At 37.7% G+C, this 1,153,433-nt stretch overlaps 2 protein-coding genes, 6 long non-coding RNA genes and 2 pseudogenes across 18 annotated transcripts; 4 read left to right on the top strand and 6 right to left on the bottom strand.

The window, feature by feature from the left end:
• Positions 1 to 54,831: 54,831 nt before the first annotated feature.
• Positions 54,832 to 86,865, top strand: LOC140602269 (uncharacterized). Of its 3 annotated transcripts, XR_012005238.1 has the most exons (8): positions 54,833 to 54,901; positions 55,345 to 55,429; positions 76,877 to 76,984; positions 77,177 to 77,362; positions 77,935 to 78,062; positions 79,360 to 79,410; positions 82,904 to 83,052; positions 85,904 to 86,865. It is a non-coding gene; the product is annotated as an uncharacterized lncRNA (long non-coding RNA). The 3 variants fall into 3 exon arrangements; XR_012005239.1 differs by lacking the exon at positions 55,345 to 55,429 and having other exon boundaries at positions 54,832 to 54,901; XR_012005240.1 differs by lacking the exon at positions 77,935 to 78,062.
• A 36,416-nt stretch (positions 86,866 to 123,281) lies between these two features.
• Positions 123,282 to 166,988, top strand: LOC140603175 (uncharacterized). Of its 4 annotated transcripts, none has more exons than XR_012006231.1 (8): positions 123,282 to 123,348; positions 125,612 to 125,735; positions 126,639 to 126,774; positions 128,356 to 128,416; positions 135,576 to 135,707; positions 150,395 to 150,542; positions 157,140 to 157,313; positions 166,432 to 166,988. It is a non-coding gene; the product is annotated as an uncharacterized lncRNA (long non-coding RNA). The 4 variants fall into 4 exon arrangements; XR_012006232.1 differs by lacking the exon at positions 123,282 to 123,348 and adding an exon at positions 125,191 to 125,290; XR_012006233.1 differs by lacking the exon at positions 128,356 to 128,416.
• Positions 166,989 to 217,160: 50,172 nt separating this feature from the next.
• Positions 217,161 to 235,748, bottom strand: LOC140603177 (uncharacterized). The gene is made up of 5 exons (XR_012006236.1): positions 235,620 to 235,748; positions 221,933 to 222,041; positions 221,175 to 221,210; positions 217,824 to 218,058; positions 217,161 to 217,599 (listed from the first exon to the last, which is right to left on the bottom strand). It is a non-coding gene; the product is annotated as an uncharacterized lncRNA (long non-coding RNA).
• MARCHF1 (membrane associated ring-CH-type finger 1) lies at positions 234,500 to 1,031,727 on the top strand. 3 transcript variants are annotated; one of them, XM_072773821.1, is made up of 9 exons: positions 234,500 to 234,641; positions 502,487 to 502,563; positions 749,571 to 749,719; positions 881,335 to 881,385; positions 946,815 to 946,894; positions 947,171 to 947,929; positions 976,618 to 976,798; positions 1,017,330 to 1,017,477; positions 1,017,720 to 1,021,586. In XM_072773821.1, exons 3-9 carry the CDS (start codon positions 749,609 to 749,611, stop codon positions 1,017,827 to 1,017,829), a joined length of 1,440 nt encoding a protein of 479 aa, XP_072629922.1. In that variant the 5' UTR covers positions 234,500 to 234,641; positions 502,487 to 502,563; positions 749,571 to 749,608; the 3' UTR covers positions 1,017,830 to 1,021,586. The 3 variants fall into 3 exon arrangements, with proteins under 3 accessions (XP_072629922.1, XP_072629921.1, XP_072629923.1); XM_072773820.1 differs by lacking the exon at positions 1,017,720 to 1,021,586 and adding an exon at positions 1,027,443 to 1,031,727 and having other exon boundaries at positions 234,504 to 234,641; XM_072773822.1 differs by lacking the exons at positions 947,171 to 947,929; positions 1,017,720 to 1,021,586 and adding an exon at positions 1,027,443 to 1,031,727 and having other exon boundaries at positions 234,515 to 234,641.
• On the top strand, positions 568,518 to 573,159 carry LOC140602302 (large ribosomal subunit protein uL10 pseudogene; annotated as a pseudogene).
• On the bottom strand, positions 597,554 to 599,251 carry LOC140602268 (uncharacterized). The gene is made up of 3 exons (XR_012005237.1): positions 598,966 to 599,251; positions 597,902 to 598,020; positions 597,554 to 597,725 (listed from the first exon to the last, which is right to left on the bottom strand). It is a non-coding gene; the product is annotated as an uncharacterized lncRNA (long non-coding RNA).
• On the bottom strand, positions 968,305 to 1,006,093 carry LOC140603176 (uncharacterized). Its single transcript, XR_012006235.1, has 4 exons — positions 1,005,738 to 1,006,093; positions 976,857 to 977,009; positions 971,365 to 971,590; positions 968,305 to 968,795 (listed from the first exon to the last, which is right to left on the bottom strand). It is a non-coding gene; the product is annotated as an uncharacterized lncRNA (long non-coding RNA).
• On the bottom strand, positions 1,018,298 to 1,064,893 carry TMA16 (translation machinery associated 16 homolog). 4 transcript variants are annotated; one of them, XR_012006229.1, is made up of 9 exons: positions 1,064,711 to 1,064,869; positions 1,051,397 to 1,051,509; positions 1,043,290 to 1,043,327; positions 1,041,918 to 1,042,002; positions 1,040,626 to 1,040,774; positions 1,036,132 to 1,036,174; positions 1,034,928 to 1,035,130; positions 1,022,242 to 1,033,353; positions 1,018,298 to 1,022,156 (listed from the first exon to the last, which is right to left on the bottom strand). XR_012006229.1 is itself a non-coding variant. In XM_072773824.1 (8 exons), exons 1-7 carry the CDS (start codon positions 1,064,711 to 1,064,713, stop codon positions 1,034,950 to 1,034,952), a joined length of 612 nt encoding a protein of 203 aa, XP_072629925.1. In that variant the 5' UTR covers positions 1,064,714 to 1,064,869; the 3' UTR covers positions 1,018,298 to 1,022,156; positions 1,034,928 to 1,034,949. The 4 variants fall into 4 exon arrangements, 3 of the variants coding, with proteins under 3 accessions (XP_072629925.1, XP_072629924.1, XP_072629927.1); XM_072773824.1 differs by lacking the exon at positions 1,022,242 to 1,033,353; XM_072773823.1 differs by lacking the exons at positions 1,018,298 to 1,022,156; positions 1,022,242 to 1,033,353 and adding an exon at positions 1,033,903 to 1,034,598.
• A 9,853-nt stretch (positions 1,064,894 to 1,074,746) lies between these two features.
• LOC140603172 (uncharacterized) lies at positions 1,074,747 to 1,078,920 on the bottom strand. The gene is made up of 3 exons (XR_012006228.1): positions 1,078,623 to 1,078,920; positions 1,078,344 to 1,078,565; positions 1,074,747 to 1,077,843 (listed from the first exon to the last, which is right to left on the bottom strand). It is a non-coding gene; the product is annotated as an uncharacterized lncRNA (long non-coding RNA).
• Positions 1,078,921 to 1,089,469: 10,549 nt separating this feature from the next.
• Positions 1,089,470 to 1,090,176, bottom strand: LOC140602301 (uncharacterized protein C3orf38-like; annotated as a pseudogene).
• Positions 1,090,177 to 1,153,433: the final 63,257 nt, after the last annotated feature.

Genomic DNA, 1,153,433 nt, shown 5'->3' with positions numbered 1-1,153,433 from the left:
GAACAGCCTGGTGGCAGGCACAGGTGGGATGGAGAGCTCCATTCAAAGAGAGCGAGGCTTCACACTCTGAAAATGAACAGAAGAATGAGAGAGGTAGGGCATTTTGGCAAGAAAGTAGTTAAACTATAGGCTGTAGATTTAAAGTAAACTCTGTTGAAGTATACACAGACAGAGAGCTGCCCATGCCATAGAAATACAGCTTGGTAAAGTTTCACACCCTCAACACACCTGTGTAACCAGGACTAGGACAGTATCATGAATTTTGGAACTTACTGCTGAGTGGATAAGAGTGAGGACAGATGGGAGAATGTACCAGGAACTACAGGATAAAATGATATTCTGATGAGATTACAGAATCCAGGGCACCTGGGTGGCTCAGTCAGTTAAGTGGTTGTCTGCCTTCAGCTCAGGTCGTGATCCCAGGGCCCTGGGATGGAGCCCCATATTCGGCTCCCTGCTCAGTAGAGAGTCTGCTTCTCCCTCTCCCTCTGCCCCTCCTCTGTCTTGTGTGCTCTCTCTCACAAATAAATAAAATCTTAAAAAAAAGATTAAAGAATGAGGCAGAAGTTGAATGAGAGGAAAGATAGGATGTTATGACTACAGAAAGACGGCTAAGTGTTTCATTCCAGGTTCTAGGTTTTGGTGGTAAGCTTGATGTGGTCTTGGGGGCGGGTCACTGATGTCAGAGGGGAGGAGCTCATTTGGTGTCACTAAAGCCAAGACTTTTGACAAGTTATCTACTTGAAAATTTGGGTCATCCAGGGCAATGGCAGGACTTCAAAGTCTTAAAGGCGCATACAGGAGGGACCTGGAGTTCAACAGATAACGGCAAGGCACAATGGTAGGTGGTGGAACAATGGAAGCTGGCCTTAAAAGAACCAAAAAGATGAAGAAAGAACAACAATGAAGGGCGAGGGGTGTTGAAGTTGCAGTATGGTTTGGAGGATGGTGACCCCACCTTCGGCTTCTGTGGAGCAGGGGGCAGGGGGGGACGTTCAGTCCCTGCTTGAAAGGGCTCCAGGGCAGGTGGACCCTGGGGCAGAGCTAGTGGCAGGGGAGGCCAGGGAGTGAAGGGGATTCCCATGTGAAGGTTGGTGTTGGAGGAGTGTGGAAATCCATGAGTGGATTCCCAGAGCATATAGGGGTGGGTTGGGGGGGGCAAGGAGGTGAGTAAGACATTTTGTCTTTTTGACCAGGATGACTGTTCACCTCTGGACATTGTTACTGCCCCTTTGATTGCCTCATGGTAGGATTCTTGTGTCTTCTCTTCCCTAGATGGTCCCTATCTCACTTCATCGATTTCCTAAGTGTTCTTCAAGGGGAATTTCATTTCCTCCTGTGAGAGTTGGTATTCTTTGTAAAATTCTGATTTCATCTAGCTCCTTAAACTCACCTCTAGCTTTTAATGCCTTGCTTGGGTAAATGATTACATTTCAGACATTGCAGAGGATGATTCAGGAAAATTTGGTTACCTCAATGACCAAAAGAGGAGCCATTATTTCTCTTTAATTTTTTGAAGTAACTTAGCTCCTTCCTTCTTCCTTCCTTTCCTTCCCTTTTTGCTTTCTCTTTTTTTTCTTTCCTTACTCCAATTATAACATTTTGGTATAAGGACTACGTTGTTTCTCTGCCATTCTCCATGAGTGGTCTATTATTTTATTTTACTTTATTTTATTTTTTTAGAGAGAGTGAGAAGGGGTGAAGAGAGAGGATCCTAAGCAGGCTGCATGCCCAGTGCAGAGCCTGAAGCAGGACTCGATCTCATGACTCTGAGATCATGACCTGAGCTGAAATCAAGAGTCAGATGCTTAACCAACTGAGCCACCCAGGCATCCCCTGAGTGGCTTATTTAGATTGCTACCTTTTCACTCAGTAAGTCAAAACACTTATATCAGTCCCTTTGCACAGTATTAAAGACCCTAATAGCTACAAACTCTGCTTTGATGGAGGGTTGGCAGTTTAATTTTTGAAACTAAAAGGTGTCTACCACTAATGAATGGACTTAAATTCATGGCAAGGATTCTGATTTGAGGGAGAAAGCAAAGAAGGTAAACAAGGCCCTACTGTCAAATGAACCATTACAGGAGCAAGATGCTAATCTTCAATAACACTTCCTGATTTAATTAAGCATAATAAATACAGATGAAATCTAGGTTTACTCTCCTGTATCTAATCATTATATGATATATCCTTATTTCTAGAGGGGGTATTTAAGATACTTTCATTCACGTACTGCAGATGGTGTCTAATGTTTCAAGTCTCCATGGAACATATTTATTTAACATCTAATTGAGTAAGGCACCATGCTGGGTATAATGTCAAGAAAAAATATCTTATAAGGTTATAACGTAGGAGGAGAATTATGGAAGCATTTTCACATTTCTTTTCCTCATATAATCTTGCCCTAGTCTTTAAATATACCTTAGGGTTTTAAAACGTGTAATTTATTTATTGCTCTGTTTTAAATAATGGTAGAACTTAAGAAATTCCATTTTTAAAGAGCCACCACTTTAACGCATTCTGTACACTATCACCTTCAAGACATCTTAATACACAAGCACGTGAATACATTCATGAGTAGCATAAATAAACAAATGTAAAAGATGCATATTATAGACACATTACAAATGCGGATTTATTATAATACAGAATGGGATTCTTGAGGAGGCAGTTCTGTTAATATTTTTTATGTTCTCTGTATGTGACATCAACTATATTTCAGCTCCTTAGGAAGTGTTAGGAGTTGTCTTGCATGAATAAGTTAGTTAAATTCCTTTCAAGTTTGGCCTTAAAGTTGTTTAATAAGTATCAGATTATTTTAATGTGAAAATATTTCGTTTATTTATTTATTTATTAAAGATTTATTTATTTATTTGAGAGAGAGAGAGTATGAATACGAGCAGGATGGGCAGAGGGAAGGGAAAGAGAATCTCAAACAGACTCTGTGCTGAGCACAGAGCCCAAATGGGGCTCAGTCATCACGACCTGAGCTGAAACCAGGATTTGGTCGCTCAAGAATTGTTTCACCCAGGTGCCCCAAAATATTTCACATTTTAAAAGCAGGTATTCTATTCTTCCTGAGTTTTCTATTTTCCAGGTTAAACAGTACCAAGTTTTCCATCTGCCTTTTTATATGACACAGTCTTCTATTTTTTAAAGATTTACTTATTTATTTTTAGAGAAGGGGTGGGAAGTAGAGGGAGAAGGAGAGAGGGAATCTTAAGCAGACTCCCTGCTGAGTGTGGACCCTGACATGGAGCTTGATCTCGCAACCCTGATACCATGACCTGAGCTGAAATCAAGATTTAGTCACTCAACAGACTGAGCCATCCAGGCGCCCCTCTATGACAGTTTTTACATGGCAATCTGATTGTCTATGTCTGAGGAAACTCATTTGTTCATATCCGATTTAAGGCATAATACCCAGAAACAAGTATAAAATACTCTTAACAAAGTCTGATTCATGAAAAGCAGAAGTTTCACTTCCTACACTTGATCTACTTAACGATTATTATTAATGGAACAGATTTTATAGTAATTGGCTTATTTTGTCAATATATCATCATTTGTACTTTATTCATTGTCAAATAGACCCCTTAAGGTTTTAAAACTCCTGTTAATAAGTAATAGCCATAACAGTTGTAGCTATTGAGTGCTTAATAGCTGACAAGCACTGTTTTAAACACTTGGCACATCTAACAATTATTATCCTTCAGTAACCTTACAAATCAGGTATGTTAATTCTTTTTTATTTATTTTTTTTGGTTTCAAGTTTTTATTTAAATTCTAGTTGGTTAACATATAGTGTAATATTGGTTTCAGGAGTAGAATTTAGTGATTCATCACTTTCTTCTTTAAAGATGAGTAAATTTAGATGTTGCATAAGGCCATGGAGTTAGCAGGTGGCAGATCTGGGATTCAAAGTTGGGCAGTCTGGATCTGGGCTCATGTTCTTATCTTGCAGTTACCTTTCCTAGATAATCTGATTTACATACTCAGGAACTGTAGATGCAATTATTACTATTTAAAAGAACATTATACTTTGGAATAGTTTTAGCTTTACAGGAAAGTGCAAAGAAGTAGTTTTCCACATACTGTGCCTCTAGTTTTTCCTATTTTACATAACCACTTGTAAAAACTAAGAAACCAACATTAGTGCATTACTATTAGACTGCATGCTAAGTTTTATTTTAATTTCACTAGTTTTTCCACTAACATCTTTTTTTCTGTCCCCAAATGCCATCTAGGATACTACATTACACTTAGTTGTTTGGTCTCCTTAGTCTTCTCTGGCCTATGACAGCTTCTCAATCTTTCCTTGTTTTTGATGACTTTGACAATTTTGAAGAGGACTTGTCAAGTATTTTGTAGAATGTCTCTCAATGGATTGGTCTGATTCTCTTTCTCATGATTAGACAGCAGTTATAAATTTTGGAGAACAATGCCAGCGAGGTGAAATGCCCTTATTGCATCATATTGGGGCACATGCTATCAAAATGATTTATCACTGCAGATGTTTTTTTTTTTTTTTTTTATTGGAGTTCAATTTGCCAACATATAGCATAACACCCAGTGCTCATCCTATCAAGTCACTACAGATGTTAACCTCAATCAGCTGTGCAGGTTGTGTTTGCTAGGTTTCTTCATTAGAAAATCACCCCCCCCCTTTTTTTTCCTTTTTATTTTTTAATTAGAGATTTTGGTCCAGTGTTTCCCAAGACATGTTATATAAAAATACTAGATTTGTGGGAAATTAATTGGTATTACTTGAATTAAGGTAATAAATTAACTAATTTATTACCAAGTAAATATGGAAAATATTGGTAAACAAAGGTATGAATTTTTCTTTATTGCAGTGCTTCTCAGTGCAGGTTTTTTTTAAGATTTTTTTTATTGGGGTTCAATTTACCAACATACAGAATAACCCCCAGTGCCCGTCACCCAATCACTCCCACCCCCCGCCCTCCTCCCCTTCTACCACCCCTAGTTCATTTCCCAGAGTTAGCAGTCTTTACGTTATGTCTCCCTTTCTGATATTTCCCACATATTTCTTCTCCCTTCCCTTATATTCCCTTTCACTATTATTTATATTCCCCACATGAATGAGAACATATAATGTTTGTCCTTCTCCGACTGACTTACTTCACTCAGCATAATACCCTCCAGTTCCATCCACGTTGAAGCAAATGGTGGGTATTTATAATTTCTAATAGCTGAGTAATATTCCATTGTATACATAAACCACATCTTCTTTATCCACTCATCTTTCAATGGACACCGAGGCTCCTTCCACAGTTTGGCTATCGTGGCCATTGCTGCTGTGAACATCGGGGTGCAGGTGTCCCGGCGTTTCACTGCATCTGTATCTTTGGGGTAAATCCCCAGCAGTGCAATTGCTGGGTCGTAGGGCAGGTCTATTTTTAACTCTTTGAGGAACCTCCACACAGTTTTCCAGAGTGGCTGCACCAGGTCACATTCCCACCAACAGTGCAAGAGGGTTCCCTTTTCTCCGCATCCTCTCCAACATTTGTGGTTTCCTGCCTTGTTAATTGTCACCATTCTCACTGGGGTGAGGTGGGATCTCATTGTGGTTTTGATTTGTATTTCCCTGATGGCCAGTGATGCGGAGCATTTTCTCATGTGCATGTTGGCCATGTCTATGTCTTCCTCTGTGAGATTTCTGTTCATGTCTTTTGCCCATTTCATGATTGGATTGTTTGTTTCTTTGGTGTTGAGTTTAATAAGTTCTTTGAAGATCTTGGAAACTAGCCCTTTATCTGATACGTCATTTGCAAATATCTTCTCCCATTCTGTAGGTTGTCTTTTAGTTTTGTTGACTGTATCCTTTGCTGTGCAAAAGCTTCTTATCTTGATGAAGTCCCAATAGTTCATTTTTGCTTTTGTTTCTTTTGCCTTCGTGGATGTATCTTGCAAGAAGTTACTGTGGCCGAGTTCAAAAAGGGTGTTGCCTGTGTTCTTCGCTAGGATTTTGATGGAATCTTGTCTCACATTTAGATCTTTCATCCATTTTGAGTTTATCTTTGTGTATGGTGAAAGAGAGTGGTCTAGTTTCATTCTTCTGCATGTGGATGTCCAATTTTCCCAGCACCATTTATTGAAGAGACTGTCTTTCTTCCAATGGATAGTCTTTCCTCCTTTATCGAATATTAGTTGCCCATAAAGTTCAGGGTCCACTTCTGGATTCTCTATTCTGTTCCACTGATCTGTGTGTCTGTTTTTGTGCCAGTACCACACTGTCTTGATGACCACAGCTTTGTAGTACAACCTGAAATCTGGCATTGTGATGCCCCCAGCTCTGGTTTTCTTTTTTAAAATTCCCCTGGCTATTCGGGGTCTTTTCTGATTCCACACAAATCTTAAAATAATTTGTTCTAACTCTCTGAAGAAAGTCCATGGTATTTTGATAGGGATTGCATTAAACGTGTATATTGCCCCGGGTAACATTGACATTTTCACAATATTAATTCTGCCAATCCATGAGCATGGAATATTTTTCCATCTCTTTGTGTCTTCCTCAATTTCTTTCAGAAGTGTTCTATAGTTTTGAGGGTATAGATCCTTTACCTCTTTGGTTAGGTTTATTCCTAGGTATCTTATGCTTTTGGGTACAATTGTAAATGGGATTGACTCCTTAATTTCTCTTTCTTCAGTCTCATTGTTAGTGTATAGAAATGCCACTGACTTCTGGGCATTGATTTTGTATCCTGCCACGCTACCGAATTGCTGTATGAGTTCTAGCAATCTTGGGCTGGAGTCTTTTGGGTTTTCTATGTAGAGTATCATGTCATCGGCGAAGAGGGAGAGTTTGACTTCTTCTTTGCCAATTTGAATGCCTTTAATGTCTTTTTGTTGTCTGATTGCTGAGGCTAGGACTTCCAGTACTATGTTGAATAGCAGTGGTGAGAGTGGACATCCCTGTCTTGTTCCTGATCTTAGGGGAAAGGCTCCCAGTGCTTCCCCATTGAGAATGATATTTGCTGTGGGCTTTTCATAGATGGCTTTTAAGATGTCGAGGAATGTTCCCTCTATCCCTACACTCTGAAGAGTTTTGATCAGAAATGGATGCTGTATTTTGTCAAATGCTTTCTCTGCATCTAATGAGATCATATGGTTCTTGGTTTTTCTCTTGCTGATATGATGAATCACATTGATTGTTTTACGGGTGTTGAACCAGCCTTGTGTCCCGGGGATAAATCCTACTTGGTCATGGTGAATAATTTTCTTAATGTACTGTTGGATCCTACTGGCCAGTATCTTGTTGAGAATTTTTGCATCCATGTTCATCAGGGATATTGGTCTGTAATTCTCCTTTTTGGTGGGGTCTTTGTCTGGTTTTGGAATTAAGGTGATGCTGGCCTCATAGAACGAGTTTGGAAGTACTCCATCTCTTTCTATCTTTCCAAACAGCGTTAGGAGAATAGGTATGGTTTCTTCTTTAAACGTTTGATAGAATTCCCCTGGGAAGCCATCTGGCCCTGGACTCTTGTGTCTTGGGAGGTTTTTGATGACTGCTTCAATTTCCTCCTTGGTTATTGGCCTGTTAAGGTTTTCTATTTCTTCCTGTTCCAGTTTTGGTAGTTTGTGGCTTTCCAGGAATGCGTCCATTTCTTCTAGATTGCCTAATTTATTGGCGTATAGCTGTTCATAATATGTTTTTAAAATCGTTTGTATTTCCTTGGTGTTGGTAGTGATCTCTCCTTTTTCATTCATGATTTTATTAATTTGAGTCTTCTCTCTCTTCTTTTTAATAAGGCTGGCTAATGGTTTATCTATCTTATTAATTCTTTCAAAAAACCAACTCCTGGTTCTGTTGATCTGTTCCACAGTTCTTCTGGTCTCGATTTCGTTGAGTTCTGCTCGAATCTTTATTAACTCTCTTCTTTTCCTGGGTGTAGGATCCATTTGCTGTTTTTTCTCTAGCTCCTTTATGTGTAAGGTTAGCTTTTGTATTTGAGTTCTTTCCAGTTTTTGAATGGATGCTTGTATTGCGATGTATTTCCCCCTTAGGACTGCTTTTGCTGCATCCCAAAGATTTTGAATGGTTGTATCTTCATTCTCATTAGTTTCCATGAATCTTTTTCATTCTTCCTTAATTTCCTGGTTGACCCTTTCATCTTTTAGCAGGATGGTCCTTAACCTCCACGTGTTTGAGGTCCTTCCAAACTTCTTGTTGTGATTTAGTTCTAATTTTCAGTGCATGTTTAAATGCCTATCTGCATTGTACTTCTCCAAGAGAAGATAATATGTAGTGTTTCCAAATTTTGTATGATATCATAATAGTTAAAACATCTCATTTTGTAAAAAATACTTTAGGAATGGCTGCTTTATCTTGGATCCCATCATACCTTCTGGTCTAATTACAGCTCATTGATGTCTTAGAAGACACTTGGCAGAGAGTCACCTGTAAAAGACCACCTACAGGGATTAATTTTACTATTTCTTGGCATGTCCATCAAATTATTTATAAGATGTCATGTGACTTCATCTTTAATGATTATTACTTCCATTAGCATTCCAATTGAGTTCATTTTTTCCCAAAAATTGTTGACTTATAGGCCATGTAGTAGTACATAAGTATGACTATACTCTTGTAAAGTCATAATTAAAATATTTTTTGGAACTGTTATTTTGGAGTTTCTGTCATAGTTTGCAAAATACCTTACATAAGCTCATTGGTAGCAAATTTTCATCACTGTTTTGGAAGCAGTGAGTAACTCAAAGTACAATGAATGAAGTCAGTAATCAAGATGGGTAGTAGAGTTAATTTTTAAAAATGCAACTATAAAGTAAGAAAAGTGATTTTTATGTGTGTCCTGAAAATTCTTTTTGATGGTTATTTCAGGAAAAAGTCCAAACAAATTTTTGGCAGGATCATGGAAATAGATAACCTCTAAGGTTTGGGAGGTCCTTAAACTGGCATGCAAGAGACTCTTAGATAAGCTCACTGTTAAATTTTGACAGAGACTGATAATTCTTATGGACTTGGTGGGTGATTTGTCCAAATCATATACCTAGTAAGGGTTAGTGCCCCAATCTACTCTACAAAATCACTCTTTTTTTTTTTTTTTTTAAATCACTCTTTATAGTACTACTGTGATATCTTCACTTGGTCAACCACGACAAAGAGTCAGGCATCTTTCCTCTCCACCTAATTCCCGGCACCTTTCCTATCTACACTGATGATGTGGCAAGTAGAAAATCAGGCAGCAATGGGATTGTCAGAAGTGAGATGTGTGACGGGGCAGGTGTCAGGGTAGGACTGTGTCAAGGGCAAGTATTGAGAAAAATGAAGCCATTTCTTTTGCGTATCTGGGAGAATGTTGCTGGAGTTGAGATCCTGAACTTCCTCTGCTTTCTTCTCTAAATTCTTCTCACCTGGTTGTCCTAAACATTTAATTCGAGTGATCAAGGGGCTTTCAGACTTCACTAATTTTTAGTTATTATCTCCAGGTTTTTAAGTAACCCTAATAAGCACAGATTACCTCTTTATGTTTTTTACTTTCAATATTTTTTTTGTCTCCTGAGGAAATTAATATAGCTACAAGTAATGCCATGAAATTCACTGAAACGACATAATTTCAGTGAAACCAATGTGATTTCATTCAAAGTAGGTCCATTCTGGCAGAGAGAATTGCATTTTCCTCACATTTTTTTCCCCCCTTATTAAGGCATTCCTCTGCCTCTGGTCTCAAACAGTTTCTCAGTTTCTTTGCAGGAGGTCTTCTTTTAAAAGTTCTTTTCTGCCACAGCCTATTTTTATTCCTCTCTTTTGTATTTTTATATTATAGCACTATTCCACATCTCAAATTATTTGGAAGAATACATCCATTTAAGTTAATATGACTTCTCAGAAATACTTCTTTCCTTAAGTCTTACTTTGGATTTTTTTTTTTTCATGGATCATTAGGATGAATAAGACAACTTGGGTCCAATGAAGAAGAACTGGGGAACTGGGTTTGATGTCAGGGGACCTGGGCCTTATCATTGAACCTCTCTGAGCCTCAGTTGCCATGTGGAGATCCCATGGGTAAAGGTGAGGTTGTTTTAGGTATTATATTCACAGACTATTGTCTCACAGACTTATAGGATATGATTATGACTCTAGGAATCATAGCCATGAAAATGAAAGACAACTTTAAAACAAATGTTCCTTTTTGAACTATGAAAAGATAGTGTTTTGTTAACCAAAGATATTTTCCCTTTTTAAAATATTTTATTTATTTATTTTAGAGAGAGAGAAAGAGAGACCATGGGGCGGGAGGTGGGGAGGAGCAGAGGGATAGGGACAAGCAGACTTGTACTGAGCGCAGAGTCTAACACGGGGCTTGGGGCTTGATCCCAGGACCCTTAGGTCGTGACCTGAGTTAAAATCAAGAGACAGATGCTCAACTGCTCAACTGACTGAGCCACCATTACCCCAAAGATATTTTCTCATACTAGCAAAAGTATGGACTTCATTGCCCAGCTTTTTCATAATTTGTCATTCTAAAAATAAATACTTCCCCTCCTCCCCCCAGCATTTCTATACTCACAGGTACATTCATTTACAGATAAATAAATAATTCCCAAGAGTTTTCAGATAATTTTATTGGATAGTTTTTATCTATTTAAAATATAATAATTCTTATCTATTCAAAAATTATCTGTCAGTCTTGGAACTGTCCTCAATACCTGCATGTTCAGTTACACACTATCACATGGTTATCCTATGTATTTCTGTCATTTATAAGCACACCAACTAATACTCATCAGTGTTCAGGGGATGGTCCCTTTAAGAGGGAAAAAAAAAACAATTTTTTTTTTATTTTTTCTTTTTTTAATTTATTTATGATAGTCACAGAGAGAGAGAGAGGCAGAGACACAGGCAGAGGGAGAAGCAGGCTCCATGCACGGGAGCCTGATGTGGGATTCGATCCCGGGTCTCCAGGATCGCACCCTGGGCCAAAGGCAGGCGCCAAACCGCTGCGCCACCCAGGGATCCCTAAAAAAAACAATTTTTGATGAGAACTAAAATCTAAGGCTGCCAGAATTTTTAGGGCACTGGCAATGGTTGTTATGTGGCTATGAAACACTGTCCTGTTTAACTCATACCCCACCCGCATTACTTTCAGCAAGACTACAAATCCCTGTGAACTTGTTTATGGGGGATCCCTCTTACTTAGTTGGAATCAGTCCCTCAGGGTCATGGAATAGGATGTACTGAGACACACAACCATGGTGGATGCAATATCTGGACAATGGCTGACAGGGGCTGGAGGAAAATCCATCAGGGCCACCCTGCTTTATCTCCAGAATGACAGAAAGAAGAAATTCCAACTCCACCCAAGTTCCTCACTCAGAAGTGGGCAATTGTTTTCTGTTAGCAGTTTCTAGATGATAGTGAACCAACAGCTCCCTTAAATTCAGTGCCCATCACTGTGACGGGTTTAGTTTCACATGACACCCCCACCCCTACCCCTTTAACCTCCTGCTTGAATCAGTAGTGTATTTAGTGTTACCTGAAATATGGTGCGAACTTCTCAAAGCAAAATACAACACATATTTCCTAGTTTTTAACAAAGTAGAGTCTGTACCTTCTGAGACATTTTGGTTGCTTTTCTTTATTTTGGAATAAGGAAGCTGGGAGGATACTGATGGCGGACTCTGCTCGACTCACAGTTAGTGCGAGGGACAAGGACCGTATAAGTGTTTTGGAGAATTAGTTATAACCATTTAGCTAAGGCTTTTTAACACTTCTAGGCTATATGAAAAACAGTGAGAAACACTTATGTTTTTTCTCAGCTGTTTGCATGTATTTGGGCAAATTTGGTTAAAGTCATACTTATCTAGCCAGGTAGAAACAAGCTGCCTCTTTTCCCCCTAAAACATCTGTCAGTATTAGTTTTGGCAGCTTTTTTTGATTCATTGCCTGGTTTCTCATTACCCACACCCGTTTTCATAGGCACCCCTCTGACACCTGTCATCGCCAAACAACCATCAACTAGCTTGGCTTTCACATCATGAATTTACGTCAAACCTAAGAGAAGGTTAGCACCTAATGCCAGAAAGGTGCAGTTGGTTTTCCTCTTCACTCTTTATCTCCCACATCTAAGACACTAATCATAGAAAAGGGACCAGCATCTTTCTTTTTCCATATAGGAAATGTCTGTCTTTATGTTAACACTAAGGGCTTTCTGAGTCTAGGAGACAAAAAAGGGATAATTTCATGTGGAACATTACTGATCAAGCAATACCTAAGGATTAAATTTTGAGGATTTTTAAAATTCATTTTTATCAATAGATAGGAGCCAAATCTCTATTTTTCACTGACTTCCATTCCTACATATGTTTATTGATTTCCTTATTGAATGGTAGGAGTCAAGTAGTATTCATTTTCCAATGAGGTTGGAGCTATGCCTGAGTAGAGAATATTCTCTATCTCTTCTCATACCACACTTCTCCAGTTAATACAGTCTACAGCTATATTTATGTAGAGGGAAAAGTGATTTTATATTTATATGGATCCCACTATGATGTAGACAGGTGTCCTCATACTATTCTTATGGGGTAGATACAATTATCTGCACATCTTTTTCTTACAGATGAGGAGATTCAGGCTTGGAATGGTAAAGTGATTTTCCCAAGATCACAGTTTCTAAAAGGAGGAACCAAGATTTGTACACATCTGTCAACTTTTATAGCCCCTCCTAACTTTATTAGCAGCTCAGTCACCATAACATGCACAAGAGGGGACAAAACAATAAATAGTCTTTTGTTACTATCATGTAAAATGAAAAACTAAAAAATCTAACAAGTTAAAGTGAGGTCCTGTATCTATCAGCATCTTCTAATTTCACCTACTCTCAAAACCATGTGATTGCAATTAACATGAACAAACGTAAAGAAGTCAATATTTACAAATGATTTTCAAATTTTAATTGTCATTATTTAGTCTGTATTTCTGGACATCAGAATAATTTATTGACTTGATTTTAGGCATTCCCCACAGATTACAAAGTCTAGGTCTTGAAGGATAAGATCAGAACATTTGTATTTTTTATCTATTCTGCATTTTAAAATACAAATTAGGGGAAGCAGCAGATCTGCTTTGACCTGCTGAATCATGCATGGGAGTTCTGTAGGTGTATTATTATCGTTAATTCATATTTTCACTGGGGACTGAAAGTTCTCATTTGGTTGGCTGGACAAAGTATGCCATTAATCCTTTTTTCTCTTTTTATGGCTTTATTCTTCTCTGAGATGGTAACTTAGATCAGATGCAGGAAACCGTCTCTGGAAAAAAGAAGAATGTTTTTATTTATTCTAACTTGGATATTCTGAAGTCTGTCATATTTGGAACATTAAAATACTATGTGCTTGACCAATCAAGAATGGCAACTGTTGGCTACACAAAAAATCCATATGGAAAACCTTCTCCCTTTTATAAAGCACATACAATGTAGTCAATATGACACAGTTCAATATCATATTCGTTTTATGTAATCAAATGAACAGCACATTTATCCAGAGAGTGCTAATATAATAGAATGATTATCAGCAAAGCAGAAGACTTTTTATATCCATGCTATAATACAATGATGTATGTGAAATTTCAATAATGGCCTTCTCTATCGGGAAAGGGTGGCATTAATTGAGTTGGTTTCCCATCAGAGGGTGGTAATCATCAGCTTTCCAATGGTGTTGATTTTTATGCGAACACAAAATACCAATTCATCCCTAATGATATTTTCTGTAATAATAGAGATATTAATTCAAGTTCCCTTTTCATTTCCCAGATCTTTTTTTTTTTAATTTTTATTTATTCATGATAGTCACAGAGAGAGAGAGAGAGAGAGGCAGAGACACAGGCAGAGGGAGAAGCAGGCTCCATGCACCGGGAGCCCGACGTGGGATTCGATCCCGGGTCTCCAGAATCGCGCCCTGGGCCAAAGGCAGGCGCCAAACCGCTGCGCCACCCAGGGATCCCTCCCAGATCTTTATATTTACTATTCAATCACTCTACTTCTGCTCTCAAGGAATATGTGCAGACCTTGCGGGAGAGAGAAGCAAGACAAAGACAATGCCCTGGAGAATGTACAGTCTCTTAAAGGTGACAGGCGTCAATAGGTAATTGAAACGCAGTGAGTTAAGTGTTATGTCCACTTCTCACCTCCCTGTACTCCTCAAACCCATCATGTGATCGAAGCCATCAATAATCTCCCTAAAGCTAAATTCAACACATTTTGCTGTTTCAGTTGGCCTCCTGCAAGTACTTCGCATTGAGAGCCATTCCCTCTCTCTCTCAGACATCTCTTGGCTCTTGGATTCTATAACATTACTTAATCTTATTTTTCTCCTATTTCTACAAATACCACTTTTCATCCCTTTTTAAAAGGGCATTTCTATCTATCCTGTAGTGGCACCCAGAACTTTTCTTTTTACTCTGCACATTTGCCATTACTTCAGTTATAATCTTTGAACTAATGGTAAAATCTGAACAGCCACAGGTGTGAAGGCAGATGGAGCCATGGGCATGGCGGACCAGGGGACAAATGATGAAGAGAGGAGAGGGAAGGGATCTTAGGGGCTAGAGCCAATATACTGTGGGGGAAGGGAGCATTCTGTAAAGATCCTCAGCCTGTGATTTAGTTGGCCCCATAATTTTAAGGTCAGAAGTCACAGAGCTGCTTCCAAATTGCTTTCTCAGTTATGCTTAGATACTTGTACTTTGTCCGAAACTAGCAACCTTTTCCTCAAAGACTTTCTTCTAGTCATAAATGCTGCTCTAAAATTTAAGAATACACAGTTCCTCTCTTCTCTTCCTCTCAGACACAGTAAAATTGTTTTTATTCTGAGAGGAACGACATTGCAACGCATATTTTCCTTTTTAAATGGAAACTTGTGCAAAAAGTGTCACCCAAAGTTGGTATGAAATCAGCAGCTGCCATTGGAGGAGAGAGAACTATAGAAGTGAGGGCAGCAGTGAGACAGGTGATGCGGGCACCTCTGCATGCATGAGCATCTGGAACGTGTGTGTGTATGTTTGTGCATGTGTGTGTGACAGAGAGATAAAGAGGCAGAGACAGAAAGACAGAAAGAGATAAGAATGGAGATGCTTTTATTGCATGGCTTCTCAGGCATTCCCATTTAGGTGTCTCTCATGAGAGAAGAAAGGGGCACACATGTAACCTAGGAGAATCCATCATGGCCTTGTGCCCTTCTGGAACATCAAGGTGAAAATTCAAAGTTCTTTGAAAGATTATGGTTCATTTCAAGAAAGAAATCAAAAGTATCTCACTCCCTATTTTAGCCATGCCTGTTTTCATATGAAAAGAATATTTCAAGTAACTTGCCAGAAAGATGCTATTGCATTAAATCAAACAATTTCAGAGAATGGTGCTGAAACTGATAAAGGCAATCCCATCTGATAGGTTCACAGTCCTGGCAGTTTTGAGAGCCCAGTTTCAGAGGAACATAAACCTACTAACGGGAATTGTTTTTATCATTGCTTTTCAAGCTCTGTTGCACTGGGGAGAAATATTCTGATGCTGCCGAAAAGGCAGCAGGGTGCAATGCTTTCAGTGCCTCTTGGTGGAAATTTTGATAAGTGTATATTCTTGTGTGTGTCATTTAGCAGATTAAAAGGGACTTTGATGGTACTCTCTACTGCTCTAGGTAGATCATTCATTGATTTACTCCAGAAAATACTTTTTCACTGCCTACTATGTGCCAGGCACTCTTCTGTTACCATCAGTGAACTCGGCAACCAGTTTTTATAAGGAAGAAAGACAACTGAAAATACTATTGATTATTTTAAGACTGATGCTATATTTTAATTTCACGTAACTGACAAAGAAGAAGGCTATAATTTCCAAAATAAATCTCTTCATCTAACGTTCAAACATATTTTTATCACGGTGACCATGTTATGTATATTGAAAGCATTCATTTATTCTTTGCGCTCATGGACTGAGATATTTACTTTCAAATTAATATCTGATAAAGAGGTCAATTTTGAGAGTTGTTCCTTGCCATAGCACGCATAGTGGTTTTGTTTTTCTATCAAAATTTCTAGCTACAGGTCGGGATCAGATCATTACCTCTCCTCAGCCGCTCCAACACACATTGCTCTGATAGAGCACATTTTCAAAATCACTTCCATTTCCACTATAAATTTAAATTAAAGTAAAAGGCACATTCGTTGCAGTGAGATATTCCTGGTGAATGATGCAGCATCTGTCTGCTGGGTCTCAGGGTCCCTTGTGAGGGCCATGGCTCTCTTGGATTGTCATTGTCTTCAGACCAAACTGTGGGGCCATCCATGCACATCTTCTAGTCCAGGCCTACCAGGGCTTATGAAATATCATTTTTCTAAAACCTGAGGACAATTTTCTACAGACTCTCTCACATTGCTAGGATACTCAGTCTTGTGCTCTACCACCCGGTGAACCCGGATGCTTGGATGAGTGTACTTACCTCTTTTTGTAAAAGAATATCACAGCTACCTTACAATGTTGTCTTAATGATGCCTTAAATTTCTTAATAGAAAGTGCTGAGCACACCGTCCGTCACATAGAAAGCACACACCAGGTTTAGTATTCTAGAATATATTCGAGTTTTTAATAGTTAATTTTAAGCAAATCTCTTAGTTCACACAAACTGAGCTTTCTAATTCATGATATAAATTGTTTTCCAAATCCATCTTTCTTCTCTTCCCTTATTTTGCCCCACACCATATGTTTAGAGATGATATTTGGATAAGTAGTCCATATATCAGACCACAGTGTAAGAGCAAAGATGCCTGCTAAGCACAAAGCTGAATGTCAGGACAGGACCTAGTGGCTGACCTAGTTGTGGGAATTTTAATTCAAGAAGTTTTAAAAATGTGTCTGAGTTGTGTATGCCTACCCAAAATTTGCTTTGCAATGAGCTAGACGTTTTGTATACTCTTTTGTTTTATTTTCTTGTTAGGTGCATTTTATTACTTGCATTTTACAGATAAAAACAAAGAATGAAACATCTGAGCCTTGGAAAGGTTAGCGGCTTTTTGAAGAACTTATAGTTAATCACTGGTTGAACCAAGATTTGAATACAGGACATTTTGGTTCGAAGCCCTGGGTAGATGTTGCCCTATTAAAACAGAGCAGAGAAGTTCAGACATTTTGACAGCACCATCACAAACTTGATGAATTTGTTCTTGTTTATTGATTTTTAAAAGTATTAGCCAATTGAAGACTAGTGAGAATCAAGGACAAGTAATAATAAAGAAAAATGTATCTAGGCATTTTGATCTCCATGGACGCTCTATGATTTGAGTGAGTTATGGCTCAGGAAAACATGGCTTATCAGACATCATGGGGGCAGGTGGTGAATTGGTTTGGAAGGATTTAGATGCTGGTGGATTGATTCATTCCCCCCGAGCCATCCGCTTAGAGTCTGAACCAGTTCTTACTGGATTGGTCAAAAGGATATGGCTCTTGCCCAGGTTGTCTTAAAGGCTCTACCTACCATCTTAAAAATGTTCCATAGTTCATTTAAAAATAGCATTCATACTTTTAAACTATAAAACAATATATATTTATTCTAGAAAGTTTCTAAGGTATTCAGAGGTATTTCCTTCCAGTTTTTGTCAGTGCCTATGTAACTTGTACCAAATTCAAGTCTTTATATGCTTTTCTCATATAAAACAACTATACCACATACATTTTCAGTATCATTCAAAGATTCTTTGATATAGTGGGTTTTATTTTATCTTATAATAATATTGTTTTTCTCATTATATATGCATTCTAACAAATATCCCTTATTGCAGACAATTTGGAAAACACTAAAATGCAAATAAAAATTACCAGTAATCATACCACTCCGAGATAATTACAGCTAATTTCTTTCCCTATAGTGTTTTCCATGCATATATGTGTTGGATATGTAATAGTAGCTCATTTTATGGAATATGTCCTATGTTCCAGATGCTATTCTAACAACTTTCAATCCTTAGAGTAACCCTATGACATCGATATTATTATAGTCTCCATTCATTTTGGAGAAAGTGAGGCACATGAGGTTTGAAAACTTGCCCAAGATTACACAGCTAATGATAACAAGAGTTGAGATTTGAACCCAGGCAATCTGCTCCATGTCAATACTCTTTCCTCTGATATGATACCGCTTCTCTCTATGTCATAAGAGATTATATGGACTAATTTAGAGACAAACCTTAAAAATGTAACGCCACTATATTTCATTTAATGTGGGGCATCATTTATTCTGTTGCACCATTATTTTATGTATCACTAGGGAAGAAAAAAGCTATCAATTATAACTGTAAGATGCCATTGAGTATAACCTACATCTCAATTTCAGAGATGTCAAAATGTGAAAAAAGTGCCTTTAAGAAAATATAAAATCCCACATGTGATGAATGTTTTCTGTCATCAAAAAAGCACCACCAAAAGCATTCTTTAAAAATACCATATAAAGGTGGTCTGGGTGGCTCAGTTGGTTAAGGGTCCAATTCTTGGTTTCTGCTCAGGTCCTGATCTCAGGGTCGTAGGAGTGAGCCTTGCTTTGGGCTCTGCGGTCAGTGGGGAGTCAGCTTGGGATTCTCTCTCTCCCTCTCCCCCTGCTCCTCCCCCTGCTCATGCAAGTGTGCGTGTTCGCTCTTTCTCTCAAATAAATAATCTTTAAAAAGATAAAAGTACCATAGAGTATTGTACCGTATACATACACTCCAATTTGTTATTATTCAGTCCCCTAGTTTTTTTTCTATTTTTTTCCTAGCTAAAAAGAATGCTGTAAATATGAATAATATTCTGCTTATGGACCTAAATATTTTGCACGTCTCGAATCAATTCCTTGGAATAAGTTTTTGGTTGTATATTTTTTTTGTCAAAAAGTGTCAATATTTTACTATTTTTCATATTGTAAATTTGGGGGAGGGTATTTTACTAGTTATTCTCATGTTCAAAACATATATACTCATTTTACCTTACATTTGTGGTGGAATTTTTCATTTCATTTGGACATTTTCTTCTTCTCCTGCTCAAATGGCCTCCTCAAAACCTGAAAATGAATGCATTCTAGAGTTTACACTGGAAGCTAATGAAGACATGTCTGAAATAAAATATTTTTAAAAATATTCAGTCTAGGCTACATTTGTTAAGAAAGAAAAAAAGAGAAGTTAATTGAAATTTCAGGCTCAATTTTCAAACTTCATCATGGCTTACATGCCCTATTTCTACACTAACTCACCTGTGATTGCTTATCCTCCAGTGTTTATTTCAGTTATCATGCTTTTTAGTTCTGGAATTTCACTTGTTTCCTTTTATAGTTTCCACTTCTCTGTTGAGATTCTGTGTTCACTCATTAAGTAAGATCCCTTTTTCTTTTACTTCTTTGAATACATATATAACAAAAGCAATAGAATCTTTGCTAAGCCCAGTATCTGGGCCATCTTAAGTTTGGTTTTTATTGTTAATTTTTTAAAGAAAGATTTGCTAAAGGGGCATCTGGATGGCTCAGTCCATTGGGCATCTGACTCTTGATCTTGGCTCAGATCATGATCTCAGGGTTGTGAGATGGAGCCCTGCCTTGCCAATGTAAAGAATAACACCCCGTGCTTACCATATCATGTACTCTCCTTAATGCCCATCACCCAGTCACCCTATCCTCCCATCCACCTTCCCTTCAGTAATCCTCTGTTTCCCAGAGTTGAGTCTCTCATGGTTTGTCTTCCTCCCTAATTTTCCCCCACTCTGTTTCTCCCCTCTTCCCTTATGGCCCCTTTCACTGTTTCTTATATTCCACATATGAGTGAAACTATATGATAATTGTCTTTCTCTGATGGACTTATTTCACTCAGCATAATACCCTCCACTTCTATCCACATTAATGTAAATGGTAGGTAGTCATCTTTTCTGATGGCTGAGTAATATTCCATTGTGTATACAGACCACATCTTCTTTACCATTCATCTGTCAAAGGACATCTCGCTCCTTCCACTGTTTGGCTATTGTGGACATTGCTGCTATGAACATTGGGGTGCAAGCGTCCCATTGTTTCACTACATCTGTATCTTTGAGGTAAATCCCCAGTAGTGCAATTGCTGGGTAGTAGGGTAGCTCTATTTTTAACTCTTTGAGGAACCCCTCCACACAGTTTCCCAGAGTGGCTGCACCAGTTCACATTCCCACCAACAGTGCAAGAGGGTTCCCCTTTCTCCACATCCTCTTCGACACTTGTTGTTTCCTGTCTTGTTAATTTTCCCCATTCTGACCAGTGTGAGAAGGTATCTCATTGTGGTTTTGATTTGTATTTCTCTGATGATGAGTGACGTGGAGCATTTTTTTATCTGTCGGTTGACCATTTGTATGTCTTTGGAGAAATGTCTGTTTATGTCTTCTGCCCATTTCTTGACTGGATTGTTTTGTTTTTTGGGTGTTGAGATTGATAAGTTCCATATAGATCTTGGATACTAGTCCTTTATCTGATGTGTCATTTGCAAATATCTTCTCCCATTCTGAAGGTTGTCTCTTAGTTTTGTTGACTGTTTTGTTTGCTGTGCAGAAGCTTTTTATCTTGATGAAGTCCCAAAAGTTCAGTTTTGCTTTTGTTTTTCTTGCCTTTAGAGACATGTCTTGCAAGAAGTTGTTGCTGCTGAGGTCTAAAAGGTTGTTGCCTGTGTTCTCCTCCAGGATTTTGATGGATTCCTGTCTCACATTTAGGTCTTTCAACCATTTTGAGTTTATCCTTGTGTATGGTTTGAGAGAATGGTCCAGTTTCATTCTTTTGCACGTAGCTGTCCAATTTTCCCAGCACCATTTATTAAAGAGATTGCCTTTTTTCCGTTGGATATTCTTTCCTGTTTTGTCAAATTTAGTTGCCCATGGAGTTGAGGGTCCATTTTTGGGTTCTCTATTCTGTTCTGTTGATCTATGTGGGTGTTTTTTTTTTCTTTCCAGTACAATGATATCTTGATGATCGCAGCTTTGTAATAGAGCTTGAGGTCAGGTATTATGATGCCCTCGGCTTTGGTTTTCTTTATCAACATTACTCTGGCTATTTGAGGTCTTTTCTTGTTCTATAAAAACCTTAGGATTATTTGTTCCAAAGATTTTTGGATTGAATATTGAATATATAGGAAATATGCTTTTTAGATTCTGGATTCTGTTACATTCTGAAAAGAGTTCTTAGTTTAGAAGCCAGTTCATTTGCTGAACACTTTGAATTGCTCTAGACTTTAGTTTGTCCTTTGCTGTTGCATGTTTGGGGAAAGCTTAGGTTATTTCCTCTGGCTTGGAAGAAGAGACATCTGTCTCTTCTGCAGATCTTGTTGGAGCTTGGTTTTAGGCTTTCTTACACATGCCCAGAGTTGATCTTATAAGGGCATGATCCTTTCTTTTAAAGTGTGGTGTTTCTGAAGTCTCAGCTGTGTACTGGAGTTGCTATTAACAAGCTGCCCACACTGGTGGTGCCAAACTCCAATTGTTCCACAGAGGGGCTCTTTCTGTAGTATGGCTTCACATCTTGTAACTCTCTTCTACTCTCAAACACAAAGCAACCAGTATCTCTTCTGCCCTGTGTGGCCTCACTCTAAACATTGGCCCAGCAGTCAGCCATGGACTCACAGGAAACCCATTCCATCAACAGGGACTTCATGGTTCCTTTTACACAGTCACCATGTCTAATGACTGCAGTTCCCAGTCTTTTCACTTACTCTGAATTCTATTCTCTGTCTTCTCCACTCATGCTCTGCTAGGACTCCAGCTCTTTGTGCTGTGTTGAAGGAAATTATCCCCAGGCAGGAAGTGGCGGGTACTGGTGAGGTTTGCCTTGCGAGTTTCACTTCTTTCTGAGGTTGCAGTTTTGTAATGTCTGTTGTTTGCTCTCTGAAACAGTAGCTGCATATACTTTGTCCAGTTTTATAGTTGCCTACCATGAGAGGTCTAGTTCAGTACCAATTATTCTGTTGTGGATGGACATTTTCTGTTAAATGCTGAAGTGCTATTTTTACACCTCTTCTCTAAACATACTGGTATTTCTCTAGGAGGCACAGGAGGACAGAATGAGGAGTAACTTATGCTAATTCACCATCATACTTTTTTTTTTTTTAAAGTAGATTTATTAGCACTTGCCAGGAGTTAGTCTCAGGGAACGTAGAAAAGGAACAGATAGGTATTCACAGTGACAAAATCTTTCATGACCCAAATGCTGTGTATTTCCTACCTTCGTCATGGTAAGTCTTAGTTCAGAGATACTCATTCTGTTCGTTTGCTCCTGTGATGTTAGAATCCTCACCACACCATCCTATAGCAACTGATTACTAAGCTTTGTGTGATTATTTCCAGTGACAGGGAACTCAGTGCTTTTTAAAGCAGCCTAGTCTATCTTTGAATGGCAAAATTCAAAGCTAGACAATGTTTCATTTTGTTGAGGTGAACTCTTTCTCTTAAAGTCTTCCATCAAGTATCTTAGTTTTATTGGCTACCAGTGACTCATAAAACTCACCTTTCACAACAGCTCTTCAAATACTAGTAGACAAAGAGACTATTCCTACTGAATCTGCTGTCCTCTGTGGTTTGTTGGGAAATTGTTCCGAGGCAGAAAATGGAGACAATTGTGGATTTTCTCCTTCTTGGAATTATAGTCTTATATTGTCTGGTTCCCACCCCCGCCCCGAAACACTTATTTTGTATACTTTGTCCAGTTTTATAGTTGTTTACTGTGGGACGTCTGAGTACCAGTTAGTACATCATGTGGTGTTAACATGTTTTACATAGCTTGATTTTATATTTTTGAGAACTCAAGCTGTGGTCTCAAACCTTGGAATCATACCAGTGTCACTGAGGCTTTATCAATTTATTAAGTGCTCTATAATCTCTGTGAGGTAGGTGTAATTTTATCCATATTTTACATATAAGGAAACTGATGCCTTTCTTCACATAGCAGTGAAGATATTTGGTCAATATTACACGGCCGGAAAATGAACATTTCTGGGCCATATTCAGAACAAGAAGTAATGTGCATTTAGGGTAGATTTGGTTTTTTTTATTATCTCTTTTGCTGAGTGAAAGTCTGATTACTTTTTGGCCCTTTGCTAGCTTTGGCGAAGCTTATCTCTGATATCTCCTAATCTTGATTTTTTTTTAAATTTTTTTTTTATTTATTTATGATAGTCACACACAGAGAGAGAGAGGCAGAGACACAGGCAGAGGGAGAAGCAGGCTCCATGCACCGGGAGCCTGACGTGGGACTCGATCCCGGGTCTCCAGGATCGTGCCCTGGGCCAAAGGCAGGCGCCAAACCGCTGCGCCACCCAGGGATCCCCCCTAATCTTGATTATTAAAAACATAAAATTACATCCTTATTTCATTCCAAGTTACTCATGGAGAGTAGAACTGATTACAATTTGAAACCAGAAACTATTTTGGGGGATTACAAACCCCTTATTGGAATGTACGGTCCAAAGAGGCACTAGCTTTTTGTCTATTTTGTTCACTGCTATATCCTAATGCTTAAAAGAGTGCCTGGAAAGAAATGTACACCTAATAAATATTTGCTGAACAAATACAATTTTATATTTTGTTCAATTTCATAGAGGATAGAACCACATTTTTAACCTTCTTTGTCTTGCAACTATCAAGGATAGCTGTATTCCAAATTTTTCACTTGCTGTAATACTTTCTAAAACCAGAGATTATTTCCATTTTTTCATCGACTTCTTTGTATATATTTACCTTTTGCCTTATACAGATGTTACCTCTCATGTTAGAATACGCCAACACAAGGCTTGTTTTAAGGATAACTTGATATTGGTAGAGTATTAGAGATTTCTCATTTCTTTGACATAAATAATAATACTGATGCAGAGGTAGGTATATTTGGGCCCCAAAGTGCAGCATTTTTACAAGATAGACACTTCCTTTAACAAATTAGTTTCTCTGACAGTTCTGAATTGCAAAGACGAAGAGTACGTTATTACAATTATTTATTTTTTTAATCAAAGAACTATTGCACTTGAGTTTTTCTCCTATATACCATATCTTTTCAATTCGATTTTCATATATTATCATTGTTTCATGGAGCTTGCTAGTGTGACTTCATGAAATCTTGTTTTCATAGCATGAAATGCCAAAGGCTCCATTCCCCAGGGATTAAAAGTATCCAGTGCATATTTCATGCAGTCACTAAAAGGAAAGCTTTGAAATATGGCCACATGGTGACCTTTTGTGCTTGGGAAAATTGGCCAAACCAGCCTGGGCCTGACAGAGGAGAAAGGCAAGTAAGATGAACAGTGTGTTGTGTGCATGTATCCTGTAAGAGTGGGGCATCTTTTGTAAAAATATAAATACAGGACAATTCTCAGATTCTGAACGACCACTTTTGGAAACTATTTTCTTCTTAAAGGTAGCTTTAAAAAAAAAACAAAAAACAACAGCTTTATTGAGGTATAACTGGTATACTGAAATCTGTACAGGTTCAAGTACACCAACCAAAGGAGTCCCGACACAATGGTGATGCTGAAAGCATCACCAAAATCAAGGTCATAAACATACTGTTGATAGTTTTTCTTTAACTCTTTGTCTTGATGAGAAGAATGTTCTTTATTTGGTCAATAGGAAGGAGCTTTTTGGGTTGCAAATGGTCAAAGAGCAAGCGAAAGCTGCTTGGTCAATAAGGAAAGAGCATAAAAGAAGAGATGCCTCTGTTGTTAAGAGCTATCTTAAAAGAATGTTTATTTTTTTATTTTTTTTAATTTTTATTTATTTATGATAGTCACACACACACACAGAGAGAGAGAGAGAGAGAGAGAGAGAGGCAGAGACATAGGCAGAGGGAGAAGCAGGCTCCATGTACCGGGAGCCCGACGTGGGATTCGATCCCGGGTCTCCAGGATCGCGCCCTGGGCCAAAGGCAGGCGCTAAACCGCTGCGCCACCCAGGGATCCCTCAAAAGAATGTTTAGACATAATTTTTCTCACAGAAAACAAAATATCTCTTGTAGAAATTGTACACAACATTATGCCCCTCTTCTTCCTCTTTCTCTTCCTCTTCTTCTTTTGCATAAGGTAAATAAAATATGCCAAAGATGTAAACATTAATGAAAACTCTCAAATATCACTGGCCTTATCGAAATAAACAATTTGTAGAGACCATAAAATAAAATAAAAGCAATCACCCATCTTCCTGAGGACAAATAACTCATGGCAATCTTTTTTACAATGGAAGCCTTTTGTCAGCTAGCATTCTGTTATTATCATTATTTTCCATCTTACATTCATTTTGTAGAAGCTGCACAAAGACAGCAGGTGAGAAAGTGTTCCAAGGTTTATGCTCAAGGACTGGATGCACTTTGGAACCATCCCTGGTTCCCCTCTCCCCACCTCACAGCCAGGAAATCCCGTGGGCATTACTCAGATCCTGTCGCTTCCCAGCATCACCACTGCCGCCACGGGACACATCCCCATTTCGCCTGGCTTCTGCACTAGCCTCCACAGGTTCTGTTCCACCCTTTTTGTACAATCCATTTTCAATGCGGCGGTTGGAGTTGGCCCTTGGATAAGCACACCAAATCACGTCACTGCTCTGCTCAAACTCTGCAGTGGTTCTGTTTCACCCGGAGTAAAACCCTGAGTCCTTAACCACGGCCACGAGGTCCCAGCCCAGGGGGGCTGGTCTCCATTATTGCTCTGATGTCATCTCTTACCCTGTTCTTGGCAATCATTCCACACCAGCCCCACCGGCCTTCTTGCCTCTTGACTACATCAGGCATCTTTCTACCTCAAGGTCTTAATGTGAGCTCTCCTTCTTGCCTGAAGTGCTCCTTTCCCAGACGCCCACCCAGATATCTACTTTTAAGATCAAACCTTTGCTCCAACCTCACCTTCTTAATGAGGCACCCCCTGCCGCTGCCGCCCTAGTTAATATTGCAACCTACCTCGCATCCTCCACCCTGCATTTCCTGAGTCCCAACTCCCCTTTTTTAAGGAGATATCGCCTCTTCCTATACTATATCTTCTTTATTATAAAAATGTTTTTTTTTAATTTTTATTTATTTATGATAGTCACAGAGAGAGAGAGAGAGACAGAGAGAGAGAGAGAGGCAGAGACATAGGCAGAAGGAGAAGCAGGCTCCACGTACCGGGAGCCCGACGTGGGATTCGATCCCGCGTCTCCAGGATCGCGCCCTGGGCCAAAGACAGGCGCTAAACCGCTGCGCCACCCAGGGATCCCTCTTCTTTATTATATTTACTGTTGTCATTAATCTCTGTCTGAACCTGCTTCCTCCCACCACCAAACATGAGCTTGATAAGGGCAGATAGTGTTTTATTGTCTGATATATGCTAAGGACCTAGAACTATACTTGGCACATAGCAAGGTCTCAATGAATGTTTAATGAGTGGATAAAAGTTATTTGGTTCTCTGAATGAGTGGAAATCTGTGGCTGCTATTTAAAGTTTCTTATCAAACACTTTAACATTATTTTAAATTAGTTTTTTGAATAAGCAATAGGAACACACGGCCCACAACTGAGAAGGAACAAAAGGGTATATAGTAAAATTAAGTCTCCGTCACATCTCCCCAGGTCATCTTTTGAGAGGCAATTCATTACTAGTTATATTTCTTCTCAAAGGAATTCTATACATTTAGAAGCATATACACATTTATAACCTTTTATATTAACATAAATGATATTTTATTCATCTTGCTTTTGGTATCTAACAATGTCTTGGTGATTATTTTACTATAGTACATAGATGACCTCTCTTGCTTTTTTTAACAACTACACGGCAATCCATTTATTTATGTACTATGGGGAAGCTATTGTTTCCTCTGACGTATAAGGCTGCAATCACTGTCAAGTGCATGTGTTAGCATAGTTGCAGGATATGGTTCTGGAGAAGGAATTGCTGGGTCAAATAACATGCATTTTAATTTTGAAATATACTGCCAAATTGTCCACGGAAATGTTACCAGTGAACACTTTCCCCAATGTATGAGGATTTTTATACTATTATATTGTGTGTTATTAAAGATTTTGATATTTAATTAATTTTGTTTCAAATCAACATGGCTAATAATAAAAAATAAAAACACGATGATAGTACAGAGTGAAAGCTCCCGAGTCTTTGAGATCCTTCATTTACAACCTCCCAAGATGATCAAGGCTAGCAGCATTTTGCATGTATGTTCAATACATATGTTAGCATTATATATACATGTAAAATTCTTTGCGGAGGTGCCTGGATGGCTCAGTTGGTTAATCATTGGCTCCTGTTCTCAGCTCAGGTCTTGATCTCAGGGTCATGAGCTCAAGTCCCACACTGGGCTCCACGCTGGGCATGGAGCCTACTTAAAAAAAATTCTTTTGTACACAAGTATAAACACAATATAATAATACACTGCAACTTTTTCATTTGACAATATATCATGGGTAACATTCCAGTTAATACATATAATACTGTTTTATTACCTTTTTTTTGGCTACACAATAGAATATATACCATGGTTTGTTTAACCTAGTCTGTACAGATGGAAGTTTAACATATTTTAAGGATTTTAATTGCAAACAGTGCTGCAAAGGATGGCTCTGTATGTGCATCTTTAATTTGTTGTTTGTTAATGCAAATACACTTCTAACAGTCAAAATATATGCGCATCTAAAATTTTGATAGTTCTTTCCCAGTTACCCTCTAAAATAATGCTCTTCTTTAAATTAGATATCTTGTTTCCTTACATATCGTTGTCCTTTATCATTATTATTTGTGAGCAGAATTGGGATTTGTTCCACTGATGTGGACTGGAGTGTGTTCTAATGGGATGTGACACTGGAAAAGGAAATAACCTTTCCACTGCCAGTGGGGATTCTCCCCAATTCAGAGACTTCTGTGGAATGCTCTGTGTAGCAAACCCAGTGTATTTCAGATTTCTGGAGAGGCCTGCACTGCTGAGAAGGAGGTGAAGCTACTGAAGTTAATGGGGAACTTTGTTACTTTTAAAATTTTGTGCACTGAGGTTACCGTCCTACAAAAATGTTTCCCATATGTGTCCTCAATTCTTCATGGTGACTCAGAGTTGCTATTATAGCAAATGAATTGTCATGAATTTTGCATTATTGTGATCATCCTTAAACATCCTTGCATGCTGCCTAAACTCAAGAGACACAGTTATTTACATATATTTTCAATCTATTTTAAAAGGATATATACATGGTAATCCAACAGCTCATTCATTCTCCGGTCTCGATAGGAAAACTGGGCAAACATAATGCAATAGTTTGCTAGTTGATTGCAAGTATACAACGGAGTGAACTACAAAATAAATTACTTCTAATAAAGATGTAAAGGTTGGCAGGCACGAAATCCAGAGAAGTTGTTGTTGTTATTTTGTTTTCCCAGAGGTAAGCAAACTATTTATTGAACATTTGTGCCAGACTTGTTTTATCTATCAAATGATTTCCCTTTGTTTACTTTGGAAATTTTTCGTCTACCATTTTATAGGGAATAGCTAAATATTTAAAGCACCCCACTTTGTAGATTCTAGACTCCAAGGCATTACTTGTGACAGCTTCACAGGGCAGTTGGTTATTTCAATACCAGGCCAGAGAATGGAGAGCAGAAGCAATTATAAAGTACAATCACCTTGTTGTGGCGGAGATGGGGCAACAATAGAATAGAGCCAACCAGAAGCCATGTGAGAGGAATCTGGTAAGAACCAAAGTTCCAGCAAAGACAGGGGTCAAGGTCAAATGAGGTGAGGCAAGAGGACCTATGGCTTAAGTCCAAGGAAGTGGTTCCCGAGTTTGAGTGATCATAGAATTGTATGATGATCTTTGTGAAAAAATAGATTCCAAGGTCTCACTGTGAGACTCCAGTTGAGAAATCCTAGGGGGGAGGGGCAGTGGGCAGCTAGGAATCTACATTTTCACAGCTGATCCTACTGCAGATAGTTTACCTACTGCGCAGTGAGAGAGAGTCAACATCTGGAGAGTTATCCCAGCCTAAGGATCAGAGGTTTGACCAGAGCATCACTGTCAGGCGGGGTCACTGTACTCCACTGGGCAGAAGATGCTGCTCCCATTTTGTTTAATGTACCTGGAAGAGGCCAACTATCCCTGCACATGAATCTGAGCTCTCGTGGAGAGATAGACATAAGAGAGCCCATATCTTACACTAGACAAAAGTAGTGTCAAATTGATAGTTCTGTTTTAGTTGTGCTACTGTCCTTTGACATTTGTGACTTGAATTCAGATCTAACCTTTTGTGACTTGAATTCAGATCTAACCTTTGAAAGTTTGTGTAGCGTTCACTTTTACTCAGTTTTTCCTGTTTAAGAAGCTAATTTGGCTTTACATTTAAATTCTTCCCACTCCAGCCTCCATTTGAACAGTTTCTATGTGTCTTCCTTTTTTTTCCATTCTCTTCCAAATGAAAGTTTGTTTTCTCAGTAGGAATAGTGAATGACTTTAAATCGGACAACCTAAAGAACTACTAGTTTCCATGGACCTGTGATTGACCTTAATCAGAGGATCTAAACTCAAATGCATCAAAAATTTTGGGGAAGAGGGAATGCAGGGAACAGGGTGTGAATCAAAAGGCAGTTACTTCAAACTGATAAGTGTATGACCTGCCTAAAAACATTAAAAATGCAAAACAAAGCACTGTGTCATCAGAATACCATATGATTTCACTCATAGGTGGAATTATAGGGGAAGGGAAGGAAAAATAAAATTAGACAAAAACAGAGAGAGGGGCAAATCATAAGAGACTCTTAACTCTAGGAAACAAACAGGGTTGATGGAGGGGAGGAGAGGATAGGGTATCCGGGTGATGGGCATTAAAGAGGGTACTGGAAGTAATGAGGGCTGGGTGTTGTATGCAACTGATGAATCACTAAATTCTACCTCTGAAACTACTAATACAACATATGTTAATTACAATGAATTTAAATAAGAAATTAAAAGAAAAAAAACAGGTCTTCAGACCAAATTTTGATGACCACCGTTCTATTTATGTCCTTGACTTAAAAGTCTTACATTGGTCAATCTGTAGACCCTATCTCAGTTGGTTATGACTTCTTAGTGATACTATTTGAGTGACACTGCAACAAAATGCTGTGTGCATATTAGAACACAAGATGGTACAACAGGAATTTGGGGATATATTAGGAAGAGCAAGAATAAGTAGATAGGGAAGAGAGAGAGAGAGAGAGGGAACATACAAGCAAACTACCTACTATATGCATGACCTTGAGTAAGCTACAAAGATTCTCTGAGCCTATTTCATGTGTAAAATGGAGACTGCCTTAAGGTTCAAAGGAGATAATACTTATAAAACTTAATACACTGCTGGATACATAGTAGGCACTAAATAAAATCCCTTAATTGACTTTATGTGACAAAATTTACTGAGAATATTCTGAAGAAGATGGGATGTCTGTAGCACTAACATACTATATATTACGTATAGAGGGAGAGGGAGTAGACTAGTATCAATATAATAGTATGAATATAACATCTATAATGTAAATATATATTTATATGTAAATATACTATATGCTTATATATAGTATATATTTTTCTAGCACTAATATACTATATATATATATTTGGTGGTGTGAAATATGATACAGAGCCCTGTCCAAGGCTAAGTTGGAAATGTTAGATGCAGATTGCTCACAGCTGAGAACAAGGCAGACCACGTCCTATGGCTACTAAATTCAGAGGCACACTCCTACTGAATTTGTTTTCGTCTTTGTTTTCCCTTTCTCTGTCACTTCTTGCCAAATCCAGGAAAGGCACTCTTTTCTTGAGTTTTTCTGAAAGGCAATCCCACCCAGAGGTTATGGAGGGAACCACTGCTCTGGGTTTGGGAAAAGGGTAGGCAAAAGAAGTCAATTTCTACCCAATGACAAAGAGCAGGTTTCAAGGACGGCCTAGCTGGGCACCTTAGACGCTCCGATACGCCCACACAAAAGAGCCAGGGCCGGATTTTTCCTAGAGAACAGAGCTTGAACTCCTCAGCTTTGGAAATTTCCTGTGGTCTTGGAGAAGCTGCATATCCAAATGAGTAGTGGCCGGATCCATTCCTTTTCCATTGATGTCCCATTACCTTTCTTTCACACGTGTTCTGTGAAAAAAGGGGTCACCAAAAGAAGGTGAAGAGAACTGTGGGGAAAAGATATTACCGAACTAAATGATAAGATTATCTGAACTGGATTATCTGTAGGAGAGAGATAAAATCTTACATCATACATGAGGGAAAGTTTGTTGGATTTGACCGGGCATACTGAAACGGGCACAAGAAGTGTTGTGGTCTGGGCAGGCTGTGGGGAGGAGTAATACTGCAGTTTTAACAACATAGCACGCTTCGGGCAGCACATGTCTGAGGTCTTACTCATACTCATACCTGCCACACAGGTATTGCTCTGAGCAATCTCCCCTCTTATGTTTATCTTGGTAGCTCCCCTGTTCATTGTCCTAACCTCCCTATAAATAGCTGCATGCAGGTTACAATGAAGGGACCCCAGTGTGGAGCTGGGCTCCCGGACTCATTTCTGCTCGGAACTGCTTCATTTCTATGGTTATCACATCAGCAACCTTGACCTCATTAAGCTGAGAATCCAAAATATTGTCTGAATACCTAATGTGAGTCAAGTGCTGTACTCCGTTAATTTTCGCATTTCTTCATTCAAGATTAATATTTGTTGAGAGCCTGTTTTGTTCCAGATACTCTTCTAGGTGCTGGGAACACATCTTTGAACAAAACAAAGCCCCCCTTTCTCATAAAGTTTACACTCCAGCGGAGGCATGCAGATACACAAACAAACAAGCACACCAAACTAAGCTATGTTCTATGTCAGGGTAGAAGATGTGATCCAGAGGGGGAAGTAGTGTTTGAGCAAGGATCCAAAGCAAACGTTACATGAGGCCATGTAAATACCCACAAGAGTGTTCAAGGTAGAAGTTACAGGTCCACAGTGGCCTTGAGACAGAAGAGTACCTGGCACGTCTGAGAAACAGCAAGGAGACCCACAAGGCTGGAGATGAAATAGTTGGTGACATGGAAGTAGTTATCAGGGAGCTCACCAGGGGCCAGATTGTGACCCATCATTGAAGGCCCTCAGAAGGATTTTGGATTTTATTCCACTGAAATGGAAAGGCCTTGGAGGGTTAGAGTGTAGAACTGACGTTTTGAAAAGATCATTGCTACGTGTATGGAATGTGTCGATTGCATGGACTGTGCTGTGATGAACACGGTGTCACTTTGTTCCCATGTACGATGATAATGCACACACTCAACCCGGAGTGTTGTCCTGTTTATAAGGCAAAGTGTGCTTCAATTATTGTTCCATGGAATGATATGCCTCATGTGATGAGATGCCTCAGACGATGCAGTGCTTGAAGGACTTGCTGTTGCCTACGCGTGTCTTTAGTTGAAATCTGTAGAATAGTTTAGCCTATTTCAAAAGTTGTCGTGACACTGAAATCTGGAAATGTTCTGTTCCACGCTTTTTGCTCTTTACATTTCATAAATGCTCTAGCAGACCCGAGTCTGTCTGCTGGAATTAGGAAGTGGTGGTAAGTATCTTAGTTCAGTAAGTCCTAACTTAAAGTGTTGTGGCTTAAAAAACATCGTATTGTATAAAAACTGGGATCTTTTTCAAGCCTTATTAAGAAGTTTTGCCTAATGTCAAAAGTGACTAATAAAGGAACAAGGCATCTTGTTTCCACATAATTGTAAATTAAAGCACCCCAGAGATGGGCAAAATCTTTCCGAAAAAAGAAAATAAACATTAAAAGAAACAATTAAAAAATAAAAAGTGTTGTAAGGCTTCAATTAAAACCAAGAGAGAGCTAGGGTCAAAGACAAAGGAAAATGTATGAGCCACAAAAAGAGACTTCAGAAGACAGCAAAACACCACTTTTAAACCATGTTTGAAATGTCTTGGTGATCCTCATTAAATGTTCTTTATTTTTAGAATAAGCTGAAATGTTCCTGGAAACTATTGTGACATGGCTAAAAAATAAGATAATATATTCAACACATAAGCTAGGAAGGCCGTAGAGAAAGAGAATATGGTGTTTTCCCTCACAGCTGAGTTCCTTGGTGAATTAGGCTCTAAACGTCTGTGAGAAATTATTACTGAGAAATGAGATAATACCCCAATACGAAATAGAATATATTGTCACTGAAAACAAACTTGCATATTTTATTTTTCTCCATAAAACAATAAATTATACCCATTTTGTCAGTAATGGACTTAATAGTGAGCTAAAATATAATTAAAAATGAGGGAATTAAGTCAATTTTTTATTAGGGGAACACTAAACTAGAAATATGAACTTCTCTACTTCAAGAGGTAAAAGGTCTCGATATGCTGATTGATGTCTTTTTAAAAGATGCACAACTTTTGGTGATTTAGGCTGTTGTCAGGCTACTTTTGACTGTGCCCATTAATCAAAATATTTCATGCTAAATAATTTTTATATATTTCTTCCAAATACAATAGAATTGTTAGTTTCTATATACAGTTATACTTACTTGTTTTTGAAACGTGAAACTATCTGGAAGGACTCGTTACTTGTGCACTCCACGGTGGTGTGTGGATTCCAAACCCTGAAATAACTCAGTTGTGAAGGCTAATGGAAAAGAAATCCTTGTGCAAATCAAGTAGACGGAAACCCAGGAACATATATGACCTCGGTCAGTCGGCCTAATCTTTTTATTTTTTAAAGATTTTATTTATTTATTCATGAGAGACACACAGAGAGGCAGAGACACAGGCAGAGGGAGAAGCAGGCTCCATGCAGGGAGCCCAATGCCGGACTCGATCCTGGGACCCAGGATCACACCCTGGGCTGAAGGCAGTGCTTAACCGCTGAGCCCCCCGGGCTGCCCAGCCTAATCTTTTTAATTACAATTTTCTTCATCTATGAAAATACAGTTACAGAAATATTAAATGAAATATCATCTATAAACATCTAGCATAGTAGATGCTACATAAAATTTTTGTTCCTTTACTATCTAATGAATCAATTGAGGGATATCTTGATGGTGGTTATATATAAAAATTGACCCCAATAGGTAAATTCACGCTAATTCATGAATTTAAAGCAAAAGGGAATCGAATCAGTATTCCCTAAACTGTAATCTTGCAGCTAACATGACATAATATTTAGCTCCAAGCACAGACAAATTGGGAGTAAATGGCTTGTTTTGGTGCCTTCAGGTTTTTAAAATTTTGCACTCCTTTTCTTGTTCTGTTGTTGTTCTCTCACTGCTTGCTTTTTGAGCAACCTATATCATAGATTTACAGAGTCCTAGAGTATGAAAGACTCTTGATTAGAACATGAGAAGCCTTTGTTCTTATGTAGCAGTTCCATTGACAGCCTGCCTAACAGGTGGTCATCCATCCTCTACTTGCATACTTTCAACCAAAGTGAGTTGTAACTTGTCTAAACACACTTATATTTTTTAAGATTTTATTTATTTATAATAAATACTCAGAGAGAGAGCACAAGCAGGGGGAGTGGCAGGCAGAGGGAGAGGGAGAAGCAGGCTCCCCTCTGAGCAGGACCCTGGGATCATGACCTGAGCCAACTGAGCCACCCAGGTGTCCTAAACACACTTAGATGGAGCAGTAATCATTTTTTCAGACCCCCTGGAAGCTGAGCATTTACTTGCTTTGTTTATAACAATGGAATGTGAGCAAAAATGATACACATCATTTCAAATCAGAGATTTAAGCCATTGAAGCACCCATCCTCCATATACTCTCTACTTCCTTCGAATGAGCCAGATCTTGGATTACAGCTCCATGCAGCTTTAACCAGGCAAACAAATAAGCAACAATAAAATGAAAAACCTCAAAACAATATTGAAGAGCCCGGGCTCCAGAATGACAATCACCCTCTGTCTGGAATACTGTGGATTGTTACATAATAAAATAATAAAATTCTATCTTCTTTAGGCAATTGAATTAGCATTCTCTCTCTATTATTATTATTATACTCTATTATTATCCTAACTCATGCAAGAATTAGGCTATTCTATTCTCTGGAAAAGATTGGTTAAGACTGGGTTTATCTATTTTTTTGAATCTTTCCTAGCACTGGCTTATAAAATCATCCAAATAGATGTTTAGAGTTCATCATAATGTTTTTAAAATTTTTAAAATCACTGCTACATAACTAGAAATTGGTTATGTCCCTCTTTTTACTCTTTTTAAAATATAAATATGTTTATATGTTTTATTTTATTTTTTAATATTTTATTTAAATTCAGTTTGCCAACTATATAGTATAATATCCAGCCTCTTTTTACTCTTGATATTGTTTAGTTATTTAAATTTTTTCTTTACCATTCTCACCAGTTATAATTTTAGATTATATCTGTCATTCCACAGAAGCAACTTTGGCTTTGTTGATTTTTTATTTAATTGTTTTGTATTTAATTCAGGTTCTTTATTTTTTATTTTATTCTTGTTTTTTTGGGAGTTGATTCTATTCTTTCTATCCTAAGTTATTAAGTGAGAAATTTTAATTAATTTCTAATAGGAAACCAGTATTATATAGAAGTATGTTTTTAAATTTCAAAATTTAGAAATGAAGTAGACATCTCAAGGAATTAGTATCAATTACTGAGAAGGATATATTAAAATATTCTGATATTAAATTTGTCAGTTTCTCTTTGAGGTTCAATTCCCTTTTCCATCTTTTTTTGCTTTATATAATTTAAAGATATGTTAGTTGGTGCAAATAAAAATATATATATATTTACTGTTTTTAATGTCTTTGGACTTACTGATACATTTTCTATTTGTTTTCTTTCTTTTTGCCTTTTCTTGAATGAAATTTTATTTTCTTTTTGGTCCATTTTCCCTCTTTACTGTGTTGAAAATTAAACACTGTTATCCTAAAAGTTTAAACATGCACATTAAACACAACAAAGATTTAATCTAATAACGCTACCCTCTCCCCAAACAATGCAAGGATTTTCTAAATGCTCTAACATCATTGCTATCTCATACAGTCAATGTTTATTCAGATTTCAATATGCTTACCATTTTCTGCGGAGGTTGCTTTTAGGCAACAGGGTTGAGCAATGGAAACTAGATGGAAGTGAAAGGGCCACCTCAACTACCAAGCTGAAGGCAAATATGCTCACAAGTGACACACCTCAAAATAGCCGTAGACCCTAACCAACCATGGGGTACTTACAACCAGGCCCAGTTACCAAGTAGGGAAAATCCCCTATGTTCCCATATTGCCTCACTCCCACCTATAACTGTGACCCCTTGCCATTGCCTGGTGGCAGGCAGTCTCTGCTTTACCATCTTGCCCATGACTCCCTGGTGGTGTATTCAGTAAACTTCTATCTCCTTTGTTCTGCCTTGCGTGAATCCTCCATCCCATGGGGTTGCTGCACATTTGGTGACCCCCTCATCCTATCAAGGAGACTCCCACATTTTCTTTACTCAATTTGTCTTTTTCATATTTTATTTATTCCTTCTGGAATCATATTCTTTATCCTGAAAAAATGTTTTTTTCTTGCAAAAAGTCTTATTGTTTCCATTTGGTCTTAAGCTTGAGAGAGGGCTCCTGGGTTATTGAAAAGCTGCCAGGTGGCTGGAAGGAGAGGCGGAGGCAGAAGGACTGGTACCAGGGGAATGTCAGAGGATCGCTTCCAGGCCACCGGGCTCCAGAGACTCCTAGTCATGCTTGAGGGTGAGCCTTTGGAAGAAATAACTTGTCCAGTGAGCCTGGGGGCCAGCCAGCCTGCAGTTAGTCAGGTGGTCGCCATCCTCTAGATGACTCTCACCTCCTCATCCAGGAAGTGGTTCTCTAGGAAGTCTTAGAGGTGGGGTCTGCACAGGTGGAACCCAGGGCATGCAGATCCAAAGAGCCTATTTCAGGTTCTCCAGGACTATGGCACCTTCCACAGTGTCCAAGGTTTTACCCCACTTATCTTGGGACAGCTTCTGCACATGTCTGAAGAGGATGCCCTGCCTGTCCCCACCTCCTGCGCTGGTTTTGCATTTTCTTCTTTTTTTTTTTTATTTGTTTTTATTGAAGTTCAATTTGCCAATATATAGTATAACACCCAGTGCTCATCCCATCAAGTGCCCTCTTCAGTGCCTGTCACCCAGTCACCCCATCTCCCCACCCACCTTCCTTTCTTCAACCCTTTCTTTGTTTCCCAGAGTTAGGAATTTCTCATGGTTTGTCTCCCTCTCTAATTTTTCCCACTCAGTTCCCCTCTTTTCCCTCAAAGTCCCTTTCACAATTTCTTATATTCTACATATGACTGAAACCATATGATGATTGTCCTTCTCCAATTGACTTACTTCACTCAGCATAATACCCTCCAGTTCCATCCACATCGAAGCAAATGGTGGGTATTTGTCCTTTCTAATGGCTGAGGAATATTCCATTGTATACATAAACCACAGCTTCTTTATCCATTCATCTGTCGAAGGACATCTCAGCTCGTTCCACAGTTAGGCTATTGTGGACATTGCTGCTATAAACATCGGGGCGCAGGTGTCCCGGCATTTCACTGCATCTGAATCTTTGGGGTAAATCCCCAGCAGCGCAATTGCTGGGTCGTAGGGCAGGTCTATTTTTATCTCTTTGAGGAACCTCCACACAGTTTTCCAGAGTGGCTGCACCAGTTCATATTCCCACCAACAGTGCAGGAGGGTTCCCCTCTCGCCACATCCTCTCCAACATGTGTGGTTTCCTGTCTTGTTAATGTTCCCCATTCTCACTGGGGTGAGGTGGGATCTCATTGTGGTTTTGATTTGTATTTCCCTGATGGCAGGTGATGCGGAGCATTTTCTCATGTGCGTGTTGGCCATGTCTAGGTCTTCCTCTGTGAAATTTCTGTTCATGTCTTTTGCCCCGTTCATGATTGGATTGTTTGTTTCATTCCTGTTGAGTTTAATAAGTTCTTTATAGATCTTCGATACTGGCCCTTTATCTGATAGGTCATTTGCAAATATCTTCTCCCATTCTGTAGGTTGTCTTTGAGTTTTGTGGACTGTTTCTTTTGCTGTGCAGAAGCTTCTTATCTTGATGAAGTCCCAATAGTTCATTTTTGCTTTTGTTTTTCTTGCCTTCGTGGATGTATCTTGCAAGAAGTTGCTGTGGCCAAGTTCAAAAAGGGTGTTGCCTGTGTTCTCCAGGATTTGGATGGAATCTTGTCTCACATTTAGATCTTTCATCCATTTGAGTTTATCTTTGTGTCTGGTGCAAGAGAGTGGTCTAGTTTCATTCTTCTGCATGTGGATGTCCAATTTTCCCAGCACCATTTATTGAAGAGACTGTCTTTTTTCCAGTGGATAGTCTTTCCTGCTTTGTCTAATATTATTGACCATAGAGTTGAGGGCCCACTTCTGGATTCTCTATTCTGTTCCATTGATCTCTGTGTCTGTTTTTGTGCCAGGACCACACTGTCTTGATGACCACAGCTTTGTAGTACAACCTGAAATCTGGCATTGTGATGCCCCCAGATATGGTTTTCTTTTTTAATATATTCCCCTGGCTATTCGGGGTCTTTTCTGATTCCATATAAATCTTAAAATGATTTGTTCCCATTCTCTGAAGAAAGTACATGGTATTTTGATAGGGATTGCATTAAGTGTGTGAATTGCCCTGGGTAACATTGACATTTTCACAATATTAATTCTGCCAATCCATGAGCTTGGAATATTTTTCCATCTCTTTGTGTCTTCCTCAATTTCTTTCAGAAGTGTTCTGTAGTATTTAGGGTATTGATCCTTTACCTCTTTGGTGAGGTTTATTCCTAGGTATCTTATACTTTTGGGTGCAATTGTAAATGGGATTGACTCCTCAATTTCTCTTTCTTCAGTCTCTTTGTTAGTGTATAGAAATGCCACTGATTTCTGGGCATTGATTTTGTATCCTGCCACGCTACCGAATTGCTGTATGAGTTCTAGCAATATTGGGCTGGAGTCTTTTGGGTTTTCTATGTACAGTATCATGTCATCTGTGAAGAGGGAGAGTTTGACTTCTTCGCCAATTCGAATGCCTTTTATTTTTTTTTTTTGTTGTCTGATTGCTGACGCTAGGACTTCTAGTACTATGTTGAATAGCAGTGGTGAGAGTGGACATCCCTGTCTTGTTCCTGATCTTAGGGGAAAGGCTCCCAGTGTTTCCCCATTGAGGATGCTATTTGCTGTGGGCTTTTCGTAGATGGCTTTTAAGATGCTGAGGAATGTTCCCTCTATCCCTACACTCTGAAGAGTTTTGATCAGGAATGGATGCTGTATTTTGTCAAACACTTTCTCTGCATCTATTGAGAGGATCCTATGGTTCTTGTTTTCTCTCTTGTTGATATGATTTATCATGTTGATTGTTTTACAAGTGTTGAACCAGCCTTGCATGCCAGGGATAAATCCCACTTGGTCGTGGCAAATAATCTTCTTAATGTACTGTTGGATCCTATTGGCTACTATCTTGGTGAGAATTTTTGCATCTATGTTCATCAGGGATATTGGTCTTAGAATTCTCCTTTTTGGTGGGGTCTTTGTCTGGTTTTGGAATCAAGGTGATGCTGGCCTCATAAAATGAGTTTGGAAATATTCCATCCCTTTCTATCCTTTGAAATAGCTTTAGTAGAATAGGTATTATTTCTTCTTTCTTTCTTTCTTTCTTTCTTTCTTTCTTTCTTTCTTTCTTTCTTTCTTTTTCTTTCTTTCTTCCTTCTTTCCTTCTTTAAATGTTTGATAGAATTCCCCCAGGGAAGCCATCTGGCCCTGGACTTTGTGTCTTGGGAGGTTTATGATGATGCTTCAATTTCCTCCCTGGTTATTGGCATGTTCAGGTTTTCTGTTTCATCCTGCTCCAGTTCTGGTAATTCATGGTTTCCCAGAAATGCATCCATTTATTCTAGATTCCCTAATTTGTTGGCATATAGCAGCTCCTAATATGTTTTTAAAATCGTTTGTATTTCCTTGGTATTGGTTGTGATCTCTCCTCTTTCATTCATGATTTTATTAATTTGAGTCTTTTTTCTTTTTAATAAGGCTGGGTAGGGGCTTATCTATCTTATGAATTCTTTCAAGGAAACAGCTCCTGGTGTTGTTGATCTGTTCTACAGTTCTTCTTCTGGTCTCTGTTTCATTGAGTTCTGCTCAAATGCTTATTAACTCTCTTCTGTTTGGTGTAGGTTTTAGTTGCTGTTCTTTCTCCAGCTCCTTTAGGTGCAAGGTTAGCTTGTGTATTTGAGTTTTTTCCAATTTTTTGAGGGAGGCTTGTATTGCGATGTATTTCCTTCTTAGGACTGCTTTTGCTGTATTCCAAAGATTTTGAATGGTTGTATCTTCATTTTCATTAGTTTCCATGAATCTTTTAAATTCTTCTCTAATTTCCTCATTGACCCATTCATCGTTTAGCAGGATACTCTTTAACCTCCATGTGTTTAAGGTTCTTCCAAATTTCTTCTTGTGATTGAGTTCTAGTTTCAAAGCATTGTGGTCTGAAAATATACAGGGGACAATCCCAATCTTTTGGTACCAGTTGAGACCTGATTTGTGACTCAGTATGTGGTCTATTCTGGAGAAAGTTCCATGTACACTTGAGAAGAATGTGTATTCAGTTGCATTTGGATGGAAAGTTCTGTAAATATCTGTGAAATCCATCTGGGTCCAGTGTATCATTTAAAGCCCTTGTTTCTTTGGAGATATTGTGCTTAGAATATCTGTCATTTGCAGAAAGGGCTGTGTTGAAGTCTCCCAGTATAAGTGTATTATTATCTAAGTATGCCTTAACTTTGGTTATTATTTGATTGATATACTTGGCAGCTCCCACATTAGGGGCATATTCATGATTGTTAGGTCTTCTTGTTGAATATACCCTTTAAGTATGATATTGTGTCCCCCTTCATTTCTTACTATAGTCTTTGGGATAAGCTTTAATTTATTTGATATGAGGATTACTACCCCTGCTTCCTTCTGAGGACCATTTGAATGGTAAATGGTTCTCCAACCTTTCATTTTCAGGTTGGAGATGTCCTTAGGTCTCAAATGAGTCTCTTGTAGACAGCAAATAGATGGGTTTTGCTTTTTTATCCAGTCTGAAACCCTGCATCTTTTGATGGGATATAGTATTCTTGGCTGCATGTTCTTCTCATTTAGGACCCTTTATATATCTTGCCAACCCTTTCTGGCCTGCCAGGTCTCTGTGGAGAGGTCTGCTGTTCATCTGATATTTCTCCCCATATAAGTTACAAATCTCTTGTCTCAAGTTGCTTTAAGAATTTTCTCTTTATCTTTGGGCAGCCTGGGTGGCTCAGTGATTTAGAGCCACCTTCAGCCCAGAGCATGATCCTGGAGACCCAGGATCGAATCCCACATCCGGCTCCCTGCATGGAGCCTGCTTCTCCCTCTGGCTATGTCTCTGCCTCTTTCTCTCTGTGTGTCTTTCATGAATAAATAAAATCTTTAAAAAAAAAGACTTTTTATCTTTGAAATTTGCAAGTTTCACTATTAAATGTCGAGGCATTGAATGGTTTTTATTCAATGATTTTGGGGGGGGGGTTCTTCTCTATCTCTTGGATCTGAATGCCCGTTTCCTTCCCCAGATTTGGGAAGTTCTCAGCTATGATTTATTCAGATATGCTTTGTGGTCCTCTCTCCCTCTCTCAGTCTCTTCTGGAATCCCAATTATATGTAGATTCTTCCTTCTGAGGCTGTCATTTATTTCTCTAAGCCTTTCCTTATGGGCTCTTAATTTTTTTCTCTTTTATCCTCAGCTTCCTTCCTTACCATCAACTTGTCTTCTATGTCACTCACTCTTTCTTCCACCTCATTAGCCCTAGCAGTTAGGACCTCCAGTTTGGATTGCATCTCATTTCATTGATTTTTAAGTTCAGCCTGATTAGATATTAATCCTGCAGTGATGAAGTCTCTTGTGTCCTTTATGCTTTTTTTTTTTTTTCCAGAGCCCAGTAGCTTTATAATTGTACTTCTGAATTGGCTTTCTGATATCAAATTGTAATCTAAATTCTGTAACTCTGTGGCAGAGTACTGTTTCTGGTTCTTTCTTTTGTTGTGAATTCTTCCTTCTAGTCATTTTGCTCAGTGCAGAGTGGCTGTATGAGCGGGCTGCATTAAGAATATCAACCACGACCTGAGTAAATTTCACCCTAGATTATTCTTATAAGGTCAGAGACCAGAGAATGAAAGCAAAGACTTTTGTTCTAAAACAAAAGGACAAAATAAAAGGACCACTAAAGTGAAAAACAAAATTTAAGACAAAGTAATAAAAATAAAAAGCCAAAAACCAAACCAAAGAAGAAGAAAAAAGAAAAAAAAAGTAAAAAGAGGAAAAAGAAAAAAATGGAGGATGGTGGTGGTGGTGAAGAAGTTGTAGTGGTGGGAGAATGTAGTCTACCTGAGGGGTCCTAGAGGGTAATCCTTTTGGTTCTGAGTGTATTAAGTTCTGTATGTTAGAAGATGCTCAGTCCCAAATTTATTTAAATTTATTTATTTATTTATTTTAACTTAATACTTGTAGAGAGCCCCAACATTGACCACCAACACATAAACAAGATAAAAGAGGGAAGCCGAATGGGAATGGAGAGAGAATATAATCTCACAGAATGAACCAGCACAGTGTTCCACTTGGTTCTGGGTGCATGTTGGTCATATTTCGTAGGTGCTAACGTCCACCATTGTAAAACAAAACAAGGCAGAAAAAAACAAAAGAACAAAAAATAAAAACCCATATCTTGTATATCTCCTAAAATTAAATTGAGTATGTTGAAGGGAATCCAGAAGTGAAAGATGTATCTAGGACCTGTAATTGTAGAAATATGAAAGTCAAAAAGGAAAAAACTTAAAAATGAAGAGCTGGTAAAATATTGTAGTTAAGGTGGGAAAAGAGAAAAATATTGGAAATTTTTAGTCTGATATAAAAAAGAGTCTTAATGGAAAAAGAAAAAAAAAAGGAAAAAAAGGATCCTCTTGCTCTGTATACTGTTTTCCCTCAGTCCTGGAGCTTTCCAACACTGCTTGGTCAAGAGCTTGCTCTTCCCCTGTCCTTCCAGCTGGTCTTCTGGGGGAGGAGCTGCCGTGCTGATTCTCAGGTGTGTGCACCTGGGGAAGATGTTCCACCCCCCCGCTAGGTCCAGGCTCAGTGGGAGCTGTTGACCCTGTGAGGTCCCTGTACCCTGATGGCCCTGCCCCTCCCAGGCACCAGGTGAAACCAGGAGGAACAATAACACTGGTGGTGGCCAGCTCTCCAGCTCTGGAGTCAGCTCCCCACTAGTAACTAACGCAGTCTCCCAGTCTGTACTGGCCTACGTGCTCTTGGAACCAGCACAGGGGTGCTGCTCTGCACAGCTTGGGGGTGCCCAGCAGCAGGAGAGTTCTGGCTGTTCTGTGCCCTCCCTGCTTCTGCCTATCCCAGGGGAGAATGCAGGATCACTGGCTTTGTCCACTTGGGCACCCTCAGCTAAGGGCTGAGGCCAACCAGGTCTCTGCAGGGAGGAGGGTGAATCAGGGCCTGTTGTTGCATCTTCAAGAGATGCTGAGCACCTTTCCACTTCTCCTCAGCCAGCCTGTGGAAGAAGCGGCCCACACTTCTAGAGCCACATGGTTGTGGTTGAAGTTTCTAGAAGCCCAGAAAGGGGTAGTTGCTGGAGGCTTGCAGGGGCATGTTACTGGGCAGTTGATTGTGACCTCCAACCAGGTGGAGTAATTCTGACTAATCTGGGAGCTCATGGGTGATTGGTAATAAAGAGCTAAACTCAAAATAGGGTGTTGGCTGGTCCTGGAGGCAGAGGTGGCCAAGCAGCTGGCTCTGAAGTTTGCCACTGGAACAAAGGTTGGAGGTAGTGGGAGGGCTGGTAGAAAAGGGCGTGCTTGGGTCTCTTCCATCCAGACGTGGTTGAAGCAAGAGGCAGATCCCAGGACCTCTGGGTATACTGCTATCCTGAAACATATTTTTAAAAAATATAGTGGAAGTATCTTAATTGAAAGTTGTCATTTTTTTAAACTAAAAAGGTGTAATTTCATTTCTTTTTGAAAGTTAGTTTTGCTGTTTATAAACTTATAAATTATGAGTTATTACTTATCAGCATCTTGAAAATATAATTCTAGATTGTGCTATCGCTGAGAAATCAGACGTCAGCCTCATCCTCCTTCCTATGTAATTAATTTCCTTTTTCTCTTGAACTGACTTTAAAATTTTCTATTTCTTTGTTATGTGTAGTCATACTGTGATATAATGTTTAAAAAAATGTTCTGCTGAGAGTTCATTTGGTTTATTGAATCGATATCTTAGTATGTTTAGTCAGTTCTGGATATTTCTCAACCATTATCTCATCAAATATTTTCTCTGCTCTATTGTGTCCTCCCGTGGAGCTCCCTCCAATTTGATGTAGGTCAGGTGTGCCCACCCTGTTCTTTGTGCATCATCCATTTAGTGATTGCTAACACCATTTCTCTGTCCCTTTCTCTTGTAACTAAGGAAACCCAGTTTTAGAGGTAGAAGTTTTCTGAGCAAAGATAAAGGCAAAGATTTGTTACTTAGAATCTCCTCATCCTCGTTTGATGTAGAGTCTCTTTGTCAGATGCTTCCTTTTCTTGATGGATGTTTCCAAATCTACCTATAATGAAGTTCAGACAGTAAGTGCAAATACTTTTCTCTCTGTTCTACTTTATTCTGTTAATTTCCTTGCTGTCATATTTTTAGATGTTCTTAGTCCCAGACTTGTCCAATTTTGATGGTTTCTGTATTCTTAGTTAGACAAAGCTCATTGAGTTTCTTTGATTGCTTAGATTAAAAGTGTATTATCTCATCTGCCCAGAAGGGTTAGTGAATTAGGTGCCCGAGCACCTTTGAATGACAAAGTGTCATCTCCTTTGTGAGTCATTATGCTGGGCTCCTAGATCTTTGTATTTTGTAATCATGAGCACTTATGTATCGATGAAAGTTTTAGAAAGGTGTCTGGGAAGGCCCTAGAGAATTAGGAAGAATGAACTGGTTGTCATCAACATGTACAAAGAATCCTATTTTTAATGGCCTTTGGTGGGGGTATGGTGTGTTTAATATACCACTACTTTCTTAAAGGACAATAAAGTTGGTTTCTTTACTTTTGTTCTGGTAACTTTTGAAGGTAGTCAACCATACTATATGAGGGGGCAAGACCTAATGAGTTAGTAAGACTTTAGTTTAATGAAGATGAACAGGCATTAAAAGAAAGGAATCCTGTACTTTTTGAGTAGATTCCTTATTATTGGCTAATGAGGGCCTTGAGAATGCACATTTTATCATTTACTCACTAGTTTTGGTATCTTCAATTTTAATTTATTATTTTTATTAACTAATTTTAATTTTTTTGCTGGTTTTATAGGCCAACAATGACATGTTTTAATTTTTATTTCCTTTACAGTGAGTGAAGTAAACATCATTTGCAGGTAATTATTGTAGTATTTCAAGGTAAAGAAACATGCTAGATGTATACTTTAGAAACAAATATTTGAGTACCTGCTATATAGGGTTAATTTATGGGTTCTATTAGGTGCAGAAGTTAATAGAAGGAACAGCTCAATCTAAAAATCATGGAATGTTACATGAAGGAGATAATAACTTGAAAGATGGAGATTTGTGACCTAAATACTTGGTTCAGGGTTCTGATTCACCTAACACTCATTCACTAGTAAGTAGGGTTAGAATTTTTAATCAGAGCACTTGATGTGACTTTTGTTCAAAAGGGAAAGGGACAACGATGAAAAATTTGATGTGGGAAGTAACCATATGTGAGCCAGAAATCTACATCCAGCAAGTAGGGGCCTGGCAGGTTCCAGATAATCTGTAAAGTCTTAAGTAGCCTTGACCATGGGCTGCATTCATTTAAAGGGGTCAACCTAGGGAATTAAGTCTGGCCAAGAAGGATGGAATTTCCTAGGTCATGCACTTGCTTCAATGTTCTCAGAAAGACAAGCTAAGTGGAGTAGATGGGAAGGGGTCTAGTCTGCCTTCAGAGTAATGGTGGGAGTAGAGGTGTCCTTTCTGCTCAAGCTCTTGTAGGAGCAGGGTGAGAACCTTCTCAATTTGGAAGCAGTAATTCTCCTGTCCCTTTTGATATATAGAAAATAGTTCAAATAAGAGGCAGAGGACCAAATTCCCTAACTTTTATAAAGTGAAATGTTATTCTTGAAGTGGCTGGTCAGACTGCTCATAAACACTCAGATTTGGAGCATGAGTGAATGTTAATTTAAGGGAGTGGGGGGTATGGTGAATCATTATTTACAACTCTCTGTATATGTCTTGTACCGCTAGAGTTTCTATTGTAATTCAAATGAAGGTTGTTTGGATACAGAGCTTGATCTTTTGATTACAATTATCCTGAAGTGGTTTTCTTCCTTTCAAAGGCAAGGGGGGTAGCAGAGCAGGAAAAGAGAGCATTCCCAGGTAGGCATAGGTGAGTAGGACCACACAATTGAGAATAAACCAATTTGGACATTTGCCGTCAAGGTGTGTTAGCAAATAGAAAAAGAAGTGCAAGCAAAACATTATTTTCTATGCTTAAAGGAACTGAATATGGTTCTCAGGCCGTAGAACGATACCAGCCTGAACTAAACTCTGTACAGCTTTTCATTCTTTGTGGGACTTCTGAAAGCCCTAGTTAAAGCTTCTCTTTCAGCTATTATCGAGGAGAGAGATTGAACTTGTTGGCCAAAGCAATATTTGTAGTCAAGTTTCTGACCTCTAGAATGAGGAAACAGGTAAGCAATTTCCTTTATGGAATGCTCCCTTGCACAAGGCTTATTACTTTGTGTGTGTGTGTGTGTGTGTGTGTGGTTTTTTTTCTTTTTTTTTTTTAAAGATTTATTTATTTATTTATTCGAGGAAGAGAGCATGGGTTTACCTGTGAGTCGGTGGGGGGTGGGAGGGCCCTAGGAGAAGGACAAGCAGACTCCCTGCTGAGCACGGAGCCCTACATGGGGCTCCACATGAGGCTTGATCCAGGGCTAGATCCCAGGACCCTAAGATCATAACCTTGAGCCAACATCAACAGTCGGACACTTAACTGACTAAGCCACCTAGGCACCTCTCTTGGGTGTGTTAAATTTGCAAGGCATCACCATCATATGTGATTCACACATTAAAACTGCTGATAGAAACAAACCTGGCCAAGAAAAAAACATTTTTTTGGTAGCACTATTATAGAATGAGAATAATAATAATATATTCTAGTTCTTTTTTCCAGTTGATATATTGCTCTCATTCTATCCACTCCGTTAAGTTTTATCTCTCTCTCCTTTTCAATCCTAGTCAACTTTTCTTTATCTGTTCCTACCTATTCTATTATCTTATTTCTACTTTTATTCTTCTAAGTATTCCTCTTCTTTATTTAGATTTAGTTTTCCTCTCTTCTTTAAAACTCTATCTCAGGAACCACCACGGGAGTCTGTGTTGCTATTATTGACCTGCTGACATTGTTTTTGATCAAAAGCCTGAATTGTAGTTCAATTACATTGTTGAAGATTTACCTACTAATTGATCTGGGATGTGAAGTCATTCTTCCGGTGAAAGACCTAAAAAGGGTTGGTGAAAAGCCTGTAATGGAGGGGAAAAAAGCAAAGAAAAACAACATGGAATTTTTACTTGTTCATTTCTAGAGCAGTGTAGGAGAGATATGTAAATAATGAGGCTATTTATATCAGCTGTCACTCGGCTTCCCCGAGAAGTAACTGCAGCTCCTTTAAACAGTTCTTCCTGGCATCTATTTGGATGGGTGATAACTGTAAAGCACTTTCAGTGTCAAGAACTATACATTTTAATGCCATTTTTCATTTTAATCGAGTTGGAAGCTTTGAGAACAGTTCTGATGGAAATCTTCAATTGGCCCTGAAGATTTACATTAAACAGTCACATTAAACAGTTCAAGGAAAAACAACAAATACATTGTTGTCTCAGCAAATGCATAATCACATACACGACCAATTTGTAATTGAGGATGAAAGAAGAAAAAGAACGCTAATGTTTTGGAACTGATTGGACATATTTCCCACTGGATATAGGATTTTTTCCCTGATTTTAAAAATGCAAACATTTGGAGTATTTAAAACAAGTCTGCTGCTGTTTTGCTAAATATTTGTTAAGACGCTTATTTTGCTTTTCTGGAAAACATCCTGTGCTCTAGGCTATGTGATTCTTTTCAAAGTTTCTTTTAGTAAATGTTTTTATTGAGCTCATGGATCCTATGCTTGAGAACATACGTTTTTATAGTTTTATTTTATTTTTTAAAAAGAGTTTATTTATTTATTCATGAGAAACACACAGAGAGAGGCAGAGACACAGGCAGAGGGAGAAGCAGGCTCCCCACAGGAAGCCTGATGCAGGACTCAATCCCAGGACACTGACCACTGAGCCACCCAGGTGGCCCTATTTTTTAAAGATACATCAGGTATATCTTTTCCTCTTATCTTTTACGTTTTTAAGTGTACTAACTCTAAATCACATGAAGCTAACTCACTGAGCATGTATCTAGAAATAATGAAACTTAAAAATTGGACATTTAATTCTCTGGCCCACTGTATTAAAAAAGCTTTGTAAATCGTTTTTGTGTTCTTTTGTTTCCATTATACAATTCAGCATTAGGAAAATTAATATGCTTTGTGACTCATTTGTTTTCCTTTTGTTTCCATTCTATAGTTATGTATTATTAAAAATTGATACTATGCTTGCATGAGAAAAAGCTCTCTTTTTATTATCAGGACTAGGGATCTCGGTTCAATTCATTTCTCAACATGCACAATTCAAAAAAAGAATAATTCTGTCCCTTCAAAAGCTTTGCTGTGGAGTCGATGTTATGTCTTAAGAAACACACAATCTTTAGTGTTCCGAATACATATAGAATGTTAATTCTGTAAAACTGGGTAGCAAGATTCTAGCCATAGCTCCTTCTGCTGGGCACCATTTTACTTCTTTGGATCACATTCCCCTCATTGGTAAAATTGGAAGCCATACTTTTAATTTGCAGGGTTTGAATATAAGAGGAAGTAATTGATGACAAATGCTTTGCAGCACATGGATCTTTCCTAATGCAGGAGTCAAGATTGTCTTTAACTTTGCAGATCTTCACAAATAGTCCTTCTGTGACCTGTAAAACCCATGTGAAAATAAAAACTATCTGATAACCCAGACACAAAAGCGCTTATCCTAGCCATCACACTCACCTGTTAGTGATGCTAGCAGTTTATTTCACCTCTCTGTTTGTCAGTGGATTCAAATATACTGTCAAGATAAGGAGATGGACTCGTCTTACAGTACCACTGTGAAGCATAATCAATAAAAAAGAATTTCACTGTTTAGAAAAATCACAAAAGACATCATAAATGCTATACAACAGTGTTATAATTCTACCTCCCCAGCATAACCTCTGGGATTAGTGTGTTTCTGTATCCAAATAATGCACTGACTTCAGTACAAAGGAAGCAAATGTAATTTTCCTGCCCATTTTTCACATCCAAATGCTCTTACTTCCTGAAATAGTTCATTCAGATTTGATAACAGTCACATCTTCATTGTACACTGTGTAACCTCTGTTGCTTAACGTTTTCATAAACCCAGAGAATTCACACACATGTAGCCCCTGATTATTCACTGCTTTGGGAACAAAAATAGAAGGCAAAGCCACAAGCTAAATGGTGTTTAGAGAACATTCTTGGAAATGACCTCTGATCATGGGGAGAAAAGCAAAATCTTAGACGGATCAAGCCAGTTTCCTTGAAATACCTCACTCGGTCTATCAGAGTATCAGTCTGCAACAACACAAGGTGATTGGAAAGCAAAGAGATGCACAGGCCAACACTATAAATCTCCAAAAGAGCTAAGTGAGAGATGATATTATTCATACTATTTTTTAAAAAGTATTATTTATGTATTTACTCTTGAGAGACACACAGAGAGAGGCAGGGACATAGGCAGAGGGAGAAGCAGGCTCCCTGCTGGAAGGCTGATGCGGGACTTGATCCTGGAATTCTGGGATCATGCCCTGAACAGACGCTCAGCCACTGAGCCATCCAGGCATCCCTATTATTGAAACTCTTACTAGAGTTCTTGGATGTGTTAGATCGTGGTGAAGTGTGTTATTTTCGTCCTGCATCCACCTTGAGGTGGAACTCACCAACTTGCCTTGTCCTCTTTGCCCATGCCCCTGCCCAAAGTAGATACAGTTCCACTACTCATTAGCAAGTGAGTGAAATTCTACTTGAGGTTTAGTGGGGAGTAGGGGAGAGAGTATTTCAGAGAATGGGAAGAGCACAAGCGAAGAAGAAACATGAGTATTCCAGGAATTGAATGGAGGTAAGTGTGGCCGGAGCCTGGAAAATAAGTAGGAGCAGGTGTCGGATGGAGCTGAGGACAGGGAAGGGGACTGTCTTGACAGGCCTCATAGGCCAGAGTAAGGATTTTGGTCTTTAAATCCTTCAAAGGTTTTTAAACTGGGACAGGGTGTAGAGAGAATGGAGGCCATGTACCCCCGTTTCTGTTTTCCTGTGATAGCTCTGAATAGAATTAGTAAATTGAAGTAAGAGAGAGTAAGTAGGGATGGACAAATAATTAGAAAGCCTGTGGTTATCCACTTTTGACATAATGGGAGCTTGCACCTGAGAAGTAGCAGCTGAGATGGAGGGAAGTGAATACTTGTGAGAGTTCACTGGGTTTGATAGGAAAGTGAGGAAGGGAGCTTTCAGAGATGGCTGATAGGTCTGAGGCTTGCATAACAGGATGAGAGAAGGTGGCACCATTCACTGAGACTGAGACACTGGAAATAGGGAAGATCTGGCCAGGATTTCTTGTTTTATATGCTGATCTGGAGAGGCATGTGAGGAATATATATGGAGATTGGCTCTATGAGCATGGAGTTCAGAGAAGAGACCTAAGTTAGACATAACATTTTGGATCATTCCTGTATAGTTGCTTTCTTGTTCTTTATTTTTTAGATTTTGTTTTTAAGAAAGCTCTACCCCCAAGGTAGAGTTTGAACTCCCAACCCCGAAATCAAGAGTCACATGCTCTACTGACTGAGCCATCTAGGTGCCTCGTTGTTAACTTTTTAAAAAATAGATTTATTGAAATAGAGTTCACATACTGTACAATTCATCCATTTGAGGCATAGAAATAATTCCATGACTTTTAATGTATTATAAATACGCCCACACCACCAGAGTCTATCTTACAGCATTTTCATCTTTCCAAGAGGAAAATTTGCATGATTTCACTGTCACCTCAGCCTTTCCTCAACCCCAGACCCTAAGCAACTATAGATCTACTTTCTGCTTCAATGGATTTCCCTGTTCTGGACGTTTCACAGGGATAGGAGTCATATAGGATGTGGTCTTTGCATCTGGCATCTTTCACTTAGTATCCTATCTTCCGGTTTCATCCATGTGATTGCAGGTATCAGTACTTCATTTCTTTTTGTGTCTCAATAATGTTCCACGATATGGATGCACCACATTTGCTTACCCAACAGTCATGCAGCTAGGTGTGATTGTCTAAGAAAAGATTAATGTGTGAGAAGAAAATAGGGCTTCATGCCACACTTTAAGAATTTCTTACATTTAATGGCCAGATGGGAAAGAATGAGTTTGTAAAGCACATGGAGAGAGAACAGCCAGAATGATAGGGGAAAACCATGGGAATTTTGTGTCTTGGAACCTAAACAGCAAGAGTATTTCAAAAGGAAGGAAAAGTTAACAGTGCCAAACACTGATGTGGCTGAGTGAGGTGTAGACTGAAGAGTATCTCTCAAGTTTGTGGGTATGAAGCTCATTAATGACTTCAGCAAGAGCTGTCTTGGTTGAGTGATGAGGGTACACATCATCCTGGAGCAGATGGAAGAGCCAAATTGAGAAAATGGGGACAGAAGATGTTAATAACAACAGCAATGTTTTAAAGAAGCTTGACTGGTAAAGACAAGAGAAAAGGAGAAAAGAAGCTTGAGACCCAAGGCATATGTGCGGCCTAGGAAAGGTTTAAGGAATCTTAACCAGATCTGAATGATTTAATTGTGAGGAAGAGGTGGGCACCTGGGTGACTCACTTGTTGAGCATCTGCCTTTGGCTCAAGGTGTCATCCCAGGGTCCTGGGATCGAGTCCCCCATTGGGCTCCCCACAGGGACCCTTCTTCTCCCTCTGCCTTGTGTCTCTGCCTCTCTGTGTGTGTCTCTCATGCATAAATAAATACAATCTTTACCAAAAAATCAGGAAGAAGAGGTAAAAACACAAAAGAGATCTACAACAAGTGAAATGGTTCCCCACACAAGATAGAAGAATAGACCTCCTGCAGGAAAAGAAATAATCCTTCCATAGTAACAAGAGGATAAAATGGATACAGTCCTAGATGGGTGTGTATATTTTTGACATTTGGAAGATGGGAGGATGCCCATTGTCAGGCTTGTGTTTTCTCTGTGAAGCGGAGGTAAGGTCATGTGGGAGGAGGCAGGGAGACAGGTGTTTGAGGAGGGTAGGGAAGGTTTGAAAATGTCATTGGGGATGCGGGAGGATGAAATGGCCAGTGGAACTTAGACTTCTGGGCAAGACTGTGGGCTTGGTTGAGGTGTGATCATGAATTTGTCATGGAATCCATCAACAATCAGATATTTATTGTCACTTCTTCTGGAGGTTTTCCTACACTCCTTAAAAATGGGTCACTTCCCTCCCATCATGGCCCATAACCTGGAAGATGAGGTTTAGACCTTGGCCTTTAATTTTCTATTTCTGTTCTATCCATCAGTGCTCATTTATTCAGAAATATTTATTTAGTGCAAGTACGTGCAAGGCTCTCCACTGCTTTGACAATTCCCTATTCTTCTCTCACGCCTACCTCTTTGCCCTTTAGACTAGCTTTCTCCTGTTTCCTTTTCACTTCCTTCTTTCCCCTTTGGTTCTATATCTGAGGATTGGGAGTTTTTAGGATTTTCCCCAGGTTCTAATGGCTTTCATTCATGGACAGAGAAGTATGTCAAGCCTGGAGGTGATATGTATTAGGACCCACAATTAGATGGGGCATGGGTAGTCTGCAAAGCCTGTGTTACCATGGTGCCCATGTAGACCTAGGATAGAATATGTGGAATGTGTTATATTTCAATGGTTTATTTATATGTTCTCCTTACTAGACTGCCAAGTATGATAATTCGTGGATTTCAGTAACCACATTTGTTTGTTTAATAAATATTTATTGAATTACTATATGCCTGTGAATTACTATGTACAAGAGGGAGGGGGATAAAATTAGAGCATTGAAAAGAAACAATATTTTTTTCATGGAACTCAGAGTCCCATAGGATAGATACATGGTTGAACATATACATTATAATATGATGTGACAAAGGCCAAAATATAAGTATGCAGGACAAAATAGTTAATATAAAAGAGTGTGGTCAGGGAATATATTTGGTGAGAATTTAAAATGATTGCAGTGGTCAGTTGTTTACCAGGCAGGAAGAAGATGGAGCAGGTGAGTGGTAGAGCCTTATAAGCAGTTGAAACCATTAGCCTTGCTAAAACCTACAAAGTTTGGGGAAGACCAACAGGAGGGAAAAAAGGAAACAGGCAGAGGCCAGATTGGGAAAGGTCTTTTTATCCACACTGAGAGGGCTTTATTTGACAGGTGATATAAAGAAGTGAAGAGCTTTAAGCAGTTAGAATGATGTGATCTAAGTTGTCTTTTTCTTTTTTTAAAATATTTTATTTATTTGAGAGAGAGGGAGAGGGACAAGCAGATCCCACGGCTCAATCCCACTACCCTGAGGTCATGACCCAAGCCGAAATCAAAAGTCAGCCACTTATCAGACTGAGCCACCCAGACACCCCTAAGTTGTGTTTTAGCATAATCATTCTGGAGGTAATATGGAAGATTGCCTAGAAAGATTGAAACTTAGAAAAAGGTGATCAATTAAGAGTTTAGACAAGAGATAAGGATGTCCTGAACTAGGTTGTAGGAGTGTCAATGCAGAGAAAAGCATAGATCCAAGATTCATGGAGAGGAAGGAATCAGGTGGACTTGTGATTGACACAACGCAGAGGAAGAGGAGAGAGAAGACTGAAAAGTGACCCCCAGATATGTAGTCTGTGTGGCTGGTGGCACCACCAATGATGACTCTGAGTACTAGGTGAGGATCAGGTGTGGAGAGAGTAAAAGATCCACATTAGACACGTTAATTTGGGAGAGCCCTTGAACCTCAAGGTGGAGGTACACAAAAGGCAGATTTACAGAGGTTAGGGAAGAGGTCTGTGTGAGGAATGAAGAATTGTAGTTTTTAAGCTTGAGAATAGCAATTAAAATCATGAGAACAGAGGAGATTGCCAAGCAAGGGGTAAGAGTGAAAAGAGGAGAGACTGAAACATAGAAGCTTGGGAAATACGAATAGTTAAGGGTGTGATAGAAGGAAAAGAGAAGACAACATAATAGCATAAAAGGGCTAGAGAGGTAGAGGAGAAGAACCAAGAGAAGCCAGTGAAGGAGACAGGTTCAAGGTGAAGGGTAACGAGTGTGAAAAATGGAAAGTGGTGAGGATCTGGTCTTGTTCATTGGTTTGAGAATTAGCGTATCTTAATGTCTTTTGTAAGTACAATTCCAAACGTAGGCATGAGGATCGTAGATTGGTGTCAAAAATTATCAGCAATCAGATATTGCCGGGTTGAGGGATAAATGTTAAGTGAGGAAAACAAGAAATGAAGTGTACGTTCAAATACTTTTAAGTGTTAACACCGCCAAGACGATGAAAGGGTAAAAATAATTTAGTGTCCTCCAGTAAGGGCTCATTAAGCTTTTTTTTTTTTTTCTTTTAGGTACTCTAGGGCCAACAGGTGGGATGCAGATTGTTCTGTATGGCTCCACATGCCACTATAATCAATGGTGAGTAGATATTACCAAGAGAGAAAGTATTATAATAATTAAGAGCTATAGAAATGTCCTTCTTAGCAAGGAGGGAAATTCGTTACCCTAAGACATGTTGAAGATCTCTGAGTAGCCACTTATCACAACACTGGAGATGAAAGTTCTGTATCATTTAAGGGTTTGAGAGAGAGCCTCTTTCACATGAGACTCTGTTCAATTATTATCTTTTGTTTATAATGGCGGAGAGCGGTAATTTGAATTTAGATTATAACTCTAGGTGACAGGCCTCTAGACTTGCTTTATAATTCTCATTTTTTGTACTTTTTCTTCCTGTTAAACCTAAGCATGTGCTACCAGGAAACTCTTTGCCTTTGATCCCTACCCCATTTTGCACACACCACACCCAATTGACCAAAGTGGTCTCTTCTCTCATCCACATTAACCTCCTTTCCCTCCCAAAGCCCTCTCAGATTAGCCTCGTCCAAGTTCCTGTCCCGTTGGTTGTTCCAGCCGACTCTTCTCTTACTGGCATGTGCCAATCCACAGGTCAGTGACACAGCCACCACTTGTCAGGGTGTCAGAAAATCTACATGTACTTATATGGTTTCCCAATTTGGCAGGCAACTGCCATCCTGTATCAGTGTCCCCTGAGTCCACCCAAAAATTTAAAAAAGAGTGACCTTGCAAACAAAGAGCTGATAGGAAAAAAGAGATTATTGTATAAGATGATACACTGTTTAGATATGTCATGGTTTCCTACGAGGAAAAAAAGCCAGGTTCAAATAAATAAATAATAATAACGAGGAGGGGACAACAACAGGGATGTGATTACTGTTTTCTATTTATATGTGTTAATTGATTCATGAATGATAGTCCTGAACTGTATCCATTCCTGTTATACGTACACATTACCACCAGGGCTCAGAATTCATTTAAAGTGAAGCTATTAGAGGTAACTGTTTTCTGACTCGTTGACCTGCGTATAAATACTGCTTTATCTTTCCATGATATATTATACATTAAATCGCTTTCTTGAGATGAAAGTGCTAAATATAAATTGACATTTCGCTGGTTCAGAATTAACATTATAAGATCAATTGATATACTTACCTCACAGAATTACTTATTCCTTTTATGGAGCCCCAGCAGCTATCAAAAGCCAAGTTAGGCTCTGAGGCTGTAGGGTAGTGCAGTACGGGGAGGTGGCTGGGCTTGCTGGCACCTAATGGCCGGAGCTTGCTCTGACTTCACACTTTCTATTTTGGACTGCCTTGCCGTCGGGCTCCTGGTATCAGCTGTTTTTGAGAATGGACTCACCTCTAAACAACCTCCTTCCCTGCCTCCCTCTCTCTCTCTCTCTTTTTGGATAGCTTTTCTGTACACATAATAAAAATAAATATATGAAGCAAGTATATAAATCAAATGTAAATCTGCTATGAGTGTGTTAAGGGGCTCTCCTTTGAGTAATAGCATAATTTTTAGAGCACAAACATGTCATCAATTTTAGGTTCTGAGAGACCACACATGCATATATTACCAATGAAATAGATTGGTCAAGGGAGCACAAACCATAATTGATTATGCAGTTGCTATTGCTTCTTGTTTTCATTTGGATTCTGGATGTATAAACAATATTTATTAAATCATGATTTTTTGGTTTTATGCTCAGAACTTTAAGGTTTTTAGCATTCTTCCATTTATTGGGTACAGCTGTTGGCTTTACTGACGTAGCCGAGATGGAAAAATTTTATTAATAGAATAATGAATAGAGGTTGGGCTTGCTTCAATAATAAATAGCTCCCTGAGAATAAGTAGTATTGTACTTCCCAGGCAGCTGTGGGCAGTGAGGAGGGGGAGCTGGACGGGAGTGTAGTCTTTGGGATGTAATCTGGCACAGAAGGAGAGGAGGAGCCACTAATATGGCAAAAAACTGTGAGATAGATGGTCTAAAATCCACCCCCCCCCCATAATGCCTATAATCTTCGGGAAGTGTATCATACTCTGAAAATCAGGTGACCAGATATTTTGTGGAAACATGGATGGGACTGAGCTTCATTTCTGAGATAGAGCCCAAGGAAATAAGGTTAAGAATTTACAGAAATCACAGAAAGGAGGATTCTGAACTTAACAGGCCATGATATTGACTGTTCAATCCAAATTTACTTAAATTTTTAAGGGAAGCAATGCCCCCAAATAATTAGTAGGTTACATCTAAATAAGAGTTAGCATAAAAGTGAAAGACTAAGTAGAAATATTGCTCACATTCTTACAAATGGCTTTTAACTGCATGTTGGCATAAACCTGTAGCTACCATATAGACAGGATATTACCTTTATGTAGTATAAACATACATGGACTTTTTTTTTTTATTACTCATCTCAGATTGATTTGGTATTTCTGGGTGGGGATCTACTAGCCTTTCCATTCTCGCAACTTCTCACAGAGTCTAGTAGATTTCAAGGGTAGTTAATTAATGTCATTGATTGGCCTGCTAACTGAGTGACAGCAAGAGTAGGTTTCCTGTCTGCACGAGTGAACCCAAATATGGAAGGGACAAAGGCATTGACAAGAGAGTTGGAAAAAATGGAATAAAAGAATTAGTAGAAAAAAAAAAGAATTAGTAGAAAGAAAGAAATATTGAGTACTCGAGATCTACATAATGGACTTACATAAAAATTAGGGTAAAAACCTTAATTTAGTTCCACGTTGTGATATGTCATTAAAGTTTCAGTAAGTGATACATGCCATCCATCAAACAAAAACCAAAATTAAACAAAACCCAAAACTCTGTGGCTTAACAGAAAAAGAGAGGCATTTTAATGTGAGGCAAGCTTAGGTGTGATCCAGTGGGGGTATAAATAGAAACGGAGTCTGTGTTTCTCCAAGTTTGATTTGCAGACCATCTGTATTATAATCACGTGACGCACTCGTTAAAATGCAGAGGTATGAGCCCCACTCCAAAGCACCACGTCAGAGTTTCTGGAAGAGAGGGCTCAAAAGTCTGTTTTTAATCTGCACCCCAAGTAATTCTGATGTACTCAGGTTCGGAATCACTGTCCTGGAATGCAGATTTCCCTATGGTTTCAGAGTTGATGGATAGGATGGATATTACAGAGGAGGAGGAAATGACGAGGGAATACTTGTTGGACACTAGACAGGCTGATGTGGCAGTGAACTTGGCTCTATAATAAAACAGACCAGGAGTTGACTAGATAATACCTTGGGCAAGCCCTTTAATTTTTCTGATCCTCTGTCTTCCTTCCTGTGAAATGCAAGAAAGAGTAGTCCTTTAGGGTCATCGTCATGAATAACGATCATTTGTGTAAAGAGCCTGACAGGTTGTAGGGCTCCTCGTAAATCAGGGCTCTAATCCCCTCCCTGGGAAAGGAGGTTTCACTGTGCTCAAAGTTAACAACCCTAGATCCCAGAAAACTGCCTGGAAGTGTAGGGATCTCACATTTGAAGAAAATGTTTTATAAATAGGCCACCTAACCCAATCCAAACATCACCAACACCACATACATGGAGGACAAATAAGATTCCATAAGAAACCCATGCCCGAGAGAAAAGGAAATAAAATTTGTCCTAAGAACGTGGTAAAATAATACATACTTCCTACTGCTTTGTGCCAGGACATGATTAAAAAGGAAAAGTGTGATTTCCTAAAGAGCGAAATAAATTATTTCAGCTAAATTTGATGGGCTTGGAAAGATAAATGCCGCAGATAACAAAGAAACTAAAATTATAGCTCCAAGGAAGTAGGAGACGAACATCAAGTTTTTGTTGTGTGGGTGATTTAATCTCAGAGGAGCATGACAAGAAGACCTGAAGTGAGGAGAAAAGAAATGGTAGGTAAAGCTTGTAAACGCTCAGTGTCCCTGTAGCAAATCGATATAGTTCTGACTTTGTTTCTAGGAGGAAATAGCCGTTTCAGGCCCCCGGTCCTGATATAGCAAGTTAGGGTTGCAAGATCACGTAGTTGCAAAGGACTTTTTTGAAGTGGGGAGTGTAATCCATTTTTTTAAAGTTTTCAAAGTGAGCATTTGGATGATTGTCGGAGGTAGATTTTAATTTTTATAGCCTTTTTAAAAAAAGTGGGGGAAGGGGCATAATGTCTTCTTAGAGGATCCTAGCATCATTTCTTTTTTGTAGTTAATTACGTGGTTGAGGCTCTGGTGTTGAACCACTAAAAAGAGAAATATTCTGGTAGTAGTTAGATAGTTGGCATCAGGCACTTAGCAAAGAAAACAAGACGTCTTTATAAGTTAGTTGGTGTAGTTTCCCACCCCCAGCTTTATTGAGATATAATCGACCTATAACATCGTGCCAGTGTAAGCTGTATAGTGTGTTGATTTGATGGGTTCATATATTACAAAATTATTACCGCCACAATGTCAGCTAACACCTCTATCACATCACATGATTCCTATTTCTTTTTTGTGGTGAGAACATTTAAGATCCGCTCTCTTAGCAACTGCCAAGTATATAATACAGCATTATTAACTATTATCACCATATTGAACATTAGATCCCAGAACGTGTTCATCTTATACCTGGCATTCTGTATCCTTTGAGCACATCTAGCCCATTCTCCTTCACTGCTAACCACTACTCTGGTCTCTATTTCTGAGTCTTTTTTTTTTTTTAGATTTTATCTGTGAGATCATGCAATATTTGACTTTCTCTGTTTGACTTAGGCCTTCATGGTGCATCCATTTTTGTCTCAAATGTGGGACTTCCTTCTTATTCATGGCTGAATCATATTCCATTATATATATATGTATATACATATATATATATATATATATATATATGGCACATTTTCTTTATTCATTCATCCATTGACAGACACTTGAGTTGTTTCCTATTTTGCCTATTGTGAATGATACTGATTTCATTCCTTTGGATATATATCTAAAAGTCAGATTTCTGGATCATATGGTATTTCTAGTTTTATTTATTTATTTTTTTTGAGGAACCTATGTTATTTTCCATAGTGGCTGTCCCAATTTACATTCCCACCAACAGTGTCTGAGGGGGTCCCTTTTCTCAATAAACCCACCAACACTTCTTATCCCTTATGTTTTTGATGATAGTCATTCTGACAGGTATGAGATGGTATCTCATGGTTTTGATTTGCATTTTCCTGAAAATTAGTGATGTTTAGCACTTTTCACATACCTTTTGGCCATTTGTGGAGCTTCTTAATATCTATTCAATTCCTCTGCCCATTTTTATTTTTATATATTTATTTTTGAAAGATTTTTATTTATTTATTCATGAGAGACAGAGAGAGAGACGGCGGGGGGGGGGGGGCAGAGACACAGGCAGAGGGAGAAGCAGGCTCCATGCAGGGAGCCTGACGTGGGACTCGATCCCGGGTCTCCAGGATCATGCCCTGGGCTGAAGGCAGGCACTAAACTGCTGAGCCACCCGGGCTGCCCCCTCTGCCCATTTTTAATCTAATTGTTTTTCTCATATTGAGTTGAGTTCTTTATTGACTTTAGATATTAACCCCTTGTTAGATATATTATTTATAAATATTTTCTCCCATTTCAAAAGTCGCCTTGTCATTTTGTTGATTGTTTCTTTGCTGTCCAGAAGCTTTGTGTGTATGTGTGTGTGCAGAAACTTTTTAGTTTAATATAGTCCTACTTATTTATTTTTGCCTTTGCTACCTTTGCTTTTGGTATCAGATTTAAAAAAAAAAAAAAAAAACATTGCCAAGACCATGTCAAGGAGATTTATCCACATGTTTTCTTCTAGGAGTTTTATAGTTTGGGACTTTAAATCTTTAACACATTTCAAATTAATTTTTGTCAGTGATGTCAGATGGAGATGCAATTTCATTTTTCTGCATTTGATTTTCCAGTTTCCTCAGTGGCATGTTTTGAAGAGATTATACTTTCCTCATTGAATATTATTGTCTCTTTTATAAAAAATTACTTGATTGTATATCTGAATATCCTTTTCCATTGGTCTATGCGTTTATTTTTACACCAGGATCATAGTGTTTTTATTAGTATAGCTTTGTAGTATAGATTTTTTAAAAAGATTTTATTTATTTATTCATGAGAGACACAGAGAGAGGCAGAGACACAGGCAGAGCGAGAAGCAGGCTCCATGAGGGGAGCCTGATGCGGGACTCGATCCTGGGATCACGCCCTGAGCCAAACAAAGGCACATGCTTAACTGCCGAGCCACCCAGGTGTCCCTGTAGTATAGTTTGAAATCAGGAAATATAATGCCTCCAGCTTTGTTCTTTCTCAGGGTTGCTTTGGCTATCTGGGGTCATTTGTGGTCCCATACAAATTTTAGAATTGTTTTTTCTATTTCTGTGAAAAATGCCATTACAATTTTCATAGGGATTTCATGGAATCTTTTTTTTTTTTAAATAATGCCATCCAAGAAATAGATTTGACAATACTACTCAAGAATTTTTTTTAATGATTATGTTTTTTGCCCGATGCTAGGATTGATTTTTAGCTTAAATTGAACCCAAAAGTCCTTTCAGAAACAAAAGATCAACCGTTTTTCTATTACTAATAAAGAAGAAACCACCAGTAAAGAAAGAAAAAGGAGAGAAAGCTGTGGACCACAGAACCCAACAGGGAGGTCCTTCCTCATTTTGTGTACACCTGACAGTTCATCAGACCCTATTGAAAAAAGGATTAAAGTTCCCTAGAAATGAGTTTATCATAATTTTATTATTTATGCTATTAGTTTATCATAATTTTATTATTTATGCTATTAACACTAGATGACAATAGACAATCTGATAATTGTAGATTTCCATGGGAAAAATGCAAGACATCCAAAATAGAATGATCAGAATAAAAAAGGAGCATCCCAGATTAATCTAGAAGAAAATTGTTCATTTGACCATACCTGACCAAAGGTTTTCACCATTTGCTAGGTATTGGATATTTAGAATACATGCTCCATGATATTACTAAGCACCTAGTAAATACCCAACACATGCGGGAGAGTCAGTGGCCAATTAAAACATAGACTATGTTGTCAAAGAGTCTAAGGAAACTAGAATTCCACATATTGTCTGTGTGTGTGTGTGTGTGTGTGTGTGGACACGTGTATTAAATATGAGCTTAATGTGTTCTAAACTATAAATGGTCATATTTTGTAGAATAAACTTTTTCATTCATTATCAATCTTTTCACTGTATTTCTTAATGAACTGCAAGACTACGCTACTGAGAGATAGCTAGAAGAGGCACATTTACCTGGTTTTTCAGTCTGGATAGCAGTGACTCTTTATGACCAGGCCACCTGTTATATCCTCTGAGGAACATGGCTCTAGCAGGCTTATTTGAAGCTCGAAGTGCTATACATTCTGAACAAAGACACATTATTCCTTTAAAATAAGAAAAAAAAATCACTGTGAATGGTTGTACAGAAAAAAGCGATGCTAAGTACAATAGATAAAATAGTTATTAGCTTCCCTTTAAGAGATTTCAACAAGAATCTAAATCTTTTTATGGGGGAGAATCCAATTTTTTCACAAGGTGTATCATTATCATCTGGGCATAATTCATTGGCAGGGAATGATTCCTTACACAGATACTGGTGATAATATAGCATTTGCATTTTTCAGAACTTTATGTTTAAAAATGAATAATGGGTGAGAATAGAATCCTAATGTGTTTCTATCTTCACTGAGACACCAACACCTCGCTAGCATGACTTCATTGTGCCAGACCCGGCTGAAACTGCCAGTTTGATATTTTTAAAAGTATCCCTTCTAACCACCTCACCTAAAACTTCAAAGATGATTATTATAAGCTTATTACATCCTCTTGGTGATTTTTGGTATTTCTGGTAGAGGAAGTTTGCTTTATTTTGACATATGGTATAATGATCACATCCAAATGGACAGCATGGACTTCCACCAAGAGGCCTTGACTTGTTCCTTCCAAAGCTATTTAGTGTCCTCAACCAGACAGCCGTAGTCATGCTTTTAAGTTTTCCACCTGATTTGAAGGGGAGGCGAGAGACCAGCTTGACTATTAATATATCATATATAATATATATGAGTTCAAAAGCCTTCAGTTAGTTTTTTCTCCTCAAATTCATACAAATGGAGTCACATGTGAGAGTAGTGCCTTCAATTGCTTCCATAATGATTAATTGCTGAGCAACAAAGGCTTCCGCAAATCCTCTGAAAGAACATCTTGCTGGCTTACAATTAATGCCTCTCCTTTGACAAAGTCACTAGCAGGAAGAGGGGGAAAGAGCTGATGTTCAATAGTGAGCACACCTCCATTTGTCATAAGCCCAAGCTAAGCTTTTCACAGCTGCTTTTCATTTTCTTTGTCTCCAGCCCAATAACCTCTAAACAAGGGAAATCTCTCCTTAGTTATGACATGACTGAAGCACAAAGTGTTAGCTTTTTGAAACATTCCAACCCAATCTCCTTCCTTTCTCTTAAATACTAAGCATGAAGTCATAAATTAGAAAATGCATAGATTTTCGGTTATAATCCCATTTATTAAGGTCTGACAGAGTAACTCCATCTCGTTAAATCTAGTTGCAGTGCAGTAAGATTTATTAAAGGGAACTGTAATGCATCTCGTTAAAAGAAGAGCTGGGCACGTCTACTATATTCAGAGTTAATGGTGATTTAGAAGAAATGTGCAGAACATTTATTTTTCTTTCTGACTTTATGACATTTTTGAAAGCCACAAAAATAATAAACTATAAAATGTAATTCTTCTCTCTAAAAGATTGTCTTGTGGGTCTGGTATTTCTCACTATCTAAAATGCATTACTGTACAAATTTTGCAGGTACACGCATCTCTGTTAACAGCAGAACACTTGATAACAAGGAAGCCAATTGCAACAAGTCCACGTACTGTGGAGCCGGAGGTGTTCTTCAGTTACTTTCTCATCTAAACGGTCCCATAAGACAATGTAATCTTGGTCCTTTGGCTCTTGCATAACAAACCATTAAAAATAGAAAAATCATCTTAGTGGTAGGGTTATTCTTAAAACTCTGATGAAATAAGCAACAGCAGACTAGTTAAATGGCTAAATAGCAAGATAATAGAGATCACTAGTCGGTTGTTTTTTTAAAATTTTGCCAGGAATGAAAAAAAAATCTGCAAATGTTGCAAATGTTGCTTCGTTGCATTGGCCATTCATATAGGAATGCTTCGACTGGGCCATAAGATCATTCAGTGGTGTATGCCTGAAGCGTATCGAATAAATGTGAAAGAATATTTTCACAGCATTCTGTGAACATGAAAAAATAACTGGCTTCAAAGGCACATATGGGTGTTTTCTTCTATAGGTCCCTCTGGCTGCTGCACACCACTGGGTCAACTGTTTTAATAGGCAAGCGTCTGTGAGCAGCAAACCCAATGTTTTCTGTATCTATTGGTCCTATGGGCACGCAGCAGTCATTCATCTCTATTGGTCAAATCAGTGATGGAATGACTAAGTTGATAGGAGATTTTTATTTTTTTGACTTATAGGTCTCTTTACGTTTTTAGCCAATAAAAGATAAAGTATCAGTAATAGGGAGAAAAAATATATTAATGTCAGTGGTTGGAAATGCAATAATTTGCCAGTTCTTCTATGTGAATTGTCTGCCCTTTGATTTGTGGGCACTGCCTTTGGGCTTTCTGGCTGCCTTTTTTCTTCTACACGATGTATCCTTTTTACTTTTTCTCCCATTATTCCCATGCTTTAGGACCTGGCTTTCCAACTACAGTCCATCCTTATTATCACCTCCTTCATTAGCATAGTGGAGTGTTAATTGTATTTTGACAACTGCTTTCTATTTTTGTGTCTTCTGTTCAATGCCCTAAATCAAGAAGGGATCATTTCTTCACTGAAAGGAAAATCTTCAGTGGAATAATAACAATAAATAGTTTAGTTATTTTTTTTAAACAGAGATATAATTTGGTCTGAATAAAGATGAAATATTTCCATTATGTTTTGAGCTGAAAAGTTAAGGTCACAGGAATGAAGATTAAAAAAAGGCAAGCCAAAAAAAAAAAAAAAGGCAAGCCAAATGAGAAATAAATAAGAAGAAGGATCAATTGTTAACTAGCATTAGCCAATTATCTAGGTAAATGCACTTTGCTCTTTCATTCCCTGTTTGTGGCCAGTTTACAGAATGGAGACAAGAAGGTTAAAGCAACACTCACAATTGAAATATTTTTGTAACTTCACTCATTTCACTAGTAGCAAAGATTGCCATCATTTATTGGAATTACTATGTGTCAGTCTTTGTAGTGAGAACTCGACCCACATCAGCACACATTTAATCTTCAGAGCAACTCTATGACTTAGACTAAATCTCCATTTTATAGATGTGAAAACTGAGATTTATAGAGGCTGAGATCATATAGCTACTTAGCGGCAGAGTTATGTGGATCCAAAATCCATGCTTGTAACTGAATACTCATCTATGAATTTTTTTTAAAGATTTTATTTATTTATTCATGAGAGAAAGAGAGAGAGAGAGAGAGGCAGAGACACAGGCAGAGGGAGAAGCAGGCTCCATGCAGGGAGCCTGAGGTGGGATTCGATCCCAGGACTCCGGGATCATGAGCTGGGCCAAAGGCAGATGCTCAACCACTGAGCCACCCAGGGATCCCCTCATCTATGAATTTAATGAACATTACTCTGCTGCTGCTCTCAAGAGGACACAGACTATTTGGGGGCACAGGCTTAAATTAATCATTAAGGCTATGTTTGAATTTATATCTTTATTTTATTTACTCATTCCTTTTTTAAAAAAATATTTCATTTATTTATTCATGAGACACACACACACACACACACACACACACACAGAGAGAGAGAGAGAGAGAGAGAGAGGCAGAGGCACAGGCAGAGGGAGAAGCAGGCTCCATTCAGGGAGCCTGACATGGGACTCGATCCCAGGACTCCAGGATTACGCCCTCGGCCGAAGGCAGGTGCTAAACCACTGAGCCACCCAGGGATCCCCCCCCCCCTTACTCGTTCTTTTTTTAAAAGAAGATTTTGATTATTTGAAAGAGAGAGCACAAGCAGGGGGAGGAGCAGGGGGAGGGAGAAACAGATTCCCCTCTGAGCAGGGAGCCTGATGCGGGTCAATCTCAGGACACTGGGATCATGACCTGAGCTAAAGGCAGATGCATAACCAACTGAGCCACCCCAGCGCCCCTGTTTCAGGTCTTATATTCAAGTCCTTACCTCACTTTTAGTTGATTTTTGTGTATGGTGTAAAATAGTGGTTATTTCATGCTTTTCTGGCTGTCTAGTTATCTCAACACTATTCGTTGAAGAGATTGGATGTTCTTGGTTCCTTTGTTGGAAATTAACTGATCATAAACATATGGGTTTATTTCTGGGCTGTCTATTCTGTTCTATTGATTTTTTATGCCATTTCCATATTGTTTTGATCATCATAGTTTGGTAATATAGTTTGAAATCTGGAAATGTGCTCCTTCTAGTTTTGTTCTTTCTCAAGATTTCTTTGGCTATTCTTTTGTGGTTCCATAGAAATTTTGGGATTGTTTTTCTACTTCTGTGAAAAGTGCCATTGAAATTTTTATAGGGATTGCGTTGGATCTTTAGATGTTTTTAAGTAGCATAGAGATTTTAACAGTATTAATTTCTAATCCATGAGCATAGAATATCTTTCCATTTATTTGTGTCTTCAAAAATATGGAGTAGCTGATGGATTAAAAAAAAGACCCAACCATCTGTTGCTTATAAGGGCCTCACTCCAGCTTTTTTTTTTTTTAATTTTTTTTTTTTTATTCATGATAGTTACACACAGAGAGAGAGAGAGAGAGAGAGAGAGAGAGAGGCAGAGACATAGGCAGAGGGAGAAGCAGGCTCCATGCACCGGGAGCCTGATGTGGGATTCGATCCCGGGTCTCCAGGATCGCGCCTTGGGCCAAAGGCAGGCGCTAAACCGCTGCGCCACACAGGGATCCCCTCACTCCAGCTTTAAGGACACATAGAGACTGAAAGTGAAGAGATGAAAAAAGTATTCCATGCAAATGGAAACCAAAAGAAAAGCAGAGGTATCTGTGCCTACATCAGGAAAAGAAATAGACCTTAAGCCAAAGGCTGTAACAAGAGACAAAGATTGTCTTTATGTAATGATAAAGACGTCAATTCATCAAAAGGATATAACAGCTGTAAATATTTCTGCATTCAACATAGGAGTACCTAAATGTATAAAACAAATATTAATGGACCTGAAGGGAGAAATAGGTAGCAATATAATAGCAGAGAACTTCAAGACCCCACTTTCAACAATGGATAGATCATCCAGACAGAAAGTCGATAAGAAAAAATTGGCTTTAAGCTACATGTTAGATCAGATGGACTTAACAGACATTTACAGAACATTCCATCCAACAGCGACAGAGTATAAATTCTTCTTTAGGAGAATGTTAGGCAACAAAACAAGCCTGCGTAAATTTAAGAAGATTGAAATCATATCAAGCGTCTTTTCTGACCACAATGGTATGGAGCTAGAAATCAATTATAAGAAACTGGAAAATTCACAAATATGTGAAGATTAAGCAAATGCACCTGAATAACCAATGAGTCAAAAAAGAAATCAAAAGGTACTATCTTTTTTTGTTTTTTTAAAGATTCTATTGATTTATTAGAGATAGAGAGAGAGAGAGGCAGAGACACAGGCAGAGGGAGAAGCAGACTCCATGCAGGGAGCCCGATGTGGGACTCGATCCCAGGTCTCCAGGATCACACTCTGGGCTGAAGGCAGCACTAAACCGCTAAGCCACTGGAACTGACCCAAAAGATACTGTCTTGATGCAAATGAAAGTAGAAATACAACATACCACAGCTTATGGGATGCAGTAAAAGCAGGTCTAACAGGAAACTTTATAGTGATAAATGCCTACGTTAAGGAAAAGGAAAGATCTCAAATAAAGAAGCTAACTTCACACCTCAAAGAACCAGAAAAAGAAGAACAAACTAAGCCCAAAGTTCTAGAAAGAAGCAAATAACAAAGATCAGAGAGAAAAATAAATGAAAAGAGACTAAAATAGAAAAAAAATAAAAGAAACTAAAAACTGTTTTCCTTTTAAATTTGCCACTTTAAAAAAGTTATTTATTTATTTATTTATTTATTTATTTATTTATTTATTTATTTATTTATTTAAAAGGGAAAGCATGCACATGCATGTGGGGTGAGGGACAGAGGGCAAGGAAGAGGGAGAGAGAATCTGAGGGCAGAGCCCAACTTGGGGCTTGATCTCAGGACTGCAAGATCATGACCTCAGCTGAAATCAAGAGTTGAACATTTAACTAACTGAGCCACCCGGGCACCCCTTGTTGTTTTTCTGGGTTTTGTTTGCTTGTTTGTTTGTTTTAGAGAGAAAGCACATGCGCATAAGCAGGGAGTAGATAGGAAATGTAGAAGGAGAGGGACAGAGAGAATCTTAAGCAGGTTCCATACCCAGTGTGGAGCCCATCTGGGGCTCAGTCTCATGACCTTGAGATCATGACCTGAGCCAAAATCAAGAGTTGGATTCTTAACTGACTGAGCCACCCAGGACCCTAAGAGCTGGTTTTTTTTAACTATAAATAAAACAAACTGTTAGGTAGACTTACCAAGAAAAAAAGAGGACTCAAATAAACAAAATTATAAATCAAAGAAGAGACGTTACGATTGATACCACAGAAATACAAAGCATCCTAAGAGACTACTGTGAACAATTATATGCTAACAAACTGGATAAATTCCTAGAAGCACACAATATACCAAGACTGAATCATGAGGAAATAGAAAGTCTGAACAGATTAATCATTGGTAAGGAGATCAGATCAGTAATCATAAACCTCCTAACAAAGAAAACCCCAGGACCTGATGGTTTCACTGGTGAATTCTATCAAATATTTAAAGAAGAATGAATACCCATCTTTCTCAAATTCTTCCAAAAAATAGAAGAGGAGGAAACACTCTCAAACTCACTTTATGATGCCTGCATTACCATGTTACCGAAGCCAGGAAAGGACATTGCGAGAAAAGAAAACTATAGGCCGATATCCCCGATTGAACATAGGTACAAAAACCCTCAACAAGTTACTAGCAAACTGAACTGAACAATATATTAAAAGAATCATTCAGGGCAGCCCGGATGGCTCAGTGGCTTAGCGCCGCCTTCAGCCCAGGGCCTGATCCTGGAGACCTGGGATCGAGTCCCACGTCAGGCTCCCTGCATGGAGCCTGCTTCTCCCTCTGCCTGGGTCTCTGCCTCTCTCTCTCTGTGTCTCTCATGAATCAATAAAATCTTTAAAAAAATAAAAAAAATAAGAGAATCATTCAGCACAATCAGTTGGGATTTGTTCAAGGATGTTTCAACATCTGCAAATTGTGATACAGTACAATTAACAAAATAAGGGTAAAAAAAATCCTATGATCACCTCAATAGATGCAGAAAAAGAATTTGACAAAATTCAATATGCTTTTGTGATAAAAATGCTGAACATCCTGGGGACAGAAGGAGCTTCCCTCAAAGTAATAAGGGCCATATATGACAAACCTACAGCTGATGCCACACAGTAGTGAAATGCTGAAAGCCTTTCCTCTAAGATTAGATTCATCTCTTTTCTTCTTGTCCAATATATCCATCAGAACAGTTCTTGGTTCTAACTCCAAAATACATTCTTTCCAACGTTCTCAATCATGATCACTATCACTTTAGACCAAGATACTACTGTTGTGATGCCCTCACTATTGTAGGACCTCACCAGTCGGGTCCTGTGTTTCCACAGTCTTGTCTCCTCTACGAATGACTTCTTGCATTCACCCATTTAAATAATTTCTCAGTACAAAGGAATTCTTCCTTTAAGTCATAGGAACAGACGTGTTCTTAAAAATAAACACTACCTTTAATTCCACAAAAGATTCAGGTTTGGATTTCTTTGTAGATTCTCCCCAATTAGTAGTTATTTTGCAAGTTGCCATCCAGATTAAGCCATCAATGAGCACAGGGGAGGAGTGTTGGCATTTTTTTATTCTTGGGGAAATAGACGTAGGTTTCAAATATTTTACATACAAATGATGTTTTTATTAAAATTTCTTTGCTGTACAAAATTGAGAAACAAGCTTCCGTTTGTGGATTCCTGCTTAAAGGTCAAGAACATAGTCCACTGACTACAATGAATCTGTGTGTTTTTACCATGATCGTGAATAAACAAAAGGCAAGCCACCATTTCTGTGATTGCAATGTTCCTCCTATTTCATTTGGTTCTTATAAAAGCATCAGGTGAATAGCTCTGCCTCTATTTTCACTGTGTGACCATAATAGCAAACAATTACAACCAGGCTCGTTTTTCTTATTTACAAACAACAATTTTTATTAATACTTCACTATTTTAGCTTGTGGATGACAAAAGTCACAGGGCTTAGGGGCTAAAGAGGAGGGGAAAGTTAGGGTATGTATTCTACTTAGATTTGTATCTTCGTTAGTTAATGCTCTGTTTTGCTTCCTGAAATGTCCTCTGATAGATGTCAAATCAATAACACTTAAACCATAAGAGAACCCAAAGACTAAACACTTCTAAGGGGGAAAAAAAAAAGATTTGTATGAGCGAATTGGGTTCCAAACATACTAAGAAGCAGAAGTGATGGTTGTTAACTTGGTTATGGTATGGAAATTCGGTTAATAGGGATTCTGAGGATGACCGCTGGTCACATCCTCACTCTGGTGTGTAGATTAGAGCCTAAGAACTGTTCTCCTCCTCCTTCTCCCCTTTTTCTCCTCCTCCTTCTCCCCTTTACCTCCTCCTCCTTGTCCTCCTCCTTGTCCTCCTCCTTTTCCTCCTTCTCCTCCTCCTCCTTCTCCCCTTTACCTCCTCCTCCTTCTCCTTCTTCTCTTCCTTCTCCCCCTTCTCTCCTCACATCCTCCTCCTCCTCCTTTTTTCTCTTAAGAAGTCTTCTAATTAATGCCCCTCTGACAGTGCACATACAAAAGACAGATATGCCTGTTTGTGGATTCCAGGGCCTATTACTCATTTTGTTTCTCAGCTCTTGGATTCATCCTCTTGTCTGGTCTCCTCATCCTCATCCTCCCCAGATCTTGGATATTACTAACTTAGCGACTTCCACTTTACTACTGTATTTACTCCTCTGTGTACTCAGTTGAAAGCACTGCTGGGCGGGAAGTAGAGAAGAAGGAAGTGTTAATGCTATGAAGTTTCATTTGACTACATCTCTAAGATGTATAATGAAAAGCTCTTGCAACTTTAAATTTGATTTGCTATAATTGAATTGTGGTTACAACTCCCTAGCAACATGTCTATTAAGTGAGGAAGACCTGTGTTACTGTTTCTTGGCAAACTGGCTAACCGGAAGGCAAATTTTTATCAAGTGGTATGTAGTGCTTGTGCTAATGGAAGAGGTATTTCAAAACTGTTCATAATGATAGGTATTTTTTAAAATATTTTATTTGTTTATTCATGAGACACACACACAGAGAGAGAGAGAGAGAGAGAGAGAGAAGCAGGCTCCATGCAGGGAGCCTGATGTGGGACTCGATCCCAGCACTCCAGGATCACGCCCTGGGCGGAAGGCAGGTGCTAAACCACTGAGCCACCCAGGGATCCCCATAATGATAGGTATTTAATGTATTAAAGGATACATACAATATTTGTGGTTATTTTTGAATTCTTTGTATAAATTATTTACTATATAGGCCTCACGAAAAATTCGTTACTAGCTTCTTGGTGAGGCTGGCATTTTTTATATATACTTTTGGGCTACTCCTCATTGTTAAAATATAAGTTAGCTGTGTTGCAAGTTATTTTTAAAATGCATCCTGGTTATTTTGGTTCCAAACTCCTCCAGTGCTGACTAGGAGGGTCTCAGTTGTTTTCAGCTGTTCTTTTTTAAGAGGCAAATAATAATCTATATTGTTAGTGGTTAGTATAGAATTTTTTCTTGCCTTTCAGAATTGGAGAAAATCCCTAAGGGTTAGAGCAAGGCATTCATATGGGATGGTGAGACTTCTGTGGTTTTTTTGCTGTGGTTAAATTTGCATTTAGGCGGCCAGTACATGGGAAATGAAAGATAGTCTTAGTGGTTCCTGGAATTTAAGTGTTCTTGGATTCTTGTGCTACAGAAAAAATGAACATGGGAGTTTTTTCCATCCCAGGTAGATGGCTGAGAAAAATTATTTGACTTGCAACATATTTGGGGAAAAACTAGGAAGTCCTGTGAAATTTCAAGAAAATAAGGTATAATGTATGCAGACACTTGAACTTCTCCTTTATGCTGTGTGGCCCCAAACCTCTCATGATACCTTCTTTTGTTCCTTTTCTCTAAACTAACTCTTTTCTCCCTGATGATTGTGAATATTTTTGCTATTTTGCTGTTTGGTTCTATTAACTGTTTTACTTCTTTTATTAAAAAAAATTCTCTTTGCTGTTATTCAAGTCAGTCACTGTACAGAGATGATGTTGTCTCTTATTATAAATGATGGTTCCCCATGTAGTCTGTGAGACAGTACGTCAGAAATTACAAAGGCACTTAATGTGTAGATTCCTCCCCCCCGCCGTGTGTGTGTGTGTGTGTGTGTGTGTGTGTGTGTGTGTGTATCTGTTTCCTGGGTTTTACTCCATTTCCCAGACAATTCTTATACAAAGCACTGTGTGAAAACCCTTCTGGCACATTCTAAACCACCACACATGACCCTTACAGAATAATGAAGGTTGTTCTCAGTTGTCTGTTGGGTCAGATACTCAGATAGTAAAAGTTCTTTAGGGGGGTTATGAAGAGATGAATTTAATTTTTAATTTAAATTCAATTTGCCAGTATATAGTATATATCATTAGCTTCTGATGTAGTTTTCAGTAATTCATCAGTTGTGTCTAACACCCAATGCTCATCACATCACATGCCTTCCTTGATCCCCATCATCTAGTCACCTGGCCTTCCCACCCATCTCCCCTTCAGCAACCCTCTGTTTGTTTCCCAGAGTTAAGAGTCTCATTCATGGTTTGTTTACCTCTGATTATTTCCCATCCAGTTTCCTGTCCTTCCCTTGTGGTCCTCTGCACTATTTCTTATATTCCGCCGATGAGTGAAACCATATGATGACTGTCCTTCTCTGATTGACTTATTTCACTCAGCATAATGCTCTCCATTTCTATTCACATAAATGTAAATAGTAGGTAGTCATCCTCTCTGATGGCTGAGTAATATACATATCACATCTTGTCTATCCATTCATCTGTTGAAGGACATCTTGACTCTTTCCACAGTTTGGCTATTGTGGTCATTGCTGCTATGGACATTGGGGAGCAGGTGTCCTGGTGTTTCACTGCATCAGTATCTTTAGGGTAAATCCCCAGCAGTAAAATTGCTGGGTCGTAGGGCAGGTCTATTTTTAACTTTTTGAGGAACCTCCACACAGTTTCCCAGAATGGCTGCACCAGTTCACATTCCCACCAACAGTGCAAGAGGGTTCCCCTTTCTCCACATCCTTACCAACGTTTGTTGCTTCCTCTCTTGTTGATTTTCACCATTCTCACTGGTGTGAGGTGGGATCTCATTGTGGTTTGGTCTGTATTTCCCTGATGGCAAGTGATGCGGAGCATTTTCTCATGTGCCTGTTGGCCATGTGTATGTCTTCTTTGAATAAATGTCTGTTCATATCTTCTGCCCATTTCATGATTGGATTGTTTGTTTCTTGGGTGTTGAGTTTGGTAAGTTCTTTATAGATCTTGGATACCAGTCCTTTGTCTGATGTGTCATTTGCAAATATCTTCTCCCATTCTGTAGGTTGTCTTTTAGTTTTATTGACTGTTTTGTTTACTGTGCAGAAGCTTTTTATCTTGATGAAGTCCCAAGAGTTCATTTTTGCTTTTGTTTTTCTTTCCTTTAGAGACGTGTCTTCCAAGAAGTTGTTGCTGCTGAGGTCAAAAAAGGTTGTTGCCTGTGTTCTCCTCTATGATTTTGATGGATTCCTGCCTCACATTTAGGTCTTTCATCCATTTTGAGTTTATCTTTGTGTATGGTGTTAGAGAACGGTCCAGTTTCATTCTTCTGCACATGGCTGTCCAATTTTCCCAGCACCATTTATTGAAGAAACTTTTTTTCCAGTGGATATTCTTTCCTGCTTTGTTGAAGATTAGTTGCCCATGGAGTTGAGGGTCCATTTCTGAGTTCTCTATTCAGAGACAGAATTTTTTTCTCTCTGTGTATATGAATATCCCTCTTATGAGTTTTTTCTCTTTTACAGGAGTTTCCTGTGGGTTTGGGGTATTAGAACGAGACCAGGTCATTGTAGCTTGTGAGGATGTGCCAAAATGAGCTTAGAGGTAAGGGGAAAAGAGGCAGAAAATAGCATTGAAGCGGGCTTTCATTTTGGGGCAGTTCTTGGATTAAAGTGGACAGAGCAGATAGGGTCCTCTCAGCTTTCACAAGGTTCAGGGAATGGAGTCCTGGCTAGTAATAAGATATTTCTTTGCTTGGAAGACATCATCTTTATTGTAAATGCTCCTTGGAGAAATTGCTGGTGCAGCTAACTTCATGGAAGAAAATGTGATATGACTGGTGGAGTTATGGTTCTACTTCAAGTCCTAGGAGACATGATTAGCCAAGAATGCTACAGAGAGAAATTGTGTATGTTGTAGTTAGCAGTAAAAGTCCTAAGGTGCTTCTGAGTGTGTCACTATCCTGGGGGACCTATGCCTTTTTTGACTGTCATGTCACATTTAAAAACAAAATAAAAATAACATGATCCAAGCCCATTATTAAAAAAATAAAAGTTATCAGTATTAAAAAGCCTTTTTGAAGTCTTTCCCTTGATATGTGCTCCTGGACTATCACTATGGACTTTCTGCTCTTTAATTTCTAAAATGTAGTTTTGTTTGGGTTCCATTTGATTCTGTGTTGACTATGAGAGCCCCAGTACTCTACGTGTTCAAAGCAGGTTCAACTGCTAAAATATAGCCTACACCGCAGAGAAAGGAAGCCTTGTAGGTCCTTTCCAGGCATTTGCAGGCCTGTGGATGGGTTCGTGAACTCTCACAGAGGGATGGTTTAACCCACATTCATCCTATTTAACTTGACCATTTAAAAGGCTGACCTTTTTATAATGTAGCAACTAGAACAGATTCCACATCTCTTTTATGGTTGAACTGCTTTCTTTCTAACTTGTTATTTTTTATGTGTGAAAGGCTTTAGATCAGATACTGAGAAGCTCATCACACTAAAGGGAGTTTAATTAATGTCAATGGAAAATTCACAGAGAAAATAAAAGCAGCAAGCAATAGAAATCACATAGGCTAGATCTAGAAGCCCATTGGGAATAAGCCCACGAGGCTTAATGTCTGAACACAGTCTATCAGATCAAGGAAGGGAGAATAAAAAGTTGAATCTAAGTTAAAAGAGAAATCCCTCATTGCTAGCTCAAAATTCTGCATTCAGAAAATCCTAAAGGACCAGACATCCAACAGAGTCAAATCCCTTTGCTTTTTTTCTTTTTTATTTATGTTAAACTAGATTTTTGTATGATATGGCATGTGATAGGGCAGGCCTCCAGGGAAGCCTTTCACAGGTGGACCTAGGGCCTGGTTTGGGAGTGAAAGTATGGCTTGGAGTATGATCACCTTGGTGACCTTTATCACACAAGTATGAATGTTCTTTCAGGCGAAGCCAGGAGAATCATCAAGCACTTAGCATATGTTGGGTCTATGACAATTGTAGATTCTTTGGGTCACTGTTTTCTAATGGCTTCTATCTTCTTGCTCTAGTCTTCACTTGATTTGACCCTTTGGTGGTGTGACATGGCACCGTGGACCAGTACTCTTGAGACTAATTCAAAAGACTGAATCTAACAAGATGTTTAACATTTCTTAATTCTCCTGCAACCTCTGATTATGCTTGCCATTTGTGGATTATGTATTTTCTAAGGTCTAGGTTATAAAAATAATCAGACATTTCCCAAATAGTTGTTTGGCTGTTGAGGGTTCTGATAGAAACGCCAACAGACTTTTGTGCATATTGCATAGATTGTCGTGGGAATGTCAAGAGCTTGCAGTCTTTTTGGTAGCATAGCAACAATTCCAGGCATGACTGTTGTCAGCACACTCAACAGAACAGCATGTTCAGGGCTTTCTTGTAAGGCAGTAGTAGCTGAGCCAGTCTGACCCAAGCTTGCCCTGGACTGATTATGCCATGCAAGGTGCTAATCCCGTGGAAGGGAACTGAATTGTGTTTCAAAACATTCCCCTTTTGTTGTCTTATGAATCAAGTTGTGTTTAAGGGCTTTTGTTATTTATGTCCACACATGAAACACATCTTATGGTATTAAGATAAAAAAAAATCCTCTTATATTTCATTTAAGATGTTAGCTCCAAAATGACTAAATATTTACTGAAAAAGGAGAGCTTTCTGTCCATTGATGTGATTGTCTGGACATTAGCTTATAGTTATTGGTTTAATTTGCTCCACTCCTCTCCCCTCAACAGTGATTTTCTTTTTTTTTTTTTTTTAAATTCTTTATTTATTTATGATAGTCACACACAGAGAGAGAGAGAGAGGCAGAGACATAGGCAGAGGGAGAAGCAGGCTCCATGCACTGGGAGCCCGACGTGGGATTCGATCCCGGGTCTCCAGGATCGCGCCCTGGGCCAAAGGCAGGCACCAAACCACTGCGCCACCCAGGGATCCCAACAGTGATTTTCTAAAACAAAGTAAAACCAAACCAAACCAAATCCAACCAAAGAAAGACCAAGTAAGTTCTGCAACACCAAGCAGCTAACGTTTGGGCATCTCCACTATTTGCACAAACAAAACCAAGCATTTCACTAATATCATCTGATATTCATGAACCCTAGGGGTTATTATTATCCCCATTTTACAGATACAGAATCTGAGGCCTAGAGAAAATGATTTTATCAAAACCACAGAGAAAGTTGGAGGTGGGATGGAGGGCCAGGTCTATCAGACTTCAAAACCTGTTCTACAAGCCACTTTCTCTTTTTCTTCAAGGACTGTGATTTGCCCAGCACGGGGCCTGACACGTTAGGCCTAGAGTGACTATGTTTGGACTGATTTGATCCAGCTTGACACATATATTCAGTTATAAAATAGTGGAAGGTAAGAGGGTGCTCTCCATTTCTCTAGATACTTTTTTTTTTTGTTATTAAGGTTTTAATTTTAATTCCGGTATAGTTAATATACAGTGTTAAATTAGTTTCAGGTATACAATACAGTAATTCAACACTTCTGTACCTTAGTCCATGCTCATCATGATATGTGTATGTACTCTTTAATCCCCCTCATCTCTAGGTTCCTTAAATTATATTTGGGATTCTTTTGGAGAAGTCGGAACGCCAGGAACCCAATATAAAACTCAAGAACCTTATAGATGTGGTATAGACAGCTCTCTTACTTGGGAACTTAGTTTTCATGGCCCACATGACAAGCTGGCAAATGGGAGAAGTGAGGGACATTTTGCTGAAGGAGTCGAATGAGGTGAGTAAAAGGGAAAGGAAATGGATAAATTTGTTGTTGCCTCAGAGGTTAATGGAAAATATCCATGCTTTGCTGAGCATAACTCACTGCATAAAAGATGTAGCAAAGTTGCTTAACAAGGTCACTCAGCTCTGGGGAGATTTTTGATCTATGTTCAGTCAAATCCTTTCACCTGCAGTGGCCGGTCAAACTTTGCAAGTGGAGTCAACCAAATTAGTCACCCGAAATTCAAGCGCCTGGATTGCACTTTCTTAGGATTTAATTCCTTGTCACTGTCGCCACCTGGGAATGACACCTCCTAATTGAGTGTATTCAGTGATGCCCAGAGGCTTCTCTGCTATAAGCCCCAGAGGACACCTATTTATCTTATTTAGATTCAGGCTATTTGCTGACGAAAGGCATTTGTGTCAGCAGAAGGAGCCAGCTTTGGAAAATAAGGAAGATTCCAACAGTGTAGTGATCAGTTATCACTGCATCACTTTCTAGATAAACAAAAAAGAAATAAAATTGTTTAAAATGTTGAAAGAATAAACATCGGGTTAAATATTAAAACCAGCATTTTTTGGTCTCAGCTGCCATCATGAAGCATAGTGCCTTGGCCCAATTCCAAGCCACTCAGTATAATGTTTCTATCCAGAGCCCACAGTAATGAGAGGAGATGTCAAAACCACCTATTCATGGTGATGCTGCATTACTCGAGGTCAGTCTCCTGGAAATCCTTGAACCTTACTATTTGAATTTTATCATAATGAGCTGTGATGACATGCCTTGATGGATTCTGTTTCTGAGAATATTACAACACGTTGACTGCTTACTATGATGTTCTAGCAAAAGACTTGTTTTCGTAGGATTAGATCTATTGACTTCTTGTGCAGTGACTGAGCTCTTCAACAATTGTCACCACCATCTTGGCTGAAGTATTGGGTTTAATTAGATGCCTCTCACCTGAACTATGGCGGCTACTTTGGTCTTCCCCGCTCTTGTTACTTCCCACACCAATTATTCCTATGCCTGCCTATTGCTGAGATATGAATCATAACTTTGTCTGTGACACTTTTTCTGCACATGCAATTTTTATGTCTCCGTATTGCCTACAAATGAAATCTAAAAATCTTAACCCAACACAGTCTTCCAAGTATTTGTCCCACATTTAACGGTCCTGCATTGAAATCTAGCAGTGCCCTCTGTATGCAACAGATATTCTTCTCCCATATTTTTGCTCATGTTTCCATTGTCTCCTGAAATTCTCACCTGCCCTGTCTTATGGACATATTTTCCCTCTGAAAGCCTATCTTCTTCCTTGAAGTTCTCTGTTGCTCTCAACAAGGTATATTTTCTTTCCTTTGAACCTTTGTGGTATTTAGCATCTCTCAATGGTAATTATCTTTACTCTTCATTTTCATTCTTTATTTTGTCTCTATGGTCATTTATAAATGTGTATCCTCTAACCAGGTTGTAAGTAATACGAGGTTTATGTCTTATCTTTGTTTTACATACAGGAGGATCTTAGTTAAAATTTATTGATATGAATTGAGCTCTTGCTATTAAGGCCAATTTAATTTCTTCCAAGCTTCCACTTGTTTCTTTTCCATCAAGAGAATAGTATCATTGGTGATACTCTAGCACCTGTAAGTTCATTTAACAGTATTTGAAATACTAATGTCTGTTGGATGTGATCCATCTCTAATGTGGAAAGCAAGTGGGTTAAAGCTCATAGGAAGAGGTTACATTTTTGTCTGAATTTCCTCCTACTTTGAGTTCTGTCATCACAGGAATTAGCCTCCTGTGGCATTTAATTACTTACAATGCTCCAAACTACTTGTCATTCCACAAAATTGGTTAAACATTGTGTTTTGTTAAAGATGATAAGTAAAGCTCATTTTCCTGTAATTCTACATATATTTACTCTGGCAGGAACTTGAAGGTGGAGATTGTACCCAGTAGCCTTTTTACACTTAACTGTTGTTGTTGTTGTTGTTGTCATTTTTTTGTTTTAGTTCTCAACGTCTCCTCTGGCATTTCAAGTACTCCAGAGACGAAAGTGATGGGTATGTGTTTCAACAGTTTGAAACTATACTGAGACTCCACTCAAGAATAGTAGCATTTCAAACTGAATTGAAGTGAAAGTTCATCTTACAGGCTATCATGCTTCATGAGGGACGCACAGGACAAGAATTTGCTAAAGGGTCAGTGGGCCATTCAATGATATCTAGTTCTCTCCGGTTCACATACATGCCTGAAGACTTAAAAGCCAGCTCAGAACTCCAATGACGTTTCAGGCAGAAACATAAATTGGAATTAAAGTCTAAGTTTAATTAAAGTTAAGTTAAAACTATTGTTCAAAATATTATTTTGGCAGCTTATACACCATAATTTAAGCTTTCTGTGTAAACTCTTCAAGATCTGATATGTGTGTATAATTATACCCAATCATTAACTTCCTTAATGCCTCTGTAATGGCACCTATTGTACTTTTGTTGTCTAGGGCCTTTTAGGACAATCTAGAACAGTTAAATAATTTCAAGATAAAACAGAAAAAAAAAATCCCTCTCCATTTTTAGGCATGGACTAGATACCATTTTTTTGGCCTAACTAAACTCTGAACTGCAATGACAGTGACTCTATTTATATATATCATAGTTACCATCAAGAAAAAGGTGTTTAGGGGCACCTAGGTGGCTCAATGGGTTAAGCATTTGTGTGGTTAAGCGTCTAGTTTTGGCTCAGGTCATGATCTCAGGGTCCTGGGATCTAGCCCTGCATTAGGCTCCCTGTTCAGTGGGGAGCCTGCTTCTCCCTCTCCCTCTGCCTCCTCCCCCTTGCTCATGCTCTGTTTCTCTCAAATAAATAAATAAAATATTTTTATTTTTTAAAGAAAAAGGTAAGGTGTTTATATCTATTCCTGCTGGTGTTAGAACTTGTATACTTGCCAGCCTATACAGCTTTGAGATGTTGTTATAATGGGCTTTTTATAAGCATGATGATACATCTAACTTCCAGTTTCTGTTGTTACTTTCCTCTTTATTGGAATATAGCAGCAAAATTAATGACCTTTAAAATAAATATGCACTAATTTTAGAATAATATGCCTTAAGTTGCTCTAGAAATAGCGGTACTGCAGAGGCACAGTCTGGTGAGCAAACTTAGCTAGTAATCATCCCAGCATGATGCCAGGTACTTTTCAGTTGACATCAGTCATTCTCAGCCACGTAGTGCTATGGGGCGCAGAGGCTTTGGGATTATGCTCAGTGACATTGTTTTGTGATTGTTAGCATTAGAAGGTGGCTCCTGGATGAAGGAGCAATGGAGATTATTCTGGAGCCTACGTTTGAAAAAGGCAGCAGATCACCAACACTGGCAATGTGTTGTATCTTAGAGAAATCTTAGCAGACAAACACTTGACAGGACCACAAAATTAAAAAGACTGCCAAGTCTGGGACGTTTTTGAATATATTAACTTTTTATGCAGTAAAGACAGAATGGCCCAACTGATAATTGTACATGAATTCTGGCTGCTATTCCAGTGCACATTTTCATAACTTATATTTAAACTTTTTAAGTTGAGGTATAATTGACATACAACAATTATGTTAGTTTCAGGTGTACAATGGTTTGATATTGTGTATATCAAAATAATCACCACATAAGTCCAGTCTAGTCTATGTCACTACATAGTCCCCAATTTTTTTTCTTGTGATGAAGATTTTTAAGATGCCCTTCTCACAATTCTAAAGACGTAATACATTATTAACTATAGTCACCATGCTGTATATTGCATCCACTTGACTTATTTTATTTTATTATTATTTTTTAAAGATTTTATTTATTTATTTAAGAGAGAGAGAGAGAGAATGAGAGAATGTGGCAGGTAGAGGGAGGGGGAGAAGCAGAACTCCCACCAAGCGAGGAGCCCACTGCAGAGCTTGATCCCAGGATCCCGGGATCATGACCTGAGCTGAAGGCAGATGCCTGACTGACTGAGCCACCTAGGTGCTCTGACTTATTTTATACTTGGAAATTTATACTTTGTGACCTCCTTTGCCTCTATAGCCCACTCCCTGCCCCCTGCCTTTGGCAACCACCAATCTGTTCTCTGTATCTATGAGCTTGTGTTTTTTGTCTTTTGGGTTTTACGGTATTACTTTTTCTGTGTCTGATTTATTTCACTTGGTATAATGCCCCTGAGGTCCATCTATGTTGCCACAAATGGCAAGATTTCATTCTTTTTTTATGGCTGAATAATATTTCATTGTGTATTTTCTCTTTCTGTTCATCTATGGATGAGCAGATAGGTTGTTTCCATATCTTGGCTGTTGTAAATAACCAATATGCGATAAACCCCTATGCAATAACCATAGGGGTACTTATATATTTTTTTCAAATTCGTATTTTGTTTCTTTGGATAAATGCCAAAAAGTGGAATTGCTGCATTATATGGTAGCTCTATTTTAAATTTTTTTGAGGAACCTCCATAATATTTTCTATGCTGGCTGCACCCATTTAAATTCCCACAAATAGTGCACAAGTATTCCCTTTGCTCTACAACCTCACTCACTAACACTTGTTATTTCTTGTCTTTCTGATGTAGCCATTCTAACAGGTGTCAGGTGGTATCTCATTGTGGTTTTGATTTGCATATCCCTGGTGACTAGTGATGTTGAGCATCTTTCCATGTACCTGTTGGATAAATATTTTTTGAATATTTGTTTAAAATCAGCTATTATCTCGATTTTATAAAATGGTAAAAATATATAACTGACAATGTTTTAAAGTATTGGAAACTATCTCAATGTTTTTTCTTTTTAAAAAAGATTTTATTTATTTGAGAGAGAGAGTGCAAGTGAGGAGGGGTGGTGGGTAGAGGAAGAGGGAGAAGTAGACTCCCCACTGGGCAGGGTACCCTACTTGGGGCTGGATCCTAGAACCCCGAGATCATGACCTGAGCCAGGGAAGACACTTAACTGACTGAGCCACCCCAGGGTCCCCTCATTTTTTATTTTCTTATGAGAAAACTAATACTTCTTTAAACATTTTAAAAGTAACTTGATTTTTTTGTGTGTGTGACCCAAACCAACCTGTTAGTAGAAAAAGCTATTTTTGGAGCCAAGCATATTGCAGTATGAAGGGTGGGTGAAAACTGTTTACTTTGTTATTTTTAATTCATAGGATTCATAGGCATTTCATATAGACCACCCTGGGTCAGTTCTATGTTTATAAATTTGTGTCTATCCATATTTTGGTCAGAGTGCTGGCAGGAAGCAAGTGACCTTTGAGGTATGTTTGATGAAGGGGCTGTTTTAAAGTTGCGGGTAGCTCGGACGCCTGGATGGCTCAGTTGGTTAAGTGACCTGCTCAGGTCATGGTCTCAGGTTGTGTGATCAAGCCCCAGGTTGCTCGCTCAGCAAGAAGTCTGCTTGTCCCTCTCCCTCCTCCTCCCCCTCCCCCTCTGTCCCTCTAGTACAAGTGCCTGCTCTCTCTTTCAGTCTTAAATAAATAAATAAATAAATAAATAAATAAATAAATAATTTTTTTTTTTTAAAGGTTGTGGGTAGCTTAAGCTAACCAATAGGGAATGCTAATAGCAATTATGGGAAATCATTACCATCTTTGGCCTGATGGAACAATGAAGGCATTTTTACTGGAACCATGGGAAAGTTGTGGCTGCAAGAAAGGGACACTCAACAAAACAGGTATGTAGCTACTGTCTCCCTGCTGGCACGGAGGGAGCTGGGGAATCACTACATTCTTTTTCAGATAGCATTCCAGCACCCTGCTGTTCTCCGCTGGCCACACCCAACCAGAAGCCAGGGGCAAGGTAATTGGTTGATCTGATCCTCAGGGGCTAGCCCCTGGGTCATAGAACAGGAGGGCAGTAGTGGATCTGGACAGTGTGGATCTGGAAGGTCAAATGGAAATGCTAGCATACCTATTATATCGTCAGATCTTTTAAATAATGACAGTGAACATGTTCATTTACATGTGTTGGTAGAAAATCTTACTGGCAAAATATCTCAAAACCTTAAAAAAATTCTAATTTTAAAATGTATTGTAAGCAAATTTTATAAATATGCACAATGACCAAGCTTATGAGAATGTTATTCAAAATAGTGCTTAAAATAGTATAGAATTGGAAATAGTTCTAAATGCCTTAAAGCAAGAAATTGATGAAGTAAGCTGTTTATTTAAATTTCTTTTTTTTTTTTAGTTTTAGTTTAAATTCTCATTAGCGAACATACCGTGTAATATTAGTTTCAGGTGTACAATATAATGATTTAACATTTCCATACAACACCCAGTACACATCACAAGTCGTAAGTTGCTGTTAATTGATACAGAGAAGTAATATTAAATCATGTAAAATGATACAGAAGCATATCTTATGATGTGAAACTCCATCTCATAATTTTTTTTTAAGATTTATTTCAGAGAAAGAGAGTGTGGGTGAGTGGAGGAGGAGCAGAAGGAGAGGGAGAAGGGAAGCAGACTCCCCACTGAACATGGATCCAGATATGGGGCTCAATCTCACAACCCTGAAATCATGATGAGCCAAAACCAAGAGTTAGAGGCTTAACTAACTGAGCCACCCAGGCACCCCCCATTTCATAACTTCTTATAAAATAGTCTTAGGGTATGACCTTATTTTTGTATGTAAAGAAACAAAAGATTAGAACGGAGGTCATCAAAAAACAGTAGCTTTTCTGGTATATTATAGATGATTTTTTAAAATACATGTATTGGTTTGTCTGTAATTTCAGTATGTTTTTCATGGTGAATATACATAGTGACTTGGTAATTCAAATAATATTTTCAGTTAGGTCAAATAAAAACTATGCTGAAAGGGGAGCCCTTGAAGGCCTTGCATAAGGAACAAGGCAATTTTGCTTCAGTTAGGAAGCATAAGGTCCATGAAAGTCCCTGTTGGGATTGTAGAAATCCCAAACTGAATCAGGAGTCAGGCCGACGGAGGGGCACCTGAGTGGTTCAGGCAGCTAAGCATCTGCCTTTGGCTCAGGTCGTGATCCTGGGGTCCTGGGCTGGAGCCCTGGGTCTCCGGCTCCCTGCTCAATGGGGAGCCTGCTTCCCTCTCTTCCCTCTGCTCCCACCCCCACTCATGCACACTCGTCTTTCAAATAAATAAATAGAAATCTTTAAAAAAGAAACAGGAGTCCAACAGATGGAGTTCAAAACATTCGTGTTACCACTGATGAAACTTTTAGACCAGGGCTTAGGTAGACAGAAGCAATAGGTCGCCAAGTTCTATTCTCAGACTAAGACAGCTAGCTCTTTCCGTTAGAGCTGGCTCCTTACCCTCCCGTCTGTGCGCCCCGGGGCCCTGTCCCTGGGTGGTGTAGAGAAGCAGAGCAGTGTGCTCCGGCGGGAAGGCCAGTCACAGAAATAGCTGTGTAGGCCCAGTTCTTTGTCTAAACTCAGTAGTCTGAAAAGTCAGTTCTTCTCTCAGGATGGAGAAAATAATGAAAGAACTGCATGGGAAAAAACCCACCAAATACTTCACTCTTACATTAAAAAAAAATCAATATATGGGTGCTCATAAGCTCCTGTTATCATTTCTTTGATACCGAGCTAATAGGAATTATATTCAAATTGATTCAACAGACATTATGTCACCTGCTATCAGCTAGGTCATTGACAGCTGCTAGGGATGTACATATGAATAAGACCTGGCCCCTGAAGAGCTCACACCCTAGAGGAAGTAATAGGATCACACCCCGCAAAACTAACCCGCAGCCCTCTCTGTATGTTCAACTGCCTCGCTCACCTGTTTATACTTTAGGCTCTCAAAGTCAGCATGTCCACAACAAAATTCATTATCCTTCCTTGTGAAATTGTACCTGTTCTTGGTTTCCCTTTTTTGGTGAGGGGAACGGTCAACCCAGTGGCTCATGCTGAAACCTGGAAGTCCTCTTCAGCAACTCTTCTCCTTTAATCCCACATCCAACAGAGGATCAAGTCTGGTCAAATCTATCCCTAATTATCACTTGATTTCATTACCCCTTTTCCATTTAAATGGTCTCTTTCATCTGGGTGATGCCAGATGCTGCCTAATGGATCTTCCTGCCCACAAATTCCTATCCTAAAATGCTGCCTCATGTTGGCACTAGAGTGACTTGTATTATATGCATAATTATGTTCTTTCCTTATATAAAAAGTATTGGATGACTCCAAGGTTAGACTACAGCCCTGTGGGCAAAGATTCCTCTTATCTTCTCTCTCTAGTTTTTGCACCTCATTTCTCAGCACATGCTTTTTGTTGTTTATTTTTATTTTGGTGTTCCCAGCATAACAAAATATATGTGGTCTCCTTGTGTGGCATTCTCTTACTTGTCTGGTCCTTGAACCTATTGTAATTTTTGTTTGGGATACTCTCTCCCACTCTGACAAACTCCAAATTGTTCTAAAAATGCTATTAAAGCAGCACTCCAGTGGTTGAGTTGAATTGCCATCTTCCAAAAGTTATATCTAAGACCTAACCCATAGGTATCTATGAATGTGACCTTATTTAGAGAAATTACACTTTTACAGATGTGATTAAGGCAAAGATCTCAAGGTGAGATCATCCCCAATTAGGATGGGCCACAAATCCAATGGCCAGTGTCCTTATAAGAGACGAAAAGAGAGAAGACACAGAGACATGCAGAAGGCCACATGGGTGAGGAGGCAGAGATCAGCATTGTGCTTCCACAAGCCCAGGAACAGCTGGCATCACCAAATCGGGAAGGGAAAGGAAAGATCATCCCCTGGAGGATGGCCATGCCAACAGCACATTGATTTTGGACTTGTAGCCTCCAGAACTTCGAGAAAACGGATTTCTGTTGTTTTAATCCATCCATTTTGTGGTCCTTCGTTATAGCAGCCCTAGGAAACTAATGAAACCCCTTCCATGGTAAGCCTGTCTTGGGGAAGCAGTATCAAGTTTACGGCTGTACATGCGGATTTTGGTCTCAGGCAGACCTGTATAGTGAACTCACCTTAGTAAAGAATAATTGTAATTTGGGGCTAGATTTCTGATTTCTCTGAGCCCCAGTTTTTTCATCTGTAAAAGGAGTCATAATATTGACCCTATGGGATTGAGGGGTAAATCATGGGAATCCCTGGATGATGTATAAGACAATAAAGACAACTGATGGTATTATTCTTCTTCTAAAACCCTTACCCCCTGTCAAAATTAAGTGCCTCCTTTTTCTGTGTTCCCTTAAGCAACTTTTACAAACTCCCATTATGGTGCTCATTACTTTGTAATCCCTTTATTTTTATATAAAATATGTTTACAAATATTTTCCCCCAGCTGCCTATCACACTCATTAAAGGCACAACCATATCTTATTCACTCTCATCTGCCCAGTATGTCAAACAGAGCCACGCATGTGGTAGGCAGGGACAGTTGAATCGAGGGACTGTGGTACCGTGGTGCTTTCCAGGACGGGGCCTGGCGCTACACTACAGAAGTGGATGTTATTCTGTGGTGCTCTGCAGGACTCAAAGATCTATAGGACTTATGGGAAAACTCTTGCAATTTATGCAGAGACAGCAATTGACCCATATAAACCCATTTATTATTGAACTGCTTTATTGGTTTTTTTTTTTAAGATTTTTATTTATTTACTCATGGGAGACACAGAGAGAGGGGCAGAGACATAGGCAGAAGGGGAAGCAGGCTTTCTGCAGGGAGACTGATACGGGGTCTGATCCCAGGACCCGGCATCACAACCTGAGCCAAAGGCAGATGCTCAACCACTGAGCCACCCAGGTGCCCCTGAACTATTTTATTTTCAATTTTAAAATCACAGAATCATAAACTAATGCAGGCCTATATCTTCATGACGTTGCGCAATAATTTCTTCCTCTAAGTCTATGCTGAGACTCCTCCCCTCCCCCCTTCCTGGGCCACGTTAATACTTTCATTTTCTGTTTTATACATTTCTACTGTTGCACTTTCAGAACAGAATAGTTCACATTTATTTACCTAATTGTCTAGGCTATACAGTGTTTGAGGACAAGCTCCACGTATTATGTCTTTATCTTTAGTGCCTAGCCAGGTGCTTAAGTGTGTAATAGGCAATAATGTGTATTTCTTGAATGAACAAATGAATGAATAGAATCCTATTGTTTACAGGTGATAAGAGGCAAGATCAGAGATATTTAAATTGCTCCCAGTTACCTATTTGAAAATATGAGATCAAAACACAGAACTATCAGGACCACGTTTTATACTTTTGCCCCACTACACTGAAAGGCAGATACTATTTGGGGAAATACTGAGTCCTATCCAGTATGGATTCTAATTCTCACATGGAGTTGTAGACTTTGCCTACAAGTTAATCATTCACCGCTTCCTATTTTCCAGCCCATTGAAACTTGGAACACAGAAGAATTGCGAAGCCTGGATGGCTTGTCATGGACGAGGCTGGTCTCTTCCCAGGAGGCTGCTTTCCCATTTGAATCATAATTCATATGCTGTGCTTTTTAAATTTAGGCTTCATGGAATGTCAAACGTTTTTTATCATGGGTTGCATAATGCAGCCCATTTATGGAATGGCCGTGGGTATAATAATCTTTTCCATAAGGCTAGTCCCACAGAGGGGAGGGTTCCATCATGACACGGTGATGAAAGCTAATTACGTGTCTCCATCCGTAATCCTTCTTCCGTCAGGCCAAAGAATGACTATCAGGAGATCGCCAGCTGGACCACGCTCCTCTCTCGCTCACACTCTGTCAAGGACTTTATTTACCACGGAGACGGAAAGTCTCTTTCCTCCTGCCTTAGGGCTTCTCCGTATAATTTTGACAGCCTTTACTTTATCAAAGAAATTGCGTCAATTTAAAAACTGTAGCCTCCCCCTCACTATGGGCGAATATCAAATTTTAGATACAGAAGGAACTATTTAATGCTGATTCAAAAGAGAATTTAAGGCCAAATTAGAAAAGATTTATCCTCTTGAAAGGCCATTAGTGTCATAATGATCCCTGTGGCATCCATCCCTTCAACAAGATTTCTTCAAGTTTGAGTTTTCTCCAGCCTCCCCTATTGTTGGATGCTCTAAGAGGGAATACATGGCCCGGGCGTGTCAGGGTACGTATATCCTCACCAAAGGGGGGCCACGTTGAAGATCCCAACCTGTATAGCTGTAGGGAAGGATTCCTGATCGATGAGGTAGTTGGTAGAGAGACGTAGAGGCCAGCATCTCCGAGGCTGATACATCTCATCAAGTGGCAGAGCCAGGGCCACTAAGGACTTCGTGGGTCTTTTCCAAACAGCAGCAGACACGTCCTTACAGATCAGGGCGTACCCTGACTTGGTGTGTGGTTTTTCTCCTGCTTTTCTAGGCATAAAGCAAGGGTGCCATGGCTTAGCTGCGCACTGGAAACTTGCACATTGTTAATATCTGGGAGCTCTTTAAGGAAATCTAACGATTGGGCCCCATCCTGGTCCAATTAAATCACAATGTCCCGGGATGAGAGCCAGGCATGGGTACTTTAAAAGAGTTTCCTAGAGCATTCTTTTGGGCTTTAAAGCCATATCCAATCTTCAGTTTTAACTTGTGGTCACTTAGGGGTCTGACATAGTCCTCAGAAATGTATTTGAAACGTCACAGCACGACCTTCCACTGTGCACAGGCTACCAGATTGGTTATAAACTGTGTTCTCTTGCCTCGGTTACCCTTCGTGCTCACCACCACAAACTCCCTCCCCAAGGCACAGTTTCCAAACAAGTACGAAATGCCAAATTTAACTGAAAGGTCAAATCAGAGTAAGACCAGGGTGAACAGATGCTACGCCCCGAAGAGTTCTCGCTTGAAATGCCTAAACAAACACGACCAGGGGCAGGTAAGTGGCACCGGGGAAATGTTCTAGGGACACAAAGTCTTTGCTCCATTCCATCTGCTCTTACTTCCATTTAGTCCGGCCGTCGGAGGTACCCTTGTGTGCCTCCCGCACTGCTCCCTGACCGTAATCGGTTGCATCTTCCCCAGAGTTGGACTCAAGGTGAAGTCATCAGGACTTATATATCCAGTTAAGAACCAGTTGAGATGGAAAGAAAGTGCCTTATGTGATCAAATCAAGCCTTTTCTCCCAGCGATCCACCTGAACACCTGGCTGACAGCACTCCGAGAGAGTTGGCTCCTGAGGCCAGGCCCCGGGTCTGGGGCCTCCACCATCTGCTGACCTGAGAGGAGAAGTGTTAGGGTTGCTCCTTCCTAAGTAGGATTCACTACTTGTGCTGACGGACTGCAGCTGTGGTGAAACCTCTATTTGTTCCAGTAGGTTCTTTCGTTCCCTACCGGACCGTCTTGTAAATTGGCAGTTATAAGTCATGACAAAGAGACCCTCTCGAGGTTGGCAGGTGTGATGAGTAAGTAACATGCCGACGTATCACCTGCAGTGCCACGACCTCTCAGCTGTCCCGCTGAGATAGGAGAAACCTCTCCACCTTTATCAGCTCTTGCCAGTAAGTATGAAATCTCAGTTTCTCTTCACCACGAGCCTTGGACCTTAGTTGGATTTAATCTTGTAGCAGCCTCTAGTTTTCCTGCTCTTTGAAAAGTCGAATCTATGTAAAAGGAAATGGAATAAGCTGGCATCGCTATCGGGCTCACTCCAAGTAAATTCACTGGCTGATGAAAAACACCATCCCCTAGAGTGGAAGGAGACACTGAGGAGCAATCCCTCGACGGATTAGCAGTTTAGGGCTAGATTGGATTATGGCCATCAGATTTAACAACTAGAGTTTAAGGGGCGCCTGGGTGGCTCAGTCGGTCAAGCACCTGCCTTTGGCTCCGGTCATGATCCCAGGGTCCTGGGGTTGAGCCCCTAGTCAGGCTCCCTGCTCAGTGGTGGTCTGCTTATCTCTCTCCCTCCCCCTCATTTTGTGCTCTCTCTCACCCGCTCTCTCAAATAAATAAATAAAACATTTTTAAAAAAGAAAAATCAGTTATAGAGTCATTATGTTTTATTTTGTTTATTTATTCATGAGAGACACAGAGAGAGAGGCAGAGACACAGAAGGAGAAGCAGGCTCCATGCAGGGAGCCCTACATGGGACTCGATCCCGGGACTCCAGGATCATGCCCTGGGCCAAAGGCAGGCGCCAAACCATTGAGCCACCCAGGGATCCCCATAGAGTCATTATGTTTTTAAAATTGGGTCCACTTCATCAGATTGTCCTCTATTTAGGTTTAGAAGACTCATATTTATTTGTATTTATTTTATTTTGTTCTATTTTGTATGTGGCATCAAAGGTAAATAGTATGATTTCACCCCATCTTTCACATAGTCCATTTCCTGCATGTCAAACACTAGTAACTGAGTTTCTATAAAAAAATAAACTTACATTGATGAGGCCTTTGTTTGGGAGTATCATAATTCAAACCTCCCCCGTTTTTTGGAGTGGCTACTGATCCTGATGGGTTTTTTGTTTGTTTTGAGTTACCATTATGGCCATATTTCTGAAACTAAATTCAATAATAAATTCTCTCTACTAATCTCCCAGAGAAGTTAATTTAGTTTTCATGCACTTAGATTATAATAGCTTTTAAAAGAAATATGGATTATAAGGTGACATTCAAAATTCTTGACCTATTATTAAAAAGAGCTATAATATATTACTACATTTATAATATTATCAGAAACTCTTAATCCACTGATTATTCACTTGCTAGACAGTGAATGAGTCACAATTCTTTAGAAACATTGTGATTTATCATCTTAATAGGAACTTGAATATTTTAGAAATGAGACAGGGTATAACCTCAGGACTCTTTTCTGCTATTGCCAGAATGGTTATCCACCTGGGAAGTTTATATAACTGTTAGCAGGATATGCTCAGTGAATGGTGTCTGTGCTGCACAGCCTGGAATTGCTTTTCTATTTTTCTTATAAATCCCTCTAGTCATTAGGCCACCATGGAATAATGGCCAATGACTCATTGCTTTTAAAATGGAAAGGACCCAAATTCATCTCAGCCTTCTGCCTTTCTCCTTATTTTGTAAATATATATAACTTGATATCTCTGGTTATTGTTTTGTATTTGTATATTTTTTAAAAAGACTCATTTATGAGAGAGAGAGAGAGAGGAAGAAGTGTGTGCAGGTAGGGAGAGGGGCAGAGAGAGAGGGAGAGAGAGAGAATCCCTAAGCAGACTCCTGCTGAGAGCGGAGCTGGAAGCGGGTCTCAATCCCAGGACCCCGAGATCACCACCTGTGCCAAAAGCCAGAGCTGGATGGTCAACCAACTGAACCACCCAGATGCTCCCCCCCCATTATTGAATTTTTTAAAATAAAAATATCCTCTCTTTGTAGTCTACTTGCAGCCCATTCCCAACTGTTGGAACCACGGTGGTGAGTGGAACTATGCGGAGCTGCTGGGTCAGGTATAGATTGGGCTTGTAACACAGAAGGAATCCTGAGGTTCCTAGGAAAAGCAATTCAAGCTGCTTGGAAACAGTGGTGCTTTCATAATTGTTGGCTAATGTCTTGTCCTTTCTCATCTCATTACAGTTTTCTCCTTTTTTTGGAGAGCCCCGTTTCCTTCCATTGTAATTATAATACTTCATCCTCCTGATCCTAGGAGTGCTAGCATAACCCAAGCTGGAATACAGAGTAATTGCTTTTCATTTTGTTGCGTGTGCTTTAGGGATTATGTCCAAAACATCTGTGCCAAAACCATGTCAAGGGAGTTTCCCCCTCTGTTTCCTTCTAGGAGTTTCATGGTTTCAGGTCTTTAAGTCTTCGATCCATTTCAATTTCATTTTTGTGAGTGGTATAAGCCAGGGTCTAGTTTCATTGTTTTACATGCGAAGATCCAAATTTCCCAGTCCCACTTACTGAAGAGACTCTTTTTTTCCCCCATTAAGTAGTCTTGACTCCCTTCTCAAATATTACTTGAGCGTGCAAGCACAGGTTTATTTCTGGGCTCCTGATTCCGTTCCATGGTGTATGTGTCTGTTTTTATGCCAGTACCATATTGTTTTGATAACTACAGCCTTAATATATAGCTTGATGTCAGAAAGTGTGATGCCTTCAGGTATGACCTTCTTTCTCAGGATTGCTTTGGCTGCTTAGGGTCTTTTGTGCTGTATTTTCCACTATCAGGGCAAATAGCCACTATCACCAAAACTAATACACTTACATGAAAAGCATCTTATTATGAATATTTTCTTAGCAATAAACATGTTTATTTTGTAATGATATTTTTATTTTTCGAATATCAATATTTTGATTAAAATTTTAAAAGACTAAGTCTGAACTGTCCAATGACCCTGAGATTAAGAGTCGTGTGCTCTACCAATGGAGCCAGCCAGGCAGGCATTCATGAAATGTGCTTTATATAAAAAAAAACGTTGAACAGTTTAGTCTTCACAATTCTTGTCTTATTTATTTATTTATTTATTTATTTATTTATTTATTTATTTATTCATTCATTCATTCTTGTCTTATTTAAAGTTTAAAAAAGCCAGACAAAATCTTCTGCTTTTTCCTCTCATAAATAGTTTCTTCATTTAGATCGAATGAATAATATATGAAAAAGAAATATTCATTCTCTAACTGCAGGAGCAATTATTACTCTTACAAGCTAGATTATCTTTAATGGCATCTGATTACCCAGGACTCCAATGTCTTTCCATGAGTTCACTTGGGGAGATACTCTTGCAAACCTCACTGGCCTCCTGAAGTTCACTGTGGTCAATATTATAAACCGTATTTACAGCATTCCCGTGTCACTTGGGGTTGATCACTTCGAGAGATTTCCTTTTGTGTCACACTGACTGGGGCTGAGGCTTTGGGGCGTCAGCAAAGGCCCAGTGATAGAGCAGGACTGAGGTCTCTGCAGTGTGACAGGGCTGGGTGTGTCAACAGGAGAAAGAAACAGGAGACTGTTTTGGGTGTGAATCAAAGCCCTTTGAGCCTGGGAAACCTGATGTAGAGGGGAAAAGACAGCAAGAGCACCGTGGTGGAGAGGATCAGAGCAAGGGGAGCGTCAGCTATCTGCTCTGATACGTGCAGTTGGAGGTCTAGAGGAGCACAGCCGGCTGCTGGGAAGACTTAGGAATGGCTCTCAGGGAGCTGATTGTGGGAATGTTGGGATAGGGCAACCAGAAGTCTAGACGTCGGGCAGACCAGACCCCAGGCAGGGAATATCATCACTGGAAGGAATGTGCTTAGTCCAGAATCCAGGTAATGCAGGACTTAAGTCACTGAGGACCTGTGTAAGGGCCGGGAAGCTCACATTGTACTGGAACGTGAGGAAGGGCCCAGTGGGCGGGACTCAGTCAATCCACAGTGCCATGGGCTTCCTTGCTCTGAAGAAGATGTTTACTGATTCCCAACTTCAGCTAAAATCAGACTAAAAATAGTATCACTGATAATATTAGTAGCTAAGACTTACTGAGGAATTTCTACATTCTAAGCACTGTTCTAGGTCCCTTCTATGTATTAACTCATTTAAATCTCAAAGCAACCCTATGAGGTAGGTTCTGTCTTTATCTACAGTTTATGGAAAATGAAATCAAGGCTCAGTAACTTGCCCACAGCCACACAGCCAGGAAGCGGTGGAGCCCAGGTTAGAAGCGGGCAGTCTAGTTTCAGAGCCTGTGGTCACTTTGCCTTTGGGCCATTACAGTACTACGCATCATATCGATGTCAAGCGCTGTCCCGGGTTGGGATTTCTGGGAAGCAGATTCTGAGACTGTCCTTGAGATCCACACCTGTGGGAAATGAAACAGGATTGGGGAGATGGAGAAGTTAATCCATGGGAGCTCTGGAGTCAAAATGACTTGAGAGCGTTGTTCCACGTTGGAATAGAATGACCTGGCTGCCCCAGGAATGGCATGATCTTGGGACAAGACAGTCCTCGGTAACTGAGGCATTTATAAAGGAGCATACAGCGAAGGCTGCCCATTGACACCATTCCTAGAAATTGGAGAATTTTCTTTTTTTTTTAAAGATTATTTATTTGAATGGGGGAGGGGTAGAAGGAGAGGGATAAGCAGACTCTGAGCTGAGTGTGGAGCCTGACATGGGGCTCGATCCCATGACCCTGAGATCACAACCTGAGATGAAACCAAGCGTCAGATGCCTAATTGACTGCACCCCCAGATGTCCCTGGAGAACTTTCTTAAGGGGGATTTTATCTGAGCAGTGCATCTCTATGTCCATTACAAGTGCACTCATATTTTCTGAAAGAATCTAGAAAGTATTAATTGGACTTTAGTCCACTATTCATGTTCCTTCATAGAATGACCTTAAATTCCAATTTGCTCAACACAATTCTGGTTCACACTTGTATTTCCAGAGTAATTATTCATAAAAGTGTTTGGGTTGGATATAAATTGTTTTGCTTCCTGATGTCCTTCTCTTTCTTCTTATTCCTCTACTAACCCTCTTTTTTTTTAGTTCAGTTTCTAGAAAACTTTTATTTTTATAGAGATAAGCACCCTGACTTTGTTTATAAAATCTTTCAAAGATAAAACAATTACCAGGTCTGCCATCATCTATCTTTTATAAGCATGCTAGCTGAAAGAAAAACTTGAAGTTTGAAAATCACAATTAAATATCTTTTCTTATATTAATACTCATGGGATGGTATTACCCAAGGATAAGTTTTCTTTAGTCTTGTAAAATATAAAGATGACTCTCGAATTCCTTAAGACTGGGTACATAAATAGAATAAGGTCTGTTGCAAAACTTTCACAGAAATTTTGTTTTAAAACCGGAATGAATGAAAAAATCTTCAGGTCTCCTTACGCTGTATTCAAATGAAGCAATATCAATACAAACGTGTGAATTTTGCTAGGACGGTCACACCCCATATCCTTTACCTTGGAAATAGCTTTGCCGATTTTTCTCAATTATTTGTGTGAGTTACAAGGCAGTGTCCCCTAAGACCTGAGAAATAAGACTGTACATATCCTTCTGCAATGGCCTCCCAACTAAATTTCTTTTCTCACAACCTATCAGGAAGGGTTGCCTGGCTTTTAGAGGACAGTCGTGATTGTGATTTTCCCTGGTGATGCTCTGCAGTGCTCAAGGTCTTCTGCCTCATGGCCCCTCCTACCTACTGGGAAGGGGAGTCGCCCTGCGCCCTCTCAGGGCTGAGCTAGATGCAGCACTGATTGTTTTGAGCTACATCAAGTCAGTCCTGTTGCTTGCACACCTTGGTCATGGATCACATGTGGATCACATCAAATCCCTGGAGTGGGGCCAAGGACACACCACAGGTCCTCTCTGCTCTCTTGTTTCGCTCAAGTTTGGTCCAGGCATCTAAACACAAAATATCAAAGGTAATATTTGTGCCCTGCACATGAGCTCACTAAACAGATGCCTGGAGGGTCACTGACCTATCAGTTTATCAGATAACATTTTATTAAGGTAACAAACATATTGTTATAGTTAACATTTTATTAACATTTCATGAATGTCGTTAAGATTACATTTTCAAAGAGCTAAATTGGTAAGTCCCTTAGTGGGCACATGTTAAAGATTCATAGATTTATTTGACTTACTGATGTTACAGAATGACAAAGTTGAAACTACACACATATACACATGTGCCTGCGAAAAATGAATTATGGAAAGAATGCTAACTAAGAGTGAAAACTGGAAAATGCTCTACAGGGCAATACAATGGTAACTTCTAGGTTATCTTTTCTAATAGTAATCATTTTCATCTCTCCTGCACAAAAATAATTTGCGACTTACCCATCTCTTTTTTAAGTCTGAGCCCTAATAACTAATAAATAGTAATTCAAATAAAGTCACATTTCTTCGGGAGTCAAACAACCTTCAGGGAATCAGATATCCCTTGGGTGGACTTGTTATATAATGTGCTGGCATGATTTTGAAAGAGCTTGCTGTAATATTCTTATTTTGAAAAAAATATTTTATTTATTTGACAGAGAGGAAGAGCAGAGAGAACTACTTATTTATTTGACACACACACAGAACTTGTACAAACAGGGGGAGCTGCAGCAGAAGGGAGAGAAGCAGACTCCCCACTGAGCAGGGAGCCTGATGTGGGGCTCCATCCTGGGAGCCCCAAATGAGCTCATGACCTGGGCCAAATGAGCCACCCAGGTGCCCGTTTGCTGTAATATTCTTGCCTTATTTTCAAGTTTTAGATCATTTTTGCTAATACAGATACACCATAGCAGGACTCTGATTCCCTATTTAGGCTGAACTGAAACCCCAATACATACAGAAGGATGCGCAGAAATAGAGTTCACATTTAGTGAATATCAGGGGCCCCAGTAGCTCAATATCGGGACAACTTGATTAACATTAAATTTTTTACAAGATCATCTGTTTCTGAAAAACATCCCCAATTCTACATGTGGCTAGCCACATGACACATACCAACATATCAGTCTGTTAGTGTCTCAAAGCACTTTCTGAATTTTAATTAAAAATTATTTTGTAAATCCATATGCTTTGTGCATATAAACATTAAAAATAAAGTAATTATATGTAATGTAATTGAAATTGTAAAGATTGTTCCACTTCCGATGCACGAGGGAATATAAGAGTTTGCTAATCTCATATGGCAGCAGCCTTTGCCAACTGGCTTTTCTCCAGAACTATTACTCGTTAATGTTCCTAAATGTGCTACTATCATCACTGTTCAATAACAGAACGTTGTACAGTAATCTGAAGTATCTAGAGAGAATTGAGAAAAACATACTGCTCTCATTTTTGAACCATTTCCTTTTTCTTTCTATAGGAGGAAACCAAGAACTGGATTAAATAATAATAATTATTTATTTACTTAAATATGTCTATTTATAGGCTGTAAAAGATATTGGCAATCAAGGGCACTTAGTTGCGCATGAAGAAAATTTGGAACTGGTTTTTCCAGTGAAAAGACACATTTTACTAATTCTAAACTGCTACCTACATTAACCCACATTTTTGAATATATATTTATCTTTTCAAAGAGTTTTGTCTCATTACTTGTATTTTTATATGGCTCGTATATGAAATAAGCCTTCAGATGGGGCTCACTCCTGTGCAGTATCTTTCTTTACTCTGCAGTGAAACTCACTTACTAAGAAAAATAATCGTTCGTGAAGACTTCAGTTTTTCTAGGAAGGCACAAAGAAAATGTGAGATATTCATTATAATGGGAACACAAACATTTTTCTTTGACTTATTCTGCTGCAGAGAATTTACTATTATCTACTATGAAGTTCACATTTGTGTGTTTTTAAAGAATTTCAAATAATTGGTGATGTTGACCTTCTAATTCTGTTAGAGAATAAACTGTTAACCCAGTTTCTCTCTCTCTTTCTTTTTCTTTCTTTCTTTCTTTCTTTCTTTCTTTCTTTCTTTCTTTCTTTCTTTCTTTCTTTCTTTCTTCTTTCTTTCTTTCTTTCTTTCTTTCTTTCTTTCTTTCTTTCTTTCTCTTTCTTTCTTTCTTTCTTTCTTTCTTTCTTTCTTTCTTTCTTTCTCTTTCTTCTTTCTTTCTTTCTTTTTCTTTCTTTCTTTCTTTCTCTCTCTCTCTCTCTCTCTCTTTCTTTCTTCTTTCTTTCTTTCTTTCTTTCTTTCTTTCTTTCTTTCTTTCTTTCTTTCTTTCTTTCTTTTCTCCTTCTTCTTCTTGCAAGTCACATTAACCTCTCTGCCTCCTAAATATTTTTTTATTAAAATTCTATGTCTACCACACTGTAGAAGTATCCTATGGAAAATCACAGAAAATTAAGCTTCCTTGTCTATTGTTGATTTGATATTCAATGGAGTTATATTAAAATTTGTCTTCAGTGACTGCTTTTTCAGAGGTCATAGATCTCAGCTTTTGGATGCCCATCATTGAATGTTCTTTTTCCCATGTTACTTGGTAAAATGATATATTTCAGATCAGGGAGATAAGTTAAGAAGCCAACTTGATCAGATTACAAAAGGTCATTCAAGTACCTTTTTTTTTTTCAAAGTGGTTTGTTTATAGTCGGACTAAGTGTCAAGAAATTCTGTTATGCAGTTGTGCACAGCAGGGATAAGATAAAATGTACACAGGACTAATAGCAGTGTGGGAAATGAAGTAAAATCCAGGAGTGATAGCATCATTCTTAAGTGGGATAAAAGTTACTATTTTTTGATTGAATGACTCTATAATATAGCATCAATTTTACACATATTAAAGAAGTATGGACATGCTTCTTAAAAGTATAAAAAGTGTAAAATTATTATGGACTTAATAGTTCTTCCAGTTGCCATAGGACACAGAAATATTTTGAATATCTGTTTGGTCCTTCTTATCTGCAGTACTTGCACTATATTCATCCAGAATAAGGAAAGAAATTCCTTAAATATATGGGTTCACTTTTGAGTCACAGTGCAAAGATTCACTATGCTTTAAGTACTCAGCAGATATTTCTTAAAGGCACAAAATTGAAGACAATTCCTATATTTGTTACTGAATTGTAAATGAAGTCTTAAAGCTGCATAGCTGAGATATGCTTAACTACATCATTTAAGGAGGGATCATTACTTAACATTCTTACTACAAGTCCATATGAAACAAACAAAAACTTTTTATCTTTTAGCATCCATATGATAGGGAGAAAAATTACTTCTTCATTGAAGTCAAATGCTTTAAAATTCTATTTATTTGTCTAGTTTTTTTTTTTTTTTGAAGATTTTATTTATTTGAGAAAGAGAGCATGTGAGTGGGGGAGGGAGCAGAAGGGGAGGGAGAAGTAGGGGAAAAGAATCTCAAGCCGACTCTGCACTGAGTGTAGAGCCCTATGCAGGACTCCATCGCAGGACCCTGGGGTCGTGACTTTAGTAGAAACCAGGAGTTGGATACTTAACCACCTGAGCCCCCCCAGGTGCCCCTAGTTATTAACAGAGAACTAGTAAAATAAATTATGGTGTATCATTGCAATGGAATGTTCTATAGTTCATTAAAAATAAGAGTAGATCCATATTTCCAGGAGAAAAGTCATGTGTTATATAGCACTAATTGCTTAAACAAAGTTTTAAAAGACTCCCTTCTGTATGTCTTTTATCTTTGTGTATGCTAACAGTTTCCTAGAAGGAAATCTAGAAATCTCCAGTGAAAAGTTTGGCTGTGGATTTGAGTGGGAAAACTTTTATTTTTGTACTCTTATGTAATGTTTGGTTTTTAAAATTCATGTTGATGTTTTACTTGTAAAATTTAAAAAAAAATGAATTTGATTATTTTAAAGATTGGCTGGTTTTCCTCAGACCCTACTTTCTCAATGTTGTATTCTGGAAGGGGGAGGTTTAAAATAGCAGAAACTCTGCTTAAACTAGCTTATGCAAAACATGGAAGATATTTTTTTTTTCATTTATCATCTTTTCTTTCTGCTGTTCTTTATGGGTTGGCTCCATTCCAACTTTACAGTGTTGTGAAGGAGACAGCTCCTGCCAGCATTGAGGCTCACATCCTCATGGCTTTATTTACCATTAGACACAAAAAGGGCTCTCCACCCCCAACACCCTCAGCCACACAAAGGAACTCTGATTATTCCAACTTGTGTCATTTGCCAAAACCCTGAACCAATCCAAACATAAGGAATGGTGTTTGCAGACATATGTGATGTGATTGCTCCAAGACCCAAAGCCAATTATTGTGGTAAAGAAAATGCAACCAGAATTTAAAGAGGGCAGCCTCTTTCCCAGATAAGGGAGAGGTTCTAGGCAGGCAGAAACCACAACACATAAGCACTACATTTGGGAAATATATTTAGATATTATTATGATTAATAAAGTGGAAATTATTTAAATGTGTTAATAAGTCAACAATGGCTTTTGCCATCATAGATTTTCTCAAACATTAGACACTAAAAATATAAGTTCCTTTTCATAGGAAGGGGATACAATTTTATTGACATTTTACATTTTCTCATGTTCAGAGAGTTGAGACCACTTGGTTGAGGTCTGGAGTAGATTGTTGCTAGTATCCAGGGAGAGTGAGAACAGATGGGGAGAGATTTGGATAGTAGAAAGTAGAGAAGTTGGAAACAGCCAGTTATGGGGGCAGAAAAGAGGAGAGTAAAAATTATGTTATTCTAATGTTCTGGTAGTTATTTTTAAAACTTCATCATGAAATAAGAGTATCTAGATATATAACAGCCATGAATCAAGCCTAGTAAGGAATATTTTGTCTTCCACTTTTCCTTTTACTCAATACAATTATGTAGAAGCAATATCTTTTATTATTGTTTATTTAAGACAAGAGTATTACTGTGCAAAAGGGTATGGGAATGCCAAACCTAGGGAGAAGTGAGCAAATTAGGGAGACAGGTGCAGGACTTTTGGATTTGGGTTTGGTTTTTATAAGAAGCATTTTCAATAGCAAGTGCTTGATGGTACTATCAAAATGTTTTTGGCAGAGCGGTACTGAGAAAATCCCACTGGGCTCCAAGGGCGAGAAAGAGTGATTTAATAGTGACACTGTGTCTTGGTGCTGCTGTTTTGGTCAGATAGTGAGTATACCTGCAGCTATGGGTAAACTGAGGTGCTAAGGGAGGTTGAAAGGATCAGCTATTACATTTGAAAAATGTTTTTTACTGTAAGAAACATCACTTCCATCATGAACAACACATATTTCTAAACACCTACTATTTGATGTAGGTTTTTAAGTTTCTGGGATGAATTTGAACTGCCCCTTGCAGCAAGGAAATTCATTAAGGGAGAATCTGCCATCAGCCTCTGCTTCCTAATAGAACTTAATGAATACATGGACCATATAAATCACCGGTAATTCAATGCTTACTTAATGTTTATGGCCCAAAGAGGAATCGGTTGGTTCTACTGAAATGCATTACAGTAGAACCTGTAGAAAATACAGGGTATTTTCTGGGATTGTCCAATCTGGGCTTTAGAGTTTTCCCTGAAAATGGCAGGTTCAGTGTTTTGGGGTTCTTTTGGCTTTTTTTATTTTTATTTTTTATTTTTATTTTTTTTAGTTTTAGTTTTTTTTTTCCCCCCACAAATGTTTGAAGGAATTTTGCATCTTGGGATTTTAAAAAAAGCCAACAGAGGAAATGTTAGTCTCCCATTACTAAATGTCCTCCTGGCTATGGTAGCTTGGACAAAAAGTAAATGCCTCAGGGATGGAGTCCTAATGCCCAGTCCTAGAAGCAACATAGAGGGGTTGGTGGCCACCATGGTGGTTTTGCCCAATGCCTCATGGAAGCAGCCACCTGCAGGCCGTGTAAGGTGTGGCAGGGCCACCTGAGCTTCCTGGGGACCCTCTGTTTTGCCAGCCACACAGGGCCAGGGCAGGACAAAGAGCAAGAGCGTGTGCTTGCCAAGCCCTGGAGTCAGAGATGAACATAGCTTTCCTGGGCTAGTGGCCCCATTGGGGTAAGAAATGAAGAGTGAGCAAGGGAGGAAAACACAAAGAAGTGCCAATGGTGGCAAAGTGCAACCAGCTATAGCTACAGGCACTGCGTGGGTTTGGGCCAGAGATCTAGCCCCCAGCCCCTTTTAGAAGGAAAAAGACAACCAACAGCCATCTGAATTTGTGAATGGCTGTCTAATAATCCCAGGACAAAATCAGGACCTACTCAAGCCTAAATTTTCCTAATATGGCTGCAGAGATGTTTGGTGGAAAGTTTTGCTGAGTATGTTATGGAATGGGCTGGGAAAGACCCATAGGGCTTCCTACAGAAGTTGAGTCAGCCCCTCCCTCTCTGTGCCTAGCAAGTGTGAACTGTTATGGACACTGGCCCGGAAGACAGAGGCCAGAGAACAACAGCAAAGGAAGAAACACAAACATGGAGTAAATACTGCAAAAGCTAAACAATCAAAACAGAGTTGAAGGACAGACAAGCTCTGCAACCAGAACAAAATCATTTGGCAAATTATGAAGCTCTGGAAGGACCCACTAATATTTCATCTTTGGATTTTATGAAAGTATTATTTAGTAAATGAAGTCCAACAATACAGAAATATCACATTAGTTCTAACTTCAGTATTGCAGTGACTTTTAGGTGTAGGAGTAGAGGTTGGATTGGGTCTGTGGACAGTCATCGTACATTAGCATTTTTTTACGTTACAGATTCTTTATGACTGCTTTAGGCATTTGCCATTTTGCAGTTTATATACCAAAATGAGAATAATGTATGGAGAAAAATATAGATTATTCAAAAAACAGTTCACAACAGGATCCTGTTCGGGATGAAGAAAATTATGAAAAAGTCATACCTGTCCCCTCTGAGGTGAAAAATGTGCTTTGTCTTAAATGAGATACAGTAAATTCATCGTATCTTTTATCATTATTGGTAATTTGTTGGAATAGAATCATTTTTGCTTTCTCAAAGCCAAACAATATTATGGGTAAGTACTTCTGTTTTTCTGATTTTAGCCTTGAAATATTAGTAATAATTGACTCTTTTATTTCATTTAATTAATTTTTTTTGAGAGAGAGAGAGAGAGTGTGAGCAGGGCAGAAGGAGAAGACTAACACTGTAATTTAAAGCTTGCAGTAAAAATGCCACATATTGTGGTCCCTTGGAAGCAATTTATTCTTACTTGTGCTAAGTAGAAATGTGACATGTTTAAGATGTCTTGTCAGCTAATTTGCTGACTATATAGATATCACTTTTGTTTTTTATTCCGTTCTTTGTTTCATCTCACATGGTAGTGTTGTACTGTGCCCTTTGATCAAGTAGGTTCAAAGCAAAAATTTAAATTTCAAATTCATTTTAAGGAATTCTTAAAGAGTAACAGCTGGGTTATGCTGAATAGGTGGTAAAGTATTAGAGTTTGAAAAAATTTTGTTGGGAATAGTAGTAATTTGGTGGAAAAAGGTGGATTATATTAAAATGAGAATGTGTTAGAGGAGCTTAAAGACTTTCTTCAGTTAATTGGTATAAATTGAAACTTTTCACTATTAAGCATGGCTTTTTTAAATGGATAACCCCACCTATGCAAACTAAGTCAGTCAGCCACCTATGCAAATATCATATGATTTCACTCATATGTGGAATTTAAGAAAAAAATAGATGAGCATAGGGGACGGGTAGGAAAAGTAAAATAAGGCAGAAACAGAGAGGGAGACAAACCATAAGAGACTCTTAACTATAGAAAACAAAACAAATTAAAGGTCGCTGGAGGGGAGGTGGGTGGGGGGATGAGGTAACTGGGTGATGGGCATTAAGGAGGGCACTTGATCTCATGAGCACTGGGTGTTATATGCAACTGATGAATCACTAAATTCTACCTCTGAGATTAATAATACAGTATAGGTTAACTAAATTGAATTTAAGTAAAGAATTTTTTAAAATAAAAAAATAAGATGACCCCACAATTTTATTCACTATTAGGATTTAATACCTTATTACTACTGTTTTTCCTACTTCCAATTAAAGAATTTTGTTACAAAAAGTGCCCAACAGCTCTAATTTAAAAATGAAACCAGCTACAAAATGAATTTTGATACTTTTTTTTTTTTTTTGTAAATAAACGACTCAATTGATAACCTGATTTAGGATTTACTATTTAAATGTTCCAGGCTCGGGGAATCCCTGGGTGATGCAGCAGTTTAGCGCCTGCCTTCTGCCCAGGACATGATCCTGGGGTCCCGGGATTGAGTCCCATGTCGGGCTCCCTGCGTGGAGCCTGCTTCTCCCTCTGCCTGTGTCTCTGCCCCTCTCCCTCTGTGTGTGTGTGTGTGTCTCATGAATAAATAAATAAAATCTTAAAAAAAAAATGTTCCAGGCTCTCTTGCATAGGAATTATTCCAGGGTATTTCTCCAATTCATTTGTTTAACAAATTCATATTAAGAGCCTACTATCTTTGCTAAGTGTTAAGGATACAGAGGATGTAATTCACTGTTTTTATTAGTCTTATAATTTTATGAGGGAGCATAGACATTAATCAAGCATGGTTAATTTTCATTATTTGTGGATTTCATATTTGCAAATTCATTTATTTGCTAAAATTAGCTTTTGTGGTCGTTTGCAGACATGTTCAGAGTGGCAAAAATTTGCAGTGCCTGTGCATGCTTCCAGCTGAGGTGGAGCAAGGCAATGCTTTACCTTCTTGTTTTCGTGTCCATACTGTAAACAAATGTACTTTTCACGGTCTTGGTGTTTAGTGTCACATTTTCCACTTATGCTTTTTGTTGGTGATTTACCGATTTTAAATGGCTCCCAAGCATAGAGCTGAGGTGCTGTCTGGTGTTCATGAGCTCAAGAAGGCTATGATGTGCCTTCTGGAGAAAATATGTGTATTACATAGGCTTCCTTCAGGCGTGAGCTTTAGTGCTGTTGGCTGTGATTTCAGTGTTAATGAATCAACAATATATATTAAATATACATATTTAAAACAGAAACACATACAAAACAATGTCATGTAATGGTTAGTTGATGGAAATGCTGTGACTAGAGGCTTCTTAGAAGAATCTAACGATTCAATGTTCATGGTGACTTTATGTAATGTAATGAACAAAGAATAGCAAGAATTGGCTAATTAAAAGTGGACAAAATACTTTAAAGACAGGACCACATTGAGTATGGTATCTGTTTTATTAGATATTATAGAGCTCATCATAGAGCTTATGCCCTATTTTGTCATATATTTATACACTTATTTGGGATATAGAACATTGTGTTTCTTATCAAAATGTACAGAATTTATATTCAACAGGACATAGAGCAAAAATTTCAACTTAAAAGATTATAGATGCTTATACTTCTGTCTTCTAAGTTATTATTGGTAGTATCTAAAACTTTTTTTGTTAAGGACTTTTTAAAATAACCTATAATTATCACACTACTTCATGGCAATTGGCTCTATGGTGTGGTATCTGGGAACACATGAAGGAGAATGAGAGAACTTTCAATACTTCAATGTTGTTCCTTAAATGTACTGGATTGGAAACCAAATATGTCTACCCACATTGTTTTTAAAGATTTTATTTATTTATTCATGAGAGATACAGAGAGAGAGAGAGAGAGAGAGAGAGAGAGGCCAGAGACACAGGCAGAGGGAGAAGCAGACTCCATGCAGGGAGCCCAACGCGGGACTCGATCCCAGGACTCCGGGATCATGCCCTGGGCTGAAGGCAGACACTAAACCACTGAGCCACCCAGGCATCCCTGTCTACCCACATTTTAAAAGATTGTGCTGGTTGTCTTTCTCTGATTCATATAGATGCAGCTTTATTTATTTAGTAATTTTAAACTTAGGATAAAGATTTCAGGAATCCTATCATCATTATCTTCTTACTATCTAAGCATTAGTCTTTATGAGATCTCAAAGAAAGCTACTGTTAATATATATTTTTTTACCTCTAATACTGTGAATTACTCTTTTTCTTAATCAAAATAAAACAATGAAGGTTGCTTCTGAAGGGTGTATATGTATATATAGAGTTAGCTATTGCTTGGAAGTTTGAAAAGTTTTGTTTTACTTATATTTCCTTGTTTTAACACAACAAAAACTTCTGCAGATCACGAAGGCAAGAAAAGGATGAAAACCTTAGATGACTCGTAAAACTGCTGTTTTTGTTAGTCTAAAATGTCAAAACCCAGCAATTTTATATGGATGCAACTTATGGATCCTCCAGTTGGCCAGCTGGTGGTGAGGAGTGGCTGTTAAAGCTGCCAAATGGAGGCCGGGGTTTGGAAGCAAAGACCATCTTTATCTGCCAAATGTCAACACAAGCCATTGCCTTTTTCTTCTTCTTTTCTTTCTCCCCCCCCCCCCACCCTTCCTTCCTGTCTTTTTGGTAACAATTTTATTGAGATATAATTCATTTACTATGAAATCTGATCATCTTTCTTTAAAACAAGAGAAAAAGTCTATACCTTTATTTATTTACTTTTTGGTAAGTTTAAATCCTTGCAGGATGTGGCATCAGCTGATGCTGTGGCCAGTGGACTTAGCAAGAAGGTTGCTTCAGAATTTGACCTGACCCATGCCACTGTTTCCAAGAGCACAAGTTACTTTTCCCCAGATTACTCTGGTTTTATTCAGTTTGCCACCAGGAGTCACTGTGTTATTCTGCTTTGTCCACATAAGCACATCTCTTTTAGTTTTATATTTAAATTCAATTTAATTAACATATACTGTATTATTAGTTTCAGAGGTAGACTTTAATGATTCATCAGTTGCATGGAACACCCAGTGCTCATTACTTCAAGTGCCCTCCCTAATGCCCATCACCCAGTTACCCCATCCTCCCATCCACCTCCCCTCCAGCAACCCTCAATTTGTTTTCTATAGTTAAGAGTCTCTTACGGTTTGTCTCCTTCTCTGTTTCCAACTTATTTTACTTTTCCTTCCCTTCCCCTATGTTCATCAAAAATCATATGATATTTGTCTTTCTCTGACTGACGTATTTAACTTTGCATAATACCCTCCAGTTCCAACCACGTTGTTGCAAATGGCAAGATTTCTTCTTTTTTTTTTTTCGGGTGGCTGAGTAGTAGTCCATTGTATATATGTACCACATCTTCTTTATTCAACTGTCAATGCACAACTGGGCTCTTTCCATATTTTGGCTATTGTGCACACTGCTGCTATAAACATTGGGGTGCAAGTGCCCCTTTGAATCACTGGTTGTGTACTTTGGATAAACACCTAGTAGAAGCACGTCTCTTGCCTAGATAGAATTCAGTCTCATCGTGAGTATCCTGAAGGTGTTTACCTTCAATTTTAAGAAGAGCTGGGTGCTCCCTCTGGTTTCAGAGACCCCAATTATAGCCAGCAAAAATAGCCTTGGGCCATACCCTTCCAGATATATTTGTGGTTTTAGGAGCCTCCGCAGGCTCCAAGTTGGTGCTAGAACTCATCTAAAGTCTACAATTCGGTGGCTTTTAGAATAATGACTTTTTAAAGCTAATGCAAGGTCAGTGGCTGAGATTTACTCATACGGATGATGACTGTACCAGTCAGTGCTTAACCAGAAAAGCAGAGACAGTAGGAGATACATATTGCAGAGATGTATTTCAAGGAATTGACGTATGATTGTGCGGGCCAGCTGGGCAAGTCTGAGATTCATAGCACAGGCCTTCAGGAAAGGCAGGCTGGAAGCTGTTCGCGTGGCCTAAAGTGGCAGTCCACAGGTGGGATTTGTTCGTCAGGGAAGCTCAGCCCGGCTCTTAAACCATTTGAAACTGATTGACTCTGGCTCATCCAGATTATCTAGCATAGTCTCCCTTACTTAAAAGTCAATTGATTGTTGACTTTAGTCACATCTACAAAATACCTTCATAGCAACAACTAGATTAGTACTCAGTTGAATCACTGAGTAGCGTAGCCAGGTTGACACATAACATCGATCATTACAATGACCTAGAAAAACCTTTTCAACATCTGAGTAGAAACAATGAAAGGATTTTATAGAAAGACACAAAACTGAAAAGCTATTTTATGTGCCAGAACACTCCGCCATGCATTGAATTCTAGTCTTGCTTCTGCTAGCTTTCAAAAGTGGTTAGGGGTTTTGTTGCCATTATTATTATTTTTCTGAGACGTTTGAGAATAAGTTGTAGACTATGATATTTTACTCTGAATGTTTTAGTGTAAATTTCCCAAAGATGGGCATTTTCTTATATAACCACAGTAATCAGAATCAGGAAAATTATAGTAGAAAACCATAACAGTACTAAATTCTATGGACCTTATTAATATTGACAACTGTCCCACAAATTAAAGCAAAGAAAAATAATAATTCAGAGTCTATCTAGAATCATGCATTACATTATGTCATGTCTTTTTAGTGTCCTTTAATGGGATAGTTTCAGTCTTTGTCTCTCATGATCTTGATTATTTTTTTTAAATTTTATTTATTTTAGAGAGAGCATGCATGTATGAGCATTTACACGTAGATTTACTATTTTTACTATTTTCTAGATAGACTTCTACACCAGAGATGTACAAAAAATGTCCTAAGAAGCATAATTTGTTATAACAATAATCAAGAACAACTCAAATGTCAGTCAAAGTAGAATTGGTGAAAACACCTACATTGATCCGTTATGTCAAAGGGTGCAACAACAAAAAACTCAAGCCAACTGAAAAAGCTCCCAGTGGCCAACGCTGGAACAATGAGAGCAAGAAAATAAATTAACAAAGCAGTATTTTGTTATAAGCCAAAGTTAGAATTAGATAAAGGTTGCACACACTGTGAATACACTAACTGCCATTGAGTTGTTCACTTTAACACAGTTAATTTTATTTTCATGTGAATTTCATTAAAAAAAAAAAGGCAATTAGCAGCAGGATTAGCACACTAATAATAAAGTCAATAGGGTAGCATGACATCACTCCACATTCTTCCGTAACAGTCTGTTTCCTTAGATTTCCAGGGAAAAAAAATTCTATGGTGAGAAATAATTGGATTTTGTATGGTAGGGAAATAAGAGCACAGAGAACTGATATTTAGAAATTTGCTGTCTAAGGTATACACTCTCCAGCAAGTATAGTTGGGGTCATATGGACTCAAAGTATTAACAGTTGCTGTTCATGAATAAAGGGGTCTTTCATTTATTAGATTCTTTTTTTAGAAAGTGGGACACTAAAAAGCAGATTGGCAGCTTTTTGCACTTGGACAGGACTTTTAAAATTTTGACTGTTAGGGGGACCCTGAATGTCAGTATCTTTAGATTTTTTTCTCAAGGGCTGGTCAGATTCTTCAAACAAGTAGGTTGTAATTTTTAGCAAATAAAAATATATGGTGCTCCACTAGACTTTATTTCATTTAAGCAAAGAGTAATTTTGTAGCATAAATGTGGCCCAATTATCACTTACATTGACAAAGTATTCGTTTCTCTATCTGAAAATCCAATTTAATTGAGCATCCTATGTTTTATCTGGCAACCATATAGACAAGCTCCTTATAATCTCCTGCTTGGTGTATAGAATTTTTTTTACATCTGTCAATTTATTATTTTTATTTTTTATTAAGTTTTTAGTTAAATTCCAATATGGTTAACATACAGTGTTATATTAGTTTCAGGTGTACAATATAGTGATTTGACATTTTCATACATCACCCAGGGCTCATCCCAACAAGTGCCCTCCCTCATCCCCATCACCTATTAATCCATCTTCCCCCCCACCTCCCCTCTGGTAACCACCAGTTTGTTCTCTATAATTAGGAGTCTTTCTAGGGGCACAGAATTTTTGCCGTAAGCATTCCTAGAGTTAGTGTCAAACAGAAGACTGGAGCTACCATGTTTCTTATATAAGATTTCAATGAAAGCCTCAGTTTTTACAATCACTATCTATTTGATCCCTCAGGAGAATAAACTTCCAGTCTTCTGCTGGGGCAAAGGCCTTTTGGCAACTTAAATCTTCTTAATCAACTTTTAAAATTCTACGTCTAATTTTAGTTCCATGTTTATGCCTACTTTCAGTCCTACCTTCATCCTTACTTCTAGATTTCTAGATGTACCTGTTAGTGTCAATTCCTGATGAGTTTTGCCATCTCTGGTGGCAACTGTGTCTCTTCTAGGCTTTCTCTGCACCCAGTTTAGGATTAAGCCTACTCCATTCTTTTATGACAGTTATCACTTACCATCTCTTTTTCAGCTTTATAAATGCCTCTGTTTGGGGAAGAAGTAGAAGCATATATACATCTTTAAATGTTCTTTAAGCAGAAGTCAGACTGTCTAAGTCTGTTCAGACTCCTATAACAGAATATGCTAGACTATTATGCCATACTGGTTCTAACAACAGAAATTCAGTTCTCACAGTTCTGCAGGCTGGGAAATCCAAGGTCAAGATGCCAGCCGATTTGGTGTCTGGTGAGATCCTGCTTCCTGATTCATAACAATCCATTTCTTTCTGTAAAGTCCTCACTTAGTAGAAGGGTCAAGAAAGTTCTCTGGGGTCTCTTTTATAAGAGCACCAATCTCATTCATTAGTACTCCACTCTCATGACCTAATCACCTCTCCAAGGTCTCATCTTCAAATACTATCATATTGGAGATTCAGTTTCAATATATAAATTTGGGGGGCACACAAAAATTCTATAGCATAGATCTAGATGTTTTCGTAGATAGCATTTAAAAAACACAATCTTAAGTAAACTCTCCCTGACAATAAAAAGTGAGAGAATAATTCCCATTCATCTGATGAGGGAATATAATTTTGATTAAAAAGTCAGAAAAAATATTTTTGAAAATGCATTTCACTTTTTTCACTGATATTAGGAAACCATATCTCAAGCAATTTATTTATATTAGAGTATTTATATTATTTATATTAAAATATTTAAAAATAAACATCTTGAGCAAGTTGAATTTTATACCAGGAATATAAGGATTTTCTTAACCTTTAGGAAATCGGTCAATGTAATTAATCAAAGACACACACACACACAAATATATAGTTATATCAAATAGAAGAGGCATCTGATTAAATTCACCATATCTAGTTAAGAGAAAAATCCACAGATAGGGTACCTGGGTGGCTCAGTCAGTTAAGCATCTGACCCTGGGTTTTGGCTCACATCATGATCTCAGGGTTGTGAAATTGAGCCCGGGTCGTGCTCTGAGCTGGGCATGGGACTTGCTTAAGATTCTCTGTCTCCCTCTTCCTCTGCAATGCACCCCCCAACCCTGTGTGTGTATATTGTCTCTCAAACAAAGCAAAACAAAACAACAAACAAAAAAACAAGAAGAAAGAATAAAAGAAAAGAGAAAAATTCACAGAAAACTGGAAATAGAAAAGTAGGGGCACCTGGGTGGCTCAGTCGGTTAAGTGGTTGCCTTCAGTTCAGGTCATGATCCTGGGTCCTGGGATCAATCCCCGCATCGGGCACTTTGCTCAGCAAGCAGCCTGCTTCTCCCTCTCCCTCTGCCTCTTGCTGTCCCTGCTTGTGTGCTCTCTCTCTCTCTGTGTCAAATAAATAAAAAAGAAAAATAGGGGTAACCTATCTTCCTACCAAATATCAAGACTGAACATCGTATTTATCTACCAATTATCAAAACTAAACTTCATATTTATCATTAAGAGCATTCCAATTCATGTCAAGAACAATGAAAAGGTGCCCCCTATCTCTGGTACTAATCGGATTGTACTAAGAGCTTTAATCAGCTCAGTAGGTGGGAATATGAAATAAAATCTAGCTTTTACTCTTTACAAAAAGAGATAGTCTACCAGGAAAATTCAAGAGAATCTTCAGGCTAATTATTAAAACTACATAAGAGAAGTCAGCACACTGTGATTATACAGTAAATATACAAAAGTGAATTACAACTTTATACATCAGCGGTTTTTTTTTTAATTGAAAATGTAGTTTTTCAAAGATAGAGGAAGTATAAGTACTTAGGTAAAAATCTAATGAAGTTTTAGATTTTTACAGACAAAAATATAAAACTCCATGGAAAGATATACCTGAATAAAAAAAAGTTTACGGCTTGGAGAATTCAAAAGAACAAATAAGTCACTTAACTCCTGATTGATTTTATTTTTACTACAATCCCATTTAAAATTCCAATAGGGTTTTTGTGATTTTTATATGAAAATTTAAAGGCCAATTCAAAAATTCTCATCTATAAGTTAAGGATTAAGAATAACCCACAAATTTGAGGAGGGCAGACAGTATGGATTCACTTTAGCAGATACGAAGATTTATGATGAAGCTGTAGAAATTTAAAAAGTGACAAACCAATGCAAAGTTTGAATACCAGACTAAGGTAATGCAACCAGGAGCTAAGAATGAGACTCAATTGTGTGAAGCCACTTTGTAGATTACAGAAGTGTCATTACAATTCCAGGAAGGACAGATGGTCTGTTCAATACATGGTGCTAGGACAATTTGAGACAGTAAAATTAAATTCTTATCTCACAATATGCATAAATTAATCTCAGACAGATTAAAGGCCTAAATGTAAAAAAGCAACACTTCCAAATACTTAGCAAAAATATTGGAGAAAATATTGTCTCAGCATAGAGGAGGCTTTCTTAAATAAGATGCAAAAAAGCACAAACCAAAAGTTAAAAGAATTGATCATTTGGTTTACATCAAAATTATAAATTTCCACATTTCAAGAGACACAATAATCAAAGTCATATCTTAAGAAAAAAAAATGTTTTCAACAAAGGATTAGCATCCAGAATGTTTAAAGGACTGCAAAGCAATAAGAAAGAAGACAGCATCACAATTCATAGGTGAGTGAGCCCAAACTGATCAATACAAATATGAAATGGCATCATTATTAGCCAGGGGAATATAAGTGAAGATGTGGAAGAAATATTTTATGATCATCAGATTAGAATTTTTTTAAAATCTGAAGATATTAAATATCATTGAAGAAGTGGAGGAACAGGAACTCTCATACGTATTACGAAGGGAAGGGTGTAACTCAGTGCGACCATGTTGGAAAATTACTTGCTTGTCTTTACAGGATGCTCTGGCTTTCAACCCAGAAATTTCACTTCTGGGTACATATGCGTAAGGAAATATATGGCAAGAACCTTCAATGAAGCATTGTTTTTAAGAGAGGAAAAAACTGGAAACAACTTAAATATCAACCAGTTGGATAGCAGATGCATTAGTCGGGGTATTTTTTTTTAATAAATTTATTTTTTATTGGGGTATTTTCATATAGTAGAAAACTAGTCAGCAGTTAAACATGAATGAATAGCACTGTACGTATCAACACTGACAGTGCTATGCGGGACACAGAGAATCATAAATGGGAGTTGAGAAGTAATAGGTACAGTTTAATAGGAGTTTAAAAATATGTATAGGAACAATATAAAATATTTTTATGGATACATATGCATAGAGCAAAATTGTAAAATTATGCACAAAAATGATAATACCAAATTCAGGATGGAAGTTACATGTGGAAAAGAAGAAGGAGATGGAAAACAGCAAAGAGATACAGTAGGCTTTAACTGTATTTGAAATGTCTAATTTCCTTAAAAAAAAAAATCCTCTAAGGCAAATATAGCATGATATTAAGGTTGACAAAGCTTGTGTTAAGTATATTATTCTATAGTTTTTCCATATGAAATATTTTATAAAACAAAATGAAGATACAATTTAGGCATAAAAATGAGAAACTTCAGAGCATAAGTTAAAATATTGGATGTATCATGCCGCAGGTCACTCTAAAAATGCTTCTTTCTTCACTTCTGCTAGTGGGCAGTTTTCTCTGGCCTGCCTCCCTAATGAAGAAAACCCAGTAGCAGAATCTCTCATTGTATTTTAAAAATAGAGATCAAGTCCTGCTAAAGTCAATAGGCCTCTAAGTATTTTTATTGGCCATTTACTTGGCAACTCCATCCTACTCCCAACAGCGCCCATCTCACATCTTCCCACCGTTTCCCTGATTTCTTTCCATCTTGGTTTCTCATTCTTGTTTGGTCACCTGTCCCTAGGAGGACATCGGGTGGGATGACGCGTCCCTAGGAGGACATCCCGGTGTCTGTTCCTTTTCCTCTCCAGGCTCAGAGGACAGGTCCCCTTTTTCAGGAGCTCAGTGCTGCACCCTTAGGCATATCCCGAGCACTTTCTCCCTTCTACTGTATCCTCAGCCTCTTCTCTCTGACTTTCTCACTTTCTCCGTGTCTGTTCTCTTATCTGTAAGATGGAGGCAATACACACTAGTTTCCAATGTTGTTACAAGCATCAAATGAGATCAGAGAACCTGTGAAAATGCTAACTTTTCCTATAACAGCTATATGTCTTCAAGTATTGTGATTTATACTCTAGGTTTTTAAGTGTAGAAAGATTTTATTGGCTCCCTTAGAAAGGTTTTATATAGTATTGTTCTCTAAAATACCTACAGAGAACAGTTGCAAAAATAGATTCATAAGCAGAAAGCAGGAAAGGAAAACAGGATTACATGTATGCCAAGTGTTAAGAGGGAACTGAAGGGAAGATACTTAAAGGTATGAGTTTGCAAAGAATTATTCATTTGATAGTCATTTTGGGTTGTCTTCGCTCTACTTTTTTCCCCATAAGGTGATATTTTCTTCTCTAGAACTAATCAGAAAAATGTTTGAGTTCTGAAAGTACATGTTTTAAAATTGATTTAAAAAAATGACGTATTGTCTTATGTTCAAATTTGTAAATTGATATAGCGCTTTGAATGAACAGCAGGACATAAAAACACTTTTGAACAGGAACAGTATTATGAAGCATTACAGATGCTTCTTTTGGACTAGCTGCTCATTTCCTAAATAGATTTATTTGATAGCTTTTCTCATTTAATAAAAGGATGAATTAGAAAAATATGAACAGATTGTAATAACCAAAAATAAATGAACTTGACAACCTGGAAGAGGAGCAATTGCCAATGGACTGAATAATAATGTAGGAGAACTTTGGCATGAACAATTTATGTATGAATAAGAAAATTCTTGACATTTAAGTTTAGAACAGACTGCCTAGAGTGGATTTTGGAAAAAAAAAATAACATTTTTAATATCCTAAAAAGTATTTTCTAAAATATATTGTCAACTGTGTTTTACCTAACAATTTTAAATATCTTGCTTTTCTCTCCACCTCCTCCCTTCTTCTTTTATTTCTAAAATCAAAAATAAAATCTTGATAAAGAGGACTCTAATGAACACTATAGAACTTATTATTTTGATTCCGTATTACCCCTAAAAAGTGAAAAAGTCCATCTTCGGCTTAAATATCTTGATTACAGTTGGTATCTTTGAAAGTAGAATCATCATCTTTTTAGAATTTTCATTCTAGCTGTTCCTTGCTACCTGTGTAATCCTTTTTTTTAATTTAAGTTTTATTTTAATTCCAGCTTAGTTAACATAGTGTTGTATGAGTTTCTGGTGTACAATATAGTAATTCAACAGTTTGATACAACACCCTGTGCTCATCATGACAAGTGCCCTCCTTAATCCCCATCCCCTATTTTACTCTCTCCCCCCAACCCATCTCCCCTCTAGTAACCATCAGATTGTTCTCGATAATTTAAAGTCCATTTCTTGCTTTATCTGTTTCTCTCTCTCATTTTTTCCCTTTGCTTATTTTGTTTCTTAAATTCCACATATGAATGAAATCATATATTTACCTTTCTTTGACTCTCTAGCTCCATCCATGTCATTATAAATAGCAAGATTTCATTCTTTTCTGTGGCTGAATAATATTCCAGTGTGTGTATGTGTGTGTATCTCACACCTTCTTTAGCCATTTTTATCCATTCATCAAGTAATGAACATTTGGGCCGCTTCTATCTCGGCTGTTATAAATACTGCTGCTACAGACATGGGGGCGCATGCATCCTTTTGAACGAGCGCCCTGCTGCCTGTGTGATCTTGGGCAAGTCGCTTAACACCGACGAACCTCAGATTCCTCATATATAAGAAGAAAATAATAATTCAAGAATATTATGATAATCAAAATGAAGTAATGTCTTTGACAGTATGTTAAAAACTATACATTTTATGAACTATACAAAAATAAGACCTTTACGTGTTACACGGTATCATTGCCTCATTGCAATTGTCCGGAACCACGTATCAGAGCATCTGGGCAATTGAGCTTTTATTTTTCTTTCATACATTTGGCATTGCGGAGAACCATCCAAGCAGCCAGAAGCCAATTCTGCATGAATCTAGTTAAGCATTTAGTGGAGGACCTTAAAGAGGGGATCGACTCTCTTTGGATTGCAGCTAAAGAAGCGAAGGCACAGAAAGGGAGAAACCCAAGGGAAAAGCCACAGCTCACTAACAATTAGAGCAGGACTCGGGGCTCAGGTGTCCTGAATCTTTCCTAATGGCAAACCTTTCATTCTTCCATCCTACCTTCCTTCTCGCAGGATGGGGATACAAACCAGCGTTTATGGACTCTGAGCTCGCTCTCAGGCACTTTCTGTGGGTTCTTCCAAACGACAAGCATTGGTTGAATGGGAATTTAAAGATAAAGATAAAGAAGGCACCGCCATTGCCCACAAGCAACCACCGAGCAATAGAAGAATAAATGTGTCTGAAAAGAGCTGCGATAAACTGGGATATGTGCTTTAATATAAAAAAATTTTTTTTAAAGGGTCAGCACTAATACTAACGAGGGGACCAGAGAGGTCAGCGTAGATTCCTGAAAAAGGAGCCGCCGACTGATTTTCACGGGGACTTGTGTGTGTGTGTGTGTGTGTGTGTGTGCGCGAGCAGGGGAGGGGGTGGACCTGAATGAGAACACCCCAAAGAAGAAAGGACAACGTGTGCGGAAGTAGGGAGGAGGGCGGCCCGGGCTCAGCGGGTGAGCCTCTGCCTTGGGCCCAGGGCGTGACCCCGGGTCCTGGGATCGAGTCCCACATCAGGCTCCCTGCATGGAGCCTGCTTCTCCCTCTGCCTGGGTCTCTGCCTCTCGCTCTCTCTGTGTCTCAATAAATAAATAAAATCTTTAAAAAGAAAAAAAAAAAAAGAACAGTGACGTCTTTGCAGAACAGCGGGCCCGTGCAGCCCAGTGCGGGCGGGCGGGATCCCCAAGAGGAGGGCGAGGAGGGCGAGGAGGGCGAGGAGGGCGAGGAGGGCGAGCAGGGTGCCAGCTGGGGGGTCCCTGAAGGACGATGGTGCGGGTTGCTACTGCTCTGGCTTAGAAGTGAGACGGTCAGATGGCACGCAGATGCCTGTGAATAGGCAACCTGAACCAGCGCTTTAGTATTACCACTCCTCTGGGCATCCCCTGCCCCACAGGTTTGGTCATTTAAAAATTTCAAATTAAAAAAGCAACTCATGAAAAAAAATGTAAGAATCAATATGCCTGTCAGTTACATTAATTTCTGCTGGCCAGCATGTTCAGGGAAAGGGATTTTCAGCAGTAAGCTCATGACTCAAGGAATGTAGGGGCGAGGAGGGGCGAGGGGGGCGAGGGGGGCCGAGGCTGGGCGAGGAGGGGGAGGAGGGCAAGGAGGGCGAGTAGGGGGAGGAGGGGCGAGGGGGGCGGAGGAGGGGGAGGAGGGGCGAGGGGGGCGAGGAGGGGTGAGGGGGCGAGGGGGGGCGAGGAGGGGCGAGGAGGCGGAGGAGGGGGAGGAGGGGCGAGGGGGGCGAGGAGGGGTGAGGGGGCGAGGAGGGGGGAGGAGGGGCGAGGGGGGCCGAGGCTAGGCGAGGAGGGGGAGGAGGGCAAGGAGGGCGAGTAGGGGGAGGAGGGGCGAGGGGGGCGGAGGAGGGTCGAGGAGGGGGAGGAGGGGCGAGGAGGGGCGAGGGGGGCGAGGGGGGGTGAGGAGGGTCGAGGAGGGGTGAGGAGGGTCGAGGAGGGGTGAAGAGGGGGAGGGGGCGAGGAGGGGCGAGAGGGGCGGAGGAGGGAGGGCGAGGAGGGGCGAGGAGGGAGGAGGAGGGCGAGGAGGGAGGAGGAGGGGTGAGGAGGGGTGAGGAGGGTCGAGGAGGGGTGAAGAGGGGGAGGGGGCGAGGAGGGGCGAGAGGGGTGGAGGAGGGAGGGCGAGGAGGGAGGAGGAGGGCGAGGAGGGAGGAGGAGGGGTGAGGAGGGGTGAGGAGGGGTGAGGAGGGGGAGGAGAGGCGAGGAAGGCGAGGAGGGGAGGAGGCCGAGGAGGGGAGGAGGCCGAGGAGGGGAGGAGGCCGAGGAGGGCGGGCGCGGCGCGGGCGCGCAGGGAGCTGCGGGGCTCCGGGCGGCACCGACCCGGGTCAGCGGCTGGTCCCTCCCCAGCGCGGCGGCGGCGGCGGCGGCGGCATCTCCCCGCGCAGAGCCCGGAGGGTTGCAGGGGTCACTGCGGGGGCGACGGGGGGGCGCGGGCCGCAGGGCTCCGCGGCCAGGTGCGCGGCCGGGAGCTCGGGGAGCCACGGGGAGGGCCCAGGTCGCACAAGGGTGGCGACAGCCGGACGGACGCCCTGGGGTCCGCTGCCTAACGCCGGCAGCCTCGGGCCGCATCCCCGGGCGGGGGACCGCGCTCCCGACCCCCAGGGCGCCGGAGGGCCCCACGCGCATCCCGGCCCCCGCTAACCCCGGCGGGGCGCCCCGAGGCCCGGTCACCCCACTTGGGCCCGGGGCCGCCGCTGTCCTCTTGACAAGTGGCCTCAGCAGCACAGGCTGCGTCTCCTGGAAGGGCCGCTGCGGAGGTCAAGGGGTGTCGGGTTCCTTCGCGTCCCTAAGGCAGGCGGGAGGGACTGTGCCTTAAAAATCCATTAATACAGCTGGTCTTTTTTTTTTTTTTTTTTTTTGATTTTTAAAGATTTTATTGATTTGTTCACGAGACACAGGCGGAGGGAGAGGCAGGCTCCCCGCGGGCCGCGTCCTGAGCCCAGGCAGATGCTCAACCCTGAGCCGCGGGGCCCCCATCCAAGCCCATCGCTCGTCAAAGTCCTCAGTTTCCTGCTCCGAGGCTGAGCAGCCGCGCCCCCGCCTTAGTCCGCGCGCTCCGAGGAGCAGAACCAACAGGATGCGCGGCCCAAAGCGCTGCAGCCTGGGCCCAGGGCAGTCGGCGGGCACCAGCCTTCTCGCTGCCGGGGCCCAGTTTGTTTCTGTGCAGGCCTCGGCCGTTGGACCAGGCCCGGCCACACTGCAGAGGGCGATCTGCTTTACTCGCTGATTAAAATATTGATCTCATCAAAAAAAAAAAAAAAAAGAAAAGAAAAAAAACCCTTTCACAGCAACATCCAGAATAACGTTTGATCAAACACCTGGGTGCCATGGCCCAGTCAGGCTGACGTGCAAAGTTGCCCATTGTACCATCTCAAAAGCATGTTCCGAGAATTAAATGATTTAATACGCGGGAAACACTTAGGACAGGGCACCTCACATTCATTGACTACTAAATCCTATTATTTTGTGGTTGTTACTATTCAAGCAGTTACTCAGCGTGGCATTGGAAAAAAAAAATGCTGTTTTATAGCTCGTATAAGGAGGATATGAGACATTTTAAGTGATCATGAAAAATAGCAAACGTGATGGAGATAAGAGCTTCCTAGTAAATTGTCGGATGTTCGCATTCAAATTGAACCTTTGTCAAGAGAAATACATTTAGGTATCTATCCCAAAGCAAATAGACTGGAAAAAAAAATTTCTTTTACAGAGCTTTCCTTGGCACTTTTAGAGATACAACTCTTTCTTTCCCCGTGGCTAGAAAAAGCCCAGTTCCTCAGATCGGATCAGGAAAAGTAGCTTGCTTCCATTTAAAGCTCAAATCTGTTCCTCGTCTTTCTCTCTCTGTTTTGCTACTGCTGGGAAATCAGTGTAAAATTAAGGCCCAGCTCGTAAAGTCTTAGGCCGCGGCAGAGCTACATTATTCACACTTAGTTCAAATGAAGAAGTTCGTGACAACCAGAGAAGTCCTGAAAGATCCACAGGTCCCAGGAGGACTTGGCTTTCTGCCCCATAGATCATTCGAGAACGTACCTGGGGCCACCCTGCCCGCCCCCTGTCGCCTGGTCCTGGGGATCCTTTGCTGCCTGCTCGGCTGCCCGCCTGCGGACCTGACCCCTTCGCCCAGAGCTCAGAGATGAGCAGGTGCTCGCTGGCGGTGATGTGCCCTCCCTTTCTTCATTAATTGGGAATTCCCTCAAAGCTTTTTTTTTTTTTTTTTTAATTATACTTTGTCGGGAACTCTCTACTCAGATTCCTTAATAAGCCATCTCTTTGCTCAAACAATTTTCTGACTTTCCATTTATTTCAAGATGGTTTGAAATTACCATCTTATATTATAAACACCCTTGGTCCCCCCCACCCCCCCACCGCCCATGGACATTGAATTGCTTGCTTTCCCCTCTCTGGCATCTGGGAGTTCATCCCACGTGTCGATCACTTTGAAGCTTTGGGTATGAAAAAGCGTTATTCTGCTGCTTTCCTTTTGTCCCAAGCTCTTTGTTTCTCAGCCTTATTAATAGTTAATCTTACAAAGGCCTCTGCTCGCTTTGCAACTGTAGTCATCCCTAGGTGGGTGTTGGTGTAACGCAGCCGGCCAGGGTGAGGAGGGGCAGGTGGAGTGGCTGCTCGACTGGGTGAATTGAGGAAATCAGGCAACGGTGTTATGGTGCCCTTTGCCCCTCCTCTTGGGTCCCCCCGCCCCTCCAACTCTTGAAGCTGTGCTCCTCCCTTTCCGTTCCTCCAGCCAGTGCTCCTCCTCTGGTTGAAGATCCTTCTGTCTCCGAGAAGCTAATTTTTACGTGGGAGTTAAGGACCTCATGGTGCCCAGTACGCGCTGGTTAGCTAGCTTGTGCAAGCCCACCCTGAATGCCTGTTAATCACTCTCTTGAGACCCTAGAGATCCCATCCTCCCTCTGTGTTCCCATCCAGCAGAGTATGCAGAAGAATGTCTGTTCAGCCTTTAAGGTCAGCGGCTCTGGGGATGGCCAAGTAGGAGCATCTCCCTTGGAAGGAAAAATGTCCGGGTGGCAAGCCTTGATAGCCTTGCGAACACTGGCGGTGCAGGAGGTCAAGGGCCACCGATAGTCGCTGGGTTAAGTTGCTATGATATAAAAACTTGCTGCAGGTAGATGGCCATAGCAGACGCTTTGTCCAGCTGGCCACTCCTCAACTCCCTGTCTGTAACTTCCCCCAATACACCTATGTCTCCATCCCTGTCTCCAGTTCTTTTGGCTTAGAGTCCGCTGGGGTGTGGTGACACGAATGTTACTTCTTATTTCCCTTTTACACGAATACCATCCGAGGAGAGCAATGTTCAACCCAAAGAAGCAAGAGTTGAACCCAGGCTCCTGGGTTGGGTGGACAGCATGTCCTTCCAACCACATTATATAGGTGGTTTCATACTCTATTTGTCTGAGAGTCTCTAAGGGAGGCCTCACGATGCAGTAGATCGCGCTGCTTCCCGATAAGTGTACAAAATATAATACAAACTCCTGGTTCCCCATTCCGACTGCCCGGCCGTGCTGGTCTATTCATCCCCCAGTTGCTGACAGTATTAGCTGCTGATCATTCACAGCCTCAAAAGAATTCCCACTCACCAATCGAAGCCTCCTAACTTGAAAATTCCTGGGCAGTTGTCCCACCTCTGGGTCAGCCCACCGCCTCGGCCAGTGCTGACCGGGACACAGTACACAATCCCAGCCACCTCACCTACAGCTCGAGCTACGGAGGGTTACAATTCAGGCTCCTGACTTTCTCATAAATAAACTCAGAGCCCGAAGCTGGTTTCAGCTAACTCACATCCTTGCCTAGGACAATGCCTTTCCCTGTTCTGTTTCCTGCACTTCCTTCTAGAGTTATCCTGAGAGTACTGCCTCAAAATCAGTTGCACAAGAACGCACCCTTAGGCTCTTGCTTCTAGGGGACTTGACTGAAGGCTCTGAGCTTTGGGAACCAGCAAAGCATGGGACCTGAAAGAGAGGAGGGGGCATATTTTGCAGAAAAAAATCTGGTATTTAAAATTAAAAAAAAAATAGCTCTGAAGCATCAAGGAGAAAATCAGAATTTTGGCTTTTTATTTTTTATTTTTTTTTTAAATTTATGATAGTCACAGAGAGAGAGAGAGGCAGAGACACAGGCAGAGGGAGAAGCAGGCTCCATGCACCGGGAGCCTGACGTGGGATTCGATCCCGGGTCTCCAGGATCGCGCCCTGGGCCAAAGGCAGGTGCCAAACCGCTGCGCCACCCAGGGGTCCCAGAATTTTGGGTTTTTAAAAGGGTTTTGTATTGCTTACATTTTGAATTACACGTGGCAGGACGTCTAATCTCTTGAGTGCTTAGTTACTCTATATGTCTTAATCAAACATTGGCAGGCAGGAAGGAGATCTCTCACAGACTTTGTTTTTCAGTCACTCAAAACTGCATGCCTCTGTGGATTCATTAAAGGAAAAATATATATAAATTTTATTTTATTTTATTCATTTTTTAAAAGATTTTATTTATTTATTCATGAGAGACAGAGAGAGAGAGAGAGAGGCAGAGACACAGGCAGAGGGAGAAGCAGGCTCACTGATGTGGAGAAGGAGCCTGATGTGGGACTCGATCCTGGGTCCCCAGGATCACACCCTGGGCTGCAGGCGGCACTAAACCGCTGTACCACCGGGGCTGCCCTATATAAATTTTAGAATTCACAAATTTAACGATGTGCAATTCTCATAACTATAAATGAATCTTCCAAAAGAAGAGCTTTGGTGAGTTTCTAGGTGGTGATGCCTACTGCAGGGGTTTTGCATGTGGCCACTCTAGGAGCTAATCCTGCTCCAGGGAGGTATAAGAGGCTCTGGTATTTTCTGCATATTAGAGGAGGTCAGACCACTTCCTGTCAAAACCCCGAGCTTATTTTGCTGGACATCCTGTTTAGAAATCTCTCTTGGGGTGCCTGGGTGGCACAGCCAGTTAAGCCTCCAATGCTTGGTTTTGGCTCAGGTTGTGATCTCAGGGTCAAGCCCTGAGTCAGGCTCTGGGGAATCTGCTTGAGATTCTCTCTCTCTCTTTCTGCCCCACCTACTCATGCTCTCTCTCTCTCTCTCTCAAATAAATAAAAATCTTAAAAGAAAAAGAAAATCTATCTCAAACACAGGGAAAACCAGAAGAGTTTATTTAACCTTCCATGGCAGCAGCTCAGGACTGACCATGCAGCTGTGCAAACGTAGGTCATCCTCCTAGTAGATGGGCCGTATCTCTTCAGTGTTCTAGAGCCCAGAGTCTTGTCTGTGTAGCTTCACATCTCACACTGAAAGCAGCTAGATCCATCCATGTAAGGCACGCTTTCTGCCCATAAAGTTAACACCTCCCTTGTTCTCATTCTGCATCTCCTATGGTTTTGCTCTAATTAGAGGACTTGCCACCCCATCCCTGATCTACTTCCGGGCCTTCTCACTTCACCTTGGTGTTTGGGTTCACGTGGTTTGATTCTCTGCTTCTCCTTTACTTTCCCCTCTTTCCTACCTCCTCACAGGAGCTTCTGCAGATGGCTAACCCACTTGGGCATCTTCCAGGGTTGTCCCTGCCCTGACTCGTTTTTCAGTCATACTGTTGTCTCGTAATGTCTTTGACAATGTCCTTCATGTATCCCTTACAATAGAATAAGACAAGTAGAACACAAGGGAAGCCACCAAACAATCACTGCCGAGTTCCAAATAGATTAAGCTCTGAGATTCTACTACCTTTGCTCCAAGTTCTGTGACACCCCAGTGGGATGGAAGGTGAGCTGATTTCTTGAACCTTTCCATTGACCTCATCCCATCGACCAGGTTTCTCACTAGGGGGATGCTAGCTTACAGGATGCCCCCCTCTCCATGTTGCAATTCCTAAAGCTCTGGGACCAGGGTCAAAACTCTTTTTCTATGCTGACTATATGGTTTGCTAACTATCTCTTATTGCACCTACTATGTGCACATCTACACTGTGCCAGATACTCCTAGTCATCATTTTTAATCCTTATTGCTCATGCAGGGGTAAGTGTTATCTCCATTCTGCAAATGAAGTTGTGATTGAGAAGGGTGAAGGTGAGACATTAAGTGACAAATTTGATTAGTGTCTGACTTTCGAGCCTGTATTTCATTGTCTCTTTTTTTACTGTCATCCAACCCCTCATCTCAGCCTAGCCACTGTCATTTGCAGGGTCCCCCCGTGTTAGTTACCTCTTGCTGCATAGCAAGCTTAATGGCTTAAAACAACACACATTTATCGTGTCCGATTCCATTGGTCAGAAGGCTGGCCGTGACTTAGCTGGCTTCTTTGCTCAAGGTCTCACAAAGCGTAAGCAAGGTCTCAGCTGGGCTTCATAACGTTTTGAAGCTTGGCGTCTTCTTTCAGCTGTTGGCAAGATTCATTTCTTTGCAGCTATATGGCTGACAGCTCTGGTTTTATTGGCTGTTGACTGGGGGTCACCCTCATCTCCTAAAGACCTCTCCAACTTCCATGGGCAAAATACGGCTGTCACTTCTTGAAGAGCAGCAGGAGACTCTCTCTGCAGTGTGCTATGAATGGAGTCTTATAAATTTACCATAATTAGAGGAGTCATATCCCACACCTTGCCCATACTCCATTGATTAGAAGCAAGTCACAAGTCTGACCCACACTCAAGTGGAGGGGATCCTGTGGGGAGGATCTTACTGGGGTCACATGAGGATGTTTCTGCTACACTCCCTTACCAGAATTCTCACAAGGCTGCTGGGGAAGGTTAGGAAGGCATAGCCCGGAGCACAAGAGAGAAAGTTCCTGCTGCAGCTGCAGGTTCCAGCTGCCATTTTTCTCCCCCATGTAAGTGGGGAGGATATTATTTATCTACTTTGCAGGGGCAGGGTGACAATTTGGCCATAGAATGCTTTTGATACCCATGATGAAAGGCTCTTTATAAAGCCAAAGTACATTTTTTTCCCCAAAAAAGAAAAATAGAAAGAAGTCATCTGTTGCTAGGGAAACCACAACCTTTTGCTGTGCTTATTTGGAAAAGAGGCATATTCAAGAGTCTTCACCGTAGGAACAGAGATTGTGCTTTATGTTGGTGAGAATAAACAAAGGAAAAATATCAATCCTCTCGAATGAAAAAAAAATCCATTATCTTGTATCTTGCTGAAAAGATTTTATTCTCAGGGGTTCAATTCAAGATTCACCCCTCTTTCCCCCTGCTATTTTTGTCTCGAAATTTCCTTTGAAGTTGGCGGAATCTTTGGGTCTCGGCAAAACGCGAGAAGCTGAAAGGAGACTGGGCAAGCTAGCAAAAACTCCTTTCAGGCTGGCCTGTGTAAGAGGCTATGGGCTCCTCCCCTTCTGTCCAGATCGTGCCTGGGCACTAAGTCAACAAAGAGTCTCACAGCATTCCCTCTGGTACTCATGCTTAGCATGTCACCAGACTTTTCATATCATTGCTTAAATGATCACATTCTTCTACAGACACTGTGGTTCGAGTCATGCTTCTAAAAAGGCAGTTCTGTTTTCAAGTATCTGGAATCTTAGCTACAATAGTCTGATGCAATTGGACTCAAAACACTGCCTTTAGACCCTGTAGATCCAAGTCTCCATTGTGGCGTGGGAAGCGCTTCCTCTTCGAGTGCCCTGGTGAACGGGCCCCAGGAGCACAAGCCTCCCATCCGCAGGGCCAGGCTGCCTGCCACCGTCTCTCGAGGCCCAATGGAACTACTGGTTACAATCTCTTCAGGGATTTTCTGGGGATATCTTACTTGTGGAAGGGTGGAGGGGACACAGAATGGGGCTAGGAGGAGCTAGTAACTAGAATGTTCTGACCTACAGAAATATTGTTACATAACATTGGTGTATGTCTGAGAACATGACTCTGGGTTATCTTCACTTAAAATCTAAAAATGAAGAGAAAAGGCTTCTGGAAATTGAGGAGACTATTAATTTGGATTGGCCTTGTGTGTAGCCTGAATGCCATGAATTCCTCTCCTGTTAGTCTCTGTAGGAAAAGTATCCCAAAGTGGATTTTATGTCTTCTCTCCCTAGGTAAAGAACTGTGTGCTGTTGAAGACTGTTTTCTCCAACTCCTTCAAAATGTCCATGATCATCAAGAGGCTGGGGAGAGGAGTGTGGATTCAGGAACCTGAGGTATCCAACACCCACGTTCTGGGTAAGTAGAGCCTCGCAGGGGGGTTGCTACAATGCGAACGGTAGATAGTTACCTAAGAAAGGGAATAACTATTTTATTTCTACTTTTTGTCTGGAATGTTCTTCTCATACTTCTTTTCTCTGTGAGACTACTTGTGTCCTCACGAGGCACTATTTTATTCATTATTGTGGTGACATTAAAGCTTTTTAATTCAAGCTGTTAAATTCTCTCTTGGAAAAATTCTCAAATGATTGCAGCTATAGTTTAAACCAATCTTACACTGAAGATCCTAAATATAATTCAAATAGATGTGGAATAAAAAATGCATTTTTTGGTTCAACTTAAAAGAGTTAAAATGTGAAACTTGAAACAGTGGTTAGAATTACTATTTTGCCATAGTCATTTGTATCATAATAAGAAAGAATTATATGAACTAGATTTCTAATTATCATTCAATCTCAATAGGGCTTAAATTTATAACTTTCTAAAGGAAAAAACAGCCATTTTAAATTCTGCATCTGCCCACAAAAGAAACATTACATGAAGCCAGATGTGTGAATTATGGCAAATTATATGGAAAACTTTAGGGAATATGAGAAGCAGGAAGGTTTGAAAAAAGCAAATGTGCCATTGTATTCCCCAATTTTCAATATTACTATACTAATAACTGAAGAAACAATGATTTTTGTTAGAAGCTAGGAGTGAAAATGCTAATATTCTTCTAATTACAAGTTATGGGCAGCATAATATGTTACTAATAGCACTAGATGCTTTGTTAGTATTCATAGTGTAAGAAAAAAAATCAAAACCACTCAGTTTGACATGGTTGCATATCAATAAAGCTTAGCTGTTTTTAAGCTCTTCTTCAAAAGTAAATCTGACAGGCTAGTTTAAAAATATCTATCTACAATCTTTGCCTTGTAGGTTTCTACATTGATGTGAGATAAAAAAAGCATCAAGAAGGTAAATGAAATGGGCAGAAAGAGTAAGAAAAATTGGAAACACTTAACTGTGGTTAGCTTGGTCTGCCTGGAGATAACAGAGTGTATGACTTACAGTGGTAAGTTAACTCATCAAATGTATTTACTGATAGTTCATCTACTTGCTATTTTAGTTCGATTCATAGCCTAAATATAACGCTCTGGGAGCAGTAGTTTCATAAAGTGGAAAAGAGAATTAAAAATTAGATATAATTCTAGAAAACAATTCAAGAAAAAATTTGCTAGGTTTGAGAAAAATCCATCTTTCAATGTCAAATTAAACTTAATTCTATGGCTATATTAACAAGTTAGGAAATGACAGGTGTTGGCAAGGATGTGGAGAAAGGGGAACCCTCTTACATTGTTGGTGGGAATGCAAGCTGGTGTAGCCACTCTGGAAGACAGTATGGAGGATCTTCAAAAAGTCGAAAATAGGACTACCCTATGACCCAGCAATTGCACGATGAGGTATTTACCCCAAAGATACAGATGTGGGGAAACAAAGGGGCACCTGCACCCCAATGTTTATAACAGCAATGTCCACAATAGCCAAACCATGGAAGGAGCTGCGATGTCCTTCGACCGATGAATGGATAAGGAAGATGTGGTGTCTATATATATAGACACACACATACATACAATGGAGTACTACTCGGCCATCAAAAAAAAAAGAAATCTTGCCATCTGCAACTACATAGATGGAACTGGAAGCTATTATGCTGAGTGAAATAAGTCAATTGGAGAAAGACAATTATCATATGGTTTCACTCATATGTGGAATATAAGAAATAGTGAAAGGGACTATAAGGGAAAGAAGGGAAACGGGGGAAAAATCAGAAAGGAAGACAAACCATGAGAGACTCTTACTCTATGTTGGCGAATTAAATGTAAATAAAAAAAGAAATTGACAATTAAAATGGCGAAGTTTCAAATACATGACTAGAAAATCTCCTATTCTTTTTCATTGGCCAGATACTGTCATGTGACTTGTCATGCCGCATTTGTCGTGGAGGGTGAGATAGTCACAGACTCTGCTGCCTCTGCCTTGTTTTGCTCTGTGGAAAAGGAACAGACATGACATCAGATTTGTATTTTTCAAATCTCACACTCCCTTTGTGCATATACAAATGCAGATACGACATTTTATAGTTGAAATGTACTTTACCGATCAACGAATGATAGATCTGAGACCTAGAGAGATAAAGTGATTTGCCTCAAGTCATGAAGACACATAGTATTGGAGCCAAGACTAAAGTGGAAGATTTCCTGGTACTTAGTTCAGTGCACTCACAGCACGCCACTGAAGCACCAGAATTTGTTTTAATTGTAGGAAGTAAATATAAAAGTGTTATCCTGTGATTTTTGGGACTCTTTGTGGACTTCCACAGGACACGTTTTCCAAATGATTTTGGAAGCTTACGTTAACACCTGCTGCTTTTAAATAAATGAAAACGTTTTCATTCTTTATAAATTTTTCCTGCTTCCACTATAAGTGCCGACAACGGTACCCAAGCTGTCAGTATCTCCATTAAAAAAATACAACAGAAAGTGGTTTAAAAAGTTTTATTAAGGAAATGATGAGCTGAATTAGAGCCAGAATTGTGACTTGGATGTGATTGGTTACTAATTTCCATAGTTTGTCATCTTTTGCTTTCCCACAGATAACTGCACTGATAGAGACCCCAAGAAGATTGAGCAGTGATTTAAACATCTTTTATTGAGGTTAGCATGTTTAAAATGAAGCAAGAAATGCATCTGGTTAGAATTCAGAGTCTTTGCAGTGAATTGTTTCAATAACAATGCTGATGCCAGTGGATTTTAAATATTCTTAAAAGGGTTTGCAAGTGCACACCAACATTAGGGAATAGCCCATGGTCACTCAGAGCTCAGTGGTAAGTGCTAATGTCAAGGGTTCCAGCCAGTATTTTCCCTGAAATCCCAAAGCCATTATTTGATAGAACTCGAATTCAAACTTACCTTGTCAGATAGACTGAGACAAATCTAGCATATAAAGGTTAGTGAGCAAGAAATCATACTGAACTGAACTTTGCCTTCTCAATAAAGAGAAGTTCTTTTTTTTTTGAATTTGTTATAAAACTGCTTTATTATTTATTTATTTATTTATTTTTTGGTATTTTTTTTATTGGAGTTCGATTTGCCAACATATAGTATAACACCAAGTGCTCATCCCGTCAAGTGCCCCCTCAATGCCCGTCCCCAGTCACCCCATCCCCCTGCCCACCTCCCCTTCCACTACCTTTTGTTCATTTCCCAGAGTTAGGAGTCTCTCATGTTGATAAAGAGAAGTTCTTAAAGGAACTGCTTGTTGGGGACCAGAATTTGGCCTTGACATCCTCAGGTCAGGCTGCGGATCTCAGCTGCTGTCTTACTACAACTTGCCATTTTTAGGGACTTGCATAGCCCATAATATGAATCCATACTTAACTCTTTAATATGATTCTGATCACAGTTAGAAGCATGAAGGCTAAGATAATATTTTTGTGGTTTTTAAATCTAGAAAAAAGTTTTAATGAGTAAGGTTCGGTGGAACATTTTCCTCTCAATTTTGTCACTTTGATGTTGTCACCTGGCATAACACAATGAGAATACAGCCAGATCTTAAAACTAGGTGCCCATATCTTACCCCTATTTGTGATACGTAGAGGTTGGCGAACTTTTACTATAAAGGACAAGATAGTAAATGGTTAAGGCTTACGGGTCATGTGGTCTCTGTCACAATCACTCAACTCTGCTATTGGATTGCAAAAGTAGCCACATGAAGTAGATAAATTAATGAGCACCACTGTATTCCAGTACAACTTTTCGCACAAAACCAAGATGTAGGCTGGATTTGGCCGATGAGCTGTAGTTATAGTAACATATCTAGAGTGAGAAAACTCTTCCTAAAAAAAAAAAAAAAAAAAAAATTCCCTAAGCTTTGAAAGTCTCTTCGCTAAACTCCTGGGAGAATGATTCCATAGCATGAGTTTTGCAAAAACAGTTCTTTGTAAACTTATCTCCATTCATAGGATATGTGAATATATACTGAGGTTAGTTGGTGGGAAGCAAAAGAAAAAAATCAACCATTATTCTCTTCATTTAACAGATTATGAGGGAGTATAAGACTAACACTTGCAGAGATTACAAAATAAATGTAACTGATTTGTCAATGCCAAAAGATAGAAGTAATCAATTTAGATCACTGCAGCCTGGAAGTCTACTAAACAGAATGAATTATCCAGCCCATTAATTTAAGAATTGGCTTGTGTTGTGAGAACTTCTCTAGTTATTGATACTCTCATTTATATTTTGGCCAATGAAAGAGTAATTTGCCATTGTAATTGACCTCTTAGATCTTGAAAAAAAAAAAACTAAAGATAATTCCTATTTTTGAGGCATATGTTTTATCATCTGAATTGCTGTTAAGAATTTATAATACCACTGGGTAAATAAATAAGCATTGGCCAATAAGTTGCTTGAGGAAAACCAGGCAGTCTGCCAAATTAAAAAAAAATCAAATATAGGAAAAGTTCAACGTATTTCCTGTGTACTTTCAAGATATTCCATTTGGTTTTTAGTCTCTGCTTAGGGAGCAGAAGCTATGAGAGTATTGTTTCTAGATACGCTGTACTTGTGTTTTTATAACTTACATGAATTGTAGACTGATAAGGGCTGAGGAGGTGTTAGGACCAAGAATGAAGTTATAGGGCATGATGAAAATAATAGAACCAATATGCTTGATAAATAAGTTTGTTATAGGTTCAATGAAGAGTAGAAAATTAATAGAAAATTTATGCTAAAATATGAATATGATAACCAGGCATATGTAACACTTGATTTAATCATTTTTTGATTCTAGAAAAGGCAAAAATGTGATGGCCAACCTACAGGATAGCCTCAGTGTTCCTGCATTCTGATATTCAGTCCCTTTGTGTAGTTGCCTACCACAGTGAAAAAATACGGACTTGTGTGACCTATGGAATGTATAAGAAATATGACTTTTGAGGCTAGATCATAAAAAGCATTTTAACATCTGATTTGCTCTCTTGTGGGTGGCTCATTTATTTTTAAGATATATATTTAAGGTGTATAACATGATGATTTAATATACATATAATAGTGAAATGATTGCTATAGTCAGGCTAATTAACATATCTCCTTACCCAGGCACCATTTTGTGTGTGTGTGTGTGGTAAGAGCGTCTGAAATCCACTCACTCAGCTATTCCAGTATTCAGTACAGCATTATTGCATATAGTCAGTCTCCTGTTGTACATAGATCTCTGGACTTATTCACCCTGCAGAACTGCGACTTTGTACCCTTTGACCAAAACCTCCCATTCCCACCCCCACAAACAGCCTCTGTTATCTCTCTGCTTCTGTGAGTTTGACTTTATTAAAATACATTCCATGTATAAGAAAGATCCTACAGTATTTGTCTTCCTCTGTCTAGCTTGTTTCACTTAGCCTCATGTCCTCTAGGTTCATATTGTCACAAATGGCAGGATTTCCTTTTTTCTTGTGTTTGAATAATATTTCATTATATATATATATAGAGAGAGAGAGACACTTTCTTCATTTACTCCTCTGTTGACAGACACTTGAGGTTTTTTCCCATATCTTGGCTAGTGTAAATAATGCTACAGTGAATGGGAGTGTAGATATTTTTTCAAGATACTGATTTCATTTCTTTTATATATATCCCCAGAAGTGGGATTGCTGGATCATATGGCAATTCTATTTTTAATGTTTTGAAGGATGTTTACGCTATTTTCCATAGTTTACATTCCCACCAACGGTGTACAGAGATTCCCTTTTCTTGACATTCTTGTCAACATTTGTTATCTTCTGTCTTTCGGATGATAGCCATTCCAACAAATGTGAGGTGATATCTGATTTACATTTTCTTGATGATTAGTGATATTAAGCATTTTTCCCCATATTCCTCTTGGCCATTTGTATGTCTTCTTTTGAGAAATGTCTACTCAGGGCCTTTGCCCAATTTTAAATTAGATTATTTGTTTTCTACCATTGAGTTGTTTGAGTTCTTATGTATTATGAATGTTAACTCCTTATCAAATGTATAGCTTGCAAATATTTTCTCCCAGACCATAGGTTTTCTCTTAACTCTGTTTTCTTTGTAGAGCTTTTGGGATCATATTCAAAAAATCATTTCCAGGCCAATGTCAAGTTTTTTCCTGTTTTCTATTTTTATGGCTTCAGGTCTTTAAGTGTTTAATCCATTTTGAGTTGATTTTTGTTTATAAAGTGAGATAAGGTTCTAATTTCATTCTTCCTCACGTGGGAAACCAGTTTTCTAAGAAATATTATTGAAGAGATTGCCTTTGTGCCATTGTGTATCCTTGGCATCTTTGTTGAGGATCAATTGACCATAAATGCATGGATTTACTTCTGGGCTCTTTATTCTATTTCATTGGTCTCTATGTTTATTTTTATGCTGGTAGCATGCTGTTTGATTACTATAGCTTTGTGGTATATTTTGAAATCAATACTGTGATGTCCTCAACTTCTTTAACTTCTTTGTTGCTGTTCAAGGTCATTTTGGCTATTGACAGTTTTTTTTTTTGGTTCCATAGGAGTTTTAAGATTGTTTTTTTCTATTTCTTTGAAAAATGTCATTGGAATATTGATAGGGATTGCACTGAATCTGCAGATTGCTTTGAGAAGTAGGAACATTTAACAATATTAAGTATTTACTGACATGAGATATCTTTGCATTTATTTATGTCTTCTTTAATTACTTTAATCAGTGTTTTATAGTTCTCAACATGCAGACCTTTCACCTTACTGATTAAATCTATTCCTAGTATTTTATTTATTTTATTTTATTGTATGCATTATCAACAGAGTTGTTTTCTTAATTTTTTTGGATTATTCACATTTAGTGTTAAAAATGCGACGGACTTTTGCATGTTGGTTTTGTTTCCTACAACTTTATTAGTTCCTAGAACTTTATTAGTTCTAACAGTTTTTTGGTGGAGTCTTCAGGATTTTCTATATATAAGATCATGTTATCTGCAGAGACAATTTTACTACTTCCTTTCTGAGCTAGATGCATTTTATTTATTTTTCTTGACATATTAGTCTGGCTAAAACTTCCAGTACATCACTGAATAGAAGTGACAAGAATGGGCATCCTTGTTTTGCTCCTAGTCTTAGAGAAAAAGCACTCAGCTTTTCACCATTGAGTATGATGTTAGCTGTCAAATATGGCCTTTATTTTATTTTATATTTTTAAAGATGTATTTATTTATTTGAAAGAGAGAGAAAGAGAGAGAGAAAGTGTGTGGTGGAGGGGCAGAGGCAGAGGGAGAGAGAGTCTTAAGATGACTCTGCACTAAGCACGAAGCATGACATGGGGCTCAATTTTACAACCCTGAGATCACAACCCTGAGATCTAGACCCGAGCTGAAACCAAGAATCAGAACCAGCTGTGCCACCCAAGCACCCCATATATGGCCTTTATTATGTTGAGATACATTCCTCCTATAGCCAGTTTGTTAACATTTTTTATCATGCAAGGGTGTTGAATCTCGTCAAATGCTTTTTTGGCATCTATTCTGAGGATCATATGATTTTTATTGGTTTAATTTGGTTAATGTGGTGTATCACATTCATTGATTTGCATATGTTAAAACATTCTTGTATCCCAGGGATAAATCTGGCTTGGTGATGGATCATGGATCCTCTTAATATTCTGCTAAATTCAAATGATTAGTATTTTGCTGAGAGTTGTTGCATCTATCTTCATCAGGGATATTGGCTTGAGGTTTTCTTTCTTTGTACTATCCTTATCTGGCTTTAGTATCAGGGTAATGCTGGCCTTGTAAAATGAGTTTGGGAGTGTTTTTTTCCTCTTTAATTTTTGGGAGAATTTTGAGTAGAATTGGGCTAATTCTTCTTTAAATATCTGGTAGAGGGATCCCTGGGTGGCGCAGAGGTTTGGCGCCTGCCTTTGGCCCAGGGCGCGATCCTGGAGACCCGGGATCGAATCCCATATCAGGCTCCCGATGCATGGAGCCTGCTTCTCCCTCTGCCTGTGTCTCTGCCTCTCTCTCTCTCTCTCTGTGACTATCATAAGTAAATAAATAAAAATTAAAAAAAAATATCTGGTAGAATTTACCAGGGAAACCATGGGCTAGTTATGGAGTTTTCTTTGTTGGGAGGTTTTGGATTGCTAATTCAATTTCTTTACTCATTATTGGTCTGTTAAAACTTATTTCTTAATGATTCTGTCTTAATAGGTTGCATATATCTAGGAATTTATCATGTCTTATTTGTTGTCCAATTTATTGGTATATAGGTTTCTTTCCACTTGCCCTTTAATTCTTCTCTTGAATTCAATTTCCTGCATCTGGATTCTCTGTATTTCTCTTTCTTGATTCAGTTCCCTATCTTAACAATTCCAGCTACCTTGACCTTCCTGAACTCTGAACTCTGTTTTCTCAACTCAAGAGAACCACTGGGTTCTATTTGGGTTCTGCCTCCCTGCACTGCAACCTGAAAACTCTCTCCTGGCAGTAAGTTGGGGCATTTTTAGATCCCTCTTTGTTTCCTTTTTCTCTCTCAATTCTGCCTATTGGTTCATATAGTTGGTCTAATCTTTTAGTCCTGGTTACTCCTTAATGAATAAAAGTAGGAATTCTAGGGGAGGGGTTTTGATGGGATATGGGAGATTTTCTTGTGGTATAATTTTATATCCAGGATATGAGGTAAAGTTCATATAGTTGGTCTAATCTTTTAGTCCTGGTTACTCCTTAATGAATAAAAGTAGGAATTCTAGGGGAGGGGTTTTGATGGGATATGGGAGGAGATTTTCTTGTGGTATAATTTTATATCCAGGATATGAGGTAAAGTTTTACTGTAGTGCAATATCCCATAAAAGTAAAATCAGTTTTAGTATGTTTTCCAAATACATCAATTCTTGACTTTCATACCTTAAGCGAATTGTTAGGAAGATTATAATTGGTGATTATTTGCCTCATTAAGTAACCGTAATATTATGTTTAAGCATAAGAATATTTGTTATTAATTGAAGAATTGAAGGTAATGTTATTTTTTCCTGCTTCATATATGTAATATTTAAAAAAATTCCATTACTTAAAAACTTTTTAATTAATTGTATTATTATTAGGAAGTTTTGCTTTAGGTACTAATCATATTCTTTATATACTAAACCACTAAAGCTATTGATTTGTGATTTGGTTAACAATATTTAGTAATCTTCCCTAAACAAGATGCCTGGATCAATTAATTGTGTGTAACCATGTATAATTCTAAAGTTCTCTGGGAAACACTAGCTTTGGGTCACAAGTGAAATCACGTTTATTTTTATATCCCAATTCTGAAGATTCTCAACAATACCCTTCATCTTCAAGCAGTGTCTTAAAGCATTTCTCAGCTATTTCTGGAAATCCCCAAAGGCATGTCTCATAATGCCTATAAACCAGTCTTATATCAATGAATCACCTGCGGTTCATCATATAGCATCCACCATTTTTGACATTCACTATATATAAAGTCACTGCATGAAGTCACTCTGCTGATATGGCTGATGGCACTCATGGTGAAAATATCACAGCCTTTGCCAAGAGCATCATCTCATGATTCTTAGAGTAATAGCATAGTGTTGGTTTCTATAGAGAATATGCTTGGAATTTCTCCCAAAGTCACTCTTAAAATAGGTCAATTTCTGGCATTCATTCTTCACACAGAATCTCTCAAATATTTTATTAAAAATAGTTCCATCAGCTTCTAGCCTTTACTTTTCTAATCAATGTGATTCAAGCTGGTTTAAGGGAGTTTAAAGGGTAATAGATATAATAAATTTACTTAATTATCCTTTTTCCTTTTCTCCCTAGGGAACCTTGACCTAACCAAGCTACGACCTCTTTCTTCATAACAAAATAATTACCTCCATGTGTATTAAAGTATACAAATTATGTACTGAAAGAGGATGGAGGCTATTCCTATCAACAAATCAAATTACCCAGGTACTTTTAGAAAATTGATGCCAGAGAAGTTTTGAATAAATACATTATAAAATTCCCAGTCTCTATTAACTAGGGATGATTAATCCTATTTTTTTAAATCAATATGTATCAATACATGGGTCATTTCCTATAACTAGATTGTGTAGTTTTCCTGAATAATGATCCATTGTACTAAGTGCTTTACATCTGTTAACCTAATTCTCACAATAACTTTATGCATTAGAAACATTCATATCTCCATTTCATAACTTCCCTGAGTTACTATAGGTAGACAGGAGAGGAGCTGGGACCAGAGCTGTGTTAGTCTTACTATGATGCTTTGCCACTTTAAAGAAGTAAACTCTATAAATATTTAAGTTGATTATAATTTTGAGCCCCATTTTGAACACTTGTACATTTTTGATATACCTTTAATACCCATTTATCCTTTAAAACTTATAAATAGTCATATATGGAATTTAAGAAACAAAACAAATGAGCAAAACAAAAAGAAAAGAGAGACAAACCAAGACGCAGATTCTTAAAAAAAAAAAAATTTATTTATTTATGAGAGACACAGAGAAAGAGGGAGAGACACCAGCAGAGGGAGAAGCAGGATCCCTGCCAGAGCCCAATGTGGGACTCAATTCCAGCACCCCGGGATCACGCCCTGAGCTGAAGGCAGATGCTCAACCACTGAGCCACCCAGGTGTCCCGAAGCTGATTCTTAATTATAGAGAACAAACTGATGATTACTAGAGGAGAGTTGGGAAAGGGGATGGGTGAAAGAGGGGATGGAGATTAAGGAGTGCACTTGTCCTGATGAGCACTGGGTAAATGGAAGTACTGAATCACTCACTAGATTATATACCTGAAACTAATACTACATTGTGTGTTAACTAACTGGAATTAAATTAAAACTTCATAAAAATCATAAATTATTTTTTAAAATTGTCAGATTGTGGATGGAGCTACATAAGCTAAGTATATGGATTAAAATAGAAGATTCAGGGGTCCCTGAGTGGCGCAGCGGTTTAGCGCCTGCCTTTGGCCCAGGGCGCGATCCTGGAGACCCGGGATCGAATCCCACATCGGGCTCCCGGTGCATGGAGCCTGCTTCTCCCTCTGCCTGTGTCTCTGCCTCTCTCTCTCTCTCTCTATCTCTGACTATCATAAATAAATAAATAAAAATTAAAGAATGAAGATTCAGTAAAACCACTGTGTATTTTTAAATATCTTATACTGACTGTACAAGATTATTTTATTTCTCTTTTATTTTTGAACTTTTAACATATTTTCCTACATATATACAAACATATATACATACTTATATTTCTTGATAATGCTGGATATTTGGATATTAGTCTATTATACTTGAAGATTATAAAGATAATAGTTTTGTTTTGGGGTACTGTGGATTGGTATCTTTTACTCTTTCAAGTGTCATAGAGATACATCTGCTTAAATTCATTCCAGTGTGCCTAACTCTAGGCACAGTAATGGACCAAGACAATTTTTTTCTTTTTCTTTTGTTGGTTTTTTTTTTTTTTTTTTTTTTTTTTTTGAGTAGACTCTATACCCAGTGTGGGGCTTGAACTTACAACCCTGAGATCAAGAGTTACCTGCTTTACTGACCGAACCATCCAGGAACAACAACAAAAAAGTTTTTTTCAAATACATTGCTAATCTTTAATTTTTTTAAAAAAATATTTTATTTATTTATTAGAGATAGAAAGAGCATGAGCACTTGCACAAGTTGGGAGAGAGGCAGAGGGGGAGGGAGAGGAACAAGCTGACTCCACACTCATCACCTAGCCTGACAAAGGTCTTGATCCCACATCCCTGAGATCATGACCTGAGCTGAAATCAAGAGTGGGTCGCCCAACTGACTGAGCCACCCAGGCACCCCAAATACATTGCTAATCTTATTTCACTGCATCCTCTTGTTTAAAACACTTGATCCATCTAACACATTCTAATGTTAATACATTAGAACTAAAAGGGGGAAGTAGGAAGGGACGTGTAATCATTTTGTGCTCTGAGATAGAAGTAGCACTCTTGCCTTGGTGTCAGGGCCAGCTGTGAGAAGTCGATTTCAGATATTTGTCTAGAGATTTATCTGGAAAGAATATTGCCTGCAACTGTCATATGATATCCTCAGTCTAGGTACTTCTCTGTAATTATGATCGAAGGGGCCCCTTGAACAGGCTCTTGAGCAATCAAACAGCTAGTCGTTCCCTTGGTGTGTTGGTACACTGCATGCAGTTGGTGTGTCAAGTCATGGAAGCAATGGGAGAGGATTTTGGTAAGGGAGAGGTGGACGATTCCGATTTGAGTAATTAGGGTGTTGCAGTGTGTAGCTTAGAGACACTAAGTGTCTGGGGGGGGGTCAGATGGTCAGAAGAAGGGGTAACATGAAGGAAAAAAAAAGGAAGCATGGATTATGTTGATTTCAAGGTTTTATTGCACTTAAACTCTGTGCTCAGCTGAATTCCAGGGGTCAGTGCTATCAGTCACATCTTTGACTCTACTTAGATATGTCTACTTATCCTAAACCCAAACAATGTTTCTCTTGCTCCTCAGTTTCCCTGAGAGTCATTTACTTTTGTTTTTTCTGCCCTCTTTAATTCTCTGTTGATTAAGGCTTAGCTTTAAAAACATTTTTTTCACCTTTCCAGTAGGAATCCAAAGAGTTCTCATCTTGAAATATCACTTACTAAAATTCCTTTTCAAGTTAGTTCATTAGATAGCCACCAAGGGTTAAGGATTGTTATTTGACACATTTAATAATTTGTATTGTACACACGAGCTATACTGAAGCATCTGAGAAATGACTTCTATGGAGTCCTTTGCAATTGACAATGACCAACACCAGGAAAATATTTATGTCAGAGGAGAGTTTGTGGAGGTTCCTGTTCATGGAACAGGGTCATCTACACAGTGTGTAAACAGGTTAAATGCCATTCACTGCAGTGGGGCTTTCAGAAGGGTCAGCTTTCCTATCCAGCAAGTCTTTTAACTGTGTGATTCTTTATGTAGGCTTAATTCTAACTTTGTCTATACCTTACCAAGTGTATTTGGACATAGTACTAAATATACACATTCTAATTCTTTTTCTCAATGATGTTTTCATTTTTAAGCAGTTTGTCGTATTTAGAATATGCTACTGTATGTTTATGATCTTATATGATTATAAGAAAATTAAATGATTTCTTATGATGAACTGAATGGACACTTGTTTTTCTTGAATGCATGGGGGGAGTTTTGCCCTTGTATATGCTGCATAAGAAACATCTAACCAATATCAAACATAATATATCCTGTACATACGTGTAACCAATACAGATGTAAACCACATGTGGCAAACATGATTTGCCACGCAGATACCCCTTCGAGAAGGTATGTTTGTTAGCTGTAGCCTCCTCTTGTTAACCCCTTTGGGCCCACCTTAGTTTGTGAGTCAAGGTCATACTCTTCTTGAGGTGAGGCAGTCAGTGGTGAAGCAAGATAGCAGAACAAAGGCATAGCCATTTCTACCCAAATGCGATTCCTCTAACAGATCATCTCTGCTCCTGTGCTCCCCCTGGGGTAGGCAAATGCTGTTAGATCTGCATGGCTGCCCACAGGTCGTCCAGCCTGATCCCACCTCTTCTTTTCTGCTTTCACAGATGTCACCCCCCAGAAAACTTTCTGTACTCTGAACTCTGTCTCAGCATTTGTTTCCTAAAGTCAGAACCCAGTTGCAATTGTAGAGTTTTAAGGTTCACCTTAAGCTTTTGGCTTTCCTTTTAATCTCCAATTTCTCCCTAGAAATGTAAGAATTAAAGAGAAAATCTTGGGTGCCTGGGTGGCTCAGTTGGTTAGGTGTCTCTTCAGCTCAGGTCATGATCTCGGGGTCCTGGGACCAAACCCTTAGGTGGGCTCCCTGCTCAGCGGGGAGTCTGCTCTTCCTTCTGCCTCTGCTTCCAGCCTCAAATAAATAAATTAAATGATTCTTTAAAAGAATTAAAAAGAAAATGTAACATAATTCAGTCTTTTTTTGGATAACTGCTATTATTGTTCATCCTCCCTGGGCCTTCTAGTTGCATGAAGAGAGTGAAACCAGTGTTTACAAATATACCTGTCCTTTCCTGGCCTCAATTTTAGTGCTACGGAATGAAGATGGCCATCTGCAGAACGTTAAGCTCAAATTTAAGCACCATCTTATCTTTTTCATTAAAAAGGAAAAATCCAGCCTATCTTTCCAGCTTGATAAAATAGACTACTGCCTTCTAATTGGTCATTTTAATAAAAAGAAAGTGACTGGTAATCATATAAGCTTCAGCTATTTAAAAAATGTTGCTTCAGTAACTGTTATACGTGTCTGCTCTAATGAGCTTTCCCAGATCTCTATGTGCTAGGAAATTCATTTGGGTTATTTAAAGTCAATTGTATGAACCTTTAAACATGCAAAAATGATGTTAGTACCCTATCCTATGGTTTCTAAACTTTAAACTAATGCTGAGATGGTTTTTATTGGGTTAATTGGCTAAAATATGAAGTTTCTAATTGCCAAGTCCATACAGTGTGTAGAGGAAAAAGAGATGAAATTCTGCTTTCATAGGATAAGATAAAAGCTCTTTACAGCTTCAGTTGGCTGGCTGTTGAGAAATTAAAGAAGGTAACAGCAAAAGACCCAGAAAATACTCCTCTTCCTGGAGTCTTTTTATTCTCTAGTTTTCTCAAACCATTACGGAATTTTCAACATAACATTTTTAAAAGGCCTTATCTTAACAATTTTAAAAGGCCTTATCAACATGTCTACATTTCTATCACAGCCCTGCTACCCGCTTTTTGTGTAAAAATGGCGTCCTTTAACTCCCTTTAAATTTGGTGTTTTGGTCTATGACAAACTTCTTCAGGAGGCTGTTGTAATCACCAAATGGGAAGGTATACATGAAAACACTTTGTAAGCTTAACAAGGTCTATGCTGGTATCAAGTAGTAGTAGTTGTTGTTTTGTATTATCAAATCTAGAAAACAGAATGTATTGATTTTGAAAAAAGTTATTAGGTATTTTGCAAGGAAAATGAGGCAAATGTATTATTATCACAATATCATCATTTCAACCACAAACAGCTTGGACAGCTTGGAAGGGCATAGTGACTGTGACTCAAGTCAATCAATTTCTGTGCATTTGAGATTTGGCCATCATAGAGCGTGCAACGAGACATAAATCTTTTTGCGAGATTCATTTGCTAAGTGACCATGTACCTCTGAATTTGAAATATATACAGTTGCATGTATTATTGAGGACTTCTTGGTTTTGGTATAACATATTCTTGCTCATATATTCTTGAATTCCTTCTTTTTTTCTCTTCTTTTTTCTTTTTCTTTTTAGTTAAGAAATACTATTTGTATGGAGTCATGTGTGGCTATATATGTGAAATTATATGAGGAAAGCTTTTCATGGCATAACTTGAGCCAACTTTTTTTTCCAGCAGGGCTACCTTTCTTATAAGTATCTTTCTGTATCCTGGAGCTCATTTATCTTACTGTGGTATTCTTCTGCAAAGGTAATCTGATGGGATCCCTGGGTGGCGCAGCGGTTTGGCGCCTGCCTTTGGCCCAGGGCGCGATCCTGGAGACCCGGGATCGAATCCCACGTCGGGCTCCCGGTGCATGGAGCCTGCTTCTCCCTCTGCCTGTGTCTCTGCCTCTCTCTCTCTCTCTGTGACTATCATGAATAAATAAATAAAATCTTTTTAAAAAAAAAAACACAAACAAAAAAAAACAAAGGTAATCTGATTTTATTAAACGAGGGAGTGACAGGATGTTTCCTGAGATGTGTTTTGCCAACGGGAATATGGCATATAATGTATAGGGCCTTAACTAAAAAATCATCAGAAATCCTATATAGGTATAAGTCACTACATCAAAACATATTTCTGTTCAAAACAACATATTTATGTTCAGTCCAGAAATATTTTTTGAATGCCTACTATGTGTCAAAACTTTGGAATTGTTGAAAATACAACATAACTACCCAACAAAAGGAAACAAGATAGCCATTATTCCCTCATTAATACATTTGATTTTCTTTGGGTTTTAAAATAAAATTTAATACACTCGCTTCATTAAAATTTCAAACACTACGTAAGATTGACATAAATGAAAAGTGAAGATCTCTTCCCTCCAAAATTCCCATTAACACTCCTTGAAGTAACCACTCTTAAAGTTTGTTGTGTATCCTTTCAGAACGTGTACATGTGTATGTTCAGTATTTGTTCAGTATTTGCTGTAACAAAATACCATAGACTGAGTGTATTAAACAACAGACATTTAAGGCTTTTATTTACCACAGTTCTGGAGGCTGGGAAGTATAAGATGAAGTTGCCAGTCATTTCAGTTCCTGGTGAAAACTCTCTTCCTGGCTTGTAGGTGGCTGCCTTCTTACTGCATCCTGAATGGTGGAGAGAGGGATCTCTCTCTTTCTTACTCTTCTTATAAAGCCACTGATACCATATTATGAGGGACCACACTCATGATCTCATCTTATACTACCTTCCAAAGGTCTCATCTCAAAATGTCATCCCCTTAGGTTAGGACTTAACATACAAATCTGGAGGGAGGGGACACAATTCAGTCCATAGGATGATAGGTATATACACACACACATATATGTAAATATATGAAATATATATAATGTTATATGTGTATATATAAAACATTTGACTATATTTAACAATTTGAATCATATCATACTGATGGTAAAGCATTGTAATTTTTAAAAATAGATTTATTTATTTATTTATTTATTTATTTATTTATTTATTTTAAAGATTTTATTTATTTATTCACAAGAGACACAGAGAAAGAGGCAGAGACATAGAGGGAAAAGCAAACTCCTTGTAGGGAGCCTGATGTGAGACTCGATCTCCGGACTGGGATCATGCCTTGAGTCGAAGGCAGGCGCTTAACGGCTGAGCCAGCCAGGTGTCCCAAAATAGAATTTATTTTTTTAAAGCACTTGTAGGTTCACAGAAAAATTGAGTGGCAGTATAGAGACTTCTCATATATCCCCTGCCCCTTCACGAGCATTACCTACCCGCTATCAACATCTCCTTTCAGAGTGGCACATTTATTACAATCAATGTACACACTGACACATAATCATCTCCCAGAGTCCCTAGTTTAAAGGGATTCACTCTTGGTCTTATACATTCTACAGGTTTGGACAAACAGAATTACGTGTATCTGCCACGATGATATCATACAAAGTAGTTCATCTGCTCTGAAAATTCCATGTTTCATTTATTCATCCCTCCTTCTTCCCTAACACCTACTGATCTTCTAACTCCCCAGAATTTTGCTTCCAGAATGTTACGCAGTTGGAATTACACGGTATGTCATCTTTTCACCTTGGCTTTTTTTCACTTAATAATGTGCATTTAAGTTTCTTCCATGTCTTTTCATATCTTGATGGCTCATACCTTTTTAAGCTCTGAACAATATTCCATTGTCTGGATGTACCACAGTTTATTCATTCACTTACTGAAGGACATCTTGGTTGCTTCCAGTTTTGGCAATTATAAATAAAGCTAATATAAACATCTATGTGCAGGATTTTGTGTCAGCATAAGTGATTAATTTCTTTGGACAAATACAAAGGAGGGAAATTGCTGGATTTTGTATGGTAACAATTTGTTTATACTGCCAAACTATCTTCCAAAGTGGCTGTACTATTTTACATTCCTACCAGCAGTGAATGAATATTCCTGTTGCTCAACATCCTCACCAGCATTTGGTGTTGTCAGTGTTCTGGATTTTGGCCATTCTAATAGGTATGTTTTGTTTTAATTTGAATTTCCCTGATGACATTTGATGTGGAACATCTTTTCATAGGCTTATTTGCCATCTCTATATCTTCTTTGTCGCAGTGTCTGTTCAGGAATTTCCCTCATTTTTATATTAGGTTGTTCGTATTCTTATTGTTGAGTTTTAGGAGTTTTTGTTGTTGTTTGTTTTTTAGTTTATGGATAACAGTTCTTTATCATATATATCTTTTGCAAACATTTTCTCCCAGTGTGTTTTTTGTCTTGTCATCTGCTTAATAGTATCTTTTACAGAACAGAAATTTTTGCTTTTAATGAAGTCTAGCTAATCATTTTTCCTTTCATGGATCATGCCTTTGGTGTCTTTGCTACACCCAAGATCATTTAGGTTTTTCTCTTATGTTATCTTCTAGGAATTATATAGTTTTGCACCTTGCATTTAGGTCTGTGATCAATTTTAAGTTATTTTTTGAGGGGTATAAAGTCTGTGTCTAGATTTTTGGGTTTTTTTTGCATGTTCATGTCCAGTTCTAGCTCTACTTGTTGAAAAGATTCTTTTATCCATGGTATTGCCTTTGCCTTTGTTCAAGATCAGTTGGCTATATTTATATGGAGCTATTTTTGAGCCTTTGTTCTCTCCCATTGTATTATTTCACCAATACGACATTCTCTGGATTACTGTTTTATCATTCGTCTTGAAGTCAAGTCGTGTTAGTCCCCCAACTCTGTTCTTTCAATATTGTGTTGACTGTTTTGAGTATTTTGCCTCTCCATATAAACTTTAGTATCAGTTTGTTAATATCCCCAAGATAACCTGCTGAGATTTGATTGGGACTGCTTTGATTTTGTATTTCAGATTGGGAAGAACAGACATTTATTTGACTATTAAATTTTTCTATCAATGAACATGGAATATCTTTCATTTATTTAGTTCTTCTATGATTTCTTTCATCAGAGTTATGTAATTTTCTTCATATAGATCCTATACATATTTTGTTTTATTTGTACCTAAGTATTTTATTTTGAGGGATGCATTTGACTAATTTTACATGAATAATTTTCATTGTATGAATAATGCAGTAAAAATATTAAGGAAAATTTCAAAAAAATAAAATAATCAAAATAATGTTACCCATATAGTTTTGCTTATTAATATTCTCTTCCAGTTATTATCTATATGAATACCTAATTTGCAGTTATATTTGCATATATTTGCATTGCAAATACCCTTTTAAATCCCACGCTTAAAAAATTGACATTGATGTGAATGTTTTTCTTGTGACTATGTGGTCTTTATCATTAGCCTTGTCAAAAACTGCAAGTATGTATATCATTATTCATGCCTGTCAATAGCTGATTTTTTTTTCTTACCATAAGTAAGAAGTTGGTTTTAAAATTCACAACTTACTAGGAAAAGTAGTAGGAAAATACTCATATATGGCTATAAGTATTCTGTAATTTTCTAGTTTTGTGACTTTGAGTAAGTTCAGAATTAACTGTTAACTATGCTTCATTTTTCTTATTTATAAAGTAGGTTCAAGTAATTCATATTTTTCCTGAAGTGTAATGAGGGGTAAATCCCATAAGCTATTTTAACTCCTTAGACTATTTACTAGCTTATAGTATGTGCTCAATAAATGTTGCATGTATATGTTTATTAATCAAAAATATTAACAAATACTTATTAAAATGATTAACATATTTCAAATGTTAGATATACAGTTAAATCAACACCAGACATTTTGAAGTCCACAAGGAATACTATAAACCAAAGGATTCTGCAATAATTTTAGCAAAAAAGTAATCCAGTATTAAAGCTATTTTTCTTTTCTGTTAACACAACAGTAAAAGATGAATAGACCAGTTATGGATGACTCAACTTTTCCCATTAATCAGAAACTTCAATTGACTCAGTTGATTGCTGACAGCTATTTTCTGAATATTTACAGAAGGCAGTGAATGGATGACCCACAGAAATATTATTAGGAGAAGATGCCACATAAAAATGCAGTAGACCGTGAAGAGTTTACTGTACTTAGCAAAAAATATAACATTCCCAGGGCTTTATCCTTGCCAGTGATGAAATAGTAAGCCTTTATGCCTAAAATGCTGGCATTCCAGAAAGATGGATGTCTTCTTTCAAAGTTCTCCTGAACAAGCCATGAAGAACAGCATTAGCTGACCCTAAGGGTATGGTTGACTTTGCTACACAGAGCAGCAAGAGTGACCTTAATTCCATATCCATCAATGAGATTTATGATCTGCTTATAAAAGGCAAAAAGCAGAAAATACATTAAATGCTAATAGAATCCACAGTAAAAACTTTACAAGGAATATACATATGCATGCACATATGCACACATACACGAACATGGATATATTTTGATTGTTGCTTTGCCAGAAAGATATGCAGAAGGACCTTCAATGTGTGTCTTGATTCAAAAAAGGCTGAAAATGATGAAGATATATATTTTAAAGTAAGTCATGGCCTTACCCTCCTTCTTGATACTTCTAATGATCCTGAAATTTTCTCTTAATGTTTTTTGTTGTTGTTGTTGAGAAGGAAATCTGAGTAGATTGGATCTATGCATAATCATTTTATGGTTGAGCAAAATTTTATGTTCCTCTACAACAATCCAAGAGAGACTGGGATTTCTTCCAGGAGCTATCCTGTGCTTCGTTAATTTTAAGGCCACCTTCAACTACACAGATCGTAGTTACTTAAGAAGAATTCCTATACCATAAGGACAGATAAAATTTCTATTGGATATTTAGGCATTTGATTCTTTTCCAAAAATCATGGGGAATGTTTTCTGAAATTCTAGGGACAAATGCAAAATTGAGCACATTCAGGAATCAGGTGATCTTTCTTTGCAACAGTTTATGTAAAAAACAGTTTCATCAAAAATTGTTTCCTGCTGGAGTTAAAATAATAAAATAGAATTTCGATAAAACCATTTGCAACTTGGAGAAAATCGGAAGTTGAAATTTGGGTTACCATCAAATTTTTAATAGTGTAAGAACTCTAGTCTTGTTTTCAGAAAACTAGGGGAAAAAAGACAAGGAAAATTTACTCTGTATGAAGATTTTTAGTTCACAGAATCTTACACTTTAACAGAGCCTAGACATCATTCAGCCCCTGCCACACCACCCCATTAAAAGACCATCTCTCCTATTTTCCATGGTGTTTTTGTCATATGATCATTCATATGCCCTGATATTCCAGCAGTTTTACTGTTGGACACTTCTAGTTGCTGAAATCACTTATATGGAGATGCGACTCCTCCTTAAAATACTCACTAATTGTTACTGGATCTGCCTCGAATTAGGAGAGAAGATTTGTTTCTTTTGTTTACTGATGTCATTTTATGAAATAAAAAAGTCATAACAGCTTTAAGAAAACTATTTTGCTCTTCTCAATCTTTTCTTGCTTAGGCTAAGCCGAGTTATACACACAGATTTTGGAGCCCAGCTGAGATAAGATTCCTCTTTGCCTCTACCTAATTTTGTGGCATTGTTGAACCTTTCTACATCTTAGTTTCATTGCCTATCAAATAGCTAAGAAGCAACTAACCTTGTACGTCTCTGAGACTTAAATAACAACCCATACTCTCAGCTTTTTTTAACTACTATTTTTAATTTTCTTGAACCATTCCTTGTGTAACTTAAATCCTTAAGAGGTAGAATGGATCCAGATAAGTTTGATTTGAATCCATTTCTTTGAAAAAGGTCAGTGTTTAATTTCTGTAAGTTTCTGGGAGTGGAGGTTGAGAGAGACAAAGGGCAGAGAGAAGGATGAAGGGAGGGAGGATGAGAGGAAGAGGTGTTTGTGTGGTGCAGTTACATTACTCTGGCATCTGATGCTCAGGGATTTTAACTCCATTGAAGTCTTGCTTTTCATTTTATGGATAATATTACTTCTTTTATTTCTCCTGGAGTCAATCTAAACATGAAATTCAGACCCTTTTTTTTTTTTTATTTTAAAAGGATTTAGAAAAAGTTTCCCCAAAATTTGCCACTTTAGGGACATTTTGTAGACTATTTTGAGCTGAAGGCAATCAAAACCCAGTGGCCTTAAGAGAAACTTGTTTCCTCCTTTAACAAATTCCAGAAAAAACTAAGTGAGAGTTCTTTTCTAGTATTAGAGTTATTACCAGAGATAGATTTTATGTGATGACCCACCCGCATGGCAAGACAAACATCTAATTACCAAACATTGGCTCTTCTTATTGCCCTATGACTAGCCCTCCATCCTTTGAAGCCCCAGGTTCCTATCCCATTGCTGAACGTAGGATGTCACATATCCTCATTTTACCTTTCTGTCTTTGAACGTCTCGTGTTTGTGGTTTTCCTATATATATACAAAAGTAGATTTTCTTCTGTTAATCTGTCTCATGTCAATTTAACTTTTAGATTAGCCATTAGAATCTTTGAAAGGTAGAATAAAATCTTTCCTCCCCAACCATTACATGCACTCAATCATACACACATATACACATCACATCAAGTCTCTGACTATACAGAAAAATTAATAAAAGTTTGGGAAATTAAAAAAGCTTTTGTTTGTAGCATATAAAAACTTAAATATGTGACATCTTTGTTCTTGCAGGGAGGGAAAAATAATTTTCCCTCTATCCTTCTAGGTTCTTGGCTAAGATTGACGTGTAATAAAAAGATTAACAGGAGAAAAGCAAACATACTGAATAACATGTACGCCTCCGGTATACATGGGAGGTAACCAGGAAAACTGAGTAACTCCCTGAAAAGGCCCAAGCCGCCACCTTAAACACCATCTCTAGCTAAAAACAAAAGAGATGTTGGGGGTGAGAGTGGGGGTGGGGGTTGGTGGGCAGAGACCGGTTATGGGAGGCTACCAGGAAAAGCACAATCAACCAGGGTAAGGTTGCTATGCATTAAGTCATTGCCAATAAGTTTCTTGAGATTTAGAGGCATCCTCCTCTTCCTGGGACAGAGAGGCAGTCACCCTTCCAAATGGAGATTTCTCTTATAAATGTAAATGTCTCTTACAAAAGGGTAACTTCTATTTAGTTGTCAAAATATTTCCTATTTCTTAAAGATAATCAACCTAAAATAATCCTTTTGCCAAAGAGACATATTTTAGGGGGCAAATTCTCCTCTTCATTCTAAAATGGTTTCTCTAGGGGCACTTGGGTGGCTTAGTTGGTGGGGCATCTGCCTTTGGCTCAGGTCATAATCTCAGGGTCCTGGGATCAGCCTCACAGGGCTCCCTGTTCAATGAGGAGTCTGTTTCTCCCTCTCCCTCTGCCTCTCTTCCTCCCCTCCATTCTCTCTCTCTCTCTCAAATAAATAAATAAATCTTTTAAAATTTTTTTAAAAAATAAAACATTTTCTCTACATTCAAGTATGTGTCTTTGTCACTGCTCTTTTCTGGTCTCCTCTCCTGCAGAAGCAAGAGCACCAAAATTCCTCTAGGGAGTTTCCCTCATTAAAAGGATCAGATTCTTAAGATGCAATTAGTCTAAGAGTATTAGTGACAGCTATTACAAAAATGATTTGGCTCTAATTAATAAATTTCTTTTTTTAGAGATCTTATCCTTTCATAAAATTCAATAACAAAATAATGTAATCCGACAGAGAGTTTTTGGTATTGTCAATGTGGGGAGGCAGTTTAGCTATTTATGGAAGATCTTTAAACAAGAACAGTTTTTATTACTTTGAAATCACTTGCAGATGTTATTCAATATCTTTGCAGTTGCCATAAGATCAAAACTAAGATATGGCACTTGTTACAGCCATCTGTTTAATGCTTCATTGAGAAACTTTATTCTTTAGCTTTTTTGATGTTACTTTTATGAGTCTAAATCTCTGCAAAGGTAATGTTTAAAATCATTGTCTTCATGAGTACCTTACTTGTGGGGTTTTAAGCCTGTCTTCACTACTAAATGAGATTATAAGCTATATGGAAGTAGATATTCTGGTATGTTGTTTCCTGTTATTTGCTTATCATTTGGCACAATGTCTGGCACATGGGAGAGTTTCAGTAAATGTTGGTAGAATGAGTGAATGAACGAAAACAATTTTTAAGATTCAACAGAAAAAAAATGGCAAAAATCACTCAATTCATTTTTAGATAAGGAAAAAAGGGGCCTTAATAACTGTCTAGTTGCCCAGTATAAAAAAATTAAAACCACAGTTTCAATTATTATAAGCATTGTTACTATGATTGGGCATTAATCATAATCACATACTCAAAAAGCCTAATTATGAGTTGATATTACAATTAAAGGTTATGGAGAAAAGCAAAGGAACAGAGCAGTGAGGCCTAATTTTGGTAATGGTTGAAATTGCTGTTTGCTACTCATATCAGAATAATAATTATTGGAGCACCTGGGTGGCTCAGTGGTTGAGGATCTGCCTTTGGTTTAGGTAGGGATCCCAGGGTCCTGGGATGAAGTCCCACATCTGGCTCCCTGCGTGGAGCCTGTTTCTCCCTCTGCCTATGTCTCTGCCTCTGTCTGTCTCTCATGAATAAATAAATAAAATCTTTTAATAAAAAAATAATTATTGGTAAAAAATAGTATGGGAATAACTTGTTATTTTTTTAAAGATTTATTTATTTATTTATTTATTTATTTATTTATTTATTTATTTATGATAGACATAGGGAGAGAGAGAGAGAGAGAGAGGCAGAGACACAGGAGGAGGGAGAAGCAGGCTCATGCAGGGAGCCCAACATGGGACTCGATCCCGGGTCTCCAGGATCGCGCCCTGGGCCAAAGGCAGGCGCTAAACCTCTGAGCCACCCAGGGATCCCCTAACTTGTTATTATTTAGATAAATGTAGATAGAATTTTTGCAAGAACCATTTCTTAGATATTAATATACAATCACCACCTTCCTCTCTCCTCTTCTAGTGAAAGACAGAGATCCAAGAGTCTGAATTCTGAAGCCAGGCTGTCTGGGTGTAAATCTCAGCTCCGTGCCTCCCAAGTCATTCATCTCTGGACAAGCTGCATAACTCTCATTGCTTCCTTTCCCCACTTGGAAAATGGAGATGATAATGTACCCACTGCCTAGTATTATTTAATATTTCTAATCTCCTGGCTCCCTCTCTCTTTCTCTTTCTCTATCCTTCCTTCTTTCTTTCTTTCCTTCCTTCTCTTTTTCAAAGCAGTATCCCCTTAATTGCTGCATCCTTTTATAACAATTTTCTAATGTGCTTTATATTAAACTGAGCCATATGAAATTGGTTCATTGTTGAAGGGGAACAGAATGTATCACTTCAAATCTGCCTCTTTGGCGAAAGGATTATTTTAGGCTGATTATTTTTAAGAAACAGAAGACACAGGAAATGTAGATATTACTCTGTTATAAATCACATTACAAGGGAAATCTCCGTTTGCAAAGACTGTCTTTCTCTCTATGTGGGAAAGAGGGGGATGCCTCTAAATCTCAAGAAACTCTCATCAGTGAAGAAGGTGATGACTTAAGGCTTAGCAACCTTACCCTGGTCTATTGTGTTTTTCCTGGTAGCTTCCCATAACTGGTCTCTACCCACCAACCGCCCCCCCCCAACCCCACCCTACAACACTTTCTTTTGATTTTAGCTGGAGATGATATTTAGGGTGGTGGGCTTAGGCCATTTCAGGGAGTTACTCGGTTTTCCTGGGTATCTCTCATGTAATACAGGAGGTATATATATTATTCAGTTTACTTTTCTCCTGTTAATCTGTCTTTTTATTACAGGTCAATCTTAGCCAAGAACCTAGAAGGATAGAGGAAAATTATTTTTCCTCTCTCACAATATTTTTTTGGGAGAGACTATAAAATGGGAATATATAGTCTTTAGGAAAGATACAACAAACTTAAATGAGCAGATAAACAAAGTTTGAGTTAAGATAATGTTTGAGTTAAGAATTTCTTTATTCTTTCCATAGAGAACTCTTTTTATTCCCCTACTGAAGAGGACTATGGCAATTATTACATTACATTTTACCCCTACAACTTTATTTAAGACTTTTTTTTTTTTTTTACATTTCGACATCTCTGACACTGGGATGTATTTTACAATCTGTAGAGCCTAGTAGTTACTGTCATAGAGATGCTCCGGTTATCATAGAGTGGCTGTCATTGTGTGTACGTGGATGTATTTTTAAAAAATATTTATGTATTTATTTTAGAGGGAGGAGGGGCAGAGAGAGAGAGAGAGTGAATCTCAAGCAGACTCCCTGCTAAGCAAGGAGCCCCCATGACTCTGGGCTCAATCTCACCTCCCTGAGAACATGACCCAAGCTGAAATCACCAGTCGGTTGCTCAATTGACTGAGCCACCCAGGTGCCCTATGAATTTAGTCATAACTGTACATATTGTCATTGGATTTATGTGCATTGCTGATACTAAATATTTTGAGTTTAATTGTGATTTGAGATGTCTAAAATATGTTAATCTATGGTTTGGCCTTTTCTGAAATCTATAAAGAAAAGCGAAGGAAACAAAACAGTGAAGACTAATTTTGGTATTAATGACACAAATATTTGTCATTGTCATAATAATCACAATTGTATTATTTTCTTCAAAAGTAAATACAAGTGCTTTGTGGAAGCTCACAAGAAGAGAGACTCACAAGAAGATTAAGTTGTGTTATATTTTGTTACCAAACTATTTTCAGAATGATTGCATCTTTCACTGTGAAGGCAAGATAAATTGTTAAAATCCTCAGATTGGACTTTTTAAAATTTCAAAGTAGAGATTGATGGGATGAGAGAGGTTATTTCAAAAAGTATGATGTGAAAAACGTATCTACATGAAAAGAAAGTATTTTATCATAGAGCAATTAGTATTTAGTTAGTTCTTTTAATAAGCAGTACATAAAATAATGATGTATCGTGCAATCAGTGTCATTTTAGATTCACTGAGACAAAAGAGAAAGTATTTTGAGTTTGACCATTAAGTGCAATGGATTTTAATTTCTTCAAAATATATTACTTCACTGCTTCCCCTGTGTGAGACAATAGAAGAATTAAATGCTGAATTGGTTTCCTAGGGCTGCCACAAAAGTACTACAAAGTTGGTAGCTTAAAACGAGAGAACTCTATTGCTCTTCAGCTCTGGAGGCTAGAAGCTCAAATTCAAAGTGTTAGCAGGGCCATGCTCCCTCTGGAGCCTGTAGGGGACAGTCCTTCCTTGCCTCTTCCTATCTCTTTGTGGTGCTGTCAATCCTTGGCATTCTTGGCTTGCAGCTGCATCAATTCTGTTTCTGCCCATGTTGCAGATGTCTCCTGAATCTGGATCTTTGCATGGTCTTTATCTCACTTATAAGGACACCACTCATATTGGATAGGGCCTGCCCTAATGACCTCATCTTAATTTATTACATCTGCAAATACCTTCTTTCCAAATAAGGTAACATTCACAAATGATGAATTCTAACAGAGGTTAGAATTTCAACTTTTTTTTTTTTTTTTGCAGACACAATTTAGCTCATAACAAATGCTATTTGTGAAACAGAAAAGATAATAGAGATATGTGTTCATCCCACAAACTGCTTACATTTTGGTAGAGTATATATTAATTATTTGTATAATCCCTTCCTTTGTGTATGGATGGAACCTGTTCCTTGCTTCTAACAATGGAATGTGGCAAAGGTAATGGAATGTCATTACTGTGATTACGTTATAATACATACAAGGCTTTGTCTTGCTGGAAGACATATTAGAGAAGCTGCCCCTAACTGGCTCTGAAGAAGCAAGCTGCCATGAGTAAGTGCCCGTGTTGGAAAAACCCATGTAGCAAGGAACTGAGTAGCCTCTAGGAGTTAAGGGCTGTCACCAGCAATAAGCTGAAACATCTCTGTCATGCAGACACAAGGAATTGAATTCTGCTAACAATCCAAGGAAGCTTAGAGGCAGATTCTTCTGTAGTCGAGCCTCTATTGACAATCACACCCGTAGCCAGAACATAAATATACGGTACGGCAAGAGCTTAGAGCCAAGACCCAGCTAAGCTGTACCCAGAATTTGGGCCCACAGAAATTATAAAATAATAAATGTGTGTTGTTTTAAGTGGCTAGGTTCGTAGTCACTTGTAATGTAACAATATAAAACTAATACAACATAGATAATATTATGAGCTTTTCAGAGTGGTTGTAAGAAGTAAATAAGGGATGCATGTAAAAGAATCAATAGAGGGCCTAGCATATTGTAGGCACTAAGCACGTTAGTTCCCATGAGTTTCCTTTCTTTCAATCTAGAATATGAAATTCTAGTCACAACTTGAAACTAAGTCGTTATTTAAAATGTGATGAAATGGACAATAAATTGACCTGCATAAAAATTATGTGTATTAACACTTTCCTGCTTTTAATAGTAGTATAAAAAAATTCAAAACCAAATTTGTTAGAACGTTCATACTACAAAAAGAGATACACAGATTCAAAGCAATCCGCATTAAAATCTCAATGAGATTCTTTACAGACATAGAAAGACTATCCTATGGAATTCCCATGGAAACAAAAAAAGACCCCACTAGTCAAATTGATCTTGAGCAGAAAAAGCAAAGCTGGAAGCATCATGCTTCCTGATTTAAAATATATTACATAGCTACAATAATCAAAATCATATAGTACTGGCATAAAAACAGACATGTAGCCCAATGGAATGAAGTAGAGAGCCCAAAGATAAGCCCACACATGTGTGGTCAACTTATCTTGGACAGAGCTGTCAAAGATACACAATAGGGGAAAGATAGTCTTTTAAACAAATGATTTGGGGAAAAATGGAAATCCACATGTATGAAAAGTATGAACCTGGAAACTTATCTTACATCATACACAAAGATAAACGCAGAATAGATCAGAGATTTAAACATGAGGAACTGCAAAACTAGAAGAAAACATAAGAAAAACGTCATGACATTCCTTTTGGAAATGATTTCTTGAACATTACATCAAAAGCACCAGCAACAAAAGCAAAAATACAACAAACAAACAAACAAACAAACAAACAAAAACAACCAGTGGGACGACATCAGATTAAAAAGCTTTGCACACTGCACAGCAAAGGAATCAATCAAAAGTTAAAAGGTAACCTACAGATAAGGAGAAAATATTTGCAAACATCCATCTGATAAGGGGATAGATACTTCTCTAAGGGTCAACAGGAATATGATAAAATGTTCAATGGAGAGTCACATTATATCATTAAAACAAAGAGAATAAGTGTCAACAATGTGGAGAGATTGGACTCTTGTGTACTTTTTGTGGAAAAGTAAAATGGTGGGGCCATTATGAAAAAGGGTTTGGGTTCCTGAAAAACTTAAAAATTGAATTAACATAAGATCCAACAATCCCACAGAAGTATATATCCAAAATAATTGAGATCAGGATCTCAAAAGAGATATATGCACTCCCGTGTTCTTTGCAGCATTATTCATAATAGCCAAAAATACAGAAATAATCTAAATGCCCACCAACAAAGGAATGAACAAAGAAACATTTATCGTTGATGAGAAATCTTGTATCAGTCTAGTTTTTGTTCCTTTGTAAATAAACTCTTTTCTTTCCTCTTTGGAAGCATTTCAAACCTTCGTTTTATTATCGGTATTCTGAAATTTTACAATTTTATGTGTTCTACTTGGTATTTGTTTGTATGTTTGTTTGGTTATTATATTGGTTAGTTGTAGGTCTTTAAATATGAAGCCTGGGGTCTTTTCCTTCTAGGAAATGCTCTTATGTTATCTATTCTGTGCTTTCCTTTTCCAAATTTTCTTTATTCTTGCTCTCTAGATTTTCTAGATTTAGAAGGTAGATGATTTCATTTATGTGTATATTCTATCTTTCCTCATATTTTAAAATTTAATCAGTCAAGTAATAGATAGCCATAGTATTTTGTATTTCCTCTTTATCTTCAATTTTACTATTGGATTTATTTTAATTTCAGCAATCATCATTTTATTTTATTTAAAGATTTTATTTATTTGACAGAGAGAGAGAGCACAAGCAAGGGGGAGCGGCAGGCAGAGGGAGAGGGAGAAGCAGGCTCCCCACAGAGCAGGGAGCCCAGTGCAGGCCCCATCCCAGGACCCTGGGGTCATGATGTGAGCCAAAGGCAAACACTTAACCGACTGAGCTACCCCGGTGCCTCTGCAATCATCATTTTAATTTCAGAATTTTTTCTTATTCACTGAACAAGCATGCTGTTCTTGTTCTATGTCGACGGTATCTTATTAAGTGACTCTGAGGTATTAATTTTAAGTTCTCTTCTGTTCCCAGAATTGTCCCTGTCTCTTTGAGTCTTTTTTTTTTTTTTAAGTTTAAAATTACTCTTTTATATTCAGAGGTGCTTCTTCAACATTTAATATTTTCTGGTTGTCCTATGTATGATTGAAACAAAATAAAAGTTGATTTGAGACCAGCATATTGAGCTTGTCTTTTGATGGCTATGCATCACTTTAAGATGTTTGGTAAACACTGATGACAATATTGGGACCATGTTGCCTAGGTCAGGAGCCCAGAAGCCAGGATATTCATTTAATTTTTGTTTACTTAGAGAAAAACTTCTAGATTTTTGTGCTTTGATTTCTTTGTTTAGGTCACGGAGTTAAACAATTTGGGAGGCCATTGGAAAAGGAATCTTTTATATGAATGTTATAAATATACTATATTTATATGTGTTCAAAATTTTTTATTGATAGGAGTGCATGATTGGAAAAGATTTCAGAGCTCATTGTTGACAACAATCTATTCAAATGAATATGATTTTTAAATGAACATGATTCAAATGAAATGAATCCATCAATTAATTAATGAAAGTGAATTGAAATGAATTAAAATGAAATGAACATCAAATAAACGTGATTGAATCATTTAGGCTTTGGCCTATATGATACAAATTAAATGGCCTTTTACATTACATTAAATGGGCACTAAAATTAACTTCAGCGTGTTTTTTATATAACTAAAACATGGAGTGGGATTGCAACAGGTGACAACATGAAAATCATTTCTGTATCAAGATAGGTAATCCTATGGGTGCTAGTTCATTGATATAAAATATTGTTTTTATATAAAATCATTCTAAACAGAATGTAATCCTGCTGAATATGCTTGCATGTTGAGCTCCTTTCTTATGAGGATAATTTGAGCTTTGGAAGTACAAGAAAAGTAGTACTATCGTGCCCTATCCAAAATGCAAGTCAGCAGAATTCTGTGGAAGTCCTAACCATGACAGAGTACATGACATAAGGAGTAATTTGGCTAATTCCTCAGGGGATTTTAAGAAAGATCTTGTCTTGCAGGCATTATCTAGTTTCTGTCTTCTCATTAATTAGCAAATACTTTGTGTAGATACTTTACAAGGCAGTCTAATAATAATGATGATGATAATACACACAAATGACAAAATCTTCCTCATGTGTAATAAAGATTTAATATAATTTCCACTTTCAGGAAGTTTTTTTTTTTTTCTAAATGTAAGCATGTTTTATTTTATTATGGTAAGAACCTAGTATTTTAAGTATTTTCTTAAGTTTTTAAGTGTAACAACACCTTATTGTTAACTATAGGAACAATGACATGCATCAGATTCCTGCAGTTTGTTCAATGTATTTAACTGAAACTTTATGTTTATTGATTAGTAACTCCCCATTTCCCCCTTCCCTTAGCTCCTCGTACCTGGTACCACCACTCCACTCTGAATCTATGAATTAGACTAATTGGCATACCTCATGTAAGTGGAATCCTGCAGGATTTGTCTTTCTGCGGCTAACTGAACTCGGGATAAGGTCTAGGGTTCTGTCATGCTGTCCCATATTGGAAAATTTTCTTCTTTTTTAAGGGTAAGTACTCTTTTTCTCTTTTCTTTTTTTTTTTTAAAGATTTATTTGTTTATTATAGACAGAGAGAAAAAGCACAAATGGCAGGGAGGAGCAGAGGGAGAGGGAGAGAATCTCGAGAAGATCCCCTGCTAAAAGTGGATCCTGAAGCAGGGCACCAATGACCCAGAGATCATGTCCTGAGCCAAAATCAAGAGGCAGAGGCTTAATAGGCTGAGCCACCCAGGTGCCCCAATGCTAACTACCTTTTTTAAAGCTAAAAGGTATACAGTGGCATATATTCCATTACATGACCATGCCAAGTTTTCTTTACTTATTCATCTGTCAATTGTAGCCCAGATGTTTCTCAACCTTGGCTATTGTAAATAATGCTGCAATGAGGTAAGAATGCTAATAACTCTTTGAGATCTTGATTTCAGTTCTTTTAGATAAATACCCTGAGGTGGGATTACTGGTTCATATGGTAACTGTGTGTGTGTGTGTGTGTGTGTGTGTGTGTTTTCTTTTTGGGAGAAAGAGAGAGAGCATTCACGAGCAAGGGGGGAAGGGCAGAGGGAGAGGGAGAGAGAATCCCAGGTAGGCTCCATAATCAGAGTAGAGACTGACACAGGGGTCAATCTCATGTCCCCAAGATCATGACTCTGAGATTATGACCTCTGCTGAAATCAAGAGTTGGACACCCAACTGACTGAGCCACCCAAGTGCCCCAATTCTATAAAATTTTTTGAGGAAATTTCATAGTGTTTCTCATAGCAGCGATACCAGTTTCCTTCCCACCAACAGTGCGCAAGCCTTCAAATTTCTCCATATCCTTACCGATACTTTTGGTGTTCTTGATAATAGCCGTCCTAGCAGTGTGGTGTTGCATCATGGTTTTGATTTGCAATTCCCTGCTAATTAGTGATATCAAGCATTTTTCGTGTATCTGTGTCTTCTTTGAAGAAATCTTTATTCAACTCCTCAGTCCATTTTGTAAATCTGGTTTTTAGTTTTTGTAAATTAATTTTAATGAAACCTAATTCACTGTGCAAATGATTTTTCTAATTTATTTTGTGAGACAAAATAACTTAAATGTACAGGGAAACTCACTTTGCTTTTGCCATCTGCCTCCTCTCCAACTGTCCCCCCTTTCTTTATTTGTTCTTAATTCTGACAGAATAATCTGAAGAGGAGTAGGAGCTCTGCTGTGAGATCTCTCTTTCTTTTTTTTTTTTTTAAGATTTATTTATTTATTCATGAGAGACAGAGAGAGAGAGAGGCAGAGACACAGGCAGAGGGAGAAGCAGGCTCCATGCAGGGAGCCCGACGTGGGACTCGATCCCAGGTCTCCAGGATCACGCCCTGGGCCGAATGCAGCGTTAAACCGCCGAGCCACCCGGGCTGCCCAAGAGATCTCTCTTTCTAATACTTATTCATTGTGATGCTAAGCAATTAGTTTCATTTTGTCAAATGCATAAGGATAACACAACAACAGTGGGCTCATTAGATTGTTTGGAAGACTGAATTAGATAACATATGTGACAGTGCCCAACATTGGCTAAGTAGACAGTGTAGTCTTGAAAATAATTTTCCTTTTCTGGTCTAATTTTTACTCTTCCTATCCAGGTTTCCTTTATTCCAATTGACCTTTAGTTAAGCTCTTTGTAATGTATTATGTACTAGACTATGTCCAGTCTAGTACATAATATCTTATACATCTTAATCCTTAGGCAATTTAGATCCATCTGAAAATATAGCCCACCGATGCAAGATCCCATAGCCAAGTTCAACTTAGCTATTCTTTCATGGAGAAGTTTCCTTCATAAGAGAAACCAAAATCAAAGTTATATAAAACTCGAGAGTCTCCTAACTCTGGGAAATGAACAAGGGGTAGTGGCAGTGGAGGTGGGCAGGGGGTTGGGATGACTGGGCGACAGGCACTGAGAGGGGCTCTTGATGGGATGAGTAGTGGGTGTTATATGTTGGCAAGTCTAACTCCAATAAAAAATATACCAAAAAAAAAAAAAAAAAAAAAAGCCAACCACGAGAATTTTGGCCGGTAAAGACCTTAAAGAATTCTTTCTATTCTAATATTTTAGTTTGTAGATTACCCTTGTCCTTCATTTTTTCACCCTTTTTTTGTCTGCCTCTTAGCTATTTTTATAGCTCATTAGTGCCTCTCTCAGAGGGTGGGCAATGGAAATAAAGAAGCTGAAACTCAAACTCAGGCAGTACCTATGTAACATAAAACAGACCTTCAGGGATGAAAGAAAATCCATGGGGTCGGCTGTGGGGATCTTAATGACAGAATTATACTCACTATTTGATTTCACCGTAATCCACACAGTGCTGGCCAGCTACTTAAAATCATTTTATTCTTGAAATAGTTGATTGGTACTCATTACTCCAGTGATATCCATCAGCCAGCCAGGCCATCAAGCATGCTTGAGTAATTGTCTTGATCTTTGACTGTTAGGATGTGTCTCCACATATCTTTTAGTCTCATCCTGGTCTGTGTGCAGATCCACTTACCTATTCTCATTCCACATCTGCTTACTAGGACTTGGCATCTCAAAGCAACTTCAAATTTAGTAGAAACCTGTCAGATACACTATATCCTAGGAACCAATATAGTTAGTGACTTCAAGAGCATAAAAAGATTGGATTTTACTCACATTTAATGATTCAATGAAAGAAGGATTGGTTTACACTCTTGAATGATCTGTTCTGTGTAAGGTTAGGCTACCAGTAGTTTTCCATTTCTTCCTGAGAGTTTGTTTTTCTGTAAATGTCATAGTCCTTGCCAAAAGTATAACTGACAAAAAACTGGCTTGTTTTTTAAAACATCAAAATCCAGTTTATTACAACTGGTTACATCGACAATAGCTATCTTCGTGTTATATTTTGTTAACATGTTCTATTCATACAATTGATTATGGAATCATGGATGTCTGTGGATTTCAAGTAAGCCTGCTTTACCTTCTCATGAGCATGAGAATTAAGAGTGGGATTGCTGTGTATTGGCTTGATATGATTTCAAACCCACTTGTTTGTGACTTAAGCAAGGTTGTTTTAATCTACCTATTTATGACAAAGACAAAAAAATGAGGTTGTTTTTAGAAGTAAAGTTGTTTTGACATAATAACGAAGTAAGTTGTGTCAGGGTGTCATCAATTCATCTGTTCTTACCGGTAAGGACTTAGTAGCCCAGCTCCTAAAGTGTCCCACCTGGAGCTTATCAATAAAAACATGAAGAAGCAACTATGGCAGGAGGACATTTAGATGATAATACTGTGAGTTTGTGAAGACTATCCAGAGTGTTCTATCTGGGCCAGGTAGCACTTTGCTGACCTAAAACGGCTCTCTAAAGATCTTGGGGCATTAGCTCCTGCCACAGTCAAGGTAACTCTTACCAGCAGTGACAAAAGCCATTCAATGGGCCCCCAGGCCCTTTTGCCCATGTTCCTTAGCGACATGTTCTAGCAACAGGGGATTTTTATTTATGCACGGGCAGCGGGGCATGAGCTCTTCATTGGCTAAGCCTTCTCTCCTAGTACCAACTAGTGTAGAGGTGCACCTCGACTAAATTTGCACTTTGTTCCTTTTCTCTCGTCTTGCCTGGGACAATAGTGTGATTAATCTATCATTGATTTGAAATATGTTATTTCTTTATTGGCTTATTAAGCCATCCCATATGCTATTAGTTTTTGAAATTCTTGCAGGGAATCTGCAATAAATAAATTGTTGGCAGAGACAAATTCAGTCTCTGAGTATTAATTTGCCTCCTCAGAACAAAACAGGGATATAGTCACTTGAGTAGTGTGTAAATAAGTTATATTTTAGAAGCAGCACTAAACTTCTGGCCAGAATTCTTCTCTATTGTTTAGCAATATGAACTTCAATAAAACTTCTGAAAAACCTTTGTATTAAGTGTTTCTTTTAAATTCAGTGTCACTAAGTCTTTTTTCCCATAGAAATAAGATAGAAAGCCCTGAGAAACTCCTACTCAGACACTCGTTGGATATTTCATTTGCCTATTGTTGGCTTAACATTGTTCACCCCAGTTTTCAAACCTTATTCAGGTTCCCAAAAAAGTGTCTTTGAAAACTGCGGTGTTAAATATTGGAATTCTGACCCCTGCCCCCTCCACCACCAGCACCATTGGTTGAAATGACCAAAACTGCCTTCTCCGTGTTGGAATGACCCCACTAAGGGAAAATTGGAGTGACTGTGGCAGAAGCGTTTCCTGTCCAGGGTCACGTTTACAATATTTAGACTGAAAACACTTCTGACAGGACATGCTGATGAGGCAAAGAGAAACGGGATTAGGAAGAAGAAGGAGGAACAAAAAATGAAGAATTTGTATGAAGAGAAAGGAACAAAAGGTCTGTCATCTCTTGAATTTAGAACTATAGGAATATGTCCTGTGTCCCATGGTCTCAAAGAGAGGGAAGCCAGTTGCTGAAAGTCTAATCTTCTTTGAATATCTCTTTATTATTATTATTTCTAGAGGAATTAGGCTGAAAAGGAAATGTGTGAGGTAAGTTGGCAAAGTGTAAAATTCATTTCACACCCATTACTGGGTCTCAAGAAACTAACTCAAAGATTTGAAAGGACAAGTCACTGTACGTGTGAGGAGTAATAACCTGGTCTTCAGAACACTGCAGTGGCAGACAATAATCCCTTTGTGAAAACTTATGACAGTAGTGAAATTAATTAGCTTTCTCCTCCAACTGTGTGAGGGCTACAGCAAGAGTTCGAGCTCAGAGGAACATCCCAGCGGGGAGCATGGACTTCAGAAGGGAACAAGGAGCCAAAGTATTTTTCTTTCACCAAATTGTCATGATCATGTCACAAAGCAAACGGATGAAAACAACAAAGATGGCACTTTTTTCCCATCTTGAGCATTTAATTGAGATCTTAGGTTGCTTTTAAAAATGAAATATGGGTAATTAACTCTCTTATCAGACAACAGCCAGACTGCAATGATTATTTAGAATAATTAGAAAGGGAGTCTGTTCTATAGTCAACATGACCTTTTTCATTTATTAGGTTGTTTATCTGGCTGCTTTAAAAAGTTTTTCCAGAAACTTTTCTTTTTAACTACATGGGTATCTTTGTCGTCTTTATTAATTAATTGATTTTTAAAAGTCACATTCAGAATTCCACGCCTTGCATTTGCAAAGGTCAGGAATGTGTTGCACATAAATAGCCTGGGGGGGGCATCCTATAAATAATATTTCTGATTTTAAAAGGTCATATGAAAAGGAAGAAAAAATTCCTCTTTGTATTTCATGTGTCTCAGACATATCACGTGCTTTTTAAATGAGCCCTTTGCCCAACATACCATGTAATAAGCTCTTAACAATATTTCCCTCTCTATAATCTGGATTTTACTGGGACTAGGTTAGAAGGAAAGAATATGCCTCGTATGGCTTAGCAACTGGTACACATCTGATTAGGAGAAATTATTGGAAGCATGAGACTTTCAGAATTAAAAGGAATGTTAAAAATTAGCTTAAATAACTTATGTTACCAAAGAAGAAATAAAGACCAGGGATGTTACATGACTGTTCTAGTAAAAGAACTACTAATATCAGAGTGGAGCTAGAACCTTGGTATTCTGATTCCAGTTTTGTACTCTTTCTTAATGTTATCAGTGAGCAACTGGAAAGTATTTCCTTTAGAAAGGAAGTATTTCCTTTAGAAGAAGGGTCTTCACAAAGCACATTCTGAAAAAACAAATCCTAATTAGAATTTATTTTATTTATATTTTATTTTAAGTAAATCTTTACTGAAGTATGATATAAATATATAAAGGTGTCAAATAATACCTGTATAATTTCATGAAGTATCTCAAGTGATACTTTGGAACCAATACTCAATGAAATAGAATATACTGCAACTGAGAAGCTCCCCCTTGATCTTTCCTCAGTCTCTACTCTTACCTCCTCCTCAGAGGCAATCACAATTTTGATTTCTGTCTCCATATATTGGGTTTTGACTGTTTTTTAACTTTATATGTAATTATGTTCTTCTGATCTGGCTTCTATTTCTTCAAGATTTTGTTTGTAAAATTTACCAGTGTTGTTTTACACATTTTGTTCCTTTTTATTGATGTGTGGCCATCCTTTGTATGAATATGTCACCAATTGTTTATTTGCTCCAATACTGATGACTGATTAGGTTGTTTCCAGTTTGGGACAATTACAAATAATACTTCTGTTGGAATTACCCAGAATTTTTAATGTTATCTATCCTGGAACATGAGTAGTGGGGTCTTACTGTGATTTTGATTTTCATTTTCCTAATTGCTAATTATCTTGAATACTTTTTCATATTATTTGTTGACCTTTTTGTATTTTCTCTTTGGTAGTGCCTGTTCAAGTCTTTTGCACATTTTTCTTTTGATTTCTCTACCTTTTTCTTATTGATTGGTAATAATTCTTTAACCTTTCTGGATGAGTTATTTGTGAGTTAAACACATTACAAGTATATTCTTGACTTTTTACTCTCTAAATAGTATGTTTCGATGAAAAGATGTTCCTAATTTTAATGCAGTCCAATATAACAAGTTTTCCTTATGGTTAGTGTTTTTTTGTGTGTGCCCCACTTAAAAATATGTGCTTATCTTCAAGACTTTGAAGATATTCTCCTGTGCTATTGAGTTGATTTATTGCTAAACCTTTGATATTATATCCATAAACCACCTGAAATTGTTTTTGTGTACATGATGTAAGGTAGAGAACTGACATTATTTCTTCTCATAAATATTCCCAAGTTTTTCAGTGTAATTTCTTGAGAAGACTGGACTTTCACCACTGTTTTGTAATTCCCCTTTTTTCCTAAATAGTGTGTCCTTTTATGGATGTTTTTCAAGACTTTCTTTACTGTTCCATTGGTCTATTGGTCTTTGTGCCAATACCATATTTGTCGAATTTCTCTCTATTCTATTTTTTTAAAATGCCTATTAGTCATAGGAGTTGGCCCTTTCCTTCCACACTCTATTTCTTTTTTTTTTTTTTAAGATTTTATTTATTTATTCATGAGACACATTCTCTCATGTGTCATGAGAGACACAGCGACACAGGCAGAGAGAGAAGCAGGCTCCGTGCAAGGAACCCAGTATGGGATTTGATGCCGGGACTCCAGGATCATGCCCTGAGCCGAAGGTAGACACTCAATCGCTGAGCCATCCAGGCGTCCCAATTCTATTTCTACCTGCAGCATTTTGGGTAATTTTTTCAGATTTATTTTCCAGTTTATTGGTTCCTTCTTCTGAATATTTAATTTGCTGGAAAATCATTCCATCAATATTAAATTTTTGTTTTGAAGTTCCATTAAAGTCTTATCCTATTCATAAGATTGTGTTTATTTCTTACATCTTTAAACATGCTTATATTCTTTCAGATTATGTTCCATTATCACAAGGTTTTTATAATATTAATGTTTATTTGATGACTCTCACAATTTTGTTTGGGGTTTATTATATGTTCATTTTTAGTTAGGATTTATTTTTTCTGTGTTAATCCCTCGTGACAAGAAGAAATTCCTCTGAAGAGGTTCAGGGTTTGCTCCTGTCAGGTACCTTGTTATCATTAGTCTGGGGACAATTTTTATGTTGAATCTCAACTTTCTGGGCTACATGCCAATGCAAACTCAAAATGTGTGTTAAGTCAGGCCCAAGATTTCTTAGCCATCTATTTTTTTACCCAGAAACTTCTTAGTCATAAACCTTATCATATCTCAAAAAGAGTGGAAATAAGGTCAGGTGTGCCTTGGCAATAATATATGTGAAATATTCCAAAAAAGGAAAAAATATAGAACAAATATAAAATGTCATTTGCAAGGTAAGGATATGAAGAAAAGAAAACCCTCGTACATTGTTGGGAGCATATATTGGTATAGCTTCTATGGAAAACAAAAAATAATATTACCATATGATTCAGCCATTTCATTTCTGGGTATTTGTCTGAAGGAAAAATGAAAACACTAACTTGAAAAGGTAAACACATTTCATGTTCACTACAGCATTATTTACAATGGCCAAGATATGAAACAACTTAAGTATCCAGCCCTGGGTGAATGCCTAAAGAAAATGTGGCATATACATACAATGGGATATTAGTCAGGCATAAAATAGAATGAAATCTTGCCATTTGCAACAACATGGATGGAACTGGAGGGCATTATGCTAAGTGAAATGAGTCAGACATGGAAAAACAAATACCATATGATTTCACTTATGGTGAGATCTTTGGTTTTTGGAACCAAATGGAAACCAAAATCCAAGCTTATGGATGCAGAGAATAGGCTGGTGGTTGCCAGGGGCAGGAGGAAGGGGCGGGACGTGAAATGAGTTAGGGAGGTCAAAGGGTGCAAAATTCCAGTTATAAAATAAGTGTTGAGGATGTAACCTACCCATATGAGGACTATAGTTAATAATACTGTATTGCATACCTGAAAGGTGCTAAGGGAGTAGATCTTAAAAGTTTTCATCAAAAGGAAAAAAAATGTGTGTCTATATATAGTGACACATGTTAACTAGCATTATCATGGTGATCATTTTGCAATACGTAGAAATATTGAATCATTATATTGTACATCTAAAGCTAATATGTTATATGTCAATTGTATCTCAATAGCAAATGTCATTGCTTTTTATCTCATATAAGGATGCTATTCACGTATGTTCAGTACAAATACGCCTTACAATACTTAGTCGCCTTCCTTATTACAACAGTTGTAATAACAAATTGAAAATCTAATTCAAAAACAGGGGGAAATCTTCTTTTCTGTGGTAGGCTGCCAGTGGAATTTTGGCTCTGAAAGAACGCGTATTTAGCCTTTTCCTCATCAACATTTCGTAGTTATACTTCATCTCCGCCCGGCCCCACTTTGGTTAATGACAGAATGCAAACTCCGACATGCCTGCCATGTCTGATGCCATGTCTGCTGTACACTTAGGTATACAACTCCAGTCATTGCTTACGTGACTTCATTGCTTCAGTGACTATGTATTAAACGGATCAGATGAACCAGAGAGTTTTCATCCTGCCACCAGCTGTTCTAGAAACTAAGTCTCATTATGTATACTAAAGGCAAATACACAGCACTTTGTGAATCATGCACTCTCTTTCAGATCAATGGTCAGAAGGATTCCAGGCTTAGCAAAGAAGCAAATAATGAGAGAAAAAATCAAGGAGAGCAGGGTTGGAGTTAATTCATCTTTGTTACAAATCTTCATCGCAAAAATATTGGCAGCACCAGCCGTGAGATTCTAGCTAAGGATGAAAGGAAGAAACTCCTATTGTCGTTCTCCTGGGGAAATAAGGACTAAAAATGAATTGGACTGGGGAAAAAAATACCAAGTAGAACATTCTCATCTGACTGATCAGATTTCTTCATAAAGCAGCATATCTAAGAGTTTCAACTTGCTCCTGGAGAGAATTGGAAACATGGAGAGATGCAAATTATAGGTGCAGTAAGAAGGAAAGTAAATCCAGCAAAACACTTTCATTCCTTTTATTTTAGTGAAATATTTCTACCTTTTGAGAGAAAATGAGTGAAAATATCAGTGAGGGTGACAAAACATGAGAGACACCTAACTCTGGGAAACAAACAAGGGGTAGTGGAAAGGGAGGTGGAGAGGGTTGGGGCGACTGGGTGATGGGCACTGAGGGGGGCACTTGGCGGGATGAGCACTGGGTGTTATGCTATATGTTGGCAAATTGAACTCCAATAAAAAAATAATAAAAATAAAAAATAAAAAATAAATATTTCTGCCTTTTTTCACTCCTAATTTCATTTTTATTTTTATTATGGTTCATGTAATTCATGAAATCCTTAGTTGGCACTACAACAATCAAAACTGTAAGCCTCCATTTCCATGCTAATGTGTCAACTGGGAAACTTTTCCTTTTGTATCACCTGGATTTAAATGTTCCCTCAGTCACAAATTATCTTAAAGTGGAAACTGACCTAATGAGAGTTGAGAGTGGTTTTGCACTGGGAATAATTTTATTCAATTTGTTAAACTCTCAGAATCTTAATAATGGATTTTTCATGTTTAAAATGTTAGAATGGAATTTGATTTTATTTTGCATATACCTTCTGCAAAGTGTCAATTAGCTTTTTCCTAGATCTAAGTGGGTTTTATATAGGTTGAGTTACGATGGATACTGGCTCATGTATGAGATAAGGAGGACATGCAGTTGGTTCCTTATTTTAGAGGCACTGGTAGGTTGGTGGTGAAACCTGTCAGGCCAACTGCAAGAAGACCCACATTCTAAGCCATCTCCCCTTTGCCTGGGCCAAGATACTAGCTCATGTGAAATTGCAAATGCTCTTGTCATTGCTCTCTTTCTCTTCTCAATAGGAAAAAAAAATTAATCCTGCTACAGATAAAGGTTAGCTATTTAATGTACCAAATGAATTAAACCAAGGAGAATATGGAAACTGCACAGAATTTCCCAAACATTTCTAGTCATTCTTAGTTTGACCAAATGCTGTAAGTAATTAATTCTGTAAGAAATCCTAACAAATTCAAATATTAAAGTCAGATATATACCTGGTTTGGAATTGGATTATATTTAGTTTTTTAAAAAAACTTAACATTTATCTAGTAAGCTTTGGCTCTTTGTCCAAGCAGAATGATACAAGACCAGAAGTCTAGCAGAAATTTACCTACTTATGACTTAACTTTCTATTTTTCTTTAGCTCCAATGAAGATAAATTTATCCTTACCTTAATGCCACGTCGCTAATAACTAATGTTTACTGAACACTCATTTTATGACAAATCTGACAATCCAGGTGATAGCCAGTAAATAATTTATTTATCTACTTATCACCTATCTATCTATCTATCTATCTATCCATCATCTATCATCTACACTGATTCTCAAGAAAGACATCTATAAGAAATTATGAGTATATTTGCTGTAAATGGGTATTGTGTTCTTCTAAGTGTTTAAAGGCTGCATTTTTTTTTTCACAGCAAAGGTTCATATTATTGAATTTCTTTTGCTCCCTAAAGTTTCCTCTTATGTCTATCTTCAAATTAAATTACATAGCATCAGTTAGGGTTCTTTCAGTTACAAGAGAAAGTACTTAGATTAGATTAAACAGAAAGAATAGTAGCAAAATATTATCTTATGTAACTAAAGAGTCCAGGGACAGCTTGATCCAGACGCTCTGGAGATGTCATCAGGATCATATTTCTTTCTGTGTGGTGCCAACCTTGGCTGCCACCGGTATCGGATCTACATGCGCCAGGACAGGCATGACTTGCTTTCTCCCCCCAGCAGATCCATGTACCTCTCAGAGCTAATTTTACTCAACTTCATTTTGTCATGTGGCCATTCTTAAGCTAATCACTGTGCTTAGAGAAATGCTATGCTTTATTTGTCCAAGCCTGGATCATATGTCCACTCTTGGTAACGGGTTGAGGGAAGTGGGTGGGCCTATGTGATCCATGTGGACTAATGATGGACATTAGTAGGTGTTCAAATAAAATTTAGAAAATTATCATTATAAGAAGTGGCATAGATGCTGTATGGTAAAAAAAAAAAAAAAAAAAAAGGCATACTGCAGTGTCCCTAATACTTTACAAGTGATATGGACTCCCTTTGTAGAAAAGCCATGGTATTAGGGCAGAATGAATGAAAAAAAATGACATCAAATACTGAATTTTATGGCAAAACATTTAAAAATGCTAGGTATTTTTTTTTTTTTTACCAAAGACCAGAACATCATTTTTGTAAGTTAGCTATATAAATGATAGATAGTGAAAATAAGATTACCAATATTAATTGATGACTAAAAATAAATAGAAAATGTTTATTTTTAATAAACTAAAACTTTTAAATATTAAAAATACTTAGATGCTGTATAGGAAGATAAAAAATTCTTCATTGAATTAAGAATCTGGTCTATTCTCCAATCCAGAATTTTTGGCAAAGGGTCTTATTTTGTGGAGAAAAGAAAGGACAGATACTCAGAGCATCGCTTTTTTTTTATGATTTTATTTATTTATTCATGAGAGACACAGAGAGAGAGAGAGACAGAAGAAAGAGGCAGAGACACAGGCAGAGTGAGAAGCAGGCCCCATGCAGGGAGCCCAACGTGGGACTCGATCCTGGGTCTCCAGGATCAGGCCCTGGGCTGAAGGCAGCGCTAAACCACTGACCCACCCCAGCTGCCCCAGAGCATCGCTTTTTCTTTTTTTTTTTTTTAATTTTTTTTTTTTAACTTTTATTTATTTATGATAGTCACAGAGAGAGAGAGAGAGAGAGGCAGAGACACAGGCAGAGGGAGAAGCAGGCTCCATGCACCGGGAACCCGATGTGGGATTCGATCCCGGGTCTCCGGGATCGCGCCCTGGGCCAAAGGCAGGCGCCAAACCCCTGCGCCACCCAGGGATCCCTGAGCATCGCTTTTTCTAAGTGACCTCATAACAATGTAACTTCCATGTCAACACACTTCACAAGTCCCCTGGTATTTTATTTGCTGCTCTTCTCCTGGCCTTGTGGGTAATGTCTGAAGTATGGGGCTGGCATGTCCTACTCAGTCCTCTTGCTATCACTAGTGACACAAGATTATTGGAAAAGGAGTTTAGTTAGTAGGAAAGTAAGCACAAATTCCAAAAGCAGAAAGCATATGGAAGCTGAAATCCTTCATCGCACTTCATGCCCATGGTCTAGATATATTTCACTTCACCCTCAGTGTCTAATGAGATGGAGAGATTTTTTTGGTCCTATTGTGCCGTTGACCTTAGAAAATTACACACAGGGGCACCTGGGTGGCTCAGTGGTTGAGTCTGCCTTTGGCTCAGGTCAAAATCCCAGAGTCCTGGAATTGAGTCTAGCACCAGGCTCCCCACAGGGAGTCTGCATCTCCCTCTGCCTGTGTCTCTGCCTCTCTCTGTGTGTCTCTCATGAATAAATAAATAAAATCTTAAAAAAAAAAAAAAGAAAATTACATACAATTTAACCCTGGCTAGGGTAACCAACCTTTCCAGGTGCTTGCATACATTGCAATTGATTATCTCTCTTAGGGAATTAAGATTTCTTTTTTTTTGATATTTAATGGCTGTCATTAGTGAAAGAGGTTTTTTATTTTTCAAGCCTTATTAAAATATAGTGGATATACAATGCTGTGTAAATTTAAGGTATGCAACATAATGATTTGGTATATGTGTTCGTTGCAAAATGATTGCCACAATAGAGTTAGTTCACACATCTATCGCCTCACATACTTACCGTGTGTGTGTGTGTGTGTGTGTGTGTGTGTGTGTGTGGTGAACATTGAAGATCTACTCTCTTAGCAACTTTCAAGTATATGATACAATATTGTTAACTATAGTCACCATGCTGTACACAAGATCCTCAGAGCAAATTCATTTTATAACTAGAAGTTTTTACCCTTTGGCCAGCATCTCCCCTTCCCTCTCAACCCAGCTCCTGGCAATCACCATTCTATTCTCTATGAGTTCGGTGTTTTTAGATTTCACATATAAATGAGATTATACAGTATTTGTCTTTTTCTGTCTGATGTATTTTACTCAGCATAATGCATAGATAGATGATCGATCACATTTGCCTGGTAAACTTTGAAAAGCAACTGATTAATCACGGGGTGGGGAAGTATATGATCAGAGATTGAGTGATTAATGGAACTTTTAACTTAGAGTGCAAAGATGAACACAGTACTGCTGTTTCCTTCTGAGGCATAAGAGGTTTAGGATTTTTGCTTATTAAAAAAGTGGATTATGTTTACATTTTCATTGCATATAAGTTTGCCACCATTTCAAAATGAGTAAGAGAGCTTTATGACTAACTGGCTTTAGTTCTTTTGGAGTCTTTTGTATGTTGGCAATGGTTACATTTTCATGCACTCAAAGTAATATTACTCAGAATACTATTACTAAAAGATATAGCTGACACTTATTGAATATTGACTAATTGCCATTGCTTCTTGTAAGCACTTTTTTTTTTTTAAAGTGGCAGCATATTTTTAGGATATCTTTTTTTTTTTTAATTTATTTATGATAGTCACACAGAGAGAGAGAGAGGCAGAGACATAGGCAGAGGGAGAAGCAGGCTCCATGCACCGGGAGCCCGACGTGGGATTCGATCCCGGGTCTCCAGGATCGCGCCCTGGGCCAAAGGCCCATGCCAAACCGCTGCGCCACCCAGGGATCCCACTTGTAAGCACTTTTAAAGACTTTTTCTCAGTTCAGATTCCTGAACAGAAAACCAAATCTGCATATCTAACTGCCTCCTGGACATCTTTCCTTGAGTATTTTGAAAACACCTTATCATCTTCAACCTCAAACTTTCCCTTATTCCATATTTTCTAGGTTAGTAAACTGCATCTTTGTCCAGTCAATCCCTCAGTCTTGGTTTTGGACACTATATTTGGCCTGTTGTTCTTTCATTCCATCCTGATTAATGAAGGATCAATCCCTTTGTAGAAGTTAATTCTAGTTGCAAAATGCCCTCCATTCTTCATCTCCATGGCTGTCACCGAGTTTATGTTCCCTGCAAGAGGCTTTTATGGATCTTCTTATCTCTACCCTTGCTGCCCTCTGACCTATGCTCCACTCTGCAGTCAGAAACATAGCTTGAAATGCCAATATGCTCATGCCACTTCCTTATGAAGCACCATCTACCTTTCCATCTGCCTCACTGTCTCCACCCCTACTCCATACTTCAGCATTTCTGGATATTCAGGTCTTAGTTTACACAACACTTCTTCAGAAGGATTTCCTTGACTTCTTACAATCATTTTGGTACAGCTATCATAAGTCAAGAATATATTTCACTTTTAACACCTCACAATTATGTATATGCTATGCTATCTTCCCCATAAGACACAGAACACAGAAAGGCAGGAAATATAATCACATTCACCATAATATTTAGATTGTCTAGCATAGTGTAAGCAACTCCATAAGTATTTTTTGAATGAATGAATAAATCATTCATGGTCCTCCAGTTCCAAGCCTGGGCTCTTTACACTATGCTATTCTGTTCCTAAGTACATTTGTATTTAACTTTTCATATCATAAAATTTAAATATTTGCCACAGGGCTTGAATAGGAATACCCAATATACAGTCAATTACAGATATTTACATTTTGTTTTCTATTTTAGACTATAGTTTAGTCTTTCATAGTAATAAACTTCTCAGGGTTTTTATTTTTTTATTTTTATTTTTTTTGTAAATCCTTAGTAAAAAGATCAGAAAGGAATGGATGCTTTTGAGTGAAAGTGATTAAAGCACATTTTAAATAGTGCTGGATTATCCTAAGGCAAATTAAAAATGTGCTTCAGGGGAAAGATTTTGAATATTGACATTTCTTGAGAAGAAAAAAAGTAATCCTGATGAAAAAAGTCAGAAATTTGTTAAACTTCCTATAACTCATCTTTATCATTGATTTTACTTTTAATTATACAAGAGGGCCCATAATATCAGGATTACTAAGGGCCTTAACAGGACTCAATTTTGAAAATTAGTATTGAAGAAAAATGTTTGATTTTCTACATTTTCTAAACCAAGGATCTTTTCCTTTCTATAATAATAAATGAGTAGTATCATATCTCAGATACTATGGTAGGTATTTTACATGCATTATCTCGAATTCATGTGATCATGAAAGTTAGGCATTATCCTCCCAGTTTTATAGACAAAAAAAGAGAGAGAGTTAGAATGGCCGGGTAATAGTAAGCTCCCTGGCCTGCACTTTTTTCTGGCAGGTCACACTGGTTCACTGCGTGTGACAAGGGATATGACTTCTTCTTCATCATATTCATCCCGGTAAGACAATTCCAATGCTGACTATGCAGTAGGATTGCATATATTGCTCCAATCTGCTTAAATTGGCTACTGTGCAAAACTGATGTGAAGCCCTAGCAGCTCAATAGAAAATCTATATGTTCCAACAGAATGCCCACAGGGAAGCAGCAGATCTCTAATTTGGAACAATCAGCACAACAGGGAGTGTGGCAGGGCTGTTTTAAAGAAATATACAAGAGTTTCAGTCATTGTAGTTGACAGAAGAACTGAGATTTATAGTGAAAACTAAGCATTTTCTTTAGAATCAGTCATTGCATGGGTCTGGAGTCAGCAGCTGAATTTCCTTCATTCAGGGCCTGGTTATGTCACTAACTGCCGGAATGATGTTATTTAGACACAGAACGGTATTCAGTACTCATAAAACTATGGATAAAATTTGAATAAATAAAAGTTTCCATGGTAAAACCAGTTTGATCCAATAAAGTGATTGAATAAATCAAGTTTACCCAAGAAAGTTTGGAAGTAGCTAGAATGAATTGGGGAAAAGCTGCAATTGTAATTTGTGAGAGGTACTTCTTGAAGATGTGATCTACCTTTTAGAATTTTTTGGCTTCTTTCCCTTAAAGCGACGTGGGCCAACACCAGCTGTTCTCCTTTGGGGGCACGGGTATATTTTGGATGCTCAGAAAGAATGATCGCGTGGAGACCTGGATACAACGTCAAGGAGAACCCAATGTGTATATGTTTGCCGGCATTTCTGAAGATATGTGTAAGGAAGGTGGTAAGAAAAGTTAGTAAATCATGTGGTAATTTAGTCAATGTAAAATGAGTACCTAAAAACCAAAGAACCGCCCTTATCCCAAAGGCAGCGTAGTATTTTTCCTTAGTTTTAATTCACTAGAAAATTTCCTCTTTCTCTCTTTTTAGATTTCTTTTTCACAATGCACAAATGTAAGGCAGTCCTTCCCTTTCTAAGCGAACCTCCTGCTGACTATTGGCCCTTCCTCCCCGTCTTAGTGCGTTCTCCTATGATCTCTACGACACTGCCTGTCTGACTTTCTACTTGGTGCTTCTTGCCTGTTCACATAAATTTCAGTGAGTCACAGTGGCTGTGCCTATTATAACAATTCAACATGCGGCTAATTTTGTAGTTGCAAATGCACCAACTTTCTCGAGAGCACGGGACATGATGTTTAGAATATAGTGCTCATAAAGCCAAGTGTCTTTATTCCTAATTGTAGATTAATTAGTGTCACTCAGAGAAATCATCCATTTTAAGGGTGCCATTAGGGATAATAATCTCTGACCCCAGGGATCAAGCATGTCATTACATATAAGGTGAAGCAAAGGTTGTCCATGTCCCCTGAGATCCATTCTCCACTTCCTCCACAGGAGGCGTGAATAAACACTAAGGAAAAAGGCTAGATGGCATTTCTCAGCTTCCACCGCAGCAAAGTGTGGCCATGCATCATCCGAAGCTATTCAGTGGGGATGGGAATGATACACTGGATGGACCTGGGTACCTAAGCCTCAGAGTAGGAGAGCCCAACCTTGTAGTGCCCATCTCCAGCCTTCTTGAGAAAGAAATTAACTCCTATCTTGTTGAAGACAATGTTATTCTGGGTCTCTGTTACTCAAGTGTGAGCCAATCCTAAGTGACCTTATTATAAAGGAAAGAGTGTGTGCCAAATTTAGTTTATGCACTCCTATAAGGAAAAAACTGTGATTGTCTCCATAAACTACTATTGGTTTAATTTAGAACTAATGTCATCAGATTATTAATCAAAATGATGAAAATAGTTGAGCATAATACTTAATAAGTGAGCCTTCAGGATTATAATTTTCATTAGCCAATTAAGTTTAACAAAAAAATATTCAGTGTGGGTAGCCGGGGCGGCTCAGCAGTTTAGCGCGCCTTCAGCTCAGGGTGTGATCCTGGAGATCCAGGATCGAGTCCCACGTCTGGCTCCCTGCACGGAGCCTGCTTCTCCCTCTGCCTGTGTCTCTGCCTCTCTCTCTCTCTCTGTGTCTCTCATGGATAGATAAATAAATAAAATCTTTTAAAAAAATATTCAGTGTTATCTATTAGATAAAATTACATGAGAACATATACAGTTCACCTGATTAAGTACCAAGTACATAGTGATTGCTCGGTAATAATTGTATTTTCCTCCTTCTAGTTAAAGGCACTGGGCTTCCCTTATAAAGCTCTTGCTATTTATTTTTATTATAAATATCATTAGAAAATAGTAGAATAGTTACTTGCCCTGACCTAAAAGATGCCTCCACTATAAAAGCTGTCAGATAATCTAGTTATACTCTTTAGAATGATTTTTTTTCTAAATATACAAATTGTTTTATTTTAAAGTAGCAATTTATTCCCACTAGGTACATAGTGACACTAATGGGGCTCGATAAACCACACCTCTTGGAAGCAATGCCCTCAGGTGGTGATTGTGTCTTCCAACACTGACACTGGGCTTGGCCAGGTGATTTGGTTTGGTCAACAGGACATCAGCAAACACAGGGCAAACAGAGCTTGATATACATTTACACAGTGTAGTTTGCACTTTTAGAATGTTGCCGCCACCTCTTTATGAGGCTTGGACTAGCTTCCTTTGGGATGAAAGATCACACAGAGAAAAGAGTCCAGCTGTCCTGGCTCCCCCAAAGAGCCCAGCTCTCAATAATCCTCCAGTCAAAGACAGCTGCTCATGTGAGTCTGGGTGACATCACCAGAAGAACCAGAGTCATGAGAAATAATAAATCATTATTGTTTTACACTAGTAAAATCTGGGGTGATTTGTTAGCCAGCTCTGGATAACAGATACATTCATACACAAAAACTTCTTTGATGTGTGAGATGTTTATATGTATTTCATGAGAGATGGATTATACGTGGATAGCACCTTAGCAAAAAAACTTCCCTCATCTTTCATGTGTTTGACCAGAAATGACAGGAAACTATTAACTACTTGTGCATTGCGTAAGCTCTAACCAGAGACTGACACTGAGGTTGGCTGCATTAGGAGCCTATCCATACAACAACACATTTTATTTATTTTATTTTATTTTATTTTATTTTATTTTATTATTTATTTTTTATTGGAGTTCAGTTTGCCAACATATAGCATAACACCCAGTGCTCATCCCGTCAAGTGCCCCCTCAGTGCCCGTCACCCAGTCACCCCCAACCCCCCCACCCACCTCCCTTTCCACCACCCCTAGTTCGTTTCCCAGAACAACATAAACTATAGAATAATGTATCATAAGAACTTTTAAGTATTTTGTCTTTAAATTTCAGAAACTTTAGTGGAAGCTGAAACTCTAGATGGCAGAGAGAAAGAGAGGAAGAGGGAGAGAGGGAGGAAGAGAATGAGATTCATTCTGACTATATTTTTAAGAAGCAAATGACTGAGAAACCAGTCATGCAACACACTACACTGTTTGCCTGTTTTCTAAGATATCCCTTTGTGTGTTAATTCCATTAGTGAGAGATAGTGGTTGGAGGCTACTAGATATGGAATTAATCTGCAAGCCAGGCCCAATCAAATTCCCATTTGCTTTTCTATCTTGATGGAATCTGCTTTCTAGACCAATGTTTTCTAAATATTATGTCTTGAAGTCTTTTTAGGACATGGAAACAAAATATAAATATAAATATTAACATAAAATATAAAACAAAATTAACATAAAATATAAAACAAAATTTAAATATTCTGTTTATGTGTATTAAATGGTATTTGTTCCATAATTTTAAAATCTCCATTCCAACTCTAAACTATCCCTCCTTATCATTTGCAAAACAAATGAACTCACTGCTAGTGAGGGTCCTTCCTTTTGATTCAGGCTTATGATAATTCTGACATTTTTTAGAGTAAAGTATATATTTTATTACAATTTTGTTACTTTGATAAATCATCTTTCATAGTTATTCCAAGACTCTTTTGTCATATGCACGATATGCTGGTTAAATACTGAGTCTGAAAACCAGAATATCTACATCCTAGACCCAGAAGTAAGAGTGTCTAGTCACATGACTTATAAACAAATGATTTAAGTTCTCTAATTAGCTTTCACTTCAAAACACAGGCTTAGTAATGTCCTCTCTGTTTTCTTCAAAAACTTTTTGAAAAACCAAGCAAGATCACCTAGGTGAAGGCATTAATTGATATTAATAATGCCTTATAATTTAGCGTGAATAATATACAATATTTGAAATTATAACTGAAAGATCCTTCCTTAAAATTTTCTCATTAAGGGGATCCCTGGGTGGCTCAGCAGTTTAGAGCCTGCCTTTGGCCCAGGGTGTGATCCTGAAGACCCGGGATCAAGTCTGCATCGGGCTCCCTGCATGGAGCCTGCTTCTCCCTCTGCCTGTGTCTCTGCCCAACCCCCTCTGTGTGTGTCTCTCATGAATAAATAAATAAAATCTTAAAAAAAATGTTTTCTCATTAATTCATAAGTACATATGCATTATGAATTTGACTCAGTACATTGAAGATAATTCTATGGACAGTGGACTAAGAAATAGCCAGCTCTGAATATATTGACAGAATATTATTTAGCAGGGGCTCCCTGGGTGGCTCAGTCGGCCCAGGTCATGATCTCAGGGTCCTCAGATTGAGCCCTTATTCAGGCTCTGTGCCTGGCAGGGAGTCTGCTTGAGGATCCGCTCTCTCCCTCTCCCTCTGCCTTTCCCTGCTTGCACTCACCCTCTCTCTCTCTCTCTAAAATAAATATTCAATTTTCCAAGGAAAATTATACACAGAGAAGCAAAACAAGTTTTTAAGCAGAATATATTCAGGTCGAAAAGAACAGATACTGAAGACAGGACACTCTCTGTAACACCGTGGCTAGGACGAAGCAAACAGCTGTGCTCTTCACTCTGCAAGAAGATTAACTACAAATCAACCACACAGCTCTGACAGCCACACCGAGAAAGGCCCTGTTACACGGAGGAAATGCTTTATGCCAACATTTTTTTTTTTTTTAACCAACTGGAATAACAAACAGTTTCAAATGCAGTGTCAGGTAGGATGTGTTCGCAGGGAAGACGCTGTGGGGACACAGGCTGCAGATGCTCCCCTGCCCAGGCAGGGAGAGTGGGGAGCCAGCCGATGGACTTGGTGTGGTGAGAAGAGGGATCATGCTCAACAGCTTTTTTTTTTTTTAAAGAAATATTATTGAGGAGAAATAAGAAAACTTCAAATCTGGAAAAATGAAAGCATGAGGAAATGACACATTATTATAAAAGATCCTGTGCCCACTTTGGGGACTTTCCAAAGTCATAATAGGATTATTTTGCCTTTTGAAATTGTTGGTTAAACATGATGTGAACTTTATTCAAAGTGACATTTGATCTACTTTGCTTCATTTCAATTATGACTGAATTTCTTACTAATATATCTTGGCATTTGATCAGTAAAATGTTTATCATTTCCTCTGAATGCTAAATTTTCTTTGTACAGCAAACAGTTTGGAAAAAATATCCTAGGATATACAGAAAATACATTACAATGTTATTTCATGCCATCAATCTTACATTTGACTTCAAAAACATTATTTGAATCATTTGCATGAAAACAAAATCTTTGTCTTTTAAGAGTTTATCTCCTCCTGCTGCTATTTGTCTTATACTGGATTATGACTTCAAGTGAGGGAAACACAGCAGGAACAGATGAACTCTTAAAAATAAAGATCCTGTTTTCATGCAAATACCTCTAATAATTAAAACAGAGAAATGGGGAAGTGCAATTCGTACACAATTCTCCGACAAAATCCAATAGAGTTTTTCAAGAATGAAAAGGCTTTCATGTTTTGATTTAACATCTGAAGTCAGTGGAGTTTGCATATGTTACTTTGATCTTTAAAACCTTATGTGGTCTTGATGCTAGTGACTTTCAATGAGGCCTCTTCGATTTCCTGCAGTCCTCTTTCTCCAGAGGGCCAAGGAGGAACTAAACAATTGTTTTTTCTCAGAGTTTAGTTTGCAAATATTTGCTGTATTAGAAGATAATAATGATGTGTGTGTTTAGAAGTACATATATGTCAGTGCATATATGTGTGTATATATATATATCTAATTGTTACAACACTTTGTATTCTATTTGATTAGCAATTTTTAAAAATATTTTATTTATTTGAGAGAGAGAGACAGAGACAGAGAGTGCACAGAGGGAGAGGGAGAGACTCCTCGCTGAGCAGAGAGCCTCATTCGGGGCTCCATCCCAGGACCCTGAGATCATGACCTGAGCCAAGACAGACACTTAGCTGCCTTGCCACCTAACCCACTGAGCCCCCCAGGTGCCCCTGATTAGCAATTTAAATTAAAATACATTTCTCTGACAAAATAGTAGTTTTCAGTCATTTCAAAGATGGGAATCAATATTTGTTATCAAAGAACTTTGTCCTGTGCTAGGGCCTGTCTAGGACAACATAACAACTCTGCAGCTCTGCAAACCACCACAGACCTCCTTTGTAGGAGTTGCTCACTCACGTAGTATCAGCGCACAGGGACCTGAACCTCACGGTGACAATAGCCCTCTCTCCCTCTGCTTCATTGGGAACACCCAACCTCCTGTAACAATAGTAAACAAAGAGTGATGGAGGGAAATCCCGTAATAAAGAAAAGTATAGAATCAACGAAAAGCTGCTGTTTCTCATCCTCTCCTGAAATCTCCTTCATCCCTATCTGTAAAATCTATCCTCTTTTCTGCCCACACAGGCATGAAGTGGATTGATTTTTTTCCTTTTTCCATGGTTGGTGAGATCCCTTGTCAGTCCTTTGCCACAACTTTGCAATTAGCAAGAAACCTCGCCCGAGGAAGCTAACCGTGAGCTCAAACTGGGAAAACTGGATTTGCTAATCAAATGAGTGGAAGGTTGCTGTTCTCGAGATGTGAGGACTTAGGAATGACTTCTCAAAATGATGATTTTGTGGTTTAGATAAGCTGTGGCTTGGGTGATGATCCCCAGGATATATGAGTGACATCAGGGACAAAGGTTGACATCTGCAAACAGGCCCCACTTCTTCACTTACGAGGAGCCTCATGCGGTACTTCTTTCTTCCTGGCACCTCAGGCCTAAGGTAAAGCTCTCAAACCTACCGCCTTCTCTTCTACTTTAACCCAGACTTTTGGAGACTAGATAGATAGATAGATAGATAGATAGATACACAGATAGATAAATAGACTGATAGATAGAGATGATCTGTCTACGGTGGCTTAGGCTTATTCATGTTTAAATAGATGGGAGGCAGATGGAGATCACCTCAGTATAAAAACAAAAGCAAGAACAAAACCAAAAAATGACAATGACCGTCTGAAATCGAAGGTCGGACCTCTGGGCGGATTGTAACTACCCCTGAAACAGAAACCACCAGCCAAGTCAATCCTGAAGATTCTATGCTTCTCAATTACAAAGGGCGAACATCAGGTTTGTGAGAATGATCTATTCTTATTTAACCATTCAGTTTTAGTTGTTCTTGTGATATTTTACGTTGATGATAAATAATAAATATGCAGAAGCAGTAAGTTGACTTCCAATTGTCCTCTTGCCTACAAATCTCACAGGAGCCATTCACTTTTTGTCACCAGTTCGACCTAAATACAGGAACATGGAATCACACTCATAGTTCTGTAATACGTTCTACGTTCCCGGTGTTGGTGCATGGCCATAGCACAGATGTCACCCTCCACACGTGAGTGTGAGCCTTCCGTGGCAGGTGAAGAGGCATTCATGGATGGTACAGACCACACTCAGACTGGCCTTGTCAGCCTGACCCTGGGGAATAGTTGATCTTTTCTCCTATTCTGCGGCATTACCTTAACGTATCATCAGTTTGTTTAGTGTAAGAAATGCACCTTTTCTAGTCTAAACCTGTTTTTACTGTGAATTGCTCAAACAGATGTTAAGAAGAGTATATTAAGGAGGAGGCTAACACTGCTAACAGCCAAGGGGATAACTCTTCCTTCTAGTCTTCTTTTTTTCCAAATCATTTCCCCTTTGGTCACCATAGATATGTCAGTTTTCCTTTCTTCTCTTACTCTTCTAGTCCCTCCAGATTTAGGGCAAACTCTTTGCTTAAACTTTTTTTTTTTTTTTTTTTAATTAATGGCACAACTTTAGATAATAATCAGAACGTCACTAGCCTAACACCTGTGATCTGGCTCTTAAAAAAAGCAAATTTTAATTAGTATGCCTCTTGATGCCATACAATTGGCTACAGTAAGTAAAGAAAAGATTTCCTTTTCTAAAAACCTTTACTGAATGGCCTACCTGATTGACCACTGGATATTAACAAAGTCCTGTGGTGTGAGAAACCCAATTTAAGAGCAATAATAATGAAAAGGTGAAGAAAGCCAAGACTGCCTGTGTCAACTACAAAAATGAGATGAAAACATTTGTCTAAGCCTTTACTATTTTATTAATACTATCTTTCCCTAATTTAAAACTTCTATTGTATTTGAAAGGAATAGTGACGACTGAAGGGAATGTATGATTAAAGAATTATTTTAGGTTGAATATCTGCAAAAAGCTCCCTAGAGCAAATACCTGTTACCTCTTCACCCAAAGCATTCTCATTCTGTGCCAGGCCTTAGTTTGGACACTTAATCCCATCAATCTGATTCCCTGCAGGGCTATCCCATAATTACAAAATTACATAGGTCCAAAATGTGCATAACAGACACTTGCTCATTTCCCTTCTGTTATAATCTGGTTAAGTTTCCCCTTCTAATACAGTAACTATATCAGCGAAGTATTTTACAGTGGTATGATGGTTACTTTTTTTTAAATTTAAATTCAATTAGCCAACATATAGTACAGGTATGACAGTTAATTTTATGGATCAACTTGGTTGGGCCATGAAGTACTCGGGTATTTGATCAAACATTGCTCCTGTGAGGGTGTTTTTGGATGAGCTTAACATTTAAACCAATGGACTTTTAGTAAAGCAGATGCCTCCATAATGTGAGTGTGCCTTATTCAATCATTTGAAGGCTTGAATAAAACAAAAAGATCAGCCTCTCCCAAGCAAGAGAGCATTTTCTAGCAGATTGCCTTCATCTACATCATTGGTTCTTCCTGGTTCTAGAGCTGACTGCCTTCAGACTCGAGCTGGAATATTGACTCTCCTGGGTCTCTAACCTCCTGGCTTACCTTACAGATTTCGATTTGTCAGCTTCCATAATCACATGGGACAGTTCCTTATAAGAAGGAAAGAAAGAAAGAAAGAAAGAAAGAAAGAAAGAAAGAAAGAAAGAAAGAAAGAAAGAAAGAAAGAAAGAAAGAGAAAGAAAGAGAGAGAGAAAGAAAGAAAGAAAGAAAGAAAGAAAGAAAGAAAGAAAGAAAGAAAGAAAGACAAAGAAAATGTAATGAAAATCATGACCTATCCTTTCTGAATTGGTGGAAAAGTCTTGGGAAGTTTGGACCCTGCCTTCCATGGAGTAAGACCTTAGGACCCTGCCTTCCATGGAGTAAGACCCTATTTTTGTTCTGGCCAGCACTAAGGATCCTTCTAGTTCTGGCTATGAATTTCATTTAGTCCTGGGCCTGGTGGTCCACCCAGCACATCTTTTTTTTTTTTTTTTTTAAGATTTATTTATTTATGATAGACGGGGGGGGGGGGGGAGGGCAGAGACACAGGAGGAGGGAGAAGCAAGCTCCATGCCAGGAGCCCGATGTGGGACTCGATCCCGGGACTCCAGGATCGCGCCCTGGGCCAAAGGCAGGTGCTAAACCACTGAGCCACCCAGGGATCCCCCACCCAGCACATCTTGGTACGTGAACAATTTGCCTCTGCCACAGCGACCATCACTAGCTTCATCCATTCTCAAGCTTGCTAGCCAAGTAACATCTGCTTTCTTCTAGAGTTCTACCTAGAGCACATGGGATTTGGGATACCTGTCATAACACACATGAATCTAAGGAGATTTTGGAGTGCTACCTCTAGTCCAATCTCTGCCTCAAAATGCTGTGCCGCTCCTTTTATATTACCACTTTGTGTTGATGTGAAGTGCCGTTCAAAGAAGTGTCCTTAATGAGGTGGGAGCAGGATGCAGGAGCCCTCTGGGTCAGATGTTAACACAAGTGAGGGATGAAGAGATCCTGAACATAATTCCTTTCAGTTTCACCTTCTCATCTTCTCCAAATACCATTTTCTTTAGATTTTCCCTTACTTGTGGAGAATTCCTTTTCTATGTTATTTTGCTTCCTTCTTTATTTATACTATATGCTGGAGTCTAGGCAAACTGCATTAATACTTTTTCTAGGTAATAACCTTCCTTCATGGTGTAGCCATAATGGCAGAAAGAGTTATAGGGGAAAGAACTGGGCTAATAAGAAGGGAAAATACATTGGTTTAATATTTTTAAAACATGATTCCTGTTACATTCTGAAAGTGACACTACTTCCTTTGATCACTTGGCCATTATGATATTATATTGCTACATTTATATCTGTGGGTCTCCACTAAATGGGATCGAATTCTTTCTTCTTTAGTTTTTACTGACAGTTGAATTGAACAAATAAAAATAAATCAATATTCTATAGGTTCACCACTTGAAATATAAAATTTTGGGTTCTGTGAAAGGTGGTAGTAAATCTTTTATAGAAATGGAGAACTTTATAAACATTTTATTTGGGTATGTGGTTCCTTAACATAATATTACCTTCAAAATGATTAAACAGCCAAAATAATTTGGGGGTTATGTCATGGTTAACTGCAATGATCAAACTATGCCAATGGTTTCACACTTTGAGCTGAATATTATACAGTCGACTAATGTCTATTACTATATGATTTACTTATTATTTTTAAATATCTCAGAAATCAGAATAGGTTCTGCTATGGTTGGTGGTTTTAGAATATTTTGCAACATGTATCAATTAGGGTTTATGATGTAAATGGGCTTTTTTTCTGCGGACTACTCTGACCTCAGCTGCAGAGGCTGGTGGAAAAAGAAGAAAACCTCAATTTAATAGCTAGTGTTCAATGTTCTGGGTCCAGGGAAGCATAGGAACTCAGTTCTGCATGAACCACAGGGTTCTAACTTGGCTCTTTGGGTGCTCTAAGCGTATAGGGTGGGCCATATCTAAAGTTAGGTGGGTGACACAATTCAGACATGGGAAAGAATCACAGAGGTTTGGGAATCTGCATCTTAGGTAGAGGTTTCTTAACAGCTAGACAAGATGTGAAGTCCTGATCAGTTACCCTCAGGTCAGAAAGGGCTGCAATCCCAGTCGGGAACAAGAAAATCCACTGATAATTTTACTTAGAGCTGAGAAGTATGACAAGGGCTCAAGGGTTCAAGGAAAGCTGTGGCCTGAGTGAAGAAAGCGTTGAGGACACACTTGTTTAATGTGATCCCAGCCTTGGCAGAAAGATGAGTTCTACAGCTCCTCGGCTGGCCTCCGGTCAGCGCTGAATCAGAAATGGAAACACTGGTGACTTGGACAATAAGCACAGATGTTTAAAAAGCAGACATCCGTCTCTTCCTCTGGTCCTTGTTAAAGGGTTGACTTTCTTTGTCATTTCAAAAACACGTGAAAACCACATTGGACATCCCTACTACTTTCTCTGTTGTTGTTTATTCATTCAACAGGTTATTATTGGGCTTCTGCAAGGTCAGGGGTGAGGATGTGGAGCTTAACAAAACAAGTAGAATCCCTGTCCTCACTGAACAACCTTTCTCATGGTGGGAGAGATTGAGAGCAAGGAAGTAAACAAAGAGTCAAGAGAATTTCATGGTATGATAGACTCGGAGGGCAATAAACTAGGTACGCTGACAGAGAGTGGCCAAGCGGAGGGCACTCTAGGTGGATGGGCAGAGAAGGCGTTTGTGAAGAGGCAACTCTTGCGCAGAAGTGTCCATGATAAGCAGGGATTGGCCACGGCAAGATCAGAGACACCACAAGGAAAGCACGTAAGGCAGGAAAATCTTGGATCCGTTGAGTTCTATTGAAAAGCTTGTGAGACCAGACCACAGTGAGAGAGGAAGAAGGTATCCATTGTGAAGTAGACATGAAGGAGACCATGAAGCCTCAAAAGTGACGGCAAGGAATCAAAATTGTATTCTAATACAGAGAGAAGCCATCAGAAGGTTTTAAGCAGTATTGTGATAGTGTCACTTTTTTTTTTTTTATTTGCTCTTTTTGGGGAAGCAGGGGAGAGATCGTTTGCAGGGTTTCTCCACTGTTTACTGATTTTCCCTTTCCACGCACTCATCTTTGTAGGTAAGTCATTAAATTGAGGCCACATCCAAGGAGAGGAAAATTAAGCTCCACTTCCTGGAAGGGAATGGAATGTATCTTTGGAATTATTTGGACATTGCTTTATGCAGGTTGTATATTTAATCCTTATTACAACCTTATGGGCTACATGTGCTGCTCCTATATCCTGAATTTACAGATAAGAAAACTGATGCATGCATAGGGCGCTCACTTAACTTTCCTAAGATTGCTCAGTTAGATTTGATAAGGAGCATCTAGTTCTATAACGGCAGTTTTCTACCCCTACTACTACTGTTATTTCCTATAGATCCTGATTAATGAAAACAATCTGGAAAATTAATTATGAAAAAGATGAAGACTTTTGGTTCCCTATCCAATACCATTAAGCGTAAGAATGGAGAAATTATTTTATTTTTATGATTTTTGGAATTTTTGAACACCTGACCACTATTTCTGGGTAATAATTTCATATTTTCTAGAACTAAAGAAAATCTCTTTTAAAAAGATGCTATTTATTTATTTGACAGAGAGAGAGAGAGAGAGAGCACAAGCAGAGGGAGCAGCAGGCAGAGGGAGCGGGGAGCTCAAAGTAGGGCTTGGTTCCAGAACCCTGAGATCGTAACTGGAGCCAAAGACAGATGCTTATCAGGCTGAGCCACCCAGGTGCCCCTAAAAAACATCTTGAATGCATATTTGATCACTTACAAATCTAAAGAAAAGAAAATACAGAAGGGATGTGCATGTACCATTTTATGGCTGTTGCTAAATCAATTCTATTAGCATTATTCCTGGTTTTAATGTGACTAGTGTTTCATTGAACTTATTTATAAAGTTATTATGGTATTATGCATCATAATATGTTTGAATAAGCTGATGATCCATAAGCATGGCTCTTCTGCTTTGTTTACCACTTTTATGTTATGTGTCTGGTGATTTCCTGTAATCTGGAGGAGAATGTTTTTATGGTATTATTCTAAAAACATAAAAATTATTAACAAAAAGTGTATTGTTTGGGGGCTTCTTTTTAAGACGAAGAAAATGTTCAAAAATTGTTGTGACGGTCCCACAACTCTGTAAATAGACTACAAATCGTTGAACTGTATGCTTTCAAAGGATGAATTATATGGTATGTGATTTACATATCAAAAAGGCTGTTAAGAAGAATATGGTTTAATTCTGTCACAATACACACCCGTGTATTTTGCCTTAGAGTGAGGAATGGCTACGTCAGTTTTCTAGAATTGTACCTTCTCGTTTGGGCCTCAGTAGGCAGCACCAGCCCTAGGAACGGTCATTACAAGGAGCAGTGATTAGGTCCTAATGTACCAGGTCCTATGCTGAGCATTTGGGCACATTATTTCACTTAATTCACAAGGATATGTAGCTGTTGTGTCCACATTTAATAGATGAGAAAACTGAAGCTGAGGATGGTAAGTAATTTAACTTCATTAACACAGCTGGTTAAGTAGTAAAACCGGGAAGTAAAACAGTTCTGATTTCAAATACTGTACTTTAAATTCCTGTCCTCAAAATAAATAAATAAATAAATAAATAAATAAATAAATAAATAAATAAATAAAATATAAATAAATACATAAATACATAAATACATAAATACATAAATAAATAAATTCCTGTCCTCTCCTGTGATCCCCTCTTGTGATGGTCCCTTGCATTGAGATAGTGAAAGATAATATATGTCTTTCTGGCATAAGAATGATTTTAGGGGATCCCTGGGTGGCGCAGCGGTTTGGCGCCTGCCTTTGGCTCAGGGCGCGATCCTGGAGACCCGGGATCGAATCCCACGTCGGGCTCCCGGTGCATGGAGCCTGCTTCTCCCTCTGCCTGTGTCTCTGCCTCTCTCTCTCTCTCTCTCTCTCTGTGACTATCATAAATAAATAAAAAATTAAAAAAAAAAGAATGATTTTAGGCTGATGGTTTTTAAGAAACAAGCAGACATAGGAAACGCTCTGAAAACCAAGAAATTACCCTTTTGTCAGAGACACTTACAAGGGAAATCTCCATTTCTCCTTCTGTGTACCAGGAAGAGGAGGGAAGACTAAGGTTCTAGAAACTTATCGGTGGAGAAGGCAGGAACTCAATCTGTGTAATAACTATACCTTTGATTGCTGTTTTCTTTTTTTAAGGTTTTACTTATTTATTCATGAGAGACACACAGAGAGAGTCAGAGACCCAGGCAGAGGGAGGAGCAGGCTCCATGCAGGGAGCTCCATGTGGGACTCGATCCCAGGACCCGGGATCACTCCCTGAGCTAAAGGCAGATGCTCAACCACTGAGCCACCCACGCATCCCTTTGATTACTCTTCTTTGCTGAGTAGCCTCTGATGACTGGCTTTTCCCCACACCCTCCTTCCCCAACATCTTCTTTTGTCTTTAATCAGAGATGTTATTTAAGATGGTGGCTTGGACATTTCAGGGAGTTACTCAGTTTTCCTGGGTCTCTCTCATGTACACAGGGGTATACATGTTGTGAAGCTTCTGTCAGTTTTTCTTCCGATAATATATCTTGATTTTAGGGATTGATTGACTGATTGATTAGAGAGAGAGAGCATGAGCAGCAGGGGGAGACGTACAGGGAGAGAGAATGTCAAGCAGACTCTGAGCTGAGCACAGAGCCCCACACAGGGCTCGATTTCACCACCTGAGATCAGAACCTGAGCTGTAACCAAGAGTCAGCCACTCAACCAACTGCACCACCCAGGTGCCCCTGTTAATCTATCTTTATTACAGTGGGGTCTCAGCCAAGAACCTAGAAGGGTAGAAGAAAATTATTTTTGTTCCCCCACAGTGGAAAATAGAGTAAATGATTGCAAATGTTCTGGAGAAGAGCAAAATATACCACCCCAAAATATGCCTCTTTGGCATATTGATATTTTAAGCCAGTTATTTTTTAAGAAACAGGAGATACAGGTGAAACTCTGAAAACTGAATAGTTAACCTTCTGTAGGAAGCATTTACATTTTTAAGGGACATATCCGTTTGTAAGAGTGTCTTCCTCTCTGTACCGGGCATAAGAGGATATCCAAATCTCTAGAAATGGAAAAGGCATGGAGTTTGCTTAAAAAAAAAAATCAACCAAGTAGATTTAAAGATCTCACTGGCTTTATTCAAAGATTTATGGATCAGGAAGCATCCCAAGTAGCACGTAGAAAGGAGCTCCGAGGAGGTGTACAAAGTAGAAAGGTTTTCTAGGTAGAAATGGGGCAGGGCAATTAGCAAAACTCAAGAAAGGATTGTTTCCGGCAAGGTCACCTTCCCTTAGGGGGAAAAGCAGAGAGGTTTGTTAGGTGGAGTAACTCAACTTCCGCTGGCGGATGGAGAGGGCTCCTGTGACACATTACCTTAGTGCTGAGCAGAAAATTCCTGATTGACTGGTTAAGACTACTGTCCTGGGGGAGGTTGGAAGCGCAATTCCATTAGGTAGCAAGCTCCAGTTTGGTGACTTGGGCAAGCATCAGTAAGTCCATTGGGGGCCTAGGGTTTTCTTTCTAACAACTTAAAGCTCTTTGTAATTTGCTTCTGTTTATTGTACTTTTCCTCATAAACTCCCATAACTGACCCCCTACCCCCACTGTCTTTCTTTTGTCTTAAACCGAAGACGGTATTTAAGGTGATGGCTTTGGCCATTTCAGAGAGTTATTCAGTGTTCCCGGATCTCTCCTATACACAAAGGAGGCATATCTGTTATAAAACTTTTGTTTGTTTTTCTCCTGTTAAACTGTCTTAGGTCAATTTAAATTATTCGCCCAGCCAAAGGACTAAGGCAGGATGAGGGGAGATTTCCTCCCCTGCAGAAGTTCCCTTGAGGGATACCCTTTTCCTCTGTACTCATTTTGTCTTCCTTACCCTCCCCTCCTCCTTCTCTGTCTTCTCCTCTTCATCCTCCTTGGTTTTGGGCTGAAAACTAAAAGATAATGAAGAACTTTGGGAAAAAGTAGAAAACAGAATTTGTAATTCAGGAGTAATGGTAGTTTAATTAAATTCTGGCTCTCTTCTGCAAGTTTTATAGAGGAAAAAGATATGGTCTTGGACTTTATTGTGCTATAAAATCTTGATTCTAATTTCTAAGATTAGACTTTCTTTTTAAGGTTACCATCTGTCTGCTACTGGTTCAGAGTGGCCATAGATCACTGGGCTTGTATAGTGGGACATTCTGGAAAGAGAAGGGGAGCAGAGGAGATAACTGTTACCTAGTTTTTGGGTGAGGCAGACTATCCATTTTTTCCCAAGAATATTGCCCTTCATAATCTATGAAGGCATCATGGTATTTTCTGTCATTTAATGTCATCATATTTATCAAATTATATATCAAATATTCATTACGTGCTTCCTATGTGCCAAAGACGTTCAGAGGAAGTCTCCCCAAATTTGCCACTTTGGCATGTGGACTGTTTTGAGTTGAAGCCTATTGAGACCCTATGGAATCAAGAGAAACTTTTTGCCCCTCCCTTAATTTCTTAGAAGAATCTAGATTGGACTACTTTCCAGAATTAAGTGGAATTATCTGAGTGACCCATTTGTATGGCAGGACAAACACCTAATTACCAAACTGCTCTTATTGCCCTGTGAATTGCCCTCCACCCTTTGAAGTCCCAAGCTTTTATCCCACTCTTTAGCCAAGGATGGCATATATACCTCATTTTATCTATCTTTGAATCTCTCACGTATGTAGGGTTCCCATACATACAAAATTAAATTTGATTTTCTTCTGCTAACTGTCTCAATTTAATTCTCAGTCCACCCAAAAGAAACTTTCAAAGATAAAGGAAAATTTTTCCTCCTCAATAGTTCATAGCACTATTGCACAGTATTGGGGCCAGGAGTAATTGGGGGTCTTTATTATTCCCGGAATTCCATCAGCCTCTCTGCTACCACACGTGCCCCCAGATAAATATATAACATAAGTAAAAAACATTTGCTTTGAAAATGAAGCTTTGAGCAAATCCCCTAATTTGTACCTACTTTCCCCTTTAATAGAAGGTGCTGCTAATCCCTTATTATAGAGGAATTTTGGAATTACCACTCTTGTTGTAGATATTTGGGGAGAACCCAAAATTTATAAAGCATTGTCTTTTCCCTCAAGGAGCTTAAAATCTAATTGCAGAGTAATTACACAAATCTGTGGGGAAAGTAAATAGCAATAAAATACTCACCATTTTTTATAAGGCACCATTTTTATAAAAACTCAGTCTCATTTTCCACTCTTTAAAATCAAATTCGAAAATCCGCAAGAAGGGGTGCCTGGGTGGCTCAGTCGGTCAATCATCCGACTCTTGGTTTTAGCTCAGGTTGTGATCTCGGAGGCCTGGGATTGAGCCCCAGATGGGGCTCCCTGCTCAATGGGGATCTGCTTCTCTCCCTCTTCCTCTGCCCCTCCCCCTGCTTGTTCACTCTCTCTCTGAAACAAATAAATAAATCTTTTTTAGAAACCAGTAAGAAAATGCCCAAGGGAGCTGGAGGCAGAGTGGGGTGGGACACCACGCAGGGGAGGGCAACTGGCACAAGCGGGCATGTGTTGGGCTAGGTGTTACGATGGGTGGTGGCACTGACGGGATGGGGGGCTGTGTGGCTGGATGGCTGTGGCCATACAGACCAGACCCCCCTGGACCCTGTCACTGGGCTGCCCATCCAGCCAGGCTGCCCTCCTGTGATCGTAGGCAGAGGAGGCCTCTCCCAGCTTAAGGGCAGAGAGGCTTCAGAGACCAGGCCAAGCCAGTGTGTCACAACCTGCAGTTGCTTTTCTGTGGTCCCTGAGCTTGGGTGCTTAGGCTAGGGGGAGGGGTGAGGGCTGCAGTGAGGGTAAGGAAAGCAGAATTCGCCGTCCCCAAATATCTTTTTGCCATAAGGATAATTTTAGGCTTAGTATTTTTAAGAAACAGCAGACAAAGGGAAAGCTCTGAAAACCAAGTAGAAGTTACCTTTCTGTAAGAAATATTTACATTTATAAGGGAAATCTCTCCTTAGAAGGGTGTCTTCCTCTCTGTACCAGGAAGAGAGGACTGACTAAAACTCTAGAAACTTTTATCAATGGAGAATGCATTGACCTAAATCTACATAACAACTTTACTCTGTTTACTGTGCTTTTCCCGATGGCCCTCCATCACTGGTCTTCCTCTACTCACCATCTTCTTTTGTCTTTAGCTAGATTTGTTATTTAAAATGGTGTCTTAGGCCAATTTAGGGAGTTACACAATTTTCCTGGGTCTCCCTCATGTACACAGGAGGTATATGTGTTACCAAACTTCTGTTTATTTTTCGCCTGTTAGTCTTATCTTTATTACATTGGATCGTCAGCCAAGAACCTAGAAAGATAGAGGAAAATTATTTTTCCTCCCTTTCAAGGGCAAGCAGCACCTGCTGCCAATACCACCCTCCTGGCCAACCCCCATAGTGTCTAGGAAAGGTGGGAGTGGAGGCAACTAGTGACACAGGGGCTTTTTGGAAGGAAGGTGCAGGAGCCCAAGTCACTGCGGGAGGCCAGGGAGACAATGGGCCCTCTCCTCTACCAACTGACTTGGACAGGACCATGCAGGGCTCTGTTCCCAACATGGTAGGTATCCCAGTGGGAAAATTCAAGTAGGTTTGCCAATTCAGGTAGTCACAAAGTCAATATGAGTTCCAGAAGCATTCACAAGAAGAAGGGAGGTCAAGAACCAGCTTCTAGAGCTCAAGACCCAGATTTCAATCCTTTTCCACCACTGACTATGTGACCCCTGGCTTTAGTTTTCCTATCTATGAAATGGGAAAATAATAGCACCCAACTCAGAGGATATGGTGAAGAGTAAATAAATTAAAACAATTAAACTGTATAGAACAGTTCCTGACAGCACAGAGTGATGTGTTAGTTACCACTACCACTATTGTTCCAGAAGGTGGGGCAACCTCAGGTTGCAGTGATCAGGGGAGCCGCTATGAAAACGGAAGTCGATTGTGCTGGGTTTACACAAAAGGTTAAGATTTGAGTGGAAGGAACTTTTAAATCAAGACACTGGAACACTATGTGTGAAGAAGTGCATAGTGTTTATCATTATAACACTGCAACTAATTTTGTCTCTTCTGTGTCTCATCTGATCAGGATCCCAGATAAAAGCTATTAGCACCTACTATCAATTTGTAATGGTGGGAAAGAGAGAATCATTGCAGCTAAACGGTTTCACAGTGCTTTCTAATCATCATAATATTAAAGATGATAGTCGACACAGAGAAGTTCTAATGGGCCAAGCATCGTTCTGTGTGCTTTCCATGCATAGGTGACCTCACTTTATGTCAACAGTTTTAAAAGGTGTTTTATTTTATTTTTTAGCAGATAGTTGATTGAGAGGCACAGGGAAATTAGGGACCTTGCCTATGATGCCTGTGCTAGACAGTGGTGAAGATAGGCTCTGAATACAGGGAGCCAGGTGCCAGAGTCTTCATTGAATTTAACCCATTAATGAGGCAAGAAAATAGGCTTACAATGGTGTAGACAGAGAAGGTGTTATGAGGGATGCAAGATTTCGGTACCCTTGAAATCCTATCGTTTAGTCTACTTTCTGCTCTGTCCCAGGGTAATCAGGGTTCTGGTGTCGAGAAGCTGAGAAACAGAATGAACAAAGCAACCTGATGATTCCAAACCACTGTGTGCAATGTGTATAGTTACCAAATAGGTAAATCTGGGGATAATTTCTCTGCATTATGAAAAGTCTAATGTGCTACAGTTGGTTTAAAAACATTAGCATTGGGGGGTCATATTTCATTTTATATTCTCACATTCACGTTGCACATATCCACTTTTCTACATAAAGTCAGCTCAGAAGTTGGCTTTGAGCTTTGCATTTTACTAGGTAGGTGGATACAAAACCTAGCCTGGAGGCAGAAGCAGGAACCAAATATCTCAGCAGGACCTTTCCAGAACTCTGATTCTTGGGTTATCCAGCAACCTGAGATAGGTAGGAGAAGTGACTCTTGGAACAATTTCCAGAAGGATCACACTCCATTTGTCATTTCATGTTCTTGACCCAGAAAAAGGAGAAGCTATTTAGATGCAGTGGCTGGAACTTTCACTAAGTAAACAAATAAAATTAATGGAGCACAGTGTGTGGCTCTGTGTGTGTGTCTTTCCATCCCAATGTCATATGTCATGAATGATTAGGAAGTTCTAAGCAAGATGAAGCAAATAGCAAAGCAATTTGTAGTGTAAAATGTAGATTTATTCAGCAAGCAATGCTTTTGACCACATGGAAGCAATGATAGCTCCTTAGGAGTTTATAATCATGGTACTAGATTGCAAAGATGGTTTATTTGAATAATAAATAAGATGCTGTCAATACTTGCCAAGAATGACATTTATTTACTCTTTATTATATGGATATTAGCATGTGCTGTAAAAAATTAAAACAGACATATAAGACTAAAGTGAAGAGACTTTGGATTTTAGAAGATGTGAGTAAACGTGCACCTTTTCTCATCGTTCATTCTTTCCATGTCAAGTCTGCCACATTTTATTGCCAGTTACTTTGAATATGCTTCTTTGCATTTACTAAAATGTCTAAGATAGTATTGTTCCTCCACGGTTGATCACCAGAATTACCTGGAAAGATGTTTGTATAGAGCTTTTATTTATTGAATTTATTCAATTTTACTATTGAATCAATTTATTGAATTTATTCCTTATCATTCTAATTCAGTAACTTTGTGTCAGAGTTCAGAAATCTCTATCTAGATTATTTTATGATTATTAAATCGATTAGATTTCTAAATTATTGCTTCCCTAAATAATCAAAAAGGGCTTCATAAACTTGACTTGAGCTCAAGCTTCCCAAAGCTCATTGGCACACTTACCAAAAAGGAAGCATAATATTTATCAAAGGTCAACTGCATGCCAACCAATTTACTCACATTTTAAAAATTTTATCTAGTAGCCGAAGCAGTTATGTAAGCAATGTATGTTCGCATAGCTGATAGATAAGAGTCAGGATTCTGATTCTTTCCATCATGTCATACTACTCTGAAGCAACTGTTTTGGCTTTATAGAAGAAAAAAATTAATTGGATAAACACTTTCCCTTTCAAGCAATTATTTCCCTGTTTATGAAGTAAGTGAATATCTTTTTGTATCATTGGAACTCGGCGGTTAAATAGGATAAAATATTTGTGACTCTTATATAACAGAAGGCAAATATTTCGGTGATCAATAATTATAGGCCAGTGATAAAACAGTTTAAGGAAAAAGTCCAATATTTTATGGTAGTAGCAGAAAAAAATAATTTTTGTTTCTTGTTTGTTTCTTGTTTTAAGGTTTCAAATCCTAACTCCTAGACATTTCTCTCTTGTAATTTCCTGGTATATATAATAAGTGGTATTTTGTTATATAGGAATAAATTAAGCCACCCATCCAAATTTACATTATAAGCATACATTACTAGGACTTACGCCAGTAGAATTTGCAGTTTGTCTGGAATCTAAATTCACTGATAAATATCCTGTCAATACTATTTACAGTCAAGACTGTGATTTTGCTGTCATTTAGATTTATTTTAATACTAAGACATTTCATAATCTTAACCAAGCTTCTCCTTTGAATTCAAAACATTGTCAGGGCTGGGAGTGTTTCTCTTGTTAAGATGACATTCTCTGGGAAAATGTATGTAAATAAAGAAACCGTTGAATTTGGAGGAAAATGGGTTTGGGCCTCCAGGAAACAGTGAGGGTGGGACCCAGTGATGATTTGGCATGGGACTCTGGGATCTCACATCCCAACTTGTTGACAAACAGTAAACGCTTATACTTTTGTGATGTCTCTCTTTTTGAATATTTGTTTATTTGTTTGAGAAAGAGAGAACACATGAGCGAGAGGGATAGAGGGAGTGGGAGAGAGAAACTCATGCTGACTCCATGCTGAGCAAGGAGCCTGACATGGGCTCAATCTCACAACCCTGAGCTCGCGACCTGAGCTGAAACCAACAGTCCGTTGCTTAATCTACTGAGCCACCCAGGTGCCCCTGTGTTGCCTCTTTGAGATGCACCACCTTTCTTCTCTAAAATTGTCGATTTTCCTTTTATCCTCATGGCCTAATGAGTTTACATTGTTCAGATTTAAACAATGGCAGGATTTATATCTCCACATGTATTTTTGTGGGAAATAATAATCAGAACAATTCAAATAAGGCAAAAGTCCATGAGAATAGCCTGCTTGTATCCTTTAAATTCATCTCTTCCTTCTTGTCCCATCCCTAAACGTGGTATGCATTATGTTAAGCTGTTTTCTGTGTATACACTTGTGTAGGTTTGGCTTTCTTTTATATATATATATATATATATATATATATATATATATATATTTGAGACATTTTATTCAAACCCTTTGTTGTCTTTTGTTATTGTTTTGCTTTCCTTTTTGCAAATCTTTACAAATACGGATAGATTTCATTCTTTATTCAGATTGTTATGAACAATAGACATCCCTATACATAAGTTTGTATTCATGGGCTGTACTTTTTGTAAGATATATTCTTAGAAGTAGGACCATTTGGCTGAAAGATATGCACATTCAAAATATTAAAAGATATTGCCAGATTGCTTTCTTTTAATTGCATCCATAGAGTATGAGAGTTTCTGAATACTACACCCATTTCAAAACAAAATGTTCTCTTTTAAAATTTTGCAACTGAATGCCCCAAAAGTTAGTATCTTTATCTTATTTTGAATTCCATTCATTACTAAAATAGGGAGTCTATTTGTATGTTTTAATATTTGCAGGTTATTTGCATTTCTTGTTCTGCTAATTCTTTGGAATCTTTGGCCAATTTTTACTGAATTTGTAAGAACTCTTTACATATTATGGAATTTACCGTTTACCTGTTACACAAACCATTTATATGTTGTAAATATTCTCTTCAAATTGTTGCTTGTGTTATAACCTTGCTACACCATTCTCTGAAAAGAAGCTTTAAATTTGTATGTAATGAAAACATTTAATTTTCTGTTATGACTGCTTAGAACTGTTTAGAAATCTTCTCTCAACCTAGAATTATATTTAAAAGCTTTCCTGTATTGCCTTCTAATTATTTTTTACATTTATTTTTTACATTTAGATATTTAAATCTATCCAGAATCCATTTTTAAAAATTATACAAAATAAAATCTAAATTAATTCTTCCCCAGAGTTACGTTATATCTAATTTCCTGAACATCACTCATTTACCATCCCTGCTTTAATAACCACTAACATATAGATATTTTCATAGATTTATATAATTTTACATGCATATACTATATATTTATACATATACTATCTATGAATGTAAGCAGGCTGCATGTAAATATATATATAGTCTAATATATATATATATATATATTTGGGTATTTTTATTTCCCTGAGGTTTATTTATTTCATTGAATGCCAATAGCACATTATTTTAATTAATGTATTTTATAATACATTTTGGCATATTAGAGGGCAAGTCTCTACTCATGATCTTTTTTCTCACATCTTTTTTTGTGTACTCTTATACATTTAATTTTCCAGATGAACCTCAGAATCACCTTAAGATCCATTTAAAAATCCAATTGAGATTTTGATTATGTTTGCATTGAATTTATAGGTCAATTTGGGAAGAATTTATGTCTTTATAATATTGAGCCTTCTCAACCAGAAAATTAGCATGATTCTCTACTGATTCAGGTATTCATTTATGTCCTTCATTAAATAAAGTGTGCTTTACATCGGTTTTGTACATTTTTTCTGAATTTTATTGCTAGGTATATCATCTAGGACTAGGTTTGGCTGAAAGTAAAAAAGACTCCAAGTAATAGTGGCTTAAATAGGGAGGAAGTTTCTTTCCTTCTCATGTGCAAGTATATCACAAAGGGTTGGTATGATAGCTCTGCTGCAGTCTGCAGGGCCCCAGGTTCCGTCCACTTTTCCCTGTCATCTTTCAGATGTTAGCTCTGGTCCTCATGATTCAAGGTAACTGCAAGAATGGCAGCCAACATATCTGTATTCCAGGTGGGAAGATTGAGGAAAAGATAACACAAGAAGGAGGCAAGGTGACCATCCAAGTATCTTACAAGGAAGGCTTCTGGAAATAGAATGTTTCCACCTATTCCCACTTCTATCCTGTGGCCAGAATAAGAAGTCCCGTGGCCACCCCCTAGTGACAAGGGAGTCTGAGAAATATTTCCTTTATTCTAGGACACTATGAGTCAACAGAAAGTCCAGCATGCTATTAGAAATAAGGGACAAGTGGACTTTAGGGGACAACTAGCAGCTCCCACCACAGTAAATGCTTCTTACTTTTTGTTGCTTTTATAAACATGTTATTCTGCAATTTTTAGCACACCTTTACTTATGATTACGTAAACAGAGTACAAGTCACTTGTAACTTGAGAAGTAGTGTTTAAAAAATCCTATCGGATAAAACATAGAACTACATCACTGTGTAGTTAATAAGAGGACCAAGATGAGATCATGTGGCAGCCTGATGGAGTTCTAGGGTCAGGCCATAGGATCCAAATACAACGTGGTGCTGCCTGCAGATAGTTCTGCACTCTCTGCCTACTTTGGTTTGCTGGGGTGTCAGACAACTTAAGGAATAGTCAGATCAAACAGTACTCCTTTTATTGATACCATTAGGGAAGATCAGGCTGGTAAAACCCTGTAAACATGGGAATCCACCCTGTCCTCTCCTGCAGTTGCCCCCAGTTGCCTGTCCAGCATCATTCTCTTTCCACGTGCCCCTCATCTAAAGGTACAACTTTAGCCCACCTTTCATTTAGAACTGGCACCCAGAGGAAGCAGGGTGTTACTTGCATTACATCAAACCCCCATCAGTGGGAGGTACATTACAACCCAGGTTTTTGGAAGCATATGCATGTTGTCATGTAAGTCAAGAAAAAGGTAAATTATAAAAAGTGAGCACAAATCACATATAACTCCAGATCTTGAAAGTGCAGAATATTCTTTTTTCTCCCCTCCCTCCCTTTCCCTCTTCCTTCCTTTTTTCTTTTTCTATAAATTTACAAGAGGACTGTGAGATGTGGGGTAGATTGATTTGCACAGCTTTGCTGTTAAATCATCCACTCTGCCACCTATAGTGTTCAAGCTCTTCCCATATCATTAATCTCAACTACTGAGCTGATGGGAATTGGACTCTAGGAACAGGTTGTCTGCCAAAGGAGATGTCCCCAGGCGACTGTTTACAATAGTTCTACCAGTAAACCAGCTTTTTGGTTTTTGTTTTTAAACAAACCAAATAAAAATAACAATCTGTTTTCCCCATAGGCTGATGAAATAGTTCAAAATGCGTTAGAACTGAGATGAAAATAAATCACCTCTCACACCTTCAGGACTTACGAAATTGTAATAACTAAGAAAAAATGTATAAACAGTAAATAAAGGACTCAGTTATACTTTTAGTGAGTGGATATTCTTGCCTGGAGTGAGACAAAACCATTTGTGTCACATTCCTTCCAGGCATCGCCGTGTAACGTGGTGGGGCTTAGTGGTGGGGATGAGAAATTCAAAAGTCAGGCAGTACTGGTTTTGAATCTCACCTTGACCCATTTATGTAATTTTGGCTACGTTATTTGTTCCTGCTGTGGTTCAGTTTTCCCATCTTTTGACCGAGGGTGATAACTACACTTTCCCAGTAGTGTTGTGAGCATCATGCAAAGATTTTAGACCATAACGAACTCCGTAAACATGAGCTATTATACTATATGAATATTACTATTTCTATTCTTACCATGTGAAGTTTTTTATCTAAAGTCTGGACTCTAAGGGAGGCAAGGGAAGATCCCAACCCTTAACATGCTCATAGCATAGTTTGGGAGAATATACATAACCAGTTATAATATATCTGATAAATAAAGGTATAATGCTTCTTATTAAGGAAGAAATCATTCTGTTTTTGTTGTTATGACTTCTGATGAATTACAAATAAAGGCCTCCAGTGAACCACACTTCCTTGTATTTATGCCTCTATGCAACGCGATACTAGACTCTCTCTCGTAAGAAATAAAATCTACTCTGTATTCCTTGTATCTGGACTGGCCCTGAGGTTTCTTTGGCAAAAGTGATGTTGTATGACTTGCAAGGCTAGACCTTAAGAGTTCTTGCTATTTCACTTTGATCTTTTGGAACACTTTAGCCACTATAATGAAGAATCACTGTTTAGCTTCCTGGCGGATAAGAGACCATGTGGAAAAGAACCAAAGCACTCCAGGCAACACCCCATGCCGAATGCCAGATCGGTGAGCAAGGCCATCTTGGATCATCCAGCCCCAGCTGACCCATGAGATGACTGCAGCCCACATAAGTGATCGCAGGAGAAACCAGCAGGGGAACCACCTGCTTGAGCTCAACTCAAATTACTCATGGACAAGTAAACGGTTTTAGTTTTAAGCCACCAAGCTTTGCAGCAATAGTTGGTGGTTTGTTACGCAGCAATAGTTAACCAGTCAACCAATCCACTTTTGTATTTCATTTTCCTCTATAGACTCTTTCCACTCACAATTTAAAGGCCCAGAGTTGTGCTTGTGCATATTTCTATAAAACACACATGCTGCATCCTAGGACTAGATGTTTCAACTTATGCTTGCTAAGTCACCGTTCAGATGGAAAGATCTTTCTTTGAAAGGAGGGAAGTTGCAGTATACAGACTATAAACCATATGATGTAAGAAAGAACAGACAAGTTTATATTCTTTGAAGGTATCTGCTTGAAATCTAGTGAGGATGCTTTGCACCGATATTGTAAAATCAAAGTAGATATGCGGTAATGTTTTAATAATTAGAATTCTGAAGGGCCATTTTCCTTGGCAGTTGAAACATTTAAGAGATCAGGAGAAATTGGAACCTGAACCACGAAAGGTTTAACCATACTTTGTCTCAGGGAATGTCAATCATTTCATCTTTGCAAATGACCTAAGACCAAGAAGTAACCAAGGCTAGATGCAGGAACTTAGGGAACACCTCAGAGGTAAGCCATGTTCTTGAAAACAAAGACTTGAAGAAGATAGGAAAGGTGAAAATGTAGGAATTTTAGTGGTTGAGAAAGGGTAAAAGATGGGTGTTTAAATGTGGTTTGCCCTAAAATCTGAAAGAAGAAACAATGGAGGGAGGGAGAAAAGGAAGGAGGGAGGAAGGAAGGAAGGGGGGAGGGAGGGATGGAGGGAGGGAGGAACTTTCTGGGAACAGACTGGAATCTTTCCAAAAGTCTAAACCAAAACCAACAGAGGTCTCATTAACTGAAGAATTGAAACTCCTTACAGCTCAGAGTAAGGAAAGCCCTTGAGAGAAAACCAGGGAAGGGCTTCTCCAAGGTCTGGGAATCCTTGTAGAAGTCACAGGGTAGTAAGTTGATTTTCCTGGCAAACTTACTTGGGCTCATGTTAAATAAACATCTCACTTTGATTGTTTCTATTTTTCCACTTCATAAACTTAGTTACACAAACAAGTTAAGAATTTCAACTGTATTTTGGTTTGACAATATTTTGCTGTAAAACTAGAGGAGAACTCAATCTTAAAATACAGATGAAGTAAAAAAAATATAGATGAAGTTCTCATTTCCTTAAGACACAATTTATTGAGAAATGTATGGACACACTATCTTTGCTTGCTTGTCCCCCAATTACTTTCAGCTCACTGCAATCAATTTTTTACTCCTTGTCAATCATTGACTCTTCTAGTCCCTAGTGTGCATTGGAGACATTTTAGTTTTTATTTTTCATGTCTAGTGTAAAGGACTTAACAAGAATGTGCACTTCATAAAATTCTCTCTTCCCATGATATCTTTGACTCCGGGTCTCCCATCTCTCTAGATTCCCTCTCTCTTTTTGTCCTTTAAAACGCCAGTGGTCCAAGGTTCTATTCTTTTGTTGGAACTCTTTTTTCCCATAGTTCTTCATGTCAATATTATCCACCCTCCTTCATATTTTTAGTATCACCAGCAAGTTGTTTACCCCAAGATCTGTGTCTTTAATCTTTATTTCTATCTCAGCTTAAAATTTGTGTATTCAACTGTCGTCTGAGCATCTCCTGGAAGTTCCTGCCATCTGACACTAATCTTATTTTTATTTCCCAAACTTGCTCTCCTCCCACTCCCACTTTTTGTCAGTATGAATTCATCTTGTCGTATAAGATAGAAATTTCAGTCATTCCTGACTTTTTTGTCTTCTACCTCAAACACTAATTAGTTACCGAGACCTGTTGACTAGTATCAACTTTATTTTTTTTACCCATTTTTAAATTGGTTTATTAGTTTCATATTAATGAGTTGTGAAATTCGATATATATTCTACACATGAGTCTCTTATTATATATATAATTGGCTGATATGTTGTCCTGTTCAATAGGTTGTCTTCTTACTTTCTTGATACTGTCTTTCAATACAGCTATTTTTAATCACAATGAAGTCCCATGTATGTGTGTATTTATTTTTAAAATTTAGTTTTTATATCAACCTTAGATAGTCAGGAATATATGTTTAGTCTCTCACTTCTCCCATCCAATTATAATGTCGCCATCAGAGGTTTCTTTGTAAAACCCAAATCTAATCATCCTGCTTAAGTACCTTTGGCGGTATTTTATTTTCTATCAGATAGTTTACAAATCACTTCAGTTTAATAGAAGTGACACTTCACAGGATGGTTTCATGGTACATTTTAGTCTCATTTATAGCCACTTTCCCTGCAATTAATACTGCTACCACAGAACTATGCTGCATTTCCCGAATATATCATGTAATATCATACTCCATGTCCCTGCACTTGCTAATCCATTTGCATGGCTGTTCTTCTTGTCCATCTGGTTATGAAATAGAATAAGGAATGAAACATTCCCTAAGACACAGCTCACATGCTGTTTGTGCTATGAAGTCATTCTTGACAGTTTCAATTTTTCCTCATAGTCTTTTATAAGAACTTTCATATACAACTTATCACACTGAATTACAATCATTTGTTTGTCAACAACAGTAAACCTCAAATATCCAGTCCCTAGCATAAACCTTGACCTTTGGTATGATAGTCATGTTTACACCAATCCTACGGTTTGTGAATGAATGGATGATAGCACTTGATTTTCTTGTGCCAGACTGTGATATTCTCTGTCATATTTCTAACACAAATCTTCAAGCTAAAATAAAAATGTATGACTTTGTAGTAGAAATATGAATCCTTCTTATTTAGTGTTTCCTTTCAAGAAAATGTGCTAGAAAGATTGACATTAATAAGACAAGTGTTGATGACTTGATTACTTTTCTCCTTCTCACCCCCAAGCTGGTTACGGAATCCTTCGGTTACTGATTATAATACTCCCGGCAATGGTGATTTTCATCTTGTTGAATGTGAATTATAGATTCAAGTCTGTAGCCAAATCAAGGTTCTTTTTTATCTGATTTAAATTTCCACATCATGAATAATCTTATCAGCTTGCACTTTTCAGTGCATTTAGTTAAGTTTGTTTGGAGGCTCCATACATGGTCTTGTATACTTCAATGAAAGTTTAAATGTGGTGGTTATTTAGAAAATTTTAGAGTGATAGGTGATTTTTAAAAAGATTAAAGACAAAACATATATTGATTTTCTTAATGGTGATTATTCAATTTTATTTAAAATACCCATTTAAAAATTCTGCCTTTTTTCTGGGTTAGTGAGCAGATAATTAAACAGAAAAATCTGATTAAAATAGCACTTGTTAGAAGTTAGAAATCCAATGATTTTGTTTGTTTTTATTTCATTCTTTAAATAGTTACATATAGGACACCTGGGTGACTCAGTGGTTGAGCATCTGCCTTTGGCTCAGGTTGTGATCCTGGAGACCCAGGATCCAGTCCCACACTGGGCTTCCTGCATGGATGGAGCCTGCTTGTCCCTCTGCCTGTCTCTGTGTCTCTCATCAATAAATAGTCTTTTTTTTAAAAAAAAAATCACATACAATTCCATTGAATAAATGGATAATGATTTAACTAGATCTTGACTGAAAGACATTTGTATTGCCTCCAAGTTTTTGTCATTATCAGCAATATTGATGTGAGATTTTTTAATAAAAATCTGTTGTCCAACTTTCAGATTTTTCTCAGAGTGATAGAAGAGAAATGGTATCTCAGAGTAGCTTTTCTTTTTTAAAAGAGTTATTTATTTATTTATTTATTTATTTATTTATTTATTTACTTATTTGAGAAAGACAGGTTATGCACAAGCGGGAGGAGGGGCAGAGGGAGAGTGATTCTCAAGCACACTCCATGCTAAGGGCAGAGCCTGACACAGGCTTGATCTCATGACCTGAGCCAAAACCAAGAGTCAGGTGCTTAACCAACTGAGGCACCCGGGTGCCCTTCACACAGTAGTTTTAAAATTTTATTTTCCATTATCAGTTCTTAAGATCAACTGAACATCTTGCTATATGTTTAAGGACCATATGCATTTCTCTTTCCATGAGTTGTGTGTTCATATATCCTGCTTATTTTTTTTTAAGATTTTATTTATTCATGAGAGACACACAGAGAGGCAGAGACACAGGCGGAGGGAGAAGCAGGCTCCCTGCGGAGAGCCTGATGTGGGACTCGATCCCAAGACCTCAGGGTCACCGCCTGAGCTGAAGGCACTCAATCACTGAGCCACCCAGGGGTCCCATATATCCTGCTTATTTTTTATCGTTGGTCTTTTTTTTTTCTAATTTAAAAATCTATTTAAATATTAGAATTGTTAATACTCTGCCAATAATAAAGTATCATATAATTTGGAAAACATGATATATAGTTGGAAAAAATGATATGAATTAAAGATATTTTTGTGTTTTAATTTTTTTATCCTGATCATTATTATTTAAATTTTTTCCATACACAAGAGTATGGAATTTAAAAATTAAAATTTATTTATTTAGTCCAGTTGATCATTATCTTAGTGCATCTTGATTTTGAGTATAGTTAGACAAGTTTTTATTCAGATCCAAGTTATAGGAAATCTCTCTGAAGAGAAGAGGCAGAGGAATGTTATCTCAGAGATGATATGCCTCTGATGATATGCCTCATGTGTGCCTCTGGACACTTGAAAGAACCATTCTAGAAGGTGATAATTTCTTTTGTATATCACATGCATATTAACTTTTTAATGCTACACTTTGAAAATTAATATTGTGTTTAGTAAACTTTAAATATTTACCCAGTTTCTTTTAGTGATAAGATGATTTTGTACTTCTCAGCTAATTAAATAGAATGCTCTCACTGAGGTCATTTGAGGTCTTTTATCATAACTCAATATTGGAAGAACGTATTAATATACTCACATCATAGAGATGGTTGCAAAGAATCACTAATTTATCATGTGATTTTAAGTGAGTTGACATTAGTGGACTATGAATGGTAAAATGCATAAAACAAGAATAAATTCCTTTACTGGTTTGAAATCTCCCTGGTGTAACTGCTACATGAATATTAGAATTTTGCAGCTACTTTAAAGAAAGTCTTATGCAAATAGATAACCATATACATTTTTTTCCGGTACCAGCTTATATTCTTTGGATATGCAACAGATTCTTCCTTTCATAATAACTCCCTCCATATATGGTAGTAATTTAAAGACTTCATACACATATTAGCCCCTCCAAAATCTTATCATCTTATATTATGGTAAAATACCCAATATACGACATTGTGCCTAAATAGGTGTTCCCAATTGTATGTTATCATTCGTATACAACCAACATGGTATAAAATTTGTCAAGATTTAATTTAGATTACTAATAACTTCCCAGTTTGAAGGCAATTTCATTATATATTTTTAAGCATCTCAAAAATATCTGCTGCATCTTATTTTTTTCTTTTTATAACAGTGAGAACTCAAAGATATGGTGTTGAATAGCTCATTCAGGATCACAGACTTAGTAAATGGTGGAACCAAGACCCAAGCTCTGGTTTCTAGACTTCACATATTTCTCTAATACTCCTACCCAAGCAAAAAGATATGAATATTTTAACATACTGTTCAAGTTGTTTATGAGTTCAACCATAAAGTGCAAGATTTTTCAACTAATTATCTCTAAATGATACAAGCAGAATGAGTATGTAAAAAATGAGCTTTTTAATATGTAGTATAAGCACAATTTAGCATTTGAAAAATACTGTTAGTTCTGTGTCAGAATATGTGAGAAGTGCACCACTATTCTCTGTGAATGCTCTCTCCCAGAGTTTTCCAAATAATACCACTGTCAATTTCACATACTATAGTTTTGTTTTTTTTTTTTAACATTTTCACATAATATTTTTTAAAAGAGAGAGTTTGGAGGTAATGTTGATCACATCCTGTATCTTTTCAATGCCCGAATAAACTTTTAAAATCAATCCATTAGTTTGTTTTTTTTGTTTTTATGAAGCTGGGAATGAAAGGCTTAACTTTTCATGAAATGGGATAATTTTGAAGCAAAATGGACTGATTCACTGGTTGTTGCTGTGACAGGTAATGATAATTGACATAAAATAAAGAATTCAAGGAGATAAATTGTGATGTTTACAATGGTTTTATCAGCAAAGACTTCTTGGAGGAAGTAACATTTGAACTGAGGCCTTAATGAGGTCAAGAAGAAGATACCTGGGATAAAAATATTTGAAGAAGAGAAAAATGTCCAATGCAATGGCTCTGAGGAGAGAGTGTGTCTGTCTGGTTGGAGAAATAGCCAGAAGCCAGTGTGGTTGCAATTAGTGAGTCAGAGGGTGGTAAGTTATGCTAATGGACAGTTAGCCAGTGCCAGGTCATATGACTGTTGAACTTTGTAAATTTAGGTAAAGACTGAATTTTTTCTAAGGATGAAGGGAAGCTACAAAAGAGTTGTAAACAAGGAATGTATCAGCCTTAATGTCTTAAAGGAAATAATATGACTGCTCTGTGGAGGAAAGACAGAACAGGAGCTGAGAATTGGATAGGATGATTTGACCACATTCTAGGTGAGGATGAAGGATGGCTTGAAATGGGGTGATAGCAATGGTGGAGAAGTGGAGTGATAAGATTTGTATTATGCTTTAACAGAATTTGTTGTTGGATCTGATGTGGGATTTGATATAAAATGAGACACCGAGAATGACGGCACATAAATGACAGTGCCTTTACGGAAAGGGGGAAGCCTGAGGGAAAAGTGTTGGTACTAAGAGTTGGCTTGAGAAACTTATTCAAGTGGAGACTTTTGCATATATTAATCTGAGGTCCATCAAGAGAGTTGAGTCTGAAGTGAGATTTTAAAGCCCTCAACATAAAAATTATGTGTAAAGCCAATGAAAATGGAAGAGATCACCCAGAGAATTAAAGTAGATAGGGACAAGGTAGGATGAATAAATCCCTGGAGCACACCTGCACTACATGTTGGAAAAGGAAAGATATCCATCACAGTAGATAGAGCATGGTCAGATATGAGAAAAACTAGGGGATATGGTGTTCCAGAAACCAAATGATCGTCTATGGCATTTTGAGAAGGATATGATTGAATGCTTCAGATGTCCCCAAGAAGTCAAATAAGATGAAGACTAAAAATAAAATACTGGAAGAAGTATTGCAGAGGTCATTGATTAACTTGACAAAAGCTGTTTTTGTACAGTGGATGGAATGAAACCCTGACTGGAGTGACTTCTAGACAGAACTGGTGAGCGTGAAAATAGAATTAAAAAGTGTGGACAACAAATTTTTTTTCTGTACAGTTTGATTTTTTTTTTTTTTAGGATAGGAGAAATGCCAGTACACTTGTATGCTGGCCATAAGATCCAGCAAAAAAAGAAAAATGAATAATGCAAAATAATTCAGTGTACTTGAGGAGGATCACTCTTGGGCAGATAAGAGGAAATTGGATCTAGGGAATAAGGAGAGCTGATACCTTAGTAAAAGCAGGTGTATTTTTTCTGTTTTACAGATGGTATAATGCGTGAGGATGAGGAAGCTATCTAATGAGAAAGTCTTCATCTCCATGTGAGAAGGAGGGGTGGATTATTGAGGAGTTCAAGAGAGAATAGAAGTTAGGAAATTATTGACTGAGAAAGTCAGGATGAATTGACTAAGGCAGTAGAACTGTAGGCAGCGATAAAGGTTCACTGAGATTGGAATGGTCTGGAATAAAAGTGACAGATCATAAACTTGAGCTTGATTTGGGCAATGACAGATCATAAACTTGAGCTTGATTTGGGCAAATACTTGAGCTTGATTTGGGTCAGCAAATGTAGTAGAGCAGGTGAAGAGTCTGGCAGCTGTCGTTTCTAAGTAGTGATCATGTTTAAGCCTGAGAGAATGACCATATTAGTTTTCCAAATAATTTTGGGGTTTAGAGGACACCAGCTTTCACATAGGGATACACACCACAGTATTGTTCTTGTATGAGAGAGATTATCTGATATTACACTTGTTATTAGTATTCTAACAAGGCCAATTAGTGTTTAGAGTAGGCTTCTATTCCAAAAAAGAGTGTTAATTCCAGAAAGTGAAGCAGAAACCCAATTCTTACAATGAGAAGGAACAAAGATGAGAGAAATGTGTTGTTCAGTGAGGACCCAGGTATCTATGATATACCCTGAATCTAATGCATTATATCTTGTCTCAGACAGCAAATCCAACTAGGTAGGGCCTCCTAATATATTTTTCTGGTTGGGTTAGGCTAAATGTCCATGTGGGACTGGGCCTCCAAAGAAGAACCAAGATCATGACAGATAAATAAATCTGAAAAAGGCAGGACTGAAAAGAGAGTTTTGAAGAAGTTTATAGAGTTAGTAAGAGTTCAAAGTTGTCTACTGGAAGTATAAAAGGGAATGGTGGCTCTAAAGTTAGCTGAAAAAGTAAAACGTTTTCAGGACCAGAATTGAATTACAATGTTTGGTGAGTATATTTGATGCTGTTTTCATTCAGCTAAGATTTAAAAAAGAAAGCCTTCATCTTGCGACAACAGAAAGCATGCACATCCATCTATAAAGATGATTTTTTGTTGTTGTTGTTGAACTAAACTAAAGCACAAACTGATCATGTATGTCCTTGGATAGAGGATATTGAATGACAGAGGGTACAGTATCTTTAAGCATAGTTTTACAATCAGTAAGAAAAGGCTATACAATCTGTTTTTTTTTTGTTTTTTTTTTATAAATCCTCCATAAAAATAGAGGGCTTGACATTGAATTGTAACAAGGAAAAGGCAAAGCTATGGGGAGCAAAGATGAAGTTGTGCAGAAACTTTTTCCAAATGGTCAATCTCAAAGCAATGTCAGAACATGACACCTCTCTATTAAGTGGGTAATTAACACACTCATGAAACAGTTTTCAAATATCAAGTATTTAAAAGAGTTTTGTACAGATGTTGGAGCTCATTCAATTTGTGTTCAAATCCTCTGAGAGCTCCTAAGAGTACCGATATTTTACACTCTTGATTATAGCAAATCCTCGTGCTTTAGATCCTCCACGGGAGGAAAGACAGACGTGATACCAGACATGACACCCTGCCAAGCCATGTAGGGTGTCAGGGATTGCCACAGCTCTGCAATAGACCTCTATTTAGTGTTAGAGGTCAAGACCTCATCGATGCTGCTCACACCAGTTCCTCAAAGGAGATGGTAACTCTCATGTAATTTTCTGTTTCTTTGTCAATAAATGTCTTGCTGAACGATGAGCTCTTTACATAGTAGAATTTGCTGATAAATTTCAACTCCGTATTTTACCGCTTCTTAGATCACCATCACGAAATTGATTCACACCTTGTAAATTTCTGTTAAGAAGGGTTTTCCTATGTTCTCTATGTCAAGGAATAAAGATCGAATAAAAATACTTCTTCTTTTAAAAAATTTATTGCCTTTTCTTGTTTTTAATATACTGAAGGCTTTGTCCTGTATTATTTGCTATATAGAATGCTTAGTCCTATTTTGGTGGCCATTGGACTCAAATCCTATTTAACTATGCTTTTATTAAATCTCTTAAAAAAAGAAGGGGGGGCACCTGAGTGGCTCAGTGGTTGAGCAACTGCCTTTGACTTAGGGCATGTTCCTGGGGTCCTTGGATGGAGTCCCACATCGGGCTCCCTGCATGGAGCGTGGTTTTCCCTCTGCCTGTGTCTCTGCCCCTCTCTCTCTGTCTCTCATGAATAAATACATACAATTTTTCTAAAAAAGAAATCTCTTATTAATCTTTTTTTCCACCAACATAACTTAGCAGCAGATGAATGCTGCTATTTTCTAAAAGAAAAAAAATAATTATTCTGTTTATTAAAAGCATTAGATAGTTATGAGACAAGTTAGGAACCAAAGAATTTGGCTATAAAAATATAGTAGCCAAAAATAAAAAAGATAGTTACATTTTTTTAAAGATTTTACTTGTTTATTCATGAGACACACGGAGAGAGGGAGGCAGAGACACAGGCAGAGGGAAAAGCAGGCTCCCTGCAGGGAGGCCAATGTGGGACTCGATTCTGGGATCCCAGGGTCATGCCCTGGGCCGAAGGCAGGTGCCAAACTTCTGGGCCAACAAAGGATCCCCGATAGTTACATTTTAAATTGTAAATAATGATGTTTAAAAGCTCTTTTGATGACATTTCACTGTAGTTTTTTCTTTAAAGAAAACTTAGACTTAAGTTGACCCAGCTACTTTACAGATTCTGTGTGTGTGTGCATGAATTTTTATATTGTTGATATTTTTTTGGACACATAGAAACGTACTAGTGGCCAATTTTCATTCATTCTCTCACAATGAATGAAAAAAATAATTCTCTCAGAATGAATATTTGATTTAGAAGAGAAATACTTTATGTAGGCTATTCAACTGTTTCAGGTACTATTGGATATAATTACATACTTTTAATGGTTTATTTTAAGAAAGTGTGTTTTTTTATACATTGTGAAATTAATGAATAATTAAGGCTTAATACAACATGGCTTGACTAATTATGGGAATATATATATTTCAACTTACTGTATTACTTAAAGTAAAATATTTTTTCTTCTACTCACATATCACTAAAGTATATATTCTCTCTACTAAATAAAATTGAGAAGGCTTCTTTATAAAGGTTTTGAAAATTCACTATTTTGTAAAATGACTCTAAGTCCGAGTCATAATTCTGCCAAGGATTAACTGTGGAATCTTATAAAAGCCACTTAACCTTTCTGGGTCTTAGTAACATCATCTAGACATGGTTTAAATGATTTCTGAGATCCGTTTGAGCTTAATATTCTAAGATTCTGTGAAATCGTCAAGCTGTGTCAAGATTTTTATGAAAAATAGAGAGGAGGAGCAAGACGGCGGAAGAGTAGGGTCTCCAAATCACCTGTCTCCACCAAATTACCTAGAAAACCTTCCAATCATCCTGAAAATCTATGAATTCGGCCTGAGATTTAAAGAGAGACCAGCTGGAATGCAACAGTGAGAAGAGTTCGCGCTTCTGTCAAGGTAGGAAGACGGGGAAAAAGAAATAAAGGAACAAAGGCCTCCAAGGGGGAGGGCCCCGCGAGGAGCCGGGCTGAGGCCGGGGCGAGTGTCCCCAGGACAGGAGAGCCCCGTCCCGGAGACGCAGGAGCTGCACCGACCTTCCCGGGAGGAAAGGGGCTCGTGGGGAGGTGGAGCAGGACCCAGGAGGGCGGGGATGCCCTTGGGTTCCCTGGGACACTAACAGACACCTGCGCCCCGGGAGAGTGCGCCGAGCTCCCTAAGGGCTGCAGCGCGCACGGCGGGACCCGGCGGGACCCGGAGCAGCTCGGGGGGCTCGGGGGCGGCTCCGCGGAGGGGGCTGCGGGGCGGGAGCGCGAATCCACCAGCGCAGGCCCCGGAGCACAGGGCGCCGGGACACAGCCCAGGATCCCGCCTCCCCCGGGACAGGCAGAGGCCGGGAGGGCCCAGGACAGCGAGGACGCTCCTGCCCCAGCTGAGCACATCAGCGGCCCCGCCCGGAGCCTCCGGGCCCTGCAGACGGAGAGCTCCGGAGTTCCTGCGGGGGCTGAATCCAGGTTTCCAGAGCTGCCCCGCCACTAGGGCTGTTGCTCCTGGGGCCTCACGGGGTGAACAACCCCCACTGAGCCCTGCACCAGGCAGGGGCACAGCAGCTCCCCCAACTGCTCACACCTGAAAATCAGCACAACAGGCCCCTCCCCCAGAACACCAGCTAGACTGACTGACAAGTTCCAGGGGAAGCCAAGGGACTTAAAGTACACAGAATCAGAAGATACTCCCCCGGGGTTCTTTTTTTTTTTTTTTTTTTGCTTTTTGATTTGTTTCCTTCCCCCACCCCCTTTTTTTCCTCCTTTCTTTTTCTTTCTCTTTTTCTTCTTTTTTTTTCTTCCCCTTTTTTTTCTCTTTCTCTTTTCTTTCCTTCTTTCTCTCCTCTCTTTTTCTCTTTTTCCCAATACAACTTGCTTTTGGCCACTCTGCACTGAGCAAAATGACTAGAAGGAAAACCTCACCTCAAAAGAAAGAATCAGAAACAGTCCTCTCTCCCACAGAGTTACAAAATCTGGATTACAATTCAATGTCAGAAAGCCAATTCAGAAGCACTATTATACAGCTACTGGTGGCTCTAGAAAAAAGTATAAAGGACTCAAGAGACTTCATGACTGCAGAATTTAGAGCTAATCAGGCAGAAATTAAAAATCAATTGAATGAGATGCAATCCAAACTAGAAGTCCTAACGACGAGGGTTAACGAGGTGGAAGAACGAGTGAGTGACATAGAAGACAAGTTGATAGCAAAGAGGGAAACTGAGGAAAAAAGAGACAAACAATTAAAAGACCATGAAGATAGATTAAGGGAAATAAACGACAGCCTGAGAAAGAAAAACCTACGTTTAATTGGGGTTCCCGAGGGCGCCGAAAGGGACAGAGGGCCAGAATATGTATTTAAAACAAATTCTAGCTGAAAACTTTCCTAATCTGGGAAGGGAAACAGGCATTCAGATCCAGGAAATAGAGAGATCCCCCCCTAAAATCAATAAAAACCGCTCAACACCTTGACATTTAATAGTGAAGCTTGCAAATTCCAAAGATAAAGAGAAGATCCTTAAAGCAGCAAGAGACAAGAAATCCCTGACTTTTATGGGGAGGAGTATTAGGGTAACAGCAGACCTCTCCACAGAGACCTGGCAGGCCAGAAAGGGCTGGCAGGATATTTTCAGGGTCCTAAATGAGAAGAACATGCAACCAAGAATACTTTATCCAGCAAGGCTCTCATTCAAAATGGAAGGAGAGATAAAGAGCTTCCAAGACAGGCAGCAACTCAAAGAATATGTGACCTCCAAACCAGCTCTGCAAGAAATTTTAAGGGGGACTCTTAAAATTCCCCTTTAAGAAGAAGTTCAGTGGAACAGTCCACAAAAACAAGGACTGAATAGATATCATGATGACACTAAACTCATATCTCTCAATAGTAACTCTGAATGTGAACGGGCTTAATGACCCCATCAAAAGGCGCAGGGTTTCAGACTGGATAAAAAAGCAGGACCCATCTATTTGCTGTCTACAAGAGACTCATTTTAGACAGAAGGACACCTACAGCCTGAAAATAAAAGGTTGGAGAACCATTTACCATTCGAATGGTCCTCAAAAGAAAGCAGGGGTAGCCATCCTTATATCAGATAAACTAAAATTTACCCCAAAGACTGTAGTGAGAGATGAAGAGGGACACTATATCATACTTAAAGGATCTATTCAACAAGAGGACTTAACAATCCTCAATATATATGCCCCGAATGTGGGAGCTGCCAAATATACAAATCAATTATTAACCAAAGTGAAGAAATACTTAGATAATAATACACTTATACTTGGTGACTTCAATCTAGCTCTTTCTATACTCGATAGGTCTTCTAAGCACAACATCTCCAAAGAAACGAGAGCTTTAAATGATACACTGGACCAGATGGATTTCACAGATATCTACAGAACTTTACATCCAAACTCAACTGAATACACATTCTTCTCAAGCGCACATGGAACTTTCTCCAGAATAGACCACATATTGGGTCACAAATTGGGTCTGAACCGATACCAAAAGATTGGGATTGTCCCCTGCATATTCTCGGACCATAATGCCTTGAAATTAGAACTAAATCACAACAAGAAGTTTGGAAGGACCTCAAGCACGTGGAGGTTAAGGACCATCCTGCTAAAAGATAAAAGGGTCAACCAGGAAATTAAGGAAGAATTAAAAAGATTCATGGAAACTAATGAGAATGAAGATACAACCGTTCAAAATCTTTGGGATGCAGCAAAAGCAGTCCTAAGGGGGAAATACATCGCAATACAAGCATCCATTCAAAAACTGGAAAGAACTCAAATACAAAAGCTAACCTTACACATAAAGGAGCTAGAGAAAAAACAGCAAATAGATCCTACACCCAAGAGAAGAAGGGAGTTAATAAAGATTCGAGCAGAACTCAACGAAATCGAGACCAGAAGAACTGTGGAACAGATCAACAGAACCAGGAGTTGGTTCTTTGAAAGAATTAACAAGATAGATAAACCATTAGCCAGCCTTATTAAAAAGAAGAGAGAGAAGACTCAAATTAATAAAATCATGAATGAGAAAGGAGAGATCACTACCAACACCAAGGAAATACAAACAATTTTAAAAACATATTATGGACAGCTATACGCCAATAAATTAGGCAATCTAGAAGAAATGGACACATTCCTGGAAAGCCACAAACTACCAAAACTGGAACAGGAAGAAATAGAAAACCTGAACAGGCCAATAACCAGGGAGGAAATTGAAGCAGTCATCAAAAACCTCCCAAGACACAAGAGTCCAGGGCCAGATGGCTTCCCAGGGGAATTTTATCAAACGTTTAAAGAAGAAACCATACCTATTCTCCTGAAGCTGTTTGGAAAGATAGAAAGAGATGGAGTACTTCCAAATTCGTTCTATGAGGCCAGCATCACCTTAATTCCAAAACCAGACAAAGACCCCACCAAAAAGGAGAATTACAGACCAATATCCCTGATGAACATGGATGCAAAAATTCTCAACAAGATACTGGCCAATAGGATCCAACAGTACATTAAAAAAATTATTCACCATGACCAAGTAGGATTTATCCCTGGGATACAAGGCTGGTTCAACACCCGTAAAACAATCAATGTGATTCATCATATCAGCAAGAGAAAAACCAAGAACCATATGATCCTCTCATTAGATGCAGAGAAAGCATTTGACAAAATACAGCATCCTTTCCTGATCAAAACTCTTCAGAGTGTAGGGATAGAGGGAACATTCCTCGACATCTTAAAAGCCATCTATGAAAAGCCCACAGCAAATATCATTCTCAATGGGGAAGCACTGGGAGCCTTTCCCCTAAGATCAGGAACAAGACAGGGATGTCCACTCTCACCACTGCTATTCAACATAGTACTGGAAGTCCTAGCCTCAGCAATCAGACAACAAAAAGACATTAAAGGCATTCAAATTGGCAAAGAAGAAGTCAAACTCTCCCTCTTCGCCGATGACATGATACTCTACATAGAAAACCCAAAAGTCTCCACCCCAAGATTGCTAGAACTCATACAGCAATTCGGTAGCGTGGCAGGATACAAAATCAATGCCCAGAAGTCAGTGGCATTTCTATACACTAACAATGAGACTGAAGAAAGAGAAATTAAAGAGTCAATCCCATTTACAATTGTACCCAAAAGCATAAGATACCTAGGAATAAACCTAACCAAAGATGTAAAGGATCTATACCCTCAAAACTATAGAACACTTCTGAAAGAAATTGAGGAAGACACAAAGAGATGGAAAAATATTCCATGCTCATGGATTGGCAGAATTAATATTGTGAAAATGTCAATGTTACCCAGGGCAATATACACGTTTAATGCAATCCCTATCAAAATACCATGGACTTTCTTCAGAGAGTTAGAACAAATTATTTTAAGATTTGTGTGGAATCAGAAAAGACCCCGAATAGCCAGGGGAATTTTAAAAAAGAAAACCATATCTGGGGGCATCACAATGCCAGATTTCAGGTTGTACTACAAAGCTGTGGTCATCAAGACATTGTGGTACTGGCACAAAAACAGACACATAGATCAGTGGAACAGAATAGAGAATCCAGAAGTGGACCCTGAACTTTATGGGCAACTAATATTCGATAAAGGAGGAAAGACTATCCATTGGAAGAAAGACAGTCTCTTCAATAAATGGTGCTGGGAAAATTGGACATCCACATGCAGAAGAATGAAACTAGACCACTCTCTTTCACCATACACAAAGATAAACTCAAAATGGATGAAAGATCTAAATGTGAGACAAGATTCCATCAAAATCCTAGAGAAGAACACAGGCAACACCCTTTTTGAACTCGGCCATAGTAACTTTTTGCAAGATACATCCACTAAGGCAAAAGAAACAAAAGCAAAAACGAACTATTGGGACTTCATCAAGATAAGAAGCTTTTGCACAGCAAAGGATACAGTCAACAAAACTCAAAGACAACCTACAGAATGGGAGAAGATATTTGCAAATGACATATCAGATAAAGGGCTAGTTTCCAAGATCTATAAAGAACTTATTAAACTCAACACCAAAGAAACAAACAATCCAATCATGAAATGGGCAAAAGACATGAAGAGAAATCTCACAGAGGAAGACATAGACATGGCCAACATGCACATGAGAAAATGCTCTGCATCACTTGCCATCAGGGAAATACAAATCAAAACCACAATGAGATACCACCTCACACCAGTGAGAATGGGGCAAATTAACAAGACAGGAAACAACAAATGTTAGAAAGGATGCGGAGAAAAGGGAACCCTCATACACTGTTGGTGGGAATGTGAACTGGTGCAGCCACTCTGGAAAACTGTGTGGAGGTTCCTCAAACAGTTAAAAATAGACCTGCCCTACGACCCAGCAATTGCAGTGTTGGGGATTTACCCCAAAGATACAGATGCAATGAAACGCCGGGACACCCGCACCCCGATGTTTATAGCAGCAATGGCCACGATAGCCAAACTGTGGAAGGAGCCTCGGTGTCCAACGAAAGATGAATGGATAAAGAAGATGTGGTTTATGTATACAATGGAATATTACTCAGCTATTAGAAATGACAAATACCCACCATTTGCTTCAACGTGGATGGAACTGGAGGGTATTATGCTGAGTGAAGTAAGCCAGTCGGAGAAGGACAAACATTATATGTTCTCATTCATTTGGGGATTATAAATAATAGTGAAAGGGAATATAAGGGAAGGGGGAAGAAATGTGTGGGAAATATCAGAAAGGGAGACAGAACGTAAAGACTGCTAACTCTGGGAAACGAACTAGGGGTGGTAGAAGGGGAGGAGGGCGGGGGGTGGGAGTGAATGGGTGACGGGCACTGGGGGTTATTCTGTATGTTAGTAAATTGAACACCAATAAAAAATAAATTAAAAAAAATAAAAAATAAATAAAAACTGAAAAAAAATAAAAATAAAAATAAAAAAAGATTTTTATGAAAAATAGATAACAATGTAATTACAGTGCCATGTCAGTTGTGTTATGAATAGCTGTAATAATAAAGTATACACATTTATCAGTAGACGTTTCTTTAGTGAGCCGGTGTGCTGACCACCGAAAAGGTAATGTATTTTCCCCGTAAAAGGATTCAGTTTTTAAAGTAAATACTCTCATCTTCTTAAATCCACAGGTGGAATAGTTTGCTACCCAGGGAAATCTGAAAGAATTATGCTTATGCTTACACAAGGTACGTTGACTTTAGGGATAAAATACATAATGCACACAGCAGATTAGATAGTTTTTCCCTTAGAAAATGACTTGTTTTAAAAAGAACTGGGTAAAAAAAAAAAATAAAAAATAAAAAAAAAATAAAAAGAACTGGGTAAATATAAAGACTACCTAATTTAAATATTAAAAACAAACAGATCTTTAATAACAAAACCAGCTCTTAACAGTTTCAGAAGATTTTCTTAAGCATTTACTCATCTGATCCTCATAATGTGTTAGAGAAACAGCACAGATGTTACCATTTCTATTTTACAGATGAGGAGAAAGAGTGAGAGAGGTGAAGTGCATTTTCCAAGGACTTACAAGGAATGCAGAGATACCAGCTTTCCCACCCTCCTCCCAATCCCACAGGGGTGTCCTTGGGCTCTGTGCTCCATGCTGGGGGAAGGGTCAGGAACAGGAAATTCAGTCTTGAGGTCAAGTATGCTAGGGGAGACACGAATAGGTCAGCAGTTATCTCAGCAGTTGTTGGGAAATAAGAGTAGCTTCATTCAATCCTCCTCAAAGATGCGGGTGGAGGGTTTAGAGGTCTCTCAGTTTCTTCTTGCTTGGGAAACTGTAAGAAGGTGAAAAATCAGGCACAACCTTCTTTGAGAATAAAACACACAGTTCTTTTCTAAAGGATCCTATTTATATTACACAAAAACATAAAATAAAAACATATAAAACAGACCTTAGAGTGTTGACTTGTGAAACTTGCCTCTTGGCCATGGCTCCTTACTTCTCTCCGTGCTCCTCCTCCCAAGAGGCCTCTGTAAATCTCACAGTCCAAAGTCTTACCTTATCCCCATGTTTCCATCTCTTCCCAGGAAGAAAGGAATTCTTCTGAGATCTTGTTAATTCAAGCGTTTCAGTTGCAGCCTGTAGGCCGACTGCAGCTTATTCTGCTCACTTGCTCCTGATATTGTAGGAAGTAGGGGGGGTTCTGTTCTCCAAAGCGAGTGGGCATTCTCATTCTCATTTAGTCTTTCCCACACAACCCAGCAAAGTTGATGCTGCATTTCTCATAAAATACCTAAAATTATGATGTTTCAAAAGGTGAATGTTGATTTTCTTTCAAAGGCTGCCACAACAGTATCACATGAAGAAAGCTTACTTAGACTACTATTGTGACTTAGGCCTTTCTAAGTCACATTTGAATGAATAATCCTGACCTTATTTTTCTAAGAAACAACTGACAAATTGCAGGGTCTGCTTTTTATATACAAGGACCAATTCATTAGCCATGAATAACGCTGAACCATCTGGTATGGGAGGAGTCACCCCAATGTAGATTATTTTGATATCAGATTTTCTGCTGACTAGGGATGAGGTTGTATTCAGTTCATCCCAATGATGTGTGTATGTATATAAATATATGTGTATATATACAAATATATGCATAGATATGTATATGTGCACATATGTATGTGAATGTGTAGATATATCATGTGCATATGGATATGTAGATATGATATTCAATTTTCACTACTTCATGTGGCCTTTCAATTTGACAAATCTCTAAGTATTGCTTTCATGTTAATAATCACCATGAAAGACTTTGCCAGTATTTTCCAAAATTTTCAGTTTTCTTTTCTTTTCTTTCTTGCCACATGCCTCCTTGAAACTAAGTGTGGCAAAGTGACTTTTTGTGGGCAGGAACAACTGAATGAAAGTGATGCATGTCACTTCTAGTAGAACCACTTAAAAACCACTGCAGCTGCTTCATTCACATGACAATATAAGAATGCAGACTTCCCAGGTGCCTGGGTAGCTCAGTTGGTCAGTTCAGGGTCCTAGGATGAAGCACCGCATCAGCCCCTGCTCAGTGAGAAGCCTGCTTCTCCCTCTGCCCCTCCCCCAGCTCATGCATGTATGCTCTCTCTCTCTCTCTCAAATACAGAAATAAAATCCTTTAAAAAAAAAAAAGATAGACTTCTGTCCCTAGAGGAATCCGTGTTGGGCATCAAGAGTGAGTGAGAAATAAGCCTTTATAATTTTAAGAGTGAGATTTGGGGTGTTTATGAGAACAACACAACCTAGCTTATCCTGACCATTAGAGCAACTCTTACCAGGATCTTTTAATTTGTTGAATCTTGCTACTTCTTTTCTCTCTTTATATCCCTGATCTCTTCTAATGCTATTATGCTCTATGGAAATAATTTTTATTTTTTTATCAACATAGTTTTATGGAAGTTTGTGTCTGTTTTTATAGATATAAATTCTGTCATTAACCTCATGCTAAACTTATTGTCTATTTTTTCCGAATGCTTTAAATATGCAATATTTTGTAACCTAATGGCACAATTTTTAATATTGCTACAGAGGTCTTCTTCTGAACAAATCATTTAGAAATACTTGAGTATTCTATAGAAGAGGAATAAGAAGAAGAACACATAGGCAAAACTCATAAGAGGTATTAGGTGTGTATATATAATGTGTAAGCAGGTAGCTTGTGAGATGTAGGCCGAATGCATAAGATGAGCCAAATAAGATAAATAAGGTAGTAAGCAAGCTCTGTGTGAGATGAACATAGATATAAAGATAGATTAAGAGACACCTAATATTTGTGGCACTGTAAATATATGGGAGGCACTAAATATATGCAAATGCTTGAGTACTCCTAAGGTTTTAATTTGGTCACTCATTGGTAATGTCCATTCAGGCCTTATATGTCTTTTACTCAAGAAACACAAATAAAATCCATAGCTTCTCATAGGCTGAGTCCAGTGAGATTTTTCAAATGGTGAGTCCGTGATTGCTCAGGCACACTTACCCTGCATCTCTCTGGTAGAGCAAGTATGTGTTCTGGTCCTAGGCTTCTTCTGTTTGTGGAACCTATTTACTCAAACCTCAATTCTTGTGCTTGTAACTATACCATTAATGGATAGTGTAGCTCAGAAGAAAGAGATGACATCCCTCTGTGTGTACGTATATATATGTGTATGTGTGTGTGTGTACACACAAAGAGAGAGCGACAGAGATAAGAGAGACAGAGAGAACTGCATAACCCAAAAGCTAGGTAGTACAGTCTTCCACTCTGCTTGCATACTATTCCAAGTGCATAACCTTTGCCATCTGTTCCCCTTTGTTTCTTGGTATGTACCTTAATTGATTAAATAAATCATATTATTTGAGCATTTTAATTTGTTCCATGTGCCTTTCTCTTCTGTGGCCTTTGGGATCTTGCCTGCCAGTATATTTAGAGGAGACCTCTGTATCAAAATAATTTGCATCATGACAGGTTCTTCATAACAGGATGTATTCTATTTTAAGGCTGGACTAGTAGACATTTTTACAATACTAGTTTGGCTGCTATATTTGATGATTATTAATTCTGCTATACAACCTTTGAAATATATTTGTAGATATGCATATTTGTTTTATATTTCTGAGAAGTTGCCCAAAGAAGAATGTACTGAATGCCACAAACCATCCTCCAGTGCACACTCCTTCAAACAAGTGGATATCCAAAATATTTTATGACTCTTTCACAAACTTTGTTTAAGGGCCTTTTATGTGTAATGCATTATATTAGATAATGTGGAAATTACAAACGTGGAGGGGATATAACATCTGTTTTTAAGGAGCTGATGTCTTACAGGGCAAGGAATGTTCGTTGAAAGATAGAATTAAAAATGTAAAATGTAAAAACATACCATGATAGAGTACAACAGAAATCTAGAGGCAGGATCCAGAAGAAGGAGGGATGTCATTTATAAAAAAGAATCTAGAAAGGCTTTTGTGAATTTAGGAATGGAAGTCACATGTAAAGATAAATATTTGTCAAGGAAAGCTGACTGCCTGCTATGGGAACTTACACAATGTCGTTATCTTAGAATTTATAAAGTGGCAAGGTCAATTCAGAAGTTAATTTGTCTTATTTTTAAATGCAAGGAAGCAGAAGCAAACTTAATAATTCTGCTACTATAGTAAAAGCGCACCGAAAGTTTATAATTCTATGGCAAAATATTGAAAAAACATGAGTGCAAACATCTTGGGTCAAAAAGCATGTATTGACCATGGAGTTATCTTCCAGAGGACAAGATTACATAGTTATTCTTAAAATATCCTTTAAATATAAACTTCATACAGTACATAAGTTGCCATTAAATAAAATAAGACTTATAAAATATTATTGCCAACTCTTACCAATCTCACGAATCTTGCCATTTTAAATATGCTCCACTGTAACAAAATAGATAAATCAATGATTTTAGAAAACTTAGAAAAATACCAACATGCATTCTTTTGAGTGTAACTAAAAATATGGGAATGATACAGTGCTTCTGAAAGTTTAGCTATTCTTTTCACTTTTTCCTTGTTTAGTTTTTACATGACATGTTTAGCTGCTATAGTGATCTCGATTTCTTGTGAACAGAGTAATAAATACTGCTATACATACATATGTATATATATATATATACACATACAAGACATTAATGGGATTATATGTACATGTATATATTCTTGCCCAATTTTCTAGAAAATACCAGATGTTTTCTCATCATGCCTCTTCATCCAAGTCCAAAAAATCCAGCAGGGTCAGCATGGTCGGGCATGCAAGTTCTGTCCAGGGTGCTGAAGCCAGCCTTTCTGACTCAAGTCCATAACCTCACCATGAATCCAGTAAAGCACTCTTTTACTGCTCTACACTTATGTGACTAAGGAAATCTCAACTGCACACTCAAGAAATTGCCATCATTTTTTATAGATGGCTCAGAAATTAAAACCCATTAGTTAGTCCAAGTCTAATATCATGCCTCAGCCTTGCGTGTACTTCAGAACTCTTGAAAGAGCTCACTTTAATAAGTACACAATAGACTGATCTGTAGACTGGAATCATAGTTTAATAGTTTATGGAATCATAGTTTAATTTTCAAATAAACTGTACCTAAGTGAATGCTTACCAAGAGGGTAAGTGATGTCCTTTTAGTTGGGAAATACTAATAACAAGCATTTAGTCTGTTCCAGATACTGTTTGAAGCACTTCATATATATGCAATCATCACAACAACCCTATAAAATAAATACTGTTATTACTGTCATTCTATAGATGAGAAGCTTAAAATTCACAGCTAGAAAATGGTGGAACTAGGATACTGCACCAGGAATATGGGCCAAAGTATTCCCTTATTTCTAATGCTGTTGTGTGTATGTGCTCATTAATAATAATCAATTCTATCTGGTAGTTACTTAAATAGAGACAGTATTGCACAGTGATTAAGGAGGCTCAGAGGATAGACTTGGGCTCTAAATACCACCTGGGACATTAATAGTCACAGCAACTTTGCAAGTTGCTTTCCATTTCTGCACCTCAGTTTTCTTATCTATAAAATGAGTATAGAGCACTGGGTAGCTCAGTGCTTGAGTGTCTGCCTTTGGCTCAGGTCGTGATTCAGGGGTCCTGGGATCGAGTCCCGCATCAGGCTCCCTGTAAGGAGCCTGCTTCTCCCTCTACCTATATCTCTGCCTCTCTCTGTGTCTCATGAATAAATAAATAAAATCTTTAAAAAAATAATAATGCTTGTTGCATAAAGTTGTTGTGAGGATTAAATGAGTTAAAGTATGTATTCAAGAAAATAGCTGACATATAAGTCTTAAGGAATATTATCTGTCATTGTTGCATGTTTCCATGAATGAATCTCTAACCAGATTTTTGATAAATTTTGTCATGTTCATAAGAAATTTGTAGCCAAGGCAGCCCAGGTGGCTCAGCGGTGTAGCGCTGCTTTCAGCCCGGGGTGTGATCCTGGAGACCTGGGATCAAGTCACACTTCGGGCTCCCTGCATGGAGCTTGCTTCTCCCTCTACTTGTGTCTCTGCTTCTCTCTTTCTCTGTGTCTCTCATGGATAAATAAATAAAATCTTAAAAAAAAAAAAAGAAATTTGGAGCCAAAGGATATGGCTTAAATATTTAATTTAATTTTAATTCTTATACTTTGATTTTATGGTTTAAATATAAATGTTTGGAGGCACCAGGATGTCTCAGTGGTTGAGTGTCTGCCTTTGGCTCAGATTGTGCTCCCGGAGTCCTGGAATCGAGTTCTGCATCAGACTCCCTGCAGGGAGCCTGCTTCTCTCTCTTCCTGTGTCTCTGCCTCTCTCTCTGTCTTTCATTAACAAATAAAAAATAAAAAATATATATATAAAATAAAATATATAATAAATAAATAAATAAATAAATAAATAAATAAATAAATAAATAAATAACTTTCACTGTGTTTCCCTCCCACATATACATCTTCTAACTTCGGTCTATGTAGCTGAGTAAATAAGAAACAATTATAAATTGCAAATGAAGACATCCAGATAAGCAGTGTTTTTCATTGTGCAGCTAGTTTACAATATATGGTACTGATAACATAAAGATAACCAATGAAAAATATTATAAATATTTAAATAAATAAATAAAGTTAATAAAGTTATAAATATTTAATATGATTAAAATTATTCTGTGTTTAATACCTAGGTACCTCATGAAATTTTGGTGTACAAAGAGAAAAACCAAAATGCAAAATTGAGTTTTATATTAAAAATTTCAAAGTCAATGTGAGAAGTAAACAAGTAGAGGTATATATATCAAGGAGCATGGAAATAAAAATGAGGAGAGGCATCTGAGGGAGATTTCAAAGAGTGTAAGTTTTTGACCTTCTGGATTAGGATGTTGTCTGAAAGAATAGCTTTTAAGGTGCAGGTTTGAAGTCAGATTTTGAGTCTTAATTTTACACTTTATGGTTGTGTGAACTCATGAAAACCCCTTATGCTTCATCTCATCTATTGAGTATTAAATGACATAATGCATATAAAGTAATTAACTCAAACTCTAGCTTATTGGTTTTCAGTGTAGTGTTTCTATTATGGAAGATGACAAAGAATTTGCCATGGAAGGGTTATTGAGTGTGGCTGAGTAACTTTTAGAAATAGGAAGATGACCTAAAGCAAAGAAGGAGGAAATGGCACTTAAGTAAAATGTAAGTGCATGTAGGTTGAGCAGTAGAAGAATAAACTAGAAAATTAGAAAGAGTCTAGATTTTATTTTTAATATGAGTATTCTTTTAATGTATGTGATGGAATACTTGATTCCTGGGTGAACACATAATGACAAAGTCAGTATGAAGTCAGTCATGTTTTACATGAGCTAATATTTAATCACAGTAGCATATATTTCTTAAAAAGTAGTATGTGTATAATTAAAGCTGATTATTCCACAGGGTGCATAAGGATTTACAAGCTATTTGTAATAACTCTAGTTGGCAACTGCTACCAATGATAAAGAACACTGAAGATTTTGCCTAGGGAATGACATCGTCAGGTTTGCATTTGAGAAAAGGATACTCTGTTCATGGTTGAAGGATGTATTGTGTAAAGGTAGAAGAGAGGGTGAGGCTGTAGGCATGAAATCAACTAGAGTCCCTTTCAATGGTTTGGAGAAGGGTTATGTATCAAGACATGTCTGTCTCAATAGGAAACAAAGACATTTAGTAAAGGAAATAATTACTGATATGTGAGCAGAGTTAACATAATCAATGGGTTATGACTAGTAAGAGTAGGAAGCCATTACCACCCTTAAGCCTTACTACTAGGTTTACTTCTCTTACGGTGTCATGAGACCCTCGTCGAGGGCAAGAATCATGGGGAAAGCTGTAATCATGGAGCACAGTATGCATCCGAACCACAATGAAGCCGAGAGGGAATGAGGGAAATATAAACTCAACTCTTTCTCTTCCCACTCTCCAAATCCTTCTGGTACCTCTGAACCAGTCCCCACCAGAAGCTAGGGAGCAAAGAAAACTCCAAAGAGGTCCACTCTCTGGAGAAGTGAGAAAAGCAAAAAAGAAGAGAATTAGGGGGTCAGGCAGAGACTAACCAGCACAAGATGAAAAGGTCTACATAAGAACAGTGGCAATGAGCATGCAGAAGTGGGAATAACTACAAGAAATGTTTACAAAGTAGGATCCATAGGACTTGATGACTCTATCATATCCCATAGGACTCTACAAACACACCTAATAAGCTGGAAAACATGCAATGACAGAATGGTATGATGTCAGTTGTGTTTTAAAATAACTGGATTTAATTAATCAAAGTAGAATAATTTGTTTAAAAAATAGTTGCATATATGCATTGATTATTCCAGTGGAGTACACATGAGAGGAAAGATCTTGCAGTGATATTTAGATTTCTTACTTGAAGACCTGGATGAATGGTGGAATTATTTACCTAGAAAAGGATTACAAAAGAGATAAAAAGGAGAAAGAGGGGCTAGAGTTGGAGTTAAGAAAAGGAAGTCAATAAGTTGCATAAAGTTCATTTTAAAAATTTTATTTTATTTTTAAGAGAGAGAGAGAAAGAGAAAGGTTGGGGGGTGGGACATGCTGAAGGAGAGAGAGAATCTTAAGCAGGCTCCACAACCAGCACAGAGCCCACATGATGCAGGGCTCCATCTCACAACCCTGAGATCACAACCTGAAACAAAATCTAGAGTTGGACACTTAACCAACTAAGTCACCTAGGTGCCCCTCATTTTGATTTTTAGCAATATTATTTAGTGGTGTATTGGAGTTTATAGCCAACGTAGTAAGATAAGAATAATCAAATAAAAACTATAGATAATGGCAGTAAGACAAAATTTTTTTTTTTTTTTTTTTTTTTTTTTTTTTTTTTTTTTTTTTACCATTGACAGGTAATATATCTGCCTAGGAAATCCAAGAAAGTTCAAAACTAAAAACTATTAGAATGAAAGAGAGTAATAAAGTGGCTGCTTACAATACCAACATACAGTGATCAATAGCTTTCTTAATCATTATTTACAATCCATTAGAAAATAGAATGGTCCTATGTGTGAGGATCACTTTTAATGGTTGAAATCCTCATTTATTAGACACTAGTTGGGTTAATCAAGTTCCCAAAGACTTTTAAGTTAATATAGCTCTAGAGTTGCAGTACTGGCAACTTGTTTGGAGAAAGATACAGCATACAGGTCTACAATGGAACATAACAATTTCATAGCTGGTCATCATTTACTGAGGAAAAAATATCTCTGCAGTGAAAATTACCCTCCCACCTGTTCAGGACAACTGCAGAGAAAACTCTCCTGCTTAGATAAATGGCTTCAGGGTCTCAGGTTCCCTGGCAACAACTCCAGAGAGCTTATTAATGTGATATCAGGAAACTAAACTATGATTTTATAACATTGACAGTTCTGTTAGACTCAGCAGTGTGTTGAAAAATGGGATATTGGTAGGCCCAAACAATTTTTTCCACTTCATTTTTTTTGAAGTTTTATTAACCCCATGACCCTGGGTCTTAAAAGCATTGGTTTCCTTTTTTTTTTTTTAATATTATAGATTACTCTTTAATGAACATCTTTGTAGATAAATATTTTTCCCCTGAATTTCTGCTTACTTCTCTATGATACATTAAAAAAAAATCAAAACACTACCTCAAAGGCTATAAAAATCCTTAAAGCACTTGGCATGTATTATAAGTTATAAGAATCTTTACTTGATAATGAAAAATTGTATCTCAATTTTTTAATTTGAATTTCAGTTTAATTTTCACACTTTTTTTGCCAATGGCAAAAGTTTTTTTTGTGGTTTTTTAAAATGTCTCTTTTCTTCTTATCTACTGAGGTTTTAGTGCTTTTTATCAATTTATATGGACTTGTTATATATCGAATATGCCAACAATACCTGCTGAAAACACTTAGTCCAGGTTATTAAACTTTAAATTTTAATATGGTATTTTTGATATTCAAAAGATTTTGTTGTTTAATAAAATATATTACTATTTTAATTTTTGATTTCTTTCATTGCTTTTAGAAATTCCTTTTCTATATATTCTTAATTTATTTATTTTATAATGTTTAACACAAGTCTGTCTAGACCTAATTTGGCTCATAAACCAATAAAGCAAATAATTTAACTTGTACATCAGATCTTTATTACATAAAATGGGAATAGTGATTGTACCTACCTTAGAAGCTTGCTGTAAGGTTTAATTAAGTTAATTAATGTAAAGGGCTTAAAGCAGAGCCTGGTGTGTAGTGGACATTCAATGAATGTTAAACATTATTATTCACAACCATTTGTCCAAGTTCTAAAATCTAGAAATCTATGATTATGGAAAAGAATGTTCACAACTCATTTGGCATAAAATGCGACTGAACTGCTGTATGGCTTATTTTATTACGCTTGGTATGAATCTTCATATACTTCACTGCAGACAGAATGCTGTGTTTGATTTCAGGGGTGCTGGCCTAGGCCCCTGTGGGGATAATATACAAAATACATTAAATACTCCATGCTTTCTTTCTAAAAGAATAAGTGGACAAAAAGGTTTTAGAACGCAATTAGGTCCTGAACCTGGATTTGGGACTGTATTAGTTACTGGTCAGCTGCTAAATGCTGGGTACCATTTCAGGGATTATCTGCGTGTTATTATTTTATTCAATCATCACGATGATCCAGTAATACATTTATTCATTCAACCAGTAGTTTCTAGGCTCTGTTCAGGGTGTTTGGGATGTATCATTCATAAAACAGTTTAATTTCTCCTTCTTGCTCTGAGACGGCATCTCATTTCCTTGAGACTACATCATCACTCTTGTCATAATGAATAAAATAAACTTTTGGGAGGAGTGAGAACGAACACTATATTAAAAGTACACTAGATTTGCACATGTATCTTGATTTAAAAATATTAAAATAAATCGAGGAAAATTAGTTTGGATTGTATTTTACAGGACAAAGTGAGGTTCAGAGAGATTAAGATATATTGAAATTAAGGTATAGTAAAAGGTAAAATTGGAGTTATCACCTTTTTTAAAAAAATTATTTATTTATTCATGAGAGACACAGAGAGAGGCCGAGAGAAGCAGAGTCCCCACAGGGACCTTTTGAACCTCTTTCCACTGTTCCATGTTTATGCCTATTGGAAAGGTCCCTAACAGAATAGATTTCCTTGTCCCCCTCTCCTCTTCCTTCTCCCTGTTCTTGTCCTAGTCGGTGAAATCAGTTACACATAATTTAATGTTCACAATATCTGTTCAGGTCATAGCTCAGGAGGCCCTGTTTAGACGTGTTACGAATATAACCCTACCTTTGTATCCCACTTCTATTCTACTTTCTTTCCTTGTAAAATCCTCTCAAGTGAGAGGTGTATAAGACTGGTATCATTAACTTCCTTTTCCAAATGAGAAAGATAAGGTGACTAGGTTAAATGAATTGCTTAAGTTATAAAATACATCATTAAGAGAGTTAGGTCCAGAAGCAAGTTTGTAGCATTCTGAGCTCTTTCCACATGGCTCCCAAAATACTTCAGGAATTAAAGTGGACTTGGAAAATCAGGAACGTCTCTTAGGGTCTTTCCTTAGCAAATATATTTGTCCCTGTTTGCTCCTATAATAGTTAAAAAGATAGAACCTTAGGAAAGTAGTCTGCTGTAAAGATTAAGAACTATGACTCACTGAGAAACAAAGGGTTGCAGAAGGGGAGGTGGGTGACTGGCACTAAGGGGGGCACATGATGAGATGAGCACTGGGTGTTATACTAACTATATGTTGGCAAATTGAATTTTTAAAAACTTAAAAAAAAGAGCTATGACTCAAAAATCAGAAAATTACCTCCCTGTTGTGAATATTTCATTCTGTGTTGTCCTTAATTCTATGCCTATAAATGGGGTCAACTAGGATAACTGAAGTAACTTGGATATATATACATATACAAAACAAGATCTGGCTGGAAATATTGTAGGCAGATCATTCATGCTACTATTACAGCTGAAAATGATGAGCATCTGATTAAGAAAATTTCCTACTTAATACAATGAGGAACTAATACAGGCTTAGGGAAGTCAGCCTCTCTACTTCGCAAAAACTTTCATTTTAGGAGAAATTGTATACATACCTTTTTTTCATAGCCTGCTATTGCTATACATAGTGTTCCCTTTTCATAAGCAGTGCTGCAGTTTCTTTCTTTCTTTAAAAGATTTATTTATTTATTTTAGAGAGAGAGCACAAGTTGGCGGGAGGGCAGAGGGAGAGAGAGTAAGAAGCAGACTCCTCGCTGAACCAGGAGCTTTCACAGGGCTCAGTCTCACAACCCTGGGATCATGACCTGAGCCGGAATCAAGAGCCCTAGGCTTAACCAGCGGATCCACCCAGGTGCTCCAGCAGTGTGGCCATTTCAAAAAAGTTTTCCTCATCTCTTCCTTCACCTTTCAACAAAAGCTGTTCCTCTATGACCACTTCTATGTCATGTTAGGGCCAATGACCAGCACTACAGACAGAGCAACTAGAAAATGAGCATAAGATCATGAGATGGGCCGCCTGCCCTGTAACATAAGAACGCTTAATGGCAGAAGAACACACTGAAGCCAAAGTAAAAATTACATTAATATCGAGATCACAAGTTTGCAATAAATTAATTAGTCTGCTAACATATCTTTTATGAATACAAGGATCACTATTGTTTGTATACATTATTTAATTTATGAGAGATTAATACAAAAAGCTAGTTTAGCGGGAAATCTCGAAAGAATGATAATCTGCTATATGTACCTTCTAACCTTTCCACAAATCCACTCAAATAACCCGTGTTACCCGAGTTGCTGAACATCAGCCAATTATCAAAAAGGTAAGATAAAAAAAGGACTTTGAAGAAATCTATACGAAACCTTTCTATTTAAAGAAGCTCAGTTATACATTTGCGTCTGGGGAATATTACTTTCTGTGATTAAAAAAAACATATGGGACCTTTGAGATATAATATGTAAAATGATCTATTTTCCTTGTTAATATTCACGGCAGGGAAGAAAGCCTTAATTTGAATAGGTGATCTAGTTTACCTTCCCAGACCCACAAATGGATTAATTGTATAGAGAAGATAGCTTTGCTGAGGTTTTGTTTTTACTTAAATTAATGGCTTATGGTTATTTTTTTTTAATTTCATTTTATGGTGATCTGTCTCCAAGTGCAAAAATCCCTGCACTTTGCTTTATATCTAAAACTCTTTAAGGATAGGTGGAAACTAAAATTTATTTGGTATCCTGAGGTTCTTTTTCCTTGTAAATAACCTTGGAAACATTCCTCAACAGGGATAATGAAAGTAAAATTCATGTTGAATTTAGTAACTGATGACAGAGTTCCCAAAAAACACATTGTCCACCTTGCCAAATTAAATATATATGTATATATATACACACATACACACACACACACTATATATATGTGTATATATATATATATATACATATTTAAATGAAATCATCATGCTTCTATTTTCTCAAGGCAAAATTATCTAAAAATTGCTGTTGTGCCATTATGAGGGCTGGCTGTATGCATTCAAGATGGCAGAAAAAAAATCTTAAATTTGACTTGTTACTACTTTAGTTGCCTGGACAATTTTTGTAATCTCTCTAGGTACCTGTTTTTTCATCTGCAAAAGAAGTTAATAACACATTCATGTCGGCCGGGTAATTTTAAAGATCAAATGGACTAATGCCTGTAAGCACTCAGCACAGTATTTGACACATAATAAAGGCTTACTAATATTCGTTTTGCTTATTATTTATTATTTATCAACAGTTAACAAATTTGTACCCAGGAGAACTTGTTTTTAAAAAGCAATTAACTAAAAAAAAAAGCAATTAGCTATTAATGAGTTTATTAATTCAGATAAAACCAGAGTATAAAAGTTTTATAGTTCATGAAATCCACAAGGGAAAATATTAAAATATGTCTACTTTCCCACCCAAAACATTCATTGTTTTGGTGAAGAGAATCATGTATCAATATGAAAATATGGAGCAGAGCATCAATAATTGAGGCAAAGTTAATATTTCCACTCTGAATCTTCAATTCTAAGGCTTAATACATTTAAATAAGATTAGTATGTAAGTTAGGTTTGTAAGATATGAGCTTGGATATAAATTTTTTCTAAGAAATATGATCCTTTTTTCAATGTAACAATTGAATGTTTTGTTTTAGTTATTTATAGTCATCCATTTGGATAAAAATATCTTAAAATATACAAGAAGCATGACTTAAAAATTACGAGTAGGGAAAAAAGAACGCACTGGAAGTGGGAAATGTCAGTAACCCAGGCGGGGATCTTGGTAGGTTGATACACACTGGGGAAGAAGTTCTAGAGATGTAGTCAATTAACTTTGTTAAAATAGAGGGCCACAGTGAGAGCTCCAACACATTATTTTTAATTTTCTAAAACAGCTAGAATAATAAAACTGATTATTTTTCCATAGGACCCATAAACCTAAATTATGAGGGGGTGATTATTAAGCAAGAACATTTATCTGGGATCAAAGAACTGCAATTCGGAAAATGCAGATTTGGGTAGTTACCCAAATCGCATTTCACTAGGGAGCAAAAGTCAGGAGTTTTTAAAGCAAAGAGGGATTGCTTGTGTATGTTATTTACAAAGAGTTTTTGATTGGTGTTGGTGGCAGGAAAAAAAAGAAATCTTGGCTGAAAATAATTAGTTGCCAAGCAGTCTCTTACTATAGTAAGTTGTAGGTGTTTGGGCAGAGTCCTTGGAATATTTGTGGTTTGGCCCAGTTCAAAAGTTCGTGCTTCCTCCCCTAGGAAAGTGAATAAGCCCACATCCTTAATGGCCTGTTGATTCCATTTTAAAACCTTTTGACATAAGTGACCTATTTCATTCCACCTTTCACAGACCAAATACATTATCACATATGAATGTGTTTCATTTTTCTTAAAGGAAGAGATAGAGGTTTTACTTTCAGCCCTTTAGAGCAGTGATTAAAAAAAGAAGTGAGGGGTATTTTTTTTTTCTGATCTTTTTGGTTATATGTCTAAGTTTGCTAGATCTGCTAACTCCCTATGACCTTCTTGTCTCCACACTTGTGTGTTAGTCCAGAGAATGCTGAAGGACAGCAAGATAAACAGAGGCAATGAAGATAGATGGGGCATCAGAGAAGCAATCTAGGAAGGAAGGTTTACAGCTTGACCTTCTGATATACTTAGAACAGCATCATTAGCAGTTCTAATTACTTTTTTTCAAGCAATTAGATTGTTTGTCTATTCTCAAAGACGGTCATTGCTTACATTACCAGATTCTTACCTCTCTTAGGTTTTTTTTCATCTACTTTCTTTCCTAGTTGCCCTGATTTTTAAAAATACTCATTTCTAATAGTTGTTCGTGCATTTTATATGTTCTTTTGTACTTTGATTCGGAGGAAAGGCTAAGTGGCCATTCTTAAAAGTTTTTTTAAGTCTCTGAAAAGAATAAGGACATCAACAAGGATGCGAAATACTTATATATTAACAATATAATACATAAACGGTACTTAAAATATTTTAATTTGAAAACAAATGTCAACACTTGCAGATTTCCTATTTTCAAGCTATGTGCATCATGGTCTTTCTGATACTTCATTTTTTTTTTTTTTTGAAGATTTTATTTTCATTTGAGAGAGAAAGAGATAGAGCACAAGCAAGGGGAGAGGCAGAGGGAGAGGGAGAAGCAGACTCCCTGCTGAGCTGGGTGCCCAACATGGGGCCAACATGATCCCAGGGTTGTGGGATCATGACCTGAACCAAAGGCAGATGCATAACCATCTGAGCCACTGGGGCGCCCCAGCGTGTTATTTTTTAGAAATAATTTCTGATCCTGCTCTTTCACACTTAATTTATTACCCTTTCCTAAGAAAAGTCCCAGTGGATTTCGCAATTCCCCAATGGATTAACAAGCCTCTTAAAGAAAGTTGTTATTGTATTGGGTCTTTCTCTTGGCATTTACAAAGATTAAGATGTTCCTAATTGTACTTATATTTGCAATGAATTCTAGTCCTCTGTCTACACCTCTAGAGGACGATGGTGGCTGAAGCCACGGGCAGAGTCAGCACGTCCCTCAGTGGCGGTCGTCAAGTTTCCTGGCTGCCCCGCATCACCCGCTGATGCTCAGTTTCTTGCAGGGATGACAGGGGCAGGTAACTGCGGGGACTTCCAGGGACCCCGGGCCGCTCTGGTTAATGAGTGCGAGCTCAGCTGCCCGGCTCTGTTCTGCTTTCTGCGCGAGGCCGCCCGGGGGCGGGGGGGGGGGCGGCTGGGTCTCGGATCCAGGGCGCGTGTGCGTTCCTGTCCCCGGCCCCCCGAGGCTGTCTGTCTGTCTGTCCCCCCGATAGACCACCGATTGACACTGTAAAGAACGTGGGGCCCAGACACGGTGGACGTCACGTGCTTGATGGCCTTCGGGGAGCCTGGGGCTGGCGTCGGCGGGCGGCCGCGAGCAGGCCGTGGGGCCCCCCCGGGGGCTGGGGTCCGCGGGCAGCGCCAGCCGCAGCGTGTGCACCGCTCAGCCGCCCCTCGCGGAGGCTGCCTCGGCGCCGACCCCCAACCTCCTCGCCGGGGCGGGGGCTCCGGGGGCGCCGGTCCTTGCGCCGGCTGTCACCTAGCGGCCCCGGCCCTGGGGCGCCCGAGCGGCCGGGAGGCCAGAAAACTTTCCCCGCGCCCCTTGGCTTTGCCGTCAGCCTCCGCACCGACTCCGGCATCGTTGCCGCGGGGCGCGCACTTCGGGCCCGGGCTTCCCCCCCCATCCCGGCCCCCGTCTGCCCCGCCCCCCCCGGGCCCTCCGCGCAGACCCGTCCCGGCCGCACCGGGGACTGCGCGACCCAGAGCGGGCAGGTGGCGGGCGCCCCAGCTCCGCCCACATCCCTCTTCCCCAGCTCCGCCCCCATCCCGACCCCCGACCCCCCACCCCCCACCAAGTCCCTCCGCGCAGACCCGTCCGGGCCGGGCCGGGCCGCGCCGGGGACTCCGCGACCAAGAGGGGGCAGGTGGCGGGCGCCCCAACCCCGCCCCCATCCCGCCGCCCAAGCTCCTCCCGCCAGCACCGCCCTCACCCCTCTCCCCCCGCAGGTCCGCCCCCGACCCGCTCCTTCCCTGCCCCGCCTCGCCCCTCCGCGCAGACCCGTCCGGGCCGCACCCGGACTCCTCGACCGAGCGCCGGCAGGTGGCGGGCGCCCTCAGCCCCGCCCCCATCCCCGCCCCCATCCCCGTCCCCATCCCTCTCCCCCCCAGCTCCGCCCCCCGCCCCCCTCCCCGCCCCCGACCCTCCGCGCAGACCCGTCCCGGCCGCGCCGGGGACTCCGCGACCGAGCGCGGGCAGGTGGCGGGCGCCCCCAGCCCCGCCCCAGCCCCGTCCCCATCCCGGCCCTAGTCCCGCCCCCCGCCCCGCCCCCACCCAGGCCCCGCCCCCTCCCCCCCGCCCCTCCGCGCAGACCGTCCGGGCCGCGCCGGGGACTCCGCGACCGAGCGCGGGCGGGATGCGGGGGCGCCCCCGCTCCTCCCCGCCCGGCTCCTCCCCGCCCCGCTCCTCCCCGCCCCGCCCCGCCCCGCTCGCCCCCGTCGGCGGCGGGGACTGCTGGCGTCGGCCCGCGCGGCTCCCCTCCGCCGGATGACATCATGGGAGCCGAGTGAGGCCGGCCCGGCGAGGGGGCGGGGGAGCTGCGGGCCGAGCCGCCGCGCGTCCGCGGGTGGGGAGGAGCGCGCCGCCCGCCGCTGACAAAGGCTGGAGCTGCTGCGCCGCGGGCCGCCTGTCGCGCTCGGGCCGGTGGCCGCCCGGGCCTCGCCGTCCGCCGGTGAGTGGCTCTGCCGGGAGCGCCCCCGCCCCGCCCCGCCCCGCCCCGGCCCGGCCCCGGCCCCGGCCCCCGACCCCGCGCGGCTCGGCGCGGCCCCGGCTCGGAGCGCGGGCGGCAGGTGCCGGAGCGCGGGCCGGCGACGAGCGAGGCTCCGGGGGGGACCCCGGCGGCTGCAGCGCGGGCCCGCTCCGTCCGGGCCCCGCCTCTCCGGGGCCGCGGGGCGCCCACCGCGCCCGCCCGCCGGGTCCTGGCCGCCAGCCGCGCCCCCGGGAAGCGCGCCGGGGCTCCCGAGGGCAGCCCGCGTCCCGGCGGCGGCGCCCAGTGCCCAGGTGCCCGGCGGCCGTCGGGTGGGCTCGGGCTCCGGGCGCCTCGCGTGCTGCCGCCGGCGGGGCTGGGAGCGGACTCGGACCCGGGGTGTCCTGCGCCCCCGGCGGCGGTCGCTGCTGCAGGCGCCGGGCGAGCCTCGCAGCTCCCGGCGGCCGGCGGACCGGAGTCTCCGCGAGCGCTCGAGGCACCGCCGGGTCGGGGACGTCCGGGGCGCCCGGGGCAGCAGCGCGCTCGGCGCAGGGGCGCGGCCGGGCAGGTGCGCGGCCGGGCAGGTGCGCGTTTTCCCGGGGCGCCCGGGGCAGCCGCGCTCTCGGCCGCAGGGGCGCGGCGGGGCGGGACAGGTGCGCGGCCGGGCAGGTGCGCGGCGGGGCGGGGCGGGGCAGGTGCGCGGCCGGGCAGGTGCGCGTTTTCCCGGGGCGCCCGGGGTCATTCGTAGTGTCGGGCGGTCCCTGCGGGCCGTGGGGGCTCCAGCGCGGGGATGCGCCGCCTCGCCGGGGCCGGGCTTGGGTGCTGCGGGGACTCCGGGCTGCGGGAGCCGCAGGACCCCCGCCGACCCCCGCGCCCCGAGCCCCGCGAGCCCCGCGCCATCAGCGAATTCCCCGGTTTGCCCGGACTCCGGCTTCCAGGTCGCAGAGCACTGGCGGTACCTACCGGGATGTCCGATTTCAACGTGGAGCCATTTCCAAAAGAAGCACGAAAGTTTGCTACTTTGGGGCTCCGTTACCTTCTGTTGGGGCTTCGTCCGCCGCGATCTAGAGCAGCCGAGGTGTGAGCCGGGGCCGGCGTGGGCCGGGGCGGGGCGCGCCGACTGCCCGCGGTTCGCGGCCCAGGTTCCAGGGCCCGCCTCCAGCCTCCGAGCGGGGCCCGGCCGGTGGAAGAAAGTAACAACCTGTTATAACGCAAATCGCAATTTTACTTTCTTTTTCTTGAAAAGGCTGGCTGGCTTGCCTTGAGACCCTTGCTTTTTCTTTAAAGGACAGGTGATCTTTCCAATAGCGTAGAATAAAAGTGAATTTTCTTGACCAGCGATTGATCTTCTGGTAAAGTGGGAGGTCTCTTTAGAACAGACCTAGGGGAGGATGAGTGGGATTTAACCATGTGGTGGAAGTGGAAAAGGAGCTGCCTGGATGAGATGAGGGAGGGAGATTGTACTGGATGTAACTGGTGGGACTAAAAGGATGTCACCTCAGTTTTTGGCTTTTGCAAAAGCTCACTATTGGCCTTTACACACTCGTCGCTCCTCCTGGGAAGTCAGTAATTAGATTTTTGATTGTGTTAGGTTATATTAAGAGGTCCCTGATACGAGCTTACCCGGATCCAGGGCTTTTGGGGTTAGCAGCGACATTTACTCCGTGATTCAGAAGTAATTTTATTTCATTGTTTCCTGACTTCTCATCACAAAGGGCTCCACCTGTTTGTTCAAAAGTTTTATTGCTCTTTAACTTTGCTGTACGCTTCCCTTTATAGTAAAAGTTAAGGGGCTTTAACATGAAGGTTCTTAGAGAACCTGTTGCCGATGTTGGCTGCCTTGCTTACATATTAGAGTGACAAAATCTCTTTGAAATAAGCCCAGTGAACATAGGGGCTGCTGATGTGCTTATGCGATGGGGTGTACCCAACATAAAAATACGCATTTGTTTCAAATATATGTAATCCCAGTCAGACAGTGAGTGAGCAGTCGTAAGCAGGAGGCATACGGCATTTGGCTAGTGGTATTTGGGAGATGATAGTTCCTTTAACAATAGAATATGTTATTCCCTTTATGTGGTAAGTAAAAATCTCCATTAAAGGTAACAGGTTACGTTTTATGTTTGAAATCTTTGGCTTTGAAAATATTTACCCAAGAAGGTAAACAATGACCTGGGTGCATACACTAGACATACACTAGAATATGTGAGGAAAGTGCTCAGAAAGTGTAAGCATCTTATAAATATATATGATTTCATATATTTGATAGGCAGTACAATGTTGTCTTTAAAAATACGAAGTAAAATAATATCCCTGAGCTAGAGAGAGAATATTATCACGATGTTTTTTAAGGTATTCACAAATACTTGGGCATCTTGTTACATCCGGTTGCTTAGCTGGGGAGGTAAGAAGAAGTTGCCTTATAAGACAAAGGCAAAACTATAGTATCTTGCCCAGAGGAGGCAACAGGGATGTTTCAAGGTCATAGAAAAGAGCGTGATGTCAGAATGCTGGAAGATTCCTAAGAAGAGAGTATGTAGGAGGACTAGGTTTCTATTAGACGCCCTCCTGTTTTCGCTGTTGCAGTTGTCTGATTTGAACAGCTACTGTAGGGTCTGTAACACAGCGAATCGCTCTGCCTTCCTTGAGGCAAAATGGTATCTTGAACTCAGTCAGAGATGGTTTTATGGGCTTTTCCATGCTGTTTTTCAACTTCCAGTTTAAGGATGTTTTATGGATCACAAAACATTGCAGTGTTGACTTTTGTGTAGGCCTTCCATACGGAAATTGGTCAAGTAAAATCTTTTTGACTGAGAAGTTTTGGTGGCTCAGCTTCTTTGGAATTGTAAAGTTAAGAGTGATAGTCAACTATTGTGAAACGGTAGAAAACATTCCAGAGTGTGAGAGTATCTTATTTATTGGGTTAAAATAGCATCGTTAGTGGAGTTTTTAAAAGCCAAATTCAAGGCAATTTGACACAAAATCTCCAGAAGCCAGAATCATCCTTTTGTTTCGTATTGGACACATTGTGCAACTGAATGGGCCTCGATGACACTATTACTATTTTGTTAGAGTTTTCATTTTTAAATAACCTCTACCCCCAAGATGGGGCTTGAACCCGCGACTCTGAGAGCAAGAGTTGTGTGCTCTGTTAACCGAGCCAGCCAGACACCTCTATCACATATTTTCTATTTCCCAATGTCAGAATGATGAACCCTGGGTCGGAAATACGTGTTCTGGCCTGGCTTGGTCATGCAGCTGAGGACAGGCTTCAGATCTCTTGAACATTAATTTCCTTCCCTTCAAAATAAAGACAGTAATATCTGCCCTGCATTTCTCACAGGGTATGGTGCACACAGCAAATGAGCTGATTTCTATTTTACACAACTAGTATTTTTAATTAGTGGCATTCTTGACAATTCATTTATTGCAATTTGTCATAAAAGTTGTTAAATGGGTTGTTGTATGTCTTTAATTGCAAGTTTACTAGCAACAAATTCCCTCATTTTTTGTGCCTGAACATCTTTTTATACAGCCTTTATTTTTAAAGACTGTGTAAACAGGACATAGAATTTTTGTTTGGCAGTTTTTTTTTTTCTTTCAAACCTGTTGGTCTTGTGGTTTTGAAGATCATGTGTCTTTGTCTCTGGCTGATTTTAAGATTTTTCATTTGTCTTTATTTTTCTTCTATTTTACTCTGATGTTTCTAGGTAGTACAGTTTTCTTTTTATTTATCCCCCTTAGAATTTGAGGAGCTTCCTGAATTTGTGGATTGGTATGTTTTCGATGAAATTCATCGGCAAATTCTTGACACAGAGCTCTACTCCACTGTTGCTTTTCATTTTTTTTCTGAGATCTCAATTATAGGTTTGATACATGGTTTCACTGTGCCCAACATGCTCATACTTGTTTCACAATTTTCTCCTCTTTCTTTCTCTATATATACTTGTGCGAATATTTTCCTTTGACTTTTTCTTCCAGTTTTCTAGCCTGCTTTCCATCACTATACCTGTTATACTGTCAAGCTCATCTATGGGTTATTACTCTAGTTACTGTATTTTTTCGGTTTTCAAATGTGCATTTCATTCTTTTCTATAGATACCAGTTAATCTATGTTTTCACCTTTTTCCTCTGTTACTTTGAACATACTAATCAAAATTCTTTTAAAATTTTGTCGGTTAATGCCAATAATTGGGTTACTGTGAGCTTTTTTTTCAGTATCTCTTTAGTCTTGGTTTTAGTAATTGAGTATACAGATTCTAGAGGCTCTAGATGATTCATTTAAGTCCAAAGAGTTGTCAGCTTTCCTTCTGCTAAGCAAAGAAGATGGAGAGGTGGCCAGTCCTGTACTCTAATCAGTGACTGGGCTGAGTCAAGTGCTAATAGTCTTCATACCTTGGAGGGGAACCTAGCTGCTGAGGCATAGATATTTAGAGCATCCCCTGGAGCGTTCACAGGTACTAAATACAATTCAGGGCAATACTTCTGAGAATCCTGCTCTTCGGTTCAGAAGCTTTCTTCCTAGCATCATCTGTATAGCTTCGTATGGCAGCAAATGTCATGGGTAAAACTATGCGTGTGTCACCTTGATGTTTCATCGTTTATTTCTCACTCAGATCTCGGTGCCTCCTGTCCCTAATGTCTTTATCTCCAGCCCCACAAAACTGCTAAAACGTCTGCTGGATTCCCTGTCCCATATGTGTGGTCCCCTGCTCAAGCAAAGCCCATATTCTCAGCTCTTGGTGTCTGTCTAGATTGGCAAATGCCCCCACTCTTCAACTCGGGGGGAGAAAAGCATCATCAAAATTCAGCTCCCCCCTTCAATGCCTCCTGCATCTGAAATCTTGAAGCTAGTAAATTCAACTTCATGGTGACTAAATATAATAAATTGGCAAAACTCGTCTTTCTCCTAGGAGTGCTCTACACGCAGCACACACACACGTGCACACGTATGTATGTAAAAACTCACTTTTTTTTCTGAACATAGGCATCCCATGATCCGTGAATCACTCTAACTTTGCAGATGGATCCCACATATAGGCAGTGAAGAATGCAGGAAAGCCTGGAGCTTCCCTCTTCCTAGAGACCGTTGTCCTTTATCAAGTTGTTACTGATAACAGAGTGGTATCTTGTCATTGGCATATAATAGAGTCAATAAGTTAATAGCGTGTCAACTTCTTTTCTCATTGGTATGTGGACGACTATCCCCCAAACAAGAATATATTTCTTCCAGAAGAAATGTTGCAAATGGTAGTTAGTAGCTTTAGAAATAATGTCTTTAACAATATACTTCAAGTAGGGCTTAAATTAACTACACTTCTGTGGATTGACCTAGAATTTTTGTGGAATCTGTCTAGCGACGGATGGATACTCAAAGTGAACTAAAATATACAATGCTATTTTTAAGTGATTGTATATTCCAGATAACATATTAGAAGTCACCGAGCTTCCGTCTTACAACCAGGGTGTTCAGAATGCCGGGAATGGGATCTACCTGCCCGCCTTCCCCTCCGTGGCCTGCGCGACGCGAGGAGATTCGGGGAGCGTGGGGAGAGTGAGAAATTCGGGGCCGTGGTGTGGCTTTGCTCGTTATCTGAGGCTGACGCTCCGATGAGCAGTGCTGTGACTCTCTCAGGGTGTGTCCCGTGCCCTTGGGCCTGCCATACATCCTTTCAGACTCACTTCCAGTTGTGTCCACGACCGTGGCAAACGAGGTAGGCAGGCCGTGCCTCAATTGTGTTGGCTTCTCACCTGGAACTAATGCTGAGTACCTTTTGCCTTCTGCTTGGTGGTTTTAGCAGCGTGCCTTAGGTCTCCCTCTGCCCCTAAAAGTGTAGCCTCAAAGTGGGGAGGAGCTAACGCCCCTTAAGAAACCCCTCAGTCAGTGGGGATGGGTGGGCGGTTGTGCGGGAAAGAGGCTTCTGCAGTTCCTCCCAGGGGCCAGGTGGAGTGGAGCCTCACTTGGCCACGGTGACAACCCAACTCCATATACTTGTTTGGGTTGTATTTCCTATTTCACTTTACATGGTGCTTCATTCTTATTCTCTGGGGTTGCCTTTTATTTTTTTATTTTTAAGTATATTTATTTATTGATGAGAGAGAAAGAGAGAGAGAGAGAGAGAGAGAGAGTTAGAGACACAGGCAGAGGGAGAAGCAAGCTCCACGCAGGGAGCCCGATGCAGGACTCGATCCCAGAACCTTGGGGTCACGACCTGAGCCAAAGGCAGCCGCTCAACCGCTGAGCCACCCAGTTGTCCCTGGGATTGCCTTTTACTATTAGCACATAAGTTTTAATTTTGCATTCTGCTTTTAAAGAGAACTTGGCCTAAGATTCATGCCAAAATACTTTTTTTTTTTTCTGTAGAGGAAAATGAAAAAAAAAAAAAGAAAGAAAGAAAAAGCATCAGACTAAGCCACATCCATTTACGGTGGGAGAGGTGGTAGGGAAAAAGCTAAAACAATGTATTTTTCAAAGGTATTTGGTTTACAAATCCGTCATCTTTCAAGTCACCAAGTGAGGCCAGTGAAAGAATTCTTTTACTAACTATGAGGTCATCCGTGGACCTAATCAGTTTCCTTCCCTCCCTCCCTCCTTTTTTACTTCCCCTTAATATATATTCCCTGATTAGGTTCTGGTGGTATAATGAGTAGTAAAATGTGGCGTGATTACTGCCTCTTTGGAAAGTTTTATTTCTGTGAAATTAATTAGGTAACTACACAAACAGAAGCACACGTGCCAGAGTGAATGCCTTGAAGGACAAGAACACAGTGACCAGAAAGCCTGTTGTAGGAGTCTGACTTAGCGAGGGAGATCCGGGCCAGCCGCCTTGAGAGGGTGACACTTGAGCTGCCATCGATCAACAGGATGAAAACGAGTTAATTAGATGGAGAGAGAAGGGAAGAGTTTTCTAACAGGGGGACAGAGGAAGCGTGCTCAAGACCTGTTGTCCGGAAAGCTTGACAGTTTCGAGGGAGTCCAGATAAGCCCGAAGGAGGGCGATGTGCCAAGTAGGAGGGACTGTCACAAAATGCTGCTTTGAGTATTAAAGGATGAAATGTGTACGCATGTATGTATGTGATTGTGTGTGTGTGTGTGATGGTGACAGTAAGGAGGGGCCTTGTGAATAAACCAGATGATGTTGGAGCAAAAAGCAAATCTATGCAGGACCTGGGGAGAACAGTATATAATCCATGCAGACTAACAGATACTTACAGTCATGGATATTTAAAAATGTGAGAATTGTAGGAATTGATGATTTTTAGTTAGTGGATTTCTAGTTACATAGAGTTGAAAGATAAGGGATGAGGTATTTATTCATTTATTGATGGATTTATTTGTCCTACCTCTTGATGATATCTTAAGACCTGCATCAAAGCTTCTAAAACTCTATATCTAAGTAGTTTTATATTGTTACAAAATTTATAGATTTTAATTAGTTATTTGTTAATTTTTAGGGTCGTAATTGTAGGTAGACTTTTCTCTTTTAAAAGCATTTCAACTAAAATTTGACTTGAGATTGATTTTAACAGTGTAACACGGAGCGTCTGTAGAGATGGTGCTGAAGCATGGTGCAGGGCCACATTTAATTACTCCGTCCCAGATGAGTTCCTGTGCTTAAGTTTTAATAAAGTTAAATTGCCTGCGTACTCACACAAGTTTGGATTCTGGTTCTGCTAATTCCTCCCAAATTTGAAATTCAGGGAACTAGAGTCAAATTATTTTCCACTTAGAGCTATATTTCCTTTGATATTTCTTAGCAATTTTGCCTTAATGGAACCCAAAGTTCTATTCCAGACACAGTGTGAAGTGACCCTTTTTAAGATTTAGCATAATATATACAAGAGCTCTTGCCCACAATTCTCCCTTTTTAATTATATACCTTGGTTTAGTTTTATTGGTTACTTTCAAACTTAACCTTTTATGAAATCTCTTAATCCTGTATTGTTTTTAAAATGTTTAATAAGGGGCACCTGGGTGGCTCAGTGGGCTGAGCATCTGCCTTTGGCTCAGGTCCTGATCCCGGGGCTCTGGGATCGAGCTGGTGCGGTGTGGGGCTCGCTGCTCAGTGGAGAGCCTCCTTCTCCCTCTCCTGCCCCTTCCCCCCGCCCCCCAGTATGCACATCCCGTGCTCATTCTCTCTTTCTCTCTCTCTCTCTCTTGCTCTATCTCAAATAAATTAATAAAATCTTTTAAAAATGTTTAATAAGTAAATGGAGAAACAAGTATTTATTCAGTAATTACTACATGACAGGAAGATTTGTACCATGAACAATAAATAAGAGGGGATTAGAAGTGGGGGAATTGGGCAGATTATCGAGATGTTGAATAACAAGTATAAAAGGTAAAGTGTGGGACTTCTCGATTTGTTCCTTACAACATTCATAGTAGAGGATAACTACCCTTGGACTGTGAGAAACAAAATCGGAGAAATATCTCCTCCTTTAGTTTCTGTAGACAGACACAAATTAAGAAACCAATCTTAAAAGCAGTGGTAATAGACACTGTTTCTGTGGACTTTTGTCATTAGGGTGAACCATAGTTACCAATACTGTTAAATACTGTTAAAATGTTGCAAAAGGTGTTAAAATTTTTCCACCACTCAGGACTCAGTAACTTGGTTTTTCTTTAAACATTAAAAGGACGTATTTCAAAATGTTGATGGTGGTCATAGAACTATTGTTGGTTTTTTTTATCCAACTATTTTATCCATATTTTCCAAATAATCTTTAATAGGTATGATTTATTTTTGCTAAAGTAAATAAATACTTGAATGAAAAGAAATGACCATCTGAGACAAAACTTCAAAGTGATAGCTTCCGTTAAATCTGAATTGTTCTCTTGTGGGGGTTGGTTATTTTTTTTTAATACTTTTGTGCATGAATCGCAATATCTTTTATGATAGAATTACATATAGAGAAAAATGATATGAAAGGAATCTTCTATTTCATGCTAAGTTACACTCAATGGAGATACATCTAGTGGGAGAATTTCTTTGAATAATTTGACTCTCAATGGTATAGGATACAACTCTTACTGGGATCTAAGAATTTTTTTCCTTGAAATATAGTGACACAGTACACAGCGTTACATTCTTTTGAAGTGTACAGCACAGTGACTGGACAGCTGTACATTCATCACGCTGTGCTCAACACAACTGTAGCTACCATTTGTCACCATACGATGCGATTTCAGTACCACTGACTATGTTCCCTGTGCTGTGCCTCTTATCCCTGGGACTTACTGGTTCCAGGACTGGGAGCCTGTATCTCCCACTCCCCTTCACCCATTTTGCCCATCACCCAGCCCTTCCATTCTGGCATCCATCAGTTTGTTCTCTGTATTTATGGGTCTATTTCTACTTTTTATTTGTTTTTTGGATTCCACATATTAGTGAAAATTATACGCTATTTGTCTTTTTTGGACTTATTTCACTTGGCATAATACCTTCTAGGTTCATGCATATTTTTGCAAATGGCAAAATCTCATAATTCTTATGGCTGAGTAATATTTCTGTGTGTGTGTGTGAGAGAGAGAGAGAGAGAGAGAGAGAAAGAGAGAGACCACATTTTCGGTATACCTTCTACGGTCTATGGACACTTGGATTGCTTCCATCTTGAGTATTGTAAATAATTGCAATAAGCATAAGGATGCCTGTATCTTTGAATTAGTGTTTTTTTGTTTTTCTTTGGGTAAATACCCAGTAGTGGAATCAGTGGATCAGATGGTAATTCTATTTTTAATTTCTTGAGGAAACTTCATACTATTTTCACTAGGGGCTGCACTGATTTACATTCCCACTAACAGTGCATGAGATTTCCTTTTTCTTCACATTCTCATTTTTTTCTTTTTGAGTCTGGCCATTCTGACAGACATAAGGTAATATGTCATTGCATTTGCATTTCCCTGATAATGATATTGAGCATGCTTTCATCTGTCTGTTGCCTAACTGGATGTCTTTTTTGGAGAAATGTCTTTTCAGGTCCTCTGCCCATTTTTTAAATTGGAATTAATGTTTGTTTTAAATAAGTTATTATCATCACTGACTTATTTTAGTAAATAACTAAAAGAACAATTTAAAATTACCAAGTTTTCCTTTTATCTGTTTTGTGAAGAGCAAAGAGTAACCTATATTTTTTCCTTTCTCTCTCTTTTTTTAGTGGTGGTAACAGTTATGTCGATTGCAGACTCTGAACTCACAAGCCCTTTAGTCCACATGGGCTCCTACTCACTTAGCAGCTGTGGTGTGAATTTGATCACGTGCACCCACCTTATCATGTGGTTGCTCGGGGGGTGTCTATGCTTTTAGAAATGAAATGCTTTTATATTCTTCCTCAATGAGAGAAAAATGATTATATTTTACTTAGGGAAATGTCTGTTACGTAGAGAAAATTTGAAAATTTATTTTTAAACAGAAAAGCTTAGTTTCCCTATTAGAGAAATGGGAGACAATGGTCATTGGAAAAGCTGACTGACTCTAAGCCATAAAAAGCTGTTTTAGAATAATGTCTATTCATTTGTGAGGGGACACTGGCCCAAATTGCTTAATGCTTTTAAATGTTGATTTCCTTTTCTGCAATACATGGATAATAGTACAACTTTCTATGAGGGTTGTCACGAGGATTAAAGGTAGTAAGTAAATCTCGTAATAAATAGTAGGTATTTAATGTAATAGTTCATACCATTGTTAAAGTTAACATAGATTCTTTAAACTGTCAGGTATAGTTTTTTTTTTTTTTAAATGAGATGTATGTTATACACAAAGTTTTGAGTTGTCTTGGTACTTTTTAGGTGTGGATGAAATTTGGAGATTTAGTTGCATGAGACAAAGAAATTTGGCAACAATAACCACCATCACCTCCACGTAGATAAACAAAGGAATAATGGAGAGTATTAATAATTGGCATCATTATACAGCAAGTGTATATTTTCCCTTTCTCTTCCTTTCCTCTTTCTTTCTTTCTTTCTTTCTTTCTTTCTTTCTTTCTTTCTTTCTTTCTTTCTTTCTTCTTTCTTTCTTTCTTTCTTCTTTCTTTCTTTCTTTCTTTTTCTTTCTTTCTTTCTTTCTTTCTTTCTTTCTTTCTTTCTTTTTTTTCTTTCTTTTTTCTTTCTTTCTTTCTTTTTCCTTCTTCCTTCTTGAATTTTCAATAATGAAAGCATTTCACTTTGATAGTGATATGAAGGAAACTTTATTTGAAGGATAAGTTAATTGCTTAATTATTATTTTGTGAAGCGTATGCACCATAAACATCCCACCTGATATCAAAGGGTATTTTTACTAGACCATAGTAGTATAGTAAACACAATGCAAAATAGAAGAATAAGTGTGGAGTTTTTTCAGCATTTTATAGCTGTCAAACTTCAGGTAAAGCATATCTATTGTAAAAAAATTTAAACGACATAGAAATATTGAGTGAAAAATAAAAGTCCTCTTTAATTCCCTTTCAACTCAAAAATATTGACTTTCTTCCTGAGATTTATCTAAAATATATACATTTAAGTCTCACATACACCATATACAGTGATGCTCAGATAGATAAGAACATACACATTTTGATAAATATGCATTGTGCTGTGCCTTGTCGTCTTATAATGTCTCTTGGACATCTTTTTTTCATGTCAATGTAGTCTACCAACTGTATGGTATTACATTTATGGAGGTGTTCTCCAATTATATTTCTAGAAAAACTTGCGTGTGGGCATAGAGACATAAATTTATGATAATGTCATTTGTGCTAATGTAAAAATTCTAAAAATTATTAATTATAGTATCTTGAAGCAATTGAATACTATGTAGATGTTAGAATGAACTAAAATTTCCATGTGTCAGTGTAGCTCAATCTTTAAAATTTGAGTGAAATAGGAAGCTTCAAAGGATAATTATAATGTTATATCACTTTCAGAACCCTTACAACCATAAAAGTAATTTTATATATTAGTTATAGCTACTTAAATATGTAGTAAAATAGTGAAAATGTAGAGGCTAGATTTCTGTTTTCAGCAGATCTTTACAGGCCTGTCTATCCTTACAGATGATGATATTCTCAGTGTGGTGGTTGTGTCAGTTTACATGTCCTTCAGCAATGTTTGAAGAATTATCAGATTTCTTATTTTTTGCATGTAAAAATCTAAATAACTCACTGGTGTTTTGTTTTCCTTTACACAGTTAGTGCTGTTGACCATTTTCATATGTTTTTAAAAGATTTTATATATTTTACATATTTATTTGAGAAAGAGAGAGCATGTGTGTGTGTGAGCAGGAGGAGGGACAGAAAGGGAGAGAGAGGATCTTAAGCAGAGCCAGACACCGGGCTCCATCTCAAGATCCTGAGATCACGACTGGAGTCAAAACCCAGAGTCCAACCAACTGAACCACCCAGGTGCCCCAGAGCATTTTTCATATCTTATGAGGACCATTTAAATCTTCTCTTTTGTACATTACCTTTTAAATACTTTGTTTTTTCTTTCCCCTTAAGTTCGGATTTTTATAATTCACTTCTAAGAATTGCTTGTACACACCTTAAGTACTTTCTATCGTTTATGTTCATCGAAAATACTTTCTTGTTCTCTCTTTAAAAATTGTATTACAATGTCATTTATTACGTAGAGATTTTGAAATTTTATTACTCTCAGTTTTAACATTCATTTCCTCTATAAATTTGGCTTTACTTGTTGGAGGAGTCTTTTCTTAAAGATTATAAAGAGATTCTAAGATCCAGTTCCGTATTGAAGGCATTAATGCTTTGCACTAAGGTCTCTGGCATAGTTGGGATTTTTTCTGGTTGTTCAAAAGTGGAGACCACCATCCACTCCTCAACCCCTGGCCTATAACATAGCCAACTGTTCTACCTTAATTTTTCCATTGATTTGTAAGGCTAAGTCTGGCATATGTAAGTGTCATATATTTAAATCTATTCTGTCTAATTCTGTGCCAATGCAATACTTGATTCTTCGTTCCTTTGAACATTATAAGCTGTCTTTATGTCTGTCAGAAAGAATTCTACTCCTTAGTTTTCAAAATTGTCTTGGCTGTTTTTATAAACTTTTCCATGTTATTGTGGCATCTGTCTGTTAAATTCCATAAAACATTCTACATGATGGATATTCTTCAGTTGTTTCTTTAGACCAGTTCTCCATGGAGCTCTGTCCTTTGTGATTCTTTGGCTTCTGACTTCTTATTGGATTTAACCGGTGGGAGGCACCAGCAGGAGCCTGGGGAGAGAGCGAGCGAGCTAAGGGAGTTTATTGCTCTGGCTCCCTCTCTGGCTTTAGCAGATGTGGCAATAGATGGGTACATACTTCTATTCCCACAAGTCCTGTATTACAAGGCTCCGGTTCCATCTGGATTTCCCTAACTCCAGAGCTTCCCTTCCATCATGTCTGGGAGGTAGTGGTGGTTGTGGTAGTGAAGGGAGAGATAACAAGCAACATCCTTCCTTTAACTATCATCACATCTCTGTACCAAGTCCCTTTGGATGTGATTTATCTTTTCTTTAAGCCTCTGGCTTATCCCCTGTTGGGGTTGGAAGTGCATTGATTTTATGGTTTAATTTGAGAGGACTGTCATTTTTGAGATAGAGCCTTGTAATCCACATATATGTTACACATCTCTATTTATCTAGTTCTACTTCTGGGTGCTTTGATGATATTGTAAACTTTTTTTCTATAAGGATCTCCCTTAACTTCTGTAAGTCTTATTCCCAGGATGATTACTGTTTTTTTTTTTCATAATTGTGAATATTTAAAAAGACACACATTCTAAATCGTTGTTGGTGATGAATATTGATTTTTACATGTTGACTTTCCATCCAGCAAACTTACTATTTTGCTTCTTCTGGTAGATTTTTTTGAGGTTCTTTTCTATATACTGGGTAGATAATCATGTTGTCTCTGTATCATAAAAATAATAATAACAATCATTGCTGACACTTATTGAGAACTAACTTTTTTGAAAGGTACTTTAAGCAGAATCACTTATTTAATCTTTATTTCAAATCTATGATATAGATACTGTTTTTATTGTGTATTTATACTTTAAAACATTTTTTTTGAAAAATTTATTTATTTTTCCCTAGTTTTATTGAAATATAATTGACATAGAACACTATATAAGTTGAAGGCGTGGAATGTGAGGTTTTGTTACACATATGTGCTATGAGATGATTACCACAGTAAGTTCAGTTAACACATCCATCATCCCATATAGTTCCTTTTTTGTGTGCGATGAGAAATGGGAGATCTCGTCTCTGAGCAAGTTTCACGTATTCAGCGTGGTATTGTTAGCTACAGGCAGCATGCTGTACACTACATCCCCAGAACGTATTCATCTTATAACTGGAAGTTGGTACCCTTGTGCCACCTTCACTAGTTCTCCTCCACCCCTGGCAGCCGTCATTCTTCTTCTGTTTCTGTGACTTTGGAGTTTTTAGACTCTACATATTAAGTGAGAACAGACAGTGTCTATCTTTCCCTGACTTATTTCACTTAGCATAATGCCCTTATTATCCATGTTGTTACAGATGTCAGGATTTCCTTCTTTTTTATGGCTAAGATTTCACTATATATATATACATTTTCCATATCCATTCGTCCACTGATGAACACTGAGGTTATTTCCTTGTGTTGGCTCTTGTGAATAATGCTGCTATGAACATGGGGGTGCAGGCAGTGATTTCTATTACTTCAGATATATACACAGAGGTGGGACCGCTGGATCATATGGTAGTTCTATTCTTAATGTTTTAAAAAAGCTACATACTGTTTCGCATAATAGCTGTACTAGTTTACATGCCCACCAGCAGTGCATATGGGGTCCCTCTTCTCCACATCCTCACCAACACTCGCTATCTCTTGTTTTTTTTGATAGCAACCATCCTAACAGGTGTGAGGTGGCATCCTATTGTGATTTCAATTTGCATTTCCCTGATGACTAGTGATGTTGAGTATTTTTCATACGCCTGTTGGCCATCTGTATATGTTCTTTGGAAAAGTGTCTATTCAGGTCCTCTGTCCATTTTTAAATTGGATTATTTATTTTTTATTATTGGGTTGGAAGAGTGTCTTGTATATTTTGGATATTAACTCCTTATCAGGTAGATGATTTGCTAATATTTTCTCCCATTCCATAGATAGACTTTAAACAAATTTTGATTTTTTCTTTTTCTCTGCAGATTTTTAGTTTAATATAGTCCACTGCTTGATTTTTGCTTTTGTTGCAGTGCGCTATTGGTATCATATCTAAAAATTCATTGTCAGACCAGTGTCAAGGAGCTTTTTCCTTATATTTTCTTCTAAGAGTTTTATGGTTTCAGATCTTACATTTCAGTCTTTAATCCATTTCAAGTTAACTTTTGTGAGTGATGTAAGGTAGGGTTCAATTTCCCTAATCGAGAAAAAAGAGGATAAATAAAATCAAAAGTGAAAGAAGCGACATTATATCTGATACTTCAGAAACACAAAGGAATATAAGTGATTACTATGAACACTTCTATGGCGATAAATTATACATTGCTACCAAATGAATATTGGTGTCAAAAAGTCAGAAATAATATCAAGAAAAATAATATGAACATATACTAAAACAAGAACAGCATGAAGAAATGGGGTTATTTCTAGGAGTATGTGGGAAGTTTAATTTTTGAAAAATTAATCTATTAACATAATTCATCCAGTTAACATTTTAAGGACAAAAATTATCAGAGATGTTCAGTAGACACTCCACATTTCTGATTAAAATCATTAGTAAAACAGTAGAAGGAAAATTCATTAGTGTGGACGAATGCATATCTAACCTGTTACAATTTTGAAAATTCAAAATCTCTGAAAATATAAGAATCTCTTCTATCACCATTATTATTTTGTAGTTTTCTGGAGATGGTGGTCAGAGGCTAAGAACATGTATCAGGCAGAAATTTGGACAGGAGTAGACGAATTTATTGTTGTTTGAAATATGACTGTACAACTGTATGGTAGGGGTTTCTGTGAAAAATCTCCCTCCCTGCGGTGCTTGGGCCCTCTGAACAGATGTCACTCGTAACAAGATTGTCTCCCTTTGGTAACCAAACTATACCTAAAACACAGAAGAAATGTAGATCTAATGTTATAAATGAAGCAGCCTTGCTGTAGTGCAGTGGTTTGGATATAGGTACAAAAGCTATGTGGCTGGTAGTAATGGCAAATGGTGAAGGAATTATTTTGAATCAAACTACTCTAGAACACATAGAAATGAGAAAATCATTCTAATTCTTACGGAAAATGTGAATAGCATATACATTGAAATAAATATGTAAAATTTTTATAATATAAAAAGATCCAACATAAAATTTCAGTATACTAAAAAGCATACTGAAATGTAAACACTATGAATGAGATTATATAGATAACTGGAAAGTTTTAGGCAAAAATGTAAATATTTTGTTAGAGTGCTAAGATTAGGGTTGCTTTATTTCGTTTTGAAAAAAATATATATTTAATATTGTTAAATCATCTTTTTAGGAAAATGTTTCCAAAAAATCATAGCATTGTTACACGGTTGTGTAGAAGGGTCAGGGCCTAGTACTGTGCATATACAGCACACCCTGCCTCCTATGAAGGTGTAACACAAGAAAAGCACAATATTAACCTACATTTATGTTACTATTTAATTTTCTAATAGATTGTAGGCACATACATTTTTCAGTTTAGTTATCACTACATCTTTCACATGCTGGCTTTTCTGCAGGTGTGCAAACTTTAGAAGAGCCAGGACTATGTATCCATGGGGCCTGCCCGACAGCCTGGCCATAGCTAATTATCAGACATAAAACCCCTGGACTGTTGGTTGGAGCAGATCACCCCTACAAAGTATGTAGGCATAGAGTATTATCCATATTTTTATGAATGATAAATTTGTTTTGAAAGGTTAATGATTGGGGATCCCTGGGTGGCTCTGCGGTTTGGCGCCCGCCTTTGGCCCAGGGCGTGATCCTGGGGTCCCAGGATCGAGTCCTGCGTCGGGCTCCCGGCATGGAGCCTGCTTCTCGCTCTGCCTGTGTCTCTGCCTCTCCCTCTCTCTCTCTTTCTCTCTTTGTCCATCATGAATAAATAAATAAATAAATCTTAAAAAATAAAAAAGAAAGGTTAATGATCTTGGCCTAATAAGGGTTGGCAGAAAGCATTCTTTTGTATTAGGAACCCTATTATTGTGCTTCCTGGGTTACATCATATTACTAGTAACATCAGGAGGTCCCTACATTCTCTATTCAACAGGAGAATCAGTGAGGTGATATGTGGTGTCAACCCAATATATAAGGAAAAATATACACAGATGCCTCTTGATGATAATACCCTCATTGACTAATAGCGTACAAGCAATTACACCGAATACCAGTTTTGTTTACAGCTGAAGAGCCAGTTCAGAAGTGAACACATGATGCCTTTAAAACCTTTTACTCCTTGAAAAAATGAGTGGGAAATATCAGAAAGGGAGAAAGAACATGAGAGACTCCTAACTCTGGGAAACGAGCAAGGGGTGGTGGAAGGGGAGGAGGGCGGGGGGTGGGGGTGACTGGGTGACGGGTACTGAGGGGGGCACTTGATGGGATGAGCACTGGGTGTTATTCTATATGTTGGCAAATTGAACACCAATAAAAAATAAATTAAAAAAAAAAACAACCTTTTACTCCTTGAGTAGCCTTGCCTCTAGTGTTCTTTCTTCCTTCAAAGTTCCCTGCCCCAGAACTTGTTGGTGAAATTTGGTGGCTTCTCTATGATAGGATCCTGAGAATTCCTTTTAATCACTGACATTATTTTCATATTTTTGATTCTTTCTTATATTTCCAGCTACTCAAGAGAAAATGTACAGTCATAGTTTTGGGACCCTGGCATCCTCTCTCAAAGATAAGAATTAACTTAGATTGGTCTACTACTGTTTGTCAAATACTCAAATATTTAGACTTCTTACTTCTTGAGAAAGAAAATTGGCTTGTCTTAATATACTTGGTTTCTGCCTTCATTTCTTCTCAGATCCAGTCTATATTTATTACATTTTTTTATTGAATATCATCGGGAAATGTCTTTTTTTGGTACCATTTATTGATTCTATGAAAGTTTGCCACATGTAAGTTTGAAACAGAATGGAACACATGCACATTTTGTGTATACTACATTGTTTTCTTGTAGGATTTACTGTTAATAAACCTTTTTCCGCCTGGAGTATTGACTTGGGATTATAGCAATTGTGTATGCAACAAGAGTTTATGTGTCCTAATCAGGATTTCTGTTAGGTGTTGTGAGAAACAATTCTACCAATTATATTTTATAGAACAGAATATTTCCAGAAAAGCAACTAGAATAAAAATGAGGCAGTTGGATAGGTTCAAAACTAAAAGAAAAGAAAATATCAAAATGAGAAATTGGGACAGAGGAACAATTCTTTGTACATATTATTATGTAGATGAGTTTCTAGCTACAGCAAAAGTCTATGTCTCTGTTGCTCAGTAAACTGTGTTAAATAGTGTCACATAAACTCCCTGTTATTTTAGATTTCTATTTTCTTCCCCTGTCTTAATTGTCCTTTGATAGATCACAAATTACTATTTATATTTTAGCTACTAGTAACAGAAGTGCACCTTTGGAACCTCGGTTGTATTGGTTACTGCTTTGTGTTGTCAAAGATAATTCCTGACCTCTGGGTAGTAAAATGTGACTGGTTTCCAATGCAATTAGTCTTAAGTGTCTGTGTCAGTAAATTTTGGTAAAAGGCCACTGATGGAGGTAGAACTTCGTAGATAGCTCTTGTATGGCTTTGACCTTCATCCACACAACTCCTATGCGCCCTGGTGCTCATGTTTCTGGGGCATTAGCACTAATAAAAACAATCGTCGTTCATTTAGATTTTTCTGGGGTGGAATGCAGCACCATTTTCTTCTAAGAGTTCAGATAATAGTTGGCCATTTTAAAACGAAATAGGATTGTTCACATGGGTTTGGAGGATTCTGTGTTTTAAAGTGTGTGTGTCTCTGTTGCAGAGATGATCACATATATATAACTGTCCATAGATTTTAGAAATATTCATTGTTCCTCGGAAAAGATTTTCTGCGTAAGCCATTGTCTTTATCTGTTCACCTACTGTATCTTCCATATTCCAGGGATACTTAAACTACATATTTGGCAATAAAGCCATTTGGTGTTTATTGAGGGGAAAAAAATGAAGAGTCAACCTTAGAATTCTACAAATACTTAACATACCCATGAGGTTTCGTATGCCTCTGACACTCTGGATTTATGTTAACACTTTTGGGCCAGCCAGGTAGGGATACATGATTAGATTTGTTAGCATTCATTTTTATAAATGAAATGACATGTTTTATGGTCATTACAGCACAGGGTTATGTATATAATTTCAAAATCCATTCCAAAAGTTATAGATGTTAAGCAGAGTTATACTTTAGGAAGTTTCCTTTTAAAATTGTACACATTTAAAAGGGAAACATCCGAAAGGCATGACAAGCATTGATGTTTATTATGCGACAGTAAATCCTCCTGGTGCAGGGTTCTTTCGACTGTATTCAACTCCTACAACCAAAAACAGCTTCCTGAGATTGTAGGGAAATACAGGCAAAGCTCATAGTTGCACAAAGGTCTGCAAAAACAAGCGAACTAACTATCACAGGGGCAGAGTTCAAGTAAAAGAAGGGGAGGGAGAGGGACTGAGAGAGAAACTGACTCTTCCCGGATAAATAGCAATTGCAGTAAATACTGCACATATTTTGTAGTATCCGTAATGGAGGAACACAAGTTCCATCACAGATCCATGTTGTACAGAGCCATGTGTTAGCAAGTGGGACAATAAATAGCTAGAGTTAAGAGAGGGCAGTGGTTGATGAAGGATCTGATTTAATTTGAACTTTGGATAACTGTAGACAAAAAGACTAAGAATTCTTGTAAGGAATATCAGACCTTTGATATAAGAAAGCACCGGTTTGAAAAACAAGTGTGGAACATGCAACTTTGGAGGAAGAGAAGACAATCAGCTGTCATAACATGCAGAGGATACACAGGACCGAGGTGGGTCCGTTCCAGCTGTATTCAGTCAGTGTGTCACCAGTGCTTTTTGTGGATGATTGACCATTAGGACCAGAATCCTTGCACGTTGTTAGGTTCATTGTATGTGTATTTACTTAGCTAATTGTTAATAAACCATATGCATATGGCTTATTTCCAGTTGTGGGTTTAGGTATTCTCTTCTAAATATTTGTTTCCATAAAATTCAGAGTTGGAATATCCTTTCGGCCATTATTATAAAAAAGCATGCGAAAACAATTATTGCAATTGGAATTTTAGGTCCCATAGCAGGGATCACAGTGTTAAGGGCCATTTACTGCAGTGTTTCCCCAGGTTCATCCATGGATTAGCTAAATCAGAATATTTTATTTTTTTAATTTATTTTTTTAAAGATTTTATTTATTTATTCTTGAGACACACACACACACACACAGGCAGAGGGAGAAGCAGGCTCCATGCAGGGAGCCCGACGTGGGACTTGATCCCGGGCCTCCAGGATCACACCCTGTGCTGAAGGCGGCACCAAACTGCTAAGCCACTGGGGCCGCCCCAAATCAGAATATTTTAGAAAGGCTATTTAAATGCAGAGCCCCACCTCAGACTAAGTCTTTGGGCAGAGCTGAGAAATCTAGATTTAAACAACTCGCTTAGGTGATGCACGTATACGACAAGCGCCAACTTTACAGAATGCTCTTAGAATAAAGCCTATTCCTGTTTGAGTGTGGACGCACACCACAGCCGTACAACAGGCATTTTTTTTTTTTTTTGGAATCTCATTTTTCTTTCCAGCACTTCGCCCTCAAACCATTTTAAAGTGAAGAAATAATAGAGACATAAAGGTCTACAAATACCAGGAATGTTTGTTATGGATTCTTTAGAGACTGAGAATTCTCCTGCTTCACTCAGCAGGGGGGCAGATGCCTCAGAGGCCTTTCAAGCCCCTGGTAGTGTCACAAGTAGCCACCTGCTGTGTTACACATATTGCAAAGCCTGGGGGGAAAACAGATTTTTTTTTTTTTTTTCAGTGGATGAAGCTGGAAGCTTTTATCTTGTAGATAAATCCGGTGGGAGGAAAGCCAGGGGCTTTGCTGGGTCACAGAGTCATCATTATGATGCTCTTGCTAATGATTGCACTAGGACAGTTAATGAGATGAGCTGGGGCGAGTGTGGCTGCATAGGTGCCTAGTACCTGCCTGGCATGCTGATGCCATGGACTAGTCCTGGGGGTTGTGCTCACACTGGCTGCCCACATATGACACTCTCTGAAATAATGCCATTTTTTAATTAAAAAAAAATCGCTATCAGTGGTTCGCAGATTTTGGTGAGAATCACGGTCACCTGGAGAGCTGCTCAAAAATCCAGATTGCTGGGCCTCACTCCCAGAGATTCTGACAGATTGAATTAGAACAACAGTCCATCATTTTCCCAGTGGCCTCTGTCTCCGGGGAGATGGGCTTGCAGGTGGTCACTAAAATACAGGCACTATGTTAGAGCACGACCAGGACTTGAGAGTATTTTTAAAGAAGAGACATCGTTACAGCGAAGAATAAATTGAGCTCTAGATGACGCCTTATTTATCTCGGACCCCAGCTAGCTCGTTGAAATTGCAGCATACAAGTAATTTGAAAATTCCGGTGCATATGCAGTTGGTCACACTGTATTTTTACCTTATGCATAGAGTGGGAACTGTGGACTTCTCAGCCTGATGTAAGGCATATCAGGAGGAAGGACTTCAGATGAGCCTAACTGGGCATCAAATACTCGAGGAGATGTTCGTCTTCAACAGAGGAAGTTGCTGAGGGGTCCGTGTTGGTGTGCAGCAGCAGCAGCAGCAGCAGGAGCAGGAGCAGCACGACTGAGGGTTTCACTTGAGACACACCTGCTGAAGTTTGTGTGGAGCTCTTAAATGCATCAGACGACAATACTCAAAACGGTGGCAAATGAGAGAAAGAGAGAATTTCTCCCAAAACATCACCTCGGGCACAGAGAGCACTATCTCTCGGAGCCACCACACGCGCAATGCCACACATCACTGGAGTTAATAGAGCGCTTAGAGGCACGACGTGAATGTCCACATCTTCCAAACAGCCTCTAACAGCTGGGTGCAGAGGAGAAGAATTGCTTTCCTTATAAATCCACCTATTGAGCCAGCAGTGTTTACTCTGAATCCCCAGAAGAAAATCAGAATCTTTGTTTTTGTAATGTAAGGTTGGGCTTTCTGGAGTAATTAGAAAAAGTCCTTTCTTAAATAGATTGAGAGATCAGAATATGTTAGCCCGCCTTCCTCCAAACATTTTAAAAGAAATTTTATTTATTTATTCATGAGAGACACAGGCAGAGGGAGAGGCAGGCTCCCCGCAGGCAGATGCTCAACCACTGGGCCACCCAGGTGCCCCCTCCTCCAAACACTTTTTTTTTTCTCCAAACACTTTTAAGAAAAATGTTATTGCTGTGAAAATACATGGACAAAATGAAATGATCGTTGGTGCCTCCTTTTACATTCCTATGTTTTCATTTTTTGGTAATGTCCAGTTGCTAAATGTCCAGTCTTATCAATACCTAGAAAAATCCAGTTCTGAAAAGACAAATATTAATAACATTTCCTATCTTATAAACTATGTGGAACTTGCTTGAGTAGCCAGAAAACAGGTTTCATTTTCTTGGAATGATATGAATAATATTAATCTAATTACAACTTAATTCGCAACCTGATGATCTCATTCCTTCCTTAATGATGTCTGCTTAAACGAATGAACTGCTTAAATTAACCAGGTCTACTAACTCCCATTTACTCAGAGTGCTATCAGCTGATGCCTTTTTTCAGGCTTTTAATGACCCCAAGGCAAAAAATCACATTGAAAACATCATTTCTGGGACGCCCGGGTGGCTCAGTGGCTGAGCACCTGCCTTCAGCTCAGGTCATGATCCCGGGGTCCTGGGATCGAGTCTTATGCCTCTGCCTCTCTCTCTCTGTGTCTCTCATGAATAAATAAATAAAACCTTAAAAAAAGAAAGCATCATTTCTTTTTGCAAATATCCTGTTTAGTGTCATTTTTAGATTCTTGCTTTTCTGTTTTTTCATCTCAGTTTTTTCTTAAACCAAGCCAAGGCTTCTTTTAACTTCTAAGTCTTTCTCTGTTGCAGAGGAAACTTCTCTGGGCCTCATATCCAATATTGGTGGGCCAATAACTCTTTTTATTTTTTAGCATTTAAGCCCCTCGGTCATGTTGCCTATCTCCAGGCTATGCACTTCTGACCTCTGTCTATTTCTAGTTATTCCGAGATCCTGGGAGCTTCTGGTGTGCATCTCAGTCTTTCCTACCCCCCTGGGCTCACAGTCCAAGGAGCAGATGTTTTCTAGCCAATGGGGCTCTGCAGGTCTGTTCCGAGCCACACCTTGGGCAGTAGTTGTATACTGTGGACTATCATAAGCTCAAGGACGTTGAGGGGCAGATTTTTGTGCCTTCTTGGGGAGTGATTCATATTCTACTTACTAGGAAAAAATAGCCCACCGTGTATAATTTCTGCAGTCCTTCCTCTTTCTTATCATTCTCACCTTGCCACCTGTCACCTGAGCGCTGGAGATTTACACAATCTATGGGAGCATCTGAAACTCTTCCTGATGCCATGATGCCTTTTGAGGTTGGTTGACATTCAGTACTAAAGCTAAAATAATAATTCATATTCATTTCTGCAATGCCTCTGCCACTGTAGGGTCCTGAATTTCTTCTATATTGAAGATCGATTGAACTATAATTGGAATTATTCTCTTAAGCGTGTTTTATTACATTATTATTTTTTAAATTGGCATTTCTTATATGTCTTATGTGTTGTGTGTGTGTGTGTGTGGGGAGAAGATTCCCTCTGCCCTTCTAGGTACTTTTTGGCTGGTCTATTAATTAAATTGACATCCGGCAATATGTAGAAGAAGCCCCAAAGGGCAAATAGGGCAGTTGAAGCTTATATGCCATTTTGAGCTAACGACAAGGGGGTAGGGGCCTGGGAGCTTCAAAGGGAAGGAAGGTAATTCATAGGAAGAAGGTAAGAGCAAATATTTGGTAAAGAAGTGCTTTTCATGCCACACAGAGACAATGGGACACAGAGAGGACGATGAACAGTGCCTGCTGTGCTTCCCCCAGCTTACCACACCTAGTCCATACTCTTTGTAGCTCTGTCTGTGGTAGCTCTCTCTCTTCCTGAGCCCTCTATCTAAATTCTTAGAGGCATTTAAGGGAGAGGCAAAAAACTCTTTTTGAGGTCTTCATTGTCTTCAGCTCAAAATAGTTATATGCCAAAATGGCACATTCTGGGCTGGCATATTCTGCTTCCCCTCAGTGGGTGTGGTAGCCTAAATAATGCCCCCCATCTCCATTTCCTGATTCCCATAACCTGTGAACATTACTATCTATGGGTATAGTGTGTGTGTGTGTACATGTACATATATATGAACACACCTACATACAGACACACAGAAAATGGATTTTGTAAAGGTGGTTAAGTTAGAGTTCTTGAGAAGGGGGGAGTCATCCCGGAATATCTGGTTTGGCCAAATGTAGTCACAACAGTCCTTAAAGAGGGAGATAGGAGGAGTCCTAGTTGGAGAAAGAGATGTGATGACAGGAGCAGAGACTGAAGCAATATCCTTTGAAGTCGGAAAAGGCTCCAAGCCAAGGAGTATAGGTAGACACCGGAAGCTGAGAAAGGCAAGGAAACAGATTCCATCCCGAGAGCCCGCAGAAGGCATCAGCCCTGACAACTCCGTAACTTTCCAGTGAAACTGATTTTGGATTTCTGACCTCCAGAACTGTAAGATAATAAATTTGTGTAGCTTTGAGCCACTAAACTTGTGAATATTATAGCAACAATAGGAAACTGATATGCTTGGCATAAGTATGAAGGAGAGTATTAGACTTGCTTTGCCCTAATGATGGCAGATAATATTTCCCAATATTTTACTATGCTATAAAATTAGATCAGCACACATGATTTTTGAACATAAACTCTGGGCACAGTGAGGTAGTATCATGATAACAAAAATAATAATACCTTTTTATTTTCTAGGATTTTTGAAAATATGTGTTGGATTAAATATGTATGTGCGTATTACGAACATGAATATGCTTTGCATTCATTGCAAAGATTACAGTTTAACCCCCCACAGCTCCATGAAATATGTGCTGTCGTCTTGGGGCACCTGGGTGGCTCAGTGGGTTAAACATCCGACTCTTTTACTTAACTCAGGCCTTAATCTCAGAGTCGGGAGTTCGAGCCCTTTGTTGGACTCTATACTACTGGGCATGGACATACTTAAAAAAAAAAAAAACATATGTGCTATCACCCCAATTTTACAATGAAGAAATTGAGGCTTAGTTGACCAAAATTATTCTATCACTAAGTGATAGGATGGAAATTCCAGCGTTGGTGTTTCTGACTCCAAAAGCCAAATATTCATTTAACCACTACGCTATTTTGTCTTCTGTATGTTTGCAATTTCTTAAAACCCTTTGAGCACATTACATGTGACTTTAGTGTTTTATCTCAAATGCCAAAGACATAGTTTTCCCTACCTCTTCCTTGCTTTTCCTTTCATACTATTTTCCTTTACAGGTAACTGCTATGTACTGACAAAACATCCCTGTAAGAATTGTGATTCTGATTATGATATTCAAGTTCTATAAATTATAGAGTATTTGAAGTCTTATGAAAACCCTTCCTCTTTAAGATTGCATTAATTCCAGAAGCATTCCTGCCAGAGGACATAAAAACTATAATATTGGACAAACACTGGAAAAATAAGTACTGCACTTTAAAAAAGATATACTAGAAAAAATACCACCAGAGTTTCTTATATAAAGATTAGTTCTGAATGAGATTGTTAGTGGAAAACGGATACTTTAAAATTGGGAGATGTTGAGTGGCTAATGGTTTGATAATATTAACTTCGTGCTTTCTTTGAATAATACTGTTGGAGATGAGAATGGAAATGCAGAGGCATTGTAATAACTTTCTCCAAATTTGACTTCTGTTCAGGAGCTGGGCCAGAAAATGTTTTTATAGTTTATTTAGCATTTTGAAAAGTCCAATGAACTCTTCCAAGTTACTAGTATAGGTTTTAGAGGACACGTATTAAATACCATGAAGTTAAACATGAATTTGTGGGCAGATTTATTGTGGTAACTGACAGTAGATTGATTACCAGAATTGATTCAAAAGCTCTGGTAGGGAGAGGGCTTTCTTTTTCTCCTCTGCCATTATTCCACTCTGTTCCGTGTGCATCACTACTGTCCTTTTATGTCTGAAAGAGTAAAACTTTTCCAGATAGGAGGAGATCCTCAAGTGTACAAAAGCTTTGCTTACTATTAGAACTTTAAATCAGGTTTTGTGGGTCGGAAACTGTCCTCGCTAGAGAAGATTCTTGAAGAAGACAGGGAGCTTGTCTGGCTTATTCTTTCTGGTATCTCCAGTATCTGGAAAAGTGCCTGAAGTATAGAAATGTATCAACAAATACTTTTTGAATGTATGAATGAATTGGCCATACATTCCCTGCTATGGTCACATAAAACTAACGACCAGGAGATCATATATTTGTGTATATAAGAATCACGTCTCCTGTTCCCTTTGCTTTTTGCCTCACGATGCATGCTTGTTATTGTTATTAATTCATTCTCTGACCATAGTTTTATTTCTGTGTAGAAATGATATTGTTAACTGACCCCCAACCCCCATGAAGTTTAGAGCCCCGTGGCTCTCAGATCAAGCTCTAAGCCCTCTCAGAAGGGTTTCAGTATGTTCCTTTTTACTTGAATCCTTTGTGAGGACCCAAGGAGAGTGATGTCTCCTTGTAAACAAGGTACCATTTATCTGTGTCTTTGGCTTCTCCAGATCATGAGAACATACTCTGAAATTCAGAAGAAATTGGCATTAGACAAATCTCAACTTTAATATAGGAAGTAGAAGAGTCTTGTTCCTATTACTAAGTATTTTAATTAAATCCCTCTATTCCTCATTTTTTACTGCAACAAATCAGTGTGGACTCCCAGTCATTTCTTCCTGTCCCCAAATAAAGGCAGAGTATAAATTAGCACTGCCTACGTGTGATCTGGGCTGCTGAGCAAGCTCTATACTTTTAAACAAGACTGATCTTCTACAAGGTCAGGCACATTCTCTTGAAGCCAATTACTGGGCAAAATGTCTAGATTTTTATCTCTCCCTCCTCTATCTGGTCCTAGAAAATTATAGAAATACCAGATTACTACTCCCTGTGCCCCCCCTTCCTCCGGGCAAGTGTTCCATTCTCTTTAATTTGGTTTATTATTTAATTCTACTTGCCCTCCCTTTTCCAAAGAAAAATTTAAAAGTCTAATAGGATTTAAGGATAAGGCTGACTTCTTAAATGTTGTGTATTGGCAAACTGAATATACCGAATAAATTGTATTAAATGTCAGGAGCACAAATACTTTCCATTCACTTTAATTAGCTTTAAAGTAGATTTTTTTCATTTTGCTCCTTTGAACAATTTGGTTCTTGAGTCTGGTTTATCTCACTATCTCTAAATTAATGTCCATGAAGTATAAAAACTCCTTAGTGACTCCAGAACTCATAATGAGCAATTTTCCTTAGTACTGTTTTCTATTAAACAGTAAGAGTTTCATCATATGTTTCATTTTGAGGGGTAAGATTAGGAACGTTCTGATTATTCTAAGGGAAAAAAATGGCAGCGCGGTGGAGATATAGGAACTAAATAATTAACCCACTTTGGGAAATGGGGTTAGCTGCCTTTTGTTAGTATGAAAAATTAAACGAAAATAAAAATAGCTAAGAAGAGGCAAAGGAAATAAATTCAACATCATTCATTAATATGACACAGGTACAGCAGGTGCCTTGAAAGAGTAGGACGATGGAGGACAACATCTGGCCCCTTTGCCTGAAAGGGAAAAGAAAAGAACTTACTGATTCTTTGTTGTTCCGGCTTTGCAAGCTGTGTAAGTCACCAGTGGCAGTTCTCATTCAGCAGCATTTGGAAGGACATATAGAAATAAAATCTGGGATATCTGATAATGGAAGACATTTGAAAGAGGTTTCTGGGACTGCATATCACTTTATTCAGCTCAGTCCAAAATCAAGTGTTCTCTCACAATGTATTTTTATGTGTTCCTCATTGTATTCATTCAACAGGTGTTGATCACCTAGTATGTGCCAGACTCAGCTCGAGGCCCATAGGAACATCGGTAAATAAACAGAAGTCTACTTCTCCCCAGGACAGACTCTCCTGGAGGGCAATCCAAATTGTAAACACTAGGCCAGAATGAATTAAAAAAAAAAAATCTAGAAATGTGAATGCTGCTATATAAGTCTTTTTAAAAAAAGGGATTAAAAAATGAACTAATTAACATTATACTTTGCCTACGTTTATTTTTTACTTATTATTATTATTTTTTTGGTTCAGGATATGTGAAGAGGCATATGAAAATCACTCACTGTAGTGTATCTGGGTTTTTGTAAACCTGCATTCACTCTCCATTTGTTCAACAGATTAGTAACCCTAGTGCCAGGTCTTGGTTCTATGCGCTGCACAGTGAACCCATCCTCTAAAATGATTCAGCAGCATCTCTGAAATGAGAAGACTGAGCAGTCCACATTTGGCTGTTTGTATTTAAGCATATAGACGTATGTACGCAGGTTTGAAGGTGTCTGCGTTTGTCGGGACCATTCATTACTGCACTTAGTACTAGAGATACCAAGGGGCAGAAGATGAAAATCTGGTCTCCAGGGCCTTTTGGTCTAGCCATTAGATGTATTCTTTAAATACTAAATGTGTGTGAACGGTACAGTTTAGGTATGTATTCCTTTCGTAAAATAATGGATTGTAGAGAACCATAAAACATATTTACTTTTTAAAGGTATGGGGAATTTTTTCCCCATGGCAATAACTCTACCTATTCAAGAAGGTTTGACTCTGTACATTTATGGAATATAAAATTTTAGTTATTCTAATATTTCTTTTGTCTCATTATTACTTAGACCCAACTCCTAAGAGACTCATTTTCTATATCCTGATATATCTAGGGCATTATCTGTTTAGGTCTGCTTAGCTCATTTACTCAGAACTAATGAGAAGAAAGTCCCAGCTCTGATACCCGAGGGAATGGACTGCACATTTACCATCTTGGCTCTTCACTGTAATGGTGACTTTGACTCAGCAGCAGTCAAACCATTGGCCTGATGACATTCATCTTCATGTTAAACATGCTCTTTATAGAAATACCCAATCTTGTTCATTTAATTACCAATGAATGCTTTATGAATGATTTTTAATATTGTGAGAATCATTGAAATAGGTTTTAGTATATTCTTATTATAGAGTTTCCTATATTTGCAGTGTGTTAACAGGTTCTGGAACTCAAGATTACAAAAGAGTGTTGGCAAAAGTGAGGGGAATAAACAACTTGGGAAAACATGGAAGCGGATGATAAAATAACATAACTGTATTTGGTAGGGAAGCCAACTCCTAATGGTAATACTTGCAGTTGACAACCGTTGATAGCGAAGCAGTAAGCAGAGTCACATCTGCATGATATGTGAATTACAGAAACAGTTTAAAGTTGTGACTTAATGGATTACAGATTTAGAACCTAGCATAGTGCTTGCCACCTGAAAATTGTTTAGTTACCATTGGCCAAAGGGAAAAATTAACTAATGAGTCCCTGAGTTGACTTTGGTTATGAAGAACCAAACTTTTTAAACACAGAGAGCTGAAGACTATAGTTTAATCTTCAGTTTTCTTAACTTTCTCAGTTTCTTAAATTGCCTGGGGAGGTCAGTTCAGGATAGGTGGTTTCCTTTGTTGATAGTTGACCTGCAGCTGGACCCAGTCAGTGGGAAGCTTTTTACTCCCACCCCTGTCCTTGGAATGTTCCACTCACCAATCCCATAGCCAGAGAGTTGTGTAAACTTCACAGAGTAACGTGTTGTTAGACTATCTGGACCGCGTATGTGACTCAACACCGTTAAAAACCTCAATCTAAATTTGTAAGAGTCCTACAGGCAAGTGCAGAGATCTACTTATCTTGGGCACCACATAGAAAATGAAATATATGAAGAATGAAATTTTTGTCAGTGAAGGTGAACCATTCGTTGTTATATTCAGGCCACAGCAATAATACACACAGAGTAAACAGAAGACTCTTTGTGCTCAGAACCAAGAGCTCCAAAACTTACCCAGTACTGGCTTGGTGTTGGGCTAGCTTTCTTGCTCTCTCTCTCTCTCTTTTAGGAGATCACTTGATTCTCACTATGGTGTGAGAGATTGATGGACAGAAGTCTCCTGAGCCATAAAAAGCCAGTTAATATGAATTATCACTCACTTATAGGGGAGAAAGATTTTTGTACACAGCCAGCTTTATTTTACCCCTTACCTGTGATGGGACACAACCTTTGCTTATAATCTCAACAAGAACAGAGGGGCGGGTGTTTGCAACCTGGTGGTAGCCTTGCAAAGTTTGCCTGCCACGCCAACAAAAACCGGCGAGAAGAAAGTAGTTCTCGTACTGACAACCTTCACAGATTTTATCATTAAAGCAAATGTATCCTAAATACATGTACAAGCAACTCCTACTCTGAAAGAAAGTGTTCTTTCAATAGATGGGTTTCTGCTTCCAAGATGCATTACATGAAATATGGATATTTGCTTTAAAGGAAAATAAATAATAAAAAAAAAACTTGTCCTATAACTCTTGCTACATACTATAAAATAAATGCGATAAGGAGACTGATTTGCATGAAAAAAGGATGGTAGGGACCTCTGGATTCCATGAGGCTGGTAGTTTATTTTAAAGTGGATGTTGCACATACTGTACTTAGCCGGAAAGACAAAATCCTTTCTGGTTACTGTCTCCATTCTTTTTTGCCTTGACCAAATGCCCACATTACTGTACAACACCACTGCCTGCTATTTACTCAGCATTCCTACCTGACAGGGGCTTTCCTGCAGGCTTATTGGCAATTTTCACAATAGTCGATTTGGTTGTTTAGTCTCTTATCTATCCAGAAGACAGCGCTTTCTTTCCCTACGGTTGTCTGGTTAGAAAATCTTCCTTTTCGCAGCTGTGAACCTTCTGCCTCAGCAGTTTATATTCATGAGTTTGATACTAATGTTGTCTCTCAGTACAGCCAATGCAAGTTCATTAACTTCCTTTGAACAAGGAACTCTGTTCTCTCCAAAACTACTTGTTTTTAGTCGAAAAAGAAAAAGGTTTCTGTGAAAACACCGTAGAGTATCCTAAGCTTGCCTGATTGGTGATGGGGAGAGAGAATAGACATCCGTACATAATAGTCACCTCTGATTTTTATTATGCAAAATCTGAAACGCACACAGTGACAGGAGGACAAGGAAGTGAGCCCCGGTGTTTCTGTTGCCTGGCTTCCACCGTGATCAACTTGTGGCCAGTCTTGTTTTGTCTTTCTTTCACATTCCTCCCCTTCCCCCAGATTATGCTGAAGCAAATCCCAGACATTTCATTTCCCTTGTGTATTTCGTTATTTGTATTTAAGGGCTAATAAAAAAAAGATGACCCAGGAAAGCACAAGCCCACCTCAAAATGAGCAACATTGGAAGTATAGTTTGATATAGGCAGCTCCTAATCAACTAATCACATTAAAGTGTTTCCTTTCTTTTTTTTTTTTTAAGATTTTATTTATTCATTCATGAGAAACACACACACACAGAGAGGCAGAGACACAGGCAGAGGGAAAAGCAGGCCCCATGCAGGGAGCCAGATGCGGGACTCGATCCTGGGTCTCCAGGATCACGCCCTGGGCCCAAGAGCCCCCCCACCCCCCCCGGGCTGCCCCAAGTGTTTCTTTTCTAAGTCAACTTGCAGAATCTCTCACTCAAAACTATGCTCTGCTGATGCTGACTCGGCATCCCCAGTGCATCACAGATGCCCAGTTAATCAAGATGCCGTTAAAATGTGGCACTAATTGCACTGAGTTCTAGGTGCTGAAATCAGGGCTTTTCTTTCCTGTGCTCAAGGGCGGCCCTGAAGTAAACCTCCAAATGCAGTAAAGCTGATCCTTTCTGCGTCCCGAGCCCCACCTCTCGCCTGCACGTCGCCCTTAGGCCTCAGAGCGGTGGCCTCGCGCCTTCGCGCCTTCCCGCCTTCCCGGAGCTGCTCCCTTGCTCCTGGCCCCGTGCGATGCGCTGGTCTCTCTGACTCCCAGTTCCAGAGTCCATTTTAATAGGAAAGCAACCTGTACACCAAGATATGTGAGTCAAAAATAATCGTTTTTGTAAAAGCAGCCTTTTCAGTATTTTTGATAACAGCCTTTGGCTATGGTCTAGCTCATTCTTGTCTTTTTCTGTTTGCGTACCTCTCCTTTTTAAAAATCATTTATTTGTTATTTTTTGCATACCCTCTCATTTTTGTTTGTTAAACCTGCCAAAGGAACAGACGGAATAAGAGAAAAAGTTGGAAGGGGAAGAAGAGAAGATGGAAAAGAAAGACACAGGGAAGGGGAGATCTAGGAGGGAGTTGAGTGCTCTGTGGGACATTGCCCTGTGTGGGACCCTGGCATATTTCTAAAGAACAAAAACACGGGGAATAGGAAAAATGTATGGGAATGTCCATGTCTTTATTAAAATGATTTTTTTAATGGCAGGAACATGAGAGTTTTTATCGTCTTCTCTGCCATCCTCTGTGGTTGAAATTTTACTTAATAAGGTTGCAGATAAGCTAGGGTATATACATATATATAATATATATTATATATAATAGTATAAGAGATTGTAATGAGGTGGGGAATATCCAGAGAAGTATTCTGAGACTTTCACTTTACCAGCGTGCAAAAAATTCATCCTGAGAATATACATATACACACACACAATAGATGGGAATATATGTGCACATACACAACACACAGATCACGTATGCATTCATAGCACTATATAGAAGTGTGACAAAGAGAAGGAAAACCCACCTTGGGGTGAGTTAAGGCATTTTTTCAAATGCTTTATAAAGTTACCAAGTTAAGGCTTGCAATTTTAAAGAGAAAGAATTTAAGTGCTCTCCGGTGGCATCGTAGAGCGCTGAAATCCACTTGTAGGCCAGAATCCGAGGAATGCCCTTTTGTTTTTTCTCTTCAAAATCTTGGGTGGCTCAGCGGTTTAGCACCTGCCTTCGGTCCAGAGCGTGATCCTGGAGACCCGGGATCGAGTCCCACGTCGGGCTCCCTGCAGGGAGCCTGCTTCTCCCTCTGCCTGGGTCTCTGTGTCTCTCATGAATAAATAAATAAAATCTTTAAAAAACCCAAATCTTGTGTTTTAACAGGTTGTTTGGTGAAGCATTTCAAAGAATGCTCTAAATCACCTTATTTCCCTTTTTCTTTCTTTCACAAAACCTTAATTATTCTCCACTGTAATTAAATCTTGCAATTACACTATTTTTTTAATGTTACTTATTTGGAACGGCCCGCTCTTTACTTTCCCATGTCTATGCCACTGGGAACATCTATAGGCTGATAAGAAGAGGTGAAGCTATTCACTTAGGAGAAGAAATGTTACTTTTTTTGAATAAAAGGGGAAGACAGAAATACTAACTGGTGGTATAAAAAGGTCTGAAAATTATTTGACAGATGTTTTCATCAGAAGGGTGCTAATGGTTAAATATCTCAGGCTTTCAAGCTGCTTAATTATCTATAAAGACCCAAAAAAGGTAAAGCTTTAATTCGAAAATGGCTGTGCTTTCATGTGTCTGCAAGTAACATTCAAAATTGCTTTTATAGACCTGGGTCATCATCATACTAGAGCTACTACGCCTGGCAGAAAATGGGATTTTAATTTTTTAGCAAACATAGGTAGAGTTTGAATGGTGGGTGACAGCTTCATTTCTCAAGATGTGGGTAAAACCTGCGTGCCATCGTACAACCCTTCAGACAGGAGCTCTGTTGCCAAGTAGGATGGTGGTGGTCTGTGTGCTGTAATCGAATCCTGCATCAGTCGATATTGTGCTTCTGGTCCCCTTAGTTCCACGCAGGGGACCGAGTCCACGTATGCTCTTCCCCATGTGCTTGCAGTATTTTTACTACATCTTCATATTCGAATATCGTCTGTCCATATATTTATAAGGGCAAGTACATCAGCTTTATTATTATTATTATTTTTTAGATTTTTGAGCATATCTGATTTGCAACGTCACGTTACTTTCAGGTGTACGACACGCAGTACATCCAACTTCTCTAACGTCACGCCGTGCTCCCTGCAAGTGTAGCTCCCATCTGCCACCCTGCAAAGCTCCTACGATGCCCTCGACTATATTCCTTGTATTCCTGGGACTCATTCGTTCCATAACTGGAAAATCAGTTCCAATTTTTAAGTGACAAATTTAATAATCCTGAATTTCACAAGTCGCACAGGTTGAACCCTGTGGAGCCTTCGTTCTGTGATTGAGGGCGGAGTTCAGGCCTGCCTGGGAGCACCACCGAGCCCTTTGCAGCAGTCGTGGCTTCTTGGAGAGGCAGGCTGAGTGAGGGAAGGAACCGAGACACGTTTATTTGTGACCTTGTTCCAGGAGCAGCCTTTGTCCCCCGTGGTGGGGGGTGAAGATGCCCCCCCGGTGAGCTGTTTTTCTGGGAAGGCTTTGTGGGCCCTGAGCAGACACTACACTGCTGTGCTGGGCAGGTGACAGAGTGGGGTTTGTGGGTGAAAATGCCATTTCTTCTCATCTCTCTCAGGTTCTGGAAGTTAATCAGATGGTTTAGAAGCAGAAGGCCAGAGTGCCCTTGACATGGGCCTGGCCTTTTCACAGAGGCTCTCTCTTGGTCACCCCAGTAGAAGGGCTGGAGCCAGAGGGGAAAGCTGCGCAGACAGACGCTGTGTGCTAACTGTTCATCTATTAGACCTCCGGGGAACACGGGGGCCCCGCCGAAGGGGTGGTGGAAATGTTACCTGAGTACAGGGGGGCTCAGAGCCCTGTAACTTGGGCACTAACAGAAGTGCACCTTTTCTTCCTCCCTCCCTCCTTTCCGTTCCTTTCATCACAGGCTGGTGAAGTCTGGAGCACATCGACTACTTCTCTTTTAAAAAAATTTTTAAAAGATTTTATTTATTTATTCATGAGAGACACACAGAGAGAAGCAGAGACACAGGCCGAGGGAGGAGCAGGCTCCATGCAGGGAGCCCGACGTGGGACTCGATCCCAGGACCCCGGGGTCACGCCCTGAGCCCAAGGCAGACGCTCAACCGCTGAGCCACCCAGGCGTCCCCTTTTATTTTAATTGAAATATATACTATTTTAACACTTTGGGCAGGAAGGGGTTGTAAATTTAAGAAGAATCAAATGTCACAATTTCCATACATGAAAGGTTGTCGCGGAGGTCAAGGGCAGTTTGCTTTGGCCAGAACACATCTTTTAATTTCTACCGATAATGAGGATTTTGTTGGTTTCTGGCAGTTTTTAATCTCATTCCAGGAATCAGATGACAGAAGTTTGTTTTGGGTGGAAAGTCCCCTTCTTTCCCTAATGAAGTAAAGCTGTAGAGCGTTTGGGGGAATCATTAGGGGATGTTAGAGTTGTAAGCATACAGAGTGTCGCATGTCCTGAGGTTGGTAGGTATTTGAAATACATTAGTGATCCCGCCGTGAACAAAAATTCCTAATTGGGAGTTTATTCTGTGGCAAGGATGCTTAAGCTAGGGATCTTTTGTGGTTTATTGCCAGCCACTTGACTGTTAGCGTGTGAGTTATGTAAATTCACATTTAATTTAAAAATCTATGTATTTTTTGTCTGTTTAAATGAATTACGTAGGAGTTGATGCACTGATTCAGCTAATGATTGGTCTTTGTTCTCCAGCTGCCATACTATCATTAGAGTTTGGCTGCTCTAGGAAATAGGTAAAGGCTGACACGGAAAAGAATTTTTAGTTACCTGCCTTGGCAGGAACATTCTAACTTTAATCGGAGTGAGGTTTTAAAGTATCTCTTTACATTGGATGGATACCCAGTTGGGGAACTCCTAAGTCTAAATAGTACTTCTCGCAGTTTTCAAAATAAAGAAATAAATATTTGCAGTTGTCGCTAACACTTCATTATCCTTCAGAACACACCTAATTTGTGGGGCTCATTTTCCCTTTAATTGTTCAGATATGAGAAAATATGTCCTATATTAAAATATTGGTCTACCTCTAACTCTAGAATATTCTCCACAGATATTTTTAAAGCCCCTTAAAAATTCACGCTCCGCAGTTAACCCTCGGCTTCTCTGATTCTATCTACTCTCCCTGAGGGTACAGGACAGCCTGTATCTTACATCCTGATGACACACAGGTTTTGCCCTTTTTTTTCTTTTTTTAGTTAAAAAAATTAATTGAGGTATAGCTGACATATAACAAATGAGTTTAAGGGGTTACAGCATAGTAATTCCACAATCCTATATGTCACACGATGCTCACTATGATTAAGTGTAGTCGCCATCCGTCACCATACAAAGTCATTACAGAATTATTGCCCATATTCCACATGCTAGACTTTTCATCCCTGTATCTTGTTTATTTTATTTTGTTTTATTTTATTTTATTTTATTTTATTTTTTTATTTATTTTATTTTATTTTATTTTATTTATTTTATTTATTTTATTTTATTTTATTTTATTTTATTTTATTTTATTTTATTTTATTTTTTATTTTTTTATCTTGTTTATTTTAAATGTAAGTTTGTACCTCTTAATCCCCTTCACCTGTTTCTCACAGTTTTTAACTCCAGCCAACCATCTCTCCTGAGTCTCAAATCTGATGCCTGATTGCACACTGGCCATCTATTCTTGGATGTTCTCCACCAACCCATGCTTGGCCAGCCCCGTGCTGGACATCTTCCTCCCATCTCTAAGAATGGCTGGCTGAACCAGCTTTCCTCCTATACAACCCAGAAACTTCATGAGCCATAAAGTCATCCCAGATTCTGTTACTTCCCTAAATTTTTGTATCAATTGGAAACCTAGAATTAAAGATTGGTTTCCTTCATTGCTGTTTTATTTTTTTCTTTCTATCGACATTGCTTTAGAACAGGGTATCATCAGTTCTCCCCAGATTACTGACCTGGCATTCGATGTGGCCTCTGCGCCGTGTCACCCCCTTTAGTTCACCCTGGACCCAGAGTTCAGGACTATCTGAGCTTGTCACTCCTGACTTAAAAGCCTTTCAAAATCATGTTCCCAGACATACGATATCCTTCCTATCTTGCCCCCCTCGTGTCACTGACTTTGGTCCCACTACTTTGGTCTCCCTACATTCCTCACCCCTTGCCTCAATTTAACACCACCTGTTAGAAAGGTACTTGAGCCTCCCTCTGTGATGCCATGAGGCTTTATTCTCTTATCACTTAACCAGCTTTGTGCTTCACTTCTCCTCCATTCTTCAAGACGCATCTTAATGGGCACCTCTGGAAGGGGGTTTTGTTGACTGCCATTGAACCACGTCACTTCCTCTGTTTTTCTCAAAGGACTCTGCATGTACCTAGCACCGCTGTCTGTGGCCCTGGGACTTGACAGTTGCTGGCTGCTTGTCCCTCTTCTCATTAGACTACTTGAGGTCAAGGCTATATTTCTTATTACTTTTCTATCTCTAGTGCTCATATAGCATCTGGCATATAGTAGACACTCAAATGTAATTTGGCTGACAGGAATCCAAGATAATGACAATAGCTAACACTGATTAGTGCCTGTGTGTGCTAGGGATTGTTCTAAGTCCTCTACATGTTTTCACATTTATTTCTTAATTTAATTCTTTTTTTTTTATTGAAGTTCGATTTGCCAACATGTAGTATGACTCCCAGTGTTCATCCCATCAAGTGCCATTTAATCCCTATAACCAGCTTTATGGAGCAGGTACCGTGATTAACCCTAACTGAGACACAGTGAAGTGGAATACCTGGGATAACAGCAAGGAAGCAGGAAATCCGAGATTAAACTACAGGCAGTCTTTTACTGGGCTCCAGAATCTGTGTTCTTACCTTCTGTGTATGAATAGATGAACTTTGTGGTTTGATCGAAAACTTAATAGTTATCTCAGAAAATTTATACTTGTCTCGTTGCCAAATCTAGTTTAGATAAATAAAACTCTACAAACAGCACTTTGAATTTGTCAGACAGATATTGCTCTGCTCTATATATCATCAAATATTAGCTTCCTATAGTTATTTTGTGTTATGCCCAATTTCTCTTCCACCTACCGATTCATGGGCCCTTGCCCATTTCTCTGGTAGGTACAGTTTCCTCTCCACTAGGCACGGTTTTCCTAGCAAATACCTAGAGTCATCTATTGTATTATTTTATTGTATCTATTGTATTATTATTATTGTAGTATTACCTTTATCTCCCTAGGCATCCAGTTAATCCTTATTTTAAGAAATAATAACTTTCATAGAACAGCTTTCCTTTCATTCAAATTTAACTTCCTTTTGAATGTAGTGCAGACCTGCTGGGTGTCTAGATCTGAAGATGGTCTGGATGAAAAGGCCCAGCTATTTTCGTAAAAAAAAAAAAAATTATTTGAGTGTAGTTATCGCATGATGTTACATTGCTTTCAGGTGTACAACGTAGTGATTCAAGTTTAGACGTTATGCTGTGCTCACCACAGGTGTGGCTGCCATCTGTCACCATACAGTGCTGTCACAGTGTCATGGACTGCATTCCTTATAAAATCCAGCCGTTTTGCCTCTAGTCCTATAACAATGACCACACCCCATCCTGCTTTTACGCTGCATTTAGCCTTGTTTAGGAACTTGCTGTTTCCGTCATTGTAACCTCAAATGTGAGCCACCATCCTGGTGAAGGTAAGAGAGACGTGAGAAGTAAAAGACATCGTTGAAAAATTAAGATAACAGCAAGCTTTATTTTGCTGCCTGATGAGACAATATACTGATTCTGGAGTTTGAAATGGAAGCCATTATGGATATTTTTACCATTAAGACACGTTTTCAAGCACTTATAACTGAAACTTTTGGAATAGACATAAAAATGTAAAATAATGAACTGTGACTTTAGTACTTGCTGCAATCAGTGTTCCATAAAAGTATGTTTTTGAATCTTAATGGAAAATGTTTTTATTTTTTATTTTTTTTGCTTTTATTTTTTTCCCCTTGCCTACTAGGTATCAAATATTTTGTGTATTGTATTTATTGCCATATTGTATTACACATTTTTTATGAAGTGGAATGTTTCTATCACATTTTTATACATCCTAGGGTTCCTATTTTATTCATGAGAGTCTTATTTGTCTATGTGATCTCTTAGCTGTTTGGTACAATTCTTATATTGGCTTTGTCAATAAGTTTTTCTTAAGATTTTTTTAAATGTAAATTAAAAAATTTTGAATTAGAGCTTTAAGTCATCTGACATTAACTTTTATGTATGGAGCAAGTAAAATTAGGGGGTCTGATTTAACCTTTTAAGGTGTGTACCCAGTTATGTCAATTATTTATACATAATCCATAATTTAAGAAAACCAGTATTGAACTGCAATTTTGTCATAGAAGTTTATGCAGAAATGCATGTACACACATATGCATATAATATGGATTTATATCTTTCCATTGATTTATTTATGTTTGTTCCCATGCTACTAGCATATCAATATAATCATTATCTGTAGTATAAAGCCCATCTCTTTCCTTCCCAATATTTCTTTGTTGTTGTTGTTGTTACTGTTTTTAGATATTATTGGGAATTTATTTTTCCATATGAGCTTCTGTATAATTTTATTCAAGAAAATACAATTCATCTCCATTTCATTAATTTTTTTTTTTAGTTTTTCAGAATAATTTTATTATTTTCTTCATATAGATCTTCAGACTTTCTTATGAAACGTATTTCTAAAAACATACTTTTGTGGCTCCTGCAGATATTTTTTCTCATTTCCTTTCAAAGTATTTATTGTTGAAATAGAGAATATTGATTTTTTTCAAATTAATCCTGTGTTCAGAAATTTATCAAATTATCATAAGGATAAAATCATATTATTCATTTATCACACAAAGTTTCATATATTCTTTACCATTATTTATACAGATAACTTCATTTTCTTGTCTAATTATACTTATGAGGACCCCCAAGTTCATATCAAATGATACTGTGACTCCCTATGCAATCCCCAATTATAATTTGAGTTGTTTTAGTGTTTCAGTATTTGGGATCATACTAGCTGTTGATTTTTGTTAGGTAATTGTCATTACAGGTAATTAATGTTCTTCTATTTCTATTTTACTTAGAATTCCTTTTAGGAATATATGAAATATATCAACTATGTTTCCTATTACTAATGATGTGATTATAAGATTTTCCCCCTCTGTTTACTGGTAAAATTGATGTTATCAGATTTCCCGAAATTGAATCACTCATATGCATATTAAGAAATATTAAGAAATATGCATATGTGATTCAATTTCGGGAAAATCTGATGACATACTAATTCATATTCTTTGTGTAAACCCTACATGAGTCATGGGATATTAGCCTTTTTACACAGGATTAGATCCTGTTTATTAATATTTTATTTAAAATTTTGCATTGACATAATTAAAATTGGTTTCTTTATCTGTTTGATCATTATTAAGTTTTGGCATTAAAGTTATGCTGTCTTTTTAGCATCAGCTGAAGAATTTTGCATGTGCTTTCACATTGTTAAGTATTTTAAAACTTTGAAAATATTTGTTCTTTAAAGGTTAGATGTTAGATTGAATTTTGCTATGAGTCTGTCTAATTCTGGTTCTTTTTAAAATAGATTTTCATCACCTTTGCAGTCTTTCTGTTGATAATTGATATATGTCAAGATTTCTACTCCTTCTTAGATCCAGCTTAGACATTTAGATATTGCTATGAAATATTTTGTTTTCTGTTTATTTAAAAATTTATTGCCATAGTTTCAGTTACAGTGTTTTCATTCATTTAATGTCTGCCATGGCTGATTATGTCTCTTCTCAATCTGAATCTGTATTTTATGGTAGCTAGCCCCTCCTTAAGCAATTGTCTATCTGTTTCATTGTTACCTTCATGGAAGTTTTGAATTTATTTGTTTTCTCTGGTTTTAATTAATTTCTGCCTTGAATTGTATTAATTTCATTTTTCAGCTTTTAAAGTAAATTTTTGTTATACCTGTTCTTATAAGCATGTTTATTGATATGTTTTTATCTTTAATAATAAAGGCACTAAAAACTGTTTACCTAAATATAGCTTTTATTACGGCCCATGTATTCTCAGATAGTGTTTACTTATTTATATGCTATTCATGTAATTTGTATTTCAAATACAAATTTGCACTCTTTTTTGATCCATGGGTTATCTTAGTATATTTATTACTTTGAAATAGGTTAAGATTATTTAGCATTCCTAAATTTAATGGAATATGGTCAGCATATCTAACCCATGAGATCTTTGTAAGAAAAAAAAACACAAGTTTTTCTCATGGTCAGCTATATGATTTGTTTTTGTTAATGGCCACGTACATACTAAAACTTTTCTAATTGAGGAATGTAAGATTCTATATGTAGAAACACTTAAGTTAATTTCCTTGATTTTGAAAGTGAAATTCCTCTTTCTCTTTATGATTTCCATTTATAAATTTTTTCTATTTTTAATAACAGTTCTTCCTTTCGTTTTAAAATTTTTTTTTTGGTAACAGCTTTATTGAACTATAATTCACATATACAATTCGCAAATTTAAAGTGCATGGTCATTGTTTTTAGGGTTTTCACAGAGTTGGCCAATAGACACATGAAAAGATATTTCTTGCTTTAGCCATTTAGCTATTATATTTTTGTATGTGTAAGTTTATAAGCATCATGTCTCTTCATAAATTATATCTTTTGTGACTATATAATATGCCACTTGACCTGTATAGTTATTTATAGTGGTTCCATTTATCTGATAGCATTATTGCCATTCTTTGATTTTTTTTTGTTTCCATTTACATTGTTTTTGCTTTACCAATCCTTTTTTGTTATCTTTATCACTTTGATTTTAGTGAGTCTTTTATTTTATTTTATTTTGTTTTTTTATTTTTATTTTTTTAGTGAGTCTTTTATTAATAGTTTATAGCTGAGGTTTGCTTTTTAATTCAGACAATTTGTCTTTTATTATTTTTTTAATTTTTATTGTTTTAGAAAGATTTTATTTATTTATTCATGAGAGACACACAGAGAGGCAGAGACACAGGCAGGGGGAGAAGCAGGCTCCTCGTGGGGAGCCCAGTGTGAGACTGGATCCTGGGACCCCGGGGTCACGCCCTGAGCCAAAGGCAGATAGATGCTCAACCACTGAGCCACCCAGGTGTCCCCACAATTATTTGTCTCTTAATTGGAGAATTTGTTACATGACTGATATACAAGTTTATTTTTTGTATGGATAATAATAACCATTTTCCCTCAGAAGAAATTCCCTTCCTTTTCCTTCTGCCTCGCGCACCACACACACACACGCCAGTCTATTTTTGCTTCTTTTCTTCCTACTCCCTCTAGGCTGAGACATTTTAATCCATTGCCCTTCACCCACAACTCCTAGTTTTGAAGTCACTGTAATACATATAATTTCACTCATCTGTAGAATTTAAGAAACAAAACAAAGAAAGGAGAGACAAACAAAAGAGGACAAATTGGTGGATGCCAGAGGGGAGGTGGGTGGGGGATAGGCGAAATAGGTGAAGAGGATAAAGGGTACACTTAACCCTGATGAGCACTCAGTTATGTATAGAATCATTGAGTCATTATATCATACACCTGAAACTAATATATAACACTATGTTAATTATACTTCAATAAAAAATAATTAAAAAATTACGTTTGTTGTCAAAATTAAATGAAAAGTACTTAAGACATGGCTTTTGATATGTAAATAGTGATTAAGTATTGTTTACTGTAATTATTACCATTAATTACACTATTTTCCACTTGGATTTATCTGTTAGTAAACATGTTACAAGAATCATTGGTCACCATTATTTACTCTTACCAAGTGTAGGTCTCATGTTCTCTTTCCAGGTCATATTTCAGTTGGAGGTTATGCTAATCTACATGTTTGCATCACAAATGAATGAATGACTCCTTAGCTTGGTCCAGGATTCTTGGGGTGCAGTCCTTGAATTTCAGTCTCTAGATGTTTTTCCAATACCTTTTTCTTCTGATGTTGCGGGTGAGAAATCATGCAAGTCTGATGACTTTTTCCTCTGCAGATAACTTGTTCTTTGTTGATGGAATAGTGTAATATTTTTTCTTTCTGTCCTTGATTGGTCAGGCATTTTTACCAGGATGTATCATGATTTTTATCTCCTTGTATCTTTTCTCCATTACTAAAATATATGCTTTACCTGATTTTTTAGGCCACTAAAACAGCGTCAGCGGGATCCACATACTCTTTAAATTCACATACTGTATCCTATTGGACGTCTTAATTTTAAAAATTATTATTATCTTTTAGTATTGTTTGCCAGCAGTCTTTTTCTTTGTATTGCACTTGTATCTCCTTAGGTATTCTGATATAGTTTTTGTTGGTCATCAACTATCTCCAGCGGTTCTCTGTCACCCACGTGTTGTTTACTTGATTTTCTCTCCTCTTTGTTATTGGATCCCTTCAAACATACTGTGAGGTTACTTTAAAATCATGTGTCTTGGAGTAGCCCAAGTGGCAGTCATCCCACACAAAACCGTGCCTCACTATTTGCCAGGTCCTCCCCTAGCACTCTCTGATGCTGGTCTTCAGGCCTTCACTCAATCTGTAGTTAAGAAGACCCACACCAGATCTAGTTTCTCGAGATAAATCAGCACCTCACTTACACCTGTGTGGCCTTTGGCTCAGGAAGGGCAGTGAGAGTGGAGCTGGGACTGGAAGGGGAGAAGGCCATGTCTGGTGGCCATCTCTCAGGAACTGTAAGTTCCCAACTGTGTTTTTCTGAATTTTTAAATTCCTAATCATATTTAAGGACATGACTATAATTTTATCTTGAGGAAGCTTTTGTTACTGTGGACTCACCAGTTCCAAGGGTCTGGATTTCTTTTAAGGATCTGAATTCCTGGGTCTTTCTTTCCTGAGCTATAGTTAGTTGATACATTTTAATATTCAGTCATCTTCTCTCTCTATGTTTGCTTATGCATGTAATGTCCATGTATATCAGGGTTTTAGGTGTAGTTTCATGAAAGAAACCCATGTTAGACAAGAAGCCTCTATTTGCTCATTGGTGGCTTTCAGCTGGTGGAGGAGATGAGGATGTGCAGACAGCCTGGTTCCTTTCCTTCAGAGTTCTCTGATTTCTTTGACTTCATTCATATGAAAAGGAATTCATCTTACCCACTATTACCCATCATTTGAGGAGCAGTAATGCCTTAGTTCTGTGTCTAGTGTTGTGCGAGGCCTCTCCTTTCATTCGAGATTTTGGGAAATATCTGGCAGAGAATTCTGGAATTAATTCCCTAATAAGCAAATTCTAGCTCAGAAAGTTTTCATGATTCCTAGAAAAATTAAGTGGAATGCAAACTCTATGGAGATAGATACATTGTTTTGGTTTCCATTATGTCTCCATCATCTAAAATAATTTCTGGCATAAAGTAGGTGTTAATAAAATTTTTTGAACAGAAAATTGGCATCTGTAAGTCACGGACATGTGAATGTATAAAAAAAACATATGATAGGCATTGTCCTGGACTACATGATTTAAAAAAAAATACACATAAGTTTTTGCAGATTGTTTAGTCTCATTCTAGGATGTAAATAGGACTCAGGCATACCCAAGCTACGTAGAAGTCATTCACAAAACCTATTATCTCACCTATGTCTTTGTTTTCCTCTTCAAATAAATTAACTGAACTAAAGAGGAAAAGCAGTTCTTTAAAATATGCAGTAAAACTTTAAGAATATGACATTTTTGTCATGTAAGGTATCCTTACATCAACGAGCTTTATCAATGATAATTTTAAAGACATTTCTATGACATGTGGGTTTATTAAAATAGAACATTTTTAAAAATTAAAACGATTTTTTCTCTCTTTTCCATGGAAGAAATCTTGCATATAGCAGAGTTTTAGGGTGTGAATCGGCCAGATGAAGGCACCTTCTGTTTGGGATGCTGTGTGTCTTCTTTGCTCACTGTGGGCATCAGGAAAGTACAATTGTCTTTGGGAGTTGGCCCAATTCAGGTGTCCAGGACAAAGCCTGAAGAGATTCTTTAACTCTGTGCTTTATAATGACAACCAAATAAGATGAGTATTGTCAAGTCATAGGATGAACTGAAGATTATATAATTAATTTAAGCAGAAAGTCATAAATCTTCTCATATGTAAATATGCCACAAACACTATAGGTTAGTGTTCTGGTTTTAAATTTTAATTTCTTTTATAGGAAGTATTTTCATGTCTAACTAAAATGTAAGGGCAGCCCTTGGTAATCTAGGTTTTGCAGGGTGTGCTAACCTGTTTTTTGTCACGTCACACACAAGGCATCCTGCTTCAGGGCATTCAACAATAACTGCATCGGATCCCAGTGAAGGTATTCAAGGGTCATACTTTAGAAGGTCACCATTCAAATGCACTTCTACAGACCAACTGTCCTTGTTCCTCAGTGTATGAAACTTGAGGTAATTCCTTCTGTATTTACCACATTTTTAAAATGCCTGCCACTTCTTTTGTCCCATACTGTTTTCTCTCTTTGTAGGGTACTCTTACTCTCTGACGTCTGTCTCTGTGTCTTTCTATGTGATAGCCAATCATTTTCACATAATGGTTTCTGAATTAGGTTGTAGTAATAGGAAGACTTTATGGTCTTGCACTTTTCAGAAGGGAGAATCAGTTCCAGATTGAGTATGATAAAACCAAATGGCCCCTTCCCACATCAAACAGTTCCTCAGGCTATGGGTTTTACTTTTTAGCTATCCCCCACATGGTGGCAGGTTATAGTGCACTGTCTTCTTCCAGAATGCAAGTCTGTAGTTGTTCAGAGCTAACATTTTTTTTTTTTTTTTTAACAATAGCCACGTACTAGGACCTGCTCTAAATGCTTTACGTTTGTGAATTCATTTAATCCTTACACCAACTCTATCAAGTATATTTTGTTGTTATTCCCATTTTTGTAGATGAGGGACCTGGCATAGACATACATTAAATAACTTGTCCGATTCATACTTTTAGTAAAAAGAAGAACCAGGATTGGAATGCAACCGGTCAGGCTCCCAAGTTCACGTTTGTAACTGTTATAACACGCTGCCTCTCAAGACCTTGCCTTTGCACTCTTTCTGGCAATAAACAGAAGTACAACTTCTGACTTGTCAATACTAAATGTATTTAAACCAAGAAATGGAATCAGGTTGTAGTTCTTGATTCTAAGTGGAAACAATCCCAAATTGCACAGCTGCGTCCGGACGTGTTATTACCTGGGTGTTATGGCTGATTAATAGATCCTGAAAGTTATTTTTTTTAGCCAGACATTAAATGCCTTACCAGGAAGGTACAGATGAACAGAGATCAAGACACAGTCCCCTAATCCGCATCTCCCACCTGCTCGCAGCCTGTATAGAGCCACTTATCCCTTGGCCACAGTTTCTCCTAGCCATAATCAATACAACTAAAATCCTGCCCATCTGCAGCAGCCTCTTCTACGTTATTTGATTTCCTTCCCAAGGCACAGTCTCCTGGTTGTTTCTCAAAATTCACTCTGTCTTCTTGAGTAAAAGTATGGCTCAGACAAGACTAGTTTCCAATTCTACTTCTTCAAAGGGTGACAGGTGACTAGGTTTCTGTCAATGAGAGGAGGCCAGATATGGATAGGGTGCTCAAGGAGGCTCTTCTCCGCTTGCTTTCTCTTGCCGAGTTGGTGGGTACTATGGTTCCAGGGCAAGCCGCCATCGTGGACCATGAAGACATGGGTCATCCTTCACGACTGGCTGGAGGTGAGCTAGAAGGAGCCTGGGTCTGAGTACAGCTTTAAGAACCTGCTCTACTAGCCATGGACCCCACATGTTCTGACTTCTTTTAAGTACAAGAGAAATAAACCTCTGACTTGTTTAAGCAACTGCTATTTGGGGTCTTATGGTATCCTATGGCTGACCTTAACTAATGCGTTCTCTACATAGAGTGGTACCAGTTTCGAATAATAGAACAAAAGGACAGTGGAAAACCAGGTAAACAAGGACACCTGGGTGGCTCCGTGGTTGAGCATCTGCCTTTGGCTTAGGGTGTGATTCCGGGGTCCCGGGATTGAATCCCACATGGGGCTCCCTGCATGGAGCCTGCCTCTCCCTCTGCCTGTGTCTCTGCCTCTCTCTCTCTCTCTGTCTCTCATGAATAAATAAATAAAATCTTAAAAAAAAAGAACCCAGATACTTTAAAAAAAAAGAAAGAAAACCAGATAAACAGGTTAATAATAATTTACCCATGATGTTGTTTACAGTAGATGTAATTGCTTATCTTGGAGTAGTAGAAATTTATTTCTTTTACTTACATTGCTTTTCACAGCAAATAGTGTTTATCAGAAAAATGCCTCTAGAACATTATCTGCTAGAAAGAAAATATAACAATCAAGACAACATTAGAATAACTCTTAGCATAAAAGATATATTTTTTTCAACAAAAAGATATACTGGGTGGCTCAGTGGGTTAAGCGTCCTACTCTTGATCTCAGGTCAGGTCATGATCTCAAGGTTGTGAGATGGAGCCCCACGTTGGAGTCTGCACTGGGCATGGAGCCTGTTTCAGATTCTTCCTCTCTTCCCCTCTCCTGGGCTTCCTCGTCCTCCCTCTCTTAAAAAAAAAAAAAAAAAAAAAGATATTCTTTGATTCTCATACGGATGAAGTCTTTCACTTCATTTGGCAACTTTTTTTTTTTTTTTTATTATTGCTGCTTTGAAAGAAGTTGGGTTTTTAACACTATTTTTGATAGGTTTGGTTGTTACTGGTTTTTATTTTTAATTTTTTTCTCTATTTTTAAAAACACCACATTGGTCCTGGTATTTAAACAAAACTTTTCTTGCTTTCTCTCCTTTTCCACCTCTTGCTCCTAAACAACTTACTGACTTGGTTGCCTCCCCAGAATGAGCCAACTGAGATCTGAATACTAACTAGTAAGCCAAAGCTGTTTATTGCTCTAAAAAGTAGCTGCTGGTGTGACGTCTTTCTCCTTAATTTACCAACATTCCCCTTCCCCCCAACGTACTGAAGTCACTGTTACCTCTGGCATGGCAGGCTGGGGCCCAGGGGTCAGCAGAACTGACTTCCAGTTTGGACCCTACCACTGATGAACTGAATGACTTTGAGTAATAAAAATTGTTAACATCTAATCACTCATCTGATGAACTTGTAGGCAGTTTTCTGATCACATGTTTTGCATGTTTTAGTTCGTTTGGTCCACATAGCAGCCCATTGAGATGAGTATTATCATCACTTCCAGTTTGCAGATTAGAAAATTGAGACAGAGATTAAGTAGTTTGCTTAAGATTTTACAATTGGCAAAGTAAAGGAGCTAGACTTAAACTCATCCAGTCCGGCTCTAGAACCTGCGTTCATAGCCTGTATCCTGTTCCTCAACTTCTTTTACTACTCTGATACCATTACTCATTTCTGAAATAAAGCTGCTTGTCAGCCAATCTTTTTGATAGCTTGAATTTAAAGAGTTTGTTATTAATGTAGCATAACTAGATTATTATTGGGTACGACCTACTTATGATTTACAGGTATCGCATATAACTAATAGTCTCCCAATACCCCCCAATGCACTAGCTGGATCCCTTGGGACAAATAAATTTCCTGAGGCCACTGAAAGCTTTCAACTTTTTAATACCCATCGGTAGCCAGCCTGGAACAGCTAGAACAAGTTCTAAATAATCTACACAATGGACTGTTAATTCAGACACTAGACAAATTTGTCTCATATGTTTTTTTTCTCATATTTTTTTTTCCCTGTTGCAATCTGACAATGATCCGTTGGTATGTCTACCTTCCTTCCTTTTTTTTTTAAATTTTTATTTATTTATGATAGTCACACACACAGAGAGAGGCAGAGACACAGGCAGAGGGAGAAGCAGGCTCCATGCACCGGGAGCCCGATGTGGGATTCGATCCCGATCACGCCCTGGGCCAAAGGCAGGCGCCAAACCGCTGCGCCACCCAGGGATCCCCTCTACCTCCCTTCCTTATGATAAACGTAGTTGACTGGATCCTGATGGTTTGGAACGCAGTTTTGCATCTCGGAGTGATTTTTACCTTGTAGAATTAGAAAACTTTGATCTAAATATTGCGTATTGGTGTATTAAGTTCTCACATATCTACCATGCTTTCACAGTGGTTTGCTGACTATTGTATCAAGATGTTAATGAGTCTTTTGCATTACTTCAGTATTTTCCGCAAGATGGCATTATAATTGAAAGTTAAAGGTCTGTGGAAAAAATTTTTTTTAGGTTAAATTAACCCAATACAGAATAAAGCTAAAGTTGGCCTTAGATGCTCTTATTGGCATCGTTCACTTGGTTTTAATGAGATCTGGTGTTTTATGGAGCATAGACAATCTTGGCGCTTAGTGCATAAAATGCAGCTTGGCCAACTCCCTCAGCATCCTGCCATACTTGAGTAAACTGTGGAATAGCTTTTCTGTGTTTTATTCATGTACCGCATTTGATATTTACTTGACAAGTGACTTTTAAAATAAAATTTGAAAGTTGAATTGTCACTATTACAGATAAGAGTTTTTAGTGTCGTAATCAAAAAATATAAATTTTCCAACATTTTCTTGGTTGAGCAAAGAGAAAAGGACTTGAGAGATTTCATTTTCCTTAGCTTAGGAGAATAAAAGGCGTTGCACTATAAATGTAGTGAAAATAGCATCTGTCATACAGTAAGGATTTAATAGATGTTAAGTATACGAGTAAGAAGTAATAGGATGGCGTGATGGTGACCTTAAAAGATGTGATGGCCACATTAATACATTACTGACAAAGGACTAACAAATATTTATTTAGGATTTCATGTGGCTTAAAAATAACCAGGTATTCTCTAGAATATGATAGATTTTCTGACATACATCATTACTGGTGTATCTTAGTTTGGTTGGATTTCTCCAGGGTCAGAATATGGCTCACCCTAGTTGGTGCAGGTGTAAGTATAGACCACCTAAACACCTGTTGGCCATAGTAAAGGTATTTTTGTAAGTACAACAAAAAAAGGAATTATCTAGAGTCAGTGATTTACATCCACCTCAGAAAACTTCTTAGGTAAAATAAGCAGTGAAATCTTTCGCTGAGCCTGTGCGTGGTATGAAGACAGAGAGCAGTTATTCCTACGTGACTTTCCCTAGAGAAGCCTGATGCATGAGATTAATCCAATTGGTTCCAGCATTGTATGGATCTGTTGTGCTGGCAAATACGATAAAAGATAATTAACCTTATAGACAAGTTGTGATGAACACCACATCTTAAGATCTGAACCTGAGAGAAAGTGCATTTTTCTCTAGTCTTTACAGAAGTCGTGATGAAAGAAATGATTTGTTCTGATACAGACTGGAGAATGCCATGGAACAATTTGGGGTAGACAAGACTAGTCAACAGAACATGCTGAATGAGCATAAATGAAGGATTCTCTATAGAAGCTAAAGGATTTTAACTTTATCTTCAAAACAGTGACGGATTTTTCAACAAGAGAGTGTTGGAATCTGATGCTTGTTGAAGCACTTCCTTTGGCATCTGAATAGAGAATGGATTAAAATGGATGCGTTTGAGGCTGGTTTTCTTTTAGGCAAAAGGTAACGAAGATCTGAACTAGGGCAAATTAGTAGGGTACAGAATGAGTGATGGATTTGAGAATCATTTTCAAGCAAAAATATGTCAGAGCTTGTTAATTGATTGAATGTGGAAGAGGAAGGAGACTCATCTGACTCAGTTTGCTGGAATGAGTGACTGGGTAGATTTATTTTTTATGCATCGAATTAGGCAATCAACGGAGAGGGGTGTTTTGAGAAGATGATGCATTCAGTTATTCATGGGTTTTGTTTCATTTAAAATACACATGATTTTGGAGAAGAAAGTCATTAAGCTTAGTACTTATTTAGAGCTGCTGATATTGTTACTTAGGGAAAAAGAAAGGAGAAGAGGAAGAGGAAGTTGGAGGCCTCAGAGAGGCCAGAACCACTTCACTGTCCTGCCCTGGCTTGTCCTGACCTTTGTTCTTCTATTTCTGAAATGTTATCTGGGAAGCATGTGTTTACTCTGCAGAGGGTCTAGACTTTTGGCCCATCATGTTCTGAACTGAGATACTGGGGGAGGTCACCGCCGATCTGTCCTGGTTGCTTAGTAAGTCAGGTGATTGGACGAGAGTCACTGCAAATCTACACATTGATATTTAGAAATCTACAATATATTAGTTTGCTTGAGTTTCCCGGACAAGGCATCCTTAGTGCCAACATCCTCAGTATTGGAGGGTGTAAATATATTTTCAGAGAAATCCTGAGTGATCTCCCAGCTCATTGTTCTAAGGTAGAGTCATGGAGTCTGTAGATCTGTAGAGGCCATGGAACTCATGCAGGGCTTACCGTGTATGTCAACATTAGTTACTTTTCTAGTGTAAAATATCTGCCTCTTCAACATGAACCTATCTTTTATTTTTTTTAAAGATTTATTTATTTATTCATGATAGACAGAGACAGAGAGAGGCAGAGACACAGGCAGAGGGAGAAGCAGGCTCCACGCAGGGAGCCCGATGTGGGACTCGATCCTGGGTCTCCAGGATCACGCCCTGGGCCAAAGGCAGGCGCCAAACCACTGAGCCACCCAGGGATCCCCAACATGAACCTATCTTGAGTTCAAAATGGAGAAGGAGGAAACTACTCTGAGTGGCAACCGAATAAGAAGTTTTTATGCAAATAGCATTACTTTCTTTCCCAAGCTTAGATTGTTAGGGTCAGTGTAAAGAACATAATTTATAGGTGCTTCATTTGCTTTTAGTATTTAGGGGCATCTGGGTGGCTCAATCAATTAAGCTTCTGACTCCTGATTTCGGCTCAGGTCATGATCTCATGGATCATGAGATCGAGCTCCTCTTCGGGCTCTGCACTTAGCAAGGTGTCTCCTTGGGATTTTCTCTCTCTTTTCCTTCTGCCCCCCCCCAATAAATCTTTAAAAAGAAGTAAAAAAAATAAAGTACAGCTTCTTGAGGAGAGTGCTTTCTGTACTGTTCTAGGAGAACATCCCAAATATAATAATTATATTGCCTTGAAGCTTCTGGGATATCCATATCCTGTATATTGAATTTACCTTTCCTAAGGTTCAGTTGGGAACTCATCAGAATTCTTGGAAGATATGAGAGCCGATTCACCTGTGCCTGGGGTAATGACAATTAATACTGTCATCTGTTTTATCATAAGTAGTGCCATAGGTAAAAATGGAATTTTTGACTTGCATTGAGAAAAGTAAATGATATATGGTCATCATATGTCTTATTTGAAACTTGGGGATCAAAGAGAAGAAAAATGCCAAAAAAAATCAGTTCAAAATAAAAGATAAGAGAATCTTTGTTTGAAACATTAATTACAAAGACATAAAGCTTCTCTCCATCCCAGGAAGAATTTCATGACATATATTTAATTATATTATTTAGTCTCTTTATTATTTGATGCATAAACATTAGAATCTAATTTCTAGCCACCATGCAAATATGTACTTATTATGTGAAACAATCTGCCACCAAAAATTCTTTGGGAGTAGATATAATCCAAAGGGGGTTTCAAATTCTTCATAAATTTCATCTAATCATATCATGAAAAAAACTCACACAAAAGATAATCACCAAGATTAATGTGACTCAAGATGATATTTGGAACCACAGTTTTTCCCCCTAGCAACTGGGAACAAACGACATGAATCTCTTTTTAAATGTCTCAGAACTTAAACACACAGTTTGGACAGATGGTCAATGGAAAGGTTTCTTGTAGAATCGTCCAATAAATTGTAATCTTTAAGAAAATGCTATTTTCCATTAAAATATGCACAGCAGAGGCATCAGTAATTGTATATATACCATTCCAAAATGTTCCCAAATGGTTAACTTTTCTGTCATATTAAGTCATAAAGCTGAAGAAGATGTTTCTATAACTGAGATTCCTGGTTGTTTTGTTTTGTTTCTGCCCTAGGATTGCCCTGGAGAATGACGGAGTTTATTTAAGAGAATCTTGGGTGTTTGGTGTTTTGAGTAGTAATCCTCTTAATAATAGCTCAGTACATGTCTGTCTGCAATTCAGTATAGAGCACAGTCAACTAAAAAGAATAACTGTTTCAAGAACACTTACGTGTTAGCATACTAAATAAATGATAGAGAGCAACTTTGCCTCTGGAGGCGTATGTAGCATTTACAATGCTTTTGGAGTGGTTCTACTTTTTCTTTTCCCTGGAAGTTTAAAAGATGAATTGTAAGGCAAAGCATCATAAGGAGGAAAGTGTTCTTAGTGGAAGTTTGAGCACACAGTCTTAGAGCTAGGTCTTTAAAATGGAGTCTTTTCAGGTTTTAATGTAGACCTACAAATTGCTAGACGGAGAAGAAAAAAAAAATGGTATTTATCCTCCACTGTCATTATTACAAACATTTCTAAACTCTGTGTGATAAATTACATTTTTGTGTTTTCCCAATTATCTCATTTGGATTTATTCTCTAAGTTTTCTTATGCAACCATATTTTTACTATTTTATTTAGTGATTTAAAATTAAGGAGCTATGAGTAGCAGCCTTAAGCAACTATATAATTTCTCTTAGAGCAAATTGTTATGCATGGTAGAGGATTAAATACCATGAAATAATAACTATATTATCTACTGTTGTAAATAAATTTCAATTTCCTGATAAAGATAAAAACGCATTTTCATAAACAGTGGTTTTAATGGTCTCTTGAATCATTTTTTAAAAATAAAAATGCTTTCATTTCCTAGTAGTCCGATAAAACTCAAATTACATTTTTCCTAATGATTTGGAAAATAATTTAAGAGAAACACCATTTTGTGTGTTTGTTTGAATAACAACAACAACAAAAATGATTTGTTGTGGAAGAGACTTCCTTCAGCGCATGAGTCTGGTTTTACACTTTGTTCTTGATATGGCAGCTATCAGGCTTCGGAAAAAGAACAAGCCATGTAGTAGCTATTTCTTATTTATTATTAAGTCATTAAACAAAGCCCAAGGGTGCTGCTACCTGGCTTGCCCAAAAGTTCCTCATGCGTACCCAGTTGGCTGGTTTAGTTCCTTTTCCCCCCTTTAACATCTTGAGAAACACCATCTAATACATCTTACTCAGTTGAACCTGATTCAGTCCCACAACTAGTTATTGGTTGGTTACTCTGTTCTTGAACTGGGCTAATCCTAGAATTAGGAAAAGACATGAATTGCCCCTCTTTGCAAGGCATATATAATTGTGTCGAGAGCGCAAGTCATATTTCATTGATTTGTCCCAACCAATTTTATTGATTTACCCACCACCACAGACACTTACTCTGAATTTTGGTGCCTTGCACTCAGCTCCCTGCTTGGGAGTGCTGTGCTGGGTGTTCTTGATCCAGAGGTGAGCACGGAACCTACAGTATTCTGTAGGCTTGCTAGCTACCCTTGAGGGACTCTACCAAAAGAGTGACATGTTGGCTCTTTCTGGAATATAGAGGGAGGAACAGGGCAGATATATGGAGAGAAAAGCAGAGAGCTATGGTATAAACATACCTTCACATAGACAAGTGTGATATACATAGTCACATATATGGTATGTACACATGTAGAGAGCGTGGATAGGGATGTAAGCCGTGTGTGTATGTGTATGTAAATGTGTGTGCACGTACACACATACTCCCGTGCACACGTGCGTGCACACGCACAGAGTATTGATTGCGGATTAACCAACGCTTGGTAGTTTCCCAGAATTATAGAGCTGAAAGGGATTAAAAATTTCTCTGCCACACATGCCAATGGTAAGATCAACCTTCTTTGAAAATATCTAAGGCAAAATACGGTACGCTTGGAACTGATAGGACACTGCATGTTAACTATACTGAAATTAAGGAAAAACTATCTAAGGCAAGTGATCCTGTAAGTGAATTTCTATCCTTTCTCACGTTTGTTTATTCTTGCTACTTAATTTTTCTTTATGCTCCAGTTGATGCTCTTTTTTGCGTAATAGAGATTTTTATTATCTATCATCTGTCTGTTTTTAGTGATGAGATTTTTATATAACCTTGAACTACACTCTCTATTTCTTCTCTGGTTCTTATCTGCATGGTCATTTTATGAAATCACATGTTTAAAGATATTTTTTATGTTTCATTTTCCCTTAAGTAATAGCATTTGTAATCATCTTGCATAATTAGTTGGGCTCTTCTGGAGCTTGAGTGAGCAAGAACGACAAGGAGTGCAGAGTGAGCTGATTTTCTAAGAAATTGGTCATGCTCACACATCAGCACCTTTAGTGTGTGTGATCTGAGATCAATAGATTTCTACCGGCGATATCATTTTAAATCTTTACTGATTTCTTTGTCCTGGGATCCAGAAAAGAAAGTAGCAGATAATTTATTTCCCGCAACTGCTTGTTTAGTTCAATCTAAGTATAATTTCTAAGTCGATGTTTGCTGATACATCTCACATTCAGTGCTAGGCTTTGATGAAATTTCCAGACTCCTCTGCAAATTATGTCAAGTCGTAAGCATCATTATGATTTTTTTTCTACTTAGAATTAAATATGTCATGTTTAGGTTGGTGGTTTCTGAAAGGACGCTTGATCTCACTACTCTAGGTAGAGAGGCACATTTGCTAGTCCTGTCACTCCAGCTTTTCTCATACATTGCTCTGTATTCATTAGTGTGTAGTTACTCCATCTGGCAGATATAAAAGAGTCAGTGTAGCTATAAGACAACTTGAAGATTTGACATGTTTAGTAGGCTCAAGGGGCCAATAATGTGAATGAAGACACATGATTTGAAAGCATTTACAGCACAATAGTTTTGAAGACTTGAACATTAAGCTCATATATTCTTCCCGAAAGGAGGCTCTTTTGAGAGTTGTAGAGGAAAATATTCTCTTCCCACTTTTAGGCCACCGCTCCTCCATTGTCCTGAACCCACCACTCCCACTGTTAGTCTTTCTAGAATAGTCTGTCCTGTTCCTGAATAGCACTTAATCATAATTTGTACTTTTATATCTGTATGTATGTTATATTTATTTGGTCAGTATCTGTCTTCCTAACTAGTCTCTTTGGGCTCTTGCCCTTTTGGGACTACAATTGTTTCCCAGGTCTTCTAGTTTCTCGACCTTGTTGCATTTCTGGAGTTTCCTTTTGCTTTTGCGTACTTTTGTGGTGCCTGTACTCCATCTCCTAATTGGAACACCAATTTAAGGCATAAACTCTTTCATAAGTTAATCTGTACCTTTAGTAGGCACCTTTAGCATTTGGTACCGTCCTGTATACAAAAGATGACAACCTCAATCCACAAGAAGAATATTCCTGTTGTGGTCGAATTTAATTTCTAGTTAGGTCAGTGCAGCAAAAGTGGAATGGCACTGGATTCAGGCTTTCCCTTCCTTTTGTCCGAGGGATTGGACCGGGGATGGGGGGTAAGTAAGAGACCGTGAGGTAGACGGAGATGCCACGGTTGGGAGGAGAGGGGCCCTGATCTACCCTGGTCCCACATCACTTACCAACTGTTGACAAGCCCATCGTTTAATCTGAGCCTTCAGGAAGTAAACCAGTTGCTGCCACTTTTTCCTTCCATTCCTGTGCGTGGAGCCCCTTCAGATCCATTATTTTTAAACGCATCCAAGTTAATTTGGTTACTCTCCTTTATGCTGGGCTGGAAGGAACAGTGTGAGACTTGCTTGGGTTTTTCTAAATCCCTGAGAGGCACAATTCAAGTTCTCCTTTTCTCTAGATTTATAAAGTTACCTGAGGGTTCTGCAGGGCAGGAGATGAGTTGTGGGTTGTAGAAAAGTCTAGTTTGTATTCCTTTTGTGTTCATCCAAATCTTTTAGATCCTTTGTTCAAGCAAGTGTTTTTCCTCTTTTTCCAGGTCAAAGCACTTAAAATGAAAAAGTCAGAAAGAAATAAAGATTATAGGGACATAGTGTAGAAAAATATGCAAAATGTGTGTCACATCTTTACATCTCACCTCCCTTCCCAAAGTTAAAATTGCTCATTGAGCAATGTTGTCATTGATAATCATTCGTTTGTGGCATCAGTATTTTTTGTAGAAGAGGCTAAATTAACATTTTTCTCTTTTTATTTTATTTTTATAAACCTTCTGGATGCACACGGAATTACATTAGGACATTCGTTTATCTTTTAACCTCGATTGTCCATCCCAGTTTTAGAATGAATATTATATCCTTTGTCACAGCAAGTATAGATTATAATCTAAATTCAAGGAATATCAGAAGGATCTGGGAGGTAACCTGAAATCAAGTGACTATTAATGATTTCCTGAAACAAAATAATCTTATTGCATCGAGAAGACTTATTTAAAGCCAAGTAGTGTGTAGGACAGAGATGAGGCAAAATAATGGGGAAGTAAGTTTAGCAACATCATCAAACAAGCCTTGATTTATTTCTGGCCTGGAGTGCAGCCTTGGACTTTTCATTCTAGAATACAATTTCTTAAAAAAATGAGGTTGGTTGGTTTTAGCAGAGAACTCCTCAGGATTTCATAGAATTCTATAATTTTAATAAAAGATAAAGAGTTCCAGCTGAAGAAAAAAAATGCCACAATCTTGATGAGATTACTTAATTTTTTTAAATGATTATTAAAAAAATGGTCCTGACATGTTATGGAAAGATGAACAAATCTGGAGACTACAACCCTTGAGAATGAATTGTTTTGGACAGTGATAAATTCTGGGGAATGAAAATTCCTGGCTGTGTTTTTCTCTATGAATCACATTTTTATTTCCTATTTCCTATATAGAGACAATAACATTATTTCACTTTAATGTAGCTTTGTGAATAAGACCTATGTGCATTAGTAACAATTAGTAGTAGCATTTTAAAGGTTCAAGGCATTATTAAATATTTGAAGAGAGTTTATTTATTTATTTTTTGAAGTGAGTTTAATTGTAACATGCTTCAGTATTTTTTTTGTATTTGTGAAATCTGCTCACATATGAAAATATGCAGGAGCTTTCATTATTAGTTCCTGATTAATAAAATATGAAATGAAGTTTGTACAGAAATACTTTAAATGAATAAGATACTTTTTTCTATGAAATACCACTACTCAATTTTTGACGTAAAGATTACTCATGAAAGCATGGGATTTTAGGTCGGAAGATGTGTTATTCTCAACTTCCTCATTTGTCCGTGCTGTCAATTATTGGCGCCTCTGGAATAGGACCCAGGTGGTCTGATTTCAAATGCAGGGCTGTTCTGATCCTATAAGTCACTCAAGGCTTCTTTTAGTTCTTTTCAACATCTGATCTTTTCCTGTCTAAAATATTCTCTTCCCACTTTTAGGCCACCGCTCCTCCGTTGTCAGATTTGAGCTAGATGGCCTTCATCCTGAACCCACCACTCCCACCGTTAGTCTTTCTAGAATAGTCTGTCCTGGTCCTGAATAGCACTTAATCATAATTTGTACTTTTATATCTGTATGTATGTTATATTTATTTGGTCAGTATCTGTCTTCCTAACTAGAGTGCAGTCTCTTTGGGCTCTTGCCCTTTTGGGACTACAGTTGTTTCCCAGGGCCTAGGACACTGTCTGGCACAGAGGGCACAATAAATCTTCAATGAGTAAGTACAGGTGAGAATTGATGAATCCTTCGAAGGGGTTCACTGGAATCACAAAGATGTTGGGAACTCAGATTTTGTCTACATTTACGAATCTATTTGATGAAAACATTCAGATTTATCAAAACATATAAAAATCGAAAAGCAATTTTTCTAAAAAAGAAAACTAATTAAAAAATGAATGGCTTATTTACTACATTTGGCTTTCTTCTTCCCACAAACAAAACAGAGCAAACAAACGAAAGCCATCCTGTGGGCCCAGTAGCCATAGACATAATCTTGCTGTTTAAGGACATTTGTAAAGATGTGGCATGTGAACAGAATAGCTGCATCAAGGACATAACATTTTGTTGTGAATATTTAAGTTATCAGGAAGTATTCATAGGTTCTGGAATCACAGGTGTTTTCATTGTACTTTGGGGAAATAGCATCTTGCCATGTGCCTTGCCACAGCCCTCGTCACCTCAGAGTGACTTAACACTTCAAACCCACACTAGCTAACTACTTTAGAATTTATGTACGTTCTTGGAAATTATTATTACAGAACTCTGAGCCTGATCTCACCCCTGCTGACTGACTCTAAATAGTTTGAAAATGAGTAAAGACATGGAGAGTGGAAAGGGGATACCCAAAGGGGCCCCACAGGCCTTCTCAATTGTCTCAGATGCACTTGCTGTATCGTAAGAGCTCATAGTTTGCTGCATAGTAATGTGTGCTTTAAACTGTTGGCTTGGTTTGCTTCTTTAGAATTTAATAGACTGTTGCTAGGGGCCTCACAATTTGCATTTTCCTCCCCCTATACCTTGCTCTGTGCTCATGAGTTCATGGATTATCTTCAGGGACATCTATCTCTACTTGTTTTTCCCCCTTTGGTTATAGCTAATCATGTCACATTGTTTCTGATATTTCTTTTCCAGTCTCCTGCTTATGATCCTAATTGCAAGCTTCTGCACTATTTCGGGGCTTGCAATCTTCTAGTCTTTAGGGATTAATTCATAATTTGATTGTTTTCAGGAATGTGATTTAGAATGAAATAGCTTGCAGTAGTCCATTTGGTAAAGAATCGAATAGTATGTCAGCTTGATATCTTAAATGCCAGCGGTGGGTAGGGATAGGGGAGCTTTTACTCAGATTTATCAGTGTCTTGGGGTGTTGATGATCACAGTAAAAGCCCATAAGACCTGTAACTTTTCTCCTTCTTAATAGCAACTAAGGAAATAAAATTCCCTTTCCTTTGTCTGTCATGAATTTTACTTCAGATCCCAGACCTGAAACTTGTGTGTGTGTATGTGTGTGTGTGTGTGTGTTGACAGAGATTGGAGGAACGGAGTAGAAGTGGTTATGGTGGTAAGGGTATGCTAAAATAACGTCAAACCCCGTGAGTTATACATTTAGTTAATAGTACTTGTTCCAAGGGGGGACAAAAACACGTGAAAGGGCATGACCACAATTCCATGAAGAACGAAGGATGCCTCTTCTGTGCCAGGCACAATGATAGAGGGTGTGCTCACAATCTTGATGCTCCTGGAAAGTGTTCTCACCATAGATGCAGCTGTCATTTCTTGGAAGAGAAACGTGTATTCTTATTTAAAAGTTGAGTTTCTTTAAGTTATTACACAGAAGCCAATCATACAGGTTAGTCACAAATGTTAAAGCAGAGAGGGGCCTACCACATTTCAGGGGCTAAGCCTCACTGAGCTGGGTCGCAAGTACGTGTGTTCACACATGGGGATGCTTTATTCCCAATTGGGGAGAAAACATGGATCAACTCAAGTGACGGAGGTAAGACTACAGATCCCACGGTGGTGAGCCTGTGCAGTTCGTAATGTCTGGCCACTCCCACTCCAGAAAGATAAACATTTGTTGGTGACTTTAAAGATCTCTTTTGGAAGACCTTTATTGGTAAACATGATGATATCCTTGGAATTACGTCTAACTCAACTTTTCATTCTGCCGGTAGATTCCTTTCTTTCTTCAAGCCTTAACAGAGTGCTGATTAGAAATATTCTTTATAATAGAACTCATAAACACTAAGTGTTTTTGGGCTTTTCCTCAGCCTTATCTTCCAAAAATGGAATTCTCTGTGTTTTAGGAGTTATGACACCAGGGTTAATAAAGCTTCGCCATTTCTCAAAAGAGAGATTTGAGAAATTTAAGTTGATCTTCAGATTTTTCATGGCAAAATAATGAAGTCATTTTTAATTCAAGATATGTTAAAGTTCAGATATGCCATTTAAAATTTTTAATTGTGTTATTTTGGAACAATGGAACAATGTGCTTGTGTAGGAAGGATTTAATGAATCAGATACAAAAGACAATAGCCCATAAGAGGCCCAATTTAGTAGAGTTCCCAGAGGGTCTCTTATAAGCGTTGGAGAAAGTGGGAAGAGGCCTTTCCTATTATGCGGTGCTCAGTCTGTGCATCAACAGCGACAATTATGTAAGTTGACCTATGGCTGCATTTGCCATCACCACTTTTCAAAAGACCCGTATAAATCCTGAAAGCTCCATCAGTTAAACCTGCTGTGCCTCCGTATATGTCAAAGTATCTTACTCCTACCTTAGAGAAAAAGAAATCCATACTTCTCTCCTGGACTAACCTGTCCTCTGCCCCCTTTTCTTTTGCCTCCTCTGCAGTCCGAGCTCATCATTTGTCTTTGGTCTTACAACATTCTCTGTCCTTTCCCCTCCTTCATGCCATTCCTTTTGCAATTCAGTTTTTCTTTCATACTTCATTTTGACTCCTTTGTCACAGTCAGCTAAATTCATGACCTCTACCAGCCTTCAATCTTCCTAGAATGTTTTCCCATCCACTTTGGGACATTTTCATTCCTTTTGCCATCTAGGAGATTGAACCTTTGGCATTCCTCCTTTATTTTATTGATTTTTTTCCCCTGTTGGTTTTCTTCTTTGACTCTTTGTTTATTCACTCATTAGATGTATGAGTTCATTAAATTTCTGGCATTGGCCTTTTTTATTGGCTCAGCCTTCCCTCCTTGGGTGATTCCACCCAGGCCCAAGGCTTAGCCAGGAGTTTGGTGCTCATCACTCCTGAATGTACACATCCAGCCTTATCCATTTTCCTCAGCGCTGAAGGGAACTTTTTTTCCATTGGATGGACTTTTCCACCTATTTATTCTATAGAATTAAGTGTGGTTAGATCCAAACTTATCTTTTTTAGACAGCCTTACAATTGTTCTGTGTCTCTTATAGTTTGATAGCTACTTTTTACCCAGGCTAGAATATCAGTAGGTAGGGCTCTACTTTCTTTTCCTCATTTGTCAAATTCTGGCAATTAAATCTTCAAAATATTTCTCTTTTCCAATTCCTGTCTTTCATTTCTACTGCCATTGGTGTGGTTTGGCATCTTTGGGTTCTTCAGTCTCTAATGCCTTGTTTCCTTTCGCATTTTTTTCACGTAGCCATGAGAATTAATTGCTTCTCTATAAAACTTAAATATCTTTGGGCATTTTAAGATCTGGTCTTACCTCAATTTAGAGTGTCTTTTTTTTTTTTTTTTTTTTGATGAAATCTCTCCAAAGACCTCTTCTGAACAAATTAAACATGCTAGGCATTTATGTTTGTGTGGCTTAGCTTCTTGTTTTCCTGTCTTCTCTTTATCTGTTGCATCCTCCTTATTTCTTAATGCTCAGTTTAAATGCCACTTCTTTTTGGTCACCACCCTGAATCAGACTGGCACATGAGTAAATCTCTCTCTTTTATCATTTTGCATGTAATTGTTGTGCTGATGCACTTATGACCTGCAAACTAGTATCACTGTTAATTTTATGCATGTCTTTCTCCACCAGTATTGTAAAAATGTTGTTCAAGGAGTGGGAATTGTCCAGGAGACTGGGAAATCACTAGAGAGGAGATTGGGGGCGTTGGAAAGTAATACCATTTTTGGAATTTCAGATTATATTGAGACTTCCATGGATAGATGAGAAGGCCAGGCATAGGTTTTAGGATTTATAGGTATATCAGAAGCTCATTATGGCCAGCAATCAACTCCCATAACTATATAGCAGTTGGCTTCAGCCAGCCAAGTGTATAATTTATTGTCTGGGATATTGTTTCAGGCAGAGGATTGTGAAGGAAAGCTTAGAGTGGCCATTAAAGCAAACTCTTAGCAATAATGAAAATGGTAATAATGGTAATGATATTACGTAGAAGGGGAATAGAGGAGGAAGAAGAGAAAGAGCCACTTAGGATTGAATTGAATGCCTAGTCTTTCCGAAGTGTTCTGGTCCTCTAAGCCTAGGTATAGGTATCTTAACTTTTGATTTTTATTTGTCATTTGTAGGTTGCATGGCTACAGATCGGTTTCCTATATTTTTATTCCACTGAACACATTTGCTAATATAATTTTGTCAGGTAATTAGTGAATTCTATTGAAAATTGAAATATTTTACTTCTAATGAATGTACTTTGGGATTTATTTTTAAGATGTGCTTTAGTTGAAAGAATCCATAATCACATATATCTTTGTTTCAGAAAAGAGAATGCTATGAAAGGCAAAATCATCCGTCTTCTGTGTCCTTCTCTAACTTTTTTCCTTTGCAAGAGGTGAAAATGCATTGCATGGAGTCACAGCTCAGTAGCCAAAAAGTTTGGTTATTGACCTGAGAACATCCTGGAAGATAGACTGGAACAATATTTGTGGTACCAAATAGAAAAACTCTCCTCTGTACGCTTAGAGTCTGTGTGGCCTCAGTCGGAATGCTTTGACTGAGCTTGTCAGATTTAATTCAAGAAGCAAAAATCCAATATTCTTAAGCTCCAACAAATTGTGCTTTATGTACTTTTGATTACTTGATTCCTTTTCTTTAAGCTAATACTGCATTTCAATAATAACGGCAATTTCTAAATTTCCCTTTTATTATTTCAGGCCTGCTGCTTTCTGATGCAATAATTTCTTTCCATTACAGTATTTCTAAGATTTCCATTAACATGTCAAAGTTGTCAGGACTTTTGGTGTTATTTTTTTCCATCCATTAAAACATAGATTTCAGGATTATTGTGGACAGTTAAGGGATTTGTCCTCGGAGGCTCTCTTAATGGAAAGAACGTAGCTCTATGAAATGAAAATAATGCTACCTCCTTCCACAAAGCCTAGCACAAAGTGGGCACTCAGGATTAGTTGGATGAATACATGCTTCCTGTATGTTTTTTTAATTATGCAGGTTATTTTCCTGTATGTTTTTTAAATGATAATTTTGAGGGGCCCCTGGGTGGTTCATTTGGCTAAGCATCAAACTCTTGGTTTTGGTTCAGGTCATGACCTCAGGGTTGTGAGATTGAGCCCCTCATCAGGTTCTGTGCCAGCACAGAGTCTGCTTGTCTCTTCTTCCTCACCCTCTACCTCTCCCCTGCACTCTCTGTGTCTCTAAAATAAATAAAGAAAATATTTTTTTAAATGATGATTTTGAGCAGATACTTGATTAGTACATATATTTCAGGAGGAATATATTGTGGGATAATACGAGTGCATATTTTAAGATATATTTTGTTTAAAATGTCAAGATTTTTAAAGAAAAACTTGAAACACATTTGTTTTTCTGTGCCTTATTTTACTTAGCCTTTCTTTATTCTGAAAAATCATCTATCATTTTATTCTAGAGTACACCCGAAAGTGAATTATCTTTCATCTATCACTTAACTCCCTGTAGCTGTAGCAGACTACCCCACTTCGCTTCAATTTTTATGTTAGTTTAACTTGGAGAATATTAAAGTATAACCTTTTTCTAGAGATACTCTCAAAAAAAGCAAGTCTTTCCAGTAACCAGGGTGCTATTTGTCTACAGAAGCAATAATATATTGCCCACAACCTTAGAGACTTAATACTTGTGTAAGCATCTTCAAAGAAATGCCCATTTTTTAAGCTCTGGTCGGTGTTTAGTCTAACTGTGTAGAAAACAAACTTAAAAGGCCTTTGGGATAATGTTTAAGAGATAACTGTAAATCTGTGTGCAGGTATTGTACCACATGTTATAATTTGAAGCAAAATATGAAAACAAAAAATATACAAGAGAATTGTCTATATTCTGGGCTATAACACAGGTGGTAATGGGTTACTCCCCATGAGTATTGACTGCTCAGACGTTGTAGAAAATATCTGTTACAGAAGGATTTCAGTCATAGGGTTTTTGTTTTTATTTGAACTTGTACTCATTAAGAGAGGTGCTGTTTCAGGCTAATTAATTTGTTTAGTATATTTGCCCTCTCTTTGCGATGTAAACTCACTTTGGAGGGGCCTTTAGTTTTTAATCTGTTTTCATTTAGCATTTTAAGTTACTTTTATGTACTGTTCCATATAGTAAAAATACTACTTGGTAGTGGGTGTTTCATAAAGAAAAATGCATTAATGCTGACATATCCAAGTGCTTTTACCTGTTAAGAGTAAAAATTGTTAATATGTTTAGAGTCCTTTTAAAAAAAACTCTATTTGGATCTTATATTTTTATCCCTATCATTTGGCATTATATGAAGATATTTTACTAGATTAGATGGTTGTGGATTAAGACCATCTTGCAAAGTTATCAGAATTGAAAAATCATAAAGCCTCAAACTCAGGAAGTTCATAGTATCCATCTATTTAATATTTAAGTAAGCATATTTAAGTAAATTTTTTAAAAAGATTGTTTATTTATTTATTCACGAGAAACACAGAGAAAGAGAGAGGGAGAGAGAGAGAGAGAGGGAGGCAGAGACACAGGCAGAGGGAGAAGCAGGGTCCATGCAGGGATCCCGACGTGGGACTCGATCATGTGTCTCCAGGATCACACCCTGGGCCGAAGGTGGCACTAAACTGCTGAACCACCCGGGCTGCCCCATGTTTAAGTAAATTGAGTCAAATAGGTTCTACATTTTATGGCTTGCTCACTACTATACTTTTAATACCCTTTATATTTTAAAATAATTTTGAACTTATAGTTACAGAGAAGTTGCAAATATAGTGTAGGCAATTCCTACACACTATTTGTTTTTTCCAGTTTTTAACATCTTCTATAATCATGGAACATTGAAAAAATGAAAAAATGAAAAAAAGAGCCCATTAGTTCTTACTGCAGTATTATTTAAATTTTTTTTTAATTAAAATTCAATTTGCCAACACTCTTAACTAAACCACAGGCTTTGTTCAGACTTCACTGTTTTTCCACCAATGTCCCCTTTATATTCCATGATCCCATCAGGATACTGTGCTGTATTTGGTCATTGTGTCTCCTTAGTCTCCTCTGGCTTGTGACAGTTCCTCAATCTTTTCTTATTTTTCATAAGCTTAAGAGTTTTGGGGAGAACTACTCAGCTATTTTGTAGAATGCCTCTCAGTTTGGTTTATCTTACTTTTTTTTCATGAAAGACTAGAAAATAATTCTACAGAGATGAAGTGCCTTTGTCATCACATCATGTCACATTGGGATACATGCTATCAAGGTAATTTATCACTGGTCACATTAATCTTGATCACCTGGAAAGAGGAGTGTTCCCCAGGCTTCTGTGCCCTAACGTTGCCTTTCCCTGCCCTTCCCATACTCTTCTTTGGAAGTGAGTTAAGTCCAGCTGACATTCAAGGTTCCCTCCCTATTTTTAATGATTTAGGAAATACGTGGAGGAAATTTCTATATTGTTTTAATTGAAAAGAGCTTTAGTAATTCCTACAATTTCCTGTTTGCTTTCTATAATCAATCCACTATATTAACCTGGTATGTCAATTGTTTCTCTTAGTACTACAGATCTATAAGATAGAGGTTATTATTCCATTTTATAGATGTGGAAACTAGAGTCAGAGATTAAGCACTTTGACAAGGTCGCAGAGAACAAGGGCATGAACCAAGGATTGTTGGGTGCTGAAACACTTGCTTTTAACTGCTGAGCTATACTACTTCCTTGATAGACATCTCACACCTTAGCCATAAAATTTGGCCATAAAAAGTTTCACATACTCTTCATTCTGGCTTTTTCATTCTATTTAAATAAAACATCCCATATGTTTGGAGAGAAGAAACTGGTGGTTACCAGAGGGGAGGAAAATGGGGGAATGGGTGAAAAAAAGTGAAGGGAATTAAGAGTACACTTATGATGAGCACTGAGTAATGTGTAGAATTGTGAGACATTATTATATTGTACACTTGAAACCAGTATAACCCTGTATGTTAACTATCCTGGGATTAAAAAAAATAAAACATAAGAAGAGAACCTGGAAAATAATAAAATGATTAAAAAATGTGTATTTGGAGCAAGTATTTTTATATTAAAATGTATATCTAACTTGAAAGTTCACCTTTTCTAGATAACATATTTTCATGACGAAATGCTTTGCAATCATAAAGTAGATGTGGGATCTGAATTTGAGAGTGACTATATGCAAGTGCATCGATATTAAAGATGTTGAAACTCTGCTAGCAGTTAAAATTTCTTTGACCATCAATGGAATATTTGTACTGTGTGTTAAAAAAAATCAACAGCAATGACAGATACGGAAGAAATGTGACCCATCTTCACAAAGTCAATGATCCCCTTCCTATTGGGGAAACTTAAGCATTACTGATTTTGTGACAGTGGTCTTGAGTCAAAAAAAAAAAAGTCATTAAAACCTTAATTATTTCTTAAGTTAAAGTGAAGTTATTTTTTAATTGAGAATTTCTAAATGCTTCTTGATATGATTTAGTCTAATTATATAGAAACAAAGCTGGGGATTTCTGTTTAAGGGATTTCTACTTTGTTTCGGAATGCCAGACAGATTTCTCTTTTAACTGTTGATGTGTGTATGTTATGGTTGTTTTGCTTTCAGATTCATCCTTAATTCCTCTTCATTCCATATAAAAGTTATATTTAATCAATTATCAAGTGCTATTGATTGTAACTAACTCCTCAATATACCCTCCATCCTCCACCCTGCTGTATTAGTGTAAGTCATCTCTTTCCACTTCTTTAGTGAATGCTGTAGCTCACCAGCTGGTCTTCCTCCTCATATTTTTATTCTTTTCTTGTATCTTATACCTTGATTATGTGACATATCTTCTTAAACATTCCAATGCCTCCCTCATATACAAAATTGATATTCTAAGATATATTCACAAGTTGCTTAAAGACTTGAAAGTTTGTCCAGTTCTACCCCATTGTAAGCAGTTGCCCTTATAGAATCTTATACTCCCATGACATTGAATCTAATGTGGTTCAAATAAAATCTTGCTGTTTTATTCTTTCATGACCTTTCCTACTTTTTTCTTGTGGGGAATGTCTTTTAGTGTCCTCTGTGATCATGATAGGTCTCTAAGTCATTTCACCCTTATACTCTGTTGTAATGATTTGTAAGTATACATTCTTCCCTACTAGACTGTAAATGTCTTGAGGCCAGGAAATATGAGATATTTTATTTGCGTTGACAATTTCGATGACAGTGAAATGCATGTGAAGTAGAAGTTTAATAAATACTAAGTTGAATTGAAACTTATAATGTATAACAGATATATCTTAATTGATTGTGTGAACCTGCTAAAAATGTTATTGATTTGAGAAGATTTCATAGAGAAAACAGAAAAAAAAAAGGAATTGTAAGGGAGAGGAAGAAAGAAATAAAGATCTTAAGAACCAGGTGATTTATGCAGCATGTGAAAAAAATATCATCTAGGGGCGCCTGATTAAGCATCCGCTCTTGATTTCAGCTTGGGTCATGAATGCAGGGTTGTGGGATTGAGCCCTGTGTGGGGCTTCATGCTCAGTGTGGGGTCTGCTCAAGGATTCTCTCCTTTTTCCTCTCCTACACCTTCCATCCCACGTACTTTCTCTCTCCCTCTTTCTCAGATAAAAAAATCTTTAAAAAAAATATATCATCTAGAGTCAGGACAGCAAATGTTTTGCTTTAGTATGGACTCTAGTCAGTTGGTTGTGGCTGGAGCCAGGTGTGGGAAGAATGGTTAGTCTCTAGCAGAATTCACAGGTAAAGAGAGGGGCACCTGGCTGGTTCCGTCGCTAGAACATGTGACTCTTGATCTCAGGGTTGTCAGTTTCAGCCCCACACTGAGTGTAGAGATTATTTAAAAATAGAATCTTTAAAAAAATAGTAGAGATGCAATGGGTTTGTAGTGCTTCCAGGGGCACAGGAGGAAGGATTGGGCTTGTTGAATTACATCTGGAGCAGTAGTTCTCAGCTTTTTTGAATGTTGAATATACACGTATTTACATGGGAATATTGTTTGGATTGAAGCATAAATAAGATAGTTTTCAAGCTATTCAGTTTACTGTCCCCTAGATTCTTAATGATTAATGCTTATACCAGCATGTCCTGATGCTCAGGTGGAGAATTGTTGATCCTCAGCAATGATTTCCAGCCATTGGCCTTGGATTTTTGTGGGGCAGAAGAGCTATTGCAAGGGCCATTCATGTCTACAAACATAACAAATGTGATCTTCAATTTAAAAAAATCATTCAATTATATGTACTAGTAATTTTAAAGACATATGCCAATTATTGTGGTCTTAAAAATTATCTAAATATTAATGTATAGTAGCTTCTTATCATTATGAGTTTTCTCAATTAGTGAATATTGAAATACCATAACAATATCATATAGCAACACATTATTTTTTTCATGTTCAAATGGTTTCTTATACTCAGAGACAGTGGAAGACATTGGTTAAAAGAAGAAGACACGGAACCAGATTTGACTTTCATGGGTGTTGTTAAAGAACAGTGCCAGGAAAGTCGAATTCAGGGTTAGGAGAAAGAATTAGTTATATGGCATCCAGAGTCATACAAGACTACTAGAAGATTTTAGGGAATGGTGACATTGATATATCAACATGCAGGAAAGACAGCTTGCTAAATGTGATTTAAATTATTACAAAACACACATGCTTATGACTTTATTGTCCTAATAACATTAATTGAAAAAAGTCAGTTACTAGTACTAAGGCAAATTCATGGACACTGTTTTTCATTGATTCTAAGATGCACGTATTTTACACATCTTTACCATTTCTGAAATTAACATGAAGCTTGCTATTGTCCAATTGCTGATTGAGATATGGTTTTTGTTGCCTCTCTATGGATAGATTTGGTTGTGGCATGTGTCATTCCTGGTGGCATGGCAAGACAACCACAACATCTCGGTGGTTCAGTAGACAAGCTCTGTGAAAACTATTCACAGGGTATGGGTTTCCTCTGCGTTATCCAAAAACTGTTTATTGACATCTTCTGGTAAGATCAAGAAAGCATCAGCATCAATACCTGCAGTGTGGATATAAAAAGCTTGGAGACAATATTAGAACTCTCTTTTAAGAAATACTGCCTCACCAGTTTACTTGGTGGCATAGAGGATAATTCTGTATGAAAAAGAAATAAACACTGATTACTTTGAATTGTAAAATGTTTCATAGAAGTTTGACTCAATGTGAAAAAAGTTTTAGAAATTACTCATAAGCAATTATTTTGCATGTATTTTTCAACAGGAATTGGTAGAAAGAAATCTATGGTTAAATTAGTCCAAAAGAGCTCTTTCAACAAGTATTAAGATAAATATTATGAGTGATATGAAATTAAAGTGTCAAGGATTTAAACAGCAGATGTGTTTTTTTCCCTTCCTTATTGGTAGAGAAAATATGAGATACTTATAGTTGATAGCATCTTAAATTAAATATAATAAGGCAAATTACCACTGGTTGGTAATATGTAAACCAGAATTCACTGTTAATTGAAACTTTAGCAAAATCTTTTAGATAGTATCAACAGTATTTGTTGAATGAATGAATAGCATTAGAATATCTTAGAGAATATAATACATCTAAAGCATCTTTGTAAGTGATAATTTATATGTTATTGCATTTAAAATGGTAATCCAGACATCACTCTCTATAAATCAGATCATTTTGTTATAAAAACAGTAATTCTGTGAACAAGTAGTTTAAAGAAAATTTATTACACTTATATTCAAAGCACTAGAAATGACATGTAATAAATGATTTTAATTATATGTAAGTGAAAATCCATTACATTCGATCTTTTCCAAAACAGACTTTCTTGTCTATTACTGCAATCCAAATTTATTTGAGTGATCAAGAACATCGTTTTATAGTGTTGAATTATAAAATCAAATGGAAAAACTATACCAGTCATTCACAATTTAATTCTTTTTTTAATTTTTTAATTTTTAAATTTTTTTTTCACAATTTAATTCTTAAGCTTTTGAAAGTTGTAATCTGAAGACATGCTTTATCATTAGCAGAGTTTGAGTTCTCTGGATACTAACATGTTTTCTGGGCTACTGAGTGTTTTTTAAAATTTCACTTAAAAATTTAGATAAACAATTGTAATACTACAGATAATAATATTTTTAAAAATGTCTGCTTAAAATGCATAAATTCGGAAAGATTAATACATGCAAATATATTTTAAATAGGATCCTAGTGACTTATTTGTACCTGAAGTTATTTGGATCTGTTCTTCTTTTTCCTTGCTTGAAAATCTATTTTTAGAAGTTAAGTAGAAATAGATTTGAAGGATAATTCTTCATGATCTTTCATGGGCTACTATATGACAATTTGAGATGACATAAAATCAATTCTTAGCTGTTATATAAATGAAATATGAATACTTTTCAAATTATTTTCATTATTTCACAGAATTTCCCTTTTTAAATTATATGATTAAATATTCATTTATGCATTTTATCTGTAAGCCACATAATTGAAATTCTCAATATATTATTGGCAAAAATTAGGTAAATAAATAAAAAATGTTTTTTGTTTTTTTGTTTTTCTTGTCTGGGGGAGGGATGAGGGAGTTCTTGGGTTCTTAACTTCTTCTGAAGCAGTCTTTTTTTTCTTTTCCTCAATCATGGTTCTAATTTAATGACATAAGAATTTAAAATGGGGAGGATCAGTTTTAAGCTTTAGGAATGATTATGAATATAAATGACTTTTGCAAAGCTTTTCACTAGGAAACCTTAAGAGTGCATCTAACATTCTTGCAATGCAATATTTTTTGTTTCAATTAATGAAATTTCAAATAATGTAAGAAATAATGTGTAGGTTAGGTCTTCTTGATTTTTTATATAATTATAGAGACGTTACTGTTCATCTGTTCATCAGTCTTGTACTGGGTGATGGGCAAGCCCCAGGATAAGTCAAAGTGTGGAGAATGTAAATGAATAAAATAAAGCTTCTGACTTGAAACAGTACATTTATTAGTAGGGAAAATAGGCAAATAATGTGTGAATGCTATTTTAGAGTCATGTGTGAGGTGATTCAAGAGAGGGAAATGTGTATATGGTGAAGGATTTAAGAACAGTTTCAGAGAGAGTGGTGAAATAAGAGAAGTCATAAAGGAATTCCATGAAGGCATAGAATTATTAAGAAACAGCAGGTCATTTGTTATGGCTGAAGGGTAGACCCCAGTAGTAGGAGATGAAGCTAGAAAGATAGGCTGGGATTAGAGCATAAGGAGCTGAATATTTTGATCTTTATAGTGATAAACCACTGAAGTATCTAATATTTATGGTATGATATGGTCAGTTTTTTAAAGGTCCTTATAAAAGCAGGATTGAAAATGGAATGGTAAGAGTGTTTAGAGGCACAAAGACTTATAACCTACAAAATTTTGATCATATGTGAAGTAAGGGAGACAGACTGACCAAGATTGACTCAGTTGTTGCTTCAGTCAGGGGAATGATGGTTTGAACAAGAGGGTTTTCTTTAAGCACTCCCAGCAGCCCACTAACCTCCTACCTTCTGCAACATTAATGTATTGTTTTCCTAATTTCGTTTATTTATCTCTGTGTTTTCTTGTAGTTCACTGAAGTTCCTTAAAGAATTATTCTGGATTCTTTTTAAAAAAGATTTTAATCATTTATTTATTTATTTGAGAGAGAGAGAGAGAGAGAGAGAGAGAATGGGAGAAGGAGCAGAGGGAGAAGGACAAGCAGACTCCATGCTGAGCATGGAGCATGATGCCGGGCTTGATCCGTCAATTCTGACTGAGAAAGAGTGACCTGAACCAAAATCAAGAATTGGACACTTCACTGACTGAGCCACCCAGGGATCCCAAGAGGATTATTCTGAATTCTTTGACAGTTCAGTTCTCCATTTCTTTACTGTTATTGGAGCTTTATTAGTTTCCTTTGATGGAGTCATATTTGCCTGATTTTTCATGATCCTTGTGTTGATTCCTTGCATTGATACACATCTACACATTTGAGTAATTGGGTTTCTTTTCCAGACTTTTGGTTTGACAAGACAGTTCTTTACCAGGCAGCTCAGTTTGGATTTCCGGGTGCATCTGTTGGTAATGTCCTTGGACAAGTGGGGCCTGCTAATATGGGCTGGTTTTGGGTGGGGCAGCTAATCAAGTTCTGAGGTCAGGAATGGTGATGGTTGGAGGGAGAGTATACCACGTGGATGAGAACAGATGGATAGGACTGCTGGCTTGGTTCTTTACCCAACAAAGGATGGGTTCTGCAGTTGCCTAGGTTCTCTGTCTGGGGCTGGGTACTATATTTAGTAGTAGGTGGGCTATGAATTAACCTGACTCTAATCCTAACATTAATCCTAACCCTAAAAAAAGCTTCTGCACAGCAACAAAGTGAAAAGACAGACTACAGAATGGGAAATAGTTTTTGCAAACCATATATCTGATATGGAATTAATATCCAAAATATATAAAGAACTCATACACTTCAATAGGACCCCTTCCTCTACATAGCCTAATTAAAAAATTGGCAAAGGACCTGAATAGACATTTTTCCAATGAAGATATATGAATGGCCAACAGGTACATGAAAAGATGTTCAGTAGCACTAATCATTAGGGAAATGCAAATTGCATATTAAAACCACCATGAAAAAAAAAATAAAATAAAACCACCATGAGATATCACCTCATATCTGTTAGAATGGCCATCGTCAAAAAGACAAGAGGTAACAAATGCTGGCATAGATGTGTAGAAAAAGAGAACTTTTCTGCACTGTTGGTGGGATTGTAAATTGGTGCAGCCACTATAGAAAACTGTGTAAGGTTCCTAAAAAATTAAAAATAGACCTATCATATGATCCAGCAGTCCACCTCTGGGAATATATCCAAAGGAAATGGAAACAGTAAATTGAAAAGTTACTTGCATCCCCATGTTCACAGCAGCATTATTTATATTAGTCAAGACATGGAAGCAACTGAAGTGTCCATTGATTGGTGAGTGGATAGAGAAGTTGTGGCATTCATATAAAACAGAATATTATTCAGCAATAAAAAAATGAGGAAATACTACCATTTGCAACAACATGGATAGACCTTGAAGGTATTATACTAAGTGAAATAAGTCTAACAGAGAAAGATAAATTCTGTGTGATCTTTCTTAGATGTGGAATCTAAGGCAAACAAAACAAGACAAACCAAACTCAGAAAAAGAGATCACACTTGTGGTTACCAGAAGCAGAAGGTCAAGGAAGGAGAAATTGGAAGAAGGTGGTCAAAAGGTGCATCCTTCTAATTTAAGAGAAAAAAGTACTAGGTATGTAGTGTGTGATATGATAACTATAGTTAATGCTGATGTATGATCTATAGGAAAGTTGTTAAGAGAGTAAATTCTATGAGTTCTCATCACAAGGAGAAATTTTTCTTTTTTTCTTTTTCCTTTTCCTTTTATTATATCTATATAGGAAGGTGGATGGTAGTTTAAGCTATTGTAATCATTTCACAATATACGTAAATCAAACCATCATGCTATATACCTTAAACTTACACCATGATGTATGTGGATTATTTCTCAATAAAACTGGAAAAAGCTGTGAAAAGCAAAACTTTAAAAGTTTTAGAAGAAAAAAGGAAGAGTGAATGTCACTTATTGTTCATCCATCATTAGCCTCTCTAGTCTCCAGTTACTGGTGTTTGTTTTATAATGAGCACTGATATTTACCCAGCCAGAAGATATCTATGGTAAACAAATGAGGACAACAACTTAATTAGGGTTAAGTTGAAACTTACAGAATTAAAAAACAAAAACAAAAACAGGATATAGTAAATACCAAAACAACAACAACAATAAAAAAAAAACTCAACAACTCAGAAAATATTTTATTGGGGACATTTCAAATCTCAAGCATTCAAGATTTAAGTCCTTTTTACTGATCCAGTTGCAGCAAATTGTAATAAAACAATTTGAAGAGGCAAGGGATAAAAAAATTGTAGTAATAGGATTTGTTTATAAGTTTTCATTATTGAGAACTAAACTGGTATATATTTCCCTGACAGTCAGTTATAAATGCTACACGATTTCTGAGAAAATAAAGGTGTAAAATCCTCACATATGTCTTGAGTCTTTTCTAAAGATTTCAAAAGGACTTCATTCAGGAATAGAGCAGGTCTCTAGAAATGTGGTGAGAGATGAAAATTTGGCTGGTACTTACATAATATAACCAGGGTGAGAGGATCATTATAATTATTGGACAGAAGGGAAATCTCTTTTTTATTTATTATCTTTTACTGTGATATTTCATCTGGCTTGATAACTTTGTCTTTTTTTTTTTTTAAATCTTCTCTCACAGTTCATTAATTCTGCTTTCACACCTAGGAATTCTCATTCTGCTTATTTCTTTTTTAAATTTTTATTCATACAGCTCCTCCTTTTCTGATACGGAGCAACACAGTCTCATCTCCATCATCAGGAAACATGCTCTTTGTGATCCGAGTGGCTATCACTAAAAGCCCTAGCTAGGTACCATATGCTTTTCTTATTATTTCATTTCTTGGAGTTAATTCCAATGGATTCTCTTTTCCAACCCCTACTGAAATCCTTATTTTAAAAATCACAAATCTGAATTTTAATCTATTTTAGAGTATCCCATGTAGTTCTGGCTCTTGTAGTAAGATTTTTTGTATCTGTCTTTGTCCTTTGCCAGTAACTCTGGCTGCACCTAAAGTCCATGAAAACTCAGACCTCACCATTGAGTCTCTTCTTACCTTGAGAATCTGCAACCCAGGATTTTCAAGCATAAGGTTCATGGATTTAATCTTTGCCTGTGACATTTCTGTTTCCTTCCTACACCCACATAACATTTCTTTTTTAGATACTCATAAGCTTCCCGTAGCAGCCTTAGTTAAAATTGTATCTTTGTGTTTCTGGGCCAGTTTATATTAATAGTTGTAGAATTCATTTCAGTGTGCTCTGATTTTTCACTTTGAGAAATATATCACTGTGATCTAATGGCTTAGTAAACAAATTTCTAAGAAATTTTATTTCTGTGTGCAAAACCTTATGTGATACAGTCAACAATGAACTGTTGTCAAGTGAACTTCTGGGATCTTCTGTGAAGACAGATACTAGTTTAGGTTTCCTGTCATGCCAGTCACTGCTTCCACCAAAATGATGAAAGAGATATTTTTCTTTTGCATATGCTGAAGAGATACTGGGAAGATCTCTAAGCTTGACTAAGGGATTACCTATTTAAATCCTAGTAAAGTTGCATACAAGGTAATCAGGACCAGTGATGTACTCTCAATGACTTTTAAAAATTTGACTTGCTGACTCTAAGGAATGCATTGGAGTATATTCTCTTAATCAGGATATCCAGTGACATGCTTGCTGCTTTGATATTGAGATCCCTGTTACAATATGACAACTTCGTCTTAAACTGTATTGTCATTTAGCTTATCCTGGAGGCTGTCCTTTGGTGTGACAGGCAGGAAACCTCATTGTTAAATGATGACGGGTAGTCCTTGACTATTTGCCCTTAAATGAGTTCATTTTTTATGAGAATGAGTGGTTTTCTCTTGTTTCCGCTCCCATGAAATTCCTACCATACACTTGATTATTGATAGTGGACTTTGAAGAACCCTTGAACTGAGGGAAAAATGACCTTTAATTCATTCACTTTGCATTATGTATAAACACACACATTATGTGCATATGCATACGCACGTGTCATATAAGCACACATGAGGAACAGTACGTGAGATAATCTAGCATATATTTCTGTGCTTTTTAGGAAAGGATTATCGCTCATGGTATCAAGGAACTGCATCACTTTCTGTCTGCTGCTAGTACTTTATATTTTCTGAAGAAATATGTTGTTTTGGGAAAGTACTTGAAATGAATGATTTAGCAATTGCAAATTACAGATTTTATTTATTTATTTGTTTGCTTATTTGTTTATTTGAGGGGAGGGGGCAGAGAAAGAGAGCAGAGGGAGGAACAGAGAGAGAGGGACAGGGGGGCTCCAGGCTGAGCACGGAGCTGGATGTGAGTCATGACCCTGAGATCATGACCTGAGCTGAAATCAAGAGTTGAGCATTTCACTGACTGAGCCACCCAGGCACCCAATTGTAAATTAATTTGCAGTAGCATTGACAAAATTGTGAATAGGTTTATAGATAGCAGCGTGTTTCAAAGATGTTGAGTGATTGATAATAGAAAAAAATAATACCATTCAGTGATTGTTGGATTTAGTTTTTTGACCACTAATGGTCATATAGAGGGGAAACATAGTTTACTTTGTTTTTAAATGTGATGTCTCGCTGATTTCTTATGTAGAATTGCAAGATAAAATACATGCTATCCAATTAAATTCAAATTGCAGATAAAAAAGGAATACATTTTTAGTATAAATATGCAGTATTTGAGACATATGTAACTAAAAATAATTATTCCCTGTTAATCTGCAATTCAAATGCAGCTGGGTGTCTGAATCCAGAGTTGAACCTCAACCCACTTAACTCACTTGATGACCATGTGGCTTTATTGCTATGGTCATCGTATTGCTTAGGAGAATAATGTTACAAGGATTATGATGAAATTCCATATTTGGAAGGGGAGGGAAGAGTAAAAATAATCATTTTGCAAGAGTTCACATACATTGTAGAAAGTAGCATATTTTTTATTTTTCAGGTATTCAGTGCTTTAATTTCACAGTGATAGATAGGAAAGAGCTGGTAGCTCTTACCTGAACATATGATCAGCATGACCAAATCCATGTGTGATCTCATAAAACTTATATGTTAATCTTATGGGATGGATTTTATTTATTTGTTTGTTTATATCCGTGTTTCAGGTATACAGCTGTATAATTTGACATCTGTATATATACATAGTGATCACCACCACAGCTCTTGTCCTACGTCGCTGTAGAGCTGACCTTTTTCACACATTGTGCTCACCCACAACCTCCTTTCCCTCTGCCAACTGTTAAGTCTGGGTTGTTTTATTTTGCTCATTTGTTTTGTTCTTTTAGATCCTACATGTGAGTGAAATCATATAGTATTTGTCTTTCTCTGTATCACTTATTTTGCTTAGCACAATACCCTTAAGACCTTTGCATATTGTCATAAATGACAAGATTTCATTCATTTCTTTGGTTGATTAGTATTCCATTGTATAAGTATAGCACATCTTTTTTATCCCTTTTTTTTTTTTTTTGATAGACTTTCAGGTTGTTTCCATATCTGGGCTATTGTAATAATGCTACAATGAACATGGTGGTGCATATAGCTTTTTGAATTAATGTTTTTGTTATATTCACATAAATACTCAGAAGTGGAAGAGCTGGGTTATATGGTAGTTTTGTCTTTACTTTTTTTTTTAAACATTTATTTATTCATAAGAGATATATAGAGAGAGGCAGAGACATAAGCAGAGGGAGAAGCAGACTCCCTGCTTGACACCCTGAGCTGAAGATAGGTGCTCAACCACAAAGCCACCAGGAGTCCTTGTCTTTAATTTTTTGAAGAACCTCCATATTGTTTTCCATAGTGGGTGCACCAATTTACAATCCCACCAACAGTGTATGAGGGTTCTTTTCCGGGGATCCCTGGGTGGCGCAGCGGTTTAGCGCCTGCCTTTGGCCTGGGGCGTGATCCTGGAGACCCAGGATCGAATCCCACGTTGGGCTCCTGGTGCATGGAGCCTGCTTCTCCCTCTGCCTATGTCTCTGCCTCTCTCTCTCTCTCTGTGACTATCATAAATAAATAAAAATTAAAAAAAAAACAGTGTATGAGGGTTCTTTTTCTGCTAACACATCAGTTCTTTTTGATTCTAGCCATTTTAACATGTGTTGGGTGATATCTCATTTTGGTTTTGATTTGCATTTCCTTACTGAGTGATGTTGAACATCTTTCCATGTGTCTGTCGGCCACTTATATATCTTTTTTATTGCCTCTGTTTGCTTCTAGGAATTTTATGGATTCAGGTCTTCAAGTCTGTAACCAATTTTGAGTTTTTAGTATAGTGTAAGATAGTGGTCTACATTTATTCTTTTGCATGTGGCTGTACAGTTTTCCCAACATCATTTATTGAAGGGACTGTCTTTCTGCATTGTATGTACTTGGCTCCTTCTTGGCTGCTCTGTCATAGATTAATGGTCCATATATGTATGGGCTTACTTCTGGGCTCTCTGTTCTGTTCCATTGATTCGTGTGTCTGTTTTTATACTAATACCATACTGTTTTGATCACTATAGCTTTGTTGTATAGTTTGAAATCAGGAAATATGCTGTCATCAACTTTGTTCTTTTTTAAAATTGCTTTGGCTAGTTGGGATTGTTTTGTGGTTCCATACAAAGTTTAGAACTATTTGTTCTAGTTACATGTATCCTATGTAAATAGCAGTCTGTTTTAAGTTGATGGAAACTTAATTTGAAACATTTAAAAGCTTTACCTTTTTACTTTTCCTCACACTTTACATCTTTGATGGCACATTTTACATTTTTTATTTTATGCTTCCCTTAACTAGTTATTAGAATTTTAGTTAATTTTACTACTTTTATCTTTTTACTTTCACGCTTGCTTTATAAGTGATTGATTCACTACCTTTGTTACATATTTACTTTTTTCAGTGATATTTTTGTATGTTTTCTTATCTTTCTTTCTTCTTTCTTAGTGTTATTTCTTTTTGACTTAAAGAAGTCCCTTTAACATTTATTGTAGCGCTTATTTAGTGGTGATAAATTCCTTTAGATTTTGCTTGTCTGGAAAGGTCTTAATCTCTCCTTAAATTCTGAATGGTATTGTTACTGAGTAGAGAATTCTTGGTTGGTAGTTTTTTTTCTTTGAATATTTCATGTTACTTCTTCTGGCCTATAAGGTTTTTGCTGAAAAATCTAGTTATAGTATTATATTATATATATAATCTATGTATTTATATTATATATTATTTATATATTTTATTTATCATATATATTTATATTATATAAATATAATATATAATCCCTTTTGTAATATAATATAATCCCTTATATAATCCCTTATATAATATAATCCTTCACATAATAAAATCCCTTATATAACAAGTTGTTTTTCTCTTGCTGCTTTTAGGATTCTCTCATTATCCTTTTCTTTTACCATTTCAATTATAGTCTATCTTGGTGTAGATTTCTTTTGGTTCATCTTATTTGGAACTTTTTGCACTTCCTTGACCTGAATATCTGATTTCTTCTTCAGATAATGGAAATTTTCAGCAATTATTTCTTCAAATAATTTTTCTGGCCTGTTTTCTTTTTCTGGGATACCTAAAATGCAGATTTTATTCTACTTAATGTTGTTTCCAAGGTCCCTTAAGGTAGCTTCACTGTTCTTAATTCTTTTTTCATTTTGCTGTTCTAGTTGGGTAAGTTCCATTGCCTTGACTTTCTACTTTATCCAGTCTGTTATTGAACCCCCTTTAGTGTATTTCTCAGTGCAATTATAATTTCTATTCATCTTTTCTTCTATTTTTTACTTCTTTGTTGATATTCTTACTGTGTCCATCCATTCTTCTCCTGAGTTCAGTGAACACCTTAATGACCGTGACTTTGACATTTTTATCAGGTAGGCTGCTTATCTCAGCTTTGATTAGTCTTATTCTGAGGTTGTGCCTTGTTCTTTTGTTTGGAACATATTTCTGTCTACTTATTTTGCCTCTCTTTTTTCTATGTATTTGATAAGTCATCTACTTTTCTTAGTCTTGAAGATACAACATAGTGTGGGAGATGTTTTATGCAGCTGAGAAGTACAAAATCCCCTGGTTACCATAGCCAAGTGAGCTCTGTGTACCTTCCTGTACGTACTGATGTGGTCATAGCTGTGGTGCTTAGATGGGTGGTGCTGGCACTCGGTTTGGCTATGCAACTGTGATGGCTGCAGTGCATTTGTGAGTGGGGATGGTCCCTGGCCCTGCTCTGGTGGGCATCTGGGACTGCTTCAGTTGTCATGAGATTGTCAGTGGAGCATGCCCACTGGCATTAGTAGGTGAGAGGGGGAATCCAAAATGGCTTCTGGTGGCGCCAGTATTAGTAAAAGAGATGGTTCATAAAAATGACCTCCACAGCATCTCAGTCCCCAGAGAGAGTCCCTGCTGTTTCCTGCCTCTCCAGCAGAGGCTTTAAGTTTAGTAAATAGGTCTCCTGTACCTATAGTCTATGTGCTTCACAAGCTGGTGTTTTTATGCTGTTTTCTGAATTTGAGTGAGTTTGTGCATTAGCCCTTTTAGAGCAGGTTTTGAGTTCTCTACAGTTTTATAGTTTTTCTGAATGTAATCTCTGTCGACTTTCAAAGCCCAGTATATTGGGAAGAATCTAAGGTTTAGGGTGTTTGAGGTGGAGCTTAATCTCTTGCTCCTAAGGGAAAAGTTTCATACCTTTGTTATCCTTCCCAATTGTGACTTGCCCCAGCTGGGGTGTGGTTTTATTTTTGGTGAATCTCTGTCTTTTCCCTCTTGATGCTGTCCTTTTATCCTTTGTTGTGGAGGCTCTGTTCATTAAATATTCAGTCCTTTCAGAAAGACTTTTTCAGGGTCCTTTCCATATGTAGTTGTAGATTTGTTGTGTCCATACTGGGCAGATGAGTTCAGGATCTTGCCATCCTGCCATCTTGAATCCAGTTCCTAGAATATTTACTTACTTACTTACTTATTTATTTATTTATTTATTTATTTATTTATTTTTTATTTTTAAAGATTTTATTTATTTATTCATGAGAGAGAGAGAGAGAGAGAGAGAGGCAGAGACACAGGCAGAGGGAGAAGCAGGCTCCATGCAGGGAGCCTGACATGGGACTCGATCCTGGTCCTCCAGGATCACACTCTGAGCTACAGGCAGCACTAAACCACTGTGCCACCAGGGCTGCCCTAGAATATTTATTTTTAATCTCAGTGGCATCAGAATATATAGAGAGCTCTACTCAAAATTAGCTTTTTTTAGAAATGGATATGATTTGGGTGATAAATTATTTCTCTAGGAGAATTGAGGGGAAAAAGTTGAAGTGCTTTTTCAAAGAGAAGAGGGAAAAATATAAGATTATGTCAGTTACAGAGAGAGAGATAAAATGAAAGGTCAGTTGTGTTTGAAATAAAAATGAGCTGTCATCCAAGAGACTTCATGACAAGTATTGAGAGTCTATGTTTCTATCTGTGCCAACTTTTCTTTTTAACACTGTGATTCTCTAAGTGAAAAACAGAAAACAATAATAGTTAAGTAATAACTTATTGGGTTATTAGTGTGTTTATTAGTTTGTTAAATTAATTTAGGTAAAATATTTTGTGCTGATATTTTTAAAAATTCCTGATGGAATTTGTTAATCATGTAAACTTGCAATAAGGAAGCCCTTAGGAATAGTAAGATATGTGAAAAGTAGTGTTTTATTTTAAGACTAAACTCAAACAATGCTATGTTATTTTTGTTTCATTTGTTTCATTGTATTTTCATTAAGAAAATATCTTAACTGAAATCTAACAAGTGAGATAATATGTATGAAATACTCAGGGTAAATGATTGACATATACTAAGGGCTTAGATACTGTGGGTTGTTGTTTTTTATTATTCACATGATGAACTTTCTGACACAAGTTTCATAAAAATCACATAGCCAGAGCTTGTGACTAAGATTTCACTTTATTTTTTAAGGAGTTGAACATGAGTAGACTATCCCTCTAAATACTGGAGTGGGAGGAGGGAGGGAGGAAACAGCTTTTTTTATAGTCATTTCAGTATATGGAGTTATTCCTTGTTCTTCCAATTATCTACATTTAGATTTTTATATTGGTGCTTTATTCTTCTATTTGCATGTTTACTCCTCACCAAGAGTGCTGGTGGGGTAAGATGAGAACAAAGTCGTCTAGGTTGCTACCTTTTTTCATGAGTTCTGCTGTGAAAGAGTATGACCTGACATAGAATTAGTTTTTATTTTATATAATCTGTGACTTCAGTTTAGCTTCTTTAAAAAGATATGCTTTGAAGATAGAAAAATTACTAGGGTATGCAATTTAAATAATAAAATGTTCTTATTAGTAAATAGCAGTTCATTTTTTAGACCCTTTTTTGTTATAATGAAATATTAATGTCTAGTGACATGTCTTACAATGGTCTTTGTTGTGAAGCTTTTACTATCCTTAAAATCTATAATCATGTTATTGTGTAGCATGTCAGGTCATTTCTTATAAACACTATTTTATACTCCTGCAAAAGTAGTAAAACCACTTTTGTAAAATAAACACTCATTGAAGAGATTGCCATTTTATATTTTATTATGTGATCCATACATGAAAGAGAAATAAAATTAGCCACTATAAATGCATATGTGTTTTAATTAAGATTCTAAGAGAAACTTCATTCTGTGTTACTTAAAAACCCAAGTTATTTGAATTACTTTGCATCCAATTTTTCTATGTTGTCTTTGGAAAAGATGTACCAAGTATATGTCATTGAACTATATTTTACTTCTCAATGTCTATCAAGGAAGAAAAATAGTTACGATGGTTGGATATCTGTGCCTTTGGACCAGTTGTTCTTAACATACGAGGCCATTGTTGGCGGCCAGGCATCTCTGAGGGCAATAAAGCATATCCCGGAAGTCAGAGAGTAAGACTAGACTATTCTCCATTTTCTTAAACAAAGCTATTTAAAACTGTTTAAACTTTTTAAAAACACAAACTGATCTTTAAGCTTTTACAAGCTGAGTTGCTTTTTTTCGAGATATGCAGTCGTGACCTGAATACTCAAATATTTAATTATGTAGTTGTTAGGATGTTATAAAGTTCTATGTGCCCAGAGACACTGTAAGACATCCTATTTCCTCTAGGATTTTTCTACTTTGGTGAACTGAGCCAGACCAACTATCTTTTTCTTTTTTGTCTTCTTTAGCTTAAGGACTGTGATAGACTAGTTGGTGCTAAATGTCTTTCCCTTTGGTCTCCTCTTCCTTATACATCAGAATACTTAAGTGATTAAGTTATCAGAATCTTTTAGTGTTACCTAACCTCCACATTAAAATATCTAAAACCTTATCATCTCAGGCCCTAGGCTTACTCAATTTCAGTATTTCCTATCTCCAATTCTTTTTTTTTTTTTTTTAAAGATCTTTTAGATTCTGGTTTCTTATCTTTTTTTTTCTTTTTAAATATTTTATTTATTTATTCATGAGAGACACAGAGAGAGAGAGAGAAAGAGAGAGAAAGAGAGTCAGAGACACAGGCAGAGGGAGAAGCAGGCCCATGCAGGGAGCCTGACGTGGGACTCGATCCCAGGTCTCCATGGTCAGGCCCCGGGCTGAAGGCTTTGCTAAACCACTGAGCCACCCCGACTGCCCCCTATTTCCAATTCATTGCTTAATGCCCTCCAATGGAATTGATTTCAAACATATACTAAATTAATCTTATTGTTGAATCCAATTGTCTTTTTTTTAAAGATTTTATTTATTTATTCATGAAAAACGCACATAGAGAGGCCGACACATAGGCATAGGGAGAAGCAGGCTCCCAGATGCCCCCCAGTTATCTCTTTTTAATAAGTCATTCTCTAACTTAATAATTTTGCCTAAGCCCAAAAGAATTACTGATTCTTCTTTTATAACAAAATAGTCCCTTGTTATAAATACAACAAACCCAATCAGAGTTCAAAATCACACTCCTATTTGAAAATCCCTGTTCCCTTTGTTTCTATAATGTTTACTACCTCCACTATGCTCCATATACACTCCTTCTTGAATTTTCTTCTATTTTCCTCCTACTGTTTTGCTTTTCTTGGCAAATTTTTAAAAATGTCTCTTTTGGTGCTTTTGGTTCATGTTGCCTTTTTTTTTTTTTTTTTTTTTTTACTGTGTATAATCTACAAAGTCTTTGGTGAGTACATATATACTGATGAGTGACCAAGATTTTCCTGAGCTGCTAGCACTTCTAGAAATCCTCACTTGGATACTCAGAATGTCTCAAAGAGAATTCATCATGATGCTTTTGTACCACAAACCTCTCTTTCTCTTTCTTTCCGTCTTCTCTCACTTAGTGGATCATGCCATTTCCCCTTATTTCCAAGGCATCTTCCTTGAGGGCAAGTGTAGAAACAGACTTTGTGAAAAAAAATGTGAGCAGTTCCTCTAAAGTGGCTTTTATATGTTGTGAATATGGCAGGGAAGGTGTGTTTGTATTGAGGAGAGAGGAAAGACATGACATTCTGAATCCAAAGTGTGGAAAATGAGATTATGAAGTAAAACAAGTTGGCTTTTGGGGACAATATTGAATATCCATTTGAATTTTTTTCAGCACGAGAACTGAAAAATCACGGAATGACATAGAAAGAGTAGTAATAGACCTAATTAAATAAACTACTTTACTATATCATAAAGGTGGCATTTCAAATTAGTGGAAAGAAATGAATTATTCAAGAAAAGATGTTGAAACAACAGGCAACTACTTGGAAAAAGAATAATGTTGGTTTATTCCTTGCAACATGAACCAAAATAAACTCCAGATGGATTATAGATTTATGTTCAAATATTGAAAACAAATTTATTACACATGTCAACTTAGCTGAGAAAAATAGAAGGCTGTATGATTTTCGCAAATGTAGGTACATTTCAGAAACAGATATGAAGCCCTTGAAGGTATAAATTCAGACTTCTTTTTTACATCTCAAAATTCTTAATATTTATTTTTTAAATATTGTTGACTCATTATACTAAGTAAGTAGATAGTGGGGAAGCCACTAGGTAAAACTAGTATAGATTTTTTCCATTTTCCTATTCCTGAGTTCACTCTACCTGGATATGAAGACATTGGCTGTAATTATGTAGTCCTGAAAATTTTTCGGATACTATTAGGACAAAAACTAGTGATTACTAAGTGAACCAATGAGCAGTTATGCAATCCTTTGGGGAATGAAGAGAGGAGAGAATGAGATGTGTTCTCAAAGTATTTGTCTCAGGACAATATGGGAAAGATCCGTTGCTCATATTCAACCTAAATACCCAGAAGTCTTGAATCAGATGTTTCTCAGTGTTTCAGTTATATTCTTATGTTACTGTTTCGTATAATCTTCAGGAACCACAGGCATCATTAATTGGCAAAATTACATGAATGACAGACAGTAGTGAGATTGAGCCCCAGAAATATTCAAGCAAATGTCTGATTGTATCATGACTGCTTTTAACTTGTTAAATTCATTCATGGCACAAATGACTACTGAATAACTACCACAAGGCCTCCTCCTTGAGGCCTGAGCATACAAGTCCTAATACTTTACATCGAAGAGCTCACATTAAAAGTTAAAGGCGGTAGAGTTTAGTAAGCACTGTAATAGGAATAAAAGATGTGGGAGCACCATCCGGACCTGGTGAGTAAAAGAACACTTCCCTGAGGAGGTGATGCCAAAGTTAAATCACGAATGATGACGGCAAGGGTCAGCCAGGAGCAGATGTGGGGGGAGTGGAAGGGAAAGGCATTTTCAGGCAGAAGAAAAATACGTATATGGTTATGAGGCAAGAGACAGTATGGAGCATTTATAGAGTGATTTAGTGGGGCTGGACTCTAATAGGCAACACTAGGGAGTGGCCAGATGGGGGGCTAAAGGTCTGGATCATAAAGAACCCCTATATCATGCTACATTCATGACTTTATCATTAGGGCAATATGAAGCAGTTGACTTGAGACCATTGTACAGCCATTTCCTATTTTTTCCTCTCCATTTCCCATTAATACCGAACAGTATTTTTGTTCATTTGTAAAATGACTTCAGGAACCAACATAGGGAACATTAGTGGCAGACTTTAGGGTACAAAAATGCCACTTTTAGGAATGGCTAGTGGAAGGTTGTTTTTCTTCACACAGTATTTTTAAGATGTTTTCAAGTTGACAGTGTCATTAAATTTCGTTTAGTGTCAGGATTACAATCAAAGCTGTGAGAAATGTTTCATTTTGTGGGGATGGCTTACTGCAGCCTTAATTCCATGATGTCTAGTGGTTCTGAGACTAGAGGGGGCATCAGAATCCCCCTGAGGGTTGGTTCAGCACAGCCTGCTGGCCTCACCCCAGGAGCTGTGATTCAGCAGGTCTAGAGCGGGGCCTGAGAATCTGCATTTCTGACAAGTTCCAGGGGATGCTGTTGCTGCTGGTCCCACATCACACTTGGAGATCCACCGTAGGGGAAGTGGGGGTTTATCTGCGGCACCAGCGATGGCCATCTGGGCTGCACATCACACACCTCACCGCAACCTGCAGAGGAGGTTGGTTTGTCCAGGTTTTTCTAAGAGATGAATTGAACTAATCACAAAATGTCTTGCACTTTGGCAAACCTCAGTCACACATCTAAGACCAGGACTCTGCCTCTGAGGTACCTGCAACTGAAGACCCGCCGGGTGATTCTCATCCCCACGTCAGTCACGTGTCAGCTGGCCCACTGTCTTGCGTCCGCTTCCTTCCTTCACCACTTCCCTCTACCCTGTGGGCCTAGCTTCTAATTTACAGATTCTTCCACAGTCAGGCCTTCTCTGAATGTCACTTCCACCTTCTTGCATTAACTGAATCCCATTTCCGTGGAGTTTGTATCTTCTCCCTCACATCACATATCTCCAGGAAGGATCCTCCTTGCTCACAGCTCCTGCTTTCAGATCATTCTAACTCTTTCCTCCCACCATTCTGTCACCTTGAATGCTCAAACCATCTGGTTCTACCAGTGTCCTCACTCCTACCCTCCAGCTTGCTAATTCACCAATATTGTGACTCTTTGCTTAAAACTTTTGCAGCCCTGTCATCCTACATCCTGGCCTTCTAGTGCAAGGAACTGCTCACCTTTCTCCACTGCTACTCACTGGCATGGTTCCACGACAGCCTTGTCACCCATGATTTTACAATCTCCAATATCTCAGTTCCAACAAGTTGCTCTCCGGATACCGCCTACCAACTCCCCTTATCTAGGAGCAGTGATTCAACGGCATCAGCCCTTCCAACACATTTACCCATTCTACTTTGTCATCACCACCATCTTACCTCCCTTCTCACATAATTCCTTATTATAAACTCCCTTGTGAAGACCCTCAACTCTCTTGTTCTTTCCCTCAAAAACACCTAGCTGGGCTTTGATGAGAACATTTACCGTTGCTTGCCTTATTTGAACAAAAAGGGAAATATTTTGTGTCTTATAATTTGGAAGTATGAGAATTCAAAACAGCTGGATCCAGAGATTCAAGAAGGATCACTAGCTTCTATGTCTGCATCTCTTTGTTCTGTTTTTCTCTCTGAGTATTATTCCTAGGCAGTGAGAAAGACTCCCCAGCAGCAGGAGACTTAAATAATCCATAAAATCAGGCGACTTAGCAGACAGGAGATCTCTATCAATCACTTATAAATGACTTGACTCTCCTTGCACTCTGTGTCCGTCTCTACATCAATCACTGTGGACAGTGATTTCTTATTAAGAATTCAGTCTTTGAAGACATTTGGGCCCAGGTTCAAACTTCAGTTCTGCTTTATACTAGATTTATGAGTTTAATGGAATAACCTTTCTAAACCTCAGTTTACTCAACGCTAAAAAAAAATAGGGATAATGATAAAATGGGCATAACAATAATATTTTTCTCATAGAATTATTGAGAGGTTTAATTGAGATAATCCATGTACTTGGTATAATATATGGCACACAATAAATATTCAAATATTCAATGAACTGTTAAATCTCATAATCTATTTTCATATGAGATTAGACAATGCTCCTTCAAATAACTTCTGTCTTAGAGTTTAATTTTTCTTATTGTTTTATTTCTAGACTAACACACAACTTAAGAATCATGGTGTAAAGTTTTCAAAAAGCTTTTGTTGGCTCTTTAAGGTTTGTTAAACCTATAGATAAATTGAGTGAACCCATGGGTTCCCCAGAAACATGGTGCATTTATTTCTATATTCCTTGGTAAGTTTAGAACAGCTTTTATATTTCTCATTATATATATTTGTAGATATAGAATAATGTTGGTTGTCCTTGAAAATGGGATTGGTTTTTAAAATCTTATTTTTAACTGATTTTTGCTTGTATATTAATAATCCATTGCTTTTGAATATGCACTTTATAATTTGCCACCTTTCTGAATGTTCTTAGTTCTCAGAAGTTTGTATATTGATTGGATTATGAGGTAGACTGTCTTGTGCACAGATGATTTTCTGTCTTCCATTTTATAACTTAAAACTTTCATTTTGTTAGTACTTTGAGTAGAACTATAAGAATATTTCAATAGATGGCAAGGAATAAGGTGATTACCTTTTTAACTTGTTTCTATAACTTCTAGTGCAGGGTAAGAATGTAAAAATTTACCCAACTGTGCTTTTGGCATCTATTGAAAAGAATATATAATTTTCTCTTTTAAATTATTGATGTGATAAATTATATTAATCAGTCCTTAAAAAATGATTTTTTTTAAGTTTCTAGAATAATGCATACTTAATTGGGTATTTGGTTCACGCTACATAAAGCTGGTTTTAATATGATAATATTTTAATTAGGATTTTTAATTTGTATTCAAAACTAAGATTGGTCTGTGGAATTTTGATTTTGTTTCTTTTGTCATATTTAATATCAAGGTAATTTTAGTCATACACAGTGATTAGGGAGGCGTTCCATATTCTTCTACACTCTGGAATAGTTAAAAATAATATAGGAGTTATATCTTCACTGAAAGTTTCATAAGACAAAACAATTCTCTGTGCCAAAGAATATTTTTTTGTGGCAATTTAAAAAATTTTAACTTTTAGTTACTTTCTAGCATACTTTATATATTTCAATTTTTATTTCTTCCCATTAAGCTTGATGTATTTATCTAAAAATGTTCAATTTAGGAACATTTAGATTTTATTATTACATATTTTTAAAAAATATTTATTTACTTTTTTCAGAAAGAGAGAGCGAAAGTGAGAGAGAGAGAGAACACACCATAGGGGGAGCAGCAGAGGGCGAGGGAGAGGCAGGGAGCCTGATGTGGGCCTTGATCCCAGGACCCTGAGATCACAACCCAAGTCGAAGATGCTTAACTAACTGAGCACCCAGGTGCCCCTTATTACAGAATTTTAAATTGAATCTCTTATTTTGAAAAAAGGTCACTTATGTATGTAACAACTTTCATTTATTTGTGTTTCTTGCTTATTCATTTTGGCAGAGGTGTTGTATTTTATTATTCTTTCAAAAGAACTATTATATTTATTTATTAATTCTACTATTTTTCTATTTTTTTCTGGTAGATTTTTTATGCACTTCTTTCCAAAAAATCCTTTTACTCTCTTTTCTTTCTTTTTAAAGATTTTATTTATTTGTTTATGAGAGACAGAGAGTGAGAGAGAGAGAGAGAGAGAGAGGCAGAGACAAAGGCAGAGGGAGAAGCAGGCTCCATGCAGGGAGCCCGACGTGGGACCCGATCCTGTGTCTCCAGGATCACGCCCTGAGCGGAAGGCAAATGCTCAACAGCTGAGCCACCCAGGCGTTCCTAACTAAAAAATATTTTAAATCTTGTATAAATTTTCATCAGGTTAGAAATTTGGCTGCGTCCCCTTCATTGTTATGTATTCTAACTCTTGGCTTTTTCTCCCTGACCTAAGAGGTATAAAGATCACATTTTAAGTGGTGTACAGATTTTGGTTAACCATTTATTAATTTTCAGGTAAACTAGAAAACTGATCTGAAGTGGGAAAAACCATAAAGGGGCCTAACTAATACAGTGTTAGCTGTGTATGTATGCATTTGCACGTATAGATTTTTGTAAATCTGCATGGTTTTTTTTTTTTTTTAAAGATTTTATTTATTCACGAGAGACGAGAGAGAGAGAGAGAGAGAGAGAGAGAGAGGCAGAGACATAGACAGACGTAGAAGCAGGCTCCATGCAGGTAGCCTGATGCGGGACTTGATCCCGGGTCTCCAGGATCAGGCCCTGGGGTGAAGGTGGCACTAAACCACTGAGCCACCAGGGCTGCCCAATCTTCATGGTTTATTCGTGGGTTTACTTTTACCCTTCTTAACTCATTGCTCAGTCTAAATCCTCTGAGGGTGGAAAATACAGTAATCAGATGGTGTGAAAGAGAAATTACTCTAGGTGTGTAGAGCACAGCTATTATTTGGTTTTAACTGCACTCCTCCCCCCCCCCCCCCATTTCTTTTGTATGACAGACTGATTCCAGAGGAATTAATCCATATTGGGTTTTGTCATCTATGTTAAGGTCTCAAAATCTCTTGACAAAAGAGGAGATCAAAGAATAACTGTATCTGCTTCTATTCAGATACATTTTATTTCAAAAGCATACACAGAGGAGCTGCTGATAGATCCTTAGGAAAACATATTCACATGGAACTTCCAATCACACTGAGCCGTACTCGAAAGATTTTTGAAGGTCAACTCTGACATACACTAACATTATACTGTTTAACCCAGGAATTATTTTAGTCTTTGATTAATGGGCATATGTTTGGTATGTAATATAATTTTGTGAATGTAAATCAAATTGTAACTTAATTAGGTTGATTTAGTGGCTTGGGAGAAAGCTTTAAAAATTCCACCCCCCTCCCCAATTTGTTGCTATTTTTGTCTTTTAAAAAAGTTTTTTACTTATTAATTTGGAAACTTGCTTTTAATGATGGGTCCCTTAATTGGGGACTAATGTGAATGCACTACTTAGCCAGTTTTCTGTAATAATCCCTGCTATCTGGATTTAAAGGTACATCAATTTTTTCTTTTCCTCATTCATTCAGTAGACTCTTACTGACTACACCTAAGTGCTAGGTACTGCACTAGACACTAGACAAATCAATGGTGGCTCAACACGGGGTCCCTGCTTTCAGATTTACAGTCCGGTAGGAGAAACAGAAATTGTTAAAATGTGAAAGTGCATTTGTGATACATGTCACAAGACATACGTGTTGCTATGCCAGCATACAGTAAACAGCCTGGAGGGACAGGGAACCACTGCGGACAGGATGGATCTTCTGCTGAGATTGAAAGTTGAACAAGGATTTGCCAGGAAAAGTGAAGAGAAGATCCTTCTAGGGAGGGAGAGGAGCATATAATGTGCCCTGAGATGGGATGAAACAAAATATATATAAAGAAGTGAAGTAAAGTCTAATGTGGCTCTATTACAAGTCAGTAGGAGAGCAGTTGAACAGAGGCAGGAGAGGAAGATGGAGCCTGCGTTCTACAGGGCCTTGTATGAGATTTGTTCTCTATCCCAAGTGCAATGTGAGGCCCAAGGAGTGCTTTAAACTGGTGGTGTGATCTGATTTAAATTTATTATTTCATTTAAAAAATATTCATCAAGTGTCTGCTGCCTGTCAGACATTGCTCTAGGCGTGAAGTTACAGCGGGGGCTAAAGTAGGCAACAGGCTGTCATCTTGCAGCTTATGTGATGCAATGTTTCATAGGTCAGAGATGGCCTTACAGAGGAAGTGACATGTGAGCAAGAATCTGCAGAAAGTGAGGAGATTCAGGGAGGGAACAAATGATGCAAAAGCCCCACAAATGCAAGTGGACCCGATGAAACGATTGTAGTTGGTCCAGAACGGATACCCCAGCTCAGAGAAGACTGAGCTTCCTCCTGGGATGTTTGCATGTTGGCTCTTTATATATGTACATGCATGCCCATGCAGCCATGCACTGTGCGTGCATATAGTGGGCCATAATTTAAGCAATGGGCAGGGATAAAATGGGTCACAGAGGTAACGTAGAAAGAGAAGAGAGACTAAGGCAAGGTTGTATGGCTGGCTGGAGAAAGATGAAGTGGCTCAGAAGATGGGAGAAGAAGACCCACAAGTCCATTGGGTGATGGAATTCAAGGAGAAAACACACTTGTGGCTACATCGCTAAAGGCTGCTGAGAAGTAAGGATAAGAACTTCAACATATTGTGAATTTAGTAACTTCAGTGTTAAGAAATCCTTCTCTGATGGAGTAGTGGAAGCCCAGGCCATTAGAATGGGATAAATAAGATATGGAGAATGTGAGAATAGGTCAATTTTTGAAAGCTTTTCAAAAATATGAAAAGAAGAGAATAAATTATTATTATTATTATTTTAAGATTTCATTTATTTATTCATGAGAGACACAGAGAGGCAGAGACACAGGCAGAGGGAGAAGCAGGCTCCCTGCCAAGAGCCCTGTTCCGGACTGGATCTAGGGACTTCGGAATCAAGACCTGAGCCAAATGCAGACGCTCAACCACTGAGCCACCCAGGTGCCCCATAAATTAGTATTTGAAAGAGATTGTTGAATTGGAGGGTTTTTTTTTCCCCATAGGGGAGACTGTGGCATGTTTAGAAGCTGATGAGATCAAACTGAGATGGGGATGTTGAATATACACATGAAAGAAGGGAAGATGAATAATAGTTAAATTGAGTTAACTCTAACTAAGCAAGTATCATGAATTTTTGTGGTGGCACAACTGTGGAGAGGCAATGTCTCTTCAGTAAACAAGGGAAAATGACATTATCTTTTCTTAGTTGAGTATTTGACTTTGGTCATTCACTGCCTCATTCTTGCTTCACCAAAAATAAATGAAATCTACATATTCCATACCTTTGCAATGCATGATGGTTTATAAACAGCCCAATTTTAGGAGCTGATATTAAGTACCTGAGTGGAATTTAATCAGCCATTAATCTCTTTCTCAATTCTGAGTTATTTATCAACTTTATGTCAAGGGACAAGGAAAAATTATCCAAACATTGTTCAGTACAATCATCATTAATTAGTTAACACTTACCGAGAGAGGCTTTTAACCTTTTTCTCCCCCAAGGATTATTCTAATGTCAGACTAGAATAAAAAATATCTATAGTGACTCCTAACTCTTCCAGGCTTAACATTTATTATAAGTCAATTAGCTCTCTACTAGAAGCGAGGGGATGAAGGGCTGGTGGGAGTCTGTGTAGCAGCAGCAGAATAAAACAGAAAAGGAAAACAGCTTCTAGGAAAATCCTTCCCAATTTCTCTTTAATAGTTTTATATTTTTGACATGATTAATGACCCATTTTTGTTTATCCTCCATTTCTTTTCGTGGAACTCCTTGTTGATAGGCAGTTACTACATTTAGATTAAGGGTAAATTAGCTTTATTTCTTATACTTTTACAATTTTCAGAATACTATTTACTCTTAAGAGTAGACTCTGAAACACATGGTGTGTCATGTAGAGAGTTACTAAATCCTGGCCAAATGGGAATATTTCAAACCTAATCAACACTAGCGTTCTTTACTTGCACAAACAATGAATCACAGGGGATTTGGGAATGGTTTTCTCACATCTAATAAAACTTTCAAATTGATTTTTCTTTTAATAATTTATTTCCTGGCTGATCCATATGAATCCCTCTTATTAAGAAAAAATGAACTATCTGGGATTCACTGAAGAACCATATAACTCCTTGCTAATCATTCAGGGAAATATTCCAGGCTTAAGCAACTTAAGACTAGATATTGAACCCACAATTTGCCGTAAGAAAACTCTAAAATACAGATAAGGCCCAATAAGTCATCTTTATGGGCTGAGGGGATGGTTAAGTCGCATGTGTCCAAGACTTAAAATTTGCCACCCACTTGCTCACCAAGAAGGAAAAGCTCCAGGTAGAGTAGAACCTGAATAAACAAGATGCTTGTTTCTTTCAGTAGAAAATAATTTACCATCACTGTCTAGTTAGTTTTAGACTGGGTAAATTTAGCTTTGTGATTTATTGCCTAAGACATTTTCTTCTTTACAGTAAAGCCTCATGTCAAAGGAAGTGATTTTGGAGGGTTGCGAACCTTTGATAAATTACCTGCAGTTCTGGCAGTTTGAGCTGAATATTGATTTCTCTATTCCTCTTTTAAGAAGAACATTTATATTTGTTTATTCCTTTTTCAAAAAAAAAAAACTTTGGAACAGCTCTTGCTTGCTTTCTTCTTATCATAGTTTCAGGGATTTGACTTGCTTCTATGAATAAGCTGGTGCATTTTCAGAAATTGTCTGATTAAAAACCCAACTAATGGAGTTTCATTAAATTTTAATTACTATGACTAGTGAAACATATACATCTGTCTTACTAAGGATATTCTACTATAGTTAAGAGTTATAATAATAGCCTCTGTTTAAGATCAGTCACTTGAATCTTTTCTAAGGCTTGTGCATGTTGGAAGTTAATTTTCTTTCTTAGGAGGCCATATTCATTCTTGTAAGCTAAACAAATGAGTTTTATGTCTTAGCTTAGATGGCTTACCACTGTCCACTTGTTCTTCAGTAAGAATCCTATAAAAACATTAACTTTTATTTTTCTATGAGTTTAAAATTCAATGCATGCCTCGTGTGTAAAAGTTGAATTACAGACAGTTAAAACACATTATCCCACTAATGTAGGAGCTAATATTTTGGTGTGTTTTGTTTGATATTTTACATTAAAATATCCTTGCATTATATTTGTATATAATTGTGGACATGTATATACAACCGTGCATTATAAATCTACACTTAAGAACATAAGTATGTGATATACTATTAACTCAATTGGACTATAACTTAGCAATCCATTTCTTTATTGTTGGCTCTTTGGGATTTTCCACCACTGTAATTTCTCAGTTTTATTATGTGAATAATATAGATGTTAAGTGGAAAGTGTAAATGTAGAGAATGACTTTAAAACAAATACTAGTGTATACTTGAAAAAATAGAATGATGCTTCTCTCTTTCCAACCAAAATCTTTTCAACCACTCAAAATCATTGCTTCCCTTTGTCCTTTTCTTTGATTTTCTTATAGTTTTAGCACACCCAGATCTGCTGCTAAGAAGTACCTTTTTCATATCTTTGAACTTTATATGAATGTAATATTTTACATATTCTTTCCCTGCTCTTCTTTTTCTTTTTTTCACAAAACAACATGTTTGGGAGATGCATCATATCTGCGTGTGTACTTATAGCTGATTTATATTAATGGCTTCATATTATTTCTTTGTTTGAATAGATTCAAGGTTTTACTTGTATTTCTGGAAATTTGGGTGATTTTCATTTTTTTGCTGTCACAAACAATGTTGTAAGCATTCTGTATATGTCTTCTGGTGCATATGTGCAAGGTCCTCTTGGGTAAACGCTAGCAGCAAAACTGCTGGGTCATCACATATACATATTTACAACTTTATTTTATAATGCAGTATTTCATAAAGTGGCTGTATTAATTTACATTTTATTAGCAATAGAGAAGAGTTCCTGTTACTTCACATTTTTATATACATCTTTATATCACATATAATAATACTTAATTTTAGACTACTTAACTTTTACCAGGCTAGTGGATATAAAAGAATAATTTCATTAATGAGAATGAGCTTCTTTTGATGTTTATTAGCCATTCTTTTTTCCTTTTTTTGTTCATGTATTTCATTCCTCTTTTTACATTTTTTTGTTGATTTTTGAGAGCTTATTATACCTATTCTTTTTTTAAAAATATTTTATTTATTTATTCAGAGAGAGAGAGAGAGGCAGAGACACAGGCAGAGGGAGAAGCAGGCTCCTCATGGGGAGCCCAATGTGGGACTCGATCCAGGGTCTCCAGGGTCACGTCCTGGGCTGAAGGCAGCGCTAAACCGCTGAGCCACCCGGGCTGCCCTGTTACAACTATTTAAAGTTTATAATTTGTCTTGCCACTTTGTGATATCTTCAAAATATAGAAGCTTTTTATTTTATTTATTTTTTAAAAAAAGATTTTATTTTATTTACTTGACAGAGAGGAGAGAGAGCCCAAGCAGGGGAGTGGCAGGCAGAGGAGAGGAGAGGCAGGCTCCTCACAGAGCAGGGAACCCATAGGGGGTCCATCTCATGACTTTGGGATCATGACCTGAGCCAAAGGCAGACATTTAACCGACTGAGCCACTCAGGTGCCCCTGAAACTTTATATTTTAGTGTAATCCTTTATGCATTTTTTCACCTTGGCATTTGTATTTCTTGATTGTATGACATACTAAAGGTCATAAAAATTCTCATTTATTATTGTGTAAAAGTTTTAATATTTTTCTGGAATCCATCTTGATTTTTGTTTATGGTATGAGATAGGTATCAACTCCAATTGTTTTCCAAGTAGATAACCACTTGTTCCTTTGCTGCTGTAACAAAGTTTAGACCCGTTTATCATTTTCCAGTTCTGTACGTAAGAGGTCAGACATGAGTTTCATGGGACTAAAATCAAGTGGTCAACAGGACTGTGTTACTTTCTGGTGGCTCTCGGGTAGAAGTGATTTCCTTGCCATTTCCAGCTTTCAGAGACCATGAGCATTCTTTGCTTTGTGGGCTCCTTCTCTTATCTTCAAGAGCCAGCAGGGTCACATTTCTCTGACTTTTGTTCCCTTGTCACAATTCTTTCTTTCTGAACTTTGTCACTTTTAAAAACTCACATGATTAGATTAAACCCATCTGGGTAATGTAGGAAAATATCCCCACCGATAGTGTGTATTCTTTATTGTATCAGGAAAGTCCTTTCTGCTTTATGAGGCAACATGTATTCACAGGTTCTGTGCTTAGGGTATGGACATTTTTAAAGACCGTTGCTCTGCCTGCTATTTTACTTGCCCTAACATCATTGATTAAATTGACCATCATTTACTTAGTGATCTGCAATGACATCCCTATGAATTATCAGAATTCATATAAGCATTTCTCTTGCTCTGTTTTATTCTTTTGGTCTCTCTATTCAGACATCCTAGTATGTGGATTTATTACTGCAGCTTTCAAATGAGTCTCAAAACTTGTCAAGGATGATAAGTAAAATGGAGAGTATTGAAGTAGAGAGATTGGGGGTGTTAGACTGCAATTTTAAATAGGATGATCACAACGGCTTCCCACAGAATGGGACATTGAAGAACACACTTGAAGGACATAAGAGGGTAATTCCTGTTTATCTGGAACAAAAATCTCCCAAGCAGAAGCTACCAGAAGGGCAAACACCCTCAAGTAGGAATATGCTGGAGTTTTATGGAAGAGGAAGGAGGCCAGTGTGACTGCAGCAGACTCAGCCACAGGAGAGTTCAGAAATTGAGGCCAGACAGTCGGTATATGGGTGCCAGATGGGGGACATTTCTCAGGCCATTGCAAGGATTTTACTTTTACTGTAAATACTGTGAGAAAGCAGGAGAGGTTCTGGAGTAAGAGTAGTAGCATAAGCTCTTATATGTTTTAAATGAACACTCTAGCTCTGTATTGAGAATAGATCATAGGGGTCAAAAGGAGAAGCAGAGGGGCCGTTTAGGAAGCTCCTGCAAAAAGTTTCATGAAAAGAACAAATCAGTAAAAAAAAGTAGCAAGTCCAAGCTGACTGTGAAAGAGAAACAGAGAAATCTAAATCTTATCTCCTCATGTTGAATCAGTAGGCTAAACCCTCTTTGCAACCAAAAAAAAAAAAAAAGGAAAATTAGAAACAGAACCCAGCCCTGACAGTTTTACAGGAGGAGATCTAGTAAACACGTAAACAGCAGTTAATGTTACAGAACTCAGAGGCAGGAAAATGGGGCACACACCCCAACTAATGTTATGAGAGAGATATAACCTGTCTGTTAAAGTTAGTTAAAAGTAGTACAAGAAAAGAAAATTAAAGGTAGGTCCCTTTCAAGAATATAAACCCCCAAATCATTAGAAAATGGTCACGAATGAAAAAACCGTACATGAGACACCTCCAACTGAACCAGAAGGCCTGGCCTTCACTACACCATGACCAATCTTTTCTTCTAGTAAAGGCAACACTTCCCGTCAGGTTGCTGAGGTGTCTTACGGCCTGTTTCTTCAGATAACATTCAGAATTGAGCCTCCACTATAATCATTTTAGTCCAAACAATTATTTTCATTTTAAGAGGTTTAGTGTGTGGTTCTTTTCCTTATCTTTCTGGATGATTTTTAATTTTCTAATATCCCTTAGAGTTTGATCAGGAAAAGAGAAGCCACACTATTTATTCCAGTAATAATGGTTTATTATTAATTAGGGGCTTAGAGCACCGTTGGGAAAGCTAGGGAGACAGACATGGGAAGAGCAGCTAGACGGGATTAGAGGAGCCCTGCTTTGTATCGGGGATCTCAGCCTGAAGGTCTGCGTGGGGACAAACCCCAGAGCTTAGGGGGATTTCTGAAGAGGCTGTAAATCCCACCGGGATTGAAGTGGTCTGCAAACTGTCCCGTCTGCTAAGCCTGCCACGTCTAATCCCCAAACCTCCTGCATATAAAGAGTCCTCCTCCCTCCCCCTTTCATCTGTCATCAGTTCCTTTCAGTAGCAATCTCCAACCTGTGCACCTGGTCAACACAGTTCCCAGACGTAAATGGGAGTGATCAGGGTGGTGGCAGGCTGGCCATACCACACAGGCTTTTGTTTGTGTGTTTGTTTGTTCTTTACTCATAATTTTGATTCCTTTTTAAATCGCTTAACCTCATTAGCATATTATTTATAATCTATATGTAATAATACAAACCTTTGAAGTCTTTTTCAGGTTTGAGTCTGTTGCCCATGTTTCTGCTCACTCTCCTTTGCTTTTCTTTATCATGTATTTTGTGATTTTTGTCTTTAAGGCTCGTGGTCTTTGAAATTTGATATATGGGATTTCTGAAGGCCTGGTTTGATGGGGGTGTTCTTCCAGAGAGGATTTATTTTATTTCCCTTTTATTTTGTTTCTGAAGTCTGAGGGCTATCATACAAACAGAATCATAAGAATTTATTTCAGCCTTAAAGATTTGCATTCTAGTCTGACAAAATAACATGGACAAAAGCAACTTTTAAAAGAACCAGTCACTAAAAGAACATGATAAATTCTTCAGACTTCAGACTGTTACCAACCTGACACCATTTTGAATTAAATTCTCAGCTTTGCAGGTTGGGGAAACAAACAGGTAGTGTGAATTTTGGCTGAAACCTGCTTGAGACTTGAATCCTGATTACAGACTCCACAGGGAGCACTTTCTCCCTGCACTCACAGCTAAAACCATAGGGAAACTTAACTGGCTGTCTTGCAGAGCTTATTTATTTTTTGTTTCTAGTTCACACTTTTACTGAGCGTGCAACACATATGAGGATCTCAAAACCAGTTTTGTACTTTGTATGAACCCTGGGTTTGTCTCCACCCCTCTTACTCCCGTGTGACTCAAGATGTCAGCTGCTGTAGTCATCTCAAGGTTGACTGGGGGGTGGGTCTTCCTCCAAGTTCCCTCACATGGTCCTTGGCTCAGTTCAGTTCCTCTTAGGTTGTTGAACTGAAGATCTCAGTTTCTTGCTGGATGTTGGCAGGAGCTAGGAGCGGCATGGACCTCTCCACTGGGCAGCTCACAACGCGGCAGCTGGCCTTATCCAAGTGAGTACAAAGAGAGATCAAGGGAGGGAGAAAGGAAGAAGGGAGAGGGTATTTATTTTGTAAGCTAATTTTATAAGTGACATCTTATTACTTTTGTTGTATTCTCTTTAGTGGAAGTTAGTCACTAGGTCTAGCCCACATTCAAGGTGAAAGGACGACATAAAGAGCCTCATGCGTAGGAGGCAGAGATCATTGGAAGCCGTTTTAGAAAGAGCCACAATATCTTACCCAGAGTATGTCATATTCAGAGCTTCGTAATACGATCTCTTCTCTGGTCACTCTAACAGAAATGACTCTTCCTCCTATATACTTCCATCTCTCAAGTTTTCTTTGACTCTCTTATGACATACAGACCTCTATTTTAGATATTTGTGTCTATCTTGATTTTTCAAAGGCATCTAAATTCCGTGAATATTGGCCTGTGGTATTAATATCATTTCATCTCACCAAACTGTAGCAGCCTATTCAATATTGACTACATACTTGATTGTTAATGAATATTTCTTAAGTGGCTGAATTGAATTATTAACTTACCTCTGTTTTTCCCCTAACTGGAAGAAGAATTTATCATGTTCGTTTAGTGACTGGTTCTATTAAAAGTTGCGTTTGTCCATTTTATTTTGTTAGACTAGAATGCAGATCTTTAAGGCTGAAATAAATTCTTATGATTTTGTTTGTATGATAGCCCTCAGTTTGTTTATCTAACCCCTGTTTTTATATGCATAGTTCCTCTTGAAATAGGCCACTGGAGGGAATTCATCAATCTTGGTTTCTCTTCTGAACTATAAAAATAAATATTTAATATTCAAGTTTAGAGAAATAAACTTACAAGTCAAAGGGTTAGGTAGGTTGTGAGACTCACTGGTACCATGAAAGCACAATGCTGATAAACGTGGGTCCCAAGAATTCTGATTAGAATATCAGAGGCAATATGTAGACACTTATTTGTTTTGAGAATGGACCGAAATAATGAGTACATTTAAAGCTATGATAACTATTAATATTCTTAAGTTGGAAATATAATTGATTTCTAACAATAATAACCATTTTTGCTAGTATTATTTTAATAGTATTTTATGGATTTTCAATGCCATTCCATTCATACTCAATATATCACTTCATCCTTAGTAATATTTTAAATTAGGCAAGATAGCATATGCTGTTGTTCATATTTTCTTGCCTTTAATTTTAGTTTCATTGTGGAAAGAACAGTAATATGAGATTCTAGTCTCAACAGATTTTTAAGTATACAACACAGTGTTGTTGTATATGGCATAATACTGCACAGCAGATCGCCAGATGTCTTGGCTTATTCACATTGGTTAAGTGAAATTTTATATGCATTGGTTAATAACCACCCTTTTCCTTCTTTCTCTAGCCCCTGGAACTGCCATTCCATTCTCTGTTTCTGTGAGTTTGACAATTTTAGATGCCTCATGGAATCATGCAGTATTTGGCCTTCAGTAATTGACTGACTTCACTAAGCATAATGTCCTCAAGTTTTATCTATGGTATCACACAATGCATGACTTTCTTCTTTTTTAAGGCAGAATAATATTCTATCATGGAGTCTGAAGTTAGAGTAACAGACTTAACAAGGCCATGTATCCAAGGAAGAATAGACTGGATCAGATTTCTATTTCTCACAAATGACCTGCTTGAGTATAGCTTTTATGATCCCTTTAGCACTCTGTTCTAAAGATAAGACATCCATTTACATTCTTATTCATTCATTTAGTATTAGTTCAGCATTTACTGCATATTCCAGGCACTATTTTAACTGTATGTAGGAGTGAACAAGCGTGGTCCCTGCTTTCATGGAATTAGAGTCTCTTAGCAGAAACAGATATTAAACAATAAAGTCTCCCCAGTTATTTTAAAATTGTAAATGTGATAAGGTACCAAATGGCCAACAGTGGTTCGTAATTTAGTCAGAGAGGGAAAGCAGTTAGGGAAACCCTCCTTGAGCCAATGCCATTTAAGCTGAATTATGATCGATAATTGGTAATTTGTCAGGGAAAATTGGTCCAGGCAAAGAAGAGCAGACACAAAGGCTGAATGTGGGAAGAGCTTGTGTTGGTATCAGAGTTAAAATCTGTGTGAGTGGCTGGATCAGAGTGAGGGAGGAGACTGGCAGGTGCCATATCACCACCCATGGCCCTGTAGTTCATGCTAGGGATTGGGAGTGTCAGTGTGGATACAAAGTGGTATAAGTTGGGAGCAAAAGCAAGATCCCATCAAAACTATATCTCGAAATGCCTTTATTTTATTTTATTTTATTTTATTTTATTTTATTTTATTTTATTTATTTATTTATTATTTTTTTAAAGATTTTATTTATTTATTTATTTATTTATTTATTTATTTATTTATTTATTTATTCATGAGAGACACAGAGAGAGAGAGAGAGGCAGAGACACAGGCAGAGAGAGAAGCAGGCTCCATGCAGGGAGCCCGACGTGGGACTTGATCCCAGGACTCCAGGATCATGCCCTGGGCCAAAGGCACGGGCTAAACCACTGAGCCACCCAGGGATTCCCAGGTTTTTTTTTTTTTTTTTTTTTTAATGCAACTTAAACGTGTGCCGTGTTCACTTTCAAGAAATGTTGAGTGCTTAGTACTAGCCAGGCACAGTCCTTAGCTACTTGCATAAAACATATATTTGAGATTTACAGAATTTCTTTAATGGAGAATCCAAACACAAGGTCCATATCTGTCATCTGGATATTTTTATAAACTCCTTGCAATGATTTTTATTTGTACTACTTTACAGAATTATAATTGACTGTGAAGTAGGTAATGATAATGGTCTTCTCTTCTATTTTTAAAATTTCTAATTATTTAATGGTAAAATTTCCAAATGATGGTGACAGATCTTATATCTCGATTTTGATGCTTACTAAATCTCCATGCCTCAGTTTCCTCATCAGTAGAAAGGAATGGTTGCGAGCAGTGTTTTTCATATTACCCTGCAGATGAGAAGGAGATTTTACTTTCCCATCAATGTATTATTGTTGAGCTGCCTCATTCTAATCTTGGCACAGTTTTTCATTTTAAAAGGTATAAAGATGATTAAACGCAATTTAAATTTTTAAACATATATACGTATTTGCAGGTATCAAATGTAGTTTTGTGGTTTACATTCACAACACATATTAAAATTTCTTTGCTTTCCTTCTCATGCCATTGTTTTCTAAGTGTGTGTGTCTCTTCTTAACCTGTCTCTGATTCTCATTCCTGTAGTCTTCCTCAGCCTCCTTCTATCTGCTGCGTCTCACTTACTAACACACATAGACGCACACCGAACTTGAAAATTATTCTCTTCTGTTTTTCTTAAAGCTTCCCAAAAGTCTTTCAAAAAATCAGCCTTTGTAAACTCTTACTTTGCTCACCCACCCTTCCTCTGCCCTCCTCTTCTTGCTACAATTTTTAACTTATGCTATTATACTAGATAGGGGAAGTACATACTCAAAAAATTTTTATTACCTTTATCGTTATTAGATCTCTCTGGTTCCCATGTATGAGGGACAGGATACAATGCTTTTTGATTCACTCTAAAATTCATCCCACTCAATGAATACCCACTTATTCCTTCTTTTTCTATGATTGAGAGTTCATAACTGTCACTGTCACAAACACTTTAGCATCAGTATAACTGAGCACTATATATCCCTGTTTCATATCCCAAACACGTGCTGGCATCTTACCTGCCCAAAGTTCCACACAGTCCAGTGGTGACTTCAGAGTTGTCCACCCAGGCTTGGTCTGCAAAATGAAAGGAGATTGGCTCCCCATTAATAATAGTGATCTCATTTCTACTGGGTGTACAATTGGCATTGTTTCCTCAGATGTACAAGTGGAGATAATGATTTACCTTATCAGATTATGAAGCATATTTGTCTTCTAGGGCTACTGTAAAAAAGTATCTTGAACTGAGTGGCTTAAGCAGGAGAAATTTATTGCCTTATGGTTCAGGAGAAGTTCAAGAACTTCTCACATTGTGAAAATGTTAGAGGAGGGACCGTGCCAGGCCTCTCTTCTAGGTTCCAGTAGTTCCTTGACTTGTGGTAGCAGAACACAAATGTCATATGGCATTTTTTTTATATAAGGACACAATCATATTGGATTAGCATGTCCCACCCCCATTCATTTTACATAGTTACATTTTCAGTTTCCAAATAAGATTACATTTTGAGGTACTAGGGATTAGGACTTTAACATTCGAATTTATGGGGGGACACAATTCAATCCTTAACATGAAGATTGAATGAAATTATATATGTGAAGAATTTAATGAAATAGCTTTAATATAGAAAACAAAACTACATTATCTCTTCATTATATATTTACACCTTAGTATTATTGGCGTATATGTAGGCTTGTTAAAGATAGAGTTACTCATCTTTGTGTTCCCCACTCCTTCATAGCTGATAGCACGGGGCTACTCCAGGTAGTAAATATTAGATAAATGCTCTTTGATCCTCTATATGCTATTGCACAATTAGATTCTGTATATCTACTAAAGTTGATGTTTCTGTGAGTGTCTATGGCTAAACACAAAGTCGGAAGTGTTTAGTAAATCTCTGGAGTGAGGGAAAATCGCATGGGTGAAATTATCAGCCAGGTTTTGCTCCCTTCAGCTGTGTGTCATGTTTGGTTGGTCAAAAGAAATATCTGAAGTGCAGCCCTGGAGCACACTGGGTAAGTACGCACAGCAGGCGAATGGTTACTGGAAAAAATGTGCCAACTAGAGAGAGAGAAAAAAAGGAATAGTTAATTTAGCATTTGTTTAAGTGAAGAATGATCTACAAGTTCCACTAAATTTAAGTAGTCTTAAAGGACATTTCATTGACAGATTTATCTTATAGTCCCTTACTTTGTGTAACACTGCTTCGTACAAAGCAATTTATTGAACTCCATAGTCTCATTATTCTGGAGGTTTATAAGGTTAAAAATACCTGGAGTTTTGTGAGCGGCAATAGCATGAAGTGGGATATTATTAATGCTGAACATGTATACGGTACCTATGAACACATAAAGACTGAAGCTTGATGGTCAATGACCCCGAGTTAGAAGAAGAGAAAAGAGAAAACTTTATATTAAATTTTTTTTAATGTCAAAAGAAAAGAACGTACCTCCACATTTCTTGGATATTGTATTTTCACAACTTGGTCAGTGGTTCTTATTCCTGGTGGGATGTAGGAATCACCTGGAGATATCTAAAAACCTGCTGCAAATCAATTGAATCATTGCTGGGGGTGGCCCACTGGCAGCCAGGGTTCAGAACCACTTTTGGACCAGAGTTTTTTCTAGTGGCCACTGAGGATAGCAAGACCTCTAGGAAATGTAAATTATAGAGTGGTAACTGAAAACGGTTTAGCTGATCTCCAAAGTGCTGAACATAGTAAACCTAATGGATACTTTGGAGTGACCGAATCCAAGCAAATTCTGGAAATCATGTCCCAACACTATTTCAAGAGCCACACAGAATTTACGTATATACATGTGTTTCAAGAGTGTCGTGGATATACCATTCCTGAAGAAAGCAGACTGCTGAACTGTTACCTGCCTAATGTTTTATTTGTAGTTATGTAACCTAGTTAATCATTATAGAACAACCAACATTGATGGGTAGGTGATGCACAAGTCTGGCATGAAGTTAGGAGGAATGTGATTAGCTTTTTCACCATGGAAGACTAGACTCTGTGAATTTAATACAGATTTATTGTTAATTGCTAATTTTTTTTCTGGAAAAATACCTAGGTTTTGCCTATAGATATTAAAAACGTGGTGCCTATTGTATAGGTAGTGCTTGTAGATTTTTCTCTACCTTTTTAAAAAAGAGCTAACCATTTGACATGAGAATGGACAGATTTTCAATGACCACATAGTTGATTTTATAATCTCATTTATGCTGGTTCATAAATACTGACATATTTTTGGACCCCAAAGGTTAGTATTTGCTTCTATAATCCAAACATGTCATTATTTTTCACCATTAATAAAAGCTTTAAACTTTAAAGATAGCAATTCCCCCAAATAATCAAACCAGAACTATTAAAGTGAGCAAGAAGAGTGATAAAAAATAAATTAAAAAAATAAATTCAGACGTTCTTTGAATACATATTTATAATCAAAGGACTACAGTGTATTTTGAAGCCAAAAGTAAAAATGCATTATAAAATGTCTGCATAAAATGATCAAAACATGAGCCCCCAAGTACATTTCCTTGATATAGTAATTTTTCTCACATTGCAGAAACTCATTTTAACAATTGCATTCAGTGGCAAAGAACTGTAAGACTCAAAAGTAAGATTAACTATAATCCATAGGATAGAAGATGATTAAAGCTCTGAATTAGGAAGAATATCACACCCTTAATTAACTGTGGAACAGAAACCAGAACTCAGATCTCCCAACTCCTAACAAGACAGTGTTACCTTCTATGAATCCAGTCTATAATCTTAAAAAAGAATTTTTTTTGTCTCTCTCCTTTACTCACTGGCTTAATTTCTTGCTTTGATGCTGGCTTTCACTTAAATTATCCAAAATATAAAAATAGGAAAGTTTAAAAAATATTGTTTCTATCTTAAAAAGTCAAGAATTTTATTTTCCTGTATTTCCCTTCAGAACCTATTCAGACACACAATTTTATTACAGTTTTCCTTTCTTCATTTCTTACATATTTAACACCATTTTATACATCATTACATCATATATTTATATATTTTATATTTTGTTTTTTATGTTTTTCACATACATATTTTGTTACTAGCACGTTTTTCCAAAAATATGAATTAGTTATTACGTCACTATAAAATTTTTTTTTTACGTCACTATAAAATTTAGCCTAATAAACTATAAAACAGACATGTTAGAAAGAAAAAAGAAAAGTGTAGAATGGAACTAGTGATTTATCGTAACACATTAGCAGTAAGAAAAAGTTGCAGGTATAAACAGATTTGTGGGTCAGCCTGGGGGCGGGTTGGCTTGTGTTTACATTCAGAATAGGCAGCCTTTCATTTCTGCATCACATTTTAGATTTACTTTTCTTTTTTTTTTTTTTAAGATTTTACTTATTTATTAATGAGAGAGAGAGAAAGAGAAAGTGAGCACGGCAGAGGGAGAAGCAGACTCCATGCAGGGAGCCCAACGTGGGACTCGATCCCAGGTGCCCAGGATCAGGCCCTGGGCTGAAGGCAGCGCTAAACCGCTGAACCACCTGGGCTCCCCACATTTTAGAGTTTCACTGAGTGACTGCGTTGTAATTTTAAGTAAGACTTCACCTACAGATTGATATTTGTGACATTTCCAGTATTTGTAAATATTATGTGATGAACAGTGTACGTAAAGCTCTTTTTTTTTTGTCTACTTTATAAGCATAAGTTCCCATGAAGATGGAAATGTTTGAGCCTTAAAATGTAATATTAGGTTATTTTCCATAGAAGTCACAAATATGCTGGTGTAATCAATTTATGAATACATTGGCTTTCTTATAGCCTTCTCACCCGAGAGTGTCATTTTATATTTTTTTAAAGATAAAAAACACTTAGAATTAACGGGTGATACAGTATGAGCATTAAAAAAATATGATCAAAAGACACACCAAATTGACTGTCTCTGTTTATATTCCTGGCTTTATGTATGTCTTGGGCATAGTTGTTGGAAGTCTTCTTTTAACTTATTTTATAGTACTGGGTTTATTCATGTGTTTGACCAATTCTTGGATTTAGCTTGATTGATATTGTCATAAAAAGTTATTTAGAAAAACTAGACTTCCAAATTATTTTAATAATATTTTTCATGATTTCTTTTATAATACCTAAAGTTTTTTTTTCTTTTTAAAGATTTTATTTATTTATTCGTGAGAGAGAGAGAGAGAGAGAGAGAGAGAGAGAGGCAGAGACACAGGCAGAGGGAGAAGCAGGCTCCATGCAGGGAGCCCGACGTGGGACTCGATCCCAGGACCCTGGGGTCATACCCTAAGCTGGAGGTGCTCAACCACTGAGCCACCTGGGCATTTTTTTCAATCTGTAGTCAGTTTCCCTTTTTTTTTTTCTTTTCCTGATAGTGCCCATGTTTCTTTCCTGTCTTTTCTGATTATTCTTTGAAGATAGTTTTTAAAAATGTTGTTAGCTCATTGTTTTTATCTTTATGATAATATTTTCTCTTTTTCCTTTTTTTTTTTTCTGACTTGTGTTACAAGTAAGTACACATTTTCAGTCTTTTTGTTTTCACCTAGATGCAGTCAGGAATATAAATTTTATTTTGAGCACCACTTCAGATATAACCTAAGATTTTGGAAGACAGTGATATTATTTTCATTCAATTTGAACTTTGTATTCTCTTTTCTTTAATATTTGAATTATAAAATTTCCAGATACTTGGATTCTTGACTCTTATTGTTGCTTTCTAAGTATTGTATTGTGATCAGTGATTAGATAATAACTTTTATGATATAATAAAAAAATTTTCTTGGGCATGGAGTATCTTCCCATTTGTTTGTGCCATCCTCAATTTCTTTCATTAAGGTATTATAGTTTTCAGAGTACAAGTCTTTCATCTCCTTGTTTAAATTTATTCCTAGGTATTTTATTATTTTTGGTGCAACTGTAAGTGGTGTTTTTTAAATGTCTTTATCTTCAACTTTGTTATTAGTATATAGAAACACTTGTGATTTCTGGATATTAATTTTGTATCCTACTGTTTAACTGAATTTGCATATTACTTCTAGTAGTTCTAGAGAATGCCTTCATGGTCTACTAGCTAGTCAAATTTAATAAATATTTCTTTTGTATATTATTAGAAGATTTATTCTCTATTAACTGAAGGCACAAAACAATCAGATCATTTGTTAATTATATCATTCATAACTTCGATGCATATCTTGTTTTTTACAATGCATTTGGTCTAAAGAGTTTCTAAAGAGTTATATGAAGTTATCAAATTTTTATAATCTGTTGACTTTTCTGAAATTATATCAGTTTTTCTGTATATATTTTAAGGATGTAAGATGCATAAATAGTTGGGACTTATATCATTTGGTATCTTTGTCCTTTTGGACAAACTTTTCATGCTCACTTCAGCAGTATATATACATTTGGACAAACTTTTCCTCTTTGATTTTAATAATTCAAGAACTGTTTTTTTTTTTTTTTTCCCAAGAACTGTTTTATTTTGTCTGGTTACTTGTGGCATCCTATTTCTTTTTTTTTTCTTAACAATCTGGTGCCATTTGATTTTAGGTGGGTCTGTTACAAGCAACCTAAGTTGAATCTTGGTACCTGTGATATTCTCCATCTCTTTAATAGTTGAATGTAACTTATTTTATGCATGGTATTATTGAAGAGTTTAGACTAATTTCTGCCATATTATTTTTTTCTACTTTTTTTGTTTTTGCTTGATGTTTGATTTTTTTTTTTCTCTTTTTCTTGTGATTTGGTAGATCATTGCATTTGCCTTTCACTGGTTTGGCATTTATAATTTATATTATTTTAGGGGCTATCCTTAAATTTTTGTTTCTGTTTCTTAATTTTTTCCCAGCTTTATATTTTGAAATAATTATAGACTCATGGAGTTACAAAAATTGGATAAAGATATCCATGTACCTACCACCCGGTTTTCTCTGATGATAACATTTTACATAACTACAGCACAGTCCCGAAAACCCCAAGCTGGCATTGATATATATATATATTTATAATGATATATTGATATCATTATATTATATCAATATAATGATATATATATATAATTTAGTAGTCTGTACATTTCACTAGTTTTTACATGATTCCTTTTTTATATGTGGGTATATATTTCTGTGACATTTACCACATGTAGAGGTTTTTGTATAATCTATACCAGTCAAGATACAGAACTGCTCTATCCACAAAGGGACTCATTCATACTACTTTATGGTAATATTACCTTCCAGCCCACCCTTTGCTTACCACTAATCTGCATCGCTACAATTGTGTTATTATATAAGAATATTATATAAATGAAATCATACAGTCTGTAAATTTTGAGATCTTTATTTTCATTTTGCATCCAAATTTTCTGTGATTCTGTAGTTTGTTTCTTTTTAATGCTGAGTAGTATTCTATTGCATGGATGTCCCAGATTTTGTTTATCCATTGACCCCTTGAAGGACGTTAGGTTATTTTGAGTTTTGGTCTAGTATAAAAAAAGCTGCTATAAATATTTATGGACAGATGTTTGTGTGGACAGATGTTTTCATTTCTTTAGAATAAATGCAGAGGAATATGCTTATTTTTAAAAAGATTTTTAAAATTTATTTACTTGTGAGAGACAGAAAGAGACAGAGAGAGAGAGAGAGAGAGAGAGAGGGAGAGAGAGAGAGGCAGAGACACAGGCAGAGGGAGAAGCAGGCTCCATGCAGGGAGCCCGACGTGGGACTTGATCCCAGGTCTCCAGGATCACACCCTGGGGTGAAGGTGGCACTAAACCGCTGAGCCACCAGGGCTGCCCTATGGAATTTTTTTAAACAATCGAAATCATTAAAAAAAAAGAAATCCATTGGTGCCTTGTGATGTTTTGGAATAAAATTATTTAATTATTTTTCACATGTCTTCCTTAACCTTCCTAAAGTCATCAGTTCATTATTTCATCAATTTTGAAATGTATCCTTTATTTCAAGATTTATTTCTCTCCCATTAAGATTTTATTGTTTTAGCAGGCAGCTATGTGTGTAGTATTGTTGTCTGTGAGAATTCTGCTGGAAGAGTGAGTAAAGCAATATAGAAGTGTTTTCATTGAAGCCAAGTTTTGAATTTTTCAAAATCACCGTGAATCATAAAAGAAGCAGCAATAAAAATTTCTTTTATCAATATTACATGAAGTAATTTGCCTTTACCATCATCCTGATACATAGAGTGCAAAACCACATTCGTTTACATACTGTATAAAACAACAATTTAAAGATCAAAAGTGATCATTATTTCAATGTGAATTTCTCTTTGGCTTGAAGCTAAAATTTGGCATTTGTGGGGTTGTGCAGGATTTGTCTAGGAGAAGGGCCAACAAAGAAAAGCTGCCAGGGCAAACATTATATTTCATTACACATAAACATCCTCAAATGTTCTCAGTCTTATGCCTTATACTTCTTCTTTTTTCTATTGATCATCTCATAAAATGAAAGCAAGAGATTGTGAGTTTGAATTGAGTAAATATAATTATATGTTCTGTGTTTGAAATGGTTATACCTTAGAACTATAGAAAGAAATGGCATTCGAGGCAATGTTAAGCAGAGCAAATTCAAATAGATTTTTGCTAGGGAAATAGAGTCCACAAATGAATAACTCAGAGAAAAGAAGAACACAAGGTTTGTATTAAGTATTTATTTTAATGTAATGATTAGCACATTGTTGACTATTTGTATTCAATCACGATGCTCGTAATAATTGTTCATTGTAATATTTTTCTTTATCTTTGTTGTGGGTCTATTAAATGTAAGAAAAAACGACATCTTTCAAAGCCTTCTCAGTGTTTCTCTCCCAAATTAAAAACAGAACAAAATAAAACAGGGAATAATGAGTTAGCTCAGTTAGCACATGTTTAATACTCTTGGTTGATAGATTTGAAGGCCTTGATTAATCAAGACTCCTCTTCCTCATTGCCCTTTTACATCATAGTTCCTTCTTTTCCTTGTTGTGGCAGTGTTGTTAAAATACTTTATCATCCTATTTTGCTAGATTCTAGTAATTTTTAAAATTTAAACTGCTTTAGTTGTAATGATGTTATTAGTTATTAAGTAATTAAAAACCAAATTCTAATTTATAATGCTTTATGATTAATTGATGATTTTTAAATAGAGAACTATTCAGAATGAACTTAAGATATTTTAATGAGATATAGAAAAGGTTATTATAGCTAACATATTTAGCATTTGTTGTCTAACAGATGAACTTACAAGTTTTTGGGAATGTTTTTTAAAATATGGTTTTCAGTGATTCATTTAGTCAAAGCAGATTCTGCTCTTTAGAAAGGAACATTTCTGTCAATCTTCCAAATATATTCTATAATGCAAGCTTCTAATTAGAAGCTTTACCACACAAACTTTGCATCAGGATTTTGGCATCACATAAATATTGCACATTCTTGGTTTTTTCGTTCCCAAGACACTTAGTCATTTGCGTGTGTGTGTGTATTTCTTAAAAGTAACTGATAGTTTCTCTTTAATTTACTTTGATTTTGAAATCAAAATAAAATCATTATCAAATACCCTAATTTAGTTACTACTTGGTTTTATTTTTTTATTATATTAATACAACTTTTTCTACCATGATGAAAGTTTACACAGTTAATGTTTTATGCTTATAAAGGCTAAGGGCATAGGAAGGTCTTGAAAGCTAGTCACGCCGAGTTTTAGTCTCAATATTTTCATGTACTTACTCATTTATTAATTCATACATTCATATATTGAACCAATAGTTATTGAGTGCCCTTTTGGGCTCTAAATTTGGAGTGGGGCTACAGAAATACTTCAGATACTGGAGCTATACCCCACCTCCAAGTTAGAATCTTTGGACTAGATGCAAGCCATCTGCACTGCACGCTGTCCAAATTCCTGACCTACAAAATATGTAAGCAAAATAAAGTGGTTGTTGTTTATGCTACTAAGTTTAGGGGATTTGTGTTACAGCAGTAGATAATTTGAACAGATGGTAAAAATAAATTCTTGGACAAAATAAAAATTGTTATACTATCTGTCTTTTGATATCTCTGCTGGAGCAGAGAACCTTTGATAGTGCAAGTGTACAGATACTATATCACTACTGTCATGCCTGTTGAGATTCTTATGCCTCGGTAAGGCCTCCTCTCCCAGATTGTCAGTAGACTGACCAGTCACACATCCTTTCCATTGAAATTGCAGTCTCCCCCACAAATGTCTGCCCACTCAAACCAACAGAACCCGTCCTCTTGCACTGGTCTGTAAAGTACCTACAGCAGTGGATGGGCAGTGCTGGGACATGCCCCTAATGATGTGAGATCCTTGTAGAAACTTAAGAGGTTGGAGTTCATTCTGATGCAGAGGCAAAGCATCTGGTAAAAAATGACCTAGTCAAGGAAAGGGGACCCCCTGACCCTACCTAGAGAATCTCAGAGAGCTACCTATATCTAGTTGTTTCTTTCACTATCCGTCCTCCTAGGCTTAAGTAAAACAGTAATGAAAGGGTTACCAACATATATACCATAATTCCATTTCTACAAATAAAAAAATATGGGGGATCCCTGGGTGGCTCAGTGGTTGAGCACCTACCTTCAGCCCAGGGTGTGATACTGGCCTCCCAGGATCGAGTCCCACGTCGGGCTCCCTGCGTGGAGCCTGCTTCTCCCTCTGCCTGTGTCTCTGCCTCTCTCTCTCTCTCTCTCTCTCTCTCTGTGTCTCTCATGAATAAATAAATAAGATATTTAAAATATAAAAATAATATGTGTGTGTTTGAGCGTGTATGCATGAAATCTGTCTGTGAAAGAGTAAAAGCCAGCCTTGGAGGGAACATGCCATATCACCTAGAGTGGATAATTACTTCTGAGGATAGAATTAGAAGAGATAGGAGGGTGGGTTAGAAAATGAGAGTTAACTCTCTGTTTCTGTCTCTATCCTTCTCTCCCTCTTTTTTTCTCCTTTTTTTCTCCTCCACCCTTCCTTCCTTCTCTCTTTTGTTCTGAATATAGCAGAACTAACTCATTACAACTTAGATCTCATCACAGATCATAAAGATCTGTGTGTTTAAAAACTTGGTCTCCCAAAAGTCACGTATATTCCACATTTTATCAGACACCCCATACGTATCACGGCAGATGAGCTCAGTCTCTTTTGTTTCAACTGTTACGCAGCAGCCAGCTCTGCCTAGGTGCCAATAGACATTCTCAGGTGCATCCTGACACCTTTTATCTTATGTCCCAGGTGCATAGCCCTCTTCCCCTGCCGACGGGCTTTTTTGTTGACTCCAAAGTGTGGGTTGCTAAACATTCGTGCAAACAAAATTCAAAAGTGTGAGAGATTTAATAGTCCATCACAGAAACTTTTGACCATTGCAAAAGGGAGACAGTCGGTAAAGATCTTCCTCCTCCACCCACCATGTAATGTCCTAAGATGAACTATGTGTGGCAACTCAGAAGACAATCCTGTAAGATTGCAGTCACATTTAGCCATGACCCATTTGATGAAGCATCCTCACATTATATCTTGCGTCTGTCCTATTTCACTCCCTTTGTGTGGCACTCCTGTTGACTGGGATTGCACTTTATAAAATTATAACATATGAATCTATGATTCAGGCTCTGCCTTCTGCTAAACCTTGTATAAGACACATAGAAAAAAGGTCTTTTTCCATTTTAGGTCTCTTGTCCAAACCTCAGACGCATACTGTCTTGGCAAATTGTTCTCAAAAAGAATTAAGATTGTGGCCAAATGTTAATATAAGGCTTGAACTCAGTGAGTGCTGAGAGTGCACTGGGCCAAAATATCAAGTGAATATTTTTGTATGAATATAAAAATACAAATATAAAAATTAGATTTCTACTATAGTAGAAAACATTTCTTGATATGAGTGGCCAAGGCCCATAAAAATGAGCAGTGAGAATGATGATTGAGATGCAGAGTTCAGATGATGTGGGCATGTAAAGCAAGATGAAGAATGAAGTCTCCATTGGAACTGGTCCTGGAAACTTGTCTAGACAAGTTTATTTATTCAAGATAATATTTATTGTCAAGACAATATTTATTGCGGGAAGCCATCTCTAAAAGATGGCTAAAATTCTTCCAAAGTAAAACCAAATATAATAAAACATATGAAACTACCCCACATGCTAATACCTTAGAGGTCACTTTTAATGAATGGTTTACTATTTATATTCTAATAGAAAAAATTTTAAATTCATGAGTTAAAAAGTGAACTTAAAGAACATCATTGAAAGAATAGAAATAAAGCATATGACTGATGGGTACCAGAGCCGGAGCAGGAATGCAAGTCTCTTGATTCTTTTTCTCTGTGTCCCTTGGGGTCATGCAGTCTTTTAAATGACCAGGTCTGCCCTGTGTTGTAAATTCAGCATCCGTCTCAAGGCCTAGCACCTAGAAAATACTCAGTGAGCATATATTGAATTAATAAATAGCTGTAACCACACCATAAATTTTTAAAGTGAAGATGTTCTCTTGCTACACTTAAAACTCGTACTTACCAAAGCAAGATAGGAAGGAAAGAAATGCTTTCTGTAAGATAATAATGGTATCCAATTAAGAATACTTTCCTGCATTTGGAAGATTTTCATCAATGTGAAGTCAATATTAAGTTCAAGGAAATTGCAGAAAGAAACTAACACACACATACACTTGGAAGAAAAATTCTGTGAGATTTCAAGTTTTCAAGAGATGATCTATTTTAACACTAATGCTTTATGATGTCACAAGTTTGTCACCGGAAATGTTGATGGGCTCACAATTTGGGTGAGTTACCAAAGTCTTCTAAGTACAAAGCATTTTCAAGTTTTGTCAAAGCATTTTCTTGTTCTCAAAGCAGCTTTTTTTTTTTTTTTTTTTTTTTTTGAGAGAGTGAGAGAGAAGAGAGAGAGAATCTTAACAGTCTCCATGCCTAGCACGGAGCCCAACAGGGGCCTTGATTTCACTACCCTGATCTTGAGATCATGACCTGAGCTGAAAGCAATAGTTGGATGCTTAACCAACTGAGCCACCTAGGTGTCCCTCAAGCATGTTTGAATTAGTGCTAGTGTACTGTGCCCAACAAAGCAGTCTGTACACTGTGTAATCCCACAGGAAAATCAAAGCTGTTTAGGACTGCCTAACTATAGTCATGTCAAACCACATGATTAGGAAGATCTCTAGGGAGGCATCTTTTATTTTGATATACTACTAAAGTTTTTTTAAAAAGTTCTCAAGTACTGAAAGAAAATTTATGAGTAATAGAAAAATTGGACCATTGGCAAATTTTGAGATAATGTTTTTAAAACTGTGGTATACTTTAAGTATAGGCAAGAATTAGTACATAGGTAAAACTATGCCTTAATCCACACAAAATAGATGTTCCAGAGTTCTTGCAGTAAAGGTCAGGACACAGCCATTTTGCCCCTCACTCAGAGCCTCTTCACCTTTATTGATACTCAATTTAAATAGAACTGTAGGCTGTGCCACATGCAGAAGAATGAAAATGGACCATTTCCTTACACCATAGACAAAAATAGACTCAAAATGGATGAAAGACCTAAATGTGAGATTAGGAATCTTTCAAAATCCTAGAGGAAAACACAGGCAGCAACCTCGGTGACCTCAGCTGCAGCAACTTATTGCTAGACACATCTCTAAAGACAAGGAAAACAAAGACAAAAATGAGCTATTAGGACTTCATCAAGATAAAAAGGTTTTGCACAGCAGAGGAAACAGTGGTCAAAACCAAAGGACAGCTGACAGAGTGGGAGAAGATAATTTACAAATGTCTTATCAGATAAAGGGCTAGGATCCAAAATCTATGAAGAACTTATCAAACTCAACACCCCAGAAACAAATAATCCAGTCAAGAAATGGGCAGAGGACATGAACAGACATTTCTCCAAAGAAGACATACACATGGCCAACGGACAGGTGAAAAAATGCTCCGCATCGCTGGGCTTCAGGGATATGCAGATCAAAACCACAATGAGATACCACCTTACACCAGTCAGAATGGCTAAAATTAACAGGTCGGGAAACCAGAGATGTTGGAGAGGATGTGGAGAAAGGGGAACCCTCTTGCACTATTGGTAGGAATGCAAACTGGTGCAGCAACTCTGGAAAACAGTATGGACGGTCCTCAGAAAGTTGAAAATAGAGCTGCCCTACTACCCAGCAATTGCACTAATAGAGGTTTATCCCAAAGATATAAATGAAGTGCCCTGAAGGGGCACCTGCACCACAGTGTTTATAGCAGCAGCGTCCACAATAGCAAAACTGTGGAAAGAGCCCCGATGTCCATGGACGGATGAATGGAAAAAGAAGATTTTTATATATATAATGGAATACTACTCAGCCTGAAAAAAATTTGAAATCTTTCCATTTGCAATGATTATGCTAAGCAAATTAAGTAAATTATGAGAGTATTAGGCTAAGCAACATAAGTAAATCAGAGAAAGACAGTTATCATATGATCACACTCATGTGGAATTTAAGAACAAAACAGGCTCATTGAGGAATGGAGGGAAGAATAAAATTACAAAATCAGAGAGGGAGACAATCCATAAAAGACTTTTAATCACTGGAAACAAATGAAGGTTGCTGGCGGGGAGGGGAGTGGGGGGATGGGTAACTGGTGATGGGCAGTAAGGAGGGCACAGGAGGTAATGAGCACTGATGAATCACTGACCTCTACCTCTGAAACTAGCAATACATTGTGTGTTAATTGAATTTAAATTAAAAAATGAATACATTAAAGGCTCCCCCCTCCAAAAAAAGAACTGTAGGCTGTAAGATAGAAAAGCTTAAGAAATAAAAAGGTTTGACACTAATAGAAAAATCCCTCATTTAACCAGAAAAATAAGTAGCCAATTTGACCAGAATTTGGCTAATTAAGGTTTTATGTTTCTAAATATACATTGTTTCATTACAGACATGCTTTCTTTCTATAGAAACTCATTTAGTAACTATTTTTCTAGATTCAGTTATAATATTGCTGCTTGAAAAATCTCTTTCAGGCCCATATTTTGTTAAAACTGTAAAACGGGCACTTTTTTAACCTTTTCAGATGATGTTTAGCTTCAAATCTGTCTTCCGAGGAAGATTTAAGGGCATAAATAAATATAAATTTACTTCATTAGTGAACAAAATGTAAAATCATCAAAGGATGTCTTCTGGAGGGCTCAGTTCTTTCCTTGTGAAGAACAGAATATGCCACCCCCAAAATATGTCACTTTGGCATGTGGATTATTTTCAGCTAAAGGCAGTGAAGATACAGCTGATTCAGGAAGAACTTTTACCTCCCCCTTAAGAGCCTAAAATAATTTAAATAAGAGGCCAGGCCCAGAAAGAGATCAACTACCAGGATGTAACTTTTTTTTTTTTTTTTTTTAATCTGAAAGACTTAGCAATATGACAGGGGAAAGATGTGATTGCCAAACATGTGTTCTTTTTATCTTCCTGGGAATTCTCCTCTCACCTGTGAAGGCCCAGACCCCCATGCCATTCCACACTCAGGATAGTGTATAAGCTTCAGTTGCCTGACTGCGTCTGGATCTCATATTTTTATGGGGCTCCTGGATTTAATGGAATTAAATATGTTTTTGTTCTGTCATTGATCTTATGGCAATTGAATTATTACACCAGCCAACACACCTAGAAGGGAAAATAAAAAAATTCCACCCCTACACTTATAAAGTGATCCAAACTGTGCCTCAGTGGCAGGGTTAAGGTGATTCACATTTGTAAACTTAAGCCTTTTCATCTGCAAAATCTTTTAAATGTCAATATGAATAAAGCTAATCATTGTTAGCTAATGGATGTATCACAATTTTTCTCTGTTGGCTGAGTTTCTGTTTAGATGTTCAGTCACTACAGAGACAGAGGAATGGGTTCTCAAATGCCAGAGTTTTCTGAATATGTTTTTGAATTTTGAACTCAGAGTTATCAGCTCAATGGATTATTTTTTCAAGAAAAAACTATGGAATGTCTCTACTCTAAAAGTTGGGAAACTATCAGTGCTAACATGTTTTTAAATACATTGATTCCATGTGAATTTCTACTTAGAGCTTCTAATAGAGACCCTATAAGTAGTAGTATCTGAGAACATTGTTATTTTTGTTCAATTGTTTTGAATTTTAGAGTGGAAATAATGGCTTCCAATCTATAGATAAATCAACAATATTTAAACATTTCTTGAATATCCCTTAAAATATGTCACATGAATCAATATTTCATTGAGGCTTTCCAAAGTACTTTTTAGCAATCTTTTTTAAAAAAGAGATAATAGGTTTTTATTTTAGTATTTTTAAAAAACACATACTCTTAAATCAATCCTTCTTTTTTAATATTAGTAAAAACTCCATTCCTGAAATATATTTATGTATCTTTTCATGTTTTAGTTTGGCAACTATTAGGCCAACTCTAGATCAAAGCACTGAGCTTCATTTAGGAGGGATAGTTTAAGGTCAGAAAGAAGCTCTTTTTGAGTGGCATTATTTTTTTAAAAAGAGAAGAAATGTTAATAGAGTAGAAAAGCAATATCAAAATTCTTTGCAATTAATAAGGGAAAGAATTATTTTACACATTTTTATGTTAGATATTTTTATATTTCTGTGTGTGGATACGTGCGTATTGTAAGTCATAATACAGAATGTATTTGATATTGTGGGTTGTAGACAAATAACGAAACTAAAACAATTTAGTAACAAGCTTGATGTAAATTATTCAAGGGAAAATAATCCATGGGTTGAGGAAGTACAGTGTCTCACCAGCAGTGGAGCGCTCTTTTCTGAGGGATTTTGGCCAAGAGCTAGTTTTATAGTGCATTATAGACAATGTGAAAAGGGGCAAGATTGCCTGGGTTTATATATTAATGTTACTTGGAAAGATCAGGGAACAAGGAAGTAAGTATGGAACTCAGAGTTAGCTTGGTATTTGAGGTTTGGCTAATTGAATATACTGTTTCTGGTCAAGTAGAGCATTTATAGGAGCATGTAAATTTGATATGCTGATGTGGCATGCCAGGCAAGAGTGACTCTGTCTTGAGCCTAGAAATTCATTTCAGTGGAGTCAGAATATTTGAAGGTCCTTAGTCTTAGAGATGCCTACAGATAAAGGGAAAAGAAGTAAAAGTAGAGACAGTTACAAAGATAAGGAAGCACAAGACACGGCAACATCAAATGCTAAGCAAGAAAGGGACGATACATGGAGTGATCAAAATTATCAAAGGGTGGACTAAGTGCTTCATGTTTAAATGAATTATAAGCCAAAGCCATCAGATTTGACAGGAAAAAGGTTTTTGGTGTCAACGAAGAATGTAATTTTAATTAAGCGTTGGATGCGATGGCCAGACTTTTTATTTTTATTTTTTATTTTTTAATAATAAATTTATTTTTTATTGGTGTTCAGTTTGCCAACATACAGAATAACACCCAGTGCTCATCCGCCAAGTGCCCCCCTCAGTGCCCGTCACCCAGTCACCTCCACCCCCTGCCCTCCTCCCCTTCCACCGCCCCTAGTTTGTTTCCCAGAGTTAGGAGTCTCTCATATTCTGTCTCCCTTTCTGATATTTCCTACCCATTTCTTCTCCCTTCCCTTCTATTCCCTTTCACTATTATTTATATTCCCCAAATGAATGAGACCATATAATGTTTGTCCTTCTCCGATTGACTTATTTCACTCAGCATAATACCCAGACTTTTTAAAGAATTAAGGGCTTATAAGGAGATGAAGTCATGTCATCAGGTATAAGTGATATCTTCTAAGATTTGAAAATAAAGGAAGTGAGTAATAGTTAAAGAATAAATCATGGTATAGGGAAAAGTTGATCAACATGGTAGAAAGTTCAGTCTATTTGAGAGAGATGTTTGGGTTTTGAAATTTAAAGAACCAAGTGAGAGAGAGGAAGGTGAAGTAGTTACACAATGCAGAAAGCCAAGGTGGATTTACCAGTATAGAGAAGGAAAAGCTTTTCTCTACTTATGAGTTCTTTTTGCTGGTCTCTTAATTAAATTGACATAAAACAGATTAAGAGGAGAAAAGGAAATTTAATTTCATTTGAATGAGATCTCCTTGAAGACATGAGAGGCTCAAAGACAGTCGGGCAGTGAGGAAGACAATTCGTAGGAAGATGGGAAGAGCAAATGTTTGGTAAACATACGTTCGCCATGTCATGCAGAGACTGTGGGACCCAGAGAGGAATTTGAGCAAGCAGGCCCTGCCTCGCTCCCCCCAGCTTGCCACACCGAGCCCTTGTTCTTTGTAGTTGTATCTGCTGACAGCTCTCTTGCTGGGCCCTCTAAATTCTTAGAGTCATTGGAGAGGGGAAGTAAAATCTCTTTCCGAGCCCTTGATGTCTTCAGTGCAAAATAATTCATGCACCAAAATGGCACATTTTGGGAAAGGACATTCTGGACCCCTTCATGCCATGCAGTTTGCGGAAATAGACAATGACCAGTGAAGTTGGAGATAGGCTCAAATAGGAGGGTACATTCAGGAATGTATCAGATTAACCCAGTTGGTAGAGTCAGAAAAATTAGCCTTTAAATTTCAAAGCCATCATTTGATATGTGTTCTAGTTCAGCTTTCTTTATTCATGGATTCTGTATTTGCAAATATACCTACTCACTAAAACTTCTTTGTAACCCCCAAAGCAACACTTTTGGCATGTTCACTGTTGCCTAACATGCACACAAAAGCATGAGTTACTGGATCCCGACGTTCCCAGTGACACTAACTTCTTGTTTCAGTCTTACGCGGTGAACGAGTCTCCTTTTTGCAGTCTATTTTGTGGCATGTTTTCTACATTTTTTTGTGCAATTCATTCGTGATCTTACTGTGTGGAATGGCCCCGTTGAAATGGCCCCAAATGTAGTACTAAAGTCTAGTAATTTCGCGTTCAAGAAGGCTGTGCTATACCTTATAAAGAATGTTAGAATAAGAGTATGTTAGCTACAAGCATCATTCAGGCATGAGTTCTAGTGAGTTCAGTGTTAGTAAAGCAACAGTGTGTATTTAATTCAACAGAAGCAGGCATGCAATGAAATATTTTTTGATCAGTTGATAGAAATATGACCAGATAATCACAGAGACCTAATATATATAGTATTTCTCCTAGAAATGGTGGTTCAGTATTTGCTAATCCAGTGTTTACAGTGACTATTTAGAACATAACTACTGTGAATGACAAGAATTAATTTTACTTTTAAATAGTCTGTATTTAAATGGATTATTTACCTGGAATATTAATAGTCTTTTAAAATATTTCTCAGTTCTGTTTTATTGTGCCTTAATATTTTTTTGACCAGGGGGCATAGTATTTGATAAAACATTTTTCATAAGTTTCTATACTGAAGCAAAGAAAATGTATTTTATCTTTTCACAAAAACCCAAACTAATTATTTGGAAGAGACTTCATAATAATTGATTCAATTGTATGGATATTTCAGGTGATAAGCATTAAAAATGATTTTTGTGTTGGGGCACCTGGTGGCTCAGTTAAGCATGTGATTCTTGATTTAGGCTCAGATCACGATCGCAGGATCATGGGAAGAGACCTGCTTTGAGCTCTGTGCTCGGTGGGAAGTCTGCTTCTCTCCCTCTCCCTCTGCCGCTCCCCCTGCTTACACTCTCTTTTTCTCTAAAGTAAATAAATCTTTAAGAAAATGATTTGTGTGTTAAAACGAATTTTTTAAAAAAAGTTCTAAATACTATTATCAACGTTTATGCTATAAATAATAGCTTTGGTATGCATCAGTATGGCATATATTGATACGTGTGTTTTCTCCATATGAATTTGTATCTCTAAGTAAAAATTCATTTATAAAGTTTGGTCAATAGTGTGAACAATTCCTTGACGTTTTCTAAACCTTCTGTTTTATTGGTTCAACTATTTTTTCCTACAAGCATTTTTACAATAATGTTACTATTTATATTATCAGCGAGGAAACCTGCTAGAGAAATGAAAAGTACTTCAGGGCAGTAAGCTTTAAATGTTTTTGGTGGGAAGTATGGAATAAAAATGTTTGAGGACAATCTTCTTTTTTAAAAATTTAGTTAAGTTTTGCTTAGTTAACAGAGTATTAGTTTTTAGGTAGAATTTAGTGATTTGAGGAAGACCTAGACATGGCCAACAAGCACATGAGAAAATGGTCCGCATCACTGGCCACCAAGGAAATACAAATCAAAACCACAATGAGATCCCACCTCACACCAGTGAGAATGGGGAAAACTCACAATGCAGGAAACCACAAATGTTGGAGAGGATGTGGAGAGAGGGGAACCCTCCTGCACTGTTGGTGGGAATGTGACCTGGTGCAGCCACTCTGGAAAAGTGTGTGGAGGTTCCTCAAAGAGTTAAAAATAGACCTGCCCTCCGACCCAGCAATTGCACTGCTGGGGATTTACCCCAAAGATGCAGATGCAGTGAAACGCCAGGACACCTGCACCCCGAAGTTTCTAGCAGCAATGTCCACAATAGCCACACTGTGGAAGGAGCCTCGGGGTCCATCGACAGATGATGGATCAAGAAGCTGTGGTCTCTGGAATATTCCTCAGCCATTAGAAACGACAAATACCCACCATTTGCTTAGACATGGATGGAACTGGAGGGTATTATGCTGAGTGAAATAAGTCAATTGGAGAAGGACAAACATTACATGGTCTCACTCATTTGGGGAATATAAAAAATAGTGAAAGGGAATAAAGGGAAAGGAGAGAAAATGAGTGGGAAATATCAGTGAGGGAGACAGACCATGAGAGACTCCTAATTCTGGGAGATGAACAGGGGTAGTGGAAGGGGAGGTGGAAGGGGGGTGGGGGTACTGGGTGACGGGCACTGAGGGGGGCACTTGATGGGATGAACACTGGGTGTTATGCTATATGTTGGCAAAATGAACTCCAATAAAAAATAATTAAATTTAAAAAATGGCCAAAGGGGAAAAAAAAAGAATTTAGTGATTTGTCACTTAAATACAACACCCAGTGCTCATCACAAGTGCCCTTTTTAATACCATCACCCATCCAGCCAATCCCTGACTTACCTCCCTCCTATGGTTTGTTTCCCTCTTTCTTTTCTTCCTCTCTAGTTGTATGTTCCTATGTTTTTCTTTTTTAAAACCTGTTTTCATTCTGAGAATGAGATCATATGGTATTGTCTTCTCTGACTGACTTATTTCACTTAGCATAATAAACTCTAGTTCCATCCATGTCATTGCAAATGGCAAAATTTCATTCTTTTTGATGGCTGAGTAATACCCCATTGTATGTATATACACCACATTTTCTTTACTCATTCATCGTTTGATGGGCATTTGGTCTCTCTGCATAGTTTGGCTATTGTTGATAATGCTGCTATAAGTGTCCCATTGCGTGTATCCCATCAGATCTGTATTTTTGTATCCTCTGGGTAAATACCTAGTAGTGCAATTGCTGGATCATAGAGTAGTTCTATTTTCAACTTTTTGATGAACTTCCATACTGTTTTCCAGGCTGCACCAGTTTGCTTTTCCCCCAATAGTGTAAGAGGGTTCCCCTTTCTCTGCATCCTTGCCAACACCTGTTGTTCCTTGTGTTATTAAGTTTAGGTATCTGACAGGTATGAGGTGGTATCTCATTGGGGTTTTAATTTGTATTTCCCTGATGGGTGACACTGAGCATCTTTTCATGCCTCTGTTAGACATCTGGATGTTTCCTTTGGAAAAGTACCTATTCATGTCTTCTGTCCATTTCTTGACTGGGTTCTTTGTTTTTTGGGTAGCTGAGTTTGATAAGTTCTTTATAGGTTTTGGATACTAGCACTTTATCAGATATCATTTTCAAGTATCTTCTCCCACTCTGTAGGCTACCTTTTAGTTTTGTTGATTATTTCCTTCCTCGTGCAGAAGCTTTTTATTTTGATGAAGTTCCAGTAGTTAATTTTTGCCTTTGTTTTCCTTGCCTTTAGAGACATATCTAGAAAGAACTTGCTATGGCCGAGATCAGAGAACTTACTACCTGTGTTCTCTTCTAAGATTTTGATGATTTCCTGTCTCACACTAGGTCTTTCATCCATTTTGAATTAATTCTTGTGTATGGTGTGAGAAAGTTGTCCAGTTTCATTCTTCTGCATGCTGCTGTCCTGTTTTCCCAAGACCATTTGTTGAAGAGACTGTCTTTTTTCCATTGGATATGCTTTCCCTGCTTTGTTAAAGATTAGTTGACCATATAGTTCTGTGTCCATTTTGGGGAAGCCAGTAAAATTGGGAGTAATTTGGTGTGCAATATATATAACTAATAAATTGTTTATTATTATTACTTTGGATTAAGTATTTAAATGTATTTTTGCTTGTATTGCTCACTGAGGTTTTTGAGGAGTAATTGAAAGTAGCTTTGGGGGTGCCTGGGTGGTTCAGCCAGTTAAGCCTGCAACTGCTGGTTTTGGTTCAGGTTGTGATCTCAGGGTTGTTGGTTTGAGCTCTGCATTGGGCTCCATGCTCAGTGTGGAGTCTCCTTAAGTTTCTCTCACTATCTGCCTCTGCCCTTCCCCCTGCATGTATGTGCACACATGCACATGTACTCTCTTACTCTCTCTCTCTCTCAAACCTTTAAAAAGAGAAGAAAGTAGCTTTGTACAGGTTGGGGATGGTCTAGATGGGTGATGGGTATTAAGAGGGTAGTTATGATGAGCACTGGGTATTGTATGTAAGTGATGAATCACTGAATTCTACTCTTAAAACCAATATTGCACTGTATGTTAACTAATTAGAATTTAAATTAAAAAATTGAAAATAGAAAAAGCTTTGTACTGAAACTCTAGAATATTTGGAGTATCAGGAAGATCCTAATCCTAAAGAGGATTACTTTCTACAATAAATACAAAAAATAGCATGTTAACAATAGAATAGAAAAGATAGAACACAAGATAGAACACAAGCTTTTCCCTGTTTAAATATGTAAAAGATGTAAATACATTAGTACATAAAATAGAACAGAAAAAATAGAATACTGCTTATTTACTGTAAAAGGCCAGGATGTGAAAAGTGAAAGAAGAAGGAAAAAAGAATTAAAAAAAAAAAAAAAAAAGATTCTGCATCCAGCCATGGAGCCCAACGTAAGGCTTGACCTCACAACTCTGAGATCAACACCTGAGCTGAGATTGAGAGTTGATGCTTAACCAACTGAGCCCCCGGGAACCCCTAAGAATGAATTCATTTTTTAATGTCAGTTACTACATATAACTAGGTTTCTTGTAGTTTCTTTCTAGTTTCATGTAGCTTTGGTGGAGAAAGAAGAGCAGCAAAGAAATTAAGCTAGAACTTAAGAAGTAAACTACAACTTTTATCAAGACGTTCTAGATCTCAGCATTTATGACAAAAGGAGCAAAACACTAGGACTAAGTTTTAGGTCAGGCTCAAGAATTTTCCTGAAGTATAAATATAGTTGTTATGTATCTAATACGTTACAACTAGTATGAGCTAATGTGAATATGAACTGATAAAATTCAATGTTCTAAAAAGTGAGTTGATGCTCTTGTATGTTTTTGTTCTGTAGCACCATCTAAGATTTGGAATTTGAGATATGGGGAAATGGGGATTATGTCCGTGGTTTTGTATGTCAGGAAGACAGGAACTAAGCTGGATATAACGAAGAATACATTCTTGGAAAGTTTGCATTGGACACACATGAGGGGAGAGTGAATTAAGAGAGAAAGAAGTCTGGGGGGAGGGCAGTTTTAAGGAATGTCTTATGGAAGGTATGTGAGAAGAAAGAGGTGTGTGAAGGAAGAGAAATTAGAGCAAACTGGAGCAGGAAAAACAGAGAATAGAGTGCTGCAAAGACATGGATACCTCAACTTGATTTAAGATACAGTGAAACTTACGTTGGTGTAAAACCACGTTTTTCCTCTTAATCAGGTCCCAGCGAAGACTGTCACACTGTCTACCTCACTAAACCTGCTGAGTAGAAATTTGGTTGCTAAGGTAAAGAAGGATTCTGGTAAGGGTGGTTTAAGTGGAAACCTTTCCCATTTTATCTGATGTTAAATATCTTTTTAAAAAATTCTGTATCTGTCTTTGATTCAACATCCTATGGAGCCTAGAAATCACATCATTTTCATTGTATATTTCTGTGGATTTAAGAGATTAAGGAGAATTAGTTCTAATACCAGGGCATATCTCGAAAAAGCTTATTTCAAATAAATCCATTGTAAAATTTCATCATCTTTATCTTTGAATGTTCCCCTTAGAAGTGTATGAAAGTAATGCATTTTGTCAAGGGAAAAAGGACACGTAGGCTGAAACCCCGTACTGGTCATTTATCATGACTACCATAGAGGTGTCAATAAAATAATTTTACTGACTAAAGCAAGGTAATGAATTAAAGATTTGTATTATTTTTATGATCATCTCTTGTTCATTTCACTTAAAGTTTCTGGCAAAATTAATTACAGAAAAGATACATATGAATATATTATGGTTTTGAAGGCATGCACCATAAATAGCTCTTGTATAGTTTATTCAGCATGTGCATACATTATAAGACTTTAGAAAAAGGTGTTGGAAGCCTATCAGATGAAATGTATTTTCTGTTGTTTATCAAGATATCAATAACTCTAGCTTTTCAAACCATTCAGTAGTATCCAGAAGTTAATTGTTATCTTTCATAGTAATTTTAGATAGGAGACAACTCCGGTGTGAGTTTCCCATGGGTGCTCTCTGCTTCATCTTTATTTTTTATTTTTTTGATTCATCGTAATAGAACTCAATTGATAGAGGCATTCCAGAAGTAAATATTTAAGGTGGTAAAGCATAAATTCTCATTTAAAAAATATTTCAGAAATGATTTGCCTTCTGATTTGAATTTCAATTCACAAAATCTATGTGGCAACTACATTATAAGAAAACATAGCTTTCTTGTAAATTAAGATATTTATAAAATGGCTTTTTAGAGATAACATTTACATTTTATGATTCTGGTTTCTTTTTCTGATGGTGATGATAGTATTGGTGAATCCTTCCTTAGGTTTCAACAAATTATTTATAGGATTCAATTTCCAAATATATAAAATAAAGGAGACATTTATTTTTCCACAGACTGATCAGCACAGTAATATCTCAAGATCTGCTCTACTTGGCTGGGCAAGTTGTAGAGACAGAGACTGCGAGGAGTCTACTCAAGGCCTGGTTTTTAAGGGCATGGGCACCATCCATAGGTATTAGTCTTGTTCTATCATTGGCCCCGAATCCTTCAATCCAGGATAGTGGTGTGTTATCAGAGGCAAGCAGAGCCAGGCCCTGCTGAGTGCAAGGTGGGAATGAATAGAAGAATCAGGCAGGCAGCCATGCAGACAGATTTTGGTCTGTAAGTGGTGACTGAGGAAAGTTCTGGGGATTTGGGTGGGATAATGAGTAAAATGTCAGGCCCCGAGAGATTATGTCATTGCTCACATTAATAAGACAACAATTCAGAAACAAATGAGCAAGCTTGGGATCGGGTTATCAGTACCCTCTGAATAGTCCGGATGTCACCTTAGAAACAAGCAGAAATGAGCAGTCATGACTGCTGCATCCCAGACTAAGAGCTAGAGAGCAGACTTGCAGATCTCTTCTATTCACGTATTTAACAAACACAAGGATGCTATTAAGTACCAAATACTGTGTTAATGATTCTGACTCCAAGAATGATTCTGAGTCCAAGAATGCTGTGTTATAGATGCTTAAAAACTTCTGTATAATGTCAGCATTATTTCTAAAGCAGAGCTGAACCTATGACTAGGGTTCAGGGAGAATTTTTGTGGAGGTAGGAGATGAGAAGGACTTGACAAAGGTAGTTACTCTCAGTGCTGAATCTCATCTTAACTGTGCAAGAAGTTGTATAAACTGGGCCATAATACATCATAAGTGGATGTGTTTTTGTGTACGTGCATGCATGTTGTGTAACTATTGCATTTCGCACTGACACTGAAGATACAGCTAGAATTGTATATACGTAAGATTTCTCAAATTTTAATACTCCTTGACCAACCAAGCATAGGATGAATTATTTTATTGCCACAATTGAATCTAACATATTAAAAGACATTTTTATTATGATATAATTCAAGGGTTTTTGTTTGTTTGTTTTGTTTTGTTTTTAAGGCCAGGGTTTTTTTTATTCAGTATATTGAGATCTTGTTCATGGGTGAAAAGAATAACCACATATTAAATACAGTATTGTCAAAGAATCTATAAAACAGTTGAATGGCTGCCTATAGGCCAAGGGTGAGTTTGTGGTGTAGGAATAGTATTTCTAATCTTCAGGATATGAGAGACAGGAATTTGTATTTTTTTTTGATTATCAGTTGTCATTAATTGACATAAATATTTCTGTGCCTGATGCCTGTCACATATACTTCTTTGTCATCATATAATCCCTTGTCATCGTGAGACATTACATGAACCCGTGACTTCATAGACTCCCTTGTCAACGTGCGCACGCGTGTGTGTGTATGATAAGTCTTCATAAACACAAAGACACAGGTAGATTCACCTGTAGTTCCAGGAATAATATTTAAGCACTGTGAGAAATTTGTGGTGCTTTGCAGCAAAGATTATAAATGTAGTATAATATCTCTATATATTAACCTTCAAAAACTAGCAATCATTTTTGTTCAGCAGTCAAGTGAAGACAGTGATTAGAGCCAAAAGATGATGAATGAAAATGATATGGCTTGATTAAAATTAGGTTTTACTAAAATTAGTACTGACTTTGTTCTTTGTGAACTAATCAAGCTTGTCATGTAAGTTGTTGCCTTTTTTTTTTTTTTTTTTAGAATAGATTCTATGTAATTGAAATAATATGGTGATTTAATTCCAAAAATTTCACACTGGTCAGTCATCCTATTATACATTTTATAATACCATTACATGAGTTAACTCAAGATACTTACTGATGATATGACTAGGGGTCATTTAATCATTTTTATTATAATTATAGCATTAAAGCATATATAAGTTGTCCATAATCAGTCATAAGAACCTGGAAGTAGAGTTGGTTATAGAGTTAAGAACTTATTCTCCTGTTGAAATACATTACTCTCACTTACCTTTATAAGTCTGACCTGTACCATTACAGGTTCAGGGAAAAGAGTACAGAAGAGAATGCATTCCGTTAGTAATTTAATGTTCGGTATTCATGTGTAATTTGGGCCGAGAGTTAGGAGCAAAAGACAGGAAATTTGGTCTACAGCCGCGAATTTTGATCCTTAGCATTTAGTCCCCCACTGCACATCATCAGAATGCCTACACACATTAATAACTCTTTCATTCTGTTCTCCTGCTTAGGATTGTGTGCGTCAAGCATGTCAGGGTGTCCTGTTCATATGTCCCTGCTAGACTTAAAATATGACATATTAACTGTTTCAAAGTTTGAAGGATTTACATGTTAGATTTGCTCTTTTTTGATCCAGATTGCAGGAGTGCGTTCAAGGGGAAAGGGAGATTCTAACCTATTAAGAATCTAATAATTGGAGTTTCTAAATTTTAGCAGGCTTTAAAGAAATCAATTCTTCATCAATGGAATTATGGAAGAAATAATTATATTATAATATGTGAGGAGTACTATAGAAGAAAATTTCTGTTGCGATGTGATTGGGTGACCTGTACTTTTATCTTACCTCAAAACTGTATTATTATTACTTTAAAAAAAATCTCTTATACTTTTTCTTTCTTTATCAAAGTAATGTAGACTCAACAGTAGAGAGAGAATTTGGACAAGGTGAAGAAAATGCATCATTTCTTTTTGCTCCTCACCTTAAGTCTCAGACTTTTTATTTAGATTTTTTTAGTCTCAGACTTTTATATCCATCCACATCTTGTTCACTAAGCTAGGATTTACTACTTTTACGGAGGAACTAGAATTCCTTACGCATTTATATTCTATTTTTATATATGTATTGTTCTCAGATTTCGAGGCAGCAGTGCTTTCAGGGATAGGATTGTTCTGATATTCCAGGGATTCTAAAATTTTAGTACGATGTTTGTTTGAATTAATACTTCATTCTTGTTTCACCAATCTGTACATTGAGCAATAAAAATAAATGCCCATTTAAACTCTTTACCGAAAGTAGTAACGGTAGCACATATTAATTATTTATTGCTGCATAACAAATTACTCCCAAATTCAGCATCTCAAAACAATTTAAGAGTGGCTTAAGTAGGTGATTCTTGCAAGAGTATCTAATGATATTGTAGTCAAGATAACCAGTCTGGGCTACAACCAGTGGGAGGCTGAATGGGGCTGGAGGTTCCACTTTCAAGAAGGATCACTCACATGACTGTTGACCCAAAGGTTCAGTTCCTGACTGTTGACTCAAAGGCTCAATTCCTCATTGGCTGTTGGCCAATGAATACTAGAATACTAGAAATGTCCTGAGGCAAGAATAAAATTCCCTAAACTGGAATATTAATTTCTTTGAATGCTAGTGGGTAACGTTAGAGAGTGCTTTGGGTGCAAGTAAACTTAGAAACTCAACAACCAAACAAATTTATCAAATTAAAAGCATTTTTTTGCCAGAATTTTCAGAGCTTTTAATTTTTTTTTTAAGATTTTACTTATTTATTTGAGAGAAAATGAGCCTGAGCGGGATTGGCGGGATTGATGTGATGAGGGGGTTCTACCCCAGGACCCTGAGATCTCAACCTGAGCCAGACGCTTAACCAGCTGAGCCACCCAGGTGCCCCTGGAGCTTCTAATTTTTTTAATGTGAGTCACTATTCTCTAAGAGGAGACTATAATATGTATGTTATATGTCACTAAGTATGTTCCCAATATATATTTTACCAAGCAACACTTTATTTAAAGAGTGGTATCACTATTTCATGAAACACACTGGTAGGCTATCTCCAGAGGGATTTGACTGCTAAGGAATTTGAACTCTGTGTGGCGGCATGAAAATCACTCCTGAGAGCATTTCCATTCACATTTACAATGAATAGTGAAATTTTTTATGCATGAATCTTCTCAGAACATTAGGCCTAGCTCACATAAATATCTGTTGGCTGAAGAATGAACTCAACAATATTTTTCATCTGCTCTTCCAATAAGTTTATATTATTGCACGCACCTTTCTGTTGCCTTTTGAAGAAATGCTCGAGTCCTCAAATGTTGCTAGGAACAGCCAGAGTTGTTACCATATATATGTGTTTGCATAATAGCTCCCAGCTTCTCCCTTCATATTCTGGCTAAATCAGAATGAAACAATAAAATCATATTTCCTCCCTATAGGTTTACTGTTTTTGTTTTGCATTTCTAATACTTCATTATTGTTTCAATTCCACAATGTTCCCAATGAGGTCTTTCCTCAAATTTCTCCACCTCCTTTCATATTCCTCCTGTATAAACTGATAAGTAGTTCATGCCCTCTATCAAATACTGCCCGTAAGGTAGCGTAACACATGTCATCAACCCTGAGCATCATCATTTGTAAAATCTACAATCTAACCTTACTGTTTTTGATTAGTCACACATATGTTATAAATGATTTCTCCCTCTCTCCTTCCTTCCTCTACCTTTTCCTCCCTCCCTCCCTCTCTCTCTCCATTTTTAACTATTTGGCAAATGGTATAAATGGTACCTGTGAAAAGCTGAGTGATGGGGATCACCATGTCTGCATGTGCTAACAGGGCTTATTTCTTTAACACAAGCTCCTTTTTCTTTAACACATTATTTTACTTACAATTTAGTCTGTCTACCTTCTTAATACACATAAATCATATATTTCTTTAACATACCTGGAGAGCCACCTTTTTTTAATGATGTCCTCCTTTTTTTAAAAGAAGATTATATTTATTTGTTTGAGAGAGAGAGAGCCTGGGGAGGGGCAGAGAGAGAGGGAGAAAGGGTCTCAAGCCGACTCTTCACTGAGCATGGAGCCTGATACAGGGTCTGTCTCTATTCTGATACAGATCTCAAGACCAAGACCTTGATCTGAGCCAAAACCAAGAATCAGCTGTTTAACTGACTGTGCCACTCAGGACACTCTGCCCCTTTTAGGACATCTTTCTGCAATATTTCCCATAAATTAACTTCCTCATACACATAAAGCATATAGAACTAAACTAAATGAACAGGAAGGCAGGAGAAAATAAAAAGACACATGTTGATTCAAAATCTGAAATGCTAAAAATATCAACTGCTATTCTAAAGAAAAGTGTTGACAGGTGGTATTCAAATACATACATATATTTTTTTTTTACTAAAATGACAAAACAGCTCACATTTACCTTCTATAGAGAGTATAATAATAAAGTGTACCTGCCTAACAGATTGAATTAATTTAAAGATCACCTACATAAAATTTCAACCTTTCTAGCTTATTAAATTATAGTCAATTTCTGGAAGATGTTTGATAGCAGACACCAACTGTTATCTCCTTATCATCCTGGCCCGTCAAGGCTTTTTCATTGTTCACTGCTACCTAAACCTTGCTTTCTTCAGGTATGGGTATATGTCCCTTGCACTCAGGGAACGTGATTCAGAGAATTATCACAATTTATCAAAAATAATCCTGATAAACTCATTTTCCTGAGCGCATGATTGGTCTGGGAATGGACATATTACCCGGTTTTGACCAATAGAATGTGAACGATCTACTGGATAGCATAGCCACTTACCCCTTCCCCTTTCTTTTTGGAACACAGATGTTCAAAAGTGTAGCAGCAACTGTTTTGTGACTTTGAGGTAATATGCAAGAGTCTAGAAGTCAACAAAGTATTGATGGAGGAAGGGAGAGAGAAATCCTGTTTTTCTGAAAGCTTCACTGAGCATCTGTAATCAACCCTGGGTTTCTGTCTCTAAATGTCTATTTGAGAAAAATAAATCATCATTTGCTTAATTCACTGTAGGCAGGTTGGTTGTTTTTTCAACTAAAATAATATCTATTAGATGAAAATTTGATGCCGTATATTTATTTTTACTTAATTATGGTTTACACGAATTAAGTTACTTTTTGAAAACTAAGTTAATGCTGTGTTTTCATGAATTTTATTTTCTACTCTTCCCTGAGATATCAGTTGTTCTCTCTGATATTTAGTTCTCCCATAATCACTATCACAGTTTCATGCATTTTGCCCCAGTTATAATATAATTTGTATAATTCCTTATCTAGTATCTTTTTTATTCATTAGATATTTGCTATCTTAGATGTGTTGAACATTAGAGCACAAGATATCCCATAATGTTGATTATGAAATCAACTTAAATCTAACTTTTACATTTAACACAGTAATACAGATTTACTCCTGTGTGTCTTCAAGAATGGTTTCAGTGTGGAGGTGATGTTCTTCTTGTCAAGAATTCATCAGCAGATTCATATACTCTAAATGCCATGCACAAGATTTAATAATGTCCATTAGTGTATGTTTCAAATTATGGAGTGCATCTTTTGAAGGATAAAAACTACTTTGAAGTCTTCCAGACTCCACTAAGAAAAAGAGTAGAACAAAACAAAAATATTTTGAGAGAGCAAAGGGAAGTTACCGAAAATGCCCCTGAAACTATTTTACCCAATGATGTTCCTGCTGCTTTATTTTTGTCACAGTAGTGGGTTTCATTTCTAATAGCTTTGACTATGATCTGTAGGGATGACAAAGTGTAATTTCCAAAAAATTAGAAATGTAACCCTCATACAAGTACAAAATGTTTACTATTTTATTCAAATAATTAATTAGATAAGACAGATAAGATGGCAAACCAGGAACAGCTGGGAAACTGGGATTACTTAGTCCATTTGCAAAAGCATTAAAAAGTGTCAGAAGAAGGTTGCTTAGGTTACACACACTCAAAGGTGGTCATCGTGACTTCCAAGGCAATAAAACCATCTTTTCTACTGGATACAAATCTGAGTTAACATATAGTTTCACAACATCTTTAATTAACTATAATTAAATAGACATGGCAAAGTCAAACAGGTACATTCTCCTGGAGATTTAAGTAATCCTTGAGTCGTTTGCTTAACTATGTACTGGTGTAACATTAAGAGAGCATATTGACCACCAGTTTTTTTTTTTTTTTAGTCGTTTTTCTGAGTTTTAATTAAATTTTAAGAAGTTAATCAGAGATACTCTACAGTTCACAATTTTTAAAAATGTTCAGAGGTACTGAATTTTTAAATAGCTCCCTTTGAGTTTTGATAATTCTTGCTTCCTAAATCATTTTAGTGTTATGAAGGCATAACCCATATACTACCTCCTACCTTGTGTTAACATTTCATCTGTGAGACTGAATTGAAATATTGTGCTATAATATATCTCTCTGAAATTCATAAAATGAGACTGGGTCAATGTATATATGAAATACAGTGGAATGTAAAGTTTTGTATTCTAATTGATTCTTCATTATAGAGATAAAATTGATGCCTGTTCTCTATATCATATATTACCATATTGCTTCAAAGAAAATTTGAAGATCATTCATTTTAGACTAGAGATTAAAAAGAAAGAACCTGAACTTCAAAACTGATTTCCAAAATGGGGTAAAAGCAACTGGTGTGGGAAGACAGATCTCGTTTTATTAATGGATTGCTTGTTTTTTGAGCCATCTTATTCTTTAGCTACTAATTGTGATAACTATAGGACTAAATATTCAATTTTAATAGTATTCTATATGATTAATAATAAAAATATGCTTCACATCTTTATAATTCTCCTCATTGGAGGCACAGTTGAGACATCCCTAGGAACACTCACGTAAGGGTTTCTTTACAAAAATGCAAGTCTCATGTGAAACAAAACTAAGATTATACTTCTCAAGAGGGAACTTAAGAGTAGAACATTAGGGATAAAGTAATATCTGTCATAACCCAAAGACTAATGTCTGGATATCCTAAGAATTCTAGTCTTTTGGATACCTTCTACATTGATAGCTAAGTAAAATGGCTCATGCCTAATTTTCTAGCAAGGATTCTGTGTAGGCTGGTCATCTTTGCACCTCCTTTTCCTAACCCCATTTCCAGCTCACAGTTGCACCTCCTGTGGCTCCTGTCCTTTCACCCCATTTCCCTTTATTCTCCATGCTCATTTAATGCAAACCTGTGAACTTGAAAGACTTCCGAAAGTTTGAGAGTGAGATAGAGAGATGACAACATAGAAAAGAATAAAAATACCACCTAAATTTGATTACTTAATACTGCAGTTCTCAGGCTCTGATGGTCCTTTCTCATTACAGAAAAGTCATTTCTTTTCTTTTTTTTTTTTTTTTAAGATTTATTTATTCATTAGATAGAGTGAGAGAGAGAACAGGAGGGAGGGGGAAAGAGAATCTGAAGCAGACTCCACACTGAGTGTTGATCCTGACATAGGGCTCAGTCCACAACTGCAAGATCATGATCTGAGCCAAAGCCAAGAGGTGAATGCTTAACTGAGTGAGCCTCCCAGGTGCCCAGAAGAGTAACTCCTTAATGGCTATTTCCAGTAAGGTCTCTTCTTCATTATTTCTAGATATTTCACTATTGTTCTAGTCTCATTTGAATGTCAAGTATTTATTTCCCTCTGTATAATTTTATTTGCTTTATTATTGGGGGAAATTTAGCACATTATCTAAACATTTTTCATAAAGGCTTTGATTATCCATTGAGCCTGGCCTATTTCAATTAAAAAATATTCTTAAAACGTATTTTTAAAGAAAAGGCTTGAGACTTTTATGATGAAAATACTTTCCCTCCCCTAGATAGCAGAAGTTAGACTGTCTTTTTTTGAAAAGGGTCAAGTTTATTTTCCTCTTCCAGTTATTAACGTATACCTCCACTAAAAACCTTCTTCACACGTGAGCCCTGCTTTCACATGGTTTTCTCATGGAATAAGATACCTGGGGGGGCATAGATAATCCCTTCACTCTGGGAGAGTCACCGGGGTGAGGGCCTTTCCTCAGCTTGCTCTGGGAAGTTTTTTCATCGTTTATGTGGAAAGATAGGAATACTGATGTGTGGGGAGCACCTTTCACATTGCAATTTGGCTTCCTGGGGATGTACGTGTACTGGAGCTCATGAGTCTGCTCTTCCCCTTTGTGTTGTAACTATTTTAATAAGCCTTATAAATGTCTGAACAGGACGTACTCCTGAGACAAACGTAGGACACCAGTGCTGGCATCTGGCACAGTCTTTATCACCAAAGGTGTCATTAGTCATTTCCTGGCAAGAACTATTTTTACTTACTTGATTGTAATTATTTGAAAATGACTGGTTTTGGGCACCTGGGTGGCTCAGTCAGTTAAGCATCTACATTGGGCTCAGATCATGATCCCAGGGCCCCGGGATTGAGCCCCACATCCAGCTTGCAGCTTAAAGGGGGGCCTATTTCCTTCTACCTCCACCTGCTGCACCCCTGCTTATGCTCTCTGTCAAATAAATAAATGAATAAATAAAATCTTTAAAAAGCGAAATAAAAATGACTCTTTTTTTTCAGAAAAAAAATGTTTTCCCTTTGTAATAGGTTATCTTCTATCCTTAGTAATACTAGTTGGCACTTTTCCCGAAGCTTATATAGAGCTTTTAGCCTTTGATAGAGAGATGAATGAATGGTAAATGAATACACGGAGTATTTTTTTGTTTTGTTTTGTTTTATTTTGTTTAACAAATGTCTTAAAACTTTTACCTTTAGTCTTATTGTATTCCAGGCTAAATCAATTAAAGCTTACATCAGTATCCCAGCTAGTAGAATGTAGGCAAATGATACTTGTCCCAAAATTGTTTGGGGAAGTTATCTGTTGTATTTGAATGAGGTTATCCAGAAAAACCTGGCTAACTACAACTGAGTTGTAATTTAGTACTAATATTTAGTCTGAAGTAGTGGAATTTTATTCAGCGGTAGAAGAGAATCATCGGCAAGCTATTGAAACATTGACAAATTTTTGTAATCTCTGATAAATGAGAGTGATAATGCGCTTGCTCTAAGGTTTCCATTTATTTCTAGTAGTTCTAATCCTGCATTTGTATCCAACCTATATTTATTTTCATGCTATTGATTAAGGTGTAAACATTCTATTTCTGGAACATTTATGAAAATAAATTTGGTAACTTGTAATTACATATATTTTAAAAATTAACAAAATTAATATTCTTGGATTCCAATAATTAATAATATTTGTAGATCACCGAGAAAGACGGAAGTATTATCACTTAAAAAATATTATCATCTTTTTAAAGGCAGAAATTTTCCCTACCGCAGCAGAGACCTTTATAAGAGCCTTGCTTTCACATGGTTTTTTTCATGGAATGAGATACCGGTAGGACATAGATAATCCCTTTATTTTTCAAACCGGTAAAAAAACTTAAGAGTATAAGGTCTGTATTTTATAATGAAGCTCAGGATAATTAAAATTTAAATATTTTTCTTCATCAGTAATTAATCTAATCCAAGAAATGACTTCACTTTATTAATAGAAAAATTAACTAAACTTGATCATTTCTTTGTTAGTAATTGGGTTCCAGCTAATTAAATTTTCACATAATTATTTTTCAATCTGCCACCATGTCTTGTAAAGCATATTTTTTTCTTCTTTTTCCTTATTAGCATCACATACCCTTTCACCTTAAATTGGGAGATTTAATGAAATACTAATGAGACTTTCAGATTCAAAAGAATATTAAACAATGTTATTTTCCAAGGCATTTAGAATAAAGAGCTGTAATTGCACATCATTTTTTCTTTGGCTACCTGACAATTTCTCCTAAAAGACATTTTTATTTCCAAACAAATCAACTTACAGTGTTAATACTTATGGTGTTTTCTTTGATAAAGGTCAAGGGAGAAAATGGCTAAGCCACAAAGGGAAATACTTTCATGTATTCAAATGTCGGCATAATTACAAACACATTTTTTTTCATAAGGACTTTCAATGCGGTTTAGGTTTATTCTGTCCTTGGGAAACATTTCCTGTGTTGCTGACCCCATGCAAAATTGAGTCCTAAGTATTCTCATTAATTATATAGGCCTTAGATGAGAACCAAGTTAGTTTTATTTATTTATTTTTGCTGTATATTCTTTGATCACTTCTAATTATATTGCAGCAGTTTTATTGCATGATTTTTTATGGAATAGGAAGATAGTTCAGAATTTTCTCCAGCATGGCTGAGTGAAAATTGTTTTTACTGCTGTCACTTTAGAACATTACATTTCAACTTTATAACTTATTACTGGTAATACTGTACAATTCTATGGGACTGCTATCAGTTTTCTTGATTTATTTTAATGTTCTTTTTTAAAAATTTTATTTATTTATTCATGAGAGACACACAGAGAGAGGCAGAGATACAGGCAGAGGGAGAGGCAGGCTCCCTGCAAGGAGTCGGATGTGGGACTCTGATCCCAGGACCCTGAGATCATGACCTGGGCCAAAGGCAGGCGCTCAACCACTAAGCCACCCGGTCGTCCCTTTTTATTTTGATGTTCTGGTATTCCTGCTTAGCCTCATCTCTTTCTTCTCAAATCCTTTAAATTTTAGATTCTCTCTCAATGTCACTTCATTAGTTCTTTAAGTTTTTGACCAGGTATAGCACAATCAAACTATGTCAAGAGTCAGATCGGTAATGGGAAAATATGGTAAGGAATTCAGACAAGAGGAATTGGTGGGGATGGTGGTGAATCAGAGTGTATGCCTTATCTAAAAGGCCTTAAGGTTTTGTTGTTGTTGTTTTAAGATTTTGTTATTTATTTATTTATTTATTTATTTATTTATTTATTTTCGAGAGAGAGAGAGAGAGAGAGAGAGTGCAAGTGTTGGGGACCAGCAGAGGGAGAGGAGCTTCACATGGGGGTTGATCTCACAACTGTGAGATCATGACCTGAGTGGAAATCAAGAGTCAGAACCTTAGCAGACTGAGCCATCTACGTGTCCCTAAAAGGCATTTAAAGTGTTGAAAATATACTAAAACTTTCTGCTTACCAGAGGAAAACAGATGCTTGGCTAGAAGTTGCCCAACAATCTACCAAATTGTGACATGTCTTCTAAACTGAGAAAGAATCTGAAGATCAGAATTTTAAGCACCTCAACTACTGACAATACTGTGGTCGAGCTACCAGTGGGATCAGGATGAGTCCTTTACACACTCTTTGATCTGAGCTCGGGATCACATCGTCAGATCATATTGGGCATTTGAAAACTAGAGACATTTTCTTGAGGATAATGGGGGTTCAGTGAAGTGAAATGATAGTAAACAAAGGTGTGTTTTAGAAGGAAATTTTGTTTATACGAAAAAATGGATCGTAGGCTTGCAAATACAATATGGTTTCATGTTAAAGAGATAGGAAGCTATCAGGGATTTGTGTCACAAATTGTGAATGTAGTTGCTTAAAACAACATCCGTTTATTATCTTAGAGTTCTGAGGTCAGAAATCTGACTGGCCGCCACCCAAAACTACTGCTGCAACTTCTCTTCTAATAATACCATTTCTTTCCATATTGTAGTGCCTGGATTAAGTACCTTATTTGTATTTGCTTATGTAAACATCATAAGAACACTGTGAAGTTTTCAGTGTTGTGCTCATTTTAAAGATGGGGAAGCTGAACAGCGATGGTTACTGGAATTTTTTCCATCAGCAACTGATATTTCTCCCATCGTGCTCCCTTTCCCACCTCACCTAAAAATGCAAAGGAAATAAGGAGTTTCCTAGGATGCAGGAAAAAGTCGAGCTATGGCTGGTGTGCTGAGTTATTCCTCTCCCTACTCCAGGGTATTAACGGTGTCACTTTAACATTTAGCTGAAGTAGTGCCGTCCTTTCTCCTCCCAATGACTCAGAAGTAACTTTTCATAAAAGTCCCATAATGGATCCCTCATCGTTCATGCAGGAAAATGAGAACTATTACAAATATTGCGAACAATTACAGGGGATTTCTTACAAAAGTTTTGGGACCGTTGGAGGAAGATGGAAATTGATGTATCTCTGATATTAATAATTCTTAGAAGGTTTTTTTATCCTGTTGAGATAAAAAAAAAAAAAGGAGGGAGTGGGGAAACCAGAGGCCAAGAGCAGTTCTGCGACTGGAGTCCACTGCTGCCTAAAGACTGACACTGCAGACACTTCAAAGGCCGCTCGAGTCTCAGGCCACCTGCTAGTGACAGCATGACCACAGACTCCACTGGAGGCAGAAAGAAGAAAAGTTTCTGCCTCTCACTCCTTCTTTCTAGTGTTTTGCACTCGTAGAAGCCAAACTAATCCAGCAGGAAGGAGAATCCAGAAAATGTGATTTGTGGGTTTCCCAGTACCTTGAAATAGAAAGGGCCTGGAATCGTCCAATGACTGGGATGCTGAGGACAAAGGCTATGGGACACTGGGACAGTTCGGGAAGCTGTTTGTTTCTTCTTCATACCCATCTTCCAGTCTTCTCCATCGATCCTTCATTCTTTTCCTCTGTTTTGGAGGTTTTAAGGGAAGGAGATGTCTTTTTTTTTTTTTTTTTTTTTTTTTTAAAGAAAGGGAGAGAGATTGCAAGAGCAGGGGAGGGGTGGAGGGAGAGAGGGTCTCTATCCCAGGACTCTGGGATGACCTGAACTGAAATCAAGAGCCAGATGCTTACCTGACTGAGCCACCCGGGTGCCCTGTCCATGTATTTTTGAAGAGTCCTTCCCTTGTTGAATTTCAGCGCCATCTGCATTGCTGGAGTCTTCCTGCTTCATGGTACAGTCCGGACACAATGTCTCCTTTTACCCATACTGTCCACCCCAGGCCTGTACTACCGTAGATCTTACTGTTTTTATTTTGGGAGAGAATTCTTGAGATCAGTTTGTTTTCTTAAATCTGGTCTTCCGATTGAAGTTTTGATTGCAAAAATGTTCAATTATAAAGATATTCTCTTACATGTTGTCTAGAAGCTTCATAGTTTTTGCTTTAACACGTAAATCTACAAGCCACCTCAAGTTGAATTCTGAGTACGGGATGAGATGGGTGTCAAGACTAATTTTTTTTCCATAAACACATTTCTTGTTACAGCATCATTTGTTACAAAGGCATTCTTTTCTTTTCCCTGTATATTCAGCCAGATATTTTAAATATTCCATTTTTTCCTTTTGAAAGTCTTTTAGGTGTATTTATCTTTATTTTTATGCTTGCAGTAATTTAAGAAGCACTTACAAAAATGTCTGCTTTTGTTTGTGTTTGCTAACCATGGAAAATTAAATAGTGTTCAAAGCATGCCAGTAAGAACAGTATCTTTGTTTCCGAATAAGAACAACCTTACACTTGTAAATTTATTTCAGAAGAGCTCCGCGTGACGTCTAGTTGATCCTTTATAGTGCCACAAAATACTCAATTGAATAGGAAAAATAAGGTGTCCCTAGTAAGGGATAAAAAAAAAACTCTCATTTCAATTTTTACCAATCACAGAAAAATATCCAGAGTTAGACATTTTAATTTATCCATTGTTAGTGCCAAAATGGTAACATCTCTCCCCAACTTTTCTAATTCTCCAGGGTGCTGGCTATTGCTTATAGCTAACTCTCTCTCAAAAGATATACAGAGGAGTGAATGGGAAAGTACTAAATCGGACATGCAGAGTCGTTCTGCTGTGCTTAAAGCCCTATTAAGGCTCAATATTTCTGTTCATCTATTGATTTTTAATATGCATATCACATTTTTCTCATTATGCATGTCACTGCTTTAGTTTTTGTGTTCCATTTTTAATTTAGTTTTAATTCACAATTTTTTAAAGTAACAATGCCATGAAAGTATGATAACGAGTATCATTTTGTGACTTAGTCATATATTTATTTTTATGAGAATATTCTGATTAGAGTATATTTGTTAGTACTGACAATGTAAAATAGACAATTTGCTTCTTGAAAATTTTAATTTCACTATAATCAAGAGTACAGTATTTAGTTTCAAATGTACAGTATAGTGATTCAGCAATTCTTTTTTTTTTTTAAGATTTTATTTATTTATTCACAAGAGAGGCAGAGACACAGGCAGAGGGAGAAGCAGGCTCCATGCAGGGAGCCCGATGCGGGACTCGATCCTAGGACCCCAGGATCATGACCTGAGCTGAAAGCAGATGCTCAATGGCTGAGCCACCCAGGTGTCCCTGATTCAACAATTCTAGACATTAGTCAGTGCCCATCACAATAAGTGTACTATTAACCCGCTTCACCCATTTCACCCATCTGCCACCTCCCTCCCATATGATAATAATCAATTATCTATAGTTAAGAGTCTGCTTCTTAGTTGGCTTCTCTTTCTCTTTTTCTCTTTACTCCTTTGTTTTGTATATTAAATTCCACAAATGAGTGAAATCGTATGGTATTTACGCTTTTCTGACTGACTCATTTCATTTAGCATAATGCCCTCTAGGTCTATTCATGTTGCTGCAAATGTGAAGATTTCATTCCTTTTTATTCTTTTTTATGGCTGAGTAATATTCTGTTGTGTGATCACCTGTACATTTATGTGTGTGTATGTACACACCACAGCATCTCTGTCCATTTATACTGCTGCAGTAAACACAAGAGTACGTAAATCTATTTAAATTAGTTTTTTTCTATTCTTTAGTAAATAGCCAATAGTGGAATTACTGGATCTTAGGGTAGTTTAGTTTTAATTTTTTGAGGATCCCCATACTGTTTTCCACAGTGGCTGCACCAGTTTGTTTTCCCACCAACAGTAAACAGGGTTTCCCCTTTCTCCACATCCTCGCCAACACTTGTTGTTTCTTAGTGCTTTGATTTTAGCCACTTTGACAGGAGTGAAGTAATAGCTCATCGTGGTTTTGATTTACATTTCCCTGAAGGTGACTGATGTTGAGCATGAGCATCTTTTAATGTGCCTCTTGGCTATGTAGGTCTACTTTGGAGAAATGTATGTTCATGTCCTGTGCCCGTTTTTATTTTATTTTATTTTATTTTATTTTATTTTATTTTATTTTATTTTATTTTATTATTTTATTTTATTTTATTATTTTATTTAATTTTATTTTATTATTTAATTAATTTAATTTTATTTATTTATTTAATTTAATTTAATTTAATTTTATTTTATTATTTTTTAAAAATTTTATTTATTTATTCATGACAGGCACAGAGAGAGTGAGAGGTAGAGACACAGGCAGAGGGAGAAGCAGGCTCCATGCTGGGAGCCCGATGTGGGACTCGATCCTGGATCTCCAGGATCACGCCCTAAGCCAAAGGCAGGCGCCAAACCGCTGAGCCACCCAGGGATCCCCAAGCCACCCAGGGATCCCCAGTGTGCCCGTTTTTAATTGGAATTGGATTATTTGTTTGTTTTTGGTGTATAAGTTCTTTATAGTTTTTGGATACTATTCCTCATCAGAAATGTCATTTGCAAATATTGTCTCCTATTCAACTGCTTGTCTAAGAGTTTTGTTGATTGTTTCCTTTGCTGTGCAGAAGCTTTTTATTTTGATGTACTCCCAATAGTTTAATTTTGCTTTTACTTCTCTTGCTTCAGGAGACATTTAGAAAAATGTTGCTACGGCCGATGTCAGACATTACTGCCTGTGCTCTCTTCTAGGATTTTTATGGTTGCAGGTCTTATATTTAGGTCTTTAATCCATTTTAAGTTTTTTTTTTTTTTTTTTGTATATGGTTTTTTGTTGTTGTTGTTATGGTGTAAGACAGTGGTCCAGTTTCATTCTTTTGCATGTAGCTGTTCAGTTTTCCCAATTCCGTTTGTTGAAGAGATTTTTTCCCAGCGCATATTCTTGCTTCCTTTGTCAAACATTAATTGACCATATAATCATGGGTTTCTTTCTGAACTCTCTATTCTGTTTTATTGATCTATATGTCTCTCTTTGTGCCAGGACCATAATGTTTTGATTACTATAGCTTTGTCGTGTATCTTGGAATCTGGGATTGTGATATCTTTAGTTTCGTCTTTTTTTTTTTTTTTTTCCCTAAGATTGCTTTGGCTATTTGGTGTCTTTTGTGGTTTCATACAAATTTTAGGATTATTTGTTTTAGGTCTCTGAAAGATTCTGTTGGTATTTTGATAGGGATTGCATTAAGTCTGTAGATCGCTTTGGGTAGTATGAACATTTTAACAATATTTGTTCTCCCAATTCATGACCATGGAATATCTTTCCAATTTCTTTGAAGACACAGAAACATGGAAAGATATTCTATGTTTCTGTGTCTTCAACTTCTTTGATCAAGATTTTATAGTTTTAAAAAAAACAAAAAAAAAACCAAAAAAAAAAAAGATTTTATAGTTTTCTGGGGTACCTTGGTTAAGTATCTGTCTTCAGCTCAGGTCATGGTCCAAGGGTCTTGGGACTGAGCCCTGAATTGGGCTCCCCGCTCAGTGGAGAGTCTGCTCCTCCTTCAATCTCTGACCCTCCTTCTGCTCATGCTTGTGTGCTCTCTCTCTCTCATTGCTGGTAATCCCAGTATTCAAATTTTTTATTTCTTCTTGATTTGGTTTGAAAGGTCATATGTAGACGTCTAGCAATTTATCCATTTCTTCTAGATGGTCAAATTTGTTGGCATATAATTTTTCATAATATTCTGTTATAATCCTTTGTATTCCTGTGCTGTTGGTTGCTCTTTCTCTCTTTCTTTTCTGATTTTGAGTCTTCTCTTTCTCTTTCTGTCTTTAATGAGTCTGGCTAAAGTTTATCAGTTTTGTTGATCTTTTCAAAGATCCAGATTCCAGTTTCACTGATGTGTTCTATTGTTTTTCTTTTAGTTTATATTTTGTTTATTTTCACTCTAATCTTTATTATTTCATTCATTGTATTTGTTTTAGCTTTTGTCTTTTCTACTTTTTCTAGCTCCTTTAGGTGTAAGCTTAATTTGTTTATTTGAGATTTTTTCTTCTTGAGGTAGGTCTGTGTTGCTGTAGACTTCCTTCTTAGAAATAGTTTCATTGTATCCTAAAGATTTAGATGGTTGGGTTTTCATTTTCATATGTCTCCATATATTTTTGGACTTCCTCTTTGATTTCGTGGTTTCCCATTCATTGTTTAGTCATATGTTATTTAACATCTATATGTTTGTGTTCTTTCAGATTTTTTTTCCAGTGATTGATTTCTAGTTTCATAATGTTGTGGTTAGAAAAGATGCATGGTATGACTTGAGACTTTTTGAAATTGTTGATTTGTTGAAACTTGTTTTGTGGACTAATATGTGCTGTATTCTGGAGAGTGTTTCATTTACACTTGAAAAGAATGTGTATTCCACTGTTTTACCATGAAATGTTCTCAATATATCTCAGAACCATCTGATCCATTGTCTCATTTAAAGCCATTGTTTCCTCACTGATTTTCTGTTCAGATGATCTATGCATTGATGTGAGTGAGGTGTTTAAATCCCCTACCATTATTGTATAACTATCAATAACTTCTTTTATGTTTGTGTTTAGCTGCCTTATATATTCAGGTGCTCCCATGTTGGGTCCATAAATATTTATAATTGTTGTATCTTCCCGTTGGGTTGTTCCATTTATGCTTATCTTGTTTGTCTCTTGTTACAGCCTTTGTTTTAAAGTCTATTTTATCTGATACAAGTATTGCTACCCTGGCTTTCTTTTCACTTCCATTTGCATGATGAATGCTTTTCCATCCATTCACTTTCAACCTGCATGTGCTAAGGTCTCTTGTAGGTTGCATATAGATGGCTCTTGCTTTTTTATTCATTCCATCACCTTTTGTTTTTCGATTGGAGCATTTAGTCCATTTACATTTGGAGGTATTGTTGATAGGATTATACTTACTGCCATTTTGTTACTTGTTTTATGGTTGTTGTTTTTGTAGTTCTTTTCTGTTCCTTTCTTTCCTTGGTCTCTTCTCTCACTGTTTGCTGGCTTTCTTTAATGATGCACTTGGAGTCCTTTCACTTTATTTTTTGCATATCTATTACTGGTTTTTGATTTGTGGTTACCATTAGGTTTACATGTAATATTTGTTCATAGAGCAGTCCATATGCAGTTGATGGTTAAGTTTGTACCCATTATGAAAACAGTAAATTTTTACTCCTTGCCCTATCCCCTCCGTGTTTTCAGTAAATGATGTCATACTTTACATCTTTTTATGAATCCCTTGTCAGATTTTTATAGTTATACTTAGTTTTACTGATTTTATGCTTCTAATTTTTCTTTCTCTTGCTTATGGTCTTTCCTTTCCACTCAGAGTCCCTTTTAACCTTACTTGTAGGGCTGGCTTATTGGTCTTAAATTCCTTAACTTTTCTTTGGGTTGCTCTTTCTCTGTCTCTATTCTGAATGATAACATTACTGGGTAGAGTATTCTTGGCTGCAGATTTTTTTTGTTTCAGCACTTTGAGTATTTCATGCCATTTTCTTCTAGCCTGCAAAATTTCTGCTGAAAAATCAATTTATAGCCTTATGGGGTTTTCTTGTATGTAACTTTTTTTCTCTTGCTGCTCCTAAAATTGTCTCTTTATTACTATTTTTTTTTTCCATTTTAATTACTGTGTATCTTGATGTATACCTCCTTGGGTTAATTTTGTTGCAAGGGGCTCTCTAGGCTCTCTTGCCTCCTGGATCTGGATTTCTCTGTCTTTCCTCGGATTCAGGAAATTTTCAGCTATTGTTTCTTCAAATACGTTTTCTGCCCTCTTTTCTCTCTTTTTACCTTCTTTCTGGGATTTCTATAATGTGAATATTATGCTTCATGATGTTACTGAGTTCCCTAAGGCTATTTTGAGTTATCATTAGCCTTTTTTCTTTCTCCTGTTCAGCTTGATTGCTTTCTGTTAGTCTTTCTTCCAGATCACTTCTCGCTTTTTCTGCTTCCTCTAATCTACTATGTATTTTCTTTGGTGTATTTTTATAATTAGTTATTGAGGTCTTCATCTTGATTTTTTTTTTTGTTTGTTTTTTCGAATTTTTGTTGAAGGTCTTAGTTAGTCCTCCACTCTTTTCTCAAGTCCAGTGACAATCTTTTGACCATCACTTTAAATTTTCTATCAGGCATATTACTTACCTCTATTTTGTTTAGATCTCTTGCTGTACATTTGTCCTGTTCTTTCATTGAGCCATATTCCTTTATGTCCTCATTTTGTCTGATTCTCTGTGTCTATTCCTGTGTATTAGGAAAATCAGCTCTGTCTTTTGCTCTTGAAAGTAGTCGCCTTATGAAGAAGATGTCCTTTGGTGCCCTGTAGTGCAATGTCCCCTGTTCACCAGAATGTGGTGCTTCAAGGGTGGATCCTATGTGTGTTGCAGGTGCCCTACTGCTGTGGCTGAGCTTTGTTTTGCATTCAGTCCAGTAGTTTCAGTGCTTCTCTTTGTCTATTGTTGGGAGGGTTTGGTCCTGTGTTGTTTTTGGCCTGTCTGGGTTACCTTGGGTTTCTAAGACAGGCATTCTCACATGTCAGTTTGCTTCCCAACTGCATCTTTGCTCTTCCTGTTCTCTTTTATGTGACTCCGTCTCTCCATTTAAATGTGGAGAGTCTGTTCTGCCAGTCTTTGATTTGTTTCCAGGGTTATTTATACAAATGAGGGCATTAGCTAGTTGTAACTGTAGGATGAAGTGAACTTAGGGTCCTCTGACTCTGCTGTCTTCCCTGGAGGTCTAATCATATATGATTTCTTATTGTGATGAAGAATTAAAACATTTCATTTGAAAGTTCAATCTCAAAAACTCTCAACTATATTTTTTTAACTTAAGGTATTTATTAAAATCTCCCTTTCCTGATGTCTAAAAGTTATTCTTGCAAACCAGTTGATATAAGTTACACTTTTCAAAATTTTATTTAAAATTATTGTATAATTGGCATATAACATTTTATTAGTTTCAGGAGTACAACATAATGCAGTATCTGTATATATTGCCAAATGATCACCATAGTAAGTCTAGTTAGCATCCATCAACACACACATCATGAATTTTTACTTTTTACAGTGAAAACTTTTAAGATCTCTCTTAGCAACTTTCAAATACATAAGATAGTATTATTAACTATAGTCACAGTGTTGTACACTACATCTCTTGTAATAGTTTATTTTATGGCTTGAAGTTAATCTTTTGATCATTTTCACACATTTCTTTTACTCATTACTCTTGCCCCTGACAGTCACCAGTTCTGTTTCCATGAGTTTGGGTGTTTTGTTTTATTTGTCTTTTTTTGAATTCCACATATAGGTGATATCATATTGATATCATATGGGATTTATATTTTATTATGTGATTTTTTTTCACTTTGCCTACTGCTCTCAATATTCATCCATGTTGTCATGAATAATAAGATTCCTTTTTTATGCCTCAGTAATATTACATTGTGTGTGTGTGTGCATGTGTGTGTGTGTGTGTTACATCTTCTTATGCATTTATCTATTGATGGAGACTTCGGTTGCTTCCTTACCTTATTTAGTGTTTTCATTTTTTTTTTTTTTTTTTTTGTCTGAATGCCCAGCAGTGCAATTATAGAGTCATGTGCTATTTCTATTTTTAATTTCTTGAGAACCCTCCGTCATGGCTGCATAAATTTACATTCTCACCAATGGTGCATGAGGGTTCACTTTTTTCTCATCCTTGCTGACACTTGTTATTTCTTGTGTTTTGTAATAGTCATTCTTTTGGGTGTGAGGTGATATCTCAATTTCATTTTCCCAATGATTTTTTAAAAGATTTTATTTATTTATTCATGAGAGATACAGAGAGAGAGGCAGAGACACAGGCAGAGGGAGAAAAGCAGGCTCCCTGCAGAGATCCTGGTGCAGGACTCAATCCCAGGGCCCTGGGATCAAGTCCTGAGCTAAAGGCAGATGCTCAACCACTGAACCACCCAGATGCCCTACATTTCCCCAATGATTATTGATATTTAGCACTTTTTTTTATGTACCTGCTGACCATCTGTATGTCCTCTTTGGAAAAATGTTTATTTAGATCTTTTGACCATTTTTAATTTTTTTCTTTATTTTTACTTTTGAGTTATACACATTCTATATAGTTTGGAAATTAACCCCTTAGATATATGATTTGCCAATATTTTCTCCCATTTGGTCGATTGTTTTTTTCATTTTTTTGATGGTTTCCTTTGCTATGCAGAACTAAATTACATTTAAATTCATAAGGTTTTTGTTATTTATCATATACATATTTAGATTTCTAATTATACTTTCATAGAGCAGAGAATTAACATTGTAAGATAATAAAATTTATTAGGCCCAAAGGACATCTCATATTTGATATGTATTCTTTAAACTTTTCTGAAATTAGTTTCTAGTTTTAATTTCTAAGGATATTAATAATATAATATAATTTTATTAGCATATATTTATATTACTGATATCCTTTTTTTTGTTGCCTAGGGTCTGTATGTTATTTATAAGTTTTAAAAATAAAATTTTGGTGAAAACTGATTAAAGGCATTTTGGAAATTTATCTGAGTTAGGAAATGGCTTATGATAACAATATTTATGTAGCATAAAAATAACCAGTATATACACACACACAGACTTATTACCTTCAGTCACATTTTTTTTTTAAATTTTTATTTATTTATGATAGTCACAGAGAGAGAGAGAGGCAGAGACACAGGCAGAGGGAGAAGCAGGCTCCATGCACCGGGAGCCCGACGTGGGATTCAATCCCGGGTCTCCAGGATCGCGCCCTGGGCCAAAGGAAGGTGCCAAACCGCTGCGCCACCCAGGGATCCCAACCTTCAGTCACATTTTGACCCTTTGCTATTTTGCCCTCCTCCCACATATTTTTGTTTGTGTGTATTTATATATGTGAATATATTTGTAGATATTTGTACACATATATATATTGGAGTCTGAAATAAGATGATGAAACAAACACATGTGTGTCTTTCCCCAACTCAGGAAAGAACAGAAATTAAAGGAAAAAATCTGTTGACATCCTTGGAAAGATTGAAAAGAAAAGAAACTTTTATTAAATAGTTTAGAGCACAAGCTCTGGAGATAGACTTATTGGAATTTTCAGTATTTGACTTATCACATAATGGTTAGATGATCTTATATAAGATACCTTAGTTTTCATCATTTCATTCCGTGGCAAAATGGGGCAATAATTGTTTCTTACATGACTGTCATGAGGATTAAATGGGAGAGATGTGTGCCAAGAGTTTTGCATAGTGCTTAGGACGTAGTATAAGTTCAGTAAAAGTTGTTGTTGTGTTGTTCTCATTATTCTTTTTCTCCTTCTGCTTATCAGCATCATAATCATTGTTAGAGAAATTATTAGTTACTTTCAAAGAAGGCCAAATTCCACATGACACCACAACAATCTTCCTTCTCAGGGACTATGTTTCATCGAATTTTTACATTATTTCCTTGATCTCTCTCTTTCCAATTTTCTTTCCTATTAAGAATTCAAACATGTTGTAGTGTCTTCCATCTTTAAAAAAATACTCATTTAAATCTGCCTCTGCTCTATCACTGTTCCTTCAAAGCAAAATTTATCAAAAGAATTGTATAACATGTCATCTTTACCTTCTTCCTTCCACTTTTGATTTCAGCCATTACCATATGGCTAATGAGTTGGACAAATTCTACAGCTGTGTTTCTCCTTTACTCCCACACCCAGTACTTCTGATACCATATGTGTGGGTTTTTCCCACACACCAAGCAATTCTCTGTGATACTAACTGAGTGTCCTATAATTCAATTCTTTTTTTTTAAAATACACCCTAATTTAAAGCACCAGGTTTAGAGTTTATATGAGACTTTGTTTGTTTTTAAAGATTTTATTTATTTATTCATGAGAGACACACAGAGAGAGAGAGAGAGAGGTGGAGACACAGGCAGAGTGAGAAGCAGGCTCCATGCAGGGAGCCCGATGCAGACTCGATCCCGGGTCTCCAGAATCATGCCCTGGGCTGAAGGCAGCGCTAAACCGCTGAGCCACCTGGGCTGCCCTCAATTCAATTCTAACCCTAGTAGGAGTTAGTACAAACACCACAAGTTAAGGTCTTAGTCCTTCACTTCATAATTCAGTCACAATTCAGTCCCCTGGTTATCCACAACTTTGGTCCAACTTGGCTGCAAATTGGAGGTTCCCATAACATGTTCCTTGATCAATTTGCTACTTTAGCTCACAGAACTCAGGGAAATGCTTATGCTTAGTTTACCTGTTTATTATATGATAAATGGCATAGCCAGGGATATAGATGAACAGTCAGATGAAGAGATACATGAGGTGAAGATTTGAAGGGTCAGGCAAAGCAATTTTTGTCCCCATGATGCCACCCTCTTGATAGATGGATGAATGTCTCTGAATCCCAAAGTATGTTGAGATTTTTTATGGAAACTTCATTACGTAGGCATGATTGATTATTAGCTCTATTTCTAGCCCCCCTCCTCTCTCTAGGTAATGGAGGACTGAAATTGGTAAGTTTCTAATTATGGTCTGGTCTTTTTGGTGACCAGTTCCATCCAGGAGCTACCAGGAGTCTTCTTATTAGAACTGAAGACATTCCTATCACTCAAGAAATTATAAAAATCTTAGGAGCTCTGTATCAGGAACCTGAATCAAAGACTAAATGTTAGAACAAAAGATTCTCCTAGCACTCCTATTTGCAAGTTTTCTTTATGAGCTCTGTATCAGGAACCAGAGGCAGAGACCAATATACATACTGATTTTCCTTCTGCCTTTCTGACTGTATTTTGTTCACATTGCTGGCTCCTGCTTCTTTTTAAAAATATTTTATTCATTTATTTAACAGAGAGGGAGAGCCAAAGAGCACAAGCAAGGGGAACAGCGAAGGCAGAGGGAGAAGCAGGCTCCTCACTGAGCAGAAAACCCGATGTGGGGCTTGATCTCATGACCCTGGGACCATGACCTGAGCCGAAGGCAGACACTTAACTAACTGAACCACCCATGCACCCCATCCTACTTCTTAATATACCCTTAAATATTGAAGTCCTTAAGGCTTAGTACTGGATATATCTGCTTATTACTTAGCTTTGTTCATCTAATCTCACAGTATTAAACACTATGTCTATGCCAAGGTACGTTAATATCCATATCTCCAAATGATTTGAATCTTCAGAGCTCCAGCCCATATCTACAACTGTCTACCAGACTTTCCCTCAGACACACAGGTATTCCCACAGACACACAGATATCTCAAACTTAATATGCCCCAACCTGAACTCTTAAATTTTTCTTCCATATCTGTCCTCTAATTTTCTTCATTTTCATTTATGGAATCCACATTCATCCAATTGATCCTTCTAGAAGCTGAGGTTAGCCTTGATATCTCTCTTTCTCATCTGCCCTATGTATATTGCCATAAAACTGTCAGTTCTACTTTAAAAATGTTCTGTAGCTTTAAGTCATCAACTTCTCTATGTCAGCATCTCAGAAATGCTGATAAATGATCCAACTGTTCTCACACATAGGCAAATGTAATCATCATTTTCTTATCACTATATTTCTTCCTTGTAATCAATACTTTTTATTGCGATCAGAGTGATATATCAGTTTTTCATTATATGTTCTTTACTTTATACCAAAAACTGAAATAGTCTAGTAAAACTTTCTTTTGCACCACTAGTGGAAGGATAATTTTCAAGGAAAAAATAGAAAACATTTAATTATATGTAACTGGCCTAATCAAGATGTTTATTCAAGTAACTCATTTCAGAGCCAATAAGGCCTAATTATTTATTCTTTTTCACTGTTCTTTAAATCCTTTTTTTCTTTTGGTGGTTTAAATTCTTCTCATCGTTAGTTCTAAATTGCACATGCTTTTCATGAAACCTAACATTTCTTCTAGTGGCCACTCAGTAAAATTAATTAAGATATTTTTCATATCAGTAAAATATTCCAATTATAGATACATGTTAAATGAAGAGGATTGATTTTAGAAGAGGCAGTGATTCATGAAAGGAAAAGGCAATTTGTAACGTTATATTTATATAATGGGGACAATTAAAAGCACTGATATGATTAAAATATTTCTGGAGAAGACACACTAATCTGCTTTTTTTACTTGCATTTGCCTACATAACATTAGTCTGAGGAAAAGTGTCATTTCTTACAAGCTGGACCAATGATCAAGCAAGAGAGAAAAAGATAGGACTCTTTGTAGGTGTATCAGGTAAGAACAGTGCTACAAAGTAGAACAAAAGAGTTCTTGTTTTGTTTCATTTTGGTCTTGGCCATTCCTTGTTCTCCATATATCGGGATCTCTTTGCCTTGATGTTGGTTGCTTTCCACCATGCATTTTCCAGAAATATATCCTAAGTCAGCTTTGTAGTTTCAGAAACTGTCTGACTACTAATCCAGCTACTTCCTCTTCTCCCTGGGTACACAGCTAGACTATCTGTACTGGACTTCCATGATATTAGTATGACTGAGTTCCCGCCAGTGAACTAGGAACTGTGAATTGTAAGAAGATTCCAGCCCTGGGTTTGTAAGCTTTCTTTGTGTGATATTCTATACTCCTGAGGCTTGATACATAGGTGAGCATGGAAATCTTAGAAACCACATTTGGAGGGAATTGTTCCTGAATTACCATTTAGTGGAGAGTCATCTGATGAAGAAGAACATTTTGTCTTTACCTTAATATCAAGCCATTGATATTTTTGATGCTGTATCCATCAAAAGAGCAATGCCTTGCCTTACCTTACTTTACCTTACCTTACCTTACCTTACCTTACCTTACCTTACTTTTCCTTACCTTTTCCTTACCTTTTTTTACCTTTCCTTACCTTTCCTTACGAATACAGGGACACCTGGGTGGCTAAGTGGTTGAGTGTCTGCCTTCAGCTCAGGGCATGATCCTGGAGTCCTGGGATCAAGTCCCACATCAGACTCCCTACATGGAGCCTGCTTCTCCCTCTGCCTGTGTCTCTCTCTGTCTCTCTCTCTGTGTCTCTCTGTTGAATAAAAAATCTTTTAAAAAATAAATAAAGTTAAGAATACAAAGGAGCTTAAATGTCCAGTTTTCATTATCTAGAGCTTTCACTCATTCCCTTCTTTTGAAATAGCACTGTTTTTATATGAATCTGTAATGGTTCTTATCTTTACTCTCTTGCTTGATCATTTGTGCAGCTTGTGAGGAATGGCAGTTATCTCCAGACATGTTATGTAGACATATCCAAGTGAGGGAGCAGAGAGTACTGTGTTTCTTTGGCAAATATCTTTATTTTTTTATTATTTATTATTTATTTATTTATTTATTTATTTATTTATTTATTTATTTATTATTTTTGGCAAAATCTTTAGATGGCATCTGGGAAGACACAGATTTAACTTAAGTTTAACCTCTGCAGTTGGTCCATGGAGGTTCAGGTTCAGTTAAAATGCCTTTCTGGATATTTAAGGCTGGGCATTAAGTAAAACTGGTATTTCTGAGTTTGCAACGGGAGCTCCAAGGAGATAAAAAGAATCTAAGCCCAGGGGTATCAGAAGAAGCCATCTTTTGTAAATGTAAAATTAAATTCTGGGACTTCCCTTCATAGAACACTTTGCACTTACCTTACCATTGCACTTGAGTCAAATTTCATAGTATTCATGTGGCCTACCAGGCCCTGGCATCCAGTCTGGCTTCTTAGCTTCTTCTTAAGATTTCTCTAGTTTGTTCCACTCCCATAAATTATTCCATCCCTTGGAGAGCTCTTTAATACTGGGGATTCCAATATGTAGTCAATCCCCCCTTGCTTGGGATGCTCCTCTCTGAAAACTTTGTCTAGAAGCTCCTACCTTCAAGGCTTGGCTTAAATATCACTTATTTAGTGATGTCTTAACTACTTCCATCCCAGTCAAAATTGTGGGTTTTTAAAAAATTTTTCTTAATAAAGTATTGTTTTCTGTTATTGAGGTGATCACAGTTTGTATTTATAAATTGACTTTTGTGGTGTTTTGCTGTTTATTTTATTCCCATATGCATTTGCTTATTCCCATATGCATTGCCTATAATATAGTATTAGGAAATACTTGTCAAGATGAATAAATGAATGAAATTAAAACAGAAAATTGAAAAGTCTATTAAATTTGCTGGCCTACTATTGAGTAAACATTTCCAAATTGGCAATGCTATACCAGTGTGATCATGTTATACAGATGTATTAGGAGATAATGTTTTTATGCGTTCTAAAATGCAAAAATAATGATGACTTCATTTTGGCATATATATTATTGTTCTTCAGTTTTGTTAAGAATGGCCTTCATTTTCCCTTCCTCTCTTAAAAATAAAATCAAGGAGGAGAAGTACTTTCTGTTGTCAATGAGTTTATGCGATGAATACTTAGTGCCTTTATACAGTAAGTTCTTGGTAAATATTAGGTATTATATCACTATAAAAATTTTGTTTAGTATATATGGTACAATTTAATGAAGTTATTATAAATTTTCATTTGGTAAAATACTTATAATTTTATAATTAAAAAAGATTTTATTTATTTATTTATTTGAGAGCAAGGGAGCATGAGCGCAGGAGATGGGGGCAGAGGGAGAGGAAGAAGCCGACATCCCACTGAGCAGGGATCCCCACCTGGGCTTGGTCCTAGGTCCCTGCAACCATGACCCGAGCTGAAGGCAGATGCTTAACCGACCGAGCCACTCAGGTGCCCCAGATACTTACAATTTTAAATTTGTTTTTTCTTTATGTGTTTTACAGGGTAATTTTTGTAAAGTGTTATTGATTTACACTTTTAGTTCCAACAGTTACTATATATAATTGCTACATATAGTGCTTATTATTCCAATTAAATATATGAAGATCCTATGTTTACTTACATAAAAAAATATAGCCTAATTGTTAATAATAAGTAATTTTAAAGGGATTGAGGCACTGATTCAAAAGTCACTTTATGAATTTTTGAAAACTAATCTTTCCTTGTTTCAATTAAAGATAAATGTAGAGTTGGATGTTACAATAAGTTTTAGTCTTGAGCTTAATTTTTATGTTTACATTATTAAAGTTGAGCCTATTTTTAGTGATCATTGCTGAAGTATGAATTTAGTTGTATATCCTCAGAAGATAATTACTATGAAATATATCATTCTGAAAAGTTCTGCCAAATTGTGTAGTGTGGTTGGATTTTTAGTTTCCATTGATTACCTTACAGTTTATTTTTATTATCTTTTTATAGTTGTAGAGATATCTGTCAGTGTTTTAGGCTAATTGCATTTCAAGAATAATTAGAAAGATGTTTTGTTAAGTGGTAAATTCTGGCTCACTGTATCAGTTGGATAGTCAGAGCAGAGATATTACAGAAACATTTCAAATTCCTAGCAAGTATTTTAGAGAAAACAAACAAACAAAAATGATCCCTTCGTACCATCTAGTCCCTGGTGGTCTGAGTGGCATCTATGTGATTGCTCATTCAGGACATTTTTGTCTATTTATTTATTTATTTATTTATTTATTTATTTATTTATTGTTTCTGAAATTTTATTATTTTTAATACATACATTTCACAAATAGAAGCTTTCAAACACCACACACAATCCCATAACCAAATGTTTCAGTTTTGTCAACATTCTTTAATTATTTACACTGTTGTCACACTTTTGGTTATTTTAAATTAAGGAGAAACTTAAAATCTTATATTACATAAACCTTAATCCAAGAAAATGGACAATGCCAGTTTGTTTCATGTCAGTGTATATTCCTTCATAGGAAGAGACAGCCTAGTGATTTTAGAGCAGGTACTTAGCTACTGTACAGACCAGGGTTCAAGTCTAGATGTTTCGGTGTGACTCTTGAGAATTTACCCCACACAAACCTTATTTTTGTTTCTCTAATGCAGATGACAGTAGTGCTTCTATCACTGAATTGTTATAAGTAGTAAATAAAATAAAAGTTTTTTGTATGAATTGGGAACATACTGACTGCTTAATAAATACAAGCTCTCATCATTACTAGGTAGGGAAAATGCAGCCAATTTTTATACACAGGTTGTCTCTCTTTCTGTCTATGACTAACAGTGAAATTAATTCTTAGGTATCAGTTTTTAATGCAGGATTAAGAGTGAGGTTTTCATTTAGGATTAAGTAAGAATACAGGATTTTAAGGCATTAAATCGTAGGAAAGGATACAGTAAAACACTAGATGAGATTAAAACACGTCCTCAAAGAAAATGTTCACTGCATTTGGTTACTTTTTGTTTTAAGATTATTCGATACTATTTTATTCATCTTTGTTTATACTAAAAGAAATTGGGTTCCTTGATTGTACAGAGACATCTAATACCAGAATGGTAGGAGAGAATTTCGTGTCGTAAATGTAAAATTAAATATTTAATGCTCCCATTTAAATTTACAAGCCCATGAAGAAATTGCCTTCTGATGAAACTGAATGAGGCTGGAAGTATTGCTGCAGAGAAAATCCTTAGTACTCTGCTCTGAGTGTCTTTTGACACCTTCAGCATTACCTTTGACATTCTTTTCACAGCCTACACCATTACTAGCTTTCTGATGCCTGTCATAGGATGCATTTTCAGGGTTCCAGGCTTTCTGAATCAGACAAGTTTCTTGCATATTTTATTAAGCACAAAGTTTTTAACACAGAATGGTTAGATATAACTGGGTCATTGCTACTGAACAGTGAATGACACATTTAATGTCATTTTTCACTGGCAAAATCTGCTCTGTACTTACAGTGAAATATGACTCACACAAAGTGAAAGGCTCATATTATTTTCCTCTTGCCAGGCTGTCTCAAAGAGTGAAAAGTAAAATCGTGATTTTTAAAAAACAAGTTCCTTTATGGAGGTACATGCCTAAAGTCAGGAGGAAAACATTATTCATCCCAAACCATTTCTGTAAGTGAAAGACAGGTTTTTTTTTTTTTTTTTTTTTGGCACTGTTAAACATATATTTTTAATGTTTGTTCTTTTAACTGTGTTCAAAATGATGAACAATCAAGATGTATCATCTTTTGCTTTGAGGCAATGACATTAAATCTGGGAGATTTTTGACTTATAATGAGACCTCATGCAGCAAGCTTTTATGTAGCTTGCTATCAACTGTATCTTAGCACATAAAGAATAATAGAGCCTATTCCTCATATTTAGTGAGAAGAAAAAGTCCCGTTAAAACAATTACAGAAGAGACAATAGGTGCTAGTACAGTTATGTTCAAAGCATTATAACGAAGTAATGATTTTGGAATTATAACACATCTGTTAATATATAATTATTTTATTGCTTATAATTAGAATTAACTTGCCTGTGGATCTGTATGTAAACACAATAGTTGAATAACACAAATTTTATAAGTTATATAAATTATACATTTCTATTTCATTTATACTTCATTTTCAGTTTTCTTGTCTCTTCCACTTTCTCCCTGATATGCCTCTACCATCATGGATATCTATTCTCCAGTAGGGGTGTTTTTGCCAGGGCTCCAAATAAAAAGTGAGACATATCTCTATGATTTTCAAAATTCTCCAGGAAGGGTTAATTTTACATGTCAATTTGGCTGGGCTCTGGTGCTCAGATGTTTGGTCAAATATTTTCCTGGATGTCTCTCTGAAGGTATTTTTTGGCTGAGATTAACATTTAAATTGGTAGACTTTGAGTAAAGCAGATTGCTCTCCATATTTGGTGAGCCTCATCCAGTCAGTTGAAGGCATTAACAGAACTAAGACTAATCTACCCTTAGCACAAAGGAATTTTGCCAGCAGACTATCTGTGGTTTCAAACTGTGGCTTTTCTCAGTCTCCAGACTGCTGGTCTACCCCATCAGATATGGATGCACTAAGCCTCTGCAATCACAAGCCAATTCCTTAACATAAATTTCTCTCTATATATACACATTCTGTTGGTTCTGTTTCTCTGGAGAACTGTGACTAACACAAGTCCCCTAACCAGCTTAAGTTTCTGTGGAGTTTTATATCACCCCTGCTGTTTGGCCCTGAAGAGGGAATATATACAGCAGGGTCCCACATGATCATTCTATAGGTATCATCTTCCCATCTTCCCTTCTCTTCTCCTGACCCTTCAGAAACATTTGCCTTCATCCACTTCTTCCCCTTCCTTCCCTCTTCCTCTTTTCTTCTCTTCCTCTCTCCCTCCAACTTAACTTTCCTTTCCTTTCCTTTCCTTTCCTTTCCTTTCCTTTCCTTTCCTTTCCTTTCCTTTCCTTTCCTTTCCTTTCCTTTCCTTTCCTTTCCTTTCCTTTCCTTTCCTTTCCTTTCCTTCCCTTCCCTTCCCTTCCCTTCCCTTCCCTTCCCTTCCCTTCCCTTCCCTTCCCTTCTTTCCTTTCTTCTTTCCTTCTTTCCTCCTCTTTCTACATCTCTTTCCCCCTCTCTCTATTTCATCTTTTCTGAGTATCCAGAAAGAAACAGCTCTATTATCTTATACCCTCCCTTCTCTGTGGTTAATTATAAGCTTTCTGCTTGAGTCTGCAAGGCTTAACATGTAAATTTTTAAGGCAAAGCTCTTATAATTCTGAAAATCCCACAAAACCCCAGTTAATGCCTGATTCAAAGCATTGAAATCCAGGGCTTTCATGATTACTTTCCATATCAAGAAAGGAAAAAAAAAAAGAAAGAAGAGCAAACAAACAAGAATCAGAAACTCAGTCCACTCCTTTCTTCTGTGTGGTGTGTGTGTGTGTGTATTGCCAGTTTGTTTTAATGATGGATAGAATTAGGTCAAAAGAACTCTTTAAAAGAATGAAAATTACATTGACTACATCAAAATGCTCTCCCATTACAATTACTGTAGGTTGGCCAAGGAAATTCAAAGGAAGAAACATATGACTTAGTTTCGAGGGTTCTGAAGAATGCTCTTATGTTTTGCAAATGACATAGCAAACAGTTGGAAGTATTTGGGGACTATGATTATTATTATCTGGGTATAGCAGAAGGAGGTAACAGGACATAAAGTAGCAAGATACGGTGGAAGGGTATGGATTTTAATCATACAAAATTGGATTTTAAATGCTGGTTCTAATCCTAGCTATGTAACTTGGACAGGTTTTCTTTTGTTTTCCCCCACAAGCTAATTTTTTTTCATATATATGAAATATATATATGAATATATATATATAAAATGAGATTTTTTTCATATATATATATAAAATGGATCACCACAAAGCTGCCTGATAAACATTTTTGGAAAATCTATTTTTACACGTTCTAGTCTTCTAAAAATGCTTATCAAATTATACCATTCTTTGGCTTTATATATCTTGTTACATTAACAAGGGTTAGAAAACCCTATTTCCTATCATCATAACCCATAACCACTTCCTGCCTCTGTAATGGTATTTCAGCCTACTTTTACCCCTTGCCCTCTGTGATTCAGCCATATGGAACCATCTTAGTTCATGAAATCCCCTGGCATTCTCTCACCTTTGGGTTTTGGTATAGATTGTGTCCTCTCCCTGTGACTCTCATTCAGCTCTCTTCTTAGCTTAGGTAACTCCTGTTCACCTTTCAGATCGTTTATGCCATTTTGTTGGATAGGCTTTCTAAATGCTCTAATCAAATCAGCTTCCTGAACTGTAGGCTCCCACACTGAAACTAATTCTATGTAACTCTCATAATACATGAAATTACTTGTTGCATGTTTTTCTTCTCTACGAGTTGCAAACTCCAGTATAGCTAAAATATTTTTGTTTTGTTCACTGTTATATCCCTAGGACCTAATGTAGTCTTTGACTATGAATGCTCAATAAGTATTTGTTTAAGTGAGTAGAAACATAAAACACCAAATTCAGAGGATGAAATTATCTTTGGTTATGTTTTCCCTTTATCTCCCTAATATTTTTAGAAATATAATATATACTTCATTTATACCAAAAAGAATTAAGACCTTCTACATTATACTAAGGAATTTGGATATTAAATTCAAAGAATTCTTTCCACAAACAAAATTCTTAATTTCTATCCTCAGGTTTCCCTGTTCTTCCCCGTTGAGTTGACACCACCATCCCTCTGGTTGCTCAAACCAAGAATCAAGATGCTGTCGTTAATTATTTCTTTCCCTTCACTCTCATATGCAATTTATTAACAATTCTTTGTGACTACCTTCTAAGTCACCATTGTTTCCCTTTTCCAAGCTACTAACGGGTCTTGATGGCACAGCTGCAGTAGCCTTCCAACTCTTGTCCGATTAAAAATCCATTTTCTCAAAGCAGTCTTTTAAAACATAGATCAGCTTTTGAACTGAGAAGACTTCAGTATCCTCTTGCCATTTTAAGATAAAATCCTTGTGCTTTTTCTTGATCTGTAAGGCCAGTGTGAGTTACTTCTAATCTCCTCCGCTGACTCTTTCCTCTGTCTCACAAATTTTAGCCAAACTGAGCTGGCTTTCTTTTTGTTTCCCTGTAATCCAGTCTTTTCTGCCTTGTGCCTTCACACTGGCTGTTCACTCTGCCTGGAATGCTTTCGGCCCTGGGTCTTAGCTTGGTATTTACCTTCACAGGAACCAACCTTCAATCTACATGAATCTCCAGTTGCTCCCTGTAACACCATTCTGTTTTCTTCTCTTCCTAGCACTTATTACTATCTGAAATGATCTGTTTTGGTTGCTGATTTATTTTTTTCTTTACTCTCACTGAGATATATAAGATCCATTAAAGCAGGACTCTCTGATTTTGTTTAACTGCAGTAAACTCGGTGCTGAGGTTGTGGAAGACATTTGGTTTTTGTGGAATGAATTATTGAAGAAATATATACCATTTTTGTAGAGAGATAATCGTGGGAGCAATTTAGTTTGCAAACATTTGTTAAACTATTTGTGTATCTGATAAGAGATGGTGAGGACTTGGTAGAAAAAGGATATGAGAACAAAGAAATATGTTACAGAACTGTGCCTTGAAAGATTAAATACAATTGAACTAGTTAGGGAAGAAGCACATCCACAAGAAAGCACAGGAAACAGATACGAGATATATTTAGAAAATATATCTGAGTATAGCTCAGAGCACAACACATCAGGGGGTGGGGAGGTGAAGTGCACCTTATTTTCTTGGTTATCTTAATCTTGTTAGGACTTACGCTGTCCTTGTTACTTCTTTTGGAAAACATCTCAAGATGACTGTTTAATGTTCACAATGATGTTTTACAGACATATAGTGCATAAATAATATGACAGGCATAGGAACCCAAAATAATGTGATGAATAAATCATTGTAGAGGGAAAGCCAGATAGATAGGCAGCCAATGATACAGTGTAGTAACTGCACTGGTACAAACATCCATACCATGTTGTGTGCACAGAAAAGGGGCACTTCTTGGAACCCAGAATCACCCAGGAGGACCCCCTAGAGAAGTGCTATCTTAACTGATTTTTATAGAAAAAGTAACCCAAAAGCAGCTGGGGAGTACGAGGAGGTCTCAGGCAAAAAACACATGAGTAAAGGCACATAGATGAAAAAGTACAGTGCTTTTGAGCACAGTTTCAACATTTCGTTTCTTCTGGAGAATATAGCTTTGGGTACCAGGGAATGAGGGGGGACTGAACCATATACCCAGGGCCCAGAGCACAGAGGACTGATAATATACATCCTGATGAGCCGATTGGGAAGACGCTGGGAAGCCTCTGAAACTTCAAGCAGGGGACAAACATGGTTATATCTGTACTGTAGAAGTATCATTTTTCTGTTAGCCTGGTAGATGGATTTGTGGGATGCAAAGTAGGGGATAAAGTTCAGTATCAGAAGTTTATTGGGTAGCTGTGTACAAAATAATGTTGAAGGTCTGAAACTCAGTAGTGACAGTGGGGATGTACAGAATGGAAATACTTTGGGAGTAAACCAGGGAAATTTATAAATGTTTATTTTCGAGACAGTTTACTTATGCTCATTAGGATTATTTCTCTTGCCTTGTGTGGGTTATAGGATTTGGAACATATGATCAGTCTAAGCACACGTAAATCAGCAATCCAAACAGGAGTGTTAAAATCTATAAAAATTTTACTGCTGGGATTTGGGATAATTTCTAGTTGCTGTTTCTCATTTTATTTGAACATATTGCTTATATCCTTTTAGTAAGGGTTTTAAGGAAATTTATTCTATTTTCCTGGAGTTGTAAACATTTAGCTCATACTTCTCCTTTTTGGTTATGGCACCTATTAGAAGGTTGGACAAAATGATCCTTCTCGATTCACTGATTAGAAAATAAGACCAACTCCTCTGCCCCAACCCACCACGGTATTTACGCAAGGCCTTGGAGGCATTTACTGCTGGAATTATGGCTCAGACACAGATTTCCGAATGCTTATTCTAACTCTTCTCAATAGATCTCTGTATTGAGTTATCTTCTTCCTAAATATCTTTCCCCTAAATTCTATACACTGTGAAAAAATTATTTGAGGGTAAATACTCTTTTTAAATAAGGTATAGTTAGTAAACATAGAACACATGCCTAGTAACTGCTGAAAAAGATCTCATGATCCTTATGTAAGAACTAATTAAAACCAGTAATATTATTTGCTTTGATTACTAAAACCAGAGAAGTCTCAGAAAGGAGAAAACTATTTCTCTGTAGAGGGGTATATATGGCTTTGTAATTTTATTCCTGTATCATTTGCCATATGTAAAATGGTTAAATGTTTTGGTTTAGTTATAATTTGACAGAACAGATACAACTGAGGTGACATTATGAGTGAGTGAAGTCACATTTATGATATTTTATAGCACTTTAATTACATTTTAGAAAGCACCAATAAAGGAGAGATTTAGCTTTTTTAGAAGATTATTTTAATATTTTGTTTGTTCTTTCATTTGAGAGGAAATCACACCAATGTCCTTTTCTGCTTTCTGTGCTATTTATTATTTTTTTAAAGAATTTATTTATTCATTTTAGAAAGACAGAGATGGGGAGAGTGCAAGCTGGGGAGGGGCAGAGGCAGAGGGAGAAAGAGAATCCCAAGTTGACTCTGTGCTTAGTGCGGAGCTCCACACCAGGCCCAATCCCTCAATCCTAGTCCATGACCCGAGCTGAAACCAAGAGTTGAATGCTCACTTACCTGAGCCACACAGGCATCAATCCCTGTGTTATTTATTGTCTGCTATGCATATTCTCAGGTTTCTTTTAATCTAGTCTATAGATTCAGGGATAGAATCAACCAGTTCCAGGTCTCCAAAATTGAAAAATCAAATGAGTGATTGAGAAGAGTGATTTACTGATAGTAAGACAGAGATTCTTGTGCTTTCGCAAATTATCTTCAGTGTGGGCATCAGATAATATATCTTTTCATCTTGAGTCACACACAGCTTTTTAAAAGGAAGCTATAGGTGCTAGAATAATTTGTCTGCTTGACCCGTTTTACCTGTCAATTCTTTCGCACATAATATTAGAAAGTATTAACTAGGACAACAGTTTTATAGAACATTTCACTATCAATTATCTTTTTTCTCTCATTCATTCTTTTCTTTTTTAAAATTGTAACTCTTATATAGGAAGGCACTATAACTTAGTTAGGAATTTTTGCTCCTGCTTTCAAATGAAATAAGCTTTGTAATGAAAAGAAAAAATGGAAAGAAAAAATTTACAATGAAAGTGTTGATGAAAAGATAAATTACAATGAATTTATTGCTAAAGCAAATTTTATGTAATTTTGGGGAAGATGCCTATTTTGCTTTATATCTTATTTTATATTTTATTTATTTTGTTATTTTTAAAGATTTTGTTTATTTTAGAGAGAGAGTGAGTGCATGGGTGTGAGAGGAAGAACCTTAAGCAGACTCCCCACTGAGCATAGAGTCTGATGTGGGGCTTGATCTCATGACCTTGAGATCATGACCTGAGGCAAAATCAAGAATTAGAGGCTTAACCGACTGAGCCACCCAGGACCCCTCATATTACATTTTAATTAAGACTTTGATTTACAAACCTGAAGAAATTCAATACAATTATTATTTTAATAGTATGTCGGAAATTACTTAAGTGGTGCAGAATCATTGTATAGAATCAGCGAAGCATCCTTGGGAACATTATGCATATATCCATTTTAGCAAAAAAGTGGGTAAAAGAGATATCCTAGAGAGTAGTAATAACTAGCAATAATCAATAGCAATAAAAAGTAGTAATTAATCATAGGAATAGCAGTAATCTAACAGAGGACATCATCAATGATACCTTTATTAATCAAGGCACATAGCAGTGTATCAATTGCTGGAAAAATGCAGCATCACAACTATATCGAACTTGAATTTTTGGTACTGACATCTTTATTGTTAATATAATACAGAATTATAAATCTCAATAGATTCTAGTCATGTCAGTTTTAGTTATTAATACCAGATTTCAGTTGTTCCTAACTCAAAGATACTGTGTGTAAAATTAAAAGTCTATATAGAATTTCAGTAAAAACTCAGAAAAGATTTATAATTTTTGATTAGTTTAAAAGCCAGAGAAAAGGAAAATGAACACAAGAAAGGGAAACTCTAAGGAAAAGGAAAAGGAACACAAGAAAAGGAAACTCTTTAATATGACCATAAAGCTTAGAAACCATGTTTGAAGTGCCATTTGTCTATATTTATAGAACTTTAGTACTGGTCTAGATAGTCTATCAGATTCACTTTAGTTCTGTAATTATCTCATTTTTTAAATGATGAAAACAAGACCATAAGCGTCTCAATTCTGGATCTAGGAACAGGCCAGAGAATTTGAGAGCCAGGATGAAACCACAGATTATATACTGGGTCCCTGTGCTGCACAACAGAATAACTTTGTTTTCGTTGTCATGGAAATTGTTGGAATTAAAAGATTTTGGAGATCTTAAGATTTGTACTTTACTTAGTTTCACTATTTTTACCTTATTAAGCTAGCTAAAATATTTTTCATATCCTAAATATATCACATTTTCTATGAAACATAAATATAAAAAATCCATATCTCTTTTTACTTCTTTCTTCTTCTTTTTTATAGTAGCATGAGAATCTTGAGATTTTACATTTAATATTTTATTTGGAAAAACACCTTTTTTACTCCATAAACATATGAGTGCTTATTACATGAAAATCAATTAGCTAGATATGGGGGTTGGTGGTGCAATGATTAGTAAAACATGAATAGTATTCTCAAAGAACTTAGTGGAGCGAGTATAAGGAAAATGTTTTCTTTTAATAGTAGAATTTTCAGATGTGTACATTGGTGCATTAGAGTTTACCATAATAATTCATTTTAGAATTTCTGAAATACTGAATTTTATTATTTGATATCAATGGTTAAAGCCATGCTTTTCTCCTTTCTTATGAAAACCTATTAGATGCTCATAGAACATGGCCTTAACGTTTTGATATTAATTAATAGTATCCTGCTAAATTTTATTGTAGAATGACAGCATATAATTAAGAGATGTAGAGTGTGAGTGTGAAAAGTTAATTAACTGCAAGATTTTGACAGACACCAGGTAATTAAAAATTAAAATGAAAATAGTTTTTTAAAAAAATTTAATTATGCTTTATTTCATATTATGATGCTAAGAAAAGTGAAAGGGGATGTTTTCCATTAGCTAGATTTGTTCATCCATCATGGTAGTTCTCACATTATGCTCCCAATGAAGTCGTAATGCACTTCCCACCTGCAGTGCCCTTAATCTGTTTCTGAAAGTAATTTTAGAAATTAGAATACTGCTGTGGCATTAAAGTTTAATACTTCATTGGCACCATAGGCAGAAACCACTATAAGAAAAAAAACCCTACAAAATTGAAAATAAAATAATGTTTCTTACCCTTTTCTCTTCACAAAGAAATGGAACTTGTGTGTAATACAGTCATAAGGACAAATAATTTAATTTGTGACTCACTGTAATGCTCTGGTAGCATTAGCTATTCCTTATTACGTTTTGCTCTCAGTTTCCTGATATTTTCATTTTGTCGATGATTCTGATTGATGTTGCCAGATTTTGAAGGAGCTCATTCTTGTGAATCGTGGACCATGATCATTAGGATCTTTAAAATGGGCTCTTGTCTAGTGCATATTGAAATCTTTAGACCACCAACACCACTTATTTAGAACTTCTGACCACAAAAATAAGATTTCTTGGAGTATGTGAATAAGAGCCAGTTGCTTGGATAACACAAGGCTCTGTTTGGGGAGTCAGATGACAGGTACTGGACTAGTAGCCTAAATGTTGCAGGTCTCCTTATAGGACTCTAATTGACAAGTGCTAGAAGATTCAGGACAGCATTTAGTTTTTCACCAAGTATTTATTATTGAGTGTTTACTGTGTGATGATTATTATTCTAATACCGAAGATGAAATGGTGAGGAGACATGTAACTGCCCTCCTGGAGCATCCATTGGATTGTCCGTACTTAGGTGGACAGAAGTGATTTTGATTCATGAAGTGAAATTCATTCATTCTATTGAAGAAAATCATGTTAAAAGTATCTTCCCTTTATCTTTCTTGGAAACTCAAAATTTGTCTAGAAACTTTTCATAAGGAAGGTGTCAAGTGGAAGACAAAAATCCTTGGCATAGTAGCTGAATGCCCCTAGTGTGGACTAGTGTTCTGAGTAATTTCTTAGTGGGAATAGAGGAATTCTTAATATGCCTAGAGGAATTCTTAATATGCCGAGTCTAATCTACCTTTACCAATTTTACTAAATATTTGTATTTTAAAATTCTATAATTTATTATTTTTTAAAGCATTAGTTGGTTTTAGAGAAAAATGTGAAGAAATCTATTTGCTTCAACTTTCTAATATATTATGTATTTTAGAACTATACCAAATAGTGATTTTCACAAGTACAAAAATCACATTTTTAGTATAAACTTGAATAATTCTGTAATCATATTTAGAGTCATTGTTCAAAATTGCACTTCTTAGAGCAAAAATAAAATAAATAACAGATTTCCAACAAATATATATAGGCAGTTACAGAGGTAATTACAAATATACTCAGAAAGTAGAACAAGTTATTGGTGAAGTTTCTTTGTTAAATAATACTGCGCATTACATATTATAGAAAAATAATTAATTTTTAGCATGTGTTGTAACAAACATTTGTTTTATAGCTGAATTAATCAACTGATGTGCTGATTAAGAATCAGCTCTTGGGCAGCCCTGGTGGTTCAGTGGTTTAGCGCCGCCTTTAGCCCAGGGCGGGATCCTGGAGACCCAGGATCGAGTCCCACATCAGGCTCCCTGCATAGAGCCTGCTTCTCCCTCTGCCTGTGTCTCTGCCTCTCTCTCTATCTCTCTCTGTCTCCCATGAATAAATAAATAAAATCTTTGAAAAAAAAAATCAGCTCTTGACATATGTGAAACAGAGAATGAGGTAGAAGTGTTCAGTGGAGATTCAGGTCTACCTATATAAGGATTAAGAAAAGACATACTTATTTTGACGTGAAAAGATTTTGCACTGAGTTTAATCCATACTCTGAGTCTTGATTATATTGCATATTGAAGGAAATAGTGAAAATTACTATTATGGTCTTGTCACTACCACCAAATATTATTCTTTTAGGTATGCCAAGAAAACCATGTAACTTTGCTTGTCAACTCTGAGGTCAGCTGACCTTTGAAGATAAAGACAATTTACCAAGTGTTGGAAAGAAAACAAATAAAATCAAAAACAATATGAAAATGAAAATATTGTTTCTTGATACCAGAAACACAAGACAAGTTCTGTGATTTCAAGGAACGTGTCCAAATAACCATCTTAGTAATTAATGTACCCTAAGCCCAGAAAAGCCTAAACCTAAGCTTCAAAACTGAAGGAGACAGATTTCTAATTTTTATATATCAGGGGTTTCCTATGAAGATGAAGTTCAATAATCAAGAATTTAACAGTCTCTTGATACTCATTCTAAAATTTTTTCCTTTGAGAAAATATTTTCTCTGTATACTTGGATATATGCAAGAAGCACAACAAAATGTGGTAAAAGCAGGGATAAATAGTTTCTAGGGAAAAAAATAGTTTCTAGGGCTGTACGCATTCAAAAGTCAGATTTGAATTCTGTGAACTGCCCGTTTTTCCCTTTTTCTTCTCAGCTTTCTAGTTTTGAGTGTGTGCCTTGCTCACTGACTGCTTCTGGAGTGCTAGAAATGGCCCTTAATGAGAAAACATTCATACTTTCTGAATCCCTACACGACCTGAGTATTCTGAAAGGCTTTACCGTGCCAGAAATGATTGCCATTTATAGTAATTTATGTTAGATTAGATATTTTCAATTTCTAGAGTCAAACAGAAAAGATAGGAACACTGATAGGCAGTAGAAGCTCTTGGCCATTGAGAAGATTGAATAGATCTATGTTAATGAAAATAATCATAAACAATATAATTCCTTTCATTATGTAAAACAATTGTGACAAGTAATTCTAAAAGATTGTGCTTTATTTTTATTGCTAAATATTATATTAATTTTTAAAAATTTATCTATAATTGAGATGCACAGTGTCAAGCACTCAGGCAGGTCCTAACATTAGCAACTGTTGCCGCCGCTAGGTAGGCCTGTTAGGTTTCCATCAATTAACCAGTAAGAGGACAACAAGCCCAAATGATTTAGACAGTTTCCTCCTTATAGAGCAGCAGGCGGCATGAGCTCCAGGTCCACGTCAATTCCTGATATGGAGGAGGCCCCGTAGACACCCTAAACACCGTGATTCTGTGTCACAGCTGAGGAACTCAGGAAATCCCTGACTCACAACAGAGCTGCTACTACACCTGCTCCTCCTCCACTTCCGAGAGGGACATTATCCATATCCTGCTCTGGAAACCACTCTGCCCTCTGGCCCAGAAGAGACCCTTTCTTTATTATCCTGTAATAGCCCCAGGAGAGGGAGGAGAACCTTATTATCCTAGTTTAGAAGCAGATCTGTAGCCTGACCCACAGCAGGTATGTCAAAGTCCTCAAATAAAACCATTGAAGTCCTTTGCTCGGGTGTATGGAAATATCAGAACTATGGGGAATATTTCCCAATGCACACATCCATCCAGTACCCATAAATGTGGTCAGATGCTGAGAGCCTAAGTAAGATTAGAATATAACATGCATTATACCCAGATGATGATTGCCTCAGTCATAGTTTAAGGCAATTTGATGCCATTTCCAATCATTTTTAATATAGTCTTACAAACATAAAACATACTTTTGACACACTTAGGCCTCCTTGACCTGATCCTTGATCATACCTTTGGACATACTCTCCCTTCTTAGCTTTGGGATTTAGTCACATACCTTCAAGGCCCTGTCCAATACCAGATACCAAGGTATTGGTATCTCTTGTATTAGAAGAAACTGATAATATCTAATTAATTAAATGGTAGGAGATAAGGATGAACTCCTCTGAGATCTTTAATTTACCTAAAACCTAAGATTCCCTAAATAGCTCAGCATTGCCCTGAGGCTTTTACTCTTATGGGCCTCTCCTAAGAGGAAAGTCTAAAAAGGCATAGATATGAGCAAATCTTAATTTTTTAAATCTAATTTTTAATTAGAAATGAGAGAGCTCCTTCTTTTCTCAGATCATACTGTCTCCTGTTTTAAGAAGGATTTGACAGTAGAGCAAGGCAAAAAGCTTCCTTCCAAACGAGTACCAATAAATGGAAGTGGCTTGTAGAATGGATCACCGCTTCAATGACAGTCAAAAGGAAGAAGCTAGGAGTGAGCAAAGTATCTTTTCTCAGAATCTCATGCAATTGGGTCATATAGAGCCTGGCTAACAATGATATAGAGTCTTCAGGGATGGCAGATTTTTGAAGGGAGAGCCGTCTACTAATATAACAATCAATAGAAGCATTTTTTTTTTCTATCCTTGAGAAGACCCTGAACACTAGTTAGGCACATTATTCACCTGGCGGTTGTGGGGCTTCAGGATTATTCCATGTTCTCAAAGATTATTGAAACTAGAAATCCTATTTTCCTATTATGCCCTATTGTCCTATTAAGCCCTCAGCTAAAATAACAGACTGTTGCCAGGAAATGTAGGTAAGACCTTACATATGTTTTTTGGGTAACTAGTTCTACTATCTCCTGCGAAATCAAAGGAATTTTAGTGTTTATTTTCCCTGAAAATAACTGACTTATTTTTGTAAGTCACCTGGGTATATTCTCGACCTCAGTGAGGAAAAGTTTTATATTTGTATCTCCCCAGAGTTAGTAGCGAAGATTTGTGTAAATAGCTCTTCTTTTAGGAGAACGGAGTCTCAGGTGACTTGAAAACAAGCATGAAATTTAATTGTTGAAATACATTGCTTTCCTACAATCTATATATCTCCAACGACTTAATGTTTTTTCAAAGAGTAGATGGCTCTATGGTAAAACCTGTTGTGCTAGCGCATGGCAACATTAGATAAGACCTCCCTGCTGTGTGCAGAACTTAGAAATTGATTAACCTTGGAAAAAAATTTCCTAATAAGGTTATTGAATATAGTAATTGTAATATTTCTGTTATTTAAATAAAAGCTAAATTCAATAAAATAAGCATTCACCCAAATGCCTTATGTGTGCCATATGTTTACCACATAATATCAGCATTAGAGCCTTAATCAAACTAATTTAGTATGCTAATGCTGACATAAAGCAAATCCAAACAGAAATAAGCCTCCGAGTAGGGATTTATTTGGTATTTTTGCTTTTTCTTAACACTCATCCTTGTTATCTCAAGATAATTCTCAAAGAATTTATGAGGGCAACCAAATTTATTTAGAATGACTTACTGTTTCATACCAATGTTAATTTTATTTTGCTTCTTAATTTTATTTTGTACTTTTTAAAACATTGTGGTAAAATACACATAAAACTTAACCGTTCTCACCATTTCTATGTACGCAGTTCAGTCGCATTGAGTACTCTCACTTGTGCTACCGTCACGACATCCACGCACAGAACTTTTATCATCTTGCTATACTAACATTTTTATTCAATCCACTCTCTGCTGGTTTGGGTATTAGTATCCAGTCCATAATCACTAAGAAGCTGGGCTGTCTCCCAGGCATTGTGTCTAGCTTAAGACAAAAGGGACAGTCTGGTTCTTGCTCTGTTCTCTCGTGTATGCCAGATGGTCAGCTCAATATCGAGAGCCCATTGTCGCCTCCAGAGCCATACTCCAGGAGAGCAGTGTTTGGTTATGTCTGTGCTTAAGGATATTATTCTATACTGAATTTTAAACCAAATCATTTCTTTTTCATTTTGTTTTATTTATATTTTATTTAAATTCAATTTGCCAACATACAGTATTACACCCAGTGCTCATCTCATCATGTGCCCTCCTTAATGCCCTCTTCCATTTACCGCATCCCCCCCTCCCAACCTCCCTTTCTGTGACCCTTTGTTTGAACCAACTCATTTCTGTGGAAGGTTTTCCTTTCTGTCAGGCAAACTCCTGGCTGCTGTTGAGCATTGGTATAACGTTTCTCGTTGCTTTCTTCAGTGCAGATTGTATCTTCTTGTGAATATAACTTGACGGTGGTGGTGTAAGTCTCGGTAGAGGGGAAGACTGACTTTCTCTTTCTTGTGGAAGCTAAGAGTTGATTCCCAACCAGTAAGTAGGTAGCGTAGCAGGGAAAGGTTGAAATCAGGTGTGTAGTAAAAGCATAAAGATAATATTTGCTGGAGATGCTATCTTTCTCAGTTTATTTCAAATCAAATCTTGCGATTTTATACAATCAGTGGGTGGTGGGAAGAGACAGAAACTGTAAGTGGAAAACTAAAAAGCGGTTTAGGAGAAAATTGGAACATCCAAGTGGTTTGCCATAAGGTATACGGAACTTTGCAGAGAGAATATTGTGTTGCTGAATAAATAGATTTACATTTTAGTGAGTCTCTGCCCTTGTTGCTGAGAAAATATCTATATCTGAACCTCAGGTTTTCCATTCCTAATGATTTCCCATTACTCTCAGAAAGATGTCCAGACTCCATACCAGAACTTTCAAGAGACCCCAACAACTGGTTGGGGTCTGGTTCCTTCTACAAAGGAACATCATCTTGGAACACTCTTTCTTCCTGCTTCTCTCTTTCTCTTTCAGTTAGCTAATAAAGCAGTAATTTCCTTTCCTGCCTCTGCTTAAATGTCACTTTCTTGTGAAGATATCTTTCTCCTTCTCCACACTTGATTAAATCCCCCGGTATATGCTCTCCTAAAACCAAGAACTTTATTTCTCATGAAGTTCGTTGCACTTTATTTTTTTAAATGCTTTTATTTATTTATTTGAGAGAGAGAAAGAAGAGAGCACAAGCAGGGGGAGAGAGAGAGGCAGACTCCCATTAGCAGGACTCTGGGATCACGACCTGAGCCAAAGGCAGACTTTAACCGACCAAGCCATCCAGGCGTCCCTCATTGCATTTTATTTAAATTGGGGCTATGATTGGCTTTCTTCTCTGCTATATATTATATTCTATGATGGCAGTTACCTGTAATCTTGTCAGTGTTCCATCACCAGCGCTGTGTCTGGCTTATGCCATCAGCCTGGGATACTGATAAAGTACATAAATACACATGTAAAATATGTGACAGTAAAAGTGCTGAAAGAAAACATAAGATATTTCCTTTATAACCTTGGAGTGAGAAGGCTTTTCTAACTCTGATTCAAAATTGAGAAGACTGAACGAAAGAAGAGATTGATGGTTTTGACCACATAAAAATTAGAAACTTGTACATAGCAAGAAATCCCATAAACAAAGCAAAAGGCAGGTGACAAACTGGGGAAGAGATTTTCCACTCCTATTACAGACAAAGGGTTGTAAAGAAATAGAACAACATCTCAGTGGATCAAAGAACAACGCATTTAAACAAAGAGTTCTTTGACATACTTTTCATGCGTAGCATTGGGAGAGTTCAAAGGTTGGTAATACACTTGTTTGGTGAAACTGGGGGGGAAAAGGCTCTCCCCCATTTTCATGATGGAGTGTTTGAACATTCCCTGTAGACAATAACTTGTCAATAATTAAGGTTGCAAATTGACTCAGTAATCCCACTTTTGAGTATTTAACTTAGAGATAAATTATATTTTATAAATTATATTTTATATTATATAAATTATATTATATAGATTATTATAGTAACAAAAGATTTAAAATAAATCAACTGTCCATCAATAGGTCACAAACTGAATAGATTAGTGTATTCCTAAAATAGAGCACTATGGATGAGAGAATGGAGAAGCTCTTTGGTTTTTAACATGGGCATGTTTCCAGGCACCCGGGCGGCTCAGTGGTTGAGTCTGCCTTTGGCTCTGGTAGTGGTACCAAGGGCCTGGGATCATGTCCCACATCGGGCTCTCCTCTCCACAGGGAGCCTGCTTCTCCCTCATCCTATGTCTCTGCCTCTCTGTGTCTCTCATGGGTAAATAAATAAAATCTTAAAAAAAAAAGTGGGCAAAAATAAATAAATAAAATTAATAAAAATAAAATAAAAATTAAAAAATGGGCAAGTTTCCAAATTTTATTGTTTCAAATAAAGTTTTAAAATTCTTTAATATTGTTTAAAATTATAATATGCTATATAAAGTATAGCATATTATCTTAGGTATCAAAAAAGAGTAACTCTCTACTTTCATATATGACTACTCTGTGTATAGCCTCTCTAAAGAATAGAAGAAGATAATAAGTGTGATTACCTACAGTGAAGAGGGAGACACTGAGTAGATGGGAATAAGGCTGGGAAGTGAGTTTTTCAATGGTATACATTGAAAAATGCTTTTTAACTTTTTCATTTTTGAACCTTGCAGGCATATTATGTATTAAAATTTGATAATAAAACAATTAGAGAACGGAATATGTTGGAAGTTTTAAAAATATTAAATACAAGGAAAGTATAGGAAATGAGCTTGTTTATATCAGAGGGAAGTTAAAGCTAAATGGGCAATAGTCTTCAAGCTTAATTCTTGGACTCAAAAATGAGGGATTTAGACCTTGATATCTTGGTCACTTCAAAATCTGAGACCTTATCATTTGTCATGAAGGTTTTTTAGAGAACCCTTTAGAAGTTATAGCCCAATATTTTCTATCTCCATTAAGAATAGCATGAAACAGTGTGGGAAGGAAAAATATGATGTTGGAAAAATCCTAGGAAAAATATGATGTTGGATTCAATGGAAAAATATGATGTTGGATTGGGAGAATTTCAAATTATCCGTTTCTTATAACAACAATCTTGACTTACCCATGTTGGGCATTACTATGTAATGACTTTGAGAGCTTCCTCTTTGTAGAAGTTAAAATAATTTACTTATAAATAACATCTGATTAATGTTATGGCCTATAGTAATTTAAAAGTATATAAAGTTAGAAAAATGACTCCAACTTCTTCAGTCCTATTCTGCAAAGATAATTATGATACTGTAACTGTTTTTTCATGCACAAACATCAGACATTAAAATATGTGCATATGGTATATTATGGAAGTACAGAAGAGAAGGAAGGAAAGAAAAAAGGGAAGAAGAGAGAGAGGTTTTCTTTGCAAAAGAAGGAGTTTATCATATAATTCTTTGCAAGTTGCTTTTTTCACTTATACATATGGCTTGTTTAAACTTGATACACCTACCTCAGAAGATATGTTACATATGATTTTTGCTTTTTGAAATTTATTAATGTATTACTCATACCTTAAGGTGGCTGATTATATTTTTGCAAAAATTGTGTGAGAAATTAATGGGATAAAAATTGCTACATAGCAGTAAAATTGATATTTATATGTATAATATTTATGTATCTATATATATACATATTTTGTGAAATTATTTGATAAATATAGATCTACTTGTGTAGACTGCAAGCTCCATGAAGGCGGAGATTTGTACCTCTCTTCTGCTCATCATTTTATCTCTACTTCTGAGCTTAATTTCTGGCATGTGCTAATGCCCAAAAGTCTATCAACTACGTGCGTGAGTCCAAAATTCCATGGTAGGGAACAGATGGGCAAATGAAAGAACTTCAGTTTGAGGGCACAAAACAGGTTTCATAAGATAATTCTGAGATCTTACAAGATGGAATCCCCCCCCCAAAATCACTTCAAAGTTATTTATTTCCATGATAGTTTTTAAATGAAGTTCCTATAATGAACAGTGCTGAATTATGATGCTTCTTTGGGAAGGTGATTTTATTTTTTGCACCATCAAATGTGCTAAGTGCTGCTTAGAACATGACAATATAGTCTCAACTCAAAGATTTTCTTTAAATAAAATGTATTTTTGTTCCTTAGATTTGTCAGCTTCTTTAGACATTGCTGCAACACAATTCACAAAGTACTGTTATTTTTAAGTTCTGTGTCAAGTTAATGTATTTCAGCTGTGACTATGTCACAGCTTCTTGAAATTCTGTTTGTAGTATCACATTACAAATTCCCCGAATGTAAACAGAATCAAATCATTTGCCAGCATCAGCCTTCTCTCTTGGGACTCAATCATGCATACCACCTACAAAAGATGATGTGTGTTGTAAATTAGGACTTTAGGCAAAAGGTGAGTTTTCCCTTCTTTTTCTATAAAGCTCATTAAAATGGACCAACGAACAAAATCCACAGATAAGCATTCCATCAGTAATGAAACGCTTAATAGCTACAAAACACTAGGAAGCTAATCACAAAGGCATTACAATTTCTACCAAATCAGGGTCCTTTTAGATATCTGTTCATTTCCCTAGAGGGCACTGTGCAGTGGGAGATGCACACAGATTAATAAAATGAATAAAGGAAAGATAATGTAGAGAGGATTGTAAAGCATAATACGTATAAATATATTCCTTACCTTACATACCATACAATATATATAAATTTATATATATATCTAGTGTGTGTGTGGTGTACATGTGTTTGATATACACATAAATGTATATACCAGAGTGATAAAAAGAGGTACATAAGACCATGTTGGGAGCTAACATTGAAGGTTGAGTAAGAGTTCATTAGTCAAAGAAGGAGGTTAATGTATTCTAGGCAGAGAAAATACTCAAGCAAATGCTTTGTGGAGACAAAAAGTTGGTGGGTGTGGGGACTTAAGGAAGGCTTAGGTGGCTGACATGAAAAAAGAAAAGAAACAGCCTTGCGGGAGCTTGCAGGCCATACTAAAATTTTGCTTTTATCCTAAGAGTAATGGCACTCTAGTAAAGGATTTAAAGTAAGAAAATGAAATGCTGAGATTTTTATTTTGAGAAGATTTCTTTGGCTGCAGAATTAAAAATGAGTTTTAGGGAGGAAAGTGTTGCCTAGGATGGATGCAAGTTGCCCAGGCATAAGACTATTATTATATGATTCAGGTAAGAGGGATGACAGGTAAACCCAGTGCAGTAGAGACAGAGATGGTAAATGGACATTGCAATTCCACCGGCCTTTGTCCTTCAAAAACTAAATTCTACATGAGTCTAAATTTTACTGCTCACTAATTAATTACTTACAAAGTCTTAACAGATAGTAAGATTTAGGGGTGCCTGGTTTGCTCAGTCAGTGAGTGTCTGACTCTTGATTTAGGCTCAGGTCATGGTCTCAGGGTGGTGAGACGGAGCCCCGTGTTGAGCTCCACCTGCACCGTGGAGTGAGTTTGAAAGTCCATCTCCCTGTCCCTCTGCCCCTCCATCCACTCAAGTGCTCGCTCCATCTCTGTCTAAAATAAATAAGTAATCTTTAAAAAATAGCAAGCTTTAAAGTAACTTGTAAACCGAATTTATTTCTGAGGATTAGGGTGAATTAAGCATACCTGTGTATTTGTTGTCTGGATGTAAATAAAATGTTTGGTATCTGCTTAAAGATGATATATCACTATCCCTTTTGCAACATAAGTCCCCTTATAAAATGAAGGAGAATCATGTGAGCTATCATATCTTAATAAGCCTTAAGCCTCTATTCTATTGTTTTTTTTAATTGTTACCAGATGCTGTATAATTTTCAGAAGAGGTGCAACCCTAAATTATAATTTAACTATTATTAGGTGAACATTAAATAGACATCAGATTGCAATTTCATATGATTGACCTTCTTGGAAGATTAGTTCAGGTAATCTTCAGTTTTACAAACTCCTGTGTAAAAGTGCAAATGACAAAGCTTTCTTCCTCTTTTCTTCAAATTTAACACATGCTGACTCGCTGAGAAATCTGTATCTATTACATCCAATAAAATTCTTATCAGAGCAGAAGCCATAATTCAACATAAGTTCTGAACTTAAAAAAAATGTACGTATGTGCCTCATCGTGAAATTTTTGACAACTATACTTCAGAAAAATTTCATTTCTTTTTTTTTTTTTTCATTTGTCTTTTTATTTCAGTGCTCTCATTACTAAAAGATGTGACCTTTTTTGGAATTCTGTGATTTCAGTCAAGAAGCAATTATTCAGCACTTATGAGGTATAAATACTAGTCATTGCTGGAGATTTGGTGGTGAATGAAGCAAACATCCAACATGGAGAGTTTTACCCTCCAGGATGGAGTTACATTTTGCTGGTCTGTCCTTGCTGTAAACAATCAGCCGGTATTCAGATTTTCCTGCCACTGGAAATTACTGAAATATTCTTAGGCTGAACAAAACTTTCTTCTCAGTACTTTTCCCATCCTCTTTAGTCTTTTTATAGGTTATAGACCATCTAATTGTTTTTATGCAAATCAAATTTTCTTTTGAGAGAAAAATATCTCCTAGAGATTTTACCAGATGGAGAGTAATTAACTACAAATGAGAAGACATATTAATAGTATCTTATAAAAAGGACATTTGTCATAATAGCCTTTCAGAAAACATGTATAAAGTTTTCTTATTAAAGTGTCCTTTACAGGGGCACCTGGGTGGCTCAGGGTGTGACCCCGGGGTCCTGGGATCAAGTCCCTTATCAGGCTCCCCACAGGGACCTGCTTCTCCCTCTGCCTTCGTCTCCGTTTCTCATGAATAAATAAATAAAATCCTTTAAAAAAAGGAATAAAGTGCCTTTTACAACATGTGTATGTGTGTGCATACATGCACGTGCGTGTGTGTTTTAATTCCAGCTAATTAATTCTAATAGTTGACTTTTATGGTAACCCCTAACAGTAATTAGGAAAATCGCATTTTTCAATGGTTTCTGTACCATTTGGGGGACATATTGAAACTATGAATATCATTAACTATGAATAATATTAGTTGATATTATTAACTTTGAAATGATTCAATATTATTACACAGTGTACAATTTCATAATCCACATAACCTTGCTACTTTTTTCCTTTATTCGAGTCCAGGTATTACATATTTTGCCATGTGAACATGGCTGTGAGAAGTCGATACCCAAAAAAATGACAATACAGGGCTGATGAAAAGGATTTCCTTGTTAATTCTTAGTAATTTTGGCTTAGATTTAATAAGAGTTTACTCTGTACAGGACCCTGTGCTACGTGGTTTTCTTAAAAACTAGTTTTATTGAATCCTAGAAGGAAGAGGCTGTGATTTATCTTTACCCCACCTCCTGCTGCTTCCACCCCTTGGGGTTATGCACCTGATTGAAACTGCTTGTGCAGCCAGGAGATTCCTAGGTAGTGCCAGGTAGTACCAGGGTGTGTTCTCTTCCTGAACCCTACCACCCGCCAGTAGAGGCAAAGCTGGTGCCCTCTGCTTTTCTTCTCTGTGAACTGAAGCCCTGAACTTATTCTCTTACTCTTACTATAATCATTTTACCTTGGATAAAAAGCCAACAAATACCTGTGACGTCAAATTTTTCAACTCATAAGAGAAATGGTTCTCCATTTCTCTGTAATTTCTGCTTTCCCTAGGCCTGAAGTCCGATTACTGTTTTATGACATTTTTCCCACCTAGAGCTTTCTTTCTTTGAAACTTTAACTCCTGTAGTTAAGTGTACCATTTTTTTTGGAAATGTCAAAATTTCATTATTATTTGGCATAAATCTTTATCTTAAAAGAGAAAACACTAACCACCTCCCCCCAAACATGATACAGTATTTAAAATTGTAGCAATGTTTAAATTTTCATATGCAAAATGGTGCCACCAGTAATCAGTGGGAGGCACAGAGCACATCACTTACTGCTTGAGGTCCTTAGGTCGGATGGGGACGTACGTAAATAATTATAATTGTTTTTCTGTTATCTCATTAATTCAGAAGGTTACATCAATGGGGATAAGGAAACCTCACTGACGTTATGTGTCCACCTTGGACTTCTCCCTGCAGCTATGCTGGCTTATCTGCCTTCCTTCGGAGAACCCCATCTCCCCAGGACCTATAACTTTGCTCTTGATTTTCCACCTTCCCTTTATGAATTCCTCAGTTTGGCCTCTGTGTAAGTGTCCCCCCCTTTTCCCCAGAGGCTTTCCTATCTACTCTGGCTATATCAGTGGGGGGGCTAGGGCCCTCCAAGATAAAGGTACCTGTATAAAGAATTTATCCCTTTGCTAACAAGACTCTCCACAATAATTGCAAGCAAGATGAGACAACTTTATTTTTATTATTTTTTAAAGATTTTATTTATTCATGAGAGACGCAAACAGAGAGGCAGAGACACAGGCAGAGGGAGAAGCAGGCTCCATGCAGGGAGCCCAGTGTGGGACTCCATCCCAGGACCCCGGGGTCACGTGCTGAACTGAAGTCAGATGCTGAGCCACTGAGCCACCCAGACATCTTGAGGCAGCTTTATTGTATTATAGTGAAGTATTTTAATTTAGAGACATGTTCTGTATTTGAGTTATGAATGTAATTGGGTTCAAGGATGTTTTTTTCAGGAAACTGAGGGGTTATTTGATTTGTGACAGTGTTGCTGCATATCAGTGCCCTGCTTTAGACACATAAGAAGTGTTCTCTGGCGTTCCCTGTAGGGCAGATTGCTACCCCTGAGGACCTCTGATGATAGAATTACTGTTCCTCCCTGACTACTCAGTGCAGTGATTTATGATCTGAAGGAAGGGGTGCCAGGATTACACTGAAAGCCATGTTCTCTCTCTGTGTGTCTCTTTCTCTTTCTCATGTGCACGCACGTGCACGCACACAAACACACATAGAGAAATTTGCATGCAGGTTAGTGTAGGTGATTTATCTGAAGTCATGAAAACTGTAGCTCTTAGTTTCTGCTAGGTTTAGGACCATCCATTTTTCCTCTTTAAGAAACAGCCCTAAGTAAGTGTCAATATTAAAACTTGCTTTAAAAAAAAATAAAAAATATAAAACTTGCTTTTTGTTGACTTAAGTCTGGTGAATCTGTATACTTCATTAAAAGGCCTACCTTATTAGAGGGAAAATAACTCTTTCTTAGTTTTACTTTGAACTTGAAGGTATATCTGTATAGAGTCTGAAATGTTGGGCTGCATTAATTGTTTCCCCAACAATATCCTTTGGCATTTACAAGTCATGCAATTTTTGGTGCATTGGCAGTTGCATTACTAGAAGTAAAAAATGTTGGATTCTGTATTTGGTCCTGACCCTTACTAATTGTATAGTTTTAATAACTTTATAGCTCTGAATGTTGATTTTATTACCTACAGGGTGATCTCTCTTTTGATCATAAGGAAGTTATTTATGTGAAATAACTCCTACATTTAGTCATTTGATTAGGATTATGAGCAGCTTCCATGTGTAGGTACTATTCCAGATGCTAGAGATAGAGCATGGAAGACTAAAGTCCTACTTCTTTTCAGCTTCATTGCAATACACTTGAAAATTCTCCACAAAGGTAAATATTAGAAAACGATGTCTAACTTTATTATGTATTACTTATGTGGCTATGCAGTCCGCTTAATTAAAGTGTCGGTTTCCTAAAGTAAGAAACATGCCTTAATTCTGTTATATTCTCTGTAAAATATTTATATATTTTTTGTGTACATATATATATAAATATTTTACAGAGAATATAACAGAATTAAGGCATGTTTCTTACTTTATATATATAGTAAGAGTCCAAGAGGGGCAAGGAGCAGAGGGAGAGGGAGAAGCAACTACTCCCTATTGAGCAGGGAGTCCAATGCAGGGCTCAATCCTAGGACCCTGGGTTCATGACCTGAGCCAAAAGCAGATGCTTAACGTACTGAATGCCTACTCAGGTGCCCCTAAATTTTTTTTTAAGATTTTATTTATTTATTTAGAGTACGTGTTTAAGTGGGGGGAGGGGCAGAAGGAGAGGGAGAGAGAGAATCTCAAGCAGATTCCCCACTGAGCATGGAACCTGAGGTGGGGTTTGATCTTACCACCCTGAGGTCGTAACCTTAGCTGAAATCAAGAGTTGGACACTCAACCCACTGGTCCACTCATGTGCCCCTATGTGAAGTCATTTAAAAAAGTTATGATTTTTTTCCCCTTGAGATATGCATCTGTCTGAACAGAAAAAAGTCATATAATACCTTCAGGTAGTGCTGGATGATACTAAAAATTAGAGGATATTTTGCTTGTGTATCTGTGCTTATGAGTAGCACCAATGAACACATTAGGGTTAATAATTCAGTCAAGTCTAGGTAGAAAATAATTAGGTCTCTCTCACTCAGCCTTTGGCATTGCTGTCTCAGTGGCCAATCATATTGAGTCAGGGTCTGAGGTAGTGAGATAGGAGATATTTTTAGGTCATACTAATACCTCTTGTTATTAAAAAGTCTCTTGAACTTGGTCTTGAGGGAGTTGGCTAAGACATCTTTTAAAAAATATCAACAGATTGGTATTTTAAATCATTTTTAATCCCATTTCCCAGCAAATGTCTTTCTTTCTTTCTTTTTTTTTTTTTTTGGTGATGGGCTTGAGAATAATTGATGGGTAATTTTAGGAATATTACTGGGTTATTGAAGTCCACATGAAAATAATTTAGAAAAGGTTTATGTGGCCATATTGGTCCGAATTTTCCAGAGAAACTGAACCCATAGAGTTGATGTTGCACTCTTGAGTCTGAAGACTGCAGACTCAATTCCTTCTGCAGGCACAATTCCTTCCTTTTATGAAGATCTCAGTCTTTTCACTTAAAGCCTTCAGTTTATTGAGTGAAGCCCATCCACATTATGGATGGTATCTCCTTCACTCATTCTACTGATTTAAATGATAGTCATACCTCAAAAGATAGCTTCATAGCAACAGCAAAACTGGTATTTGACTAAGTAACTGGGTACCATCACATAGCCAAACTGACACATAAAATTAACCATCACAGTGGGGTCTTATGAAAAATGAATTATAGACTTTATATTGCTTAGAAAAGAGATACAGTAAATAAATATTATGGAGAAGACCTAAATTTTACCATTAGAACTATTAATATGGTCACGTGTGGGAAAATAGGGGACAAGGTTGTAGGAAACTGTACCTAGATTTATACCTTGAAGGTTTACATATTTTTAGCTTTTATCTTTTATTATTGAGGTATAATTGACATACATTTTCTTAGCTTTTATCAACATAAATTATGAAGAATTTTGTAATAACAGTATAGTGATTGCAATGATATCAATTGCTAGTTGCATATTCCATGCTGATTATCTCATTTCATTTTCACAAATCTAAAGTAGACACTAACATTATCTCTACCATAAAGATGAGAAAATTGGTGCCCAATTAGGGTGAGACTTGTGCTAGCTTGCAGAGATAGTAAGAAGCAGAGCTAGGATAACTGTGGCATGTGTTCAGGATTTTCTGCAGCTATCATGGTTGAAGACAAGTCCTAAATGAAAAGCTCTACAGTTTTTAGTCCTTAAATACACCATCTAGATGGACCCAGAGTATGTTACAGCTAATTTTTATAAGGAGAAATTCCCTTTCCTCCAAATTATAAACAATTAGCTGGCATTTAATGCCTTTTAAAAGATATGGTTCTTCCTCCTTAATAATTGCCAGAATTTGTTTCTCAGTCAATCTTTTCTATGAAGATTGTTGGGTGTTAGGCACAGCTCTACAGCTAATTACTCTTGTTTTTAAATAAATATATTAGAACAACATAAGATCACTTTCAGTGTCACCTCTAACTAATGGAAAAATATGAAGTCTTATAAGCTTCATAAAAACACTTAGCTACTGATGTTTCATACCACCTTGGGAGAAACAATTTCAACATGTCCAGTAATAGGATTGAGTTTGCTCTGCCAGCTTTTCTAATACTTTACCACTCCTCACCTTATGCTCTTGGTTGCAGTTTACTCTCTGTCTTCTGAATAGCATCATAGTTGGGTTTCTAATGCCTAGCACAGTATCTGGTGCACAGTGCTTAATAAATAATTCTAGAAAAGAAGGAAGTTAGGAGGGAGAGAATATTCCATAGATACATTCACTTTTTAGCTCTGTATTTACTTCAGTGTACTCCTTTATTTATTATAAACCACGCTTTTACTTCTGTAATGGGCAACGCAGAAACTGACAGCCTATAGAAAATTTATTAGTGTTCATGCAGGTGATTATGCAGTCTTCTCAGCCCTCCTCCTGTATTGTCTTTCTGCATCTCTTGCTGTGGGTTTGTCACACATTTTAAGGCCCAGGATTGCACATTTGGATCTCAGCATGTGCCAAGCCATGGTGAGAAATGTTTATCTTTGAACTTTTATTTGAATGCAGAAAGTAATATTGACTAGCATTTTCTAAAGGAAAGTTTTAGGATGCTGGTTGATACTGTAATGTCAAATAATTTCTGCAGAGTAGTTACCCTTTTAAAAACCTCTTCAGAAATATTCCTTAGCCATAGAATGACCTTTGGTATAAACTTGGGGAATATGTGTTAAGGAAAGATGGACATTGCATTTGTTATTATTGTAATTTAATAATTTGTCTAATCTGCTATTGTAAAAGTAATCTACATCGATGGTATTCAGCTCAGAGAGTCAAACACATTCAGCTTTAGTTTAAAAGTAATAACTAGAAAAATCAGTCCTGGTAAGATTCATTTTGATCGAAGTACAATTGGGTAGCCAGTATTATAGCCAAATGTTAATATTATTGTTTGTCATTTAAATCTAATCATATTTACCATTACTTTTTTTGTTTTGGTTTTGTTTGTTTTTAGTATAGACTTCAAGAACAAATTACTTTTCAGGTGAAAAATTAATCTGTTCTAGAACTTTTATTGAAATTGCTCCCAGAAGTCTAAATGGAGAATTAAATGCAAGACCTAAATATTTGGAAATAAATAATTTGGTTTATTTTTTACTCATAATTTGCACATTGTACTTCATCAGTTTCCACTCCATTAGATTTCAATTTTAAGAATTCTGTGACATAACTATTACAGTGACATTTAAAAAAATTGTCCTTTGTATAATAATCAAACACACAAAAATAATGGAACTTTAAGAAAATCACATACAGATATTTTTACCTTAATTTTCGTCCTTTAATTTTCTTTAAAAAAGATTCTCATGTGGGGATGGAGGTGGTAAAATTGTGCTCCCAGTGTATGTGGTGAAGAGGAAGGGAAAATATAATAACTTTCTTTCTTAAAAAAGATTTTATTTATTCGAGAGAGAAAGAGAGAGCACACAAGTGGGAGCAGGGAGGAGCACAGGGAGAGAGAGCGCGAGCGAGAGAGCGAGAGAATCTGAAGCAGAACTGGTACTGAGCGTGGAGCCCTACTTGGAGTCAATCCAATCCCACAACCCTAAGATCACGATCTGAGCCAAAGCTAGCAGTCTGATGCTTACCCGACTGAGCCACCCAGGCGCCCCAGTTCGATAACCTTCTATGGAGTTTGTAACTAGCAAAGTTTGTTCTTCTATGGTCTGATATCTTTCCTGATATAAATTACAGACTTGGAGGAGGTAAATTGACTTTTAACTCAGAAATTGTTTTGTGTGCTCAACTGAGATTCATTTTTTTTTTTTTTTAAATAACTTGTCAATGCCTATTTTGTATATTGGGAGACACTGGTGAGGAAGAAACTTCTAGTTGGCTCAATGAGCTTTCAATATTATGAGAAGGACTGGGCAAGGCTTAAAGTTTTACACTAATTCTTTATGAGAGAAAAGTAAACTGGGGCCTCTAGTGCTTAGAAAATGTTACTTTATAATATTCATCCTGACTCAACAAGCATTTAAGTGGTTACTAGAAGAGATATGCTGTTTTTGCTGCCCATAAACAAGGATGTGGTTTTCTTACAGGTTTTTACTTTATTATATTTGACTAATTTACTTGTCCTCTCTGTTCTAAGGCAATAGGTAAAAGAAGGAAGCCACAAAAATAAAAAAATAAAAAAAATAAAATTAAAAAAAAAAAAAAAAAAAAAAAAGGAAGGAAGCCACACAGAGGACAAGTTGTAGTTCCTGGTCCAAGAGACTAGAGAGAATGAAGAGTGATGGATAGATATGAGGTAGAGAAGAAAGGAGTCACTAAGGATGGGGAAATAGAAGTGATTAGTATAAACATTTCGTATCAGCCTGCAGTGTTCTATTTGACCTCTTAGTTCTATGCTGTGGGTACAGATGCATGTTGGAGAGGGTTGCTGCGATGTGGAGACCATGGAACAGGCCAGATGGATGGAAGCAACAGTGAATTCTACAAGATAGAATGCAGTATTCCTTCATCAAGTCATAAGGACATCCTTAACCAAAGTAGAAAAAAAACTAGAAAAACATGGGATTCATTCTATCACCGTTGTTTTCTTAAACTTTCATTTGCATGTTGGTGAGAAATCTAAATAGCAAAGTTTAAAGGGCCGAATGCATTTTTATTTTCTTAGCACTCATTTGCAACATAATGAGACATTTGAATGACAGGAAAAGTTGGTACACTGAGGAATTTGATAATGAGTTTTATTTTTAAACGTACTGTTCTTTAAAAATATACATAAATTCCAGTTAGGCTTTGGATTCTAGTATTTGCCTTTCTTCATAAGGTTTGGAAAAAACTAATGTACCCTTGCTTTTTTTCTTTAATGGCATGGTAATGTGCTTTGATAATATTTCTTATTTTTTAAATTATTTGAAAACTATTCCTGGAATCTCCTAATCACTTAATTCACTTAGTATGATACAGTATAATAAGTGTTGTGATCATATGTGGCCACTGGGTTATACATTTTCGAAGCAAGTGGGTGGACATAAATAGACACATATATATTTATTATGTTATTACTCTCTTGTGAATATTGTTAATGTTGCTTCATTATATAGTCATTTTTCTAAGTCAAGAGTAAATTACAGTAATGGAAACATTCAACTTCATAATCACTGTCTCTTTGTACTATTTACGATGGAATTTACAAGCTTTTCAATATTCTCATTGGAAAGGAACTATTGAAATAAATGGAGAATGATAAATGTTTACTAAAAGGGCAAAAAGTACTGTGAATTGCAAATGTGTGCATAAGAAAATAGGACATTTTTTCCTGGTAGGCTAATTACACTTACCATTCAGTTAATTGCAGTATTTATTGAATGAAAGAATAAGCATTTTAAAACATTGGCTACATTAAAGGGTAAACCTTTTATTTTCAATTTGGGATCTATATTAGAAGCCAACAATAATTAGTTATATAATTCTAAGTTGATGTCATCAGATTTTCTTTGACATCTTTATTATAAAGTCCATATGAGCCATTATAATTACCCATGAACATTTGTAGCCTGTGAACAAGAATACATTTTTCATGCTAATCTGCACATCATAATGGCTTCCCCCCTGTGTTCTAGATCACATTTCCTCTTACCTCTACAGGGATTTGTTCCATCAGTTTTGAATAAATTTCTTCCTGCCATTTAGCTAACTTTTCACATGTTCTCTAACATTCTTTGTAAGGGTGATCTCTTCTAGCATTCTTAGTCAGATTTACATGGCTCTGCCCTGCTCTGCACCAGGACATGGTTCTCCCATCACAATCATAAAAAAAAAAAAATTACACTATGACTAATGATTGACTGAGCATCTATAACAGAATATAAGCCTTTCCAGGGCAGGAAACATAAATAAGCCAATCATTGTTCAACACCTATTAAGTGCTAGACGTGGTCATATACAATATCTCACTTAAATCTTCACAATAGTAGTGATAGTGGAGGATAATGCTGTCTCTGTCCCAAGCTCAATAAACATTAATTGATAATATTACTAATGCCAGTAATAATGTTCTTGGTGAGCCTGAGAATATACAGGCTAAAAAATAATAATGTTATAAACTCTATCACCCATTTAATAGGTATCATTGACATTTATAACAGCCTCTGAAGTTATTTTTATTTAAGGCAGTTAATTTCTGCTAAGCTTCATGAGGAAATATACCTTTGCACATATGCTAAGGCTTTTTATGGCCAATACAGAATAGTTTAACTTACTGTACTTCGAGAACGACACACTGAAATTTTCCACAAAATGAGTTTACTGTTTCCATCAAAATATGAAAATTTAAATTTTGATTATAAGTGCTGGTTCGTGTTCATAGGACCTAAAGTGCTATCCTTTCTGTTTTTCCTTTTGTTTGGTTTTCCTGGACACCTGCCTTTATGGGAAGATAGCTGAGAATTTTGGCTTTCAAAATACACCTGAGTCCAATTAAGTAGGCGAGGAACACAGGGAGCAGTAAGAGTAAGAAAAACTGGCCAGGAAATGGCATACGAGACACTGTTGCTAAATGAAGGGTAAATGCATATTTGTGGAGGTGATAGATTTTTATTTCTCCAAGTGGTTTTAAATTGCTTGGCTGTGCTCTCTGGCTGAAAATGATGTATAAGTTACTAAGTGAGTGAGTCATTCTCGTAAGTACAGAAGGTAAGAGGGGAAGGTTGGGCCACTAAAACAAATTACTCACGGCACAGCAGTATGAAAACCAGTGTCCAGCAGGCTTGGGTGGTCATATTTGTACAATTTTCATCTTTTTAAGAAACACTTTCTTTTAAATATGTGGAGAACTCTTTGCTTTTAAAACTATTTATGCTTTTAATGTTGCATCCATAAGTTACGTGTCTCTTTTTGGGGTTTATGAATTATCATTATCCCAACAGAATATATTTTAAAATTAGGAGCCTGTTTAGAGACTAGTTATTTTCTCTGTAATCTATGGCCTGTCTTTTTAAAACACTCAGCATAGTGATACAAGATTTTTTTTGGATAACTTGATTATTATATACGTGAGGAAATAATGAAAACCCTTAAACTAGATTCACACTTCATTTGGACTTTGATGGAATTTTATTAAGCTGAACAAGCTCACCAAACATGCCTATATATTTATCATCTTGTGCATGAAATAAGGGTGCCAGAGGAAAAGGCATGAAAAAACAAAAGGAGCACTTCAAAGGCAAGAATCCTGATTAGGCTGATGGAATTCTATCCCCAGGTTGATTTTTGATAGGCATAAAATTCTTTGAAATTCTTATCCCAAATTCCAGTGAGAGTGTGTCTTGTTAAGAGCTGCGCCTATCATTCTCTGTTCCTTGCATGAATTAGTTTCTAAAAATTCATTGCAAAGGAGTGGCTTCATTATTTGCTGAGTATATTCAGCTCGTATTCCTTCATATGTGAGACAAGCAGACATGAAAGACCCAAACCAACTGAAATGACGTTTCACTCCTCTTCTTTGGCTCTCCAAGGTGCTTAATGGCTCTGGTGACAGGGCAGCCACTTGACGTGTGGGGTAATAGAGACACGAGAAGGAAGGAATTGAAGGGAGGAGCACTTAGGCTTAGCCGACAATCTCAAAAGATGAAGGAAGCAGTGGAATTTAAGGTCACCAGGGAGACCTGAACTCCAGTCATCTCACCTCCCCTCAACGCCCACCCACGTGTGATCTAAAGTACAGGATCCTTCAGCCCATACATGATTTGTGTTTTTGTTCTACAAAAGATTCTTTAATATGGAAACTACCTTCAGGGGGCACAAACTACTTAATGGAGTGAAAGTGAATAGCATAGATGTCTTAGTTCCGGCTGCTGTAACAAAATGCCCTAGACTGGGTGGCTTATAAAACAGATACATTTTCTCAAAGTTTTGGGGATTGGGTGTTTGAGATGAGAGTCCCGCCATGATCGAGTTCTTCCTGCCTTGTGGACTGCCCATTCTCCCCTTGTTCTCACATGGTGGGGGCAGGGGTGGGGGGGGCGGGAGGTTGGGGTGCAGAGAAAGAGAGAATAGGGAAGAGAGAGTGCTCTCCCCTGTCTCCTCTTACAAGGACACTCATCTTATAAGATCAGGGTTCCATATGATATCATTTAACCTTAAGAAGCTCTTAAAAGCTCTGTCTCCAAATACCGGCGTGTTGGGGTTTGGGACTTCAATGTATGGATTTTGGGGGAACACAAACATTCAGTCCATAACAATCTATATATAGTACTAATTGTCTCTGGATCAAAGCCTTTACCAGGAAAATGGCCAGAACTGTAGCTTGAAAATTCTCTCCCTTTATCACAGGATTGTTGAGTCATCTGAAATGTGCTCTTTGCATTTCGAGGCATCTGGTCCCCTTCTCTTACTTACTTCCTCCCTTTCTGCATTGCACTGACTTTGGTGAATTCAGTTGTGGCCATAGCCAGGCATCTTTCTCTTGTATTGACGTCACCATTCTAGATGCTTTCTTCTAATGGTTGAGTGGGTCAGGGAGGAATGCAGGGAGGATCCTACTTTCTCCCTTGCTGTTTATTATTATTATTATTATTATTATTATTATAAGACAAATAACTTTTATTTAAAAATGTTACCCATTATTGCATATTTGGTTTCATTTTACCTTTATATAAACACTATATGATAGAGTTATCTCTAAATGAGATTAGTGATTTCTGGGTTAAACAGTTAGAAACTGGTGGAGTCATGATTCAAACCCATGTTCACATGCATTCAAAGCCTTTGTTAGTCTCACAGTCCACCCAGGTTTCTCTAGTTTAACAACAGATCAAGGAGTCATTGAAGCATTATTTTCTTATACCACCATAGCAGTCCACACTTGGACCACAAATTATTTTGTGTCTGTAATTTCACATATACAGCTCACCTAGTTCAGGCACTAAATGGAAGTTAGTACTGGGAACTTCTTTGAGTAGGTTACTTTTTTATATCATCTCTGAATAAGGATTAAATTTATCAGGGATTCTCTTTCTTGGCCAGATCTGAATGTTTATTCAGAATGTCTTAATACATTTCAAAATATTGTTCATGAAATGCTCTTATCTTTTCATATATATGCAGGGTCTTTTCACTCCTGATACTTGTAATTTGTATCTTCTATATTTTATGATCAATCTGGGTAGAGGTTTATGTATATTATTAATATTTTCAAAGTACCAGCATTTTTGGTTCATGGATTTTCTGTAGTTTTTAAATCTATATTCTATTTCATTGATTTTCTTCTTTAATATTTATTTTCTTTTTTCCACTTACTTTGGGTTTACTTGCTTTTGTTTTTCCTGTTCTTAAAAAAGTGAGGTCTTTGAACAGAGGACTTTTTTTTCCCCTCTTCTATTACAGGAATTTAGTGTATATTTTGTTTTCATTTTCTTTTTTTTTTTCTTTTTTTTAAGATTTATTCATCGGAGAGAGGGAGAGAGAGGGAGATGGGGGAGAGGGAGAGAGAGTCTGAAGCAGACTCAGTGCTGAGCACAGAGCCTGACTTACAGCTGGTTGCCACCATCCTGATATCACCCACCTGAGCCGAAACCAAGAGTTGGACACTTAACTGCACTACCCAGGTGCCCTTGTTTTCATTTTCTTTCAGTTCAATATATGCTTTTTTTTTTTTTGACTTTTTCTTTGACCCAAGGGTTATTTAAATATGTGTTATTTACTTTCCAGTGCTTATGAATTTCCCAGTACCTCTGTGCTGTTGATTTCTAATTTAATTTCACCGTGCTCTGAGAACATACTTTGTGTTGCATTGAAACTTTTACGTTGAGACTTACTTTGTGACCCAGATAGAGTCTATCATGGTAAATTTTCCACGTTATCTTGAAAATAGTCTGTTTTTTTGCTGTTATTTACTGGAGTTTTCTATAAATGTCAACTAGGTCAAGTTAGTTGATAGTGTTAGGAATTGCATGTAGTTGCTAATGTTATGATTGTTTTTTCTATTGTTTATTCAAAGAGGGTATTAATTCTTTCTCTTAATTTTTGATTTGTCAATTTCTTCTTTCATTTGTATACATTTTTTTAAAAGATTTTATTTATTCATGAGAGAGAGAGAGAGGCAGAGGGAGAAGCAGGCTCCATGCAGGGAGCCCGGCATTGGGACTCAATCCCAGGACCCCAGGATCACGCCCTGAGCAGAAGGCAGGCGCTAAACCGCTGAGCCACCCAGGGATCCCAGTTGTATACATTTTTGCTTTATGTATTTTAAACCTTCAATTTGTCCTACCTTTTATATTTTTTTCTTTCCTTTCTTGAGTTCTTTTGGATTGACTGAATGTTTTCTTTTATTCTAGTGTTTTCCTCTACTAGTTTGAAAGTTGTGCACACTGGTATTCTTTCAACATTTACACTCCTAACATGCATATTTTAAAGTCAGATATCAATCAGGATCTCAGACTTCCTTCCGAACATTACAGGGTAATTTCTTTTTTTTTTTTTTTAAGTAATTCTTTTCTTTTAAAAAAGATTTTATTTTATTTATTCACAAGAGGCACAGAGAGAGAGACACAGGCAAAGGGAGAAGAAGCAGGCTCCATGCAGGGAGCCTGACATGGGATTTGATCTCATGTCTCCAGGATCAGGCCCTGGGCCAAAGGCAATACTAAACCACGGGGCTATCGGGGCTGCCCACTACAGGGGAATTTCAATCACTTTATTTCCAATTACTCTGTGCCTCATTTGTATGTTATTCTGGTTTTCTATTTTAGTTTTATCCCTATTTTTAATTGCTTTAATATTATTATGACAATTTTATAAAGTATTTTTTTCCTTTTCAAATATTACCATATATTTATCCATTTGCTTCCTTTTTATTTCTTCCTCTACCTAAGACATTCTCTGTGGAATAACTTTATTTTTGCTTGAAGAACATTCTTTACAGTTTTGATTGAATAATTCTGTTGGGGTCAAAACCTCTCAGTATGTTTCTAAGATTTTCTTAATTTATCCTCATTCATAAATGATATTTTATTGAGTATAGAATTCTAGGTTGACATTTATTTTATCGCAACAGTTAGGAAATAGTATCCCACTGTTTTCTGGATACTGTTGTTGATCTTCAGAAGTTGGCTTTAGTAAAATTGTTGCTCTTTTAAGATGTGATTTCTATCTAGTTGCCTTAATGCCTTTTGTGTGTGCATTCTGCTCTCTCCCCATGATTTTGCTAAATGCTATTTTCTTTTTTATTTGCCCTGCTTTGAATTTTTTGGGCTCTTGCATTTGACTATTAGGCTTTTCATCCATTTTGGAAGACTCTCAGCCATTGTCTCTTTAAGTTTTACCTCTGTCTCATAGTTTTTTTTTTTTTTTTTTCACCTGGGACCTTAGTTATATATTGTTCTGAGTATCTTTTTTTGACCTCATTTCCTTTTTTTCCCCCTCTTAGATGCTACCCATATGGATCACATTAATGCTCTCATTTGCCCTCTGGTTTCCAGATATGTCCAAATAATGTGAGGCACAGATAGCAAGCAGATCAGAAGGAGGGAGGAAAGTGAATCTGGCCACTTACTGCTATTGTTCCCTCATTGCCCAGTGAATGACCATTTACTAAAGGTCATAGCTCCCATAAGGCAGCCATCCTCATAGTTGTCCTCTCTGGCTTCCATTATCCTTTCTTTCTTTCCCTCTCTAGGTCTAGAGTAGTGGCGCTTCCCACAGTCTAACTCTTGTATACTAAAATATATCATGTAGTTCCCTTAAACTGGCCCCAAATTTGTAAAAGGTCACTCTTAACCTCTCCTCAGATGACCCAGTTTGTACTGTTTCTCAATCAGACTGTTTCTCATGGATATTTATGATACCTCATCATTGTATCCTTAATGGCACTTAATGTGCTTTTCGTAATTGGTACCTCTGTGTCTGTGTTACGTTTGATGTAATTTCTTCCAGTAAAGCCCTATTTCTTTAGTTGTTTTAAGATGAATTTTTTAAAAAGATGTATTTATTTGAGAGAGAGAGAGAGAGAGAGAGAGCCAGTGAGCACGTGTGTGTGCTTGCAGCCGGGGGATGGGGCACAGGGAGCCGTAGAGAATCTCAAGACTCATTGATGAGCTCAGAGCCCTAGGCAGGGTTCAGTCCCAAGACCTGAGATCATTGGGGATCCCTGGGTGGCTCAGCAGTTTAGCACCTGCCTTTGGCCCAGGGCGTGATCCTGGGGTCCTCGGATCGAGTCCCACATTGGGCTTCCTGCATGGGGCCTGCTTTTCTCTCTGCCTGTGTCTCTAACTCTCTCTCACTCTCTCTGTGTGTCTCATGAATAAATAAGTAAAATATTAAAAAAAAAAAAAAAAAAAAGACCTGAGGTCATGACCTGAGCCAAAATCAAGAGTGAGACTTTAACTGACTGAGGCACCTAGGCCCCTCCTAATGATGATTCTAGATTAAATGATTATACTTCTAACTTGTAAAAGTTCTGTTGAATCTTTATCAAATTTGTTTGATAATTTATTATAATCTGGTTTTCATTCATGTTTTATCTTCTTGTTTTATGTCATTGTACATATAAAACATATTTTTTATATGCTGTCTGCTGACTTTTGTATTTGAAGTCTTCGTGAATCTGATTTGCTGATAGTTATTTCTTGCTTCTTTCTTATGCTTTGCTTCCTTTAGTGTTTTGTGGCTTTTTGAAAATGAGTTCATATATCTTAGAATTTAATTTATGGAAATTTTTTAAATCTTGGGAATAAGACAGTTTCCAACAAAGGATTGATTTTTTTTTCTCCACCACATCCTTCAGTGAACTATATCAGGGGTCAGTATAAATGAAAACATTATTGGAATTGGGTCCATATGGGGGATGGCTCATGATTATTACTAATTATGAGCATCGAGCTAGGTATGTCTAATTCATTTTCATGGAACTCTGTTTATAACCATTTGGTGTTCTGAATCTGTCAAGTGGATTTCTTCTTTTAAGTAATCTACTTGGGAGAAGCTCCAGGCTTTGTCTTTTAGGCTTTAAGCTGGGCTAACATCAAGCCAAGTTTATGGAGTCTCATAATTATCTTCAAGGTGAAAGCCAGTATTTTACTCTTACTTCTATCTTCATTTAAGTGTTGACCTGAATAATATTTATTATTATTGTTGTTTTTATTATTATTGTCATTTTAACATCTAGTGAAGAGATTTAAGAATATGCTTCCTAAAAATCTTATTCAGCATTCATAATTGTTTTAGTTGAATGGTCATTTAGTGAATCTTGTTGGTGAAACTGCTAGAAACAGTAGGCATCATTTTATTCTTATCCTCTTGTCATTTTGTATTAGGTATGTCTTTTTTAAAGAGCATAGAGTCCATTTTACTTTTATTAAATCTGAGATTTCATGTCTTTTAATTACATGGTCTGTCCTATTTTATCTTGTTACACGCTCTCAGATCTTCAAAATTCCTTACCTGGGTTATTCTTTAAAAGTTTTATGGAGAAAGTAACCCTTAAGCTGAATTGTGATGAAGACATAACTGTCAGTTGGGGTTTTGTAATAAGAGAAGGAAAGAACACTAGCTGTCAGTGGTTGAATTCATATGTTCATTTTGGGTCACGCTATTTCCATATAAGAAAATTATATCTAAAGCTTTCTTGTTTCATGTTAGTTACCTTCCTAAGAAATGAGTTTTCCTGATAATGGATATTTTATGGTTCTTTAATTATAAAACATTTTCTAATCCTAATATTTACATCAGAAACCTAAAGTCAGATTATAATAATGAAATTTTAATATGCATTTCTAATGAAATATGAGACTTGAAAACCAATAAAGTCTTTGGAATTCATCTGTAGTTAGGATGGCTGATAATATTTTATTCCACATAACAACAATAATAAAAATAATGATAGTGGCTATCTTTAACAATAAAAAAAAATAATGGTAGCGACTATCTTGAATAGAATACTAAGAAGGATACAAGGATTAAGTCCTGGCTAAGTAGGAAGATAACATGAGAGATAAGTAGTATGTTTCAACAAAAGCATTTTATAGGCCAAAACAGTGAATGTCACATATCTGTCCAGAGTGATTAAGTTCAATGTGTTCATGTTACAGATGAAGAATAAGATCCAGAGAAGAAACACAGTCTCCTGGAGTCAGGCAGCTCTTAAGAAGCAGAGAGAGGATTTAGCTCCAACTCTGACTAGAAATTCAATTCTTTTTTTTTTTTTTTTAAAGATCTTATTTATTTGAGAAAGTGCATGAGCGATCAAAGTTCAATTCTATTCTACTTTATCTCCTGTTAGGTTACAAGTTTTTTCTATCTCTAATCATTTTTCCCAGAAATATTTCATAATTATTTCATTACAGCTTTTTTTATACTGATGTTATAAACTTTTCTACATACCTATAAAGAATCATGTGGGCTAATGTTCAAGCTAATAATGGGAACATTCTGTAATGATCTGCAGCATACAAAAGCCCTCTTGATTGCCTGAAGTGAGGAAAATCTCTATTAACTACTTAGTCATTATTTCCAATACAGTTTTTTAAAAAGTCATTGTTCAGTGGCACCTGGGTGGCTCAGTCAGTTAAGTGTCTAACTCTTGATTTAGGCTCAATTCATGATACATCAGGATTGTGAGCTCGAGCCCTGTGATGGGCTCTGTGATCAACGTGGAATCTGCTTGGGATTCTCTCTCTCACTCTAAAATTTAAAAAGAAGTCATGGTTTAGAGTAAAGTACAGTAACAAAGTCCTAATGAATTGATTTTCCAATTCTTCCTTGTTTGTGTCTTTTATCTACATTGTCTAATAAGAAAGACAAAAATGTTAATTCTATTCAAAGCAAAAAATAAATTAGATATATTTTTTTCTTAAATAGGACTTTTTTTACAGTGGTAAAACCTGTCTGTGACTATTTATGCAATTTATTTAACAGAGATGTGGTATATATTTGCACCATTGCACATAATACCTAGTTCCCAACAGTTGTCAGTTGATATTTTTTAGCATCAACTATATGTGTGGTATTAATCATTACAGTAGCTCTGTGAAGTTGATTATTTTATTATTTCCATTCTGTATAAGAGCAAACCAAGATTTGGAGAGATTAAATAATTAGGCCACAGTCATACAAATCAGTAGTGAAATGGATTCTAAATATGTCTGATTGCAGCACTTGAGTATGTTGACCGCAGCACTGTACTGAAAGCTAAATGGTACTAAAATTAGGCATTAACAATGCATAAATATTTCAGATATCTAGATGTAACATTTCTGAGTACTATGATTATTGAGACTCAAGTTTATGAGAAGTATGTATAATTATTATATAAATTGGCTGCTCAATTAATGAATCATTTCAGAATTCAACATCATAAACATATGTCAGTCAAATAATTAGGTGGTTTCAAAACAATTATCTTTAAAAATAAAATCCACAGTGAAAAGGAAATGTTACTGGAATAGTATGTGGCAAGCAGTAGAAGAAAATCGAAGAAGAAATATTGGAAAGATTGAAAATAATCAGAAAACAGCTTATTAGAACTTGAGTAAAAAAAACTCCAAACTCAGAAAATCTAGAAGTCTCAGAGAACAGCTATTTATTTGATATTTTGTGTGTGTCAGGCCCTGCACTAGGTGGTAAGAGTATATAGATGAATAGGATGTATTTCTTTCTCTAAAGGAACTCACAAATTACCACATAAACTCATCAACAGTTAATAATAGTAGAATGTAAAGTACTAAAACCATTCTGGGGTAAGAGGGATTTACCATTCTGGGTAAAGAGTGATTAATTCCATATGTAGTGGGAGAGCTTAGGGCAGGACAGAGTGTGGGCAGGGGATGGGTGCAGGAGGGTCTGGGAAGGCTTAAGGACTGATTTGGGATCTAAGCTGATCCTTTAAGGATGACAGAATTTGACCAGGTGGAGACAGGGAGGGGCGTTTTAAATTGACTGTAAGCAGAAGGCACAGAGGTAATATCTCGTGCTTCGGGGAGCGGTATGATAGGAACAGGGAATGTTTATTATTGGAAAGAGTGTGTATTCTTTTTCTATTGCTGTGTAACAAACAGTCAAAAATTTAGCAGTTGAAAGCAGCATTCCTTTTTTTCAAACAATTAAAAAAAATTTAATTCCACTGTAGTTAACATATAGTGTTAGGTTAGTTTCAGGTGTACAATACAGCAATTTAACAATTCTGTAAATTGCTCTTAAGTGGACTCTTAATGCCCTTCACCCATTTCACCAATGCCTCCCACTCACCTCTCCTCTGGTAATCATCAATTTGTTCTCTATTATTAAGAGTCATTGTTTGGTTTGTCTCTTTATTTCTCTGTTTTATTTCTTAAATTCCACGTATGAGTGAAATCATATGGTATTTGTATTTCACTGACTGACTGATTCCACTTAGCATTATACCCTTTAGGTCCATCCATGTTGTTGCAAATGGCAGGATTTCATGCTTCTTTATGGCTAAGTAATATTACATTGTGTATATTATTCCGTATCTTCTTTATCTTTTCATCTGTTGATGGACACTTGTGCTGCTTCCATAATTTGACTATTGTAAATAATGCAGCAATAAACATAGGGGTGCATATATCTTTTTGAATTGCTATTTTTCTATTCTTTGGGTAATACTCCAGTAGTGGAATTACTAGGTCATATGGAAGTTTTATTTATTTTTTTAACGAACCTCCATATTGTTTGTCACAATGGCTGCACCAGTTTGCATTCCACATCCTCACCAACACTTGTTGTTTCTTGTGTTTTTGATTTTAGCCATTCTGATAGGTACGAGGTAATATCTCATTGTGATTTTGATTTATATTTCCCTGATGATGAGTGATGTTGAGCATCTTCTCATGCATCATCTGTATGTCTTCTTTGGAGAAATGTGCCTATTTATGTCTTCTGCCCGTGTTTTAATTGGATTACTTGTTTTCTTGGTGTTGAGTTATATAAATTCTTTATGGATTTTAGATAGTAATCCTTTATCAGATATGTTATTTCCAAATATCCTCTCTCGTTCAGTGGGTTGCCTTTTAGTTTTCTTGATTGTTTCCTTTGCTACGCTGTGTGCTTTAAAAAAAAAAAGTAATCACAATCGATTAGTTTTGCTTTTGTTTCCATTTTTGGGGAGACATATCTAGAAAAATGTTGCTATAGCTGAGCTGATGTCAGAGACATTACTACCTATACTCTCTTCTAGTATTTTTATGGTTTTAGGTCTCACATTTAGATCCTTAATCCATTTCGAGTTTATTTTTGTGTGTAGTGTAAGAAAGAGGTCCAGTTTCATTCTTTTGCACATAGCTGTTTAGTTTTCCCAACACCATTTGTTGAAGAGACTGTCTTTGTCTCCATGCATATTCATGCCTTTTTGATAAACATTAATTGACATATAATCGTGGTTTTATTTCTGGACTCTCTGTTCTGTTGATCTACATGTCTGTTTTTGTGCCAGTATCATACTATTTTGGTTACTACTTTTTAGTATATCTTGAAATCTGGGATTGTGATACCTCTAGTTTTGTTCTCTTTCAAGAATACTTTGTGGGATGCCTGAGTGGCTCAATGGTTGAATATCTGCTTTTGGCGCAGGTCATGATCCCAGGGCCCTGGGACTGAGTCCCTCACCAGGCTCCCTGTGGGGAGCCTGCTTCTCCTTTTGCCTATGTCTCTGCCTCTCTCTCTGAGTGTCTCATGAATACATAAATAAAATCTTTCTTAAGGGGTTCCTAGGTGGCTCACGGGTTTAGCACCTGCCTTCAGCCCAGGGGGTGATCCTGGAGTCCTGGGATCTCGTCCCACATAGGGCTTCCTGCATGGAGCCTGCTTCTCCCTCTGCCTGTGTCTCTGCCTCTCTCTCTCTCTCTCTCTCTGTCTCTCATGAATAAATAAATAAATAAAATCTTAAAAATTTTTTTTTTAAAGATTACTTCAGCTATTTTGGATCTTTTATGGTTTCATACAAATTTTAGGATTGTTTTAGTTCTATGAAACCTGCTGTTGGTATTTAAGAGTATTTGTTCTCCCAATCCATGAGCATGGACTATCTTTCCATTTGTTTTTTTCTTCAATCACTTTGATCATTGTTTTATAGTTTTTAGAGCACAGATCTTTATCTCCTTGGTTAAGTCTATTCCAGGTATTTTATTCTTTTTGGTGCAATTGTAAATGAGATTGCTTCACTTTCTGCTGCTTCATTATTAGTCTATAGAATTGCAATGGGTTTTTGTGTACTGATTTTGTATCCTGTGACCTTACTGAATTCATTTATTCTAGTAGTTTTTTGATGGAGTCTTTAGGGTTCTCTATGTGTAGTATCATGTCATCTGCAAAGAGTGAAAATTTTTCTTCCTTACATATTTGGATGCCTTCTGTTTGTTTTTTGCGTCTGATTGCTATGGCTAGGACTTCAGCACTATATTGAAAAAAAGTTGTAAGAATGGACAGCTTTGTCTTGTTCCTAATCTTAGATGAAAAACTCTATTTTTGACCATTGAGTATGATGTTAGTTGTGGGGTTTTCATATATGGCCTTCATTATGTTGAGGTATGTTTCTTCTAAGCCTACTTATCTACTTTGTTGAGTTTTTGTTTTTTGTCTTTTTAATCATGAATAGATGTTGGACTTGGTCAGATGGGTTTTGTTTGTTTGTTTTATTTAGTTTTAATTTAGTTTTTTTTCCATCTTTTGAAATGATCCTCTGGTTTTTATCCTTTCTCTTGTTGATGTAGAGTATCTTGTTGTTGGATTTGTGAATGTTGAACCACCCATGTATCCCAGGAATATATCCCACTTGATTGGGGCACCTGGGTAGCTCAGTGGTTGAGCATCTACCTTTGGCTCAGGTCATGATCTTGGGGGTTCTGGGGTCAGCTTCTAGCATCAGGCTCCATGCAGGGAGCCTGCTTCCTCTGCCTATGTGTCTGCCTATCTCTCTCTGTCTCTCATGAATAAATAAATAAAATCTTTAAAAAATCCCACTTGATTCCAGTGAATTATTTTTTTGTATGTATTGTTGGATTCAGCTTGCTACTGTTTTGTTCAGGGTTTTTGCATGTATGTTCATCAGAGATATTGGCCTGTAGTTCTCCTTTTTTTGTAGAGTCTTTATCTGGTTTTGGTATCAGAATAAGACCGTCCTCAAAGAATGCCTTTTGAAGCTTTCTTCTCTTCTATTTTTGAATTGTTGGAGTAGAATAGACATTAACACTTCTTTAAATGATTGTTAGATTTTACCTGTGAAGCTGGTCCCGAATTTTTGTTCTTTGGGAGTTTTTTTATTACTGATTTAACTTTATTGCTTGTAATTGGTCTGTTCAAATTTTCTATTTCTTTCTGATTCAGTTTTGAGAGATTGTATGTTTCTAGGAATTCATCCATTTCTTCTAGGTTGTCCAATATCTCACCATATCATTTTTTCATAATATTCTCTTATTAATCCTTTGCATTTCTGTGATGTCAGTTGTTATTTTTCTTTTTTCATTTCTGATTTTGTTTATTTGGGTCCCTCATCCTCCCCCCTCTCTCTATTTTAATGAATCTGGCTGAACATTTATCAATTTTATTGATATTCTTAAAGAATGAATTCTAATTTCATTGATATCATCTGTTTTATCGTTATTTTCGTTTCTGTTCCATTTATTTTTTTCTCTAATCTTTATTATTTCCTTTCATCTACTGGTTTTGGATTTTGTTTGTTCTTATTTTTTTAGCTCCTCTAGGTGTACAGTTAGATTGTTTATTTGAGATTTCTCTTGCTTCTTGGGTTTGATCTATATTGCTATTAACTTCCCTGTTAGAACAACTTTTGTGCATCAAAATATTTTGGTCTGTTGTGTTTTCATTTTCATATGTGTGTATTATTGTAATTACTCTTTGATTTCTTGATTAACCCATTCATTGTTGAGTAGCATGCTATTTAACCTCTATATATTTCTGTTCTTTCCATATTGGTTGATTTCTGGCTTCATAGCATTATGGTCAGAAAAGATGCATGGTACAGCTTTGATCTTTTTGAATATGTTGAGAGTTTATTGTGGCTTAACATGTGATCTATTCTGGATAATGTTCTATGTGCATTTGATAGAAATGGTCTTCTGTTGTAGGATGGAATGTTGTGAATATATCTGTTAGATCCATCTGGTCCAGCATATTATTTAAAGCCATTGTTTTGGGGCATGTGGGTGGCTCAGTCAGTTAAGCATCTGACACTTGATTTTGGCTCAGGTCATGATCTCAGAGTTGTGAGATCAAGCCACACATCGGGCTCTACACTGGGCAGGCTTAAGATTCTTTCCCCCTCTCCCTCTGTCCCTCCTCCTCCCTCCTTCAAAAAAAAAAAAAAGACATTGTTTCCTTATTGATTTTCTGTTTGGATGATCTATGCAATGATATAAGTGGGATGTTAAAAACCCCTACTATTATTGTGTTACTTGTGAATTATTATTTCTTTTATGTTTATGTTTAGCTGCCTTATGTATTTGGGTGCTCCCATGTCAGGTGCATAAATATTTACAACTGTTACATAACAATTTACGATTGTTACATCTTCCTGTTGAATTGTTCCATTTATGATTATCCTGTTTGTTTCTTGTTACAGTCTTTGTTTTAATGTCTATTTTGCCTGATATAAGTATTGCTACCCTGACTTTCCTTTCACTTCCATTTGCATGATGAATACTTTTCCATCCATCCATCCATTTTCAATCTCCATGTGTCTTTAGGTATGAAATGAGTCTCTTGCAAGCAGCATGTAGTTGAGTCTTGTTTTTCATTCCTTCTGTCACCCGGTGTCTTTTGTTTGGAGCATTTAGTCCATTTACATTTAAATTAATTATTAATAGGTATTAATTATTGCCATTTTGTTACTTGTTTTATGGTTGTTTTTAATAGTTCTGTGTTGCTTTCTTCTCTCTCTTCTCTCATGGTTTGTTGGCTTTCTTTAGTGGATTGTATTCATTTCTCTTTAATTTTCTCTTCATTGTTACCTGTTTTTGAATTATGGTTACCATTAGCTTTGTATGTAACATCTTTTACATATAGCAGTGTATATTCAGTTGATGGTTGCTTAAATTTGAACCCATTGTTTACTCCTCTTCCCCTACCCTCATGTTTTAGGTATATGGTGTCATACTTTGATCTTTTTATTTTGTGAATCCCTTGACTGTTACAGATATTCTTATTTTTACTGCTATGTACTTCCTAATTTTCTTACTCCTGCTTATGATCTTTTCTTTCCATTCAAAGAGTCAGTCCCTTTTAACATTTCTTGTAGTGCTGGTTTGATAGTCATGAATTCCTTTAACTTTTGTTTGTCTAGGAAACTCTTTTTCTCTTCTTCTATTTTGAATGACAGCCTTGCTGGATAGAGTATTCTTGGCTGAAGGCTTTGTTTTAGTTTTTTTAGTTGTTTTGTTTTGTTTTGTTTCAGCACTTTGACCATTTCATGCTACTCTCTTCTAGCCTGTAAAGTTTCTGCTAAGAAATCAGCTTATAGCCTTATGAGGTTTCCCTTGTATGAATTTGTTTTCTTTTGCTGCCTTTAAAAGTCTATCCTTATCACTATTTTTTGTCATTTTAAATGCTGTGTCTCTCATTGTAGACTTCATTGAGTTGATTTTGTGGCAAGTCTCTGCCTCCTGGTTCTGGATTTCTGATTCCTTCCCCAGATTCAGATTCCTTCCCCAGATTCAGAACAGTTTTAGCTATTATTTCTTCAAATACATTTTTTGTTCCTTTTTCCTCTCTTCTTCTTCTGGGATCCCTATAATGAGAATGTTGTTATGCATGATGGTGTCACTGAGTTACCTAAGTTTAGTTTCATTTATTATTGTTTTCTCTTTGCCATTTAGTTTGGTTGCTTTTTATTACTCTCTCCTCCAGGCCACTGATCTTTTCTGCTTCCTATAATCTACTGTCTATTTGCTCTAGTGTATTTTTAACTTTAGTTATTGAGTTATTTGTCTCTGATTTTTTTTTTTTATATTTTCTATCTCTTTGTCAGGGTTTTACTGAGGTTCCTCCACTCTTTTCTCAAGTCTCATAAGTATCTTTATGACAATTACTTTAAATTTTCTATAAGGCATATTACTTCTTTCTGTTTTGTTTAGGTTTCTTGCTGTGCTTTTGTCCTATTACTTCATTTGGAACATATTCTTGTCTCCTGATTTTGTCTAAGTCTCTGTCTGTTTCCATATGTTAGGAAACTCAGCTGTATCTCTTGCTATTGACAATAGGGGGCTATGCAGAAGTGGTTCTCTAAGTGCTCTATAGTGCTATGTCGACATCCCTGTTCACCAGAACCTAGTGCTTCAAGGATGTCTCCTATGTCTGTTGCAGGTGCCCTACCGTTGTGACACTGAGCAGATTTTTTCTTTAGTCCAGGCATCTGCAATGGCTCTCTCTGCCTGTTGTCAGCAGGGTTGGGTTCTTTTGTTGTTATTTGGCCAGTTTGGGGCCACCTTCAGCATGAGTTGAGTGAGACTAGGCATTTGCCAGAGCTGCAGTAGCACCGAACTTCAGGGCATTTTCACTGTGTTGTCCCCTGAAAGACTTTGGTTGGTGGGTAGGGCCTGTAGTCCCATGCTGGGGCTGTAGTTGGACTGGTGTATGTGGTTTTCTTCCCCCTCCCTTGTTCAGGAGTCACTTTGGAGTGATGGTGGCCCCTGTCAGGACTGGTTATATACTGTCAGGCTTGTAGCATCACTTTGAATAGGCTCCAAGTAAGAGCATATGGGGCAGGAGGGGGTGGGCAAGTGCACAGGAGAACATGGTGGTAGGTGTGTGGTGTTAGCAAGGTTTGTGGAAGTCTGCTGTGGGAGGGGATCTGGAGTTACTTCAGAAAACTGCCATAGGGCTGGACAGGGCAGGTCCATGAGGTGAGGGGCACATAGTACCAGCAAGATGCTCTTGTTTTCCTTGAGGGGATGCCTGACTGGAGGGGGCACATCCACAGAAGAATGTGTGGGTGGAGTGTTTTGGTAGCTAGTTAGGTAGTGAGTATTGGCACTTTGCTGGTTGTCTGCAGGCATCCATCTATCTGGTGGGAAAGGGAATGGTGTCTGCTGGCTCCCTTATTTCTGGAGAAATCTTTCAATGATCTCTGCCCCTCCAGCACAGCTCTAAGAGTACTGTATACTCTCAGCATTTTTCAAGCTGCTGCCTCTATGCTATATCTCATTGAGGCTGTTTTTAGTGCTGTCTCTTTAAGGGGAAGAACTCCACCCTCTTGGCCTTTTCAGAATATGCCCCACTGATTTTTAAAATTCTAGGTGTTAAGCCCCACTTGTTATAAGAACTCTCAAAATCCAACCTCTGGTTTCCAAAACCAAATGTTATGGGGATTCATCTCTGTGAGGTCCCGCATGCCTGGCTTGCCTGGCATGGGGATCTGATCCTCTATCCTCTCTGCACCTGTAGCATCCCTTCTTCTTGTTGGCAGTGCCGCAGGTCCTTTTAGCTCTGGATCCTGTCTCTGCCCTTCTACCTTCTTTGATGTGACTTCGTCTCTACATTAAGCTGTAGAGAGCCTGTGCAGTCAGTTTGTGTATTGTTTTCTGGGTTATTTACACTGATGTGGGTGTTATTTATTTGTATACACGGGAAATGGTGAGCTTGGGGTCCTCCTACTCCAGTGTCTTCCCTGGAAGTCTGAAAACAGCATTCCTTTTTTGCCTTACAGTTTTTGTGGGACAGAAGGCCAAGCATGGCTTAGTTGGGTTTTTTCCTAAGACTCTCAAAGGGCTTAAATTAAAGTGTCGGCTAGCCTACATTCTTGTCTTGAGGCTTTGACTAAAGAAAGATCTGCTTCAGAACTCGCTCGTGTTTTAGGTGAAATTTATTTCCTTGAGTCCTTAGCTTTGGTGGTAGCTTGCTTCTTCAAAGCTAGAAACAGAGATGGAGTCTCTGCTTCCTCTAGTCTATGACTTCTAGGCTGTCTTAAAGGAGTCATCTGTTTAGGTCAGTCTTACCCAGGATAATCTTCCTTTCAATTAATTGATAAGGGATTTTAATTACATTGGCAAAATCCCTGCACCTTTGCTACTTAAAGTAATCTAAGGAAGTTAATGACATCCTGTCACTTTTGCCTTATTCTCTTGGCTAGAAATATGACAAGATTATGCCCTATTATAAAAGGTGGGACTCATTGGGAATCACCTTGGGGGATCTCTGTCGATGAGTGTGTAATAATGATGGATAGGAAGGAGTACGAGACAACCTGAGACAGGAAGTCACATCTTGTAAGTTACAACCATTCAGACTAAGACTAAAATCTTTTCGTACAGTATCCGTACTACTTTTCCATCATGGCATTTTCAACCAGCATGTATGTATAGGTATGATTGTTTAACTAATGCTGTTAGTGCCTTTCTTCTTCCATAACCTATGATCTCTGTGAGGGCTGTGTTTTTTCTTCCCCTTAATCATTCTTTTTTAGGCCTAACACAATGGCTAACACATAACATTTTTTCAATTGAGTATTCATCGAATGTACTAAATTACACTAGAATTTTGGACTTGAGTTCTATTAGAATTACAGAACCAGAAGTTTTTGAAACTGAGTGTTGCTTTACTCATATTAAGTCTAGTCAAACTGTGGGGATACACTGAATGGACAGGGTGGGTTATTGCTAAGAGACTGTTTGACAACCTAGGCCAACCTTGTTAACAAATACCAAATTGCAGTGGCTTAAACCAACTACAGTGGTTTGTTTTAGTCTTATTTGATTTGTTTTTTAGGTTTTTTTCTCACTAACGTCACAGCTCAATGAGTAGCAGGAGTCTCTCTTCCATGGCGTGACTCAGGGACCCAGCATCTTTTAGCTAGTAAAATCACACATACAGACACATATATATGAATACATGTGGACAAACACACACACACAAACATGCACACATAGACTCTCTGAGATTAAATTACCAGAATCTTTGAAGCAAGCCAGTATACCAAGGAATAAAATCCTTGCATGGATGATTATGCAGAAGAGTTTGTGAGCTTACATCAGGGATAGTACACATTAAACCAGAGGTAATACACATCTTTTCCTTCTATGTCTTTTTGCCTGGAACTTGACCATATGATGGCCTAACTGAAAGAATAGTTTGGGTAATGTGTTTAGCTATGTGGCCAGGAGCAAAAGGCAAATGAATTGGTGAATAATTGGCCAGTCTCTGCCACAATTGGTCTTTCTTATTGCCAAATACCTATTGTCTTTTGTTTTCTCCCAAAACTGGAACGCTTTTACCCACTCCCCGAAGAATATAACTTAAAAATCCCATCCAGTTATAGCAACTGCTCAAAATCTAATCTCTTTAAATAATGTGCAGTCCTTCGAAATGGTTACAAATGTGATTATTGGTGTTCAAGTTGATTACTAACTAAAATCAAAATACAAGTTACTTGCTTTCCATTTCCTCTCGTTCATCTCTAGCCAGAATGCAATGGTAGGGCAATACAGAATATCAGTAAAATGCCTCATTCAGAAAATATGAGAATGGGAGATACAAAGCAATCACAGCAATGCTGAGGTCCTGCTGGGCAAGCATTTGATAGACTCTACCCTGGAGATAGGAAAAACTAGATTTTGCTTCTCCTTTCTAAGAGAAATGCCTTTATTCACTTTTCTCTGTGGATTCTCTTTCTTCTCCTGGGAAAGTATTTCCTGTAATTTATCCTTTTTGGGCCATATCTGAGCTGGGTGTTGGAGAGAATGCACTCCCGAGAGGCTGCTCAATCTTCACAGCCACCTTTTGCTGAAGCAAGCTTGTGGTCCTGAAAGGTGTTTTATAGCTCAAACCATAAAAGGCTGTTTTATTCTGGGTTTGCTGTTTCTTTGGCATATCATTCCTTTAAAACTTGGTAGTAAGTTGTAGACAATTATACGAGCCTGTATTTTCCTAGACATTCTGAAGTCCAATTTATTTCTTTATTTCTTTTTCCTCGTATGTCTCTCTCATCTTAAAGGAAGATACTTTGAGGCCACAATAGATGAAAAGGCCACACTTGACATTTGATAGAGATTGAATCTTGTTCAAAAGAAATTGGCTGGGCATTTGTTGCTCACGGCCTTTTAAAATTCTCTCTCATACAGTTGCAGGTATAGAAGCAAATGGATCTTCCAGTCTTAAATACTTCAGATTTCTGTGTTTCTTTTCAGCCCGTGTACCATTTTGTTTTCAACTGGTACATTGGCCTGTTCTTTGCTGAGCACATTCTTTTTTAAAATATCTTGCCAAAGACAACTGATAGAAGTCAATTGCACAGTGCTATAAGCCTTTCCAGCCGATGTTCCCGAAGCTCCAGATTCCGTACCATTTGTCTTCTGAGTGATCCCAGGTGGCAGCTTTAACAAATATTTTACCATCACATGACATGGGCCACGATTTTTTCAGTTTCTGATAACAATTTATCTTCTGCCAATTGGCAATTAAAATTAATGGTAAGCTTTTTTAAAAATAGTAAAACCAACCTTTTTTCGAGGTACCAATTTTGGTACTGGTTATCATATGTTCACTACTGTAACAAACAATCCAAAATCCCAGTCTCCTAATACACTGAAAATTTCATTTTCACAGCATAGTCTACAGCAGGTTGGCAAAGATGAGGGATTTAGACTCTATCCATGAAAACACCTCAGTCTTAGGTTCCTTTCATCCAGAAGCCCCTATTATCTAGGGTCTTGAAGTTCTCTTCTGATTCCTCTGGATCTGACCAGAAGTGCAGAGAAGGAATGTGGAAGATTTTGTGGGAAGTTTATAGTCCAGGCAGTACACATCACGGACCAGCTGGTATATATCACTTTGCTCAAATTCTTTTGGCCCAACACTGTCACGAGGCCTCATCTAACTGCTGGAGAATCTGGAAGAGGACATCTAGCCATGTGATCGGGAGAGTATGGGAAATAACTTTGTGACTCTTTAGCCAGGGTCTTCCATTCCACTAGAAAGCTCTGGTAACAGGATTAAGCAAGATACGACAAAGACTAAATTAGGCACTGAATGTAGAAAAGAAGTGATTATTTATTCACTCAGTAAACATGTACGGAATGTCATCTCTGATCCAGATAATGTGCTTAGGTGAACTAGACAGCCCAAATTACTGCCCTCCTAGAACTTACATTACAGTGAGATTTAGAAGGCATCTTGCTCTTACTCTGCACCATATATAATCATGTCACATTTAAATAATTTAATACGGTATATAAATTTAACATGAGTATTATTAAAAAGCATATATTAATGATTATCTATCTATCTATCATCTATCTATCATCTATCTATCTATTTCTGTCTGATATTTAGAATACTCTTCTGGGTGTGAGGAATGGAGTTAACCTAAATCAGTATTTTGTACCTCTGTAGCTAGCATACATTCCCAGTGGGTTGATGTCCAAACCATGCTGAGGCAGGTGGGTGATAAAGTTACAGGACCTTAGTGGAGGGGGAAGGATTCTTAGAAGCAGAAATTTCATGGAGACCATGTTATTTAAACTGGGCCTTAAAGGAAAGGGATGAATAGAAGGAAACAAGCTGAAAAGAATATTCCTGGTGAAGGATGGTTGGGAACAAATGTAAGAATAGGAATGGGAATAGTGAGTATGAAAACACATATATGGGTCAGTTTGGCTGGGGAAAGGTTGCTTGTGGGACAGATGTGGTAATATTGGAATTAGGGACCTTTACTTTTTCTATTTCATGTGTTTGATTTAAATTTCCTTATAAGAGGCAAGTGTAGATTTTATAGTCATTATGAATTTTAAGCGAATTTGTCCTCATCAAAATTGTACTTGTTCTCCGCTATAAGTGCTGCCCCCATATGGTAAGATGTTGAAATGTGGTAGGAACAGTCTTTTTTAGCCAATTAAAACATTGACTTATTTCAGTGCATGCCACTGACTAAACATAAGTTAAAAGACAAGATCTTGCCATTTCTTTTGGGTTTTGAATATAATACTGCATGCATGTAGATACTTTTCCAATATGCTGCTGATGAGTTTAGCCAAGTGAATATAGAAACAACTGCTAAGAATGACTAAAACATTCTTCTGAAGAATCATCAAAAAAGATTGGAAAACCTTACCGAATTACCATTGAAGTTGTATTTTTTTTTTCATGTCTGTTATGGATTGAATTGTGTTCCCCACCCCATATGCTGCATTTCTCACCCATAATATCTCAGAATGTGATGTTATGGGACTTAGGGTCATTGCAGATTGTAATTTAGTTAGGGTGAGGTCATAGTGGACTAGGGTGGACTCCTGATCCAAAGTGACTTTTGTCCTTATAAGGTGGACATGTGAAGACACAAACACAAACGAAGAATGTCATGTGAAGACTAAGGCAGAGATCGGCCTTATGCAACTGCAAGCCAAGGAATGCTAAAGGTTTCTGACAGACTGGACATTAGGATGGGGAAAGGAAGGACTCCTATACAGGTTTCGGGGGAGTATGGCCTGGCGGGCACCTCGATTCTGGGCTTCTAGAGCTGTGAGACAATACGTTTCTGTTGCCTTGAGTTACCCTGTTCATGGTATCTTATCATTGTAGCCTTAGGAAACTACTGCAATGTGCAATGGAATAAATCCAGATGTACAGTTTTTGACACAGGGTAGTTTGCACTGTTTTTATAAATTGTAAAGTCTTCTTCTTCAGTTCTTAAGGAAAATATTTTGTGTTATCCTGAATAATGAATGCCTAGAAGTTATCTTTTAAAAATATTAAATAATGGGGCAGCCCCGGTGGCTCAGTGGTTTAGCACCACCTTCAGCCCAGGGCGTGATCCTGGGGTCCCGGGATCGAGTCCCACATCGGGCTCCCTGCATGGAGCCTGCTTCTCTCTCTGCCTGTGTCTCTGCCTCTCTCTCTGTGTCTCTTATGAATAAATAAATAAAAGCTTTAAAAATTAAAAAAATAAAAATATTAAATAATGATGTTAATATCAGCTTAAAGAACTTGTTTTCCAGTGCTATTTTTTAGTTATTCTTCAGAAGAGTGTTTTAGTCATTTCTGTTCTTAGTATGTTAATATTGTCTTGATTTTAGATTTGGTTAAAATATAAATAAGATGTATAAATATACAATATGTAAATATATACTGTAACATCATCTCAATTATTTGCATTTCTAGAATTATATTCTAGTTCTGAAGAATTTCCATTAATAAAAACATGAATAAACTTATATGTGGGTATAAATCAGTGAAGTAAAAAGCAAATTATAGGAGTGAGAGAGGCAGCAAAATCATAGGAAAACACCTTAACTGATAAATGAAGATAATGACTCAAGAACAATGAGTCATTTAATCTCTGAAAAAGCCTCGCGTATAATACGCGTATAATACAGAGATGCTTTGAAGATCCAATAAAGGAGCACATCTCTTCAGCTGATAAAATTCTTGGTGCTCAAAGTACTCACAATAGTCCTGGTAACAGTTGTGTGGCTGTTAGGCGGGAGGATCCTGAATAAGGAGGGGAACTGTGGGGCACTCTTAGCCTCTCATAAAATGGCAACAATTTGAACTTTCTTTTCCCTATTTCTCTATCAATACTACGTTTTCCCTTATTTTCCTATTGAAGCCAGAGCTAATTTTAATCAGTTCAACAGTAGTTTTCAACCATGTATCAGATCTTTTTAAATGAACAATTAATATGTAAAGACATATTCACTATTTTCAAGAACTTAAATGAAAGTTTGGAGTTATTAAGACTCACTTGGAGTTCTTGTTAAAAATGTAGAATTGGGGGTTTCACATCTAGAAATTTAAATTCAGTAGGATTGCAGTAGGATCCAGATTCTGTATTGTAACAAGGACCTTAGATAATTCTGGAATTTTTGAAAAACAAACAAACAAACAAACAAACCTCTGGTCTTAATGATCAAAAAAATGATTGAAACAGCCCATTAAGTCTTCATTACCCGAAGTCTAAGTTCTTTATTACCTAAATGGAGACTTAAAAATACATGATTTTTTAACACTAATATATGTTACCTTTTTAAAAAAATTATTTAAATTCAATTAGTCAACTACAGTACATCATTAGTTTCAGAGGTAGAGTTCAGCAGTTCATCAGTTGCATGTAATACCCAGCACTCGTTATATCACGTGCCCTCCCTAATGGCCATCACCCAGTTACCCCATCCCGCCACCCACCTCCCCTCTAACAACCCGCAGTCTATTTCCTATAGTTAAGAGTCTCGCATGGATTTTCTCCTTCTCTGATGACTTCCCATTCAGTTTTCCCCTATGATCATCTGTGTTGTTTCTTATATCTCACATCTGAGTAAAACCATATAATTGTCTTTCTCTGATTGACTTATTTGGCTTAGCATAATACCCTCCAGGTCCATGTAAATGTAAGTATTTATCCTTTTTGATGGCTGAATAACATTCCATTGTATATATACACCACATCTTCTTTATTCATTCATCTCTCTCCATGGACATCTTGGCTCTTTACACAATTTGGCTATTATGGACATGGCCGCTATAAACATTGGCATACAGGTGCCCCTTCAGATTAATACATTAGTATCTTTGGGGTAAAATACCCAGTAGTGCCATTGCTGGGTAGTAGGGTAGCTCTATTTTTAACTTCCTGAGGAACCTCCATACTGTTTTCCAGAGTGACTGCACCAGCTTGCATTCCCACCAACAGTATAAGAGGGCTCCCCTTTCTCCCCATCCTTGCCAACATCTGTTGTTTCCGGAGTTGTTAATTTTAGCCATCCTGACTGGTGTGAGTAGGTATCTCATTGTGATTTTGATTTGTATTTCCCTGATTCCAAGTAATGTGGAACATTTTTTCATGTGTCTGTTGGCCATGGGTATGTCTTCTTTGGAGAAATGTCTGTTCATGTTTTCTGCCCATTTCTCGGCGAGATTATTTGTTCTTTGGGTGTTGAGTTTGATAAGTTCTTTATAGATCTTGGGTCCTAGCCCTTTATCTGATGTGTCATTTGCAAATATCTTCTCCCATTCTGTAGGCTGACTTTGAGTTTTGTTGACTGTTTTGTTTGCTGTGCAGAAGTTTTTTATCTTGATGAAGTCTCAATAGTTCATTTTTACTTTTCTTTCTCTTGCTTTTAGAGACGTGTCTAGTGAGAAATTGCTGCAGCCGAGGTTGAAGATGATGCTACCTCTGTTCTCTTTTAGGATTTGGGTTGATTCCTGTCTCACATTTAGGTCTTTCATCCATTATGAATTTATTTTTGTGCATGGTGTAAGAATGTGGTCTAGTTTCATTCTCTTCCATGTGGCTGTCCAATTTTCTCAACACCATATCCTTTTTCCATTGCATATTCTTTCCTCTTTTCTCGAAGATTAATTGCCCATAGAGTTAAGGGTCCATTTCTGGATTTTCTATTCTGTTCCATTGATCCATGTGTCTGTTTTTGTGCCAGTCCCATACTGTCTTGAAGATTACAGCTTATAATAGAGTTTGAAGTCCAGCATTATGATGCCACCAACTTAGCTTTTCTTTTTCAGCATTTCTCTGGCTATTCAGGGTCTTTTCTAGTTCCATAAAAATTTTAGGATTATTGGTTCCAAGTCTGTGAAAAATGTTGATTTTTGATAGGGATTGCATTGAATGTGTGGATTATTCTGGGTAGCATAGACATTTTAACAATATTTGTTTTTCTAATCCATGAAATATTTTTCCATCTCTTTGTATCTTCCTCAATTTCTTTCAGAAGTGTTCTGTAGTTGTTAGAGTACAGATCCTTTACCTCTTTGGTTAGGTTTAGTCCTAGTTATCTTATGGTTTTTGATGCAGTTGCAAATGGGATCAATTCCGTAATTTCTTTCTTCTGTCTCATTGTTAGTGTATAGAAATACAACTTATTTCTGTGCATTGATTTGTATCCTGTCACTTTGCTGAATTCCTGTATGAGTTCTAGCAATTTTGAGGTGGAGTCTTTTGGGTTTTCCACATAGAGTATCATGTCATCTGCAAAGACTGAGAGTTTGACTTCTTTGCAATTTGGAATGCGTTTTATTTCTTTTTGCTGTCTGATTGCTGAGGCTAGGACTTCTAGTACTATGTTAAATAACAGTGGTGACAGTGGACATCCTTGTCATGTTCCTGACCTTTATGGAAAAGCTTTCAGGTTTTCTTCATTGCTGTGGGCTTTTCGTATATGGCTTTTATGATATTGAGGTATCTTCCCTCTATCCTTACACTGTGGAGATTTTTAATCAAGAAAGGATGCTGTATTTTGTCAAATGTGTTTTCTGCATCAATTGAGAGGATTATATAGTTCTTGTCCTATCTTTTATTAATGTGATGTATCATATTGATTGGTTTGCCAATGTTGAACATTATTCCTTTGCAGCCCAGGAATAAGTCCCACTTGGTCATGGTAAAGAATCCTTTTGATATACTGTTGATCCTATTGGCTAGTACTTGGGTGGGAATTTTGGCATCCATGTGCATCAGGAATATTGTTCTGTAATTCTCCTTTTTAGTGAGGTCTTTGGTTTGGGGATCAAGGTAATGCTGACCTTATAGAACAAGTTTGTATGTTTTCCTTCCACTTCTATTTTTTGAAACAGCTTCTGAAGAATAGGTATTAGTTCTGGCCCTGGACTTGTTTTTTGAGGTTACTGCTTCAATTTCCTTGTTGTTATAGGTTTGTTCAGGTTTTCTATTTCTTCTCGTTTCAGTTTTAGTGTTTATAAATTTCTAGGAATGCATCCATTTCTTCTAGCTCACCTAATTTGTTGGCATATAGTTGCTCATAATATGTTTTTAAAACTGTTTGTATTTCCTTAGTGGTCGTCATGATCTCTTTTCTTTCATTCATGAGTTTATTAATTTGGATCCTTTCTCTTTTCTTTATGAGAAGTCTGGCCAGTGGTTTATCAATTTTATTATTCTTTTAAAGAACCAGCTTCTAGTTTCATTGATTTGTTTTACTGTTCTTTTAATTTCTATTTCATTGATTTCTGCTCTAATCTTTATTATTTCACTTCACCTGCTTTGCTCTTCTTTCTCCAGCTCTTTTAGGTGTAAGTTTAGCTTGTATTTGAGACTTTTTAAATTTTTTCAGAAAGATTTGTATTGCTATGTACTTTCCTCTTAGGACCACTTTTGCTGCATCCCAAAGGTTTTGAACTGTTGTATTTTCATTTTCATTTGTTTCCATGATTTTTTGAAATTCTTCTTCAATTTTCTGGTTGATCCATTCATTCTTTGGTAGAATATTCCTTAACCTCCAAGTATTTGAGTTCCTTCCAAATTTCCTTTTGTGATTGAGTTCAAGTTTCATAGCATTATGTCTGAAAATATGCAGGGAATAGTCCCAGTCTTTTGGTATTGGTAAAGACCTGATTTGTGACTCAGAAAAATCTATTCTGGAGAATGTTCCATGTGCATTTGAGAAGAATGTATATTTTGTTGCTTTGGGACAGAATGCTGTATGTTACTTTGGATTAAAGGATGCAATTAAAGTATGAAATTAAAAGATGAAAAATTTTTTTTTTCATTTTTCAATGTTTAATACCTAAACTTCCAAATTACTTCAAGAAAATCACAAACTTCTCTAAAATTAAAGGTAGGCAGAGTCCAAAACAAGTATTTTTACCTATGTAAGCCAGATACACAATTGTATTGGAAATAGTTATTTTTGCAACCCCAATTTTTGTCATTTTCTAGTGTTTGAATTCTATGTGATCTTGCAGAAGACCTGGTGAGTTTTTTTTTTTTTTTTAGTTTTCTTTTTTTATTTTTTATTCTTTATTTTTTTTATTTTTTATTATTTTTTTAATTTATTTTTTATTGGTGTTCAATTTACTAACATACAGAATAACCCCCAGTGCCCGTCACCCATTCACTCCCACCCCCCGCCCTCCTCCCCTTCTACCACCCCTAGTTCGTTTCCCAGAGTTAGCAGTCTTTACGTTCTGTCTCCCTTTCTGATATTTCCCACACATTTCTTCTCCCTTCCCTTATATTCCCTTTCACTATTATTTATATTCCCCAAATGAATGAGAACATATAATGTTTGTCCTTCTCCGACTGACTTACTTCACTCAGCATAATACCCTCCAGTTCCATCCACGTTGAAGCAAATGTGGGTATTTGTCATTTCTAATAGCTGAGTAATATTCCATTGTATACATAAACCACATCTTCTTTATCCATTCATCTTTTGTTGGACACCGAGGCTCCTTCCACAGTTTGGCTATCGTGGCCATTGCTGCTATAAACATCGGGGTGCAGGTGTCCCGGCGTTTCATTGCATTTGTATCTTTGGGGTAAATCCCCAACAGTGCAATTGCTGGGTCGTAGGGCAGGTCTATTTTTAACTGTTTGAGGAACCTCCACACAGTTTTCCAGAGTGGCTGCACCAGTTCACATTCCCACAAACAGTGTATGAGGGTTCCCTTTTCTCCGCATCCTCTCCAACATTTGTTGTTTCCTGCCTTGTTAATTTTCCCCATTCTCACTGGTGTGAGGTGGTATCTCATTGTGGTTTTGATTTGTATTTCCCTGATGGCAAGTGATGCAGAGCATTTTCTCATATGCATGTTGGCCATGTCTATGTCTTCCTCTGTGAGATTTCTGTTCATGTCTTTTGCCCATTTCATGATTGGATTGTTTCTTTGGTGTTGAGTTTAATAAGTTCTTTATAGATCTTGGAAACTAGCCCTTTATCTGATATGTCATTTGCAAATATCTTCTCCCATTCTGTAGGTTGTCTTTGAGTTTTGTTGACTGTATCCTTTGCTGTGCAAAAGCTTCTTATCTTGATGAAGTCCCAATAGTTCATTTTTGCTTTTGTTTCTTTTGCCTTCGTGGATGTATCCATTCCTGATCAAAACTCTTCAGAGTGTACGGATAGAGGGAACATTCCTCGACATCTTAAAAGCCATCTATGAAAAGCCCACAGCAAATATCATTCTCAATGGGGAAGCACTGGGAGCCTTTCCCCTAAGATCAGGAACAAGACAGGGATGTCCACTCTCACCACTGCTGTTCAACATAGTACTGGAAGTCCTAGCCTCAGCAATCAGACAACAAAAAGACATTAAAGGCATTCAAATTGGCAAAGAAGAAGTCAAACTCTCCCTCTTCGCCGATGACATGATACTCTACATAGAAAACCCAAAAAACTCCAGCCCAAGATTGCTAGAACTCATACAGCAATTCGGTAGCGTGGCAGGATACAAAATCAATGCCCAGAAATCAGTGGCATTTCTATACACTAACAATGAGACTGAAGAAAGAGAAATTAAGGAGTCAATCCCATTTACAATTGTACCCAAAAGCGTAAGATACCTAGGAATAAACCTAACCAAAGATGTAAAGGATCTATACCCTCAAAACTATAGAACACTTCTGAAAGAAATTGAGGAAGACACAAAGAGATGGAAAAATATTCCATGCTCATGGATTGGCAGAATTAATATTGTGAAAATGTCAATGTTACCCAGGGCAATATACACGTTTAATGCAATCCCTATCAAAATACCATGGACTTTCTTCAGAGAGTTAGAACAAATTATTTTAAGATTTGTGTGGAATCAGAAAAGACCCCGAATAGCCAGGGGAATTTTAAAAAAGAAAACCATATCTGGGGGCATCACAATGCCAGATTTCAGGTTGTACTACAAAGCTGCGGTCATCAAGACAGTGTGGTACTGGCACAAAAACAGACACATAGATCAATGGAACAGAATAGAGAACCCAGAAGTGGACCCTGAACTTTATGGTCAACTAATATTCGATAAAGGAGGAAAGACTATCCATTGGAAGAAAGACAGTCTCTTCAACAAATGGTGCTGGGAAAATTGGACATCCACATGCAGAAGAATGAAACTAGACCACTCTCTTTCACCAGACACAAAGATAAACTCAAATGGATGAAAGATCTAAATCTGAGACAAGATTCCATCAAAATCCTAGAGAAGAACACAGGCAACACCCTTTTTGAACTCGGCCATAGTAACTTCTTGCAAGATACATCCACGAAGGCAAAAGATGAAAAATTAAAGGATAAAAAAACCCTTTTGAAGGAGAAAGTAAGATGAAGAGAAAGAGACTTTAGATAAGATTCATTTTCATGAAGAAACTTTTTCAGTGGAAATCCTAAGTCCACAGCCTCAACAAAAATTGTTAAATATGTACAGGACAGAGATTAGAAAACATATATTTTGCTGCATGAAAATTTTTCAAATTGAAAAAAATAACACTATATCTTTGTTTCATTATTTGTAATACACTTTTTAAAAAATTAAAATTAAAAAGAATCACCCAACATGGTGTTTGAACTCTCAACCCTGAGATCAAGAATGCCATACTCTACCGACTGAGCTAGCCAGGCACCCCTGAAACACTATATCTTTAGTAGGATTAGTGGAATCTTAATGAATTACCAGAGTTCTTGAAATGTTCAATAATGCTAATTCTATAAAAATCATAAAGATGCAGTTGTTTTTGTTTAAGAAAAAGTTTGTGTTGGTTATTTATAATGAACAGGTATGACTTTTTAGGTGGGTACAGCAGGATATGGTGAATTAGGATAGGTCTCATGCTCGAAGTTGGGAGATGTGAAGTTAATCACCCTATGTCATTAATTATTTCACTAAGTTTATCCAGCCTTTAGTATATCTGGAAACATCATTTCTACATCTGTAAAATGAGAAACAGAGGCTAAATAATTTTTAGGTTTTGTTCCATTTCAAAAAGATGTAATTCTACGTTTTTGATTTTCAAAGTATCGATTAGCAAATTTTATTGGAATACTGGAAATTTATTATTTTTCTTTAAAATGGCCTATTGACAAGACATTTTCATAAACATCTATTTTTGAACATTAATTATTGCTGATATTTACTCCATAAAACATGCGAAAGTAGATGTAAAGTGTTATACTTTTTTTTGAAAAGTATTCATTTGTAGAAATTCATACCTATTACCGACACTGTATTAATAAATGTATCCAGCTCACATTATGTTAGCTCTCAAGTGGTGCACAATACAATGTTGGCAGGTAAATAGAGTATTCACACGTATCTGGAGTTTTATAGTTTTCAAAGCAATTTCTGAAAGTTTTATTTCAGTTAAGGTTAGAAACTGAACTTTATTTCAATCAGAACTTCAAAGAAAAGACATGAATATGTTAATGTATTTTAAACCCTGTTGTAAATATGTATATATTACACATATTGTTTTATCTGATTTTTATAATAGCATACGTATTTTAAAAGTTTACATTAATATTAAAAAACTATTTTCAATGCATAAAAATAAGACATTGTTTAAAATCATCTATGATGAATTTTTAAATATTTTGATAATTTGTATGAAGTATATTCTGGAATTTGGCATACTTAGTCTGTGGCATAAAAATACCATTTACTCATCAACACTGATCTTTAAAAAGTCAAACCACTGTTTTTCCAAGTTGACAGAATTTTTTCTCTGCATATGGGCATGCTTTCTTTATTAAAAGAGCATTATATCTCTTTTCTACCTACATATAGGTGATATTGTATAAATAATAGTGTTCGCTCATTTTTCTGCATTTCCCAAATTTAACATTTCATGTTTATATATTTTTATTTTATCTCAAAGGTTCTTGATTACCTTCCCACCTCTTCCCCTGTGAGGTACTTGAGGTAGTTATTCCTTCCACAAACTAGAAAGTTTTCTTTTTGGTTCAAAATATAGAAGTGATTTCTAAGTAGATAAGCAGACAACAAGTGTATTAGAGATTAATAGCTTTCTTTTATATGTCAAAGATAGTTTGAGTTACTTCTTTGGTGGTTGAGCTTTAGTGCATATATGTGTGTTTCTGTGTGTGTGTTTGTATATTTAATCTAATCATTATGTTTTCTGAAAACACAGTTCATATATACTCTATCAAATTCTCTGGGAAGTTGGGGGAGAACATTTTTTAAAAAAACAAAAATGACAAAATAAAATACTTTTTTAAAATTTAGAAGTGATGTTGATACCATCTTGGATAAAGTAATCTCCTCAAAGTCGCTCCAGTTCCACTGTTTTAATTTAATTATACTACGTATCAGCACCTGAAATTACAATTTGGTGTGTATGTCTGTATATAGGTACCTATTTAATATTTTATTTCTGCCTTTTCCACATTTCCACTAGAATATAAAAGCTCCATAAAGGCAAGAATTTAGTCATTCTTATTTAGCACTGCAACCACAGGACTCAGAACAATGTGTGGCAAACAAATGAGTGGATGGATTCGAATTATATGTGCCGACATCTGCCCACCCAAAGCATTCTCTCAAACCTGAGGATTTGAGAAGGCCAGGAAAGATGTAATTTTATAAACAAAGGAAGTAAAAATTGAATGTGGTTAGTGGTTAGGGGATTGAGAATGTTGGCAAATGATACTTAGGGTGAGTTAGAAATACTCCTGGTCTTATTTTTTTTATTTTAGATATGAAATAATGTAAAAAAAAAAAAAGAAAGAATGTGAAAAAATAGTCCAACATTCAGTGCTTTCTTTGCTGGTAGCCACTTCCAATGGAAGGAGGGAAGCCTGTTTTTCTATTTGAATGAACCCTTAAGGAAAGTAACAGAGCTGAGTTTTCAGAACCAAATTCTATGAGCATAGCAAAATTCAGAAATTGAGATAAGGAATCTCTGACTGTCAATTGTACTAAAATTCTGAGCACCATTTCTCCTGGGTGAGACAAGTGCCCTGTGGGGAATCTTAACTTCAGGCAAGGGACTGTTGTTTGCAACATAGGAAAGGTAATTCTATCCTCGGTGTGTCCATTTGCAAAATTTTATAGGATACAAGTAAAGCTCTTACCACGCAAAGGATATCCATTTTGTCACTACCACTGATGGAATGGGTAATAGTTTCTATATTGTAATTTTGTGCTTATTGGCAAATGGATGCGCAACCAGTCTTTCAAAATCCAACTGGCAGAGTTTCTGTATTTTTATCCTTGGAACTGTCTCAGCTTTCTTGTTCATTGTTGTCTTTGTTTCCTACTGTTATGTTAACAAACTATGAACAAACTTACTGGCTTGAAACAACTGAGATTCATTTTCATATAGTTTTGGAGGTCAGAGATCCAAAATGGGTCTCACTGGGGTAAAATCAGATGTCAACAGTGCCTTCCTTCTGGGGGCTCTAAGGGAGGATCTGATTCCTTGCTTTTTCCAGCTCTTATAGAAAACCCTCATTCCTTGCCTGTGTCCTCCTACTATCCTTAAATCAAGTATTTCTCACGTCACATCATTCTGACACTGACACTTCTCCCTTGCTCATTTAAGGACTCTTGTGATATCGTTGGGTCCATTCTGAGGATCCAGGAAGAGCTCACCTGACTAACAACCGTGATTCCATCCACCACCTTAAGTGTCCTCTGCCAAGTAACGTCACCTATTCGTAGATTCTGGGGGTCAGGAAGCAGGCATCTTTGGGAGACCATTTTTCTGCCTACCAGATTGTATATTTTCCTTATGAAGATTTGGGCTTTTCCAAAAACGAATACAGCACTAGAAAAGGAAAAACTACACTTTCTCTCTGGTTGGAATGGCCTCAGTCTAAGATAGAAAAGAATCTAAAACCTTGTTTATTTCTGGTCAGTTCCTTCCTCAGAGGGTAAGACTCAAGGCTGAGGGAGCAGGGTGAGGTCAGAAATGTCAGGGCCGAAACTTATTTTTTCTAATTAGACTTTCCCATTCTTTAGAAGAAATGCACATCCTTTTATACATAACTACTTATTTGCAGACACACAGGTCTCAAATAGCACTTCTTGTATAATGTTTTTTGTACATTCCCTGCGCTTAATGGAACATGGGAACCTTGGGAAAGTCTTGAAACCAGTGCTTTGCATTTGCAAAGAACAAAACACTGGGAACTCTCAAAATTTTTAGAAAATAAAGTTAATAAAAATCATTTAAACCTCTATTATTGGGGCACCTGGGTGGCTCAGTGGTTGAGCATCTGCCTTTGGCTCAGGGCATGATCCCGGGGTCTGTGGATAGAGTCCCACATCGGGGTCCCTGGGAGGAGCCTGCTTCTCCCTCTTCCTATGTCTCTGCCTCTCTCTGTGTCTCTCATGAATAAATAAATAACATATTAAAAAATACTATTATCTATCTGTTCAGGTGAAATTTAATAATAAGATTCATGTATTTGACCTCTGTGATAGCTTCTAAGTAAGAATTAATCTCTATGATTAACTTGCAGTGGCATTTCACTTTCTAATTGCGTGCAGGTAAAATTAACAATTGCTTTTTTTTTTTTTTTTTACTGTTTTTAACTCTAACATTGTTTTATGAGGCAATTGTACAGTGTCTAAATAGAAAAACTCCAGACGCAGATAATTTATCCTGTTGAATAACAAAGACATTTCTGTCAATAAATCAGGAAATCAGATTATTTTTCATGTGGGTCAGGCCCAAGTGAGACACTCATAACTCCAATAAAAGCCATGATTAATGATGTTCGAATATTAGAAGTTCGAAATTTTGACATAAATTTATTAAGTATCCAGAAATCCATAAGATAATCCACACCTTAAACATGCAGTCTTAATTTCTTTTCACTACTCATCCAACTGCACTTGAGTAGCTTTTTATTTAACTGACTTTTATGTTCAAGACTATGTGGATTCATGGTATTCCTTACCAAACCTTGAATTTTTATTACTGATTCAAATCTAAAAATGATTATTTTTACTGGTGTAGTCCTTGAAGCTATTGCCAGAGAACTAGCTTTAGCAAACAAAGACAAAATATCATCAAAACATCTTGGTTAAAAAAGAGATAAAACTCTTAAAAATAGCCATGTCTCAGAAGAGGTGATATGAATGATACACTTTCCCAGGCCTTACCCATCTCCTACTTGTCATGCCACAAAAATACTTTCTTACTGTACTCTCTGAACCATGTATTTTTGAGATGTTGTCTGTTGGATTCAATAAAAATTCACTTCTTCAAATGTGAGGAGCTCAGAGGGCGTCTGTAATTCATAGAGGACACTAAACCTGTGTGATCCTTGCCTACAGGAAATTAAATGTGTGTGTGTGTGTGTGTGAGAGAGAGACAGAGAGAGAGGGATAGTCAATTATATTTATATATATATATATATTTAACATTTGTAATTTATTATACATAATAACAAATTTTACATGTTATACATAATAACAAATTACAAATGTTAAATATATATGACAATTACATTAGTGTCTTTGTCCATGTGAATTATTATGGATGATAAGAAGAAAAAAAAAGGCACCATTTGCGTAAATCTCCAAAATTACTTAATAGGAATTAATCTTTTTTTTTAAAATAAGAATTATTTACAATGGCATAGTGATCAGTTAGCCAGAATTTTCTAAAGGAATTGAGACTTATTTAATAATAGTCAACTTGGTTAATTGCATTTTTGTTAAAATGACAATTTTCTTTTTATTTGTGGACCTTAACGGAATGGTATTGGAACCCTAGCTTCAGATGGTGGCTTATGTAAAGTCAGTATAGAAGTGGCCTGGCTCACCCAAAGATTTTAGACTTACTGGGAAAACTAAGTATGAACAGTGAAGCTAGGAGAGGGATAAAGCACTGGTGGACTGGGGTAGTGACTAATTGAAAAGTGGCTGTCGACAATCAGCAGTAGTAGATGACTTCAGTAGGACTGGATCTATGGAGAATGGAGTTTCCCTGAAGAATCTGAATTGTCTGTTTTCACTAGTCCAGTAGTGTTTACTTTTACACTGTCTCATTTTGGAACTATATTTAAGAATTGAGAAAAATCCAAGGCATCTGGGTGGTTTAGTTGGTTAAGCGTCTGCCTTCCGCTCGGGTCATGATCCCAGGTTCCTGGGATCAAGCCCCATGTGGGCGGGCTCCTTGGTCATCAGGGAGCCTGCTTCTCCCTCTGTCAGTGTCCCCCTACCCATAGTTGTAGTTTCAGGATCTTCTGGTCCCTGGGACTAGAATTCCCAGGTTAAGTTCATATGTTTTGTTTTAGTTTTTAACCTCAGTTCAGGATAATCACAAGTGGGTGATTGTTACCATAAGGCATTTTTGGTTATAAGGAATGAAAGGAACTGTACTGTTTCTTAGAACATGACAGTTTCCTAATATCTCAATTGAATTTGATTATTAAAAAAACCTACCTATGATCGTGTTAATTTTGTTTTATTAAATTTTTACCCGATTTGAATATTCTACAGGTTATTCTTTTTTGTATTTAGCTAAAATCCACAAAGACTTTTTAAACTTAATTTGCATTCATCTGCGTAATTACATGGGAGTATCAACGTTATTCCTAAAGGTCACTTGAAACAGTTATTTCTATACCTTTGGGAGGATATGTGAAGAATTTGTAATTTTATTAACCAGGTTGTCCTCTTATTTACCTAAAGCTTACATATTGCCATTTAGAATGATGCCCTCTGTTGCAACTAGTAGGCATGCTATTTTTTTTCTTTTCTTTTTTTTTTTTTTTTAACTTTTTTTTTTAAATTAAAAGAGCCAACCTTGCTGTCAAGTGCACTGACTGGACAGGACAAAAGCTAGATGAAAGAACAACTGGGAGTATGATTGGTCTGGTAATCTTAATGGACGTGAGAGGAGGAGTTCCTTAGATAGGTTTCTTAATAGGGCTTTTTTTTTTTTTTCTTTTGGTAAGTAGTTGCCATGAATTGCTAAAAAGGAACTTGCTCTGGCTGTTTTCCAGATGAAGCAGATAACAGTTAACCCTGGTTGATTATATAGAGAAGAAGCCAGTAGGTATATCAGAAACAAATGGACCTTAACAGATCTTAAAATAGTCCTGGAGACAAGAAAATATTCTAGAAGTCCTCATCCTAAGAGAATGCCAGGGGTAGGGTATATTTGCTAAAGGAAGGATCAGAAAGCCAGTGTTGCCTGCTGCTACCACCAAAGGGAGCGGTTGGCGATTAGTGTCCATCCTCCCCCTGCCCATTTTCTCTTTCTACTTAAAGATAAACTCATCAAATAAACCACCCCATGAAGCCAATTCCAGAAGCTTCCACGCTTCCACTGAAAATAATAGTGTCAGGTTATGGGGGCCTGTTACTTACAGGACCCCTTGACACTTAGGTTTGCAAATAGGTTTTGATTCTTGTGCTAATCCTAATGAATTGTTGGAATGGCCTTGGAGCACTGTCTTGATGATGTTTGGGAGGCCATGTTCAGGTCTGTTGAATAAGGATGTTATGATTAGTTGGAGATCTCTTTTATGGGTATATAGGTACAGCATGAGTAACTTAACTAGAGTTTAGCTAATAAATACATCTATATCCTTAATGTATAGGGGCGTATTTTATGTTGATATGGAGGGAGAAACATTGGTGCTGTTAGAAGTCAAAAGATAAAGGCTCAATTCAGAAATGGAGATCTTGATTTATTAACTGGTCTTTAGATTATTATTATTATTATTATTTTTGGTCTTTAGATTAAATAACATAGGTTATACCTGAGAAAATAGGATAAATAGCAAACCTTTGTTCTTGGGGGCAGGGCAAGAAAAAAAATGACATGAGATATGTTATCTTTTGTCCAGAAATTTAGACCCAGAGTGGGTCTAAGTCTAATTTAGTATCTTATTTTCCTAAAGGTTAATACAGTTCATGATATTTATTATACATTGTATTTTAGCATTTACAGTAGCCATCAAATACACAGGCTGTGTGTAGTGTTTTTTAAATTTTAATTCTCTAGGGTTGGTTTTCCATTCTGCTTAAAGCATCTTTGAATTTTCAAACAAAGACATTCTTTTCTCCTGCTCTGAAGAAGCAAGCCTTGCAGCAAGGATGAACAGCTTCTCCTTTCAGGTCTGTTTTTTTCTTATATAAATACTACATGTAGTTCATGTAACTCCAGCACTTTGATTTTATTTTCCTAACCCCTTACTGACAGGAGAAGGTAGACATGTTACATATCCCTCCTCATTTTTCTGGCTTTAAGTGGCTCAGTTGCTGCTAACCAGTATTTGAGGTTTTATGTAGGGGAAGTCACTGCCTGTCAGAATGTGAATATTACTTATGCAAAAAGGATTAGGTTAACGAGTGTGAGATCTGGGGAAATTTTAAAATATCAATGCTTTCTACTTAAGCTTGGGTGCAGGAAAATTGAATAATGTCATTTTTTGAGATTTTCCAGATCTCTTCCAGGTAAGTTAAAATGTTAAGACAACAGCATTTCCTCTGGCACATGGCATTCATGTATGTTTATTGTTGCATATTATCAGGTTTTCTAAGACTTTCTATGTGTTATCTATTAGCTAAGATTCCCAGTTTTGTGAATTATCATGTTTATCTCACCATAGATCTTCATAATTATGCAGAATTCTTAGATGTCTGTTTTCATTTACCAGGCCATAGAAAGAGATCTTTGCTTTAGTATCCATTTCATAGGTAATTTAATTTCAGAGAAGGGGAGTGAGGAGTTCCAATGAGATAACCAGGAATAAAATTCTGACTTTTTTTCTATTTTGATTTGTGTGATGGCTAAATCCTTGCCTTACCAGTGTAGGATTTCAGAATACATTTAAAAAAAAAATTAGATTGCTCAACAAAGGTAGCCTTTGCATTTCTACTTGCCCATACAAGACTTCAGTCCTTTTCAATGGTCTTATATATTCCCGAGAACCTCTGAAGGAGCTCACTCCCATGCTCAAGAAGAACCTTCAAATGAAGGCATAACACCAGTGCCCTCTCAGGCCCTACCCCTCATGAGATCACCAAGACAAGCTGGGTGATGGTGAATGACTATCTCTTGCTGCTGCTCTTCACTGTCACCAACACTCTGCCCCATTCTGTCCATGCTACTTCATCTTTCCTTAACTTACCCAAATACAAGCAGGATATAACTGCACATTTTTGGTAAGTCTGTCTAAAAGTTTAGGGAGGGGGCACCTGGGTGGTTCAGTCATGATCTCAGGGTCCTGGGATCGAGTCCTGCATTGAGCTCTCTGCTCAGCAGGGAGTCTGCTGCAGGATTCTCTCCCTCTCCCTCTCCCTCTCCTGCCATCTCCAGAATAAATATATCTTGGAAAAATAATATAAAACTTTAGGGAAAACTAAAAAAAAAAAAAAAAAAAAAAAAAAAGGAGTAGAATGCAGTGCTAACATGCACCAACAGAGTTGGTTCCCACAGAAAACACAGGTTTTCCTTTTACAGGGTCTGTTTCAAGGGTGCTTCTTTGTGTAGCTACTGGCTTGTCCCCATTATGCAGGTACCCCAAACCCACTATTACTAGTCCTCCAAGAATATCTATACCTTCTAATCCACGCCCTACTTTTTAGGAGTGACTCCAATCTCCAGGGTCAGGCCTTGTTCTCATATTCTCACTTCTGGTCACAGTATCTTACTCTTCTGTGGCTCACTAATACAGCAAACCCTTTATTTCATCTATAAGAATGTCTTCTTGTATTGGCTCTCTCCCAGGACAGTCATATCATTTCCCAGAATGTAGTTTGGCTAGTCTTAAATAGCCCCCCATATAATATAGATGTTAATTTTATAGGGCATATTGGACTTACCCAAGCCCAGACCATTTTCTTATTAATGTCTTTTATCAAATGTCTTTCTGAAGATCTAGGCTGAAGTCTTAGGGGCCTTAGGTTTTTCAGAGTAACTTCTCAACAGACATACATACACAAATAGTAGTCAAATATTAAATTTATAAAAGAGATTTTATTTATTTATTTATTCATGAGAGAGACACAGAGAGAGGCAGAGACAGAGGCAGAGGGAGAAGCAGGCTCCCTACAGGAACTCTGATGCCGGACTCAATCCCAGGACCCAGGATCATGACCTGTGCCGAAGGCAGGTACTCAACCACTGAGCCAACAGGTGCCCCCAAATATTAAATTAATACAGAAAGTCTCCTCCTGAAGAAGCATTCAGGTTAATGACTTTGTCCAGAAACAATAGGAGATGACTCTCTCTATATTTAGATTAAAGAACCTTTCTAAGTTATTTTTCCAGAACTAAAGATGAGACTCATGCCATAGATCATGTTAAAAGTGCAGCCCAAACTAGTTGCAATTTAAAAATGATAGCTTCTCCATAGGTTATGCCCTTTAAAGTTGGCATACAGCCAGCCAACCAACCAAACAAAATTAAAATATCCTTTTATACTTGTTTTTGTTGTTATTAACTTAGTTGTTAATTGCTAGATAAGCCTTCCTGATCTCTTGAGTCATAAATAATCTCTTTTCCTAAAGTGGTCCATTAGTGCTTTGACCCATTCTGTTTCATGGGCTTTTTAATCATATTTGGGTACTGTGTCTTTTTTACTATATTGTTAATTCTGAAAACAGAGACTAAGTAATTTTTATTTTTGTTTCTGTGACTCTCTCTATACCACTGTATCCTACTTTTGGTAAGCACACCTCTGTTTTTGGTAAATAGATGTCTTTGTATGTACCTCTTTCTTAAGAATACGAGTCTTACATTATGGACTCTTATTTAATTTTTATGACTGCTTTAAAGCAAATAGTAGTAGACTCTTAAAGCTACAGGGATGTTCCCTTTAATGCTCATGCTTACTGATACAGAGGTTGTCATGTTAAGAGGTTAAGTCAGATAAGCGGGTGACTTCACTCCCTACACTACAGTTTTCTCATTTATGAAATGAGTATGCTAATGGTTCCTTCCTAGTAGTGCATTGTAAGGACTACTTGAAATTATTTCATTAAAAAGCTTTCAGAATAGCTTAAAATATTTTTTAAATTTTAATTTATAGCTTAAAGATTTTAGCTCAGTCATAGTGAGGGGAAATCCTTCCCCAGAGACATGGAAATAGTACAAATGATTAGATATAAGCCTGGAATTTACCCTTTATCATTAATGATGTACTTTGTGCATTGTTCTCAAATTGAAGATATTGAATTTGTTTCTTTTTTTGCTTGACATATTTTATGAGGAATACATATTTGACATATTCCGAAAAAGGAAAAAGAGCTATTATTATTAGATATTGGCCCAGTGAACCCAATCCATAGATAGCATTTGCCTGGGAAATCTGAAACCTACAATCCATTAATATTATGAAAACATGTTGATAGTTGAATTTTTCTTCTGCTATTAAAAAATAATCACTCTGTTGATGTTGCATGAAAGATATTACCGTGTATTTTATCATCAAGTTTTGTCTGTCATGTTCGATTGTCATAATATCATAGAAATATATTAACATAATTATTTTTTCAGAATAGTTCTTTTTTGACATATTCTGGAGTTTCAGTCTGGTAAGTAACAAGGTTGTCTATTAAGAAAAATCTTGAAGGAAGTTCTGACAACTTTAAAGTTAGAAAATGTGTCAGAATTATAATACAAAGTAAATGCCAGTGGTAAAAATTACATTAATACTTAGACAAATGATGAGGGCTGTGAAATTTGAATCGAATGGAAAGGAAGCATTAAGACAGCAATATATTTGACTAAAGTAAAATTTGTCCTACACTTTCAATCTCAAAATAAATTTTCTAATTTTTTTAAAAAGATACGAACAAATTGTTTAGACACTTAGTTCCTTTCATTCCCTTGGAGGCCCACCAAGACTGTGACATAAGTCTTATCACTAATTCTCTTTTTCAGAGATATAACTTAGTAATTGAGAGAGTTATGTGTCAAAAGTTTGCATTCCTGTTCTCAAGTTGTAAAGTGACATGTTTTTAGATATAGCTAGTCCTTGCCTGGCACTATATTTTCCATACCCTCTTCTCTTATATACTGCATAGACCATCTCCTTTGGTAATGATTAGATACAGGGAAATATGTGGCTTTCACAGTCTCAAGTAATCTTTTGCTGTGGGGTGTTTATATGGAGGGGGTAAAGCACCAGATGTTATTTATACATAGCAAACAAATGACTTTATTCTGAAAGTGGGAATAGATTTGTCTTAACTTTTGCCTGAAGGCAATCTATTGCAGCTTACGTCCTCTTGGTCACTTGGATCTCTGCCCTATACTCTGGCTTGTGATGGCTCCTTACGGCCTTTTTGCATCACCATGTCATTTTAGATTGAATACCACTCCATTCTCTCACCTTCTAAGTAACTCCTATTACAGTCTTGGATGCTGATAACTTAATTCTCAGGATGATGGAGTGAATTACAACCTAAGGAAAAGAAATAATGAAAACTAAAATTTGATGCTAAATTATAAGTTTGTAGGGGAGAAGAAAAAAATGCTTTAATTTTTACAAGAGTCCTTTCACAGAAACATTTATTCCTCATTTGATAGAAGACTCATCAAATTCTTGTGACTTTCCTAAGAAGAGCACTTTACTTCTTTTTATTATTAGCTTTGTCTTAAAAACTATGCCTAAGGATCAATCTGATTGAAAGAAAGAAGGCACTTATAGTCCCTTCCCAAGAGCCATCTATTCAAAATCATCATCTTTAGCTACACAAAGACCAAGCAAAACTTAGAAATTATAGTTGTTTTCTAAAAATACTTTTTGATATTGTACTAGATCAATATTTTAAGGAGGCTTTTCACTGTCACTACCTTTTAAGGATTGAGGAATTGAAATGTTCACTACGAAGAAGAATGCTCATTTCACAAAGAGAACGAAGGCATTTAAGGGCACTGTTACGAGCCCACTGAATGAGACAAACTCCACATAACTCTTAGAATCAATAATCTGATAACAAGACTTGGGAAAAATAGGTTAATGGACTTTTCTAGCCAGTTTCTGTCTTAAGGATGATTTTTTTCTGCTGTATTATACATTTGTTTATGTTAACTGGTTTACTGCATGTATAGTCAACCAGGACCAAACCAAACAAAACCCAACCCTTTCCTTATCTTTAAGTATTAAATTCTTCTTAAAAGAATTTTACTTAAATTCTTTTAAGAAGAAGCTAAGCTTCAAAATCTTGACTCAGGTAGATTAAAACATATTGCCCAGGGATCCCTGGGTGGCTCAGCGGTTTACGCCTGCCTTTGGCCCAGGGTGTGATCCTGGAGCTCCAGGATCAAGTCCCATGTCGGGCTCCTGGCATGGAGCCTGTTTCTCCCTCTGCCTGTGTCTCTGCCCCCACCTCTCTCTCTTTCTATGTCTATCATGAATAAATAAATAAAATCTTAAAAAAAAAAAAAACACTGCCCAAATTTTAGTGGACAAAGTGGGTAGACGTTGTAAAAAGTAGTCCTTACGCAATGGTGCTCAAATAGAATTTTTCATAGGGGATTAAAGTCGGAGCCAAACTTTCAGAAAGTATTTTGGGTGAAATCTGTCACTTTGATTACTTCCCAGTGTGAGGTTGATTAGAAGTTTCTGAGTTTTTTAAAGAGATGTTTCTGTGTCTCTTTAAAAAATATCCTTTCTTAAAATCTGACTCAGTCCATCTGAAAAAACAAATGAAAAGGAATATTCTAAGTTTGTGTATAAATTAGACATAAAGAGAGCACTTGCCCCAAGTAAAACCTTTGTAATGAGATAAAAATCAAGGTTCTTAAAATAAATGCTATTTTTTCTTTTGTTCTTTCTATATTAAAGCATAATTGACATATTAGTTTCAGTGTACAACATAATGATTTGATGTTTGTATACTTGCAAAATGATCACCACGATTGTTCCAGTTACTATCTATTGACACACAAAATTACAAATATTTTTTCTTGTGCTGAAAACATTTAAGATGTACTCTTTTACAAACTTTCAAATATACATTATTATTAACTGTAGTCACCATGCTGTACATCATAGCCCCATGAATTAGTTTATAAATAGAAATTTATAACTCTTGACCTCTTCTACCATCCAAACTACCCCCCCCAACCCAGCTCCCATCTGGCAATCACGTCTGTCCTCTGTATCTATGAATTTTCTTTTTTTTTTTTTTTTGGTTCATTTGTTTGATATTGATTTTTTAAATTTATTTTTTAAAGATTATTTATTTTAGAGAAAGCACACAAAAGTTGGGGAGGGCAGAAGCAGATGGAGAGGGAGAAGGAGAAGGAGAGAGAGAACCTCAAGCTGACTTCCCATTCAGCAGGAAGCCTGACATGGGGCTTGATCTCACAACTCTGAGATCATGAGGAGAAATCAAAAGTCAGATGCCTTACTACCTGAGCCACTCAGCTACCCCTGTTTTGATTTGTAGATTCCACATATAAGTGAAATTGCGTGGCAAGATTTCATCATTTTTATAACTTAGTAGTATTTCATCTTATATTTATATATGTGCATATACCATGTGTTATTATCCATTATCTGTTGATGGACACTTAGGTTGTGTCCATATCTTGGGAATTGTAAGTAATACTGCAATGAACATGAGAATATATATATCGTTTTGAATTAGTGGCTTTGTTTTCATGGGATAAATACCTATAAGTGAAATGGGTAGATCAGATGGTGGTTCTTTATTTAATTTTTTGAGGAACCTCCATACTGTTTTATATAGTGGCTGCACCAATTTATATTCCCCCCAACAGTAAATGAGGGTACCCTTTTCTCCACATCCATGACAGCACTTGTGATTTCTTGTCTTTTTTTTTTTTTTTAAACAATAGCCATTTGAACAGGTGTGAAGTGATTTCTCACAGTTATTTTGATTTGCATTTCCTCATACTTAGTGATGTTGAGCATCTTCTCATGTGCCTGTTGGTCATCTATATTTTTTTTGGAAAGATATCTGTTCAGATCCCCTGCCTATTTTTTAATTGGATAGTTTGTTTTTTGCCTTTGAGTTGTAGGAGTTCTTTATATATGTTGGATATTAATCCTTCATTGGATATAAATTTGCAAATATATTCTTCCATTCAGTATGTTGCCTTTTCATTTTCTTGATGGTTTCCTTTGATGTGTAGAAGTTTTGTTTTTTAACTTGATGTAATCCCATTATGTATTTATTTATTTTAAAATATTTTACTTATTTATTTGTTAGAGACACAGAGAGGGAGGGAGGCAGAGATAGGCATAGGGAGAGGCAGGCTCCCCACAGGGAGCCCAAAGTGGGACTCCATCCTGAGACGCTGGGATCACGCCTGGAGCCAAAGGCAGATGCTCAAATGCTGAGTCACCCAGGCGTCCCTCCCTCCAGTATTTATTTTTTATTTTGTTACTCTTGTTTTTGGAGGCAGCTCCAAAAAAAAAATCATCACCAAGAACTACGTAAAGGAGCTTACCACCTATGTTTTCTTCTAATTTTATGGTTTCAAATCTTATAGTCAAGTCTCTGATCTATTTTGAGAGTCTAGTTTCTTTTGCATGTGGTTTTCTGTTTTCCCAGCATCATTTACTAAAGAGATTGTTCTTTTCCCATTGTATTTTCTTGACTTTTTTGTTATACATTACTAGTCATAAAATTGTGGGTTTTATTTTGGAGCTCTCTATTCTGTTCCATTGAGCAGTTTGTTTCTATGCCAATACCATTCTGTTGTGATTACTGTAGCTTTGTAATATAGTTTGAAATCAGGCAGTATGATGCTTGCAGCTTTGTTCTTTATTATGATTGCTTTGGCTATTTGGGATCTTTAGTGGTTCCACAGAAATTTTAGTGTTATTTTATTTATTTCTGTGAGAAACATCAATGGAAATTTGCTAGGGATTACACTGAATCTGTAGATTGTTTTGGGCAATATGGATATTTTAACAATATTATTTCTTATTCCAGTATATGGATATGGGATATCTAGTATATGAGCATGGAATATTATTTCAATATTCCAGTATATGAGCATGGAATATCCTTCCATTTATTTGTGTCTTCTTCAGTTTTTTTCATAAATTTTCAGTGTACAGGTCTTTCAGCTCCTTGGTTAGATTTAATTTTGTACACTTAATTTTTTTAGATGCAGTTATAAAAAAGGTTGTTTTGTTCTCTTTCTGATAGTTCATTGTTACAGTATACAAATGCAGCTTATTTTTGTATACTAATTTAATATCCTGCAACTTTATTGAATTCCTTTATTCAAACAGTTTTTTTGGTGGAGTCTAGGGGATTTCTATAAATAATTTCATCTCATCCACAAATAGTGACAATTTCACTTCTTTTTCTTCCCAATTTGGATGCTTTTTATTTCATTTCCCTGCCTAATTTTTGTGATTAGGACTTCCAGTCCTGTGTTGAATAAATGTTGTGAATCATGTTGATTGATTTATAGATGCTGAGCCATCCTTGCATTCTTGGAATAAATCCCTGTTGATCATGGTATATGATAATTTTAATGTACTGTTCAATTTGGTTTGGTATTTTCTTGAGGATTTTTTTGCACCTATGTTCATCAAGGTTATTGGCCTATAGTTTTCTTTTTTTGTGGTGTCCATGTCAGGGTAATGCTAGATTCAAAAAAATGAGTTTAGAAGTCTTATTTCTTCCAGTTTTTGGAGTAGTTTGAAAAGGATAGGTATTAAACCTTCCTTGAATATAAGGTAGAGTTCACTGGTGAAGCTATCTGATCCTAGACTATGGTTTGTTGGGAGATATTTTGATTATTAATTCAGTTTCCTTACTAGTAATTTTTCTATGGACATTTTCTATTTCTTCATGACTCAGTATTGGGATATAGTATATTTCTGTGAACTAACCAGTTTTTTTCTAGATTGTCCACTTTGTTGGTATATAATTGTTCGTTGTAGACTCATGATTTTTTTTTGGTATCATTTGTAACACCTTTTTCATTTCTGATGTTATTATTTGAGCCTTCTTTTTCTTAGTGAGTTTAGCTGAAAGTCTGTCAATTTTGTTCATTCTTTCATCCCAGTTCTTAATTTTATTCATTATATTCTCTTTTTAGCTTTTATTTTCACCCTGATCTTTATTATTTCCTTTTTCCTATTAACTTCTTTATACTAGATTTGTTTGTTTCTCTTTTTTCTAGTGCCTTTAGGTATAAAGTTAGATTGTTTATTTGAAACTTTTCTTTCACTTTTCAAGGTAAACCTTGTATCACTATGAACAATCCTTTTAGAACTGCTTGTGCAGCATCCCATGGATTTTGGTACATTTTCTTTTCTTTTTTTTCATTTGTCTCAACGTTTTTTGATTTCTCCTTTGATTTCTCCATCAACCCATTAGTTGTTCTGGTTCATGTTTTGAAATCACCACATAATTGTGATTTTTCTAGTTTCCTTCTTGTAATTGATTTCTAGTTTCAGTCAGTTGTGGTCAGAAAAGATGTTTGATTATTTCAGTCTTCTTAAATTTTCTGAGATTTGTTTTGTGATTTAATATACCATCTATTTGAGAGACTGTTCCATGTTCATTTCAGAAGAATTTGTATTCCACCACTTTTGGATCAGACATTCTCTATATATCTATCAAGTCCATCTCGTGTAATGAATCTGTTAGGATTGTGTTCCCTTGTTGACTTTTTTTGTCTGGATGAGCTATCCATTGGCATAAGTGCATTATTATATTTCCCTGTTAGTATTGTATTGTCAATTTCTGCCTTATAGTCTGTTAGTACTTGCTTTATATACTTAGGCACCTCTGTTGAATGCATAAATAATTCACAAATTTTATGTCTTTGTATCGGATTTTTTCTTTTAATTATATAATCATATACTTGTCTTTCATTATAGTCTTTGTTTTAATCTGTTTTGTGTTATATAAGCATAGCTCCACCAACTTGCTTTTGTTTTCCATTATTATGAGTAAATATCTTCTCCCATCCTTTCATTTTCATTCTGTGTGTGTCCTTACATCCGAAGTGAGTCTTTTCTTGTAGGCGGTTTATAGATGAGTTTCATTTTTTAAAATATCTTTTGACACTGTGTGGTTTGATTGAAGAATTTTGTCCATTTACATGATACTTATAATTGATAGGTACTTATTGCCATTTTGTTAATTGTTTTCTGGATGTTTTGTGCTTCCTCTCTGTTCCTTTCTTCTTTGCTTACTCTCTTGTCTTGTGGTTTGATGATTTTCTTATTGTTTTGCTTGGATTTCCTTCTCATTATATTTTGTATCTACTATAGTTTTTGCTTTGTAGTAACCATGAAGCTTACATATAACTTTGCCTTTACTAGTGAGATTTTTATGTTCACATACTTTCTTGTTACTAAATAGTGCCCTTTCTTTTTAGGTTAAAGAAACCTCTTTAGCTTTTCTTGTAAGACTGGTTTAGTGGTGATAAACTCCCTTAGATTTTGCTTGTCTGGGAAATTTTTTTCTCTCCTTCAATTTTGATTGATAATGTTGCTGGTTAGAGTATTCTTTGCTGGAAGTTTTTTCCTTTCAGCATTTTGGATATATCATGCCCCTCTCATCTGACTTACCAAGTTTCTGCTGGTAGTCTTATGGGGATTCCCTTGTATATAATAAATTGTTTTTTTCTGGCTGTCTTATAAAAATTTCTCTTTAACTTTTGACATTTTAATTATTGTTTGCCTTGGTGTGGCTCTTTTTGGGTTCATCTTATTTGGAACTCCCTTGGCTTCCTGGATCTGGATGTCTGTTTCCTTTCTCAGATTAGGGAGTTCTCAGCCATTACTTTTTCAAATATGTTTTCTGTTTCTTTTCCATCTTATCTTCTTCCCCTGGGATCCCTATGATACAAATATTGTTCCATTTGATCTCTTCTAGGTCCCTGAAGCTATCTTCACTTTTTAAATTTTTTTTTTTCTTTTTGCTGCTCTGTTTGATGGGTTCTAATGCACTGTCTTCCTTGGCCCTGATTCTTTTTGTCCCTTTTTTTTTCGTTTTTTTCCCCCGCTTTATCTAGTCTGCTGTTGAACCCTTCTAGTTTATTTTTCAGTTTAGTTATTGTATTCTTCAGCTCTGTGACTTCTGTTTGGTACTTTCTTATATTTTCTATCTTTTTGTTGAAATTTTTGCTGTGTTCATCCACTCTTCTCCCATTTGGTGACCATCTTTATGACTATTATTTTGAACACTTTATTTAGTGAAGTATTTATTTCTATTTCATTAAGGCTTTGTTTTATTTTTTTATTTTATTTTTTTTTTAGGCTATATCTTCTTTATTTTTTGGATCATATTTCTCTGTTTCCTTATTTTGCTTGACTCTGTGATTTTATATTCTTGGTGAAACAGCCACCTTGAAGGAGTGGCTCTGTGTAGGAGACGAACTTTATTATTCAACCTTGCTCTGGCACTTGATTGTCTCTTGAACCTTCGTGATTGTTTAAGCAGCCTGATTAATTCTAGATAGCTTACAGTTTCTGATGGTATACCAAGATCTGTCAGTGTCTCTAAGAGGGGGATCTCAGTCAGCCTCTGGTTTCAGGCTGATTTGGAGCCAGACACTCAGGCTACAGTTTTAAAAATACGCACATTTAGGGGTACTTTGCTGGCTTAGTTAAGCCTTGACTTTAAGTCATGATCCCAGAGTCTTGGGATCAAGCCCCGTGTCAGGCTCCCTGTTCAGAGGGGAGTTTGCTTCTCCTTCTCCCTCGGCCCCTCCCCTGATCCTTTTCTCTTATTTAGTTTCTCTCTCTCTTTCTAATAAATAAATAACATATTGAAGACATTTTTAAAAAATAAAATACACACATTTATAGTTCTGTGTGATCACAGTTGTAGACCCTACTTGCTCGTTGACCAGGTGGTCTGGAGGTGTCCCTTGAGTGACATAAAAATCAGGGCTCCAGATCAGTGTAAGGGCTCCTTTCTGGGAGGTACTGGTGAGTTTAGTGAGGCTAAGGCAGAGTGCAAGGTTAGCATTTCCCAGTCTACATTCTCTGAGAGCACCTCTGCAGTCTCTCGATGTGTGGTAAACCTGAATTCTGCCCCAGAGGCTGAGGTTCTAAAGCTAGTAATTAGGCTTTTTAAAAATATATTTTTTAATTAGGCTTTTTTTTAACAAAAAAACTGGGGGCATGTTTCAGTCTGCTGTTTTTCACCTTCAACTGATAGCCTGCCAAGACCTTTTTCTCCAATAATTTCACTTCCCTTGGGCCTAGAAATATAAAACCCCTTGGCCACTAGACTCAGGAGATCAGAGTGTTCTATATGGGAACTGCATATGCCTACTGGTTTTGGAGATGCTATGGGAGTGCACAGGTTCTAGGAGTTCCCACCAGCTTTTCAGCAAGTATGAGAGCACAGAGCTGGGGTCTATCCACTGGTTTTATCGAGGCACTGGGAGAGTACAGGCCAGGGCACATTTGGTGGTTTTAAGAGACAGTGTATGTGGGGGGTACCTGGGTGGCTCAGCAGTTGAGCATCTGCCTTTGGCTCAGGTAGGGATCCTGGGATTGAGTCCCACATCGGACTCCCCACAGGGAGCCTGCTTCTTCCTCTGCCTGTGTCTCTGCCTCTCTCTGTGTGTGTCTCATGAATAAGTAAGTAAATAAATAAATAAATAAATAAATAAATAAATAAATAAATAAAATATTTTTCTAAAAAAGTAAGAGACCATGGGACAGTGCAGGGGCAGGTTACACCCACTGACTTCAGTGGGATAGTGGGAGAGTTTTATGACTGCTTGGGCTTCCAGTACTAGCAAGGTAGAAGGAGAATACAAAAATGGTTCCCGCTAGCACTGGTGCTAACAAGATAGAGGGAGAGCACATGCCTGTTCCTCTGTCTCTGAAGAGAGCTCCCAAAGTCCTGTGTTTGTCTCTCTGGCAGGTGCTGTAAGATTAGCAGATCTCCTTCCCATATAGTTTAGGCCATTTTCAAACTGCTGGTTTTGCACTAGGTCTCCTGGTAAGTAAGTTTGCCTACATGCCCTTTAAGAACAGAATCTGTGCTTCCTACAGCCTTTGGGTCCTCTGAACATAAGGTCTATTGGCTTTTAAAGGCAGAACTTTGGGGGCTTGTCTCTCTGGTGCACGTTTCAAAGGTTGGGGTACTTATATGGGGCATAAAACTTTTGCTTTTCAGGGAGATGCTCTGTATTTTTTTAAGGCTTTATTTATTTATTCATGAGAGACACACAGAGAGAGGCAGAGACACTGGCAGAAGGAGAAGCAGGTCTTCACAGAGAACCCGATGTGGGACTCGATCCAGGGACCTGGGAAACACACCCTGAGCCGAAGGTAAACAAACACTCAACTGCTGAGCTACCCAGGTGCCCTGAAATGCTCTGTATTTGTTAGATCTTTCCCAATTGTAGGTCACCATGCCTGGGTTGGGGTTTTTGGCAGGACCACATCTCTGCCTCTCTTCCAGGTCTAGATGGTGACTCTTTTATCCTTTGTTGTACAGGAACTGTTCAGCTAGTTTTTAGGTCTTTTCAGAGGGAATTATTCCTTTGTTCCTTATGTAGTGTCCATGGGAGATAGTGAGTTCAGGATTTTCTGACATTGCCATTTTGAACTGCTTTCTGTTTCTTCTTCTTCTTCTTCTTCTTCTTCTTCTTCTTCTTCTTCTTCTTCTTCCTTCTATTTCTATTGAGCAGTAGCACAAATTATCTTAAATATTTCATTATTATATATCTATTCATCACAGAACATCACCCCTTACCATGGTATGCTGAAACTGTCATCTGCAGAGGAATAAGAAATGGAAATTTGATCACTGAAATTAAGGACTCTAGATGGAAAATGTAAGGGTAACAATTTCTCTACTGAGAATAAGAAGAAATGTTCTTAGACTACTCTTTGAGAGATTCAGTTGAACAAAAGGAGAATTTTCTAAAATGAAAGTAGGGCTCTTAAGGCATTCACACTGTTGTTAAGGGAGACCAGAAACTCCTCTAGAAATTTCCAAAGACATGATAGACTCTCATAGTCTTGAGAATAGTATTCTATTGATGGTAGCAAGGAAAAGTAGATAACAACTTGAGGAAAACTGTAACACACATATAAGGAGTCTATACACAAAGTAAGAGACTATCAAAGCTAGAGTGAACCAGCCTTAGAAACATTTGTCATCCTTTAGTGTTGTTTATTAGTTTAATTTAAAAATGGAGAAATGTTTTAGGAAAAAAAAAGATGCATTTATTTCCTTCAACTTCATGTTTAGAGGCAGTTTTAATTGGATTTATTAGTACAAAAAAGAATTAAAAACCAAAGGAGCAAGGGAAACAAGAAAGAAGCTAAAGTGAAGGCTTGGAAAAATAGAAAACATTTTAATTTACAACGAGATAAAATAGTTTTCTGGCACAAAGATGTATAAGTATTACCTTGTTTCTCATAGTCATTACTTTTTTCTAGGCAGATATATCACTTCTAATGTATTTAATATTATAGGTAGAATTAATATGTTAATATTTTTAGCCTTCAACATTTTAAAAATGATTTTCAAAAAAAAAGTGTTCAGCTTTGAATTACTTCATTTTCTAGAGATTGCTGAATGATAATAACCATGTTTTACTGCAAATGTAGAAAGGCCATTTTATATTTTCATGATCTTGATACCATGGTACTTGAAGAAGTGCTATAGGGACATATTTGTTTATGATAAGTCATTAAGACCTTATAATGAAATCATAGAATTTGGTTAAAGTTACATACTTATCTTTAATCATTATCTTTGTGTTATAAATATATTTTTTATATGTCTCATCTGGCTCCAAATATCTTTCAATGTCTTCTTCTTCCTGTGTGTCCTCATTATAACCACTATCTGCCACCACACCTTTTGGAAAATAGCCTTAGCTGAGTGGCTACCAGTATTTATTCAGGCACATAAATGCCAAAATGAATCTTCCTCCAAAAGAGCTAATATTTCCCACATAATGGTGCTTTTATCTGGTTCTCCTTAAGAAATGGACATGATTTATCTCCTAACTTTCCGCCGAATCTTCACTTACCTGGAACTGTATTACTTTATATATAAAATTATTTATGTGCTCTATTATGTGTGGACGTATAAGTGGTTGTGCCTATTGGTGCAATAAAGGTAATCTTGGTGAACGTTTCATATATTTACATTTATATTATGCTAACACTTTATCTAAATAGGTATGTCATTTGTAGTCCTATATGTATATTCACGTAGATATTTGTAAATATATTAGTAACCAGTACAAATATTTTAAGAATAGAGAACATGGGAAGCCCGGGTGGCTCAGAGGTTTAGTGCCGCCTTCAGCCCAGGGCCTGATCCTGGAGACCGGGGATCGAGTCCCACGTCAGGCTCCCTGCATGGAGCCTGCTTCTCTCTCCTCTCTGCCTCTGTCTCTCATGAATAAATAAAATCTTTAAAAAAAAAAAAAGAATAGAGAACATTTTTTTCTCTATTTCTTTTAATTGTGGCACCATATAAAATGTATTCTAACCTTATAAGTTTATATCAACTGTATCTTCCCTCTATGTACTTGCAAACAGATGCAGTCTCTCTCTCTCTCTCTCCCTCTTTTAAAAGATTCTAGTGTCATTACTTTAGGGCTTAACTGTAAAAAAAGATTCTAGCTCTGGGTTTAAAAGAATCTAGATTTCTAGAGTGGACCTCTAAGCATTCTGATTTGCTAGGATTAAGAGAAGATTGAAGCATCTGTACTTTTAACAGAGAATTTTAGAGATTCTGATGGCAGATATTTCTTGGACCACATTTTTGAGTATTCTGTTCCAGATGATGATCAACTAGGTCAGTATCAAATGCAATTTATGGATCAAATTAATTTACCTCTGTTGATGGCTTTAGTAATAAATATTAGCAGATCCTTCACTAAATTGTTGAGTGGTCTTACTCCAAGAAGAATACCAGAATTAAAAAAAACCCTACCGTGTTCTATATTCTCTTTGTAATTAACCTCATTGCTGTGGGTTGTGTTTCCAAATGGAACAATATAGTCATAATCCACTCGTAGCTCCTCTCCAGTATTTCTAATTTAAATGTAGCTGAAGAGACTCTGCATGGAAGGGAGATGACATGAGCTGCACCAATAACCAAGAGGCTCCATTCCTTTTCTTTGGATAAGAAGGTCTCAAAAACAATGATCAAAGCAGGTTCTGCATGGAACTCCTTCAGAAGGCACATAAAAAAATCGAGATGTAATAGTAAAAGTACTCATTATCCTGCCTAACCCTGACAAGGTGCTATCCAGGTACAGAATACTTACTTCATACCTTGGTTGTGTGGGGAAAATAACTGATCAATTAAGCTTGGAAAATTAGTTTTTCTCAAGACTGATACTTTGGCAGACCTCATAATAATAAGTAATACTTGTGCCTTATTAAGCACAAGTATTAGTGCCTTGAGTATTGTTTTTTTTTTTAATTGGTAATACATGCAATATGCTAACATAAATTCAGAACTAAAAAAATAGAGATAGAAGTAATTTTCTGTTTTATCCCTGTACACAGACCTCTAGTTCCCTCCTTAGAGGTAACCGCTATTAGGCATTATATGTGTATTTCCAGAGTCTGTTGAGTATGTGATGTGTGTGTCTGAAGGGGGGTCAGGGGTGGAAGGATATAAATAATTGCAGGTCAGGAAATTCCCTTGATTTGAAAATAGCAGGAGACATGCATTGAAGAGTGACTTAGTGGTCTGAGTTAATGTCACTGAGCAGCATATTTACCACCAGAAAGCCACTTAGATACCAGAGGATATATAAAATATTCTTCAAGTAAGCATGTAGTCTGTGAGGGGGAAAAAATGGAGTTTTTAAAGCAGATACTGCTTTCAGCAGACAACAGAAATTTAAATGAGATGCATTTTAACATAATGAAAATTATCAGAGTTTTAAGATTCCCTTCTGAGACTGTGAAAACACTGGTACTGAATACTTGTTCTGGCAAAGTAAAATCAGTGAGTACCCTATTGTACTAATGTGTTTGGAAAGCAATCTGGAAGTAAAAGGAGAAATTGTTTCCCTTGACCCATTCATGAAATTTCTTTGTAATATCTAAAAAGGTTTTAGAAAGATAAATAATAATGGCCCAAAAGGGGTAACGTTCCTACTGATTATTGAATAAGAATGAATTTGAAAAATAAAACTTTATTTGAATGCCTACTATTTATAAGAAACTGTGCCAGGTTTATAAAACACTGGAGGAATTTTCATTGTAGTTAGGAAACCATATATGTGAAAACATCTTTGGCTGTATCTGTTTAGAAAGTGAGGCTATTCTAAGTGGAATCTGGGAATCACATTCTTTTCAGACTAAAGCTACTCTTTGTGTTTCTTGCAAAGTACAGTAGCACTTTTATATTAATGAGAGGATCACTAGCAGGGGATAGATGGGTAGTGTTCCCTGCATGGATACGCCAGATGCTCCTTTAGTACATATCAAATTTCAAGAATTTTAGTTCTTTTTTGGACTATACTTCTCCTAGCCCTTTCCAACAGCCTACATAATTAATTTTTGGTAAAGTTATCCATAATCCGGTAGTCTTTGGACATCAGAGTATATCACAAGTATATCACCTTATTTTATTTATTTATTTTAAAGATTTTATTTATGTTTCATGAGAGACACAGAGAGAGGCAGAGACACAGGCAGAGGGAGAAGCAGGCTCCATGCAGGGACCCCGATGTGGAACTCGATCCCAGGTCCCGGGATCACGTCCTAGGCCAAAGGCAAATGCTCAACCACTGAGCCACCCAGATGCCCTATATATCACCTTCTTTTATGTAAAATTCCTTTGTTGCACACATGTGTGTGTGTTTCTGCTTATATTTTAATGTGATGAAATTTTAGTTAAAAAAAAGACTATAAAAAAAAAGACTATAATGATTTTGAATCCAATAAAAGGATATTCATCTTCCTTGTCCAAGTTCACCACCAATTAAAAGATAGGAAATATGATGACTGGAGATAAAAAGTAAGTTTCATTCTTAATAAAAGCTACATCAGAATACATAGCTTAAATCCATGAATACAGTGGACCTGTCCTCCCACCTTGAACTAGGTAAAATTTTCCATCTAGTCATTGGCTCAGTTGGGCAGTTGCAGTCTTCCACTACAGGGGCACACCCTTGATTGCAGTGAACGAGAACACTCTGGAATGCATACATCCTTCTGAGACCTACTTAGAAAGTGAACCCTGAAGGGATTGAGTTGATTTTCCCCGTTCCTTCTCTCAAGTGCACCCATCCGATTACTTATTTTTCTTCCTCCCTGGGCAGTTGATTTCAGATCTGAGACAACTACAGTACAAGTAGTGCTTGGGACATTGTATTCTACTAGAAATTAAGGAAGTTTAAGGACTAACAGGACCATGTTCAGAGGAATGATAACCAGAGGTTTGAGGGTGTTCCTACGGGATACATTTATGACATGAGCATCCCCAGATGATAATGTCTACAATTGATTATAATATCTGGTATAAACAATTCATGAACCCCAATAATAATAGATATTTTTCAAAGATGTGTTAGATATAACTGTATACAGAATGGTAGAATTGGAAATTCAACATTTACCACAGATTCGGGGAAAGGTCATCAATTAATGGTAAAACCATTATGTCAGTGATTGTTGAGGAATAGGTTATTCAAATGTTGGCAAAAGAATCCAGCAAAGATTGCAGAAGGAAAATGTACATTTACATTTTGGCCAAAACTGCCAGTCATGATCTTAGCCAAGTGAGTACATTTATAGTTGATTATCACGTCTAGTAGGGCAATGTGATAATTTTTAACTTTCTGATATGATGCAGCATGAGGAAAGTCATCTACAATGCATTCTTGCTTGTAATGTTACCCTGAACACCCCCAATCCCAGCAAAATGAAGAAAGAGGAAGGAAGTTAAGGGAAGGAAGGAAGGAAGGACAGAAGATGGGAATAGATGAATATAGGAAAGGAAGAAAGAAGGAAGGAAGATAGGGAGGGAGGGAGGGAAGGATTTCTATTTCTGCCCAGAACACTTGGTCACTCTTGAATCATTTACACTACTAGCACAAAGGCAGCTACCGGCTATTGTTTATTTTGTTTAAATTTATTCTGTTGGCTATTCTGTGTAGGATTTCTTACTTTTAGGAGCTAGTACATTTCAAGTAGCAATTCAAAAATTAGTATTAATGCTAGTAATGATATTGGTATTAATAGGATTTATAAGTAAATATTCTCTTGTAATTTTTCTGGTGAGGACTAATTAGTCAACACATTCCTGAAAAAGTCATTTGCTTTTTTAAATAGAAATTTACATGGTATGTATCATATGTATTCAATACACAAACTTCATGTAAGAAATTACATTTTTATGAAAAGCTGGTTAATTCACTGAAGGCCACTCAAGAGCTATGCTAATTAAAATGGTGCTGTTTTATGGAGCAAATGATGTATCCATAGCTACTCAGACTAACAGTTACAGGAAACTAGTTTGTAAACAAGGCCATCGTCAGAATTTTAAAGGCTTCTTTGATAATTAATTTTTAGGATTTCCAGGTTCAAAACCTAGAAGGACAGCCACAAATAGTTTCCTGTTTACCTATATTCATTCAAAAGAGGAAAGTATAAATTTATATTAGTAAAATATAATATTAATTTGTTTTTCTCCATCAGTTCTTGGAAACTATCTTTTTCCTTGATGAACATTACGATGCCATTATAAAAACTGCTCTCTCAAGATTTAAAGCAAATTAGGTTTATGATTATGTGATTGTGTTTCCAAATGCCAAATGTAATTTGCTCTGACAGGAGGAATTTTCTCCCATAGACAAATGTTCAAGTTCTTCCATTGTTTAATGGCAAAATAAATAGAAAATTTCTCTTTTTGTACCTGAGTATACTTTATTTAGCTTCCCTCCATCTGCTCTGCAAATGCTCTTGTAAAACTGTATCCCATGGCAACCCCCAATGGCATTTTAGCTCTGTCTCCCAAGTGAGCTCATCTCTCCCAGGGAAACCACCTTAGGACTGCAAGGACAGCATTGCAGTAATTTGGAAGGGGCCTGGTTTTTGAGAATCACCCCCCACCCCCAATTTCCAATATGGACTATAGGTATAGCATATATATTCCTTTATGCTTACAAGAAGATACTTGATTTTCACATGATGTTTGAATCCTGTTTAAAACCCAAAGAAGAAAGGGAGTCATGTTATTTTACAGAATCACTACTCTCCTGTCTGTAGACAGAGAAATGACAGGTGATCATTTTTTTTTTATCAATGTGAGGGAAGTCTTCCATCCTAGAGAGTTACATGAAATAAAAGCTTATACATTTTGAATTTTAGTGGGAAGAAAAACCCTCAAGTCCATTTATTTCATATTTATAATATATAACTACACCAATTAACTTGTTAATTTTTGCTGACAGAATTTTGGAATACTGGAAAGAATAGTGAGCCAAAATCAGCTAACCTGGGATCTCTTACCAGGGGGGGCACTTAGGTCAAAGTGTTTGGAAGTCATTTAATCTTGCTAAGCCTCCATATTCCAGTTTAGAGAATGGGTGCAACTTCATAAGGCATTGTGAAGATAAGAGATTCTTCTAAGAATTTTTCATTAATGACAAAGCACCATGCAAGGTTTATTGTACCACTCACTCTACCTCAAAATTTTATTATTGTGAATATTATCTATACACAGTTAAAACAGTGATATTGTAGCTTTAAACACATTTATTTAAAACAATGAAATGAAGTGAAATTCTAAATGAAATCATTGGTATTTGAAATCTTGAATGAGAAAAGAATAGTAAATTGCTTCCTGCCTTTTTTGTCTTTCTTATGAAGCCAAAACACTTCATAACATTATCTGAATTTAAAAATTGCTTTCATACCTTTGAATATACATCCCTATTTAATAACTGTTTTCAAAATATAATTAATTTGAAATACTTTAACATTCTGTTGTGATAAACCACTATGAAGGAACTAAAATTCTCAGATGTGCTTAAAAATACATTATTTTAAAAATATCTTACTCTTTTTCCTTCCAGTTGTCATTGGTGCTTAAATTTAAAATTATAATGTTTATAAAAGTAAAGTATGACTTTTGCTTTCTAATGAATCTTATTCAAAACATTACTCTAATTTATTACAGATGCTTTTACAAAACTCTGGATTGTACATTACAAATACGCTTGATCAAAAAAAAAAGACAAATATGCTTGATCAAAATTTGGTAACAATAGCAGTAACTTTCTAAAGTATATGTGATGATTTTAGAAAAATGTTAAACTATAAATTTATTTAGAACAAGAATTTCTTAAAAGAAAACCTTTAATGTTTGATTATATTTACTAATACTGAAGAAACCATGGGAAAGAATCTACATGGAGCCAACATTTATGTATAATAAAAATGATATAATGAAAAAATCATGTACATAATAAAATCATATTATCAATAATTCAAAGAAGAGTTAAAATAAGTTAACTGGAAATGCTGTTATCAGTGTACTTTTCAGTGACTACCTCTTTGAGACTTTGCCATCACTTTGGATAATTTATTCTCAGATAATTTATTTCAGCTACAAAATTAGCAGGAGAGTCCCAAATGGATTTATTTTGGCTTAACTACAACCATACAAAATAGGAAAGTACAAATTTATATTACAAAAATACATTAATTTTTATTGATATATTTTGAACTAAATGTATTTTAAAACTATATTTTTTGAACTAAATGTTTTTTAAAGGTACTGGAATTATGTTTTTTAAATGTGTTGTCAAACTATTATAAAACTGCTTACTCAAGTTGTTTTTGTTTTCATTTTTGTTTTTTGTTTTTTGTTTTGTTTTTTAAAGATTTTATTGATTTATTCACAAGAGACACAGAGAGAGGCAGAGATATAGGCAGAGGGAGAAGCAGGCTCCTGGGAGGGAGTCTGATGTGGGACTGGATCCTGGGACTCTGGGATCAAGCCCTGAGCTGAAAGGCTGTTGGTCAATCACTGAGCCACCCATGTCCCAAGCTTTATCAAGTTTTAAAATGAGTTAGATTTATAATTATGAATTTGTATTTTTATTTATTTTTTATGTATTTATTTTAAACTTTGTTTATTTATTTGGCTCCATGCCCAGCTTGGAGCCCAGTGTAGAACTGAATTCATGACTCTGAGATCAAGACCGGAGCTGAGATCAAAAGGCAGATGCTCCACCAATAGAACCCCTCAGGGGCCCCTGAATTTGTTTTTTTAAATAACAAATCACACTTACCGTGACAGGAGCTCCTCTTTCCTCCTCCTAATCACTACTATTCTGATGTAGAACACAAAAAAATGCACATTCTAGATGGGTTAATATTTTGCTAAAATATCACTTTAAGCTTCTCTGTGGTAACCTTTTCTTCTCTGGCCTTAGAGCCTTTTAGTTAGGAGAAGTATTTAAAATGTCAAGCCCTGCACTCTTAATCTTACCCTTATTTCAGTTTCCTTCATATTCTAAGCAATCTAGTTCAAAAGCTAATAAATGGAACCAAAGGTAGGCATTTATACAGAATGGGGGTTGAGCTGTGAGATAATAGAGCAGAGTGTTGGAGTTCAGGAAGCATAAACAGAGCCCACCTGGGGGAGTGCTGGCCTCCTATAAGGTATTGGACTCTGATCCTGGTGAACAGAGTGGCCACAAGAAGAAAGTAATCCCATGCTGGATGTTGGAGCCCAGTAGAGGGAGAGGTCTACAAAGGGAAGTGGATCACAGGACATGGTGCATGTTATTTCATGTTCGCAGAATATCTTTAGTGTACGGTGGGAATGTTGGGTCAGTGGGTAAATCCATGAACAATTTTGTAGGGTATTGCCGAGACTTTACCATTCTGAGTTCTCACCAGCAGTGCGTGTCTGTGTCTGTGTGTGTGTGTGTATTGTTTCCTTACAGTTCTGCCTAAATGTGTTCTCAAGGTTTTTTTTTTTTTTCCACAACCTGATAGGTGAGAGATGATACCTGAGAATATTTTTAAGTTGCATATTTTTAAGTTATGAGTACATGAGAATAATTTCATGTGTTTAAAGATCATTTGTGTACAGGCATACCTTGGAGATAATTGCAGGTTTGGTTCCGGACCACCACCACCAAACAAATAATGACGTGAGTCAAATGAAGTTTTTGGTTTCCTGGTGCATATAAAACTTGTTTCCATTATACTATAAAGTGTCCAATAGCATTATGTCTAAAAACTGCAACACACATATCCTAATTAAAAAGTACTTTACTTAAATTAAAAAATGCTCACTATCATCCAAACTTTCAGGGAGTCATATCTCTTTGCTGGTGGAAGGTCTTGCCTTGGTGTTGATTGCTGCCGTATGATCAGGGTGGTGATTGGTGAAGATTGAGGTGACTATGGCAATTTAAAAAAATCAGACAACAATGAAGTTGGCCATATCCACTGACTCTCCCTTTCACAAATGATTTCTCTGTGGTGTGTGATGCTGTTTGATAGCATTTTACTCACAGGAGAACTTCTTTCAGAGCTGGAATCATCCTCATAAAGTCCACTACTGCTTTATCAACTAAGTTCCTATAATATTCTAAAACCTTTGTTGTCATTTCAACAGACTTCACAGCATCTTCACCAGCAGTGGATTCCATCTCAGAAATCCACTTTCTTTGCTCAGCCATAATAATCAAATCCTCATTCTTTCTGGTTTTATCATGAGATTCCAGCAACTCAGTGTCATCTTCAGGCTCGACTTCTAATTCCAGTTTTCTTACTATTTCTGCTGCATTTGTAGTTACTTCCTCCACTGAACTCCTCATAGCCCTCCATGAGGGTCAAAATCAATATATTTTGAACTTCTACTCATGTAGATATTTTGGCCTTTTCCCATGGATCACGAATGTTTTTAATGGCATCTAGAATGGTGAATCATTTCCAGAAGGTTTTCAATTTACTTTGCTCAGATCCATCTAAATACTCTGTGGCAGCTATAGCCTTACAAAATGTATTTCTTAAATAAGAAGACTTGAAGGTTAAAATTATTCCTTGATCCACGGCCTAAAGAATGGATGCAGTGTTGACAGGCATGAAAACAACATTAATCTTGTTGTCCTTCCCATCAGAGGTCTTGGGTAACCAGGTACTTTGTCAATCTACAGTAATATTTTTAAAGGAATTTTTATTTATTTATTTTTTGATCAGTAAGTTTCAACACTGAGATTAAAATATTCAGTAAACCATGTTGTAAACAGATGTGCTGTCATTTAGGCTTTGTGGTTTGTGGGTTCCATTTATAGAGCAGAGGCAGAGTAGAATTCCCATAATTCTTAAGGGCTCTAGGATTTCCAGAATGATGAATGAGCATTGGCTGCAGCTTAAACTAACAAGCTGCATTACCACCTAGGAAGAGGGCCCATCTTTTGAGGTTTTGAAACCAAGCATTGACCTCTCCTCTCTAGCTATGAAAGTCCTAGGTGACATCTTCCAATATACAGTTGTTTGTCTACATTGAAAAGCTGTTGTGTAGTGTAGCCACCCTCATGAATTACCTGAGCGAATGTGCATAACTTGCTGCAGCTTCATCAGCACTTGCTGCTTCACTTTGCACTTTTATGTTATGGAGGTGGCTTCTTCCCTTCTTGTAGCCTCCTTACCCCTTTCAGCCTTCATGGAATTGGAGAGAGTTGAGTGGATTAGGCTTTGGTTTAAGGGAATGTTGTGGCCGACTTGTTTTCCTATCCAGGCCACGAAAACTTTCTCTATATCAGCAATAAGACTGTTTTGCTTTTTTGTCATTTTTGTCTTCAGTGGAGTAGAACTTTTTGTTTCCTTCAAGGACTTTTCCTTTGCATCTGTAACTTGGCTACTTGTTTGGTGCAAGAGATCTAGCTTTTGGCCTGTCTTGGCTTTCAACATGTTTTCCTCACTAAGCTTAATCATGTCTAGCATTTGCCTTAAATGAGAGGTGTGCAGCATTTTTTTTTTTATACTCGAACACTTGCAGGCCATACTAGGGTTCTTAACTGGCCTAATTTCAGTATTATCTCTCAGGAAATAGGGAAGCCTGAGAAGAGAGAGACTAGGGAATGGTCTGTCAGTGGAGAAGTCAGAACACAATATTTATCCAATAGGTTCTCTGTTTTACATGGCTGCACATGGTCCATGGTTCCAGAGCAGTTACAAGAGCAACATTCGAGAGCACTGATCACTGTCACCAAAACAAATACAACAATAATGAAAAAGTTTAAATATTGAAAAACTTACGAAAATGTGACAATGAAGTGAATAAATGCTGTTGGCAAAATCAGACCAATAGACTAGCTCAATACAAGGTTACTACAATTCCTCAGTTTGTAAAAAACTAAGTATCTGTGAAGCACAATAAAGTGAAGCACAATAAAATGAGGTATTTCCATATCTTTTCATGTGAATTCTCTGTTCGTACTTTTTGGCCATGTATTTTTTTAATTTAAGCATAATTAATGCATACTGTTATATTAGTTTCAGGTGTACAATATAATGATTCAACAATTCCACACATTTCTCAGTGCTCATCAAGATAAGTTTACTCTTAATCTCTTTTATCTATTGTTCATCGATGCCTTCACCAACTTCCTCTTTGGCAACCACCAGTTATTGGTATTTAAGAGTCTGGTTTTTTTGTTGGTCCTTTTTTCTTTGTTTGTGGTGTTTCTTAAATTCCATGTATAAGTGAAATCATATGGTATTTGTCTTTCTCTCACTTATTTTACATAGCACTATACTCCCTAGGTCCATCCATGTTGTTGCACATGTTAATATTTCATTCCTCTTTTTATGACTAATATTCCATTATATATGTATATATATACCCCATCTTCTCTATCCATTCATCTGTTGATAGACACCTGGATAGCTTCTCTATCTTGGCCAGCACAAATAATGCTGCAAAAAACATAGGGTGCATATATCTTTTTGAATTAATGTGTTCATTTTCTTTGGGTAAATATCCAGTAGTGTGATTACTGGAATGTAGTACAATTCTATTTTTAACTTTCTGAGGAACCTCCATACGGATTTCTACAGTGGCTGCCTGAGCTTGCATTCCCACCAATAGTGCAGGAGTTCCTTTTTTTCTACATTCTCACTAACACTTGTTATTTCTTGTGCTTTTGATTGTAGCCATTCTGACAGCTGTGAAGTGACATCTCATTTTATTTTTGATTTGCACTTCCTGATGATGAGTGGTCTTGAACATCTTTTTATATGTTTATTGGCCATCTCTAAGTCTTCTTTGGAAAAATATCTGTTCATGTCCTCTGTCCATTTTTAAATTGGTGCTGAGTTGTTTAGGTTTTTATATGTTTTGGATATCCCTTATCAAATATATCATTTGCAAATATCTTCTCCCATTCAGTAGATTGCCTTTTTATCAGTGGTTTCCTTTGCCGTGTAAAAGCTCTTTAATAAAACATTTTTTCAAAAAAAGCTTTTTATTTTAGTGTAGTCTCAATTGTTTAATTTTGCTTTTGTTTCTATTGCCAGAGGAAATATACCAATTGTCAAAGTTGCTGTCTATGCTTTCTTTTAGAAATTTTATTGGTTTCCGGGTCTCATATTTAGATCTTTAATCCATTTTGAGTTTATTTTTGTGTATGGTGTAAGAAAGTGATCTAGTTTCACTTTTTCGTGAATGTAGTCGTCCAATTTTCCTAGCACCATTCTGAAGAGGCTTTTATCCATTGTGTATTCTTGCTTCCTTTGTCATAGGTTAATTGACCATAAAACTGTGGGTTTATTTCTGGACTGTTCTGTTTTATTAATCTATGTATCTATTTTGTGCTTACCATACAGTTTTGATTACTATAGTTTTTTTTTAATTTTTATTTATTTATGATAGTCACAGAGAGAGAGAGAGAGAGAGAGAGAGGCAGAGACACAGGCAGAGGGAGAAGCAGGCTCCATGCACCGGGAGCCCGATGTGGGATTCGATCCCGGGTCTCCAGGATCACGCCCTGGGCCAAAGGCAGGCGCCAAACCGCTGCGCCACCCAGGGATCCCTGGTTACTATAGTTTTGTAATATATCTTGAACTCTGGGATTGTAGTACCTCCCACTTTGGGCAGTTTCTATAGGGTTTTAAATTTGTTTCTCTTTAATTTAAAGGAGTATGGTCAGTATTCATGGCTATTTGTCTAAGAGCTTAGTTTGTATATTAAATTTGCTTATGGTACATTCTGTCATTAAAAAATGTATATGAATACATTTGTATCTTAAACATTTTAAAACATTTGTATGTCAGTGAATATATTTGAATTTTCTTTTATTGCTCCTGGATTTACATCATTATCAGACTATTTAGCCTTCATGTGGTAAGGACTAAGCCATAGTTTTCTGTTATTGTTGTTGTTTGTTGCATGTATTCAATTTATTATTTTTTTAGATTTAAATGTCTTACCTACTTAAGGCACTTCTGCTCTGTGGTGTTACATACAGATCTAATTTTATTTAAAAAACTACACATTTGTAAATACATTTTTATTTAAGAATTTATTTTTTCTTTCAGAATTGTATTGATGAGTCTAATTCTTCAGCGTCTTCTGTGTGTACTTATGGGCCAGTACAATATGTTTCAATTATAAAGCCTTTATGACATGTTTTAGTATTTGGTAAGGGCAAAATCTTCTCCTTTTTTTTTTTTTGGCAGAGTTTGTGTTTTAAAATGAAAAACCACCACTTTCATTCGTCCAGCTTCTGAAGGAAAACAAAAGTTCTCAGCATTCTTGGGAAATACTTAAGAATGTATAATTAACTTGATAAAAAATATTGTTTTATGCTTGTATCACATCTTTCATAAGTAATTTAAAGTTTTCTTCATAGAAATTGAATTCTTTTCCTGATAAATTTATTCCTAATCTGATTTTGTTGCTTTTTCAATTTGAGATATTTCCTTGTATTATATCTAGAAATATATATGAAAGCTATTAATTTTGAAAGTCAATTTTATCTTTTTCTGTCTTACTAAATTTGTTGTTTTTACATTGTCAGAGTTAGCATTGTTTTTGACTTGGAGTTTCATCATTTGCAAATAGATATTAATCTACCTCTTTCTTTTTATTGCTTATATTTCTAATTCTTTTTTTCTTATCTGATTGCTTTTACTACTAACTCCATTGGTAATGAGCACCACTGTCTCATGTCTTAGCTTTAGTGAGAAAGCTTAATAATTTCCTCATGTAAGTGTTGCTTCAAATGAAGGAGTCAAGAAAAGAATTAAAATTAAAATTAAAGTTAAATTTGACTCCACTGACTGAGAAGGGACCATATTCCAAATTTTTATAACATTAGCTTATATACTTAGGAAATACATAGGTGTACATCAGATCCAACATAAATGAGAATTTCTTTTAAGGTAATTATTTTCTGAGGTGTGAACTCTGTACCAGGTAGTTGGAATTTTCTTTCTATAAATATAACTTAATGATAAGTAGCAGCATAAGAGATGGAGATTAAAGTATAAAAACTGAAGGGCTGTTAAAGCCACTGGCTTTTCTGACCTGTAATGGTTCTTACTTCTTTAACCCATCCGTACCTACCTAGCCCCATCTCTCAGAAACATGTGCATCCAGTGAGTGATTCTTGATATCAGATGTGCCTGGGATGTACAAGACATTTCATGTGTGTGCTCTGTTTTCTATTTCTATGCTATGTTTTTTGTCTTCCTGCTTTATTGAGACAAATAAAATTGTAGGATATTTAAAATGTATAACATGATGATTTGATATACATATTCATTGTGAATTCCTCTCATGGAGTTAATTAACACATGTATTACATATTTACCTCTTTGGGTTTTTGTTATTGCTCTTTGTTTTGTTTGGTGAGAACATTTAAATTCTGATCTCAGCAATTTATAATTAAACAATGCAGTTTTTTCAGCCATAGTCACAGTGTTGTACATCAGATCCTCAGATATTATTCATCTTATAATGACACTTTCATCAATCTATATCCTCTTTTAGCTTGAAGTTGGTCTTGGTTAAAGTCTAGTGTCTCATGAACTTGACTGTCATTCTGAGCCTGCAATTCAGGAAGGGAATTATAGTGACTTTTGCATGATAGGTAATTCTATCATGTCAAGTATGTACTTACCAATTGCTATTGATAATGGTCTTAAGAATGAATTTTCAGTGATACACCACATTAATAAAAGAAAAGATAGAAGCCATGTGATCCTATCAGTAGATGCAGAAAAAGCATTTGATAAAGTGTAACACCATTCTTGATAAAAACCTTCAACAAAGTAGGGATAGAGGGAATATACCTTAGCATCATCAAGGTCATATGTGAATGACCCACAGATAATATCATTCTTAATGGGGTAAAGCTGAGAGCTTTCCCCTTAAGATCAGGAACAAGATAGGAATGTCTATTCTCACCATTGTTATTTAAAATAGTACTGGAAGTGCTAGCCTCAGCAATCAGACAAGAAAAAGAAATAAAAGGCATCCATATCAGCAAGGAAGAAATCAGACTTTCACTCTTCACAGATGACATGATACTCTATGTAGAAAACCTGGAAGATTCCATCCAAAAATTGCTGGAACTGATACACAAATTCAGCAAAGTTGCAGGATACAAAAATCAACATACAGAAATCTGTTACATTTATATACATCAATATATACATCAATAATGAAGCAGAAGAAAGAGAAATCAAGGAATTGATTCCACTTAAAACTGAACCAAAAACCATAAGATACTTAGGAATAAACCTAACCAAAGAGGTAAAAGATCTATACTCTGAAAACTATTGAATACTTATGAAAGAAATTGAATAGGACACAAAGAAATGAAAAAAAAAAAAACTATCCCATGCTCATGGATTGGAAGAATAAATATGTTAAAATCTCTATCCTACCCAAAGCAGTCTACACATTTAATGAAATCCCTACCACAATATCACAAGCATTTTTCACAGTTACAACAATTCTAAAATTTGTATGGAACCACAAAAGACCCCAAATATTCAAAGCAATCTTAAAAAAGAAAAGCAAAGGTGGAGATACCACAATTCTGGACTTCAACCTGTATTACAAAGCTGTAGTCATCAAGACAGTGTGGTACTGGCACAAAAACAGATGTATAGATCAATAGAACAGAGTAGAAAACCCCGAAATGGACCCAGAAGTATATGGTTAACTAATCTTTAACAAAGCAAGGAAAGCAATATCCAATGGAAAATAAGACAGTCTCTTCAACAAATGGTGTTGGGAAAACTGGACAGCCACATGCAAAGGAATGAAACAGGACCACTTTCTTACACCATACACAAAAATACATTTAAAATGGGTGAAAAACCTAAATGTGAGATAGGAAAGCATCAAAATCCTAGAGAAGAATATAGGCAGCAACATCTTTGACATCAGCTGTAGCAACTTCTTGCTAGACCTGTCTCCAGAGGCAAAGCAAACAAAAGCAAAAAATGAACTATTGGGACTTCATCAAGATAAAAAGCTTCTGTACATTGAAGGAAACCATCAACAAAACTAAAAGGTAGCCTACAGAATGGGAGAGGATATTTCCAAATGACACAGTTGATAAAAGGCTAGTATCAAAAATCTATAAAGAACTTAACAAGCTCAGTACTCAAAAAGCAAATAATCCAGTTAAAAAATGAGCAGAAGTCATGAATAGATATTTCAGATGTCTGATGTACAGATGGCCAACAGATAAATGAAAAGATGCTCAACATCACTCATCATTAAGGAAATACAAATCAACACCACGATGAGGTACCACTTCACATCTGTCAAAATGGCTAAAATTAACAAGACAGGAAGGAAACAACAGATGTTGGCAAGGATATGGAGAATGGGGAACCCTTTCATACTGTAGGTGGGAATGCAAATGAGTGCAGCCAGTCTGGAAAACAAAGTTTTCAGTATTCAAAATGTTTAAAATACCACTATCCTATGACCTAGCAGTTACCCTCCTAGATATTTGCCCAAAGGATACAAAAATACTGATTTGCAGGGACACATGCACCCCTATGTTTATAGCAGCATTATCAACGGTAGACAAATTATGGAAAGAGCCCAAACATCCATTGACTAATGAATGGATAGAAGTGATGGTACAGACACACACACACACACACACACACACACACACACACTGGAATAATACTCAGCCATCAAAATGAGTGAAATCTTGCCATTTCTAATGACATTGATGAAGCTACAGTGTATTACGCTAAGCAAAATAAATAAAGGAAAGACAAATGCCGTGATTTTACTTATATGTTGAATTTAAAAAACAAAACAGATGGACATAGGGGAAGGGAGAAAAAAGAGAGGGAGGCAAACCATAAGACACTCTTAAGTATAGAGAACAAACTGAGGGTTTTCGAGAGGAAGTGGGCAGGGGATGGGTTTAATGAGTGATGGGCATTAAGGAAGGCCCTTGTTTTGATGAGCACTGGGTATTATATGTAAATGGTTAATCACTAAATTCTACTAGTGAAACCAATATTATACTACATGTTAACTAACTGTCGTTGAAATTAAAGAAAGAAAGAATGGGGCATAGTTGGGTGGCACAGTTGGTTGAGCATCTGACTTAGTTTCAGCTCCGATCATTTGAGATTGAGCCCCATGTAAGGCTTTGTCCTCAACTGGGCGTGTGCTTGAGACTTTCTCTCCCTCTCTCTGGCCTCCTCCTCCTCTCTCTCTCTCTCTCTCTCTGTCAAATTATAAATAAATAAATCTTTTTAAAAAATGAATGTTGAATGACAAAAATATTTTCAGCATTTAGGATGATCATAAGGTTTTTCCCCATAAATCTACTTATATGATGAACTGTGTTAATGCATTTCCTTTTTTTTTTTAAAGATTTTATTTATTTATTCATGATAGAGAGAGAGAGAGAGAGAGAGGCAGAGACCCAGGCAGAGGGAGAACCAGGCTCCATGCAGGGAGCCCGACATGGGACTCGATCCTGGGTCTCCAGGATCATGCCCTGGACTGAAAGCAGGTGCCAAACCGCTGAGCCACCCGGGGATCCCTGTTAATGCATTTTCTAATATTGAACCAACCTTGCATTTCTGGAATAAATCTCACTTTGTAATAATATATTAAGTGTTTTAATGTGCAATTAGATTGCTTGCTAATATTTTACTTATGATTTTTTGTGAACAGACCTATATATATTCATTTGTAGTTTTCTTATATAGTGCAGTTTTATCAAGCATTGTTATTATGTTCACTTCATAAAAAATAATTGGAAATATTCTTTTGTATATTATCAGGAACAATTTATATAGCATAAACATTTGGTCTTAGGCAATTTGATTGACTTCACCTGTGGAAATATCTGGGCCTGGTTCTTTTGTCTGCTTTATAATTTTTCTCCTTCTTTGGAAGTGAATTCATTTAAGCTTTTTTTCTCTGCTACTGTCAGTTTCTGTAAAATATATTATCTTATGAAATTATACATTTCAGGTAGAGTTTCCAATATATTTGCATATACTTGTGCAAAATATATTAGGAGTTTTGAACATCATCAGTTTCAAGGGTTTTTATGTTGTTCTTATTTATCAGTTAGTGTTCCTATGATTTCTATCTCCTATTCATTAATTTAGCTCATGGTTTTTATGTTTTTATTAATTTTTTTCTCAAAAGATAGTTTATTACTATTTCTTTACAAAATATTTAACCTTAGTGTTTGCATTATCTTTATTTTTTCCTTCCTTTAGATTTACTTTTTTCCAAGACGTTGAATTTCACACTTAAATATTTTTCATTTGTACTGACCTGTGTATTTAAAGATAGGAATTTCCTTTGATTAATGATTTTATTATATATCATAACTTTGACATCCTGTCAAAGTCATTACTTTTAAAAATATTTTAACTTTGATGTAAATTATCTCCTCAAGTCTGGAATTGAGGAAGTTTCTAAAAGTTTTGATTGTCAGATTTTAACAATTTTTTGTTATTATTTTTTAGTTTTATTGAATTGTGACTAAGGGAATATTGTTTGTATTATTTCTACTCTGAGACTTGCTATAATTTTTTAAGCAACTAATGTATGGCCAGTTTATATTAATATGAAGGTACTGTGCCTTCTATTTTTTGTGTATAAAAATCTTAATTAGCTTTTTAAGGTTATATATATATATATATATATATATATCTTTATGTATTTATTTTTCCATTTGTGTTTTCACTGGAGAATGAAATTAATGTTTTCCTAGCAATTTCTTTCTTAATTTGCATGAGTTTGTTTATTTTGAAGGTGGTTGTGGTGTTTTGTTTTGTTGCGTTAGTGTTTTTGGATCTGAATTTTACTTTCTTGTAGTACGTTTGGCATTTTATTTTATTTGCATTAACTAGAATACCTTTACATATCTTTTTATATTTTGCTTTTTTGAATCCATTTTGTTTATTGTGGATTTTATATTCAGAATAGAATTGAATTTTGCTATAAAAAATTAAAGGTGAATTGAGAAAGTTTACATTTATTAAAGCTAGTAATATATATTTGTTTTCAGCTCTGTCTTACAAAAATCAAGTTATCATGTCTATTACATTTTATATAACTTTAATTTATTAGGTTTTCTGTATACTATCTTTTTTATTTAGCAAGATTTGCATCTTTATTTTAGCAATTATATTTGTCTTAATACTTGTTGCAATTCTCTAACTACCTATTTACTTATCTTTCTGTTATTTGGTTTGTTAGCTCTAGGTTTAAGTAATACTTTTTTTTTTTTTACATACTTTCTATGTGCCAACCAGTATAGCCTTCTCTCTTGCTTCCCTTCTCATTTCATAGTTGAATCATTTTTACTTTGTCTAAGTTCATAAGCTTTACTTACTATTCTTCCACAAACATCCTAACCTGTATTTTCCTCTTCGGTTCACAAAGAATGATGCAATGTTCATCACTACCTGATTTGCCAAAATTTCCCTAATCATCTCTTGATTAGCTAGAGCTCTGTCAAAGGAAGGGTTCATGAATATAGCATCCCCTGAGTACTTGAAAGCTTAACATTGTTTTCCTAAGCCTTGATGCTTAAGCATAACACAGCTGTATATAAAATCATCTCATACCTTTCATTACTTCATTGAAAATGTTTCTCCAGTATTTCTGTATTTGGCATATTTCATTCAAGAAGTGCATGGTCAACCAAATCTTCATTAGTTTCTCCATGAAACATTTCTCCTTTGCTAGATGTCCAGAGAATTTTTTTCTATATATCAAAATTTAATAATTCTATTGGGATACTTATTAGAATATGTCTTGTATTTGACTTTGATTTTCGAGTACAGATCGGAACTTTCAGTACATAAATATAACATTTCTTTTTGGAATACTTTCTTGAATTATACTTTTATATATTACTTCTATCTCATTATGTGATTTTTTTTTTAGTGACCATAATTATATGTATTACAGATTGTTTGCTTCTATTTATCTCTTTGCTTAAATTGTCTTTTTTTGTACTTAGAATTATGCACTCTGATTGATGTTATCTGTGTTCTGACACCACTGGGACTCTACTCACCTGGGTTCTATATTTCTAATCTACCTCTGCTTAGGAATGGATGTGAATTCTCAATATTGATTCCAAATAGTCACTTACTTGTTATTGAATGTTTTATAACTGTCGCTTAATTATGCCATAAAATACGGGTGATTTTGTTTCATATCCTTATTGATATCTATTTTTTGGAGGAGGCATAAAGAGATTCAAATTGAGGCAACTGAAATTTTATTGTGGAAATCAGAAATTCACAATTCAGTTATTTAGACAGTTTCAATATTAATATGTTCCAGTATTGAATTTTCTGCTTTAAAGTTTGATATATTTGATAGTCTTTGCAGAGAAATTCTTTTTTCTTTTTTAAAAGATTATTTATTTATTCATGAGAGAGAGACAGAGAGAGACAGAGGGAGAGAGAGGCAGGCAGAGACACAGGCAGAGGGAGAAGCAGGCTCTATGCAGGGAGCCTGATGTGGGACTCGATCCTGGATCTCCAGGACCACACCCTGGGCTGAAGGCGGCGCTAAACCGCTGAGCCACCCGGGCTGCTGGAGAAATACTTTTTAACAATTTAAATTTTGAAAAGTTACATTTACATTTGACAAAGGATATTCTGGGAAAACATTTAAAATTATTTGGTAAATTACTACTGCAAATACTTTGCAATGCATCACAAATGTCATGCTAAAGAATGTCTTAAGGTTCGTAGTTACTGTTATCATGATTGCTCATGAATACATATTATTAGTAGATTAGGTCAATATTAAAGTACCAAATAGTTTTCACTTATAGATATCATAATCCACTATATTGCATACATCATCTTGAAACTTTGTCCTTGGGCCCTAAATTTCAGTATCACTTAGGAACTTGTTAGGAATGTACAATTTATAAGTCCAATTCAGAATTACTGCATCAGAATCTGTATTTTATAAAGGTCTCTAGATGGTATATGCACATTAGAATAGGATAAGCATTGATCTAAAATATTGAGAAAGTTTTTTTTAATATTATAATATGTTCTTTTAAAGTAGAAATTATTCTATTATTTAAGGAGACATAGACTTGACATATTGATATGGCTTTTAATTTTGGATGGGCTAACATCTAAGATTGGATGGACTAACAATGGAATTCATAATCAAATTAAGTCATCTTTTTTAATTCTGGTCTTGGCCCCATGGCAGAGATTAGTATCAATGTCAAGAGATTCAGCCATTATCGCTTTGATTTTTTCTCGTGCTTCTAAGAGATACACATACATACAGACACTGATGCACAGACTTTGGGTTCTTGCATATATTTTTTCTATAGAACTTTTTTGAAATGCTTTTTATCTGCATTGTTCAATACTGCAGATAGCTACATGTGCCTCTTGAGTTTTTGGAATTATTAAAAACTTGATAATTTATAACTAATTTTAATTGCTTAAATTTAAATTTACATGTGGTTATTAAGAAATTAGTATGCGGCTACTGTGTCAGAGAAACTATGTTTTTAGAAAAATTTTTATTACTTAAAATTAAATTTACATGTTACTAATGTTTTCCGGAATAGGAAACTCTAAAACAGAAACTAGCAAACTATGGCCTGCTTTTGTATGGTTCATAAACTAAGATTTTTAAAAATATTGTTAAAAGATTATAAACACACACACACACACAAGAATATGCAGTAAAACCTAGAGTATATGCAGCTTGCAAAGCCTAAAATATGTAGTATCTGGCCATTCACAGAAAACGTGCTCTGACGTGTTACATTTACTTAGTGCAGCATGCAGAACTAGGAAATAAATTTAAAAGCAGGTGTTTTGGAATGTATACCATTGTCCAGCCTTGTCATCAAGAGATTTATAAAAAAAATTGCTTGATAGCTTTGAGATTTGAGGTTATGAAGCATCAGTTTAACTTACATATTGAATATTCATAATGTTTTCATGTTTATGGTTGACAAATTTTCAATAACATCCAGAATTTAAGTGAGGCCAAGAAAATTGTAGAGATCTTCAGCGTCATAAGACAATATCAGTGCTGGTCAAAGAAATTTTGCTTTCAGACCAGACAGAAAAATAAGAAGTTTAAAATTGCTTAGAATTTTCTTTTGAACATCACTTCCTCAAATCAAAATTTTACTGGTCTATTACTTTTTTGTATATTTTGTATTTTTTGTGTATATATTTCATATATTTTTCATATGTTATGTTTTATATATTTATGCATATATTTATGACATCCACTTAGTCATCAGTTTTTCCCTCTAAGTTCTGAATTTTAGAAATCTGCAAAAACTACAATTTGTTGCAACTCCTGGAAAAAATTTCTCAAAAATGTATACATGAAAATACTGAAAATTTCAAATTACCAAATTCTCAGTCATTATAATTTATTATACAAAGCTTATTATATTATGAACTGTATCTAAGATAATTTGAGTAACATTTAGGATTTCCTTCAAAGAGTGATTCATTACTTCTGCAATAAATCTAATTATTCAACTTTATATATTATTTCTTAAATATGTGTCATATTACTTGATGCCAATGTTTGTAGTCTGAATAAATATCCTTTCATAATATTATCAAGTTTTACTATGATCTTTGCCAAATGCAGAAAATTTTCAATTATCACTCTCAAACTTTCTTGGATGATCTTCTGAACACATTTGCTTTGCCAGAGTCAAAATTATGTATATTATATGTTCAAAAACATGCCATCTCTTATTTTAATTTAGTGTCTCTTCTTCAACAAAAGTAGTTATTGATTTTTCCAAGTTAGATTTACATTTTAAATACCTGACACTGTGATTGCTGTTCAGTCTACTTTATTCATGTTTACTCACTCCCTGTAATTGATTATAGCTCATTCTCAAGTACTGATTGATATTTTTTATACCTGCATACATTCAGACTAACGACAAGATTTTCTGCATAAAGTAAACAGAATATACTGATTTTTTTTAATTTGAAAGGATTGGAATATGACAAACATCCCATCTATGCTGACTTTTGTAAAGTCAAACTTTCTTTTATGAGATGAATGATTCTTAGCAAGAACAGCTCATTGATGATTATTAAATATCTGTCCACATTTTGGGACTTTAGGGGAATACATTTGGTGTAATGAATTTTTCAGGATTTTGTTTTTCTGCTAATTTTTCTTGAAATTTACTAGTTAGGGGTGTTTGGGTGGCTTAGTTGGTTAAGTGTCTTCCTTTGGCTCAGGTGGTGATCCTGGGGTCCTGGGATTGAGCCCCATGTCAGGCTTCTTGCTCAGTGGAAAGTCTGCTCATCCCTCTCCATCTTCACCTCCCCCTGTTCCTGTGCAAGCTCTCTCTCTTTCAAGTAAATAAATGAAATCTTGAAAAAAGAAAAGTCACCAGTCATTGTAGACATAGAAGTGGGAGATAATTTCACATCCTGTTCCATTTGTGATGATTCATACTACAATCTGCTAAAACTAATAGGTCTGATATTTGTTTCCCTACCATTTTGTTTTCATTCTGTTCCATTCTCCAAAATGTTCTTCAGGGTTCTAAATAATTTTCTTTTTTTTTCCCCCCTTTGGTGCAAGGTTTACATTTTTTGTTTTTTTGTCTCAGTAATTTTCATTATAATAAAATAAGCTTATAATAATTGTGTTCTAGTAACTTTATTGTAAATTTTACTGTGTTTCCACCACTTAGGGAAGATAATAAAGCATAATATAACATCATATAATAAATAACTTACTTTGGAAAACAACAGCAAATTTTATTTATTTTTTATTTTTTTAAAGGTTTTATTTATTTATTCATGAGAGACACAGAGAGAAAGGCAGGGACACAGGCAGAGAGAGAAGCAAGCTCCACGCAGGGAGCCCGATGCGGGACTCAACCCCAGGTCCCCAGTATCATGCCCTGGGCCAAAGGCAGGCACCAAACCGCTGAGCCACCCAGGTGTCCAACAGCAAATTTTAAAACATCATTTAATTTTTCTAATGATCAGATTTCCACACTAAATATTTTTTATTCTGTCACAATGAGTTGATCATTATATAGTAATCTCTTATTTAAGTCTATGTCAGTATTTATTTTTGGATTACTACTGATTTATTGGTAGCAGTTACATAATCATTTGTATCATAATGAAAGCACCTTCTAGACCTCAACAGGGGACTCTGCAATACATTTACAGCACTGTTGCAGTAAACAAAATATAGTTGATGTGAACTTCAATGAAAATATAGTCATTACATTAATGTGGTGAGAGATTTTTTAATTTTATGAATACATATATATTACATATTAAAGTAGATAGGTTAGATAAATAGATATAATGATTGGTGGATATATCAATTCAAAGCTCAGCTACTTTGAATTGATATTTAGAAGCACATGTTGTCATAGATGTTATTAAATCCACACTATATTGTGGTTATTTAATCAAATTTGTTTCTCCTTTATAAGCTCTAGTAGAATGATGTACATTGACCTATTTTATTACAATAGAACAGTTTATCCCATCTACCAGAAGTTAGGCATAATAATTGTATAAACAAACTATTTTGGGTTTAATATTTATAATAAAAATATAAAATAAAACTGTTTGAAGAGACTGGGACACCCTTGGATGTACTATGTTCAATCTGAATAACCAAACCCATCCAGCAACTTTAGTGAAACAATTTCACCTTTAACTTAGAGTCTCCCTCTTTCTGAAAGAATCTGGAAAATCATCATGGCGGAGTGGTTTGAAAGATAAATTGCAGATCTAATCATTATGTACCATCTGTTGATTAAATCATGACATTCTCCCACTTCTGCTTGAATAATTTATTTGTGGGATAAATTTATCCATACAGTTCTTTATTCACTTAATTCTTTCTCAGGATTCTCTCTAGTTATTTATAATTTTGACACCCACCTCACCACATGGCCAAAGATGTAAGAATGCTAGAGGTCACCACAGTTTTGTCTCAGACTCCCTCCTTTTTCCAAATACATGTCACTTAACGTAAGCTTTGTTCCTTCCTTTCTCCCTTCTTCCCTTACTCCCTCTCTCCTACCTTTCTTCCTCCCTGTTCCCCTTCCCTCCCTTCCTTCTTTGCTTTGTTGACTTGCATGCCTTATTACACAAAAGGAAATAGAGCTTGGATAAGTACATATGAAGAAAAAACCCATCTGGTTTATTAAGCTTTTGAAAGACTAGCTTGGAGAGCCTAAATTGATGAAGTAACCATGCCTAATAGTGATCTCATGCAATTAATGTCAGTATAACTTATACACAATTTGTTAGGGTTTTTATTTGTTTCCATTACGATATTAGATCCATTGGTATTTCACGATACTTTATATTTGGAACTCCGATGTTAATAATGAAATTCCGTTTAAATTGTATAACCTGTATAAGTCAGGTCCTTTGAAACATGGAAAATGTTCATGTTATCCAGTTAATTTAAGCAAAACGAGGCAGCTTAAAGCTGGATGACAGTAGTTGGACTATTCTGAGCCAAAGAAGGATACCTTTAATTTGTAAAAGAAGTTATCTGCAATTGCTGATGGGTATCTGATCGGTCATATTCTGTGTGTTTTGGGTATTTGAGAATGGAAAACTTATTTAAAAAACATTTAGTGAAAGTAGAAATAAAACGAGGACTTATTTGCTTTTAAAGTTGCATTGATAACTTACAAATTCATATCAATTCTCATATATACTGTATTCTTCTCTTGTAGAAACTTTTTTGTTATTGTGATTTCTCGGATTTTCAGTTTGTTGTACATTGTTTGAACTTCATCTTTCTACCTTATGTGCTTACAGTGTGTTCCTAATGGTAGCAGTCGACTTTCATAAATCAATGTATTAATTCTACAGACAAGCTTATTTTAAATAACTATTACAGCCTCCACTTTAGCTCCCTGTACATTTATTCTATAAATAGATACAATTCTAAAATGAAAATGTCATATTTTACCTACAACTACAATGTTTACATATTCTTTGAAAAAGAATATCCTCTAATAGTTTGTTAAAATACCACCTTGTGGGGACACCTGGGTGGCTTAGCAATTGAGTGCCTGCCTTCAGCTCAGGGCGTAATCCTGGGTCCCAGGATTGAGTCCCACATCCGGCTCCCCACAGGGAGCCTGCCTCTCCCTCTGCCTGTGTCTCTGCCCACCCCCCCGCCCGTGTCTCTCATGAATAAATAAATAAAATCTTAAAAAAATACCATCTTGTGATCTTTTTTCATGTACAAAAGAATAAGGAGAGATTGTAAGAGACTGGTGCCAACTCACTGTATGGACAACTGGCATTCTTATTCCTTTCAACCAGACATAGGCAATTCAATATTGAGGCCTTCTATTGAAGTGAATCCTAAAACAAATAAAGGATGGAATAGTTGGTGTTGTTTTATACATAGGGATGTGAAAGGCAGTGAACCAGTTGACTTGTATTTCTTCATGGTATGCTGCTTAGAACGTGTAAGGCTCCAAAAGTGAACCTGTTGCTTAGCGTCGCACAGTGTTCTTTTGTATATCTTCTAAATGCTCCATTTTTTTACTCATCCTCATTATGTTTAAAACATTCTGTGGATTTCAGACTATCTTCATGAAATAACTATATCAAACTGGGACCAGGTATTCTAGTTTGAGTTTTAGTTTGTCCTCTGACTTTGGAGCCATTGCTGTATATTTGCTGCTCAGAGGCATCTGAATGTCATAAACAACTTTTTTTTGGTCTTATACCAGAAAAATTGTTTTGAAGTTTTTTATTAGAGTATAAACCTTCAGTTGATTCATTCTTAATATACTGAAGTAGCTTGATATTTTCAAGCTATTTAGAAATTGATGGAAATTCTTTCTCACGACCTGAATGTTGGTACAAATGGCATTAGGAATACTCTTTATTGTATTATTTGGTTTAAAGATTATTTAGATAGGCCTAGAGTTGTACGCTATATATGTGGTCTTTCCATTAAACAAACTTAGTTTGTTATAGTTACTTTTTTTTTAAGTTCAATGTTTAAATTTTTAAGTTCAATGTGTAAAATTTAAATTTTCTTTTTCAGGAAATGTGCCCGAGAAGAGTTCTGAGAGAATATATTCAGTTGTCCTCCTGTGATTAAACAAGACGCTGCTGTATTTTGTAAGTTCATCTATTTTTATCTTAGATAGAGAAGACTTTCTTTGCAGACAACCATATTTTTCATTTGGAATTAGAGTCAAATTTTCATTAATGGAAGGGTTTTAATTGATTGTTTTTTTTTCCCAAAGTTTCTTTTACTTAGATTTTATTCAATTTTAGTGAATAGCATTAATTTTTAAAATGAACTGTTTCTTTATATCTATTAGCCAATATTTTAATGACTTGTGATAAGAACTTTATCAGTTGAGCTAGATGAAAGGAGAAGTGCTGTCAATAATACTGATTTTTCTGGGCAGTATATTGGTAATTATAATGTCCTCCGTTTCAGTAAACAAATATATTTAATTTTATCTATAATAACTCCCTCATGATGATAACTGAATACTGATTGTCTTTGGGGAAAATATGGATTTTATTTTGTTACTAATATAACTTTTACATTCAAGGATTATAATATTCATCATGATGAAGTGCGTACTACATAACTTTGATGTACTAGAATCTAATATTCATACTTTCATATGATAAAAGGAAAACAAGCAAAGGCTTCTGTGTGAAGAGTCATGAATGACATTAAATTGAGTGTCTCCTGAACCTTCAAATTTAAAACCCTTCTGGTTGTTTCAAAGTTAAAATATTTTTTGATTTCAGTTTCTAAGCAGTTTAAAGCAAATAGTTTCCCCTCTTTTTTATAAGCTACCTTCAGATACTGATATAAGATAATCTCATTGCCTCTAATTAGTTTCCTATGAAAGACCCAGTAGAGTGAAAGAATGTAATACATGTCATTTATTTTGACTTTTGCTTCCTTCCCTTCCCTTCCCTTCCCTTCCCTTCCCTTCCCTTCCCTTCCCTTCCCTTCCCCTTCCCCTTCCCCTTCCCTTCCCCTCCCCCTTTCCTTCCCTTCCCCTCCCCTTTCCCTCCCTTCCCCTCCCTTCCCCTCCCTTCCCCTCCCCTCCCCTCCTCTCCTCTCCCCTTCCCTTTTTTCTTTTTTCCTTTCAGCAGACTATTTCTACCAAACAAAAAGAAACATTATGCTGTATCTGTTCATAATAAATACAAGATAAATCAAATAAATGAAAAGATATACCTAAAGGTTTGTAATCTGTGGCATAGTAGCCATTCTAAATGCTTTTCATCAGAAGTATTTTGTTAGCTAGTATTTTTAAACAACTTAACTAGTGTTGACTATGATAACATTAAGCCCACACTTAAAGGCAGATTTTAGAAGCCTCTATAGTAATTTGGAGAGCATGAATCACTTCAGAAAGATCTTGAAATTGATGGAGAATCACATACAATTAAGGGAAATTTGTAAAGACAAATATTAACATGTGTCATAAAGAAAAAATACGGATACAGATTAACACAAAAATGATCTTAAGTTATGGCATAGCAATTCCACTTTTTTCAAACCCTATTCTTTTTAAATTTATTTTTCAATTTTATTGAGAAATAATTGACATACATCACTGTATAAGCTTGAGGTATACAGCATGATGGTTTGATTAACATATATAATGAAATTATTACCACAATAGGATAAGTTTGTACCTTTTGACCATTTTCCTTTAATTTCATCTCCTCTTACCCTCTGCCTCAGTAACCACATATTTGATTTATTTTTCCATGAATTTGGTGTTTTCTTTTTAGCTTTTTAAGATTCCACATTTAAGAGAGATCATACAGTATTTGTCTTTCTCTGACTTATATCACTTAGCATTAGCTTTTTTTTTCTGAAGTTTTTATTTATTTATTTTAGAGAGAGAGAGGCATAGTGAGAGAGAACACGATCAGGGAGTAGAGGGAGAAGTAGGCTTCCTGCAAGCAAGGAGCCCAACGTGGGGCTCAATCCCATGACCCAAGCTGAAGGCAGACGCTTAAGTGACTGAGCCACCCAGGCACCCCATAGGCTTTCAGGTTCCATCCATGCTATCCAAATAGTAGAATTTTCTTGTTTTCCTTTTTATGGCTGAATAATATTCTTTTATGTGTGTGTCTAGTCTATACTAGATAGACAGACAGATAGATAATATATATTATGACTTCCTTATCCATCATCCATTGTTAGCCACTTAGATTGTTTCCATACCTCCTTAGTTATGGTAAACAGTGCTACTAAGAACATGGGAGTGTAGAGGTCTTTTCAAATTAGAATTTTTGTTTCCTTTGGGTATATTCCAGTAGCATTGATGGATCAAATGGTAGTTCTATGTTGAGTTTTGCTGAATAGGATGGTGATAGTGGGTATGCTTGTCTTGTTCCTGACGTTAGAGGAAAAAAATGTCAGTCTTTCACTGTTGAGTATGATGTTAGCTCCAGGTTTGTTATACATGGCTTTTATGTTGAGATATGTTCTTTGTATGTCTAATTTTTAAGTGTTTTTGTAATGAATGAATGTCGAATTTTGTTAAATGCTTTTTCTGTATCTGTTGAGATGATTATATAATTATTTTCTTTCATTCTATTAATGTGGTGCATTATATTGATTAATTTGCATTGGCTAACTATCCTTGCAAACCAGGGATAAATCCCACTTGGTTATGGTGAATGACCCTTTTAATGTGCTGCTGAATTTGGTTTGCTAGTATTTTGTTGAGAATAGTGAATTTTTTGCATCTCTATTCATCAGGGATATTGGTGTATAGCTTTGTTTTCTAGAATATCAGAATCTGGCTTTGGTATCAGACAAGTGCTGGCCTTAGAAAATGAGTTTGGGAATGTTCCCTCTTTTTGTTTGGGGGAGCTTGAACATACTTGGTATTAATAATTCTTTAAATGTTTGGTAAAATTCAACAGTGAAACCATCTGGTCCTGGGCTTTTCTTCATCGGGAGATTTTGGATTACTGACTCAATTTCTTCTCCCTTTTCTTATAGAAATGGAGAGGGAGAGAGAGAATCTTAGGCAGGCTCTGCATCTAACACAGAGCCCATTGTGGCTTGATCTCATAGCCCTGAGATCATTACCTAAGACAAAATCAAGAGTCAGATGCTTAGCCCACTAATCCACTAATCCACACAGGCACCTCTCAATTTCTTTAATTGATCTGTTCAGATTTTTTATTTCTTCTTGATTCAGTCTCAGTATGTTGTATGTTCCTATAAATTTTTCCATTTCTTCCAGGTTGTCCAGTTGATAGGTATATAGTTGTTCTTAGTAGGCCTTTATGATCCTTTGTATTTCTCTGGGCTCAATTATTTTTATAATTATTTTTCTTCTTGGAAACCATGGAGTCTTTACCTAAAATACTGCATTTAATAAAAATTGTTGATTTTTTACTAAAGATTTATCTATCTGTGTATCTCTTAAAATACATTTTTGATCATTGAATAGCAATAGTATTCAATGACTATACAATTTATATTAATAGGAAGCATTTGTTGAATATTTAGAATGTATCAAATCCAGTGCATGAAAAATGGCCAAGAAATTTGGTGTTGAATTTGACCTGTACAGGTTTATCAGTGGTGAATATACCTTTTCTATTTGGATTTTATAGAAGTCTCCTGTTCTACTACTACATCAGTTCCTACACATCTAAGAAATTCAATTTAGGAACCATGAAGGTATTTTTAGAACTTAGATTTGTAAAATGTAAGAAAGAGTTTTAAGAGTCAGGAACAAATATATTTTTGCCTTTGGTCTTACCCCTCTTTATTATTCTGAATGCTTGTGATGTATTCATCTAGTGAAAATCTGTAGTATATGGAGAAAGTTGAGGAGAAAAATAAAAATTATGGTCAGAAATTCTGAGAAGCAGTATCTCTGATAAAAATTTTAGAGAAATAGTATTCATTTAAAAAAGAAAATAGTGAAATAACTGAATATTATTCTTCATATATATGAACTGACTGCAAGGAAAGGTGGACAGTTCATTATTTTGTAGTTATTTAAAAAAAAACAAACTATAATAAACCTGGACTGATAACAGTATAGATTTTCATGATGTGAGAATTTTTAAGCACTTAAATACCTACAGGTAGATGTTTCAAAATCCCATATTTTGAAAGATCTCTTAAAGTAAAGCCTATCCCATATAACAGGGACTATCTAGTAGAAAAAATGCTAATTAATTTAACATAACATCTTCTAAATCTGTGATTAAATGATCATAAATTAGTTACTGTTTTACCTTCTGTAATAGGTCATTAGCTTCAATCAAATTGGCTTTGATTTTTTGAAACCATACAGAGGAGGAAGCTAACTGGTTTAATAAAACATCTCCTGCTCAACGATGGTCCCAGTTGAATAACTCTCTAGTCCCTAGTGGAGAATTAGTACAGTTTTCTCTAAGGGTTTAAAAGATGATCAAAGTAGATCATTTGCCTTTGGCGGAAGATCTTTCCTACAGCTACGGTAATTTTATCTGGCTGTAATTCATCTAAACAAATGTTTTAATGAGCACATTAAAAAAAATCACAGCTATCTTTTTACTGCCCATGATTGCTTTTCCCTTAAGAGAGGATTATATTTCACAGGTAAAGCCTATCAGTAGAGGCTACTCCCACACCCCTCCAGTATTTTAGACACTGAGTGATTTAAGCTTAGAATTAACTGTCTTCTGGCTTACAATACTACTTATTTCATAGACTTTGTTTACCTAGACATTCAGTAGAGATGAAATTACCATTATATTTTTTGAGTTTAAAAAATAAATTCAGGAATACAACAAAATGAGTATTTGTGCTAAGAACTGTGGGAAATAAAAGTACAAAATGTGAAAACTGCTTCTAAATTGCTATAATCTCATTGTGGAGCAAAATCAGTTATATAAAAATTAGATGTAGAATTGAAATCACTAAAAAGTATAGACTATAATTCTCTCACCTTCCACAACGTCTTAAGGCTATCTTTTGTACGCCACATATTTATTCAAAAAGATGTAGAAAACAAGCAATCACTGAATGAACGAACCGTTGCATTTATTCAGGAATCAGTGTAATCAAAATTGGGATGTAAAATATTGGTAAACCTTAAATGGATAATAAATAGCCGAGATCACAGGATAGAGTAAGAACATTCTTAATGTAAGAATTTACTTAAGATATATTGATACTTGCCAGATTTAAAGATATTGGAGAGAAAATTTTCTGAAATGAGTAGTAGGAAACAAAGTTAAGTAGATAAAATTAGTTGAAATCATGAAAGATCTTAATTCCATGGTGGGAAGCCTAGGCTTTTATTCACTGGGAGGGACAGTGAAGAGAAACATTTCAGTGAAATTCTTTTCTATTAATTCTTAACATTTGATGTGAGAGGAAAGGGTGGAAAAAGAATCAAAGATGATGCCATAGTTTTAACTCTGAATAAGTGGGTGAATGTGCAATGAATGGTAACATGAAAATTAAAGAGGTACGGTGGATGGGGCAGTTTATATGAATAATACATACAGTGTGATCTTCTAATTTTGGAAATATTCTGAACTTACTTTTCAGAAGTTTCTTATCTCTAACATATTTTTACCTCAATCCCATTCTTATTTTTTTTATCATTGGCATTTTTTATAGTAAAACAAATGGGTCATTTGTATTTATTTTTATTGTATACTGTTGCTGCTACTCTAGTTTATCCAAAGGTGAATTTTTAAGTGAAAAAACCTGAGAGTTCTTGAAATGTTGAAAAAAAGAATATTTGTTCCTTTTCTAGTAGTTTTTACCCACATAAAGTCCAGAGTTGACATTCAGGAGTAATTATTTGTTTTATTAAAGACATCAGTTTATTTTGTATTCATGGACATTTTGTAGTCACAAAATGGATTTGATTCTTTGTTTCATTTACAAATACTGGTTTTACTTTCCTAAAAGATAGACACTTGGTCAGAAAGATTTAAGTATGAAGTTGCAGCCCAGACATTTCATTTGTTGGTTGGCTTGTTCCATGATAGGCACCTATTTATGCTATGGTCAGTTAGTAACTTAGATATTGTTGAGAAGATAAAATGATGCTTATCCTGATGCTTAAAAAAATTTATTGAGCTATTTAAGCAATATTTGTAACACTATGCATAGGGTATATGAGAGTAGTAGAGATAGCATAATTACCTACTGAAGAAAGTTGACATAAAATAATAAAAAAGTAACTTAATGGTTCCCTAGGTGCCAGTGAAGAGTAATGTAGAGTAAAAATGTCTATTAGTAACTCTTAATGAGGATTATGAGGATCAGAGAGATTTGTTCTTGAGGACTTGTTTGGGGCTCTAGCAATCATTTGTGATAGACTGGAGTTAAAACAATGATTTCAGCAATGCAGACTAATATTTCACATTCTGGGTTTAGATCTACTTTTGCCATTTTGTTTTTCACATATATCACAATCTACTTTTTTTTTCACAATCTACTTTTTATTGCCATTACATATTATCTAATCTAAAAGTAATTTGTGGTGATTGACAAGACAAATGTAGACTCTGAGCTCAAAACCAGTAGTATATGATGCATGGGTTACGCTGGGCACAAAATTGAACAGGAGATTGTGCACATTAAAACCAACCAAACAGCCCAGTGAACAAGTGTGTTGGGAAAGCTGTAGCATCAGTGTACATTTGAGTTTGTTAGATTCCTAACAGGAAGGATAGTTCAATGGAACTCATGCGTTGTGAGGATGCTGATCCATTTGAACAACATAATGGCCTATATTCTCAATAGAGACCTTGTAAAATGTGAGAAAGACCTTCCAACACATGATCAGCCTTTGGTAGACTCCCTGAACAAAACTTAATGCAATTACATGAGGAAGCAAAGTGATTATGGAAGCTTTCTGATTATGTGGAAACACAGGGAAAAAGCCTGAAAAATTCTGAAGGAGTAAATGTTGGCAGCGTATTCCTTAGACAGTTATCTTGAATATGAACTGTCTCCCATAGGCTTTAGCCTATATCGCTGGCCATTCTGTTTATCATCAGCAGTTGAGGAACTTCCACTCAGGATGAAAAGTTTTGTCAGGAAGAAACTCTTAAATGCTTAAGAGAGTGCTAAGTGGTTATCTAGAAGTTTTGTGTGTCTTCCTCTTAAAGATAGGAAAGAAAATCCTAAGACACACTACATACCATTAACCTAGTAAAGCCTTAAAGTTATCCTTAATGAATTGAATCTGATTAAAACTCCATTGTGACAAATTTGTTAGGTAAACACAGTTTTCAAGTAGAGTGACGGAAAATGTGCACTTTTCCCCTGCTCTCTCTTTATCTGTGTTCTACCCTAGGGAGTTATGGCACTTTTGTTATTTGGAGTAAAGCTCTTAACACCTCTAAATGGGAAAAAATTAACTCTGTAACAGAAGTATAAATGCGTAAGTGCACAAATTAGAAGTCTCTAAGAGGAAAATTCACAGTTTCTTTTCAGTTAGCGGTTTGTGTATAGAATAGAGATCAATACAGTGAGCATCAGTTCAATAAATAACGATTTTTTATCCATTATTCCTTCTCATGAGTTGCAGCAGTGGCCCTTGCTGTTAGGAGAGAGACGCTTACTTCTTCTTTGTCCATAGTTACTATCGGTTGCCTCCTTGGGCATCCATGATACAAACCATGATAGAATTTAAGAACCTTAGGCTCTCCATTTTCTTGCTTTTGAAAAGTTAACAACACCCCCCCTCCCCCAACACGCAAGACTTGAATGTGTTGCGAAAATTCAGATGTTATAATCTCAGAAAAATATTGATGAAATTTCCTTTTGAATTATTTATTTAAAAAAGATTTTCTTCAAGTGTGGCAAACTCTGATTTGTTTTCTCAGCATAATTAACAACCGTGACTTCCTATTTCATTTGTATTAACATTCACATTAATGAATTCACCTTTTGCTTTGCTCTGTACTTGATATTGAAAACGTTTTATGCATCATCGATTCTTACTATGCTCCAGATAATTGGTCCTTGTATAGCAACTTATATAATATAGGTCAGAGAAAAATAAAGACTTTTCCAAGAAATAGAATTTGTCTTAAAACTGATTTTGTTTCAGTGAGGTCATTATCAACATGGAAGATATTTTGACAACAAATCTATAAAATTATAGAAATTGAAAAGTATGTAAGTTAAATTCATAATAAGACAATCACATAATTTTGTTTAGTTCAGTCTATTTAACTGTATTTAATAGACTGACAGGTAATATTGTTGCATATAACCTCAGATCTCCCTAAAAATTCCAGCTTTCTATTATTAAGTAAATGAAAATGAGCTTCTTGCAATTCATGCAGTGGTAGAAAAATGCATAATATCAATCTGCTGAGATGTTCTGATTTCCAGACTCTTATTTCACGTTTGTCATTCTGTGAGCCTTCTATGGGTTGAGCAAAGTATACAAGTCCGACCTTTTATTTATGCCCTTGAGAATACTGGTTCAGACTTTCTACTGTATTTTGAGGAAACTGTGAATCAACACTTTGTTGATGACAAATGCAGGTGCTTGACTGTGTTTTGAGTATTCCACACACAAATCCGGCATTGGTCATATTTTGAATGCTGAATCCGCACAAAGGAGTAATTTCTGCTTCACAGTGGTACAGAAAATTCTACATTTGGAACAAAAGAGGGGGAAAATTGGGCCATTTACATGGACTTTTCCTATGGTTAGAGCAGTTCCTCAGTGTTCTTAGTCTAAAGGCAAAATGGTCATGTAACTAAATGCATTATTCATGATGTTTGTGATCAGATGAGAGTCAGCAACATAGATACTCAGCTTCAACCATTGCACAAAAATAGTCAAAAGAATTTTCGCAACACATTCAAGTCTTAATCTAAGTATATCTCTCTTCTCTGATTGAGAAATCCCCATTCTTAAAATGACTAGGAATATGTCCCTATATATTGGTGGTGATACCCTGTCACTTATGTTATGACACAGTAAATCACACAAATTTTAAATGCCAGTCCTAGTGTAAGACTGAAGCACAAGACTGAATATTACACTGTGGGATAAGACTGAGGTGTATTATGAACTCAACTAGAGGCGGAATTAAATTATCCCCTTGAATTGAGTCATGACATTTTAAGACTGCTCTTTAATAATTCCTTTTCCCAAAAGAAGCATTTCCTGGTAATATTTTCTTTTCTGTGTGTTTTTTTTTTTTTTCCTCTGCTCTCGATTTCAGGATTGTCTTCCTAATATACTTGGTCTGGAACAATTAGATATGTGACAAACTAAACAAAAATATGTTTTATTATGAATTGAACCTACATATTTTTAATAAACAGGAAAGATCAGCCAGCACTTATTTTTAAATTAGAATAAGTGTTAGCTAATGTAATGGCCTTATAATGATCATGTCTAAAGATAATATGAAAATCTGTTTTAGGGGATCCCTGGGTGGCGCAGTGGTTTGGCGCCTGCCTTTGGCCCAGGGCGCGATCCTGGAGACCCGGGATCGAATCCCACGTCGGGCTCCCAGTGCATGGAGCCTGCTTCTCCCTCTGCCTGTGTCTCTGCCTCTCTCTCTCTCTCTCTCTCTCTCTGTGTGACTATCATAAATAATAAATAAAAAAAAGAAAAAAAAATTAAGAAAATCTGTTTTAAAACAGGGATTCTTTTTTTAAAAAAAAAAAAACAGGGATCCTTAATATAATTTCTGTGCTGTATCAGTAACCAGTCAGAATCTGAAAGATTAAAATATACATGTTTGTGTGTGTATATATATATATATATATTTGCTATAAGAGCTTTTTATAAGGATCTATATAATTGCAGGAGCTGGTGAGATGTCTCTAAGGCTGTCATGTTTGCATGTGATGCTGGAGTGTAAAATTCTGAAAAACAGGATAGGCATTTGGCAAGATAAGATGGATGTTAGGTGTTAGGTGGAAAAGAGCAAGCTGTAACTCCAAAGCATTTGCTGAAACCAAAGAAAATGGTTTGAAACTCATGTCACTTCTTACTTTTTGCTGCTTTACACTTGGATGATGTCTATGTCATACATGTTTCAGAATAATATTTTTAATATTTTAAATGCATAAAATAAAATGCGGAAATTACCCAGAGAATCGGTTATATTAAAATAGTCATCAAAACATGGCGAATCAAATTCATGATATAGTAACAGGTAGGCTTCGAAACATGCTAAATAACAAGATCCAGGCAAATATTTAATGTTTAAGAACAATAGTAATTTTGAAGCTGTGGTGAGAGTAAATCATACTTCATGATATTTGTAACAAAATGTGATATGAAAATAGTTTCTATGATGAAAAGTTTATCGATGAAATCGATGAAAATATTGCTATTGTGGTTTGTTGGCTTAAATCATACTTCAAAAAAACGATCAATTTTCATCTAGAGGTTAGTGAAAATAAAGATACGACTTTTCTTTTCCTAATCCACATGCACAGATCATCTGAATTTTATTTATGGACCCCATTGATAGGATCTGTAAATCCTAGGATGGAACCCCTCCTTTGGGATGTCTCTGGTATAATAAGCCTCACATTTTTTTTTACACATCTATAGTTATAAAGTCTTAATTATAATGAACAGCATTTCAGTAGGACTCTGTGAAAAGTAAAATTAACATTACCACGGGAATTGGCATGCTAAATTGTTAGTAGGCTCTCTAGGGTTTTCCATCTAGCTTTGAGGACTTCAGTGATTTCTTTATAGTTTAGACAGAGTAAAATAGCACCATTTGGGCTTCTGAGTATGGCAGTCCCTAAATATTTTCAAATAAATTACTTTCCATCTGTATTTTACTTATAGGGGATTTTTTTTTTTTTGTATGCGGTAAGATTGAATGGCTTAAATGGATATCGGTATGTGGATATAAAGGGAAGTATTTAATATTAGTATAGAATATCAAATTTCTGTCACAGAGTGTTTTTAAATTGTTTTCTTTAACTTTAGCCCTTTGTTACTCTGTGTTCAACCTTATTTGTTCCTGCATGCAGTCCTTAAGAAAAGAAGGACTCCGGAGGCATGATTTTAGTTTTCTTTTTTCTTTCTTTGATAAAATGAGATTACATTGTGTAAATTTTTTTTCACATTGTGTAAATTTAAGGTGTAAAAGCTGTTATGTTGATGCACTTATATATTGTAATATGTTTTCTCTTGAAGCAATTTTTAATCATGGTTTTTAAAATTTTTTTACTGATATAGTTGACATGCAATATTACATTAGTTTTAAATGTACAACATGATGACATTTATATATATTATGAAAAGATCACCACAATAAACCTAGTTATCATCTGTCACAGTATGAAGCCATTACAATATTATTTACTCCCTATGCTGTATTTTACACCACAACTACTTTTTTATTTTATAACTGGACGTTTGTACCTCTTGATCCCCCAATCTGTCTCACCCATCTGCCCACACTCTTCCTCTGGCAACCACCTGTTTGTTACCTGTATTTATGTCTTTTTCTCTTTTGTTACGTATGTTCATTTGTTTTGATTTTTTAGATTTCACATGTAAGTAAAATCATATGGTATTTGTCTTTTTCTGTTGGACTTCTTTCACTTAGCATAATACCCTCTTGTCTATCCAAGTGGTTACAGAGGACAAGACTTCATTATTTTTTATGGCTGAGTAATACTCCACTGTGTGTGTGAGCATGTGTGTGCGTATCTATGGAATGGATTATTGGATTATATAGTATTTGGAATTGTTGGATTATGTGGTATTTATTTTTAACATTTTAAGGAATCTCCATATCGTTTTCAATAGCATCTGCATTATTTTGCCTTCCCTCTGATAGTGCATTAGGGTTCCCTTTTTTCCACACCCTTACCCACACTTGTTATTGCTTGTTTTTTTGATACTAGCCCTAATGGCAGGTATGAGGTGATGTCTCATTGTGGTTTTGATTTGCATTTCCCTGATGATTAATGATGTTGAGCATGGTTTTATGTGCCTGTTGGCCAACTGTGTGTATTCTTTGGAAAAAATGTCTATGAGGTCCTCTGCCCATTTTTAATTGGATTATTTCAGTTTTTTGGTGTTCAGTGATATGAGTTCATTATAGATATTGGACATAAACCTCTTGTCAGAGATAACATTTGCAAATATCTTCTATTCTGTAGGTTGCCTTTTAGGTTTTTGGTGATTTCCTTCACTGTGGAAAAGATTTTTAACTTGAGGTAGTCCCATACTTTATTTTTGCTTTTGTTTTTCTTGCCTGAAGAGACAGATCAAAAGACTATTGCTAAGATCAATGTTCAAGAGTTTACTGCCTATTTTTTCCATTAGCAGTTTTATGGCTTTAGGTCTTACCTTTTGGTCTTTAATCTGTTTATTTTTGTATATGGTATAAGAGTGGCTCAGTTTTATTTATTTATTTATTTATTTATTTATTTATTTATTTATTTATTGGCATGTATCTTTCCAGTTTTTCCAAGAGCATTTATTTATCTTTTTAAGATTTTATTTATTTATTCATGAGATCCAAAATGAGAGGCAAAGACCTAGGCAGAGGGAGAAGCGGGCTTCCTGAGAGGAGCCCTATGTGGGACTAGACCCAGGACCCCGGCATCATGATCTGAGCCAAAAGCAGATGCTCAACCACTGAGCCACCCAGGCGCCTTGTCCAAAAGCACTTATTGAAGAGACTGACTTTTCCTCGTTCTGTATTTTTGCCTCCTCTGTTGTAGATTAATTGACCATATAATCATAGTTATTTTGGGGCTTTCTATTCTGTTTTGCTGATGTATGTGTGTGTTTTGGTTCCAGTACCCTGCTGTTTCGATTACTACAACTTCATGGCATAGTTCAAAATCAGGGAATGGGTTACCTCCAGTTTGTTCTTCTTCTTTTTAAAGATTGCTTTGACAATTTGTGGTCTTTTGACAATTTCTTCCATACAAATTTTAGGATTATTTGTTCTAGTTTTGTGAAAAATACCATTGATATTTTGATAGAGATTGCATTAAATCTGTAGACTGCTTTGTATAGTATGGATATTTTAATAATATTAATTCTTCTAATCTTTGAGCACAGAATACATTCCCATTTATTCATGTTGCCTTTCATTTCTTTCATTGTTGTCATAGTTTTCAAGGTACAGATGTTTCACCTCTTTGGTTGAATTTATTTCCCGGTATTTTATTCTTTTGATGCAATTGTAAATGAGATTGTTTTCTTAATTTCTCTATCTGATGGTTTGTTATTCATAATAGAAACACAATATATTACTGTATAGTAATTTTATATTCAGCAATATTACTGAATTCATTTGTTTATTGGTTTTAATATTTGAGAAACCAAAAATAATGAAAACTAGGATATTTTTTTCTTTGGTGGAGGTTTAGAGTTTTCTGTATTTACTGTCATGCCATCTGCAAAATGTGACAATGTTACTTCTTCATTACTATTTTGATACCTTTTATGTCTTCTTCTGGTCTGTTTGTTGTGGCTAGGATTTCCAATGCTGTGTTGACAAAGGTGGTGAGAGTATTCTTGACCTTTAAGGGAAAGCTTTCAGTTTTTCACCATTGAGTATGATGTTAGCTTTGCGTCAGTCTTATGTTATTTATTATGTTGATGCATATTCCCTCTACACCTCCCCTTCATGTTGACAGTTTTTATCATAAATGGCTATTGACTTTTGTCAAATGCCTTTTCTGCATCAATTGAAATAAAAGGATAAACTTCATCTTTTTTTTAAGATTTTATTTATTTATTCGTGAGAGACACAGAGAGAGTGAGAAAGAGGCAGAGACACAGGCAGAGGGAGAAGCAGGCTCCATGCAGGGACCCTGACGTGGGACTCGATCCTGGGTCTCCAGGATCACACCCTGGGCCGAAGGCGGCGCCAAACCTCTGAGCCACCCAGCCGCCCTCAACTTCATCTTAATATGGTTATCATGTAGACTGATTTGTGGATATTGAAAAATCCTTTCACCCCTGGAATAAATTCAGTCAATCATGGGATATAACCCTTTTAATGTATTTTTAAATTCAGTTTGCTAATATTTTGTTGAGGATGTTTGGTCTATGTTCATCAGGGATATTGACCTGTAATTTTTTTACGTGTATGTGTTGTCTTTGGTTTTGGTATCAGGGTAATGCTGCCCTCAAGAATGAGTTTGGAAATATTTCTTCTTCGATTTTTTGGAATATTTTGAGAAAAATAGATATTAAATCTGCTTTAAAAATTGGTGGAATTCACCTGTGAAGCTTTTTGGTTCTGGATTACTTGTTGGCAGTATTTTGATTACTAGTTTAAGCTTACTAATATTAATTGATCTAATCAGATATTCCGGTTTTTTTCTCTGTTGCAGTCTTAAAAGAGTGCAAGTTTATAGGAATTTATCCATTTCTTCTAGATTGTCCAATTTGTTAGTGTATAGTCTTTCTAATAATCTCTTATAATTCTTTGTATTTTTGTGATGTTAGTTGTAACTTCTCTTAATGATTTTAATTATTTGGCCTTTACTCACTTTATTTTAATGAAACTGTCTAAAGGTTTATCAATTTCTTTTATCTTTTCAAGGAGTCAGCTCTTAATTTCATTGATGCTTTCCATTTTTTAAAAGTCCCTATTTCATTTATTTCTTCTCTGATCTTTATTTCTTCTACTAACTTTGGGCTTCATTTTTTCTTCTTCTTTTTGCTTTCTTTTGGCATAATTTAGATTTTTAAAAAAAATTTATTTCCTGAGGTGGGCCTACATGGCTATAAACTTGCCTCTTAAAGCTGCTTTTGCTATGTACAGTAGGTTTTAAAGTGGCATTGTGTTTCAGTTCTCATTTTTCTCCAGGTATTTTTTTATTTCCTCTTTCATTTTTTTGTTGACACATTGGCTGTTCAGTAACATGTTGTTTAATCTCTACTTATCTGTGATTTTTCCTGTTTTCTTCTTGTAATTGATTTCTAGTTTCATACTATTTGTGGTTAGAAAAGATGCTTGATCCATATTGCATTCTATTTTTAGTTGATGGTTATTTAAGGTCAAATTCATTCAAAAAACTCTACATTTTTACTCCCACCTCCAAGTGTTGTGTATTTGACATCATATTTTCATCTTTTTATTTTGTGTGTCCCTTAAGTTATTATTGTAGATATAGTTGAGTTACCACTTTTAACTTTCTTACTAGCTTTTTAAGCGGTTTATCCATTACTTTTACTATATGTTTGTTTTTATCATTGAGATTTCTTTTTATAATTTTCTTCTAGTTACGGCCTTTTCTGTTAATAGAAGTCCCTTTAACATGTCTTATAAGGCTGGTTTAGCGGTGATGATATGTTTAACTTTTGCTTTTCTGGGACTCTTTAGCTCTCCTTTAATTTTGAATGATAATCTTGTCAGGTTACAATTATCTTAGCTGGGGATTCCTTGTAAATAACTAGTTGCTTTTCTCGGTTTTTAAGATTCTTTCTTTATATTTAATTTTTGACATTTTAATTATAGTGTGTCTTGGTGTGGAGCTCTCTGGACTCATCTTGTTTGTAGGTTTCTGTGCTTCCTGGCTCTGGATGTTTCCGTTTTTAAGTTAGGGAAGTGGTTAGCTATTGCTTCTTTAAGTAAGTTTTCTCCTCTTTCCTCTCTCTCTTCTTCTGGAATCTGTTTAATTTGAATGTTAGTATACTTGATGTTGTCCCAGAAATTCATTCAGTTATCCTCATTTTTTTTAAACTGTTTTTTGTTGTTGTTGTTGTTTTTGTTGTTGTTATTGTTGTTATTTTTGTTCATTTGGGTGATTTCTACTACCCTGTGTTCTAAATAGCTGATCTATTCTTGTGCATCATCTAATCTTCTGTTGCACCCCTCTAATGTATTTTTTATTTCAGTCATTATATTGTTCAGCTCTGATTGGTTCTTTTATATTTTCTATTTTTTTGTTGAAGTTCTCACTATCTTCATCCATTTTTCTCCTGAGTTCCATGAGCATATTTTTGACCATTACTTTAAACTCTATCACGTAGGATGCTTATCTCTGTTTAGTTTTTTTTTTTTTTTGAGGTCTTGTCTTATTCTTTCATTTGAAAGATTCTCTTCTATTTCCTTATTTTGCCTCAGTGTTTGTTTTTGTATATTAGGTAGATAAATTACATCTTTTGGACTTGAAAGAGTCATCTTATGTAACGGGTGCCTTGTGATGCCCCAAAGTCCATTCCTTTCTGATCACTGGAACCAAGTACATCAGAGATGTCTCCTGTGTGGGCTGACATGGGTTCTTCTGTTATGACTGGGCCACCTCTGCTGTGGGCATGCCAGAGGGTGAGGCTGGCCCCTGGCCTGGCTGTCTGCAAAGCCCTGTTGTGACTCTTGTAGATGTGCTGGTGGGGGAGGCTAGCTGTTCTGGGGGGCACTGGTCCAGGCCAAGTCCATCCACTGGTCATATTGGGTGGGAGCTACTTTGGGGAGGCATCGATCCTGGCTGAAGCCTCTTCCTGGGTGTGGCAGTGTGGGAGCCACTTTGGAGGGGCACCTGCTGGGGTGGCCAGGTAGGTAGGGTAAGTATATGGGTGGGGAATGCCAGGGTGAGGTGAGTGGTGTTAGCAAGGTAGATAGTGTCAGAAATAGTGCTTACCAACACCAAGCAAGCTAGAAAGAAAGAGTAATATATATATATATATATATATATATATATAATATAAAATAATATAAATATATTATATATAGAAAATATATAATATTTTATATATTATATATAATATTTATATTATAAATAGTATATATTATATATAAGTATATATAAATATATTATATATACACCACCTGCCAGTGTTTTTGTTCCAGAGAAAGTTCCTATAGATTCCTGTTTCTTTAGCACATGCCATAAAGTCATTCAATAAATCTCCTTCATGTATATAGCACAGGCATTTTTCAAACTGCTGCCTCTGCGCTGGATCTTCGAGTGAGTGAATCTGTATGCCAGCCCCTTGAGAATGGCATTTCTGTTTTCTATAACCCTCTGACTCTCTTGGAATTGAGACTTCCTTGTCTTCAAATCTAGATATTGTGGGGGCTTATTTTCCTAGATCCTCAGGCCTGGAGTGCCTGATGTGGGGCCTGAACCTCTTGCTCCTTAGGGACACCTCCCCATTTGTGATAGTCCTTTTACTTTTGGATTATCATGCTTGGTTGTGAATCCTGACTAGACCTTGCCTCTGTATCCATCTGGATGTGACTTTGTCTTTATATATTTAGTTGTGGAAGAGCTGTTCTGCTAGTTTTCAGGTTGTTCTCAGAGAGAGTTGTTCTATATGTATGTGTAGTTTTGGTGTTTTCATGGGATGAAGTGAGCTCAGGATCCTTTTACTTCATCATCTGATCTTTATACTCCAGGTTTAGCTTTTTTAGATTCCATATATAACTGATATCATATATTGCTTATTTTTCTCTGTCTGACTTACCTCATTTAGCATAATATGGTCAAGGTCCTTTCACATTGCAAATGGCAGGATATCCTCCTTTTTTGTGGTTGAAAACTATTCCATTGTGTGATATATACCCCTTTTGGCAAACTATATATTGTGTATCCTGGTAAGGAGCTAATATCCAAAATATATAAACAATAAGCACAATTTAATATCAACAAAACAGATAATCTGACTAAAAATAGGCAAAGAGGGGGCACCTGGGTGGTTCAGCTGGTTAGGCGTGAACTCTTGATTTCAGGTCTGGTCATGATCTCATAGTTGTAAAATGGAGTCCCATGTCAGAAGCCTGCTTGGAATTCTCTTTCTCCTTGTCCCTCCTCCTCCTCCTTCTCTCTCTCTCTCATTAAAAAAAAAAAAAGCAGAAGAGAATTTTTGCATCTATATTCATGAGAGATATTGGCCTGCAGTTCTCTCTCTCTCTCTTTTTTTTTTTTTTTTGTAGTGTCTTTATCTGATTTTGGTATCAGGGTGATACTGGCTTTGTGTAATGAATTTGGAATTTTCCCTTTCTCTTCTGTTTTTAGAATAATTTGAGAAGACTAGGTATTAACTTTTTAAATGTTTGGTAGAATTCATCCGATGAGCTGTTTAGTTTTGAACTGTTTTTGCAGCATTTTTGGATTACTGATTCTATTTCATTGCTGGTAATCAATCTGTTCAAATTTTCTATTTCTTCCTACTTTATTTTGATAGGTTTTATGTTTCTAGGAATTTATTCATTTCTTTTAAGTTGTCCAATTGTTGGCATATAAATTTTCATAATATTCTGTTACAGTTTTTTGTATTTCTGTTGCGTTGGTGGTTATTTTTTCTCTTTCATTAATGATTTTGTTTAACATATTAGCAAACAGAATCCAACAATACCTAAAAAAAAAATACAGCACCATCAAGTGTGATTTATTTCTGAGACACAAAGGTGGTTAAATATTTATGAAATAATCAACATGATACATCACATCGGTAAGAGAATGGGATAAAAACGGTATGATCATTTCAATAGATGTGGAAAAAGCATTTGACAAAGTACTACATCATTCATTATAGAAACCCTAGGTCAAGAAGGAACATACCTCAACATAATAAGGGCTTTATATAAATAATCCACAGCCAATATCATACTTAATGGTAAAAAAGTGAGAACTTTTCCCATAAAGTTAAGAACAAGAGAAGAATATTTATTCTTACAATTATTATTTAACATAATCTGGAAGTCCTAGCCACAGAATTTAGACAACATAAAGAAATAAAGGCATTCAAATTGGTAAGGAAGAAGTAAAATGCTCACTATTGCAGATGACATGATACTATATATAGAAAACCCTAAAGACTCCACCAAAAAACTCCTAGAACTAATAATGAATCAGTAAAGTCACAGGATACAAAAAGTAATGTACAGAAATCTGCTGCACTTAATAATGAAGCAGCAGAAAGTGAAATGAAAACAGTTGCAATTACACTTGCATCCAAAGCAATAAAATATCTGGGGATGAGCTTAACAAAGAGATAAGAGACTCTTAAAAATATAAAACACTGGTGAAGGAAATTCATGATCATGCAAATCAATGGGAAGGCATTTCATACTTACAGGTTGGAAGAATAAATATTGTTAAAATGTCTCTACTACCCAAATCAATCTACAGATTTAATGTAATCCCTGTCAAAATACCAATAGAATTTTTCACAAAGCTGAAACAATCCTAAAATTTCTGTGGAACCACAAAGACCCTAAATAGCTAAAGCAATCTTCGAGAAGAAAAACAAAGCTTGGAAGGATCACAATTCCAGGTTTCAAGTTATGTTACAAAATGGTAGTAATTAAAACAGTGTGGTACTGGCACAAAAATAGACACACAGATCAGTGGGTTAGAATAGAAAATCCAGAAGTAAACCTACAAATTTATGGTCAACTAATCTTCGACAAGGGAAGAATGAATACACAATGGGAAAAAGGCTTTCTCTTTAACAAATGGTGTTGGGAGAACTGGACACCCACATGCCAAAGAATGAAACTAGACCATGTTCATACACCATATTCAAAAGCAAATTCAAAATGAATTAAAGACCCAAATGTGACACCTGAAACCATAAAAATCCTAGATGTGAGCATAGGCAGTAATATCTCCAACATCCGTTGTAGCAACATTTTTCTAGGTACGTCTCTTGAGGCAAGGGAAACAAAAGCAATAGTAAACTACTGGGACGACATCAAAATAAAAAGCTTTTGCACAATGAAGGAAACATCCAGCAAAACAAAAAGGCAGCCTACAGAATGGGAGAAGATATCTGCAAATGACATATATGATAAGGGGTTAGTATTCAAAATATATAAAGAACTTATACAACTCAAAACCCAAAAACTAGTTCAATTAAAAAGTGGGCATAAGACATGAACAGACTTTTCGCAAAAACAAAAAACAAAAAACAAAAAACAAACAAACAAACAAAAAAACAACCATACAGGTGGCCAACAGAAACATGAAATGTCACCGAGCATCAGGGAAATGCAAATCAGAACCACCTCATACCTGTCAGAATGGCTAAAATAATAATAATAATAATAATAAAAACAGAAGAATCAGCAAGTGTTGGTGAGGATATAGAGAAAAGGACACCCTTGTGCACTGTTGGTGGGAATGCAAGCTTGTGCGGCACTGCGGAAAACAGCAGGGAGCTTCCTCAAAAAAATTAAAAATAGAACTACCCTAAGGCCAGTAATCACATTACTAGGTATTTACCCCTACAGTACAAAAACATGAATTTAAAGGTATTCATGCACCCCTGTGTTTGCTGCTGCATTTTTTACAATAAGCCAAACTATGGTGGCAGCGCCCATGTCCACTGATAAATGCCCAGATGAGTAAACTAAAGTATGGTGGTGAAGGATTTATCTCAAGATGGCAAAGCTGGTGAGCGGCGGGTGGTGAGCTGTAGACCTTGCAGTAAGAAGTCTGTATTCCATGAAGGCTCTCGAAACTTTCTTTTCTCCTTTCCAACTACTATGGGTATTATTTCTGGTTAGTGTTTCTTTGTGTAAATGACAGCTTCTAGAACATTATTAAGTATTAGCGATGATATGGGTGCCTTTTAGCTGTATTCATACCTTAATGGGATTGCTTTTGGTTGTTTACTATTAAAGTTCTTTGGAGAAGGGTATTCTTATTTTATGATAAAGGTAGCTTTGATAATGTGAAGATGTACTCTTACATTTCTGTTGAATTCACAATATTTCTATAAATGTGTTTTGAATACTATTAAATTATTTCAACAGTAAGATGATCATAGGTGTTTTTCTTTTGGATCAAAAATATATATTTTGAGAGGTTTCTAAATAGCTAACAGTCTAGTGGTAAATAGCACTTAGTCATGGTGCTAAATTGAATTTACCTAAAGTTTGCTTTTAATATTTGCATTTATATTCTTTTTTTTTAAATTTATTTATTTATTCATGAGACACAGAGAGAGAGAGAGAGAGAGCCAGGGACACAGGCAGAGGGAGAAGCAGGCTCCATGTAGGGAGTCTGACGCGGGACTCAATCCCGGGTCTCCAGGATCACACCCTGGGCCAAAGGCGGTGCTAAACCGCTGAGCCATCCGGGCTGCCCTATTTGCATTTATATTCTTAAAGTAGCTTTATATTTTGTAATCTTTGTCAAGTTTTTATATCAAAATCACATTAGACAATTCTCAGTCTTTGTGGATACTTGTACCTGGTCTCTTATTTCCCCACCCTTTCTCTCCGAGCCAAGAATTGGTTGTAAGAAGGAAGGGCTTATTAACATTATCGAAGGTTATCCTTATGGAACTAGGGTCCATGGCATCACCTTAATGACTATTAAGCTGTGATTGCTGGCGTCAGCGGATGCCAGTCTTACTCCATGTTCTCTGAACTTTGTTAGAGCTCAGTGACTCCTTCTTGGGCCAATTTGGGCACCTTGGGCTGGATCGTATTATGCAATCCTTTATTCTTTCCTCCACTTAAGTCTCAGCTCACTTGGCTTATACCTGCACCATGCCAGATTGCCGTTCTCCCCTCACTAAGCTGGGTTCATGGCAGGCTGCAGGCTTTAAAATACGTGTACATACATAGAATAACCGAAAGAGACTGAGAAGTACAAATCATTTTCTTTCCTTTGCCTGAGCACAGTTCAGCTCCTTTAACATGGTGAGCTGTCTTTTCAGTTCATTCTAGGCATGTCCTGCACAGCAGACATAAGAAGGTCCTGAATGGTGACGCGGATCTTAACTATTCCTCTCAACCTGTCAAGTGTGCTCCTCCTTCATTCGGAGTGAGATCTTAAAGAGTGACTTGGGACGTGTGTGTCAGTTGGATAACAAATAGTGCTGTGGTTGTTTCTATTAGAAACATTAAGTTATTGCTGAATTGGCCATCAGGGTGTTGGAAGAGCTGGAGGGGTAAAAGAGGGAAAGATGAAGTTTGGGTCAAAAAGAAGAAAAGATGAGGCAACTCAAGAATTTGTAGCTATTGTTTTTCTCTTTTGCGCTGGAGATGCAAAAACTTCCCCAATACGCTCTAAGGGTTGTGTGCAGAGAAGGCTTCTTGCTGGATCCCAGATGCCCAGGAGCTTAGTCTGGTCTAAAGCAACTGCGCCTAGAATTCTCACTGCCTCTGTCCTCTCCTTCAGTTCTGAAGCTTCTGCGTCACTGTCCTCTTGCCGGATGCCACCAGGAACCTGAAGTGAAGTCACATTTCCTTCTTCCCTGCCTACTCATCTTCAGTCTGTGCCTCTTGTTCGAAGACTTTATTTTATTTTTAAAGATTTTATTTATTCATGAGAGACACAGAGAGAGAGAGAGAGAGACAGAGACACAGGCAGAGGGAGAAGCAGGCTCCATGCAGGGAGCCCGACATGGGACTCGATCCTGGGTCTCCAGGATCGCACCCTGGGCCAAAGGCTGGTGCTAAACCACTGAGCCATGCGGGGATCCCCACATCATAGACTTCTTAACAACAGTGCAGAAGGATGGGAATGGAGATTCAAAGCAAAGGGATGAAAGAAACCTTTGATTTCTCAGTGTCTCTTCTCAACTTCAGACGCATATATAATTTTTGCACAATAACCGTGGTTTCACGCTCTGCCTAGTATGATAAAACTATATTCCTACAAATGTAAGGAATGGCTCTTAACCTCTTTCCCAAAAGGAAGAAGCAGTGTTTCATTAGGCCTCATATCCATCCCTGAGGATGGCAATTCTTGTGGTTTAATAATAGTCCCACTGGATCTGCTGCAACCTAAAAATTATATTCTAAAGTATACTACTTCTAGCACTCTTTATAAAACATATAAGGAAAAGGAAGAGGGAAAAATAAGTTAATATATTCAAACAAATAAGAAAAGACCATACGAATCTGTAGCTAATGGCTCACTTCTAAGACTATAACTTCCTTGTCACCACCATTCTCTGTTATTAGCCAGAACCTCGATTTATAAAGGTTCTTTATCTGAGAGACGACCCAAACTTTTATTTCCGGGAAAGCTTATTCTGCAGTCCTGTATCCCTAGGGTTACTATAGTTTTCCATGAACGCTTACTATTGGATATGGAAGAGTAAGAAGCTCCAGAAAGTCCCTGGGTTCCAAGCATAATCTTCTCTGTCTTAGTGTGTACAAGTAAACCAATTTCCTTCTCATAATTGAGATTAGTCAGTGGAACCAGTAAAGTTAACTTTCTTCTTCACCAATTAGCTCAATAAGATGAAAATTCAGTAGTAGACTAGTGGCAGTTTCAATGTCCAGTTAAATTGAAACAGTATTTTATGCCTTGGGGGAAACATTACACCCTTGGAAACAAAGAACTATGAACCATTAAAGACAAATGTTTTGGAAATGGAAGTAAAAATTCTGCAGGCCGAATTGGTGTAATAGAGAAATCCATTCCATTGAAACCTTGATTTCTGGACCCAGTTATTAAGCATCACAAACTTATTTAATCTGTGTATCACACCCTTTAGGACTGCATTTCGACTATACGGAGCACTTGAATTGGGACTCCAGTAGGCTAGTCTGCCTTTGATGCCGGGTTAAGTCCCTTTGGGTTAAGATAAGGTATGTTGTAAGAACAGCAACTTTCCTGACGTAGCCTTTTTTTGTTCTTTGGTTAAAACCAATGTCGTCTGGGATAGATGATGGTAAATAAAGCCTATATGGGTTTCCAGACTTTCAGGCTTGCAGAAACATTTTGCTCAGCAAGAACAAATGCATTACCGGAATAAACGCCTGTTCCAGGGAGTGCAACTTGCTATTCACACCCGGATGGAAGAGACTCAGTGTAACTTAACCTACTGGGAAGTGGCTTGCTGGTTTCTTCCCAGCAAACTATTGGTGCAGTAATTGAGGACTTAATATTAGTTTTTGCTGTAGGCAATTTAGGCACCCAGCAATAGTAGTAGCTAGATAAGCCTCTAAGAAGAAAGACCGTGTTGTTGAGCCATGTATGATTGTTGTCCCCACCAATATGGCTACTTTTTGCCCACTTTACTCTGGGGTGAGGGGAGAAATATGACAAACATGTACATTTTGAGTCATCTTTTAAATTTTTTCTGCCTGATTTTTTGGATCTTCTGCATAAACATACAATACAAACACACACTCATATACAAACACACACACTCCATTTTGTTAACACTTCATGGGTTTGCTTAGATGCTGTTTTCTCTAGCAGTTTCTCTATAATCCCAGGAATTGGTTAGGTTCTCTTTTTTGTGTCACATGATGCCCAGTATTTAGTAACATTACAACATTTGTAAACTATATTGTAATTACCTCTTGAACAGCAGTCCCAATTTGACTGGAAAGTACCCGTAGATAGGCCATCTCTTGTTCATTTTTTAATCTCTATTTGCTAATTCTTGTTTGTAACATAGTATTTATGCTAATACTTGTTGGCAGCAATTACAAGTTTTTACTTAATATTTGCATTTATTACTATTTGGAAGAATATTTTTAAAAAATCAACTGTTTATCCTTTTTTGAGTGCTCATCCAAACTTTGTTATTAAGAATACCTATTTTTATTAATCTATATTCTTAGAATATGACACTAATTTCCTTTTCTTAAAATGCATTGGAATTTTCCATAGGATTTCCTGAAGGATTTGCTTTACAGAATATTTCAACATTTTAAAAATGTGTATGTTATCAAATACATAGCCTTATGCATAATGTTTAAATCCAGTAGATATCATTCAGTACTCTCTATCTTTTATTACTTATTTATTTTTAATCTATGAGGTCTGTCAGTGACTGAGAGAGATGTGTTAAAATTTCCCATTCCGTCAAAAGCTGGTATTTGTTACCAGACTGATATTGGTGTGATATTACTTCTTTCACAGTCCCTTTGGGCACTGGTTAAATTACCTTCTGAAGTTTGAGAATGAGTGGAGACTCATGGCAGGTCCTTCGTCCTGCAGTCATTTTCAGGGTTGCTCTGCTCTTCTGAGGTGGAGTGATTTCCTTGGTCCACAGCCTGGGTCTTAAATGCTTCAGTTAAGTGGGATTCATGGAGACAATAGTCTTCTTCATGATCTTTTCTGCCCCAAGCTTCTGTGTTTTACTCATGGTGTTCAAACGAGAGCCATTCTCTCCCCGACCAGTTTTTTTCAAACATCACGAACATTCTGATTAGTTTCTCTCTTAGGTTTGTCATTTTGACGTCTGCACTGCTTTTGCCACCTGATGATGTTTCTTAAACTCATTCTGTCAATTGTCAGTTTATTTCAGTCTCACTCAGATTTTGGCCGCTGTATTACCTGTTGTAATATATTTTCTGTGCTACAACTTTTTGCCTCTTAATATTTTCTTAGGTATTTTATTAATGAATCTGGAGAATGATTCAAAGATAATGTGATATTTTCAACCAAAATTCTACGAACACCATTATCATGGAGCTGTACTATAATGTCTTATGAATATGCTTTTTATCTATTGCTTGAATCATGGTACTTAGAAATTTATCAACTGTAAATGGAATAACAAAAATCATTTGTAGAAATATCTATTTTATATTTATTTAGGATAAGTTCATAGACATTTAATGATCAAGTCATTGAGTTACAATATTTCTAAGCCTTTGGTATACAGTGAAAACTTCTTTCCAAATAGTTTGAGTTTTTTAATATTTACATCAACACATCATGAAACCCTTTATTTCGATAATTCTCAGCTATACTAAAATTTTAATTCAAATTCTCTTTATCTAAAATTGCATGGCGAAGTGGTTTTTCATTGAATTAATTTATATTTAATTAGTTAATGATTTTTGTATTTTTTTCATATTTCATTAACTCCTTGTATTTCCACATCAGCTTATTGTGGGATAACATATTTTGCCTCTTTATCTTCAGACTTTTATAATATTTCTTACCAGTAAATATTCTAGTTCAGTATGAACTCACATCAACTTTTTATTTTTATAGAAGTATATCTTTTGTTAAAAAAATTATCAGATATTATATCTAATCAGCATGTATTCATCTTTCATGAATACAAATATGAAGGTAAAAATCTAATACATATTTTTTTTCTAATCTAACATTTAGTTGCATAGGTGATATTAGGTGTCATGCTTTGTTATTTAATTAATTCTTTCTCAAGAAGACATAGAAAATAAAACAGGTTGTAATGAATACTATCTGCTTTTCACAAGAAAGGGACACTATTACCTTAAAGAATAGATTTTATAGTTAAGTGCAATTTAAGTTACTGCAGGAAATGTAATGCTCCCACCTAAATCTTAGGAGTACCACCAGGATCATTCTAGCTAAGCTGTATATTTCCATCCAGCTCAAACCACTTTTATGTTGACTCTATCAAAATATTTCCTTTTTTTTTAATTTATTTTTTTATTGGTGTTCAATTTACTAACATACAGAATAACACCCAGTGCCCGTCACCCATTCACTCCCACCCCCCGCCCTCCTCCCCTTCTACCACCCCTAGTTCGTTTCCCAGAGTTAGCAGTCTTTACGTTCTGTCTCCCTTTCTGATATTTCCCACACATTTCTTCCCCCTTCCCTTATTTTCCCTTTCACTATTATTTATATTCCCCAAATGAATGAGAACATATAATGTTTGTCCTTCTCCGACTGACTTACTTCACTCAGCATAATACCCTCCCTCCAGTTCCATCCACGTTGAAGCAAATGGTGGGTATTTGTCATTTCTAATGGCTGAGGAATATTCCATTGTATACATAAACCACATCTTCTTTATCCATTCATCTTTCATTGGACACCGAGGCTCCTTCCACAGTTTGGCTATCGTGGCCATTGCTGCTATAAACATCGGGGTGCAGGTGTCCCGGCGTTTCATTGCATTTGTATCTTTGGGGTAAATCCCCAACAGTGCAATTGCTGGGTCGTAGGGCAGGTATATTTTTAACTGTTTGAGGAACCTCCACACAGTTTTCCAGAGTGGCTGCACCAGTTCACATTCCCACCAACAGTGTATGAGGGTTCCCTTTTCTCCGCATCCTCTCCAACATTTGTTGTTTCCTGCCTTGTTAATTTTCCCCATTCTCACTGGTGTGAGGTGGTATCTCATTGTAGTTTTGATTTGTATTTCCCTGATGGCAAGTGATGCAGAGCATTTTCTCATATGCATGTTGGCCATGTCTATGTCTTCCTCTGTGAGATTTCTGTTCATGTCTTTTGCCCATTTCATGATTGGATTGTTTGTTTCTTTGGTGTTGAGTTTAATAAGTTCTTTATAGATCTTGGAAACTAGCCCTTTATCTGATATGTCATTTGCAAATATCTTCTCCCATTCTGTAGGTTGTCTTTGAGTTTTGTTGACTGTATCGTTTGCTGTGCAAAAGCTTCTTATCTTGATGAAGTCCCAATAGTTCATTTTTGCTTTTGTTTCTTTTGTCTTCGTGGATGTATCTTGCAAGAAGTTACTATGGCCGAGTTCAAAAAGGGTGTTGCCTGTGTTCTTCTCTAGGATTTTGATGGAATCTTGTCTCACATTTAGATCTTTCATCCATTTTGAGTTTATCTTTGTGTATGGTGAAAGAGAGTGGTCTAGTTTCATTCTTCTGCATGTGGATGTCCAATTTTCCCAGCACCATTTATTGAAGAGACTGTCTTTCTTCCAATGGATAGTCTTTCCTCCTTTATCGAATATTAGTTGCACATAAAGTTCAGGGTCCACTTCTGGATTCTCTATTCTGTTCCACTGATCTATGTGTCTGTTTTTGTGCCAGTACCACACTGTCTTGATGACCACAGCTTTGTAGTACAACCTGAAATCTGGCATTGTGATGCCCCCAGATATGGTTTTCTTTTTTAAAATTCCCCTGGCTATTCGGGGTCTTTTCTGATTCCACACAAATCTTAAAACAATTTGTTCTAACTCTCTGAAGAAAGTCCATGGTATTTTGATAGGGATTGCATTAAACGTGTATATTGCCCTGGGTAACATTGACATTTTCACAATATTAATTCTGCCAATCCATGAGCATGGAATATTTTTCCATCTCTTTGTGTCTTCCTCAATTTCTTTCAGAAGTGTTCTATAGTTTTGAGGGTATAGATCATTTACATCTTTGGTGAGGTTTATTCCTAGGTATCTTATGCTTTTGGGTGCAATTGTAAATGGGATTGACTCCTTAATTTCTCTTTCTTCAGTCTCATTGTTAGTGTATAGAAATGCCACTGACTTCTGGGCATTGATTTTGTATCCTGCCATGCTACCGAATTGCTGTATGAGTTCTAGCAATCTTGGGGTGGAGACTTTTGGGTTTTCTATGTAGAGTATCATGTCATCGGCGAAGAGGGAGAGTTTGACTTCTTCTTTGCCAATTTGAATGCCTTAATGTCTTTTTGTTGTCTGATTGCTGAGGCTAGGACTTCCAGTACTATGTTGAACAGCAGTGGTGAGAGTGGACATCCCTGTCTTGTTCCTGATCTTAGGGGAAAGGCTCCTAGTGCTTCCCCATTGAGAATGATATTTGCTGTGGGCTTTTCATAGATGGCTTTTAAGATGTCGAGGAATGTTCCCTCTATCCCTACAGTCTGAAGAGTTTTGATCAGGAATGGATGCTGTATTTTGTCAAATGCTTTCTCTGCATCCAATGAGAGGACCATATGGTTCTTGGTTTTTCTCTTGCTGATATGATGAATCACATTGATTGTTTTACGGGTGTTGAACCAGCCTTGTGTCCCAGGGATAAATCCTACTTGGTCATGGTGAATAATTTTCTTAATGTACTGTTGGATCCTATTGGCCAGTATCTTGTTGAGAATTTTTGCATCCATGTTCATCAGGGATATTGGTCTGTAATTCTCCTTTGTGGCGGGGTCTTTGTCTGGCTTTGGAATTAAGGTGATGCTGGCTTCATAGAACGAATTTGGAAGTACTCCATCTCTTTCTATCTTTCCAAACAGCTTTAGGAGAATAGGTATGGTTTCTTCTTTAAACGTTTGATAAAATTCCCCTGGGAAGCCATCTGGCCCTGGACTCTTGTGTCTTGGGAAGTTTTTGATGACTGCTTCAATTTCCTCCCTGGTTTTTGGCCTGTTCAGGTTTTCTATTTCTTCCTGTTCCAGTTTTGGTAGTTTGTGGCTTTCCAGGATATCAAAATATTTCCAAACATACATACATACGTATATTTTTTTTAATTTATTTAAAGATTTATTTATTTACTCATGAGCGACAGAAAGAGATAGAGAGAGGCAGAGACATAGGCAAAGGGAGAAGCAGGCTCCCAGCAGGGAGCCCGATATGGGACTCGATTCCGGACCCTGGAATCATGCCCTGAGCCAAAGGAAGATCCTCAACCGCTGAGCCACCAAGGTGTCCCTTCCCAAACATTTATAAGTCAAATCTATTTCTATTTTAGGATATATCTCATCTTACGTGTAATTAAAAACAAAGTAATCCCTTATAAAATATGCTTCTATGTCCAAAAATTCTGTCTCTCTATTTCTATGATTATCTTACTAAGATTTTTTGGGGGTTGATAGGCTTTATTATTTTTTAAAGATTTTATTTATGTATTTGACAGAGAGAGCACAAGCAGGGGGAGCAGCAGGCAGAGGAAGAGGGAGAAGCAGGCTCAGTCTCAGGACCCTGGGATCATGACCTGAACCTAAAGCAGATGCTCAACCTATTGAGCCACCCAGGTGCCCCATGGATTGATGGACTTAAACAGATGTCATCTGAATCTTTACCCTTCCATGTTACACATAATCTTTTATTTTAAACATTTATAAATATGAAATAACCTTGATAAGAAAACGTTAAGTCATTGAAATCAATTTTATGTTAACTTTTCAACCTATAGAATTATCTATCAAGCTATTCTTACTACTCTTTGAAAGCCAATTAATCTATCACCTTTTGTGGAAGTAGGGTAATATTTGCATATTTGTGATCAATGCATAAATCATGAATTCTGAAAGACTTCCAGTTATCTCTCTTGAAGACTAAATACATTGAGAGGAACAAATACACTTTTAGCAAAGTTGGTTAGCTATATTATTTCTCTGGCATCTAAATTAGTTCCGCTTCTGACTTCTGATTTCTGATTCTAGGGAAGGGAAATAATTTTTTGGTCTCTAATATCCCTTCATGTATTGGAAGATCACTTTAGGTCATGTCTCAGATTAATATCTGTATTTAATTTTCTGTTGCATTCCAGTGTCAGTCATCCTTTCCTTCAAATGTAATAGTGATTCTGGAATTACTGGAGTGATGAGTCGTGATGATTTTTCAGATCCCAGTTGGGTTTTGTGTCTTAGAGGGTCTGAGAAAATTCTGTCAGTTATGGAATAGAAGGAATATTTATTTCCTTGAGGAGACCACAGAGTTGTTTTTTCTAAAATCCCTTGGATTTATGCTAAACTAAACATTAAGTTACCTTAGGCTAGTGTGCATATAGCTGGGAACCTGGGATGAAGATAGAATTGGCAGAGGAATAAATTGATTGTAAACAAAGAATATAATTTTAATTGAATATGTAATTTTAATTGACTCAATGTGTTTTTATGACTTTCATCCATTGATGACTACTAGGAGAGCCTACATGAATCCTTTATCCTACCATCTGTTTCACTCTTCTCACTGATGGTACGTAGTACACATGGCCTGTATATGTTTTTATTTCTTCATATTCTTACACATAACAATTACAACTGCTTTGAAGAAGACTAGAAACTTTTTTCTAATTAAGAATATGATTATGGGGGCACTTGGGTAGCTTAGTTAGTTCAGCATCTAATCTAACTCTTGATTTCAGCTCAGGTCATGATCTCAGGGTCATGGGATGGAGTCCTGTGTTGGTTCTGCATGGAGTCTGCTTGAGGTTCCCCCTCCCTCTTCCACTGTCTTTCCTTCTTGCACTTTCTCTCTCAAATAGATAAATAAATCTAAAAAAAAAAGAATATGATTATGTTAATTCATTACACCATATCACTTTGAAATATTTATGTAATATTTTGTACACATAATATGGAATAGTTCTAGCCAATGCTAATAAAGAGGGAGAGAAAATATTTCCTCTAATCATAGAGATGTGGTTACTGACTCTTTTTTAGCATTCTTAAGTCTCCAAGATAGATAAAATCTTAGTAAATTGTCCAAAGCATCCAAATCCAATTGGGTAAGTTACTGTGTTTCATTTCTGAGTTGAAGTCATGTAGTAGCACCTCAAAGCATTTGTCTAACAATTTGTCTGCAGTTGCTAAGACATATTCACTTATCTCTTCATTAAATAAATATTTGTTACATACATACTGTGCTCCAGACATTGTAACGAGAGCTTTATTTTATAAACCTGCTAAGTTTTTAAGGTTAGTTTTCATATCATTATATACCTTCCATTTTGGAATTATTGTTATATTATTTACTTTCATATATTTCAGAGGTATATTCCTCCTCTCAAGTCACCATCCATCTTCCCAAAATTATATTAAGTGATATCCCTCTACGTTCACGATGGCAAATCATTAGCAGAGATTATTTGTGAGTTTTTGGTGATAATTGACATTCCTAATTAGTATTTTCTTTTTCACCTATTGTCTATTAATTCCTTAAACTCTAATGTGATGTGGTTGACTGACAAAAAATAGAGTATGAATTCTTCTGGGCTTACATATCGACTCTGCCACTTTTTAGCTATGTGGCTGCTCACCTGAAGATTTGGATTCTTAATGTGTAACATGGGCATGTGAAAGAGTTCAGTGAGATAATGTATGATATATAATCAACATTCAATAAATATCACTCTTAATAACTGGTATTTACAGTAGTGAAACACATTGAACTTTTCATGATTAAATGTGAAATATACTAATGAAGAGTCTAAGGTTACTATTGGCCATTTATATGTTCTTTAAAGAAAGCACATAATATTTTGAAGCAAAAATTTTAGTTCAGAAAAATCGTAATGTATTGTATTTTTCTAATGATAGTCACTTGAGAAGATCACCTCCATAGCAAGTGTGTAATTTTAGCTGGCATTCATAAAGTTCACATATCAGTCTTAGACATAGGAAATAGAGGTGTGCCCAGGTGTGTCAAATTGAACAAACGCTTGAAAAATGGAAGCATATTTAGAAAAAGAAAAGTTATTTTTTATCCTTTAGGACTAATGATGTTTAGCCTTTGATAAAATTATGTCTCAATCTTTAAAATGAGTCAGCAAAACATTATTTTGGAAGATTGTGCTTCATTTCCTTTTAATTGGCTTTTCCTTCTTTTCAGTTATTTTTGTCAACAGAAGTCATCAATTCCTTATAATAATTAAATTACTCGTCCTCATAAAATTTTTATGTAACTCATAGAACCAGGGTATTTGGCAAGATTTATGTTTTTCATAATTCAGTGTTTACCTGGCTTCAGTTGTATCCTGTTTTATCTCACTCCTATCCAGAAAAATGATGAGGAATATATAATCATAATAGTTTTATAAGGTTAAATTTGCACTAGAATTGTTTCAGGTATATTGAAAAAACCTCAGTTGGCATTTGTCTTTGAGAAATCTGTAATAACCATACTTTTCTTTAGGTGCCCAAGAGTTTTATTCTTGATAACTATGCATTATTTTTAATGCTCAAAAATTCTTACATTACAATATTCTTTCTTTAGTCTATGCCTTGATGTCAGTGAGAATTTGGCAAATAAAGTGACAAAAATGTACTTAAAGGAAATGTGCTACTGGTGAGAGTGTAATATAACTTGTTATTACTGTTCTGTACTGTTGGGTTGGAAAATATAATCCTCTTGTATCTGAGTAGTTTTATTTTTTTATCTTTAGCTCAATTATGTCACTATACATAGGTAAATAAGAGATTCTTCTAAAGTACATGGTTTTGAAAAAGCTGACAATCTCTTTTTACGTAAGAGCAAATTTAACTTGGACTAAATCTTTGTAATTTATTGCTTCTAAAAATCTCACAGAACTAATAGTTTTTTATTTTTCTAAGGATTTAAAATAAATTAGAAGTCAAAGCATATCTTAGATTGATACGAAGGCCTATATAAACAGTCTTGAGATACGAATTTTGTTGTGACTCAAATTATAGATCCACTTGCTGGAAAACATGCCAGTTGCTGGAAGTGGGTACAGCTTCAAGTTGGGGTGGTGCTGTGAAATGTACCATTGGACTTCAACAAAACAAAGCAGTGTATTTCTTTGGAGTCCTCCTTTTGCTGATTGCATCTATACTGTTTCCTTTGTAATAGCAAGGCGAATCCTTTGGCTGGCTGTTGTCCATTCTCTCATACCATTGTTGTCCCTTTATGAGCTAGGAATAGAGCCACCACACCAAGACTCACTCCTAAAATGCCCTTTTATTTATTTATTTTTAAAGATTTTATTTATTTGAGAGAGAGAGAGACAGGGAGACAGAGCAGGAGCAGGTTGAGAGGCAGAAGCCAACTCCCTGCTAAGCAGGGAGCCCAATGTGGGGCTTTGATCCCAGGACCCTGAGATCATGACCTGAGCGGAAGGCAGATGCTTAAACAACTGAGCCACCCGGGTGCCCCTTAAAATGCCCCTTTAGAAAGCGTATGGCAAGTGGATCACTAGCATATCAATTTAATTTTGTATGACACTTGGTCCAAGAGAAAGCCAACTGATTATTTAAATAAAAACTTTCAGTAACTTAAATTTTTTCTACACCCAACCTCGTCTGAATTTATTTCACCACCCCATAGACACCATAGCCAAGACTTTCTCATCTCTGACTCACTGCAGCTCCTCCTTTAGTTTTGAGAAGAGGCAGTAGAGGCATCCCATTGGTGACTTCTTTTATCCTTTTATAGTATAGCTATAAAAATATCATGTGTTCAAAGTGAGGGGAAGGAAGGAAGTATAGTAAATAGGGAGGCCTTCCCTGTCAAAACCACTGTTTTACATATCTTTTCTAGTGAGATATAGGAGAAAATATCTCAATACGTGCAAAGAGCTTTGAAATAGGAGATTCAGGGCAGAATCATGGCAACATGAGTTTTTAATGTCGATTCTAATTTGAGTCCTCCACATGGCTGGTGCTGATTTGTAGCAGTGATTTGTGAGGATGTGCTTCATTACAATCCTGTCTCTCCTCTGCTTAAAATGGATTGCAAGTCGGGATGAAGGCACCAAATTTGGCTAATTTCAGGAATGATCACATTGCTTGCTTCGTGGGTTTGAAAATGAGACACAATTTATGAATTGGACTATTTTTAACACATGCAATTTTTTTGCCATTACTCGTAACAAAGCAATAATATAATGCCCAGTTACTTGATGTCTTTTGTAGAGTGCCCTTCTAATAATTTGCCAAGTTAAAGTACAGATAATATTGGTATGTATGCTTTCCAGGAAATGTATATATTTTTTTTAATGAGGTGAAGATTTTATACTCCTTTTCTACTTTTTCTTTTTAATTTCTTATAAAATTGACATCCTCCAGATTATAAGCTAACTCAAAGCCATGTTGAATACCAAAGGTAGGGGAAGGGCAGATAATAATTATTATAAAGTTCTTTCCTATGTTGCTTCATTTACTATGCATTTTTTGGCAAAGTATACAATGGGGTTTATACATTGATATATTTAGGCTGATGAATAAGAAATGGAGCATCTGTTGCTAATATTCTAGAGGATAATTTGCTTCACTAATACATAATTTCATGCCTTGTGAAAAAGGGAGAAACTTTTGACTGCTGAAGGTGAAACGAGAAGATAGGATTCACTGGAGAAAAACAAACTTCCTGTTCTTTGGAGAATTTGACATTTACAGGGAATATGCATATGCATGGATGGGGAGGAGAAGCCTTTGGGGGAAGTAGCCTCCTGGGGCTGTTTTCATAATTTGGAAAACACAGATATGTGAATAAGTCGCCTTGCTGTGTTGGCAAGATAGACAAGATGACATACACAGACCGTAGTGAACAGGCCTACGTACATTTGCCAGCCAGATGGTACAAGACAGTTTATTAGGAGTGTTTTTAGATGATGTCTTCATTAGTCTTCTTAGTCAAGATGACTACTAATCTAGCTTGGCTCCAGTGGAGCCATGGATAAAATGTACCCATAGTGGGAAAAAACAAAGGCTAAACATATACATAGATAAGGGTCTACTGACCAGATTTCTTGGTAGCTCACAATGATAGTGAAAGACCCAAGATCTGGTTTCTGCATTATTCTGTGTGTGTGTGTGTGTGTGTGTGTGCACGTGCACGCCATGTGTGTGCATGCATGCTTTCAGGACTCGTAAACCAAGTTAGGAGACCTGGACAATATGAAAGGCATTTTTTTTTTTTTTGCCACAAAACTAAGAAGACACCTTGTGCTATGCTGTTAAGTGATGAGTAAAGGAACATTCACAAAACTATGTATAACTTCCCGCATTCTCCTGGAAAATCTCCCAGGATTCTGGCAAGTTTTTCTTCTTTGGAGAACTCAGTTTGTATCTATGGACAAGGAAGAACAGTATTTTTTTTAATTTAGGGATTTTTCATAAAAGTTCTTATTTTACAAAAGTCTTTCTTTGCTAAGTTATTCCAAGAAGTGCTTACATATTACAAAATAATATTGTTTTGTAATAAATTTATATAAAGTCAGTTAACAAAATCTGCTAGAATTATTATGTTATGTGCTTTTCTGCATCAGAAATATTACAATTTTGGGCAGTCCTGGTGGTGCAGCAGTTTAGCACTGCCTGCAGCCCAGGCCCAGGGCGTGATCCTGGAGACCCGGGATCAAGTCCCACATTGGGCTCCCTGCATGGAGCCTGCTTCTCCCTCTGCCTGTGTCTTGCCTCTCTCTCTCTCTCTCTCTGAATGAATAAATAAATAAATCTTAAAAAAAAGAAATATTACAATTTTGATAATTTAATCTATAAATAGTATTTCTCAGCTTGAAGATATTAATCTTTTTTGGCATTCTTAAATTACGATGATGTGAAAAATTTACCAATCATAACTGCTTTGACCTTTGTTCAGCAATTTTAAAAGTCTTTTTTTTTTCTGTGACTTGAGAATTTCACATATAATTCCCTGAGAATTTAGGTACTTCTCTGGTTTTCATGCTTTTAAAATATTTTTATCTTTTACTTTTGACTCTTCAGCTTGTGTTGCAAGAATACATATTTGACCATGATCAAAAAAAAAGAGAATGTGTATATAATAATGTACTATTGAACAGGATTCTTTGAAATCTATAGAACATAATGGAGAACAAATCTTAGGAGAAGCTTCTGGTTCACTAAAGGAAAATGAAGGAAGCGTTTCTTTGAAAATGTTTACCTAGTCTATGACTCAAAAAATTTCTTCTAGTGAAAATCTAGGCTCCATTTTCTCCCTCAACCCTGCCTGCTCTCATCTCTGTGAGAGTGGAAATACCGTCAGGATGTATTTTGATGTTGGAAAAGCTGGGAATCTGTCTTATTCCGTGTAGTCTCAGGACTACTTCTTCGTGTAACATAGCCACATGGCCTCTTAACCAGATGGCCAAAGTACGTACCTGTTGTCACAGGGCGAGGCTTCCAGGCCTTCTTAAGGCTTAGGTTGAGAAGTGGCAGTGTCAATTTTTTTTTATTTAAATTACTTTTTTTTAAGATTGTATTTATTTATTTGACAGAGAAGGAGAGAGAGAGCAAGAGAGAGAACAAGCAGGGAGGGCTGCAGGCAGAGGAAGAGGGAGGAGCAGACTCCCCACTGAGCAGGGAGCCTGACATGGGGCTTCCATCCCAGGACCCCAGGACCATGACCTGAGCCAAAGGTAGATACTCAACTGACTGAGCCCCCCGGGCACCCAGGCACAGTGTTAATTTAACTGAATTCTCATAGTGAGCCGTAGTGACAGCCCCAAATCAAGAGAATTAGATTATACTGGGGCATGAATACTAAGCTGTGGCTTATTTTGAGCAATGTATTAGATTACTACACTGGTATTATATCACCATTCACTCTTTCCATAGTAAAGTTGTAGAGTATGTGTGTTGTGAAATTCTATTTTATTTTGATAATGATCAAATTATGACTACTGGAAACTAGATAAATAGAAGTAGAAAAAAAAAAGATGAAATTCACCAAAAGGAAAACACATACAAATCCTTTTACAAATGAATGTAAATAATTAGGAAAGCTTCTAGATGAGAAGATTCACTGAATTGCCATGTTGGAAGCTCTTCCTGTTTTATTAAATTAGGAGTTTTATCAGGTCCTGGTAATATTTTCTTAGGTATCATTTCATAATGAATTTTTAAAGAGATTTTATTTATTCATTAGAGACACAGAGAGAGAGGCAGAGAGAGAGGCAGAGACACAGGCAGAGGGAGAAGCAGGTTCCCTGCGGGGAGCTCAATGTGGGACTTGATCCCGGGACCCGGGGTCACACCCTGAGCCAAAGACAGACGCTCAACTGATGAGCCACCCAGATGTCCCTTATAATGTATTTTATTAAAAATAAGAAGACACGTTGTCTAGACAAATACATTACAATAAAAAACTTGTACATATTTATTAACATTGTGAAGAATAGAGTTTCTATAATAGCACTGGCTGTGGCAGTCACTATAACTGTTGATTGCTTTTTGGTAAATAAGTATAATCATTGTGATCATTTGATTTCCATTTTGTTTTATTTAATTTTGGCTGATCTAACATATAATGATGTAACATATAATGTTAATATCATAATATAAAATATATTTTCTAGTGAAATAAGAAGCAAATACATAATGTGATAGGAACATAGACAAAAAGACCGGTTAAGTAGTTTCCAGAGAAATAAAAAAGGCCATAAAAAGATGTCTAACATCCTTAAAAAGAAAAGAAATGCAATATAAAGTAATAGTGGTGTACAATTTTTCATCCATAAAATTTACAAGGGTTTTAAGAAAATAGACCCATATTTTGGGTAGAGGGATTGTAAATGTGATTTCTAAACATCAACACAGAGTATTATACCCAGTGATAAACCAAAAAGATTTCTTATTAAAGAAGGTAATAGTCCTGACTAGTCTCTTAAATTAGTCCCTGAATTGTTAACTTCGGCATTAGTATTCATTTTTAGAAGTTCCATGTAGTTCATGTTCAAAAATGCTAAGTTATTTCCTATAGATTCCTTATTAAATGATGCTATTTATATTTTGTCTTTTATTTTTTGAAAATGGGAACTATAGTTTTAAATCTGTTTCTTTGAATTCTAATTTCTCATGTATTTCCAAGTCTTTTTCTGCTCTTTATTGTAGTTTTTGTGCATGGTTCCTTATTTCCTAATGGATGCACTTGACTTCATTATTTTTTCTTGATGACCTGCTCATTATTATTTTTTTAAGAAAATTAATTGTTGGAATTCTTTGAGTCCTAAAATGAAAGGTGTCTTTCTTCAAAGAGATACTTGTTCTCTCTCTGTTAAGCCCCTGGCTCACTACTCTGAAAGGATGGCCTCTTAGATCCCATCCGTGCTGTGGGGGCACACTCTGGCATTTGATGCTGTCCCCTACTCCTTGTAACTATTATCACAACAAAAGAATATACATCATAGTGACTTAGTTAATACTGTTCTGTATACTTGAAAGTTGCTAAGAGAGTAGATTTTTACATTGCTCAGCACACACACACACACACACAAATTGTAATTATGTGAAGTGATGGATGTGTTAATTAACCTTATGTGGTAATCATTTTGTGAAATATACATATTTTAAAAAGCATATATCATTCAATTTGGCAAATGCCATCAGGACAGAGTTCTAGCTTCCATTTAATGATCAGCATTCTAGCTATCACTCAGATTTTTGGCTTACATATCAGCTATTACTGCAATAATGCTGTGTAATAAATAATCACAGTAGTTCAGTGATAGACAAAAATATGGATATATTGCTGATATATCTGAGGCGGCTCTGAGAACCTGAGGGGCTTGCTTAAATGTGCAGGGGTCAGCTTCAGTCAGCAGAAGACGGCTACAGCTGGCATGACGGTGATTTGACACCACTTAGGATGGTCCTCATCCTCTCCCTGAGACGAGATAGGGCTAGCCTAGGCGCAGTCCTCTCCTGGCTCTCTCAAAGGTTATGAATGAAAAAACCCAAACGCCTAAGCACCTTGCAAGCTCCTGCTTTTGCAGCATGCTCACCAATATCCCATTGACTCAAAGCAAGCCACATGGTAAAACCAGAGGCAGAGTGGGAGGTCACTACACAACAAAGGGTAGGGATACACTTTAGATTGAAAAATGGGGGCTTTTTTTTTTTTTTTTTTTTACAATTTAGTGCAACTTAGTAATTTCTTATTACCTTGTCAGTTTTGTGATGCTGTTACAAAGTTTATTGTTTTTATATTTACCTAATATTTTTGCTGCTTTTGTTGGTTTAGATGGTTGAAATAGAGTAGCCTAAGAGAACAGAAGCTGTTTTCATTGATTTGTTTTTTAAAAAATATCTATAATTACTGATCTATTTTAACATTTTGAGGCAAGTGTTGTCAAATACAAAACACATAATTACAGTCATCATCACAAATGCATGAATAATTAATTGAACTAAACATTAATGTAATTTAGGGATGTGTTTGTTTTGTTTGTATAATCAGATGAAAGATTAAGTCTTTCACTTAATAATTGATTATATAGAATTATAAAATAATAAAATGAAGAAAAAATGACTCATACTACACTCTCTAAGAAATCACTACAGATAGATTTTTAAAAATAATTAGTGTTATTTATACTACATATAGTATTTCATTTCACTTCAGAACATTTTTTTTAGTTGATAAGTACTCCCATACTAATACTTTTAATGACTATGTTATTTTATTTTATTGTTTATCACAATTTATTCAGCCAAACTCTTATTTTTAGACAGGTTAGCTATATTTTTTCAATATTATAAATAATGCAGCAGGGGAATACTCATGTAGATTTTTATGTATTTTATGTTTATTTCTTTAGGATACATTATCTGTAATAAAATGAATTGATTGCAGTTTATGCCCATTTTCAGGGATGTGATACCTATTTCTTTTCTTTAAGAAGAAACAAAATATTATTTTTATTTATTTATTTATTTAACTTAAAAAAACTCCAGTGTAGTTAACATACGGTGTTATATTAGTTTCAGGTATACGATACAGTATTTCAATAATTTATTACTCAGTACTTCTCATAATAAGTGTACTTTTAATCCCCATCACCTATTTCACCATCTCCAGCCCACCTCTCCTCTGGTAACCATCAGTTTGTTCCCTATACTTAAGAGTCTGTTTTTTGGTTTGTCTCTCTTTTTTTTTCCCTTTGTTCTTTTGTTTTGTTTCTTAAATTCCACATATGAGTGAAACCATATGGTACTTTTTTTTTTTACTGGCTTCTTTGGCTTAGCTTTATACTCTCTAGATCCATCCATGTAGTTGCAAATAGCAAGATTTCATTCTATATTATTTATTAACAATATTCTATTATATATAATAGGGCACTATTATGCTGTATACATATATATATCTATATATATGTTATGCATATATAAGCTCTTTATTCATGCATCATTCAGTGGACATGGGTGCTTCCATATCTTGACTATTGTAAGTAATGTGGCAATAAGCCAGAGGGGTGCATGTATCGTTGAATCAGTGTTTTCTTTGAGTAAACACCCAGTAGTGCCATTACTGGATCTTTTGGTAGTTCTATTTTTACTTTTTGAGGAACCTCCATATTATCTTCCACAGTGGCTGCACCAGTTTGCATTCCCAACGGTGCATGAGGGTCCTTTTCCTCTACAGGAATGTGATAGGTATTTCTCTATTTGCCTCCAGAAAGAGGCAAATGTTTACCTGTTGCATGCTCCAGAAATGAATGAAGACCACTACAATGAGATCAAATTGAGGATATTTATTCCGAGCTTGCTGTATCAAAGGAGTCCGTCACTGTCACTTGCATTTGGTAGAGACTCAGAGGCCATCAGGCAAGATTCAGAGGCTGTCAGGCAAGTGGGAAAGCTTTATGGTGAAAGAAAAAGAAGGTTTACAGATATACTCTGATTGGAATTTATTGAAATGTGAAAGTTGGAGGCAAGCTAACTAGCAGCAGTGCATCTTATGTGATGGGTTTGGGGAGCATATTTAGTTTTCTCTAACTGGTTCTGTGTTGGAAGCAGGGGCAAAACAAAACAAAAGCCTAGAACAACGTGTGAGTTGTTGATCAAATTCTGACTGTTCCTGGGCCAGTTGATGGCAAAGGTTTGATTTTTTGACTTGTTTTTTGTAGAAATTATAGTGTGGCTTCCTGGACTTCTTATATTGAATTCTATTGCCATTAATGGTTTGGCTATTATTAATTTGTATATTCAGTCTTTCAATACCAAAAGAACCATCTAAGAACTAACTAAATGCTTAATTTACATTGTGATTTTATTTATTTCAAAAAAATCACTTTTAAATTAAATATTCGTGGAAGGCTTTGGCAAAATAATTGATCCATAGCAAAGTCTCAGCAAATACCAGCTAATATTATTTACTTATTTAAGTTTGACTTTCTAAAATAGTATATTAAGCATATTACCCCTTAAGCAAATTAATGGCATTTAATTTCCCATATGATTGCCTTATTCAGGCAGCTATAAGAGAATGTCATAGACTGGACGACTTATAAACAACAGAAATTTGTGTCTCAGTGTTCTGCAGACTGGGAAATCCAAGATCAAGGTATCGGCAGGCAGATTGTGTCTTGAGAGCCCACCTTTTGATTTTATAGAAATCCAGTTTTTTTTTTTAAGGCTTTATTTATTCATGAGAGACAGAGAGGGAGGGAGAGAGAGAGAGAAAGAGAGAGAGAGAGGCAGAGGGAGAAGCAGGCTCCATGCAGGGAGCCTGATGTGGGACTCCATCCCAGGTCTCCAGGATCACACCCTGGGCTGAAGGCGGCGCTAAACCGCTGAGCCACCCGGGCTGCCCTAGAAATCCAGTTTTTTGCTTTGTCCTCATACAGCAGAAAAGGCAAGGGATATTTCAGGAGTTTCTTATAAAAGGACACTAATCCCCTTCATAAGGGATCCAGCCATGGGATCTAATCACCTCCCAAAGGCCCCTTCTCTCAATACCATCACATTGGGGATTTAGGTTTCAATGTAAGACTTTTGGGAAGACACAACATTCAGGATAGCAAGGATAGGTGAAAATCTTTAGCTGATTCTCAAGACTTTCATATTCTGTCCCTAATGGTACATCCAGGAGTCACATGCCTATTCATAAACTCAATTCATAAGCCATAACTTATTTATGTCTGCACAAGTCACTGTATATTAAAGAAAGTTTGTTTCTGAATCTATTAGTTTTCCTTTTCCAAAATTCTTTTCTCCTTTTATATCTATTTGAGTTTTACAGTTCTTCAAAACTCACTAATTTTCTACCTCCTATATTAAGATTAGTTACCATCAGACTCTCTCCTATTTTTATTGCACTTGCTATCATGAGTACTAATTTGATATTGTATGCTAATTTATTCCTATCTTATATGACCAGTTCAATTATATGCAGAGGCAAACATTCTTACACAGCTTTATATCTTTTTATTGCTGAATGTAATAACTTCTATTAATAGGTACTCACATATTTCTTGATCAATTAATGTTTTCTTGTGAAACCAAGGATCTAGAGTGCTAATAAAGTTCTTTACTAGAGAAAATTACTTAGTTTCAGGATTTTAGTGTTCCCATTTTTGTAAAGGAGATAATGCTTTAAATTTCCTTTCAGAGAGATGAAAAAGAGAAATTTAAAGTTTATCTGTTTCTAGAGAAGGCATTATGTAACGAATAATAATGCTGGCAGGAAAACAGAACTAAGCATTGGAAAATAATAAAGCATTTATATTTGTTGTAGGAAACATATTATGACCTAATGTCAGCAGTTTCTATGTTTCTTGCTGCTTATCTTCTACAGTGTTTCAAATAGGGAAGAAGTCATGCCTTTTGTCTGTCAGAAATGACTTTTTCCCTCCAGATTTTGACTAGCTCAAGCTACAGAGCAAAAAAGCTTTTATTATTCCTCTTTCTGATTTCAGTTTTTTTTGAAGAAAATCTACAGATGATGGTCATATTGTTGGCGCTGGAATTATCTATTTGATATGAATTCCACTTTCTGGCAGGACTAAAAATTCATAAAATACAAAACGAAACATTTCTCTTTCAGATCAGAGTGGGGTATTTGGGAAGAAGAAGGTATAAAGTTTTATTTCATGTAGTGTATACTTGCAGTAGGAGCCAGAAATGCACAGCAGGGCGAGAAATTTTAAAAGCAAAATTTATCACTAAGAAGCTATGGATTGTCAGTAACAACCTGAGGAGATTTCTTACAGAAAAATACAAGAACAGCAAAGTGTTTCAAGTAATGGAACAAAATAAAACTTTAAATATTCATTATAACAAGTTGGATTAATTTAGGGGAAATATCATTGTCTGTGTTTGCTTTATTAACATAAATTTTTAAAAACATATTAAATAAAATAACAACCTCCCATTAAATGCAAGTGAGATTAATATAGTTTTATTCCTTGATGGATAAAGATGCTGTGTATTTTAAAAATGTTTAATATTTTCTTATATTTAAAACTACTGTATTTTAAATCAATATTAATTTTTGTTTTGAAAGGAATCAGAGAGAAAATATTTTTTTTTGGTGAATTGGAGGTTTATTTGTGAATACTGTATACCAAAAAACTCAACTGCTAGGGAAGAATTATATTTTCTTTTAAAATTGAAAAATACTATAAAGTTGAAGGTACTATTTAACTATTATTTTTACAAACTATATTATCATACAAAAGAACTAAGACATTAATGATTACTTTTTAAATTCTAAAGACAATCTATAGCTCAAAGATCAAAAAAGATACTTATATTATATAAATGGATATTTTTATATTACATAATTGGATATTTTAACAATGCATTGTGATGTTTGGCCTGGCATAGAGGGTTCTGACAGATTGCATTAAAAGTATTTAATTACTCACTAATATTCAGGAATAGAATTTACTTTGCACTTCCTAGAAACCTTTCCAAATGAAGTTACATAGTATAGAATTAAAATAAACATGTAATTTTTCATTAAAACCAGGACATTTTGAGGAGGAAATAGAGCACTGACTAATATGTTGGGCCAACTGGAGGAAATTTGGGCCATTCTAGGCAAATCAGAATATGTTGTCATCCTCTAAATAGTGCACATTGAACCCTTACCCACATCCCCAACTCACCAGGTTTTTCAATGAACTCTCCCTTTTGGTTTCATAGTCATGTATACATTTTAATATGATTCTCGATAAAGACCTTTTTATTTATCTTTTTTGTAGAGGGTGGAGGGGAAGACGGAGAGGGAGAGAGAGAGAATCTTAAGCAGGCTCCACATCCAGTGCAGAGCTCCATGTGGGGCTCAGTCTCACAACCCTGAGATCATGACCTGAGCTAAAATCAAGAATCCAATGCTTGACCAATGGAACCACTTTCCCAGGGTACACTAACACTGGATTTTATTAAAGGCCTCTATATATCACTTGTGTCATGAAAATGTTAAATATGATACATAACTCTTTTTTAATTTTTAGTTTTTTAATTTTTTTCATAACTTCTTTTTTTAAATGCTATTTTTCATGTTTGGAAGCAATGTTTGCAACAACTCACTTTCTCTGTGATGCTTACAGAGATGTAGAAATGTAGTTTAAATTTTAAGAATAATATCTATATTAAAAATATCTATATTATAAGAGTTCAAGATAAAATCTAGAAAAATTTGAGGACAATTAAAAAGACTCTAATTTTTGTCAAAATTAAGGGAAATAAAAAGGAACTAAGCTTATCCTATGTAAGGCTAAGATGATATAATCTTCACAGATGCCAAATTGAGCCTCTTGAGTACAAAGTTACTTTCTTCTTTTCCCATTCTCATTTCCAATTCCCATTTTCCCATTGAGAATACTTCAATAGGGGATCCCTGGGTGGCGCAGCGGTTTGGCGCCTGCCTTTGGCCCAGGGCACGATCCTGGAGACCCGGGATCGAATCCCACATCGGGCTCCCGGTGCATGGAGCCTGCTTCTCCCTCTGCCTGTGTCTCTGCGCCTCTCTCTCTCTGTGTGACTATCATAAATAAATAAAAAATTAAAAAAAAATTAAAAAAAAAAAAAAGAGAATACTTCAATAGACATATTCTAAAAAAAATTGAAGATGTAGGGGTAAATAGTTATATCCTAAGGTACTGAATGAAGTTTCATAAATGAATCAGTTATTCATATTTGGGGACACATGATGAATTGAAGAATTGAAAGACCAAGTAGGGAAGGTTGGAATTCAGAAACAAAGTACCCAAATAATATGACAGTTTTTAAAAGAAAATACTAAAAAAATAGCTTGTGAACAGGTAGAAATAATAGCATTGCGAGTGGGAACCAACGAAATACTGACATGAATGTCTTATGATTAATTAGTTCCTTTTTGTCTTTCTTTGTTATTCAACTTGTAACTTACTGGACTGTTGTAAACATAGAAAGACCAGTCATCTTTTAGATAAAGTCTATTATGATGACTTTACAGAGTGTGCAGTGATAGGTTAGTTGTTTGAATTTGTAAGTGATAGAAAAACCACTGCCAAAGAGTATTGATTAATAAATTGATGTAAATTTTAGGACCATCCTTTAGCAAGATGTAACTTGTCTCTTCAAAATTTTTGTAAGCAATAATATGGGCAGGAGATTATTAAAACACATCTATCAAATCAGAATGTGATACATAATTGAAAAAGATAAAATACACGGTTTAGGAGAAATGTGGGGAAGAGTATCTCCAGTGGTGCATATAGAATTCATCTTTAGATAATTTTAGCTATTTAGGTTGAGTGGAAATTTATCTTCTTGTAACTTTTACTTTTCTCTGTCTTTATGCCTTGGGAACTGTAAAGTATTTTGAATCTTTTTTTTTCTAAATAAAAACTATTCAGTTATTTGAAAGCTCTCATGATTATATTGGTAAAAATCCTCAATTTTTCCAATTACTTGTCCAATGACATGATTTTGCATTGTATACAGTATTTGTTATTACTATTGGTCAGAGGATATTTTTATACACTTTATCACATCTTATTCCAGGATAATAACTAAGAAATATTATCTGATAAAATTAGCATGGTATGTGATTGTCATCTCCCTTTTTTGAGATTCGATTTCCTGTTAATATAGCTGGAAAGCATACCAAAAAGTGAGAGATCACTATCTATTAAATTTTCCAACGTATTTTTTAGTGTAAGCTTATTCTAAACTAATGTTTATATAATTTGTAGTAAGATTAAAGTGCAGGTCCTTAGCTAAATTCTTGTACTTTTATGCTATACTAGCTAACCTAGTATCAAAATACGGATATTTTGGGAGAAAAAGAGACTGTACTTCATTTAAAAATCTCTGTTTTTATTTGTACAAAACTATGATATAGATAGAATGTGACCCAGAAACAGAGCTAAAATTTGATTTTGCAAATTGATTTATATTCTAAATTATCTGGTTTGTTTTAGAATTTTCATCCTACACATTAGAAAGCTGAGACACAAAGAGGATAAACAGCTTGACAATGTTTATGTCAATACTAAGTGGCAGGCCTGAGAATCAATTAAAAGGGTTATTTACGTACCTACATCTGTGAACTTGTTGCAAAATATTTTGTTGATTTAATTCTGTCCATCTTTTTTTTTATTTTTTTATTTTTATTTTTTTATTTTAAATTTTTTTTTTTTTTTTTTTTTTTTTTTTTTTTTTATGATAGTCACAGAGAGAGAGAGGCAGAGACACAGGCAGAGGGAGAAGCAGGCTCCATGCACCGGGAGCCTGATGTGGGATTCAATCCCGGGTCTCCAGGATCGCGCCCTGGGCCAAAGGCAGGCGCCAAACCGCTGCGCCACCCAGGGATCCCTAATTCTGTCCATCTTGATGATAAATGTTAAGGCCACATTTTACTATCAAATTTTCATTAATTTAAAACAAGTATACAATTGAAAGTCATAAGATAACACAAATTTGTGAGTTTCACATAGTATGACGTTTAGGATAGATTTCATTGATAGGAACTAACAAAAGTGAACCAGCCATCATGATTATGGACATCTGTATTTATTTATATAGGTCAGTGTTGATTGGAAAACATAAAATTAGTGTAACGAAGCTTGCATGTTGTTTAATGCTATTTTTATTGCTAAGCTTGATGCTACACAAAAGCTGCAATGCCTCTCACATAGCCAGGACTTTTTCCCAATAAATTATATAATGCCAAGAAAGTTGAAGCATGTTTTATTTATCCATCCTAAAAGTGTACCAATCATGTAGAATTTTTATTGTGATTTTGAAAAGGCTAAAACAGTAACAAAGCTTGACTTGGTCTCAACCCAAAAACCTTGTCTTGGAGCATCCAGAATTGCTTATCACATTGCTAAGAGAAAGAACCCATACACGTTGGAAGGCACGTGGGGAAGCTATGTTCTGGAGATGTCAGGTTGGTTTATGAGGAAGCAATCTGAATCGGTGCCTCTATAACAGGACATTTTTTCTATCAGAGTCACTGATAATTCTTTTAATATTTTGAAGCAAATGATGGAGGAATTGGCAGCTCTAATTTCCTTTCAATATACAACGAAGTGAAGCTGCTGCTTCTGTTCTTTCAATACAACCAGCTCTAATGTTCAAGCATCAGCTATCAGTAAGGAATTCCTATTCTATGAGCCCCTTTTGCAAACCACTAAGGCCATCATTATCTTCAGATGGTAAAATATCTATGCCAAGCCAGATGTCAACTGGAAAGAAATTCTTGTTACTCTGCATAGATGGAGCACCTGCACTTTTTGGCAACATATCTGAATTTAACTTAAAGAAAGAAGCTCAGCAGGCATCATGGTGACTCATTGGTTTCTATATTGTGGATATTTGCATCAAAGATTTTGACAGCTATCCCAAACCGATCTCTTGCATTGCTCTGTTGTCAGTTTCATCAGAGACAGGGGTCCGAACAACCAGCTTTTCAAGAGGTTTATTTTAAAATCAAGAAATGGAATAAAACATGAGGTTCCTTTTAACTATATTAGTGAACATTCGCTTTCAGTGGATATGTCTCAAAAAGATCGACAAGACTTGTGGTGAGCATCCCATAATGTATAGAGATGTGGAATCACGATGTTCTACACCTCATACGAATTAACATTGTTCATCAACTATACTCCAAAACAAAATTTAAACTCAAATTTAAGGGCAACTGGGTGGCTCAGTTGGTTAAGTGTCTACCTTCGGCTCAGGTCATGATCTTGGGGTCCTGGGATCAAGCCCTGCATCAGGCTCCCTGCTCAGCAGGGAGTGTGCTTCTCCCACTTCCTCTGCCTGCCACTCCCCCTACTCATACTCTCTTTCTCTCTCCCTCTCAACTAAATAAAAAGTCTTTAAATTGAAATTTAAAAGTTGATTACATTTTAGCCATTTCTTTGAGGGAAAATAATTGCCTTTGTCAGCTAAGGTTACGCTTGACTACACGTAACAGGGGGAATACAGTGTTACTTAAAGATAGAAGCTTCTACGTCCCTCTCACATAAAGAGAGTCCAGATATAGATAGTCCGAGGGTCATGGCATTTCCATCACGGATCTAGGCTGTTGTCTTCCTTCTTCTCGGCCTTAGCCCATTGTTTCTATCCTTACAGCTACCTCATAAACCAAGATGGTTGCTTCATGTTCGAGTTATCATTCTCCACGAAAGATGAAAGACAAATGGGCATTTTTTTTTCTTCAGCTACATCAATGCAACTTTCTTGGAAATCCTATACAACATACATATTTATATGTCCCCGGCCAGAATTCAGTCCTGACCATATCCAGTTATAAGGGAGACTGGAAAATCTAATCTGAATCATATGATAATGTATCTAGAGAAATAGCTAGTTGAAAGTAAATGAAAAGTAAAAATGGAAGAAATGGAAGTAGAAATGAAGATGGGATAAGCAATTGCAGTTTCTACCAGTTGACTTAGAAAAATTATTTGGATGTGTTTCTTTTTACTTGACTTAATTGATGGATGTTCTGGCGATAGGAATAAGTTAATGCTTTTCAATCAAGGCACTGCAGTCGTCATTATAATTATTAAGACAAAGGTATGAGTAAGGCCAGCTATATAATTCGTGGGGCCCCCTGCAATATGAAAATGTAGGCTTTCTGGTCAAAAGCAGGAAAAAAGCTTTTTGTTTTCATTTGCAGTCTCTCTCTTGAAATGTCACGGTGTTTTTATTTGCTGTTTAATGTCATATCCTCTCAGACAGAGAGATGCTCCTGGGGTGAGTACCAAATTCATAGTGCTTGGGTCACCACTCTGCAGCTCCACACAAACCTCCCACTTTCACATGTAGACCCGTGCTGGGGACAGGGTGGCTGCAGACACTTATCAGTGTGGGAGAGAGAGGTTGAGAATCTGTCTGCCTTAGGGAGACTGGGAGGGAGCAGAATGAAGGGTCATATGGAAGCCGAGGCCCCAAGCCCCCTGGCACTTGCCCCACTGTCCCATCAGACTTCACTAACAAAACACAAATTAAAGATAATATTGTTAGTAGCTTCACCCATTTCCAAACTGTTCACTTAGAGTAACAGATTGGGGAGAAGAACTCATATAACCAGGACTCGCTTTATGGGATTATTTATCAGTACAACTGCACAGGGCTTCATATTCGGAAGGAAACTCCACTGCATGGCACATGGAGACTAAACCTTTGTGGCTGCCATCTCAAAATTCTTAACAATATTATCTGGTTTGGTTTAGTTTTGGATTTTCCAGAGACAAACCTTGACAAGAATGTTCCTGTGAAGGTGATTCATTAGGAAGTCTTTCCAGAAAAGCTCAGTAGGAGAATGGAGAAGTGGAGCAGGAAGTGCAGGAACCCAAGTGGGATTCTAAAATGTCTCCTGGGAACTTAGCTTCAAGTGCTCAGGAGATCTCTTCAGCCAGTGTAGGTCACTAGGTCACACATCTGAGTTGTCCTGCAGTGGTAGGAGAGCTGGATTATCTATAGCTCCATACCTGCAGTTGAAAGGTAGCCTCAGGAAGAAGTTCCCAGGTACTGTTCCCCCAGTAGCATGCAGCCCACATCAACTGGGGCAGTCTGAAGGGAGCCCTTTGATAAGGAAATGGAGGTACCAGTTGTAGGAGACCGAGCACGCAGAGTCTGAGCATTGTTGCACTACGGAATGGTAAAAGGGACAGGGGATGTGGCCTAAGCACCGCGAGCATGTGCTGTACTAACTATCCAAAACTGAAAGGCTAGTTCTGTGGGTTACAGTTGGACATTTTCTATTTTTTGTTTTTTTTTTCCCTGTTGCTAATATTCATAGACAGTTGGAAACATTGTGAAGTTCTCTGAAAGTTACTCCTGCAAGGTTGAGGTTTGCACCTTGTCTTGGTGACGAAGATGAGCAACATCAGTAATGCAGACTGGACTAAAGAAGAACAGATTTTAGTTGAACAAAAAGCTAACAGTCACTTCTAACATTCACAGATCTTCAAAAAATCAGGTCCTTCATGTTAGAAGCCACATCGGGCAGAGTTGATAATGGGGATATAAAATAAAGCTGATGGAGAGTGTGGCATGCATATGTATATGTGAATTCTTCTATAAAGTAACTATAAATTTAATCAAGTTTCAAAGCAGTAGTCCCCACAGGACCATTACTCTGGGACTGGATTCTTTTCCCTAATCCATGCTACTACTTACTTAGCATACATTAAACCCAAAAGAAGAATGTTTAAGTTGACTAAAAGTTCAGTTTTAATTTACATGTGTCTATAATTACAATTCATTTTACTTATTTATCCATCTGCTAAATATTTGTTTAGTACTTAGTGCCTGTGTTCTGGCAGAAGAGGGCTCAGTGAAGATATTCTTGACCACCCACACCAAAGGGCTTTCCCAACTCTAATGTCTTATCACTTTATCCAGGGTTATTTCCTTAATTGCAGTTTTCACTAAGTTACTGTCCCTTTTTTATTTGCCCACTTATTTATTTCTTTATTCTTTTATTTTTTATAACCCCCACCATATTGATTAGAGGACTGGATTAGAATACCCAAAATAACTTGCAACATTCATATTACATGATGCTATAAAAAATATTTTTTTAAACGATTAGAGACATTCCAAATCAAGATGGGCTTCTTCATAACATAGTTGTTTATTACTACTGTGCTCTCCCATCTTGGTGTCAGGAGCTGACGTGGGTCTGGGATCTTATCTTGCATAAAAGATAGCAAGTTAGCCTGCAAACTTCACAGATCCTGAGAGAAGACACAGGCCTTTGGGTCATCGTGCCTGGCACAAAGGCAGAATAAGCTTCAGCTGCATCAGTTACTCTTTCTTTACAAGTTTCTGAGAGTGATGAGGAGCAGCCCAGTTGCATGCTATGCAGGGAGTAAGTCTTTGTCACAGCCAAGGAACCCTAAATTTCAGAAACTTTTAATCTTCTAAGGGACTGCTGATAGGCCTATTCAATCTTTGCCCAGGAGGAGGACATTATCTTTATTATCCTGATTCGAAAGAGACACAGTCTCTAACTTCTAAGCCCGTCTGCTATGCAAACATCCTTGAAGAGATAATAGAAAATAAAACAAAAAAAAAAAAAGCTGTCACAATATGTATAGAAACACACCTCAGAGGAGTTGTCTCAGAACACTAGTGCTAATTTTCCGTGTGTGTGTGTGTGTGTGTGTGTGTTTAGTAGAAATAAGCAAGCATTGTCATTTGACTTATTTAACTTCTGTTATTTATTGTCTGGAGGTCAGAGTATTATGTATGTATCTTGATGTATTCAATATCTGAAATATCATTGTGTACTATTTCCTTTCCTTGGATGCAAATAAAAATTCTTTTGCATTTTGAGAGGGTTATGTGGGTAAAAGCAGAAGTGCCCTGTAGCCTAAAGTATTAGAATTTCTTCCTTATGTTGAAGGAAGCCGGCTAATTTTCTACAAATTCTGTATTGTCTCTAAACTTTTGTGGTCTTAATGCATTCTGTGTTTTGTTTTCCCCTCAGCACTAGGAGTAACATGGCAATTAAGTATCTGGACTATGGGATTAGATCTAAGGCAAATGCTGACTCTGCCAGTTACTAGTTATATGTTCTTGGGAAAGTTAGTTACCCTCTGTAAGTCATGGGTACCTTTTCTAGTAAGGGAGGAAATAGTTAGAGCGATCTCATCAAATTTTGAGATTTGGTAAAACATCTGACATGTTAACATGCAAAATGCCACCTATTATAACAAATCTAATTTGGGAAATATAGAAAAGCATGATAGGTTTATGTTTCATAGTTTTGTTTTTTTTTCCCCCACTAGGAAAAAACACTATTAACATTCTGGTTTATCCACTGCAGGAACATAAACACACACACACACACACACACACACACACCCCTCACATATGGAGTCTGTCATATATATTTATGTTCTAAACTGCCCTTCCTTCTTAAAAGTATGTCAGGTACATTTCTTTTTTAAAATTTTATTTATTTATTCCTGAGAGACACAGAGAGAGAGAGAGGCAGAGACACAGGTAGAGAGAGAGGCAGGCCCCATGCAGGGAGCCTGATATGGGACTCGATCCCGAGTCGAGACTCCAGGATCACGCCTTGGGCCGAAGGCAGGCGCTCAACCACTGAGCCACCCAGGCATCCCATGTCAGGTTCATTTCTCAAATTGGCTAAATATTCTATAAAAGACATGCTTATCTGTGGCTGTACAGTATTATATCATGCAGATATACTATAACTCAAGCAATGCATATACATTTTTATATATACCTCTGAGATGAACATCATTATATATAAGATAAGATCCAAGGAGGAGAATTGGAAGGCCGAAAGGAGTGAGCATATTAAAATCTTTTGAGACATGGTACCAAATCGATCTCCAGGGTTCAGCAAAATGGTGATAGAATCTGCCGTTTTAAAAGAATTACTCGGGTTGCTGTGTAGTAATCGAAGGCAAGGGAGGAAGTGGGGGTGTGAGTTAGAATAATACATGTCGAACTTTAGGGTGTCTATGATCGCACGGGGACACCATTCAAGTGCAGATGCTAATTCAGTGGTCTGCAGTGGGCCTGTGACCCCACACGTCCAGCAATGTTGCAGATGATGTGGATGCTGTCTGCTGATCTGTGGACCATTTTTGAATAACAGGAAGCTAAAGGACAATTTCAGTAATTGAGTTGGGAGATCATGGTGGCTTAGATGAGAACATAGCAATGGAAATGTGGAGGTTTGGTGTATTTTAAAGGTAAAGCAAATCTAATCTTTAATAGCCATTTCTCTCTAGCCCAGTTAATTAACCTCTCTGATCCTCAGTATCATAATTTGTGAAAAATGGACTATGATACATATGACCAAGATTGTTGTAATAAACCAGAAAATGTTTTATGAGTAACTTTTTCTATTTAATACTTTGGACTCTTGCTGTTAATTAATAGTCAAAACATATTAGCTTTTAATAGCATATTTACTCTCTAGAAATTTTTGGTAAGAGAATTTTATAGAATTGGTTTTTTGATGCTTTTTTTTTTCTCCTAATCTCTAGATTAGGGGTAGATGAGATAAGTAAAGGTATATAAAATCTTTTGTAAAGGCAGCTAACAGATAATAAGATTTATCCTACTTAAGGAAAAGAAGATGAAACATTTTACTCTGACAATTAATTCTAGACAGATATCTTCAGTCATTCATTTGTACTAGTTGAAATATTCTAATGGGAAAAATAACTGAGACAAAACTTCCAAAGAATTGAAAAGGTTTTTTTTTTTTTTTTAAAGATTTTGAAGCTTGGGATCCCTGGGTGGCGCAGCGGTTTGGCTCCTGCCTTTGGCCCAGGGCTCGATCCTGGAGACCTGGGATCGAATCCCACGTCGGGCTCCCGGTGCATGGAGCCTGCTTCTCCCTCTGCCTGTGTCTCTGCCTCTCTCTCTCTCTCTCTCTCTGTGACTATCATAAATAAATAAAAATTAAAAAAAAAAATAAAGATTTTGAAGCTTGAAGCCACAATGCTAAGAGCTGGATAAATTGAGATTTGCAAATTTTTAAATGTCAAAGGCAAAACTTTTAAGGAAAACAGTTTCAATGTTATTACTGGGTAGGAATGAGATGAGCAAACTGAAGTAAAAAAGGAGACGGGATTTTGATGGATCACAAAGACAATAAGATATATGAAAGAGAAAACTGGAGTCATACTGCATTTCTTAAAAGTGCAAATTAGTTTTTTACTACGTTGCTTTCTTAAAGAACATTAAAAACTGAACACAAGATAAGGTCAAACAATTTGTCCAAGGCCTAGCAGATGACCTTTGGTTTTCTTCGAGGTCTTGCATTTTTTTTTTTAGAAGTGTTCAGAAAAAGGAGCTGGCAGGTGATATGAAAGTGTAGTTTAGATGGTTTGATTAAAGTCTTTGTTGTTTAAATCCTCTCTAAAGTCATCAGTCATCACTTATTTTGGTTCATTAGCTTTTCTTCTACATAGAATAAGCTATATTTCATATTCTTGAGTTTTAATTTGGTACTGAGCAGTGATGTGCTTTATGGATTAGTTTAGAATAATTTACAATATTTGGAATCAACATTTATGAGATAAGTGTTGTATTTGATGGAAATGCCTAATAGATTTTAAGTGTGAATCAGAGGGGCACCTGGGTGGCTCTGTCAGTTAAGAAGCATCCAACTCTTGATTTCAGCTCAGGTCATGATCTCAGGGTTGTGAGATCAAGACCATTTTCAAGCTCTGTGCTGGGCATGGAGACTGCTTAAGATTCTCACTCTTAAGCACTGGGAGTTACGCTATATGTTGGCAAATTGAATTTAAAAGAAAAAAAGATTCTCATTTTTCCTCTGCCTCTCCCCTTCTCTCTGTCTCTCCCCATCTCTTAAAAAATATATATAGTGTACACAGAAATAAAAGTATAAATGTGTTTAAGCTTAGTTTTAAAATTTTCTGTTTATAAAATCAAAACTGAGGAATAATATGTTTTTCAGATGATTTGGGAATTTGACACCTGATAGAAGACCAGGGACATTTTTTTTTCAATTTCATTTTTATTAACATGATGTTGTATTTCATATCTATTGAGACTTTTGTTTTGTTTTGGCTTTTTCCTTTCCTTGTTTTGGTAGAAAAAAACAAAATATGTTAATTGTCATAACCATTTTTAGAGAATTTCGGATGTAATACATACTGTCCTGGGAAAGAAAATGGTGATATAGAAGGAAAAAATAATACTCTCTTTTAGGAGCTACAAGTCTAAATTGGGAGATAAGGTAAATGAGAAAAGATACTTACAAATACAAGACACTAACCATTTGCCCACAGAGGATTTGTATAATATGAACATCGGAATTTATCCAATTAGAAATTTCTTTAGGCCTAGATGGTCAAGGATGAAATTTTTTTTTTTTTTTTTTTTTTTTTTTTTTTTTTTTTTTAGGATTTAAGCTAAGCCATGAAGGATGGCTATGATTTTATTCAGCAGAAATGGCCCACAAATATCTTTCTGGAAGATACATATATGTTCAGAAAACCAAAAAGCAAGAACAGATTAGACTTAGAATATCTATGTGGTCACATGGAGGGTGAGCACAGTAGTAAAACCTGCAACATTAAGTAGGGATATGTCACTATATTAGTTTTCTGTTGCTGCCATAGCAAATTACTAAAATGTAGTGGCTTAAAATCATTTGTTTATTAACTTGTAGTTCAGCAGGTGTTGGTCAGCCTAGGCTCATATCCCAAGGTTCTGGAAGAGAGTCTGCTCCCGGTCATTCAGGGCTCCCATTGTCATTTCCTTTGGTTGTAGGACTGAGGTCGCTGTTTCCATGCTGCCTGACAGCTAAAGGCCATTCTCCGCTTTATTGACGTCCTCTGGCAGGACTCTATTTACGTGGATGTCATTAGGATCAGAAGTAGAGTGACCAAATAAGTGTTTTAAGAAAATTAAGTGGGCTATGCTTAAAAGCAAATTTCCTTTATTTCAAATATATGTTTGTTTATTTATAGATTTTATTTATTTATTTATTCATGAGAGACACAGAGAGAGAGAGGGGCAGAGACACAAGCAGAGGGAGAAGCAGGCTCCCTTCAGGGAGCCCGATGTGGGATTCGATCCCGAGTCTCCAGGATCACGCCCTGGGCTGAAGGCAGACACTCAACCACTGAGCCATCCAGGCGTTCCATGTGTATTTATATTTAATAACATTTATGAAGACTTACTTTTCTTTGGGGAATATTCATTTATTTTATATAATTAAGTTTGTGGTAGTGATTTTGTCCTGAGGTTTAAACTCTAATAAAACATATTTTTAAAGTCTTTTTATAAAAATATTAATCTGTATTTAACATGAATTTCCCTTTTCTTCATCAAGCTATCCCTTTCTCTTAAAGAAATCTGAAAGCATTTTCTCTCCCATAAATTTTTTTTCTGTGAGCTTTCATCAGAGTAACTGACTGCTTTCTTTCTCCATGTAGATGGTCATATTGGTCATATTTCTACAGTTTCTTTTACTAATCCTCATACTAATTATGTAATTCAATTTTCTTTGCACTCATAGATTACATTGGTGTCTTGAAAATATTGTTCTTTATGTTGACTGACGTATTTCAGGATCTAATATATTTATTTTTATTAATATGTCTTATCTTGAATTATAAACTCATTATAGGATAAAGGTGATATTTCTGCTAATAAGCTACACTTTTTAGGGTAGAGCAAAGACATATTAAGCATTTAATGACTTATTTTGGTGGGAAAGATTCAAACTATTATATTCATATTGGTCATTTAAGATATACGAATAATTAATGTCAGATAATACTCTGAAATAGTGCTTATAATTGGAAAAATCTTCACTGTCTGCATCAATTAATCAAAAACTGGAAAAGAGCACCTATTATGTATTGGGAGACAATTCTCCATGGGTCTTTTGTGTGTCTGCACATCTTGTGAACAGAGGCACTGACAGCTTTTGTTCTGGATGGTCTTTTTAAGAATATTTCCAAGAGAAACAGACCTGGAAAATTAGAAATATTGTCTCTTCCGGAAAAGAAGGAAGATTTGTTGGCTGTCCATATAAAAATATGTTGCTCTGGGGCAAAGGCTCATTATAAAACATTAAGATTGAGATTCCTCTCCTGGAAAGCAACCCACTGCATATGCAGATGTCACCTCTCTATGTCAATATGTGATAATTGGGGTGTGGGGAACTGGGGCAAGAAAATGATCATATTTTGGCCAGTGCTATTGCTGTGGGTAATTAGCTGCTTTCCTCTCTGACTCAGGAATTCTGTGTTTCCTCAGCATCTGCGAAACTGAGGCAACCTAGCTTGCGAGCTTGCGAATAGAGTAAGATCCCAGACCCTTCCTAGTTCTTGACATTATGTTTCAGATATTTTGCTGCATGTATAAAATAGAATAAACTATATTTTTGCCCTCATGTAGTTAATAATCCATCTGGGCTTGTATTTTTTTTTTAATTTTTATTTATTTATGATAGTCACAGAGAGAAAGAGGCAGAGACACAGGCAGAGGGAGAAGCAGGCTCCATGCACCAGGAGCCCGACGTGGGATTCGATCCCGGGTCTCCAGGATTGAGCCCTGGGCCAAAGGCAGGCGCCAAACCGCTGCGCCACCCAGGGATCCCGGTCTGGGCTTGTATTTGATACAATAATGACAGAAGAAAAAAATTATGAGGAGGAAGTTTATTACAGGACCAACTATTCTTTTAACTGTTAGTCCAGTATATTTCCCTTTTTTAAAACTAAGCCACAATACTTTCATCAGTGTAATTCCATTATTTCTGCATAAGCAAAAAAGCTTGACTAAATTTCACATAACCCTAAAAATTTGTTGAGAATATTAATTTAAAAGTAATCAAAGTTGCACTCACTTAGAAACTTTAAAATCTTTTAGAGTCTTTGTTTTTCATTGTTGTTTTTTGTTTGTTTAGTTAGTTGATTGGGTTCTTTTTGAGATTTGTAGGAATACTTTGATTTTTGCTTTTAATTTTCATACAGTATATTAACTCTGTGTGTGTGTATGTGGTGCATGTGCATGTCTGTGACCTTTGGTATTTGTAAGCAGAACTACATCAGTTCTATAATCCCCCAAACTGCTAGAGGGTCCTTATTTTTTTAATTATTTTTTTAAGTTTTTGAAGATTTTATTTATTCATGAGAGAGAGAGAGAGAGAGAGAGAGAGGCAGAGACACAGGCAGAGGGAGAAGCAGGCTCCATGCCGGGAGCCTGATGTGGGACTCAATCCCGGGACTCCAGGATCACATCCTGGGCCGAAGGCGGGCGCTAAACCGCTGAGCCACCCAGAGATCCTCAAGGGTCCTTATTTTAATTTCCATTTCCTTCATTACTGTAAAGGTTATCTTTTCTTGTATTTCCTGATCACTGCCCCTCCTGCTTGAGTGCCTCTATACCAAATGAGTAAGGATTCATATTCTAATTAAAATAAATCATTTCATGAGAGGTGAGGTTAGACTCAGGCAACGGATGGCGCATGCCTGGAATCAGGCCTCAGAATCTCCCTAATAGCCTTCCTCCCTCTGTCCTCCTCAAACCACTTTAGGGTGTCCTTTTTTAAAAAAATTAAATATTACTTTCTCTCCCGATCCTAAAATAACTACCACAGGATTGTCGTCTGGAAGTACAAAGGGAACAGAGGAACTGAGATTTTAAAATGGAACATTATATGTTCTCATTCATTTGGGGAATATAAATAATAGTGAAAGGGAAAATAAGGGAAGGGAGAAGAAATGTGTGGGAAATATCAGAAAGGGAGACAGAACGTAAAGACTGCTAACTCTGGGAAACGAACTAGGGGTGGTAGAAGGGGAGGAGGGCGGGGGGTGGGAGTGAATGGGTGACGGGCACTGGGTGTTATTCTGTATGTTAGTAAATTGAACGCCAATAAAAAAAAATAAATAAATAAAAAAATAAAATGGAACTGAGGTTTTAGTGATCAGGACTCTTTAGGCCAGTGGTTCCCAAACCTTAGCCTACATTAGAATCACTAATCATAATCACTATTCATCATAATCACAATTCAATCACTAACTGATTGAATCAATCAATCAATTTATCAATATAAAAACATTGATTGCTGGGTTCCACCTCCATAGTTTCTGACTCAGTGTATCAAAATCAGAATTAGCGTTCATAATAAGTTCCCAGGTGATACTGATGCTGCTGGTTCTGGGACCATGCCTTTGAGAACCACAATTCTATGCTATTGGCAAAATAGATGAGAATCACTATGGTAGTAGTTGTGGCCTATAAATTGATAAAGTAGACATGAATCTTATCCACAAAAGGCTTCCAGGTTAAAAGAAGAGATAAGACATGTAGAAGACCGTGATTTCCAGCAGAAAGTCTAAGTGCCATAACGAAAGGTGTCAATATAGTGCTGCGGAGGGTGAAGGACGGAGAGGTTTCTGGCAAAGGTCTAAAGGGTGTGGAGGTCCTGGTAACTAGGGTAGGCTTCATAGTTCTATTCATGGCTAAAGTCTCTTCTTGCCACATAAATACTCACTCTGCACATTTAGATGCTTCCATACAATTCCACTTATATGACAAATATCTAAGTATACTTGCCACATGCTGAGAGCTGGAGCTGGATGGCATGGTTGGCTTCATAATATAATATGTGGGAATAGCTTTATTACATTATGATTCTTTTAACATTGTCATTATAAGAATTTAAGAGATTAAAATTGAATTTAGGACCTCAGAAACAATAAAACCGCACATTTTTAGGAAAGGTGGTAGTGAGCATCTATTTGATAAAACTATGCACGCATTTTAGAAGGGTGGAGTCTTTCAACCTAACTCATCAGATGGATATTAGATTAAACAATTCAGAATTTTGGGCTATATTCTGCAATCCTTTGCTTAGAAAATGGTCTTTCTAAAATCAATTTCTATGCTGAAAGCTAAGCACAAAATAAGGCCACTTCTTTAAATACAAGACAGGCATAAGTAAAACTAACCCATTTGCTGGTGTTGAGCAAACTCTTACTTTGAGTCTTAAAAAGGAAACAGGAAAACATCACCATGTGTATATTTAGTGCAAAATCCAAAACCATACTGATGTTTAAAATATATTTAGCATTATCATCTTTTAAAAATCTACGTATCGGGCAGCCTGGGTGGCTCAGCAGTTTGGTGCTGCCTTCAGCCCAGGGCGTGATCCCGGAGACCCGGGACCAAGTCCCACGTCGGGCTCCCTGCAGGGAGCCTGCTTCTCCCCCTGCTTGTGTCTTTGTCTCTCTCTCTCTGTCTCTCTCATGAATAAGTAAATAAAATCTTTAAAAAAGTGAATAAAAATAAAAATAAAAATCTACTTATCATTAACACACATTCATCCCAATTCAGAAGCCTAATTAAAAAATAATTTCAAAAATAGTTTTATATTTTTTAATTCTATAAATATATTTCAAATATTTTTGTATCTATGATTAGTTATATACATGAATTATATAAATTCAAATATGTATTCTAAAAATTTCACAAGGTGTATTTTATATTATCCAAGATGAATATGCACATTCTTAGCCTCTTTCTTTTTTCTTTTTTTTCCTTTTTAGCCTGTTTCATTTGGTCATTTCTACAAGTCTTAAGTATCATAAAGTTGAACTCAGGTTTATAGTACTTAGTGTGGGGAAAAATCCACCTATGCAAATGCTTCGCAGTAAACAACACTTTATTTTCTTAAACCAGACGTCAGGAATTCTTGAAATACTCATTTAATATTCCCTGAAACTTTACTACCAAGTAGCACTGTACTACAATAGGAAAGTAATATGACTATGCTTTTATTTATTTATGTGGTGTGAAGATGTGGAGAGAAACAGTGTTTTACAGAAAATTAACTTGAGCTATAGTGAATAATAGATGAAAGTTCATGTTTCAGTGTGCCTTCTCTTCACAGTTCTTTCTCTTAATGAAACTTCCAGGGAGTCGATGTGTTTGGCCATGTGAAATTGGGAAGTGTGATAGATTTTTTTTTTTCTGATTGTAATTACATGCACCCTGTGTCTTTGGTGGTAATAGCATTTAGAAAGGACTTCTGTGTTAAGAATATCACCACTGTTCACCTAATTTTGTTGCATAGGTTTTTACTGTTGCACAGTAAATTCAATTTTAACCCAATTTCTTTCCATGTAACTTTATTGGCATGTCAAAATCAATACATGTTGCTCTCCAAGGCAAGAAGTTCCACAAGGAGAGTCAGGTTTTATACTAAGCCTGTAGCTCCTATTACTTTTTTTTGAAACATCTCAAAAAGTTGGATTGGCAAATTGTGAGTGTATGTTGAATTTAAAAAGTAAAGCAAATATACGGAGCTTTTTCCATTTCTTCAAATTAACGATGAGAGCTGGATGGATTATTTTACTCCCTTATCTGATACACACATGTACATTTATTTCTTCAAATTCTATATGTTAGAAGTTTATATAGACTATAAATTTGAAATGCATTGAATTAATGAGTTTTCCTTCAGCTGAAGTTGCTTAATGATCTGTAATCACACCTCATTGCCTACCTATTTATTTTATTATTATTTTTATTTCATGTGTTTTATTTTTATTTTTTTTAAGATTTTATTTATTTATTCATGAGAGACACAGAGAGAGAGAGAGAGAGAGAGAGGCAGAGACACAGGCAGAGGGAGAAGCAGGCTCCATGCAGGGAGCCCGACATGGGACTCGGTCCCGGGTCTCCAGGATCAGGCCCTGGGCTGAAGGCGGCGCTAAACCGCTGAGCCACCGAGGCTGCCCTATTTCATGTGTTTTAATCACTTACAGTCATTATTATCTTTGATGCTCAAATTATCCCTTGTTTGACCAGTAGAGCTTTTTCAAGGTGACTCCTGTGCCCTCCTGTTGGCATCCCTGCAAGTTGTTTGAGGTTTTTTTGTTTGTTAGGTTATTTCTTTTTAAAATTAAACATATTATGTTGCTTCTCTCCAGTCATCATTCCCAATACTGGTCCCCTAATACCCCTTTACTTTTATAAATATATATAAACTATTCAATTTATTTAAACCCCAAATAAAAAAAAACCCAAATAAAACAGTTTAACCATTTCTTCCCCCACCCCCATCCCTCTGCCTCTGGTAACTACTTCTCTGTTCTTTGTGAGATTGGTTTTAATTTTAGGTTATATGGTGTTCTTTTTTCTCTAACTTATTTCACTTAGTATAATGCCTTCAAGGTCCATGGATACCATATGTGAGATCTATTTATCTATCATCTATCAATCATCTATCTCCCATATTTTCTTTGTCCATTCATCCATGAATGGATACTTAGCTTGCTGCCATATCTTGGCTCCTGTAAATAATGCACTTTTTATTTTGCTGATGGTTTCCTTTGCTGTGAAAAGCTTTTTCAGTTTATTATAGTCCCACTTGTTTATTTTTTATTTTCTTGCTTTTGCTTTTGGCACCAGACTAAAATAATCACCATCAAGACCTATGTCGAGGAGTTTACCACCTATGTTTTCTTCCAGGAGTTTTAAGATTTCAGGTTTTATTTTCAAGTCTTTATTCCGTTTTGAGGTAATTTTTGTGTATGACATGAGGTAGTGGTTCAGTTTCATTCTTTTACATGTGGCTGCCCAATTTTCCCAGCACCATTTATGTTACAGACTGTTCTTGCCCCAGTGCATATTCTTGGCTCCTTTGTTGTAAATGAATTGACTGTATATGCATAGGTTTATTTCTGGTCTCTCTGTTCTGTTGCATGATCTGTGTGTCTGTTTTTATCCCTATATCATGGTGTTTTAATTACTATAGCTTTGTACTACAGTTTGAAATCAGGGAATGTTACACCTTCAGTTTTCTTTTTCTTTTTCAAGGTTACTTTGGCTATTTTCAGTCTTTTGTGAATCCGTACAAATTTTAGGATTATTTGTTGTATTTCTATGAAAAAAAAATGCCTTTGGAATTATGATAGAGATTGTACTAAATCTATAGATTGCTTTGAGTATTTAAAAATATGAATTCTTCAATCCATTAACACAGAATACCTTTACATTTATTTGTGTCTTCTTCAACTTTTCTCATTAATGTCTTGAAGTTTTCAATATATAAGTCTTTCATTACCTTGATTAAATTTATTCCTAAGTATTGTATTCTTTTTGATTCAATTATAAATTGAGTTATTACCTTAATTTTTTATGGTAGTTTGTTATCAGTGTTTAGAAGTGCAACAGATTACTGTATGTATTGATTTGTATCCTTCAGCTTTAATGAGTTTGATTAGTTCTAGCAGTTTTTTGATAGAATCTTTTGGGTTTTCTACATATAATATGCTATTTGCAAATAGTGAGTTTTACTTCTTCCTTCTGAATTTGGGTGTCTTTTATTTATTTTTCTTGCCTAATTGCTATGACAAGGATTTTCAATAGTGTGTTGAATAAAAGTGGTCAGAGTGAGCATGTTTGTCTTGCTACTGTTCTTAGAAGAAAAGTTTTCAACTTTTCACCATTGAGTATGATGTTAGTTATGGGATTGTCCTATATGGCCTTTCTTATGTTAAGGTATGTTCTGTCTATACCTCCTTTAGAATTTTTAATCGTAAATGGATGTTGAATTTTGTTAAAAGCTTTTTCTACATTTATTGAGATGACCATAATGATTTTTATCCTTTCTCTTGTTAATGTGATATATATATACATCACATTGACTGATTGGCTGGTGTTGAACCATCCTTGTATTCCTGGGATAGATCCCATTTGGTCATGATGTTTGACTCTTTTAATTTATTGTTGAAGTCATTATACTAATAAGTTGCTGAAAAGTTTTGTATCTATGCTTATCAAGGATATTGACTTATGTTTTTCTTTTCTGTGGCATCCTTTTTTGATTTCAATGATCTCTGCTCTAGTCTTTGTTATTTACCCCTATTAACTTTCCATATCATTTCTTCTTCTTTCTCTAATTATATGAGATATAAAATTAGGTTTTTCTTTCTGTATTTGAGGCTTTTTTGTTTCTTGAGGTAAGTCTGTTTTGCTATGAACTTCCCTCTTCAAGCTGCTTTTGTTGTATCCCATAAAATTTGGTATGTTACATTCTATTTTTTTTTTTTTTGGTCTCAGGGCATAATTATGAATTCTCTTTTAATTTGTTTTTGACCCATTTGTTGTCTAGTAGCATGTTGTTTAATGTCCACATATTTGTGAATTTTCCACTTTTCTTCATGAACTTAATTTCTAGTTTCATACCATCATGATGACAGAGATGCTTGATACTATTTCAGTCCTCTAGAATCTATTAAGACTTGTCTTATGGACTAACATGTGATTTAGCTTGGAAGATGTTTCATGTGCACTTGAGAAATAAGGTGTATTCTATTGCTTTTGGATGGAATAATCTATAAATATCTGTTAAATCCATTTGTTCTTAATGTTTCATTTAAAGCTGATATTTTCTTATTAATTTTCTGTCTGGATGATTTATTCATTGATGTAAATGGGTATTAAATTCCCTACTCTTATTCTATTGCTATTTCTTCCTTTAGGTCAGTTAATATTTGCTTCATATATATAGGTTCTTCTATGCTAGGTGCATAAATATTTACAATGTCATATTCTTTTGTTGGATTAACCGCTTTATTGTTATGCTACACCTTTCTTTGTTTCTTATTACAGTATTTGGTTTAAACTCTTTTGTTTGATATAAGTATAACTACTCTATCTTTGGGTTTCCATTCTCATGAGATATCTTTTTCCATTCCTTCACTTTTAGTGTATGTGTGTCCTTACTTGTTAGATGAGTCTCTTGTAGACAGCATATAGGTAGCAAGTCTTGTTTTGTTTATTTATTCATTAATTATTTATTTATTTTGATTTTGTTTTCACTTTAATCCATTAAGCTACACTATGTATTTGACTGGGGAATTTAATTTAATCCATTTATATTTAAATTAATTATTGGTAGGTATATGAGTATTGCCATTTTGATAAGTGTTTTCTGGATGTTTTTGTATTTCCTTTCTGTTTCTTTTTCTGTTGATCTCCTCCTTTGTGGTTTGATTACTTCCTTTGGTGGTATGCTTATATTCCTTTCCTCTTGTTATTATTTGTGTATTTACTGTAGGCTTTTACTTTGTAGTTACCATGAAGTTTGCATATCCATTTATATCTATGACAGTTCATTTAACGTGGATGACAACTTAGGTTTGACCTCATTATAAAGCTCAAAATTTTTACTGCCTCCCTGAATTGTATATTTTGTATATTTTGATGTTATATTTTACACAATTTTATCTTGTGTATACTTATCCAATTTTGTAATCATAGCATTTTTACTACATTTGTCTTTTAATTTTCATAGTAATTTTATTTAAAAAATTTAATATATATATATATATTTTTTTAAGGATTTTATTTATTTGACAGGAAGAGAGCACTCATGTGAGCAGGGGGAGGAATAGAAGCAGAGGGAGAGAGAAGCAGACTCTGTGCTGAGCATGGAGCCCAACTTGGGGCTTGATCTCATGATCTGGAGATCATGAGCCAAAACCAAGAGTCAGATGCTTAACTGACTGAACCACCCAGGCACCCCTTAATCTTCATACTAGTTTAGAAGGGATTAACCCACTAACTTTACTGTGTACCCTTCCAGTGGTATTTTTTTTCTCATGTGTATTTTTGTTATTAATTAGTGTCCTTTCTCTTTAACTTTATTTTATATTAGTTTATTTTTATTGAATTATAAACATTATTTGTTTGTAGCACTTGAAACCATGCAACTGGACATAATAAATTTAGTAATATAAGTAAGGTTTAATAATCTCACTTTATAACAAATTATCTTTAACATAAAATAATGCCACAGGATTTATGAGTGTATCATTTATAAATTGGTAAACAGTTATCTAGGTAGAGTGAAATTGAGACCAATGGATATAAGAAAAAAAGATTAGGGGGAGATGTCCAAATTTCATTAAAATCGTCATCAAATCAGATTTTTAAAATATACCACATTAATAGAAAACTTGAGATACAGTAAGGCCAACGGATCATGAGACAGTTATCATTAAAAAGAAACTATCTTACAATTCTCTGGAGAAGGGGAGCATGTCACGTAATGGAGGGGGCCACACAAGGAAGCACAGGGATTGAGCAAGAATATTGTGGTGTTCACTGGAAGGAACTGGTGAATCAGTGTAGGTAGGCTTAGATTGGCCAGTTTTAATGACTTTAGAAGGCTCTGTGGCATAGGGGCTGTCCATAGTTTTCTGGCATCTGGCTCTGGGGTGATTATACCTAGAGTATAAGAGCCTTATAAAGAAGGTGGTTGTAGTTGTGGATGCTAAATTGGTTGATTTTGTTTTGAAAAGTGTGCTCCCAGGAGCAGGACTCTTCTCAGAAAGAAAGAATGTCGGTCAGTGGGAGAGAGGCAAATGAAGAGGGCAAGAAGTCAAAGGAGGGGATTTGAAGATTATTATGGGGCTATCCACAGCTGGCTGTATCCAGGAGACATGCAAAGCAGCTGCTAAAGCATAAGTTTGCAGAAGCTAGAAATATGGTTAATATATTAGATGAACTGGAAAATATATCTGTCTTGGTTACTCGGGTTTGTTCCCTAGACTCATTCTCTGCCTTCCTCTGCTGTTGTTCTGGGGCTTGAGAGTCTGGCCTTACTGTATTGCATCACTCCATCTGCCTTTCCTTCAGGATTGCAGTTGTACTCAGCAACTTCCAAGGATTGGAAAGGGGAAGAAGAATGGGTCTGGGCAGGTCTGGACATTTAGCTTCTTCTTGCCCCCTTCTGACCTTGTTCTGCCTCTAATTATAACCTCTATTAGGCAGCACTTCACCACCTCAGCTTTTCCCAGTCTCTGGAAGTATTCACCTGTCCCTTTATACTTAGGGCTATGAATTATCATTGTTTCTACCCCATGAGTGCTTCCGCATCTCTTAGATTTTCTGCATACGTCTTTAAATGATCTCTTCAATATGCTATCTTTAATTAAACTATGACTATGTCATTTTTTTCCTCTGATGATACTCTAAAATGCTGCCACACTATTCCTAGTAAGGCATGGCCCTGCCAGTTCAAGCTTGGTGAAGAAAGGTGCCCTTTGTACTAATAAAAGGATGCCTGTTGCCTTTGTCTAGCTCTACAGCTGGATGCAGGGCTTTGTTAGTAAGCACAGGTTCCATGTTAGCTCCTGGTAGCCTCCCTGCCTTGTTCTTCTCAAATTAGACAAGAGAATAGAAAAACTATGCTGCCCTTCTTCCTATGGAAGAATAGCAAATAGAGAGAGAAATGGAAAAGTCCCTGCCTGTCACACAAAAGGTTTATGGATGTGATTCTCTTTCTTAATAGAAGTATACATTAAGAATGTGACTCTGCTGGTAATTCATAATTTTATAAGATTGTATTCATTTAGATAGAATAATACTGTGATTCTTAAGCATTAAGATATGAAAGCTATAGATATTATGTTTATGGCCTTCTGTAACAAAATATTATTTTACATTTTATATTCATTGATTTTTCCATTATATATATTATGGACTTACATATGAGGTTATTTATATATGGAAACACATAAGATGTAGAACTTCTTTTTGATGGAAATTTACAGATATATTGATGAGACCCAACTTGAGCGTGCTCTGAACTAATATCTTCTAGAACTTAGAGATTTTGTGAGGATTTGAGAATAATTTGTACAGAAAAATTAAAGCATTTCTAATAAGGTGGGCATGAGGAAGAGTAAAAAATGAAGATGAGGGATAGAGGAATTTAGATAGCCAAAGATGATTATAGCAGTACCCAGCAAACGGAAGACCGGAGAAGCAGACCTACTGAGGCTGGGAAAGGGTTCCAAAATAGTAGTTGATAGGTGACTGAGATTTATTGCTTATCAATGTACATTTTCATTTTTATAGTATATTCATACTTTCTAACATTAACTATAGTTGTAACCAGGCTTTGGATTTCATCATTCCTCGTCTCTAAGTACATTTTCTTTCTTGATCACCTGAGAAGTGACATGGTTTTAAATATCATCTATATTCCAACAACAATTAGAAAATTTCTACCTCCACTCTTGTCCTCTCTCCTGAATTTCAAACTTGCATTTTTAATCGCCTACTGGATACATTTGCTTGAATGTCTAATAGACATCTCACATTCAATATGCCTTTCCCACTCTCAGACCTGCTCAACCCACTATCTCAGCTGGACACACCACCCTGCATCCATTTACTCAAGGCCAAAATCTTAGGGTTGCATTTTGTGCTTTTCTCTTTCCTTGTATTAAATTAACTGTGAAATCTTGGTGCTTCTACCTTTTATTGGTGTTCAATTTGCCAACATATTGAATAACACCCAGTGCTCATCCCATCAAGTGCCCCACTCAGTGCCCGTCACCCAGTCGCCCCCATCTCCGGCCCATCTCCCTTTCTATCACCCCTTGTTCGTTTCCCAGAGTTAGGATTCTCTCATGTTCTGTCTCCCTTTCTGTTATTTCCCACTCATTTTCTCTCCTTTCCCCTTTATTCCCTTTCACTATTTTTTATATTCCCCAAATGAATGAGACCATATAATGTTTGTCCTTCTCCGATTGACTTATAAATACAGATCTTCAAAGCAGTTTGCTTCAGTCTTTCAATCCCCCCTTCAAGTTGTTGTATAGAAACAATGACAACCAGCCAGTGGTATCTGTCAAATTGCTGAGAAACAAATAAACAAAAAAAGTTGCTTGGAAACCATAATTTAAGGGGGTGTATCTCTGGGTGGAGTAAATACGTTCTCAGAACCTCATTACCATTAATTCAAACTAAAACATACAGCATTTCATGGACCCATTTTTAACAGCTTTTTAAAAATAAAACTCTCTTAATTGAATCTAATTTCTTTAAGGTTTTCATCCACATAAAGTTTACTTAGAACCCCAACCCAATGTGTTTGTTTTCAGTATTTTCATTTAAAAAGCTTAACAGTTTTTTTTTTGCCAGTGTCAGTATTTCCTCCTCCTCCTCCTCCTCCTCCTCCTCCTCCTCCTCCTTCTTCTTTCTTCTCCTTCTTCTTCTTCTTCTTCTTCTTCTTCTTCTTCTTCTTCTTCTTCTCTTTCTTCTTTCTTCTTCTTCTTCTTCTTCTTCTTCTTCTTCTTCTTCTTCTTCCTCTTCTTCTTCTTCTTCCTTTTAAAATCTTCTTTTAAAATATTTGATGGTTTATTTACATGGAAATACTGGGTTATGTAGGTATTTTGCTTCCTTGAGAAGTTTATGCACAAGTTTCTAATCAATAGGCAAACAAAGAGGGAATTTTATATACTGTACATTGAAAAGTATGTTTAGTTATTTTCTTTCTAAAAGTTATGAGGTTATTAATTTCCTAAACTAGTCCAAGGAATTTGCTTTTATATTTTATAGTTAAGGTTTAGGTAGTGATCGTTACTCTTCTAAACCTATGGAGAACCTCCAAATTGTATTCATGTAAAAGAGGATGAATATTTAACATAAATCTACAGAGAAGCTGTGGATATAAGTTGTGGTTGTCAGGTTGTTGATGAATCGTTTATTTACCATGAGCACAGAGTAATGCTACTGCTACTCCCTATTTATACCCTGTGTATGTTTCTGCATCCATTTACAAGATCCTAGGTGAACCTTTTAAATATTGATTTCCCTAAAACAGTTAATAAAATAGTTGACTCTTTGATAAGAGACAATAATGTCACATATTCACGTAATACATCTTAAAAAATTATACAACTACTCTTCTGTTGGTCAAAATGCTGACTAAAATATAAAAATTTATTCACATGCATAAAATTAATGGAAATCAGTGGCATTTTCTATTCGATATCTTGCTAACAGTATAACATGCTATGATGCACAACGCCATTGAAGGCATCTGGAAGATAATCCAGCCCTGGAGAAACTATTGTTTCATATTCAGGGGAATGTGGACTTTGTGTTCCTGAAAGACCTCACTGAGATGAGGGACAGGCTGTTGACCAATAAGGTTCAAGCTGGGACGTGTGTCAATGCCATAGCTCTGTGTGAAGTCACTGCCCCCCCCCCCCAAGAACACTGGAAAGACCTCCTTCTTTTAGGCTTTAGGGATCTCCAGGGGCACCATTGAAATCCTGAGTGATGTGCAGCTGATTAAGACTAGAGACAAACTCGAAGCTAGTGAAGCCACACTGCTGAATAGCTCCCTCTTCTCCTTTGGGTTGAGTATCCAGCAGGTGTTTGACAGTGGCAGCATCTGCAACCTTGAAGCATTTTGGCAACACAGAGAAAGTACTTCCTGCTTCCTGGACAGAGACCACAGCATTGCTAGCACCTGCCTGGAGATTGGTTACCCAGATGTTGCACCAGTACCTCATTTTAACGTCATGAATAGAGGCAAGTCCTGGCTTTCTCTGTGTAGACTAATTACATCTTCCCACTTGCTGAGAAGGTCAAGGCCTTCTTGGCTTATCCGTCCACATTTGTGGCAACAGCCCCAATCAAAGTTGAAGCAAAGGAAGAGTTCAAGGGGCTGGAGGAGGATATGGGATTTGATCTCTTTGACTAATCACCAAAAAGCAACCAAGTCAGCCAGCTCTATTTGTAAAACAAGGAAATAAAGACTTCTCTAAAAACATAATAATAATAATAATAATAATAATAATAATATAATATTATATGTATTTAGAGGTAAATGTGTGGAAGTCAAGTCATAACATATACCTTTGTTAAATTCTCTGGATGTGGGAACAAGAGACCTGTATATGAGATGCCCAACTCTCATCTCTTGTCTGAGTGACTTAATAAAAATTATTTAACGTCTCTGAACTTTCGTATTGTCTTTTATAAAAGTGGGCTAAAGATGACAAATAAGCATTCTGAGAATTAAGTTAGTACTACACCTACAAAAAAAAAACAATAAAAAAGAGCTTTGTAAACTGAAATATTTCTTTTTGTAAAGTACTGGGCTGTGCCATGATTTTTGTTTTTTTAATAAAATTAGTGTTGTCCATAATATTTACCATAGAGTCTTTTCAAAGTTCAGATGAAAAGCTGTTAATGAGGTAGTCATGACATATACTTTATCTTTTGAATGAAAAATAGTGACAATCTTGCAGGTAGTATTTTAATTTTTATTTTATTAACTGTAATGTTTCTTGATCTCACTCCATACTGTATTGACATATACCTGAGTCTTGGTTTTATCCACATATATATGCATTTGGTTATTTAAGCTTGTTGCAACCTTAACTCTGTTAAGTGGATTTGTTAATTTGGCCTTACTTGTATATTAAAGAATACTTTTATTGTAAATTTTACTCAGTGATAGATGAGTATAGATGAATTAAACATATATTATAATAAATACTTAAGAAACCCAAACCACAAAAAATATTTTGACATTTTCTCTGTCACTATAGACCCTAAAAGATTTGTCTTAGTTGGTGATGATGACTTATAATATATAAATAATTTGCCTTGGATTTTATTTTATTTCTTATTTTATTTTTTTACATTTTATTTATTTATTCATGAGAGACAGAGAGAGAGGCAGAGACACAGGCAGTGGGAGAAGCAGGCTCCATGCAGGGAGCCAGACATGGGACTCGATCCCGGGTCTCCAGGATCACTCCCTGGGCTCAAGGTGGTGCTAAACCGCTGAGCCACCCGGGCTAGCCTACCTTGGATTTTAGAGTTGTTCATATAATTAAAGAAATTGCAAACTAAATTAATTTTCTTATATGCAGTCTCTAGTTTAATAATTCTGAAACTCAGTTTAGTCATTGGCCACTTTTGAGAATCAGTGTAAGATATTATTCTTCTCTACAGAAGAAGATGCAAATTCCCACACACTGGATATATTGCATGAGGTTTCAGAAGATTCCTGGATCTCTATTGATGTCCATAGATCCACAGCACCCATATCATGGTATCTTGCTTGAGTAATGAATTATTTTTTCTTTCTTAAACTGAGGTATAATTGACATAATGTATTAGTTTGAGGTGTACAACATCATAATTTGGTATTTACATATATTGCAAAATGATCACAGTAAGTTTCATTATCATCCTCCACTGTACATGGTTTTAATTTTTTTAATGAGATCTTAAAGTCATCATCACAGGAACAACATTTTGGAGTAGTTTTTATTTAAAAAAAAACAGACATTTGGATATAATTTATAACACAAAAATGAAAAAGAAACTTTCCTGTAGCCCGATCTGGAGGAATTCACTTTTCTCTTGGCATTAACCATGCCATCAAATCCTGTTATACAGCTTCACCTATAATAACTGGGTGTTACATCATTGAACTGAAACAACATAGTTTTAAACCAGTCTTCTTGCTAGTAAACATTTAGCATGCTTATATTTTTTTAATATTATAACGCAACTACAGAGAACTCACTTGTAGCTAATGAAAGATTTCCAGAAGTCAGATTGTAGAATAAAAGGTTACAAACTTTTTTTTTTTTTTAAAGCTTCAGGTTAAATTACCCTCTGGAAATGTTTTACCAGCTTTAATTACTACCAAGAGTTGATAGCCAAGGTCCCACTTTGCTGAATCCTTGCCCCTACTAGATATTGGTACTCAAATACAAGGCTGCAACTTTTGAATATAAAACTTAGAATTTCATGATTAAGTAGGCTTTAAAAATCAAGCTAAATTATCTATGATTTATACAGTATCAAAAACACCTTTGACTACTAGGGTCTGGTCACCACAAATGTGGCAAAGGAGTAGAAGCCTCAGAACAGGCTTTTCTACTCGTGATACTTGGAGCTTGGAAGAGCAAGGATCAATAAAGTAGGCAAACACAGCTGTTAGACAACCAGAGTTTGTATCTCAGTCTTAAGGCATTTTAACTATAAAATCATAGGCAAATTATGTAATCACTCTATCACTCTGAAATCTGGTTTACGCCTTTGGAAAATGGAGTTAATATCATTGTCCATTTCATAGATTTTTTTTTTGCCAAGGTTAAATATTGCAAATCAGGATCTTAGCATGGTACATACTAGGAGTAGGTAAACTTAATATAACTTTACTATTATTATTCTTTGTTGGTATTGGTAACCATTTTTATGATATTGTAGCCTGTTGCAAACCAAAAAATAATTTGGGCAATGCAGATTTATTTCATTATTGTATAATCATTTTGGGTACTTTAACTTCAGAAAGATTTTTTGTTGTACTTGGTGTTTTGGATATATTCTGAAGTTCATTTTTATGAAGCTGATGACTAGAAAATCACGGTTTAATGTGTTAAAATTGGATAGAAAAATGAACAATGGAACATATGGAAAAGTGGGAAACTAAGGTGAAATTGCAAGGCATACTTTTGACTCCTCAGCATATTTGTCATAAAGGAATCATTATGCCTCTTGTACATTTTTCTGTTGCTTTTTTTCAAAGAAAGTAAAATTTTAAGAAAGATACTTCTAACAAAATATCTCTGAACTTGAACATCTTTTTTATTTTAGATGTAATTACCCATTTTTAAGTAGACATTGTAGTTTCAATTAACATGATATGTTGCACATAATCTAAAGCAGCAGTATCCCACTTCAGGCTCTTGCTCCAGAGGCAGTTACTGGAAACCATTCTTTTACTTTTCTTAGTGAGTGCACTCATTAATATTTATTACTCATACTTCTAATTCTTGCAAGTATTCTTGGATTACCACAGACACAGATAAAATTTAGCTTATTTAGGGACGCCTGGGTGGCTGGCTCAGTGGTTGAGCGTCTGCCTTCGGCTCAGGGCGTGATCCTGGAGTCCCTGGAACAAGTCCCACATTGGGATCCCCGAGGGGAGCCTGCTTCTCCCTCTGCCTGTGTCTCTGCCTCTCTGTGTGTCTCTCATGAATAAATAAATAAAATCTTAAAAAAAAAAGAAATTTAGCTTATTTATATAACCACCTCCAACCATTGCTACTCCCCCATGTTTTAATGTTTTAAGTGAGATTATTATGATGAGCTATTCTATGAATAGCTTTGCAACTTTAAATACATAAAGAATCTCCTATATCTTGTTCCATGAGCCGCAGACATTAACTTTTGACTTTTTACGACAAGCCATGAGAATTTTATATTCTCACCCTAAACCTCCATCATTTATCTCCCTTCAACTTCCCATAAAATTCCGATACAGCTTTGTGTGGTGGAGGGTTGTTTGTCTTGCTCCCCACCTTTTATAGACCAAAATGTAGCATAGCTCTCTTACATGTTCAAGATTATCTTCTCGTACCATCTTCTTCTCTCCACTTACCTACCTCTTCTGATCCTTTTCAATTCACCACTCTAGTCTCAGTTTGCCAGTTGGAAATGCCTTCTTCTCAAAGACATACTGGTGCATTCATGCTGAGAGTCATGCTGCAGTGCTTATCAGTTCCATATAAATATATTATATGTGATACTAGGTTAATCGCTAAGTAGAGCCTTTTATAAGCTTTAACTCCTCCGCAATGTGATTTTCTCCCGCTTTCTTGCATTCCCTCCGGTGCCTAATACCATTCTGGACACCCAGTAAACATCCTTCAAGTTGTTTAATTGTAAATAAAAGTCATTACACTCAGGCATGTCATTTACGTTAGGGTGAATCTTTTGTGTTAAAATGAACCTTTCATAGAAAATGCTTCTGTCAACAGGTAGTTTGATCTTGAAGAAGGATGAAAACATAGATGGCAGGTCATTATACAAGGTTACTGGAGAGCCGCTTTTCATCTTCACTGACAGAGTTTATGTTAAGAAGAAGGTTTAGTTTTAGGAATAATATTAAAAATACTGGTATTGCATTTGAAAGGGTATAGAATAGAAAAAAATATATAAACTTATGTTCTAAATTCTTTAAACAACAAACTAGATTCTCATTTTTCTCCCAAAAAAAACCCATCTTTGATGGGGGGAGAATACTTGTGTCCTAAGAGATACTTTAACTTATTACTATAGTAAAATAACATTCTGTTTGGGTATTGTAATAGCACTGCAGGCGACAGATGGCAGTTCCACTTGTGGTGAGCCCAGCATAATATGTAGAGTTATCAGATCACTATGTTGTACACCTGAAACTAATGTAACATAGTCAACTATACTTCACTAGAAAGAAATCAAATTCTAAATTTAAAATGGACTTTTTATAAAAGATTTTATTAAAAGTGTCCAGAAATACTATTGTTTATAAACAGAGGAAAAAGGAACATATGTCTTATATATTGCTTTGTATATTGTATACTGTCCCCTAAATGGTTTTACTTTTCCAAGGGTTTTTTCTACTGACTGTTTTCAGTTTGTCACTTATAAAATCTCTATGAAATTAGAAGCCAGAAAGGAAAAGAAGACACTTTTTCAAAAGTTGTTTTCTCAAAAGAATACAATGTTAAGAGAAATATAGTTTTTTAAAAAAACTTACATCTGTGAGAAATAAAGCATTTAAAAATTATCTATGGATTTAAAAAGAGCATTTGAAGCTATGAAATCCCTGATGTGTGTTTCTCATAGGACTTTAATGGCTGCTACCTACAAATCCTAGAGTAAATTTAAAAAGTTGCTCCAAGTGTCATATTCAAGTAACCCTAAATTTATCACTTAATAAAGTCACTAGAAATCAATACAAAGAAGATGAAATTTAATAAGGTTTAATATGCCCAGCATATTAAATGCACACTACACCTATTTTTGGACAGCAAGTGGTGTCCATCAGTGCTTCCCAGTCCATGGAAATGTTCCGTTCTTCTGTGTATAATGAGGTGATCACTAGCCACATGTGGCCGTTGAGCACTTGACAGGTGGCTAGTATGACTGAAATAATGAATTTTAATTTCATTTGTTTAACCGCATGTGGCTAGTGGCTAATGTATTGGACAATACAGTCCTAGAGAAAAGGAGAAGTTGGATACAATGTTAGTGTCCTGGCAGGAAGTAGTTGTACAATCAACAGGACTTAAGTACAATTAAATTGTGACAATATATTTGTAGAAGTAGATTACATCACAGAATAGCTCAAAAGATGGGAAAGAGTAATTGAGAATCATTGTAAGGCTCTTACAGTACAAAAATAAAGTAATATAAAGAGTGGTTTTCAACAAGTAGTGCTGGGACAATTAGATGTCCCTGGGCAACTAAATTGACTTTGACATAGACATCACACCTTGTATAATGTTAACTCAAAATGGATCACATTCCTGTGTATATGATGTAAAACTATAAAACTTTTATAAGAAACCAGAGGAGAAAAATCACTTTTTCCTTTTGCTAGGCAGAGTTCTTGGATACGATACAAAAAGTGTACTCCAAAAAAAAAAAAAAAAAGAGAGAGAGAGAGAGAGAGAAAAGAGTAATTGGACTGTATAAAAATTAAATATTTTGCTATTAAAAAAAATACTTAACTGAAAAGACTCCAGGAAAGAGTCCAGCAAAGTAGGTACAGGGATGAAGGAAATAATAAGGCCAAGGCGAAGCCCAGAAACAAGCTGGGGCGGGGTGCCTTTTTACCCAGAGTTGGTGGGGCTAGAGAATCAAATGATGCTACCAAAACCCAGACCAGCTCAATTCCTGGGAGGGGGCCCTCCAAGGGGAGCTGCATTTGGTGAGGAGATAGCCATTGGCAAAACTATGGAGGCAGGGGGTACCCCAAGAGATAAATGGTCCACCTGTAACGTTTGCTCTCAACTTTCCTACTTTTACTTCCCAGGTGGACTCAGGAGGGTGGGAGAGCCTGCCTGTTGTAGGCCACGGAGGTTGGCTTCTCAGCATGTAACGAGGAGCAGAGGGAGAGCACGTGGGCTGGGGAGAGTGCTCCTCTGATACTACTCTCTTTACCAGTCCGTTTCTATTTTCGTCCTTTGATTAACTTCAGGAAAATGCATTCCAGGAGTGCCTGGGTGGCTGAGTTGGCTAAGCATTGGACTCTTGGCTTCTGCTCAGGTCATGATCTCAGGGCTCTGGGATCGAGCCCCAGGTTGGGCTCCATGCTCAGTGGGGAGTCTACTTGAGATTCTTTTTCTCCCTCTCCTCTCTCCCCACCCATGCATGTCTGCTCTGTCTCTGTCTCTCTCTTTAAAGTTAAGAGAAAGAAAAAAGAAGAGAAAAGATGCATTCCCAACGTGGAAGGAATCTGCAGATCCGTGGCCACCATCTCTTTACAGAGCAGGGCAGTTCAGTCATAGTCTTACCTGTATCTTAGATTATACTGAACGTCTAGGTATTTTGCTTTCTTCCAAAGCTATTTTTAGTTTGATTTGTGGCCAAAACTCCCTCTGGAGAAAGCTTGGGGAGATCTACAGTGTATACTTGTTGCCATATTGCAGTTTTTCAAGATAACCAAACCTCCTTCTAAGTTAGTATGTTGCAGGTCTATAAACTGATTTAGGTCCAGGGGTAAAGGGGTGGTGAAACCCCAATGGTGATTTGATTCAAGTTTATCCCCACCACATGCAGGAGCTTTATTTCCTATTTTATCCAGAATTCTTGGTGAATACTCTCACACTGATAGTATTGGCTTCATCCTAAATCACAATTTCTCGTTCTTACTATATCATCCTTAGATTATTTCCCAACACCGCCTTCGGCTCTTACCAAATGAAGTTATCAAAGATCCTGCAATTAAAAAAAAAAAAGAGCCTGCAATTCCTTCAGTGTATATGGTTTCCCCTTTTGGAAAGGACTATGCACTTTTGTCTCTGGTTAGTACTCGAGTGTAAGACTCATTATTAGGCTGGAGACAATGAGGGGTGATGGTGATGATCCTGAGAATAATCGGCATGTTGGAAGGCAGCTGCACAAAGTGAAGTCCCTGAAACATTTCTTTGCAGGGACGACCGCTTCTGGGAGCTAGAGTTCAGAAGCTGCTTCCATTGACAAGAACATTTCAGGAGGATTTGTTTTCATTTCAGAATTTCAGCTTTGATGGGTTTTGCCCAGGGTCTAAATCCCTGTGATTGTGGCTCCACGCCTTCCCAACTGGTTTGTCTCCATTAGCATGGGTGATTTGGCAAGTTGTCCACTTCACTAACATTGCAACTCTGCGTCTCCTACAGTTAGACCTTGGGTTTGATCCTTAGCCTTGGTCTTCCTAATCTACGACAAATCAGGGAGTTTTAAAGCTGCTATTAACATTCTGTATAATTCACCTGTGACGTGAATTGATCACTCATCGTTTTGGACATATATTTATCTGTGTGTAAATTCTTTAGAATAGTCAGAAGGAGTCATCCCATCCCCAAATCTTTGCGATCTCCTTTTTTTTTTTTTTTTTTTTTTGCTGTAAAAACTAAGTGCAAAAGGCAGTTGATCACTCAATGATTAGCGCTCAATCAGGAATTCATTTCATGTCATTCTAGTGAAAAAATTGAAAATTGTGGCTTTGCAATCACACTTTAGCAGGTTATCAATCTGCTCAGGTATATATGAGAGCAAACTGGTCACAGAATCCTGCTCATGATACCAGTTTTTGTATCTGCGTTGTGCCAGAAAACAACGTATTCATAATGGTTTTACTAAAAATAAAGGAGTAAATAAAGCTAAGTGAACCAAAAGGAATAGCGAGGCGGTCCACAGGTAATCATAGTGAGAATCCTGGTGGGAAGAGCAGAGAAAATAGTGCATCTGGAGAGATCTAGAGCAATTGAAGAACCAACCACTCAACAGGTGTTACAGCTAAACAGAAAAGCAGCTACTGTTGGAATTTTAATGAAATAGAGAGGAGATTGGGAGGGTAAGTACCTTGACCTCAGCCTCCACAACCCTCCATTCCCTGCTGTGCCTTGCCTGGCAAACCCAGCCAAAGCCAGAGGATAAAGCAGCAGAGCCGGAGAGGGCAGAGACTAGGAGAGAGGCCAACAGGAAGTAAGGAGCATAAACATTTTAAGAGAATGTCTGGCAATTTTTGAAAGACCAATATGTTAACTTCTAATGTGGCTACAGATTTTAAAGTAAAACTTCAAGTAACTAACTTCGCAAATGGATTTCACGGTATAACGTAGGTGCCACCCAAGAGCACCCTGTCCTGTTGTATGAAAAGTATTATGACTTGAAAACTCTGTGTCATTCTGTGAGGTGTCCATTGTTACTTTGGTAAGTGAAGTATTTGCATTTGGTGTGCAAATTATGGCAAGCCACCTAACTGTAAAATGCAGATGGTTCCCTTTACTAGTTACATCGCTTACACAACTGCATGCAAATAGTAACAAACACAAGTATGATAATTACTATTTTTTTAATTTGTCTTTGTTAGGAGGTATGTAGTGGCATCTAATTTTGACTTGATTTACATCGCCAGATTACTAATTATGTTGAACGTTTTTTTCATAGGCTTATTTATCAATTATATATCATTGATGAAACATCCATGAAAATAATTTACCAACTTTGTGTTGGGTTGTCTTATTGTTGAGGGATAACAACTCTTTTTCATATTTGCAATGTTTAACAATGCTGCATGGACAGATAAAGATTTAGGTATAAATATATATATATATATATATATATATAAACATAGGTATAAATATTTGTAATCATATAAATAAAAAATTGAAAATATATATATATGTGGAATAAGAAAGTAAGCCATGGAGTAGAAGAAAAAATATATCTTATATATTATTTACATATTTTGTTATATATCATATATATGTATATAATATATAATATTTTCTCCCATTCTGTCTTACCTTTTCATTTTTTTAATAGTATGCATAGTATATCAAAAATTGTGGGATGTGGGATGATATACTATATTTTCATTTTCATTCATTTCTCAATGTTTTTGAATTGCCCTTGAGATTTCTCCCTTGGCTCATGGGCTCTATTCAAACATATTGATTGATATCCAGTAATTTGGGGGATTTTCTAGATTTCCTTATTATTGACTTCTAATTTTATTCCATTGTAATCCGAAAACAAATATTCGATTATTTCACCTCATTTACATTTATTGAGTATTTTTCAATGCCCAGGGTATATCCTTGTGAATGTTCCATGTGCACTTGGAAAGAATTTCTGTTCTGTAGTTCTTGGGTGGACTTGGTAGACAGTGTTAGCATTTCTTATAATGAAGACCACTTTATCAGTTATTATTTGTGTGAAAATTATCTTATTTTTGTTTTGGAGGATATTTTCTTTGGTATTTAATTTGGAGTTGACAAGTTTTTTTTTTTTTTTCCAGATGTACTAAAGAGAAGTTGGTGTGATTCTTATTTTTCTTCTCTCTCTCTTTTTTTTAAGTTTATTTATTTATTTATTTATTTATTTATTTATTTATTTATGAGAGATACAGAGGGAGAGAGAGGCAGAGACACACAGGCAGAGGGAGAAGCAGGCTCCATGCAGGGAGCCCGACGTGGGATTCGATCCCGGGTCTACAGGATGTATAAAGGGGCCTTTATACAGATTTCTAGAGCTCTTTCTCTTCAGGTTCCTTCTGATTCTTTGCTTCACAAGTTCAAGCCATCTTTAGTTCCTTCCACCTCAATCTCTATATCCTTCACTAAGATAGACAACCAGGTTTTGGTCTTTTTTTTTTTTTCAATTTTTATTTATTTATGATAGTCACAGAGAGAGAAAGAGAGAGAGGCAGAGACACAGGCAGAGGGAGAAGCAGGCTCCATGCACCGGGAGCCCGATGTGGGATTCGATCCCGGATCTCCAGGATCAAGCCCTGGGCCAAAGGCAGGAGCCAAACCGCTGCGCCACCCAGGGATCCCCCAGGTTTTGGTCTTATTCTTTTCTGTACCAGAGTCCAGAAATTGCCTCTAGACACATTGGATAATTATAGAAATCATCTCATTGATTCCCTTTTTCATGAATCACGATCTGTGCTGCCTGGATGCCTGATGCCTGGAAACATTTGTATTTTTCCCAGTTTCATATTTCTTCACAGCTGTTTATACTAATAGACGGTGGGAGGGGAAGCTCAGAGCAATGGAGGCAGAAATCTCCCTACCGTAATTTTTAACATTTATACCACTCCCTTCCTGGTACTATCTACCTTGTTTCTTGTATCATTACCTGAATCTGTGGTTTCCATTCAGCTCCTAGGTATTTATAATTTAACTTTTTGAGAGCCTAGAATGTTTGTGATCTATGTGCTTTATACCTTTTATATAATCTAACCACAGGCTTCTTAACTTTTTACATATTGATCCCAAATGAAACAATAGCTTTCTAGTACTCTCATAAAAATTCTTATCTAACAGTAAATGATTGTCTTTATTTAAAAGCAACCTAATATTAGCCTCTTTTTAAAATTAGCCTTTTATTTAAGAGAAATGATAGATTATTGGACAATATGTTTGCATAAGCTTTAAACTCTGTTTTAAGGGGAGATTTTATGTGATAATTTTAATATGGTCTAAATGGTCATCACTTTCTTTCGTGTCTTATTTATTTGTTTACTGTAGCTATTTTTAAGAAGATTTTGGGTAATTGCATTCTTTTCTACAACAGATGAAAAATCATCAGTTAATTTTAAAATTATAAGCAGAGATTTACATTTTTATTCCTTTATTATGTTGATGCTATTTTCTGTATAAGTAGTAAACATTTTAGTAGTGATTGTTCTTCTATGAAGGAAAAGATATCAAATTTAAAATTATGTAAAATGTTTATAATAAAATCATAGTTCAGATTGCATTTTATTTCCAAACAAACTATTGATACTTGTCCATTGTGGGGTCTGGGAATAAGTACCTCTTAATATTCTTTTCAAGTGTTCTTTCTTCTTCAGTGTAACCTCTTCAGGGACTAAAAATAATTATTAAATTCAATCCAACTAAGAAATTGTGTTAGTAAATATTCTAGCCCAAATATTATTCCTTTAAAATATCTTAGACAAAGTTGTTCAGTTTCTCTGTGTGTGCCTGTCTGTGTCTTTCTCTTTCATTATAAATTTATGTTCACTGAATGTTTTATTTAATTTACCAGACAATTCCTCAAGAGCTCTTAGGGTAGTAAATTAAGTTTGTTTTTAAAGTTTAGGTACTTCTTGAGATTACTTGGCATCCATGGTGACTGCCATCTGTGAAAATTTTTAGGAAACAATCTTCTGCTGAACACTTACCTTTTCAGTTCAATGATTTAAAATCTTGCATAAAAGCAGTTTAGAATCTCTGTGTTTCGATTAGTTTTTCAACCAGTTTGAAGTTAATTTTCTAGACTTTGACCTACTAGTACTCTATTGACTCCACATTTTTGGAGAAATGTCCAAATAGCATGGGAACTTGTGATAGATATATTCATTTTGCCTGCTACTATGAAAACAAAGACATTATTATAGAGCGCATTGAGCGGAGTGTCTGCTATTAAAGTTTGAAGAGCAATCATTGTTTGACTTTGTGGCATGGACTGCAAGGGCAGCATAATCAGAGTACAATGATGAATCTGATTGGCACCTCACACAATCAATATTGTAGTTTTTCTGCATTCTATCAGTACTTTCTATTAACATCTTCTAAAGGTGCTTGTGTCACACAGAGTTACATTTAATCTTAAATCAGTCATTGACTCTATGTGAGAACTGAGCCAGTCGCATCTTTCAGAGCTTTAGTTCCTTTCTCTGTTAAATAGAGATAATAATTCTGCCTAGAGGGCACCTGTGTGGCTCAGCGGTTGAGCATCTGCCTTTGGCTCAGGTCATGAGCCCAGAGTACTGTGATCTAGTCCCATGTCGGACTCCCTGTAGGGAGCCTGCTTCTCCCTCTGCCTCTCTCTCATGAATCAGTAAATAAAATCTTTAAAAAAAATTATGATGAGAGCCAAATTGGATAACATATATGTATAGTGCCTGATACATTATTTGGCAGATAGTAGATGGCTTAACAAATAGTAATTGCTATTGTCATCATTATTATTTTCTACAATATAACAACTCAGATTCGTAATAATAATACTGAGCTACTCCAACCCTCTGATAATGAAAAATTACATTGTATAAAACTACAGTTTGTATTTAAGGTATATGCTATTTCCTTAAAATTCTCAGTTTTAAAAAAGTATTATTCGGCTTAGCATGCATATTTCTATTTATTGAACAAGGGAAAATAATTCCCTTTACATGTAAGATAACTGAGTTTTAGGGGCACCTTCGTGGTTCAGTCGGTTAAGTGTGTGCCTTCAGCTCAGGTATTGATCCCAGGATCCTGGGATGGAGACCTGCTTGGGCTCCCTGCTCTGTGGGGAGTCTGCCTCTCCCTCTCCATCTGCGCTCCCCTTCTCCGCCCCCCGCCACCCCGCTTGTGCTCTCTCACTGTCAAATAAATAAAATCTTGAAAAAAAGGTTCTGAGTTTTACTGTGTGATCGGATGCCCCTTTCTTAAGAGTTGGAAAGAACATACCCAATTATATTTTTAAAAGTTTAGTTTCCTATTCTTTTGAATATAAGTACAGTTTTTATGATTGAAACATTTATGATGTAATCTTAAATTGCAGACATGAGTGGTTAACTCGTACATAGTGCTTACTCCATGACAGGTCATATGCTAAGAAGTTTATGGGCATTATCTCATTTAATTTACCATAGTACTCCTGTGTTAATAATTAATGGTGTTTATAGAAAAGACAATGAGAGAAAACTCTCAGAATCTTATTGGCTTAGGAAATTGAAAAATCTAGACAATCATTAATACTGTTAAAAATAAAATATTTGAATGATTATTATAGTGTTCTAATAGATTTTGGAGATCTAACCATAAATACAGATAGCATCCTCTAAAGATGATGTAGTATACATCTGATAAATCTTTTGGTTTATTCTTCTTAGGGAGTAATAATAATGCTCTTAAATATTGAATAGCCCATTTTCAAATAGTTTGTAGCATTTCATGCTTCATTTTATATCCTTTAATCTTCTTTAAATATGTCTTTCTCTTTGAAATTTTCTTATACTAATAACTTCAAAAAATCTTTAGTACTTCAAAGTTAACTGTTTTAGGAAACTGTCCATATTATTTCTTCCTCCTTTTAGAGCTTATAAATGTAGAATTCATGTGTGTGTGCTTCAGTCAATCACTGTAGTTAGAAAGAGTGTGTAATCGACAAACAATATATTTTAACATCTCGGCAGGTAAATTCCTTACATTTGTTGCCACAAGTTGATGACTTAAGTCTTCTGTGATAAGATCTAACCTCCTATTCCCTGTGGTTTTCTCTTTCATTTTCTCTGCTATCTTTTATGGTAAGCCATCAATAGCAGCTGGCTCTCTGACTATTCATATTGAATCTTATTTTAATAAAGTATATGGTATCATAATGCTAATATCTTTACACAAGGAGCAATCTTACATACTAGGTAAACACAAATCTGATGTCACAGTCTCCACATTAAAAGATACTTCAAAAGTTATTGAATCCAGTTTATTTTAAATTTGGCAATGTCACATTAGTTTCAGGTGTGCCACAGTGATTCAACTTCTATTTATGCTATACTCACCACAAATTCAGTCTTTAAAAAGATTTTTACATTTATTTGTTAGTTGTCTCAATAAGTGGTTGTGTATCCTCTATTTGGACATTAAGGTTCAAACTAAAAGAATATCTGTTTTTTATTTCCACAGAGCTCTAGTTTGTCATGATTTTTTTCCCTCATATTGACTCAGATGGACCTCTAACTGTTGAAATAGGTTCAAGACAGGGAATACATGTTCCATTACTTCGAAATACACCTGGCTTGCAACTTGAGTTCAACCATTTACTAGTTGTCCTATCCTATTTTTCTGGCTCCTTCAAGCCTCTATGACTACACATACAAGAACACACAGAATGCAGACACCGGTGTGCACTTTTCATTCTCAGGCTACTTTCAAAACTGCTTTTCTCTGGTCTTGGATCTCACTATATCATCCTTGGTCTTCTTGTTCTATCCTTAGCTACTTGCCTTGGACTTGATGCTCACAGCTCTTACCTAACTAATGCTCTGGCTCTTGATCTTTCTCATTCCCATTTTCTTTTTTTTTTTTTTTTTAAGATTTTATTCGTTTATTCATGAGAGACACACACACAGAGAGAGAGAGAGAGAAAGAGAGAGAGAGGCACAGAACACAGGCAGAGGGAGAGGCAGGCTCCATGCAGGGAGCCTGACGTGGGACTCGATACTGGGTCTCCAGGATCACACCCTGGGCTGAAGGCGGCGCTAAACCACTGAGCCACCCAGGCTGCCCTGTCATTCTCATTTTCTAAAAAGACACGCCATCTTAGAAACCAATAAATACTACTCTTCTCCTAAGACAATCCTCAGGACCCTCTGCTTCATCTGGTCCTTTTAAGCATATTACATATTACACATATTGCATATATTACATATTACATATCATGCCTCATAGGTTTTCCTGGTTTTGCTCTCATGGGAGGCAAAATGAGTAACATGTCTTTCTTGATGCTTGGGTTTCAGCAAATTGCTTTCTAACTTTTGTACACCCAGCATCTGCCTCCCACCAGAAAGTATTTCTAACCTGAAGAAAAATGTCACCAGATTTGATGAGCAATAGTCTATTACATAGAGTTAAAAACCAGGATAGCTGAAATGTAAATTTATCCTTTTAAAGATTACTTTCCTCTTTTCTAGAAAGAGATCATACCTATCTTAGCCATCTGAATATGAAGTAGGTAATGGTTAACCAAAACTGCTTTAATGCATAAAAAAAAGTGTTAAGTGTAAACAATGAAATTAGGAGTTAAGGTTTCAGTTGTTCCTTATTTTCCATTAACTTTATTATAATGGTAAATTTAAAAGTTGATATTTCCATTCATATCAGAAAATAGATTAGAGCATAACAATCTTAAAAATAACAATGTATGCAAAGGAAATAGTGAATTTAGCACACTTTTTTTCTCTGGGACCATTATATTAGCTACTCTAAGTTAATGAGTAACTCTTATCTTATTTCACTTAATTATTTCTAAAACTCTGCCACAAATATAAACTATAAAGAATAGGGGAAAGCAATATTCTCAAAACTATCAAGAGATGTTTTTCTATACTCAATGGTCTCTTAAAGTACATTGTTCAATTGGAGTTATAGCCAGTTATTTTTTAGTAGCTCAGTAAAAGTGTATTACACTTTTAGGGGAGGGTTAAGAGTAAAAATGGTTGGAAGAACCTGTCTAGGGATCCCTGGGTGGCGCAGCGGTTTGGCGCCTGCCTTTGGCCCAGGGCGCGATCCTGGAGACCCGGGATCGAATCCCACGTCGGGCTCCCGGTGCATGGAGCCTGCTTCTCCCTCTGCCTGTGTCTCTGCCTCTCTCTCTCTCTGTGACTATCATAAATAAATAAAAATTTAAAAAAAATTTATATTAAAAAAAAAAAAAAAAAAAGAACCTGTCTATAGGAATGAATTCGTTTCCTAGGGCTGTTGTAACAAAGTACCAAAAACTGGATGGTAAACCACAGAAATTAATTGTCTCACAGTTCTACAGGCTAGAAGTTCAAGATCAAAGTGTCAGTAGTGCCCTGTTCTTGCTGAAAGCATTAAGGAAGCATCTGTGGCAGCCTCTAGCTTCTGGTAGTGCCTTGGCTCATGGCAGCACAACCCCAAATTTCACCCAGCAGTCTATCTCTATGCATGTCTGTCTCTGTGTTCAAACTTCTTCCCTCCTCCCCCCGCCTTTTTTTGAGGACACTAGTTGTACTGGATTGGGGCCCACACTAACGACCTCATTTCAAATCCATGGCATTTTTAAAGACCGTTCTCCATATAGAATAAGAAGGTACTGTGGGCTAGGGCTGAATTATGTATTTGTGGGAGACATAATTCAACCCATTATAGGGAGTAGTATAACTCATTGAAAAGAAGTCTTATTAAATTCTGGTGGGATTCCATGTCCTATTTCCAAAGGTCTACAAGGAATATATGCTAGTTTTTAAAAAAATAAGGATAAGTAATTTGTCTTCAAAAAGATCAAGAAATAGTTTTGTAGGCTCACTGGTCTCATAAAATACATTGCTCAATTTTGGGTTAGACCTATTTATTTCTTAGATTCTATTATTTTGGACAAAAACACCCAACACCTTAAGCTTCAAAAACTGGGAAATTAGTGGTCATATATTATTTAAGGCAGCGTATTTTTTTTATCTTATAAAAGCTTTATTTAGTGTATTAAAACTATTCAGAAAAAAAAAAAAAAAAACTATTCAGTAAAGTGGGTAAATCAAATTTTCGTTTTAAAAGTTGGAAAATATATTATGTATTGGTTTTGTCAAAAGATGGTAATTTCTAAGTTCTATTTCCCTATTAAAAATATTGTGATAATTTTTACATTTGGTTGAGAAAAATTCTAGGTGAAATAAAATAGATATATGTTCATCTGATAGGACCACCCTGAATTAAAGATACTCTCTATAAGAAAAATGCTTATTAGGGTTGGCTAAAAATGTGTGACTGTCCATAAATAACTTAGAAAATCAATACTCCTATAGTCAGTTACACTTTCATTCTCTCAGTGATATTAGATACAATGTTTTGGCTATGACATTCATGACTATGGAAAAATTGCCCAAGTCTGCTGATTATTTTGGAATTTTAGAGATAACATCCTATTTAGTGACAGAAAATGCAAAATATAATATAATAATGATTTTGTTATTATGAATATCTGCCAGATATGAAAGAAGAATATATAGATTTGCTTTCTGAATTTGACCTATTGTTTCTTACATGACTTTTCAAAGTACTGATTATATTGTCAAAAGAATCATTTGTCCTAAATACAATTTACTCTGAGAACATTAATAACATTGGCTTAATGACTTTTTTTCATAAACAGTGGGTAATGAGAGCAAAAAAAAAAGGAAAAAAACCTAGATAATCCTCAAACAATAATTATTCCTTGAATAATAAAAATGAGCTCTTTCAGAAATTAAAAAAAAAAATCTTTAGTAAAGGACGATTTCCAAAGAGAAGATACATGTAATTCACAATTATACTACAAAATGTATTTCTTTCAGACTCACTAAGAGAAAGTAAAAGCATAATATAAATAAATAAACAAATAAAATAACTTCTTTTTACTTTAAAACTCATCTAAGCTTTATGTTCATCATGTTGGTTCAGATCATGCAAAAGGGCAAAGAGTCTCTGTGAATCAGGGGATTGTTCTGCATTGACTCTGCCATCAACTAGTCTTCACTTATGTTAAATCATTCAGTCTACCGGGACTTAATTTGGTCATCTGTAAAATGGTAGGGTGCTTTCTGATTTTTCTTTTAAATACAAAATTCTATGATTCTGTTTTCTACTTAAACTCAATAGACTAGAAAGAGAGGTTTATGTATAGGGAATACAAATAAATTATATTTGAGCAGATACGTATAACTTTATATGTGGACTCACATTTTAGTTAGGAATCCAAAATGACATCATTTGTTTTGTGTTTTTGTGTATGTGCTTGTGTGTATGCACTCATGTGTGTCTGCATCTGTGTGTGTTTGCTTGATTAGGATGGTCAGGGCCAGTTCTCCTTTGCTTAGTATCTTAAAACCATACAAGAAGCACTTAGTTAAATTTGCTCTTTAATTTTCTGATGCACTGTTAGAATTTTGACATGAATGAGGAGAAACCACTGTTTTCTTGTTTAAGTCATCAAAAGGCTGAGAGGAGCTGTGTTGCTAGGCTCTGAGAAGGCTGGGGTTTATGAGACTTGAAACACATAAGTGTTAAGTTCCAGAATATGGAAGGGGAGGGAGAGCCACTGCCCTGTCACCCCCACTACTTAGAGATAAGGGTGGGGAGGTTCTGAAGCAAGTCACTTGAATACCCTCTCTCATGCCTCCAATTTGCTACGGATGCCAATCGATCCTTCTGGGATGACTGCTTTGTATTTTCTGAAGATGTCTGAAGAAATAGATATTTACCCTAAGAGCTTTGATCCTATTTGCTTTTTCTTCAGTCAGATACCCTAGTATTTTGAAAGTCATAGAGAATATTAACGAAGATTAACTATAGATTTATGTACTTGGAGACAAGGCTGCTTAATTTTATTTGCCAAAATAAATCTTGTTTTTTAAACAAAATTTTAATTTCACTTATCTGACCAAGAAAATAAAGTACAACATATTTTATTGTATTTAATCCTAAACTATGTTCCTAAAGCTGATTAAATATTAATGTATGCTTACCTTCCTTAGATTTTTTTTAAGATTTTATTTATTTAATAATGAGAGACACACAGAGAGGCAGAGACACCGGCAGAGGGAGAAGCAGGCTCCCCACAGGGAGCCCGATGTTGGACTCGATCCCAGGACCCCGGGATCATGACCTGAGCCAAAGGCAGACTCTCACTCACTGAGCCACCCAGGTGTCCCCCTTCCTTAGATTTTTGATTACTTACAACATGCAGTTGTTTTGTGTTTTTTAGAGAATTGAACAAAATGATTGTTTTTCTCTTCCTCAGCAAATTAAAATAGAGCAAAGATAGTCCTATGAAGTTAGGAAGGAGATTCTGTTTCTGATGAGACTCTTTTGTCATGAGCATAATATGAAAATACAATCTAGTAGAAGTATTTCAGTGCCTGCTATAGTTATCACACATTTTATGTAACTGTGACAATGACAATTGCCATTGATTCTCAAAAAGACTGAAATAAATTCGTTGGCTCCATTGTAGTCTGCTTTCAACTTCAGAAAACAGATGTGTCCAAAATTAGGACCAATACTTCCCAAAGAATAAAATCAAAGACCTGGAGAGGTCATCTGACCCCATCATCCTGTGTTTAGTATTGAAGGTTGATCATTCAGTTGCTTCTGAAAAGTCTTCAGGGACAGAATTTCTGCATTGAATGGATATTCTTCTAATTACGAAGGGTGTTTGCACATACCAAATAGAATCACAGTCGGATTTCCACAGTCAGACAAAACCCAGGAAAACACACCCATTCATAAATGCTTCATTACAATGCAGATTTGTTACAAACCTAGAACCAGAAATTTTAATTGTTTTTATTTTTTTTCTTATTGAAATTTTATTTTTTTCACATTGATCTTGTTTTGCTTATTTGAATTTTCTATAACTCTACATTAGCATATGCTTCAGCATTTCCCTGGTAGAAATAGCCCCCCTCTGTGTGATTTCCCCCTTCTCTGTGAGATACAAATTTTAATGCCGTGATGTCTTGCTCACCTGTTTTTCCCAGTAACCTCTGACAGTGGCCATCAGGTGCACTGTTCATTGGTGGGTCCAAAACCCACTCAATCAACAGGGATGTGTTATGAAATATCCTTTCCCCAACTCAAGATGCCTTGTTTCCATTTTCAGAAACCATTTAATGTTCTTATCTTTATTACTTATATGACCGCCCTTGATGCAGTTACAACTTAGATACTGCTTTGCATGGACTTGTTCTTTCTTCTAGCCATTGGCCTGGTTTCTTTCCTCTCTTTTCCCAAGTTTTAGTTAGTGACACATGCTAATGGCCATGTGTGGCCTAACCCAACTGATAAAACTTAAACAAATTTTCTGTTATTTCAACAAGTGTCTTGAACTTGCATGTGCCAGTCTCACACTCATCTCTGTGAGGAAGTGACTACAGACCTTCTCTCTGCTAAGCCCCAACTTGGACCCCAGTTCTTCCTTAAGATCATCTATTTATACCTGTGATGATTTTGTTTGGTGTTCAAATATTCTTTGACACTTTACATTCTGTATTGTGTTTCAAATATTGATTGTATTGTCCCATGTCTTTCTCAGATTGACTGACCTGTGTCTGTCATATCTCCTTAGTGACACAGCAAACTCCTTGACTACTGAAATTGTCCCTTATAATTTTGTATGACCTCCTACCCCTTAATCCCTAGCATGGCTCAGAAAACATAGAATATTCTCAATAAATGTGTGTTGCATTATGAGGCTGTCCAGTTAATGCATCAGCAGATATTTACTTGGTTCCTTGTCTTTGCCTGATACTGTGTTTCTTTTCTTCCTTAATTATAGTAAAAATATACCCTTTAGAGGCCTCTCTTTTTTTTTTTAAGCTGACAAAGATTGAAGTAGGTCTTACTTAGAGAAATCAGATGCATATTTTTTCTGTTTTCTTTTACAACTGGAGACGACTTAGGTCATCAAGAACAAATTTAGAATCTCTTAGAGAAAGCTTCCGTCCTAACATTAGAATTACCAACTGCAAATGCCAAATTTAGTAGCCAGAGGCAGTAATTGAGGTACTGTTCCCAGAGCCAGAGGGTTGGAAGCCACAGGGTGGAAGCAAAACAAATGTAATTTGGGCATGAGTATGCAATAGTGTCCAGGTGGAGAGTGAATGTTCCAGAAGGGGTTTCAACACTAATTAGAGTGAATAGTTTCCACAAAAATCAAGTTTGGAAGTCTGGATCATGTTTTGAGACTGTGTACACAGATACAAATTAGCTGAATGATTCCAGAATCCACAGCTCCTGTCTGGTAGCTTGGCCGGTACCTGATAGTGCTCAGTTGTTGAACGCGTAACAGGCCTCTCGTTTATTCCCTAGGGTTTAATTACTGCGCAGGATGGACCGTGCTCCCATAGGAGAAATGCATTCCACAACATTTTTTTTTTTTTTTAGGTTTGGATCTTTGCACAATGAGTCATCCCAGAGCAACTCCATGCTTCTAGTTGGCAGAACAGTTTGGGAGCTTCTTTAAGAAAGGTGTTAGGTCCAAGTCATTGACGTCAGGTGATGTTACGTTCCAGCGTTCTAAGGCCGTGGAGCACCCCAGAGTGTTAAAAGCCCCTTTTCCCCCCTCAGTAGTTTCAAAATTGTGGAAATCCAGTTTATGGGACCACCTAATACAGTACCAGCTAAATGTTTATTAAATATCCTGGTTATTCATTTTTCTTGTTATTTCGGAAGCATTTACTTGAAAAACCATAATAAACCTTCTCTTGTTTAGTATCTAAAATGCTCCAGGAAGTAAATATCCTTTTCCTTGAAATGTGATTTACATTTTAAATTTCGAGATAAAGCTAATTGAAATAACTCAACCACATAAATCACATTAACTTGAAATTCAAATCTGATTTTTGAAAAATCTCTGAGTAAACAAAGGATAACTCACATGCATAATGAGGTAAAGGATTAAGACAGCCATTTAGTTAATTCAGGCTAAAAATCTCCTTTCCTGTAACATCAATGAATATTTTAAGCAAAAGTACTGGAGTCTAAATTATCTGGAAAGCTGCCTTAGCTTTTCATGGAGTTTTTCATGGAGGTAAACACTAACAATATTACTTTTTCTAAACAGATTCATAATTTACATTTTAGTATTTGTCACACACCATTAAATTTACAGACTTCTATTTCCAACCTTCTCTTAATTAAGATAGTCCTTCTAGACAGAGGGATTAATGATTATTTTTTTCTTTTAAGATTTTACTTATTTATTCATGAGAGACACAGAGAGAGAGGCAGAAGGAGAGACAGAGGCAGAGGGAGAAGCAGGCTCCGTGTAGGGAGCCCGATGTGGGACTCGATCCCAGGACCCTGGGCCAAAGGCAGGCGCCCAACTGCTGAGCCACCCAGAGATTCCCCTGATTATTTTTAAAGTAAGGAATTACCCACCTCATAATTACAGGTCATAGGTGTGATCCTTAAGCTACAGCAATTTTTAAGCATTATCATCAATTTAACTTTGGACATGGCATTTTTGGAGGAGTTTGGCTTTTAGTCCCTTCCTTGAAACTTCTGTATTTAACAAACATCCGGTGTAAACGAAGAGTGATGATGAGCAAACGCCAGGGTTAGGGCTTCCTAACCTTCTTGTTTTTTACTATTTTAAAGCAGAAATTTGTCACACGGCAAACTTTAATTAGCTTATTGTTCTTAAGCTATTATATTGACATAGTGCAGTGGTTCTCAAAATTGGTTTGTATCAGCATCATCTGTGAGTCTTTAAAAAAGATTTTATTTATTTATTTGAGAGAGAGAACAAATGGTGAGAGGGGCGGAGGGGGGGCGCCCCGACCTAGGCCTTGATCCCAGGATCCCAGGCCCCTGACCTGAGCTGGGGCAGACGCTGAACCCAGTGAGCCGGCCAGGCACCCTCATCTGTGATATTCTTAAGACCTGCCCGCTTCAGGTTCTTGCTGCGGCCTTATTGAACTCGGATCTCTGGTGAAGTGAGTCTCAGGTATTTATGTGTCATGATACCTCCGCAGGTGAGCCCGCTGCATGGGAGGAGTGAGGGCGTGTGCCGCTGCAGAGCTCCTGCCAGGGGGGCCACTCAAAAGGAACTCACATTAGAGCAAACCTAAAAGTATATTGAAGCATTTATTTCTGCAAATCTTTAAATGAAGGTTTTTTGTTTGTTAGGTTTTTTTTTTTTTTTTTTTTAAGCAATCTTCATAGTGATTATTGTTGGCTAAATTGCCAAGGACAATACTTCTCCTTTCTACCTTTTGTCCCTATTCCGACTTCTAAAGACCTAGAGCCGTCACATGGAAAGGGCATTTCTGCTGTGGAATACAGAGCTAGTTAGAGATGCACTGCAGCCAGAAGCTGCTCTGAAGATCTCCTGTGTGACTGGGGACAAATTAGAACTTATAAGCAATGTCTGAGGATGTGTAAAAATGACAGATTTTTGGAATTTTCCTTCCTTTGGGGCGAAGAAACACAAAAGATGCGGAGAGATCCGATCTATTCACAACGTCTGGAAAATATAAAGCACGTGCATCTAAATTGAAAAAGAAAATTCTGTCCTTTTAAAGACAAATCCCCGAATCCCCTCACAAGGAGGGAGTGACCACGGGAGAGAGCCATCTGAAAAATGTAATGTATTCTGAGAATTCACTCTACTGGGAGATTGCGTTTTTTCTTTTTTTTTAATTTCAAGGGCAGAAATTTCGATTAACCATTTAATCCCCCCCCCCCCCGCCCTGTATAACCGTTAAGGACACGGTGCCACCCTTGGCAGGGGCTGTTTGCTTCCCCGGGAGGCAACAGGAGGCCCGCGGGGACCCCAGCCAGGAGATCCCGGGAGCACAGGGAGCTGCAGGGGCGCCCTGGTGCTCGGGCCTCCCCGCGGAGCCCTCGGGCCTGCTCCCTTCGGTGCCGGGGTCCCCAGGGCGGGGTGGGGCGGGGCAGGGGCAAGGCAGGGGCAGGGCTGGGGCAGGGCTAGGCTGGGCTGGGGCAGGGCTGGGGCAGGGCTGGGCTGGGCAGGGGCAGGGCTGGGGCAGGGCAGGGGCAGGGCTGGGCAGGGGCAGGACAGGGGCAGGGCAGGGGCAGGGCAGGGGCAGGGCAGGGGCAGGGCTGGGGCAGGGCTGGGCTAGGGCAGGGCTAGGCTGGGCAGGGGCAGGACAGGGGCAGGGCAGGGGCAGGGCAGGGGCAGGGCAGGGGCAGGACTGGGGCAGGGCAGGGGCAGGGCAGGGGCAGGGCAGGGCCAGGGCTGGGGCAGGGCCAGGGCTGGGGCAGGGCCAGGTCAGGGGCTGGGGCAGGGCTGGGCAGGCCGCCCATGACACGCAACTGCACCCGCTCCGGCTCCGCTCATATATATATATATATGGAATGCTTAAATGCAAGATCCAAGAAAGTTCTGGAAGGGAAATTAGCAAACAGATTTAACCTCATAGCATGGGGTCAGTGAGGGAAATTAGATGGTTTGGAGTGAGGTCAGTTCATCTATATCTTGAGAAGCCATGACCCTGAGGAAGCCACCGGGGAAGGTCCCTCTATAAAGAGGTTCATAACTCCGCATCCCTCCAGCTCTCTCTTTCTCTAGTTGGGTACAAAGATTGACTAGTCCAGCTTCTTTAAATCTCATTTGCCTACTTCCGTGAGTGGGCCACACTTTGCTCCCGTTAATCCACTTTTCCCTTCTTTTTTAGATATATTAACACCACGTGTTAGGCCGCAATTAATTCACCTTAGAGATTTGGCTTCTTGACCTCTGTCTCTTACAAAGGTAATCCAATTCTTAGACTTCTAGGTGTGACTTAATTTCACACTCTGTAACTAGAAATTATGATGATCATGTAAATTCCCACATTTAGCCAACTAGCATGTATTTTTAAAAAAAATAATTATTTAAGATTTATAAGCCAAGGGGAGGAGGGCGGGGGGTGGGGGTGAATGGGTGACGGGCACTGAGGGGGGCACTTGACGGGATGAGCACTGGGTGTTATTCTGTATGTTGGCAAATTGAACACCAATAAAAAATAAATTTATTATTTAAAAAAAAGATTTATAAGCCAATGTCTCTGAGGCCTACTGTATTTCAAACATTGGAATAAACCAGAGATCACACCAGGGGTGTTCCTGCCACCTGCATTGCGTGCTGCCACACGCTCCGTCAGCACAGAGTCCATATCTCAGATGATAGTTTCGTAAGAGGAGAAAAGGGGCTTCAGATGCTTTTCTTCTAACCTCTTCTCGCCCACAAATTGACCATGCATGGCAGCCATGCGTTAGAAGGTTTGAAGAGAAAAACACACAAACAAAAACACCTTTGATTGTAGGTACATTTTTCTTTACTGTTTTCATGATTTTATGATATTTCTCTACTTCAATTCCCCCCCCCCCTTTTTTTTAAATGAATATTTACCTCTCCTTCCTTTTTCCTAGGGTTAGGATGCCCCCTTCAAGATCTCCTCCTACTCTCGTTTCCAAGGACAGCCACACTGGGCTACCTTTCCTTATTCAGACTGGTTGCTGACCTGGCAACTTGAGGGAATTGAAAACAATATGGCATTTTGATATATATTCTTCATTTTGAACAGAGTGGATAAATTATTATTTATCTGGAAGATGATTGATTAATTCTATTTTTAGTAGAAAATCATAAAAGTTAAATAACATAATCTCAAAGCCAGAGACTAATTTGAGATTAGCCGATCTAATTTCACACTTTATGTGTTTCTTTGTAATTATGGTACCATAACTCTTTCACATTCCTTAGCAAAATTTTTAGAAATCAAATGACCCAAGGGGCACCTGGGTAGCTCAGTGACTAAGTGTCTGCCTTCGGCTCAGGGCATGACTCCGAGGTTCCTGGGATCGAGTCCCACATCGGGCTCCCTGCAGGGAGCCTGCTTCTCCCTCTGCCTGGTCTCTGCCTCTCTCTCTCTCTCTGTGTCTCTCATGAATAAATAAATAAAATTTAAAAAATAAAAAAGTGACCCCAGAATTAGAAAGCCTCTTAAAAATTCTTAATTCCAAAAAGGAAACCCAAAGAGAATAAACAACTTGCCAACATCACATGACTGGTTCGTGGTAAAGTTGGGACGATAATACAGGCCTTGTGACTGCCAGTCTAGTGTCCTTTCTATTATTACTGCATTTGGTGATTTGTTCCTCAAGGCACAAAAGTACAGTCCCAAAGATTTAAAGAGTTAATATAATCCCCAGATCTGCTAGACTCTGAATAGGTTGAGTTTGCGTTTTTGCGGTTAAAGTTACTTGCCTATGACCCATAAGGTCCAGATGGGTATATAAAATGGGTCCCATTTATAGAATATAGCTGGAGTTAATTTAGTCAAAATTCAGAAAATAAGATATAATTAAATAATAATGGGCAGAACAGTAGCGAGGACACTGCACTGAGATTAAGCATACAGGACATGGAGTCCAGCTCCACCAAAACCTCTTAAGTTTGAGTGAGTCACTTACCTCTTCAGCTTGTCCCCTGGAGAAAAAGTACATTTACTAGATCCTGTTTAAACAGTAAGGATGTTTTATTTTCTTCTGTTATTACTTGAACGTAATCATCTGGTCTCGCTCCACTCTGGGCACGTAAAGGCCATGATTGTCTTCAAAGGTGTATTTGGCTCAGGTATGATAGGACTGAGTAGTGAGGGAGGGCTCACCCTTAGGGGATACCTGTTGTCTTGCTACGTATCATTCATTCTTCCTTCTGGTACCAGTGCTCAGAGAACCAACCCTGTCCTTCCTCAGCCTTGCGATTGGGGAGGGTCTTGATCGCCTTACACCAGTCAGTATGTCATGATACTGTGTCATCATAATTGGTTCAAGAATAGCTCTATAACTCCACCAGAATCAATGGCACATAGAAAAATCCTTTAAAGGACTTTTGGGGAGGGAAGTCGCATTATTCCTGAAGACCTCTGGAATAGACTTACTCTCCTTTTCTGGACAGTTTATATGAGAACATGAGTTCTAGATTTGGACATTATGAGGGAAAAGGTTGGAGCTTCAAGGCTGACCAGAGATATTCTGATGCTGAAGCTGACTTGGAAATAGGGAGGGCAGAGGAAGAAATGTGCACATTTCCCCTGCTCTTTCTTTAGCTGTGTTCTACCCTAGGGAGTTGCGGCACTTTTGTTATTTGGAGTAGAGCTCTTAACACCTCTAAATGGGAAAAAAATTACTCTGTAACATAAGTATAAATGAGTAAGTGCAAAAATTAGAAGTCTCTAAGAGGAAAATTCCAGTTTCTTTTCAGTTAGAGGTTTGTGTATAGAATAAAGATCGATACAGGGAGCATCAGTATGGACGAGTGACTGGGTTAGTCCTTGCTTGAAACCAACCCCTATTTAAAACCAAACCACTTTCCAGTGAAGTGATTCAATTCCTTTATTGTTTAAACCATTTTTTTTTTTGGTTGAGTGTATATCACAACATAACAGGGTGCTGAAGGATTCTTTGTCAAAGGGTGGTCACCATAGTTTTCTGTATTGTTACTTGAGCAGCAGCTGACTTCAGAGCTCGGAGATAGCTGAGATCCAAGTAAAGTAATCACAGACATTAATTTATGAGTAACTGTGCATATTTACCCAGAACGCTCTGTTTTAACTAACTGAAATACATTTTTAATAGATGTGAAACGCTTTGTGGAGAATACCAGGGGGGAAGAAGGCTAGTTCTCTTTTCTTCAGCAGAATACTTTCCAACCTCTGAGTGTCAGTGGAATATTAGAGTCCTATGTGCTTATTATAGCGAATCCCACTGAGTCTACTAATAGTACTGAAATAGTTTTATATAATGAAGACTAGGAAATATCCAGATTATTATTTACTTTCAGCAATGACATTACCATAATGTACATTAGTTTTCTTGTTTAAAACAGATGTTGTGGGTAATTTCATTAATAACTAAGACTGAATAACACATCTTATTGACAATTAAATTATTCAAAACAGTAATGCTGATACACCTTGAACAGTATTTTAATCTTAAAAATTTTTTTATTTTTAAAACTTTTAAAATTTGAATATAGTTGATACACAGCATTATATTAGTTTTAGGTGTACAATATAGTGAATCAGTACCTCTACACATTATGATACGTTCATCTCGAGTGTAGCTACCATCTGTCACCATACAACTGGATTACAGTATCATTGACTATATTCCCTATGCTGTGCCTTTTTTCCTGTGACTTATTCCTTCCAGAAAGGAAGCCAGTATCCCCCACTCCCCTTCACCCATTGTGCATATCCACGCACCACCCCCACCTGCCTCTGGCAACCATCAGTTTGTTCTGTCCTTACAGATTTGATTCAGTTTTTTGTTTGTTTGTTCGTTAGGCAGGTAGACTGTCAAAAGTCCTCTCTGGTGTGCATTTAAAAACTTTTATTATGCATTCATGGCTGGTTTAATGAGACTCAGTATGATCATTGTGTTTCAAAGATCGTTGATCAAAAATCTTGATGTGGAGGTGTCTTGGGGCATGGGAGGCATAGATAAAGCCACGCTTGTTTAATTAGGCAGGATTTTTAGAACTTGCTGATTGGCCAGCATTTAACTCGATCTTTTGCAGCACTGACAATGCCAATGTGGATTTAGAATCCCGTAATCTGAAGCACTGATGAAGAAAAAGGATAGCAGTCTAAGTATTGCTTTCCCCTAGTTCATGCCTACGAATATCACCCAGAGCCACTTGGAGCAGCCTTCATAACCTCCAGGTGAAGATGAGAAATGACATCTATTCGATACCTATTCTGTTTCCTGTCTCTGCAGCTCTGTTAAATAATTGAAATAGGCATGACATGAGGGTACAACTGGTGATAAGACTTTGCTCTTAAAAGAGTGACAAGGAGATTGAAGAAAAGGACAGTGTTCTGGGGTGCTGAGTGTCTGACTTGGGCTTTCAGCCTCTCACTTTACACGTTGATCATTCCATTCATCAAACCTTGCAAACCTGGGTATGAAAACAATTGCAGAGGATCCCTTCACCCAACCACGGCCAAAGAATACAGTACACATTCTCTGATACAGAGGAACACTTTGAATTCTTTAGGATTTGTACTTTTGATGTCAACATCAGAAAGTTTCTTAGGGAAAAAGTACTGGCAAGCACTAAACCATCGGACATGCAGTGCTGCAGGGCACAGCAAATGAAGCTCAAGCGTAAGATACAGAGTAAAAAGGTATTTGTTAGGTGAGGCAGCAGTGTATGTTTTCACAAATTATTAAATTCTTTACAGATAGCAGTTATTCCCATCCATAAACCATACCAATTATTCCTGCCTTATTCCTAAAAAGCTCCATGGAGCAGTGAACGGCTATGAATGCTTCATATGTGGAAGTTATATGCTTACGTCGTGTAGACTTAGGTCCACAGCACAGTTTTAATTTCCAATTTTATTTTTCAAAATCAATTTTCATGATATTACAAAATATGAGAGAGACCTGTTAAATTTTACGAAGCTTTAGAAATTCAGATTCTAGCAATATGTTTTATTTTAACCTGGAACTACTTTCTATATGACCGTTTACTGTGAAACTACTACTATAGTTCTTTCAAGTTTTGGAGGAAGGGATTTCTGCATACGATTAGCCAATTATACGGCAAAGGATTCACCTTTGATCGTTGGTGTTACCATCTAACTCAGACATGTTGTTTGGTGCCCAATGGGAGTATAATAGAAACTCACACTTTAGAATTAGAAGGAATCTCTTTCATGTCACTTGATACTGTCTGTGTTGAGAGGCAAGAGTGAGGTCATTAAAAGCATGTTGGGCGCAAATCTGAGCTTTGCACTTAGCTGTGGGATCTTGGTGAGATTACTTAACATCTGTGCCTGAGTTTCCTGAGGTGTAAAATAGTGACAAATATGAGGACTACTTTATAGAGTGATGAGAATTAAAATGAGTTAATGTTTCTAATGCAAGGGAGATTCATTGGGACAAAATAAACACCATTATGTGTTTGATAAATGAAAGTGCTAAAGAAAGCAATTCCCTGTGTTCACCATATTTCTTATCAGCATATTTTATTACTCATAGTGAACATGACTCATTAATTAATACCTTCCATTAATGATGAGGTGATGAAGAAATATTTAGGGTCACATGGCATCATAGAAGGAGCCTTTTATAATGATAATGACCTAAAAAAATAAAAAGCTAATTCATTGCTATTTGAAGTTTGCCAACACTCTGACCTCTGCTTGTACAGACCATGTCTATTTGCTTTAGATAAGTGAAACCTAACCTTAAGGCTTTCTGTTCCTTTCTTAACCTTAGTCTCTTAGCTGCTAGACTGAGAATTCTCCAGAGTCAAGAATTTGCAGAGCAACACATGCTCCACGTGTGAAATTTCACTTTTATTCCATGTACATATTGCCAGGTCTTCCTTACTTATGCTAATATTTTTCAACATTTCATAGGTTTTTAATTAAAACTGAATACTGTAGATAAATGTTATTTATTTTGATTGTTCTTTGTACTTCATCTTTATTGTGGTAACATTCTTAGTTGCCTCTTTTTTTCCCCCGTTTCTTTAGGCATTAAAAAGAACAGGCCATGTTAGGAAGAGCTAAAATAGCCAATGATATTGAAGGGAAAGTTTTTGAAAGTTCATATGTATAGGATAATTTTGTGAATATTTGAGTACTTATGGAAAGCAGTTTTTTTCCCCTAAATTATGGTAACACTTAACAAAATAACATCATGCTGAATAGTTTTTAAATGGTCTTCAACTATACAGTGATGACTTTTTTTTTTAAAAGATTTTATTTATTTATTCCTGAGAGATACAGAGAGAGAGAGAGAGAGAGAGAGAGAGAGAGGTAGAGACACAGGTAGGGAGAGAAGCAGGCCCCATGCAGGGAGCCCGATGCGGGACTCGATTCCTGGACCCCAGGATCACGCCCTGTGCCGAAGGCAGGCACTAAACCCCTGAACCCCCTAGGGATCCCAAAGGTGATGACTTTTTGTTATAGCTATTGAACTTAAAGTTACTGGCCTGGTTCAATTCTACATGAATTGTACTGTGAAAAGTATTTTCCCTTTGGGTAAATCAGTGCTGCACACACACACACACACACACATTCATATATTTATAATCATCATTATTAATCTATTACTAATTATTGAACACATACTGCAAGTTCAATAGGAATTGTTTTAAGTACTTTTCATGATAACTTACAACTTCTCTATGAGATAGTATTTTAGTTGCTATTTCTGTGCAATGAATTGCCCCAAACTTAATAGGTTAAAACAACCATTTTATAATGTTCATGAATTCTCTGTGAATCTGACAGTATGCAGTGGGATGTTTTACTGTTTGTGGCTGTGACTCCAAGTGTGTGACTCTGAGGTGGCTTCAGTACTAGGGACTGAGATTTTCTGAAAGCTCATTCATTTAGATGTTGGGCATCTGCATTGGAGGATCAGAAGACTAGGATTGCCAAATGAAAAATTACACGTGACCTCTTCATGTGTCATTGCATCCTGACAGCATGGTACTTTGGGTTAGTTAGACTTCATACGTGGAGGCACAGGTTCTGAGTGAGTTTTCCAGAAAACAAATCAGAAGCTGCATTGCTTTTTATGACCAGCCCTCAGACTCCACCCAGCACCAATTTTGGCAGTAGCCATTTAGTCATTTTTACCTAGATGCACCGGCAGTGGCTATAGATCCCACCTTTTTTCTTTTTTTTTTTTAAATTAAAGTTTCATGGACATATAGCATTCATTAGTTTCAGGTGTACAACATAATGATTTACTATTTGTTTATATTGTGAGATGATCACCTTAATAAGTCTAGTTACCGCCTGTCACCATACACAGTCACAAAATATTTTTTTTTATTATTGTGGAGAAAACTTTTAAGATGTACTCTCTCGGGAACTTTCACTTTATTTATTTATTTGTTTGTTTGTTTATTTATTTATTTATTTATTTATTTATTTATTTATTATGGCTTAACTTTTTATTTTAGTAAAATTCAAACACAGCACATGGTGTGCTAGCATCTGAAACCAATACGATGAGCAATTACTAACTTACAGTGAGTGACTTGAGAGGTTCAGTGTCCAAATTCAGCAAGTTTCAATCCCTCTTGTTTACTGAAAGTATTGCTGGCTGATAAAACTGAATGCAAGTCACCAATTATGGCACTACACAAAGATAACCACATATTTGAGGATTGAAAACATGCCAGACAGTCACTGAAAACCAAACAAAACACAGAACTAAACAAAACTCACAGAACCTTTGGGAATGTGGATACTTCCTATCAGTGCCCACAAGTGTTTCATTAATATTTTAAGACAAATGTATCAAAAGCTTGGCATGCTTTAATTTCAAGTTGCCAATTTTGTCTTATATCTTGTCTGACAATTTACAGCTAGTCACATCACCAGTGTCAGGTCTGCTTAATTTGGCTCACTCTCTTACTAGAACTTAACATGAAAAGCTCACACTACCCTGAAATACATTATTTCACATATGGTAACATTCAACACTCGAGTGCCAGTGTTTTTGTACTATTGTTTGGTTGAGTTTCTTTAAACTTTTAAAGAATTCACTTTTAGACTTATAGAAATATTTGTCAAAATGTTCAATAAATGCTACACAAACTAGAAGCAAAAAGGATCTAAAATCTGTCATGTGCAAATAGTTTTCTCTCAAGTGTCATTCTGTGGTCCCAAGTAAAATTTCAGAATCTAGTTCTTAACAAGCTGTGTTCAACAATCTCTACGAGAAAAACTAAGATTGGAAGTTTAAGGACACGTACACAAGATCTCTCTCTCTCTCTATTATATATATATATATATATATATATATATATATATATGTATGTGTGTATATCTTCTCTTTGCAGTAAAATAAGTACTTTGTAAAAAGTTATGGGCAAAATATACAAGAATCTAAACCTAGACTAAGTGAAATAGTGGCATCGCAAATGATAATACTGTCAGGTGTACCTACTTAGTGGTTTTTAGAACAGGGCACAATATACTTGAAAACCTATTGGACTTTAAGAAAGATTTTGCCTTAAATTTTAAAGACCACTACATTCCAGTCACAAAAGCAGCAACAGAATTCCAAGTGGCAGAGGCATTTTTAGTGGTGGACAATCACCTTTGGCCAAGCTTATCACAGAGAGACTATAACCATACTGGGAACCTGTGCAACTACAACAGAATGCAGCTGCACTATCTAGACATCTTACGCACTTTATTACGTATTTCCAACCTGTGTGATCTCAAATATTTCAGTTTGTTGCTGTTCTGACCTACAGTCTATAGGTATGAGCCATTTTGACATTTCAGCACAGCTCAAAGAAAGTAAAGTGAATCTGCATTAAAATAAAGCCTGCTGCATGATCCCTTCTGCTCATATCCTCTCGACCAAAGGACACTAACACTAGCATGCCTGAAAGACCAAAATCCAACCAGTCCCATAAAAAGACTGGTCACTCCCATGGCCAGCCATCCTACCATTTCAGTATTATTACAGCAGGCATTAGAAGAATCTAACCAAAAAAAAAAAAAAAAAAAAAAAAAAAAAGGAATCTAACCAGTTGAAATCTCCTTCAAATACTTTTGTTATTAAATCTTTAAAACTTTCCCGTAGGAGTAGTATGCCCACATTTGCTTACCTTAAAACTAATAACCTAAACATTAAAAGAGAAATTACTTAGTATTTACATTAACTTTGAAGAATGCTGTGAAATCTATATGAGCATATTCATACACGGCACCTCATCCTGCCAAGGATGGCTCATATTTAACAACTCCAAGATTCTGGGTGCCTATCCAGGGTAGAGTGAGCAAATCAGAACTTTGATTTAGTCCAGTTTGCCACATTAGAAACTAATTCTGCCTTCAGATGTTTTTCTCTCCAGGATGCAAGTACCAGAAAGTCCTAACACAAGGTACTGCCTCAGTTTTTTTTATTTCCCCTCTTATCTACGGATGAATTGAGGATTCCTGTTAAGTTGTATCACACCTGTGTGCCAAGGTTTGGTTTTGCCAAGTTGAGTAAGTTTAGTTTTTCCAAACGGTTGATATCTTGAGCTCTACTGAGCCAACAGGACAGCAATATAATAAGTTGTCTAAAGTTAAAGTCACAGAACATTAATAAACAAGTGACCCTCAGTCACAAAATTATAAATGCCGATTGGGATGAGAAAAAGCAGGAGAGGGGTTAATCCAAACTAGAGCAGTTGAATTTTCAAACCAATTTCTGAATAAGGCTCTCGATTGTTCATTTCTTCTCGTGACTTTGAAGCTCCCTTCAAAGAATCACACCTGGTGATGTACTGCAGGGTCTTGAAGCTGTAAGGTATAGTCTGGTAGGTTCCATGTGGGCTCCATATTAGCTTGTTTGAATGGGTGACTTTGTTGCAAAGTAGATTCAGTTGCCCCACCAGTGAATGGCCTGAGAATTCTACTTTCCACCATGTCCATCACCACCGTAGAAGCCTCCCTAGCCACCTCCACCAGTTCCTCTGCTGCTGTGAACCACCTCCAACACTATGGCTGCTGCTTGCATGTCTGCTCCTAAAACCTTGGCAACTTTAATTTTTTTTTATTTTTATTTTTTTTAAGATTTTGTTTATTTATTCATGAGAAACACACACACACACAGAGGCAGAGACACAGGCAGAGGGAGAAGCAGGCTCCATGCAGAGAGCCCGACGTAGGACTCGATCCAGGGTCTCCAGGATCACGCCCTGGGCTGAAGGCGGCGCTAAATCACTGAGCCACCTGGGTTGCCCCCTTGGCAACTTTTAAACGTGGAATATAGTGACGTTAACTGTAGTTGCCGTGCCATACATTGCATCCCCATGACTGACTGACTGATTGATTTAATAACTGCAGGTTTGTGCCTTTGGACTCCCTTAACCCATTTGCCCACCCCCACTACCTGTCTCTGGAAACTGCCAATCTGTTCTCTGTTTCTGTGTGCTTGTGTGTGTGTGTGTGTGTGTGTGTGTGTAGACACATGCATGCATCATATATATGTATCTGTATATACTACACATATAAGTGGAATCACACAGTATTTTTCTTTCCCAATCTGACTTATTTCACTTCATATAATGCCCTCAAGGCTCATCCATGTTGTTGCAAATGGCAAGATCTCATTCTTTTTTATGGCTAAATAATATTTCAGTGTGTGTGTATGTGTGTGTACATTATCCATTCATCTGTTGATAGACACTTAAGTTGTTTCCATCTCTTATCTGCAAATAAGGCTGAGATGAACATGGGTGCGTCTATCTTTTTGAGGTAGTGTTTTTGTTTCTTTAGATAAATACCCAGAAATGATATTCCTGGTTCATACAGTAGTTATATTATTAATATTTTGAGGAACATCCATACTGTTTTCCATATGGCTGCACCAATTTACATTTCCACCAAGAGAGCACAGTTGCTTCCTTTTCTCCACATCCTTGTGAACGCTTCGTATTTCTTGTCATTTTGATAGTAGCTATTTTGACTTGTGTGAGGTCATATCTCATTGTAGTTTTGATTTGCATTTCCTTGATGATTAGTAGTGTCAAGCATCTTTTCATGTACCTGTTGGCCTTCTCTGTGTTTGTTCTCTGGGAAAATGTCTATTCAGATATTCTGTCCATTTTTATTTATTTTCAATTTTCTTTTTTTCCCTGCCCATTTTTAAATTGGATTATTACTCTGACTTGTTTTTGCTATTGTGTTGTATGAGTTCTTCATCTATTTTGGATGTTCACCCTTTATCAGATATATGAATTGCAAATATTTTCTCCCATTCAGTAGGTTGCTTTTTCATTTTGTTGGTGTATCCTTTCCTGTGCAGAAACTTTTTAGTTTGATGTAGCCGCACTTGTGTATTTTTTTATTTTGTTGCTTATGCTTTCCAAAAATGTGATTTCCAAAAAATCGTTATCAAATCTCATGTCAAGGAGCTTTTCCCCTGAGTCTTCTTCTAGCTCTTGGTTTCGCTGATCTTTCCTATTGTCTGTTTAGTCTTTACTTATTTCTGCTGTAATCTTTGTTGTTTCCTTTCTTTTACCAACTTTGGGCTTTGTTCTTCTTTTTCTAATTCCTTGAGGTGTAAATTTAGATTGTTAACTTGAGATTTTTCTTGTTTCTTGAAATAGGCATTTCTTTCTATGAACTTCTGTCTTGTATTTCCACTCTTTCAGGATATTTTTTTAATTCACTTTTGATTTCTTCATTGACCCATTTGTCGTTAGGTAACATATTTTTTCATATTTGTGAAATTTTCAGTTTTCTTTCTTGTAAATGATTTCTGGTTTTATACCATTGTGGTAGGGAAAGATGCTTGATTATTTTTTTAATTTGATAGCACTTGTTTTGTGGCTCATTATCTGATCTATCCTGGAGAATGTTCCATATGAATTTGAGAGAAATGTATACTTTCTTGCTTTTGGATGGAATGCTCTGTATTAAGTCCATCTGTTCTAATATGTCATTTAAGGGTGATGCTTTTCTTATTTTCTCTCTGGATGATCTATCCATTGATATAAGTGGAATATTAAAGTATCCTACTTTTATTGCATTGCTATCTATTTCTCCTTTTAGATATTTGATTTCTATATTTCAGTGCTCCTTTATTAGGTACATAAATATTTACAGATTTTCTTGTTGTATTAACTCCTTTATCATGTATGATCTTCACTGTCTCTTTGTTTTGAAGTATATTTTGTCCGATATCAAAGTTTAGCTGCACCATATTTCTTTGGTTTTCATTTGTATGGATATCTTTTTCCATCCCTTCACTTTCAGTTTATGAGGGCATCAACCTTATGTCTGCAGTGAGTCCTCTTTGTAGGCAGCATATAAATGAGTTTTGATATTCATTTGGCCATTCTATGTATTTGATTAGAATATTTAGTTCATTTACGTTTAAAGTAATTATTGATAAATATGTACTTATTGCCACTTTGTGAATTGTTTTCTGGGTGTTTGGTAGTTCCTCTCTTTTCTTCTTCTCTTGTTCTCTTCCTTTGTGATTCCTTATAGTGGTACACTCAAATTACTTCTTCCTTATCTTTTGTGTGTCTACTGTAGGTTTTTGCTTTGTGGTTACCATGAAGCTTAAATATAAAAACTTCTATTTATAAAAGTGTCTGTTTTAAGTTGATATCAACTTAAGTTTGAACACAGTGTAAACTCCTACATTTGTACCCCCCCCATAAATTTTATGTTTTTGATGTCACATTTTATATATTTTTATCTTGTGTATCCCTTAAGTAATTGTAGTTAGGGGTTATTTCATTCTTAGTTAATGTTATTTTTGCTACTTTCATTTTCTAACCCTCACTCTAGGTTTTAAGTAATTAACCCCCTACCTCTACTGTATATTTGCCTTTTCTAGTAAGGTTTATACTTTCATATGATTTCTTGTTACTAAGTAGTGCCCTTTTTTTCCTGCCTAAGGAGGTGCCTTCAGCATTTCTTGTAAGGCTGTTTTACTGGTGGTAGATTCTTTTAGCTTTAGCTTGTTTGGAAAATTATTTCTCCTTCAATTCTGAATGGTAGGTTAATTGGATAGAATGTTCTTGGTTGGAATTTATTTTTTTTCAGCTTCTGGCCTGCAAAATTTGTGCCACTCACTTTTGGCCTGCAAAGTTTCTACAAAAAAAATCTTCCAATAGCCTTATGTGGGGGTTCCCTTGCATATCACAAGTTGTTTTTCTCTTGATTAAGGTTATATCTTTGTCTTTGTTTAAGATTATCTCCTAAGATTATCTTCTTGTGTTACAATATGTAGATCCCATATTTTGCTGGAAATAGTGTCAGACAACTTTGGTTTCATGTTTTTAAACCACCACCATTCTTCTGGAGCCACCATTACTTGCATTCCTTCCCTTATATTGCAGGGTACAAAATACAATTATTTTTTCCCCAAGCCCTCTGAAGTCTCACTCTATTTCATCATCAATTACAAGTCTAGGACTCTGCCATGTAAACTTTCCAGTTGGGTTTTTGAATACAGTTTATCTAGTATGGTTGTTTTCAATCTGAAGAACCTAAAATAAGCCGACAAGTCATCTCTTTACTACACATTTAGCCTACAGTGGCTGAGTGACCTCCGTAGACACTCCTATTCAGAAAGGAGGGAGATAAAAGACACACAGCAGTCACTGGTCCATAACAATTCTGAAATCCAACTGCATATTTTTCATGAGTTCTTTGACTATGGTTTATTCCTACTTCTCTAAAGCAGTTTTTGGAGACTCAGTTCTGCTCTGTATCTCTTGATTACTCCTTTTACTTTATTATCTTTTTCCCATAAAATTTGATCTGTACTTCAAATAAGAAACTACCTCAAGCTTGCTTCCTACTCATGAAAGGTGGCAGGTCCAAAGGCCTCTTTTTATTTTGGACTCTCTCTGTTTATTTCAATCAAAACTGACCAATTTCTTTAAACATTTTGTAGGTTTCCTGCGTTTTGATTTATAATCCATTGAATTAGACTAAAGTCATACCCACAGTTCTCTAAGGTAAACTCAACTGTGTTGGCTTCATGTTAGACTGATGGACAGGATCTTAAAATTATCAGAATATCTACTATTTAACAGAGGGAATTTGCCAGGGATGTTCTTAAGATCCTTTCATGGCTTTTATTTCTTCCAAGGACTTAGGAGGCACTATTTCCAATCTTTCTAAGTTCTTACCAAAGAGTTTACCATTCCCTTGACCCTTACCATTCCCTCGACCCTGAGATGTTTACATGAAAGGAATCAGGATTTGATATTTTCCCTGAAGCATTTCTCTAATTTGAGACTCTTTTTCTGGGAGAGATAGGGACCGAGAAATAGTTTTGTTTTTAAATAAAAGGAGCAAGTCCTGCCTCTTTCATATTTCCTATAAATTTGGCTTAAAATCAAAAGTTTTCTTTCAGTTTTTTGCTACTCTTATATCTTATCATATGTAACTTGTAAATCCCTGTAGCTATTTTCCCCATCATCAGTGGTAATGTTGCCAAACTTTATGCCAATAACAATGGTCACCCTTTTTGTTAACCTCCAATAATAATTTCTTTCCAAATTCCCCATTCTTTATCAATAGTCTCCTTGAGGTTTTCCAAGCTCTCACAAATCATCTTTTCAAGGTCTGTATTAATCAGGGTTCCTCAGAGAAACAAAAGCAATGGAAGATTAGATAGATAGGCAGATAGAGATGAATATAGAGAGATGTATAGAAAAAAAGATAATTATTACAAGGAACTAGTTCACATTATTACAGAAGTTAAGAATTACCAGGATCACAAACTGGTGATCTGGAAACACAAGAGACCCTGTGGTGGAATTTTCTGCCTGAAAACTGTCAGGCTTGAGGACTCCCCCCCGCCCCCCCCCCCAAAAAAAAACGCAGTTTTTTTAGTTCAAGTCTGAAGGAAAAGATGCATGCCTCACTTCAATCAGTCAGGCAGAAACAGTTTGTTTTAGCCTTTTAGGCTCAGTTCTATTCAGGTATTTAATTGATTAGATTAAGGCCACTCAGGAAGGGCAATCTGCTTTACTCAGTCTAATGATTTTTTTTTTTTTAGTCTAATGATTTAAATATTAATTTTATCTAGAAACATCTTCACAGACAGACCCAGAATAATGTTTGGCTGAATGTTTGGGAACCCATTGGCCAGTCAAGTTGACACACAAAATTAACTGTCCCAGGGTCCTCTAACTTCTGCTGGACACCTGTTTCCAAAGCCAGGGCACATGTTTAGGGGTTTTATGGTAGCACCTATCTTCCAGGCACCGTGATTCTGTTATGGTTACAATTGCTACATAACTAATTACCCCAGAACTTAGTAGCGTAATACAAACATAATTATGTTTATGAATTCTGTGGGTTGGAAATTCAGACAATAACAGCAGGGATGAAGCATAGTAGCATCGCATCATCCCTTCTAATTGTTTGTTCATTCATGTTTCTTCTTTTTTTAAAAAAAATATTTATTTATTCATGAGAGACACACAGAGAGAGAGGCAGAGACATAGGCAGAGGGAGAAGCAGGCTGCATGCGGGGAGCCCGATGCAGGACTCGATCCCAGGACCCCAAGATCATGCCCTGGTCCGAAAGCAGATGCTCAACTGCTGAGCCACCCAAGCATCCCTGTTCACTTATGTTTCTAATACTTGCCTTAAGATGACACCAAAATTAAAAGTGCCAACTAGAGTACCTGCACATGCCATTTTTTGTCACTTGCCTTCTTCACAGCATGATGATGTCAAGATAGTCAAATTTCTTAAATGGACGCTCAGGGCTTCAATTTCGAGTATTTCAACAATCAAGGCAGAAGATGCATCACCTTTTATGATCAAGTCTTGGATGTCATGTAACATTATTTTTACTTGAGAATGTTGGTTGAAATAGTCACAAGCCCATTCTGTTCAAAAGGAAGTGTCACAGACCCTGGCTTTTTTTTTTTTTTTTTTAATTTTTTGATTGATCTGGCTTTTGAAGTGAGTCATGTCAAATAACTTACGAATCATATTTTAAACTACCACAAATTGGGGTGTCTGGGTGTCTCAGTTGGTTGACCATCTTATTCTTGGTTTCAGCTCAGGTCATGACCTCAGGGTCATGGGATCCAGCCTCAAGTCGGGCTTCATGCTCAGTGTGGAGTCTGCTTAAAGATTCTCTGCCTCTTCCCCTGCCCCCATTCTCTCTCTAATAAATAAATAAATAAATAAGTAAATAAGTAAATAAAAAATAAATAAATAAATAAATAAATAAATAAATAAATAAATCTTTTAAAAAAGAATTAACCACCACAAATGGTTACTGTCATCATCTTTATTTTATAATTCAGGTAATTTGGGCCCAGAAAGATGTGGTATTTTTCCAAAAATATACACTTAATAAGAGGTAAAGCCAGGATGTAAATCTAGGCAATATGACTCCAGAGGCCATATTTAAAGCTACTCTATTACCTTATTTTATTCCCAATGTGCAAAATACAGGTGAGTTTTAGCATGCTAGACCTTAAAGAGGAAAATTCATGGGACGCCTGGGTGGCTCAGCAGTTGAGCGTCTGCCTTTGGCTCAGGTCATGATCCCAGAGGTCCAAGATCAAGGCCCACACGGGGCTCCCTGCAAGAGTCTACTTCTCCCTCTGCCTATGTCTCTGCCTTCTCTCTGTCTCTCATGAATAAATAAATAGAATCTTTAAAAAAAAAAAGAGGAAAATAAACTCCCATTTAAAATTGATCATGTATGTATTCAATATGCAGTTAGTTGTGCCAACAAGAGCCAAACATGGGCTAGGGTACTGAAGATACAGTAGTGAACAAAAGGGACATAGTTTGTCTTAATGCAGCATTAAATCTATTTTCTCATTGTTTTTCTAAGAACCCACTTCTTGCAATAGATCCTTGTAGTTTTTTAATGTGAATGTTTATTTTTACTATAGCAGTGATGGCCTCTATTTATTTTTGTCTTCCTATATTCAAGGCCTTTTTTTTTTTTTTTCTTTTTGATAGTGCCTCTTAATGTCGTTTCTGGACTTAGCTGTGTGACTTCCTTTGGCTGGTAGGGAAGTAGAAAGAATGATGGAAGTTGAGCCTTGGAAAATACTTATGCATTAGCATTTGCCCCCCTGCTTTTCTTTCAAAGTGGTTAAAACCAGAGCACCAGTGGATGATAAGAGAAATGAAGACCAGTTACTTCTGTTGTTCTCAGCAGTAGATAGCCCACCAGTCGCTGTATGCAGAGTGAAGCTGTCAAGGACCAGTAGCCCTTAGTTGACTGCAGATGTATGGACAAGACCAGGAGACTATCCCAGGCCCAAATATCTGTTGGAATCATGAGCTAAATGAATGGTTGTTGTTTTAAGTTTTGTGGTAGTTTGTTACACAGCCACAGAAACTGTTATATATTTCTTTAAAATATATTTTATGTTTTTTTTTTTGTTCTAGAGCCTAACTTTGCACTCGATAAATTTCTACAGCTTGTTTTGATATTGTCTCTGAAGAGGTTAAATGTAGTTTTTATGCTTGCCACATTTTTTTTTTGAAAAGACATGACAATCTATTTTAATACCACATTTACATATAGAAATCATCTTTGCTAGATTGGTTAATTTCAGCTGCTAAATTAACTTTACAACCATAACAATTACATTGATAGTGACTAATTCTGGTTCTTCCATTTAGATTTCTATACCTAATGGAGCTCTTTAAACATATATGGAAGACTTTTTAGTACAAATATACCTTCTAAATAAATCTAATACTTAAAAGTAGAGCATACATTAATTTTTAAAAATGAACAATTTAAAATGCAAACTGCAAAATCTTTTTCATGGGGCTCTTTCCCTTGACTAATTCATATTTCAGTCTTTATATGACATTTAAATGACACAATAAAAGGCATAAATACTTAAATATATAATGTCTTTGAAATAAAATATTATAGTTTCAGTAATATTAGATGATGTCTGAGGAGACTGAGTCTTCTCATCTTTATAGAAACTCTCCAATTTATCGTAGATTAGAGAACATATTTTTAAAAATATGGGCGCAAACACTGACTTGTCTTGATCCTTTCAACCATTTCCTGGCTTTGTTTCTTTTGTTTAGGCTTTAGCTTCTCCAACTCTACCCTGGTTTAGCCTCCATGCTTAACACAATTAGTCTTGCTTCCCTAGCGTGCCAGCTTCAAATATCTGCTCTCTTCTGACCTCTGCAAACATTCTTAGATTTACTGCCTTTACAGTTTCTTATGGAGAGGGACTCTCTCCACTAGTTTACTTCTGTGGATCTTCACTAACAGGGCTAACCTCACGGGCAAATCTAACATGATAAACCAGTCCCCCTATAAAACACTGCAATTGAGTTATATGTAATTCAACTGTTTTTTAGGTTTCCTATGGCCAGTAACCAGGGGCTTTTCTTCAGTTTTGGGCACAGAAACCTCATTTCTGCTTTAGGGATCGGAATTTACTGTTTCCATTTACCTGTATTGCTTTGCCCCTAGGTCTTTATGTAACTGACTCTATCCATATGTCTGAATTTAAGTAGTACCACGGCTCCCTGTTCTGGTTTCTATTTGGTTTTATTTGCTTCATTAATATGGATCACAGTCTGAAATTGCCTACTCCTTCTACTTCTACTTGAAAATAAGGCACATAAGTGAAAAGTGTTTTTTCTCTCTTGCTGGTTATATTCACAGTGCCCAGAGCAGTGCTGGCACTTTGCAGCCTCATGGGGAATACGAAATGGAGAAATCATATTTAGAATTAGTGAGATGATAGTCTCACTCTAGTCTGTACTGTTCAGAACTTGCCAGAAGTGTTGTATTAATTCCAATTTTTGCATTTTAAGAGCACTATCGACAAACTATTCCAAGAAAAACTCAGGTGAAGAGGCTTGAAGCAATTTTTCTATAAAAAAATCTGTCTTTAGAGGATGTATAGGTGTGTCTGAGAGAATAACTATTGTGCATAAAAACACAATTTTTGGAACTATTTGGATAGTTGGCTTAGAGGAAAGGGATTGAATATGTTCTATGGAGCACTGGAGTGCACAGCCTAGAGTGAAAAGGACACTGAATGTCAAATTCTGATAGGAACTTAAATTAAAAGTAATCAAACTCATATTTTTAGATAAAGAAAAATAGGCCCTTGAGTGTTTGTACCAACATATGCCCCCAAGATGTTATAGATCTTGAGGTGCAGAGTTAAAACTCAAATCCAGGTTTCCTGACTCTCATTCATTGTTCTTTACACTATAATTTATTTATTTTCCACTTAAATATCATTATTTTCTCAAAAACTTGAAGGAGCTTGAGGCTCCCTTCATTAATTTGTTCATTCAGCAATCTATTCAACAAAAAGTTATTGAGTGTTAACTATCTGCTAGCTTTCCAGCAGTTAGGCATAGAGTGTTATTCACATAGATGAATTCCTGATCCTCTCAGAATTTACTTTCCATCATGTGTTGGAAAAAGCATTTGACCAAGTGTGATTACTGAGTTCAGATTACTGAGGTTAGTCTTGTAGGGTGGTAGCATTTTTCTCTATACATAAGAACATATTAATATCAAGAATTGGATTTTTCAGGGACGCCTGGGTGGCCCAGCGGTCGAGCATCTGCCTTCAGCCCAGGGCGTGGTCCTGGAGACCCGGGATCGAGGCCACGTCGGGCTCCCTGTTGGAGCCTGCTTCTCCCTCTACCTGTGTCTCTGCCTCTCTCTCTCTCTGTGTCTCTCATGAATAAATAAAATCTTAAAAAAAAAAAAAGAATTGGATTTTTCAGTGTGAAAATAAAAGGGACGCTTCTTGAAGCAGAAGAGCTCCCCTGTCTCTGAACCATTCCAACAGGTGGAGAGGATTTGGAGGAAATATCTTAGAGGAGATTAAAGTTCCAAGTGGAGAGAAAGTCAAATTCCTTTTCCTTCAGAGTCTACTATGCTCTGTTTTGAAGCTTGCCCAGATCACGGTTAATCTTTTACAAAAGAGCTAATGGATGGTGCAGTCCTCAGGTGGTCCTTGGACCCGTGGGAAAACAGCCTAGATTGCATGGTTTAGATCTGGAGAACTCCTGGGTCCCTGTTATTAATCTGATTATTTTCAAGACAGTAAAAATAGAGGTTTAAGCATACTATACAATTTTAAAGTAGAAGGCTTCTCTCCAAACAAGTATTTTTAAAACACCTGCCATGTGCCTAACACTCTGAAGAGATGTCACGAACAGAAGCTGGAAAGGTGTCATGCCATAAGAGTAATTAAGTCCTTGTGCTGTATTGGAAGCTCTGTCTCTCTCAGGCCATTGAAATGTATAAGCTCTACCCAGCCCTTGCTCTGTCCTCATTATTATCTTGTCTTTTCCTTGCCAATGTCACTTCGGTGAAGTAATTTATTTTTTTTTAAAGATTTTATTTATTTACTCATGAGAGACACAGAGAGAGGCAGAGACACAGGCAGAGGGAGAAGCAGGCTCCATGCAGGGAGCCCGACATGGGACTCGATCCCGGGTCTCCAGGATCATGCCCTGGGCCGAAGGCAGCACTAAACCGCTGAGCCACCCGGGCTGCCCCGGTGAAGTGATTTAATAAGTGAAATGTACGTTTCTTAGAATATAAGTGCTGTTTATTTAAATAGTGGTTGCATATTTCAGATCATTTGGGGACTGCATTTGTTGCCATTCTCCTTAATTCTACCCCCAAACAAGTGTTAAGAACTGAATAATTTCAGTACATTGGATAGCATCCTTTCCATCTTTGCACTCTAATCTACATATTTTTGTTGAATGATAAGTGTATTGATTAATAAGCTACACTGCATCAAGTTTAAGAAAAATTGGATCATAGAATCATACTGTATATAGCATATATTTCTGTTTCATGTCATTTGTTTTGATCTGTTGCCCGTCCAGATGGACTACAACATATGCCACTTTGAACACTAAAGATAAATAATGAAAGGATAAACTTACAGTCTGAGAAAAATCATTTTTAGTCTTACATTAAATCTAACTTATTTTTCTATAAAGGCAGGAGACTGTTAAAATAAATATTCCTGTTGCCCTGTCATGTACCAACTTCATTGTCAAGAGTCAGTTCCCCAGGAAGTATTATTTCTTCCCTGAAATCTATCACCACACTGACAGAGATCTCTCCGAACATATTTTAAGCATCCTCATTCCAGCACAAAATTTGCTTTAACTTGTAGAAAATGCCATAGGAAACATATTGAATTTCATGATGCCACTCTTACGTTTTTCTTACTTGAAATGGTACTCTTAGATATTGAACTTAGCACAAGATAGGAAAATGCAAATAATTTAAGAGTTGTACATATGAAGAGAGGATCCCTGTTTCTCTGGCAGTGAGTGAGCTACATTTCTCCTCTAGGAATACCTTCCCACTCTTTTTGTGTCCAAGTTCTCAGAGAAGCTGTTGACCAACCCAGAGAATACCTACCCAACTGATTGGGTCTCTGCTGAACACAAATCCCAACCACGTACCTATGGCTAGCTGCAACGCCTACAAAGGCTGCTTCCCCTCTGTGAACTCTGACATCCAGGCTATTTCTAGAACCTCTAAGTCCTATAGACAAGCACCGCTACAACACCACTTTCCCTGCTTTACACAGGTCAGGGGAAGGAATTAAGCCTAGCCCTTCTAACTGATGCACTGTGGCTGGACACAGTGAATTTGGGTAAACAATTTCTGAGCCAGGGAGTCTACTCTTTTTTTGTTGCATTTTATTCTCCAGGGCTTCTTTTAATTCAGAGCTGTTTGCTGGAAGAGGGGCAGATGGAAGAGAAGTGGTGCTGAGTGAGAGAGGAAATGATTGCCAAGTATTAGGATTTGGGTAGTCTGCATCTATAATCCTGTGCTTCTCTTAAGTGCAAACAGTATAGTGTGCCCAACTGGGAGAGAAGCCCAAAACCACAGGGAAGCAGAAAGCATTTATTCAGTGCTCAGCATAGAGTAAGAGCTGGGCAAATGCTGGCAAGGTATAATGGTGTTTTTGATGAATGTTCTTTGCATGCGTTAAATGCTATAAATATTATTTAATAACAGTAATACATGCAAATGATTGAAATTTTTCTGAACTTTCGAGGAAAACATAGTATATGATGATAATCATTGTCTTTGCAACAAGTAGTAAAATGTGTTTTCAGATGCTGAAATTTGGAAATTGCCCAGCTAGAAATTCAAGTCTAAATTTTCCTCACTTAATTTTGACCTGTTTACATAACAGAAGTGTCTTTAAGTGAACATTAAAAGTCCCTTCCAAAAATGAAACAAGACTTTCATTTTCCCATGTGCATAAGGTACAGTGAGTAGGACCCAATGAGCAAACAAGAGGCTATTGGCAAATAGAGAATTCTCATGGAGATAGAAGAAATCTTGAATTTGTTGCTGTGACTAGAGAAATACTTGCGGCAAATGAATATTTCTAGTGGCAAATACCTGCCCTGGTCTAAAAGACATTTCCAACCATGCAGGAGGGACTCCTATGAATTTTATGTGTCAAATTGGAGGGGTTTTTTTCCTTCCAAGATTTTATTTAAATTCACATTAGTTAACATATAATGTAGTATTAGTTTCAGGAGTAGACTTTAGTGATTCATCACTCCCATAGAACATCCAGTGCTCATCACAAGTGTCCTCCTTAATGTCCATCCCCCACCCACTTCCCCTCCAGAAACTCAGTTTGTTCTCTGTAGTTAGGAGTCTCTTATGGTTTGCCTCCATCTGTTTTTTATCTTATTTTATTTTTCCTTCCTTTCTCCTATGTTCATTTGTTTTGTTTCTTAAATTCCAACAACAAAAAGACATTAAAGGCATTCAAATTGGCAAAGAAGAAGTCAAACTCTCCCTCTTCGCCGATGACATGTTTCTTAAATTCCACATATGAACAAAGTCATATGATATATGTCTTTCTCTGACTTATTTAGTTTAATATACTCTAGTTCTATCCACCTCCTTGCAAATGGCAAGATTTCATTCTTTTTGATGGCTGAGTAGGATTACATTGTATATGTATGTATTCCACATCTTCTTTATCCATTCATCAGTCAATGGACATCTGGGTCATTCCATAATTTGGCCATTTTTGATGGTGCCTGCTATAAACATTGGGGTGCATGTGCCTCTTTGAAAAATTGGAGGATAATTTTGATTTTTAAATCAGTGAACAGGTTGCTTTTCATAATGTGGATGGGCCTCATCGAATCATTTGAAGGCCTGAGTAGAACAAAAAGATTGGACTCCTTGAGCAAGAGGAAATCTCTGGTAGACTGCTTTTGAATTTCATCTGCACTGTTGGCTTTCTTGGGTCTCTGCCTACTAGCCCACCCTGCAGATTTTGGGCTTCCCAGCCTCCATAATTGCATGAGCTAATTCCTTATAATTAATCTCTTTATATATGTTATTGTAATGAGTATATATGTTATATACATATAAATATATATATATATATACATATACATATATGTCTTTCTCTTTGGTTCTGTTTCTCTCTGTTTCTCAAACACCCTGACCAATACAACTACCATCAGCCTTCAGGTGTTCCTTTTTGTTGCACTAGCCCAAGGAAAGAGTGGGGACCTGGGAAACTAGCTGGGTGATAAGGCAGAAAGTGAGAGAGCATAAAAAACATTGATGCCTTTGGATAGAAACACTGCTCTTGTAATGTTTTGATTGGACTAGTTATGCAAAGTGCCAGTCATTTGCCTTTCTTAAAACATGTCCTCAAAGTTAAAAATAAATAGATTGTGAGGAATGCAGTAGCCTAGTAAGATCAAGTATTGATCACTGATCTTTTATTTCCCCTTTCCTTCCTTCCCACTATTGCTCTTGACTAATCTCTATCAAGGAACTTGTTTGACTCTGTCAACAGGTTAACTAAGTAAAAGATAATTTGACAATATCACTGCTTGGCTTAAGTGACTTTGATTACTCTCTACTGCCTTATTAGTAAGTCTAATTTCCTTGTCACAGTACAAACGGTACCTTAGTGACCTGATTCCAAAAAACGTTTCTCCTTCCCCATCTTGCCAGGGTTTTTTCACTCTCCTGTTGCTGTAGACTTATTGACTTACTCGTCACTGTCTGAATGTACAACTATACTGACATTTTCCCCCTCTACTTTGTGTAGAACAGTTTCCTGTTCTTGGGTGGTTGAATTGTTAGGCCCAACACAAAAGGGAACTGAGTTGTAAAATATTTTCCATTCCCCGAATCAGAAAAATCCCTCCTTTTTTTCTGTCAGAGCACTTTTTTTATATGTCTGTAGTCCCATTGTTAACATCAGTTTTTGGTAGACTTTGCTGCATGCAAGTTTGACTCTTCCTGAAGCTCTAAAGTAGACCAGCCTGGCTTAGAAACTCAGCTGTGCCACTTGATAGCTGTGTAACACTGGTGAGTTACTTCCTTGTTAAGGTCCAGTTTCCTCATCTGGAAAATTGTGAAAACAGTAGAACTATTTTATGTTTAATAGTATTATTAATTATAATGAAAGTATTTAGAATAGTGCCTGACAATATAGAAAGAGCCCTAAAATATTACCTTCCATTCATTTATCTCTTGGCTCTTTGAGAAATGTTGAGTGTCTATTATGTGTTGGGCATTATTTGTCATCATCACCCTTACGATTTTTGAGTTCATATTCATTTTTCAGTGCTGAACTTGTAGTCCAATAAATGTCACATAGATATTCATTATATGTTTATTGATATAAGAATTTCTTTGGTCATTAGGCTTAAACACTGGGAAATTGGATGTTCAGTTTTTGTTCTATTTATTAAGGTAAAAAGATACAGCCTATGGCTATGAAAAACGTGCTTTATACCCTAAAGCTGTTTTCTTTAATGGCTCAGAATTTAAATAACCTAATTAAAATGAAATAATATCTTCCTTGTATGCAAAATAGCTATGTTTATAAAGGTATAACACATTGTGAAATTATATTGGAAGCATCAGTTTATAAATGGTACGATTCTGTATTTTTGTCTTAATGTAATATAGCATTTTAGTATAATTAGATATAAGTTTAACTTCTGAAATATTAATAATCTCAACTCTTTGAAATAAAATCAATGCAACTTTGCAGGAACTACATATATAACATTAGCTGTTAGTAATAACACACAACCTCTATTGCCAAATGCTTAAATTTTATAATTTTTGTGTTTACCATGTGTAACATTTCTCAGTCGTCAGTATAATGTAAGTGACACACACAGTTATGAGAAACACAAATAAAAGTATGTCTTTTCCCGCAAAAAGATACTGCACACCTTCTCAGGTATCAAATACAGGACCTTTTAGGTGAGTCTACCACCATCTGTGTCATATACGAAGTTTAGTAACAAAGCATACTCCTTGTTACGTGCTCTGATTACGTGGCTTTCCGGATGCCTGAATTGGTCCACTTATGGGATAATTTACATCAATTGACTTGGTTTAACTGTATAGTATTAAAATATTTTCAGGCTAATAGTGCAGATATTATAAATTCAATGCTATTTTAGAGGTGGATATGTCACGTATTCTGATAAAAATGTCATAGTAGAAGTGGAGCCAAGAAAGAGGTGGATCTGCATTCTTAACACAGCCATTTGGAAATGTTGTAGAATTTTACTATCTCATTGTCTTAAAAGAGAGCAATAGAGCCTAGTCAGAAGGAGCCCATTCATAGAGAGTTTCCTAATCTGTGAAATGTGGATGCTAAAAAAATATTTCCTAAAACATCGGGTAATCATGAGGATTCAATGAGTTGATGTTTTTAAAGTACTTAAAATAGTGTTCTAGCACTGTGGCAAGCCTATGCCTGGATATCTCACTCTTAACAAGAGCAATCCTTCCCATGTTTGAATGGAGTGCTCGGAATCTCCATAGCTTAGAACAAAATCTCGTTTTTCTCGCCCATCTTCCACTAGTCTATTTAGTAGCTGGGTGCTGTGACTATATTCCTAGTCATCATTTTTCCAGGTTCCAGTTTAAAAAGTGCTTATTAAATGTCTCATCCCTTGCGTTTTTTAAACCACTTGAAAATCTAACATTCCTTTAGTGTTTCAATCAGTTTAGTGTTTCATTTCAGTTCACAGACGTAATCCTTAAACTTCGGTAGAACCCTTGCCATGTAGCACCATGGAAAAACTATCAGTAATTCACATTTTAGATTGAATTTTTATTTAATTTTACCTAAAAAACAGTCCGGCACCGACTATAAATGTGAAGCGCTGTTAAAAGAATTATACCAGTATAATTTTGACCCAGAATTAGCTCAGAGCTGATCATTTAAGGCAATGTTTCTGAATCAAATGTAGGAGGCACTGGAAAATTTTGACATGATTTGTATGTTTGTAGGAAGTCACAGCTATGAGGGACTTTACATTGAATGGCTCTGCTAAGGCAGAGATGAACCACATGGCACTGCCCATGGAGAGAGTTACAGAGGAAAGAAATCACAAAGGAGAGCAGCCAAGAATGAGAAACTTAGTAGATAGACTTATTTTCAGACTTATTTATAAGTTTTTGGACTAACAGTTTAGAAAAGAGGGTTTTGGGATTATCTTAACTTGAGGGTTCTCAAAATGTGGTCCTAGGCCTGCAGTATCAGCATCATTTGTTATGTTTACTTGTTTTCAATAATATTTTCAGATCAATATTTTCAATACTTCAACTTATACAAATACCTTGGGGTAAAATCCAATGATTCATCACTTGCATACAACACCCAGTTAGAAATGCAAATTCTTGGGCCATATTTCAGGTCTTCTGAATCAGGAAGTCTGAGGGGATGGAATCCAGTAATCTGGTTTTCACAGACCCTCTAGGTGGAGCCTTACCATAACCTAACCCTTACTGTATGTAGATAATTATTCACATTCGTGATTAAGTTAAGGCTTATGAAACTTACATCATTGTGATCTCTAAAGAATTGCTGCGTGTAGAAGTCATGTATGTCTTTTAGTTCTGAAGATAGAAGCAGTTATTTTCTGCTTCTTTAGTGATAATGAAGACATAGACAGCTAATAATCCAAAGTAGTATTTGCTTAATATCAAATGGTTATCAAATTTATTATTTGTAATAATAAATACTATAGGTATTCAGAGAAAGTAGCATACCCACAGAAGCAGGTGATTGTGGAAGGGGTCAGGAAATGGAATTTAGGAGATGTGGATTGTCTTGTTCTAGCTCTGGATTTCTAGGCAAGCCTTCAGCTTATTTATAGCTGAGAACAAACCATCCCAAACTTGGTGACCTACAACAACAGTTTATTATTATCTCTCATAATTCTGAAGGTCTCCTGGAGTTACCTGGGAGATTCTTGCTTGGGTTCTCTTGTGTGGCTACAGTCTGAGTGCAGCTGGGGTGGAGTTCTCCAGAAGTTTGACGCAGCTGGATGTCACTGAACACCACTTCTCTCAGGCCTTACTTGGCCTCTTTCTCTCTGCCTCCAGTGTCTCATCCTCCAGGTGTCTCCATAGGAGTTGGGTTTCTCACAGCATCATGGTCACAGAAAAGAGCTCCCCTTACCATGCGGCTGGCTTCTGAGAAAGGAAGTGGAGTTCCAAGTGCTCTAAAAGACCTGGAATTGACGTAGCGTCAGTTCCACCCTGTTCTATTGGTCAAAGCAATCACAGATGAAGTCCTGATTCAAGGGGAGGGAACACGCGGGTGACTGTTTGGAGGTATGGTGTGCTGGAAGGCCATCTTTTGGAGACTAACACAAGTCACTGATAATTTCTGGAAAATGCTGAGTATGGCTTAGATGATCTCTGGAATATTGTTTCATGTAGTTTCATCTTTGCATGATCCACAAAACTTCCCTCCATAAATTGTAATTCACCAAGGAGAGAAGTAACATGTATCTGGAGTAAATATGATCAATTTTCTATTCCTGTGGCATTCTGCTTTCAGTTGGTTACCGGTACAGGGTGTTGAAAAAGAAAAACCAAGGAAATATTTCTTTAGGTTATCAAGCCACTAGCAACCTCCCAGAAAAATAGGTCTCTGATGTTGATGAAACATCCTTGCTTTAATTTTATCTCTGTAATCAGAGCACACTAATACCGCAGGCTGTATCACAATCTCGAAGTGATGATATATATCCAATGCATTTTTAAAGTCAGTAATACCTTATAAATTCAGTTTAGTGTTTTTTTGGGGAGCTCTAGTCCCATTAAAGTTATTATTCCTTAAAAATAATGGTTCTATTCTGACTGAGATGTTTTTTGAAATACAAAACTCTATAGAGAAATGCAGTGCCCTTTAGGAAATCCTATTGAGTGGAAATAAATGTGAATTACCTTAGATTTTTTTGAATATACAGACTCTGTTGTTCAGAGTATTTACCTCATGAGATCAAGGCAGATGTCATATCCTTGAATGAAAGTCATTGAAGTTTTTCCATAGAAGCAAAATAAAATTCTAATCTCTAAATAATGAAAAATTTCCTTTTAAAATTGCTTATTCTTTAAAAAATTGTAAAGGACTTTTAGAAGATTTGAATTTATACTAGAATCCTTATGAAGCTTTCTTGCTAGAATGCCAAAACCATCTTTTGTTTAATATATTACTGTAGTGTCTGAAATTTTAAAATGAAGAAGAATGGAAATGTTTATATTTTGTGCTTAGACAGTTTCTTCTTTGACACTATTCATATTTGAATGCCTAAACAGAACATTTTTTTCCACAGTTATAATACACAATATGTGTACAATAAAGTACCTGCTATTCGAACTTAGGTCATAATCATTGCATAATTTTTAATTATACTCTTTATCAGTTAATTAGGGGATGTGGACTTGTGCTTTTCCACAGAAGACATTTTGCTTCCTCATCTAGCAACCTCTACCTTGAAGCCTTCCTAGACCACTCTATGTAAGTTGTCAGCCACAACACCCCACCTGCCCCCCCACCCCGACTCATTGCTTGCAAAGACCAAGCACAGGACTTGGCATAATGAAAATATGCAATTATTTGGTGATTGAACCAAAATCTTTGTCTCTTTAGTTGAATGGAAGGTATTCCTGGTCTCAAATAACTTTACTTTGCACCTTTGAGTGTCTGTCTTTTTTAAAAGATTTATATTCTTATTTTCGAGAGAGAGAGAAAACATGAGCAGCGGGGAGGGGCAAAGGGGGGGGGAAGCCAACTTCTCACTGAGTGCAGAGCCTGCCATGGGTCTTCATCTTGGAACTGGAGATCTTGACCTGAGCTGAAACTAAGAATCAGACACTCAACCGACAGCCACCCAGGCACCCCCACATCTTGAGTTTCTAAGATCACCTGGACTAGGGCTGAGTCTATTAGTTTTTTAATTGCAGCATTTCCCCATTGAAAGGAAAAGCCTATGATGTTTTTTTCCCCAAAGCCAAAGAGATGGCCTTTTTATTGGAGGAGGGGGGGGGGAGAAAAATATTAGAAAATCTTCCTTAGAAATAAACCTTAACATAAGTACTAACAAGTTATATTCAGTGTTAATCTTTAAAATGTTCTATTTTTACATATGGGAAAGTCACATTTTAAACATTTTAATTGATAAATATTTCTTAATTTTAAAATAAAAAGGAAAATTGAAAATTTCCACCTAGCCCCCAGAAAACTGGGTCATGACAGTAAAATGAATGGAACAAATGAAAATCACTAGAGCGTATAGTAGAAGAACAATGACTATTGTCTTCTAAAAAATGACAATATGTTCTGCTATTTACAGCATTTCATCATGGAGTTCCGAGTCTGGTAATGACAATTAGTACAATTACTCTCAGTATCTTCAGCATCGCTGTATCAAAGAAAGTATTTTTAATCTTATTCTTTAACTTTAGGGAAATCCTTTTCCCCAAAGGACTAAAAAGAAGTTACATAAATTGTTTTTAAAGATTTTATTTATTTACTCATGAGAGATAGAGAGAGAGAGAGAGAGGCAGAGGGAGAAGCAGGCTCCATGCAGGGAGCCTGACATGGGACTTGATCCCAGGACTCCAGGATCATGCCCTGGGCCGACGGCAGGTGCTAAACCACTGAGCCACCTGGGAACCCCAAAAAGTCACATAAGTTTTTAGATCAGAGAATAGCATAGGTATTTGCTAAGAAAGGGTAATATGGCAGTTGAGTTGTCCCTTTGATCATATAATGATGCTCCAGCTAATATGGGAAAGTGTGATAGATTAAGATATCAATTGTGGGGAATAGTACATGACATTGTTTTGTTTTGTTTAGTGTTTTTGACACACAGTGTTACATTAGTTTCAGGTGTACAACATAGTGGTTCATCTTCTCTATACATATGTTATGCTGTGCTCACCCCAAGTGTAGCTACCATCTGTCACCATACATCTTCATGACAATATCATTGGCTATATGATAAGTTTTAAGCGACTGGCAAGTGATGCCTTCCCACATAATTTTTTTGTTACTTTATTTTTAATTATTATTTTTCTTTTTTTGTAAGTAATCTCTACTCCCAGCATGGGGCTTGAACTTAAGCCCGAGATCTCAAGCCAAACTGACTGAGCCAGCCAGGTGCCCCTCTTTTATTTTCTTGCATCCGTTAAATGGGTGCGAGATTAAAAGGTCAGTGGTACTCAGCTAGTCTCACATGTTAACAATGGTAGAAACATTTGACTTTCATCCCTTCGAAGAGCTGAAGAGTCAGGGATGGGGGGGTCTCATACGTTTCTCTGTCGCCTTGTCTCTTTGTCTCATTTTTTACCTACATCCCTGGATGATTCGAAGGAAAAATAACAGCTCATGTTTTTGAGCATCATGTTTTCATTTCATCTTAAATGAAAGCACTAGTGCTCATTTTAAATATAAAAATAAGCAGTATCACATATGTTAGTCTTCCCTAAGATTGTTAATGCTCAGTAGAGAGATGGTCAATACAGGATTGGGTAATTATTTAATAATTATCTTACAGATGAGTGTGTAAGTTTTCTGTTGCTGCTTATGGACTGAATTGTTTCTCCCCCCCCCCCCCAGGTTTATGTTTTAGCCCTAACCTCCGAAGTGACTGGATTTGGAGATTGGGACTTCTATGGAAAGAATTAGGATTAAATGAGGTTATAAGAGTGGGCCCTAATCCAGTAGGATTGGTGTCTTTATGAGAAGAGGAAGAAACTCCAGAGAACTCTCTCCACACACACAGAGTTAAGGCCATGTGAGGACATAGGGAGAAGGTAGCTGTCCGTCAGCCAGACAGAGGTCTTAAAGAGAGATCTCACCTCCCACCAGCAGTGACAGCACCTTAGTATTGGATTTCTAATCTCCAGTACTGTAAGAAAATACATTTCTGTTGCTTAAGCCACTCAGTCTTTGGTATTTGGCAACCTGAGAAGACTAATTTAGCTGCTAAATGAACTTACTCCAAAATTTTCTGGCTTTAAACAATTATGATGTTATTTGCTCCTGATTCTGAGGATCTGGTATTTGTATATAGTTTGGCAGGAGCAGCTCTTCCCTGCTCCCTGGTATTGACGAGGTAAGATCAACTAGGTGGGGGACAGGGAGGAGATTTCAAGGTGACCTCAACTCACATCTGGGGCTTGGTGCTGGCTGGAGAGTCACAGTCTTTTTTCCATGTGTCTTTTCTTTCATATGTTCTAATTTTCCAGTGATAAGATGCCCTAGACTTCTTTACATGGCAGATGGGTTCCCTCTTTAAGAAAGTAGAAGGTGTAAATCGTCTTAAAGCCCAGATTCAGAACTCCCAGGATGTCACTTTCACTATTTTTTATTGGTTAAAACAAGTCATCCCAAATACTCTGAAAGTACTGGGAGACTTTGTGCCTGATAAAATGAAACCACATTATCAAGAATGAACTCTCTTTTTATGTAATAATTTCAGTGGATTGTAGAATTATGGGAGACTTTAAATGACCAGTTTAGAAAAAAAAAAATGACCAGTTTAGGTGACTAAGGCAATGTAAATAACATAGAGCAAGAAAATGGAATGAAAAAACTGTTCTTAAAATTTACTGAATATTGCTCTTTTCCTAACAAAGGCTAAACTTTATTTTATGCTGTGTGATCCCAGGTTTTTATCAATATGTAAAATAGTATCTTATATGTATAAAGAAACAGCTTATAAGTATGTATAAAATCAAGAGAACATATTTTCCATCAGTAGGTGAATGGATAAAAATATATGGCTATACATAGATATATATCTCACATCTTTATCCATTATGTATATATAAGTATATATTAGTATATATACACACACAATGTTGTTATACAGTCAAAATAGAATATTACTCAGCCACAAACAAAAAATGAGATCTTGTGATTTGCATGAATATGGATGATCTAGAGGGTGTAATGCTGAGTCAAAAAGTCAGAAAGAGGGATCCCTGGGTGGTGCAGCGGTTTGGCGCCTGCCTTTGGCCCAGGGCATGATCCTGGAGACCTGGGATCGAATCCCACATCGGGCTCCCGGTGCATGGAGCCTGCTTCTCCCTCTGCCTGTGTCTCTGCCTCTCTCTCTCTCTCTGTGACTATCATAAATAAATAAAAAAAAGTCAGAGAGAGAAAAACAAATACCATATGATTTCACTTACATGTGAATTTTTTAAATTTTTTTACATGTGAATTTAATAAACAAAAAAAAGAGACAAAGACAGAAAAACAGACTATTAAATACAGAAAACAAACTAATGGTTGCTAGAGGGGAGGTGAGCGCAGGGATGGGTGAAAAAGGTGAAGGGGAATAAGAATATACTTATTGTAATGAGCACCGAGTAATGTATAGAAATGGTAACTAATTATATTATACACCAGAAACTAATGTTTGGCCCTGTATGTTAATTATATGTCAATAAAAAGTAAAACATGTTCATTCATTAATTACAAAGCTAGCAATTATTTATTGAATGCTTACTACCTACTATGTGACAAGCTTCTGAACGCTGGATATACAGTAGTAAAATAAGAAGGTCCCTAATTTTATTATCCTTAAGAAAGTCCCTAACAAAATCATTGTAATCATTGTAATTTTAATAGTAATTTTAAGTTTCTGGTGGGGAGAAACATATAAACATACAATTATGTGTTGAGCAAAGTGGTATGCACAATTAAAAAAAAAACACAGAAAAAGAGAGAAAGTGATTGGGAGGCAGCTGGGAAAGGGAAAGGTTGCTATTTTAAATAAAGTGCTCAGGTTAAATCTGCCAGGAAAGGTAAAATTTGAACACCTGAAAGTAATTAGGGAGTTAAACATGAAGATATCTGGAAGGAAAAGCCTTCTGTGCAAAGGCCCTGTGACAGTAATGTTCTGAAATGTTCTAGCAAGCACAACTGAAGCACATGGGGGAAAAGATGGAGTTGAGAAGTATTCAGGGTCAGACATGCTATTTTAAGACTGAATTGTATTCTAAATGTGATCAGAAATTATCTGAGTTTTCAAAAGGCTCTCTGAATGCGGTATGGAAAATAAACTGTAAAGAAACATGGTTTGAACAGAGAACCCATTAGGAAGCTATAACAGGAGTCTGGGAAAAGAGATAATACAAATCAGTATCTAGGTGATACTTATGGCTGTCCAGGTAACTGGTCAGAGTCACCATATCCAATGATCTACCTGCAGGTTGGAAGTTGGGAGTAGAGAAATCGTCAGAAATGACTTAAATTTTTTTCAACTTAAAAAGTTTGAACAATTGAACAACTCAGTGATGAGTAAGGGCTATTTCCTTGATTGGGAACATTTGAAAAAGAGCCAGCTTTGGTATAAAGGAAAGCAAGAGTTTAGTTTATATGTAGAAGTACCTAGTACTATTTCTGGCACACGTCTAAGTAGATGCTCAATCAATCTGGCATCTTTTCCTCCTTCAAAACTACTTTTTCTATAACACAATAAAAAGGTGTCCCTCCAGAAAGGTAGATAAGAGCCAAGTTCTTGACTTGACAGCAAAATAAAGCATTTTGGCTATGAATTTTCATCAAAGCAAATTTGAAATTGGTGGCTGGTATAGTTTCCTGGACAACACACTGCTATCTACTAATTTTTATGCTAGTTTTGTTTTGTCTGCTTGAGGTTAACCAAAAGAACTAAAACCATTGCTAAGATTAATTTCTCGTTGGTTACTACACATACACTGAATTTCAGAAAGAAATTTATCACATTACATTGGTGATTTTGGAGTTTAATAAATGTTTTAGAATTTAGTATCATGGTTTAATTACATAGTTATATTTTTTTTCCAAAGAAGAACTATTCTCTGCTTAACTGTGAAGTTTCTATTGGTAAATTCAACTTTAAAAATATAAAAATATGAAGAAATTTTATTATTTACTTTTATCCAATTCTTTAACAATAGTTATTTAAGTAATGAAAGCCACATGAAGTTTTTAAATTTGGGGGGGAAATTAGAAATCATTTTCTGAGTTTTCTTTTTTTCTTTTTTTAAAGATTGTATTTATTTATTCATGAGAGACACACAGAGAGAGAGAGGCAGAGACACAGGCAGAGGGAGAAGCAGGCTCCATGCAGGGAGCCTGATCTGGGCCTCGAACCTGGGACTCCAGGATCACACCCTGGGCTGAAGGCAGACGCTCAACCACTGAGCTACCCAGGCACCCCATTTTCTGAGTTTTCTAATAATATACATGTAATGTAGATAAATATCCTAGGTTAAATGAGATGAGTAGCAGCAAGGATGTTTTTGACTCAGCACTTTGTGTATTTTGGCTAAATATGTAACCGTTATGATATCTTCAGCTTTAAAGTCCTTGCAGGAAGACACACAGCTTTATAGGTGTTATTTCAAATTGAACGATGAGCATATTATTTAAATGCTTACTTAGATATGTACTATAGAAGGTCATTTTGCCACTCCAGATCTCCTTGTTCATTTCCCCCCAAATCACTTATCAATTATATCAACATATAAATTATACTATTTATTTAAAATGGTTTGTGTATCATATATTAAAATTCTATATCTAACAGAATCTATTTTACTGATTTTTTTTTTGTTTTTCTTGGCTTTATGGAAATGTTCTCTTTGGTATGATCTTTATTTGTTTCTTAAGACAATTAACTGACATGAAAATCTTAGTGCTAATTTACAAATTAGCTAAAAAGACCTACTGTTTAGCCTGTTCATTCCAACTGTGGCATTCTGGCAACAGTGCTAGCTTCCTTCATTGATCAATTCAGTAGTGACTTCACTAATGGGATTTCCAAAGTACAAAATGATTATGTGCTGTGTTATTTATGTAGCAGTGGTTCCTTGGGTAATTATTTTTGAGTCCCTGCTAGATGGTAAACATTTTTAATAGATACTTATTGAACGAATGAGTTGAGGAAATCTGGCTTAGGACTATGACTTGAGCAGAGATTTCATTTTACTTTGGAAAAATTTTAGATCTACAGAAAAATTTTGAACATAGTATGAATATTCCCATATACTTATCACCTGTCTTCCCCTAATTTAACATCTTACATAATTACAATTTTTACCTATTGCTTTTATCAAAATTATGAAATTGACATTGCTACTATCCTATTCACTACAGACTTAAAAAAATTCACCATTTATTCCAATCATGCCTATTTTTATGTCCCAGGATCCAATCGAGGTTACCACATTGCATTTAGTTATCCTGTGTCCTTGTCTCTACTTGTGAAAATTTTTGAGCAGACTTTGACATGTGTCCAAAGTAGTTGAATGTGTAGAGTTTCTAATATATTTTGTATAAAAATGAAATTTGTTCCATTTATTTATCAATTCCATGATTGCTGATTAAATAACTATCATAATATACTGTTATTGGCACTGGATATAAACAGAACTATATTCTCATGCCAGAGAGGCGCTTCATTTCTTGTGAGCAAATAATTCCAGCAATGACCTAAGTGCTGCAACAGAAGGTTAGGGAGGATACAAGGGAAAACATCTGACTACAACTGGAAACATTAAGTCTTGAAGGAGAGAGAGACTTTATAGGTAAATAGACCTAAGACAGGGAACAGCATATGCAAAGGCACAGGAGTCAGCACAGTTACTGACAAAACTGTGAAGTGAGTGATTGAGTGATTAGAAAATATAATGGCCAGGGGAAGCCAGATCCTGTAGGACTTAAATGTTGTGCTGAAAACTGTGGCTGCATTTCCAAGGCAATGACAGCCACTGAATTTTTTTTTAAAGCAGAAATTCTAAGACATTCTCATAGGATCATTAGATTATTCTGGGAAGTTATTCCTGTTTACCAGATTTTTAGTTAGAACACTGTTTTTCTCAAAGATTCAATTTCCTTTAATGTTTAATAAGGATTCATAAATACTTTAGGACTCATGCTATCATTCATAAACATTTTTAGAAGTTAACTCTCTCCGTAAATAAATTTTAGTAACAAACAATGAAAAGATACCTATGTCTTACCTTCTTTGTCCAAATTCACATATTTTCCTACAAATAAGAAATATAATGAGACACTAAAAGTAAAGGCAACAAAAGCAAAAATAAACAAGTGGAACTCCATCAAACTAAAAAGCTTGTGAACAAGAAAAGCTATCAACAAAATGAAAAGGCATCCTAGTGAATGGGAAAATTTTTGTAATTTATATATCTGGCAGGGGTTAATATTCAAAATATACAAAGAACTCCTACAATTCAATAGCAGAAACAAAAACAGCCCAATTAAAAAATGGGCAGAGGATCTATTTTCCAAAGAAGCCATATGATGGTTAACAGGTATATGAAAAGATGCTTAATATCACTAAACATCAGGGAAATGCAGATCATAATGATAATGGAATGGAATATGGATATGGATAATGGAATGGAATATCACCCGATCCCTGTTAGAATAGTTACTATCAAAAAGAGAAGAAATAAGTGTTGGCATGAATGTGGAGAAATGGGAACCTTTGTGCACTGTTGGTGGGAATGTAAAGTGGGGCAACCACTATGGAAAATAGTAGGAGGCTCCTCAAAAAATTAAAAATGGAACTACTACATGATCCAATAATTCCACTTCTGGGTATTTATGTGAAGGGAATAAAACTCAAACTTGAAGAAAAGATACCTGCACTCCCATGTTTTTTGCAGCATTACTTACAATTGCCAAGACGTGGAAGTAACCTAAGTTACAAGGATGAATGGATAGAGAAAAGGTGATATGTACACACACACACACACACACACACACACACACACACTCAATGGAGTATTATTCAGTGTTAAAAAAGAAGGGAATCTTGCCATTTGAGACAACGTTGATCATTATGCTCAGTGAAACAAGTCAGACACAGAAAGACAAATACCAGGTGATCTCACTTATAAGTGGAATCTAAAAACAACAACAAAAGACCCAAAACAACCAAAGCCTGAAACTCGTAGATACAGAGAGCAATTGGTGGTTGTCAGAAGTGGGGGAGGAGGACGGGTGAAACAGGGGAAGAGGTCAAAAGATACAAACTCTCAGTTGTAAAATAAATAAGTCCCAGGGATGTAGCATGCAGCATGGCGACTGTAGTTAATAACACGGTATCGTATGTTTGAAAGTTGCTAAGAGAGTAAACTTAACATTTCTCATCACTAGAAAAAGATGTGTAAGTAGACATGGTGATGGGTGTTGACAAAATCTATTGCGGTGATCGTTTCACAATACACACAAACCAGATCATTATGTTGTATTTCTAAAACTAATGTTATGTGTCTCTTATATCTCAATAAAAATACATCATGGATATGGATAAAACTGAGGACGGTAGGGGAACATAAAGAATATTGCTAAAATCTGTAATCAGTTTTCTGAGTGTGGAGAAAGGTGTTGCTTTTATGAAAGGATTAACATTTAATATTGCACTGTAATTTAACTAACTAGAATTTAAGTAAAAAATTTAAAAAGACAAAAAATAAAAATAAAAGGACTAGCATTTTAAAATCCCAAATAGTTTAAATAGTCTGTTGAAATCTCCAGGTCAAGCACCAAAGAGAAGAATTTTATCTTGAGCTTATATAACGTACAGGGCCAAATTACCAGTTTTCAGGCAAGGCCATGCTGTTTTTTTGTCCATGTGTTGGAAGCCAATATTATTTCGATCTTGCCACTTTGAAGCATAATCAGCATCACTTGAGAGCTACTGAATCAATACCTGCATTTGTAACAGGTTCCTCTGTGATTCACATGCACATTCAAGTTTTAGAAGCACTAATTTAAGACATTTTTTATTAGATTTTTATTTTTTTTCTTTTTTTAATTTATTTTTTATTGGTGTTCAATTTACCAACATACAGAATAACCCCCAGTGCCCGTCACCCAGTCACCCCCACCCCCCGCCCTCCTCCCCTTCTACCACCCCTAGTTCGTTTCCCAGAGTTAGCAGTCTTTCTCCCTTTCTGATATTTCCCACACATTTCTTCTCCCTTCCCTTATATTCCCTTTCACTATTATTCACATGCACATTCAAGCTTTAGAAGCACTAATTTAAGACATTTTTTATTAGATTTTTTTATTAGATTTTCAAATTTATATGAAGAAGAATGTGATGGCCATAAATAAAATCTTGGCTATAGTTTATTTTTAAAAGAAGAAAACTTGTCAAGACAATGGGCATGCTAAAATTCTTCTTGAAAGGAAAGAATGTTGCATATAATTATCAATCTTTTTAAGTATGCATTTTATTTTTGCCGAAGAGCTTGAAAGGGACAAATGGGAAAATTGTTTTTAAGCATCTCTAAATGTCACCTCATTATATTTCACTCCTTCTGATTATGTATTTTTAATGAGTGAATTGAGATTTATTGTTTCAACCTTCCTAGAGAGTTTTAGTTATGGAATATTAAATGCTGGATTCTTGAACCTACCAATGAAATATTTGGGTTTATGTTAAACTTGACTTTTCAAAAATTCTTTTACAATTTTTTTATTTCTCGGGGATTTAATTATATCCTAGTGTTCTGTATGATTTCTGCAAGAACTAAAACTCCCCACTGTATTTTAAGTGAAATTTTAATTGATGAAAGTGACAAATGATTTACCTTTCACAGGACCTGTATTATTTAATTATTTCTGTGTATATGTAAAAGTGTCTTCGGCTTATTATATACAAACTATTGTTAGAACTACATTGATTTTTGCCTTTAAGAAATTAGCATCAAAATATGGGATGCTAGCTTGCTCATGAATAATTCTGATTCAGTTCTCTGTTGTTATTTAAGACAGAGGTCAGGAAACTTTTTCTGTAAAGGGTCAGATAGTAAATATTTTTTGGTTTTGTGGCTCATATAGTGTCTTATGTATTTAGTTTTGCAATTGTGGCATAAGTATAATCATGACCAATATATAAACAAGTGAATATGAACATATTCCAATAAAACTTTATTCATGAACACCAAAATTCCAATTTCATATAATTTTATTCTTCCTTTGATTTCTTTTAACCACTTAAAGGTATAAAAGACACTTTTAGCTCATGGCCTGTACAAACAACCTCTAGGTTGGATTTGGTTTATAGGCTGAGTTTGCTGCCTTCTGATAGAGGACAGTGCGTATATGAATGTATATGGACAGTGGATCACTATTGACTAGAGATTTAACAGGAACCTGATGCCTTCATCATAGTAAACCATAACATTGGCATTATGTTTTTGTTGATTTGAAGGGGAAACCAGAAACAGAAAGAGAGAGAAGTAAAGAGAACTAAAAATCGTTGTGAATTTACCGTGAACCCTGTGTTCCTCCTCTTATATATTTCATCTTGTAGCTTCACCATACCCTGATAAAATACATAGTGTTATCAGCATTTTACACATGAGAAAAATTGAGGCTTAAGTATTGTTTTGAGGCCATGCAGCAATTCAATGGCAGAATTATTCCAGGTCTGACTCCAAAACTTGAGATATTTGTACTATATCACACTGGCCACAAGGACTCACCCAATGGTAATACATACTACATATTAAAACAGAATTATTTTTAAAGAGTTAAAGGAGACTGTCAGAAAATGGAATATTTATTTAGAACCTTGAGGTGGAATTCTGACAAATGGTTGGAAGGTGGAAGACCGTCCACATATAGGGGTGCAAAGCTCATAAGAGTGTAGAAGCTGAAAAATAGACAGATGGGAGATCCCTGTTAAGCTCCCAGTAGACATGACATCGTCTTTCATGTCATTCCCCTTCATTTATCTTCTTCTTCCCCTTTGTAATTTCTGGCCTTTGTAGCCTAATGAAAATGGACTGGTTTACGTTCTTCTTTTTACTAACTTGTCTTTGTTCTTGGCCCAGATTTTCATAAAGTAAACTCCTTGCTGATCATTTCGGAATTCCGTGTCCTCTAGAAAAATTTCAGAAAACACCTTCCAGTTTTCCACCAATTGTACTTGGCGTTGTGCTGTAATGAAAGACTAAAGGAAGCAGTTGATAGAGGTTATGGCTTTCACACCCATTGCCTTTTGTATTTTCTCAAAGTAGATGCAGCCCGTAGCTATTTAGATGATATGTAAATTATATTGGTCACAATATTTGAGGTAAATAATAATTACTACACAGGTGGAGTGGTGAATATGCATCTTATACAAACTCTTTTTTTTTTTTTTGTATGGTGGGCTTTTTTTTTTTTATTTTGTATGGTGGGCATGTTGAGAAACACAACTCACACTTCCCTCTTAATAACTCAGTCTCACAATTACTGTTTTGCTCAAGTTTTAGGCATTTAAGTTGTTCTTTGTGCAGGAATCCCTCATAGCCAAAAGAGCTGAGGTTAAGACTTAACACAGAACATTTGCAGGAGAATCTAGAGTAAATGTTACAAAAATTATATGAGACAGTTCTACAGTAACACATTTCGCATGTCTTTGGGTTGACATTTTCTGCAATGTACATGATTATATAGGATAAAGAATAAAAGGCTGTATGAAAGAATCTCTCACCAATGAAATCTACCATATTAAAAAGTGTTCAACTTTGATTCAGGAGAAGGAAAATCTGGCTTTATATTTGGAAGAGGATGCTCAAATGTATGTTTCTCGTAGCCTAATGTTTATTTAGGGAAAATTAAGCAATTTTCATGGAGTCTTAAAGAGATAAGAGATCAATAGAATTTTTGTTGCTACTAGTGACTATTTTCCATGATTTAAGAAATGTCCTGTCTGTTATAAATGTTAAATTATATGACGAAATAAAGAATGAGGAAGCACAGGAAATACTTTATGAGTGTTGACTTCTGCAATTCACACTATGTAGTATATTTTGAAATAGTAAGATGGGGACGGTCTGCTTATGAAATTATCATTGTAAGGTACCTTTAGCGATAGCTTGTTGAAATAGCGTATATTTGGGGCGCTACAGCCATGGGTCCAATCTTTCTTTCCTAAATGATACTTTGGGCTGATCTAAGGTGTTCCTTTATCTTCAAACTCACTTGTCTTATCTACATAAGCTACCCAGGCAAGACCCGGAAAGCAAGCTATGAACTCTAGTATGTGCTTTTGACAATTATCCGGAGACTCTTTCTGCTTTATCTTTCTACTTTTTCTCTTGCGTTGTCTTCCTTAGTTCCTGGATTTCAATTCTTGGTCCTTTGAAGCATTTCATGACTACCTTCAGTCAGTCAGAGTTTTTCTCTCTCTTATTTGCGAAGACTTTACTTTTCTTCTTGATATTAGCTCTGGTTTTAGTTTGAACCTATGCATTCTCCACAAGAAAGAATCTGTTTGCTTAAATGGGCATATTTTTCAGATTCTGCTATCTGTTACCTTATCACAGGCTCACACTTGTGTTCATGGTTCTTTGCCTCTAGGTAGCAATCTGCTTTGTAGGTAAGAGTTCAGGCAAAGGGTTAATTTAAAGGCAGCAGAGGAAGAGTAGGAGTTGGTGATAAGTAGATTTAAAGACAAAATTACAGACATGTTTAAGGACAAGTGTAAATATAGTTGACTATTTCCAGAAGTAATAATCCTTTTTATCTCCTGACCTCTGTTAAGATCAATTTGACTTATTTCATCTAATGTTTCAGTTGGAAGTTTAACTCATTTTTCAGAATATCCTCAAAGTCAGTGAAGTAATAATTTTATTCTTTCTTTTTTTTTGAAACTTAACTCTGTCCAAGACTTGACATCTCATGCTTTTGCAATAACTGTAGTAGTCTATAAATTAATTAAAAGTCACTTGGCTCATTGCCTTTCTTGTACAGTGTCTTGTGGAGCTGACATCAAGGTGAGGTTCTAACATCAAGGAGAAATAGGTGTCTTTAGATCGATTCCTTGAAAATACATTTTTAATAGACTTATTCATATAATACAAATATTCCTATAAATTAGTATATTCTGTCATCCTAAAGAGTCATTTATAATAGTCAAGCATCAGAGCATGGATTACAGGAACCTCAAATATCACAGAAGCCCTTGAATGGATCAAATGGCTCCAGGATTAAAATCTTGCTCCCATTCACCATCCTGTACCCTAGGATGTTTCTGATTTTGGAATCTCATGCTCTTCAACTCATTATACTAATCATTGAGGTTTTTTAATGCTTTCTTAACTTCAGTTACTTGCTCAGGTTTCCATGGTATTTCCAAGTTGCTACTGACTGCTCCATTAAATGTGGACTTCTCTACTTGTTTATTCTTATTTTCCACTATTCCTCCATATTATATACCTGTCACAGCACTGCACTTAGATTTTCTTCTGTGTCTTTGCTTTTGTTGTTTATTCTATTTATTATGCCGTCTCTTCTCTTCTACACGTTAACTGAATTCAGTACATACTTTTAAGTTCAATTCATGTCCTATCTACATAAAACCTTAAACAAGCTCACCTTGATCAGTCATTAATTTTTTATGTGTATCATCTTTACTGAAATAACTGGCAATTAATTGTTACCAATTAAAAAGTTGGTTACTTTTCACTAACTTGGGTTGTTTTCCCAACTTGATTGTAAATTTCATACAGTTAAGGAATTAAAGTTTTTGCTCTATGAATTCCTAAAATACATGTATTAAGTTCTTAGAAGACTGCTCTTTCTAATGAAAATAAGTGTGCTCCCTAGTAATATATCAGGACAGCTACAATTAGTTTAACCTCTAAGAACTGGCTTCTTAATATGAAAAAAAAAGTAGCTAATTATAATGTCTGATTTGATAGTAACATTGTTAATGAGCCATTAAAACAGATAATACAACATGTAATGTCATTTTAGGACACTGAATATTTAGTTTAAGATCCTCTTGTATGTTTTGTGCCTTTAATTTTATAGCTAGATATTGGTTTGGTGCCTTATGTAGGTTTGTAATGTGCTGTAGTAGAAGACCTGCCATGACCAAGAAATGAAAGTAGAAGGATAAGAAGGCAAAATATGCAATCAAGAAGGAGTAGTGATGGCTGGGAATGAAAGCAGAGAAGTCCATATTGGGGAATATTAATATATACCTTTAGAATTTTGGTAATAGTCAACAGAAATAGAAACAGGTCAATCATATGTCTCTCTATATTCTCAAAAGATGTAATAACTACAAAACAGTGTTTAGTCCCTGGTATGAAATAGAAAAAATAAGAATTATGAACTAAAAGTAATTCAGCATACACAAAAGGAAACAAAGTTACCTAAAAGGCAGGTGGCTGCTAGACAATATAAGCTATTCTACTAATTTCCTATATCTATTCTAAAATGTTACAAATTTAGTGACTCAGTACATCACAATTTATTACTTTTCTAGTAGATGTCAGAAATCTAAAATTGGTCTACAAGGCTGTGTCCTTCAGGAGGCTCAGGAAGAGAGCCCATTTCCTTGACTTTTCTATTTTCTAGAGGCTGCATGCATTCCTTGGCTTGTGGTCACACATAACCCTGACCTTTGTTGTCCTATCTCTCTCTCTGACACTGAATCTCTTGCGTCTTCCTTATAAGAACCCTGTGATTATATTGGGTCTGCCTGGATACTCTAAAATAGTCTCTCCATTTTAAGATCTTTCACTTAACCATGTCTTCAGAACCCTCTTTGCCATATAAGGTAACATATTCATAGGTTTCAGGGATTCAGACATGGACATCTGTAGGGAGACATCATTCTGGCTATCATAACTACAAGGACACTAGCACCATACCTCATCATCTTCTACTCTAAGTACATGGAAAAGGGTGACACACACACACAAAATGCTTCCATCTGGAATTTTTAGACCATATTGTCAGTAAATTCTTATCGTATGAAGTGAAATACTTTTCTCCAAATGAACTTAGGTAGAGCGTTCTCATGAGGCAAAATTTTCTGATGTATTATTCCTCATTTACACCATTTCTTTGTGCACATGCTGATCCAAAACATTCAGATATTCATTGTTCACTGAATATGACATTTTCTTTCATATCCCACAAGCTTGTATAAATGGCAAATGCAAATGCCTACATTAAAAAATTCTGTTAATATGTGACATATATTTAAATACATATCTGGAATTTCTTTATCTTTGTAGAATTTGGTAGGTTTTCTAATGGCATAAAGTGGTAACATATCAACAAAATGTTGCAGTGATATTCAGTGGGCATTTTTATTAGTAACATAAATCCGTCCCATGGAAGACATCATGGAAATTTTAATTATTTTTTGATTACTTAGAGCAATTATGAAGATGCTACTGTGACTTTAAAAGCATGGGCACAGGAGTGCCTAGGTGGCTCAGCGGTTGAGTGTCTGCCTTCGGCTCATGGTGTGATCTTGGGATCTGGGATCAAGTCCCACATCAGGCTCCCTGCAAGGAGCCTGCTTCTCCTTCTGCCTGTGTCTCTGCATCTCCCTGTGTCTCTCATGAAAAAAAAAAAATAAATCTTTTTTTAAAAAGGCATGGGTATAATCAGGTAGAGATAGCAAAATTACCTAAAACTAAATTGATCAACATTGATTGTCCACTTGTGCTCAGCATAATCTGAAGCCTTTGGGAGAACCCAAAATGAGTGTAAGCATGATCTGTTCTACCAATCTATGTAATACATACCAATCTACATATATTTATAGAAACTAAATTTCATTAGAAATTGGAGATGAGCATAATAGTCTTGGGTTAGAAGAGTTAGGAAACTTTTCTGGAGAATACAATTTTAAGTTGAGCCATACAGGTGCATTGGTTAGGCAAAAATGACACCATGGGCCAACAGACTGAGTTGAGTTTATATAAAAGAATAACATGAAGAGAAAACCACGGTTAGATTGGGTTGATATTACAGAGTCTATTATGGACAGATTTAGTGGGGTAACATTAAAAGGTCTTTTAAAGACCAGTAGAAGAATTCAGACTTGATAATACACAGGATATTTAAAAATCAAACAAACAAAACCCTAGAATGTAAGATGTCTCCACCCCACATGACATAGAATATATGTCTTGAGGTGTTGAGGGGCAATGATGGGGATTTTTGTCTATTTTCTTTTCACTGATATGCCAGGTGCTTAGAATAATACCTGATATATATTGAATTTTATTTTTTTCTTTTTCCCTGGGTGTACTAAGAGTACCAGATGAGGAGCTGGGTTCTATTTTTCTGTAACAGAGATCTAGGAGTAGGGACTCTGTGAGACATTGAACTGTCCACTCAGCATTAGAAAGATGACTCTGTGCAGGCTCTTTCAGAAGACCAAACCATCTCCAGACTCTGTAAGGCATACAGCAACCATTTCTAGATAAAAGCCTGTTTCTTAAACTAAGAAGCAGAACATTTGAATAAATTTTCATGATATACTTGTGAATTTATCCCTTTTTAAAAATCTATTGTATTCTTTGGAATGTCAAAATGACTCAATAAATGAATTAGTTATACACAGGGAAAGTGCAATTTTCAATTAAGTTCGTATGCAAAATATTGAGTTGCTAATAATAAGTTTCTTTAAAGAGCTAATAAAGTTTGCAGCTGATGTAAAGATCTGTAATTGTGGCATTGCCAGGACTGAGTTCAATAATCCAGACCCAGGGGATTTTTTTTTTTTTTTTGTAACTTAACTGTTAGACAAGCTAATATAGAAATAGTACTTGTGGCGATTTTTGATACCATTTGAACATTATCCTACTTGCACCTACCAAACATAATGAACCCAAACAGATTGAAAACATAGATATTATGATTATTATAAGAGGTTTTCTTTTATATGACAGCAGACATTTTTAGTTACTTTATTTTTTTTTTCTTTAACAGCTACTCTCCAGTTAGTGACCTAAAATAACCCTTAAGTTTTCATGACATAGACCCCCAGGGAAAAAAGTGTCTGGCCTACAGTCAGGAGTTCAGAGAAAACCAGAGATTTTTTATTAAAGGTGAAATTTTTTATTTTCTTGAAATCTTTAGGAGTAGAGGCTAATGTAGAAATGAGAGGGGCATACCATATATCTGAGACTCCACTTTTGTGAGTGTTGCTTATGTGTGTAAGACAGTATCATTTTGTATTTTACTTGTTCATTTAAAACTATATCAAAAATAAATTGGCTCATAGAGATAGAAGGGTGAGGTAGCAACCTGTGCTTCGAGTCCCATGGAGATAGATTTATTTATTGAGAGAGAGAGAGAATGTGTGTGAAGAGGAGGGGCAGAGGGAGAGGGAAAGAGAGGATCTTCAGCAGGCTCTAGCCCCTGATGTGGGGCTCAGTCTCACAACCCGGAGGTCAAGCTTGACCTGAAATCAAGAATTAGACACTCAACCAACTGAGCCACCTAGGTCTCCTACTGCCATAGATATTAATAGTTGATACAAGCAAGTTTATGATTCTCAGCCTATAACTGCATCTAACCACTTTTTAAATTTTTTAAAAGATTTTATTTATTTATTCATGAGCGATACACAGAGAGAGGCAGAGACACAGGCAGAGGGAGAAGCAGGCTCCCCATGGGGGGCCTGATGCAGGACTCCATCCCAGGATCCCAGGATCACCACCTGAGCCAAAATCAGATGCTCAACCAGTGAGCCACCCAGGTGCCCCTGCATCTAATCCCTATAGATTGATACTAATCCTTGTAAGACCAGAATCAACCAAATCGTCATGGATGTCTCTGGACATAAGGCAGAATGGAAAATCGGGAGTAACTGGATTTCTAGTCAAGTAGTAACATGTGCTTGTTCAATTTATGCCTCTAGTTAATATGACTTTGAACAAGTTATATTATGGATGTTGCCCCAGTATTGCAAGTTGGGTTTTTTGGAGCAGGTGTTAAGAGGAGTTTGGGGTTTGAGTTGTTTCCTAGACATCAACATTTGAGGAGAAAGAGAGAGGAAGGAGAACTGAGTTGAGGAGGAATTTGAACTGCAGGGGAGACGCAACACAGCTTTGGCTTCAGGCTGAGAGCTGAGAGCTGAGGAAAGAATGCTGCACATCGGAGTGGCCCATGAGTGGCTGCAATCCTTGCGCTGCTGTCCCCCTACCTGGCACACTGACTCACTGGATGGGACTGTCCCTGAAGGGGCATGTCAGCAAGCGAAGTGGCTTTCTGTAGCTTAAACAGAAACTTCTGTAAAGGAGGTGACATCTGGAGACAATCTGTGGGTCACAGACACCCCAGCTAGGTGAATCCTCCTTCAAGGGCAGCATATTTCCCTGTCTGCCACCCTGAATCAGCAAATGGCAGATTTAGTGAAAGACTGGGGTGAGCATTTTGTATGAATGGTAACAGGTGAATCATAAGAGGAATAGAAGATTAACATTGTACCAAAGTATGATTGTGCCCATATGAAGCCCCGCTACAGACTCTCTGAAGGCTCCAGAACCAAAACAAGCACAGAGGTGCAGTCTGAAACACCGTAAGCGCTTAACTTGCAGAACACAAGCGTCAGCACATCCGTTAGGGATGTAAGCGCATCCTCTGAGTTTCGTTTGTCTTGAATCTGAGTCCCTTTCTTCTGGAGAACAGAATGTTGATTTTCCTTTGGAAAATACTATTGTCCTGTTGGGTCAAGTGTTCTGCTGTCTCGTGGCCTGGGAGTAGGCACCTGACCTCAGCTCAGCCAACTGGGTGCATTTTCCCTTGATTTTGATTTTTGAGAGGCGTGGCAAAGTAGGAAAGAAACGGCTGAGGCTGACTCCAGGTGGAAACTGCCTGAGGAAATTGCCCTCAAGCCTCGTTGCTTCCTTGACTCCTGCCCTGCTTGAGATCTAAGTATTATTACAGCTTGGCTTTGATTCTGTGACCTATGTAATAATCTTCCAGTAAATTCCTTATTTCCTCCAGTGAGTTAACCAGAGCTACTTTGAGTTGCTTTACAAAGTAACCTTCCGCCTTCTACCTATGGTACCCAAGCTGCTCTAAGATAATAATAATTATGATGGGGATTCCTGGGTGGCTCAGCGGTTTGGGGCCTGCCTTTGGCCCAGGGCGATCCTGGAGACCCGGGACTGAGTCCCACTTCGGGCTCCCGGTGCATGGAGCCTGCTTCTCCCTCTGCCTGTGTCTCTGTGCCTCTCTCTCTCTCTGTGTCTATCACAAATAAATAAAATCTTTAGAAAAAAATAATAATTATTATGATGATAATTACCATGTAGTATAAGCTGATTTTCTAGATGAGAATGCTGAAAGAACCAGTACATCCATTTTGTTTTTGTTTGTTTGTTTGTTTTTTAGGAGAACTCTCCACCAAATAAATATAGTTCCACATCAGAAAGAGGGTAATGGTGGATGGTGTGGACTATAAAGGAATTAATGAGTGAAAACAAAGAGAAAGCTAATTTGCGTAAATAACTGTAATTCATTATGTGTGAATTTTCAGTCAAAAGAACTGTCCAAAATGGATCTGGGGAGGTCAAGAGTTCCTCCTATTAATCCCTATGGGGAGCTAAAATAGAGGAGAAAAATGTGCTGTTTGACTATTGATGAGGATGGATTTCCCTTCAATCTTCCCATCACAGTATACTCCACGATCACTGCGCAATTACTTGTGAGGGAAATGAGCCTTTCTCTCTCCGCCCAGATAATAATTCACCCCTTCCTTGAGCTCACATTCTCTGGAATACCTGCTTGTCCACAGAGGTAGCATAATGTCAAGAAGCTGCCCAAGAGGCTTGTAGGACAGTCACCTTATCATCTTGATGTATGTCTTAACAGGAATGACAGACAGAGAAATACTGTCTTATCCAGAAAGTCATGTTTCTAGAAGAGCTGGATATGAAAGGGATTGTTGAAACCCGTGGCTAATTTCTCTGCCTCACTCTGTTATACTACAGCATTTTCAGAATGACATCCAAATTGGCCATGGTGGTTTTGATCACTTTTCCAGGGCACCGATGATATGGAACATTACAGCTTCACAGATATTTCACAAAGTCAGGCTGCAATTTATGAAATAGATACTATAAAGCAATAGAAAATACATATTTTAACATGCCGTTTTATTGTTCGTGACAGGAAATACAACAGCTTTTATGGAGAAAGTGTTTCTAGTGTAACTACCCCTTCACACCAAATTTCTTATGTTGCACGTTCGACTTTGACCAAAAAGTAAACACAGAAGAAAGTTCTTTGGCTTAAGAAGCATAATATGGAACAAAATAAACAGGTTTTACTTTATCGTATTTATATGAAGTATATCTGATGTAAGTTAACACTTTTAAAAAATCAAAGCATAACTTTAAGCTAAAAACATTTGCGTAGCATCTTCCAATTGCCAAGCACTGTTTAGGTGCTTTACATATATCGGATCTTTTAACCAGCTGTGCAACAGCTCTTGTGACACGGATACGATTATCATCCTCTTTCACAAACGAGAAAACTGCGGTGCGTAGGTGTGCTGTCCTCCAGGGACAGGCCAGGAAACGGAGGGATGTCTCCCGAAAAATCAGTGGTAAAGAGAAACCTGTCCATTGGGCAGAGTTCGTAGCAGTAGTATATTTTGCTGGTTTTGTGTGGATTGAGAAATACCCATGAAGGTCACACAGGTACTAAGTAGCCATAATTTGCAATCAGGGAGGCCCATCCAAAATCCAAGCATTTATTCTTTACCGCTGTCTATCATACATCACTCGTTGCAATCAGAGAGCCCTGTTTCTTACCTGGTGCTTCACCTGTCATGCTTACCCCCTGCTTGGATGGTTGCTCATGTGCTTTCACTTTCACAGTTTTTTTTGGAATATCTTTTCCTTTCCCTTAATTCCATTCAGTGCCCATTTCAATCCTAGCTCCTTCACAAAGCCTTTCTCGACAACCATAGCGAAGATCGAGCTTGCCCTTCTTTTCTCTGTTAAAGCTCGCAGTGTGTGTATCCGGCCACCCCCACTGCTGAACACCTCACCCTTTTAGCAGCAGAGATCAATACAAGGCTCCAACACGGCACCTTTCTCAAGGGCAACCAGCCAGCCTCCTAATTGTTCAGTGATTGCATTGGATACCTTCCAACAGGAAAGAGCCAGTGATTTGCCCTCACTGGAACAGGATTCATATTCTGAATATACATTTGCCCTCTCTGCCCCAAATGCTTCTATTAGTACCAATATCTGTGATCTTACTTACTTTTGTTTTGTTCCTAGGACATTGCCTAGGACCACAGTACTCATTTCACACCAAAAGAAGTGTGCTAATGGGCTCATGCCCATGGAATTATCTGGTCTTATTCATGCACTCTGTCAGTGTAAAGTAAGTAGCCCGATAGAATGATGGAATGGTCTATTGAAAACTCAATCACAGTGCAGTTCAGAGATTATACATGCTATACAATCTAAAAAGTGAGATTTTTATCTTATAAAATGGAAAATCTGTTATGAATCTGTGACCATGATAGATCGTGTCATTTTTTTTCTCTCTCTTTTTTAAAGATTTATTTATTTATTCATGAGAGACACATAGAGAGAGGCAGAGACAGAGGCAGAGGGAGAAGCAGGCTCCATGCAGGGAGCCCGATGTGGGACTCGACCCGGATTCTGGGATCACGCCCTGAACCAAAGGCAGATGCTGAACCACTGAGCCACCCAAGCGTCCCAGTGTCATTTTTTTTTTTTTTTCTACAGCTAGAATATATGGGTCTGGAAATCAAGGGCGGAAGAGGGAGTGGCGTCATTCACTGTTTCACTTCCTAGCCCATTTGCAGAATTTTTGCATTTCTTGCCCATAACTTAGGCTTTCCTGGTTTGGATTTCTTAACTTCTTGAGGGAAAAATTCTTTCACCAGGGGACACAATGGTTTCACTGAGTTAGAAGTTGAGACTGCCATCTGGCTATTTTGTGCTTCGCCCTTTAGTGAACCAATGAGCACATTATTGCCCTGACTGGCATGATTAATCCTGATACAGAGGAGTAACTGGGTGACCACTACTATTAGAAGCTGGAGAAATGTGTCAGTGAGTCCAGCCCGTTATCTGCGATGCCTCCAAGCCCAGTGGCAAAAGCTAGTGAAAAATTATAGAAACCCTATATATAGGACCACCGAGGATTCAGATTTTTTAGAAATGAAAATGTAGACTACCACACATGCTGCCAGAGACAAAGGGCATATGGAATTGTTAGTCGAATAAAGAAGTTTAAGAAAAACAACAATTACGGCTCTATGACCAGTTACAAAATGAGAGCTTCATCAATATGGGTATTTTATTATATATTTGTGTACTTGAGTATACACACATGTGTATATGTTTTTGTACGTCTGTGTTCACTGATTTCCCTCTTCCTCCCACCTCATTTTCTTTATTATTTTATGTAAGGCATGGTGGTGGTGGTTTACTTCAGAAGTTAGTCTTAAGGTTCTAGAAATATTCAGGTGAGACGGTGACTGAAAATTGAGGAGTAATGAACATCACCAGAGAGGTATCAACTGCTGTCAGAGTATATGATGGTTTGGATTTGGAACCTCTCTCTTTAGGGAGAAGGAGTTATTTCATTTATAGAAAGATATTTGCAACTTGTTATACAGAAGCCTAGAATTGGTACCGTTTTGATGGGATGGACTCTGTCTAAACTCACTCTTACGTACTCTGGGGATGCTGAGCTTGATAATCTGAAAATTACTTTCTCCTTTGTCAGCTGATTCCCGTGAGGTCACCCAATCAGGAAAGCTGGAGGGAGGTGGAGAGGCAGGAAGGAAAGTCTTGTTCCTGTCGGCATTCAGACCAAGTTCCTGATGCCCCTCTCTGTGTTCCTGACGTCCCAGGATTAGCCAGATGTATCAATCAGGCTTCTACAGAGAAGTCGCCTCGGCTTCTAGGATGTGTATATGTTCAGAGAGGGTTGTTTTAAGGAATTGCTTCATGTAAGTATGGAGGCTTGGCAAATCCAAAACCAAAGGCTGCCAGTTGGGAGATTCAGGGAAGAGCTGCAGGTTGGAGTTCAAAGGAAATCCACTGGAAGAATTCCTTCTTCTCCGAGGAGGAGGAGGTTAGTCTTTGTTCTGTTAAGGCCTTCAATGGATTGAATGAGGCCTAGTTACCCTGTAAATCTGCCCTACTCAGACTCTACCAATTTAAATGTTAATCTCATCCAAAACCGCAATGTTTTAGCGTGGGCGCTATAACAATTTTAGTATTTTGTTGAGAATTTGTACATCCAAAAAAAAAGAATTTGTGCATCCATGTTCGTCAGGGATATTGGCCTGTAGTTTTCTTTTCTCAGTAGAATCTTTATCTGATCTTGGTATCGGGGTTGTTGGCCTCATAGTATTACTTTGGAAGTTTCCTTTTCTACTTTTTGGAATAGTTTGAGAGGAATAAGTAATAACTCTTCTTTAAATGTTGGTAGAGTTGGCCTGTGAAGCCACATGACCCGGGACTTTGGTTTGTTGGGAGATTTGGAATTACTGATTTAATTTCTTTGCTGGTTATGGTTCAAATTTTCTTTCTTCCTGTTTAAGTTTTGGTAGTTTATATGTGTCTAGGAATCTGTCCAGTTCTTCCAGGTTGTCCAACTTGTTGGTGTATATATTTCATAATATTCTCTCATGATTATTTGTATTTCTGTGGTGTTGGGTATTATTTCTCCTCTCTCATTTGTGATTTTATTTATTTGAGTCCTTTCTTTTGTTTTGATAAGTGAGACTAGAAGATTATCAATTTTGTTAATTTTTTCAAAGAACCAACTCCTGGTTTCATTGATCTCTTTCATTTGTTTATTTGTTCGTTCCTATATCATTTATTTCTGCTCTAATCTTTATTATTTTCTTCCTTCTGCTAGATTTAGACTGCTTTCTTGTTCTTTTTCTAGTTCCTTTAGGTGGAAGGTTAGGTTTTTATTTGAGATTTTTCTTGCTTATTGAGCTAGGTGAGTATTACCATATAGTTCCTCTTAGGGCCGCTTTTGCTTCATTTCCATGTTTTGGACTGTTATGTTTTCATTTGTTTCCATGTATCTTTTTATTTCTTCTTTGATCTCTATTCATTGTAGAGTAGCGTGTTGTTTAACCTCCATATATCTGTGGGTTTTTTTCAAATTTTTCTTGTGGTTGACTTCTAGTTTTGTAGTGTTGTGGTCACAAAAGATGCATGATATGAAAAAAAAAATTTAAAAAAAAAAGGGATCCCTGGGTGGCGCAGTGGTTTAGCGCCTGCCTTTGGCCCAGGGCACAATCCCAGAGACCCGGGATTGAATCCCACGTCGGACTCCCGGTGCATAGAGCCTGCTTCTCCCTCTGCCTATGTCTCTGCCTCTCTCTCTCTGTAACTATCATAAAAAAAAAAAAAAGATGCATGATATGATTTCAGTCCTTTTGTATTTGTGGGGACCTATTTTGTGACCTAAAATGTGATCTATTCTGGAGAATGTCCCATATGCACTTGAAAAGGATGTGTATTCTGCTGTTTAGGATGGAATGTTTGATAGGCTATATCTGTTGAGCCTATCTGGTTCAGTGTGTCATTCAAAGCCATTATTTCCTTGTTTACTTTCTGCTTAGATGATTTGTCCATTGGTGTAAGTGGGGTGTTAAAGTCCCCTACTATTATCATGTTATTATCAATTAATTCTTTTGTGTTTGTTAATAATTGTTTTATGTATTTGGGTGTTCCCCTGTGGGTGCATAAATATTTATAATTGTTATATCTTCTTGTTGGTAGTCCCCTTTGTGATTGTATAATGTCCTTGTCTCTTTTTACAGTTTTTGTTTTAAAGTCTAATTTGTCTGATATAAATATGGCTACTCAGCTCTCTTTTGATGTCCATTACATGATATTATGTTATGTGTTTGATGGAGTCACTGAGTTCCCTAGGTCTGTTCTGGTGTTCCATAATTCTTTTTTCTCTCTTTTTGTTCAGCTTCATTATTTTCTATTATTTTTTCTTGTAGGTCACTAATTCACTCCTCTGCTTCTTTCAGCCTGCTGTTCATTGTTTCAGGCCTGTTTTCAATTTCATTTATTGTCCTCTTCATCTCTGATTGATTATTTTTTAACTCTTTTATCTCTGTGATAAGGGTCTCACTGATGTCTTCTCTGTTCTTTCAAGCCGAGTGAGAATCCTTATGATTTGCTTTATATTCTCCATCAGGCATGTTATCTGCATCTGTTTTATTTAGAGCTCTGGCTATGGCATTGTTCTTTCATTTGGGATAAATTCCTCCATATTGACATTTTGCTAAGTCTTTGCCTTCTTCTCTGTGTTAGAGAAGCCAGTTATGTCTCCTGCTCCTGAAAGGGGTCATGTAATGCCTGGGGACTGGTGCACCAGGGAGTGTCCCTAGTGTGTGCTGCGTGGGCTTTGCTATTGAGTTCTGGCTTCTCTATCCTTCACCCAGTTGTCTGTATAGGGTATCCTTGTTTGCTGTGGGCATTATTTGTTCCCTGGCCAGAATGTGACAAGTTTTAACTAAATGTGCTCTGGTCTGCTTGTGAAATGAGATCTGACACTGGCTCCACCAGAACTAAGGCCCTGCAGAACTGTCTGGTTAGGAGATGTGGTATGGGTGGGGTTTGTGCTGGTGTTTCAGGGGAGAACCTGCCACACTGGGAATAGGTCAAGCTTAAGTGAGAAGGGTAGTCACGCCAAAGCATGATGGATGGGGCTTGGCGTAAGCAGGTTAGGCAGCCACTGTCCACACTGAGCTGCTTTCGTCAGGTGGCTCTGTGTTTATGCTGAGGGTCAGGGAAGGGAAATAGCAACAGCCAGCACCTTTGTTTTTGCAGATGCATCTTTGTGAATGCTGCCTCTCAGGGAAACTCCCCAAGAAGAGCAAATAATCTCCCCACTGTGTGCCCCAGATGTTTCCCAGATCACTGTTTCCATGCTATCTGCCCCTAGGTTGTTTGCCCACCTTCTCTCCAGAAGTAGCACAGTGTCCTGCAAGCTCTTTCTACCAAACTCGCTGACCTTTCTAACTCCAGACTTTAAGCCCCACTGGTTGCAAGAACTCACAAGACTAAGCCCTCATTTTCCAAGCCAATGGCTTTGAGGAAACATTCTCCTTGTGTGTTCCCTCATATGCTCCTTTTTCTCGCCCTTCTTGGCAACCATATCTCCCTCTTTGTAGCACTCTTGATCCATTTCTCCCCTAATCTATGTCTCACACTTCCTACCTTCCTATATGTGCCCTCTTCTCTCTCTTTAGGTGTGAAATTTATTCTATCCATCCTCAAGTCAATTTCTGGGGTATTTAGGATGATTTGATAGTTATCTAGTTGTGCTTGTTGGGCTGAGACAAGCCTAGGGTTCTCCTACTCTACCACCATCTTGAAATTTCCTTGGGTGAATCAGCCCCCAAAATCTTAATTCATTCCAATATGGACTCTGAAGTCTAAAAAGTTCAATGTCTCATTTAAATATCATCTAAATCAGATGTGAATGAAACTAGAAGTATGATGCATCCCTGAGCCAAAATTTTTTTCTCCAGCCACGAACCTTTGACCAGATGAGTTTTGTGCTTTCAGAATGTGATGGTGGGGTAGGCATAGGATAGACAAATATTTCCCAGAAAAATCCAGACTAGTATCTGACCAAATATCTGGGCACCATGGCCCAGTCAAATTGACATATGAAATGGTCATGTGAGATCACACTACCCTCAAGGGTGCAAGCCATAGCTTCTTTCAAACTCCTTTAAAAAAAAAAAAAAGATTTTATTTATTTATTCCTGAAGACAGAGAGAGAGACAGAGAGAGAGAGAGAGAGAGAGACAGAGAGACAGAGAGAGAGAGAGAGAGAGGAAGAGACACAGGCAGAGGTTGCCTGGTATGGGACTTGATCCCAGGACTCCAGGATCATGCCCTGGGCCAAACGCAGGCACTAAACCACTGAGCCACCTAGGGATTCCTTCTTTCAAACTCCTGAGGAAGTATCTTTACCAGGACCTCATACCCTTCTCAAGGATCTGAGTCCTAACTCTGCTGCAAACTTCCTTTGAACTTCTGAGGTATCGTCAGAAGGTAGTTGGTACCTTTATTCAAAAGGGTTTGGATTCCAGTACTATGGTGACTCTCTGAACTTTTAAGGTTTGAAAACCTTGTATCTTTCCTTTTATTTCCCCAGTCTGGGAAATGATACCTGGTTCCTTCCATAATTATCTAACTTTTTGTTTTTGTCCTTATCTGCTTTAACAGTTATCAACCCCATTTAACAAATTCCCTTTGTCAAATTTTCCAAATTTAAATATTTCTTGCCATTTCTATTTTATCTGTTAAATTATATGTAATATACTATAATTACTCTAGTTCAAGATGTTTAGCAAAGTACTATAGACTGTGTGGCTTATAAATAGCAGGAATTTATTACTCACCCTCTGGAGGATGGAAGTCTGAGATCAAGGTACCAGCATGGGTGGCTTCTGATGACGCCCTCTTCCTGGTTCACTGCCGACTCTCTATTGCTGGGCCCTCACGTGACAGAGAGCAGAGATAGAAGTAAGATCTCTCGTGTCTATAAAGCCACTAATCCCATTCATTCTCATTTATCCTCTTGACCTAATCACCTCCCAAAGTCCCCACATCCCAATATCATCACATTAGGGAGTAGGATTTCAACATACAAATTTTGGGTGAACACAAACATTCAATCCATTGCAATACTTCTGGCTTTCCTGGGAACAATCCTAATTTATGTTTATTTTTCTAGTGTATTTTAATAGTGCCTTTTTCACTCTCAAAAGTATCCTAGTTGAACAATAAATTATATGATCATGGCAGAACTATAGAATAGTGTACTAGAAATCAGGATACTTGGGATCTGGTGTTGGGCATGTAAAATAAATTAAGCTGTTAGTAGTTAAGTCGAAGTTATGCACAGATTTTTGGCCATGCAGGGGGTTGGCACCCCTAGTCCCCACATTGTTCAAGAGTCTATTGTATTTTATAGCTTTCAGAATATCAAGAAAGCAATGAGTACCTGACAGACATGCTTTATTAGTTTGCTGAGACTGCCATAATAAACAGCATGGACTGGTGGCTTAAGCAACAGAATTTTATTTTTTCTTAATTCTAGAGGCTAGAAATTGAGATCAAGGTGTTGGCAGATTTGGTTTCTCTGAAGCTCTCTGTTTGGTCTGCAGGCATCTACGTTCTCACTGTGGCCTCACATGGTCATCCCTTTGTGTCTGTGGTTTAATTTTTTCTTTTCGTATGGACGTCAGTCATGTTGGATTACAGCCCACTCATACCAGTCACTTTTTAAATTAATTACCCTTTTAAAGACTCCATCTCTAAATACAGTCAAATTCTTAGCTATTATGGGTCTGGATTTCGGTATAAGCATTTTGGGAGACACAGTTCAGCTCCTAACGCTTGCTGACCACACATCCCAGCCTGTTCAGAATAATCCCAATTTATAGCTGATGTGCTGGGCAGATGTTTGTGAAAGCCTCTTCTCAATCTCAGAAGTGTTTCATTTTAGACCATAAATTTGTGGTTTTCCTATTTAAAGGTTACAAAGTTACTTAAATAAAGTCACAATCTCTCTTATTTTCTTTCTTTGTCTCACTGTCATTTCTAAGACGATTTTACATATATAATATATTAGAACAGTGGGATCTCTGGGTGGCTCCGTGGTTTAGCGCCTGCCTTCGGCTCAGGGCGTGATCCTGGAGACCCAGGATCGAGTCCCACGTCGGGCTCCTGCATGGAGCCTGCTTCTCCCTCTGCCTGTGTCTCTGCCTCTGTCTGTGTGTGTGTGTGTGTGTGTGTGTGTGTCTCATGAGTAAATGGATAAAATCTTTAAAAAATATATATTAGAACAGTGAAATTTCAAAATTTATACTAAAACAATTATGCGTTTTAAATTGTATTACATTGAAAATTTAAAACCCAGTGAAAGGAAATCAGAAATTAAAGTGCTTACAGTAGATTTGATCGCTCTATTCATACACAGTTTTTCTTGAGTTTGTTACTTTTCGTAGTACTTTTTTATAACCAGTTTTTATAATATTAATATATAACTTAAATCCTGATCTTAATGTTTTTGTTCACAGACTGCTAGTAACAGAATTAGAATGTCATTTCTATACAGAGCTTTCAGTCAAGAAGAATATAGCAACTCACCCTTCTGAAGTTACAATAATGCAATTTAGATTATCCCAAGCCAATTAAATTCTTCCTGTCCTGTTTTCTTCACTGTAAAACATGAGTTATAATACCAACTATCCTAGAATTCTAAAAATTGCAAAGTTCACATAAATGCTAAGTGGATTCCTCTGCATCTACCACTATCTCTTCTTCCCTATTCGTTTTCACATTGCCTCTCTTCTAGCCCTTGTCATGCTGTTTATGCTATATTTTTGTTCTGACCTAGCCATTGGGATATTAGATTGAGGCAAAGGCATTGTGCTGGTGTGGTTTGTTATACTTTGAATGCTGCAGAATGATTGGCATATACATAAAAGTAAATATTCATAGAAGGGAAGAGTAAATTAATGACAAAAGAATGAATGGATGAAGTGGATAAAGGCAATTTGCCTCAACTTTCTCTACTGTAGCAAATTACATAAAAGATCCACGTTAGATATCCCAAGGGCTTGAGTAAACTGTACGTATGCCATTTAAACATCAAATGCTTAATTCGGAAATGGGCAATCCTAAAAAAGAGGAGAACTCATGGGGAAAAAATTTACAAAATTTTTCCTTGTTCTTCACTTGGCAGAAAAAATTTTAAATCTCGGTATTAGTACAAAAGCTCTTTGCTCATGAGTCTTTGGTTGCATGAGTGCCTGTGGTCTCTATCCAAACAGAATGCTAATCTAAAAATAAGTTTGGTCTAATATTTTGTCTTAGAATTCTTATAAAATGGATACATATTAACTCTAGGCACATTTTTAATTTAACAGTCATCTATAGAAATTCTTCCATCTTTCTTTTTGGAGGACAATTTGGTTATCCTTGGTCTCATCTTTGTATATAGTCTACTCTAAAATTACTCTACATACTAATCAACAAACCTGTTTTGTTTTAGTAGTGGAAAAGCTACTTGTTAGGATCATTTTAAAAGAAGTATCACAATCATGAAATCATGCATAAAAATCTAGATTTCACTTTGATAATATAAAGTAGGCACTTCTGCAACTTAAAATTTGCATGGCTTCATTACTATAGAAAACCTCTTCCCTCTTTTTTTTTAAAAAAATTTCTCACATGAAAGCGTTGGCTGAATATGCTATGCATATTCCCACACTAAACTTTAGTTTCAATGCATGTAACTACTTTGGCCAGTTCTTTACAAGGATAGTCCTAGCAATTTATTTAAAATTGAAATTTCTCTTAACTACAAGGCCTGAATTATGAATCTCATTAGGCCTGTCTTATCTGGAGTCATGTGAAACATGAAATCCAACTGGCGGTTGGAACTGACACAGTCTAAGAAGGGAACGCTAATCACATCAAGTTGTGTTGTTTCATTTTACATGTCGAAGTGTGAAGTCTCATTATAAAAAAGGGAGAGAAAGACCAACATTTGAGCTTATCTTAGTAAAAGAAAAAATTTGAAATACTATTTGAAAACTTCTCTTTCCCAATCTAAGATGTCTAACTGAATGGGGATTATTAGGCATTATAGCATTTGGATAGCTTCACATTAGCTTTGTTTACTCCAAACTGGATTTTTAATCAATTGTTTTTAGTAATATTTAACTATTCTCTGCACTACACATTCCATTCTAGAACTTTCTCCATTCTAATTTTGCTAGAACTTTCTGGATGATAATGCCTACCCAAGTTTTAGTTTGTAAATGGTGAACTTTTCCTCTTTTAGTCTCCTCAAAATATAAATGTCTTAGTACCAAATAAATGCAAAGTAAACCTTAAGTGAGAATCTGCTGTACTACATATACCAGAATGTATATATTTTTTAAGAAATGTTAAATAGTGACGATTCTAAGGATTTGTGAGGATGTAGAGCAACTGAAATTCTCACGTATTGTAATAGGGGTATACATTGATGAAACCATTTTGGAAAATAGAATTACTAAAACTGAACATATGCACACACTGTTTCCCAGAAATTTCATTCCTATGTATGTGCCCAACAGAGAAGAAGAGTACATGTGTCAGCAAAAAGACAAGTACAAGAATACTCTTAGCAGCTTTATTCATCATAGTCCCTAATGGAAGGAACCAAAATATCCATTAACAATTGATGGACAAATACGTTGTATTTATACAGTGCAGAGAAGAAAACAAAGCAAAATAAAACTACAACTGTTTGCAATAACGTGGAAAAATCTCACAAAATGTTAAATGAAGGAAGCCAGGCGTTAAAACATACATAATGGAAGATTCCATTTATGTATAGTTCAAAAACAGACAAAACTAACTGATAGTTATTTGAAGTCAGGATAATGTTTATCTCTATGAGGGATGTTAACTGGATGTTATGCGTCTTGATCTAGGTGATAATTACATAGTCATGCTAATTTATTAAATGAAAAAAAGGGGCACGATTAAAATTTTGTCACTTTATATATAGGATATCTCAATTAAAAAGTTCAAATGATATTTCTTTTTTTAAAATTTCATATGACTATTATTTGCATACGGACCTTGAAAGGAGCTCAAAAATTCAATACTTTAAATATATTTTTAAAGAATGTTATTTATTTATTTGAAATAAATAGGAGAAGGGATGGGGGAAAGGAAGGAGGAAACAGACTCCCTACTAAGCATGGACCTCCATGTGGAGCTTGATCCCAGGACCCCGAGATCGTGACCTGAGCCGAAGTCAGATGCTTAACTGACTGAGCCACTGGGTGCCCCTAAAACTAAATACTTCTTGGTGCAGAGGAAACTTTGGGAAAGTAATAATATATTTTAATCATTAACTTTCTTTTTTTATGTTGGAGATTTTATTTTTCCCCTTTGCTAGGATGCGTTTATTAATGTCAGATTTCTGTTCATTTGTTAATTAGCAAGAAAGTAATGTGTTATTAACTAATTATTAACTAATAATTAAACTATGCCCTCCAAAATAAGCAGTTACTCTGTGAGATTCAGTTTAGTAAATGTCCATCACATTTAAATTCAATTTTGCCAGTCTTCTTATAGTCTACCCAAGTATTTATCTTCTATGCTCATATGAAAATTACTAGATTTTTAAAAAATTCAGTAACAGATACAGATTTTCATGGATAATTATTTCTTTTGAACAAAATTCTAGATGTATCTTCCTTGGCCTCTTTTATTTTTTAAGCATCTCATATTTGTGTTGAATACAAAAAAATAATGTAGCAATGGGTTGATTTAGAATAATTATTTCCATGCCAAATAATTATTTCTTCACAGTTATTAAAGATGGAGCTGTTAACTAAAGGTCGTTTCCACTTGGAACTACATATTACATTCAGTTACTGAGTTATCTGGGATGTTTCTGGAATGTGTCCTTGCATAGGAGGTAAATTTGTGGGCCCCTCTGTCCCCAGCAAATGCTGCATATCTGCACCTCTGGTCAGAATGACTTCATGTATGAACAAAACCTTATGTTGTTTTCCAAATACTCTTTTTCTTCTCTCTCTTGGATGGAATTAGTCTGCCAGAAAGTATTATCAGATAAATAGAAAAATAGATTTCAAAGCTGCCAGTCTTCGGCCAAACACCATCCCTTCTCATGACAAGGTCTTTAAAAATTTTATCACTGAGTGCAGTCCTCTCTGGGGAAACCAAATTCAAATCCATTGGAGAAAAAGAACAGGAGAACTAGTTTGTTTCTTTCGGACCTTAGAAAACTCTTTGGGATTTAGGATTCTATAGTTTTGCTCATGACTACAAGTCATTGTCATGTTATTTTATACCTGTACCCATAGGGCTGGGCCAAAAATAAATGGACTCATGGAGATAGGGATTTATCTCTGGCAATAAACTTTGTGTAAGTATGTATCATGTTCCTGTTTAATTTCTTTTTCCTCAGATTTATTACATTATGGGACGCCTGGGTTGCTCAGTGGTTGGGCCGCTGCCTTGGGCTCAGGTTGTGATCCGGGGATCCAGGATTGAGTCCCTCATCGGGCTCCCTGCTGGGGACCTGCTTATCCCTCTGCCTGTGTCTCTGCCTCTCCCTCTGTGTCTCTCATGAATGAATAAATAAATCTTTAAAAAAATCTTTAAAAAACAGCTTTTAAAAAAATCTTTAAAAAAAGATTTATTACATTATGAATTAATTATAAATGGGGTAAGGAGGAAAGGTGGACAATGAGAGCAAAGTGTTGTGACCTTAATCTATTTTTCATTAATAGTTTTTTAAAATTCTGTAGTGGAATGTTTAAAAAAAAACTTAAATTTTTCATTTCACGACATCAAAATGGTACTTTCTTTCCAAATCAAAATAAATCTGATCAGAGCCTAGGGGTGGTGGCGGGGAGTCTACAGCTGAATGCCGCCTATTCTTAAAGTAAAAATATCTTTTAAATGAGTTTCCTTCTTGAAAAAAAATCAGTGTATTGGTCATAAAATGCTGTTGTTAAAAATAACTGAACAAATAAAGTTTGCTTTGAGATGCACAGGTTTCAAAGTATAATCTCATATTTAATTCTGTAAAGCTCTCAGTCCCTTGTTCTCATTTTCCTTTTCCTATATGTTTAATTAATTATACACATTTAATTTATCTTTCTTCCTGTTTTTTCTAATGCTAATGTTATTTCTTATAACTAAGTAAGATACGGAATAAAATAATTTTTTTGGAAGAATGTTTAATAGAAAATTAAAATAGCTTTTCCTGAAAAAAAAACAAAAACAAAAACAAAAACTTAAGAGCTTGGCCTTCAGAGTAAAGATGTCCAAGTTGGACATCCAGCTCTGGTACCTCCTAGTCATGTCTCTTTGATCAGATTTCTTATCCTCTCTATCCCTCCGTTTCTACATCTGAAATAGTTATACCCACCCATAGTGTCCAAATGATCAAATGAACTTACGTTTATAAAGGTTTTTTTTTTTAAGATTTTATTCATTTATTTTTTATTCATGAGAATAAATGACACAGACAGAGAGGGAGAGGCAGAGACACAGGCAGAGGGAGAAGCAGGCTCCATGCAGGGAACCCGACGTGGGACTCGATCTCAGGACCCTGGGGTCACACCCTGAGTCAAAGGCAGACGCTCAACTGCTGAGCCACCCCGGCATTCCTATGTTTATAAAGTTGTCAGCGAATACATGCTTTATTAAATAAAATAAATAAATAAATAAAAGCTCAAAAGGAAGTAAATAGGAAGGAACTAACTCATCACCCCACCATTGACATAGCCTTTAATTTTGTTAATATGTTCTTTTCTGTCATTGCTCCTTGTTTTATGAGACTTATATGCACATGGATCTGACTATATTAGACTACGTTTTCTGATAAATTTTGTGCACGTTTTATATCCGTATCCTGCTTCTTTTCCATAGCTCATGATGTCTCTTCACTTGTAATACTTGTTCTAATCTTCACATGTCCAAAGTCCAGCCAGCCTTGAAGGTTTTAGTCAAAGATATTGACACCTTCTCCCATTATTTTCTAAAAAAATAAGATGTTAATTTCCTCTTCCTCTAAAATTATGAAGCAAGTTGTTCATTTATAGCATTTAAGTGCTTCCTATCTTGTGTTATAGCTTATTGAATATGCCATGTCACCTCCTAGACTGTAGATCTGTAGATGTTGTATAAATCTAAACCCTATGTATTGAGCACAATTCATTGCACGTAGTAGATGTTCAACAAATATTGTTGAATGAATTAATGAAAGTTTGATTTAATTACATATTAATACAAAAATATATTTTTTTCTAAAAATCAAATATTCTAAAAATGTTTATTGACAGGATGAAGTAAAATATAATGTTAAGTGGTATAAAACTCTATAAGCAGTATGATTTCAGTTTTCTAAAATAAAATATGTATTCACCTCCTACCTATCATCTATCTACCTATCCATCTATCTATCTATCTAACTTGTCTAACCTAATGTGAAAAGACTGGCAGGAAACTTCCAAGATGTTGACAGTATGTATGTCTGCATTATAGAATGTGGGTGATTTAAATTTTACTTTTTTGAAAAAATGTCTACAATTTCAACATATCACCTTTATAATTGTAAAAACTTAATATGTAACAATGTAAATGCCTATAAAAGATAAGATTATGTTAGCTTAGAAATATAAGGCATGTAACATCGTCTTTGAATAGTTTAAATTAAATAGATATAATTAGATTAAATAAATTTATCTTCTGGCTTTTAGCATATTGATCTTAGACTCACTGAGATGAGGTAGCCCATAAGATAGTGTGTCCTCTTTTATTCTAAGTACAATAACTAATTTGTAATAAAACCATAATGTTAACGTGGAGAAATAAAAAAATAATTTTCAATAAGAAATCTTAAAAGAACTACTAAATACTTTCCACATCGAGCTTTTAATTTTGAAAACAAAATGTAGTTTTAACTTATTCTAAACATGAGAAATCGGGTAGCCCAGTGGCTCAGTGGTTTAGCACCGCCTTCAGCCCAGGGCGTGATCCTGGAGACCTGGGATCGAGTCCCACATCGGGCTCCTTGCATGGAGCTTGCTTCTTCCTCTGCCTGTGTCTCTGCCTCTCTCTGTGTGTCTCTCATGAATAAATAAATAAAATCTTAAAGAAAAAACATGAGAAAGCAAAGAGCATGTAGAAGGAAATTAAGAAATACCTATAGGGAGCTGAACAGGAAGTTGGTGAGACACAGCATTAGAATTTTTCTTAAATGATTCACTTTCAAAATGATTTTCACAAAAAAAAAATGATTTCCACAGTGGTGCACTTATAAGGAATAAAGACTGTACATTTTGTTGATTTTAGAAAAAAATATTTGTCATTTCAAGAAAGCAATTGGAAATGAGTTTAATTGATCTTCCAAAATTTATTTTCAAGAGGTTATTAAGTATAATCATCTTTTACAGTTAAGCAACCTTGGGTCACCATTAGCATGCTCTTCAAATACATATTTTATAGCTTTTGTCAGAAAGTCTTTCTTCAAACCCTGTAAAAGTACACGTACTTGATATTTGTTTACTTAAAGAATACCTTCATCTTTGGCAGAGTTTCTTCTATTTCTCTAGTTCTTAGAATAAAATATTCTTATGATTTACTTGACTGGGCTGAACTGAACTTTATTGGTAAGTGATTTTTCTTAATAATTGCCCTGAAAAACATTTGTTGAAAGAAAACACATTTGTTATGTATCTATTGGAAGAAACAACTCCATGTAATAAAGTGGAAACAAAGGAGTTTGCTCAATGAAGAATATCTATTGACATGGGTCATTTGGCATTAAAAGGGAGAGTTAATTACTCTTTGTGACCTTGCTTTATTTAGCTGAAATATATCAAATGTAGTTATGCAAATACATTAGAGAGACACATTTGAAATTCAAATGTTATAAAATCAAACGCCACTAATTCAACACCCAAGTCATGAATTGCTCACAGAATTGCAAATTTCTGTAGTTGTATGTGAGTAACAGATGGATGAATTGAATTTGTTCAATAGTCTTTGTGTCATGGGAAGCCTTACTACCAGAGATGTCTTGGTAAAGTATAGCAGGTCAGTTTCAAAGGAAACTCATTTTGTTGAATACAAAAAATTGGCCTAAAATGAAAAAAAAAAAAAAAAAAAACCTATTCTATTTTTATGATGTGGGAGATACTAAAGTAGCTAAGTACTCAAGATTCATGAGAATTTTTTCCCAACAGAAAAGTATATTAAATACTTTAGAAGAATAAAGGAGAAAGTCACTTTTTCCTCCAAAAATTTTAACCCCGGTTTTTCTGAGAATTGAACAGTTCTGATCAATCAGAAATTGATTTTTTTCATTATCATGGTATCACCTTTATATCTTTTTTCATTCAACAAAACTGTAATATTCTGGGGAAGAAAATAAAGCCATTGAAGAGAGTCCCCAAAGTATGTTCTTACATTTTGCTATCTAATTAAAGATAATTATATTGTCCCATTTTGTGCTCTTACAATTCCGAGTCATCATGAGATGGTTCTTGAAATGATCAAATTGTTTATGAACACCATCATCCATGATGGTCCTTTTTCTTAGAAGCTACCACACATTGCCCTTGGATTGAACGCAAAAATATAAAATAAGTATAAATTTCTAGATCTACATACTTTCTTTTGAGCTGATAAATTTATTCAACCTAACAGACTTGTAAACATCTTAAGTCTGATGCCTTGAGATTTTTAGTTTTCTCTTTAGGCAAGATTATATTTAAGCTACTCTAAATGAATGAGGGTCTTCTCAATTTCCAAACATCTACAGGATAATTAGATTCTGCAACAATTCATTGTATCATATGCTGTTTAAGAACATTTCTGTCAGGCTGTGTTTTCTTCTTCTCATTTGTATTTCCTACTCAGTATTTTAAACTAATATAGTTTAAGATTGCTCTCCTAAGAACCGAGACATTTGCTATCAGTCCTGTTGGAGAAAATTCAAATCTATAATTCAAGATTTGAACATGATAAATTTTTCAAATTATATATCTCTTAAGTTTTGACATTATTCAAAATTTACAGGTTTTCTTTCTTACTATTATTTTCTAAATTATACCAGTTAGGTAACTTTGGGCTGAATCTCTTTTACTTTTTATGAGCTTCTGTTTATAAGATGTTACATTGTTCAGAGGGCGTTCTTTAAGAATCTGTTTAGTCCTGGAAATTTAACCCTAAAACACAGAGGCATGGTTATCTTCAAGATTTATTTTTCCAGGAAGACTCAGTAACTCATTTCACTCAACATATTGCAAATTTCAGTTAAAATTTGAAGCTATGGCAAAAATGCTTCCAGGCTCCTGACCCTTCTCTCTCTGTCAGCCCATCTTTTACCAGGACTCCCGACAGTACATGTGAGCTCAGAAGTAGAGATCATGGATCAAACTGAGAACATAATGTGGGGGAACATTCCCGGGACCACTGGAGGGAGGCACACAGGAGCCATGTAACATAATCTGCCTTCAGAGAACTGGCAGGCTCTGGAGGACAACACCACCATTCTTTAAGAAATCTGAAAAATATAGAGTGAATAAAGCAAAGTATGGTAGGCTTGTAAAAGGCTAATAATATAAGAGTCATTGCAGGTGAAAGCAAAGGGTAAAACCAATAGAAAAGAAGACCAAGGAAGCAGCGTCAGGGTTCAGCAATACCAAGCATGGCATATCCTTGACCAACCAGGAACTTCATCCCTGACCAATCCTGAGAGTTTTTATACAACTAATTCTTGGAAGAAGGTGAACAAATGGATATCCTGGTACTTATGCATGAAAAGCCATATGTCCATGTTTCTAGCTGGACCAGGGTGCTTATGGGGGTGGAAGAAAGCAGATCTTGACTTCACACCATTTCTAATCATACAATTTCCTAACTGGTCTAGGGTCAACAAAATGATTCTGCCTTTTGAATACCATTTCTTTCTTTTTCTTTTTTTAATATTTCATTTATTCTTGAGAGACGCAGAGAGAGAGAGAGGGAGAAGTAGGCTCCCTGCAGAGAGCCCAATGCCGGACTCGATCCCAGGATCCCGGGGTCCTGCCCTGAGCTGAAGGCAGATGCTCAACCACTGAACCACTCAGGCGTCCCTTGAATACCATTTCTATGTCAGATCCTGTACATGTGATTATCTCATTTTAATTTAATCTTTCTAGGAATCTTTCTAAAAGCTTATGAATTATTAGTCATCCTCATTTTGAAGATAAAGATATGCACTTATGAGACTTAATTACCTACCAAGATCACACTCTAGTGAGGAGTAGATGTTGGATTTGAATCCGGGTTGTGCTCTTTTTCTTAGTGATATATATGTTTTTCTGCTTATTGCTAGATCTAATATCGTACACTTCCTATTAAATGCCATTAAAATGGAGGAGCCCTGAAGACATAGGCTAAAAATCAGTTTTCTAGCTCAAGGGACTTGTTAAAATATCTTTGGATATTTTCAGCTATTAAAACAATTCGGTAGCCTCTTTTGAAAATAAATGCATTGAGGCTACTGAGGGGGGCACTTGGCGGGATGAGCACTGGGTGTTATTCTGTATGTTGGCAAACTGAACACCAATAAAAATAAATTTATCATTAAAAAAACAAAAAAATGAAAATAAATGCATTGATACAATAGAATTTATGTTCCTATTATATACGGTTCCTTACATGGAACTATATAATTGAGTGTAATGATAGGAAAAATGGAAGTCCTTTAAAATATATTTTTTTTAATTAAAAAAATCAACATGTGTATTTCTAATTATAAATAATTTCTATTCATTGTACAAAAGTAGGTAAAATAAAGTTAAATGTAGAGAAAGAAACATGCACACAAACTTTCCAATTCAAGATGTCATTTTTATATCCTTCCCAGTTGTGGAGGTACAATATTGATCTTTTGGTTAATTTGTAATTTTTAGTAAAGTATTTTAGATAATTCATATTTTCCTTCTTTTTATAAGTTATTTATTCACATCCACTTTCTTATTATTTTTTCTTTACTTTTTTCCCAAAGATTTTATTTATTTACTCATGAGAGACACAGAGAGAGAAAGAGAGGCAGAGACACAGGCGGAGGGAGAAGCAGGCTCCATGCAGGGAGCCCGATGTGGGACTTGATCCCGGGTCTCCAGGATAAAGCCCTGGGCCAGAGGCGACGCTAAACCACCAAGCCACCCAGGCTGCCCTTTTCTTTACCTTTCTTAAAGGACTTTTTGTCCTGTCTTGTAAACACCGGCCAACTCTAATATCTTTCTTCAATATTTTCGCGACAGATTTTAAGCAAATGAAAAATATTCTGACATGTGCTCTTTAAACGAAATACAAATCATAATAGAACTTGTTAGTCAGTGGTAACACTGGATTCCTGCTCATGATTTTGAGAGAACTTAGTATCATTTCATGGATCGAATGTCAATATAATTTCTTAAGTAAAAATAAATAGCCTTTTGCTTTAGAAATGTTTATGGGCTTGCAACAGCATATCTGCCTATAGGGAAAAAATTTTTTAAAAACCCATCAAACTCATGTCAGAAACATTAATTTCTTACAGGTTTAAACTGCAGGAGAAAAGATATTTATTAAGACTGATTGTTAACAAACATCCATACATAAATTCCACACTGATGGGAAAACACATGTAAATTAATGCAGGAAGTATTTTATTTTTCTCACAGAGCTTGTCTTGAATAGATAATGCATTTATCTTTTGTTCCTTACTGCTGATTTCTAATCAATTAATTCTCAATCCACACATTAAAAAATGAGCATACAATAAATAAACGAATAAACAAACAAACAAATAGAAAAGGGAATGACTTTTAGGTATAAACTTTTTTATTACCGAAAAAGAGGAAAATGTTACAAACACTTTAATGGACAAAATCATCCATAATTACAAAGTAGTCTGTTTCTGAAGATAATAATTTTCCCATCACTTAATTTTTACTGTCATACCATCTCCCCAAAATCAAAGATGCTAGATTTTCATAACCTTCTCAACCTCTGGCCCCTTTTCCTAATACTCTTATAGTTCATTGCAATTATCTTCATATGTTGCCTCACCTAACCTTGTGTTCTTTTAGAATACCTGACATAACTGACAAAACTCTGATATCTAAAATATACAAAGAACTGCGATGCCTGGTGGCTCAGTGGTTCTGTTTTTTGGCTCTGGGTGTGATCCTGGGGTCCCGGGATCAAGTCCCTCATCAGGCTCCCCATATGGAGCCTGCTTCTCCCTCTGCCTATGTCTCTGCCTCCCTCTCTGTGTCTCTTGTGAATAAACAAAAAACACCTTTAAAAATAAATAAATAAAAATAAAACAAAATACATAAAGAACTCTTAGAACTCCACAGTAAGAAAATGAATGACCTGGTTTAAAAATGGGCCAAAGAGAAGATACCTCACCAAATAAGACACAAAGATGGCAAATAATTGTATGAAAAGATTTTTGACATCACAAATTGCAAAATAAAATGAAATATCACTATGCACGTATCAAAGTGGCCAAAATTCTGACAGCACCAATATTGACAATATCAAATATCGAAGAGGATGTAGGACAGCAAGGATCTCCTTCAGGACTGTGAGGACGCAAAACGGTACAGCCACTTTGGGAAACAATCCAGCAGTTTTTTTTTTATAAAACTAAATATACTCTTAGCATATAACCCAGCAATTGTGCTCCTTGGTATTTACCCAAAGGAGTTGAAAACATATGTCCACACAAAACCCTACACGTGTCTATTTATAGCAACTTTATTCATAATTGCCAAAGCTTGGAAGCAACCAGGATATCCTTCATAGGAGAATGGATAAATAAACTATCATACATTCAGACAATAGGATAGTATTCTGTGCTTAAAAAAAAAAAAAATAGCTCTCAAGCCATGAAAAGACATGGAAAAACTTCAAATGCATACTACTAAGTGAAAAAAAGCCGATCTGAGAAGGCTACATAATGTACAATTCCAACAAAAGGACATTCTGGTAAAGGCAAAAGTGTGGAGACCATGAAAATGAAAGGATCAGTGTTGCAGGAGCTATCAGGGGAGGGATGGAATGGAGGAATTAGTGAAGCCCAGAGGATTTTTAAGGCAGTGACACTATTTTATAGGATACTGTGAGTGCATGCGATTATACATTAGTCAAAATACAGAATGCACAACACCAGGAGTGACCCCTGATGTGAATTACGGACTTTGCATGGTGATCCTGGGTCAGTGTAGCTTCGTCAGTAGCAAGGAAGGTCCACCCTGGTGGAGGACTTTGGCAGTAGTGGAGGGAGCGTGCACGTGGGGGGCAGGGAGCGTATGGGGAATCTGTACTTTCTGATGATTAATTTTGCAGTGAAACAAAAATGTCTCCATAAAATACAGTCTATAAAAAGGGATAACCCTGGAGGTTCCTGTAGATGACTTGTCTGATAGTGCTGTGGAGAATTTAACACACTTAGTAGAATCAGGGCCAAGTAAACTCTCTGCGACTTGAGGGTTTACTTGCACTCGGCGCTCACGCCCTCACACACCTGTGCACCTGCTGCTCCTCTCAGATTCTGGCCTGTTCTGGTTCTTGAATGACTTCTATTGTGCCAGAATGGGGTAACTCCCAGTTTGGGTGCCAGTGTTCCTAACTTGCATCTAGGGGTAGGGGAAAGAGGGTCACTGGCTCTGAGACAAATGCAGTAGGGCCTGCAGGAGTTTATGGGGTTCATTTTGGAAAGACTGTGGGTTAGCTCCCAGTTAAATGCACCCGCACCTACACTCTCCAGAGATGTGCATCATCTTGCCCGGCTCTGGCATGCTGCGGAGCTCCGAGCTCTGAGCTCCATGGCCCTTCTGAGAGGCACCTTACAACAGATTCAAACCCGCTTCTTACAGAGGTCGGTGGTAGCAGAGTTCATTTCCACGCTTCCTAAACCACCCAGTGGGCCATTAGAATGAAATACTCTCTGCCCGGGTTTTGAAAGCAGAAGGCTTTTGGATCAAACCAGTGGCCAAGTAGGAAATTAAGTCAAGGTCTCCCTGAGCTAGGCCAGTGTTAATTCTACCGACTGACTGTTTAGGGGTCCTGTAACTGTTCTAAATATAATCCCTAATTTAACAACTATGGTTCAACAAACTATGTATATTTTAGCAATAGACTTTTAGAACAGTTTTAGATTTATAGAAAAATTGGGCAAATAGTACAAAAGGTTTCCATATAACCCCTCCCAATAGTTTCGCATTATTAAAATCATATTACATTAATATGGTATGCTTATTATAATTAATGAGCCTTTATTGATACATTATTAGTAACTGAAGTCCATTGTTTATTCAGATTTCCTTATTTTTTTTATCTCACATCCTTTTTCTGTTCCAGGATCTCATTAAGGATACCATGTTACACTTAGCTGTCATGTCTCCCTAGACTTCTCTTGGTGGTTACAGTTTTTCATACTTTCCTCGTTTTAGATGACCTTGACAGTTTTAAGATAGGATACTCCTCTATTGAAATTTTTCCTGGTATTTTTCTTATAGTTAAACTGAATTTATGGGTTTTTGGTTTTGGGTTTTTTTTTTTTAAGATTTTTATTTATTCATGAGAGAGAGAGAGAGGCAGAGACACAGGCAGAGGGAGAAGCAGGCTCCAAGCAGGGAGCCTGACGTTGGGACTCGATCCCAGGTCTCCAGGATCACGCCCTGGGCTGAAGGCGGCACTAAACTGCTGAGCCCCCTGGGCTGCCCGAAGTTATGGGTTTTTGGAGATGAAGAATGGAGTGATGAAGTTCCATTTCTCATCACATCATATCAAGGAAGTATCTGTTACCTTCCCCCCCCCCTTTTTTTTTTCCAAAACTACCTATGAGTTTCCTTAATTTCTTTTTTTCCTCTCTACTCCCCCTTCCAATGCTGCCCACTCAGATTTTACTCTTCACATAAGAGCAAAATGTACTCTGTTTTTTTTTTAATAGATTTTATTAATGTATTTACTTACTTAGAGGAAGAGTGCGCTGGAGCCCAACGCGAGCCCTATGCCGGGCTTCCCTTGGGGTTCGATCTCATGACCCTGAGGTCATGACTTTAGAGTCTGACAGTTAACTGACTGAGCCACCTAGGCACCCCTACTTTCTGTTTTTTAAATAAAACAAAAAATGCACCTGGTTTAAACACTGTCCTCCCCCTAATGCATTCCTTTACTCTGAGAATAAAATATACTAAGACCTCACCTTGTTTTGCAAATCCTCTGCCTATCTCTCCAGCTTTATTTTACCTACTTCCCCACTTTGCCCCAGCCATGCTCTTCCTAGAACACACCAGCTCCAACTATTCAACACAGACATTATGCAACAGTAGCTGAAAGACCCACTAATAAAAGCTAGTGTACAGTCAGTCCCTAAGGTAACGGTAGGTGCTTACCTAAGACAAAAATGACAGCAGTGAAACCGAGTTAGAGTCTGAGACATGTCTCTAGCAAAGATCCATTTGGTTTGTATTATCTAGAAGCTTCACTCATTATTCCTTTATTCTCCTCCTGAATCTTAGAAATTCTTATCCACTAACTTTCCACATATACTTTGGAAAGTTATCAGGCTCTCAACAAAATAAACATGGCTGATATTTTGATTGATTGTTATTTATAAAGTAATTTGAAGTATTTGATATTTTTATTGTATTGGCAAAATGGTGTATATTTAAATGGTGTATATTTAAGGGAATATTTAATTCCCTTACGCCAAAACTTTATTCTTTTTTCTAAGAATAAAGCATTACTTCTCTCTTCTTTTCACTTTCTGGTTATTTTTTTCCCCAATATTGAGAGAGTAGTCATATTTTAAATTCCATACCCTAACAGTTGTAATCTTGTAAGTATTTCCTCTTATAACTGACTGTTTTATTGTATGTATTTAATAGTCTGTAGGAAGAGGATTTAAATTTTATGACTATTTGCAGATTTTTTTTTCTCTCACATGCATTGCTTTCTGAAAACATTTGTCAAGCAATTTCTTTCCCAGAGAACTTATAAACCCTTAACTTACAGTAGGGAAAAATTACATTGGAAAAGTCTGCTTTTTAAAACATTTTTGTAATTACATTTATTGTGAAAAAATGATTGCTACTTTCATGAAATGGTATTTATACTAAGAATTTGATCACAAATGTCCGTAAAACAAAAGAAAATTAGTTCATAGTTAACATTTTAGATGATGTTGAAGGATCTTGTAAAAAGTCCCTTTATTATTTTTGAAAGATTATTTATTTATTTTAGAGAGCATAAGCAGGAGGGGCAGAGAGAGAGAGAGAGAGAAAGTCTTAAGCAGACTCCATGCCGAGCAGGGAGCCTGACACGGGAATCAGTCTCATGACCCTGAGATCATGACCTGAGCTGAAACCAAAGAGGTGGACGCTTTTACCGCCTGAGCCACCTAGGCATGACTTTTTCATAAGTTTTGATGTCTTTTCCTCTTCTAAATGGAAAGTGAACGAAAATTCTTCTATACACTATGTAAATAATGTAAAACTTGAATAATAACTATAAAATACTATTTATTTCGATGAATATACAAAGAACACATCAAAGAATGGAAATCACTGTGCTGCCAGTTGCTGCTAATACCCTTGTCTGCTTTAATAGCTGCCATCACCTGCTGTGCAAATGTTAAACATATAATCAGGGGGAATGAAAGGCAAGAGTCCAATCAATTAACATTTATTGATGCCCAGAATATGCCGGGTTTGTGCACTTTGACTGTGGTGACAGTTACAATAAGTGACAGCAAGAAATGCCAAGGGGAAGGACACTGGAGCACCAGCGATCAGAAAACAGTAGAATCGGTGTTATGACAGCTTCATGTGTCTCACACAAGTGTGGCCATTACAAGGTAAAGCTCAGTTTCTCCTCGATTATCTTCATCTTTATCAAAAGCATATTAGACATTGGCTAGCAAGTTGCCTAGGTTAAACCCCCAATTTTTAGTGCAGATTGTGGACCAAGGAGGGGAATTCCCTGGCACTTGCCCATGAGAAATGTAGGATTCTACAGAGTGGGATTTCAAGACTCATTTGTAGGAAAAATAGGAACTTTCCTTGTTAAAGGAAGAAGGTTCCAGACATTAGAAGATAGCATTGAAAAAGACTTACCATTTATATAGTAGAGTCCCAGAGAAGGGATATACTCTGAGTAAAGGCTAGTGTAGCTTATTTTTATCCCAAATTAAAGCAGCCACACATCCCTCTTTGGGGATGCAAAAAACTAATCAAAAACCCTATAATCATCAAAAATAGTGAAGTTAACATCAAGCTCTGTAGCCAATATTGAACATCATTATGCATGTGTGTTCTTCACACAAAACATAAAAAACATAAAGTTACTTTTTGCTCTGTAAGGTACTTTGACTCGTTAAAGAGAATAATATAATAAGATCTGTCTTTTATTACAACTTTGTAATTTAAAAAAAACCCAAGGCTTTAATCTCTAAATGTCTCAAAAATCTGTTCAGATACTGTTATCAACAGACTGTTCCACCAAGAAAACTTAGATTTGATTGCAAATTATAATAGAACATTTTAACTTTCATGATATATCATTTATCTAGGAAAAGCATCTCCGTGACTTGTTTTAAATTATGAGTGACTTGCTTTATAATAATGTATCTTTTAATTTACATAGTTCTTTATAATTGTCAAGAGTATTTTTACATATTTTATTTCATGTGACATTATCCATAGTGACTTCCAAAATAATTTTCTTATTCCTGCAGCGTTACATTTTGGTTTCCATGGATTAGACTAGGTTATGGCCACTGGACAATTTTGAAAATGCTATTGTTATACTGACAGGCAATGTGATTGTTTTGTTTTGTTCTGTTTTACTTATTTCACTATAGCAGATAAAAAGAATAAATGTTAGCTGTCTCAATGGTCAATGTGGATCACCACATAATTTAGTTGAAGCTAAAAAATGGTAATAACCAGGAAAATGGTCAAAACAATCAAATTAGCCATGGTTAAATCCAATCAGAAGCCAACTTTTGTGGATTTTAAGGATTCTTATGTGCAAATATCTTTTTCCACTCATATCTGTCTTTGAGGGCAATCCCAAATGTCGCTTCTTTCCCCATTCCATATAGCAGTCTGGATAAATCTACATTTAAAGGTTGCTGGTTCTTTGCTCCTCTTTTTTTTTTTTTTTTTTTGGTCAGACCCAAAAGAGAAAATTCCTTGTGTGTCAGTATCTATTCTCTTCTCCTTAAGTAAAGATTAGCTGGACACACGATGTCCTAAAATACTTACTGCCTTGTTCCTTCTCCCTCTCGGCAACTAGGAGTGACAATCCCTCAAGTCCTGTCAGTAATTTGTAAGCAGAAATGTTCTCATAAAAGGAAGCAGGTTTCTCTCCTATTTTTTTTTTTCTTCCTCTTGGCTGGAATGCAGATGTCATGGCTGGATCTAAACCATGGAAAGAATCTACATTCCTGAAGACTTCACAATGCTGGTCCATACCAGCTCTAGACTAAGGATTTTTTTTCTAAGAGGAAAAATGTCTTACTTTGACCATTCTATTAGTTTGCTAGAGCTGCCACAACAAAGTACCACAGATTGGGTTTAAACAACAGAAATTTATTTTCTCACAATTCTGGAGGCTAGAAATCTGATGTTAAGGTGTTAGCAGAGATGATTTCTTCTGAGGCCTCTCTTCTTGGCTTGCAGGTTGCCATCTTCTCTCTGTTTTCACATCGTCGTTCCACTGTGCGTGTGTGCTTCCAAATTTCCTCTCTTACAAGAAAGCCAATCATATTGGATTAGGGCCCACCCACATGACCTGACTTTATCTTAATGACGTTTTTAAAGCTCTATCTCCTAAAATATCACATTTTGAAGTACTTAAGGTTAGGACTTCAACATACAGATTTTGGCAGAATAGAATTGAGTCCATAACACACTCTTTTTTTTTTTCCCCACTTGTAGCCAAACATTCCTGACTGATAAGATATAGAGGATATCCAAGTGTTATAATTACTGATGGGGAATAGGTCATTAGACGATTTGACTTACATGTATGGACATAGTAGGCTTCCTAGACCTTTCATCTTCTGAAACACTGACTTCCCAATCGTCTTAGGCACATACATCCCCTTGACAGGGAAAGTCTGTCCCACTAAGCTTATTATAGTAGAGCAGAGACCAAACAGAAAGTGTGCTAAGAAAGAGTACCAGAAGGAACTAAACCATATGTGTACAGTGATTTCTCCCAAAGCCACCAAACAGATTGCTCATTCACTCCCATCCTCTGAAGATAAGTGATGAGAAGAGAGGACAGACTTCAAGTCTCTAATTAAAAATGCTTCACATGGATGACTCTTGATCTTAGGGTTGTGGGTTCAGGCCCCACACTGGGTGTAGAGATTACTTTAAAAAAAGAAAAAAGATGGTTTAGGTTGCCTGGCTGGCTCAGTCAGTAGAGCATGTGACTATCTCTGGGTTTTAAGTTTGAGATCCACATTGTATACAGAGATTACTTTAAAAAAAATTCTCTGCATGGAAATGTGAAATAAGGAGAAATAACTTTCTCTCAGTAATAATGCTGAATAAAGTACCTTTCACATATCTGCTACTATTAATATTTTTTTCATGTTATTTTGTATTTAACCTTCTATTAAAGACTGCTATCTTATTGCAAAACCAAAAATCTTGAGTATGTGACATAAAAGTTTACCGCATTTATTATTAATCACTCTATCTCTTATATGGGAGACTTTTCACCAGGAACATTTAAAGATTACTACTTGGGAAATTTTGTAAAGTTTGTAATATCTGAGATGTTATATGTATATCATCGGAATAAAACATAATACATGGGGAAAAGAACATACCATTGAGAAAATGTTGAAGCCCTGAAAACAATGTGCTCTCAAGATTTAGCTCATTTGCTGGCATGGACCTGAGTTTGGCAAATGATGGCCTATGTGCCAAATCTGGCTTTGGGCCTAATTTTGCAAATAGTTTTATTGTAGTACATTATTTATGTAACAGTTATGGCTGTTTTATACCAAAACATCAGAGCTGATTTATTATAAGAGAGATTGTATCACCCACAAAGCCTAAAATATTTACTATATGGCTCTTCCTGAAAATATTTGCTGACCTAGGCCTAGAAAGAGTCATATTAAATACTATCATTTTTAGCCATTGGTTTAACTTTTTGAAATGCTAAATTATATGATTGGTTAGATATAACTTAGTTATTCATAGAAAATTTTGATGGATTAATTCAGAGATAAACTAATGAATTCTACATTTGTTCACAAACTGAAGATTTGGTCCTTATGTGTAAAATTTTTTGCTATGCTGAGAAAATTATGATGCCTCCTAATCTAGGCTAAGAACCAGTGTTCTAGTTAAGATACAATTAGATCACTTTGTTTCCAGTGCACCCTAATGAGAAAAATATGTCAATAATTTTTTAAATCAATTTAACACTGTAGGTAGTGAAATTTTTTTCTCAGTGTATTAATAAGTAAAGATATTTATTCATTAACATGTCTCAGTTTTATTAATTTCAAATACAAGCTACCTCTCCGATACTGTCTTTTAAATATACATATCCAAATGACCTGATCGTTTTCTAGTACATGATAAAAAACAACCACAGAAAACTCTGAAGTCATTTACTATATTTACTATGGGTTACCCCATTTTGCTCTCTGTGAAATTAAAGTTCTTCAATTCTTCAAAATCTATTCAGAGTTCATTCCTTAGTATAATGTATTAGATTATGGAAGATAAGCCTTTATTTTTAGCTCACAAATCTGAATGCAAATTCTGATTAACTTTTGCTTAATGAAAAAAAAAATGAAATTTAGTGCTGTGTTACAAACCTTGCCCCTCCCACTGTACTGTTGAACCCCGTCCCTTATAGAGGGCAAATATTTTCAATTACAGACATAAAGCTTGTTTTCTCTCCCTTGAAAATATTTTGTAGTGTTTCACGGTAATTATAGTATGAGTGTGGATTAAACATGATTATAAGTGTCATTTATATTTACCACAGTAGGATACAACTTATGGGCTTGCAGTGACAGAAATACTTATGTTTGTGCAGATGAAAGATAATGTTAAGCCTCTGAAATCGGAATCCTGGAGTGCTGCAAGAGTTTATTACCATCTCACATTCAAACGCTTACTGTTCCTCTTTCTGCTGGTAGTTTTCCATAGTAACCACTACCTGAACACATTTAATTAAATTATTTAGCAATTTAAATTAAATTAAGTTAATCCAGAATGGGCTGTTTAAAGAAAAATATTATTCTACAGTGTATCAGTTAACACTTATTAAAAGTAATTTTTAAGCCTACGAGTGCCACAAGAACTATAGTATTGGGGAAAATTATAATGTTAAAAAAGAGAAAATAATGAAATGTGTTATTGACTTTATTTTCTTAATGTTGTGTTCTGGCAGAAGGAGAGAAACTTCATTGATCCACTGGTTTTGTTCTCTATTGTCCCTATAGACTGATAATTCTTTACTGAGCATGTGTTAGTAAATCTATTTTTTTTTAAATTTATTTATTTATTTTTTTATTGGTGTTCAATTTACTAACATACAGAATAACACCCAGTGCCCGTCACCCATTCACTCCCACCCCCCGCCCTCCTCCCCTTCTACCACCCCTAGTTCGTTTCCCAGAGTTAGCAGTCTTTACGTTCTGTCTCCCTTTCTGATTTTTTTTTTTTTTAAAGTATGTAGTCTTTAAATCCATCACTTCCATTTACAGGAATGTAAATGCAGATATTAGATAGAAGGACACCCAACATGGATTACTTAGGATAAAAAAAAGGTCAATCTTTGGCAATATGTCAGTTGTGATCTAGTCCTGTGATGAACTATCGCACAGCCATTTAAAAACAGATATAAGATTAATTTTAATTGAATCAATAAATGCCCATAAATTATAAGTGTAAATAAATAAAATGCACTTACATATATACACCTATGTATAATATGTAAAAATATATAGATGAATACAAAATACACACAAATACATACAAATGTAAAATATATAAATTTTATAAGCATATGAATTTTGCTTAATAGTTATCACTGGGGTGTGGGGTTTGCATTTTTTTCTCCTCTCTTCTCTTTTATATTTTCCTAATTTTCTTTATTATATATTGTATTGGTTATTGACTAAGACAACTGGGAAGTGCATTCAAAATTTAAGAGCATTGATCAGCTATGAGTTCTAGGAACACTTGCTCTGCGTATGGCAGTTTTTGCTGTTATACACCCGGTCAGTTCACACTCTCCAAGATGCAGTGAACATATTCCCGAGTCATCTATGCGCAACTGTCCTTTCAGTTCGAACCAGTGATTGTTACCTCTCTTCAGATGGAGCAGAAAAAATATTTTGTTCACATAGTGGGCATTTCATTGGCACGTCACCATTTACAGGAATTTAAACGTTTTAAAGTGATGTGCTTTTTCACCCCAGGAGAACTAATAGAACCAGTAAATTACATAGCTGGAAATGATCCTTTTAGTCACCTGTTCTCCCCTTCTTATTTCCAGCTGTAGAACTGAGAACTTGGGTATAACTAATATCTTGTTTGAAAGGACCAACCTACCTCAGAACCAAAGTGCATTGCTGTCATTCCCCCATATTTCACTTATATGTATATTAGACTGTACGCATGAGACAGTGCTTTTACTATATCTTTTTTTTTTAATGGAGCACAAATGATTGTTTTTGTTTTAGTCTAAAGTTAACCAGCCATCCTGATCTGTTTGGGATTCTTGATTTTATCACTGAAAGCCCTATATCCTGATAATCCCATTATTGCTGGTAGATACTGATGAGGCAGGTTATTTAACATCCATGTATCCAATCTTGCCAACTTGCACTAGAGAACATTGTGTTAAATGCACCTGGCTGGAGTTTACACATTTCAGGTCAGTGATCTAGTCTTAGCTTCTCGTATTTAGTGTGATTGTAGTGAGATGCACACAGGATTACTCTTTGATCATGTTTTGCATTCCTTGACCCAGACATCATGGCTCACCATTAATTCTCTAATTCATCAGACTCACGTAAGTCTGCCTTGTTGGATGTGTCCTCCATTCTGGGTAAATGAAATTCATGGACTTTTCCTTTATAGCACTTCTAAGTTTTGACCCCTGTGATTTAGGAGTACCCAGAGTTCCCATCATCTAATTTACATGTTTAGCCTTCCTCAAAATCCAGCAAAGATTGTCCACCTACATAATATATACACATGATCACAACTCGTTTTACTCCACTTGGCATTTGATGAAGTTGGAATTTTATTTTACGTCAACTAATGTTGACTCTAAGTATGTTTTCCATGTAAGTATATTTTGATGTCTAATACAGTCTTCATAAGCAACTTGTAAGTTTCTTTTTTTTCAGCTTTGAGATATAATTGACATATATCATTCTATAAGTTTAAGATCCACACATGATGTTTTGCTACATGTATATATTGCAAAAAGTTTAGCACAACAAGGTTGGACAATACGAATCATCACATCACATAATTACATTTTTTTGTCTGTTGTTGAAAACCTTAAAAATCCACTCTCAGCAACTCTATGCAATATAATATTATTATTAACTATAATCATTGTGTATATCCCCACAAATTATTCATCTTATAACTGGAAATTTGTACCCTTTGGCCACCTTCATCCTTTCCTCCGTTCCCCACCTCCAACCCTGACAACCAACAATCTGTTCTCTATTTCTGTTGGTTCATTTTTCTTTACACCTACATATAAGTGATATCATACAGTATTTGTCCTTGACGGACATGTTTTACTTAGGCCTAAAGACTTCAGGGTTCATCCATGTTGTCACAAATGGCAAGATTTACTTCTTTTTTATGTCTCAATAATATTCCAGTATATATTCATTTATCCATTTGTAGAGACAAGGGTTGTTTCTATGTCTTGACTATTGGGAATAATGCTGCATTGAATACGGGAGCGCACACGATTCTTCAGTACAGTGATTTCATCTCCTAACGATGTATACCCAGAAGTAGAATTGCTGGATCATGAGGTAGTTCTACTTTTAATTTTTCGAGGAACCTCCATAATGTTTTCTATGGTGACTGTACCAATTTGCATTTCTACCAGCAGTGCACTAAGAATCCTTTTTACTCACACCTTTGCCAGCACTTAGTAACTCTTGCCTTTTGAAAACAGCCATTCTGAAAGGTGTGAGGTAAGACCTCACTGTGGGTTTGATTTTGCATTTCCCTGATAATTCGTGGTCTTAAACACTTTTAATGTACCTGTTGGCCACTTGTAGATCTTTTTTGGAAAAATGTCAGTTTGGGTCTTTTGCCCATTTTTAAATAATAGATTATTTGGGTTTATTTTTGATATTGAGTTGTATGAATTTTTTACATATTTCAGATGATTTGTAAATATATATATTTTCTTTGTTTTTGAAGGTTGTCTTTTCGTTTTGCTGATGGTTTCCTTTGCTGTGTAGAAGGTTTTTAGTATTGATGTAGTATTTATTTTTTATTTTAGTGTTTACGCTTTTGGTGTCATATTTATAACATCATTGCTAAAACAAATTTTCAGGAAACATTCCCTATGTTTCTAGGAGATTTATGGAGTCAGGTCTTATATATTATATAAGGTCTTATATAAGATATATATAATATATATATTTAAAGATTTTTGTTTATTTTATTATTTATTTATTTATTCATGAGAGAGAGGAGAGAGAGAGGCGCAGAGACACAGGCAGAGGGAGAAGCAAGCTCCATGCAGGGAGCCCGACTGGGACTCGATCCCAGGACCCCAGGATCACACCCTGGGCCAAAGGCAGGCACTTAAACCACTGAGCCACCCAGGCTGCCCAGGTCTTATATTTTGAGTTAACTTTTGTGAAAGGTATAAGAAAGGGTTCTAATTTCATTGTTTCACATGTGAATGTCTAGTTTTCCCAGCATTGTTTATTGAAGGCTGTCTTTTCTCCATTGAGTATTCCTGACTTCTTGTCAAATATTAGATGACTGTATAAAGAAGGGTTTTTTTGGGGGGGAATGGGGGCTCTCCATTCTGTTGCTTTGGCCTACGTGCCTGTTTTTATGCCAGTACCATACATTTTGTATTACTTTAACTTTGAAATATAATTTGAAATTTGCAACAGTTATGCCTCCAGCTTTATTTTCTCAGGATTGCTTTAGCTTTTTGGCATCTTTGTGGTTCCATACTAATTTTAGGATGGTCTTTTACTTCTGTTTCTGTAAAATATGCCATTAGAATCTCATTAGGGATACCATTGAGTCTATAGGGTACTTTGGGAAGTATGGGCATTTTAATAATATCAGTTCTTCAATCCATAAGCATGGGATATCCATTTATTTGTGTCTTCTTCAATTTCTTTCATCAGTGTCTTAGAGTTATCAGTGTACAGATCTTTCACCTAAGTATTTAATTGGTTTTGATGCTACTATAAATGGGATATTTTTCTTAATTTATTTTTCAGATAATTTGTAATTCTGCAGAATCACAACTGACTTATGTTGATTTTGTATCATGCAACTTTGCTGAATTTATTTATTAGTTCTAACAACTTATTAGTTCTAACAACTTATTATCCTTATTAATAAATTAGGATTTTATTTGTGTCATATCATGTAAATATCAAAAAGAGACAATTTTACTTTTTTTTTCTGATTGGGATGGCTTTTATTTATTTCTTTTTCCTTGTCACTCTTTCTAGAATTTATAGTACTATGTTGAATAAGAGTGGTGAGAGTTGGCACCCTTGTCTTGTTCTTAACCTTAGAGGAAAAACTTTTACCCCTTTACCATTATATACAATGTTAACTGCGGGTTTGTCATATGTGGCCTTAGTATGTTGAGGTATATTGCTGCTATATCCAATTTTTTGAGAGTTTTATCATAAAATGTTGATTTTTGTCAAATGCTTTTTCTGCATTTATTGAGGTGATCATATAATATTGTTACAATTTTATTTTTATTCCAGTACAATTAACAGCGTTGCATTAGTTTCAGGTGTACAACATAATTATTGAACAATTCTATCCATTATGCAGTGTTCTTCATCATGATAAATGGACTCTTATTCCCATTCATCTATTTCACTCATCCCCCACCCACCACCTTTCTGGTAACCAACAATTTGTTCCCTATATTTAAAAGTCTGGTATTTTTTTGTTTGTTTGCCTTTTTTGTTTTGTTGTTTTGTTTTTAAATTCCAAGATGATCATGTGATTTAAAAAAAAAAGATTTATTTATTTATTTTAGAGAGAGAGAACATGAGTAGGGAGAGGGGCAGAGAGAGAGAGAGAGAGAGAATCATGAAGCAGGCTCTCTGCTGAGTGTGGGATCTGACAAGGGGCTTGATCCCAAGACCCTGAGATCATGACCTGAGCCAAAATCAAGAGCTGGACTCTTAACCAACTGAGCCACCCAGGTGCCCCTGAAAATGATCATGTGATTTTATCTTTCACACTCTATTACTGTGATGTATCACAATTATTGATTTGCAAATATGGAAACATCCTTGTGTGTGAAGGATAAATTCTACTTGTATGGTATGCGATCACTTTCATATTCTGTTGAATTCAGTTTGCTAGTCTTTTGTTGAGAATATGTGCACTTATATTCCTCAGGATATTGAACTACAGTTTTCTTTTCTTGTACTGTCCTTATTTGGCTTTGGTATCAAGGTAATTTTGGCATAAAATGAGGTTGGGGTGTCCCCTCCTCTTTGATTTTTGGAAGAGTTTGAGAAAAATTGGTATTAATTCTTTCAATGTTTATAGAATTCCCTAGTGAAAAACAATTTGGTCCTGGGCTTTTCTTTGTTGGATGGTTTTAATTACTGATTCAATCTGCTTACTCATTATTTGTTCAGATTTTCTGTTTCTTCATGATTTAGGTTGTAGGCTTCTAGGAATTTGTCCATTTATTCTGGGTTGTCAGTTTCTTGGCATACAGTCATAGTAGTCTCTTACAATCCTTAGTATTTCTGTGGTATCCCCTAAGTTTTGGTTTGTTGTATTTCGACTTCCTGTCGTCTCAAGATTTTTAAAATTTCTCTTGATTTCTTCTTTGACTCAATGGTTGATCAAGAGTGTGTTGTTTAATTTCTGTTTATTTGTGAAATTTTCAGCCTTATTCTTGTTACTGATTTCTAGTTTCATCCCATTGTGATCAGGAAAGATACTTGATATAATTATGATATATCCAAAAATATTTATAATATTTTTATGATATGATATGATATGATATTTTTTGGATATATTTATGATATATCCAAAAATATTTCATGTACACATGAGAAGAATATGTATTCAACTGCTATTGGATTGTAGGTTCTGTATGTATCTGTTAGGTCCATTTGGTTTATAGTATTGTGCAAATCTGATGTTTCCTTATTGAGTCTTTGTTTAAAGTGGAATAAGTCCCCAACTATTATTGTATTACTGTTTATCTATTCTTTTAGTTTTCTTTTAAACATGTAGCTGCTTTGATGTTAGGTACACAAAATGTTTGTAATCGTTATATTATCTTGATGGACACTTTTATCATTATATAATGACTTTCTTTATATCTTTGGACCATTTTAAATATAAAGTCTGTTTTCTCTGATATATGTATGGTTGCCCTGCTTTCTTTTGGTTTCCATTTGCTAGAAATACCTTTTTCCATCCCTTTACTCTTTCAGTCTTGATTATTAAGGCTAGAGTGAGTCTCTTATGGGCAGCATATCACAGGATCCATTCAGCCATTCTGTGTCTTTTGATTAGCAATTTTTTTAAAGGTCTTACTTTTTTTTTTTTTTTTTTTTTTTTTTGAGAGAAAGGCAGAGATGCAGTCAGAGAGAGAGAAGCAGGCTCCATGCAGGGAGCCCAATGTGGGACTTGATCCGGGACTCCAGGATCACACCCTGGGCAATTGATTAGAAAATTCAGTTCATTTACATTTAAAGTAATTATTTATAGATAAGGATCCATAATTGCCATTTTGTTAAATTTTAAATTTTTTTTAGGTTCTTCATTCCTTGCTTCCCACCTTGCTGTCATTGTGACTTGATTACTATTTATAATGATATGTTCACTCTTTTATCCTAATCTTTTATGTATCTCTGCAGCTGGATAGGGTCACTATATAGAATTGCTTGTCAGTTCCATAACTATGTTCTGCAGTTGGGTGTAGTCACTGCCTGGCCTCTCTGCTTGGGCAAGGTCACATGTTGTGTTCAGCATTTTGCAAGACTATTGGCTGGGTTCTGCTGCAGGGCAGGGAAGTATTGAATGTAGACTGGGCTGTGCTCCATGGCTGAGTATTGAATGTAGACTGGGTATTGAAGCTGCCCAAGGTTACTTATTTAGACTTGCTGGCTATTTGAGACCAGAGGGTACACTTAACAGCTAGATAGGGCTGCTGGCTCAATTCTTTGCCCAAAGCACACCTACAGGATAGGCTCTGAGGCTGCCTGGATTCTCTAGTGACATGGACTGGCAGCTATTCTTAGCAATCGAAGGGCTTTGAATTTGCTTCCATGCCCAGGCAGGGTGTTAGAACAGGCTATACAGCCAGTAAGGCCCATTGGTTGGAGACATGAATGAGTCAGAACCTCCTCCCAAGCTTCAGTCAGGGCCACTGGCTCAGTTCTCCAGGTAGACAGAGCTGCTTGCTGTGATTTCTGCTGAGGTGCTGCTCCAAGCATGGCTCTAGGATGGGCTACATAGATACCCACATTTTCTATACCAGCTTCTTGGTTAGGCAGGACTGGAGGCTACCCTTAGATGTATGCTGGGCTTTGGAGTTGCTTCCCTGTCCAGGTGGGACCTAGAGCAATCTCCATGGCCAGTATAGCCCCTCAATTCTGTGAGATAAAAGGTATAAAATAATCAGAGGGAGCTTCCCATTGAACTCCTTGGCCAGATAGAGACATTGGCTCCACCACGCAGATGGGCAGAACCACTAGCTGGGATCTCTGCTTCAGTGCAGCTTTGAGGAGGTAAGCAGTTTATCAATGTCTGATCACCAGTTACCCTCAGACCTGTCCTCTCTTCTCTGTTTGTATCTGATCCTCAGTGGTCAAGCCCCACAGATCTCCTCAATGTTCCCTATGAAGCAAGACCCACGTGTGCTTCCTGGGCAGGACTTGCAATGCTGGGGAAGCTGAATATCTATCTTGAGCTCTTTTTTCCCCCCACTGAAGATACTATAGGCTTAAGTGGTTCCTCTTGGGACAGCACTGTGCCAGCCTGGGGGAGAGGTAATGTGGTCCAATGTAGCTGCTCCTCTCACCCTCCTAATATAGTTTTTCTCAGTCTCTGTGGTACGAAGTCTTGCTTCACTATCATTTCTGGGTTTGGGGATTTTCAGTCATGTCTTATCTTTTCAGTAGTTGCTAGCTGGTCTTCTTGTAAGGGGATTGAAGTCAAGAATGACCTATATTGCCATAAGTCACTCCTAACTTAAAAGGTTCTAGGTCTAAAATACAATTAGTAAATATATTTTCTGTCTTTTTGTCTCTCTGTCTCTTTCTCTGATGGTGTCAATAGAGTTATCTTTAAGTAATGCATGCAACACACATTTTGAATGTCAAGATGCTTCACTAATACTGTTGACTTAAACCTTTATCTATGGCAGGGTGAAATTTCATTTTGATATGTGCAGAAGATGATTGCAGGTTTTGGTATTAGCTACTGATTAAAATCTTTTGTGTGGGCAAGATGTAGGCTGTGTTTTGATCTTCTTAATCTTGATTACCAAGCTATATTGCTAAATTAATCCTGTGAGATGAACCATCAAGACTATATGTCCTCTTATATGCTTGTCATTTATAGGCATCAGCTTGTCATAATATTTGGACAAATATCTTGAGAATGGAGTGTGTTATGTGCGTCCAGTTGAGCTGTAATTTTTAAAGGGATGCACCAAATGTATCCCAGTGCCAGTCTCCAGTCCCTTGTTTTATTCTTAAGACACCTTACTTCTGTTGGTGTTAGAATAGGTGAGCTGGGTGCTAGAAACTCTTGCATGAGTTTCCACATGTATTATCCTGAAATAATAAGCCTTAGGGAAATAAGCTAGGAGTCAGACTTTCTTAGTATTTGAGACAGTTTGAGCTAGTGTCTAGGAGAAATGAATCAAAAAGAATAAGGCAGACTGACCAGAGCAAATACAGAATTACAATTCTAGTTCATTTCAGGCTGTCAGTTCATATAAACATTTTCCTTTCATACACTATCATTATCTTATTTGATTGAAAATGAAATCTAGAAGTTAAGATTATTGCAGAAAGTTATGATCTCAGAAACTCTGTACAAATATATATTTGATTGATTTAGCACGAAATGTGTTATTCTTTTATGATCTAGGGACTTTGTTTAGATGGCAACATTGATAGACAAATAAGGTAGGCAGCATCTCTTAACCTGTATGTGTTCCTCCAAAACATTACTAAATTTTATACTGTAATCTATTGCTACTCTTAGAATTCATTTGTCTCCTGTATACTCCCTACTTTTTCTTAAAAGGAAACTAAATAGAATGACACAAACACACACAAAAAACCATCAAGCTTTTACTGACACATAAAATGTATATTGCATTCATTTACAGTTTAACGTTGAAAAAGATATATAAAATAAAGATATTGCAGTACAAATAGAGAATCTAAAAATCATACAGAATAGGAAATGCAAATATATAAAATATATAGTGTGTATGATTAAGCATACAATTTAGCTGTGTGCTTCCAAGGCAAATGTGGATAAGGACTGCTCTGTAATTCTTATTATCTAATAATGTGCATCAGTTGTTGAAGGAATGGCAATAGTTCTGGCACTAAACTTTATAAAATAATTTATCACATGGATCCAAAAACAAGAGTCAAAGACCATAACTGATAATATCCTTTTTTAAAGATTATTTATTTGAGAGAAAGTGAATGAGAGAGAGAGAGAGAGAGAGAGAGCTTGAGCGGGCAGGAGGGGTAGAAGGCGAAGGAGAGAGACAAGCAGACTCTTTGCTGAGCATGGAGTCCAACATAGGGGTTGATTCCAGGATCCTGGGATCATGACCTGAGCTGAAGCCAGTTGCCTAATTGACTGAGCCACCAAGTGCCCCATGATAATATCTTAAGAATGAATTTGTAAAAGATACAGAGAATATTCTTCATAAAAATATTTTACCTGTTGATTTTCAATGAAAGCCAAAAGCCAATGATTACATTTACTGGCTGAAACTATGTTGGTAATTTGGTGTGTATGTCTTCTATTTGATATTAAAGTCAAGCTTTAGACACCTGGCCACTAAAGAACAAGAGATAGTGTTTTCCTTAAGTAGTTTTTGTCCAATGCTGATTTTATTGAGTAGGACTTTGACAGAATCAAGTGAGTCATCAGTTCAATGGTAAACTTCTTGTCCATAGCCTGAGGTACAAAGTGCAAACCTGCTATATTGCTGATAAAGGAAAGAACATATTATTTGGATTCTAGCCAGATACATAACAAGCTCTCTAGTCCATCTTTTAGGTCCTCTCATCTTCATTCTAGCCTTTTGTGTCCCTTCAACTTGACTAATATTCTGACTCTCCAAAGTAAATCCTAATGAACCTGGATACTTCTCAGATTCTCCCTTTATACCGTTTTTCTCCCCAGTTGCACCTTAAGGCCCAAGGGAGATGCTTCATTCTCTGTGAATAGAAGTTGATGGGGAAGCTGTTGATGAGGAACAGCTAGTGGTCAACAAGAAATTCCTCCTGTGGGAGATGGGATGAAGCTGTAACTACTTAACCGTTAACACTTTTGTACTAAATAAACTATCAGTAGTTCTAGTGGTTCAGAAATAAAATATAGTGACATTGTGCCATATATCCATAGGATAGCTTTTAACTTTACACAGAGATTTAACATCTTAACATATATTCTTGTCTGTCTGAAAGATGTAGAATTAGTATGAATTATAAAGCTACTTATGTTAATAGGGAAAGAATGGAAAACATTTTTGAGCTTTTCATATAAATTGGAAGATCTAGTAAAAGAGTTTTCTAATGGTAACTAGTTAAACTGACTGTATGACTAGAATACATTATCATCGTAAGATATTCATTCACTCATGCTATTTTAAGGTTGCATTTCCAGAGATCAGATTGAGGAGGAGGCATCAGTAAATGTGGATTTTCCAACCTAAAGGATTATCTTAAGAGTCTGATCATGATCTCAGCCTTCATACACATTACAGTTAACATTAGAAGATATTCAGAAATAAAGCAACAGTCCAGGTTGCCTAAATCTGTGACAATGTCTTCAGGGATTTGGATTGGACTTTATTTACATAGCAGAACTGTCCCTAGCCCTACTTTCAGTGGACATTTTTTTCTTAAAAAAGTTTCTTTCTCCTTTGTCTGTGATAGAAGTCAGATGTATATCCTTGAAAATATATGCAAAATACACTTGAGATTGAGGTTAGCTCAATATTGGGATAGCCATGTTCTACTTCAGAAGTTTAAGTCATTAAGCTTTAGAGAAACGGTTTAGAGAAGAGTCATTAAAAGAGCACATTAAGCTTGTTTTAGATTTAGTAAGTTGTTCAAATAAATCATTAACCATGTTAATGAATGTTCATATTGGGCACTTAATAAATATTTGTTGAATGAGATTGAAAACTGTAATAGGCTTGCCCATTTAGAATTATTTTATAATATTCTTCACTTTCTTTGTTCAAAATTAAAGTATAATAATGGTCATAATACCCCAGTTCTTCAGCTGTAGTATTAGGGATATCCATGTTCTCTAATAGATGATTTTAAGTCTGTTAAGTATCATCATAATGCCCTTAGGAATCATATTCCAACATACTTTAAATATTTGTTCTAAAACATGAAACATAACATTTTTATTAATAATATCTCTTAAAATATAGAAAAACTATTTTGAGGCATAACAGTAACAATGTTTTTGCTTTTGTAGTAGAGCAGGTATCAGTTATTTGCTTTCCTTAGCAATGCAAAATACAATTTAGAAATCATGTGTACTGATCCACTGCATAACTGCATGTATTTGTTACATGGCTAAAGAACCAGCACTGGGAGATTCAAAGGGGGTTAAAAAGTTCATACACACACACTCATAAAAACACACATACTTTTTTTTAAATTTAGAAATATCTAGGATATATATTAACTGTTGCTCCACCTGGAATGGGGTATAGGATTGTTTGGTTCATATGAGAGAGACCACATGAGCAGAGAGGAGGGGTAGAGGGAGAGCAGGGAGCCCAGTGCAGGGCTGGATCTCAGGATCCCGAGATCATGCCCTGAGCTGAAGGCAGATGCTTAACCACTGAGCCACCCAGGGAGCTGAGTGGGAACAATTAGGGGGATAAACCATGAGAGACTCCTGACTCTGGGACATGAACAAGGGGTAGTGGAAGGGGAGGTGGGTGGGGGGTTAGGGTGACTGGGTAACTGGCACTGAGGAGGGCACTTGACGGGATGAGCACTGGGTGTTATCCTATATGTTGGCAAATCAAACTCCAATGAAAACAAATGAAAAAAAAAAGATTTTTTGGTTCACAGCGATAGAGGGGTTTTCACAAGGCAAACTGTTGTCTGCTCTTTGTGGGCAATACGAGTCATTCTGGTGTCAGCATCAGCAACGTTGAAGACAGCAGAGGGACACTTGGTGAGTAGATGAGTTGTGAGAGCATTTCAGCTTAGGAAAGTGAGGTTTACTCATTTCTGGCCCTGCTTCTTCAAGTTCTAGTTCAACTTTCAAAGCTCTGATGCAGTGTATCGCAAGGTATTTGTTTAATACATGAAATAAAGGTTATTTAGTTGAGATAATTTCAGAAACACCTGTTTATCTCATTTAAATAAAAGGAGATAAGCATACAATTGTTTATTTTTTTTATTTTTTTTTCTTTTCAATTGTTTAATTTGCTGTTGTAGTCAAAAATTTTATCATTATTTTAAATAACTGAATTGGATTTTTTTAACCTAAAATCTCCAATTAGTAATGAACATAAAATTTATGTAGAATATTCAATAGTTGGTAGAATAACAGAGTTTTTATTCTATATAAACTTTAAAAGTATCTTTTTACTGTGTAATGATTTAAATAAAATATGTGTAGTGATTGAAGTGATTGTACTTAAATCTCTCTTATTCAGAAAGTACAAATATAGATCATATGAAAGGCCTAATGCCAAATACACTTATTCTTTATTTAACATATGGCATGCTTGTAATAATTCCTTAACTGTTTTCAATTTGGTTAATAATATTTTCTGTTCTAAAACTATTCAAAACATAAGTTTAAGGCAAATTTCTATATATGTTACCCGTTTAGAATTTAGCCTTGGTATCTTATAAAACTGCTATGAATCACTGAACCACCACCACCCCCACCAAAAAAAAAAAAAGACCTGCAGAATAACTTCAAGTTAACCTGCAATTAACTAATTGTTAGAAAATTCTAGAAATCAGAATGGCAATAATCAGAGTCTTTTGGCTCTTCAGTTTTGAAGACCTTCTACTTATTAGAAATCATTTTAGAAGTGGAGGTCATTGGTAACAGTCTGCAGGGTATGAAGGGAAGTGCATTTGGAAGTATAATTTTGAAGGTAATGGGTTGAAGAAGACAACACTCCTCTGAGAAGGGGGGAATGGGACAAGTATTGGAGAAGGAGAACAAGAGCCCACACTATGCGGTTGCCCTTACTGGAGCCCTAAAGAAGGAGTGATGGTGGATTTGGCAGTAGTTTTGGAGAAAGTGGCCATTATGTATAGCAGGGAATTAGGACAAATGATGTTCAGAGACTGGAAAGTGCATCCATTTGCAGAAATTAATAATAATACTCTTACTGTGATTGGCAATTGGATCCATTCTAGAAACAGAGTCACTTATGATTATTTCCTTTTGATGAAAAGATGACAACTGCAGTTATTCTCTCAGTCTGGAAATCTTTAATCTAAAGTTTGGGCTTTTCTAGAAGCACATACTGAGAATTTCCTCCCTGGAGCTCTTTGTTTAGGCGTGAAAAAGGCATTAAAGATGCAATAGGTGGTTTTAACAAATGTATGCAAATTACATTATGATGAAAATTGTGTCTCTAAGATTTTCTCATTAAGAGAAGGGCCAACAATCAGTAAGTATAAAATACTTCACGTCTGCAGTTTGATATATTCACTGTTCCAGCACCACTTAGGGTACCCTGTGAGCCAGCGATAGCGTTCGCTTGGTCTGTGTGATCAACTGTCTCTAATTATGGTATCAAAACACTTGAAAGGATGTGTATTGCTTTCTTAATATTTAAGTAGCTTTTTTTTTTTTTAATTCTCACTCTCTGATGGTAATGCTCAGTATTACACCTGTAGAGCTAATTGAGAGATCCCTGTGGGGTCTAAAGGTGTGCATGGCAATAGCCATGTTGGTCTGCTTTGATGTTTTGTCAGTAATATCTTGTTTTCGAGCATTGTCGAGTATATCTAACAGTGCTTTTGACATGTGTTCTCATCCATTCCCACAGACTTTTCATTGCCCTCTTTGAGGAGGTATTTGGGGATATGAAAAATACTAATGAGCTGAGGTTGTTCCCCACTGGCAACATTTTTTCTGCTCATCCAGCAGTTTTACAGCAGAATTTTTCACTTAAGTGATGTGATATAATTCCATTCTCCACATGGAAAAATGGAATTTATTTAGTATTAATTTTAGAGAACTAGAGCTTTTAGACATAAAAGACAACAGCAGTCAAGCACTTGATGCAGAGCCGTATTCACACTGTTGTTTATTCTGGAGTTCCTGAAATGAGTGCTTCAGTAGATGGGATAAAGGGGGAGATTATAGATGCCTTGGTTAGTCCCATAAATTTTGCAAAACCTCTGAATATCTGAAGTAGAATACACCAATTGCTCTACAGGGAAGAGAAATGCCATTCCTGCTGTAAATCTTTACTGCCCATGCCTTTGCAGCCCATTTGTCTGTCTGTGCCGTTCTATAACAATTTTAACTCTGAAAAAATATCCCCGGGGTTGAAAACTTATTAAAACTCTCTGTGTGGGATAAGTATGCTGCCTTGGGTGCTCTATGGAGCTGCAAAAAAGAGAGAAGGCTGGTCCTGCCCCTAGGGGCAGTAAATCTAATGAGAGCCAGAGGCAAATAAAAAGGACTGTGTACAAGACAGGTGACCAAATATTAATAAAGACACCTACATTCATAAAAAAAGGCTGAATAAAAAGCTTGCCATCAGGTTAGTGAGCTATACTATGCCAAGAACAGGACGTGCACTAGCCCTACTGCTACTAATAACTACCACTGAAATCCTCTGTACACTAGGCGACTTGTTTACCTCATATTAAATCTTTATCACAACCTTTAAGATAGTATGATCATCAGTTTACAGAAGAGAAAGGTAATTTCTTTTTTACTAATAAGACTTTATTTTTTAAGAGTAGTTTAAGGTTCACAAAAAAAATGAGGGGAAGGTACAGAGACTTTCCGTATACTCTCTGCCCAGCACATGCATAGCCTCCCTCGTTATCAACATTCCCCACAACAGTGCTTCTCTTCGTTACCATTGATGAACCTGTGTCAACACATCTCCACCTGGATTCCTTAGTTTACATTAGGGTTGACTCTTGGTGTGTACGTTCTATGGGGGTGAATAATGACATATATCCGTCATTATGGTATTATGTAGAGTATCTTCACCCTCTCCCCTGAAATAACCTCTGTGCTCCCTCTATTTATTCCTTCCTCTAATCCCCAGCTGCTGGCAGCTGTTCATCTTTTAACTGTCTCCATAGTTTTACCTTTACCCCAATGTCATACATTTGCAACCATAAGATATGTAGTCTTTTCACATTGGCCTCTTTTACTCAGAAATACGCATTTCAGTTTCCTCCCTGTCATTTCATGGCTTGATAGCTCCTTCCTTTTTAGCACTCAATAATATCCCATTGTCTGAATGCACCAAAGTTTATTTACCTATTCATCTAACTGAAGGACATCTTGTTGCTTCCAAGTTTTGGTGGTTATGAGTAAAATAAAAGCATCTATAAACATCTGCGTGCAGGTTCTTGTGTGTACATAGTTTTATAGCTCATTTGGGTAAATACAAAGCATGATTATTGGATGCTATGGTGAGAGTATGCTTAATATTGTAAGAAACTGCCAAATTGTCTTCCAGAATGGCTATACCATTTTGCATTTTGAGAAACAATGAATGAGAGTTCCTGTTGCCCTATATCATTCACAGCATTTGGTGTTATCAGTGTTCTGGATTTGGCCATTCTAATAAGTATTTAGTGGTATATCACTGTTGTTTTAAGTTGCATTTCCTTGATGACATACGACATGGAACATTTTTTCGTATGTTTTTTTTTTTTTCCATATGTATATCTTCTTTGGTGAGGTGTCTGTTAAGGTGTTTGATCAATTTTTTAATCAGGTCGTTGGTTTTCCTTTTGTTGAGTTTTGAGAGTTATTTGTATATTTGGGGTAACAGCCCTTCACCAGATATGTCTTTTGCAAATATGTTTCCTCCCAGTCTTTAGCTTGTCTTGTCATTCTCTTGACATTATCTTCAGGAGATCAGAAATTTTTACTTTTAATGAACTTTGGCTTATTAATTCTTTCTTTTGTGGATTGTGCATTTGGTTTTGTATTTAAAATGCCATCACCATACCCAAGGTCATATGGGTTTTCTCCTATGTCATTGTCTAGGAGTTTTATAGTTTTGCATTTTACATATATCTATGATCAGTTGTGAGTTAGTTTTTGTTAAGGTCTATGTAGACGTCCAGTTGCTGCAGTGCCATTTGTTGAAAGACTACCTTTACTCCATTTTATTGTCTTTGGCTTTTGTTCCATCGTATTGTATTTGGCTTTTGTCGGAGATAAAAAGGGTCACCCAGCTAGTTTATCCTTGCCAAAGCCGGTTTAACCCAGGTCATCTATTTACTACTCTATGATGATTCCATAGTATGTATCGTTTACAATCAAGAAGTATGATTGTAAAGGTTCTCAACAATTTGGCATAAAATTGTGCCGTGAACTAAAGGATAGTAAAATGCAATCTAGTTCTTTTTATGGTAGATAGACCTTAACCTGCCATAAATATCTGGCATTGCTTAAACAGTTTTGCTTTTGTCATCTTGGAACCATTCTCTTTTAAAAATTTTTTTTTTATTGGAGTTCAATTTGCCAACATATAGCATAACACCCAATGCTCATCCCAAGTGCCCCCCTCAGTGCCTATCACCCAGTCACCCCAACCCCTCGCCCACTCCCCTTCCACTACCCCTTGTTCATTTCCCAGAGTTAGGTGTCTCTCATGTTTCGTCACCCTCACTGATATTTTCACTCATTTTCTTTCCTTTCCCTTTATTTCCTTTCACTAATTTTTGTATTCCCCAAATGAATGAGGCCATAATGTTTGTCCTTCTCTGATTGACATTTCACTCAGCATAATACCCTCCAGGTCCATCCACGTCGAAGCAAATGGTGGGTATTTGTCGTTTCTAATGGCTGAGGGATATTCCATTGTATACATAGACCACATCTTCTTTATCCATTCATCTTTCGATGGACACCGAGGCTCCTTCCACAGTTTGGCTATTGTGGACATTGCTGCTAGAAACATCGGGGTGCAGGTGTCCCAGCGTTTCACTGCATCTGATATCTTTGGGGTAAATCCCCAGCAGTGCAATTGCTAGGTCATAGGGCAGGTCTATTTTTAACTCTTTGAGGAACCTCCACACGGTTTTCTAGAGTGGCTGCACCAGTTCACATTCCCACCAACAGTGCAAGAGGGTTCCCCTTTCTCCACATCATCTCCAACATTTGTTGTTTCCTGCCTTGTTAATTTTCCCCATTCTCACTGGGGTGAGGTGGGATCTCATTGTGGTTTTGATTTGTATTTCCCTGATGGCCAGTGATGCAGAGCATTTTCTCATGTGCGTGTTGGCCATGTCTGTGTCTTCCTCTGTGAAATTTCTGTTCATGTCTTTTTGCCCATTTCATGATTGGATTGTTTGTTTCATTGCTGTTGAGTTTAATAAGTTCTTTATAGATCTTGGATATTAGCCTTTTATCTGATAGGTCATTTGCAAATATCTTCTCCCATCTGTAGGTTGTCTTTTAGTTTTGTTGACTGTTTCTTTTGCTGTGCAAAAGCTTCTTATCTTGATGAAGTCCCAATAATTGATTTTTGCTTTTGTTTCTCTTGCCTTCATGGATGCATCTTGCAAGAAGTTGCTGTGGCCAAGTTCAAAAAGGGTGTTGCCTGTGTTCTCCTCTAGGATTTTGATGAAATCTTGTCTCACATTTAGGTCTTTCATCCATTTTGAGTTTATCTTTGTGTCCTGTGTAAGAGAATTGAACCATTCTTAAAATTAACTATTAATGATTAAACCACGGCATTGACATTTAATTCATTGTTGATCCATTAATACACATGTTTATGATATGTCTAACCTTTCCGTTTAAAGTTCTCAAAGAACCAGCAAGTCTGTATTCCCTTAGTGCCTTCCATAATACAAAACATGTAAGCATTCTAACATATGTTAAGTCAAACTGAATTGAAGACAGAATATCTTAACTGAGACTTTCTCACTGCTTCTATTAGCTGCAATGTTGATTTTCTATCACATACAGTCTTTGGTTACCTTTCTATAACCAATAGATGACAACCATTATATAAAAAAAAGTTGTTTATGGAATAGATTAAATCAATAGTAATTAGGATTAAAGAGATCTTTTTTAAAAAAAATTTAAATTAATTAATTAATTTGACAAAGAGACAGAAAGCACAAGCAGAGGGAGAGGTAGGGAGAAGGAGAGGGAGAGGGAGAGGCAGGCTCCCCGCTGAGCAAGAAGCCCAGTGCGGTGCTGGATTCCAGGATGCTGGGATCATGACCTGAGCCAAAGGCAGATGCTTAACTAACTGAGTCACCCAGGTGCCCCAAAGAGATCTTTAACCTTCTCTTTGTTGTTTACCTTATTAGACTCATTTACAGAAGCCAACTACAGGGTAAGTCCTTAAGTACTATTTTTTAAGCCGGAGCCTATTGTGGGGATTGCATATCCTGGGAAAGAGGTTACCGAAGCAAGAGCAGTTGTTAGATCAGAAAGGTCACCATATGGAAACATTGAAAAAGAAGTTTTTGAAGAAATAAATTCTGTAAATAGGAATATAATATGTTTGCTTGCCAGTTCTCCCTAAATTCTTAAATTTAATAGAGTGGCAGTCAGAATTCATTCATTCAACAAGTATATTTTCAGAGTCTCCTATGTACCAGTCATTATTCTGAGCTTGAGGTTTGGCAGGGAACAAATCTTCATGGAGTTCATATCCTAGTGGAGTAGGAAGACAATAAAAATTAATATAAAAGACCTATCTATTGGATAAAAACAAATCAGAACAGAAAGATAAGGATTTCTGGGGAAGGGGATCAATGAAGCTCTCACTGAGAAGGTAACATTTGAGTAAAGACAAAGAGCATGAAAAGAACAAGCTATGTTGATACTGGGAAACTGACTTCATGGCTGAGGAAAATCATTGCAAAAGCCCCGACTTGCAGCATGCCTGGTGTGTTTGAAAAATAGCATAGCTTGAATAGCAAAATGTACCTACCATGTTGCTATTTAGTAAGGAAGGGAAAAGCAGGTGTGTGTGTGTGTGTGTGTGTGTGTGTGTAGTGGTGGCTGAGATTGGGAGTCTATTTCCAAATATGTTTGAGCTATTTATTAGATATTCCAATGAAGATTTCAAGAATTGAGGGGTATGTATGAATCTGGAGGTCAGAAGAGAGGGTCAGGATATGGACATTTAGGAATCATACACATTTAGATTGTGTTTAAAACACAACGAGACTGTTAATATCAGCCAAAAACTGAGCCCAGATAAAGAACAGAGGTCTGAGAACAGATCTTTGGGGTGTTCATATGTTTAGAAAGGGATATGAAGTAGAATTGGCAAAGGGAATGGACATAAAGGATAAGGATATAGGAGGAAAATGAGGAGAGTACCATATCTTAGAAGTGAAGTGAAGAGTGTTTCAAGAAACAGAATAATCAATCATATAAAGTGCTGCTTATAAAGTGAAAACTGACAACTAACCATTAAATTTAACTATGTGGAGCCATTAGTGACCTTGATAGGAGAAGTTTTAGTTAAATGGTAGAAGTAAAAGTCTAGTTACAATTGGATAATGAAATCAGGGAAGAGGACATCATTTAAAAAAAGGAACTATGGGCAACTTTTTGATGAGTAGGAATCAAAGGAACAGAGTAGCTACTATAGGATAAGGTAGTTTGTCTATTTAATATGAAGAAATTAAAATGTATTTGTACATTAATGGAAAGAGTGAAGTAGATAGAAAGACACTGATGATATTGGAAAAAGCAGAAAATTATTGGAATGATGTTCTGGATACAAAGAAATGGGTTGGAGTACCTGGGTGGTTCAGTCAGTTAAGTGTCAGATTCTTGGTTTTAGTTTGGGTCATGATCTCCTGGTCATAAGATAGAGCACCACATCAGGCTCCATGCTGAATGTGGAGTCGGCTTCTGATTCTCTCCCTCCCCTCTCTGCTCTTCTACTTGATCGTGCCGACACACACACACACACACAACTCTCTCTCTCTCTCTCTCTCTCTCTCTCAAATAAATAAATAAATAAATAAAATCTTAAAACAAAAGAGGAGATGAGTGGTACTCAAGCAGAGCACTAGAGGGCATGGGCTTACATAGGGCCAGGGAAAATTTATTCATAGGAAAAGGAGGAAGATAGATACATGAGCACAGTTGCAATTTGTTGGATATATGGAGTGGCGGAGATATCTGAAGTTCCTGTATTTTCTTAGAGCCACAGTAAGCCAAGTCACAATATGAACACAAGGCTGGGGAGGAAGCGCAGAAGTGTGGAAAGAGAACTCCAGATAGCAGTGTAATTGCTAGGTCCACTTGAAGTAAGTAGTCTTAACTGAAATGGAGACCAGTTAGCACAATTGTTTTTGTTTTTCTTTTTTTGTTGTTGTTTTGTTTTGTTTTTGTTTTTCTTAGTATCTTCAGATAGATACTGAATAGGCATCAGATGGAATTTACCAATGTTGGAATTTTTCCAGGTATGAAGAGTCATGAGAATGCAAAGAATGAGAGGATGAATGGATATAAGTGAGTAATAATGATGGACTTTGAAATCTAGGTTTTATAAGGATAGAGGTGAGAGCATAAGTTAGGCAAGAGACAGAAAATGAGGGTAGGCTCAGTAAATTATATATCCCAGTGGGACTAAAGAATTATTGGAGTCACATATCTAAAGCTAGAAAGATATGAAGTACTAGGCAAGAAGTAAGATGTCTGATCTTGAGATTAATGATATAATGTTGCTTCTGGAAATGACAAGGTAAATGTAGTATGACTCAGCCTAGATTGGTCATGATGGGTTAGTTCAAGGGGTGAGATCAAGGGACTTAGAGGCCACTGTGTTTAAATGGTTATTAATGTGGATATTGAAATTACCAAGATTTATTTAGGGATAGTAGAGTGAACAATGGAATAAGAACTCAAATATTCAAAAAATGAAGGGGAGTGGACCAAGGGTGAACTGGCAGCAATTGAATTCATGTGGATGGTGTGATTTGGTGGTACATATTTTTACTTTTAGGCAGGAGGGTAGGGGAATTATCTAGAAAAACTTAAGGAGCTTGGATGATTCCCACCTCCCAATTATGTGGCATCAGGGCTGTGGGGGAAGAGAGTCATCATTGTACATGTGAGATGGTAATTTCTCATTGTGTTCAATTATCTTTTTCAAGCACTTGAGAAAATCAGCTATTTTTGATCAGATAAGTGCTGGGATAGTAGTCAGAAAGACTGATATGCCAACTGTGGATAAAATAGATGGCAGGCAGAGATGTAGGAGGGAGATCAACAATAAGGCTATTTATTATACCTGCCCAGATGAGAATTATAAGAATTTTGGAAGGAGTGCCAGAGAAGGACAGTTTGGGGGAAACCAAGAAAAATACTGTATGATGAAGGAATTCCAAGAAGATGATTGACATTCTTAGATTCTCAGAAATCCCTAAAGACATAAGGATGGGATACTTTATATTACCATTTACAGACCAGAAAACTGAAGCACAAAGAAAAAAATGATTAATCCAAATTGCTTGACTGATTACTACCAAGCTGGAAGCAGAGTTCAACCTTCCTGACTACCAGACAGTGCTGCGGCACAAACAAAACAATCAGATCCCAACTGAATCCTGTAGTCTCTGTTCTTCTTGCTTTTATCATCACGGTTACTGTTGTCATAATTAACTGCATGCTAATAAACACTAACTTGAATAGAACAGGAAATTATTCTTGATTCTTTTTCAACACAATATATATTTAACATAAATTTAACGGAAAGCAAGAAGACACAATCAAAGAAAAATAGGAAGATGCAATCAGAGGGAAGTGTTCGTACACTGTATTGTATGATTGGTTTTAGAAAATCATTTTTATTTCACAAAACAGCAATTTCAGTGTCCAACAGTGCTACTCACAGCAAAGTCATTGAACCACTTCTGCTGGGAACCTTTATCTCCCATTTTCATATGTGCTGATTGTCAGGTAGTGGGGGGTCATGTCTTTGCAGTGAGGGCAAATGAAGGGGTCAAGGGTTAGTCCTGAGAGAGTCAAGGGGCGTTGTCCGTGTATTTCCTGCATTCAAGTGATAACTGAGGCACTCACTGAGCATACCCTCTCGCAATGTATGCGATTAAAGCATCTACTCATACATCAGTAAACTCAGAAGATCAAAAGCAAACATTGGTCGCCCCAACTGTCCCTATACGACCTTCTTCAGAAGAAGAACTTCCACAGCATCAAACAGGGGACTTTCCTAAGTATGTGGGCCAGCAGACTGAGAGATGGAAACCCTCAAACACATCCTCTGCCCTTCCTGCCTCCCACCTGCACTGTGCTCCCTTTGGAGGGCAGTGACTAACCACACAAACAATTAACTGCAGAGACATAGACGTAGCCTCACTTTTATTTCAGATTATAGTTGTTATGTTTAGGTTGAGATGATTGCCTTTCCGTAGCAAATATGGTACTTATCATCTACCAGGCATCACCTTTTGAGCCAGTTCATCAAGCACCCAGGAAGTGTCGCTAGCTCAGGAAGGCAGCTTGTCCTGAAATGATTCATTCCTGTTTAGAGGAAGGTAATTATTATCATAATTGTGTATGTAGACATCTTAATCATCTCAACTACTGGAGACTTTGGTGCTGCAAATTTTCTAGTCATTGCAAATGCATAAGTTCTACATGCTTGTTTGTAGGTGGGACTGCATATATGTGCACGTGTGTGAATGAGTGCACTTCTCATCTTTCAGCAAGATGGTTTTAAAGTGACTTCAGTGTGTACCCATCTCCATTCGTACAGAGGTTGACAGTGAAACTTATCTCTTCATTTATTAATCCTGGATTCTATAATCTATATAGTTTTGCACTGAGCATGTTGAGTATGAGGACAAGATTATCGTTCAACTCTTGCTTTAAATTTACATAAGTAAATACTTATGTGGCGATTTTGACAAATACTTAGACAACTACGGTGCAAAGTGCCAAATGCTACAATCAGGATGCTGTAATAGCATAGAGGGAAAATTGCCAAACCACCCCAGCCTTGGAGGAAGGTTTCTTCTCATAGTTAGCTGAGTCCTGAAGAATGATGTTAGCCCACTGTCCCTAAGAGGGAATAATATTACTTTGTACCTGAGTGGCCTTGTAATTCCGAATCACCATCTCATACTGCCTTATTTTCTGGGATTATGCAAGAAAAAAGGGACATAGGTGAAACCATTTAATTGAAGTGTCAAAAGTTAGCGTTAATACAAGTTAGTGAGGAACATCAGGAGTGTTCCTATGCTGTTTGACCAGAGATCAAATTTTGAGTAGGTAAGCGGTTCTTTTTCTGGCTGAATTATTCATGCTGCCTGTGAACACTTCTCTGATGGTGTTGGTTCCTGGCTGCCTGACATATGGTGGATCTCTGGCTCACTCTTACATTCTCTAATGAGGCTTCAGTGAATGTTTTAGGGATGCTACTAAATGTCCCTTCATCTCGACTTAAAAGAAAATCATTACTATTAATTCGTACATGTATTCAAAAGACACTTATTAAGTAAGCTTCAACTATGTGCCAAAGGCTCAGTTAAAGTTTCTTAATGTTTTCTCATATAAATTTTAGAAATAGTAATTAGCTATTCAAAAATGGAGACCAAATTATGTAAATTTTTAATAATTATTTACCCAGCTCCCCTTCCCATTTGTATGCTTAATGTGTCAGAAGACAATTCTCCATGGGTGTCTTGCATTCGGCGTATCTCGTGAGCAGAGGCACTGCCTGACTTTGTTCTAAACTATCTTTTCAAAGATATTTGTAGAGCAGACAGCCTTGGAAGATAGAAATTGTGTCTCCATCAAGAGCAAACGCAATTTGTTTACTGTCCAGTATAAAGAAGATAATGTCTCTCTCAGACAAAGGTCAGGCGAGCTTACCATCCTTTATAAAACGCCTGTAAGCTCAGGGTTCCTGTCCTGTAATGCAGGCCTTTGAGTATGCAGGTTAGCACCAGGCCCTCTCTGTGTTAACTTGTGGAAGGAGCTGGCACAAATGTTAATCCTCTGGCTATGGCTGTTGCTGTGAGGAATAAGGTCATCCGCCTCCGACCCTGGAGTCTCATGTCTTATGCCAACATCCATGAAACTATGGTGGCCAACTCATTCTCTTGCAAATAGGGTAAAATCTCAAGACCCTTTACCATTCCTGACATAATGTTCTCTTAAATTGTTTTTCTACACCATCATCTTCTTTCCTTATAGTGAACAAAATAAGTAAATACAAGTAATCTACAAACAAGTAATTCTTTTTTGAAAAAGGTCACTTAGGGGCACCTGGGTGGCTCATTCAGTTAAGCATCTGCCTTTGGGCTCAGGTCATGATCTCCGGGTCCTGGGGTTGAACCCCCTCGTCAGGCTCCCTGCTCAGTGGGGATCTGCTTGTCCCTCCCCCTGCTTTCTCTCTCTCAAATAAATAAATACAATATATATATATATATATTTTAACTCACTTAATATAGTGCTTTTATTCTTATACCTGTATTCTTTAGGATAGATATTTGCTGCCTGATGACAACTATAGCAGCTTGCATCTTCAAAACTCAAGCAGCAAGTTTATCAAGGGGTATTCTTTTGAGACTTAAGACATGTTTATTACATGGACATAATCATAACTATAAAGCAACATTTTTGTTGTTCTCAGTAATTAAAAATCAATATGCATTTACCCCATTGTTTCTTCCAGTGAAGGCAGCCAACTGCCGTCCTCCCCATCACCCTCTCCCAAAGCAGAGTAAGATTTAAAATGTAATAAACAGAAGTCTTGTCCTAAGGCACCTTAGCCACATTTTTAAAGCATATTTTTTTTGAAACCAAGCTATATAGAGCCTCAGTGGACCATCTGGTTGGATTGTGACCAAGCTTAAAGGGTCTGCTCCCACTTCAAACATAGTTCCACTCCTGTACGTTCTGTGTTTTCACATGTCTGTCTAAGATTTTAGGCATAAATGAATGAGAGAATGAATGAAGGAAGTAATATATGATGAGGATATAAATAACTACTCTAAATTTTTCATTTAAAAGGTTTCTAGTCTGGGAGAGAACTGGTTAGGACAGTGCAGTGTTCATGCTTTTTCTTCCTACTTGTTAACTTAAAATGTGAAATTGAGCAGGTATGGCCATTTGACATTTTTAATTTTCTATATATTTAAAATTAAATAGTTAAATACTAATGGGCTGAGGTTTTTTGTTTGCTTGCTTTTTCTGTTTGTCTTTAATCTGTAGAGACCTTTTACTACATGTTTACCTGAGAAGAGAGAAGTTAGGGGTACCTGGCTGGCGCAGTTGGTTAAGCAACTGACTCTTGGTTTCATCTCAGGTTGTGATCTCAAGGTCATGAGAGTGGGCCACTTGTTGGGTTGTGCACTCAGTGGCACAGAGTCTGCTTGAGACTTACTCTCTCTCTCCCTTTTTCCCCCTCCCCTCCACACATGCCCTCTCTCTCTCACACACACTCAAATAAACAAATAAATAAATCTTAAAAAAATAAGAAAGAAAGGGGGGAGGTTAATACCAGAGAGTATCATTTGATGATCATGAAATCAGGACACAGTCTTCTACCCAAATTACTTGCTAATGAGACAAAAGGTCATCATGAAGATTATTCATCATCTTTAGGAGGATGATTATTAAGTAATATATATTAAAGGAGGAAAAACAGAAGTACAGGGCAATTTGTTGTGCTTTCTGCAGTAACCCGCTTTGGCTGTCTTTGGATTAGCCCCTAGATGATAAAAGGAATCAATGTTCCACTAATTCACAGTAGTGAGCAAGTCAGGAGGAAAGAGATCCAGAGCCGTAGGGAACAGTGCAGTGTATTATGGGAATGCACTGGAAAGCTCCTGCTTGTCCTGTGCAATGATGACAACTTTTTTTTAGCCTTTTGTTTTCTTTTACTTTTGGAGGTTGAGAGAGCTCATAAATTTCTTTAGGCCAAAGCACTCCTTTGTGCAACATATTTTGGAGAATAAATGCTGTGGATCTATATCCACTGGAAATTTATGTTAATCTTTAAAAATGAGAAAACAAAACCCAAAGCAGGAACAGTGTGCAAATCATTCAATTAGGAATCTTGGTGTTGTGTTCTTTAGTTAACACCTTCTGTTCTAGAGTTCCCTCTTGCAAACTCAGGCATTAAAATTATTTACCATATGAGCTAGTGATGTCATTTATCTCCATGGGACCTCAGTAAGAAATGAGGAAGACAATTACCTTCTCATAGTGAAAATTTAATTACTGTTTGTATGCTGCCAAGATAAAGCACGGAAATAATTATTACTAAAACATACAACAGAGCTCTCAAAATTGTGACCTGACAAGATTTTGGTGACCTTTTCTCTCTTCGTATGGTGTCTCTTGAGCTTTGAAGCTTGCTTTCATCTCCAGTGTTTGAAATATAGGTTAATTATACTAAGTAGTGTGAAGTCAGAAAAATGAAATGAGTATAAACAACAGTAACATATTTTAAACTTGCCTGACACAGTTCTCTGAACATTTATGCATGTATGAGACACTAGTCTGTTACTGGTATTGTACTAGGAAGCAAAAACAGGTCAACTTTGAGCTCTAACATGTATTTTGGCAGTGACAACAGAGAGCTGGCTCATCCGGGGTTAATGATATTTCCAGAATTTAAATATTATCAATCCGAAAATATGTAATTATTATAAAAATCAAACCTGTTACATCACATAGCATATCAACCACATGTGCACTAAAAAAATAAAATAATAAATGGTAAGTAATAAATGTAGAAATAAAAATGTGTATCTGTTTCACCAGGAAAATAAATGGTCTGAGTGTTTAAATGGAAGGAGTGTAGTGCAGGGGGTTGGTTTTACAGATAATGGAATTGCTGATGAACCACTCCTCATTCCTCTGTATGTCATGTGATATAATCCTTGATTCCTTTCAGATCACCGTACCTCCCTCTTCTGTAGAAAACACTAGCATCAAAGCTCATTCTATCAAACTGTACCACTTAATACCCGCCTTTGTTACAATCTGTAGGGCATTGATCAATCCTCCCTATTCCTTGAGAATGTTAGCTTCTAGATAATGATCTTCAAATTGCTCTCACTTCTGTTCAAAATGGATATGTTTCTTAAAAATTGTTGCTGTAATAATTGATCCTTTCAGTTTTTTTTTTTTATAAGTTTCTTTGTCCTTGTCTTCTCCAATATTCTTCTCTCTATCCCAAATATGACATTCCTTCCTAGGGCCCCACCTTTAACAAGTTTAGTTTAATAGAATTTTCTGCAGTGATGGAGATGTTCTGATCCTATGCTGGCCAGTATAGTAGTCCTACAGACTGAATGTTTGTGTCCCCTCAAAACTCATATGTTGAAACCTAATCCCCAATGTGATGGTATTTGGAGGTGGGGTCTTTGGGAGGTGACTAACTTATGAGGATGGAGACTTCATGAATGAGATTAGTTCCCTTATAAAAGTGACTTCAGAGAACTCCATTATCCCTTCTTCTATCTGAGGATATGGCAAGGAGATGGCCACCTTTAAACCAGGAAGCAGTCCCTCACCAGACACAGAATCTGTTGATGCCTTGATCTTGGACTTTCCAACCTCCAGGACTGTGAGAAATAAACGTCTGTTGTTTATAAACCACCCAGCCTATGTTATTCTCTTATTCTGGGAGCCTGACCAGAGTAAGACAAGAAGCCAGTAGCCACGTGTGGCTATTGAGCACCGAAATGCAGTTAGTGTGACTAGGGAAGTTAATTCTACTTTTATTGAATTTTGATTGATTTAAACAGCCACATGTGGCTAGTCATGGCCATCTCATACAGTACAGCTTAGACCTTGTCATTAATAATAACTCTTCCTGCTCCTTCATCTCATTTTTGTGTATAACCCCTTTCTCACCACCATGCTTATACTTCTAGCTCACTTTCTTTAGAGCCAGTCTCCAACAATTGTTAGATATCTGCCCCCTAGGCCTTGAATCCATTGACCTTACTACTTTTCACTGTCTTTAGCCCAATGACCTTCTCATCAGCCTCTTTACACAACTCCCGATTCCATGATCCATCATTGTAATCACTTCTTTGTAAATGCCATTCATCTTGCTTGCCCTTCTTTTCCTTCTGGGTATTTGGTAGGCAGAGCTCCAAGCCTGCTTAAATCTAATTCTTTTCCTGCTCTGGACACTTACTTGTGCCTTGAATGTAGCTGGAGAGAAACATGCGAGCCTCCCATATCTCCCTTTAACTTCCTGGCCACTTAACCATAAGCAGACCTTTAGAGCTGCTCGAAAATCCTATTTATCTAACTTATTCACTCTCACTAACCTAAGCAGCCATTTCATACCTTTACTTCTCTCCTGAGACCCTGAGGCCTCACCCATCCTTCCTCTCAATTGATGTCCTTTCTTCATATTTCACCAGAATAGAACCAATCAAAAGAGAACTTCCACAAGCCCTTGCACTATCATCTACCCATGTCTGGATCTGTGCCTATATACTTGACAATTCCCTCCTTTTGTTGGAGATAAAATGCCACACTCTGAGCTAAGGCAATGCTGCAATTGTGACTTAGATCCAATTCCCTTCATCTTACTCAAAGTCACTCATGAAATTTTTTCAGAAATCATCCATTTTTTCCCTTGTACTCCATAGTTCCCATCAGCTTACCAGCACGCTGTCATTACACCTATCTTAAACAACAGCAGAAAATCTCATAACCATAAATTTTAGCTATACTCTATTTTTCTATTTCCATTGACAGCAAAAATTCTCAAAAAAAATTGTTCACACTTGCTATTTTTACTTCATGCCTTACCTTTCCTCTTGAGCCCACTCAAACAAGATTCTCTTTGTCTTCATTGAAATTATAGTGTCACGGTCCAGTGACTTTCATTTTTCTAATTTATTTACATTTTTTAAAGGTAAACTGTTTTCTTGTTTTGTAGGTTTTTTGTTTTGTTTTGTTTTTATTTAAGCAACCTTTATGCCCAAGGTGGGGTTGAATTCACACCCCAAGTGTAATTTAATAGCCTAATTTAATAGCCAGATATCAGTTGTCTTCTGACAGAGTGTTTGACCTAGGTGGTTACTTTCTCCTCCTTTTATAACGCTCCCTTCAGTTGATTTTCAGGACACCCCACACTCCCATGTTTTTCCTCCTACTTAACTTTATTAGCCATTTGTTTTCTCTCAGACTTTTCTACTGGTTCTGTACAACCCCCCCCTTTTTTTACAACCCCCTTATTTATCAATCTTGTACTACTCTAGGGCTGAATCCTTAAACCTCTTCTCTATTTCCACTTACCCCCTAAATAATGTCATTCATCTCTTGAATTTAAATCACATCTATATGCTGATGACTCCCAAATTTATACCTGCATCCCAGATATCTCCCCTGAAGTCCTTTTTTTTTCCCCTGAAGTCCTAACTCAATACTTGACACTGTACTTTGATGTTTAATAAACATTGCAAATTTAAATAAAATCAAGTTCTAATCCTCTCTTCTCCAAAACCTAACATTTTATATTGCCCCCCTCTCATTAAGTGACTGCTTCATTCTCCTAGTTGTTCTAGTGCAAAACCTCAGTGTTATCCTTCATTCACCTCTCACCCTTCTTCCTACTTCTTCCCCTGAACCACATCCAAACCATTAAAAATGAATCCAGAATCTGGCTACCTCTCTTCATAGATGATGGATTATGATGCCCAAACCATCATCATTTTTCTGCTACTGGAAGAGCCACTTCATTGGTCTTACTGAATTTACCTTTGCCTGCAATCTCATGACAACCAACAGCTAGAACAATCCTTTTCAAACCAGTTTAAATTTACACCCCTTGGCTCATTCTCCATTACCTTTAAAGCCTCATCACTTTCCATGCTCAGATTCTCCCTCTACACCAGCCACATTTTCTTGCTTTTCCTGGAGCATTATCAGACCTATTCTCTTTTGCATCTGCCCTTCCTTCTGTGCGCTGGGATGGCTATTGTATCTCTTCATCTTTACTATCCCTTTTTATGGACTCCTCAGCATCACATTTTTGAAAATGCCTTACCCTAGATGGCTCTGGTTTAGAGTCTACCAGTAGAGCTTCTGGAGGTTCTTGAGATTCACAATGTTTTAAATTCTTAAAAAACTTAAATTTGTAAACCAGTACCCATACTGCTGGCCGAAGATTCCCTGACCTTCCCTCCCCAGCCCTTCCAAAGCTCATGTAAGTGTCTAACGTGTATGAAAACACTTCATACTTAGAATATAACGAATGACTTCTGTTTTCCTGAGTGAAACCTGATATATGCTCTGCAAAAAAATAATCTTCCTTTTAAAGCTATCTTCTACCCTTTTGACTTCCTTCAGATATCTACTTTCTGTCTTATGTTAAATAATATCCCCCCGTTTCTTATCTGCATTTCCTAGTTTATAGGCACTGATTTACCTCCACAGTATTTATTACTGTATGACATACTTATAGTAACCTGCTTATCTGTTTAATGTCCTTGCCTCCCTGATAGAATGTAAGCTTCTTTAGGCCAGAGATAGTTTCTTTTTCATTCACTGCTACATTCTCATTACAAGAAGCATGTCCAGCATATAGCAGATTCCCAATAAATATTTGTTGAATGAAGGAAGAAATAAAGTAGATTGAACTTTAAAAATGAACCTGATACTAATGCTTAAACATTAACCCATTTAATCCTTTTAACAACACAATAAAGTGGATGTCAGTATCATTCCATTTTGTAGGTGAGGAAACTAGGCAAATATACATCAAATAATTTACCCAAAGTCTCACAGTTAATGGAGATTAAGGGTCATGGTTTGATCTCTGCCAATCTGGCTTTGAAATCTATACTTTTATTTTTGGCATTGTGTCGCTTCTCAAAAAACAAATGCCAAGCAAAAATAGTAAAATTGGGGAGAGGAGAGCCCATTTTAAAATTTCAAAACATCCTGAATATTTTGTGATGTAAACTTAGAAAATTCTTTTTAGTTATTAATTCTGGCATAAAAGCATCAGAAATGGCAGCATGCATTCCTACATTTGAAATATAACAAAAATAGCATATGGCATTTATTGTTAAGGAAAAAATATTTTTTGATCTGTAGATAATGGTTTGGCAGTGATCACCTACCAGAAAGAGTTATTATAAGGGTATATGCAGAAGTGAGCTAAGGATGATAAGGGGGTCAGAGTCACCGTCTCGGGAGTTATGTCTTCTGGTCTATAAAATATATTAGAAAGGGAATCAAGATCAGAACATGATTATCATTGCATAAGAGGGATGACCAAATGCGACCTCAGGAGATACGCAGGCAATTTGAGGACTAAGTTCCAAGAAATTTGATCAGGATCCCTTTGGTCAGTCTTTTATCTATTATCCTTACCCTTTTAATTCCACTCATGTGACATATATTTGTTGAAATATGTTTCGCTGTACTACATGGTGATAAGATTATATCAGAGAATATGACACAGTTCCTGCTATAGTTACATTTTAGTAGGAACACAATAAATTACCATATTCTATAGCCCCTATTGTTAAAGGTGAAGCCTCTGGATTCCCACCTGTGTTCAGGTCCTGCTTCCAAGACTATATCTGAGCAAGATATTTAATCTTTCTGCACCTCTGTTTTTTCATCCCTAAAATAAGAGATGAAAAGAATATCTACCTCATAGTTTTTTTTTTTTAATTAAGGACACAGTTTTTATTATTTACAGCAAAAACTTAAAAATTAAGAGTGGCATAATGAATAAATGCTAAGATAAAGAGAGCTTATAAATCATTTTTAAAAAGACTAACAACTGAGACACCTGGGTGGCTCAGTGGTTGAGCATCTGCCTTCGGCCCAGGGAGTGATCCTGGAGTCCCCGGATCAAGTCCCACGTCAGGGGCCCTGGAGGGGCCCTGCTTCTCTCCCTGCCTGTGTCTCTGCCCCTCTCTCTGTGTCTGTCATGAATAAATAAAATTATTAAAAAAAAAGACTAACAACCAACAGGAAATTAGGTAAGGGATATTAACAAATGGCTCTTAAACATATGAAAAGATGCTACTTCACTGATGCTAAGACAAATGGAAAATAGCACTAAAGGGAATACCACTTCTCACCTACCATCTGGTAGGTGGATCAAACAGTTTGAGAGCCCCATGATAGAGAGGGAGGGGCCAAATTCTCAGGCTGCCATACTCTCATGATGAGAGTATAAACTGGTCGCACACCAGAGAAGATCAGTTGGCCACATCTATTATGCCTTGAATGTGCAGCCTCTTTGACCTGCTGTTCCAACTCTGCGGGTCTACCCTCCCATCTGTGCTCACACCATTGGAGATGTGTGTCCAAGGGTGCTCACCACAGCACTGTTTGTTAGCAGAGAGGTGGAGATGACTTCAGCGTCCATGGGCAGGAGCTCCAGGCAGCCCTGGATGAGCCCTCTGTGGACCTTGTTCTTCCTCACCTGGAGTCCACTGACCAGCTTGGCTCGAGGCACTCACAGAAGGGCTATTGCAGTCCTTTTATTCTCACACAACTATGACATCAGAACATTTCTGATACCAAATGTATGGGAAATTTTGCCTGCAATTCTCTGCAACACCAGCTGGGTGACCTACTATTTAATTCAATTCTAACACTTTCTCCCTGGAAATAATGTCAAATCCCACAAGATAAGGGCTCAATCCCACAAGATTGCCCCCATCGCACTTCAGATGCCAATCACAAGTAATAAGCCCCCTAGCTGTGCAACTTCTATCCAATTTGGGTGTCATTTAGAGATTCTTATGACCTCCTCCTTGGGTTTAGTTAATTTGCTAGAGTATCACAGAGAACACAGGGAAACCCTTACCTTTATCAGTTTATTGACAGATATGATAATGGAGACAAATGGACCGCTGGATGAAGAGATGTATTGGATAGGGTCTAGGAGGGTTTTGTGCACAGGAGTTTCTATCTCCGTGGAGTTGGAGTGCAACATCCTCCCACTATGTGTATGTGTTCATCAACTTGGAAGCTGTTAGAACCTGTCCCATCTTCCTCATATAGGTGTGATCAATTATTAATTCCATTTCCAGTCCCTCTCCTCTCTCTGGAAGATGAAGGATGGGGCTGAAATTTCTGAGCTTCTGATCATGGTTTGGTCTTTCTAGTGGAAAAAGACCAAGTAAAGTAGTGACCAGCCATCATCCAGGAACCATCTAGGAGCCCACCCTGAGATGCCTTATTAGAAAAATTACTCCTAGTACTCTTATCAGTTAGGATTTTATAAGGGCTTTAGGAGGCCTATGTCACAGACTGGATCAAAGAGCAAATATTAAAAGAGTGTCTCCTAGTGTTCTTCTCACTCAGGAATTTGTAAAGGTTTTAGGAGTCTGTGCCAGAAACTGGGGGCAGGCATATATATATTTTTTTTCTTTTTTTAAAGTTTTTTTTTTAATTTTTATACTCATGATAGACACACACACACAGAGAGAGAGAGAGAGAGAGAGAGAGTCAGAGACACAGGAAGAGGGAGAAGCAGGCTCCACGCCAGGAGCCCGACACAGGACTTGATCCCGGGACTCCAGGACCACACCCAAAGGCAGGAACTAAACCACTGAGCAACCCAGGGATCCCCTATTTTTTTTTCTTTTATCCCATATATCTCATCCTGTGATTCTTGGTACTGAAACTTAGCTCAGGCATCAACTCAGAGGTTAGCTAGCACTTATTTGATACCATGCTATAAAAATTGATGTAATTTATTGTGCGTGTTGATTTACTTAGATATGTGCATCTAGTTTCACTGGGGTTTGTGTTGTACTCTTTGATGTCCTTAGCATCTAGCGCAGTACTTGACCTGTGGAGCAGAAATTAAACAGCAACAAAATAATAGTGCTTGCTGCACCCTAAACTGTATGGGAGGAATGTTATGTTCTACAAAAAGAAGATCTCAGGCTGCCTCCCAAGAAACCTTCAGAGGGCTTGTATCTTGATAAATTTCCAAATATCTGTCTGGTCCTCGGCCTTAAGTGTTTAGTAACTTGGCTTGCACACCAATACTTAATTCACTTTTAGGAGTAGACTCTAACATAATTAGATATAGAAGACTAGACTACAATTTATTAATTAACAGTGAGAAATGGCTCTTATGCAGACAAGAATACTCAAAGTGCAAGTGATCAGCACGTTGTCTTGCTAAAGACAGACCTATGGGAGGATTGTCAACCAATACATGTCGAATAAATAATGAAGCAAGGCAAAAATGCACAGGTGAGCAATGGAAATAGGGATCCAGAATTCAAGGAAGAGTTCTGGGTTGGAAAGCTTGGTACTTGAAGATGTCAAAATGGAAGTCTTTTAGGCGTGAGAATTTGAGTCAGGGAGAAAAAAGGATTTGGGGTAATAGTTTAGGTAACCCTTGACTTTTTCGTCCTAGTTTTCAAAAAATGCCTCTTCATCTTAAAGGAGGAAGCTTCCTTGCACCCCATGGCTGATGTTCTGGGCTTTGAACTTGTCAGCATCAAGGATCTCTTAGGTTTTTTTCCTGCCCAAATCTCCATCTTTCCTAAACCTTGACTGTGAAAAGTGTAACATCCTTATACTTTGGAAGTGAGAAATCCTATGTAGTATCCCTCACATAGGGAATCTACACAGGTAGATCACAAAAGGTGATCACAAAAGGCTTTTCATCCTTCAATTATATTTACATTTTCTGCATTTTTTTTCTTACATGAATAAAAGAATCTCCAACCTCATCCTCCTCTCTGTTCACTACATTGAACTTATTTAACCACAGAATTTGGATAATTTTGGTAATGCCTCCCTCACGTATATTTTCCTTACAAACTGCCTCACAATAATTTAAACCAATGGTCTCCAAAAATTTTTTTAGGGAAACACTGTATTATTTAAAAATATTACCACAAATTCCTCAATATATTTTATTTTTCTATATTTATTAATAAGCTGTATACAATAAGCTATGTCCTGGGTTATTATATTGTGTAAGACTATAAAACATACATAAAAATAGAAATTTTAAAAAGTGAGAACTGATAAAATACGTATCTTAAAATGTATTATATTTTAAGTGTTATCTATTACAATGTTTTTATATAATAATTAGCTAATATTGCAAAGTCCTAATCAAGAAATGGCACATACCACTGATGATACATAGAGGACTTGAAGCATCTTTCAAATAGCAATCTTAAAAATTTTGTTATTTGTGACTCCATTTAGGATCTACTTAAATCATCAGTATTTCATATCTGTAATGTGCCTGAAAAAAGAGTTTGGTATCCCTTTTTACAATAACTTTTGGCTAGTTTTACTTTGTTATTTTCAATTTTATTCCTCTTTAAGCCTGCTGTACACCACTTTGTCCAATGAATGAAGGTTAATTTACTATACTGGATCAAATAATCTTAAAATCCATTGAAAAGGGTATGTCTAAACCAAGGGAGATTGAAATATGCTAAAAATAAATGATCCAGGGAGCCACTGTCCATTTGTCTTCATGAGGGACATACACTTTTAACTCAAAGAACCTTGCAGAATGTGTTACAGATTGAGTGAGGATGCTGATGCTGGTGCCAGTCATTGCATATTAATGTGTAGTAAAGCTTAGTTTTCTTTATATTTACATATATGTAAATCCCCCTAAGTCCTATGCACTGCCCCATTTTCTTATTTTACTTTGGCTTCGCAACTGGCTTAAATGCAGTAAGCACTTTTCCAGATTTACCCCCAAATGTCACCAGCTGCATAGGGAAGTAATTCACATTCCTGGAGATTGGGGCATTAGCTTTAAAATGACAGTCATTTTTTAAAATGTAGGTCTTGTCTGTCTCCCGGCTGGGCTATCTCCTGGTGTATAACTACGTTTATATAAGTTTGAGAGGGAAGCTTAAGGGTTGCAATTTAGATCAAAGATAAAAGAGGTCTCATTAAATGTGTTCAGGGTAATTTGAAATCAATCATCTCTGTGCTAATTGTGTTTAAAGCCCTGGTGACGCCAGCAACACCTGTGATCTTCCCAGGTACCAAGAGATCTTGGAACTGGGGACTATTGGTAAAAATGAGGAGAATGAGGTGAAGGTGCCTGTAGCACTGCTATTTTATTACCTTTGTTCCCATGGGTTCTCAGAGGAAAGAAAAGCTAGGGACAGTCCATTTTACAAATTTATTTATTTAGAATACTTAGAAAAATGAAGGAATGCCCAAATATGCTCATAAAATATAGTACATTTTAAGATGGAGAGGAAAACAGTAGAGATGTGTTTATTTTATTATTACTACCAAGTTTACTTAATAAAAACTCCCTTCCCCTTTTTGGAAATACTTTAAACAGCAGTTTGGCCCCCAGATCCTAATGGATGAGTTATCCCTATCAGGGTCTCCCCAGAGACCACTTAAACTGGACCATTCTACAAAGTTATGGTTCCTTGGGCTACTCCACTAAGTGACTTGGGCATATCTGACAATCAACCATCAATTCCTTTATTCAGAAACCAGTTTTAAGATACTATTTATAAAACCTAGTAAATCAGAGATTTCTCCATCATTGAGTAAATGAGGAAGTTTCTTTAATAATAACTGCTAGAGGAAATGGCCAGTAATCACACTATATGTGATTCAAAGACATGTTGATACTTTCACCCACCAAACAAAGATTTCTGAACATCAGTTTGTTATTTTTGTGATAGGTTGATTAAATATCCTTAGATCTGGTGGAGACTGGGGCAGGCAAAGAGCTCAGTATTGATGGGTATAGAGACTGAATATTTACCAGCAGTGCCCTGTAAGTTGAGTTGCTAGATTTAGCGAGTAAAAATACAGGACACCCAGATAAATATTAATATAAAAAACAAAAAAGAAATTTTTTTTTAGTACAAGCATGCCCCATGCAGAATTTAGGGCATGCTTGTACTAAAAAAATTCATTGTTTTTCTGAAATTCAAATTTAACTAGGCATCTTATGTTTTATCTGGCAATTCTATCTATAAGCCTCAGGGAAAAAATGTTCCAACCATAATATTTCGTAAAATCTCTAGTATTGGCCCTCAGTATTCTGTTACCACAGAGTACATTACCTGAGCATTTTTTTCATAGCATATCTGAAGACACCTTAATTAAGAGTTGGATTGCTTACTAGAAATTTTCAGCAGGTTGACAGACAATAAAGAATACGGTTAAGAACCCTTAATGACTGGGTGATTATGAGCTTTCCTATCTTCATTTGTAAAATGGAAAAAATACCTCTGTATGTAATTATCTGCTTTAAATAAGAATCAGTAATAAATCAGCTAAATGGAATTTATTTATAAACGGAATAGAATGTAGTATTATTGCTCATACTCAGTGATAGAAGATAGAAGCAAAAGGATATTTACATCCGCTTCCCTTTTCCCATCTCAGTTCAAAAACAAGGCTTAATGCTTAAAAATGTAGACTGTAATGCTTAATTGACTTTCCTGCGTTTGGTCATATTATCCGTGATAGCGCAAGCACCCAGCTCCAGCTAGATATCTTTCTAAAGCATCTTGAATATGTTATTTCAATGATAAATGCTTCCCATGATTGTGGACTCTGTTTTGCTGTTGACTTTTATTAAACTTAAAATACTCTGAATTCCTATAAGGTCAGCCCTATCCGTATTCCAGTATTATCATCAAAGTGCATTCCAGAGGTGAGTAGGTGAAAATGCATATGCTGTGGTGCATCCTGAAGAGTAGGAAAGTGGATCATTTGGAGGAAAGCAGTAGATGTGACCCACCAGGCTTCAAACTCTCAGGTTGCATCAACAAATAGGTAGAAAGGTGGCCAAGTCCCAGGTGTCAGAGTGGAATCTCATGGGCGTAACATAACTACATTCAAACCAGAGATGCCAACATCTCTGAGCACCTTAGTTTGTTTGAATGATGTGTGGTTAACTGGGCCTCCTTTATTGTTTTCCAGTCATTTGGTATTTTTGTTTACTTCCAGTGACGGGAAGCTGTATAGGCAAGAGCAAGTGGTAGCAAAGGGAGCACCTCCTATGCTTCCAGGACACCTGGGAATAAGTGACAGTATGTGGGAAAAGTGTGATGGGCTTGTCTTTTGCACACCTGGCTCCCAGGTGCTGGGAATTATGTATATTTCATCTTCTCTGGGGTGTAAAAAATATATTCATGAAATTATTTTTTAACATTTTAATGTGATATCAGCATTGGGCATCTAATATCATAACAGTGAGAGGAAGAAGAAAGCCTATAAAAAAAAAAAGGTGAGCCAGTGGTGTTCTTCAGCGGGCTATGTGAGAAGTCGCAGGAGACGGCAGTCAAAGTAAGACAGTAATTTGCACTACTTCTATAAGATGATGAAACCTAAATATAGGGCAATTTGTTTATATATTCATAATCCCTTTAATAATACTGCAACTGTTTAGCTGACTGAAACAGCAGTTTCTGCCTGAAGGTAAGAGCCTAGATTAAATAGCTTCTAAGATTCCCTCCTCCCTGGGACCTGTGAGCTCTCAGGCTGTCTGGGGACCTTCTGACAGCCCTCAGTGGTGTAGGGTAGCGTTATGGTGTCATCTTTGCTTCGGCAAAAAGAGGTTAAGTGGATTCACTGATTTCATTATTTCCACCAGAGACGCAATCTTATATTTATTTCAATGATAAATGCTTCCCATGATTGTGGACTCTTAAAAGCAGCTTCAAAACCAGAGATCCAAAAATCTCTTTTTCTCTCTGCTCTGTGAAGTACTATATTTCTGCAAATTAAAGTGAGAAGTAAGTCTCTTGCCCTGTAAAAAGTGAAAATAAACCAGTAAATAGGATCTGATACCGCAGACAGTACTCACAATCCACTATTTATGCAGCTTTCTTCGTGAAGTGACCAAGTTTTTATTTATAGATGTTTTCACTGGGGTAGACTCACAATCAAGATATTTCGTTTTCATGGCACTCCCTTGAGAGGATGACAGTCAAGAAACATTAGTCTACCACGTTTCCTCACGTGTAAGAGGTAGAGTTCAGGTTGCTGTCAGAGTCAGTAAGTAGTGCCCATCCGCATGCGTCGACTGTTGGTGTTGGGGTCATGGGCCCAAGTAAAGTTCACCGGTGCGTTTCTGTTCTTAAATCTTTTTGTGGTATTGCCCATATTTGATACATGCCTCATCTCTTCTCCCACCTGATCCCCACCAGATTGCTTCTGGTAAGTTCACGTACTTCTCTTCCCCCTCTCCCATGTTCACTCATTCTGTAGAGGAGACACTTGGAGGACAGAAAACATGTCATATTTATTCCCCCTCAGTGCTTAGCAGAGGGCACAGGGGGGTGGCAAGGATATGTTTGTTGAAGAGTTTTGTTCCTCACACCTCACAGAGTGAATTGGAGACATTCTGCAAGTTTAAATGTGTGCTTGGATGTGACAAGACCATGAGGTGCGAAGCTCTCCGGTGTGTGTTCCATGCTGTGGCCCGTGACAATGTCAGTGTGTCAGACCCCTCAAGCCGTAGTTTAATCTCTACTTATTTCTAATGCATCTTGGGGTAACATCCTCCTCTTTTCCTCAAGTGACTTTGTCAGTGTGGAGGGATGGTGGTGCCCTCACACGGGTAGGACAGGACGTGTGGAGCAGGAGTCCAGATGGACACTTGGGATGTCTGTTGAATATTTAACAATTTTAAGTCAAGCTAATGTACTTTAAATAAATATGTGCTGTCCTACATTGAAAAATATAACTTTATGAAATCATTTGCCTTTTGAAAGCATAAAAGCTATGTTTTTCATAACTATAAATTAACAAAAATTCAGATATATTAATTTAATTATTGTTGCTTATGTCCATGTGTGTCTTGTTAATGGAACAACAATGTTTGGTGGAATAATGCAATAAAACCTTCCTAATTCATACATTATTTTATATTTGTTCAAGGAAAGTTATTTTCTAGCTTTTTTTTTTTTTTTTTTTAAGCTATTCAAGACACACACACACAGAGAAGAGAGAGAGAGGCAGAGACACAGGCAGGGGGAGAAGCAGGCTTCACGCAGGGATCCTGACCTGGATCCTGAGGCTCCAGGATCATGCCCCAGGCTGAAGGCGGCTCCAAACCACTGGGCCATTGGGGCTGCCCTATTTTCTAGCTTTTATTTTGACAAAATAACTATGCTGTTACAATCAATATAACTTTAATATAACTTGGATTCCAGGCAAAATAATAATCCAAGGATTGAAAGAGTAAAACATTACAGGGTTCAAAATATAGAAAATGCAAGTATATTGTAACAATGTCCATTAAGGTAAAAGTAATATATAAAAACTTTAAATTATTTTCATATTATTTATTATGAATTATTTTTATGAATACTTATCTGTTGTAATTAAAAGGCAAATTATAAATTATATTTAGTAAACCCCCAAATTTAAAAGCCAAATTATTTTAAAGGCGAAAGTTCAGGGTTTTTTTTAACATTTTTATTTAAATTCCAGTTAGTTAACACTGTAATATTAATTCCAGGCGTATAGTATCATGATTCAGCTCTTCCACGCATAACCTGGTGCTCATCAGAACAAGTGCTTGTGATGAACCCTGGGCATTATACGCAACTGATGAATTATTGAAAATTATATCTGAAACTAGTGATGTACTGTACGTTGGCTAGTAGAATTCAAATAAAATAAATAAATACTTTATATGAGACAGATTAACAAGAGAAAAAAAAAGAACAAATACTTAATCCCCATCATCTTTTTAACCCATTAGTCCACCCCAAAGGTGAAAATTTTAAATTTATTTTCTGAAAAATTTCTTATACTTTATTAAATAATTTTATAAAAATAAAAGTATTTTCAATTCTACATTCACGTAGTTGCTGATGTATTGATCAGCATCAGTTTTCATGTTATAACTCAGTATATATATATATGTGTGTGTGTGTGTGTGTGTGTGTGTGTATAGACATACATAGTGTCTATGGATAGTACATGTATATAGTATTTATATATTTTTGATATAAGTATTTGTAGTAAACTACTATATATGTAGTATGATGACATTTGACAATATTGTAAGTTGTTTAATATTGCAAAATTATCATTATTCACCATGGACCACTGTTGTAAATGCCTTGCTCGTTCATTATGTCAAGCACCATGAATTCAAGCCTAAAGACAAGCAGAATTTCCAAATAGTCCCCATACTATATTCACCGCCTTTTGTGTTCAACATACACACACACACACACACACACACACACACACACACACACCCCTCCAACTCCATTATCAAATAAACCTTTGAATTATTAAAATTGCATAGGCTTTTTGTAAGATTCAAACAATATGTAGCATATAAAGTAAAACATGAAGTTCCTTTCGTGGAAGACCCCTTATGTACTCTACTTCTCGAGTAATTAGTTAACAGTTTGATATAGAACTTTCTAGATGTTTGCCTGTGTGTAACACACATACACATACACACATACACATACACATTCTGCACATTCTGTTTTTCAGTGTAGGGCAAGCTACGTTATATATTAGCTGAAACTTGCTTTTCCACTTTAAATCATGCATCAAGGGCATCAACTTCCCTCTTTGTTTATAACGTAAAATGGATTTAATTATATCCCATGAAGGATGTTCAGATTATTTCTACTTTTTAAGAATAATTATAAATAACTCTTCCATGAAAGTTAAATGTATATAAATGTTACATAGATTTACCTGGTATATATGGGTACAGTTGTGCCACCTGACATAGCTGTGCTGGTGTCCTGAGCTTGCCCTTTTCTAAGGATAACATCTCCTTGCCTTGGTTGTCCCACGGCTGAACCCCAAGACCCTGCATACCTCCTCCTGATTAAAAAAACTACAGAAGTGATACCCGGCCCACAGACAGTCGCCAGGACTTTATTACTGTGTGCTCAAGTTATACAAAATATTAAGAAAGATTTTTCTCTATTATAGCTCTTTTTAAGACCACCTGAAAAAACGTGTTTCTCTTTTAAAATCCTTCCCTGGTGAATATCTAAAATACTGTTAATAATTGAATGCTTAATATTGTTCTGTGGGAGCAGGTTGTCCTTTGTTACTTGTCCTTTCTCAGAGGACAGAGATTTTGGATGCCTGTATATTATCCAGTTTCACACAAATGAACACTCTCACGCTTCTCTCCAGGTCCAGTCCTGAGCATTTCTTTTTTTTTTTTTTAAGATTTTATTTATTTACTCATGAGAAACATAGAGAGAGAGAGGCAGAGATACGGGCAGAGGGAGAAGCAGGCTCCATGCAGGGAGCCCAACGTGGGACTAGATCCCAGGTCTCCAGGATCCCACCCCGGGCTGAAGGCGGCGCTAAACCGCTGAGCCACCGGGGCTGCCCAGTCCTGAGCATTTCATGGGAGGGAAAGGGGCATCATCCAGATAACACCAAGAATTAACTTCTCTAAATAGCCTGCAATTGCTAGTACAAAAGGCTGATTTCAGATGGCACATAGATAATGGTACCTATGATTTATTTTTTAATTCTACGTGAACCACAAACTACTGAGAGTTTATCTTGTGGGCTTAGGAAGAGTCCTTCAGTTATGTCTGTTCTACTTCAGTTCTTCTCAGCATTCATAAATACTCATGCCACTGGATTCAAGGTCATGCCATCCCTCCTGCTAAACTCCAGAAGTACAAAGGGATGGGATGGGATTGAATCCAAAGGGGGCCGAGGGCATCTCAGATCCTGAGTTAGAAGAGCTTTTGACCCACCCCCACACACACACCCCAGGAGATTTCTGAATTCTTAAAACCCAGGCAACCCAGACTCAGTACCTTCTTGGTTGACTAGCAGGACACAGATTCAGTCTGTTTGGATCTGAGCGCAGATTCATATTGATGAGCAAATAACTTTTTTTTTTTTTAAACCAATACCTTCCAACTCTGCTGCGTACTTCCACTACTACTTACCGCCCCTTTTTTAATGCTCATCAGGATAAAGAAGCAAACCTGTACTTGGAACGTATCTGCCAAAAGTCTATGTGATGACAGGGCACTTAGCAGAATTCCCACAAGTGCTTGCCAGATGAGGTCAGGGAGAAAGAGAAGCAAGCAAAGGGAGCAGAGTGCTTTGTTCCCTGACAAAGTGGCTGGAAGAGAAGAGTAAGAAACATGCAAAGACCCTCTCCAGATAGCTTGATAAACGCCCTACAAATCCACGTTGAAAGTACAGATTCATCTCCTCCACTTGCATGCCTCTACCTACATGCACACCCGCGTGTGCACACGTGCTTGCATGTACTTGAATGATGAAGGCCACGGGAAGAGATTCGGCTTAGTTCCAAGTGTAGCCAAGTCATTGGAGCGCTTTAGACATTATACGGTTACCTTTTTAAAAGTTAACTCTGACTGCTCCGTGAAGATTATGGTGTAGGAGACCAAGAATATGAGCAGGACATCAAGGGTGGTGGCAGTGTAAGTAAGACTTCTACGTTTCAGACAGTTGGCATGTAAGAAGGTGCTTAGTGAACTGGGGAGAAGCAAACAAGAGTTTGGGGACTTGGCAGGTTGAGGTGTTGAACGGGGATTGGGCCTATTAATCTATAGATAAGGAAAGTAAGAGGCTGGGGTGGTGAGACGGTCTGAGAGTACAAGCTTCCATTCTCCGGGCAGCAGGAGAGGATGTACCTCAGCGACTCTCAACCCTGTGTGTCCATTAGAAAAAAAATAATAGCACCCACATCCAAGTACAGACTAATTAAATAAACATTTCTGGGGTGGGGCTGAGGTGATGGTAATTTTTAAAACCTGTCCAGTCGATTCTGGTGGGGATTGAGGAACATTTTTGGAAGAAAGAAGGGGACTAACTCCTAGACATGTACAAAGAACAAGATAAATGGTGAACCTATTGAGATTAAGTCACCGATGCCTCCATCGCTCAGACATCTAATCAAGAACATTTCTGTAGCAATGAAAATAACTGATCTTGAGATCACAAGTGATGACAGATAAAAGGAGCTCATAAGATAAGACTGTCATTATCATTTATCCAGTACAGTTCTAAATACAGTCTTCATAGAGTTACGCACGGATAATAGCTACCATTCAGAAATCTGTAGAGTCTTAAAAATATATTTTAGGGCTACTTTTTGCTTCCTAAATCTTTAAAGAATCCTGATTAAAGAGTGGTTTGGCACAATTAAATATATGATTGAACCCATAGTTATTTTATTGTGGCTGATTAATTCATCATCAAACATTATTAGCTCAGCATTTTGCTCTGCGTAGTTCTCTCTACTAATATTTCTTCTTTTAATTATTTGGAAGGTCTAGCTAGTTAATTTTCTGACTTAACTAGTGAATTGATGAAAAAATATTTCACAACCACATGCAAGTTTGTAAAAATAATCAGCAGTAGGCTGTAAAAAAAAAAGCAAAAGATATTACTTTGTATTTCTGTCCTCATCTGTTCTTTTTAATCTTTCTTTTTCAAGAGGACAATATCATATATTTTCATGATTTCTAATATTACTTCTGTACCTATAGCTATAAAATCTATAACCCTAGGTATCCCTGGGTGGCTCTGGTTGAGGGTCTGCTTTTGGCTCAGGGCATGATCCCGGAGTCCTGGGTTCAAGTCCCACATCGGGCTCCCTTCAGGGAGCCTGCTTCTCCCCCTGCCTGTGTCTCTGCCTCTCTCTGTGTGTCTTTAACCAATAAATAAATAAAATCTGTGAAAATATAATAAAATAAAATAATCTATAACCCCAAGCCTAATCTCAATCCTATTTCACAAGAATTCTTCAAACTGTTAGCTGAGGACTTGCATACGGAGGCCCTGCTGGCATCTCACACACCATACTGACTAGGGAAAGCAGCTAGGAATCTGCTTGGTTTTTTGGGTAAGATGTATTTATTTAAAAAAAAAAAAATATATATATATATATATATATATATATTTATTTATTTGAGAAAAAGAAAGAGAGGGAGAGGGAGAGAAGGAGAGGGAGGCAAGCAGGAGAGCCTGATGTGGGGCTCCATCCCCGGACCCTGAGATCATGACCTGAGCTGAAATCAGGATCCGGTCACTTACCCGATCAGCCACCCACATGCCCCACGGAAGCTGTTTAATAATCCAAATGAGAGGTAGTGCTTAATTAATTAAGCAGGAGATAATGTGAAGACACTGGACTTGTGATACATTCTAAAATCAATCTTTGTAATCTGATGGCCGACGAGAGGCTTGGGGAGGACAGGAACTACGGATGACATCAGCATTTCCAAGCCAGGAACCTGAGGGAATGAGAAGTCTTAGCCAAAAAAGGAAGTTTTCGGTGACAAAACAATTTTTGAAGGGAAGTTCCGTTTTAGACCTAGGAGACCGAGGTGTATGTACTAGGAGTTGGCTGTTGGGGTTGGATTTGGGGAAAGAAGTTAGGGCTGCATTTTTATATTTAGTATTCAGGTGTCAATTTTTGCTGTCTAGAGTTTGTTCAAGACAGTTTCTGGGCATTTTGGTACGTTTAAAATGAGGACATTACGTCTAATACACTCAAGGTTTTTTAAAAAAAATCAAATTCTAATATTTTACTTAATCTACCATATGCATGTGTCTCATGGTTCTGTGCTCTCTCATTCGGTCATTCTCTTTGCCTAAAGTCTGCTTTCTTCCCTTTTCCAAATATCAGTTTATTGGTCAGCCTTCAAGGTGTGCGAAATTGCCTTTCCTTAGAGCTCCTAGTGAGATTCAGGTCATCATTCCTCTGTCCCCCCCACCCCCCAGGCAATAGTCCCCAAACAAGTAGAATTAACCTGACCCTGTAGTATTGTTTGCATAAATCTTACAGTTTACAAAATCCTAATTAGCTCACTTTAGCACAGATTCTGTAGTTGGGTTTAAACACGGAAAAACCGAGGTCAGTTTCCACACATTAGCACCTGCAATAAAAGGAGACGAAGACTTCAACATTGTATTCAAAGCAAAAGACAAGGTTGAGGAGCCCAATTTCCATTCTGTCACCGGACAGGGTAGGTGGTGCTGTGGAACTTGTGAGTACTTCGCACTGCATGTGGTGATGTGGGATGTAAGGAAAGGACTGGATTTTATTTTATATTGTGATTTTAAGCATCATCAATTTAAGGTTATTTTGGAAGAAACTGACAGATTTTTGAGATTTCATAGATTTTGTTGCCAAGTCTTACTGAGTTACTTTTTCCCATCATGACTTTGGCATTGAAGAGTTCTAAGAAACTCAGAATCGTGGCCCTCCCAGTGAGTCCCCTGTGGATGTCCCAAAGCTGTGAGAACACATCTAACTAAAGACCAACCGAAGAACAAATTCACAGAAATTATCACTGATACATTAAAAGGACATGCAGGCATTCAAAATCAAATTCAATGTGTGTATTAAGTTAAAGCAAATAAAAACGAGCCCATTCCACCACTATGAGTTGTCCTGCACCAGCTAGAGCCTCAGAAGGTGAATCATAGAGATGCTATGTAGACACAAAGTCAAAATCTGCAAAGAGATTAACAAATTTTATTGCATTTGAAAAGTACTTCAAAAAAATAATAAATAATAAAAAAAAAGAAAAGTACTTCATATCTCTTTGGTCAAAGTGTAGGCCTCAGAGTATATGTGATGTGTGGTTGTTTTTTTTCCCTGTACATTTGGAACCATTTTGGGAAGAACAAATAGAAAACGTACCTTCAAATATCCCAAAGGCAAGTAAAACAGTGCAGAAGTTTTCTGAGAATTTCAGTTAATCCAATGCTTTCATTTGTCTAAAAAAAATCTACCCTTTATAAACTTTTGTGAACTAAGCTAAAGCGCCACCTCAGTGATTTAAAATTGCACCAAGAATAAGCCAAGACCCTTAAGGAATATCCTCTCCATCACTTACTTGATTAGATACCACATGTCTCTCAGAATATCTTCCCAACTTCAGTCCGTATCTAGCTGATGCCTGTAGCCGCACAACTTTATATTAATAGTGTCGATCTGATTTTTTAAAGGAAGTGTACTTTAATTGCTAGCTGACTATACTTCATTGAAACGTCCAATGCAAGTGACCCACTAGTGAAAAATGCCAGGCACTTGGATATCCCTTTGTCTATGCTTCTTTGGGACTTAGAGTATTTGGGGTGGAGAGCTTATGTTACACACCAGAACTACCATACCAGCTTTTTTAAAAAATATTTTTATTTATTTATTCATGAGAGACACAGAGAGAGAGAGAGGCAGAGACATAGGCAGAGGGAGAGGCAGGCTCCATGCAGGGAGCCTGATGTGGGACTCGATCCCGGGACTCCAGGATCATGCCCTGGGCTGAAGGCAGATGCTCAACCACTGAGCCACCCAGGGATCCCCATACCAGCTTTTAAAATACCATATAACTCTACTCCAAAGATAAAAAATAAAAAATAAAAATAAAAATAAAAAAAATAACTCTACTCCGGTTGGCACATAAAACAGCTTAGGCTTCTGAGCGTCCCCTTGCCACCTAGCTGCCCTAGCACCTCTAGTGATCCAACAAGCACAAGGGTCATATCTGTTGCAATGGTAGCACCCGTGCCATACTGGCTGTTAAATACTCTGAATGCCGCTCTCTCTCGGTGATTATTGCTCTGATGTCTAGATCTGTCTCTGCTGCCAGACTAAGATCCCTATAAGAAATCAGCCTAGACGTCATTCATGCTCATGGCCTTCCAGTGTCTGAGACATAGAGGGGGATACTTGGTACAGTGAATTGAAATCTTCAAAAATTCTTTAAAAAGAAGTGTTGAACCCAATATTCAGGTTTCAGTGACTGTCTTAGCCCAGGTAGTCTGGAAGAAAGAGGCTGAGGCAAGGCTGACATGCTCATGCTCTGTTAGGCGTAGAATCTCAGAGCAGCACAGGTGAAGGAAGGCCTTTGGGAGGTTCTACATTCTCTTTCTTCCCATAGCTTCGCACGGACACTTAGCCAGTTGGCTTGCACACAGCTGTGTGCAGAGAGAACTTGTGGAAACGCTGGGCCTCAGAACAGGCCCTGAGCAGGGAGGGCGGGCAAGGGATATTGTGTCCTTTTTTCCCATTTTATGTCTCTCACCAATCTTAGTTTTTTTGCACGGGGGCACTAAATCGCACACTCCTGGAGCGTGTGACCAGGCCACTAAAGGCAGATGCCGGGGACGCCAGAGCTCCTGTGAATCACCACCAGGTAACGCAGGCTGTCAGAGCAGCTGACACACGCCAGGCCTGACCCAAGCCTGACTCCAAAAGAGTCGGAGATAACCAGGGTATTAGGAAATGAGGCGACAGCAGCAGAAGGGCTGTGATGGGAGCAAAGGGCCAAGTCCCAGGGGCTAAAGGAATCCAGATTGACACATAAATAAGAAGCAGCTCAGCTTCTAAGAAGCTGTTCCTTTTGGACCCTTAGACTTGGTCCCCCCACCCTACACCATAACCCTCGCTACCATCACAGAGGATGTGAACTTACTAGATAGAAAGCATAACAACAGACTTTACTTAGGTTTCAATTTTATCAGTCTGATGGAAGGAGAAAAACCTTAAGAAGTTGATTCCTTTTCCAGTTTCTAGTGAATTCGGTTTCCCTAGTGTGACTTTATTATTTTGAAATAAATGTTGAGAAATATCACAACATGTGGCCATATATATATTTATGTATATATACACACATTTTCTGGTATTCTGGTATGGACTATCTTGAAAATATTTTTTCATGATTTTTGTTTGTTTCCTAGCTTTGTTGAGGTATGATTGGTAAATAAAATTATATTTTTTAAAGGATGTGATGTGATGATTTGGTAATCATATGCATTGTAAAATAATTGCCACATTCAAGTTGATTAACACATCCGTCACCTCAAATGGTTGTGTGTGTGTGTGTATGTGTAGGGAAGACTTAAGATTTACTTTCAGCAAATTTCAAGTATACAAGTATTATTAACTATAGTCAAAAGGTGTACATTACCTTCCCATAAATTTTTCATCTTGAAACTGAAAATGTGTACCTTTTGACAAACGTGTCTACATCTCCCCCACCCCAGGCAACCACCACTCTACTCTGTTTCTGTTGAGTGCAGCATTTTGGTTTTTTTTTTTTCTTGAAAGTAGCTTCAAAGTAAAATATGGATGATTTGTTTTGACAAAAACACTTCTTGAATGCAGATAACTTGTAGTTGACCATATTTATCTCTTAGTTCAAGATATAGCAATGCTGTGATATAATCTCTTCTGATATAAAAGCAAAGAAGTTTACCTGCCACATTACCTGTTGTTGCAGAAAAGGCAAGCCTGGGGCACCTGGGTGGCTCAGTGGTTGAGCATATCTGCCTTTGCCTCAGGGTGTGATCCCAGGGTCCTGGAATCAAGTCCTGCAATGGGCTCCCTCCAGGGAGCCTGCTTCTCCCTCTGCCTGTGTCTCTGCCTCTCATGAATAAATAAGTAAAATCTTAAAAAAAAAAAAAAAAAGAAAAGAAACGAAAAAGAAAAAGAAAAAGAAAAAGAAAAAGAAAAGGAAAGCATGATTTTCAAGTGTATCTTGCCTCAGATAATTCTTTGTTGAGAGCTTTCAGCTTCCAAACAGCCACCGAGTCTGCTTTTATCTTCTGTTATAGGTACAGATTTACCAGTTTTCAAGAGTTTACCTGTGTAGTTTTTAATGAAAAATTAAGGGTTCCTGCATTCTAATCAAGTGTTGTTTGTACCTTCCCTTTGGGCAGGCAATCGACTTAGTTTTACTTAGTTTTACACCTTTTCTTCAGGGTGACACACTGGCTCAGACAGCTCCAGAAAACATTCCGTTGACATAGGACAAAAGGATTGCCCAAAACAATGCAAGATACCTAAGGTTATTTTCAATTAGAATGTAATGACACTGACATATTTAGGATTTGGTTCCACTGCCTAGTAAAACATCCAATTCCATCAAATGCTTGATTTTATTGTGTTACTTAATTTTTTCTTCCTTTAAGCTGCTTCTTGACCAAGTTAATTAATAACAAACTCTGGTATCGAATATCCTTCTTGCCTAATAAAACTCAATTATTTTCTACATTAATGGTCATGAAATTAGCCATTTTAATAAACTGTGCAAAACAGACTTTTACTGGCATTTGATTTTGGATTGCCCATTAATCATCATCATCATCATCATCCCTGGGCTCAAATATTAACAAATGAAGATGTATTTTATAGAGCTGCATAATAAAGGAATAAGCATAATATTTTCATATAATATAAATGAAGATATCAAATGTATAGCCTGTGACCATTATCTTCTATGTCTGGTTTTATAGAGTCACATACATACACTTTAAGGTAATCAACCAAATGTGGTAAGTTTATTTTAAAATGATCATGCCTTTCATGGCAGTTCACTCATCTATTCTGCATTTCAGTTTTTGTCTCTTTTACTGTGAATTCCTCCAGATGGCAAAGACTTATTATAAAGATCTCTATATGACCTCACATAGCACCATGAGCAAGAAGGTACCTAGTAAGTAGTTTTGATATTACAATAGATAGACAAAAAAAAACAGTTGAATATTAGTTACACTATTTTACTCTATCCAACTTGAGTTTGTTTTGTTTTGTTTTTTTTTACCGATTGGATCTTTCACAAAATACCTCCAATTGTGCCAGATTATGTAAAAAAAAAAAAATGCTGCTTTGCAGTGATTTCTTAAATATGATTGTGAATGAGAATCCTACCGTAATGTGGAGAAAAAAGAAAAAAAGGTACTTTGTCTCTCACATATGAAAACCCATGGTTTATGTTTCATTGATTGTTTTCTTTGGTTTCAAGCTATCTTAATCTTTCTTGGAGTTAGTATATGGGAAAGGCAACATCTCTAGAATGAGTTTCTTTTAATTCACCCCATTTTGCTTGACTAATGTGTTGGGTAAATGGGACAGCAATCAGGGAAGAAACATGCATTTCAGATTTTTGTCATATAAGTTAATTAACTTTAAAAAATAGTTTCATACTGCTGTATGTAAAACACTATTCATAGGAAATCGACAAACAAAACCAAACAAAACAAAAACTTGAGTAGTAGGCAGAAATTCAACAGCTCTTCTATTTTGTCCATATCCTAAATATAGTTGGACAATGGCAAGAGTAATAGAAAAAAGGATTGGTTCGGATGATAAAGGTTTTCAAATAGAAAATATTTCTGACACATCTTAGTGAAAATAGTCATTTGGAGCAAGTAGACACTAAGTATAACACAGGAATTAAGAGAACTCTCTATGGAAGATTGAATAATAATTCTATTATCAATCATGTTTTTCTTATATTATTGTACTTGAGCTACATGGAAATCCTGTTTCACCAGAAAATTGACTATTAAACAGTGTAAAGTGTGGTTATGTGTTGCACCTCTGACTCAGTAACCAAATTCCTACAAGATTAATATTTAAATATGTAAATGTCTTAGATTTAAATATCTTTCGTATTCAGGCAGTCTTAGGAGAGTTCCCTATTTCATAAGATGCCAATTTCCAATCTTGTTCCCTCCACTCTTTTTACAGTTGACTAAGTAAGATGCCAGCTTGAGATTTGGGGTTATGCCAGAGATACGCCAGGGCATGGACTATATATAATAATGACAAGAAAGTCTTGATTTTTAACAGTATAAAAGTTGGACAAAGTCTTCTATCAACTTACCTAAATCATGAAGGGATTCATAAATATAGCTACACAGTTTTGAGTAATGTAGAATAGTCATTGCTTTAATATTATTTAATAGACTTTGTGTCTTTTTATCTTAAAAAGCAGATTTAGTAATATTCTTTAATAGGTGAACTGCTCGAAAAAACTTTTTTATTTCAAGATTTCTCTGTCCTCCTTGTTTGATAGAACCTATGTGGAGAGCATTTTCAACAGTAGCAACGTATTATATGCAATTTGTGTTTTTATTTGATGGTGAATTCTGGGGTCAAAGAGAGCAAGAGATTAATGGCCCTAAAGCAGATTTTACACCTGTTCTGGAATTGCAGTCTCTCAGGTCAGGGCTTCATTTCTGCAACGTCCTGGATGTGCAAAATTGAGTCGGTTTGCTCATCATCTGAACAAATCTGTTGGATTGCTCTTGTTACTGAGATTTACCATAGCCAAAGGTCATTAAGCATCTTTGTAACAAATTCCCTAAAGAATAGTCTGCTATTTATACCTGGCCGCTCAGAGGCCCTCGTTAAACTTGCAGAAATCCTTCAAGTTATCACAGATCTGGAATATGAATGACCCCTCAGTGTTAACGGAACTCACTCCTGTAATCCCTGACCTACACCAGGCCTTCCTGGGTTTTTTCCTGCTTCTGTAGGAGTCTTTTTTCTCTGCCTGCAGTAACCTTGCTCCTTCTAGGCTATTGTTTAAAGCTTCAGACACTTATGCATTATGAATTAACTTTTAAGAAGATGTTTGGCATATTGTAAAGAATCTATTAAATGTTACTGAAAAATGTGTAGTCAGGAGTATAGCAACAGGCTCAATATCATATTAGAGCTTTCTATTTCACGTCTCTATTCATCTTTTCTGGAAAAAAAAAAGGATCCTCTGAGGATGATTGTCATCACAATCTCTAAAAGGATATAAAGTCCACCAATGTCCCTTTTCATTTTATTGTGTCAAAAAACAAAGTTTCCTTTTTTTGTCTTTTATCAGCAATTTAACGTTCTTCTCCATAAAGAAAGAGTACATTTTAAATGTCAAACTTGTCTTCAGATGGATCTTCACAGATGCCATTTTAAAAGTTACTATTCACATATCCAGATTTAGCTCTCATGGAATCAGTTCCAAATTACACATTTGTTTATGTATAAGTATAATCTTTTCTCTTTTGTGGTGAAATTAGACAGTGACAGTAGAACTCTGCCAAAGATCCTGAGTTTTGATGTATTCGAATTAACTTTTATTTTTCTCTTTTAGCATTAACTGTTGAACAGTTTTCCACAATATATCTTAAATTCACTGGTTTGGTGTCACATCTTTTTGTCATTATAGTAGCTTGCAGTTTTTGTGATATCCTCACAAAACGACCTTCTCTCTTTATAACTTTAATTTTAACGTGCATTTTTTTAAATAAAACATTCTTATACATTCTGTGTGTAGACAGTGTTCAGAGTGTTCAGCTTTGGTTCATAAGTGTTTGCTTTTCACTAGTGTATAGAAAGTGTTTTTTTGGCTCTCTGCATTTCTTCTTTCTATTTCAATATTCATTGAACATTATTGAATATCTGCTGAGTGCCATGATCTGGTTTTGGTCCTGGATATATGAGACTCATCTGAAAACACCCTTATCCTTTCCTTAGAGTGCTCTTAATGTAGGTGGGAAGGCAGGCGATGAACGGGTAATAATAATGCAGTGCGGAAGGCACTCTGCTGGTAGGGTAGACAAACTAGCAGGTTCACACAGAGAGGGCAGCAGATAAGGAACCAGGCAAAATATTACAGGGTTATTGCTGAAGTAGTCTACCATACAGAGCCTGACGAAAGTATGAGGGCAGGACAGAAACATCACAGGCATATGAATACAGGACAGACTGCAAAGTGCCTTACCAGAAGGATCAGTTTCTCAGAAAAATAATTTAAAAAGTAATTTTTTGAGTGCAGCCCCTCTGGGAAACAGGATGGAAGCTCCTCCAAAAGTTGAAAATAGAGCTACCCTACAACCCAGCAATTGCACTACTGGTATTTACCCCAACGATACAAATGTAATGATCCATAGGGGCACCTGCACCCCAATGTTTATAGCAGCAATGTCCACAATAGCCAAACTAAAGAAAGAGTCCCGATGTCCATCGACAGATGAATGGATAAAGAAGATGTGTTCTATATGTACAATGGACTACTACTCAACCATCAACAAAAGAAGTCGTGCCATTGCAAAGACATGGATGGAACTAGAGGGTATTATTCCTAAGAGAAATAAGCCAATCAGAGAAAGACAGTTATCATATGATCTGACTCATAAGTGGAATTTAAGAAACAAAACAGGATCGTAGGGGAAGGGAGGGAAAAATAAAACAAGATGAAATCAGAGAAGGAGAAAAACCACAAGAGACTTTTAACCATAGGAAACAAACTGAGGGTCACTAGAGGGGATGTGGGGGGGGGTGGTGGTGATAGAGTAACAGGGTGATGGCCATTAAGGAGGGCACGTGATGTAATGAGCACTGGGTGTTATATAAGACTCATGAATCACTGACCTCTACCTCTGAACCTAATAATACATTATATGTTAATTAATTGAATTTAAATAAAGTTTTTAAAAAATAATTTATTGAAAGTTAATATACCTTAAAAAAGAAAGATATAACTTTTATCATTTTGCATTTTGGATATTGCTTTCTAATCAGTTAAAGTGTAATATTTAAAATTTGGATATTTCAGAATATTTATGTCAGTGCTTTTGGAATTTGGACAAAGTAATTTCAGGGAATAGCAAAGAATACTTTATGTCAAATAAGTGTACTATAAAAATAAATTCTTGGTAGTTGATATCTGTCAGCATTATTAGGTCAAATGCCCATGATAAAAGGATATTGAGTTTCAATAACATATTCATCTTATTTTTGACATTAAAATGTAATTCTGATTAGGTCATACACAATAATTTGAATGCTAAAAAATACGTACATTTTACTGTATTATATAAAAAACTGTGTGTTCAGTTAACCTCATATATGGAAGGCAATCCACAAATAAGCTTACATATGTTTAGTATTACAAAATTTTGTTAAAAAACTTATATTTATTATGAATACTAGTAGTTCTCTAAAACCTAAAGACATCAGATGGCAAGTTTAAACAATAAAATATTGGAACTCTTTTTTTTCTTACATTTTATACGAGTGTCACAATTGAAGACTAGGTGGAGAGGGAAAAGAGAGATTCATTATGAACGAGTAACAAGAGTTTTACTGATTTTTGGCATGTATTTGAAGATAAGAAATATATTTATCTGAATGTAACATTTATAACTTCCAAAAGAAGGTTAAATGAACTACAAAATATATTTGGAATATAGTTTGGAAGACCAGGCTTAAAAATAGACAAAAAAGGGGGTGGCTGGGTGGCTCAGTCGGTTAAGCTGCTGATTCTTGATTTTGGCTCAGGTCCTCATCTCCGGGTCCTGGGACTGAGCTCTGCAGCAGGCTCTGCGCTCAGCAGGGAGTCCGTTGAGGATTCTCTCTCCCTCTGTCCCTCTGCTCTTCCCCTTGCTTGTGCCCTCTCTCTAACATAAATAAATAAATCTTTTTTAAAAATAGGCAAAAAAAGATGAACACCAATGGTGGGTGATATTCAGGCACTAACAAATGCCCAGGGTTACGTTAAGAATGTAAAATATATACCAGAAACTTTCGAAATTATTAAATTATATCTTTAATTGACTTCTGGTTTCCTACAGGCCAATGTAAAGAGAGAAACAAAGCTTTTTCAGAGGTGTTAAAGTCAAAAATATAAAATCTCTTTTTTGGTAATAAGAAATTTAGTAGAAATTTCAGCTGGTGGTACAGGGAAGGGTAGGAATAGAGAACAATAGTCCCTTAGCATGGACAAAATGGAAGGAAAGTTGTATACAAAATTTTATTATCTCACAAGTTTTGCCAAACTTGTCAGGAAAAAAAAAGACTCTACATTCATAAAAATGGTGAAAGTCCCCAAAATAAACTTTGAAATTCAAGCAAGTCTATATTTACACTCATATACATTTTTTCATGTTAGCTATGCAGAATTTTATATTTATATTAAATAATGAAAAAATAAATAATGAAATAACCTAGTTGTTATGTCTTTAAGTGGGACAATAAGAAGTGTTTAAAATATTAGATATGAAATGTTTTGTCACATTTATCTGTTATAAAGGCCTATGCCTTTCAGAAGCTTTCCTTGAGTAAAGAGTGACACATCATCTTGAAATCAGCCCAAAAGCAAGAGTTAGAAAGGAACCTTCTTGGAAGCCATATTTTTAGGGTCAACGTGGATAGTAAAAACTATTTATTTGAAAATTTTAAGCAAAACTACCAGATATTCCAGTGACTTTCAAGATATAAGACATAAATCTCTAGAATGGATTGCAAAGTTATTGCAATCAGGACTTAAATCCAGATGGCAGTGCATTTTCTCAATAAATCTGTATTTAAAATACAGTTACTCTTAAGTCAATGGCTTACTAAACTTTTTATAATAAAAAGATGTTTCACACTGGAAAAAAACAGTTGGAAATCCCTATTTTATTCAAACACCTTTATGAGTATTTATAAAGCTACTCAAGAAATTATGTTTCTTGACTTTTTTCCTTCTTACACACTCACACTCTCATGCCCTTGGTAAACAGAATTCTTGAAGAAATGGACATGTCTGGTGCACAAAGCAAAATGTATTCTTCAAACGGATAAAATTCTATAAATAAAATGCTATAAATTTCACTCTGTCACTAAACTGTCCCATTTTAAGAGAAATGAAGGTGGAAATTAACCTATTTTCAGCCCAGTAATGATTATTTTGCTTGGGACTTTCAGTAAAATCTCTTTAGTCACTTTTTTTTTCTTTTTTCAAATTTTTATTTACATTTCAGTTAGTTAAATATAGTGTAATATTAGTTTCAAGTGTAGAATTTAGCGATTCATCACTTACGTACAATACCTAGTGCTCATCACCAGTGCCCTCCTTAACGCCCATCAGCCGTTTAGCCCATCCCCCATGCACCTCCTATCCAGTAACCCTCAGTTTGTCCCTGTAGTTAAGTGTCTGTTTCTTGGTTTGACTCTCTTCCCCCAACCCGCACATCCATCTGTTTCCCTAAATTCCACATATGAGTGAAATCATATAGAAATTATCTTTTTTCTGATGAGTGACTTATTTCACTTAGCTAATGCTCTCTAGCTACATCCACATCATTGCAAATGGCAAGATTTCATTCTTTTTATGGCTGAGTAATGTTCCATATATACCACTTCTTCTTTATCCATTCATCAGTCGATGGACATTTGACTTCTTCCCATAGTTTGACTATTGTTGATAATGCTGCTACAAACATCAGGGTGCATGTATCCCTCTGAATCAATATGTTTGTACCCTTTGGTTAAATACTTACTAGTAGGATTGCTAGGTTAAAGGGCAGTTCTATTTTTAACTTTCTGAGGAACCTCCATACTGTTTTCTGGAATTTGCATTCCCACCAACAATGTAAGAGGCGTTCCCTTTCTCTACATCCTCACCAACATCTGTTGTTTCCTGACTTGTTCATTTTAGCCATTCTGATGAGCGTTAAGGTAATATCTCATTTTAGTTTTGAACTTTAGTCACTTTTTAATCCTAAAAAAAGTAATACACATTCTTCTGTCAATATCCTGTAGTTATTTATTTATTTTTCCTACAAAGGTAAAAATAACTCCAATCAAAATTTCTAACTCCATCTACAACCTTTCTCTGTAGTAAGTGCCTGAACCATATAATTTAGAACAATTTGTTAGAGTAATTAAATCATTAGTCTTTGGATATGTGCACTTTTCTACTGGCTATTGATTAGAACTGTATATTGAAATGAAGTAGAGTTTTCACAGACCTGAAAAATAGAATCTACATTTCATTTTTTAAAATAAGTGTTTTTCAAATGTTATAATAGTATTATATTTACAGAAAATTTGTGAACATAATACAGACTTCCTGTATATTCTTTACCCAGTTTCCCCTATTATTATCTGGCATTAGTATGGAAATTTGTTGCAATTAATGAACCTATAATAATGCATTAAAATTAACTAAAGTCTGTGCTTCATTTAGACTCTCTTCATTTTTACTTAATGTCATTCTTTCGGCAGCTCATTCAGGATACATTACACTTAATCTTCATGTCTCCTGATGTTCTTTGGACTGTGACAGTTTCTCAGACTTGCCTTGTTTGAGCACCTTGACAGTTTTGAGGATTATTGGTCAGGTATTATGTAGAATGTTTCTCAACTGAGATTTCTCTGATAACTTTTCTGATTTTTGGACCTCAGTTATAGGTTTGGGGGACGAAGACCCCAGAGGTAAAGTACCATTTTCATTATATCTTAAGAGGGTGCATCCTGTCAACATGACTTCTCAATGTTGATACTGATCTTAATAACCCAGCTGTGGTGGGGCTTGTCAGGTTTCCCCATTGTAAAGTTACTCTTTTTTTCCATCTTCCCCAATTGTACCCTTTAGAAAGAAGTTAAAACTAAGTACAGTCTGTAATGATGTGTGGGGAGTTCATGTTTCTCCTTTGTCTATGAGGTAATCTATCCGCATAAATTATTTAGAATTCTACTTGAGAGATTTGTCTAATCTCCTCCATTGATTTCTTTATTCAGTCATTTATTGCTAAAATTGTGAACTCATGGATATTTTTTGTACGTTTTAGGTTACAATCTCAAACCACTTTATTTTCTTCTTGGATAATTCCAGCTTTGGCTCCTGTGTTTCTTTGGCATATACCCATAATTGTGTTTGGTTTGCTTGTTTTGTTTTGTTTCTCAGAATTTCCTTACTTTCTGGCACTACAAGTTGCTCCAGGTCATCTTCTGTATTTCCTTCCCCAAACCAGAAATCAGCCATTTATCCAAGCAGCCCTGGTTCCTTTCATTGGAAAATAGTATTAGAAACCAACATCTGGGTACTAAAGTGTCATTGCTTCTAGGCCTTCCCAATGGACAGAGCAAGGAGACGAATGTGTGTAAACTAACACATGCATATACACATATTTATAAGTATTTCTATATGTAATCCTATGCATCTATATATGCTAAACATGAGTTCATACTGATGTGTCCAACTGAAGTCATACTGATGGCTCCATCTCTAATACCACATGGCATGTACCTTCTCCCATTGCTTATCCGTAACCTCCCACTCCAACACTGAGAAACCTGGCCTTCGTTATCTGCCAACCACTGACTTAATTGTCCAATTCCAGTATATGTGTATAGCTGTACCACAGTTGTGAGCCCATACCTCCATGGGTAACAATTTTATGACCACAGTGCCTATATATGATTTTTTTTTTTTTGCTCAATCTACAGACTTCACTTATTTTTAAAGTTACTTAAGTCAGCACATTTTCTTTCACACTACACGGCGATAGTTTCCTACATTTCTAATATACTTGGATTGTGTTTCATTTCCATCTTGGGATCCCCCAGCCTCTTAGGTGACATGACTTAATTTGCATGCATTTCAACATTCGTGCTCTGTGCTTTGAAGTTCTGTAGTTGTTCACAAATGTAAGTCTAATGTATCCACCATTACAGTTTCATATAGAGAGCTCCACTGCCCTACCATGGGTCACTTTACTATTGATATGGTTTTGCTCTTTCCAGAATGTTATACAACATTCATCCATGACTTTTTATCACTGAACAGCTCTTTCCTTTTTATTTCTTTTTTTTTTTTAAGATTTTATTTACTTATTCATGAGAGACACAGAGAGAGGGGCAGAGACACAGGCAGAGGGAGAAGCAGGCTCCATGCAGGAAGCCCAGTGTGGGACTCAATCCTGGAACTCTGGGATCACCCCCTGAACCAAAGGCAGACGCTCAACCACTGAGGCACCCAGGTGCCACTCCTTTTTATTTCTGAATAATTTACCATTATAAGGATGTACCACAATTTGTTTATCCATTCACCTATTGAGGGATATATTGGTTGCTCTCAGTTTTTAGCATTTATGAATAAAGCTACTATAAATATTTATGGACAGGTTTTTGTGGAAACATAAGTTCTTAAATCAGTTGGGTAAATAGCTCCAGGAGTAATTGCTTCATTGTACGGTATAAGACTATGTTTACCTTTGTAAGAAACTGCCCATTGCCTTCCAAAGTGGCTGTTCTGTTTTGCATTCACACCAGCAATGTATGAGAGTTCTTGTTGCTTTGTATTCTTGTTAGCATTCGGTGATTTCAGTTTGCTGGGTTTGAGCCATTCTAACAGATGTTTAGTGGGTATCTCATTGTTTTGAATTGCAATTCCCTAATGACATATAATGGGGAACATCTTTCATATACTTATTTCTCATCTATGTAACCTCTTGTTGAGGTGTCTCTTCAGATTGTCATTTTTTACTTGATTGTTTGTTTTATTATTGTTGAGTTTTAAGAGCTCTTTGTATATTTTGGATACAAGTTCTTTATCTGATATACAGTTTTTAATATTTTCTTCCAGTTTGTGGCCTGAGATTTTATTCTCTTAAGAGTCTTTCACAGAGTAGAATTTTATAATTTTAATAAATTCTAACATAATTTTTTTCTTTCACAGATCATGATTTTAGTGTTGTACCCAAAGTTACCCACATTTTCTCCTTTTCTTCCAGAAGTTTTATAGTTTTGCATTTAAATTGGGTATGTGATTAATTTTGAGTTAATTTTTGTGAAAGGTGTAAGGTTCTGTATCTAGATTTGATTTTTTACATGCAGATGTCCAATTTTCCAGAACCATTCATTGAAAAGACTATCCTTTCTCCATTCAATTACCTTTGCTCTTTTTCAAAGACAAGTTAGCTAAAATTGTGAGTCTTTTTTTGGACTCTCTTCTGTTCCATTGTTTTTGTGCTTTTCGCTTTTGCTAATATCACACTGACTTGATTAGTGTAACTTGATAGTAAATTTTGAAGCTGGTAGTCTGAATCTTTCAGCTTTGTTCTTCACTATTGTGTTGGCTATTCTAGGTATTTTCCTTTCTTTATATAAATTTCAGAATAAGTTTGTCAATACCTACAAAATAGCTTGCTGGGATTTTGATGGGATTGTGCTCAGGTCTTAGCAATACTGAGTCTTCTTATATCCATGAACACAGAATACGTCTGTTTTAATTTAGATTTTCTCTGATTTTTAAGATCAAAATATTGTAGCTTTCCATATAGATCTTGTAGCTATTTTGTTAGATTTATATCTAAATATTTCTTTTTCGGGTGCTATCGTAAATGGTATTCCTTTTTTACTTTCAAGTTTCAGTTACCGTTGATGGTATGTGGGCATATAGACATATAGGAAAGTGACTGACTTTTGTATATTAACCTTGTATCTTGCAAATATTTCTTACACTTTGTTATCATCTCTATTTTCTCCTTCTGGTATTCCAGTTATGCACATGTTTCATCTTTTAAAATCGTCCCATAGTTCTTGGATATTCTGCTCCTTTTTTTCTTTTCTTTATTCTTTCTTCCCTTTGCATTTGAGTTAGAGGCTTCTGTTGCTCTATCTGAAAGCTCATTGATACTTTCTTTGGGCATGTTCAGTCTACTAATGAACCCATCAAAGCATTCTTCATTTCTGTCGTAGTGTTTTGATTTCAAGCATTTCCATTTGATTCTTTCTTAGAGTTCTCATCTCTCTGTTTATGTTACCCATCTGTTCTTGCATGTTATCTACTTTTTTCAATTACAGCCCTTAATATATTAATTATAGGTATTGTAAATTCCCCATCTGATAATTCTGATATCTATGTCACATGTGACTCTGCCTCTGATGCTTTTTAATGTGTCCTCAGGCTGTTTTTTCTTGCTTTTACTAGGCTTTCTAATTTTTTTTTTTTTGTTGAAAGCCACATATGGTATATCAGGCAATGGAAACTGCAGTAAATGCACCTGTAATGTGTGTTTCTGTTACCCCGGCTAGAAATTGAACAGTATTTAATGTTTGTTAATAGGTATCAGATGCTGTAGATTCTTCTAGTATCTATGTGTTTGTCCTATTGACTTTGAGCCTCCCCAGGTACTCCTCCTCAAAGAGAGCTTGCATCCAATTTTTTCATCTGTAATCTGCTGTTCTTATCCTGAAGCCCTGTTGATATGATGGTAAGCTACAGTGGAAGAGAAGTGTGCTGTAAGTTTATGATTAAATCTAAGTCTTTAATGGCCTGTGGCCTTCACATTGTCTCTTAGCTTCCCTCTTCACCTTAGATGGGTCAGGAAGGCTATAAAGGCTTGGAGTGTGAGAAATGCCTTTCATTCAAGTAGGTTAATCTGACTCTGCTAAGATATTTTCCCTGAGTAGCTCTTATAGGGGCACTGTAGGGGCATTTCATGGTGGTTCCTCTTCCTTTTCCCTGCTAGAGCCACAGTGGTATCTTTCTTACCTATTTATCATGAGATCTAGATAAGTTACCTAGTGATAAAACTCAGCAAAGTGTAGGCTCTTATTAAGATTGCCGCCTCCAGGAAGTTCTTATTCTCAAGCTAGTCCACATTGTGCCTCCAGTAATACATCAGAATTCCTGTATGTCACCACCGGTTTGTGGTTTCAGCAACTTTTCTTCATGAAATCAGCTATGATTCGTGCATTCACCTGTCTCTCCATATTTTTGGGTGAAGGTTTGTTCTATAATCTCATTCTCTGATGGTTCCAAGAAAACTAATTGATTTTTAGTTTGTTCAGTTTTATCTTTTTATAAGGATAGGAGTGATGATCTTCAAACTCTTTACATGTCAGAACCTAAACTAGAAAACTTCTCTTTGCACTGCCTCACCAGAAGAGGCAATGAGAACCCTGTTTGCTTTTGTCATGACATTCCTTTATTAACCACCAGGCCTCCCCACAAGACTAGAGTAACTTAAAAGACTTCCCATAAAGATTAATGCTTCTAAATGTAATTGTAAGGTAGAGGGAGAATTATTAAAAAGAATATTGTATATTAAATATCTTACCTATAGTTCAAGAAAAAAAAAACACTGAAAAATTTGAACCTTCACTATGAGTCACCTTAGGATATTCCCATTGCCTTACTTTACTCAGAAAGAGCCCTTCCTTATTTTACTCATTGTATTATCAACAATTATTTATTGGACTCTATGTCAGTTAGAGTTATACACCCTACAATACAACGAGGAACCTCTCTCTCCATTTGAGAACTTCGCATCCAACTCACAGAAATCAGAAGGCCCTCAGGACATATCTTCATTTTGTTGCTGGGTGAATTGGGGAGACTTCAGACCCTGGGCCTTGACCCAGCCCATCCCAAAGGTGTTGCTGAAGGTTCTTGGTCTTGTCATGAAAAAGAATTCAAGGACAGACATGCAATACAGTAGATGAGTGACATAAATGTGAAGATTTAAAGTACATTCTCAAGATGTGAGAGCTGAGAAGATTAAGAAAGAGCTCCACGCTTAGAGTTTGGGTTTCTATATTTTATGGGCAGTTTTTAACAAGGGGATGGAATATTCATTACTTGGGATGAGGAAACAGGATTTCATGCTTTTTCTTCCTAATTTGGTCAGGGGTTTCCTGTCACAGCACCCACCATTTTGGGCCTGTCCAGTTTGATCCAGCTTCTTGTGAAGTGTTGCCAGGACAAGCCTGTGACTTTCCTGAGAGCTGGCCTCCAGTTATCCTGTCACAACCTAACTAACCACCTTTGTGGTTTGTAAACTTAACAAATAGAGTTATCTTGTCGAAAGCCTATCTGATCTAAATTCTTCCAGAATTCATCCTTAGCTGACAGTCTTTGGTCTTTGACAGTCTTTCAGCACTCTAAGCCTTTGAGAATAATTCGTAGTTGTGTGTGAACACTTCAGAACATCTACACAGAGATCCAGGGTTGCAGCTGGTGTGTGTTTTAGGCATGCATGTTATAGTTTTCTGAGTGTCTAAGGAATATTCTTAGAAAACACACACACACACACACACACACACATACACATACTCCTTTAAAGAACAAACATTAATTCTCAGAGATGTTGCAGTTCAATGAGGAAGGGAAGCATATTCCCATCTGTCCCGTCCTTCCCTTATTCGTGAGGTATTTCTTTCATGATGGAGATTGACTTCATTATTATTACAGGGATAGAAAATGTTCAAAGTTGAGATTTATATTTCTTTTTTTAAAAATATTTTATTTATTTATTTGAGAGAGAGAGAGGGAGAGAGAGAGTGAGAGTCAACAGGCAGAGAGGAAGAGGAAAAGAGAGAGAGAATCTCAAACAGACTCCTTTCTGAGAATGGAGCCCAATGTGGGGCTCGGTCTCATGACCCTGAGATCATGACTCAAGCCAAGAGTCGGATGTTTAACTGACTGAGCCACCCAGGCACCCAGAGATTTATATTTCTTAATGACACTTAGCAAAAGAAATCTACAGAAAAATCTCTGAAATTTTCAATTGAAATACCCTTTGAAATCCTTAGATAAGGACTATTTTCAAGTCTCAAGTCTGAGGGTGGCTGTCTGTTTGAGACGGAGGGAACTTTCTTGGTTATATGAACATGGTGAAGATGGGACGCATTTGGCTAAGCCCTTAACTATGCTGGATGTGATATGGTTGGAAAATTTTAGAAAGGAAATAGTTGAGAAGGAAGAGAAGCAGGGTGGGGTCAGGCAACTGCATCTTTTTTTTGTGCTGGAAAGATTAAATTACATTAGTCTTGAGGTACAATAAGGTAAGTGTAATAAGCTTCACTGGGAGAAATAAGCAAAGCTTTCTCTCTGCCAGGCTGCACAACTCCAGGAACACCACTTTTGTGGTGTTTTATGTGAAAAGCATCCCTTGAAGCACAGTGCCATTTATAGGGACTAGGATGTGAATGAGCCTCCTGGAATTATGCAGCACAGCTAGTAGTGGCGGAAACCTTTGGAATAGTAATCATTTCAATTTTCATGTAAATTATTTGTAATTTTCTTTTCTTTGAAAATTCATCTAAAATTAGCCTTTTCCTTTAGCTGATATACTAAAGGAAGTATCTTTTCTGAGTTTTCATAGTACTCATTGCACTGATATCAAAAAGTCCACTTACTTGTCACTTTCCCCCATCAGCTCTAAACTCAGGGACTACCCTGTACTGAGAGTTCTGAGCACAGTGTCTGGCACAAAGGAAGTATTCAGTAAATGTCTCCTGAAATAAAGTAAATTATTTTCCATGAGGTATATCCAATCGCCTTGCATTTTTTTCTTCCTAATTTTAATTTGTTGTCAATTTAGCTCACAGAGAATACACTGTGCTCTTATTTATTAAATTAAATATCTGCTTGAAGTAGCATATTAAAATTAAGCTTAGTTAAATCTCAATTTCCTGTGATCATTATATAAGTTGCTCATTGCTACGGCTCACATTAGCTTGCTTTAATGGTTAGATAGCAATTAGCATAAATGCTTAATGACCACTTTGCTATTCTGATATGTTACTAATGATACTTACAGTTTAAAGTGCTTTAGGGTTAATTATAAATGCTCATAATTTGCCTACCCTTCTGACTGATAATACATTCTTACACCTAAGACTATGGTAAGTACTCTAGACCTGTGTAGGAAGAATGTTTGGTTTACAGAGGCCCAGTAGTCAAGAGGATTAACCCTTGGGTTATCTCAAATCACCTAAACTATTTCTGAAATTTCTACATTATCATCAATGATTCAAAAAAGATGTCTTAAAAATGAGACCAAAGTCTGGGGGTTTTGCAAAAATGGAAAAGGAGCTACTGTTTGGAGCGCCTACCACTGTCTCTTACAGGAATTTATGAGATGAGGCAGTGGATGTCCCCTTTTTTCTCCCTACTGCTCTCCCTTTCAATTTGCCTACATTGTTTTGTTGTGTTTTGTTTTGTTTTTTGAGGCCATTTAAACTTTGTTTTCTTCCAGATATAATTCTTTGAGTCTAAGTTGTTGATAAAGTCAGTAGATATTTATGACATAAAACAAGTCATTAATCAAAATTTCTCTCTAGTAATCTGATGTGAATGTCCGGATGTAGTGATACAGCCATCGCAGGCCTTTTAAAAATATTTTCATATATTCTTAACTTATGTAATAAAAAGCTAAAGTGAAGCTATGAATTTGGGTCATGCTTATCATTTTACACATTTAGGTTTCTTTGTAAATATTTCTATAAACATGTTCAAATCTAATTATAAGCTTTGCCATCTTCTGGGCCCTAGCCTTGTATCTTCCTCTCCCCCCCCCCCATAACAAAGAGTCTAGTGTCTATGGTGAATATTCTGTGATGATTATGAACATGTTATTTAGGTAAAAGCAATACATATTTTAGTTTGTTGAATTATGTAGCCTTCCTGGTCATTCTAGAATTAAGATAATAACTGTTACACGCGAAAGAAAACTAGAATGCTATTGACATTTTATTATACCACTTCAGCAAGTGTAGCCAAAATTTAACAGCTCTTATCACGATGACTTGTTGATGAGCAGTTCAGCAAAAACAATTCAGAAAGATGATTCACACAAGCCACCTTGGGGCGGACATGGAAGGTCAAGAGGAGCAGGCTGTGCTTTGGGATTGAGTAAGTCTACAAATCTGAAAACTAGACAGTCAGAAATATCCTAGTTACTTTTGAACATTAAAGTTCTCTGGAATGTTGCACTGAATCCAGCTCAAACAAAAAATGACAAAGTGTAGCTCTTTCGTGCCTGCCTCAGTACCTACAGTATAGCAGGGGTTCAAGGAATACTTAAGGATTCATGTTGACTGAGTGAGGAGGAACGTAGCTATAACCACCACTACCACCACAAAGGTGTGCTGCAAATGAAATTAAATCTATCTAATCTCCGGAACTGAATGGGAAATAAGAAGTTGGTTGCCTTTAAAAACATATCCCAGAATGGGTACTGATGATAATCGTATTTCATTGGGCCACTTTGTTATGCTTTTTATTTTATTATACTTTTTAATTCATGCATGAATCCAACATTTTATTATAAGTACTGAAGTGATATTTAATTATAGAGTTAATTTTTTAAAAAAAATGGCAAATGAAAAAAAATGGCAAATGACTTACAAGTAGAACATTTGTTTATACTTGATTAAACTGTTTTGGTCATTATGTATCATTTCACTCCTTGCCTTTGAATAAAGATACTCATTTTCATTTACTCTTAGCACACTTCAAGAAATGTAATTAAAAGTTGATGAGTAACCAAGATACTGTGTACTGGGAATGTGGAAATATTTACTTTCTGTGGAGTGTGAATTAGTCGGATATGCAGATTTTGTATAACATAGATAAGAATTTTCAATAAAATCTCAAGCAATTGAATGGTTGAACATTAATAACTTGGTGCTCATTCAAGCAATTATTTTCAAGCTCCCCTCACCATTTCCCTGTACCTCAAATGAATGATTCACCTAAATTGATGGTCTTATTAAGAAATCCATTCCACTGAATATCTAAAACTTAATTATATGCAAGATTTTTACTGAGGTATAATTGACATATAATATTGTATTAGTTTCAGGTATAAGACAGAATGATTTGATATTTGCTCATAATATGAAATGATCATGTCTACTTTCCCCTGTCATCATATAAAGTTACATAGTATGCAAACAATGTTATTGAGTATATTCGCCATGCTGTACATTATATCTCCATTACTTATTTATTTTATTTGGAAACTTGTACCTTCTGACTTCTTTTTGTCCACCCCTCAGCCCTCCTCCCTCCCAGCTGACTGTCCAGTCTGTCCTCTACATTTATGAGCTTCGTTTTGAAAATTTGTTCATTTGTTCTTTAGATTTCACATTTAAATGAATTCACACAGTATTTGTTTTTGACTTATTTCATTTAGCATAATACCTTCATGGTCCATCTATGTTGTCACAGATGGCAAAATTTCATTTTTTTATGTCTGAGTACTATTGCGCTGTGCATATATCTTCTTTATCTGTTCATCTGTTGATGGACACTTTGGTCATTTCCATATCTTGGCTAACGTGAATAATGCTTCTGTGAGCATCGAGGTGCATCTATCTTTTCAAGTCAGTGTTTTCATTTTCCTAAGATAAATACTCAAAGCAGAATTGTTTGATCATGCGGTAGTTCTATTTTAACTTTTTAAGGAACTGCCGTTCTGTTTTCATAGTGGCTGCATCAGTTTACTTTGCTTTCAACAGTGTACAAAGGTTCCCATTTCTCCACGTCCTCACCAATACTTGTTATTTCTTGTCTTTTTGATAATAGCCATTTAGACAGCTGTGAGGTGATATCTTGTTGTAATTTTTATTTGCATTTCCCTGATGATTCATGATGTTGAGCATGTTTTCATGTGCCAGTTGGCCATCTGTATGTTTTCTTGGAAGAAAAGTCTATTCAGATCCTCGGCTTATTTTTTAAACATTTTGTTGTTGGTGGTGGTGAGTTATATGAATTCTTTATAAATTTTGGATATTAACCCCTGATGGTGTATATGATTTGCAAATATCTTCTTCTATTCAGTAGATTGCCTTTTTATTTTGGTGATGGTTTCCTTCATGGTGCAGCTTTTGATTTTGATTTTTAAAAATATATATATTTTTGCTTTTGCTCCCGTTGACTTTGAAGTCAGATTCAGAAATATATTGCCAAAAGTGATGTCATGAGTTTATTGCCTATGTTTTCTTCTAAGAGTTCTATGGTTTCGGGTCTTACATTCAATCCTTTAATCTATTTTGAGTTAATTTTTGTGTATGGTATAAGACAGTGATCCTGTTTCCTTCTTTTATGTGTCGCTGTCAGTTTTATCATCACCATTTATTGTACGGACTGTCCTTTCTCCATTGTGTATTCTTGTCCTGTTTGTCATAAATTAATTGAATATATATTCGTGGGCTTACTTTTAGGTTCTTTATTCTGTTCCATTGATTTGTGTATCTGTTTTTATGTCAATACCAGGCTGTTTGATTACTGTAGCTTTGTAATAAAGTTTGAAAACAAGGAGCATGTTGCCTCTAACTTTATTCTTCTTTCTCAAAATAGCTTTGGTTATTTGGGCTCTTTTGTGGTTGCATACAAATTTGAGTGTTATTTGTTCTATTTCTGTTCTAACTGCATTGAAAAATACCATTAGAATTTTGATAGAGACAACATTGAATCTATAGATTTCTTCTAGTAATGTAGACATTTTAACAATATTAATTCTTCCAGTCCATGAACATGGAATTTCTTTCCATTTATTTGTGTTTTCTTTGGTTTCTTTCATCAATATCTCATAGTTTTCAGTGGACAGATTTTTTTACCTCCTTGGTTAAATGTATTCCTAGGTCATATTGTATTCTTTTTGATGCAGTTGTAATTGAGGTAGTTGTCCTAATTTCTCTTTTTTGTAGTTTAAGTGGGTTTTCTATATAAAAAATCATCTCAGTCACAAATAGTGACAGTTTTACTTTTTTCTTTCAAATTTGGATATCTTTTATTTCTTTTTCTTACCTAATTTCTCTGGCTAGGATTTGCAATACTATGTTGAATAAAAGTGGTAGGAGTGGGCATCCTTGTCCTGCTCCTTTTCATAGAAGAAAAGCTAAAAACTTTTCACTATTGAGTACGATGTTAGCTATGGGCTTGTCATAGATAGCCTTTATTATGTTGAGCCATATATCCTCTATACCTGTTTTATTGAGAGTTTTATCAAACATGGATATTGAATTTTCCCAAATGCTGTTTCTGCATCTATTAAGACAATCATATATGATTTTCATCCTTCATTTTGTTAATCTGGTACATCATATTGATTGATTTGTAGATGTCAAACCATCCCTGCATCCCTGGATAAATCCTACTTGATCATGGTGTATGATCTTGTTAATGTATTGCTGAATTTGATTTGCTAATATTATGTTGCGAATTTTTGCATCTATGTCCATCAGGGATATCAGTCTATCATTGCGTGTGGAGTGTGTGTATGGGGGGTGTGATGTTCTCCTCTAGTTTTGGTAGCAGGATAATGCTGGCCTTGTAATACGAGTTTAGAAGGATTCCCTTCTCTTCAGTTGTTTAGGAAAGTTTGAGAAGGATAAGTATTAAAATCTTTGACTGTTTGGTAGAATTTACCAGTGAGACCATCTGGACTGTTTTTGAGGGGAGGTTTTTAATTTAATATGAATTGTTCTATTCAGATTTTCTATTTCTTTATGATTTACTTTTAGAAGATTGTATGTTTCTAGGACTATGTCCATTTCCTCCAGGTTATCCAATTTGTTGGCATATAATTTTTCATAGTAGTCTCTTATGGCCCTTTGCATTTCTTCAAGGTCAGTTGTATCTTCTCTTTCATTTCTGATTTTATTTATATGAGCCCCCTTTTTTTTCTTAATTAATCTAGCTGAAGTTTATCAATTTTGTTTTTCTTTCTAAATAACCAGCTCTCAGTCTCATTGATCTTTTCTGTTGTCTTATTAGTCTTTATTTCATTTATTTCTGCTCTAGTTTTTGTTATTTCCTTCATTCTGCTAAATTTGGGCATCATTTGTTCCCCTTTATCTCATTACTTTAGGTGTAAAGTTAGATTGTTTATTTAAAGATGTTCATGTTTCTTGAGGTCGGCCTGAACTTTCCTCTTAGAACTATTTGTGCTGCAACCCATAGACTTTTTTATTTTCATTCATCTCAAGGTATTTTTTAATTGTTTCTATGACTCCTATAATGCAGATCTTATTCTGCTTAATGTTATCCCATAGGTCCTTTAGCTGTCTTTACTTTTCTTATTCTGCTTAATGTTGTCCCATGTCCTTTAGCTGTATTTACTTTTTTAACTTTTTTTGTTTTTTGTTTTTATGCTGTGTTTGGGTGAATTCTACTGCCTTTGTCTTCCAGGTCGCTGATCTTCTTTTCTGCATCAGCTATTCCACTATTGATCCCCTCTAGTATATTTTTAAGTTCAGTTATTATATTCTTCAGGTCTGCTTGGTACTTCTGCTTGGCACTCTCATATTTTTTTTTATCTACTTGTTGAATTTCTTTTTCCTCTCATCCATTCTTCTCTTGAGATTGGTGAGTATCTTTATGACCATTACTTTGCAGTCTTTATCAAGGAAATTACTTATCTCCATTTCATTAATTTTTGTTCCTGGAGTTTTATCTTGTTCTTTCATTTGGAACTTATTCTTCTGTTTTCTCACTTTGCTTGACTTCTCTTTCTGTGTATCAGGCAAAACAGCTATCTCTGTCTTGAAGAAGTGGTCACAGAAAGATGGCAAGTATTTCAGTGCCTGGGGTTGAGACCCTTCCCTGAACTCCCTTTGATTGTTTCAATCCCATGGAGCCCAGAAAGTTTCTGTGGCCACCAGAACCAGGTTCAACTGACATTCTCTGAGAGGACTGCATGCACCTGTTGCCTTCAGTGAGGCATGGAGGAGCCTGCCTTTTGGGTTTAGCAAGGTGGTGCTGCGAGGATGCACCAAGCTGGAGTATGCCCACCTCCTGGGTTTAGTAGGTCAGGGTTGAGATTCAGTGCAAGTAGTGATGACAAGGTAGAGGGAGAGCACAAAAACGACACCCACCAGCACCTTTCTTCCTAGAGAGAGTTCCAATAGGCCCCTGACACTCTAGAGATGCTTTAAAAGTAGGCAGTGGATCTTTTTCATATATTGTTAACCATTTTTTAACCTGTTGCTTTTGTGTTGGTTCATTTGGTTCATTTGCTGGGTCCCAGGGCAAATGAACCTGTACAAACACTTTAAATTAGAAGTCTCAGTTTCTGATAGCCCTTTAGGTTTCCTAGATATAAGACTCTCTGGTTTTCAAAGACAGACTTTTAGAGGCTTGTACCTCTGCTGCAAGTCCTAAGAGTTGGGAGCCTGATGTGAGGCTTGTGCCCTTGATTCTCAGGGATATTCTTTTTATTTGTGGGTCTCTACACTGGGAGCAGAGTTTTTGACAAGACCATATCTCTGCATCTCCTACCCATCTCAGTGTGTCCTTTTTATCCTTTGTTTTGGAGGAGCTGCTTAGCGGGTTTTCACATTTTTTTCAGAGAGAATTTTCTTTTTTCTTCCTTCTTTCTTTCTTCTTTCTTTCTTTCTTTCTCTTTTTCTTTCTTTCTTTCTTTCTTTCTTTCTTTCTTTCTTTCTTTCTTTCTTTCTTCTTTTTCTTTCTTTTCTGTCTTGCTTTCTTCCTTTCCTTTCTTTCCTTTCTTTGTGAGAGACACAGAGAGAGAGGCAGAGACACAAGCAGAGAGAGAAGCAGACTCCATGCAGGGAGCCCGATGTGGCACTCAATCCTGGGACTCCAGGATCATGCCCTGGGCTGAAGGCAGGTGCCCAATCTCTGAGCCACTCAGGCATCCCCAGAGAGAATTTTCTATATGTAACTGTAGATTTGGTGTGTCCATGGGAGGATGTAAGTTCAGGCTATTCCTATGTTTCCATCTTGAACTGCTCCTCTAAAGTGTTTTTTTATATAAATTATCTATTTACATTGTTCAGATCCATTTAACTTGAGTATTTTGTCATTTAGAGTAATAACTCATCAATCCGTTAGTGCAACCTTTCTTTATGTTACTTTTCTTAGTGCTATGAAATGTGCTATTTTGAATCTCTGAAATGTTATAAACCACCAGATTGCTAATTGCTTTGGATACTGTGAAAAATAATTACTACACATTATTTTTGATATTTAATTGACAGTGTAATGCATTTAACTAAAGACCTGCAATAAACTATTTCTAATTACTGAGTGTGGTGGAGTGGAAAAGTAGGCTGTAAAACTTTACAAGGGAAACAATGTTTCCTCCATTACATTAAAAAGTCATTGTTGATAATACTTTTCCACAGACAAAAAACAAAAACTTCCCCAAATGGAAAATTCTGGAAAGCTACAAAGATTTATAGAATACTTTTACTTGGAATTCAGTGGGGAAAATTTTTAAATTATTATTTTTGAATAGACTGTGCTGGTGATGGGGTGATGGATGTCATGCCATGCCTGCACTACAATTTCTCCCTCTTCAGTTGGCAGAACTTTATGAAGGAGATAATCATGCCACTGCCAGAATGAGTAATCTTTATCATTGACCAGTGTTCAATTTATTTTGCATCTGTAGGGCATTCAGCTGAAAAGCTCTACCTAATTTTAGATGTCATTGAAATATGTAGATATAGGAGGAACTGGAATTGTTTTTAGCTCCCAAGGTAAGAACTCCTGTTATAAACTGCTTCTTAAAAATAACATTTAGAACCAGATGTAAGGAATTCCCACAGTCTAGAAGTGCTACAAATTGGAGTGTAAAGAATGTTAGGCTCTTTGAATAGATATGTTCTGTTTTCATTGCCTTATATTTGGGATATTATTAATAATCAAAATACTCTTTTTTTTTCCTTACCATAATCTCTGGTTAAAATATGATGTTTCCATTGGTACGTCTTTAAATTGCTTATTTAATTTCAATTATGTACATTTTCCAAAAACAGACAACTAAAATAAGTGAACTGTTTCAGGGAATGTAAATTATTTTCAGAATTTCAGAAATTGAAAAGGGATAAGAGGAAGGAGAAAATGCTGGGCTGGTGTGAAGCGATAGCCCGTAACCCTCACAGAATCCCAAACAACACGCGAACACCCGAGATCTCAGGGGATTTGGCTGATGCCTCACAAACCTCCACGTTGGTGAGTGAAAAGTTATTTTTTCCTCAAAATGGCTTGTATGTAAATTGAATGATGCAGAAATCTGGAAAGGGATAACTTTTAAAGTAAACATTATTCTTGTTTACAATAACATTTGCATTAGCATTATATTGTTCATATAGATTCAGTGTAATTTATATTAATAAAAATATCTAATGTCATATACTATTAGAGCTTAATTCAGATTAAACAAGAGTTTCTTTTTCCTTGTATTTCTTTTGACCTTGCCCTTTCGTTATGTTAGTGACCTTAAAGAGTTAAAGTTTGTATCTTGCATTCTACACTGTGTAATGGAATCAGTAGAGGAAAATGAGTACAATTATCCAAAAATAATGAAAAATCAGAATCATGCCCTCTGTGTTTTCCCATATATGTTCTAAAAATGTCTGAAAAGAGGATTAAAATTATAAATTTTATGCAAAACTCTGAATTAAATAATTGCAAAAATAATTTGAAGACTGAATCAATATTTTACTTTTTCTTGTTTTGTTTTCTGCTTTAAGTTCAACTACCCAGCTGTAACTATCCATTGTTTCCCAGTGACTAGGAAAAGAGAACTCAATACCAAAGGAATTTTCTGCATTCTTTGTTTAGATTTGGTTGCAACATTCTTCATTTTTATGTAAAGTAGAAAAATTGTATTCAGTCTCTAAGTTTTAAATTGACATGTTAGATATATTTTAATTATTGTTTTGCCATTTTATATGAACACAAGTGTTTTCATTAGCCTGATTTATTAGTTGATGAATGTATAATTAAATATGAGCAAAGATTTTAGGTTTTTTTTTACTTAGAGTTATTTGATAAGTTCCATTATTTTATTTTATATTATTTTCCTATTTTTATTTTTTTTTTAAGATTTTACTTATTTATTAATGAGACACACAGAGAGAGAGGCAGAGACATAGGCAGAGGGAGAAACAGGCTCCCCACAGGGAGTCCAGTGCAGGACTCAATCCTGGGACTCAGGGATCATGCCCTGAGCCGAGGGCAGACGCTCAACCACTAAGCTACTCAGGCGTCCCAATAAGTTCCATTATTTTAAATAGAAATAATAATCCTGAGCAAATATTATCGAGTGAATATCAAGAGAAACCACCTGAGGGAATAGCCATTAGTCAACAAAGCATAGAAGGGGGAATTTTGCTTAAATTCCATCATCTTAGGTTGTGAGGAAAGGGCTGGGGGTATGAAAAAAATACATGTAATGTAGTGATATAGTCAAAGTTCTGAGGAATAGATTTTTAAAATTATCATCTGCCTTGTTTCATCTCAAACATGATCTTTAGTAAAATTTTTTTCAATAAAACTGCTTGGCATAAGTTAACACCATTTAAAAATATGTTACACAATAGTTATATATAAAGCTGGACTTTGTCAAGTATCATGTGAAGGCTAAAAATTTTAAAACAGAAAAATTCTTTTGTGCTTTTATTAGAATGACTTTAGTGCTTAATTTATATTTCATAGAACCATAGACCAAAACCATAAAAATTCTTGAGTAAACATTGGCCTTGCTTTCTCCTATAATTGGGTAACCTAATATTAGTTTAATTTACCAGATGTGGACTGTGGCCCAGAAAAAATTAATTGAATTTCCCAGTGTCACTTAGCTAGTAAATGATAAAAAGATTGCTGGAAGCCAGGATTCTCAGGGCAAGGCTTTTTTGTACTACACCATGCTGCCTCACTTTCTTGATGACATTTCCTTCCCATCCAGATACTTTTAGTAGAAGGAAAAGTCAGGAAGTTACCAATTTCATAAATCCAGTAATTAATATTTTAAAATCTGATGCTGTCTTGAATGGATAACTTCTAGCCACTGAAACATAATTTCACCATCTGTTTCTTAACAAAGAAAAATAAAATATGACTTTCTTATGTCATAGCCAGTGTGTCTTAGGCAGCTCTCCTTCACTGTCAAATGATGATTCAAAGATACATGAATCCTCCTGCCATCTTTTAATGCTCCTTCTTAAGGACATGGCTTCTTAGGTGCCTGAGGAAAAAGGAGAGACTATGGGAGTCATTGTGCATATGCTATTATGGAGCAGCCTCGAATGTGTGCATACTCCTCCACTGACTAAACCTATCTCATGGCCCCATCTGAACTGCAGTGGAGGCTGGTAATATGCTAGGAAGCCATATGACCAAAGAAGAGCAGATGGAATTAGGGGGCGCCCAGTCCATCTCTTCCTTAGACCTCTCTCTGGTTGCCAAATATTCAAGTCATGTTTGCACTCCCTCATGAAAAAGAGTTATTACGTTAAAAGAGAAATAACACAAGTATTTCAGTCACTGGGTTCAGTTCAAGCCCATGAGCACTGATTATTTATTGTCCTCATCAAGTGGTGATGATGGTGAATCACCTATGAATAAATTATCTGTATTTTGCAACCAACTCCCAACATACATATATACCAACATATAGGAAAGGAGTGGGAAAAGGGAAATCACAATAATACTCATGCTTGGAAAAAGAATCGGGTACACATATGGAAATCAGAGGTGAAATCATACTAGACAGACATTTTAAAGTCTCCCTAACCTAGAGGTCAGGGAGGATCCTTGAATAGGCTTTGACCCTGATCCCTGGAAGATCGTCTTTGTTTGTGGCCTCTCTGGCCTCTGGACGAGCTCTTTGGGAAGTTCTTCATTTCCTTTTATTCTCCTTGTCAACTTTTAAATTGCCTGTTAAGGGTTGTATAGCTTTAAAATATTTTTCCTATTTTGGGAAAATTATGAGACTGAATTGTTTTAAATCTTAAATGTTTTAAGGTTCATATTTCTGGGATCATGGTATTTCAGTACTACAATTTTCAGAAATCTTCAAAGGGTTCTGGTCTATTTGCTTCCTGATAGTCCATGTGCCTAAGAAAGCTCTTTCTTGGATGCCCTTGACTTTCTCTTCTCATGTCTCTGTCTCAAGATGACAGTATCTTGAAAATTAGGCTGGAGGACTGCATCCTTGACCTGATCTTTGTACAGAGATACTTTGTTCAACTGAGAAGTTTTACTCAGTGTCAGCTCTAAATCTTATATTTGTCTTGAACTACTTCATACAATTGTAAATTTTCACTGCATCTTTGTTACTCAACACTTGCATCAATGTCGTATCCCATCATCTGGGGTTTAGAAGAAGCCAGATGTTTTGTCCAGTGAGCCCCCAAACTTCCATAGTCTCCTTATACCCAGTCAGAACTGCTTTCATACTCGTTCATGAGCTTCTTTGAACACTTTGCTGAATGTAGCTAATAGTTATTAACATACATTATTAATTTTTGTTTTCCCATCTATTTTGACTATTGCCAGCCCAGCAGGTCCACTGTCTGACTCTCAAGTTAATCCAAACAGCAGTTTTGCCAAGAGCTTTGCCAAAACATCAGCTAGATGGCATTCTACCTTTGAAATTGGTTTCCTTGCCACCCACTGCCCCACCACTAAGCAAATGACAAATATTTTAGATTTTTGTTGTGGTCGCATAGGCTTTGATCACAAATTTCTATATTTAGGTAGTTATAAAAGTTGAGGTACAGTAAGGAAAACAGTAAACAGTGATTCTAACAAAGAATGTAATATGAACATTTATTCAATTGGCTCTTGGAGGACTGAAAAAGTTCTTTTTTAAAAAAAATGTGTGTGTTTAGTAACTGTAAGAAGTGACAACCACCCATACGGCGAGGTGACACTGGGAGGAAGCAGGAGTTTTTTGAACCTAAAAGGCTGAAGGAGAAGCTCCTCAGAGTTTAAGGAGAGATGCTTCTCAGCTGTTGTGGGAAACTTGAGTTCAGGGGAGGACCCTAAGGATCTTCGATCTAGACCCTGAAGGAGAAGCTCCTCTCAATCCTTACATATTTAAGTGGGAGGAAGAAGGGATGGTACACTAAGAATAGTTATGAGAGTGTGAAAAAAAAAAAAAACTTAGGAAATGGACCTGCCTTTCACTGCTGACTTAAAAAAATCATGGCTGCGATGACACTAGCAGAAACAGGGTAAGCAAGAAGCAGCTAATCCTTGCTCTGTCCCTGTCTTCTAGTTTCCATTAGCACTAGTATTGGCAGAAGCTGACCAAGAGGTCAGTGTCAAAGGAGAAATCTGGTTTGAAGGCCTGTAGCTCCAGCATCTTGAAATGGAATATAGAACTGATTTAGAGCTGAGTAATATCAGCCTAGTAATTGGTATAAAAAACTATGAGTAGGAGCTTGAACAAATAAACTCAGAAATTTCAAAGGCTTAGCCTGATTGAGCTTTGCTTTTGCTCATGACTCACTCATTTGACTCTCCATCAATGAATGCGTAGATCCCTGCTCCTTCCATCTCTTGGGACTACTGTCTTAAACAAAGGACGTCTGAGTTTAGCAGATGAAATAAGGGAAAGAAAATGAGTGGATGACCATGGAGCTATCTGGTTAAGTTTGAAAGTGATATGCATCACTTCCGCCCTGATGCCCTTGGCTGGAAACCAATGACATACCCCAGGGTATCTGTCAGAATGATGAGAAATATGGTCTTCCTATATGACTAGAATAAGGAAATTGAAAGCATTCAGCCAGCATCTACCACAAATGCATTCCTTTGAGAGGAAGCAGGTTTGTCCTATATTTCCATTTTGCATATACCCATACTTTAATTACTCCTCTGCTGTCATCCAGGGCATTTGAGGCTTTCCCGTACAAATCATACTCTATCTAAAGATGACGGTGGAGATGAGGAGGAGGAAAAGGGAGAAGGTGATTATTAAATGCCAGGAGTTTCCTAAGTATTTCACACCTATTCTCATTTTTAATACTCACAAGAATCTGATGAGGTAGGTATAATCATTATCCCTGTTTTGTTTTGTTTTGTTTTTTTAAAGATTTTACTTATTTATTCATGAGAGACACAGAAAGAGAAGCATACAGAGGCAGAGGGAGAAGCAGGCTCCGTGCAGGGAGCCCGATGCAGGACTCCATCCAAGGACCTTGGGATCATGTCCTGGGCCGAAGGCAGGCGCTAGGCCACTGAGCCACCCAGGTGTCCCATTATCCCTGTTTTGGAAAGGAAACTGGATAAGTTGGATAAGGAAACTGAAGCATGGAAAAATGTTAAAACCTGCCCAAAGCAACCCAGGTAATATTGATGAGGCTGGGATTCCAGCAATCCAAACAGTCTTAATCTGGAGGGCCCCTCTGCCGTGTCTCCTCAGGTTGGGGGGAAAACAGTCATTATTTGAATTGTATGCATTTGGCTAAACACAGATTGTGAATGAGATAATAATATATGATAGTGGGGCATAAAGACAAAAGGGCCTTTCCTTAATCTCATGATTACATGTGACTGTTAAGATTATTCTCTACTCTGCACTGACTGACATATAAATATGGCCAATTTTATAGTCATTTTCATCACTCTCATCACTAATTGACCTAATTGAAAAGAATAATTTTGTTTTGTTTTGTTTTTTATTTATTTGAGAGAGAAAGAGACAGAGAGAGGGTGCAGGAGCCAGGAGGGAGGAACAAAGGGAGAGGGAAAAGCAGATTCCTCACTGAGCAGGGAGCCCTACATGGGGCTCAATCCCAGGACCCTCGAGATCATGACCTGAGCCAAAAGCAGAAGCTTAACCAACTTAGCCACCCAGGTGCCCCAGAATAGGGTTGTTTGTTTGATTTTTTTTTAAATCTATAAGGTAATTCAGACTACCTGCTTTTTAAATTCAGAAAATATTTATTTAGCTTAAATAAATTTCAAATTGAATAAAACCATCAAGAGATTTGAGAGATTATAGTTATTAAGCAACCATCTCTTCTCTACTGCACCCAAAGGGGTGAGAGAGCCCCTTGTAGGACAGCTAGGGAAGAAATCTCTCTTTTAAATTTATTGTAACATGGTTCACATGTTAGAAATAAAAACAAAATGCCCTAAACTGACTGTATCCTTAAGCAATATCCTGAATGAAATCAGAGTTTTGATATTATATTTAAAGTGAGAGTGAAGGAGATAATGATCAGAAATTAAAAGGGGAACAGATTTATGAGTTAAAAATATCCATAGAAGACAAAATGGGGAGATCAAAAATGTCTTTTTTTAGGTAGGCAACAATGACTCCAAAGAAAATCACTTTCCTATAATCAATGATGAATCTTTGAGGCTATAAATAGGTATTCATTAGGTAGAGAAGAAGAACAGTGTCACTTGATGTGTTTGATGAGGTAATTTGCCACTTCCAACCATGTAGTCATCAGCTTAGGGCACATTGCGCATCCTTCTATGTACATGGTCCAGGATGAAGTGCTTACAACTCTAGAATTAAGAGGGAAGCCTAGATAAGAAAGCATTCAAGGATTTAATATCTGTATGTTATACATTTATAAACCTGTATAATTTTCAAAGCAGTCTTTATGTCCATCGTTTCATTATAGCTCACAACCATACTGAGATGAATACAATACAAATTTAATTATTCAGATATAGGGATCCCTGGGTGGCGCAGCGGTTTGGCGCCTGCCTTTGGCCCAGGGCGCGATCCTGGAAACCCGGGATCGAATCCCACATCGGGCTCCCGGTGCTTGGAGCCTGCTTCTCCCTTTGCCTGTGTCTCTGCCTCTCTCTCTCTCTCTCTCTCTGTGACTATCATAAATAATAAATAAAAGAAAAAAAATAAAAAAAATAATTATTCAGATATATAATGATATGGAGCTGTTCTTAAGAGTCTTGATTCACTTCAATTCGTAAGGCCACAAGTCTTCTAGTTTCTAGGTTATTTATATACCATACCCATTATGAGAAGTTGATACTGTTGTTTGCATTATACAAGTGAAAATATCCTAACTCAGAAAGGTCAAATAATCTGAGTAGCAGGCAAGAAGGGAGAAATGGTAAGTCTGATTTCTTCTGATATTTTTTTAGGTTTTATTTATTTACTCATGAGAGACACACAGAGAGAGGCAGAGGCACAGGCAGAGGGAGAAGCAGGCTCCCTGTGGGGAGCCCGACATGGGACTCGATCCCAGGACCCCGGGGTCACGCCCTGGGCTAAAGGCAGACACTCAACCACTGAGCCACCCAGGCATCCCAAGAATCCCATTCTTTATCATTTGGTGAATACTGGCATCCCCTGGATATCATACAGAAAATAAATGCATAGAATTTGTATAACTTAAAATAATTAAAATGACCTCACCATTTAACTAAACAATAATATCACAAAAGCAAAATTTGATGGAAACAAAGGCAATAAGTCATTAGAGCTTCTTCTATAGACAGTTGGATATAACATTTTATTTTCCTTATTTTAAGCCAAAACTTGAAATTGAGGTGGAGTGGCTATCACTTGCTATGCATAGCCATATCCAAATATAGTAAATTGAAGTTCTTTGTGTTAAAATTAACAAAATTATTTATTTATTAAGATTTTATTTATTTATTCATGAGAGACACAGAGAGAGAGAGAGGCAGAGACTCAGGCAGAAGGAGAAGCAGGCTCCGTGCAGGGAGCCCAATGTGGGACTTGATCCCGGGACTCCGGGATCACGCCCTGGGCCAAAGGCAGGTGCTAAAGCGCTGAGCCACCCAAGGATCCCAACAAAATGTTATAAATTACTGCCTTCTACTCATAACATTCGGCAGTGAAATTGGTTAAATTGATTAGAGTGTGTTGTATTGAATCTAGTATATATTTAATCACCAAATTGGGGTGAAGAATTACATCCTTTTGATTATTGACCATAAAATTTGATCCAAGTCAACTGTTGAATCACAGATGTTAGCATATCAAACTGAGGAAGAAAGTAATCTGCTTCATAAATTAGTAATATGGGGGTGACGTGTATTATATAAGTTAAGGAGATGGGTATGTGGGCCATGTATATATTCTTCATAGATCATTTCTTTTTCTAGATCTTTCCATGGCTAGCTTCTTTGTTCAGAACTTGGTATATCTTCCTAGCAACCTTGATTAGAGTTACTCCTGGTCTCGCACCCATTTATGCCTCAGCCGTTGATTCTATGCCAGTTCTGTGTTGCTTTTTTTTTCCACAGACTCATCTTTATCTGAAAATATTCATATAAGCATGAATGCATGTTGATTTTTCTGTTTCTCTACTTTTGGATATAAGATGAAAAGGGGAGATCTGTCTTATTTACCTGTGTATCCCCGGTCTTTGGAGCATAATAGGAACTTAATAAAATTTCTAGAATGGATAAACAGCTTGAGCAGAGAGCATGAACTAAGGGAAAGCGAGTTTTGTTTGCTTATAAAGCTCTATTAAGTGTAATAGCTCATATATTAAATCTCTTCTTTTTATCACAAATGCCATACGCCTCAAGATATGGAAGAACTGATTTAAAAGATCAAACAATTCTGAGATGGTTTCTATGACCGAAAATTTTAGTTTTTGAAGCTAAAATCAAGATTGTAAAAAAAAACATTCTACTGAAATAAGATGCTACTTTCAGTAAGAAGTTAGTGTTGGAGGTAGTTTGCCCAATGCATAAGACATAGAAATGTAAATTTGTCCTTAATTTGAAAAAAATCAAAAAAAATTTTTTAAAAAAATCACACTTACTAATTAATATTTATCAGAGTCATTGTCCTCACTTTCTTCCTAACTCGGCCCATCATTCACTTTTAGTCTTACCAGGCCAGGGCAAATCACTCATCTGCCTACAGACAGTGGACTAGTATTGTCCCACAAATATTTCCTCTCCTAGAAACCAAATAAAAGGAAAATAGAAAGAGGAATTGGAGTATATTAAATTTCCCACTAAACCCACAGACTTATTTTCAACAGGCTCACCTTACTTCTCTGAGCCGGTGGACCAGTTGTTTATTGTGCAGTGGTCTTATATGCATTCTGAAATGCAGTCAGGGAAGATAGAATTTTTTCTTTTTTTTTTCTTTTTTTTTTTAGTTTTTTTCTTAAGCTCATTTTCTTTTCCCTTTTAAATCTTTCCTACTTGATCATTTATCAGTTATTGTTTTTAATCGCTATTACAAAAGTCTTTACTAAGTACTGCCAAAGGCTATAGTGAATGAAATCTAAAATTTTATTAGAATAACTGTAAAACACAAATGAGGGAAATTAAATAAAAGACATTTATGCCTTTCAAGAGCTTTGATTTTTGTAAGAAAGTCAAATCATTAAAAATATAGCCCAGTGGTTGTTATAGAAACAGATTGAATTGAAGAATGCAAAGGGGGAGATTGGTGCTTCAAACATCACACTAGGAAGAAAAATTACATTCATTGTGCAGCTTAAGGTAATGTATTAACTTTAATTGTATAGTTACTGAACAGTGTCAAAACATGATTATTCACAATAAAATAATTGATCTAAAAATGCTCCTCATATGAAGAGATCTTTTCCTGTAAGGAGTAAATCACGAGATCATGTTCATAGCTGCTTGTTATCAAAATGTGTCATGACTGTCTGTTTAATTTAGATATAAATTAAATTGTGAGCTCCTCTGAAAGATGTGGAATTCTACTATTTGTATAGTATTTAGAACACATTGATTTTCAAATATTTTAATCTGATTATGAGGACCAATGAGCAGAGTTGCGTATACCCAAATAGGACAGGCCTCAGGTGTGTATGTGAAATTGAGGCACACAGTTTTTCTCCACTCCCAAATGACACAGATGACAGGGAGGATAAGTTGACTTGATATTTGTCGAGTCAGCTTGTTTTTGCCTCAGAATAAAAATTGTACCTGGAAATAAGTGGAACGTGTCAGAGTCAGACTGAAGAACTCAGAGCTATTTCTGTGTAACAGTCTTCTTCAATCTTATTCAAAAGACAAGTAGGATCGAGGTCTTAGGTAAATTTATATCTCAAAACACAATAACTAATAGTATAATAATTTTTAAATGCCTTTTCTATGCCGGAAGAGATTAGATGTGTATCTCAAAACTTCATGGTAACTCTAAAAGTAGGTTTTGCTGTTCGCATTGCACAGATAGAGGAACTATGGTTGAGAAAGATTAGAAAAGTAGAAAAACAGGAATCCGGAGTTCTAAATGATTTCAGTCCTCTATGCTATCTTAGAGAATATTTTATTCATATAAATATTTGACAGGCAGTTATATGATATAGCATGACGATTCTTATCCTAGAATAGCTGCTTTTTAAAGATTTATTGATTTATTAGAAGAGAGAGAGCACACAAACTAGGGGAGGGTATGGAGAGGGGTATGGAGAGAGTCCCAAGCAGACTCCCACTGAATGTGGATCCTGAGGACACAGGACTTGATCTGAGGACCCTGAGACCATGACCTGAGATCATGACCTGAGGCGCAATCATGATTCAGAGGCTCAACCATCTGAGCTTCTTAGGCACCCAAATAAATTATCTTCTAATCCACCATTATAGCTATTGCGCTACCTAATGAATGAATTGTTTTGTATCCAGGGTTGTGAATTGCTGAGTTGTAGTTTGGGGCTCCAGAGCTGTTGTTACCATGGAACAAAACAAAGATAAATGAATCACAGAGGAAATCAGTGATTCAGAACAGTTCCCTCAGTGTAGGAGGTCCCTTCATTTATTCATTTAACTAGTCTCTATTGAGAGTCAGCTATGTACCGAGCGCTATGCTATGCAATAAATATATATTATTGGAGGAAAAAAAGACACCGTGCTTGATTAACCTCAAGAACCTAGTCAAGAAAAGAAGTAAATGAAGAGGTCAAGAGTAAGATACACAAAGGGTGTCAGAGAAGCCCTTAGATGGATACCTAACCCAGCTGTGGAGGTTAGCGTGTTCCCCAAAGACCCCTAAGAGTTATAAAGACTGATATAAAGAGGGTGGTGGTAAAGAGAGAAGAGGAAGGGGCATTTTGTGACGTTATATAAATGTTTAGCATGGAAAAATTAAACCTCTGTGTTCTGTTTACTTTTAAAGACATATCGTCTATTTTGTGTAGTAAGTAACTGAGAGAAATACACTTAAACTAATATCAAAGATGATAACTTTCCATAAATAGTAGAACTAAACTAAATATTTTTTGTATAATTTATCCAGCCTTAACATCCAACATGTAGTTTTAAATATTAGGCTGTAGCAGCACTTCTAGTAATTAAGTGGCCACGTGAAGGTAGGCCCCACTGAGAGAACAATGAGCCTTCCCAGTGAGCAGTGCAGAGGAGCTGTGTGTCAAAACATATTCTTTTGAGGAGGAAACATGTACCTGTAAATGTATATGGATTTGCTCACTTGGCAAAACATACAGTGGGAAAATAATACAATAAAAATTAACGTTTGTTGAATACATACTAAGGACTAGGCTCTGTTCTGGGCACCTGATAGGTTAGCAATTCATTTAATCTCCAGGACAGGCCTGTGTGAAATATATGAAACCCCCATTTTCAGGAGGAAAGAGGTAACTTGCCATGTTTGCCCTGCTACTAAACCTCATTCAAGCATCCATGCTCAGATACTCTCTTTCTTTTCTTATCTTTTCTCTTCTAAGATTTTATTTATTTATTTGTGAGAGAGAGACAAAGAGAACACAACCAGGGGGAGGGGAAGAGGGAGCAGGAGAGGGAGCAGCAGACTTCCTGCTGAGAGGGGAGCCCAGGAGCAGGACTTGATCCCAGGACCCGGAGATCAGGACCTGAGCCAAAGTCAGACACTTAACCAACTGAGCCACCCGGGTGCCCCTCTAATACACTCTTCTATGATGCAGAGAATATGCCCAGGGAAAGATAAAAACACTGACTTTATTAGAAAAACATTTGAGATTCACATTTCAATCTGAACTTGTTGCGCATTTTGTTGAATACATTATATATTACATTGCATATATTGTGTTATATTGTGTGTATTTTACATATTGTACAGATTATATACATTACATTGTATATACACACATTACGCATATTAATATATATGTGTTATTTGTAAAATATTCATAACACTTCTTTAATTTAGGTATTATATTCCCCATTTCACAGATAGGGAAACTTAGGTTTTGGCTAAATATTTGCCAAGGGGATTTATCCGGGATTAGAAATAGGTCAGTTTAGTGCATTTATATAGGAGCGCTAATCTTTTCTGAGATTTTTATTTGCATCTACTAAATGTTAAAGTGCAAATGAAGTATAGTTTAAATAGTGTTTAAAATGAATTTGGAGATGAAAAACATACTTTCTGGATTTATATTTGAAATAATTGATTGGTTGAACATCCTCTTGGATACTAGTAATTATCAGCTACATTTCTGGGGAACTGGATAAGGTTATTTAATATATTCCCTTGTGTTGGCTTAATTTGTTTCAACCATTTAGCACAATATCATCCAGTATAATGTCTGTTCAACATATGAGGCAAATCCCTTAGGTTAAAACAACCTTTTAGTTGATGGCCTGTTAAATTATTTTTATATCACCTTAGTAATTGTCAACGGTAATTATTAAGTGGAATAATTCATGAAGACAGCCTTGTGACTCCACATTAGGAAACCAGCAACTCAAATGAAGATATGGGAACTTAGCCACCTGGTTTCCATGTATGTGTTCAGTGCAGCGTACAGGAATAAAATTTAATTTAACGATCCAGTAATTCTTTAAAGATAAAAAATGAAATCGCTTTCACACTGCAGTTACCAACTTGTCAACTTTCGCAGATACATCATCACACCAACCAAATTTTATTACACTTACGATGACGAGACTGCAAACAAGAATTGGTTGTCCTGTTTTTGTGGGTTGAGTAATTTTACCCGTGGAGATGAGACAAATCAGCGCTATTCAGTGTGTATAACATTGTTGATGTTGTTACTGCCTCTTCAGTGTAAGAATAAACTTAAAAATTAGTGCAGTTATATGCATAGTGTTTTGTCAAAGCCCAAAACCACATTATTCACGATATTTTCTGAAATGTCTTAGGATTAGGTCCACTGCCACTGGCTTGTATTAATTTTTTGTATTACAGAGACGCTTAATAGTGGAAAATTGTTTAAGAAAACCTGTTCTTTTACCTAGTCTTTATGCAATGTGTTTGCTGATCTTTGTGTTACTATAATACATTGATTTTGTTACACACAAGGAGATGCAAAGATTAAAAATAAATCTGCTTCTCTATAAAAAAAATTTTTGGACTTTCTTCTACCTTCTTACATTTAACAGGGACCAAGTGATGTTTTCTTATGAGTTTAAAATTGTCTCTCTCAAATCATCTACTTTTCTTTAATACTTGATTTTCTATTCAGATGTATACTTCCCTTACAGGGTTGTGATTTACCCCTTTGTCTTCCTGAGATCCCAAAGAAGGATTATATAAATACACAAAAAAGGAATAAATCCATGACAATGAAAAGAGATCCCAACATATTTCAGAAATACAGAAAGCAGAATTTATTTCGTTTCTCTATCAATTTTGATAAGTGACATTTTTCTAGAGATATGACCATTTCATTCAAATAATATGAGATTCTCAAACTTATTAGCATAAAAGTGTTCATGTTATTTTTTAATTCCTGTAAGACCTGTAATGATGTCCTCTTTTCCTTTCTGACAGTGGTATTTTTAATTAGTCTCTTTTTATCATATTTCTTGCTAGTTATAATCATTACATTTCAAAGAACAAATTTAATACTTTGTCATTTTGTTAACATCCCTGTTGAAATATATATTAAATACTATTAAGTCTACTAATTTAAAATATACAATTGAATAGTTTTAGTCTATTTACAGAATTGCACAACCATCAGTGTAATCTAGTTTTAGGACACTGTCAGCATCCTCAAAGAAATTTTTATCCACTAGGAATCAGTCACCAGCCCTCCCTCCAACCCCCCCAAGCTTAGGCAACTACTAATCTACTTTTGTCTCTATAGATTTGTCTATTCTGGATTTCTGCTACAAGTGAAACTGTACTATATGTGGTCTTTTGTGACTTCTTTTACTTTGCATGATGTTTTGTTTTGTTTTTCTTTTTCCTTTTTTTTTAGAGAGAGAGAAAAAGAGAACAGGTGCATGAAGGGAGGGACGGAGGGTGAAGGAGGGAGAGAATCTTAAGCAGGCTCCATGCCCAGTGCAGAGCCCGACACCGGGCTTGATCTCACAACCCTGAGATCATGACCTGAACCAAAATCAAGAGTCAAATGCTCAACTGACCGAGCCACGCAGATGCATTTTTTTTTTCAGTATGATGTTTTTGAGGTTCATCCATCTTGTAACATGTGTCAGTACTTCATTCCTTTCTGTTGCCAAATAGTATTCCATTGTATCCATTGTCTGAATACACCACATTTGGTTATTCATTCATCTATTGATTTGAGTTGTTTCCACTTCTTGGCTCTTGTGAATGATGCTGTTATGAGCATTCCCATACAAGTATTCATATGAGCATATATTTTCATTTTCTTCAATTAGATGCTTACAAGTAAAATCAAGTGGCCATATGGCAACTCTATATTTTAAACAACACAAGGAACTGCCACAATATTCTCTATAGTGGCTGTACCATTTTAAACTTTCACCAGGAATGTATGAGGGTTTCATTCTCTCCAGCACTTATGATTGTCTGGCTTTTTAATTATAACCATCCTAATGGGCATAAATGGTCATTGTGATTTTAATTTTTACTTTGCTTAATAACTAATGATGGAGAGCTTGTTTTCAGGTGTTCATTAGCCACCCATACATCTTCTTTGAGAAAAAGTCTATTCAATTGTCTTTTTACTACAGAGTTGTCAGAGTTATTTATATGTTCTGAACACAATTCCCCCATTATATATGGTTTTTATATATGGAAATATTTGCAAATATTTTCTCCCAGTTTGTGAATTGTCTTTTTACTTTCTTGATAATATTCTTTGAAGCACAAAAACATTTCATTTTGATGAAATCCAACCCATCAATTTTCTTTTTTATTGCTTGTGTTGTTACTATTGCGTTGAAGAAATCACTGCTTGACCAGAAATCAGAAAATTTACTCCTGTGTTTTCTTCTAAGAGTTTTATAGTTTTAGCTTTTACATTTAGGTCTGTGAGCCACTTTGAGTTAATCTTTGCACATGTTGGGAAGGAGGGATCCACATTCATTCTTTTGAATGTGGGTATTCATGTAATCCAATCATTTCTAGTACCATCTACCACTAACTAGAAAAGACTATTCTTACCTATTCAGCTTGGCTGAGTATTTTTAATTATTCTGTCCTTTTGATTTACTATTTTATTTTATTTACTTTGGGTACAATTTGTTGTTTGTTCTCTAATTTCTTGAGACAAATACTTAGATCATTGAATATCAACTTTTCTGATATGGGCATTTCCAGGCTATAAATTTTCCACTTTTAAAACATAGCCTTTAGGGAATCCCTGGGTGGCTCAGCGGTTTAGTGCCTGCCTTCGGCCTTGGGCGTGATCCTAGAATCCCGGGATCAAGTCGCACATCAGGCTCCCTGCATGGAGCCTGCTTTTCCCTCTGCCTGTGTCTCTGCCTCTGTGTGTGTGTGTGTGTGTGTGTGTGTGTGTGTGTCTCATGAATAAATAAATAACATCTTACAAAAAAAGCATAGCCTTTTAAAACATCATTTCCTTATATGACATAGGAAATATATTATTTTTTAAACTCGTGTAATTCAAAATAGTTTCATGCTTTCATTGAATATTTTTAGCTCACAGGATATTAGAAGTATGATTTCTTAGCTTTCAAATTTGGGGGGATATTTTCTAGTTATCATATTATCATTTTTTGCATCTTTTGAAATTTGTTCAAATAGCTCAATATCCCACCAAATGGTAACTCTGATAGATGTTTCATATGTACTTGGAAAGAATGTGTATTTTGCACTTGTCAGGTGCAGTGTTTTATAAAAATCATTTAGCTTAAGTTTGTCAATCATGTTTTTCAAATACCTGTATTCCCACTGATTTTCTTTTTGTTTGCTTGTTCTGGTAGTTTTAGGGAGGTATGTTATTGTCTTCCACCATGCTTATAGGTTTATCTTGTTAATGTTACCAATTTTGCTTATATGTTTTGAAGCTGTGGTATTGGTTTCCTAAAATTTGATCTTCCTCATCTACTAACCATTTTATCATTACAAAATGTTCCTCTTTATTCACAGTAGTGATTCTTTCCTTAAAGTCTACTTTGATATTATCTTTGTTATACCACCTATTAGTTTTTGTATGATACATGTTTTTTACATTATTAATACTTTCATTTATATTTAAGTTGTGCCTCATATATATATGTATCTCATTAATAGTTGTACTTTTGTATCCACATGGGAAATATTTGCTTTTTAATTGAATTTAATCCGATGGCTTTTAATTTTGGTGTTTTAAATCTGCTATCTCATTATTTTTGCATGTGTGCCAACTATTTCTTTGTTCCCATTACTTTAATTTGAATCATAGCTCTACCACTTCCTACTTGGGTAATCATGGGTAAAGTTCAGAATATTTAATTGATTTGATCAAGTCTGACAGCCCTGGATTGAGAATTCAGCCCTCCTAGCTCCTAGTTCTGCCTCTGACTGTGATTCATGGTATTTTCCATTCTGAATCTGCCACTCACTAGTGGTGTATCTTTAAATTAGATATTTAACTTCCCTGTGATTGTAAGCATATGGTGCTTTTATTTTTTTATTTTTTATTTTTATTTTTTGTATATTTTTTATTAAAGTTCAATTTGCCAACATATAGCGTATCACCCAGTGCTCATCCCATCAAGTGCCTCCCTCAGTGCCTATCACCCAGTCATCCCAACCCCAACCCACTTCCCCTTCCACTACCTCTTGTTCATTTCCCAGAGTTAGGAGCCTCTCATGGTTTGTCACCCTCTCTGATATTTCCCACTCATTTTCTCGCCTTTTCCCTATAATCCCTTTCACTATTTTTTTTTATATTCCCCAAATGAATGAGACCATATGATGATTGTCCTTCTCCGGTTGACTTACTTCACTCAGCATAATACCCTCCAGTTCTACCCATGTTGAAGCAAATGGTGGGTATTCATCATTTCTAATGGCTGAATAATATTCCATATGGTGCTTTTAATGTTGCTTCCCACCAAAATTGCAGAACCCTATAAAGCCAGCTTCTTCCAAGTACAGGGAAACTTCTCACTGGAGATATTCTGAGAGCTTTATGCTAATTCCTTACACTAAGGAAAGGAAGTAATATTTCACTCAATCTTGGCTAAGACTATCATGCATTGCCCATCACCAGCTTATCCCAGGGGGAACGGTGCCAAGCTCAGTCCAGTTCATTTTTATTTTTTTCTCCCAAGAGACTCTTTATTATATTATTCTTTCCATGTTACAGATGGAAAAACTGAGATGAAGACATCTCAAGCAAATTTTCCCAGTTACTAAGCCAGGTAATAATAAAGGAAGAAAAAGAAACTTTTTCTAGATATAGTAACTTTTTATATAAATTAATTATGTATGATTTTGTGAAATACATGTGAAACTCTCAAGTTTGAGATGTATAGTCAAAATCCATAGATGAGTTGCATTCCTCATCTGCCTACCTTTCTAGAAAGATTTCTGGCTGAGATTTTAAGAACCCTGGATATGATCTAATCTATTCCTATACACGTATTATAAATGATGGGAAGAATGTTATCCTAGCTATTGTATTGGACTTTATTATAAATATAATTGATATATTTACATGATTTTGCAATAATAAGTAAGTCAACCTATTTAGAAAGCTACACTGATCTAAGTATATGCCCAATGAAGACAAGGTATAACTACAAAAATTAAGACTCCATATGCGAAAACAGTCATATTTTCTCATAATGCTTTATTGAAATTGAACATGCATAATAAATCATGTATGTCCTATTTTAGTTAGTGTACATATCAAAATTTATTTGGTTTTATTTAAAATTACTTGAAAGAATGGAGAGCAGTCTATATAATTTCTCAGTAGTGTTAATTTGACCGGTTTTTGTCCAATTCCTGTTACTGTTCTCTTAAAATTACAACTTTTATGTGCATAAAATGAGATTACTTTACACATGCTTTTATTCCTGTGTCAAACACAGAATTAACTCAGGTACTGATTTACAAGTGCAGTTCTTTTGTTTTGTTGTGTTCTTGGTGAAGAACATATGTGAAATACAAAAGCATGTTGCAACTTCTTTTTTTTTTTTTTTTTTGCTGTAACAAGACAATACATAAAATGGCTTATGTTCATTGCCTTTGCTTGTCAGAATGGTTGAAAAATGAAGACAGGGCTCCCAGTGGTTCCTGTTGCTTACTGTGGATGTGGACGTGATGATGAGATTATAGCTCACTTTGTTTTCCTTCTAATCGCCTCAGGGGAGTTTTGACTGATATTACACAAGGGTGGGCACACTGAAACACACTGTTCCCCAGCAATTGTCTCCATTTCCATAAAAATCTCTGAATTACGTGCACTTTATTCAGTTGTCTTTCTAAATAAAATACCATGCTCCGTGTCATGTTATTCTTGTTTCGTATGAAAGTAGCCCAGATCACCGGTCTCAGGCAAAAATCATAAATGACATTTTGGATCAAGCGTTCAACTGAGCTAGATGAAGGAACTTAAATCAAATTTTTCAAGTGTGGGGAGCTTTTTGCTACAACTTTCTAGTTTTGCCAAATGAGTTATAATAAAAATCAGAAAACAACTTAATTTTTCACGTCACTGTCACATTAGCTCATTTTATTCTCACATCAATTACGTGTATTGTGGAGGACAGATATTATTGCCTCCATTACACACACAAGAGCTTGAAGATTAAGGGGTTGATTCAGGGTCACACAATTTATCAAGGACAAAACCAGTACTGAAATCCCGTAATCCTGACTTCCTGCCTAAACTCTTCATTTTCCTGAATTTTGTACCATTCTAATATCTTTATGAAAAGCATTACATTTATCCACTTGCCCAAATTAGAAAGTACATTTTTTCCTGTCGTGTACCTCCAATCCCTTAGAAAGTGTCTTGATAAATCTACCTCAGATATGTCTTTTCAATTGTCCTTTCCTCAGTTTGTGCTTTCATATCTGCCCTGTAATATTTCATTGGTCTCATAATTTGTCTTTTCCTTCCAGATCATACTGTGTCTAATCTGTTTTGAACTTTGCTTGAACGTTATCTTTCCAAAGCATAAAAGGAACCTACTGCTCTAAAACCATCAGGGGCTCAGTATTGTCTCTCACATGCTGCAAGCTTGTTAGTGTGGTGTGTAAATGAGGACCCTCACCCTCAGCCTATGTATGTATGTATGTGTGTGTGTATGTATTTATTTATTTATTTTTAAGATTTTATTTATTTATTCATGAGAGACACAGAGAGAGAGCCTCTGTGTTTATTAACATGAATTCCTTAAGTGGTTCAAACTCTTGCCACATAAACTACAAAACCAAACTAAAGTCAAAACAAAACAAAACAAAAAACAAACAAAAAACCCACAGGAATGATGAATTCCAGCTTACAAATTCCTTCAGACCATTTTCTGTTGCCTTTCATTGTGTTTATGGATCAGCTTTCAAGTTCCCTTTTTCCCTGAAACCTGTCATCTGGCAGTTTGGCATTTTATTTTCCTTTATTTCTGTTTGGATTGGGATTTAGTAAATACCTGACTTTGGACTTGAGACTTGGTTTTAAGCTAGCAGCACCTCTGGGTGCTGTGCCTAGAAACATCCGTTGGTTCTAAGAACAGAAAACTCAGTTGAGAGCTATCTGGCTTTCATTCCCTTTATCAGTCAGGGTTCAGTATGGGAAACAAAACTACTCTGGGAGGCCAACTAAGACAGGCATTAAGCTGTTGGAAAGGCTGAAGTATTTTTCAGCTGAGCTTCTTGGAAATCCTCCTAGAACTATCTACTCTTGGGCTCACTGAGAAGAGTGCTAAGTCTGAGACCGCTATTTGTCCTAGACAACGCTGGAACAAGAACCCCCACCCACTATCACAACTGTCTCTCTGCATCTACAAAATGAATAGCAGATGCTTTACTGCTGCTGAGGAAGCTTAACATTTTCACAACCCCTGATTGAAAGAAGGCAGCAATTGGCTCACAGGCACCAGAAAGAAGACCTCATTTCAACTTTTCTAAATCTCAGGACAATGTGTAATCCATGGACCTAATTTGCATGAGAACCCTAGCTGCAAGGGAATCGGGGAAAAGCTGTTTTCAGCTTTGTAAATCTGGAAGGCTACAGGGATAGAGGCTGGGTGAGCAACCCAGGGTCCTCAGCATCCTTCCAGCTCTGGCTTCTGTGCCACTTCTCTGACAACTCCAACCTTCCCTGCCTCTCCCCTCCGAACTTTCTTTGTTTCAGGTATAGCCCAACTCCTTTAGGCCAACTTGACCCATCCATTTGTTATGATTGCAGATAAAAATATATGTATTAACGATAAGCAGAAAAAAAGAAGGAAAAACATTTTTAGATAATCTATGAAAACTTTTGAATTTATCAGACATTGTTACATCTAGTCTGCAGTTAGCTTCCAAATATTAACTAAAGCAGGTAAGAACCTGGAGCCAACTATAAAACGAACTCCATTCCTGGAATTCTCACATATTTTGAACTAAGCTTTTGAAGGCTCTAATTAATATGTTTACAAATTGGATTTACCCACAAAATCCTGACACTCTCCATTGCTCCAGGCTACAAACACTGTATTTTAGAAACGAAACCCAAAATTGGACTGACCAGGTACAATCTAGCTGCTATTTGAAAAAGTAGTTTCAGAAAATTAGGAAGTCAGGCAAGGCCAAGTTATGAACCCGGCAGACGCCAGAACAGGCGAGAAGGTTATCTCCTGTGTGTAGGGGGGCCTGTGGTCCAATTGTTTATCTTAATTAATTTACACACAAACATAGCTGTTCCCATTCTCTTCAGTCCAGACCTCTGAGGAAACTTTTAAATTCATAATATAAGTGTGCATTTCCTAAAGTAACGCTGGCATTTGAAAGAGTGTTTCCAGAGATGGAAGTTTGGGTTTTTGATATTGGTGTGTGTGTGTGTGTGTGTGTGTGTGACAAATATGCTCGTGACACAGAGTGTCTATAGTAGGGTCTATGAGATGACATTCAAATTCCTTAAATTTGGGTTTTTATACTAGCTAAAACAGGCCCTCTGGTCTTCTCTGCCTTTATATTGCAGAGTAAGGATGGAAAAATTTTTTATCATTTATTTTCAGAATATGATGGTGTCTCATGAACTGTTTTGAGCATCTCTGAGTAAAGTAAATTCTTTGGAAATCCACCACAGACAGGTCCTGGGTGAGGAAATATGCATGGAATGGTCAGAAATGCAGATTTAAAAAATATATCTTCCCTTTCAAGTGCTCTTTCCTCTTGCTTTTTTGGGGTGTGAAAGGGTTCTGGTTGTGCTATCCAGCACCCCACACTCCAGAGTTGATTCAGCTGGTCGGCCTGGCCGGTGAGGTGCCCCTTCCTAAACTCTTTGTTCTTTGGGTTTTTTTTCCATCTGTCCTGACCCTGTGTGTTCATTTGAAAAGACTATTGGGATGAGAAACCCATGTTTTTTGTTCTTCAGTCATGCACAAGTAGCTGGATACTCCCTGTCTGGGACTGACAAAGATGGTCTTCTGCTTTTGCTTAACAGGAAATTCAAGATGTAGAAATTATGAATGTCTTTGTTGAATTTATTTGTCAAAAAATCTAGAACCCATAGCACTTGTTTTTTTAACAAATTTCTTCTTAGTATATAACACAGATTCACATAACCAGAAGAGTTATGAACAGTGAACAGTGGTGTTCAGGGCTAAGAGAGAAATTAAAATGGAATTTTATTATCCACAGCAAATTATTTTTTTCCTTGTGAGTTGTTTTTGAGGACTTCTGTGTATAAAAACTGAATACTTACTTTTCCTATTTTTAATGTAAATACCCCCTTATCCCTCTCTCTCTCAACATCAGTTTTACTTACATCTCAATAAAAATGTTTTTACCTTACTTTCATAAAAATACTCATTTTAATCCCTTGAAATGTGCCTCCATTCAGCTGCATTACTTAAAAGTCTTGTTTATGTAAGAAAAATAACCACAGGATGAAATTCTGTAATAGCTGAGGCATTCGATTTTATTGAAAAATGAGAAAAATAAGAATGATATAAAATGTAAAAGCAAGTAGGAGGACCAGATGAATATAAGATTCAATTATTTCTCATACTTCATTTCAGTCTTCTAGTATCATTCAAGATGCTTCTGTAAAGTTAAGACAAATCTTAAAGAAACGGGGACATTTAAAAAGTAAACTGAAAGCAAAAGTTGTCAATTATGATGGATCGCAGGATCACCAGAGGAGTCTCTGTGGGTGTGTGTGTGAGGGTGTGCATGTGTGTAGGTGCACATGTGTGGGTGTTTGGTGGGTTAGAACACACATAGTCGTGCCTCATCTCAGATCCTCTGAATCCATACCAGTGGCATGCATTCCCATAAACAACTTACACCAGAGCCTGAGTCTCATCTAGATTTGTGCTTGTTTAGCTGTATTGGTTTAAATCCCCAAGCAAGACAGACAAAGGTCTTATTTTCATTGGCAACATGTCTAATTGTATGGTCCATTCAGTTTCAAGTTTGCAAAACTGCAAAATGGATTCCATGTATGCATAGGGCACGTAGAATGCACAATATTACTTGTAGCTTAGGAAGCGTCCCTGAAGTAGATCCGTGATACATATCATTGGCCGTAAGTAGTAGAAAGGAGTTTCTCTGTTCAGCTGTGCCTTACTGAATGCTAATCATGTGGCAAGCATTGGACTAAGCTGAGGGACGCTCTGCTTTTGTCAAGCCTCTTCAAGGAACTTACAGTCTAAAAGGAAACATTTAATTCAATGATAGAAATAATTCACTAATCACTATTTTATTTAATTTTTAAAAAGATTTTATTTATTTATTTATTAATGGGAAACACAGAGAGAGAAACAGAGACACAGGCAGAGGGAGAAGCAGGCTCCCTGCAAGTAGCCTGATGCAGGACTGGATTCCAGGACCCAGGGATCACGACCTGAGCCAAAGGCAGATACTCAACTGCTGAGCCACCCAGATGCCCCACTAATCACTATTTTAACCGACGTATTTATTCGGTGGATTGATAAATCATGTCAGTTAAAATATAAATTTAATCCAGGTATTACAAAGACATTATTTGACCTCAGTTCATGTTTTTTATAATGTGACTGATTAGAATAATCCCTTATAAAAGTGTCATGTGTTGTAATCTCCAGTTAGGTTTTGATCCCTAAAATAGCTACTTCTCTCTCCCCAAGGCTTTTCTAATCCAATGGAGAAAAAGTCAATATATTGATCAAAAATCTGGTTATTGGAAGACAATTGAAGCTCCGTAAAGCATCAGTATTCCCAGAAGAGGTTCATAAGTTAACAGTTCTATGCCAGCGCAGATCTTATATTCAGTCTAAGCTGAATGAATATAAGGTGACATTCCTTACGATCTGCCTCTCAGAGCTGATATAAGAATGAATATAATATGAATGCTTTTAGTTTCCATTGGGAATGGCAGCAAAAAAGAGATGTTTTTATTACTGGTTCCCTTTCCGATTCTAAAAATGAAAATGTTCGTATTTTCTATATGCACAAGGAACATAAGTTTACATAATCTTCAACTGTAAAACATATTTTGTAGTCATTAGTTCTGCAGAGATAAAGGTGAGGAGCTCATAAATTTTACCCAGTTTTTCTTTATGGGAATTGTGAGAAATACCTCAATGTTGTCATTTATAAGTTAGACTCGCTAATATTATTTTTCTGTTGTGCCTCCTTTGATCATGTTGTTATCTCTGTTGGGAACAGCTCCACGCACTTCTTAGCTGCTCCCAGAATTATCCGTGGACTTATGGAGCTAAGCATAAATATCATAACAGCCTTGTAGCCTTTGGAAAGTAAGTCTTGTTATTCTCTCCAACACCTATTGTTTCCCCATAGCACCTATTATGTTTTCTGATGATTTAATCAATATGTTTATTTGTTTATATTTGTCTGTTTCCCCTATGAACTCTATGAAAGAGGGTGTATGTTGGTTTTGCTAAATTTTGTATCCTAGTGCCTAATACAACACACTTAGGATCTCAAATATTTGTTAAATCTATAAATACCACTTGAATGAATATAGTCAATGAAATGCATGTTTATGTGCAATTTTAGGGTACTTGTTTTTGCAACTATAACTTTGAGTGATTATTTTATGAAATGTTTTTAAGTCTTCCATCAAGAAGGGCAATCAAAAAGTAAAATTTCTAAAGTGAAGTTTTTATATAATTAATTGTGATTATTTTTCTTTATATTGCCTTTTTTCCTAAACCCAAGAAAGAAGAAATGTCTTCATTGATGCTTGTTAGACAGTTACCCTTCAGAGACGTGTTTACAACTGTTGGATTCATAATGTGCAAGTAAATTGCAAGTGCCAGATTGCACTAAAAATTGCAAATTGCACTACAGCGTTGTTACATTACTAGACAATAAATTACAGAAATTAAACAAGGTATGGTAATAAATCAGCTAGAGAATAAAACATTCCATCAGCTATTTTGAACATCTCATAAAACCTTTTGGCTATTTATCAGTATTTGATATCTGTGAAAGTTTCATGACAACCAAAGGCCAAAACATATACTTCCTATCCTCATTCACTGAGGATAGTTTTACAAAAGTGTTCACTTTTATATAATAGCCAATGCACTGCCATCATCTCCACTGGAGGGACATAGGACAGTACACTCAATGTCTGGATAGCCATGCATAATCAGCTTTAATGAAGCCTCCGTTCATACAGGAAGAGGTGAAAGATGGATCGCCAGGAACTGACCTATATTATTATCCCATTGAAATATTAAAATCAGTGACCAAACCTTAAGAGAAAAATATTTTGGTGAAGAATAATTAACTTAAATGATCAATCATTTTATAAATATGAAATTCTGCGTAACCATTTATATTCATTCCAGATTTTAGAACTAATAGTTTATAAGCTGAGAAAAGACGGATTGTATTCAAAGATAATTTATTAATGGTAAATTCCTATATAAGAGAAAGGTGTCATACAAATAAATACTATGGGACCTTTTTTGAGGGATAAAACCTCTAGGTTGGATTAACAGCTGCTCCCCATGACAAATGAGAGTGAACAAAGTAAGGTTCAGTATTGTTAAAAAGTAGAAAAAGAGAAGTACGTCCAAATACACAGATACTGAGAGCATATAGTACCAAAAATAATAGCGGGTCAAATGTTACTTTTTCTCATACAAGTTTCAGCCTCTTAACACCTAATTTAGGACAAGTGTTCATTGTACCAATCACACAGCCTTTAGATCCTACTGTGAACATATTTATAATTCAATAAATGATCCTGTAGAATGACTGGAAAAGAAAAAGTGTGATCAATACAGCAGAGAAGTTATCAGTGGGAATTCCTGAGCAAAGAAGAGCAAAGAAACGTAGAATGAGAATACAGCATCTCATAGCTCACAGGGAAGACTGTCCTTAATGGAAAAATAATGCTTTTCTCCAAGAAGGACCTGTATGGAAACTTAATTTTGAAAAATTAGGCATAGAGGGTGCTTGGGTGGCTCAGTAGTTTAAGCATCTGACTCGATTTCAGCTCAGGTCATGATCTCAGGGTTGTAAGAGCGAGCCTGTTGAGCTTTGTCCTGGCCATGGAGCCTGCTTAGGAGTCTCTCTCTCCCTCTTCCATGCCCCCCCTCCAAAATGTAAAAATAAAATAAAATAACAAAATAAAATATTGGGCATAGAACCTTATTTATATATATACACACAAACACTTTTATTATACATTTATACTTTAATATATATTATATATTTGAATTTGTGAATTCATATAAAAGAAATACATTATCAATATAAAACCACAAGGGAAAAATAGAGAAAGACAAATACCATGTTATTTCATTATATGTGAAATCTGAAAAACAAAACGAAACCAACCAACCAACCAACATGGGTACAGAAAACAAACTGATGATTGCCAGAGGGGAGGGTGCGGTGGGGAACTGGTGAACTTGATGAGGGGATTAAGAGGTATAAGCTGCCAGTTATAAAATAAATAAATCATGGGGATGTAATGTACAACATAGAGAATATAGTTATTAGTATTGTAATAACCTGGTATGGTGGCAGAGGGTAACTAGATTATCAAGGTGATCATTTAGTAACGTATAAAAATATTGAATCACTGTTATACTCCTGAAACTAATATAATGTATGTCAATTATAATTGAATTAAGACATATATGAACTAAAAAGGATTTTATAAATTTTAAATTTCTATAGAAAAGGAATATATTAATTTTTTCTCAATTTCTATTGCCAATTTTTTAAATAACTCAATTTTAAATGTACTTTTGGTTAAAAGCACATTGACTATATTTCATTAAATATAAAAAGTTGAAATACAATTTTCCTGAAGGCTTGACATTTTTTAATCATCCTTTTTTTTAAATTTGATCATCCTTATCATTCGTTTTCTCTAGGTTATATTATTTCAACATACTTTAATTATCTCTTCTGATCATTCTACTTTGTAAATGTTTATGCTCTTGCAGTGATAATGATAAAATAGTTGAATCAGGATGGAAAATTATTGACTTAGTTAATCATCTAAGACTAATGACCACTGATATGGTTTTCGAAACAACAATCATAGTTTACATTTGATCATAACCTGCATTTGGTTGGGAAATTGCTTTTGCTGTAAAATTTGAAAAGTAATAGTCTCTTAAATCTCTACTTAAATCTTTGTCTTTTATTAGACAAAATTCAAAAGTGATCAGAGCAGAGTGTTTAGAATTTATTAGATTTGAGTGCAGATTATTATCTATAGTTGATCCAGGCCAACTTATTTTAAATTCTCTGATACTCAGTTTCTGCATCTCTAATGTGAGAGCAATAAACCTTCCTTGCTGGATAGCTGTGAGATCTTCTATACTAAGCAGGTGGCAAAGCAATTAGCATTATAATTTTTTTATGACACAAGCTTTGGACACCAGAATACTTCTGGAGAACTAAGTTAATATGGAGATGTGAAGGAAATTCTTCATCCCTTCCCTTACTCCATGGTGGCCTAAAAGTCTACCTATTTCATAAGTGAGTGGCATTAAGACTAAAGAAAATAAAGTGAGACCATATGTGTTCACAGCATAATGAATTCAACAGCAGGTGAAGGGGAGGAGAGGTATGAGTGGTAATGGTCATAGAGTCCACAGTTTATAGCGGGTTTTCTCCACCCAGATCCATGAATGGAATTCCAGGCACTACAAATCACCGTATGTTTAAAGTTCTTTGTGAAGTATATTTTCCTGGAGGAAGGAGTCACAAGTTTTATCATGTTCTCAATGCCATCTATGACCTCCATACCTCAAATAGCTGGCTTAAAATACAGCACCTTTCTTTCTTTGCCTTACTGTTTGAATAATTGGCAAATAAATAGATGGTAGTGCGTTTTTAGTGATTATGTCTGCATTTTCCCAATAGTGTATGCTTGTTGCAGAGAGTAGAAATAATGATAAGGCAGGTGACTTTTAGAATGGAAACTCAACAGAGAAGGAATGAGCCTTCTTTGTGATAAAACAAGAACCATGTGATCCAATGCACAGAGTAGATGTTCATGATAAGAATTGCAAACCACTAATCCATACAGCTACATAGTCCTTTCGACTCCCAACCTAGAAATCAAACAACAAATGATTTGTATCTAAGAATTCAAAGTTGAGAACATGGTTAAAAGACAGGGTAAATGGGGGACTCCTAGGTGGCTCAGTGGTTGAGCATCTGCCTTTGGCTCAGGTAGTGATCCCAGGATCACTGGATCGAGTCCCACGTCGGGCTCCCTGCATGGAGCCTGCCTCTCCCTCTGCCTGTGTCTCTGCCTCACTCTCTGTATCTCTCATGAATAAATGAATAAAAATCTTAAAAAAAAAAAAGACAGGTAAATGGGATGCCAGTTGAGCATCCAACTCTTGATTTCAGCTCAGGTCATGATCTCAGGATCATGGGAACTGAGTCCTGCATTAGGCTCTGCACTCAGCCTGGAGTCTGCTTGAGATTCTCTCTCTCCATCTCCCTCTGTCCCTCCTCCCCTCGCTCATGCTCTCTCTCTATAAATATGGTAAATAAAAAGTGATTGAGTCTGCAAAGCTTATAAAGAATCATGCAAAGTTATGATTTTATTAATTTTATCTAATGACATGATCTTATAACCCCACCAATTTTTTTGCATGTCTGCTGTCAGAGGCAGTATGAGGAGGTGATGCTATTGAGGGAGTCTTGGTCTGTGCTTTCTCTTGCCAGAGGAGCTTCTATTTTGTGATACCAGAGGCACAGATGGTACTTTGCCAAGGTGGGATTGTAAATGAATAGTTCTATTTTCTGAACCAGTAACAGAGAAACTCTTTTTCCCAGGGCCTTGGCAATCAGTGAGAGATTTAGAATTTGAAGTTGCAACTTTCCACTTCTGTGGTCTTTTGTCTACAAAAGACAGCTTTTCCTTGATTTGTTAAATTAGTCATTTCTCAATTAAGTTGGAAGAGAAATGGAAAACTAGAGAGAACCTAAAACCTAATTAAGGCAGTCACTTTCTAATTCTGCTAACAAAACTCTAATGAACTTTTAGTTTATCCTCTTGGAACTTTTAGATTTTTGTCCCATAGTACTGTTTGATTTGCATCATGGTGTTATTTAATTTACCACAAATTTACCAGCCTGATGATTGATATTATTTATATTTATATTTAATATTATTCCACAAATATTTATTGAATACCTACTATTGTCAACCCTATACTAGACATTGCCTATATGGGATTCTTGACTTCATGGTCCAGATAGAGAAATGGCCATTAATTAACTAACCAAACATGCACAAAATGTGAAATTGCAATTATGATGGATGCTAGAGAGGAGTGGTAATTGTATAAAAGTGTACATAATTATAAAGGAAGGCTGCTTGGAAGAAGCAACAGTTGTGTGGGACCCGAAGGGCAAGAGCTAGTTGAATCAAGAAGGGAGGAAAGTGTGCCCCAGGCTAAGGAAACTGCCTGTAAGCACCCATGGTAACAAAGATTATGGTGTGTGTGAAGACCTAGGAGGCCAGTGAGATTGGAGCAGAAAGAGCTGGCCGACCTACAGGATGCAGCTGGAGAGATGGGGCAGGACCATACTGGGCAGCGTAGGCTAGGTTGATGAGCTTTCTTTTTATCCTAAGAGGCTAAAACATTTTAAGCAATTAGGTGACATGATTACATTATCCTTGCATTTTAAAAAGCTCCACCTGCAGTATAGAAAGTGCTGTGGGACAAGAATTAGTTGTGGATAGACTACCTGGAAGGCTATTTTGGTGTCTCAGGAAAAAGATGATAAAAGCACAGACTGGAATTCATGGGAGATGGTGTTTAAAGGTGGAAAGAAGTGAATGTGTATGAAATCTATAGAATCAACTTGGCAGGATTCAGGCTGCCAAGGGCTAAATGTGGAATGAGAGACGAGAAAGATGCAAAACCACCCTAGCCTTCCAGCTAGCAGAATTTGATGAATGTGTTCCTATTATTAGAAAACACTGGAACAAAGTGGGTTTGGGTAGAGTGCGGGGAAGATAGTAAAATTCATGTTGGCTATTATGAATTTGAGAGCCTTTTGAATATCTAAAATAAGATGTCAGTGGACTTTGAATAAAAGATTTGCCACCAAAGAGTGGTCTGAGTTAGAGATATATATTAGTATGCCATTGAGTCTGTGAGCATGAATGATTTTCCCTGTGAGAAGGGATAAAATGAGAAAAATGGATGGCCTAGAATACGGTCTGGGAAATTATAAATTTTAATAGCCAGGTAGTGAAGGATGGCCCTGTAAAGGGAGGCAGAGAAGGAGCAGCTGGAGTTATAACAACTAGGTTGTGACGTGGAAGTTTCTAAATGGGAGTGCTTCGAAAGGAGCGTTGAGGTTGGCATTATAGAATATTGGTGAGAGGGCAGATAAGAATGAAAAGTGTCTATTGTATTTGATGGTTCAAATGTCAGCAATGACCTTACCAAGAGCTATTTCAGTGGAGTGCGAGGAGGGAAGCCTGATTGGCATGACCTGGAGAGTGAGAGGTCAGAAAATGAAGACTGTGGGAACAGACAACTCCTTTGGGAAGTTTGTGAAGAGAAGAGAGCCTTACCTGGAGGAGAACACAGGACCAGTTGTATGTTAAAAAACAAAAAACAAAAAACTTAGATATATTTTCTTTTTATCATCACACAGACTTGTACATGTTTAAAGGATGATGGGAAGACTTCAGGTGAGACGAAGAGGCTAAATATAAAAGTCAACAAATAAATCATTTAGGTTATGGTTTCTGGAAGGCAGGAGGGAATGAAAACTGTAGCATCAGTAGGGAGAATGGCCTTCGAGACAAAAGTACAGTTTCTTCGTTTTAATAGGAAGATGACAGAAGGGGTAGGTGTATTTGCAGGTTGGTTTGTGTCATTGGTGTTGTGAATGTCAGGGAGGGGGGTGGTTTGAGAAGATGAAGAAATCTCTATCTGAGATTTCTAGTTGTTTTTTTTTTTTTTAAGTAGGAGGTGAGATCATTTCTGAATATGAGGAATTTGGAGAGGTAGGAGGTTATCAGAGGTTTGATGAGATTTGAAGTTTTGAAATGGTTGGGGCAGATTGGAGAGAAAGTTTTCAGAGAGACAGAGTAAGGTTCACAGAGGGTATTTCAGGGTATTTTTGAGTTTGGTAATCATTAATTTATAATGGAACGAATCTGACCTACTATGAATTCTCAAGCAGCACTTCTTCTCTGGGGAAGCCATAGAGAACTCAGATGCGCATTGTTTCATTCAGACCTGTAGTTCTATGCCATCCACGTGCAATGAGACAAATAGTGAGGCAGGGACACTAGAAAGTATGTTAGTGACATTTTTAAAAACCTATTGATTATCAGCTTGATAAGCAGAGAAGTGAAGAACATAGAGAGAGGCAAAGGAATGGCATGTCCAAGAGTGGCTTAAAGATGACTGTCATGGGCATGATTGAATGATAAAGATGGTTGTGGAAGTGCATTCATTAGAGATGATAGCAGGTCCAAGCTGTGACTCTGAGGTAGATAGCTGAAGTGGAAGAGGAGAGAAGAGCATCGGGGATAAAGAGAAGAACATTGGACAGAGGAAGCCATGGTGATGACGGATCATTAGGATGAATATTGTCATTAGATAATTATCAGCCTCTGGGCCAAAAGAAGGTATGAGCCTGGTGCCAGAGTCCTCAGTGAAAGAGGAGAAGTGAACAGGATGTCTGCAGGCATTAACAAGATGGTCAGTGTGATAGTTTGTGATATTAAAAAGTGTGATATCACACTGTGATAGTTTGTGCTTCAAAAAGATAAGTAGGTATAAGGGAGCTTTAATGGGGAACAAAAGGAATGCCAATTTAAGTTCGTGACCATAAAGTTGATGAGATGGTGAGAAAATAGCCCAAACTGCAAAACTAGTATCTTCAGAGGCAAACCAGAAGTCGGTCTATGAATAGAGAAGATATGGGGGGCTTTGCAGGTGACAGTTCCAGAGGGTAACATGGAAGGATTTGCGAGGAGGGGAGGGAATTAATGGCTGAGTTAGGGACAAAGAAGGTCAGAAAAATCTGGAAACAATATACTTGGTTTAACATGTTCCCTTCTTATCAAGAGATAACAGAAAAGGTTTTTTAAACCAAAAGGAAATATTAATTCACTTTGATTAGAAAAACAAATATTATGACATGCATCCCTTATATCTGTCAGGATTCGTGAAACATGGACAAAGGGATGTTTTGCAAAATCCCACAGGATTAACGAGTGGAGAATCTTTTATTATCTTTCCCATAAAAGAAGCAGATTAAAACATAACAATGGAATAGGAAACAATGGAAATATTAGTAAATGAAGCAACGTAGAGCAAGCTAAAACAGCGAAGTAATAGTTTTATTATAGGTACTTTCCCCATTTGTTTCCAAAAAACATATGAACCCTTGACAGCAATGCCATCAAGTCCTGATTGGTTGGTAAATTTTATTAGTAACTCAACTGAAGGTCCGTACTATGCGGGTGCTGTCCCATTAGACATATTCTTCAATGCAACAGATGACGAAGTGTGGCCTAAAATTGAAAGTAGCTCCTACTAATGAGTAAAGAGATACAGGGTAGGAACCATTTGACACCAAGGAAAGATGATGTGCTCTCCGAAATATGTGAGATAAATAGATAGAACTTATATATCTATATTTACAAATCTGGATATATAAAACAGAAAAAACAGTGTGATGAGGAGAGCAACTAGAATTGAAAGGTCATAAAGGAACAGCGATAGAACAGGGAGACGTTTTTTTTTATCATTTTGAGTAGGTTGTAATTGTTGAAGACATGTCTAGCATTGTTTTTCATCTTATGATTATTTCCTATATATATGTATTTTTTACTATTTCCTATAGAGTCTAAAATAGTCTGGCGCTTGCAATCATGCAACTAAGTGTAAAACTGGGGAGAATGTAACGGATAAAAGCAAAGCCTGGTGCAGTGAGGCAGTGAATAGATGTGAGATCACGAAGATCCAAGTCCCGCCCAGTCTCCACCACTGAGCAGCTGTGGGCCTTCGCCAAGTTAGTAGTTCCCCTGACCCTCAGTTTCTTCCTTTGTAGAGATCCTCATGAGTCCCGGGAGGGTGGCTGGGAGGGTGGTGTGAAGTTCTGTAGATAGTGCGACAAAGTGCCCGACTTACCAGATCTGCTTCGCGTTCTTTCCTTGAGGTCGTGCCCTGTAGACCCTGACCATGGGCTTGGGAACCAGACACCAGATTCCAGCCCTACTACTTACTCGCCCTTGAGCTTCGGCCAAGTCTCTTATCCTTCCTGCACTCCAGTGTTCTCCTCTGTAAACAGATAATAACACCACTTATCTCAGAGGGCTGTTGTCAGAATTAAACATGTTTATGCCTCTTTAAACACAGCCCTACGCGTAGTAAATATCCAATAAATATTTATTTGTAAAGACTGTCTTAAATGCATAAATTATGGAGTAGTATTAACTAATTAGAAGCTTGTGTTTATGGTATCATTAAGGTTAGGGTATCGGCTCAAGAAGGGGAAAATGTATGAAAATAAAGAGTTTTGGTTGAACCATATGTCATTTTTTAAAAATCACACTAAGGCGGTTCACTGATCTGATGTGGTCTCCATGCTTTTTCAAGATCAGTATAATTCATGGTACTGACCTGCTAACGAGCATATAGGACTCTATAAGAAGTGCTCTCCTGCTCGTGGATCAGCCTCAGTTTCTACTCCCCTCTCTCGGCCGATCCTTCAATGCCTTTGCAGCAGTTTAGATGTAATTACAAACATCTGGTCCCACTGATGTCCCTTTAGCTTTACAGTGTTATTGCTCAAGCTCCAGACACTCTTTTTAGAAGCACCATTTTATTGTTCATTTAGTAGAAATGAAGCAACTCTGAGTGCAATATGGTTGTAATGAAATAAGTAATTTCTGGCAACCCGTAGAGACAATGTTACTACTTTGTTCTTGGTAAATACATGTGCACTTCCCTTGAACATATTACTAGCAAATAGTATTTACTTTTTTCCATCTCCAAAAAAGGGGAAATGAAGGGAGATAAGATGACTTTTCTGAAAAAGATAGATGCTATTTTTATTGTCCTTCAGTTGGCTCATTCCCTTATACTTTTGCAGATAGTTTGCACGTTTTTTTTTTTTGTTTGTTTGTTTTTTTCTATGAGAAAATGACTAGATGCTCTTCTGGAATGCCTCTTGCAATCTTCTGGTATCTTACACAATTTACATAGACCAGGCATAAAAATCATTAAAATTCTTGGAAGATTTTGGTAGCCCTAGTATTCTGAGATCTTTGAAGAAAAAGGTTTTACTAATGGAACAATAAAAGCACAGAAAGGTCAACTGCGCAAAAAAACTGGGCCATGGGGGCTTGTATACGTGGTTGGAATCTCAGCCCTTCCACCAGACAGCGGTGTGATCATTACTGAGGTATTTTCTTTTTCTGATCCTCTATATAAAGTAGGGCTATTAATACCCATAAAGAGGGTTGTGAAGATCATGTGGGTTATTCAACCAATACTGTGCATTACCCATAATAAATGCTCTGTTAAATTTCGTCCCTTCCTTATCAATAAGTACACGTTGCACATAATTTTAGCCAACAGTTTTCTACATCTGCCGCAAAAGAAGTTTCTTCAAAATTGTAACACGGTTACGTAGGTATTAAAGAAATATAAAGTGAGACCATTTATTTACAAGTATATTCATTATCAGTAGGATCTCTGGTTGTTCTTAAAGTCTTGATTTCAATGGAAAAACTCATGAGAACGCATTATGATAAAAGTAAAGTATACAAAGATTTTCTTATTGTTTTGAAGCAAAAGTATTAAAATGTATTCATGTAATATTTAAAGTAGATGCCAACTTAAACTTTATCATTATAATGTTCCCCTTATGACCATACTTTCTGGAAAAACAAAACAGATTTTCTTTATTCCTGAGTGTATCTGGTTAGCAATTGTGGCCTTTTCATTCTATTTTAACTTTTAAAAAATGATGCTGACTGTTTTTCCCATGGATACACTTATTCAAACTTCAAAAGCTGGTAGAAAAACTTCAAATTTTCAAACTTAAATAATTTTATTACATTTCTTTTGATAAATAATAAAATTCTAAAGAGAGATACAGATATTTTATGCAGTTGTAGAATTTTAAAATTATTATAGCTTGTTTATATAATGTCAACATCTCAAAATCCTGTAGTGTTTGTTGATATTTTTTATAGAAAACTAAAATAAAAAATAAATGATTTGCCCAAAGTCACACAATACATGTGTTTGACCCAGATGGATCCTAAGTTTTCTATTAGACCCTCTCAATTTCTATTATGCTGTAAAGTTTCTTTCCCCTAAATAACATGTAGTTGTGACAAACAATTTTATAATCCTATTATAATGATTTTTTCCCAATTATATTACTTACTGGCTTCTGAGATGTGTGGTGTTTGCAATTAATTTAGTCATTTTATAGGTTTATTTTTGGCTGAAACTGCTTAATGAAGTAATCCGAATCTTGTATATAACAAAATTAAGTGAATGAAACTAATTTGTATATTAAAATATGGGTGGATGTAATGCAATTTCAGTTTTTGTTCTTTAATCTCTTTTTAAATTAAGTTTTTAAAATTTTAATACCAGTATAGTTAACATACAGTGTTATATTCTTTAATCTCTTTTTCAAAATATAATTGACTACAAGAAGCTTTGTAGAAGTCATACCTATATAATATTCTAGCATAACATTCTGGCTGGGTTAGCATTAATGCATGCTACGTGTTGTCGGAAGGAAATCTGGGGCCAGAGTCGTCTTGTGACTAATAACACCTATTTACAGATGACCAACCAGGATAATAAAGTAGTTTAACAGAATTGAGGCAAGATATCAAGCAACATGCAAAGAAACCAACAGAAGGGTCTGAGAGTAGAGTCAATATTTTGGGGTCAGACAAATATAGGTTGGAATCCCAGGTCCTGCACCAGTCAGCTCTGTGGGAAGTGTGGTGAGGGTTACTTAAGCACTGAGACCCTTGGATTCTTCTTCTCTGAAGTCACTGAGAGGGGTTCAGTGGCAAGTGCATAAGCTCAGAAATCAGCTTGGCAGCATTCAAGACTCAAATCCATCAAATCCAGGTAGCTTCCAACGTGTGCTAAGTGCACAATTCCAAGTCCATAAACCTCTGAAATCCCAGTGATTTTAATAGTTTATCTGCCTTCAATACCCCTCCTGTGAGGACCTGAACTATTTATAATGTTCACTTATCCCACTTAATGTGAAGGGTCTACGTTTTGCTGCTGGCATCACCCGATACCCTATTCTGATGTTATAAAATTTAGAATTCATGTATCATACTGCCTTTTTTTTTTTTAAAGATTTTGTTTATTTATCTGCCTTTTAAAATAAAATAAATAGTAAAATTCTGAATTCCAAAGCTCACTTCCTTCCAAAAGTTTCTAAGTAGATGCTGTGATCTATGCCTACCATCTCAAAGCCTCAGTCAGCTTCCCCATCTTATGAAATGAGGATGAAAACCATGCCCGAATCACTAAATTGTGGAGACTAAATGACATATGGAAGTTGCAAAAGTTTCCTTGTGTCCTTTCATTCTGATCTTGGTTTTGTCTTTGTTTTCTGGAGAAAACAGTTAACATGAGCTCTACCCTCTTCACAAATCTGTAATGCACAATAACTTATTGTTATCTGTAGACATACTATGTTTTGTAGTGGATCTGACACTCATCTTGTATAACTGTAACATTATTATTATTATTATTATTATTATTATTATTATTATTATTGTTATCATCATCATCATCATTTAGGGAAGAAGAGAGTGAGGAGAGGGGCAGAAGAAGAGAGAGACAGAGAATCTAAAACAGGTTCCACGTCCAGCACGGAGTCTGATGTGGGGCTCAGTCTCACAACCCTGAGATCGTGACCTGAGCCAAAATCAATAGTTGGATCTTAACCAACTGAGCCACCGAGGCACCCCTATAATTGTAACTTCATACCAAGAACTTGATTATTTTTGGATAGAAATTTGAATTTGATACTTTGTAAAAGAACATTGAAGGCCAAAACAAAAATAGGCATCATGGAAGATTTCAAAATATTGTTAGGCACTTTTAAATTTATTTGTGAATAATACTTTTTAAAAATGCTGTTGAATTACAGACTATGGAGAGCACCATTGTCCTTCAGAGTTTAACATTGCTAAAGATCTTAAATCAGCCCAGAGGGGAGGCATCCTCAGACCTATACACTGAACTTTCCCTCTTATTCTCTTCCTCTTTTCCCTTTATTTTTTTAGAACCTCAGCAACCTGAGGATGGAGTCCAGGCTGGGGAGGGCTCCTAAAGGCTGACTCTAAAAGGGTCAGTTGTTGATTGCCAGGCCCCTGGTACCAGTCTCTCCCAGTTATAGCTTGGTGGTCAGGCATTCAAACTGGAGGTGGCTACCAATCTGATGGTTTTTGCTTAGTTTTCAATGGGACCATTTACAGGAAACCTTATAGAGAAAATCCAATGACGGGGAAAAAAAAAGTAAAGTTTTGTAGAAGTTACTGAACTTGATGAAAATCTATACTTACTTGTATCACATTATTATTTATACAATACAAATTCGTCCTTAGACTCTAAAATTATATGTTTATTTTAAAATAGTTTTCATTTTGACCAAAAGCTGGTCACATATACGTCATATATGTGTACATATTCAGCGTTTATATATATTTTTTACATATATGTTATATAAAAGTAAACAAAAGAAAAGAAACATCTTTTGCTCATACTGATATCCTCAGCAGATACTATTTGCTCCTTGTAGTTTTGGCTTTCCATATAAAATGTGACCTTTTCTTCTGTCTTATTCTGTAACTGATTCCCACCCTTCACTCCACCTTCTTCCTCTTACTTTATCTGTTCTATAGCCTATAAATAATAATGAGGACATGATTTTAGATTTAAAGTCATAATAAGAGTGAACCAATAGCAATTTAACATTTTCAGTTCTTGTGGAAATTTTCTCTTACCAATGAGATAAGCAGAAATGGTATTTATGACTAAAGTGCTCTTTTGAAATAAATAGGAAAGTGTGAAATATTATAGATGTCATTGTAAAATGCAAATATCACAGCAGAGTGGATTAGACAGAGAGGTCTCAGCTGGGTTTTGCTTGAACCTATTACTTTGTAAATACTGGTAAAAATTTTTTCTTTTCCTCTCAAATAAGTAGATAAATAAATAATAAATAAATAAAATATTTTAAAAAGAAAAAAAGAGGCACCTGAGTGGCACAGATGGTTGAGCATCCAACTCTGGGTTTTAGCCCAGATCATGATCCATGCTCAGCGAGAAGTCTGCTTGAGATTCTCTACCCTTCCCCTTGCCCCTGCACTTGCTCGCTCCCTCACTCTCTCTCTCTCTCTCCCTCTAAAATAAATAAATAAAATCTTTTAAAAAAGTTTTTCTTGTTATTAGTAAGCCACTTTGCATTACCCATAGCCATGCTAGTCTCACATAAATCATGACATTTTTGTGTGTTTATCAGAGAATATTATTATTAATTGGCTTACCCATAACTAAGTATTTTAAAACTTTAAATCTAAAATCATGTCTTCGATATTATTTATAGGCTATAGAACAGATAAAGTAAGAGGGAGAAGGCGGAGTCAGGGTGGGAATCAGTTACAGAGCTACAAGAAGGGAAAGAGGAACAAGAAGGCTTGATGTGTTTGGGATGACAGAGTAGAGATGGTTGCTGGGTTTGAGGTCCCAGCTCTGTGAAGTGGCTGAGACAGTCTAATCTAACCTCCACCCAAGCAATATGTCTCATTTATCTCATTAGATGCAAAAGTGGATTTAAAAGCATTTCCACGTACCCTTCCTCTCACATTCCCATTTCAAGATCCTTGCCTTGCTTGTATGCGTTTTACCAATGCTGTTGCTGACTCTGAAAAACATTTGTGTTGACCGGTACTAAATACCTGAAACGTACAATGAAAAGACATTTTAATTGATACCTCCGATTGAAATTTCCTTTCAGCTGTAGCATTTCAAATTCAGCCTGCAGAACTTCCACTAAAGTAGGGCAATCAAGCCAGGGGGCCGGGCTGCCAGTTGTGTACTTGAATCAGAAAAGCTTATCTAGAAGAGCCAGGTAGTTACCATGGAGAAGGGGTGTTCCAGGCAGCACGTGATCAGTGACATGGACATTTTGTTGTATGTGACCAGGAGTTATTATTGGATTTGGGTTAGCTGTGGTTTTTGTTACAATTCCATTGCCTAGTCGGAAATAAACTAAAGTCACTCAGTATCTGCATAGAAGTAATTTTTCCTCTCTCTCAAAATACTGTGTCACAAAATAGCACAACAGGAAGCTTGCGGTGCTGGAAATGTGTGTGGGACTGAGAGGAGACAATCCGGGGGAAGAGCCTGGTTTTTACTGTGATTACCCACTGAGTCTGTGACTAATCACTTCAGGGTCAATTCTGTAATTCAGAAGTACAGGCTTTTAAAATATTGTTAGAAAAGTGGCAAACCTTTGGATATAACAAATTTATAACAAAAATAAAAACTTGTAGAAAATACAGGAAAGCATAAAGAAGCAAATAAAAATTACCTGTGATTTCACTATCCAGAGTTAAGTACCATTAAATCCTGGATATATTTGTTTCTACTGTTTGTTCTATATCTATTTCTTAGAAAGATTTATTTATTTATTTGAGAGAGAGAGCACAGGGGTGGGGCGGAGGGAGAAGGAGAGTCTTGAGCAGACTCCACGCTCAGCGTGGAGCCCCACGGGGGGCTCAGTCTCAGGAACTTGAGATCACGACCGGACCAAAACCCAAATTCTGACGGTTAACAACTGCACCACCTGGAAACCCCTGATCTATATCTATTTTTTTAACATAGTTGGAATAATTGCACATATGAAATATTAAAATTTTCTTTTTTACATTTAAACAGAACCCTGTTCACTACTTTACTGTAAAGTCTTCATTGAAATTATTTCAATAGCGGGCTGCCTGGGTGACACAGTCAGTTAGGCATCTGACTCCTTGTTTCAGCTCAGGTGTGATCAGGGTCCTGAGATCGAGTCCCACCTGGGAGCCCTGCCTCAGCATGGAGTCTGCTTGGGATTCTTTCTCCCTCTGCCCCTCCTCCCAAATAAATAAATAAATAAATAAATAAATAAATAAATAAATCTTTAAAAAAGTAAAATTATTTCGATCAATAATACTTATATATTAAATAATATTTGTAAGATAAAAATGAGATGAAAATTATAAAAGCTGCTTGGAACAAGTACTAAATCGCTTTCAAAATACCAGTTTACATATCCATAAAGGGTTTACAAATACCTATTTCACATGTAAATATACACACCATAGTATATACATGCATACACAGCATATAATATTTGACCCAAAGCTGTAATTCGTCTTGCATTTCCTTTTATCCATGATACATCTTTGAAATGTTTTTTAGCCATTTAGGTTTTCTCTTTGTGACTTGCCTGTTTATGTATTTGACCCATTTTACTCCTTGCAAACATCATTACCATCTTTTATCGATTTATATAAGCATTCCACATAGTAATTCTTTCTTTGTGAAAATGGTAGCACATACTGTGCTACATTTCTTTTGTTCAATTACATTTTCAAGAGTTTTTGACAAACCAAAGTTATATTTTATCTAACATTTTTGTATCATCTTCCATTTTTAAGCTTAGAAACTGGTTTTCGCCCCAGTGCTTGTTCGGTATCGACCTTTTTGGTTTCTTCTAGTTTTTATGGTATCTTTTTTATATTTATCTCCTTATTCCACCTGGAATTTGGTTGGTTGAAGACTATTTTATTAACAGGATTTTTTTTTTTTATTGTGAATGGTCATACTGTTTTGGACCAATGTGAGCAAATTTATTGGTTGACAAAATTGGGAAAGGAGACATTGTACCTGAGGAGAATAGTAGATGGGACCAGAGACCAGGATACCTCTAACATGTCTCCTCTCTGCACACAAGTTTCATTTTCTTTTTTTTTTTAAGATTTTATTTATTTATTCATGAGAGACACAGAGAGAGAGGCAGAGACACAGGCTGAGGGAGAAGCAGGCTCCCTGTGGGGAGCCTGATGTGGGACTTGATCCCAGGACCCCAGGATCACACCCTGGGTCAAAGGCAGATGCTCAATGCTGAGCCACCCAGGCATCCCCCCAAGGCATTCTTAAGAAAGAATGTCAATTGTCACATAATGGGTCATGTGTCTTCCCTAGGTCCAGTATTAAAATTGTACTCTGCATACAGGTCAGAGTACTCCCCACCTTGAGCCACATGGCTGGACAAGGAAAGAAGTAGTTTCCCAAAAAGGAGGGGCTGCAATTGACAGGAAGGGACAAGGTGCTAGATGGACAGGAAAGTACTGGAACTCTGAGGTGGAAAAGAAACTTCCTTTTAGTGTTCTGTTGGAATTTGTGTCCCTTTTTGGAGTTTTCTGGAGTTTGCCCAATATCCCTTCATCCCTCTCTTCTCACTCATCCGGAATGTGGAATCAACTGAGGCGGGCAAAAAAAGACATCAGACAAACGGCAATTAACACATTAATATATATCTTGTAAAGTTGACTGGAGAAGATAACATTCCCATTACCCAACAGTTGGATTTTTAGTACGTTAATGCTAAATTGAACCTGTCCTTTCATGCTACACCTTTGCCCCTAATAAGGGAAAAGCTCCCTGGTAACCCCAGTAAAGAGATGAGCAGAAAATCCAGGCATCTCCCCCAAGGACAGGTGCTTCCACGTTTGGAAGGGATTTTTCTTGTGAAAGCGAATAAAACGAAACCAGAATTAGGAGGATCCCTGGAGAATGCAATATTTAAGAGGTTGATAAATGAAGAATCCTCAAAAGGTCCTCCAAAAAAAAAAAAAAGGCATTTTGACACCAGATAAATGGCATTTATCTTGTTTGAAGATAAACAAGGAGAGGCTTCCGTAGGAGAGCCTGGTTTGTGTTAGTGTTGTGACCATGAAATCCACCCACTGATCATCATCACTCTGTCACTACACAGCAACTAACATGGTGGCATAGAATTTAGTAATGCTAGACTTCTTTTTTTTTCCCCTTTTGAAGATTTTTATTTTTATTTTTTTATTGCCCATGTCCACTTTTATCCCAGGGCATTAACACATAGCATAGAGATCTGGCTAGTTTAAACAATTGATTTTTGTCACCTTGAAAATCTACTCCTTTTTACTGCCATGTATTTCTTTCTATATTTTCCAAATATTCTGACAAATCTTTCAGTTGTACAAAACAAAAAACCATTTCAAATAAAGTAAAACAGAGGGTCATAGAGGAAAGGAGGGGAAAGTAAAATAATACAAAATCAGAGAGGGAGACAACCCATAAGAGACACGCAACCATAGGAAACCAACAGGGTTGCTGGAGGGAGAGGGTATGGGGAAGCTGGGTGATAGGCATTAAGAAGGGCACTTGGTGAAATGAGCACTGGGTGTTATACGCACCCGATGACTCGCAGAGCTCTACCTCTGAAACTAATAATACACTATATGGCAACTAATTGAATTTCAATAAAATTAAAAAATAAGCAAAAAGGCACTTGTTGGCTCATATTAATGGAAAGAATATGGAGATAATTCATAGAATCCAGACTTTCATTCACTTAAGGAATATTTTTGAGCACTTGTAAATTAGTCATATAGCAATCAGTAATACAAATACAAAGTCTTTGCTTTTTTGAAGCTTACATGCTAGACTTCTTAACGGAGCATTGTGTGCTCCAGTAATTTCAAGCCTATGTCCTTGTCAACATAAAGAAAATTTGGGAGCCAATAACTCTAGAATCCAATGTCATCGTGTGTTGACTATTCAATTAGGAAAATCTAATTGAGAATTGATATTGAACACTTGATTTTTTTTCGTGCTGCCACTGCTGTGCAGTAAGACAAGCTCAATTTAATAAATACATGTAATAACTCCAAAGTGCCATGGTAAATTTTTCAACAACTTTGCTTTTGAGTTTCAGAATGTTTGAATTTAAAAAAAAAAAAAAGAATGTTTGAATTTGTGTCTTTTAGAAACGGGTTTTTCTTTTGTTTTTATTCATTATAAATTTGTTGAATCTTAAGGAAAGCTATGCACGTTTCTGTGTACAGTGTATGATATGTACAAAATCCCGTCTTGCCTTCATGGATAATACAGGCAGCGAGTGTGTCTCGGCATAATCCAAAGGTGAAAAAAGCAGGTCATTCCAAAATTGGAATCCTTGAAATTTCCAATTTTGTAAAGAGTTAATTAATCAATTTATTTGGAGAGAGAGAGAGAACAGAGAGAGGAGCAGAGGGAGTGGGACAAGCAGACTCCATGCTAAGCAGAGAGCCCGAAGTAGGGCTCGATCCCACGACCCTGAGATCATGACCTGAGCTAAAACAGAGTCAGCTGCTTAACCTACTGAGACACCCAGGTGCCCCCAAAAGAGCTGTTTTTAAAGTGAGTAATTTGAAACACAAGCGACTAAGAGGCAATGAGAATTGGACATACAGGGGACAGCGAGGACAGTACAGGAAGCAGACTAAACGGGAAAATTTGAAGAAAAATGGTGAGGTGCAAATAAGTCGTTCCTGTTTCAATGCACCAGCTAATAGGCATCAATACAAACTTTGAATCTTTACTCTATGAATGACTCATTCAAATTTGCATGGAATGTTATTTCATTACAGTTGTAGTTCTCTAGGAGATAAAACTTCTTATTTTCTCACAAGAGAGTACAAAACAGGAAAGTTTTAATTATTTGATTTAGTCTGATGCTTCTTGCATGATTTAATTAAAAGTTTAATTACTGACCACTGATTTTTCCTCTAGATATTTTCATATTGTTTTCGTTCAATAATTCTGTTGAACTGTAATTTTCCAAGTTAAGTTTGTCCCAGAGTCTGCTAGAGAGCTTGTTAAAACAGACTGCTTGTTCCCTGACCCTGGAGTCTCATTGAGCAGATCTGGGGTGGAACCTGGGAATTTGCATTCCTATCAAGTTCCCAGGTAATGCTTGGTGCTGCCAGTCTGAGAGTGACGCTAGGCCAGTGTTGTAGAGAATTGATGGTACCACAAAATGGAGGTACTTATTACTGTACTTGATTTTCAGATATTTCAATTCTTGTTCTGAAGTGAACCATGTCTCTGGATGTTGGCTGCTTAAAGTTGGAGATTTGCAGGACCTGTGGGAATACGGTTTTATTAGTGAGAGAAGTTGTCTATGAGGAGTGCTGTGTAGTGCTTTAATGACGGTTCTTTAATATCATTTCACTGAGATCTCAGTTTGACTCAAGAGCTGTTTCTAAAAGATTATTTTTTTCTCAATCAAGGGTGCATTTTCAGCACTAACATGTCTAGAAAAGGAAGGACATCCTGGAAATGTATAAAAGCCTGCCTGCCGTGGTGCAGGTTTGCAGAAGCATGGTTTATGAATCCGCTGTTGTTTCAGCTACAAAAACTCAGAAATTCAATGCTTAGTTTAAAAGTGGCTTCAAATAATTCTTCCAAGACAATTACTCTCTTATATTTACGTAAGAATGTACCTATATAGAAATATTTTGCTAAAATACACTATTGACTTTGCAATTAGGATTAAAGACTGGGATTACTTCCCCCCCACACACCCCACAACTAATTGAAATGGAAAGATAATGACAAAACCAACAAGTAAAACATCTACAGTAGGGGAAAAGAATGACTGACTTAAGCTTCCTGTAAAAATACCACCTTTTACTAACAGTATGACAATCTCAAGTGGCCACTGTGCTTGCGCTGTATACTAAGTATCACATGAAGGAGATTTGTGATTGCAAAGCTAAAAGATATTTAATACTCACTGGGTCTAATTAAAATGTAAAGTGTACAGACACCTGTGAATTCAGTAGACAGCATGAGTATACTTTACAAACACATGTTTTACATTAAGAAAATATTATGTGTAGATATTCAGAAATAACTTTACTTCCCAATGATGTATACCTATGAGGACCACTCCATCCAGAAATTCCAACTGGGGTGTTTTCGCAAGAGTTCAACAGATTTAAATGTCTAGTGAGTTAGAGGAAACACATTAAGATGAAGCTTAATGGAGTCGTGAGGTAGTAAATAAGTGCTGCTTTTATTACTTGAATAGAACACAAAGAGTCATTTCTTCTAAATGAAAGAGAAAGTGAAAGAGTGAAAGAGAAGTTCTGAATCAACATTAGGGTAGTCAAGATAGTGACATACTATTGCATTTACTGTGATTGGAAAAAAGCACCTGGATTACCTTAACTGATTCGGTGTATCATTCCCACCACAGAGAAGAGCTCAATGTTTTGAATGCATCTTGCTTTTTATAAACAAAACAAGATCCTGATAGTAATATGTACAAAGTTATAATACAGGCCTTGCGAAATCAAGTGAAATTGTGATCAATGGTTTCTTCTCAAGAACTGAAATATCTAATGTATGTGCGAAGTTATTTTTGCTTTCCAATTTCAAATACAAAGGAATACTCTTCGGGCGCCTGGGTGGCTCTGTGGGTGAAGGGTCTGTCTTCAGCTCAGGTCATGATCTCCAGGTCCTGTGATCAAGCCCCCACGTCAGGCTCCCTGTTCAATGGGGAGTCTGCTTCTCCCTCTGCTGCTTTCCCTCATTTGTGATTTCTCTCTCGTCTCTCAAATGAGCAAATAAAATCTTAATAAATAAATTAAATTAAATAAAAAAAGAAATACTCTTAACATATTCCTGTAAAAATAGTGCGACTGATGAACCGTATGCTGAATACTTCCCCAACAATTAAAAGAAAAAATAAATATATAATAAATACATATACAGCATGGATGAGTCTTAAACCTAATGTTGAGCAGAAGAAGCCAGGGACACAAAGCATATTCTTTGTTATTCTATTTGAGTGAAGTTAAAGAACAAGCAAAACTAGTGGATAGTTTTAGTGGATAGTGATAGAAGTCTAACCATTACGTCTTGTGAAGAAGAACTGATGGGGAAGAGGAAATAGTGAGCATAGGGTGCTGAAAATATGTGTTTTGATCTGGGTGCAGCCATGGGTGTAAACAGATGTAAAAACTGCATTGTGCTTTATTTATACTTAAGATTAGTATAGATCTTCACCAACTCTATGTTACACCTCAGTAAAAGATGAAAACAAATTACTATAACGATTTCAAGATCTTTCGGTGGCACAATTTAAATATTTAAATATAACATCTTGGAAACAGAACAAAAATGAGACTTCACTTATAGAATTTCAGGAAACTTGTATGTAGATGTCCAGGGACAATTTTTTTCAGGAACTAGGTACATGGAATATTACACTCTATCCTTATATTAGCTTTTGGATGATTCCTAAGAGTCCATTTGAAATCCTTCCAAGATCAAGAATTCATGGATTCTCTGTGACTTAACAACAGAAAATTTAAGACTTAACCTGTTATAAGTTCTGGATAAAAGATTAGCTAAAATGTTCAGAATTTTTGTTTATTTGGCTTTCTTTAAAAACAAAGCACAATCTTTGTTTTCTCTCTAATTCATAGTGACGTAGTGATGGTATTTGAAAATCCTTAAGAATTGCCTGTGGGGAATAAAATGTGAATGTCGGAGTCTTCTGTGTGTGCCAGTTATAGACATGAGCAATTTTAAGACCTGGTGTCCTTCCCCATGAGTATTCCAGTTCAAGGTACAGAGAGAGTCCACAGGATTTAAGAGGAAAATAATTGATTTCAGAGACACTTTGAACTTCTCGGTTATTACCCGTTTATTCACTGATGTGAAAACTGGCCTTGTTCCCTGGAGTTTAGAGAGGTTGGCAACACTGTGCCCAATGTCTTTCCCCTGATAGAACATCTCCAAAAAGATTTGCGATTTCCTTTTACAGTGATTCTAGATGTTGTGTAAAATCTGAAGACTTCATTTTTGAAAAATCAGTTTAAAAAGGAAATTGTATCAATAATTATTTAAAGCCTCAATACCTGATGATACTTTGTTGTTTCTAGCTTTAATGCAGTAAAAAGAAAGCCAAGTATAGTTTACATAAAATAAAACCTAGAATTATATTTTTATTTATCTTTTTATTGTCACTAGAATTTTCTGTGTAGAAGACTGTTTAGAGGAGGTGGGAAAGAAGTGACTCTTAATGTGTATTAATTTGTATTTAAGATATAGTAAAAAGAAGGAAATCCTTAGGAATTGTATATTCAGTGTTTTAGTAAAATACAGTAACAGGAGAAGACAGCATATGTGCTAATAAAACAAGAGGGCATACTGGTTTACAATTATTAATAGCAATTTAAAATTTGGAACCAAAATAATGCAAATTTAATTTAAAACTATTAAAGATTTTAGTTGAATTCTTCATCATTAAAGAATTAAATAATGATTAATGTTATTTTTAATTTTTAAGCTCTGTAAAGACATTACATGTTTTAAAGAAATTTCTTGGGCAGCCTGGGTGGTCCAGTGGTTTAGCACCGCCTGCAGCCCAGGGCGTGATCCTGGAGACCCGGGATCGAGTCCCACGTTGGGCTCCCTGCATGGAGCCTGCTTCTCCCTCTGCCTCTCTCTCTGTCTTTTATGAATAAATAAATAAAATCTTTAAAAAAAGAAATTTCTTATCCCATAATCTAGTGAAGAAACATCAAATATTTATTAGTAGGTGCGCTCATTTGTCTTTTATTATTAGGTTTCAGTCAATTATGGTTAATTACCTTTTTGCGTGCTAGTTGTCAGTTGCCTGATTTAGCAAAAATTGAACTATTTAAATCATTTGTGTCTTTTCAAATCTTCTCATACATTGTATTCACTTCGAGAAGGGTACACAGCATTTTTGCAAGCATGCTAAAAAAAAAAGTGGATTCTTTCATCAATAAAGCTTAGAAATTGAGGAAGATCAGACAGTGTTTTGTGACAATCATTAGAAGAAATCACTAAGCGTCTCTTTGAAGGAACACTTAGCTAAGTGCAATCTCATAGAATTTCTGTGATGGTGGAAATATTGTCTGTAATTACCCAAAAGGTAGCCACTGGCCACGGGCAGATGAGAAACTATTTCATATTATTTAATACTTTTAAATGTCACATGGCAAGTTGCCACTGTGTCAGGCAGTGCAGCTTTAGACTTATAAAAATCATATCGAGGCCTTTGGTGAAGACAGTAATACCTACTTGGCTACTACAGGTACCACTGAGAAGATGGAATAACCCAAAGTTGGTTTGGTACATAGACTGCGCCTCATACTTTCTAGGTGTTGTAGATAAGTAATTTTCCTTCCTTTTCTCGTGTGGCTCAATACTTAACCATTACTGCTGCTCCTAGAGACTTGCTGACCTCTCAGTACTTTTTATTGTTTCCTGTTCTCTTTATGTTCTTCTTCTAAAATTCTCTCTCTCCTCTCTTTCTCTTTGTCTCTCTCTGTGTCTCTCTCTTTCCTCATTTAACTAAACAGTCCATCCACTTCACTGTGTTGTTATTTCTCTTCCTTCTATTTCTACTCACCGACTTTTGTTTTCTCCTTCCCTTTTTGCTGGAAAAGGGTACTCAGCAATTACTTCCCCTTTTCAAACTACTCTGAGTGTAGTTTGAATGATCTTGCTTGATTACAATTTGGCATTGAATACAGGAAGAGTCAGTCTGACCTAAGAAAGTGTAACTATAACCCACATCTCATTTAGTTTAGTAATTCAAAAATCCCCTTAGACTGAGAATCAAATTTAATGTGATACTATGTTGGTAACGTTCCCTAAGTACAAAGACATATCCACTTCTGAAGAATACACCTTCAATGGAGGCCTCCAAGAACTTCCAAGTTAATGTTCCAAGAAACATGAGCTTAGAGTCTAAAAGTATACACAAATGCAAATGACTCTCATATGAATGCAAGCACGAAATGACAAGAGACGGCAAAACGAGACCCATAAAATTAACATCTTAAAATTATCAGACGCAGAATATTAAATAACTATATATGATATGTTAAAAGAAGTAAAAAGAAACTGGAATTATGGGTAAAAAGAAATTCTTAAAAATATCACTAGACTTAGAAAGTCAAATGGATCTCTAGAAGTAAAAAAAAATGTATTATTAAAGCTAAAAACTCAGTGAGTAAGTTAAGCAACAGGTTAAACATAGCTCAAGAGATTATTACTAAACTGAAGTATTAAGCTAAGTACCCAAAATGAAGCACAGAGAAAAAGAAAAGGAAATTATAAAAGAGATAATCAAAGCTGGGAATAATGTAACAATATCTAATATGATATCTATCTTGAATTCTGGAAGGAAATAATAGAAATAAAGGGGTTGTGGCAATATTTGAAGAAATAATTTGGCAACTTCAAGAATTAGGGTTTTGGGGTTTTTCTTGGTTTATTTGTTTCTTTCATTTAAAGATTTTATTTATTTCCTTGAGAGAGGGCAAGCGTGAGAGCAAGAGAGAGAGAGCACAGAGGGAGAGGAAGAAGCAGAAGCCGACTCCCCACTGAGCAGGGAGCCCAAGGTGGGGCTCAATCCAGGACCCTGAGATCATGACCTGAGTGGAAGGCAGACACTCAACCAACCGAGCCACCCAGGCACCCCAAGAATTGTATTCTGTTTGTTTTTGAGTATAGTGGACACACAATGTTATATATTAGTTTCAGATGTGCGACTTAGTGATTGGACAGGTTTATACGGTGCGCTGTGTTCACCACAAGTACAGCCGCCATCTGTCCCTCTCCATTGCGGTTATAGTATAAAGGACTGTGTTCCTTATGCTCGGCCTTTTATTCCTGTGATATACTCATTCCATATCTGGAGGCCTGTATCTCCCTCTCCCCTTCACTTACTTCCCCCAAGCTCTCCTCTCTCCCCACTCTGGTAACCATCAGTTTGTTCACTGTGTTCACAGGTCTGATTCTGCTTGTTTGTTTGTTGAGTTTTTTAAGATTTCATTTGAATGGAATCATATGGTATTTGTCTTTTTCAGTCTGAGTTATTTCACTTAGCGTAATACCCTCTGCATCCATGCATGTTGTCACAAATGACAAGACCTCACCCTTTTTTATTTCTGCGTAATATTCCATTATGTATCTATATACCACATTGTCCTTATCCATCTGTCTATTGATGGACACTTATGTTGCTTCCATGTCTTGGCTATTACAGATAATGCTGCAATCAACATAGGAATGCCTGTATATTTTTGAGTTAGTGTGTTTGTTTTCCATGAGTAAATAAATACCCAAAAGTGCAATTACTGGATATATGGTATTTCTATTTTTGATTTTTTGAGGAACCTCCATATTGTTCCCACAGCGGCTCTATCAGTGTACACTCCCACCAACAGTGCACAAGGGTTCCTTTTTCTCTTTATCTCTACGTGTCTAATGTACGTGTCTACATTAGACAAACCGAGCATAAAAGTTGTGAGATATGATCAGACTTAATGCATTCTTAGGCCATTTTGTTACTCAGGAGGAACATAAATATATCGCTATACTTCATATTTTATTAAGTAGGAAGGTTAAAAGCCATAAAACTACCAGTAGGAAGGTTAAAAGCCATAAAACTACTAAAAAGGTAAGAATAAAGTATAGAACTACCAAAATAGTGAAGGGAAAATAATAGAACAAGAGGAGTAATCCAAAACACATCCAGAAAAATTATGGGGATAAATAAGCATCACAATAGATATAATAAATTAAGTATTCTCACAAATTAAAAGGAAAAGATTGTCAGACTGTACTAAAAAATATAGTGGATACTTGAGTGGATCAGTCGGTGAAAGGTTTTAGCTCAGGTCATGACCTCAAGATTTTGACATCAAGCCCGACCCACATTGGGATTCTTGCTCAGCCCATAGGCAGCCTAAGAGTCCCTTTCCTTCTCCCTTTGCCCTTTCCACTGCACTCACTTCTCTCTCCTCTCTCTAATTAATTAATTAATTTGAAAAATAAAAAAAATAAATATAGTATTGTGCTATTTTTGAGAGCTACACATAAAGACACAGAAAAGTCAAAAAATAAAGGATGGAAAGAAAGAGGTTACGTAAAGCTAATATTATCCCTTCACCCTTCCACTGCTCCTGCCAAAAACAAAACAAAACAAAACAAAACAAAAAAACAGAAAACAACACACACACACACACACACACACAACCAACAAAAAACCCAAAACCAGAACTTACATGGCAATAGTGATATCAACTAAACTTTAAATCAAATTTATTGCTAGATAAAGCCCAACTACATACTAATAAAAGTTTCAGTTTCCTAGGAGAAAATGATAATTATGAATTTATATGCATTAATATCGACCAAAACTTGACAGAATTACATGGAATAATTGATAAAGCCCCATCCTAATGGAAAAAGATGTAACACATTTCTGTCAGTAAATGACAGATCAAGGGAAAAAAAATAACAAAGTTACAAGAAGCCTAAACAACATAATCTGATCATTTTAACAAGATTGCATCTCATACCAGTAAGAATTAGTTAGAAAATATTATTAATATATGTGGGAATTAATCCAACCGAAAGTGCGCAGCATCTATGCAGCAAACTTTTATTGAAAAACGCTGACACAAGATGTAAATCGATGTGATTGGATAGAAAAAATCAATTTTGCAAGCTGAGATTTTTTATGAATTTGATTGGTAGATACAATTCACTTCCAACAGAGGTTGATAAAATGAGTCCCAAATATATACAGAGAGAAAATAGGTGAAGAATAGCCAAGACAGTTTAGCAAAAAAACAAGATGAAGGATAGAACTTACAGTTTAAAAGGATGTTCTATTGATTGATTTTAGTGGTGGACTTAAAACTGTTTTTTTTTTTTTCTGTTTTTTTTTAACTGGTTTTTTTTAACCCCCCAATTAGTTAATATACATTTTATGTCCATGTGCTCTACTTCACAATTTTTTTTAACTAAAAGAGTATAAATTTAGAGGCTTATGGCTCTGCAGATTTGATGACTAAAATCTAGGTTATGATAGTAATATCATATATATGGTACTCTTACTAATTGTCATTCACCTTTAAAAAATAAGATGTATTTTAATATAAATGCAATGCTTGTATAATTTAGAAAATGTGGAAAATACAGAAAATATACAGTTAAATCAATAAACTAAAAATCACCGTGAGTTTTACCATCTAGTTTAAGCACATTGAAAGTCATTGTACTTCTACTTAATGTGTGCATTTGTTTGTGAACGTGTTTGTGAATTTTTATGGAATTACCATCTTATTATGTATCCATTTCTGTTATACTTTTTAAATGTACCATTACAAATTTATCATTTGATGTGTTAGGAATTTTGCAAAACTAGACATTTCTCTTTTGAAAAAACGTAGTTGGAACCGATAGACTTGGTCAAGCAGTGCTTTGAAGAAATAGCAGTATTTTAGAAACCCAAACCTGACAGTGAGGCAGAGAGTAATTATGATCATATCGCTGAAAATATGTATGATGCGTAGGGAATATGTATTTTCAGTAATCTAAAAAAAAAAGCAGGGAGAAGAGAGAGGAAATACACATCTCACACACTGATGGGAGTCTGAACCCCCCGCACTGTGCACCACAGCTGCTACTCTGTTCCTCCCTAAAAGGACGTACATAGGGCTTTCCTTCAGCAATTCCCTCACAGAGGATGTTTCCACTAGTTCGCATAGTTGACAAATTTATTTATATCAAGAATCACTGCGAGAGAAGACATAAAGTTGAACTGAATAGTATGTCCAAACACCTTCTACACTGTCCCTTCAGGCTCTGCCTAAAGTCACATTTATCTCCAAAGCCAGGAATATCTTGGGTAGTGTTCCAAGGGAGAAGCAAGAGAAATTTCCTAAAGGTTGAGAAATTCCTCCCTTGATATCCACATTTTCTCCGCCAGCTGGTTGGGGAGAATTACAGGCTTTTGTGCTGATCTGGTCTCCAGCAAGGGATTTTTATAAACCCAGCAATGCTAGTAACACTTGAGACTTTCCTAAATGCTGTTTTCAGTCTGTGGAATATATCCCTGTTGCTGTCTAACAAGAGAGAATAGTAGGATGGTATTTGCATTGCCATGGCAACTTACATCGCTAGATTGAGATGACATTTTTGCCTGTTTAGTTCTACTTTTCATTTAAGGATCACATTTTTTTTTTTTACTGCCTTTTAATTGGAAAAAAAAACCACAAGTGGGTGTGCATACACAAGGAGAAAAACTGAAATTTACTTAACATCTGCTGCGTGTCAGACACTGAATCGAGTTGTTTATGTACATCACTGCATGCGTCCTCCAAGAACTCTGGGAAGGAGGTCTCGGTTCAGAGAGGAGGAGGCTTAGAGAAATGTCAGTGTCTTGCTTTGCTTAAGGTCAGATGTTATGAGGCAGCAGAACCAGGGACCATCAGAGCCCAGAGTCCTCTCATTCCTGGGCCCGTGCCTTCCTCACTACCCCACGCCTCCTCCATGGTTTCTGGCCAGGTTCCTTGTCTAATTGTCCCCTATAACTGACAACAACCACCTAGTGAAATACCAGTAAGTACCTTGAGATGTACATTTTTTTTTAAGTGTTGTGCTTCTTAATGTTTAAGTCTAAATTCCACGTATGGAAAATTGCACCTAAATCAGGATTGACTGATTATGTACTACTCTTCAGTTAAAATGGTTATTCAAATGCTTTAATTGCATGCCATGTGCATTAGAAGATGATACCAATTAAGTAGTTAGGGTTTAGCTCTACATACGATGGGGATTTAGCTGTGCACTGTGGAAAAAAAAAAGTATATCCATATCTTAATATAATTTTACAGATATAGAATGTGAAATATGCATTGCAAACATTAGATTATGATTTGTTGAACATAAAAAGATATGTGTTGGATTATATTTTGAACACGTTGATGAGAAGAGCAAAGTAACAAAAATGAATTCTATTTACAAGTCGTTGAATTAAAATTAAGCTGATGATTCAGCTCTTCGTAGAATCTGAATATTCTGTTTATTAAAAATTGGATATCATTTCTATACATTTCATCGTAGGACTTCTTTTTTTCTTCAAATAGAAGGACGTAAAGGCAAATGCAGAGAGAAGGTTCCTTAGTGATAGACTTTAGGAGATGCTTACATCGTTTTGTTGAAATGGTAAATGTTGTTAACCCTAAGGCATTGGTGACAAGAGAGGGAATGAAACTGAAATTTCTCATTGATCCTGTCTTTTTGAAGCGGCAAGAGAAAGGAAGTGGTTTGATGTCAAGGAAAAAGTGACATCATGGTTTAAGCGCCACACCATTTCTCTTTCTCTCCAACCAACAAAAAAAGTCTCAGAAGCAGTTACTGTTTGGATAGTTGAGGGACATTAACATTTGAAATCAGGAAAATTTCTACTTTGAAATCAGGAAAATTTCCACTCAAGGAATGTGGGCATAAGGCAGGGAGGAAGTGCTGGTGGACTAGTGGGCCCTCGAAGCAGAAGGCCTACCGGAAGTGTGGAAAGGCTGGCCTGAGGCGTACAGCAGGGGGAAGGAAGAGTGATTGTGAAGACACTGGAAGCCTGACTTATTCACGGGCAATCAGAAAGAAATCGAAGGGAAGAAACAAATTGAGGATGCAAGATTAAGTTGGAAAAATTATGTTGGTTCCATGGAACCCGGGGCCGAGTGGGGGGGACCTGCCTGGGAGGATAGATCTGCGGGTACCAAGGAGGGGAACGCTCTCCAAGAGCCGGGGCCTCAGCTCTCTTCTGCAGCCCTGTAATACCCGCCCTTGTCAGTCAAGAGGTGGTGCTTGGAACTGGTAATGATGTCGCATTTTAGCAGAAAAACACTGTGATTGACAGATTATTCTGAAAAGTTCATATGAATATGTATAATTTCCAGAGCACAAAAAAAAAAAGCCACTAAAATGTTATGAGTCTTATACATAATTACCTTTAAATGAAACTGTAGCGCTCAAAATAATTTCACGTGATGTTCTTTCAGAGTTCAACAGTGCTGTAAGTGGGCTTGGTGTTTTACTCGGGCCACGTTTTAATAGAAACCCATCTGCAATGGAATAACTGTAATAGTAGCATACAGACCGTCCAGCAGTGGCCATATATCCACACGCCCGTCGTAGGTCTCTAAATCAGAGGCAGTTCGTTCTCAAGTGGAAGAAGAAAACACGTTCGGAGATGCCTTTGCTTGGGCAGCGAGCAAATGTGCTCCTACTGTATTATTTTCTTTATTAGGCCGTTGGCACCCCTAGGATGCTGTGGTTTTTATGTCCTTAGAGCTCCTTGTTGCAGGGGCCTCTCGTGCAAAATCAAAAGTCATCATGTGGTTAATTTTCTCACTCCTTTTCCAAAAAAATATACTGAAAGGACCCTGAAAACGTGGTACATATATTCAGTGCTAAGGGCGTTGATGAGAGACTCTTCCTGATGTAGACACTGGCCCTTTGATCGCACCCCTGGTGCGCTGACCACCCCCCGGCCCGGTCACCCAGCAGCTCGGGAAATCCTTGCTACCCTCCCGCCGTAGCTGAGAAGGTGGTCCGCTCTTCTTCCCTTGCTTCTCATCCCTCTGCTGCCTGAGAAGATGCTCCCCTCCGCACCCCCACCCCCAGCACCTTTGATTGAGTTTGAGGTCATCTGTGGTGTCAGAGGATGGACAGTTCACGCTCACCACTGCACTTGCAAGGTCCAGGCTCTGCATTTCTCTGGGTCCATTTCCTAAGAACTCTTCCTTCAACCTCTTAGATTCTTCTAGATAAGCTGAGTCTGATTTTACTCTGAAGTGCAGGTGGATTTTATTTCAGATCTTTGTGTAGCTGAAGAGACATTATTAGCATCTAAGAGAAATTTGCATGGACAGATGAAATATGCTGCCTTCTGAGGCCTCATGGAAATCCTCCCTATTAATAACCACATTAGATGGAAGACTTGGGTTTTTTATCGTTTCACCATCTTTCTTCTATCAAGTGGTTCATTTCTGTCCATGTCACTAGTAATTTTAAAAAGCCACTGCCAAAAAAAAAAAAAAAAAAGCCACTGCCATCTGTCTTTTCAGGACTAAGGGCATTTGATTTCACAAATAACAGCAATAAGGGCCCATCTCACCTTTTGGAACGATTAAAACCATAGGAAAATCCAGGACTATGAAGCTGTGTGCTCCTTTTTAAATTTTCTTGTTAAATACAGGGAGCAAGTAATTGCTGTACATTTCCTTCTCTTATTTTTTACCATCAACAAGGCCCACAAATGCCAAGACCACAAGAAGCTACCGTAATCTCGGTTTATGACAGGCCAAAATGAGATCTCTGAATGGATGGTATCATGGGTGAAATGTGCATTTTGTAACCCGAATCTCCGGGCTCCACCTGGTTCAGTCTTCACTCGCGTCTCACTCAAAGAATAACAACCAGAAGTAAAAATAATAAATTTTTATTTGACTGTCTCAAGGCAGAGGGATGGAGATTTAATATAAAACTCTATCACCATTTCTCCAGATCTTCCTTTTCTCATTCGTCCTGATTTCAAATAGCCCAAAGCCACTCCAAAGACTCTCTTCATAATTCACTTTCACTTCCATGGCAAAACTATCTTCCACACTCAAGCCCTGCTGCATTTCCTTCTCTTTCTGCCAGCCCCTGCCACCCACATTTTGCCGTTGTTGTTATCTTTATTAGGTGGATCACATTAGCATCTCTGGTTGCACTCTTTCTCTTTTTATTCCTTCCCTGGGGTTTATCCACTAAGCAAAACTCTCAAAACAAATCAGGCCCAGAAACTGACTCAGAAAGCAAATATCTTGGCTCCTTTTAAGTTGGGGCAAGAGGAAAAATCATGAATACTCATGTGTCAAGAATGTTTATTCTGTTTGGTATACATCGACACACATGTGCCGAAATGCATTTCAGAAGCTGTTATTATGATTCTGTAGTTTCATCACCAACTATAAGAAAGACATTCTCGCATTATATTAATGAACTTTTTAAACTGATTAAGGTGTGGATTTAATCTACAATGTTACCATGAATTAAACTTCAGCATCTGCTAATAAGCCTTGAGAAACTACATAGAATCTTTGCATTATCTGACCTTAGAGGGAGGCACCTATGTACATAAACACCAAAAAATACGTCTATGTTTCTAATATATGTTAACAAGTTCATCTTTGTTCACATATGCCCTAAAAAAATGAAATGGATATCTGAGACAATGAGCTATTTGTATGGTTCATAAGAAAAATAAATAATAAGTGTTAATAATTTGCCAAATAGTTTGTAGCAGGTTTTTGGTGGGAGATTTAAATGCATTATCTCATTTAATTCTCTGAGATTTACTGGGATAATATCAGTTTTCTCTTGTCATACATGTAGCACAAGGCAGAGCTAGACTCAAACCCCATTTATTATTCTTAGTTAAGTTTCTTGTGAGTGAATGACTGCCCTTTGCACCCACCCATTGTTTATACCTACCAAATGCTGTAATGACATCAATAAAATAAAAGGCATTCGATAAAATATTTGAAAAGATCAAAATTCTTCTCACTCTAGATATTTATCATGTACATTCTTTTTTGTGTGTGATTATTGTTATTGAACTGGTGCTCTAGGAACTCTTCAGTGTTACAGTATTTTCAAATTTGAAAGATGATTTTTACTTTTATACTTACATAATTAATGACTATATAAAATAAAGCAGATGTATCATTTAACTCTATAATGCTCTTAGATTTTTACTTAACATGTGACCTTTTTAAAACATTTTTCCTTAAGATTCTCCAATCTAGTTCCCACAAATCCATTACTGACAAATTTAAAGAAAAAAAAAAAAGAAAAGAAAGCTGAATTACTGTCTTTTCTCTATATATTAAAACAATGATGATTGACGTTATTAATGTTTACTCCAAGAAGTATATCTCAAACTTTTTTTTTCATGTACATGTATCGAAATCAAGTACTTATTAAAATGCCATTTTTATACCCCACCACATTTCTGCTAAATATACAAATACAAATATACAGATATGGGGAGAGAAGGCCAAGAATCTGCATATATTTCTCTGCACAGTATTTGGATGCTTAAAATATGAAATAATGAGCAACAGAATAAAAAAGAGTTTTACATTAAACCCAAAGAATAAAATAAATATCCATGAATCAATATTGATACTAATAAATGTTTGAATAAAAAAGTAGGAGAAAAAGAAGCAAATGTATTTTTCAGAAAAATTCCAAATTGAAAAGGCATAAGGAATGAGAGAAATAGAAAGCCACCATTAGAACACCCCAATAATAATGGCTACAGGCAAGATTCACTGATAGGTATTAAAATTAGTGGGGAAAATTTGAAGGAGGAACAGTATATTTGCATAGCCCCGAAGTATCTTCCCCCAAATATGTATTAATCATGTGGCTATTCTAACATATTTTCCATTGTTTGATTCTGCTCCCTGCAGGAGGTAAAGCTTAATTCCCCCTCGCTGACATGCAAGCTGGAGTAAGGGGCAATACTCTAGGCATCAGTAGGAACAGGTATCCATAGCACGCCCCTCCGGGTGTGATGCAAGGAGAAAGGCACTTCACCTCTAGTGTGCTGGCTCCAAATGCCTAATCCTAGTCTAATAAAAGATAAGACAAACCCAAATGGACGGGCATTCTACTAAATACCTAGCTTAGGAGTCTTCTAACGTATCAAGATCGTGAAAACAAATACTGAGAAACTTTCACAGATCAGAGACTAGGGGAACTTGTTGAATGAAGGCAACCTGGTTTTCCTGATCAGATCCTGGGAGAGAAAAAGACATAAGTGAAAAACTAATGAAGTCTCAATAAAGTCTGTAGTTTAATTTCTCTTATTGTACCACTGTTAATTCATTTTGATAAATATACTTAGATAAAATTTTAACACTAGGTTGAACTGGTTGAGGAGTATACGTGAAGTCTATCATTTTTGTTGACTCTGTATTATCTTTAGAACCTCAAGTATTAGGTATTACAGAAACACCTCATACCAGTGAGAATGGTGAAAATTAACAAGATGGGAAACCACAAATGTTGGAGAGGGTGCGGAGAGAGGGGAACCTCTTGCACTGTTGGTGGGAATGTGAACTGGTGCAGCCACTCTGGAAAACTGTGTGGAGGTTCCTCAAAGAGCTAAAAATAGACCTGCCCTACGACCCAGCAATTGCACTGTTGGGGATTTACCCCAAAGATACAGATGCAGTGAAACGCCGGGACACCTGCACCCCGATGTTTCTAGCAGCAATGTCCACAATAGCCACACTGTGGAAGGAGCCTCGGTGTCCATCGGCAGATGATGGATAAAGAAGCTGTGGTCTGCGTATATGATGGAATATTCCTCAGCCATTGGAAATGACAAATACCCACCATTTGCTTCGACGTGTATGGACCTGGAGGGTATTATGCTGAGTGAAAAGTCAGTCGGAGAAGGACAAACATTATATGGCCTCATCATTTGGGGAATATAAAAAAAAGTGAAAGGGAATAAAGGGAAAAGGAGAGAAAATGAGTGGGAAATATCAGAGAGGGTGACAAACCATGAGAGACTCCTAACTCTGGGGAGCAAACAAGGGGTAGTGGAAGGGGACGTAGGAGGGGGATGGGGTGATGGGGTGACGGGCACTGAGGGGGGCACTTGACAGGATGAGCACTGGGTGTTATACTATATTTTGGCAAATCGAATTCCAATAAAAAAATATACATACATACATACATAAAATTTAAAAAAAAAGTCCTTTTTGGCTCATATGGTAACATATTTGTTGGAGGATTTGGATATGGACATCTTTAAGGGGGTCATTATCAGCAGTAAATTTGTTAATTTTAATCATTGGAAAGATATTGTGCTAATATATTAGCTATTATTGACCTCTACATGACCGAGTGTAAAACAGCAGAATCTTACGTTTTTTCTTTGTTTTTTTTAAAGATTTTATTTATTTATTCATGAGAGACAGAGAGAGAGGCAGGGACACAGGCAGAGGGAGAAGCAGGCTCCATGCAGGGAGCCCGATGCGGGACTCGATCCCAGGACCCCGGGGTCATGCCCTGAGCCAAAGGCAGACGCTCAATGGCTGAGCCACCCCGACATCCCTTAGTTTTTAATTAATAGCCACCAACAATAATGAAGTACTGTTCTTTTGTGTATTCTTACATTGTGTTTCATAAGTAATTTTTTTTTTTAGCATGAAGAAAGAAAGCCATTGTCTTTAGTTTTGTTTTGGTTGTGACTAAATGAGAATAATAGAAACTTGCTTTATTTATTTATTTATTTATTTATTTATTTATTTGAGAGAGAGAGAACACAAGGGGAGGGGCTAGAGGGAGAAGGAGCAAGAGAATCTTAAGCAGGCTCCACACTCAGTGCAGAGCCCAATGGAGGGCCCCATCTCACTCTCTTGAGATCATGACCTGAGCCAAAATCAAGAGTCAGACGCTTAACTGACTGAGCCACCTGGGCACCCTTAGTAGCATAATTTTAGAGCAACGTTTGACAGTACTTCTGTTCAGAGAGACACCTTAACTATGATTGAGGATCAGGGTGTGAAATACCATCTCCTTTAGATAAAATGCCTGCAACACATTTTGAATCAGAATAAGCTAGAGAAATGGACAAGTAAATTGTGGACATCTGTATGAGAAATTATGGGAAAATTTTCAGGTGTAAATTAATATACTTGAGGGAACAAATGCCATTTACGTCGTTTTTCTGTATGTGATAATGGAGAACCACAAGTTGAAATACTTCATTGGTAATCACATTCAGTTCTGAAATCAGTGATTCTGATCCCTAGCAACACTAGACCTACACACTCAGTGCAACTCAAATGTAACTATCTGAGAGTTTCTTAGGACTAATTATTTCTCTAGGAACTCTCTTGTCCCAGTGTGGCTACGAACACATTTTTCCATTCTTCAGTCAGTGTCTTGGCTGGTACAAAAGGTTGTTGATTGAGAGCCCAGGCGGTGGTTTACAGGAGTGAAGTTGAGAGGCCTACAAATCAGACAGAAATCTTTCTTTGCATGTGGGATTTGAATTTCACAGCGAATACTTGGTAGACCTATGAATCAGGAATATCTCAAGTGGAATATATACTTGTGGGCATCACGGGCTTTCCATCAAAGTTGCTGTTAGGGAAAGAAAAATCTGACTTGAAAATTAATCACTAGGAGAACATATCTGTTAATTGCTCATTATATTCTTTATTTGCTAAGCATCTGTGACTATTGAATAATTACTGACTTCAGCAGTTTCTGTGAAACAGCATTGCCTCGTAGTTATTGTTCCAGAAATGGAGAGCCAAATAGTAAGCAGAGTATTGAAGATTATATGTCAATGGCACAGAAGAAACCGACCCGCCAGCTGAGTTGTTCGGCGTTCCATGACAAATTTCTCCTGGGTCTCCACACACGTTCAGTGCATTTAGGATTCCTCCAGCATAAAAACATTCATCCATCCATCAGGTCATCTCATCTACCTCCTAAGACTATCAAGCAGTACTTTAACTGAAAGAGTCACAACAATTGAAGGAATTTAGTCCTCTTATGGGTATACATTCGTTCCTATTATGCTATTTACCAAAATGAAATTTTTACTTTGGTCCATTGTCACGGGACAGAGTATTCAGGATACATGAAATTTTGGCCATAAACGTTGATTTTACAAAAACGAAAAAAAAAAAAAAAAACATTAGTGAATATTACATAGAGTAAATGTCCTCTTTATCAGCACAATCAAAACCAACCTTTGGTCATTAGAAAAATTGATTTAAAAAAAACAAAATTATATAAATGCATGTTTATTTACTAAGGTTTAGGAGACACGTTTCCTTTGAAGAGGGAACCACTAATTGGAGTTATTTGCTATCTTGCTTAGACCATTTAGGATTTGTCATTTTAGTTTATTTAAATTGAATCAAGCGCTAAAAGAGTTTGATTTAAAAAAAAAAACACCCTGAGATCCAAATTCTTCTAAATATTAACATTATTTAATCCATTCTTTACATCTTCACGTGCACCTTATTCAACAATATTTTTATAAGTATCGACTAGCCTTTTTGTATAGTTCCAAAATTACAGTGTTAGTGTCCATGTAAGCAATTCTTCTTTTAATAATAGTAAATGAATTTGCATACTATTTAATTAGATGATGTGATTGATGCTATCGTAGAAATAACTACCTTTCTGCAGAATCACTTTTCTTCTGTATATGCAAGGCAATATTTTCAAATTTCCCTTGTAGGTAAAGATAATCATGTAAACAAGAATGTGAGGAAAAAGTGTGCTCTGGTCCATTAAACTTCCCAGAAAACTGGCTCCGTGCCTTATTTCACTTCTTGCAGACTGTACAATAATTACTAGAGCAACATCAAAGCCGGATATTGAAAACAAAATACCTTCTTTCTTCACCTGGGTCCCCAAAGACCTAGTGGGGAAGTCCTTTTAGCATCAGTTGGGACTATCCATTCTAGAGAGTGAGAAACAAACTTCAACCAGCTTGAACCATTTCATTTTCATTAATCATAATACAGAAATTAATGTCTTGAGGTGAGGTGCTGCAATAACAAAAACTTAAAATATGTATCATTAGGATGGGGGTCGTGCAGGAGGCTGCAAGCAGGAAGCAAACAGACTCTACAAACTGGAAAGCTCTAAGCTGGATTTGATCAGGGAAAAGTATTTGATGAAACTGTGACCTGTACTATCTAGAAAGACATACCAAGTGCCAACCAAGCCCATAGTTTCAAGAGAAACATTTGGAAAGAGGAAGAATATTAGTGTGCATTGGCTGCTGCTCCATGCTGCGAACAAACTATTACTAGAGATAGACCAGCTTTGCCTGGTTTGCAGGCAAACAACAAGATTAGAAAAAACTCATAAACACAGGGCCAAGAAGTTTCAGAAAAGCCAATAGCTCCTGTATCCCCAATAAGAGAGATTGTTGTACAAAAATATTTTTTTAAGATTTTATTTATTAAGGAGAGACAGAAAGAGGCAGAGGGAGAAGCAGCCTCCATGCAGGTAGCCTGACGTGGAACTCGATCCCAGGTCTCCAGGATCAGACCCTGGGCTGAAGATGTTGCTAAATCGTTGAGCCACCCGGGCTGCCCATACAAAAATCTTTTAATGCCCTCTTCACATTGCGATATTTTCTTGCCATTTTCCTATAAGAGTCCCAGCCTTTATTTTATTTATTGTTTTTACTTATTTATTTTTTTTAGAAAAAAAAATTTTTTAAATCTACATTCCCCACCTCTTTTGCCCCTAAAGACTGATGATTCAGGACCAGGACCAGGGCTTGCGTTAAGTAAAGCAAAGCGCCCATGGTACAAAATGTAAGGACACACTCCCTCCCTCTCAGGTGCACCTGTAGCTGCCTCCCTTGTCTCACTCTGGGCCCACCCTTGGTTCTGTCCCTTAGACGTGTCCCGTGAGACTTTTGTTGCTTCAGAAGTGACTGTGAGCTAACTGGGATTTACGGCTGGTGAAAGTAGTAGCAGAGGCAGTGGGTTTTCCAGGTACTGCAGTGGGACACGTCTAAAGTTTAGAACTCTGAGGGTCGGAAATGTTACTATTTCCTAGTTTTGTGATCTTTAAGGTTTCTTTAAGCTTCAATGGTATCACCTGTGAAAGAGTAATAATAATTTGTATATCATGCAGTGGGGGAGAAAAAATACCTTATTCCACGGCCCTTTCAAGTTCTCAGCTAGGGCCCCATAAAAAATGACAAATCAACAAAGGAAAAGCATGCAATTTATTTAATACAAGTTTTACGTGGCATGAGAAGAAATGCAGACTTGAGGAAGTACTTAAACGTAGTTTTATGTGAGGTTTGATGAAGAATGGGAAGTTGTAGGGAAATGTGATAGGATGAAAGAGAGGGTATGAGCTAAGTGTAGTAGCTGGGACAACAACAATTTGTTCAAATTTTTGTAGGTGACTTGAAGATAAGGAAGTCTGTACCCCAACCCCTCCCCACCCCGCCCAGGTGTAGAGAAGGCCCCTCTCACCATGAGGGTTCTATAATCTTCATGGAGAAGTCAGAAAGTCCTTTCTGTACATGCTCGTTCTCAAATTCCTTCAGCTTAAAATATTTAATATACCAAAGTCTTCTCTTCTGGGGTAGCATGTCCTAGACTCCATCATAAGCTAATTTTGAAAATGAAACATAACATGGCACAAGGCACTGAGCAGATAATCAATAGACATTAGTTGTGTTTTGTTAACATCATGTATTGCTTTGGGAACTACGTCATCCATGCTTCTGATCTTTCTTAATCTCTCAATCGAAGAGACCAACGTAATTTCCCTTGTTCTTTTGTCCCTGGCATGGCAGTGTGCTATTATTTTAATAATCTGGATCTCCACACTATCATTTTTCTCCTCACTCAATTTCTTATGTTGATAGTCAACTGGGCACGTCAGTTCTGAGACCAAAGGCTGCACATCTCTTGCAGGCTTGTTAGAGACTGGAATCCTAAATCCCAGTCCTCTTACTTCCTACTCTTCAGCCCCAATGCCAATGCCTGTCTTCACAGCACGCCCTTGCATTCATGCTGTCCATCCCTGTGGACATGCACCTGCTTACCCATGACTGCTTGGAGGACCGTCCCGACACTCTGTCTTGATCACCATACACTGCCTGTGGCTATACTGCTGGACACTGTCAAGCTGCCTTAACACTTTTTCCATTGCGTATTGTTCAATATACCTTGAACACTGATCTCATCTCAAGGGGTTTATCTTGCCTTTCAGTGAGAGTGCTTGTGTTTTTTTCCTGCCCAATTTCCATTTTTTTTCAAGGGTTGTCATAATACTAAAGCCATTCTGTCCTGATTTAAAGGAAAATGTTTTTTCTCCCTTTACTGAGTCAAAGTAATAATTTTCTGCTTGGAAACAGTGGAAGGGCACTTTCTCTAAATTTTTAATATATATATTCCAGATATTTGAGCACATACCAAGAAACCATAGTGTGATATGCCTATTACATATAGTGGTTTAATCTTAAGATGAACATCGTATAAGCAGCTCAGAGGGCAAGATGTATCAGATGTTAGTCTGAACGAAGCACTGACTCTATCTCATTTTCCCTGTGCAAGAACTGAAGAGAACATTCTGGAATGCCACAGCTTCCTTAGATTAACGATAATGTGCATATCTTGCCTTTGTAAAGGCAGACTCTGGCTTGGGCACCTCCATCGGTAGGTATGAATCACGTAAGACTACTCCAAATTTAGACTCATTTTGTCTTTGTCCCTGTTACAGAAAAATGTTTTCTTTTTTTCTATTATCTCTTCTTTTTCTGGATTCTTTTCCTCCTTTACTCCTACTGTAGAAAACCTTGAACCTTTGTAAGACGACCTGTGATAATTAATCACATTCCACACAACTCCTGTGTTAATATTTTCCTTCCCTACTGATTTAGCAGACTGGATTGCTTGCCAACCTTCAATCCCACTTATCAGCCGACCTCCTTGGTCACTGGTTTTCTTATCTCACTCACCCTCCCTACCATGTTAGTCATAACGTCTTCAGTTCCAAGTAGTGATTCAACATGAATCATGCTAAAAGCTCCCTCTCCAGCACCCCCAGCACCCGAGTGGGTCTCACATGCAGAAAAGTCCAAAGCTATATCCAATTCCCCGCCAGGTGGAATGTAGGTCAAGACTTTTTTTTCTCTTCTCTTAAATTAACTTTTCCTTATGTCTTACACCAGTCAAAACTCCTATCCTACCAGCATGTGGATCCCAGCAGTAAAAGGGTATCTTCCCTTAGAGTTCTGGCTGCAAAGTACCAAGGAGGAGCCTGACTCACCTTGCTTCAATCGCAGGCTGTTTTCTCAAACAAGAATTGTGGCCAGGGAGGCGTGAGGGGCGGCATTCTTACTGGCCAGGCCTGGGCCCCTTGGACACTGCTGTGGGAATATGCAGAGAGCTCTATCAAAATCACAGGAAATGATTTCCTCACAGAACAAATACTTCTATTATCAGAGAAAAGAAGGTGTGGTTGGCCATCAGAAACCGTCCACCCATCGACTGCCCAGTATCCAGGCACGCTTTTTCAAACTTGATATTCTTAAATGTCTCATTCGTATAAACCAAATATTCCTGTAAAATCAGAGCCATAATGTCTCACTTTCTGCTGGAAATTCTCTTCTCCTACAGCCTTCACCTTCAAGTCCAGGACTGCTAAATCGTGAGCCTTCCTCTGTGATAAAGCTCCAGAGTGTCTCCTCATGAACAAAGAACCTATGTCTAATATTGAAACTATGGATAACAAGACATCCCAAATATAGTGCTGGAAGTTTCAAAAGGAATAACATAAATTTTTAACTTCCGCTTTAGAAAAAAGAAGAGAAATGAAATATAATATGTCCCATTGGGCAGCGATAACAAGGATTCCTGCCCTGGAAAAGAATGATTTCCTTGGTGAGTTAGTTTGACAGCCTTCCCTGCTGGGCTCCGAGAATGTCTTTCTTGTTTACTGTCATGACCACATTAGAGAAATTTCTCCTTCTTGGGGCTGTGCATTTCACTTTTCAAAGGTGTGGGTTTGGAGTTCTATGGGCTTGGCTTAAGTTTTATTTATTTTTTAAAAAGATTTGATTTATTCATTTAAGAGAGGTAGAGAGAGAAGGGGGGGGACAAGCAGGGGGAGGGGCAGAGGGAGAGGAGAAGCAGACTCCCCGTGAAGGCAGGGATCCATATCAGGACTCAAGATCATGGCCTGAGCTGAGAGCAGATACTTAACCAACTGAGCCACCCAGGTGCCCCTGCCTTAAGTTTTAAACAACAACAGGTTCTTCTTTGCCAGATTTTGGGCATAAATAATGTCAGTAAGTTTTAGGCAAAACAAAACAAAACAAAACAAAACAGTATCACTAAGACTATGCTTGCATCATAGAATTTGATTACTATCCCATTGAGTGAACAAAATTGAAAATACTATTTTTGCCTAAACTCATTGATATAGGTCTTCTATAATAAAACACATCTTAAGAACAAAAATAATTTCTGTAAAATCCTCACTCTCTTCATTGTGTGAGAAAGATTATGGCCAAATTCCCAAGTAAACTCTTCAATGACTGGCTCTTATTACAGAAAGAATCTACCAGAGACAGTGAGGAGAACGCCTCCTTGTAGGTGAATTATACTGAAGGCTGTCTGCACGGTACTTCTCAGGCACGAACGGCCTTCTGCCTATTCAAATCCACATCCATCCCTTTATTCATTCATTTCCTGCCTCATTTTTACAAAGGATTTGACATAGCTTATAGGAATGCATACACTATAAACAATATATAAATAACTAAAACCAGGTAAGGAAAAAATACGTTTAAATAGAAACTTAAGGGATCCCTGGGTGGCGCAGCGGTTTGGTGCCTGCCTTTGGCCCAGGGCGCGATCCTGGAGACCCGGGATCGAATCCCACGTCAGGCTCCCGGTGCATGGAGCCTGCTTCTCCCTCTGCCTGTGTCTCTGCTTCTCTCTCTCTCTCTGTGACTATCATAAATAAATAAAAATTAAAAAAAAAAGAAAAAAATAAATAGAAACTTAAGAACTGGAAAGAGGAAGCCTTTGGAGGAAGAAAAGAGTAAAAGAGATATGTTGTACCTCTCCATTTTAAAGTTGACCAAATCGTTTAAAAGGAAAACAAGGAAAAATAATAATTACATCAAACTCAAATTTAGAACAGTAGACTAGGTACCACAAAATGAGAAGTTGCTATCAGATATTAAGTCCTTTGTACCAACCCAAAGAACTTAAAATAACATATTATTAAGTGACCTTTAGTGAATATCTACCGGTGCTCTGCACTGTGTTAAATATCTTACATATATTATTGCTTTCAAGGCTAGTAACAAGCGTTGGGTAGATATTAAGGTTGATAATTAACTATACACTGTAATGACCAGAATCTGATGGATTGGGCATGGATTCTTACTGGTCCACTCTTATATTTTGCCAGGTATTCTAAGTATGTTAAAAGTCTTTCTTTTAGGATGAGAAATAAGTCTAAAAGAGGATAAATAGTTTCCCCAGGGAACTGATGGCGGATTTAGAAATTTACCATCCCAGTATTGCTGACTCCGCAATCTGATCAGCTAACTTTTTCACTCTTCTGTTCACACCAGCAATTCGTAGTCAGTTCTACTTCCAGAAAGTCATAATTTATTTAGTGGAGGACAATCTTCAGGACCTTAATAATGTCTCTTCTTCTTGAGGAACGAGTACTGAAAACTTGAGGGGGCATGAGAGAGACAAGGACAAGACACTAAGATACTGCTCAGCATCAAAAACTTTGTGAGTGCCTGAGCGTGCTCATCCTGATTCTAGGTGTTGGACAAAGCTCATGCCACATATATCTTACATGTTAGCTCTCTTCTTTCTGCACCCCATCCTAAGAGAGCAAAAGCAAACCTCGTAGAGCACTCATCCTCTATTCCGTGTGTAAGAACAAAGGTTATAGGCATAGGACAGATCCTGAAATAATCCCTTCAAGCCTCAGACCCCATTATTAGGAGTAAATTTTTGTTATATATGCATCTGAGTATTTGAAAGGTAGGGAAGTTTGTTTGCAGAATGTTACTTAAAATCTAATAATGTGTCTCCTTATTTGTGGATAAAAGTGAATGACTGCTGGCAAAGGGAAGTGGAGAAGTGGGCTGATCTCCTTGCATGGGGTAAACCCCATCAAGTGACCTCAGTTTGATCTTCTCTCTAGTCTGACCTTTTCTCTAATCTGGCCCTTTACTATTCATAGCAAAATGGCCATGAGGTTGATTGGCGATGTGGGGAACTGGTTGTTTCAGGGTGCAGAGAAAGAGAGCAGCTTTGCAGTTCTTTTTATGAAGCCAACAGAACTCTTCAGAAAAATAATACCTTTGAAAGGATTGTCATTGGTACAACGGATCTAGTGTAGTTTAAATGTTATGAAGTGAATGCTCCAGTCTCTAACTTCTGCCTTGATTGTAGCTTAATTGTACTAAAAAGGTTTAAAAAAAAAATCACGTTCCATTCTTACATTTACATGCTATCGAGAATATTCCTACATTTATACGCCTTGGTTTGAGATACTGAACTAACAAAAGGAACAATGTGTCATTGTAATGAGAAGTCAGGTTTCTAAGATCAACCTGTTGAAAAGAAACTCAGTTTTTTAACAGCCTGCTTTTTTTAGGCTTGTCACTGAGTTAGATTCTCAAAAAACACCTTTTGGTTGATTTGATTGCCCTATTCTTACTTCTGGGCAGTATTTAATTTTCAACTTAATTTACAAGAAATTGTTAACATACCGTATTCAGAGCTTGTGCCAATCTGAGGTATACAGAACTATTAGGGGTGGACTAATGAGCCACTGAAGTATTCTCAGGAAATTAATAAACAGGATTTTGCATGGAAAGCACTCCTTGCTGCCAGATGTGACGTGTTACAAAAAAAGAAAAGAAAAGAAAAAGAAGAAAATGATTTCTTTGGGGTTTCTGAGAAATAGTTTTAGGTTTAAGGAGAGAATAAGATGTTTAGTTAAAGAGCTCTATGATGAAGGGTAATATTTTACCTATTCAAGACTATAGTCCCCAAAGTTATACTCAAGAGTTAGTCCCTAGGCCTTGGGAGTTCAGCTACCGGATCTTGTTGCTTGGGTCACAGACCTCAGGGGACAGCTGGCAAGGAAAAGTCAGTCTTCTGAAACCAAATTCATACTGCTTTTTTTTTGCTTTACTGCATACTTTTAAAATGAATGATGTATGAGGACAAATAGTCCCCACACACAGACAAAAGATTTGAGCAGACATTTAACCCAAGAAGATATGAAAATGGTAAATATGCACATGAAAAGAAGATACCCAGCATCATTGTTCATTAGAGCAGTACCCATTAAAATTAAAACGGATACCACTGCCCGCCCACTAGAATGGCTACAATTTAAAAGTGTGAGAATGCCAAGGGTTAGTAAACATGTGGAGCAACACTTTTGTATTTTTTATGAAGTTAAACATATACTTATTTACCTTATAACCCAGCAACTCTAATCATAAGACAGTTACCCAAGTGATTTAAAAATGTGTGCCCATAAAGCATGTACTGAAATATTTGTAACAGCTTTATGTATCATATCCAAACTCTGAAAAAAAAACAAAATGTTCATCAACTGGTAAATAGATAAGCAAATTCTGATATATTTAGGTGGTGAAATCCTGGTTACCAATAATAGAAAGGTATGAATTGAAATACGAGCAACATGGATGAGCCCCATAAACATTATGCCAAGCGAAAGGAGCCCAGACACACAAGAGTACACACTATGTGACTCTGCTGATAATACATTCTTGAAAAGGCAAAACCGTAGCGATTGAAAGCAGCTCAGGGGTTGTGAGTGGCCACAGAATTGGGTGGGAAGAGAGCGACTGCAAACGGACAGTAGGAAATTTTTTGCAATGATGTGACTATTCTGAATTATTCCTGTGGTGGTCAGTTGCTCAACTGTGTACATTTGTCAGAACTCATCAAATTGAACGTTTTAAGTTGGTTAGTTTTACTGTAAGTAAACTATCCCTCAATAAAAATGACAAGAGAAAACAATATACAATATAGAGGAGGAAAGCAGTAAGTAAAAGTGCCATCACTTGCTTGGATAAGATCGCCTCTTGTACACAGTACTTTAATACTCCTGAACATTTTTCAGAAAATGAAAATACAAGCCTGCCAAGTCAAACAAACAGATAATTTCTAAATAAAACTTATGGTCTCTGCTGATTCCAAGTTCTTGATTTTTCAGTATTTATCATTATGGTATTAAGAACATAACTTTATTTATTTATTTGTTTGTTTGTTTGTTTATTTATTTATTTATTTTTAAAGATTTTATTCATTTATTCATGAGAGACACACAGAGAGAGGCAGAGACCCAGGCAGAGGGAGAAGCAGATTCCCTGCAGGGAGCACAATGTGGGACACCATCCCGGGACTCCAGGATCACTCCCTGGGCTGAAGGCAGACGCTCAACCACTGAGCCACCCGGGTGTCCCTAGAACATAATTTTTAAAAAGAATCAATTGTAAATAACCCGTATTATTTTTCCACAATGAATATTTAGTATATTACAATAGAAGTCCTAAAGCATAACCCAAAGTGTCCACAAAAGCCACAAAGGACTTTAAAATAATGTAATGCAGACATCTGAGAGAAAAATAGATGCATAACTTCACACGATGTTTTTAATTTATGGATACATCTATTCCTCATTAAAAAAAAAAAAAAGAATGAGTGAAATGGTCCGTCAATATCAAAAGAAAATCTCTTTTTGTGGAGTTTATATTCTCAGTAAATTCCAGCTGCAGAGCTACCTTTTGAAAGACCCATTCATCTTCAGAGAAGGCACAACCTTATCATCATGGAGATTAGCATACAACTTAGACATGATTCATTGACCAAAGCTTCTGAGAAGGCAGTGTCTTGACCCAGATGCAGATAATCATAAAACGCTCTGAATCGCATGGATTGAAAGTCTGTGTGTTTTCTCTTTAAATATGAATTACAAATGATTTCCTTTGCAAAGGGGTTGAATCAACAAGCAAAAGAGGTTAGAGTAGGAGTTGGTGAAGAAAGTCACAACAGCAGTGTGTCTCGGGCGGTGGAAAAATTGCCACGGATTGTTCTATGCTCTCAAAACTAGTTATTTCACCTACGTGTTGATAGAAGGTGTGTACTTTAAATTCAAATCTTTGTGGATATTCTCAATCATGTGACCACACTAATCCCTCTACAGCAGTGATGATTTTAGCAAGAACTGCCCATAATAACTTCCATATATTGTCTGACTTCTATAATTTTAGCAGAAATTTTACAGAAAACAATTTGAATTATCTTCTGTGTGTAAAAAAATGTGTTTGAGGGTTGGAGACGTGGAAATAATGTGAGAAACAGCCCCCGATGGAGAGTCTAGAAAGGAAGAAGACGTGAGAATAATCAAGTATTATCAAAAGCAAAGTGCATTAATTACTTGCATGAGAATGAAAGCTAAACACGATTGGACTATTTGAGCTTTTTCTGGATGCACACTTTAAGAGTCTCCCTCTTTTACCACATGTTACATTGGTAAGTCCCAATTATCTAAGCAATAACAAAATATTGAATGAGAGAGGAAGCAAGGAGGAATGAATGGCAGAGAGTGGCAGATCTGGGTTTCAACAGAAGTCCTGAAACTTATTGACTTAGCAACTTTGTGCAAGTTGCTTTTTATTCTCTGAACCATAATTTCCTTATTTTGGGACCTTACCTGAATGTACCATCTTACAGGTATTTGTTGTAATTTAAAGACAATGTACGTGAGGACTGAGGAAAAAATGCCTGACGTATAAGTAGGATCTAAGCAAATTGCTAGTTTCCTTTTCTCTCCACTTGCTCCCATGCCGTTTCAGATGCACGGCCTATCAGAGCCTTCTTGCCAGAAATGTCCCCCAAAGCCGCACTCTATCCAGGAGATTGTTAGCAGTGTTGCCAGGGCACCCTGTCACCTGTGCTCTCATGGTGTCATAACATCTTAGATCACCTGTAGATGCTGATGGTATATCAGATTATGGGCAGACTCCTCTTCCCCCCTCTTTTTTGGGCACCCATCACAAGCTGCTCTAAGTGACCCCCCGTTTCTGGTCTCCCCTTCTTCCCTTCTTTTCTTCTCTATTCAACTCAGAAAGATTTGCTCACTATCTTCTCCTCCATTCTGTTTCACACAAACCCGAGTGCTTTTCCTAATGTTGGTCTCACGCCTGCCCTTATCATCATATTACAACCAGGGAACCAAGCCCTTTAACGTGTCACTGAGGATTATATCTGCTCTCTCACGCCCTCCCCAGACTACGAGTTGGCATCTCCCTCTTCAGTCTCCCTGCACTGAATTGGAGCCGATCAGGAGCCAGTCACATATGGGTTTTCCCCTTTGAGGTATAAAATGTTAATAATTCATATATTCATTCAACAATATTGGAATGACTGCTACGTGACAGGCTCTGTTCCGAGCATAAGGGACATCACACTGAGCAAGACAAAACCAAGTCCTGTTCTTGTGCAGGAAGGAAGGAGAGACACACAGTGAACAAACAAGTAAGCAGATACACACCTGAGTGTGATGGGGAAATATGAAGCAATGTGCAATGCACGGGGAGAACGACGACAGGCCTGTTGAAGCTGACGCTTGAGGAGACAGCTGAAGGGAGCAAGGACATAAGCCACGCTGGCATTTGTGGGGAGAGAATTCCGGATGAGGGAACACGGATATGAAAGCAGAAAGGCAGGAGTTTGAGAGTGGCTGGGACAGAGCGAGCCAAGGGAAAGTAAGTGGTTAGAGACGTAGCAAGAGCGAGCTCAGGCCCTACCTTGTGGGAACCAGCGATGATGCTGTCGAGAGAGAAGGAAGTGCATCCGAGGCTTTTGAATGGAGAAATGTCACAACCTGACTTTTCTTTAGGGGGAGAGACTTGAAACAGACACAGGATGAAAATTCAAATCTTCTGCTAGACGGTGCTAAGGTTGCCCAACAGTTTTGAGGCTCCGCTTCCTCCTTTAGAAAATGGGGAGGATAATAATAACGGTCTTTTTAAATTGAGAAAATTAAACGAGGACTTAACAGAATAACAGAATGCCTAACATATGGTGAACACTTTACTGAAAGTACTAAGCATTATCTCATTTACATTTGTCAATAATCAGCCTTAATTTTCTCCATCATAATGTCTTTCTTGGGATCACATCTAAATAACCGTGGAAACTGAATAGATGCCAAAAACGTTCATTTCATTATATTTTAAATATGAGGTCTTGAGCCAACGTAAGCGAAATCCAGAGAATTTTGGGGTTTAAGGCAAAGCAGCCAAATCAGGTATGAAAATCTAACTTCTTGTGAATAGTGACTTGACCTATTTTATACGACTTGAGAGACACCATTTATGGCTCCATTTTTTTTTTTTTTTTGTAAATACAGTCATGAACATATTCTAAGAGAAACAGATGTTTAGAACCTTTGTCTTGCTATTTATTCCTCACTGATTTATTCTCAAATGACAGTCTTGAAGACATTATGTAAAATGCCATAAAACCACTTTGAAGAGTATCATGGCGGGGATTTGAACACAGGGGTGGAAGGGGGTTATTATATAGGAGACCATAATGAGCTTGCATTCTTCAAATTCACCAAATTTCTTTATAGAACTCAAGCATGGAGTGTTCTGACTGCACTCGCTGAATGCATCTATATAATGTGAACTGCTTAACATATTCTAGAATTGCCATGCAGCAAACAAACCAGCGTGAAACAGCAGGCCAGGAAGGTAGTGTCCCCGCTGATTGCGGAGAGTGACACAGGCAGGACGTGAAGCTGGGGTGCAGGTGCAGGGCCAGGGCTGCGAAGGACAGAGAGCGGCCTCCCAAGGCTGGAGGCCTGGCAGACCAGTGCGGATGAGGCTCATTGCTTGTGTCCGCCTCACACTTCACAATCTCTTAGGTCTAATAAAGCGTGAAGGAAGGTGGGAGCATGTCCCCTCTCCTCTGCATTGTCTGGTCATTACCGTGACCCTCTGGAGAGGGCCTTGCAGTGAGCCAGGCGCGGGCAGCGCTTCCCTTGCAGCCCCCGGGACAGGATGAAGCTGTGTCATCTGTGGCTTGTAAACATCTTGGGGAAAAAAAAATTATTATTGTTCCCTTATTTAAAATCTTGAGCCTGTATAGGTGATCCTCTGTCCCTGATCTTTGTGTCACAGTGAGAAGGAGCCAACAGGCCAGCACACCCTCCTCCAGGCACTGGCCTGAGCTGGGCCCCCCCGGGCTCCCTTTGTGCGGAGGCCAGTTCCTGGGCAGGCTGCACAGGCCTGGTGGCTCTGTCCTCGTGTCCTCGTGTCCCTGGGTCCGGCAGGAAGCTTCCAGAGCCTGCTGCATGCCTGTAGAGCGCCAGGCCCTGTGCTCCGCTCGCTCCTCCCGCCCAGTCCCGCTGTCCGGCTCCTTTCTGTCTCTGAAAAGCTCCCCGACACTGCTTGGCCACCATCCGCAAACTGTCCCTTGCCTTCAGGCCTTGCCAGCGAAACCTTCCCACTCACTGGTAGCAAATTAAACCCTCTCCCTTGACAAATAAAGTTCAAGCCTGCAGACGTCGTGCACAGCCAGGTATGTACCCCCGTCCTGTCCCCTCCCTCCCTCCTTCCCTGTTTCTGAAACTGCAGGGATTGCTCTCCCCTGGGGCCTCGGTGGCCCCGGGTGGCACACGTGACTCAGATGTCCTCCAGGAGTCCTTGCCTCCGCATGACCCCTGAGGATGTAAATATACGGGTTGGACTTGCACAATGAAGCTACCTGATGAGCCAGGTGGCTTGAAGGAAGAGACGTTAGCAGGGTGGCCCAGGCCAGTCGCAGGAGCCCCTGGGAGTAGAGTCTTTTCTCTGGCCAAGGGCAGAAGCTAAAGGCAAAGATTCCAAGCCTGAGAAGCATTCGGTGAACTGTTGCTGGCTTGACGATGGAGAGGGTGACGTGGCCAGGGATGTGAGTGGCATCTGGAAGCTGAGAATACCCCCCACAGACAGCCTTCAAGGAATGGGAACGTCAGTCCTAGGACCACGAGGAACTGAACTCTGCCAACAAGAAAGAGCTTGGGAGTGGATTTTTCCCTGAACTTCCAGGCAATCCGATTGACACCTTGGTTTCAGCCTTGTGATAGCCTGAGGAGCAAACCCAGTCGTTCCTACAGGACTGAGAAAATAATGGCTATTTTAAGCTACTAAGCTTGTAACAGTTTGTTACACAGAAATAGAAAACTCATACACCCTAGATCGATTCTCACCTCTTTTCTAGGAATCTTTTTTTCATTAAACTATTTCCAGCCTCTCCTTGCCGTCCCACTTGTACTGTCATCGCTACCGCCACCCTCAGCACCGCCACTTATAATAGCGAGTGAATGTGCTAGACGCTACATTTAAATACTTTGGATTGATTGTTCCATTAAAGCTTCACAAAAGCCAGGGTTCTTATGAAAATGCAGATTGAGAGACTGTAGCTCTGGGCTGGGGCTTGAGATGCTAACAGACTGCCAGGTGATGCCTCTCCTCCTGAGCTAAAGCTCTATTTATAAATATAATTCAAGAAATTCAACTAGATTTTGTAGTTGCATAACTCGCCCTAGTGAAATGGGCAGTTCCTCTTAGGTCCCATTTTTGTAAGTTGGATAATGGTGCTGACTTGACTTTGATCGAAGTATCTGAGTTCTTAGGTCGCTGTGTCTCAACCCGAGGTAGGGTGGGGAGTGGAATCTGGTTCCTGAATTCTGTCTCTACCCCTGACACCAGAACTGCTAGAAACAGTGCCCAAGAAAATGTATTTTTAATAAGCTTCTCAGAGGCATCTTACGTTGCTCAAAATAGGGTTTCCGCAACATCAGCACTATTGATCTTTGGGACAAGGTAATTCATTTTTCGTGGGAGGGTGGACTGTGCGTTGTAAAATGCTTAATAACATCCATGGTCTCTTCTTACTAGATGCCAACAGCACCTCCCTGCCCAGTTGTAACAACAAAAAATGTCTTCGGGTATTAACAAATACCCTCTGGGCATCAAGAATCTCCCTTGGATGAGAACCTCTGATCTAAAGTTCAAGGATTGCTAATTTAGATTTTAGCTAGGAAACAGATACCTAGAAGTGCGTAGGTTAGTACAGGACTCAGTCGCTTTTTTTCTACTAAAAAATACACTTAATCTATATCCATACAAATATGATATGAAAGTCATAGCATAATTTAACTTGCTTACCTAAAAATATCTAGGTAAACACTAATTATTTTATTTCCAAGTGGGACTTTTTTTCAAACTTCACTTCTGAATTCACAGTAATTTGCTATTTAGCTTGTGATATCCTGGTTTATACTCAGGCCTTTATAAACATGAATAGTAGTTCTACTTTGCAAAAGACTCTAGCCGTCTGATAAAAGCTATAGAAAAAAAAGGATTTAAAACTTTTTTTCATCCTCAAAATTTGTCACAGTGAAGTACTCTTTCCATTCCATTCCAACTCCTGTCCATTTTTTTTTCATCCGGTTTGTTGGTTCTTTGCTTCTAGCAAATATCTCTTCTGAATAGCATGCTACCCTTTTCTCTCCACACGTAAGACAGATAAATAAAAATCTGATTTTGAAATTTGGCCAGGGTCTGTGTAAATCCCTATCACTATTATGTGAGTGTGTGTATGTACTTCTCAGCGAGGGAAAATTTACTCTGACAACCGTGCTTCGACATTACATACCAATAATAATGCCTCTTTTGAAGCACATAATTAGTCTTAAGTTTATTCTTAAGATAGTCTTGCAGCTAAGCCAGTGTGTGTCTGTGTGTCTGTGTAGCTTCCACTAGTCATTTGCCATCCTTGACACAATCCTTTGCTTTCCATCTGAACATTTGAAGCCTTGTTTTAAGTTACAAATCATCTAAAGCAAGATTTTGAATATGCACACACTGATTCCTTGGCCACGCGTCTCCAGTAGTTGGTATCTAGTTGGTGTGGTAGGTGCCATGCTAGGGCATTACGGTACAATCACTCATTTAAAAATTAAGTTTATTCCAGCTTCTGCTAACTTCTCAAATCCAGAGGCCATTCTAGAAGAAATGATTTACTGGACAGTGATGTGGTGGTTCTGTTGAAGTTGACTTGAACGCTGCTCATGCGTTCTCCTGTCAGTCACTTTGCTTTTATTTAGGAAAACGATGCCACAGAGTTGAGTAGGAACATGGTCTCTAGAGCAGCACAGACATGGGTTTGACTCTAGCTACGTGGCACCACTTTGGCAAATAACTTAAGTTCTCTAAATCTTTGTTTCCTCGTTTGTAAAAGGGGATGAACCAACCTCAGATTCCTTGTGAAGATTCAAAGCAATTAAATGTGTAAAATGCTTAACAAGGGATAAGGCCATGGAAAGCATTCAATATATAATGTTTATTACATTATAATTTTATTTCTCCTAATCTGTTGCCTGTTTGGCTGTCTTTCTTAATATTAGGGGTAGACACACCAGCATGGCTAGCTCAGTTGTTTATTTGTTCATTCAAATTCCTTCTTAAATATATATATTTAGCATGTAAATTTATATATATAGCTGTAAGTCACTTGTTAAAGTAATTTTTGTCTGCTTTCTAAAAAGCACAATAGAAGAACTACCCACAATGGCCTCTGCTAATTGAGAAGAAACAGGCCTTATTATTATCTGGATATCATTATCTGCATTATCATTATTCAAATGATATGCAACTTAAGGTACATATTTACACTAAATATTCTCAGCATAATTGTAGCCACCAGGGCATTCAGATATTTAAGATAGAATGATTTAGTATCAACTGAAGAACTAATCATTTAAAGAATGAGAAAGGTTAGAAAATTTAATCCTATTTCTGTAGGTAGAATGGCCATTGACTTAAGAGTTTTCACTTTATTATGTACTTTGCTATGCATCTGCCAGACTCAAACCAAAAAAAATGAGGCATAATTTGATTTTATCGAGAGATGACTTTTCAGAAATTCACTACAAAGTGCAAAAGGTTATAGTCAATAGAGTTCCAATAAACATTGTATTGTGCATGACTCATTCAGTCTTTGAAATGTATTCAATCTCTTGCAAAACATAATTACCTCTGTATTTCCTAAGAAAAAGGGGAGAAATTGCTGAAGCATTGTGTTAATAAGATATTTCAAACTGCTTTTCCCTGATTTTTTGGATTTAGGGCAACTGAATTACTTTTTTGTTTTGTTTTTCTCTCTAAAATTGAAACAAAGCTACCCGTATTTCCGAGTAATTTAAATTATAATTTGTTCATAACCTTGTAATAAAACTGATTCAAAGTATCTTTGTGCATAAATCATTGAAGCTGTGTTCATAATGTTCTTTTTTTATTTTTTACTTAAATTCAATTTAGTTAATGTATACTATATTATTAGTTTCAGGAGTAGAGTTTATTTATTCATCAGCTGCATGTAACACCCAGTACTCATTATATCAAGTGCCCTCCATAATGTCCATCACCCAATCATCCCATCCCCTACCCACCTCCCCTCCAGGAACCTTTAGTTTGTTTCCTATAGTTTAGAGTCTCTTATGATTTGCCTCCTTCTCTGTTTTTATCTTACTTTATTTTTCCTTTCCTTCCCCTATGCTCATCTGTTTTGTTTCTTAAATTCCACATAAATGAAATCTTATGGTATTTGTCTTTCTGACGTATTTCGCTTAGCCTAATACCCTCGAGTTCCATTCGTGTTATTGTAAATAGCAAGATTTCATTCTTTCCGAAGGCTGAGTAGTATTTTGGATATATATAGATCTTCTTTATCCATTCATCTATTGATGGACATTGGGGCTCTTTCCATAATTGAGCTGTTGTGAACATTGCTGCTATAAACATTGGAGGGCATGTTCACCTTTGAATCACTATGTTTGTACCCTTTGGATAAATACCCAGTAGTGCAATTGCTGGGTCATAGGGTAGTTCTACTTTTACCTTTTTGAGGAATCTCCGTACTGTTTTCCAAAGTGGCTGTACCAGCTTTTCAACAAGAGGGAAGATCAAAAAAAAAAAAAAAAAAAAGAGGGAAGATCAACATTCTATAATGACAATTCTGATTTTCTCTCTAATTCTCCTCTTACTTTTTATTTCAACTTTATTGAGGAGTAATTGATATATAACATCGTTGTAATTTGATATCCTATACATTGTCCTCCCATCCAGTTAATTAACACATTTATCACCTCACTTATTTATCTCTGTGTGTATGTGTTTTTGATGTGTTTGAGAGAGAGAGAGAGAGAGAACATTTAAGTCTACTCTCTTAGTAAATTTCAGTAACACAATATAATGTTGTCAACTGTGGTCACCATGTTTTACATTAGATCATTGGAGCTTTTATGTCTTATGGCTTAAGGTTTTTATACCCTTTTACCAACCTCTCTGAATTTCTTTTTAGTCTGAGACTATGTGGCAGCTGAAATGGTTTTAAGATGTTTTCTAACATTAACCAAATTAAATCTTATTCCATATATTATTTGTCATTTCTCTTAAGGAATTCCAGTCTTATAATCTAGTGACTGGAGAAAATTAGATAAGTCAGGGCCTACATCTCTCAGTAGTGAGGAAACTGTATGAGATTTCTAGTCTTTTTTCTTATGTGAAGAAAGAATTGGGGCTTCTGGAAATCAGTTAATGAAACTCATATACTTATATCATGTTTATTGGTTACATTTGGACTATTTTAGAGAGAAAAAAGAATCTGTGCCTTTAAAATGATAAAAAAAAATGGTATTTAAAAAAAGTCTTATTCTCTTTGGAAGAGAGGTAGGTTTGAGAGTCTCAGGGTTTGTTGTGATTTAAGAGTCAGTGAAAATCTCCAACTAGGAAGATCTTAAATTGAAAGCAAAGGGTATAAATTTTTTAAAATAGTGAAATTATGAAAAAATGTAATCTAGATGCTTCGTGTCAGAATTATCAGAGATTGCACAAGCCCCTAGACACTTTAGAGAATCTTCCGTGAAAGTCGAATCTTAGAATTATATTTTTAACTTTTCTCCTTAAATCTTTGAATACATAGGATAGTTCATTTAATTTTTTTTTGATAAAGAAGTTTTTTGGAGTTTTTAAATTTTTTTTAATAAATGCACTCCTTCTGGGTAAATCTGGCCATTCTTCTACAGAGAGCCTCAAGCAAAATATTTAAACCACAGGGGAAAAAAATACCATTTCCTACTTGGTAAATGGGAATGACAGAAAAGTACAACTACAGTCATGGGTAGTAGCATTTATAAATTGCATAAAATTATTTTAGTATTTTTTTAAAAGATTTTCAAGATACCGTAGGTACAAAATGAAACAAAATAAATAAAAGCAAATTCTATAATGTCACCTTGAGGGAACAAGTAAATCATTCCTTCAGATAAGAGGGTAGATCAGAGCATAAAGAGCAGGAATAAGGCTAGTGTAACATTTGTGTCACTTCAGGGTCAAAAATGACGATCTTGGGACTGAACACAGGACAGTGTGTCTATCAATTGACAAGGAGGCAGAATGAAATCAATCAGATATTCACAGGTTATACAAAACGGAATTTCTTCTTGTCCAGATTTCTTTTCCTCTCCTAATGATGAGAATGGGTGGAATTTCTAAGGAGGAAACTGTAGAATCAGGCAGCTCTCCAACACTGACCAGCTCTACACCCTTGGGCAAGGTACCTGACTTGCCCACGTCTCTGCCTCCCTCTCTGAAAAAAAACACAACATATATTTTTAAGATTTTCATGATGATTAAATGAGATAATGACAAAATACATGATCATGCCTGGCATATAGTAATTATTATTTTACTACCAATAATAATAATATGCCTATTGACTGAAGTTATGTAATATTAGGAAAATCACCAAGGGAAACTTTTTTTTTTACACCTATAAGAAAAAGTTGCAACAGTCTTATTGCAGGTCCCAAAAACTAAAATTCTAATGTTTCATAAAATTATGGCGTGGAAACAGGTTCTGTAATACCAAAGGATTTCTTTTTATTATCAAGAGATAAACAGTCCACTGGCTCAGAGAAATAAAACAAATGTTTAACTGACTCTTTAATGAAATTTCCTATTATTTGTATGTAATTTGTGTTGTGTTGTGGTTTTTTAGATTGACTGAGGATTATAATGCATTAACCTTTAAGGAACCAGTTTCCTCTCTTATTTGTGGGAGGGGCATTTTCATCTGCAGCCAGGACAACAGTGTTGTAGGTGGTCTGCCAGTGGAATGTGGTGGATAGCTACAGGGTGAAAATAAATTGACAAGCTCTAAGAAGACAACTTCTTCAAGGACATCTGATATGGGCGCAGATAAACTAGTTCCTTCTGGAGCGTTGGCATACAGGGATGTAGGGAAGTCAGAAGTAACCCCAGAGTCTAGTGAATTTGAACCTGTCTCTTAGATTTAAAGTTAGTGATTGGAGGTCAAAAATATGTGCTTAGAAATCAATACATTTGTGATTTATTTCTCCTTGATCTCCCGAGGTCAAGAAAAGTGGGTTGGAAAATCCTTATTCATCTCATCTTTGCTAAGATGAGCCAAACAAACAAAGGATTTGGGGATATTATTTTGTTTTGTTTCTTTTTCTAGCCTTGTTTGAGTATGTTGTTGCTGTTCATAAAGGAGAACATTCCCCAGCACTCCTCAGGGGGGGTTCTTGATGGAACGATATCCATAGAGAGCCTATTGTGACACCTATACTTGGGTCATGGACCTGAAAGTAATTTCCAGCTGCTCAAAGGCACAGCAACATTGTACTATGTAAGAACTATTTAAAGAGTACAAGTTTCCATCTTACCCCTTTTTCTCTTTAACGGCTGCTTACCCGACCAGATTTTTTTAAACTTTAGACTCAATCCCTTCCTTTGGGGGTTCATTTTAGACTATGAAAGTGAGTATACTGAACCTGCATGTAGATTGTATATATGAATAAAAATATTTCTTGAAAAGCCATAATCAGCCATTTCTATTTTATTTTTTATATCATATGCTAAGTCTCAGACCTTTAAAAGTATAGAGGTAAGGAGTAAACATGGGAGAATTGAGGCAGATAAACATTATCTTCTCTAATTTACATAAGCATTACAAGACTTCTAGATCTTTAATTTTCTCCAAAGTTATATTTGTTTTCTCTGGATAACACTTTCTACATGCATTTTTCCTTTAGTTTCTCCAGGTGAGAATAGAAATCTCAGGAGGAATGCTTAGATGATTTATAGGTGTCACCACACCTCTGGTATAAAAATATCGTCTTCGGTGATATACCATTTAGGAGTATTTTATTGTTTTATAACTTGTCAGGAAATTGCTGGAGTTTGACTCTTATTATGATTGCATACTCATGTGAGAACTCATTGATAATCATAAAAAGAAACTCACAACATAAATTAAGGAAAAAAGCAATCTTAAAACTGTCATTCAGGATTCTGAACACAGAGAGAAAAAAAAATCCTTTCCTGAAATACATTGCAGACCTCCCTTCTCCAATGCCATTTGCTCTAACCAGTTTATTCCATTGTTTTTTTCTTACCCAGGACAGTGAAATAAGGCTTCAAGCACATAGTTGACAATTATATTAAAAAGAAAATCTATTTGGAAAGGTAGTGGCTGGCTTTAATGGTAGGTACCCTGGAAGTCCAAAGTTTCATTCTCAGCTCAACTGTGCAACATTGAAGTAAAGTTATCCTTGCACACCTCAATATCCTCAGCTATATCTCATAAGATAATAATACTTGCTTATTCACACATTTTATAAGGATCAGTGAGATGGTATATAAAAATGTATGGAAACTGAGAATTCCATATAAATATAAGGTAACTCTTCTAACCCCCATTCTGAGAAGTACATTAGACTTAAGAAAACTTTATAGAACATAATAGAATAAATAAAATGTCATCTAAATAATATAATTTTCTTAGTTTTAATTGCCCATTTCATTTTCTTCCAGTACATCAATTTAGTCTTATGACTACACAACTAGGGAATAGTCCATAAATATTCATAATTTCAGGATGCAGCCAGGTAGCCCCAAAACATTGATACTTAGACCTCTTGAAAGTGGGAAAGTCACTGGTTCTGTCTGAGACAGTGATGTTTAGCAGGTACTCCCTGAAAAAAAATTGCATACATATTCATACATACATTCATTATAAACTTTACTGAAATCCAGGATCTGTAGCACACAACTTACAAGTGATAAAATTTGCAATATTCTATTGTAGATTCCAGATAGCCTGTTGATTTTCCAGATTGCTTTACGTACTTTTTGTAGTACGTTGTATTGCAGCCAACATATGGCTGCAATTGACAGATGAGAGTTGGATGATGCTTTTGTTTTATTTGACCGTAAAATGAGAGTGAAACATCACAAATGGATGTGGCAACATCACTGGTTAATCAGTGGTCAGTGACAAATGCTTTCTTTGGTAAGTTAGATCATAGTCTTCAATGCAAGAGGAATATTTCCTCAATTTTTTTATGCTGCTTATACTATAATGGCTACAGAAAAACATGCTTTTAAATTGAATTCCCCATTATTAACATTTTCTCTGCAACCTTAACTCTAACAGTCTATGGGCAAATAAAACTTGACTTGTAGAATTTACCAATTTCAGTGATATACTCTCAACATGACTGATATTGAGCTACCAATGTAACTGCATTAAATTAGATTTGGGAAAAGAAGAACAGTAACACACCATTATATATATTTCCACCATACAGATACAAGAGATATAAATACCCTCAAGAACCTCGATAATATTTAACTATAGTAAAATAATTTAGAAGTAATAAGTTTGAGTGTTTATTATTTTTGTTTTCATATAACCTATTTAATTGTGGCTTTATATAACTTGACTTTGTAATAATGCCTGGCATCAACAACTAGTCACAATATTACTGAAGATTTAACAATTAGCTCTCATGAGCTCCAGTACAAGAGAGCCCCAGCATACTATTGGTCCCAGGTTATGGTATTATAGTGACAACCTGCAACAAACAAAGTTGGAAATGATTGAAACTAATAATACTCAGCTGCTGACCCATCTCTGTGTCTAATAATCATTAGAAATTACATAACCTTATAAACCCTCTTGGGTTTTCTATCGATACATCTATATGGTCACTATAGATGTGACCAGGGAATTTGAGACTTAAGGGCACATAATATTCAGAGATGGGTATTTCTTGGAATTTCTCTAACCCCAGTGGGTGAATAATTTTCACTACAAGGCATAGTTTCTCAAAGTAAAAAAAAAAAAAAAAAAAGACTAGCTATGAAGCTCTATCATGTCCTGTTATGAAATGTAAGCCACTCTTCCTTCAAAGAACTAGCAAATATAATAACCTTAGAGATTTTTCCATGCTAGATGGCCTCAACTCTTAACACAATAAAATAAGCATCTCAGCCACTAAAAATATTTTAAGGATTTCTTCATGTGCTTTCTATGCCTTAACATATTCTTCCTCCTATATTAAGTACATCTTATTAAGTTGTGCTTCTAGCTTCCAGTTATCAAAGCAGGAAACCTAGATGTCATACTCATTCTCACATCTTGAAAATTACCAAGACCTGGTGATTCTTCTTTTTAATCAGTGTATCCAGAGTGCTGGAGCAATATCCAGACCTGGGAAATGCCCAGTAACTGTCTTAATGAATGGCTCAGCGGGCCAACTCAGGCACAGCACACACACACACACACACACACACACACACACATACACATGAAATGAATAGGTCTAGACCTTGGGGTGGAGGAGTAAGACATATTTTTTATCCTAATTGACTATGTTGGCATAGTTTTCAGATTATGTTTAATTCTTCATAAAAAATGTAAAATGAGAAATTTCAAGAAAGCTTGTGGCTATATCACCAGAAAACTTTGACAGATAAATCTTAATGTGGTGCTGTTGTCAATCTAATTACTTGCTTACTTAATACACACTAGAAAAGAGTGAATGATGTTTGGGACTAAATAATTCACTGCCAGTATGACAGTATGACTCATTAATTAAAAAGGAGTGCTCTCAGTGTCCTTAATATGAAAGCCTTTGCTATCTAGTACAAAATGTTCCCAAACAAGGTATGGACAGTCAAATGCCGTGTGGAGTGTACTGAAATATTCCTCTTCTTTATTGATCTTTCTAAGCATACAGTACAATGCTAAGTGGGAAGTCATTCAGAGAACCTCTCAAGCAGTGATTTTTAAACTTCTGTTGGTGACGGTCCCCAGTGACAATTTTATAAAGGCCTGCATTCTTCTCTCCAGAAAAATGCGTAGGCACATATGACAAATCATTTTGCATGGAATTTCCAAAACTTTTAATCTACAGATTGAAAATTAATGCTCTAGAGAAACTCAGTTTAAGCAAGCCTTAGCAAATAAAATTAATTAAGTCAGGGAAGGGTTGATTCCTCCCTGGACAAGAGAAGAATGGCCCAACTGTAAAAATAAATATACTCTTGCTCAATTAACAAGAACAATATCAGAACAGGTAGGGAAGTAAGGACAGAGTACAGGTCATGAACTCATTTATCTCACCAGAGGATTTCCTAGGGCCTCCCTTGATTTCTGCCCTCAGACTTCATTAAAGGTAGAATGAATAGTAAAGATCTATAGTGCAGAGAAGAACTGCATTCTGACTGATTTAGAGAGAAATAGGAACCATAAAGTCTTCTCATCTAAGCTTTCTCTTTTACTACACGTATAAAAAATAAATGTTAAAATTGTGCTCAGAATGCTATAAGCACATTTTATGATCCCAAAGCCAAGAACATACCATTTGCATTTTGCCTCTGTGGTTTATGTTGTTCCCTGAACATTTCAATATAATTAGAGCCTTGTTATGTGCAGTAGGAAGATACATGATTGCTTTATAATGAAGAAGACTAGAATAAGCTTATCAAATGGCCATTTGTGTTTTCATTATGCCCCTACTCTTATTATCATATTCATAATGAACATCAGGAAAGTGTATAGTAAGAAACTTAACTCCAAAACAGCTAATACACAATGTTAAAATAAGATACATGATCACGTTAACCCTGTAGATAAAGAGTTTTTCATACGTTCAATAAATCTGTATTAGAAAGTTTATTTAGATGTTTAGATTACTTTTTTACATGTTTAGATTATTGAAGTAATTGTGCTATTTGGATAATTTAAAGTCATTATATGTTTACAGTAGTCAAAGGGGTGATAATGAAAGGACTAATTATTTCTAAAAAATTCTGGAATATAAAAATCTTCACTCTTACACTTAGATTGACTTTGAAATGTATATGTATTTCATTTCAATTTTTTGTGCACCCAAAGGGATTTGGAGATTGGGACAATTTTGAAGATAAAGTGTCCCAAATAATGCAATTTTGCTTTAAATACCCAATTAAGAAAAGGTATTTTTTTTTTCTTTCTACATGATCCAAGTAATTGTTGGAATTCTCCTCTTGATTACATATAACACATTCATAGTTATTTTTGGTCATTCCTTCAAACTACACTACAAGTAACCCTTCATCAGTTGTTAGAACAGAGTTTTATGAAAACTAATTTCATAAAATACCTGTGTATTAATTGTCTAGGCCAGACACACAATGTGAGATAAAATAGTGAATAAATGAAAATATCTGAATAATACAAAGTAAAAAAAAAAAAAAAAGACTTTTCTGGAAGAATAAAACTCAACTGAAAGGAACACTTTAAAGAAAAACTTGGGAAAATACAGATAATTACCTCAATTTCTATTTCATTTAGCTATTTAAAAGTACTACATTTCTATGAAAAGAGGTGTCTTCATTTCTGTCCTATTCCCTGTTTCCCATTGCTGAAACAGAACAAAATATTACTTGGCTCGAAAAGACCAATGACATCTGGCAGTACATTGAGAAAGGAAAGTGAGAGATCTAAAGGCTTTTGATACCAGTTAGTATTCTTTATCCTAAAGAAAAAATATTTTGTAGTGTTTTAGGAAACAAACAGATTCAGTCCCAAAACTGAGTGTGGAGAAGGGAAAGGGGAAGAGCAAGGTTACGTGTTGTTCTTGATGGTTGGAGAATTACTAGAGCTAAGTACTTGCTTAGATCATCCATGTTCCCAGGCAATGTGTGGTGGCTTTGTCATGTGTCAGCTTGGCTAGGCCAAACAACATTTCCCAAAATTCTCTTCACCTCTAACTCTGGGCTTGATGGTAAAGGGCCTCTGCTTCCACTAGACACCAGTCTCTTCAAGGGCAGAGGCACATGGGCTCATGGGCTCTAATTCGCACTCATGGCTTCTCCTTGCTCTCCCCTACTTCACGTCAATCTTCCCTTCTCCACCTCCTGCCTCTCTAGCATCAGACACGAAGACAGCAGAAACTGCTGACCCAGCTCCCAAAATTGTGTAATGTCAGATCTATATGACAAACCCTTTCGTATATCAACATGTGCCTTAGTGGTTCTATTTGCATGATTAAAATCTACTGATATGCTAAACTTCTTCTTATCAGCATTAGAGCTTCTTATATTTTTCTAGTTTTAAAATGAATGTCTCCTGGGACATCTGGGTGACTCAGCAGCTGAGCCAGGATGTGATCCCAGGATCTGGGATCAAGTCCTGCATCGGGCTCCCTGTGGGGAGCCTGCTTCTTCCTCTGCCTGGGTCTCTGCCTCTCTCTCTCTCTTTCTCTCTCTCTCTCTCATGAATAAATAAATAAATATTTAAAAATAAAATAAAATAATAAAATAAAATAAAATAAAATAAAATAATAAAATAAAATAAAATGAATGTCTCCTAAATGCAAATAGTTTTACCCTTGTATCGCCACTATACCAATAGTAATTCTATATGGTTATCTCATTGGGCGTATTTTTATTCGCAGAAGTATGTACACTTCATTAGATATTTTCTATGGAGTCTGGAATTTAGGGTTGGGTTAATAATTGAGAAGCTGCAACTTCAACAAGTAAAGTCTAACTTTCTACCTCTTTAAGTGTAGCTGAAATATGTTTGATGAAAACTAAGTCACTTCCACTTTCTAAAGAAAAGTAAAATGGAAAGTAATTTTATAAGATGGAATATTAACCATCTACAATAATTGAATTAGCAGCTTAGAAATTGGCTATATCATAATAATAAGACCCACACTGAATTTCTGAGTTAATTTTAAAAACAACTTCTGCTTTTCCATACAAGGAAACAGAATTTAAACGTGCTCAATTCTACATTGCAATAACACCCAAAGGAAACAGCCTTTAAATGTAAGTTTTTTTTCCAGTTCTTCTTCCCTTGGGAAAACCTGTGAGTAGAAATACTTGTCAGCTTGTCAGCATATGTGCAAACTGATAGACATCAGCCAAACCCAAAAGGAAAAATTTTCCAGTTACTCTGGAGGAAGGTAAAGGCATCAGTCTCTATGCAAGAATATGGACTAGAGTAAATTAGTTACAACATATGGAAGATAGAATAATGGCCTCCCAAAATGTCCACATCCTAATCCCCAAAAGTTGTGAATATGTTGTATTACAATGGCAAGAGGTAATTAAAGATGCAGATGAAATTGAGGTTGCTAATCAGTTGATTTTAAGACAAGGAGATTATTGTGCATTATCTGGGTGGGCTCAAGGTAATCACTAAGGTCTTCTAACGGAAAGAGAGAAATCGAAGAGTCAGAACCAGAGATAGCGTCATGAGAAAGACCTGATCATCCATTGCTGCCTTCAAAGAGGGAAGGGAACCAGGTCAAAAGGATGTGGACAACCTCAAGAGCTTGCATAGGCAAGAAAACAGATTCTGTCCTAGAGCCTCTGGAAGGAACACAATCTTACTTATAGCTTGACTTTAGCCAGTGGTACCCATTCTGGACATTCTGACCTCCAGAACTGTAAGATATTAAATTTGTGTTAAGACACCAAGTTAGTGATAATTTTTTATAACAGCAGTAAGAACCTAATACACATGGTATCAGAGCAGAACAAGCAATTGAAGTCAGCAGCTTCAAGAGAATATTTGTGCTCACATCAGCTCTCCAATTCTATTAAAAATGAAGGGAGAAAATGGGAATAAATGAGTATTTAGACAAAATTCACATAAAGGGAAATGTACTCATAATGAGAAAATCATAAGGAAATTTTGTTTTCCCAGGTTTCTAACTTTTATGAAAGAAAAAATTTTAAAGAGAAGAAAAAAAGATTTAAATTAACATGTGCAACACTGCCTAACTTACATCTCCATGGCCCCCACTGCATTATATCTTTTGATTATGCAGAGTTCATTTCAGCTCATTGTAGATTAAATCGAATAGTGACATTCCCAACTGGACTACCAGATGGAATCACATTTTAATTAACTTTTCAACCAGCATACAGATGTGCTTCTTGTGATCATTATCAAGAAATCATTTGCTTTCAGCAAAATGAGAAGCCCTGGTGGCAGATTGTAGGTTAGAATGATTGATCACATCATGAGATCATTAACCTTAAAATGCTTTTAATCATTTATTGACCAAACGAAGGAAAATCTTACAAACCTTTATTGAATATATCTAAGACACATGATCACGTACCTTAAGGAAATATTTGCATAGTAAAATGATTTTTACATATTGATATATATTAATAATGGTTTATATACATACTTGTATATGTATATGATATTGTTAACTTCCAAAAAGTCATATGTCTTCTGACATTAGGCTTCCATACATTAATGAAAACATATACCATTGAAAAAAAGAACTTGCCCTAAAACTGCTTTTTGTTCTTCATCACCATCACATAATTACAAGTCATAGTTGATGCTTTAAGAATAATAAAGTTCCTACCTTCTAAACATTTACATTTTGAAAAAGATCACTGTCATGAATAATTTATCCCTAAGTAGAAAAAAATTAAAAAGTGAAGTAAAAAGTGAAACATAAAAGATAATCGGAAATTATATAGAAAGGAAGGAATAGCTTTCATTTATACAACTTGTTTTATTTAATGTTTACTTCAGTTCTTTCAAGCTACAACTAGTAATCTAGTAAACTGGGACTGTAGTAATTATAAACACTAGTAAGTAAGAAGTCTTTATAATAGTTAAAAGCCTTTTTTTTAATTCCAAGATATACAAGTGAAAGTAGATGTGTAAAATAAAATTTCTATTGCTATCAGTCATTAAGTTACTGCAATATGCCCAATATCAAAGGAAAAACAAGAGGCATATGTCTTTGAAAAGTTTCAGGTTGTGGGAGACTACGAGGCAGGCATTTTAGCAGGTGAGAACCACGCTCAGATTATTTGGTGTGTCTTTTAAGGTATCAAGGTGGAAAGCAATCCATCACTCCTTCCGTCCTAACTCGTAAAAGTCCCGGCATGTCTATTAACCTAGGTATAAACTGTTCTCCAAGTGAATTGAAATTGCAAGTGAGGCCTCTGTCCTTCAAGAGTCAAAGTGTATCTATTATAGGAAATTAGGCTTCGTATTCCTAGGTGACCACATAAGCTCTCTGGACCTCAGTTTGTTCATCATAGAAATGACTCATTTCCAATTGTAATTAGTACTTAACCCCCTTTTTTAGTTAAAAATATTTCATGTGGAAGCTTGGTACTTAAAGATGAAGGTTGAATGTCTTTAATAAACCTTGAGCTTGAGGGGGGAGCCTGGAGCCCCTTCATCTACATGCAGCTCCCTGACCTCCTCGGGACCCAGACTGAAAACTAGCACAGTCTCCTACCCTGGAACAGTCCAGCCCATCCCTGCCTAAGTATTATTTTCTGACATCATTGAGGCAGCAGCAAGGATAGGCCCCAGCCTTCCAGGTCTTTCCATCTCCCAATCAGGTGGTTGGCCTAGGAAATCTGGCCCTGAAATTATTTGTTCTTGGATAAAAATGACCTTGAAAGAGAAAACCATTGGGAAAAGAAAAGAAAACGACTAAGAGGAGAAAAAGAAATATTGGTTAAGAAAATAAATAAAACTCTTTTAGAGTCTTAATAATCTGTATTTTATCATCTCTTTCTCTAGAATCTCATCCTGCCTTTGTACTATAACCGAGTGGGAAAAAATTAAGTCATGAACAAAATAAATAAATTTCAGGGCAGGAGTGAATGCTCTGAAACATCACTTTAACTTGTTAAAAAATATATATTTTATTCCTTTATTAGAGAGAGAGAGAGAACACGAGCAGGGGGAGCGGCAGGCAGGGGGAGACGGAGAAGCAGGCTCCCCACGGAGCAGGGAGGCCAATGCACGGCTCCATCCCAGGACCTGGGATCATCACCTGAGCTGAAAGCAGATGCTTAACCAACTGGGCCACACAAGCGCCCTCCCTTTAACCTTTTTAACAGGCTGGACTCAAACTCTTTCACTATGAACGAATGACTTCTACTCTTTTTGAAGAACTCCTACCTTTCCCTTTTAATGTTTTGCTGCCCCTGAGCTTAATGCTAGACAAAATAGCGTCGGCCTCCTTAGATAATATTTTCTTCAGCTTTCCCTAAGCGGGCATTCCTAGGATGCAAAAAAGTGGCATCATTATTATGAACGCAAGATAGGAACAGCAGAGGATCCAAATGACAAGCTGGATTGAAGCCAGTCAACACTGCCAATGCTTCTTATGTCTACATTACTCTGCAGTTTATTCAGAAATTCTTTGGCAGTAACTATGTACTAACAGAGTTTAATATATGTGTGAAGTCCCTGGTTCTACCCTAACTTCGTGGTGCTTTAAGTCTCTTCTCATGTAGGCCCAGGGTCTATTATGTAGGAGGGACGCCAGTCCCCAAGAGAAGCATCTGTGGGGACTGAGGTTTGCAGACATGTGACCTCTCCAGCAAGTATGTTGATAATGAGCTTGCAAGTTTGCCAGTTTAAGCAAGGTCTTTCCTACCAAGACTTAAATTTGCAAACGTTACAGATTTAAATTACAGGAAGAGTTAGTTTATGGAAAAAAAACTCCTACAGTAACTATCAATTTCCATTTTCAGCGTGTGATTCGTAAATCTATATAAGGCTCCAACATACCAAAGATGGCAGCGCATTTCCTCTCCACCCTCTATGGCCACTATGAGCTGCAACTCTCTGATGAAAGGAATTTAAAAACTCTTAGGAAATTGTTTCCTTCATTTCTTTGTACACACTGGCTTTCTTTCGTTTGAGATATTTCTCTACTAACTCCTTCTCCAGATACATAAAATATCAGAATCCTAGGAAAATTTACCTGAGGAATTTGAATATAAACACCAAGTTTATATTAGACACTCGGATATAAGCATTTTATTCAAATTTCACTCTTCATTCTCAGAAAAGATGAAAGTTGGGTTCCAAAATATTTTTTCTTCTTCTTCATTGTTTTAAATGGACTTCCTTTTGTGCTGTTTCTCTCCCTATGAGTAGAAGCCTATATTGGTGTAGTAGAAAAAGCCCTGGAACAGCAATTAGACAACAGAGCTGGATTTCGACTCTAGCTTTTACTAGCTCTACGACTTTAAACAAAGCATTTCTCCGCTCTGTCTCAGTATCCGACCTTATGTATGGGTTCTTGTGATGGTCTAAGTATTAATTATATGCCAGTGTGTTCGTAAACTCAATGTTTCTCCATCGTTAAGTAGTATCTGAGTTGCTTTGAAAGAGTCACAAGTAGCCTCAAAGTGAAAAGCATCTGGATCACGTAGGCAATCGCTACATAGACAGGCAAGATCAGATTATGTAATAGAATGAAGTTTCTCTTACTGCTCTTTGGAGAGGGTAAGGTTGCCATCACCAGAGCTCAGGATAGGAGGTAAGGCCTACTGATTTGGATCACGCTGATAATGTATCATTGCTAATACCCTTGAGAAGACAAAGGCTGTGTACACTTTGACATAGTTTTCTGTCTTCCAGGAAATGTCTCACTCAGCAACAACGTTACTGAGCTTGCTCACTCAATCTAAACACCCATCAGGGGTATAGATTCTCTACTAGCTCCTTCATTATACTAGAAATACAGCACTGCTTCGTTACTTATTTGGGGGATGTTATTTCCTTTTCAGCTGCCCAGTAGTCCAAGGTGCATAAATCAGCCAAACAAATTGGTTCACCTCGAGTCCTTTTCTTTCAGGAAGAAAATTGGATCTTTGCTCTGTGCTTCACTTTTTATTTCTTTCTACATGATCTGCCCAAAATGATAGTGTCAGACACAGCAAGACAGTTGTGCTCACTGTTGGTGTTAAGTCGGAAAATTAAATTGACAGAGAAAAACAAGAGCCCCAGTATTGTCAGGGACTCAACATGCAATGTCTGCTGAAGCTAGTGTCTGCCAACCCCAACTTCTCAGGTAGGCTAATGTAGCGAGCTTTACCCGCTGTTAGAAGTCTAAGTCACAAAGGACACTAGTCCATCATGTAGCGTATTTGAAAGAAGGACAAAAACCTCATTAACTGTAATAGATGACTTCCCAGCTGCTATCAACTAGCCAGGAGAGAACAGCAATCACGGTGTCATTTGTTGATCTGGAAATTTGATTCTGAGTGTAAAACCAGGGTTCCTCAAGAGCAATACCGGTGACATATTGGGCAGGATAAGTCTTTGTTGTTAGGAGCTTTCCTTTGCATTGTAGGATACTTAACATCCCTGGCCTCCACCTGCTAGATGCCAGTACCCTACTGCCACACGCCTACTCGGAGAAACCAAAAATTTCTCCAAACATGGCCAACTCCCAAGCTGGAAAAATCACCAACTTAAAAACCACTGGTCTAAATATAAAGAGGATCAAGAGACTAGAGGTAAAAGGTCAGGATTATCCTTGGGATCTTGTTTTCCCTTTCTGCTTCCTTACCTGCTCATATTCTCCTTCTAATCTCAATGCTGCTGAAAAACAAATTCCTGTTTCTGTGTAAGTTGGGATATGACATTTTGCATTCTATGTAGGCAGAAAGTCTTCAGTGGTTTTAATCAAAGCAATACGATTCTAATTATGGAGTTTTAGACATTGAGCCCTTGCAAGGTCATGGTGTTAGAAGTAAATGGCATCAAAAAGGTTAATTTAATTTTCCCAAAAGATCATTTTCAGATTGCAGCCAGTAATCTGAGGAATCCAGACATTGTCAGCTTTTCATTATTAATGGTGTCATATTATCAGTAGTAATCAATTCACCCACTGGTGTATGATCGATCCCATCTCAAAAATCCAGTTTGTCTAGACATACAGATCTCACTTTATAAAGTAGATGTTGTTTTCTCTCCCAACCTTCTGTTCTGTGTCCTTTTAGCATAGCCACAGATTTTGCTGTTCCTTTTTCCCTCTTGGTTCATGTGATCTGAAAAGGATTCCAGCCCCGGCTGCAGGAATGGTGCCCACAACACGGACCTTACCAGTTAAGTGGAGACTTAGCCGAGTATATAAAGATGTAGGAAAACTTTCTTTTCTGTTGGGCTTGAACCAAGTGTACAAGGCTGAAACTATCTAGAACTATTATAGCTATATGGAGTCTAAGAATGCACGTGGGCATGGAAGAGAACAGAATTCAACAAAAAGATGAACAACCTCTCCTAATGACAACTTTGAACTTTGAAAACTGTTCAACATCTCAACCTTCCAGTTAGCAATCAGTCAAATCAGGTTGAGTTTTTTGTCCCTTGTAACCAAAAGACTCTTAACTGAACGTGTAGTTATTTCCCATTGTCCTTGGAATTGACATTTGCTTGCTTACAAATAATCCCCTATGCCAGGTGCCTTAAGTGATGTCTGCTGTTCCTTTTTTTTTCCTTTTTTGTTTTTTGTTTTTGTTTTTGTTTTTGTTTTTTTTGGTTTTGTTTTTTGTTGTTGTTGTTTTTGTTTTGTTTTGTTTTTATGTCTGCTGTTCTATTGCCATTGCTGTTAGGACTGGCATTGACACAACAACAGATATCCATGCAAAAGGTGATATTTTCATGAAATTTCATTGGCCACAGAAGAAGAAAGGATGTTCTTAGGAATACATTCCAGGATGCAGGGTTGGGGAAGTCCTGAGAGGTTCTAACCTTTGAATTCTGAGACTTACTAGTTCATGTCTACATTCCATGGCTGGGAGGCTTACAGGTAGGAAATGCAAAAGCACCCAGGATATAGAAGTAACCCTGTTTTCATACTAGGAAGACAGAGTGCAAAAAAGACAATGAGCGAGTGAGAAAGTTTCTTCCCTCCATTATAGTTATGTTACAGTCAGAAAAGGCAATGCCAAAATTACATTAAATCTATATATAGATTTGGGAGATGCCTGGGTGGCTCAGGGGTTTGGCTCCTGCCTTCAGCCCAGGGCGTGATCCTGGAGAACCGGGATTGAGTCCCACGTCGGGCTCCCTGCAAGGAGTCTGCTTCTCCCTCTGCCTGTGTCTCTGCTTCTCTCTCTCTGTGTCTCTCATGAATAAATAAATAAAATCTTTAAAAAAAATAAATCTACATATAGATTTGAAAAGTAATATCCTTAAATATTGGATCTTTCAGTCATTAAGATCAAGTATATTTATCTACTCTTTTAAGTATTTTACTGTCTTTTAATAAAATTTTATAATTGTCTCATAAAGCACTTGCTCACCTGATGTGAAATCTCTTCCTACATCATGGAGTATAGTTTTATGGTAGTACATAAATTTGCATGCTATTATTGTATGTTAATTTTGTATCTAGAAATATTTTTAAAACCTTCTTAGTTGATTCTAATAATTCTTTGTAGATAATTTTGAATTTTTCTGTATAAAAAAGAAATGGCTAATTAATTTTCTTCCTCTCCTCTGTTGTGCCTTTTATTTCTTTTGTCATGCCTATTGCATGGCTTAGTCTCCAACAGTATTGTATACAAGTGGTAGCAGCTGACACCCATGTCCTGTTTTTAAGTTTGAAAAAAAAAATGCTTTTAGCATTATGCATTTAGTATAATGTAAATATGCTCTAGGTTTTTTGTGACCAGTTTTATATTAAAGGAAATTCCATTCTATTCCTATTTTACAAAGAATTTTTTATGTTGAGTTGATGCTGAGGTTTATCAATGTTTTCTACATCATTTAGAATAATTATGTTACATTTATCCTTAAACTCTTGTTAATGGGGATCCCTGGGTGGCTCAGTGGTTTAGCGCCTGCCTTTGGCCCAGGGCATGATTCTGGAGTCCCGGGATCGAGACCCACATCAGGCTCCCTGCGTGGGGCCTGCTTCTCCCTCTGCCTGTGTCTCTGCCTCTGCCTCTCTCTCTCTCTCTGTCTCATGAATGGATAAAAAAAATCTTTAAAAAAAATTCTTGTTAATGTCTTGAGATATATAAATTATGTTTCTAAATTTAATATACATTAACATTCCAGGAGAAGTACAGATTTCTCGATTTTTTTGCATTGTTCCATAACAATGGATTCGGTATTCTAGCATTTTTGTTTTTGAGAATTTTGCATCCGTGTTCATGGATTGGATTGTCCTTTAATTTATTTCTCTTATATATTTTAGTTTGGGTATCAGAGATATGCTAACTTCATAAAATGAGACTGAATAAGTCTTTGTTATTCTTTGGAGGACTTTGTGTATGCTTGAAATTATTTATTCCCTAAAATTTTGGAAGAACTCAATTGTGAAGCCGTTTGGGTCTTGTGCTCTTTTCATAAAATATCTTTAGCTATTGATTCAGTGTCTTTAATAGTTATAAGGTGCTCTAGCCTGGGAGCCCCAGGAAACAGAATGGTCTGAGACAATTCACTCACAAGAAGCAGGAGTGAGGGGAGAAAAAGAAATAAGATAGAGAGGGATAGAGAACTAATATTTGGATGTAATACTGAGTTAGTCACCGTTAAGTGTTCCAGCTTGACTGGTTTCACAAAACAGCCCCTGAGTAGCTGTATAACCACAAAATATCATCAACTCAGTAGTTTCAGAAGATACAGTTGACAGAATTTAACTGTTCATGATAAAAACTCTGAGCAAACGAGGAATAGAGAAGAGATTTCCCTCAATAATAAAGACCATCGACAAATACTTAGAGCTAACATTATGCATAATGGTGAAAGCAGACTCCCTAAGGTGTGAAAAAGTCAAGGATAAATGTCCTCACTTCTACTCAACATTTTACTGAAGGTCCTTGCCAGGGCAAGAAGGCAAGCATAAGAAATATAAAAGTTATAAAACTCAGAAAGCAAGAAGCAAAACTGATTTTATTTGAGATGACCTGATTTCACAGAAAATCCTAAGGAATCCAAAAACAGAATACGGGAATGCGTAAATACAGCCAGAAAAGTCCATACAAGGTCAAATTACCAAATACACAATATATATTTTTTCTTACAAAAATAATTTTAAAATAAAATAAATCAATATTTATAATAACATAAAAAATACAAAGAACTCAGGAATAAATTCAGCAATATAATGAGCAAGATCTGTACACCTAAAACCAGGAACCGCTACAGGGGAAAAATATATTACTAAATCATTCTTGTTGTAGAAATTCAATTTGGTTCATCTTGGATTCTGATGAATAATTTTTAATAGAGTTGTCTTATTGACTCATGTATTGAATTATTTCATTTATTTCACTAAACATTTTGAACATATTGCTCATCTCATACTTTCAGAATTTGAAGCCTTTGCATGTCCAATTCACCGGTCAGTTAATTTGCTGGCTTTCATATGTGATACCTTGGTTTCTTGGGTATTTTGAGTCTTGACTGTGAGCTCATATATCCCAGAATATTACCTGTGGGAATTGTTTTGAGATCTAAAAGCAGGTTCCGTCAGAGAAAATTTATATTTGCTTCTGCTAGTACCTCAGGCCACTACCAGCTTGAGATCACTTTAAAATAAATTCTCAGCTTGAGGTATTTTGGCCCAGCCATGTAATGTGAATTCAGGCTAGCTATAGTTACAAATTCTCAGGGGAAAGTATTTTTCCTGTCTTCTAAGTACTGTGCTTCATGAAAGACAATCTTCTTTATAGTCCCCTGAAAGGAGATGAAATTTTTCCATTTCCTCATGACCCTGACAGTTTAATCCTTTAATGTTGCAGATTATATGAGTCTCTCCTATTAGACTGCATTATTGGCAGACCCTGAACCTAGTTTCCTTTACTTAAGCAAGGTGTGATATTAGAAAGTGCTAATCATGTTCACTCAGCTTTCAAAATGTACTCACGGTCAAAAGCCATTTTTTAATAGTCTCCTTATCTCTCTGGATCTGTGTCTTATTTAGTTATTGGTCTCTGAGTAAAAAGCCTCAGTCTACCAAACTGCCCTGCTGCTGTGTTAAGATCAGGATGAAGGCTCATGAGGTGAAGGGACTTTGCTGGCTTATGAATAACACGACACGGGTGCCAGTTGCCTGAACCACATTTCTAATGAAACAAAGCCTCAGTCAAAATACTAAATGTTAAACATTATCATAGAGTATGTTTAAAAAAAAAGTATTGGAAGTTGAGACAGCAAAAATGGAGAGCAGAAAGTGAGTGTGAGCAACAGGGATTCTCTTCATTGCTGATGGGTGCACAGAATGGTACAGCCACTTTGGAAGACAGTTTGCCAGTTTTTTACAGAAGTAATCATACTCTTATGGTGCTAACAATCTCACTTCTTGGTATTTACTCAAGTAAGTTGAAAACATATCCACCCAAAATTTTGTACAAAGATAGTTATGGCAGCTTTATTCATAGTTGCCTAAATGCTAAAGCAACTAAGATGTCCTTCTGTGAGCAAATATATAAATAAACCGCGGCATATCCAGACAATGGAATATTATTCAGTGCTAAAAATAAATAAATAAATAAGCTGTATGCCTTGAAAAGACAAGGAGGAAACTTAATTGCGTATTACTAAGTGACATCAGCCAATCTGACTTTGAGCAATAATGATACGTCAATGTAGGTTCATCAATTGTAGGAAATGTAGCACTCTGGTGTGGGATGTTATGGTTGCGGAGATGTGCATGTGTGGAATCAAAGAGTATATGGGAAATCTCTATACCTTCTGCTCAATTTTTTTGTGAACCTACAATTGCTGAAAAAACAAAGTTGATTTACAGAAATTAGAGGGTGCATGGCTCAACCTTTCCAGCTTCACATCAACGTAGCTTCTCTGAGGTGAAAGGAAATTTCTCAACTCCTTGGAGGAAAAGAAACAGTGTTGTCTATGCAGGATGCTCATGTGCTTTCACATTACTGGTCTCTAAAATTATTTAGAAAACAAAATGTAGATTTACAAATCAAAGTTATAATAATGCTAAGTTTTAGATTTATAATTGTATTAGTCTCTTAAATCATCTGGCAAATAAATATTGGGGTTACAAACTATTGTTAAAAACAACACTAGATTTTATATTTGCCAACATATGTCTTCACCAAGATCTTTATTTCTTTACATGGCTTCAGTTTGCTGTCTAGTGTCCTTTGGTTGTGATCCACAAACCTCCCTTGACAATTGCTTTCAGGGCAGATCTAATGGTAATGACCTCCCTCAGCTTCTGTTTAACTGGTAATATCTTAATTTCTCCCTCACTTCTGAAGGACAGCTTTGTCAGATACAGAATTTTTGGTTGATGGTGTTTTTCTTTTTTTTATACTTCAGATATATTGGTCTACTGCCTTCTGATCTCCAAAGTTTTTGATGAATAATTTGTTGATTTTATTGAGGATATCTTGAATGTAATGAATCACTTCTCTTAGTATTCTTTTTTGTCTTTGGCTTTCAAACGTTTAATTATTAGGTGCTCAGTGTCCATCTCTTTGAGTTCATCTTACTTAAATTGTTGAGCTTCTTGGTTGTTTGTATTCATATATTTCAACAAATTTGAGAAGTTCTCAGCCATTATTTCTTCATATGTTCTCTCTTCCGTCTCTCTTATCCTTCTGGAAGCCCATATACATACGTTGATCCATTTGATGGGGCCCCACAGATAAGGGGCCTTTAGGCTGCATTCACTTTTCTCCAATGTTTCTTTCTTGTCCTCAGACTTGATCATTTCCAGGTACTAACTTCCAAGTTGCTGATTCTTTCTTCTGTCTGTTCAAATTTGCCCTTGAATCCCTCCATTGAATTTTTCATCTCAGCTATTGTTCTTTTCAGCTCCAGAACTTTTTTTGAATTATTTTTAGGTTTTCTGTCTCCTTACAGATATTTCCATTTTGTTCACACATGATTTTCTTGCCTTTCTCCAGGATATTCCTTTAGTTCTTTGATAATCTTTACAACAGTTTTTTTTTTTTTCTTTTTAAGTCTTTGTCTGGTAGATCTGCCATCCAGTCATTTTTCAAGGACAGTTTGTGTTGATTTTTTGTCCTTTTTCAAAAGGACAAAAAATAAGCCATATTTTCCTGCTTCTTTGTATGCTTTGTGACATTTTGTTGAAAATTGGACTTTTGAATCTAATAATGTGGTAATTCTGAAAATCAGATTCTCCCCTTTCCCCACTGTTCATTTGAATATTTTGTTTTTAATTTTTTAATTATTGTTGTATAAAACAAAGTAGCAATACAATCTTCTGTGCTGTAGATCAGTCTGTGAAGTAAATTTTAAGTATTCTCGGGTTTTTTCTGAGCCTGCACTTCTCCCTCAGCATATACAAGTGACTTTCTAATTTCTGCATATAGTCAGTTGCTTTTGCATATCCTAGTCGCTTTCTGGAATCCAGAAGGGGAAAAAGAGAAAAATAAAAGGGGTAAGAGGGACTCTGGCCTTTTAAATCCCTTCAAGACACTTTAGCTGGAGGGAGAAGTGCTTGTAACAATGCAGGGGGTGGGTGTGTATGCAACAAAAATGGTCACCCACTTCTTTGGCATCTGTACATCAAGGTGAAAAGCAGCAATCAGCAATGAGGACACAGACCCCAGTATTTGGAGCACAGGGGGTTTTTCACTTACCCTTGCTCTTGCAGACTGTTCCTAGAATACATCCCTGTCTGACTGCCACAGAGCTGGGCAGTGGGGGCTGCCAAAATAGTTATAGCAGACAGATTCCACCAGTGTAATTATTGTCTAGGTGGGGAGACAGATTCCTGACATCTTCCCAGAATCCTGCTCCCCACTGTGTTTTTGCATGTATGAATGAGCACATGAGCACATTAGTGTATGTCCCTTGAAAAATAAGCCATACAACACTTTTTGGAACTGAGTATTAGAAAACAAATGTCACTTCTGAGATTCTAAAATTGTTATATGTTTTTTTAACTGGTAATCAAAATTTGAAACTTCGTTTTTCTTTTTGATTTGGTCACCTGGGAGCTCAGAGCCTAATTTTCTGCTATATTTAGTGGGGGGCGGGGAGAGTATAGGAACTTAGTGTCTATTTTTCATAATTTATTATATTCTCTTTGTCTCTAGTTTTACATAGTCTATGAATATGTTTTCTGGTTCAATTTATTTCAATTTTATTGTCTTTCATACATTTTTGTAAGTTGTCATAATCCTTGGTGAAATGAGGCAGTATATAATCATATACATAAAAGGATAATTATTTCTTACTTTAGAGCAAAAAAGTATAATGGACCAATTTATTGCTTGGCATTCTTCTTTCAATTGTACCTTAAACAATGAACAATCAAGGGAGGAAATGTTCTATAAATATTACTTCCTTGTTTTTCAGGTATTATTCTAGGCATTTTTTTATCTTAATCACTTGACCTTTCACACATTTGCCAACAAATTAGATATTTTTCTTTCCATGTCATTCACAGGGTGTATGAAGTTTTATTATAACTCTGCAACTGAAATATGAAAAGCATCAGTCTGAACAAAATATCATGTAGTCTATTTCCTATGTTCTCTAGGAAAAAAAGACTTTGGTACGATAACATAAAGAAGATGCTGTGAAGAGTTACTCAGTGGATCTTTGGCATCTTCTTATCCTGACAACCACCACAATAAAAATGCACATAATAGGGAAGCCTGGGTAGCTCAGTGGTTTAGCAATGCCTTCAGCCCAGGGCCTGATCCTGGAGACCCGGGATCAAGTCCCACATCAGGCTCCCTGCATGGAGCCTCTTCTCCCTCTGCCTGTGTCTCTGCCTCTCTCTCTCTTTCTCTCTCTCTCTCTCTCTCTCTCTCTGTCTCTCATGAATAAATAAATAAATAATCTTTAAGAAAATGCACATAATAATAAGTCAATCAGTGCTCCCTGAGAATAAGTGAAGTACAGTAACTGAAAACTGCTCCAACACCTGCTCATGGAATAGGAATTTAGTTGAAAGTAGGAGTCAGTTTCTCAATTTAAATTGACATTTTATGAAACATTTCTTTTTTATATACTTCTCACTAAAACTAAGGTGATTTATTGCATAGACTCAACCAAAGCTGCAGCTAGAGTCACATGTGTTGTGACACAATTGAAATCTAAGTTGTGATACAAATTTCATATATCGGCACCAGCTGCTGGTATTTACTTTATTTTTTTAGAGCCTAAGAGAGATTACTAATTTCAGCAAATGTTTAGCATTACTCTATCAGTTAATGCTAAACATAGAGCTGAACTCTATGAAAGATAGTGTGTTATCTTTCCATTGTTATAATAATCGAATCTATTTAAACAGTCGAATCTATTTAAACAGAGAAGCAAATTAGGTGTGATCATTTGTGTCCAGTTTCTTTATACATTAACACTGCCATAATCAGCCACAGTGACAAGAGCCTCAGGATCACATTTCTCTTAAACATTCTCTTACTTGCCTGTCCCTGTTCATTTGGCTTAGTCTGAAAACAGTCTATAGATGCTTGGAAATTCTGCTCAACAAGCCTCTCTCATCTGCGTATCTGTGGCCAGCTTGTGAGAGCCAGGGGAGTAAGCAAAAGCACTGAAACGGTTCTGGTTACTTTGAAGCCACATCAGATAATTCTATTACCTTTGGTTTGAATCTTTACTGAATTCACAGTATTAGGAAGCATTCCAGAATCCATTTGTTATATTGCTTCCTTCCAGATTCAAGATTGTCCTCCACCTCTGTTCTTTTCTCCTAATAGTCCTTCTAGAATGAGAGTCAAGGACACTGTTTAAAGGATATTGCTTTATTTTTCTGCAATTAAGAGAAGATAAGCTCTGCAGAAACATGCTCTAAAACTACACTTAAAATAGCAATGGGCAAACCTAACACGCTAATTACCTCCTACAGTATACCTTTCCTTTTGGGGTTAAAGCACTAGAATAACTTCGATGTAATGTCTGCTTAAGTGATATACATTTAACTGACCAGGTATGTGTGTGTGTCATGAGTGCAAATGGCTTTGTTAAAAAAAAGAGCAGCAGGACAAAACCACATGAAAATGCTATTTATCACCCATAGCACCATAGTCTTCACACTGAAATCTTATCAAAGGAAGTACTGCTGAAACTAGATGAACTGGAGATATGTAAACAGGACATTTTTAAGTGCAGAAAGGGTCTCACCCTTCTGATTTATCTTCCAGGAATAGTCCCATACAGGTCAAGTGGTTGATTCAGTTCCTCTGACTCTACACTAATAATCTAAACACTGGTTCAAATAACTGTTTTCTTTAACTTTATTTCTTCATTGAAAACCTGTGTTAATTATACACATCCACAGAGAATTTTTTTTAGTTCATATATTTAAATGATCTCTTCTGAATCCTGCTCCAGAGCCCATGTCCTTCAGAAATTCCTTTTTACTGGAGCTGAACCTATAACTATGCTGGCTGGCCTATGAGTGAAGATATCACTACCCTCAACTCATCACCTGAATATGATCTTTGAGTGGTTTCTCTGCTCCATTCTGAGTAAAACAGGTCATGATAACAAATATTAGCATTGAGGAATTCCAAAAGTATTTTCTCTGCAGGTATAAAATGTATTCAGATGGTCACCATCCTGAATGTCTTGTAATTGTAATTTTGTACTTTGACCCACACACATGTGATCCCTGAATCCTCTTCTTTTATTTCTCCTTTCTCTTTCCCTGCCTTTAATTGTTCTTCCCTGTCTAGACTTTTCACAGGCACCCACAGGCATTAACATGTCATTTTGGACTAATGAGTGTGTTGATGGACAGATTAAGCATCCTTATTCTCTCACCTGGGCTTTATGATGACAGCGGTCATTGGCCAGGATATAGCTTTAATTGCTGCTTTTGGAAAATTATTTCTCTTTCCAAGTTAATTGCTCCCTGATTACCATAGAGAACAATCTTCTGACCTTGACTTTATTAGTCCTGATTTTTTACTCACTGAGCTATCCAATCCAAACTATTCCCATCTGTTTCTCTCAGTACAGTGCAATTGCTCTCCAGGATAATGGAGTAAATGAGAATTTCTCATAAGGGATCCCCATGGAGCTAATGCCTACATTAACAGTCCCAAAGATGTTACTGGAAATGTCAGTAGGGTAATGAATGAGGTAGTGGAGCATGGTGACTAGAAAGACATTAGAATGAAGATTACTTGCTGGCTCATGATCAGATTGAAGTTCTCGTCAGTCTGCTTCCACACAAAGGAAGAAACGTTTCCTTCTCGTATTTCTGTAAAGCAGAGAAAACACCAAGATATCATATTTATTACTCAGAACTTGGCAATAGGTATTATCAAGGAAGGAAAAAATACTCAACTTTAGGCTGAAGGTTATCTGTTTTTCCTAGAGCCCATTAACCAAAAATGTTCCCAGAGGTGAGCCCATCTTTCTCCATGGCTCCTAGCCTGCTACCATGTTCTAAGGGCAATTTCTGTCCCATTAATTAGAATCATCTTTGACCCTGTTCTCTCTTCTCAGGATCCAAAGCCCAACTCTCTCCTTAACACCATCTATGAACAGGGCTTTTCTCAACCCCAGGACAAGGTCCAGTCTTTCCTGCTCCAGCATGATGGTTGGAGAGGGCATCCATTTCCCTCGGGGGAAACCCCCACTCCCAGCCCAGACCTTATTCCTATACATATGGAGTGGTCTTATTTTCTTCCAAGTCAGAAAGATAAGAGTTAGAAAAAGCAGCACATGCCTTAAAGTCTAAATTATTGAATCTAAAAAATTGGGCCATTGGAGTCCAGTAAATAGCTATAGTTGGACTAAACATAATTCTGATTATTTGAGGATGAATTCTGAATTACAGACATATTTAATTTGTATTACTTAACAGAATAACAAAAATATAGAAGATCAATTTTCTGGATTCACAAATCCAGAGATTGTTCATTTACAATGAGTATATACTTTTCTTGTCTTAGCTTCATTTAAAAATTTCGTCAAATTCCACATTAAAATGCAGAAAATGTTTTGAGTCTTCAAATGTCAATTTTCTAGTTTCAATCATTTGAAGGGTCTAATTCCAGCCAATATGTAGTAGAAACTATTGTCGGTTTTAAAATAGCATTTCCAATCATGAAATGGGCAAAAGACATGAAGAGAAATCTCACAGAGGAAGACACAGACATGGCCAACATGCACATGAGAAAATGGTCCGCATCACTTGCCATCAGGGAAATACAAATGAAAACCACAATGAGATCCCACCTCACACCAGTGAGAATGGGGCAAATTAACAAGGCAGGAAACCACAAATGTTGGAGAGGATGTGGAGAAAAGGGAACCCTCTTACACTGTTGGTGGGAATGTGAACTGGTGCAGGAATGTGAACTGGTGGAGCCACTCTGGAAAACTGTGTGGAAGTTCCTCAAAGAGTTAAAAATAGACCTGCCCTATGACCCAGCAATTGCACTGTTGGGGATTTACCCCAAAGATTCAGATGCAATGAAACGCCGGGACACCTGCACCCCGATGTTTCTAGCAGCAATGTCCACAATAGCCAAACTGTGGAAGGAGCCTCGGTGTCCATCGAAAGATGATGGATAAAGAAGCTGTGGGCTATGTATACAATGGAATATTCCTCAGCCATTAGAAACGACAAATACCCACCATTTGCTTCAATGTGGATGGAACTGGAGGGTATTATGCTGAGTGAAGTAAGTCAATCGGAGAAGGACAAACATTATATGTTCTCATTAATTTGGGGAATATAAATAATAGTGAAAGGGAATATAAGGGAAGGGAGAAGAAATGTGTGGGAAATATCAGAAAGGGAGACAGAACGTAAAGACTCCTAACTCTGGGAAACGAACTAGGGGTGGTGGAAGGGGAGGAGGGCGGGGGTTGTGGGTGAATGGGTGACGGGCACTGAGGGGGGCACTTGACAGGATGAGCACTGGGTGTTATTCTGTATGTTGGTAAATTGAACACCAATAAAAAATAAATTTATTAAAATAAATAAATAATAAATAAATAATAAATAAATAAATAAAATAGCATTTTGTCCCGCCCATGTACTCAGTATCTAAAAGCCAGCCCACAGCTGACTCCTAATACAATCACTTGGGAAATGTTTTAACAGATCAGGCTCTGGCCAACCACTCTGTCCCCCATGACTCCATCAGGCATCTCCCCTTAGATGCAGCTCTTACGTAGAGGGGAGATAACTGGCTTCCAGGCAGAAAAACAATATAATACTGTGATTTCAGTTCCTCCTCTGGACCTCATGTGTAGATATCAGCAAATTCTTTATCCTCCTTGACTTTAATGAACTCATTTTTAAAATAGGGTTTTTTGTGGGGCACCTGGATGGCTCAGTTGGTTAAATGTCTGACTTGGTTTCAGCTCAGGTCCTGATCTCAGCGTCATGTGATCAAGCCCTGGGTGGACTCCCCGCTCAATGGGGAGTCTGCTCTATCTATCTATCTATCTATCTATCTATCTATCTATCTATCATCTATCTGTCATCTATCTTCCTCTGCGTTTACCCCTGCTCATGCACTCTCTTTCTCTTTCTCTAAAATAAATAGATAAATCTTTTAATTTTTTAAAATTAAATAGGATTGTTTGAGGATGGAATGGGATAGTGTATGTGAACTGTTTACTAAGCCATATAGTCCCTACAAGTACAAGGGCCTGTAATTAATGTGCAGATTCTCCTTTCTATAGCTCAGTGATTTCCCTTCTCTTCTTACCCCTTTGGAAAGAGCTGGAATAGTTTCCATAGAAGACAGGAATCACAGCAGCTGAACTGCACCTGAATAGTTTCATAATATAGATTATTATTCAGTTTCTTTTCTTTAAATGAGAAAACAAAGATTTTTTTTTAAAAAGTAATTTATCGGGATCCCTGGGTGGCGCAGCGGTTTGGCGCCTGCCTTTGGCCTAGGGCGCGATCCTGGAACCCAGGATCGAATCCCACATCGGGCTCCCAGTGCATGGAGCCTGCTTCTCCCTCTGCCTGTGTCTCTGCCTCTCTCTCTCTCTCTCTCTGTGACTATCATAAATAAAAAAATAAAAATTAAAAAAAATAAAAAATAAAAAGTAATTTATCTAAGATCATTTTGTTACCAAAGGGCAGATTCAGTATCTGAACACATATCTTTGTTTTCAGTATAAATCCTCACTCTCCCTCCTAGAGTAGAGGTGACAGGGAGTATGTCCATCTACCAGGGTTTTGTGAAGACTAACCAGCATGATCAAGCAAATGTCCCATGCACACAGCTGGCCAGAATAGACCTTTTCTTGGAAACTTTCTACTAGACCATTTGTTTATAATATATACTGCATAATAAGTGGTCATTAAATAAATGGGTTTTCCTTAGGGGGCAAACTAAAGGCAATGTTAAAGGCAAATTAACCTACCAGTGTCCTCTCTCCTTTTTTATTCTCTAGTCCCTCGTGCACTCACACAGACACACACACGTCAGTAACAATCCTGAGCAATTAATCCATGACACCACGAGTAAAAGAATAATTGGGGTAACAGAACAGTGCTGGAAATTTGACCTCCTCATTTCACGTAGAAGAAAATGATGACTGGGGGATTTTGAATGACTTGCCCAGGGTCACATAACTAGTATGTAAAAGAGCTGAGTTTAGAACCCGGTCTTCTGAGTGTGGGCAGGGTGTTCTACACCACACCTTCTGTTATACAAAGAGTGGTGGGTAAGAGTAACGTGGATAAGAAAGAACCAAAGAGAAGGTAGTTCACAAAAGGACAACGTTGCAAAAGGACAACCAGCAACCTGAAGGGTGTGAGAGGAAGATGGGAGATATCTATACTGACACATGTTTTCTATTCGAAAGCTTACAGTAGATATCATGGAAATCTCTTTTTTCTCTGATTGCCACCACGTGTCCTCTGGTAGCTCTTGTCTAGCGAGATGCATAACTCTTTGGGACCTACCTGCTTTAGAGTTTCCCCATTCCACTATTGACCTATTCGGTGAGGACGACTGCATGCATTACCTCAAGTGGAATTCATACTTGGATACAGTTCTCTACGAATCTCTTATACTTCTGCGTATCTTGCCAGCAGAGACACTGTGCTCCATACCGTCTTCCAGAGATTTCATATAATGAAGACGTTTGGAAGAGAAAGGTCGTGTCTCCCTCTGCAGCACAGGGCAGGCATGCTTACTGGACATTACAGTTGATTTGGGTTCCCAAAACTCAGGATTTCTCTCCTGGGACACAGTCCACTCCATATAGCATCATGGGTCTCCCACCCTGTGGCCCAGTGTCAACTGGGCCATGGAGCACCAGCACGGATGCTGATACCCTGACTCCTGCAGGTGTTCTAAGTAATAAACCACTCTTGTCTCCGATCCACGAGTCTTATGTCTCATGCCTGCATCAGTTAAATCAGTTGGACGTGTCCTGGGACCAAACCATAGAATGGCGGGCCATACGCGTGCTCTGCATTGAAGGAGGTCAGGTGAGAGCAGAGGAACGTGGTGGCAGCCGTCCAGGATGGACCCAGGGAGTTAGTGTCCACGATGCCAGGTGTCTTGATCAAGGGCTACGGTGCCAAGCTCTGCTGTGTAACAAGCAGTAGGGCTCTCATTTTAACTGATTGTGAATCAAGCCTAGTTCAATCATGAAGCCGCCTGTAATGATCCGTTAATTCACATAACAGTACGTAAGTGGCAAAACGTGATTGCCACTGAAAAAAAAAAGAATCACAATTTATTATGTCTCTCACCATCATTCAGGCATCGTGACTGGCCTGTGTGCAGAATGCTGTCTCAAGGGGCCTTAGACCCCACGTGGGATGCATGCAGAGAACAACAGGCTTTTTACCGCAAGATATCAGGAAGCCCTAAAATAATGATCGTTGCCATACTTTAAAGAAAATGCACCCTAATCTTAACATGGAAGTGTGAAGAAAAATAATCTCTGAAAATCAGCACATAAAAGAAGTTTAAATGATTCCAAATAACTCGAAACTTTTTCTAAGAGAAGATTATTTCCTCCTGAGAACGTATGCTGGATCCCATCTCAGGGAATTGCCCACGATTATGTCTTACACTGTTTTAGGCGTTAAGTCCTGAGTAGTGTTCTTTAGGGCTTTGAAAAGGAGGGAGGGGGGTGTGAGTTCATGGGTTTTCAGTGTAGGGTGTTGACCAAGCACGTGGTGCATTTTGAAATTACTGTTGCATCCCTTCTCACGCATACGGCTTTGCCACCGTGCCTGGAAGGGACCTCAGGAGTGGGATGGCCTTCCCATCACACCTGTCATCTAGACCCTCAGCCTCCGCAATGTGACAAGGATCGCGTCTCCAGTGAACTGGACGATGGCATTCTGTCTCTGGTCGTTCATATCCAGCAGGTAGTCTCAGTCGGTGGCGACTGCACAAGGGATCTCTGTGGTGTGGCAGGTGGCCTGACTGCACGGACACTCTTTACCGTCCAGTGTGCTTTACAGCGATTGGGGTAGTTGAGATATGAACAAATAATCTGCATGTACACATTTTTAGAGTAAAGAAACGAAACATCAAAATGCCATTAAATTCTGTGTTGTTGAATATAGTACTGAGTGTTCCATTTATTTAACAGACTGGTAGTTTCTTGCATGAAGCAAATATTAAAAACCCGAGAAGAATTTGAGAAAAAGAAGCAAATCTTCTGAAACTTCAACCATGGACTTAAAGAATTTTGTCCCCTTTTGTCCTCCACAGTTTTATCAGTAGCAACCGACACTTCCATTAGAAAAGTCTTAGGGAAGGGACGCCTGGGTGGCTCAGTGGTTGAGCGTCTGCCTTTGGCTCTGGGGGTGATGGAGTCCCACGTCGGGCTCCCTGCATGGGGCCTGCCTCTCCCTCTGCCTGTGTCTCTGCCTCTCTGTGTGTGTGTCTCTCATGAATAAGTAAATAAAATTAAAAAAAAAAAAAGACTTAGGGAAAGAGGTAGAACTTAGTTAATGGGCCTGAGAATTAGGAATATTTATGATGTTTGAGGTAATTTGTAATTTAAAGTACGCTTCAGGTTTTAAAATTTCATGAGTGCTTTTTTTGCTATCCATCCAGCTGTGGTTTTTGTCTTTAAGGCAGTGAAATATTTTTCTCAGGCTAAATCCTAAACAAAAGAATGAAATTGTGTTCTGCTTTGCATTTGTGAGAACCGCAGGTTGGGAGAGTGTTAATCACCTGGCATAAAGCACTCTTTAAAACACCATTTTCAATAAGAAAAATAGCCGTTTATTAGGTACATAAAGACGTTTGGGGCATGTTTTGGTATCTGATACGAATGTACCAGGTGGCTGATAATACATTACTTCTCAATTTGAAGCAGCTTTTGTTACATAAAAATTTTGTCACAAAAAACTCTCATGTGTCCTATTACCTAAGAGGCAATAACAGATGATGAAAATATCCTTACAAAAATATACAAAAGCTTTCTGATGCTAAGTATAATTTGGGATCTGACCAAGGCATGAGTGAACAGAACCGAGCTTTGTTCGGTCAAGTACTTTAAATGGCGCCAAGGAAGACTTTGGTTCTCTGGTGGAGACCTCTACCTGAGAAACTGAGGAAGGCTCACGTTTGCTTCAAGAGCCTGCAGTTGGATTAAAATACGGTCTACTAGTTAAAATAGGTCTACTAATTAAAGCCAATATGAAAGCAGATGTGGATCCTCTCTGGCCTTTTCTGAAGCAACACAAGTCAGGACGAAGCCACTTTGTTAATACCTGGTCTCCAGGGCAGCTTGCTGAGTCCAGGTAAGCACGTAACCTCCCCGCCTTCCTCAGCACAGGCACAGCCAGACCACCAGGAAGCCTCAGGTGCTTCCAGAGGCAGCTGAAGAAAGCTCAGAGCGCTGGGAAGGGAGTCAAAAGAATGGGTGGAACCGCAGGAGTCATCTAGTTAAAGGACATTTAGACACCAGGCCTCCCTCTACTTCTGGAGCCTGACAAACAAATGAATGCTCCCTTTCTGTGCACACAAACGCCTCTGCCTTTGTGCCTGAGCTACAAGGATACGGTTTAAAGCAGTCTAGGCACAGACTTAGGTTCGTTTCTCTACCTTCACGTGCAATGGACGTGCTTATTTTAAATATGTCATATGCAACACGTTCAGTTGCACATGACATATTTAAAATGTCATAAAAGTTTATCAGACTTTTCGCTTTTGTGTACTAAGAGGGGAAACTAAAAAGGAAAGTAGGGTTAAAAAGGTATGAACAAAGTAAATTATATTTTATGCAAGACTTCATTTGTAATTAAAAACAATTTCTTGTTCCTACGTGCACAAAAACTACTTGTTGACTGTAGCAGAATAAAATCATTCTAGTGGAGTACTGTGGCATTTTGTTTTATGTTTCTTAGATGTGATATAACTCAGTGTCATTTACTATTGATTTTTTTCCAACTCTTAGTTTCTTTAAAATATCCTGTTTTTTTTACCGTATATCCCTTAGGCATCATAACTTGCTATATATTTTAGGCATCACTACTCCTTTCAGCATGATCCTTTGCACTCTGGGGAAAGCTAGGTAGGGAGCAGTATATGCAATTTTTTTAAGACTCCAGTCCGACTACATATAGCACTGCAGCATATCATAAGAATTAAAAAATAAAATGAAAATTTTAAAGAAGGGACAAGGGCTATTCCAGTGCAATAGCACACAGAGGAAGGTTTAATATTCTCTATATCATTGCATCAGCGTTTCTTTATGCATAATATCTTAGATATTGTTGTAGGTGATGGAGTTGTAATACTGAGCAAAACAGAAGGTTCGCCATTGTCATAGCTGTCACATTCTAAAGAGGAAAATTGGCAATAAATAAATAAGCAATTTCATGTAATACCAGGTAATTATGGTATCCAAGGAGATAAATGGACTGGGATATTGGGATCAAGAGTAAAGCATGATGAGTGTGCAGGGGTTGCTATAAATAGTGTGGTCAGGGAGGGCTTCTCTGAGGAGGTGGCATTTGATTAGATAATTTTAAAGAGTGAGCACTTTAAAAAGTACTTACAATTTGTGAGTACCCGTGTGGAGAAGGAAGGTGTGTGCAATTGAGGGAATAGCAGGTGGTCCTGATGGGAAGCATATTTGACCATGATGGAGACCAGATGGACTTACCAATGGAAAGAATGGCTATAAAAAAGCAGATGAAACCTTAGCCAGGGGCCAGATCATGTAGAAACTCCTATATCACTTCAGGAACTTTCAGTTTTATTCTAAAAATTCTGGGAAGGCAGTAGAAGGCTTTGAGCAGAAGAGCGGTAGGATCTGATTTAATATAATTTTACAAATGTATTGAGGTATAATTGACATACTGTATGTTGCAAATGTTTAAGGTACACAATCTGGCAAATTCTGACATATGTATAAATAGGTCAAAACCATTACTGCAATTATCATAATGAACATAACCTTTTCCTAAAAGATTTCCTTGTACCTCTGTGTAATTCCTCATCCCGCCTCTCCCCAGTCAACTACTGATCTGCTCTATCACTGTAGATTGGCTTGACTATTCTAGGTTTAGACATTCCATTCTAGACCTGGAATATTATAAAATGTGTGAACTCTTTTCTGGTCCAGCTTCTTTACCCAGCCTGATTATTTTTAAGGGTCATCCACGTTGTTGTGTACATCAGTAGCACAATACTTTTTATTGCTGAGTAATATTCTATTGCATAAAAATTCCACAGCCATTGGTTTACTTCTTCGCTTGCTTATCGCTCCACCTATTGAAGGGCATTTAGATGATCTCCGGTTTTTTGCTATTACAAAAAAAGACTCCTATGGAAATTTGTGTACAAGTATTTATATACTTTAATTTCTCTTGGGTGAAATATCTAAAAGCAGAATGAGACATAGATTAGATGTATATCAAGCTTTTTAAGAAACTGCCACGTTATTTTCCAAAGTAGTTTACCTTTATACATCCCCCTCAGCAGTGCATGAGGGCTCCCACTTCTCCATACCCTGCCAACACTTGTAATGGTCGCTTATTTTGTATTTTGTTTTTAAATTTGAGCCATTCTCATTGGTGTGTAGTGGTATCTCACTGTGGTTTTAATTTTCGTCTTCCTAACGATGAACTAGCAATGTTGAGCATCTTTCATGTGCTTCTCTGTCATCTGGATGTCTTCTTCGATGAAGAGTGTTCAGATGCTCACACCTATTTTGAGTTGGTGGTTCTCTTATTGTTGAGTATTGAATTAAGGGCTTGCAGTGAGGAATGCTCGCAGGATCCTTCTTCCTGAGTGGCCTGACCTACTTTTTAATAACGAATTCTAGTTGCAGCGAGGAGAATGGATGGTATATGTGGAGAGGTGTGTTGGGCCATAGGGAGCTTTACCTTACTCTTTTTTTCTGAACATAATTAAAATTCTGTTTTAAAATGCATCCATTTAATTAAATGCCCAGGGCTGTATGAAAGATTGGGACAGCGATATCTCCTTCCCAGTGCAGTTATCTAGGGCAGGCCTTAGACTGAATTGCTCTTATGTCTCACTATCCTAGGGATGACTTAGAGTTAGAAGAGTAAATGCGAGTTGCCTATTATATATCTATGTGGAGACATAGATGTAGGCAGTTGGAGATGAGCAGGAAGTTGGACAGGTGAGTCTGAGATTCAGAAGAGAGATCAGACAAGGAGTTATAAACTCAGAAGCCTTCATCCTATTGGTTATTCTTAAACCCACAGAACCAGAAGAACTCATCCAATAAGTAAGTATAAACAGAGAAGAGAAAAAATTAAGAGGTAATTCCTGGGACACTTCAACTTTTAGAGAATTCAGCCCAAAGACTTACAATGGTTAATGGAGATGGGGCTAACATAGAGGGAGACACAATGAAGAATAATTACTTTTATTGATGTGTGATGCAAGAACTCACTGAACCACAGTTTGCAAGCACAGGTCATACTCTCTGGATGTAGAAAAAAGAAAACAATAGTTATAAGAGCATTGAAATTATTTAAAAGGCAAACTGTCTCTACTGGCAGGTGTGACTAGGCTGGTTTCTCGATGTTGATACGTGGCTTCTTTGGGCTGATGTGGGTGCAAATACTTTATAAAAATCAGCTTTCTTAATGGCTGTGCCTGAAATGAGAACCAACATACTTTGGTTGTTGGGGGGGGGGAAGTTGTGACAAATGCTTATTAAATAAGTTCATGAACATATATGGGTTCTGCTGTACAACTTTATGCAAGTGAACAGTCTACATGACAAGGGGGTGATGACTATATTGGGTTCCGCATGGCTCACCCGGTGGAGGTCAACGTTAAGGGAAGTCATGTACTAAGCTCCAAAAATAGAGCCTTTACTGCTGTAAAGTAGCAAGATGGTTATAACTAGGTGAAACATGGATATTATTTTTCTTGGTACACACTATTTTCTATGTGAAGGTCACATGGCTCACAGTCCTTCTTGTCTTTAAACTCTTTTTTTTAAAAGATCTTATTTATTTATTCATGATAGACATGGGGGGGGGCGGGGCAGAGACCCAGGCAGAGGGAGAAGCAGGCTCCATGCAGGGAGCCTGAAGTGGGACTGGACCCCGGGACCCCAAGATCATGACCTGGGCCAAAGGCAGCGCTAAACTGCTGAGCCACCCAAGGATCCCCCTTGTCTTTAAACTCGTATCATCTGCTACTTCTGTGAACTTCAGGTTGATAACCCCACTGTTCACTCATTAAACATTCTTTAACATCAATGAAATATATATATGTTATATATATGTATTTTATTATATAATATATAAGTTTTAATTATTTGCATGTTCTTTAAATCTGCAATTTGTTCACTGCATTGTCAACAAGCTGTAGAGTGACAGCTGGGTGTCGTCAATATTATTAGTGTCAATCAGTATCTGCTGATTGAATGAATGAATGAAATAATGAATATTGAATAAATTCAGCTGAATAAATGCTGGACTTAGGGCAGAAACTGAGTTGCCACAGTTAATTAGGGCCCTAATGGATCACTTAACTCATTCATATCTATTTCATCCATAAAAATGTAAAATTCAAGAGGTACCTCTTAGATCTGTTTTTTAATAATACCCTGATTGCTCATGCTAATGTATTTCTCCATACAGCATTACTTTTAAAATACTGATTTGATAAAATGTGTAATTTTATGCCATGAAAGTGAAGTGATATCTTAAAAGTTAAAGACACGTGATTGCTCATATTTCTCATCCTTTTTTAAAATTTCAAATTAGAAGATCATTGGAAGCCATGAAAAATGAAATGATGTCACTCTAACCACGATAGTTTAAAAAAAGTGAAAACAGGTATTAACTAGATAAAAGCTAAGATATTTACATAAATTGGCTCATTAAATTCTTCTAATAAAGGTACTTAATGATGAGTATTATTATTATTTTTATTTTACAGTTTCAAAAACAGGCACAGAGAAGATAAATAAGTTTCCCAGGATCACACAGCTAATCAGCACATGATGGAACCAGGACTCTCCCTCTTTAGGATTTCTGACTTGAGAGTCTATGCCCTTAAATGTTGTTCTGTACTGCTTCACAATCACAGGCTGTGCAAGGGTAGAGGATTTATTTTTAAATTAATTTCCTAAAGCACTTATTGAATGGAAAATGCATTATTATCACTTAAATTCTCATTGTTTATCTTACCAGACTTTGTTTTCTTCCACTCTTTTAGTCACGCATTTTTTATTACTTGAAACATAAACTTCTCACTAAAACGAGTCAGTCAGTGATTATAATGTTACACCACTTAGGACATTTTTTTCCAGAGACATTATAAATTAACATGTCTTATTAACTTAAAACCTTTATTCTTCTGTAGCCATTTGCCTTGAAGAGAAGATCTGCTAACTTACTGATTTAGAATAACCATTGGCAGGAGCTTTCTAGATCTCGAATAGTTCCTAGACCCAAGGTTGCTGCTTGGCAACCAACTCAAACTTTGGCACTTCAGGCACGTTTTGGTTTTGGGATGATGCTCTCTCTCTTGCACGTCGATGCACTCTAGCCCTCCAAGCTGCAGCAGATCCCCAAGGGACAGTGTTGAGAGTGGAGCTGACCCAGGACAAGCAGGTCTACACCACTGCAAGACAAACAATATGTCCTTCGGATTCCATATACAAAGGGAGCATATTCATAATCCTTGAACATGACAAATTCCAAATATATGTGTATAAATTAAGATTATGCCTGCATTTATAATAGAAATAAAGGATTTTTGGGGGGGGTTTACAGTTTGCCTGATTGTAAGTTGACTTTAATTTAATTCTGTCTGACATCTTAGAACAATCAATATTATCATCTAGAGGGCTGTGAAATCACTTTTTCATATTACCACAAAGGCAATTTGCAAGTTACTCCGTACAAATAAATTGAACATCTTGTACTCTGAAACAAATTTAAAAAATAGGAATAAAGCCAGATAATTATATCCATTTAATGCTTGTTTTGGTTTTTTTTTTTCATAAACTGAATCGCATCAACCAGATTTATAGGCCTCCTAGAACCCGCCACTAAGTAAAGAACTATCATAAAATTTCAATTTTGTTCTTTCAAGAAAACTAATTACATAAGCACATGAATCCTTCTAGTGATAAATAATAATATACTAACAATGTTTTATTTTGAATCACTAATATTTTGATGACAGCCCCTATCCATCTTCTTATGTTCTTTATAAAATTTCTGTACTTTATATGTTTTATGTTTTTCAAAAATTTTAGAAACTAAATTGTTCCCCGGACTATCTTCTAGTACATGAAGATCTAGGAAGTGTTGATTTTTATTCATCCCATAGAGTGTGGTTGAAAATTCATTAATTGTTTTGAATCTGCTTGCGGTCAAAGGTCTTAATGCTTTTTGAACTTCTGATATTGAAGTAGAGAATTTTTGGCAGATATGCCACCCTTATTTGATTATATTTTATCCCTAGAGATTATTTCTATTATGGGAAATTCAAATGTCTTTATTAAGTAGTCATTAATTCATGTTCCTTCTGTGCACATTTATGCATATCTTGGATCTCAGTGATTCCCACCAAGAATTAACATTTAGCCCCTTCAGATTTTTGCATCTCAGTGGTAGAAATCGTGTAAACACTTTATAAACTCAAAGCCTAAATATATAAAATCTAATACCTTTTCTGATGGAGAGTAAACTAGCAGTATTAGCTTACGATATTAGAATTCCAGGTAGCATATTTAGTGGCTATCAGACCACTATTCTTTCTATCTCTTTTAAAATTTTCAGCTCATTATCCTAAGTCAAAGTGCAATTGCTTCTGGTTAGCCCAGTACCACTAAACATTCATAAATAGCGTTATCACATGGAGAAGTTGGCAATATTGCATATGAAATCCAAAATATAGTATACTATGACCAAAATCAGCCCAATGTTGATTTTTATTTATGACTTTATAATTTAGCCACATTTTAAAAACAAGTATGGATTTTATTTTTTCCATTATAAATGTATGAAATAAAGGCATATTTTATTATTTGTTAGTGAAACATCATTTACATTACTATCATATATTTATTGTCTATTATTCTCAAGAATACTTATGCTGCTGTCTAAAACAAACAGAATTGTTAGTAGTTCTCTTTAATTTATTAAGTATCTGTGATGTTCCATGCAGGTATTGGATTTGATTTAAATAGAATAAAAATGCAACTGGAAATATAGTCCCTTCCCTTGAGTAACACGTTATCAAGTAGTGATAGTATAATAATGTATATAAATTTACTCCCAGGTCAATTTCATTAGTAATTGCTATTTATGTACAATGAGTCTCCAAAATTTTTATGAAAGAAGTTTGAAGACAATAATATAGCAAGAACCTGGGACTATGGGAGTTTTATGTAAGTTGAGTTTATATAGCAAGCAAATATTTACTTACATTGTATGTTTTGGGATGACTTCTGTGTGGTAGAGAATCAGGGAGGTCATGGGAATCCAGTGGCTAAAACTTTTCATTTTAGAGCCACTTTATAATATTCTTTATTGAAACACATTCCAGAAATCCTACTCAATCTAGTACTTAATATTGCTAATTGTTAAAAACCCAGTGAAAGAATAACATGAGACACTGAGAAGTAGTGATTGGTCTGAGGAAGTCACATAGCCAGTGAGTATGAGCTGACCTAGAATTTGAAAAGAGATCTGACTGCAAGTTCATTCTAATGCTTGTTGATGATGACATATTTACTAGTTGATATCTTTTTGATAGTAAAAAATCACTTCTCCCCATCTCTTTATAGTATACATATTTCCACATAGCTGTCTTTTACAATATGCCAACTTGTTAAGACTTTTCTAGAAGTGACCAAGGCCCACTGAGGCTTAGTTTTGAGTGCTATGAAGATGAGAAACAGAAGCGGACATCCTGTTCCACATTGGCCTTACCCTTACTCTATGAGACAGAGTCTCATACCTCTACCACTATCCGTAAGAGAGATTTGAAGGGATGGTGTTATGTTTATGAGAAAATGTTTCACAACGTATTTCGGAAACTAATTTTTCACATTTTCAAGAAATGGATTCAGAACTTCTATTTCTAACAAATTCTGCCTCTTAGGTAATGAAATACAGGCTACATGAAAATAAGATTTAAAGTTTATGTAAAATGTAAAATTAATTATGATATGATTTGTTTAGCCCATTATGTTCCATGCTAAACGATTTATCCCCACTTTCTAATTTAATTCTCACTATTATCAACATTCTACAGGTGCTTCCACAGAAATTGAGCAAATAAGTATTTTGCCCGAGTAGCATCTTAAATGGTGTAGTTTGAATTTGAGTCCAATCATTCTGGTAAATTTACCATTTATTAGCTATAATACTATATTAAGTAATAACTCTCCAGTGTCATTCCTCATCATTTCCTCTTGGATCCAAGAGACTGCATATGTGGAAAAATTAATTTCATTTTACTATAGCCTTTTGTGAGGTCACCTATTTTCCTACCCTCTATCATTTGTCTAATCATGGACAAGAATCTTGAAATAATTGTCTGAAGTGTGAGTTCAGTTTTTTTTTTTTGGTTTGGTTTTGTTGTAAAAAATAGCTTAAGGAAGGATTACTCTCTATAACAATGGAGAAAGACTGAGAAAGATAGAGGGAGATAGATTATGTTAAAACTGTTGTAATAATTTAGAAACAATCCAGCTGTGATGTTTTCCTGCATGCATGAGATTTGCATGTGTGCTATGATTGACTCTCAGGCTTTCTTCTTAAAAGAGCTCCATGGAATGTTGCCTTAAGAATTTGTAACTCCAGGGGAACCTGGGTGGCTCCATCGGTTAAGCGTCTACCTTTGGCTTAGGTCATGATCCTGGGGTCCTGGGATAGAGCCCCTCATCAGGCTCCCTGCTCAGCACAAAGTCTGCTTCTCCCTCTCCCTCTGCTCCCTGCCCCCAGCCCCACTTGTGCACTCTCTCTCTCTCTCACTGTCAAATAAATAACTAACATTAAAAAAAAAAAAAAAAAGAATTTGTAACTCCAGACTCCCTGCTAGGCCAATACTATCATATAATGAGAAATTTGTCAAAAGTTGCCATAAATAAAGGACAGTGAGGGGAAAGGCCTGAAATTTGGACATAGTACCTTTCCCGATACCATGCTCCTATCCACATCTAGCTCGTTGTGCCTATTTATCCAACTAGGAAAATCTCATGTGTCTTCAGTGATTTTATAAAACCAAAATTTACATACCCAAGGATAAATTTCATCACATTTCTTTATATGTTACTGACAGAAGGAGGGAGGGAGAAAGTTGAATAATGGAGTGGGGACAAGAATAGAAATCTGGCACAAGAATGGAACAGACTGGAAGTAGCACATCACATGTAAGGCTCTTCCACAAGTACAGAAGGAAGAATTATGAATCTTTGCATGGATCATAAACTTGCCTAAACACATACTTGCATAAACGTGTATGTATGTGTGTGTGTGTGCCGTGAAGATTTTTAGAATTTTTAAATACTATTCCAGAATTTGGTAAAAAAAAAAAAAAAAAAAAAAAAAAAAAAAAAAAAAAACACCAGCCTGAATTTTCCCTGATAATGTCTTAAGAAATATATGGTCATTAAAGTGCTTTTAATGGAATGGAAGATGAAAAATGCTAATGAAAACACCCCACTGTGCAGCACGTTTTAGGTGGTTGGTCTCTAATATGGGGACTGTCTTACAAACATGTCCCCAATCTTAAATTAAAGCCTTAGAGAGAAGTGATTTAACTCTAATACAAAAAGTAGTTTGAAAACAACTTGATAGATTTTCTAGTAGCTGCTAACTGTGGTAGATAAAATATGACCATACCTCTAGAGCAACCTTCTAAGATCTTAATTTGATGAAAACTAAGCAAAAATTAATAATGATCATGATCATGATAAGGCTCTGCAAAGAACAATAAAAATGACCTATCTCCATCAAGGTACAGAGAGAAACAGATGACACTTCTAGATTGGATAATTTGGAGGGCATGACGAGCCTACTTACAGTGGGTGTGAGCAGAGCATATAGAGGATGCAAGGGGGAGTGCAGCCCTCCCTGGCTAGAAACAACAGGGGGTATTATTGCCACCCAGGGCTTGAACAGGCAGAGAGAAGGAGCATTTTTTCAACACGCAAAGACACCGTGGGTTTTGTGGAGAGGGCTGCCTGACAACCGCTGATTCCTGCTAAGGGACAGAGCTGCCTCTGGTGATGTTTCAAAGAGGGAATCACTACTCCGCCTCATTGTTCTCCATTCCTCTACTCTCCTACTGGCGGCCTGCTTTGGGGAGTGAGATCAGAAGCCAGAGAGCAAAGGGTCTGCTGGGATCCACCCAGGTGTGCCTCCCGGGCACAGATCTGTGTGAAGAGCAGGACATGGGTCTCCAGTGACAGACCGATGTCTAGCATCCCTGCGACTAGAACATCTGGAACTCAAATGAACATATGAAGTCTTTACTACTCTGAGATTCCAAGACACAAAAAAGACCAAAAATCGGGGGAAACGTGTAGCATTTATGAGAAAAGCAGCCAGTGAATTAATAAGGCATGGGACTTTGTATATACTATCTTGCAAAAAAAAAAAAAAAGACTTAAAAGGAGACTGGCGATAGATTTTTTTGAAAATATTAATTAAGAGTACTGTGATAGAAAGCATATGAACCAAAAAGAATCTTATACATGCATCAACAAAGAATACAAGAAGTTTTGTAAACTATGTGTATATTCTTAGAATACTAGGGGTGTGGTGAGCTTCCTGTTTTTAATGTGAACATAGTCACAGAGAACAGAATTGTGAGAACCAGTAAAAGTGCTCGTATTTCACTCTGATAAAGAGTCAAATGTTGTACACGAAAGCTTGGGCTGACCTTACTCTATTTACTGTAAAAACAAACCAACCAACCTAGCAGGAATCAGCTTTCCAAACAAGCCACTAGACCAAAACCCCTCCTCCTCCAGGTTAGCAGGCAGCCGGTGCCCCGTCTGTCCTTTCGTGCCTGCGAAGATGTGTAGACGAAGCCCTCGGGGCCTTGTCTCTGCTGCTCTGGCGTTGAGCCAATGATTATTTTACTGTATTATTTTTCTTTCCCTCCAAATAAGACTCCTCCATTTGAAACATTTGCAGCCCTGGAGTGTCTAGGAATTAAAGTTGCTAACTTGTTCAGAATGACCCGGTCAGTCATCCACAGAGGCTCTTTCTTTTGGAAGTGTGCACACTAAGAGGGTGTTTTTGCATGACTTTTTTAGGGAGGGTTGGGAGGGTTTCATCACATGATTTTTATACTCTTCATTTACTAGCCAGTACCATTGTTTGGACTGTCTGAATAAGTTTAAGGCTCTTATTTAGTATGATACTTAGCATGATCAGTAAGTTTTTCCATTAAATTTGGTATTTGGGAATATGTTTATTTTTAAGGAAATTAAGAGTATTTTCAGTAAATTCTGTATAGTGCAAAATTTAATAATAAATGTGACTGCTGGGGCACCTGGGGGGCTCAGTAGTTGAGTGTCTGCCTTCGGCTCAGGGAGTGACCTTGAGGTCCTGGGTTCGAGTCTCGCATCAGGCTCCCCCCAGGGAGCCTGCTTCTCCCTCTGCCTGTGTCTCTGCCTCTCTGTGTCTCTCACGAATAAATAAATCAAATCTCACTTGATGGGATGAGCACTGAGTGTTATACTATATGTTGGCAAATTGAATTTAAATAAAATATTAAATAAATAAATAAAATCTTGATAAATCAATAAGTAAAGAAGTGTGACTGCTGACCTATAAATGTCCTTTTCACTAACCTTCCTATAATTCCAGCAAATCCAGGCTTCATAATCCTACTAGTTCTAGTTATATTTGTATGACGTCTTACAGTAGATTAGGGACAAGATTTTTCAAAGTGTATTTTATTTGCTTCTACTAGTTTTGAAAAGGTGACCACCCATTCACGTATTCTTATGCCTATTTTGCAAATTCAGCAAGCCAAGGCCGGAGAACACAGATGATCTTCTTATGGTCACATGGTTAGCAATGAAGCTCTAATCCAAATGTCATAACCACACATCCTGGGAGTTTTTATTCTCACCAATCCTACTTGACTCAATAATTAATTTGGTACCTTTAGGTTCCATATACTGTACTGTCTTGGGGAATATAAACATACTTTCCTTGCAGCCCTTTTGATCACACACACACCCACACACACACGCCTTTCTCCCTTTATGATATGTAATCTTTGATGAGTAAGACCAACTTTACCATTTTTGTTTCTTTAATTTTCTTAATGTGATATTTTATTTTATTTTAAGATTTTATTTATTTATTCATGAGAAACACACACACACACAGAGAGAGAGAGAGAGAGAGAGAGAGAGGCAGAGACACAGGCAGAGGGAGAAGCAGGCTCCAGGCAGGGAGCCCGATGTGGGACTTGATCCCGGGTCTCCAGGATCATGCCCTGGACCAAAGGCAGGCGCTAAACTGCTGCGCCACCCAGGGATCCCCTTAATGTGATATTTTATTTTTAAAAACTATGAAAAACAAGTAAAACTATAACACCCAAAGATGTTTAAAGAAAAAGCTAGACTATCCCCATAGGCCTCTCTGCTTCCTGTGATCCTACCAACCCGAGGGACTGAAGGTAATCTCTGTGAATAGATGGTGTGGTATTAGCCAATATTGGATGAGCATATTCTTGCTCAGTCAAAAATATAAATGTAGATGCACAAATATATCTAGATATTATTCTTTACACATTCTTCTCCACACATTATTCTTTAACTCTTTTTTTTTTCACCTAAATGATCATGGATATTATCACTTACCAATGTGTAGAGCTATAACTTCACATTTGCATTATAATTTCTGTGTGCACATCACATCCATATATAATTTTACATAAACGGGGATCCAAGATGCTCTTTTTCTTTTTAAGGACTCTTTTTCCCCCTTGTCTCATTTCTCCTCTTTCACTGGACTCTCCTCCTTCCCCCTTTCTCTCCCCCCAAGAAACTCATGTTAACACAGTCGCGAGTATCCTTCCATGACTCTTTCTGTGCTCATAGAGACACACACAAATACACGTCTACACATGACTATGTGCACACATAGACGCTCATAGAAGTTCTGTCCTTATATATTTTTCAAACAATCACATGATACCACTTCTCGTTTTACTCTCCTGCACTCAGTCTCCTTGTGTGAAAACCTCTTTGGTCAAATGGCAGAGAGCTAGTCTCTTCTATTTCATAACTGCACAATGTTCCAAAATGTGGCCGTACTGTAACGTATGTCATCATTTCTCTATTGATGAGTATTGTTTACCCCATTAGTCAGGAGGGAGAAATCGGGCTTTTGTTTCAACCTAGAGAAATCAGACTTTTGTAAAGATCTGTTGCCTTGTCTGGGCGAACAAAGAAAAGAAACTGGAATTATTTAAAGCTTGAGAAAGAGACCCACAGAATTGAAACTCCTGCTCCTAAGGAAGGAAGGAGCCAGCAGGCTGGTGCTGGTGTCTACGACAGGTGGAGTCTGTGTGTGGGGTTGGTAGAAACACCGTGTCATGTACTCAGCAACCGCTGCAGGAGGCACTGCGGCTTCCTGGGGGAGAAGCGTTTCTAGGATGATCTTCGCACAAGGAGCAGATGCCATTGTCCTTCGCCAGCCTTCTGCTTGGCCTCATTGGTTCCCCCTCTGAATGGAGCTGCCGAGGGAGCTGGGGGACCAAACAGAAATGTGGTTTGCAGAGCCCCGGCCTCAGAGTGCAAATTAGGAGAGTGGATTGAAAGCTTTGAGAACACCAGCCTAACAACTGGCACATCTTTACTGTCAAGACTTTTGTGGGATTTTTTTTTTTTTTCAGTTAAGAAGGGTGCTGTAATAAGTGTCCTAATTCTCATATTCTTATGAACCAGTGCTTTTATTTTTCTGGGATAGATTCCCAGATGGCAGATTAGTGCATAAAGTGATATTTTTAATTTTAACAGATGTTGCCAGATGTTTTTTTTTTAAATAATAGTGCAAAAATGCACACTTCTACTGGCAATTTTTGAGAGTACTCTTTCTTCTTATCCCCACCAGCAACAGAGGGCTATCACTCTTTTCAATCTTTCCAGCATGATGGGTGTAAAGCAATGCGTTGTTTTTACTTTAATTAGCATTTTTTCTGACAGTTTGTGATTTTTAAGCATTTTATCATGTTTATTAACAATCTGTAGTCTCTTTTTGTGAATTTCTATCCCTATCTTTTACTTATTTTTTTTTTCTATTGGATTTCCTCTGTTGCATCTTTCATGAATGGACAAGCACTCTTTGCATATTACAGAAATTGAACTTTATCAATCTTCTATGTTGTGCTTTTTTACAACTTTATTGTTTGTTTATTCACTTCAATTTTTTTCCAGGCATAATATAATCAAATATCACAGCTGCTGGTTCTCATATTAGTTATATAGACTTTCCCTACCCCAACATTGAATTTATAATTTAGGCTTATTTCAAGTATTTTTTTATTGTTTACATTCAAGACTTTTTTCCCTCTGGAGTCTATGATTGTATATGCCATTTAGTATGAGTTTGATTTTTTTCTTCCATGTAGATAGTTGTGAGAAGTATTTATTATGTCAACTTTCTTTTCAATATTGACTTGAAATACCAATTTTACCATATGTGAAATTATTTTATGTGTCTGGATTTTCTGTTCTGGATTTCACTGGCCTTTTGTCTGATTCTTGTGCCAATGCCATGTCAACTTAATCAGTGACTTTTAATATGGGCTAAGCCTGGTAGAAGGAGATCTCCTTTTTTCATTATTTTCTTGGCTATTCTCAGGCATTTCTTTTTCTATATATGTTCCTTAAATTAATTTTATCTATCTCCTTTCTGCGTCACAAAGGAAGAAATAAACCCCATTGGAGATTAATTGGAACTACATTCTATTTAAATGCCAATTTGTGGTCAAGCAGTGCCTTCATTTGTTCAGATCATGCTCTCCTCAATAAGATTCTATAATTTATATTTTAATAAGATTTTATGATTTCTTTGTTAAGTTTATTCTTAAGTATTTTATGATTTTTGTTTTTATTATTACATTTCTGGTTATTTATTGCTAGAAGGGAAAAAGCTTTTGATCTTGCAGTATTTCCATTAGGATACACTAAACTGTCACAATAAATAAATCCAAAAAATGTGAGGGCTCCAAAGAAATACAAGTTTATTTATCTTCCATGACAATTTAGAATGTATGTTCTAAGTTGGAAGAGGGCTCCTCACCATGTGATCATTCAGGGACTCAGGAAGACTCAGCTCTGCTGTCTTTAATAATGCGGCTTCCTGGCTTGCTCTGAGAGTCACCATCTTAGCACCAAGCAATAGAAAAATAGCATGGAAGAAATTTTAGATTTATGGTACAGACAGGAAACTAACAGTTGTGAGCTCTGTTCACACCTCCCTGGAGGGAATTTAGTTAAGGCAACCTGTGATTGAAAGGCATATTGGGAGATAGAATGTGACTGGAAAGATGTATACCCAGCTACCATTCTGTTCATACAGAAGAAGGGATGATGCATTTTAGGAAATTGAGTAGAATCTGCCATTGTGTAATTACCCTGTTTCTAGCCATTGTAGTAAAGACGCTACTTGTGATGAGTACTGGGTATTGGAAGTGATGAATCACTGATTTCTACTCCAGAAACCAGTATTGCACTATACGTTAACTCAAATTTTTTTAAAGTCTCATTAATTGTAGTAGTTTCTTGTTTAACTGAATACACTTGGAATTTCTATAGTATCAGTAAGAAAAGATTGTTTTGTTCCTTCTTTTCAATATTCTCTCCTACCAAATACTTTTATTGTCTTTATATTTGTTAGGAACTCTAGGATAGTTGAATACTAACAAAAGCAAACATCCGTAGCAGAACATCTTTAACATAGTTCTTGTATTTTACCATGTAGAAAAATTGAGGGCATTGATTTTAAAATATTGTCTTTATCACTTTAAGAGGTTTCCTCCAATTCTTATTTTACTTAAAGCTTGCATAGTAATAAGACTGCAGAGGTTGGTCAGATATTTTTTCAGCATCTAAGATCATAATGTTTGTCTCTTTCAATGTATTAATCTAATGAAATGTTTCCAGATTTCGTAATAAGAAATTATCTGGAATAAATCCTGTTTATTGTATTCCTTGTGTATTTTCTGTATACACCACTCATGTGTCAAAGTTACATGCTACTCTTTAGATATATGCTAATATGTTTAAAGAATTTTTGCATCCAAGTAAGACTCAAGCATACTTTTCTTTTCCTTCTTTCCTTCTTCTTGGGTACTGACTTAACACATTTGAAGCTCCATCTGTGCAAGATTAATAACATGAATTAGGGGACTGTATGTTTCTGTGGTCGAGGATAACGTAAAAAAAATTGAAACTCTGCGTTCTTAAAAGTAAGGTGAAACTCACTTGTGAAATCATCATGCCCTTATTCTTTTTAGGATATACAGACTTCCATTTACTTATATACTCTCTTGTTATTTAGTGTATCTATTGAAGTTTTCCTCTTCTTCAATAAATTCTGAGAACTTTTGCTTTGCTAGGATATGATTCTTTTTTTCTAGGTTTTCAGATTTGTTGCAATGGCATTATATGTAGCATTCTATTATAATTTTTCTAATTTTTTCTGTGTCTTTGGTTATTTATCCTTTCTCGTCTTATCTATTTCTGCTTTTTGTTTTCCTTAATAAGTCTCACTAGAAATTCACCTATTTTCCTGCTGTAAGAAAATATTTCTTTATTCTTCTTATTTATTTCCATTTAATGAGTTTCAGCTTTTATATTTTATTATCTTCTTACTCTATTCTTTTATTGCGCTTCATTACTGTTTTCTTTAACAATGAAAACATTTACAGTTACAAATTTTTGTCAGGATATAGCTTTTGCAGTGTTCCCTATAGGTCTTAGTATAACATTTTTAAGAATTTCTGGCTATAATTTTTCAGACAGTTTTAATTTGGTTGAACCAAGCATTATCTAAAAATGTGTTAATTAGTGGTGATTAAATTTATTAATCACATTTCAAGTTTCTATTTCTAATTTTACTGTCTCAATAGCAAAAGAAAAATCTCTACTTGAAGTTTTTTGTTAAGGTATTATTTGAGGGTAAGTCGATTTTAAACGTTTCATTGAGTTAAAAACAGCACTTTTCATTTAGTGGACATGAATTTCTCTTACATATCTATTAATCAAGTCTTATTGCAGTATTCAGTTTCTCTGTGTTTTGTTTGTTTATAAGCCACATTGCTTTCAAAGACTTTTCTTCTTACATCTTTTAATTACCTTAGCAAAAATAATTCCATTTTCTGCTTAGAATTCTTCAAAACTGCCTCATTTCTTTTTCTTCTTTCAAATATTCTTGACTTTTACCCTGGACTGGGAGGGGGGGGCGATGAGGGTGGTCAAGGAAAATAACTAAAGAATAGCATTTTATCAGTGAAGTGTGTGGATCTTTTTCTGGTTTCTTCACTCAGGAATAGTTATTTTCCTTTAGTTTACATAAAAAATCTCCTTCAAATTTCCTTACTGCCCTCTTCTGATCAATGATATAATATACAGAGTATTCATGTGTAGATACACACACGTCCAGCCATATTGTATATTCTTTGACACAGAGCATTGCGTTTAAAAGGAACTATGTCGTTTTCCTTAGATTAGAACATTAAAAATATGTTAAAATAATTTAGTAATGATTTTCTCATTTGATAATCATTTTTCCTCTCTGGTAATAAAAATCCAACCATGTTTTGTAAGATCATATTCTAAAAACAACTATTATTATACAAATAATAATCTCAAAACAAAACTATCAGATACATTTATATCAAACAAAAATTAGAAACTTCTTTAAAATATTAAAAAGCACTTATGATATTAGAAGTCTGTCCATCTTCATACTGTGAATGAACTTCTAAAATCAATCTACTGAGATAGCTGCTCAACTTTACTGTGTGATGAGCCCATACTTTTCATGCAGACTTGTCTGAAACTCGTTGGTTCCAACTTTTAGTGACCTACGGGGTCACCACAGTTTGGGTACCAGTAACTTATCTTAGATTCTAAGACAGCATCTATTTAATGGAAGGTAAAGAATTTAAACTGACCATAACGAGGTATGACAACCATATTTGACTAATCTACAAAGAAGAATATGTCATTGCAATAGTAATGGGACAAGCACCCAATTAATTAGTAGCAAATTCGACAGATTGCTTTGGAAGTTTTCCAAAAGAAAAGTGTTTCTGGTGCTTTGCTTCAAAGAGCAGGGCAGGCCAAACTTCCTTAACCCCCTTGGGTAGAGAGAAATTTGATTTTTTTCATTCTTAAATTTAAAATGCCGGCGCCTACTCCACAATAGAGACAGAATTACAGGACAGAGAAACTAGGATGTTTATGCTTAAATGATGAGTCTAGTAGCCTGTGATGATCGGCCTGATTTTTGAGGGTGCTTCTTGGGTGCTCCCGCTCCCTGTGAATACTAATGGGAATGTTATAACCGTGCAAACTATAAAATGTCTTCATGTACAGCTCATTTGAGTCTCCCAACCACCCCCAAGATGTCACCTCCTTTGTGTCACAGTGAGGAAAGCCCTGGATTGTCTAACAGTGTGCTCTTGCCAGAGCCAGTGCATTACCAAAGGGCAAGTTGCAAGTCAGGCCAGCACAGCAATGGTGTGTACCCTCCGTCCCCTCTGTTAACCGGAATAGAAGCAACAGGGAACTCAGCCATGGCAAAAAAAAAAAAAAAGTAAGCTTTGCCTTCGTTCCTTTATTTCTTGCAATGCCTGGTCTTGTAGTAGGAGAAAATAGAACCACGGGATTTCAGGTTAAAAGATCTCCTGAAGTACTAAGAAGAAAATGCCTTCTCCCCATTAGATGGGACGTTGCTCATGAAGAGAATGGGAATTATCTGCTCATGAGAACCTCCTGCTGAACTCGCAATTGTGGAGGGAACCTGACCCTCCTGGTTTTTATCTGAAAATGCCACAAAGTCCTATTTGGTTTGAAAAATTCAGTAATCTGATGCCATATTCAATTTGTATAGCACTTCTGGGTTCTCGCTGAAACACCTTTCAATTCTAGTTCCTTAATTGTGTTTTTAAATACCACGTAAATATAGAATACACAATGGAACAACCACCACAACAAAATTGCCCCCAGCCTATTACACTATGTGACTTATTTACCTCTGCTCACACAATAGTGTGTCAAAATCCCAAATTTCACTCAGCGGGGAAGATGGATTGGTTTTGTTTTCTGGTCTCTAGAAGAGGAGTTGAGGTGTCAGGAGAAAAGTCCTTCTCTCCATCACCAGAGGAAGCTAATCAAGGCAAAATGTCTGCTGGCAGCATCTTCATTAATCTCCAGCTGGATCACGGGCCTGTTAGGAGGTGTAACTAATCGTGTCGCTGTGACTCATCTTGGTCTGTAATAACACGCTCCACAGTGACATCAGTGGTCGTATGAGATGGATGTCACACGTAAGGGAAAAAATACTGTTCTGCTGAAATATCTGCAAGCCTGTGCATGACACGGTGACAATTTGCAGTAAATGCAGCTACTGTGTCTCCACAATAACATTTGCCATATCCTGTCATCACTGTGTTTCTGGAACCTCCTGGAGCCGTCATCGTGGGGCAGTTTCAGACCTGCAGGTTGTTAGATCAGCTTAGTTCTCAAAAATGACCCGTGTCAAGATGCACTGGGGTTGTCTATGCAGGTCTACTTGGGCGCTGAGTCCAGATGCTCAGAAAATTCTTAAAAAGACTCCTAAAGCATCAATTCAGACTCTTCACAAACTTTTGGTTTCTAGACCAGGTTCTTTCAAAATTTTCTCTGCAGAAGGAAAGGTCTACCGTGATTCTCTTGGTACGTGTAAAATGCATGATTCGCATACATTTGGATTTGTGACTCAATTATTCACTAGCAGATAATCGGCCAAGTAGAAGGAATAACCAGACTGGACCAGACAGGAGGCCTCAGGTGGCCCCGGCTTGGGCATGAGCACTGCCACTGCTGGGAAAAGACTGCCTCTGGGCTTTGAAGAGGGGGCTCCACTCTTGAAGGTCTCTTTCTACCTTAAAGTTGTATGGCTTTAAAAAAAAAAAAAAAACTAGCAGTTCCTAAGCTTTTTTTTTTTCATGCTTTTCTACTAAATTGGAAATCCTTTAAAGGGACCAGGACTAAGGGTACAATTTTTTTAAAACGTATTTTTAAGTTTTAGGTGTTAAAATCATTGTTGAATGTTTTTGATTTAAACAACGGAGTGTTTTAAATTTAAAAATGTCTTTATATTTTAGAAGCAAATGAACATCAAAGACGAATAACAAGTATTTTAAAAGAGCAGGAGTTAGGTGTATGCACCATGTACCTGGTATACAGTAATTACTGACACTAGAAACAGAATTTACTCAGAATTTCCTGGCAGCAAAAGCGAAAGAGGAAATAATGGACTTAAATCCATTTTGTAATCCATTTCAAAGGAACCACATTTATTTTTCTAGAGAAGTGAGCATTTCCTGGTAATAAATACTACTAGCCTGATATATATACCCTCATGCTCATTGAAACATTTTCACAAGGACAATGATATGTACTAGAGAAATAAAATTTGGTGAGACAAAAGCCATTGTGTAAGCAATTTGTGTATCTTTTTTTAAAATTTTTTTGGCAATTTGTGTATCTATCAGTTGACTAGCATTTACACGTTGACCTGCGCTGTGCTTTCTAGTCTCTGCAGTAAAGACTATTGCTATATTTATAATCAATGTCTCTAATTTTATTTTTCAGAATGACAAATCCCCAGGGCGATCAGCAAGTCGATCAAGTAATATTTCAAAAGTAGGTAAACTATATTTATTTGTTTATTGATTTTCATATTTTATGAGTTCAAGTAAAAAGCTTACAATGTTTAACCTCTAATTGTTATCTGTGAGCAGTACACAAATATCACTTGTTTTTTTTTCAAATATGACTTGTTAATGGTTTTAACTGTGATAAAAAGACACGATATCACACAACTAAAGTAGTTATTTTTCCTTGTCAGTATTTTGTGCAAAAGACAATTTGTTACTTTCAGAGTGTTGGGCAAAGTATGGTTTTTTTTTTTTTTCCCCTCTTATTTCAAGGATCATGGAGCTGTCACACACCCAACTTGAAACTGTATCAACATTCATGGTACAATTTCCATGAATTCAGTTTTTCTACAGGTTTGGGCTCATCTATGCTCATATTCACCAGGATGAGTTTTATAAATAAGACATTAGTTTAGTCTTATTTGTTTTATAGAGTCAATGGATGAAAAAACAAAATACTTCCTGGACTATCTATAAATCTAAGCAAAACAGCAGAGTATTGAAAAGATTATGGCATGGCAGGGAAACTCTGGATTTTTTTTTTTTTTTTTTTTTGCCTAGAAAACAAAAAATTAAGGGCTATTCTCTAAAATGAGATACAATGCAATGTACAGACTTTGTGTTTGGGGAGTGAGAAGTCATTTAGAGCCATTTATCAAACTGGAAAATTATGATTTCCAAAAACATAATTCAGACAGAGATGGATTTACCGTGAATAGGACTTGCCCTACAGGGCCACCCACTTGCCAGCACCCCCGACAGCCCTGAGCTTAATTTTGTGTATGTGAATTTTATATTATTTTATTTCAGGAGAGCCAGCCCCCCAAATAGTTGTCAAGTCTAGGCACCACGGTACCCAAATCCACTTCCAATTTAGGGAAGTGTTTTATTTTCAGAAAAAAAAGAACTTCATTACTCCTTGAAAAATAGCCATGGCCAAAGGGTCAGCATTTTCTGCAGCTCGTTTCCCGAGGCCAGTTCTTAGGAGTCAATGCCAAGATGGTCAGGTGACTCCTGCAGACACACTCGGCTGCTCACAGGGGTGCAACCCTACACTTCGGGAACTCTCGCATCTTCAGTAAGAGCACGTATGCGTGTCTGTTGCCCTGCGAGACCACAGCTGTGTTATGATGCTGTGCACCATACAAGCATCCTTAGAAGGATAGTCCAGAACAACAGGCAACAGTCCAGGCAACGATGCTGGGGACAAGACGTGGGACTGAACATCTATAGCTCCATCCAGATCTGAGGACCTTCCCAGCCGTCTGAGAGCCAGTGTGGGCTGCTACTAATTCTGAAGAAAAAAGAGGATCTGGGTGTCTGTTGCTGTGCTGTCACTTCTTTCTTACATGTGTGTGACCATGAAACATTCCCTTAGCCTCCCTGAGACACAGCTGTCTCCTCTGCGACTTGAGGGTGACCGTGTTAGTCCCCTGAAGGCTCCCATAAGCAGCCGTCGGTTAGAATAGTACCTTTCAAATGTCTGTCCTCTTGGTCACCTTGTGAAGAGCCTTGGCTGCAGCTGCACAACACCAGCATCTCTCTGAACTGGAATGTTCACGGTGACCTGGAACCTTGTCAACATACTGGCCAATCCTTTGTCCTGCCAAATGTCGTCTCATGATCCAGAGGTAGGGTCATCGTGCATTCCCGAGCTGCTGTTTGCATCTGACGTAATGCAGCTTGTTTATAACTTTGAACCTTTTAACGTTTTCTTTGAGAAATAAAAAAAAGTCAGGAGTGTAGTTTCCCTTCTGTGAATTCGTCCCGGCTCTAATATGTATTAATTGCATCGCTGTGTGGGAGACGATTAATGACAAAAATGCATTATATTGAGGGAAATGAAAGGCTCTCTTCATAAATAGTCTAATTGCACCAGAGCAAAAACTCAACTATCAGACACCCGTAGAGATAAAAAGATTGCTCTGTGCATGTTTATTTTTTAAGCCAATATAACTTTCCTTTTTGTCCATGTTCAGAATGACAGTCACAAATTCTAAATACATTGTTGAGTCCTCACTACTTTTTCACAAATTATTAAGTGATAAACTTTGCATTATGGCCAAACAACTCACCAAGTGTGAAATGGCAAAAACTAGCAATACTTGAGCCCTGTAACTTTTAAAGTGGTGGAGAAAAAAAAAATATTAAAGCAGAGCAAGGATGTTTTTCCTCTCATTTTATCAAAATAATTTTTATGTCAAAAAAAAAAAGACTGAGCTTTTCAAGGGGGTGATAATCAACTGAACAGAGTAATTAAGAGCATGGATTCCAAAGGAACTGCTTAGGAGGGTTATTTAACTTCCTTAATATTTTAGCTGTAAAAGAAGAATATATAATAGCATCTAGCTCTTGGAGTGGTGCTTAGAACACTGCCTGGCTCTGTGCAAGTATCAGCTATACTTATTATGGGACTCTTAATTATTTCTATCTCAGTCAACGGCACCAAATAGGTTCTCTGTAAATCTTTTTTGTAAACAAGTGAATTTGAGACATGAGTTACAATATATGCATTGTGTTTTGAGTGTGGTAAGAATAAATAATAGACTGGACAGGATTGAGTAAGATGTTAGAACATAGTAAAATAGCGGTGCCTGGGGGCTCAGTGGTTGAGCCTTTGGTTCAGGTCATGATCCCGGGGGCCTGGGATCGAGTCTCACGTCGGGCTCCCTGCATGGAGCCTGCTTCTCGCTCTGTCTGTGTCTCTGCCTCTTTGTGTCTCTCATGAATAAATACATAAATAAAATCTTTAACAGAAAAAAAAACATAGTAAAATAGTGTTCTGACATAATTTTATTGAAAAAATACTGTACATTTCCATTTCCAAAAAAAGGGTGTGTAGGGGCACCTGAGTGGCTCATTCCGTTAAGCATCTGTCATGATCCTGGGGTCCCAGGATTGGACCCCACATAGGGCTCCCCCTTCAGTGGGAGTCTGCTCTTCCCTCTGACTCTCCCTCCTCTTGCTCTCTCTCTCACTCTCTCTCTCAAATAAATAAAATCTTTTTTTTTAAAGTGTGTACATGCATATACATATATATATTTAACAATAATAAATTATCTTAGGTCAGGAGGAGTATTACTCATGGTGGGCATCTTTCTTAATTTTTAACAAGTTTGTGTCATCCCCAATCCTTTGATACAGGAAAGTCCCAGATGCTACAGAGGATTCCATCCCCGGTGGGCTAGCAGAACTGTCCACCACACTACTGAGTCTGCTTTCCTTCCTGTTTCTTGCAGTTCTCTACTGAACCAGCAGACCTTTCTAATCATCAATATTTGTGAAATGCCTCCCATTAGTACTCCCATACTCTGTACTGGAAATGAAGACTCCCAGGTACTCAGTGAGCCTACAGTGATGGAGTTGAGATCCCACTTATATATGAATACAAACATATAAATTAATAAAGTAGAACTGATAACTCCCTGTGCAAAAATAGTTAACAGAGCAAGCCTGAGACTCTTATCTGAGAAAGGCCTGCTGGCCAGGTTGGCTCCTGGCTGGCATCTGGGAACTTGGGATTTCAGAAGTGAATATATAATCCTAAATTATAAGAATAGTTCACTGTGCCTGAACTGTGAAAAAAAAAATCTGGTTTATCCAAAATATTTGCCTTCCTTATGAAAGTCTGGAAATTGGGCATATGCTAAGCAATGGGTTACCCACATGATGAGCTTCCAGTGAAGACTTTGGGCACCGAATTTCTAATGAATTCCCCTGGTAGCTAGATAGTACTTCACATCTGTTGTCACAAGTTACTGCTGCAGGATTTAAATGTATCCTGTGTGATTCCACTGGGAGTAAATTTGGAATTTTGCTCCTGATTTCCTCTGGACCTCACCCCATGTGCCTTTTCTTTTTTTCCCTGATTTTGCTTTGTATTATGACCATGGTTATGACCATAAGCTCAGTCCTGTAGCTTCCTAGGAAATCACTGAAACTGAGTGTGGTCATGGGAACCCCTTCTACACTGGCTAAAAAGGTAAAGATGGAAGGGAGTTGAGAGAATGGTCACCTGTATTTGGTGAGGAGAGGATAGCATCAGAGATGATTGCTTAGAAGAATGGCATATACACAGGGCCTCAAAGAATGGGTGTGACTTGATCAACTGCCAAGAAAGTGTGTTTAAAGGGATATAAATTTAAGACATGGACATACAAGACAGACCTGTGACTCTTGCTTTTTTTCTTACTCGAATAGGATTTGTGTGCATTGGATATGTTAAAGTTGATGCAAAAGCTACAGAGAAACTACATAGGTTTAAAATAATGTATGTGAGATTTTCAAAATATCTTCAGTGTGAACACAGCAGCATTCATTTATCCACACTTACTTTTTTTGTTTGTTTTTTGAAAAGCTGCTTTTGATATTAATGCTGGTTACTGCTTTTTAACACATATATGGCTCCCAATAGGTTCCTCAAGATGTAAATTAGCCAAATTTGGCCTTCCTTTCTTTTATATCTTCTAGGGTGAGGAATCATTATATTCAACTAGCAACAGCATATTATGTATTTCACAGGGAAAATTTTTCAAAAGCAAACTGTCAAAAGGAAAGAAAGCCTTGTACTTTCAATTCAAATCAACATCTAGAATTTTCTTTTAAATAAAACACTTTTAGGCTTTTTGGTCTATGTGGGAAGCAGCTCACAAAATCTAATCTACTTATGAAAAGAAACTCAAAAGCCATCACCTTAGCAAAATATTTCAGATAGTTTCCATCACTTTCTCTTCAATTCCCTAGACTCCTTTTACTTGACAAAGGTTCATCGAAATTATTCTGTTGGTCTTTACCGAGAAATATCAGATATAAACTTAGGTGAAGATGGTATATGGTGTATGAAATAATATTCCTAAAGCTCCATCTTCTCTTGCCCATGTGCCCTAGTTTATTCTGCAGTAAATGAAGATGCATGGCAGAGTCAATACAATTTATTCAACAAACACTGTTTTATGGATATACTGTGTACAAACCATTACGTAAGTCATAGCATTTTAAATCGATCTTTTCTCTTGATCAAATACATACTGTGATTTTACCTGTGTGAATCTTTATTTCTCCATATTTTGCCAGATTTGCCTTTCCAGTAGTCCAACATATTCTCCAGCAAGGTCAAGGGGAAAGTGTTCCCTAAATGGAAAATGTATTGGGAATTCTTTCAGCTGAACCTGAGCCAAGCATTTGCATCTCTGAACAGGTGTTTAATGTTCTGACTTATTGAGAGATCCATCTTGGTTTGCTCATGCAGGGGACCCATAAATCAGTCATAACCTCAGACTATAGACCTTTAGAGGGTAAGTTTGATAGGGAAAGTGGGATGTATGATTAGGAAACGACTAGAAATGAGGTAGACTAATTAGAGAACTGCAGCAGAACCTGAGTCAGGGTCTATCCTGAGACCAAAGCTGAGTAAATGAGTGTGGCTTTAAATTTCATTGAATTGGTAAAGATAGTAGTAGAAGATTAAGAAAACCTGAAACTTTATATCCTGGGGCTTTTCCTCTGAATACACTCACTCCTTAGGTGATCTCATCTAGCCTCACGATTATATGGAATCAGTATGCCAACTAGTCTCAAAAAGAGATTTCTAATCCAGATTTATGCTGCGAATTCCAGACTCAAATATCCTACTTAAATTTTCCATGTCAGTGTAATAGAAATCTGTCTTAGGTCAGATTGCACAGAAACAGATCCTAAAATGGGATTTTTGTTTTGTTTTGTTTTGTTTTGTTTTGCAATATTTTACTATGGAGAAGCCATAGAAGCTTAGGAGAAGCCATCAAAGGAATGGGAAAAGCAGGACAGGGAAGAGGAGGAAGTCAAGAATAAGTTTTCCTGATCCTGCAAGGGGACCCTGCAGTGTAAAATGAGCTGAAAGTTGTTCCCACTTGAGCCATGGAAACAGGACTTTCATCTTCCCATATCAGCCATTCACTAGCTCAGGGTCTCCTAGAGAGAGAGAGAAACTTCTAGACACTTGGTGACTCTCTTCACATGCAGGTAAAGCTGTCTGCGAAGCCAAGGGCAATTCTCCAAAGAGAATCATGGTTTCAGGACTCTAGACACAAAACTACCCAGAAGCAGAGTGAGCCATGTACTGCAACAGTGAACGAGGCCAGGCTGGATTTTGGTGGCACCCTGGCAGCGTCTGTTATGGCGCATCAGCTGCACCACTCAGATCCGTATGAACTCATTCCATCCTGTCCTGGATACTTACACATCATGAGTGGTCATAATTTCCAAGGAAACAATTGAAAAGCAGAGATTAGTAGAACAGGCTCTTGCTATTGCAATTGCCAAAGCTATGAGTGACTCATCATCCTCTCCTATCACTCATTCCAAATATCCTTCCTTCTTGGTGACCAGCTCTCTGAGGCTAGGTGGCTTGCTGGTGAAGTGTCTCTGACCTCCAGTCTTAACTGCTATGCCCTTAACAGACTGTGGTTGCTGTAACCGAGCATTTGAAGTTAATCCAGAGTATGGCTAAAAAAAAAAAAAAATTCCTGCAGTGGATTCCCCAAGCTTAAAATATGTCTTGCTTCCGCATTATGTAGCAGCAACCCTGCCTCTCCATAATGGACAGGTCCAGCTGTTCAGTGAATTGTTGCTCTGCCTACCAGACAATAGAACTTGTGTTATCAAGTTCATGAGGGAGAGCTCCAGTCATGCGGTCAGCTGATGTCAATGGTCAGGCCTTTGGTCTTTTCTGGAGCCAAGGAAGATGCCAGGAGCTGCTTTCCATGAAGAGAACTCTACTACGGTAGTGTGGTCTTGATCTCGACACTAGGGTTTTCACAGCAATTCTCCATTCAAGACTTGACTGAGAACCTGCTCTGTGTTCTTATTTACCGTGGAACCTCTAATACTACGGGATTTGCAGCTTAGAACGACTCTGGCATCAAGGTTACTTATACTGAAGTCAAAAGTGCTGCAGAAACTCCTCTCATTTTTGACCCAACTCAGAACTGGTAGCCTCCGGAGTCATCTGATAAAAGATTTAAGCATTGTTCCAAAGTGTGGTCTCTGCTGCCTCTAAAACCCCGAATCCTACCAAGCACTCGGGTCTTTCTCAGCGGTAAAGAGAGAGATAAAATTTGGCCTTCACTCTGAAGGGAATGTATTGACATTCACAACACAGTGGAACCCCTAAAATCTTCACTGATCAAGGCCAGCTCCCGACTGTCTGTGCTTTTTCTCCTGTGCTCTAGAACACACATGTCCTCATAAGGCCTTCGGGTTACTGGCCTTAACTGCTCTTTAGATCCGCTTAACGTGACATCATCACACAGTAAACTAATCTGATGTTTGACAATTGACCCTCAATGGTCACCTCCAGTCTATGTTGTGACAAATCCCTGGGGCAGGACCAAGAATGTCTACTGCTGTCCACACCAGGGGAATGGAAGCTGCCTCTGAGCCGGCTTTGATCCATTTATGATGACCAGTAAAAAGAACACATTTGGGGCCGGTAGCTTCATTCTGCTTGCCGGGCCTCACACCCCGTGGTGCTGGTCTGCAGCACAGTAGAGCGAGTGCCTGGGTACATTTGCCACTGTCTGTTGTCATTTGCCTGACCCACCAGGTTTCTATTTCAGGGAACAGCCTGAGAAATTAAATGGTGACATGATGGAAACCATCACCCTCATATCCTTTCAAGTCTGTTTTTCACACAACAGCCAAAATAATTCCTTGCAAATATGAATCAGATAGTGTCTTGCTCCTGTGTCAACCCTCCAGTGGTGTCCTGTATCAGAGTAAAACATAAATCCTTGCACTGGCCAAGGAGCCCTAACCTGGCCCTGCACTATCTCTTTAATTGTATTTCTTATCATCCCTCCTACCCCCACACCCCCACGCCCGCCCCAGTCACTCAGCTCCAGACACACCGACCTCTTGCAGTTTCTCGAGCACAGGCTTTCGCTGCAGGGCATTTGCCCTCCAGGCTCCTGCTGCTCAAAATGCTCATTCCTTGGATGTCTGCGTGCTTGGCTGCCTAGACTTTTTTCCATTTCTACTTAGATACCATCTTCTTATCAGCGAGGACCTATCTTCTTTCCTGCTGCATTTTTAAGGATTTTATTATAATGAGTAATAATTTGTTTAATAATTTGTTCCTATTTAATTTAAGCTCTAAGAGAACGAGAACTCTATTTCTTTGTTCAATACTGCTTCCTCAGCACCTAGAAAAGTGACCAATAAGTAGTATATGCTCATTAAATATGTGTCGAATGAATGAATACAGCCTGTTTTGTTTTGTTAGCTTTTTTTTCCTAAAGATTTTATTTATTTATTCATGAGAGACACACAGAGAGGCAGAGACTCAGGCAGAGGGAGAAGCAGGCTCCATGCAGGGAGCCCGATGTGGGACTCGATCCCGGGACCCCGGGGTCACGACCTGGGCTGAAGGCAGACACTTAACCAGCGAGCCACCCAGGTGTCCCTGTTTCGTTAGCTTTAGAATGTCTGCTCTTAACATGGACTGTGTGGATACACAGAGCAGTCAGTGACTCTTGGACCAGGCCAGTATAAGAACGTGTTACCAGTACACACGAGATAGATAGAACGTGTAAGTGTTTACAGTAGATACCATTGATCCCACCCAAATGCTCAGTACCAGCCACCCTCCCCTAGCTTCTTTGAATGTTTTCAGATCATTCACCAGCTGTCTCCCTCTTCAGAGACTTGTCCTAAGTCAAGCGGTAGCCCTTCACCCCATATACATAACACGTGAGCATTTTTTAAAACCACACTGTAATGAGGACCAAGGAGCATCTATTGCAGAAAAAGCACTGAATAGTCAGGTGGAAAGGATCTCTTACAAGTGGAGTTTAGCCAGCCTGTGTCCTGAGCACCCCCTTTCCTGTCCAGAGCTCCTAAATGGAGGAGCCATGTTGTCAGAGAAGGTCTATAGCCATACATGGACAACAATGCCTTGGTCCCTTCCTTACCAAGGGTGAATAAACACCCCACCGATGAATGAATACTTAACCTGTCAAAAGCAGAGACTGATGTTGAGCCCCCAGATTTAATAACGTGTATCAAGAAGACCATCCAGCCATTTGCAATTTGATTGTGTCAGGTATCTTCCAGTTTGGGCTTGCCTGTCACGTGGACCTGGAACTAGGGTGAAATAAGGGGAGCACTAGGCCCCACACAGATTTTAAGGGGGTATCAAAAAACTCAATAACCAAGATAAACTTTAATGCAAGACTTCAAGAATCAAATGTTCTACAAAAACCCCATGATAAATGAAATAACAGAATTTTAAATAAAAACAGGATCAGTGCTATGTTAGGCCCATGTGCAGCCAGAGGCAAAAGAAAAAAAAAATCTGCAATACTGACTTTGTATGTATTTTAAGTTTTAATATCTGTTCATCGTGGGTTTTTGCATTAATTTTCATTTTTAAAGAATATGACTTTAATTTTTTTTCTCTTGCTTACTGAATTCTTTTGGTTCTTTCTTACTTTATGCCTCTTGCTCCTTCACTCTCTTCCCAACTCTGTACCTACCTAAATTTAAACTAATTGCAATTATATAAAATGTCAGAATAATTTCTTCAGTTGCGCTGGCGACATTCAAGTGCTCAATAGTTACAAGTGATTAGTGCTTGCTACATATATTGGACAATATAAGTACAGAACGTTTCCATCCTCAGAGAAAGTTCTATCAGACAGACACTGCTGCTCTAGAAAATCTGCTTAACCCCTCTATGGAAAGAAATAATTGAAAGGTACCTAGATGTTTTCAAAACAGCCAGAAAAATAATCCTAATCTGGACAATACATGATACTACCTAAAATGTCAGTTTGTAGGTTCTTAAATCCTGATATCTTCCTGTCAGCTTTGTTTGGCCAAGGGAAATATTCTGGTAACAAGAAATATTGAAGACAAGAACTATTGTTCATTAATGAGCCCCCAGAATTAATGACACAGTTGTAATTGCTGTAGGCATGTAGGAAGTTGTTTTTCCAGACCAGATCACAAAACAAAAATGGGCCAGTATTTGGCTCCCATAATAATTCTGAAAGAGAATGAGTAACTTGTGGGTTTGTGGTGCCAAGGGTGGGAATCATCTCTCGCCACTGATCAACTGTTATAGGAGCAGAGACAAAAAGCAGCCTTGCAATGGTAGTTTCTTTTCCAGTGGAAAAGATTCATTTTAAATGAAGATGATTGCATTCAATTTAATTCTAATTTTTGCAGATACTCATATATTTCAGTGTGATGAATCTCTGGTGAAATAAAAGCATACATTTAAAGTCTAAGTAGCCATGACATGTGGAATGTTGGGGGCTGGGGGTAGACGATGGTGTAAGCAAGAGAAATGAATGCTGTCTGTTGATATTCTAAGCAGTCATAACTTCCTCCTTCTGGATTTCCTCAGCTAAACACTTAATACAAGAAAAATTGATCTTAAGCCAAACTGGTTCTTCTTTTCTTTGAATATCTTTAATATCGATAAACTATACAGTATTCCTTTAAATTTGTATTATCTAACTTGGTAGGTTGATGGCAACACCCTTGAATTTTTCACCTATGATTTTATTTTAGGAAGCAATTTAATTTTGTAGATTTCCCCACTCCTGACAGTTAGCTACATTTAGTTCCAGCAACTATAAAGATTGAAGTAAAGGACTTGAATGTATTTGAGTTCAAATATTGCAGGTAAATAAAAGAGTATTGTTTAAATCACTGAAAGCCAAGGAAGTCCGAGTTTTTGATCATCATTAATCTATTTACACAGAAGGTGATATGTTGATATATTTTCCATAGGATTACACCAGCATCTCTCACTGCTTCTCTCCTTTTCTGTATTATTAAATGTTTGTTGTATTTGAAAAAAAAAAAAATTATAGCCTTGGCTCTTTTTCTTTTTTTTCCAGGTTACAGTTATATCCTGGAGTTTCTTTTTTGCTTCTCCCAACTCCATCTTATTTGGTTACTTGCTACCATTTGTTTCTTTTCAGTGTCCTTCATCATCTCCAATTTTTGAGCTCTTTCCATGTATCCTACAGTGAGGAGAATGTTGGCAGCTGTGTTGTTAATGTAATTAATGTGCATAGTCAATTTGGATTGACTAGGCCAAATAAATCCACTTTGAGACTTAAACTACCCAATTTGGCTGTCTTTGTTGATCAGATTAGCTGGGTAATTGTCAAATCTCTAACCCACTAATTACTGCAGAGATACATCATGTATTCCCTCATTTGATTCACATTTCATTGAAATTTACAATCAAAGCTTTACGAAAGAACGGTGACATAAATAGCACCAGTTTAAGATGAAAGTCAATAACCACTTCCATCACTTTCGTCTCATCTTTGAGTGAAGGAGGAAAGGGAAAAACCATAAGAATACATTCTTCCTACTGCCAAAGTAGGAAGAAACAATGAATAACCCAAACTCTACATCCACTAGACCTAAAACCCATAAACATCGTACTTCCCTCATGACAGACTGAAATTCTCAGGCTTAATAGCTTTTTATTTTTACCTTTAAAAACGAAAGTAGGGTAATTAATTACTTCTTGGTTCCCCATAGGTCTTCAGTTAGCCAGAAAGAAAATTTTTGCTGACCAAACTACAATAAACTAGTATTTTATTTATTCACACAGCAAATATATGCTTTGTGCTTGTTCTGTGGTAGGTGAAAGAAACATAGCTTCTTACCTCTTGTAACGTATGTTGAACTTGAGAGGGTATTGGACAGGTAGCCCAAGGATTACTGTTCCATATAAAGTAGTTTCTTGATTCCCCAACTTGGCATTAGAAATTACAGTTAAAAAAAAATACTACATCTGGGGTGACAAGTTGTTTTGTAATGAAAATTATTTTCTATTAGTACAATACAGGATTGGGTTTTAAGTTTCTTGAGGTGAACTTTTACCATGTCTTATTATTAATTGATTTTAATGAGCACTTGCTTTGTGTCATTTCTTGGGCACCTTCTATGGGTCAAGCATCCTAATTGGTACTGTACACATGTTAGCACTAACCCTGACAGGCACATTGTTAGATGGGTTTACAATATAAAGATTAGAAAACTAAGTCTTAGGTTAAGTAATTTACCCTAAATCATAAAACAAGTTAGAGGGAGCACCTGGATTTTTAACCTAGGTATTGTACTCAGAGTAACTAATCCACAGCCTAATGTGCCAGACCACCCTCACGGTCCTCTCTAACTTGTCTTCAGTGTGACATGCATAGAAGTGAGAATGGCCATCACAGATTATGTAGGACTCACACTATAGAAGGAAAGGGAAGTGAATTCAAAAACAATTTGATAATTAATGTGGTTGTACTAAGGAAAGATTTAGGGTGGCTTATTTTGATAGGCCATAGATAGCCATTTGGGTTTCTTAGAAGCAGAAATGGCATAATAAAAATGACACTTAAAAATGTATTAGAAGCCTATACGAGGTCTATTTAAAATGTATTCATAATCCTACCTAAAAACATACTGAATGCAAAAACTGAATGCTGGTTAATGATACCCATTCTGAAATATTTAGGAATGAAGTGTACTTTTGTATGTACCTTACTTTGACATGAGTCATAAAAATAAGATGGATTTGTGAATGGATAGAGGGGTGGATAAGTAGATAAATATATGATAACATAAATTTGGCAATATGTTAGAAATTTGGGTATTGGCATACTGGTGTTACTGTATAATCCTTTCAGCTTTTATGTAGATTTGAAAATTTTCAGAAGATGCTAGAAAAAAATAGAAACAATGATAGAAATATGTAGAAGATTGGAGAAGCAGAGAGTCTGCTCAGAGACGTTACAATAAACTAGACCTTGAGTAAGCTGTTGAGTACCTGGAGAAGTTAATGACAATGGGAAAGAAGAAGTATCGATCATGATTAATATTTGATGTAAAGAAATGAGTTATACTTAACAATTAGAGATAAGAGATGAGAAAAAGGAGATGAATCTTTTTTTATAAATTTATTTTTTATTGGTGTTCAATTTGCCAACATATAGAATAACACCCAGTGCTCATCCCATCAAGTGCCCCCCTCAGTGCCCATCACCCAGTCACCCCCCCCCCACCTCCCCTTCCACCACCCCTAGTTCGTTTCCCAGAGTTAGGAGTCTCAAGGAGGTGAATCTTATTGAGAGAGTCCAGCCTGGTAAAAAGAACAAATGGGGGTGCTTTCATCATCTGGCATTAAGCTCCTTGATGAGACAGGTGCCCAAAAGCTGGCTTTCCTTTGAGTCACTCCTGTAGCAGAATTTTTTTTTTTTTTGAGACTTCCCAAACTGGAAGTCTCCTGGACATGGGCCACATACTTTGTAACCGATTGCCCTAAAGCTCGTTTTACTGGCTACATCGATCTATGTATCCCATGCCACGTGCTCTTCCTAAAATGTGACATTCACATTCCTCCATCAAGAAGAAGGACTTATGTTCCCTCCACTTGCAACTAGGGAGACCTTCATACTTTCTTCAACCAGGTAAACAAAGCTGAAGTGATACTGTATGTCTTTCAGGGCTAGGTCACAAGCTTCTGCTCGGTCATCTCTCTCTCATGACATATTCATTGAGAGCCCTGACATGATAATTAAGAACACTGGCTGTCATGAAGCTGCCATGCTACAAAGTGCACATAAAGAGTTCACAAAGGGTTAGAGATGCCCAGGAAACCTCAGCTGTTACAGCTCCCAGCGGTTGGTCTTCCCAACCCTGGTGGCAGACAGATGAGTGAATGAGCCTCCATTGACTAGTGCCCTCAAGCTTTAAACCTCCCCAGTTTTCACCAAGCCAAGCAGAGAGAGTTGTTCTTGTTGGGCCTTGTTGGGCCTTGTTCAGATTGCAGATTTGTGAGCAAAGTAAATGTCATCATTTTAATCTACTACATTTTGGGATAGTTTGTTATTAAACTATCTTAGGCCATACACACAGACATTTTCCATTAAGGTCACTTTTTCCTAGCTGGAAGACCTGATTTCTTTTAAGACTCCTTAAGACTCCTTGCTCTTTAGCCATGAAAGTACATCTTATCCCAACTAGTTTTCTCTCCCCACTCTTCAGCAGTGCCCACATTCAGTTAATCTCTTTAAATTTTTGTAGGTGAGACAAACAGTAATCTCTATAGCTTCCAAAATCTGGATAGTAAATATCAAACTCAGGCCTACCACTCGTCCATATGTCACCTTTGTGCGAGGTAGAAAAAGGTATCACTTACCCATGATATTTCCATCTATCGTAAGATTATCGTACTACATACTGATTTTAGTAGAACAAAATATTTTACTGCCACTTGATTGAAAATCATTTTACTATACTGAACTATGATGTCTGTAATGAGAAAGACAGCCCTAGAAGGCAGCGTACAATCTACACACCACTCCATGTTTCCCTAAATCTCCTTTTACTTGACTAGAGATGGATGGGAGTGTTTCTTTCAACCACACTGAATATCACTTCTCTCCTATCATTCTTTCCCTCTTTACATAGCCTGGAGATGCTTAATGGTCTAGAAATGTCACAAAACTTGTTTTCAGGAGCCATCTCTTAGCAAGCCCTACATAGACACACAGACCTTTAAAATATGAGGATTCCATCAGAATAAAATAAGAAATTTTAAAAACTGTATGTTACCTATAGTGGAATTAAAATTTTAAAAATATAATAAAAATATAGAGAATATTGTTTACATTTCGAAAGTGCAGTTCGGAAACACAAATGGTCCCATTTAGCATAGGCCCAATAACATCTAGTTATTACCCATCTATTCAGCAAGTAATTATTGATTTCATATTTATATATATAATATACATACAATTAAATATATATATTTTTTGAAATAAGATGTACTTTCACTGCTAAGGAATGTGTGTGTGTATGTGTGTATGTGCGTGTGTGTGTGTGTGTGTATAAGGCATAGTGCCAGGCACTAGGAAAATAATGGTGAGCCATGAAAAGTACAGTGTAATGAGTTATTCGGGCAATCATAAAACCATGGAAATACATAATGGCAACTTTGATAAGTATTACGAAGGAATTTAAGTGATAATGGAGCATCTTGGAGCATGGTCTGGGTTGAGAACAGAGATTCAGGATTTATCCCACAGAGATGCTGTTTCTAAATATAAGAAACCATATCCATGGAGAGTAAATGTATGAAAAAAAAAAAAGATCAGACGTCTAAAGATAGAGTTGCAAGAAACACTCCTAGAGGCACAGAGGAAGGATGGCAAGGAGCCCTGCAAGAACATGAGAAGTGGTAAAGGAGGTAGGAACAACCCTGAGTGCTGAGCCTTTGGCACACCAGAAAGGAGGATGTTGAGCAAAGGGGTGGTAGTCTAGAGAGCACAATTCCACAGAGTTTAGGGAGAGCTAATATCGAGAAAAGATTGTGAAGTCTGACAACTGTGCAAGCACATGTTATCTCCAACTGCAGGAAGAGGGTCCTGAGTTTATGATGAAGACACGAGGAGCTTCGGAAGGAAGAGGAACTCAAATTAGAATATGGATCCAATAAGGCTCTCCGAGTTTTAGAAGGTAAAGTAATAGTTAAATTAAAAAAGGAAGATAGGAACAACCTGTGCAAAGCCATAGAGAAACAAAAGAACACATGTGACATGTTCTGGAGCTGCTAGTAGTTTGTAGCCAACGGTCACATTTGAAGAGATGACAGGCATAGAGCTCGTAAGATAGGTAAGATCATGCCAGGTCCTGGGATCACCTTAAGGAACAGAGCTTTACCAAAGACAAAAGAAAACAAAACTGACACTAATAATATTCTATACGTTAATTAATTGCATTTAAATAAAATACCTAAAAAAAAAATAGACCTTTACAGTGACATTATGGGGAACGTTGAAAGATTTAAAGCAGAAACTACTATGAGACGATCTGAGTTTTAGGAAGAGCACAGTAGAAATAAGGTTGGTCAATTTAGAAAAGAAAAAAGAGGTCAGTTAAAAGGGAATTGCAGTGGACTCAAGTGAAACACGAGAGTTTAAGAACCGGAGCTAAATATGAGATATCCTGTAAGAGGGCAGATATAGAGGGCTTGAGGACTGGAGTTGGGGGCTAGATGAAGAGGGAGCCTCGGTTTTCGTTCGTATTAGCAGCATGAACGCGTGGGGCGTGTTCTGCACTTCACTGTGAAACAGGCACAGGATAGGACACGGGGTTGAGGCAGTCTGGGGTCTTCTAAATGGCAGCAGACTCTAGGCAGAGTGATCTGGCTACAGGAAAAAAATAGACCTACCGGTATACACTCAGGGATTTATTTCTTCTGGAAAATGATCAATTTAGGCTGTCTTTAAATCTGGAAAAGTATTCCTAGAAAATCCAATGATCTTTGGAAACTCATGACACAGGTAGAAACATAAAGCACAGACATCCTCATTTCACATTCTCCACTCTGGCAGGAAGGAAAGGTATTTCAGCTGTCTCCTTTTTCAGTTGATTTGAGTGTTTTGAGAGCCAAACACTACACTTAATGATTTATGGCCGCAACTCACAATTCCACCGAACGGCTTAATTCCTCTGCCCGGATCCCACACTGCAGTGCCACATGCTAATGCCCAGGGTACGTGACTCATTAGTCCATGCGATCATTTTTGAAAAATCAGCAGAGCCATAGAAATAAAATGTTCATTTTTTAGGTCTTATTTACTGGCCAAAGCGGTTTTATCTAAAAGGAGCTGCTTTTACACTTACGGAAAATCTAAGAGTCCCTGTGGTTATCTTGCTGACTGAACAGCCCAATAAATAAAACTGTGAATATGTGGATAAACAACAAGGCATGGACCTAAATCTCATTAAACTTCCATGATTCCAAAATCCTAATGCCATGAAATGAAAATGCAGAAAAATCTAAGGTATTCCTAAAACCATAAAGTAGGCCCCAAAGAGACACAGACAAGGAAGAGGACAGCGTTCAATGTGCTGCTGTCAGCCGTGTTCCACGTCACTCACACGAACAGCTTAGTTCCTGTACAGGGAATGCTCCAGGATAGTGGGAGATATACGTAGTGTTTATTCTAAAATTACCTAGTGTGAGACTTAAGACATTTGTTTCCTTAAAGGAGTTGGCCTGACATTTGAACTTCCCTATAAAATTGCATTAAATATGTATCGGCTTGGAGGGCCGACCAAAATAGAATAATGCATTTTCAATTTAGTCTTGGTTACACTTGACCTGTTTTAAAGTGTTTCTTTAATGAAATGGAAGCTATACCAAAATTAATTCTATGCAAGTGGCAGAGCAGGTTCTGTGTTATTTAATCGTCATGCATACCCTCCGCTTCGCCCGGGTGTAGAAACAATACAGAGATGGCGATTGCTTTAATCTGGCAGGTCTGATAACATTGTCATCATAATCGGAACGAAGTTCAAGTGGTTTTCTGACCTGAATGTAACACTCGTGTTTTACTGTAAGAAATAAGGAAGGGCAGAGAACCAAGAAATCCTAACTGTGGCAGTTTTAGCCTGTAATTGTACTAATAATTCTGTATCCAGGGCAATTGAGCTAAGGAAGAGGGGTCAAAAACCCAATCTTCTTCATTACCATCACCAATTTATCTGCTAAACAATAGGCACCATTCTGGGCACTTTTCACATGAATTAACTCATAAGTGAGTTCATCTTACCACCTAGCCTGCTTGTTAAAAACCATGCTGGTGGGCAGCCTGGGGGCCTAGCACCGCCTTCCGCCCAGGGCATGATCCTGGAGACCCGGCTCCCTGCATGGGGCCTGCTTCTCCCTCTGCCTGGGTCTCTGCCTCTCTGTCTCTGTGTGTCTCTCATGAATAAAAAAATAACATCATAAATAAAAATAAATAAATAAATAAATAAATAAATAAATAAATAAATAAATAAAAACCATGCTTTGGACAGATGAGAAAACTCAAGCCCAAAGAGTTTCAGTTCCGCAACTAGGCAAGGCGGGAAATCTGGGATTCCGAAGGCCTTGTGTCTTTCCTCTCCACCGTGCTTCCCTGTTCGGTAACGTATCAGCACACCATGTGTGGCAGGCACTCTGCTGGGTGGGATACGCAATACCTAGAAAGTCTTAGTCTTGATAGAGCTGTCACACTAAAGGGAGAGCCCAACACAGACGAGTAAAGAGGTATTCAGGATGGTGTTATCAGATGGTGGCACGTGCTGAAGAAACAGACTTGGCATAGAGAATTGGGGGGGCGGGGCAGGCGGATAGTTGTTTGCTCAATTGTTTGTTTTCAGTGTGACATGAAAAGACAAGGCTTTCTGGGGAAGACCTACTGTAAGGAAAGACCCGAATGACAGAAAAGCACTGGACATAAATGAAAGAGGACTGTAACAGGGAACAGTAAACTCCGAAATCTGAGCCAAGAAAGAGCTTGGCATCTTCCAAGTACCAGCAGAAGGCGAGCTTGGCAAAAACGTATTAAATAAGATAGAGAAGGGGATCCCCGGGTGGCTCAGTGGTTGAGCATCTGCCTTTGGCCCAGGGCGTGACCCTGGAGTCCCAGGATCGAGTCCCAAGTCGGGCTCCCTTGCATGGAGCCTGCTTCTCCCTCTGCCTGTGTCTTTGCCTTTCTCTCTCTCTCTCTCTCTCTCTCTCTCTGTCTATCATGAATAAATAAATAAAATCTAAATAAATAAATAAATAAATAAATAAATAAATAAATAAAATAGAGAAAAGAATGAAATAAGGTGGGGATGAATCGTGAACCAAATCATCCGGAGACTTGTAGAACTCTCTGGATTCTGTTCTAAGAATAGTGGGAAGCTATAGAAGAATTATGATAAAAAACTGACATAACCTAATTTACATCTTAAAAATACTGTTCTAAGATTCAGTGTGAAGAATAGAGTGTTTATGTTTTGTCTACTTGATTGCAACTTCTGGGAGGGATATGTAAAATATCAGATGACATTTTTAAAAATTTTATTTATTTATTTATTTATTTATTTATTTATTTATTTTACTTTCATTTTAAACCCACTGTAGTTAACATACAGTGTAATATCAGTTTCGGGTGTCCAGTATAGTAATTCAGCACTTACAATACCTGGTACTCACCCCAAGTGCACTCCTTAATCCCTATCACTTATTTCCACATCTTCCCACTCATGTCCCCTCTGGTAACCATCAGTTTGTTCTCTATAGTTAAGAGTCTGTTTTGGTTTGCCTCTCTCTCTCTCTTTTTTTTTTTTTTTTTTTTTGGCCCCTTTGTTCATTTGTTTTGTTTCTCAGATACCACGTATGTGTGAAATTAAATGATATTTGTCTTTCTCCGACTGATTTATTTGACTTAGCATTATACTCTCTAGGTCCATCCATGTGGCTGCAAATGGCAAGATTTCATTCTTTTTTATGGCTAATATTCCATTGTGTATATATGAACACTCTTCTTTATCTTTATCAGTCAGCGGACACCCGGGCTATTTCTATAACTTGGCTCTTGTAGATAATGCTGCTATAAACATCTGGGTACGTGTATCCCTTTGAATTAGTATTTTTGTATCCTTTGGGTAAATACCTAGTAGTGCAGTTGCTAGATGGCAGGACAGTTCTATTTTTAACTTCTTGAGGAATCTGCATACTGTCTTCCACACCGGCTGTACCAGGTTGCATTCCCACCAACAGTGCACTAGAGGTTTTTTCCACATCCTCACCAACACCTGCTGTTTTTTGGGTTGTTGATTTTAGCCATTCTGACAGGCATGACGTGATACCTAATTGTAGTTTTGAATTGTATGTCCCTGATGATCAGTGATGCTGAGCATCTTTTCACGTGTCTGTTGGCCGTCTGCATGTCTTCTTCAGAGAAACATCTGTTCATATCTTTTACCCATTTTTAATTGGATTATTGTTTTTTGGGTATTGAATTGTAGAAGTTCATTATATATTTTGGATACTAACTCTTTATTGCATATGTCATTCAAAAATATCTTCTCCCATTTAGTAGATTGGTTTTTAGTTTTGTTTGTTCTTTGCTTTGCTGTGCAGAAACTTTTTATTTTGGTGTAGTCCCAATAATTTCTTTTTGCTTTTGTTTCCATTGCTTCAGAAGACATACCTCGAAAGATGTTATTATGGCTGAGGTCAGAGAAATTACTACCTGTGCTCCCTTCCAGGATTTTTATGGTTTCAAGTCTCAGGGTTAGGAGACCGGATCAGCATTAGGTCCTTAATCCATTTTGAGTTTATGTATGCATAAGGTGCAAGAAAGTGGTCCAGTTTCATCTTTTGTATGTAGCTGTCCAGTTTTCCCAACACCATTTGTTAAAGAGACTGTCTTTTTTCCCATTGCATATTCTTGTCTCCTTTGTTGAAGATTAATTGATCGTATAATCATAGGTTTATTTCTGGGCTCTCTATTCTGTTTTCATTGATCCATGTGTCTATTTTTGTGACGATACCATATTGTTTTAATTACTACAGCTTTGTAGTATAGTTTGAAATCTGAGACTGTAATACGTCCAGTTTTGTTTTTCTTTTTCAAGATTACTTTGGTTATTTGGGGTCCTTTGGGTATCCTTTTTTTTAATAAATTTATTTTTTATTGGTGTTCAATTTGTCAACATACAGAATAACACCCAGTGCTCATCCTGTCAAGTGCCCACCTCAGTGCCCATCACCCAGTCACCCCCACCCCCCACCCACCTCCCCTTCCACCACCCCTAGTTCGTTTCCCAGAGTTAGGAGTCTTTGATGTTCTGTCTCCCTTTCTGATATTTCCCTCATATTTTTTCTCCCTTCCCCTTTATTCCCTTTCACTATTTTTTATATTCCCCAAATGAATGAGACCATATAATGTTTGTCCTTCTCCGACTGACTTATTTCACTCAGCATAATACCCTCCGTTGGGTTTCCACACATATTATAGGATTTTTGTTCTAGTTCTGTGAAATATGCTGTTGTTATTTTGGTAGGGATTGCATTTAATCTGTAGATTGCTTTGAGAAGTATGGACATTTTAACAATATTTGTTCTTCCAATCCATGAACATGGAATATCTTTCCATCTGTTTGAGTTGTCTTCAACTTCCTTCATCAGTATTCTATTTTTTGCAGAGTACAGGTCTTTTTTCACTTTCTTGGTTAAGTTTATTCCTAGGTGTTTTACTCTTTTTGGTATAATTTTAAGTGAAATTGTTTTCTTAATTTCTTTTTCTGCTGCTTCAACACTAGAGTATAGAAATGCAGTGGCTTTCTGTATATGGATTTTGTATCTTATAACCTTACATATATATGTCATATATATAGAAAGAGATATATATGAGAGATACCTGAAGACTCCACCAAAAACTAGAACTGATAAATTTAGGAACATGTATACACACACACACACACACACACACACACACATAAAATCATGTCATCTGCAAATAGTGAAAGTTTTACTCCTTCCTTACCAATTTGGATGCCTTTTATTCCTTTTTGTTTTGTTTTGCAATTGCTGTGGCTAGGACTTCCAGTAGTGTGCTGAATAAAATCGGTGAGAATGGATATCCTTGTCCTGTTTCTGACTTCAGGGGAAACTCTCAGGTTTTCACCATTGAATATATGATGTTAGCTGTGGAGGTTTTTTGTTTTGTTTTTGTTTGTTATATGTGACCTTTATTATGTTGAAATATGTTTCTTCTAAACCTATTTTGTTGAGAGTTCTTTTTCATGAATGGATGTTATACTTTCTCAAATGATTTTTCTGCATCTATTGAAATGATCTTATGGTTTTCTTCTTTCCTCTTGATTATATATGTATATCTCACATTGCTTGAGTTGCAAATTTTGAACCACCTTTGCATCCCAAGAGTAAATCCCTCTTGATTGTGATGAGTGATTTTTGTGATGTATTGTTGGATTGGGTTTGCTAATATTTTGTTGAGGATTTTTGCATCTATGTTCAGCAGAGATACTTACCTGTAGTTTTGTTTTGGTTTTGATTTTGCTTTTTGGCAGTGTCTTTATCTGGTTTTGATGTCAGGATAATGCTGTCTTCATAGAATGAATTTGGAAGCTTTCCTTCCTCTTCTGTTTTCTTGAAATAGTTGAGAATAGGTATTAACTCTTCTTTAAATATTTGGTTGAATTCATCTGTGAAGCCATCTGTTCCTGGACTTTTGTTTGTTAGGAGTTTCTTGATTACTAGTTCAATTTTGTTGCTGATAATTAGTCTGTTCAAATTTTCTATTTCTTCCTGATTCTGTTTTGGGAGGTTATACATTTCTAAGAATTTAATTCATCCATTTCTTCGAGGTGGCCTAATTTGGCATAAAATTTTTTATGATATTCTCTTATAATCCTTTGTATTTCTGTAGTATCAGTTATTATTTTTTCTCTTCCATTTCTGATTTTGTGGAGTTCTCTCTCTCTCTCTCTCTCTCTCTCTCTCTCTCTCTCTCTCTCTCTTTGATGAGTCTGGCTAAAGGTTTATCCATTTTGTTGATCTTTTCAAAGAACCAGCTCAAATTTCATTGATCTGTTCTATTGGAATTTTTTTAGCTCCAATGCTAATTGTTAATCTGTCTGTTTATCCTTGAAAAGTTTTGATTTATGTGTTCTGAGTCTGTATTATAGGTTCACATATATTTATAATGTAATGCCTTCTTCCATTTTTTCTTTTCTAATATACAACATCCTTGTGTACTAAGGTTATATTTTTGTCTTTAATTATATTTTATTAGACACAATTCCCTTGTAAACTGAGGAAGATCTATAATATAATTGCCCTGGAGATTTAGAAAAGGAGAAACTAGAGGACACCTAACATGTGAGGTCACTTAACCACTTAACCATTCCACTTGTTTTCATCAGCTCTTCAGCTCATCACTCTGATTTCCTTGTTTGTGTTACTCTGTTTTAGGGCCCTGATTGTACTTTAAATCATCATTCTCTGGGTATCGACAAAGAGTTGGATAATGAAAATGAAAAAAATAATTGTCTGAAGGCAATGAGAAGAGAAGTAAGAAAAACTTGAAATATCCCCCAAAGACTTCCTCTTACCACTTTCCCACATTGTCAGTTCAAGGCCTGGGGCAGCCTCCTAGGGATGGATCGAGTCAGACTGTTTTTTAGCTAACTCTTGTAATTCATGTTTCCTTCTGTCATCTTTAGTTTTTCCAAGTTTGATTTTGAATAAATGGCCAGGAAACCATGCTTGATTAGCATCACCAAAGGAATAGAAGTTTTGGGTTTTTCCCCCCACATTGCTTTGAGATAGTCAACACTGTTCTTATTCTCCAAATCCAATTCATAAATTATGCTCATGATGGATTCCAAAAGTAGTATATAATATATCAAAGTCTATGGCATATGGCAAACACTTTTAAAAAATGAAAAACTTGTGCCTTTTATATGTCGCTTATGGATTTCTCTAGGAGATCGTGGCTTTATTTCTTTTTTCTTTAGATGTTGCAATAGCTTACTTATTTTTGCCACCTACATTTCATGTAATAGCTATTTTACAATAGCTAAAAAGAGCAAATCCTATTTAATAAAATGTTTTTATTCTGTTAGTTTTGTTTAAATATAAAAAAAATCTAGGAAATTCCTATTTTTGTTGTCAAATTCTGACCAAACAAATAAGAAAAAGAACAACTAAAAGCCAGGTGTTAAGATAATTAAAAGGTTTGGAAATTCCAAAACTGAACATTAAAATAAAATGCAATTGGGCAGCCTGCGTGGCCCAGCGGTTCAGTGCCACCTTCAGCCCAGGGCCTGATCCTGGAAAACTGGGATTAAATCCCGCGTAGGGCTCCCTGCATGGAGCCTGCTTCTCCCTCTGCCTGTGTCTCTGCCTCTCTGTGTGTGTGTGTGTGTGTGTGTTTCTCATGAATAAATAAATAAAATATAAAAATAATATAATGAATAAAAATAAAATAAAATGCAATTGTCATAAAATCCTAGTCAGAATCTAAATTAATACAATATTTTTGTATTTAGTAATACTCATTCAATTAGGCTTTTGCTAAATGTTAAATAGGACAATATTGAGCAAAAATCTTTTTTTAAAGATTTTATTTATTTATTCATGGGAGACACAGGGAGAGAGGCAGAGACACAGGCAGAGAAACAAGCAGGCTCCCTGTAAGGAGCCCAATGCAGGACTTGATCTCAGATCCTGGGATCACGCCCTGAGCGGAAGGCAGTCACTCAACCACTGAGCCACCCAGGTGTCCCTTGAGCAAAAATCTTTAAGTGGACATGTCATTTAATTATCAAATTATGTCTGAAGATGTATTCTAAGAAATAATGAAGATGCACATATACATTAGTTTCTCTAAAGCTGCTTATTTTAGCTCAATGTGTGTGTGAAGCTAAATAACGGCCCTCCAAAGATGTCCATGTCCTAATCTCTGGAACTCGTGAACACGTTGCCTTCCATGGCAAGGGATTTTGGAGATGTGATTAAGTTAAGGATCGTGAGATGGGAAGATTTTACTGCATAACCTGGGTAGGCCCAATGTAATCACAAAGGTTCATATAAGAGAGACACCAGAGAATCAGTCAGAAAAAGGACATGTAACCAAAGAACCAGAGGTTGACATGGTGTACTTTGAAGACAGAAGAAGGGGCATGAACCCAAGAAATGCAGGTGACCTCTAGAAGCCGGCAAAGGCAGCAAAATGAATTCTGCCCTGGAGCCTTCAGAAGCACAAAACTCTGCTAATATCTTGATTTTAGACTTCATACCTCCACAACTGTAGGATCATAGATTTGGTTACTTTAAGCCACTAAATTGGTGGCGATTTATTAAAGCAGCCATAGGAAACTAATAAAGTCTATGATAGTAAAAAAGTTTAAAACCCTTGCAAAAAGTATGCTTAATGGACCCACTGAAATTGTTATAGGACAATATTTTCTATGCTTATGTTACTAAGTAAAAAACATCTTACAAACGTAACATTTAAGTCATTTTTAACAAGGAAATTACAAATAGCAATAGCTTTATTTTTAAAGTGCTTTTTTGTGTTTCAGGACACTTTAAAAAGTTTCCCATGTTTTAGCTCAATTACCACTCCAAAAGGTGAATATCATTATCTCCATTTTTACAGATGAGGCAATTAACGCATTGAGAGGTTAAGATACTTGCCCAAGATCGTACAGTTAATGAGTGACAGATCTGAAACTAGGATAGGAGACCCCTGAACTTGCACTTAGTCCTCTTTGTATGAATAACACTGGACAGTAAACAAAACAAATGTATATACAACCCTGATAATGCTATGTGATGAAAAACAGGCAAGCTTTAGTGTCTTCTTTTCTTTATCTGAACAATAAACTTTAATTACTTTGGAAATACAGAAAAAATAAGTTTTAAAAAGATAGAAAATAATAAAGTTTGAAAGATATGTTGATGATCTTTAGAAAAATACTTCCTATTCTCATCTTTATTTTTAGAAAAATTCACTTCTTTTTTTTTCAAATTAAATTGTCACAAGGATATAACTTAAATATGTAATTGTCTAAAGAATAAAATTATGTCATGACCTACTTGATTATATACCATTCAGAGCTTTGCAAATCTAACATGTGTATATTTAAATACCAGTGCCTTTGCTTATGAAGATCAGTAAAATACATATGAGAAAAGGTAACATTAGAAACTGAACTAAAAAATTAACCCTAGGGGGACGATGGTATCTGGTTAGCCTCCAGTGTGGCTCACCCCAACACCACTTACAAGTGAAGTACAAAGACATATAAAAACCTACCAGAATAGAGTCATACCCCTCCCCCCCAAAAAAGCAATTGGTAGAAGACTTGTGTTTTTGCTGAAAGTAAGATAACTCTGAGACTCTGCCCCACTGGAGCCCTAATTCAAAATATGAAGTCTCTACTGAAGCAAAATCTTGACAGCTATCCTTCTACCATGAGTGCTTTTTGAAGTAACCAAAGTATTGATCCACTCAATCACTCTCAGCCTTTGTATATCTTTTTTTTTTAAGATGTATTTATTTGTTTTAGAGAGAGAGACGAGCGCCAGGAGGGACAGAGGGAGAGAGAAACTTTAGCAGACTCTTCACTGAGCTCAGTCTGACACAAGGTTCCATCTGAAGACCCTGAGAGCATAACTTGAGCAAAACACAACCAACTGCGCCACCCAGCGGCCCCTCAGCCTTTGCACATCTTGTTGGTGATTGCATTTCCCCAGAAAACAGAAAGGGAGATGAGAAATGGCTATAGCCATGGGAAGAGATAAGATACAAGAGTCTTTGTAACAATAAGTAGCAATTTTGTTTTTTCATCTATCTCATCTATTTATGAGACCAGGTAGTAGCTCTAGGAGCATTCCTCTATGCATTTCACTGCTAAAACAAGAAACTGGGCAAGGAACTACCTCCTCCATAATCTATCTACATGGTAGGGAAGGATTTAACCAGCAAAAAAGTGGCCAGAAGGGAGGAAGTCAAAGATAATCTCATGGTCTTCCCATTGGCATACATCAGGTCTGCTTGGCTGTCCTCTTGTTAGAAGATTAATAAGCAGAAATAAACGTTATAATTGCCAGGTACCACAGGACAGCAGAACAGAAACACCAGAAGATTCAGAAGAAAAAGAAAACCTTTACAGTGACGAACAATAAGAACTTTAAATTTCCCGTTAACCATTGTGTCCTCAGCTCCCAAAACATTTGTGTGACTGAGAGTGGGTGCTCGATACACATTCACTGACTTAATAAATAATCTTTTTGTGAAAGTATGCTACATCTTCAGTGAGGAACAAGAAGTCTTGAAATCCATAAAGCAAAAGGGAAGCTACAGAGAAAATAAGCTGAACCAAAAGGAAAAAATAAGGGAAACGTAAAAGTAAGAAAATTTAAAATGCAAGTGCAATTGAGAGAGTAATAAGTGATAGATGTAATTTCCTCCTTTGTGTGTATCACTTATTCTCAATCTATGACTTCTCTTTTATTTTTTAATGTACAGAAATATTAGATTAAATATAGTAGGATCTCTTTCTCTCTTTGTTCTTTCTGGCTTCTGGTTTTTGTGTCTGATTTAGAAAAGCCTTTATCATTCTAAGATGATAATTTTTCCCATTTCTTTTATAATCTTTATGTAAATCTCTTTAATTCAACTGAAATTTACTACTGTGCATTATAATAAAATATTTGTGTTTAATGAACGATATTTAAAGAAATCTACTTTAAATCTCACAATAACAAGTTAATTTGGGTCATCACTACCACCAAAGACAGTTATAAAAAGCCAAAAATTATAAAAATTCTTCTACTTGAAAACTTTAGAGAATTAATGCTACAAGGACAAAATAGCAAAGACCCATAAAAGATAAAAATCACGAGAAGGGGAGCTTGGCATATGGGCTACTTTTCTCGAGAGGTATTTACCAATTTCAGAAGTGGCCAAGCAGTTGAGAATGTGAGAAGCCAAAGTAGGAGTCCAGAACTGGCCCAATCAGCGACCTGGTAGAGGCTAAACACAAGGATTAAGTGTAAGCAGGAAGTAGATACGCCTCACAGCACCTGCAGCTCATTTAAAATCATTTCAATGCCTGGGGAAAAAATTAACGAAATTCTGGATCACTAGTGATACTAGTAATGAAAAGGAAAATTCTCACTTTTCCTCAGATTATTTCTAAGTACTCTGGTGAATACAGTGTCCAATGAAAGATAACTGAGCATACATAGAAACAAGACCATAAAATTAGAGGCAAGTAAGGGTTCAGTCATGAAAACAGCAGTTATAGTCATCCTTCTAGATGCTTTTAACATGAGCAGTGGGGGCTTATACCAACCCTAGAAGATCTGAGGGTCGGAAGATCTGAGAAGCTACCCCTGAAAATTGTTGCACTCAGCTGAGCACAGTCAAGGACTTCTCAAAAGCTTTCCATAAGATGCTGCAGTTCTCAGGAAGTTCTCAGAAGCTTCCACAAACTACCACAGTCTGCAGAAGTGAAATGGGTGGAATCTCAAGAGTTCATCAGAAAGCCTCTGTAAATCTCAGGCCTGCCCACAGATTTAAGCTGCAAACGCCTCTAAAGAATAATGACTTCTTTTCCTCTTCTGCCTTCCAAATCACTTCCAAAAGTCTCTCACCTAGAAGTATGTGGGGAAAGAGATTTTGAGAACTATGTCCTTTGGGTTATTTTCTTGGTTTCTAGAAGATATATAGAAACCTGAGAGAATTTATGGGGGTTTTTATCTAGTTTTATTTATCGAAGTAATCTCTATACCCAACATGGAGCTCGAACTCACAACCCCAAGAGCAGGAGTCTCATGCCCCTCTGACTGAGCCAGCCAGGCACCCCAAGAAATCTGAGAGAATTTCTTAATTAACTCAGAACGGCAAAGGATTTTTAAACTATGTGATAGAGAACACTAATCATAACAGACAAGATTAATTAATCGGACTGCATTAAAAGGAAGAGATTCCACTCATCAAAAGACACCATTATGGAGTAAAAAGGCAAGCCATAGTTTATTAAAAGCTATTTTAAACATATATAACAGACAAAGATTACATCCGGAATATGTATAAAGAACTATGATCCAATAAGGAGGAAAAATGTCAGCTGAGCCTAAGAAAAATGGCGGTTAAAGTCCTGTCACAAAAGAGGTTATCCAACCAGCTAATAAACACAGGAACGGTATTCAAGCTCATGAATAATCAGAGAAATGCAAATTCAAAGTATAATGAGATACTATTACATAGATATTAGAATGGCTACAATTTAAAAGACTGAAAATACTTAAATGTTGGAGAGGATGTGGAGCAATGGGACTGGGTGGGAAGGTAACTTGAAACAACCACTTTGGGGATTATCTCCTAAAATTGAAGATACGTATTCCTTAAGACTCAGCTTTTTCACTCATTTACACATGCAATAGAAATGTGTGCCCCTTTGCATCAAGATACATACAATAATCTTTATCAGAACTTGACTTTTAATAGTGCAAAAATTAAAGCATCCAAATTCATATAAAAAATAGAATACATAAACTATGGCATGTTTATAAAATGGAAGGCCGTGCAGCCTTGAAAATGAATGAACTACTTATACATGTGAAAATTTAAGTTAACCTCCAACATAACGCTGACAGAAACAGTCAGTAAATAATACGTACTATATGGTTCTGTTTATACAAAGCTTCTTTAAAGCTATATCATAGTTATTAGGACCGCATATATAGATGCTGAGAATATTTTTAAAAATAAAGAAAGGAAGTACCATAAAGGAAAATAATGATTCTCTATTATGGGGTAGAGGGTGTAGGTGACCAAAAAAAGGCCTGAAGACTGCTTCTAAAATAGGGGTTATGCTCTGTGTGTCCTGACCTAATTTATTTTGCAATAATTCATGGAGATTTCTAGTTAATTTTGTGAACTTTTCTGAAAGATTATACTGCTAAGAGGAGTCAGTTGTAGGCTTCTCACACCACCATTTGTAGTTCATTCAGTGTACCATCATCAACTGTAGGGAAATGATCAAAGGGAAGCGACGTAAGGGGAGGAGGGTGGGGGGTGGGGGTGAATGGGTGACAGGCACTGAGGGGGGCACTTGACGGGATGAGCACTGGGTGTTATTCTGTATGTTGGTAAATTGAACACCAATAAAAAATAAATTTATTATAAAAAAAAAAAGAAATCTTACTTTGCCTTGCAGAGATGTTATCCCAAGCCATATTAGGCTTCCAACCACTCTATTTTGTGATTTAGCCTCCTTTAGTCCCCTGACCCAAGCCTTTTGCTGACACCATGCTTCGGTGGTAACAAATGTGCTCTACTGTTAACCTCATCCCGTCTGGTTTCCTTCCATAGGTGTCTGCTAAGGTCCTGGTCTGCCTAAAGACCACCTCCCTTGTAATATGCTCTAACTTTTCCCTGTCCATTCCACCTCTGTCTCCTCCTCTTCCTTCTTAGAATTAATCCTTCCTCTATGCTATCCTGCGTGATACACATGATCCTACCAATACTTTATCAAACAACATGGGTGATTCAGTCCATGAAGTGTCAGACTCAGGTCATGATCCTCAGGGTCGTGAGATTGAGCCTCGCCTTGGGATCCACACTAAGTGTGGAGTCTGCTTAAGGTTCTCTCTCTCCCACTCCTCTCCCCCCATTCTGTCTCTCTCTTAAAAACAAAAACAAAAATTCACAACATATACATTCATCGTTTGCCTTTCTGCTTCGCTTGTGAGACTGGCCATTCCTGAGGGCAGGTACTTACTCTCCTGCCGGCACTTAGCTCACCGCCCAATCTCACTGCGATTAGGACCTCAACACTTGTGTTGAATGTAACTCCCTAATTCACTGCCAGCTTGGTGGTGAAGTTGTGAAATCTGGATCTGTTTCGAATATACCCAAAGGACTCTAGTAAAATTTCTTCTCCTTACAATGGTTGAACTACACTGAGTGATAAGACAGTATCATTATCAGTTGGTCATACATTATGTCAAATAAATAGTATAGCTTAATCACTAAAGGGCCTCCATTGTTTGTAACTAGAAATTTATAACAGATTGTGATAGGAATTGTGTATATATATTCACTGTAACATAAGCCTTTCCAAAATAAGCTTTTTAAAAAGCAGGGCCATAAAAAAATGACATTTCCATCAAATTTTCAAAGTCTAAAGTAATGGACATCATGCAGCTATATAATCAGGTAAAATATGCTAAAACTAATAGCGTTATCCTCAGGAACTCTCTGTTATTCTAGGGGCTTCTACTTATTTCCACTCTTACTTGAAGATTAGGGAAAATAAGTATGTAGATTTTGAGGTCAATAAAAGATTTTATAACTCCATCAGTAGAATACTGTTTTCAACACCTTCTAGTTTATGGGATATTTTTGTTGTTCAAACCTGTGGTGTCGGGAGGAAAATCATATGTAGTTAATGACTGAAGTGTGTAATATTTTTCTCTTGTTGGTGAGTCCTGTGATAGCAGCCCCTGCGGTGTCTGCCAAGTATGTGTGGGTGATCATGTGACTCTATAGCATAGCTTCAATTTGCCCCTCACCCCGACCCCACGCAGAGTCCAGGAGCTTCATTGTGTGCTCTGTCATAGTGTCTGTAAGTATTCTCACTGCTGGGTTGTCATCGTTTTTCAGTATTTTGCACCTAACAAACTACTGGCTTTTTTTTTTTAAAAAAAAAAAAAAGGTGTTGAGCAAATTTTTTGTTTATGGAACTTCTCCCATTTTAATCACCAGATAATAATTAAATAGCAACAAGGCAGTGTATAGAGAGAATGGTCTCTTCTCTCAGGAAGCTTAGAGTCCATGGAGTCTGTGTATAACACGAGAATGCCAAAAATTCGTGTTTTGTGTTTTTAGTGTCATTTCTGTTTAGTGATTTAAAAGTAGAATTTTAAACTGCTTTTAAATTATATTGTAAAATGGGAACACATAACGGTGGTTAGAAACAGGAAGTATAAAGCAGAACCTTGACGTCTCTGAAAATAAGCGAGAGAAGAAAATTCGGAAAATTCTATCTTGTGACATGACATTTCTCATCTGATTCTACTGCTCCCTAAAAATATCTAAGTTGACAATGAAGACCACCGTAAGTGCTCAATCCATTTATTGAGAGTAAGCACAGCAGTTAACTCAGGAAGAACCGACTGTCACTTCTAATATGAGTGTTTTATATTTATGGAGATGCAAATGGTCTAAATCTGAATGTGTACTTGCTTGGCAAATTCCTGATAATAAATTCATAAAATAATCTCTTCTTGCTGCAACATTTACACAGCACTGACACAAATCATGAGAGTGTTTTATTTTGGGGTGTGTGCGTGTGTGTTGCAACCAAAAAGAGGAAGACCTGGTTAGGAGCATGAAAATGGAAAAACACTTGTTTTAATGCTCAGATATTTATTCAAAATCACCTACAGGATGAAGCTCATGATATAGACAAAATATAATAAAGCTGTGTGTTATAATGGCCAAAGCTTTATCAAAGAAAAATGACACCATAAATGACATTTTATGGCTTACGGAAGACAAAGGGCTCAGATGTTCTGCTTCACCCCGTTCTTTACAACTTGATAGATATAGAGATACTAATGATTGGGGTCAGTTGTTGATATGTTGATATTTATTCTCAATATTTGAAATGATGATGTGTATAAAGTACTCAGCAGTAAATTAAGCAAAATAAGACATTTTAACTCACTATGAGCTTTTAGTGAGGATGTTTGCATAACATAAATGTTTCATAAACATGAATGTTTGCCTTAGGGGCCTGGGGGTGCTGCCCACATCAAGACCATTGGACACGGCACCCCCTCAGCATTCATCAGAATCGCTCACTTCTGAGAGAATGTCTCGGTATGCCCAACGGAGTAGTAAAACTGGTAACTTTTAGGTATGAAAAAGTAGTTTAATATGTCTTTAGACCAATTTATGATAAATTACTGGCTATCTTTGGGAGTTTGCTCTGTAACAGATTTATTCTCTTTCAGGCAGAGGGTAACAATGGTGAGGGTCTGGTTTGGTTGCAACATTCTTTTTTCATGGAAGCCAGAAAATGTCACAACAGAGGGGCAAAGGATGGATGGATAAAGGGGAATTAATTCACACTTCTCCTTAATAATCTTCAAACTCTAAAGCTGGCTTATTTAACAGGGCTTTCTCTTTCAATGTTACATGCTCTCAAGCAGTAACTACAAAAGGACACTATTTCTCTCACACATAGAAAAATTGTTGTAATGAAAGTAAATTATGGTACGAGTAGAAGAACATTATTAGTCATCTTTACTGCCAGAAAATGCACTTTGGAGAGGATTTCTGTGACATAGAAAGAGGGGACAGTTCCTTAAGACACTCTGTCACGTGAGCATCTGAGCCTCTTCGGAAGAGGCTGCAGCTAACAGTTCTTACCCACTGTTCTATTTTTGGCAGCATTTTCAGCATCTCCCTTCAATTATATCCTTGACAGAACCTTTTAAGCAATTTAAGCACATTGTAATTTGTATCTGTACAGTTACTTTACTCTATATTGCTAAATATTATGACATCAAGGGTGACATGGGAATTTTCCTGTGCACTAAGACTTCCAGTGGAATCAATTCTCTTTAATTCTGCAGAAGGTTCTTGGGACCAAGGCCATAGCATCATGCCCAATAACTAACAGAACACATGGACAAGGATGCATTATGACTTTCCTAGGCCAAGGCACTTTTGCCTTGATTGGCCCCTTCCTGGATAAAATAAAATTATGTTTTATGACCACATTAGTATAAGGACAAATATAATCTACTCTGGATTCATTATTAGACATTTTTGTCATAATATTTTCTGATCCTAAAAGTAATTAAAGTCAAATTTCCATGAGCCCTTAAAAATATTGCAAGCCCTAGGACCTCTTCCTACTGTGCCTGGCAGATAAATTGGCCTTGCAGAGAGAATATGTCTTTATTCCATCATGTTAGGAATTTCAAACATGGAATCACTTCCATACAGATTCTGGTCTGTTTTGTAACGATTTCTGAGGACTCCTCAGTTCTCTGGAGGTCCTGTGCAAAGTGGGCAGGCTGGTGGAAAGATCTTCTCCCTTTCCTCAAAGAGAATATTTTTAGCTTAATCTGCTTTATATTTAGGGGTCCTTTGTAATTGACTTGGAGGAGGGAGGCCTTACTAGCTTTTTAAAGATTTGAAAATCATCGATACAGAATCTATGCATTAACAAATATAGGTCAGTTACTGTATCTTAATCTTTTAATTAACTTGCTTTTTTGTATATATCTTGAAATTTACTGAGCAATGTGTGCTCAGTAAAATCTCCATATGTGCTGTGATTATTAAATACAGGAGTACATTGTTCTCCGACCAGGAAGAGACAAATAGAGATGGTATTACACAGGTTCTTTGCTTTAAAGTCCTTATTTTTTGGTTTATAAACAAGCCATTTTGGTCAGACTTCTTCAGCATCATAAATGACTTTGAATTTCATTGTATATGAAAAATAAGGTAGTGAGAATACTCTGTTGACTTATTTTTCGGTGTTTGATTCCCCGTTAAACAATGCAAATTCGTATATCACAGCTGATTGCATTTGTCAGCTGTTTGGGGCTTTTGTCATTTTTTTTTTTTTTTTTTTTTTTTTTTACCCTATTTTGACAAGTGTGTTTAGGCCTTGAATTAGCTGTGTGGATGTCTCAAAGTTCTGAACAGCCTAGTAGTGAGAGATTATTAAAGGAGATGCAAGATGCAGAGTGGAGGATAGACTGGTAACTAGGAAAGCCTACGGGCTTTTAGCTTCTATCACTTTTCATGTAGTTGATACCTATTTCTGAATATATGATAACAGGTATCAGCATGAGCTTGTGTTACATTGCGATTTATAATAAATATATATTTGGTCTTGAGCCCCAATTCTGGCACAGAATCCCTAAAAGCCTTGAAATTTCCTAAGTATATTGATAAAGGTATCTTGATAGTCATAACAAACCTCAGCCACGTCTGAATGTGTTACTGAGGTGACCTGAGGACTGGTTGCCAGGTGAACTAATCATGAACAGAGGGTTAGAACTTTCCATCCCATCCCCTGATTTCCACAGAGGGGGGAGGGTTCTAGGTTGAATAATCACCAATGCCCAGTGACTTAAGCAGTCCTGCCTAAGTAATGAAGGCTCCATAAAAAAACAAAAGGAAGGAAGGGGGTTCAGAGAGCTTCTAGGTTGGTGAACCAGGAAGCTTCGAGGTACCACCATGCTGGGCCCCTAGGCACCATGGGGACAGAAGCTCCTTCATTCAGGACCTCACTCCATGTATCCCTTCATCCTGTGGTTTACTTCTATCTTTTGTAATACGTCAGAAATCTAGTGAGGAAGTGGGGTCTCTGAGTTGTAGGAACCACTCCAACAAACTAATCAAACCTCAGGAGGGGATTGTGGAAACTTCTAATCAGAAGCACAGGTGACAACCTGGACTTGTGACTGGCATCTGAAGCTGCAGCAGTCTTGCAGGACTGAGCCTGTGGCCTATGAAATCTCATGCCATCTCCACGTGGATAATGGCAAAAGTGAGTAGAATTGTAGGACACCCAGCTGATGTCAGAGTTGCTTCTGGGTGTGAGGGAAACCCCTTTCCCTCAACACAAATGCACACCCATGCACACGCCGAACTTGGGTCCAGAACCCTTAGCTTGTATCTATTGGTGTACATTAAAATCAGAAGGTTCTAGAAATAGAATAACTCTAGGGTCAGGGCACATGGAGAGAACACTGGATGAGGAAAGAGGTAACCCTGGCTCTGCCACTTACTACCTGCTTTTGGACTATTCATTTAGCTTAACAAACCTCCACTTTCTTGCCTACAAAATCCATTATTTTCAAAGATGAAAATAAGGTAGTTAGAGACTAGTGATGTTGCAGACAAAATGGTCTGAAATAACTCCTCATATTAAAACTTAGAAATACTGGATTAAAACATAACAAATATTCTGACCAGTGCTTAGCTGTGTGAGCAAGAAGGGCAGAGAAATCTCCAGGAATCAGAAACGAAGAGGAAACCATAAACCAGAGAAACTGGCCTGGGTTGACAGTGTGGCAGTCTGAGCCAGTCACTTGTGATCATGTGGTCATGTCAGTGCTCACTCAGAGTAGAAGACAAAGCAATGGGCCTAAACATTCCCCACCCCCTATCTTAAAAAAAAAGGCAAAGGCCCTTTAAAATGCTGCTGTTTCAGTAAAAATATCTACGAGGGGAAAAAAAAGAAATCCAACCACCCACATAGAGAGATAAAAAGGAAGACACTTGTTCTTTTTTTAGCCTGAATTCATGTGTACAAGGGGAAAAAAAAATCCTCTGAGAAATTTAATCACAGATTCGTAATACATTCCAGTTAGGGGCTTTAATTCGTATCATCTGCATGACCCAGAATCCCCGAACTTACAACACTTTTTTCTAGGCCAATGATAACCCCTAGTAAATAAACATGATCACCTCTGAGGGAGTATTCCCTCACTGAAAAATGAACAGATTTTTCACACACTGTAGCCTGGTGATGATGAGCTTCCAGTTCAAGCTTTCAGAAGACACAAGGAACAATCTCCATGAGGAAGACTAAGCAACACCAACAAATAGAATTAAATCTTCAAGATCATCAAATAGTCGAACGAATTAAATAGAGATTTTTTAAATAGCACGTTTAAAATTATTAAAGACATAAAAGAAGGATCCAAGGTTAAGAAAATATCAGGACACTGTGAAAAAATGCAGGGAGTTTAGAAAAAAAAATATTGGAAATGCTAGACACGAAGGATATAGCAAATGTATTTTTAAAAACTCAGTAAGCAATTAAACAAAAGACCAGACATAGCTAAAGACCAGCTCAGACTACCATGGAATTCTGATTAAATCAGGAAGATTACACACATTTACACATATTCTCTTTTGAAATTTCACTCAAATTATAGCCAAAAGAAATGTTTTCATTGTAAACACAAACAGGTAAAAAAAAAAAAATATGGAGAGGAGACAATAGTAACAAAATATGGGAAGCTGGAAAAGCGAAGAGTACCTCAGCAGGTAGGAGAGTGGTAACTTAGTATAACGTAGAAAGCTAAAACTAAGCCAGCTGCTATGAAGCAAGAAGACAGCTGTTTCATACTATAGAATTCCAGAAATCAGAGGCAACTGAAATATGAAAATGGGGTACAAGTTAGGCTGGATAAAAAGAAATTAGATTGAAAGTGCATGTGAGAGACAGAAAGTCCTGCAGATCTTTTCTGGGCCCCAAGTTTCTGGACGACTGTCCCTTCTCAATCTTGGCAGAATGACTCCCATGCATTCTGGATTTAGGATTATCAGATTCAGCTAAGGATGAGGTTACTGTTGTAAAAATGATTTAAGTGAAAATCTGTATTATGAGCAATGATGACTCTTCTTTCCTCTCTTGGTCCCAATATGCTGGCATCAGCTCTATGTTCCAAGGCAAGAGTTGGCAGGATTTATTTTTAAGAAACTGAGGGAGCAGGGGATCCCTGGGGGTAGCTCAGTGGTTTAGCACCTGCCTTTGGCCCAGGGCGTGATCCTGGAGTCCCGGGATTGAGTCCATCGGGCTCCCTGCATGGAGCCTGCTTCTCCCTCTGCCTGTGTCTCTGCCTCTCTCTCTCTCTGTGTGTGTCTCTCATGAATGAATAAATAAAATCTTTAAAAAAAAGAAAGAAAAAAGAAAGAAGAAAGAAAGAAAGAAAGAAAGAAAGAAAGAAAGAAAGAAAGAAAGAAAGAAAGAAAGAAAGAAAAGTAACAGGGAGCAGTGAAAATAGCTGAAGATACTAATTTGAGAAAATTTCCCCCCAAACAGTCGAACTTGAGCACCCTAGAGTGAAGGTCATCTGTTAACTTGACTGAAACACACACATAGAATTTCTAATCAGCTTTTTAGTGACTTAAATATGAACCAATATCCAAAGAAAGAAAACAGAGACAATGAAATAAGCAGAAGGATTTTTTTAAAATGCAATACTCCATAGAGAGACAAGATACTGCATCTTTAAAACAAGTAACTTTTAAAAAGGAAGATCCCATGAATAAAAAAGAGCAATTGGATATTACAAATAAGAGACAGAAATAAGAAGCAATTTAAAAGTCTGGAAGAGAATGTTGAAGGAAATTCCCAGAAAGCACAACAAAAAAGACAAGAAAAATGAAAAAGATAAGAAAACTTGATAATTATTTCAGGAACTTCAACATCCAAATAATGTTCAAATAAGAGTTCTAGTGTGAGAATATAAAAAACAAACAAATGAGTTGAAATTATCAAGGATATTATTCTTTAAGAAATAATTATCAAGAAAACATCCTCCAAGTGAAAGACATAGGTTTCCAGATTGAATGGGACAAATGATTGCCCAGAAAATTGTAATTTTAAAAAATATACAACACTTAGATGAAGACAACATCCAACACATTCAAAAGAGGAAAATATTTTGTTTGAAGTATCAAGAACCAGAATGACCCCTAACCCCTCGATTATAACACTGGGATCAAGGGAGGGGGAGGAGTAACTAGTTCAAATTTTTTAAGGAAAATATTTCTAATCTAAAATTCTGTATTCAGTTAGGCAATCAATTGAATAGCAATGTAGAATAAAATTTTTTTCCAAAATTGAAGTCTCAAAAATATACATCCCATTCTCTGGTACTTGCTGAACTCTGTATTCTTTGCAAACAAAGAAATGCAACTAGAAAAATGAAGACACTGGACCCAGGAAAAGGGCATCCAAAATGGGAGAGACATGAGAGAAATCATGTATACTAGGACCAAAATTTAATGTAACACATCGCTCAGCATTTACATAACCAAAATTATTACATAGTTATATGAAAGGAATAGGACAGGTTATATGGGTGGAGGTGGGTTTATGATCTCTGATCTCTACTACAAAAGGTAGAAATTTAACATCTCACACAAACTTCATTTGCCTCAGATTTCTCTTTTCTCTTGCATTTTTCCATCCCATTTTGTTTTGTTTGACATCATTCACTTTAGCTACTGACTTCATTCCCTACATTTTAGCTCTTTCTTGAACATATTCTAGTCAGGCCTTTATCATAGCTTTGCTGCTGTCAAGGGCAGCAATGATTTCCACATTGCCAAATAACCAATTCCCAGTATGTGTCTTATCAGACTTCTTAGGACACTTATCCCAGGGCTTTTCTCTACCTTCTCAAAGTCCTTTCTCTTTTTCATTTGACTTACAAGGCCCCTTCTCTGTTGGTTTTCCTCCCACCCAACCTGTGTGAATCTTTTACTGTTTCCTCTTCATCTTTCTGAGCTCAAAGATCAAAGTGCTCCAGGGTTGTATCCTTACCTCTTATCTCAATCTTTATCCAATTTATTTGTTTTTACAGGAAAGCAAACAGAAGTTTATTAACATATATACCTCACATATACGTGGGAGTTAATCAGGGAAAATGAGTAACTCAAAGTAGTGTCTTAGAACTTCAGCTTAAATATTGTCTTTAGCTATAGACAAAAGGAAAATAAGCTGTGGAAGAAGGCAGTTAGATAAGGAGTTACCAGGTAAAGCACAATAAACAAGAATAAGATTTTTTTTTTTTTAAGAATAAGATTTATTATGCAGATTTAACTGGTTGTCTTCTCCACTGAGAAGGATACAAACTTGTCTCTGGGGATTAGCCTTGTCCTACATGACAAAGGGGCATGGAAGAGGGGAGAGAAAAAGGACAGCTTTGTAAATTTATGTCCCATTTAGGGGGAAATTGGGGAAAGGTAAAGAGCTTTTCTTGTATCTGCTTCTACTAGTTGCCTTTAGTGCAAAATTATCTTTATACCAAAGTGGCATCTTTGGTGAGGGCATATTCTGCTACCTTTCTTTCTCTACCTTTGAAACTTCCCAAGAAGTTTCATGGTTCAGAAGCTAAATTGGTAGATTTCTCTGTATCTCACTGAACCAGTCACCTAGTCCTGAGAATAGATCAGTTCAGTTTAACAGTTGTGTCTCATTTCAGAAGGTAGGGGTTGAGGGTGGGCTTCTATCACAGTTAGGCCTATATGTTGTTAGAAATCCGGTATTCAGTAAGAAGCATTTGTATGGAGACAAAATAAAACAAAAATTGGAGCAGACTGTAAACCAGTTTCTGAGCCTAGAGGGAAGCCTGTCAAGAAGATTTCTAGATGTTGGGCTTGAAGCATCTTTTGCAGTCTGAATATCTCCGCTGGTGTCATTGGGTGTTTCAGTGAACTTTCTAAGTGGGCTGTACAGCAACAGGCACAACAGTTGTCAAACTGTTGGAGGAGAGACATCATAGTCAGAAGGAAGAGAAAATGCAAAGTCGCTCATCCAGAAAAAAAAAATTGGGAACCCGGGGTGGCTCAGCAGTTTAGCACCGCCTTCGGCCCAGGGCATGATCCTGGAGACCTGGGATCAAGCCCCACGTCAGGATCCCTGCATGGAGCCTGCCTCTCTCTCTGCCTGTGTCTCTGCCTCTCTCTCTCTCTCTCTCTCTCTCTCTCTCTCTCTGTTGTCTCTCATGAATAAATAAAAAAAAATCTTTAAAAAAAATCAGTGTGTTGAAGGAACAGAAAGGAAGAGCATGTGGCTGGCACATGGAGAGTAACGGGAATTTTGTAGGAGATGATGTCAAAGATTTACCTCGTGGGACTTCTTTCAGCCATGGTAAAGAGTTTGAATGTTATTCTAAGTATGATAGGAAGCCACAGAGATATTTTAATTAGGGGAGACAATGTCAGTTTGATATGAAATCTACTATGTCAGAAGTAAGTGCAGACTCATGGGAGCACCTTGAGAGGCATCCTAAAAAGTCTAATGGAATCAGAAAAAACTTCCTCGGTATTATTCATGAGATCACAAATCATTCGGAAAAGTGAAGCATAGGATGTAAGGGAGAGACGGAAGAGGCTATAAAGATAGCCGGGGGCCAGATCATAAAGCCTCATTAGCTACAAACAAAAGCCAGGAAAATGGAGTATCATTGAAAGAAAATCCACTTAGCAGGCTGCTGATGTCATTTAGTCAAGAATTAATGCCTTGAACTCATTTTTTTTTTAAAGTGTGATTGGAGAAATGTGGGTAGATTAGAAATACTAAGGAAGAAAAACTAGAACTCGGTGTTGGCTCAGCAGTGGAGGATAGTGTAAAGAGAAAGGAGCTAAAGACGAAACCAGATTTTCTATTAAACATGGTATGCCAGACCCCATCTACTCACTTCTGCTTTTCTTTAGGCTGCCACTAATATAAAGCTAAAGGAATTTTTAGAAGCATAAAACTGTTAAAAATAGGAGTAAATATTACCGTAAAAAAAAAAAAAAAAGAAAAAGAAACTTGTGGTGTTTGAAAAACTGATGGAGCTATAGGACCTGAAGAAGCAGAGTCGAGAAAGCAAACATCTAATGTTGCAGTGGGAAAAACTAAGAAACCACTCAGTTCACAGCAAGGAATTCCCAAAACGTCAACCGATAACTTTTGGAGGTGAGGACAAAGGTAGAGGTGAAACTACTAGTACAGGCTGAAAGTCTGGGTTAGAAGCAGTTAAGACTTCAGCTGATACTGTATTTGAACCTACTAAGAGGAAACCCAATAGATATGGAAAACACACCGAGAGGAAAATTCTTAAGTACACATCTTAGCAAACGAAAATATAGCAATTAACTGCAAGAAGCCACACCCAGCTGGTTCCAAGGGGTACCCAAAACAAACCATTTATTTATGTATCCATTTATACAAGAAATATGTGTTGACACAATACAACATGATTAGATCCTTGGTCCTGGAACTAAACTTCCTGGGTTCAAATCCCAGCTCTAACACATAGTTATCTGTGTGACTTTAAACAGGATGCATCACTCATCTTTGCTTAAGTTTCTTTCGTGTAAAATAGGACCATAGAAGTCTCCATTTCATGTGGTTGATACAAAGATCAAGTTAATATTTTTAAACTCCTGGCATGTAAGAACAACATAAGTGTTTGCCACTGCTTCTATTGCTACAACAGTCCGACTGTTCCAGACTTAAGGATTCTGGTCAAGAAAGAGACAAAAGGTAGTCTTGTGACATTTTAAGGGGGAAAGTAAGCAGGTCACCACGGAACCAAGAAAAGCACAAAGTAATCTCAAGAGGGTGAATAAATGCTGTGAAGAAAATGGATTTCCATGTTGGAATTATCTGTGTGCCAGATTAAATAAATGAGTAAGTAAATGGAAAGATTTTAATTGGCATTGTATTGTTTCTCGGTGGAATTTAACTTCCCTGATCTCCTTTGAGAAAGAAGGGAGCCAGGGCATTCTGGCGGTTTAGTGTCACCTTCAGCCCAGGGTGTGATCCTGGAGCCCCAGGATCGAGTCCCGCATCAGGCTCCCTGCATGGAGCCTGCTTCTCCCTCTGCCTGTCTCTGCCTCTCTCTATGTATGTGTCTCTCTCATGAATAAATAAATAAAATCTTTAAAAAGAAAAAAAAAAAGAAAGAAAGGAGCCTGGGGCCCCCGAGTGGCTCAGTTAGTTAAGCTTCTGACTCTTGATTCTGGCTCAGGTTTGGGAGATGGAGGCCCACATGGGGCTTTGCACTCAGTGCAGCCTCTGCTTGTCCTCTCCCTCTGCTCCTCACCTCCCACCCCCTGGCTTACCTCTCTCTCACTCCCTCTCTATCTCTTAAATAAATAAATCCATAAAATCTTTTTTAAAAAAGGAAGCGAACATAGTGGGTGTACTAGACACTTTGCACCTGATTTACTGTGAGCCTTATCACCACATGCAATGCAGGCAGTGTTATCCCCATTTTACAGACAAAGAAATGGTGAAATTCACTAATTTTCAGGGGGCTCAGGAGCCATAAAATTAGTGAGTGGCAGAGCTAGGATTCAAACACAAGTTTGTTTGACTTCAAAGCCCAGGCCACATAATTTCATAGTTTCTGGATACTTTCATCTTTTCTGTAGTATAAATATGTATTTTTCCTAACATGAAACTTAGGAAGTGGCCTTGTTTTCCCTTTTTTATCTTTTATTAATTAACAGATATCTGTAAAGCATTTCAATGCTTGATTTTGTTAAGTTGTCACAGAGCTTTCAGCAGCTTTTTCAATCCAGCTTCATGCTTCTCAGTGACCTCAAAAAAATGATATCAAATATTTTTGTAAAAATCGTATCCCATGGCCTTTTATCTCGTACGCTCATTCATTATTTTTATTCTCTATGCTAACTTTAAGCCCTGCTCATCACTGATGGGCCTTCCACCTGAGATCTATCGAGGACTGTTTATTTCTCTTCATTAAGAAAGCCTCCTGGCTTGCTGAGTCCTTGTCCCAACCTTGTCATACAGGTGAATAGGCGCACACTCTTTGTCTCTAATTATCAGCAAGTGGGTTGTGCTTATTCAGCTCTTCATTTTGCCTTTATCCTCACAGGGATATCCTCTCCCTATTTTCTTAAGGTGGGAATGAGTAGAGCCATTAAACAGATGTATCAAGGACACAATGACAGAACCAGGTATAAACAAGAGAGACCCCATCGTGTATCATAGGAAGACTTGATTAGCCAATGTTTGAGGGAAAATGCTGCGTTTTTGTTTTGTTTTGTTGTTGTTTTATCATCATGCACTTTAAAACTGACATGAGGCTAACAGATGATGAGTTCCTTGTGAGGCTCTCCTGTGGATGGACTCTGCACTCCGAGCTACTGGGGACTGGCAAAGCTTAGCTTCAATGTTGCAGATGCTACTTATGTCCTAAAAAATCTAAATTTCACCAGCTCAGTCTCTCTGAAAGATTTGAAAAAAAAAAAAAAAAAAACAAGGATTAGCACCAATCATTTTCCCCAATGTCTCTTCTTTTGTGCACTATGTCTTGATTTATAACTCTCTGCCTATAAATTTCTTTTATTGTAGAATTAGGTATTCCTGTGGGTTTAAAGGGAGTTAAGCTTAGAGTAGTTAAATTCCAAAAATACTCCTGGAAAATGTTCTTTTTGTATGATGTAAGTCTATATGAGGGCTCTGGTAGCCTATTTCAGTGCAGAGAATCCATTCGTTTTAATGGAATATCCAATCTAATGGAGCATATTGTACTCAAAGAAAAACTCATTCTCAGGAATGTGCTGAACCAGGTAGATAATTTACCAGAAATGAAGTTAAGTTCAGCATATTCTAGAAAAATGAATCACATGAGGCTTGGATCTTGTGCTGTGCATTCAACTTAAATAGCACTGTTTGCCTTCTACAACCATGATGATTTGAAAGAAGCCAAAAATATAGTCACACTGGGAAAATAGGCTGATGTGAACTCCCTGTGCTTTTTACATGTTTTGGGGTTTTTTTGTTTTTGTTTTTTTTTAACCAAAGATGGCATCTGTAGCAGTACCGCAGAGCATTACAGGAAAGGACAGAGATAAATTTTTTAAGTTGTTAGAATTGTGTGTCTGCATGTTTTCTTTGCTTTTTCTAGTCATATGAACTCTTTTATTCTTTTTTCTTCTCACACCCATTCTTCTTTGAGTTGCTATTTAATAATAATAGGGTTGCAGTTTTAATAGAAATTCATTTTCATGTCTCCATCCTTTCTTCTCCATAATAATTTGCAGCTTTAATTATTTTTATTTTCCCTGTAAGACTGAATTTTTCTTTTCTCTCCAACATTTTTTTTAGTACCTGGTATTGGAGGGGGTCATCTGGGCTTTTCCCCATGATTTTTTACCTTTACTATAGGATAAAGTTCAGGAAGCTTTTTCTGTAAAGAACCAGATAGTAAATACTTTCAATTTTGTGGGCTGCATAATATATCACAACTACTTAACTCTGTCACTGTAATGTGAAAATAGCCATAGACAATAGGTATGTGAATGAACATGGCTCTGTTTCAATAAAATGTTAATCACAGAAACAGGCAACAGGATGGATTTACCTCATGGGCCATAGTTTGATGAAATCTTCACAAATAACTAGTGGAGATGCAAAACTGCCTAACCTGCCTAATTTCATGCACCAAACTCCAAATGTTTCAGTATAAGACTTAACATTGCTCATTCACCAAAGTTCACACTGTATATAAGCTGAACGCAGGACCCCTAACTCTTGGACGGTGGTCTGCACAGTAGATAATACATTCAGTATCTACAGTTCATCTCACTAAGTGTCCATCAATCAAGCATAATATCTAGAAAGTACGATTTATATCGAGGTAAACATCTACTTCATCTCAATTTCTTGTGTTTTAACTCAGAAAAATAATTTTTCTTCAAATACAGCTTGGAACCTTTTTTATTAACCAAATGATCAATTAAAAAAAGAAAGAATGGAAAGAAGGAGGGAAGGAAGGAAGATGTTCTTAATGTAAAGGGGAAAATCCTAAGTTTTATTTCGTGTTAATAGAAAAATTGTATGAGATGATATTCTTCCTTATAGATCAAAACTTATCAAATAAGCTATGGGATGTGCTCCAGTATTTGTGGCAAACTTAAGTTTGAAGGATATTTATAGAAAAAAAATATTTACTGTGTTTAAGAAAACGTAGTCTGAAAGAGCATATAGAAATATTGGCTTTACCTTACCTAAATGCTATAGACTCTGTGATTAACATTTTCAAAGAAACATAGATAGTGTCACTTATAAAAGCACTATTGAATATACATTGTAAGAAAAACACACTTTAAATTTGAGATCACAGGAGAAACATTGTGCGATAACATTGTCATTTTTACTCTTGCATTCTTCTTCATCCCATCCTTATTAAAAATCTATATAATTTTCTTCCTCATGATTTCCCTCCATTATAACAAAACAGCAACAAAAACCAAAAGCTAGTTTTGAAACACCAAAAAATTGCTTACCCCTCCTAGCCCTGACCTCCCAAAAAAGGAAAATCTAAAGAAACGTAAATCATTGAGACCATTGCTAATTATTCAGGACCAACACTAGTGTATCAGTCTTGGTTCTCCAGAGAAACAGAACAATAGGAAGAGTTTTACTGTGAGAAATGGGCTCATGAGATTATAGAGGCTGAAAAGCCCAGCCATCTGCCAATCTGCCAGCTAAAGACCTAAAAAAATCCAGTGGTATAATTCCCTGTCCAAATTTCTGAGAACCAGAGAAGATATTGGTGCAAGATCCCATCCAAACATGTGCAAAAACAGAACAGTGTCTCCCAGGTCAGGCAGACAGGAAGAAAGCAAAATTAGGCAAATTCCTCCTTCCTCTACTTTTTTTGTTCTATGCAGGCCCTCAAATTTGATGATGCCCACCCATGTTGAGGAAAGTGATCTGATTCAAATACTAATCTCATCAAGAAATATCCTCACAAATATACCCAGAAATAATGTTAAATCTGGGTACCTCTTCACCCAATCAAGTTAACACATAAAATAACCATCATACCTAGGAAATTACAAGAATAACTATAGTAATTTTTCCCTTTAATTGACTATTTCAAAATCAACATTTGGGAATCTTTTATTCATATAAATGTAGTTCTTCTTTCTTATCCATTATACCCCCATAGTTAGCAGTAAACCATATTTTTTAAAAAAAACAAAATATAGAAGTGTGACATATCAATTAGTGCTTATTTTTTTCTTATTCTTAATATAACCTTTCAGTTTATTGCTTAATAACAATATTAAACAATTCAATTCGTTGTAGTCAAATAATACTTACTGTAGCTCTCCGTAGATAAAGATGTTTTAAGGAGGATTATTTTGATAGGCCCAGAGTACATAATACACTAGCTCTCCAAATAAGTTCAGCAACTCTGGAGTTCTGGAGGAGAATCGGAGGGATAAATAACTTATCCAGTAAGATCCCATTAAAGACCCCCATCCATTTGTTTTAAAGCAAATGAAAAAATCTTCTTGTGGAAAAGATTTTTTCCAAGCTATGGAAAGAACTCTATAAAGAGATCTAGCAAACTTGTCTCCTTAGTCAAAAGATAAGTATGCAATGAAGCCAACAAAATGCAAGGCAGTGATTTATAAATCCAGTGAGAATGATTTATCCAGAACTGAGGTGACACCAAAGCAAATAGTAACAACTATGTACTTCAGTGGGAAAATAAATCCAGGTGATCCAGTACACTATAGGAAATTCAACACCACTTATTAAAAGGCAAGAGAGACTTCCTGCAATTAAACATTAGTTAAAAAGAACCAAACTTTTACTGTATTTATTGTAAAAAAGGAACAAATGAATCCATCTATTCCCCCCCCCCAGAGAAAAATGGAAACCTAAAGCCAACTCCCAAAATTACCATCCAGAGAACACACTCATTTATGAGAACCTATATTCCTAAGCTCAGTTAAATTTGTTGAGTAATTGATCCAAATGTAAAGTCAAATTACTAACTCTTTGTGATGACCTAACAGACCAGGAATTTGGCCTGGGAAATACTACCTGTGAAAAATGAGGTCATGGAACGTTGTGGCACAGGGGATGGAGGGTGGGAAAACTTCCATATGAAGAGGAACACATGTTGTATGCAACTGATGAATCACTAAATTCTACCTCTGAAACTAATAATAAAGAAGAACCAGGGATCCCTGGGTGGCGCAGCGGTTTAGCGCCTGCCTTTGGCCCAGGGCGCGATCCTGGAGACCCAGGATCAATCCCACGTCGGGCTCCCGGTGCGTGGAACCTGCTTCTCCCTCTGCCTGTGTCTCTGCCTCTCTCTCTCTCTCTCTCTCTCTCTCTCTCTCTCTCTGTGACTATCATAAATAAATAAAAAATTTTAAAAAAAAAAGAAGAACCAGAGGAACACAATGTCTCCATTGGTAGATCCAAGATACATTTTATGTTGACTTTCAATTTGACAGCTTCTGAACAATTGTACACAAGGTCAATCAAGCCATAGAAATGAGGAATATTTGGATAATATTTCATTCCAACATAGATAAACCAACTTTGTTCCTTGTCCTACTAGTCTCTAGCACCAGTCTGGAGAGGAAGAATCTAGCAATAAGAAAAAAGAAGAAAATAAGTAGAAACAGAGAAATACTTGCCTAGAAAGTTGCCTTTAGGAATTCTTTAGAGTTTCTAAATATATCCATCAGATTTATGTTTCTCAGTGAAGTTCCATTTGTCTTGTGGCCCAAGAAGAAAACACTTGTTTCTGGTGTAGGGAAGGTAAAATTTCTCCTTAACCTCTTAGGGTTCCTAACAGAGACTGACAGAAGACAGATGAACAAGAAAAAAAAAAAGAGTACAAATTTTATTTAATAAGACTTTGCATGTACCTGACAATCCCCACAGGAAAATGAAGACCCTAAGAAGTGACCAAGCCTGAGAGCTTATATACTAGGTTGAACAAAGAGTGGAAATTGTGGAAAAGTAAGTAAAATGCTTGGGGAGACTAATGGAAGATAACAGTTATTTTAGCAATGTCCATCTGTACAGATTCCTCTTAACCTCAAATCCTTGTTTCTGGTTATAAGAATGTTTCTTCCTGGTATATGGAAGACATCTTTCATGTAGCAATTTCATCTCCTGCTTTCAGAAAGAAAGGGGGAGGTCAGAGTGCCCTTTTTGCGCCTGCTGTTGTTCAAATGCCTTCAGCGCAGAAGAATCAATATGCCAAAGCAGTGTATTTTGGGGTGGCGTGTCCTTGACTCCTCACTAACATAAATATTTGCTTCCCATTGAAGTAAACTTAGAGATATATATTAACTTCTGTGCTAGTTCAGGAGTTAATATCTTTCTTGCAGTCTCCTATTCCTGGTGTAATAACCATATTTAATAAACCCTGGGTTTTCAGAAGGCATACATCCCAGACTATTAGTAAATCCGAGATTGATGCATGTCTTAGAGTTAATTTCCTTTTGGGAACCAAAGCAAAAATAAGCTATTTGGAAAGCAAAAACAAACTATCAAAATAAAAAGCTTTTCCACCACAAAGGAAACCATCAACAAAACAAAAAGATAACCTATTGGGTGGGAGAAGATGTTTGCAAATGTTATATCCGATAAGGGGCTAGTGATATCCTAAATATATAAATAATGTATACAACCCAACACCAAAAAGACAAACAATCCAATTAAAAAATAAGCAGAGGAGCTCAATAGATATTTTCCAAAGAAGACATACAGATTGTCCACAGACACATGAAAAGATGCTGAACATCACTCATCGTCAGGGAAGTGCAAATCAAAACGACAATGAGATATCACTTTACACCAGTTAGAATAGCTAAAATCAGGATGACAAGAAATAACAAGTGTCGACAAGAATGTGAAAGAAAAGGAACTCTCCTGCACTGTTTGTGAAAATGTTAGTACTGCCACTGTGGAAAACAGTATGGAGGTTTCTCAAAAAATTAAAAACAGAAATACCATATCGTCTAATAATTCTACTACTGGGTATTTACCCAAAAGAAAACACTAACTCAAAATGATATATTCACCCTTATGTTTATTGCAACATTATTTACAATAGTCAAGATATGGAAGTAGCCTAAGTATCCACCAATAGATGAATGGATAGGGAAAATGTAGTGTGTACACACACGCACACCCACAGAGGAATATTATGCAGTCATATAAAAGGATGAGACAACATGGATGGACCTAGAGAATCCTAGAGGATATTATGCTAAATGAATAAGTCAGACTGAGAAAGATGAATATCGTTATGATTCCATTCATAAGTGGAGTCTAAGAAAATGAATAAACAAAAAGCACAATCAGGTCTATAAATACAGAGAACAAACTTAAGCCAGTGGGGAGTGTGGGGGTGGATAGGCATTGTGGGTAAAGGGGAGAGTGAGATACAGACTTCCAGTTATGGAATGAGTAAGTCACAGGAGTAAAAGGTGCCTCATAAGGAATATAGTCAATAATATTGTGGTAGTGCTGTAACGGGACAGATGGTAGCCACACTTGTAATAAACATAGCATAACGTATACACTTGTCAAATCACTCCGTTGTACACCTGAAACTAATGATAATGTGTGTCAACTATACTAAAAAAAAATTTAATTTCCTTTTTTTTCCCCTGAAACAACCATCATTTCCTTAGGCTATTGTTAGTCATGATAACTAAATTACAGGAATTATAATAACTGAAGATGTTCTCTTTCTTCTTCCAAATGGTGTTATTACTTGATTCCCCCATGATGTCTCAATCAAAGCTAAACTATCATTTTATTCTTGAAAGGTGACAGTTTTGATGGAAGAGTAATTCAGATGTTAATAAAGCAGACATTACTCAGCAATTAACATGTAGGAAATGCATGAATGACATATTATAGCATTGAACAAGTGTATGGTATTTTCCAGATGCTAAAAGTTATTTTAGGGACAACAGAGGGACTGTACTTATAGGTTGATATGATAATGAGATTTTGCATTAAAACCACAAAAACACAAATTATAAATGAAGAAAGTTTGAAAACTGAGACTAATATTGTGACGTCTTTTTCTAGCTTTTCTTGTCTTATTGTCCATTTTGCCCCTTTGGCATTTGAAACAGAAGAGCAAACATTCTCTCTGATATAGATGATATGATTTTAATGAACAGAGGGCGGCCTTAGCAGTTAGCCCAATTATTAGATCATTAGGTTAAAGATCTATGAATCAACTATTCTGAAATTAAATTAAATCAACTATTCTAAAATTAAATAGTTTAGAATTATATGTTCTTATTCATTTGGGGAATATAAATAAGAGTGAAAGGGAATAGAAGGGAAGGGAGAAGAAATGGGTAGGAAATATCAGAAAGGGAGACAGAACATAAAGACTCCTAACTCTGGAAAACGAACTAGGGGTGGTGGAAGGGGAGGAGGGCGGGGGGTGGGGGTGACTGGGTGACGGGCACTGAGGGGGGCACTTGGCTGGATGAGCACTGGGTGTTATTCTGTATGTTGGCAAATTGAACACCAATAAAAAATAAATTTATTATTTAAAAAAATAAACTATTCTAAAATTAAACACACATTTAAGTGTGTGTGTGTGTGTGTGTGTACACACTACATTTTCCCTATCCATTCATCTATTAGTGGATACTTAGGCTACTGACATTTATTATTTTGTGAATGATGCTGTATAAAAATCCCAACTGATGCAGTGACGCAGGCATGCAGCTGGCAAGCTGTTTAACTTGATGAGTACAATAGAAGATGGCTGTTCAATATACTGTGTTTTCCTGAAATTTTTTTGTATAAACATAAACATATTTGGACAAATTTTGAAATTCTTCCAGGCTAAAATTATCCATAGTTATGGCCCATGGTATTGAAATTAAATATCTTACCTACCCTTTTCTCTTGCACTTGTGCACCTCAGTGGTTTGTTCTGATAGCCCTCGGCCCTGCCTGTATGTATATCTTTGGCTAATTTCCTTGTGATCGTTTACCAGCTTTTTACTCAAGCACACATTTTGATAGGTTTCCCAATACATATAAGATGATGCCTACACTTCCCTGACGTCATCTGACTCTACAGTTTAACCACAGGAAATAGCAAGACCCCATAGGACTGGGAATATATAACTCTCAAGTCATTTCAACTCATTATCAACAACCCTGTTGAGAGAAACATCATTAATAAAGTATTATCTGTCTCTAGCTTTTCCTCTAGCTATTTATTCTAAAGTTGATTCCTGAAGTAAGCCAGAGTATAACAACGAGTATTTTACATCCCCTATTCTACTCTCCCGTAGGGTTGTTTTTCATTGACACAAACTAAATAAATCCGGGCCTTCTTGCTCCCAATTTAAGTCCTGTGTCAACACAAAATATCATGCGGAAGAAACGATACCCCAATTCTGAAACCACTGGTGAAATAGTTCATAAAAGTTTTCTTGCAGTGGCCTGTGGATTGGAGGCAGAGGTAGAGATGAAGTTGGAATCGGGGAAAAAAACATCACACAGTAGGAATTTGTGAAGAGGGGTGCCTGGGTGGCTCAGTCGGGCAAGCACCTGCTTTTGGCCCAGGTCGTGATCTCAGGGTCCTAGAATCAAGCCCCTGAGCCCCGTATTAGGCTCCCTGTTCAGCAGGGAGTCTGTTTCTCCCTCTCCCTCTGCCTGCCTCTCCCCCTGCTTATGTATTCCCCTCAGTCCATGAGATAAATAAATTTTTTAATTAATTAATTAATTAATTTCCGAAAGATCCTTTCCTTCTCTCCATCCCACAAGTGCTCATTCATTAAAACAGCTGTTCGTCTTTGTCCCATCCTTAAAACTCTTAAAGCCGTTCTCAGCTCCTTATCATTCTGCCTCTACTCCATCGTCTTCGTAGATCTTTTTTATTTCCTTTATCAAACTTTTCTTTTATAGTAAATCCATCCCACCTCTCTTTGTGCTTTAAGTGTCACTATCTGTCAATCCAAATAGCATGATAAAATACAAGGCAAACAAGCAGTGACGATTTTTAAAAGGGAGAAGTAAGGGAAGGAGCTAAGAATATTTCATAATGAACACACCAACGAATTTCAAATACATGTTCATTCTTATTTTCTGATGGGATAATGTCAAAGTAAAAATTTTCCTGTCACACTGAATCCTACTTTGACATCCTGCTGTTGGAAAATAATCATGGACATGTGTTTGGAACTCATGACTATATTCATCATGAAAGTTGTGAACCATAAATGTTCAGCACAATGGCCCTTAAATGATCATGTAGAGATAAAAGTTCTTTTCGATTTCAGCACCAGCAATTGTAAAATGTACTTGTAATATTTCAGTTTGTTTTTATCTTGTGGAGAGTACAAATCATAGGATTCTTTGTACCAAGGACTAAAAACTTTTAACCACATTTGAATTTTTGCTCTAGCTAGTGTCTGCAAAGGTGTGCGTCTCATATTACTGGATCTCATTTCTTTCTTGTCCCATTGTCTTCTTACATTTTTTTTTAAATTTTTGAATTATGGCTAAAATACACATAACACGAAATGTGCTACCTTAACCAATTTTAAGTGTATACGTTCAGTAGCATAACATATATTCTCATCATTGTGCAGTCAACCTCCAGAACTCTTTTCATCTTGCAAAACCAAAACTCTATACCCATTAAACAACTCCCCATTGCCCCCTGTCCACAGGCCCTGGAAACCACTTTTCTACTCTTTGTCTCTGAATTTGACTACTTTAGGTCTCTTATATAAGTGGAATCATACAGTGTTTGTCTTTTTGTGACGGGCTTATTTCACTAGCATAATGTCCTCTGGGTCCATTCATGTTGTAGAACGTATCATTCCTTTTTAAAGCTGTATAATTATCCATTGCCTGTATACACCACATTTTGCTTATCTGTTCATCCATCAATGGACGTGTGTGTTATTACCACCCTTTGGCTATTATGAATAATGCTGCTATGAACAGGGGTGTACAATGATATCTTTGAGGCTCTGCTTTCAATTATTTTGTGTATGTACCTTAGAAGTGGAATTGCTGGATCATGTGATAATTCTATTTTTAACTTACTGAAGAACTGCCATGTTATTTTCCATAGCGGCAATACTATTTTACATTCTCAACACCGACAGGGCATAAGCATTCTGATTACTTCACATCCTTGCTAACACTTGTTACTTTCTGGTTTTGTTTTTTTTTTTTTTTTGATGGTAATCAACCTAATATGATCATCTCATTGTGATTTTTATGTGCATTTCCCCAATGATTAGTGTTGTTGGGCTTGTCAGTCTTTTGTGTATCTTCTTTGGAAAAATGTCTACTCAAGTTTTTTGCCCATTTTTTAATTGGGTTGTTCTTTTGATGTTGTGAAGTTGTAGTTCTTTCTATATTCTAGATATTAATCTCTTCTGTGAAATATGATTTGCAGATATTGTCCCATCCTGTAGGTTGCCTTTTCACTGTTTTCACTGTTGATTGTACCATTTGATGCCCAGAAGTTTAAATTTTGATGTAGTGCAATTTATCTATGTTTACATCTGTTTTCTGTATTCTTCATATCATATGCAAGGAATCATTACCAAAACCTGTGTCATGAACCTTTCCCTCTATGTCTCCTTTTCTAAAAGTTTCCAACATTTATCTTAATCATATTTTGTCTTGTGCTGTCTGTATCTGTGTATTATTAGCATTTACATATGCTGTTTAAGTTACCTTAAATTCATTCTTAAGCAAGCTTGGGAGATATACAGATTTTCTTTTAATTATCCAGCACTTTTTTTAACACAATTCCCTAAGCCTTTCCTTTTTTTTTTTTTTTTAAACTTTTATTTATGATAGGCACACAGTGAGAGAGAGAGAGAGAGAGAGAGAGGCAGAGACACAGGCAGAGGGAGAAGCAGGCTCCATGCACCGGGAGCCTGACGTGGGATTCGATCCTAGGTCTCCAGGATCGCGCCCTGGGCCAAAGGCAGGCGCCAAACCGCTGCGCCACCCAGGGATCCACTTCCCTAAGCCTTTCCAAACCAATAAGCATTCTCATGCATATTTAAGTCCTGGAATTTATTTTACATTATATATTTGAATCTTGAAGCATATGTATTTATTCTGTTTACTGTATGCCTGAAATGCTTCATATTTCAGAAGATCCAGTTTAGAGCAATAACTAAACAAAATTTTGATTTTCTAAAATACTGTGAAATCATGGCTAGAATTCATAAAGTTTTAAAAACCACAGATACCCAGACTTGTCTGCACAACATATGGTATATATGAATATAAATATATTTTTGCTGTTTTCCCCTTCCTTCCCTCTTTTCTAATATTTTATTTTCTTTTTATTTTTATTTACTCCTTTTATGACCTTCTCTTGCCTTTTTCTTTGCCATTATTTCTCCATTCCCAATTTTGCTCTCTTTCCTTATCTTTAACTTTCTCTTCATTTATTTTCCTTTCCTTCTTTATTTTGTCCTTTCCTGCTTATAACTGCACTCCTTTTATCATACTCTATAGCAGAAATTAATAACCTCTTTCCTTGAACATAGAAATATTCTTTGGTTCTATGGCCTCCAGCCTCTCTTTTGTCACCACAATTCATTTTTCACAATATTATCAAACTAAACCAAATTAAGATTATTTTAACTCAGACAAATAGAACAATAGACTGTGTCCTCTTTAAATCATTCAGTTCATTGAGTTTTGACATAAAACTCTGTCAAAATACAGAACATTTATATCAACCCCCCAAAGATTCTTTAGGCTTCTTCCTATGTAGGTCTTCCATCGATGCCCTCGGCAGCCACTAATCTGCTTTATGCCACTATAGATCAGTCTTCATTTTATAAATGACTTTGGACTATATGTAATCTTATACCTGGCTTCTTTGACTTAGCATAATTATTTTGCGATTGACTGATGTTGTTGCATATATTAGTAGTTTGTTCCTTTTTAAAGCTGAGTAGTATCCTAAGGTATTGACGAAGATTCGGACTGTTTATAATTTAGGCCTATTGTTGATAAAGCTGCTATAAACATTCACATGAAAGTCTTGGTGTGTTTGGACATATGACTTCATTTTTCTTGGGTAAATACATAGAAGTAGAATGACTGGGTCATGTGGTAGGTATATTTATTAGCTTTATGTGAAACCGCCAAGCGATTTTCCTTTTTGCCTTTTCCCCAGGAATGTACAAAAGTTTCCGTTGTTTTGCATCTTTGCCAGTACTTAATATTGTCAGTATTTTAAATTGTAACCATTCTAAGGGGCATGTAGTGATATGACTTCATTTTGCGTTTCACAGATGATTAGTGATTTGAAATATCCTTTCAAATGTATGTTTGAAATTAATATCTGTTTTAAGTGGCTGGTCAAATCATTATCGTATTTTTCTTGGGTTTTTATTATTACAAAAGTTTAAGAATTCTTTATATATACAATTGTCTTTCCCAATATGTACCTCCATTTTCTCTTTCTTTCTAAAAGCAAGAGTTTTTAATTTATATGAAGTATAATTTACTAATAATTTATTTTATGATTTGTGCTTTTTGTATTTAATCTAGAAAATCTTGTCCTAGTTCGAGGTCACAAAGAGTTACTCCAATATTCTATTCTTGTGGTTGTGCAGTTTTAGCTTTTTGTTTTGAATAAATCATTTTAAGTGATTTTTAATATGTTATAGGGTAAGGATTGAGATTAATTTTTTTTCCTGTGGATGTTCATTTGTTCCAGCACCATTTCTTTGAGGTGTTCCAGCACCTCTCCTCATTGAATTACCTTGGCACGGTTGTCATAAATCAATTGATCATATTTGTGAGTCTATTTCTGCACTTCCTATTCTGTTCCGTTGATGAATTCGGATGTATTTTATAGTTTCGGTACTATTGTAAATGGATTTTTAAAATTTCATTTTAAAATAGACAAATCTTTTCTAAGGACACTTGTTCTCATCCTGATCTCCTAATCAGAACCTTCACTGATTACATATCAAATAATGTAGAACACTGCTCAAGCTAACATTGAAGTCCCATCATTGTCTAAAAATCTTCCTTTACAGATTTATCATTGACATCCAGCGTTTACAATAAAATTAATTACTCACTGCTCCAAAAGTATACTCCAAACTTGCATGAAAAGATCAAGGATAGGGTATAAGCATACAGTATATATGTAGATCGATGAATAGTAAAGGACCCTGATATAGAAGAAGGAGATTAAGCAAATTAGAGATTAAGCAAATTCTGTGTGGTTTCGGAGGGCAAAACTAGAATTATTGCTGGAAGCCACCAAGAAAGTTACTTCAATGTGATATCATGATGACACATAGTTAGATGGTATGATTCAAGAAATGCAAGGGGTGCTCTTAGGAGACCATGAATTCTGTTAGTGGCCAAATAGGGGCTGAATGACCCCCCCACTGGGAATGTTGTAAATGGAATAATGGTGTCAGGTGGGGATTAGACTATGTGTCCTTTATAAAGCCCCCCCTAGCCCTGAGATTACCTAAATACATTCTCTAAATTTATTACTTCTTTAGGTCATTAAATATCATTTTCACAACCAAAAAGAATCTTTGAGCTTTGGGCCCATTTATGTTCCCTAGAGCCAGTTTAATATTTCATTATAGACTTAATTCTTCAACATGTTACTCATGAACCACTGCTGAAATGAGTGAAGGCTTTTTTTTAGAAAAGAAGTTTCTGCAGCAGCATTTCCCATCTGAAGTTCTAGAATCATTCTTCAGAAGGTATTATTAATGTATTACTAAATAAGAGAAGCCATTTGTAAATGATTGTGCTTGATTATTCTTTGTCACATCCATAAATTATATATTGGGTTCTCCTAGTGAAGTGGATCTAAACTGGTCAGGGCAGCAGGAGGCAACAGCTTTAGCATTTTTCAAAACAATAATTAATTTTCAAAATGCCAAGGCCAATTGGCAGTAGTTAACATTGCCCCCAGAGCATAATCGTGGCCTAGATGCCATAGAGACAAGTTGTCTTGTATTGCCTATAAATGGATTCTCAGAAAACCTAATTTGAAATTACTGCCTTTAATTATACTGCTGATATAAATAACTTTGATAAAATTAGTGCAGCTGGCCTCTTGTTTGTTTTTCCCACTTAAATGCACTGTACAATATAATCATCTGAAATAAACATCCATTACAAAGAATGCTTCATTTCAAAGAACATATTATTCTGCTCATCCAGCCAATTGTTATTTTTTCCTCCCCAGCCACATTTCAATCTTGCACCTATTAAAGGGATGAACAAATTACCAAGCTCTCATAATGTACCAACTAGTGAATTAAAACAATTCATTGCTGCTGAATAGGGCCATGCATTTAAAAGATTTTAATTCATTTGTATCCTCAATTACCGTGTTTTCTTTTTAAACAGACCCTGCCAGCTTAAAAATTGTTGAGAGACATACTCTTCTGTGCGATACAGTTATGTCACTTCCTAAATAGAAATCCCGATCTTTAAAAGAAAATGAAAGACACATCTCTCGTTCGATATGCTTTTTAACTCCAAAGTCCAAGGAAAGGGTCCCAAAGGTTATATCCAATGTTGGCCTCAATTCCTTTCTTTTGAAGGAGGCAACTGAATTGCCTCTTTTACAGAGAAGAATGGAACCCTTTCTTCCTGGTTCACTGTGATATGATTGTCATCTCTATCTCTACTGCAATCAGGACAGGATTTACCAAGGTCAATTCAACTTGGTCCAACTATTACCAACCTCGGTTCAGCTCAATTCAACTGTTGCCAAGCTCAATTCAACCCCACAGCTCTTGATTAGCTACCTGCTTCATATAAGGCACTATGGAGGTTTCCAAAATGAGTAAGACATGGCCTTTTTTCTCCATCTGGAAAAGAAGCAAAAAAAGATTAACTGTAGAACTCTGTGGCAGTTTGGAAATGGTTAGATGGGAACACAGATGATAAATGCTAGAGCGAGGGTGATACCGTAAAGAGAAGTTAAAAGAGCTGTTGGAGTTCGAAGGAGAATGGCTGTGCATAGAGCTGAGAAAATGAGGGAGGCCTCGAGGAAAATCCCACAGCTTCACTTTTGCTATTTTCTCTACAGAAAATGGCATAGAAATCAAAGTATGAGACATAGTCGGTAATATGATAAATATGGATATGATCATATGATAAATATGGATATGATTGTATTGACAGACAAATAAGCAAGGTTTTTCCCAGAATTCAGGAATTAAGAGGAGTGGCTGAGTTAAATACCAGAAAAATAAATGGGAGTCAAAACACAAAGGCCCCCAGATCCCAAACTGGCCTCTTGTATTTATTAAGTAGTGGGGAACCACTGAAACCTTCTCATAGGACAAAGGAAACACATGGGGTTATACCTTAGGAGGATAAACCTCGAAGCTCTGTGAGTATACAGATCAAAATCTAGAAAAATGAGAGGCAGTGAGAGCTGTGAGAATACTTTCCTCTCTCTAGACGATTAACTGCAACAGGCTGAGGAAAGGGCCAGGAGTGGAACTTCATCTTCTTACAATGAGACTCAGATTGGGCACCGGGTCTGTATCTAGAGGACGTGTAACTCAGAAGCATGGGAGGTAGTCCAGACCAGCAGGTGCAGGGACATCAGCCAGCCAGCTCATCTGATGATCGGGCCCGCCCTAAACCTCCAGTGTCTGACTTACGGAAGTAAGGCCCAAGGACAGGGACTTATTACGGGTAGCTTGTTCGGGAAGTGTTCCCTAGGCAGTGAGGGAGAAGGAAAGTGAGACAGAAAAAAAAAAAAAAAAAAAAAGGAGAAGGCAATCGAAGGGTGTAACGGAGAAGGCGCTCATGTGGCAACAAGGCTTGATTCCACCGGGATCTCCTTATGAAATATAAAGAATGTCCCCAAGGCTTGACACCTGGGACTGGGGACTGATGGCTCATCCTTCAGGCTCTGCTCCCTTTTGACAGAGAGCTACTTACGGGTAATGTCTCTGTACTTTGGGCTTGAGCTTATACACAGGCTTTGGCAAAGTATCCTCAGTTGGTAGCTGGCCAAACTGGACCTGCCAATCTCTTTCACGGAAGCTTCCAAGGCAGTTAACAAAGCCAAGCAACTGTATATCCTTAAAATTACCATTGGTCCTTACCCTACAAATTCCAGAGCTCCTGCATGCTTCCCTATCATCTGCACCTCAGCAAAGCCAGTAATTGTGATGCTACAGCTCACTAGGCATTATCACCACCGCACTTCGACCAGCAAAGAGTTCCCTGTGATGTTTGATGATGAGTGACCCGCCTCCTAAATTCTATCTGGTAGTATTTCTGCCACCAACCATCTCTCAGTCTAGGTTCCCCTCAAAGCAGTACTGATGACAGGACTTTTGGTGCAGGTGGCGTATTTCAGAAGTCATCCCAGGAATCATAAATGAGAAATTAGAAAACATTAGACAAGGTGAGCAAAAAGCCAATTTAAAAGTGCATTTTGAAGTCAGCTGTGGCTCTCATGGGACCCCTGAGAGATATCCAAAAGTGTCCTTCAGAATTTTCTACCTGAGGGATAGAATGGACAATTTCCCCACAAGCTTCTGACTCCCATTTTTTTTTACATTTGTTCCTAGAAGTATTATTTCCCTTGCATTGAGGCTCGTGCAGGGCCAAGTGGGTTTTTCCATGGTTTTAGGAGTAGATGGTAGAAGCTAGGTTGCACTCACTTGAGATGGGACATTCTCACCAAGAGTTCAGTTGGTGTTCACAAAGGAATTGTTCACTAGGGCTGCAGTTATCAGAGGTGGGCTGAGATGTGACACGGGGTACCAAAGGCAACTGCCTGAATCTGTTTCTCTATCTCCCAGGATGTCTACCTTTGACAAGGTAGACTGGGTACCATGATGGATCCTCAACTCCTTCACAGAATGGTGTCCATTTATTCCCCCAAGAGACATTCTTTCCTCTCAAAATCAGCCTATCATCCCTTGCTCCCAGGGTTCAATCTTGACTGCTGCCCAAGCTTTTCTTGAGTCTGATGGATATCAGTGGGAATGGGTGGCGTTTAAGAAGAGGAAATGACGTGAGCTGGTACTTCAAAACAAATCCCCTGCTGTGCCCTCCCTGCTGACAATCGCTGTTCCATCTTTGTTTTCAACTGTCTATTCCAGTAGGACATGTAGGCTGGCACAGCTTGGCCTCTGCAGACCAGTGGGGCTCTACTTGCTGGCCTTCTAGGGCCTTCCAAGGCAAGATGGATTCTGCACCATTAGCTTTAGCTTCTCTTTTAGACCTCTCAAACAATCTAGCCTTAGGGTTAGCCTAAGTCTAACCCCTAATGGTGTGAATTGCCAAAGGTAGTCTTGGCTTTTCTTTCTTTGGAAGGATTTTCAGTTCCTCCCAAAACTTGATGTGCCAAAAGGAGCATTAGGACAACCTTAAGTGCTACTCTTTTCCTTTTCTCTGGCCTGCATCTTTCTTTAATGCACTATTTCTAATCCATAAGATTATAGACGCAACTTCAAGATTGCTTTCTTCTACATCTAGATTTTGTAATCAGCCAATGGTACAGCATCTTAGGTATCCCACATGGCCCTCAGGATGAAGTGTGGTAAATTTTGCACAATACAAGGGGAAAAAACATGTGACTTTCTAAAAGTAATCTCATTCTCTGTATCTTCTTCTTGAGTTCTCTTTATGACTGATATGGGAAATGTTTGATTTTTTTTTTTTCAAAGAAAGCTCGCAGTCTCTCCCAGTTCCAAACTTCAACACATCCAGTCTTTCAAGGTTTCTTCCCATTATCCCTTAAATTTTTAGAATACACTAAGGCACATTCGTTTCTTTAGAGTTCTCTACTGCAGGTTTTTACCAGATTTATTGCTAAGACACCAAGACCTAGTGACAGGCTCTGACCTTCCATTCCACTTGAGTTTTCATTGTCATTGCCAGGCCTTTTGCCCGATGGTCTTTTCTGTGGCCCTCTGTTACAAAGTCACATTGACTTGAACTCTTGTTGACCCTTGCTTACTTCCCCAGGCTAGCAATCTCAATTATCTCTCACACACTTGGGAAAACACAAGGAAACATATGGATTTCCTCACTGTACCCCAGTCTGGAAGAGTAGGAAAACTGGTACAGGTCCATCTGCCTCTGTCACTTCCACCCAACCATGTAGGTGCTATATTAGGCACCTCTCTTGCTCATTAAAAAGCTAATCTGAAAGACATTGTAGTCTTTCCAGGGAAAGGAAGAACAAACATCAGTCTCTTTGTTTTCCCACAACCATCTCCTGGTGAGTCTTGCATATATCCTGTCCTGCCTCCACCTGTTCTCCCCAAACCATGTTCAACCCAGGATGGATAAATGGCGAAGTCTCTCAGGAATTTCATCCTTCATTCTTCTCTCCCTCTCCTGTTCTTCAACAGCAGGTAATAGTGAGCAGATAGTAATTTCTCTTCCTGTAAACTATAGATTTAAAGTCAAACCCTTTACCTCCCTACACTATCGGTTGTAGTAAAACTATGCCCAGAAGTCCAAGATCTTTTCTACATGTATAAACATGAGATTTGAGAATTTCAAAAACACTTTTCTCTCTCAAAAAAAAAAAAAAATCAAGGGATCCCTGGGTGGCGCAGCGGTTTGGCGCCTGCCTTTGGCCCAGGCAATCCTGGAGACCCGGGATCGAATCCCACATCGGGCTCCCGGTGCATGGAGCCTGCTTCTCCCTCTGCCTGTGTCTCTGCCTCTCTCTCTCTCTCTCTCTCTCTCTCTCTCTGACTATCATGAATAAATAAATAAAATCTTTTTAAAAAAATCAAGCTTTCAGGAATATTATCACTGGAGTCTCAGGAAAAAAAATATCTAGTATGAAATTAGAAGTAAAATTGTATCCCCTTTGACCTAAGCCAGTGGTTCTTAACTTTGGCTGCACATTGTGTCACTGTGGCACCTTTTAAAAATACTGACGGTCAGGTCCTGTACCCTGAGGCCCATTCCTCAAAAGATTCTGGAATCCAGCCAGGTTAGAGAAATTTATTTGAAAACTTCCCCAGTGATTCTAATTTTTAGCCAGGATTGAGAATCACTGACCTTCTGTCTGAGTGAGAGGATACTGTTGAATCCACTGTGGGGAGAAAACATGATTTGCTGGGAATGAATAAAAAGAATTCTAACATTCTTTGATTATAACTCTTGTACATTCCACAAAGCAATTATCTGGTCAGTGATTTCATGTTACCATCATAAAAATTATTTTACGTGGATACCATATTGAGTACATATAACTGAAGGATCAAAGTGGAATTCAAAGAAGCTAAATAAGAAATCACTTTATCACGTAAATATTAGATGAAAAAAATACCAATCCTGATTTTTGATATTAACCGTTGTCATCTATGATATCATCATTAATATGATTAGAAAGTTGGGGCGCTGGGGTGGCTCAGCCAGTTGAGTGTTCCACTCTTGGTTTTGGCTCAGGTCATGACCTCGGCTCGTGAGATCAAGCCCCTACATCAGGCTCCACACTCAGCACAAAGTCTGCTTGAGATTTTCTCTACCTCTCCCCCTACCCCTCCTCACCTCTCTCTCTCTTTCTCGAATAAATAAATAAATCTTTAAAAAAATTATTTTTCCTTTTACTAAAATTAAAATTTTAAATTATAAAAGTATATAACCCGAAAAATAAAGGTTCTCATAATCCCACCTCACAAAGTTAATCGCTGCTAATGGTTGGATGTACACCCCTCCAAGTGTGTCCTATTCATATGATAGCATACATCATGAAAGCATTTACCCAAATGAGATCATACTATATACAGTTTTGAAGCTTAACTTTTCACCTAAAAATATATTCTACACGTGTGTGTGTGTGTGCATGTATGTGGTGTATCTCATTTCTTAAAATGGCTTATGTACTTCAGTGTTAATAACAAACATTTGAGTTGTTTCCAAACTCTTTGCTATTGCAAACAATACTACAATGAAATTCTTGTCCTAACGAACATACCTTTGGGCAATTTTGCAGGTGTTTTCATAAAATTGATTCCTGTGAATAGAATTTCTGACTTGAATACCATAGACATTTTCTACCTTGATAAAGGTTACCAAATTTCCCTCCAAATAAGTTGTGCCGATTTACAATTACTTCAACAATATATGTCAGTGCTTAGTGTCCCCCACCTTGACTATAGTAGGTATGAATCAATTTCTTAATGTGCTTCCCGAGCACCAAACTGAATATGTATAAACTAATAGTGGATGTGAGCTGTTTGAAGATTCTTGATGAACAATAAGGATGATTTCTATTTCCTTCAAAATACTTAAGGGTTATAGACATAAATGCTATTTGATTCAGTCTCGTGGTGGACCAAAAAATCCTCCAAAGGGAAGCTGCATGTTTTTCAATGTTCTGTGTTGTTACTCATTGACAAATCACATTCTTGTTGTAGAAGGTACATTTGCTTAAACCTGAGAGACTATAAATTTTTTTATTATGATTATGCCTGTTTCACCATCCTTTCCCTGTACAGCTTCATAGGATTGACTTCGATGTGTTGTTAAGTAGCCATGGGTATCCATGATGATACTCAACATATTTTGGTTCACATCATCAGTGATTTGAGGTCTTCATCGCTTTTTTTAAAAAAAAATGAGTAGTAAACTTCACTTTATTCAGTGGCTGCTGCATGCAGAGCTCCCTACTAACCTCAGTGATTGTATGTGGGATGAGTGGTGCCCAATCTAATAAAACTTACTGTTTACTGCATAGAGCACAGAAATGCTTATATTTTATAAAAAATGACTATATACCTACCTGTTCAGTGGATACAGAAATGAAGTTAATCTGAATTAAAAATTTGAAATAAATGAGTTTTGATAGAAATATTGAAGGATATAATCAAACATGGACTGGTGGGATCCCTGGGTGGCGCAGCGGTTTGGCGCCTGCCTTTGGCCCAGGGCGCGATCCTGGAGACCCGGGATCGAATCCCACGTCAGGCTCCCGGTGCATGGAGCCTGCTTCTCCCTCTGCCTGTGTCTCTGCCTCTCTCTCTCACTGTGTGCCTATCATAAATAAATAAAAAAAAAAAACAAATTAAAACAAACAAACAAACAAACATGGACTGGTGTTCAAAGATGACATTCAAAAAAAAAAAAAAAAACAAAGATGACATTCAAATATTTTAAAAATGCAGTGTTCATGGATTGATAGGGAAGCCTCTGATAATTCTAAGTCAGAAGTGTGCAGATGTAAATTAGTCCGTTGGAGCATGCTGAGAACTTCCCTTTTGGCTCCCTGTGTCCTCTGCCTAGAATATTTTTAATCTCTTCTTTAATAACTCTAGCTTGCCTTTTAGATTAACTTAGATCTCATCTCCTATATTAGTTTCCTATGGCTGTTGTGACAAATCACCACAAACTTGTTGAATTAAAACAGCACTTTATTATCTTGTGGTTTTAGAGGTCAGAGGTCAAACATGAGGTCACTGAGCCAAAATCGAGGTATCAACAGGACTGCATTCCTTCTGGAGGGTCTAGGGAAGACCCTAGCCTTATCCAGCTTCTAGAAGCCACCTGTGTACGTCCTTGGTCAGGGACCCCCTTTAGTCTCCTCCTGTGTAAAGAAGTATATTACCAGGTGGCTAAGAGAACAGATGAAAGAGAAAGATTCCTCATTCCAAACCTCTGCTCCAGCACCTACTCATAAGAAGCAGCACCAACTTCTCAGTTTCCTTATTGAAAACATGAAAATAATTACAGCATTTAACACACTCGCTTCTCGTGAAGATTAATGAACAGACAAATGAAAATTCACTGACAGTGCTTGGCACATACTATTCACTCCAAACAGTTACTATTTCCCACTCGTGAGATTACTGTAAGGATTTAAGAGGCAGTTGATAAGGCCACAGCACAATGCCGGGCACGCAGCCAATTCTCAGTACGTTCTAGCTTTTGATTTATCACCATCATCTGTAGCAAATACAACAGGCCAAAGAAGTCAAACTCCGTGAAGAAAATGCTGCGTTTCAAAGGCAGGAGTTCGGTGAGATGTGCTCAACTCTGTGCTAACAATCTGAATTGGTTCAGGTTCTGTTATTGTCGAGCTCAGTGTGATCACAAGGTTAAAAGGTACGAAAGGTCAATAACGTTGTGATGGATGGATTTTATTAGTTTCAGTGATGAAATAATAATAGCAATAACTGTAGGCTTTTAAATAGTGCAAAACGTTTTCAAATACATGATCTCCTATGGCCTTGCTGTGACTTCATGTTAATTCCAGGCAGTCTCTAGCAGTCTAATGGCTACTTGATTATTTAGGCTTCCCAGATTATTAGCATTCTTGGCGGACCACAGCCTTTATATTCTTCGTATTATGGAATATTCAAGTGTCACCCATTGTTTCCAAGGCAAATGAGCCATTCCACTTAGATGTTTACAGTAAATAGAACAGAAACTTGTGGAATCATCTTCCTCTCTCATAAATGTAGCAACAGCTAAGTGGTACAGCATTTCAGCTGTTCCAAGTTCCTCAAACAAGTTTTACTTTTGCAAAACGAACCCTCCAACTTCCTATATGTTGTGAGCTGCCTTGTGAGCAACATGACCGGCAGCCACGTTTGCTGTAATTTTTTAAATATGTGGAAAAAAAGCAAGATATCGACCATGTATTACCTTAACCAAGATGCCAAATTATCTAACTTGTTTCTCCAGGCGAGCAGCCCAACAACAGGGACAGCTCCCAGGAGCCAGTCAAGGTTGTCCGTCTGTCCATCCACTCAAGACATCTGCAGGTAAGTGCTCAGCAAATGATCCTATTTAATATTGTTCAGACCGATGTTTCGTATTCCTCTTGTAGATCCCTAGACTGTGGCTCTTGCTTCTGCCTTACATTATCCATGGACAATTTATACTGGCTTAATTTTTCCCTGTTTAGTGCATTTTCTTCATTTGATCTTTATTTACCAACTTCTGGTCCATGCTGTCATTTTCATCATTCTCTCTCTCTGTTTTCCCATGGCTCTCCTCTCCATTCCCATCTCCCATCCTTTGCCTGCTGCTTTGTCTAGATCTGCCATCTTGCATGACATGTCAGAAGATGCATTTGAGCAATGCACCCCTGTCATGGGGCTGAGCCCTGCTAGGAGGGAGTCTGGTAAGAAATCAGTAAAACAGAGACCTAGGAGGAGGAGGAGGGCCTCTGAGAGATACGAGCATGCAGAAGCACAAATAAGAGGGAGAAGAAAGGATTTTCACCTCCAAATCACAAGCCCCAGGGGGAGCGAGCGCTACACAGATTCTTCAGATTCATCTTCCACAGACGAGACTCACTGGATTCAGGCAAAGAGAAGAGCCCAAGTTCAATTCCGACGGTCGCGAAGAAGAAGGAGAAATAGCCACAAGCCATGTGGAAACGCGGATGCGTCCTGTGCTCCTAATGGAATGGCCCTGGTAGATGTGCAACCCGAAGGTAAAAAGCAACAGGAGCTGACTGAATGCGAGAGCTGCTCCTTAAAGCTCTGCAGAGGAAAAGGCACAAGGTACCAGGAATGCAGTCTTTCCCTGCCAACAGGAGCCTTCGAGATGAAGAGAGCCTCAAGGCAGCGCGAGGAAGGCAAATACCAGCCCAGGGATCTGCAGCCCTCGCACCGCCTTGGCCACTATGAAACGATCCAGAAAAGACTTTCAGAAGCAGATTCCAGCACTGATATATTGGCAGGAGCAGAAGGTGGCAAGTATGCGGATGCTGCTGGGTTCCAGGTGAATAATTCTGTGCAGAAGCCTCCTGCCACCTACCATGACGGGTCTGATAATTTAAGAATATGCAGGTCAGTCACTGTAGAGAAAGGCCTGGGGCCGTCCACATGCATTTCTGCCCGCTGTGAGTTAGGCGTGTGTTTGACACCTGCCCTCGAAACACAGCATTTATTCATACTATTGCTTGTCTGATTGGATGGGAGGTGATAAAACAAGGACAGGTGCGTAGGAGAAGAAATAACAGGGGAGCATCCATGGGTTTGCAAGCCGTTCCAGAAAAGAATTCGATTTCCTCTTCACCCTTCCCATTAATTGGATAACGATTTATCCTGGTAAATGGACTGACAGACCAGTTGGGTCCGGTACCTGTTCTAGTTTTAAGACAAGACCAGTGGAGGAAATATGAGTAAGAGTGTAGGAAACCTTGGATCCTTTCATGCAAATTTGGTGAACTTTAGCATCCTGATAGAAAGATATTCAAGGCTTGGGTTTTTTAAGGTCAGATTTTATATCAGAAAAAAAATCTTCTCTGCAGTTAGTGCTAATTTGTTCTCCAATTGTCTGACTCAGCAGGGTAATTCAAGACTGAAAGGACACAGACACAGGTCATGGACATATCAGTGGGGTTGCTGGAGCCTTCAGGGAAGGAGAACACATTAACTTTAGTGATAATCGCGTCCTAAAAGGTTTCAACGTGTAGGCATTTCATAGCTGTGAGACTCCTTGCAATTTTTTCCCAACCGTATGCACTTTCAAAATAACATAAAGGGAATAGGAATTATATGACTGTCCATGCTGGTGGGCACAAGGCAGATTTTTATTTTATTTTATTTTATTTTATTTTATTTTATTTTTTAAGGTAGATAATTTTAAACAAAACAAATACTTTTACGCTTTCATGTCACACCCTAGTCATTCAAGTTGGTCAAGTGCAGTTTTGTCGCATAATGTTTGGTTGTTTGGGGCTCGTCTTCTGAAAGTTAAAGTTACTTTATAAACGTGTGTGTGTGTCTCATGCAAATCACTTGACCCAGAAAATGCTGCCCCTATCCATTCAAGACAGGACAAGGAAGTTTAAGGTCTGGATGTAAACAATTTTATAATGGTTTGCTTATCTGCAAGTTTTATAAGATTTTTATAAAATGTTCATTCCTTTATTCATTTAAGCACCTGTTCTGCATCAATTCTGGGCACTGAAAATACTGCAGTGCAGGGGATTTGTAGTGTCTGACCTGTTTCTTAGAGCTCACAGTCTAAGGGGGAACACAGAACCAAAACAAACTATTTCACAGTTGATATATAATCACAGCCATGATAAGGAATATGAAAGCTCAGAAAATGGAAGCTTCACCTATTTTGAGAGATCAAAGAAGAACTCTCTTAGAGAGGTGACAAACGGAGACTCGTAGAATGACAGGAATTGATCAAGGAAAGAAACAGGGAAGACCATTCAGGCCAAAAGCGTCAGTGCACCAGGCCAGGAGGAGCAACATGTCTCAGTCCAGGGAGCTGAGAGTGGGCTCCTGTGGCCAGGGTGCGATGAATGAGGGGAGAAGGTGGCGGAGAAGAGGGGGGAAAGGCCACGTAAAACCTGCTCAGAGATCTCAAAAAAGGGACACCGTTTGTTTACGTATTAATGTAAGTTTCTTATGATCTTTTGAATATGATTTAAGTGTGATTTTGCTGAAATGTTCGGCTCTGGGACAAAACACAATTTCCACTCTAAACTAAGAGCTCCCCACTCGCGGCCATCTGTTGTCATTCCCTGAATCTACTTCCAACATAATTTAATGAAAGAAGCTAGTTGTAGGCTTAATGGTAATTGGAGAAAAAAGTAATGCTTGCAATTAAAGTCGTGTCTGATTCTCCTAACTTAAAAACGCTGCTCGGAAGGAACATTTTCAAAGACAGGATATTTAACTTAGACTTCTATTAATGAAAGTAAGATCGATGGGCCTATACTTATTATTTCTTGCTGTGGGTTATCATCAGAATATACCCACTAAGCAAATACGGGGACTGCATATTATACTAGTGCTCAGGGCAAAAAGCAACAAAAAACTTGATTCTTCCCTTAAGTGGCCTGTTACCTAGGGGGAGAAATTGCACGCACACCTGAAAAGATACAAATTAGATAGCATAGGGTGAATTAAAAAAAAAAAAAAAGGAATACTGCAGAAATTTTAAGACAGAAAAATTTCTGAGAGCTGGAACAATCCAGAAACCCCATTAAGAAGTGGGATTGGGACTAAGAAGAGTAGAGTTGGATTGACAGAGAGGCATGCTGGGCATTGCAGGCACTCCAGGCAGGGGAAATACCAGGAGCCCAGACAGAGATGAGGGAATGACACTGAAGAACTTTGTGTGAGCTTAAATGATGAGGTTGGAAAGTTCACATAGGTTACAAGTTTGGTTTTTGGATTTTTTTTTAGTGTTTTTAAAAGATTTTATTTATTTGTTTGAGAGAGACATTGCACGTGAGCCAGGAGGGGAGGGCCAGAGGGCAAGGGCGAAGCAGACCCCCCTCCCCATGAGCCTGGAGCCCAACTCAGACTCAGATCCCAGAACCCTGAGATCATGACCTGAGCCAAAGACAGACGCTTACCCCACTAAGCCACCCAGGTGCCCCTAAAAAAACTTTCTAAAAAAGACTTTGTAAAGAAAACATGCATATCTTTCCAAAGAGTTTAACTGTGTTCAGGACATCTTTGTTTCTCAAAGATGCCTCGATGAGCCCCTTTTGGTACCTAACAGGCTGCCCTAGAAGCTGAGAAGAGATCAAGGGGATTGTGCTTCCTTTAGCCCATCTTCAGTCAGAGAAGCTTCCCGATTACCTCTTGCATATAATGGAGTTCCATCTACTATCCCTTTAGGAAGAAAAGATTTCGCTGCAACAAAGAATACAGAGCAGCCTTGGCTAAATACAGTAGGCCTGACGGTGACTGTCGTAGACAGAAGAATAACACAGACAGTCGCAGTGGCCCTGGGGCTGCTTTGGGAAAGGAACCTAGATTTCAGAGAACAAGTTGCAATAAGGTGGAATGTGTCCTGCTTCGAGGTAAGTGGGATTAGGATGAGAAAGGGTAAGGGAAGGGAGGAGAAGCATTCCACCCCCCCTCCCCCGCGACCGGAAGCAATCTTGGTGCTTGCATTGGTGAGAGCATAAGACAAGGGGGTCCAGGGTGACTCCAAACCTTGGAACTCGGGGGACAGTAAATGTCGCTGTCACTGACAAAGGCAGAAGAGGGCAGGGGAGGCGGTTTGGGGAAGACACGATGAGTTCAATTACGGGCAGGCCGTGTGTGGTGGCAGTGGCCTTGCAGGGTCAGCTGTCCCGCACGCGGTATGAGACGTGTCCCCGAAAGGCAGGGGAGCAGCCACAGCCGGTGCTGTGTAATTTTGCAAGCATTAGTGAACTAGACACAGACGGACACTAAACAATCGCGTATTTGCAATTGTTATTAACGTGACGCCTTGGCCCGGGGCAGCAGCCCAAAGACACAGATGATGGGAATCTTCTCGAAGCCAGGGAGATGGGGTCATTCTCAGGCAGCTGACCATGGTGACTGGGGAGCGAGCGAAATCTCTAAATGAGACGGTGCAGAGGAGAAAGGCCTTCGGAGGGACACAGCCTCGGCCCGGGGTCCCCCGTGAGAGAAGCAGCAGCTGCCTGTGAACTTGCACGCCTGCTGGTGGGACACGCGCGGGCAGAGCCAGCCTCGGCCGCGACCACAAAGCAGAAGCTCCGGAGCCCTTCCTCCTTTGCTGTTCCTGCCATTTGCTCCCAAGTGGGCACCGTACCTGCTTTCCCACCCTCACCAAAGCCTTCTTCAGAGAAGGTTTCTCTCATTACGACGCACAGGAGACTGAAGTCATCGTGCTGTCTCTTCTCTTCCCCAGACTAACTCTTAGTCATTCTTTCTTGGATGAAATGCAGTCTCCTTGGGGACCCCTTCATGATGCTCACCACTCAAGCCTCCCGGGAATCACTCCCGTAGCATAATGTTTCATTGCCGACACGCAGGTATTTTTGTGATTGACCGTTTCAGATTTTTTTCCTGGTGTCCACAGTGCCTAGAACAGGGCCTGGCAGATAGAATGTACTCAACATGCCATTTTTGAATGAGCAGATTTAGGGAAAATGAGTTTTTCTAAGGGAATTATTCTTACCATGTGAAATCGATGTGAAAGCACTAAGTGACCGGTGTGACCTCACCTGCCAGGTGAGGTCACACCTGACCTCTGAGGTGAGGTGAGAGAACTGAGGTGTACTGAGAGAACATACAAACTCTACATCAGCAGAGCTCAGGCCTTAGTGGACGTTAGCATAGACCACAAGGCTTGTTAAAGCACGGGTTAGTGGACCCACCCAGGGTTTCCGATCCCCTTCTCTAGGGCTGAGTCCATGAATTTGCATTTCTAAAGTGTTCGCAGGAGATAGAGATGTTGCTGATGTAAGGGGCCGCATTTTGAGAACCACTGCTCTGTGCTACATTTCTCCTGGGCCTTAAGTGGAACAAAAGCACAAATAATTGAAAGGATGAGTTTGGGGGGCACCTTGGTGGTGCAGTCAGTTGGGCGTCCAACTCTTGGATTCTGGTCGTGACCTCAGGGTGGTGAGATGGAGTCCCGCATTGGACTCTGCGCTCAGCACGGAGTCTGCTTAAGACTCTCTCCCTCTGTCCCTCCCCCTGCCCCTCCCCCTGCCCATGTATTCATGCTTTCCTCTCTCTCTCTCTCTCTCTCATAAATAAATAAATAAATAAATAAATAAATAAATAAATAAATAAGAAAAGATGACTCTGGGAAGCATAATTACCATTTTCTGTCGTAGTCTATTGAGTGCTGACACAAAGCAAAGTTAGGTTACTGTCTTGTAGCTCGTCGCACTGCTGTACCAGTAAGTGCTGCTCATCTGGCTTAAACCATAGACTGACAAAGCCCCGACTCTACCAGGAACTCCCATGTCATGGTTTGCCTATTGTGTCTGTTCGAACCCACTTCCTCATCACAACTACCCCCATTTCTGACAGAGTTCACAAATACCCTGAATTTCCAGTTTGGGGCTGTTTTTTCTTCTGCAGTGGTTATGTCCAATCTCTAACCAGATCTCATCGTTTGTTTTGCTTTTGATCTGTGCCCTCTGTCTCATTGTTAATGTCCCATTTTGATCGTTCCCTACACTCCCCTTCTTTCTCCACATCCGCCCTGTACCCTAGTACCTGCTTTGGTCAGGACTCTTCTATCGGGTTAAATTTGACTGAAACCAATTCAAACGAGCTTAAACAAGAAGGGGATGAGTTGGCCGCAGACATAGGAAATCCAGGTATACAGATGGCCTCAGAGACTGCAGAGATTCAAACAATGTGGTTCTCTCTCCTCTCTGTGTGTTCTCACTTTCTTCAACTGCAGGCAAGCTTCCTCTGTACAGCAGAGGGAAGAGACAGTGTGGGCAGAGATAGCTTTAGGCTTACATTTTACCAGTCATGACTTAACAGAAAAGAGAAATGTTCTCTTTGAGCAGTTACACATGCATTTCCAGGGATGGAATAGAATTACCCTGCCCTAGGTCACAACCTTGGGCTAATCATGGTCTCCGGGGGGGCATTGGGCAGGATGCCTGGACCAAGCAAGTCCTTTGGTGGGAAGGCTGGTTTTAAATGTGACTGTTGGCAACCCCTCCAGAGCCCACTTTTCTTTGGGGAAAAGACATTTCAGTAACAAAAAGAATAGCATCAGTCCCAGACAAAGTGGGACAAGAATTCTAAGCTGGAAAAAATAAACAAAGCAGTAGCGCTGAACTACCATCCAGAGCAGCTCTCCCCCTTCCCAATGTCTTTCTCCTCCTCTCCAAGTGCCCACACTGAGATATGCTTTAACATTCATCTCGTTTTTATCCTCTTCATAAAGCTTTTTTCCAAAACTATCCTGGTGCACAGTGATCTTTTTTTCCGGATTCCCATAAGTTTTTGTAGTCGGTAGCACTTCCTTAGAATTTGCTTATTTTCTAGCAGCTTCATGTGTGTTACTTCTCTGTTTCTTATAGACTAAGCTCCTTGAAGTACGAATTATGTCTTATCCCTATTTCATGCTCTCCACAGTACTCAGAATAATTCTAACATGTAGCAGTTGCCCAAAAAGAATTCTTGGAATGGCTTCAAAATTAGAGGTTGCTAAAAGAGTAGATGCAAAACCATGGGGGAGAAGAATGGGAATTGGGTGGCACAGGGTAATTCCACCAATGGTTTATTTAAAAGAGGAAGAGCCCAAAAGTAACTAACTCCTGATGATGTTCTAGCCTAGTCTGGGTTGGACAGTGAGTTTGAAGGTATACTTTATATTGTTTTGCCATAACTTTCTTTATGCACAGTCTCATTTTTTTAAGAAAAGTTTTGGAGGAAAATGAGAAAATGGTAACAATTAACTGTTTTTTGACTTAATTCTTAAATTGCCATAACTTTATACCAGGTGTGGGGAAATGGGAAGAGAACATTTCTAAAACTCAAAATGTTCATAGCAGAAAACCACTTTCCAAGAGCAACACAATCATGCTTTTTGACAAAGCACTAGCATTTGTAAGATTGATTTAGATAATTTTTTAATAATAGGCCTGAGGTCCTAAGAGAATTATGTTTAAGACGGATCCTTCTTATCCTTGTCATCGGATCTTTGTAGTCATTTATTCATTCATTCACACAGTGAACAACTATTTATCGGAAATTTACTTTGTATCAAAGAGTGTTCTAGAAGCTGGAAATACAGTGGGAAATACAGCAATGGCCCCATCCCTCATTAACTTATATTCCACTTGTTAAAACAAATAATTAAACAAGCAAATGTAAGAAAAAAAAATCCATGAATGAAGCTGAAGGAACACATTGCATCTCATAGAACAAAGCAGGTTTCCCTGAGAAACTAATAATTGAGAAGAAATCCAAAGGAGAGAGCAGAGAGAAAGGACAACCTGTTCCAGGAAAAGGATATGGCATCGGTAAATACCCAGAGATGAGTGAGATCGGGCATAAAAAGATTTGAGTGTGGCCTCACAGCAAGTAGGAGGAGGGGAATGGTAGTCAACCATGGAGTTCTTTACCAACCACAGTTAGGAGTTTGGACTGTGTTTTAATGTCAAGGGTAAATTTCTGTATGCTTTTAAGGAAAAAGAATGACGCTATCTCCTGAGTACTCCGGAAGACCACTCAAGCTGCTTTTGGAAAACAGATTGGAGAGGCCAAGACTGAAGGAAAAGGAAACCAATTAGAAAGACACAGCTGCCCCAGAGCTGGTGGTGGCTGTGAGAATAAGAAAAGTAGACAGTGGGGCACCTGGGTGGCTCATTCCGTTAAGCTTCCTACTCTTGGGTTTGGCTCAGGTCAAGATCTCATGGGTCCTGGGATGGCATCTCATGTGGGGCTCCATGCTCTATGGGGAATCTTCTTGAAGATTCTCTCTCTGCACCCCAGCCCCCCGCCTTCCTGCTCTCCTGCGCTCATGCACTCTTTCTCTCACTCAAATAAATAAATAAATCTTTTTTTAAATAGTAGCTAAAAAAAAGAAGTAGATGGATTTTTAAAGTATTATGAAAGTAAACAAATCAAACAGGATTTGACGATAACTTTTACATATGTATCTGATTTCAAGTTTCTGATTTAGAAATCTGGGTAAAATTTCAGATCACAACAAATAATTTTTCAGTGGGACATACACATACTAAAAAAAGTATTTATTGTTTATCTGAAATTCAAATTTAACTGGGTATCCCTTATATTTTTGCTAAGTGTGGCAGTGCTAAGCACAGCAAGGTGGAAAAGCATTGTTAGAAGTCCTGTTGAGGTCCATAACTATGAGTTCATGTGGCCACAGATGGTAGGAAGCGTAACTTAGTTCTGCAGTACGTCATAAAGAAGGCAATTGAACTTGGACCTAAGGGAGTGGCATCATGAAACATCTAGATTTCACACTTAGCACAGCTTTATATATGTTTCTCCATATATCTCTAGATATATTTGAAATTTAAAAACTGAGATAATATGCTCTACAAATAAGATTTTTAAAGTAAAATAACATTTCAGTTAGTTGGTTTGCTCTCCATATTTATTTAGAGGGAAAAAAATACTTCTTTTTACCTTAACACTTTAGATAAGTATTACAGCAACGGGAAGACTGGGTTCGTAGATTCCTAGATCATCTAGTTCACTCTCCAGTCTGATCTTTGAAGACCCTTGGAACATCAGCACACACCATCATCTTTTTCTCCCTTGGACATTCAGTTTCCTGGGACAGTCTCTTTTTAATATCTCTAATTGTGAAAACATTCTTTCTAGGCCTGTGTCCTTCTATTTTCTACCTATTAGTCCTAGATTTATATTCACTCAGTAACGGATTTTTTAAAAATTTTTACGGTATTCTGCTAATTCCTTCTGTTACTTTTTCTGTACAAAGATGAGACTGATATTCTATTGTCCAAAGTCCATTCTATGAGCAAAAGATCAGCTGCGCAGAGTTTTCAGTATTCAGGTGAGAAAGGTCTCCTAATAAGAATCATTTATTTCCAAGAGGTGACAGACTCTTAAGAAAGTTCATAAATTTATTCTTTTCCTTAGGCTTTGCCTTTGTTTTGCTGAGTCTTATAGGAAGTAATAATCATCTTTCTCCTGTTCATTTTAATAACAGCTGAGTTGGTAGGAAATATGGATATGAACACCGTTGGTAACCTGTCATGGGTGAATTAGTTGGGATTACTCAACGTAGAGTCACAGGGTCTCACTTTCAAGTCTTGCTTTCTCTCTACTGGGAGGCGTCAAACTTAGAAAAGATAAAATGGCTCTTTCTTTGTCTATGTGATCGAAAAATGAGAAAAATGCAAATATATGCATTACTAATATGATAGTGTTGTAGACCTAATTTCTTTCTTTGAAATGAATAATTACGTTTATTGCAGTCCTCAGCAAAAGTTCAGATTATACACTATGCTCTTTATTCTATGGAGTAAAGGGTTCTCCAACAAAGAAAATCTTAACTAGCACCACATTCTAATGTTATCAGTGTATAGTGTGATTTCACATAGTCTTTCAGCATTTATCCAAGTAATTCATATTTTCAATGAACAAATGTGATGAACTAAGGCACTGATAGTTATACACACACATGACATTTATGAGAAAATAACTTGAAAGGCTTACAAAAATGGCATTTTATAGCTTTTTTTAAACCTATATCTTCCAAAGACATGCCTTGTTCTTAGCAAGACTTTTTGTCTTCATTGTTCTCGATTTGGGGGATAATCTGTCCAGGAGTAGAATGACAGTGTCATCAATAATACTGATTGCCTTGACTAATAGATTATCAAAAACCAAGTGGATTGATTAATGGTCTTCTAATTTAGGTAAATGGGTCACTCTGATTTTTGGAAATAGCATGTATTCTGTAGGCCAATTATTTAACAAGTTGTGCTTTTAGAGAGGAAAAACGAGAAAAAATGGACATTTCTCTACCTATAAAGCCATCTTCAAGTAGATTTGAAGATATGTAGGCATTTTCCAACCTCAGGAAACTTCAGGCAAAAACAGACATATGGTGCTCCTTCAGACATGTAAATCAGTATTTACATATTATAAAGCTGTTTAAACTATACTACATTTATCTCTTGTTTGTTCATTTCTAAGTTTGTCAAATACTCAATTATACCGAAGTGCAAAATACTGAATAAGAAAAAATACCAATTAGGTAGAATTTATCTTCTTCTTAATTTAAGAACAATATGTGTTCAGGATTATAATTATTTTGAACTATGTACCTTCTTTAATGAACTTATATCTGTCTGGCGATGTGAAATTTCTTCTCTGTGTCAAAAAAAAAAAAAAGAAAAGAAGAAGAAAAAGAATAGCACCCTCTGTCTTCTCTCACTTATACAAATTCATTTTTACACATATATAAACACACACACATATATATATGCAAACAGAAAATGAGCACTATATATAAACCGATGAATACTGGGTACAGTGCTTGTTGCTACCAAATCATAATTTATCTGAGAATTTATTTATAGTGTGAACATTTCCTCCATTTCCAATTACCATGTTTAGGTTCTCATCTTCTTTATAACCATTGCAGAGTAGTTACACATTCATTTCAAATCTTCTGCAGTCATCCTCAGACATAGGCAAATTTAAACACCACTGTCTAATTGGGTTCAGACATTAAAATGCCCCTGGAGCAGCCTGGGTGAGTCATCTTTTGTTCATAGCACTCTGACAGCCTTAAACTCAGCCTGATGTTCTCCTTGCCTCCTCTGTTGGATACAAGGGGGACTGGCGAGGTCTGTTAGTTCCCCTTCACTCCCTTCCAGGTTTATGCAGAACTGAAGATGCCATAATACAGGAGATCCTGTGTTTGGAAAGCTTCTTAAAGCTGGATTTTACTTTAGATATTATGCTGCAAACTTTCTTCTTTCCTTCATGGTGATCTAACAAGTGATCATGAAACCTTCCTATTTTCTGCCTTCCTTGTACCCCTTTGTTCTTATCTGGCCCCTCTGAGCCCCACCTTAGTAAATTCTGATGTCTTGATTTTAAAGGTATTTTGATCTGAGCTAGCTCACAACTCTCAGAGGGCACAGTCAAATTAAAATGTTTTGCCATACTCTGAGATAGTAACACTGGAAGAAATAAAGGAAGAAAAATAAGTAACTAGAGTGAAATAGAAGTCATAGGCACTGCCAGAGTGTTCCATGCATTAGAGGAGTCTTGATTCCAATCAACATTTGAAAGCCTCAAAATTCTATCAGTTGGAACTAGACAAACCCAGAGAGATCATTTCACCCAGTGGTTCTCGATCCGGGCTGCATATTAGACTCACCAGGGAAGCTTTAAAAAACAACAGCAACAAAATGTTCCTGCAAGGACCCCATCCAGATCCTCCGGGAAGTGATGTCTCAACACAGCACGTTTCTAAAAGCATCCCAGATTATTTTAATGAGCGGACAGGGCCTGAGAATCACTGATTTGTTAGCCTAATCTCAAGTGCACAGATCGATGCCCAGAAGATACACATATTGCAAGAACCATGCTTTGGGCAGGAGGTCCACTTGGCAGCACTTCTATAACCTGGAAACACTAAAATGAAGCCTGGGGGTGAACAACTGGTACAGATTCTTTCTTTTCAGCTCCTAAAACCATTTGGGATAGTAGTTCTCAAACTTGACAAGTTGATTGGTGGAAACAGAAGATGTAGTGGCTTTTACAGCTTTCATTTTGGATCAAACCTCAAATTTCTCATCTAATTGCAGTTCACTTCCAAATGATACTGTACGAAAAGCAAACCAACAAACTACTAAATCCATGGTTCTCAGAGTATAGTCTGTGCACCAGTAGCACGAAAATCACATGGGAACTTGTTAAAATGCAAATTATTGGATCCCAACCCAGATTCAACCCTGTTGAACCAGAAACTGGGAGCAAGTCCCAGCTGTCTAGTTTAACTGGACCTCTGTGAGAGTCCAACGCATGCTAACGTTTGACCACCGCTGAAGTAGAAGCTACAGATGAGAAAACAGGCAGTTGTAATACAGGGTGTTTATGTTGCAATGGGTAAATACAGGGAGTTAGGAAGTATGAGGAAACGGAGCCTGGTGCACGTATGCACATGAGGGAAAGCAACGCCCAACATAAATAGAGGAGATGATTTATGTTTGATGATTTTCTATTTCTTTCTTCAATGACTTGACATACTGTATATATATTGATATATGTGTGCGTATATGTAAATGTACACATATATATAAGTGTGTCTATACACATTTACACATGTGCATGAATGTACACACACACTCCAAAAGGATAAACTAGAAAATTAAGAAAAATCAGGACACACGAAAATAAGGGTAGAAGAATACTACATCTGCAAAAATGCTTATATGGAAATTTACTACAAATTTAATTTTCATAGCACAGTGGCCAAAGCAAAGGAACAGGTTTCATGTGAAACCAGGAACATATTTCACCTGAAGCCAGGAACAGGTTTCAGATGAGACACATCTTCTATTAGTAATGAGGAATGATTAAGCAAAATTTCTATCATAATCATAATGAGAACATTTCAATTTAGTGGATGATGTCCCAGGTAATAATGAACATGTTCCGCGGAAGGCCACTTCCTTTAATGACCGAGTGCTGGCACAGGACAGGGTTAAAGTCCTATCATGCAACTGAAGAGCTGTGTTAGGATAAGTGCTTAAAAGGATGGCTTCTGCAAACTCCAAAACTCTAAGACAGCCAGTATTTATGGGAAAAGAAATGTCATAGAAGCAAATATCTGTATCCACTGGCAGCCTGCACTTTTTTCTTGATAAATAGCTCAAGATCAATTCTCGCTGGTGTAACCAGAGGGAATTAATTTCCCATGACATATAATAACTTGAACATTCTTCCAAGAATGATTTTTTAAGATTATATCATGCTTGGTTTTATTTTGGTCTGTTTCGTTTTCATTTTAGTCTTAAATAAAATGTGCTATTGCAAAAGCCTGTTGGCTTTATAAGAAATACAAAGATGTAACATAAAAGTCATGACTTACGTATTTTCTATCATTTTGCATGATCTACATACAGTGTAGTAGAGAACAGTTTGGGATAAAATTATCTGAAATTTGCTTAAGAGCCTCCGCACACCTTCCCAAACACTGAGCTACTGTGACCAAGTGTAACCATAGGTTGATGCCACCCGATTGAAAGAGCATTGGTATCCATTTCCCACCTGACCTCACAGCCATATCCTTCAGCATCCCTTGGGAAGACATCTCAGCCCAAATTCCACTCTGTGAAAAAGTAAGGCTCACAAATGTGTTTAGGTTTTGTAGCCTCTTCATGCCTTTGCCAGTGGTGAGTTTGCACGCAGACTGTCAATATGTTTATCATTAGTGAGACGCTGAATAATGTAGATGGGCTATTTTGGCTCCATTTGGAACTATTTCATCTCTTTACTTTTTGTCAAATGCCCTTAAGGGATCAAGTACAGAAATCAGCAATCTCTGTGGCTCACTAATATAATTTTTTTTTTTTTTGAGAAAGAGAATCTTATGCAGACTCCATTCCCAGCATAGAACACAGCATGGGGCTCGATCTTACGGCCCTGAGGTCATGCCCTGAGCTGAAATCAAGAGTCAGATACTTAACTGACTGAGCCACCCAGGGTCCCTTCAGCATGTACTTCTTTAGAGAATAGCCACATTAAATAACTGTTTGAAAATTAAAATATAATTTAAAAATAAAAAAGCAACTTTCCTTACAGTAACTGTCAAGAGGTTTTTAAAATATTAAGCCCAAAATTTTACCTTCTTTCATGCTCTATGCATCAAAGAAAAAACGATACCATTTCCATCAATATCAAGAAAGCAGAGGAATGTTACTGTTGTTTCATGTTATGTATCAGCCATAAATCATCAAAAACCAAAATAAACTGGGAGTTAGTCATGACAGCTATATACTCTTTATTTTATTTATCTCACATCATGTTTAGTGGAACATCATACTTGAGGTTTTTACTGTTGCACTTGCATTTTTGCAATTGCATTTTTCACTTTCATAGTTTATGCATGAAGAAAGTTCTACTATACCTTTCATCAAGCTCCATGAGTAAAGTCATCCATTTAGCTTTTTTTGTATTGTTTTTGTCTTCAAATAAAGACAACTGCTTCACAGACATTTGAAAAGGCAAAGAGGGAGGGGGGATGTGAAATGATTGCATCTGGTGTACATAATTAATGAAATTCATTTATACTGAGTGCGGAGGAAAAATGATATCAATTTATCAGTTAGATTATTTCATAGTGAAAAATGCTGTTCAAAAAGAAGGAAGATCAAAAGGTGACGAAATTACAGGAATACAAAATGAGGCCAAGCACTGAGGAAGACTCAATGGACAGTGATGAGTACTGAGAAAAATTGAAACACATCCACATGCGAACACAGCCACAACCAGGCAGGTGGAAATGCTGATGATGCAGGAGGAGAGACCTCTTCAGCTGTAGGAACTGAAGCGGAACCATCATATCCCAGAATGGAATGTGTGAATACACACGCTTGTGTAGATCATAGATGTCTCCTCTAGCCATGTGAAGTATCATGTTTTATACACTTAGAATTTCGATAATACAAGATATCCATGGTGTTGGCGTGTATGTGTGGGGTGGAGGTGGGGCACAAACTATTCTTAGCACTTTCTGTCCTTCCAATGAATAAGTGCATTGGGTAGAGGCAGCAGATGTTCAGTGACAGGGTTAACACCTGCAAGTTTGTATTTTCATTACAGTAAAATGACAGTAAGTGCAAATCCTTTGGTTCCTACATAACCAAAATGTTACAAGGGCTGCTCCTGGAGAGAGACAAACCAAGAAACAGACTCTTCACTGTAGAGAACAAACTGATGGTCGCCAGAGGGGAGGTTGGATGGGCGGATGAGTGAAATGGTGAGGGAGATTAGGGACACACTTATCACTATGAGCACTGAGTGATGCACAGGAGTGTTGAGGAATCACTATATTGCACACCTGAAACTAATATAACACTGTATGTTAACCACACTGGAATTAAAAATAAAAGCCTTAATGTGATTTTTAAGCTTTTTACAAGACAAAGTGGGGGAAGAGGCCTGCTCCTGAAGCTGGACGTGAAGACAGCAGGAAAGCGATTCACATGTACTGATAATAAGACGTAGCACTTTTCTGAATTGTTCAAATGTTTAAATCTATCCAGCATCCATGGATTGGTTAACTTACTAAAGAACGAAAAAAAGCAAATGAAGTAGAATTGGAAAATTATTCTTAAATCTTTGTAATTTTTGTTTATTCTCATATGTCTTTTAGTGATGCTATAGTAGTTGTGGTTATTGTAATGAAAATTAAAAACAGAGAAAACTATTCTAATTTAAACTTAATTACCTGGCTAGATAATTGCTAGATTTGGATATATTTCCTTCTAACCTATCTTTATGCATATAATTTTTAATAGGATTATACTATGTTTTCAGTTATTTCTGTTAATGACAAGGTATAAAGTTCATACACATAAATTTCGGAAAAAAAATTATTTTGGGGGACACCTGAGTGGCTCAGTAGGTTAAGTATCTACCTTGGCTCAGATCATGATTGCAGGGGCCTGGAATCGAGCCCAGCATCCGGCTCCCCATTCAGTGGGGAGCCTGCTTCTCCCTCTCCCTCTGCTTGCTGCTCCCTTGTCTAACTGGAAAATCTGTCAAGATTCTGAATAAATAAAAATTTTATGATTTATTTTTATAAAGCACTTTATTTTTTTTTAGATTTTATTTATTTATTTGACAGAGAGTGAGCACAAGCAGGGGAGGAGCAGTAGGCAGAGGGAGAGGGAGAAGCAGGCTCCCACTGAGAAGAGACCCTGACGTGGGGCTCTATCCTAGGACTGGGATCATGACCTGAGCTGAAATCAGATGTTTAACTGATTAAGCATGTGGATCTTAATTTGGGTCCACAAAATTGTGCTTTCTGTTCTATGAGAAGCAAATGGTTGGAACAATGAAGTGGTATGAGAACCCTTCTGGACATACTACGCACAAGGAAAATATGAATTAGAGACAGGAAGTAAGGAACCACATCATTAATTATCTATTTGTCACTCTACTGCTAGGTGGAAAACTATATTGCAAATACAATTACTATTTGAAATAATTATTTGTTATTGGCAATTCAACTGCTATTTGGAAAAAATGTCCTTCAAATATTATTATTCATCGAAATATCTCTAATCCAAGATAGTAGAATATATGGGAAAGTGTGAAACTACTTCTTTCTGTTTTTCAGAATGACCTTCCCATACAATGTAACTTAAGTTAAAAATTAAATCACAAACATGATGGCTTCTAAGTGGTACCTGTAGTGACAAACAAATGCTCAGAGGCCCTGAAGATAGGTTGATCTTGAGCATCTGTACCGAGAAGCTTTAATTAAAGCCCTGAAGTCAGTGAGTGTGTCCCTTACTGCCGTTGTCCCACAGCTCATCCCCACCTCCCTTACAGATCGGTCAAGTTTCTCCAACTTTGCTTATACAGCATCTCGTGCTCTCTCTTTCCATTCTCCCAACTATTACTCTGGCTCCTGTGCTTACTACTACTGATTTTGACTATTACCATATTCCCTTCTTTTTCTTTCAGATCTCTGAGGTGACACAGCTAATAATCTTACTTTCTTACTCACATTTTTTAGTGAGTTTCCACTCCAGCTGAATACGCTTAAGGCTTTTTATGTGTGTGCCTCTGTGTGTGTGGTTGTTGATGTTGACACTGGATGAAGGAAATGCATTTTAGGCTCTCCGTAATCTTGCTTTAGTTCTCAGCGTGACATCTCCCTACGATCCTATCCAACCTTGTCATGTTTGTTATTCTCATGTGTCTTTAGTGATGCTATAATAGTTGTGATTATTGTAAAGAAAATTAAAAACAGAGAAAACTATTCTAACTTAAACTTAACTACCTGGCTAGATTTGGACATATTTCCTTCTAACCTATTTTTATGCATCTGCCAAAATTCTCCCCACACTCCAATACCAGCTATACTACACCTTCCACTGGACTCTGACCCCTGCCCCCACCCCTAATCTGTACATATCTTGCCCTCCCTTGCACACAATAGCACTGGATATGGCACACATCGTTGTAACTTGCACTCTAGCCACTTGTGCCTTTATCCAATGTGTAAACTGGCAGAGAATAAGGTCTACGAAGGGCAAAAACTGAGACTTACTCATCTCTGTTTTTATCACAGCACCTTCTGTAACCTCTCATACGGTGCATAGACAACAAACTATTTGTTGAGATGATTAAAAATGAAGAATGAAGTGAATAAATGAATAAAGACTGACTCATTCTTCATTCAGAGGGGCTGGAGCTGCCATAAAACAGCAGTATTGCACAAACACACTCACTTGCCAGTTTAGAAGAATTCATATGCAGAAGCATATTTCTAATTCATGCGATGCATTCTTGGTTATCTGTAAATAAATTACCTGCTCTGTCAATTATCCATGGCAGCTTGAGAATTCCTTTGATGTAATGCTCAGCCAGATAAGATTAATGAGTGGACCAAAAAACGGAAGGAAGTCATGGTTGAGAGTGAGGTTATGAGGATTCAGAGACTTAGCAGTTGCAAAGGAGCCTATCACAAAATCAATTTGAATCAAGAATCTCTGCTAACTCTGGGAAACGAACTAGGGGTGGTGGGAGGGGAGGAGGGCGGGGGGTGGGGGTGAATGGGTGACGGGCACTGAGGGGGGCACTTGACGGGATGAGCACTGGGTGTTATTCTGTATGTTGGCAAATTGAACACGAATATAAAATAAATTTATTATTAAAAAAATAAATTAAGAAAAAAGAATCTCTTCCACAAGCAGAAAAGAAAAAGTCTAAAAAGTTACAATGATTTTTCTGGTACTCCTGTTATTATGTATGTGCAAAACCTCTACTTTGTGTCTGACCAAATATATTTCTTTGGTTATATCTACACAGAAAGCAAATAAGTACATATTATCTGTCCTTTAGTTTTTCCTGTCCCGCCAGGCAACCCACACGGCTGATAACTTTAAGAATATCTGCTTAGAAGTATCTCTAATTTAATTTTATCAGTCTTACAATCAATCCAAAAAGATCTCAAGGCTGATATAAAATGAATGCCTGTGACATGTGTGAGAACGTGGAGAAAATTGTTCATCGGGTCACTCATTCAACATTCATGATGTATTTATTCACCTGTATGTCACCAAAATTATAACATAGGATCTGGAAAGATAAATACTGCTGGAGAAAATCAGTTCCTTTATCCAGAAGTAGGTTATACTCTGAGCTCACCAGCAGAGTAAGGACAGGGCAGCAAAGTGGTGGTTAACAGGAGAGGAATTATCCCGAAGGATAGAATTCATCCTTAGGTCTCTCCGGACTTGGAGGACTTGGACAGCTTGAGTGACCCCAAGATTGCTGAGAGAGATCTGCTCTGTTGTTGAATACACTTGAGGGCTGACTCGTGGGACTCTACGCTCCAGTACATGGGGTGGGTGTGGGGGTGGCGGTGGGGGGTGGCCTCTGACATACTCCAAGAACCCATGGAAACTTCCCAGAAAGTCCTCAAAGAGGACCTAGCCCGCTATGAGACTAAATCTCTAGGTTATACAGGACAGAGGAGTCCTTGTGTGAATCCTCGAACCCAATCAGGGTTAAAATTCCTGGTATCAATAGGATCAAACCATGAGCAGAGGTGATGACAGCCGCAGGAAGAACAATTCAAATAGGATCCTCCTAGGGTGCCTGGGTGGCTCCGTCAGTTGGGCATCTGTCTTTGGCTCGGGTCAGGACCACAGAGCCCCTGGATGGAGTCCTAGTCTGCCTCCCTGCTTAGCCAGGAATCTGTTTCTCCCTCTGCCCCTCCTCCACTCATTCTCTCTCCCCCCCACCTTTCTCCCCACCAAAAAATAAAAAATAAAAATAAATAAAAATAAAAGGAATCTTCCCAATCCATTGCAGCTCACACAACCAAACTATCTATAAATTCAAATATAAATTCAAATAAGAACTGGCCTCCCCGGTTCCATGATTGGCTCAGCGAGGTGATCATTATCTTTCTCCACTGTTTTGCATCAGCGTGATATCTGGTGGGAAGAAAATGTGGCTGATGAGCTGCAACTTTGTACCAGCTCCAGGATCAAGTCAGGAGCCAGGGACATTGCTATGTCACTGTCTTTGTTGTTGATCATTCCCTACAGCTCTGTGCAGATGGTCTGAGGCTTTGAGCAAGTCGGTGATGACAAATTAGGGTGTGAAATTAAACTCAGGAAGTCGTGCTATGTACCAAGGTTTTTCTGAGTTGAAAATATTCCTTTCAGAATACAAAACACTTTTAAAAACCACTTGTGTGTGAAGAACTGTCACTCATCTGTAGATGTCAGGAAGACTGTCCACCAGATTCAGAATGACCAGTCTTATGATTACAGAAATTGTATTAGCTCCGTAGAATATTTTTATTCTTAGGTCATAACTGTATTTTTAATTAGTGTTTTCAAGACGTTCTTAATCTCAGGCTGAACGGTAGCTTGTTGCTTCATTTTAGAAATTGGATTTATAAGGTTTTTTTTTTAATTCCAAAAATGTATGCTGATTCTATATCAATAAGAGTTGGTGGAAACATCTGTTAGTGAGAATATTAAATGCTGTCCCTCTTCTCTACTTATTAAGTAAGAGTTACTTCTCCTTTCTACTTGCCTGACTTCCTCTGGTGCTCTGATAGGATATAAAATTGGTTCACCTCAGTTTAGTTCCTCAAATGCAAATTAAAGAATGCGTCCTATAAGTAAGGATCATACACTTCTCACTTTCATTATAAGTGAATTTTCCCGAAACATAAACAAAGCACTGGTACTGGGTAACAAGTTCTGAGAATTGCCAAATCATCTCACTAAGCCATCTCTTTTGATCTCTTTGAGCTCCATTCATGTTTAAATAATAGCATTCCCAGGCCGTTTCTGGTCCAGTAATTAGCCATCTTTACCCTGACTTTTTAACACTCTTTTCACTTAAACTACTCTTAGCGTCATGCTGTACAAAGAAAATCCTGCCCCCCAAAATTAATAAACAACAATTTTTCTAGGTCATAATAGCAGAGCCTACGTAGGTGAAATAATTAACAAACAAAGACCAGATCTGTGTACTATAGGATTTAAGAGCAATGAAACCCCAAGAAATGGAGGGAGCATAGTAGGGAAAGAAGATCCAGAGGTTGTTTCTTTGAGGGTGTGGGTCTTAGAATAGCTTCAATTTAGATGAGGTATGATCCAGAGGGAGACTATCACAGGTATGAGGTCGTATTTGATGAAATTCCCAGAGGCAGATATTCCCAGAGTGCAATAGGCTGAGGAGATAACCATCTCAATATTGATTGAAAAATACTATTTAAATTGAGCACTTAATTTAATCTTAATATTCCTATGAAGTGTAGACACTGCTATTTTCCTACTTTATTGATTAAGAACTTGAAAACACAAGAGATCAAGTACTTTAACTGACATAGATAGAGGCAGAACCATGTATCTAAGGCTGATTGCACTTTTCACAACCACACCAGTGTTCCCTAACTTTTTTCACATCATGGCACACGCAGAACATGGTAACATTTTGAATCAACAAGGGCCGATGGACAATACGCCCAGTATCCTTTACGTAGCCTCCAGGCCGACAGGAATCAAGATGTTGGCATGGCAGGAACTTACCTGTGGCAAAACTCACTGTTTATCAGGTGCTAGATCGTGCACCGTGCTACTATACCCATATGTTGGGAATTAGCGGGAAATACAGCAGGAGAGGTAAAGTAAATACACATTATGGAAGGTCATAGGACAACCAGGTGAAGTAATTTGGATTTTATTTGATTCCTGAGAGAGTTCTTGAAGAGCGACAGTAGTTTCAAATCTGAATAACTGTATGTTTTGAGAGTGATTTGAAAAGAGCTAAATCTTAAAGACACTTCATGTGTCCGTTGATCATTCAAAACTGCTAGGAGATGGCAGTGAGGAGGAAAAGAGAGAAGATATGGAAAACATTGAGTCTAAAGAATATGGACGTTCCAAGACAAAGGCAAGCTGAGAATGGGATACTTCTGAAATGGCATATTTGGAAAGAAGAGCTAGTTTGAGAGATGGTGAGATGTCGGAGGGATTAAGTGTCCTACTGGGGATACCTCCTGACCAGCGTTAGAGAACTAGCTGAAGCTCCTTGCAAGTAGAGAGGCAGAGGTTGGTTTTGGAGATGAGTGTTTTAAAACCACAGGTCTAGGAGTAATGCTGGAAATTGAAGTACAAAACCCCCAAGACAAGCAGAGGGGAAATGATGACAAAGAAATAGTGGCAGGAGGGAGGGGGTAGAAATCCATCTGTGGGAAAGAAAAAAATAACAGAATTGCAACATTAGAAAAGAAATTTGAGGTCATCTTATTTATTTACCCTTGCATAAGCTCCTGTTATACTATGCCTGCCATACAAATACCCTACTTATAGCTGAGTACTTTCAATGATGGGAAATTTGCACTGTCTTGGGGTAACTCATTCCATCTCTGGAAAGCTCTGGGTGTGTGTGTGTGTGTGTGTGTGTGTGTGTGTGTGTGTGTATTTTAGGGAAATTTATTTCCTTTAACTTCTACTCATTGGATCTCGTTGTGGAATAGAACAAAACCAGCTATTTCGCACAATAGTTTTTCACATATCTAAATGCAGCTGTCATGTAATTTCCCCTTCCTTGCTTTTTTTTCCCCCTCCAAAATGTTAAGTATGGTAGTTAGTAGTTCTCTGTATTTGTCCCAAAATTACTGTGCTCATATTTTATTTTTTATTTTTATAATTGGCATATATTAGTTTCAGGTGTACAATGATTTGATATCTTTATATATTGTGAAATGATCACAGTAAGTCTAGTTAACATCCTATACTCATATTTTAAAAGGTGTCCCTTTGTCCTATAATTTTGAATTCATAGAAGAGACTTAGCCATGAATTTGCATCTGTTGAATTCTATATTCTTTCCCTGTCATCTCTTACCGTGAGGTCTCACCCACCAAATCATATCATATTTTCATCTCACCTATCATTTCTCACCTTCCCAGCCTCCAGAATCCTAACATCTTTGGTCTGTGCTCCATAAGGAGCCACTGTTTGATCCCTACAATCATCTTATATGCCCTTTTAATTCCACTTTTCCCGACTTTATGGGCTAGTAGTCACAGAAGCCACAAAGGGAAAAGGCTCAAGAAGGAGGAGTTGGCCAACAACACAAAAAAAAAAAATAGGAAAAATGAACTAGAAAACGTTTTCAGACTTGACTGTCTCAAGAAGGGTGTTGGTAGCTTAGCAGAAAACTAATCGTAGGACTGAGGTAGATCATCTGTGACATCACAGGTCTTTGAGGTGAAGAATGACAGAGTCCTAAAAACTGAAATGCAGGTATGAAAATTTGAGTTGCTTTTATAAAAACATCCAATGCATTGCATCCATCATCTAGCAGCAGTTTTGTTGATTTTAGTGATGATCACATATATGTTGGCCTAATGCCTTACCTTAGGGTAGTGTTTACATTTTGTAATATTTTCTCATATGTCGTATTTGAGCCTTACAATAGCCATGTAACATTTCAAAGATGAGAAAAGCAACTGTCTGAAAACTTATCTGAGGCCACTCAATATACAGATCTAAATATATTCCCTCACCTAGCTTTCCTCGAGACATGTCTGTGATGACTGGTGTCGGTAGCTAACTCACCTGTACAGAGTCGGAATCCCTGACCTCGGCCTCACAAGCATGGGCTCTAACCAGTTTACCAAAGTAGCCATCAAAACCAATTAGTCCCAGTACAGTGAAAGCAATGGCATAGGAAAACAAAATCAGTAGTCACAGCAGTAGTACCCCATAGTCCCACGACAAAATTAATAAATATTTGATTGCCTATAACGTGCCAGGTACTGCACTCTTTAATGTCCTTTAATCCTCATGACACTCTGAGAGGTATTTTTAACTTCATTTACACGTGAGTAAACTGAGAACCTCTCCAGTTTACTGGAGCAGAAAGCAAGCATGTGAGCCAGGATTTGATTTGTTTGTGAATCTCAAACACCAAGTAACTTCATATTTTTAATTTTTTTTTCTGTGATGGGGCCCCTGGGTGGCTCAGTCAGTTACGTGACTGCCCAGAGTCCTGGGATCTAGCCCCTTGTGGGGCTCTCTGCTCAGCAAGGAGTCTGCATCTCCCTCTGCCCCTCCCCTCTGCACTCTCTCTCTCTCTCTCTCAAATAAATAAATAAAATCTTTTTAAAAAATTTTCTGTGACAATGTGGGGAAAAAATACAACAGAAAGGATATGAATTCACCCATGAGGGATATGACATATAGACAATCTTGGTCCCATTTCATCCCACTTTCAACATCAGTTCTTCATGGTTGTTGTAACTTCCAGTCTCTCGAACTCACCCTTTCCCCAGGATACATTAACCACAGGATGGCTTCACTCGCCCCCTGGCTCAGAGTGTAGACCTTATGACTAACTGTCTTCCCACTGTGTTCGCTGATGCATCAGAATCCTTCACTCCTCTGTCCTTCCCATTTCTGACTTGGTGATCTCAGGACACGTTGGGTTGTGCTACAGCTGTAGGCTTGCTCTCCGACTGCTGAGCGCTGCTGATCAAGGCAGTGTTGACAGCGGCCACCTAGGTGTGTGCAGTCTCATCTCACCGGGGACCTCACTGCCGCTCCATGGTTCTATTCATGCTCGGATAATTTCCCATCACCTTCTCCAAGTGGCTTTTCCTAATTACTCACAACCTCTCCAGCGCCGTAACCCCATGCTCCCTGCCATCTGTTGAGCACACACACGCTCTGCTAGATAACGGAAGACAGGAAGACACCCCCCTCCCACCCAGACCAAGCTACTGCAACTCCTCTGTCTCCTTTACTTACCCTTTTCCCTCTACATCTTGTTCACAGGAAAAGGCATGTTGACCTTCCCAGTGTTTTCTTCCACTTGTCCAAAGACATTCTTCTGCTATAGTTCCTTTCCCCATTTCCAAATGGGGACTTCTCAAGAAACTTCTTTTAACAGTGGGGCATTCTCTAGCCTATTTTTTCTTAAACTCGCCTCTCTGTGGTACCTTTGGTTCTGCTTATGAACAAGTCCAGGTTTTCCCTGTTAAAAATAAAATGAGAATTAAAAATAAAATTTCCTCTAATCTGCTATTCTCTCACTGCTAAGCTCTATTTTTTCAAGAAGAGAGAATTTTATATCTGTTCATTCATTTACTTGACCTTTAGCTCCTCATCCACTGCTTAAGACCTTTCAATATGGCCTCCACGTGGACCACATGGGTTCTAATCATTTTTAGCCTTTTTAGTAAAGTGGATTCTAAGAATGAATGCCCAACTCTGCAGCAGGAGAATTCGTTCTGAGTAAAGATTAACATCCAAATTAAGCCATTACAAACATAGCTGTATCCATAATTACTGTGCTTAAGGATTATTTAATTGGAGAGGGGTTTGGAGAAAAATGTAGGCAGGGACAAGGAGAGATAGATCAGAAAGACTTGCCAAGAGAAAAGGGGGAAAAAATGAAGGGAGGTCCCTGGATGGGTCAGTCAGTAGAGCTTGCAACTGTTGATCTCAAGATTGTGAGTTCAAGCCCCAAATTGGGCACAGAGCCTACAGAAAGAAAAAAGCAAGAAAGAAAAGAAAAGAAAAGGGGGGGGGGGAATGGCATGGAATATGGGAAAAGAGAGAAAGAGAGTTAAGAGTCTGTCTGACAACTACAGGGACAACTGCCTTTAGGAGTTACATATCATAAATGGGCTTTGTGGCCACAGCTAACATGAAAACCAAGCAAGGTTCTAGACATCTCTACACATTCTTCAGGTTGAGGGTCTCCAGTCTCCTCCCCAGTGTCACAATATTGTTTTAAATTCATAATGTCTGGATGATCATAATAGTCCAAATGGGGTACCTGCCTCCAGATTCTGTTCTCTCCTTCTCAATCCACCTCACATGCTGATGCTGTTGTCTGATTTCCTTTGCATATAGCAAGGACTAAGAAAATGGGAATGAATGAATGAATCAATGAATGAAAAAAATCCCCAAATTACATAATCACTATGACCCTCACAAAGACTTATTTTTAGTGATAAATTATTTTTAAAAAACTTATATAGAAAAAAAAAAACTTATATAGAAAAAAATATATCCTACCAGAGCCAAGAAGCCTCCACCAGGGAGGGGGTGGGAAGCAGTGGAGGTCATTTTAAGGTACATAAGACCCAAACAAAACCCAACAAAAACCTACTTTTCTTAAAACTCAAACGTTAAGGAAGGGACTTTAAGTGCACACGCACACGTACACACACACACACACACACAGACAACTTCAGAATTTAATTTGCTTAATACTATTTGGTGGTCTGCTTTTCACAGAAAGCTAAAAAGTTACATGGAAGTAGAAGTTTATTCAAGTCATAAATGGTAAAAGTCTCAATATATATACTGATTGGACCGTAAGCACCCATTGAAAAGGGTAAAATGCCAATAAAATTTGTAAATTCAGCTTATTCTTGTCAGTAGGTGACAGCAATGTCAATCACCAGTAGTTTTATACAATCACTCATTGCCCAAGCCTCAACTTCCTATAAGGTAAAAATGCATCAAAATTATGACTATTTTACCATGCAATTTTATTATTAAAATTATTTTCTCTACACAATTTTTCTGTTAGAAAAAGCATGTCTATGTTTTTATTACTGTGTTCTAGTTTATAATTTAGCAATTGTGGTCAGTGTGAAATATATCAGCTTAAGAAGCATTTAATTCTTTTCCTAATGGCATCATCACATTATTTTTTAATTTCTAGGAGATATTCGAAGTTGATATTTAGCTCTTAAGTTCATTTAGAACAATCTCCACATGATTTGAAACAGACTCGGGGTCCAAGTTGAGTTGGGTGATTTAGAAAAAAATCAAAATGCTAAAATCATGTAAAAATAGATCTTGTGAAATGGGAATGATAACGAACTCAGCTTCTGATTTTTCCCTTTGGGGAATAACCTTAATTTTATGAAGAAATGAAATTGTTGGTGGTGCTTCAGGTAACAGTTTCTGCAGAAATTTTAAGAAAATGAATCTGTAAGACATAGGAAGTTGGACTACAATCAGTAAACTGTTCAGGTCAGGTTGAACTCAGTAATCAGCAAGGTCTTTGTTTAAATCTACTTATGAATAAATTACTTTTTTCATGTCAGTAAAATAAAAAAATCAAAGCCTTGGAATCATCTTGGCAGCTGTGCAGCATTTGACGTGATCTTTTTTTAGTAATAAATTATCAGATGGCATTAATTGCAACTTTTTCTTGTTCAAATGAGAAATGTTGGGCCTCTCCCTGTAGACCGTTCATGCATGTGCAGGTCTCAATGCCAAGCCAGGGAGGCCTTTTGTTTTTATTGTGGACTTCTCTGTGTAACCTTTACTTCAACTTTTTGTTACCTGCAGATGTTGGGGTGATGTATTTTGTAAACTTTGCTTTATTTTTGTTGGGAATGTTCATATATTCACTTTAACCCAGAATCACCGTTTTTTTTAAAGGTTTGTTGATTTATTTGAGAGAGAGAGGTGTGTGCACACACACTCCCATGTGGGTGGGGGGCAGGGGGAGAAGGAGAACCACAAGCAGACTCCCCACTGAGCTCAGGAGTCAGAGGCGGGGCCAATCTCGTGTCCCCAGCTGAAACCCAGAGTCCGACGCTTAACTGACTGAGCCACCCGGGTGCCCAGAATCGCCACATTTAAGGCAAGAGTAAGCAAATGTTTCCTGTGAAGAGGCAGGTAGAAAATATGCTGGTCTTTGTGACCAGATGATCTTTGCGGCAACTCTCAATTCTGCAGTTACGGTGCAAACTCAGCTCTAAACAATACATGAATAAATGTGTGGGGGTGTGAGTCCATAAAACGCTGTTTACAAAATCATGCAGCAGGAAGAACTGGACGTTGTTTGCTGACTCCTAGTCTAAAAGAGTATCTTTGTGTAGAGGCAGAGAGATAAGAGAGTCAAGGAGAGAAGAAATATCAACTTCTCATTTCACTGGCCCCAATAAATATTACGATCAAATGAAGCTATAGGAACCCAGATTTGTTCTCACTGGTTCCTCTTATAATAAGTTATAGTTTGTTGATGAAACAATTCTTTTACTCAACAAACATCTACTGAACACCTATCACGAAACCAATACTCTATTGGCACTAAGTACCATGCAAAGTGCACCTCGCCCCGATTCCTAGGACCAGCACATTTGGCAAGAGAGATATTCTGGGCTTTCATATAGGCTCTTGGATAATTTTTAGTTTCTCCCACCAGGTCAGCCTTTCCTCTGTGGTGCTACATCTAACACTACTACTTCCTACCTCAGTCCAGGGAGGAAGGAGGACTGATTTTGAACTTCCCTCTGCTCTCATCTCATCACTCCCACCCTGAGGACTTTAGAAGTCAGTGCTCTTTTTTTATTAGACTATTTTTAATTAAGAAAAAGAGATTCAAAATACTAGGGTACTGTGTCATACTTCTTTATTTTGAGGTTAGGGAAGGGCTTGGTTTCAATTCCTGTATCTTACTGCGCTGACAATTAGAGCAACCATTTCATTTCCTCTCAGGAGACAGCTAAGATACATAAATATGTTTCAAAACTCCATTATTTATTTATTTTTTTTCATTATTTATTTTTTTAAAGATTTGAATTATTTATTCCTGGGAGACACAGAGGGAGAGAGGCAGAGACACAGGCAGAGGGAGAAGCAGGCTCCATGCAGGGAGCCCGACAAGGGATTTGATCCCGGGACTCCAGGATCACACCCTGAGCCGAAGGCAGACGCTCAACCGCTGAGCCACCCAGGGATCCCAAAAATCTATTCTTTAAAACCCATGCTCCTGGAGGGTAGGGCATATAGATCTAAAAAGAAAGAGCAGCAATTCCAACATTCTTCAAGGCTGCTGCTGCTGCAGCTCAACTTGAAAGAGTAAATTTATAGATTTTTTTTGATATATGCCATTTATATTTTTTTTAAAGATTTCAAAAAATATTTCTAATCAAATTTATTAATTTCTAATAGGCTGGGTAAATCACAAGAATTATAGAATTGCTAAGATCTGAATTCAAGATCTTTAGGTATGAGAAGCTTATCTCATTTAATGAGGAAAGCAAATTCTTTCCAAAAATCTATAGACGAGAATAATGAAGATTTCATAGACTGTGAATCTATAACATTCAAATTCATACCAATTCAATAAAGGTGAACTCTGAATTCTTCAGAAGACGTAATAATTAACATTTTAAAACAATAGAGTTTACCATACTCGAACTTTATGAAATCAATTATTTTTGTGACTTGTTTTTCCTAACTTTTAAACAATGATAATTATTGACAGTTTAGGCCATTCATTGTGACCAAATATGTGTACATGTTCCTAGGGGAATCTTTGTAATATTTCCCTTTTTTTGAGATTTTATTTATTGATTCCTCAGAGACCTGGAGAGAGGCAGAGACCCAGGCAGAGGGAGAAGCAGGCTCCCTGCGGGGAACCCCCTGGGGGAATCGATCCCAGGACCCAAGGGTCACACCCTGAGCCAAAGGCAGATGCCTAACCCCTGAGCCCCCCAGGCACCCCTCTTTGTAATATTTCCAACCTGAAATTTTCAACATTCACATTATCCTTTGGTAACATGTTACATTTTTCAGAATTCCTCTACGTTGGTCGGATACCATGGGCACCAGACTCCACACCTCCACACCGTGCTTCTATAGAACTGTCATAACAATAAAACAATAAAGAGATCAGACCCCAACATTCCTTACAAAGCTGGTAAATTGCAGCTTTTCTTTATGAAATGAAGCTTATGCTTGTAGACGCATAAGCATAGACCGGGCGGGGGCTACGGCCTTCGCGAAGGGTGAGATGGTGGCGCAGCCCCAGGCCCTGGTGTCTCAGGCCCAGTAGCAGGGGTGTACGCAGCAGGTGGAAGGAAGCTGCACGGAGCCCGGATTCGGTTCTAGACCAAGCTGCAGTGGCTCGCGCACGCTCCCCCATGTCAGGTGCAGCTGTAACGCAGTCTAGGGCGAGCGAGGGAGGGACCCCAGGTGGGAAATGCCCTCCGGGAGCTCTCATCCTGCCCGCTGTGTCCTCCCCAGGATCTGTCACTGCGAAGGAGACGAGGAGAGCCCTCTCATCACCCCCTGTCGCTGCACAGGCACCCTGCGCTTTGTCCACCAGTCCTGCCTCCACCAGTGGATCAAGAGCTCAGACACGCGCTGCTGCGAGCTCTGCAAGTATGACTTCATCATGGAGACGAAGCTCAAACCCCTCCGGAAGGTACGGTATCCGCAGGAGCTGGTCTGAAGGAGAGCGCCTGCACGCACCTTGTACTCACCTGTTTCTTTCCCCGGTCGCATTCGGTGGGTGCTTCTCTCTGGGCGGGGCGAGGGGGGTCTCGTGTTGGGCTCAGTATGCAGAAGAGCAGAGTGCTTGCAAACCATCCTTCATCCTTGTTTTATGTTCTAGGGCCCCTGATTGTTATGTCATTCTGCAAAATCAAAAAGAGGGTGTGTGTGGGGGGGGGGTATGTGCTGGTGTGTGCATCTCTATATAGTATAGAGCACAAATATACTTGTAATTTGATGTAATTGAATTGATGGGGATGGTGAGAGCATTGGACCGACCGGGGTCAAGTCCCTGGAAGGTTAGGCCAATGGATTTTACTTTAAATAATATGAACTCATCTAATTTCCTGAGAATCGGGACATGAGGTAATAAAAGAGAACGTCTTCTTCCATAACGTGAACTCTGCTGGGTTTGCCTCTATCTGGGAATTTGGTGTGATAGGTCACGCGTAATTGGAGTAGATAGACCAAGTGTTATTTTCCGTCTTGTGTATCGAGCTATAAGAGAAAGTAAAGTATTTTTTAAAGATTTTATTTATTCATTAGAGAGAGAGAGAGAGAGGCAGAGACCCAGGCAGAGGGAGAAGCAGGCTCCATGCAGGAAGCCCGACGTGGGACTTGATCCCGGGTCTCCAGGATCGCGCCCTGGGCTGAAGGCAGGCACCAAACCGCTGCGCCCCCCAAAGGATCCCCGAAAAGTATATTTTTATTTACAAACTTAATCTTCAAATTCCTTACTTACATTGCTCTAAAGCATGAAAGTAAGAATATGAGTCCAGGGGATCCCTGGGTGGCTCAGCGGTTTAACGCCACCTTCGGCCCAGGGCGTGATCCTGGAGTCCCGGGATCGAGTCACACATCCCTGAGTTCCTGCATGGAGCCTGCTTCTCCCCCTGCCTGTGTCTCTGCCTCTCTCTCCCTCTGTGTCTCTCATGAATAAATAAATAAAATCTTAAAAAAAAAAAAAAGAATATGAGTCCAATATAGTTAGCATCTCCCTCAAAGCTAGCAAAGGGCGACTTGTGAAGGACACAATGAAGACCAGGAACTTGATGTAATCCGTGCCTTAGAGCTGGGCCCCGGGTTTTACGGCGCAGCTTATCTTTCGACCTAAGTGCAGCCTTACGTATACTGGATGCTTCCATTTCCAAAGGAGAGTACGGAGACTGCAGTTTAAATAACGATTCTGCCTAGAGCTGCTTTTTCATTTAAATTAAATGCAAAGCAAAAATTGGATGAGAAGAACATGGCTTAGACATAAGCATGATGAGCTCCAGGATGAGGAGAGGTGTCAAGCAAACAGGAATATTCCAGCAGGAATCTGGTTGGTTGCCGGCCATTGGAAGTCTTCATTACTTCTGTAAATCATGGAGAATAGCATTCCTCGCTTTTTGCACAGCCTTGATTTTTAAAGTGTGCACATGGTTTATGGAGGTCAGAATTGATGTTGGAACGGCCTCTGGGCTACGCATGGTCTTTTCTTAGCATATGGTGTAACTTGAGTGACAAAAGGTGACACTGTTCCTCCAGGTCCCAGAGCAATCAATGCCAGAAACAGAACTGGACCCTTGCCCTTTGCCCTTTGCTTCGTCCACTGAACAGATGCTACGTGGTGTCTGGAGTAGCTAAATGACACGTTGTGCTCTTTGATTCTGTAAATTTGTCTTCCTGTCCCTCGGAGAACTACAAATAGTTTCATAGCGTCTTTATATTTCTCATTGGGTTTTTTTTTTTCAACTTCCGTCTATATAAAATGCTCATTTCAACTTTGTCAAAAGTAATATTTCAACTTGTGAGCAACAATCTGGGACCATAAAATACTCAGATTTTCTCTTCTCCATACTCTCTGTCCCTACCCCCATTCTTGTATAATAAACAGTACGCGATGCTATATGGACCTTGAAACGCCGGAGTCTACCTTCAGCTTCTGTGGAATCATCCCTTCTACACACCTACGATCCTTTCTTAGTATCCCGTTCCCAATAATTTCCAACCCCGTTACGAGACCCCTTTCTTCTCAACTAACCTATTTATAAACCAGAGAAAGGCAGTGAATACTTCTATCTTTTCAAATCTTCTTAATAATGAATATGTTGTGGCAACCCAGCGGGCACCTACGAGCTATCGATTAATGAAATACCCTGCTTTCTTTTTAAGAAAACATTTCCTGTGTCATAAATATTGATGAAAGACAGCATCTCAACATGCACCATTGTTAATAGCATTTAGGTACCTACAGAGGATGTTCGAACCTAATCCAGAGGTTGCTTCCTGACAGCCCATAGATGTGTTTTATTTGACCCACAGGGCTTAAAATTTGAAGCAGTTGCCAACGTTTAGATGTGTAGCTATTTCATGTAAAATTCCACTTATCTGTATTTGTTTGAAAATCACAGTATCTGGCTCTCCTGGAACCGCATTCCCGTAAGACAACATCCAAGGGGGAGCTACGTGGAGCTGAGTGGTGGCTAGAGCCTCTAAAAGGCCACTGGCTTTCCAGTGCTCCCATTTCTCAGCCCTCCCTCGTCCCCGCCCCGGAGAGTCTGTGCCATCCCCGACTCTGCCATACCGGAGAGTCGGTACCATTCAGTGGTACCGACTGAATGCCTCTGTTGCTGTCGTGCAGGGATCTGAATTTTCAACTCCTGGTCAAACATGTGAGTCCTGGATACGAGAAACATCCATTCTTTCCCTGGCTCCATCATTTATATGTTTTAAAAACCTAGAAAAGGTATTCCAAACTCGTACTTTCTCCTTGAAAACGATGGGGCATTGGCATAATGTTTAAACGGCAGCATCCGAAGTGACTGCACGTTCAGGAGTGATGTGAGCTCTACAGATATGAGGCGTTTGTAAAGTGTTCGAGATGGTTTATTTTGATGGCACGAAGATTCATCAACAGTTTTCTTTTGATCGTTTTTAATTGGTCTTTACGAAGAACAGGTATAGCCCTGCTTAGAGCATATACGAAGCACATCCCATTAATTGCTCTCGACTCAGTAATTCCATTACAGTTTATAACGTTCTAAAGACCAAATGAAACAATTAGTTTAGCTAATGATTCTGAGTTTCTACCATTTGCCAATAGAGCCAGGAGATCCTGTTTCGATGAAATGGCTTCTTAAAGTGGAAAGGTGCAAATCCTCATAGGCTGACGAACCTCAGGGTTTAATAATCCCTAAAGAGATCAGTAAAACCTTACTTCATTAATTGCTACTATTACGACACCAAAATCTCCAGTTAGTAAATTCATCAAAGTATCCTAATGTCTCTAGAAGAAAAATCTTTAAAGTCTAAATAAAATCAAAGGCTTCTTTGAAAAAATAAAAAAAGTAATTTGCATCATCTTCAAGTCAGCAGCTCACCTACTTTTCTAACACTCCATAGGGGCGCCTGGGTGGCTCAGTAGGTTACGCACCGGCCTTGGCCTCACGGTTCCGGGATCCAACCCCTCGTGGGGCTCGCTGCTCAGTGGGGAGCCTGCCTCTCTCTTTCTTCCCTGCTCACACTCTCTCTCTCTCTCAAATAAATAAATAATTTAAAAAAAAATAAAAACACTCAATAAAAGCCCCATGAGTGACCCAAGGTCAGAAATAATTCTCAGGGCCCGGAAAAGTCAAAAAGATAAAAATATACAAAGCAGTGCAGTTTGGAAATGGATACAATAAAATCTTCTCCTGTTCTGAAGCTGGAGAATTGCATGAGGTTCAGATTTGAGTCTGAACGGGAGAGACTGGCTGCTGGCTATGGAGCTGAGCTTATGAGGACAGCAAGTGGTACCGACAGCTTTATGTTCTCCCCTCAATTATTTCTTTATATAGTTTCTCCTATGCAAACTATGTGACAAATACATGATACAAAATATTCAACCGTATGCATCCTTTTGTCCCCTGTCGCATTTTTAAGTGAGGCCGTGAATCAATTACCTTGGCTTTAGTACTGATTAGATGGAACCGTATGCACCTGTCATTTTTGTAGATCAAAACAGTTGAATATTGGAAAGTTCATAAAACATAAGTTCTGTGTGAATTTATTACGCCAAATAAAAAGGAATAGTCATTTTGATATTTCTGCATTTCCACCATAATGACTTCCAATGCATTACTTGAAATATCTACTTAAAAAGAGAGAGAGAGAGAAAGAGAGAGAGAGATGCCCGGGTGGCTCAGCAGTTGAGTGTCTGCCTTCGGCTCAGGGCATGATCCCAGTTCGGGGATTGAGTCCCACGTCGGGCTCCCTGCATGGAGCCTGCTTCTTCCTCTGCCTGTCTCTCTGCCTTTATCTCTGTGTCTCTCATGGATAAATAAAATCTTTTACAAAGAAAGAAAGAAAGAACTGTATTTGACAAATACTATGCTAATTCCTTCCTTTCCCCCTAATTTGATGGAACATTTTTCTTTCACAAGAGCCAGTGCTAGTTACCATAGCAGGCCAACTGCCCAAAGGTCATTTTTGATTCTCCACTAATCTGGAGGTCTTGGTCTTAAAACTGCACAGGTCAGAGAACGTGGTCAGATTCCTAGCTGGAGCCTTCTAGGTACCCCATTGGAATAATGCTGCCTCGCGGTACATAAGAAAATCCAAAATGCTTCTCCATTATGGAGAATTTGGAGTTTAACTAACACTACTGCCACATACTGAATTTCTACTATGTGCCAGATATTTAGAATATGTCGATTGACTTTTATCTTCATTACACAGGAAGCTTATTTTACAGATGAGGAAAATGAGACACAATATCAGACTCGCTTAGTAACACACACCCCGGGGCTCCCTGATGCTGGAGCTTGTGCTCATTGTGCCGTGCCACCTGCCCTAAGTGGCCGTAGTCTCTCTCTTTTATCATCAAGACTTCAGGTCTTATTTAGACCACTCGTAATGGAAATCTTTCAAAATAAATCTTTCTAAAATAAAAATTCTTCCAAAATCTTTCTTCTTAAACATGGATGTTTTAACCCAACGTGTTTTCTTAATAGTTACATCGTTATGTCCCCATCGCTCATTTTGCAAGTTGGGAGACCTTCACTGGCTGGATAGCTTGAAACGCATTGAAAACTGCTTGTCTTTGTTGACTTTAGAAATATGAGTGTCAGTTATTTAAGCAGCAAAAATGAGTTTCAGCCGGGATAGCAGAGAATCGCAGTTTGGGTCAAGCAAGCTACGGCAAAACCATAGACCAGTCCAGAGAACTGAGGAGAGGAATGCTGTTCTACAGGTGAAAGGGGCAAGTTGGGAGGTTATTATAAAGAAGAGAGTCCACTGGAGTAAACTTGGGAATTCAAACTATGGTGGCTTCTCGTTGGCTGATTTGCGACCGTCTCTCATTGGCTGAGCTCCTTTGGGTGGGAAGGGAGGGCCCAGACCTGTCTTCCTCCCGCTGAGATCTGAAGTAGCCCAAGTGGTTTCACTTGCAAGATTCTGTTCTTCCTGTTGGATCTGCAGTTGACGCCGGTAGTAGTAGGGACTGAGAACTACCCCCCCACCCCCTTCTGGCCTGCTTTTAAACAAGATTTTCTTTTATTAATATTCACATCGTTCTGCATCTGCCAACCTGCTGTGTTTTGAAAGCCCTTGGTAGGGGCAGAGAAAAGCTTTCCTCTCTTCCGTTTTAGGTCCTTTGGCCGGCCTGATGATTCAATCGGTAGAAGACAGATTAACACTAGGAAAACATGTTACATGTATGCAGGGGACGGACCCAGGAAAACCAAGTAACTCGCTGAAATGGGCAAAGCCATCACCTTAAAAACCATCTTCAGCTAAAGACAAAAGAAGTCTCCTGGGGCAAGGAGGCCAGCCAGGGAGGTTGCCAGGAAAAGCAGTACTGGGCAAGGGCAAGGGTGTTAAGTAGATTTAAGTAGTTGCCTCTGCACTGGGAGGGGCCCTGGAGAGGGCACGGAGACATCCCTACAGGTGGAGGTTCTCCTAAATGTAAGTGCCTCTTACAAGAGAGTAACTTGTTGGATTTTTTAGAGCTTTTCCAGGACTGCTGTGTTTTTAAAATAAGCAAGTCAAAATAATCAGTATGCAAAGAGGCGTATTTCCGGGTGGCAAATCTGCTCTCTTGCCCCTTTTATCGGATTTTGTTGTTTTCATCCTTCCCGCTGTCAGAATCTGCGGCCGGGTCTCTGTTCGTTCGGTGGCCCTCGCTCAATATTTGACATAGCTACTGCTTTTCTGCTTCAATCAACAACAACAAAAATCAAGAGTTATGGGATGCCCAGGTGGCTCAGCGGTGGAGCATCTGCCTTGGGCCCAGGAGGTGATCCTGGGGTCCTGGGATCGAGTCCTCCCTGCAGGGAGCCTGCTTCTCCCTCTGCCTGTATCTCTGCCTCTCTCTCTGCGTCTCTCATTTAAATTTTATTTAAAAAAAAAATGAAGAGTTACAAAATAGAATCTATGAAAGGCCCGGTTCTAGATGAACTTCTGCAACATCCTCTCTTGATCATTGGCAAGAGTTTGTAGGGAGGACGAGCATTTTGGCATCACTCCAGAATGCTTGGTCCTCTCTTTGGCATCCTTCTTAATTCTCAGTTTTATTTGGAATTGCATGATTTAAAAAAAAAAAAAAAAAAAAAGCCCTCAGCAAATACAGTGTTGATGTCTCCAGGCTATTTTCCTATCATCAGAGCCTAGTCTGAGGGGAGTAGCTGTACTGTTTCATTTCTTCAGAAATCTGTAAGCTTGGAGGCGATGAAAATCCCTGCCCTCGTGTGAGGCTAGATACAGCTTTCTCCATACCTGCGAAAAATATCCACACTCGTCATCTGCGATGCATGTTAGCTCTGTCCTCTTGCTGTGTTTCGGTTCCAGGATAACACGAGCCCCGAGTGCAGTCTCTGTGATTCCCGACACTCGCAGAAAATTACTTTGTTTTCAAACATCACACTTTCCTAATAAACCTAGTAAGCTTTTCGCAAGTTTCTCTATCCGGTGGTGGTGGTGTCTGCAGCCAACACTTCCCCTACTTCTCACTGCTTCTTTCAATGAGAAGAAGAGCCCAACAGGCTACTTAGCTGGTAACCGTGGGACGGGAAGGGGTAAGTGAGCCACAAAATAATAGAAATATCATTAAAAGGAAAGCATTTCAGCTCAATTGGAGCATTAGCTTTTCGACTAAAATCCTTTGGTTTGGTTTGTGTGTGTGTGTGTGTGTGTGCGTGTGTGTGTGTGTGTTGTATTTGTTTTCTTGCTGTAGCACATGGCAAGAAACTGTGCCCCCCCCATGGGGACAGCAGGGCAGGTGGCCAAGGGATCCACGGAGGCAGAGCAGGAGAGAGACGTCTACTGAATACACTGCGAGGGCGCAGGGCCCGGAGAGGAGAGGCTGGGAGGCCATGGGGGGCACAGTTATGGGGCACAGCGAGGGACTGTGGGGATGCAGGAAATTTTCTCTTTTTGGTTAATCCCAGGGACTGTGCTGCTTGTCGCTGGCCAGCCAGGGTCGAGGGCTCTTTCAGTGGCAATTGCTTACCGAGCAGCTGGCATCAGCTGGGCAGTCACTGGGGGCCCTTCTCTGCTCGAGCCCGTTGCCTCAAGTGGCCTCTACCAGGCCCTCAGAATTACAGTCGGTATTCCAATCAAAATAATATTAAATGGAAGTAGAGAGCAGTGCCAGCATGTCTTATGTCAGACGATTAGGAGATGGGAAGTACAAGGGTCTCGTGCTTTTTTTTTTCTAATAGATACTTGAGATTTCTCCTGTGGCCTCATCCTTTTGCCTTTTGATAAAATACTAGTAGTTGATTAGTCTTCTTTTAAGATCTTATTTATTCATGAGAGACACACAGAGAGAGAGAGAGAGAGAGGCAGAGACACAGGCAGAGGGAGAAGCAGGCTCCATGCAGGGAGCCCGATGCGGGACTCGATCCCGGGACCCCGGGGTCACGCCCTGGGCCAAAGGCAGACCCTCAACTGTGAGCCACCCAGGTGTCCCTGGTTAGTCTTAACAATTTAAAAAACAAGAAGACTAATGGGCCGGGATCCTTATTATAGAATAGTTTGTTCAAAATGGAAATATTCTTCCCTAGGGAGCAGAAAAGCTTATTGGTTTGTGAACTTCCATCCATAAGCACAGCCCTCCCTCTAGGCGGATCTGAACTCCAGCCCGTAACGAACTGTGTTCTGCATCATTGTTCTAAGAATGCTCCAGTCGTGACCAGTTCACTCGTTCACTCAACTCACTGTATTATCTACAATGGGCCAGCTGTGCCCAGCAGTGAACCAGATAGGAAACAACCACCACAACAACCCCGCTCCCAGAGTGCCTCCACTGCAGGAAGGACGGGAAAGGATGAATTACTTACACTATTTTGTAATAAATTTGAAAGGCCTGGCAGTCCATGGATGGCGGTGTGGGGATCAAGAATTTTCTGTAAGTGCAGAGGGACTGGTAAAGGTAGTTCAAAGAGAGCAAACCATCAGATGTTTGGTCTTTACCCGTGAGACTGTCCATATTAAAGGATTTCTGTTTGTGAGTCTCTGCAAATACGTAGTGGAATGGCTCTCCCCTTGCTCTCCGTGCTTCACGTAACCTAGGCAAGTCAAGCAGGTGCTACGGAGCCATTGGAGACCCAGGACGCTGGGCACAGAAAACTGGGACTACAGAACAAGATTTGACAGAGGGTGTCGCACAGGAGCCTTAACCATCTCCCGAATAATCGTTGCTGGCTGGAACATTTCTCCTTAGCACTTCCTTATCAGAAGTTCCAATTATATCTTCCTTCAGTTCTGTTTCTCTCTTTGAAAGTTATTGCTTGAAGAACATAACCTCCCTTGCTTGGTTAAGAATGTCACCTTGTGTTGCCATTCCAGATATGAAAAGAAACACTTAACTTTCATTACATTTGATATTGGAGTCTTTAAAGAGGATACAGTTCCATCCTTGTGGAAATACCTTTTTATCTGACAAGGACAAGGGACACATGAAATGGAACTTCTTCTTATATACTCTGTATTTTGATATTTGAAATATAAACTGTGGTTGAAATGAGGGAATCAATATTACAATGATCCATATGGAAATCATAAGAGCATCCAATTAGAATGTGCAGAAGCATATGCATGTCTATGTGCACACGCACACACGCACACACACACACACAGTTACAAGTAAAGATTCCCCAAAGCATCATCTTATGACTAAGGTTTTTTTTAATGAGAAAAAAAAAAAGCTATATTTGTGTTTCGTTTTAAGTTTTCTTAAGATGGCATAACAATTGAGTTTTAAATTACTTCCATATTTAAATTTTCCTCCAGCTAAAGATTTCTCTCTCTCTCAGCTGGGATTATTTCTTAATTCATTTATCCAGTTTCTCAAATCCTGGCATAAAATAAGAAAAATTTTCTCGTAGACTTTTGGTTGATTTTTTTGGAATTAAGGCACAAGGAAATATAGACTTTTTTTTTTTTTCAAAAGCAGATTATTTTAGGCCAAATCAAGTTGCTCTCCCTTCACATTGACAAGTGAGAGAAAAATGAGGAAGACTTTGACATGATCTACCCGGGATGATGGTGTCTGGCCCTGTGGTCCAGGCCTCAACATGCTTGTGCGATATTATCAACATTTAATAAGATAGATGTCTGACAGATTTCACTCCAAAGAGACCTCATCTCTCACAAGCCAGCTGCCTTCCAATTCTCTATTTTTCTCTACCGTCAAGTAACTCCTCTTCTTTTAGCTTTGAAGCCACCCACTGCTTCATCAACCTCGTGCTATTATCTTGCATATGAATGTTTCACCCCGAATTAGGCCAACTTCCCCAGCAGCCACGGGGATAGCAGAGCCTGCCCTGGGAAATGTACCGCATGGAATATTAGAAACGGTGGGGGTGGGCATAGCCGGAAGGGAGGCAGAGGGGCTGGGCAGTCCATACTCAGTTCTTTTTCCCATTTCCTCTGGTAGAGAAGTAACTGATGAGCAGAGACAGGCAAGCTTTGTTATTCTAACCGAGGTCCCTCCACAGGGAAACATGAAGCAAAGAAAAAAAAGAGAGAGAGAGAGAGTGAACCCTAACAGAAAATCCAAAACACAGAAAACCCAAAAATCCAGGGATAATAAATACTTTGAAATTCCCTTTTTTCATTGAAATAAAAGGAAAATAGCTAAGTTAGAAAGAACGAACAGTTCAAAACAGTGGGAAAAAATAGCGCTGGGCTAAGTAAGAATCAGAAGGTGAGATTTTAATTTTTAATTTTGATTCTGCTGCTGAGCCTTGCCTCAGTTTCTCCATCTGCAGGACGAGGACTGGACGAGTTTATCTCTTAAGTTTCTTTTAACCTAAAATTCTGTGGTTTCGTGAAAAACAAAGTGAGAAATCAACTTATTTAAAAGGAAAGAAAGAAACTTCATATTTAAATGAAATGTAAGCATTCAGAAGGAAAAAGTCAAAGAGATGTAGAGAGAATTCGTCACATCCACAGCAGCTCAGCTGATGTTGCCCGGTGGCCTGGGGAGACCCCGAGGCCCTGCGGCCTCCTCTGCCCTGCCCAGCCCCGCGTTTCCCTGGAGGCTCTCGGTCTCATCGCTGTAAAGAATTCAAGGAGAGACCAGACACACGATGTTTCTTAAAGAAGGCTCTGGAGATGCGAGAGTGGGTGAGCTCAAGGCGGAGCTTCACTCCAGGTTTAGGGTCTCTCTTAGTGACAGATGTCAACTGGGCGGGGAATGGTTATTGCCTGGGGAGGAGGCGTCTTGGGAGCAGGGCTTCATGCCCTTTCTCCCTCGCTTGGCCAGAGTCTCCGGTCTTCTTTGTCTTGAATCTGTCTGGTTTGATCTGGCTTCTTGTGGCTTTGTTTTTGGAGGGTTGCCAGGACCGATCCCCAGCCTTCCCCATAGCTGGCCGTGACCACCCGTTGGCCGGCCGCCAGGCCCCCTAAAGCCTAACTAACTGCCCATCTGACAGTCGCACAGCACTCGGTGCTGAGTCACACGAAGTCCAAGGTCCGCGTCCTAAGAGGGGTCACATATGCGCTGCCTTGATCTTGCTTATTACCCTTCAGAGCAAATCATGGTGAGAAAACACGATAGATTGTACATTTGAAAAAGAAAACCATGAAAAGGCATGATGAAAGGTGGGCGGGGGAGGAGAAAGGGAGAAAGAGGAGGAAAGAAACAGGAGAAAGGAGTCGGAGGACAGCTGAGGAAGAGGAGGCGTCCTGAGAGGTGAGCAGAAGCTGGACGAAGGCCACCCTTCGTTCTCTCTTATGAGCTGTAAGCAGGTGGTTAAAGGTTAAAGTAAATTAGATCCAGGTGATGCTTGGCAGCAAAGCTGTTCTGAAGCCCTGAGATGTACATGGAGCATTTCTTTTTTTTTTTTTTCAATATACAAAGTATTTTTTTTTCTAAAGCTGTAAACAGGAAATGAAATACATGGAGCATTTCTGACCCTAAGAAAAGAGACAGGCTGGGCCGAAAGCCCTTTTCTCCTTGGCACAGTATAGAAAACCAGGTGATTGCAGGTCTAAGCAAATTAGCTTAGTCGGGTCTAAGAAAGGATAACTATATTTTCTTGAAAGCTAGGGTTTCTGTAAATGCAGAGCTAGTTCAACACAGAAGTGAAATTGCAATGGAGTATTTTTATCGGTAAACAAAGCTAACAAATGTTTAAGCTGGATCTTTTCAGCGTCTAGGAAGAGACATTGATAATCTTCCGTTGGGCTCTTTATATATAAGATCATCCCAATGGCCAGCCGTGTCGGGAGGACCACACAGAGAGGTTCCAGTAATGCCCAGTTCCGATTCACTTCTCCCACTTCATTCGTTCAGTCGCCAGCTATTTATGTACTGAGTCCCTGTGATGTGCCTGTCACCGTCCCTGACACCAAGATTATAGTGATGAACAAGCAAAACGTTTGGATCTTGGAGAATATATACATTCTTGGGGGGTAAGGATGAAGGCGAGGAGTTTGAAAATGAGTTACTTGTAATATTTTGAAGTAGACCTCAAAATGGTATGGGAGACAATTCTTTCTAGGTGAAAAAACTCTTAATTTCACCACTGTCCCACTGGCCCATCAGGGGAACCGTTTAATAAAGAAAATTAAGATGAGAGGGTTGCCAAGCGGATGTCAGGAATCAGAGCTAGGAAGATACGTGAAGACAAGCCTGTCCACACTGGCTGAGAATTGCCAAGTGTCTCTGGAAGGCCGCTCAGTCCCACAGATAATTTCCTCTGTATCAGGAAACAGGCTATCTACAGGAAGGAAGCCGTCGGATTTTATGATGATAAATGGCAAACAAGGGCCGTCCAGGGGGTAAGATGAGGCACAGTGAAGCCTGTGGCCTTCTGAATAGATGCGCTTACCCTAAACGAAGTAGTAACTACTCATCTCTAGTGGCTTGTTGCCAAATCAACTACTTCATCAGATGAAGTCCAAATTCCAGATTTAATGTATCTCTTCTAAATTTTAAAGCATGGCAATAACTGATTCGAACCTGAAAACTATTCAGGCAAAGCAAAGCAGGTCCGGGATCAGCCCACAGACCAAGAGTTTGTGATCTCTGCTGCACAGAAATGCCCATCGCGCAATGGGGAGGGCCTAGATTGCCTGTAGGGAGCGGCTGCAGTCAAACCCCCAGCGAAGTCGCTCGGTGGCTTTAGGGGAGTCTTGTGTCCTGAAATAGGATCTATTGGGAAAATGGAAGGTGGAAGGAGGGCAATCATACCTTCTTTGCCAACTTTTCAGGATTATACTGAGGAGTAAAATGGTGGAAGTAAAAGTACTTCGTAGACGGTGAATTCCTACAAAGTGATGTTATCTCCCCCGGCTCTCCGTTATCCACACGGTGCCAAGTTCACCTTTCCAGTCTTCCTAAATAATTAGTTAGGATTGAATTCACTTTGAGGCCAACACAAGAGCAGCATGCACGTTTTCAACAAGGCATTTAGCAGGCATTGAATTATTAGGGGTACATGTGTTGGTTTGTAGTCCAGTCATTTCGAATGGATGGCCATCGGGTAAGAGTCAGGCTGGTGTAAGTTTGCAAGTCTATCTATAAGGAATTTGCCAAGCAGATTAATAAAGTAAGCAAAATTAAGACAGGAAACATCAGCATACCAAAGCTTTTTCAGGAGTTCATAAAAAATGTTAAAACAATCAGCCGGGCCTGGCATATTTGAACAAAATTTATTTTGCGCTTACCTCCTAAAGGGTTGTGCTCCGTGTACCAGGAGGCCATTTGCATATGAACAGCAGATATGGTAATTAATCACTTGTACAGGTTCGTTGAAATATTTCTTTTAGGGGTGCCTGGGTGGCTCAGGCGGTTAAGTGTCTGCCTTCGGCTCAGGTCACGATCTCAGGGCCCTGGGATCGAGCCCCATGTCGGGCTCTCTGCTTAGCAGGGAGCACCTTTCTCCCTTTCCCTCTGCCTACTGCTCCTCCAGCTTGTGCTTTCTCTCTCCCTGTCAAATAATTAAAATCTTTAAAAATAACAACAATGCTTTAAAAAAAAGAAATATTTCTTTCAAAGACTTCTTATACAAAATAATCCAGTAGTTCAGTTATTTCTATTTACACTGTCTGACTAATGTGCTGATCCAGAACTTGAGCTCTGGAGCCAGCCTGCCAGGGTCTGGGTCCTCGATCGTGGTCATTGTAGCAAGTGACTGAATTTTTCCATGCCTGCGTCTCCTCTTGTGCTAAGTGGAGATAAGAAAAACAGGTCCCCCCACGCGTGGTTGTTACGAGGTCTGACTAAGATGGTACGTGGAAAGCATTTAGCAGTGTGTCTGCAACATGATGAGAATAAATGTTAACTATCCCTAAATGTAAATTTTATTTTTTTATTTTGATTGATTGATTGATTTTTAGATTTTATTTATTCATGAGAAACACAGAAAGAGAGAGAGGCAGAGACACAGGCAGAGAGAGAAGCAGGCTCCATGCAGGGAGCCTAACGTGGGACTCCATCCCGGGACTCCAGGATCACACCCTGGGCCAAAGGCAGACACTTAACCACTGAGTCACCCAGGGATCCCTATTTTTTTTAAACAATATTTTCATTTGTTAATGAAAAAGAGAGAACAAGCAGGGGGAGTGGCTGAGGAAGAGGGGAAAGCAGACTCCCTGCTGAGCAGGGAGCCTGCCACATGCTGCATGTGGGGCTCCATCCAGGACCCTGAGACCATGACCTGAGCCAAGGGCAGATGCTTAACTGACTGAGCCACCCAGGGGCCCTAAATTTTAAATGACTTTATTTTCAACTTCACCATATTTTCTATGGTCCCAGAATTTCCAAGTTAAAAATATCTTTTGAGATTACAACTAGTCTTTGAAACTGTATAAAGCAGTAGACCTCCTTTTTTAATGCAATTTTATTTGGAATTCAAAATTATGAAAGAGTAAAAAGGCTAACAGTTTGCCGAGTAAACTGAGACAGTGCAGTGCGACTCAGGAGAGCCCCAGCTGACTGAACTATGGGACTCATAGAAATAGGATAGAACCATCTCATGTCAGCAAAGCCAAAGTTGCTTTTTGGATACACACTGTCTACGCTGGAACAGCTTAGAGTTTTGGGACATGTGTTCCAAAGGACCGTGTACACAGGTTGGGTATGTGACTTCAACCCTCAATCTTGACAAGCCAAGTAGTAATGGTCAGCGCAAGAACCGCGATGTCAGATGGAAGCAGCAGCAGTAAAACCCAGCAACTGCTGTAGCCAAGGGCACCAAACCGTGCCATTTCAGTGACTGGGGGGAAGGCCTCCAACCCACAGCTGCTGCAGATACATGTCCTGTAGTTCCTGGAATCCCAAAGCCTATGTACCTGATTCACCTAAGCCTTCTGGCCCTGAACAACCTCAAACTGGTGCCCCCATCTTCCTTAAACCACTATTCCCGGTGACATCCGTAGACCAGTCTGTGCAACTGTAAGCCTCAGCTGGAGAAAATGATCCCACAGCCTAGATCATTATCTCTTCCTGAAGGTGTCCTGGCTACGAGGGGCTGGCTGACGTGATCCTCGGTCTTTCTGACTCAGCCACACAGCTCCTGAGGAAGGTCTGTGATCCAATAGCCTGATCATGAGGAAGGTATTTCCAAACACTTTTAATGGGGAGACTTAAGTGAAAAGGGCCAAGCTTAAGGATTAATCTGTACAAAAAATAATACCCCCACCACCTTTTCTCATAGCCCACATCTTCTGTCTTCCCTTTGAGTAGCTCTTCACCCAGATTTCTGAATCACAGACAGTGATCCTGTGGCTTTGAGGAAATAGCAGAAATTAAGCTCCCAGTTTACCCCCTTGAGTTTAGTTCAAAGAGACACCCCAACTGGGGTGTTGGGGTGGCTCAGTCAGTTAACCATCTGACTCTTGAGTTCGGCTCAAGTCATGATCTTGGGGTCATGGGTTTGAGCCCGCATGGGGCTCCACGTTCAGCACGCAGTCTGCTTCAGATTCTCTCTCCCTGTCCCTCTTCTCCTCCCCCCACTCGTGCAATCAATCAGTCGATCAATCAAATCTAAAAAAAAAAACAAAAACAGAAACAAAGAGACACCCCAACCAAAGTCATGACAAATGAACAAGTCTTGCTCTTCATGGGCCATCATTTATGGCCTTTAAAACGTTTAGATTTTTGTGGAAATGGGAAGATTTCAGGGCTGGAAACTTATAACATACAACCCAAGTGATATTTAAACACTTCTAGTGAGGAGGGAAAGAGTGAGGTTTTAGTATTCTTTAGGAAATTGCCATAGTATTGGTATTAGAACTTGACAAAGAAAGCTTAATTGGTTAAATTGCATATTTATGTTTCAAGCTCCCATCAATTTAGAAAAAATGAAAAAAGTAGATTTTAAGAAATCCCTTAAAAAAAAAAAAACCCTTAGAAGTCAAGTACCTAATAAAAAGTATTCAGTGAAATACTTGAAAAAGCAAGATGTGCGAATATTTCAGAAACTAAAATAAAAGGGCAAAAAGGAGTAAAACAATTTTTTTAAGTCTTAATAAAAGTAGTCCAGAATTAGATTAAGAAAATGCCCAGATACTTAGAATAAAGAATAAGGCAAAGAAAATTATCAAAGAAATAATACAAGAGAGCTTCTCAAAAAATAAAGACATGATTATCCAGCACAAATGAATAAAGACTTAACTAAAGAATACAAAGAGTTTTTTTTTAAAAAATGGCAAATTCTAGAAGCTTTCAAAGTGCTTCTTATGAATTCCATTGTAATCATGGTGGTTTTCTCAACATGTTTGAGAGATGGTGCAGTAAGAATTTGAATATTCTAAAGAAATATTCAACCACAACCTCAATACTAAGCAAAAATACCTATAAAACATAAAAATAGAATAAAGATTTTCAGGCAATGCAAGGATTCTCAAAATTCGCATCCCATACCCTCTTAGGTAACTTTTCAAGGAGGTGCTTGAGCAAAATAAGGGACTCGATACAGAAAAACATGAGGGTTAGAGAAGCACAGGAAGCAACATAGCAGGGGAGCAAAGGAACTTCCAGGACAAAAGTTGTGCACCAAGCATTTCTAAGTTACTTGAAAGCAATCACCCCTGGGAATGGTTCAGAGGAAGAGAGTGGGAGGGGGGAAAAGGAGACCAAGACAGTTACTAGCTCAGAATGAAGAATAAAACAGAAGTTTCACGGTTAGAGGTCCCCAGAAAAAAATCAATTTGATAGTATATCTGATTTGCTTGAGAAATAAAATTGAAGGGCTTTGGATGGATGTAATGAAGAATATAAAACAAGAAGGTAGGTACATCCTAAGCAGAGAGTTGAAAGGGAGTTATCTTTAAAATGCAACAGAAATGGGAGCCCTGGGTGGCGCAGTGGTTTAGCGCCTGCCTTTGGCCCAGGGCGCGATCCTGGAGACCCGGGATCGATCCCACATCGGGCTCCCGGTGCATGGAGCCTGCTTCTCCCTCTGCCTGTGTCTCTGCCTCTCTCTCTCTCTCTCTCTCTCTCTCTGTGTGTGTGACTATCATAAATAAGTAAAAATTTTAAAAAAATGCAACAGAAATGTACTGATTAAGTGAATTCTTACTCTAGAGCAGCAATCCTCAAACTCTTTGGCCTCAAGACTCTTTTACCCCCCTACAAATGATTGAAGACACCAAACAGCTTTGGCTTCTGTGGGTTATACTCATCAATATTTACCATATTAGAAACTGAAACTGAGAAATGTTTCCTATGTACTTATGAAATCATTTAAAAGTAACAAGAAACATTTGTGTGTTAAGGTTAAGATACGACTATTTTTATGAAAAATTATATTTTCCAAAACACAAAAATGTTTAATGAGAAGAGTCGCGTTGGTTTTCATTTTGTAGAGCTATCAAATGTCTAGCCTAATAGAAGACAACTGAAATCCCATATCTGCTGCATTCAGTCTGTTGTGATATCATACATCATGTACCTTCTGGAAAAATCTGACCTTTCACAAACCATTAAGAATTATTCTTCAATAGTTTTGACACTTGAAATGGTCCCTTGAAAGAACCCACTGATGACCCATTGAAAAACACTCCTCTAGGGTAATACTTGACATCTTAATGAACACCAATTTTCCATAGATATAATATGATTTCTTATATTGATATAACCAAAATAGCCATACAGATACCCTAGGAGTATGAATGTGACTGAGGAGGGCTCTGGGCAGCATTCAGTCACCAATAATAATAATAACACATCAAAAGATGATGTGCAGTAGCACATGAGTTGTCAATAGCAGCAGAAGCGTATTACATAAAATGATGGCGGTAAGTACCAGAAGCATCACCCAGCATATTTTTTTTTCAGTGACTGTCTCTAGATGACGGTAAAGTAGGGTGCAGATGCGTAGAGCGGGAGATTGTCGTAAAACGAAATTCTGTGTAGTCTTTAAAATGAACATTTCCTTATTTATGGAAATAAATCTCAAAATATGAATCAAGTTTTGATGACTCAGTAGGCCTCAGGTGGGGCATGAATTTTGTAGTCCTCACCAGCTCCCAGGTGATGCCAATTAGAACCATGCTCCTTTAGCGTGTACTCATATAAGGAGAAAATTATTCCTAACTCAGAACTTTTGATCATTCTGATGGTATCAGAAAGAAAGTCCCAAGTAGGTTGGATTGTCTTTTATATATCTCCCGTATTTTCAAAAACTCTTTGAAAGATAGTCTCAGGGATACCTGGGGGGCTCAGGGATACCTGGGGGGCTCAGGGATACCTGGGGGGCTCAGCGGTTGAGTGTCTGCTTTCAGCTCAGGGCGTGATCCCGGATCTAGGGATGGAGTCCTGCATCAGCCTCCCCGCGAGAAGCCTCCTTCTCCCTCTGCCTGTGTCTCTGCCTCTCTGTCTATGTCTCTCATGAATCAATAAGTAGAATCTTAAAAAAAAAAAAAAAAGGTTCAGAATGTTCATCAGGGAACAATTTCTAACTAAAATTTAAAAGGAAATAGTGGGCAAACTGGTAAAATCCTAATAAAGTCTGGAGTTTAGTTAAAATTAATGTACCTAATGTTGGTTTCTTTGTTTGACAAATGTGTCATGGTAATAAGGTGTGAACATTAGGGAAAACTGTAAAAAATTGAAAAAGTTAATTTTAAAATGTTAGATAAAAGACCAAATAACAAAAAAGGTAAAAGCCAGTGAGAAAAGGAATAAAGGGGGGGGCCTAGACACCTTCCTGTTCTTCATTTCCCTTTAACCTCTGATAGTTTCTGAAACCATAAAAAATCTTTGGCCTCTACAGAAGAAAGATTGGCAACCACCAAACGTAACATTTTATTTTATAAGGAAGAAAGCACAAGACCCAAAGATTATTAAGCATCTTACTCAAAATTACACATTTGTGTAAAATAAGGACCAGAATGGAAGATTTCCTTCTGTGCAGTGTTTGTTGCTTTTCACCAACTGCAGGTTTTATTTAGATATGTCTTCCTTGATTCTCTAAAATAGAGAGGTTTTCTTCAGTGCAACCAGAAGATAGACTCACATATGTCACCCAAATTGCCATGTGAGACTGACCCATGTGTGATCACACTAAGTGAATCAAAGGCCAGATGGCCTTATCATGAAAAATGGAATTACCAGAGAAAGATGAGTTCCGTCTTCTTGGGTAAAATTCCTGTTTTCCTGGGGTTCCTTAAGTGTTTACATGGAAGGTTAGAGATTTCCTTGTCAATCGATAAGGTTAAAGGACGTGGCTAAGAAGGCAGTTGCAGCTTAGCATTTGCTTGGATTCTTGATATTCTCATTTTGATTGAGAAAGCCTGATCTTTGGGATTGAGTCAGAGGCTGTCCATGCCTACGTCTTTGGCACACTTCCCAAGTAATACGCTCAGTTTTCCACCTGGTATCTAGTCAGTGAGCCATTGCTGATGCTGTGTCTGTACAGTTGTCACTTCTAAAGATACACATGGAAGCAATGTGTCCATGCATCCTCTCGCATCCTTTAAATTATTCATAGGTTTGGAGTATCGGGTTTTGCCTCCAAGAGACATAGAGCCTCACAAATCACACTGTTTAGTGCAAGTGATGGGCTTATCTACTAGGCTTCCTGTCGGTTACACTGGAGAAAGAAAATGCATGCAACTTGGAACAAAGCCTTTCTTTGTTCTTAGCCTTCATGCTCAGTGGCACATCGTGCGAGGTTCCCCTGGCCTGGCCTATGTTGGAGCTGTCCCTGCCTGCCCACTTACACTATCCAAGCTCATGGGAGCTCGGGCCAGTGCTTCTCAACTTAGCTATTACAGAGGCAGTTCCTCTGCTTCTAATAAGTGTCTCCCAGGTCCCAATTCCCTGCCATGATCTTAAAGCCAGGAAACACAAGAGGGAAGGGCAGCCCAGCCACCTGGTATGTCCCCTTCACTCAGGGCCCATCTCTGCTAATGTCAGATGCATCACAGCATGGAACCAACTGAAAACAGGACTCATATTGCAGTTGATGCCAAAGAAAAGCAAAGCTCTGCTTACCCCTAAACAGAAACTCATTTATGAAAGGAAAATCCAAACTCCTCGTTCAAAATTGCCTCATGGTGACTTTTTAGAAGCAGAGAATCAAAATTGTGTACTTAGAACAGTGCCGCAAAGTGGTACTTGGTGGGGGAAGGAAAAGCTTGTTCAATAACGTAGATTTTCTAAAAACAGGCTTTGTCTTGGAAGCCTGACGGTTTACAGATAAATCTCTCCTCAGCCCTGCCAAGATAATTGGACTAAAGGGCACGGATGTTAACAGGTTTTGTTTTCTATTCAACTACTAACTAGCTGTGCTGTGGTAATCTGCATTACGCTCATTATTTAAGAATCTGGAATATGGCAGGTGATATTCCTCCTGGAGAAGCTTTGTGGGAGGCTGCAGGGGAAGTCAGCAGGGTCAGGGCAAGATGCATTTTTCTTAGCAGGATGGGCTTTCCGAGAATATGCAGGAGCTCCTGGACTTCCGTTGGCGGGCGTGGTGGTGTAGAGAAGAAGGGGCAGGCTCTTGAATAAGACACTTGTCCTTGCTGCTTTTGTCCTGCTTTTCCTGAATGTATTGCCCACCTAGATTTTTCATCTGTTTTTTAACAAGGTTCATGATAAAAAGTGAGAACTAGTATTTCACAGGTCAGGTAACCCTGCCTTACTGTGAGATTAGTTTTCTTTTAACATAATTTGGTGGATGGTTTGCAATCTTCAAATACCAGAAGGTCTTGCATTGCCATGGATTTCTTGATGCAACTAACCCATGTTGTCAAGGCAACCCACTTCATGTTTTCTCCACTCTAGAAAACCATTTCCAATGTTGCAAACCTTAACTCATAATCATCTCTTATAATACACAGGGTCAAACACACCCTCTGTATGCGCAAGCTACGACTATTTTTTATAAGCTATCGTGTCATTACAGTAGAAGAATTTGGCTTGAGGATAATGTGTGTATTAAAGCGTTAAAGTTAAAATAATCCCACAGCATTTATGTCCTATCTCTGCATTTCCAGGAGATGTGAGGGTGTTTGCTGCAAGCAGTCACATTTTTGAAGCTCCGGGAACAATGTTGACGCATTCTGACTAATTTCTATGTAAATTGATTGCAATCAACAGCTTTTTCATGGTTTGTGAAATTAAATCACTTAAAAAAGACAAAGTATTTTCCAAGGTTACTATCACCCACCTATTATATATTTTCTCCCTTTTTGAGTCAAGGCCCCGTTTTAAAAGTTCTTCCGTGTAACTGGGATAACTCCACAACTCTCTGAGAAGCTGGGACAGCATCACGTGGGAGCTCAGAGACTGACATCACGGGTGAAAGTGTCCCTCAGATATCTGGACTGCTTGCGTGGTTGACTTAAAAGAAAATCCCAATGAAAGGATAGTAAGGATCATTGGATCCGGTTAAAATTCTTTCTGAGGTATAAAAATTTAAAGACTTCGTTTTTAGCCTCACCTTGGCGATTCAACTCACCGTCTACATTTAAGTCACAGAGTGATCAGAAGTGGTTCTTAATCCCTCATCCACTACTGTTGGCCTGGCTCTCTAGTTAGTTTTCCAAACATTTATAAGGCTTCTTGCCCCTTACATTTTTGTTGGAAAGCTGATTGCATACAAGGTAGCCGTGTTTCATTTCATGATTCCCAAAAGTTTCAGAACACAAATATGTGGCTTTAAATGAAGTTTCTATATGGGTCTCAATGGCTTGGAGCATCTTCACGTTGCACGTTTATTAGATAAGACATACTTCAGCCCCTTTCAGCTGCCATTCTTATTTGAACGAGCTAAAGAATTTTATCCATATAAAATAGTATAAATTATCATATCCACTCTTGAAGAATTGGCATTATTTTCTTTCCATTATTGTGATTTGACAGATGAGGCATTCAAACGTCAATCTACAAAGCCTTTTAGGTTACCTAGCTCAGCCCTCTTCTGTTATATCCTTCACAAATCAGTAGCACAAAGGGTTTGAGCCTGCTTGCAGAGATACATGCCCAAAGGTAGAGCCAGTGGTTAAGGAAGGAGGTTGTAGGAAAAAGAAGTAAGTAAAGTAAAACCATAAGGCAAACATAAGGGGGATGCGCACCATGGGTCCTGTATGCTAGTCACGTGGGACAGTAATTCACTTCCAAAAGTATTAGCAGTCAAAGCAGAGACAGAAATGTGGTGAATTAAATAATGTATAAGATATAAATGTAAATATTTTAGCAAATACATAGATTATCAGATTACTGAGATCCTAGGGAAATTTTCTTCTTGGGTTACCATTAACTAAGTTTGGTAAAGGTATATGTTTTTTACCTAAATGAAGTATATTAATGGCCACAATAATCAGCCTGAATTTCCTGGTTGCGTATTGGTGCCAGGTGCTGTGCTGCATGCTTTGCTGTATACCCAACCTCATTTCACCCTCCCGAAAATCATGACATCGGTGTTCTTATCATAGCATCACAAGTGAGAAAACTCAGGCTCCGAGAGGTTAAATAAACTAAGGTCTCCGTTTTTACCTGGTGGAGCTGGGTTTCTGTCTTACATCAGTGTTCCGTCCAAGTCAGGGGTTTTAAGCATCATCCTCCACTGCCCTCTGTGGTTCAAAGTAGGGAGTGAGATGTCTGCCTGGATTGTTAGGAAATGCCTCCCAGGGAGGGACGGACTTGAAATTGGTTATGAGTGGTGACTAGATGCCTCCCAGTGAGATATTAAGAGTTGAGGACAGTCTATGCAAGAAAATAATACATTTAAATGCACACAGGATGCATAATTCTCAAACTGAAGATAGCTGGCTTTGCCAGAAAGTAAGATAACCATAGGCAGGTTTCTCAACTTCCCATCCTCCTCTGCAATGGAAGTAATAATAGGATGCCCATTACAGAGAAGTTTTGGGAATTAAATTAACAATGCAAAACTATTAATACTATAGTTAAGACAGATATTAGATGAAGCTAAACAGGAAGCAAGTGCCAGGGTGGGGTGCCGGGGTGGCTCAGTCTCGAACCTCTGCCTCTTGGCTTCAGCTCTGTTGTGATCTTGGGGTTGTGGGATCAAGCCCTGTGTCGGCCTCCGTACTCAGTGGGGAGTAGGTTAGAGGTTGTCTATCCCTCCGTCTGCCCCTCCCCCTGTGCCTGTTCTCTCTCAGATAAATTAAAAAAAAAATCTTTAGAAAGCAAGTGCCAGGTTATATCAAATGCTTTGCAAAAGAATTTCAACTTTACTGAGGAGGACATGGGAAGACAGTAAGAGTACTAAATAATGAATTAGTATCTTTGTACTTTTGAAAAATCACTCTGCAGCGATGTATGGAGAATGAATTGCCCTTGTGGGTGAGCCAAGCACAGCATGCAATCTAGAAAACAATATGGATTCAATTAAAGCAGTAGCTGAGAGGATGGACAGGAAGGCACTTGATGGGATTTGGTTACTGAGCTACCAGAGCTGAGCTGAGAGATGAGGTGTAGGAAATAGTCCATGATGCCTCTCAGCTTTCTGCCCTGAGCGATTGGATGAAGGGCTTCATTATTAACTGGGGAAGAATATACATAGAGATGAGCAAATCCGGGGAAACAACATAAGAAGTCCAGTAAGGACACATGAGCTTGAGATGCCTATGAACCAGCCAAGTAGAGGAGTGAGTCTGAGAGTAACTGAATCTAGACTCAGAAAGAAATGTGGGTAGAAGTCATCAGATGTCCCTGGTAGTAGAAGCCTCAGGCTCAGATGAATCATTGAGGGGTGCGAAGGTGTGATGAGAATGTGGATGAACATGGAGCCTCGGGGACCAAGAGGTAGGGGCAAGTGGGTAAGAGGAGCCAGCGGAGAAGGCTGACCAGCAGCAGCCAGAAAGGGGCACCAGACCAGCGAAGAGGGACGCTCTGGAAACCAAAGGCTTAAGTTGAAAGAGTCAGGTAGTGGCAGGTGCTGCAGACAAGACTCAGAGTAAACATAAAATTAGGAGGTCACCAGTAGTGTTGGCAAGACCCAAAAACGTCAGTGGAGCAACATTTTCCCACAGCTGGGTTTCAGAGGATTGAAGAATCTATAGAAGGTGAGAAAGAGTCGACATTCAGGGAAAGATAGACCAGGCGTTCTGAAATGTTGCCTGTGAAGCAGTAAGCAAGTCAAGTGGCCTTTGGTGAAGCAGAGAACCAAAGAACGTGGTTTTTTGTTTTGTTTTTGTTTTTGTTTACTGGAAATCAACATATAAGAGTTCTTAAAAATCAAGAAGATAAACAACCAATAGGAAAAAATATGGGGAAAAGCAACGCAAAATGAAATGCAAATGCTCAGGAAATATACACACACACTTTTCCATCTTAAAAGCAATCCAAAATATGAACACTTAAACAGCCTGGTATCAATTTTATCCTCTTAAATTGGCATTTAAAACATGCTCATAGTGAGATAATCTTCGTAGAGGACAAATTTGACAGTACCAGAAGTCTTAAATATGTCATACAATGTCTCCTTTAGGTTTTATTTCTAAAAATTTACCTCAATGAGGTGATCATGGATGTGCACAATATTTTGCTACGCAAATTCTTGGCACAGTCTTAGCTGTAACAGTGAACAAATAAATGTAAAACCTAAAACAATAATACTTCCAGAAGAAGCCATAGGAGAAAATCTGTATGACTTTGGGATAGGCAAAAGTATTTAGAGGTTAAACCAAAGACAATCAAAATTTCTAATAGTGAGCTGGTGGCAGAGACTTCGGCTGAACTATGTGATAGCATATATGCAGCCATTATAAGTGGAATTCAGTGACATTCATGATATAGCGTTACATTTAAGAAACTGTTTTCATTAAGTATGTTAGTATAATGTCTCTTTTGTATTTAAAAATAAAACTTATTCAGCATTGTACTGAAGATTTTAGCCAGGGTAATAAAGCAAGGGGAAAAAAATCAAATTAGAAGCAACATACTTGAGCTGTATTTGTTCACAAATGACGTGATTATCTACCTAGAAAATCAGATGGACTCTCTGAAAAGCTATTTGACTACTAAGTGAATTTAACGAGATTAACCAGGGTATATAAGATCAATACATAAAAATCAAATCTATTTCTATATACTAATAACAAGCTTTTACATTAGAATTTTTTTAAAAAAAAACACATCATTTGCAAGAGCACTAAAATTATTAAACACCTCAGGATAAATCTGACAAAAGAAGCACAAGATCTGTACATTAAAACCAACACAACATTGCCAAGAGAAATTAAAGACCTATGTAAATAGAGACATCTCATGTATTCATAGATTGGGAGGCTCAGTATTGTGGTCAGTCCTCTCCCACTCCAAACTGAGTTATAGATTTAACACAACCTCAATTAAAAAAAAAAAATCCCAGCAGGCTTTAAAAAAATAAGCTGTCAAACTAAATATAAAATTCACATAGAAATGCAAAGGAGCTAGAATAGCCAAGTGATTTTTTTTTAAAAGACAAATCTGAAGGAATAACTTAAGTATCTAACTTAAAGACATATAATAAAGCAACAAGAATTAAGGCAGTGTAGTCATATTCATCAAGACCAATAAATCAATGAACCAGAGTAGAGTCCAGAAACAGACCACACATCTATACTCAAACAATCCTTTTGACAAAGATGCAAAAGCAATTCAATAGGGAGAGGATGGCCTTTTTAAGAAATTTAAAAAATAAATTATGATCCACATCTCCCTCTATATTTAAAATTAACTCAACCTTTAACCTATAACTGTGAAACCTAAAACAATAACATTCTAGAAGAAAACATAGAAGCAAACCTTTTGGTGAGGATATGACATTAAAAAAAAAAAAAAAAATCCGTAAGTGAACAAATTGCTATCATGGATTTTGTCAAAATTAAAAACATCTATTATTCTAAAGTCACTATTATGATAATGAAATGTCAAGCCACCTTTTGGGAATATTTCAAATCATACATCTGATAAAGGACTTGTGTTTCCCTCATATAAAGATCTCTGAAATCTCAACAGTAAAAAAAAAAAAAAAAAAAATCCAGCAACCCAACAAATGAAAATGGACATTTCAATAGACACTTCATCAAAAAAAGTTACACAGATGGCAAATGAAAATATAAAAGATGTTCAATATCATTAGTCATTAGAGGAATGCAAATTAAACCCCACAGTGGGGCCCCTACACAGCTATTAGAAAGGCTAAAACTCCACAGACTGATCACACCAAACGTTGGGAAGGCTGTGGAGGAACTGGAACCCTCACACACTGCTGGAGGAAATATAAGGTGGCGTAACCACTTCGGGAAGAAGTCTGGCAGTATTTTAAACAGTTAGACGTGTGCCTGTGATATAATTAGCTATTTTACCCCCAGGTATTCATCTGATAGAAATAAAAATGTATGTTCTTACACAGGCTTGTACACGACAGTTCACTCAGTAGTCCCCGACCGGGATACCGCACCAATGCTCATCCAGTGAACAAATGAACACATTGCAGTAGAGCCCGACAGTGGAACACTAGCAGCAGTGAAAGGAAGGGATGTTGATACATGACCCGATATGCGTGCATCTCGAAAGAATTCAGCTGAATGGAAAATGCCAGACAAAAAGCCCACGTGTTGTTATAATTCCATTTCTATAAAACCCCAGAGAATGCATTCTAATCTGTGACAAAATGACAAAAATGCGTATCACTGCTTGCCTGGAAAAGGTGCAGCGGGGGGGCTGGGCGGGAGGGATTATAAAAGGATAAGAGGAAACTTTGAGGAGTGATAGTTATATTCACATATTTCACCGATAGTCCTAGTCCTTGTATATTTACATCACCTGCGGTGAGGGTCTCGCAGGTGTACGCATCAAAAACCATCAGCTTTTACACTTTAAGTGCGTGCAGCGTGCATGTCAGTTCTGTATCTATCAATAAATGCAGTTGCTTTCTAAAATTGTGTAAATAGAAACCTGGGGCTTGGTGGCTTATGGTTGCTCATTCTTGCTTCTCCCAAATAATAATAGGATTAAAGCCTTCCCATTACCGCTCTACTAGATACCCGAGGCTGACCGCCCCCCTCCCTATATGTGCAAATATTCTAGAACACTGTAAAAGGGAGTGTCTGTACCCGCTCCAGAGAGGGGAGAAGCTCTGTGGCACAGAAGGGGACACTCCTTTTTGGTGGCCAGTAGGTCAATCAATGGGTGGAGGCGAATCCTGTCCTCCGGGGCTCCAGCATGGGTACGTTTTCCCTCTTCCCTCCATCCTCTGACCTCTTCTTAGCACCAGCAGAAAGCTGCCTCTGCACTTTCCTAATTATCAGTCACTCCCCCTATCTCATCACCTCCATTGTGCTGGGGCTTCGAAGAAATAAAAATATATGAGAATTCAATCTCCATGTTAAGATAGTCTGAATGCTTACATTCTCACATATTTCACGTGCACATAAAGAAGAAAAGATGGAAGATACACCCTGAAGACATTACTGATGATTTTACGTGATTTTCTTGTCTGGGTTCTGTAAGTTTTCTATAATGAACGTGCAGGTGATAAAAGCAATGAGCTACTGTAAGAGAAGAAGTGGGAGAGACAGGCCAGCAAGTTAGCTTGGTGGAAGGGCCAAGGGGCCTCCGAGAGAGAGAGAGAGAGAGAGAGAGAAATTAAAAATAAATGAAAAGATACAATCAGAGGATCAGGTGTCGCGGGGAATGACCAGTTTGGACCGCAAAGGGACATTTTGTCCTCTTAGATAAGAGGAAAGGAAGTAAGAAGGGTGTGATGCAGTTATAAATACGGCTTCGTCTAGAGACAGGAAGTGAAGGGAGTTTACCCACGAGAGGATCGATGTCCTCCCAAGTGGAAGCTATATTTAGTAAGCCCCACTGTTGAGACCTCAGCTGTCACCCCCCTCCCCCGGAACCCGGAGGGAAAAACTAGTAGCAGAGACTACCAGCCAGTCACCGCCTCCCTACTTTATCCTCCATACAGCTATTAGGGTGGCATTTTAGACCCCGGGTAGCCCTAGACCCTAAACACCTTCCTACCTTGCTCCTTGGAGATTGCTTAAACTTGGCCCCCACCACCAGTCCCCGGCCAGGGACCCCCCCACACGGTGCACCTGCTCTCCTCAAGCACCTGGAGCGCCTCTTCCTTCCTACAGACCCTGTCCACACAGGCCGTCCCACTTCTGTTCATATAAATCTGATCTCACAGATCGGTCACTTTGTGGGTTTTGTCCCCAGATTCACCTACGTCACCACTTGGTGAGTTCAGCAGCAGGACAGTGGTCCCATAGGGGGCCTGAGGCCTCCACCTTCTCTCAGCTACTCCCCAACAAACTCCACCCCTCCTTCTCCCCATGTCCTCTGAAGGTACAAACTCTCCCTGGTGTCCCACTCAGAGATCAGCCCACATTTGGGTCCCCGGAGCCTTGCTTGTCACTCCGATTCGGCATCAAGAACTTTCTTTTGAACAAATTCCATGAAGGAAACCGGAGAAGAACACTTTCTCCCTTTCCCCACACATCAATCTGTGTCCATCTCGGGTTCCATGTTCCCGGGCTTTGGGTTGAGACTCAAGGCTCTTCGGCATCCAGTCCTGCCCGCCCTTCCCACCTCACTCTTGCTCATGCTCTGAGTCTCTGCAGTTTTCTCAGACAAATCTCTATCCCACAGAACCCTGCAAATTTTTACATAACCCGAGGTTCACTGAACCTCCCCTCTTTGCCCTTTTTGTCATGCTCAGCTCAAGTACTGGAAGCATTTTATGATCTTTCATAGAAAGAGGATGTTTAAAAAAAAAGAAGGAAGGAAGGAAGGAACGAAGGAAGGAACGAAGGAACGAAGGAAGGAACGAAGGAACGAAGGAAAGATGTTTAAATGGGAATATTTTTTTATTTTTTTTAATGGGAATATTAAACATTCCTCTTCAATTTCAATGTGGGTAGCTAAACCTCACCTCTTGCTTTTTGTAAGAACAAATTAGTAGAATAATAATAGATTGGCTTACCATTTGATTGCTATCCCTTTGCAGGGATTCAATGGCATTAGAGAAATCGACAACTGAATCTGCTGTGGGAAAAGGTGTATCAGAATTTGAATGCCTGGGAGTGGAGGACATGGAGAAAGAGGCAAGGCCAACCCGTTGTTACGAGCCTTCTGAAGAGACTGGGGGGTGGTAGGGAATGACAGGCTATTAAATAAGAACTTTTCCATAAGAATCCCTCTCATATTCACTTTGCACTCTTAAGCTCTAGGAAGAAAAATGGCATCTGTTCTAGAATGTGAACAAGTATCACTTGTGTCAAAAGGAATTCTACAGAGAGAGCAACCAGACATAAGGGGTCCTCGCTCGGAACAGATTTCTTGGCAAGGGCTCCTGGAGGTCCGGAACAGATTGTTTTTCGCGTCCTCTGAGCTGACATAAAATGCTCGGCTACCCAAAAGCTGTCCTTGGTCGAAAGCAACTTCTTCTTAAATGGAAGGACACAAGGTTTGGGGATGGTGGGATGGGACACAGTTGCCTTTCTTGGAGGGCGAAATATGGGGACACAGTCGAACATTCCCATGGAAACAAGAACTCCACATTGACTCCCAGCACCAGCACTAGGCTGAGGGAATCAGCATTTGAGGCGTGGAGTCCACTGGAAGTGCTGCAAATGAGGAAACTGGCCAGTCGGGGTAGTTTTCCAAACCTGTCACATCCCCCAAACCTAAGTTTCATTTCTTGCCTGCGGAGATTATACGTACCTCCCGCCCTTCCCTGGCCCAGAGCTTCCTTGTTTTATTAAGAAGCGGATGTGTTATTCTTACATCAATGAAGGGGGGAGCAGGGGGTCATAATCGGGAAAGCGGCTCAGACCTCTCTGAGAATCCAATGGAAAGCACGAACCTCTCCCCAGAAAAAGTAAATGCAACATTTTACCTGCAGTTTAGAGAATTTCTCTACCCCTGGAAGCTCCAAAGAGCTCCACGGTTTAATAAAAAGGCTCCAGTCTTAGGACGAAGCTCTTAGCAAAGGGTCAGTCTCTGTAGTGGCAAAACAAGCTTAAAGGCAACACAGTGAGCCAACTCATTATGCTTGATGTCAAAGTGATGATGAAATGGATTTTATTTGTATCACCTTTGTGTTGTCATATTTAAAATATGAATCACTAATTAGAGAGATGAAGGCGCCATTGTCTGCTATTTAAGCCGGAGTAGAATATATGTTTATCAGATTTATTTCAAATGTTTACGTGAGAGCAGAAAACCACCACCACCAACACGAAAAACTCACCCCGGTCACGTGACACCCAGTGTTCAAATGTGACACTACTATTAAAGCAGGATGGAAATAGGATGAAGATTTTTTTTTGGGGGGGGGGTGGAGGGAGTCCTAAAAATAAGTATTGACAACGAGCTGTCAGTGGCATTGACATTGCACAATAGAGACTCCACGGAGAAACCTCTTTTTCTCTGCTGCCACCCAGAGGAATCTTTCAGAAAAATAACCACACACATTCACGCACGCACACGCACACATCAGACAGTGGGAGAGGCCTAGAAGCGTCGATGAAGTCAAAGTCCGAAGGGCAGTTATACGGGGCCCTGCTCCAATACACAAAGCTGCCCGATTCTGACACTAACGTGAACGGCAGGAAAGCGGGAATTTGGGTTATCCTGTTCCCTCACCCCTGGAAAACATCTGGTAAGTGGTGATGCTTCAGGAATGAGCTCCTGAATGAAAAAAAAAAATCCACTTGGAAAACAAACAAACTTACCGTATTCCCCGGGGCCAATCAGTTCAGTCCTCCAGGCCTCAGTGTCTCCAGGGAGAAAATGAGGGGTTAAAATCCGGTGTTCTCGAAGGTCTCCCGGTGGCCCAGGCTCTGCGGCTCTGCACGTGTACGGCACGTGCCTCCTCCCGCCTGCACGGCTGGGGTCCTTCCAGGGACAAGGAGCCGGCAGTGGCCAACGTGGGCCCCCACGAACTGCGGGGACTCCCCGAGGAGGAAAGAAGGGAGGCCCTCGTGGGAGAAAGAGGCACGAGGAGTGTGTGATTCTGGGGAGGGCTCCTTTCTTCTGGGGAAGGACCTCCGAGACGCAGCGGCAATTCCAGGAGGCCGAGGCCAGGCCTTAGACGTGCAGAGGAGGAGGAAAATGCCATGTCACGGGAGGTGATGCCGTCCCTCCCTCTGTTGCTTTCGTGAAGTGACAGCCCGTAGTGAAACCACCCCCCTGGACACGGCGCCCTAGACCCTAGATCTCCTGCCAGCTGGGAGAGATCTCTCATATCATCTCTCCCAGGTATCTCTCCCAGATATCATCCCTCCCAGAGATCTCTTCCAGAACATACGGTGTATTGTTCACCGTGAACTTCAGGAGGAGACAGACAGCAGAGTGTTGGTGGAATATTTTAAAATAAATTGTGTTGAAGCGCACCTGTTGAGTCTGTAAGCAATTGGTGTTCTTATGAGACACTACCGATCAACCCAGACGTGGCTGAGGTTTTTTGGGGGAGAGGAGTGATGGTAGGGAAGTGGAAATCTTTTCGGCCTGGTGAAAAAAAGATTAGAAATCACAGCATCTCTCTAAAATGTTTCCCTAAACGTTGCTTTTGTCAGAGAAGCAATCCTCAGACTTCTGCACACCTAAGAATCAGTTGGAATGATTAAGAACGCAGATACCTAAGGCCCCCCACATGGATCTGGGACCGAGCCTCAGAATTTGCAGTTTTTTTTAACTGTTTCCAGAGCAATCCCCAGGCAGAGGTGGAGCCCGCCTCCCTCCGCACACACTGGCTGGCGACTTTTCTTTCCGGCCCGTCGTCTTCGCCGTGTGTGATATCGTTGCACCCTCTAGTGGATGATCATACCCAGCAATTTTTTTTTTTCTTACCCTACAAATATCTTGCTCAAAACTTGGGAGAGGTCTTGTCTCTCCTGGACTCCTTGAAAGGAAGCAACGGGAGATCAGCGAAAGGTTTGAGAAAGAAACGCTGGCTCTCACATCCAATCCACGTGTACGTGGGCCTGCATTTAACGTGTAAGGAATATGCACACGTTGTATGGAAAGAGGACCTTTTAACCCTCGTAAGTTTGACTGAATGGGATACAGCAAATATGCTTCACACAAATATTTTAGTAACTTTGGATTTACAAGTTTCCAGACTCCTGAGACCTGTAATTTTGATGTTGTCACAAACCAGTTTTCTACAAGTGCCTTCCAACGCCCAGCACAGCAAGTTGGGTGTTGCCGATTGCTCCCTCCGAGCATCTTTTGGTGCTCGGTGGCCCTTGAGACCCCTTGAGTCACCCCTAAGGGCCAGAGCTCTTCTCAAGGTTCAGAAAATACTGGCTCTCTATTTTTTACCTCCTGGCTTCTATCTGCAGAACCTGGGTTACTGATGCTAGTACTTCAAGGACCACAAACCCAGTCGCCCGGGGCACCGAGCGGGTAACCTAAGTGAGTCAAGCGAGCAGGGCGTAAAGCAAAGAGAGCGGTGGGGATGCAGCAAACTGGGTTTGTTCCATTTCGAGGAATTTGAAAACTAGTCACATTTTTGCTACTTTTTGCCCACGATGGGCCTGAGAGCCTTATGGATCTTTGTCTCATAAACCAGTTAGGGACCCCTGGCCTGCTTGAGGGTTTACTAAAGGCTCGTGAGGTGTGGGTGTTATCGTGAGCGATTGTAACAAATACCGTGTACAAGAGGCAGTACCATCCTCCCAGTTTTGCCCACGAGGAAACTGGAGCTTAAGGAGGTAGTTTACTTGCCTGCCCCCCTTCGGTGGACACTTCCTGCTGGTGGCTCTAACCCAGGTTGGCCAAACCCCAAAGTCTGTGTTCTCGGTGACTTCATTCCAAAGCCTCTCCAAGCATGTGGCTTCTTCCCAGTTGGACCTGACAGTCACTCTGTGCTCCCCAACTCCCTCCTGGGGCCCCCCGGTCCGACCCCAGCCCTCCTCACCACCACCACCCCCGTCCCAGGTTCTCTCTATGTGTTCATTTGGCCTCTGATTCTCCCAGTGTCTTTGCATTCGGACAACCTCCCATCTGGTCTCGGCACCAGCATGCTTCCTGCTGTTACAACTGTCACTGTAAACCACTGCGGCCAGCACGCGACACAACTTATTTCTGCTACCGCTGCTGTGAGAAGCGCACCTTCTCCTGGAGCTATAGGTGATATTCAGTGTTACTTAGATTTTTGGTCTAAGTCGGATTTGCCCTGATAGGACACCTCTACTTTTCTACTCAACTGGGCTATTTCCAAGTACTACTGAGTATATGGTAAAGTTAAAGTTCCATTCTATCAGTTGGCCTCGAAAACTCCATTGTTTTTAAAAAGCCAATGTTAAGAGTCCTCGAACACAGAAACCCAAGGTAATTACCTTTGGAGGAGAATAAGCTATTTCTTTCACCTACCCATTCCCAGGTGACTTCTTCAGTTGTGCAATCATGAAGAGAGAATAGCAGGCCTGGGGCGTGTTTCTGGAGGTTTCCTATGTTCTTTCCTCAGGAAACACATAATGATAATCCACACACCCATATTAACGCTTTCCATTTACTGGAGATGCTGGAGTCACTTCAACCTCTTATGAAAACTGTCACCCAGAACAGTATTTCTTTGGGAAGTCTTAGCATAACATCTTGAACTGAATTTCCAGACAAAAAGAATGAAAACTTACCGAGGCATACATCGCAACCTGGGATATATTTTTCTTTCAATCCTAACAGAAAAGCAGTTATCATTGTGCAGCCTTTTGAACGATTCGACTGACGTTATGCAGAGTAAATTATCCACTTGCCCTTCTTTGTACAAATAGGTACCAAAAACAGACTGTATTTCCCTGCTATGCGATTCCTTATTCAGAGAAAAAAAAAAAAAAAAAACCTGTTTGTACTGGGAAAATAGTTGGGGATGGGTGGCTTTGACTGCCTTAATTCTGTATGAACAAATCCCAGCTCAGCCTTTCTTCATCCTTGGGTGATGTTGTCAATGTGATGCATGAATCTAGAAGGTAAAGACAACTGAAGTTTGATTGGATATGGCGCTGCAATTTCCAAGTTATGATAGCCCCTAACATTTATTGAATTCTTGCTAAGGACACAATACTGCTCTGCACTTAATACGCATTACCTCCCTTCAACTTGACCTTGCAAAGTAGCTAGTGCCCTTATCACGATTTACAGGAAAGGAGATGGAAGGGCAGTGAATTAAAATAACTCACCCAAGATCACCCAACCCTTAGTGGCAGAGTCAGAATTTGAACCCAGAGCCCTCGTTTTTTTTAACAAGTACACCGTGACTCGCAGACCCAGTATGTTGTGAGAGTCCGTAGCTCGCTCCTCGGCGCTCGATTCAGCCAGGCCCGGGTGTGCAGACTGGGAACCAGCTCCCTAGAGGATTCTGGGACACAGCCAGGTCTGAAAACTACTTCTCATTATAAAAGACTCCTAGAACGGGATAATTTTTCTTTTTATTCCAGCCCACGTTCAGGTAATGTCCAGCGTTCAGTAACTCGAAATGCGGAGGAAGACAGACTTCGTGGTGGCCAGATGGAGCCACTGATTTCAGGTTCCCAGGTGTTCCGGGAAAAGGTCTAAACCATTTCTCAAAAACAAATACTGCCAATTACTCGCAGTATTATCTTAACCTAACTTGGGTCCCCATGACTGTTCTCCCCCAACCCTACATCAGCACGTGCTCAGACGATCCCAAGATGGTAGTCGTTAATCTCATATTTGCATTTCGATTGGAGTTTTGGGGGGTTCATCTGGACACGCGGCCCATTCCTCACTACTTGTGCTTGCAAATTTTTTTTGGATATAGGTCCTAATCGCTCTTGCAGGACAAGACCATCTCCTCTTGTCCTGTCCTCAAGAGACAAAGAGGAGCGACATTCAACCGGAGGGAGGTATAAAATTCTCCTTCACAAAAAAAAAAAAAAAAAAAAATCTCTTTCGCATTGGACCATGCATGAGAGATGTTAAAGAGTCAGTATCTGTGGACCCAGAGTGGAAGAGACAACTATGGGGGGAAACAAAGACAATTTCCGGAGATTATAGTGGCCACACAGAATATTTATGGATATAACGTTTAAGTTTGGGCGCCCAGGGAGGAAGCCAGGGGAGCCGTGTAATTTGTGGTTCTGTTGAGGGATCAGTTGGAGTCTTGTACACTTTCTGACTTGTGTCCGATAACGAGCACCTTACCTTGGCCAGGTCCCCACCCTCCGCATCTCAACCTGGCTGTGGTGTTTTTCCCATCTACCACCAGGTTTGTAGTCAATAGCACTGAAAGCCTGAGTAGGGTCCAGTCTTCTTCCAGGGTTCTTTAGTCCATTTTGGAGACAGAAATGACTTACCAAGGCATATCCGTGAACTTGAGGGTTCATTAAGGTCTCAAGAGTCATGCCTCCTGAACGTGAAGAGTCTATTGTCTGGTTTTCTCCTCCAGCATTTGAATCATAAGTAAGAAAATTAGATTTTAATATATTTTCACGTACCTGAACACTAATCTGAAAATTGAAATACAGAATGAAATAGTTTCTTAAGTGACTAATGAGCTAACACGGAGTTATTCTATTTCATTTCAAACAAATTCACTGATGTTGTGAAATCTTTCCATCACAGCCAGGTAACCAAACCGGTTTGGTAATTTTCCTTCCCTAGACCACTACTTAGTTTATGGCAAGGAGTGGCAGGGGCTACTTCTAGCATTGACTCCATCGAGGTCACCATACAGCTCTGCCAAGTGCCATCAGTCAGGTGGTTCTCAGACTCCACCTTGCAGCCGACTCACCTGAGGGTTAGTGAAAACACACAGTGTAGGCCCCCAACTCTGGACTCTGATTCAGAAACTCTGGGGGTGGGGCCCCAGATGTTGCATTCCTAGATGTTAAAAGCTCAAATCAGGCATAATAAGATTTTTAAGAGTTCATTCAAGCAAAACTCAGTCTGAGTCAGGCAGTGCAAAGCCAGGAATGGTGGGGAGAGTGGTGGGGAGCTCCTTATCCACAGGCCCCGGGGGAGGGGCGCATGCAGACAAAGTGCAGAAGCAAAGGAAGGTAATCATGGATTTGATGGGCCGAAGCTCAAAGTCGAGTTGGCTCTTTGTGATTGGTTATCCTTGGGTTTCCATTTCTGAACCTTTTGGCATTTATAGGCTACGATTTTGGTTAGCTTAGGTAGGCTGCCCTGGCATTAGAGCCACTGGGTCCTGGGCCCAGGGTCCTCCTTGCTTAGTTTGGCACGAACAGGCCTCAAGCTGATGCTGATGCTTCTGGGGAACACTTTTTAAGAACCAGAAAACAGATTCTTAAGTACAGAGAAGAGATTCACGGCCGGGCGCGTGGGCAGCTGGGGAGTGGGGCCTACAGGCCTTCAGTTAGGGGAAGACCAAGTCACAGGGGTCAAAGGTGCAGCACAGGGAATAGGGTCAAGGGCATCCCCACAGAGTTGGGTGGAGACAGGTGGTAGCTACGCTCGTGTGAGCACAGGGTGACTACAGACCTGTCGAACCAGCGAGCTGCACGCCTGGAACCGTGCAACGTGGTGTGCCAGCTAGTCCTCCACCAGCCCACAGGGAGCCAGCGCCCCCCACCCCGGGCCCTGCAGGGACTCCACCCCCTGGAAGCCTCGGTTAACGCCTTTGCTGACTTCTTCGGTGGGCAGCTGGGACTGGGACGGGAAGGAATGCCACTGAAAGCCCTTAAACCCTGAACCCGCACCGGCTGGTCTCGCAGCGAGCAGCGGGGGGCGCCCGGGAGCGGGCGGGGGCGGGGGCGGGGGCGGGGCGGAGACCGGGGTCCACGCCGGCGTCCCGGGGTGCGGGGGGTCGCTGAGGCCTTGAACGCCGCGGGCAGCGGCGGGGGCGGGGGCGGCCTCGAGGGCCGTGGAGGCGGGTGCGCGGGGTGCCTCGGCCCGGCGGGGAGCGGCGCCGCCCAGCACCCCCACCGCCGGCTTCCGCCTCGGCTTCGGAGCAGTGAGCAGCCCCGGGTCCCCTCGGGGCGGGGGCGGGGGCCGGGGCGGGGGCGGGTGCCCCGAGGGCAGGCCCCGCGCCCCGCAGGGGCCGCTGCGAACCTGGGCCTGTGCCCTGCCCGCGGGGCCCGCCCCCTGCGGGGTCACCCGGTCACCCGCACCCGCACCTGAGCGCCCCCTGCAGGGCCACCCGCACCGCACCCATCGCCCCGCTGAGCGCCGCGGGCCCTCGGCTCCCTGCACCCCTGCACCGAGGCGCGGCGGGAGCAGCCCCAGCTCCTGCGGCCTCCGCGTCCGGCGCCCCGGACACCCCGCGGGCGCCCTCTGCCGGCTGTGTCGGGAGGGACACCCCGCAGGCCGCCGACCGCACCCCGGGAGCCGCGAGCGCCGCGTGCACGGCTGGCCCGGCGGGCAGGGCTGCGGGCTCCGCTCCGACGGCGGGGCTGGGACGGTGGTCGGGACGCGGAGGCCGGGGCCGGAGGAGGCCGGGGCGGGTGGAGGCCGGGGCGGGAGGAGGCCGGGGTCGGAGGAGGTCGGGGCGGGAGGAGGCCGGGGCGGGAGGAGGCCAGGGTCGGAGGAGGCCGGGGCGGGAGGAGGCCGGGGCGGGAGGAGGCCGGGGTCGGAGGAGGCCGGGGCGGGAGGAGGCCGGGGTCGGAGGAGGCCGGGGTCGGAGGAGGCCGGGGCCGGAGGAGGCCGGGGCGGGAGGAGGCCGGGGCGGGAGGAGGCCGGGGTCGGAGGAGGCCGGGGCCGGGAGGAGGCCGGGGCCGGGAGGAGGCCGGGGCGGGAGGAGGCCGGGGTCGGAGGAGGCCGGGGCCGGGAGGAGGCCGGGGCGGGAGGAGGCCGGGGCGGGAGGAGGCCGGGGTCGGAGGAGGCCGGGGCGGGAGGAGGCCGGGGTCGGAGGAGGCCGGGGCCGGAGGAGGCCGGGGCCGGAGGAGGCCGGGGCGGGAGGAGGCCGGGGCGGGAGGAGGTCGGGGCCGGAGGAGGCCGGGGCGGGAGGAGGTCGGGGCCGGAGGAGGCCGGGGCGGGAGGAGGCCGGGGCGGGAGGAGGCCGGGGTCGGAGGAGGCCGGGGCGGGAGGAGGCCGGGGCGGGAGGAGGCCGGGGCCGGGAGGAGGCCGGGGCGGGAGGAGGCCGGGGTCGGAGGAGGTCGGGGCCGGAGGAGGTCGGGGTCGGAGGAGGTCGGGGTCGGAGGAGGCCGGGGCCGCAGGAGGCCGGGGCCGGGAGGAGGCCGGGGCCGGGAGGAGGCCGGGGCGGGAGGAGGCCGGGGTCGGAGGAGGCCGGGCGGGAGGCGGTGAGGACACGAAGCTGGCCTCGACCCGGAGGCGGCCAGGCCCTGCCCCCCCCCCGCCCCGCCCCCGCGGGGGAGCAGGACCGTCCCGGGCCCTTCCCAGTCCTTCCCCTTGAGCCGCTGCGGGCCGGGAGGGTCATCTGGGCCCGCCGTCCGCAGCCGCAGGGGCCTGGCGAGCCCGGTGGCCCCAGGGTCAGCCCTGCCCGGAGGCCCACGAGCCTGAAGAACGCGTCTCGGCCGCTCCTCCAGGTGCTGGGCCCTAAGGACACGGTCCCCGCGGCTGTGGCCCGGCGGTCACACAAGCGCCTGCGACGGGGTGTGGCTCTTCGGTCCCGAAGGTCCTTCCACCCACCTGGACCCTGCGGGGCTTTGGGCGTGCGAAGCCGCGTTTGTGCACCGCCCTGCGCTTACGGCCGCTTTGGATGCGAGGGGCCGCAGACCCGTCCCCGGGCCCCAGAAGGCTGTCGCGGGTGACAATATTCCGTCCTTCGGCAGGCAGGTTATTCAGGTTCCCGTGACAAAATCAGTGACGTGACCACAAAACACGATGGATGACAAAAGGGAGTCTTAACAATCGGCCCTTCACGGATAGGCGTGGACTAGTGCTGGAGGCCAAGGTTGAGCAATTAAAAAGTAGATCTGACTTTCCTGCAGCTGCCGTACCAAGATCTCTCCATTTTTTTATTTGGAATAATACATAAAATACGATTTAAGGGAAATCAAAGTACAAGATGAGGTGTGAATTTGTGATGGGCTCCGACACCGTCGCCAGGAGAGCTGTTGACGAGTAGCCAGCAGGAGGGGATGGATGGTGTTTGGAAAGGAGACATTTATTTCTCCTGAAGTGTTCCCAGAACTTTCTGGAGCATCAGGGTCGGCGTCAGGTACGGTGCTTTCTCACAAATGAACCCGTAGGCCCCTAATCCGCAGACTGCAGGGAAGTCGGGAAGATCCCCGTGTCCTCTTACCGGGAAGTGCGGGTGAGGCCGAGGCCAAGGCCGCAGGCGGGGCCCCAGGGACGCGCTGCTCACCGGGCTGAGGTCCCTGCGCTTCTCGAGACCTGTCCCTGAGGCTGCGGGATGGCTGGTGGGACCCCGGCCATTAACTACGGATTCCAGGTGACGAAGAAGAGAAAATGAAGGAAGGGAAGACGGGGCCGTTCCTGTGTCAGGAGCGCAAAAGCCGGGCCCCGGTAGAGGCCGGGCCGTGTCGCTGGTGGGATCCAGGCCTTGCCCCCCTGCCAGGCCAGGCGGAAAGCGGAGTCTGTCGGTAAAGGAAGGGGGAAGAAGGTGTCCTCGCCCCAAACCCCTCGGTCACAGCCTCTGCCACAGTGTGCGTCTTGGGGAGATGACGCAAGTGGCCCAGAGGACTTAAGCAGCTTCACCCGTGTCCCAAAGCCGGTGGCGGAGCGTTGACACGGGCTCTCCGGCCTCGGCCTGCTGGTCGGGGAATCCCGGGCGGGGACGGGGACGAGGGGAAAGCAGTAGGGCCCTCTGGAGTGCCGAGGATTTTGCTCTAGCAGGAGCGTGATAAGTAAAGAATGGGGAAAGTCCTGGATTCTCGGAGGTTTGGCTTCTCTACTAAGATCACAGGGATCTGATGTTCCCTTAGAAATAGTGCACAGAAAACTAACGCAGAAGTGAAGTGACACCGCAGCGGCCGAGGCGTCGATCCCCGCCGGCCTGTCTCTCCGGAGTAGGCAGTGGACACATCCCCCCTACACACCCTCAGTCGCTGCTGTGAGACTGTGGGCCCCTTCTCCCCAGAGGAGCAGCCCTCGACTTCCTGAGGCGTACGGCGAGGGACGGTGACTTCGACAGTGGTGGCAGCTAGTAAACCAAGCCTGTGCTTGAAGGGACGGGTTTTTCCCATTGCCCGGATGATAGTGTGTTCTTTAGGGCAAGGGCTGTGAGCGGATGTGGACTTGCCCTCCCCGCTGTCAGGCAGCCCTTCAGACGCCCCTTAACGAATACACACTCGGGATGCGGCCCAGGCTCCGCTTACATACCCACCCACGAGGAGATTACTCATTACTGCTTATGAGGCAGTACCACGAGGGACGTGCAGGGATGCGGGGGGGGGGGGGGGGGGGGGCAGGGGGTGAGCGTCTGCCAAAGGACCCTGCCCGGCGTCCCTTGTTTTCATTTTAACATATATTGAAGTCGTATAGAACTCTAGGGGTTATGATTCCGTATCTTTCCCACCGCAGAGACTTACTGGAATGTTGTGTCATCTTAAAATGTGGGTATTTTATGCTTGTCCCCCGTTCGCGGCCTATGTCTGGGCTCTAAACGGGGAGCAGGGGTCCCTACCTGGAAATCCCATGTCGTGTGACTCATTTCTGATTGCAGTGGGAGAAACTACAGATGACCACGAGCGAAAGGAGGAAAATATTCTGCTCTGTCACCTTCCACGTCATCGCCATCACCTGCGTGGTGTGGTCTTTGTACGTTTTAATAGACCGGACGGCGGAGGAAATCAAGCAGGGCAACGACAACGGTAGGAGCACGGGTCTTTTCTCTTTCCTCCTCTTGGGTGCTCCCAGGCCCCCGGAGCTGGGTGGGGAGCTGCTTCCCCGGGAGGCCTTCACGGGGGATACGGCCGTGTAGGCCCCTCCGGTGGTGACCGGAATCCTCTGCCCGCTATCTGGGGTCCCCGGCCGGGCCGCACGATGTAGCAAGTCCCCGAAGCCCTTGGAAGGGCCAGACCTAGAGATGCCACACGTCACCCCGGCTTTCCAGGAGCCGATGAAGGAGTGTGTGCAGCCAGATGTGAAAAGGCACACGAACAGCTGGGAAGTGGAGAGGTTTTGTCTTTTCATTCAATGCACCGTAGCCGTTGCGCCTTTTAAACCATGATTAAGACGATGCTGTCTTCGAGAACGTGCCGTCGCTGATCAGCTCCGTGTAACGGGTAGAGCAGGTGCGCACGGTGGCCAGAAAGGTCACCGGGCTGTTGGGGAAGGCTGCCCTCGAGCCTGCAGGAAGCCGTTCACGGGTCCTGGGGGGTGCCAACATCCGGGGGGCCTTACTGAGGGCAGCGGGCACGGAGGGCTGGGGGGTCGGCCTGGCTCGTGGCAGTCAGAGCTGCTGGGGGGGTTCCCCTGCGCCCGGCCGGCCTGCACCCGGGGGAGGAGGTGCCGCCCCCAGGGTAGGCCACCGGGGAACCAGCACAGGGGACCTGCAGAGAGGCCACACTGCGTGTTGGCAGGGGCCAAAGGCTCTGTGCGCCTCCCCAAAAAGAGAAAAGAAGCTGAAAGACAAAGATGACCGGAACTAAGGGGAGGAGGTGAGGGAAAGAAACGAGGAGGAAAAGCAAGTTAATAGGGAAGGTTTTATTATTTCTCCCTTGGTGTGGACGCAGTAACAGCAGGAGGGACGGACAGCTGTACTCACGCTGCCCCCTGGTGACTGCAGTGGGCACCGAGCGCACCCCAGGGTCGCCAGACACCCGGCAGGTGGCTCCTGGGTGGCTGTGGGTGACAGGGTGCAGGGTGAGCCACGGGTGACGGGGCTGCAGGTGAGCCGTGGGTGATGGGCTGCAGGGTGAGCCACAGGTGATGGGCTGCAGGGTGAGCCGCGGGTGATGGGGGTGCAGGGTGAGCTGCAGGTAACGGGGCTCCTGGGTGGCTGTGGGTGACAGGGTGCAGGGTGAGCCACAGGTGACGGGGCTGCAGGTGAGCCGTGGGTGATGGGCTGCAGGGTGAGCCGCGGGTGATGGGGGTGCAGGGTGAGCTGTGGGTGACGGGGCTCCTGGGTGGCTGTGGGTGACGGGCTGCAGGTGACCCGCGGGTGACGGGCTGCAGGGTGAGCTGCGGGTGACGGGGCTGCAGGGTGAGCCGAGGGTGACAGGACTGCAGGGTGAGCCTCGGGTGACGGGGGTGCAGGGTGAGCAAATTCTTGGGCCGCAGGGGGGCGGTCCACAGCTGATCGTCTGCCTTCGTGATCCCAAGTCCTGGGATCGAGTCCCCCATGGGGCTCCTTGCGGGGAGCCTGCCTCTCCCTCTGCCTGTGTCTCTGCCTCTCTCTCTCATGAGTAAATAAATAAAATCTTTAAAAAACAAAGAAAGAAATGCCAATACTTGGCTTCTCCACACCCCAGACCTATGGTCAGAGATTGTGAGGACGCGGCCCAGCAACTTGTGCCTAGGAAGCCAAGAGCGGATCCCTGCGTCCTCTGAGTGTGGGGAACCGTGTGCTCACCTAACATCCTACGCTAACCCGCCCCACCCCCCTCCCATCTGGATTGCATATTCTAATTACCTGGGAGTTTCTACACCCCACGAAGCCCGAGTTTCGTCCCCAGAGGTCTAGATTTAATTATCCCTTATGTCATTCTTTTTGCAGACACGGTAAGAAGCGCTGCCTGCCAGGATGCCTACCCTACACTATTGTAATTGCTCATTTAGTTGTAAGTCTCCTGACACCAGTAGACTGAGGTGAGAGCAGGCTGGGCAGGGTCTGTCTTGCTCACCAGCACACCCCTGGGGCCGAACGCCACGTCGGGGCCCTGGCAAGGGGCCCAGTGGACGTTGCAGAAGGAAGGATGAGGTTGTGAATGCCTCATACCCACACTTCCCTACCTTTTCTCTTTTAGATTTTTTCTTCAAAAGAATTTTTTTTTCCTTTCTCAGTTCTGGGTGGATGCAGGATTTCAGACCAGAGGCCCCCAGTGGATTGTCACTCAGGTCCCTCCATCAGAAGAGTTGGCTTTCCAATATATATGGGTCAGCTTTCTACTGGACACTTTTAAAAAATTATTTTCGCTTTCTTAAAAGCAAGTGAAAATGAGATGACTATCATCTTTGGTGCTCAGAGTGTTCGAAGTAGGAAGCAAGATACTTGTCAGGAAGCAGTGCCCACGGCCGGAGCCGCTTCCCAGGGGGACAGCTCCTAACTCGGGGAATTTCAGATGGAAACGATAGCGACTTCCGCAAAGGGAATGATCTGTACCTCATGTTCCAGCTGTATTCAGAGCCCGATTTCCCAAAGCACATTTATAGGTAGTGGGGGCATCTGCCTGAGTCGGTATTATGTTCATCTCCCTTTGGCATTGGGACCGTGAGTGCTGAGCCTGAATTTACTTTTAAAGTCTGGGGAAAAAAAAAAAAAAACCTGCTGAATTTAAAAGTCAAAATATTTTAAGTCTGCCTTGAAACCTTCAAAATCATTGGAAGAGGAACAAACCGTCCTCCCTTAACCCAAATTGAGGTTGAATATAAAACAGCAACATTTTTTGAACTGTAATAACAATCCTGGAGGGAAAAAAATCCTTTATGTGTTTTTAATGGTTGTTCTTTTAGATTAAATAAGCCTGCTGCCCCAGACAGTTCTCTCACTTCTCTGCCTGTAGTGGAAAAAAAAAAAAAAAATCAGACTCTTGGTGCTTGAAACTTGAACACCCCCAATTACCCATTGCTTACTCTAATTTGGGGGAGCAATGCTCCTCCTGCCTACCTTGACATACTCTAGAAAAATCCTCCAGTATACTATTTGTGTGTTGAAAACAAAACAAAACACAAAAATGGAGGCCAAGAAAACAAATATACTTATTGGAGAGATTATAGGCACAGATTGTTTTTTTTTTAATTTTTAATTTTAAGTATAGCTGACGTACAATAGGCTTCAAGCGCACAACGCAGTGATTACACATTATATACATCACAAAACGCTCACCACAGGTAGGGGCAGTGGCCGTCTGTCCATACACAGTCCTCACAGTATTGTGGACGGTAACGCCTGCACTGTACTTCTCATCCCCATGACTTACTCGTAACTGCAAGTTTAGACCTCTCCTCACCTACTTCAACTTTTCCCACCTCCTCTCCTCTGGCAACCACAGTCTGTTCTCTGTATTTATGAGTCTATTCCTGTTTTTTTATCTTGTTTTCTTAGATTCTTCGTAGAAGTGAAATCGTATGGCAGGTGCACATTTTCACGTTGCCCCAGAACTATTTAAATGCATACACCACAGGGGGACTAGCATAACAAACTGGTTTTTGTTTTTTGTTTTTTCCTCCTGCCTGACTCACTTGTGAGCCTCTAAGTATCTCTAGGGCAGGGAGATACCTGCTTCATTTTTCCGAGAGCATTATAGGGTTGGTAGGGATTCGAGAACTGTTGCTGGCTCTGGCTGACCCCAGCCGATGAGAAGTCTGGTTGTGCCATCCTTGTTAGCTATTATCATCTGCTTCGAGGAGGTGCTACACATCACTTCCCAGCAATCCATATATTGTCCTGTTGAGCACTGTTACTTAAGCATTCCTTTTTATTTTTTTTAAAGATTTTATTTATTTATTCAAGAGAGAAGAGAGAGAGAGAGGCAGAGACACAGGCAGAGGGAGAAGCAGGCTCCATGCAGGGAGCCCGACGTGGGACTCGATCCCGGGTCTCCAGGATCACGCCCTGGGCTGAAGGCAGGCGCTAAACCGCTGTGCCACCCGGGCTGCCCAAGCATTCCTTTTTAGACGTCATTATATGTGCTATTATTGTGAACGGCCCAAACGTGATTGGTGCTGACTTAAGGTACTTGTCAGAAGGCCTGTGTTCTAGTTCCGCCTTGGTCATGGACTAGTTACCTTGAATAAAATAACCACTCTGACACTCAAATTCCTCATTTGTAAAACAAAGCTGGACTGAATACCCGTCACAGGTTCTTTCTGATTCATTTTTCAAAGACACCCTGGACTTGACCTTGCATCAGACAAATTGAATCATTGTGTTTATACAAATACTGTGTGTGTGTATATATATATATTTTTTGTATAATTTATACACATATATTTATATATTTTGCTACATATATTCATATTTGCATATGCTTATGTATCTTTACTTACCACTAAAACAAGGAAAATGTTACAAGTATGTGAAACACTTTTAAAAAATAATTTATGCAACCAGAGAGAAGCAACAAGGAGAAAACCGCCTGCCTAGCCCCACCACGCACACACACCCTTACACAAACACGTTTTATAACTCTGCATGACCTAAGCACCCAGCAAAAATATCCCAACTTACCAATGAGATGCTTTTCCTAAATATAGTCACTGCAGCTGTTAAATGAGACAGGTTCTCCTCTGCCATTTAAAAGGCCTTTTAGAGACAGTCCAGGTGTCTCCAGTTACATGATGGACCACATACTGCACACAGAATACTCTGAGAATTCCACTTTAATAGCTGGAAGAGATTTTAGAGATCACTCTTTTAAAGGTTGAAGAAAGAAGTAATTTGCCTCCTGTGCAGCTTTATTATAAACACCCACCTGGGAGCTTGCCGGTCTACTCAATTAGACCTAAAGAGAAAACAAAGCAAGATGTTCCAGGTGACCTTGCGTGTGTTCCTCCAGTGGACAGAGCTGGGAAGCAAATTTTCCGAGAAACAATACAACTAGAAAGAAAATAAGGCTGAGAGTCTGAAAGGGGATGTATCCCACTTTACAAACAGTCGTCATTGTAGTCTGAAAGTTTGTCATCGATGTTTCTGGACAAATCATCCACGTAGTTGCCACTTACATAGTTCAGGACCTTTTAGTTGATTTTTGGTGGTTTCTGAGCTTTTCTCCAGGAAGGGAACTGCTGGCTGGGAAGGATGCCCAGACCTACAGGGTGAGGAGGTGTGGCTGGCAGCCGACCGGACCTCCTCCTCTCCTGGGGGTTTTCATGGCCTGGAGTCCAGACGGGGCAGCCGATGTTGAAGCCCCTCGACGTTAGCAAGGTCGTAGTTACAGGCACCAGGCAAAGCTTTGCTCTTGATCTACAGCCCACGTCGCACTTAAATCACTCCGAGAGCACCAGTGACCTACATCAATATGGCATTTTCTGTGTCAGGAACTACTCACTTAATCCACACCAACAACCTTGCGAGGTAAATGCTACTCTTAACCTCCATTTCTAACTGGTAGATCAGTTACCTCTTGCTGTAGGACCAATTAGGACCAATTATGCCCAAACTTACGGACATCAAACCACAAGCATTTATTTCACTCCCAATTCTGGTCAGGTGGGCCCTGCTTCTGGCCGTGGCCGGACTGTCTGCTGTTGACCAGGACTGCCCTCCTCCACCAGGCTGGTGGCCGGCACACTACTGGCCGGACGACACAAACAACTGAGCTGTTTTCCACCACACAGGGCTTGATGGCCCTGCCTTCTTCGTGTAGCAATTACAGTCTTAAAAATTAGCAAGAGAGCAAACCACACACACAGCGTGAACACTTTTGAGGTTTCTGTTGTGTCCTATTTGCTGCTGTCCCGTTGGCCCAAACAAGCCACAGCCAGAGTCAAGGAGGGAAGGGACGGAAACCAAGGGACCCAGTGATGGGGGGCATGAGCCGAATGGGAGTAGTTTTGAACAGGCTACCAGAGCTGAGGGCACTGAGACCAAAGCAAATACCAGCTAACAGGTTCTCAGTACGTCAAGGACAGGAAACAGCTATCTGAATTAGGACACGGGAAGACGTAAAGACTGAAGTGGCTGATTCTTAGGAATAAAACCCATAATCCTCAGGGTGTCTGGGTGGCTCGGTCCATTGACCGCCTGACTCTTGAACTCGGTTCAGGTCTTGCTCTCGGAGTTGTGAGTTCACGTCTTGCTCTGGGCTCCACGCCCAGTGTGGGGCCTACTTAAAAAACAAGAACAAAAACCATAATCCTCAAGAATGAGTGGGGGATTTTACACAGAAAAATGGCCTTTGAGAAGCCATCCTGTAGTAAGGCATATCCAATTGGAGTCTGGGCTGCAAAGAAATTGAATAAAAATTTGGGATTTTGGTATTTCCTAGCCAGGAAGGAGGGTGCTGTTGGGTGCAAAGATGAAGAAAGTGATTGTAAAGGAGATAAGAGACAGTCAGTGGAAGTGGTCCTGTTTATCAATAAAATCTGGTCTCGGATTCCTGAAAAGGAAATGCCCTTAAATAGCCCCAATCCATGTCACCTGACTCAATCCCAGTGGGAAATGCAGTGAATACCTGGAAGAATTTTCTATGTGAAAAAACAATTTACGAATTTTTATTCTCTCATTCGTTTTTTTATTCAAGTTCTAGAAATAGTCACTTTTACCTGGAGTCCCCAGTTTTCCTCTCTGGCTTGCTAGAAAAATCTCACACAGACTCAGAATCCCAAGAAACTATCACGAGCTGAAGGGTGCCTTTTGCTTTTCTCGGTCTAAAGTGCTTTTATTGCTCTTTACATATAAAGTTCCCTACAAATTGTGGCCTGATTTCTCTGGTTCGGGTGGCACGACACATTCAGGCAGACATAATGGAGGGTTTGGATTCATCTGCCTGGACTTTAGGAAGCCTCCAGTATCACATCATAGGACAAATCTGCAGAGCGTCTTAGGGCTCTCACAGCCTGTTAGCATGCTGCTGCGTGCGGTCAGCACGGACGACAGTGCAGCTGCCCAGCACCGCGTCACACACACGCACTCACTGAAAGGAGGCCTAGGATTTAATCATCACACGTTGAGGCTGCTTGAGAACTTTATTGCCCATTCCTGTGGGGTTGGCATGACATTATGAATGGTGAATGAGTCAAATTTATCTATGATGAGGGCCAAGAAAAGACTTCTATCTCCTTAGAAAATGGTTGTGGACAGAATATTTGCTCCTCCAAGCTCCTTCAATTCCTGCGCAAGAATCTCCAAGCAGTTTCCGATTGATGTTTAGGAGGATGGGATGCGGTTTATTCCTAAACCCAGGAACTCCTGAGAAAAGATCCCAAGCGCCAAGGAAGAAGCACATACAATCCTTGGGCTTCGGAAAAATGAACATATGGGAGAATTGCCTCAAGTTGGACTTTCTGGATTCCTTTTCCAAACTGGGCGGGTAGAAACAACTTTGTGCTTTTAGCATTTCCAAGTTTGGGTTCCAGCTTCAAATATGTGTTAGTGAGGACAAAGAATTGTTTCCACAAAGGATCCACAAGGAACAAGATGTTGTCTTCTCTTTTCTACCGCCCTTCCTTATTGTGTACATTCTTTCTTCTTTACAGAAAACAGCATAGAACTGACTAGTCCAACAAGGTTGAGTATGAAGACAATTTGCTGAGTCTCCATAATAAGGAGGTAAACACATGTTACCCATGAGAACATTCTTGGAAATCCACTTAGCCCCCTGTTAGCATCTCCTCTCACAGTATCCTTATCGTTGAGTTTCCAGGATAAAATCTTAAAACTGTTCAATAACATCTTTAAAGGAAGTAGAGATCTTGCCCACTTAGTCAAAAGCAAAGAGTAGGCTCAGACTGTCTCTGAGAGAAGATGGGCATGTGGACAACAGGTTTGCACCTACATGGCTCCTGGATGTGAGGTGGGGAGATAGCCTGTACCCTAAGCTTGTTCGAGGACTATACTGGGCTCCTTGACTTCCCAAACATATGAAAGAGGAATGACTGGAGAAACAATCGATCAGAGAGCTTTGTGAAAGAAACCGGAAGACTCAGCCTGTCTCCCAGAACTGGCAGAGAAAATGGCTTGTTACTCCTGGCCCAGATTCTCAGGTACGCTATGGGTTCTGGTCACTATTTCAGAAAGGAGAGGTAGAGCAAGAGTGGAGACTTCTTCATATCACCCACTCATGAAAACAAAGCTTCGTGGACAAGTAGAGGCTGGCGCCTCTGGTTTATACCGAAGAGACTGAGGCAAAGCAATCCAACCTGGAACCTCAAAAGCTTTCATTCATCCTTGAAATACCTACTGCAAAACAAAGACCAACTGACATAAGTTCTGTGTTTGTCGAGGTTATCATGTAGCAAAGTAAAAGTAACTGGTCCGAAAGTTGACTCTTACGCCACAAATGGAAGACATAATATGAAACTGGAAGAGTGGTGAAATTTATTTCCAGCTGGAAATTACTTCTGAGCTGGGACAGGCAGTCATGCCGAAACAGGGAAGCAAAGCCCAGAAAGGAGGAGGACCACGGATGAAGCCTCAGAAATGGGAAACATCCAGGCAGTACTGTGATGTAGCAAACAGAGGGGAGTTAGATGTACCCACGGGGACTTCTCCCCCCCAAATGGGAGATAAAACATGTTTTCTCCAGTTTGTCTGTGGTTAAAATGTTCCAAATACATACGAAATACTGATCAATACAGTAGCCAAGAGCAAAAGTATCCTTCTAAATTTGGAAAACTTCAAGGTATTTGATTTGTACTTTGTACTTTGAATCCTCCCTGCAAATTTCCTAATAAAGAAACTTTAAGTGATTGCCTTCCACAAGAACTCTCCACCCCAGCACTACTGACACTTCGGACTGGATAATTCTTCGTTGGGGAGTGCTATCCTATACACTGTAGGGCGTTTACACAGCATCTCTGACATCTGTTTGCAAAGAGACACCGGGTATAACAATAAACAGTATTTCCAGACATGTTCCGCGGAAAAATACTAGCCTCCGCTGAGAACCACTGATCTACCCCGGAGTCTGTATGTCAGATGACTGTTCTCCTTGCATTGATAGAACAAAGGTAGGAGCTAAACAAGCCCTCATGTCTGTTTTCCTACAGAAGCATAAAGCAAATACCGGTGTTACAAAATATAGGTAGGACATTCCTTTTACTGTATTTATCGTTATAGGGAAAAGTAAATAAAATCCAAAGTAGAATCATAGACTCTCATACATCATGATTTCTAACCGACTCCTCCTGGTCCCACATACCAAACCATGCTCTTGTTACTAGACAGCCTTTCACAGGAGGGGAGACAGCTGCCTTCCACCATCTGCATCCTGGTGTGGGCAAGAGAGCTTGACCATGATATATTTAACATTCATAATTATGTGCGGCCTAGATAATGTTATAGTCAGAGAAACTCTTGTGAAAGTCTTAAAAATTGTGAAAGCCAGTTTCTAGTTGTGGTGGCACAAAATAGGAGGAAATATCGATAACTAAGGAAGTGGTGGTTCTCAGGGACAAAGACTCCTGAAACAAAAATGACTAAAATACTAAATGCTATGCACATCTTTACTTAGAAATTCTTTCTCTCTCAGGTGAGATGTGGTGGCTTCTCTCCTTCACTGTCTTTTCAATTTTAAGGAGAGTGATGGTGGGGAGGGGGACCCGTATGTATGGTCCTATAGAATTACCTATCACTTTACCTTTTTAAAAAGATTTAAAATGGATTCTTTCACTTAGTATGTTCACTCTCTTTCCTTAAAGATTTAGCAGTAAGAAATCAATATCAAGGTAAGTATCAAAAGTCTAACAGTACCTGATAACCACAGCAGGTACTGGACATAGGAGAAATAAGATCATTATAGTGGTAGGGGAGTTTCTTCATGTAGAAGTTTAAGTGCCTTTAAAAGAACAGAAAGCAATTAAGCAATTCTGGTTATAATTTTTACGGCCTGTTAACAGTATTCCTTATCCGCAAAGTTTAGCAGGCAGGCGTGGCCTTTTGAAGGAGTCATAGAAAAAATTACTAAATCCATTGATAACTTGGTGATAACATTCTCTTTTTCTGACTTCAAAGGTGTCCTTGAATGGCCATTTTGGACAAAACTGGTTGTGGTGGCCATTGGCTTCACAGGAGGCCTCGTCTTCATGTACGTACAGTGTAAAGTCTACGTCCAGCTATGGCGCAGGCTGAAGGCCTACAACCGCGTGATCTTTGTGCAGAATTGCCCCGACACTGCCAAAAAGCAGGAGAAGAACTTCTCGTGTAACGTACACACGGACACCAAGGACGCCGTGGTGGTGCCTGTATCGCACACAGGTACGAATCCACTGCCGTCTGCAGAGGGCGGGCCCCCCGAGGTTATACCAGTGTGACAGACCAGCTGGGAGCGTCTTCCCTGAGGACCCTCTTCCGAGCCCTCAGCCACTACACGTGACAGAAGTGATCCTGACGCGCTCACTCCCTTCACCCTCTCCTCTTTCTCCTACTGACTCGTTTTTCCAGACTTTGCTCAAAAAGGAAAGGACCAAAAAACCACCAATGACCAGGATCCCAGGAAGCAGTCCACAGGGTGACGCAGAAATGTGGAAGTCAGCAAGAGACGGATTTCTAAGACAGTTAAGAGCCAGTGGAGCAAGGGATGCTCATAGGCAGGGACGGAAGCCTGAGTGGACACAGGCATCCTCACAGGAGCAGGAGCAAGTGTAAGAATACAGGCTTGAACTGCAATGTGTATTTCTTCCAAGGCCTTGTGTTGTTAACTGTCTCATCTGGAAATAAGAAACACCCTTGGTTTTAAGCTTGAAATTGTCTGCATCATCCTTCAGTGGTATCAGAAGCAGACGTGGAGGATGCAGTTTGATGCTCATACTCTGACAGCTAACAGATTTTTATGGCTATAGTGGAGTCCAGTTGTTTTAACAGATGCATGTTTTTAAAAAATAGATGCAATACGCATTTGAAGATATTAATACTTAGAATCACGTTTAAATCACGAACAGGAGATTTCTGGGTGTAATTAGTGCTGTTAAATACCCACAGAAGCTACCACCAGCTATTAGGTCGTATGTTTTATCTGGTCCCTCTAAAACAGTGTTGTCCAACAGAAATATAACGTGAGCCACAAATGCAGACCGCATACATACGTTTAAAATTTTCCGGTAGGCCCATTAGAAAAAGTAAAAGGTGAAATTAATTTCTATGTTTCACTAACACTATATATCAAATTATTTCAATGTTATGAATATTAAAAATTGAGACCTGTTACACCTCTTTTTATGAACCAAGTCTTCAAAATCCAGTATGTATTTTATCTTTATTGTGTATCTTAATTTAAACATGTTGTTCAATGCAGCCCTAAAATCAGAGGCAGAGCCTCTGCTTCATTTAACAGTTGACTATTTCAAAAGAGCAGCTCGATTCATTCTTTTATCCAAAGTCTCATGAATGGTATAGTTTTATAAAGCACTAAATTAATCAAATTAAATAACCTGGTTGGTTAAAGAGTTAGATGAACTTACCACTTTGTAGTGTGAAAAAATGAAAATATGGAAAGATAAAATGATCTACCTGTGGCAAAGTTCTGAAATTAACTTGTTTGCTACTATGAGGCACATATGATAGGGAAACAAAAATTAAATATTTTTGTTAAGTCAAATGTGTAAGGTTTTTTTTTTTTTCTTTAATCCACATGTGGCATCCACTTGACAGAGGAATCATTTTGACTAAGCATTTAGACTTGATTTTTAAGAAGCTGACAGTATTTCCCTTGGTCAGCTGGAAAGTAAAGATATTCAACAGATTTTGTGATAAGTAATAAATTGAGTTGTTTAGGTTTGGCAGTTCAGTTGATTATTGTGTTCTTTGCATATTCATGTAGAACTGAAGCGTGAATGATATTGCAGTGAGCTAGATTAATGATTATAGAGTTAGTGAACCATCAAAGATGTCTTTTATTTAAAAAGGTGATTTATTTTTGTTAGCTGTCATTATTTATTATTGTGAAAAGGCAACCATGATGGCCATAAGAACCAAAGCACGGGTCTCGCATTGCACAAACCTGGGTATCGCATTGATGCACTTTCTAATTATCAGTGTACTTGTTCTTCATGGATTATCATAGAAAAAAGGAAGAGGAAATAACCTTTTAATGAGGAGAAAGATACGAGTATTAGTAGTGGCTGACACGGAGTCCATATAGTCACAATTTCTAGAAATAAAGAAAAGGTAAACAATGTCAATTTTGTGTGTGTGTGTGATGTGTGTGTGTGATTTCATGTATGTACATGAGAAGAACATTAAAGTTTTTGGCCAGTCAGAAAACAAAAGGTTTAAATCTCTTCTTTCTTAAAACTTGTTGTGGAGGGTATGGACTAAAAGGCACAGGGAAGACAGAGCTGAAGTAACTGAAGTTGTACTGTAATTTCTGCACAAATAAGGACGTTAAGTTGTGATTTTAAAAAGATCTATGAACCGTAAACAAACTAAACTTTGTATTAACTTCCTCTTAAATTTCCATTTTAAAGGTTTAAGATAAATACTCATGAATAGCTAAGTTTTGGGTGATTTAAACATGGCACTTCACCCAATAAATTGACCTTGATTCAATTTTTCTGTTAATTTTTCTAAGCTTTTTACTAACCCATTCTTCCCAGTGATTAGCAATGGCACAGTGTTCTTTACAAATATTCCTGGGGCGGGTGGGGGAATCGGTCACCAGCAAGCCATGAAATCCCAAATTCTTTTACATTTGCTCTGGAAGGAAAAGAATTATTTACCTTAATTACCACCAAAAATACTGTTTAAATTCTGTACAGACCTAAGCAAGATGGCTAAGTGCATTGCTCATTTCTCAGTGGGAGATGATTGGCTAAAATAGGCCTTGTTTATTAAGGGCTACACTTAACACTAAGAAAACATTTCTAGAATGAAAAGTAAAGATAAGCATTACTGTTTTAACCATAAAATATGACATGGTGTTTCAATACCATACCTAAATTCTCAAAATTAATTTGTACAGGCTTTGACTTTCTTGTAATAAGAATATAGTTCCCTAGCAGGTTAAAAGCCAGCTTTTTATTCTGCTACTCTTCTTACCTTTATAAACCCTGAACTCCTGAATTTAAATCTTTTAAAATTTCCTGCAATGGCTGTTTATGGTTCAAACTATCTGAAATAATGATGTGCATTTAAAACCTAATATTGATTTTCTTTCCTATTCTGTGTGGCAACTGCCCTTTCAGTGAAAGGATTTGACTTTGTTGACAATACTTTTTGTGGACTGGACATACCCTTCAAAAATGACTCTCCAAAAGGACAATTTTTTTGAAGCATGTTTACCTGCTCATGTAAGAAGTAAAATGGAAGTGAATCAAAGGACTGAAATTGAAAAATGAACACGCAATTCTGTTTAAAACCTTGGCTTTTTATAATCATGCATCTGATAGTATCAATACCATAAAACACAGACACTTATGCTGTTAATTTTTCAAAGAACTCTCACTTTTATTGTGTCAAAGATTGAATTGTAAAGGAATGAAATCCCAGTATTTTTTCTTAAAGTGAAGTCCAGAATGCAATGACGCTTAAGAACAAACACAAGCAAAACAAACAAAAAATCAAAACAAAAATGATCCAATCAACCTGGGATACAGCAATGGAGAAACTGAAAAAAAAAGTATTTATTAAAGGAGTCTTTCAAAATGCCCCAAGATGAAATCTCACTCGGAGCTGCTATTACATGTGATTATCGTCCCAGACAGCCGCATTTATCCTGTTTTCCAAGAGGCCCTTAGGTACCCCTAAAACACCTACTATTTGGCTGGAAAATTAGCTCATTAGAGCAATGGCATCATTAAGATACTCTGTCAAGGGGGTGAGGTGGGGAAGATTACTGCATTCATTCACCTGACAGTTTACCTTTCCTTACCTTACCTTTGAATATTCTGGAACAAAGTGGAGCTCTTTAAACTTTTTACCATTATTGTAGTTGTTATGTAATAACTGTATAGGACTCATATTTTAATTAATAAGAAAGATGAAAAACCTTTTTCCTTTCCTTAACTCAGCCCAAAGGTGCTATTTTACATATCAATACAGCTCAAAGGAAGTACTGTTATTTTGGGCTGCAGTGTTTCCTCCAAATCTGAAGAAAGCCCATTTTGAAATTGGAGATCATATTAAAAAAAAAAAAAAAAAATTTAACTGTGTGCAATTTTTGAGATTGAGCATTTGTACTTTTTTGGTTTTACCTAATTCTCTTGCATTAACAACTTATTGTTTTGTGAATAATGTGTACTAAGACAAATTAAGGAAAATAATTATCTGTGAAAGACTTTGTATATTAAACAAGTGACCTAAACTTTTGTTGTGGTTTCTGTACTCTTTGCCTAATTTACCAGGATTTCTGCAGGTATTTATTTGCAACATTCAAAAAAGCTTGAGTTCTTAAGATTTTATAATAGTCTGGGTTAAGCAGGGTCTGAACATATTCATATTATGTTAAAGCCAACATTGGTTGGCCAACCCTGACATTATAGAAAGGAATAAAGAGGTGCATTAATTAAGAGGTTCTTTAACTCAGGGAAAGGGCAGTGCAGGCAGAAGGAAGAGTAACCAACATCCTCAGTGGAAGTAGCAAGCAAGATTCAATTACTAAAGAAACAGCAAACCCTTGTTGGAGTCAGACAATTATTACCTAGAGAGATAGCGAAAGAAAGGCAAACTGCCAGCTCTCCATGAGTCTTGTCCCAAGGGAAGACACAAAAAGGAGAAAGCATGAAAGATGAAAGATAGGGGATAATGCAATATAAGGAGCAGGGCACCCTGGTGCCAAGATGCTGATTCCATGTTGCAGCGAAGCAACTTGTGGCCTCCGGCTACACCATAAAAAGCCTCACAGTGCAAAGTCTCATACTTCATCAAAATCCAGAGGCAATGACAAACTGTCTCACATGTCCTCCTTGGAAGACAGGGAGGCAAACATGAAGTGGCACATGGTCGTCCCTACATGTCCCATATCCTCGTGTTCCAGGAACATCATAGGGCATTCATTCGAAGGCTCGGGTCACCCTGAACAAAGTCTGACCTAAGTGGATAAACACAAGGTCATCAGGGTACCAGCAGAGCTGTTCCACCATAGAAAACAGCTTGGCCATTCTAGGAATGGACAGAAGGCCTGTGATCTGAAGTACAGTTAGCCAAGGGCAAGTGGAAACAAACTGAGCTGGAGAACCAGTCAGAAATCAAGTCATTTCAGGACTCTTTGGCCATGGAAGCGAACGTGAATTTCACTAGAAATGTGATGGATGTCAATGTAGGTTCAGCAGTTGTAACAGATATGTGACCCTGGTGGGGAAGGTCAACGATGGGGGAAGCTCTGCATGTTGTGGGGGCAGGAAGCAGATCTCTTTACCTTCCTTCTCAATTTTGACATGAACTTAAAATTGCTCTAAAAAATAAAATTTCAAAAAGAAAAACGTGTTTAGAAGCAAAGTTATCCCGGAGCACCTGGGTGGCTCAGTCAGTTAAGCATCTGCCTTCAGCTCAGGTGTCAGAGTTAGCTGCTCTGAGCTTAGAGACGAACCATTAGCCTATAGCCGTGAAGTGCAGCTTTTTGGCAAACTATTGCAAGTAGACAAAGTCCAGCCTGCGGCCTATTCTGTGTGTGGCCATGAACTACGAACGATCTTTATATTTTTAAATGGTGGTAACACATACACACGTGCAGAAATATGCAACAGAAACTGAATTTGGGCTGCAATAACTAAAATATCTACTATCTGGCATTTTACAAAAAAAAACCAAACAAAAAAAAAAAAAACAACTTACCAGCCTCCAGCTTGCACATACCTGCCAACAAAGTGAGTTACTTTTACTCTGTTCCATGGCCATGAATACTACAGAAGCTGTATTACAAAGGCATACTATGGACACAAGAGGAGTCCAGGTGAGGCGGCACAAGTTATCACTGCAGAGAATACACATTCTATAGACAGAGATTAAGAATATCACTTAAAAGCATCAATCTAACAAACTATCTCTTAGGCTACTCTCGTCCAGCCAGGAGCAACATGACAGTCCTTGCCATGTTATTATCCATAATGATATACGATAAAATAGGATTATGAAATATAAAGATTATGCTAAGTGGTAAAATAAATTCATTCACTCAACAAATACCTACCTATTCTAGTTCCAGGTAGTGTGCTTGTATTTTTGGTTCGATGGCGTAGGGAGAACTAGGAACAAATGTCTGAGGGGGAGGATGATCTGCCATTTTCTTAAGTTATTTATCTAAGAGTATGCCTTTTAAAATATCAGACAGGATAAAACAGTTTTTATTCTCTTTACTATAATTTAAGGCTCAGTTTTTATAGCCATCTTGAAACAAAAATGAACCAGAAAAGAGGATATTTTCCAATGACTAAAGAGAGGAACATCTGTAACCATAAAACTGTATTACAAAGATTACTAAAGAAAAGCAAATCAGCATCAGTTAAAAGACTGAAAATGAAATAATCAGAACTTTAAAAAGTGAAATTATGAAAATAAATTTTATTTTTAATTTTCAATAAAAAAGCTGTTAACATTTTAAATAAATTGTTAATGAAACTTAGTTGATATCTAATCTCTTATAGCACTAATGTTTTATATTTCTGTTCTTGAAAATAGTCAAATATTTAGAAAATAGCCTTTAGAAAACAGCCTAAAAGATAATTGCATTTAACAAGTTCTATGAAGAACAATATTCTAACACATCCATGGCTTTCATGATACTTAAAATACTGTTGTCACTTAGCGTCTCTCAGAAGAATAAATAACAGAAATAAGTAACACAACCACAATAACAGATTCTCTGCTCATTAGTTGTTTCCACAAATAAAGCCATCAGTTTTCATGAGAAAGCAGAAAACAACATACAAAGAGTTAACCTGAAATCATTTATCCCCTTTATCAAAAGATAGAGTAAGAGTGGGAGACCAACATCACAAAAATAGTCACTATTTTTTTTCTTTACCATTTAACTCTGGCTTAAAGACAATAAAAATAATGTATAGTCCATCAGTGTATATTTATTCCCTATCACATTTTCCCTACTTTATAAGGAAAATAGGTCTAATGTTTAAGAGGAAGATTAGTGAAACACTATTACTGAAAGCCAATTTTGCTATCATCACGGCTCAAGAAGGATCCACAGGACTCTTCCACAAAACAGGTTGCTCTATAAGCCCTAGAATATGAGATCAGGTGATCCAAGGTAAACATGAGAGGAAAAATAAAAAAATCAAAACACTTTCTATTCCTTATTCATATCACTCCCTTTGTCCAGGAAATTTAGATTAAATAGATCTTAGATTGTGCTTTTATTTCACTACATCTATTTCAACAATTTAATGTAAATGAAAAGTAACATTCATTTTTAAATGAAAATCGTAACATTTTTTGACACTGCAAATGGGATTCTCATCATGAAACAAACTACACAACAAGTTGTTGTTATCTACACAGTTATTTACCATAATCAGGTCAAACATAACTTGATGCTCTCAATTTACTTACTTTCACTTCAAACAAAGGACAATTATGCCACTGCTGGCATTTCCTCATCTGAGTCACTTGATTCATCTTTTAGTTCCAGTTCCCCTAAATCTTTGTCTACAGCTGTAAGAGTTTTCTTCTTGCACTTCTTGGGGACTGCATCGTTAGCACAGATTTTTCTCATTTTAATGTTTGGCAATTTCTTCAGATCCAAATCCCATTCCCTAAACAAAAGAGAGTACGTAAAGAGGCTGCGGGGGTGGGAGATGGAGGAGCTGTCAATACTTAAAACTCTGAAAGCAGTAGAAGAAAGCTTAATAAATTTACAGCAGTTTCAAAAACACTAGAAACAAACAACCTATGCATTAGGAAAAAAAAAAGTCCCAAGAAGTGAGGCTTGCTTTCGTCCATCCTTATCCTCTCGTTAACCTACAAGAGCAATAACTGCACAGAGATCCCCACATACCCAAACTTCCAACGTAATACAGAAAAATATTAAGACAGAAGTGACAAGGAGGCTCTATTCCATTGGTTTATTCTCCCTAACCTGAAGACTCCATCTTACCAAGAACCTCAAGAAGCAATGACTCTATCATACTTGCAACTATTCAAACTGCAGTCAGAAAAGACTTTTTTCTTTTTTTTTTTTTTTAAAGTTTATTTATTTATTCATGAGAGACATACAGAAGAGACAGAGACATAGAGGGAGAAGCAGGCTCCTCGGGCAGGGAGCCCAATGGGGGACTCGATACCCGGATCTGGGTTCATGCCCTGAACCAAAGCAGACGCTAAACCGCTGAACCACCCAGGCATCCCAACACTTTTCTTTTTACACTTCGTGGTAGTCAGTTTTAGTAACCAAAAAAATGTTATGGTTACAACAGAAAACTTCATCTTTCAACCACTAGACTAACTAGTTCTTGACAATTTATTCTTTTCTCCGGTGTCACTTCCAAGGAACCATCTTTTCCAAAAGAGGGTGCTGCAAATAGTCTGGGGATAGAACTTTGAGCCATTGAGTCTGCTGCTATTAGTTTATCTTTGAAAAAAATACGAATTGGGAAGCAATAGTGACATCAAGTTCTCTAAAGTATTTTATTAAGGTATTTAAAAATATATTTGAAAAATATAATCACCATGTCACTATCATTTCAGTGCACACCAGGTTTGTGTCTCATGTATTTTACATGTAGCCTCAAGGAATCATAGAGAGAGAGAGACTTACCTAAAAGTTCTCAGATTACCTGCATTTACAATGTCTGGAATCTCTGGGAAAGAAAATAATTTACACCCATTAAGTAGTATTCTTTAAATCACAACATTTTACAGTTTCCTTGTTTATTATCTCAGATACAAGTTAGTGGCAGCAAGAAAACCCAAAGCAAAACAAAATTTCAAAGCACAGCCATAATGCTATATGAAAAGGAAGTTCTGGCCCTCCTGCATACCACAAACTAAAGACTGAAATGATTTGTCTGTTGTAGCTTCATTTTTTATCAGTTCTTTCGTCAGCTGCTAAAAAAAAACCAAATCTTCGTGGATTTGTGAATAAAAAAAAAAGAAAAAGCTCTGAAAGTATAAAGGGCTTAGTTTAAGAAGGTGATTTAAGAAAAATGCTATTCAATGCTAAATTCTAGCACAAAATCTATAAAATGAAATAAACTTATTAATGAAATAAACCATGACCTTTTAATCTATGAAAGACACCTGGCAATTTCTAACAATGCTAGATTTAATCTAAAATGCTAGATTTAAAAATATATTTTCTTGGTGAAAAGTACAATTTATTTTCAAGTATATATTTCATCCTGGCAAGATAGAGTTTATCTGAGAAATGCAAGGATTCTTTAATATTTTTAAAAATCACATTATTCAAAATGGGAAAAAAATTTAAATGAACTATAAATCAATAGATGCTCAAAGCAGCACAATAAAAAATCCATTTTTTAAAAAGGTTTTATTTATCTATTCATGAGAGACAGAGAGAAAGAGGCAGAGACACAGGCAGAGGGAGAAGCAGGCTCCATGCAGGGAGCCCAATGCGGGACTCGATCCTGGGACCCCGGGATCAGGACATGAGCCAAAAGCAGATGCTCAATCACTGAGCCACCCTGGTGCCCCTAAATCCATTTTCAATAAAAAACTAGGTACATTACCATGATTAGAAAATTTACCATAAACCAATATGCATGATCATAGTTATCAGTAAAACACAAATGGCATGTATAACTAGAACACTGCTGCAAAAATTCTGGCCAATGCAATAAAATATTAATTAATATCTAGGATCAATGAATGAAAAAGATAAAATAAAAATGCTTAACACAACTGTATGCAAATTATGACAATAGTTTCAGAAAATATGAGTATAAGGGGATCAAGTGTTTAAAAGGTGTAAATTAAACACCATTTTTAAAAAAAGAAATCCTACTAAGAGTCAGAAATAGTTTTACCACCATGGGGCAAAGAGGAGAAATGTAAGGATCCAGAATTCAACAACAATTTGCCCAGGTTAATAGGCCCCTATAAAGCTGTCAGAGATCTCAAACCCTTCACCAGACACACTACCTAACTCTGGAAGAAGCAGCGAGGAACAGCTGGAAGAACAATGGATCTGAGTTTTTGTGGTGACTCAATCACCAATACATGTGTGACCTTGGCCATGTTCGGTTAACGAATTGCCAGCTTCATGGTCAACAGACTTTAGGAGGAAAGAACAGCAGCACAGAGACCAACTGGGAGGCCATTAATGGTACAGTTGAACCAATGGTGGCCTGGGCTAGCAAGGGGCTGGTAGTAGCAGTTAGTTAACCAGATGCAAAATACATTTTGCTGATGAGCTGGATGGAGTGTGAAAATGACCACAGGTTTCTGACCTGAGCAACTGGGCAGCTGGTGATACTGCAGCCTGAAACAGATGCTGCGGGAGCAAGTTTTAGGAGAAAAACTAGACTCTGCTTGGGGACATGTCAGGTTTGAGATGCCTAGAAGACATTCAAATAGAGATTTTGAGAAACCCTGGTTTGATAATACGAGTCTGGAGTTCTAGGGACAGGTTAGGGTTGACAGATACAAATTTTGAAGTTATCACCATGTAAATGGTATTTAAAACCACAGGCTGAAAAAAAAAACAAAAAACAAAAAAAACAACCCACACAGGTTTTTGAGGGACACGTGGCTCAGTGGTTGAGCATCTGCCTTTGGCTCAGGTCATGATCTCGGAGTCCTGGGATCGAGTCCCACACATTAGGCTCCCCACAGGGAGCTTCTCCCTCTGCCTGTGTTTCTGTCTCTCTCTCTCTCTCTCTGTGTCTCTCATGAATAAATAAATTAAATATTTTTAAAATAAAATGATAATAATAATAAAACCACAGACTGAATGAAATGCATTAGGAATTGATATAAATAGGAAAAAAGCAACAGCCCAAGGAGGGGGTCCTAGGCCAATATTTAGTTTGTGAAGATGAGGAGGATTCAACTTAGGAAACTGAACTAGAAAGAAAACTATGGAAGTGCTGGGTCTTCTTTACCAAATGAAACGTCTGACAAGAAAATGAAATGATCATCTGTATCAAATGCAGCAGAGAAGTTGACTGAATGAGAATCAATGCCCAGTAAAGCAACTATTTGCGTTAGCAACTCAGAGGTCATCAGTGTACCAGTACTTGTAGTTGGGTGATGGAGAAAACAGCTAATTAAAGTGGGTTCCAGAGAAAAACCAAGATGAGGAGATGGGAGACCTACGAGCATAAACAATTTTATACTCTTACAAGGTGACTATTCAGTGAAAGGGACACTGGCATCACTGCTTGAAGCTCTTCCCGAACCTCCTGTATTACACTGTATAAGGCATCTTGATAAATAAAACTTCATGTAACTTTTATTTTTTTATTTTTATTTTTTTTATTTTTTAAGATTTTTTAAATTTATTTATTTATGATAGACATAGAAAAAAAGAGAGAGAGAGGCAGAGACACAGGCAGAGGGAGAAGCAGGCTCCATGCCAGGAGCCCGACGTGGGACTCAATCCCGGGACTCCAGGATCACACCCTGGGCCAAAGGCAGGCGCTAATAAACTGCTGAGACACCCAGGGATCCCCTCCATGTAACTTTTAAACAAGTGCCAAAGTAGGTATACTATTTATTTCAGTTTTTAAATTGAAGAAAAGAAAGCGTGGCGGGGGAGGGTTAAATAACTTGTCCTGCTATACGGTAAGCTCTAAGGGTTTAAGTCGAATCTGTCTAATGCTACAGCTATTTTGTTATTTTTTCAGTGAAGAAGCTCACTTCTTAGAAATGATGAAGAGGAACTGCCAACTTTCCTCTTTTAGAAAACTCTGGTAACCTAGTAAATCACCATTTGAGTGACTCTACTTTTCCCTTCTCGTGTCCTAAATCCCATTGTTAACTTTTTAATTCACCAATTAAGAGTCAACTTGTGAAACTCTGGGCACCTCACCTTCAGACCCTAATGAAGGTAGAACCCCAAGTTCACACTCCCTTCCTCTCTCTCCCTTCCACCTCCCTGTATGGCCTTGGGTGTTCTATGGACCTTCTAGGCCTTGTGAGCAAAAATTTCATTTTGTCTTTTTTTGTTTGTTTTCTCCCAAATTTCCCTGACCGCTGTTACTGAGGTGCATCCCTGCAGTCATAAGAACCATGAGGCCGTACCAGCCATAACTCTGGCTCTGGCTGGAGAAATACCTAGGGTGGCTCAATGCAAGTACTAGAGGCCCAGGTGAGTGTCTCAGGCAGTTCTAGCTGATAGCATCCCTATCACTAGGCTGGGCCCAACACAACGGTTACCCACAAGATATTTCCTTTTAGGGTCTTATACTTCAGTGTTGTTTATTATCAAAACTTAAAAACTTAATTTGCTATTAAATATTTCATTTATACTGTGCTTTTCAAGTAAATCCACATACTATAAATGCTGTAACATGGACCAGAAATGGAATGTGAATAAAGTAATGTTTAGGACCATGGCAAACCTGAGAGTACATGGTCAAGTCTAAAAGGGACAGATGTTACTCCACTGTAGCAGATTATGTTGCCAGGCTAATTGAATTTTTTTTTTTTTTTTTAAGCCAGAAATCTACATGCTTCATGCAAAATCGACAGATTTATTCTAGACTGACAATTAACAAGCCAATCAAATACCATTTGCAGGCCATGTTGCCTTTGGGTTGTCACCTGTTTGTGGGCTTTGCGAACCTTAAGTACCCTCACCAAGTGCTTTTTCTTCAGACAATGTTGGTAAACTAACAACATGCTTGTCTATAAGAATGGTAAGAGATGCTACAATGCTAAGAATGAATGTTCAATTTCTGAAGTTTTTCCAAGAATGACTGCAGCTACTATAGCTTGGTCCTACAGGAATTAGAAAGATAAAAAGGGCACAGCACCTGCTCTAAAGAAACAGAGATGCAGCTAGAGATAGGCAAGTAATAAAGCAAATTAGAAATGTGCTGGAAGGAGAGGAAAACTTTACTGTCAGGGTAGAAAGATATGATATCACTATCATCACTATCACAAGTGACAGTTTTGAGAATTTAAGAAGAAAATAAAAATAAAAAATTATTCAATAGACTCACAAAAGAAATCAAAGAAAGAAATTCAAACTAAATAAATACAATAAATAAAATCAAAACCTTGAAATACATTACAAATCTGATATGACTGTGTATTTTAGAAAGAAAAAAAGAAAATGAGAACACACCAAGGCCATATCCTTCATACTGTTGTCGCTCACGCTCCATTGTCTGTTTGATGACTGTCTCCCGGGAATAGTGCCGCCTTCCCTGCCTGTCTTTGATGCTGTTATGTAATTCAATCTGCTCTAGTTCACTGCTGAATCGATTTAAATACCTGAGAAATAAGAAAGCAATTTGAGTTACAAGTCTACCCACCATTTGGCTTACAGTACATCATTTAAAACAAACCCCAGCCTTCGCCCATCCTTGAAATTTTTATATTCTCCTGAGTTCCTTGTATCCTCAGACTTCAGACCCTCCCTGAATAGTCCAAGCATGCCCAAAATTTCAACATCCAAATCACTGCTTGCTATTCAAGTATCTGCTAAACTCCAGACCCTCACACTCAACCACCTCCTGAACATCTCCATTTGGATGTCCCATAGAAGCTTAACATATCAAAAGTGAACTTGTGCCCACCTCTATCCCCACCCAACCCCCACCAAAACTGTCCCATCTTTTTTTTGGCTCTCTACTTCAGAAAATAGCACAACCATCCACCCACCTGCCCAGATGAACAACATAGGTGTCCTCCTTGACTCCATTTTTTCCCTTTTATGTCACATCCTAAGTTTTCACTAAGGATTGTGACTTTCTACCTTCTTAATATTTCTGGAATCTTCACTTCTCTTCACCATACTGCTACTAACCATGGAGAGGCCAGCATGCTCTCTTGCCTAGATTGTTTCATCAGCTTTTCAACAATGTCCTGCCCAAAGCCATGTCCCCTCAGGCCACCATCCTCATTCTCACTACTATAACATTTCTAAAGTTTAAATATGATCATCTCAGGTACCTACTGTAAAAAGCTTCTTATGGCTCCCAATGTCCTTTGATAAGGTCCAAACTCCTACAATGATCCTTGAGGTCTTTCATGAGCTGCACCTGTCACTGTCACAATGCCCTCCTTGAGCCTGTTATTTTGGTTATATTAAATGGCCAGCAGATCACTAAATATGTCACTCTTATATCTGATACTGTTCTCTCAGCCTAAAGGCTCTTGAACTAACCCACCTCAATCTGCTAATTAGGAAGCCTTTCCCGATCCCAAGAAACCAGGTTAAGTAAACACTCAGAGGCTGGGAAAAGTTATAAGCCTAGTGGAGTAGCTACACCAGGGTGTGAGTCTAAAGCTTTCATGATAACAAAGCCCATTTAATCCTCTATTAAATCCAGGACAGAACTCAGTCTCTTAAAGAACCAAACTGGAGAATTCCCCTTTTCTGAGCCTTTTGCTCATAACATGCCCAGTGTTTACCTTTCAATTAATTCACAAGCATCTTTCTTTGAATATCCTACTTTTTTGGGATCAAGATGACTTTGAAACCACTGCAGTTTTTCACCTGTAACAACAAGTATCAAAATAGATTAACATCATAAATCAGCACCTAAGCAATGAGCATTCATTATAATTTTCAACATCAGTGTGTTTAAAATAGTATCAAAATTTATTTCAATGTTAAATATAAAGGCTTATGTGGGCTCAAAGCTAATTAAACCAGTCTGTCAGAAATCAAATTGTCACATTTTAATCCGGGGAAGAGACAGGGGTGGGTGAGATGCTTTTTGATATATATTATCCAATAAGGATGCATGAATAAAAAAAAGAATATGTTAACAGAACACGAAGTTCTAAGTATTTAAAAAGCAAAAGATAGAACACTTGTCTAAAATAATAAAAATGAAAATTAGATTAGTGGTGAGGATAACACTAATGAACATTTAATAAGCAGCAGGCGCTATATCAAGAGTTTTACCATCCTTTGAGGATTATTATCCCTATTCACACATGTGAAAGGTTAAGTAGCCTGTCCGGGTACTCAAATTAGTAAATATATTAACCATACAAGATCTGTCAGATACCGTGCAAAGAGTAAATGTGACCATCAGGGTCACTTTCAGTTACGGCCATACCTGAGATACGGATGACCTACTTAGAAATACTATTCTATTACCTGAGAAAGCATTGAAGATCAGTATTCAAACAAAAAACGAACAAAGCCTAAGTCACTATTTTTTAAAAAAATTTATTTATTTGAGAGAGTGGAGAGAGACTGCAGAGAGGGAGAGGAAGAAGCAGATACCCGTAGACCAGAGAGCCAGACATGGGGCTCAATCCCAGAACCCTGAGATCATAACCTGAGCCAAGGCAGATGTTTAACCGACTGAGCAACCCAGGTGCCCCTAAGTATCACTATTTTAAAGTCAGGCTTCTAAGTAAAAATTTACTAATAATAAATCTAGCCAAAAAAAAAAGATGGTGACACTGAGATACAGACAGAGGATGCACATATCCACATCACTAAATATAAACTGCTGTTTCTAAAATACTTAGGCCACAATCCTTCCTAATTCTAATGGTTAGGGAGCTAGAATTAAACTTCAAGAGAAGGAATAGTAGGTAGACAGACAGATGGATAGATGTAGGTAGGCAAGCTGATAGATAAATAAAAAATAGTTTCTGAAAAACTGAGCTAGATATTAACACTTTTTAAGAGTTAACAATTGCTTTTACTTTGTTTTAATTAAGTCCAGTAAAGAAAAGTCCCTAGAAGAATCAAAAGAAAAATAGGTACAGAGCAGAATTTCACTACAGTTTAGCCAGAGTATCAATGAGTAAATTTACTTACCAATAAGATTGAGACGCAATGCCTTTTCATTTTTCAATCTTGGAAGAAAGAGTACATAAGGTATTAGAAAATTTCCATAACAAATTTTTTAAAAATCTGTCAAAAACAAACAAAAACTGCCCACAGAATCTTAAGTCAAGGATCATTCTTTTATACAAATGAAAATAATTTGTTAGTGCAGAAACACTGAACACCATGCTTTTCTTTTAAATCGCTGGAACAAAATGTTTCTAGAAACTTTCCTTTAGCTCTTCAGTGACTAATGACTAAAGGACACCTATAGAACAAATCAGTTTTGAACACCAACAAAAAAAACTTGACTGGATTATGAATGTTCAGGTGGATAATACTTATGCACAAGAGTAATGAATACCTTCTAGAAGATGAAGTGTGGCCACCAAGACCAAAAGGCCTTAGTGTCACCTTTTAAACTTCAACAAGAACAAAAATAGAATGTTTACTTTTCATAATTTGAAAAGAATTTTAATAAGAAAAAAACTGATTTATTCTCAGAAAACAATCTAGGAAATACATGATTCCTATTGTTGGTATTCTAAACATTAATTCCTTCAGGAGACCTTTGGATAGTTAGTTTTTGCCACACTTTATGCTACTCACTAGAGATACAGCAAAGAACAAAAAAGTTACTGTCCCTGCCTAACAAAGCAGACCAGATTTACCCTCCCACTTTAAACAACTAGAAAACTGGGAGAAATAAAATGAAGCTTTCTTTAAGCAAAAAGTTTCAGGCACAGAATGGGAGAAGATGTTCACAACACAAATAACTAACAAAAGGACTTGCATTCAGAATATGCAAATACTTCTTACTACTTACTTAATAAGACAACCTAATACCAAAAAGGGCAAAAGACTTTAACTGGTTTTTCATATCAAAGACATGGAAATGACCAAAGGCACATAAAAAGATATTTAAACATCACTGGTCAGGATGTACAAAATTAAATCAAACTAGGATACTATTATACAACTATCAGGATGGCTACAAAGTTTTTCAAAAAACTGATAATACTGCAGGTTTGAGTGTATTGATATGGAGAGAATGTAGCCCTAATACATTGATGGTGAAAATATAAAATGATACTATCACTTTGGATAAAGCAATTTCTTAAATACTAAAATGTGACACCTATCATACAACCAACAAGTCTTATAAACTTAATTTCATATAAACTCAATTTTCTTACACACTTTAACATACAATCACCATATGACCCAGCAATTCTAGTTCTAGAGAAAGAAAAATGAAAACATATGTCCAAACATTGTACATGAATGTTCATGGCAGCATTATTCATAAGAGCAGAAGCTGGCAAATTTTTTCTTAAATGACTGGAGAGTAACATGTTAGGCTCTGTGGGCCCTGTGATCAGTCACTAGAATGGTGGTTAGACTGTTCTACTACCAAAAACCCAAATCTGTACACTGAAAATATGGCTCTTTTACTGAATACTCTTTATACCTCAAAGTTGATTTTCAAAAATAGAGAATAAATTCATTCATTTCAATTAAGCATAGAGCAAATAACAATCTAGTTAGAAATCAGGTTGAGGTAATTCTGAGTGAACTCAATGGGTCCTGAACTAGACTGGTTATCAGTTGGGATAGAGAAAAGTAAAGACATTTGAGATTAATTCTCTAAAGTAGTTTTTCCTACATTTCTACCCATTATGCTCAGTTTCTCTCTGTTAGTTTCCTATACTAAGTCATTGTCTTTTGGTATCTAGGCTTCTTGGTTGTATACTCTGCAGGACAAAATATGATACTATATACTAACAAAATATTGCTAGGTTGAGAAATCATAAAATAAAGCCAAAATAACACAAAATAGCCATCTACGGGGGTGCCTGGGTGGCTCAGTTAAGTTGAACGTCTGACCCTTGATTTCGGCTTATGATCTCTGGATCATGGATCAAGCCCTGCGACAGGCTCTGTGCTTAGCACGGAGTCTGCTTCCCCCTTGCCTTCTCCCTCTGCCCTTCCTCCAGCTTGCTTAGGCATGCTCGCACTTCTCTAAAATAAATAAATCTTTAAAAAAAAAAAAGAGCCATAAGTTCTCTGTAAATTGTGCATCACCTGAAATATACTAGTCTTCAAAACATACTAGTTTCTTTTAACATGAACAGAAGCAATATTCCACATAGTCCTAAATTGGAGCATTCAAATACTGAAAAAGAACACGTCTGAGCTCTTATTCTGTTGCTATTCACTCCTGAAGTATCTTTAAGTAACCAGAGTCTATCAGTAGAGTCAACTTGACCAACCAGCAGGTCTGTTTTGTATCCTTGACCACTAGTCAAAGGTACTGCAAGATAATAGACATCCTCCCTGATCTCCCCGCTACCTATGTTTCTCCCTTAAAAGGACCTTAGGAAGAGGTACAAAGAATTCTCAGTTCTGTGTAAAAGCATAGAAATTGGATACTTTATGCTGCCTGGCTACCTCTGTTCCTTAGAAAAACCAAGTATCTTGGTAGGCAGAAAGTTCACAAAAGGTGTTAGTATCTAAAATGGTCCCCACTGATTCTTGTGTCTTGATAGCCATGTCCTTGTGCTGCCTGAGTGTGGCTGGCTAGATGTAGAGATTTCAAACAAATAAAATAACACAATAGCAATGGATGTCATTCTGAAATAAAGTTTCAAAGACTGTTTTCCATCCTAGCTACCTTCTCTTGTTCTATCTCAGAGCCTGTGCTCTGTCAGAACCAAGCCATCACGTTGTGAGTAGCCTATGGAGAGGCTGGTGTGGCAAGGAACTGATGCCTCCAGCCACCAGGCAGCCATGACTTGAAGTCTACCAAAAGCAACATGAGCGAGCTCGGAAGCAAAATCTCTCCCTGTTAAGCTCGGAGATGAATGTGGCCCTAATAAGCATTTTAACTGTAACTTTGTGAAAGACTGAACCACAAGCATTCAGTTAAGTGGCACAAGAATTCTTGGCCGAAAAAAAAAAAAAAACGTTTCAAGCTGCTATGATGGCACAGAACTTCTTATACCGCAATAGGTAATTAAAGCAGTACTTGATAACTGCTGTCCATTATTAAGAAGCCATGGGCACCTGAAGTTCAAGTTAAGTCCTGCTGGTACCTTTTCTATCATCTTGCTCACAGTTATCCCAATAGTCTGAGTATCTTGTAATCATCCATCTCTCCAAAATATGCAACTCAGCATTTCTGTCTTGCTGGGAGTACTACTCTAGTGCAGGAAGATCAGCAACATTTTATGTGTTTATGTCATTTAAAGGAAGATGATCCATGGTCAATGATGCTGCTACTCAAAAAGCTGACATCTATGACAGGCGTAAGTCTGTTTCATAAAATACATTACATACTACTAAAACTTTGTATTTGTTTGCTTCTGGAACCATAATGGTTACAATGAGGACCTCTTTAAAATAAATGAGAACAATCTGTTTAGAACATTGTCTAAGTAGAAAAAATTAAGTATTATTTTTCAACTGTACTATGAAAATGGAGCTTCAGCCCAATAATGGAACCTCTTTAGAATAAGTTATATAGGAATCAGCATGCTGTTCAATTTTATCCTTCCATAATTCTTTTATAATGTTGATTCTGTAAATTAGTGCATAAAATCCTGAAAATACCTGACAACATACGACTCTAGACTCACTAGCAAAGCACTTACAAGAGAAGCCAAGAATTCAGCCTAATTCTAACTAATTCTAAAGCTGTATTTCCTAAAATATGCCATATATACCAGTAGTACTATATAAGCTGATCTTATTTTTCAGTATCTCAGACACAGAATGAAATCATTTTTAAACAAGTTACTTCCCCCATTTTATTTTGATCCCCTCCAATTACAGTAAGAAGACAACTTCATTTAATGTTTATTTTATAAGTCTTCCAACCTTTGCCAAATCTTTTCACCAAGGATAAAGCAAGCATGCCTCAGACTCAGACCATATAGGGGAGGCAACAGTTATCTACTTGATTGTAATACAGATCAAGTATCTCCTTCAAAAAGATATGTAAGGGTAAAATATTCTAAAAAAAATATTAAGTAAATAATACTATGGGTCAGCGGTTCTCATAGTGTGGTCCCTAAACAAGCAGCAATAGGATCAACACTACCTGAAACTCATTAGAAATGCAAAATTTGACACTGCCCCAGACCTGACGGAAATTCTAGGGGAAGGAACAAAATTTTAATATGCCCTACAGGCATATCTTGCATACACATTAAGTTTATTAAATACTAGTACAGGTGGTAACAAAAACTGCAAAATTAAAGAAGTAGTAATCATGTCAGAAGACATAGCAAAATTCATGAAAGTGATACATTAATTTCTTAAAGTTTGAAAATAACTTTTTTTTTGGAAAATAAATTTTAAAGCAATACTGCTATCATCCCAATAACCTTTTTGGAAAAAAAAAAGAAAATTTGATTATACTATCACAGCACTTGTCTATTCTCTTTGAGAAACCTTCTTGCCAAATCACTGGGAACAGCTAACCTTTACTAAATATGTGTTTAGGTCTAGGGTATGAAATTAATATATAACAATGAACATGCCGGTTTCTATCAGATAGTGTGGAAATGCGTCTACCATTTATTAAAATGGTAAGGCTATTTTAAAATAGCTAAAATGATGATTTTTGTCTTTACAACTTCATTTTAAGTAAATTTTTGTCTCTACAGCAGCTCCCGGGGGCTCTCACAGGCCAAATATGGGGGTAAGAATTGGTGAGTTATACAGGGTGGCTGCTGACCGTAGAGGGTAGACTAAGGGACGGGAGGCAGAAAAGAAGGGGAATTACATACACATTTTGAATTTCTAAGAAAATTATACTATGGATTCTTCACATCAAGAATTCAAACCAACTTCCAGAATGGCATAAGGATCTATGAAATCCACTCCTCCATAAAAGCAGAGAGAATACTAACAAAACTTGTTAAATTCAACTTTTTCAGAAGTATGAAAATTAAGCAAAGGCTTCCAAGAATCTAAGGAGCATTCTGAAGAAAAACAGCCCAGCCCAATCTCTGTAAGAACAACAAATCTGCGATGCTATAATATACCTGATCCATCATCCTCTGGTCATCTCTGCAAGTGCTGGAAACCAATAGACCAGCAACTCAAGGTAGTTGTAAAAACCACCTTCCTAAGAGCTACTAGAGAGATCAAATTTGGAGTTCCCCAATAGATCCATCCCCAGAGAACTGCTACCATTTGACCTGACAGGAAGCATGCTGAAAAGATGGATTCTCAGAGTTACTTTGTCTTTATGTAAACTGACTTAGAGCTCTCTCTGTAGGAACAGCTCTATCTCCAAATTATTTCTTGAAGATAATCAGCAGCAATCATCTAACAAAGCAGCTGCCTCAGTGATATTACCAGTTGGGGGCTAACAAAAGGTGAACCAAAAAAATTTAAAGGAAAATTGGGGGAATGGAAGGTCCACAGAGGACTTGAAAGCAACCCCAACATATCCCTGGGAATCTAGAATGCCATATGCACATTAAGGATTATGTTTATGCTAAGGAAAGATCTAAGAATGTCCTAATCTCTCACTTCTGGCTAACCTTGAGGCTCTGTGCAAACAAGAAATTAAGTAAACTGCATCCTGGTGTGTCAAAGCCAACAGATTCACAGAGCCTCTCAGCAAAGGCTGACTTATTAGCTAAAGACATTTAAAGAACTCTGTCCAAACATGAGCTGACTACCAACTGAGCAGAAACATCACTGGCCACACACAACAATTAGACTTTACAGAATTAGTCTGGGAAAGTCACAAGGCAACAACAAAACTAAGGCAAACCTCATTGGGTATAGGGGCTTGGGGTGTCTATTTAACAGAGTCGTCATACTGTATTATTGTAAATGTCCAGTTTTCAACCAAAAATTATGACACACACAAAGAAACAGGAAAGTATGGCCCCTTCTCAGGGATTAAAAATAGAATCCAGTAGAAACTTTCTAAGGAAGCCCAGACAGTTGGACCTACTGGACAAGGACTTGAATACACCTATAACAAACATACACAAAGAACGAAAGAAAATCTAAAAAATTCAAGGAAATTATAAGAACAATGTTTTACCAAACAGATAATATCAGTAAAGAGACAGAAATTACAATGATGAGCCACATAGAAATTCTGGAGTTGAAAGATACTACAAAATGAAAAATTTACTAGAGAGGTTCAACAGCAGTTTTTTTACTGGTAGAAAAAAATAATCCACAAACATTAAGAACATGTTAGTTGAAATTATCCAGTATGAGCAACAAAAGTTTAAAAAAAAGAAAAGAAAAATGAAGAGTCTCAGAAACCTGTGGGCACTACTGAGAACACTAACATATGTATAATGGGTGTTACAGGACAGGAAAGGATAGAAAAGATATTTGGAAAAATAATGGCTAAAAACGCCTCAATTTGATGAAAAACACTGTTTTTCATTGTTAAGCACCCAAAAGCTTAACATACTCCATGGAGGATACACTTAGAGATCCACACCTACTAGACATACCAGTTAAACTATTCAAGACAAAGAACATCTTTAAAGTAGCAAGAAAAGTGACTCCTTGCACTCACTAAGATAAATAGTTAAATTCTTCTCATCAGAAACCATGCAGGCCAGAAGGCTGAGGGATGATGTATTCAAAGTGGTAAAGAGAAAGACTGAACCAAGAATTCTATATTCTAAAGTTTCCTTCAAAAATGAAGGAGAAATTAAGACATTATGAGACAAAACTTAGAGAATGTCTCACTTTCAGACCTGCCTTATGAGAAATACTAAAGAGAGTCCTACAGGCTGAAATGAAAGGACAGTAAACAGCAATGTGAATCGAATCCACATGAAGAAATAAGGGGCACCAGTCAAGAAAAATATAACATAATTACATAGTTAAATATAAAAGACAGTATAAATGTTTTTTTGTGTGTAACACCTCACCTCTCATAAGACAACTGCATAAAAACAATCACTGTAAAACTGTGTTTATGGGATCACAATGTATGAAGATGTCATTTATAGGCAATAATAGTACAAAAAAGGGACAACAGAGCCACAGTGATGCAAATTTTTTGTATACTACTGAAATTAACTTGACATTAATCTGAAACTAGATTATTTCAAGATTTAGTTGCAATTTGCAGAGCAACAACTAAGAAAGTAACAAAAAATAGTGGTCTCCACTTTACTAAATGATTTCCACACATTACTAAATCAATTCTCAGTCCTCATATCAATCAAGAGCAAAGGGCCATGGCTTGATCACCACCTTCTCTTTGAAACACAATCTTCTTTTTCCTCTTTCCTAGTCTCACTTGTTAGATCCTTTTTCCAACCTCTAAATGAGGTAGGCCTCTGGGATCAATCTTTGGCTCTTCCCTTTTCTACTTACATTTATTCATTAGATGATCTTATCTAGTCTCATGACTTACAGTCCCAGCTAGAAGCTTAGGACTTCCCAGTTTGTGTTGAATCCCTATATGTATCCTCTGAACACTAGACCCAACATATCCAACTGCCTGTGCTATATTTCCTTCTATATATCTAATAGACTTATAGACACTTTAACATACATTTTTAAAAGGTTTTACTTATTCATTCATGAAAGACACAGAAAGAGAAAGGCAGAGACACAGGTACAGGGCCCCCTGCGGGAGTCTGATGTGAGCCTCAATCCCAGGACCCCGGGATTATACGCTGAGCCAAAGGCAAGTGCTCAATCACTGAGCCACCCAGGCGTCCCCAGGTACTTTAACTCATATGCCCAATATATAACTACACAGCTCCTTCCATCACATCTTTCAGCATTCTGCTCCAATATGAACCTCTTCAGATAAGCCACATATGATTATCCTATGTAAAACAGAACCACTCTACCACTCTCCATCCCATAATTCTTTTTCCTTTTTCTTCATTGCACTCATCACAACCTATTTAAGTGTATATTTCTGCTTCAGGTAAGCTCTACAAGAGCTGAATCCTTGTTTGCTGTTTTACCTTCAGTGCACAGAACATACTTAACATTTGTTAAAGAAAGAAGGGAATACTGATTAAAGATAAATGCATAAATGGGCTTTACAACAATGCACAATACAAATGATAAAAAAAAAACTTACTTTTCCTTTTTTTCTTGTTTGTGGACCTCTCTTGTAATTTGAGCTGCTTTTCTACTATATGGATGGATGACTTTTTTTTCACGTCCTACAGTTTTTCCCTTTGGGGCTTTAGGCTAAAACATAAGAAAATATATGACATACATAGTCAGATATGTAAAAGGTTTGTCAAAAAATTGTCTTTAGAAATAAATTTAAAAAACAGTAATATAAGAAATACCATAAGCCAGAAACACTACTATTTATCAAGAGATAAATAAGACCTGTTAAATGACTGGAACAGTATGTATTTCCATTGTCATACAGCAACGATATATTCAGAACTACTCTTGAGTGATATAAGAAAAAGAACGGCAGAGAAAAGGTCAATAAACCCAGCTCTTCAACCAAGTGTAGGTAAGGAGGTGAGGAGAGAGTTAAAAATTTGTGTCACAGTTAAAAAAAAAAGTTGGGGAGATAGAAGGAACACATGATGTTCATGGGAGCCTGACTGTAAAGGTTGCACATGGAACAGAGTGGGCACTGAATCAAGCAAAATCAAACTTGGGTTCATAGAAAAACAAGAGGAAATAATAGAAGGCATCTCGAAATCAGCACATCCAAAAAAGAACGTACTATTTTCCCATTCAAACCTTATGCTAGCTAAGAAGGTCATAATTCATTCAGTCCATTGAACTAGACATTCAGATAATTCTTTATTCCTACATACTTCTATGTTTTATCACACCTGTTTTTATTTTGGAATTAGATCTGGCTTCCTCTAATAGAACCCTGAAATAATAATACTGTAACCTGATAAAGTTTAGTTCTCTCCTATAAAAAGCAGGAGTATGAGGTTCTGCTTCACAAAGTCCCCAGAGATCCAGGCTCCTTCCACCTACCATTCTTAAGCTACAACCTCCTATGTATCTATATAGTTCAAGATGACTTAATACCAAGTCTACACTCCAGCCAGTGAGAAGTAGAAAAGAAAATCAAAAGGCATACCCTTTTCCTTTAAGAGCAAGATCTCTGAAGTTGGAGTCTTCTGTTTACATCCATTGACCAAAATTTAATCAGTGGGTTACGTAAGGGAGAATAGTAAGTTTAATTGTTATTCTCAGAAAAAAAAAAAAAACATTATAAAAGAAAAAGTCTATCTGGGGACAGCTGGCAGTCTCTAATATACCTAATCCTCAAAAAAGGTCAAGTGTTCCTAGAATCTTCTCTTCAAAACTATTGTCAATGCCTTAATTCAGCCTCATGGTTTTTCATGATTAGGATGGCCTTTAGATTCTCACTGCTAATTCTTTTTTCATGGAAGTCTCAGAGCTTACTTTTCTGCAGTATTTATCTAGTAAAATACTTCTCCACTGCTAACGAGCTCACACATAGGTCCCAACTCCTTCATGTGGAAAACAATCTATCCCCAACCTACTTCTCCAGCATTATTTTCATTCTTCAAAACACCCTTCATCCCATTCTTACTGAACTTCTCCTCCATTTCCAGAACACACTTTGCTATTTCATAATTTCTGGAGACTGCACTTGTTACTTCTGCCTGCAAAATCCTTTCCCTTTCTAATTCCTTCATAAAATACAACTCAAAGTCACTCCTCTGTAAAACTTTCTGCAGAATTAAAATGACCAATTCCTCATTCACACATGTATTCATTCCTTCAGAAAATATTCACTGAAATACACCAACAAATATTCACTGCTCACTTCTTGATAAACCTGACCAAGATAACTCCAACTCTGAAACCCAGAATGGCAAGAATGGCACTGGAAGATGGTTACAGATATAGAATACTATGAAATCATCACACAACAGTACAGGCATGCTTTGTTTTACTGTGCTTTGCAGATATTGTGGGGGTTTGGTTTTGTTGGTTTACAAACAAGGTTTGTGGCAACCCTGCAGGGAGCAGGTCTATCGGCACGATTTTTCCATCAGCATCTGTTCACTGCATGTCTCTGTGTTGCATTTCAGTAATTCTTACAATATTTCCTTATCATTATTATTGTTAGATGGGTCATGGTGGTCTGTGATCAGTTAATGTTATTCTTGTAATTGTTTGGGGCACCATCAACTGTGCCTATATAATAAGCAAACTTCATCAGTAAATGCTGTGTGTGTCCTGACTCTTCTCACTGACCATTGTCCCATTTATCACCCTCTTCTCAGGTCTATTTCCTGAGACAGAACAACATAGAAATTACACCAAATACTAACCCTACAACGATATCTACTGTTCAAGTGAAAGCAAGAGTCATATATCTCCCACTTTAAATAAAAAGCTAGAAACAACTAAGCTTGGTGAGGAAGGCGTGTCCAAAGCTGAGACAGGCCAAAAAGCCAGACCTGTTGTGAGCACAAAGGAAAAGTTCTGGAAGGAAATTTAAAGTACTATTTCAGCGAACAAGGAATGATAAGAAAGCAGAATACCTTTAATACTGATAAAGACAAAGTTTTGAGTGCTCTGGATAGATCCAACCAGCCACAACATTCCCTTGAGCCAAGGCCTAACCCAGAGAAAGGCCTACCTCTTTTCAATTCTGTGAAGGCCAAGAGAGGTGAGGAAGCTGCAGAAAAAGTTTGAAGCCAGCAGAGGTTGGTTCATGAGGTTTAAGGAAAGAAGCCATCTTCATAACATAAAAGTGCAAAGTGAAGCAGCAAATGCTGATGTAGAAGCTGCAGCAAGTTATCCAGAAAAATCTGATGTAGAAGCTGCAAGTTATTATAAAGAGCTTTAATGTACATTTTCAATGTACACAAAACATCCTCCTACTGGAAGATGCCATCTAGAACATTCATAAATAGAAAGAAGTCAAAGCCCGGCTTCAAAACTTCTGATGACAGACAGAGTCTCTTGTTAGGGGCTAATACAGCTGGTAACTTTAAGCTGAAACCAATGTTCATTTATCATTCCCAAAAATCCTATAGCCCTTAAGAATTATGGGAAATCACTCTGCTTGTGCTCTATAAATGAAACATACATCTGCTTATAACATGGTTTACTGAGCATTTTAAGCCCAATGTTAAGACCTACTGCTAAGAAAAAAAGATTCATTTTAAAATACGACTTTTCACTAACAAGGTACCTGGTGGCCCAAGAGCTCTGATGGAAACAATGAGATTAATATTGTTTTCATGCCTGCATCCATTCTGTGTAGCTCATGGATCAAGGAGATTCTGACATTCAAATCTTATTAAAGAAATACATCTTATAAGGCTACAGCTGCCATATACAGTGATTCCTCTACGAATCTGGGCAAAATAAATTCTTGAAAGCCTTCAGAAAATGATTCACCATTCTAGAAGCCATGAAGAACATTCATGATTCATGGGAAGAGGCCAAAATATAACATGAACAGGAGTTTGGAAGAAGTTGATTCCAACCCTCATGAATGACTTCAAGGGTTTCAAGACTTCACCCAGAAGAAGGAACCAACTACAGATGTGGTGGAAAAAGCAAGAGAATAGAAATATAAGTGGAGTCTCAAGCTATGATTGAATTTTGCTGCAATCTCATGATGAAACTTGAATGGGCAAGGAGTTGCCTCTTACAAATGACTAAAGAAAAAGATAACTAATGAAGACAAAATAATAATAATAAAGCAAAGTTTTACTCTTTGGAAAGGTAACTTTCTTCCACATATCCTAACAAATAAAATGCTTTAAAAAAGAAAAGAAAAAGGTCACAGAACCCCCAAGAAAAAGTTACTGATACTGCTAAAACTTAACAGCTAAAGTTACAGAGGTATAACATTGTTTTAGCAGTATGTCCAAGTCTATAAAAAACTTCCTTTAAAGATTCAATAAAAACTTTCTTTAGAAAAAGAAATAGTTTCATAGCCTCGGAGTATGATAATGTTCTCATCACTTTTAGAAGTCTCCGTTTAAGAACCTCCCAGACTCAGTACAAAGAAGAAACAAAGAAATTGAACTTCTATTCTGATTCAGGTGTAGTTTGTGGTTCCTTGTATTATTCATGAAAAGGTTGCCTCAGGGCAGGGTATAAATATATAATAAGGCACAGCAGTATGTACAACTTGCTAAATGTTAAAACATGTTCATGTTTTTCAATATATTAAAATAAAAAAGAAATATTTCAATAGGGAAAAACTGCAGTAAAACCTTATCAAAATGTTAACGTATTAAAAATGTCTTAACTGAAAAGTTAAAAATCAGTTAATATCTCTTAACTGAAAAGCAATTAATCTCTATCAGTCAGGGGTTCTCCAAATTTATTTGTAGAGCAACTAATAATTCATAGAATAGTGCAGAATGTAAACATATAAAACTAGGGGTGGAGGAAAGAGTTTGAGGTGTATTTTCTATAGAAGATTAATATGTTTCAACTTTGAGGGGATCCCTGGGTGGCTCAGCGGTTTGGCGCCTGCCTTTGGCCCAGGGCGCGATCCTGGAGTCCCGGGATCGAATCCCACGTTGGGCTCCCGGTGCATGGAGCCTGCTTCTCCCTCTGCCTGTGTCTCTGTCTCTCTCTCTCTCTTTCTCTCTATGTCTATCATGAATAAATAAATAAATAAATCCTTAAAAAAAAAAATATGTTTCAACTTTGAAAAATACAAGGGCAGCCTGGGGGCTCAGCGGTTTAGCACAGCCTTCAGCCTTCAGCCTTCAGCCTTCAGCCTGATCCTGGAGACCCAGAATTGAGTCCCATGTCGGGCTCCCCGCATGGAGCCTGCTTCTCTCTCTCTGTCTCTCATGAATAAATAAATAAAATCTTTAAAAATAAAGAAAATGATTTGAGTCAAATATCTGGATGCCCAAGTTGAAGAACGCTAGCACAGTGCAGGGGAAACCAAGGACTGAATGGAACGATGGCTAAAGCCTAATGTCACTACAAATGTAGCCCCTTTGCCTGACTAGAAAAAACTCTGGCCTTCACGGTTGCTCATGATCAGCTCTGTCTTTGGTCTTTTCTCTCTCTCTGTCTCTCATTAATAAATAAATGAATTAAATCTTAAAAAAAAAAAGACAAAAACAGCATTTCCATTCCAAAGCATAACTAAGGCACTGTTTTGAATAACTACGCTTACTTTGAAAAGTTTCTGGCACCACAAAAATATTCCAGTCAGAAAGAAATATTAAAAGTAGCTCCTTCCTACAATCTTTAGGAATTACTTCAGAAAATTTATTTGGACTTGTAATTGAGAGGAACAGAAGAAAACACATAAACAGTTTATTCAAACAAAAAAAAAGAATAGAAAGGTATTTCAGGGGCAATATGCTTCAAATATTCCTGTTAAAATCATAAACAAAAAGGAATTTTTTCTTTCTTTTTTTTTAAGGAACGTTTTCTAAAAGACCACGAAGGTCATCAAAGAATCCAGGCTCAACAAAAGACAGAAATGCCATTTAGACTACCCAGTGTAACTAGAAACCTAGAAAAATGATTATTACACCAAACACATTTAGAGTACATAAAGGTATACAAATACCTAAAAAAAAGTCATACCTAAAACTGAGAAAGCTTATAGTGTAACATTTTAAACACCAAAATAAATTTCAAAATATGATAATACTAAGTCACTCAACACTAATGACATGATGAAAATGAGATGGATTAATTAAGAGAAGCTGCTCTTTATTTTGGCAGTGAATATACCATGAAGAAATCCAGAGCATTTTCCTTGCTTTACAGATAAATATGACACCAATGACCAATCATTAGTTAGGGCTTCCAGTAGGAACTTAATGGTTCAGCACATAATCCTTTCTAAACCCTATCCAATTCTCAAGGGCCATTTCAAATTAAAATTTATCTCCTCCTTAAAGTACCCAAGAAAAACTCCTTTGGGCCTGAGAACCTTTCTCCTTTGGTGGTATTTGCCATGTAGCACCTAATATTATACTGCGTTGACCAGTCATTTAACATTTACAAAGTCATTTACACTTCTCAACAGTGGCTCCTTAACGACTATAAACACGTCATATCAGGCTGTAAATAATACTCTGAAAGAAGTAAAAAAAAAAAAAAAAAAAAAAAGATGATGCCCCAAGTAAACACTCGCTAAGCACCCACTGTACATTAAACTACCTGTGAATTAAAAACATTAAAAATGGTCTTTAAAAGTGTGAATTATCAAAAGTGTGAATTATCTCAGATAAAAATAATTTTAATAATTCATACACACTGCTCTCCTTAAGAATATCTTAATAATTCTCTCATGCAGGTTTCAATTTTATCTTTCATGTAAAAAAATCTAACATCAAGTTCAACTTCTTTTATTTCCAGACTTACCTACAAATACCTAGTCAGAATTAACCTTTCTCCCATATTCTCTGCTACCACTTTTTACACTTGTATCTTGAGCTAGATTAGTTTTTTTTTTTTTTTTTTTTTTTTTAAGAATCACTGAGCACATATTACCAGGTACTAGAATAGGAACTAAGGTTCCAGGATCAGCATCAGAACATGGACTTGCCCTCATGGAGCTTACAATCTAGTTATCTTGTAAATAACTATATACTTTACTTAAAAGTCCAGAAAAATGGCCAGAAAGTAGAGGATCCTCACTGAAACTATATAATAGGTGGGCCTAATTTTTGGAAATCAAGAAAAGCCTCCCTGAAGAAATAACCTGAGATCTATTTGTTTAAAAAAAAAAAAGATGACACAAGATGCTTGTACAAAGAACAGTTTGGAAGGAGGTAAAGAGTGAGACTACTAGTAGTACGGAGGCCATTAAGAAGAGCTGAACAGTCAAGTGGCCTAAGTATGGTGACAGTGAAGGTGTGAAAGAAATGGCAACATTTGAAATACAATGACAGGACATGAATATGGAGGACTAGGGAAAGGGAGGAGAGTTAGGGATGCCTCCCCAAGTTTGCAAGACAAGCAACCACGTGGTCAGAATCACCAATTACCATTAGGATAGAAATGGCACATGGAGACAAGGGGCATCAAGAATTAACTTTTAGACATTAGTTCAAGAAGCCTGAGCAACAGTTAAGTAAAGTAGAGATAAATACTAGTCTGGCACTTAGAAAAAAGATCTCTGCTGAAGATGTAAATTAGGGACGACCTGAGGATATAGGTGGTACCTCAAAGCCACTGGAAATAAGATTCTCCTCAGTAAAAGAGTAAGAAAACAGACTAGAACTAAGCTCGGATGAAATACATGTATTTGATGAGCACCTACAATATAATGGACACTTATAAAATCATTAAGAAAAAGACCTACAGGGGATCCCTGGGTGGCGCAGTGGTTTGGTGCCTGCCTTTGACCCAGGGCGCGATCCTGGAGACGCGGGATCGAATCCCACGTCGGGGTCCCAGTGCATGGAGCCTGCTTCTCCCTCTGCCTGTGTCTCTGCCTCTCTCTCTCTCTCTATCATAAATAAATAAAAATTAAAAAAAAAGAAAAAAATTAAAAAAAAAAAGACCTACAACCCAAAATAAAAACAGGAAAAAGAATACAAACAAGTCACAGAAAGATAAATACAAATGTTTTTAAAATATTGAAAAGACATGTGGTCTACCTTAAGAGAAATATAAATTAAAACTATAATAAAATAGAATTTCTAGTATATAAGACTAGAAAAGATTTTAAAAATTATCAACACTGCATTACCGAGAACGTGGGTGAGTTAGTGGTCTCATAAATAAGCAGTCTCATGAATAAATGCCCTCCTTCTGGAGTACAATTTGATAGACCTTATCAAGATAAAAACCACACGTCTTTTGACCAAGGAATTCTATTTCTATTAATTTATTATAGAGGTACATATTCACACATGTACCAAAAAACATAAGAATAATCAATGCGGCAGTGTTTGCAGTAGTAAAAGAAAAGCATGGAATCAGCCTAAGTATCCATCAGAGATCTGGTTAAACAAATTGAAGTAAAAGCAAACAATGGGTTATTAGTTGTAAAAAAAAAAAAAAAAACCCAAGAGGCGGGCAGCCTGGGTGGCTCAGCGGTTTAGCACCACCTTCACCCCAGGGTGTGATCCTGGGGTCCCGGGATCGAGTCCCACGTTGGGCTCCCTGCATGGAGCCTCCTTCTCCCTCTGCCTGTGTCTCTCCCTCTCTCTCTCTCTCTGTCTCTCTCATGAATAAATAAATAAAATCTTTAAAAAAAAAAAAAAAACCCAAGAGGCAGAACTCACATAGATCTCTAAAATTAGGGTATCAGGGATGCCTGGATGGCTCAGTGGTTAAGAGTCTGCCTTTGACTCGGCATGAACCTTAGATGAGGATTTCCAAGGACGAGTCCCACATCAGGTTCCCCATGAGGAGCCTGCTTCTCCCTCTGCCGGTGTCTCTGCCTCTTTCTGTGTGTCTCTAATGAATAAATAAATTAAAATCTTAAAAAAAAAAAAAAAAAAGCTAAGAGAAAACAAGCAAGGGGCATAAGTGTGTCTAGTATAAAAAGGGGAGTTAGAGGATATATATATATATATATATATATATATATATGCTGGTACATGCATATGAAATATCCAAATGGCTAAAAAAACTGTTAACGGTCACTGTTTCTCAGGCGAACTGAAGCATTAAGTTAACAGAGTTGGAGGAAAACTTGTGGTAGGTAGGAAATCTGACCTCCCTTCCAAAGACATCCATGCCTCAATTCCACAGACTTGTAAATAATTGATCATTCAGGGCAAAGGGGACATTGGAAATGTGATCAAAGATCTTGAGACTTGGGAGATTAACCCTGATTATCCACATGGGCCCAATGGGGTCCTTATAACGAGGAGGAAGGAGAATCATTATCAAGAGAAGGGGTTGTGGCCTTCCCTAGAGGAAGAGCCTCTTAAAGAGAAGAGTCCTGTCAACACTTGATTTTAGCAGAAGAATAAAACTCACTTTTAGACTCCTGATCTCCAGATATGCAACGGTAAATGAATCTGTACTGTTTTAAGCCATTACATTAGTGTTAATTTTTCACAACAGTAATACGAATTTAATATACTTTTCATGTACAAACATTTTTTACCATCTGATTTTTTTTAAACCATGCACATACAACATTGTTCCAAAAAGAGGCTGTATACTAGGTTGCTTTTCATTAACACATGTCCTTACTTTTACTCTCAAGAGCAAGTCAGCAGGTAATCTCTTTAAGATTGAGGTGAAGTAACAGACACAAACACCAATGGAACAGAATTGAGAGTCCAGAAATAAGCCCATGCATACATATATGGCCAAGAACACTCAATGGCAAAATGACAGTCTTCCATAAATGATGTTGGGAAAACTATACTCATATGTAGAAGAAAGAAATTGAACCCTACCTCACATCACTCACAAAAATTAACTCGAAGTAGATTAAATATTTAAATGTAAAGCCTAAAACCATAAGACTTCTAGAAGGAAACATAGGGGAAAAGCTCTGACATCGACCTTGGCAATGATATTTTTTTGGATATGAAACCAAAAGCTCAAGCAACAAACCCAAAATAAAGAGCAACTACATCAAACTAAAAGGCTTCTCCACAGCAAAAGAAACAATCAACAAAATTAAAAGGCACCTTTCTCAAAAAAATAAATAAATAAAATAAAATAAATAAAAGGCACCTTTCTCTATGGGAGAAAATATTTATAAACTGTCTCTGATAAGAAGTCAGTACCCAAAATAAATAAGAAATTCATACATTTCAGTAGCAAAACAAACCAATAATCAGATTTAACAATGGGCAAAGCGTATTTTCCCAAAGAAGATATATAAATGGCCAACAGGTACATAAAAGGGTGTCCAATCACTAATCATCGGCGAATGCAAATCAGAACCCCTGTAAGATATCAACTCACATCCGGTAGATTGGTTGTTATCAAAAAGAGAGACCACAAGTGGTGGAGAGGATGGGATTAGTGGAACACTTACGCACTATTGGTGGGAATGAAAACTGATACAGCCACTATGGAAAACAGCAGAGAGGTTCCTCAAAAAATTAAAAATAGAACGAATATCTGATCCAGCAATTCCACTCCTGGGTATCTATCCAAGGAAACAAAATCACTGAAGAGGTATCTGCACCTCTCTTTACTGAAACCTTATTTATCAGAGCCAAGACATGGAACAACCTAAGTGCCTTTAAACAAATGAGTGAATAAAGAAAAAAAAAAAAATATATATATATATATATATATACCTACACAATGGAATATCAATCAGCCATAAAAAAGGAAATCCTATTATTTGCAACAATATGGACAAAACCTAAAGCATTATGCTGGGAGGTAAGTCACACAGAAAAAGACAAATGTTGTATGATCTTACATATATGTGGAATCTAAAAAACAGTAAGCTGGTGGTGGCCAAGGGCTGGGGTTGGGGGAAATGTTTCAAGGTGGTCACAAACTTCTAGTTATGAGTAAAGTTCTTGAGATCAAACATACAAGATGATTACTGCAGCTAACGATACTGTCCTATACACTTGAAAGTTGCTAAAAGTGGCAGCTACGTGAGATGATGTATTATTACCTAAGCTCATTGTGGAAGTCATTTCACTATATATCAAATCATACACTGTACGTCTTAAACTTATACAATGTTCTAAGCCAATTACATCTCAATGCGGCTAGGAAAAAAATTTTAATTGAATCAAAAAATTTAAATTTAAAACCACCACCACCACCACAATTTAGTAATTTACAGCTTGCATTTATAGGTGAGTCCAACAGCACGAAATTCTTGTCATTAAGGAATATGCAGTGAGGTCAAGGAACACTTAATGCCCTCAGTTACATGTCAAGGTAAATCGAGTGAGGAGGATGGCATACTTTCAAACGTTTTATAATCTAACTAGGGAGGAAAATAAACACACTTAAACTTTATAATAATGAGATCATATAAAAAAAGAATATATGGGAGTGCCTTGTGGCATAGTACACACCAAACTAAAAACTTTTAATATGCTAAAAACTTTTTGCCATGCAGAATAAAGAAGTACTGGGTGGGATGAATTAGTTTGAAAAGACTGTTCACATTAGTTGAATCAAGTTTTGGTATAACAAAGAAACAGGAATTTGGAAAGTTCCCAGAGGGAATAAGAAATAAAAGTAACAAGACTAGACAACTACAAGCTCCACGGCTAACCATTTACTACTATTACTGTATTTACTAAGTGCTAGACGCTGGGCTTAGTGGCTTCCACTGGATTTTCCCTGGCAGGTCTACGAGGCACCTCCTGGGGATCATCCCCCTCTAACAGGTAGGACAACTGAGGCCTGGAGGCGGTAAGTTCACCAAGACCAAATTTTAGCAGAGCCAGGTGTCAAACTCGGTCCTCTGGGACTCCATAACCACACTCCAAACTGTACTGAGACGTTTAGAGCAGCCGATATAAAAAGATGGAGAAATGAATGAATGAGTAAGTAGGGAGAACCTCCAGGGCCAAGCTGAGCTGCTTTAACCTCAAGGGCGCCCAGAGCAGAGCCACGGGTCGTGTACCAGGAAACCGAAGGGCGGGAATTTGCCAGGACAACAGACTCCCAGGCCCCCTCCGCTTCGTGGGACAAGGCGCTCCCCCCACCACGCGGCCCAGGGCAACTGCAGCCAAGTGCCAACCGACCCAGTGGCACTGCCTCGGGGCCCGCTCCGTACCCCGGGGGCCAGGCGGCGGCGGCGGCGGCGGCGCAGGGAGCAGGGAGCCCCTGGGCCGAATCCTCGCGCTCGGGGAGGACCCAGAGCAGAGGCCGCAGGGACGCGGGCACCGGGGGCAGCAAAGTGACCGGCGCACCGCAGGAGGGCAGAGCAGCGGGGGACGAGGCCTTTCGCGACCACAAGCTTCTTCACATTGTTGCTTTTACGAAAAACTGGTGGAGCTCAGCGGTTCAGCATCGCCTTCGGGACAGGGCGTGACCCGGGGTCCCGGGATGGAGTCCCGCGTCCGACTCCCTGCGTGGCGCCTGCTGCTGCCTCGGCCTGGCCTGGGTCTCTGCCTCTCTCTCTCTCTCAGGAATAAATAAATAAAATATTTAAAAATAAATAAATAAAAACTGGTTGAAAATAAATATTCATCAAACTGTATCCTAAAAAAATCAAACAGTGTCCTAGTCAGGAATCATTCTAAGGACTATTCTAATGAAGTCTAAGTTTAAAAAAAAAAAAAAAAGGCAGAAACCAAAAAAGAAGAAACCATCGTATTTGCAACATAACGTAAGGGGTAATTTTAAGCAAGGGAATCCTAAATACGGGATCCAGATGCTGATCCAGAGCCCGAGGGGCTCCTGAACGTTGCAGGTTCATGGAAAGGAAACACCAGAGGGTTTCAGAGTTTTCTTCCTTGGAGCGGACAACGGATGGACGAGATCCTTACTACGAACCTTCCCGCGTCCCCCAGCGACCTCCTTACTACGAACCTTCCCGCGTCCCCCAGCGATCTCCTTACTACGAACCCTCCCGCGTCCCCCCAGCGAGCTCCTTACTACGAACCTTCCCGCGTCCCCCAGCGACCTCCTTACTACGAACCCTCCCGCGTCCCCCAGCGAGCTCCTTACTACGAACACTCCCGCCTCCCCCAGCGATCTCCTTACTACGAACCCTCCCGCCTCCCCCAGCGAGCTCCTTACTACGAACCCTCCTGCGTCCCCCAGCGAACTCCTTACTACGAACCCTCCCGCCTCCCCAGCGACCTCCTTATTACGAACCCTCCCGCCTCCCCCAGCGACCTCCTTACTACGAACCCTCCCGCGTCCCCCAGCGACCTCCTTACTACGAACCCTCCCGCGTCCCCCAGCGAGCTCCTTACTACGAACACTCCCGCCTCCCCCAGCGAGCTCCTTACTACGAACACTCCCGCCTCCCCCAGCGAGCTCCTTACTACGAACACTCCCGCCTCCCCCTCAGCGAGCTCCTTACTACGAACCCTCCCGCGTCCCCCCAGCGAGCTCCTTACTACGAACACTCCCGCCTCCCCCAGCGAGCTCCTTACTACGAACACTCCCGCCTCCCCCAGCGAGCTCCTTACTACGAACACTCCCGCCTCCCCCTCAGCGAGCTCCTTACTACGAACCCTCCCGCGTTCCCCAGCGAGCTCCTTACTACGAACCCTTCCGCGTCACCACACACTCGATTCCTCCTAAAAAACGGCAGGACAGTCGGAGCGTCCGGAGGAAGGAGGGCGTGGGGGCGGGCCCGGGGGCGGCGGCGCCTTCCCAGCTCCCCGACCTTCTCCCCCGCCCCCCGCGCCCCACATCGCTGAGGAGCACGGAGAGGCAGGCGCGACTCTCCCTCCGCGCACACCCCCCCCCCGCCGCTGACCCACCCGGCCGGCCCGTCGGCCCCTTCCCGCGCCGCAGCACCCCGAGCCCGCCCCCCCCCCCGCCCGCGGCCGACGGGAGCTCGGGGGCCCACCATGCCGCTGCCGTCCTCGCCGCCCCGCGGGAGCCACCGGCGACCGCGACCGCTCGGGGGAAGACGAGGCCTCCACACACGCGCTGGCCGCGGAAGCCGGGCGGCGCGGCCGGAAGGGGCGGGGCAAGTGCGAGCCTCTGAAACGTCCCCGGGAGCCCGCGCCGTGTCTTTTTGAGCCCGTGTTTGGACTTCCCAGGCCTAGGCCGGGCGGCTTGCGACCCCCCACACGGCAGGGACCCCCCCCCCCGGGGCCGGAGGGCGAGCGGGGCCCGCGTCCAGGGTGAGGCCTGGCGTTTGAGCGGAGCTCGCCGACGTGCGACGCCCCCGGCCAGGGGCTCCCGGGGTCCGCGTGCGGGTGCCCGGCGACTTCCGGCCGGTGCGCAGCCCCGCGGCACAGCTTCCGGCGCGGCGAGGTGGGCGGTCCCCGGCGGGCGGTGAAGGTTGACCCGACGCGGAGGCCCGGGGACCGCGGCTGCATCCTCGGGCCTGCGGTGCGAGAACCGGACGGGAGGTGCACGACTCCAGGCCCAGATGGAAGCGGGTTTAAGCCCGAGTTGGCTCAAGGAGGAGCAGCGGCGTGCGGCTGCGCGGCCCGGGCACCTGGGTGCACACCTGGGTGCGGCCACCTGGACTCCACCGGGACTCGCAGCCCCAGGACCCGTGCGGAGGCGCGAGGCGCCGTCCTTGGGGTTTCCAGGGGGAGGGGCCGCCCGGGGACCCCGGCCATCCTGAGAGGCTCATTGCCCCCCCCCCCTCATTTTAATTTGGATTTTGAAAATTTCCCCCGTTCAGTCTCAATCCTTAAGTCGCACTGGCTACGGGCAAGACCTCCTGTGCAAATTACTCCGTAGCTCCGTGTCGCTGTTCGGGCGCCACCTGTAAAACAAACAAACAAAAAAATATGTAGCAAATGTAAAAGAGTTCTACAAAGTAAGCCTAAAAATAACGATGATGACCAAGATTTGGCCCTAATTCAAGGTATATATGCACCAGCGTGATGAGCGGAATGGGCCTCCTCTCCTCCCCTCCCAGTGCGACGCACCCGCCACCCAGTAACTGTGGGGCCAAGGAATTTAACAGAAACCCCCTGGGCCTGGGCTAACTCCACCCTGCGCTGCACGCCCCCCCCGACCCCCCATGACCTGCTTAGGGCCTAGGGCGCCCCCCACCCTGGTCAGGCCCCGAGGCCCGCTCCTGTAGGAATGCGGGACCCCCAACCCCGGAGAATGTAAACCCCGCCTTTTAAAGATTTTATTTTATTTATTTTTATTTTTATTTTATTATTTTATTTTATTTATTTTATTTTATTTATTTTATTATTTTATTCATCATAGACATAGAGAGAGAGGCAGAGACACAGGCAGAGGGAGGAGCAGGCTCCATGCAGGAGCCCGACGCGGGACTCGATGCTGGGACCCAGGTCACGCCCTGGGCTGAAGGCGTCGCTAAACCGCTGAGCCACCCGGGGATCCCCTAAACCCCGCCTTGTGCCCACCCAGCCGGACCAGAGCCATAGGCTGGTTCAAACGGTCGTATAACAAATAATTATGGACCAACTGCTCCCAATTAAAAAACAAATATTTCATGTTGGATTTAAGACACACGACTGTATCCTGGTTTTGAGAGATACCTCTAAAATATAAGGAAACAGGACAATTAAAAAATCAAATGGAAAGACATATGCTAAGCAAATAGTAGCCGAAAGAATATTAGTACAAATATATGAATGTTCTACGAAACAGGAAAAAGTATTATGATGCTTCGAGGTCACTTTTTAATGATGAAATTTTCCATTTTAAATTTATAGTTACCTAATACCATAGCCCCACATGTAAAATGGAAAGCCTGATAAAATCTCAAGGAGTAGTAGAAAAACAAATTGCTTTGTGGGGAAATTACCTTTTTTCACTAATTAATTGAACAAGTTGATAAAATACTGACAATGATTTGAAAGACTTGACCGCAACATAATTTGAACTAATGGATCTATTCGGAATATTGCTTCCAGTGCTTGCAGGAACACATACGTTTTCAAACATATATTATATAGTTATCAAAATTATCAAATATTGGGCCAGAAAGCAAGTCTAAGCAAATTTGAAAGGATTGAAATCCTACAGAATGTGTTCTCTAACCACCATGCAATAAAACTAGAAATCTACAAGATAGCTAGACAATTCCCATATACTTAAAAATTAAGAATAATACTTCCAAGTAAGTCATATGTCAAAGAAAAAATCATAATGGATATTAGAGAATATTTTGGGTTAGGGTTCCTGGGTGGCTCAGTGGTTGGAGTGACTGACTGCCTTTGGCTCAGGTCATGATCCTAGGATCCTGGGATCCAGTCTGCTTCTCCCTCTGCCTATATCTCTGGCTCTTTCTCTGTGTTATTCATGAATAAATAAAATCTTAATAAAAAATATTTTGGGCTGAACAATAACAAAATACTACATATCCAAATTTGTGAGATATATCTGAAGCAGTAATTAGCTCTTTTAGTATAAGTACTACAGCCTCAGCATAAACACTAGAGAAGAAAGGCTGAAAATTAATGAACTAATACATATCAAAGGGCCAGAAAAGGAACAACAGAAGAAATTCAAAGAACAGTAAAGTTGATACATTCCTGCATGCTCACTCAAAAAATTGGAAAAGATACAATTAACCAATATCAGAATTAAAACAAGGTGGCATTACTTCAGATTATGCATGCATAAAAATGCATAAAAGGATATTATGGCCAAATAAATAAAACAGACAAGTTCTTAGAAAATAATATAACCTATCGAAATGGATACAGAAGAATAGAAAACTTGAATAGTCTCATTATCATTTTAAAAAAATTGTTACTCAAATATCTTCCCATATTAAAATTACAGGTTCAGATTTCTTAGATTTTATAAATATATACAAATAGGGATAGAACAGCACTTCCTTAATATGTTAAAAATGTGGGTTAGTAGTGGTGACGGTGGGCATCATTGTCTTATTCCTGACCTCAAGAGAAAGCTTTTGTTTAGCCATTTTGGAAAACCACTCTGGCAATATCTAAAAAGTTGAGACGTGTACATCCCCTACCCCTGCATTGTCATTCCCAAACACATACCCCAGGACCGTGGGCATATGTATCTCAGGATATACATACAAAATACACATAAAATATTATGAGAATTGCTCATAATAACCCAAACTAGAAAAAAAAAACTAATTGTTCCTTAACAAAAGGATAGAAAAATAATCTGTGGCAAATTCCACGGAACAATGAAATGAGCAAACTACAGCTATGGTTAAACATGGATAAATTTCTAATTATAGCGTAAAAATTATAGACAAAATGATGCATCCAGTAAAATTCCATTTATGAAAAGTTCAAAAGTAGGCTAAATGAGCTACTCTGCATTTTTCACAGATATTTTCTTAAGTGGCCAGTGATCTTTCAAAACCTCAGTGGTGGTTATCTTGGTGTTTGCTTTACAATTTTTCTTTATGTGCCACATTTATGTTTTATGCACATTTTTGTTTGTAAGCTATACTTTCACTGCAAGAGGTGTTAACAAATTTTTAAGTGTGAATATATTACCCCATTGTCTCTTGAATCTGGTACTACTGATAAGAAGTCTCATGTTGATCTAATTTTTTGTTCTTTTGTGAGTGAGTGGCTTACTTTTCTGTAGGGAATCTTCTAATAATTTCTGTTGCCTTTGCTCTTCAATTTCGCTATAGTGTGACAAGGTTTTGGTATTTCCTAATATATATGGGTACGCTATGGATCTTTCAATTTCCTTTTTTGGGAAATTGAATGGATGTTGGGAAATTGAATTGAATGTTGATAATTCTATTCTCTGGATCCTCTAGCCCTTCTTTTATATTATCTATCTCTATTAATTTTTACTGCCCCTGGGTGAGTTCCTGATTTGATCTTTCAGTTTATGTCTTTGTTCTTTGCTATAATCATCCTGCTATATATTCCATCTATTGTCCTCTTCATTTCAACTCTTATTTTTCACATGGCATATATATATCATATATCATATGTTTTTTCTTTTTTTAAAGATTTTTTTTTATTTTTATTTTTTAGTTTATTTATGATAGGCAGACAGTGAGAGAGAGAGAGGCAGAGACACAGGCAGAGGGAGAAGCAGGCTCCATGCAGGGAGCCAAACGTGGGACTCATTCCCGGGGACCCGAGGATCATGCCTTGAGCCGAAGGCAGATGTTCAACAGCTGAGCCAACCAGGGGTCCCTATATCATTTGTTTTTAAAGTAATTTCTTATCCTTTTTGTTACCATATCCTTCCTCAACTCTTTTCAATATATATTGTGCTTATTTAAGATTATTGGTTCCAAAAAGTGTGCTTTATCCAGCATGTGTTGTTTAATTATTTTTTTCAACATTCTTTTCAAGCAGTTGTACTCCTCAGGTATGGCTTTTCCTTGAACCTGTGATACCACATTTCACCGATCGAATCAGCTCTCCTCTCCTCTTATGTGTACTGGGGAAGTGCTGAAAGTTAAACTCTCAACTATGTCCTTGGAAAATTGAGTTTGGTTCCACAGAAGAGAGCTCCAGGGACAGCAGAACTTTTGCTGACAGGAGAGCAGGAGGCACCAAGGTCCGAGGGCATCGACCCGACATTCCTGCGCCTGTCCTCATCGGCTCCTTATTTTAGCTGGGCTCCGTCTTCTCTGCTAGTGCCTCATGATGCTGGGAGGCCAGTGATGTTCCACATGACTAAGGTGAAGTAGGAGAGACAGGAGCTACAATTACACCCTCTCCAGATCCTCCCCCACCTGCCACGGATGTCCTCCTACCAGGCGACTGCTATGTTCTCTGCCTGCCTCCCGCCCCATCATTTGCTAGTCCCCATCCTCCTCCCATCCTCCTTGGGATTTCTCAGTTGTGATTCTACTTCAACTGCCAATTCTTTTCTGTTTCTATCATTTTTTCGGGGTTGATTTTGGAGTAGACTGTGCTACTTTATCATTTCATCCTACTTATTTTTAGAAGTGCTGATTATATTAGTACAATTGGCCTTTTGTTATACGTGCTATAATTTTTCTCTTGACCTGTTTGTGACAGTGTTGGGGAGAAATTATAAAATGTCTTTCAATAGGGAGTTAGTTGTTATGTAAATGGTTTAAAGATGGACCCTGTATATGGATCTTTTTTGTTTTCACCTTCACAGCAGTCTGGGACCTGGTAACTCAAAAGCCTAGTGGTACCAAATTCAAATTTTTATGCATCCAGTTGTTTGAATTATAGTTCAAAAAGGGAGATTTTTAGCTATTTCGAGCCTTCTTGTTTTGCATACCCAACCATCACCAGAAATCTGTTAGTCATAAGTAAGATAAATCCTGAGGCTGTAAATCCCTTCAGAATTCTTGGACTTAGAGTCTCTCCACCAGCTGGTGATTGATATCACATAGACACACAGCCCCTTCTCCAAACCCTTTCCCTAATCCACCTCTCCCCACTCCAGGTGGTGACCTTCACCATTCCCTTTGGAAGAAGTCATGAGCTGAAGGACTCCCCTCCCAATGCAAATCTGTCAAATCTCCTGCCAAATAAAGCACTTACTGTGCTATCATCTCCTGGTCTTATCCTTGAACTTGCTACAGTAAATATTTAACAAACAATTTTTTGCTGCTGTTTTAATAAATGATTGAAATCCATATGTACCTATGCGGGAAAATGTTGTATATATTGTTATTCATGTTTAGAAAATATCTGGAAGGATACACAAACTGTTCATCGTTTATGAGATTAAGATTGAAGTTGACGTTACTCAGAAAATAAAATTGTTTATTCTACAGAGTTTGAATTTTGAAAATAATGTATTTTATAACTTTTTTCCAATTAAAAAAAATGAGAAAAGTTGAATTTAAGGATCAAAGTGATCAAAGATTGTGGTGTCATTAGAGATGTGTTAACGCAAACAAAATAAAAGGGCTAGTAATCAACCTTGGGCTTCAAGTGTGCAGATCCTAACCTCTACTACCTCAGAATATGACCTTATTGGGACTTAGGGCCAACACAGGTGTATTTGGTAAGATGAGATCACTAGTGAAGAAGGGTGGGCCTCTAATTCAAAATGACTCATCCCTGAGAAGAAGATTAATTCGCACATGACACACACACACACACACACACACACACACACACAGAGGATGGCATGAGGATACTGGAATTATGCTGCTACAATACAAGTGTTATGGATAGAATTCTGCACCACCACCCCAAAAAAGATATATAGGAGTGCTAACTCCTACCTCAGAGTGTGATCTTATTTGAAGATTGTCCAGAAGTGTTCAAGTTAGAACAAAATAATTTAGGTGGGCCCTAACCCAATATAACTAGTATCTGTCTTTAGAGAAAGGAGGAATTCGGACCCAGACATGTGTAGAAGAAATAGAATGTGAAAAGCTACAGGGAGAAGACCCCCATCTACAAGCCAAGGAGAGAAACCTGGAGTAGATCCTTGCCTCCCAGTTCTCAGAGGACTTAACCCTAGTCACACATTGATTTTGGACTTCTAGTTTCCGAGCTCTGAGACAGTAAATTTCTTGTTTAAGCCATTCTGTTAGAGTAGACCCATCAAACACTCACCAAAGCAGATCCACTGCTTCCTCCACTTCTTGTTCTCTAATTCTACTTGCTTGCATTAAATTTAATCTTCTAAATCTAAATTTAATCTTAATATACCATGTATATTTTTTTCTGGAGCTACCAATACAAAGAACTCCCTACCTAAGTCCTCTATTAACTGACTTGTGCACTATTGCAATAGCTGTACCTTCCCTACAATTTTTTTTTCCAGCTCCATCTTTCCTAACACTACCGAAGCAATTTTTTTTTTAATTTTATTTATTTATGATAGTCACAGAGAGAGAGAGAGAGAGAGAGAGAGGCAGAGACACAGGCAGAGGGAGAAGCAGGCTCCATGCACCGGGAGCCTGACGTGGGATTCGATCCTGGGTCTCCAGGACCGCGCCCTGGGCCAAAGGCAGGCGCCAAACCGCTGCGCCACCCAGGGATCCCGAAGCAATTTTCTAAAGCACTCCCATGATCAAGACATTCAGATGATGAAAATCTTTCTATTATAACACCCTTAACCCAAGAGCAAGAGAACAAAGGAAGACTAAGAAACTATTCACTTGGCTTTGTTTCAAGGTCTTTTCAAAGGCAGGCTTCTTGTTTCCCCCCTCACCGTTTCTCAGCATAAATCTTTTCTTCCTGTGGGATTAGTAATTCTCTTTTCTGCTCTCATAACTTTGTTCATTTCCTCTCTTATTTACACTAACCAAGATTCTACTCATTCTACGAAGTATACGTCAAAAAATTTCCTCTTCCATGGTGCCTTTCCTGGTTGATGGCTGAGAGTATTCCTTGGCCCTGGTTTTACACTTGGCACCCATAAGCACTTACTATAATTATGTGTGTGCCGTCTGTCTTGTCTGTTAGATTTAAGTCCAGTATCTGGAGACCGGAACATCTTTGGATCATCTATAGAGCATTGCATAAGCTTGTTTTCTATCAAGCATGCAATAAGAAATGAATAAATTTTAGATAGCAAAAAAAAAATCTGCATTGGTTCTTAAGTATAAAAAATATTGTTTCAGGGCAGCCCCGGTGGCTCAGTGGTTTAGCACTGCCTTCGGCATGGGGTGTGATCCTGGAGACCCGGGATCGAGTCCCACATCGGGCTCCCTGCATGGAGCCTGCTTCTCTCTCTGCCTGTGTCTCTGCCTCTCTCTCTCTCTCTCTGTCATAAATAAATAAATAAAATCTTTAAAAAAATATTGTGTCAAAGATTGTTTTGAGCGTGAAGACACATGTAAATCAACAGCATTATAAGATTATGTACACAGCGCAGCCAAAGTTAAATATTAATATGTGGTAGACCTTGTGAATTGTCTACCAGTACTGGTTCTTCCTTTTGTCTTAGTATTTTAACCTCTTACCCTAAGTTTTGACAGAGCAATGGCTATGAAGCTGCATTTCCCAATATCCCGTACTGTTGGGTATGTCTAGCAGGTAAGTTTTCACCAATGGAATATGAGAAGTAAAATTAATAATTTCTGGGACACCTCCTAGAAAAGAAATTGATTGCCTTCCTTCTTTCTTTTTTTGTTGTTGTTCTTTCCTATGGGAGGAGGAAGTGGACAGGACAGTTTCCACTTTCAACTTTGCAGATGAGGCATTACCTGAAAGAATGACTGGATAAGACAAAAACAAAGAATGTGGGACTCCTTAAAACCCATTGAACATAGGGATCCCTGGGTGCCTCAGTGGTTTGGTGCCTGCCTTTGGCCCAGGGGGCAATCCTGGAGTCCCGGGATCGAGTCCCACGTCGGGCTCCCGGCATGGAGCCTGCTTCTCCCTCTGCCTGTGTCTCTGCCTCTCTGTCTCCCTCTGTGTGACTATCATGAATAAATAAATAAAATCTTTTAAAAAAATAAATAATAAATAAATAAATCTTAAAAAAAAAAACATTGAACAGAGCTACCTGGCAAGACTGGACCTTCCACCATCTTCCGAATATTTATGTGGAGAAGAAACAAACTTAAATCTTACTTGAGCTACTGCTACTTCCTTTTTTGTGTGGTTGTTTTGTTACCATAGCCATACAACCTGGAAAATATTCTACAATACAGTAATAAAAATTGAACACTTATTCTAAACAAGATACTGAAATAATCTTCAAGCATCATTCTCAATAGCTATTATGATTTCTTTGATTGAATTTCAATAAAGTATAATAACCAGTGTTTATAATGATGGCCATTAGTCACCAAAGAAAAGGTTAATGTTTCATGGACCCTTTATAAGAAGAAAGGTAGATATATTTGATGTATTTTAGAGTTTCACAGCTATTCAAATGCAAACTTTGTGTGTGTGTGTGTGTGTGTGTGTTTAACAGAGCAATTCTAAATCTCTCTCTGGAAAATTCAGCTGACCATAACATAGGGATTTTTTTTTCAAAGTTCTTAAAAAGAAGATTTTATTAGACTGAGCTTTGGGGGACATATTTTTTAAATGACACTGAAAAGGTTAGCAATAATTAGTACAGATAGGAATCCCAAACTCCAAAGTCTTCTGGGGTCAGAGTGGTAATGTCACTATATGGAAGACAGTAGAAAATGGTGTAGCTTGGACTGTTGTTACCCAGAGAATATCTGTTCCTTATAAGGTACTAACATTCAAAATATGTTCAAATACCAGTTGAGGCTCTGATAGAGTAACTGGAATGAGACCCTCTAGCCATAAACAACTAGAAAACTAGACAAACTATGCAAGTTTCCATAGACTGGAAAACAGACAACACAAGACAGTCATCCCTAAAAAGACATAACTGAGGTGAGCCATATCATCTTCCTGGAGGCACGTTCCAGACAGCGTTACAGGGAAGGGTGTCTCACACAGAGCAAGGCAGTTCGGTAGAGGCAAGGGAAGGGAGACCAGAACTCCGGAGGGCCAATTGGCTAGAATTTTGGAATGAGATTGCTTACAAGAAGGAACATGCCAACCCAAAGACCTCTAGAATCTTCAAAGATGTATCCTTGTGCAAGGTAGACTTCTACAAGGACAGGCAAGTGACAACTTGGGAGCAATAAATCAAACCGTTCCCAGAGCTCACATTGTGCTGAGACACATCTGAGTCTTGACCAGCCGCAGTGGAGAGTCCATGATGACACTCAGGGCATTCGGCGGAGAAACCTCAGAGGCTACACTTGTGTGTGAGCTAAACTAACACCAGAGTGAAGCATACTTTATATCTATCTGCCTTAATACACTTAAAATTCTTAAGATCACCAACCTGCCTGATAGAGTCCAACATCCTAAGGGTTTAACAAAGTAAAATCTAGCACTGTAAAATGTCCACCATTTAATAATAATAATAATAATAGTAAATTAGTTATTTCAAACAGCAGAATAGAAATCAGTGAAAAAAAGAGACAGAGATAATAGGCTTACCAGAGAAGTACTTTTTCCCCCTCAGCTTTATTGAAATAAAATTGACAAATAAAATTTGTAAGTTTAAGGCATACTATGTAATAATTTAATAAAGTGTATATAAAGTGAAGTTATTAGCACAATAAGATTAGTTAACATATCTTTCACTGCACCTAGTTATATTTTTCTGTGTGCTGTGAACTTTTAAAATCTACTCTCTCAGCAACTTTCAATAGGAAACACTGTGCTGCCAGAACTTATTCATCTGAGAAGCACTTCCTCTTTACTTTCCTGAATATGTTACTGCCTGTCCCCACCTCCCCTAAATAAGAACCCTCTAAACTATGGGAAAAGTATGATAGGCAATAAAAATATCTGTCATAATTTTCAAAGCAATAATTCAAGAAAGTAGAGCACCAAGAATCTTCCTCTCTTGCTCCATAGTCAGCCTACTAAACTAAACAAATTCAAACAATGGAAGAAAAAAGATGAAGTCAGCATGTGTGCCTTTCTTTTATATAATTCCATTTTAACAAAATTCAACAGTTCAGGGAAGGTGTAAGTGAAAAGCCAATGTTTCTAACCTCTAAATAATAATTCACTCTCACATTGCAAAAATGTTATTTTCACAAATCAGTGTAGACACCTAAGTAACCTGCATGTATGTTTTATTTTCTCTACTGCAGTCCAGTAGAAAGTGTACTTAGCAGTTCCTGCTGCTCACATTTTCCCTCCAGAGCTATCTGTATGAGTGATCCTGCTAGGTTTCATTTTCATTTGAAGCATGCACTACAACAAATACTTTTCCGTACTATGAGAAAAAAGTTGTAATGGAAAATTTAGACAAAGAGAAACAATACATTTTATTTATTTTTTAACAGACCTTAAGTCAGAGGTCAAAACCAGCAGCTTGAAGACAGGTTTTTCGGTTTCTGTGGGGTTTTTTGTCCAACCAAATAAAATGTTCACAATTTTTTCAATTTTCTTTCTTTTTTTTTAATTTTTTCAATTTTCAATGTCTTTAGTGGGCTTATATTCTCCAGTTTGTCATATACCACTCCAACCCTCTTAGTTTACTTCCAGCGCTCATATACTATTTACGATACTTCCTAACCCAGGTACCTCCTAATTCAGGCACTTGTAAGTAAAGTAAGTAAATCCCTACTTTGTGTGAATAAGCCAAGATTAATAATTTCTATTTTGGAGAAAACTTACAAAATGACCTGTAAAATGAGTGATGGGCTTTTTCCAAGACAACTAAATTTTTAATATGTTGGCTTAAATTTTTTTGACAGGCTTTTTGTCAAGAGTAGCCTCTTCTAAATGGAGAAAACAGAACATGGTATCATTTCTTTGATTTACTTGACTGAATTATTTGACTGAATTCACAGACACATTGGGTGTTTTTACATAATCAAATTATGTATACTTTATATTTGTATGGTTATTTTCAATTGTATATTTTAAAACATATTTTAAAGGATTTCAATGCTTAAAGAAATATTAATAATTTATATATAACTTTCCAGACTTCCCTCAAAAAATCTCAGAACACTTAAAAATGTTTCACAGATAATTTATAAAATATTATTTTCTACATAGTATGAAAAATCTGCAGTCTCATTGAATGACAAGGGAAAATTCACTATCTACGGCAATAAATCTCCAAGACTACATTCTTAACAAAAATTGACCTATACTAGTGTTAATAACTTTCCATTTAATACTTTGGGAAATAGTTGTGCAATACTTTAAATGAATGGAAAAATTGGGGAACTTGAAATGTTAAGTAGTTTCTAAATCTCCCATGCTTTTTTCATGTGAACACTGTTTCATAGATCATTTTTATGCTATGTTGTTTATGAATTATTTGGATTTATTAGAGCTCTCCTCAGCCAAAATAATGGTGAGTTACCTTTGTTTACATTAACTGCTTTCTTGTTACCCCCTAGCAATGTGCTATTATGATGCTGTGAATACTTTTTTTCTCTAATTCCCATATTTACCATCAGCTCTAATCAAATGTTTTTACATTCTTTTCCTTTATTTGTCTAAAAAAGATAAACAAACATTAATTTACAAGGAGCATGGGGAGTAACGAATCCAAGATGACCTTCAGGACTTTTCCAAATCCAACATTCCTTCAACAAATCTTAAGATCTAGTTAACATCATACCATGATGGTCTACTCTAATATGTATCCTTAGAAATTAAAATGATACAATTAGTTCAAGTGGCAAATAACATTTAAAATATTTTCCTGAGATATAATGTAAGAGACATATGAAAAGTAGCAGGACAACACTGAGTTAGTTGTTTACAGCCTGATTGTATTTTGAAATGATTTCGGAAGCTTTTCAAATTAATGATACCTGTATCCATCACCCAGAATTTCTGATTTGTTTGAAATGCAGCAGAGACATGAGAGTTTTCAAAAAAAAAAAAAAAAATTCCCCAGATGATTTTATACTACAACCAATATAGAACCACCAGTCCTAAATCCATCTAAGTCCAATTTAAGAACAGTTTATCTGTTCTTAACTGACTAAATATTAGAATCAACAAGTGCATTTAAAAATATATTGCTTCCCAGACTCTAGTCCCATAAATTCAAATTACTTATCTTGAGGGGGAACCCAAGCATTATTTTGTTGTCGTTGCTGTTCCCTACGTTGGGATTTTGATGTCAAGTCAAAGTTAAGCACTATTGCTCAAGTATCAAGTTGGTTGCCACTGCAACCATGAAAAAGGATGTATCATCGTGTTTTTGTTTTTCTGATGACGCACGGTGATCATGAACTGCTAGAAGAGCTCAATGACACAGATTTAGCTTTATAACGAATCTAAGTAGCTTTGGATTAAAAGTCACTCATAGTAACAGTTACAGTACTTTTAGGGTCTACTGGGAACATCGCAGTACTAGATACTCTCCCACTGAGCAGATTTGTTCTTCCTGCAACTTTTAGTTAAATAAGGCCTTGTACCTCCATCTATGACTCAGAGCCAGAATTCTCCGTTGCTCTGAGCAAGTCTTTGTTGGCATAGCGTTGCCACGTTGGTTAGACTGAGAGGGACTCTGGATCATTTTTACTAATGCTCCGCGACAAAGCAGCGAGGAAGTCTTCAATACACGCTGAATGTATTAAAAGCAAAGCACAGCCTCATAAATAGCTTCCTGTAACACACGGAAATAAGAATGACCTCTTTTGGATTTACAACATGAAGATACGTATAAAGAAATCTCATTATTTTTAATAAAAGTTTGAACATGGAAGGCCACAGAATTCATATAAAAAATGCAATCTATTGGGAGTGGAAGGACACAGCCCTGCGCGGTAGAAGAAGAGGTACACGGTGACTCTTGAGCCTCGCCATGGGTCTCTAATCTCGCCGTGGGTCTCTAGTCTCGCGGGGGCTGCTGAGTCTCTCGGTGGCTGCTGAGTCTTGCCGTGGTCCCTAGCCTCCCCGTGGGTCCCTAATCTCACCGTGGGTCTCTAGTCTCGCGGTAGGTCCTGAGTCTCGTGGTGGCTGCTGAGTCTCCCGGTGTGTGCTTAGTCTCCCCGTGGGTCCGTAATCTCGCTGTGGGTCCCCAGCCTCGCAGGCGGTCCCTAATCTTCCCATGGGTCCCTAATCTTGCCGTGGGTCCCTAGCCCCGCTATAGGTGCCTAGCCTCACCATGGGTCGCCAGCCTCGCGGTGAGTCTCTAATCTCACGGCGGGTCTCTATTCTCCTGGTGGCTGCTGAGTCTCGCGGTGGCTCTTGAGTCTCGCGGTGGCTGCTGAGTCTTGCCGTGGTCCCTAGCCTCCCCGTGGGTCCCTAATCTTGCCGTGGGTCTCTAGTCTCCTTGTAGGTCCTGAGTCTTGCAGTGGCTGCTGAGTCTCGCAGTGGGTCCTTAGCCTCCCCATGGGTCTCTAGTCTCGCAGGGGCTGCTGAGTCTCGCAGTGGGTCCTTAGCCTCCTCGTGGGTCTGTAATCTCGCTGTGGGTCCCCAGCCTCGCGGTGGGTCCCTAGCCCCCAGTGGGTCTCTAATCTCGCCGTGGGTGTCTAGTCTCGCGGTGGCTGCTGAGTCTCGCGGTGGGTCCCTAGCCCCCGGTGGGTCTCTAGTCTCGCGGTGGGTCTCTAGTCTCGCGGTGGGTCTCTAGTCTCGCCGTGGGTGTCTAGTCTCGCGGTGGCTGCTGAGTCTCCCGGGGGCTGCTGCGTCTCCCCACGAAGGCCGCGGAGGCGCTGGCCGTTGCCCGCTGTCGCTCCCGGGACGTCCCCACAGCAATGGCGCCGCCATGGCAGGCGCTGCGAGGCCGAGGGCGACCCCGTGCAGGGGCTGCGGGCCTGGCCAGCCGCCGGCGCTCCCACGGCCTCGGGGCCACGCGCGGGCGCAGCTCCAGCCGCCCCACGTGGCACCGCGGCGCGGGTGTCCGTCCTGCTGTCCCGCCGTCGGCTGGCGGGGCCGCAGGTCCCCCGGGGCAGGGGCCGCCTGGGCCCTCGGAGGCCGGGGGTGGCCGTGGCGGCCCTGGACGTGACCCGCGAGGCCGCGAGGACCCTGTGGGCCGGGGCCACGCGGCGCGGAGCATGCGGCCCCCGGGAGGCCGGGGCCGGAGCCGGCGGAGGCGCTGAGCGGAGAGAAAGATGTGATGCCGCCGGCACGGGAGCTCCGGGGGGCTGCGGGCCAGCGACTGACCTGTGTCCCGGTGACGCGCGGGCTCCGCCCCCCGAGCGCACCGCCGAGCTCGCCCCGCGGGCTCCACCGTGGCCGCCTCTCCGGCCCGAGTGCCGGTCAGCTCGGGGGAGCCGTGGGTCAGGCCGCATCAGCTGCCGCGGGGAGCGGGGGTCCCCGTGCGTGTCCGCTGGTGGAGGTGCAGCCGCGCGGATGGGCCGGGGGTGCGGCCGTGTGACCGCCGTCCCCAGGCGCGCCGATGGGCACCGCCCCGAGTGATGCCCTCGCAGCGGAGCGGGCAGTGCACCTGTGTACCTGTGCACCTGTGCCTGTGCCTGTGGACCTGGACCTGTGCGCCTGTGCGCCTGTGTACCTGTGCCTGTGCTCCTGTGTACCTGTGCCTGTGGGCCTGTGTACCTGTGCCTTGGGCCTGTGTGCCTGTGTACCTGTGCCTGTGCTCCTATGTACCTGTGCCTGTGGGCCTATGCGCCTGTGTACCTGTGCCTGTGCGCCTGTGTACCTGCGCCTGTGGGCCTGTGTGCCTGTGCCTGTGGGCCTGTGTGCCTGTGTACCTGTGCCTGTGCGCCTGTGCGCCTATGGCCTGTGTGCCTGTGTACCTGTGCCTGTGGGCCTGTGTACCTGTGCCTTGGGCCTGTGTGCCTGTGTACCTGTGCCTGTGTGCCTGTGTACCTGTGCCTGTGCGCCTGTGCTCCTGTGTACCTGTGCCTGTGTGCCTGTGTACCTGTGCCTGTGTGCCTGTGCGCCTGTGTACCTGCGCCTGTGGGCCTGTGTGCCTGTGCCTGTGGGCCTGTGTGCCTGTGTACCTGTGCCTGTGCGCCTGTGCGCCTATGGCCTGTGTGCCTGTGTACCTGTGCCTGTGGGCCTGTGTACCTGTGCCTTGGGCCTGTGTGCCTGTGTACCTGTGCCTGTGCGCCTGTGTACCTGTGCCTGTGTGCCTGTGTACCTGTGCCTGTGCGCCTGTGCGCCTGTGTACCTGTGCCTGTGTGCCTGTGTACCTGTGCCTGTGCGCCTGTGCTCCTGTGTACCTGTGCCTGTGTGCCTGTGTACCTGTGCCTGTGTGCCTGTGCGCCTGTGCGCCTGTGCGCCTGTGTGCCTGTGTACCTGTGCCTGTGCGCCTGTGCACCTGTGTACCTGTGCCTGTGCGCCTGTGCGCCTGTGCACCTGTGTACCTGTGCCTCTGCACCTGTGCGCCTGTGTGCCTGTGTACCTGCTGCCCACGCCGGCGGAACGTGCTTCCTTCGGGTCAGCCCACCAGAAGCCACAGTCCTCTCTACCCCACAGAAAATGTTGAGGTCAGGGATCCCTGGGTGGCGCAGCGGTTTGGCGCCTGCCTTTGGCCCAGGGCGCGATCCTGGAGACCCGGGATCGAGTCCCGCATCGGGCTCCCGGTGCATGGAGCCTGCTTCTCCCTCTGCCTCTCTGTCTCTCTCTTTGTGACTATCATGAATAAATAAATAAAATATTTAAAAAAAAAAAGAAAAAAGAAAATGTTGAGGTCAGACGGACCCAGGTCACCCGCCGGAGCGACAGGGGCACCGTCCCGGTTACTGGGGCCGCGGTTACTGCGGGTGAAGCCTTGGCGGCCAAGGGTGATCTTTGTCTACAAGGTGTTTCTATCCGTGTCGTTGACCCGTTTACCGTCACGCCCCTGGACGCCGCCAACCTCCCCTCCAAGGCGAAAGCTACAGGTGGCCGAGGTGTCACGGTGGACGGCCGCCTCGGGGAGGGCGCATCGAGACGCGGTCCTGTTCGTCAGCCGGCAGGGTCGCAAGGGCCTCGGCGTGGGCAACCTGGCGAATTGCTGGATAAATCTGGAATCGGTGCCAGACACCTCATAGCAGCTGTGAAAAATACTTTAATGAGCTGAAATAGCTGACTTCTTAGAGTTAATCTGTTGTCTGCTTTGATCTTAAAACACGGGCACCTTTATATTACATTCAGGCTTGTTACTAAACCGTCGTTGATGTATCTATACCATTGTGCTTTTTCTAAAAGAGATATTAAACACCTTTCCTCATTTCTAATTCAAGAATTCAAGTTAACCACTTTTCTGTTAAACACTCACTGTATATGCAGATGTCCCTCTCATTTTTTAACGAAAGTAGGTTATAACATTTTAAGTATCAAAATAACAAAACAGCCACCTAATACCACGTATTCTGTAAGACCACAGATAACTGGTTTGGGAATCAACATAGAGATAAGTTTCTTAAATGTGTGGAATTTTTCTTGTAAGTAAATATATATATATATAAAATATAAATATATTCATAATATACAAATTTTTCTTGCAAGTAAATATATAAATAATATAAACATATTCATATTATATAAATATATAAACATATAATGTATAAATATATATGTATAATATATAAATAATATAATGATACATAAATATATAAAATAATATATAAATATATATATGAGTTTAATTGTTTACTTTAGTAGCCCAGGTTTTGCAGCAGTTTGAGCTTTTACGCAATGCTAGCCTCGCTGCAACTTCCTGGCTAATGTGTGATTACAATTGCCTCGACATTCCCTCTTAGGTCTGCTTCATCTCTCTACAGTTTAGAAGCTGTAGAGCAGCTCCTATGATGTACTGTACTTCTTGCGATAACTGTTCCATAAAGAGATGAAAGTTCTAGTCTGCATGTTACTACTGTTTTGTGAGGTTTCGAAATGTTTCATTTTCTCAGTGACCAAACCTGATTGATTTGATTAATAAAGCATTTTAAAGCCTATAGCTTTATTTAGTTTGTTTCATGCATGTGTGATGTTGTTTCTACTTGCTATTCTATCTAGACCAGAAGCAGAAAGAGGCATGTACCCTGGCAGAAATCCTGGGAAAAGAGGCTGGAGGTAAATTACTAGAGAAAAATGTGTGGGCTGAGAAGCCATCTCTTAAACAGACTCCTCCGCACTTTTAGCTGTGAGAATATAAATTATTTCGCTGGAATACAAGAAAAATGTACCAGTCAGATGGACTGGTACAAATTAAAGATGGACTTGATGTACAAAACTAAACCTAAAGTTACTCTGGTATATCAGGGGCTCCTGGGTGGTTCGTCCAATCAGTTAAGCATCCTACTCTTGATTTTGGATCAAGTCAAGATCTCAGGATTGTGAGATCCAGCCCCACCTCAGGGCTCTACACTCAGCAGGAAGTCCGCTTGAGACTCTCTCATCTCCCCCTGCCCTCCCCAATGCCCCTCGCCCCCAACTTGTACTCTCTCTCTCTCTCAAATCAAGAAGTAAATCTTTAAACTTATTCTGGTAAATCAGGAATTAATTGTGTATTTTTATTGCTTTCATTGAATGCCCTCATTAAGCTCTTTGGAGGCATAACCAATTTGTCTCAGGACTTGTTCTAAAAAGTATGGTAGAGACCAAAAAATATTAACCTGGGAATCAGAGAAATCAGGGCATGCTCCTTCTACTAGTGCCTTTTTCCTTTGAGCTCGTTCTGGTTTCTTTTGAAAATTGATCATGATCATTACTGTTTATGTCATAAGATACAAAAATTGTTTTATAAAAATAAAAAGTTACTATAGGATCACTGTAGAAAGTAAAAAAATTACATCACTTACACACATTTAGTTGTACTTCTAGCACATGATCTGAAGGGTGGATCTTCCATATAGTCATTCCCATCTATTAACATCAATCAAATATTACATATATCTACGAGCGGGGTACTTCTGAATAATAGTCTCCATCCTTAAATCTTTGAAAGCTTAGAGTAATACTGATTCAGACACCCAGTAAAACAAATAAAGTGATTACTTGTCATAATTTGCACATACTGGGAAAGAGCTTTACCTTTTATGGCTTAAACATGACTGTGGGATGCAAAATTATCTGTTTCCAACCATACGTGCATAAACACACCTGTAGTAAGACAACAGATTGGGGCTTTTGTGGGGGTAGATTGGGGTTTTTGTGGGAGTTTTTTGGTTTGGTTTTTATAATGACTAATGGGATCTCAGAGATCACCAGAAATATTTTTTTTGAAGGAGGGTAGGGAAGCCTATATGAATCTATCCCATAGAGGTTCTGTTCCACAAGGCATCAATCAGTGGCTAGAGAGAAGATATAGGAGATAAAAATTCTTATCTCATGTCTATAGTTTTTCAGATAAGATGGAATCAAATCCAGTTTTGTTATATTGAATGTTTTCTAGCCTTGAATCTGTCCTAAGATCTTTAAAGTCTCCATTGAAATCTTAGTAGACAACTATCCTAAATGATGCTAACCCCTGACTGCTAAAGCTTGTGAAGATGGCAGTTTAGATTTTGACAAGCACTACGATCATTTTACCTCTGGTCCTCTGTTGCTGATCTGCCTAGAAAAAGGCCTTTTAGATGATCACGAGAGCCCAATGACATTCCAGGGACAGCTGGGACTGCCAGCAGCTCCCTTGCTCATGGTTGTGCTAGCAAAGGCTAGCAGGCAGTCACCTGAGAGAGACACTCTCCATTCAGATGCCTTTCAGGTTATTCTCTGATTTCTATGACTCCTACAGATAGTGAAAGAAGTAATGAGGAGGTTAAATTTTTATTTTACTTTATTTAAATACATCAATGGTGCTTAAGCACCTGGGAGTTCAATTGAGGGTCCTGTTTGGGGAAAAAATTGGTTTTCAAAGAAAAAAGACTCAATGTTTCTGATTTTTTTTTTTTAATGTTTCTGATTTTTAAGTTATAATACAATAATATGAGGTACTGACTGACACTTGGTTATCCCCAAGTTTACTGAACTGTACAGGAACTACTGTATTCTCCAGGGCCCAGTCAGAGAGGATCCGGTCTGGGGAGTTGAGTATTAGTGGCCATTACTAACGTTAAAGGGAGGTTCTGGAACATTATCGTGATGGGACGGAAGCTGTCTTAATAATGGAAAACGAGGGGCACCTGGGTGGCTCAGTGGGTTAGATGTCTGATTCTTGGTTTTGGCTCAGGTCATGATCTCAGGGGTAGTGAGCTGGAGCCCCACTTTGGGCTCTTCACTAGGCAGGAAATCAACTTCCACCACCCCCTGCCCCTCCCCCTGCTGTGCACACATACTCTCTCTCAAATTAATTAATTAAAAAAAAAACCCTGAAAATGACTGAAAGTGCCATGAAAGTAGGCAATATTTAAAGTGCTTATATACAGTGGAAAGAGATAAAGGGGGTTTTCAAAGAATACAGATGATAGCAGTTAATGAAAAAATAAAACCATTCCATGATTATATACATGAGTTGGGCCACCTAAATCAAACCAATTATGAGAAGAAACAGAATTCTTAACATTTTTACAAAAATTTAATATTGAAATATTTTTGTATCAAGCAGATTAAATAAGGACTTATGAGGAAACTAAAATTTTATTTTTCTTTTCCTCTATCCCTTTAAAAAGTATTCAATGTGGGTAAATTTATTGTGGCTCTGAGTGGAAAGTTGGGCAGATGCCATGACATCCCTGTTCACACTTAGGTAATAGTCCTATAATTATTTCATTTTATTTTTTTATTTAAATCCAAAGTAATTAATATATATTATTATTAGTTTCAGAGGTAGAATTTGGTGATTATTAGTTTCAGAGGTAGAATTTGGTGATTCATCAGCTGTATACATCACCCAGTGCTCATCACATCATGTGCCCTCCTTGATGCCCATCACCCAGTTGCCCCACTTCGCCATCCTCCTCCCCTCCAGCAACCCTCAGTTTGTCTCCTATAATTAAGAGTCTCTTATGGCTTTTGTCTCCTTCTTCGTTTTTTTTCTAATTTTATTTTTCCTTCCCTTCCTATAGTTATTTCATATCATGAAAATCCAATCTGGATCCAGTGATTAAAATAGGTTCGGCTTAATTCAGTTTTCTTTTGCTTCACTTCACCAAAGCAAAGGACTGTAGTTGACAGCTGCCCACCCTCAGGGAAAGGTGTGCTACCTCTGGTTGGCTTCTTATTCCTTTTCCCTTCTCCCCACCTCTTCAACTTGCTGCCTAGAGTTTTATTCCAGAAAAGAGGTGAGAAGAGAAGTGGCTCTCATTTGGCCAGAAGGCTGTGTTTCCAGAGTTGCTCATGCAACTTTGTACACGTATCTTTATTTCACTTGTGCAAGTATCCTGAAATCTAGACAAACGTATCACTATGTCAGAAAATTGAAATAAACGCAAGCTGTCAAACCAAAATCTAACAAATACACATTTATTTGTAAGAAGGCCACAAAGCAATCATGCAATGTGTTGGTGTAAATTTAACAAAATCCCCCTCTCTGTTGTTAGCCACATTTAGAAGCCCCGTGGATGCAGGTTTGCTCCAAGCTAAGCATCAGTAAGAGTAACGTTCTAAATATTTAAGAGCCAGCATGGCCCGAGCACCTACTGCTAAGAATGAATGCCGACCTAGTCAGAAGATACCCTGCCAGGAGGCCTGGACTGTAAAGTATACTGATTATCAGCTCCGGAAAAGATGATATTCCAAAGGGAGAAATAGCCAGTCATTTAGTTGGATCAGGAATACTGTGTGGAGGGGAAGACACAGGCCTACACAGAGCTCTAGACCTGGTGTGTCATTCCTCCAAAAGACAGACTGCGGAGCTTTCCAGACTCTTCCATCTCATACCTTCAATGGGAGAGCAATAAACGGGAGAGCAATGCCTAAGTCCTCTAGTGAACCCATTATCTTAAATACAATGCATTTCACTAGTGAAAAATCATCTTAAGAACCCTATGTTACTAACACATCGTGGTTTGGGTTACGAATTAGTGTACTTCAAACACAAGCTAAACATCCCATGGACGTAGATGCAAATATGTGGACACACCCATAGACAGACGTAAACATTCACTTACGTGTACATCACACTACTTACACTAACATGTTGAAAAGAAAATCACTACGTGAATGATAAATACTCCTATATTCTTATTTCATGGATGGGAAAGCTGAAGTGCAGAAAGATTACATGTTCATAGTTTGCCCAAGGCCACGTAGCTAGTAAGTCATGAAGTTCTGCGTTTCATATCGTTCTCACAGTAATCTTGAAATACGTATTTTATTACTATCCCCATTTTCTCAGATGAACACACTCTCCAAAAAGAGAATGTCACTTGCTTTGTTTCTAAATTCCATTGTACCTCTCTGTCTCATTTATGTTGATTTTTATCCCCTGAATTATGTTTCTGATTTAAATAGATTTTTTACTCAGCGTAAGTAATAATTTTATAAAAAAAATAAAATAAAACAGATAGCAACTGTGACCAGTGTGATCAGTTTCTGGGAGAATAAAAAAACAAATGGAAGCAAACCCAAGTTTATTCAGCCCTCAGGACACGGGTCAAGCCAATGCCTGTATATCTGAGCTTTCTCATCAATTCAGGAGACTGGATCATCTGCACATCTAAGAAACACTAAGGTAAACCTCCCTTTGGTATTCAGACGTTGCTAAACTGACTTCTTTTTTTTTTGTCTCTTGGCCTTAGAGATATCTGACTCTTTAGGATTGGGTCTGCTGCTCTATTCTTATGGAAATGACTGAGGTGTGTAGTGAGCTATTCCCCAAATCCTAAAAAGTATACTTCTATTTCAAATTTTCACTTGCACTAAATACGACTCCCTGAACTATTCAGATAGCATCTACTCTTTAGGTAAGAGATTGAAGCCCAATATATAATACACATTAATTACATTAACTCAACCAGTTGTGCAAGTCAATTGGAAAAAGGGGGGTTTGGCTAAGTGGAGGTTTCACTCTCTTGTCAATGCAAAAATGATAGGATATTTTAAATCTTGTTTACACCAACCCACTCTCGCTTAAATGGTCTTGTTTTCATGTACTTTGGATCCTTCCCTATGCGTTCTTATTTAAAAAACAAACTGTTTTGATGTATATTATCCAATCAAAAAAGTACCCGATCATAGGTGCACAGCTCAGTGAATGTCCACACAGTGAAAACGCTCCTCTGACTCACACTTGAGTGAAGAATCACAACAGCACTACAGAAGCCACTTTCTTGCCTCCATCCATGCATTGTTCCTGCCTTCCTCCTCAAAGTAACTACTGTTTTATTTTTCAGATTTTATTTATTTACTCATGAGAGACACAAAGAGAGGCAGAGACACAGGCAGAGGGAGAAGCAGGCTCCATGCAGGGACCCGGATGGGAGGACTCGATCTCGGGTCTCCAGGATCACGCCCTGAGCCAAAGGCAGACGCTCAACCGCTGAGCCACCCAGGTGGCCCCAGTAACTACTATTTTAACTTCCAACTCCATAGATTACCTCTAGCTGTTTCTGAACTTTACATAAATGGAATATTACAGTGTGCACTATTTTGTACCCAGTTTAATTTACTGATCATTGCACTTATGGAACTTTCCATATTATTACCTGTACCTGATGTTCATTAAATTTCTCTGCTGGATAATATTGCAAATCATGAATATACCACAGCATATTTATCTACTTAAATTATTGATGAACATTGGGTTTGTTTTTAGTTTGGCGCTATTACAAGTAGTGCTATGGACATTATTAGATAGTATTTTGATCAACACATGAATTTATTCATTTATTTTAGTTTTTAACTTCTACCTTAGGACATTTATCAATTGCATGTTATAATGACGGCTCATACTTAAAGAAATAAAAGAAACTTGACTTTAAACAATACAATTTTCTTATAGCAGACAAAAGGGATTTCCCTCCTTATTAAACTCTTATTCTAGGACATATCAATTTGTACTCCCTAGAAGAGGCATGACATTAAAAAAAAAATGAGTTTTTTCCTTCTGCTTCCAAATTCTTACCCCTAGATGATCACAAGTAGAGTTAAAGGTAAAAAATGAACATTTGCAACACATCATCACAATAATTCCCGGTTGAATTTTTTCCAAATGGCAGATTAAAATTACTGCCAGATGATGAGGAATTTAAAATTTAAAGCAACCATATAATTAATCTGGCAACCTAACTTTGTAACTTAAACCTAGTAAAATAGCTTTGAGGTGAAAAATCCTAATAATTTACATTTATGATGTGATGTGGGAGTATATATACGTATGCCCACATTATAAGTTTGTGGGTTTTTTTCCTTCTCCCAAGATCAATCATGAGAAAAACAGTAATTCATCTAACAATTAGGAAATAAACAGACGTTTTAAAAAATTGCAACAGTGTTTTTCCTTTACATGGTATTATAATAAATGCTCTATAAAACTGTTAGCTTAAGGACCCCTGGGGGGCTCAATGGTTGAGCATTGACCTTTGGCTCAGGGCATGATCCTGGGGTCCCGGGATTGAGTTCCACATCGGGCTCCCCACAGAGAGCGCTTCTCCCTCTGCCTGTATCTCTGCCTCTTTCTCGGTGTCTTTCGTTAATAAATAAATAAAACCTTAAAAAAGTCTGTTAGCTTAGGTAAGAGCAGTCTGTTTTAAGAACAGCATTTATCATTGCCCCAAATGGCTCAGAAAATGTAGTAAATGATAAGATATTTAGCTTGGACTATAGTGGATAATTTTGAAATATGTTCCTCTGGTTTTAAAAGGCAAAGTAAGGGTTTCTCCACTTGCTAAATTATTGGACTTTTCACATAAGAATGTTCTTCAAGTTTTCTACAATGAGAACTTTGGGTATACATTAAGCATCTCTAAAGTATGTACTTTTTAAAAGCAGAACTGTCATGAGATGCATTTGTGAAATTATCCAGATTTAGACTAAATGAAAAACTTGAAAAGGCCTTGAACATTATTAATCCTTTCCCACGTGAAAAGTACAGATATTAGCAGAATATTCACTAAGTAAAATGAAAATATTACCAGGTGTCTAAGGTATGCCATTAGCTATACCATCTAAAGTGGCATTTATTTGGTGAACTGCATTCAGCTCTCAGAACAGTTGCTGCAACTCAGGTAGAAAGAGGCAAATATTCATATAATACGTTAGTCAAGAAAAATATTTCAACTGAGATTTGTCAATCCTCACACCTGAAATCACTTAGACATTACTGATGGGATATTTGGAAGAGTTTCTGTATAGAAGGTTTTTTAGAGTGACATACAGTGCTTAATGCTTAATGCTTTAGAGAGTTGGGTAAAACTCAATTCTCTTTTGTTCAACAATGTCTCATTTACACTACATAAAGCTTAATCTCCAATTCCATTATCCAATGCCTGCCTGCCAATAAGTCTTGCTTTGCTGGTACCACAGGAAGTAAATACATTATAAAAGGCCTCCAGAGGGGCGCCTGGGTGGCTCAGTTGGTTGAGAGTCTGCCTTCAGCTCAGGTCATGATCTCAGGGTCCTGGGGTGGAGTCCTGCATTGGACTCTGCTCAGAGTGGAGTCTGCTTTTCCCTCTCCATCTATCCCTCCAGCCTGTTCATAATCTCTCTCTCTCTCTCTCTCTCAAATAAATAAATAAAATCCTAAAAAAGAAAGGCCTCTAGATCATTAGGTTCAAATATAATAGCTGGCTTCGTTACATTCCAGGGGCAGGGGAACACTTTCCAATAATTCTCAGGTTGATAAATTTAATTTTCTAAGTATTCTCCACGAAAAGGCAGCAGATGAGTCCAAAAATTTGTTCAAAAATGCCCAAACATGTGTTCCCTCAACGGGCAATTCCAACAACTCCAATCATAACTAGGCCATGGAGAGAAGAAGCACGTTGCAGCCCACAGGAATCTAGATAGGGACTGAGAAAAAATATTCTTTCAGTAGCTACAGCAGACAAAGGCTCACAATTTGTACTCCACAGTGGTCTCACATTTTGTTGAGATGTGCTGCAATAAAACCTAAACTTGACACCATGCTGGAAGTGCTGTGGCTCCATTCATAGTGAGATGGTCCTAGAAAATGATTCACATTAATTATTAATTAATTAATTAATTTTTTGCTTATTTTTAAAGATTATTTATTTATTCATGAGAGAGAGAGAGAGAGGCAGAGACCCAGGCAGAGGGAGAAGCAGGCTCCATGCAGGGAGCCCGACATGGGACTCGATCCCAGGACCCCGGGATCACGCCTTGAGCTGAAGGCAGATGCTCAACTGCTGAGCTACCTAGGTGTCCCCATATGAATTTATTTTTACTGGTTACATAAATCAGGGGTAACTCCTTTGTCTTTTGGCTGTACATATGTTCATCTTTATCATATACTGCCAAATATTTTTCCAGAAGCAGTATTCTATATTTTTGTTTGCTAAATATCTTCTCTCACTCTTTGGATTGAGATTTCATTCCATCAAGAGTTTCTTTTTGATGAATGGCTGTGTTCATCTTAATGTAGCCCTAGTTATCATTTTCCCCTTTTAATTACATACTTTTTGTGTTATGTTTTAAAAATCTTTGCTTTCCCAAGGTTATTGAAGATATTCTCTGTGTTTTCTTTTGCAAGTTTTATATTTTTATTTTTCACATACAGATCTACAATCCATCTTGAAATGATTATTGTGTGGGGTGTGGTACTGGGAGTCAAGATACAATTTTTTACACAATTGCACAACACCATGAAAAAAAAACAAACCCTAAAACATCCTTCTCTTGCTGCACTGAAGTGTTATGTTTTCTCATATATCAGATGACTCCACAGGCATGGGTTTGCTTCTGTCCCATTGGTCTATTTGTTTATTTTTGTGCCCATGCTACACTGTCTTAATTATCATTGCTTTTGCATAAGTCCTAATACTTAGTAGTTTAAATCCTCCATTTCCTTCACTTTTTATTTTCAAGATTGTCTTGCTCTTGTTGATCCTATGGACTTCCATATACATTTTAGAAATAGATGATCAATTTCCACAAAAATTCAATTGCATGTTGATGCACTTACATCTGGATTATATTCACTTTTAATATTTCATTTAAAAATATTACATAATTAAAAGTGCTTTAGGAAGGTAAAATGAAGAGATCTCAGTAATTTTAGCAAGTTAGGTGTATAGTCTTCAGACTGAGGTAGACGGACCTTGCAGGGGTGAGTCTTGAAGACTTTCCAAGTGGTATATAAACATGGAAGATTTTAAGTGATTTTATTTCCAAATCCCAAGTCCATGTTTTTGTTCCTAACATTGATCTTCCTGAGAATACCCCTGTGATTTTTTTCCAATATCTTCTTTCCTAATTACCCTTCTTACCATTTTTCAAAAGAAAGCCATCCTTTTACCTATCCTACTGTTACCACCCATTGCCAGTTGTGAAATCTCCAGAGTGCCAAACAAAGGACCATTTCAAAATATTGATTCTGGCAAAGCCTTCTTTAATGTAGTCACCACGAACCAGCAGTAGATCATTCCATCTTTCTCTGCCTTACTGCCAGTTTTGGTGGGGGTAAAGCCTGGCTTTAGAAAGTACTTTAACCCATATGAGTATGTTCTGAATTCAAGATATATTGTGGATAGGAGTGTTGGCAATGATGACATTTTTGTTCAACAAGTTCTTTCCTCCTTTCCCTCAACTATTGTCAAAGCATTGCTGCTTAGGGTTTCAGGAAAACAAAGCAAAGAACAATAGTAAGAAATAGTGAAGATGGTAGCACTTTATTTCATCCAATTCACCACTCCTGACAAATCTCTATGCCTTATCCACCTATGAATTTTACAAATGGAATATTTAAGATTTATGAAAGGCATTTTCAGTACGACCTCACTAAAGAGAAAGTAAAGGCTCTCACTCATTTGTGTCTATAGCATGAAATTATACCTCGTGTGATTTCAAGGCAAAGGGAGTTAAAGTTCCATGTAATTTCTGGCAGACCAATAGATCGTTTAGTTTTTGTGCTAGTTGTTTAGATTCATAAGAAATATGTTTTCCTTTACGTGTGACCAGATTCCTGGGTAATGCACAGCCACATGAATTATTTCATTCTGTTTTTTTATCTTTGATGTTCCTAGTTATCTCTGGTGGTGTATATTGCTACCATGAACTTACTAGATTTATATTAACCTAACTTTAGTATATTGTAGAGTCTACTGTATAAATGGTACATTTAAAAGACAATCATTAATATAGCTGTTGTACCTTCCATTTACTTTTGGTCCAATGCCTTCTCTTATTTTTGATGCTAATTTCCACAAATTAGAATAAAAACTGCTCTCTTAATAACAGAACACATTATAAATGCAGGTCCAGGGCAAAATATCCCCCTACTGCAATCTAGGACAATCTAGGGCATGGTGCCCTGAACTTCAGAGAACTCGCTTCATTAGTAGAATTCATTTTTTCCTTTCAGATTTGATAAGTCATTCTAATTCCATTGGCTATATTAAAAATATGTGATATAACAATTTTATTTTAAAAAAGGATATTAGTAATATGACAGACATCACATCTTTAAAATAATAACAAAATTTTTTTATGTAACCTTAAATCTTCTGGGAATATGTAAGGGAATAAATTTCAAAACCCCTGGTTTAGTTAATGGGGGCCCATTTGTACCAGGTGGACATAACAAATGGATTGCCTGAGGGATAAATGCGGCCCACAAAGGTCATCCTTTTCTAGCCCAAGGTTGGAATAAATCTAAAACTTGGTTTCTTAAAATATTAGTTTAAAAATGCTTTAAGATTCCAGATTAGCATAATTAAGATAACTCTATACCAAACAGGACCAGTTTAATAATTTTAGTTTAATAATTTAAAAAACCCCGTATCTTCTGATTCATCGATGTTAAATATAAAAAGCTTGTTCTTGAATTTGTTTTTTCTAAACTTAAATAGGTTTACTGATCAAATAGGCTAGCTTTACTCTTACATAGTGTTTACCATTCTCAAAAACTACATTTTATTCATCTAATTGAATCATTATTGTGATACACTTTGTTTCAAGACTAATCATGTTTTGGGGCACCTGGGTGGCTCAGTCGGTTAAGCATCTGCCTTTGGCTCAGGTCATGGTCTCAGGGTCCTGGAATCAAGCCCTGCATCAGGCTCTTTGCTCAGCGGGAAGCCTGCTTCTCCTTCTCCCTCTGCCTGCTGCTCTCCTTGCTTGTGCTCTCTCTCTCTGTCCAATAAATAAATAAAATCTTTTTTTTTTTAAATAAGACTAATGTTTTGTGGTATGTTAGCTTGAAGATAATTTCCAAGATTTTTAGGAAACTTAAAACCTTGGACAAATATTGACAATTTAGAGAACAGACTGTGGACAGACTTCTGAGCAGACATCCTTTATACAACTTTCAGATTTTGTCAGTGGACCGCATCAGGATATCTGGAAGTCAGTTTTAGTTAAGAAGTAGGTGGCTCAACGTGATTACTAACCCAGGATCCAGCAGGAAATAATCAATAACTAAATGAACTGATGAAGGAAAATTTACTGTGATGATCTGTTTGGAATATTTTTTATTTTGTTTCTACATTCTATTTCTCTGGATATATAAGGAAGATATTCCTTAAGCTATCTAAACAACACTTTTATATATTCTACTTTCATAAATGAAAGTGAAACAGTTAAAAATAATTTCTGATTCTTGTGGTCCCTTTTCCCCCTAAATTGAACAACTCTTACTAAATATCTATTTTTCATGGCAAGTTATCTTGTAGGAATTATTTCATTAAAGAAACCATCCTCCTTCTTACCAAATTATAATTGGTTATATTACGCAACCAAAGCTTTACCCTGGGGTGTTTTACTGGAGAATGATGGTCATCCAATCAGTTGCGACCAGCCATTTCAAGGAACAAATACTGGAGCACTTGTGGGGTTCATGCCTACAAAGTCCTCCCGAGAAAACTGGCCTGGTATAGGTGGTAAGGCAGTTAAGGAAACTTCATCCATTCAGACTCTTTGAGAAAAGAAGAATTAATCCCATTTTTTAAATCCCATGGCGAAAACTAGCAAGGAGAGTCTTTTTGAACTTGGATTCCCAGCCTCAGAATAACAAATATTAGAGACTTCTTAAACACGTGGAACCTTCTGACTATTGTCTCTCATCCAGTTTGCATGTAGCCCTTATCCTGCTCTCTCTTTTCTACTTTCCTCTATAGTTACCACTACCAAAATATCTGAAATCACACACTAAAGGCACGATCTCTACGGTGCGCATACTTTATTATGCAGGTATCACACGTTTAGTTACTGTGATAATGACTTCTCTTTGTCGTTCATGAAAATAGCTCATGAGTTTCCAGTCAAGACTGACTCTTCAGTTTTTCTTTTGCTGGGTCTCACAAAGATCCAATCCTTCTACAGCCCCATTTCCCCCTATAGTGTCATTACAGATTGACTAGCAATGGTCTTTCCTGGATGTGGCTTGACCAAACCTTTCTCTCCATTCTGCTCTCCAGGCATTTCCCCATAATTTTGACATTGTTTTTCCTTTTCAAGACTTTCTTATAACCTTGTTTCTTTGCTTCCCTTGCTTCTCAGGATCTCAAGGACCTTACTCCATTAACTATCCTTTCTTTCTTTCTTTCTTTCTTTCTTTCTTTCTTTCTTTCTTTCTTTCTTTCTTTCTTTCTTCTCTTTCTTTCTTTCTTTCTTTCTTTCTTTCTTTCTTTCTTTCTTTCTTTCTTTCTGAAATCTTTAAAAGAGCTGATGCATTGAGTAACAAGAGGAAGGGAAAACCAAATTATAGTACATAAGGATGGAGTTACCAGTGAGATTAAGCCAGTGATACGAGACTTTTGAGAATTTTTACCACTAATAGTAAAGTGCTTAAAAAGATCACAGGTTTATGGGGCACTGGGATGACTCAATCCGTTAAGTATCTAACTCTTGATATCAGCTCAGGTCTTGATCTCAGGGTGATGAGTTCAATCCCTGCATTGGGCTCCACGCTGGGTGTGGAGCTTACTTTAAGTAAGTAAGTAACTAACTAAATAAATGGTTTATGAGTTTTTAAGATTAGTGGAAACAGAGGTATAGATTAAGCTTAGAAATCAATGGAGAAAGAACACTTCGATTGTTTAAAGATGAAGGCAGAAATATAGGAAGCCCAGAGCACTGAAGGAAAAGAGTGGTTTTGAATTAAGAAGAAATAAAGGATGAACTTCATAGAAGCTTTGAGGTAGTAAGGAGAGAAGTGATGGTGACATTTGAATTTAAAGAAGAAAGCAGAAAAAGATAGGGGGTAGCATTCGTCTCAGGTATTGAAGAGGCCAGGGTATCCACTCAAAGGCTGTGATATACTGTATAGATTTGTTTGTGAACTATAGAATTTACAAATCACAAAGAACCTAAAAATGTCACCTATTCCATATCAGTCACTTCATTCCAGCCCTTTCAAGTTTTCCCCCTATTAGTGTATCTTGAAAATTCATTTCTTTCCTCACAAAACAAATGGATTATGGTTACATGGTGCTGGCTTGCATTTACACTTCTCTTTAAAACTTCTATTTAGTTTAGTCACATCCAATATTTGTAAAGGTTATTTCTCTACCATCCATGTATTCAGTGGAAGAGGGGACACCGCTCTGAGTACTGTCTTCATCCTGGAAACCTTCCTCTGAAAGCTTTCCTTTCACTATCATCTTTTTGATCTTAAGTGCACTTTCCATAAGACTGACTCACATCATTTTCCATTTTTAAAAAATTACTTGAATTAGATTTTATAATATATTTCCCAATCATTTAGACTCTCTGCTGCTTCTGGATTTGCATCCTTCAACCTGGCTATATATTGTGGACTCGAAATATGAAATACATCAGTAATAAACAGACTTGGGAGGGTCTTTAGCCCTAAGAGTACAATAGAAAGATATATTTTATGAACAGCATTGATGCCTACCCTTAAGAATTTGGCTAAATGACACACTGATTTCTGCATCCTCAATTCTCATGCCCTTTAGAGTCTTTTGCTTTGTCATCTCCTTTCTACTATTGCATCTCCCCGTCTACTTTAGAATTTTTCTTTATCTTCATTTATGTCTACATTCTGCAATCGCTTAATGAATATGCAGAAGATACTCTGATAGACTTTGGAGAAACAAAATTTTTTAAAAGATTTATTTATTCATGAGACACAGAGACAGAGAGAGAGAGAGAGAGGCACAGGCAGAGGGAGAAGCAGGCTTCCTGCAGGGAGCCCGATGTGGGACTCGATCCCGGATCCCAGGATCACGCCCTGAGTCACCCAGGCATCCCATGGAGAAACAAATTTTTTTAAAAGGGTTGGGACACTTAGGGAGGCTCCACTTCAATAGGAAATTTATATCTACAAGTAATATTCACAAATGCAGTCACCTATTACATTGAAACATATGAAATTGGCACTTTTGTAGATCAAAATGGTTCAAATATTAGCAGTTTCTTGTCATTTAATCTAATACTATAACATGGTCTTACAGCATTGCTTCAAGTATTGTGAAAAATGACAGGTGTTGGGTGTTAGGCAGTGAAGAGACAGGGAAAGGAAATGCTAACATTGGATGAGGAGAAAAGACTATTCCATACAAAGGGAAAATCTTTTAGACTTGAGAGGGATCAAGTAACAGGACATATCTAGGAAGTATAAGGAACCTGTTGTTGAGAGATCCGAGCCAGACTACCTACGTTCAAATTCTACTCCAGCACTGACTTGCTATGGGACCATAGACTCTCAACTCCTCTCTCTCCAGCTTATTTCACCTGTAAAATGAAGGTAACGTAGGACGAACTTCTATGCTTGTTGGAGAATTAAGTGAGTTGCATGGATAAGGCTCTTGGACTGGTGTCTAGCAAAAGGTAGGCATATGTCAGTACCAGCTGTTAGTGCTGAAGGATAAAGACGGAAGAGTCCTGAGCTCCTTGACTTGCGTTCCTGAATAAGATCTGTCCCTCCCCTTTCTAGGCTCTCCTCTCAGGAAGGGTCTGATGGCATCATCTTCTGACTCAACCTGCCACAACTTTGCTCTATCAATTTTCTCTCTTTCCAACGCCTTCAGTCTCTCCCTAAGCATTTCAAAACTCCGCATCCCGGAGGAGGCCTCATACTGAATTCAGCTGGAGGTGAGCTGACCCAGTGTTCCACAATTTCCAAACCTGAGTGCTTTGCAGCGGCCACAGGCCCACCTGCAGCGTAGAATTGCAAGCCCCCTGCAGCCATGTGTGTGACTCACTCTGTAGCCACAACATTTTACTCACCACACTGGCTTCAGATCATGTTGGGAACTTTTCAACATTGAAATTGGCCTTATATCATCACTACAAGCTTCAGTTTTTAAAAGTCTTTCTACTTTAGATTTTAAAATTACAAAAGATAATGAAAACTTATTTTAATGGGAAAAACAATATAGAGTTTTATCAGTAAAAAATTAATAATCTCATACTTCCCAACCGATCTCTGATCTTATCCCCTGTTGCTAACCAAGGTTAACAGCCACACCTGTGTATATATATTTTTTTATTCCTTTCAGCCCCTTCTCCTTGCCCAGACAAATGGCCTTTTCCAGAATATTCCCCCTCTCCCCTGCTTTATTTTAGAGAGAGAGGGAGTGAGGGGCAGAGACAGAGAAAATGCTAAACAGGCTCTACACTCAGCATGGAGCCTGTCACAGGACTTCACCTCAAGACCCTGAGATCATGACCTGAGCAGAAATCAAAGTTTGACATTCAACCAACTGAGCCATCCAGGTGTCTCCCCAGGATATTCTTATTTGGCTGTATAAATGTAAATTTTTAAATTTTGTTTTTTTTTTTTAAAGATTTTATTTAATTATCCATGAGAGACACAGAGAGAGAGACAGAGACACAGGCAGAGGGAGAAGCGGGTTCTCTTTGGGGAGTCTGATACAGCACTGGATCCCAGGACCCCAGGATCATGACCTGGGCTGAAGGCAGATGCTCAACTACGGAGCCACCCAGGTGCCCCAAATTTTGGTTTGTTTAAGTTGGAACCATTTTTTACCTATTACACTCAAATTTTTTATTTTTTATTTACCGTATACTTTAAAATCTCTTCAGGTCAGTGGATTCAGATATATTTTTCATAGCTTCAAGGCATGGAGATAACATAATTTATTCAGCATTTCCCAATTGTAGACGTTCTGTTGCCACCATGCTACAAAAACCAGCTTTGTGTATTTATATATATATAATACATATATATACACATAAATATATAATATATATAAAATATATATAATATATATACACATAAAAGTATGTATATATACTTTGTGTGTGTGTGTGTGTATATATATATATATATAAAAGTATTGTTTTATTTATTTCTGGAGGTGAAATTAAAAAAAAATCAATGGGGCTTTTGAGTCAAAAGGTGTATGTCTTTTTACAGCAACAGTTATTGACAGATTACTTCCCAAAACAATTTTAGCAAGTTGCCCTCCTGTTTTTCTGAAACACTGTCAGCAGGAAATGTCTTTGCTCTTTAAATTTTTGCCAGTCTGATGACTTAAAAATAGCATCTTGATTATGGTTTTGTGTTTTCCTTATACTAAAGACATTGAAGATCGTTTTATATGCTTGTTAAAGCTTGAATTTCAGTTTCTGTGAATTGTCTGTTTATGCTTTTTGCTTCTCACTTCCTTCAATTATTTGTTTTATTGAGAGTTCTTTGTAGATTGAAAATATTAAACATTTTAATAGTTTTAGGAGACAACAGAGTCAAAAAATTCACAATGAATCCAATAGTAAAAGCATTAGCGGTACTGGGCAATAAGTATTTTTGAAAGTAATAACGTAATAAAATATGTCTGTTTGTGTCTTCTATGGCTTCCGGATGTGCTGTCTTATTTAAAAAGGTCTACCTTTCTCCATAGCTGTTGACAAATCCATGGTTGTACAAATATCCTCCAAGATTATCTCCACTAATTTGATGGCTTTTTCATATCAGCCTGTAACTTAGATTTTTAGTAATGTTTCAAGTGGAAGTTGAGCTTTGTCCCTTCCAACGAGTTAGAAAAATTATCGGCACTTGATTTTTTTAAAGATTCCATGTATGCAGATTACATTCCTGAAGATAGAGATCCGTTAAAACTGAGTTAAAGCCAGTAGCAGAAATTTGAGACCTGAGTCTTAATTCAGTATTTTTATTTCTGTAGTTTTAAAATTTGGGGATCTTTTGCTTCATACTTTGTGTCTAAATTCATTTCAAAAATTTTTCTGTTATTTTGTTTTGTATATGGGATCTGAAGTGGGATGATCCAAATCTCACTTGTGACAGGTATTTATTTGACTTTAGTAATTCTTAGTTTCCTCATTTTTATAATTACCTTAATGAGATCTATAACAGGGTCATTACAAGGATTAAACATAATAATGCATTTAAAGAAAAAGATAATAGTAAACTTTTAACAAAAGGAGCTATTATTAAAATCTATTAAAAGATGTTTTTCTTATTATCTGAGCTGGACTTGTATGCCTGATAACCAAATAAGAGGAATTATGACAAGGATGATATATAATAAATAGAAGACTATTATTGTGCTTTAATACTAAAATGTCAGCCTAATTTGTTTTTTCTTTGAAAATTTATTCCAAAAATAACATCACTGAGTATATTTATTCATTATGTTTTAGTTCTGAAAGTTGTGGATTTCGTACTACGGTTGACTGACTAATTTGATGCTGAACATCATACCTAATTCTCATTTTGAGAATGTCTTTATGACAGATGGTAGATACAACCATTACAGGCTTTTAAGAAATATTTTCTTGATAATCATTCCTTTTTAAATTTCTGAGTAGTCTCTTTATCAGCCATCTTTCTGCAGATATTCTCAGACTTTTATAGAATTAGATTTTTCTAAATCCTGCAATTTCATTTGACTAGCGGCAAGAATAACTTGGTTTTTCTTTCATTTTTCTGCCTGAAAGTAATACATACCACCATATTTCTGCTTATTCTCCATCCCAACCACTTTAGATAATGGATTTTTATTTCTTGTAGCACTGCTGATTCCTTCATAGTTTGATCAAGTGGTTATATTCATTTTAACTATTGATTTTTCTTCCCCAGAAGTGAAATATCAGCTTAAAATTGGTATAGCAGATTATAGTATATATCCTTTTAGGAAGCTTTTTGAAATATTTTACTTACATAGCAGAAAAAAGTGTATGTCCCTCAAGTCTTGCATAATGAGAATATAGTACACAGATGGAATCCAACATGCAATCTGGATTGATTTTGTGTACTGGCAAAGAAGAAATTCTATGTGGCTTATTTCTGTTTTAAACAAGATTTTTTAGTTGCAAATTAAAAAAAAAATAGAATTCAAACCAGCTTGAGGTAAGGGCTTTTTGTTGCTTTTCCTAATTGACAAATCCAGCGTTATAGCAAGCTCATGTACTGCTGGATTCAGCACCAAAATGACTTGTCTTTCCATCTCTTGGCTCCATGTAAATCTGTGGTAGCTTTTCTTTTCTTTCTTTTTTTTTTTTTTTTAGCTTTTTAAAAATGAAGGTTCTGCTGGGGTGATGATCACAACGACCACCAACTACACTATGTTTATAGTCTACCAGTTTAGGTGCCAATACAAAAAGACACATTTCTTTCTCAAGAATTAAAAGATTCAGGGTTGACTTTGCTGACTTTAATTGGCCAGCTTGGATCAGGTAATATTTCTTAATCATCTCTCATGATTTTACTTGGCCATGGCCAGGCTCAAACTTTCCACTTCTCTGCAAAATCCATAGGTAGGTTCAAAAACATGGCATGAGAGCACAGGGAAGAGCTCTCCAAGGAAGTCCAAGGTGCCATTTCCATTTGCTCCTTATCTTTACCAATAGACAGTGGAGTTAGCCTTTTTCGTTTTAGCCATCCTATTGGGTGTGAAATGGTATCTAATTCATGATTTTAATTTGCACCCTTTTGTGTGTTTGTCAAGCATTAGTATATCTCCTGTGCTAAAGCGTCCGCCTCTTTGGCTCATTTTAAAAATTGGAATATTTGTCATTTTGCTTTCGATTTGTAGGCTTCTTTATATATTATGGGTGCAAATCCTTTGTCACATGTATTATAAATATTTCCCCCCAGCCCGTGGCTTGTTTATTCATTTTGTTAATGGTATCTTTTGAGAAGCATAAGTTTTAAATTTTCATGGAATTAATTAACTTCCAAGTTTTTGGTTAGTGCTACTTGTATCCTGTCCAAGAAATTTTCCCGATTTCAAGTTCTCAAAGATAATCTGTTTTCTTCTAGATTTATGGTTCTGGGTTAAATGCTTGGGTATATGATCCATATCAAGATTATTTTTGTGTTTGGTGCGAGATAGGAGACGTTTTTTCTGCTTTGTTTTGTTTTCTCCGTGCAGATATATAACTGTAATATAGCAACATTTGTTAAGAAGGCTTTCCTTTGTTCACCGAATGAACTTGGCACTTTAGTTGCCCAGCAATTGGCTGTATATGAGTGAGTCTGTTTCTGGATTGTAGTCTGTTCAAATGATCCAGTGTCTATTCGTATGTTGGTACCACACTAAAGTCTTGAAATCAGGTTGTATAAGGACTCTGGTTTTTTCTCTTTTTTTCAAGATTGTTTTAGTATTTTAGAGCCTTCAGGATTCTATAACATTTTAAAAAAGAGCTGGTCTCTTTTGTTCCAAAAACACTTGATGAAGTTTTAACAGGAATTATATTGAATCTATAAATTAACCTCGAGAGAATACTCATCATAACAATCCATGAATTATTATAACTTTCAACTAATTTAGGTTTTTTTAAGTTTCTCTCAGTTGGATCTTATAGCATTTTCGTGTAGAAATCTTTTATATGTTATGCCAGGTCAGGGCTCTCCACCTTGGCATTATGACATTTTAGACCAGAGGAATCTTTATTGTGGGGTGCTATCTGTGCATTGTAGAATGTTTGACAGCTTCTGGCATCTATCCCCTGGATGCCAGAAGTACCCTCAGTTGCGAAAACCAAAAATGTTTCCAAACATTTACCAAAATGTCAGTCAGTTCAAATCTGTTGACAGTATTATTCTTATCTTCTATATCTTCGCTGCCACAGCCATCCACTTCCAGTTAATGCCAACATGTCAGGCAAAATCATTATAAGCCATACTCCAGTGATTTCCTCTCCAATAAAAATTGGCCACAGAGACTTCTCTATGGAGGCTTAGATGTGGGTTGAAGGAAGAGCAGGACTAGCAGAAATGTGAACATTGTGCTTATGCAAGTTCCTTGGGCTTTTAGGAGATACTCCAAATAAGTATATTCAAGTTGAACATAGAATGCTACTATGTACAATCTACATTTTGAATTAGTCTCAAAAAGCTAAGTTCAAAATGAGTTTCTCAGTTCCTAACGTCTCCCAGTGTCCAGTGATCAAATGTTCAAACCAAGAATTGTATCTCAAAAGGAGAATTACTGTCCAAAAAATGGCTTACATTTGGTCCAGAATTCTGAGGCTTTCTTGAGATTTTCCTATCAAAGCAGCCATGGTACCCATAGAACATTTAAACATCACTGGGTCTGTTGGGTCATGGAGACAAAAATGGAAAAGCTACTTCAGTTTCTATTTCCTGGAGAGTCTCTTCTTTTCTAGGCTCCACCAAAAGCTGACACATCTTTAGATCATTCAAAAGTGTGATAGATATTGCTTCTAAATACTAATCATTGTGGTCTTTCGGTACAGATTACAAGATTCAGAAACATGTGTACTTCACCTAAGAAGTGAAATAATGATATGTTGAAGATCATTTTACCACCCTCTGCGCCAGACACTTCAGTGAAGTAACATATCCTTGTATTTTCCAGGGATTTATGTTTCATCCTTTGTATCTCACCAAAGCAGCTGGAATATTTACATTTACTCCTTTTCCGGTTCCAGTAGCATGATGTCAGCATATAGTAAGATGTCCTGTGGACTGATGAGATGATCCAAATTCCTGTTTATTAAATGACAGCAGTGAGTCAGAGCTGTCAAAGTTCTGATGTAAAATGCTACAAGGCCATGCTGTTCCTTCCAGGTAAGAACAAATTGCTTCTAGAGTTCTCTCTTCTTAGTTAAGAGAAAAAGTCATTTGTGAAGGTGTGATGGCCTCTGATGATATGCCCCAGTAACAATAGCAGCAGCAGTTGGAGTGTGAGTTTTTAAAAAAAGGATTTTATTTATTTGAGAGAGAGAAGGAGAGGGAGAGGGAAAGAGAATAAGTGGGGGGGAGGGTGTCAGAAAGAGGGAGAGAGAGAAGAATCCCAAGAAGACTCTGTGCTGAGCACTGAGCTGGATGCAGGGCTAAATCCCAGGACCTTGAGATCATGACCTGAACCAAAATCAAGAGTTGGACACCTAACCAGCTGAGCCACCCACATGCCCCAGAGTGTGACTTTCTGTTTGAGATTATTCTAATCCACTGTCATTCTTTAATACTCATCAGTTTTACACATTGGCTTAAACTTTTTTTTTTTAAAAGACATGATAGGAGCTTTTTTTTAGTCTCTCCCTCTCTGGGAGTTGTAAGGTCTGTGAAAACTTATAATTTCATTTATTTACTGTTGTATTCATAATACTTAGAACCACTTGCTTATGCTGATAACCCTGCTTATCCGTGCCCATCAAATATTTGTTTAATTAATGAATAATTTGATATAAATAACTTGAAAGATGTCTGAGAGAATTATAAGATATGCAGTTAAAAGTACAAATAAGGGATCATACCTCAAAGGCATTTTTATGTGTAGGGTTTTGGAATCTATTATGTAAATAATGAGTTACTGAATAAGCTTTGAAATAATGTGATGATTTATATTTTAGAAATATGATAAAAATACCAAAGTGGAGGATACTTTAGAGGGCAAAGAGCCCAAAGATAGGGAGGCCTGGGAAATAGGACAAATTAGAAATAGTCACCTACGCCTTCATAATAGTCTTGTGTCTCTATTCATCATTCAGTCATTGTTCCACAATGAGTTAGCTTCATATCCTTTTGTGAAAAAAAAAATTCTTAGTAAGAATAGAAATAAATTTTCTTAACTTTGTTAAAAGCATCTATGAAAAGTTATAGCAAACATCATGCTTAGTGATAAAGCATTAAAGTATTCCCATTAAGGGAGAAAAAAATTAATGAAGATGCCTACTGAGAAAGCAAAGAAGCAGTCCCAAGAATTGTTCTCACTTTTTGACAACACTCAATCCAGAGTAAAATATATTTCCTTGGTTCCTCTCCAAAAATCACCTAACACAAGCCCAAATCCTATAATGATCCTCTCATAATACCCATACCTCAAGAGAGGTGTGGTCTTTTCTAGAACACCTGCATCTGTGGCTCTTCCTCCTAAGTCCAGAGCAGGAGACACCCTGTGGCACCCACTTAATTCCTGCCAATTGAGTCACAGAGGTCAGGGGACAGACACTCTTGCTTGGTGTACAAGAAGGTCCTGGTTTTCCTCTAATATCTACTTTTGGAACTGTGGTGGCCATGGAAGGTCCGAGAAAAGGATGTGCTTTTTCTTGATTTTATCCATGTTCTTTCTCTTTCTCTCTGATAGGAATACTCTCCCATTTGGTTTGGCAAACAACTGACCCCTCCTCAAACTCAGTTCAGGAATTAACTCTTGAGTGAAGCTCACTGACTCTTAGATTGAGCTTACTTCTTCCCTCTTTGAACCTCCACTGTTTTTATTAAGGCACCGTCGATCACAAATTAATACATCTACTTGTTTACATATTTCTTTCTCCTCAAGAGAACATAATATCTTTTATTCTTGTGTCTCCATCACTCCACATAATACATGACACATAACGGTGTTTGATTTTAGTCAAATACGTTGGACTGAATCGATTCAAAGATAAGCTGAGTGATGGAATCAGAAGGCAGAAAAGTTCACCTGTGCTAACTACATTCATTTGTACAGTCTCTTAATCCCTGTGCATTTTTGTTTCATAATGTGTAAAAATGAAGGTGTTGGTTCATTTCTAACTTCACTTTCCGCATCAATATTCAATGATTCAGACTGATGTGCTTCATGCTTGACCTTTTCAGCAGAGTTTTTGTACTTTGTATAAAGGGCAGTAATGCATTCCTAGGCATAGAAGATCAAAGTGATAATTGATAATAAAGCTTTTAGTCAAGCACTAAGGGCTAACTAGGAAATCTGGCTATGAACACTCAAACATTTCCCAAGGCCATCAGTTCTCTTACACTGACTTAAAAACAAACAGAAGTATGATTTATCAAGCTTTTATCTAAGTAGAATTCATACAGTGAACTTGGGGTCTATTGAATTACCTTGAAAACAAAAAGGTTTACATCAATAGGCCAATTTGAAACCTATGATTTATTGAAATGATTCCAAAGCTTATACAACTTACAATTAACCTGAGTCATTGTAAAGGATAATTTTCTTTCCATATTCTGTATTCAAAAAAATCTCTAGTTGTCAGGAACCAGTTAACATAACAGTGTGATTTCAAATGAATTAAATAGCAACAAAGGCTTTAACATCATGAGGCTCATGTGTATAAATGATTGAATTGCCTTTGAATGGTTTCCACAATGAGCTATGCTAACTCATAAAACAAGGACCTTCTCATTATCAAAATTATGCTATTTTCTCATGCTACTTTTATAAGACAAGTGATTTTTAAAATACCAGCAGGTGGATAGAACACAATACTATAAGCAAAATAATCTAAAGATACAAATAATATGTAATTTTATCAACCATTATGGATTTATAATGTGTATATCATGATGATGAGGGCAAGGAATATGTCATTCCAAGGTGGCATCTCCAGGCTTATATTGATTATATAGCCTTGTGTGTATTGGTCAGTGTACTCTGAGGAGTGACCAGGGAAGGCAGTTCAGGTCATGGACTTTGCCTCTAACAAGTTATTATTGCAATTCTGTGTGAACACAAATAAGCATCAAAACACTATGGAATTTTCCTAGCTGAAAAAAATTGCTATGATTATATTCAAATGACTATCAAGTCCTTTAAAATTACTTTCTTTAAAAAAATAAATTGTCTTTGAGTAACAAATGTCATTTGTGTAAATACAAGGTCTTAGATATAATTCAGGTTGAGATTTGAAAAGTGATTATTATTTCCCAAATAACAGAAAATATGTCTACTCTTTTATTTTTGATATGAGGCCATTATAAATGTGCTGAAACCTTAAAAATGTAGTACCAAAATATTTCCAGGAAAACAAAGCACTTATTCTTAGTAATAGTCTATTTAGCCAAGAACATGTTCCTATATGAAAACATTGAAATCACTTCTTCTAAGTCATAGGAAATTTGGAATTACTAGTCGAACAAGTGATGCATTCCACCTCAGGTGTTCAGGACTTTTTGATGCCGTGCGTATTAGTTTCCTACTGCTGCTGTAACAAATTCCCACAAATGTAGTGACGTAAAACGACACATTTATTATCTTACAGTTGTGGTCAGAAGTCCACAACGAGGGGCCCCTGGGTGGCTCAGTTGGTTAAACATCTGCCTTTGGCTCAAGTCATGAACCCAGTGTCCTGGGATCGAGCCCCACAGCCGACTCCACACTCAGCAGGGGAGTCTGCTTGAAGATTCTTTCCCTCTCTCTCTGCCTCTCTCCTCCCCTCTACTCGTGTGTGCTCTATCTCTCAAATAAATACAAAAGATCTTTTTAAAAAAAAGTCTTCAGTGAGTCTCCCTGAGCCAAAATCAAGGTGTCATAAGGCTACATTCCTTCTAAAGCTCCAGAGGAGAATTGGTTTCCTTTGCCTGAAAAGCCTACTAGAGGCTTCCTGATTCCTTGGGTCATGATCCCTTCTCCCATCTTCAAAGTACAGTACTCCAACCTCAGCTGCCAGTAATCACTTCTCCTTTTCCTGACTTCCACACTCTTGCCTCACCTTTATTAGGACCCCCAGTGATTACATTGGGCTCACGTAGATAATTAATGCAGGACGATCTCCCCATCTCAATGTCCTGATTTAATTATATCTGCAAAGTCCCTTTTGCCCTGTAAGGTAACATATTCACAGGTTCTGGGGATTAGGACACGGACATCTTTGAGGGGCTACATTTTCTGTCTTCTACACATAGACCCTTTTGCAGTGTGGTGAAGAAGAACGCTTTTAAATGCATAACATAAAATACATAAGATTACAATGGAAAAAGTATTAAAATGCAATAATCAAAATATTTAAAAATAAATGTGTGCTATAATAATATGTGCACTTTTAAAAATTACCGCACTAAATAATAATTGCAATGGCTAATAATAACCATAATAATTTCAAAGTAGTGAATAATTATTCAGTGAAACAACTGTTATGTGATATAAAAATATCTTTGATTTCTGTTGTACTGTTAATAGTGTGCTGGAGGTTTTTTTTTCATTTTGTTTTGTTTTCCTATCATTAATAATTGAAGAAAATCTTAAGCTTCAATTAGAAATTGAGGCAAAAATATAATTTTTATTTCCACCCATAATCTTGGATGACAGGTTAAGAACCCTTGCTGTACACACATAGTGAAAAAGATTTCTGACTTGTCGATGCGTGTGTGTGTGTGTGTGTGAGAGAGAGAGAGAGAAAGAGTTTCCTTTGACGAGTGTAAGCCAAATAACTTGCTGTTATTCTATAATTCTTCAACTGTATTTGTTTTTTTTTCTGTCATTTGACTACTAACTGAAAAATAAAATAAACTCGATTATAGACATTCTTTAGCAGAAATCTATTATGGGATTTTCATTCCACCAACATTAGGCACTAAGATATTTATAAATACATGACTAATTCTTCTGTGTGTATTCAATTTTGACATATCTTTCTGATTGCTTTTAATATGTATTAAGCAATGCGCTTTCCGTAGCCTATTAACTTGTATAGGAGTTGACACTTGTAGGGGAACTCACGCTCAACTTAGCATAATAAGATGTGCATATCCCACAACATGAAAACAATGCATTTTGTATATGTTGTTGTTCAACCATTGGTATGCTTTGTTACTGAAATTTTCTTTACATGTTTATATAATAAGTAAGTTTACATTTTTGCAATCCAAAACAGAATAGGAGTCTGCTACAAAGGCTTATAGGAGCTGAAAGTTTACCTTCCAAAGCATCATTTGTTATCCCTGGAGGACTGACCCAATAAGGTGGAAGTCTTCCATTTTTCCCTTAACTTTATTGTTCTTTAATAGCCGATCTTCAATAAGCCCTAATAAGTAGATGGTAATTAATTATGCGGTTACATACACGCACTCTACATACACATCTAACAAATGAAAAATTGAAGTAAGTATTAATACTTCCAGTACCTGGAAACTCAAATATTTAGACTAAAATATTCTACTTTGATGCTCAAGTTAGGGCTTGATATAGGGACACTTTGAAGATTGAATTTGTAGAGCTTTTAAAAGTTTTTTACAATCACACCATAAAAATAATTTGTGTGTTAATCTATGTTCCACTTAATCTGGAATCTGCTTATATTTTGTTTATATTTATCCTTTCTTATATTTCCTAACTTGTATATATACTTTCCAATCACCTATTCTGCTTATATTTTGATTATCTTTCTGGTTAATAGGATATTGTATGCGAAGTGCAACTGTTCAAGCAAGGAAAGTAGATTCATAGACATAAAGATTATATGGGAATGGATTTTACATGTCAAAGCTCTTAAACACTCTTAGAGCTTTAATGCATTTGTGGACGTGGTGAGTGACTTGCAAAAAGGCAATGTTCTATAGCAGTGATAGGAATACTGAGATGCAACCCTGAAATATTTCATATTGACTTGTCCTTTCTGACGCTGTCACCACCATCCTCCTCTTTTTTCCTGTATTAATCAAGGAGTCGGGGCTCTTTCGTGATTCGTTGTTTCAAATTCCATGATTTGGGGAGTGTCTGTGTTTACAATTTACATAAAAAAGAAAGCTGCCATGAGGAACAAGTTTGAGAATATTTGAAAAAAAGCTAATAAGACTTGCTGTTTGAATGTTCTATTTGCTTAACTGAAGACATTTCCTATAAAGCAAAGAATCTACATGTTTATTTTTATCTTTGAGGAGACGCACAGCTTCGTTAAATTATTTTACATAGCTGAGGAATTCAAGATTTCAACAGTTGAGAAGATATGCTACTTGGACACTAGATTAACATGTTCCTTTGATCCAGTAATGAGATAGAGCCAAGTTACTCTGGGAGTTAAGTGACATTCGCTAAGTGGAATGTTATGGTTAGATTAGAGGAAGTAAGTACAACTTGAGAAGTGTCTTTTTTAATTCGCCACTAAATAGCATTAACATTTTTGGCAACGATTTGCCAACGATATGCTCAACTGTAACTGCATATAATAAAATATAAAAATTGAGTAATATAATTTAAAGAGTTAGAAAATTACAAATCTGATAGTGTATTTATAATGATTTGCTGCGTTTAGCATTCATTTATCAAACAGCTATTGAAAAACCACCGGCAAACAGTCACTGCACTGGCCACAGGTAAGACAAAGACAAATGCTCTACATTTCTGCTCTGAAATCATAGATTGCCCAGAAGTCTGCAAAAGAACCAAACAAAACCACAATGTCCTCTATGTAATGGCATAATGGATACATGTATAAAGTGCTCTGGGATCAGAGAGTGAAGCATGGCTTTAATTTTAAAACATTTACAAAACTTTTCAAGACAGAATTGTCTTTTATTTGAGCATATTGTTTTGGAAAAAAAACAAGATCAGAATTCTCTTTCACTGACTGAGCCTGTGCAAGATTTTTGTCTTTTTAAACCTCAACACTGAGAATAGTAACAGCCGCATCCCCATGAAGCACTTATTTTGTATTACGTACGCCTTGCATGTCAGTATAATAATGATATATATTATGATACTTATTGCATATTGCTTACATATTATCTTATTTAATCCTTAAGACAATGCCATGAGCTCAGTACTGTTAATATTCTTCCCATTTCACACATGAGATCAATGAGAGAGAAGTACCCTGGCCAAGTTCACAGCTAATACGTGGGAGAGCGGGGATGCAGTCGAGTCCGTCTAAGGCTGAGCTCATCGCTGTACACTTTGCAGTCTCCAGTGATTACTATATTTTATCTATCTTACTTTGACGTTTGGACTTCACAAGCCATGCACAAATAAATATTATTCTAGGTGCCCATCTGTATAGTTCCTGATTTCTGCCTTTTCTCACCTCTTTCTACTGCCTTTTTCTCTCTCACAATTAGAGGAGCACCCATTTGCAGACCATCTGTCTCCCAAAATTTCTACGTACAAATCATCCTCAAAGAGCTGTTTTAGAATCAATAAGTTTCTCCTGAGAAGCTCTGGAGCAAGAAGGGACTTGAGTGAAGACAGCCTTACGTCAATAAAGGGTGAGCTCTGGAACACTGAGTTGACTCCCTACACTCTTGTTTTCTGCATCAGACAGATATGGCCTGACTCCTAACAATAGACAAGCTTTCCAAGTAAGCTTTGTGGGTTTACAACACACAGCACATTTTTAGATTCTAGTTTATGTGACATTTTCCACAGAGACATGCCTATAATACCATAGATTTGGGGGTTCACTTCCTACGTGTTGTGCTTAGCCAAGCATGTCCCATTAAAAACATCCTATAGGGATCCCTGGGTGGCGCAGCGGTTTGGCGCCTGCCTTTGGCCCAGGGCGCGATCCTGGAGACCCGGGATCGAATCCCACGTCGGGCTCCCGGTGCATGGAGCCTGCTTCTCCCTCTGCCTGTGTCTCTGCCTCTCTCTCTCTCTCTCTCTGTGACTATCATAAGTAAATAAAAAAAAAAATAAAAAAAGTAAAAACATCCTATAGATAAAAAATCTCCCTCCTGGCAAATATTATTAGTCTATTTGTTCAGAGGTTCAGCTACCCCATTGACAAGGAGATCACATTGGGTCTCCTTTACCTTTTTACATTTCCCCAGAGGTGTTCCCAGTTAATTAGGGGAGAAATAGACAGGATCACAAACTACGGCTCTAACTCCTTGCACCTCCTAACACATAGAAGTCTTCCAGTGTCACTGTGAGGGTTGAATGAGATAATGCATATAATATGCTGGGACATAATACTGCAGTGGATTAGTCGGGGATTTCCGGGGGGTGGGGGATCATGAAGAATTAGCTCCACAACTGTGAAGATGAGACATCCCACACCTGCTGTCTGCAAGCTGGAGACCCTGGGAAGACGGTAGTGCAATTCAGTCCAAGTCCAAAGGCCCAAGGTCCAGGGCAAGTCTCGGTCCAAGGGCAGGAGAAAGCCAATGTCCCAGCTCAGGAGCCAGACAGAAGGGGTGGGTTCTCCTTTCCTCCACCTTTTGTTCTGTTTTGTTCCTCAGACAGGAGAGGGCAGTCGCTTTCCTGAATCCACTGATTCAAATGCTATTGTCATCAGGAAACACCCTCCTAGACACACCCCAAAATAACGTTTGATCAAATATTTGGGCACCCTGGGCACTCTGTGGTCCAGTGAGGTTGACCCATAAACTCAATCACTACAAGTGGGTGGCGTGTGGCGCCTGGGCGGCTTAGGCGGTTGAGGGTCCGACTCTTGGTCTCCACACAGGTCTTGATCTCACAGTTGTGAAGTTGAGCCCTGTGTTGGGCTCCATGCTGGCCATGGATCCTAATTAAAAAAAAAAAAAATTAACCATAACAAGTCTACCCCTCGTCAATTTGGCACCCATATGCGTCTTCTTAGTTCACATATACACATTTTCTTTCATTTTAATGTGTTTATCATAGTGAAGAACTAATTAAGAAGAAAAATTGGGGGGATCCCTGGGTGGCGCAGCGGTTTGGCGCCTGCCTTTGGCCCAGGGCGCGATCCTGAAGACCCGGGATCGAATCCCACGTCAGGCTCCCGGTGCATGGAGCCTGCTTCTCCCTCTGCCTGTGTCTCTGCCTCTCTCTCTCTCTCTGTGTGTGACTATTATAAATAAATAAAAATTTAAAAAAAAAAAAAAAAGAAGAAAAATTGGGGACGCCTGGGTGACTCAGTGGTTGAGCATCAGTGGTTGAGTGATACAGGGGTCCAGGGATCGAGTATCCCATTGGGCTCCCTGCGGAGCCTGCTTCTCCCTCTGCCTGTGTCTCTGCCTCTCTCTGTGTGTCTCTCATGAATAAATAAATAAAATATTTTTTAAAAAAAGAAAAAGAAAAAAAATATGCCCACACACTAAAAAACTTAAAAGACATAAAATGAGAAAGGAAGGTTTGAGTTAATGTAACTTAGGAATTTGGGGAACACTACATTCCAGACCCAGTAATACCCTGAGAGGGAAATTCTCTTTTATGTCCTGCAGATGCTAAAATTAAATTTCAGCCAGAGGCTTACCAGGAATGTCTCTTACCCCCCATGGGGTTAAACTACAGAAGGTATGTGGCTTCCAGGCAAGGTGGTCAAGCAGCGTCTGTGCGTCTAGCTCCCCTACCTGAAGCTTGAGCAGAAGAAAGAGAAACAAAACAAGAAAACTGGAGAGGAGACCTCTTCCATCCTGGAGTCAGGGAACAACCACGGTTTCCTACAAGCATCTTAAGGAATGTCGGCCTCAGACAAAGCAGTGAGGACCAAACTGAAAAACAGCTTGGAGATACACGACTCGCTAATTGCAGAAGTTCAGAGAGGGTACTGGTAGGCCAGCTTTGGGGGCAGGAGACCTGGGGGTGCCACCCGGCTGCGAGCAGGATGGAGAACCCCCACTGGGGGCCTTCCCTGCAGGACAGGTGCCATCGGGACGGACAGAGGGGGGCACTTGCCACCCTCTCACGGAGGCACTTGCCCATCCTGCCAGGGCAGGGACGTGTCCCCCTCCAGGCCCACGGGGCGTGCTTGGCACAGTCCAGTCTAACTCCCCTTCCCAGCCTTGTCTCCGCGACGCCCATGGCTCTCCTGGGTCTCCGGTCAGTTAGTCCTGAGTGTGAACAATGCACAACTTGTGCAACCTCATCTTTCTCGAGCTCACCCCGCCGCCTGGTATGAATTTCTTGCAGTGATATGTGCCTCTTTCAATCTTACCCAAACCTCATAGTCTAGATCTAAGCAATTTCCTTTATAACCCTCTCTCGATCCATTGACAGTGTTTAGGACCCTGAAACACTTTTCCTACTAAGTGCTTCATTCTTTTATGGTATCTCATGTTCTCCCTCATAACATGTTTACTTCTGCTCATGATATAAATTCCTTAAAGTAAAATCATGCTGTTTTTGCATGGGTTTCTTCTTCACATCTACTAGCACAGTTGTTTTTTTTTGTTTTGTTTTTGTTTTTGCGTAAAATTAGCATTCTGTAATTGCTGGTGAATCTATATTTTTGTCTTTAAAATTTGAGAATCTCATGAACGGTAAAAGCCTTTAGCTCCTGGAAGATATTTTTCTCTAGGCAGTGCAAAGTCTAACATAGTAAAGCATATCTCTCAAGGTCGTGGAATTCATCATCGTGAATCAAATGAGTTCCTCAGTTCCCTTAGACTTCACCTGACCCCTAATATGGTAAATACAATCCTTAACCTTGAAAGTCTTATTATATAGCTCAAATAGCCTGAAAATTCTCCCTCAAATATTCAATTATCTTTCATAAATTGCTTCACCTTTTCTAAGTCAATGTTATTGTATCATTTGGACAAAATTGTAGGCACAATGGTTTCTTGTTCAAATTTGTTTTTACAGTGTTATTTTTTCCTTTATTCTTTAACGTGTTTTTTTGACACACACAAGAGTATACAAGAGTATAACATATATGTAGTTTGAAAGCATAGTAATCAGAGGAACAGGCATGAATCTGTCGCCAAGAACATTAACCCCTCACATCCCTCCCTAAATATATTTATTCTTTTCTCAGAACCTTTTTAGAGTAAGTTGCACATATCACTGCCTTCCTTTATCTTTAAATATTTCAGCGTGGTTTCTCTTTTCTTTTCTTTAATGATTTTATTTATTTGAGAGAGAGAGAGAGAGAGAAGGAAAGAGAGAGAAAGAGAGAGCATTAGCAAGAGGGGGAGGGACAGAGAGAAAGGGAGAAGCAGACTCTTCACTGAGCAGGGAGCCCAATGTGAGGCTTGGACCCAGGACCCCAGCATCAAGGCCTGAGTCAAAGGCAGCTGTTTAACTGACCGAGCCATACAGGTGTCCCTCCAGTATGGTTTCTTAAGATTAAGGATTTTTTTCTTACATAACTGTGGGACAATTTCAAACTTCAGTAATTTAACATTGATATAATACAGTTCTCTAACTTGCCATCCATATGCTTAAATCATTATTTTGATTTGTGATTCTTTATATATGTGATTAAAAACATGTAATATAATGATAGTATATAAAATAATGCCCAGTAGAAATGTTTAACTATTTTTACATAATCTTGTACTAGTTCAGTGATTTCCATGTGTACTTGCAATTTTGCACAATTAGCAAAGTAAGTGTAATTTAATGGAAGGAACACAGGGCTGAGAGTAAAGAGAGCTACTGGTAATCACTCAGCTTTGAGATTTCATTAGTCATTTGCTCTCTTGATTTTCAAGTTTGCTTTGTGACATGAGGCATACCATTTCAACTTTTTGCTCCTTGGCTTCCTTTTTCTCCCCCTTTGTATTTAGATGGGATGTAGACGCAGAGGGAGAGGGAGAGAGGGAATCTTAAGCAGGCTCTAAGCCCAGTGCGGAGCCAGACACAGAGCTTCAACTCACAACCCTGAGATCATGACCTGAGCCAAAATCAAAAGTTAGTCACTTAACCTACTGAGTCACCCAGGCCCACCCTCCTTGCCTTCCTTTTAAGACCTTTTTTTTTTTTTTTTTTTTTTTGGTGAACCATAATCTTCTGGGAACTATAGTGGCACGGTATGTACGACGATGCTCTGACTTAAGAATTCTTTTCCACAGATGACAGAATGAAGAAATAAGATCAGAGAGGTCTGTCTGCATTCTAAAAGTCACAATCCAAGAGATGTCAGAGCAAGCATCTGAACTCAGGTCTGACTGCAAAACCATGTTGTTTTGAGCCACTTATCAGATGTGAACCAGATATGTCCTTTTAGTGCCAAAGTGCTCCACCATCTTGTCCCACAATGACTGTTAATTCGGGCCCTGATTGTCTCCACTCGCCCTCTCTTGCCCTATCTTCAGTCTTCTTACCTTCCCTACGTCTACAGTGTTCCTTCCTGCCATGTGATTTTTCTCACGGCTTTCCTTTCCTCACCCTCTTTATCTATGTCCACATTGCCACATCTCACCTATCTGCATGGCCCGTCTCTTCCTACCTCTTTCTCTGACCATTCAGTGGTCTTTGGTTTTCCTGAATTCCTTGCACATCTACTGCCTTCATCATCATTTTGGGTCTTTATTATATTTTATTATATTTTAGTCTTAGAGTTTAAATGGTCTCCTTTTAAAAAAGTCTCCATGGGAGTGTCTGGGTGGCTCAGTTAGCTAAGTGGATGACTCTCGATTTCTGCTCAGGTCATGATCTCAAGTGGTGAGATGGTGCTCTGAGTCTGACTCCACACTCAGATTCTCTCTCTCTCTCTCTCTGCCTCTCCCCCTGCTCTCACATTCATATGTGCTCTCTCTCTCTCTCTCTAAATATATAAAATAAATAAGCAAATAATAAATAAATAAGTCTCCATTATTCCCTGGTATATCTGTGAGTAACTTAATGGCACAAATTGTACCACGTATGTCTTTTTACCACACCCCATCATCGTTTTTAGGCTGGGCATAAAATAAAAGCCTAATTCCTACTGACTAAATGCCTTTTTAAAATTGATCTGAAAATTATTGGAAAACTTAGAAACATGATACAAGCATATGTTCTAAATTTTGGTCTTCATTTCTCTTTATCTAATAAGATTTTATGCGATGATTTGTCAGCTTTCAGTTATCTTTCCAAAAGCATGGTCTTCACTGTTGACTGTAGACCAACAATAAGTGTCTACCTGTCTATGACCATTCAGGGTAAGCTTCTCAATAATAATGACCAATACTGCCCATTAAGTACCCATAATGTGCTAAACATTATAAATGTAATCTCATCAAGTCTCAAAGAAATGGAAATTACTTCCTTATTTTTTACACATCATCTACAATCCCCAATTTATCAAGATAGCCACTACTGTTAGGTACAGAAACCAAATACCAAGGACATCAAGGATTTGTCCAAGTCTACTTAAAAAAGGCAGAAGTTATTATTGCAAGCCATTACAGCCTGATTTCAAAATCTCTGATGCCATACTTCCTTCATCTTATTACCATGTAATTTTAAAACTATATTAGACAATGAAGCACAGTCAGTCAATAAGTACTTTTTTCCTTATTTAGTAAAGGGAAGTCAGAAGTTGAGGTTAAATAATTTGCTTCTTTTGCTTATTTTCTATAATATTTCTATTAAAGTTTTTAATGATTTTTTAAATTAGGGAAAGTGACCTACGAAGGAAAGAAAGAATGTAATACAGACATTAAAAAAAAAAACAAACAAACAAACCATGTTCATTCTTTTTATTCTCCCCCATGCTCATCCTTCATTCAAATAATACTGGCATGCCAAAATTATTTTATCCTTAAGTATAATTATTTCATCAAATACAATAGAAAAAGATTGGCCTTTTTCTTATATTAGGTCCTAACGCCAAATTCCTAAAATATGGATCACAATGGTTATTTCAAACTACACGTTCATATTGTGAATCTAGCCTATTTTGTAAGCTCCAAAATATTGGTTAAACACACAGACAGAGCCTGAAGTAAATAGATAAAAGTTGAGAAAATATGTTTTAATCTCAGTAAAAGAAACCTGAGCCAACAAAATAGATTTAATTATTTTTAGAGAACTTCCCAGAAATAACTCACCCTGAACGATGCTCGTGAGATGGTTCACTGATTACATTAACAAGCCAGGAAGCCACAGATCCTGGAAACTAAAGAAGATAAAATATAATCGTGGAAACTAACCTGTTTGCGACATAGTATTGTAGTGACAGAAATGTTAGTAACTGATAAAGAATATTAAAAAGGCCGTGTGGGAGTGGAAATTGATGTGTGACGAAGGAAAGGTGCTGTGATTCTAGACAGCTGGTCCAAGTTGTTCAGATATAACTATCTCTAAAATACAGAAAATCAATTTATGAGGATAGTAAGCTTGGCAGATGTGCCTTAGGAATATTTCACCTTGCAGGGTATAACAATAGGCTCAACAAGCAACATTTATCTATAAAATTTACCTCACAGAGATAATTGGCTCCGATTATTAGGCCAGAATATTTGCATCTCTTCCAGTCACGATAAATAAATTGGAAGTTCAGTTTATAAGTCACAGTAATGTGATTCAGAATATTGGAGTGAGCACTTTAAAACTGAGTTTTGGAAAATGAAAGCATTGAGATCAGAGCCTGATCCCTGGCTGTCTTACCTGAAGCAGTCTCTACTGTTACCCTTAAACCAAAGCTTAGGCCGTAAGAACTGAGTAACAAAGAGTGGGTTTTTATTATGTCTATCATGTCAGTGACCTGGAAAATGGTATGTTTTTAAAGTAAAAAATCATAGATATTGCTGTATTTCTCCCCTTTATGAGGGGAATGGAAAGCAAAGTCCTAAGTGTAAAATTTTATGGCCGAAGGGAAGAAAAGCAATGATTCTATGTTGATTTTGACTAAATGCTAACAGCATTTGCTATAATTGGTTTCAATCAGATTATACAGGGTGACTATATATATATTCATAAAGTATTATTTGAATTTTGATTATTGGATTATTGGATATTAAAGCACACTTTTATTCAGACCCCCACAAGACTCACTACAGGAAATTCTAAATTATATGTCTCCTAAAAGAGTCTTCACTGACACAGGAATATTGTACTGATGCATATTCTCAATCTTCTTTGATGGATGTATTTCTTAAGTTACTTACATGTGTCATGTTTGTCTACACAGCTTTGTGGAAACCCTGCTAGCATTGAGCTAACAGACTTTTGAATTTCAATTGTTTTGAAATATACTTGGGTTGTAACATTGGGGCTAAGACCCGCTGGCTGCATAATGAAGATGTTATTATATTTGGTAGTAAACTAGCATCAAAGATGATGTTTATTTCAGCCAAAAATAGATGAAGATGTAGAATAACATGCTTGCAAGTTGTGATAGTAACGAATATAGTCAGACTGCCTTCCCATCAAAAACAAAGTAAAGCAAAACAAAGCATTTCATTAGGGAGTCTCTTCTTTAAGGGGCTTTTTGGAAAACCGTAAATACCTTGGGCTTCCCTTTACTCATATTTAAACTTGTTGCCTCTTTCTGTTCCTTTATTTTACTCTGATAATTGATCTTCTAGCCTAACGAGATGAGCTATTCTGGCTTGATATCTATAATCAGCCTTAGTTGAGAAGTGGTCTGCAGTAGGAGAAATCTATATGGTATAATTAAATTTCATCTGGTTCTTAGGTTAGGAATCCCCAGAAATTTAGGTTTATTCTGGAATAAGATAGAATCAAAACTTTTGAAATGGACTCTGGAATACACCTAACCTCAAGGAAAATACTAGGATAGAGCTACGTTTGACACTAAGTCAAATCCAGAACCAGATGTCTTGACTCTTCAAAATGAATGGGATCTTCCTGATTTGTTTTCAAAAGTATGTTGGAACGAAGACAAGACCATAATTGTGGCAGCTGTCACAGCTCTCTGTAACTGTGCCATTTGTGTTTAAAATCAGATGGGCATTTGCAGTGTTAATAGAAACAGGACACATTAATATTTTGAATGAAAACTTAATTTGAAGAAATGTTTTCCTGACTATAGGCATCAAATTAAATCCATGTAAATAAGAGATAAATGGGATCAAATCTTTTAAGAACATATTCTTCTTAAGGACTTTTTAGTTTTCCCTTGGAATGTGTTCATCACAGTAAAGATGTGGTCTTCTGGAAAGGATCTTGACTGTAGGGGGAATAGATCTTTTTAATTTTTTTTTTTTTTTATTTATGATAGTCACAGAGAGAAAGAGAGGCAGAGACACAGGCAGAGGGAGAAGCAGGCTCCATGCACGGGGAGCCCGATGTGGGATTCGATCCCGGGTCTCCAGGATCGCGCCCTGGGCCAAAGGCAGGCGCCAAACCGCTGCGCCACCCAGGGATCCCCTAAAAGAGTCTTTTCTAATCACAATTTTTGTTAAAACCAATACATGACATTAGTTCTATTTTTTTCCATTTTGCAGGTGGGGAAAGTAGAAAACAGGTTAAGTGACTTACCTAAGATTACAGTTTCTTGTAATAAAATCAGGACTTCACATAAATTCTGATTCTGCATGTTGCAATAAGCTTTTTGCATACTAATAAATTGCTTACAATGGAAACTGATGACTAGTGCTTCCAGTATTCCTAATTCTCAAATCTAATAGCTACAATGCCTAATTCTCAGCATTAGTACCTGATAAATGAATGAAAGATATGAGAAGACTGATCCAAAGGATATGAGTAATCTTACCTGCTGGACTTTGGAGATTGCTCTTGTTTCTCTATAGAGAAAATTTTTCTAAAAATGACTTGAGTATTCATGTTTGTCAAACAAGTAAGAATGTCTCCCTCTGCGTATTTCTGGATAAACACTGGCAAATACTTATTCAATTGTCCTCAATCTCATGATTCCTTATTAATCTCTAAAAACTCCTATCATTACAAAACATCATGTTTGTAAAATGTTACATTCCCCAAGATTGCAACTTTCTATATGTAAGCTATATATTTTTGATGCTTATTCATCACCTTAATATTATAAGTAAAAATTTCTCCAAATCCAATTGCAGGATGGATTTCATCTACTCCCTGCCCACTAGGCATTGATTCATGTGCACTTTAGTTTCATACAATTGCCCTTTCCTGTTTCAGAATTTACCTTATCAATTAGTACTAAAGTTCTTTATTAATGTACTTAAGTGTAATTTGTTGCTCAACAGATATTTGTCATGAGCCAGTTACAATCAGGACACTGCACCAGATCGTTTTAGAAGCATAAAGATGAATACGAAGCTACCTACCTAGTTCAGAGAACATTTTCTCTTAAATAGGTTTGTGGTTAAATAAATAAATCACTGAACTTTGAGTTGTTAAAGTCAATTTCCTCTAGACAAAAGACACATGCCTAAAAAGTAACGTGTATTACAAGCAGTTAAGGGATGTAGATCATGTACAAAAGCAGTTAGAATTCATGGTTTTGATAAGTGGTGCCCATTCAGTATAAACTAAGTAACATGATGGCACAGAGCAGTGACAAATTAATTTGTTCATTGGGGGCATAAATGGGAATGTCAGGATAGTAATCAGGTTCTGAGGGAAATTGGATGTTTTATTTAAAAAGCTGTTGAGTTGAAGTTTTCAATATAAAGAACAGGTGAAATCATCTTGTAAATATTTGGAATTATGTTATGAAACCTAGGTTAGAAGTAGGGGTTGAAGATAAAATTTCAGATTGCTATTGTACAAATAAGAATGAAAGTGATATTAGATGTGGTTTCCATTGTAGATACTAAAGAACCAAAGGTGTTATTTTACAATTCTAACATTTTGAAAAATGTAATTATTTTAGGGTTGAGGACAATTTCCCCATCATTCTTAAATTACGTTATTCTATTCTTCAGTCAGAAGAGATGTTCTAGACAGCTAGGGCCTTAATGGTCCATTTTTGGCTTAACAACACAGAGTTGTCTTAGTGTCTTGCTGGCAAATATACTTGTCTGTAAAACAGTAACACCCCAGGAAAATTGGCAAAGTGATTGTGCTGAGTGTTCTGCTCTCTGACAAGGTACAGTGGGGAACTCAAAGGATAAACATTGGAGGCAAAGCCAAATCCTTGTTTCAGCAACCTATGTTTTATTAGAGCGTTGCATAGGTTATTTAACTTTTTCTGAGCTTCAGCTACTCGTCTGTAACATGTGGATAATAATATCAGCCTCAAATTTGGTGTGAAGATTAAATTAAATTTATTTTATTTTTTAAAGTATTTTTATTTATTTATTCATGAGAGACACATGGAGAGAGAGAGGCAGAGACACAGGCAGAGGAAGAAGCAGGCTCCATGCAGGGAGCCCAACGTGGGACTCGATCCCGGGACTCCAGAATCACGCCCTAGGCTGAAGGTGGCTCTAAACCGCTAAGCCACCCGGGCTGCCCACAAATTTATATTGTAGTAAGTAACCAGTACTATGACAGTTGCTCTTAGTATTACTCAATGCAAATTTGCTTATTTGGAATTGTCAGAATATCAAAATGGTGTTATTTGAGCCTTGTAAAGTGATAATCAAATATTGGCCGATAGCCATATTTTGATGGATGCACTTTAGTAAGAAAATGGAGAACTCCAAATAATGACAAAACTCCCAAATTTCAGGAAAATACATGGATACAGTTTAGAAAATGTATGGATAAATTCCTGAAGCTCTTAATTTGTTAGATTGGTTTATACTAAGCAAAAGATACAAGTATAAAAACGTGCTTTTTGTTATTCCTAATTTTTATTCAAGGCCAAGTAATTTGTGAAGATGTATCATACCCTTTTACAATTTAAGCTCCTAATAATTAGATTTCTTCTCAATGTATGATTATGACTGTATGAGACACACATGCACACATATACCCCACAGCAAGTCTGAGGTTAAAATTAGTTAGAGCAGGCTAAGTTGCAATAACAAATAGACTCCTAAAACTTCATTGGTTTAAAAAGCAAAAAGATCATTTCTTTCTTCTATATTAGTACAAGACGGATATCAAACATCAGCAGAGTAGCTTTCCTCTATACAATTATTCATTTTTTTAAGGTTTTATGTATTTATTCATGAGAGACACAAAGAGAGGCAGAGACACAGGCATCCCGGGACCCCAGGATCACGACCTGAGCCAAAGGCAGACGCTCAACCACTGAGCCACCCAGGTGTTCCTATACAATTATTCATTGACCAGGCCAACAACTTCTCTGCCACCTTTGATATGTTGCGCCCAGGGTCATGATCATTGCCATCCTAAAGTCAGGAGGGGAGAGGAACATGGAAGAAGATATGTAGGAGACATTATGAGTCATTTCTGAATGTGACACGTGACCCTCAGTTATATTCCATTGGGTAGAACTCAGATACCCAAACCTGACTACAAGAAGATGGAGTTTTGTTCTGTGCCAAGAAAAAGAATGATGGATTGTAATGAACCACTAGCAGCCTTTGCCACATTTTTCAATGTCAAGACAAATGTATTTAGTTGAATGGCATCTGTATTCACTAGTTACCTTTGGGAGATTTGTCAGAGGTATACAATTTGTTCTGCTTCAGTTTCCTGGACATGTCACCTCCTAGTTAAAAAAAAAAAGAGACACTATATCCATCTTAAAACTTGATGTAAGACCATTGCTAAATGGTAATAAGAGTAAGGACAAAAAGGGACACATGTCTATTAGTTTGAAAATTGGCCCCTAAGTGAAACCATTAATCCATGGCAATTTCATGTTCTCCTAGATCACCATGGTAATAGAAATGAATCAGCTTTTCATGGGACAAAATATGTACTTCAAAAATGTGAATCATATTGAGAATAATTTTCTTTAGTTTTCATATTCATTTTTATAAAATGAATGCTCTCCTGATTTTAACTCCTTTTCTCCAGTGTTGGTACTGTGTTTTTAGTAAATGGTGTTCCAATTGTATACAATAGACAGTGGATCAGCTCATTTCACTGTTTATACTTGTGTTTGCTGAAAATCCATACAAAAGCTCCCCACCTTTTTAACCTGGATAAAATCAGATGTAGAATCGAAATAAACTGATACATGAAAGAAAAACCTGAATTAGTTCAGACCAAAATTTTCTAACTAATTCAGTGACCATGGGGATGGGACCATGAATGTCACAGAAAATAGACTGACTTATCTATTTTTAGGTGAAGTTTCAGATAAAATCTCTGGTAGTTTGTCAATTTGCTTTCTTGCTGCTCTCTCAATTCTGACTGGGACTATACTTTGTTCTAACTCAGTTTTGCATGGTTAGTATGGATTCAACTGATATTTATTGAGAACCTACAATATATGATATTTATTAGAAGGAGGTATTTTATGGATACAAACAAATACAAGACTAAGCAAAATTTCTGTTGTGAAGAAACTTGTAATCTATTGAGCCTAGATGACAAAAAAGTACTTAAAAGATATTACTACGTAAAAAGACATTGCTCATCAGATATTATTTTAAAAAGGAAAAGAGCACTGAGATATGTGATAAAAGGAAAAGACTTAGACTTTATATTGTTGATGTCACCCTTGCCAATGGCATGAGTAGCAGTTTTGTTATGTATATCCTGTTAACCTATTAAATCATTCAACTTGATCACCACCTTGTGTAAGTATTTAACCCGGGTGGCTCAGCGGTTTAGCACTGCCTTGGGCCCAGGGCCTGATCCTGGAGACCCGAGATCGAGTCCCACTCAGGCTCTCTGCATGGAGCCTGCTTCTCCCTCTGCCTCTGCCTGTGTCTCTGCCTCTCTCTGTGTGTCTCTCATGAATAAATAAATAAAATCTAAAAAAAAAAAAAAAAAAAGAAAAACAAAATACTATATAGCAATGAACTAGATATAGTTCTTGACCTCAGGAAGATTATAGTTTAGGGAGGAGACAAACAGTAAATAAGCAGTTACAATAAAGTATGACAAGTGTTATGATTTGAAAATTGCAGCATATGATAAGGAAGGGTTATCAAATTTGGGGAAGTAAGGGGAAGTTTCGTGGAAGAAATGAGTTCACTGTGATATAAAATGTATTTATACCCCATTACTATTGAAGTAGATCTGATTTGAATAAACTCCATTTTGCATTCTATTTTAGAAAAAGATGTCTGATTATGAAAAAATAAACCTTTGTTTGGGACATTTGTAATGTTTTGGGGAAGAGTTCCAAATGCATCTAACAGTTCTTTCAAGAATTCCTTCTAACCATGAGTAGAAAAAAAAAAAACAAAACCATGAGTAGAAATTTGCCAGGGAGGAAACATGCTTCAGATTACAATCAACATAATAGAAACCAAGCCAAACATATATATTTTCAACAGAAGTCTTACTTGAGGGACAGGTACTAAGGAACTCTTTAGGATTTACCAGTAAAACAATATCCTACTTTATAAGACAAGATAAGGGACACACCAAAATTACTGACAGTTAGTGATCAAATGTCTACAGAGCATAAAGGGACGCATATAGCAATAGCTGACCCAAGATTGCAGTGACGTCACATTCTTAATCTCTTTAAAGTAACAAAAATATGTTGTCATTCCTTTATCAACAGATTTTGGCTTAATTAATTAATTACTTATGCATAAGCCTTTTCTCTATGTTAAAACTTCAGTAAGAGTAAAGACATCAAGACCACAATACTATCTATTTTAGATATGCAATCAATTTATTTAATTTTCGAATTTATGTACCTTGAATTATGGATAAAGAGCTAACTTTGAGGTGTGCGTGTGTACACATATATATTAAGTCTAGACTTGGAAGAAAATTGGGCATAAGTACAAAGTCTTGTGATTGAAATATCTGCAGGATTCTACAGGCCAAAGTAAAAATGTGAATCATTGCAACACTATTCATAATGGCCAAGATGTGGAAGCCATGATAAACGTCCATTGACAGATGAATGGATTAAGGAAAGGTGGTATATACACAACGGAATATTATTTAGCTTGTTAAAAAGGAGGAAATTCGAAAAAAAAAAAAAGGAGGAAATTCTACAATATGTGAAACATGAACAAACCTTGAGGACATTATGCTGGGGAATGAAGCCAGGCACCAGAAGGACAAATACTACATGATTCCAGTTATATAAGGTGTCAAACTCACAGAAACAAAGAGTAGTGTGGTGTTGCTAAGGACTGGGGAGAGGGAGAAATGGGGGATTTCTAATAAACACGTATACAATTGTAGTTATGCCAAATAAGTTCTAACAGATGTGATGTACCACGTCGTCCTTACAGCTAATAATGCTATATTGCACGCTTAATCCACTAAGAGTGCAGATCTCACATTAATTGTTCTTATCAAAGTAAGAATTTGAACTTGAATCTGAGTATGATGGGACTGGAGGGTATTAATCCAAAGAGGGACACAATCAGATTTAGATTTTTAGATGGTCACTATGTCTGTAGTGCACAGTGCACGTTAGAGGGCAAAGGTGGCAGCAGGATGAGCAGTTAGGATACACTTAACAGAATTCCTAGTGAGACCTGACAGAGATGCCAGGGCCATGGGTCTTACCAATGGAGACTGTGAAGCGGATGGATACATGTGTTTCCTGAAAGATAATGAGGGCTATTCAGGCAAATGGTAGTAGAGTAAAGCAGCATTTCTTTCTACCAGGAATAGATTATTTTGCTATTTTTTTTTACTTGAGGCATAACTGATATCCAACTAATATTAGTATTAGGTGTACCACATAATGATTTGATATTTGTATATATTGTAAAATGATCATTGCAGTAGGTCTAGTTGACAACATCACCATACAGAGTTATGGACTTTTTTTCTTGTGGTGAGAACTTTGAAGATTTACTCTCTTAGCAACTTTCAAATATGCAGCACAGTATTATTAATTGTAGTTGCCATGCAGTACATCACATATCCTAGACTTATTTATTTTATAACTGGAAGTTTGTACCTGTTGACTTCCTTCCCCCATGACACCCATCCCCATCCCCCTACCTCTAGCAATCACCAATCTGTTCCTGTATCTATGAAGTTATTGTTTCTTTTTTAGATTCCACATATAAGTGAAATCATACAGTATTTGTCTTTCTCTGCCTGACTTATTTCACTTAACATAATATCCTCAAGGTCCATCCATACTGTTGTAAATGGCACGATTTCATTCTTTTTTTTATAGCAGAACAATATTCTATTGTATGTATATAATACATATTTTCTTGATCCATTTATCCATATATGGACACTTAGAGTGTTTCCGTATCTTGGCTATTGTAAATGCTGCAGTGAACATGGGGGTGATATATCTTTTTGAGTTAGTGTTTTTGTTTTCTTCAGATAAATACCCAGGAATGGAATTACTGGATCATATGGTAGTGTTATCTTTAATTTTTTGAGGAACCTCCACACAGGTTTCCACACTGGCTGCACCAATTTACATTCTCACCAACAGTGTACAAGGGTTCCATTTTCTCCACATCCTCACCAACACTTTTATGTCATGATTTTTTGATAACAGCCAAGGAATGGGTATTTTAAATTCATATTTTCATAAGAAACAGTTTTCTTTTTAAGTGTCCAATAATTTCTCAAGTGCTAGAGGATACAAGCACGTACACTTTGATTCATGCCAAGAAGCACAATCCTGAGTAATTGTGATTGCATTCCAGGCATCTAAACATAAATGCAGTGGCATACTGTGACAGGGGCTATTAGTGCTCCTTGAACACATGGGAGAAAACCATTTCCTACTCACTTCAGTTACTCAGGCCATGTGACTAATTGTAGCCAATGAAATATGAGAGAAGCCAAAGTGAATTACTTTCAAGCGGGGCATGCAAATGCAGTCTTCAACCTTTACCCTCTCTTTTTCTACAGGAGAGCCTTGGATGGCATGCATTAAGATATCAAAGTCATCGCAAGATGGAAAGATCGTGGATCCCTCAAAGTCTTTGCCTATGACTGAAAAATAAACAACATTGTTTTAAGCTACTGTGTTTTAATGTTTTAAGCATTAACTATCTTGACTAATATATATTGTCAGAAAAAATAAACATAAAAAATAATACCACATATTGACTCTCCAGGGTAAAACATGCACTAGAATCATTTCAACCATATTTGTTTTGTACCGACTGTGAAATGGAACCTTCATATACATAAAGACATATCCTCACAACAAACCTTGAGTTGGGTATTACGAGCTTCATTTTTTTATAGATGGGAAAGCTGTGATTTAGAGTGGTGCCAACTGACTCATGTTTACACAGTGGCCAGAATCCAGCTTTCAAGTTAAGTCCATCCACTATCTTCACTTAGTCCACTTAGCTTGTTCTGAGAAAAAGAATTAAAGATTCTATCGACCTTTTATTACTTCTATGATTTTTCAGACAGGTAATTTGTTATCCAATTTCTTTCACATGAGAAACTCTGAATTAATGTGTTGCTAGTTTTGATAATCCTTTATCTAAGAATTCAGATCACTTCGAGGAGTATTTTCACTTAATAGCTTATTTTATCTGCCAATATTTTTCCGGGCTTAAGAATTTTCATCATTTTTCATACAGCAGTTACTAAGCTGGGTCTTCTTGCTTACCACATAATGTTCATTTCACGCTTTTCCAGTATTTTGTGAAATCTATCTCCCCAAATAGCATTACTCAGCTTCTTTCAGTGTAACTGTACATAGCATAAAACTGCAAGATTTTTCCTCATGGTTTTTCAGCACTTGCTATACATCTCATGAAGCAGACAGTAGGGCTAAATATGGCCTTTAAAAGAAAACTAGCTTCAATGAGGTAAAATAATGGTAAAATTGACATACAACAAGCTGTACACTTAAGTGCACAATTTGATAAGTTTTGACATATGTATAAACCCATGAAACTATCACCATAATGAAAAAAAAACACTAATATATGATGTGGGGAAAGGAAAATGAGGAGTTGGTTAAACGGTATAAGACTTTAATTATGCAAAATAAGTAAGTTTTGGAAATCTAATATAAGGAATGTAACTATAGTTACAAATATGTGAGATTTATATATGTGAGATTGGTCAAGAGAGTGCATCTTAAGTATCCTTACCACACACAAAAAGAAATTGAAAGAAAATGGTAACTATATGAAGTTATGGATATGCCAATTATCTTGATTGTGGTGATTATTTCACAGTGTACATGTACATCAAAACATCAAGTTGTACACCTTACCTATATACAATTTTTTATTTGTCAATTATATCTCAATAAAGATAGGAAACAAGCAAGCAAAAAGACCAAATATCCCTGGAAAACTTTCCTGTGTCCCTTTGAAATTCCTCTACGCCAGCTGCTTCCCAATAATTAACCAAAACCAAATCTGCTTTTTATCACTATAAATTCATTTTCACTTTCTAAAGTTTTATATAAATGGAATCATACTGTATATATATATATATATGTATATATATATATATATATATTTCTTTCATCATCTAGATACATATACTGAGATATACACTTTGCAAAACAATATTTTCCAGTCTGGGCTTGTAGTTTCATTTTCTACAGTATTTTTTGAAGGGAAGAAGTTTTTAAAATTTGATGAAGTCCTATTTATTAACTTGTTCCTCTATGGATTGTACTTTTTTGGTGTTGTACCTTAGAAATATTTATCTAACTCATGATCACAGAGGTTTTCTTCTAAAAGTTTTAGAACTTTTTTAAATTTAGGTCTACGACCCATTTTCAGTTATAAATATGACATTTTAATGTTTAAAATTATCAACCATTCAAAGGTAAAAATATTTTGAAAATTTCACAGACATGATGAGACCTGTCTTAGGTTAGGTGTCCCAGAATATGGATGACAATTCATTTGTAGCAGATTCATTGGGAAGTACTCTCAGAAAAAAAATACCTGTGTGTGAGTGACAACAGAGGGTGGGACCTAGGACAAAGAAATTAAACTGCAGTGCAGTGCTCATAAGATCTTAATAAATCCCATAGGTAGTGGTGATACTTTAGATTTGTCTCTATGAGGAATGGAGATGGGGATTTTGCACACTATATTACCCGACATTGAATCAGGGCTGTCCTTGGGAAAGAGCAGAAACTTGGATAGGCAAGGATAATTTCTGAAGAGGGACTCAGCTTTGAGTTCTCAGTAGTTAATACCCCCAGAGGCTGGGAACTGAATGCCTGGGACCTGAGGAGGAGATGTCTGGGGAGAAAGTGTATCACAAAATCTACTACAATGTCAAATCCTTTTATCCTCAATATGACAGTGCACAAACTGATCCAAATAGCTTCAATAGGTTGCCTAGAGTTACTCTTGCTTGTGATAGAGATGAAGGCAGAGCCCATTTTTGAAAAGTTTATTAAGAGGAAACTTATTATAAATTGAGAGAGGCTTTCACATTAGTATGATGAAAATCCATCAAGGTTAAGCTTTAAAAATTACTCTTCACTCCTAAGATGGTGATTTATTCTTGACAGAACCAATTTATTTAATTTTTAAAGTGAAAATCTGTGCTACTGAAAATTACTAAGCTGTGTACCTTAGTGGGAAAATATGTATTCCTAGCCTTTTAAGAGAATCTTTATTCAAAGTGAGTGAGTTTGATTAAGATTACAGAGAACTCTCAGGTTGACAATGACAGTGTCTATAAGGAAGAAATCAGTGAGATAGATAAATTTAAGAATGGCAAATTAGTCCAGTTAATTAAGGGTAGGATGGGAAAACAAATCCCTGCTGGTGAATATATTTAATGCTGATGGTTGAACTTTAGAGACCCAATAAACTACTCTCTGAAAGTAGACTTCAAAACTGAAAATAATTATGTCTTTATCTAAGCTGAGCAAATATTACTGTTGAAGTTACTGTTATTAATTTGGTTATAAGAAATAGTCCTTATTTTCTGGTTTTAAAAATGATTTAAAAGTTAAATTTCCCCTACTGTTTGTGTTAAAACCTCAGAGACTAATTCTCAAAATCTTAAGAAAGATTAATTTGTGGTGCTTTTTAAAAATACTGACTTTTTAGTCTTCATCTACCCCCAACTCCCCAGCCTGGGGAATGGGATCCAGGAATATACATTTTTAAAATGATTTTTTTCCTGAGTTTTCTGAGAAAGACCATTGTAAAAGAAGAAATAGTGTCAAAAGAGTATTGTTCTCTGAATCACAAACTAATCATTAACTACAAATAACCATCATCTGCTTAAAGTTGAAATTAATAAATCTTAGAGCTTAGGTAAAACACTTACCTTGAATCTTAAAAGTGTGCTTTAGAATTATCTCAACTGTCAATCACAATAATTACCAAATCTAGTGTTTTGATTGTTACAACATAAAATTAACATTTTTTAAAAGAAATTCTTTCCTTGAAAAAATAATTCTCTCTCTCTCTTTCTCTCTCCCTCTCTCTCTCTCTATCTATATCTATACCTATGTATATAAATTACCACCCCTTCCTATCCCAGATACATTGTTCCTTCAGCCTCATTCCAGACTGTGACTGAAGCTGGAAGAAATTCACAGTGAGAACCCTATTTTCAGAGCATTAAAAGTGATCTTGTTTCTCCCTCCTCAATCTTTATTCTTCAGCTCCCTGCTGAAGACTGAGATCTTCTAAACTCTAGGTTACTGGCCTGATTAGTAAGAAGAAAACTGGAAAACTAGCAGAAAGAGTTTCTACCAGCAGAATCAAATTTGAATGGCTGTGAGAAAACGTGCTTTGATTCTATAAAATTCTCCTCTGTTCCCAACCAGCAGCATTACTACTCACTGAGTAAAGTTGAGAGCAATCAAGTGTGTTACAAAATCTCACTCAGGTGCCATAGCAAGGCCATTTTCATGCTTAAATCAAAGTTGTTTTCATAATACCTCATCACTGTTTTGTGGAGGGGGGAAGGTGTTAAAAGGCAAATGTAACATTTGACAAAACATTATTAGCATTGTTTGAAGCTTCACTTTGTTGTTGTTGTTGTTGTTGTTGTTGTTTTGAAGCTTTACTTTGTTAGAGGACAATGATGTATGCATACTTTAGTATTTAGCAAGTGGCAAAGAATGCCCTATCAGACTTGTTAATGAAAATAATGTAATGATGAAAATAATGCAAGTGACCAGATACACAGAGAAAGCAAATAAAATTATGCCAACAGAATTCCAAAAAAAGGAAATATCAGAGAGCTTACTCAAGATGTGAACACTCCAGAGCAGTATTTATAACTGAAGTAGAATAATACCATATGACAGTGCCAAGTTAAAAATGAGTTGTTCTTTCTCTATATAATGTGATATGAAGGAGGATTATTATGTTATATGGAATGGAAGAAATTTTTTTCCTTTCAAAGGCTAAAACCCATAAAATTAGTTAACCAAATATTCAGCTGCATGTAAAAAATAATTGTTAAGATTAAGCTTTCAGTTGTTTTCCTTTTTTTCAAAAAGATTTATATTATTTTATTTTAGAAAGAGTGTGAGCAGGGGAGGGGCAAAGGGAAAGAGAGAGAGAGAAGCAGACTCCTCACTGAGTGGGGAGCTCAATGGTGGAACTTGATACCACAACCCTGAGATCATGGCCTGAAAATTAAGAGTTGGCCACTTAACTGACTGAGCCACCCAGGCACCCCTGATTAAGGTTTTTATTTTTATTTATTTTTATTTTTTTAAAGATTTTATTTATTTATTCATGAAAGACACATACAGAGAGAGAGAGAGACAGAGAGAGAGGCAGAGGCACAGGCAGAGGGAGAGGCAGGCTCCATGCAAGGAGCCTGATGTGGGACTCAATCCCGGGTCTCCAGGATCATGCCCTGGGCTGAAGGCGGGGCTAAACCACTTAGCCACCCAGGCTGCCCCATTGATTAAGGTTTTTAAAGAGAAATATTAAAGATCAAACTGTTTATTAAAAAATACAGAACATAAGTGTTTATAAGTGATGTTATAAAGATATACTTAAAAATTTCTCAAGAAGCATATGATGTTAAATAGATTACTTTATTTAATCTGTTTCATGCACAGTTGAAGATAATCAGAGATGACTCACATATTATAGGAAAGGGAATACCTCAGGCCAAGTTGCACAAGAGTAGTTATAGTTATATGTCTGGTGTTTAGACAAGGACAAACATATAGTTACAATATCTACAATGGGAACTACATTGTGACATTACAGGAAATTGTCCACAAGAACACTGTTAAGATATATTCTAAAAATATAGCAAACTGGAAAAACTATGTTTGACCAAATAAAAGTAGCAATGATTTGAGTTATATGAGCCTTTCCATTTCAGGGTTATTCCTATATAGCACAATAATATCATGTGTGTGTGTGTGTGTGTGTGTGTGTGTGTGAAGTATTCCTTTTGTAAAGGAATTTGTAAAATTAGATTACAAATATTAAGGTGTCCATCTATGCACAATTTTCATAATTAAGTCCTAATTGTTAACTACACATGTCATTAGCTGCAACCAACTTTAAAATAGTGATTTTTGTGCTTCTTTTGTTTATTTTCACCAAGTGAATAAGAAAGAGAAAAAAAGGAGGCAATAAAAAGTTGAGAATTAATGGGAAAGCAGGACAGGAAAAATAAAGAAAAAAAAAGATGTCCTACTTCCTTTTACAGTTGGAATGAATAGGGCATAAAACACCATGGCTCCCATTGTAACAATGGAAAACATCAGACAAGTGACAAAAATCATAGCTTAAAAAAATCTATCAGAGAATTTAGCTTCTGGAAATACGGAGTAGCAATGACTGGATTTACCTTTCCATCTGAAGTGACTAAAAAAATTATACAAATTATATGAAATGATGATACTCATGATTAGGGATATCAGTCAGAGGTGGATGGTATCCCAAAGAGACAGAAACAAATGAGGTGAGTCCAATACCTGTGCTAGCTTTCTCTTTTGAGAGTCTCTGGGCTGAGTCCCAGTGACAGTGAAGCCAGGTGGACTCTGTAAAACTCTCTGAGTTAAGGAGGCCGTGTTGAGAATTCACGGACACCAAGGAGGCTAGAGTTTGCCGAGCAGAGTATGGGAGAGGAGAGAACTGCACGGAGAGTAAAGCATAACACTGTGCAGATTCCCCTGTCCTTGAATATTCAGCAAAGTACTGATCAGTGCCTGTATATGAGAAAACCAGCCAGGACTGGGGAAAAGGGCATCAGAGGATTGGAGGGGCCTCAACGCTCAGCATTCACGTAGAGCTGGGAATGGTGACCAGCCAGTTTGGAATCCTTCTAATTCATACAGCATTGAGTAGGTTATCCAGGAAGGTCTTGCCTCAGTAGTGGTGAATAATTATCCCCAGGCTACATGCTTCTCTGCTTCTGCCTACTGGGTGATAAAAGCAAGACCAAATCATGAAGAAAACCTCATCAGGACCCATTGTAAGTTACTCAAACACCGTGTGAAGAGAAAATATTAAAGGGTGCCAGAGAAAAACAACATGTTACCTACAGAGAAATAAAGGTAGGGATGATAGCAGATTCCTTACTGGAAATTATGCCAGCAAGAAGACAATGGAGCAACATTCTAAAGAATGAAGAGGAAAAAAATTGTCAGTTTAGAATATTGCACTCAGATATCTTCCAAAAATGAAAGTAAAATTAAGATTTTTTCAGATGTACAAAAGTTAAAACTATCACTGGCAGACCTTCATTATAAGAAGTGTTAAGGAAAATCAGGCAGAAAGAAATTACATTAAATGGAAGTATGGATTTACTGAAATGAATAAAGAATATCAAAAATGGTAACTTATAGACATTTATCCTAAGCAAGCAATCAGAAATATTCAAATAGATTCACATACAAGGAGCATTACTGTGGCATCATATTTTAAAAATAAAAAAGGGAAAAAAAATAAAATAACCTAAACATCTAATAATAGATTAATCAAATGTATTAGGGAACAGTCATACAAAATGATGTGTGTGGCCATTAAAGACTTTTGGGGAAGTATATTTAATGTTACAGAAAAATGTTCAGATTTATAAATTAAGAAAGTTCATGATGTAATTCTGTAGTACAATTCAAGTCCTCTTAAATCGCAAATGTAAATGTATATATGCTCAGAAAAAAATCTTATTCATGATCTGTTTTACTGCATTTCAGTTATCTCAATCCATTTGTATATAATAAATTGGGCTTTAAATCATTTAAAAATATATATTTATATATATATATATATTTTTTTAAGTTACCAGATAATCAGAGATACTTTCTATGCCCTGGTGCCCATGAAATTACTGAAATTGGCCAATCCACAGGGAGTCCAGGAAATCTAGCTAACCCCATTCTTCTTGTCATATTATCAAGTATCCTTCCCACTGCCGCTCCAGTTTGTACCACTCTGTCCCAGTGTACAACCACCCGTGTGGTCCTGCCTGGTAGCCTTTTTTCATTTCAAAGTATAACAAAACATTCTGCCTTTTATCAGTCCAAGCATCATTATATCGTGTCTCACCCATCAAAAGAAATTTTAAATCTTATAAAACAGAAATATTACAATTGCAGTGAATATAGTTCATGCTTTTCTAGGTCCACATTTTATCTTTGTTCATTATCTTACTACCTAGGACTCTGACTGGTATGGACAGCATCCAGGGAATCTCTTGTTTTCTGGCTTCCAGTTGAATCCAGCCAATGGCACACACTGCAAAAGACTAGATCTGAAGCAATTAAAGTCTGGGTCCTTGAGGTTCTTTCCCTGCAGGGCTCTGCGGGTGGGTAGAGGTCTTCTGCCCAACACTCCTTCTGGGCAGCCGTGTTCATAGTGGTATATTCCTGTTTCTACTCCTTCTCCGTGCATCTTTAAGTCTGTATATAATAACAGCTCTTTGCTATTGCTAACTGTGGGATATGGTATTAACCCCAACTGAACCCTTTAAATCTTCCTCATGTCTTTGTAAAGACTCCACCTTTTAAAATATGTCCATGTACTATGTTTTAATCCACCATACTTTTCCTTCCAAGCATCTGCTGACACAACGATGCAGTAGTTATACAATTTAAAAATGTCTTAAAATAATTGAATATTTTTGTAACACTTGGCAAGTAGAATTCCAAGGATTCTAAATTAAGTTTTATTAAACTGTTTTTTCTCATCATTCTAACATTTCCATTGCTAAGAAGTGATGTTTTTTAAAATGTTAAACTTCTGGAGCACCTGAGTGGCTCAGTCAGTTGAGCATCTGACTCTTGGTTTTGGCTCAGGATACGATCTTGGGGTCATGATCTCAAGGCCATGAAATTAAGGCCTGCATCAGACAAATATTTTTTAAAAATGGGGAATTTATTTTGGAGATATACCTATTAATATTTCATAAAAGGCTGTTAGCATGCCTAACAAGAAGCAAAGGATTAGCACGAAAGGGCTCCACTTAATTTTCTGATGTTAGGTATACAATATTGCATTTTTGTAAGTTTGCTGGAGTTTAGGTGCTTTAAAAATACCTAAAGCTTTCTCTCTAGTAAAATACAGAAACATAATGGCTACCATCCATGGTAGGGGCCAGCTTTAGAATGATGATATTAAATACATTTTCTCCATATTTATCCACCCAACAACAAAATAAGGTATCAGCATCTCTTTTTACAAATGAGATTCATTGAAAACAAATAAATTGTACAAATTTCCAGCGATTAAGTAGTGGAAAAGGATGCAAATCTATTTCAATTTGATTCTAAAGCCTATGCTATGGGTTTCAATTTTAAGAAGAATCTTTTGAATTTCCTTTCTGGATGTGAAATTAACTCCTATTTCAAATATTGAAGTTCTTGGTAGATTTGTATCATTTCTAAGCCCACTCCTTTTTCACTAATTTATTTTTTTATTAAATAGAAAAAGAAGAATAATGTATTTTAGAGAAAAACTAGGAGCAAAACAATGAAATGTCCAAATTTGAACTGATTATTATTATTAAATTGGTTCCTTAAGCCTTATAGCTCAGGCTTCATTCTTTAGATAATTTAATTTGGAATGAAACTACCTATGATAAACAGCTGTTTTAATTTGTGATATTCATTTATTAACTGTTGATATTAGAGGCAGAAAAATTATTTTAAAAAGGATACTTTTAAAACACTAGTCTCAAACTAAATTTGTCAATATGTACAACAGTCAATTTATCAAAATCAGGAAGTGCAAAATTTTTTGCAGTTTTATCTGTTGAGGCAGTTGCTAAAACTCGGAGGGAGTTAAATGTCAGGCAAGAGTCTGTCTTGCTTATGACTACTTAAGGTCCATAAATATTTTAATATTTTTATTTACTTCCATTTCCTTTTGTCCTCTTATAAGGTCATGGATACCTTGCTATCACCTACTATTATGAATGGAAAAGAACCAATGATCAAATTCACAACTACAGTTCTTTCAGACATTAGTTGTTGATTTATTTTGCCCCCAGAGCAAGGTCCCAGCTTAAGCTCCTAACCTTCTGCACCGGTTAGAATTCTCTCAGAAAATGTATTGTTTCTATCCCTCTCTCTCTTTTTTAAAGGTTTTATTTATTTATTCATGAGGGACACAGAGAGGGAGAGAGGCAGAGACATAGGCAGAGGGAGAAGTGGGCCCCCCACAAGGAGCCTGATGGGCAACTGGACCCCGGACCCAGGGATCATGCCCCAAACCCAAGGCAGAGGCTCAACTACTGAGCCACCCAGGTGTCCCTGTTTCCATCTTTCATCAAAGTTTATATTTAACCAATCCTAGCCTGACACATGCTCTTACCTATTTAAGTCTGTCTATGGATTTTTTTCTACTACATCTTCTATTACATTTTAAACAAAAGCCAACAATGCAGCCCATTTCCAACACTTCTAATTAATTAACTTCCAGTTGACATTCTCACTAAGCAGATAAATTCAGTCTCCTGAGTGACCTGAATAAAGCATGTAGTCATGCTAATTCAATAGTCTCCTGGATTAGGCTGTATTTGTCTTCAATAAAATTTGATGTAAGGGCAGTTCATGTCTAGAAGCATTGCTGGAGTCATCATACACATACTGTGTAATAGCTTTTGGATTCAGTAACAAAGTTTAGTATTTTTGCCAGCTTCATTGAAGAGATGGAATAAGTGGCTTGAAAATTGACTGTGAATTTTAATTTCTCGATTTCACCAAGTCCATATTTCCAGTCAAGTTTTTAATAAGCTTAATTTGAAAATCACCAAATCTGATTTCTTTCTTATTCAGGATTATCAATTCTTTCCTCACCAGACAATTGTTTTATTGTCCAGGAATAAAAATTAAGAAAAAAAAATCTCATTGCTGATCATGTGATGTCATAACTGCTGGATTTAGAAGACCACATTTAGAAGAACAATCCAAGATTGATCATTTTATTAAATTAAAGCATAGATTCCATTAGAATTTTCCCGAGATGGTGTTCAGAGGCATAAATATGCCAAGAAAGGACAGAATTCATGAGCATATGCTTTCTACATATTAGGATAAACCTACATACGTAGTCTTTTTATTCATTTAATCATCATCAAGATTCTATTATATGCCTGGCCTTTTTTTCATAAAATATTTATTATATACCCAAATATTTGGGTATGAAGTATAAGTTGTCATTTTTTTTTCTTGCCACGCATTCACTTGTGAATTTTAGGTTCTGAAATATCGGAATGTGAGAAAAATTTAATGGGTAAGGATAATTTCTATCTTACCACGTTGGTAAACTTTCCACCTTTCTAATTACATTGACCTAGAATAATATCTCATTCTCCTTACTCTATTCTTATTTAAAGCAAGAAACAAAGCTAGGGATCTGGGGGGAAGATGCTAAGGTCATATTTTGAAGAAGCTTAAACTGAATATACAGGCCAGGTTAGAGGAATGTTGAACCTCATATGCAAAGTTTCATCCCTTGACTAGGGCTTCTCTTAAAACTAGACTCCAATCTACTGTAAGAGAATCAGTTTGGAAGGGGTCCCTCTGATTTTGAACCTAGTTATGTGTTTTCACATCATGAGATCATCAGGGAATTTTGTATCATCAGGAAGTATTACTCAGTCACATTAAAAATTGTCAAACATGTTTTTGAAATAATTTTGAAAGCTCCTTGTAATATAAACCTAATAGTAGTTCATGTGCTGAAATACTGAGAGAAATGAAGAAACCAAAACTTATTACCTAAGAAAGTTATCTATTAAAGAATAGTTTTACACTAACCCTGTGTGGGCTCCAGTTCCAGAAGAACTCACTATAGAATATGAAAACATTTTTCTTAAACTCCCCGCAGCAGACCATCATGTTCCTTTAAAGTATGCTTGTGAAGACACTGCTTTACATAATATTTTCACAGAATCTTTTTTATTTGCATATAATTTTAGTCCTTTAAATGAAACTGCCAACTCTTTCATTTGAAAATGTACAACTCTGCGGCTCAAGCAAAAAAAGAATCTCAAGTAACCACCCTTCTTGGCTCACCTGATGTAAAGTTATAAGTGGTCAAGATGATGCACTCCTAGCTGCATATTTGCAACTGAACTAAACTGAGTATTAAGTAAATGATGTTAATACTCAGTAAACTGAGTATTAAGTAAATGAGTCACTCCATATTCTGGGGCTGGAAGAGGTGCTTCAGCAGTATTTTGCAACTCAATTTTATTTTTATTGACTATACGTTTATCACAGCTCAGGTGGTATTACCTGTTTGTTTTTCTAATGTTGCCCCCTTTCAACAGGCCCAGTTGCCTTGCCCTCAGCAGCCCAAACCAATGCCTGGTACTGTCCAAAGTCCTGAGTGGCATTCCTGTGCCAGGCCTACCCCTCGCTCTCTGCTTTGTGACTTGTCGCTGCAATCATGGGGGTTGCGGCCACTGTGCAAGGCCCTGGTGGGCCAGTTTGTTCCCCATCTTTATTGAGGTATGATTAACAAATAACACTGTAAGTTTCAGATGTACAGTGTGATGATCTGTTACATGTACCTACTGTACATACATATATGTATATTGCAAAATATACATATTGTGAAATAATCATCGCAATAGGGTTAGTTAACACATCCATCATCTTATATAGTTAGCATTTGGTGTGCGTAGCAGGAGGGGGCTGTCAGGCTTGGGAGGGATGGTGGTCACACACACTGCAGACGCCAAGAGCAGAGGGCAGGTTTGGGCACTGTGCAAGGGGGAAGGTTGTGTGTAGACGGGGCCCTTCAGCGGCTTTCTGCCAAGTGGGGCAGGAATAATTCCAAAGAGTGGGTGGTAGAGTGGAGAGGAGACGACTGCATAGACTTGAGTTCTGGGCCTGAGTGTGTGGGCTGCAGGAAGACCAGGAATACAGTGGAAGAAAAAAATTATCATAATATAATTTATAACATCTGAGTCAAAAGTTCTTGGATTTGAGGAAGCCTCAGCCTAAGAGAACCAGGAGTGGCAACTGTGACTGGCTGTTACTGAATGCTCGCGCCTCAAATATAACTCATGCAACCTGTTGATAAGGGAAGACTAAATTTATTGCTTGCTGCTAGAAAGAGCACCAGCTCTACCGAGCATCAGAAGTCTCTTGGCGTGAAGAACGTGTATTCGTTTGCTCGGGTAATGAAGTACCACGAAGTGGGAGGCTTAAACAACAGAAATGTGGTGTCTCACAGTTCTGGAGTCAGAAATCTGAGATCAAGGTGTCAGCAGGGTTGGTTCCTTCTGAGGGCTACGCAGAAGAATCCCCTCCATTCCTCCCTGCTGGTTTCTGGTGGTTTGCTGGCAATCCTTGGAGTTCCTTGGTGTAGATATACCACCCTGGTCATTGTTTTCATGTCCACATGGCATTCTCCTTGCGTGTCTCTGTTTCTAAATTTCCTCTTTTAATAAGGGCATCCATCATCTTGGAGGGGAGCCTACCCTAATGACTTCACTTTAACTTGACTACCTCAGTGAAGACCCTATCTCCACATACAGTTACATTCCGGGGTGCTAGGTCTTACAACCTCAACATATGAATTTGGGCGCTAGGGGACACACATTCAACCCATAACAAAAAGGAATGTCAAAACTAGTTTAGAATTAGGAGGTTTTACTTAAGTTGAATATTTCAAAGCAGAGGACTAGATTAGAATTGGGTGGGGTCATGATACATCAGTCCAGGACCTTAAGAAAGATCAAAACAAAGGTCTTGGGTTGTGGCTATGATGGTCTCCCTTGAAGAGTTGATGGGTCTTGTAGGAAGTGCGTGTATAAACAGTCGTACCCTTTACTTGTGCAAGAAACTCCAGGAACACTAAAGTGATATTAATGAAGACCGTGAAGTAGCAAAGTCTTGTGATTGTAGGTGCTTGTGGATCCGTCGTTCCAGTCCTCAGGTTCAATACAGGGGTAGATGGTCTCATTTCTTATTCTGAAGACAACTTCCGGGGAAATGACCACCTCCGCACTAAGGGAATTCATTTGTTTGTTTGTTTCACTACTTAGTTTGGGAAAATGCTTGCATAACAGTAGATCTGATTAAAATAATTCGTTTAATTATGGGAAAGGATTATGTCAATTTTACTCCTCAAAGATTAATATGAAATCCATTAGAGAAGGCACAATCCGAAAATTCGAGCAAGGCCTTTTAAAGCTACTTCTACAGATGATTCTTTCTGAATGATTAATAGAGGTTTCCAGCTGTGTTTGTTAATCCTCATTAACCAAAAACCTTGAGTTGCAGCTGTTGCCATATGCTAAACTCTGAAGCAAACTGCTTTATTGCATCACTTCGTGCTTGATCAAATGTGTGCCTTTTTTCTCAGCTCAAATAATTAAATGGAAATGGGAAATCTGAATTTTCAGTGCTGGCCTTAAATCAGCACTTCCCAAAATGTGTTCCACTAGTGTAGTCAGTTTCAGGAGTAAAAAAAAAAAAAAAAAAAAAAAAAAAAAAATCCTCAGTGACTTGATTCACAGTCTCGAGCTATGTTTTCAGTGGAACGTTGGCATTAGTGGGGATATTAACAAGTAGTTTATAAAATGTTCTGAGAGGGCAAGTAAATTTAGGGAAAATTAGATAAAAGAAAATGAGACAAATTTCTTGACTGTAAGATATCTCAGACTTTTGAAGACGATAATGGGATGGTGTGAACCTCTAAAACAGAATACAGTATGCAGTCTCTAAAACTTTCCCTCCTCCCTGTTTTTTTAACAGAACATCCTCTGGGCTGGGATTCAAGAGAATCAACATTGGTAAATACTGTCGCTTTTCTATCCTGTTTTGCACTTAAATGTGTAACTCCTCATATTCTTCTCTGCAATACATCCATCGCTGCCATTCAAATCTTTTGTAGAAAAATTAGACTAACTGGCATTCTTCTGAATGGGCTCAAAGCACACCTCTTCAATACCAAGTCCTCAGTGAAGGATGTTCCCTTTCTGTTTCTTTTCACAAATTCTAAGTAGTGGCAGAGGCAGGACTAGACTTTGGATCTTCCCATCACTCTCTTGTTCCTCGGTACCTTTCTCTAAACACTGGTGTTAATCAAGAGAGTTCCAAAATGCAATATATTTGCCTAAACAAAGGCTTTTACTTATTTTCACTTAACTTAATTTTTAGTTTCAAAAATCAGCACACTATTCAATATATATATTTCCTCCCAATTTTAGATTTTTTGTGTTGCTATTTAATGTCTATGTGCTTCAGCTGCTATTTAGCAGTTTAATCCAAGATGCCTTTTACGGTTCAGGTCTGGGAAAGTATAAGCATTAAAAGGATTATCTAAGTAGAGATCCCTTATTTGGGTTCATGTTTTATCACCTAGGTTGCAGGGTAAGGATACTTACTATAGAAAAAGGACTTTACTCTGTATAAAATGAGAGTGAACTTGAGGTCTTGTGCTTTTTCCAGGGGCTGAATGGTAGCTGGATGGTTGAGGCTGTTTTTATTATCCTTTCACTGGTGATTTGGTGCTTTGCTGAACTGATCCAGCCTTGTTTATCCATTTACGCAACCATCAACTGGCACAACTCATTTCCAAGCCTCTCAAACTATAGCACGAAGCCACAAAACTCATTAGGTGAAATATGTGACCTCCATCATCAAATCACAATTGGAAATTGTTTTGTATGTAATCTTTTCCAAGGCTGCACATCCAAAACACATTCAAAATCAAGCAAATAGATGCGACTGTTTCAGTAAAACTGTGACTAGTGATATATCTCTGTAAATGTCAGAAGTTGAATTATGTGAATATATTTTAGTTAGAGAAAAAAATGCATTGGCTTGGCTCCTTTTTGTGAAAGGTAAACAAAAAAAGTAAACAAAAAGAAATTACTGTTTCTCTCTCTTGAGTTTTTTTTTTTTTTTTTTTTTTTTTTTAGTGCTTTGACATCAGGAAATGAGAAGTAAACTGCATTCAAGTGGTGACCATGAAGATGAAAAATTTTCAGAGTGTGATACAAATGTTATTCGACTCATAAGAAAATATGAATAGACTATTCTTTTCTAACAGACAATATTGTCTATTTAATTATATTACATTTAAAAAATCAAGATCATTTTTCTCTAGGCTGTAGAAATATATTTTCTACTGTTTTCAAAATAAATATTGCTGGGACTCTTGTACAGTGATAGCTGGGATTCTAACCTATTTCTACATTATTTAAATATTCTATTTTTTAAAATTATCTTTCTTATGGAACAAGGGTCTCAGCTGGGGCAGTGTCTACCACTGTGAATATAGTCATGACTTCAAATATTTAGAAATTTTTGAAATTTCTATTGAAATCAGTCCTATCAGAATCAAATATATGTACACAGGGGCTGAAGAATTGCCTGGAAAAATAATGTAAACAACATTGTCCTTCCACATTTTAGGCATATTCCATCATGCCTACCAAAATGGTGAAATCGCCCAATGAAACTATTTTTGCAGGACTGAGAAGCATTGCTGGAGCTTAGTCACCAAAGAGGAATGTGAGTTCTGAGTCTGATGGCCAATATTAAACCATTCCTGCCTCCTCTTACGTGTTAGGAGTCCTATGAAGAGAATAGGCTACAATCTACACTAGCAATCTCTGCTTTTACAGTAGTGCAGGGCCATAAAACAAATGAACACTTCAGGCTAAACCCACGCAAAGAATTCTTAAAAATTAACCGTAAAACGACAATTGTTCTGTGATCTTTACAACTTTTTGTTAAAGCATCAACAAGATTGTTTCATCATTTGCTATAAGTGTGTTGGGAGATGAAAAATAGTAAAACTAATATTTACTTACTTATTGATGCTCTGTAATATAAAACATTAGAAACATTGAGAATTAATGTATTTTATTTTTCTGTAGAAAAATTATCATGAGTAGTTTGCTGGAGAGGAGGTGGGCGGGGGGATGAATGGAACAGATAAAGGGGATTAAGAGGTACAAACTTACAAAATCAACTAAATTAGAGATATGAAAAATACAGCATAGGGAGCATAGTCAATGATGTCGTAATAACGTTGTATGGTGACAGATGGTGACCACACTTACTGCATTGAGTGCTGAGTAATGCATAAAACTCTCAAGTCAATATGTTGTACACCTAGAACTAACATAACATTGTGTGTTGATTATACTTTAATAAGAAATGTTTTTAAATACATGGGAAAAGTCATAAAAGTCATAAACTAGTAGTTTGGAAAGCGCTTGCTGTCTTGTTGGAAAACTTACTATATAATGATACAAAGGGAACATCTTTTCTACGCCTTTGTAAGTCTTCATACTTCCTTCCAAATTTGGATCAGCTCCCACCATTTTATCCTTAGTGCTTCCAATGTCATAAAATATCTCTGAGAGTTTCTTTAATGTGAAGTTCATTGCTAGTGTCGCTTCCTCTGGGAATATTCCTCACAACCACTTTCCTCATTTAGGTTGATGAGTTCACATTAATAATTCCAGCTGGCTACATAGCTAGAGTCTCTCAAACAGCAGGAGTGTTAACATTCCCATAATTAGCTATTTCTTTTATAAATCCACTTCGGATTGATTTGAACTTCACTTCCAGCTTTATCCTTTTTCATTTCTTTGCTGTACTTGCACTTTTATTGGCCAATTTCCTCTTTCAGTTATCCATTTTTTGTCAAATACCGGGTGGGGTTATCACTGGGAGACAGAGAGGCAATGCAGCTGCATGCTCTGATGTCTGGGCCCTAAGTGAAAAACACGTATACAGTGACCAATCACCAACAGACTTTGCACATGTGATGTGATCACTAACCTGGCACCTCTGCTGTTTACACAGGGAGTTGCAGAGTGGAGACCTAGCAGTGAAGTCTGGGTTTATACAACAGCTCAAAGCTAATACTCTGTGGTAATGAAAATTTGAACTGTGTTGTTGGGGAACTAGTATTACTTAACTAAACCATGCCAACTGCAGGGGAAGATTATCTGTACTGAAATATTTGCTTAACTTGTATAGTCCTAGGGGGCCCAAGTGCCACCACGTGGGAACACTTGCAGCAAAGAGAAATGCAAAGAATAGAATGGAGAATTGTTCTTTATGTCTAGTTGCTAGGATTTAGCATCTCAAGTGCTCAGGGCAATTTCCAGTAGAGAGAACCACTACGGCCAGCAAAGCAGAGTAGTTTCCTGTCTATAACTCACATTAGGACAAAAAGCTCCAGAGAAGCGGGCATCAGGTCCTGCTGTATCATATACTTTGTATCCCTAATGCCTAGCCCAGTTTTCTATGTAGTAAACATTAAATAAATGTTTGTTGATAGAATGCACGAATAAATTCATTAATAAATATCAATATGGCCAAATCTTTTATAAAAAGCCTGAAGCATCACAAGATTTTGCATTTAATAGAATGATAAATCTATGGATTGTAAAATGATACATCATAGATGGAAAACAACATTTTTAAGAAAGCTTCAAGACAAAGATCCTACAGTTACTGTAAATGGTCAAGTAGCTTCAGAGGGTCCCTCTGATTTAAGAGCAGAAATGATATGCTTCTTTCAAGATGACATATTTAGACTTTATTGCAAGACTTGTTTCTCTTTCCTTCTCACAATAAAGGAAGGAACTCTCAGTTCTAGAAAGCTGATTGCGTGTGCCTAGGCCACAGTAACATCTCTCGGTCTTTAAATTGGGAGTTTCCCAATCCCCCTTCAGAACTGTCCAAAGAGCATACTCAGAAAGTAGGAGGCAGGCAAAATTGAGGATGAAACGTAGAAAATGAAGCTGGGCCGGAATGGAAGCCATGCTATCTAAGAATCTTCACCTTCTCCTCAGTGTGGAGAGCTCTAAACCAGGGTCAACCTCACTGTGTGTTGTTTGATACCCGATTGTGCTTAGTGAGTTATAGTCTACATAGCACAGGATCCTCATTCCACAAGTGCAGAGAAGGGGAGGAGTCCAGACGGCTGCTGTCGTCCATACCGTATTGCCTCAACTGGGCAGAGCAAGCAAACATCACTGTTTGCAGGCTGCTGCATCAATGACATTTATTTCTGCCTGGAAAAATGAAATTCCACCTCAGTAAAGATTGGTAATACTGAGAAAAATATTACATTGGAAATCATTTTTGTTTAGAAACTATCTTAGTATTAATGTATGAAAAACGATATACATGGCTATTTTTAAATGTTCTATGTTTTTGTTTATCAGTCTTGTTGAGTGGAAAGCATGTAAAATTTTTACGGGAAGTGCCATCAGCCTATTACAATGAAGGCACCGCCTGAGTCCTCCTGGCGGCAGCACATCTTCATTACAGGCAAAGCTCTAAGTGCTTGTTTTTTCAAACCCTAATTCATCAAGTGAAAGAAAAATCATGGTCAAATGAGGGTCAAAAACCCCTGTCAAATGAGCATAGTTTCATTTCTTTGTTTTCTTTCTGGAACCACAAGGTAGAAAGAGAGAAAAAAATACTTTCTTTTGAGGACTCAAGCAGTGTATTTATCTTTCAAATTCGCATTCTTCATTTAACATTTAATTACACTTAAATACTATTTCATCACTTTTAAAATTCCTAGCCTTAATGAAGACTTTTGGAAAAAGATTCATGCCAATAGGAGAACAAAAAAACTGAGATGTTCTTTGGTCGTGATAAACACTATACATTTCCGAAAAGCATACTTTTCATATTTAAATTCTGTGAAAGAGTAGTGAAATGCACAGCACTTTTAATTCAAGTGAACTTTCCCTATTTAAAAATAAGTCTGTCTAGTCCTGTAGGCCATTTTTGTAAAATATCATGAGATTCCTTTGTCGAGAAAAAAAAAAAGATTAACTGTAGTGTGTAAGCATACAATACTAAAATTATGTTAGTTCATATAAAAACAGTGATTAGGGAATGCAAGTCGATGAATTGTTATAAATTTATTTTTTTAAAGATTATTTATTTATTTATTTATTTATTTATTTATTTATTTATTTATTTAAGAGACAGAAAGAGAAAGCAAGTGGGGAAAGGGGCAGAGGGAAAGGGAGAGCGAATCCTCCAGCAGACTCCCCGCTGAGCGCAGGGCATGACATGGGGCTCCATGTCCAAACCCTGAGATCATGACCCAAGCCACAGCCAAGTGTTGGCCACTTGACCGACTGAGCCATCCATGTGTCCTAATTGTTATAAATTTCAAATATCCTCCAGCAAAACTGAAATCTTGTACTATCCTATGGAATTTGCTCTATTGAACCAAAGGTAGGTAACCAGAGGAAGACATGGGGAGAACAGCTAAGTTTGGCAGGTATGTGGGGCCTTCCGAGAAAGGACAGCGATTATTTATTTAGACTCCCAGTGATTGAAGGGCAATCAGAATAGCTTATGGTTGAAAAAAGCAAAAGACAACTGTCTATCAGAATAAGCAAATATCAGTTTTGTGAATTATTTTATTGTCTCCAAATAGAAAAGCCCAGTTGATTGTGCCTTATTCTTTTTAGTTGTACACTCAGTTATTGCTTTGATCATTGTCAGTAGCGTCATTTTATAATAAAATGGAAATGCTGAAGGTTTGCAAAAATGATTTACGTCGTAGTGATTTCATTAAGCAAAACATGCCACTTGCTAAACAATCGCATTTATGCTCTTTCACACATCACCCACTTATCATTCAGGCAAAATACAGTAAACCGAACAACAGCAGGTCTCTATCCAAATGCCAATTCTATCAAAGCTATTGAGCTATTTTTCATGAACCTTTATATCATTCTTTATTTCCCCACCATTTCAATTTTTTTTTCTAAGGATAAGGTGAATACTAACAGGTAGACATATGAAATTTGCCTCAAAGCTATTATCATTTCTAAGTATAAGGAAGCACTATTATTTGATGATTCCTTATCACTCGGATTGCAAAAGCATGAAAATCTCAGCTGTATTTTTTTCTCTGTGATTCTATATTCTGTAGATTTCTATGCCAAGGTGCAATGCATGACTGCTTACCTTTAAGAGCATCAATACAAGCCAACTGTCCACCTGTTTCTTTCTTGTCCAACCCAGTGGAAGAGACCATCTGACTGACTAATGGTGAGAGAGCTGCCCTTCTGCAGTGACTGGAAATGAATTGGTTCAAATTCATCTATCGTGTGGCATTTTCAAAAAAAATTATAAAAAGTAACATCCTGCAAAAATATTACAAAAAGTAGCACATGCATCTGGTTAATTTCTTTAAAAAAGATTTCAATAGCACTAGAGGATAAAAGATGAAGCAAAATGTTCTGTCCTAGGGTTATTCCAAGTCTTACCAACAGATGGGCAGTCCTTCCAGAAATTATTTCAGGCATAAACAGAATGACCTCTGTATGTGTGATAAGAGATTTCTTCCTGTTGTTTCAAGTCTCGTAAAATCAGTATTGGTTTCCTCTTCTTGTTGCAATGAATTACCAAAGACATAGAGGATTAAAGCCATACAAATTTATTGTCCTATAGATCTTGAGGTAAAAAAATCCAACATGGATTGATAAGGCTGTGTTCCTCCTAAAAGTTTAGAAGAGAAACCATTTCCTTTCCCTTTCCAGCTTCTAGAGGCTGCCCGCATTCCTCGCTCCATGGTCCCAGATCACTCTGATCCCTGCTTCTGTCAGCACATCTCTTTCTCTGTCTCTGACCCCTCTGCCCCTCTCTCATAAGGATCCTATGAATACATTGGGTGCACTTGATTATCCAGGGTAATCTCCTCATCTCAAGATCCTTAACAAAATCATTTCTGCAAAGCCCCTCTTGACATGTAAAATAATTTGTCCACAGGCTTCCAGAATAGGACAGAGACATCTTTGGAGGGCCCGTAATAGTATCTCTCAGTAAAGCTTTCAAGCTGTTTTCATTCAGGTCCTGCACTTTTCTTGTTCTGTTTATTCCTAATTATATTATCTCTTGTTGTTGTTGTTGATCATGATTATCGTTTATAATTGGATTCTCATTTAAGATGGATTTCTTGGTAACTGGAAACACAGGGCTTTCTTCAACAACAGGGCTCTCTAAAGAGCCTCAATTAAATGCAAGAAATGAGTTGTCCCCTCTAGAACTCCTCAAATCCAAATGCATATTTCCTGGAAATGTCTTTTACTACATCTTCATATTGTCTATCAGCATTAATTGATCATTTCCTCCTGCTTGAAATGTTTTTTTTTTCCCCCTTTCCTGCTAAAAACCCTGTTCTCTCTTGGTCTTCCTACTTTGCTAACTGCTTCTTCTCAGTCTCTTATTATTTTATCCCCATCCCTTTTACATGTGTATCTATGGTCTTACGTCACTAATCTTCTCTAGATATATTTATTCTCTCTCTGGATGATCTTTAATAATCTTTGATCTCATGGCTTTGTAGCACCTATGAGCAGAAAAGTATGTATCCAGTTTCAGCCCCTCCCCTTAATTTCAGATTTGAAAATTCAGCTGCTTTTTAAAGATCTTTACATGAATGGCTAATTGGCATTTCAAACCTAAATGTCCAAATCAAAACTTCTGAATTTCTATACAACACTCCTACCAAACAATCTTCCCCTTCCTCAGCCTCTCCCAACTCAATAAATAGCACTGTCTTTCACCCAGCTAATTGTAGACATACACACACACACTGGGGAAATATTTGACTCCTCTGATTAAATCCTCATCCAAGTCAACATCAATGCTGACGGCTCTGCTTTTGAAAAATATTCAGTGTCTCGCCACTTTCATCACCTCTATCATTAACATTCTGGTCTAAGATGCTCTTGTCAATCAATTGGATTATTGCAGTGTATTCTTGTTCCCGTACGACATCCAGCATGTTCTTTCCCAAATGTTTAACAGATCATATCACTTCTCTGTCCAAAATCTCTGGCTTCCAATCTTACTCAGACTAAAAATTCCCCCACTTTTTGGTTTTTGGGGTATATTTGGGCATATTAACTCTAAAAGGATGAACATGCTCTCCCTGACATGGTTACAGAAAAAAAAGATTTTTCTTGGGAAGGGACATTTTCTAGATAGTGAAAGAAGTATTCTGTGTAGAGGTTTAGGATGCAACTGAATAATCTGTCAGGCAGAGTAGAAATGATAGATAGGTCAGGGAAGTTATTGGGAGCTTGCTCTTAGATTGTGATTACAGATGTCAAGAATGTGAAATACGGTGGAAGTAGCTACTAGGAGAGTCCATATTTAACTCAAATGTTAGTTTCGACCAAAGACCCACAGACTTAGATTCAGGCTGGAAGAATCAAGGCAAGGCTGTCTGCATGCCCAAGGAAAACCTCTGGGAACTGGCTTATTCAGGGTAATGGAATCACAAAGAACCCAAGAAAGAAGGCAAAGATCAAGGGGACAGAATTGGTGCTACTTGGTTCAACTACCCTTTTCTCTCTGCTGGTTGTTCAGTCAGAAGTTCTGATTTTCATGCTATTTAAAGGGGTCATTTCACTTCTAGGATCAACTCTTCATTTATTTTCTTGAACTCTTGTCATGTCCATGACCCTTCTAAATTTCTTTCTTCCTATCAATTTTTCATCTTAGTTTTTAAATCTGAGAAGTAATTTTAAAAGTTTAGAAGCTAAAGAACCCTCCAATAAATGGGGAAAACGACAATAGGACTTTCTTCCAGTCTGATGGTTTCTCAAGATAGCTATGGCTTCCGTAGGTTACATACACTGAAATGTTCTTTCCCATGTGCAAGTGTGTATTTTGGTCAATCCGTAAGTTCTTAAGCCATTAGTATATTTGGGCAGTTCAATTTCTTGTAACTCACATTTACAAAAAAGATCAAGGGCAGCCCGGGTTGCCCAGCGGTTCAGTCCTGCCTTCAGCCCAGGGCCTGATCCTGGAGAACTGGGATTGAGTCCCGCATAGGGCTCCCTGCATCGAGTCTGCTTCTCCCTCTGCCTGTGTCTCTGCCTCTCAATCTGTGTGTGTCTCTCATGAATAAATAAATAAAAATCTTTTTAAAAAGATCAATTCCTGTGAATGTCTTTAACCCTGCCTCCTAGACACGAACTTTTCCAGGGCCAAAGCTTTTTGCTAATGTGTGACTCTGTGGCATCTACATGTTCTGTAATACTATCTTCATGCAGAGATTTTATTTCACTTGTACCCTTTTCTGACCTATCTTACTATAATCTTAAATGTTCTGCAAAGAACCAACCATTAAAACTTTCTGTATAATAATGCCTTAGGTCTATGAAGTGTTTTTCGGATGTACGAACCATTTTTATATACATCCTCTCTTTGCTGTTCAGAAGAGCCTATAGGCCACACTCAGATCATTACTGCCTGTTGACAAAGAAGAAATAAGGATCAACAGTGTTTAGTGGCTTGCTAATAAATATCAGCAATAGAACTGGAGTCTACACATTCTGATTCGTGTTATTCTTTTACTTTCTGCGATACGCTGGCCGTTAAATGGTTAGCCAGAAAAATCCATGAGAAAGTATAATTTAGGGTATAAACTATATCACACCGCAACTACTGCAGCATTCATATTTGTACCCAATAGGGATCCCTTTTCAATTCATACCCAAGCAGAAAATTATTCTTTATGCCAAACTTCGAAGTAACGTTAAGGAGGATAAGGTGACTTCTCATAGCAGAAGCACAGAAAGAGCACAGAACACGGTGGCATCTGACCAAAGAACAGAGAGCACTTAGTAAGTAAGAAAGCCCTGGTGTCATAGCAGCGTGCAAGTAGAGAGCTCACGTGCAAAACTGGCCGCAGGCATTCTACGGAGCACAGCCAAGAACATGAAAGCCTCGAGGACAGTAGGTCATGACTCTCTACTTTAAATGAACTTGGTGTAGTTGTAGAAGCATAAACCAGCCATTTTCCATGGAGAGTGACATCTGATTTCTCCAGTGTTCTTTAGATCAAAGCATCTCCATAGAATAGTTTATATCGGCTGTCTCCAGTTCTCCCCTTTGTCTAGAATTAACTGCCTGGCATAGGGGTTTATTTAGCTATTCTGCTGGTCTCTGAAGTGTTCAAAGGGTCCTATATCAACTCCTACTCCACCCAGGGCTGGTGATAATCTCTTTAATATGCCTGCTGACTCTGCACCTGCTATCCCAAGGCAGTCAGGGGCAGCAAGTAAAAAGAGAGGGCATATCATTACACTATTTCTATAAATACCAACTGTATAGGGTGCACACTGACAAGGAGGTAACAAATACAATCCCTAGCCAAGCTTGCAGCATACATTATCTACATGTCTTTTTTTTTTTTTAATCTACATGCCTTATAAAAGGATTTGGCAACTTTTCTGAAGTAGTCAAGAATGTCAAATCTTAAAAAAAAAAATTTTAAAAAAGTCAAATCTTCATTTTCTTTATGTCCCGAGGCAAAGGAGAAATAAGTCTGTTATTTCTATATTTGTAGTGAATAGCAACCTATCAGAGTCTCTGTTCAGCTGGTATTTTGGCGCTTTCTAAAAAGAATAGCCTGTTAGATGAATTTATCTTTCCATTGAGGCAAATACAGGGAGCAGTAGCAAATAGTCTCCTACCAGAAAAACTAATATTTGTACTTTTGTCTCTAAAGATAATATGGTTTTCCTTTCTTTCTTTTTTTCCCCCTCTGTGTGCTTCGTGACCTAAAGCTGTAATTGATTTTAGACTGAAGGTTTATTAATGAGTGTTTTACAATAAGGCATTTATTCTGGAGAGCCACAGGTCCCCAAATCTTCCTGTCTCAGAATTAGTACTTACCATTTCTTTTATACTGGAGCATAGAGACAACAAAAGTACAAAGAAGTCAGACAAGTCAAGCTAAAAGCAAAATGAATACATGGAAAACTACAAGAGAGCATGAAAGAGATGAGGAGATGAGCAAGAAGTGATTCAGCAACATAAAATCCACTGGGGACAAATAAGCGCATGACCTCAGAGGGCAGTTAAGTATTTTGATAACAATCAGTTATGAAAGCATCTTCCTTTTAGGGGAAAATCCCTGTTCCTTTCTCTCTTCCCTATCTCTCTGCAGCTGAAGGCTTTCCCTCTCTCTGATTACGTTGTTGTTTTCTTTCAATTTGATGACCTAACATTTTATTCTCAACATTTTATAACAGTTTTGCATCCTGACGATAAATCTCTGATGGTCATGGTGTATGATCCTTTTAATGTGTTGTTACATTCAGTTTTCTAGTATTCTGTTGAGGATTTTTACGTGTTTATACATCAACGATATTAACCTATAGTTTTCTTTCCTTGTAATATCCTTGTCTGGCCTTGGTATCAGGGTGATGCTGGCCTCATAAAATGAAAGTGAAAGAAATTCTGAATTTTTTGAAAAGTTTGAGAAGGATAGGTGATAATTCTTTAAATGTTTGATAGAATTCACCAGTGAAGCCATCTAATCTTGGGTTTTTCTTTGCTGGGATGTTTTTGATTACTGATTCGATCTCCTTACTAGTTAACTCAAATTTTCTATTTCTGCATGATTTAGTCTATTTAGGTCATATGTTTCTGGGAATTTATGCATCATTTCTAACGTTGTCCAAGTTGTTGATATATAACTGCTTATAATAGTCTCTTAGGATCCTTTTTATATATGTGGCATGAGTTGTAATGACTCATCTTTCATTTTTTATTTTATTTATTTGAGTCTACTCTCTTTTTTCTAAGTCTAGTTAAAGGTTTTTATTTTTTTATTTTTTATTTTTTTAAAGATTTTATTTATTTATTTATGAGAGACACAGAGAGAGGCAGAGACACAGGCAGAGGGAGAAGCAGGCTCTATGCAGGGAGCCCGACGTGGGACTCGATCTCGGGTCTCCAGAATCACACCCTGGGCTGAAGGCAGGCGCTAAACTGCTGAGCCACCCGAGGATCCCCTAGTTAAAGGTTTTTAAATTTTGTTGATTCTTTCAAGAAGTCAACTTAGTTTTCTTGATCTTTACATTTTTTTCTATTCTCTATTTTATCAGAATTTTGTAAAAAGCTTGATCTGTATCCATTAAGATGATCGTAAGATTTTAATCCTTCATTTTGTTACTGTTGGATATCACATTTATTGATTTGCAAATGATGAATCATTTTTGCAGGTGATAAATTCTATCTGATCATGGTGGATGTGCCTTTTAATATGCTGTGCAATTCAGTTTGCTAGTGTTTTGTTGAGAATGTTGCATCTCTGTTCATCAGGGATATTGCCTGTAATTTTCTTGTCTGGCTTTGCGATCAGAGTAAAGCTAGACTCATAAAATGAGT

The sequence above is a fragment of the Canis lupus genome, chromosome 13 (genome assembly GCF_048164855.1).
Source record: "Canis lupus baileyi chromosome 13, mCanLup2.hap1, whole genome shotgun sequence".
NCBI lineage: Eukaryota > Metazoa > Chordata > Mammalia > Carnivora > Canidae > Canis > Canis lupus.
This window is presented reverse-complemented; position numbering and strand designations above follow the sequence as displayed.

Excerpts from the sequence above, each read along its gene's own strand:
- MARCHF1 (XM_072773820.1), top strand. The coding sequence starts at position 749,609 with ATGCTGGGCTGGTGTGAAGCGATAGCCCGTAACCCTCACAGAATCCCA. Across the intron at positions 946,895-947,170 it reads TCCACTCAAGACATCTGCAG|ATCTGCCATCTTGCATGACA; the intron begins GTAAGTGCTCAG and ends TGCTTTGTCTAG. Across the intron at positions 976,799-1,017,329 it reads AGCTCAAACCCCTCCGGAAG|TGGGAGAAACTACAGATGAC; the intron begins GTACGGTATCCG and ends TTCTGATTGCAG.
- TMA16 (XM_072773826.1), bottom strand. Across the intron at positions 1,043,328-1,051,396 it reads AAACAAGAAAAAAAGGAAAA|ATTGAAAAATGAAAAGGCAT; the intron begins GTAAGTTTTTTT and ends CTTTCTTCCAAG. Across the intron at positions 1,036,175-1,040,625 it reads GTATGAAGGATATGGCCTTG|AGATTCCAGACATTGTAAAT; the intron begins GTGTGTTCTCAT and ends TTTCTTTCCCAG.